The 1,153,433-nt window shown below is 42.9% G+C and overlaps 1 protein-coding gene and 1 long non-coding RNA gene across 4 annotated transcripts; both read left to right on the forward strand.

The window, feature by feature from the left end:
* Positions 1-181,512: 181,512 nt before the first annotated feature.
* On the forward strand, positions 181,513-748,396 carry LOC144761631 (uncharacterized). Of its 3 annotated transcripts, none has more exons than XR_013595824.1 (5): positions 181,513-181,931; positions 441,793-441,887; positions 445,793-445,973; positions 485,122-485,242; positions 748,301-748,396. It is a non-coding gene; the product is annotated as an uncharacterized LOC144761631 (long non-coding RNA). The 3 variants fall into 3 exon arrangements; XR_013595822.1 differs by lacking the exon at positions 748,301-748,396 and adding an exon at positions 534,858-536,660 and having other exon boundaries at positions 485,122-485,246; XR_013595823.1 differs by lacking the exon at positions 748,301-748,396 and adding an exon at positions 534,858-536,660.
* A 145,837-nt stretch (positions 748,397-894,233) lies between these two features.
* LOC144761630 (zinc finger BED domain-containing protein 6-like) lies at positions 894,234-899,822 on the forward strand. Its single transcript, XM_078646926.1, has 2 exons — positions 894,234-897,298; positions 899,558-899,822. Exon 1 carries the CDS (start codon positions 894,462-894,464, stop codon positions 897,291-897,293), a length of 2,832 nt encoding a protein of 943 aa, XP_078503052.1. The 5' UTR covers positions 894,234-894,461; the 3' UTR covers positions 897,294-897,298; positions 899,558-899,822.
* Positions 899,823-1,153,433: the final 253,611 nt, after the last annotated feature.

Genomic DNA, 1,153,433 nt, shown 5'->3' on the forward strand with positions numbered 1-1,153,433 from the left:
AATTAATGAATGAGTAAATTAGTATCTGAGTGAGTGGATACTTCAGTAAGTGGTTTAGTGAGTGACTGGCACAACAGGTTATTTAGTAAGTGAGTGAGCGGGAGAGTGTGAATAAGTAGCTTCCTGTATGATTAAGTGCCTAATTAGAACATTGGAAAGTTGAGCGCTCCTTTGAAGACAATGGAAGGCTTTTACTGGCTGGTAGAAGCACTGAGAGCAACAATCCAATGTTGCTGTGAACAAAGGCCTCTCGGAGCCCGAGGGGTTTAAATACCCTTGGGCTCTGAGAGGCCTTTGTTTTGATAAATTAGAACATTCTGCCCTCTAGGGGCGGAATGTGCTAATAGCCTTAGAGCCCACCCTAGACGGTTCTACTGGCCATTAATGCTCCCTTCATGAAGGCACTCACCTTCTTTCTTATTTAAAGCTGGGGCAGGCCTTTCATGGCAGGTAGAGCCCCCTATGTGGGGCTTACAACTATAGTGACTGAGCAAGTAAAATTGAAAATGAATCTGTGAGTAAAGTGGTCATCTCCTCATTAAGGGGCTGCTAAAGTGAGGAATAGTCTGCTTAAGATAGTAAGTATATGAGTGAGGAAGATGGCTCGCTTTCTTAAATGTTTTTCAAGCTCACCACCAGCGAACATTGTTTTTAATCAGTCAATAGGAGAGAAGAAGGCGGGGTCCAGAAATCGTATTGTCGACCTCACTGGATAAGGATGTATGGCAATGAACACACCACAACAGAGTTTTCCTCGAGAAGCCACTTTTTCCCACATCTGCGATTATCACGGCTTACATGGCTTAGATGGTGTCTTTCTATATAAAAATGAATAATTTACTTAAGTTCATTTTGAGACACTGGATTTATTTAAAACTATTTTTTCTCAGACAAGAACTGGTCAACGTCAAAAGATAACTCTCTGCTTATTTCCAAGTTTGCATTGAAGGATGATATTCATATAGTGCACATCATTCAAACTGCCGTACTGCGATGTAAAGATGTTGATGCATTATTTTAATATAGGCTCTCGCTCATATGGAAATTTACTTTGAAATGCGTAGTTTTTTTATTTATTTAAGTACTTGGCTTTGGTCACTAACAGCAAATGCAGTTTAGAAAGTGTAATCTAATACTATACATACATGGATTGCCTTAAAGGTAGAGCACATGTATAACTTGTTCCTTTCCATGATCATGATTGGTAGAAATTGGGTTACTGGTTGAATGGGGTGTGAGCCCTGGTGAAGCAGCTACCACAATCCTAGTCAGGGTACGGGTCAAGAACACCACAAATAATCCTGTGCTCAATCCCAAGGTAGCTTGGCACAGAGCAGTCAGGCGTAACTAAGAGGCAATGTGTAAAGTCTTTGGGTTATACTTTAAATAGTAAAATAGTGACAACATAGCAAAAATAGATCCCAGACCAGGCTAGAAAAATAGAGCTTAATTTAATAAATAAAACAAGACCAAAATGACAAACATTCAATTAGAATTAGTAGAATTGGAGATATTGAATGTTAAAGGTTTTAGCACCATAAGGTGTAAAGCACCAACTGTGTATATCTGGACGCGCTAGAATGGCACAAAGTCACAAGGTCAGGCCATCTACATTGGAGTGCGGGCTGGCTATAGAGAACCAGTTAGGGCCACTGAACAGAATACCTTAACTCCTGGCATGCAGAGAGTTGTGTGGATCCGCAGTCAAGTTGCATCGCCAGCAGAAGAAATGCATTGGGTCATAGATTTGGCGAGGCTGCGGTGCGAGGTCCTGTTGCTTTGGCATCAAGGATCCTGTTTATGGGGGCTTATGATGCGAAGTCTGGTGTCAGGATGCATCGCTTTGTTCAATTCCAACTATGGCATTGAGGCTGTTATTGACAAGAGATGTGAGGGCCTGTCCCAGGAGTACATCATACAGCAGCGGTTCTGAAGGCGATGTGGGCTGCCGCGATAAAGCAAGTCTTTGCGATGAGTCCTACCCAAGTTGTAGCGGAGATGCATCGGTCCTGCTTCGGGTTGAGCGGGACAGCAGAGGAGATGCGTCAGTTCTGCTTGGTCCACAAAGACTGGTAATCACCTTAAGCCCACTTCCAAGTGTCCAGGACTGGGGTGGCACCACTTGACAGGGCAGATGCACAGAGAGCAGAGTCCAGATGCAGGTGCAAGGTTGTTGGAAGCCTGTTATATCCATGAGGCATTGGATCAGGAGGCCAGCCAGCTTGCCCTTGGAATCACTCTGGCTTTAAGAGATGCAGGGACAGTCCTTCTCACCCAATCAACAGGACAGCAGGTCAGCACAGCAAATCAGGAGTCCAGGAGAGTGGCAGTACTTCAGCAGCACAATAGTCCTTCCTGGCAGAGTATTTGTTAGACTTGAAAGCCTAAGGCTGGTCTTTGCCAGACATTTTGCCTGTTTGCCTCACCTTTTTGCTGATTATTTGGTTGGCTTTTGGACTCTGAGCACTCTACAACTACCAACCAGTCCTAGAGTGCATGTGTTTCTCCCCTAAAGCATGATTTAAGTGATTATCCGCAATTGGCATATTTAATTTATCTATAAGACCCTGTAATAGTGCACTAAATGTGCCCAGTGCTTGTAAATTAAATGCTAATAGTGGGCCTGCAGCACTAATTGTGCCATCTACACCAGTAGCACAAAAACATGTCTCAGGCCTGCCAATGCAGGTCCTATGTGTGCTTTTTTATTGCAAGGTTGAATTGGCATTTAGAAGTCCTTGTCAACCCTAGCACTCCCATTTTATTACATACAAGTCTCTCCTAAGGAAGCCCTAGATAGCCCATAGGGCACAGTGATGTAATGTAATGTAACCAATGCTTATAAAGGGCACTGTGACCCAGCAGATATCCTGGCTCTGTGAGACGGAGGGCCAGTGACAAGGGTGAAATTAACATTACGCTCTAGGGTAGAGCCAGGTCTTAATTTTCCTCCTAAACGGCAGTAGACCTTTCATCTGTTAGAAGCCTATGTTCTGGTGCTAACATGGGGTTCTATGGGAAATAACTAGGCCGTATTATGAAGCTCATTATCACCGTTTTATCAGCAGTTTCTTGGCAATAAAACTGCGATAATTTTAACACTGGTCCTTGATAAAATGCATCTAAGTTTACTGGTCAAAAAAAAGAGCAATGGTCCATATTGTCAACAAAAGGCGATACATTATCGTCACATTTATTGGCAGAAAACTGCAGATAAAGCGGAGATAATGGGCTTGATAATATGTTCTTGTGAATAACCATAGCAGCCTAGGTTAGGATCAGAACCTGGGCTGCTATGGGAAGTTACAAGGGCCTATTATCAAGCACATTATCGCTGCTTTATCGGCAGTTTCTTGTAGATTAAAGCGGCGATAATGTATCGCAGTTGTACTCTCTTCGCATGCTCAGCGTCGTTTCGAAGTTCACGTTTTTTTCTTCAAGTTCAACAAGCAAACCTTTCTTTATATCAGTTAGTAAATCTGTCGCTTTCTTTTCCCGGTTCGTGTGATTCATCCGATGTTGTACTTTTGTACAGTATTAATAGTCATATTTTTTATATATGTATTTGAAAGGTAGTGCCGAGGCGCCAAACGTTGATTACGTACTCTGTCCACCGCCATTTTAGTAGTTTCTCACCGTTGTATTTATTAGATCAGTTAGTTAGAACTCAGTAGTTTTCAATCCTAGTCTTGAATATCTTACTATAGTATTTCAACATTATTTTTATTTTGGACCGTCATACCCCTCCCCCACAAAATAAAAGAAGTATGTAGTTTTTTTTAATTAAGTTTTATTAAACAATAAATAGAAACGAAACTCAATTAACTTTTATTAAACAATAAATACAAATGAAACTCAATTATAACTATATTAGAACTGGCAAAATAAGTTAAACAATGTTATAAAGAAATTGTGAAATGGATTCCAAAAGGTGTCCGATTGGTAATCTGCAAAAGAAAAAAGAAAATTAGAGTTCAGAATTATGTATATGTGAGTAAATGAGCTGAAGCATTACAAGTTGTGGTAACTCTACAGTTTTACGTGTGCAGTGTGACTCGTATATTCCTGTTCTGTTATAGTGCCGCGTTCAAGTGGTGTCAATATGGAAGTGCCTATTGCGTTACTGGCGCCCGTTATGGCGACTTATTTCTAATGCATTCCTATGAAGGATTTGTAGATCTAAGCTTCTGTGCTTACCTTGTATAAAGCTTGCGGCCAAACACTGCAGCCACTGGGATGGACAACTTCAGGTGGGCTGATCTTCTACACATCCAAGTAGACAGCAGTGTCTAAGTTTAAGAGAGATTGAGAAATGATGTCACAGAGAGTGAGAGAGAGAGAAAACATTAAAACTGTGTCGCAGAGTCTGGAGTTGAGATTTTTTGTTGAACCAGAGGTAGATTTACTAGCTCCTTGCATCACTTTACCCATGTTAAAAGTGACTCAAAAGTGGCGTAATAAGGTTGATGATCTGTTTGTCAGACTGTTGAAACCTATCTGTTGTCACTGCTCAGAGGTAATTATACATTTTACAGAGAAGCTGCTGTACACTACGCACTCTGGTTTAGGAAGTAGGGGACCCCTATATTTCGATATGCTAGCTATACATAGGGAAGAAATACTTTTTGGAAAGGTCTATAGCTAGTGGAAAACCAGAAAACGAAAAAGTGAAAAGGTGAATATAATTACCAGCCCACTGTCTCTGATACTAAATCACCAGATATTTAAATGTATTCTGATATGTTTTATTCGTCACATATATATATTTTTTATATACACATAGTTTTCCTTTTTTTTGTATTTTTATCTTGAATATATAAACATTTTAGAAAAAATATAAGTAAACATTTTGTGGATACATTTCATAGTATTTGATGATCAAATTGATAATTCCAGTGGTATTGACAAACAAATCTAAAAGTTACATAACCAGCACATGGACGAGCATATAACAAAGAGCGATGGAGGCAACGTGGTAGGTAGCACACAAGCAAGGCGGTGGGTGACACCCACCGCTTTGCTTTATATTTTTTCTAAAATGCTTATATATTCAAGATAAAGATACAAAAAAAAGGGAAACTATGTGTACGTAAAAAATATATATATGTGACAAATAAAATATATCAGAATACATTTAAATATCTGGTGATTTAGTATCAGAGACAGTGGGCTGGTAAAAATAATTATTTTCACCTTTCACTTTTTCGTTTTCTGGTTTTCCACTAGCTATAGACCTTTCCAAAAAGCACTACGCACTCTGGGCCATATTATAAAGCCTTTGGCGTAAAAAATTATTGTCACTTTATCAGCAGGAAAGTGTCGCTAAAGTGCCGATAATGGGTTTGATAATATGCTCTATGGAATTCCAATCGAAGCTCATGTCAGATGTCCTTCACATCTAACATGAGCTTCGATTGGAATTCCATAGAGCATATTATCAAACCTATTATGGCCACTTTAGCGGCAGTTTGCTGCCGATAAAGTGGCTATAATTTTGTCGCCAAGGTTTGATAATATGGCCCTCTCTCGTTTCACAAATAAAGCTAACACTACAGTTTTACGAGCGCAGTGTACCTGGTACATTTTACTTGTTATAATGCCGCGTTCAAGTGGTGTCTACATGGAAGTGCCTACTGCGTTACTGACGCCTGTTATGCCAAATTATTTCTAATGCATTCCTATGAAGTATTTGTAGATCTAGGCCTCTGTGCTTACCGTTGTGTAAACTTTGCGCCAAACACATTAGGAAGTGGAGTTCACAACTTAAGTTGAGCAGATCTTCTACACGTCCAAGCAGACAGCAGTGTCTAAGTTTAAGAGAGAAAGAGAAATGATGTCACAGAGAGTGAGAGAGAGAGTAAACAACATTAAAACTGTGTCGCAGAGTCTGGAGTTGAAATTTTTTGTTGAACCAGACATAGATTTACTAGCTCCTTGCATCACTTTACCCATGCTAAAAGTGACTCTAAAGTGGCGTAATAAGGTTGATGATCTGTTTGTCAGACTGTTGTAACCTATCTGTTGTCACTGCTCGTAGGTAATTATACGTTTTACAGAGAAGCTGCTGTATACTACGCACTCTGGGCCATAATATCAAGCTTGGACGATAAAACTGATTGCCACTTTATCGGCAGGAAAGTGTCATCAAAGTGGCGATAATGGGTTTGATAATATGCTCTATGGAATTCCAATCGAAGCTCATGTCAGATGTCCTTCAAATCTAACATGAGCTTCAATTGGAATTCCATACAGTATATTATCAAACCCATTATCGCCATTTTCCTGCCGATAAAGTGGCGATAATTCTGTTGCCAAGGTTTGATAATATGGCCCTCTCTCCTTTCATAAATAAAAGTTACACTACAGTTTCACGAGTGCAGTGTACCTGGTACATTTTACTTGTTATAGTTCAAGTGGTGTCTATATGGAAGTACCTCCTGCGTTACTGACGCCCGTTATGGCGACTTATTTCTAATGCATTGCTATGAAGGCTTTGTAGATCTAGGCTGCTGTGCTTACCTTGTATAAAGAGTGCGGCCACCGGAGTTCACCATTCGACTTGAACTCTGCCTCTATACGTCAAAGTACATTCAATAAGTTGCAGAGAATTCCATTGCTGTTGCTCGATAGGCCGTGGTTGCTGCTGAACGATGTTTGCTGAAGGAAACAAAAGGACGTTTTGATTAGTCATCGTAAACTGAGTTGCGTAACTACTATCAAAAGTGAATTTTAGTGTGGGTTCTTAATATTCTCTAGTGAAGACTGTTGCAACTCCAGCAAACAAAGGAAGATCAATAAGTTAATTAAGGCCTGGGACGGCCTCGGGAAGCAGACAAAAAAATACTATCATGGACGCACAATTAACAATAATAGAGCCGTAAGCATGTGGCGTAGTACAGAAATACGACACAGAAATTTATGCACGCACAATTTTTAAGATTAGAGGTGTATAGGACCTCGTGACTTATAAAGAAATATTAAAATTATGTAAGTACAATTTAAAATCATTGAGGGGCAGGAAAGCCCTATAAAGGATAAAACAATAGTATTATGCATATACAATTTACAGTGGAGGCTGATGTTGTGACGTCTTCTCTTACCTTTGTTTCTGTCGTCTTTTGTCGTGTCTTGAAAGGCTGCCGTTTTGCTGAGTTTGGGGTGTTTTCGACAGTCTGTCTGTCATCACAGCAGAGGCAGGCAAAAGAGAGCGTGCTCACATCAGTGCCCGCATTATATGGGAACCGCGGGGGCTGACCAAACCAAGCCCAGGGCCATCATTGGTAGAGTTTTCGCGGTCTATAAGAATGATGGCCGTGGGGGACATCACATTGGCTAATGTATTGGTTTCCAGGCTAAATAATAGCAAGCATGCTTGGTGGTGGCATGTGGGTAGTGTGGGCGGGCATGCATCGCGCATGTGCAAGTATGAGTGTGTGCATCAACAATTAACAACAGAGAGAGATGGGGGCGGTGTTATAATGTACGCAGAGGAAGGCCCAGAATCGGATCTGCAATGAGTCAGCACTTCTAATCATTCTTCTTAGCGCGCCCTGAACTCTGATTTGTCACTGAGAGGGTGATCGTACCATAGTTTGTACTGCTTATCATACTCAGCGTGTACCCGCGCATACGGGACGAATATGCTTTGACATTACGCATCGCATTAAAGCTTCGGTGTGACGTCATGTACGGCGTTCTGTACGCGAAAGGGGGCAATGTTTCTTATTGGTATAAAACATGTATGTATTTAATGTAGATACTAAGGGCAGACATTTGGGATAACTATGATTTTTCTTAAATACTTTTAATAATCCTATATTACTTTTAAAAAGAATTACGCAAATCGCGGTAGAAGATCATGCGTACTCGTATAGAAAGACCTGCGCAAGCGCATCATAAGCGTACGTAAAGCCATGTGACTTTAAAAGTAGAGATTTGATTGGTTCGTAACCTTCCTATTGCGAGTGTTGAAAGTTCCATCCCATTATAATTATTCGACTTTGACTTTCTAAGAAGAAGCATTTGTTGTGAGCATCTTCTCAAATAGAAGGTAGATCACCATAATAAGAGCAATGGAGTCATCTTCCAGCAGTTCTTCAGAGGGAGATTTAATTCCTGAAGAAGCTCCAAAGAAGAGGAAAGAAGCTCTAATTTGGAAGTTTTTCACTTTTCCAGAAGGTCAAAAAAATGGTTAATGCTGCAAAAGTAACCTGTAAAATTTGCCAAACAACTCTTTCAAGGGGTGATCCATGTATAAAATACTCCTTTGGCACAGCAAATATGGTGCGACACGTGAAGAACTTGCACCCCAAAAGCTTTGCTCGAGCTGAAAGACGGAGGTTGCACGAGAACCCACCTGCTGCTACACCAAGCACATCATCTGCGGCTGTATTTTCTGCAAGCAGTCCACACCCACATATTGATTCTGACTTTGCTAAAGTTAAATTTCTTTGCATTTATTGCGATAAACTTTTGTGTTTTGGGGAACAGTCTATCGACCTGATAAAACGCAGGATACAGGATCATTGCTGTCCTCGACATTAGTTGTTCTTTTTTTCATTCTTTTGTTCCGCTTGGAATTTGTTGAGAATACACAAAAAATACAAAATAAAAAAACAGTTCTTTTTAGAACTACCTTCACTGGTCAAAGAAAGAACTATATTTCTATGTTAGTGTGTAAAAGTTTATCAGAATGAATGTGTAGCTCATAAATGAATGAATGAATATATTACAAGTGTATGGAGAATGTGAAAGTGCAGAGCTATACGGAAGTGCTACAGCATAAATCTATAAGGTGTTTACCTATTGTATACTGTAGTATGTGCGAAGCACTTGAATGTAACATATGTACATAAATATGTTAGAAGTCTATGCTTCAATTTTCACTGCTGGTGAAACTGCCTGGCTGAATTTGTATGTTTTAGGGGCGGATATACAATCCCCTTGTGCCTCTTTTACACAACCTTTGCGTCACTTTTGTGACACAGCGGTGGTGCAAAAGATGTGCCATGGTGTGTGCTATTAACAATGTGACGCATCTGGAGGGTGCATTACACTGTAAAGCCCTGCGCCAGAAGAGGCTTTCCTGTGCAGAAGAGGGTGCAGCAATGCCTCCTAAAAGTGACTGAGTGAAATGTATTACATTTCATTCAGTCACTTTTGAGCTTATGCTGCATCAAAACTTTGCACATGCTTGAGGCAGGTGTAAGGATTGATACAGCTTTGTGAGCATAGGGCCCCAGAGCATTGCTGGAGTTGTGTAATACTTGCAATCGAAGTTAAGCAATAATTAATCCCAAAATTACTTTGCAATTTAGTTTTGTTATCACTTTATAATAAGAATATGAAATATAATCTAAAAAATTAAATACCTATAAATATTTATATTAAAAATATAAGAAATTAGTGTAAAAAGAAAGACATAATAATTAATACATGTATAACTTATCATTTACAAAACATTTGAAATTCACTGAAAAAACCATAGGTTTCACCCACGTTATCGTTAGGAATTAGCATTTAAAAAACCTTGCAAATTCATTGAAAAAACCATAAGTTTCACACACATTATAGTTAGGAATTAGCATTTAAAAAACCATGCAAATGCATTGGAAAACCCCTAGTTTTCACATGTTATAGTTAGCTGAACATTTCTCTCATACAAAACCTTTGAAATTCCTCTGTTATAGTTAGCTCAGCTAACTATAACTTGCGCGCCTGCAATGCACTGCTGATGACGTCAGATATAACATCACTCATGACATGGTCAGTGACATCACTCATGACATCACTGATGACATCTCAAATGACATCACTGATGACATCACTGATGATATCATCCTTGTGAAAGAATGGCAGAGCTCTTTTTGGCGTAATATAACCTTTGATACACACCTTCAGAAATAGAAAGTAAAAATGTAAAAAAAAAGGAGATACCAATACCACTTACCAACAACCTATTCAGTAATTCCGCCATCTACATACCCATGCACTCATTCACCAACAGTTCTATATAGTCACTTATCCATGTACTCACTCATCATATGTACTCATATACTTATAAATACTGTTACACACCGACACTCATTCATACAGTTACTCACACACATACTCACATATGCAAATAAACTATCAAACATCCATTTGTTTACATATACAGCTATACACACACCACTACAGAAACATACACATACTTACTCTCTTAAACAATCAGTGATAGAAACACATACTTATTTATCCAGGAACTTTTTGAATTTGTCACTGTCATATATCCTTACTTATATACATTGATACTCACACATGTTTAAAACATATGCACTTACTCATAAAGACACTATTGAGGCAGTCCTTCACTCACTAGCACACCCATACACACAATTATTCACCCGTGCAGTCCTGCACACATGCTGTCTTCAAAACACATACAAACAGTGAGTCAGTCATTCATGCATCTGTGCCCTAAGTAATGCCCACCACCAAACCATACAGACACTCATTCTGATACTCAAAAAACCAACTAATAACCCATATAGACACTCGTGTAGCTACTCACCAACCCATGCAGCCACTTATACACAAAGTGAGACACTGATACAGATATTTACATATTTAAACATTACTCGCTAATACATGTATTCACTAAGATACACTTAATAAGTCAGTTATACAATGAAATTTACAAAGAAAACATCCATTTAGACACTTATTTACCCATTTATTCTTCCATCGACCTTTAGATATACATATATAAAAAGACTTATTTTTCAGAAAGACACACATTCAGAGGATGATGTCATCAGTGATGTCATCAGTGATGTCATTTGAGATGTCATCAGTGATGTCATGAGTGATGTCACTGACCTTGTCATGAGTGATGTTATATGTGACATCATCAGCAGTGCATTGCGGGCGCGCAAGTTATAGTTAGCTGAGCTAACTATAACGGAGGGATTTCAAATGTTTTGTATGAGAGAAATGTTCAGCTAACTATAACGTGTGAAAACTAGGGTTTTTTCAATGAATTTGCATGTTTTTTTAAATGCTAATTCCTAACTATAACGTGTGTGAAACCTATGGTTTTTTCAATGAATTTGCAAGGTTTTATAAATGCTAATTCCTAACTATAACGACAGGTGCTTCCAAAGACTGCGGTACGACCCTCTGGTCGCACAACCAATTCCCAGAACACATGAGCACTTACAGGGTTTTCAATAAAACCTTTATTGTCGCATACGCGTTTCAGCTCATTGCCATCCTCAGTGCAACAACAACCACAAATGTCCGATGTGTACAGAGCACCAAGTCCAGTTAAATTGTTCAGCTGACTTATTGACTGATCTCTAGCTAATCAGAAAACGGCAGTCACTTCTACATGACAGTGACGTGCCGGCATCCTCCAAGATGTCTGTCAATCAAAAACCTCAATGTCTGTTTGAAAATCCGATCCCAATGTTCCGTTCGGACGTCGGCTCCCACCAGTTTTGCCCGTCCTGCCACACTTCAACAATCTGTCTCTTCGGCTGCACTTGTACATGGTACGTTTCTAAATATACCCCTCGCCTGTCACTGGATGAAATATAGTTCCTCCATTGGCGTTGGTCAAATAGCTGGCATCCCTGGATTTGGATAATCCATGACCTCCAATGGTCAATAGGGATTATCAATGGCTGTTCAGGCAGGCCAGAGGAGAATGCAGTTTCAGATTCCCCACCAGGGCTGCCAAACTCAGGATGGGTGCTTCCGAAGAGTGGGGGTAGGACCCTCTGGTTACACAACCACTTCCAAGACCACATGGAGCACTCACGGAGTGTTCAATAAAACCTTTATTGCTGCATACACGTTTCAGCTCATAGCCTTCCTCAGTGCAGCTAGCACAAAGGTCCGATGTGTACAGCACACCAAGTCCATTCAAATTGTTCAGCTGACTGATTGGCTGATCTCTAGCTATTCAGAAAGTGGCAGTCACTTCAGTATGAGGGTGATGTGTAGGCATCCTCCAAGCTGTCTGTCAATCAAGTATCTCAATGTCTGATATAAAAATTACAGCCACCAAGGATTGATAAGGCAGTACTCCAGGAGAGTCTGGTAATTTTACTAGTGGACGTACATTTGCCACTTAAACCACCACCACTGTGTTTTGACTGTCAAATCTTGCACACAGTAAAGTGAGTCTATCTTTAATTTCAACTATATATGCAAACATTCAGCCTGGCCAATTATGAGGCATTGAGGGAGTTGTAGTTGTCAGAATAAATTATACATTCTTAAAAACAATATGTACATTGCTATGAAGGCATGTTTACATGGGTTCCACAGCATATGGCAGATGCATGCGAGATTGATTAATACATTCATAATGCATTATCATTAGTATTTCACAATATTGTATGTGGAATCATGGCTGTGATATATATGTTCACACCGACATTACCACGTCATGGCAACAATTTAGGTCAGATGTCATGTTTCTGGTAATGTCTAAGTGCCACCGGGGCTCCATTGTACAGGGGAAGCAGAGTTTGCTGTGGCTTGGTGGGAACAGTAAAGGTCAAGCCAAGCTGCAGTATACAGCTATGTCCTGAGGTGGACATCCCTGGACATAGCAGGAGATGGCCCTGGGACTGGCAGTGCCCTGGGACTAGCAGCCGTCCATGGCTCCACGACGGGGGCCGCACAGCCCCCCCACAGCATGAATGTTAGCCCCGGGGATGTGGCCTTTCCTGGGCTATGGGAGACCACGTGGCCCCAATTATTTTTTTAATAAATTGGACAGAGGAGGTGGTGGTCTAAAATTCTGCGAAAGGGCCTCAATGGCCCCCTGCATTTATTTTATAATTAGCCATGGGGAGGTGATGGTCCCCAGAGCTGCAGAGGAGGCCGTTGGGCCCCATATATTAATGATAAGTTAAGCCCTGGGGAGGTGCCATCCACATGGCTTCGAGGAGAGTGCACAGCCCCCCTACATCCATTGATAAACATTTGCCCCACAGAGGTGGCAGACCCCAGGATGTGGGAGGTGCCACGTAGGCACCCCTGCATGCATAATAACCAATTGTCTGGGGAGGTGGCAGTCCCATGGCCTTGATAAGCCCTAGTACGGTGGCCTTGTGTCCCCCCTTCCTATTTTTAAGGTATGTCCCCAAGACATGGCCCACCCGGGGCTTAACTAAAAAGAAGAGCTGGAGCCAGCTCTTTTAATTTTTAATGTGAATATCGCGATTTCGCAGTAGTTTTAGTAAAATCCATTTTTGGCCTGTTTTGTTCCCTCTGGGACCCTTGGACCAACTTTATGGGGTCAGGGTATAAACATTTGGTGTATGCGCTCGTCTGAAATTGAGTTCCAAGATGCTTCCTGGTTGAAGTGTTGGTAGCCAATCAGAGCTCTGCATTTCCCTCCACAAACTCATCTTTTTTGGCAAAATGATAGTGACCAGAGATATCAGTAAAAAAAATCTAATTTCTCAACAACTATTGCATGGATTTACACCACATTTGGTGTAGTTCCGTTCAGTGGTTCGGGTTGTAGGCGTGTTGGCAGGTTCAATGGGAATTATGCAAAGACACCCTTTTTTTAATCCCATTTTCTAAGTCCCTGCCTCATGAATTGGCCAAAAACTTTCCGTACGAAACAAAATTCACTGGAGCACTTCTTTTGGAAATTTCTTGAATATTTGTTTAATGGTGCCAGAGATATAGGCAAGTCAAACAACGCTTTTGCTATGGAAACATGGTCCCTACTATAACTACCTACTAGCAACTGCCAGTAGGATCTCTCTGTTTCTCTCGTTTCAACCTCACGCAGGGTCTTCATCACATGATCTTTACTTTCATTGTCGAGTTTTTTAAAGGAAAAGTGATCATCATGCACAACGCAACAGTTAATTAACATAAAGAAAAGACTTATTTGTTGTGGTCATGTGTAATAAATTCTGTTTATAGAGTCCCAGATTTGAAGAAAGAATTTCAATTTGAACTGAATTAAGCTGTGGGCTATTGACATCATTATGCTATTTGTGGAAATCAGCTGAGTATCACAATTTCATAAGTCATGAAAACCTCTGAACCAGAGATCAAGAACCTGGCTATGTTATTACAATCATATTCACAACACTCATTGGGGTTGGAATAATGTGTATAGTAGAAGAAAAGGAAAAATTGTTCTTTTTCATAGTGTCCCCTCACTCACCAGGGTTGCCCCACGGTGACATGCTTCATCATGGGGGCCATCCCAGTCCTCTACGGGCTGGGGCGTGCTACGACTTGCGAACTACGTAGGTGCACTTAAATTAGACTATGTGTGGTGCGAGAACTGTGATGTGATGGAGTGGGAAATGTGTAAGTTATTTAAAATTCCTGCCTAGTAAGCTATAAATGATTTATTCTTGCTCCTAGGTGGTAGAATTAAAAACGGGGTAGAATAAATAGGGTGCCTAAAGAACAATGAGTTTAGGTGTACCTATTAGTTCCTATCTGTCAACATGTTTCGAGCGTCCCCCAAGCTCTTCTTCAGGACTACACAGGGACCAGCCCTGTGTTCGCCACTCCTAATAATGCCCAAATGAGCTAATAATGAAAAAATAGAAAATAAATCAATTCAATGCTGCAAGGGAATAAAGCATGCATCCAGTACCTACGTAAGAAAATAATCACATGGTATATTTTGCAGGGCCTAACTTTGCCCCATGGACTTGGAGGAATTGTATCCCATCAATTTGATTACAGGATACTAGTGGCCAATTCACCTACTCTCTAGCCTCCGGACTGAATGTATCACAGTTTCATAACATGACAGAGAATAATTCATTATTAATTGTCATTAACCTGGATAAAATTTGTTGTGGTGTTGTTCAGTAGGTGTATATTTTGTGAATTGAGTCATAAACAATTATTGTATAGTACCCCATTCTAAAATTTCACTGTTTGCATATGTCCACAATTATTGTTTACTGTTGGACTTGGCCCTTTTTGGCAGGTTCACCGCTGAATTCTTTTTGCCTTAAGCTCTGACATGGTGGTAGTGTTTTTAGGCCTCTGGGCACTGTAGCACTGTGGCCCAGTGTAAAGTGTATGCGCTCTCTGAGTGTGAGTAGTGAGATTGGCCTGCCCTCCTATTGGAATGCATGGGGGATATGTGTGTCCATGGTAATTCCTGGTACGAGAGGAGTGCCGGGTCGAGTTTAGTATGTATGAACTCGTGAGGATAAATGCTACGCAATTGTGTGCTCAGATTTATGGTGACTGGTGGAGAAATGCCACTTTTAGTAATGTTGGCATTTCTGTGTGCTATGTGTCTGACTGCCTGATTTGAATTGCATGTCTGGCTTGTGAGTGACAGGAGCTGAGAGGTGTGGGTGGCTCCAAGAGGGGCAGGGTGAGCCAGCTAGGCTGAATGGGACACCTTGGCTAAGAGTAATGGGAGGGGCGATCCCCTGACTCTGAATAGGACTGTGACCAGGCTGTACAATGCTGGCTCCGCCCCCTGTGGTGTGTCTGATCACTGAGCCCCCACTTGACAAAGGGGAGAGGAGCTGGGCAAACCAAAGTGCTCCAAATCCCCCCTAAACCAGTTCTGACTGGTATCCCCAAGCCCTGTGCTGTGGCACAAAGGGAAATGTAGTATAAATATAGGGGCTGTGACCCCATGAAAATGGTCTGTTCTGTTCAGTCTTGGTGTGCTGTTCCTGCTGGGGCGTGCTGCTGCTGCTGGGGCCCAGAAGGGGCTGCCAACAGAGCTTACCTCCCTGGGCCCTGCCTTGCCCCTGGACCTGGAAGACCCTTTGATTTTGGACCCTTTTGCTTCTTATCACCCTCCAGGATCTCCAGGACTTTATGCAGCATGTCTTTTGCGACCTGTGAGTGCTTTGCCCTGACTTTCCCTGAAGGAGAGGGAGAGCCTGGGGGCTGCGGAGAGCCTGGGGGCTGCGCAGCGCCGAGCTGCAGCCCCTTTAAGAGGAAATCCCCATGGTAGGGACTCCCCAGTTATGCCCCTAATCGCGGGTGCCCACACGCTTATTTTTATAAATACATTGTGGGTGGCCACCTCATATGGCTGCCTATTTATTTTGAGTGGCGGGAGTCCACCGTGCTTATTGATCATAATGGCGGGTGCCCATCCTGCTTTGTATTTTGAATTTCGAGGAAGCCTACCCCTCATTGCGCCAGGAGGAACGGAATCACCACCACAGCCCGGCGGGACCAGGAAGCCAGGTGCGTCCGCCTCACTGTGGGCGGGGCTGGCGACGTGTGCCAGAGCCTCCCGTACTCCATTTCCGCCTCCCCCGTAGCTTCAGGAAGCTGGGGGGAAGATCCGACGGTAGAAGCAGGGCTCCCACAGCAGCGGTGTGAGCCATGCAAATTACGCCTGTTTGGTCTTGCTGCCAGAGAAAAAGTCCCTGGACCCAGGAGGGGACCTGAGTGAAGTGAAGGAGAGAGGGTGAGAAAACGGAGACAGAGCCTGAGCCAAGCCCCGTTGAGTAGGGGCCGAGGCCGTTCTCTCCTTATTCATTTTGGGTGCTCTCGAGGCACCCGGGCAGCAAGGCGGATTGTGCTGAGCGGTCCGGCCATGGTGGGCCGCTCCAACGTGGCCACATCACTTGAGGAAATCCCCGTGGGGGGGCTTGGGGGCACGTTCCGTTTCCAGAGCAAGTGTGGCTCCAACATTAGGCAAGTTTATTTACAAGCCCATGGGGGCTAGAGGGCACCATAGTGCCTGGCTCCTATTTTCATTTACAGCTGCCCGCTTAGTAGAGGGCAGTGCCATGCTTTGGGGGCATGTTGTTTGGAGAGCTTGTGTGCTCCAGCGAGGGGGCCAATGTGATTTAAAAAGCCCCGGTGGGGGCCCCGAGGGCACAGTGATGCCAGGGCCCCTTCCCCTACTCACATCTGCGCTGCACCAGCTTGGGCAGCTGCAGCGTTTTGCATAATTGACTAACCCAAGGGCACCATGAGTGTCCAGGCCTCATTTGATATTTACAGCTGCCCAGCAAGTAGTGGGCAGCTGCAACGTTTAGGCCACAGTTCTTTGGGGGACATGTCTTTTAACTTAGGAGTGGGATGCACTCCTTTGCTCCATACTTTCACAGCTGAGCAGCACTTAGTGCCAGCTGCTACTTTTAGGCCTGTGCAAAGTGCGCACTTTTGAACTCTGCTGCATTGGCAGCACACTCTGACTTTGGGACATAGGGCATTGGAGCTCTTTGAGATGGCCAGTTGGCCAGGGGGACTGTTGGGTTTATATGGCGCCAGGCCCTAATGTGATTTATGTGGTGCTAGGAAATATGATTCTTGTAGTATGATTTACGCACTCTGTTTGATGCCTCTAACTGTGGGTTATGTATGAGGTTATTTTATGCTTGGGAGGTTATCCTCCACTGTGATTTATGCCCCTAATGTGAGCTATGTTTAGGAGGTTAGGGTCTAAGCGTTTAAACTTATTAGATGATTGCATAATGTGTTTGTGCTGATGAGGTTGGCGCAGAATGTAATGCGCGCCTAATGTGATACTGTGCATAATGTGGTTTATGTTACAGGCTGATGCTGAGTACAGTAGTTACCAGTGATTACTGGTTGTACGTTTATGATATGTTTTACTTTTACTAAGTTCACTCTGTGATGGTTCTGACAGTGGTCCAGTGAGCCCTGTCAGGTGAATATAATCCCTTGTAGATATGACCTAGTGCCAGGTGGCACCATGTATATTATGTGAGTACTATTCTAATGCGTTATGATAATACAAAGGCTATTTTTGATATAACCTTGTGTGGAGTTCCTTTTGTGGTGTGCCTGAGATGTTGTTGCTGTGTGAGTGCGCAAATGCTTTACACATGGCCTCCAGGATAAGCCTGACTGCTCGTGCCAAGCTACCAAGGGAGTGAGCAGGGGTTATCTTTGGCGTGTAACTCCCTTGCCTTGACTAGAGTGGCTTTGGCGCAAGTCATAGCCAACCATAAATCCCATTTCTAACATTAACCATGATGAGAACTATGCTGCTGTAGTAGCTTGATCTATTTACCAAATCATTTCAACGTACCTTAGGACCTTTGGATATTCAGTACATTGTCCTACCATTGTAGACTATTTTAGGTGGCTACTCTCAAGTTCATGTCTTGTGGTCCTGTAATCAAACAGACATTACTAATCACATCACTGAGGACATAAAATGACATCACTGATGACATCATCCAGTGATTTTGAGTGTTTACCAAAAGTTACACATATATACTAAGGTAGCTCGCTGTGGAAGTGCCTGTATGTGTAAGTGAGTGGATGTGTAAGTGGTTTATAGAAGAGCGCCTGAGTATGTAAAAGACTGTATACACGAGAAAGTGGGTGTGTGAGTTTTTGTAGGTAAGTGAGTGGGTCTGCCAGTGCGTGCATGAGCAAGTGAGTGGCTTTGTGAGTATTGATATGGTTGACTGAGTTGGTGTATCAGTGATTGTACGTGGTAAACTTATTTATGTGTGGATTTCACAATAGAAAAGATAGGGGAGCTGAAGGTAGAGATTTGCGCTTGTAAGCTATAAATATTAATTTGTAATACATTAGTACTAATAGTGTTGTACTCATACAAAGTACTTTAAAATTCAGTTTATAAATAGGCTTCAACATTTCTGGCACAATGTAGGCTCCACGAGTTCCCCCAATGTAAAACAGAGATCAAGACTTCATCCTCCAGTGGAAAGTTACAGCAGACAAATACCCAGCACTATATTGTTCAAAATCAAATCTGGATGTGTCACTACAACAATTCATATTCAATGCCACAAAATACCAGGGATATTATTTGGTCTAGTATGTTTTCTTCCTAGCTATGGTTCTCTCACAGTGCAGGGATTAACAGCCCCCCAGCCAGAGGCCGCATAGAGAAGCAGGGCCGTTATAGTCACTTTCCGACAGTCTTTCTATGTCAGGAAGCCTGACTTGGTAAGCCTGTCAGAAACCGACATCAAAATACCGATGTTGGAAACACCATCCTAAGGGATTATGGTGAGGCCTGTGCCTGGCCAATGACCTCCTTGAGCCTGTCGGAATCCAGCCGAATCGACCGACTGCTTTCACATTAGACCGCCTGTGGCAATGGGAAGTGAAACTTATGATGTGGCTAAGAAAGCCTTCGACCTAAAAACAGAGGTTTTCTGAGCCGCATCGTTATGGGGCACTTTGTTCTTTCACCGTTTATGAGAAATGATCATGATTGAATGTCAAATGGCATTGATTAACATGCTTCATGCACAGAACTCTGCTGCAATGACACACCTTTTTCACAATCTACAACTAAAGCAATTCAACTAGAAACTAAGCAATTTTCCCTGACAGTATGTTTTCGAACTTTCAATGTCTTTTTATGAAAAAAACATCTTTTTATAATTGTTGCGTAATGCATACTATTGCTGAAACAAACACAATGTGAAAATATAATAAAATATAAAAGCTACAGAGCCTGAATCTGAACATTTGGCTTTATTGGCACTCTTTGTTCCTATATTTTGTATTTAATTATACGTTTTATATAGCGCTGATGTGACCCAAATGTATTGGAGGGCTTTACATGAGCATCAGTTACATTACACAAGGTTTTCTTTGTTAAATGTATTAATATTCGTTCTTTTTAGACAGGGGAGATTAGGGGCCAGATGTAGGTAATTCTATTTTACCGACTCATAAATACCGAATTTTACCGATTCGGTATTTATGAATCGGTAAAATAGAAGGTTGGAGATGTAGGTAAAATCGGTATTTGAACAACCGAATCTGTAAAAATTGGTATTTACCGATTCTGTAATTACAGAATCAGTATTTCCCAATGATTCCTATGGGCTTTGAAGCCCATAGGAATCAATGGGAAATACCGATTCTGTAATTACAGAATCGGTAAATACCAAATCCTGCAAGGGTGCAGGGGGTGTCACTTTGACACCCTCTAGCACCCCAAATACAGGCATGTGTGCCATGTGGCACACAGACATGCCCTAAGGGCACGTCTGTCTGTCACATGACATAGGTGTGCATGCACACATGTGCATGCACACCTGGATTCGGTATTTTACCACCCAATTGGATTGGGTGGTAAAATACCGAATCTGTAAGGCCTTTGGAACTCAGAAGAGTCCCACCTACATCTGGCAGTTACAGAATCGGTAAAAATACCGATTCTGTATTTTACCGATTCGGTAAATTTACCGATTCGGTAAATTTCCGAATTGGTAAAATTGGCCCCCTACATCACAAATACCCATTTACCGGTCGGTAAATGGCCTCCTACATCTGGCCCTAGGTGACTTGCACAGAATCACAGGATGTTGAGAGGATGCCTAGACTCTAACCTTTTTCCCAGTTCTGTCAGGAGCTCTGGCCATAAGGCCACATCTTCTCATCCTTTATCAAAACCCAATGTAGTACCTTGAACTAAGACACCTAGATCACCTGACATTGGTGGTTTGGCTATCCCATTCTGCCTGAAATGTTGGTGCTGAACACCATGAGGTCCATTGGCAAGCCTCATCACTCACCACACCAGATGACCCAGATGAAGTAGAGTTCCTCAGTTCTTGGTCCTATTTTGGATTTCAAAGGTAGCTTAGAGTTAGAAATTTCAAAAGAATCTGCAGAAGAGTTGCACAATTAAAGACATTGATTTCTTCAAATTTGCAGTGGCCTGATCAGCAATGGATACAGATTCACTGGCTCATCTCCTGCATACCAGAAATCTGCAGCTTAACCTCATGAGTTTGATTTGGTGAATAATACTTTCTATACTGCCTTCCCAGATGACTTGCACATCATCTGCATTTATATGGCCTTCTATGCCATAGAAAGCATGCAGCACATTTTAAAGCTGAGATTATGTATATACATTATCAAAAAGACTTGAAACTCAGAGGCCTATTTACAAGATAATGACGCAGTGTGGTGCTGCAAGACATCTTGCTGCATAGAGCTGCGTCACTAGGAAAGTACTGGAATGCATTGTTTTTACAATATGACACATCCCTGCACTTTACTCTATGCTGGTGCACAATAGGCTAACAAATGTCAATATAGGCACCCTTGCACCACGGATGATTGTTTTTGTACAGGAAGGGACACCTTCCTGCATAAAAACAATCATTTATGATGGTATTTTCTTCCTTCCATGTGTGCTAAAGAATGCAACACACATATAAAGAGGAAAATCTGAGGAGAAATAAAGATATTTCTTCTCATTGTGCAACTTTTAAGCCTCCCTTGGGGAGGCATTTGAATCTGATGGATTCCCAGGTTTAAGAAACCTTGAAATCTGGGAATGCATCAGAATTCATGGTTATTGCATGGGAATACCCACAGCATACCCATGGAACTCCCCTTTCACGCAAAGTAATGCATGACAGGGGGCCATATTTTCATGCCATGAAGAGCCACGCAGGGTAACTTTGTGTGGCATTATTAATATGGGCCAGACCGCTGCGTCACCAGAGCCTAAAAAAGAATGATGCTCCGGTGGTGAAAGGGGCATGGAAATATGCACCTTAGTTTGTAATAATTATTAGTCGGATTTGTATCCCCAGCAATGGGGCGTCCCAGCACCACCAAAGACCATAGATGTGAGCCCAGGAAAGAAAACGAAAAGTTAAACAGGGAAAAGCCAGGTCTTTATGGCTTTTCGAAAGGCCAGGTGGTTCTGAATTGCTCTGATGGAAGCAGGGAGCGAATTCCAGAGTTTCGCCGCCAAACTGTGAAACGAATGGCCATCTGCCCTGGCTTTCGGGACTTGAGGAATGCAGACCAATGCTCTCACATAGAAGGCGAGCAGACTGCTGTTTTCTTCTAGAACATCATTCTCAGCCGTAGAACCATATCCGGCAGAATGTCCGACTTCGACGGCTTCCTTTGATTTTTCTGACACACAAGGAATAAAAACAGTTGATCCTTAATACTTGAACCAGCCCACTATGCTCTCTTGTGCACACCTGGAGCTAGCCACGCCCGCGTTACTATGAAATCGTCACTGTAACTCACGCATTCATGGCCCCTTCACCTCCACCACCCACCACCTGTCCTGAAGAAGACCCCATGCAAGGTTTCCAGTGATCCTTCAACACTGTGGGGTCGAAACGTCGACAACCTACAACCTTGTCAGCACATGTCTCAGTCCCAATAGATTGACGTGGGCACCGTTTTGTGCATGACATTGTGTATACTGTATGACATTCATTGTGACTTTTCTCAAGCTCCACAAGGAAGCAATAACATGGATATTTGAAATGTGACCAATCTAGGCCATTGTGATTGCACACTTTGATCTGTTCTACTCTTTTCAATTCTGCACGCAATTGCACCAACCTTTTCATCCCCCCTCCTCTCCTTCCTTCACTCCATGGGGCACCTATTTATGTATGCTGAATGTACAAATGCATTGTATTATATGCAAGGTCCATTGTGATTAAATAACAGTATACATGCATGAATCTATCGATTTGTTCTTTGTCCAGATTTCTTTTGCCCACAGCGTTATAATTCAGTTTGTAAATATCAGGCTGTCGCCTTTTTCTCATTTTATTTTTAATTGAAATTTGTACTGGGACCCCTTCTCAATGTACACGACCAACGCTTCATCAACAGATCTCAGAGGACACCGTGGCACGTAAAATTGGACAGCCTGAAAGGTGCCTGAAGAGTTAGGATCCTGTGTGACACGCAAAGAGCCTTAAACTGAATGCGCTTCTCAACAGGCAGCCAATGAAGTTTAGGGAGCACGTGAGCAAGTGAGCAGGATTTCGGAAGTGCCACCAAAATGCAAGCTGCAGCATTCTGTACCCTCTGCAGGCGCTTAATGATGGCCTTGTTAGCGCCCAGGTAGAGGGAATTACCATAGTCTAGTCTGGACAGAATTGATTCCTGGACAATGGTTTGTCGCACCTTGGTAGGAAGGCAACTCAGCAATGGTTTCAAGCCTCGCAAAAGCTCAAAACAAACCCCTGCCACTGCTTTCGATTGAGTGTCGAAAGTCAGGCCATTGTCGAACCAAACAGCCAGGTTCTTCACAGCCTCCTTGGGCAGGGGGGCTTGTTTAAGATGATCCGGCTAACAGTGCTCGGACAACAACTCCTGATCCTTCCCAAACAGTAAGATCTCAGACTTACTGGCGTTCAGCTGTAAGCAGTTTGCCGCCATCCAGTCCACAACCGCTAAAAGGTCCTCCTTGAACTTGAGGAGGAAGTATCCCTCGAGAGACCCCTATATGCATTCAAGGAGAACAAAAACTTACGTGATCTATTGGTTCACACTTATAGGGACAATGTTGTTGATCCACACTGAACATTAGATAACAGCAAAGTTATAGGGAATTCGAGATGTGGTTCTTGCAACATATGCCCACAATGTGTAGTTGACTCAGAATTCACCACTAATGGAATGACTATGAAGTGCAGAACACATAATAACTGCAGGAGCAAAAATATTATCGATCTTCTCCAATGCCCATGTGGTTTGTGCTATATTGGGGAAACAGGTAGAGAAGCACGTATTCGCTTTCAAGAACACCGATCAGCGATAAAAACCAAAAAGGTTACAGCTCCCATCGTGACACACTTTTTAGAGAAGAACCATGGAGAGAGTGACTTTAGGTGGTTCATCCTGGAGAGGGTGAAAATTGGCAAAAGGGGTGGTAACATCACCACTGTTCGCAAACAAAGGGAGCAATGGTATATCTCCTATTTTAACACTGTCAGAAACGGCTTGAACTCAAGAGAAGAATGGGATAGAATTATCGGGGCCCTCTAGCTGCAACGTTGGGTTACCCTCTTATAACTAATAAATCCCCCTTGTTTGACCTGGTTGTTATAGCCTGTGTACTTGAAAGCTCATTTAGGGTAGGATGATTATAAATATGTTTTTTCCGTTATATGTTTTTTCCGTTGGATGTATTCCTAATGGGAAATTAAAAGAACTTAATAATCTGGTAATAACTTGGTTGATTCTTGGTTAATAAGATTTTTCGTTATGAGACTATAGCTATATGCCTTTAATCGGTAATAAAACTAGGTATTTACCTAATCGTCTCGGTGTCCAGTTCATAAGACGGGCGGTGTTGGATTATGACTGCTATCTATTTTAAACATGTCAACGCAGTAGTGTTGTTTATACAAATATTTTGGGTATGCCCCGTATGTATCGTTAGCCATATTGGATAGAGCGAATTACCGATACAAACAAGTGCCATTGGTTAAAATTGGTCCTTTCTTGATGTTTATGCTTGCTGTGATCTTTGAACTACTGACACAGCTGAAGCACTTTAGCAGATTCGCGCGGTCTCAAGAGTACTTAAGCGGCGGGTTAGTACCTGGACGGCTCACAGAAAGGTGAAGGTTACTGACACTCGGAACGACGGTGGCTTTAATTAACTTAGGTAAGCACGTATGCGTCGGGGGCGGCCATGGCATTTTTTTAGCTTTCTTGATGGTAATTTAAGTTTTACTATTATTTATTTATTTATTATCTGCATTTCGTTTTTGTTTAAGGTGGTATCCGAAGATATTTAACACTGGAACCACCTGTGCACGACAACGTTGTGTTTGTGCTTTGTTAACCGACGGAGGAAACTGCCTCGTTCGTACCTTGTGTCCCTTGAGCTACCGCGTTTTTAACCAATGTAAGTAGAAGAATAGACACAGCTTTTCTCCTTCCATGTTAGCGTGTTAAACCGATTTTTATAGGCATTTCTCGTGTCTTTTGCTTGCTAGGTATATTATGCATATCACGCACGATATCGGCAGCTGATTGAAGTACAGTGGTAGATTGTTCCACCTCACCTCGTGCTTAAGCAGTTATAAAGGTGGGTCGCTAACCCTAGGAAATATTCTTTCTATATTTTTTCTTTATTTTCTTTTTGTTTAATAAAAAAACTTTTATGCTTTCACTTTGGTGACCAGAAAATAGATATTCTTATCTGTGTTTCTTGTATACAGACCATTGAGCCTGAGAGGTTCAACCCCTTTGGCGCAACAAGGTGTTCCATTTTACATAGGAACCACTCATTAGAAGCCGTGAAGGTCTGTGAGTTGAAGGTACGTGATTACAGACCTTTTGACAGTGGCTGCTTCTTGCTACTGCTTTTTCCTTTGATCGATCCCTCTCAGGTTGTACCTTTCTTACCACTCTCCAATGGGTTCAGTAATAATTAAGTAGGAGCAAGGTTCATGCCCACACTGTAAATAAATAGAAATGATTTATCATGAGGGCTCATATCTCTTCAAAAAGGAACGGCAGAAAGATGAAATGAAAGGATGCACTGCCTATACGTGATGCCATGATTATTGTGTAATAAAGTTTTCTATAATGTTTTGCATAATGTTTACCACATGGTATACTATATGTCTTTCTAAAAAGAACGGCAGGAAAATGAAAGATTGCATTATATATGCTATGCCATGATAATGTCACAACAAAGATTTTTATAATGTTTTGCATAATGTTTACCATATGGTGGAGCAGTCGGACATGAAGAGATTTTTCATGCCGTGAAATAATGTAACGACTTTTGATGAAAAATATTGATATGATAATGAAATGTGATGGAATTGTTTTTTATGTAGTCTTATCTGTGGTTTTGTCTGTAATGTTTAACTAACGTTTGGCTAGGAGGCATGACAGGGAGGTCATTATGAGATATGCTGTGTATAATTTTTAATCTTTTTATTGTAAGTGGTAGAGTCTATACCTTTTTATTCTCTGTATGAAATATGGTTATTAATAACAATGCATTCTTAAAACTGAATTTCTCGTTTTTTCAGAATATTTTGGGGAAGAAACTATATACAAACCTGATGAAGGTGGTATAATCATTTGATCCACCGAAACGCGTCGCATGATATAAGGAGGATTGTGTTTCACAATGTTTAGAAAATAATTCTGACGTCTTCGCTGAATTTAATTTTCTGTTCAAACCTTCTTTTTTATGAAATAGGAATTGTATGTTACCTTAAACTTATGCTCTTCCCTGTTATTTTAATTAGTGTTTATTTGTGTTTTAATTTTGCATTGTATAATAAATTGTTCAGGACTTTTCATGATTTCGTTTTTGTCTTGCCTCATAAGTATAGCTTCATGTTAATGTTATGTGTTTTCATTACTTGTTGAATATTGTGTCATTACAAAAGTTGTCCCAAAGGGATTTTCTGCTTGACCTAATAGTCATTTTGGTATCCCATCCCTTTGGTTGCGGGGTCCCTCTCTCTTTTATTAGAGTTAGACCTCCTTGAACTTGTCCAAATTGGTACAGCATTTCTTAGAGAAAACGATCACCAATTGGGTGTTGTCATACGACACCAATGACAACCCCCTACCTTTTGCTACCGCAGCCAGGGGTCGAACATAGATGTTGAACAATAATGGGCTCAAAACTGAGACCAGCGGCACCCCCGGATGCAAAGTGAACTCCTGTAAGTGAAAGTTTGGCACGGAGACCTGGAAAGACCTCCCCTCCAGAAAAGACCGAAACCAGTCCAAAGCCACATCCCTGATACCAATTTATTGAAGGCGTTTTAAAAGTGTCGCGTGCGAGACGGCATCAAACGCAGCACTTAAGTCCAAAAGGGCTAAGGCCGCTGAATCACCGACATCCAAGCTCCCCCGGATTGCTTCTGTCACTACAAGCAGAGCGGACTCGGTGCTGTGACGCGTTTGGAAACCGTACTGTGATGGGTACAGAATGGCATTCTGCTCGATAAAAGTAGCAAGAATGGAATTCACGTGCGATTCCACCAGCTTTGCCAGAAAAGGCAGCTGAGAGATAGGGCGGTAATGACTGACTCAGCAGGATCCAAGGAAGGTTTTTTAAGCAGTGAATAAGTTTAGCATGTTCCCACGCCCCAGGTACAGATGCTGATGACAAAGACAGGTTGATCAGGTCGATATTCAAGGGAGAGATGACAGAGTGAAACTGGCGAAAATGGTAAAGTGTCAAAGGGCAAGCCCGATTTGATTTTCAGACAAAGGGACTCGAATCCCATAGGTGACAAGGGAGGAAAAGATGACAGGCTGTTTCCCACCGTAAGAGCGATAACATCTGATGCAGCCACCTCAGCAGACAAGGCCACAATAGGCAGACCAAGGTATATCTTCTTAACTTTGTTCACAAAGTGGCGAGCCAGCTCATTACACTGATGATTCGAGGAGAACAGGGAGACCCCAGTTGCACCCGCGCTCTTCATGCCCTTAAGCAGGGAGAAGATTGTCTTAGCGGGGTTAGTACTAGCCAAGATTTTGTCGGCCACGTACCCCACTCGTGTTCTCCAAATAAGCTTGTGATACTGCTTAATGGCCGCTCTATATTCACTTTTTGCTGCTGCGTCGTAAGAGCGTCTCCAGGCATGTTCAAGCTGCTTGCAGGCCTTTTTGGCTATGGTTAACAGCTCTTTAAACCAAGGGTTGGACGGCCCACAAATCTTCCCCCCTAGTTTAGCCGGGATGCAACTATCCAAGCCTAGCGTTAACTACTCATGAAAACGCGAGTTTTCCAACTCCATATCTGGTGGTAGCTGAGGCCTGTGCCTGGACAGGCAAGCAGAAAAAAGGCCCAAAGGGTCGGCCGGCAAACCCGATTTGATTTTCAGACAAAGGGACTCGAATTCCATAGGTGACAAGGGAGGAAACGATGATAGGCTGTTTCCCACCGTAAGAGCGATAACCTCTGGTGCCGCCACCTCAGCAGACAAGGCCACAATAGGCAGACCAAGGTATATCTTATCAACTTCGTTCACAAAGTGGCGAGCCAGCTCATTACACTGATGGTTCGAGGAGAACAGGGAGACCCCAGTTGCACCCGCGCTCTTCATGCCCTTAAGCAGGGAGAAGATCGTCTTAGCGGGGTTAGTACTAGCCAAGATTTTGTAAGCCACGTACCCTGCTCGTGCTCTCCAAATAAGCTTGTGATACTGCTTAATGGCTGCTCTATATTCACTTTTTGCTGCCGCGTCCTAAGACCGTCTCCAGGCATGTTCAAGCTGCTTGCAGGCCTTTTTGGCTATGGTTAACGAATCTTTAAACCAAGGGTTGGACGGCCCATGAATCTTCCCCCCTAATTTAGCAGGGATGCAACTATCCAAGCCTAGTGTTAACTACTCGTGAAAACGCGAGTTTGCCAACTCCACATCTGGTGGTAGCTGAGGCCTGTGCCTGGACAGGCATGCAGAAAAAAGGCCCATGTCCAACTTATTCCAGGGACATTTTAAGACTGGGACGGGGCGGATCAGCGCATCCTTTCCCTGCAACCGATGCGAGAACAAGACCAGAAAGTGGTCTGTCCAAGCCTGCGGGACCAGCGGCAAAACCTACTGATTATTAATTGATTTGAGTCCTATAGATGTTTCAAAATATGCAACAGAACTGACAAGATTGACCCCGGCAACTACATTTCTTATTTGTTACTAATATGTCAAGAACAGAAGCAAATAATATTATTACGTTTTTATTCAATGCATGCAGGTAGTCGGTCAATACCGCGATAAATGTTCACATTCCATGATGCTCCTAGTTCAAAATATTGTGGTAGGTTTAGAAATGTATGCCAAAGTTGGAAAGTTAACACTAAACACATCTTCCAAAAGAACTCAGATTTTCAAAATTATAAAGGGCATAGTACTAAAATAATAATAATACCAGCATTTGTACTGCACACAGCTACCTCTGGAGCGGTGTCCCAGCGCTGGGGGCCGTCGGGAAGATTAAGCAAGCTATTGCCCAGAGTTGCATGGTGCTGGGCTAACCTGCCGTAGGCGATCGAACAGTAAACCCCTTGGTCCGGTGTCGGGCACCCTGGCCACTGCATCACACCTCTTCCACTAATCTAAGCTATAAAAGTAATTTAGCATTTTAACTGATTGTATTTTGTTTCCAACTTGCATCTGCTCTCTCATATCAAATAAGCATCCACATTATGCAAGATGTGTTGAGGAGGAAACACTAAGGCCTAAAAAACTGCATTTTCTAGTTTGTAAAATGTGTTTGTATGTTTTGGACCTGTCCCTCTCTGCAGGGTCAACACTAAACATTTTCCCTTTTTCTGTCTAGTTTTTGATGAGTTCAATGTTGTTGATTGCAGGACTCTGTGCACTTTACTGCTGCTAACCAGTGCTAAAGTGCTGGTGCTCTCTCCTTACAACATAGTCAAATTTTGTTGCTAGGTGAAAGTACTATTTTGTATGGCAGGTGTGTCTAACTATATAATACTAACACAATACACAAAGCTTGCCCCAGATACTCTCTCAGTATACCTTCCCTCAGTCCTGGTAGAGTGGCAAAGAGAAGACAGGCAACTTAGAGGAACATGTGTTAAGCATTTCATATCACCAACATGGACGATAAGTAATTGACATGGCTCGAGACACATTTTAAACCAATTTACAAACATAGCTCTTCTTTTTATAAATTTTTAGACACCAAAATAAAATCAATACATACAGGATAACCAGAGTTATCAATTTTAGAGCATTATATGAATCTGTACTTTGCAATGTGAAAACATTAACTTCGCAGTCAATGGGAAAAATGAATATATGCAATTGGTTACTTAGAGAGTAAGTTCAATGGAACCCACTTGGAGTTAAGGTCTTGTGAGTCCCTAGATCAGTTCACAACAGCTAGCACAATTTTACCTGGCTCAGGAGAGCAGAGGCGAAATTTAGCTGTTAAACGAAGCTGTCAATCAGGCTTGCGTTATTGAAATTGTTACCTGAGCAAAAAGGTACTTGTGGGGCAAGTTTAGCAAAACTCTTTGGAAGTTAAGGAAGGAGCTGGCTCTGGACCAGGAGTCTTCAGGCAAATCTGATCTACCTGGCTAGGGGGACTCGGATGCAGAGGTACTCTTGGCTATTCGTGGTGATGAACTGGATCCACTTCCAGAGAAGCAGGCAAGCATGCCAAGAAAGGTTTAAAACAAATGGAACATCTTTTTGATGGAGCCACAAGGGTGGCTCATTGTTTGTGCCTGTGAATCGCTTCTCTTGAAGCGTAGAGTAAAGCAGGTTACAGTCAAACTGACCAGAAATAACCTTGGTACTTGCAAGCACTCTGGTTGAGGACATCTTTATCGAGAGGACCGGGGGAACATTGTAGAAAGCTGAAACTCACTGAGGGTTGGGACTACAACTCCCAGAAGCCATCTGCCAAAGGACTTTGAGCAGACATGGCAGACGGCTCGGGGAACAGGACTTCAAGGTAATGGGCTGAGCGGATGTACCTGTCAACTGCAGGTGACTAGTTTCTCTTGCCCAAGGGAGTGCCTATAAGTCTTGTGGGACTGGCTGCTTGCTTTGGTCAAGTCAAAATCAGGTGAGTGCAGAGCTTAACGCCTATCTTAGTGGGGTCCTGTCTTGCATAGAAAAAGGTCTCCACTGGTTATCACATTGAACATAAAGTCCTGGTGTCTAGAGTGCCCCGTAAATCCGGGATTTAGTTGGAGTGAGGACTAGAGGCTAATGGGCATCTAATCCTCCCCAGTAGTCATGACATTTGGGGGGTGTATGTCACTAAATCTTGCCAGAACCTAATTTCCAGCCTGAATTTAAAGATGGCCAAAACTATCCTCAACTGTACCGCTTAGCTGTAACACCTTTGAGGAATGGTTAGCCTTGTGGATGTGGACACCTTCTGCATATTTAATTTCCCGCCTGCCGATGAAAAACAGTGCATGGGGCAGGGGGAGACTTTGTCCTCGAGTGGAGGACAGGTTCCTTTGTCAAGTGGCACCAGTGAAGACTTTGAGGCTCACGCCAGTACCAGTCTAATCACTAGCCATTTTGTGTGGGTGGAGTTGTCACCTCCTGTTCACACAGGTCTTTGTCTCTGGCATCAGGGTCCATCACACACTCCCCAGCATGAGGTCAGACTCCTATCTTGGCAGCACACCTTCAAAAAAGGCCACCAAGGCACAAAAACATGCTGATTAAACCTTAACGCCATCATCGTGTTGGGGGTTAAAAAACACCAAACACGAAATAAATCGGCCAGGCCATTATGGAACTGGACATATAGGATATGACAGCCCATGTCATCCGATCGACCGCCAGTCATTTGTGGTAGAATTACAGCTAGATTGCTACCACAGGGCAATATATGTTTGCACATATATTCCCACATATATAATATAATGCACCCTACCTCCTGCGCTATAGGAGACCAGCCTTAGGGGTGACTGACATATATTAGATGCACATGGTGTGTGTAGGGCAGAACTCGAGCAGACAAGCTGCTCATGCAGGGCTGACATGGCAGACCTGCAGACTTCGGCTTTACCTGGGTTACTCAGGGTGGCACAATAGGTACTGCAGCCCTGGTACCCTTTTTCATCCCTGCTCGGGGTGCCACTGGTACCACATACTGGGGCCTTACCAAATTGGGTTTACCAATTCACATTTACAGTTTTAAGGGAAAGAGCACTGGTGCTGGGCCTGGTTAGAAGGGCGTAGCTAACTTTTAAATCAATAACCACCGCATCTAGCAGCATTTAGCAGCATCTAGCAGAAAAACGTGGGGCGATATCTGGAAAAAGTTCAGTTTAGTACAAATTGGCAGATACGCAGTTTGCATAAATGATGTACCTGTAAGTCCCTTGTAGAGTGGTATACCATATACCTAGGTCCTGCAAATTAAATCCAACCAGTGAGACTGCAGCCCTTTTTCTGCCACCCACTTAAGTAGCACCTTAAAACGTGTCGCAGGTTTGCCCGCAGCCTGAATGCAGTTTTAAACTGCTATGTCAGCTTGACATTAAAACCCCATTGCCAAGCCTTCATTTCCTCTTTAATTACATGTCACCCCTTTGTTAGGCCCTGGAAATCCCATAGGAAGGGTGCTGTATAATTTAAAGGATGGATATGCACCTTTAAGTTTGACATCTCCTGGTAGTGAAAAACTCCAAGATTAGTTTTTCACTACTGTGAGGTGTACCCCTCCCATAGGAAAATATTTTGGATTCCTTAGTAAATGTACTACGCTGTAATACCCAACAGGGCGCTGCTAGGTATTTGGGGTCTTTTAAATTGTAATGATAAACCCTCTTTCATGGTAAATGTGGTTTTTCCATTATAATTTTGAAAATTTCATTTTCAGGAATTTGGAGTTTTCCTGCCCTTAACACTTTGGCCTCGATCACATGACTGGGTGTAACTGACATTTAGACTTTATGACTTCCTCCCAGACAGTCAGGGGGGGTGTACCTGAGCACAGCACCACTTGCAACTGAATAGCCTATGCTCTACCTTCACACAAAGGGCTTAACAACCTCACATTGTCACTATAGCCAGCTTGGAGCCAGGACGGGGAAGTCAGGAAAAGTCAGGCACTTCAAAGCCACTGTCTAGAAGCATCCTCCACTTTCAAGAACCAGGGCACCAGGGTATATAAATGGGACCACAGACAATCAACTCTTCAGTACACTCCTAGACCTGCAGCTCTGAAGGACTGGACTTTTTAACAGTACCAGCGGTGCCAGGGAACAACACCTATAACCTTCATGGGATACCTGTTTCGGCGCACAAACTACAGAGACACGGGACACTTCCTTCGGCGTCAAAGATTCAAGGTTTATTTACTGCAGGGAACACAGAAGTCACAACAAGTACAACACGTGCAACTTGGGGAGACTGCTTCAAATTGGTTCTGTGGAGCGCTCCTTTTATACAGAATTTACTCATAGGACAACATGGTACACAAAAGTTTACAATCTGGTTCCCATAATTATCCCCCAGAGGGGTCGCTTTGGTCACTTTGGTACACATAAGGTCCGGAACATAAGTGCGGAAACATTTGGCGGTTCCCAACTGTAAAAACCCATCTTCCCAACATTAGTGAATTCCAATCGGCAGTAAAACAGATCGAAATAGGGACAAAGACAGGTGCAGAGGAAGATGGAGACAGTGGGAGATTGAAAAGGGTGTAAAAGGGGAGGTATCGGGAAACACGAGATACAGGCATCAAAGGGACGTGCCTAATGAGATGCACGGCTGAGACAATAAACCGGCACGGCAGAAGCGGGGCCATCTGCCTTACAGTATCATCCCCCTCATCGTAAAAGATACTTACAAAGAACATGTGTCTTCCACAAATATCTTGAAAGTCCCAGGGTAACGAAGCGGACAGTGTCCGTTCGCTGGCTACTTGAGGGCAAGAGACAAAATGGATGCCGTATCTAAGATGGAACCCGTGGGTACAGATGAAAAACCCACATATCAAATGAACGGTTTAAGTTAGCACAGCGAAACTGCGCATACTTACTAAACTCGTCATTTGCGGTTCTTAGATACCAGACTCGACCATATTCGTGCGAGTCGAAAACATCACTTACAATTGTCACGGAACCTCAGACGCTCCTTTTGCCCTCATGTAGGCAAGCACTAGTCGGAATCATATTCGATATTCATCAGACCCTCGAGATGTTGCTGTAGCATAGCTCTGTCCAACCGAGACCCTTTGGTAACAGGTGGCTGTCTCATACACGTTGTAGCACAGAGGCCACATAAGGCAGGACCGCACTGCACGCAAAGGCAACACGTGAACAGGAACGCTACAACGACCCCAATGATCATCAGAATCTTCCAACCCCAAGTCGACATCAGGCCCCAAAACCATCCAAGTAGCGTCCAATCCCCTACATCCACGTGTATGGATTCGGAGATCTTATGCAACTTCGAGATGGCTTGATAGACAGTCGGAGCGTTATCAGGAATGAAAATACAGCAGCTCGAATGGATCACCTTACATACCCCACCTCGATCTGCTAAGATCACGTCTAAAACCATACGGTTTTGTAACGTCATAAGTCTATCCGCCTGAAGTTCTGTGGTGATATTACCAAGGGCACTGGCAGTAATATTAGCTGTCGATTCTACCACTCGAGTCAACTGTCTCAGGTTTCTACTATTAACCATAGGTCCCCAAAATGGGAGGAAACCCTTGAAAAAGTCTCCTGCTTCTTGACCGGCAGTATCCTCTTCGCTAATTACGCCTCTCACAACTCTAGTTTTGTGATAATCTGCATCTACAGTAAACGTCGGAGGCAACAAGTTTGCGATAAAACATGAGCCCATGAAGTCAGAGGGCAACCATGCATACGCACGATCATGACAAATAAAGTATGTACCCTTGGCAGCCAAAAACACAGGGGACGAGACCATTGGCAAAATATAATTTTCAGTGCAAGCACTCTCTCCAAGTCGGGCTTTCGATCTACGGCCGCGACCTATTAAACAAAAATTACCAATGTGGGGTACGACCCATATCGGAGGCGAGCTTTTAAGCTGTTTTTCACCAGTGAACACACTATATTCGCCTCTACTTAGGACCCTATAGGCTTGTACCTCTTCTTCAGGGATAAGCGAGGGATCATAGATATCGCTATCTAAATCCTCTATTGCTATAGACAAAGATTTTTGGTACGAGGTAGGACCAGAGTAGGGGGAACGTGGTTCTCGAATGGGGTGGAAACCCAGTGCGCTTTGAAACATTGTTTGAAATGCTCGAGCAGACCCTTGGGAGCTATACGGTAACACCAGATATGGAATTCCCTTATCCGTAGTATGCGGCATCAACCCACACACCCAACAATTAGTAGTGTTAACCACTAACTGATGCTGATGAAGGAGCTGAATAAAGGAATTGTTGCGGAATTCTGCTCGTCTAGCCTGCTCGTGTTCAGGTAAGATGTGAAAAGAATGAGGAGAAACAGTGGAGGTGAGTTTAAGGTCAGGGGTAGGAGTAGGTATGGTAGAAGGCAAGAAGTAAGACATCGTGTAATATACTCCACCCGCCAATAACGCAGAAACAGTCACAAACAGTACAAATATTTGGAACACAAAACATTTGGTACGACTGAGTTGCTGCAGCTTGAATCTTTGTGCTTGAGCTCTTTCCAAGTCCATCAGCTTTGAAAATGCCATTCCCTATGACCGTCCGCAACGTTTCTTGACGCACTTCGTTCTGTGTAGCAATAGTCAATTCCTAGGAGTTCCCAGGAACCGACGGTCTTTAACCTAGCGTCAAGACCTACTAACCAGGAGGAAGTACGCGCGCGGCCCTACGGCCTTCATTTCACAAATATATATATGTGAAAACAATGTCTCTCAGCTGTGGAAACAAAAAGTGTAAGGAACGAAGCTCAATGAATATGTACAAAATAATTACAATAGTATGAGTGTTCAAACTGATCATGGAAAACGGGATAATGCACTTGTCAAGGGACAGAACGGTTTTTTATTAGTCTTTAGTGCTGGATCGCAAAAAATATCGGGTTTTCCCAGGACGTGTCTGTTCGTTAAACAAAAGATCCGTCGAAGGGACAGCGCCCTGTTGATCAGCTGAATGTTCTGGTCTTGAGTCTTCTGATGACAAGTGTTCAACAATGCCTTTTTGCTGCACTGAGGATTCTCCGACAGGTTGTGCGTCGCTGAAAGGTACAAACCCCGGCAATCCTTCGGTTTCAGTTGATGCACTGCCTTTCCTCACCCACGAGTCTGCTGGCAACGGGATGGGGACTTTCTTGGTATGGGTGGCATGCACCCAATTCTTCCGCCCCTCGAGACGAACTGCAGTTCTCGTGGCAAGGAGGACCTGATAGGGTCCAGTGAACCTGGGATCCAAATTGTTCTTGCGCGAAAAGTTTCGTGTTACCACCCAATCACCGGGCTGGAGCGGGTGGCCTGGACCCTCCGTCTGCGTCGGCAATGCTTCGTGAACCTGTTGGTGAATTAACCTCAGTTTAGCAGTCAAGTCATAAAGATAATCGATCAACATTGGATACTCAAGATCACAAAAGGCACCCGGTCTAGGGACCCCCCAAACATTGGCAGGACGACCGAACACTATTTCATAGGGACTGAGCCCTACTCGGGAGTGTACAGTTGCCCTTGTTGACAGCAATGCTAAGGGTAAAGCGTCAGGCCATGAAAGACCTGTCGTAGCCTGAATCTTTGCTAATTTTAGTTTAAGGGTGCCATTGTACCCTTCAACCAAACCAGCTGACTGAGGATGATTGGCACTATGGAATTTCTGATTAATTCCAAGGCCCTTGCACACACTCTTCATCACACTCCCCACAAACTCACTTCCGTTGTCTGACCACACAATTCTAGGCATTCCATACCGAGGAAAGTATTCCTTCAGTAGGATTTTCGCAGTGGATAAAGCAGTATTGTCTTTGAGAGGATAGGCCTCAATCCATCGGGAGAATGCGCAAACAACAACTAAAACGTATTTCAAGTTATTGCATCGCTCCATATGGATGAAGTCCAATTGGATCACCTCAAAGGGACATGAAGGGGGAGCAAAACTACCAGGAGGAGTTGGGGTTCCCTTACCAGGATTGTACAACATACATACCATACAATTCTTAACCAAGCGTTCAGCACATTTCGTAATACCATCATTCTTCCACACAGGAAACAGCAATTTACAGATACCTTTCGCGCTAATATGTGCTAACCCATGTGCCATAGTCACAACAGCCAGCACATACGCATCAGGCAACATCCATCTTTTCTGTTCCGATAAGTCAATCCAACAACCATTCGCATCCAACTTTCCCGTACTTTCTTTCCACTTCGCCTTTTCAGTCTCGGTGGCCTTATTCTGAATTGCTTTCACACTCTCTATAGTGTTTTCACACATACTTGATTCTGCAGGCCACCTAACCGAACTCGTCACATACATTCGAGTGCTAAGGTTCCGGGCAGTCTCCTTAGCAGTCTCATCCGCAAACGCATTACCACGACCAACATCATCCGTCACCTTACGATGCGCACTACATTTAACAATCGCCACTTGCTTAGGCAACGTAAGTGCATCCAAAAGATCATTTACAAGCTGGCCATGTTGAATCTTCGTACCATGTGACGTAAGGAATCCTCTCTCTCTCCACAGTCGTCCAAAACTATGTGCCACACCAAACGCGTATTGACTATCTGTAAACACATTCACCCGTTTATCTTTAGACAACACACACGCTCTCGTCAAAGCAATTAACTCAGCAGCCTGAGCCGAATTCTGACTTAACCTTGCATTTTCCACAATCGTTCTCAATGTAACTACAGCATACGCAGTTGTCACATCACCGTTCGGCAACTTGAAACAAGAACCATCCACATATAAAGTACCATCGGGATCTGTCAATGGAGTATCTCTTAGGTCAATGCGACCCTTGGTTTCCTCTTCAGTTCTGAGATAGCAGTCATGTACTGCTTCATCACTTGATTCTGTGTCGATCGGCAGCAATGTTGCTGGATTCAACATATTACATCGTCTTATCCGTATATGACTGGCCAGCAACGTCAATTCATAACCAGACAATCTTGCACTTGTCAGATGTTGAGTTTTCGTTCGGTTCAATAGAGTGTCGACTGCATGCGGAACCATTACCGTGAGCATATTATCCATGACTAGACCTGCGGACTGTCGAATGGACGCCGCAGCTGCCGCTGTTGCCCTTAAGCAACTTGGCAAGGCTCTTGCTACTGGGTCTAAAGTCGAAGAAAAGTAGGCACATGGGCGTTGCTTACCACCAAAAGGTTGTCTCAGAACACTCAACGCGCAACCATCCCTCTCGTGAACGTATAGTGTAAACGGCTTACTGTAGTCAGGAGTGCCCAACACAGGAGCCGAACACAACGCATTACGCAATTCAGAAAAACTTTTCTGACATTCTTCAGACCAAGGTACTGGGGATGAAACATCTTTGCATGTAAGGGCTATCAATGGTTTCGCCAACAATGAAAAATTTGGAATCCATTGTCTGCAGTAGGACGTAATACCCAAAAAGGCGCGAACATCTCTCTGGGTTTTTGGCACAGTCATTCGGGAAATCGCTGCAATTCTCTCTGGGGTCAACCTTCTCCCTTCTTTTGACAATAAGTGACCTAGATAGGTAACTTCTTGACAACAATACTGTAGCTTTGAAGGCGATACCTTGTGGTGTAAGTTATGTAGATAGTGCAATAATGATACTGTAGCCGTTTTGCAAATAGCTTCTGTATCAGCTGCCACTAAAAGATCGTCAACGTATTGAATCAAAGCTGCACCTTTAGGTAATACAAAGGCATCAAGCTGTCCTTTAAGTGCTTGGCTGTAGATTGACGGACTCTCACAGTAGCCCTGTGGAGCGCGTTTTAGCCTAAAACTGCGACCTCCTAATGAAAATCCGAATAGATCTCTGCTTTCCTCTGCAATTGGGATGCTAAAGAAAGCATTCTTTAGATCGATCACTGTGAACCAGGAGGCAGTTGCCGGAATCATTGTTAGTAAAGCCGTAATGTCAGGGACCACGGGAAATTGTGGAACCACTATTTTATTTACCTCTCTCAAATCTATAACGAAACGATACACAGGAGGTTTAGTTGGGTCAGTTCGTTTCAAAATTGGCAATACAGGGCTATTACATACATTTCCACGAGTTTCTTCAACAACACCCTTTCCAATGAGATCATAAACAATTGCTAACAGCGCTCGTTCGCCCTCAAGAGAAATACGATATTGAGGTAAACGCGGTAATCGCGCTTTGGGTTTCAATTGAATCACATAGGGTGGAATGTCTAACAGGCCCACGTCATTGGGACCTGTGGCCCATAAGGACGCAGGGAGGGAACTCAATTCCGGTGGGAATTTATCAACCGATAAATACATGGGAGAGATCACTCTCCGTCCCAATGTAAGTTCCACTCCTTCGGGGGAACAATACAATGTTGCATATAATCGTTTCAACAAATCCAGGCCCAAAAGATTTTCACCACAACCTGTAGAGAGAATCAATGGAGCGGTTAGCTCACGAGGTCCAATCATAAGAGGCAAAGGGTTAGAGACTGGGTTACTAACAGGGGCGCCAGAGAATCCGACGGAAACATTCTTTAAGCCAGACAAAGGTGCGCCAGGGAGTTTTGAATGCATGATGGAACTTTTCGTCGCACCAGTGTCTAACAGAAAAGGCTCAACTACACCTGATGTAGCCACTGCAACGTAAGGCCCACTCTGATCGACCGGAACTGACACTACTCCCTCTCTTTGTCGTTGGCTGTCCTAGTAATGGTCATTTACAACAGTTTCATGGTCTGCATAATAATCATCAACATTATACTGTGCAGATCGAACTGACCCCGCATTTCGCTGGTCAAAACAATTATTTGTGTCTGATTGATTTTGATAACGATCACTCTGATTGTGGAATGTACCACGACCTCTACCACGAGGTGCCTGTTGAGGACCACCACCACGGTTTCCACGTGTCGACACACCATTCAGACGGTCCCGTAAGGCAAGACAATCATATTTTAGGTGTCCCTCTTTCCTACAATATGCGCACTGATTATACCCAAGTGAAGATCTATAATCAAAGTTGTCAGAGCGCGGCTGTGTTCTATCGGGCTGTGCTCGTGGTCGATACTGCTGTTGCGAATCATTTTGGTTTGATCGTGGAGGGTATGCTTGCTGCAACAAAACCTTCGTTTTGAGCTCCTTAGTTTTCTTTTCTACACGATCACTTTCTTCCTTTTCCCTATTCTCATAATACTGAGCCGTCGCTAGTATTTGCGCAGGGGTTGAAACTGCCCACGCACTTTCTGAATTCTTTAATTTGTTGCTTAGTTCAGGCAACAAATTCGACACGAATTTGTCAACGAATAACCGCTGGCCTCCCTCAGCGCCCATGTCCTGGCCGCTGTGGTCGACAAACGCTTCCTCAAACCTTGTAAAGAAATCCGAGACACTCTCGTCTTTCTTTTGCTTGCAAGCTGATAACTTATCCCAGTTCACCTTCATCGCTGGCATGAGAGTTTTCATAAGCGTAATGATTTTCTGAGGCAAATCCAAAATCAGCTGTTCAGGCTTGGCCCCACCAACTTGTAATGCATCAGCTGCTAGCAGTGCAGCCCAATCACCCCCTAATTCAACTGCATGATTGGCTTGACGAATTTTAGCCCAAACTGGTTGCGGTACCACATTGCCAAACAACATGTCGATGTCGGCAATATTCATAATAGTAGCTTCTACCAGTTGTGATAACTCCTTATAATAACCAGCCGGATTTTTACGCGGATCGGGTAAGGATTGCTTCACTTGCAAAACTTCTGATCGTTTCCATGGAAGATGTATCCACACCCTTCGAAAATGCGGTAGCACCACAGGGTTTGCATTAGGATCACCAGGCACCCACAGTGGCGGAACCTCTCTCATAGGATACTGACCAGGAACCGCTTTCCAGTTCTCAGTGGTATCATCTAATGATATCCGAGAATGTGCTGTGGGTCTGAATGCTAATAAGCGTTCCACGGCACGTCGTACATCGTCTCCTATAATCATACCGTTTGAAAAGTGACTCTGAAGTTCAATTATGTCGGACGGTACATTATCTACATCATCATTATACCATTCTTCCCTCAAAAAGTTACACATCTCCTCAAATACGAATCTCTGCGTAGGCTCATTAAACTGGGAAAACGTATCAAAGACTACACGTGGAGTGTAATTAGCAGGATGTCTTATCCACCTATGTGCCATTGTTACTAACGTCTCTTTCTCCCTACCACTAGGGATCTGACTCCGTCTCTGAGGAGTTTCAGATGAATCAGACGAAAATAACGGACCAGAAAGAGGTGAATAAAGAGTAGCAACAGAGTTAGGAACACGCTTACGAACAGAGGGAGAAAGAAAAACAGGGGCAACAACACTGGAGGCGAAAGAAGGCATAGTAGGAACGGACAAGATAGTTGGAGTAGCAGAAACAACAGTCTGCGAAGGTACAGGTACAGGAGCAGTAGGAACAAGAACAGGTGGTGAAACAAACGTAGGGTTAACAGCGGGCTGGCCCGCAGCCGCTGGAGCAACAAAAGGAACAACAGGAGGTACTACAGGAGCAACTACAGGAGCAGTAGCACCCTGTACATAAGGAGGTGGTGATTTCATCAAGTATGACAGCAAGGAATCCTCCTTCAAATCTTCTTTTTTCTTTTCTAGATTATTCGGTAAAACTGGGTAACATTTATCTATTTTCATGTGATGCAATCTAGTAGCGATTTCCATGTCTTTTTCTTCTTTGTCTTGTCTACATTCTTTTATAGCTTGCATTACAGGAACGAACTCTTGTTTTTGATCCTTTTTAAGTTGTTTGATTTCTTTCTGCTTGGCCTCTTTACGCCATATCCGAAAGGAATCAAACATAGCTGGCCTAGCTTTCTTTAAAAATAATTTAGCCTCAAGATTATCTAAAATCGAAAGTTCAAAAGTTCCATGTTGTGGCCATCTAAGATCACCGTCTTTCTTTGTATAGCGGACCCAGTAATCATTATATATTATAGGACCCACCCCATGTCGACTATAAAGATCATGTATCGGAGTTCCAACTGGAGGTATCGGACACGAGTCCTCCAACCGGGAATCCATTGCGCAACATTTGAAAATACGAAACAAATCACTATGGCTAGGCATCGTGCACACTAACCTAGTATCAAACTTCAAGGATTACCGAAGCAATAAAACCTCGTGTAAGTCAAAACCCTCGGTTTTTGGCAATTGCAACTGTCAAATAATACTAAGGACCAATACTAAGAACCACAAATGCAATGGAACCATGCAATACAACAAAGCCTTAAGGCTATCACAAAGCTCGGAGAGCTAACCACAAAGCCTGAGGAGGCTATTACAAAGCTCAGTGAGCTATTACCACAAAGCCTTAAAGGCTAACAACAAAGCTTTCAACAGCTAGAACAACCACTAAGGACTGGGAGCGACCCACAAATACTTAACTCAGAACTTCAATGGCGTCACCAGGAAGGCCCGTCTATCGTCTCGCTTGTACATAAGGTCTACGCCGGGCGTCGAAGACAGGTCGACAGTCAGGGCATCGGTCTGTCGCAGCCGTCAGGAGGCGGGAATCTTCGCAGGGAAAAACTTCGGGCCACTTATTTCGACAACAGGATCGATGAAGCGGGGTGCACCTTCCCTCGGAGATTTCACACGAAGTTCCTCACGATCATCAGGCTTTGGACCGGTACCGCTGAAGTCGCCCAACGTTGGGCGCCAACTGAAGGACTGGACTTTTTAACAGTACCAGCGGTGCCAGGGAACAACACCTATAACCTTCATGGGATACCTGTTTCGGCGCACAAACTACAGAGACACGGGACACTTCCTTCGGCGTCAAAGATTCAAGGTTTATTTACTGCAGGGAACACAGAAGTCACAACAAGTACAACACGTGCAACTTGGGGAGACTGCTTCAAATTGGTTCTGTGGAGCGCTCCTTTTATACAGAATTTACTCATAGGACAACATGGTACACAAAAGTTTACAATCTGGTTCCCATAATTATCCCCCAGAGGGGTCGCTTTGGTCACTTTGGTACACATAAGGTCCGGAACATAAGTGCGGAAACATTTGGCGGTTCCCAACTGTAAAAACCCATCTTCCCAACATTAGTGAATTCCAATCGGCAGTAAAACAGATCGAAATAGGGACAAAGACAGGTGCAGAGGAAGATGGAGACAGTGGGAGATTGAAAAGGGTGTAAAAGGGGAGGTATCGGGAAACACGAGATACAGGCATCAAAGGGACGTGCCTAATGAGATGCACGGCTGAGACAATAAACCGGCACGGCAGAAGCGGGGCCATCTGCCTTACAGTATCATCCCCCTCATCGTAAAAGATACTTACAAAGAACATGTGTCTTCCACAAATATCTTGAAAGTCCCAGGGTAACGAAGCGGACAGTGTCCGTTCGCTGGCTACTTGAGGGCAAGAGACAAAATGGATGCCGTATCTAAGATGGAACCCGTGGGTACAGATGAAAAACCCACATATCAAACGAACAGTTTAAGTTAGCACAGCGAAACTGCGCATTCTTACTAAACTCGTCATTTGCGGTTCTTAGATACCAGACTCGACCATATTCGTGCGAGTCGAAAACATCACTTACAATTGTCACGGAACCTCAGCTCTCTGCCAGGAAGAAGAACTGCTGCGCTGCTGATAGGACTGCTACTCTGCTCTGGTACCAGCATCAGATTTTAGTGCTGTTGGTGTAATGTTACTTGTTGTATTATATCTCTGGATGCAGAAACAGAAAGAAGCAGCAAAACACCAGCCGGGCCGCACACTAACTAAGCAAAGATTTCAAACTTATGTGTCACCCAAAAGAAATGCAGCAAGTCCAAAAGCACAACGTGTACAGTATGATGGTGCTCAGACCTGTTCACATGGCCTACTCTGTCAGGGGGCACAGGAGCAAATTTTGTTTAGCCACGTTGGAGAATTATTTCCAAGCAGCCCGGACTGGCTGACTCTAGTCCACTGAGCAAGGGAGAGTGCACTGCTGCATCATGCTGACAGGAGCCAGGCAGGTATTGAGGCATACATTTATCATGGCACAGTTAATCTGGAAACTAACTCTGTGGATCACCTTTTATGGCAGACTATAGGGTGCTTTCTTATTTTCAATATCATGTAGGAGCATGTTCATCACAATTCATGCATCTAGCAAGCCCACATTTCTGTTTATGGTAATCAACTCATTCCTGTTTTATGCATTTATTTAAACACAATGTATCACTCACCAAAGTTGAGCTCCATCATCGGAAACATAACATTCAAGGATGAACCTTACTTAGCATTCTGTAACAAATGGAGATTGGAAAGATTCTTATTATATATGAATAGTATGTACAAGCATGCTCTGCTGAATGCTTCAGCAGGCTGAAACTGACTTTGCCCAAACACCTCATCACAGCCATATACCAATGATAATCACCCTCATCTACCTCCCTTCTGGATCATATGCCTCCTTCGGTAGCACCACTGCAGATTTCTTTGCTGACCCTGATCCTACGTTCCAGCACCTTCATCCACCTCAAATTCCAACTGGAGGGCCACACTGATCCAAGCATGACCAGCCTCCTCAGGACCTTTTCAACTTCAGAATCACCCAGCAAGTACAACGTCACACATATGCTGTCCAACACCTAATCCACACCATCTTCACTAGCTTCAGCAATATCACAGTAGACAAGTCCATACTGATCACCTTGTCCAACCACACCTACTTCAAATTCAGCATGACCATCGTACACCACCTCAGAAAACCCATCACTAAATCTTCATGACAAAACTGGAACAATATCTCAGAATCCTCCTGATCTTCTAAAATCCTACACCACTGGCTTCAACACAGCAACAATCTCCCCAAATCCCTCTCCAACTTCGAAGCTTGGATCAATGATTGTGTAGATACACTGGCTCCTCTCAAAGCCAAAAAAACATGACAATCAGACTGCAAGCAAACTGGTACACATAAAAGCTCAGGAGCATGAAACACAACTGAAAGCAACTTCAATGCAGATGGAGACAAAGTCAGATCAACACTGACAAGAGCACCTAAAAATCCACACTCAGACAAATTAGAACTACAGAGTGGTCTGTCTTCATTGAGTGCTTGCTTCAAAAACAGCACCAACAGCACCAAGGGAATATTTTCCACAGTGAAATTCTTCACATATTCATTAGCAAGTTTCACTGGTGTAGCCCCAACTCAGGACCTCCATAAACAGCTGTCCGTATTCTTCAGGAACAATATCACCAGCATTTGCAAGAACTTTGAGCCCTAACTGAATCCTTCCACTCTTGCAGCCCTCCTGCCCATCTCTGCTACCAACTAAAGGACCACCCTGACCTACAATCGACACCCAAGAAAACACAACAGCTGGGCAGTTCATACACTCCGGAACACCCTTGGACCCCTGATTGCACCACGTCTTTATCAAAGAACTGGACCCCATCAGTGCAGTCCTCACCCTGATCCTGAACAACTCAATCATCACAGCCACCTAGAAACATAAAACAGCACTCCCCCTCTTCAAGAAACCCTCAGCAGATTCGAAGATGCTAGCTAAAAACCAGCCTATATTTCTGCTACCCTACACAGCAAGAATCATATCATAGAAAAGATGATGCCTAGCCACCCACCTAACTGACAACCACCTCCTCGACACTGCTCAAACCATATTCAGGTCCAACCAAAGTACAGAGACCACCTTCATCATCCACATGGATAACATCTGGATGTTCATAGACTGATGTGACACTGCGGCCCTTGTTCTACTGGATCTTTCTGTAGCCTTTGACACCTTCTCCCACCCCATCCTGTTCCACTTACTTCAAAAAGCTGGCATCTAAGGTCTTGCACTTCACTGTATTTGCTTATTCCTGATAGGCCGTACCCAGTCGGCCAGCCTGGCCCCCTTCACCTCGGATGCTGTCAACCCCATCCACAGTAATCCTCACTCAGCCTCACTCTTCTTAGCGACTACATGACCAACTCACCAGCATCATCTAATCCCAGTGAATCAACAGCATACCCTTTGTTGATGACACTCATCTCATATTCTCCTTTACATTTTTTATAAGAATGCAAACACCCTGACATATTTCCCTGCCTGTATAACTCAAGTCACCAGATGAATGAAAATCCACTGCCTCAAGCTCAACACAGACAAGAGAGAAGTAGTAATCTCTGGCAAAGACACCTCAATCTGAGATTCCAACTTCTGTCCGGCTAAACTCGAATCAACACCCTTCCAAACAGTCCACACCACTCCACAACCAAATCACCATAACTGACCAATTGAATACAGTATCTGCCTCCTACTTCCTGCTTCCACTTACTCAAGATGCTCAAAATGATCTTCAAGTAGCTCCCCACCAGCACCAGCAGAACTATTACCCAAGTTCTCATCACCAACAAACTCAATTACAGCAATGTACTCTATACTGGAATCAACGCTCAACTGACCAGAAGACTCCAGACCATATAAAACTCAGTAGCCAGACTCACTCTCAAACTTCCACCCCGCACACACATCATCACACACATCAACAAGCTCCACTAGCACCCAGTTTCCAAACAAACGCTCTTTAAAATCCTCACACACATATACAAAGTGTTTCACAACATTGGCCCCAGGTACCTCCACAACTGCATAAACCTACCAGACACCTCAGCTCAGCTAGACATCTACTTTTAAACACCACTCACATATGCAGATCCAGATTTAATGGCGTGCCTTCTCCTACCTCCCTCATAAAGCCTTACCTGCCTATGCATATCAGAGCCTCCTCCTCAGTTCTAGAACTCCACAAGAAACTAAAGATCTGGTTCTTCACCTAGCTCCAACTATGGCTCAGCCCATACAGCTCCTGCTTCAGTGCCAGGGCACCCTCCCAGGTGAGCTGTGTGCTATACACATACACATAACACATACACTTTCAGAGCCTTTTGATGCCATGACACTATGAAGCAAATCAGGAAAGCGGCCATGGGAGCTACGTGTTATGTTCCTGCCCCTACCTCCCTCAAGAATTGATCAAATGGTAATTGAGTGCATGGATGGATGTAGTATTTATAGACATTTTAAGGTTGAGGCCTCTTACAGTAGTACTGAAAATTACATAAAATGCTAACAAATACTACTATGTTTCTAGTGCTGACATTATACATTGGGGCAGCAGTTTGCACCTCTGTTTCAATAATACTCATCATATGCCAAGAATTGCCACCACTTTTCATGATAAGATTAGCCTATTTCAGCTGCAATGTGCATCAAAAGATCATCAAAAGGCCACAGTATGCACTGCATACGGATATTGATCCAAGTACCTGGTCATTTCTAATGGGGTTCATTTTAATTATGACGGTGCCCCACAGTGGATTCAAGTGCATCAGAAGACATTTCTGCTCCTCTTTCAATATCTTGAAAAATAGTCATGACCCAAATATGCATAACATATCAGAGGCACATACTCATGAGGCAATGGCATTTTTATTTTCACTGAATTTTATTTAGCGCGAACCTGACACGAAGGTATCAGAGCTGAGCACCAGTTGCCTTACAGACGGACATATGCATTTTTGTTAGGCACACATTTGTAAAAGTATTCCAGTTAATCGCAGTACCTATTATGCAGTGCATTTAACATAAATATTTTCACAAATGCCCACAATCAGCCCGCAGCCTCTCTCTATTGAGAAAAGACATGCATCAAGTCCAAAAGCACTACCTGTGCTTTACATGTTGTACTTTCCGACTTGCTGCATTTCTTTTCTTAACAGAGCACGGCTGCGGGCTGATTGTGGGCCATTGTGAAAAGATCCCTTTAAATATTTTCACAATGGGACATAATGAGCCTGCAGCAGCGCTCGATTTAAAAAAGAAATGCATCAATTCCAAATCGACGACATGTGCTTTACATGTCGTGCTTTTGGACTTGCTGCATTTCTTTTCTTAATGGAGCGCTGCTGTGGGCTGATTGTGGGCCATTGTGAAAATATTTATGTTAATTGCAACGCATGAAAGTGCTGCAATTAACATAAATATTTTCACAAAGGCCCACAATCAGCCAGCAGCCCGGCTCCATTAAAAATGCAGCAAGTGCAGGAACAACTTGCTAATAAATGCGTGCCCAGGCTTCCTGCAACCAGGAAATTGCCTTTTTTTGCAGCTCGCATTTTAAAGGTGGAGGTCTGAGCGTGTGTGCGCTCCACACAGGACACTGCATGCCAGGGGCACAAAACTGCGTGGGTGCTCGGGCTCGCACCTTACAGGGAACACTGCTTGCGACACTTTTATGCCCCCATTGCATCACTTTTCTGACGCAGAAGCGTTGTAAACAATGCGCCACGTTTCGACAAATTTACAATGTGACGCATCTAGGGAGATGCATCATGTTGTAAAGCCCGGCGCTACATTATACCTGCGTCAGGTATAATTTAGACAGGGTGGGCGTTCCGACGTAAGAAAGCCTCATAAAAGCGACGCAGTGAAATCTACAAGATTTCACTGCGTCACTTCTACGACGCAACTGTGTCAAAACCATGGGCCTGCTTGAAGCAGGCGTAAGGAGTGACGCATCATAATAGGAATAGGAATGCTGAAGCATTGCTGGAGTTGTTTCGTGCTTGCAACACGTTTCCAGCAATGCGTTGCCTTTACGTCAACAGATGCATCACGCATCTGTCAATCCTTGCACCACGGTGCACCGCATTGTACATGCGACACTTCCATGGTGGAGCAAGGTTTTTTTTGTGAGATGCATATTAACTCACGCATCTCTGCTAATAGGCAGAGATGCATCAGTTCTTGTAAATCTGCCCTAAATCCTTAAAAATTCATAGCTCCAGCTCTATAGATTGGATGCTGGTAATTTTGGTGTCAATTAACTCATTCATTGAAATGTACTCTATTTCTCTAAATTGGTTTGGGATTTGTCTGGTGGTATGTTTTTTCTTTATTACTGTTTGTGTGCTGAAAACCAGGAGAGGTTTAGTGAGGAATAAGGAGACGTTTAGGGAGGGGTAAAGAGGGCCTTTTAACTGATTTAACTGATTTAAATGTTATAATGCTAGCGTAATTTCGTGAACATCACATTATGTCACGTGAATTTTCCATTATGCCACTTCACATAACTATTCACTATTTGGGGTAACATGTTTTTACCAGAAACCAGCCATTTGGTGTGAAACCCGATCGCCAATGCATGCAAATAACAGTGCATGAGTTGCTATTGTTCGAGGTGCTTTTGTTTAAGTGCATCTTTGCACAACATTTTAATGTGAAGATGCATATTATTGAGATAATAGCAATATGTTTTATCACAAAGTCAGTTTGCCGAAGGAGTTTAGGTATTTAAAGCATAAGGAAATGTTTCAAGAGGGCATTTTGAAACATGAACATATGCAGTTAGGAGTGTGTGGCCCAGGGATAAAACATTTGGCACACTAAAGACACCATGTGAAGGAGCTTGGGTGCCATGAAATGTAGTGTGAAGAGCATGTAAGAAACACGTGCAAAAGCGTAGGAAAATAGGAAAACAATGCGGAGGTTAGGACACATAGGCATACATTATGAGGAGCATGCTGCCGTAAGCTCTAGGGAACATAGGCATGCAGTATAAGGATTAAACTAGCAAATATTTACTCATGTGAACAAGTAAAGCTGCTTAGAGGTTTGGTGGACCATTAACGTGTATCTGTGTATAGATGCCCCTTTAAAACATAGTGCAAATTGTTGGACTTGGACCTTTCGGCATGGGCAAACCTTTTGCATTAACCCCTCTTATTTTACTGAATTCACATTTGTTGACCTAATGTGCACTTTACCACTGCTAACCAGTGCTAAAGTGCTGATGGTCACTCCCTAAAATATGGTGATACTGGCTGACACCTGAATGGCATATCGAGTTTACCTATAAGTCCCTAGTAAAGTGGTATACCATCTACCCAGTGCTGGCCAACTAAATGCTTTTAGTGGGCCTCCAGCACTCATAGCAGCACCCACTTATGCAGCCCCTTCAAACATGTCTTAGGCCTGCCATTGCAACCTCTATGCAGTTTTAAACTGGCAATTTGACTTTGTCAAATAATCCTCTTGTCAAGCCTAAAACACTCTTTCCACTACAAGGCCACCCCTAAGTTAGGCCCAAGACAGCCCATAGGTCAAGGTGTATGGTAATTAAAAAAAAAATGGACATGTCCTGGTAGTGAAAAATTCACAAATTCATTGTTCACTACTGTGAGGCCTACCTCTCACATATGATAACATTGGGTTACCCTATTATATTTAATAAGTGATAACTTCTGTTTGGGAGCATTAGAAATGCCATGATTGGTGTCAGAGGGATAGTATTTTAAATCCCTTTGGAATGGTAAGGTTGGTTTTTTTGTCACAATTTTGAAAAATGCACTTTTAGAAAGTTGCCTTTTTCTTGTAATAACCATTTGGGGCTTGCAGCCTGTTCCCATGGCCACATGACTAGGTATAGTTGGTAGTTGCCTTTGTGTATTCCACCCACACAGCAACATAGTAGAGGGTTTGGGTGCTGGCAGGATGGGCCATCCTGTCCTTGATAAAAGGGACTGACTGCTACCTGACCCACTTGCACTTCAAAGACAGGGCCTCAGATTACACACAAATACATTCACACTAGCCTTTTGTGACTGCAGACAGACTGGGATGAGGATACAGAGGCAGGAAATTAAACAACTCTGTGGACGGAAAACACAAGAAGATTTTCCCATTTCAAAGCTAACACAAGGTATGACAATGGGACCCTCAGCCTCACTTCAGTACACTCCAAGACCTGTAGATACTTCAGAAGAAGGACTGCCCTGCTGCCAGAGGCCTGCCATGATGTATGAGACAAAAGACTGTTCCAACACTCTACATCCCAGGCTAGCTGAGTGATTCCAAGTTCTAGTTAACTGGTCTCTTGGTCTGAGGCAGAAGGACACAACAAGCTCCAGAGGTCTCTGCAAATTCCAGGTCACCTGCTGCACTGGACCTGCATGAGCCTCCAGCTAGACCTTCCAGGGACCTGCTGTCCTCTGCTGGACTGAATTCATGATCCCGAAGAAGCGGCATTGAAGCCCTGGACTGTTCGTTTAATAAAAGTTGAGCTTCTTTGAGAAGAAAGGAGAAACCTGAAGTTGTAGGCTTTTTGCAACTGTGAAAGGGGCAGTTTTCACCAAGATTTTGCTGTATGCACTGACCACCAACGCAAAACCCAGGTAAAACAGACTCTTAATACTCCAGAGACGACCAGCAGCATAAGATCTGCACTTTCAACTACAGCATCGACAGCCTACAGTGATCTTCAATGCGAAGCTCCAGCAATGACCATAAGTGACAGCAAACAGGATCTTCATGCTACTATTTGTGAAGCCCAGTCTGCTTTTTGTGCTAAAGCACCAAACATACACAAACTTCTCCCTGCTCATCTCCGCCTCCTTTCTCATACAGAAAATGGCAACTAGGGTACGCCACATCGGACAAATCCATTTATAGAGAGGCGATTAGAGCCTATAAATAGGAGATAAAGACTGCCCAATCCACATATTATACCATAAAAATCTCCGCAGCCAGATCCAATTCCAAAGAGATATATCAAATTGTGAAAAGCTCTACCAATCTCCCTCAACCTTCTTTAAACAACTACAATCTGTAATCTCGTTGTGATGACCTGGCGGAGTTTTTCTTTCAAAAAATCTACTTAATCTATTCATCTTTCTCGGAGGGGGATTTGAATATCTATGTAGATTCGCCATCTTTACCTTCTCAGGAAACCACTTGTCACTCTCCACCCACACTATATGAGTTCCCCTTGTTAAACTCAGAATCACTTGCCCCTTTAATGATGCAAGTGAAATCAGGTTCCCCTTGTGATCCTGCTCCTCCTCGCATACTGGCCTCCGTCACGCACACCATCATCCCCATTATGCTGGATGTACTTAATGCCTCCATCTCCACAAGCACCGTCCCACCTATGTGGAAACAGGCTATGGTGCGGGCACTCTTAAAAAAAACTAACCTGGATACTAACAACTTTAACAACTACCGCCCCATCTCACTGCTCCCCTGGATCAGCAAAATCCTCGAGAAATATTTAAATGGCCTTTTAACACCTTTTCTCGAGAGCAACCATCTGCTTGACCCCACTCAGACGGGCTTTCGCCCTAAGCATGGGACAGAAACCGCCCTGCTTGCAGTGATGGAAGAAACCAGAGAGATTTTGGATCGAGGGGGATCGGTGGCAGTCATCCTACTCGATCTAAGCGCTGCATTTGGAACGGTTAATCATGAAATTTTGTGGCAGCACCTCCTTAATGTAGGAATCACAGGCAGTGCGCTAGCGTTGTTTAAATCTTTCTTGAGTGACAGAACCTTTCAAGTTTATGAGGAAGATACCATCTCCTCTAGCAAACCCCTGGGCTGTGGAGTCCCCCAGGGGACTCCACAGCCCAGGGGCCCACAGTAGTTTAACGTCTATATGAGACCACTGGCTGGGCTCGTCCGTCCATATGGTATTAAGATCATTATCTATGCGGACGATACTCAGCTGGTGGTCTCCCTGGCACAGGGAGATGGTTCACCAGCAGAGGTGGATTTGGCAGGTTGCTTAGAGAAAGTGAAAAACTGGATGACCTTGTCATGTCTCAAGCTCAACGGAGACAAAACAGAGCTTATGCTCTTGGGTCGATCCGCTCCAGTCTCAATCCATTCTATTTGGCCCCCCTGTCTAGGCTTGCCACCAGCCCCTAAGGACTTCATAAATAGTCTTGGAATCTGGCTAGACAGGTCCCTAACGTTCGACAGCCAGGCAACCAGGCTATCTGCCACTTGTTTTGGTCTCCTTAGACTCCTTAGGAAAATTCTCCCCCTGCTACCCTTTGAGGCTAGGCAGATTGTGATCCAAGGCCTGATTCAATCTTGCCTTGATTTTGGCAATGCTTTGTATTTAGGAGCTCCAGAGTTTACCTTGTGTAAACTACAGATAATTCCAAACTGCGCAGCACGTATACTTCTGCAGCTACCACGCTGGCTCTCAGCCAAGTCTGGGCTGAAAAGCCTGCATTGCTCCCTGTCAGGGAGAGAATTAATTTTAAATCTTTATGTATTGCCCACCAGGCCTTTTGGGAAACAGGCCCAGTGATCAATCACTCTCTGATCACCCCATATCATCCCAGCAAACAATTGCGTTCATCTCATGCTCTTTTAGCCATAGTTCCCAAGGACAGGAGATCAAGAGCAGGAGGTCGCTCGTTCTCCTTTATTGTGGCCAAACTGTGGAATGCCCTCCCCCTCTATCTGAGATCTAAATCTGACCTGTCCTCCTTACGTAAACAATTAAAAACGTTCCTGTTTAATAAATAGAGCTCTCCCTCGGCCCATGGGCCCCCATAGGCAGCATCTTGGTCTCTGCGCTTGGACGCCTCAGGGCAGCTATTCGCGTTTTATAAAATTAATTTTCATTTCACACAAACACTGTGTCCTTTTAGTCAATTTCTATATAAATTGTGCTGTGAAATGCACTATATTACCCACTGTATATCAAGTTATTCCTGGAAGAAGAACACGCCCTCTCTGAAAAAACAAATCTTCCTATAACTAGAGCTCACTGTCATATTTTGACAACATGATTGAAATATGGTACACCTTTAATATTATTATAGCCATTTGAAGATAATATTTAAGTTGGTATAGATATAACTGAATTTGTTTGATATAATGATCTGAAATTCTAAACAGCTAATGCTTAGATGCACATTACAAAAATGTGAAATTTCATGCAGGCTACAGAGCCCATTTCTGATTGTGGATGAAAACAAAACAATTCAAACTTAGTGAAAAATATGCAGGTCTATACAAGGGCTGCACCAGACATACCTCCTTCCATATTACACAACTGTTGACATTTAGGTGAAGTGCAAGTATCATCTCAAGAACTTCCCCGTGTTGTTCACAGGTAAGGGAGAGTCAACAGTATCCACATTATTCATTGTAAGTGCGGCTTCACCAACTCCCACACAATTTTTAAATATATCTCTATCACATTTTAAACATATACAGATTCTATTGGAGCAAGCCCTTCGGTTGTTACAAACGTAGACTGTGCTGTGTAGCCATTCTGTAAGTGGTCTTTTGATCTTGAGAGTGGTAGTGTTGGGCTGAACTGTTCTTGGCACACAATTGCATGACAAGTAAACCTACAACTGTCTCTATGGTTTAGCACTTTATTCTAGAGGTCATATCTTTCAAGTGTTAAGGTTTTCATCTTATTTTAAAATATTGGCGTTTTTAGGTCTGGTCGTCCTTGTTTTTCAGATGTGTATACTTTGGTACACACTGGGAGCATGATTGCCATGTCTATGTGTTTCTTGGGTGCTTCAGTTGACACTCCTGTATGTTGGATTATATTTTCCAAAGGTAATTGGAATTCATTATTATCTTTTCAGAGGCCCCTGAAGAAGGATGGATTAATCCCAAAATGCATTGGGTGAAGTTTACATTTTGTTAGAATGGCTGCTTCTGATTTAAGTCACAGTGATAATATGATTTTTTTATTGTATTCATGTACTGTGATGTTAACATGCAAAAAGAGTTTTTTTCATAATAGTTGCTTGAGAATTGAACTATTTATAGGCATAAATCTTTGTGAAAAAAGTTACTTAGTACAATTTGTGAAGGAATGTATATTAACTGTTTGTTTATTGGATCATGTGAACTAGTTGAATTCATGCAGTGCATCCGGTCACCGAGTGAAGACTCACTCGTTCACCACTTCATATCAAAAGGGTTGGCAACCCCATAATTGGTGTGCATGCATACGAGATTAGAACGTTTATTTTTTAGAGAACAACACAAACAAGGTGTGCGCTAACACTCTAATTCAGTCTAAATACTGCTTCATGGCCACCATGACTGTCTCACTTGCCAGCAGACACAGATTACTATATTTCAAGTACATTAAGATTACTCTGCAGACAATCTTTTTAGATCTTGCCTCTGAGATACAGAGTGTCCAAGATATAGAGCCACTACAGCAGCATGTATATATGTTAACTGAGATTGTCAAGGAATATGGGTTTATGTGCATTGTATTTTCTCTGAAATCAATAGAATCATAGAGGCAGATATTGCTCCAGTCGTGATAATCACACTATTGTGTTACATTAAAAATATACCACCACTCAGAAGAAAATTTGCTGCCATAGTGTTCCTATTAGTTAAAAGGCGCAAAGCAATAAAGTGGGGAAGGGTGGCAACTACCAACACTTAAGGAATGGAAACAAGATCTAGCCTTCTGCAGTGTAATGCCTCTGGGAGTGTGATATCAACAATGGTAAATCCCAGATGTATCATTCTTTTGCGCTGTGCAATGCAGCAAGTAACCTTGATGTGATGGTTGAAGGGGATAGGGCAGGAATTTGGCATAGTTACCATTATACAGCACATTCCTGTCCTTTCCTAGCATTGGCACACATTTGGCAGCCTATCGCCAATGCAGGCACCCTTGCATTATTGTTGCAAGGGTGCATGCATTGTAAGAGGGATTGTTGTTATGCAGGAAGGAGCACAACAACAATCCTGAGAGGCATTTTCCTCTTTCTGAGCACACATAGAAAGAGGAACAAAAAAGAAAAATTGTATTATTTCTCCTCGTTATGCCTCACCTGGGGAGGCATGCCATTTTGATGCATTACTAGGTCCACCTCTAATGGCAAATCTGGGAATGTACAAAATTCCATGGGTGGATGCATTTGAACACCCACGCTCTTCCCATAGGACGCCACCCTGCCGCAGAGTAACTTAAGGTAGAGATTTGTGCTGCTTTGCGTTCCTTTAGCTCCATAAAGCCATGCAGGGCCACACAAGATGGCCTTGCTTGGCTTGATAAATCTCACTTAGGTTTAGTGGCATCCTTGAGCTCTCTTGCATGGCACCGGTGCGGCACAAAATCTAAAAAAATATAGGCACAAATATCTACTGCCTGTGCAGCACAGGTAAAACACACAGCTCTTGATTCTGAGTGCTGTATGCAATCTTTCAAACATTGTAAGCTACGCAAAACATTGTTGATTCCTATGTTAAATTTAGTCGTTTTTGTATTTCATAAAACTCAATAAAAATGTAAACAAAAAAGAAGGGGCGGCTCCTTCTCTAGGGCGAAGGAACGTCGCCCTACTGATTTTTCTCAATGCGAGAAAGCCAAAATATAAAATGGTAATAACTAAACGTTATTACCGTGTTATGTATGCTTTGCTCATTGCGGGCGGGCGTTGCTGCTCTGCTCTTTGAGCAGGGCAGGGTAGGAGTGGTTTGCCCCCTCCTGACTGTACTAAGACTGTTTATTCGGCCCTCTCGTGGCTCGCCAACCCATTAGCCCCAGGCTGGGCGGTGTCCCGATCAATCACAACGCTTCTTGCAGTGTTGTGATTGGGTTAGGGGAGGGAGCCTAGCTGCCTACTTCCTGTTCCTGTTGGAGGCAGAAAAGTAGGAGAGCAGGAGCTAAGAAGACGCAGGACCGGGTGCGGCGGAAAGGTAAGTTTACATTTTATTTTTATTTCCCCGCGACGCCCCTCGCAACTCCTCCCACTAATCCCATCCAGCGACCCTTTACGCCCTCCCCCCACCCATGAGCAATGCTGCCCGCTATTGCAAAAAAATGTCTACGAGCTGCCAGTATAGACCATTTACTGCTTAATCCTGTTATGCATGCAGCACAGTCGGCGATAAAACTGACAGCTAAGGCCGTTACTACCATCAATTTCACTTGGATGATCTCAAACCAAATTGGTTTGGCTAAAATCGCCCTACAGCGCCATCCTTAAATAGGTAGGTTTCTACCTTTAGATTTCGCACGCACTGACATAGATATTAAGCGCCCCATATTTCCCTGATGATAATATAGTAACCTTACTCAATAGGTAGGTAGTTCTTGTTGTTTGGGAAATAGGACAGAATAATAATTATAAGTCTGAATGTATTATTTACGCGGGCTGAAGTGCAATGTTTGCATTTACATTCCATGTAATTTTAAAACTGTGAATACGTAAGCATGTTTTTTTCTATACTAGCATACTGTTTCATGCTTCTGGCCGTTCATCATTGATTTATATTTTGTGTTCCAAATAGTATGATTTTTTGCGACTCACTTTGATGTCTACAAATGGACAGATTAAGTATGCTACCTGATGTGGGTTTGAAATATCCTTAACTAGAATTATCAAAGTTTGAGAAGAAGGGCTATTTTGTGTTTTTAATTGCCATACTTTACCAATTCTGTTTTAAATGTATTTAAATGATTTAGCATTCGCTGCAAAATATTTGAAAGTGCTAAACATTGCTTGCCTGGTGGATCAGGATTTACAGCTCTCCTAAGGGATATTTTTCAAAAACATTTCTATTTTTACCAAGGTTTCCATGTGTCAAAAGATAGATGTTGACATGATAAATATAGGCTGCATGTGGGTCCCTTTGCAAATCCTATAGAGCAGCAGCAGCAGTAAACAAAGTCTAAGCTGACAGTAATAATCAGCTTCTTCTCCTGGACTTGTCGGAGAAAAGAAGATATTCTTGCTGTTCTTCCCTTCCAAGTCACAAGATGGAGGAAAGCTTCCTTGCATCTAGAGTACATTGAGCAACTCAAGCAGTCATTACTCTGTGGCCACCGGCACCAATTGCAAAGTTTTGCTACTCCGAAATGATGCAAGTGCATTTTACAAATTGTTGTTACTTGTGTAATGGGATAAGGAAAAAGTGCAACCAGTGGTATCTGCATAAAGCAGGTTAAAAACAAAAGAGCCCTTGTAATCTTTTTTGTTTACAAATTGGAACATACCGGTTCTGCACTATCTTTACTGCTGAGTTAATGAATTATTTTGCCTCAAAAATAGTTACATTTTTTTATTTAATAAATGGAAAAATCTCTGCTTGTTTCACCTGTTAGTAATGCAAGCAAAGGAAACGCGTGCAAAACTAGCATGCTTTACTTTAGGTCCCAGTGAAAAATACTGTTATGTGTTCGAGGCTAGGCCTGGAAACAATATGTTTTTATAAATGTTCTATTATGATAAACTTATGCAAAACAGATATGCCTTATTGTATATGCTTATGACATCATATCATAAGGCCCTTGTGCTCTTTGCTGACAGTCTGTCAGTAGAGACAAGTAAATATAAGAAATAATGTGAAAATAATAGTCTTGAAACATACATTATATTATTCAGCAGTTCATCACGTTTCTCTTGTTTATGCAAATCAGAGATTGAGTGGGCGGTGGCAATCCTTCACACCCACCCAGCCGCAGAGATGAATGGCTTTGTAATTTCGTGGAAGCAAGGATGGTTGCGCATTCGGCGTGGCAGCTCTGTGCATATCTGCGCTCATTCAGGAGGGCAGAGGTGCAAAGCGGTGAAACCAAGTTATATGACCTTAAAGCCATAAGCATTGGCAGTGTTGCTGGTACACTGGCCTGCATACGGCCCATGCTGCTTTTTCTGGTGTGCTCATTGTGTCCTCAGCAGCTGTTAGCAAAGAATACCGGTGACCAGTAGGGGACTGACTCTTGTATCTAAACTGTGCAGGGTTGTTGATTGTCTGTAGATGGGAAGCAAATGTAGCCTGAGTAGTCTCAGGTCGCAGAAGGCCTAAATAGCCAGAGAGGCAATTATAAGGGCGATGTGTGGGAGACATTCCAGATAAAACACCACCCCCTGCCCTACTGTTCTTAATTATGGTTTACGTATGGCTCACTTTAACTAGAAAGCAACGTTTTTTAATGCCTTTTTGTTTTTCTGCTAAAGACCGGATGTATGACGTTACAACGCATACTTTTACCACGCATACTTTTACAACGCGGTTTTTACCACGCATACCATTACAACGCATAGCGCTTAGAGGTGCTGGATAGTGGTAAGTATAATTTTCTATTCCAATTCCAGTCCCTGTGGACACTAGGGAAGGTGTTGGATAGAAAATTAAACTTATTCCCTATCCTAGAGCGCCCCCCAGCGCAATGCGTTGTAATGGTATGCGTGGTAATGCCTGCGTTGTAATGGTAGTGCGTTGTAAAAATTTAGTTGTAAACGTTACATAGCCTAAAGACCTTAGCCTTTAAGGTCACTGATCTCATGCATCATGCTAGCTGTGGTTTGTGCATCCCCATTGAGGTTTATAGGACTTTGTATGTTTATTATATAGTATATTCTAGTGTACAACTGGCAGACACTGTTCGCAAACGGCTTTCTGAACACGTTCTAAGCGTAATAGAAGTAATATCGCACAATCACTGACCCTCAATTTCATCACAGGTTACAAACATTATCAAATAATAACATCAAAAGAAAGTACAACACACAACACCCGCTCGAATGACAAAACAGGATGTAATATCACCAGACCTTTGACCCCAGAGTCATCAGAGAAAGTGTTATTGCAGAAATATTTCAAATAAGGACATTAAAGGAGGGGAACCCACACAACATCTGGCTCCATTGACAACATAGGACATAATATCACAAGACCATCGACCCTTAGCGTCAATGTATGAGATGATACCAGGTGAATTTGATGCAGCAGTGGTTCCTTTCGTGTTGTAATGTTTTCTACATTGCAACACCGAACCATCCATATTAAGCTTAGTGCTTTAGACCTGTCAGCCTTAAGATGGCCTTCCCTCCAACTTCTTGTCTTCCTCCTACATAGACCTCGTTTTTACTGGCCTTAGGACTATGTACACTTTACCACTGGTAACCAGTGCTAAAGCGCTTGTGCTCTCTCCTCTAAACATGGAAACATTGACTTATCCCCAAATGGCACATTTAAGTTGCATATTAGTCCTTAGTAAAGTGGTACTAAATATACCCAGGGCCTGTAAATCAAATACTACTAGTGGACCTGCAGCACTGGCTGTGCCACCCACTTAAGTAGTCCTTTAAACACGTCCCAGGACTGCCATTGCAGAGCCTGTGTGTGCAGTTGTAAACTGCCATTTTGGCCTGGCAAAATAAACTTCTTGATAGCTCAAAACCATATTTTTACTACATATGAGCACCACTAGGGTAGGCCATGGACTACCCAGAGGGCAGGGTGGAATGCATTAAACAGATAGGGCATGTACTTGTAAGATTTACATGTCCGAGTAGTTTTTCACTACTTCTAGGCCTATGTCTCCCATATGATAACATTGGAGATGCCTGTTTGCATTTGATAAGTGTAATTTCCAAATGGGAAGAAATATGTTTGGTGTCTTTGGAATCACAGTTTAAAATCCAAACTTATGGTGGGGCCAGATTTAAACTGACATTTTGAAAATGCAACTTTCAGAAAGATGGTGTTTCTTGCCATAGTCATTTAATACCTGTACCCTGTCTCTGGTAACCTGACTGGCTGTCGCTGACAGTTGAGCTTGTGTATTCCTCCTAGACAGCCACTCAAGATAGGGAGATTAGGTGTACCTGGATGGGCCATCACTGGCAGGATGGGAGGGAGGAGCAGGGCACAGCCTCACTTACACCTGAATAGGCTATGTCCTGCCTCCACACAAAGGGCTGCATACCCCTTGTAGTTATTCTGGAGCAGGGACAGGGAAGGCAGACTGCCTGGGGCTTCTAAGGAAAACCTCTTGAATCTTCTCTCCCAATTCAAAGACACAACAATGTAGAAATACTTGACTTCAAAAATCAACTCTTCAACACACTTCTGGATCTGTGGATAATGCACCCTTTGATTGGTTGGTTAACACAGTTAGGCAAGCCAGGTGTGGAATAATGGTCAATGAAAAACATATGGTGTTGGTTGGCAAATGCAATGGGAGTGGGACCTCATACTTTCAACTTTTTCCAGCCTTGCTGCACTGTAATGGAAACTACCGGTATACTGTAACTATAAATGAACGAGTCTGCAACACACTACATTGGAGATGTGGTCCATGATGACCATGGGCACTCTCTTGTAAACTAAACAGTGTTAGAGCTAGGCATAAGAAGGAAATGGAAAGCCTTCTCAACAATCATACATGATTATTTTTATTTAAAGTACTAGCTTACTTGGACCAGAAGTCCACACCAAACATAAAGGGACTTACAGGGATCAGCAGAGTCCTCTGCAGCAGCGCTGGTTGTCGGTCGTGGACCCTCAGGAAAGTCTGTCTTCTTGACTTTGGGTGCCAATGAATAAAGTTTAGAAGATTAAAAGAGATTAATGATTCTGTTAATAATCTCCACAAAAAGTTTTATGAACAGCAAATGCAGTCACTAAAACAGATACCCATTATTACTATACGTTTTGACTCAAGTCCATCAACTGTTGTTAAATCCAAACTCCAAATCTCCCTACAAAAACGACATTTGGAACTAATGTATTGCAGGGAATGATCTTTGATTCTATCTATTCCAATTTCTCAACATCCTTGAGGAGCCAGCTCAGTCTCCTTCTTTTGCAATGCATAGATGCATACCTCACATCACTGTTAATTCAATTAAATAACCTGTAACTGTACGAGCCACATACATAAAGTCACAGAGAGAATGTGCTACTCATGTATTCACTATAGTGACAGTAGAACAGTCTGCAATGTCATCTTATTTAATCAGGCAAAGCCAGCACCTGATGAGTGTGATTAGGTAGCACCAACAACAGAGGGGGTCCAACGAGGACAGGAGCAGCGACTTAGTGGTGAACCTCAGCACCAGGGTTATTACACCTATCGAAAATTCTGTCCTGAACAAAGGATTGGGATTTGTCCCTACCAATGAGGGAGACCCATTTAACCTGAGATGCGAACTTGAAAACTTTTACAGAAATATATGCCTGCACTTTTTCTTTAAGATGTCTCGTCCTAATTCGGACCACGGTAACATGGAGGACCCGGTGGACCGCAATACGGGTCTCAGACCCAAGCCTACGTATATGCCGCTGAACCAGCAAGTGCCTGCAAGGGTTATAGCGTTTGAGCAAGCGGTGACTCACGAGATTATGTGCCTGAATCAACCCCGAAAGAAGATCTATCACAACATGACTACCGCTGAAAAACTAGCACTCTCCGGTTTGTCAAACGACAATTCCCTTACCATCAAACCCGCCGATAAAGGCGGAGCCATCGTGCTACAAGACACCAACATTTACCACGATGAATGTAAGAGACAACTGAGCGATACCAGAGCCTATCGTCGCCTCACCGAGGATCCTACAACGAGAATTTCCAATGAAATCAAGAGCCTAGTAGAGGAAGGATCATCAGAAGGATGGATCACTCCCCAAGAGGCCAGGTATCTTATCACGGCACACCCAGTGACACCCTATTTCTACTGCCTCCCGAAAATTCATAAGGTTAAGAGACCACCTCCTGGACGACCCATTATATCGGGTATAGGCTCCCTACTCGAGCCCTTGTCTACTTTCGTAGATTTCTTTTTGAAACCAATTGTGAAAGAGACACCGACGTACCTGCAGGATACGGGTGACGTTCTCAGACTATTAGCAGGGACAGAGTTCAACGTCGAAACTGACCTCTTGGTCAGTTTTGACGTTGAGTCTCTGTATACATCTATCCCTCAACAGGAGACACTAGACTGCATCAGGAGTCTTCTGGAAGTAAGGCAACTGGACACAATTACACCAGTACCATTCATTATGGAGTGCGCCAGACTTGCTATGATGGAAAATTATTTCCAATATCAAGAGGACCTTTACCTACAAGTCTCAGGGACCTCAATGGGGAGTGTCTTTGCACCCAGTCTCGCAAATCTATACATGCATCAGTTTGAGCAAGACCACGTTCTGAACCACAGCAACCCATTTCTCCATCACGTGTTGCTGTGGAGAAGATATATTGATGACATCATATTGATCTGGAGGGGTTCATCTGTTGAAGTTTCAGATTTCCACAACTGGCTAAACTCAAGAAACCAGTACCTGAAGTTCACGATGGAAAGTAGCAAAGAGAGACTTCTTTTCCTCGACCTTCTAATATCCCCTGAAGAAGGAGGCCTACAGAGTGAACTTTATAAAAAGCCCATGGCACGTAATTCTCTACTATCCTATCATAGTTTCCACCCTCAATCACTTCGTGATAACTTACCAGTGGGTCAATTTTTGAGGGTAAGGAGAAATTGCTCCTCCAACACTCTTTTTGAACATCATTCTAGGGAGCTGTCATCTAACCTGAAAGAACGACATTACCCCAATCATCTAGTACGCCGTGCGTGCAAAAGAGCGTTTAATAACAACCGAGAGGCGCTCATTGAACACACAAAAACAGATACTCCTAATGACCGGATGACGATGGTGCATACCTTCAGTACATTATCTAATGGAGTTAAAAAGATCATTCTGAAACATTGGAAGATCCTCAATACAGTATCAGGAGAAATACCTCGGCCACTCTTTGCTTTCAAGAGGGGCCCGTCCATCAGGGACAATTTGGTACATACCAGACCCAGAATTCAAAGAAAGGAAATTACGAATACTCATTGGAACACCAGCCCAGTACGAGGACACTATCCCTGTGGTGGTTGTGCTGCCTGTCCACAGACACAGAAGACTCTGACAATAGACATCGGCACAGCAAGACCATGGCGGCTGACCAATCGTACTAACTGTAACTCAGAGAAATTAATTTACATGATTACTTGCCCCTGTATGAAAAAGTACATTGGCCACACCACAAGAATGATTAAGTCACGCATCAGCGAGCATAAGAGCACGATTCGTTGTAACAAACAATCCACCTGTTTAACGAATCATTTCTTAGACATGAAACATAAAGCTGAGGACTTGAGGTGGGTGGTGCTAGAACAGCCGCACATCCCACCACACATTACCGATGTCTCACGTTTTTTTTTTGTCAAAGAACAACGTTGGATTTTTAAACTGAAGACCGACATCACAGGGCTGAACGACAACATACCTTGGGTTTCTATCTGATGATCACACTTACCATCTGGTGCTCCACTGACCTTTAGTCTGAAGAAACCTTAAATCTTATCATTGTCGGCGTTCGGGTTTACCAAATGCCACCAGACCCCTAGAGCTTTGATACAAGACGTATCTATTGTCAGATCCCTGTCCAAGAGGTTCGGATGAGCCCGGGTCATTCATATGAATGTGATGTCTATCTGTTGATCATATTTACCATCTGGTGCTCCACTGACCTCTAGGTTGAGGAAACCTTAAATTTTGTTATCTGCCTGATTTCGTGTTTATTAAATTCCACCAGACCCCTAGAGTCCTTATACAGATGTATCTATCGTCAGGTCCCTGTCCATGAGGTCTGGATGAGTCTATGTTATTCATATAAATATTGTGCTGAATACTGCACACTCAGTACAGACCCAAGTCCATTTGGAATAAGATATATTGAATAATTTCTCCATCATTAGAGGCTTTATCAGTACAAAGTAGTTAGATAACCTAAGGTTTTCTGGCAGCAGGATTGAGACAAAGAGCACCCTACTAACCTCTAATTATTGGTCATTTTATTCAGTTAATATCGAATATCTGGCCAGTCTAGGTATATTTAGACATCAGTACTCTGGTTGCAGCCTTATCATTGATCAATGCAATGTAATCATGCAATTCTTCTGATTAGGCATTTATAAACCAGTAATTATCTATATCCGGCGACCTATTCTCTTTAGTGACCATCTTTAAGTGCACTTGGAGCTTTGTGTAGAGAGAATATTCCTCTTTACAAACACCACTTCCGGGCAATTCTCCCGATCGAGCGAAGTAGTGTTCACTTCTTATTAGGAGTCCCGGTGCGCATGCGCGAGTGATTAGACTCTGAACCACGCGCATGCCTAGTTTGGCAGACACACCGTCCCTCCTTCTGAGCAGTAGAGTGTGATGCGCGCATGCGTACTACGGCGCTCCATGACACAATTTGAATCACGCTACAAACCAGCTGATGTCCATCACGCGAATCAGTGACAGTATAAAAGCGCGGCCCCTACTGACCGTCGGTGCCTCCCCTTCGGCTCGAGATCACGCCGCGAGGTACCGACGGACAGGTAAGAGGGATTGTTACGCGTTTACAAGGATATTTGTATAACTTTGGGATTACGAGCGCTGTTCTAGTTCATCAGCGTAGCTCCGTTTTATAGCGCAAATTAATAGCTACTCATATACAAGGGTATTTTCATAGTCTCTGGATCACGAGCGCTGTTGGAGTCAATCAGCACAGCTCCATTTTGTAGCCCTAAATAGTAGTTACCTACTAACTATAACAGAGACCTGATTTCCACCTTTTTTTTTACTTTTTTTGATTTTTTTGGCTTGTTTTGACATTGAGACAAGCGCCTCCCACCAGTATTACAACTGCTCGCCTGGGGGAGTGGCTGGCAAGCAGAGACATAGTTGCATCACTCATCTGGGTGCAGCAACCTGTTATGATATGCTAGAGGATTGGTTTTGGGTTTGACACGTTGAGCGCGCCCGCCTTGGTCCCAAGGGTGTGGCGAACGTTAGGGGCAATCTAGAAAACTGAGGTTTCTATGCATACTTGTCTCATAAAAGCATGTATATAGACATAGATCGTGACATTTATCATGTCCTGAAAATGTCCTTATTTATGTGTCTAGAGCGGGGCCTCATTCTCCGAGCCGTTGCCGGGTGAGGTGAGGCTATCTTCCCACACAGAGTTGGGTAAGGCTATGACCTTGTTGTTGAACAATGCACAGATTATCTGATGGCGACTATTACAGGGCATAATTAATGTGGCTATCATAATTATGAATGGCTGAGCTGAGTTTTTATTGACTATCACTTACGTCGCACTTTGTGTGACTCGCAGATTATTGTACTTTATATCACAAGTTAACAAATTCTCCATGACTGCACCTTGTTTTACCAAAAAGTTTTTTCTCTCATTATAATTTTTACAGGGAAGACTTCCTCCACATTCGCATCAATCGGGAGGACATGGTAGGATGGTCCTTGTGACCACTTATGTGACTATTCACAGGCAAAGTATGGTCTGTTAGATTCTTTGTTATTATGTTTCTTTTCTGTGCACTTCTAATAGTGTGATTTGCAGTAGCACACCAATTAGCTTGGCCCTGACGAATGCCGGTGAACATCCACCTTACGGCAGAAACATGTTGGCCTGATTTACTACCAAGCAAAACAGTCCAGGTGAATATCAATAACATTTCTCTATTTGCCTTGACCGCCATTTTAATACACATCACTTCACTTTTTGCACTGCATTCATCAGCTTTACCAGTGGTGAGGACACTTGCATTGACTGAACTACGGCCTAGTGATACAAAGCCAATACATCTGGACTTCGGTACACAGACCTAGTTCAAGATGTCCTACATGATGAGGCTCCGCCACATGGGTGGGCTGATAGGACTCAAACTATCATGTTGAGTGCCTTTCCATCACGTGATAGCTGATGTACTGCACTCGTACTGTGCCGAGTCCGGTGATAACCTATTTAACTCAGCTAGTTCAGACCTTCAAGTTTCTTTGTTGTTTATGTAGTTCTACCGGGGGTATTAACTTGAATGGTCGTTAAACATATTCCCTCTGACCCTCCTCTGAAAGTTGTTGTTTTTCTGTGATTAGGTAGCACCTACTCAGTATCTGCCGAGCAGGAACTAGAAACTGGATCACATAATAATATAAAAGTGCAAATTAAACATAACTTACCTCTGAGTGTGAGCTGCATGCCAATTGTTTTGTTAGCATTGTAGAACACAAACACAACAAATAATTAATACTCACCAAGCCCTAGAATCTGGAAGCCTAACAGGTCTCACAGGTCCAGTTTCCGGTCCAGAATGTCCAACCAATCAGTGCTTAAGCTGCTGGGTGGTGCGTCAAACCAGGCTGGTATACTGCACTAACCGGTGCACCGCCCCCAGTGCCAGTGATGCTCCTGCAGGGTGTAGTCTCTACCATGCTTGACACCTCCTGCCAGCATTGAGGGGAGGTGGCGCTGCACAAAAAAAATAGGAGCTGCCACCTCCTCCGGTCCAAAGATCGCCCGGGGCTGCACACCGGGTGCCTGCCTGCAAGGAAGTAGACTCTCTGCCATGGCGCTGGGTGGAGAAACAATAAGTAGGAAAAGGAAGGGAAAGTAAAGAAAAAAGAAAGAAGGAAAGAAAGAAGGGGAAATAAAGTCAAAAAGTCACAAAAACACTAAACAATATGCACAAAAAGTAAAATACACAAACACATAGGCACACACTTTTATAAAAAAAAATAGGGGTAGAAAAGCAATAAAGGAGGAGGATTACAAAGATTAAGGACAAATCAAATTTAGGCCCAGCACCATAACAGAGAGCATAAAATCAAGATAGCCACATCAATGGGGAGTGCATGGTCCTGTTCGCGCTTGATTTTGAATGCAAGAAAACACTTGAGAACCGTGTAGTGCTGTTAGCATGGAATTTTGGAGTGCACGGACACAACCGCAATGTGAACGGGCCCCGGCATTCTCCGTCCTCAAGTGGAACTCCCCGTAGCACGGCTGAGTTTTTTTTTTACTCCGCAGAATTCCCTGTAGTAAGTCTCGTCAAACTTTTCCCACCCCTAATGTTTGCTAAAATCTTTATCATTTCATATCTACAGTTCTACTAATTGAAGTTTTGTCATTTTGTTTTATTTAGCTAATCTGGCGTGGGATCCTTTTGTGCACCCTGCCCTCTGGGCTATCCAGTTCGTACCATAGGGGTGGCGTATATGTATTAAAAAGGAAGATTTAGGCCTAACAAAAGATTTATTTTGCCAGGTAGAGTGGCAGTTTTAAACTGCACACACAATTGTGAGCCTGTGAAATATTTGAAGAGCTACTTAAATGGGTGACACAATACGTGCTGTAGGCCCATTTGCAGCATTTAATTCACATGCCCTGAATACATGTACCACCACTTTACTAAGGATTAATTAGTAAATGAAATATGCTGATTTGGGATAAGCCAATGTCATCATGATAAGGAGAGAGCTCAAGCACATTAGCACTGGTTAGCAGTGGTAAAGTGCACAGAGACCTAAAAGCCAACAAATATGGGTTTCAGAAAACAGAAGGGTGAAAGCAAAAAGTTTGAGGATGACCTTGCATGAAGGGCAAAGTTAAACATATACTGAGTGCACTGCATACCATCAATTTCATAACCAGAAGCATATTTTGGTTACAAGAAAACATCTGCTATATGTGTTCAACTTGTATCAAATAATAATTTGTGTTCAAATATGTTACAGAAATGATTACTGATGGCAGGATCACTTAGATCATCCTTCAACACTCTGAGGTAATGAAGTCAAATGCACACTTTTCTAACAAAATTTGAAATTGGAACAAATGTCTGGCTCTATATGTAAACCTATGATAATTTTCAAAGCTAATCTCCCAACTGGGATCTTGTTATTGCAGTATTTGCCCTTCTCATGATCGATCCAAAACCAATAATCAGTACACACACAGATAGACACCAGGATAAGTATCAATCCAAAAAAGGCGGTTTAAAAAAGAAATATGAGGTTATAGGGTGTCTCAGTGTTATTTCATTTTCCTGTAAACCGCAGTGTGCACCTCTCACACAACTGAATATCTATGAAGATATATGCCTAATTGTAAATAAATGTAAAACCAGATGACATGTGAATATATTTTTGGATTCATGTGGAAGTCAATAAGCAATTTAGAACATTGGTATACACCTCAAATGCTGCCACATTATAGATGCCAGCTGCTACAACAGACATTCTCAAGTATGCTTCTTTCTCTGTAACAATGCAACATTTACACTCAGCTCAGAAGCAGGGCTGGACTGAGGAATCAAAATCAGCCCTGACAAAAATGCTCAAACTAGCTCAAGTCCCTTCATCTCCCCATGCAATCTTCCATCGATCCACTCTCTTACCCTCTCCTTCTCTCTCCTCTCACCCCACACACATATTAACAAATTTGCAACATACTCCAAACTCATCTTACTTCATGATTTTTGGTCTCAAACGCCTTACTGTTTTTCTGGTGCTGAGCCACTGCACAATATCTTCCTATGTCTACATGCCTCAAGATTCACAAGCTACTTATCCATGCAACTCAAGCTCTTCATACATCATATGGATGTGCTTCTGGTTTCTTATCCTGCATTTCCTTTACCAAGGCTCATCAAGACTCCGCTGGCTATTGGCTGTCTGTCCATTCACTTAGGTTCCTCACAATGACTCCCTATGTGTTTCAAATGCCTCACAGCTCATGTCCAGTACCCAAAGTGACCAGTGTCTCTTTATCACAAGCCCCCCATGATAGATGTCATTGTGTGGTAAGCTCCATACTATTTTCTCAGTTTCCCCAATAACCATGCTTTGCTTGCCAATGTGACCCAAGCTCTTCACATTGCAGCTAAATGTGTTCATTTTTCTCACTCTCTTGAATCTATTTACCTATTCAGGTGTCACAAACTCTTCAGATAGTACCACCATATGGTGCCATTTTCTCACACTTCTCTTATTATCTATAATGCTACCAAGTTTCCTTACTCTTTCTGCTTATTTCCAGATGCTTTATGCTCCTCGTGCAACTTGTTTATTTGCGCTTAACCTGCCGATGTGTTCTAAGGTCCTCAAGTTGAATGTGCATGTGCCACAAACTCATCATTATGCAAGTCCACTGTCTGATCAGGTGCCTTCGAGCTTTGGTCAGTACACCTCATGATCTTGTGCTTCAACATTTTTTGTAAAATAAGTTTGTATTCAGACCGATGAGAGCCATTGAAACTATCTTTGCCAATATTAGAAAAGTACTCTAATGAAATTCTACCTCTCTCTCTGTATTCAGCCCACCATGCTAAACAGGCCCACAAAATTGGTTAGAGCCATGGAATCTTCAAAGAATTGGATCAGATACTTCTTCTAAGGCACAAACAACAAGTCCATGTTGTATCAGTGGAACTATCATCATGGGTGGTTTCATATGGAGTATCACAAGGGACATTTCTATTTTACCCTCTTTTCAGTATCTATGCGTACCCTCTGGTATAACTCCAAAAGCAGTATTACGTCAATCACCAAAAGTATGATGATACTAATCAACATCCAGCTGAAACAAAGGCCAGTGTATCAAACCAGCACCACCACTTGCCAAGAGCACCTGGTTCAGAGGACGAAAGAGTGTCTTCTGAGCTTCAAGAGAACCAATGTTAACAACTCGGTGCTGAGAGCAACAATTCGTAATTCGCCACACTTTGATTGCCTCCACCACTAGCTAGATATGCCACCAGGCACTAACCTGAATCAAAGTAGCTTGAGAGTCATATCCAACTGTAAACTGTTGTTCATCCCACAAGTGACGATGGTTGTCAATGGCATTAACTTGCATCCCTCACTGCTTGAGAGAATACACAATACTAAGAAACATCTGGTATTGATTAGAGACCGGGTGGTGGCATGCTGACAGAACTACAACATGCTTATGCTGGACTTCAAAAGAAGTACATCAATGGGCTAATGGGCTACAAAAGCTTCAAAGGAGGGTAGACAGAACCTATGGAGCTATGAATTTGCAGCTGTAAAAAATCAGTCTTGGAATGGGTACTCTGGCTCCATTTGGAGTATAGCATCACATCAAAACTATGTGCACCTTGCACAAGATATTCTGGGGTAAAGGACTCGGATACTTGCAAAAACAGGCCCCACACTATATGGCACAAACAACAGCACACCTAAACTCGCAACAAGCCTTCAAATGGATCAGGTAAGATTAATATTTGAAAAGGTTAACACATGGTAAACTGCAACATACACAGATTCTAGTAGTGATGAGGAAAACAGGGGAAGACATAGTAGAGATTTAAGAACAACAAACTCGTCCACATGAAATGTCTATATTAATGAGAGCAGGAAACAGTCTCTGACAGTTACAGTAACACCTATAAATCAGTATACCAGTGAGGAACACAGAAGAGTATACCATCTGGAAGCAGCTATATTATTAAGAGTTCCTTTGGGGTCTCCGAAGAAAATAAGCCCAGTATTTAAAAGTTTTTTTTTATTTAGAAAGGGAAAAGAGTGATAAGGGGCATAAGAAGAGGACAGGGAAAGACTCCTACAAAGCAAAACAAAAAACCTGCAATTTACTCCTTGGATTAAAAAGTTAATGATATTGAGCGGAGGGTGCATTCTTAAAGAGGACACGGAGCATGGCTACTGACTTTGCATGGGTTAGAGAATGAAACAGTGAGTGAAAAAACTAATGTCCCTTAAGGAATGGGAATAAGCACTTTTTAAAGAATATATTTGCGGCTGATTGCAGAATAAAACTGAAAAGGGGTGAGGTGTAAGGAAAAGATGCTAGTGCTGATTTGATTACTTCTAACAATCTAGTTTCAAGGCAAAGGTTACGATATATAATAGGGTTAAGAAACTAATATTAGTAGACTAGAGAAAATAATATTATAAACAACAGGGGTGAGAAAGTAATATTAGCAGACTAGAGAATATATTATTTTATATAAAAGGGGTAAGGGACGAATATTAGTAGACTAGAGAATATAATTTTATATTTACAGGGTAAGAAATTGCTATTAGTAGACTCGAGAACAAAATATGATATATCACGGGGAAAGAAACTAATAGAGAGCATAAGCTCATAGTATGTAAAAATGATTATCACAACATCTCAACATGTGCTACAGAAACGGGATGTGACAAACTTACACATTTTCGTGGTCCATATTGAAAACACAGAGGAGATTTTATAGCAAGTATAACAATACAGGAGGAGGAGAAAATTAACATATAGTTTATGGTAAGACATATTTGAAGATGATACAAATTGGAGTATCATTCAGACACATACTTTAATGATAAGAGATCACCAAGAGGATTGGTTTAAGGAATAACACAGATTATGAATAATTAAGAAGGTAAGGACTTTGCGTTGACATGGTTATTGAGTATTAAACATCATATTAGTGCAATATGCTAATTTGAGATAGTGGTTGCTATTAAGAATATGATGTTTCTAGGGGCTGAAAGTTTTTCAATACAGGAAAATTAGCAAACCATTGATAAAATACAAAGAGGCAATTTGCAAAGCCTCAATTTACATTATTATTGGTGTTCTAGCAAGAATTTTAAAGTAATTGGATAAGAAATTAGATCCATTGTTGTTTTGGTTCATAGGTTATTTCATATATGTTGTACTCTTGAAGAAGTGCTATTAGCATGAAACACATTGAGCACATTTTAAAAAATAAAGTACCTTTGAGATATATACTTTAAAACACATAGATGGTTTATATTATGTAGTTAGATTTAGAAATTAATGCAAACATTTCAAAATGTATCAAAAATAATTGATGGAGCAGAAGGCAAGCTTAAAAGATTAAGGTATTGAGACAAGATTAGACAAATAGACTGCATTTAAAACAGCACTTTGACACATAGGAAAAGATTGTGTCTGAAGGGAATATGAGTGCGTGGTTGTCTCCGTAAAGTATTTTCTGGATCTTTCAGTGGCGTTAAGAACTGGAGTTAGGCATCAGTGCATGAAGACGTTGCACCAAATCCTATTGTTAAAAAACTTGAAAAATTATTGAAGAGATTAAATAATAAGGAGTGCTTCAGGTTCTGCGTCGATTGGTGCCCAGAACCACACAACTCCCCTTCTTTACTGTTCTCTGAGGAAGAGGACTAATGTATGCCACTGGTCACAGATGGTCTGCTTGCCCACATAAGGCCTCTATGCTCATGCCCTTGAATTTATAATGGAGTATGCACAATGGAAAATAGGATTTCCTATATACATTTGGCAGGAGTATAGTAATTTGTGAATCCTGGATAGCCACCCACATACTTGATCATCATCCACAGAATGCTGTTTTCCAAATGAATCCGTGCTTCATGGTGCAAGTGGCCCATTTGTGCAAGTAACACAATTTCCATAATTTAGCCCTAGAATTTTCACTAAAACTAACATTTAGGGTGATATTTAATATAATATACAGCAGTCTAAAAATATGCGTAGTTGCCGCCAATGAAATGAGTTGCAACCACTACCAATTTTAGCCTAGTTACCTACGGCATATGGGATAATAGTGTGGGTTCACCAACCGGACTTTGAATAATTTTTTTACGTTTTACAATAAAACCTTTTACAAAGATGTTTGAAGATGAGATGAAAGAACTGGCACAGAAACAGTTTCACTACGTAAAACCCTTCATTACAGGTTGTTAATTACATTTAATCATGCCCAAGATTGTCCATATGTTTTTAAAATATGCATTGAATCAAACAGCCCGTGACTGACACTTTCATATTAAAAAGTTCACTCTGTTATTCAGAAACTGTTAAACTTTAGAGACTGACATATTAAATGCATTTTGCAACTATGTAGGAAGCAAGCTCCTGACGACTAGTGCAGTCTCAACAACTCTGATTGTTTTCCAGGGAACACAATCTGGCAGCTCTTATCTGAGCTCAGTGGGTGGAAACAGCGGTGCGCTCATTATACCAATCATTTCTAACTGTTCTCAGATATAGCTATGGGAAGTAATAAAAATTCAAATTAGGTGGGTTATCTTGTGCTATAGAGGTGTGGCATACATTTCCGAATCCCTTCAGAATGCTAATGGCTGAATGTGCTGTCGCTAATTACCTGCTATTGAGAAAGGTGATGTGACCAAGGACGAGGAAAGTGTCAAAGGGTGGCACCCTGGCCATCAGGCATGAAGGGCACAGTTAGGGGGCCCTGAGTGAAATTCTCAAAAGATTTATATTTCAATGAAAGCAGAAAATAACTCCGACAAATGCTATCAGGCAGGGAAACATACGGTGTGGCCATGGGGAGTTCATTATGAAAAAAGATCAGTGAATATTCATTTTGAACTAGACACATTTCGGCTGCAGCAGGCCAATTACAATTGTTTACCTAGGAAAGGGCACATTCGTGTGACAATAAACATCATTGCATCACTGGATTAATGTATACTGCAAAATCATCACTCTAGTGGGTAGTAACGGTTAATACTTATATAAAATAATCATCTCTTTCAATTACTTATGAAATAGACAGTCATAAGTGACATACTCCATTTACTGTACCACAGCACACTTGGGATCAGATATACTATGGTTTTGTGCCGATGCAAAATGATGCACAGTGACACATTGGTATTTACTTTCCAATGCAAAAGGCATTTTAGGGTCAAGATAGCCTTTTCTTTGCAAGAAAAATAGCTTTGCATCCCTTTGCACCGGCAGCCGCTAGGAGGGCATTATCTAAGTAGACCATCATAAACACCCTTAGGGTTTAAAGCAAATCACAAACTACTAATATTGCTAGACCGGGCTTGTAGCTGGTGTTAACAAGGGCAAATGGTTTCATTTCTCAAAAAAAAGAAAGAATACCAACAGCACACCTCAAAATGGCAACCATCCAATTCAGCTGAACCTTCTCAAATGTAATTAGGGATTGGAATTTGAACTGGACTGATAGGCTTCCAGTACAATGTCCATGCTAGACAGAGCATACTCACCTCTGCACCATAGTGCAAGGCTTTGCATCATGCAAGGGAGCCCACTGAGAGCACACGCACAGGGGATAACAGCAGGAGTCCAGTCTTGGCATATATGGTTCTGTGCTGTGTTTTTCCTCTTCGTGCAAATCAACAAAGCATATTTGAAGGGAAATTTACTAACACTTGCTTTGCCTCACAGAACAATTGAATCCCCGGGGCAAAGTGCTATATTACCTTCCAATTTTAGCCTAATTTGCTTTGGAAAGTATCCCTAAAGTAACGCAAAAGTAGTGATATGCTCTATTTTGTGTCAAGGGAGCATTCCATGGGTGGTACACGTGCAAAAATCGTAATCTAGTAACATTATTAGACGTGGATTTGCACCAGAAATGTACAGTAGTCATAAAGCTTGAGAAATGTTTTCCTTTCTCAAAACTGTGCATGTGTACTGCACTAAACAGCACACATGCAAAGTGGGTGGGAAAATCAATGTACTATGTCAAAGCATAGTATTTTGTACTGGAAGGGTAGCCTTTCAATACAAAACCTATGTTTGGCTTCATGCACACCGCCTTGCACTACGATGCAAGGGTGTGTGCCAATGCATAATGTAGATAAAATTGCAACAGCCGAGGGGGAGATGTAAACAGCATTATATCTTTGTAGATATGGGACTATTCTGCTCTCTCATTTCATGCAACACAGGGCAGCAACTACTTTGTGTGTTGGTTCAATCTTTGGTTGCTGTTCTGCTTTGCATAACAACTTAGTAAATCCGGCCCCAGGTGGCTGTATTATGTTGCCTGAAAATTACTTAATCTGCCACTTAGTTTGAAATAGAGAAAAGAGACAAATGCTGAGAATGCCAAATTCTGGGGACTACCTAACCTTCCAGAGAGGTGCAAGCAGAGAACTACAGAGAAGATTCTGCCAGGGTTCCCCAGATCCAGACTGAAGGACCACACCTACCTGACGGCTGAGGAAATGTGTAACCATCAATGTCTCTGCTGGTCTGACATTGACCACACCAAATAGATGCAGCTTGCATGCTATTCTACACGAGGAGGTGAAAGGCATCACTGGTACTGATGGTCTAGATAAACTGTTTAGAAAAGTGTATCACTATTATATAGATGGTTGTCTGCTGTGTGTTTTTTCATGCTAATATAGAAAAAAAGTCAAAAGTTGATTTTTAATATGTTACTAATATAGCAGAATTCAATAACACCACTATGTTCACAGTGTAATTTAGGGGAGGTAAAATATATATATTTAAAACCTGCATCCTATGGGCCACCCACTCACTCTGGGGTATTAACGTAAAATTAATACTTTCTTTTACTGCCAACCACAAGCGCAGGGAAACACAGTTATTTAAAAAATATATATATATATATATAAATATATAGATAGATATATATGTAATTCATATTATTAGCAATACCAACCCTTTGGCCAGACTCAATCAACACAATTTTCTGACGATTCAGATGATTTGAAACAAATCCAAGTTGTCAGAAAAAGAAGGCGATTCTAAGGTAGTATAATGAAATAGTTCCACAATGTTAATTTCCTGTGTTCAATATTGGGATAACAGAATGCCCCAAGGTTCGATCATGTTCAAGCCCTCTATGGAATGGCTGGAATTTAGGACTATAGTGACTGAGCCTGCTTGGTCATTAACCCGCCAGCATGCAGAAGAAAGCTAGTGGTCACCTCCCACATAAAAACCTCAGCAAAAGGAGCCCTCTTCACTCTCCGTCATCTCAAGAAAATTAAACCCTTCATCCCAGCTGATACTGTTGTCCAATCGCTGGTCTTGTCGAGAATCGACTATGGTAACGCTATCCTCGCTGGGACACCTACAGTCCACCTTGCTCCACTCAAATCTGTTCTCAACCTAGCTGCTAGACGTATCTTTGACTACAAATGTTTCAACCACATCTCCCCCGCCCTGAAAACCCTCTAATGGATACCCATCGAAGGCAGATCCACCTATAAGATTGCATGTATCACGCACAAAGCCCTTCACCAAAACACCCCACTCTACCTCTCAGACTCCACAAAGCAGGCTGCGCCCGACCCACGAGGAACACCAACGCCCTCATTCTTACCCCCCTGTTAAAGAAGAAATGCACACAATCCGCTCCTTCTCCGGAAACGCTCCCTCCATCTGGAATTCCCTGCCTAAAGACCTACGCTGTAAACCCTCCTACTTCAACTTCAAAAAAGAACTCAAGTAGTACCTCCTCAACAAATACTGAGGTCCATAATTCCTAACTCTGACACTGTTCTCACACTCTGTGACCCCTTCAGGCTCCCCTCTATTTTACCCTCCAATTCTATCCCCTCCACATTCTCCCTCCAAACGCCCCTCCCTCACGCTACTCTTCCTGGTCTCTGTGTTTACATATGACACCTAGCCCCAAGCACGGCCTCCCACCGAGTTACTACTCCCCTAACTCCTACTCTCTTTGTCTCCTTCCTATCTCTTCTCTTTCACCCTCACCCACCCACCCTAGCCTAAGTTCTCACTACCCACGTTAGCTTTATTTAGTTCTTTTTGTAAATAGCATTCGTATTTACCTGCTTTCATGATTATATTGGTTCTTATTGCAATGTTTTTGATCAAGTGTTTTTGAATACTGTACCTCCTCACATTCCTGTTAAGCGCTCTGGTACCTCTGGGTCTAGCCTGCACTATACAAAATCTTTAAAATACATTCATAAATAAACAGTGGTTGTCTATGATATACCTCTTTATTTATTTAAAATATGCCTCAATAAGAACAAAAAAACAGGGTATCTACATTTATCCTCAGTCCAATTCTTGGACCCGTTTGAGTTCTTCATATCTCATTAATAGTTTGCAACTGCAATAGCTATAACAAATTATTGATGCATTACTTTCCAAATCTCAAATAGGACATAGATAACAATGCCACATCACCTCTGGCTTGCTACAGGACAAAGTCACAAAATCCCTTCATTATTTGGGTAGACTTTTCGGACTCATAAAAGGGAATTTGTAAATAGCAAAAATGTATTTTGTGGCTACAAGACAAGTGATTGTGTGAACTTTAGGTATTGTGACAACACAGTACCTGCATTGTTTTCACCAAGCCTTGGGTAGCTTAGATTTATGCAGCCAAGCTAGACTTATTAATCTTGCAAGGGTTACAGAACGGACATGTCCCTGTATGTCCTCACATTATTATTATTCAAAGACACAATCATAGAATGTGTTCATACCAATACATCTCCATGCAGTTACAGGGCCACCACAAGTACAAAAGTGTGTGCTGTCAATTACAACTTCCTCACACAATGCCTCACTCTTTTCCATCTTAATTAGTTTTTTTACCACCCTACAAAATAATGTCCCCTCCCTTAATAATAGTGTAATTTCTCACCTGAAACGACATCCCAAACTCACCTAAGGTCCATTGAAACCAACCTCCCCAGCTTATCACCTTGCCTCTGGTGCAAAAACATCTATTAAGGCAATTAAACCCCTTTACATAATACTTCACAGCCCCTCCCCTTCAGTTAACATCCACGTAAACTCTATTGTACCACATACAAAGATCTTCATCTACAGCAGCCAAGTTAGCCCAAAAAGAAATTTCCAGAAACATCTGCTACAATAATAACAATTAGTCATTCCTGCCATCAGTTGTCTAGCTCCCTGGTGGCCAAACATGCCTCCTTCCAATCATCATCATCCAGCTCACCCAACCAGCCCACGTACTTCTGTCTAAGGGAAGAGAAGCCATCAGGAGCATTGTTAATCAAGGTACGGCAGATCACAGATATCGCTCCCCTACCTAAGCGCCTCTTGAAGATTTTTGCCTCCAGGGGACTATAGTCAGGAATATGGGCACCCAGGGGGAGGTGGACCCACAGGGGTTTCTGTAATAACTTTCAACACTGGTTGCCACTGTGTGTGGATCAAGGCATAATGATGCCACAGTTCTTGAAAGGAGAACAGATTACCCCCTGGTGGACATCTGCCAACAATGTAATTCCTATCTGGTCCCATTGGGCAAAACCCTCAAGGTTGGAAAGCTGTTGAAGCCATGTGCCTTGCCAGAAGGGGTTCAATCTCATCAGGCTGTATTCCCTCCGAATAAAGCGCTACATCGCCCTCCAACAACATACAGCCATCCGGGTGGAGGATGGTGTTGTTGGGGACATTTGCCCCCCATAAAGCAAGTTGAGGAGTCCTTAATGCCCAGTAGGTGAAGTTCAAGGCAATTGACAGGGTCATCCAACCCTCCTGCAAAGCACTCATTGATGGGCACCAGTTGCGCCGCTAGATAGTCCCTGTAGATGCCTGACAGACCAACACCCCATCGAAGGGAGATTTATACACTGAGCTGAGCACTACAAGATGGTGCTTACCAGCCCATATAAAAGATGTGAATCTGGAGGTTAGGGACTGGAAGCCCCCTTGGGGGATCAGATAAGGAAAGTTCACTAAGAGATACAAATAGTGGGGGGACACATCATCTTAAAGAGTGCAATACATCCCATGTGGTTAAGGGGCAGTCAACAGCAGGGCCGCAGGTCACAGTGAAGGGACGAGGCTAACTGTTGAAAATGAAGGATCCAGACCTGGCCCAGGAGGCGTGATATATGAACTCCCTGGTACTTAAAGGAGTTCTGCTGAAGATGTACATCAGTGCACCAGTGTTGTCCCACAGAGTCTCTAGTCACCTCCACCAATAACGATTTACACACATTAACCTGAAAATGGAGGCCTCTCCATAAAGATGAAGGATCCCCAGACAGTGGGGGTCATAGGCCAGGGGTCACTGAGGAAGAAGAGAATGTTTTCAGTGAACAGTTCTATCTGATCTGAATCAACCCTCCTACCTCCAGCATGTAACTGGCATGCCAGCAGTTCAATAGCCAGGGGGAATAGCCCCTACCGATTGGGAATGAGGTGGATAATATACCCTTGGCATGGACCTGAGCCATGGGGGTGTTATAGAGGAGACGTGCCATTCTGTGAAATAGTGGTCCCAAGCCTGCTCGCAGGAGAACAGTGTCAAGAAAGGACCAGGAGACTATCTCAAAAGCCTCACAAAAGTCCACCAGGAGGAGGGCCAGGTTACAGTCCATACAATGTGCCTGGGAAAGAGCCAACTGCACAGAATGAATACAGTGACCGGTGCTTCTGCCCGGCTTAAAACCATATTGGTCTGGATGTAATCGGACTTTAGCAAAGACCTTGATGTCCACATTTATAAGTGAGATTGGGTGGTAGGAGGAGCACCGGTCTGTTGGAAGCCCCACCTCAGGGATAACAATGATAGTAGCAAAGTCTAGGTCCAGGGGTATGACCCCCGTCACAACACCTCCACATAGAATTCCGTCAGGTGGGGTGTCAGAAAGGTACAGTATAATTTATAGTATTCAATGGGTAAGCCGTCCGGACAAGAGGGTTTCCCAGATTGGAGACCGGATATGGCTTAGTCGACTTCTTTCACCGTTAAAGGTTGGTATAAATCATGGGTCAGGGAACACAGGATTGAATGTAGCAGTATGTCCCAGAGAAGTTGTCTCTTAGTCTCCGAGGGGGTGAAAGACATATTCAATAGAGGTCTCAATAGAATGCTGTTAATGCCTGAACAATCACTGGCAGATATTCCTGGAAATTGCCGGCTAAGTCTGTAACTGTGGACACTATTCTAATAGAGACGTTACAAGTCACCAGCCAATACAGCAGCTTTCCGGAATTGTCTCCTGATTTAGAGACCCATTGGGTTAAGGCCCTCCAGCACTGCTTTGCCATTTCAAGGAAGACCTGCCTCAGGTTAGACCGAATTATCGCCAGGAGGTGTTTCACATCGTCCATGCTGAAGCCCTGGGCTCCGCGCTCCAAATTAAGAATTTATGAGAAACTCTTTTGTAGCCGACTTGGTCAAGGAGGGAGAAGTGGGAGTCCAGCAGATGTGTTTCCTGTAATAGGACCACATTTGGTCTATATCGTTTGGCATAACGCAGCACTGCAGATCTCTTTATACTGTCTAAGAGACCTTCAACATTCCAAGAGATTATCTCAATCATAGAGGAGGGTGATATGGTAAAGACAGGATGCTTGGGGACTCATCAAGGATAGGGACAATCTGCATGTGGCAACCGAGAGCAAATGTAAGAAGTCAGATATGTATTTGAAAGCTCTTGAAAAGAATACCAGAAACCAACATAATTTCCCCCAAATCCCCGTACTCCATACCTCCTCCCCTGCATCATCTGTCGCCCACAAATGAAACATAATCTACAACAGAGAAATAAGAAGAAAAGAAACTCAAGGGAATTCTAATAAAAGAACATGCACCTATTAAATGGAGTTCGTACATGAGAGCATTCATTTGATCAACTATAAGTGAACTCCCTGGTGAAGATAACCCACATACAGCCTTGGAATCCAGTATAGAGTCAAACCATTATAATTAGTTACACACATTCCCCCTCCTCACAGGCAAGGGTGAGATGCTGGGCATACAACACCAATTCGAGCATCTCCAGCCAGTCATGTTTCGATGCAGGTTCCCGCCCTCTCCAGACATAGCAAGGGGAGGAGGAAGGTTAAGTCGAAAAGCCAGGGACATCACCCAGGAAACAAAGAGCTCTGGGGTGGCTGTAAAATTCTTGTTGGGCTCCAGGGCAACCATAGTCCCCTCCACTGGATACAGGCTCGCCAAGATGCATACCTAGAGTCGAGTCGATTTCATCTCAACTTCCAGGATCGGGAAAGCTTCCTCCCAGGCCCTCGATCAGGGAGCGGGATGGTTGTCCATGAGGTCCGGGGTCCTGCCAATCTCCCAAGTTTGCCAGCCATGGTGATCATCTTTTTATGGCTCGTTCCCAGGCTTGTTTTGGGGTGTCAAAAAAATGAATGGAGGATTGGAAGATGACCTTGAGGCGGGCTATGAAGGGAGGCATATAGCAGAGGCTGAGAGCAAAGATTTTGTTTTTCACTTCCTCAAAGGAGTGTTACAGCTGTTGAACTGCCTTTGTATAATCTGGGAAAACCATGACCTTTGAGTTCAGGTGCCAGAGATTTGGCTGGTTCTGAACTTCACGCAGGATTGTATCTCGGTCACAAAAATTGAGGATCCCTAGTATCACTGGGCGGGGTGGGGGCCTGGTGCACTCTTTCAATAACAAAAAGGCTGGATAGTTTACCCTCTGGGACCCAGGATCAATACCAGGTTTTGAGAAGTTCACTCAGATCCGAGCTCTCCACAACCTCAAAAAGTCTGACAAGGCACAAGGTATTATTCCTTGAAAAATTCTCAGCATTTTCCGCTCTTCCATTCAGGGTTGCTATCCATGCCTTTAAGTTGTGTACTTAAAGCTTAACTGTAGCTACTTCATATTCAGTCGTGGCGATCCATGCCTTTGTTTCAGACTCTCTGTCAGCCTCTCTGCGCAGGTCCAGCTGCAGGAGCGAAAGGTCGACTTGGAGGCCGTCAACATTTGTTTCCACCACCTCCTGTGAATCCTGAATCTCCATGCATAACTTGTCTAGATCTGTTGCAGAGTAGGGCATGACCGCAGATAGGGGGGCTCAGTAGCCTCTATTGTCCCATGTTGGGACCGTATACAGGTCCATTTTAGTCAGGGCTGAGATAGATGGAGGAGTTTTGTTGCAGACCATCATCAGGGAGACCCCGGCCAAGAACACGAAGGGATCATAGGGGATACGCCCGCTTGCCATGAGGAAACATGAGTAGCCCATCCCAGGAGGGTCCCAGTTACCCAGAGCATCCCCTCTGCAGCGTACTAGTTATTGTTGGTGGAGGAGAAGATGTCTGGGCAGAACAGAGGGAGACTCCAGGTGCACCGACATGCTTGCCCAAGGGCAGCACGAGCAGGGGGTGGAACCAGGATATTCCACAAGGGGGAGCCAGGCGACTGACTCAAGGTGCAGCCCAGTCTGCGGTCATTTGGGCACTCCCAGACGAGATGGAGCAGCATTGCTGAAGGTGCACCACAGCAATGTCCCGCATTCTTGGGGGCAGAAGGTGCAAGAGAGCTACCAAGCTGGGTCACTCAATGTGCAGTTTATTGGTTGGTGGGGTGTACACAGCCTAAAGGTCAAGAGCACATCTCTCAGGGGGGAGACTGATTAGGTGCAGGAGACAGCAATGCAGCATATGGGCCCCCAGACACAAGCAGCAACAATGGGATACACAGCCACCAGATTCTCACTGCGCAGTCCTCTGTGTGGTGCCCACCTCTCTCCCAGGCTGGGGTTTGTGATCTGCAGGAACAATCCAACAGCATTCCAAAATCAGCGCTTCCCAATGCACCCCAACAGGTGGGGGAAGGGCTGTTACTGTCCATGCACTCCAGTGACGGATGACAATGCGGTACAAGGTTTTCAAGGGGTCCTGGGGAGCCCACATGCTGTCTTACCTGATGTGCAGTGCAGATGTTTCATGGCTCTGATCTCACCCCACTACAGAACCAGATGGTCCCACTACAGCTTTAGTTACAGCCGTGGGTCCAGGCTGCCACTCACAATCATGCAGCCTCACTCCCATTCTAAAGGGCCCCTTCCGTGGGCAGGGGGGCCCATCCACTGGTTCTGTCTGGTACCGAGCCCCAGATGGCCCCAAATTCCAGCTCTGCCAGAAGGCAGCATCTACGAGTCACTCACAGGCTGTGGAGCTGAAGCACTGCAGCTCCCATTTTGTCCATGGCCAGCTGCTTAATCAGTCCTCTAAAGCGCAGCCCACTAGGAGGGCCAACGAGGGCATCCAGGGTGCCACACGTATCAGGAGCCAGGGAGGGGATTCCTCTACAGCTGCTGTCAGGCAGGATAGGAGCAGATTGAGAGCTTCGTTAAGGCTTGACTGCTATCCTGCCCTCCTTGGCCATGCCCCAGACATATTGTAATTAATTTTATACATCACTTTTAATCATTTTTAATACAAATTAAACATATTGTTTAAATTACTTTTACAAGTTGTTTTTTCATTTTTTTTTTTAAAAGCTTAATGAACTTTAAAAGTTTTACCTATGCTTTACCATGAAGAATTTTCTAGCCTGTTTGCAGAGGTCTCCACCTAGTGTGTGGAATGGCAAATGTGATCGCAAAGTTACATGGGCCTTGATTACTATGTGGTCAGTTTATACCGACCTGTGAGTAAACCTCTGTTTATGCAAAGGTCGGAATTACAAGTTGGTGTATATATTTAATACATTCCTTTGAATATTGGATGCATCAAATACCTCAACCATTGTTACATATCAGAAGGTCACACCTGTTGTATTTTAACAGGGAGAAATCATACAGTATATACATATTGTGTATATTTTAGTTCATTAAACACCATAATTTATATGTTATACCCCACAATTCTTAATAGGTGTTGTTTATCACACCCAATAAATAATGTATTCAGTGATGTCGTTATATAGCAGGTGGCATAATTAGGGCCTAAACACATAATCAGAGCCTAAGAGTTATACCTTTATGGTCATATTTGAGGTTTTTACTGACTACATCCTCTATTTCAGGGTGTAGGGACATGTAAATGAACACTTTTGAGTAACTTTACTTTTGTAATGGTGTACAGCCAAAAGTAGTTAAGTTACCCAAAATGTTCTTGTAGTAAACCTACACTTGTAGATTTTCCTTTGCGAGTATGGTCCTAAAATATGAACTGACCAATTATAATAATAGCGCAACAAACCACAGACATTTTCAAAATATACTAAGAATTAGCTGATCGGAAATTCATAAAATCATCCAACACTCCACTTATAAGCATTGTGGAGACCTACGCAATTATTCAAATAAAATGATTGTACACAAACCTATATCACCTCAACACCCACCTCTTTCAAAACAGATGCATATGAGTAAATATCCAAGTTAACCTCACATATCAAAGCTTCTAAGTGGAACTATGTCCTGCATCATGCTTGAGGGATTTATTTTCCTCACTGTCCAATGACATGATTGCCTTGATTAATTCCTGTCTCTCCTTGGGCATGGTCCCTAGCCGCATAAAATAAATACTGCACTTCTTAACAAACCTACATCAGATACCCAAGTTCTGGAAAACTATTATTTGATCGCCAGCCAACCCTACATTTTTAAATTCTGGAAATAATTGTTATAGATTAACTACAGACATAAGTTAAACAGCACCAGCTGCTTTATAACTTCCAAGTAGGTTTCCAACCTGCTAAGGAAACAGAGTAAGCTCTGGCAGGCCTCAGAGTGGAACTCGGCATGAATTCTAAATAAGGGTCATCAAATTTGCTTGATTCCCCTCGAAACCTGCTAGAACACAACAGATCTTCAAATAAGACTCCATGTTATAATCCACCCAGGAACCTTGACTCTGCTTCAGAACACCCTATTCCACACTGCTCATACAACCAGCAAAAGAGGCAAAACAAATCAATTCAAAGTAAGTCATTTTTGTTTAAGATATCTTTATTAGTTTTCACACAAAAAACAAAGAGCCTGTGTGCTCTACAAACATCAGTGACAACCCAGCATAGTCAGGTTATGCATCTGGCATAGGAACAGGAAATATAAATACAAAACCAGAGCCCCCTTCCCCTCCCCCCACCCTCCTCCTCCAAAGAAAAAGAAAATCACGCAGTAGAGGTAGTGTAAACCAGCCAAGAGGCCCAACCAGCTAAGAAGCAGATGTGGCAGGAGTATGTGACTGTGGAAGATCAGCCAATCGCAGTAGCCGGAGATATTTGGGACAGGTGAACTCAGTGAATTCAGACGTCAGCAACGAGACTAGTGGGGCCCAGATTTCATCAAAGGAAGCCGCGGGGTTAGTCAAAGAAAGAGAGATTTTCCCCATCCCTAAGATAAACCACAGTTTGTGGAGCCATCCCAACCTAGTAGGAAGTACCGCTGACCCCCAGTGTGTGAGGACGTTTTGTAGTGCTGCCCCCACGTAAGTTTACCTCTCCGAGAATGAAGCGGGAAGGTGATGGCATTGGGGAGGCCAAGAAGGATATAGGCTGGGAATCTCGGGATCTGAGTCTCAAAATGGGAATCGATCTCATCCAGTATTTGTGACCAGTACATCCCTAAGGAGGGGCAATCCCAGAGCAGGTGAGTGAGGGTGCCCTGCATGCCGCAACCTCTCCAGCACAGTGGGCTGCACGAGGGGTTACTTCTACGGAGCCTTATAGGTGTCAAGTACCAGTAGGTGGCCAGTTTAGTGGCCATTTCAATGGACGCCACATTACGAGCCGTGCGGCGGGCCCGATGGTGAATGTCCTTCCACTCTTTCAGGGACAGTTCCGTGCCCAACTCACCCTCCCACCGCAATTGCCCCGCCGTCTTCGCAATGTCTGGGGGGACCCTCAAGAATTTGTACAAGTCTGACGTCAGGCGTGCATCACTGTGCCTCGTAATCAGCCATTTCTCAAACGGCGTTAGCAACCGCTCCACCCCCTCCCGCACCCCCTCCTGGAGCACCCAATGCCTGATTTGAAAGTAATGTAACCACTCTGTTTCCGGGAGCCCGAGATCATTATGGAATTCCTCGAAACGGGCGCAGGCCAGAAAGATTAAAAAAATGCCCTATGAAGCGGGTAGCCTCAGTCGTCCACTGTTGAAATTCTCTATAGTCGATGCCGGGTGTGAAGTCCGGGTTCTTCACAATAGGCGTAATGGAAGAAGTCGCAAGTGCTGTCCGGTCCCAAGCGTCCATGACGGGACAGGTCACCTCAGATAGATGTAGAGTACAATGGCGATGACGACGGGGCAAAAAGGGGACTCCCCAAAGGTTGCGAGCCGCCAGGGCCCTATCCATAAACAACCAATGCTTCTCGGGCTCTGGCCCAGCCCACTCGACCAAAACCCATAGCTGAGCCGCCCGCCAATATGTCAAAAGATCGGGGACACCTAGTCCTCCTTCCAAACGGATCTCTGTAGGTGAGAACGCGGCGCAACCTGGCCCTTTGACCCCGCCAGATAAATCGCTCTATGTCTCTTTGCAAGGCCCGCAGAACCCCGGCGGGGGGCATCAGCGGAAGAGTATGAGAAAGGTAAAGAATTTGAGGCAGCAGTACCATCTTCATCGCCGCTATGCGGCCAAGCCACGTGAGGGAATGAGGCCTCCACTTGTGAAGTGAAGTGCGTACCTGTTTCAGTAGAAGCGAGTAGTTCACTTGTCAGGTAAGGGAAATGGTGTGTGCCAATCAGAACCCCAGGTATGAAATGGCATCCTGGGCCCACTGAATCCGAAAATTCTGTCGGATGAACGCCAGCGTCTCAGGCTCTAGGGATAGGTTAAGAGCTTGTGACTTATGCACGTTGATCTGAAAACCCAAGGCTAGGGCGAAGCGAGCAAATTTGTCTAAAAAAGCCGGGAGGGAATCACAAGGACGCTCCAGGGTAGCCTCCACATCATCAGCATGAAGACACAGTTTATGATCGGACCCCCGAATGGTATCCCCCGGATCGACGGGTCATCCTTGATGCGATTGGCCAAGGGTTCCATGTACAAGACAAAAAGTAATGGCGACAGTGGACATCCTTGCCTAGTCCCCCTTTGGATTGGAAAGGCCGCTGACGCCACCCCATTGACTCACACTGTGGCTGTGGGATTCGTATAGCACTGGAAGATCCAGGCTATTAAACGCTAGGGAAGGCCAAAATGAAGCAGGGTTGCTCAGAGATACGACCAATGAACCCTATCGAATGCCTTCTCAGCATCGACAGAGAGGACCATGCGCTCCGCTGAGAATCTCTCGGAACGGTCCATAAGATGGAGAAGGCGCTTAGTATTATCCGAGCACTGCCGCCCGGGGACAAAACTGAATTGATCCGGGTCTATCAAACCAGGAAGGCATTTAGAGAGCCGCGACGCCAAACTGCTTGTAAAAATCTTTAAGTCTACATTAAGGAGCGATATAGGCGGGTATGAGCCACAAAGACGGTGATCTTTCCCCGGCTTGGGTATAACAGTTATTAGAGCTTCCAGCATAGAGGAAGGGAGGGGAGAAGACTCAGTCACCCCAATGGAGATAAAAACACGCACGAGAATAGGAGCCAGCTTCCCACAAAATTTCTTATAAAAACCCGAGGAGAACCCGTCGGGGCCAGGAGATTTGTTATGCTTAAGACTGGCAATCGCGGAGATGACCTCCTCCACTCGAATGGGGGCTCCCAGTTCCCCCGCCTGGGATGGTAGTAACGTGGAAGTGGCTGCCTTCTGGAGATACTGAGACGGGGCAACGTCAGGCAACGCTTGAGCCGACTATAAGGATACATAAAACAGTCGAAATGCTTTGACAATCGTCTCGTCCCCCTTACATTCCTGCCCTCCAGCATCTTGTATCAATGTCACCTTTTGCGCTTGTCGCTGGGCACGAAGTCGGTTAGCCAGTAGATGACCACATTGGTCGCCCCCAACATAAAAAGAATACTTAAGGTGCAAAGTGGCATACTCCGCCCGATCAGTATCTAGCCCAGCAAGTTGTGCGCGAGCGGCTTTCAGCTGTCGCCATACCATTGGCGCTCCGGTGCGCTGGTGAATGCGCTCTAACTCCTCAACTTTGGCCGTCAGGTGTGCGCGTTTCTCCCTCCTGTCTTTATTGTCCGCAGAGGCAATGCCAATAAAGACCCCTCTAAGGACAGCCTTCATCGCCTCGCAGAGGGTCGTCGTAGAAACGTCCGGCGTATCGTTCAAGGTCAGGTAATCTGCTATGGTCTCCTCAATCTGCCGCACCACTGAGGAGCACTGGAGCATGCTCTCCCGCAGGCGCCAAAATCGGCGATTAGCTCGCCTAGGGGGAAAGGACAGAGAGAGTCACAGCGCGGAATGGTCGGATAATGGGCAGGGAAGCATCTCAATCTCGCTAGCACGCTGCGTGAGGAAGTCAGAGGTAAAAATGTAGTCAATACGGTTATAAGTTTTGTGAGGATGCGAGTAAAACGTGTAGGCCCGTGTGTGTGGGTGTTTATGTCGCCAAAGATCAGTGAGTCCGGCGTCAGACAGAAAGCATTTCCCAGCATTGGATAATGTCCCCGTTTGACCCCAGCGCTGACCTGAGCGATCCATGTCCCCATCTAAGACCAGGTTAATGTCCCTTCCAAGCAAGACAGTCCGGTCTGGCAGCCCTGCAATGTCCTGGATAACCGTTTTCAGAAAACTCTCCTGACCCGTGTTGGGGAAGTAAACGGAGGCCAACACAAATGTGTGAGTGTCTAGTGTGAAAGCATGGGCCAGGAGCCTCTCTTTTGTTTCAGCTTGCTTACCCCACACCCGGCCTGGGAGTTGGGAGGATACTAAGATGGACACCCCTGCAGTTTTAGTTGTAGCTGATGAAAACAATTGAATCGGGAACGCCCTCGATCGAAGACAAAGGGTGTCAACCGAGAGGAGGTGTGTCTCTTGAAGTAAGCATATATGGGCGTTGGTATTCTCCAAAAAAGAAAGCAGCGCCCGCCGCTTAGTAGGGCTGTTAATGCCTTTCACATTCAAGGACACAATACGAAGATCAAAAACCATAGGGATGGTAGGGTAAAGCTACAGCAATGAGTTCCACTCGGCTGAGTTATCCGGGCAGGTACAGGGCCCCAAGCTAAGAGCAGGGCACAATAAAGGAGGAGGAGAGTACCCATAAAGAAAAATGGAAAAATCCCATTATGAAACTACCCCAAACCAACAAACCCGAAAGAACAATCATGTGTAGAGTTCACTAATGTCCCAGGCGACTGCCTGTGGTGAGATGTGGGATGGATAGCAGGGGAGCCCGCCACCACCCCCCTTCCCCAAGCCCAGGCTCATCCCAAGGTGCTAAAGCAGTCCCACCGGAGTTAAACGAAGAAAGCATAGGCGGGCGGTAGAACAGTAGAGACCATCCGGGTCAGTCCGCGGAAGTAAGAGTAGAATCCTCCAACAGGGAGCGAATAACCGCTGATCATTCCTTGGCCATAGTCGCGGTATCAGGGCGAAGTATCGGCCTCAAGCTCCCCACTTTCCGCCAGCGGCCACTGTCCTCCCGTGGAGCGGGGCTTACAGGCTGCTCAGGACTGCCACCGGTGACCCCGGGGATGCGAAGGAGAGAGGATGCTTCTTCCACAGTGTAGACTTGACGGAGCTTACCCTCCCATTTGAAAATGAGCCGAAATGGGTGCCCCCAGGAGTAGGCAACATCTTTGGAGCGGAGAAAGGCAGTGACAGGCCGGAAGTTGCATCGCTTCTGAAGTGTGGAGGCAGCCAGGTCTTGATAGAGGAGCGGCTTACAGGAGCGGAACTCGATAGGATGCTTCGTCCGCGCCTCTCGCAGAATACGTTCCTTAAGCTTAAAGTCATGAACGCATATGAGGAATTCAGGTGGGGGTGCCGTTGCCACCTCTTGCTGAAGCTGGGATAGTTCCTCATCCCTGGCTGCGGTCTGGTTCTCGAGGTCGTCCACTCTCCCACCCACCGAATCCAGATCCCGGCACATCTCACGAATCTCAGACGTTAGGTCCCCTTTCATGGTATGGAACTCTTTGGTGAGGTCTGCGAAGAGTGACTCCACAATAGAGCACGTGACAGGGCCGTCAGTCTCTGTTGGGGCCCGCTGGTCAGGTACTTCGCCAGTCCGCGGTAGGGCGTCTGCACCTCCCATGCCTTATTTAAGAAATAAGTCCTTGACAGTTCTATCCTTCCGGTTCCTGGAGGTCGCCATGTGGGAGCGACCGCCGGCAGGGGACAGAGTAGCTTCAGGCACACGTGGCTGCTACCCCAGCACCGTGCAAAGCCAAGGGCATGGGTAGAGTACTGGTGTTCTCACCTATGCACCGATGGTCAGTCGTGGCACCGTTGTGAGCTGCAATCCCCAGAGGATTAAAAATGCGCTCTCCCAGTGTTGGCAATCCACAGAGCAGGTCAGGGGGCGCAGGACACCTAGCCCAAGTCCATACCCGCAGGTCAGGATGCAGCTAAACCCCCATTCCTGCGTCAGGGGCTCGGAAATCCATCTCAGACTCACAAGAAGGGCAGTCAGAAGCCTGCTGTGTCTTCACCAGTCGTACCTCAGCCCCTCGGCCCAGGAAAGCTCCCCTGGCTGCACCGCTGCTCCAGCTATAATGCCACAAGTCAGTTGTGCTGTCTGGCAGGAGAACAAGCCAGCCGGCCCTCTTGGAGAGGTGTGGGGCCGCCGCTCCACCCTTCCCGTGGACCGTTGTTATAGGCCTCGCCCGGCTCCTCACACCTCCGCTAGGCACTCCGCCCCCACTCCTACCGCATCTGGTATCCACGATCCAGGCCTGTCACAGGGCCGCACACTGGGAGTGCTCACACCTTGTCGTTGGGCCACGTGGTCATGCGCCAATAAGTCTTGTAAAGGCCACAGGTGGGCCGCTCCCACAATGACCGGCCACTCCGCTACCACCAGCCTTTCCCCGCCGCTAGTGCTGTGTCAGGCCTTCCGCTCCTCCACCCACCTCCTCGGGCAGGCCGGGCTCTTCACCCACACTCCGCCTGGGCACTCACCGCAGTGTACCAGCAGCAACGTCTCACTCGCGCTGGCTGCAAGCAGGCACCTCTGGACTCCCGCAGCTCCCGGTCAGGCCGCCATTTTAATAGAACCGGTGGGTCGGCCCCCCGGCAGCTCAGGCTCTGGTCTCAGGCAGCGGCCACCCCCTCCGGGCCAGCGAGACTCACCGGGATGGCCGCCGATCACGGCAGCGCCTGCCGCCACCCGCAGCCCTCCGCTGTCTGCCTCTTCAGCCGCCGCCGATCCTCGCGCGTGGGCCGCCATTTTGTCTCGGCCACCGGGACTCACTGTTGGCTCACCGATGCTGCAGGATCCCCACCGGGAGATGTCCACCGCCAGGATCGGGCAACCGCACCTCAGCCACAGCTCACTATGGTAGCCAGGAGCCGCTGCAATGCCTTCCGCTCCCCTCCTCCGCCAGATGCTGTGACAGTCACGGCACACCACCAGAAGCACCCAGACACCTCCACACGGCCGCCACGGATCTCGGGCACCAGAACCAGGCATCCACTCGTCTGCCAGCAGTTCCTGGGACCAGGTAAGGATCACGGAGTGGTCCCGAGGCGAAATCTGCCGAAGGGGGCACACTAGGCAGTGCTATGCAGGGAAGGCCTCAGTTACGGGCAGGAGCGGTGAGCAGAAACGTCCTACTCGTCCGCCATCTTGGACACGCCCCCAGTAAGTCATTTTTTAAGTTCAAATTAACAATTTTATTGAAAAGAATACAAGGTGATTATACAAAGTATACACTATAAATCTTACAACATCACATTCCAATCTTGTTGCTTAGAAAGTAAAGGAATTGGACAAATAGTACAGAAGTGAAACATAAATGAAAACAAAATAAGAAAATGTACATGAAAGGGAACATATTCAATTTAAGAAATATGAAAGAAATGTATGGACCTATTAGGGAAGTCAAGGTGGCTTGGGAACCTCCTGTTGAGATGGTTTTGGTAAAGAACATCTCTTGGCACTATCATCAATAAATGTTATAACAGGTAACCACAAGTCAGCACATTTTTTAGCCTTTTGAAGTGGGTATACAAAGGCAGTGTCCAACCTATTGTTAAGGCAAACAGTATACCACCAAGCTCTGTATGAAATCTTCGAGAAGTCTTTCCAATTGGCAGTAATTTGTTGGAAGGCAATCGCTAACAATAGATTGATTATTTTGACATTAAGTGAAACCCCATCCCAAATAGAAGAGAGACTACCCAAGAAGATATGAATAACAGAAAAAGGAATTGTAGTATCATATATCAAGTAAACTTGTGACCATACTTGCTTCCAAAAAGTGTGTACTTGTGGACACATAAACAACATATGAAATAGGTCAGCGTTAGGGGAAGAGCAAGTTCAACATGTGTCCGGAGTGGCTGAAAATAACTTACATAAAGTGGCTGGCATAAATAAAAGTCTATTGTAAACAAAGAATAATGTTTGCGTGGTATTTGTTGCTCTGGAGGCCTTGCGTATTTTGGACCAGATGCCTTTCCAAAGTGAGAGTGGCCAACATACCGCAAAGTCTTTTTCCCAAGCCTCTTCAGTTTTTGTTTTCTGTCTATCTGTATCAATACCTTGTAGGTGTTTGCAGATGGTAGAGGCTTTGGGTTTAGTCTTTCATAGGGTATGAAGTCGTAAATAGGGTTCTGAGTTTTGGAGTCGGCTGACTTGTCAGGAAGATGAGAATAAGCTTCCAATGCAGCTTGTTCAAGTATATTGTATTTAAGAATAAAGGAAGTCGGTAAGTTGAATACCTGAATGAGCGTAGCAAAAAGCAAAAATTCTGAATTTAAGAATAATTGATGAATCCTATCAAACCCCTGTCTCTCCAAGTCCTCCAATAAAAGGGTCTATTTTGGATCAATAAATCTTTGTTATGACAAATTGTAGAATTCAAAAAGGAATTCTTAGAATAAAGAGTAGAGCGGGAAGGTAAGTCGAGTAATTTGGAAGTATACTTCAGCACAGGAGTGGAAATGGATTGCAGCTTACGTGAAAAAGAAAGATATTCACAGAATAAAGAAGGAAATACAAGCAGGTGCTCAATTGAAGTCCAGAGAGGGCATAAATCTGCAGAATCAAGCAATCACAGAGAGGCCTGACGCAATAAGAAAGCTTTGTGATAAGCCTGGAAATCTGGGAAATTAGCTCCACTCTCTGTTTTAGGTCGAATTAGTTTTAGTGGAGACATTCGAGATTTCTTGTTATTCCATAAGAATGAGGATACAATGGAGTTAATTGTTTTAATTATGTTGGAAGTAATAGGGATTGGAATATTCGAGATAGTGTATAATACTATGGGCGATAACATCATCTTTATGGTGTCTAAGCGGCCCCACCAAGACAAAATAAGGGGATGCCATTTAGAAGTCAGTTCTGTGATCTTTTGAAGGCATTTATTCATACATAATGTTACCGTTTCTGAGATTGAGGGTGTAAAGTTTAAACCTAAATATTTAATATGATTTGGACTCCATTTAAATTGAGAAGCTTGAAATTGTGAGCTAAAAGTATGTTTTGTTAGCTGTAGTATTTTGCACTTATCATTATTTAATTTGTATTCAGAAATAAGTGAATAAGATTTCACCTCCGCTAGAAAGGCTGGAATTGATTCTTCTGGCTTGGACAAAATAAGGAGAATGTCATCAGCATAGGCTGCGAATTTGACGTGAACATTTGGTGTTTGAAATCCATAAATGTTTGGGTTTTGACGTAATCTGGATAAAAATAGGTCTAAGGCCTAGTTAAAAAGGAAAGGAGAAAGAGGACAACCCTGTAGTACCCCTCTCCCTAAGTCACAAAATGAGGAGATTAAATCATTGGCACATATTGCTGCACATGGATTAGGGTAGAGAAGAGATGGTAGATTTATAAAATTGGGGCCAAATCCAAACCATTTAAGGGTATAAAATAAATAATTCCACTCAACTCTATCGAAAGCCTTTTCGGCATCCAGTGCAATCGCCGCCAGAGGATGTTCAAGCAGCGACAATATGGATAAGATATAAAAAAAGAGCTGTGTGTTGTCTGTAATAACTCGTCCTTTGACAAAGCCAGATTGTTCCTTACCTCGTAACTTCGGGAGGTAGGAGTCGAGAAGTATAGCCAAAGCCTTGGAGAAAATGTTATATGCGATATTGACCAACTAAATAGGTCTATGGTTTTTACGGTATTTAGAGTCTTTACCTTCTTTAGGAATAAGACAGATGTGAGCTTCAGAGAATGATCCAGAAGAATTTTTCAAGGTGCAAAACAAATTTATAAGTGAATGTAGTTTGGGTATTAAAAGCGTAGAAAAATGGGTATAAAATTCAATAGTAAAGCCATCTAAGGACGCGCGGGGCGCAGCGGGCTAGTTGACCATTTGAGGTTAGCTCCTTTTGTGTATCGTGATGCTCACCTACTCTAGAGAGAGTCTTTGGTCTATTGGGCAGACCGTCCCAAGGTGTGACCTAGCACCGATCCATCCTCTGCGCGGCCCTTACCATTGTGCCTGCAAGGGATGGATGCTCAACTCCCCCGTGCCTATTCGCCAGAGGGATAGTATATCTGTCCCGCGGAGCAATTGCCCCGTGCGTGGCCTGAGGGTGTTCAACCTGAATGCTAGGTCTATGGTGAAGCATCACCAAGCTATCTATGACCTTATTAAGGACGAATCCCCCGATATTTTTACCATCACGGAAACTTGGCTTCAGGAGGCGGATGTGGCCATTGTCAACTTGGTCTGCCCCCCTGAGTACTCTATTTACATCTTGAATTGGCCTACCAGAGGTGGTGGCATTGCCCTCATAGTTAGGTCCGGTTTTAATTGTGTCTGGAAGGGACTTAATATCGCGGGTTGCGAAAGTGCCTCATTTAAGATCTTGATCAGCCCCCAGTTTACGTTTTCTGGGATGGTGGTTTACCGACCTCTGGGTAATGATGCAGTGTTCAGAGAAGCCTTCCCAGACGCCGTTAGTGCGCTAGTTACGGGCTGTGCCAATTTCTCCATCTTGGGCGATCTGAACCTGCATTTTGATAATCAGACTATCCCGGTGGTTAGTAACATCTTAGCTGATCTGGAGGCACTTCAGCTATCCCAACAGGTATCTCAGCCTACTCATGTTGGGGGCCACATCTTAGACCCCTTTTTTACTAACGTAGATGGAGCCAGTGTCCTGTCCATTTCTCCTTTAGGGTGGACGGATCATTTCCTGGTGTCCATTCGGTGCCCTCTGCCGGAGACCCCGTCCATTCCATCTGTTAGACGGGTCCCCAGGCGGCACTGGAGTAAGCTCAGGCTGGAGGACTTGCATCGGTTCCTGGAGGAAGAGCCGTTGGGCCCTCTGGACAATGTGGAAAAGGGCTATGATCAGTTCTGCAGCTGTATTACTAGAGCTCTGGACTCCCTGATTCCCATCACTTTGAGCAAATTGGGCTCTAGAGAGTCGAGCCCTTGGTATAACAGTGCCTTACGCGCTTTGAAGGGTACCTGTAGACGGGCAGAAAGGGCGTGGCGGAAGGCCTATGCGGCCGACATGAAAGCCGCCTATGTGGCCTCCGTTAAGCTCTATCATCGAGCCATTTGCAGAGCCCGTGCGGCATTTTACGCCCTGGAATTCCGCAATAGCCCAAACCCGTCTAAAACCATCTTTAAAGTGGTGAAAGATCTTTTGGCAAAAAGGACGTCCTCCTTGCCTACTGGTTCCATTGCTCATTGTGAGGCGTTGGCATCCTTTTTCTTGGAAAAGATCCAGGTTATTTACCAGGCCTTCCCTAATACTGGGCCAGCTCTGTGAGGCACTGATGGTGCCCCAGGATATACCATCTTGCATTCCTTCCCTCCACTATCTCCTGAGGGCTTTAATAAACTGGCCCAGCAAATCAAATCTGGCTCCCCTTCGGACCCATTGAAACCAGCTTTCTTCAGAGACCAGTCTTTCTTGGGACGCTCGATGGTGTGTTCCTTAGTCAATCTCTCGTTGGCCTCTGGTGTGGTACCAACTAAATGGAAGCAGGCGGTGGTTTCTCCGATACTGAAGAAGTCTTCTTTGGATCCTTTAAAACCCGAGAACTACCGCCCTATTTCTTTACTCCCCTGGCCAACGAAAATCACGGAGGCCCATGTTAATCTGGTCCTTGCTGACCACCTCACTCGGGCTAATGTGCTGGACCCCACGCAGAACAGCTTCCGTGCTGGGCACAGCACGGAGACGGCCCTTCTTGCTATGGTGGAGCATTTGCGTGCGGTGTTGGATGCGGGTCAGACGGCGGTGCTTGTATTATTAGACCTTAGCGCCGCCTTTAATACCGTCTCTCATCGCATCTTGCTACACCGGTTGGAGGAGATTGGCATAGGGGGGTCTGCTCTGCAGTGGTTCCGCTCCTTTCTTGACAGCCGTTCTTTCTGCGTAGCCATTCCACCTTACCAGTCCAAATTCCATCCTCTGGCCACGGGGGTTCCCCAGGGCTCCTCGCTGAGTCCCACGTTATTTAATCTTTACGTGAGACCGCTGGCTGAGGTCGTCAAGCAGTGGGGCCTGACTATGGTGTCATATGCTGACGACACTCAGCTGGCGGTTACTCTCAGCGGGGATGCGGATCTGGATGCCCCTAGGTTTCAGAGTGGACTGAAGCCACTGGGTAACTGGATGACTGCGAATTGTCTCCAGCTTAATGCCAGTAAGACAGAGATCATGGTTGTCGGTAAGTGTGCGGAGCTCTGGGGAGACAGGTGGTGGCCGCCGGAATTAGGACCATCTCCGACTCCGGTCTCTGAACTGAAAAATGTGGGAGTTTGGTTAGATTCCAGCCTTAACTTTGTTAGCCACACAAAGAAAACTGCGTCCTGCTGCTTTGGTGTGCTGCGGGGCCTTAGACCTGTTCTAAAAATTTTTGATGCCCCTACCAGGCAGCTGGTGGTTCAGGCGACGGTGATCTCCCGGCTTGATTACGCCAGCTCCCTTCTGGTGGGGTCTAATCAGGCCGAACTTTCTCGCCTGCAGCGCGTCCAAAATGCGGCTGCCAGAGCTATAGTTGGTTTGCCTAGATTCTGCTCCGTCTCTAACACCCTCCGCTCCCTGCACTGGTTGCCGGTGCGGTCGAGAATCCAGTTCAAGGTTTTGTGTCTGGCTTTTAAAATTCTAAAAGGCACTGCCCCCCAGATCTTGTCTAATCTTCTTTCTTTGTATGTTCCGTCTCGCTCCCTCCGCTCTCTGGGCTAGGCTCTTTCCATTGTTCCCCGGTTCAAGCTGTGCCGTGCCGGCGGCCGCTCCTTTCGAGTGAGAGCGGCGGCTATTTGGAACTCCCTTCCGGCTGAGATTCGACTCCTGGTGGACCTTCTACAGTTTCGTAGGGCGATTAAGACTTTTCTGTTTTAATTCTGGTTATTTTTGTGCTCCTCTGCCCTGTTGTTAGCGGTGTTGTGTTTCACCTTGTCATGCTCCAGGACGCTCCTTTGCTGGAGCAGCTGTGCGCACAATACATACCGTTAACATAACATCTGGGCCAGTAGCTTTGTCTTTTTTGAGATTCTGAAGGACTTTTAGAAGTTCACGTTGGGAAAGGTCCAATTCTAAAGGGGAGAGATTCAAAGGGGTCTGTTGAGGCTTTTGGATGTTAGAGAAGAATTACGATAGTACATGATCCATAGGTTGAGTTTCTGACGAGTGCAAAGATTTGTAAAAAAGGGAAAATTCATGTAGAATTTCAGCATCTTTAAATTTTAAGACTGAATGCTCATCAAAGACCGATTCAATGTTTAATTTGTTTTGGAGAATTTTTAAGTAATTGGCTAAAATTTTCCCTGCCTTGTTTTTACCTCCATAAAATTTTTAACTGGATTTTAATAAATAGAGTGAATTATCTTTGGTGATTTTTTGTAAAACTCCAACTTAGCATTGATGAGGGTTTTTAAACATTCTTCTGAGTGGGATGTGTAATATGGATGTTCTAGTGCCTTAATGTCTTGAAGAAGGTCTCTGGAAATTTTATGCGCAGCTTTTCGCTTCATTGCCACGTAATCTAAATAAAACCTCTTGCCGATGCCTTAAAGGCGTCCCAAATGATTGCGGGAGATAGGGAGTCTGTGTTGTTCCGTTCAAAATATTCCGTAGAGAATGAAGCAATAGCTGTAGTGAATTTGGAGTTTAAGAGGTGTGCATTATTAAAATGCCATCTTCCGGTGACGTTATTCCTGGGGAGTATATCAAAGCCAATGGAAACCGTTGCATGATCCGATAACAGAATAGGGCCAATTTCTGCATTTGTAAGGGACGGTGAAATGTTATGAGATACAAAAACATAGTCAATTCTTGATTGAGTATGGTGGGTTGAGGAATAAAAGGAATATTCTCTAGTGGTTGGGTCACAGAGGCGCCAAGCGTCAAGCAATTTGTGTTGATATATAGTGTGGGTAAAAGATTTATATGACTTGTTGGGTACGAAGGATACTTTTGAATTTCTATCTAAAAAGGGATGAAATACTTGATTACTGTCTCCAGCCAAAATAAAATTATCTTCAATACATTGAGAAATATACTTTGCCAAAGCAGGCCAAAAGGAAGCATCTCCTCCTGTAGGTGCATAAACATTAAGAAGAGAAACTAGAACACCCTTTAGTGATAGTTTAACAATAAGCCATCTCCATTCATCGTCTGATTCTTGCGATAACAATGTGACTGGTAAGGATTTACGACATAGTATCACCACTCCATTTTGTTTGCCATTTCCTGGAGAAAAATAAGCCTCCCCCACCCAGCCCCTTTTCAATTTTAAAGATTCAATATCTGTAAGGTGAGTTTCCTGTAAGAAAACAATATCAGCATTCAACTTAGCCAAGTGTGATAAAACTCTCTGTCTCTTGATAGGAGAATTTAAACCCCTAATGTTCCATGAAACTAACTTAAGTGCCATGAGACATTAAAGTGGGATAATAAAAAAAACAGTCTAATTCAATAAGATAAGAAAAAGAAACAACAAAAGAATGATTCAAACTAGCAGTACAAAAGTCGAATACATTGCAAAAACATTGTATAGCATTGAAAAAGATAGAAGAGAGGAGCGAAGTTGAAATACAAATATGACACTGAGAAATATAGAAAGTAATTAAGTAGAAATAAGAAAAGGTGAGAGATTCGAAAATGAAACAATCCGGAGTTGAAACACCAAAAACTAATTCAGTACAAAAACGTCAATGGAAGAGAATAGGTTGAAAAAGAACAAATTAGAAAAATTTTGTGCGGCACACAGAACAAAAGACACATGAAAAACAAATCGAAAAACATAAAAAATAACAATGTTAGACAAAATGAACAAGAAAAAGACATCAGAAGGTGAAGAAACATGAGGAGATAAAGAAAGAAACAAGAAAACAACAAGAAAAACATACCTACACACAGGGAACATTGAGGTGAGGAGGGATGGAATCACTTGGACCTGACGACACATCCAAGAGAGACTGAACGGAACCGGAGGAAGATCAAGTCATTACGATGAAAAAGGCTGTGAAAGCGAAGAACAACATATGAAATGTTAAGTAACGCTTTGAACAATGAACATAAGAACTATTAAGAATGAGCAAATATATCTAAATGAAAACAACAACATCATAGAGCTTATGCCTGAAAAATTAAAGGAAAAACATTGTGAAGAAACTAAAAGGCATCCAGTAGTCTTAGACTACAAAGGGTGACTATGGAGGAAAGTCAAGGAGGTCTATTTGACTGCCTGAAGGAGGATCCAGAACACTCCATATGATCGGTTTTGTGCAAGTTAATGAAGCTTTGCAAATGTATTGGGTCCTCATAAGTAGTTGTTTTGTTGTTATACGTGACTTTAAAAAGACAAGGGTGAAAGGGACCATATCTGGCTCCTATTGAATGAAGCTCCGGTCTCACATTCAAGAAGGCTTTGCATCTGGCTGCTGTGGCTTTAGCATAATCTTGGGCAAAGAACAGAGTTGAGCCAGACCAGGAGACTCATTGTACACTTTTACCTGCTGCCAGTACTTTTAATAGATCTGTGTACTCTAGGAAGTAAAGGATGGCTTCTCTTGGTCTCTGCGTTGGTGAAGTGCCCGATGGAAGACGGCCTAATCTATGTGCACGTTGTATATTAGGTACAGTGTCTTCTGGTAGGTGTAAAATTTTAGGAAGAAATGATTTGAAAAAGCTGTGGGGATCCGTACCTTCTGCCCCTTCCACCAGACCATAAATGCATATATTGCTCCTCCCATTTAGTTTTTCAAGATTCTCGACCTGTTGAAGAAGTGTTGTTACTTGAGATTGCAAATGGGTGACAGTTTTAGTAGTTTCGCTAATTGAGGAAACATTTTGCTCCACTACGTTAAGTCCTTTATCTAAATGGGACCAGCTATCCAACAGAAATTGCAATTTAGAGTTGGTTTCCTCGACAAAGGGCCGCAATGCTCCTATTTCCTGCAGCAATAGTTCCATGGAGACAGGTGAGTCTGGTTCAGGTGGCGAAGGTGGATCCTTTTTTAGGCATTTTACGTTGGGCTTGTTAGGTAAAAATTGCAAAAAACACAGTTGATTCAAGGACCGGTTTCTGGCTATCAGCTTTCATCAGCCTGGATAGCTTGACTCCAGTGGTGTGGAGAGCCTGGGACTCACGTCTGAGCATACCCAGCACACTCGGGGTGAAAATTGCAAAAAACACAGTTGATGGACAGAATGTAGAACAATGTCATACATTCACCCCAGTACAGAGATCTGGGCCTAAATCCATCGTTTTTTTGCACTCCACACCACCCTGGGTTAGACACTGGCTATATGCAAATCAGCTCTGACCTTGTGCCTCATGGGAACAGTCCAGTCCGAACTACCAAGCTGTGTCTTTCCCAGACCAGAATCAAGCATCCAAGGACCGGTTTCTAGCTATCAGCCTTCATCAGCCTGGATAGCTTGACTCCAGTGGTGTGGGGAGCCTGGGACTCACGTCTGAGCATACCCAGCACACTCGGGGTGAAAATTGCAAAAAACACAGTGGATGGACAGAATGTAGAACAATGTCATACATTCACCCCAGTACAGAGATCTGGGCCTAAATCCATCGTTTTTTTGCACTCCACACCACCTTGGGTTAGACACTGGCTATATGCAAAGCCTGAGCTTAGGTAAAGCCTGATCTGCATCCATTGTTGTTTTAATATCCTCTTCCAGAAGTGAGTTTGAGCCCTCCAGCTTGGAAAGTTCAGTAAAGAGTTTGGAATGTTTGATGTAGGTAATTTTTGTCTTAGAAGCGTTGCCAAAAGAGCCTTTCAATCTGCCCATTAATCCTTAGGTGAAATGAAGGAGAAAGACCTGAGAGGCCGACCACACAGCGAGAGGTGGCATGGACTGGATTCGAAAGTGGGCTTAAGAAAATGAAGATTAAATCCTAAGCAAGTTGTGTTGACAGAGTAGGTGCTTATGACAACAAGAGCCTTCAGATGTGTGAAGTGGGTGAGCCTTCAAAGTAACAAATCCAGATATCCGCTATAAAATCACAGATATATACTTATGAAAAATAGTGCTATAGTAGTATAATGCAAGTCTCACAAAAAGGCGGCCATAATCACATTGCTTCATAAATTTCCAACAGAATGAGGGGAAACTGGATTAGAGGACCATGTGAGACTTAATAGGATTAAGAACTACCACAAAAAATCTCCAAAACTATGTTAGGAAGCATTTAGGTTAAACATTCATCTTGCTGCATTCGTGAGGAGCAATTTGTGGCAGTTTGCAAAAACAAAATGGCGCCACGATGTTGTCGCATCTACTGCAGAATTAATAAACAAAATTCAAGCATACCGTAGCGTTTTAATAAAGCAGAATTGAGACCATCATGTTCTGCTGATATTCCGATGTTATTTTCCTCCATTTTCAGAAGTAAATAAATGCGGGATCTTCGTTCTGGTCCGAGGAGCCTCAGTGGAAAGTCGCCATGCCCAGCGCGCGCCAAGCCACGCACCCCATTCAAAGTAAGTCATAAAACTGAATTCTTCAAGAATTTGTTTATTTGAAGTCAGTACAGTAGCAATAAAGTGTCAAGAAAGCAGGTTGACTGTTTTAACCTCATTCTGCTGGACATTAAGGACCAAATGCCTAATGTATTTTGTCTTGCTGTGCCACTAAAGCACTATATGGTATCGAATGACAACAAGTGATTTACAAAACACCTATATAAAAAAATGAACGTTCAGCTCGAGAAGGCAACCAATGATTTCTAAAACATCTAAATAAATGAATTAAGAACTTTAATTAAAAAATGTTATAAGGGTTTGGGTCAGGACACCCCACAGCCTCACACCCTGCATCCGCCGCACAAGCGTCAGTCATTTAACCCATACCCCAATCCAGAATCTCAATAAAATGTTGTGATACTGTCCCCTCCAGATTTCATTTAAAGGGATTCTAATATTTCTTTCTCTAAAACGATCCAAGGAAGCTGAGAATTTATTTGGATTAAAACCTGATATAAAACTCAAAATATTGCATAGTTGGATTTCGTCTATATCCGACTTCTAAAACCAGCATGACATAATGCATAATATTGTTCTTAGTAAGGCATGCCTTTGTCTTGTTCATTAACAGCTTTCCAAAGAGCTTCTCAGAAGAGGCAAGTGGGGATATTCTATGATAATTTTTATTTTCTTATGTTGGAACATTTTCAGATGTTATACCATTTTTAAGGCTGGCTTCCGAGTGCAACAGTCTGTAAGGCTATATTATTTCCAATATGCATAATGTTGATTTTGGGTTGGTCACCTTCAGGGCTTGTTTTGATTAGTTCAACAAGATTGGTGAGACAATATTAATCACATCTTGTGCAAGGCTGGAGGAATATACATTTCGCACCTCATGCCAGTTACTGTTTGGTGTATCATTCTCACACCTTGCAAGTATTCGCATTGCCATGTATGAGTTGCATTGTTTTCTCTATCTAGCATAGACTATATAGTGAAAACACATAAGCCATCTAGAAAGTAAGTAAAATATGCATATTTAGCAAACACTTGCTGAAAGTATGATGCAAAATTCAAATCTTAATGCTTTATATTATATGCAATGTGTGAAAACAAGATACTAAATTAAATAATTGAAAATATTTTCTTTACAATAATAAGAGAGAAATATTATGAGGCAGATGATGGATTATGTGTCAATAGTGGCAGATCTACTATTATGTGAACATCGCTGGGGCCGCACAATTGCATAATTTCAGTGTCACTGAATGTATTTTACATGTGGGAATTACAAAGACATGTTTTTGTTAGTGGAACTGATCCGGATCCAGACATTGTTTAAAGAATTGTGGGGTTGCAGTTGTTCTGCCAAGGCCTTGCATGCACTATTTCCCATAAAGAAGAACATTTCCTAAACTTAGTTGATTAAACAAGCTCATTGGTGTATTTATTAAGATTTTCATAAAGCACAAATAGTGTCGCTTATAGCAAACTATATTCTGCTTGTAGGAGAGATCAAAGTTAAACAAGCATTTACAATGCAATGGTCTCTGCATTATTAAAGGTAGAGCTATTGGCATTGCTCATGACTTTTTTTTAATCCTAAATAAATAGCATTGTCATTTACATTGCCAATAGCTTAATCATTACATAAATGGCATTGTCATTTACAATGCCAATAGATTAATCGCTCGCATATGCATGACCTATTGCATTTACACCCACACAGAGCCACACACACAACCACCCACACAGAGTCATTCACATAGAGCCACCCACACACACAGAGCCACCTACACAGAGCCACCCTCACACACACAGAGCCACCTACACAGAGCCACCCTCACAGAGACAGAGCCACCCACACATATTTATTTATTTATTTTATTTATTTTAAAACTTTTATAGCGCGCTCTATTACCACAGGGTATCCTGGCGCGGTGAGTAGTGTGACCTCATGAGTGAACAAATCTGAATCAAGTCTGTTATAGCGGGGCATTAAAAAGATGGGTCTTGAGATCTTTCTTAAAGACAGTGATGGTTGGAGAAGCTCTAAGGTGGAGAGGAAGGGCATTCCAAGCATGAGCTGCCTTAACTGAGATAGATTGGCCTCCCAGGCGTGCATATCTATATCTGGGAACAATCAATTGGCATTGGTTGGCCGATCGCAGAGCACGATTGGGGATATAAAATGAGAATCGTCTCTGCAAATACATCGGACCTTGACCATGAGCTGCTCTAAAGGCCAGCACAAGAATTTTGAACAAAATGCGGTGTGGTACCGGGAGCCAATGCAGGCTACGCAAGTGGCTCCGCACACTCGTCCTCCTAGGGAGCGAGAAAAGCAGACGTACTGCAGCATTTTGTATCACCTGAAGGCGATGAATCAGATACCCAGGCAGGCCGCTAAATAAGGCATTAGCATAATCGAGCCGAGACAAAATCAGAGCTCGAAGAACAGTTTCCTTAGCAGCCCTGGGGAGGAGAGGGAAAAATCTTCTCAGGGTTTTCAAGGTGCCAAAGCAGATGCCGGTTAATTTTTTTACATGGTCCGAAAACTTCAGGTCCTGGCCGAACCAGACCCCCAAGTTCTTAGCCGGGCCTCCCATTGCACTAGGGCAGGGTAGGTCAGGGGGCCAGATCTGATCCTTGAAGTTAACAGGGAAGGTGCCAAAGAACAAAACCTCCGACTTGTCTTCATTGCACTTAAGCTGGACTTGTGCAAGCCACCGAAAGACTTCTGACAAACAAAGCTGGATAGCTGATGGATCCAACACACCCTTAGGCCAGGTGAAAAGTAGCTGTGTGTCGTCAGCATAGGCCATTATTTTGGCTCCCAGCTGTTCCGCCAAAAAAAGTAGGGGGGTCATATAAACGTTAAACAATAAAGGGCTCAACGTAGACCCCTGCGGGACTCCAGTTGTCAGTCTCTTTGGGGCTGAAGAATGAGGAGGCATCCAGACCTGCTGAGTTCTATCGCTCAGGAACGATATAAGCCAATCGAGGGGCAGTCCAGAAATGCCGACGGCTCCCAGTCTCGCAATAAGCAGGGCATGGGGCACCGTATCGAAGGCAGCAGAGAGGTCCAATAGAATCAGGACCGCTCTGCCGCCCCCGTCCAAGCACTCCCGAACTGCCTCTGAGACCTCGACCAATGCCGTTTCGGTACTGTAAGCTGCCCTGAACCCCGACTGAGCAGGATGTAGGGCGTGAGAGGACTCGATAAAATTATCCAACTGTTTGAAAGCCAGCTTCTCACATACTTTAGCCAAAGCTGGCAGCAGTGAGATAGGCCGGTAGCTCGATGGAGTTGATGGGTCTAAACCAGCCTTTTTTAACAGCGGGAGCAGCTTTGCCTCCTTCCAGCTTCGCGGAATCAAGGCAGTGGAGAGGGAGAGGTTGACGATCTGGGTCACCTCTTGGGCAATGGTATCCACTATCCCTCCCAAAATCCTTGCAGGACAGGGGTCCGAGGGAGAACCGGACTTTAAAGCCACCAGGATTTGCCGTATGTCAGATTCCGATGCTGGCTGGAAGGCAGCAAACTGGGCCTCTGGACATCGTCTATCAGGTGGAGGGTGAACAGACGAGGTCAAAAAGGTCTTTTGAGCCGCTTCCAGGTCCAGCTAAATTTTTTTAATTTTGTCCGTAAAATAACAGGACAGTTCTTCACACCAAGGTGCAGATGAAGGAAGCAGAGATTGGGCGGCGCAAGGCGATAAAAAATTTTGGACAATCGAGAAGATCTCTTTACTGTTGTTATCCGCCTTCTCGATTCTGTCTGAGTAATACCTGCTTTTAGCCGCCTTAATCGCAGCATAATAGTCCTTTTGTGCTACCCGTAAAGTCTTCTTATCGGCCGGCAAATAGGCATGTTTCCATGCTCTCTCTAGTTTCTTACAGACCGACTTCTGTTCCCGCAGAGCATGTGTGAACCACGGCTGAGAGGGTCTCGATCGCATCCGACGGATACCTCCCACATTAGTGGAGGCTGCGGAGCCGTTCGCAATCCAAAGATTGAATGCGTCAACCGCCGCCTCCATTTCCGTAGTCGGATCCGGGCGGGTGCGAGAGAGGGACTCAGTTAGTGACCCCAAGTTAATTCGTGGCCTATGTACCAGAGAAGGAATTTTTTTCAAGTCCTTATCTAGCTGCCAGGTGAACTTAATCAAACAATGATCAGACCACGGCATAGGCAAGGGGGGGAACATACTGATGTCAAAGTTGGTGCAGATCAGATCAAGAACGTGACCTCCCACGTGCGTGGGAGCGTCCACCCATTGAGTAAGGTGGGCCATACTAAAAGTCTCACTGAGACGAGTAGCTACAGTGGTGTTCCCTAAATCCTCATGAATGTTGAAGTCGCCCAGCAAAAGAAAACGGGGAAACCGTAGAGCTCGTGGCACAATTACCTCCTCCAGGGATCCGATAAAGTTACCAACAGAGCCTGGGGGACGGTAAACTAACGTGCCGCCTAAAGTAAAATGCGGAGTGAGCTCCAAACAAAAGTGGAGAAGCTCAGCCTCCACCAGCTCATCTAAGTGTTCACAGGTGAGAGTCCAATGATCCCGATAAATCACCGCCACCCCTCCACCTCTTCCCTGTTGGCGGTCAGCGCGGCAGATCTTAAAACCACGCGGAATAGCCAGCTCAACTACTGGCGCGCAGGAGTCGGTCATCCAAGTCTCGGTAACAAAAAGCAGATCGAAATCATTTTCTGCTAGTAGATCAAAGACCTCCGCCGTGTGGCGCACCAGTGATCTGGCATTGATAAGGCCCGCTTGAAAGCTCTTAATTTTATAGCTAGATTGGGTGGCCAGGGGTTCAGGGCTATTGAATTGGTAGTTGCAACAGGAGCAAACTCTGGACCGACTGTCCAAAACCACCCAAGTATGTGCAAACTCACAAGCAGGGGCATTTAAAGTCCTAAGATCTGCCGATGAGTACCGGAGTGCAGTAGGTGGAAAAGAATTAGAGAAAAAACTGCCAAGGGTCGTGGCCCTGTGCCCGGCCGGAGCACGGACGGGCACAGACGGGCCCTCCTTTGGCGCTCCTTCGGCGCGCATGCGGCGCGCTCGCTGCGCGCGTCCGCTGCGCGCACGCCTCATCATAGCGTTAAATACGGGCGGGCGAGCAAAAGGCTAGAGCGTCAACCCCGGTGCAATGCGGCCCGCCTCACTTCCGGGGACCGCTGGGGCCGAACGCTAAGGGCGGAGTCCTAAGTAAAAGCTTCCAAAGTGCTAGGTGCAAGAAGGAAAAACGAAAAAGGGATCAAAAAGGTAGGAAGGGGATATTACTATGGGGGTATAGCAAAGTTCAAACAGTACTAGTTAAAAATACACACACAGTGTCAGCGCTATGAGGATGACCAATGTTAAAAACCAAATAGATAAAAAACGGCGATTAAAGAGCTAAATACAGCAGCAAACAATAGACCTGTGCAGTTTACAAGCGAGCTAAGGGCAAGATCATGCACTCGTGGGTCGGATACTCACATACAGCTGCGCTCGCCTCCCAGCTCCAAATTAATACGGGCGGGCGAGCAAAAGGCTAGAGCGTCAACCCCGGTGCAATGCGGCCCCGCCTCACTTCCGGGGACCGCTGGGGCCGAACGCTAAGGGCGGAGTCCTAAGTAAAAGCTTCCAAAGTGCTAGGTGCAAGAAGGAAAAACGAAAAAGGGATCAAAAAGGTAGGAAGGGGATATTACTATGGGGGTATAGCAAAGTTCAAACAGTACTAGTTAAAAATACACACACAGTGTCAGCGCTATGAGGATGACCAATGTTAAAAACCAAATAGATAAAAAACGGCGATTAAAGAGCTAAATACAGCAGCAAACAATAGACCTGTGCAGTTTACAAGCGAGCTAAGGGCAAGATCATGCACTCGTGGGTCGGATACTCACATACAGCTGCGCTCGCCTCCCAGCTCCAAATTAATACGGGCGGGCGAGCAAAAGGCTAGAGCGTCAACCCCGGTGCAATGCGGCCCCGCCTCACTTCCGGGGACCGCTGGGGCCGAACGCTAAGGGCGGAGTCCTAAGTAAAAGCTTCCAAAGTGCTAGGTGCAAGAAGGAAAAACGAAAAAGGGATCAAAAAGGTAGGAAGGGGATATTACTATGGGGGTATAGCAAAGTTCAAACAGTACTAGTTAAAAATACACACACAGTGTCAGCGCTATGAGGATGACCAATGTTAAAAACCAAATAGATAAAAAACGGCGATTAAAGAGCTAAATACAGCAGCAAACAATAGACCTGTGCAGTTTACAAGCGAGCTAAGGGCAAGATCATGCACTCGTGGGTCGGATACTCACATACAGCTGCGCTCGCCTCCCAGCTCCAAATTAATACGGGCGGGCGAGCAAAAGGCTAGAGCGTCAACCCCGGTGCAATGCGGCCCCGCCTCACTTCCGGGGACCGCTGGGGCCGAACGCTAAGGGCGGAGTCCTAAGTAAAAGCTTCCAAAGTGCTAGGTGCAAGAAGGAAAAACGAAAAAGGGATCAAAAAGGTAGGAAGGGGATATTACTATGGGGGTATAGCAAAGTTCAAACAGTACTAGTTAAAAATACACACACAGTGTCAGCGCTATGAGGATGACCAATGTTAAAAACCAAATAGATAAAAAACGGCGATTAAAGAGCTAAATACAGCAGCAAACAATAGACCTGTGCAGTTTACAAGCGAGCTAAGGGCAAGATCATGCACTCGTGGGTCGGATACTCACTCATAGAGCCACCTACAAAAAAATCTATCCACACAGAGCCACAGACAGAGCTACACACACACACAGAGCCCCACACACACAGAGCCCCACACACACACACAGAGCCCCAAACACACACACACACAGCCCCATACACACACAGAGACACACACACAGAGCCACACACACAGACCCACACACACAGAGCCACACACACACACACAGAGCCACACACACACAGAGCCCTCCCATTTCGATTAGAAACTGTATGGGTGAATTTAAAAAAACCATTCTGCAAGTTCAGCCATTCCATGAACTGTGATACCGTTTGACGGTCACCCTGCCAAATCACAAGCACATCATCGATGTACCTCCTCCAGGTAGTGATGTGTTGTCTATATGGGTTGCTGGTGTGTAAGATTCTCGTGCTTTCCAAGTGGTGGACGTACAGTCCCGCTAGCCTCGGCGCTAATGTACTGCCCATGCTGGTGCCGTGGCTCTGGAGGTAGAGGGTCCCATCGAACTCAAAAAAGTTTTTCGTTAGTGCCAAAGTGATGCATTCCATTACTACATCACGTGGGGTCTGGTACTTCCAGTTAGCACTGTACAGAACCTCCTCAATTATAGATATGGTTTTGTCATGAGGGAGGCTAGTGTACAGGCTTTCCACGTCCAGACTTAGCAATAGTTGGCTGTTTTGATCAAAGTTGAGGTCTTGTAAAAGTTGCAGAACAGATTCGGTGTCTTTGAGATAGGTATCGGTCCCTTGTACCAAGGGGCGCAGAAAAGCATCTGCGAATTTTGACAAAGGTTCCAGGATGGAGCCTATCCCCGAGACAATCGGTCTACCGGGTGGGTTTTCCAGACTCTTATGAATTTTGGGGATGCCGTAAAAGTAGGGTGTTCTTGGTGTTTTCTGAACTAAGAACTCAGCCTCCTTTTTTGACAACCAGTTATGTGCCAAGGCTTCTTCTATCATACCCCCGATGGTGATCCTGATTGATTCAGTCGGGTCTAGGGGTAGGATGGTATAATTCCGTCGATCAGATAGCAACCTCAGGCACTCTCTTTTATAGGCTGCTGTTGTCTGTACCACTATTGCTCCCTTTGTCAGCGGGCTTAATGGTCATGTCATGATTGTTAGCCAGTTCGCGAATAGCATCCTGTTCTCGGCGGCTGGTGTTGTGAAAGACTTGGTGATTTCCTCTGTCCATTTCTTTTAATTCGGCCATTACAGCATTTTTAAAAGCTAGAACCTCAATGGGTAGGGTGTTGTCTGGTGGTACAAAAGTCGACTTGGGTCTTAAGCCTGTGTCAGTTTCCGCGATTCTCTCTTTCCCTTTGAAAATGACCTCTAATTTGATCTTACGAATGAACTCTTGTACTTCGGTGTGCAATTTAAATAGATCCAATTTGTTGGTGGGGACGAAACCCAGTCCTTTATTCAGAACTTCTTTTTGAGTGTCGGTTAGTTCCCATGGGGTGATATTTATCACTAGGTCCCCCTCCGGCTGGTGGATGGGTTGTCCGGTAGAGCCCCTGTCATGCTCCTTGTGTTCATTCTTGGATCCGTTTGGATCGTGTCCTGCCACATCACTGTGTTTCCTTTTCTGTTTCGGCCGCGGCGTGGTCCAGGGCATGATGCTAAAAAAGGCTGGTTCTGATAAAGTCCGGTATCGAACTTGTTTCCCCATTGTGGGTACATGGGGCCTGGTGGTGGCGGACCATAGTTGTATGGTGGAAAAGGTGTTGGTCCCCCGTATTGGGAGTAATATGGCTGTGGTTGGTACCCTCTCCATCCTCTTTGCCTTGGGTGTTGTTGACCTCGTTGTCTTTGTGTTCCATTGTACCTGGAGTTGCTGCTTGTACTAGACCCTGACAATCCTGTGTCGGAACCGTCGCTGTCAATGTCGCTGTTAATGTTGCGTGGGACGTAATCAAAATCGTGTACGGAGTGAAGCGATCCTTGTCTTTTCCTAGTTTTTCGAATTTACTCTGTTTGAGTGTGGCCTCGAAATCCGACATCTGTTGGTTCAATTCGTCCAGTCTTTTCTTCAGTTCAGCTGGTTTTATGTATGCTTTTAGCTGTATCTCAATTTTTTGTATGTCAACTTTCAACTCTTGTGTTATCCGTTTAGCTGTTTTTATGATTAGCACTAACCAATCCCGTGTACAGTGCCACGAGATTAGTGACCATTCCTTTTTAAAAATGTTGTCAGTTTGAAAGATGAAAGGTTTGTTCTTGACCAGTAAACCTTGTGGTGCAATCTTATTTCTTAGATATTCAGTCATCAGAAGGCCGTGGAGAGCTGCTTTGATCTGTGTCTTTCTAAGATTCATCAGCTCATCCCATTCGGCCATGCTAGGTCCCGGGTCGGTGCTACTAAGGCCTTCGAAAGGGTTGGCAGCCGCCAGAATTTCATCTATTTCTTCCTCCGCAAATGTGAGTCCATGTTCAGACTCCATCGTGCTGTTGTATGTGTATGGATTTATGTGTGTGTTTTATGTAGTGAGTCGGTGGTACTAATGGGAATAGGGGAACTCCCGCAGCTGTGCGCTGCCAATATACTATTAATAACAAAAAGGGGGAGAGAGAGAAATAGATCGAAATGGATTTGTTCTCCCTAGACATATGCAAATAAACAAAAGGAATCCACTCCTTGGGTATAGGGCGTATCCTCCACAGTTGGAGGACACCTTTGTTTGTTTTGTGTCCCCTCACACACCACAGGCCCCTTGGTGTCATGCTTCATCATTGGGGTCCTCGTACCCCTCTACGGGGTACGGTGTGCTGCGACCTACGGATACGCGGGAGCACTTAAAAGACTATGTGTGGTGTGGATGGGGTGTTTAAATGTGAGTGTATGGTGGGGTTTAGATCTAAGTGAGTGAAGTTTAAAAAGTACCTGGCTCGTGGGGTGACAAAAAAATATTTAATGGGCCCCCGGGCTGGTGCTATTAAAATTAGGTGTGGGAGGTTAATCACGCAGACAATGTGCATTTCCTCCTCTCTGTGTGTGTCGACATGTTTCGGTGTAAAAACACCTACTTCAGGACGGGGTACACAAATCCCCACCTTACTGAGGTTTCTCTAACTTGTATCAGAATTTCTAATAAAAGTGAGTACTAAAGTGCAGGTAAAACAATGTACCTAACAAAATGTTGCTTAATCGTCGACCTGTTAAGAGAAGGAGACAAAACATTTTTTTCTGGTAGTCTGCTTTTCAACAACCAAAGGTAAGGTGACCAGTGGTTACAGGTGACAAAAATTGCGGTTAAATCTATTACTATAGGTGTCAGTTGTGCCTATAGTGGGATAAAAACAAAGGGACAAACTAGACTCATTGACATATAACATAAAACACACACTTTATGTAGATTCGGCGTATAGCGTTGTTAAGAGCATAACACCAGTCGTGGTTAGAAGATGTAAAAGCAAAATGTTTTAGTGCCCCTGTAAGGAAAGAGAGACACTACATGCCCCTAACTACTAATAACATACTGTTTTGCAGGGGTTGAAAAGCCTCATGAGCCAACCAAACGTCAGGGTCCCATGTACTATTTAGCACCTGTTGAAAAAACGGAATTTCAGAGTCCCATTTTACTTACATTATCATAGTGGAGATAATGCTACTCTTTGCCTCAAAGTACTCACGATTTTTGCGAGGAAATTCCTCCCGACCGACCCCTCCGTGGCTCCGGTGATTGTGCCAAAGGGAGTCAAAGGTACGGCTTTTTGTATTAATTCCCGCGGCTGAGTTAATTATTTGATTGAATAATTAGCGTTTCCTGCTTCCCTTATAGGGGCTTCTTGTCGGTTCTGCTCACGGCTCAATTTGTTAGTGTGCCATTGCCGCGCATGCGTCTAATGAGACCCGCGTCTGTGTCTAGCGGCCGTGGCACTGATCTCGTAGTTCTGTACGCGCATGAGTGCGCATGGCTCGTTTTTTTTGTTCGCGGCTCATTTTGGTAGTGTTCCGATGCCGCGCAGACGTGTAGCTAGTCTCACGTGTGCGTACAGCGGTGGTTTTCATTACTCCAATAGTTCTGCACGTGCATGGATGCATATGCCTGGGTTTTCATTACTCCAATAGTTCTGGACGCGCATGGATGCATATAACTGGGTAGTATATACATTGTCAGTTCAGCAGCGTGGAATGGCTGAACTTGCAGATTCGTTTTTTAAAATTCACCCATACAGTTTCTAATGAGACACTGGTGTTTCTTGATCTGAATATTTTCCACGAGGAAGGAAAATTACATACCACCACACACTTTAAACCAACCACAAGGAACTGTCTCCTCCGATATGACAGCTTCCATCCGCGTCATTTACGCGCCAAAACCACCGTAGGTGCAGCATCCGCAGACACACAATAATAAGCAGTATACATTGATCATTTAACAACTTGTGTGACTAAGTGCAAAAATACAACTGAAGCAGCATCATGCATTACCTATGCAGTACCTACTCATGTCTTCTGCTCCGACCCGACCCAGCCCTTCCCTCCCCTCTCCCTCCCCGCCCTCCCCACGCTCCTCTGCTGTCCCATCCCGATGGCCTGCTAAAGAAATAAAATAAAGGCGCGGCTCACCTAGCTTTTCCCCCCAATATTTTATACTTTTAGTAAGCAGGCAGCATATATTCTGTGCTGGGCTGCTTATTAAAATAATAAAATATTGAAAATGTAGAGTTTGGCGACCCACACCTTTGTTTGGAGTGGGGTGAGGAGGGGCTTGCAGAGAGCACAACAGGAGTTTGGTGAGCGGCGCCATGTAAAAGAAAGGAGTGGCTTTTTAAACTTTATTTTTTCAATACTTTATGCTTTTAGTAAGCAGCGCAGCATGGTGTATGTGCCGCGCTGCTTATTAAAAATTTAAAATATAATGGTGCTTCGATACTTGAAAAATGACACCAAATTTTCAAACTTCAAGAGTCGGGAAACCCGCATAGCACAGCGGAGACGAGGCATGCAGGCAGGCAGCACTTACCACCGGCGGGCGCACTGGGATCTCTGGAGCTGCCTCGGGCACGAATGGTTTGGGGCACACTCGCACACAAAACGTGCAGAACAAAAGGAAAGGCAGGCTGCAAGTAATAAAACTCGGGGACGCGTTTATTCACGCTAGAGAACGGGGGTGTCGCGGGTTTCAATTCTGGCAAAGCCGACTTATTTTTTAGTCACCTGGGTCCGCTGTAACTGGCACCGCGGAAGGGCGCATATTTAACAGTTTTTACTCACAGTGCCACATAATGATACTAAAAAATGGGTTCCCTGAAAGACACGCACATCACTGTAGGAAAGTAAGCGTATTACATGCTCCTGTAAGGCTGGGTCAGCGAGATTAAACGTTTAACCTCATGAAGACAGACAAACACTTACACACACACACACCTCTAGTTGCCATTGCGCAAATGAAAGAAAAACGTGCACAGAATCATGCCAAAGCGCATAACGGGTGCTTGTTAAAAACACAAAGTGGCACGTCCGCCATAATTGAAAAAGCAGCTGATCCTGCAGTCTGTACCCGTCCTCCGAAATCCAGCCTGTGCGGGGCTATGGGAGAGCAGAAACAAACCTAACACAACCATGTTTCTCCGAGGCGAGGCAGAAATGCCTCGGAGAAACACTCGGTCATTTTGGGATTCGGGGGCGTGTTTTTTAGGTTTGAGTGACTGAAGATGTCACAGATAGAAAGAACATAAAAAACGCGCCCCCGAATCACAAAAAGACGGGGCTTGATCGGAGTGATGCCCCTCTCCTCCAATGACTGGCCAGCATTTACTAGGCCAGCCAATGGAGAAGAGGGGCGAGTTCCAAGCCCCCTCTAAGAAACTTTAAATCTTCGGGCTCCGCCCACACTGCTACTCAGTGCGACGCAGTCCCCGACCTAAAAAATACATCTAGTACCCTCCGCTGGGATTTTACCGGTATGCTGCTGATTGAACCTGGACAATTAGCACTCCTGATTAGCACATAAAGTCAGACATATTGGTTTTCCAAGTAACTATTGTTTTTGCTGTTATATCTGCAGTATCCCACAAGGTCAGGAACGCTCTGATCTCTTTAATAGTGCTGATGCAAATGAATAGATATGAAATCCATAAAAATAGTGTAGTAAAAATTGCTGGAATTTTTCCTCCTAGGTAATAATGAAAGGATGCAAAATTGTATTGCGCTCCACAAGTACCTACTCAAACGTTAATAAATATACCCCAAGTGTTCTAAAGCATGGTAGGCCTTCTGGGCTTGTGAACGTCCATAAAGGTATGAGTTTGTGAGCATTCCCAATGTCCACTCTGACCCATTCACACACTGGAAATGCCAGGAAATTTGTCACTGTTTCTGTATATAAAAGAATTGCAATTACTTAGGTGCTCGGGTCCCCAATCGGACTTGTCCTGTGCATACATTTCCACTTTGAGGAACACAAAGATCAGAAAAAATCATACTTTTTTCCAAGTAGCATGCCTGAACAGCTATGAATAAACCTACTACGGGAAATGTGTGTGAAATGGGTGGAGTCACCAAAAGTGATGCAAACTGACATAACGTGTTGATGTGGTTTTAAATGTACCACCTCGAACCTTGAGGGCATATTCAAAATATTCTGGCGTTGGGCAGTGCCGCAAGCCTTCTAGCTGTGCTGCCCTATGTCAAAAGAAAAAGACAGGAATGCATTGTATCTACGAGATAAAGCATGTTTCTGTCCTTTTTATGAGCGCACGAAGTACAGCAGAGTGCCAACACAGGCTCCCTTGCATTATGGTGCAAGGGTATCCGTGTTGTTGGCATGATTGTTTTTGTGCAGGAATGTGTCCCTTTCTGAACAAAAACAAAGGAGGTGTTTTCCTTGTTCGATGTGTGCTGCAGAAGGCAGCACATGTGGAAAGAGGAAAAAAACTAGATACAATGTAAAATTTCTCCTTGTTACGCCTGCTTTGAGAAGGAGTTAGTTTTGGCCCTGCCCCAGATTTAGGCTATGTTGTAAATCCTTTGACAGCATCAAAAGCCATGGGTGTTGTGTGGGAACACCCACAGCAACACCCATGGAACACCCCTTCCAGGCAGAGTAAGGCATTGCTTCACTCCATATTTACAAGGCCATGAAAGCCTCGCAGGATATCTTTGCGTGCCCATGTATATATGGGCCGGCACACTGCGCCTCCTGAGTGTCACAAAGTAACGCTCCAACAGGGTAAAAGTGCAGCAGAGGCATTGTAAATATGCCCCTCATTTTGTACTGTAAAGGTGCCTAATAATAACACATGGTAGTGTGTGTGCTACTTTGTGTTATTTACTGTCAACACGGCGTCTCATGGGTGGTGCATTGTCATATGCTGCTAGCACTTATGGTTTTTGATACCTACTAACTTTTGTAGACAAGACTTGATATCCCAAATAATGCCTTTCTTGATGGCAGGCTGTAAGTGATAGAAAAGTTTTATTTTCTCCAAACATTTCCCAATTTGCATGAGTGCTCCACTTCACAAACAAAGTGGGAAAAGATTAAAAATTTGTCTAAGCATAATATTTTATACTGTAAGGGTAATCTTCCCATATAAAAACCTATGTTAAACTCATGCACACATATTTTCCATGTGGTCCAAAGGTGTGTTTGTGAGGTGAGTAAAGCAGCTAGAAAATGCACCAGCACTTGGAAAGACAAATGTAGCACTATGTCGTTGTGGTGTTCTGTCCTGACCTCCACTTATCACTCAATGCAGAATCTAAACTTTAGCAGCTGGACTACAGTCCTTGCAAACATAGTGAATTTGCCCCTTAGTAATTTGTCAGCATCCAACTAACAGCCAGCATTTCTACATAATATAGAATGTGTACTACACTCAAACAAATGTGCATGGATGCCATGTCGATAGTGAAAGAATAATTCTAATTTAGCCTAAATAAACAAAAAAATGAATAATCTGAGAAGGTTAGCCGGACGTACATATGTGTAATAGAGCTGCAGTTCAGCCATTGGAGAAGAGTGCCAACACATGTCACTTGTGCATCTTTAGCAACCAAATGTAGCCTATTAGGATGTGGGCCTGTAGCATTTGGCTACACTCCATTTCAGGTATAGACAGTCTTAAAAGGTAGTTTATTAACAGCCAGTCGTAGTCCGTAGAGGTAACAGTGGTGGGGCAGTGGGGCTGGGTAAGGGGCGATTTCGGGAAAATTAAATAAATAATTAATTTTCCTTCAGCATCATCCCTCAAAATTCATCCTTACCCAGACCCACTGCCCCATCTATGTTACCTGCATAGCCCGCGGCTGTTAACAGCGGAATTAGTTCATGACGGTGAAACACTGTGTAAGTGTCAATGGGATTAAAATTCCGAAATGTACTGATTGGAAGTAGGCACCATTCAGATCTTTATGTGTAACAAAATCAGAGAACGTCCCTCCACACACTTGGCTCCAGACAAGTTGTAACCATCACCAAGTGTTGCTTTGGTTGAGACAAGCATGCTGTCAGTGCTTTGTGGGATTCAACAGGCCACAAGCTTCTGTTTGGGTGCTCTCGGGGACCACATTTGATACATTTGATACATGCATCCTGGACACCTTTCTACTGCCATGATGAGGCAATACCACCTTTGTCTCCAGAGCATGTCCTTGAATTCTCACATGGGACAAGAGAATTTTTTCATCTACTAACCTATTGATTATTTGTGCAAGATCTTTCTTTAAATTATAAGTTTCTCCTGCAATATTTTCTATTGCAAAATCGGAAGGAAAAAAAATGTATACTAAACTTGTGGGAAGTTGATTTTGTTTATACTTTGCCCAGAATTTTTCTTTTGCAGACTTTTAATTAACATATATTAAATATCTCTTTGCCATTAAAAAAAGTGAAAGGATCACACGTGCAAACGTTTTCGTGGCATGAGCTTCCGTCTTTGGCTTTAATGGAGAATTTGCAGCAAATTGAGCTTAATAATAAATAATACGTTTTAAAGGCTCTATTGTTGTTGCTTGAACTGGACAAAACGCCATCCTCTATATTATAACTGGTGGAAATATGAGATGGAAGCGGTTTCTTTGTGAGAGAGGAGGTCAACCCAAATGATAAGTGGGCCCGAGAATCTGGTGTCGTTCACCAAGGGCGATGACCTTGGCCAATAGAAGGATAAGGTTAACTTCATTAAAATATGTTTACGATGTTGATGGTATTCACACCACTTCTTCCGAGCCAGGTATGAATCATTTGATGAACATTTAGAGGGCATATTAGCAATAGACATCGATAAATATTACAAAGCACGCTTAGCGCTTTTTTATTTATCGCTGGAAGTTATCGCCCACTTAGCGCGTTATTAACAACGCGTATCACCGAGGTGATAAAAATTCCAGCGATAGCGGGGATATCGCCATTTTCCATGGAACAACGCTGGTTTTTCCAGCGATGTTCCAAGGAAAACGGAGATAACCTTGCTGATATGACCCTGTGGTCGTATCAGCATAATCCACCCCCAGTGGTAAGTATACCTAAGTCAGCATTTTTGCATACGTTTTTGGCGAAAACTGCGGTGTTCACCTAAAACTAACGTCTGCAAAAATGTGTGGGCCTACTTGTAAATATCGCGATGTGCACATCAGCAATAATTTACAAGGAGTACTGTTCAGTGACGCCCACTTTGCATCTCATTAGAGATGCATAGCGAGGCGTTGGGAAAGTGGGTGGGAACATGCGCTAATGAATGGTAGCATCCCCTTGTAGATAGGGCGATGTCATTTTCGCCGCTTTTTTGGCGTTTAAAGCCAAAAAAGCGGCGAAATGGCCCTTGATAATATGCCCCTTAGTGCATCAGATTAATAAGCAACTAATTATTCAAGGAAAAAGTTGCTATGTGGTTTACTAACATAGGGCTCCTTCTGCTGATGATAATGCGCACCCACCAACTGAGAACGACTACAATACCTGTTTGAATATTCAATTTCCCCGACTTCTTGAGGTGGATTTTCATGCGATTATGTAGATAAATTTGGATATAGAAAGATTCCTTTAAAAATTAAAAATAATGCTTCACCTCATATAGACACTTTGATCAAATATTCCAATTTTCCATGCTTGAATGTGCACACACACAAAGGTAAATTGCGAATTTCCGTGAATCGTTCATGTTTTGTACTTTCGTATTTTTCATAAAAGAAGAATTGTGTGCTTAGTTACATTTTAAATGAATTTAGCCCGATGTAAACGTTAAACTTTTCGAGCTTTTCTACATGAGTTATAAACTGTAATGTGCCGGTCGATATATTTATGTAGTTTCAGTCTGAAGACTCTTCCTGCTTTCATTTGGAATACACTGTGTGAGTATGTTTTTTTACCGATTTATACCTTCGGCATTATGCCTAATTAACATTCTTGGGACATTTGGTCATTACATTAAACTCCTTAATGCAATCTGCATGTAAATATATGCCCGAATTTCATTTTATCTTTCTAAAAGTCACAGTCTACGTTTAAGCAAACTGGCAAAGGAGATAAAATAATGAGTTTCAACAGAGCATTAGATAAGCTCGGGAAATATAAGTTCCAAGAAATGCCACATGTGGCACATCACTCAGAGACTAATCCCATTTGTAATGATATCTCGGATCATATCTGTCAGAAAGGGGAAAACTACATTTGTCAAGGAAAATGACATTTTATTCTTTTTGTATTTAATCTCGTTAATATTTCTTCATATAAGATGAGCTGACATTTTATTTCTCTTTCAGGCCTTCTTCAAAGAACGCACACATCTATAGATTTTTGCTGGCCTTGCTTCTTGATTAAACTGTGCAGCTTTCAAACATTGTGGGGCCTCTTCACAGAGGCATTTTGGAGTACATAAAGTAGCATTGCTGTATAACTCTTTTAGGCATTCTGACATGCCTTTATGAACTGAACCCAAAACATCTACAATAGGAATATAATGGGAATATTCACATAGATTTATGTAAATAGAAAAGACTCTGCCCTCTTTCCACTTTTAATAATCAGGAGTTTGACTTCTCAGGAATAATTCACAAAGGCATGTAAGAGTATGTAAAAAGTACTCCTGTATTGCTACTTTCTGAACTCATAGATGCTTTTGTGAATCAGTCCCTTATGGCCTCAAGACTGACCTTTCCATGTCAAATTTTTTCTGTTGACCAAGCAGTTTCATGCTTTTCTTTCAGGTGAATTTTCAGGTACCGGATCCCAGTCTTTGAAAACAAATTTAGTGACAAAAGGTACAATTGACCGAAACAAAAAGAACATTTCTGGAATATCACCGTTGGTAACTATCTAGACAAGAATATGAGCCATTCTCTTCCGCAGTTGGTCAATTTCTATCCATGATAGCTCATAAGTTAACTTGAACTTATCCTCAACTTTGGCTCAGAATCAAACCTCCAGGTATTTAATGTCATCCCATACTAAATCTGTTTCAATTAGATTATTTAGTGTCCCTTAATGCACAAAATCAATCCTGGCTGTAATGCAGGCATCCTTACACCATGGGGCAAGGGTGCCTGCATTGGCACTTGGAGAGAGTGTCAGCGCAGAGGGAGAGCAGGAAGGCACCATATCTTAGTAAATATGGTGCATTCCTGCCGTCTCCATTTGATGCAGCATAGCACAGCACATAAAGTTGTCTTGCTTAAATCCCACTGATTTAAACGAGTTTCTACAATAGCACCGGATCATCTACCAACATAGCCCTTTCCATGCTGACAGATTTCTAATAACCTACAATCAATTGATACATCTATGCTTTATAGGCTGGAAAACTGCATTCAACCGGGTTGACCGGAAGAAATTGTCGCACAAACTAGCAACATGGAACCTCCTACCGGTCCTGCTCAAGGCAATACAGATTCTTTATTACCAACATGTGAGCCCGGGTAAAGCTGAGGGATGGATCCTACCTGTCAAGAGCCGTAAAAACATCAATAAGTCAAAAGCAGGGCAATATGCTTGCACCCAAGCTCTTAAATGAATTCTTTTCTTACATCTTCCTAGAGTGAAACAAGGCCAATAGCCTCACCTCAAAGATACATGGCATCCTACTATCAAACTTACTGTACGCTGATGACCTCGTTCACAGAACGAAGGTGCCCTTAACACATCTTTTGGATGCAACTTTAGCTTACTCTGAGAGCAACAGGATGATAATTAACAGGAAAAAGACCAAAACCATGACTGTAAAAAAAGAGGGGGAAATAACATCACACTTGGCATCCAAGAGCAGAAAAGATGGAGGTCATCAATGACTATACATACCAAGCGGTGATTTTTAATTCCAGCGGCAGGTTCTCCAATCAAATGGAATAAACCAAAAGGAAGGGCAATGCTCTCATAGCATGTCTGGGAGCCTTGTGGAGAAAGCTAAAGGGTCCAACCTTAGTACTGCTCCTTCAAGTTGCCCAAGCAAATATCTCTCCCCCTCTGACATATAGGAGTGACTCCCTCAGAGCACAGGCCCGGAACACTCTGGACAAAATAATAAAAATGATTTACAGGAATATCTTCAAACTGCACCATATACGTCTCCTGACCAGATTAGACTGGAATTCAGCCTTGTTAAGACAACCCTAGTCAGGCAGGTGGCTTTTGTGAACTACTGTTGTAATTTCACATTTTCAAGAGATAACTCTTTAAATTACCATCTCTGGCTCAAAATACAAAGTAGGGCCCGATCCCTGCCAACAGCCTATCTCAATTTCTCCATAACTAATGTGGGCATCTCCTCAGCCTGGGAAAAACCTCTGGTCAAGGAAGACTTTGAAATATAACAAAAGCAAGCATCAAAACTCTGTCACTCTTGGAGGACAAATATGCCCTAGCCAGACGTAAACATGGATGGCTAACTCTCAATAATTACAGGAAGCATAGACCCCAGAATTATCTGGCGAACTTTACAATAACTCAAGAAAGAAAAAGTTCATAGGATTCAGCCTGGGAGTCCTTCCTGCACTGATGCATGCCCCACCATGGTGTAGAAATGAAGGCCGGGGCAACTACATGCGGTGTGGACAGGGAATCAGAGACATGGTCCATGGGCTGTGCCTGTGGTGTAAGGCTCCCTTAGAGGATTGTCGATCAATCTATGTAGAAAATTCAATGAAAGAAAAATAAGGTCCTGCAGAGAGGCCGTTGTCACCTGTTTCAATCCGAGTGATCCCCGACTGAACTGCTTGATGATAAAATATCTTCAGAGGATAGAGAAGAAGGTTTTGCTCATTGAAAGAGAAGTCGAAGTCAAGACACACGATGAGGCGAGAAGAGGTTAAATAATTTCACCAACCAATTAGATTAAAATATCAGCGCACTCTATGTTAAAGATGGTGAAACCTGAATTTCGTGATATATTTGGATTCTGTCAAATAAAAACTGACATTACATAAACTGTGAAATGACCAATCAAAGGCCTGGCACAGCACTCTCTTAGAACTGTTTGCATGATCTATTCAGGAGGATGTGAGATACTAAAGCACTTTTATCCTACTTTGACAAATTTTTACACTGTAGGGTCACTTTCAGCTCAAGTCACTTTATGCTGAAAGATTAATTCCCATTTAAATCTTTGGCACCCTATATTGATTTTAAAATGTGTTGCTGCTGAATTCTTTGCAGTTTCTATGCATTGTATTGTCAGCATCATTAAAAAGTATGGCACAACTGCACTCTAGTCTAATATTGGGTTGCGTATTTTAGGATATGATTACTGTGAACTGATTTTAAAAAAAAATTAAATATTGTGATGATTTTAATTAATCAAGCAAATAAATTATATATATGTATATATATATATATATATATATATATATATATATATATATATATATATATATATATATATATATATATATATATATATTTATATATATATATATATATATTCACTGAAAAAACCAAAGGGTTATAGACCATATATAGTTAGGAATTAGCATTTATAAAACCTTATTTTACTCACACAAAACCATTGAAATTCGCATATATAGTTAGTTGCACTAACTGTATATTTCGCGCACCCGCAATCCACTGCTGATGACGTCACATATTACATCATTCATGACATGGTCAGTGACATCACTGATGACATCACTGATGACATCTCAAATGACATCACTGATGACATCTCAAATGACATCACTGATGACATCACTGAAAACAACATCCAGTGATTTTATGTTTCTGTAAAGTTTAAATATGTCTTACATATTGAAGAATGAGTGGATGTAGAAGTGTCTGGATGAAGGATTTAGTAGGTGCATGACTGACTGTATGAGTGAGTGATTAAATATGTCTCACTGAGTGCATGGGTTAGTGACTAAACTGTCTTAATTTGTGCATCATTATGTCTGTTGTTCTGTAAACTGCTGCATGTGTTGATCAGTAGCTATATGAGTAACTATATGGGTTATTGATTGGTTGCCCAAGTATTTGTATGGGAGACTGAGTGTGTGTGTTGGTGGTTGAGAGGTGTATGACTGTGCATAGATGTGTGAGCAGTTGATTCACTAGATGTATGGGTTCAAAAGTGCATGTGGAAACAGCTGTATGGGTGGTTGACTGTGTGCATGAGTGTATTGGTGAGTGAATGGATATCTCAGTGCTACATGTCAAAGTAAAGACATATGTAAAACACAGTATATGTGAGAGTTGACATATAAAAATAACTGTGCATAAGAGCCAGTGAATGTGTGAGTGGCTGTATGGATCATTATGAAATTGTATCAGGGATTGTATAAGAGAGTAAATATGTGTTAGTATCTGTTTGAATAAGTAAGGTGTGTATAACTGTATAGTTGAGAAAATGGAGGTGTGATTGATTCTTTGCATGACTGACTAGGTGTGTGAGTAACTCCATGGATGAGTGACAGTCTGTGAGTGTCTGTTTACACTGAGTGTATATAAGGTTATATTAGAGTCTGAAGAAGTTCATCGTATTATCACATGAATGATGTCATCAGTGATGTGATCAGTGATGTCATCTGAGATGTCATCAGTGATGTCATTTGAGATGTCATCAGTGATGTCATCAGTGATGTCACTGACCATGTCATGAATGATGTAATATATGACGTCATCAGCAGTGGATTGCGGGTGCGCGAAATATATAGTTAGTGCAACTAACTATATATGCAAATTTCAATGGTTTTGTGTGAGTAAAATAAGGTTTTATAAATGCTAATTCCTAACTATATATGGTCTATAACCTATGGTTTTTTCAGTGAATTTTCAAGGTTTTGTAAATGCTAATTCCTAACTATATATGGTCTATAACCTATGGTTTTTTCAGTGAATTTCAATGGTTTTTTAATAGCAAATATTAAAAGCTGTTAAATGTATTCTTCTTTTAAACGAAAAATATATTTTATATGTATTTAATATAATTTTTTTATGTATATATATATATATATATTTTTTTGTTTCGCTACCGGTCCGCGCACCGGGTAGCTTCCTGTTAGCTCATCTTTCTGCCGCGACCCGGTCTGCGTACCGGGAAACGTACCGTTTGCACAACTGCCGCGTTCGAGAACAACATCGTGACGCGTCGCATAAGCGCGATGTATCGCGTTGCCGCGTAATGCGTCTTATGACGCGCCGCGTTCGGGCACTCGGAAGTGCTCCGGTGCGTGATCGAGGCACGAAGCGCAGCACACCGGAAGCGCTCCGGGCGCGGTGCGGGACGCGTAACGTAAGCGTAACAGGTCATGTGACCTGTAAATAACACTTTTCATTGGTTTAGAACTTTTTTTTTCCCAAATGATGAAAACCCCTCCTTCTTTCCTCACTTTGACTTTCATCTTTGTGAGAGGAAGACCTTAGTTATGGCATCTATAGTAGCTGCAGCTGGTGGACCCCCACCACCACCACAACCACCTAGGAAGGAAGGACCACCTCCACAGTTCCTTCCCAACCCAGAGGAAGAGGAAGAAGAAGAGGAAGAAGACGTGCAGCCGAGGCAGTTCTTACGTGAAGAGCCCCGGAAATCCCACCACAAAGACAGTTTTATTTGGCAATTTTATTCATACCCTCAAGGCCAAAAAAAGGTAAATGCCCGACATGTGACATGCCTCATTTGTAAAGTTGTTTTGTCTAGAGGTACAGACAAAAAGTATAGTTATGGTAACTATACTATGCACCGTCATATGTAGAGGTGGCATCCACTCAATTACAGCGTTGCAGAGATGCGTCACCTCCAAGATAACCCACCAACTCCTGTGGCCAGTACATCGGCACAGGTAACTCTATCGGGACCAGAGGCGAGGGAGACGGTCCCAAATATCCAACAGAATTTTGTGCACATGAAGATAGTGTGCCTTTATTGTGGTGACCTACTTTCATGTGCGAATATGAGTATCAATTTGATTAATAGAGCATTTGAGAACCACAAGTGCTCAAAACGCCCCAAGAAATAATTTTTTTTTTGCTCCTGTTGAGCCCTTTCTAATGCCTGTTTTTCGTTGTTCCCCCCCAAAAAAACAAAAAAAAACATAAAATTGTTCAAAAAATACCACAAAAAAAATGTTCAGAAAAATAAAAAAAATATAAAACAACAAAAACATTAAAAAAAAAGTTCTTTTCAGAACTACCTCCCATTTTAAAAAAAATACTAAAATTTTTAGCACTCTTGACTTCATTTTTCTCATGGGTGCGCTTCCCGGTACGCGCACGGTGAGCGCCCCGTTAGCGCAACACAAAAAAAAGAAAAAAAAAATACAAGAGAAGGTGAGCATAAGAGAAAGAGAAAGAGAGAGTAATGTTAAGAGACAGACAGCAAGAGAGAGCAACACAGATGTACTGTGTAATACATAGTAAAACAGTGTAAAAGATATAACAAAGTGTAAGAGAGAAAATGAAAAAAAATAAGGCTGTGAAACAAAGAAAGAGAGAAGAAGAATACTAAAGCAGAGGCACATGAAGAATGTGAGTGGCTGTAAAGAGTGAAAAGGAAAGAGAAAAAATTATGTACAAATAAAAGGTAATAACGGAACCAGATTTAAATAACACTGGTAAGGGAGAGAGAGAAAAAAGTAGTGTGCATAACTAAAGAGGGATGAAATAAGATGGATAACATCGAATAAAGTTAAAACATGTGGATTGACAGAGAGAAAAAAATAAAAGAAGAAAAGAAGAAGTAACAGAAAGGGAATAATTGAAGCAGCAAAGAAATGTAAATAACGTAGTGTGCTTGAACTTCAGGGAGAAAGCATAATGAACAAGTAGTGAAAGAGTGAAGAGACAGAGACAATTACAGTAAGATAGACGGACTGAGTGAACGGGAATGAAGAACTGTGAGAACAGAGGTACTGAGAAAAGGAGTGGAAGGAGTGCAGTAAGTAAATCACCCACACAACACAGCAGCTACCCTACCTCAAAGCACTCTAAAATATTATTTTACTGTTTCTCTTTGTTTTCTCCTTGTTACGCTCCCCGGTGCGCTACCCATAGTAAAAGTAAAGAGGGGTGATAGAGGGAGAAATATTGAATTAGGATAACACATGGTGAGTGACGAAGAGAGAGGACAAAGAGAGTAAAGGAAACAGTACCTGAATGGGCTTGAGTCCAACAGCAAAAAAAGATAAGTAATGCAGTGTGTGTGACTTACAGGGAGTTAGTGGGTGTAGGTCGGAGTGTGGGTGTGTAAGGTGTGTCTGTGGGTGTGGTTGTGTGGAGTGTTTTGGTGTGGGTAGAGATGAGGGTGTGTGAAATATGTGTGAGAAGTGTATGAGTGTGGGGTGTATATGTGTTCGATGTATGTGTGTGTATGGAATGTGTGTGTGTTTTTGAGGAGTGTGTGTGGGAGTTTTTTTTTGTGTGTATGAGGTGTAGGTGTGGTGTGTGTGTGGGGTGTATGTTACAGGTGTGTGTATGTGTTGGGAGGGGGATGAGGTATATGTGTAGGAGTAAGGTAAATAATTAAGAAAAAGAGAATGAGTAAAGAAGCAAAGGAAGGGAACAGAGGGTAAGTGAAGTAAAGAATAGGGATCAAAAGAAGTTGAATATGAGAGGGTAAATAATGAAAGGGGAGTAAACATGGAGAATAAGAATACGTGAGAGAAGCAGAGTAAAAACACAGGAGTGAGGTAGATTGAGAAAATGTTAGTGACCTTAAAGCAAAGGGTGTTAACAAACTACATTTTTTTTGTCATACTTACCATATAATAAATGTAACTATAATTTTTTTTACTACAGTTGGTATCTGTGAAAGAGAGAAAAAAAATAAGTTATAATTAGTAAAATATGTATTTTAAATTAAAAGATACACATGAAGAGCTAAAAACATCATAACACTCTATTTAGAAATAAAGTTAGAGTGAAGAACACAGAAAGGGAAATAAACTAAGGTAGAAGGACAAAAAGAGGGAAAAAGAAATAGAAGGAGAACAAATTACAAAGAGTAAGGCATATAGATTCACTAAGAAAAAGAGAGAGAAGTACAGAGAAATGAACTGAAGGTAAGAAAGATACTAAAACAATGTGAGTTAGCAAAACTAAATCAGGAAACAGAAGTAAGTAAAAAGATAATGACTGAGACAGAAAACAGTCTAAGGATGCATTTAGAAGAATGAGGAATAGAAGATAACTGAGAGTAAGAGAAGAACAGTCATACAGTGAAAGGATGAAGGGAGACAGAATAATATACAACAATTGAAGGAAATGGACTGTGGAAGTTATAACGTAGACACACTAAGAGAAAAACTGAGTGAGGTGGAGTACAATGAGTGAGAAAAGAAAAAAAGTAAGTCTGCAAAAAAAAGGAAAGAGAGGAAAAGACGACTATAACAGTGGTACTGAGAGAAAATAATTTGGTGATGAAAGTAAAGAGAAGGGCATTGAAAGAAAGGAAATGATGGATAGTAACGGAACCAGAGTAAAAGAAATGGGATGAAGAACGATGAGAGAGGAGCAGTGAAGTTGTTGTAAAAGAAGTGATAGAAGGTAGATAAACACAAGTGAAAATAACACAAGTAGAGTGAGGCACTGAGGACATAGAAGTAGTGAACGAAAAACACAGAGAAGAGGTCAAAAGTAAAGAGCAAACAAAGATAAGCTAAGGAGAGTGGGTGATTTATAGTGATAGAGTGCAATAATACTGCTGAGTGAGTAAACAGGAATAACTAAAAGAGCAAAGGAGGAAAATACGGAAAAGAGAAGAAAAGCAGAAAGACTGAAAGCTGAAAAGTTATGCAAGGGAGAGACGGGATACACACAGTTGAAATGAAAATGAGGGGTTGTCAAAGAAGTGGAGTAAGGGAACGGCGGTTACAGAGAGTGAGAGAAAGACATTATAAGTGAGTAAAAAGAGCTAAAAGAAGATGAAAAAAGGAAAGTAAGTGTCAGAGAATGGGAATACAATTTACACAATCCAAAGTATAGAATAATTTCTACAACATGTTACATAGTTTATTTTTGCTGTTCTCAGAATATATTGAATTTCACTTAAAGCAGTGAGTTCAAATTACTCATCATATGACAGCGGGAAAAAAAACACAATCTAAAAGATTGTGTTTTAAAAAAACCTTACATACTGACAAATGACAAATGACAAATGTACGCTAATCTTTGATTGACTTACTTTTCCTTGAGGCCAAATAGTATATCATGGAGGTCCTTTTCTCGTTACATAGTATTTTGCTGTTCACTTAGAAATCCATTTCATCGACTTTCTACAAGAAAAGCTCCAAGAACATCTGAAATATTTTCAAAATTTTAATATACTCCTTTTTTTTAGTCATGACTCTTTACTCATTCTTGCACCTTTCCATTTGGCCAAATAGTGTCAGATGTATGAGTATATATGAGTACTCCTCCCGTCTTCATAGGCCAATTACCTTTACCTACATTTTGGCTGTAAAAACACTAGATATGAATTTATAAAGCCAAAAGGCAACGTTGTTTGAAAGTCAAAAGATTGTCGTTACATTGGGTCCAACCTTTAGAAGTTTTTAAATAGCATGTGTAATGCCCTGATGTTGTAGAAGGACCGTCATGAAAAATAATAGCTACAGTTGCAAAGGTTCTTCCTGATATCGATAACTGAGAAGCCACAAAATTTTTAATAGAAGTTGTCAATTTAGTTCCATCAGGTCTACATCGTTGGAACATTAAAATAACATAGTGACCATAATTTTGTAGAAATAATGTGGACAGCATTGCAGACTTACATTGGGTACACACCATATTGTGATCCGCTGCTTTAACTAGATTATTGAAAGACACTGATTTGCAGTCTGGTAAAGTTAAATATATAAATCTTTCAGAGTCTATTCTAGTAGTACTTGATGAAGCACAGTTATCACAGTCATGTTGCCATTGATAGGAAAGGCCAAATAGATTTTTTATATCTACTCCTTCATCTTGTAATACATCAAACATATACATTAAAAATTCCTGACAATCCTGCTGAATATTCTGTGAAAATTGATTTTGACCTGAACATATATCTAGAAGATTTCTAATTTCTGAAACACTTTCTATTTTAGCTCTATCACTACTACATTTGTCTAACACAGACTTCAATAAACAGCACAATGTTTGTTCCCGATTTTCAACAATCTGTCTTTGTAAATTTTGAAGAAAAAAACCAACATTAACTACTACATTAGCATAGCAGTTGACACCAGAACTGTTTTCAAACTGAAATCCAACAACATCTTTAACAGAATCCTTTTTGTTTCTCTTTACAATTACACTTTTATCTACTTTATGCCTTTTTGCTGATACCTCACTGCAATTACTCTCATTTCTTCTTTTTCGGCCTACCACACGTTTTTCAATAAGAGGATATTGAGGCAAATGTGGAGCATACTCTCTTCTTAACCTATTGTATTCTTTTACACAATCTAAATCTGCACAAATCTTTGTTTCATCACACTCAATCAAGTACAATCCTGATAAAGTTCTGACTCGTGATAATGCCACATATGCCATACCCTCTTTAAACACAGAACTTCCAATGTTCACCAAAGCGCTATCTACACTTAAACCTTGAGACTTATGAATTGTCACCGCATATGCCAAACAAATAGGAAACTGTTTTCGGCGAACATATAAGTCTTTCACGAGCAAAAATCTAGCTGAACAACGACAAATTTGTTCTATTTCATCAATGTCATCAAATGTAATTTTTAAAATTTCAATTCCATCTCTATTTTTGTAATTCACAAAACCAACAACATAACCCATTGCTCCATTTACCAGACCTCTTTCAACATTTAAATTCCTTCTTAAAATGACACGACAATTCAAACACACATTCAGAGTCTTTTCAAAACCAGCAGTTTTAGATATAGTCTTCTCTAATGAATCCAATTTTGATTTCAAATTTTCAGACAAAATAATTGTTGCTCCCATATGCTCTATTTTATCAATAGCTTCCAGTTTCACTATCTCTTCATTTTCTAACTGTAACATTTTGTTGTTGAACGTGGAACATTCTTTCAGAGTTGGCAACAAACATATGCCAGATTTCTTCTCGTTAATTTTCTTAAATATGTTCTCTGGAAGAATGTTTTCATTTGGGTACAAATTTGAAATTAATCGTGCATGTAAAGCTTCTTTCCCTTGCTGACTTACTTTTCCGATCCTTACATCTTGTAGAATATTTTTATAATCTTCATCCTTTGCCTGCCGCATATTTTGAAGCAGTTCTGCATATTTAAAGTTTAACCATATATTAACGTTTCCGATGCTCCCTAAGCACTTCCTGGTATCTTCATGAGTGAGTATTTTGAACACAGGTTGTCCTTTTACTGGAGTCAACTGCAGAAGATCTCCAAAAACAATAATATGTTTTCCTCCAAATAAGACATCATAGTCTGTTCTAAGAATTTCTTGCATCCTCAAATGCACAAAAGCAAGCATGATATTTGACACCATGCTTACTTCATCAATGATAAGAAGTTTCATTTTCTTCAGGACTCTCGAAACTTCAGAACACGCATCTCCTGATAGCTTGTGATACTCCAATTTGTTATCATGCTCCACTGTCAGCATCAGTAAACATTGTAAAGTAATCCCTTTAATGTTATGTGCTGCCAGCCCAGTTGGAGCAGTAACAACACAAGACAGCGGTGATTCAGTCCTTTTCTGCAGATAAGTTGCAATGGCTTTAATCAGAAAACATTTTCCAGTTCCCGCTCCTCCACTCACGTACAGTTGGACAGGCTTAAATGATGTACATGAGCACTCTTTTTTCTCATGACTGAATCCATGTTCAATCTGTTCTGTGACTTCGTCATATATCTGTTTCTGCTCAAGGTTTAGTTGTTTCACCAAATCTTCTAAGTTAACTTCATCATCTTGACCTTGTTCCATAGCTCTTTCCACCTCATCCATGGCAGTAGCAGCTTCATTTTGGATAATTGGTCCTCCTAGTGGATCCTGACTCAATGAAGCAGAACTCTGACTGCCTTGAGAACTCTCTCTCGCAATCTCTGCAGCAATTGTGGCTTCTTGCTCTATTTCTTCATTCAACATTTGCAGATAATTTGGAAAAACAGGACATTCTATGGTATCCTTCGTTGCATTAAAGGAGTCTTCATAACAGAGAAAATCTCCAAGAAGTTCCTCTTCTTCACGCCATGGTTTAAACAGTTGCAAAAGAGCCAAATAATAAAATTCTCTTTTATCTGGATTATCACAACTCAATTTGCGATGATTAATCAAATGACCTTTTTTCTGTTTCACTAGACATCCTTCACATCCAATGACTCCATATATTCCATTATTGATATCTTCTCTGATGTTCCTCTTATAAATATATCTCTGCAGAACTTCATAGAAACAAGCGTTCTCAAGGTGATGACTTCTATTTGGATAGTATGTATCCACCATGTTTGTCTTCAAAATATCTGTACTTTCTGGTTCTTTCTCCGCCAAATACTCTATGTCTTGTACAGATTTCAAAACTCGATTTTGTGTTGCAGCAAGACCTAGACTCACCCAAATGATGGTTCTAGATTTGGCATAGAGACTTGCTGACGACAATCGATCAGAACATTCATACGCTCCAATTTCTCGATGCGACAACATCTTCAGACTGTAACTGTATAATTTCTTGCTTAGACTCTTCATGTGAAATGTCCTCCCACATTTCCTTTAGTTCTGTCTTTTCTTTTTTTGTGATGTAAGACGTCACATATCGAGCCACAGCAATAGAGTTGTCAGCAACGAATTGAATATCCATGTTAGCATTCCACATTGACAAAATCACTGGGTTGTAGTCGTTGATGTACTTGGACTCTTCGTCTCTTTTTAAATTGTATGTATTTTTTGGTGATTTCCTCGTCACAGTATGTCGCAGAGAAGACATCAAATTATTTACTCTTCCTTTAGAAATCACTGGTCGTGGAAAGCTGAAACGACATTTTGTGTAGAACTTGTCCTTGTTTCTGAATTTTCAACCACAGTACTTTCCACAACGATGGGATTGAAAGCGTAAAACTTGTTGCCTTAAACTGTTTTCTTCCGTAGTTGTCGGAACAGCACATGTTGAATACTCTTCAATGAAACTCATCACTGTCTCATCTGAATCTGTTCCAAATTTGGGTGCATCTTTAATCCACAACAACATATGTATGTGAGGAGCACCTCTCGCTTGATACTCCTTTCTCCAAGAGAAATCCAAAACCTCTCCAAGGGGAGGATTTTTTTTGTTGGTAATAAAAGACATCATAGCTTCAAATCTATGATTAAAATATCTGCATACATTCACTGGATCCAAAGAACACAGTTCTCCAGGTGTTTTGAATTCTATATTTTGTATATTAGCATTGGCCTCTCGTAGAAATTGAAGTAAGTCCTCCAATGCATACTTGGCACAGCTAAGAGTGAGAAACCATGTAGGAGTTCCTAAGTTTCTTAGCATACATTTCAATTCCCCATGGCAACGGTACCAATACTCATTTGTACCACGCTGACATGCCATGAGATTGATTAGATGAGATTCTAAAATATTATCTTGCGGATTCACTTTCTCTATAAAGTCCCTCGCCGAAACATTTTGTAGATGTGCTCCACTTTTCAGAATATGGTTTACTGCATAAGAAAGCCCAGACAAGTCACTTTCATACAGTAGATGAAACAAATAGGGAATGCATTGACGAAACCTTGCATCTTCAGCATATATTCTTACAGTTCGATATTCAGATGCAGGAATTTGAAGTGGTCGATCGTCATATCGTCCACCTCGACCTGTTGGAAATAGCTGTGGAAAACAACGATCTTCCAAACTTTCTTCCCATACACTAATGGGACTTTCTTTTGCTGTTTTCATTTGAAACAATTCAATTGCATTCCCCATTACTTCTTTGGAATGCAAAGGATGAACAGTATAATGTTCATATATTTCTTCACTTCTAGACACATCAACTTTTTCAATTTGGCCGCCTGAACAATCACTGTCTTCATCTGTAGCTGTTTCCTCTGCTGCAACACATACATCTTTGTAGTACTCATTGTTTTTGACTAAATACAACGTTGCCTTTTTGACTTTCCTAACATCCACTAAATCTTGCCATATTTTTTTACTCTTTGTTGGAACCCCATTAACTAGAATAACTAAATGTTCCTCTTCTACTTTTTCTATACCAATTGTATCAATATTTTTTTTCAAATCTAGGGGCAAATAAACAACTCTTCCCTTTAATCCTCTCTGCAAATCTGTAGGAGGCAATTTCCCTATCTTAGGCTCCATGCGAACAATTGCCTGAAAAGGATGGACACATTGAAAAAAAATAGACTCATATGTATTTAAATCCGTCAATTCACGGGGAATGTCTATCAACTCCAGATTATTATGAAGAGCTCTAGCAGGCATTCTGTTTTGATTTAATTTGTCATAACAATATTTACAAATACGCTGATCAGAACTCAAATCAAAAGAATTCTCCACCCACAAATAAGTTGCTAAATCTTTCCACTCATAATTATCCATTTTTTCACTTTTTGCATATAAATCAGCTAACCTAGTCTGAATCTTATAATGAGTCCGTCGACAACACACACAAGTAAAATTCGGCCTTTCACTTGATTTCACCTTAAACCTGGTAATTTCCTTCTCAAACTTTTCTGTATTTAAAATCTGTACATTGTCTTCCACATTACCTTGAATTGCTGTCTCAATTTCTACACTGTCCTCTTGCTCACGAAAATAACAAACCTCAATTTCTTCACAAATCTTCTTCACATCTAATTCTGTTCCAAGCAAAAGAGCACTGTTTAATTGTTTAAGCTTAAGTGCTGGACTTTTTGCATAATACAACATTCTCACTAATTTCCTCATTTTGGTATGATGCACTGCTAACATCCTAAAATGATGAAAAACACTCTGACAGACTTTTCTAGAAAGACAAGCCAGTGAATGGCCTTGCAAACCTGTGATTCCTCTCACTCTGCAAGGATCTAAGTCTTGCAACAACTTCATTTTCTGCTTTAGACTTTTCTTACTATATGTACATAAGAAATTACAAAACAAATCAATTGATTCCTGTCGCGCACTACAAATACTACTACACTTCCAAGTGTACACTGGACCCTTATACGTCTCCCTAAAACTCCATCAGATAACACCTCTTCTGGTTCTCTAGGCACAAGTTTTTCTTTTTCAATCGGACAACCGTCTTTCACTTCATACGCTCGACCACTGGTGTCAACTGCATGCACTAAATCATTCTCCTGGAAGTAACTCTCCTCATTAAAAAATGGCTCACAACTTGAACTGTGCATCCATTCTCCAGAATTTTTTTTACAAAAATCAGTCCGATTAATTACTCTTTTCCATCTACTGTTTGATTTGAAAACATCAATTGTCTTGTTAAGTGTCCTAATTCTATTGATTATTAAAATAAATAATTTTTTCTTAACTTCAAAAGCCTGATCAACAATCTTCTCTACACTTTTCTTTTTCTTATAAAAAGCAGCTCTCTGTTTACCTTTCCTAATGTTTTTTAACAAATTTAAAACCAGCCTATTGCGAAACATTCGTCTACGAATGTCTCTAAACTGATTCTGCCTACTATTCCTATACATATTATTCTCTCCTGCTCCAGTTTTAGGATTCTTTGAAGGTCTCTCCTTCCTTTTCAATTTTACTCTCTCATTTTCTTTTTCTACATGGTGTCCATTCTTTTTTCTGGATGTACATATGTTGCGTAAAAAATACTTAGTTGTCTTACCAGGAGCTTTGTTCCTGTTTTTTGAAGTATCTGTTGTGGAAGAATGCTGTAATTCGTTGCTGTTTTTGATTTTTCCCGGTTACGTTGTTTCTTTGTCCTTTCCTTGGTGGGCATCTTTGCTTTTTCTTCAAATAACGATTTCAATCTGTGTTAAAGAAAAACAGTAGCACATTATAGACCACTATTACCAAACAACAAAGCAATGACAAAAAGCAAACGATCAATACAGGGTTTCAGATCAGGTGAGGATTCTCCAGTGGTGCACAAAAGGTGAGGACTGTATTGAAAAATATAGTGGAAGACAGCTCTGTCCACAACTACAAAGAAGATCAGACCTATGTCTAACTCCACTGCACTCTTATACACAGGCTTCACCACCTATGCTTCCCAAGAAAATATTGAGTTATATAGTTATATAGAATTGTATTTTATAAAATTGTGAAGCTCCATGAGAAAGCGTTTGCCTCAGTCTTATTCCTGTTGTGAGGCAGGTGCAAGATTTTGCCTCAGTCTTATCCCTGCTGTGAGGCAGATGATTGTAAATAGGATCTGTGCTGTGTTTCCTAAATGTGATGTCAAAAACGATTTTGGAGAAATTGATTGGTTTTTACATTTTTGATTATAATGTGGCGCAGAGGTTTAAAAAGTGACGCATCTACCTACATGCATCAATTTTTAAATATGGAGCAAAAAGGTACTTGTTTGGGTTTTCCTGGGGAGCGTAGTTGGTGAAGCTTGTGTCTAAGAGTGCAGTGGACTAGGCTTCATGAAGCATATACCTGTCTGCATTCTTAGACGCAGGTGTCAATTTGACTCTTTACAGTGATGTTAGCTGTGTTTTAAATCAGTGTAGGAATCATATTGAGTTTGTTTCCATAGAGGAATTGTATTTTGTAAAATTGTGAAGCTCCATGTGAAAGCGTTTGCCTCAGTCTTATTCCTGTTGTGAGGCAGGCGCAAGATTTAGCCTCAGTCTTATCCCTGTTGTGAGGCAGATGATTGTAAATATGATCTGTGCTGTGTTTCCTAAATTTGATATCAAAAACGATTTTGGGGAAAATAAATGTATTTTACATTTTTGAGTATAATGTGGCGCAAAGGTTTAAAAAATGACGCATACATGCGTCATTTTTTAAATATGGGGAAAAAAGGTACATGTTTGGGCTTTCCTGGGGAGCCTAGATGGTGAGGATTGTATCTAAGTGTGCAGTGGACTAGGCTTCATGAAGCATATCCCTGTCTGCATTCTTAGAGACAGGTGTCAATTTGACTCTTTACAATGATGTTACCTGTGTTTTAAATCAGTGTAGGAAGCATATTGAGTTTGTTTACATAGAGGAATTGTATTTTGTAAAATTGTGAAGCTCCATGAGAAAGCGTTTGCCTCAGTCTTATTCCTGTTGTGAGACAAGTGCAAGATTTTGCCGCAAAACACCTGTGTCTAAGAATGCAGCAGAGATAGGCCACATGAAGCCTAATCCACTGCATTCTTAGACACAAGCCTCAACACCTATGCTCCCCAGGAAAACCCAAACAAGTACCTTTTTTTGCCCCATATTTAAAAAGTGACGCATGTAGGTAGATGCGTCACTTTTTAAACCTCTGTGCCACATTATACTCAAAAATGTAAAAACCATTTATTTTCCCCAAAATCGTTTTTGACATTACATTTAGGAAACACAGCACAGATCCTATTTACAATCATCTGCCTCACAGCAGGGATAAGACTGAGGCAAAATCTTGCACCTGCCTCACAACACGAATAAGAGTGAGGCAAACGCTTTCTCATAGAGCTTCACAATTTTACAAAATACAACTCCTCTATGCAAACAAACTCAATATGCTTCCTACACTGTTTTAAAACACAGCTAACAACATTGTAAAGAATCAAATTGACACCTGTGTCTAAGAATGCAGACAGGGATATGCTTCATGAAGCCTAGTCCACTGCACACTTAGATACAATCCTCACCACCTAGGCTCCCCAGGAAAGCCCAAACATGTACCTTTTTTGCCCATATTTAAAAAGTGACGCATGTAAGCGTCATTTTTTAAACCTTTGCGCCACATTATACTAAAAATGTAAAATCCATTTATTTTCCCCAAAATTGTTTTTGACATCACATTTAGGAAACACAGCACAGATCATATTTACAACCATCTGCCTCACAGCAGGGATAAGACTGAGGCAAAATCTTGCACATGAAGCTTCACAATTTTACAAAATACAATTCCTCTATGCAAACAAACTCAATATGCTTCCAACACTGAGTTAACACAGCTAACATCATTGTAAAGAGTCAAATGTATTTCTATTAAACATGCACACATTCTTTATTCCTTTTAAAAAAAAATTAAAACTATTTTTATGCTTCATGAAGCCTAGTCCACTGCACTTTTAGACACAAGCCTCACTACCTACGCTCCCCAGGAAAGCCCAAACATGTACCTTTTTGCACCATATTTAAAAAGTGACACATGTAATTAGATGCGTCACGTTTTAAACCTCTGCGCCACAATATACTCAAATATGTAAAAAACATTCATTTCCCCAAAATCGTTTTTGACATCACATTTAGGAAACACAGCACAGATCCTATGTACAACCATCTGCCTCACAGCAGGGATAAGACTAAGGCAAAAGCTTTCACATGAAGCTTCACAATTTTACAAATTACAATTCCTCTATGCAAACAAACTCAATATGCTTCTTACACTGAGTTAACACATGTAACATCATTGTAAAGAGTCAAATTCACACCTGTGTCTAACAATGCAGTCAGGGATAGGCTTCATGAAGTCTAGTCCACTGCACTCTTAGACACAAGCCTCACCACCTACGCTCCCCAGGAAAGCCCAAACATGTACTTTTTTGCACCATATTTAAAAAGAGACACATGTAATTAGATGCGTCACGTTTTAAACCTCTGCGTCACAATATACTCAAATATGTAAAAAAGATTAATTTCCTCAAAATCGATTTTGAAATCACATTTAGGAAACACAGCACAGATCCTATGTACAACCATCTGCCTCACAGCAGGGATAAGACTAAGGCAAAAGCTTTCACATGAAGCTTCACAATTTTACAAAATACAATTCCTCTATGCAAACAAACTCAATATGCTTCCTACACTGAGTTAACACATGTAACATCATTGTAAAGAGTCAAATTCACACCTGTGTCTAACAGTGCAGTCAGGGATAGGCTTCATGAAGCCTAGTCCACTGCACTCTTAGACACAAGCCTCACCACCTACGCTCCCCAAGAAAGCCCAAACATGTACCTTTTTGCACCATATTTAAAAAGAGACACATGTAATTAGATGCGTCACTTTTTAAACCTCTGTGCCACAATATACTCAAATATGTAAAAAACATTCATTTCCCCAAAATCGTTTTTAACATCACATTTAGGAAACACAGCACAGATCCTATGTACAACCATCTGCCTCACAGCAGGGATAAGACTAAGGCAAAAGGTTTCACATGAAGCTTCACAATTTTACAAATTACAATTCCTCTACGCAAACAAACTCAATATGTTTCCTACACTGAGTTAACACAGGTAACATCATTGTAAAGAGTCAAATGTAATTCTATTAAACATGCACACATTCTTTATTCCTTTTAAAAAATGTAAAAACTATTTTTTGCCCCCAAAATCGTTTTTTACATCACATTTACAAAACACAGCACAGGTCCTACGTAGAAGCATTCCATGTCACGACTAAAAATTCACAATTTTACAAAATACAATTACTCTATGCAATAAAAACTTTTTACCAAGCATTATCAAAAAGCATGACACAAAGCAACAAGTAAAGACCACAATTTCCTTCCAAATCTTCTCCATAGAGTATACAAGTCTCTATGTATGTTAACCCCTTCCACGCTCATGACGAGCTGGGCTCGTCATGAAGTAGCCTGCTGCTACGCTGATGCCGAGCCCAGCTCGTCATGAAAGCATGAAGATCCAGGAATCCCAGCACAGCAGGGGAATTCCCATAGCATTCAACGTGTTAAATGAATCATAACTCACCTTTACAAATGCTTTAGGAGATTCACAACAGTGTCAGATACACACACCAATATTTCTTTAGCAGAGCAAAAGGTATGTTCTCCAGGCACTGCAAACCATAAAGGCACAGAAAACCTCTAATTCTACACAGATATCCCTTTTTGTTAACCAATTAAAACTCTTCCCTCTCTATTTTCAAACCAACACCCTTCCCCCCCTCAGCCCTTTCTACCTGTTACCATAGCAACTCCCTCCTCACTGAGCTCCCAGGGTTAAAAGTTTATTCTACAATGTTGCAAATCACCTCTGCAAGGATGTTTGACCTGCAAATACACCAGCTTACCTGGTGTAAGGTTTCTTTAAATAACTTTTTTTTAACCATTCAAATTACTTCTTACACAGAACACAACCATGCACCCTAACTTTCAGTTTTCACCTATCTCATTCTACCAATCAAGAGCACTAAAACTCCACAGGTTTTTTTTGCAAACTCCTATTATTCCAACTGCCATTTCTTTTCCACACATCATCTAACTGCACCAGAATCTCCTCTGACCATGTATTCTGTCTGGATTATTGGACATAGCTATATCCACTGGGCTCAAAGGTATGCTAGTACCAGAAATTTACACAACCTTGATTTATCAAACGTGAACATAAAATGGATTGGCCACAGAGGATTAAAATGTCACCAATTGATTCCATTGGTGAAAACCTTTTTGCATTTGCCACACCCTGACCTGTTAATTGTGCACTGTGGAGGAAATGGCTTGGGCACTTTGACTGGGGTAGGTCTGGAAATGCTTTTAAGGACACCTTTGAGCAATTGATGGCACTTTTTCCACAAACTGCCTTGGTATATTCCAATATATGCCAAAGGCAGAAATGGAAGTGGTCCAACCAATTTTGTCCACAATTTGAAAAAGCACGGAAACATGTGAATAAATCTGTTTCTGCTTACATGAGAGACTATGGAATGGATTCAATATACAACAACAACTTGCGTTACAACATGCAAGATATTTACAGAGAAGATGGTGTGCACTTCTCAGATGAAGGGAATAGAATATTCCTCCTGAATTTAAGACTGTGCATTGGTACCTACTTGTAGGTACCTAAATAAGCCACAGAACCCAAAAGCCCTTTTCAAGGCTACCCTATCTCTGATCACTCCAAATGATTATCTTTTTCTAACTTTTTTCACTATTTTTCACTATAGTACGCTCCCCGGTACGCTTCCCGGTGCGCGTACCGGGCGCTCCCCCCGCGAAAAATAAAAACTTTTTTCTTGTTTGCCTATTTCGGCCTCCTAAGACCCTCTCAGAAAACCTAGAGGGTCAAGCAGTGCCTACGATTTATTTATTTATTTATTTATTTATTTGCATGTTTGTATGGCGCTGTGAATCGACTCCCAAGGGAGTATCTCCGCGCCTTTGGCAGCAACTAAAGAACAGAAAACTAGTCATGATTTAGTAAATAGCCCTAAGACCAACTAATAATTAAAGAGGAAGGTTTTGAGTTTTTTCCTAAAAGGGAAATGTTCCCTGCATACTCTAATTTCCTTCGGGAGTTGGTTCCACAACTTGGGGCCAGCCACTGATAAGGCCCTTCCCCCCTTTCTTGCCTTCAAGGCCCTGGGAACACATAGCAATTCCTGATCTCCCGATCTCAGAGATCTAGATGGAACATAAGGGATGAATTTTTCAGTAAGGTAACCAGGACCCTTTCCAATGAGGCATTTGTGGATGACACAGCAGATTTTAAACATCACCCTCTGCTTTACTGGAAGCCAGTGGAGTTTGGCCAGCAACGGTTTTGAGGGAGTACGAGGCGGGACATTTAGAACCAGTCGTGCAGCAGTGTTTTGCACAACCTGCAATCTGGCAAAGACACTCTCATTGGCAGCTAACATCAACCCGTTGCAATAGTCCAGCCTGCTTAACACTAGTGACTGGACCAACGTTCTCCTGGTGGTAACCGGTAACAGAGGGAATAGTCTCCTGAGAAGCCCAATAACATGGAAACATGAGCCTACCACTTGATTAGTTTGTTGTGTTAGGGTAAGCTCATGGTCCAGTTTCACTCCCAGGTCTTTTACCACCATTTTGGGCTCAGGGATGGGGCCAAGATCTTGAGGCCACCAGTCCGGAGTCCATAAGCGTTTGGCCTCTCCAAAGAGCATAACCTCGGTCTTGGAGACGTTGCACTGCAGGAAGTTAGCTGCCATCCACCGTGCCACCTCCTTCATCCCCCGGGCGAAGGAGTCACGCACCTCAGGAGTCATGATTTTAAAAGGGAAGAGGAGTTGGGTATCATCCGCGTATGATACTGGAATGAACCCGTGGGATCTCATGATGTTAGCTAGGGGTGCCACATAGATATTAAATAAAGTAGGGCCCAAACAAGAGCCCTGTGGCACCCCCTTCGAGATCGCCACCACCTCTGATTGGTATGGTCCCAAGATGACTCTCTGGGTGCGTTTGATGAAAAAGCTCCTTAGCCAGGCCAGAGCCTTGCCTTCCAGACCGATGTTAACTAGTCTGGAGGTCATGATGTCGTGTGACACAGTGTCAAACGCCGCTGACAAATCTAAAAGTACCAGGACAACGGAATAGCCCTTGTCCTGTAACATCTGAAGATTGTCAGCGACGGACAGCAAGGCAGTCTCAGTACTGTGCCTGGGCCTGAAACCCGACTGGGAGGGGTCGAGTCCACCCGCGCGTTCAATGAATTTAGACAAATGCTGATTCACGTGTCTCTCAGTAAGCTTCCCTATAAAAGGGAGAAGAGAGATCGGTCTCAGATTTGTCAAATCAGACCAGGGGATCGAATTGTTTTTTCGCAGAGGTCTCACAAGAGCCTGTTTCCAGTCTAAAGGGACTTCCCCAGTGCACAAGGACAGATTGACTACATACCGCATTCCAACCCCCAGATCATCCAGCAGAAGTGGCATAATACGTGCCGGGATGATGTCTGTGGGGCACCCACTCTTTGTTTGCGTGACAAGAACAGTCAATTCTTCAATGGAGATGGGTGGGAAGACGGCAAGCTTCTTAGCCTCATTATCTGCCGTCATAATATGTGGCTGGATTCGACAGTCAGTTGTTACTGGATTGTTAGAGATGGAGTTAGACGTTAGTATCTTAGTATAGATAGCTTCGATTTTCCTAACAAAAAACTGTGAAATATTATCACAGAGTTCTTGGGTTTCGATCCCCTCCGTATCACAGGCAGTGGGCTTAGTGAACGTCTGTAGAATTTGATACAGGGTTTTTACGTTGGTACCAGCAGCTGATAATTGAGCTGCTATATGTTGTTTCCTAGCAGCTCGGATTGCTTTATGGTAACTTTTGAGCGTCCTCCTAAAGTCCTCCTTATCATCTGCCTTTCGTGTGACTCTCCATTTTTTCTCTAACTTTCTCATGGTCGTTTTTAATTGTCTGAGATCCCCAGTGAACCAGACTTCTTGTTTTGGGGCAGGTCGGGGTTTATAAGTTTTAAGCGGGACCACATGATTGATAGTTGTTAACGCAGCTTCACTAAATGCGCTTAGGGCTAAAGTGGCATTTTCTCCGCATGCTTCCCATTTAGGTTCAGAGTAATTTTCCCTAAAGTTTACTGGGGTTAATTTGTTCCAGGGCCTCCTAACGTCAGCCATAGTCCTCTGAATAGCTTTGACTTTGTAATTAGAGCGAGTGTAAAACATAATAACAGAGTGGTCTGTCCAATCAACTTGGTTTGGAGTCAGACAATTAATAGCTGTTGAGTTACAGAACACTAGGTCTAAAGTGTGGCCCACAGAATGGGTAGGCCCCTGATTCTTTTTATTAAGTCCAAGTGTGGCCAAGTCTGTTAACACAATCTGTGCATCAGTGCACGTGGTATTCTCACTGTGGATATTGAAATCCCCCACCAGAATGAACTCAGAGTTAGCTTGCATGTGAGGTGCCAAAATTTCCATTAATTTAATTGAGAGGGTCCCACACGGGCCAGGAGGTCGATACACAAGTGCACCCTTCCTGGTTTCCCTAGAAGTAGGGTTGATCGTAAAAATCATGAGCTCCATTTCTGGGGTACACACAGTTTCAATGACTGCAATCTCCATCTCTTGTTTGAACACAATAGCTAGCCCTCCTCCCGTTTTAATCGGGCGATCCAACCTTACTATTTTGTACCCTGTCGGTACCCCCAATGTTATGGCTGGAACTGTGTGAGGCTTAAGCCAGGTCTCCGTTAAGAAACACAGCTGAGGTCTCTCTGTTGTTATGAGGTCCCAGACCTGTGTAGCATGGGAGACAAGGGAGCGGACATTGCACAAAAGGTTTTTACACGTTAGGGGCGGATCATTAGGGGCATTGGTAATCGATGTTGCAGGATTGCTGCTCAGAGCTGACCTGGCACACTTTAGCTGACAGGGAGTGATTACCGCAGTACTGGTAAATTGCATGTGACAAACCGAACAAGAGAAAGGTCCCCCCACACTGGAACGGGTCCCGTAGGGACACAGTGTGGTGACATACCTGCCTATTTCCAATAGAGTCTGGCGTGAGTAAGAATGAATAGTACAATGACCCTTCTCTGCTGGGAGGGTACACCCAGCCATAGCCCCCTGCCCCTAGCCCCGTCCTGTCGCGGACGGGGCGCAGACGGGCTGGTCTTTGGCTCGTCTTAGGCGCAGGCTTAGGCGCCACACTGCGCGTCAACACTGCGCGTTGGGCCGACGAGTTGCTTTATAGCCCTTGAGTTGGAAGAGCTAGAGCGCTAACCGCTCGCCTCCCTAGATGTTCCTGGCTGTGCCCCGCCTTCCGCACCCGTGATTGGCTGGAGGGTCGGACTGGGTGTGCAGGCACAGATCGACTATCAACAAGAGCTGGTCCCTCAGTGCGTGTGGGTAAGCGGTATTTTAACAATGTGCAAACTAGTTTTCAGTTCTCACACAAACAGGCAATACTTTCCCCAAAAGCAGTGCTTTCACAAAGTAAAAATGATCGCAGGCTCACGGAGCTGCTTTCTTCAGTTCAACAGTTTTAACAGTTTTTAAAATAATGACGAGCGATAATGCTCTAAAATTGGCGCCAAGCGGGTTCAAGGAAAGCTGCCACCATCCCCCTTACCGTGCTGGCGAGTGCCTCCTCGCTACCTTTATAGCCCTTGAGTTGGGAGAGCTAGAGCGCTAACCGCTCGCCTCCCTAGATGTTCCTGGCTGTGCCCCGCCTTCCGCACCCGTGATTGGCTGGAGGGTCGGACTGGGCGTGCAGGCACAGATCGACTATCAACAAGAGCTGGTCCCTCAGTGCGTGTGGGTAAGCGGTATTTTAACAATGTGCAAACTAGTTTTCAGTTCTCACACAAACAGGCAATACTTTCCCCAAAAGCAGTGCTTTCACAAAGTAAAAATGATCGCAGGCTCACGGAGCTGCTTTCTTCAGTTCAACAGTTTTAACAGTTTTTAAAATAATGACGAGCGATAATGCTCTAAAATTGGCGCCAAGCGGGTTCAAGGAAAGCTGCCACCATCCCCCTTACTGCCCTGGCAAGTGCCTCCTCGCTACCTTTATAGCCCTTGAGTTGGGAGAGCTAGAGCGCTAACCGCTCGCCTCCCTAGATGTTCCTGGCTGTGCCCCGCCTTCCGCACCCGTGATTGGCTGGAGGGTCGGACTGGGCGTGCAGGCACAGATCGACTATCAACAAGAGCTGGTCCCTCAGTGCGTGTGGGTAAGCGGTATTTTAACAATGTGCAAACTAGTTTTCAGTTCTCACACAAACAGGCAATACTTTCCCCAAAAGCAGTGCTTTCACAAAGTAAAAATGATCGCAGGCTCACGGAGCTGCTTTCTTCAGTTCAACAGTTTTAACAGTTTTTAAAATAATGACGAGCGATAATGCTCTAAAATTGGCGCCAAGCGGGTTCAAGGAAAGCTGCCACCATCCCCCTTACTGCGCTGGCGAGTGCCTCCTCGCTACCTTTATAGCCCTTGAGTTGGGAGAGCTAGAGCCCCCTTATGCCCCCTTATACCCGTTCCCAACGTTGTTTGTCCTCCATTTTCTGTCTGAAATCTACCGAAACACAAAATGGAGGACTCCCGTAGCGCTACCGATACGCGTACCGGGGCGCGCACCGGTGACCGCTCCCAAAATTTTTTTAAAGTTAATTTACATAAAAACCTCTGTAGAAAAGTTCACCAAATATAGAATAGGCAATACTACATACCAGTCCCTACAATTTTCCCAAATTTGGTGGAATTCCATTCAGCCATTTGGCCTGTAGCCCTGTCTAAATATCCTGAGGTAAATTACATAACAAAAACACATCTGAAGTGTTAGAATTGACGACCAATTAAAATGTTACTTTCATTTTCTGTTTTTTTTCCTGACATTTGATTGGTTATGTACATGAATATAAATGAAAAATGAGAGGGAAACACGGCCATTTTGACTACAACTACCTGAGGTACATCTTGAAAGGATTTTCGCATTTTGTCTTCTTCACCTCTCTGTAAAGTAAGTTGATAATTTGTAAGGGGCACTTTAAGTTATTTTTTAAATACGTTTTCTGATAGTTATTTACTGTCCCTCTGCTATAGTTATAGATAGAGATAGACTCCTCTGTTATATTTATAAATTGACTTAGGCTATAATTATGAATTTACTTACGCTTCTTCACAGGCACTTTTTAATATTTCTACTTCCTGCCTGTTACCATACATTGCCCAAAGTTAACTTCACTATTAAAAAATCAAAACTACCTGTCTGAACTTAAACCCAACAGTGCCATATTTCTACTGATTTTTTTTTAATGTAAATTTCAGCACAAAAATGGAAGGAGAACAGAACATTTCCTTTGAAATTGTCCTAGAGATGAACAATTAGGAAATCATTGAACCCATTGACTTGGAATTCATGGATGAATCACGGGACCATGAACTTCTACAATGTGTAGAATCTGTGGATTTGTTAATTCAATATGAGGACGTTTCTGACAGTCAAATGTTGGAAGTTATGTTCACTCAACAAGAGAACATTTCGGACAGTCAAATGTTAGACGTTCTATTAAATTGTGAAATAGAATCAGAAAAATATATTTATATTTAATAATCAAAAATTGTTCGAGACATTATTCATTATTATATGTAATTCATAAACTAGTACCAAATTGATTATAATATAAAGTCAGACTTATAGTATACTGTGCAACGTATTTGTGTTACATAGTAATTTTGCTCATAGTTACTTCCTTTCTCCCACTATATTATCTCCAATGTGTATTTGACATCTCTTTTTCATCTCCTGCCTCCATGTTGTTTCTGCTTCCCTGACAGACTATGGTATAGATTCCATATACCACAATAACTTCTGTAACAACATGCACATTATCTACAGAGGAGACGGTGTACATTGACTTTAAGACTCAGCATTGGTACCTACATGTTGGTACTTAAAACACCCAAACAACACAACAACTCTATTCAGAGATACCCTACCTCTAAGCACTTTAAATTATTATTTTAGTGTTTCACTTAGTTTTCCCCATGTGTAGACGTGGGGGAGGTGTGTGTGGGGGATGTGCGGGGGGTGTCTGTTAGGTGTGTATGTGTGTGTGTGTGTGTCTAGGGGGGATGAGGTGTATAGGTGTGTGGGGTATATGGATGTGGGTGGGGATATGGGTATGTAAGGTGTGTGTGTGGTTGTGAGTGTGTGGGGTGTTTGAGTGTAGGTGGGAGTGTGGGTGTGTGAGGTGTGTGTGGGGTGTGTGTGGGTGTGGGAGGTATGTGTGTAGGATGTGTATGTATGTGTGAGATGTGTGGATGTGTCTGTGAGTTGTCTCTGTGTGTGTGTGGGGGGAGATGTGTGTGTGGGATGTGTGGGGTGTGTCTGTGAGATATTTGTGTGTATGTGCATGTGTGTGTGTGTGGTGGAAGGGGGGTGAGGTGTGTGTTTGAGTGTTGGTGTGTGGGATGTGGGTGTGGGTGTGGATGTGTAAGGTGTCGATGTGGGGGTGTGGGGTGTTTAACTGTGGGTGGAAGTGTGCATGTGTGAAGTGTGTGTGGGGAGTGTGTGGGTGTGTGGGTGTGGGGTTGTGTGCATGTGGGTGTGTGTGGGACACACTTGTAGGTACCTAAAACAGCCACAGAACCCAAAAGCTCTTTTCAGAGCTACCCTACTACCTGTAATCACTCAAAATGATTATTTTACACTATTATTTTCACTATTTTTCACCTAAGTACGCTCCCTGGTACGCTCCCCGGTGCGCGTACCGGGTGCTCCCCCCGCGAAAATCATGGCCCCCACATCAAACCTAGGGGATCAGGGGGGGTGTACCCTGCCCCCTTTTGCTCATTTCCCCCTTTGATTTTTGCCACCTCTTGTATCTCAATCCTACCGAGACACAAGATGGCGGCCGCTGCTGACTGTTTCGAATGTTTACAAACACCCGAGAACCAATCAGCTTGCCGTGCGCAAGTCGCGTGGCGCGCCCGGAGCGCTCCCCGGTACGCGTACCGGGGCGCGCTTACAGATATATAAATTTTTTTAAACCTAAATTACTCAAAATCCACTGGAGCACATATCTTGAGACATAGCAAAGGCACATCAGGCTACCAGTCCCTACAATTTTGCCAAGTTTGGTGCAAATCCATTCAGCCGTTCGAGCTAAAACTGCGACAGACCGCCCTATGGAAATTAACATGGGGAAAACACGTTTTGGGACCCCCTTTTATCTCAGCCCCCGCTTGACGAATCCCCCCCCAAACTTTCAGGGAAGGAGCGGAGAGACACGAGGCAAAGTTGCTGAAAGATTCAGCCTGATTGCTCAACCGGCGCCAAAGTTATTCCAAATAGAATGTTGCGATTTCCCTATGGAAATCGATCCTAACTATATATACCTACTGGCGACATATATATATATATATATATATATACTGCTGGCAATCGCCAGTAGGTAGTTACAGTTAGGACCTATTTTGCATAGGAAATCTGCAACATTCTATTTGGAATAACTTTGGCGCCGGTTGACGAATCTTCGTGAAATTTTCAAACTTGGTGGGGTGCTCTGATCCGGTCCTATCCTGAAAATCCTGGGTTGATTTGTGAAGCGGGGGCTGAGAAAAAAGGGGGTCCCAAAACATGTTTTCCCCATGCAATTTTCCATAGGTACCATTCATCGCGGCTACAGCCGGAACGGCTGAACAGAATTACACCAAATTTGGCAAAGTTGTAGTTCTTGATTCAGACTTGTGCCTTTTGCTTATATGGTGTAAATTTTTTCAGTAGTTTCTGAGAAAATGACAATTAAAAGTACATATATATCAATGGCCTCGGTGGATCCGCGCATCTTGCGCAGACTATAACTGCACCGTCCTGATCATGCGCTGAATGCTGATTGGCTGTCAAGTGGTTGTCAACATTCGAAACCAGGATATGTTGGCAGCCATTTTGTGCCTCGATAGAAGCGGGGCTCTAGAAATTAGTGGAACAAGTGTTCAAAATGTATAACGTGGGCAGGTAAGAAATATTTTGTCCCTCTAGACATGCTGAGGGGGTCCCACAAGGACCCCTAGGGCCCCCCAAAAAATAATATATTTTTTTAAATCAGATAAATGTGCGCTGGGTGCATGGATCCTCCGTAAAAAAAAAAAATGAAGCTCGGGCTCCTGTGCTTGTTTAAAAATTAGCTATCTGGGAAGGACAAATCCTGTGGTCTAAAATATTGCATTTGAAGCGGGGGCAGAGATAAAAGGGGGTCCCAAAATGTGTTTTCCCTATGCAATTGTCCATAGGAACAGTACATTGCAGCTACAGCCCGAACGGCTGAATGGAATAACACCAAATTTGGCGAAGAGGTAGTCCTCGGTTCAGACTCGTGCCTTTTGCTTAAATGGTGTAAATTCGTTCAGTAGTTTCTGAGGAAATTACAAGTAAAAGTACATATATATCTATGACCTCGGTGGATGTGCGTATCCTGCGCGCACACTAAGCGCATCATCCTCATCACCCCGTTCAATGCTAATTGGCTGTGAAGTGGTTGTCAACATTTGAAACCAGGAAATGTTGGTAGCTATTTTGTGCCTCAGTAGAAGCGAGGATCTAGAAATTTGTGGAACAAGTGTTCAAAATGTATAAAGGGTGCAGGTAAGAAATATTTTGACCATTTAGACATCCTCAGGTGGTCCCACAAGGACCCCTAGAGCCCTAAATACATTATTTTGTTTCTATTTTTTTTTTATGGAGAAATGTGCGTTGGATGCATGGATCCGCCATAATAAAAATAAAAACGAAGCAGGGGCTCCTGTGATTGTTTACAAATTAGCTACCTGGGAGGGCCATATCCAGGGGTCTAAAATATTACATTTGAAGGGGGTTCAGAGGGGTCCTGTAGCCCGGGGACCACCATTCCTTGGTGCTAGAAAATAAATGGGTGAGGGAGGTCAAAGGTCCGTCTAAACCCGGGGATTACCACCCTCTGTGGCTTTTTATATTTTGAGAGGGGGGTCGCGTGGTCTCCATTCTGGAGCAGTCGAAAGCCTTGGGGAACACCACCTCCCAGGAGCGGCTCCTGATGTGTCTCGGGGTGCCTACCTCCGGGACACTGCTGTTTGCTATGGCAGGGCGGAGTTGAGGTTCCCGCTGTGTCATAGGAAGGTTGAGGGCATATTAACAAGTGCCATTTTGCCGCAATATTTAAAATAAAAAGCCAACAATGATGTAAAAATGATATTGTCCTATTTACTAGGTGATGCTAAGATGCATTAATGCATGTTAGCAGCCGGTTTGCTAAAGGCTCACCTTGTATCTACAATGAGTTGCAATGTCGGTGTTCTCAGTGGCAAGGTAGGTGTTTCTAAGAATATAAAAAGGAAGAGGGAGGTATGATAATAGCGTTGTATTTACAAGGCGGCCCTGGCTTTGAGGGCTGATAGGAAAACTCTCGCTAATTGCAAATTTAACGCCGTCCTTGTAAATATGTCCCAAAGTTTTGTAATGTCGTTAATCCCGTCTCCCATTTAAATAGACACAAAATATTTAGTGAAGGGCATTGTGAATCATGAGGCAACACTGTCTAATTGTGATCGATAAAGATTTCAAAGAGTTGTGTACTTCTTTTGCAACTAATATGCATAGGGACAGATTTACAAGTTCCTTGCATCACTATTTCATAACTTTTAACATGGAAAAAGTGACACAAAAGTGGTGCAAGGGGCTTGTAAATCTGCTACTCAGTGTTCTGTCTTAGTTTGCTTTCTGTCATGTAGAGGATCCTGGGTAAATATAACGATTTCTGTACAGCCAGTACCTTTCAACCTACCCCCAAACTGCTTACTGCCTGTTACCATAGTATCAGTGCATGGAACACTTAAGTGAGCACACAGGTTACAAGCTCACCACATAATGTTGCTAATCAAAACAGTTACTGTGCTGGAGTTTTTTAAATTTTTTATAGGAACCGTTAATGATAGGTACAGAGTCTGGTAAAGAGTTGTAAAGAGTTAGCCTCAGTATTATACATCTAGTTATAAACATAATTTCTATTTTAAATTGTAAGTATGATAATCACACTAAATAATAGTGAAATGTTAGAAAAAGAAAACATATATACTTTTTTTTATTACCTTTCATTAAAACAACAATAAATAACTAGAAACATAACTTTAACATAACAATTTAAGAAACAAAATGTGAGATGGACTCCAATGGAAGGAGAGTAGGTAACCTGCAAAACAAAAAGGAAAATAAGTCATTAGATAGATATGACTGAATGAGGTCAAAGATCACAAATTAAGGTAACACTTGGCCATATTAGTTAATTTGCACGTCTGCAGTGTGCCTGATACATTCCACCTCTCTTATAGGCCCGCGTTGAAGAGGTGTATGTAAGGAAGTGCCTACGGCATCAGATTCACAGTATGGAATAACCGGTCTTTAAAATGATTCAGAGATGAGACAGAATTAGGTGAGAGATCATGTCATTATGCAGGACAATATTTTTAATTTTGAATGCATTTAATCGGAGGTATTGTGTATCTAGGCCGCTCTGCTTACCTTGTGTAAACACTGTGACCAACAGAGTTCACAACTTGAACGCAGCTTTGCTTCTACACTGGAGACTAATAAATTCAGCCTTGATTTTTTTATCGGCAGAGTGGACAGCAGCGTCCATAACTTTAAAAGGGAAACAATGTGAGAGAGAGTGAAAGAAAGAGAGAAAAATTGACATTTAAAGTATAAGAGAAAAAGTAATAGATGGAGCAGTTAATACTGGATGAAATCTTTGTAGCTCACCGTTTTGCCTTCATTGTGTGTTGAAGCACATGCCGGTTCATTGTCGACCCTCCAGTTTAGTTATCTGAAAGATAGTATAGAGTTAGGAATAGTATACTACATACAACTGCACAAGTATATTTTTGTCTGATGTCTTTGTACACTTAGGAAACTGTATTTTATCAACTTCCACTGCAAGGAGGTCATTGTGCGATATTTTTCTTCCAAAGTACTATACCCCATGCACTCCCACTGCATAGCGGTGATTTCTCATTACTGCGTACCTAGACTGTTCCATGCCATTGACTCCCAGATTCCGGAGGTGAGTGCTTCTTCTTGTGCACTCAGGGGCAGATTTATATGTTCTTTGTGCCACTTTGGCATCAGTTTACCATGTTAAAAGTGACACAAAAGTGGCACAAGGGGATTGTAAATCTGCCCTTCAAACTGTTGCAACCTATCCACTCCCAGTATCCGAAGGTAATTGTACATTCGTATGCAGTCAAACTGCTGCACTCTACCCACTCTCTCCGCCCACAGGTGACTTCTGGTTCCATTGGAAACAAGCTTCTTTGCTCACCTTGTGCCATTGGTGTGATTCAAAGAGGGTGCACCACTTGTCGAAGCAGCCTTCTCAGATGTTGCTACGATTGCCACACATCATCGCAGAATCCTCGAACGTTGAGCTTTGGAGGTGTTGGGGGAGGTGGATGCAAATTTGTGCAACACAACCTGTAAGATAAAAAGGAAATTGATATTGTGTGTCATTTCTTTATAAAAGAGTGAGGAAGTGAAAGTGACTGAAAAGAATATTCGCAGCTCTCCTTTCTGTCACTGGTTTGTCTTTCACCAAGTGCCGGGACATAATGCACCCTGAAGCTTTACATCTAAAAGATAGTAAAAGAAAGATGTTATGATTGGTAATTGTTACCATCTTAATGTGGCGTAGAATTACATTGCCCTTTCACACACCTTCCCTTCCGCATTTAAAAAATAACTATTTGTACAGTTCTAACTGGTTTAATAGGCCTCAATTTTTGAAAAATTACTATAATAGTACAGTTCTTATCCGGTTGTGAAAGCAAGTGGTGCACAGTGATACACATGGTTTCGATCAGTACGAGCGTCGGACATTTGACCGATTATAAAAACTTTTCTGCTATTGGAAAAAAAATACAAATGCAATAAGATACGGTATATAGGACTATGTAGGCCTAAATCGCTGCATCGCCTTTTTGTATCCAGTCTTCTGAACCCCATCTACTCCCTCCGCTGCACACCCAGGCCTCACTGCTCTCCTTTTTGTGGACAGGGCACCTTGTACATCATGCAGTCCCACTCTTTCACCAAAAACTGTAACATATGGTGCCGAGTCTTGATATCACTATGGCTAACGACATACTCGTACTCCCATCATCATCGCAGGTTCCTCACCTGCTCAGTCCTTGCGGTACCACTAACTCAGTGACCAAATAGGCCATGCATGTGGTGGTGGACCCCCCTACTCGGTGGTTTGGGCCTACATAAGGCGTCCGAACCACTAGGACGGGCCATCTCAGCGCTTTGGATGGGAGCAACTCTAAAATGACGTAGAGCACGTGCGCCCCGTCTTTTTTATTGGTAGGGTCACATGTGTAGTGAAGTTTGTGGTGGATGGGTATGGTGTGGGTGTTTACCAGGCATGTTTACCAGGCATGTGTGCCGTTCTGACAAGTAGACCTGGAACTAAGAAATCACTAAAATGGAAATCTGGGCAATGTTGTGTTTTAGTTTTTTCCTGGAAGCGTAAACGGAGTGGGCTGGACTGACGTATGCCAGTGCCACGTGAGGCTCTGAACCATGATTCCAGAGCTATGGGCATGGTTCCGTTGTGAGTTACATGAGAAATCAAGTGATAAGGGTGACGTCACCCGGGTCTGAAACGCAAATGTGCCATTATATCTGTAAAGTCCTACAACATGGCCAACATGGTAGGTACGGGGTATCACTCACTCTATTTTCATTCATAGTTGCATACATAAAAGATGGTAGACATGGCGCATTTCTGCATGTATGAATGTTTGTTGTACATTAAGTGGAGTGTTGTAGCTGTAGTAATACAGGGCTAGGAAAGCTTTAGGATGCAGTTTTTGGCACATGAAGTGCAGCTAATATATATACGTATGTAGTCATTCGGGTATACTGTTGAAGTTGGTGCTGGAAATCAGTGTTCGAGCCCGCATTCTGTTATTGAAGAGAAATGACGTAATCTACGCGTGCCTGAAAATGTACTCTAAATACGGTGGTCATGTAAAGTGTTGATATAGTTTTGGGTTGACTTCGCACTATATAAATATGCTAAAAAAAAGAAATAGAACACATTTATAAATTGACTATACTGTTTCTTTGCAGTATTGTAATGATCCATTTTGTATGTTCGTATTTGTAGAATGATCGAGAGAAAGGTATATAATCAAAGCTTTTGTTATTGGCAGAGGTAAGATGGTTTCATACGCTGTTTACAGCACAATATAATGTGGTTGGGTGCAGGAGCAGTATTTTACAAACATAATAAGTACACTGACACAGATAGATAGTTGAAGTGGGTATGGGTATGTGTGCTCGTCTCCATTTTAATACGTTTTTGTTGGTAAGAAGTAGAATAATAATCATGATATCATACACAGATATTCAATCATAAACGGTTTATAAATTCTGCTGTACAAAGGTCGGAGCATTAAATGTGAAATAATACACAGAAGATTCTATCGTAAAGGGTTTATGAGTTGTGGTACTCTGAGGTAGGGGCGGTTTGTCTAGAGCCTGCGATGGTGCGTTTTTCAAGCAGAACGTACTGGTAAAAATTTATTTTGGCAAATGAATTTTGTCTTAATAAGGCCACGTGGCAATTATTTATGGTGTACTGAGTTAGTGGTACGTGTGGTGCTCAGCGTGTGCTCACCCAGCGATGATGCGTGGCCCTAGCAGTCTGTACTCAAAAGAGTGTTGCATACTGGTCTGCATGAACTTTGAGGTAAAAAAACTACCATCAATGGTTATCAATTGCTCTGCAAACTAGCTCTACTGATTGCCCCCATAACAAATTAAATGATTGCATTTCACACAGTGCCTTCTAACTTTCTCAAAATGGGGACGTATGTCTGGTGGCGTTGTTGAAGGTGATACCCCAGAGGTACTTGGTATTGCCGGTGGTGGAGGTACATTTTGGCGCTGTGTTCTACATTTTTTGTAAACATAGTTCACAGGATGTAGGGATTCAAGGGGCTTGCGCATACTAGCAGTGCCACAGGAGTAATTTTTGTCTGTGTCTTAAATAAATCAGGACTAAATTCTCTACTGTCTTTAGTGTAGATCCAAAGCTGAATTCAAGTTGTAAACCCTGCTGTCCGCAGAGTAGATCTTAGGGTGGACTGCATTATGTGCAATCATGATTGAAATGAAAGATAGAACAAGTATGTAGCGTACATTTTATTATTCAACTAAATCTATAAGTGATATAAAAGACGTTTTTGAACGAAGCATAATAAAGGGATTTTGTGTAGGTTTGATAGGTGTTATACTTAGTTTGGTTTGCACTGAGTTAGTGGTATCTGATCAACAAGGTTCTGTGGAGCCCGCAATGATGCCTGGTCCGGGCAGGCCGTACTGAGAGTAATGTTTTTTGTGTTGTGAATGCTGCCTTAGTAAGGCCACATGATAAGGATTTTTGGTGCACTGAGTTACTAGTACCTTTGGTGCTTAGCGTGTACATATCCTGCGATAATGCGTGGTCTGTGGGGAGGGGGTACAGTAATTGGAGTAATATCTTGTGTCGATTGGATTCCGCATGAATTCCAAGTGATAGAATGCCTCATTGCTGACATAAAACTGTTCACTCTTCTTTCCGATGATTTATAGTGCAGCACTGAGTTAGTAGTATCTTTGGCACTGAGCTTGTACGTACCCTGCAATAATGCGTAAAGCAGGGGGACTGTACTGGGAGCAATGTTTTTTGCCTAGTGAATTCTGCTTTAGTAAGGCTACGGAGAAATGACTTGTGGTGCAGTGAGTTAGTGGTACCTAAAGAACTCAGCGTGTGCGTACCCTGCGATGATTCGTGGTTCGGGGGGTCGCAGTGGTATAATGTCTCTTGTCTACTGGAATGCGTCATGTACAATCGTCATTCTACCTGAATGGTGAGCCCTCACAATGTAGATCGAAGGCAGTAGTCAACACTGACATCAAGAAATCCTTTTTGTCGTATCTTTTAACAAAATCTGAGGACATAAAGTACAATTAACTCTACCTTAAAAAAAACAAGGCTACATTTCAAGCTGTTCGTACTATAGATTCAAAGCTGAATTCAAGATGTGAACCCTGCTGTGCGCACTGTAAATCGAAGGCAGTAGTTAGCAGAGATATCAACAAATGATTTTTGTCACTTATTTTTAAAAAAATCGGAACACATACAGTACAATTGTCTTTGCATTAAACTAATCAAGGTTGAATTCCATACTGTCCGTAGTATACATGCAAAGTTGAATTCAAGTTGTGAATCCTGCTGTACGCAGAGTACATCGAAGGAAGTTGACACAGACATTGAGGAATGCTTTTTTTGTGACATACTTAAACAAAATCTGAGGATACAGTACTATTGTCTCTGCCTTAAATAAATCGAGACTGAATTTTATGTTGTCTGTAGTGCTTATGCGCCACTGGCATCAATGGGTAAACTCTTTTGATCACAATGTACATTTGAAAACAGAACTCAGTACAGTCATTGAGGAATGTTTTTTGTGGCATCCTTTAACAAAACAGTCTTTGCCTTACATAAATCAAGGATAACTTGAATGCTGTCCATAGTGTAGATGGAAAGCTGAATTGAAGTTGTGAACCCTGCTCTCTGCAGTGTAGATCGAAGGCAGTAGTCGACACAAACATCGATGAATGCTTTTTTGTCACAGTTAACAAAATCTGAGGACACAGTACAAGTGTCTCTGCCTTAAATAAATCGAGAATTAATTTAATGTTGTCTGTAGTGCTGCTGCAATTCTGGTATGTAGTAGTGAACTCTGTTGATCGCAGTGTACATTTGAATGCAGTACTCAGTAATGTTAATGTTAATGTTATATGGACTTATAACACGCACGGCTGCCCCAGCCAAGGGGCGGCCCGGCGCTAGCTGTATGCAGTGAGTGGACAGAAGATGTTTGTGCTGTCATAAAAGAGATATTGCACACTAACCGAAGAGGTGAGTCTTTATGGCTTTCCTGAAGGGTAGAAGATCTTCTATTCCTCGGATTTGAATTGGAAGTTCATTCCAGAGTTTTGCAGCAAGGTATCTGAATGAACGGCCGCCCATCCTGGCTAATTTGATACGGGGCACTACAGCTAAATTCTGTCCTTCTGAGCGCAGCGTGCGTCGGGGAACGTAGGATGAAAGAAGTGGACAGAGCATGGGGGGGAGGCAGTTATGAGGATTTTAAATGCAAGGCATAGGCTTTTATAGTGGATCCTTTTTTCCACGGGAAGCCAGTGGAGGTTCTTGAGGACAGAGGACACCGACTTATGATGCAGGAGGCCGGTCAGAGCTCTGGCGGTGGCGTTCTGGACTCGTTGGAGTCTAGATTTCTCTGCTACATTTGCCCCTAACAAGAGGGAGCTAGCATAGTCCAGCCTTGACAGGATTGCTGACTGCACTACAAGTTGGCGGGTTTGGTGGTCAAAATTTTTTAGAATCGGTCTGAGATTGCGTAAAATGCCAAAACATGTGGCCGCCACTTTCTTGGTATGGTGGGTGAAATTGAGGGCAGCGTCCACCCAGACTCCCAGATTTTTTTACATGGTCTTTATACTCGGGTGGCTGGCCAAGGATCTCTGGCCACCAGCTGTTACCCCAGGCAGTTGTTTCTTTGCCCACTAGTAACACCTCCGTTTTGCCGGCGTTTAGTTGGAGGTAATTTGCCGTCATCCAGTTGGTGATGTCAATGAGCGTCTGTTTGAAATTCTGTGCACTGAGTGCAGACATTGAAGAATATTTTTTGTTGCATCATTTAACAAAAGTGTCTCTGCCTTACATAAATCAATGCTAACTTCAATGCTGTCCATAGGGTACATGGAAAGCTGAATTCAAGTTGTGAACCTTGCTGTCCGTAGTGTAGATCGAAGGCAGTAGTTGACACAGATATTGAGGAATGCTTTTTTGTCACATACTTTAATAAAATCTGACGACATAGTACAATTGTCCCTGCCTTAAATAAATTGATACTGAATCCAATGTTGTCTGTAGTGCTTATCCGCAACTGGTATCAAGTTTTAAACTCTACTGACTGCACTGTAGATTGAAGGCAGTAGTCAGCACAGATATTACGAAGAATTTTTGTCACTTATTTTAACAAAGTCTGAGATCCAAATCTGAATTCAAGTTGTGAACCCTGCTGTCCGCAGTATAGATCGAAGGCAGTAGTCGATACAAACATAACTCTGCGGTGCTGTGGTGCTGAGTTCTCAATGGGCCTGCATCGAGGAGGCATGTGGTCATGGCGGCAGCCATGTGGCAAGGTGAGAACCTTTGCTGTGGTGGAGTCTCTTCTCTTTGCAGAAGTGACCACGCCCAAGGCGTAGCCTAATTATTTATAGTCTTACGCTGACGTTGCATACGTTGGACCAGCCCACTCCGCTTCTACTTCAAGGGGGGATGGAAACACAGCTACATGACCAAAATATTCCCCAGTGTCTGAGATAATATGGTTGCTACACTTATCAATAGTGTATCTATCTACACACAGAATAGTTTTGGTTTCTATAGTGATTTGTTTACAGCATTTCACCGGTAGTCTTGCCATTGTGTAAATTATTGTTGATGTGCGAGTTCCTTCCCTTATACATAGTTGGTTGCCACATCTCTGAACATTGAGCTAGTGTGCTGTTGAGGGGATATATTATTTTGTCTGTTGTCCTATTTTGCGCTGCCTGTGAAGTAGTAGAGGGGGAGGGGTTAGGAGGGGTGGTTGTAGTGGTGGTGGCGCTGGGTATTCTGATTTTGTTTGGTGTTGGAAGTGTATTATTAGTACCTCTATCACATATTGCTTTTTGAATATGGGTGTGAGTTGGATGTAATTCACACAGTACATAGTCAACGTCTTTACACTAGTTAAATGTTGATGCTAATTTGTTAGTTGCAAGTGGAACTATATCCTGTTTTTTTAGGTAGCATTGCAGATTTGGCTTCTTGTTGAAAATATGGGGAAATGGTCAACATTATAATTAGGAATTGTCATTTAAAAAATCTTTGAAATTTACTGAAAAAAACACAGGTTTCAGGCAGGTTGTAGTTAGGAATTATCATTTAAAAAACCTTTGAAATTCACTGACAAAACCATAGGTTTCAGGCAGGTTATAGTTAGGAATTATCCTTTAAAAAACCTTAGAAATTAATTGAAAAAAACATAGGTTTCAGGGCTGTTATAGTTAGCTGGACATTTCACTCATACAAAACCATTGAAATTCCTCTGTTATAGTTAGTTGTACTAACTGTAACGCTCGTGCCCGCAATCCACTGGTGATGATGTCACATATTACATCATTCATGAAATGGTCAATGACATTTTTGTATTTATATATGATATTTATGATCAGATTTTAGACATGAAATTTTAGAAAGTATATTTTATACTTCTATTTATTATGGTTTGAGGTCCCTAGCTATGGTTATTGATCTTCCATTTATTTATTGAATGTTATGCATATTTATGGTCCTTTGCTAATTTGCACTCTATAAAGATATATAAATATGAAATCTCCGAGGTATTAGTTTGGTTAACAAGAAATAGAAAAAAACACATGATTCAATTGCAGATATATGTAAAAGAGTAATGAGGTATTTTGGAGTAATGCATATCTAGAGTAGAGTATTGCAAGATAGAGTAGAGTATTGAAGGTGTTGCACTGTGTTTTTTATTTTGGGTTTGGGGTTTAGGTTCAGCACATTTCTTTGTTTATACATATTGTCATTGGTTTGCTCGTGGTATGTGAACATAGGAGACATACTAGTACTGATGTTTACTCAGTTAGTCTGTTTTCTTTTTGTTCTTTTCTCATTTTTCACAATATTTGCATGTATTCACTTAGCACATTATATATGATGGCACACCCATTTTTCAATTGGAAACATTTAATTTTTTAACTTACAGTTGTTAAAAAATGTCCTATTTTCCTGGCTTAATCCATATTTGGGTTAAAATCAAAGTATCTTCATATATAAATATATTTCCTTGTGCGTTGCTTTAATGCACTGATTCACCCACATAACTTGTTGCACATATATAAAAACAAACACTCTTGGTGCAGTAATAAAATCGATGATTTCAGCATAATGCTCCTTAACACATTAAAGGCATATGAATAAAGCTACCCAATCCTAATTGATATAACATGGTTACTGACTATACGATATGGTTAAATCCATCTTTTCTCCCTAATACTTATTCGTGTAGTCAACTCATATGTGTACAGTTTGTTGTTCCTTGTAAACATGATGTTTTATCCAACTGTGCAAACTATGCTAATGTGCATCGCAGATATAATCATAAATTAAGCCATACATTAGAGAGTTTTTACATCCTGTGCAAAATTGCCTGTTGATAAAGTGCTATGTACTGTGCAAAGTATGCAATAGAACTGTAAAGTGCTAGATGTGCAAAAAGTGCAAAATCCTCAATACAAAATACCATCATAAAAGAAATATCTAAATAATGTATTTATATATATATGTACAACTTTAGCGCTGTCCCAGATGGAATTTTGGACTCGTAGCTGCAGAAACAACTGTTAAGTTCTTCATTATATCCTATCTATGTATTGTAAAGAATGTCAGTTCACTGTCCTATGGGAACCATGCCACTATGATCTTTTTAACACACTCATCTTGTATACTGGAATGTGGTTTTATAAAAATAATGTAAGTCCTCAGTATTATTTAATCCAATGGGGAACTTACTATCTAACTCTAAAATCATACGGGACTCCATCTGCCTAAGTTTCCATTCCCTGTCGCCACCTCTCCCTTACTTAGGGACCGCTGACACCACAAAATATTTCAAACAGTTTAAATTGTTGTCATGCATTTGTTTGAAATGGCGAGCCACCGGATAAGTAGTGTCATTATTCACGATGGCACGTAGGTGCTGAAGAATTCGGACATGCACGTGCAGCTTGGTACTTCCCACATACCTAAGGCCGCAGGTGCATGTCAAAATGTACACAGCATACTCCATTCTACAGTTAAATTTACCCTGAATAGCAATTCTGTCCGAGCTGAATGGAGTGGTGTAATGGGTTGTATTTTCCCCGCATCTGCAAGCCCTACCTGCACTAGAAGAAGCTAGATGCAATTGTTTACCATTGGGGACATCCAATGCTGGATTTGTTTGCATAAAACACAACAAGAAAGGATGGTTCTTTGACTGCACATAGGGGTAGCCAGGATTGAGACGGGAAACCTTTTTTTTAATCTCATTTGGCAAGACATTCCCCTACCCCATAACTTTGCCCTAGTTCTCAAAACATCAATCAGGAACACTCCCACATATTTATGGTTGCCTGGCATGATCGAAGCAGGTCTGATTAATGGACTGTTTGCACATCTCAGCAGCCCTGTGCCTATATATCGGTTGGCAAAATAATCTGTAAATAAGGCTACAAATCACAGCAAGCCAATGATGTTAATGCTTTCCAACCAAACCATTGTAATTCTCATATAGGTGTATAAATGCGTTTCTCGAAGGACTGTTCAGAGGGCACCCACCAGTATGCTAACCACTAGTATGGAGGGATTAAGAATGGTTTTGGCAGAGTTGATTGTATACTGAATTTTATTTTGTCCCTGGCATCATACTGTTCTAGCATGTCAGGAGAAGCCCAGGCAAGTCCATGTTATTTCAATGTACATTATATGTTCTGTAACCTGGAGGGATGCACAAAGCATGCTCTCATTGTGGGTCACAGACTACTGTCCATGCCTTCGGTGTATGACATAAAGTGGTGTTGGCAGCCTTCTATGTTTTGTGAATCCGTGTGTGACCCATCTTTTTCTCTTTGTCGCGAGAGGCAAGCCTACTGGCTCATCTTATGGGCATGTCAAGTGTGTGCATATACAGTAAGTGTGTAGCAAATGTATGGTAGAAGAACTTTGTGTGTAACAGGACTCTGAGAACTGAGACCATTAGTTTCGGTTATGAATGCCCATTTTAAAACATGGCAATAGAGAGAGCATGAGAACAGCTTCGCTATAAGAGTATTGCCTGCTTTCTTGTGGCTGGAGGGTGAAGACCCAGACACTGAAGCGAGGGAGAATGGAGACTGGACTACCTATAGAAATTCGAGATGGCCTGGTTAGCAAAGAGCTGCTGATTACCTCTTCCTGAACAGTATCATTTGATAGATGGTAGTTGTGAGGGTTTCTATTGCTCCACTTGAGGACATTTTTAGGCAGGGCCTGTTCATTTGTCTCTCTGCGGTTTTTGCTGCAGGAAGCCATTTGCAGAGATCTCACTCTTCATTGTCCCCATGTTTTGGATACGCCTACTTCAAACCAGCCCCACTGATACCTACCGTGAGAGGCATCACTTTACACAACAGCCTTGAGGAGCAACTTAAAAATTACATTTGAAAACAGAAGCAACCAAAAACAGTTCTAAAGTCGTAGTCAGTGGATACACATCCCATGTCTGGAAAATGCGTATAAAAGTGGAAAGCATAAAACTTAATTTTGTTCTCTTCCAAATTTCTTCTTGACCAAGGAAAGTGTTGCTCCACAGAGACCTTAAACAGCTTTTGTGCAACCCATGCAGATGTCTGCCTTACAATTAGTCATGCAGATGTGAGGGGATTTTACATGGTGTCCTCATGTTCTGCTAGAGGAGCTTATGGTATGCCTGGTCTGCCCAGGTTCCGTCTTGCTTCCTGGGAGACGAAAGGAGCATGCCTGGCCCTGTAGGAGGAGAGATTGTCCAGGAAGAGAAGCTCAGAGTTTTACCTGAGCACTCATAAGAAGCTAACTATCCCACAGAGCAAAGCCAGGAATGGCCCATGGCTTGAACCGGTCTCCTAGTCTCTCTGCATAGTTCCTATGTGAGCCATAGTAAGACTTACAGATCAAGTACTACTGTGACAAATTCTAGAAAGCGAGGCACTGCTGCTGCCAATGTGTGAGAGTGTGAAGCTGCACTGCTTCAAAAGCGGGGAGTGCTCAGAAATCTGGAGGTTTCATCTGCCAAAACCGAACCCCTGTCTGCAATTGGTCAGGGAAGTTGGCACTGCCATAGGTGAGGGCTTCAGTTCTTGCCATGAATACTCCACCACAAACCCACAGAAGAGGAGTTTCTGTCTCGTGCCAGGTGGCTAGACCCCAGCTCACCTCCTCACTTACCTGGGACTGGTCTTCCAATCAGTCTAAGCACTTTTCAGACCCAGTCTAGTACCTCAACGCCGTGCCTCACTCTCCCCACAGCCTCATTCTCCCCATTGCCTCCTCTCTCCACACTCACCTCTTGCCTCTCTCATGTGATTTATTTCTCTCTCTGCCTCACTCTTGCACCCTCTGACACTTCTGTGCCTCTCTTTTCTTTCAATTTTTACACATTGTCTTCAATCTTTGTATTATACTTTTGTGCTCCTTTTGCTCCCTTGTTGCCATAACTTTTGCACCTCTTTCGCTCACTCTTGTCTGTTACTTTTGTGCCTCTATTTCTCATTCTTTATCATTGTTGATGAGCCTTTTTTTCACTCTTTTCCATTTATGTTGTTCCTCTTTTTCTCAGTCTTCTTCCTTCTTTTTGTACCTTTTTATTCTCATACGTTTGTCATACTTCTGTGTCTTTCTTTTTTTTCATTCAATGGAGTTGCACATTTGACCACTGAGATTATTTGGCACTATCTGGAGTGGTACCTGATCAATGCCTAAGTCGTAAGTCGAAGGGTGTTGAAGATTTTAGTGCCTCCTTGTTAAACGTGATTTAAATGCCAAACCTGCAATGTATTCCCATTGAATTGTGTAGTAATTATTTCTGCTGTGAGATTAAAGTGCTTTGCTTTTGAGTTAAAGACAACCACTGGGCTGGATACTCTTTTGTGTTTGTTGGCTCTTGAGTTCTGAGCTCTTGTTCCCCACACTACCTCCAAGAAGCCTTTGAATGTTCATCCTCACTACCATGAGAGTTAACTGTGGGCATGGTTGTGCTTGCCCCAGTTCAGTGCCAAAGTAATATGAACCCTAGTACACCATTGGCAAACATCTTTAACATCAAGTTAGGTATCTGCTTTTAGGAGTGTTGAGTGCTTAATTTGAGAAAGAATAAGTGCTGGTGCCCAAAGTTCTGCTCAGACCCAAGTTCTGCGCTATTTCATGGCAGCGGGCCAGTAACCAAGGCTTTGTAGTCTTGAGTAGGGTGACCAACCATCCGTAAATGTCATGATTTGGATCTCACATCCATTGTCTGTGATGATCCTTTTACGGGTGCCATTTGTCAATAATTTTGAGGTTTAAAGGAAGCAGCACTGTTCCCCTGCAAGAAGACTCAGATACCTGATGAGGCTGCCTCACACTCATCCTCGGAGCACAAGAGCAACCCCACCCAGCCCAATGTCATACTGTATGCTTGCTGATTGTCACATACAGAATGACAATGGACCAGTCTGGCCTGTTACTGCATGTGGTGGGCCTCCTCCTGCCTAGGTCTAGGGCAGGGCATTCTGTCAGATGGAAGAAAAGTACAAAAACGCCATAGTGCTACCTGAGAATGCAGTTCATGAATAAGAAGGTGGTGAAACAAGTGATAAAGAATGGGTTATAGTTCTTTCACTGTCTCATCATTTTAAAACTGACACATTTTCAATATTATATTAAACGAAGCCATGGTTTCTGCTTTTTTATTTTACACAACTAACAACCATTGACACAGCCAATAGTTTTGGCTTGTTGTAGGTGTAAAGTTACTTGTTGTATTATATATCTGGATGCAATGACAGAAGCAGCAAAATACCAGTCTGGGAGCACACTATGCAAAGCACAGATTTTTAGCGTAGGTGTTTATGGCACACATGTAATTAAATCTAACACCCCCTTTTGGGAGACCCCCCCATATTTTTTTAGACCACTTAAAGCCCTCAAAACAACACCATGTCACAGTCACCTCACATCCTGGCACTGTGCATCATGCAAGACGTATGACTTCTACTTTTTCAGATTGCCTTTGTGCACAGGGCATAGCAAACCCTCTCCCCTCTGCACCCCTTCCTTTAGCAACTACAGCGAGGGTGGAGCTTATTGATGGGTCTCTTCTGTCTACAACTCTGAATACAAAGGCTCAGCTCATAATTTTAATGTGAAAAGGTGGGTGAGGGAGTAAGTGAAGCGATGGCTGGATGGCTGGATTGATCAGTGAAAGGTTGAATGGGTAAATGAAAGGGTGAATGGATGGATAATGAGAGAAAGGATGGATGGATGAGTGAGTGGAAGGATGGATGAGAGAAAAGGTAAATAGATGGATGTATGGGTGGAAGGATAGATGGATGGATAAAAGGGTGGATGGATGAGTGAAAGGATGGATTGATGCGTGAAAGGGTGGATGATGGGCGAGTGAATGGGTGGATGGATGAGTGAAAGGGTGGGTGATGGGCGAGTAAATGGATGGATGGATGAGTGAACTGATGGAAGGATTGATGAATTGATAAGAGAATGGATGGAAGGATGAGTTAAATGGTGAATGTAAGGATGGATGAGTGAGTGAACGGGAGGGTAGATGGACAAAAGGATGGATATATGAGTGAAGGAGTGAAAGGGTGGATGGATAAGAGAAAGGATGGATGAGTGACAGGGTCAATGGATGGATTCATGCATGGATAAGTAGCTGGATGGGTGGGTGGATGAAAGGATGGCTATGTGAAAGGGGGATACAGAGAGAAAGGGAGGATGGATGGATGGATGGATGGATGACTGAAAGGGTGAATGGGTGGAAAGATGAGTGACTGGGTGGATGGATGAGTAAGTGAAAGGATGGCTGGATGGGTTAAAGGGTAAATGGCTAGATGGTTGAGTGAATGGATGGCTAGGTGGAAGAGTGGATGCATGAGTGTATGGATGGATAGGGTGAAAGGGTGGATGGATAGATAATGGATGGATCAGTGAAAGGGTGGATGGCGAAATGGATGAGTGAAATGAAGGAAACATGATGGATAGGTTTGTAAATGGTTGAATATGTTTGGATATGGATGGGGACACAGATGAAAGGGCAGAATAAATGGTGAAAGACTGAATAATGGATGAAAGAATGATTACACCTTGTGCCCCCATTATCTTAAATAACATTTCCTATACATTGACTTTCACATTTATATGAGTCATTGTCTCTATATAATATGTGTGTGGTGTGATGTAATGCACTCTGACACCCTGCCCTACATATTTTGGATGAGTAGCACTATAAAAGAAATAAAATACAAATGAGAGAGGGTCTATGCAAAGATGAGGGTGGTAGCAAGGCCGAACTGGCTGGACCAGGCATCGGGGGTTCCCTGGGAGGCTGGAAATGTGGTGGTGTTGGGGGGCAGTTTTGTTACTAGTGGCTGGCACTGCAAAGTTCAGCAGTTTTCAGGCAACAATAAAAGTGACTTCACTTATATTCAAGTGTGGTTCCCCAGTGTCAGGTGACTAATGTACCAGCTGAAGCGAGATGGGAGTTTGAATAATCAAATGTAGCACAGAGGCTAATGTGCCTGCTGCAAAGAATGTGTACCATGCATATCAAAGAATAGTATTTTATGTGCAGATCTCAGTGGGTTACGACTTTTGTCACTGAGATTCTTTTGTTACTGTGCAGTTCATACGTTAAATATGTAATCTAGCACAGTGATCTATGAACTGTCTTTAAAGAGCTGCATGCATGCAAGCTGCATGGTACAGGTTGCAAAGTGTTTCTTCCCTGTCTTTCATTATCCCAATGTTGCAAAAAAAGGTTTGTTAGGGTTGGAATAAGTTCTTATCTTTAAAGTTAACCCTAGCCGTAGTGCTATGTTCTGAATCCTGAGTTTGTACTTCTTCAGACCATGCATCTTAAAAAATGCCTATCAGTATAGTTGACTTGTGCATCCTGCATCTTGTAGTGCCCTTTGCCTTCTGTAACATGTTCTGTACACTGGTTTACACATGTGTGATTCATTGTCTCTGTATGTGTGTGTTTGATGTAAAGTGCTCTGACATCTTATACTGGTAAGAGGAGGGCTATAACACAAATTAAATACATTTGAGAGAGGGGACATGGAGAGATGAGAGGCACCTTTGGTGATAGTGAGGCATTTTTGAAGAGCCCCATCAAAGATTGTTGTATCCTGGTGCATATTATAGTCATTATTTACTATGCTTAGAAGCTAATACAATTGATATATAATGACAGATGTGTTGTAACATGCACCATATTTCCCCAAATTTCTTTGGGGGTGTGAAAACAAAGACTGTACGCTGTCAGTTTGTTAGTAACACATAACACCTTTTAAATATCTGTAAATAAACTGTGCAAATGTTTCAAAACATAACAGCAGTTAGGAAACCATAAATGTACTACGTGTTTGTAATTCAGAAGTGTGCAATCAAGACACTTTACTTGCTGATATTCAAATGATATATATTTGCTGAAACCATATTTCCACACATTAATATTTGTGCGCTATATAGATTTATCAGTAAAACTGCATGATTGCCTTTTCCTTCCATTTCAATAGAAAATGTTCTGCATGTAAAAGACAGTGCCTCCTTCTGCCCTACAACAATGCCTCAACGGCGTATACAGTTTTTAGTCTGTAGCTCACTTCTGTGCATCAATGAGAATCTGCAGTTTAAAGCACAGAGAAATGAAACAGCTCAATCAGTCTACCATTTCCGATGTACAGTTAAAATAAATAGGGCTGATATATGTCTAGCCAGGGCATTATATAGTAACCTCAACTCCTATTTAACCATTCTTACCCACAATAATACCATAACATTCAGCAGGGTGCAGCCAATTATAGCACATGCAGTCTGGTTAATAACTAATTTTTCCTGCTTAATGCTCTTACCCTCATACAAGACCTCTCCGCTACGGGTCTTATCCATCACTCAGTACTATACCAGTCCCTATACCAGTCAGCACTAGCTGAACAGAAATGAAGTGCTTGAAGTGATCTGACACATGATGTTGGTCATTCGGAGACTGCACTCCATGAATTGTATATAATATATCAGACTGGACAATCAAGTGCAGTAACCATATAAATAGATTATTATCATATGAAGCACCACAAAAAGACCTGCACAGTTGCTCAAAACTGCGTGCATTTTGAAAACACGTTAAGTGCACGATTGTCTCCACCTAATATAAACTTATTTTGACTTGTACTTAAGTGGTTGTCTAAATACCTATGTATATACTATTGCGAGAGCTCCTCTGATGTGTCTATAAAACTTACATTTTGTCCCGAAGTTTTGTCCTGAATTTTGACCTCCTGTCCTGAATTTATGTCGTGAATTTTGACCTCATGTCCTGAATTTTTACACTCACCGTCCTGAATTTGCACCCATGCCAGTTGGTCGCCCTAGTCTTGTATACATCTCATTCCTCATTAGTCGCCCACCAGACACTCCCTGGTCCTTCGGGTTCTTGTTTTCTATAACATTGTCACTGCCTTTTTAGTCTTTTTCTCCCTCCTTCTCTGTGTCTAGGGTGATGTTCTCCCTCTTACTCTGGGTCAAAGTATGATGAGATACTCAAAAATAAGTGCTGGTCCCCAAAAATGAGTGCGGGTTGGCCCCATCTGGAGCCACCAGCTCCAATTATGCAGTCTGTTTGGTACTTGATGATATACAGAACAGAGATTTGATAGAAAAATTATCCAGTGCTTGAATATTTTTGGGTAAACAGTAATCTGTCGGATGGCTACATGAATACTTGTTCGAAATGTAATGGCCACCAGGTGAGAGTAGGACTGTTTCCACTGGGGATGTGCAAAATTGTCTGCACACAGAATTTAATTTGATGAGTTATCCTTTTTGCACTACAGTAACACGTTGTTTGCATTTTTCTTACTCTTGGAAGCTCTGGCAAAACAGTTTTCATTTGCTATTTAAGTCTCAAAGTTAGACTGGTTTGGGGTTCAATTCAAAGAAAGGTAAACTTTGACATGCAAATTGTAATTTTCAAGTAGAAGTATCATGACTTTTTTCGAGTCAACGCAGCACAAAATGGAATCGCTTATCCACTCACATGCTGTGAGCAAGCGTTTGGACACAGCGTGTTATCAGGTCTCAGGGCTGTGCCATCCGTATATTCCTGGGCCAGATGTGCAAGTGAGATGTTTGGATTTTTCAGAACTGACTCTGTCGACAGCCAAGGTGCAAACGCAGATGACAGAGCTTGAAAACAGATGTATGGAGAAGGCATGTTACCCTTTTATTCACAAATAACTATGCAGAGCCATTGACTGATGAGCAGGTGCTCGATTCCCATTCACAGCCATTTCTTGAATGAAAACACTCCTCTCTTCTGCATCAGTTTCTGAGATGTGATTTGGTGAGCCATGTTACGATCAAACTGGGGCACCTCCCTTCTAGGGCCAGTACTTGGCAGCATGGCACAAACCCACTGTAGGTGCCTGAGACGGGCTTTTCCTAGATACGCCTCCTACAGCCCTTTAAAAATGATGCTTGCCATGGAATGCTCATTTTTTTTAGTTTTTTTTTAAACAAACTTTATTGTTTTTTTTTTCTTTTCGTTTGTCACTAAACAAACAAACACATTGTTTATATCGTATATACAACGTTAGAATTCTTTGGTTTATAAGGTCTGCATCTAATATGTTACATAGCCATCATCGTGATTATCCTGATAAATCACATTTAACAATGAATACAGCTTCCGGTCCGCTCTCCCTGCTGGCCCTCCCCCCGCTGCCTGAAGGAGTGAAAAGCTACCCTCACTGCCCGACCTGTGGGAGAACACTTGTAATTTTGGTATCCAGCAAGCTCACCTTGCAGCGACAGGAGTCCACCGGCATCTTTCATCAGACCCCACACCTCGCCGCACCCGCTCCGCGGGTGCCGCTTTGCGTGCAGTGTCACAGGGCAACTCGGGTGAGAGGCGCTAGCGGGGCTGCGAGCGTGCAGGGACTCCAGGAACCAGGAGTCCCTGCGAGACCGTCCTACAGCTTCCGGTCCGCTCTCCCTGCTGGCCCTCCCCCCGCTGCCTGAAGGAGTGAAAAGCTACCCTCACTGCCCGACCTGTGGGAGAACACTTGTAATTTTGGTATCCAGCAAGCTCACTTTGCAGTGACAGGAGTCCACCGGCATCTTTCATCAGACCCCACACCTCGCCGCACCCGCTCCGCGGGTGCCGCTTCGCGTGCAGTGTCACAGGGCAACTCGGGTGAGAGGCGCTAGCGGGGCTGCGAGCGTGCAGGGACTCCAGGAACCAGGAGTCCCTGCGAGACCGTCCTACAGCTTCCGGTCCGCTCTCCCTGCTGGCCCTCCCCCCGCTTTCCATGCCCCTATAACCTCCTTTGCCCCTCCCGCAGCGCGGGACGCAGCACGGGCGAAGACCGGGCTAAGAGCGGGCCGTTTGAGGCCGTTCGAGGACGGAAAGGACTGGACTGGCCCACCCCATTTATATTAGGTACGCACTACACATCCACTTAATAGCCTAAAGTAGTATTTTGTATTGTACCCCCCTCCGAGCCCCAACTCTAAATATGAGCCACATGGAGACCCGGACCAAAGTTAATCAGGTAGCCACCGCTCATACGTCAACTGCCCCAACCCAGGGTACAATTGATAACTATTTCCTGAAAGCAGGCTCCCTTTTAATAGACGATATACACTTACTGGAAAGACGTATCTCCCAGGAGATAGAGTGGGTCAAGCGGTCTTCACTGGGTCCTATAGCTATGGCAAAAACCCCTGAAGTTAGGCGCCTCGAAAACTCACAACATGATGGACTACAGGGCGGGGTGCAGCAATTTGAAGTCCTAGACCTTACTGAGGACACACTAGGCGACTTAGATGACATGAGTCTTCTCCCACTGCCCACAAAACATACTGCTCAATTGCCTAATGATGTAAATCTGGGGGAAGCTGCTGTCGCAACAAACGGGGTGGAATCGAACCCAGTAAGCATCAACTCAAGTCTGCCAGGGTTACCTAGCACTAATCGAGGAACAGGGGAAGGAGCGGTCCAAAAAAGGGTACAGGGGGAAAACTCAAATAGGGGCAAAAAGTCCAAAAATCCTAAAAAACAAACAGGGAATACTCCCACATTACCCACCCCTACCCGCAATATACAGGAGAAAGTCTCACCAGTGTTAGTAATTGACCACTCGCAACAGCTGCAGTCCAACATCCCAACTGATCACATACCATCTACCGTAGATCAAAATCAGGAGTCACCGGAAGATGATATAACTTTAGCAGACATAGGCCACCTTTTAAAGTCAATTATAGGCCCCGTAGAAGCGCGCCTAATAAAAATGGAGGCAAGATTAATAAAAATAGAAAAGACTGCTATGCAGTTTATGGACACTTGGAAATCTGGGGCTCTGGGGTTTACTCCATCCATTACTGATACACCATGCAATAGTAGCCCGGATACCCATAAATCTGTAACACCTAATGTACCAGTGATTACATCCATAACAGGTGTTAATATCTCAAATACATGCACCAATCAATATCCTCCATCCAACCCCAAATCAGTCACAAAACCGTCCCATGGTTTACCCAAACAGTCACAATCAACAAAACAGCATTTAAATGTAGACAATCCCAAAGTGCTTCCTATCCCTCAAACAATGAACTCCCTAACACCTTCCTCAAACGCTAATCAGAATAGGGACGACCAGAAAAAGCCAAAGGCACCCAGAACGGTCACTGTTAATTTACCACCCGAAGTTGCCCCGTATACTGTCATCTTAGTTGGGGTACCAGAACTAAAAGTAGACTCATACGAAACGGAAGAATCGTTAAAAAATAAGGTCATCAACTGGCTTTCGATGCATAGACCACTCCCTCGAGGTATGACCAGCGATATCCGCATGGTCAGAAAGGTCTCCTGGGTAGGCAAGAGTCCAAAAACAATCAGCGGCGATTGCCTATTGGTGAGTTTTGGTGACCCAGGAACAGCTGCCTTTATCTGCAATCCATCATTGGAAGATGAAGGCAGCAACATCCAGCCTGTTCCCCTATCGTTTTTTTATCCATCCAATGAACACACGATTAAGCCTCCTAGTAGAGGACACCAGCAGAACTTTAGGGGAAACTGGCAGGGCAACAACGAAAGGAGGAGGACACCCTTCATCCAACCACAGATACCCCCATTCCGCCCAAACACTTATAGTGACTCCTATGGATGGGAAACTGTCCCGAGAAGAAGGACGGGAGGGGGTGGATTTGTACGAGCAGACCCTTGGCCCCAAAGAGTCTATCAGCCACCACCCCTACCGCTGTACAATCCCTATGACTGTCTCGAACTGGTGGATTGACAGCTGGCCTCCTCACCCCGAATGCACGTAAATGGAAATAATTTCCAGACCCGGTCCCCCCCAGTCTGGACCCAGGAGACGGGTACTTCTAGGGCCATTGAACCACGTGACGTCCCATATAAATCGGACATCACCAGAGATGCCCTGTCGGTAGATGAGGGGGAAATAATCAGACCTCACTCCCCAGATAATATAATTCCTATACCAAAGGAATCTGATACCCAAAAATCCCCACATATTCTAAATATCCTTTCGTGGAATGTCGCAGGCGTGACAAATAAAATAGACTCAGATGCATGGGCGGACTTAACACAACCAAACAGTGTCTGTCTTTTTCAAGAGACCTGGTCAAGGGAGGAGTCCCATTATCAGGGCTTCCATATATTCTCAATCCCTGCGGTATGGGGTGGGAAAGGCAGACCGTCTGGGGGCTTGGAAACTTGGGTGGCCTCAGACATAGGATGCCAAGCATCAAGATATCCAGTCGACTCTGCAGACATATTGGCTGTTGTCCTTGAATGGCCAGGCAAATTGAAGCTGTTGGTCATTAATATCTATTCAAGGCCAGTCAAAAATGGGTCCACCTCTAAAACTATAGAGCTCCTTTCCTGTGTTTTGGAAACTATCCCCGAGAACTTGTCTTACCTAATAGGGGGTGACTTCAATTCTCATTTTGAGCCCTTACCTGGTCTACTCGATGGACCCTCCCTTGAGGAGGATTCGAGTTGGCAGGTCCCTCGGACGGAAGCGCCTCCCCCCAGAGCATGGACAACTCTGGCTGTACAGATCAACACCTTCAATCTCACTCACGGGTTGAGAGCCTGCAACGGTCGCACTCGGTCCGACATCCCCTCACAATGCACTTTTAATAGGCAGGGGAGGGAATCTAGAACTGACTACTTCCTTGTACAATTAAAGACATGGAAAAGGGTGGTTGATTTCAAAATATCGCCAAGACAGGATAGTGACCATAACACCCTGGAGCTAAAATATATGATCCCTTGCGAGAAAGTGATTGGCGAGGAGAAACAGAAAGGAGGACTCCTTTTAGAGAACAGTAGGAGGCGGATAAAATGGGATACCCTTGCCTCCAGTGAAGAAAGGCTTACCTCTCTTTACGCGGGGATTACGCCTATTCTTGAGGATGCTTTTAAACTAGGGGGTCTACCGTCTACGACGGAAAGAAACGAGGTCTTAGTTCAAATCCATACCCATCTGTCCCAGAAGCTTGAACTAGTTTTTTCAACTAAGGCACGTCCAAAAATACAAGGGCAGTCTAACAACTCCTGGTACAATCGTTCATGCCGTCTGGCAAAACAAGACCTTATTATGACCATAAAAGAGGGAGGTAGTATATTGGAGATCCGATCCAAAAGGCGTGCATATAAGGCACTCATGAATAACGCAAGACTGGAGTGGGATATACTTCATTGGGAGAATCTGGTTGAGGCCCTAGCTAGTAAGGATTCTCGTAGATTCTGGAGAATCATTAACCATGGCTGCCCAGATCTCCCACCGGCAAGCGAACCAAACATTGCAGCCAATGTTTGGCAAGATCACTACCAGGGGCTATACGCCCCTGAGGCAGAGGAGTCACAACCATCTGAACTTAGTATTTCCAACACGAATAAATCACTCCCCTTCACCTTGAAAAATGTCGAGGTGGCCATATCGGCCCTGTCATCTGGAAAAGCCCCGGGATTAGATGGGATCCCTGGCGATCTCTTTAGGCAGGAACCGGTGATCTGGGCTCCATACCTAATGGTCTTATTTAATGCAGTCCTAGAGGGCATGAGGCTACCGGATACTTGGCTGGGAGCAGAGGTGGTACCGATATATAAAAAGGGCTCGCCTCTGCTCCCCGCCAACTATCGTCCGATCAGCCTCATTGATGTCAGTCAAAAGCTGTTCGGTAGGCTGATCCTGGATAGACTCCAATGTTGGATGGAAGAGACTGAGATCTTGAGTCCTCTTCAAGCAGGTTTTAGGAAGGGTGTCTCTACAGTGGACCAAATACTGAGATTAAATATTTTATTTTGGAAAACTGCATATGTAGAAGGGGGGTCACTCTATGTAGTTTTTGTGGATCTCCGTGCCGCCTTCGACCTGGTCCCTCGGGCCAGGTTGTGGGCGGTACTGGAGGACATGGGGGTCCCCGGAGACATCCTACAGATTCTTGTTAGGCTCCACACTAACAATTACGCCCGGGTAAGGTATGGAAAGGGTGGCAGGCTTACAGATAGGTTCCCTGTCCAACGAGGGGTTAGGCAGGGGTGTGTGCTGGCCCCGACCCTGTTTTGTCTGTATACAAATGGGGTGATAGAACACCTCTGTAAAATTGCCAACATCGATGCACCATCATTGAACAGCAGCAGGGTGCCCGCGATTATGTTTGCGGATGACACCCTGCTGCTGTCCAAAACACCAATGGGGCTGCAAAGGATCCTGGATGGATTCCTGGACTTTTGTAATAAAAGGGGCCTAGAAATAAATCCAACAAAAACAAAATTTATGATCCTGAGCCGCAAACACAAAAATTGTCCAAATCCTCGTTTAGGGCCTACACCTCTGGAGAGAGTTAAAGTGATTGAGTACCTGGGCATAACACTTAATCACAATCTAACCTGGCTGCCGCACAAATCAAAAGCAACCACCAAACTAATCCAGAGGGCGGGTGCAATCACTAGAATCGCTAAGAAATCCCCCTTTCGCCCATTGGCACCTGCAATACAAATTTACAAGGCCCAAGCACGGGGTGGTATCATTTACGGGGCTGAACTATGGGGCCACACACCACTACACTCCATTCAAGTCGCCGAGAACAATTTTATTAGGCACCTGACGGCTCTCCCTTTAAGCACTCCACTACTTCCGCTGAGAATGGACTTGGCACTGTGCCCAATTAGCGAAGAAGTGAGTCTTAAACCACTGACCTATTGGAGGCGCCTCTGGAGTAGTCAAGACTTGAGTCACTATAGAAGCGAATTGCAAGAGCTTCTTAGAATGATATCTATATCCAAAATTCAATGGCTCAAGTATATAAGAGATATGTGTACAACCCTTGGAGTCCCAGAGTTATGGAACGATCCCCAAGCAACATCGTTAAGGCTTTCTAGGAAAGCACTTTCCAAACTTTTTTATGGCTTCATGCTTCAGAGATCTATTACCTCAATTCGGGAGGGCTCTTTGACTGACACATTCATTAAAACAAAAGACATTTACAGTTTTGAACATGTCCTTGATGCAATGTCTCCTGTTTATGTGAGGAAAATTTATTTACAATGGAGATATGGCTCTCTTACCTTGAGGTCGCTTACTAAAAATTGGGATGACAAACAGGCCACACCCAACTGCCCCGCGTGTAACCATAAATTAGAAAATGACGTTCACGTGGTTTTATTCTGTAAAGCCTACCGCAACATTAGGAGCTTTTGGCTCATGCCATATTTAAGGAACTTGGGCTTCCGAACTTATGCCCCAGCCTATAGAGTCCTTAAAACTGATCTTACACCTCCCACAGTATTTGTAATGGCGAAGTTTTGACAGCTATGTGGAGAGTACGTGCAAGAATTTTAAGTGATTCAACTGTGCCTGGACTAACTTCTCCCTAATTTATTTCCAAGAACTTAATTGTAATAACTGGAAACGATTGTTCTTAAAGATGCATTTCTCTTTGTCAAAGAATTATGTCATGGATTTTTTAACTGATTACTCCCATTTTTACAGTTTTAAATATTGTATTGTTGTTTGCTTGTACATCTTTTATGATCATATAGATCGAAATAAAGATTGTTGATTTGATTTGAATGATTTCTATACAGTGTGTTCCCACACTATACGGTACAGGGCGCTTATCAGAATACTTATAACACATCAACACCCAATAACACCACCCTCCTCCCCTCTAATCCCCCCCCCCCCGCCTCCGGCTCTGGTTGTGCAGTGTATAAACCAATTCACCGTCTCAATCTAGTTAAATTAATTTGCATGCAGTTTCTGATCACACTGCTCCGTCTGTAATATTCAGGGGTTAATATACATAATACCATTTTAGTATTGTTAATATTGGGTACTTGGAACAGCTGATGTATCTTCCGGATTGATATTTCTATATGCTTCCACCATTGCATCCCACTCCAAGGAGATTGGGTTTTTCCTTAGGCCGCGGGTTTCCTCTCTACGCAGCGCCGTGCTTTCAGCTCCCGCTCATCTAAGCAGTTTATTATCCACACACATAGGGTGGGGCTCTGGCTGACTTCCAGCGCATGGTGGTGGATCTTTTTGCCACTTTAAACGCCAAGTCCAGAAAATAAAGCTTAACCTTTTGGGATATCGTCCATCTACGAATACTTGGTATGCACTCTATGGCCGTGTTCCCCATGGGCAGGAGTGTAACATCTCCCAATATTTGTATAAACCCCCCTCCAAAACTCCCCAAGGCATACACACGTCTACACCATATGAATTAGGTCTGCTTAAGGTAATTTACATCGGGGGCAGTGATGTGCTGTTTCCGGGTACATTCTGTCGTGGTCCATAATTGTCCCATCTCCCAAAAATGCCCCAATAGTCTCCACTCCCACATCCAACTAGGGTCCAAGTACCCTTTGTGTCAGCCTACCTCTCGTCAATGGCACCCCTACCAATGGAATGGTAGCGGCATATCTACCACCTCTAGAGGTATATCGTGGCGCCTTCCCCAACATTGTAGTGCCGTCTGGAGGAGGTGTGATAGCAGGAACGCTCATGTTGTATAGCTACATCTTCAGTGCTCAAAGCTATAACAGGTGGCCTAGGTCCGCCCTGAGAAAGAAGTTTGATGACAGTGCGCCATGCCTCTTTTTGTCTGGACTTAGTTTTCAGTCTCTCTCAGGCATCCTTTCAGACGTCTCCTCCATCATGAGATCAGGGGAAAGTAAATACCAGATCACCCTCCTCCTAATGGTGTGGGGTGATCTGTGCTTGGCCTCACTTTCAGGATGTGCCAGTATATGAAGGTGGTAAACTAAAACCTGTATCTCAGTCAGGGACTAACTATACATTCGCATAATAGGATACCCACTGAAATAGACTACTAACTTGGCCAAACAATGTTGATTGTCTTACCAATGAAGCAAAGGCCCATCTTGGCAGCTGGATGAAGTTGCACATTGCATTGAAAAGATCAACAAGGACATCCAGGCCTCATAGCAGCCACTAGGTCACCATGTGTAAAGTTTGAAGTCTTGTTATAGTTGTGCGGGCATGGGCGCGCGCTGGGTCAGAGATGGCTTATCACTGGTGTTGCCCGGTACAACAACCTTTTTTGGAACCTCACCCCACGACCTCCCTCCCAGATTCGCTAACAACCACCCAAACAAACGCAGTCCCTCATCTCTCCATAGCCCCCTCTCACATTCATTTAATTTGTTTTAAAGCACTTTTAAAGGCTGGTTTTACAAATCCACTCAGATATCCACATAGAAAACATATATGTTCTTTGCAGCAGGCACATTACCTCTCTGCGCTACTTTATGGTGTGTCAGTACTTCCAATAGACACAACTCTGACCATTTGCTCTAGCACAAACATCAATCAAAAGAGTTATCTTGAAATTATTATTGCAGCCTGAAAAGTGGACACATAAGGACATCTGCAGCAGGTGCTTTTAAAATGTAAATTACTTCTAAACATAGCGCCCCCCCAGGTTAGTGTCCCCCTTCCAGGTCAGCGCCCAGTGCCACTGCACTGGTCGCACTGCCCTAAGGAGGCCCTGCGCTGGGTTATTTGATGCCGATGGCCCTGCACTTTGCTATCACTCACAAATTCAATAACCCAAATGGTTTATAATTTGAAATGAATAATATAGACAAACATAGGGAGCAATCATTATTAAGCAAGTTGACATTTCAAACATGTTTTCTCTACAAACAAGTTTCACTCATATCTTTTACTGAAAAGGTATCTCAGTCAGTCAAAAGCTTTTATTTCGGTTGAAAACCATAAAAAGGCATATTTACATACATCAATGCAATTAAGTAGGGTTATACATAATATAAATATTAAAAGACCTCAAAGGATCCAGTTTTATGAATAGATTTTAAAATGTTATAATTACATGGATAAAAAAGTCTCATTAGCGCTCCTAAAGTTCCCACCAGTTCCCAGTCTGCTTTTAAAAAAGAAATGCTCGCCATCCATTTATCACAACAGGTTACCCCATGGGGAATAGTTGGTGGGATTACCCCTTTTTAGTGTTGCACACCTTGTAAACCACATGGACAGAAGGAATGTAGATGTTACAAAAACTGTCAGGAAGGCAGTGTCTGCTTTAAGTATCCTATAAATCTCTCTATAATCCCTCATGCTCCTGGACTTACAAATTTGGATTATCCATTTCGCTCTAGCCCGAGAGTACGAGGGGCAGAAGAGCAGAACGTGCAGATCTGTCTCTCTGCTTCCCTGGCACTCTGGGCAGATGCTTACCGGAGATGTGGCTTTTGACCACTTGGCAGTTACGTCCCCGAGGGGGAGAGAGCCATGCCTGAACTGAGTAGAAAGTTTCCTGGCCAGGGGGGGCTGGATGTCATCAAAAAAACTCTCAAGGAAAGGGTGAGCCTTGATCTCAAGAAACGTGTCAGTCAGCCTACCCAGGGAAGGGCTTGAGACTAAGAGGGCCAAGCCATGCTCTCTCACTGCCACACTCAGAGTTTTCTTAGAGACCACAGAGCAGTTCTCCTCAGGGGATGACCTCAGTTCCCCCCTGCCAATGGCCCTAGAGAGATGTTGGATGTGCTTTAGCCATGGAATGTTACCCGCACCCCTGATTGCTAACAAGTCCCGTAAATCCTCCCTGTAGCTCTCAAGTTCCGGGTTGGCCCATAGTCGTCTCCAGAAAAACAGAGGGCGATTCGAAATGACATCTTGGATAGGGACCAAGCCCAAGTCTAGCCTTAGTGGAATGAGGGGTGTACTCTGTGGTAGCCTCAAAAGGCACCTCATAAAACTATTCTCGGTAAGGGAGATAGGGGCCACGCTGGCATGTCCCCAAAGGTCCGCTCCATACAGTGCACCACCTCTCGCCTGGGCTTTATATATTTCAACAGGCGGCGCCACCAATTTAACGGAAGATTCATTAAAAACTTTTAAAATACCGCCCGAAGATTGGGCAAGCTTCAAATTAGCTTTGGCAATGTGAGTCCCCCAATCCATTCTGTCATTTAGAGTCACCCCCAGGTACTCAAAAGTGGACACCCGATCCAGGGCCACACCATCCAGGTGCGGGTGGGGACAGTTAGAGCGTCTCAAGTTGAACACCATGTACTTGGTTTTAGTGAAGTTAATTTATAAGTTCCTCACTTTACAAAACCCAGAAAAGGCCTCCAATGTGCGCTGGATACGCCCCGATGATTTGGACAATAGGAGGGTATCATCCGCGAACATTAGTGCCGGTACCTTCCGTCCCGCTAGGCTGGGGGAGTCCAGATCTTTTGCTACCAGTAGGAAGGCGATCAGGCCATTAAGAAATAAGGAAAATAGCGTTGGGCGAGGACACACCCCTGCCTCACGCCCCTTTTCACTGGAAACGGGGATGACAGCTCACCACCCCTACCATGCTTCACCCTGGCGTACATGCAAGCGTTTAGAGAGATCACACACGTAGGCCGGAGCTCCCATCTTCTTTAGGATAGTCCAAAGCTTGTCCCTCTGGACCAGGTCAAAAGCAGACCTGAGATCCACAAATATCAGGTACAGGCTTCTCTCGCCTAGGGTGACCGTCCTCCAGTAGACCAGCTGAAGCCTGAACAGCTGATCGATCGTGGAAACCCCCACCCGAAAACCTGCCTGCAGGGAGGTTAGGATGTGGTGGTCATCCATCCAACACTGCAACCTGGTTAGGAGGACTCGGGCGAAGAGTTTCTGGAGGACTTATTGGGCGATAATTGGCCGGGTCCAAGGTAGATGCCTTCTTGTGGATAGGTATTATTTCTGCCCCCAGCCAGGTCGGGGGGATGGCCATACCCTGCATGATGGCATTAAAAAAAGTGCAAATATATGGTGCCCAAATCCCTTGTTCTGTCTGATATAAATCCCCCGGGATCCTATCAAGTCCTGGGGCCTTTCCTGGTATCAAGCTCCCAATTGCTGCCTTGACCTCCAGGATCGTGCATGGATAACTGTCATAGACACTACCCATCTCTACGGCTCTATCTAACCATAATATAAATATCTTCCATTTCCAAGTAGGAAAAAGAAAATATGTGTATATTCGTGTTACTTGAAATATTGTCATTTGAATCTGGGTATACATGTTTTTGCTATTCCAGGAGCTTAGACTGGAAACTTATACATAGGAATCTGGTTATGTTAAACGGCGCATTGCTATTTTGTACAACAGGCTGAACCCTGGTCGGATTTTCGTGGCAACACTTCCCGTTTGAACACAATTTTCTTGACACCAAGGAGCAAATTATCAAGAATGGCGCTAAAAATTATCGCCGGTTTAACGGTAGAAAACTTCTGCTAAAGCGGCGATAATGGGCTTGATAATATGCCCTTGAGAATTCCAATAGAAGTCCATGTTCTGGTGTGAACATGGACTTCGGGAAGTGACATTGGACTCCAATAGACGAGGAATTAATTTATAGGACAACTGATGTTCCTGGGAATAGTTTACTGCTTTATGACGTGACCTCCTAGTGAGAAAAGAGATTGGTAAGAACTCTTAAAGGTTTAAGTAGAAATGGGTGTGAGGATGTATTTATGGCTGAATGAGTGTGTGTAAGTGGGGCCATGGGGCTGAATGGTATATTTGGAACTAGTTGGTATAGACTGGGCTGAGATATCATGCAGGATTCAAGACTCCCTAGTAGGAAGAACATGCAAGGATTGGGAGAAGATGTGGCTCGGTTCAGTAGTCTAGTTGTACTAGTGGTGTAATTCTAGAGGGTGTTGGTATGTTACTTAGAACTGAGTGTGCCAAGCGATTTGTTGAACTAGCCCATTGAATATGAGAGTCCGCTTGGCACTAGGAAATGTTAAAGTCCCTATGAATTTAAATGCAGATCCAGTGATAGCTTTTTCCTTTAAAAAATCTTTGGTTTGATGGTTAAATTGCATAGAAAAAGTGATGTAGGATGTTTAACATTAGAACTCATACATTTATAAGATTTAGGATTCTTTAGGACTTTTTGTTCTCCAATGTGTGTTATCCTGACTATAAGAGTAGATGGTAGGGCGTTTTTGGAAATTAAATTCTGACTAGATATATGGGTTGAGGTATTGCCCAATAAATGTTTGAATATAGGAAAATGTTATTTTAATGGTTTTGGGGTTGGAAAGTTATTACTACATTTTTTTAAGTGTGTGCATTAGATTCATTATTGGTACAAAAGGGGGTGGTGATGGACGGAGCATCTGAACCAATCAAACACTCACACCCAGTCAACAGATCTGGGTTTAATCCATCACCGTTCTTTAGCCCACTCTGCCACCTCAGTTCAGACATGGCCATATGCAAATCAGTCTGACCCTGTGCCTCTTGGTAACAGTCCAGCCCGAACTGCCAAGCCATGCCTTCCCTGGACCGGAAACAAGCTTCCTAGGACCGGTTTCTGGCATTACAGCCGTCTTCAGCCAGGCTTGCTTGAATCCAGTGGCAAAGTGAGCAAGGGACTCAAGTCTGAGCATGCTAAACAAAGGCATAGTATGGATTAAAGTTCTGCTTCCGGATATGTACGAGGAAAGATGGTGATTCTTTCTAAGGCCATTGTAGTGTTTCTATATTTAAGATTATTATCTATACAACATATTCTTTACTTTACTTAGGTGAAACATATACCCTGGAGAATGGCACATATCTGCTCTGTGAAGATAATTATTGACTTATACTAATGAGGCTTGCAATCTCTGAAACGAAATCTATGATCAGAGACATGAACTAGGAATAATGAAAATATGCTGATCTCGAGGTAAAGATTTTGTATTTGGCACGATCTTAGTTATTGTTTCGGTAATGTAGTTCTCTAAAAAAGCAATCTATCAAATATAGCATCAACAATGTATGGGATAAAAATTGACCAAAAATGTTTTAACATTTTTTATGTTTTTGCTTCTCCTTGCTCAGGGCCGTTTCTGCCATTAGGCAGGACTAGGCGGCCGCCTAGGGCGGCAAAATGATGGGGGCGGCATTTTAGTCTGGACTCAGTGCACTGTGCAAGTGATTTAAGCGCACGCACCTGACCTCTGTGGCCTGCTGATGTTTGCCATTGAATTGCATTTGCTGATGCTTGTTGTTGTGTTGCCGAGCGGTGGGCGTGCGTGCACACCCTAGATTATAATGGCGTCACGTGTGTGTGTGACTGTGTGTAGTAGAAGACGAGCGGGGTGCGGGTCTGACTGTGTTACACACTAGTGGGTCCCCAGGGCCGTCAATCTTGTAGCGCTGGGATAGCGCTACCAATGACGGCCCTGGGGAACATTCTTGGCCAATCCACGAGCAGGGCTTCTGCCAGGGAGGGCAGGCCAGTGACGGCGGTGACGCACGGCGCACCAGTGCCACCATCTCTCTCGGCGCGTGCAGCGCGGGGGACGGTCTGTGTGTGTCGTGTCGGCACTGGCTGGGCCTGGCCTGGCGCCCCTTTGCCCATAATTTAATTAGTAACTGCCAGGTCTGCAGCTGCCACCTGCCAGCCAGTGCCACCACACAGCCAGGGAGTCTTTTCCTGGGGGTCTCCGTCCCTGTCTGACTCCGTCTCTCCCGCCGGCCGCCGGCCCTCTCCCGACCCGACCCACCCCAGCACCACGACTCACACGAGGCAGGCACAAGCCAAAAACAGCATAGCCGCCCGCAGGCCTGGCCGCCCGTGGTCCATCTGGTCAGGCCTGGCCGTGTGGTGGTCGACTGGTCGTGTCGTACGACGCAGCAGGCAGCAAGGAAAGCAGCAGGTCGCGAGTGACTACAGTCTGAGCACTACTGCAGTCAATCAGTGCACGACGCACCGCCTGCCGGTGAGTCAGTCAGTCAGAAGGCCGCTGGGCCTGGCTGCCTGCGAAAATAAATATAAAAATATATATTTCGGAAATTCGGATCCATCCAATTCGGATGCATTTGCATGCTGCAAAATCGAATATTTTTAAATGCATACATTCATCTTAATATGTATTGTAAATGTAATTGTGTAATGTTCATCATCAGGATGCCAGTCAACACGCAGGTGCCACGAGGAGTGATCTGCTGATGCGTGCCCTGCTCCGGGGCTAGCGCCTTGACACACCAGGCATCCATGTGCTTAGAAAGTTTAAACGCCCAGGATTGTTGCAAAGCGCAGTGCGTCATAGGCCACACTCCGTTGGTGCCTCGGTTTTCAGCAGTCTGCACACAGCAGCAAGCTAAACGTAACTAAACCATCTCTCTCTGACTATGAACACATTTATGCATACAGAGCATTTCCGCAATGTTATTGCACTCATTCTTATAAAAACTAATACATTGGATCTCAAGGCATTAGTCCCGAGACTCCTGAGTTGCATTTAATAAATAAGTAATACTTAACATTGCTGACACTCAATTTGTTACTGTTTAACCTTCCATTGTTCATATCAGGTTATCCTGCCAATTTATTTTGATATTATTGTATCTGTCCTAACATTTGCAAAATCCGATTAAAGAAATTAGAGGGGAAAAAACCATTGCTGAAACTGACATTTTCCAATCCAGAGGGTACTCAGTAGGGGTCCAGTGTGTCAGGGACGTGCCAGACTCCCGGGATATCATCATCATCATCTACTAGCCAGCGGTTGTCCTTAAATACCGGCATGGATCCTCCTGTTCTGGACCTGCATCACAAACCCTGGTTCTCAAGGGCCTCCATTTATTACCACCAGTTTACACAGGAACATATGAAGTTCCATGTTCCAAGAATGATTATCACTGACACTGAGTCAGGCCTAATGCATGTTGTGTAAATGAGGCGGAGGCGGGCGGGTGACGGCCGGTGAGGTGAATCATTCATAATTATTTATCTGTTATCTCCGCTGTGGCCTGACTCCGGACCGAGCCCGTCCTCAGTCACGGTCGGCTGGAGAGTGGCGCAAAAACACTGTCACTGTAGTCTGCCCTGCTGAATCTGGTCTACGGTCAATGGACAGGTATACTGCACTTCTGAGAGAGAGGGAGGCTTGCTTTACTAGTACTGACAGGCACATCATCGATCTTTGCTCGTCCTAGGCAGCAACAGTGCCAAGGTGGGAAGAGAGGCTGTGGGAAGTTGAGGGGGGGGACATGCCATCAACTATACGATATTGTATGGGACTATACTATATTATCAGGAAATACCATATAATATTGTATATTTCTTTCATGATCTAGATGTATGCATCATAAAATTGTGTGCACAGTGCAGAACTTAAGAGCAGAGGACCCCTTACCCTTGTTATTTATGCGTTTTTATATAGGGCGGACTTTACCCGAAGGTGTCAGAGCACTTTACAATAGAAACAGAACTGATACATGAGAACATTACAAGTGAACAAATTACAAAAGCAAACGTTACATTAAATGAGGCAAAAGTGACAATCGTGAGCCAACAAAATACAATAGGTAGCAAACGGTGCATTACAGGAGGAAAAAGTGACATGTGTGCAGGTTACAAAAGCATACAAAGTAAACATAGAGGTATAATACTGCAATATATGGAGGACACTCAAACACCAAACGTTACATAGGCAATGGTGGCACTTGTGCAAGTATCGAAAACAAACAAAATGTAAGAGGTAGAAAACAGTGTGTTAGAAGAGAAAAGTGACGTGTGCATGTTACAAACGAGTACCCAACACAGTTAGAAGGATAATACTGCAATAAATGGCAGACTCTCAAACCACAAGAACACACTGGGAAGGCACTTCCATAGTCATGTAAAGTAGATTTTTCTATAATGGGAAGGACTTCAGATAATAGAGAGGGCATGAATTACATTTGGAAGTGTCTTTGAAGGAGGAGAACCTTGAGGTCAGTTTTGAAGGCCTGGGAGGAGGTGGTGGTCCGGATCTGAGGCAGAAGTGAGTTCCAGAATCTCACTGCGCAGCGCTGCCTGAAAAGGATTGGGCCATCGATCTTTCCTTCTTGAAAGTGGGAGGTTCAAGCAGTAGATTTTCCACATTTCGTGATGGTCTAGAGCCTCCAGTGCGTGGACAGTGGAACTGGGCCTGGTGTCATTTCACCACAGCCAACCCTTGTACCTTGAGAAGAAGAGGCCCCCGCCCCCTAGGCCCTTTCCTTCCCCAAGCAGGCAGGGAAAGCATAAGTCTGCACTGCCCCAGGCATGTTAAGGGGAAGAGATGTGAAGGCGGGTGATTCGCAGTGGCGTTGCTGGAGCTAGAAAGGGACCAAATGTGGCCTGTGCCAGTGCCCCAGCCGACTTTGTGTTGGCCACCCCTGAATGCCACCTGCTGTCTGTGTGCCATTATACGTTTGCGTCCATAACATAGGGCGCGTGCAGTGCTTTACTTTTCTGGTTCCAGTAAAAAGCTTTTGAGGCCCAGCCATTTTGCAGCAGGCAGGCTTCATTTTTGCTTATTAGTGATGGGGTTTTCTGGCTGTCCTTCAGTTTAGCGCGAAGAAACACAAACACTCTGGCTAAGTTGCCCTTCTCAATAAAAGAAATGGAACATAGCGTGTTGTAATACTCATCATGTATGTTAAAGTATTTGTTGGAGAGATCTCAATTTTGTGTAGTCCCAGATCTGAGTAGTAGAAGGTAACTTAGTGTGTCTCCTTCAAAGCACATCATGTAATGTGCAGATGACAGAATCTTTTTTTTAATGTAGCCCAGGGAAGTGGGTTACTGCTTTGAACACTTACTAATTATGAACTTGCTGTTCATAATTAGTAAGCCTTTTAATATACCATAGTGAGCTATGTAGGTTATGTGACTGCTACATCTTTTAACCCTCACTGAACACATCTTGTACATTGATTTACACACTTGCACAATTTATTTTAAATGTGTATGTTATATATACACTAGTGCTAATTAAAGTGTGCGTAAATACTGTGACAGACAAACACATCTGACATTTTTACAGTTCATGCACTTGCATAAAGGGACTGAAAAAAAGTGAAAAGCATGCCTCTCTTAAGTACCTGTGAAAAGCTAACATGCTGTGCACTTTTGTTTACCTTATGTTTCATTTACATTTAAGTGTGAGGTTCCAGGACACTTGATCAAAAGGAGGCCTGATGGCCCCTTAACTTGGCCATTATCTCTAAATGAAAAACTGGGACTAGACACAATATGGATCCCTCCAGCAAATACATTATCCTCCAGAGTTTTATTTCCAAGGGCATATGTACAAGGAAAAAGAGCATTCTGGATATTAAATGAGGTATTGTTTTTTTACAAATATAATATGCATTTTGAATCTATACAATATTCCGACTTATTATTGCCCTATATTTTTTCAGGTAGAATTTAGAAAGGATCAAAAATGGCAGACAGGAAAAAACTCTCAGGTGCTCAGTACAGAAAAGAAAAGCGGATAGAGAAATAGAACTATCCAAATTGGAAGGGTCTATTGAAAAATGTCTACGTTTTCCAAAGAGTTCTCTTGAAATTGTTGAGGCATCAACTTCAACCTCAGAAAAAGATGACGATATAGGCCTACCAGACAAGGCCATAGAAGTTAACAGGCAAGAACAAGAAGACGTTATAGTGGATACTGCAAAGGATAACCTTGACACTGAAGATGGTGATCAAAGTAAACGCCAGACAGTAACGGAAGAAAGCATTAAAATAGATTATTCAGATCCTGCTTCCTGGGAACACTTACCAATAAGTGGAGACAAATTAAGAACTCTTTTGGTTGAAAATGGGCCAAAACAAGTGAGCAAAAAATTTCCTTTAGATGAGAAAAAAAGGAAATTTTCAGCTGTACATTATAAAAGAAAACTTCCAAATGGAGAAGTTGTTTACCGTGAATACCTCCAGTATTCTGTATCAACCAATAAAGTTTTCTGTTTTTGCTGTACTGTATTTGGCGGAAATTCAAGTACAAGTCTCACTCAGAATGGATGCAACGATTGGCATAATATATCAGCAATTCTGTCTTCACACGAAAAGAGTGTTGAACATATAACCAACTTCCATAACTGGAAGGGCCTGTATACAAGTCTAAAACAAGATGCAACTATAGATAGTGTCAGTACAAAAAAGCTTAAAGAAGAAGAAAAGTACTGGCATCAGATCTTAGAGCGTGTAATATGTCTTGTACGAGTCTTCGGTGCACAAAATTTGGCTTTCCGTGGCAGCAGTGATAAACTTTATGCTCATGACAATGGCAATTTTCTTAAAATTGTGGAATTGCTCGCCTTGTTTGATACTATTATGAATGAACATCTCAGGAGAATACAAAATAAGGGTAGAAGACATGCTCACTATTTAGGCAACATTATTCAAAACAAACTGATCCAGGTGCTATCAAACGGTATCAAAGACAAAATCATTTCATTGGTTAAGAAGGCAAAGTATTTTTCTATCATTCTTGATTGCACCCCAGATATCAGCCGCACGGAACAAATGACCATGATCATTAGATTTGTGGACATCGTGCAATCTTCAGGAACAGAGCCATGTCAGTCTTCTGATGAAGATTTCCAAGAAAGCAGCCTCGTGCAAATAAAAGAACACTTTTTGGGATTTGTACCACTAACCGAAACCACAGGTGAATCAATGAGTCATGTTCTGAGAGATCAGCTCAAAAGCTTCTCATTGGCAATTGAAGACCTACGAGGTCAGGGTTATGATAACGGGAGCAATATGAAAGGCAAGGAAATAGGGAGCATATTATCAAGGGGCTTTATCTCTGCTTTTTTGGCTTTAAAAGCCAAGAAAGCGGAGATAAAATTATCTCCCTATTACCAAGCTGTCGCTAACACCAGTTAGCGACAGCTAATAGGAGATAGTGACCATCTTGGGCCCCGCTTTGCATGTCAGTGATATTTATCACTAATGACATGCAAAGTGGGCGTGCCAAGATGTTAGCGACTGAAAACAGTCGCTAACATCGCTATCTCCTATTACCAACTTTTGGAGATATTCGCGCTAAGCGCGAATATCTCCAAAAGCTAACACTTGCCCAGGAGCAGTTCTTAGCCATGTTATCCAATGGGAGGTGGATAACATGGCTAAGAGCATTTGCTCGATAATGCATGAATATCGCGGACTTTTCAGTGATATTCATGCATTGCGGCCGTTTTTTATCGCATTTGCGATAAACCTTGCCAATAGCAAGGTTTATCTGCGATAAAAATCGCCGATTTGCGGCGATAATTTTTGTCTCTAAACAAGTTAGAGACAAAAATTATCTCTATTGGTTGGTAATATGCCCCTAGGTCTGCAGAAGAAAATTCTGGATATTAACCCGTGTGCCTTCTATGTCCCCTGCAGTTCCCACACACTGAACCTTGTGGTAAATGACGCTGCTTCGTGTTGCACTGAAGCAACAGCCTTTTTTGATGTTATACAACGATTGTATGTATTCTTTGCTGCGTCAACACGTCGATGGGATATACTGAAACGTCATATACCATCTTTGACTATAAAACCTCTGAGTGATACTCGGTGGTCAAGCAGGATCGATGCCTTAACTCCCATTAGGTACCAGTTACCGCATGTATATGATGCGTTGTTTGAAATTACTGAAGATTCAACTTTCAAAGGCTCTTCTGGTACCATGACTAAGGTTGAAGCTGAAGGTCTACTAAACAGTATCTCTTCATTTAAGTTTGTTGTTGCAGTTGTAACATGGCACAGTATATTATTTCAAATCAATTTGACCAGTAAACTGATGCAGGAGAAGCACTTTACTCTTGAGAAAACAGTAAATGAGCTTAAAAGTACAGAGGAGTTTTAAAAAAACATGAGGAGTGACATGGAATTTGAGAGAGTTTTGGTTGATGCTCGAGAGGTAGCTGAAGAAATCAACGTTGAGCCAATTTTTCAGCCAGAGAAAAGAAGGAGGAAAAGGAAATTGTTCGCTTACGAATCAGAAGATGAACCCATCGCTGACCCCAAAGAGAAATTCAGAGTAAATTACTATTTTGCAATATTGGACACTGCAATTAGTTCTGTAAAAGAGCGATTCACACAGTTAAATGAAATTGCAAGATTATTTGGTTTTCTATACAATATGAGTGACCTCAAGATGAAAACTTCCAAAGAACTCATGGATTTGTGTATCCAATTGGAAACCGCTCTAACACAGCCTAGACCTGGAGAAACCCCATCTTTTCTAAAGGACATTGATGCGGCAGCTCTCTGCTCTGAACTTTCAGGATTAAGTCATCGAATACAAAAAAATGCGAAACCCGAATATGTGCTGAACTATCTGTGCCAAAACAAATTAGAAAATGGTTTCCCTAATTTGTTCGTAGCTCTTCGTATACTTTTGACTTTACCAATGTCAGTGGCAAGTGCAGAGAGGAGTTTCTCAAAACTCAAATTAATAAAAACGTATCTGCGCAGTTCCATGAGCCAAGAGAGACTTGTGGGACTAGCCATAATTTCAGTAGAAAAAGACATGGCTTTCCAGCTTGACATTAGAGATCTTCTTAAAGACTTTGCTAAATTAAAGGCAAGGAAGGTATCGTTGGATTAAGAGAAAGAACCCAAAACACCATTGAAGCTAGAAGAGAGAAATTTAAAAACAAAATACAATCAGGGATGTGGAGTTCCTTTAGCCGGACGGCCAGGACATATTGTTTGGGGTCAAGGGCAACAAGTTTTCATGTGTGTTTTGTCCTTGGGACAAGGAGGCCCAACCCCCTGCTGTACAAACCCCTTTGCTGCCAGTTTGCAGTACCACATTATGGATCAGGGAAGGGCACTGCCTCTGCCTGCAGTTAAGGTAATTTGTTGTCCATATGTTAATATTGTTCAAACTTGTATTTATGGTTCCTTAATTGAAAGCCTTTATTTTTAGGGTGAGTGCTCTAAGTAAATGTTGTAAGCTCTGACTGCACTTCTGACAGTGGTTACAGTATAAAAATGTGTACACATGTTTGCAAAGTTAATACAAGTTATTTTATATCTAATGCATTTATTCTTCTAGCCTGGATGACGGGGGAGAGAGTGATGGTAGAAAAAGGGAGGGGGGGGGGCATTTTTCAATTCTCGCCTAGGGCGGCACAGCACCTAGAAACGGGCCTGTCCTTGCTCTCAAAATCTGTGCTTCTTTATAATGTGTCAGTGTATGAATACTTTAATAATGTTGTTTTGGATGTCCAACAATATATGAGAATGAGAACAATATGTATCAATGGAGATACTGTCTACTAATTAGGTTTTTGTTTCCTTGAAGCTAGGCTTCTGTTATAAAATGTCATGTGTGATGTCATATATGTTCTATTTACAGCACTGAAGAAGTGTCTCACAACCACGAAACACATGTTGGCAGTATGTTATGTTATGTTAAATGGGATTTGTAAAGCGCGCTGACACCATGGGTTTCCTGGCGCTGTAGGACAGAGAGGGGGCTGAGGACGGAAGAAGCGGAGTTAGCAGGGTGGGGGGAAGAGGAAGGTTTTGAGTCCTGAAGTGGAGGAGGGAGGTACTGGATTTGAGGGTCAGGCGAAGAGGATTACAGAATTTGGGGGCCAGGACGGCGAACCGACGGCCACCAAATTTGTTGTTTTGGTTTTGGGGACAGCAAGCATGTTGAGGTGAGCTGAGCGGAGATTGCGAGTTGGGCGGAGCGGGTTTACGAGTGAAGTCAGGAAAGCAGGGCTGGTGCAGTGGAGGGATTTGAACGTGAGGCAGCCCAGCTTAAAGGCCACCCTTTGTTCTATAGGTAGCCAGTTCAGCTTGTGCAGCAGGGGTTTAGCCGACTGCGATTTGGGGGTTTTGTAGATAAGACGGGCTGCTTGGTTCTGCACGACCTGGAGGCGATGAAGTAGTGATTTTGGGAGTCCGTGATACAGGGAATTGGAGAAGTCCAGTCGGGATAGTACCAGGGAGATGATTACCTGGATCAGAGCGGCTGGTGGTAGTAAATGACTGACTTTGCGGATTTTACGGAGCTGCAACGTACATTATGAGATCACGGTGCCAACTTGAGGTCTGAGGGAGAGTTCGGCATCGATAGTCACACTGAGGCTCTTTACTGATTTTGCAGGGGTCGGGGGGGGGGCCTAGTTTGTTGGGCCAGAACTGCGAGCCCCAGTAGGAGGAGCTGGATCCAGGGAGAAGGAGCTCAGTTTTTCCAGGATGTAATTTTAGTTGATTGCAGTTCATCCACTCCTGGATGTGTATCATGACGGAATGGAAATTGTCCACAGCGTTCGGGGAGTTGAGTGGAAAAATGATCTGCAGATCGTCAGCGTAGTTGTACACTGTGATGTCCCAGTTTTGGAGCGAGTGGATCAGGGGCGGAAGGTAGAGGTTGAATAGTAGGGGTGACAGCGAGGAGCCCTGAGGGACTCCACAGGTCGTGGGAGTTTTGGGCGCTGTGTAGGGGCCCAAGCGGACGGCTTGTGTTCTGCCGGTCGGAAAGGACTGAGTCCATTTGAGGGCAGGACCCTGGATGCCAGCCTGTTCGACACGGTGAAGAAGGATGTTGTGGTCAACCGTGTCGAACGCGGCCGACAGATCCAGGAGTACGAGAGCCTGAGGGATCCCTGTATCAGCGTTCCTCCTCAGCGTGTCAAGGACTGCTAGAATGACGGCCTCGGTGGAGTGGGCTGGCCTGAAGCCGGCCTGGTTAGGCTCCAGGTGCAGGAGGTCTCGATGAAGTTGGAGAGACACCGGGTGACATGGGCCTCCATTAGTTTGGGAAAGTATGGCAAGAGCGATATGGGACAGTAGTTGGAAAGTTCCACCGGGTCCGCACCAGGTTTCTTCAGGAGAGGCACTAAGAAGGTGCTGGGGACAGTACCCGTGCTGAAGGAACCATTCAGCAGAGGTAAAATGCAGTCGGGTAAATTGAGACAGACGTTCCGTAGGACCGAGGGGGGCAGCAGTCATTCGGGGAGCCTGATTTTACCCGGGTCGCGAGTTCAGCGAGTGAGTTGGGGTTGAGGGGAGGGAAGTGGGTGAAGGTCGATGAGTTGTTCAGAGGATTGTCTGGGGGGAGTGTCTGAGGGAGGGTGGCTGGAGTCCTTGATTTAAATGATTTTCTCAATAAAAAAAAGATTGAGAGCATCGCAGGTAGTAACTGTAGTGAATTTTAATACTGTCTCCATGCTTTGGAGATCAACATAATTGATACAGAGACTCAGTGTTATTAATTTCTTTGATATGCACATAATATGTTTCAATTATGTCACTTTTTTGCTGCTTGGTAATGGAATATATTTATATTTTGTTTGGATAAAACTTCTCTAAAAGATATGAGCGATGATGGTAGAAAACTTAATTGAAATTTCAACTTGTATAGTGACGATTGCTCCCCATGTTTGTAAACGCCTAACATGGTGATACCCTAGAGCACTACCACCACTCTTAACCATCAGTTTATAAGATAACAGCCTCTCTGGCCAAATATTATTAAAACAACAGATGGTATAAGAAATCGGGTTACTGGTTGAGGGGGGTGAAGCCCTTCTCACGCAGCAACTAAAATTAACCTGTGCTCCACTTTCGGGTAGCTTGGCACAAAGTAATCAGGATTAGCTCTGAGGCAATGTGTAAAGTATTTGTGCAACACTTCAAACAGTAACACAGTGAAAACATACCACAAAAGGTGCTCATAACAGAGTTGGAAAAATAGAGATGTTTTTAATACATAAAACAATTCCAAAACTACAAAACTCCAATCAGTAGGTCCAGAGATATTTAATTCTAAAAGATTTTAGTAAAAGTAGCTCAAAAAGGCATAAACCAACAACTGTGGATATCTGGTCATGCTGAACAGAGACAAAGTCACAAGTTCAGGCTAACTGTAATGCAGTGTGGTGCCGCTAAATGGACCCAGTTAGACCTGCTCAGCAAAGTAGCTTTGTGTAGCGTTGCAAGGATCCACATTGAAGATGCATCTTGCAGCTGAAGCGATGTGTTGGTTCCGAGATGCGGCAAAACTGCTATGTGAAGTCCTGTTGCATCATCGTTGAAGATCCCACTGACAAGGGCTTCTGATGCAATATCTGGAGTCAGGGATGAGTCGAACAGTCGGGGCGATGCATTGGATCAAGGAGCTGTGGGGTTGTGATGTGGCATCCAGTGTCATTGTCACGAGGCTGCCATTGATGAGGTATGCGGAGGCCTGCAACAAACATGCATTGCACAGTGGTGGTTCTAAAGGCAATGTGATCAAAGGTGTCAATGCACGTTTTTTACAACAGGTGCAATCCACATAGCAGCGTAGATGAGTCGTTCTACTCTGGGATGTGCAGCAGAGGAGATGCATTGGTTCCACTGGGATTGACAAAGTACCTAACGCACACTTCCAAGGGTCCAAGACTTGGGATGGCACCACGTGGCAGGGTAGACTCACAGTTGGAAGTGTCCAGGTGCAAGTGAAAGGTTGTTGGAGTCCTCTGTCCCTGAGGCACAAGGCAGAAAGATAGCCAACTAGCCCCTAGAGTCACTATGGGATTCTGGGTTCAGGAGATGCAGGTCGAGTCCTTCTTACTCAGTTAAGAGGGCAGCAGTCAGCAGGTCAGCACAGCAAAGCAGGAGGCCATCTGAACACAGTGCAGCAGATTGGCAGTCCTTCAGCACAGTGGTCCTTCTTCTTGGCAGAGCATCCACAGGTCCAGATGTGTACTGAAGTGCTGGTGCCTGAGGTCCAGTATTTATACCCAGTTGTGCCTTTGAAGTAGGGGGGTTCTTCTACAGGTTTCCCTTTGAAGTGCCCAAACATCCTTCCTTCCCTGCCCAGGTCCAGACTCACTACAGGGTGCATGAAAGCACCTTACGTGGAAGCAGGAAACAGCCTTTTCAGGTATAAGTGGGGCATTGCCTGGCTCTTACCTCCCATCCTGCCAGCGATGGCCCATCCAGGATTACCAGAGCTCCCTATTGTGAGTGACTGTCTATGTGAAATATACAAGGCTCAACTGCCAGATACACCCAGTCATGTGACCAGAGATAGGCCACAGGCACTAAATGGCTAAGGCAAAAAATGCCAGCTTTCTAAAAGTGGAATTTTCAGAATTGTAATTTAAAATCCGACTTCACCATGAGTTAGGATTTTAAATTGTGATTCCAGAGACAGCAAACCTGAACTGGTTATCTCTTCCCATTTAGAAATTACACTTATAATATATGATTAGGCAACTGCAATGTTATCCTGTGGGACAGATAGGTATTGCAGTAGTCACAATTTAAGTGTTTTCCCTACTAGGACATGTAAAACTCAAATGTACATGTCCTACTTTTTTAATATACTGCACCCTGTCCTCTGGGTCATCCAGGGCCTTCCCTAGGGGTGACATATATATTACATTGGAAAGTATCGGGGCCTGACGGGATCCCTGCAGACTTTTATGAATGCTACATATATGATCTCGCCCCAATAATTAAAGAGATGTGTGAGGAAGCTGCAGATAATGGATGTATGACGTTACAACGCATACTTTTACCATGCATACTTTTACAACGCGGTTTTTACCACGCATACCTTTACAACGCATAGCGCTTAGAGGTGCTGGATAGTGGTAAGTATAATTTTCTATTCCAACTCCAGTCCCCGTGGACACTAGGGAAGGTGTTGGATAGAAAATTAAACGTATTCCCTATCCTAGAGCACCCCCCAGCGCAATGCGTTGTAATGGTTTGCGTTGTAATGCCAGCGTTGTAATGGTATTGCGTAGTAAAAAATGCGTGGTAAAGGTTGTATACCGCAGATAATGGAACACTACCACCATCAATGAGACAAACCCTCATTATTTCTCTTCTTAAACCAGGAAAAGAGCCTCTAAATGCGTCTCCTACAGGCCTTTATGTTTAATAAACTGCGACTCCAAGAGACTCACCAAAATCCTAGCCAATAGTCTACCTTTGGAAGGGCTGGTTCTGCCTGAACTGGCTGGATTCATTCCTGGTAGGGCCACCTTAACTAATCTGCTACCATCTTTGCCTTACTGCAGGGTATAGGTCAAGAGTCAGATGCTGAGGCTATATTTTTAGATGTCACTAAGGCATTTGACTCGCTCACATGGGACTATTCACTGGCTATACTGACCCGTATGGGGTTGTCCCCAGCATTCCTTGCTTGGAATGCCCTACTTTATAACCAGCCAACCACAATGGGGCAAATCAGTGTGCTGCTATCTGACTCTTTCACCATATCCAGGGGAACTAGGCAGAGATGTCCCTTATCGCCTCTGCTTTTTGTCCTGGCTATAAAACCGGTGGCGTTCAAACTCCCACAGCACCACAGGAAATATGCTATCCCCCTTCCATCCCAACAACTTCTGGTATCCCTTTATACGAATGACATCACACTTTACCTTTGAGAACCTAGTGTGAGCCTAAATCCCGTTCTGCAACAATTCATTAAAATTAGCGCCCTTTCAGATCTTCCCCCTGACAACGCTACCCCTGAATTCCCATCAGAATTCCCATTGACATGATGCACCTCAGAGGTAAAATATCTGGGGGTGTGGATAGCTAGGGATAGGGAGGAGATGCTGAGGGCCAACTATGGAGTGGCCTTGGAGGTTTTTACTTACAAAATCACACGCTGGTTGGCAATGCCGCTTTCATTGGCTGACATACTCTCGCTGATGAAGATGGTAATATTACCCAAACTACTCCATTTCTTCATCATCATACCATATCACGCAGGATGTCCATTCTTTGAAACATTAAAAACATAACTCATCAGTCTGGTGTGGGGAGAAAAGCAACCCCGAATAAATTGGCAAAAACTAACACTTCAATTTTTGGGTTTGAGGCGCCAGATGTAGAGCTGTACTTTCTCTGTGCCCAGGCACATCATGCAATATACTGGCGCTTCCCCCATCCCCCCACCATTCATGCCCCACCTCGCCTTTGTGCAGAGCTATATGACACTGCTGCCATCGGAGGCTCACCTGGGGTCGGATGTACAAACATTACTGGGTGACGGAGACACAACATTGTTAGAAATCTTTCCCTACATCAGACTCAGGCACGAAATGAGGGCAAATACTCCCAGTGTCCCGCAGGAACCTGAGACTTGTGCCATTTTACACACACTGTATTATTGTACACAAACAGGGGCGGTTACAGCAAGTAGTCGGTTGCAGATTATTCATTTCAAATTCAAACAAAGAGCATATTAAAGGCCAGTACGCCTACATAGATACAAATTAAGGGAAGACAATCGCTGTGATAGATGTTGCCAAGAGGGCGCTGGCTATCTGCACTTATCCTGGCAGTGTGAAATATACAGAAATATTGGAGAGATGTGATAGAGGCCATAGCTGAAATGGTGGGCTGCCAACTCACCCTGTCACCTGTTGTTGAGAAATTGGGGTACACAGAAGGGCTCCCCCCACTGCACAGAAAGTTTGTAGCATTGGGCTTGCTGCTGGCAAAGAGGCGAGTGGCCTGTAAATGGAGACGGGGGAGCCCCCAAATTTAAGGCGTGGCTGAATGATTTAATATATAGTAAGGATCTGCTCACCACATACGCTGAACTATTGCCCCCTTCTTCTCAACCCAGGGACATATGGGACCCACTGACCATGTATTTACACACACACTGATCTCATCGTATAAGGTGGGTACTACTGGATAATGGGGTAGGGGACATTTAACGGAACCGACACAATGCAAAAGACATAAATCTAAATACAGTTGAAAAAAAAGTTTTGCTGAAGGATAAGGGGGATAGCATACATACAGGTGGTCTTTCATTCTAATATTATGAAGCATTTTGTGTGCTAATGTTAATCAGGATGCAACTGTGCACCAAACACTGTTGAATCAAAATCAAGAAGATGGAGATATATATGTTGAAAATATGATATGATGTATTGTGATTCTCTTTACTATGTATGCACACTGAAATTGAATACTGTACCGCTGCCATCTTTGTTGTTATGAAAATGCAAAAATAAAGTAATAAATAAAATAGAATTTGGAATGTATGGGCCTTACAAAAGGTTTATTTTGCGAGGTTGAAATTGTAGTTTAGAACTGTACACACAGGCTATGCCATGGCAGGCCTGAGAAATGTTTAATGGCTACTTAAGTGGGTAGCACACCGAGTGGTGCAGGTCCTCTAGTAGTATTTAATTTACAGGCCCTGGGTACATGTAGTACCACTTTACTAGGGACTTACAAGTAAATTAAAAATGCCAATTGGGGATAAGCTAACATTACCAAGTTTAGAGGAAACAGAACAAGCACTTTAGCATGGGTTAGCAGTGGGAAAGTGTCCAGAGTCCTAAGGCCAGCAAAAACGAGGTCAGTAAAATGGAGGAGGAAGGCAAAAGTTTGGGGTAGAACGACCCTAAGGCTGACAGGTCTAACGGATTAGTTGAAGGCACTGGTTGAATCTCTGCTCTCTTCTACCTGGCCCTCAGCTTGACAGACTGGTGTAGCATTGATGGTGATCCGGCAGATATCAGACCTGCGAAGAGTTGCATATGCAGAATGTTAGATGTGGGTGAGTTTATGAATCAAATGTGATATAGTGATGGGGCTGACGTTTGGTGTGATTTAGGTTTCCAGCAGTTCCTAGTTCATTACTCTGGTTTCAAAATCCATCCACATTTGAATAGATTTATTATGATTAATTTAAATCTTACATGAAATACTCATTAAATGCAATCAGAATTCAACTTAATGTAATCACCTTCAAATAACATTTTAAATCCTATAAATACACATGGTTTGCTTTAAGTTTGCAGACAGTCTTTTGAGTACAGTTCATGACCAGGTTCATAATTGCTCAGCAGCCGCTCCTAAAGCTGGTGCTAAGGGTGTAGGCCTATCCCGGACCAGATGGACCAAGTGCATTCAGAGTTGTCAAGGATGTGGCCTTAAGATAAGTTATGAACACACTGAGTTAAGCTTTCTTTTAACTTCACAGAAAAATTTTGCAGCTCAACATTGTTTCAAAATATTATGTGACTTAAAGCAATGCTACGGTGCTTCCTTACAATGTCTGAAGATGTTTGTAAGAAAATCTGCTTAAGTGAAACTTGCCTCCTCCTGCGCATGCCAAGGCAATAACAAGTAATGTGTGAAGGAGATTATTGCTCAAAGTGACATAACCTACACCTATAGTTCGGAAACTGTTGTTTATGCCAGGATAGCCTAAGTTATTTTATTGGTAGTAGTTAGAACCATCTACAAAACATGGATAGTGTGGTTGATTTATCCAATGGTTCCAGCAAATATCGCTGAGCAGAGATAATATTGTTTAAATCCATGGTGTAATGCAAGTTCTTATTATTGGTCAGATCTAAATTGTTGGCGGACCAGCTAAGCAACAAGACTTGTGTTTTTAAATCTGATTTCAGGGCAGCTGCAGAAGGTTATTTTCCCATATCAACCGTTGCTCCAGGTCCTTGACTAAAATTCATAGATACATAGCCCATGGGTTTGCAGCAGGGCCCTCACTTAAGCAAAGAACCTTTTTTTTGTAGATTTTTATTGATTTTAACAGGAAACATTGTTAGATTTGGGGGTCTCTAGTTGGCATAGGTAGGTACCTGTGTCAAATCGGGACCCTTGTGTCTAGTCAGGCTAAGAGGGTACACTCCTAAAATAACCCCTTCTCACCCCCTTGGTAGCTTGGCATGAGCAGACAGGCTTATCTCAGAGGCAGTGTGTAAAGTATTTGTGAATACATACAGTAATCCAGTGACAACACTACAGATGCACACCACACAAGTTGTATACCAAAAATAAGTATTCTTTATATAGACTTATCACAAGACCACAAACAACAAAAATCCACAATACTGTACTTAAAATGGCAGAATTAGCTTAGTTCTCTTTAGATCTTAAAATGCAACACTTTGAGTTCAATGTACCTATGGATGCGTAACGCTATACAACAAAAGTGTTGCAGGAGAGGTGATGCGTCGGTCCCTTACACGCAGGGATGGGGATACGTTTGTTTCTTACTGCTCTTCCGTGGCGATGCGGCTCACAATGTCGTGATGCGATGAAGATCCAGTGCAATGAAAACAAAGATGGCAAATTCTCCAATTGCCCGACGGCCGTGCGGCGACTCAACAAGTCTTCTGAGCCCCAACAGGCCCTGCGACACGATTCTCCGGTGATGCGGGATGCTCCGGCAAGGCGATGCGACAACTGCAGTGGCGACACCCTCGTTCAGTGATGAGACAACAGCGGATGCGGCGGCGGCCCTCTTATCCGGCGATGCGAAATGCATCTGTGATGCGATGTGACAGCTACAGCGGCGACGGCAGTGGCTGCAGTGGCAACACTCTTCTCCAGTGATGCGAGACTCTACTGCGATGCAATGTAACAGCTACAGCGGCAATACCCTTGTACACTGATGTGACAGCAGCGGTGACATGCTTCTTCTTCGTGAGTTGCGCTTCCAGCTCCTTGCGACACGCAGCCCTTCAGAAAGCCCAACACAACTGCAGGCACTTCCAAAGAACTCTTGGGGAGCTGGTGATTGAAGTCTGTTGTCCCTGAGACTTCAGCAGGAGGCAAGCTCTTTCTCAAGCCCTTGGAGATCCTACAGAAGTTGATGAAAGTACACACAAAGTTCCTCTCTCCTCTCTTTGGCAGTAAGGCAACCACTGCAGGCCAATCCCCCAAGCAGCACTTCAGCTTAGGGATAGCCTCTCCTCAGTCTCTCTGCTTTCTCTATTCAGCAAAGGTTTCTTCTTGTTTCCCAAAAGTGATCTAATTATCTGGGGTCTGGGTCCCCTCTTTTATACACAGTTTCTATTTGTTCTCTGAAGGCAGAGAGGCCTTTGCCTAGTCCGAACCAGTTCTGGTCAGTCCTGGAGCATTCGGTTTACTGGTCTCCTTCTTTCCTTTCACAGTGCAGGGCAGAGACATCAGCCTCACCACAAGAGGTGGAGCCAGCTTTGTGGAGGTAAGGCACAGCTCTATTCAGGTCCCAGGTGCAACTCCTCCCATCCATCTGCATGTAGATCTCTCTACTCAGCCCTGTGCTGACTCACCCTGCCTCCTGGAATCCCCCAGCCCCTGTCACTCAAACTCCAGACAAGGAATACACAACCTAGCAGAGGCAGGCTTGGGTAGTTAGGCAATAAATACCTACTTTCTAAAAGTGGTATTTTCAAACACAGAAGGTTAAAACCAACTTCACTAAAATATGTATTTTATCATTCTGAGTTCAGGCATACTAAACTTGAATTTCTACCTAGTTCCCTGAGTCAGTTAGGATTAGGATTATAAGATGTAATAATCAAACTGCCCATTCTGGCCTATGGGGAAAAGGCAGCCTTCCAATAGTGAAAACGAAAATGGCTGTAATTCACTATTAGGACATGCCACACATACCAGGGCATGTCCTACCTTATACTTACAATGCACCCTGCCCTTGGGCCTATCATAGGGGTCTGATATGAAGAAAAGAGAAGGTTTAGGTACTGGCAAGTGGGTGCACTTGTCCAGTCAGCATAGCAGTACCAGACTGCACACAGGCTCTGCAATGGCAGACCTGAGACACATTTTACAGGACTGCTGCTATGGGTGGCACAACCAGTGCTGCAAGCCCACCAACAGCGTTTGGATTTACCAGGCCTGGGCACCCTCAGTGCACTGTACGAGGGTCTGAAAAGTAAACCTTATCAGCCAATCATAGAGTCACTAATCCATACATCAATTTACAATAGGGAGGGCATATGGACTTTAGCACTGATCAGCAGTGGTAAAGTGCCCAGAGTAATAAAACAGCCAACAGGTCAGAAAACATATAGGAAGAAGGCAAAAATTTCAGGGATGACCCTGCAAAAAGGGCCAAGTCCAACACACATCATCGACATTTACATGACAAGTCAATCCAACACAGACATTACTAAATGGCAATAATCGGGGTGGCATGGACGGAGTGCAGGGAAAAAAAGAAAAGACTCAGCTAGGATACATTATTGTCCACCTTGTTGGCCGGTTTACCGGTTCACTTTGCGGTAGAGCTCAAATATAATTTGTCAAACCAAATCAGAATAATTACGGAGAAACCATCATTGTTCCTCAAGACCATATCACCATTAAATCATATACTTGCATTAAATAAACTTAACCTGAACAAGAGGAACAAATGAAAAGGAGAAAGAAAACACCTCTTTGTGTAGCTGACGATGTAATTTTGGCTGGCGATATGGTGTATCAGCAGGTGTCTTATCTAGAGCCGCAGGGTGTGTTAAGCCAATTTTGGGTCACAAGCAGGGGAGGGAGGGGAAGATGATGGAGAAGATATGTGAGATGCGGGGAGTAAGAGGGGACAGGCAGGATGGAGGAAAAAAGATGTGGAGGGCTAGGGTACCTTGTGTGTGCGCAAGCATGTATGCTCATATATTAATATGGGTCCCTGGAGTCTAAGAAGACCCAGGTCCCTTAGCAGGAAATGGAGCTATGAGGGAGGGACTGTCACAGGCAAACTAGTTTAGATCACTGATAAGTAATCGTGCCATTGTGTAGGGACTTTGAATGTACTAAAGTGTTTTGTGTTTAAGTGAGTTACAGGCTTGTACCCCACGACTTGAGAGTGTTGAAGGATATTCTCTACTTATCTAGCTGAAACCATTAGAAATTCTTTGACCTCTGTCCGGCTGGGCAAGTCACTTTAATACAGATTCCATTGTGTCTGTATTTATCTATAAACTTGATTGTTGTTGCATGGGACCACTGTTGTTCTCAGAAGAATTGTGTAGGGATCCGGCGCAGGGGCACCATTGCTCGTACTGCTGTCTCTAATTGGTTCGCGTGTTCCGATACCAATGATCTGCGGAGGTAAAAAATCCACGTGTGCACACTGGGGCCCAATGGCACCTTCCACGCCATGGCTATCTTGCGGTTGGTCAAACTCAGGGCTATATCTAGGAACTTATTCAGGCCCTTAAGAGAGGTGCTGACTTAAGCTAACAAACCTAATTGCAAAACCCAGCTTTGCTTTTTGTTAAAACCAAGGAGCAGTAAGCTAAAAGGTTATTCCAACAAACAAGAGCTTGGTGGACTAGGCCACATTTAAGATGAATTTGTGAGCAGCTCTAGGGTAGAAAAAACAGCTTTTGAAGTGTATTACACTGAATAAGGTCTAATGTTGGAGCAAAATGACCTGGGAAGCACTGATGTTCATAGACCATTGATGAAATTAACTTTGCTCTTGTTACATTCAAAATTGAACTTGCTGAAGGTCTGTGGAGCATTGCGTTCATCCTACATCCAACAATAAAACAGAAGTGCATTTGAGTCTCAACTTCACCAGCTGATATCTGGTGAACCTTTTTCCGTAAGTCGAATGCCCAAATAGTTAAATTTCCCAGTGAGACACAGGTAAAATGCCATGCTTTTTCAGAACTTTTCCAAAGATCAGTACGCTTGACTTGAATGAGCTGAGTTTAAGTTTGTTTTTACAGATGTAAGTGTATTTTTTAAATTCAGAACAGTTTGCAGTCCTCTATTAATGGTCAAGGAGGACAATATCATATCCATACTGTAAAATGTGTCTGTGAATGTTGAAAACAATCTTGCTTTCTCCAGGAATGGCCCTATGTCTGCAGAGTTGAGGTTAAAAAGGTGACATGCAACGCACATTCCTGCATCAAGCCTCTGTTGTTAAAGATTTTATTTTAATTAGTCAGTCCTTTTCAGGCCTTGAGCCTGACCAAAGTGTAGAAGTACAGTGAACTAATTGCTTAAAACAAATGAAAAGAAATGCCCTAGGCTGCCAGCGTTGTCTACAGTTTTGCCGATCCTCCTTGTCAAAGGCTACAGCAGTGGTTCCCAAACTTTTTCATCCTGCGGCTCCCTTGACCTTTAGGCCGTTGACCACGGCTCCCCATTATACTCCGTTTGTTTGACGGGGGTGTATACCCAGCCACAGGGGTCGTCCATTTTTCTCCCTAAAAATAATTGGTATTAAGCCAATGAAGGTTATTATATTCAAAGATGTGGGGCTCACTCCTGGGAATCAAATGGAGGGGGAGAAGGGCGGCAGACCAAGTAAATAATTCTCCTCTGCACCTTTCGTGAGGTTGCTAGGTGTAAGAGTGCAGCTTTATGAGTTTCATAATTTGTGGCAGTAAAGCACAATGGATATGTGTAGAATGCAGCCGCGGCCCGTGGAGGGAGTGGAGGGAGTTACGGTGGAGTTACGGGGTGCCCTTAAATTTCTTGGATGCACTGGAAGACATGGAATGCACTCTGGGGGCCCTTTGGCATGCCTTGTCTCTGATATCCCTATGATTGGCACTGCCAGCCCAGAAATATGCACTGAAAGCCCTGTGAGATGTACTGGCAGATCAAGAATGTGTATTGGCAGCATTATGATGTGCGCTGGCAGCCTTAGTACTTAAAGCTTTACTGTTCTGATTATTGTTGCGTTCCTGTCCCACTATCAGTGTCACACCATGCCCTGTTTACTACAGTGCACAATAAGCGTTGCTACATCATTTCCACTGAGTTTACAGAGCAGGCTACTTCGGAGAGTCGAAAATCGACATATATATTCTTCGGAGAACAGCTCTACCTGCATCAAGGCTAACCCAGGACCTACAGATGCATGATTGGAGAGGCCGATTTTAATGCTAGAAATGGAGATCAATGAATGGGTGGTGGGGCCTGTAGTCAGAGGGCAGCACACACTACTTGGTCTGTGCAAGGAGTACATGGATAAAACAAATAGCAAATGTCATGTTAATGATGAATAGCAGCAGATATAGACAATGCACACCATTTGTATTCTAATTCAGGGTTAGTGTATCCAAAATGGCTATGACCCACAGGCTTTGCACAGCTCTTAGCAGCAGGAACATAAACCTACTGAGATTTTTCTATAATATTTGGAAATTGGATAACACTGCAAGTGGCCACAAGTTTTCACCCGCCTGCTTTTGCATGCAGTGCTGCACCAATAGATGGCTTCCAGGCACTGTGAATTATTTTCAAGGGCCGTTGTGTGTAAAAGCAGGCTGTGTGCAAATATTTCTCTTTACTTTTAGCGTGCAGGACATTTTATTTCCTCTGTCTTAAGGTACAGATCCGAGTCTCATTCCAAGCTCACTGACCTAAATCCCGGCACCCTTGTCTACCTGCCTGCAGACCTCGTGTGACCCACTCAGGCCCCGTACTCCTCCCCAGAAAGGCTCTGCCTGAACTGCTAATCAAGGTGCTGCAGCTCTTGCAGTACATAACTCCTGTGTTTCAACTGCAAGAATAAACCTCCACAGTTTACAAATCCTTGTGTGGAGCATCCTGACCTTCACCCCCGGTATTACCCTTATTGTCTATCAGTCAGTGGTTCCTAAACTGTGTGCTCGGTGACAACTTTTCGTGGTGCCCCTGACGAGTTTTGATGGCGCACTGGGGTGACGCGGTGCACAGATTAGGAACCACTGGGCTACTGTGTATTCAATGAAGCAAACAAATAATGGGGGACTTTTGGAAGTAATATCTCAGTAAGCCAAAAATGATATTGCCACAATGCTATCTGTGGTACTGAAATTTGGTCTAAACCCTGTTTGAAAGTAAGGAATGTTGTTGTTATTAGTTGACAAAGTTTCGAGTTCCTTGAGTAGAATCTTCATGTAAGCATTGCCATCAACATCGAGCAGTGCAATTTGGCAGTAGCTAGAGGGATCCATTCAGCTGCCTTTTGTTTTATAAAGGGGGCATACAAATTACCTGTGTCAGGAATCAATGACAGAGTTGGTGAAAAACGAGGCCCTGAACAGGAAGTTCAGCCAGGGTTCCCCGTAATCTTTTTCAGAGTTGAACATAGCAGTTTGTACATCATGTGCACCTGTGGCTCCACTGGATCTTATTTGTTTAGGACTTCATTAGTTCTAAGGCCTTCCTTCAGATGACATTGAAATGTTGCCAAGCAACTGGCAAGAGTGACTTGGTGTAAAGAAGAGGATCAGAATCCAAATAATACTTCAAGTAGAACTTATTATAGTTAAAGCACAAACCCATAAGAGTAAACACAAGATCTTCCTTGCCCCTGTCTTCTCAGTAACTGTCTTGAGATTCCAGTAAAAAGAATCTGGTCTGCACGCTGAAGAACTCTTTTCAAAAGATGCATATGCAAATAATAACTAGAGGTTACATTACATATAAAGAAAACTGCCCAACACAATACATCTTTCCCTCTAATATTTCAACAACTGTCTTCAAAATCAGACAACCTTAGGTCTATTCCACACACTTTTACTGTACTTCTTTGCGCCCATACCATCAACTTCATAATCACTTCCAGAACCGTCCACCCCACTTCCATGAACACCTCTTTTCACTGCTTCTGCAAAATCTGCATTCCTATTACCATACATCTATTCTTCCACCATCTCACCTTCCAATACTTCTCTTTCCACTCCATCTTCTTCTTCCCTTTGGGCTACATCAATAATATCAAAATCATCAGAAAAAATATTTGTGCCAAACTATTCTTTCACATCAAGACTACTGTCCCCAACCTGCGACTCCATCTCTCCTCTGTCAAACTTTCCAAACAATTCCTTATTACCTCTTAATGCAGCAATTCTCCTAAGATCCCGCACCTTATCATCAATGAGTTGTACATTATTAAGCAATACTTTTGACACTCTTAAATGGTCTGTGAACTGGCTTTGGCCTTTTCTAACCTTCCATGGTTTTTCGAATTTCACCCACATGCCAACTTTAACTTAAGGATTACCAGATCCTCTATCACAGTCAAATTTTTCCTTATACTTTAAATTAGTTCTAATGATCCTATCTCTTACAATCTTGACAGGAACGGCAGAAACAGGAATTTGCAACATCCACTCCGGTTTACATATGGTTCTTCTTGATTCCCTGCCTCTCATAATCTCAAAAGGAGCTATCTCTAAGCCATAATGCATTATAGTCCTATGTATCCACACAGTTTTAAAAACGTGGTGTTCTCAGTCCACACCATTTTTAATACCCAACTGAATAGTATCCTAAAAGACTCTATTAAATCTTTCAATCATTCTATTCCCAGTGGGATTGTACAGAGACATAGTCCTGTGCACACCACCTATTTTTCCAAAATATTCCTTAGCCAAATTAGATAAAAATTGAACTCCATTGTCACTGATAATCTGTACGGGTAGACACTCATCTACAAATACTATGTCCATAAATTGCAAAACTTCCTTAGAACCTACCTTCTCTACAATTTTGATTATAGGCCATCTTGAGAAAACATCAATAAAATAAATAATGTACATAGCAGGTATGCCAATATGCCCCATTATATCTATAGCTACAGTGTGACAAGGTTTTTTGATATTATTGTCTCACACATCTTAGGTTATAAGCCTTAACCGAACTGGCACACGAAACACAATTTCTAACAAGTCTTTCAACGAGTATATCCCTGCCTGGCCACCAGTACCACTTTTTTACCTGTTGTTTAGTTTTGACAATGCCACTATGGCCCTCATGATATAGTTTTACAATGTATTTCTTCATAGAAACAGGGGGAATAACCCTATCACCCTGGTGAACAGACCCTGAACCACAGTTAGTTTGTTTCCGATTTCCCAAAAAGGTTTTAAATCATTATGAACCAAACCTTTTTCACACCATTCATGCTCCACAAACACAATGAGTTGCTGCGAATTAGTATTACAAGTATTAGTTATGAGCCAGCTTCAGAACTGCCTGCCTCACGCACAAACCCCTCCACACAGGCAAACCAGAATACCTAGCGGCCAAACTCAAAAGAGCCGGCCATTTAAGGAACCTCAGAAGCTCCAATACTCTTCTACTCATCCCGCTTAAAATTCAAAAACAAAAAAAGGCAACCAGATTGTTTGCTGGAAACGCTCCCAAAATCTGGAACTCCAGCCCCCACACATCAGAACGATACCCTTGTTTCCAAAATTCAAAAACCTGCTCAAAATCCTCTTCCTGGATCGTTCTCAAGTGAGCAGATAGGAGCTAAGGAAGTACTTTAACTGGCACCCCTCTAACTTTACCTAGGTGACCAATGTCACTGATTCGGACCTAGAAAACTTCCTAGAGACTTGCATTGTTATAACAAGAAACTCTTTGGTCTCTCAACCCAAGGACTGTGGATTACCATGTTACACTACTAAGTCACCTCAGTTGAAACTCTGCTTCTATCTTCCTGTGCAATAGGACAGTGGTACGGTGACAATTGCTCTATGTCTCTAAAAAGGAACGTTTAATGTATTTGTTGTCTGCATGCTCAGGTACCTTTTACTACTTACATGTCTGTTTCGCTATGTTCCCCTATATTCTCTGTACTGCCCATTTGCACATAAGCTACTCGTTGTGAAGTGCTCTGATACCCTCGGGCCCAGCTAGCGCTATACAAAACTCCTAAAATAAAAATAAAAATAAAATAGTATCAAAAGAGCACTGAGCTTTCCACTCTTCTTCCTTCAATCCTGTCACTCCATTGCCATGCACCAACGCTATTTGAAAGTCTTCCCAATCATTCTCATGACACTCTATAATGTCAGTAGGCATTCTAGATAAGAAATCAGCTACAACATTCCTTTTACCTGGTACATACTCAATTTTGTAAATGTAATCTTGCAACCTAATTAACATCCTGGCAATTCTTGCTGATGACTTGTACATACCTTCAGTGGATGAGAGGTTCACCTAATGTTTGTGATCACTACACACCTCACAATCTTTACCACAGATAAAAGGTCTAAAATGCTCCAGGGCCCAAACACAAGCTAATGTTTCTTAATCAATGACTGAGAATCTTCCCTCTGTGGGGTTTAGAGCTCGAGCCTGCGCTGCAGAAGCTACTTTGGACTCCTTACCATCTGGATTAAATTAGGATAACACTCCACCTAGTCCCTTACTGCTAGCATCCACTGTGATAATGTTTTCACAATCAGGGTCTAATACTTTAAACACAGGAGCTTTAACAATGGCGTTCTCAATGTCAGCAAATTCCCTGCTATATTTCTCCATCTCCATCCAAGAATCTAATTTTGTTCTTGAGTATTTGGCTAATGATATATACTCTGTTAGAAAACCGCTTAACGAATTTGGAGTAGAATTCAACTAGCCCAATGAATGACCTTACTTCATCTTTGCTTGTGGGAGATGCAGCATTTTATATGACTTCAACAATAGCCAGGTTTATAGAGACACCCTCGCCACACAAAATATGGCCCAAATATGTAACAGATTAAGCTGCATATTTGCACTTGGAGTGTTCAACTGTAAGCCCCCCTCTGCTGTAGAATATTTAACACATTAACTAAAATGTTATAATATTTCTACTTTCTCTTAGCGTAAATTAAAATGTCAGCTTGAAGACATTTCACATTTCTTAAATCTCAAAATAGTTGATGCATAACTCTCTGAAAAACTGGGGGCGCTAGAGGGCGCACAAGCGGAATGGCTGCCTAGGCTCACAGCTCCCGCTCCTTGGATCCTAATCCTGCACTTATCCTCTGCCACAGGAAACATGGTCAATTAATTACTCGCTGATCTGCTGCAGGACGCCCATCCCCACACTCGACCCGAGTTTGGAGGCGCTGTGGGGCTCGGAGCTGGAGCTGTGCCCTCTTGAAGATCTACCGGCTGGTGCTTCGGAGCGGAGGTGTGCGCACGACCGGCTACAGCAGGCTACGCTGGGCCTGGGATTACCACGAGGGGTTAGGCCGATCTGCAGCGCGGCCGGCGGACTCTTGGACAGACTCTCGCCGGTGGACTTGCGGCGGAGGTAAGAGGCGGCCTGCCTATCGGTGCGGGGACCCCCCCGCCCTCCCCACTGCCGCTGCTATCCTAGTTGATTGCACAGCGGGCGGCTGCTGTGCTCCCGCGTTAGAGACTGCCTTGGGGCGGACGCGGCGCCCCCGAGCCCCTGAAGGGACCTGTGCCTTCCTGAAGCCCTCAGGTGGCGGCGCTGATTTGTGTGTTGCCCGCGGGGGGCTGAATATCGGGCCTGAGCCCTTGAGACTGCCGGAGCTGCCGCATCGGGCCTTGGTCGGCCCTTGACACACACGCTGCCCCGGCCATCAGGACACCATTGCAAGTTGCCGCACCGCCGGGTCCTGACTGCTGCGAAGTCTGAGCCCCCCCCCTCCGATCCTCCTCAAGTTGTTCTGCATTGATCCTTCCTTTGGCTGGCTGCGCTGCGTGCGGAGGGCCTGAAACTGCGCTCCCAGGTCAAGTACCACACCTGGGTTGTGATCCCCCGTTGGGGCTCGGCCAATCCTGCGCCCCTCACGACTGGGCCTGTCGAATCTTCAGTGTGCATAGCGGAGACGAGGAGTAGGGCTCTGCCGCCCCCTCGGCCTACGGACCACACGGAGCTTGCCCTGCCTCACCTTGACCCCGCATAGCCTCTGCAGAGACCCTTGCTGGTCTGCTGGGACATTCTCCTGTCTGGCACTTGCTGTGGCCCTGTTCCCTGGCAGTAACGCCCCTGAGTGACGGCCTGTGGGGCTGCTACGTCCCGTGGTTCTAGGGCGCTGAACCCCATCGCCACCATGGTGCGACCTGAGAACCGCCAAACCAAACTCAGTTTTGACGCCGCGAGGAAGGGCGCGAAATCTACGCAGCTGGATCCGGACCCTAACATGTCGTCCCCAAAGGCTACCGCCTCTCCTACTAAAGACACTGACCTGACTAGCCTGATACAGGAGATGAGACAGGGCTTCGCCATTGTTGTTGAGAAAGTCGATGGTGTCACTGCCCGTCTGGACGCACTGGTACACAAAGTCGACCGCCATGAAGAACGCATTACGGCTGCGGAGCAGCGTATCTCTGACACCTCGGATGTCGCCACTTCTCACACCACTCAATTGTCCAGGATGGACAACCTCCTCAGGATCATAGCGGCAAAAATGAGGATTTGGAAGCCCGCAGCCGCCGAAACAACATACGGGTCACCAACGTGCCAGAATCCACGGATACGGGCAGAATGGAACTGTACATCGAGAAACTGTTCAAGGGCTCCATTGGTGAGGACGCCTTCTCACCTCAGTTCATCGTCGAAAGGGCTCACCGCTCCTTGGCACCAATGCCCAAACCTGGCCTGCCACCCCGTCCCATAATTGCCCGGCTGCTAAACTACCGTGACCGAGACACTGCACTCCGGGCGGCCCGGTCTCAAGGGTCGCTGCAATATAATGGTGTCACTTTCTCCATCTACCCAGACTTTACGCCAATGGTTCAGGAGGAGCGGTGCAAATTCCTACCAGGAAAAAAAAAGTTGCGAGAGGCTCAGATCGACTATGCACTATTGTACCCTGCGAAATTGCGAATCACCCACCAGGGCAAGCAACGGTTCTTCACCAATCCGCAAAAAGTAGAAGACTTCATCAAATCGCTCCGGAGAGCGCGCAGGGAAGGCCGTGGCGCTGCGGAAGACCGTGACGATGCCGACTTATCCCCGGCGCCACACGAAGACTAACTGCTTACACGCGCTACACTGCACACATCGACTACGTTGATTTATGGTCTTTCCACAAGTTGGTGCACAGGCGTGGGGGACCAAGTGGACGATGGCCCTGCACAGACTCTACAACCCTGTGGTAACGTACACCAAGGACCACTCTCTTGGCCCTAGTTTCCACCGAGGGTGGCACAGGAGCGAGGCTGGGGTCCGAGAAGTGGCTATGCGTACTCTATGTCTTCCTCTACTGGGTGATCCCCTTTGACTTGCTGACGTTTCAGCTGTTGAGGTTGCTTAAGTTGGGGGGGGGGTGGGGGTTGGGGAGCTGGGTGGGATTGCTTGGCTGCTGGCATGATTGGGATGCTGGGGTGGGTGGAGGGGGGGATGTTTCATGAGGCAATCTTCTACTGGACTGTTTGCTTGGACATTGCCTTGGTGTAAGCACCGCTACTGGTGGTGCGGAGGTGGTTTTTTCATGCTGCCTATATTGGCACTGTTATGTTACTTGTTGTGCTGTCAATGGCTACTACAGCAGTGAACACCCAATTGACCTGTATGTCCTGGAATGTTAGAGGGTTGAATAATGCCAAAAAGTGTCGCAATGTTATTGCCTATCTTGATAGACATCATGTGCAGGTAGCTATGCTGCAGGAAACGCATCTATCCCCACAAGGCAGGACTCCTTTCGCGAGTAGGTGGGCCGGAGAACGAGCCTTCTCCTCATATTCCACGTATTCGAGGGGAGTTGTTATCCTCATTGCCCGCAGGATCCTGTTTCAGAAGTATGGGGAACTGCTCGACAAGGAAGGCAGATATGCGTTGCTATGGGGCAGGATAGGCCGTGACACGTACACGTTTGTAACCACATATGCACCTAATGTTGACACACCCGCCTTTTTCACTACTCTGTGGGGCAAGATTCTTTCTGTTGCGTCACGACACATAGTCTGGGGTGGGGACTTCAACCTGGCGTTGCTGCCTCAGTTGGATAGAGCGGATGGAGTCTGCTCCTACAAGCCCAGGGCACGCGAGGCGCTGGAGGGCATCATTGAGGAGGGCGGACTGCTGGATGCCTGGCGGCACATGCACCCCCTTGGAAAGGAAGGCACACACTTTACATCACATACTGGGACCTGGGCGCGCCTAGACTATTTCTTCCTTACTGGAGATGTGGCTGTGGAACTGGTGGGGATTCGTCACCTGCCGAGGACATACTCTGATCACAGTCCTGTCTTGCTACACTTTCGCACACCGGGGTGGGACAGCCCACGACGGCAGTGGAGACTTCACCCCGATATCCTCCTTGATACCCTGTTTCACACTGAACTGGGGGAAGAGATAGCAGATTTTTTCACAAGAAATAAGGGGTCGGTTGACTCGGTAGAGCACATATGGGAGGCATTCAAGGTTACCATTAGGGGATACTGCATCTCCAAAAGCCACGGTGTATTACGTACTATCCTTACATCCATCAGCACATTGGAGAGGGAACTGAGGGATTTAGAACTTTGCATGGTGTCTGACGGTGGCCCCGACCTACAGGCCACCTCTAGAGAGACGCTGTCACGGTATGAAGAGGAGGCTGCGCGGGAAGCCAGGTTCAGGGGCAAACACTGGCAGGCCCGTAAATACTGCGAGGGGGACAGGCCCGGGAAGGCGCTCGCTATGATCACACGACCCCCGCGAGCGCATAACACCATATTAGAAATCACAGACACCTCTGGCACTGCTATCAGGGACTCGGATGCGATCCTCGCTGCATTTGTGGCGCATTACCATTCACTCTATACTTCCGCAGCGGGGCCCGATGTGTCCTATTCTGACTACCTCAATGACGTGGCACTATGCTGGCTTAGCGATGGGGATAGGGCGTTCCTGGCGGCACCGTTTGAGCTGGATGAGGTGCGCGAGGCCATTATGTCCCTCAAGAATGGCAAGGCCCCGGGACTCGATGGCATACCGGCCGAGTTCTATAAAACTTACATCGACATCATGGCCCCGGTGCTCAGCGAGGTCTTCTCTGAATCCCTTTGCGATGGGGTGCTCCCCTGCTCCATGCGCGAAGTGGTGATCACGTCACTCCTTAAACCTGAAAAAGACCCCAAATCCTGTAACTCTTATCGCCCGTTCTCCCTCCTGAATTGTGACGTTAAAATACTTGCCAAAGTCTTGGCCAACCGGCTGTCGCTATTGATGACTAGACTTGTACTGCCCGATCAATCGGGCTTTGTGGCGGGTAGATCTACATCCCACAACCTTCGCACGCTCTTCTCCTTGCTTCGCACGATGCACCCCGACACACCTGTGGCGGCTATATTCCTTGACGCAACCAAGGCCTTTGACTCCGTCGAGTGGCCATACCTGTTCTCGGTGCTGGCCAGTATGGGGTTTCCCAAATTATTTATCTCCTGGATCCACCTGCTCTACACTCGCCCCACGGCGAGGATACTGATCAATGGTCACTTATCACAGTCTATTGCACTAACCAGGGGCACGAGACAGGGGTGCCCTCTCCCCCGCCTATTGTTCGCCATAGCAGTCGAGCCTCTTGCCTGTCGATTGCGTCAACTACATCGTGGCGGTGCAGTGCAATGTTTACAGCGACAGATTGATGTGTCCCTTTATGCGGATGACATCACGCTGTATGTCAAGCACCCCGAAATATATCTCAATCCCCTACTCAGAGAATTTGTACTGTTTGGCGGGATGTCCGGTGTTCACATAAACTGGTCCAAGTCGCAACTTTTCCCTTTAACCGAGGCGGTGACTACTTTTCCTCTTGATTACCCACTCGAGTGGTGTCGATCTGACCTCCGCTATCTTGGGATCTGCATCTCGCGCGACAGGGACGAGACACTGCGATCCAATTACGGAGTGGCGGTAACCAAACTGATCACCTCAGTGGACCGCTGGATTACTCTGCCGCTGTCCATGGCTGGGAGAGCGTCGCTCATAAAAATGGTGATACTCCCCCGCTTCCTCTACCTTTTTCTCAATATACCTTACTTCCCTGGAGCTTACTTCTTCCGAACCCTGCGGACAGAGCTGCGACGGCTTTTTTGGGGAGGCGGGGGCCCCCGGCTTAAGTGGTCTACGCTCACCCTGCCCTATGATAAGGGGGGTTTTGATGTCCCTGATTTTGAGGCCTACTATCAGTGTGCGCAGGCACACTTTGCCTACCACTGGATGGCTCCTACTCCATACATGCCGCATATAGCAGTGGAGGATTGGATAGTACATCCTCTCCCGCTCAATGGTTTGCTACACTGCCCTGAATCTTCCATCACTACGCCCAATACGTCGGTCTCCTGCACATTAGATGCGTGGCGACGCATGACCAAGAGCTTGCACTGTAAACTACTTTACTCGCCCAGGCTGCCGCTTACACATCACCCTGATCTTACCCTTCTGGGAGAACCGGGTTTTCGCAAGCTCTGTGCTAAGGTACGAGTTTCCTGCTGGGGAGACTTATTCTCCGATGGCTCCTTTAAATCGGCGGACCTATTCTTTGCTGGACATGAACGCACTCCTCTCGAGCTCTTTTACTATGTGCGGCTACGAGCAGGGATGAGAGACATCTTGCCCGAATTTCCCAGTGAGCCTGACACTCTGCCGCCGTTGCACTTCCTATTGTGTTCACAGGATGGGGCCCACTTGGTCTCCAGCCTTTACCGCCAACTCAGGGGAGCTGCCCCGCTGCCGGAATCCAGTGCGCGGCTACGCTGGTCTGCTGAACTTGCTGTTAATATATCGGACGAGTAGTGGCACCATTGCTGTGCGCTCACCGCCCGCATCTCTGCCAGCAGCAGATTGAAGATCATCCATTATAAATTCCTGCAGCGGATGTACTACACGCCGGTGAGGAAGCGGCGATTTGGCCTGGCGGAAGATGATCGCTGTGAACGTTGCCGCGCCGATGGTGCCGACTTTTCCCACTTGGCGTGGGCATGCCCCCAGGTGGCGTACTACTGGCAACAAGTGGTGGATGCTCTCGCAGAGATGGTTGAGGAGAGGGTACCCTTGGACCCACTGGTGGCCCTGCTCGGGGACACAATACAGCTTCCTAGGTCCTGCCGGAAATTCGTTGATACCGCGCTACTGCTGGCCAAGAGATGCGTGGCATGCCGGTGGGGCTGGGGCAGAGCGCCCAAATTCAAGGACTGGCTGGCTGACCTAACTCACTGCCAAGATCAACACGCGACCTTTGCTGAATTGCTACCCATTTCAAGTCGACCCAGCGACATCTGGGATCCACTGGTGCGATATCTGCTCGCACGGTCGGATGACATGGGCCCAAAGGGCGACCGACCTATTATAGATTAGTGTACTGCTCCCATTCCGGGCCTGACCAGGGACCCTGCTCCTGCACGCGCGCCTCCTCATTGTACTATCCAGATGGTGCTCCCCCTGCTACCGACCGCGGTATTCCCGCTTACCCCCCCGGACCTCATGAGACACCTGCATCGTGGCTCTACCCCCTTGGATGATCCGCTGATCCTCCTTACTTAAACGCTACCACCCCGTGCTCTGCCCGACATGTGTCACAATACCCACTGATGGCTATTACTTCGGGGCTCCATACCCGACACTGCTTTTGGCTCACTACGACCCTCTTGCTGGGACGTCCATGACACGCACACATTGTTCTGCACGCCTCTGCTTCCATACTATACCACACCAGATCACCACCACTTATTCCGCCATGTAGTCATTAATTGCCTCTTAGTTACTGCTTTGTTGGGGTGTTTTGTTAAGCTGTTCTGGACACCAAAAAGGAGAAAAACGAAGAACATTTTTTTTTCCAGAAAAAACACTGTTCTACTGCTGCTCATCCTTCCTTGCCTTACAACATCGGCTGTGATACCCTGCTTCTCTACCTCCATGCATTGCCGCCAGGCCTCCGGGATGCCAGCCGAGAGGCTGTGTCAATTTCAACTACTTTCCGCTGCCGGCGTCCGGGTTGTAGTCGCAACAAGCTGTGTATCATGTTTCAACTTACGCAATAAAGCAGGTTTGAACTCCAAAAAAAAAAAAATAATAAATAATAACTCTCTGAAAAACTGCTGCAGCTGATGCCAACCCGACCAGCATTATTCAGTATTGGAAACATCCAAATGGAGTGATGAACGCCGTCAATGACTTGTTTTCATCACTAAAAGGAATCTGGTGATATGCTGCTGAAAGATCAAGGGTAGAGAAACATTTTACATCCTTAACTCAGGCTAGCATCTCCCAAATCATTGGAAGAGGAAATTTATCAATCACTATATTATTATTAAGATGTCTCAAATCTATGCATAAACTAATTTTTCCATTACTTCGTATTGCAATAACAACGGGAGCAATATTGTGAGCATCCACAAGTTTCAGTTTTTTTTCAACTTCCTATTTTATCAAAATTGGGATATTCCTAACCTTATGTATTTTAGGACTCACGTCAGGTTTTAAAATTATGCTATGTTCAAAACTGTTCAACATTCCTATTTCTCCATTAAACACCATGGGGATTTTTTTTTAACATTTCAGCACTCACAGTTTTACTTTCACTCATAAGCATTACTGGTTCCGGATTATTACCGTCCAGTATACTACCTAGTCCTCACTGATCCTTCCACCCTAACACTGCCGGGCCTTTTTATCGACAAAATAAAGTGCAGTACTCCAACAAATCAATCTTTTCTCCTGAATATCCTTCAGGGTGGGCATCAATATCAATGATTTTATGACCTAAATGCTGAATAAATTAAGTTAACCACACCTCTTCATTGACAATAATGTATGGGGAACCAAAATCTGTACACATCTGTATATTAACCACTCCAATACACATGGAGCACACCGATTTATTCTTGTCACAATCAGTCTCGTCACTAATATTCAAAATAAACAGTTATTTAAAATCAAATTCCTGCACAACACATTCTGAATCATCAATAGTAAGCTTTCTTACCATACTTCCGCATTCATCACTGGAGTTCCTCCTCATCCATACATTTCACTTTAAACTTCTTTTCTTTTTACACGCATAGTCCATCTGCCCAACCATGCCGCAGTTAGAAAATTTTTTGTTGAACAGCTGAGCAGAACTTGCTAGACAGGTATGAGGCACTGAATCAACAAGAGCACCTCCAATTTTGCCTTTTGTTGAATTCACTTTTTTTAGAGACTTCAAGTTTAGATTTGGCTAAAGTCTTACTGTTGACCTTACAAATAACCTACTCAGATATAACCTTAGGTTCTGATTTGAGTGCTTCTGCACTTCGGCTAGACAATTCTGCCTTCCTGACAAAAATATCTTTAAGCTCTGCATCACCATTTATCCACAATCTCTCTTGGATAGCTGGATCCCTAGTGTGCATAACAACGTGCTCCCTAATTAGCTGTTCTTGTAAATGATCAAATTTGCAATCTTCTGCAAGTTTAGTAAGTGTGGCAACATAATCATCAACTGTTTGGTTTACTTCCTGTTTCCTTTGAAAACAATCGAATTTTACAACGCCCATACATACTTTCGGTGCAAAATGGTTGTCAAATCCTTTAATACTAGATCAAAATCATTTGTATCACCACCCCCGATGTTGTTGTCATCTGTCCCTACACTTTAAGACCTTCAGGACCCAGATAATGTGGAACAATCTTTTGTTTTACGCGCCAGAGCCATTTTACCATCCTCATCTTTGGTTTCTGAGAAATGGAGAAAGTAGGCTTTCTATTCCAACCATTTCATGCATGGTTTACCTCCTGCTGGCCAAAATGCTTGTGGAGGATGCAATTTAAAAATGTTGTGGTGCCATGAAGAATTATGAATGGCAAATTAAATAAATAGCAGAATACAGGGTCCAAAAAACAAACAACCATACAGCATCTGCTCTTCACCTGGGTAGGACTAGTTCACTGAAGAAGTATTTATATTTTTTTAATAAAAATGTTAATAAAAATTTACCTTAAGCGATCAAAAGTCAAATATTCCCTTCATGAAGTACACAACATTCCTCTGTCCATGATCTTTCAGTCAAGAAATACACAAATCTAAAATGGTGGCATGCTGGCGGTGGAATAACGTGACCTAGTAACATAATGTTAACAGTACTCTGCGTTCTAACACATATAACAGTCAACTTGTGAACGTAGAAGCAATGTAATGACGGCACTACGTTGCAGCATAGCAACGCTAATAGAATTCAGCGGAAAGGGGATCCAATATCCTGTTGACGTCACAACTTCATGTTGCCTTCCCTGACTGAGGGGTTCCTTCCTGGAAGTTCCTTGGAAAAGCACTGATGTAATACAGGCTTGTTGGAATCCTCTGTGCAGTTAGAAAAATGCCAACTGCAACGGCGAAAAGCCTTCCGATGTCACACAGGCTTGAATGTTGGAATACTCCTTGCAGTTAAAAAAATGCTGACTGCAAAGCCGAAAAGCCTTCAAGGTAAACACTGCAACTGCGAGGGGGTCCACATTTTCCTGTTATCCTCGGGAGACAAGGTAGTGGATTCCTTGTAAATAAATTAACTTTAAGCTGAGAGCTCCTAATCACTAATCCAAATTCCTTGGAAATGCTGGAATATCGGTAGTTCCAGGTTGCACACAATTTCTTTGGGTTCCTGGTGCTCCAAAAGTGCTCAATGACACGTTTGTAAAGAAGACGTTCAGAATCCAAATGATAGCTCTAGTAGAATGTATTATATTTGAAGGATCAATGCAGGAGAGTGAACACAAGCATTTCCTTGCTCCTGTCTTCTCAGCAGCTGTCTTGAGATTCCAGTAGAAAGAATCTGGAGTGCTCAAGTCAGCACACTGAAGAACTCTTTACAAAAGATGCATATGCAAATAATAACTAAAGGTTACATTACATGTAAAGAAAACTACCCAACACAACACTTGTAGTGACATGATTATTATAATAGAGCTGCAAAATGAAATTCTACCATTTGTGAAGGGTTAGTCCATTTTCTCGCTGTGGATGATCCTCCCAGCTAGATCGTTGACACACTTCCAAAATCGAGAATGAGCTTTATATTTTAGGTAGTTATGGATTGGTAGCCATTGGCTTTTTGTTTATTTCACTTTTTACTCCAATAACTTCCATTTATAGTTTTTTTAAGGTTATGCACCTTACCAGTCAAGAACGGGTTGACTGTCCCCTTCTTTCAGTGTTTAGTTAATTCCAAAAGTTGCTCCTTTTGTTCCCCACGATAAATGTACCTGGAAAACTTCAAGCTAATTTGATTAATAAAAAAAATTATGAATACTTACCACCTTTTTATCTTAGCAGATGGCGTCAAGGGTGCATTTTCAGCACCTGGGGACCTATAAGATCAGCTGATGTCTTATTGGTTGAAGAAATCTATATGTTGATAAATCATGCCGGGACTGGAGTTAAACTGTTTAGTGTTGCTTGCACAAACTTTTTTAAATTCTGTTAGTTTATATAGTAGAGACTGTACCATAAGTTATTTGTGCACTTTCCAGTTAACTGTAATTGAATCTTACAAACTCAATTCATGTATGGAAACAATTAAACTCTAGTAAGGGAATAGGAAGGAGAGCAGAGGAGCTACACAGAGGAAATACGTTTAGGTAGTGATGAAGCAGAAAAGTTTGTAGAGCCTTTCTGACAGAAAGAAAGTGTTTCAGAGTCATCAGTTTTTTGAGCAAGAAGTTGAGAGAGCACAAATCTGAAAATTGTATAAGTGCACCATATTTACAAGCACGTAGTTAGTTTAAATATACTTTGCACAAGAGTGTCTTATACCCAGGAGTGAAATGTATAGAGTGTTTAAGCTTAAGAACAATAACCAAAGCAATGTGAAGACTAATGTAGAAATGTTAGAATGAATATGAAAGCCTCACGTTCTCATGCTAAGTGATCATGTAAGAGAAAGGTGAAACCTTGCAAACCAGTTACATTGTGTAGGCCTCATGGCAATTCACAGTAAATATAAAAGTGCTGCTAAAATAATGTGAGGTGGGGTTAACATTGTTCTTCCAAAATGTATTACCGAATTTAGTACTGAAATATATGTTTTATAGATGTGTTGCATTATAGAAATGTGTGCTAGTTAAGAATACTGTTTAAATCAAGCTAAATGTTTTCAGAATGCAGGGACCCGTTTCATGTAAATCAAGTAGGCCTGAACAGATATTGTCGTTTCTTTGATCTGCAATGTGCTCGTTAGAGAAGAGGTCGAGAGGCACCAAGTACATAGTTTTACACATGTTTTATGGCCTATAGATATGGTGGAGTCTGGAATTTGAGGCCCACTGTAGGATGGTCTGAATGCAGGTGCGAGGGATCCTAATCAGTCGTAATGAATGGGGCTTTATTCAGTGGCGCCTGGCGCAGGCCTGTAGGAGGTTTCAGGAATTTCAGGGGGTACCAGCGAACTGGAGAAGAAGCCTGGAACCAAGGTCAACTTTAACGAGGGTCCCGAAGAGTATCATCATGGAGTTTGCCGCTCAAAACTGCACCACGTGAGGGGCGTCCCGAGGGGCGTTCCTATCGGAAATGTGATTTTGTATTAGGGAAAGCGACCCGGGGGGGAGGGCAGAGCAGATGATTTTGGGAGCCTAAGAGAGCGGTTGGGTAGGCAGATAGGCTGATCACCGGAGACCGATTTACAGAAGAGACTAAGAGAAGTGTGTGATCTTCTTAGGAAGTCACCACGGCTGACACCTTTTGGGTAAAGATCTTGTTAAGTAAGGATGTCATTTAGTCTAGTGTAGGGACAGACTAACCTGAATTTTCTTTTCTGTAATGACTCTTAAGTTGCAACTTGTATCTATTCTTGCAACTCTGATGATCTTCAAACTTGTACTTATTATTCTGTTTTGTAGACTCAGATTATTCAAAGAATATATGTTTGTAGTGATACCAGTATACCTTTTAAACCTTATCTTGAGAAGCTTGTATCTTCAATTATTTTTGACTTTATATTAAATCTTTAAACTTTATCACTGGTCAGTGGTTATTTAGAGTGGTGTAAGTTCTTAACTGATTGACCTAGTAGTAGATTGCCTTTTACTCAATGACAGGTACCAACGATCCAGTCGACCTGGTTTGGGATCTGGTGAGGTAACTATAGACCAGAAACCCCGCGTTAACAGTTGGTAGCAGAGGATGGTTATCTTCTTGAGGAAGGTAATCTAGATAGGTTAGTTTACCCCAAGGCCCCTAGACATCGAGAGACGAGCAGCGGAAGAATCGTGCGCCGAAGGTGCAGACGGTGCGAGAAAAGCAGCAGTATCGGAGGAGAGTGAGTATAACAAGGGTCATGCGTGAACAGATTGCGGTGTTTGTGTGGTAGTTGGATTGTAATGTCTTGCGGAGTTGAATGCCTGTAGTGTGATTGAGAGAAGGTTGTGAGCGCGCGCAACCTGGTAAACTGGTTACCTGGTAAACGGGTGAACTGGTGAATCTTAAGTTCAGGCCAGAGCTTAAGTGGTTTTGGGTGTATCGAACATCCAGAGTAGTTGTCGACCATAGTACGGAAGTCATGAGGTACCATTGACCGCCGTGGGACCGAGATAGGGGGAGTGTAAGAGTGAGCGTATGAGTAACGGACGCTGCTCGGAAGTTACTGTGTGTGAGTAACCTATCAGAGAAGGCGATTGTCTGGAAGTAAACGGAAAGACATCTCGTCAAGTTAAGGTGACAACTACAGAAAGACTGTGGGCGTACAGTCAAGAAAGGTGATCACTTGGACGGAAGTAATCATTTTTCAGAGTATGAATGGGATGCATGCATGACCGAGGAGACGAGCTGAAAAAGGAGGGGAACTGCTGCAAAGGGGGACGGGTGACGTCGGATTAGAGCCGCGCTGTGATTGAGCGGTTGGTGTGACGTTAGTTGGAGCCGCGCTCTGGTTGGGCGGCTACAGTGACGTCGGAGGACAGCCGCGATCGGATAGGCCAGTTAGCGAGAACAGCGCGGTGATTGGTAGATTGTCATCAGGAAGTAAACAAACGCGGAGAAAAGAGAAATCATGAAGTGCTTTAAGTGTTTGAAAGGGATTTTTAAAAGAAAAAGAAGTGAACATTATTACGGGGAAGAGGCACCGCCGGTGGGTACACCAGCTCATTATATGGCAGCGAATGTGGGGCTGCATACAATATTATGGATTGGGGCTTGGAATAAGCTTACGGAAGGAAATGAAGAAATGCAGTTCCCAAAGTATGGGACGTTTAAGTTAGAAGTGTTACATCGGTTAAAAGCAACCATGTCCTCATTGAAACCCCCGCCTAGACCAACCCAGTTTGAGGCCCTTAATGCATGGATTAGGGCGGCGCACGACAGGAATTTGAACAGGCGTCAACAAAGATTGACTCGATCGGTAAGAGCAGTGCGAGATTCGAAATGGGACGAGGAGGCAAAGAGATGGAGGGTACAGGCTATTGAGGTAGAGAAGTTGTATCCAATGAGGGAGGTGGTAGGAGAAAGGAACCTCATGGAAGAGGATGAGGAAAGCGACTCGGAAGACAACTTGATAAACAGATTGCTGATAGATAGACCACCTCCGAGAGTTGGGGAGATGGAAGATAGAGGACTCGCAAGGGAAGATGGGGCGGCCATAGAGGGGTTTACACCACTCCCTATATCGGAATGGACACCTATTAAAGGAGAGGAGACACCTCAAAACAACACTGTACAGAGTGTAGTGGGAAGGTTTGTGGTACAGAAGACGCCAAACACCGAAAAGGTGGAGTCTTTTGGATTGCCAGACGCTCTTCAAGTGCCTGTTACCATAGGACCTATAGTATCGATCTATAACCCTGAGAGAGATAGAGAGGAAGAACAGAGGTGGTTAGATAGAGAAAGGGTTGAGCTGGAAAGGAGGAATAACACGACAAATGCCTGGAAGCAATTGCCAGGACCGGTAACGTGGAACACCCCATTCGAATCGACACTGAGTCCCGCAACCGAGCAGGGGGGTCAGAGAGGACCGATGGACCTAAGGGGACCACGTCCGAAATCCTTTAAAGAGTTAAGAGTTGACTTGAGAGAATGGGATGGGTCCACAGTAACCCCGAGTAATAGGTCAAGAACCGAACCCGAGTGGGAAAACCGAGGTAACGGGACTGTATCTCATTGCGGGGCTAGCGAAAGCAGTCAGGGGCAAGAGGGACAAGGTCAGGAGAATAGAGGAGTTACACGTCCTATGAAGGGGAGGGAACAGCAGGAGCAGAATGGTAGGAGTATGGAGTGTGAGGAGATGTCTCGCCTCATGCAAAATGAGGGAGACCATAGAACACGAGAGTACAGAGATAGGTTTAGGTGCACTCATCATGCACCTGGGGAAAATGTACAACACTGGCAAAGAGAGAATAGTGAAAGATCACGTCATACATCAAGTGATCGGAGGTCACAGATGCATGAGGAAGAAAGAGGGAGTAACGGAATGCTTTACCATGCATCCCGAGAACCTAGACAGGATGGGGAGTGCGGGGCTATGAGGCGTGAAGGAGTGTTTCACCATCCACCCCGAGAAGATGGAAAGGCATGGGACCTAGAGAGATGGGAGCATGGGAGAACTCCACATAACTCACCAGAGCCTAGACGTAGGACTAAGAGTTGGGATGGGAGAGATGCGGAAGGAGCACCTAGAGCCGAAGTACTAAAAGCTGCGATAAAGGTTAAAAGGCTTGATGTCTCCAGCCTAAAATCCGATCTAGACGAGATTATAGAAGGGACGGTGCCTTTAGAAAGGATTGATTTGTACGAACAAGATGAGCTGCTGTTCATAGCGAAGGATACTACTAGAAAGGCCAGAGCAATTCATGAGAAACTGTCTAACTTGGCAGACAGGTACGGGGTAGATTTGTCCAGAACAAAGACGTTACAGAGTAACCATAGGTTGCAGTACTCAGATCAAGACCTAGACGAGAAGAGAACTACAGGATTAAAAACACACATAAGAGAGTTGATATCGGGAATAAGGGTGTGGAGAGATCTGGACAAATGGGAAGAGAGATGGTCCAAAAGGGGTACAGTTAGACGGAGTACAAGTGTGATGTCTCCAGAGGGAAGGGTGATGCAGATGGAGGCATTCCCTTTGCGAGAAATATCAAATGGGAATTATGTACATGTACCCTGGAGTAGAGGAGATTTAGCTGCATTTACCAACTCATTTCCGAAGTTAAGGGACAATCCAGTAGAGTGGTATAAGCAGGTAGAAAGGTTTGTAAAGATCTCGAAAGTATTATGGATTGATTTGAACACTTTGTTTGACATCGTGGTCCCATCTGACTTGTGGACATCGTGCAAGACTAGTGTTGAATGGCCAACTACTGAACCAGTGAGGGATGCTCAGACAAATGGACCGTCTGAAATTGTCATGCAAAAGTATGAAAGGGTAATAGCTTGGCTGAAAGATAAGGTACCACCCCAGGACATAGATTGGGTAAAATTAGACCGAACAAGACAAGAACCAAAGGAGACAGTTCATGAGTTCTATGAAAGGTTGTTGAAAACATTCAAACAATACAGTGGACTCGATGTAATGGATCCCAAAGATATAGGACAGTTTGTGTCAAAGTTTGTTTTGGGGTTGAGACCTGATATTTGTTTGATGATTCAGCAACATTTAATTTGTTGGCAAAACAAACCACTAGATGAGATTCTGCGATATGCCAGATACTGTAGCGATGAGATAGATTCCAAGACAAAGAAAATGAAGGAGAAGCTGATGGTGGTGCAAATGCAGTCAGCCGGAAAGGGCGGACAGTAGAAACAGGGAACGGGGACAATGGGACGGAAGTCGAATGTTCAGAACAAGGATAGTGAAGAAAGCCAGAAACCTAGAATAGATTTTGCCACTTTAAAGAAAACGACGAAATGCCACCAGTGTCACCAGGTGGGACATTGGAGACGCGAGTGTCCCTTTAACCCTGAAAATGGAGAGCTGGAATTAGAAGAGCAAGTTCAAGAAGTTCCAGCTCAAAAGGCGACAGTCCCAGGAAACAAGGTGGTCAAAGGGGGGACTTCGGCTCCACGAGCCCAGATTCCACAGCCACCTAAGATTGCGATGGGGGGAAAGGTCTTTAAACAAATGCCTCTCTTCATAGATGAGGAAAAATGTTATTATATTGATCCATTGACGGGGCAACGTGTGAGTAGAGACGAGGACTGTACCCTCGGGGCAGTTCTAGAAGTGGATCAAAGGGGACCGTTTGTTGAGGCTGAGGTGGCAGGATGTCCTACAACGTTCTTGGTGGATACTGGAGCTACTCAATCAACTCTGAGATCAGCGGTGGTTCCAGATTTACCGATGTCAGGGGAAACAATTCAAGTGGTAGGAGTTGCAAACAAAAGGATGACTAGTCCCTTGACTGAACCAGTATCCGTGAAAATAGGAAACCATATGAATGAACATCAGTTTGTAGTATGTGATTCGAGTCCTGTATGTCTGTTAGGAAGGGATTTGTTGTGCAAATTGAATTGCACAATATACTGCACACCGCAAGGAGTGGAGGTACAGACTACAGATGATGATGCTACCTTCAAGGTAGCCAATTCAAAATCTTGCATAGAACTATATCCTACTCTGACTGTAGAAGATCTTCCCCAGGACCTACGAGATGCTGTGGCATCAGAGGTATGGGATTTCACAGGCGAGGAAATAGGATTGATAAAGGGGGTAGTACCAGTGAAAATAATGGTAAAGCCAAATGCCGAGTATCCAAGAACCCCCCAATACAAATTGTCCCAGGAAACGATTGCAGGAATAAAACCTGTGATCGAGTCAATGATTCAACAGGGAATACTACAAGAAATCGTGGGAAGTCCTTGTAACTCCCCGATCATGGGTTTGCAGAAACCTAGTGGGAAATTCAGAATAGTTCAGGACCTTCGAAAAATTAAAAATATAGTTGTTTCATGTTGTCCAGTGGTACCGAATCCATCAGTGATACTGTTTCAGATACCATGCCAAGTAGAATGGTTCACAGTGATAGATCTTTGCCAGGCCTTCTTTTCAATCCCATTGGATGAAGAAAGCAGGTATCTTTTCGCTTTTAAAATGGAAAATCGCGTCTTAACATGGTGCCGAATCCCACAAGGATTCACAGACAGCCCATCCATCTTCAACCAGTTGTTGAAGAAGAATCTCGAAAATCTAGTACTGCCGCAGAATTCGGTTCTGGTTCAGTACATAGATGATCTACTTGTTGCGTCAGTGACCGAGGAAGCATGTAAAACAGATTCCATTGCCTTGTTGAACCATTTAGCTGAAAATGGACAGAAGGTATCTCCGAGCAAGTTACAGTACTGTTTGACAGAAGTACAGTATTTGGGGCACCGGTTAGAAAAGGGAAAGCGTAAGGTGTCTCCAGATAGGATTGAGGCGATAATGAAGATGAATGCGCCTACGACACAGAGAGAAGTTAGGATGTTCCTAGGAATGGTTGGTTATTGCCGACAGTGGATAGTTAACTTTTCACTAAAAGCAAAACCTTTACAGAAACTGACGCACAAGGAGGTGAGTGATCCGGTACCATGGGACGATGAATGCCTAGTGGCATTCCTGCAGCTGAGAGACGACTTGTGTCGTGCCCCGGCTCTGGGGATGCCCGACTATGAGAAGTCTTTTTCACTTTATTGCTGTGAGAGAGAGGGATGTGCTTTGTCAGTCTTGGCACAGACCCATGGAAATGCCCGTAGACCAGTTGCCTACTTTTCGGCTACATTAGATCCGGTAGCCGCAGCGTTGCCCGGATGTCTCAAATCCGTTGCTGCAACGGGTGTCAGCATTGAAAGGTGTGAGAGTATTGTCATGGGACACCAGTTAGTGGTGTATGTACCACATTCAGTGGAATTGTTAATGACCATGACCAAGACGCAGCATCTGACCAATAGTAGGCTCCCGCGCTACGAGCAAGTGATCCTTGCTGCGGAGAACGTGACCCTTAAGAGATGCTCTGTCTTGAACCCTGCTACTCTGATGCCACTACCAAGTGTAATAGAAGGCGAAGAGTGTGAAGACCACGATTGCCTTGATGTGACTGAACTACGCACGATGCCCAGACCAGATATTGTGGAAGAGCCGTTGACTGACCCTGATGAAATTTACTTTGTTGATGGCTCATGTTTAAGAGATGATACTGGTCGGTTGAGAGCAGCCTATGCTGTTTGCACCATTACTGGAGTTGTGGAAGCCGCTTGCCTGGAAGGAGTACATTCCGCACAGGTAGCAGAAATCATTGCATTAACTCGTGCCTGTATAGCAGGTAATGGAAAGAGAGTCACCATATACACTGACAGCCAATATGGTTTTGGTGTGGTTCACGATTTCGGGCAGTTGTGGTCTCAGAGAGGTTACATGACCTCTTCTGGTTCGCCCATTCGAAATGGAGAATTTGTGCGATTGTTGTTGGAAGCATTACAAGGTCCAGCTGCCATTGCTATTGTAAAGTGTGTAGCTCACACTAAGAATACAGATTTTGTGTCACAAGGTAACCGTTATGCAGACGAGGTCGCCCGCTATTGTGCGGAGCAGGACTATTCCTTCACAAAGATAGAAATAGATGGGGCGGAAGAGAAGACAGAATTGAGCATGATGTTGGAAACAGTAGACACTTGGGAGGATTTAAGAGTGATGCAGGAGAACGCACCTGAAACAGAGAAAAAGGCATGGGAGATAGCAGGTTGCGTGAGGAGCGAAATGGATTTTTGGATTTCAGCAGATGGGAGGGCTGTGTTACCTGAGGAACTAGCGAATCCAATGGCCAGACAAATACATGGTCCAGTACACTTAGGAAGGGATGCCATGCTGAGAGTGTTCAGGCAGACTTGGTATTGCCCTAAGTTTAGAATAGCAGCGGAGTCAGTATGCAAGCGATGTGTTACCTGCCAACAGTTAAACATAGGGAAAAGAACACCAGTTACACTGAGTCACATTGGGAGGTCTGGGGGGCCTTTCAATAGAATGCAATTAGACTTTATTGAAATGCCAAAAATCAACCGCCTTCGGTATGTTTTGGTGGTTGTATGCATATTTTCCAGATGGGTTGAAGCATACCCTACACGCAGGTGCGATACACTCACAGTAGCCAAACTATTGCTCAGGGAGTTGATACCACGCTTCGGGGTGCCTGCCTCTCTGGAATCGGACAGAGGAACACATTTTAACAGCGAAATTGTGAAGATGTTGTGCTCTGCATTAAAGATCGATCAAAAACTGCATTGTAGTTATCGACCAGAAGCCTCAGGGATTGTGGAACAAGTAAATGGCACCCTGAAGAGTCGACTAGCTAAAGTCTGTTCATCCACATCTTTGAGTTGGCCAGATGCTCTTCCTTTAGTACTCATGAGCATGCGTAGCACACCTGACAGGAGGACAGGTCTCTCTCCACACGAGGTTCTGATGGGGAGGGCCATGAGACTTCCCACTGTTCCAACTGCTGCCTTATTGAACATTACAGATGATCTGATCTTGGATTACTGTAAGGGACTATCTGACGCCATCCATTCTGTGTCCCTTCAGGTGCAGGCGGCTGAAGTTCCATCATCAAGGAACCTGTGTCATGATCTGTGCCCAGGGGACTGGGTGCTGATCAAGAAGCACGTCCGGAAGAACTGCCTAGATGTACGTTGGCGTGGGCCCTTTCAGGTAATCCTGATCACGAATACCGCGGTGAAGTGCGGAGGGCTGCCAAATTGGATCCATGCATCCCACACTCGGAGAGTTCCAGCACCTCTAGAAGAAACAGCTCCTCTCCCAGACGAAAGTCCAGTCATGGAAGAAGAATCCCAAGAGGGGACCAGTTCAGCTGTGGGGGTGTCGGAAGGAGTTGGGAACGCATCTGATCCAGAAGAGGAAGGAAGGCAGGACGGCAGTGAGACCGAAGACGCAACTGAAGGAGAGAGCTGCAGTGAATACGACTCAGACACAGATCAGTACCAGAGCGATCAAGAACCGAATGTGAGGACGAGAAATAGGAGAACAAGGCGTGAAGCAGCCACCTGGCCGGAAAGAAGGAGGAGGCTAAGCTTGAGGTCAGCTCGGGAAGAAACGCTTGCTCCTATATCCGAAGACTCGGATCCGGAAGAAGATACCCAGGATCAAGTCCAGGAAGGTCCAAGAAGATCAAGGAGGGTGCGAGTACCTAACAGAAGATACTCTACTCCTGATTGGACCTACCTCGTTGCAGATGTCCGTGGGTCACAGAACCGGGAGGGTCAGGGAAGTGAGCCTGATCAGAATTAAACCAATTATCACAGTGCAATTAAGGTTCCTGCTACCAGGAGTGGAGGCCGAAAGATTGCTGACACTCAACATCGTCTATCCTCCTCTCCTGAGCGGAATCAGAAAATTGATTTTAGAGACAGTTGACTTTCCGGTTTGTTGTTCACAATATCCAATATTGGAGGGTACTCTTCTTCGTTTGGAAATGCTTGAGCGAGTAGTGGAAGTTCTTGGAACACTCATTGTCTTGGATTAATACCTTGTTGCGGATGTCTTCAAAGGGGCGCAGAACTGGGAAGGTGAAGAAAGTAACCTTGATCAGAACAGACCCTTTTGTAACTGTGGATGTAGAGTTGATAGTACCAGGAGTGGAGATTGAAAAACTATTAACTCTTAATTTCGTTTGTCCTCTTGTCCTGAGTGAAATAAGAAGAATAATCCTAGAGACAGTCGAATTTCCATGTTGTTGTACGAAATGCCCGATACTTGAGGGAATCCTTCTTCGTATGGACATTTATGAGGATGTGGTGGCACTTCTTGGAACACGTATAGTTTCAGATTGATAAAAGACTTTTGAAAAGAACTTTGTAAATATTGCTGCAAGATAACCTAGCGCCGAGTGGAAGAAGAAAAAATGGTAGGGACTTCCTTTTAGCAGACGGAGAAGGGCTAGGGTTGTCTATTTCTACAGGACTCTAAGGCTGTTTACGGAGTAAACTGTCAGCTTCCAGGTGTTCAAAAGAGAAACACAGTTCGAAAGAGAGACTTTGTTCGGAGAGAAGGAGGAACTGGTGCTAGAAGAACACCCAAAAACTACACTGTTTGAGAACATGGAGGCCGGCAACCCGAACCGCAGGGCAAAATGTATAGTTGGCACACTTTTAGGGGTAGTGATTTCTCTTATAGTTTTAGTGGTTACTGTCTCATACATAGTGGGACACGAGAGGGATGCAACTGCAGTCAAGGAAGTCAAGGGAATGTCAACACAGAGAACAACTACTGTTAATTATAAGGGAAACGTCAATGATAAAGACAAAGTTTTGTTGGATGCGGAAATAAAAAGGTTACATACAGATGAATCACAGGGGAATTTTAGGTCAAATGCTTATGCCAAATTACTTTACGAGTACATTGATGTCATGGAGGCGAAGAATTGCTACGTTTGTATGCAATTACCAGCTTCTGTGGATGAGGGTATCAGATACCATCATCTTCCATTGACATATGGAATCACATGTAGTTTGTTGTTGAGCATATTTTATGGACGAGATGGGTTTGAGTATTATTTCTCGAATTTTGACTCGACATTACCAGAGGTCCCAAATTACAAGCATCTGAATACATGGGATTATTACAAGAGCGAAGACAGGTTACAGAAATTTTTCATTCCATGGAAAACTTTAGATACATCACATGCCCGAAAAAACAATTTGACTTGTCATGTGTCAGAAATTTAGAAAAAGTTTATAGGGCAGGTGGATACTCGATACAGAAGGCAAAAGATTCAAAAAGCTTCAGGACAATGGGAAACAGATTGGACCAAGGAAGAAAGGGAACACCAAAGGAAGGGTAGCAAGGGTCCAATTGCCTTAGATAAAGAGAAAAGGGGGAAACTATGTATTCATAGAAGTCACTCCTATTATGAGAATTTGTTTGTAGGGGAAGTCAGTTGTGAACATGCTTTCCAATTGGAGTATTACTCCAAGGATTTCTTGAAAGAAATGCAAGCAATACCAAATGTATATTTTGTATGTGGAAGAAATGCTTATGTGAAGTTACCAGATAATTGGTACGGATCATGCTATTTAGCGATTGTTTTTCCCAAAATATACCATGCCGAGAATTTAGAGACAACAAAGAGAGGAAAACAAGCTAGAGGAAGAAGAGATCTAGGCGCTGAAGAAGTGGTTGGGGATGTATTTGGTGTGGTATTTCCCTTTTTGGGATTGATATTGAATGACATCAAGTTAAGGAGATTGGCTACAGTCGTAGATAGGTTGTCTGCCAGTACTGCTAGATCATTAATGCTGGTGGAGGGCGAGATGCAATCGATAAGGGCAATGGTTCTTCAGAACCGACTTGCTCTAGACGTTCTGTTAGCCAAAGAGGGAGGAGTTTGTAAGGCTTTGAAGGTCCAGGAATGCTGCACTTACATTCCGGACAATTCAAAACCTCTCGAGAAGTACATACGAAACATTACTGCAATTCACCACGAAATTGAGGATCTGACAAAAGTAAATGTGTGGGAAAAAGTAGGTCATGGAATGGGTAAAGTTGGAGGTTGGTTTGCCAACCTAGGAAAGGGTATCGTTTGGTACATACTGAAACCCATCATCATAATTGTGATTTGTGTAATCACTTTGTGGGGATTGGTGCGTCTGTATCAATGGTATAGAGCAAACAGGTTGCAGAGATCTATGAGAGAACAGGAGAGAAGACTGACTGCAATGCAAGATACACAATATAAGAGTCTGAAGGCATTGGAGACAATGAAAAGAAGTGGTACTGCCATGACTTCACTTTGAAGGGTCCTACATTTTAGAGATGGTGTTTTGATGGTGATGACTCCTGAAAGTCATCAAAGGGGGGACTGAGAGAGCACAAATCTGAAAATTGTATAAGTGCACCATATTTACAAGCACGTAGTTAGTTTAAATATACTTTGCACAAGAGTGTCTTATACCCAGGAGTGAAATGTATAGAGTGTTTAAGCTTAAGAACAATAACCATAGCAATGTGAAGACTAATGTAGAAATGTTAGAATGAATATGAAAGCCTCACGTTCTCATGCTAAGTGATCATGTAAGAGAAAGGTGAAACCTTGCAAACCAGTTACATTGTGTAGGCCTCATGGCAATTCACAGTAAATATAAAAGTGCTGCTAAAATAATGTGAGGTGGGGTTAACATTGTTCTTCCAAAATGTATTACCGAATTTAGTACTGAAATATATGTTTTATAGATGTGTTGCATTATAGAAATGTGTGCTAGTTAAGAATACTGTTTAAATCAAGCTAAATGTTTTCAGAATGCAGGGACCCGTTTCATGTAAATCAAGTAGGCCTGAACAGATAATGTCGTTTCTTTGATCTGCAATGTGCTCGTTAGAGAAGAGGTCGAGAGGCACCAAGTACAGAGTTTTACACATGTTTTATGGCCTATAGATATGGTGGAGTCTGGAATTTGAGGCCCACTGTAGGATGGTCTGAATGCAGGTGCGAGGGGTCCTAATCAGTCGTAATGAATGGGGCTTTGTTCAGTGGCGCCTGGCGCAGGCCTGTAGGAGGTTTCAGGAATTTCAGGGGGTACCAGCGAACTGGAGAAGAAGCCTGGGAACCAAGGTCAAGTTTAACGAGGGTCCCGAAGAGTATCACCATGGAGTTTGCCGCTCAAAACTGCACCACGTGAGGGGCGTCCCGAGGGGCGTTCCTATCGGAAATGTGATATTGTATTAGGGAAAGCGACCCGGGGGGGAGGGCAGAGCAGATGATTTTGGGAGCCTAAGAGAGCGGTTGGGTAGGCAGATAGGCTGATCACCGGAGACCGATTTACAGAAGAGACTAAGAGAAGTGTGTGATCTTCTTAGGAAGTCACCACGGCTGACACCTTTTGGGTAAAGATCTTGTTAAGTAGGGATGTCATTTAGTCTAGTGTAGGGACAGACTAACCTGAATTTTCTTTTCTGTAATGACTCTTAAGTTGCAACTTGTATCTATTCTTGCAACTCTGATGATATTCGAACTTGTACTTATTATTCTGTTTTGTAGACTCAGATTATTCAAAGAATATATGTTTGTAGTGATACCAGTATACCTTTTAAACCTTATCTTGAGAAGCTTGTATCTTCAATTATCTTTGACTTTATATTAAATCTTTAAACTTTATCACTGGTCAGTGGTTATTTAGAGTGGTGTAAGTTCTTAACTGATTGACCTAGTAGTAGATTGCCTTTTACTCAATGACAGGTACCAACGATCCAGTCGACCTGGTTTGGGATCTGGTGAGGTAACTATAGACCAGAAACCCCGCGTCAACAAAGTTCTAATCTTTTTTTTTTTTATTCTTTTGATTGATTTTCCATATGTTGCAGTTGTGGTTACAGTGCAGTATAAGGTATGACCCATAGAAGTGTAAATACATGACAAATAGCAGCCAATGGTTACAAGGTGAACATTTAGTACAAAGCATCTATATTACAGGGAGCAATAAACATTCATATTAAGGTTAGAAAACCGGATCACTGACATAATATCGACGACACAAATATCGAGATACACAAATATCGAGTCAAAAATATCGATTGACAAAATATCGACTCCCTATCTTCAAACAGGTAAGTACCAAAATATCGAATCCAAAATATCGACTTACAAAAATATAGACTGTCAAAATATCGATTTTTTTAAATGTCTTAAAATGAAGTTAAAACTAATATAGTAATAAATATATTTAATATAAACTTAGAAATAATTAATAAAAAAATGTAATTTTAATAAATAATGTATATAATTAAAAAAATTATATCACCAAAAATTACACACATATATATATATATATATATATATGTATATATTACCTACTGGCGGTCGCCAGTAGGTATATATAGTTAGGATTTTTTCTCTATGGGTTTTTTGAAAATTCTATGTCTAATAACTTTGGCGTTTGTGGACGGAATTGGCTGAAATTTTCAGGAAAATGGCACATTTTGTTTCTGAGCAGCCCTTAAAAATTTGGGGGGGGGGTTCGTCAAGGGGGGGCCGAGAAAAAAGGGGGGTGCCAAAACGTGTTTTTAACATTGAGTTTTCCATAGGGCGGTTGGCCTCACTTTTAGCCCGAACGGCTGAATGGATTTGCACGAAACTTGGCAAAATTGTAGGGACTGGTAGCCCGATGTGCCTTTTGTAGGTCTCAGTATATGTGCTCCAGTGGATTTTGAGAAATTAACGTTTAAAAAAAGATATATATCTGTAACAGCGGACCTGGCAGCGTCCCAGGACGCGTACTTTACGCGCAACGGAGCTTTGTGAAGCGAAGCTGATTGGTTCTCCGGCGTCTGTCAACATTCCAAAAAGTCCGTAGCGGCCGCCATCTTGTCTCTCGGTAGGATCGAGAGACAAGAGGAGGTCAAAACAAAGGGGGAAATAACTATAAGGGGGCATAGTAGATCCTCGCTGACCCCCTAGGTTTGATGTGGAGGTTTTAAAAGGGCCCCGCGGGGCAAAAAATAATAATAATAATAATAATCGAACGGCTGAATGGATTTGCACGAAACTTGGCAAAATATTAGGGACTGGTAGCCCGATGTGCCTTTGCTAGGTCTCAATATATGTGCTCCAGTGGATTTTGAGAAATTAACGTTCAAAAAAAGATATATATCTGTAACAGCGCTCCGCTTCGCGTAACGGAGGTTTGCGAAGCTGATTGGTCATTCTGTCACTGGGCTATAGTTGGGCTACATCTGGCTGATATTTGGGCTACATTTGTTTTTTTGTGTGTCTGGCGGCCATCTTTGGGCTACATTGGGCTACATTGGGCTTCATTGGGCTACATTGGGCTACATTTGGGCTCCAACATATATATAGGCCAATGTAGCCCAATATATATTTTTCAAAGTTAATTTTCGTAAAAACCACTGGAGCATATATCTTGAGACATAGCAAAGGCACATCGGGCTACCAGTCCCTACAATTTTGCCAAGTTTCGTGGAAATCCATTCAGCCGTTCGAGCTAAAAGTGAGTCCAACCGCCCTATGGAAATGAAGGAAATGAATGGGTAATTTGTAATTAGCAAATAGCTAATCGCAAACTAGGAATGGTAAAGAATCGCTATTTATTCCTTAAAGTTCGCTATTTAGGAAATGCAAAAAACTTTGATGATACATATGGCGGTTCATCTCTAACAAGATAAGAAGCATAGGGATACATTTATGATGACTGGCGCATCACCAGGGATGTGTTAGTCATTCTGTGCCGCTGTTCCGTCACCTATGGTGTGCTGCATTTACAATGCGGCGCATCATGGGGCAAAAACAGCACAGATGCGTGATGTATCTGTGCCGTAAAGGTGGCGCATTGCTGGAGTTGTATCGCAAGTGTGATGAAGCTCCAGCAAGGGTCGGGGGTGCCCCTGTCGCAGGGTTTCTGTTCTCACACAGAACTGTGGACAGAGGATTGGAACCTCGGCGAATTAGGGTGTCCCAAAACTCACGTTAGTAATCAAAAACTCCTTAGCAAGCTAGGTACAGTGTCACATTGGATATAACAAACTCTCAATGTTTAGACAATCCAGAATATGAACTTATAGTACCTCAGGATACGTGGAACTCATGAACAGTCGGTCGTTATATATTTCTTAGAAACCAGAACATGGAGTTAAGAAGAACACATGTGTATTTGAAATGTTTATTTACTAATGCCGTCTTCTCAGGCGTAGTATCTTAGATAATACAAGTACACATATTATCAGTAGCAAAATTACCAGCATAGTTACTAGTACATAAAAAGCGAATGGTGATAGTATGTTAACATGCTGTAAATGAATAAGAGTTAGCAACACTTATAAGCAGCCGCGGGCCGTGGAGGGAGTTACGGTGAGGCAGGGAGGCGGGGAGGGGGAGAAGCAGGGTGGAGAATACAAGTACACATATTATCAGTAGCAAAATTACTAGCATAGTTACTAGTACATAAAAAGCGAATGGTGACAGTATGTTAACATGCTGTAAATGAATAAGAGTTAGCAACACTTATAAGCAGCCGCGGGCCGTGGAGGGAGTTACGGTGGGGCAGGGAGGCGGGGAGGGGGAGGGGCAAGGTAGAGAGGGCTCCACCCTGCTTCTCCCCCTCCCCGCCTCCCTGCCTCACCGTAACTCCCTCCACGGCCCGCGGCTGCTTATATCTCACCCTCCCTAATACACATATTATATTATTTGCTAAGAAGGTCTCTTTGTGTTGGTTTAGGGCGTGCCCATACTTTAGTGTCTTAGATTTGAAGGAATCACATCAGCATACACCAGCTCTCTCTTCATGTGAACCGCATCAACTGTTGTGTATGTGTGTTCGGCAAAGCAATATAAAACCCGCCTCATGCCCAGAATTGGCAGAAGTTGCACTTATGTTATGAGTATGAAGTCGTGGAGATCAGACCTCATAACAATTCTGTATCGTGTTGTTCTTGAAACTTTAGCACTCGCTGTACAGATATAGTTTAACAAGCAAAGCAGATAGTAGAGCAATAACATATTATTCTCATGTAAACCACGATGAACTACTAGGTGGAAAGCTAAAGCAACAACTAAGTGTCGTGTGCAGAAGTTGCAAAAAAGGAAAAATGGCGTTTAAACCGCTAATGAGCCCATGCTAACTTAACACGGTGTAAAGATATCCAGGACCTAGATGACACCTCCCCATGATCCGGAAACGAACTGAATAAGATAATAGAAGTGCCATCTCATGAGAGCAGATTGCAAGTTTATATGTGGACGGTCCGCAAGGTAAAGCATTAAAAACTAGGAAAATTTAATGCTAAAGAAAAATAAAACAGCCAAGTACTTTATCGAGTCTTAAGCCAATAGGCAAGGTAAATAATAAAAACTTGACAAATAAGTCAATGAATTGTCAATGAAATGCTAGTACTCAGCATATCAAACATGAAAAAGGTCTATGACATAACTGTGTATGCAAAATAAGCTGCAACAGCCTCCAATAGGAAGTCACCGTCTTCATCCGAAAACAGTTCAGCCATCCAATTTAAAAGCGGAAAAGAACATACGTGCTCTCCCAGCACCGGACCCTCTATCACCATCAGAGGACAGCTCGGTGGGTTTTCAAGAAAGCTCTGTTCCAAGAAAGACTGTGCTGCCGCCAGTAAATTCCAGGGACCAAGTAGTCCATGCATCAATGCCACAGCCATAATCCTTTCGCCAGGACAAACCAACTCGTGAGTAATGATAGGAGTCATCAGCTGATTAAAGTCGACGTCAGGAGAAACCGGTCCGCAGAGACACAAATCAATGGCCCAATCGAAATCACAGGTCAGGCAGTGAAATACAGGCTGGACACAGGTGAAGTAGGAGAATCGAAAAGATAATCCATATGCCGTGCTTAATATCGCCAACGGCATTGTGCCATAATATTCTAGCATGCGATTGCGGAACAGTGTCAGCAGCTGCAGGGTGGGAGGTTGCATAGGAGGGACATCCATATTTAAAAATGTAAAAAAGCACAAGAGCGTCCGCTGGTAATGCAAGTAAAAATGCCAATCCACGAACCAGAGTGGAGAAAATAGAATGAAAGGAAGCAGGGATGACTCCAAAGATTTTCTCAAATGAAGTCACGAGACCACTGGTAACAACTTTAAAAAAGTGCGCCAGGGTCTTTGTGGAGGATGCATTAAAGATAGTCGGAACCATCTTGCTGAAATTGAAAGGCAAATGTGAATTGAAAGGGGTCTGCACCTCTGTACGGGTGTTCGCTATGTGAAGCACGAAAGTTTCACGGGCCGAACTCAAGGCCACCTCTCTCTGAGACAAAAGAGCTCTTATTCTTGCCATGCCGTTGAAATCTGTCCCAAGGTTGGTATTTGTGGCCAGATTGAAAACTCCCTATGTTCATGTGTGGGAGGAAATAGAACATTTCTGCAGCAAATAACCCGTTCACTTACTGTTACGATAAAAGGAATACTTTTAATTAACAATCTTCATTATTGAGCATCAAATAACTACCATTTTCCAACAACTTGAACGTGGGGATGATAGCAGGAACTAGCGTGCCTTGCAACACGCAAGCCATATTTGGTCGGTGTTTGTTGCATGAACCGTGTAACTGTATGTGCCTACACATTAGTGAATGATCTGGCGTCTCAGTGCATTCCTCTCCATTCAGATAAACTTCTTGATCATCTTTGAAACATCTGTATGTGTATGGAAGCGACCAGACCTCATGAAGAAAAGCACTACCTAAAGGTTCATAACGACCTATTGGTATATATTTCATACAATTTGAAAACTTATATAAAGCAAAAGGCAGCGTTATTAAACCGTGGATAAGCCACGTTGCCAAAAAACCCGCAATCCTCTGCTGATGATGTCACTGAGCATGTCATGAATGATGTAATATGTGACATCATCAGCAGTGGATTACGGGTAATAGTATCTCTAGTTTACTCCCCTATAGCTGTCTTTCTTTTAACATAAGTGTCTGTTTCCTTCCCTTATACTTACTGTTTTTGGTTCGCTTCTAGTTCGCGTACCGGCGAGCGAACTGGGAAGCGAACTAAGAGAAATAGAGGTTGGCACAGTTCCTAATATTGTACCAATTTTTTAATAACGGGGAGGTAGTTCTGAAAAGAACTTTTTTTTTTATTGTTTTTGTTGTTTTATATTTTTTTTATTATTTTTCGGAACATTTTGTTACTTTTTTTGAATTTTTCTGAACAGTTTTATATTTTTTTGGGTTTTTCTTGGAGGGGGCAATGAAAACGATTCATTGTAAAGGGCTCAACAGGAGCAACAAAACAAAAAAAGAAGTATTTATTATTTTGGGCATTTCGTACAAACTTGCATATGATAGTCAATAGCTCTGTTGATCAGAGTGATGCTTTTTTCTCCGTAGGAAATGAATCCATCGCAAAATACGCAGGTGTGTTTTACTTCACCAAATTTCATTTGTATATTTGGCACCATCTCCCTGCCCTCTGGTCCCGTTACTTCCGGTACAACAGATCTTCTGGCCATAATAGGGAGATTATCTAGGTCGTTCCGAAACTGTGCAGCACTGTAGTTGTTAGGATGCCACCTAGTCATATGGCGATGCATTGTGTAGTTTCCGAAACTGTATTTTTTCTCGGTTCCTCTGGACAGTCTATCTTGACATATAAGGCAAGTTACGTATCTTGCATTTACTTTTTTCTGACCTTTGGGAATTTAAAAAAATTGCCAAATGAAGTTTTCTTTCCGGTGAGACGTCCTGGGCTGCTCAGGCAAAAACTGCCTCTCTTCGTGCTCGTCGTCCTGTTCCTCTTCTTCTTCTTCTTGTTGAATTATAACTTGAGCAGGTGGTCCACTCTTCCTTGGATGTGGTGGAGGTGGTGGGGAAGCACCAGCTGAAGCTACTAAAGAAGCCATTGCTCAGTGATCACAAAGGGTCTTTCTCTCACAATGATGAAAGTCAGAGTGAGGAAAGAAGGAGGGATTTTCATCATTTGGGAAAAACAAGAGTTCTCAACCAATCAAAAGTGTTCATTTTAGATTATATGACCTAGTCTTACATCATTAGGAAACCAAAAGTGAAATGAACCAATGAAAAGTGTTATTACCAAGTCACATGACTTGCTGTGTTTACGTTAAGCGCTTTGCAGGGCCTCCCGGTTTGCTTCCAGAAACCTGCGCTTTGCGACTCGCTTCGCGTACCAGTTCGCTAACGTAGCACGTCATATGACGTATCACGCGACAACGTGAAACGTCATGCGGACGGGAGGCGTCACGATGTTGTTTTCTAATGCGGCACTTGCGGTAAAGAAACGTTTACCGGCTCGCGGTCTATTTCGCGGCATCAAGGTCAGCTAACGGGAAGCTTCCCGATTCGCGAAGCGGGAACGAAGAAAAAAAAATATTTTAAAAAAAAATTATTCATAAACATATAAAATATATTTTTGGATTTAAAGAAGAATACATTTTACAGCTACAGATATTAGCTGTTAAAAAACCAATGAAATTCACAGAAAAAACCATAGGTTATAGACCATATATAGTTAGGAATTAGCATTTACAAAACCTTGAAAATTCACTGAAAAAAACATAGGTTATAGACCATATATAGTTAGGAATTAGCATTTAGAAAACCTTATTTTACTCACACAAAACCATTGAAATTCCATATATAGTTAGTTGCACTAACTATATATCGTGCACCCGCAATCCACTGCTGATGATGTCACATATTACATCATTCATGACATGGTCAGTGACATCACTGATGACATCACTGATGACATCTCAAATGACATCACTGATGACATCACTGATGACATCTCATTTGACATCAATGACCACATCACTGATGATATCATTCATGTGACAATACAATGCATCTCCTCACATTTTAATATAACCTCTGTTTCACCCAGTGTTAAAAAGAGAGTATAATTTTTGAAACCATTGACACACCAATACTAGTTACTACATACGCACTCACTGATTGCTACGTCTACACACACCTTCACTCATTCACCCATACAATCATTCATACATACAATCACTCATCTTTACAACACTATCATATGCACTCATACACCTATACAGACACTCACAGTCTGCCACTCATCCATGGAGTTACTCACACACCTAGTCAGTCCTGTAAAGAATCAATGACACTTCCATTTTCTTGTCTATACAGTTAAACATAGAGCACCTTACATTTTCAAACATATACTAACACATACTTACCTTCTTATACAATCATTGATACAAGTACAGATTGATCTGCACAGAGTCACACACCTCCCAGCTAGCCACACACACACTCAGTCTCCCATACAAATACTTGGGCAATCAATCAATAACCCATATAGTTACTCATATAGCTACTGATCAACACATGCAGCAGTTTACAGAACAACAGACATAATGATGCACAAATTAAGACAGTTTAGTCACTAACCCATGCAGTCAGTGAGACACATTTAATCACTCACTCATACAGTCAGTCATGCACCTACTAAATCCTTCGTCCAGACACTTACACATCCACTCATTCTTCAATATGTAAGACATATTTAAACTTTATAGAAACAAAAAATCACTGGATGTTGTTATCAGTGATGTCATCAGTGATGTCATTTGAGATGTCATCAGTGATGTCATCAGTGATGTCACTGACCATGTCATGAATGATGTAATATGTGACATCATCAGCAGTGGATTGCGGGTGCGCGATATATAGTTAGTGCAACTAACTATATATGGAATTTCAATGGTTTTGTGTGAGTAAAATAAGGTTTTCTAAATGCTAATTCCTAACTATATATGGTCTATAACCTATGGTCTTTTCAGTGAATATATATATATATATATATATATATATAAACATATTATTAAATAAACATATATAACATTTTAGAAAATGTTTAAAATGTATTGTTACAACTATAGTGAGTTCAACATTAGCAAAAGTGTTGGATAGCGTAGAGGTAAAATTTACTATTCCCACTCCAGTGGGTGCAACAGTAGGGAAAGCGCTGGATAGCGTAGGGGTTAAAATTACTATTCCCACTCCAGGGATGTATGACGTTACAACGCATACTTTTAAAACGCCTACCATTACAACAAAACTTTTACAACGCAAAAACTTTTACACCGCATACATTTACAACGCAAGATTTTACAACGCATATACCTTTACAACGCATACCATTACATCGTAAGTATTGGTAAGTATATAATAATTTTTTGAATATAAATTAATAAAAAATATTATAATATAATTTAATTTTATTTAATTTTATTAAATAAATTTAATTTAAATGTAATTTTACTTTATTTTTACAAAGTACCCCTGTACCCCAAAAACCCAAAACTGACCCTGAACCCTAAAAATACCCCTTTACCCATAAACTGAAAACTGACCCTGAACCCTAAAAATAGCCCTTTACCCGAAAACTGACCCTGAACCCTAAAAATACCCCTTTACCCCAAAAACTGAAAACTGACCCTGAACCCTAAAAATACCCCTTTACCCCAAAAACTGAAAACTGACCCTGAACCCTAAAAATACCCCTTTACCCAAAAACTGAAAACTGACCCTGAACCCTAAAAATACCCCTTTACCCAAAAACTGAAAACTGACCCTGAACCCTAAAAATACCCCTTTACCCCAAAAACTGAAAACTGACCCTGAACCATAAAAATACCCCTTTACCCCAAAAACTGAAAACTGACCCTGATCCCTAAAAATACCCCTTTACCCCAAAAACTGAAAACTGACCCTGAACCCTAAAAATACCCCTTTACCCAAAAACTGAAAACTGACCCTGAACCCTAAAAATACCCTTTTACCCAAAAACTGAAAACTGACCCTGAACCCTAAAAATACCCCTTTACATCAGAAACTGAAAACTGACCCTGAACCCTAAAAATACCCCTTTACCCAAAAACTGAAAACTGACCCTGAACCCTAAAAATACCCCTTTACCCAAAATCCCAAACATATAACCTTTTAAAAATAATTATATACTTACTAATACTTACATTGTAATGGTATGCGTTGTAAAGGTATCTGCGTTTTAAAAACATGCTTTGTAAATGTATGCGTTGTAAAAGTTTTTGCAATTTAAAAGTTTTGTTGTAATGGTAGTGCATATTAAAAGTAGCGTTGTAAACGTTGCATACCCACTCCAGTGGGTGCAACAGTAGCGAAAGTGTTGGATAGCGAAGGGGTTAGAATTACTATTCCAACTTCAGAGAGTGCAATAGTAGGGAAAGTAAATACTTCACAAATAGATATAAATAACATAAATAGTAATACCAATTACAAAGAATTAAAATATTAAAAAAGTGTATAAAAATATTAACCACTTTTCGCCCCCCCCTTTTTAATATTTTTGGATACACTGTAAGTGCTCACTTTATTTTTATTAAGGGACCCTTGATTTTCTAAAATGACTACATTACACTACGATCGAATCATTTGGATGGCGACCACGCCTAATTAAACATAGGCTTCGGCCGCTGTTCGCTCATGACCCTTCCAAGATGGCGACTGAATTTCCGCGCAGATAGACATACACGTAGTCCTCTTTCGCGCTCCAAACAGCGCTTTAAATTGCATGGCGGCAGACCACTGACCATCCTGTCTCGAGCAGTGCTGCCGGATAGACTGATCCCGACCCGTTTGGATTTATTAGGTAAGCAAAATGCGCCTCATTTGCTCCCCGATACAGCGTTGTTTAACTAAGTTCGTTATTCTCACGCTGACTGCCCACCTGTTTTTTTATCGTTTTTGACCTCAGAGACTACTAAAAACAAATAATTGAAGCATCCCAAGGTCTCAATCCATGATATTGCTGCTTTGAATAAGGTAGTTATTCCTTCTTAGCGGTACATTATCAGTTTCAGTACTTTTTCATAATGTGTTCAGTAGTTTATTCATGTATTATTTTTTTAGATTAAATCAGCCTTCCAATACATCTATTTGACGTCACGCGAACTTCACACTCCAAGCCCATACTGCTGTAGCCAGAGGTCTGTAAAAACTTTTGGGTTGAAAGTAACATGTGTGCTGGAGAAGAACCCTGTAATATATTCACGGTCCTGTCCGTTTCATCCAGTGTTTTTAACGTCTAGTCACAATTGTACATCTCCCGTGAAGGTCCACCTTGTCCCTCGTCATCAATCTGAGGCTTGGTTCTACCTCACCACTAGGTACTGTATACCTGACGTGCACCTTTTTTAACGATAACTACAACCTCTCTGGCACTAAGTAAACATTTTTTGTTTATTCAGGTACCCCTACTGGTCTTCCAAACACCTCTCCGTAAACTCCCATTCTGGCAACTGTCTTTCCCCCGGTATGTTTGTGAAGCATCCGTATTCTTTTTGTTTAGAGTCATTGTGCTAAGCATTCGGATTTGTTGTGACTTTTTAGGCTTGCTGGAACTAAAATTGTATTTCTCCCTACGCAAACAACTCGACTACTGTTATTGCATGAACTAAGTAATGTCGCTGTGCCAAGCACTTGTCAAATTAGCGTTTTTGTGTACTGCAAATCCCTCTAACTGGTCAAGTTATCAGTTTTCTTTGCATAAATGAATCCCGACTAAATCTGTCTTTGCACAAGTACTTTCCAAACTGGAAGTTATAATCTATCGCCAAATGTTATAAACTTATTAGCAAATCGCTTTTGGTTTCTTAAATGAAGTAACGCACTAGGTGTTCATGTTTGTTTTTTGTAAGTTTCAATGATCTTTGTATTGTCAATATTAGTAGTTCATGTATTTATGTAGTCAGGTTTGTCACATGGGTGTATTAATTTTTTCTGAATCATGATGGATATGTAATTGTAAACATTTATGTTTCAGATTACAATACAGCTCTAGCAGTGTATAATTGACATCAGTCCTGAGGATGGTCTCGATAACTTTGCTTTAAGAGACCGAAACGTCGACATTCATCTTATCCCTACAGTGTTTGAGTCATTCTATTTTGGGATAGATGTTCTTTTAGGTTTTGCTGTGTCATTTATCAGTTTATCATTATTTCTGTACCTGCATTTCCTTTCCTGCTCATTTGAATTATTGCTGATCCAAGAACTTTTTGATAAAATTCATTTTTTATATACACCTTTGTGTTCTGTTGTTTATATGTTGTGTATGTCTTAACATTAGTTATATGTGATTCAATTATTTTGTTTTAAGTACATATGATTGATTTCTCCTCCCAAAGTAAGTTCTATTAATGAATTATTTTTGAATCAAATCACATCCCTTGAAGGCAACTTTACCCCTCTCCTCAGGGAATAGATCTCCGAATGTTACCAAGTGGAACTAAGCTATTGTACGCTTAACAAGCGCCTCTTGCAAAATGGGAATCCAGCCATTTCCTGTTGGTGGGATTTCAGGCGAGTACAATATCTTTAACCCTGGTTATCTTTAACAGTTTGTGCCATGCGGAACTAATTGTAGAAAGTGTTTGAATGTCTTGTACATCCTGTGGGTACCCCACTGGAAGCAGGGTATTGAGGGGCACCTGGAGCGCCAAATTGGCCTCCGACCTAAAGTAGGGAATCATCCTGTCTGCATGGTACCAGTGCCTAGCGAAGCTCGCCTGTGTCACCAGATAGTAGACACAAAAGTTTGCTACCCCCAACCCTCCTCTCTCATAAGGCAACATTAGTGTGTCCTAGCTGACGCAAGGCAATTTACCACCCCACACCAGCCGTATCAACAGTGTTTGAAGGGCTGTGAAGAAACTATTATAGAGCAGAATCGGAATGTTATGAAACAGGTATAAAAATTGGGGCAGGGCAACCATTTTAATGATGACTATTCTTTCCGCCATAGACAAGGGCAGCGCCAACCACTGCTATATGTTACGTCCCAGCTTATCAATTACCGGGCCATAGTTCAACTGAAGGATTCGATCCTTCTCCCTGTGTATATGAACCCCAAATACTTGGCAGATTCCTCACACCACTTTAATGGAAACTCTGCAAGCCTAGCACAGGGAGCCTCCATCAGCTGGAACACCTCTGACTTCTCCCAGTTAATATATAAGCCTGATATTGTGCCGCATCTTGTCACCTCTTGCAGGAGTAGCACCATGTTATCATCCGGATGCCTTACATGTAATATAATATCATCCACTTATAATGTGGGAAGCAGGGGTCCTGTGTGAAACTGTAGGCCCCGATTGCTGTGCCTCTCCTAGAGATGCCGCACCAGTGAGTCCAGTGCTAAAGCAAACAACAAAGGGGAGAGCAGACATCCCTGTCACGTTCCCCATGTAAGTTGGAACTCGGTCGTCAACGTGCCATTTAGGTGAATGTGGGCCATGGGTTGTGCATGCAACAGTGTGATAACTGCCAAAAACCGATCTAGCACTCCCAGGCAACCCAGTAGGACAGTGTAGGGGAAAGGCTACTTGAGCGTGTCGAAAGCTTTTTCCACGTCGAGCAGCACAACGGCCGCTGGAATAAACGGTGTTATTCTATGCAGTGTGGCAAACATCGTATGGAGACTGAGCGCCGTAGACTCATGAGGTATAAACCGTGATTGGGAGGGTGAGATCATCGTTTCTACTATTAGAGCTAGCCCCGTTGCCAATCTTTTAATAAAAATCTTGTTATCAAAATCTTTATTTGATATAGGTCTATAGGAACGGCAAAGCAGCTGATCTTTACTGGGTTTTAGCAGTAGGATTATGACCGCCTCTCTTAGGGTGGGAGGGAGCACGCCTGCATCTACTGCTTCTTGATACACATCTATAAGATATGGTGCAAGAATATCTTTGTGTTTCTTATAAAAAGATCCCGAAAATCCATCCAACCCCAGCGCCTTAGAGTCGTCCAGATCGTTGATGGCGTCAGTAACTTCGTCCACCGAGAATGGCTCAGCTGGGAATTCCTGGTGTGCTTTTTCCATCCAGACCATTGAGACCTCATCTGAATAGTCACTGTAGGCCAGTGGGTGCCCCGTGGCTCTGGAGGTGTACAGTTCCATGTAGTATTAAGCACCTCTCCAAGGATTCCCACATTCTAGTCATACGCGGTTTGTCGTGTCCCGTCAACTCAGATATATATGTCGGTCTACAGGTCTGCTGCATTAATCTAGCAAGAGTCCTTTCTTCCCTCCAATAGCACCTAGTGATTGCGTATTTACCAAGATAATGTGCCTCGTGCTCAGCTGCTTACCAGAACTAACTCCTCTAGGAGGGTAGCACAGCATGGCAAACTGGGGAGGCTCGGAGGTGGCGCATCCAATTGATCAAGGTCTACCAGCTGTGTGTGATTGTATGACCTCAGATTCCGGAGCACACCTGTCCTTTTTGAGGTGCATATTCCCCTGGTGTACGCCTTGAACGCCTCCCAGAGCGTGTCATTGGATGTCACTGTGCCCTCGTTTAATGTAAAATATTGACTGATTGCTGCGCTCAATTCAGAAGCGAACACCGTGCCCCTTAGAGCCATGTCAGGAAATATCCATGGATGCTCAAACCCCCCCCGGACCCCCCCACCGCGCTGAACTCTCAGTTGTAGTACTACTGGTGAGTGGTCCGACAATGTGCGCAGGAAATATTTCACATCACTAATCCAGAGTACCCCAGCTGAGGGACACCAATAGTCCAACTGGGTCCATGTATTGTGAATAGTGCATATATCCACCCTGCCAAGGGTTATGATGCCTCCACGTGTCAACCAGTCCATTACTATAAAACATATCTAGTAGAGCTCTCCTGGCCCTCGGCTTAGTATCAGCAGTGGTCACTGTGCTGTCGCTCATCAGGTTAAGCAATAATAATTAAGATCCCCACCCAGGCAGGGTTGGTCTGACCCCATATGCTCAATATATGTAATAATGGAATCAAAGAAGTCAAGGTCATCAACATTTGGTGCAGAAATGTTGACCAACAGTACGGAGTGTTGAAGCAGACATCCCTTTAAAAATAAATAGCGCCCCCTGGGTCATGAAACACCTCACCTTCCATGAACTGCAGTAATTTGTGGATCAGTATCACGACACCCCTCGCATACCAGCTGTATCCAGCAAAATACTGCCCCTCAGTTACCTGCCAAGGATGTGTTCGCAGAAGGTACTAGGTGAGTTTGTTGTATGAAAGCAATGTCTACCTGGTGATGCTGCACATAGGTGGTTACTAGCTTACATTTACGGGCATTTTTGAGGCCCCTTAGATGCCATGTCATTAACACTACATGAGCTTCCAGTTGTACCCTGTTAACCATATGTCAATTCTTGAATACAAATTATGTCTGCATCTAAAATACAATTTCTGCACTGTACTTGACTATACCAATTAAACCATATCGGCAGAGTTTGCTAGATAACCCTTGATCCCCTCCCACCCTCCTCTCATCCCCCATGCCCAACTGAGGGGGAAAATTCCAACCCGCAACATCTAATTTGGAATATAAATGAGAAAACATAATTACACTATACTGTCACAACTCAAACATGTGTGTCCTCACTTAGGGGGTGGCAATGCCACGCCGCTTTTCCAGCAACCTTGGCTCATGAGCATCTTACTGTATGTAAAGTGTCCATTCCCAGGGAAGTGACCACTGCACCCCAAACTCATTACGTTGAGACCTGATCCTGGCATTGCAACTTGTACAAACAAACAGGTTTATTTGCCTGCTTAAGGAACAACTGGCTGCTCTGACTGGCCGAGAAAAGATCTGCACTTGCTCCTGAGTCGAGAATGTTCTGCGATTGCTTGGAAGGCGTACTGTGCTGCTGTCATGACTTAGAGAAGGTCTGGCAGAATTTCTGGGCCTCATGAGGGGAGTTGAATATTCTGGACTGTCCATCAACGTCCACCTTTAGCCGTGAGGGATAAAGCATTCTGTATCGTAGCCCCGACTTTCAGATGTGTGCTCCCACTCTGCAATATTTTCGTCTTGCTTCCTGGACCATGGCAGTGAAATAAATAAATGGACGATCCTTGCTATTTCAGCATGCCCTTCTCTTGTGCCATCCTGAGGGCGGTAGCCCTGTCTCTAAAGTTGAGCAAGCGAGCTATGATAGGCCTCAGCGGGCATCTCCGGTTCGGCCGCGGCCCAAGAATCTGGGGCGCACGCTTTACTACAAATGTAGTGGTGAAGGATTTGACTCCAACGAGTCAGTAAACAGCATTTCCACAAACCGGGTCAGCCGCCCTGTGTTGGTGGATTTGGGCACTCACATGACCCGTACATTATTCCGCCGCCCCATGCCTCCAAGTCCTCAATCTTGATTGCAACAGATTTGAGGAGTTTCTCCATTTGCTCCATCTTTTTGGTGGTCTGGGCAGTGCCATCTTTCAGGTCCGAAATTCTAACCTCTGCTGTATTTAAACATCTCTCATGCCTGGTTCCTATAGCTTCCAGCCTCTTGTCCAATCCATCGGGGAGGGTGCTCTGTTTGGGATCTTTCCTGCCCATACCATAGGCCATAGGCTCTGTCCAACCGTCAATTCAGTTCTTCCCCCTTCACAGGTGTCTTCGCGCTGTGCAGTCCAGCTAAGCCAGCCACCAAGGCCTATCCGGCCTGGGCATCAGCCGCTCTGCCTCCTCAACAAGCGGGGATCAGGCACTGGCCTTAATGCTCCGTACTGTGCAGAACTCTGTAGAGGGGCCTTACCAGAACATCTTCTGGGGCATAACAGCAGGAGGAAGCCAGTATCTTTGCCCCACAGCGCCCGGCCCAATGCCGGTCCCCAGGCTCGCCCGTGGCCCCTGTCACTGTTGACCCTCTGGTGAATGCCTGTGGAACTAGCAGGATTAAGGCTTGTGCAGCATGGTCACCACCCCGCCTTTCCTTACAACGCTTTGTGTTGAGAAAGGCCAGTTCCACAGTAAGTGCTGGCGAGAGTGCCCAGGCCCGATGTGGCTCCTACTAATTTAGACCCCGGCTTCACTCATGACTGCGACCAGCCAAGGCCCCGCATTCCACACCAATTGCAGCAGTGCCCCGTCTCACAGCATTCCCCGGGTTGGTAATGCGTTTACAGACCTGGGCAGATTGGTCAGCAGCAGTTTGCGGTGGAGCTTCAAGCCTGCACGACCACTTTGACCGCTGGCTTGGCCACGCCCCCAAAGAGTTCCAAACTTGGCGCAACACCAGAGAAAGACTTTTTCAAGACTATGGTTAGTTTGACTTTGATGCTTCAAGAAGAAGAGTTTCCTTGGCATTCAGGCCTCGTAGGCCTCCTTAGTCAGCAAGTTTGGTTGATAACTGATATGGAAGTTTTTTCAAATGAGCAACTTTGTGTGGCAGGCATAATATTTAATATTTTAACCTAAGCTCCCAGATTAGTTGGTATACATTTTATAAGATGGGTGTAATATGGTAGAACTTTTTCATCTCAGCCTCTGAGCCCACAAATTAACCAATTGTTTATCTGCCATGATGCAGCTCTAAGCAAAGACCAAGCATATGCAAATCAGGCATGGTTCTACTCCAGTAGGAATAGTCTAGCCACCACTGCAAGGTACATACTAATGCAAACAATCCAAGACTGTGTATGTCCTATTTAGGCATTATCACTGAAATATATATTGAGTCCTATGACACAGTGAGCATGCCCTCCCCCCGAGCTTACCCGTCACACTTAGGTATATGGTCCACTCCAGAAGGGAATATGGGCAGTCTCATGCAGGTTTTGGCCTATTTCAGCCTCATCAGTAAGGTGTAGCTTGGTTTCTATGGCAAAGTGAGCAAAGCAATTACAACCAGTGCATCCACTTATCTGGCTGACAATCTCACCATTATTGGATACTCTTAGAACACTCTCCAGGAGGCACCCGTCAGCGGCATCTTGCGACAGCCACAACCTCCCTGCATGGTGGTGTGCCTTACCCCGCCTTGCTGTGCCCCGTTTGCCACTGCAGCTGGGGTGGAGGCAGAGGCTGCAGAGGGACTGCATGAGGGCTGCCAGTGAGTCCAGCTGCCCAGTTGAACTGCCCAGTGTGCCCCCCCCAAAAGGCAAGAACAAGAGCGGGTGTAAGAGCCGGCGGCGGGGAGCTGTCAATATCATGACACTATTATCTTTTTTTCTTTTTTTTTGCGTTCCTCTTCCCTCTCTGGAGTGCCTGTGCCGCTTGCCCTTTTCCTGAGCTGGGGGCAGGGGTCATCTGGATCGGAGAGGGAGTCGGTGCTGGCAGCCAATGTACCAGGAAACCAGGCATTCAGCATCAATCTAAGGGCTAAAGGAATCCAAAGGGCAGAAACAAGGGAAAAAAGACAAAAAAAAACCTTGACTCAGCCATTGGATTGGTTTCTAGCACCTACCACCCAGCGCCCGAAGCTACCCACCCCCAAAGTATCCAGCGCAACAAGCACACAGACGCAAGGGTAGCACCCCGGGAAGACAAATACAAAGAATAAGACTTGGAGAAGGAACAGGGGATCACCATGAGATCCGGGAGATCTAGAGATCCACAGGCACCCCTGAAACATATTAAAAGAGCCAGGAAAGCAAATAAAGGGCAATAAATTCAGCATTGACCCTAAGAATACCAGCGAAGAAGACTTGAAGAAAGGGGCAATGGAAGTTGAGAATGAAGGTGGAGGAGAAGCGCAACTGGTCCCCCTGACCCCCTCACCTCTAGGCCACCCCAGCACGAACCCTTCATTAAAATATTAAAGGGGGTAGTTACCAACCAAAAATGTACACAAAATTTTCATACATTAAAGACGCTGGCGCGGTCCTCTGCTTGAACAGCCGGAACACCAACAACTTGCCTACTCCGATGCTACCCATAACCTACGCAACGGATCAAGAGCTTCAGACAGAGTCAATGAAAGAGACAACAAGAGGGCTGAAGAGAAAGCCCGCCACAGATGGGTTTGAGGATGAAGGTAAAGACGAAGAAGAAGAAGAAGTCAGTGATGATAGGGAGTGCCCTGACATCACACAGACTGAAAAATGCTGTAAGCTTTACAGCGGGGGGACTCTTATGAACATCAGAAAGCGGGACTTCGACCTGGACCTGACCCTGGACCAGTCGGAAAAAATAAAGCCATGGGCATACAAGAGCGAGCCTCAAGACCCCATCCAGAGTGCCCAGAACACTGGAACCATAATAAACTGGAGCCTGAATGGCATTCATCCAACTGGAGCAAAAATCTCCCAGAAGAGAAGAACAATACAGCCAGAGATGCCGTGGAAAACCCAGGGATACAAAAGGCACTCGAGGCGTCCGGCGCACCGGACGCGCTTGACGCACTTAAAACACCAGCATCAGTACCTAGTGCATCAGGCAACCTGAATACGCTGAGCACGGACCACGGAATAAAGGCAGGGCAGGGCGCCCCCGGACCACCACAGGATCACATGTGCAAGAAAAACATACTCTCAAACACACGATCGCAGGCATGAGCAACCAGAGCACAGCAAAGGAATAGGCAGGATCACTGACCAAGAAGACAAATCAAAGGGGCGGACTCTGGACTCTCCTACCGGAAAGCTTACCACGGCACCGGACTCGCATGCTCTCCAGGCACACACCCAGCAACCAGCACACTCTGAGAAACCCTCAATACCCCCCCCCAAGCCTTCCTCCAGGCCTTGTCGGTTCAGCCTCTATTCCACCAAAGGCCATGGACCCAGAAGCCTCGTACCTTACCCAAGAAGAGTGGGAAGAATTGGTTGCCTGGTATATAGCACCCTCCCACGTGGCTTCACATGAGGTTGCAACAGGCCTAACTTGCAATGCATCACAACCCAGCCCCAGTAACGTAACACCGCAAGCTAAGGGAGACATATGGGAATCTCTCCTGCATACAATGCAACTGTCCGTTAACGCCATCCAATACAAATCGGACAAGATGGACCTCCAGTTGTCTGTTCTACATTCACTATCAATCTTTGTCGCTAACATCGACAACAAGCTAGCTGAACTGAACAGTCTGGTTAAAAGGGCACAAGAAGAGACAACACTCATACAATCGAACTGCACTGGCATAGCAATCGTGGACAAGTTGGCCACACTCCCAGCAGCAATGGATAATCTTCTCTCAGACATTAGGGAGGTGGTAAAAAATAGTCCATCGACCTGACAACTGAAGAGAAAAAACAGAGCACGGCAGACAAACAACGAGGGTGCTCTGACACCAACAAGGGGCCCTTATTCCAAGCAAAAGAAGAGCAGAGGTCAAGGGAAAAGGAGCACATAACATTACAAAGATCAAACGGACACCCCAGGGAAGGAGATCTCTTATTGCCAACAAATACTAATATGGCAGCTACACGGGAACACCCTCAAATGGAAGAACCATGGGATCATGGCCGCTCCCTGAAGCAGGGCAGCAAACAAAGAAGGAAGGGCTGCAACCAAAAGCTAAACACCCCCGCAGAAGGCAAAGGCAAGATCAACCAAGCTAGCAATTTAGTTCCATATCCAATGATTGATAAGTCGGCCCAAATGAGCTGTGAAACAGACACGGATCAGGACGCAAGCCCCATTTCCAACCAGGAACAGTGGCACATGACTCAAAGGAAAAAGAATCGGAGAAGAAAAACCTTCATCATGGAAACTTCAAAAAAAGAAGATGGTCCCGCCCAGACGAGCAGTGCAAAAGCCGCAAAATCCAATGCTAGCGAAAGCTTGAACAAGTCCGGGGAAAAAAACACTAATTTGAGCGCCACAAGAAATAAAAAACCTCCCCCAAACGCAGGTAATGGGGCAAAAGCAGGCGACCCCTCAGAGGCCACATCAACAGCAAGTCCCTCAAACCAGGAGTTCATGGGAACAGATGAACCAATGGCCCCAGACTAGCGAACACCAGTAGATGAACCTATCAGGGTCGAGACCACCTCAATAACCGCACAGAGCAGCCCTAACAGGGAAAAGGTGCACTTAGGTAACCCTATAATTTCTCTAATTCCGGAATACACATCCAGGGGCACCTTCGACATCCTAAATAGGGGCAACATACTACGCCTGTTGAACTTTATTGACAGCTTAACAAATATGTCCACCAAGGATTTGGAGTCAGTGGAATTCACAGTCTCACCGGAATACCCAGGGTAGAAGCCACTAAAACAGTATGGGCCACAACGGAGTTAGCCAAGAGAGTGTTCAAAAAACAAGCAAAGCTCAATAGCTGGGGCATAATTCTTCGCCCATTTGTAAAACCTAGATACCCAGACCCCTTGGCATGTGACTTCCAACAATGGAATGTACAAAACCGGGCCAACCAGGACCCTCAGTCACTTTCCGTACTGCAAGGGGCCCGCAGCAACACCCCTGACAATTCAGAACGAAAAGAGCAAGGCTTTAGAAGGCAATACGTTGTGAAAGAGGCAACCAACCTAGACTGGACTTGGTTGTCCAGGACTTTAAACAACAAGTCGGAAAAACATTGACAAAACAAGTCCGTTACCGGGAAATCCTTTAAAAAAAATGATATTTTAAACTCTGCTCCTGGAACATCAATGGTCTCGGAGATAAGCTCATGGACACAGAACTAAACCTGTACATGCAAAGATTCGACCTCATAGCATTGCAAGAAACTTGGTCAGACTCTCCTCCACCACTCCCAGGCTACACCCTGAATTTTATCTCTCCTAAACAGAGTGCAAGATTTGGCCACAAAAAGGGAGGCCTTGCTACATACAGATCATTAAGAAGCATGTTTGCAGTAGAGCCACTAGCATACAAATTAGCCCCTCCAAATGCAATGCAAGTACTACGCATCTCCATTCGGGAACAGGCAAAAAACGAGGAGATAATTCTGATTAACCTTTACTTACACCCGAGGCAAGAAGCAAGGAGCCCAACAACTGAAAGAAGAGCCTTTAAAACTATTAACTGCAGAGAAAACAAATAATCTGATCATTAGCAGCGATTTTAATCAGAATATGCTCAACAACCCAACCACAGAAATTAGCACAGATGAGGACCCATTTGCATGGGAACCACACCCTCAAGATTACTCTTCTGGAGGAAGAAGTACAAAAACCGCACAGCGACTCCTAGCGACACTAGAAGAACTAGGTCCCCGAGCACTAAACAGAAGATTTCCAGGGGACCGCCCCCAAGCGGCAACATTTCACAGTACAACAACCAGTTCAACAATTGATTTTACTTTCCTCTCCAGTAATCTGTTTCAATCAGCAAGTGATTTTCACATCGGCTCACTAGACTTTAGTGACCACTTACCCTAAGAGGTGACACTTGGGACCTTCACAATTCTAAATCCAGTATGCGCCAATGCCCATAAACTAGTCTACACTGCAAATGATCGGCGAATCAAGTGCAGAACAGATGACCCTCAGCGCCTCTTGCTCTATGCTAAGCAAGCACTCGGCGAAGCCCAAAATGAAACAACAGACCTAATCAAGAACTGGGAGAAATTTGCAGAAACTCTACGCAAAAACATGGGAACAACACAGGGGAAAAATCAGCTCGAAGCAGCGGGCAAATCTGCGAAGCACACACGGTTCTATAATTATAATTTTAAAAACAATGCTCACCTAAATAATCTAAAGACTCCGATTGGTTAAAAACTACGAAGGGTAAGGACAGATCCTGCTTCCAAGGAAGAACTGAGGCGGCTAAAGAACGATCGCAGGAGGCTGGTCTGGCGACTTAAGCGAGAAGCAGAAGAGTCCCTGTGGGCCAAACTTTTACAAGATGCCAAATCTAACAGCGCTCAATTCTGGCGAACGATTAACAATCTGTCCAAGGAGTGTAGTCATGGCATTAACTCAGGCGTCACAGAAGATGACTGGATAATCTTTCGTAGCATGCACTTCAATGGTATTGACACAAATATCCAAAGAATGCCTATAACCACGAAGGACACTGAGGGTCGATTAACGCTCCGCTGTGAACGCCACAACCCTCAGCAGCTAGATCAGGCAATTGTAATTAAGTGTGCACTGATCTGCAATAGAATCTCAAAGGGAAGACGTGAGGGGGCGCCAGGACCAAACGGGATTCCCCCTATACTGTTCAAGCAAGATACGAATTACTGGGCCGCTGCTCTTAAACCAATGTTCGATAAAATTCTGCAGACGTCAATAATCCCATCATCATGGAGGGGAGCCATAATTTCACCTATCTTCAAAAAGGGAGACCAAAACGATCCTAAAAATTATCGACTAGTAGCCCTGCTTGACAACGAGGCAAAATACTTTGCGGGACTCCTTCTAGAGGAACTGTCATCATGGGCAGCTGATGTTTCAGCAATTCCATACACTCAAACAGGTTTCTGCAAAGGTATGGGTACCACTACCAATATTCTAGCTCTCTCTTTATTAATTGATACCGCCCTTGAAGCAAAGCAGTCACTATATCTGTGCTACATTGACTATAGCTCGGCTTTCGATCATGTCAACAGAAACCTTCTGTGGGAAAAGTTAAACAAGCTGAACAACCCCCCGTTGCTCTTAAACCAACTAATTCTTCTGCACAGCGAGACATGGGTGCAAGTTGGGCTAGGTTCTGGTGATTACCTAACAAGGAAGAGCCCAACAAATACAGGAGTAAAACAGGGCTCTGTACTTGCCCCAATACTTTTTAATCTTCTCATGGGAGAGCTATCAATGCTGCTAAATGAATGCAACTCTCATGCACCAAAGCTAGGGGGGCTCCCTGCTGTCGAATCTCTTTTACGCAGACGACCTGTTACTTATTAGCCGGACTCCTGTAGGCCTGCACCGGCTACTGGATATTACTTCAAGATACTCTGCTGCTAACAGGCTTAACATTAACCGTGAAAAATCCAAAATAATGTGCATTAACCTCCCTAAAAAGAAAGTAACACGGAACTTGCTCTTGTCATCCATGAAGCTGGAAATGGTCTGGGAATATCGATATTTGGGGGTCATCATAGACTGCAAGGGCAACTTCAAGCCGCAATGTGAAGCCATAAAAAGGAGAGGGCTAACTATTGCGGTGGCATTGAGAAACTTTAAAAACGCAGTTTCTGGCCCAAGCTTACTTCCTCTCATTAGGGTGATTCAGGCAAAATTAATCCCAACCATCACTTACGGCAGTGAATCTATGAGGGGTAGGGATGCTTCCTTAGTAGATAGAACGGTAGCAAAGGTGCGACGTATGATCTTTGGCCTCCCTAAGTATACATCGCCTGCCCAAATGAGACTAGAATTTGGGCTGCCAAAAGAAGAGCTGGCACGCAAAGGAACCTGTATAAAAAGCTGGCACAAAGTAAGCAGAGGAGACCCGAAAACCCTAAATGCTCTCCTGTGGAAGGAACTTCAAAATAAAGAAACTTGCCCTGCAAGGCTGTACTTGGAGGCTGCTATTGACGATCTTAGCCTACGGCAATTATGGAAATTCCCAGGCTCCCCAGCAGGCTTCAAAAAAGCAGTCAACAAGATAGTCCGGAAAGAATCACTGCTGCAGGACAAAGCCGCCCTGTCAAAGCGGGCTCACGGCTGGCTTACAGTTCAATCATACATCAAGCCCTCATCCCAAGCTTATCTACAGACGAAATGAAATGAAATGAAAAATTGCATTTGTATAGCGCATAACTGCCCTAGGGCCTCGCAGCGCTTGAAGATAAAATGGTTTAGCGCAGGCTCGGGGCAGATCAGCAGGATTTAGCAAACAAATGCGTTTTCAAGGCCTTTCTGAATGAGAGGAGGTTGCTATTTCCTCGGATGGCAAAGGGGAGGGCATTCCAAAGTCTGGTCGCCGAATGGGAAAAAGAGCGGCCACCCCAACGGGCTTTGTTAATTTTAGAGGAGGTGGCCAGCTGCAAGGTACCAGACCGAAGGGGGCGTGCTGGGACATAAGGCGTGACCAAAGGGTGCAGAATCGCTGGGCCTACACGGTGAAAGGATTTGTGCATAATGCACAAAGCTTTAAACTGCACTCTGGCAGCCATTGGGAGCCAGTGGAGGTCTTTCAGAGCCTTCCTCGCCGACTGCCGACGGGAGAGATTGAACAGTAGGCGGGCCGCACTGTTTTGTGTGACCTGAAGCCTCTGCAGTACCGAAGCCGGTGCTCCTAGGTAGAGAGCATTCCCATAATCCAGGCGAGAGAGAATCAGGGCCTGGACCATGGTCCTCCTCGCCTGGAAAGGGAGCAAAGGGAGCACCCGCCGGAGCATCCTCATTAGTCCAAAGCAAGTGGCGGCAGTCTTAGTAGCCTGGACCGAGAAATCAAGGGCGGTGTCAAGCCAGATCCCGAGGCTCTTTATCTGGGACTTGGGGGCAGGAGGAGCGCCAAGACATGGTGGCCAGACGGGTGCAAGAGCAGACGGGGAGGGATTTCCGAGTAGAATGATGTCTGTCTTCTCCCCGTTAAGCTTCAAACAGGAGGCTTGCATCCATCTGGCAACAGCCTCTAGACAGGGGCCTAAGGTGTCGGATGATCCATCTGCGTGGTCTAACGAGACCACAAGCTGCGTGTCATCCGCGTAGGTGACTATACGCACACCAAAGGGATGGACTATCCTGTCCAGAGGTTCCATGTAGGCGTTAAAGAGGGTCGGGCTCAGGGAGGAGCCCTGAGGTACCCCACACCTGAGAGGGTGTTTGGGAGAGACTATCTCACCCTCGAAGACCTGGAAAAAGCGCTCACTCAGAAAGGAGGTAAGCCAGTCTAGAGCCGCGCCCGACACGCCCATGCCCGCCAGTCGGTGTAATAGCGTGGCATGGTTCACCGTGTCGAACGCGGCGCTAAGGTCTAACAGGATAATGGCCACCTTTCCTCCCCGATCCAAAGTCGTTCTTGCTTCCTCTGTAACCGCTAACATAGCGGTTTCTGTGCCATGTTGAGGGCGAAAACCTGTCTGGGAGGCACGCAACAGACAGTTGGACTCCAAATAGTCTGTTAAGATATTGTTGGCGTGCCTCTCCAGCAGTTTACTCAGCCAGGGGAGCAACGAAATGGGGCGATAGTTGGACAAGTTGCTCTGGTCCAGGGAGGGCTTCTTGAGAAGCGCCCTCACCATGGCGCACTTCCAGGGGAGTGGGACCGACCTGGCCACGATGGAGGTGTTTAAGGCTTCCAGGATGACAGGACGAATAACGTCCAGTGCCTTGACAAGGATCCGGGGGGGTGCCGGGTCATTGGGAGACCCGGAAGAAACTTTAGAAATTAATCTATCCAGGCTGCCGGCATCAAGAAGCGGAATTATATCCAGTTTGCAGAGAGCCGGAGAATCAGCTGGCTTAGATGGGACGGAGGGGGCGTTGACCGTAGGATTACTAAAAGAAGAGTATATGGTCGAAATTTTCTTGGAGAAGAAGGCAGCTAGCTCATTACAGCGGTCTTGTGCCCCTTCAGCAGTAGGACGCTCAGCCGGGGGTGAAATAAGGGACTTGGCTATCCTAAAGATTTCCCTAGGCGCGTTGGCTGCAGCACTAATTTTCCCTTCGTAGAAGGAGGTTTGCGCCAATTTAATCTCTGATTTATAGAGCCTTATTGCGGACCTATAATCATCTTTCCTAGACAGAGAATGGTCCTTCCTCCACGCTCTCTCTAGTTTGCGGCAGTCAAGCTTTAATAACCTCAGAGCAGGAGTGTACCAGGGTGCAACTTTAGGTCTTCTGATGAGTTTACAGGGGCGTTTGGGAAGAACTCGGTCTAGGGTGCTGGAGATCCAGTGATCAAAGTTGCTAGAAGCAGAGGCAGGGGTCAAGGCCCTTCTCGGGGGGTCTTGAGTGAGAGCCAATGTCCAGTCGGTGAGGGGAAGTGAGGACCATTTCCTGCCCATGTACTTGGTAGAGGCCTCACGGGGGGAACAGGAGTTAGAAAGCCAGGTGAACGGTATCAAAAAATGATCAGTCCAAGGCAGTGGAACAGGGGACTCTACATTAAGGTTGGTATTACTGTATATGTGATCAAGGAGATGTCCCTTCTTGTGGGTCGCCTGATGGCCTCTCTGGCAGAGGTCTAACGCTTGCATGTTGGCACGCAAGTTATTAGCTGCCATATCCTGGGGGTCATCTGAATGGATGTTAAAATCCCCAAGCAGGGTGAGGTTAGATGAGGTCAAGACTGCGTTGGCAGTGAGATCAGTAATTTGAGTGATAAAATTATTCAGGGAACCCGGTGGGCGGTAGAGTAAAATACCAGAAAAAGTGGTGGTAGGGGAGAGATCAAGTGCAAAGTGTAAGCTCTCGCAAGTCAGCAGGGAATTAGGAGTGACCCGACACTTAAAGCTGTCCCTGTATATAATTGCTAGGCCTCCGCCTCTCCCCGATTGGCGGTCGAGGCGCTTAAGTGTGTAGCAGACAGGCTTTACCAAAAAAATAAAAGAGAAGTTCCTGAAATTTCGCCTAGGGCTATTGCCGTCAGCGGCCCACTTACCACCATGGATACGGCCACAATTACCAATAACATGCCGACTTTGCGGGAACGGCAAAGAAAACACAGTCCATCTGATCCCCATCTGCAGCAAACTCATTCGAAAACGACCCTCCTTCCTGAGACCACTTTTTAACATCCGTAAGATACGGACCTGTAGGCAAGCGGTGCTCGCTTGTTTCAAAGGCGATGATATCCAACTGAGATGCCGAATGGTAAAATTCCTTGAAATAGCAGAGGCCCGCTTCAAAATGTTGAAGGAAACTAACACAATTTCAGCAGCACCATAAAGGATAAATCCATCGGTACCACCGAAGAGCAAGATCGAGCGGGTCATTTCAACTTTGTCTTATACCAATCAACACTGACTATACAATAGGGATACAGTGAACTGTTACTATCATTAATTAATCTTCTTTGTAATGCAAAAAGGCTTTTTTTTATTCTATTGCACTGGCACTTTACTATATTACCCCTCGGCCAGCACCCAGGGAGAAGTTACTACATAATTTTCCCTGATAATCAGGCCGACCGTCATAAATTCAAGCCTATTTTAACCCTGCTGCTGCTATCTTACTATGTTTTTATAGAAGGAATTATTACCTTAACATGTATGAACTTGATTCATGATTTATTAACCAAACTTTTTTCTTTTGTATTGTAAAGGTTTTAAATAACCATGTACAATAAAGTATTACTATCTCCGTCAAGACACCATCAGACTGGAAGCAAGGAAGTGCAAAAAAGTAAAATATCAAGAAAACAGGCATGCTCCATATATGCACCCTGGTTCTGGAACAATATCCCTCTCTCCATCATGACTGCCCTATTATAGGAGAGAGATTGGAATGCACTTCTTTAAAGTCGGGTGTGTTTATCTCATGTAATTCATTGTAGCGCAATCATGTGGAATTATGCTATTTTCTTAGCTCAACAATTACCCCTTCCATCTAAAATGGACATGAGTATGTATTTTGAGCTAAGAAATAACACAAAAGGCAACAGAACATGAATTGCAGCATGAGCAGCCGCTCTTACTTGCTAAATGTGCACTTGAGGTAGAACTTTTTCCCAAATAACTACCGGCGTTTCTTAGTGCAAAAGTCATCCTCGTGTCTACAATGAGCGCAAATATGCATTTTTTTTGTAAGAAAATAGTGCACAGCAGCATGAGCAGCTGCTGACGCTTGCTAAATGTGCTCTCTGTGCCAGATTTTTACCTCTAAATTACTCTTAATACGCAAGCGGGCATCATCATATTATTATCACAAATTACGCATCAAATAGTAAGGTGGATTTACCAAAATGACTCCCATTACTCTGGCAAATTATTTTGTCACATCTACTTTTGCATCCAGAACCCAGCTACCACCCCATTCACCTTCTAACTGTGTCTTTGCCTTTGATAATGTACACTGCTCAGCTGCCATCTGACTGGGCTCACAATGTACAATTACTACATACATTTCACATCCACATATTTCCCAACCCACACTGCTGAATTGGAATGTACTGTTTGGATGTCTTACACAGGTTAATATCTTCATTTGTAAACAACATAATTTTCCCTGATAATCAGGCCGACCGTCATAAATTCAAGCCTATTTTAACCCTGCTGCTGCTATCTTACTATGTTTTTATAGAAGGAATTATTACCTTAACATGTATGAACTTGATTCATGATTTATTAACCAAACTTTTTTCTTTTGTATTGTAAAGGTTTTAAATAACCATGTACAATAAAGTATTACTATCTCCGTCAAGACACCATCAGACTGGAAGCAAGGAAGTGCAAAAAAGTAAAATATCAAGAAAACAGGCATGCTCCATATATGCACCCTGGTTCTGGAACAATATCCCTCTCTCCATCATGACTGCCCTATTATAGGAGAGAGATTGGAATGCACTTCTTTAAAGTCGGGTGTGTTTATCTCATGTAATTCATTGTAGCGCAATCATGTGGAATTATGCTATTTTCTTAGCTCAACAATTACCCCTTCCATCTAAAATGGACATGAGTATGTATTTTGAGCTAAGAAATAACACAAAAGGCAACAGAACATGAATTGCAGCATGAGCAGCCGCTCTTACTTGCTAAATGTGCACTTGAGGTAGAACTTTTTCCCAAATAACTACCGGCGTTTCTTAGTGCAAAAGTCATCCTCGTGTCTACAATGAGCGCAAATATGCATTTTTTTTGTAAGAAAATAGTGCACAGCAGCATGAGCAGCTGCTGACGCTTGCTAAATGTGCTCTCTGTGCCAGATTTTTACCTCTAAATTACTCTTAATACGCAAGCGGGCATCATCATATTATTATCACAAATTACGCATCAAATAGTAAGGTGGATTTACCAAAATGACTCCCATTACTCTGGCAAATTATTTTGTCACATCTACTTTTGCATCCAGAACCCAGCTACCACCCCATTCACCTTCTAACTGTGTCTTTGCCTTTGATAATGTACACTGCTCAGCTGCCATCTGACTGGGCTCACAATGTACAATTACTACATACATTTCACATCCACATATTTCCCAACCCACACTGCTGAATTGGAATGTACTGTTTGGATGTCTTACACAGGTTAATATCTTCATTTGTAAACATGAATCATCTCCATATTGATGAATCATGGCTTTGAAGTCTGTTATGGATGAGTTAAATACTTCCATGTAAAGGGGAAATATTATTGGACTTGCATTGATCTACGTAGGACACCACAATCCATATCGGAGTTCTTGGATGTCTGCAAACCAAGCTTAACTGTATGTTTCTGTTTGGCGAAGAAAGAAACAAACCATTTCTGAACTTGGTTTCTGAAATCCTTTCTGCGTCCAAGAACGTTCAGCATCCTTTGATGGTGTATAATGTCTACTGTGGCTAAAAATACTAGTACATAGCATGGTATACAGGAGTTGACGTCATCTAGTTTAACATAAATTCCATTATAAACTTTTAGAGTTGCTTAACCTTTGATAGAGCCTACTACAAAGCCTGGTTGGTTGCCTGGCAGTCTGCTAAAATTGTGTTTTCCCTAATATAGTTAGTGAACTGGACATAGACACTGTGCTCAATGCTTTTCCATATCCAATGGGGGGCAGATATTGGTTTTTGATATGCAAGTGAGTTAGGGTCTAAAGAAAGTTTATATTTGGGAGGAGTTATTTGTTTTGGTTAATTTTACAAAGCATGGAAACACTTCCTGAATAAGTCACACATATATCTGCTTTTTAATAGATGAAATTGCTGAAGTTCCCGGAAGGGTATATTCAAAGTAGCTCGTCATTTTGATGTGTTAAATCAAGGCCGACAAGACTGTGGTGAAAGAGCTGAAAATGTTGGGGTTTTCAGGGATGAGCTAGTCATTTGCCAAGGGGTCAAGTCAGTTGCAGCCCACACAAATAAAAAGTTGTGGGCAGAAGAAGAGGGCATGGGGGGAATATGGGAGCAGCGGGGTGTTCATATTAAATAAATAAAACATACCTTATGCTGCCAGCCACCTTGAGACTCAGTGCTGTTCTGCTTCCTACTTCCAGCAGTCCCTAGGATAACATCAGAGACTTCCTATTGAATCCCCCTGCTGCTCTCATGCTTTATTACCAAGCATGAGAACAGCGTGAAGATTGGCCTGTCCGGGCTGGTTAAAGGCTTGCACAGGCACAGGGAGTTTGTGCTGTATTGCCAGGCCGTCTGTGCAATACAGCTGAGTTGGAGAAACCTGTCTGTGTGGCTGGCCTAAATCAGCAGCCCAAACCGACATGCACATTTAGCAGTGCACATCACTCCATCTCATCTCATCAGCCTTTGCTCAGCCCCACACACTGGCTCAACCAAAAGCTGAACAAGAAAATGATAAAATAATGTGTTATTTATCAGCTGCTGGCTCTGAACCAATGGTGTGACACTCTTCTGTCCTTGTGGAGGAGCCACCACTGGGTTGAGTGTAATCTTGTCTCATCTGCACACTGATTTGTCAGTGAAAAAATTTAGAAAGTACTTACATCTTGTTGGTGAGGATGAAGTACTGATATATTCTCTGGAACAATGTTATCTTTGAATATGTTAAATATAGATCTGGATTCGATTTCATGCACAGATTTCAGTCTGAATGTGACAGATTTTTGCATTCAGAATAGATCATTTAAATAGTGTATAAAGCTTTGAACTTGGTGCAGATAGTGGGGAATTTAGAGGTTAACCAAACCTTTTCGCAGTTATGTTGCCTTGAGGTGTGAGTCATTACACCGAGGTTGCTGGGTTTAGTTCAGATGCATTTTAACTTGAGCAGGGCTACATCATTAACAAAGCAGAGCACCACATTGCTGTAATGCCCAGCACATATATCAGTACTGGTGGAGTGGTTAACATGTTGTTTGAAGGGCAATAATAAATCTTATATGTTTGCTTCTGAGATATTTTCTAAAGATTGCATTCTGAATTTCTCCATCTGTTTGATCTAGTGGGTGTAATTTGAGGATGAAATGATTATGGGCATGAAATAGTGATCAAGATAGTTGGTTTCTATGGAGACAGTTTATTATTTGTTTGGTGCAATGATTAGGTCAGAGATGCGACCTTTGATGTTGGTTGAGCCGGACGACAGCTGACAGAGATAGTGAAGATGATAAATTGTGTTTCACGATTGAGGAACGGTTTGGATTTGGGGGTCACACAACGTATTGATTTCTCCTGCAATTATATTAGAGATGGATAGAGATTTCCAATGAATGATGCAATAGGTCAGTTGTTCTAGGTAGTCAATTTTTGGGGTGGATGGTAAATGATAATTGGTGTTTGGGGGAGAATGAAAAATAGAAACTTGCCTGCCTTTGAATTTGGAGGTATTGGTAGTAGATGGGACTGACTTGAAATGTTGCTCTATTTGAAGATAAAGATGACACTGTCATCCTGTTTTACTTGTCCGTCTGTCTTCTCTGAGAAAGGACTGGACTCGAGGAACTATGGAATCCATCACTGTTGGATCTAGGCTATTTTGGCAGGGTCACCCCTAGAGTTTTGCCTTCTGTTGCTGAAACCTTTTTTGTTGTCATTAGGACGCTGTGCACTTTTCCCTGCTAATTGCTGGCAAAGTGCTTGTGCTGTCTACCTACAACATGGTACAAGTGGCATATACCTAATTGTTACATTTTTATTTACTTGTGAGTACCTAGTAAATGGTACTACATGTACCCTAGTCCTGTAAATAAACTACTAGCAGTTGGCCTGTGCACTCATTTTACCACCCAATAAAGTAGCATTTCAAAAACATGTCTCAGGTCTGCCACTGCTGCATGTAGTGCAGTTTTGACCTACCTATAAGTCACCACTACGGTATGCCCTTAAGGCTCACTTTGCCACTGGATTCAAGCAAGCCGGGCTGAAGACGGCTGTAATGCCAGAAACCGGTCCTCGGAAGCTTGTTTCCGGTCCAGGGAAGGCATGGCTTGGCAGTTCGGGTTGGACTGTTCCCATGAGGCACAGGGTCAGACTGATTTGCAAATAGCCATGTCTGAACTGGGGTTGCGGAGTGGGCTAAAGAACGGTGATGGATCAAACCGAGATCTTTTGACTGGGTGTGAGTGTTTGATTGGTTCAGATGCTCCGTCCATCACCACCCCCTTTTGTACCGCTTAAGGCTCATGGGGCGGGTGTGTTATATTTAAATATTATGAAATGTTACGTTATATATGTCCTGGCAGTGAAAAACTAAGAAAGTCATTTTTCACTGCTGTAAGGCCTATCTCTCATTGACTAACACTTGTTTGCCTTATTTAATTTATTAAGTGATGTCATTGGCTCAGAAGCAGCTAGAGATGCTGTTTACACTTAAATGAATTGTAATTTAGAATGCTATTTACTGATAAAGTAAGAATTTAAGTCACAGTTCTGAAAATGCCACGTTAAAATGTTGGCATTTTCTTGACAGAGCCTTAGCTGCCTTCTTCCAGTTTCCTAGGTCACATGACTGTGACTGGCTCTGCTTTTGGTGATTGTGTATTGATTTCAGACAGTAACACAAAGGATGCTTAGGTGTTGACAGGATGGGCATTCCTGACAGGAGGACTGGGGAGGGGCTGTACTCAGCCCCACTTGTACTTCAAAGGCTTTGCCTCTTGCACACGGGAAGGAATCTAACACCAGGCCTGCCCTAGTTATGTCAACCCCAGAAAATCAGGAGGCTTGCAGGGGAAGGGGAAGGACTTTTCAGAACCAGATGGGGGATAAGACAGGGAATACCCCTCCGGAAAGGCTGGCACTTAGTATAAATATTGGACCTCCTTAGTCACTCATCAGAACACTCCTGGGCCTGTGGTAGTTACAGAAGAAGGATTTTGTTGCTGCCAGGGGACTGTCCTGCTGCTTGAAGTAATACCTTGCTGACTTAGAAGGAAGACTTCCCCTACTCACCTTCATCGTAGGCTAATCAGAGTGACTCCTAGGATCAATCAGCTGATCTCCTGTGTGAGCTTCAGGGACTTAAGCTTTAGGGGCCTCCTCGCAACTGCCCAGCAGACCTGCTGCAGCTGGACCTGCCTGGACCAGCACCTGGACCTGCCTGAGCACTGCTGAACTCTGGAAGAGTATGTTCCTGATCCCCAAGAGATGCCTATACTCATACTCATCCTGGACTCATGGCTGACATCAGAGTGTACTCCTCCTAAAGAAAAGGTGAACATCCTGAAGTTTGGCCTCCTCCTAAACATGAAGGGGTCTGTTTGAGTCGCCTGACAGATGCAATGACTACCAACGTGAAGCTCTGGTGGATCATGCCCTTGACGCCAACAATCTGTGGAGACCGGTAATGTGAGACTTGCACTTCATGCTAGATTAACCACAGGCTGCATCGACCACCAATGCAAAGCTACAGTAAGTAATGTCTGCAACGCTTGAATGGCACTTCATGCTACAGGGACGACCATCCATGACACTGGACCTGGTCTTTGCTCTACAGAGACAAATGCCTGCACCACTCTCCATCACTATCGGCCTGAATTTGTTACTTTCCCCTGGTCTAACAACCAGATGACCGCTTGTGGTGCTAATTACTTTTAGTTATTATTTTCACTAAAAACTTGAATTGAATATCTCCATCTACTGATTGGATCTTTTGTCCTTGTGGTATATTTTTATTAATTAAAATGTACTCTGTTTTTCTAAACATTTCTTATGTTGTGTCATCACTTTTTTTTGCTGTTTGTGTGCTGCATACATACTTTACACATTTCTGTTAATTTAAGCCTGACTGCATTGTGCCAAGCATTCAGATTATTAAATACAGGTTAATTTAGTGACTTTTGTGCTTCACCCTAACAAGGATTGTGGTTGGTGCCTAAGTGGGTCTTTAACCCCCTCATCTAATAACCCAATTTCTTATATCCACCTATGGATGATATCAGATTCGATAACATTAAGTATGTGTATTATCAAGACTGTGTATGTTAATGAGACTGGCAAACAGCATTGGTAGAACTACTCGTTGTAAAAATCCAAGTTACCTGCATTTCCGCCATATATTAAAGTGGTCCATGTTGTTGACACTATTGTTAGTCAGCAAAGACAAATGTCAAATAGTCCCTGGTAGCGGATCCTTGCTAATCAAGGTATGCTAATAAAATTTGATTGGAATGAGATACATTTTTAACAGAGATCAGACATTTGTGGTTGCTTGAAAGGAAGAAAAAAAAGCATCCCTATCACGACTATCTTTTGTTCAAATATATGCTGGTTTATAATAAAAGGAAGGGAAAATAACTTTTCCATCTATTCTTCGCTTCACCCACATGAGGTTTCTCCAACAATAGCAGGTGCATTATCACCATAATTGCCAGCTGGCTTGTGCTGTGTACTTCTCATTTTCATCTGTAGTATACTTCTAATTTTCATCTTGAGTGTTTTTCCTGACCTTAGTAGGCAGGCTTGCTATTCGAAAATCTCATTTGCCTATCTGTATTTTGTCTGTCAGCCTAGCTGTGCAGACTTTGTTGGAAAATATGTTTCAGAAATAAATATCATGCAAATTGTGTCAGTGTATTTTAAAAATTGGAGCAATTACTTCAAACAATCCATGAACCATGCAGTATGGATCTCGAGAAAGCTATCAGTATAGTTTAGGAATATTCAGTATATTTATTTGTACAGCGGCCCAAACCTCATTACAGCCTTTTCTGGATTCTTGTGCCAAAAAACAGTACAGATTATAAAACTATAACACAAAAGGAAATCACAATAAATAATAAACCCATAAACTTTTTCATGAACAGTGAGGTAGAAAAAAAATATTTGAAACATTTCCAAAGGGTTGGTGTGAGATATTATTGCCTTATTTTCGGGAATACATTTCTAACATCAAGCATTTCGGTGGTTATTGTCCAGCTGCGTTATCTGAAAACCTAAGGTCCTCATTCTAATTTGGGCAGAATGGGGCGAATCAGAGCATACGGTTTTTGCACTCAGTTTTCCCAGTAACCTTTTCGAGCAACAAAACTGGGAATTTAGGCTATCCGCAAAAAATGTGCATGTTGTGCCCTGTTAATTTCCATAAACCTAGAATTAAAGGGCGGACTTCACCGGATCTAAAATATATTTGGAAAATGTGGACAGCTGACCTCATTTCTCCAAAGGAGCTCAACATCCCAAGCAGTCCTGGTGGATGTCTAAACATTTGAATGCCAAAGGGGCAAGTTCACTTGTGACCGCACCTGATACTGTTTTGTGCAAAGTGGAGATGAAAATTGCATCCGTGAGTTTGTTTTTCCCCACCTACAGCTCATTCACCAACCGAGAAAACGTCTCATTTAATGCCTGAGCTGTAGACAGCGCAGAACACAAACACAGTGAGACGGTTACTGCTCTAGGGCTGATTCACAAAAGCATTTCGGAACAATGGAAGCTGTTCTACAAAGATAACTCTTTTCTATACACTTTTTTTCTGAGTTTTATAGAGCACAAACTTGACCCGAAGGTATCAGAGCGCTTTACATGAGGATTGTTAGAAATGGGATTTCTGGTTGTCTAGGGCTTGTGCCTAAGCCAGTCAGAAATCACCACTCTAGTCAGGGCAATGGAGTTACATGCTGAAGATAACCCCTGCTCCCCCCTTTGGTAGCTTGGCACGAGCAGTTAGGCTTATCCCAGAGGCAATGTGTAAAGCACTTGCACAACGCATACACACAGCAGCAACACACTAGGCACACCACAGAGGAGACTCCACACAAGGTTACATACAAAATAGCCTTTGTACTATCCAAACCACATTAGAATCATAATAAGCACGCATATACACTGTGCCACCTAGCACTAGGCAATATTTACAGGGGATTATATACACAGGACAGGGAAAATCGGGCCCCTTTCAGAACCTTTAGGAAGCACTAGTAACAAGTAGTAAATAACACAATCAGTAACTACTGGTATAATAATGACCTCAGCATTATATCACCTTGGACATAATACATATTCTGCATAAACATTAGAGGCATAAATACATTATGCATAAGCACCATAGCATCATATTAGGCATCACAATACAGTCATAACACCTTAGCATTGGGTATCACAGTAGTGCCTTGCGCCCTACAATCATAAAACTGACCCCAGGTCAACTGGCCTTTCTGGGGGACCCAAGGTGCCCTTTGTCCAAAAATGTCAGGGCTTGTACGGGGGCTTCCACTGGCCCTTTGTTTGATAATGCAGCCAAAACCACTGTGCGCAATGCACTGGGGCAGTGGGCATGTATCTTACTCCCTCCTTGTTCCTCTAGACAGAAATGTACCCCGTGTTGTGGCTGCCCACGCTCCTGCGGTGCAGGCGAGTACAAACATGCCCCCTGGCACTGACTGTGCCACTGAAGCCCCACTCTGGGACTTCTACAATGAACTTGCCTACACGTTGCAGCTCCAGCTGGAAAGGAAGATGGCGGACTAGTTCCGCGCTTGGAGGACGAATACCTCTGCTCTCTCCATGGAGCGTGGGTGAGCCGCTGCTGCACTGCCCGTTTCCACCTCGCAGCTGCAGTAGGCAGCTACATGAAGCACTGAAGCTGTAGCAGATGGAGGAACACACGGACTTGGTTGCAATTTACCCGATGGATGTGGCGGATCACGCATGCGAGACCAGCGGTGTATGGCAGTCGAGCGGTGCGGTGGTTTTCACCTTGGCTCCCGCTGCTGCTATTGTTACCGCTGTCCACGACCTTGCTTATCGGGGCACTCCTTTAATGCCAGGCAGCAGGAGAGGCAGCAGGTGAGTACTGAAGGCATGGCTGGCGGATGATCTATAAGTGAGAATGGATCCACCGCAAACTATATGGCGGGGTCGAGCCGATATGCAGAATGAAGCCAGGACTGCCGTGGAGGCACTAGATGGCGGGGGAGACATCAGAGACTCAGTTCCATGTTTATGTTTATTTTTTCGTGATTTGTATTGCGCACAAATACCCTGAGGTGTCTCGGCGCATATGGATTTTCCTAGGACAGAGACCAGCTAAGAGAATCATTGATCAAATAACCAGGTTTTCAGTAGTTTACGGAAAATGACGAGAGTAGGACTGGTTTTGATGGACAAAGGAAGAGAATTCCAAAGCCTAGGAGTCACCACTAGGAAACGTCTGTCTCCCCAGGTGGAGGTTCTAGTACGTGGGACTGGTAGGAGCCAGGAGGAAGATGAACGTAGGGATCTGTTAGGGACATAAATCTGGAAAGCGTTCTTCAGGAACCGAGGTCCAGTGTTGTGAATGGTCATATAGGCGATACAGAGCGCTTTAAATTTGATCCGACTTCTGATTCGTAACCAGTGCAAGTGACGTATAGCCGTGGAGGTGGAGTCGTGTTTAGGGATGCCAAGCAGGACTCCAGCTGCTGCATTGTGGATAGATTGGAGTTTATCTAAGACCTGTTCTTGCGTGTTAAGGAAAAGAGCGTTACCGTAATCCATTTTGGAAAAAATAAGAGTGGTAATCAAGGTTTTTCCTGCTGATGCTGGGAGATATGGAAGTAACTTCTTAATTTTCCTTAACATGTAGAAGGAGGATGAGACCACTGTGTTCACATTATGTTTGAATAGGAGTTTGTCATCGAACATAACCTCGAGGTTTCTGACCTTGGCAACTGGGACTGGCGGTGGACCAATTTCGCTTGGCCACCAGATGGAAGACGATTCCGGAGAGAGGTTGCTAAAGGTCATGACCTCGGTTTTGTCTGAGTTTAATTTCAAGCAGTTACTCGACATCCAGGAGCAGATGGCTAACATCCCCTCCTGGAATCTCGAAACAACAGCTGATCCATCCTTATGCACAGCCAACACCAGCTGGGTGTCGTCCGCATAGGTGGTTAAACACAGCCCGTGTGCTTTAATGACCCTCGCCAAGTCCGACACATATATGTTAAATAGTGTCCGACTTAGCGAAGAGCCCTGGGGCACCCCACAGGGTAGAGTGAAGAAGGGCGAGTAGAACATGCCCAGCTTCACCGCCTCCGTGCGGTTGGCCAGAAATGAGGCAAGGAGATCCTTAGCCAGATGGTTAATCCCTAAAGTTGAGACACGGTCGATCAGGATGGAATGATCGACTGTGTCAAAGGCCGCGGACAGATCTAAAAGTATAAGGACCGCTGACCCGCCTTGGTCTAGGACAGCCCTGATCTCGTCCGAATCCTTTATCAAGGCAGTTTCTGTACCATGGCCCTTCCTGAACCTGAATTGGGTATCATCTAAGAGTAGATGGTGATCAATGAACTCAGAGAGCTGTTGGTTCATGAGTGATTCAAATATTTTCACCAGGAATGGAAGGCAAGCGATGGGTCTATAGTTGGCTGAGTCAGCGGGGTCAAGGGAAGGTTTTTTTAGGAGCGTTTTAATGACAGCTTTTTTCCAAATTTCCGGGTATAAGCCTGCCAGGAAGATGGAATTACAAATGTCCATGAGGGGAGGCGTAATAACATCAGTGATTTGATTCAATATGGAAGGAGGACACGGATCTAGAGGAGACCCTGACCTAATAGAGGCAGCAAGTTTACTAATCTGTTCAGCCGAAACTGTATGAAAGTTCGAGAACGTCGGTCTGGGAGATGAGGGCAGGAAATGAGGCTCGGAGCCCTCAGGGTGAATGTGGGAGGAGAAAGCTGAGTATATAATGGTAACCTTGGTGGCAAAGAATGTGGCTACCGAATTACAGAGTTCTTGAGATGCCTCAATGGAAGGACCTGTAGGGGGATTGGAAAGGTTGTTAACTACTTAAAACAACTTCTTAGCCAAGTTCTAGGCAGACTCAATTTGGGATAAGAAGAAGGTGCTCTTGTGCATGACAATGGATCTCTTATATATAGCTAGCGCATCTTTATAGGTTTGGTTGTCCAAAGGACTGTAGTGTTTGCGCCAGTGTCTCTCAAGGTTCCTGCAGTACTGTCTTTGGAGTCTAAGGTCCTCAGTGAACCATTGAGCAGATGGAGTACGGCGGTTGGGAAAGATGGATTTAATCGGAGCTACCCGATTGACCGCATCCTGGATCCACTCGTGGTACATGTTAGATACTAAACTGGGATTCGAAGAGGCCTCATGAAGGGATTTGGTCAGGGTATGAGTAAGTAAAGGGATATCAAGCTTCTTCCAGACTCGAGTGTTCTTGGGAATGCGAGCTTTAGACTTTGGAGGGTTTGGATTATAGGCTGTCATAGTAAAGATAACCGCAAAGTGATCCGACCACGCTAAAGGGAGGACGGTGAGCAGCGAGATGTCAGAGTTGTTAGTAAACAGACTGTCGAGCGTGTGTCCTGCTTGATGAGTAGAACCTGATACTAACTGCTGTAGTCCGACAGCTTGCAAATCGGTGATAAGTTGGATAGTATCTTTATCACCGGGGGCTTCCAAGTGAAAGTTGAAGTCTCCTAATATAGTATAGTCAGAAGGTCCTGCCGAAAGTTCAGTAAATTCCCCAAGAGCTGATAAAAAAACGTGTGCGCGGACCAGGGGGCGATATAAAAGAATGCCTTTGAAGATTTGGTTATAATTAAGAGTGATGGAATAGGCAAAGGCCTCGCAGTCCGAGCGGTGAATGGGTTCTATTTTAGTATAATGTAAGGCTTTATGAATAATTGCTAGCCCGCCGCCTTTACCGATGGCTCTGTCCTGCCTTACCACGCAGAAACCGTCCGGAGTGGCTAAGCAAAAATCCGGGCCAGAGGCAGCGTTGCCCCAGGATTCTGTAATAAAGAGAATATCAAGTTCTTGGCTGGTGATGAACTCCCTAATTTCCAAGTTGTGTTTAGGAAGGGAGCTGTTAAAATCTAGATTGCGACTTAAACATTATCGGCGCCATCTTGTCCCTTTCAGGCTCATATGTGCGCGTAAGCAGCAGCCATTTTGAATACCATGGCCTCTCTGCCCACTGCCGATAGCCAGCGCGTCTCTCTCTCTCTCCCTCTCTCGACCTCACGGACATTCCCCCGCGCATTGACAGCCCCCGCTCTCACACGCTCGGGCCATAAACCACCTCTTTCAGCGCGAACCTGCCTCGGATCCACATCCCGTACCCGGCCAACACCTCCCTCCGTCCCTTTGATGCACACATCCTTTGATGGACCCCCATCCTCTGTGCCCGATTGTCCAGCCCGATCCCAGGCCGTCACCTAGTCCTGCGGATGCAGTTTATTGCCCATACAGTAGGCAGCTGCCCCTCTTCAAAGGATCTAGGACTTATCAAAACCCCCTCCCACCCCATGAGATCCGATCAGCTGCACACATTCCGGGAATCGACGGAATATCCAGCTGCGCTACAGTCATCACCTGCTGAGACCGGGGTGGGGACTTCTACTGTCAATGTGTGTGGGAACGGGCATGAAGCGGGGATTTCAGGGATGTCTTCTGTACTTCAAAGCATTTACAGGAATGTGTTTCATGCAATAAAGTCATAAACTTGTGTATAAGAGGCCAGGCCTCAGAGATGCGGTTAGAGCACCTGTAGAAGATACCCTGCTGTCTGATTTGACGTGTTCTGCTCCGACGGAATAAACCTCTGTTTCCTGCCTTCTAGTCTCCAGGGCCTGCCTCTTTGTTTGATAATTTTGAGTGGTACGAGAGGCGATTAACGCCGGGCAATACTTGGGTATTTATCGATCGAAATCTGCCCCACCTTTTACAATTGGCGACCCAAACGTGGGGCCCATCAGCGACACGTGGATCCAGTGGGAGAGGTCCTGACGACAGAGTGAACGACTGCAACGATCGGGAAGTGCACCTGCCCGATAGACCCTCGTCTGGCAGCCGATCATCCGAACTTCACCGGTTCCGAACAGACCTCTCTCGAGTGATCTACGGTCCTGACTGGGAACCATCAGGACTGCCGCAGCGATTACAGAGAATAGAGGACGATCGGGAGCTGGAAGCGGAAGACGAGAAACTGTCCTTGCGGTCCGGGTAAGGTCGTGTAAACACGACAAATTGCGAAAAGATTATCTGACTGTCTGAAAATACTAGTATTGCTCTATGAATTGTTTTTGAGATATTCTCTGTCTGCAAACGGGGAAAGATAGGAATATTCTCTCTCCCTTTGCAGATAGTGAAGGATAGGTAACGCGGACTTTTGTCCCCCGCTGTAATCTGTCGTGCCTATTTTTCTCCCCACTGACTGATTGGTTGTTCGGGCATTGGTTGTTCGAAGCTGAATTGTTCTTGAGACATTCTCTGCCTGCAAACTGGGAAGAATAGAAATATTCTCTCTTCCTTTGCAGCTAGTGAAGGGTAGGTAACGCGGACTTTTGTCCCCCGCTGTAATCTGTCGTGCCTATTTTTCTCCCCACTGACTGATTGATTGTTCGAACATTGGTTGTTCGAAGCTGGTTCTTTTTGAGGTATTCTCTGTTTGCAAACAACGTAGAATAGAAATATTCTGTCTAGTCTTTGCAAGTAGTGATAAGATAGGTAGTGCGGACCGTTGTCCCCCTCTGTAATCTGTCATGCCTATCTTCTCCCCACTGAATATTAGTTGGTTCAACCCGGACCGCCTATTAGAGATGAACCATCCAGCTCCACTGGAAGGCACCCCTAATAAGGACATGTTCACTAAATACGGACTAGTCGCCATAGCTTATAGTAAACTATGGCATAAATATACGAGGAAGGATCAGGAAAGTCAGTGGCAACTGATAGGATCCTTTGATGATAATAAAATAAACATACTGGAAACAGCCCTTCGTAACAATAAGGCAACGCCCACTATGCTCGACAGCCTCGGCATGTGGCGCAAAGAAGCAGAACAACGGAAAAAGAGAAACGAAGTCAGATTAGAGAAAGAGCTACGAAAAGCAGCTCACCTAGCTGCTAGAAAGTTGGAGGAAGAGATAAAGGAAAGGGAGAAAGCCAAACAGAAACAAGAGTCCGAAACATCAGGCCAGTGTCCCGTCCGAACACCCTCTATGCTCTACCCTGAGTTACCCTCTAAACAACGAGCAAACGATGATTTATTGCTAGGTCCCCCAATCATCTACATGCCTCCTCCATACGCCCCTTCCCAAACCTTAGCACAACACCCGCAGCCCCCAAGTACGGGTGAGAATAGTGCCAAGACCTCGGTCCTCACGGCCTCCGCGCCGGACGAACCCCTTGTACTCAACACAGCACAAGCAGTAACACTAGATGCCCTGAAACTAGCAGGAAAGATCCCACTAGAACGAACCGATTGAGCAAAGATGAACGAGTAGGGATCGATAAGATAGTGAAGACACTGGTGGAATGAAAAGAAAGTGAGGAATACGTAACAGATATGTACAATTCATATGCCAATAGCCACAGACGACACTTTGTTGTGCGATTTTGTTGTCACACCCTCAATGCCTATGAGGATCGATACCAAGATAAAGGTCCTGAGAGGCTAACGACCCTCTATAGGAAAGTTGACATTGGGGATGAAGGCGAGTGTGATGTGTCGAACCTCTTCACGCATACGCTTGAAGTCTTCCGCCACCTCACTGAACAGAGACCAGAAACTAGCACTGCGACTCCTATAGCGACCGAACCCCAAACAGAAAAAGCTAATACTATGATGCCTATAAAGGAGGCCGCTCCCTACTGGGTTCCCCCAAGAGGACAGGGAACACATGACGACATTAACCACCAAGATGCAAGAGGGAGAGTTGTTTACAACTGGGTCTACCAACCATGGGATCGGCAAGACATTTTGACGTTCCGAAAATCCTTGCCTGATTTACGAAAGAACCCCACCGCCTTTTATACTGAATTAGGCACAGCCTTGGGTTCAACGATTATGACCCTAGCGGACATCGATTTGTTTTTCGGGCTATGTCTGCCAGCTGATGTGTGGAAGCAAATCCGGAAAGTCGACCACCTTGAGCTGTTCGGGCATACCTGGTCGCAACTCGATGGCATAGATAGGCAACGAGAGCCTGGGCAGAAACCTTTAAAATCCATTCTAGACCTCCCAGACAAGATCGTCCAGAAATTGAAAACCCTGATCCCAGAAAAGAAAGTGGATTGGTCGATAGTAACAGCCTGCCGCCAGAAACCCCAGGAAGACGTATCAGAATACTTCTCTCGGTTTGAGACGGTGTTCTCCGATTACAGCGGCCAGGACATGACCACTGCAACCGGACATCATCTGTTTGTCCAGAACTACGTCAAAGGTCTGTCACAGGAGGTCTCACAGAAACTACAGACTAGCGAGAGCAGTTGGGCAGCCTCCAAACCCGCGGCTATCCTTCAGATGGCCCAGTACTATGAGCATCAAAAGAATGAGAACGATAGGGTGACTGAGAAAAAGAAAAAGGACTTGAAGGAAAGGGTGATGATTGCTCAGTTGCAAGGGGTGACCAGTGGAAGAGAACAGTACAAAGGGAGCTACCAATCGAATGCTCCTAGAAATCCACCCCCTAGAGACCGTACATCTGCACCCTACACCCCACGAACAGACATCGACGAGAACCAGTGTGCGTTTTGCAAAGGATTTGGCCATTGGAAATCCCAGTGTCCGGTTCGGCTAGAAGCAATCAAAAATAGGGACACGAGAAACGTAGCAAGCGAGCCAAGAAATAGAGGACAGGGACGAGGGAAAACAAACGACACCAACAACGACAGACCAGGCAGACCAAATACGTTTGACCGTCCCCGACAGAACCAGTACCAACAGTCTGACTACGACAATGCCCACGACTTCGCATAGGGCCGCCAAGGGCAAGGGAGGGATCCAGTCGAGCTCCATGTTGACCAGCAAGGTCCATATGTCACCGCTAAGGTCCTGGGTACGAAGTCTCCATTTTTGGTAGACACTGGCGCAACACGCATCGCGTTATCTAAACGACTGATTCCGAGGGCACCCTTGTCTGGCTTACATGTAACATCGATAGGTTTTGATGGAACGCCCTCCACTAACCCCTTGTCTGCAATGATCTCCTTTGACTTGGAAAATAACACCACTGACACCACGTTCTTACTTTCATCCAACACCCCTGATGCTATTATGGGACTTGACCTATTGAAGCATTTCCGAGCCACTATTAGGTGTTCACAAGATGGGGTTCGAGTCATTCTGTACGACAACCCGACTATGCTCAGATCCTGTCCCACTTCACGCATGTTTTCCCTCACTGACACTGACTTGTCCCTACTCGACACCCTGCCTTTGTACCTATGGGCAAAGACTGACTCGGACGTAGGACGCATGATGATAGACCCAGTACACATAACTGTTCGACAGGACGCAGTGCTCCCGAAACTTCCACAATATCGGATATCGCCCGAGGGCGAGAAGGCATTGGTAGAGATCATCCAGTCCCTGATAGATGCAGGAGTGGTAGAGGAAGTAGTTAGCAATGTTTGCAACAGCCCTATCTTACCCATTGTAAAGAAGCAGGGTGAGGGAGATGAAAAGGCGTACCGCTTCATCATCGACCTGCGAGAAGTCAACAAAGTAGTTGTACCTCAGTACCCCGTAGTCTCAGACATCACCACTATTCTGACTCTGATTCCTTCCACCGCTACCACCTTCTTGGTAATCGACCTCAAGAATGCATTCTTCTCCATCCCTATCCACCCAGACAGCCGCTACCTCTTCGGCTTCACCTTAAAATCCCGCTCATATAGATTTTGTAGAGCACCCCAAGGCTACACTGAAAGTCCCAGCATCTACAGCCAGGCCCTCAAGAGACAGCTTGACGCAGTCCAGTTACCAGACGGAGTGGTGTTGATACAGTACGTCGATGATATCCTTTTGGCGGCCGACACCACTCCACTTGCAGTCGCTGCCACCATCCAACTCCTGCACTTCCTTGCGGAAAATGGCCACAAGGTCTCCAAAAAGAAGTTGCAATTCTGCCAGCCCCAGGTCACTTACCTAGGCCATCTCTTGTCCAAAGACGGGAGGAAACTTACGCCCGACCGAATTCAGACCATCCTGGACACCCCCGTCCCTAAGACACAGAAACAAGTCCGCTCCCTAGTAGGCCTCACCTCCTTCTGTCGACAGTGGTTACCAAATTTCAGCCTCATTGTGAAGCCACTACTTTCCCTGCTGGCTAAGGATGTCCCCTTCCCGCTCCCTTGGACCCCCGAGTGCCAATCCTCCTTCAGAGAACTACGAGACGCCCTTTGTTCCGCACCAGTCTTAGGAACCCCCGATTACACAAAGCCCTTCTCCCTCTACACTCACGAAAGGGAGGGGTGCGCTTTGTCCGTCCTGACTCAGTCCATTGGCCCCAAGCAACGCCCATGTGCCTACTTCTCTGCCACTCTTGACCCCGTAGCCAGAGCTTTGCCTGCCTGCGTTCGAGCTGTAGCTGCCGCTGCTATCTCTATCCGACAGAGTGAGGGGATTGTACTCTCGAATTCCCTTACGGTGTTAGTGCCCCATGCGGTTGACACCCTCCTAAACCAGACTAAGACGCAACACCTGACTAGTGCACGACTGACTGGGTACGAACTGACTCTGCTTGCACCCCATATCACTCTGAAAAGATGCACCACACTGAATCCAGCCACCTTGTTGCCCCTACCTGAGAACGACCCCAATGTGCCCCCGATACATGACTGTGTGACCCTCACGGACGAACAGACCAGGAGCAGAGTTGATCTCCGAGACACTGCTTTTCCAGATCCTGACGGAGAGCTATGGGTAGACGGATCTTGTATAAAACTCCCCGACGGCACTACCTCAGCTGCTTATGCAGTTACCACAGCCCGAACTGTAGTTGAGACAGCCCGCATCACACAACGATCAGCACAGGCAGCAGAACTGATTGCCCTCACACGAGCATGTATCCTAGCAGCCGGGACGATAGCGAATATTTACACAGACAGCCAGTATGCCTTCGGGGTGGTTCACCATTTTGGGCTCTTGTGGAAGGAGAGGGGATTCCTGACCTCACACGGCACACCCATCCTACACGGAGATCTAGTCTCCGCTCTGACTGAAGCAGTCCTCCTCCCCAAACAACTTGCTGTAATCAAATGCCAGGCACACAAAAAGGTTACGGACATCATTGGGCAGGGGAATGCACTGGCCGACATCACTGCCCGGACCACAGCTGAGAATAGGACAATGACACGCATGTATGTGACCAGGTCACAAACAGAAAAATGGAAGGAGCTAGGGAAACTATTAGGGACATCCAGATGGCGAGCTCATCCCACGAACTGACTGAATGGGCACGGGTGGGACTGAAAGACGATGAAGGCTGCTGGCGGACAAAAGACACGAACAAATGGTTGCTACCCAATTCATACTTGATCCCCATACTGACCATGGCACACTCCCCTGCACACATAGGATCTGCCCCTATGGCCGAACTTGTCTCCAAAGTTTGGCACAATGACAGGATTACAGACTCAGCCAAACGCCTAGTTCAACAATGTCTGATATGCCTGCGACACAACCCTGGGAAAGGAACTGTTGTACCCCGGGGAGGGTATGGGGTCCCCAACCATCCATTTGAAGTCCTGCAGATGGACTACATCCAGCTAGAGAGATGCCAAGGCCTCAAGTATGTGCTTGTTGTCGTGTGCGCATTTAGCAAGTGGGTGGAAGCCTATCCAACTCGCGACAACACTGCCATTGCTACTGCGAAGGTCTTACTGAAGGAATTCTTCCCTCGCTACGGCCTTTGTCGAATTTTGTGGAGCGACAACGGCCCCCACTTCGTAGCCGAGGTTATCCAGCTCATCCTGAAGGGGTTGGGTGTAAAGCAAAAGTTCCACGCAGTCTTCCACCCCCAATCTGCTGGGCTGGTTGAGCGACATAATGCCACGCTGAAGCTCAAACTAGCAAAGATAGTGGCCACTACAGGACTGAAATGGCCAGACGCTCTCCCTTTGGCATTGCTGTCAATGCGTTCCACCCCTACCAAACACCACTTGACTCCTTACGAGGTCGTTTTTGGCAGGCCTATGAGCATCTGGTCTGCACCAAAACCGACATCCTTTCATGATGTCCCGGACGTCCTCATGTCTGACTATCTGTACAATTTGACCAAAACACTGTCTATTATCCATCAACAGGTGCTGCAGGCCATCCCTGACACTTCCAGGGGCCTCGGGCACGAGATCCAACCAGGTGATTTCGTCTTGATCCGGAACTTCCAGCGAGCAAAGAGTCTGGAACCTCGGTGGACGGGCCCCTGGCAAGTCTTGATCACCACCCGAACAGCTCTTCGAGTGGAAGGGAAGCGGAACTGGCTGCACGCACACCACTGCAAGAAAATCTCCTCAACGCTGACGACGACCGAAGACGTGGCCACCCAAGAAGAGCTCTTGAACAAAGACCGACCATCCTTGAGCTGTTACCCTGACACAGAGACACTTGAACTGGCAGAATTTCCCGATCCCACTGTGCCATCCAGAGAAGGGTATAACCTGCGACGAAAGGAGGGAGCTTCGGCTAAGCAGACCACTGACTAAGTTACAATTCTCAGAGCGGTGGCCTAACACTACTAAGGCTGCCAGGAGAGAAACCAAACGAAGTTTGTGGTTCTGCCCGCTACCGAGCCCCTTGAAAATGATGGAAGCGCCCGATACGAAGATGATGGAAGCAACCGGATATCCGAAGACCCACTACAGAAACCCAAAGACTGACAGGTTACACAGCTCAAAGACTATTGCACTCTTTATCACCCTTCTCTTTTGCCTCCTCCTTGTGACCACCCTCTGGATCATGGAAGAAAGTGCACCAGCTCGTGAGGTATTTCTCACCACTGCACAGCCTACCACCCTGAAAGAACACCATCTGATCTCTCTTTCACCTCAACTCCGAGAGAGACGGAAGGAGTTTTGGAACAACTCTTTCGTGCAGTTGCTACACCAGCACAACCTTGCCGCCAATGCCACAAATTGCTGGATCTGTGGGCTGTTGCCACATGCCACTGGACATTCCATCCCCTTCATCCCTTCACCTTTCTCTGTCCATGGTTCCTGCCTTGCTTGGCTGATCCTCTTGCAAGAGAGTTACAGGGATAATGCCACCTCCGGAAAAACCATGTCGCACTTTTATCATGGAGTCTGGCTGAACAAAACAGGAAGAACTGCTGCCCCCTTCTGCCCACTGACAACCAATGTCTCAGTTCACATGGACATTCCGGCCGAAGAACGAATTGAAATGCAGGTGTTCAACAACCCGGCCAGACCCACCTTCTCTTACCTCCAAAAACGAGCAGCTGCCACCCTGACTGTAGCCCTGTCTGTTGTCAACATCTCGGGCCTTGTATGCATCGAAAGTCTCGGCACGCAGTTGGTGGGCCACAGCACTTGCCGCATCACTAGAACTTTGGACTCAACTGACCCACCCTCTTTCGTCACCTCTCCGAACATGTACTTTGTCTGTGGTACAAAAGCCTACACTTGGCTCCCAAAGGGTTGGAGAGGTACCTGCTACATTGCCTTTGTCCTTCCTCCCACCTATGTGGCTCCAGCAAACCATCACCGACAAAAGCGAGCAAGAGACATTGAACAAGCCGACTCCACCGGAGCACAATTCCTGGACGCAATAAAGGGACTTGTTCCACTCTGGGGTCCGATGGCGAAGAGCCGTGCCATCCGACATTTGACCCAGGCAGTCGAAACGACAATGAACATTACAGCTGGCATCCTCACGAACAATACAGCCGAGCTTCAGGCGGTCCGCCTGGTGGCCCTTCAGAACCGCCTTGTTCTGGATGTGGTTCTAGCGGATCGTGGAGGAGCATGCCGTATCATCGGGTCCAGCTGTTGCACCTTCATACCAGACAATTCGCCCTCAGTCTACAAAGCCATTGAACATCTCCATAGACTCTCCTCAGAAGTTCATCAGGAACAAGAAGAATGGTCGCTTGGGAGTTGGTTTTGGAATACTGTAAAGGACTGGGGGTGGAGGTTGTTCATGATCATCTTGATACCGATTATTGTGATATGTGGATTCTGCCTGGGTATTCAATGCTTGCCACCTCTGTGCTCACTTTGTGCCAACTGCATCTGCCCTAAGACTCTGGACCTTGAAACTGAACGCATGAAAGCATTGTATGATGTAGAGATCCGTAACATGATGGGAATAGACATAGACTGACAAGCTGGCTAGATATGTTGAAAAGGGAGGACTGTTAAAATCTAGATTGCGACTTAAACATTATCGGCGCCATCTTGTCCCTTTCAGGCTCATATGTGCGCGTAAGCAGCAGCCATTTTGAATACCATGGCCTCTCTGCCCACTGCCGATAGCCAGCGCGTCTCTCTCTCTCTCCCTCTCTCGACCTCACGGACATTCCCCCGCGCATTGACAGCCCCTGCTCTCACACGCTCAGGCCATAAACCACCTCTTTCAGTGCGAACCTGCCTCGGATCCACATCCCGTACCCGGCCAACACCTCCCTCCGTCCCTTTGATGCACACATCCTTTGATGGACCCCCATCCTCTGTGCCCGATAGTCCAGCCCGATCCCAGGCCGTCACCTAGCCCTGCGGATGCAGTTTATTGCCCATACAGTAGGCAGCTGCCCCTCTTCAAAGGATCTAGGACTTATCGAAACCCCCTCCCACCCCATGAGATCCAATCAGCCGCACACATTCCGGGAATCGACGGAATATCCAGCTGCGCTACAGTCATCACCTGCTGAGACCGGGGTGGGGACTTCTACTGTCAATGTGTGTGGGAACGGGCATGAAGCGGGGATTTCAGGGATGTCTTCCGTACTTCAAAGCATTTACAGGAATGTGTTTCATGCAATAAAGTCATAAACTTGTGTATAAGAGGCCAGGCCTCAGAGATGCGGTTAGAGCACCTCGAGAAGATACCCTGCTGTCTGATTTGACGTGTTCTGCTCCGACGGAATAAACCTCTGTTTCCTGCCTTCCAGTCTCCAGCGCCTGCCTCTTTGTTTGATAATTTTGAGTGGTACGAGAGGCGATTAACGCCGGGCAATACTTGGGTATTTATCGATCGAAATCTGCCCCACCTTTTACCGAGCGAGCATTAATGAGCGCCACACGATAAGGGGGCCTGGACATGAGGGAGATGGGATAGGTAATCGGAAGGGGTAGGGGAGTTTGAAGTTGCAGCCAGGGCATGTTGCTGAAACAGATGCAAGGCAGGTGGCAAGGGGCAGAGGCTGACACCGTGAATTGACGGCACCTAAGTTTAGCTCCTTTAACTGAGATGAATAGTAGCGCAAAGGAGTACCAATGGAGTGGGCATCCTTAAGGCCAGGAGCTATGGCCCTGGGCCCGGTAGAGGCACGGACGGGCGCAGACGGGCTTGCCTTAGGCGCGCCTTTGGCGCGCCCGCTGCACGTCAGAGGAGCCATACGGTTTATATGCCGGTGGTGGCAAGCAGCTAGACTGCTAACCTCGGCGAAAACCGGAAGTGGAGTAGCACACTTCCTGGTGAGACGATCTATCCCTCCACAACAAACTGAATACTCAGTGAGGACCGGGGAACACGCACAACACAGCACAAAAGTAAGTTATTCAAAATACATTTGTGAAATGAAACAAAATTAAAAGTGAATTAAAAACCGCTAGGAGCGCTTTTAAGTGAGTCTCCGTCGGCGATTTTGTTTTTAAAACGAAGCTTTAGGTAGCATAAATGGCGCTAATGCGAGCCTGCAGCTGGACATTAGTAATCAATGCGTGGTGATGTCCCAAAAAAATCCAGCAGGAGAAGTGGCGGTATGTGATGCAGTGCTTGGGGGTCTGTGTAATTTTGGCTCTAGTACTGCTGTTGGCCCCTAGCTGGGGAAACCAATTTTGAAATTTCTGAGCTTTGGGAGAGCAACGTAGCTGCTCTGTTCCTGTGGTTTTCAAATGGCAGAGATGCTTAATGCTGCAGTACAGGAGGGCTAGGGGGGTGAGGAAGGACTAGTTAATCAACCAGTTTCATCCTCAATACCCCCTGTTTCGATCAGTCAAGATCATGATAGGAATACTGAGCCGCTGGAGAAAACGGTTGCAGCTTCTGCAAGCAATGTGGTGTGTGACCCAGCTGTTGGCACTGGCTTGGCTGACATTTTAAAAATTGATTTAGCTCAGACTTCGGAGATTAATGTGTGGACTTCAGAGGACTCATTGGAAAATCAGATGCAGTTAAATACCAACTTATTGGGTACTGGCATAGTGGCTGAGAGTGGGAATAATGGTTTTGCCGAAAGTTCGGAGCAATTGATTGTTGATCTTACTGATAACGGGAACATTGGTGTGATAAATATGGATCAGCCCGAATGACCACGTATGGCCTAATCTGTCATGGCTCAGGGGCACTAACAGTGAAACAGGGGCTCCTAGTAGCCCAAAAAATAACATCTCCGAGGGGGGGGGGGAGATTTAAAAGGAAAAGACCCTAGAAACATCAGGGCAGGTGAAGGGGGTAAAGGCCGGGCGGAGGAGTAAAAACGCAAAGTGATTGATGCATTGGGCCATCTTAAGGAAGCAGCGGTAAACATCGCAAAGGTCGATTCTGGGGTAAGCCCTCGGCGGAAATGGCCATTATCTCTAGGTTGTCTAATCCTGGCAGCATGGCAACTGCTCCAGCAGGTGACGAATGACCAGCATCAGCAGTTGTGACTATTGCTGAGGGTGTCTTCGCGATAAATGAGGGCCTCAAGTGTTTGGACGGCCAGGGCAGAATGCTGGATGTGTCTGATAGTGAATGTCAGGGGCTCTCCTTGCTTACATCAGCTAAGCCTCTGGCTCAAGTTGAGGGGAATATGTCTTCCACTTCCATAATATCTCCGGTTCCTCCACCTAGCACAATAATACAGTGTTGCCTGCATTAGAAAAGGGAAGTACTGATGAGGCTCAACTAACTGCTGGCGATGGCAATGGCGAGGGACCCGCACTCTCTAGAATTATGCAAGCACTAGCTATCCAGAAATCTGAAGCCCAAGATTATTATCAGCAGGCCAAGGCTGACAGTAGAGAGATCAAGCAAGCTTTGTCAGATGTTACTTCCAAGGTCACTCAGCTCTCTTCTGAGGTTATTGATCTTCAACGACGAGTTGCAACTGTAGAGGAGGTTAATACTCATACTGTGAACTTGGTTAAAGCGCAGGACTCTCAAACGATGCTCATGCAAGCCAAGGTCAAAGACTTAGAGAATCATCAGCAATGCCAGAACCTAAGGATTTTTGGTATTCTGGAAGGAAGGGAAGGCTCTGGCCCGCGGGCCCTCATTGTTACTCTTTTTCAGAAAGCCTTTCCCGACCTTGCAGACTGGGATATGGACTCACAGGTCCAGCAGGCGCACAGATTGCCTCTGTTTCTCACCCAAGGCAATCAAGTCAGATCTAACTTTGCACTGCCTTTTCTTGTGTTTCTGGGCAACTATCTGCTACGGCAAGGAACTTATTTAAAGGCACATCCATCGGCCCCATTTAAATTGGATTGTATGTCCATATTTGCACGTTCTGACTTGTGCAAACCGACAATGGACAAGCGATAGCAGCTGTGGCAATTAATGGACCCTCTGAAGTCTGTGTGCTCACAGATTTTTTTGCAAGAGCCGGCCCGCCTAAAGATTATTAAGGAGGGCCTCGTGCACTTTTTTCAATGAGCAAGAGGCCAAACAAGCCCTCTTTAAGTGGCAGTCCGCTGTTAAAATCGAACAGATGTGTAAAAGTGGCACTTTTCTGACAGTAGACTTTAGTATCACTTGTGAATGCTTAGGATATTTGTCTCTCAAATTATTGATATGAATTAATGTTTTGTTTAGCTTTTATCATGATTATACGTATACTTGGGATGAAATGCTTGGGGTGTGGTGGGTTCACGGGGTTCCTGAAAGGGAGCAGAGGCGGCGTCTACTGTATGCTGTCAATCTGAGACAGCAAGGAAGGGGGTGATTCCTTTGCATAGGCACAGGGGGAAGTCTAGGAAGGGTGGGGGTGGTTTAGAGAATGGTAGCAGGCAGAGAATGGTAGCTGGCTGCTGCTGGTCGAACGAGTGGAGTAGCCGGAAGTGTGGGGGGGTTGGGGTGGGAGGGGGGTTTAAAAAAGCCACACTGTGGTATATTTAGTTAGTATATTATTGGCAGAGCAAAAGGGAAAGGATTACGAAACAAGGGGGAAGCGTTCAAATTGAGTTTATAATTATATTCTAATGTCTGACTTTAAATAGATTTGTTGGAATGTAGCAGGGCTTAATCATGCCAGTGGTTAGTAAGGTGGAGCTTCGTGCATTTATACTCAATGTAGTGGGTCTCACAGAAACACATTAAGCTTACAAGGACAGACTGCAGCTAAAGCAGCTTGGTTATGATTTATTAGTTTGCATGTCACAGATAGTTTCTATTCGAGGGGTAGCTATACTAAAGTCGAAAAATTGTAGAGCAACAGTAACACGTACACTAGCTGACTCTAAAGGCAGATGAGCAATCGCTCAATTACTGATTTCGGGGCATAATTCACAATATGCCTGGTGTACAGTCCAAACACGGACTGTCCCGAAACTATTCAATTTATAACCTCTGAATTGTTGGATTGGGCTGGTGATTTGATAGTAGTGGGGGATTTTAATTGTATAATTGATAAGAAGATCGATACTACAAATACAGTACAGCGGGCTAGAATGGGCAGGACTAGGGCTGCAATTTTGAAACTCCTCCATCTGCATCAGTTGGAGGATGTTTGGAGGAGACTAAATCCAACTGTTGCTGGTTTTACATTTTATTCATTCCTGCATAAACATTATTCCCACATAGATATGATTTTTTTGTCAAAAGAACTATGCTGGATAAATCGACTATTGAAGTTTTTCCTAAGATTACATCGGATCATAATCCGGTGATGCTAATCGCGCAGATTCAACGGAGTGATAAGGAGCCTTTTAGGGAATTCACATTACTCAGACATCTTCTAAGTAATCCAGATAATGGGAAATTTATGCTGGACACTGTACGGGAATACTTAGAGCATAACAGGAGCTCTGCGGCTACCGCAGTGGTATGGGATTGCCTGAAGGCGTATGTTTGCAGGGGCGGCCACACCGCAGTTTATTTTAAGGCAGAACCAACAGGCCAGGGAGAGGGAGCAAGGACATAACCTGTTAATAGAGTTAGAGCAACGCATGCAAGAGCTATTGTACAAAAAGACGCAGAAAAGCAGCAAATATATTGCCACCTGGTAGAAGTTAGAACTAAACGTAATCGAGGGTTAGTGGAAAAAGTAGCCATCAAATACCATAAATATAAGTCTAAGCAATATGAATACAGAGAAAGAATCGGTCGTCTGTTAGCTATTCAGATTGCCGATCAAAGGGATAGATCATATATTAAAACAATAAAAGGGGGAGATGGTCTGTTCTATACTAGATCAGAAGATGTAGCAGAACAATTCAGACTCTTTTATGCAGATCTATATGACGAGTCAGCACCCTCTAGTACACAATCAACATTGGACTATATACAGGAGTCTGAGCTACCCGTGTTGAACCCAATGGACTATGAGTGTTTGTAAAGAGAAATTGAACTTTTGGAGGTGGAGCTAGCGTTGAGTACTTTACCAACTGGTAAGGAGGTTGGTGAAGACACCATCCCACTGGAATTTGATAAAAATTTCAAGGACATTCTGGTACCAGTTTTTATCACATTGTTTAATAACATCATGCAAGGGGAGGATGTTCCTTCCTCTTGGCAAATTACTAATATTTTAGTATTTCCCAAAAAAGGGAAACCAGTAGAGAAAATGGGCTTGTATCGCCCCATATCATTGATTAATGCTGATGCTAACCCTAAACCTTTTTCCAAAATTCTAGCTTCTGGGCTGGCCCGACTATACATCAGCTAGTGTCGGAAACACAACATGGCTTTGTTCCCGGCAGAGACACAGCAGCACATATTAATACAGCTGGGGGGCGCTAGAGGGCGCACAGCTGAATGGTTGGCTCTTGAGGCAGCACCGCCGGCCAGGTCTATAATGCGGCAAAATACGCTGTTCAACAGACTCGAAACAGCGTTCAGAGTGGATTTGTCTATCGGAATGTGGCGACATTCCAATGTGCGGTGGTAGAATGCTGTTACATTGCTGAAAAGAGGTGAAATCTCTTTGACGGCGGGATCTTACACCGCGACTCAGTACGCTGAGCACCGATCGCAAGATGGCGGCGTCCTGCTACTCGTCATCGGTATGCGGTCCCTGAGTAATTGCTGTGAGAGACTCGTTCGGCTGTGCGGACCTGCCCTGTTGGCGGTGTTGGCCTCAAAAACGTGAATATGAGACTAGCGGCATGATCTTGTTCTCAGTGAATGGTGAATAACTGGGACGTCCTGACCGGGAGTTAAAATGGCGGCGGACGATCAGTGCACTGTTTAAAACTCTGTGTAATTACAGCCTCTCTGCCTCGGGAGCTCCGGACCTTTGTATAAAACTATGCAGTCATCACCCGTGGTCCCCTCTGTTTAGAAAGAACTGGATGTGTCTCAATGGCAAATGTTGGGGGCACCGTGGTTGATGGTGCCTGATTGCAACTGCATTGCCGCTGCGGTGGTGAGCTGGAATGAACGTGAGGTGGTGCAAACACATGCAGCGTGCTCTGTGCTGGCAGTGTTGAACTGCATTAATGACGATGATGCGTGCACGGACCTGTAGACGGAAGCAGAAGTGTCCTGACGCGAAATGGCGGCGTCCACTGCCCGGATGCCTTTAAATTAGGGCTGCCTTTCGTTGGACATAGCGCCTTGCTGGTACGGCTGTTGGTGGATACGCTGCGGACCTAACTCTTGGATGTTGGTGGCTTAGCGAGGATATCAATAACGGATGTAGGTCTGTTCTGGTTACTACCGCGACAAGATGGCGCCGAGGGATATCGAGTGGTGCGAGTGATGGCGTGTTAATAGGTCTCTCTACATAGAGGCGCCTGGGCTGTGGGGCGCTGCTGCCGGGTTGACAGCGACCGCGGCGGTGTGCGGGGGTTTGTCACACAACACCCAATGGCACGTTTGCTTCTTTGAAGCGACCCCTGCCCCAATCACGCTGTTTGTGTGGGAGCCAACACTACTAGTGCATTCTGAAAGGACTGAGATATCTCTGCTGCTGACCCTTTCGCCGTTCGTGCATTGTGCACCAACACAGCGGGACAATGGGCAAGCCGGAGAAGCAACAAACCAGGCTTACGTTTGAGGCGCGGAGGCAGTCAAAAAAGCGCTTCGACTTCGCCGGAGGGTGAGGAGGAAGGAGCGGCGGGAAACTCCAGTGACATGGCGGCTGTGCTGCAGGCCATACAACAAAGCCTACAAGATATTAATGGAAAGTTGAACACCATCACACAGCGTGTAGATAACATGGCAGCCAAACTTGATAAACATGGCGAGCGTCTTGTGGAGGCCGAGACTAGAATAGCAGCTGTGGAGGATGAATCACATAGCACAACCAAGAAATGCTCTGATATTGAAAGGATTCTGGAAGTGATTAAAAGCAAGGCCAAGGACTTGGAGGTGAGATCTAGACGTAATAATATCCGTATTACGGGTATACCAGAGTCAACCAACACTGGGAAAATGGAAACGTATGTGGAGGACATGCTCAGGAATGTCTTTGGCCCGGAATCATTCTCCTCGGTCCTCATAGTCGAGAGGGCACACAGATCGCTGGCCCCGAAACCAAAGCCTGGAGCAACTCCGAGACCAATAGTAGCTGGCATACTTAATTACAGGGATCGTGACACCGTCCTTCGATTGGCAAGGGACAAGCGAGATATAAACTATCAATGTAACGCTTTGAAATTCTATCCTGATTTTACCATGTCAGTCCAGTTGGTGCGCAAGGAATACAATCTGGTCAAACAACAGTTGCGGGAAATGGGCATTGAATATGCCATGCTTTATCCAGCACGATTACGAGTGATTCAGGATGGGCGTACCACTATCTTTCCACCACCAAAGGCGGCACAGGATTTCCTCAAACAACAACGCCGTAAACGCAAAGAACAAAATCGAAGTGAACGTAAAGGAAGACACGGATTGACAGAGTGCGACATTATGGTATGTACAGTATGTTGGCGAGCCAAGCCCGGGATGACATGTGAGTATGACTCCACTGGGACAGTCAGCTGGGGCAGGCTGTGAACATTTGCTGAGTCCGACTTCGCTGTACACAGATGCATGCAAGGGCATGTTTGGGACACGGTAGATAATATGGGTCATTCATCTGTGTCCTTTGCAGATTGTTCGAACTGTTCAGTGGCGATTACGAACCCATGGCGCTGGAGATCTGCACGGCAGGAGCAGATAACTGTCTGGTAATTTGGGCTATAGCCAGTGCTGTACAGTTAAGTGCTAATGAAGCAGAAATAGCGGGTGTCAACTGTATGCAATGTGCCACGGCTCCTCTGCTATTGTTAACACACGCTGCTGATGTCTGGGAGTTCAAAACTACTGTCAAGTTGATGTGAGACTTGCGGCATTATTGGCACTGATTAATCGATCTCTAAGGATGTGGGGGGACTGCCACGATTATAGAACTGGGGCCATAATGACGTGGCTGAGATGTCGCTATATGATGACCTGGCTATGCATCTAAGTGCCTTTGGGGCGTTACTGCTGTAAAAGAAATTATGTTTTGGTTTTTTTCTCCTTCCGTTTATCTTGAGATCACACTGTCTTTATGTAATACACTGATTTGCATAGTCTGTATTTTTTTTAATTTGACACCTGGCCACAACCACTATGCTGGATGGAGATATGTGCACCGGACGGACCCCCCATGCGGGTGTTCCCCACTCGAAGTTCAGTTCTACGAATGTTTGTAGTTTGGGTGTGTCTTTGGCATAATTGTGATGCTGAAGTGTGTGCGGGGTGGGACGGGTGACGGGTAGTTAGAGTTTTCAGGCCTATGCATACGAGACGTATCGCAGACTTCCAGTATACCTTCATCATAACCATAAGTGATACTACAACTGTCAATGTGATATATGACATGTATGCTTTAGGAGCCATTATACAGGATGATACCTAAGATGTTCAAATGTCAACTGATAAGAAACTACAGTCCAATAGATTAACAGGCATATGCATCAAAGTAAATCCCGGGAGCAAAGTGGCAGATTCTCAGAATCTGCCCCTTTGCTCCCGGTATTTTTGCATTTGGGATGCATCATCCTAAATGCAAAAATCGCAATTTAAGGAATCTCTAAATTGAGATTCCTTAAATTGCGATTGCATTTAAGGAATCCCAAATTGAGATTCCTTAAATGCAATGCATGAAAGTCAAAACAATAGCGAATTCGCTAATAGGGGGAGCAAATTACCATGAAGTTGTACTTCATGGTAATTTGCTAAAACTTTGAAAAAAGCACTTTTGTGTATTTTTCAAAGCTCATGTTACGCACACACATGCCCTTAGGGCATGTGTGTGTGCAACATGTGTGCAGATATCAATTTCAGGGGTGCAACAGGGTGTCATTTTGACACCTCTGCACCCTTGAAATTGCATGAGCAATTTGTGAGTAAATACTGGTACTCGCAAATTGCTCATGCAATCTCCAATTCATTCCTATGGGCCTATAGGCCCATAGGAATGAATGGTACAGCATTCCTTAATTGCGACTAGCAATTAGCGAGTAGCAATTAAGGAATGTTTAGGAATTGCTATTTTAATAGCGTTTCCTACATGCATAGGCTTTTGCTATTCCTAAATAGCGATTCCTTAAAAATCGCTATTTAGGAATAGCAAAAGACTAAGTTGATGCATCTGCCAGTACATTTATCAACCTGGAATGTAAGGGGATTAAATAACCCGCAAAAAATCCGTAGAGTATTCAGCTATCTTGATAGGCTGCAGATTGACATAGCTCTTCTTCAGGAGTCACATATAGAGCGCAATGCACACACGAATATAGGTCGCAGATGGGCAGAGTCTGTGCATTGATCAGGTTACTCAACGTACTCTAGAGGTGCTCTAATACTGGTACGGAAGGGATTAAACTTTACGATCACAGACACTATGCAAGATGATGAGGGGCGCTTTGTGTTGATAACGGGGATTCTAAGGGGGCAGAAACTCTCTGTCGTTAATGCGTATGGCCCAAACATAGATGATCAGGAGTTTTATCGTAAGGTATGGGCAAAGTTGCAGGGGGTGCGTGACTTTCCTATGATATGGGGTGATGGGGTGGGGACTTTAATTTTGCACTGCAGGAGGGCCTGGATATATCTAAGGGCTCGACGGAACCACATAAGCAGGCTTTATCAGCCCTGAAAGATATAATTGTAAATATGTGTCTCACTGATATCTGGCGTACGCGACATCCCACGCACACAGAACCCATGCGCATTACTGCTATGCACAATAGTTGGTCGAGAATAGATTACTGGCTGGGCACGGATGATTTGGTGCTATGGACTGAGGAGATCACGCACATGCCACGCACTCTGTCAGACCACAGCCCTGTACTGCTCTCCTTGGTAATACCACACTATGTGCCACCACCCTTTAGCTGAGATTTAATGCGGCAGCACTGTTAGATACAGTATACACGGACACTATACATAGAGCCATAACGGAATATTTTGAACTAAATACGCCTACAACAGACGACGCGGGCTTACTATGGGAGGCTTTTGAAGCGACAATTAGGGGGATGTGCATCAGTACGACTGTGGCATAATCAAGGACATACAACACCAACTTGCCACAAGAGAAACTAGACTGAGGACACTAGATAGGGATTATGCATGCACGCAAGATGTCAGACTGTTGGGTAAAATCAAGGAAGTATTAGTGGAGCATCAGGGCTACGCTGAAGATGAACTTAAACATCTCACGAAACGTCATGTAGCACGGTCATACGGGGAAGCGGGCAGACCTGGAAAAAGCCTAGCCGCTAAAATTTGTACAGGGCACGCTCTACAAATGGTGCAGGCCATACGCGATGGGAGTGATGAACTCATATGCGATGCCCAGGGCATACTGAAGGAATTCATTACACATTATGAGAAATTATACACCTCTCAGGTGGCTGTCTCGTCAGATGAAATCATGACTTACCTTGAAGATGTGGCAATAGCGTGGCTATCGGATGCACAACGTGAATATCTTTCGATACCTGTCACTGTTGAGGAAGTCATCACAATTATAAAATCACTCCCAAATGGCAAGGCGCCGGGGCCTGATGGCTTTGCCTGTGAGTTCTATAAGGCATTTGCAGACCAACTAGCCCCAAATATAGTAGCAATGTATGGAGAGGCGTGTGATAAACAAACACTTCCGCCTACATTACGTGAGGCCTTGATAATTGCCCTACTGAAACCTGACAAAGACCCAACACGTTGTGAATCTTATAGGCCCCTATCCTTTATGAATGTAGACACGAAAATTATTGCAAAGTTATTAGCAACACGCTTGCAGCCATTGATGACCCGTCTGGTCCTACTGGACCAGTCGGGGTTTATCCCAACACGCTCAACTGCTCATAACACCAGAACACTGTTTGCACTCTCTCATTATTTAATGCCCCATACTAAAGCTGTGGCTGTATTGTTGGATGCAGCTGAAGCATTTGACTCTATCGAGTGGCCTTATTTATACACTGCCCTTAGAAGAATGGGATTCCCACCCATGTTTTTACAATGGATCACGATGCTGTACACTGCCCCGACGGCGCGCATTAAGGTTAACAAATATATATCAGACACAATTAGAATTACTAGAGGCACGAGGCAGGGGTGCCCTTTATCCCCGCTTTTGTTTGCGCTCGTATTAGAACCCCTAGCGTGCAAGGTAAGGCAAAATCACCGCAGCTTGGCATTACAATTCATACGGAGACCATTACACATATCTCTATATGCCGATGACATGTTGCTCTATGTACGCGACCCTGAGCAATATTTGAACCCCCTCCTGCGGGAATATATAAAATTTGGGCGGCATTCCGGACTTACAATAAATTGGTCCAAATCTGTAATAGTGCCACTAACTGATACCACAACCCGCACCATACGGACTACCCATTAGAGTGGCAAGTAGAGCCAATTAAATATTTAGGCGTTTGGTTTCATCTGGACCCTGAGGTGGTTGTCCGTACTAATTATGGTAGAACGATAAGCGCAATTGAAGACAAAATCAATTGATGGAACCACCTACCATTATCGTTGGCTGATCGTGTAGCCATAGTAAAAATGGTAATTCTGCCGAAACTGCTGTATATATTCAATAATTTTCCAATAACTCCACCAATGGAGGTGTTCCGCAGGATTTCCACCATGGTATTGAATTTAATATGGGCAGGGAAGCAGGCACAAATACAGCTGAGAGCACTGACACTACCTTATTCACAGGGAGGGTTCAAAGTACCTGACTTTCTATTGTACTATTTGTGTGCGCAAGCGCAATACGCACATAACTGGTATCACGAAATTCCGTTTCTTACACACGCGGCAATAGAGAAGAGTGAGGAGAGTGATGCTTCCCCTGAACCACTAAAGGCTATCATTACCCACCGCAGATCCCCCCTACATAACCGGGACATCAACACTATAGATACCACCAACAAAGCATGGCATATGATTGGACGGAAGGCACATAAACTGCCACTGTATGTGCCAGCACTGCCCCCTCAGCATCATCCAGAACTGTCGGTCACTCAGGAAATGGTAGGCATGGGCCTCCTAGACCAGGTCGGGATAAGCACGATGGGGGATTTGTATCAAGATGGCCAGTTTAAAACATTGGACGATCTGACCTATGTAAGTAATCAATCGCTTCTTTTTAGATTCACGTACCATAGGCTGCAGGGAGAGGTGAAAAAAATTGTACACTTCCTATCCGATGGAACCCCAGCAATTATCTTCTCTACAGCTCGTACTCACCACCCCTACAATAAAGCACATAGTGTCTAGATTGTATGCTCAATTGCATACAGACATAGCAGGAGACACGCTGTACATGTTAGGAAAATGGAATGCCAGTTTAGATATCCCGCTAACACCTGAAGAATGGGTCAAGGCCTGCACTATCACGGGGTTTTTGACGCCTAATGGGAACCTCCGTATAATACATTACAAATACCTACATCAAACATATTATACACCAGCACGTCTACATAAATATGGCCTGCGTGCGGATTCCCAATGTACTAGATGCCATGCAGAGGACGCATATTTTATGCATTTAGCTTGGCACTGCCCTGATGTGGCGAACTACTGGGCACGAGTTGTAGAAATATTAAGCATTATGGTGGGTGTCCCCATTGTATTTACAGGGCGTGCATGCTTATTAGGATTGGTGCCTGCTGTCCATGCTGCCAAACGTAAATATTGTGTGATTGCATTGCTCATAGCTAAAAGGAGAATCTCGCTTAACTGGAATAGTAGAGGAGCCCCGAGCACCAAACAATGGTTGCAGGATCTAACTTATTGTAAGGACACACTCTTGACTTATGAAGAAGAATTGCCTGCAGGCTCAAGGCCAAAGGATATTGGACCTATTTAATTGAATATTTAAAGACTGTGGAAAATTAGGGCGAAGCATGTACAAAAAACGTTCGATTTATACTAATTTGTAGTATGCTGTAATATGCTAATTCTGGGAGATGGATACTGTTGTGGTATGGTCTGAATGTTTACTGACAGTTTTACTGTATGATTTACAAATGCCAATAAAAAATAAATAAAAAAAACCATATTAATACAGCTATTGCCTCATTTTACGTTTCTGGTCAGCTAAATCAGCAAATAGGGATGATGATGTTAGATGCAGAGATGACCTTTGACCAGGTTGCCTGGGAACACTATGGCCAACAAAGTCATTGTTCGGCCTTGGTCAAAGGTTTATCTCGACAATTCAAAAATGGTATAATAATCCGGTAACAGCTGTGAAGCTGAATGGCCTTACATCCGCTCATTTTCCTGTTGAGCGGGGCACGCGGCAGGGATGTCAGTTATCCCTGTTATTGCTTGCTCTATATATTGAGCCCTTTATAAGACATCTGCTGTAAAATGCAAGGATTCACCCAGTTTTATTCGATGGTATAGAGCTTAAATTATCCATGTATGCAGATGACATTGCTATTTTCTCCTGTAGTCCAGATGAGGCTATAGTAGAAATCACCAAATAAAACCCAGACTATTCTAAATTACCAAACTGCAACAATTACGCAATTGTTAGAAATCACAACAACAGCAGTATATTTGGGAGTATGTCCAAATAGTCGAGTGGACGATGTTGTTTCTTTGTATTACGAACCACTACTCAAAACCATCACGGCAAAATTAAGAAGTTGGCATCGGCTCCCACTTAGTATGTACGGGAGGTGCAATATAGTTAAAATGAACATCCTTCCGAAAACTTTGTATTTTTTTCGTGCAATTCCTTTAAGGGTCCAGTGTACTTTTTTTAAGCGGTTAGATAGCGTAGTAGGTAGTTTTATTTAGGGAGGTAGACCTGCACGAAAAGCTCTTAGATACATTAAGTTATCCTACAAGCAAGGTACATTAAGTTATCTTAAGCTTTCAGATTTTACACTTTATTTTTGGGCTGCATTTGTTGGCCGAATTTGAAGTCTACTTGATGGGCCTGACAATAACTTTGCATGGCTTTCATATCAATTGGCCTGTGGATTTAGTTCTAGATTACTTCTTTATAAAACGGCAGATCCGAATTACTACAAACGGGTCAGGTTTCAGATAATAAGGGACATTATCAGGATATGGCTAGATATTTGTAAGGAATACTCTTTTCCAGCATTGCATTCATATACGAAATTATGGGGCAATCTTATTTTGCCCGACATATTCCATGACTCTATTGGTAAAAGCTGGCAGAGCAATGGTGTCTTACAACTGGGGCAACTCTTTGATGGACAGGGGTTCAGATCATGTATAGCCCTGAAAGAGGAGTTTGGAATACAACAGAGTACATTCTTTAAATACTTGCAAGTAAGGGATTATTTTGTATGGGGTCAAAGGCTATTAGAGTTAACAAACATCCCAGAAGTACTCTCCACACTATTTTTGACTAATGGCCAAGGAACTACTGGTAAAGTGAATCAGAAGTTGTTAGCAGACATTAGCGATGATGGACTACATGTCTCAGAGAAACTTAGTCGAATTTTTCAAATTGAAATACCTCAGGAGGAAATACAGGATTCATTTGACTGTATAGGTACAGCTATTACATCAGTTAGTTTGAAACTTCAACAGCATCGAATTATATTTATGTTATACTACACTCCTGAGCGTATATCTAAATGGTTCACTACCCAACCTTCGGCTAAATCAAAATGTCCAAAATGTCAATACAATGCAGATTTAAAACATTTGTTTGTGACATGTCCAAGTCTGAATTTATTTTGGACAGAGGTAACTTCTGCACTTACAACAACGATTGGCCACGAAGTCCAGATTGCCGAGAAGGAAATAGTTTTAGGGGTTATACGAGATATTGGCAGTTATATGAGATCGTTCATTTCTATTTTCATAGTATGTGCTCGTTTATGTATTGCTCGAGTGTGGATTCAAGATACGAGTCCAAGTAATAAGGAATTTTGGGTCCTACTGAGACAAATATTTGAAATGGAATTAGCCGATGCCAAATCTAGAGGCCCAAGATCTTGGCTTACTTTAAAAAGGTGTGGTCCAGTCCTCAATGGAATTGATATTTGTATTTCATGTTATTTTATACACTGCGCGCACAGGCCCTGCAATGGCAGAGGCCTGAGACAGGTTTGATAGACTGCTTTGGTGGATGGCGCAATCAGCGTTGTAAGCCCACTAGTAGCATTTAATTTACCAGCCCCGGGTAAATGAAATACCACTTTACAAGGGACTGACAGGTAAATTAAATAAGCCAAACAGGTGTAGACCAATCTTACCATGTTTATCACAAAGAGTACATGCACTTTACACTGGACAGCAGTGCTAAAGTACCCAGAGTCCTAAAACCACCAACACCATGTCAGAAAAAAGGCTGGGAGGAAGGCAAAAAGTTCAGGGATGACCATGCTAAAAGGGCCAAGTCCAGCAAGCACCAGTTGTGCAACAGACACACATTCATTGTGTTAATCACAGGGAGATTAAGTGATATGCCCAGACCATCAACTGATTGTAGAAGGCTTTGCGAGGTTGCCGTTCGACCCTATCCAGGTCGAGGCCAGTGACCGTTGCCTTTACTCACAGTCCACCTTATCTTGATGAGACTGTTGTTTCTTTCCAATTCTGGCTAATTTATTGTTGTCCTCTTCAAACTTTGAAAGAAGCACACATCGTCGTTGATTTGAAATTCTGGTGAAACATATTCCGCCCTGCTATGCTGAGGACCTTATTCCAAGGACATTTTTTATGTAAAATATTGCCTAAATTACTGATATTAGCCCGACTGGTCCTGATGAGATCAACCTAGCCATTCTGTTTACAGTTCCATCAGTACGGATGCTTTTTGATGAAATATATTTGCAACAAGGACCTCTCCTTCGCTCGCCTGCCCTGAAGAAGTCCATTTGACTGGACGAAACGCATTGGCTGTCTTTGCTAATATTGAATGATTTTTTTTATGCAATTCGAATAAAGAAGATAACTGAAGAAAAAACCACTGTGGACATGTATCTAATATTACAATAAATGTCTAGTTTCTGTGATGTTTAGTGGTGCACCTTTGCTTTTGTTTTAGAATTGTTATAATCCTATTTTGGATTGCATCGTGGCAGTGGATGCTTTAACAATGTTCAGACGAATTTGGTGGGTGATCTCCACCATACTTGTACTATTTAGAAATAGCAGATCAGGTGCTGGCCTATTGCAGCGTTCACTGTCAATTTCTTTGTTGTGCACAGAATCACAGGGTGTGGAGGGTCCCTGCCAAGACTCAAACCCGGCTCCACAGCTTTGAGTTTAAGTTTCCTAGCCCTTAGGCCACATCTTCACTTACATTACTTTGTGAATTGCTCCAAAAACGTCCAACTCTCTACTAGTAAAAATGCAAAGCGGGCACCATATTTTCCATTAGTGCTAATTGCCAATGAATATTCCTTTAGTATTCCCATGTTATTCCCATTTTAGGTGTTTTGGGACCAATACACTAAAACATGTAAGAGGTTGTAAAAGAGAACTCATGGAGGACCTCTTTATCTACTTAAAATGCCAGTGTGAATGGCCCCACAATAGAATTTCTGAACCGTGCAGCCTGTAGCCCATGCAGTGATTTTTCCTCAGTTAATGTACACGTTTCTTAGTGTATTCACTGTACATAGGGCAATTTTGGGAAAGGAAATGCACAGATCTCATTGGAGTCAGCATTCGGCCCTGAACCCCATGATGATACAGCTCTCGAGTCTCGTAATTTTACTTTTATATTAACTGCATCCCCATTAGTGGGCTGTTGTACCAACATGAATTTTAGTCATGGACTAGTGGCTCCATTACCTATCACTAGAGCTGTGTGATTCACCTGGACAGGCCAAGTGCCATAGGAAATACAAGCAAGAAAAATGTCCCGCCTGCCTCTACTTCTGCACTAAAGAACAGTCATCACTTACGATGCTCTTGGTCATCACAAACTGGGACATGGTGTCACTGCACATTGTAAGATGGCTGCTTCCAAAGTGCAGCTTTAAAACAATGTTTGAGGGCGGGATTCTGATTCCATTTGCTACTGGAGGTGCAGGCAAATCGGCATATTAATAATCAATGTGCTGAAGCCTGTATGTGCAAGGCAAATTTCATGTAACATTTACAGAAGATGGTTTAACTTCAGACACTGTTCATGTTGCACTGCACTGTGTCTGGAATACAACTGTATGATGACCAAAGTAAGACCTTAAGGATTTTGAAGATGGCCATAGTGAAAACTTTAATCTGCCTGATCCCACTAGTCACATTGTCACATGTGTCCCTAAATCTATTACAAGTCACATAATACTATACTTGACCTCCTTGGAAATGTATTACATTCATGGTATTGTCTCCTTCTCAAAAATGATAGGACCCTTGTTTGAGATTCCAATGTAATTCCCCTTGGCCTGGGGGCCGAGACAAGAGCTTTAAACTGTAGTGAATTTGTAGGCAGTCTTGCTGGGATTGCCACCGGCAAGATATTTGTGAGATTCACCAAATCTTGGTTGTTATATTGGGCACAGGAGCTATATAAGCTGGGCACATCAGAAAAAGTGCTTTGTCTCAGCGTATTTTTCACTGGGAGCACTTATTACATAGCTCAGAGTACTTACTGGCTGGTGACTTCAAAGATTCTGAGATGGATCCACTCGTCTTCTAATCCTAAGCAGTTCTTCACCAAAAGAAAGAAGACAAAAAAGTTAGTATCAAAAAGGAAGGATAAAAGCAACCTAGTGAGGTCACACCATAAAGAACATTTAATGTGCCTTTGTTTAAAACAAAGCTCTAAAATCATGGACAAGGATCTTGTAGTGTAAAGTTTGAGATGTAATAATGCATTGAACATTTAAAGGCACATATACACTAAGATAAGCCCTGGCCTGAACTAAAACGTTTAACCGCTTGACTGCTAAGACCTTTTCCCCTAGAATGCTAAGCCTTTTTTGTCTATTTGGTGTGATTCGCCTTAGGCCTCTATAACTTTTTTGCACATAAGTTATCCATGCTAAATTTAGGTCCATTTGTTTCCCAACATCCTGGGGATTCCAAAGGTACCCAGAGTTTGTGCATTCCTCTTGAGGGTACAGAGAAAAAAAGCCAAAAAATTGCTAAACTTTGGAGTTTTGGGAAAAACAGTTTTTTCCTACAAATGGCATCAACAAAAGGTTTACTGTGCTAAAGTCAACATTTAACCAGCTTTCAAGAACATGCACAGCTGAATCACAAAAAGTATTTGTTTACCATAGTTTTAGCATTTACAAAGAGATAGCTCATCCTATGTCCTAATTCCTGTTTTTTCTGCTTTCAACCTACTTCCAGTTTGTGGTTGAAACCACAGTGAAACCCATAGGGGAGGCCAGAAAGCTACTGATTTCTGAATAGTAAATGTTCTTCTGATTTTATCAGGGGGTCATTTGTGTCGAACCCTCACACCTTTCCTAAAAAAACTGTTGAATTGAAAAATATTGAAAATTAGTAATAAAACGTTGTGACAACGTCTTCATTTATGGCATCTTGCCATGATGGCTGATTCACAAAAACAATATACTTTTATGTCCTCTAGACACTTATGGTTGTGGGGATATATAAAGTTTGTAGGTTTTTCAAGAACCTGACAAATCCAGATCCAATGACTAAACTGCACCTTCCAATGTTTTTTCATTGTATACCAGGTATAGAGCATTTCATATGGTAAAATATAAAGTTTGAACAATGGGTATCAAGGAAACCTATGTATTTCTGAAATATTCACCAGATATGGAGTTTAGGAACAGTGGTTATTTGTACATCTCTAATTATGTGTTTTCTTTCTTACACACTGGCTTACATTTAGGAGGCACACATGCAGAGAAATACTATTGGTAATAACAAGTGTATTCACACAGGTCTGTCAATACCTGTGACACGAAAGGGCCCAAAATACAACATGGACAGATTACGTTTTTTTCATTGAAAACTGACCCTTTTTTAATGTTGGTAGCTGTGGATTTTGGGCCCTAGCTCAGCCAACATCTCGGAAAACCTAGTTTACCTGTACATTTATGATAACTAGACATCGAGAGAAATCCACATTGAGGTGCCTTGTGTAGCTCCCACCAGGTTTTCCTTCCCAGATGTCCCTGCAAACCTCAAAGGTTGACTGAAAACAACATACGCCTCACATTTCTGTGATGGAAAGTTCTGTACTTTGCAGGGTGCAACAAAGTTCCTACCATTCCCCCTAGTCTCTTGATGCAAATAGCACCACACCTGTGTGGGCAGGACTAGTGTCAGTGACAGGAAAGGTGCCAACACACAATATGGACAATCACGTTTTTCCACTAAAAACGGACACTTTTTTCATTGTGACTAGCTATGGATTTTGGGTTCTAGCTCTTCCACACCCAGGAAAACCTAGCGAACCTGCACAGTTGAAAAATCTAGCCCCTGGGGAAATACAGGGTGGGCTGACTCATGTGTCTTTGACCAGGATTTCTTACCAAGGAGTCAGTAGAAACATCTTACTTAGACTAAAAAAACACATTTTCCACATATCTCTTTGATGGAAAGTTCTGGGATCTGCAGGGAGCAAGTCCCCAAAGCCTCCCAATAAAAGTCACGGTGGCTACCACTTTTGTTGCTGTTGCCACATTGCCACTTGGACCGTGCACTTTTGCGGGCATGTGGCCCACCCACACAGGTGAAGTATCAATCTTATCAGGAGACAATTGAGAACTCAGAGTGGTAGGAAATGTGAAGCTCCACACAGATTACAATACTTTGAGTCATATAAATATGTAGAAAAGGAGTCTTTTTAGCCTATGTTTGAGGATTGCAAGGACTTCTGGGTACGAAAACCTTGTAATTTCAATGCGAGAGACACACCACCCTGAAGTCCCTTGGTGTCTAGTTTATGAAAATATTTGTGGATTGTAGATTTTCTCTAGAGACAATGGACACCCCAGCAGAGAAAGACAGAAAAGATTAACGTTAGTGCACTACCATCTATTGCTCAAGGACACACACATACTGGTTGGATTTGGCATGAGGGTGAGTGAAAAGTTCGAAATTAAAAAAATGGTAACAAAAATTAAAACACAGAAATCATTGTTAATAAGGAAATTTAAAGCTAGTAAGATTTAACCAGTGACTCACAGCATTAGAGCTGTAAATCCACAACAAGGCACCAACTGCTTTACAGGCCATTCACACACCTTTTATGCTTTGCACACACAAAATCATTCACACCACCAGCCACAAGCCCAACACATTACAACACTCACATCAACAAATGGTGCTCTTCAGGAGTCCATCACTTTCATAAGCCCAAAGGACTTACACAGCAATCAGAATGCCTGGCAGCTGGTGGAGTGTGTGAAATGCCATTTGTGTGTAGTGACCAGCAGCAAATCACTACACACACAAACACACACGCACACACACTGCCAGCCAAATACCAGTTCAGACACACCACCAGCCAGACATCAGCCACAAACACTGCCAACTAAAAACCCCAGTTCAAACACACCATCAGCTAAACACCAGCCACACACCACTCAACACATACTGCCAGTCATATGCTTGTTCACACATACACAGAAACGTATTCGTCAGTGTACAGTGGTTTTCTACGCTCCCTGGGAGAAACGTCTGATCTCCCCAAGGAAGGACTGAAAAAAGAGGCATGTGTGGGCAATACTGGGGAGCGACCCTTGGCCAAGGACTGCTCCACCAACATACATAAAAAAAAGATCCCTGGTGTATAGTATTGTCCGTCCCCTGGGGCAGATCGGCTTAAAAAATGTCTGATATGCCCCCTGGGGTGGAAAGCAGCCAAAACAGGTCCCAAAAAATGGGGAGCTACCCTTGCCCAAGGGGCCACTCCCTAACATACAAAGACAATAAAATCCCTAGTTTCTAGTAGTTTTCTGCCTCAATTTGGGGGCAGATCAGTCTAAAAAAAATGGCTCCAACGCCATGGTGCTCTTCTTCGGTTACAGTGCCCTTTCTTTATAGAACTGTTTGAGACCCACCACAGTTTAACTTCCCAGGTTGGTCAGGTCAAAATCGATTACTGCAGGGATGGTTTCAGACAGCCCAGTGGCAATGAGAGTGGATCTTTTTAAAAAGCTAAAAGAGCCAATTAAGGTGAATTAAAAAAACTTGAAATGGTATCAAATTATTTACATGGGATGGTAGTTTAAAACAAAATTACTGTATGGCACTGTACTAACACAAGTCCAATCCTCACTGCAGAACACCGGTTTAAGAAAAAGGGTTACTGGTTGAGAGGGGGAAAACCCTTTTAAAGCAGCAACCATAATTATTGTCAGGGTGAAGTGACAAGCAAACCCCAAATTAACCTGTGTGTAATCGTCTGGTAGCGTGGCACAGAATGGTCAGGCTTAACTTAGAGGCAATATGTAAAGTATATTATACAGTACTTCAAACACGATCAAAGGGAAAATACAACACACACAAAAAAGACACCAAAAACAAAACTAGAATCCGTAGAAATGTTTTTCCTTTACCCCTGTGTCTCTCTGAAGTCCATTCTTGCTGCAGGATCGAGGATGAGATCATGACCATGCAGCAGGAATGCACCCACTGGATACTTGGAATATTTTCTTTGTAGCAGGGAGTAGCCCCTGGGGCAAGGGTCACTCCCCATTCTTTGGCACATGTCATGGGAGTGGAAATTGTTTTGCACTACTACAAGGCATCTCTCACATAGGATAAAATTGTGTTTGCCTTATTACATTTGATAAGTTGTAATTTCCAAATGGGATCAGGCAAGCAGTTCAGTTTGGTGTCTTTGGATTCGTAATGAAAAACCCTCTCCTATGGTAAAGTTGGAATTTAAGTTAAATTTTTTTGAAAATACCACTTCTAGAATGCTGGCATTTTCTTCTCTAAAACGTTTAGTGTCTGTAGCCTGTCTCTAGATCAGATGACTGGGTGTAGCTGACAGCTGAGCATTGTATATTCCTCCTAGACTGCAACACACGATAAAGAGCTTAAGTGCGTCTGGATGGGTCATCACTCAAAAGCCCTACTTAAAATTGAATGGGCTGTGTCCTGCCTGCACACTTGAATAGGCTGTGTCCTGTATACCTCATGTAGTTAGTCTGGAGCCAGGGCAGGGAAGGCAGGAATCACCTTTACACTTCCAAGGGAAACATTTAGAAGCTTCTCCCCCTTCAAAGGAGGCACTAGGTATAAATATTTGACCCCAGACATCAACTCTTCAGTACACTCCTTGACCTGTGGATACTATGTGTAATTTGACTGCTGTGCTGTTTTGTTGCCAGAAGGACTGCCCCTCTGCTGCCCTGCTAATCTGCTGCATGTTGCCCTGCTTGCTGATAAGGAAGACTGGACTTATGCCCTTCGTTGCAGGCTGATATTACTCCATGGATCAGCAAGCTGGCCTCATGTTCTAAGCTACATAGGCATAACAAGCTCCAGAGGCCCCCTGCAACTGCCCATGTGACTCGCTGCCTAGACCTGCAACTGGACCACATCTCCACATTGAGATTTGATTTTTTCCTAATGTGGACACTTGGCCCGCACAAGTGGGGCACCATTTTTATCAGGAGACTTGGGGCTCATTAGACGATAGCCAATTTGTGGCTCTATCCAGAAACCAGAACTTTCCTGTTCACAGAAATGTGAAGAATTATTTTTTTTTAAACAAATCAAGGTTTGTAGGGCATTGTGCGTGAGAAAACCTTGCGAGAGCCACACAAGACACACCACCCAGGACTCCTACATGGGTCTAGTTTTCAGAAATGTGCATGTTTGGTAGATTTCCATTGTGCTGGCTGAGCTAGGGCCCATACTCAGCAACAGCCACATTGCATGAAGGAGGCTGTTTCTGGGTGGAAACATTTGATCTGACCATGTTGCGTTTTGGGCCCTCTCTGTGGGAGCCACAAGGTCCACTCATATAAATAAGGTATCATTTTTATTGAGAGACAAGGGGAAAGGTTGGGTGGTATGACATTTGTGGATAAACATGAGTTCCAGAACTTTCCCTCAAAGAAAGTTGATGGAAATGTGTGTTTTTAGGCACAGTTTGCAGTTTGCATGGACTTCTGGGTATGAAAACCTATTAGAACCACACAAGCCGCACCACCCATGATACCTAGTGTGTCTACTTTGCAGAAATGTCTGAGTATGGTAGATTTTCCTGGGTGGCGACTGACCATGGTCCCAAAATCTGCCGCTACCCACATTCTAAAAATGCCTGGGTTCTGCTGGGTGAAATAGGACATCTTTAGGTCATGTTTTGGGGTGTTTTCTGTCTCAGTTGCTAGACCCAGCAAGCAAGTGGGATATCATTTTTATCAGGAGACAAGTGGAAACACAGTATATTAGAACGTTTGTTATTACCAATTGGACTTCTCTGCATTTGTTCCTTCCAGATGTAAGCCAGTGTGAAAGAAATATGATATTTTGCATAATGCACTCTGAATCACGTGCTAGTACAGGTACCCACAACATCAGAGATGTAAAAAAAAATACTGCTTCTAAAATCAGCATCTGGTGTACATTACAGTCATACATAAGTTTCCGTCATGTAGCCAAGCCAGCCCCACAGTGACACCCGAGGACTAGCACCTGATCTGAACGCTCGCCTTGAGAGACCGACACAAGGTGAAGAGCGCCCGCATTGTTATGCAGGAGCTGGCACTGGATCCAGAGGCCTGCTCCACGACACAGCCGGACTGAGAGAGAGCCCAGAGGGAACAGAGTTAGGTGAGCGGTGACCGGGCCTCGATGGACAAGTGAGGCCCAGCTATGGAATAAAAGTTGGCGGTGTTGGGAGGGTGGGCAGAGGATCATTTTTGCCCCCTCCCTCACCCCTTGCCTAAGCACATGCAGCTGGGGAGGAAAGGAAAGAAATTGGCTGACCCCACCATTAAAACAACCTTCATCCTGGCAGCTGGGGGGAGCAGCTACAACCTACCTCCGTGAACGTGACAGACTGGAGACCCCTTCACGCTCCCATATCAGCAGCAGCAATCGCAGCAGGAGGACCCACCCTGCCACGGGCAATCGAGTTGGTGGCCAGAGGGCAGGGGGCAAAAGTAACTGGGTGCTCCTGCTGGAGCTGGCACCTTGGGCCTGTTTGACGCCCCTGGCACTGCAGCGGAACCTGCGGGGGCCCCCTCCCCCTGTTTTAGCTGTGCCCACAGGGGAAGAAAAAGACAGACATCGGACTGACCCCACATGACCTGGCAGTTGAGAAGGATACCAAAAACATGCCTTCACAGAGGAGGCCGGAGGAGGTAGTTTTCTGCCTCAATTTTGGGGCAGATCAGTCTAAAAAAAATGGCTCCAACGCCATGGTGCTCTTCTTCGGTTACAGTGCCCTTTCTTTATAGAACTGTTTGAGACCCACCACAGTTTAACTTCCCAGGTTGGCCAGGTCAAAATCGATTACTGCAGGGATGGTTTCAGACAGCCCAGTGGCAATGAGAGTAGATCTTTTTAAAAAGCTAAAAGAGCCAATTAAGGTGAATTAAAAAAACTTGAAATGGTATCAAATTATTTACATGGGATGGTAGTTTAAAACAAAATTACTGTATGGCACTGTACTAACACAAGTCCAATCCTCACTGCAGAACACCGGTTTAAGAAAAAGGGTTACTGGTTGAGAGGGGTAAAACCCTTTTAAAGCAGCAACCATAATTATTGTCAGGGTGAAGTGACAAGCAAACCCCAAATTAACCTGTGTGTAATCGTCTGGTAGCGTGGCACAGAATGGTCAGGCTTAACTTAGAGGCAATATGTAAAGTATATTATACAGTACTTCAAACACTATCAAAGGGAAAATACAACACACACAAAAAAAGACACCAAAAAGAAAACTAGAATCAGTAGAAATGTTTTTCCTTTACCCCTGTGTCTCTCTGAAGTCCATTCTTGCTGCAGGATCGAGGATGAGATCATGACCATGCAGCAGGAATGCACCCACTGGATACTTGGAATATTTTCTTTGTAGCAGGGAGTAGCCCCTGGGGCAAGGGTCACTCCCCATTCTTTGGCACATGTCATGGGAGTGGAAATTGTTTTGCACTACTACAAGGCATCTCTCACATAGGATAACATTGTGTTTGCCTTATTACATTTGATAAGTTGTAATTTCCAAATGGGATCAGGCAAGCAGTTCAGTTTGGTGTCTTTGGATTCGTAATGAAAAATCCTCTCCTATGGTAAAGTTGGAATTTAAGTTAAATTTTTTTGAAAATACCACTTCTAGAATGCTGGCATTTTATTCTCTAACACGTTTAGTGTCTGTAGCCTGTCTCTGGATCAGATGACTGGGTGTAGCTGACAGCTGAGCTTTGTATATTCCTCCTAGACTGCAACACACGATAAAGAGCTTAAGTGCGTCTGGATGGGTCATCACTCAAAAGCCCTACTTAAAATTGAATGGGCTGTGTCCTGCCAGCACACTTGAATAGGCTGGGTCCTGTATACCCCATGTAGTTAGTCTGGAGCCAGGGCAGGGAAGGCAGGAATCACCTTTGCACTTCCAAGGGAAACATTTAGAAGCTTCTCCCCCTTCGAAGGAGGCACTAGGTATAAATATTTGACCCCAGACATCAACTCTTCAGTACACTCCTTGACCTGTGGATACTATGTGTAATTTGACTGCTGTGCTGTTTTGTTGCCAGAAGGACTGCCCCTCTGCTGCCCTGCTAATCTGCTGCATGTTGCCCTGCTTGCTGATAAGGAAGACTGGACTTATGCCCTTCGTTGAGGGCTGATATTACTCCATGGATCAGCAAGCTGGCCTCATGTTCTAAGCTACAGAGGCATAACAAGCTCCAGAGGCCCCCTGAAACTGCCCATGTGACTCGCTGCCTGGACCTGCAACTGGACCACATCTCCACATTGAGATTTGATTTTTTCCTATTGTGGACACTTGGCCCGCACAAGTGGGGCACCATTTTTATCAGGAGACTTGGGGCTCATTAGACGATAGCCAATTTGTGGCTCTACCCAGAAACCAGAACATTCCTGTTCACAGAAATGTGAAGAAATATTTTTTTTTAAACAAATCAAGGTTTGTAGGGCATTGTGCGTGAGAAAGCCTTGTGAGAGCCACACAGGACACACCACCCAGGACTCCTACATGGGTCTAGTTTTCAGAAATGTGCATGTTTGGTAGATTTCCATTGTGCTGGCTGAGCTAGGGCCCATACTCAGCAACAGCCACATTGCATGAAGGAGGCTGTTTCTGGGTGGAAACATTTGATCTGACCATGTTGCGTTTTGGGCCCTCTCTGTGGGAGCCACAAGGTCCACTCATATAAATAAGGTATCATTTTTATTGAGAGACAAGGGGAAAGGTTGGGTGGTATGACATTTGTGGATAAACATGAGTTCCAGAACTTTCCCTCAAAGAAAGTTGATGGAAATGTGTGTTTTTAGGCACAGTTTGCAGTTTGCATGGACTTCTGGGTATGAAAACCTATTAGAACCACACAAGCCGCACCACCCATGATACCTAGTGTGTCTACTTTGCAGAAATGTCTGAGTATGGTAGATTTTCCTGGGTGGCGACTGACCATGGTCCCAAAATCTGCCGCTACCCACATTCTAAAAATGCCTGGGTTCTGCTGGGTGAAATAGGACATCTTTAGGTCATGTTTTGGGGTGTTTTCTGTCTCAGTTGCTAGACCCAGCAAGCAAGTGGGATATCATTTTTATCAGGAGACAAGTGGAAACACAGTATATTAGAACGTTTGTTATTACCAATTGGACTTCTCTGCATTTGTTCCTTCCAGATGTAAGCCAGTGTGAAAGAAATATGATATTTTGCATAATGCACTCTGAATCACGTGCTAGTACAGGTACCCACAACATCAGAGATGTAAAAAAAAATACTGCTTCTAAAATCAGCATCTGGTGTACATTACAGTCATACATAAGTTTCCGTCATGTAGCCAAGCCAGCCCCACAGTGACACCCGAGGACTAGCACCTGATCTGAACGCTCGCCTTGAGAGACCGACACAAGGTGAAGAGCGCCCGCATTGTTATGCAGGAGCTGGCACTGGATCCAGAGGCCTGCTCCACGACACAGCCGGACTGAGAGAGAGCCCAGAGGGAACAGAGTTAGGTGAGCGGTGACCGGGCCTCGATGGACAAGTGAGGCCCAGCTATGGAATAAAAGTTGGCGGTGTTGGGAGGGTGGGCAGAGGATCATTTTTGCCCCCTCCCTCACCCCTTGCCTAAGCACATGCAGCTGGGGAGGAAAGGAAAGAAATTGGCTGACCCCACCATTAAAACAACCTTCATCCTGGCAGCTGGGGGGAGCAGCTACAACCTACCTCCGTGAACGTGACAGACTGGAGACCCCTTCACGCTCCCATATCAGCAGCAGCAATCGCAGCAGGAGGACCCACCCTGCCACGGGCAATCGAGTTGGTGGCCAGAGGGCAGGGGGCAAAAGTAACTGGGTGCTCCTGCTGGAGCTGGCACCTTGGGCCTGTTTGACGCCCCTGGCACTGCAGCGGAACCTGCGGGGGCCCCCTCCCCCTGTTTTAGCTGTGCCCACAGGGGAAGAAAAAGACAGACATCGGACTGACCCCACATGACCTGGCAGTTGAGAAGGATACCAAAAACATGCCTTCACAGAGGAGGCCGGAGGAGGTAGTTTTCTGCCTCAATTTTGGGGCAGATCAGTCTAAAAAAAATGGCTCCAACGCCATGGTGCTCTTCTTCGGTTACAGTGCCCTTTCTTTATAGAACTGTTTGAGACCCACCACAGTTTAACTTCCCAGGTTGGCCAGGTCAAAATCGATTACTGCAGGGATGGTTTCAGACAGCCCAGTGGCAATGAGAGTAGATCTTTTTAAAAAGCTAAAAGAGCCAATTAAGGTGAATTAAAAAAACTTGAAATGGTATCAAATTATTTACATGGGATGGTAGTTTAAAACAAAATTACTGTATGGCACTGTACTAACACAAGTCCAATCCTCACTGCAGAACACCGGTTTAAGAAAAAGGGTTACTGGTTGAGAGGGGTAAAACCCTTTTAAAGCAGCAACCATAATTATTGTCAGGGTGAAGTGACAAGCAAACCCCAAATTAACCTGTGTGTAATCGTCTGGTAGCGTGGCACAGAATGGTCAGGCTTAACTTAGAGGCAATATGTAAAGTATATTATACAGTACTTCAAACACTATCAAAGGGAAAATACAACACACACAAAAAAAGACACCAAAAAGAAAACTAGAATCAGTAGAAATGTTTTTCCTTTACCCCTGTGTCTCTCTGAAGTCCATTCTTGCTGCAGGATCGAGGATGAGATCATGACCATGCAGCAGGAATGCACCCACTGGATACTTGGAATATTTTCTTTGTAGCAGGGAGTAGCCCCTGGGGCAAGGGTCACTCCCCATTCTTTGGCACATGTCATGGGAGTGGAAATTGTTTTGCACTACTACAAGGCATCTCTCACATAGGATAACATTGTGTTTGCCTTATTACATTTGATAAGTTGTAATTTCCAAATGGGATCAGGCAAGCAGTTCATTTGTGGATAAACATGAGTTCCAGAACTTTCCCTCAAAGAAAGTTGATGAAAATGTGTGTTTTTAGGCACAGTTTGCAGTTTGCATGGACTTCTGGGTATGAAAACCTATTAGAACCACACAAGCCGCACCACCCATGATACCTAGTGTGTCTACAGTGAAAAAGTAATATGATATTTTGCATAATGCACTCTGAATCACGTGCTAGTACAGGTACCCACAACATCAGAGATGTACAAAAAAATACTGCTTCTAAAATCAGCATCTGGTGTACATTACAGTCATACATAAGTTTCCGTCATGTAGCCAAGCCAGCCCCACAGTGACACCCGAGGACTAGCACCTGATCTGAACGCTCACCTTGAGAGACCGACACAAGGTGAAGAGCGCCCGCATTGTTATGCAGGAGCTGGCACTGGATCCAGAGGCCTGCTCCACGACACAGCCGGACTGAGAGAGAGCCCAGAGGGAACAGAGTTAGGTGAGCGGTGACCGGGCCTCGATGGACAAGTGAGACCCAGCTATGGAATAAAAGTTGGCGGTGTTGGGAGGGTGGGCAGAGGATCATTTTTGCCCCCTCCCTCGCCCCTTGCCTAAGCACATGCAGCTGGGGAGGAAAGGAAAGAAATTGGGCTGACCCCACCATTAAAACAACCTTCATCCTGGCAGCTGGGGGGAGCAGCTACAACCTACCTCCGTGGACGTGACAGACTGGAGACCCCTTCACGCTCCCATATCAGCAGCAGCAATCGCAGCAGGAGGACCCACCCTGCCACGGGCAATCGAGTTGGTGGCCAGAGGGCAGGGGGCAAAAGTAACTGGGTGCTCCTGCTGGAGCTGGCACCTTGGGCCTGTTTGACGCCCCTGGCACTGCAGCGGAACCTGAGGGGGCCCCCTCCCCCTGTTTTAGCTGTGCCCACAGGGGAAGAAAAAGACAGACATCTGACTGACCCCACATGACCTGGCAGTTGAGAAGGATACCAAAAACATGCCTTCACAGAGGAGGCCGGTAGAGGGCCTCCTAGCGCCCCCACATTGGCAGCAATGATGACGGCGAGTAGCTCCCCTCCCCACTGCCATTGATAGCTGAGCCAGTGGCCAGAAGATTGGGGGTAGATTGCGACCAGGCGTTCCTGCTGATGCTGGTGCCTTGAGCTCAACCAACATCCCTGGCGTTGGGGCAACACCTTTGGCGGGCGCTCTGACTCCTTCCTCTTCATCTAGGTTTTTGCTCGGGGAGGGTGAATGGCTAGAGGAGTAGCTGTAGAGAGGCCCGTATCGGCAGGTAGCGGGAAGTGGGCTTGGGGACACAAAAATCGGAAGTCTCAGACCCCATAAAGTGTAAACTAGAAAGCTCTAGCGAGGCTGGTGTCCCCGCGTTGACCATGTAGTTGGTGACAGATTTGGCATCTGGCACCACAGAAGGCTGCCTGGTGGCAGAGCTAGAAGGAACCGGAGTTGTGGTGGGAGTCTGAGGAGATGGTCCAGAACTGACGTACAAAACTGCTACAAATAAACAGATTCGATAAATACACAGTGCCAATGGTGATGCAGAGAGATATCTCCCCATAGGGGTGGTGGAGGGGGGCCCACCCGGAGTAGCCCACCCGGAGTAGTGTGGCTCACTGGTTAGAGGCGGCAGGCCTGAGAGCAGAAGTCAGCCTGGGACCTGGGTTCAATTCCCGACGCGGCAAGGTCGTGGACCTTGGTCAGCGGACTCGATAATTCTCGCTTCGGTGCTTACTCTAATCAGGGGTTTCACTCGGTAACTCTGGGCATTAGCTTGCCTAATCTCCACAACGGCCCCACCAATTCCGGGGATGCCTGGCTCCACCTTGGGGACTCCCTTGGGGACTCCCAGCAAGGGACCATCCCACAGGGAAAGCCAGGACGGGTTCCCCAGAGTTATACAGCGCCGGGACGCCCCGTTGCTGGGGCAGCTGTGCGCTTTACAAGTATACTACATTTACATTTACATTTACATTTACATTCATGCCACCCTGGGTGAGATAATGACAGCAATTAGAGACCTAAGTGGGACACTGGAACCCAAATTAGATGGTGACAGTTGACCTGAATCTCCTTCGAGCAGGAATCAGGGGTATAGCAGATAGAGTTAATATGATAAACGCTCCCCAATCAAAAATGAAGTGCCTGAAGGAGCAAGTGCAAACGCTCACTAGAGACAATGTAGCCCTCGCAGCAAAAGTGGCTGACCAAGAAGGCAGGTCAAGACGTAATAATATCAGAGTTGTTGGAGTGCCAGAGGGTATAGAGGGACCTAGTGTTGATCTATTCCTGGAGGACTTGATTCTTAAAAAACTGTGCCCTAAGAGGCTCTCCAGATGCAGGGGCACCGTCCAAAGCTAGGCGCCCCTCCACAAACAATCATATCAAGAGTTCTCAATTACAGGGATCGGGACATTATCCTTCAGGAAGTGTGCACCCATGGCGACATCAGTATAGACAATGTGGTAAGAAGAATCTTTCCTGACTTTACATTGCAAGTCCAAAAGCAGCCTGGGAGTGGAGGCTAGTGCATCGAAAGGGACCAAGAAATAAAGAGACACGGAAACTTGAGGGGCACAAGGCTGTTTGAGATCAAGCCCAGCATGAGCACAATCAGTCGTTGACTGAGGATCTAGAATTGAGAGAACTTATGTTTGACATTACAAATGATGTAGTAACATCACTGATACATCAATACAGGAAATCAGTCTGCCTGTCTGCAAATGTATCAAAATCCAGAAGACAGGCTTCTGGGGTGCGGAGGGATGGGGCCAGTAAATCTTTCTTGAGAAATGGCAAATTAGGTTGCCCGCTGCACTAAGATTCTACCTATAGGAGTTGTAAATGTTGGAAAAATAAGGAAGACAAGTCTTCAGCTGGTGAGCAGCCCGCCTCCACAATTAGAAGTATCAAAGTTTATGTTGGGTGACAGTCACTCTGCAAGTTGGAGTGATGATGGGCATGCTGTAGCTCATTAAGCAGGGTAGCAGGGAGTGGGGCGGGGGTGGAACTTTGAGGACAATTGTCCGACTACGTTTTATGTTCAGACTATCAATGCATCATAGCGGCATGGAGGGGTTGTGGCTTGTGGGGGTCAGCAGTTTGGTCTCCTGATTCAGGTTATGACAGAGGGAGCAGCATTGTTGCAGGCGAGTAGTAGCCCAACGCAAACACTTCACACAGCGGGATAAATCACAAAATAGAAAACTTCATATATGGCTGGGAACGTGAATGGTCACAAGATTAAGCATACCCTGGTCCTACAGCACATTTGATGGCAGGCTGCCCCAATGTTGTGTTGCTCCAGGAGACACACCTTAGAGGTACCAGTTATAGAGCAGTAGATCGGTTTGGATATACCTACATGCCTATTTAGGCTTCACAATAGACTCATAAGGGGTAGGCATACTCCTCAAGAAATCAATCCCGTGCACAATATAACGCACTTGGAATGACCATCAGAGAAGATTTGTGGTGGTGACTGGCACATGGGAGGGTGAAACTCTAAACCTATGCTCCCTTCATATCCCGCTCAAAATATATGCAGGAATTTTACCAGATCTGGGCGCCACCCTCCTTCCTGGCCCTGCCAATGGGCATGCTAATACTGGGGGGAGATGTAAATGATATAATGGAAGCATCCCTAGAAAAGATAAGTGGGGCGGTCTGACCGGGAGAAGAGTAACATTCACATCCTTTGCAGAAGCCATGGGACTGACATGCACTTCTCACCGGCACATAATTCTTACACCTGACTCGACTACCTCCTGATACATACAACCTCAGCCAATCGGTTCTGAGACGCAACGATTCACACGAGGGACATCTTGGATTATTCACCAGCGGGAGTACACCTCCAGGGCCCCCTGATGCACAGGCCATAGATCCCTAGAATAGATGTTTGATGTATCCAAGAGAGGGAAATAAAAAAGAAAATTAGAAAGGGCACCGCCCAACATTTTGAAGATAATCAAGGAACAGTCGACTCCCCATGCAGACTGTGAGAAGCATATAAAACAGTGCTGGCGGGGTCAGGCACTGGACCTTATAGGGAGGAAACGGAAGGAGGAGCAACAAGAAATTTAGGGCCTTGAAAAGGACATCCTAGAGATAGAGAAATGGGTAGGACAGACGTATCCAGGGCATTGTCTCATCAGTTGAGACTACAACATCAGATATATGATGTAAGAGATAATACTTGCAAACTCCTGGCCTGGCTGGAGTGCAGTGACAGGGAGAAAACATGGGTTTAGAGATTAAAGACAGTAACGGGGTAACTTACAAAGTGAGCTCGGAAATAGTGGAGGCTTTTGCCTCATACTATGAGACACTATATGCCACCCCAAACCCAGATACAGCATTCGACAGCACTGAGCTCTTAGGGTCTCTAGACTTACAGACATTAACCCGGAAAGACCTGGAGGAACTTGACTCTGACTTGACAGAGGAAGGAGTGGTGGGGGTTATAAGAGGACTGCTGTCAGGGAAAGTGGCTGGACCAAACGGTCTCCCCACTGAGCTCTTCAAAATAAGTACAACAGGAGTGGCAAAACTGATGCTGGCCATGTTTTAAAAGCCCAAGAGGAAGGAAAATGACCGAGGGATCAAAGACTCGCCACAATCATTACCATCAATAAAATGCGGAAACCCCCCTCCCAGTGTAGTTCCTATCACCCGATATCCCTCCTGAACGTTGAACCTAAAGTACGTGCAAAAATTCTAGCAACAAGACTGAGGGTAATCCTTACAAAAATAATTCACCTGGACCAATCAGGGTTTATGCCACATTATAGCACCTGACTAAATCTTAGACGTCAAGCCAAGCATTCCAAGGATGTGCTTTGGGCCGAATTTCTGTAAATGGGTTCAGGTATTATACCAGGAGCCGTTATCCTAGGTACGAGTGAACAGTACCACTTCCCAAACATTCTAGCTGGGCATGGGGACACGTCAAGGCTGTCATCTCTCCCCATTAATATTTGCACTAGCACTGGAGCTGCTAGTGACATGGGTCCGAGGAGACCAATTGATCAGGGAAATCGCGATGCCAGGGGGTTGGGAAGACCGTATATCTCTATACGCAGATGACATCCTCCAATAGGTCACCCACCCATACTACTCCATGAGTAGACTGTTACAAATCCTCTGGAAATTTGGAAATCACTCAGGGTACAGGATAAACAAGTCCAAATCGCTGCTCTTTCCACTCTCGGGTGGACCCCCGGCTTTCATCAGACTGCAAGGCCCCAATTGGGGAGAGCGGATTCAGATATCTGGGGATCCGCATTACTAGTGACCCACAGAGATTCCTCAAATGAAGCCTCGACCCACAGTTAGAGAGACTGCACAATGATGTGACTCACTGGTGTACCCTGCCACTCACCCTGTCGGGAAGAGCCACACTTTACAAGATGATGACCCTCCCACACCTGATCTACATGTGGCAGAACACACTTTTAAGGGTGCCCCCCGGAAGTATTTCAGAAGATAGAGCAAGAAGTGCGAACGCTACCGTGGCAGGGAGCGGCTCCCAGAATGCCCCTATGAAAACTGCAGAGGGGCGTGTACAACGGGGGTCTGGAGATTTCTGACGCCCAACTATACTATTGGGCAATGCAACTAATAATAATTAATGACCGGGTATATGTAGACCAACAGGAACCAGCCTATAGAGCGGACAGGCACGTGATGGGCTCCGGAGATTATAAACTGATCCTTTATCAGAAGGAAGAGGAAAAAATCTCCCGGAGCATTCGCATTTGGTAGTTGGGCATGGCGGTAGGCAAACTGGTACCTCGGGTGGGGTAATAGGCTGACAGGAAGAACTCCCCTGTGGTGAAATGACAAACTAAAGGAAGTCAAAGGACTGAGGGTCTTTCAACTCTGGGAGGCACTAGGAATAGAACCTCTAGAAGACAGCTGGTGATGACAGGTGATTAAAGCCTTCACTGACCTCACAACAGAGACAGAACAGTATAGGTATAGGTATATAAGAAACTGCTACATAACTCCCCGAAGTACTAACATCTGTATGCCAGAAATGGGCAGAAAATGCAGGTAATATCGAAGATGAAGAATGAACTGAAGCACAACAGAGACTAAGAGAAGTAGCCATTAGGACCATGTTTAGCCCTATCCAGTTAAGAATCCTTCACCGCTCCTATTATTCCAGTACCCTTCTCTTCAAAGTAACTCAAGTTAAGGCGCACACCATCCAAATGGACCCAAAGAAATATTAGTGAATATATCTGGAGACACCCCAGACCCAAGTACCATCAAATATTGGTAATCCTTGCCCTAGGGGTAGCGAAAAGAACCATAGCCAGAGCATGGGCAGTGTGGACCCTCCTGCGATATGGCAACGGTTGTCAGACTTAGATTGGTGCCAAAATACAGAACAGGTGATATAAAAAAGCCGGGGATGCCCACAGAAATGGGGAAGGGTGTGGGGACCATGGAGACATTTTAGAGGCACCTGAGACTTCCAGCACAAGGTAAGGGTAGAGGCGGGGGATGGGATGGGAAAAAGGAAAGATCCTGTAGTCCAACTTCAGTCACAGATTGCTGACTGAATTATGGGAACAATAAGAACTGCTGATTGTGTACAACCTCACCCTTAAACCTGTAATGTATGTGAACTCAAACAAGATGCAAATGTCCTCCATTTAACTGCTTCAAATGTAATGATGCAAACATTAATAAAAAGATGTAAATGAAAGTCTTTGGTCACCAAAGTCATGTTTGATTAGCCCCCATTGGCATATTGTCAGCATAATATGCTTGCTCAGTTTTTTAAATCAGTTAAAATGATACTTATATATTCTTTGTCTGTTAATATGTCGTATCCTGCAGAATGACATGTACAGGAATTGTGTTAATTTGAACATAGTCCAGAAAATGTTGATCTTTGTTTTTATATTGCATTACAAAATAACCTACCCTTTAAGCCAACCCAACCAACACCTTGATCTGAAACAACCAAGAATATCCCATAACCTTGCTTTTGTTGTCCATATGTTCCTTTAAATGTATTTACTAGCCAGATAGCCTACTGATAGCTGATAGATTTTTTTGATAGATAAAAACATTAAAGAATGAAGAAATCCTTAAAAAATATATGGCCTAGAAATCTACCCAAATTACCTTTACACTGGTTACTGCTGGCTTTGCTGCGGCCTGAAAATACAAGCCATGGGAAATAATTGTAATACCTTATTTTGATATAGTGCTCCAAATCAAATCTCTGACATTTCTATATCAATGCTATAATTATCAGATAACCCAATGAATAATGCTCATTTGCCTACTGAAATGTTGAGAAGGACTTTTTGGGATTAAAATTTGCCACCTCCTGAAAGCTGCATGCTTGAGGAGCAGATCTTTAACTCAGTGAGCCATCCTGCCAGCTTCAGAAAAGTACTAAAATGGAGGCTTTTGAAATGCACCAGCTATAAGAGCTGTTCAGACAGGCTCAGACAGTGTTGTTTGAAGACCAAGGTAGGTGTGGGAAGACATCGAGAGAAAGAGCTAAAACCTCTGAGTGTTTAAGGCGGTCTGATCTTTAATGCGTCAGCTCAATTGCAGCGAGTAGATGGGGCAGGGAGAGTTGCAGCCTTGGATCTCTATGCTCGCCTCGCAATGCACACCCTTGCTATAATGGTCCGATGGTTGCCAAGTAGTCAATTCTTTCGCTAATAAAATGATGATGGGTTATCACATAGAGTGTGTCACATCATGTGACACGTCTTTTCTGGACTGATCCTTTCTTTATTTTTGCTCCTCTGTCTGACTGACAGTGTTACACCTTTGAAAATAAGATCCGACCTTTGATAGTAAAATCTGATGCTCAGCATTAGTAATTAAGAGTTCTGCTGGGTAATATCATGATATATTCACAACTGGCTCTGATTAAAAACAGACTGTTCCCTTAAACAACAAGCCTCCTCCCCCAGGGCATAGAGCATCTGCTTGAATTCAGTTATAACTTCCTTATACCATTTTGCTCTCTGTAGAACAGAACATTTAATTTAAACTTTTAAGCACTGACTAATGTGTATATAGCTGACACATTTTCACATTGCTTATCTGTAACATTTAATTGGTTTCAGTGTACTTAAGAGTGATATTTAACTATCAAATGCTTAGAACTTAGAGTGACAATTTCACACGAGTGAACCAAGCAAGGAAGGACATAGAAAGCTATAAGCATCAAACCTCACAAACTTCTGAGCATTGAGAAACTCTAAAAAGACCTGGAAAATGCTGCAAAGCGCCTGAAATGGAAGGTGATTAACCTACTGCCCATTTCTAAGATGATTGTTATTGAAGATAAATGGAAAACTAAGAAAAACAGTTATTGGACCTGGCCCTTTTAGAAGGGTTTTCCCCAAACATTTTGCCTTCTTCCTCCCAGTTTTCTAACCTTCATTTCGTTGACTTTAAGACTCTGGGAACTTTATCACTGTTAATCAGTGCTAAAATGCATATGCCCTCTCTTTTAAACGCAGTATGATTGTTTTACACTAGTTTGGCATATTTAATATACATGTAAGTCCCTTATACAGGGTTATCCCATATACCTAGGCCTGTAAATTAAATGCTACTACTAGGCCTGCTAATATAAAGAAACCATGGCCCTGGACCAGTTATTCAAGGAAGAGTTAGAGTAATAAAATTAACAACTTATTTGAACTGTTTATTGGATATCAGTTCTGTACAGTCTTGTAAATATATGCCCTTTATTTTTCTATACACTTTGAGCACTCTTGACTCCTTTATGTACACTTGAGCACTCTTTCTTACACGTTCACTAGAACATTCTCCTACCTTCTTGACCCTCTAGTGATTGTTCCTTTAAATGAGTAAATAAATATATTGTAATAATACCTAGTGTTTTTTTGCACATCTGTTTGTTTTAATTATTTTTACGATTTACAGACGTTTGTGAACTGATTAATATAAGCTCAAATAAGTTGATAACTCTGTTAATCTAACTCTTCCTTGAATAACTGGTCCAGGACCAGTGTTTCTTTACAATAACCAATACCCAGGTCCAGGAACCATTTGGGAATACCCTCTTGTTTATAATGACTACTAGGCCTGCAGCGCTGCTTGCATCACCCACAGAAGTAGCCTTTCAAAACTGTCTCAGGCCTGCCAATTTAAGACCTGCGTATGCTGTTTCCTACCACTTTGACTTGCCATTTAAAACCACCTGCCAATCCTTAAACTTCACTTTTTTTACACAACTCCCCCTTTATTGTGTGACATGTCCTGGTAGTGACAAACAGCCCATTTTTTCTGTGAGGCATGCTCCTTCCATGGATTACCATTGGGTATCCTCTCACATGTGTTTAATTGGTAATTCCTGATCTGAAAGGAGTAGCGCTGCCAATTTGGTATGTTTTGAAGAGTAGTGAAAAGCATGCTTCCTGGTGTAGGTGGATTTCTTATTTAGAAATGCCACTTTTAGAAAGTGAGCATGTTGCTGTGCTAATAACTCAAGTGTTTTGCAGCCTTACTCAAATCCAAGTCTATGTCAGAGTGAAAGCTACACTTTGTGCATACTTTCCAGACAGCCAAAATACCGGAAAGACTGGGTGTGACAAGAGAGGCTTCTGCATACTAATAGCCTCCTTGGGCTGGGAGAGAGGGAGTTGGAGCACACATACCTTTGTATAGGCTGTGTCCGGCCTTCACAAAAAGGGCTTGTTTACACCCTACGGATGTCTGGAGCCAGGTCTGTGATTGAAATGAGTTGTTGTTTACTTCTAAGTTTTTTTTTAAGTCCCCGCTACATCAAAGATATTTTGAATATCAGTAGAGCGGCTCTGAACCCACATTTTTAAAGCACTTTGGAACTGAGACCGAACCTTGTCAGTAGGACTGCCTGTACTGCACAAAGGACTTATCTGGACTGCTCTTCTGTTGTTACCCTGCTTCCTAGTACCTTCTGGGTGGTATAAAGGGCTCACTGGATTGCTTTTCTCCTTGTTACTCTGCTGCCAGCTGCTCCCTGACTCTGGTTTGACAGAGAATTGCTTTCTAGAAGGAGGGACCGTCATAAGGACAACTAGCCAATGTGATGGCCTGCTAATTACCATCTGGAGGACCCCTGCACTCTTAGAGTCCCCATGTTGGTGGGATTTGGTGTTGACCCTCTATGCTTTGCAAATCATGTGCATGCATATGCCCTCTCTTTTAAACGCAGTATGATTGTTTTACACTAGTTTGGCATATTTAATATACATGTAAGTCCCTTATACAGTGTTATCCCATATACCTAGGCCTGTAAATTAAATGCTACTACTAGGCCTGCTAATATAAAGAAACCATGGCCCTGGACCAGTTATTCAAGGAAGAGTTAGAGTAATAAAATTAACAACTTATTTGAACTGTTTATTGGATATCAGTTCTGTACAGTCTTGTAAATATATGCCCTTTATTTTTCTATACACTTTGAGCTCTCTTGACTCCTTTATGTACACTTGAGCACTCTTTCTTACACGTTCACTAGAACATTCTCCTACCTTCTTGACCCTCTAGTGATTGTTCCTTTAAATGAGTAAATAAATATATTGTAATAATACCTTGTGGTTTTTTTGCACATCTGTTTGTTTGAATTATTTTCACGATTTACAGACGTTTGTGAACTGATTAATATAAGCTCAAATAAGTTGATAACTCTGTTAATCTAACTCTTCCTTGAATAACTGGCCCAGGACCAGTGTTTCTTTACAATAACCAATACCCAGGTCCAGGAACCATTTGGGAATACCCCCTTGTTTATAATGACTACTAGGCCTGCAGCGCTGCTTTCATCACCCACAGAAGTAGCCTTTCAAAACTGTCTCAGGCCTGCCAATTCAAGACCTGCGTATGCTGTTGTTTTAGCGCTTCAACAAAAATTCTTTATAAATGACATCACTATCTACTACCACACTTACCAATTAAAACCAGGCCCATAAGAAACAATAGAGCAGCTGAAACATGAGGCAATTGGATCTAATATGTTGTTTTTAAACTCTTTTCAATAAACAAGACCAGCTTGTCATTTTAAAGGTTTATTTTAAAATTCTCAAAATTACATAAATTCAATTAGCTTTTTATTATATCAGCATTTATTTTTAATAAGTAAGCTTTATTGCATTAATTATTGGTTCAAAAACTGACAGTTTTAACTCAGCATAAAATAATGAATTAAAGAAAACATAACCCTAGACCCTAAGTTAGCTTTCTGACCTGAAAGGGAAAATAAATGAATAAACAGTTGAATGCTTACAAGTCCATGGGAAATCGAACAGCACTTCGCCCTCAGGAATCAGTCAGCCCCGATCCCTTCAAGAGGCCAATTTTTATACCCTATTTCCTCACTAATCTAACTAAAATGTAATTCTTTCTAAAAGTTCAACACTTTGATTGGTTGCTGTCTGTCAGTCCACCAAAATCACTACGTCCAGGGTGTGAGCGTCACCATGCCATTGTCCATTGACATAGAGTGACATCAGCTTCCGAGTGTCTTTGCAACAAATTAAAAAGTTGCTTCTCTTGACTTCCACCAGAGCTCGGCAAAATCATCCCTGCCATTTCCTCGGCCTTGAGAAAAGAACATCCTGAGCAGTCCGTGAACAAGTTCCATTGTCAGAGGAACCACAGTTTTTTTTTCAAATGTCAGAGCCACAGTCTTTTCAACGAAATAAGCAAAATAAAACTCTCCATGGAAAGTTTCCAAGATGACTGCACTTGGCTCCAACTCTGCTCACGTACAGGCCGACCAACTTCTCTTCAGATTCAGAACCAAAGCTAGGCCTCAAATCACTTTTAGGCCTATTATTTAAACAAACACAAAAAGAGTGATTAATTCAGATAAAACAAACCCTTCTGTTCCCCCCCCTTCCCTGCTAGTGATTATCCCATTAATAAATGACAACTAGCAGAAGCAAACAAATAAAGCAGCACATAAAATATCTACCATTCTTCATATAGTCCAGCTTTATGTATCTGAAAGAATTAAAAGATGATTAAATGATACACAGACAGACAATCACAACATATAACAAACATATAAGCACATATAATAAAGCACATGCCATGAATAATCAGCTGCATTTTAATAGTGACAAAGACAATAGGACAGACATGACAAACAAAACAATGTTAATCATATGTTACAAAACAGACTTGCAAATGCAACAAGAGCATATGTTATTAATTCCCGCGTGTTCATGTGTGGTGCAAACTTAATCTAGGTTGGATTAATTAACATATAGCACACAACATTAGTATTTTTATTCAATGTTATGGCAGTATGATTTTGCGAGTCCAAATAAATTTAATTTCAAACCTCGCTCCATCAACTCCCTCATCTGGTGATTAACTAATCACCACACTATACCTAAAATTTAGCAAAATTTTATTTCAAAGGAAATGGTTCAATTTCATTCTGTTAGTATTTCTAAAAGCTAGTTTCAGCAGAATCTTTGCAACTCTCATATTGAGCCCTGCGCATCTCCTCAAGCTCAATTTCCTTCTCTTGTTCTTTCTTTATTTTGTAAATCCTTCTCTTTTCCTTCATTTGCTTCTTTCTTTTGTGTATCATACAACTGATCTTTGTCAAAATTATTACAAAAATTATTACGATCAAAGGTGTTAGAATCTTGCCAAGAATTGAACTACCAATTTCTTGAAACCAGGTTTTGATTGCTTCAAATCTTTTTGAAAGACGTTCTGAAAAATCATTCTCTTCTAGGGGAACTATTTCCGAATGCATCTCCGTGATGTTTCTAATGTACTTTTCAATATTCTTACTTTCGTCTGGTATGTAGGTACAGCAGTGCTGTACATGTAAGATGCCACAGACTCCTCCCTCTTTTGCTAGGAGTATGTCTAATGCAAGGCGATTTTGCATCACCATAAATCTAACCGAGATAACCTCAACATCTAATAACTGGAAACCACCTGCTGTGTCAGTGGATAGTCTATCAACAATTGTGGACAATTTTCTTATTCTTCCTGCATTCAGGGTTATACCAACTATGGGTATCACTGCTTCAAAAATATCTCCCAAAATCTCTGTGAAACTTTCTCTTTTAAATCTGTTTGCATGATTACTAATTTCAAAAGACCCCTCTGCATTTCTGTCAACATGAAAAACCTTTGGGAAAACAAGCCCAACAAAACATGTCCCATACCAGTGGTCTGGGAGATTATAATAGGCTTTATCTCCACAAATAAAATAAATCCCAGGAAAAATTGGATCTTTACCACCTTTAAATCCCCATCCTCCCATGATCTGATAAGTATCTTCACAGTTGCTAGCTCCTACAAAATAATTATCAAAAAGTGTGTTGTCTCTTCTAATACAAAGCTTACCACTAATTGGTTTATCTATGTGAATTGCAACATTATCAAAAGATTTGCCATTTAACTTCTCATCTTCTTTCTGCCAGAATTTTGACCTAGTCTGTTTGACCATCTCGTTCCTTTTATAAATTGCCCTTCTCTCCTCAACAAGGTTCAGAAAATTCTTTTCTTCAGCCCTCAATTTGCAAGTTAGATTATTTCTATAAGCATATTCATAGGTGAGCTCATTAGTAACTAGGAAAAATTCCCTCATCTGTTTAGCTTTCTTATGTTTATTTAAAGCATTCTCTATTTTCAGATTAGCAAAGATTTCATCATAATTTGAATAATAATATTCCAGGCGACCAGTTTGATAAAATAAGCTAGCTATCACACTGCAAGTTATGCCATAAGTAAGAGGAAGCATATTGTATGTCACTCCCTCAGAAACAGAAGCAGGCAATTTTACACAAATATAGCAGTCTTTGACTCCCATAACCTTAACATATTCTCCCAAAAGCCTTGAAAATGTATTGCTAGAAAAATCACCAACAGATCTATCTTGATGAATTTCAGGTCTATGATCAATTATCTTATTAGCTTTGTTTGTTGCACCATGTTTGTCTTGACTAACTGAAGCTTTGCTTGTCATGTTAACCTTGTACCCCTCTTTATCAATTCCAAAAGGAAAAATAACAGCTAAATCTAATAAGAGCAGAATTAACATGAGCACACACACCAGAGTCATCTTACAGCATCTCTTAAAGATTGAACATTTGGTAGTACTATGTGTCATAACATAAGGCATTTTTTTTTTTTTTTTTTTAAATGGAAAACAAATTTTTTAAAAATATTTTTCTAGTAACTTAAAAAGTAACTAAACACCCCCCTTCATTTTTTTTTACATTTTTTTTTTTTTTAAAACCCTTCTAACAAGTTTTCTTCGACCTAGCGTCACACTTTTTCTTCAATCTTCGACCTAATGTCTCCTAACACAATTTCTTCGGCCTTATGCCAGTGACCTAAACTTAACCCTAAACTCCAGATTCTAACATATCAGTGTCTCAATCATTGTCACTGTTTTCCTCTTCTTCTTCCTGACTACTGCTACGTATTTCAATTATAGGTGGCACTATTATATAAGTCCATTCAGGTGACTTATATTTTTGATTTGGTTTCAGTACTCTCTTTGTCCTTCTAGAAACCACTTCTATTTTCCTTCCTTTCTCTACTTTTCCTTCAGGATCTCCTTGACTTGAGATCTCATTTACTTGCTCCTTTGACTTTTTCACTAATCTGACCTTCAACCCTTTGTTTTCTGTTGGCCAGCTATCTCCTTTTCTCAGAATTTTCCTTTTTGGCTCAGTCACATTACATTCCGATTTCCACGACCTCTTCAGTTTTTCTTTCCAAGAATTTGGATCACTATCTCCAGAGTCACTGTCAGAAACTTGAACTTTAGACCTGGAATCTTCTCTAGTCAGCGACTTCACTCCATTAGGAACATCACTTTTCCTTCCGTCACTGGTACTTGGTAATTCGTTCTCCTTCTCCTCTTCAATCACCTTCAACTTCCCAGATCCAGAATTTTCGTTCCTGCTTTCAGAGTTTGTCTGCCTTTCGATACTCTCCAGGTCTTTATTCTGAACTTGATTAGACTCTTTTATTGTCTCTTTCTCTTGTTTACTTTCTTTGTCAGATTCAACAATTATCAAATCATCATCACCTTCAGAACTGATTTCAATAATTTCCAAATTCTTTCTGATCAAATCTCCATTCACAGTCTGTTCTTCCAGATGTCGACCTCCTTGTCGATCTTCAGTATCTGGAATTACTTCTGCTTCATCTTCAGAATCTGAATCATCTGTAGTGTCACTCTCTTCATCAGAGTTATCAGGTGTAGGTATCGGAATGGTGTGACTTGGATGTATCCACCTCTTCAATCCTCTACACTTCACTGCATTTGTTGTTACAAGTATCACCTGTCTAGGTTTCTGCCACTTCGGCACCAAACAGTTTCTTCTCCGATGAACTTTTGTTCTAACCCAATCTCCAGGTCTCAAATCGTGTGTCTGCACTTTGTCCTTTGATTGTACCTCAGTTCCCACCTGATCAGACACAGAAGTTACTATTTCAGACAAATTTTTACAATATTCCAAAACAGCACTGTCATTTATGCTCAACAATTTTCCCACTGGTACAAAAGCCTGTCTCATTACTCTACCCATGATAATTTCATGAGGACTCAAACCTGTCTTTTTATCAGGAATACTTCTCAAAATCATTAGAACAAGTGGAAGAGCATCTGTCCACTTCATACCTGTATCAAGACACATTTTACCAATCCTGTTCTTAATTGTTCCATTAATCTGCTCAACCACCCCAGATGCTTCTGGTCTGTATGCACAATGTATTTTCTGCTCAATGTGTAGTGCTTCACAAATCAATTTCATGAGATTTTTATCAAAATGTCCTCCTCCATCACTTTCAATAGTGACAGGGAAACCGTATCTTGGTATTATCTCTCTAAGAAGTAACTTTGCTACTGTAACTAAATCACAATGACGTGTAGGAAATGCTTCTACCCATCTTGAAAATAAACAAACAATTACCAGAACGTATTTCAAGCAGTTGTGTATAGGCATTTCAATGAAATCCATCTGTAACCTGGTGAAAGGACCACCCTCCCGACCTATGATTCCAGTTCCCACAATTGATTTCCTGTTTGGGTTCATTTGTTGGCAAGTCGCACACCTCTGACAAAGAGATTCTGCAATTGTCCTGAACTTAGTATTAAACCATGTTTCCTTAAAAAGTCTGATCATTACATCTCTTCCAATATGACCAGGACCATGATACAATCTGGCCATGTCAGCAATCATACAATTTGGTAAGACCACCCTGCCATCTTTGTATGTCCAAACTCCATCCTCATCTCTTGGCCTACACTCTGCTTTCAGCCATGTATCTTTTTCTTCATCATCAGCTTCATTTTGCAAATCTCTAATTTCCTGCCATGTTTCAACAACAGATGTTAGCATCACTGAACTTGAACCACTTTCCTTGTTTTCTTCCACCTTAACTACATTATTCCTCCACAGAATTTTGCCATTTCATCTGCATAATTGTTGCCTTTGGTGATAAAATCTTCACCTTTTTGATGTGCTGCGCATTTTACCACAGCAATTTCCTTTGGTAACTATATACCATCAATTAATCTTTTAATAAAAATTGCATTTTTAATAGGAGAACCTGCTGATGTCATATAGCCTCTCTGAGACCAGAGCTGTCCATAGTCATGCACAACTCCGTACCCATACTGGCTGTCTGTAAAAATGGTAACCCTCAAATTTTCTGAAATTTCACAGGCACGAATTAAAGCAATTAATTCAGCCACCTGTGCTGAACGAAATCCTTCAAGACATGAAGCTTCCTTAACTTCTGCCACTGTGCAGACTGAATATGCAGCTTTCAATACACTTCCTTCTGATCTTAAACAGGAACCATCCACAAAAAGGACTAAATCAGATTCAGGTAAAGGTACATCTTTGATGTCTTGCCTTGGCTTGGTGCAATATTCCATGACATCCAAGCACTCATGTTCTTCAAAATTTTCATCAACATTCTTAATATCAGGTAACAGTGTGGAAGGATTTAAATTCACACACCTTGATATTGACACATTATCTGCTCCTAAGATAGTTTTCTCATACTTTGTTAATCTGCTGCTCGTAAGGTGTTGTGTTTTACTTCTGGTAAGAAGAATTTCAACTGAATGTGGAACATAAACTTTCACAGGAAATCCCATTATGATCCCTTCACTTTGTTCTAAGCTAACACTTGTTGCTGCAACTGATTTTAAGCAATCAGGTAATGCTTTTGCAACTGGATCAAGAACTGCTGAAAAATATGCAATTGGTTTCTTCAAATTACCATGTCTCTGAATTAACACAGACAAGGCACATCCCTCTCTTTCACTGCAATATAGCTCAAAACCCTTGTCATAATCTGGCATGCCTAATGCTGGTGCTTCACATAAACATCTTTTCAGATTTTCAAAGGCTTCTAACTCAATGTCATTCAGTACAATCGGATCTTTTACATCTGATTTTGTTAACCTCTGCAGTGGCTTTGCAATTACTGAAAATCCACTGATCCATTGTCGACAATATCCAACCATTCCCAGAAACATTCTCATCTGTCTCTGAGTTGTTGGAGGTCGAATTGCTCGAATCATTTTGATCCTTTCAGCTGTCACTTTTCTCGTTCCCTTTGCAATTCTGTGACCAAGGTATTTCACTTCTTGCTTACAAAACTGTAACTTTGTAGGTGACACTTTGTGTCCTTCATCTGCCAAACGATTTAATAGGGTAATGGTATCAGCAACACAATTTTCTCGTGTTTTGGCAGCCACAAGCAAATCATCGATGTACTGTACCAATGTGGAATTACCTGGCAACACCAAATCTTCCAGAGATTTCTTTAATAACTGATTAAAGATAGATGGACTCTCAGTATACCCTTGAGGAATACGACACCATGCTAGGATCTCATTTTGGAATCTGAAAGCAAAAATTTGCTGGCTTTCTGGGTGTAAGGGAACAGTAAAGAAGGCATTACACAAGTCAATGACTGTGTACCATTCTGCATCATGTGGAATCTGATAAAGAATTACTGCAGGATTTGGAACAATTGGACAACATGGAACAACAATCTGATTGATTTTTCTCAGGTCCTGAACAATTCTATATGTTCCATTTGGCTTTTTAATACCCATAATTGGTGAATTACATGGGCTGCTCTCAATTTCTTTTAACACACCTTGACTTATAAATTATTCAATCACTGGAATGACACCCTCTATTGTCTCAGCTTTCATTTTATACTGGGGAACATTTGGAAAATCAATTCCCTGCTTAACAGTGATTTTTACCGGATCAATATTTTTCATAAGACCCATTTCATTTCCTGTTAGGTCCCAAATTGCTGGATTAACTGGCTTTTTGAGTTCTTCTGGCAAATCATTTTTATTAAAAACAGGAAATAATGAAGTTTTCTCTTCTTCAACCATCAACATAGTTAATTTATAAAGCCCATCTTCTTCTGCTGTCTGTATTTCAATACCATCTGGTGAGCAATATATTCTACAATTCATCTTGCATAATATATCACGACCCAACAGATTCACAGGACTGCTGTTACAAACTAGAAATCTGTGTTTGTCTTTATAATTCCCTATTTCTACTTTCACTGGTTCTGTCAAACTTGTTTTAATTTGATGATTAGCTACACCTACAACTTGAATTGATTCACCAGAGAGAGGAAGGTTTTCTATTTCTGCTGATCTAACAGTAGAACGGGTAGCACCTGTATCCACAAGAAAAGTGATATCTTTGTCATTCACTTTACCATTCACAAAAGGACCAGCCTGATCTACCTCAAGAGTGGGTCCAAGCACACACTCTTCTTCCTCTCTCAGGCACCGTCATGAGTAATCTTCTGAAGAATCACTCTCACCTTTGTCTTGTAACCAAAATTGAGAAACATTTGACATGTTAACTTTTGACACATCTTTGACCAAATTACCTCCACAGAAACCTGTTTCAGGAGAAAATCTCTGTGTGTTAACTCTACCAGGAAAAGGTGCTTGAGGTATCTGACTTTGCTGAACTTGATTTTGCTGTACCTGATTCTGCTGTTGAAACTGGCCCTGCTGTATTTGGCTCTGCTGATTCGCTACCTGTCGCTGTAGCTGTCGCTGTTGACTCAATTCATTTAATTGCTGTTGTAGCTGTTGCTGCGGATTTAACTCACACTGCACCTGTGGATTCAATGAATTATTTTTAAAATTTCTGGACGGGTTTTTACACTCTCGTTTCCAGTGTCCAATTTCACCGCAATTAAAACATGGGAGCTTTTGTTTCAGTTCTTCAACATTTACATTAAATTTTGGCTTATTATTATTAAAATTATTTTTGAATTTCCCTTGATTCTGCTGCTGCATGGAGGTTAACTGTTGTTGTTGCTGTTCTGCTACCTTCACTTGTGCCCACATCGCTTTCTCCTTGAGATTTTTCTGTTTCACATCTATCTCATCACTGCAGTATTTTGCCTTTCTCAGAATGTCATCAACTGAAAGTGCTTGCCAGAATACAATTCCATTTCTAATCATGTCTCCAATCTCAGGTCTCAGGCCATATACAAATCTGTATATAAAGTGGCTCATGTCCTTTTCACTTAATTTTTCATAGCCACTATACTGTTTAAAGACTAACAGTAACCTTTCATAAAATGAATGAACTGATTCTTTTGGTTCCTGGTTTGTTCTGTCAATTTTAACCCAATCCACTTCTTTTGGGGGAATTTTTTCTTTCAACCAATAAATCACTTTATTATAAATGTCCATGACATCCTTTGCTGGTGCACCTGTAACTGGATCTCGAGGAGGTTCTTCTTTTGGCCAATCTATAGAAATCTTGCATTCTGTCCAGAGATCTGATGGGACAACAATGTCAAAGAATCCATCCAGATCAATCCACAGAACTTTTGATACTTTTATAAATCTGTCTACCTGTCGATACCACTCGACTGGCTTCTCTCTCAACCTTGGAAAATCATTAGTAAACAGAAGAATATCCTGTCTAGACCAAGGAACATGTACATATCCTCCTCCAGCTATTTCCCTCATTGGAAATTCAGAAACAACATTATCTCTTGATTTTTTTTCCTGATCTTTCTTAGACCATTTCATTCTCCATTTACCTATTTCACCTAATTTTCTGAGAAAACTTATTAATTCTCTTATATGTGTCATTCTTCCTACAGTATTTAGATTGTCAATGTCCCTTTCAGAAAAATCCACTCTGTAATGTTTTTGCAAATGTTTCTGTTTACTCAAATCAATTTCTAATTCAGCAGCCATTTCTTCTAGTTGTTCATACCTATTTTTTGTTTTCCACTGAATACTTTTACAGATGAACAACAATTCATCATCCTGATATAATTTCAAATTGTCAGTACCAATTGTGCCAATAATTAATTCTTCCAAATCAGCTTTTAATTTAGCAACATCAAGTTTTTTATAATCAGGAACTTCAGGACTCATTCCATTCTGAGTTGATTCTATTCTGTTCAGACTTTTCTCAGACAGACCTGAATCTGAAACTGCCACTGATGGTGCTTGTGAATTCGACAAACTTTCATTTAAAGTTAAATTTGCCATCATAGATTTTTCTCTATGAATCTCTGAAAGTTCTGAATAAAATCTCTCAGCAACCTTTTGAATTTCTGTATTTAATGGAACTGTTAAAGCTGTTTGTCTATTTATTCCCTGATCAAAAACTGGTACAACAGGACCAATAGTAACTGGTATTGTCACTGCTTCCATGCCTTTTGTTAATTGTTGAATTAAATCTTCCTTCGCTCTATTGTAATTAGAAATTTCTGGAATGCTAACAGGTATTCTTTCTTGAATTTTTACAAAATTATTTTCCTGTGAGACTCTGCTCTCTCTGGGTGTACTACAATTATTTACTGATCCTATTCTTTCAGGTAATTTCAAAAATCTTGGAGAACCTTCTTCAACTTCTCTAGGAGGTGCACTTGGAGAAGTTTCTGTAGAAACTCTCGGGGTAGATTGTAAACCTGCTTGATAAGGAGGCGGTTTGTTTTTGGTTGCATAAATATCTTCTAAAACTGCATCATCTAATTCTTCATCAATTCTTTTACCAGCTACTTTTCCTTGTAAATCTTCAGTAATCATTATTCTCACTGGATACAAACCCTCATACATGTTTGCCTTTCTCCAGCGTTTTACTTTTTCTTCATGTGTTTCTCTATTTACAACATATTTTGAATATTTAGGTGCTGTACATTTGCTTTCACGTTCAAGTTCCATCATCTCAACCTCCCATTCAACTAAGGCTTCAAATTGTGTAGGTCTTGGCTTTGGCACAAGATCCATCATTTTTCCTCTTAAATTTTGTAAAACCTTCAAATTAAATGACCCATCTTCTGGCCAGGCTAGTACGCCATCATTTTTAGTATAATGCATCCAATTATCAAACCAAATTACAGTATGGTAACCATATTCGCCTTCCATATAGGCTGCTGGTGTTTTATACTTATGAAGTAATTTACCACCACGTGTTTCAATTTTCTTGTCAGGCTTAAAAAATGTTTTCACCTTTTGAAACCATGAAGGCTTCTTTTCATAATCATCCCAATAACTCATGTTTGTGACACAATGTTTTACTGTTTCTACTATAACCTTTTATTCAATTTACAATTTTAATGATAACTATTTATTAATTATCTTTTATTTAATAAACTCTAATCACCTTTGTCGCTATTGTTAATTAAAACAGGGTAACTGTTTGCTGTAATATTTAATGCTTTATAAAATTCCACTCTATAATGTTAATCAGTTACTAAAATAAAACTCTAGACATTTACCAGCGTAGAAAATCAATCACTCGACAAAAGGTAAACAATGTGCATCAGCATAAGAGTTTTTACCCAATCAGCGTGTGACTACACAGTGCTCTGCCAACCACAGTGCCTGCTAGAGCCTTAACCAATCCGGTCGCGGCTTTTGTATGATACTACAGTATCCCTAGCTAATCAGGACAAAATAAGCCTCTTCTCGAAGAATAAACAAATCAATTTTCAACCTAGCCAGCCTTCCTAATCAAAGATCAAAAACCCTCAAAGTGTAGCACGATTTGTTTATTATCCCAGAGCCAGCACTCGGTAGTAAGTCCAACAATGCACGAAGCTCTGACCAATCAGGTCACAGCTCGTGACAGCCCACGTCACGGCCAGCTCCAGCACTGTTGACGAGTTATACACAACACAGCAGCTTTGCCAAAATGTATGTTGCTGCTGCTGCAGTCTCTCTCCCCTCGCGCTTCGCTTTGGGAATTATTTTTATACAGCGCGCAGTCTCTGGCCATATGACATGCTTTTCCCTTCACCGATTTAATCAGAGCAAGCGTAGCTATCTAACAAATGGGAGAGCCTCGCCCAATCAGAACGGGACTCACGGAGCCTCACCCAATAGGAGCGCGGCTCTACTATGATGTGTTAAAACAAGGGGCGTCTCCCTCTATGACGCGCACATTTCACGATCGTAGTCTGTCTCCCTCCACACGCGCTCCTTTCAATGCGTGTAACACCCAAGGCCAATACACATCACGAAGCAACAAAAACAATTCAATACGGGGACATTTATAATTACTAAACTACCTACGGAGCCTCGCCCAATCAGAGCATAGCTCCTCTGACTATCACACGGAGCCTCGCCCAATCAGAGCGCGGCACCTTATATGACGCGTCGGCGTTTACTCGAATGGGAGCGCGGCGGCTGACGTAAACAGCCGCTGTAGTTGACAGCTCTTCCACTCGCTCCTTAACAGCCCCCCTCCTTCACAAAATGTTAGAAACAAAACGATCTGCCGGCTATTGCAGAAACAGATTTAATTGAAAAGCGCGTTGTCAAGAAGATAACAAAGATAACGAACAAAACTCAAAAGAATTACTTTTAAATTAAACAATATTTCTAACATTGATCGTGCTTCAACCAATGAGAGCGCTGCTTTGCTCTGACACTCCCATTTATCCACCAATCAGAGCGCGGCGGACTCTGACGTATGCAGCAGCTGCGGCTGCAGGCTCTCCCCACACGCTCTCACTCTTAAAACAGCCCCTCCCTCACAATTTTCGATCGGGGCACTTTTAAATGGATTTAAATAGCGCGCAATGCCTTAAAATGGATTTATATAGCGCAAAAACACCTTTAAATGTTTTAAACAGCACAGACTTCACTTAAAGATTTTAGAACGCTCTACAATATTTTAAAATAGCGCATTCTTTATCATGAGGGCTAAAAAAAAACCGCTTTCCTATTACTTTTGAACGCAATTAATAACTACATAAAGGAAACCATTTGTCTGCTTCTCTAACAAAGAGATAGTTTTATGCATATTTTCAAGAATACGTGGAATAGACGACGCTATTCTCACAGAATAGTTTCATTTGCTAATAGAGTAATTCTTACCCTACCCTTCTAACAGATCTCAATCATTCACGCACTTCAAGACAGAAAACCCTGATCATACACACACAAATTCTTGGCAGGACTTGAACCAACCACAGAAAACGTCCAAATGTTGATAAGAATAGACGACGCTATCTCACCCTTCTCTCAAGCTTGAATAAATTCTACTACTCTTTTCACAGAAAGTTTTAAAACAGGCAACGAGTCCCTATGCTTAATGCTACAATTTCATAGGCAATCCTCACTATACATTCAACCATTCAATTTAATGTCCCTAAACTTGTGTTGTACATCCACAACACGTGATATTTTCTATACCACAAATTTGAAACAGACAAATGCACATGTGTAACTTTTCTAGCTACAGTACTCTTGCCATGGCAAACCAGGAGTTTTTCAAAGCTAGAAAAACCCTTAAAGATTACATACTACACATAACAATCTGACAAAATCAAAAAACTCAACATTTGTTAAACATCAATCCTATGACTATACCTACATATATGTAACATGCATGTCAAAAACAACATATAACCATCTGAATGCTACCAAATTGTTTTAGCGCTTCAACAAAAATTCTTTATAAATGACATCACTATCTACTACCACACTTACCAATTAAAACCAGGCCCATAAGAAACAATAGAGCAGCTGAAACATGAGGCAATTGGATCTAATATGTTGTTTTTAAACTCTTTTCAATAAACAAGACCAGCTTGTCATTTTAAAGGTTTATTTTAAAATTCTCAAAATTGCATAAATTCAATTAGCTTTTTATTAATATCAGCATTTATTTTTAATAAGTAAGCTTTATTGCATTAATTATTGGTTCAAAAACTGACAGTTTTAACTCAGCATAAAATAATGAATTAAAGAAAACATAACCCTAGACCCTAAGTTAGCTTTCTGACCTGAAAGGGAAAATAAATGAATAAACAGTTGAATGCTTACAAGTCCATGGGAAATCGAACAGCACTTCGCCCTCAGGAATCAGTCAGCCCCGATCCCTTCAAGAGGCCAATTTTTATACCCTATTTGCTCGCTAATCTAACTAAAATGTAATTCTTTCTAAAAGTTCAGCACTCTGATTGGTTGCTGTCTGTCAGTCCACCAAAATCACTACGTCCAGGGTGTGAGCGTCACCATGCCATTGTCCATTGACATAGAGTGACATCAGCTTCCGAGTGTCTTTGCAACAAATTAAAAAGTTGCTTCTCTTGACTTCCACCAGAGCTCGGCAAAATCATCCCTGCCATTTCCTCGGCCTTGAGAAAAGAACATCCTGAGCAGTCCGTGAACAAGTTCCATTGTCAGAGGAACCACAGTTTTTTTTTCAAATGTCAGAGCCACAGTCTTTTCAACGAAATAAGCAAAATAAAACTCTCCATGGAAAGTTTCCAAGATGACTGCACTTGGCTCCAACTCTGCTCACGTACAGGCCGACCAACTTCTCTTCAGATTCAGAACCAAAGCTAGGCCTCAAATCACTTTTAGGCCTATTATTTAAACAAACACAAAAAGAGTGATTAATTCAGATAAAACAAACCCTTCTGTTCCCCACCCTTCCCTGCTAGTGATTATCCCATTAATAAATGACAACTAGCAGAAGCAAACAAATAAAGCAGCACATAAAATATCTACCATTCTTCATATAGTCCAGCTTTATGTATCTGAAAGAATTAAAAGATGATTAAATGATACACAGACAGACAATCACAACATATAACAAACATATAAGCACATATAATAAAGCACATGCCATGAATAATCAGCTGCATTTTAATAGTGACAAAGACAATAGGACAGACATGACAAACAAAACAATGTTAATCATATGTTACAAAACAGACTTGCAAATGCAACAAGAGCATATGTTATTAATTCCCGCGTGTTTATGTGTGGTGCAAACTTAATCTAGGTTGGATTAATTAACATATAGCACACAACATTAGTATTTGTATTCAATGTTATGGCAGTATGATTTTGCGAGTCCAAATAAATTTAATTTCAAACCTCGCTCCATCACTGTTTCCTACCACTTTGACTTGCCATTTAAAACCACATGCCAATCCTTAAACTTCACTTTTTTTACACAACTCCCCCTTTATTGTGTGACATGTCCTGGTAGTGACAAACAGCCTATTTTTTCTGTGAGGCATGCTCCTTCCATGGATTACCATTGGGTATCCTCTCACATGTGTTTAATTGGTAATTCCTGATCTGAAAGGAGTAGCGCTGCCAATTTGGTATGTTTTGAAGAGTAGTGAAAAGCATGCTTCCTGGTGTAGGTGGATTTCTTATTTAGAAATGCCACTTTTAGAAAGTGAGCATTTTGCTGTGCTAATAAGTCAAGTGTTTTGCAGCCTTACTCAAATTCAAGTCTATGTCAGAGTGAAAGCTACACTTTGTGCATACATTCCAGACAGCCAAAATACAGGAAAGACTGGGTGTGACAAGAGAGGCTTCTGCATACTAATAGCCTCCTTGGGCTGGGAGAGAGGGAGTTGGGGCACACATACCTTTGTATAGGCTGTGTCCGGCCTTCACAAAAAGGGCTTGTTTACACCCTACTGATGTCTGGAGCCAGGTCTGTGATTGAACTGAGTTGTTGTTTACTTCTAAGTTTTTTTTTTAAGTCCCCGCTACATCAAAGATATTTTGAATATCAGTAGAGCGGCTCTGAACCCACATTTTTAAAGCACTTTGGAACTGAGACTGAACCTTGTCAGTAGGACTGCCTGTACTGCACAAAGGACTCACCTGGACTGCTCTTCTGTTGTTGCCCTGCTTCCTAGTACCTTCTGGGTGGTATAAAGGGCTCACTGGATTGCTTTTCTCCTTGTTACTCTGCTGCCAGCTGCTCCCTGACTCTGGTTTGACAGAGAATTGCTTTCTAGAAGGAGGGACCGCCATAAGGATAACTAGCCAATGTGATGGCCTGCTAATTACCATCTGGAGGACCCCTGCACTCTCAGAGTCCCCATGTTGGTGGGATTTGGTGTTGACCCTCTAGGCTTTGCAAATCATGTGCATGATGAGCGCTCTGTTTTTCATTTAGTCTGGTGCCCAAAAATACTTTCCCGTGGTGAGCACGCCCGCTTTCAATTAGTACGTACTGAGCTCTTTCGGTGGATAATCGTTGTGTGTGTTATATTAGCTGAAGAACAGGAATTCCCTCAACGGGGCTCCCCAAGGTAGAGAAGTTGCGATGTGCCCCAGTCTTGAAGGAAAGCCTCTTGCCTGACATTGGCATTCCCGAGAACCAAGTTACGTAAGTGCTGCGCTCAACCTCTCTGTTGTGTCCTGCGAGACACATTCTAGTGTCTCGACAGACACAGAGTTGGTAACCACTCCCCTGAGGGACTGGGCACATTTGCACCCCCACACACATCCCTCACAGGTGTCACGAGTGATGTGAGCCTGCTAATAGAAGGGACCGGGTGCACGTGCTGGGCCAGTTGATTAACCATAGCCACCGTGTCTGCATCAGTCATTTAGCATCATGTGGGCCTAGAGCCCACAATACAACATTTGCGACGAGCGGGTTGCGCCCCGTGTCAACTATCACCGGGGTGGATGCTACTCTAAAGAAAGGGGGTGGAAGCGTACCCACAAACCCAGGCATCCCAACACCGAGTGCCGGCGATAACGCCATGCCGCGAGGAGAGTCGATGATGACTGGTTTCTAGGCCAAGTCGCCTGCCTGCCGTGAAGCCCCACAAGGCAGCAAAGAACTGCAGGCAGCAATGCGCAACCAGGAGTGGTGGAGAAAACCCTATTGACGAAGGGAGGGTCTCGCAGCCACAGAAACACCCGCAGGTGAGAACTCTGCGTCTCAGCACACAGCAGTATCCGGTGGCGTAATCACCCTAGCCGGTAAGGAAGCAACTGCCCTCAATGCCAGGAAAGCTGCGGTGGTCACCCCCATTTGAGAACGCAGCGTTTCCTTACCTGAGCAAGTCGAGTGTGTTGACTAGGGAGGCAGCATCACGAGGGGCCGCACCAGTCTGGCCACAGCCCAGGCCAGCATCTCCTGTGACGGCTCACTCCGGCATCAAAAGACAGTCTGATACAGCCGGCGGTGAGAAGACATCGACAGCGACTCCTGGTGGCAACCCAGGGAACCACATCAACGCAGCATAGGGACCTGAGATTGCTCCTGCAGCACGAATACCACCAGGAACGGTTTACAAAGCCCAACCCACCCCCATCATCACCTGATTCGGAGGAAAGGGCACATGGTCCATGCACAGCGACTCATTGTCCAGCGGTTTGACTTCCTGCCAGCAAGTGAGCTCCATATCCCCACAGGCAAGGTGCACACCGCTAAGAGCCTCAGGACACACCTACCCAACATGTGCCTGCACCGGCAGCGCCACTGTGGGTGGGAAGACTGTGCCTGCCCCCATGCAGCCCCTGTTACAGCTACGGCCCAGCAACTCCAGTCTATCTGGTACAAGAGAGACAGACAGGCCCGCAGCGAGAGTAAAGCTGCTGGAACCCCCGGAATATACCCACAACACCACCTGGTAGTTTCAGTGCCACACCACGCCCGGAGCTGCTAAACAACAAACAGAGGCAGAAAGAGACTGCAAGACAGGCAGCCAGGTCTAGTGCCGAGTGAACCACACGCCCTAAGTAACAGGAGGCCAACGCAGTAGACCAGAAGAAGGCTAGCTGGAGCACCACAGGCCTTGCAGGGGCCATCCTTCAGTGGCTAAAAGAAAATGGGGAGAGACTGCTGGAGGGGTGCCAAGAAGACCAGTGAGGCAGTAGCCCAGAGATGCCCAAAGCAGCATGGCGAACACTGTGCACACCCAGGTACAAGGCCCCCGCAAGAGGGTAGACCACAACACACATCCCTGGGTGGACTGCGTAGTGCTGGCAAGACTGACAGCAAAACCCCGGAAAAAGGGAGGAAACCCTGAAACAGATGCCAACAGGGCAAGCCAACAAGAGTCTAACCACCCTCAAGGTAGTATAACCCCAAACAAACAAGCCCAGCCAGCCAGCATCCCCACAAAAGTAATAAAAGCATTGCAGGCCGTACAGCCCCCAGCGGCCATCTTCTGCCACCGCAATCAAGCAAGGACAGTGTGACACAAGCCCTCACCGGCAAGAGTGGATGACCAGCCAGAACAACTACGTCTCAAGGGAGTTGCCCACACCAACAACACAAGAGGGAATGGTGGAGAGCGCGCGCCACCAGCGGCTGCCCAATACCACCACAAGTGAGAAGAGAGCGCAATTAGCCCCTGGCGGTGAACGTCCACCACAGCAAGGAGGAAGAACAGGCACGCCCGGTTCCAGAAGAGGGCACCCATGAAAAGACAAAGCGTGCACAGCCCGAGGTGCACAACATATGCACCCAGAAGCGCGTCAGCATGAGTAAATGCCCAGGAGGGAAAGAGACCTCTCCAAAGAAAAGAAAAGAAGCACTGCTGGAGGCAGCAGGGATATCCTCTACATCTCCACAGCAGCAACGGAGCCCCGAGTGGGCCACACACAGCACAGTGTCCTCCTTCACACTGCCTCAAGATGGAGTCATCGGTGACCCAAGACAGGCAAGAGGAGAGTCACACACTCCAAGTTGCCAACCACTACCACAGCTCCCTACTGCCTGTGGAAGTCATTCCCAGAAGAGGGAACACCTGGAGTAGGAGCTTCAAGAAGCTGCTTGAAGAAGGATCACCCAAGACGAGTGGCTGCTCGCCACGCAGCAAAGAAGATCGACTTAAGTCTCGCCCGCATGGTCCAGAGACCGTTGAAGTTGATAGGCCTTGTTGGGACATGATGCATTTCACTGCACCCGGAGAAGAAGCAAATAAGAAGGGTGACAATCATGTCACCTGGAAGAGCCGAACAAACATAGGTGCGCCCAGGAAGCACGAGGACTTGTTGTGCCACAAGCCAAGGGCACACCAAGAGACACCAGACCAAGGCCACCAAGGTGGACCGTCGTCCCTGGCGACAGCCCCAAGGGAGAACCAAACGTAAGCTGCAGCAAGCGCAAACCGCGTTGCTCTCAATGCTTCACAGTGCGACCATCCAGCCCTGAGTGTCGGCAGAAGAAGTCGGATGCTCTTGTCCACAAATGACAGAGGTGAAAGAACAGCAAGGCAAGGCAAAAACAGGCAGCTGCGAAGTCCCTCCAGAGACATCCTCTCCTAGTTGACCGCCACCACCTATCGCCGAGGCCCAATGGCAACTACATCATCAGTGCCATGTGCATGACACCTAACTCAGCAAGAGATGTAGAAGTGTGACCGGAGGGACTACACCAAGAATCGGAAAAACAGCCAAGTTCAGAAGGGGAAGACATGAGTGGCCAGGCCGGATGATGAAAAGAACCCGAGCGACAACAGAAGCAAATCCGAAAGGAAGGGGTGACAATCTGAGAAGAAACTGGTGACCCCACGGAGGGAGACCAAGAGTAAGTCGCAAGCCTACGCGAACCGAGTCTCATGCCTCACGTTTCAGAGCGTGTTCATCACGCCACTGTCACCAACGTCCTAGTTGCCCACGAAGTCCAAGCACACGGATGTAATTGCCTCTCCAAAGGAAATGGAGGTACCTGCCCACCCTCTGTTTCAGGTGATCGACTCAAGACTGAAGGCCTGCAACCATCAAGGCAAGTCATCACCAGCCATTGTCCAGATTCACCACATGGCTGGAAATGCTATCATGCCAGTCCTCATCAAGTGCGTAAAACGATGCCATCTCAAGTACCAATGGATTGGAGTCCTACACAGTTGCCAAACTAGCTGACAAGAAAAACCAGAAGCCACCCGCTGACGTGGCTTACACCTGAACTGTGGCAACGAGAGCAGGTCTTAACCAAGACTCATCCACCCCTGAGGTTTATGTGAGCGACTGGCTACTGGCTCCTTGGGAGTTTTGTAGCTGCCCCCAGTCGGCACACACACAGCCCCAGTGCAGCCTTCATGCAGTCTTGTGGCAAACCCAACAAAGGGTCTCCCCGGGTGGGAGATTTGGAAGAGACATTGCCCCACCGACAGGTCACTGGATACAGCAAAATAGTCTAACAGAGACTTCAGGCGATCCTGCAACCCTCCTGTGAACTTTCACCATGGACTCTACCATGCTCTTGATGCATCCAGTGAATGAACTGTTGTTACCCACCACATACCATCCTCAATGTCAGAGAAAAGAAGCCACCTGGGACCAAAGGACATGTCTCCCCCTGAATGATTCTAGAGTGCAGCTGACGTCTTCAAGACAGCGTTCGTGTCCTGAAACGCTCAGGCTAAATGATGAGTGCCTGCCGAGATTGTCCTGCCACAGTCGGAGTCACCAGTCCTGGTCTGCTGTTTTCTGGATGCCTGACCTGGGAATCTGATGGACCCTGTGGTGTATATTTTGTTGTTGTTTATCCCTATAGGTTGGGCGAGTGAGCCTTTCTTTTTTCATTAAATTTTGGGAGGAATGTTGTGTCCTGCGAGACACGTTTTAGTGTCTCAACAGACACAGAGTAGGTAAGCAGACCCCTGGGGGAGTGGGCACACTTTCACCCTCACACGCATCCCTCACAGGTGTCACGAGTGACATGAGCCTGCTTATAAAAGGGACCGGTTGCTCATGCTCGGGACTGTTGATTAACCATAGCCACCTTGTCTGCGTCAGTCATTTAGCATCAGCGCTCTGAGACCTTAGGGTGATTTATGCGCTATATAAATTGCAATTTACATTTACATTTACATCATGTGGGCCTAGAGCCCACAATACAACACTCACCACTCGGAGATCAGATGGTCGCCTTAGTGAGCATTTCTGCAGCATGTCGAAGACAGCCAAGTGCCAGAGGGACAGCACTATTGCTCTTCTTGCAAAAGCTCCCCATTCTGCATCAGCAGCATGTAAGGACAACCTCCTCTCCTGAGCCTGTGGAGGGCATCGCTCATGCACCTAACCAGCCCTCCTACTTTGAAGACAGTGGTTCACCACTGCGTCGTGGGAGCCGTTTCCTGGCTACTATGGTTAATTTGGCAATGCTGGAGTCAAACCACGGGCAGCTCAATTTCTTCTCCGCCATTTCCCTTCCACAAGTTGGTGGCAGTTTCATATCTTGCCGCATTTCAGTCCTGCATGCGCAGATCGGTTTGATCTACCATATCACTCCTAGCAGGTATGCCGGCCCTCCTGTGACAGGGTTTGAATTGTGCCGTTAGGGCTCCTAAAACATTCTGTCAGCCTGTGGATAAGTGTGCAGGGGACTGGTACCTAAGTACAGTAGGTTGAGAAACATTTGTATATCTGCTGCATGTCTAATGATTGCTAAGGCTATGACTGGTGAGTCCTTGACGTGGGACCCTGAACTGAAACAGTAATTGCCATATTAAATGTAAAAGGAGAACAGGTGACCCTATTGCTTAGTACTAATGGGTTTACTGTGGATCCTGGGTTGTTTTATTGACAAATGGTGATCCTTTAACTTGTCATAAGCTGCTGCAGTTCATGCCCTGAAATGATAATGCAGGCCATCTTGATTTTTACATTGCCAAGATTTGCATAAGATGCACAGTACTGATGACTGATGTGGTTTTGTTCTATTGCATCACTAACCCTAATATATTGATGTATGTCATTTATGATTCTGGCATGTTCATGATAACATCACCTCAGTATTTGCAAATTACGCATAGTATTCAGTATCCATCGTGTTTTGCTCTATGATATATGTAAAATATACTATATATATTTTTTATAAATCCTGTGTGGAGTCTCCTTTGTGGTGTATTTATTGTGTTATGGGTGTATTGCGCAAACGCTTTACACATTGCCTCTGGGGATAAGCCTTACTGCTCTGCGCCAAGCTACCAGGGGGTGAGCACAAGTTATATTTGGCGTGTAACTTGCTTGCCCTGGCTAGAGTGGTGGGGTCTGCCTGGCTTAGGTACACACCCTAGCGAACCAGAAACCCCATTTCTAAAACAAGTGTTTTCTAAATCGAGTTCAGGTTATTTTTATGTAGTTAACTGTAGATGAAAGACCATCAAAAGAGTTATGGTATATATTGAACTTTAAGCCAATTGCCCTTATTGCATTTTGCTGCTGGACTCACCTGTGTCATGAACAGAAGTACATCCTCCTCTCTGCAGTGCCAGGCTGGGCCGGACAGTGTGTCTTTGGCCTGTGTTCTGCAGAGGGTGGTGGTGGCGGGGGGGGGGGGCGGGGGCCTTGATCCTTGATCTCACAGTGGTAGTGCTGCTTTAGGCTGAGTTGCTGTATGGCCCGCTTTTTTCTCAGTGGGTTGGTGCTGACTGAGGCCTGGCTTCACACTTCCGTGCCTGATTGCTGCATACTCACTGCACCTGAGCTCTATCGCCACACTGCGGCTTGTAATAAGTGGGCCGGTGTGAGTTGTGTCTAACGCCGGCCTTCGAGTATGGAAATTGCATGTCATCGCCGTCCATCAAAGTATTATAGTGACTAGCTGACTGGTCGCTTTGCCTTGCACTTGCAAGTGCACCCCCCACTAACAGTACAGACCACCCGGACCTACTCTACATTCTTTGAAGTGGGAGCAGGCCAACTCGAAAGTTGTTCACATACTCCAGTGAGTGTTAATAACATCGTTTAGAAATAGCCGTTGGGCCGCAAATGTGAAATGTCTGGGAGAGGTGGTGTTGGGGTGCAGGAGCAAGGGGAACGCACACTAAAAAACATCCTGTGCTGCGCCTGCAGAGCACCGCACTTACTTACACAAGCACACGCACCACCTATTGCGGCACTACCTTATTTCTAATGGTGGGTGCAGGCAAAGAGGAGCAAAAAAAAGAATCTGAGAACTGCCACCTGGCCAACCACAGCAGCATTCAAAATGAAAAAGAGAAGGCACCAGAGCCACAGGAGTTTGGGGCTTGCGTGATTTGCTTTTGTCAGGTTATTTATTTTTCTGACACTAATCCTCTCATGTGACCAAGAAGGCTGAGTTTGAAACCAGCTAACAATGTCCAGGAAAGGTCAAGAAAACATATATGAAACGATGTTTGAATTGTTTGCCTCCCACTTTTTCCTCTTCTAATTCCAGCATCAATCGAAGATGCACGTCTTCTTTATAGATGAAGAGCAAGATAATGATATATCCAAAGAAACAACATCACATTTTTGGTCAACAGCAAAGAATCCAATTCAATATCTGCACAACAACCAGGAACCATGGAGCATGCAAAGGAAACCACAAAACCAACTCTAACACCTACACCTAAACTTGCTTACCGAACTAATCTTTCATCTGAATGGCTAGAATGAGCTAGCTGAAGAGTTTTAGTTTACCTGCATTGAATGAGGTTAACATTCAATCCCTCAAACAAGCCCAGGGAGACACCACTAAACAAGCAAACCAATAGAAAATTACCAATAAGAAAATATCATTGTTGAATACATGGCAACAACAATGCAAATTATTGAGGGTAATAATGAGCAAGAACAAAAATTTCCACACAATATTTACACAATTGGAGGAGTTTGGCTAATGATCAAGAACTTCATAAAATCGGCACAGCAGTAAAACATATGGATAACGTTTTTTGAGGATAACAAATGCAAAGTGAGACAGCTACTCTATACTTTAATTATAAAATAGCTAAATCAATGCCCAGTCAACAGATCTTCCTCAACAGAGGGTCAATGGGGATATCCAGTTCATCATTGCAATGGATCTCATTGGCAGCAACACTACCAGGCCTAATAAACTCTACCTGGACTAGGGGGGCACCAAATCAATGCCAAACGGCACAGTTTGGGTACACTCATAATCATTCTTTTAATCTAGGCTGGCAGCTGGGAAGTAACCTCCAGCTAACAACTCTAAAGAGAAGTGCAGGTCCAACATTGTGGAAGAACAACTAAGGGGCCATGTTAGGCTTGGCATCTTTTGGCTAGTTTCCCCTGAGTTTTTGCTTTCTGCCTCCGGGTTTTTTCTGGCGTAGTGTTTCTGCACACTTTTCTCACTGCTGATCAGTGGTAAAGTGCAAGTGCTCCTGTGGTACATTGTGTTATGGATTGATGTTTCCAGGATTGGGTATTTGATTTACTTGTTAGTCCCTAGTAAAGTGCACTGAGTGTGCCAGGGCCTGTAAATCAAATGCTACTAGTAGGCCTGCAGCACTGATTGTGTCACCCACGTCAGTAGCCCTAAAAAGGCAACTCAGACCTGCCATTGCAGTGTCTGCGTGCAGTTTGTAACTGCCATGTCAACTTGGCGCGTGCACCCACATGCCAGGCCCTAAAACCTTCTCTCTTCTACATGTCAGTCACCCCTAAGGAAGGCCCAAGGTACATCTGTGGGCAGGGTGCAATGTATGTGAAAGGTAGGACATGGCCTGGTGTGTGTGGCATGTCCTGATAGTGAATTGCAGCCCATTTCATTTTTCACTAGGGCAAAGCTACCTGTTCCCCATGGGACAAAATGGGAAGTTTGTTTATAACATCTTATAAACATAACTGGCCCTGGGAACTAGTTGGGAAAATAAAGTTTAATATGCCTGTACTCAGAATCTGAAGATGCATCTTTTAGTGAATGTGATTTTTATATTCTGTGGTTGAAAATACCACTTTTAGAAAGTAGGTATATTCTTGCTCATAGGTATATTCTTGCTCAGTGCCTCTGCTGGAATGTGGATTGCCTGTCTGGGTTTTGGATCAAAGAAGGCTGGGGAGCAGGAGTGGCTCCAGATAGTCTAGGTAGAGTCAGGAAATGGCTGAATAGACCTGGGTTGCAATGGTGGAAGCGGGAGGAGATTTCCTTGCACCTCAAAGGGCCTGGTCTGCCTCTGACAATGCCGTCTCCACCTCTTGCCAGGAAATCACAGAAGAGAAGGCAGAACTGGTTCTGGCTGGGCACAGACACTCTCTGCCTAAGAGATACAAATATTGGGGCCCAGACCCCTGAACTTTATAACTCTTTTGGATCAAGAAGACTGCCAAGTAGAAGAGCTGTAGAAGCTGTGAGGAGGGACTACGACTTTGCTGAGCACTTTGCTGTGTTGGCAGGCAGTGGCTGCTTATGTCTTGGGCAGTGGAAGGACTGAACTTTCTGCAATCTACTTTTGTGAGTTTTTCCAAGGGCTTGAGGTAGAGCATGCCCCCTGTTCAAGAAGTCTCAGGAACAGCAGAGACATCATGCTCTTCTGCCCTCAGCACTGCCCTCAGCACGAGGGACTGTGTGTTTTGTTCTGCAACAGAAGAAAAGCAATTTGATGATGTCTACGATGCTGCTGCTGACTCCTTGTCCTGAACGCACCACTGCAATGCCGCACCACAATCCTGGTCTCACTGACGACGCCTGCTGACACCGCCACCGAGCCGCTGCTCGCACTGCAACCTGTGGGCACCACCGCAATGCAGCACTGCGACCCTGGTCTCACCGACTATGCCTGTTGACGCCACCACCGAGCCGTTGCTCACACCATGAACTGTGGGCACCGCCTATTTATTTATTTATTTGCGGGTTTGTATCGCGCTAGGATCATCTCCCGAAGGAATATCTCCGCGCTTTTGAGAACCTTTCAGCATGTAACAGTTGGTAAACAGATGTCATTAGTTAGGAAATAAGAAGGTTTTTAGCTGTTTCCTAAAAGGGAGATATTCCTGACAAAGTCTCAATGAGAGAGGGAGGCTGTTCCACAATCTTGGTCCAGCGATGGACAGAGCTCTTCCACCTTGTCTGGTTTTTCTGGCTCTTGGAACTTGTAAAAGGCCTTGTTCACTGGATCTCAAGGATCGAACCGGTTTATAGAGAGAGAATCTATTGTTCAGATACTCTGGGCCTTTGTTCTGGAGACTTCTGTGTATGGTGCAGCCTATCTTGTATTTCACCCTTTGTTTGACAGGAAGCCAATGTAGGGTGTTCAGAAGAGGCTTCGATGGTGTACGGGGGGGCTGATTTAGAACAAGACGGGCTGCCGTGTTCTGGACTACCTGCAATCTCGCAATGACTCCCTCGTTTACTGATAGGAGCATCCCATTGCAGTAGTCCAGTCGACTCAGTATAAGGGCCTGCACTAGCGTTCTCCTAGTTGAGTCAGGGAGCAAGGGGAAGACCTTCCTCAGCATAGCAATAACGTGGAAGCATGAGCCCACCACTTGATTGCTGTTTTGTTTTAGAGAGAGCTCCTGGTCCAGACGCACACCGAGATTTTTTACCACCTGCTTTGGCTCCGGGACTGGGCCAAGGTCTTGCGGCCACCAGTCTGGGGACCATAGGAGCTTTGCCTCACCGAATAGCATCACCTCCGTTTTTGCCACATTGCATTGCAGGAAGTTTGATGCCATCCAGTGAGCCACTGCCTTCATCCCCAAGGAGAAAGAGTTCCTGACCGTATCCGTAAGATGTTTAAACGGGAAGAGGAGTTGGGTGTCATCCGCGTATGACATTGGGATGAACCCATGGGATCTCATGATGTTTGCCAGGGGTGCCACGTAGATATTAAACAGGGTCGGGCTTAAGCAGGAACCCTGTGGCACCCCCTTTGAGATCCCCACCTCCTCTGACCGATAAGCACCCAGGGTGACAGTCTGGGTGCGATCTGTCAGGAAACTCCTCACCCATGCCAGAGCTACACCTTCCAGACCGATGTTAACAAGTCTGGTGGTCATGATGTCATGTGACACGGTGTCGAACGCCGCAGACAAATCCAGCAGAACCAGGATGACGGAATAACCCCCATCCTGGTACATACGTAGATCGTCTGCGACTGACAGCAAGGTGGTCTCGGTGCTATGTCTAGGCCTGAAACCCGACTGGGAGGGATCCAGTCCATGTGTCTCCTCAACAAATCTGGACAGATGTCCATTAACAAACTTCTCCATCATCTTGCCCATAAAGGGAAGGAGAGAGATGGGTCGCAGGTTGGCAAGATCCGTCCAAGGAATGGTGGTATTTTTCCTTAGCGGTCTTACCAATGCCCGTTTCCAATCTCTCGGAACTTCTCCCGTGCTTAATGACAGATTGATAAGTTTCTGGATGTCTGGGCCAAGAGTATCGGCCAGCATAGGCATGATACGGGCGGGAACAGTGTCCTGCGGACTACCGCTCTTGATTATTTTTATAAGGGAAAGGACTTCTTCCAAAGAAATAAGGGGAAAGTTTTTTAAACGATTGGCCTGTGTATTTAGCTGTACACTGTTGTGAGAGGGGTTGTTGAGATCAGCCACTTCCATTGATTTCGTGGCCATTATCTTAGCATAGATTATATCAATCTTCTTCATGAAGAAGGAAGAGATCCCATCGCATAGTTCTTGGGAAGCAATCTCCGCCGTCTCGCATGCTACAGGTTTGGTAAAAGTTTGCAGGATTTGAAAAAGGACTTTAGAGTCCTTCCCAGCCTCTGCAAGTTGCATCGCAATGTGACTTTTCCGAGCCATCCTAATTGCCTTGTGATAGGATCTAAGAGATGTTAGGTAGCATTGTTTGTCCTCCTGCTTCCGAGAGTGTCTCCACACTTTTTCGAGCTTCCTGGTTTTTTGTTTCATGTGTCTCAGGTCTTCGGAGTACCAGACTTCTTGTCTGGCTGCTTGGCGGGGTTTATACGTTTTAAATGGTATGGTACTATCAATTGCTTCGTTAACAGCATTAGAAAAGCGATTGAGCTCAGTTAGCATTGTTCCCTCCTGCTCATTAATTATGGGGGCTTGATAGGCTTCTCGAAAGGTATCCTGTGTCAATTTGTGCCATGGTCTTCTTTTGGTCGCCAAAGCGGTTGGTACGCTAGGTTTACACATGGGATTAGTGTAAAATTTTAAAATGAAATGATCAGTCCATTCTGTTTGAGTGGGGGATGAGCACATATTTAAAAATGAGTTGGAAAACACTAAATCCAGCGTATGGCCTGCCTCATGTGTAGGTCCCTGATTCATTTTTCTCAGGCCTAGGTATTCCATATCAGTGAAAAGTGTTCTGGCCTCCATACATGTCTCCAGTTCACTGTGGAAGTTAAAATCCCCCACTAATAGGAAATTCTGGTTATTTAAAACAAATGGGGCCAAAGCCTCCATAAGTGCAATTGAAGCCTAGCTTCACGACGAAGCCTTGGTATCCCCGATGCTGCCGCTCCGTGCCGAAATCCACGCTGCTTCTTGCACCGTGGTTCGAGGGCACCGCTCGTAAAGTTACATGACGCATTGCCCTCATCCTGCACTGTAGCCTTGGCCTACTGCCACCGGGGCCATCAACTTCAGTTCGTAAGCCTCCTGCAACACTTCAGCAACTACGATGCCGCTGCTTGCACCGTGGCCTGCCAGCACCGCGACGAGCCCAGCCTTCATCTCGCACAGCGACCCAGGTCTCACCGGCGACGCCATCTGATACCGCTACCAAGCCGCTGCTCGCACCGCGACCTGTGGGCACCGCACCGCTGCACTTCGCACCGCAGCACCCGATACCTGCTGACGTCAGGACTCCTCACTCCATCAGAGAGGAGATTGACCTGAAATGCGTGCGACTTCGAGGACCCCGACGACTCCTGCACCGACCTCCAGAACCAACGCCTGCGGACGCCGTGTTTTCATTAGCTCAACGAGAGGTCATTGACGCCCTGCATTTCTAAAAAAGTACTGTTTGCGGGTCTTCTCAACACAGTAGCTGGCCCGCGATGCCGGGGTCAGCTAGAACTGTTCGGAATTGTTTGCTCACAATGCCGTGATAGCCCCGGACAGAGATATCGGCATCGAGGAACTATTTTTAAAGCATATTTTGATAAGTGAAGATTTTGAAGTACTGCATTGTAGATTTGTATCATTTTTGGATTTGTCCTAAGTATATAACAATATTTGATATTTTTCTAAACTGGTGTGGTGTCCTTTTTTGGGGTTTACACTGTATTACTGTTGGTTATGTGCACATGCTTTACAAACTAAGATAAGCCTGACTGCTCGTGCAAAGCTACCAAGGGGGTGAGCAGGGGTTATTTTAGGAGTGTAACTCCCCTATCCCGGCTAGGAAGAAGGGTCCCTATTTGGACAAAGGTGCAAACCCTTGCCAACTACAGATCCCCATTTCTAACATTTGTTGTCAGCGGTGAGGATACAACTTGTGTCTGCACTTGACTTATAGTGATTGGCATGCAAAACTACCATATCACAGACCATTACATGCCACATACTGGTTCTTTTTTCTTTTTGGCCTATTTTTGATCTTGCCAGTTTGAACTTGCTACTTCATCATGCCGGAATCAAGAGCATCATCCGTTTCATCCCTGGAAATTGTCTTTGAGGAGGATAGGCTGGAAACCTACAACGTTGGGGAATTGAAATCAATTTGCAAAAACCTAAAAGTCCATATCAGAGCCCTCACTAGGAAGGATGAGCTACAAAAGGCGCTGCAGGCCTGGGTAGCAGACAGACATGCCAGCGAGCAGTCTGGTGATCTCAGTGGAGAGGCGGAGGAGCCTATTTCTAGGGTGGATGTGCTTTTGGGAGGGGGGACCCATCAGGCAAGGCAGAAGTGGTCTGTCCCCAGAAAAACTGGAGGACAGGCGGGAAGCATGGAGAGGGGCAGTGGAACTGGAGAAGCTTAAGTTAGCCATCGAAGAGAAAAGGATGATATTAGATCATAAGATCAGGATAAAGGAACTGGATCAGAGGAGTAGATCCAGCTCAGATGGTGGCAGCAACCCATCAAGACAGGCAGACAGAATTGTGCACCTCCCTAAGAATGTAGGCAAGGAATTAAAAAAGGAGCATTACAATCAATGGTGGTTTCAGGGGTACGAGGCAGCAATCACATGAATGGGGTCCCTGAGGAGAATTGGGGAGGAGGATTCTGGCCTCTCTTCCCAAAGGAAGCAAGGGATACTTTAAAAGCTTTGGGTAAGGGGTATCACCTCAACTATCCAGACATGAAGGTTGCTCTTCCCACTAAGTATGGTCTTACTCCTGAAAAGTACACTGATCAGTTCAAGTCCAGTAAGAAGTCCGATGCCAACACTTGGTTGGAATGTGTGGATGTGTTTGAGGGTCATTGGATGGCTCAGGGAAGGGCAGTTATGTGTTCAGGAGCTCTACAATTTGATTGCATGGGAGCACTTGTTCAGTCTATGTTTTGCAGATCTGCGCCAGCATCTAGTTGATAGTAAGCTGACTGAACCCAGGGAGCATGCTATGGTGGCGGACCACTGGGTGAGTACCAGGGTCCACAACAAAGCGTTTGGGGTAGACTCAGCTAAAGGTGGGCATGGTCCCCAGCAGAAAAGTGGGGGGGACAAAGGTAAAGCAAAGGCGTTCTCCAAAGGGCCCCAAACTAACATCCAGGGTAATGGTTCCCATCCCCCCAGAGATAAGAAACAAGGGGTCTCATCAGGAAAGCCTGCCGAGACCAGCCCCTGCAAGTGTTTTGCATGTGACCAGGTGGGGCACATGAAGGGGGACCCCAGGTGTTCAAAGGGGGCTCAGCCACTCACCGGTGGGCAGTCCAATATGTTGGCTAGTGTAGAGCTGAGGGAGGAGAAGGAGTACCCAAAGGAGGGTGGGGACACTGCAAAAATTACCCTCTTCTCACGAGGGGACAGTGAGATGGTCCTAGGAAACCAGGTGCCCCTAACACAAAGAAATACAGCACCTGGGTGACCATCAATGGGAAAAGGGTAAACGTTCACAGAGATACTGGAGCCAGTGTGACCTCAGTGCGGTGTCACCTGATCTCTGAGAAGCAGGTAGTCCCAGGGGCATTCCGCCAAGTAATTGCGGTAGACAATTCAGAGCCATTTAAATAGACCAGAAGCACACCCGTTTTTTTACATGAATTAAAGTTTATCATTCTTTTCTCAGGTTTGACGTGCATACACTCTTTATGCACTCTGCTCCTAAGTGCACATTTATGACAATTCATCATGTAATTGTGACATGCCGTTGATGTGTTGCAGAAGAGTTGCACAGCCTGATACACATTTGTGAAACATATAAACATGTAAACAGTGGTGTAATCAAATTTTATCCAGTTTATTCCCATAATTTATCTATGCTTTTCGGTCACGTCAAAGAAGCAAAGTTCCATTTTTTCATGCATTTTAATTGCACTAGAATTGCCCATCCAGGCTTGTTCACAGGCACGTAAGAGGCTTCATTCCTCCAGTACATTCATTCACCCAATGCATTTCGGTAATTCTTTGACCTTCTTCAGGGGTAGCTACAATTAATTACAAAACATACGTCAGCCCCACATAGTTTGCATACAACAGTCATTAATCATGAACACATGTTATAAAAGCACCCCAAAAATTAATAATCTATCCGTCTTAAACAACTGAATAATTCCCATCAATTACCGTGAGACCCGCTGATTCCCCCAACCACAAACAGTCCCTGTTATTTACAACTAGGGGTGGGCGGAAGTCACGTAATAGACTTTCGCGGAGAGGCACGGAAATTGAACCAATTTCCGTGTCTCTCGGCAAATTTCCATTACGTGGCACCCGCCCGCCTCCCGCCCGCAAAATTAAAAAGATTAAAGCTGGAATAAGAGTTAAAACACTTACCTTATTGCGGGGACATCTCTTCCTGTCTATCGCACCTTCTTCTTTAAAAATTGGCTTTGCGCGGGAGCCTGAGCATGCGCATTTCTAGTGAGGAATACCCATGCGCAGGCTCCCGCACATGCGCAGTTTCAAAGAAGAAGGCGCGATAGACAGGAAGAGATTTCCCCGCGATAAGGTAAGTGTTTTAACTCTTATTCCAGCTTTAATCTTTTTAATATTGCGGGCAGGAGGCGGGCGGGAGGTGGGCGGACGGCGGGTGGGAGGCGTGTGGTTGGTGGCCGGACATTTCCGTTCTGTCCCCGAGTGTGCGCATCCAAGAGCACATAAGGGCCATTCGGAACAACAATCCGAATTACCCTTTAGCAGTACACTACAATGCTGATCGCAAAGCTTCTGACATGATTAACATCAAATTCCATGGTATTGCAACCTTGAGGAATGATCCCCGGGGCGGCAATAAATTATTAGCGTTCCGGAAATTGGAAGCACAATGGTTAATCAAATTAAGATCGGTGGACCAGGGGCTAAATACAGACAGGGAAATGCATGTCTTTTTACAGTAACAGTGTGTATTGACAATAATATAAATTGCTAACATATATTTATTTATTTCCTCTGCTGTATTACGTCTGATTCTTTCACATCCAGACCACCACCATGATATTTCCATGTTTACTACTCTGATTGGCTATGTCTCTTTGGTTGTGTATAACATTCTGACATTTTCAGGTCTATGACTCATTACACATGTCGTCTCATGATTAACAAAATCAAATATGATTGTATGGTTGCAATTATAATCATGTGATTTGTTCAATAAAATGCGAAAGTAATGTCATATTTTCTCCATCTCCTGTCTCAAGATGTATGCAAGTTCAATCATGATGGTCATTTTATGCGATTCGCACAATATATGCTATCGATAATGCTATGACATTGATATTAGTGCCCAAATCTTCCTTACATTAATAGTGTTTTAAAAGAAGTGGCTACATATGTAGCTTATTGTATATGACAAAATGCTCCTCTCTCTATGATATTTTATTTCGTTTTCACTACAGGCTCTACTTATAACATCACTGTATTATGGCTGTGGTTCTGTTACTCCTATGTAGATCAATACTGCATTTATATTGACAGAGTTTTGTCACTACGCCGGAATAGATCGCTAGCACTTTGCACAATTAGCTGTTCATCGTTATTCTTTTAGCCTAAGGGCTTTCTACCACTTTGATTATAAGGCTAATATCCTTTTTTTAGCTTTAACGTTATAACTCGGTGCCACATTTTTACCGATACCAACACTTGTTATTGTTTCAATACTGTTCCAAAATAGTGGCTTTTTTCGCTTTACCGCCATCCACGTGAGCTGATCAGTCTTGGAGTGGTCTTTCCATCATTTCTATTGCGTGCAGACGTCCAGGAGAGGTAACGCGACCTCAGCTCACTGCTGATTATTTAAGCCGGCGCCTGACTCAACACTGTTTCCTGGTTTCGTTATCATGCGGACCTCCATGCTCATTTCTAGGTAAGCCTGTTGCGGTCACACTCGTCCTTCGAGCTCGTTAGCAGCTTCACATTAAATAGATAGTTTAAATAAATAGCTATTTGTTTCCTTTTAGCCTTTAGATATTCTGTGGCTGGGCCATCCTTGTCTGACTACAGAACTTTTTCTTATCGACACCATTCTTCTACTTGTGTTTGGAGTTTTACCTACTTGTTGGGGTATGTGACCACCTTGATATTGTTTTAATATGGATTATTTCAGTGCACTCTCTAGTGTTTTGTTCAAAGGCACTTATCGCTTTTTCATTTCAATTTTAGGCCTATACTATACAATTTCTCTTGCTTATTACCATATATCGTTCACTAAGATTTAATTACTCGGTAGGCTTGGTAAGTATTATCTAGTTCTAAAACAATTTCTTTACTTGTGCTACATTCTGTGACACCTCGGACATATCCCCATTATTGTGTTATATTATTGACTGGGCACATATGCTTTCTTTTGATAAGGCTCTATGCTTTACTCTAGTGTTTTGAATAATCAAACCGGGTTCTATTGTTTACCAGGACCAACTTCTATTATTGTTTGTCCAGACTGGCCTTGATTTATACACCATTTGCCACATCCGTGGCCATTGCTGTTTTGCATTTAAGAACACTTTTTTCAGGAATGTTTTGTAATTAATTGTATTGGTAATACACGCATGCTATGGCTAATACATTTTGTCCGTTTTCATGTATCTTTAACAGGTAACTTGCATTACACAGATCTCTTAATAGTGACCAATAGGGTACTAGGTCTTGTACACCTATGGCTACGTGATTAATACTTTGTCCATTCCAGTTTTATTTTTATGCTATACATCTCGCCTACTTTGAGCAGCGTGTTTGACTCTAATAGTGACAGAAGCCATCTCTAATATTGCTTTATATCCTTTCCACTCTTTACTCACAGTGGATCACAACCAGTTCACCACGACATCTTAGTTGGTTTTATCGGATGAGTTGGAACCGTCTTCCTTCAAAATAGTTGTAGTTTTTCATTTTCCACTACCACTTTGAAGACAGCCTTCCAGTGCTCACCACCAATATATGAAAGATAGGTGAGTATTATCATACAACTGCCTTTACTTCGGCCCAAATGGGTCGGTTTTTGACACAATGGTTATTTTATACTTAATTTACCTTAGCTTCTATTCTAGCTTCCAGTATTCAGCTATTTAAGTTTTTGATCACCAATATGATACATTATTTCGTCATTAATATTCGATCATGTAATATGTTACTCATTTCTTTTTGAACCCTATGTTAGAGTATAATATATATACACTAGGCTTGTACTATTTTGCTTACACTGACATTACTTTTACCTCTTATAATGCAGGTTTATGACACAAGACTTTGAACTTTGTTCTACAAACAAGGCCTCGACTCATCACGATTTCAATTATCTATTTAGGTCAGTTTGTTTTCGTTACATTACAGTGACCACCTATTGGAATGGACTAGTCTTTAACTTTCAGATCTCTGCACCCCTACCTATTACGGGTTTCATGACCATCTTGATATGCCTTAAATCTCAATTTTCTCTATTCTGCTTCACGGGTGATTTCCTTCTTTGTCACATATGATAGTGAGCTATACCTTATGCTCCTGTGCTTGTTCACATTTGGGTTTCTTTTGCTTTCTTTCCCTTTCCTTTTCTGGTTTTCCTATTTTTTATATATAGGCTTGAGACACATTTGTATCGCCTCTATTTAAAATCCCTATGCCTCAATCTTTTAGCAATCTAATAAATGGCTGGTTGTTTATAGTTACTCATGTACTATATTCTGCCTTTATTCACAGCCTTGAGAAAGTCGTGGTACGGATTTGTTGTCCCGATGAAACACGTGTTGGCTGTTTCTGTTGATGCTCTGACTATTTTCTATAACGCTTCTTGAATAAACGGAACAACAAACATATATGAACTTTTTGTTTTTGTTATCCTGTCCAAAAATGAAGATTCTATGACACTTGGACCTGCTATTTCTTGCTACACAAACGTTTGTGATTAATAAGTCATTTGTTTTTACTTGTACTTAGGATTGTGCTCCTTTTGACCCCTTTGTTTATACCTGTTATTTACAACTAGGGGTGGGCGGAAGTCGCGTAATGGACTTTCGCGGAGAGGCACGGAAATTGAACCAATTTCCGTGTCTCTCTGCAATTTGAGATTGAGTGGTTTCAACATGGCGTTTGAACTTGATGGTTAGACCGATCAAGATAACAGCACATTTATTGCAGGTACAAACTGGGGAGTTGGGGAATGCGTTAGATAGGCGGTACTACTAAAGGGTTAAATGCTTATTGTAGTGGGAATTAGACCTGGCGCGGCATTAGAGAGATATATCGTTTTAAGCACGGGGTCGGTTACTGAGGTTGTAAATAACAGGAACTGTGGTGATTCGGTGGGGCACACGGTAATTGATGGGAATTATTCATTTGTTTAAGACTTATAGATTGTTAATTTTTGGGGTGCAGTCAATCAATCAATCAATCAAACAATTTATATAGCGCGCTACTCACCCGGAAGGGTCTCAAGGCGCTGGGAGGGAGGGGTCTGTTAATGCTCGAAAAGCCAGGTCTTGAGTTGCTTCCTGAAGGAGAGATGGTCGTGGGTCAGCCGTAGGTGGATGGGGAGGGAGTTCATGTCTTGGCCGCCAGGTAGGAGAACATGTGTTCGTGATTAATCACTCTTGTATGCAAACTATGTTGGGCTGACGTATATTTTTTTATTAATTGTAGATAAACCTAAAGAAGGTCAAAGAAAGACCAAAATGCTTTGGGAGAATTAATGTACTGGAGGAATAAAGTTTCTTTACGTGCCTGTGAATAAGCCCAGATGGGCAATTCTAGTGCAATTCAAATAAGTGAAAATTGGAACTTTGTTTCTTTGATGTGATAGACAAGCATGGATAAACTATGGAAATAAACTGGATGAACTTTGAATACACCACTGATTATGTGTTTGATATGTTTCACAAACCTGCATCAGGCTGTGCAACTCTTCTGTGACACGTAAATTGAGTGTCACAATTTCGAGACCATTTAGAGCTCCAGTGTCTGGTGGCGTAGACTTCCTTCGAGTGGGGGTCTCTGGTCCTTTGAGGGTGGTTGTGAGCCCTTCCATGCCTGTAGATTGTCTGCTAGGTAAGGACCTGGAGCAGTCCTTGTGGAAGGATGTTGAGCTCAGGTCTCACTTGGAGATGCCTGGGTTTCCAGAGTGGGCATGCTTGTCCACTCGGTCAATGGCGGCCAGAGAGGGTGGTCAAGAGGACTTGGTGCCTTAAACAGTGGCCCAAGTCCCTGCCAAGAGAAAGGGCAAGGGGCGAGGGAAACCGGCCCCTGAAGTTCCCACGGACCGGGAGGAGGCAGACCTTGAGGGGGATGCCCCGGTGCCTACAAAGGAGTAGGTAGCTGAACAGGAGGACATCTCTGAGCTGACCCATTGGCAGCGAGAAGGGGGTCCCACCAAGGAGGAATTCTGCAAGGAGCAGAAAGGGTGCCCTTGTCTAGAGGGTCGGCGGTGGCAGGCTGCAGGCCAGGCAACTGGTGATCAGCCCGGATCACATTGGATCTACTGGGAGAACGCTCTCCTATATAGTGAGCCTAAGTTCGCTGAGCCTGGGCCAGCCCGTGTGCTGATGGTACCCCAGCGTTTCAGGATCTTTCTACTGGGTCTTGCTCATGACGTGCAGGACATTTGGGGCAGAACAAGACCTTTAACAGACTTGTCGCTCACTTTTTCTGGCCCCAAATGCAAAGGCAGTTAGAAGGACATTGCCGGTCTTGAAACCTTGCCAGGCAAGTGGTAAGATTGAAAGGAAGGTCAAAGCTCCTCTCCAACTGTTTCCAGTTGTTTGAACACCCTTTGAAAGGGTAGGGATGGACATTGTGGGCCCACTGGATCCCAAGACCGCCATGGGCAACCAGTACATCCTGGTCTTGGTGGACCATGCCACCCGGAGGCAATCCCTCTCAGTACAACAAAGGCTGTAGTGGGGGGCCGTTTGTTAATGGGGATCATTTCCTTAGTGGGGTTCCCCAGAGAGGTAGTTTATGACAGGGGGACCAACTTCATATGTAAGTATATGACATCCCTGTGGAACGAGTGTGGTGTAACTTAAAAGTTCTTTTCAAAAAGGAGGGAGAAGGAGGATATGGCTAGGTTCAACCTCCTAAGTTTAAAGAACAACACAAAGATCCATATGTGATGGACCGTGGAAACACAGCCAGAAGGAAAAATAACAGTTATGTGGTCATGATCCCTAATATCCTCTATACAGGATATTAGGGATCATGACCACATAACTGTTATTTTTCCTTTTATCTACCCCCTTTTTATTGTACCAGGTAGGAGCAAGAATAAAACTTAAACTCACTAGTTAGGTATTTTTACTAGCACAATTCACCACTCCACCATACACTGCACCAAACAAAGTTCCACAAATCACTGCTCCTGCGTCTCTTTCGCAGGTCGCAGCACGCCTCAAGCAGGTGATGCTTGGGATGGCCCCAATGATGAAGCATGTCACCTAGGGGCAACCCTGGGTGAGTGAGGGGACTCAAGAAAATAATTTTTCTTTTCTGAAAAGGTACACACAAAATCTGGGAAAACCTTTTTCTGGCTGGGTTTCCACGGTCCATAATGCATGGATCTTTGATCTTTTACACTCAAAGGTAACGGTCTGGTAGAGATTCAACCAGACCATGAAGGGCATGATTAAGAGTCTAACAGAACCCATGAGGCGTAAGTGGGACGTCCTCTTGCTGTGCCTTCTCTTTGCATACAGGGAGGTGCCACAGAAGTCTATTGGGTTCAGTCCCTTTGAGCTTCTATATGGTCACCCAGTGAGAGGACCTCTGAGTTTGGTGAAGGAAGGCTGGGAGGCAGCTCCCAGGAAAACTCCCCAGGATGTGTTTAGTTACATGCTGGCCTTCCGAAACCAACCTGCCCGCTTCAGGAAACTCGCTCAGGCGAACCTGGAAGCAAAATGAAGAAGTGGTATGACCAGAATCTTACTCTGGTCAAATTTAACCTGGACAAAAAGTATGGGTCATGGCCCCGGTGAAACGTTGTGCCTTGGAGGACAAGTGGACTGGCCCGCTTGAAGTGGTGGAGTGCAAAAGTGAGGTCACCTATCTGGTGGATTTGCAGGCTCCCAGGAACCCTTTGAGGGTCCTCCACGTGAACTGCCTCAAGCCCCACTTTGAGAGGTCCGAAGTGAGCATGCTCTTGGTGACAGATTACAGGGTGGAAGAGGAGAGTGAGCCTCTCCCTGACCTCCTGTATGCCAAGGAAGGTGATGGGTCACTGGAAGGTGTGATCTTCTCCCCTACACTGATCGCAGAGCAGCAGAGCGAGTGTCACCTATTGTTGAGACAGTTTGCCCCACTGTTCTCCCTGACCCCCGGTGTTACTCACTGTTGTACCTATGACATGGACACCGGTGACAGCCTGCCTGTGAAGCACAAGATTTACAGGTTGACTGACCGGGTCAAGGCGAGCATCAAAGATGAGGTTTCTAAGATGTTGGTGTTAGGGGTGGTCGTGCCTTCCAACAGTCCTTGGGCCAGCCGAGTGTTCTCGGTCCCAAAGGCTGCTGCAACCGAAGCCTCTCCAAAACTGCGGTTTTGTGTGGACTACCGTGGGCTCAATGCCGTCACAAGAACTAATGCACACCCAATACCCAGACCTGATGAGCTTATTAATCGGTTGGGAGTTGCCAAGTTCCTCAGCACATTTGATTTAACACCTGGGTACTGGCAGATTGCCTTAACCGATGGGGCCAAGGAGAGGTCAGCATTTATTTTCAAACCCCGAAGGACATTACCAGTTCCGGGTGATGCCCTTTTGGTTAAGGAATGCCGCTGCCACCTTTGAGAGGTTGGTCAACCAGAAGTTGGCTGGGCTGGAGGATTTCAGTGCCGCCTACCTGGATGACATTTCAGTGTTCAGTTCCAGCTGGGAAGAACACTTGCAGCACCTCAGAGAAATGTTGAAGGCGCTGCAGAGGGCAGGCCTCACGATCAAGGCCAGTAAGTGCCAGATCGGACAGGGTTCACTGGTGTGCTTGGGATACCAGGTAGGAAGTGGCCAGGTAGCGCCCCTACAACCCAAGATTGACACCATTCTGGCTTGGGAGCCCCTCAAGACCCAGAAAAAGGTGAGGGCCTTCTTAGGACTCACCGGGTACTACCGGAGATTTCTTAAGGCTCCATTGTTGCCCCTTAACAGAGCTGACTTCCAGGAAGCAGCCCAAACATTGATCTGGACTGAGTCCTGTCAGAATGCTTTTGATGCCCTGAAGTCCGCCATGTGCATGGCACTCATGCTCAAGGCACCCGACTTCTCCAAGGAATTCGTCGTGCAGACTGACGCTTCAGAGCATGGTGTTGGAGCGGTGCTACCCCAGCTGAACGAAAAGGGCCTAGACCGGCTTGTAGTCTTCCTTAGTAGGAGACTATTCCCCAGGGAACAGAGGTGGAGTGCCATAGAAAGGGAAGCTTTCGCTGTGGTATGGGCACTGAAGAAGCTGAGGCCCTACCTGTTTGGGACTCATTTCCGTGTTCATAAAGACCACAGGTCCCTCAGGTGGTTAATGCAAATAAGGGGTGAGAATCCAAAACTGCTGACGTGGTCCATCTCCCTACAGGGAATGGACTTCACGATGGAACACTGTCCTGGCACAGAACACGCCAATACAGAAGGTCTGCCCAGCTTCTTCCTGCTTAGTGAAGAGAACTCCCAGGAGGTTGGTAGTTCTTCCCACTTTCAGCTGGAGGGGACAAGTGTTAGATTTGACATCTATTGGCATGTTTCCCCTGAGTTTTTGCTTTCTGCCTCCCAGTTTTGAATTCTGTTTTTGCTGGCGTAGTGTTTCTGTGCACTTTTCTCACTTCTGATCAGTGGTAAAGTGCAAGTGCTCCTGTGGTAAAATGTGTTAAGGATTGCTATTTCCAGGATTGGGTATTTGATTTACTTGTTAGCTCCTAGTAAAGTGCACTGAGTGTGCCAGGGCCTGTGAATCGAATGCTACCAGTGGGCCTGCAGCACTGATTGTGCCACCCACATGAGAGGCCTTAAAAAGGTAACTCACACCTGCCATTGTCTGCGCTTTGTTATGTTATGTTATGTTATGTAGCTTTTTATATAGCGTACGGCTACTCGGTAAGAGTGTCCCGACGCTTTCCACCAGCAGCTCAGAATAACACAACACAGCTAAAAACGGAAGACAACAGAGAAAAATAATAAAAACAGTAGACAATAAAACAGACTAAGAATTAAAAAGCCAGGTCTTCAGGCCCTTCCTAAACTGGAGTAAATTGGCAGTGCTGCGGAGCGGGAGTGGAAGCAGATTCCAAAGCTGGGGAGCTCTGCAACTAAAAGACCGCCCTCCAGCACGAGCCTTCCTCACCCGCGCGACCACAGCTTTAAAGAGGGATTCCGAGCGAAGAGAACGGACTGGATGATAGAAAGTCAGTCTCCGCTGCAGATATCCGGCCCCTGATCCATGCAAAGCTTTATGCATCAGGGTCAGGGTTTTAAACTGGATCCGCTTCCTGATGGGGAGCCAGTGCAACGTCTGAAGCAACCCGGAAGCTCGAGCTCGTCTGCCTAGGCCGAAAATCGCCCGGGCAGCAGAGTTCTGCACCACCTGAAGGCGCTGGACCAGGTAATCAGGGAGGCCAAGAAAGAGAGCATTGGCATAGTCTAGCCTTGAACCGACAAGAGCCTGCACAGTAATCCTCCTGTGCTCCTCACACAGCAAGGGCAAAAATTTGCGGAGCATCTTCAGGATTCCGTAGCAGGTGCCGGCCAGGCCAAGAATATGACTACGTAGCGACAGCTGGTTGTCTAACCTGACGCCCACATTTTTGGCCACCAAGGAAGACTGTGCTGGAGGGTTCATGTCGGACGGCCACCAATGCTGCCACTCCGGATCGGCAACGCAACCGAAAAATAAAATCTCAGACTTGCCCGAATTGGCCCTCAGACTGTTCCGCTGGAACCAGTCGAAGACCAATGCAAGACAGTCCCGGATTCTCTCTCCATCAAACTCTTGGTCTTTCCCGCATGTGAAGAGGAGTTGCGTGTCGTCGGCATAAGAGACGATCTGGGCCCCGTAAGCCTCCACCAAGGCCGCCAAAGGGGACATAAAGATGTTAAATAACGTGGGGCTCAACACAGAGCCCTGTGGAACCCCAACTCCCAATGGCGACATCTCGGCGGAACTCTGGGAGACCCAGACCGTCTGGCGGCGGCCTTCAAGAAAAGAAGAAAACCACCTGAGCACCGTCCCCCTAAGGCCGATGTCATAAAGCCTAGCTAAAAGCGCCTTGTGGGGGACGGTGTCGAAAGCCGCCGAAAGGTCTAACATGACCAGCATGGCCCTACCGCCGACATCCAGGGTCTCCCTGATGATCTCAGTCACCTCCAACAGAGCCGTTTCCGTACTAAAATTAGGACGGAAACCCGATTGAGATGGATGGAGCAGATTATTAGCTTCCAAAAAGCTCGACAGGACACCGTGGGCATGTTTTTCCGTTATCTTCGCCAGCGCTGGTAGAAGCGAGATTGGCCTGTAGTTCGCCAAAGCCTCGGTGTCAAGACCCGGTTTTTTTAGGAGGGGGATCACCATTGCTCTTTTCCAAGAACTGGGGACCCTACCCTACCCTCCCTCAGGGAGGCATTGAGGATGGAGTTGACCAGTGGATTCACCACTGCCGCCATCCCGGCCAAAAATTTGGCAGGGCAGGGGTCCAGTGGCGAGCCGGATTTGAGATTGGCCAGCAGAGTCCGGGAGACATCACTGGAAACAGCAGGGAAATCGGACAGCACCACCGCAGATGTATGCGGAAGACTGCGGACTGCCCTCACAGCGCTGCTTCCGTCCGGTCCCTCCACGCTTTTGTAACTGCCATGTCGACTTGGCGAGTTCACCCACTTGCCAGGCCCTAAAACCTTCCCTCTTCAACATGTCAGTCACCCCTAAGGTAGGCCCAAGGTACTTCTGTGGGCAGGGTGCAGTGTATGTGAAAGGTAGGACATGCCCTGGTGTGTGTGGCATGTCCTGATAGTGAATTGCAGCCCATTTTGTTTTTCACTATGGCAAAGCTACCTGTTCCCCATGGGACAAAGTGGGAAGTTTGTTTATAACATCTTATAAACATAACTGGCCCTGGGAACTAGTTGGGAAAATAAAGTTTAGTATGCCTGTACTCAGAATCTGAAGATGCATCTTTTAGTGAAGGTGATTTTTATATTCTGTGGTTGAAAATACCACTTTTGGAAAGTAGGTATATTCTTGCTCAGTCATCCCGTGTGCCTCTGCTGGAATGTGGATTGCCTGTCTGGGTTTTGGATTACAGAAGGCTGGGGAGCAGGAGTGGATCCAGATAGTCTAGGTAGGGTCAGGAAATGGCTGAATAGACCTGGGTTGCAATGGGGGAAGGGGGAGGAGATTTCCTAGCACCTCAAAGGGCCTAGTCTGCTCTGACAATGCCGTCTCCACCTCCTGCCAGGACATCACACCAGAGAAGGCAGAACTGGTTCTGGCTGGGCACAGACATTCTCTGCCTGAGAGATCAAAGGATTTTGAGATACAAATATTGGGGCCCAGACCCCTGAACTTTAGAACTCTTTTGGATCAAGAAGACTGACAAGAAAAAGAGCTGTAGAAGCTGTGAGGAGAGACTACCACTTTGCTGTGCACTTTTTTGTGTTGGTCTGCAGTGGCTGCTTCTGTCTTGGGCAGTGAAAGGCCTGGACTGAACTTTCTGCAATCTACTTTTGTGAGTTTCTCCAGAGCTTGAGGTAGAGCTTGCCCCCTGTTCAAGAAGTCTGAGGAACAGCAAAGACTTCAAGCTCTTCTGCCCTCAGCACTGGAGACTGTGTGTTTTGTGCTGCAACAGAAGAAAAGCAACGTGACAACGTCTATGACGTCACTGCCGACTACGTGTACTGAAGGCCCCAAAGAGGGCACCGCCGCCATGCCGCAAACCTCGGCTCACCGACAACGCCTTCTGATGCCGCCACTGAGCTGCTGCTCGCACTGCGACCTGTGGGCACCGCACTCAATACCGCTTTGCTTCACAATGATGCCATGGCACCACAGAGAGCACCGCCGCAATGCCACACCGCAACTTTGCTCTCACTGCCGATGCCTGTTGATGCCGCCACGAGCCATTGCTCACACTGTGACCTGTGGCCTCCGCATTCCGCACTGCCTCGCTTCACGACGACACCGATCCATGCCAAAATCCATGTCGCTGCTTGCACTGTGGTTCGAGGGCAACGCTCGTAAAGTTACATGACGCATCGCCCTCATCCCGCACCGCAGCCTTGGCCTACCGACGCCAGCGCCATCAACTCCAGTTTGTCAGCTGACGACAACGATTCAGCAACAACAACACCGCTGTGCTCACCGTGACCTGCCAGCAACGTGACGAGCACCGCCTGGTCTTACCGCTGACGCCATCTGATGATGCCACTGAGCCGCTGCTCGCACTGTGACCTGAGAGCACTGCACGCTGCACCACAGCACACGACGCCTGCTGACACCAGCACTCGAGACCCTATCAGAGAGGAGATTGACCTGCAACATGTGTGACTTGGAGGGCCCGACGACTCCTGCACCGACATCCGGAACCGACGCCTGCGGGCACCGTGTTTTCGGGAGCTCAAGGAGAGGTCATCGACTCCCTGCATTTCTAAAAGGTACTGTTTGCAGGTCTTCCCGACACCGTAGCTGGCCCATGACGCTGCAGTCAGCCAGAACTGTTTGGATTTGTTTGCTCTCAACACCATGATAACCCCGGACGGAGCTATCAACATAAAGGAACTATTTTTAAAGCATATTTTGATAAGTGAAGATTTTGAAGTACTGTATTGTGGATGTTTATTGTTTTTGGTGCTTACTGTATTACTGTTGGTTATGTGCACATGCTTTACACACTGCCTCTAAGATAAGCCTGACTGCTCATGCCAAGCTACCAAGGGGGTAAGCAGGGGTTATTTTAGGAGTGTAACTCCCTTATCCTGACTAGGAAGAAGGGTCCCTATTTGGACAAAGGTGCAAACCCTTGCCAACTAGAGACCCCCATTTCTAACAGGTCGATTACGATGTCGTTCGGAAACTCTTCTGACCAAATCAGTTTCAGAAGCGTTTCAGACTGAATCAGGTTCTGCGAGTCCACCTGACCGAATACGTTGCTTCCGAACATCGTTCGGTCGGACACACATTGACTTCAATGGGAGCCTGTGTTTTGAACAAAGAAAACAGACTCCTATTGAAAAAAGGGAGTGGTTGGTGAAAACCTATCACCATATGGCAGGCACCTCATGGTGCCTGCCACACTGTGCATAGTTGGAAAGAGGGGTCCCTTGGGTACTCACTGTTGTAATTTGGCAACGATTGGGTTAGCATTAGCAGAAGCCATCCTGTATTTAGAGGCTATCTTGTCCGTTTTGTGGAATCCATTTTGTAATTCTGGCACCCATTTTTTTGCCATGTGCTACCACATGTATGCCATGTGCTCTGTCCTACCTTGCTGTTGTCTGCACTTGAAATCTGCCTAGAGACAGGTTATATTTAGCCTCTTCCACTTTGCACATGCTCAGTTGAGCTTGCAGCTGTCCATGCAGCTGCTGTTAATCTGTAAATGTCAGGACGTGTTCACCAGAATTAGCAACTGTTAGCTCCTCCCACTTGTTGGCTGTGCATTTTCTGTATGACCTTATATGTGCCTAAAACCTGCTTCTTGCACTTGTACCGCTTGCTTTTGAGCCCCTGTGTGGGTATAAAAGGACCAAGCTCCTTCCATTCAGTGTGCTACTTCATACATTGCTGAAGGGTGTTGTGTGAATGTAGTTCCACCTCATGAGGTTAATAAACTTTGTATTTTCTATTCCAGTTTCTGTGCCAACTTCTATCCTATTGGTCTGAGGATTTGTGCAGAGAAGGGCAAACCCCTAGCACTGGTAGGTCTTGCTGAGGCCCACCACCACACCACAGGCCCCAACCAGAGGCCTACTGGTGAAGGGGGGCCTGCTACATGCCCCCAAAGTCAGATTCCGACAGCCGTATGGTGTGGGGCTGACCAATTCGGAACGGCAGTCAGAATCAGACATCGGAATGGCTCGGTCGGAAACCATGTCCATATAGCTGTACAATTCAGCTCTGAATGAATCAGGCTTTCTGAATGCCGCTCTGAACCAAATCAGACAGCCTGAACGGTTTCCTTTCATCGTAAGTGGTCGTTTGGAAATGAAAACACTGTCTGAAACATAGGTTCAGAATTGGATTTAGAGATGGCAAATCCCATTGTGTTTTTTCAAATTACATTGTAATCGCCCCCTTAGTCTCTCCTTAAGTGGGATATGTATGAGTGACCCTTGGATGCATTCTACATAATCTCTTTTTTGCCAAATGATGTGTGTTATTAAGATGGATGAGTTAATCTCGCATTTCTAGACATTTTACAATGTAGCACAGTACATTGCCCATTTTAATTACAGTATTTTTTTTAGATCCCTGTGCCATTTCCCTTTTTGTTCTTTAGGTCACATGTAATGGCATAATTAAGGGACTTCTAAAGCAGTTTTATAGTTTTAAAATTACCCCACCACCTCTAAATGTCATCAACATGTGTAAAGCTACTTCAATCCCTGGTTCACTTCTCTTTCAGCTCCATATTAGCTTAGCTAGCTGTTCTAACGAGCAAAGCATGTGCCAAGGACTGTCCCAAAAGTACAGCAAAGCTCTCCATCCTAACTTCCGAGCAGGTTCTCATTAACTCCCAATTCATGCAAGTTTCTAAACAGGGTCATGGTTGCAGAATCTGGGCTGGCACTACAGAGGGAGTTGAGGCACATGTGTGATATGCTGAGCATATTTCCTCAGGTGTCTAGTCCAGGAATATCTAGCCATACAGGCAAGAATGAGAAGAATGGGCCTAACTTGCAATTTCCAAACCAGACCTCAGGTATTGATCCGCATTCAGAGATTTCCTGGCATGTCTGAACTCCATTTTGACCTCTGAGGTCAGCTAACCTGTCACCCATTGCAGTTGTGCCACCAGCAAAAGCATTCAAAGCCCAGCGAACCTAGGTCATCCTAGATAGATGTAATTTATCTAATGTCACTCTATTTCTGGCAGTTGAACGGAACAATTCAATCAGCAGTTAGTGTGGCTCAATGAAATTTCACTGCCCATTAATCACTGGGATATTGGCAAATTAGTACAATAATCTGGGGGTACAGGGTTGTTCTCTCCAGTGTAGACATTTAGGGGCATCTTCAAACAAAGACCAAGGGTATTCATTGCCAAAGCCCTATCGAAATTCCGGCAATAACATCCTTGGTCTGTCTGTATATTTGCACCCCCAAGAATGGGAAGATATGGAACTCAATTTAAGCTCTGTACTTGTAGGATTATTAGCTATGGGGCTCCTCACCTGGTTAGGGGAAAGAAGCAAAATTTGTTCTTGCTGATGACAAGGCCAGATCCTCTGGGGAAATCAAATATTTGTGTCAGCACTAAGCATGAGCGCAAAATCCGCTCCGATCGCGGATTTTGCGGATTTTCGGTAAATCCGCGATCCGCGAACTCTCGCGAATTTACTGAGAATCCGCAATCCGCGATCGGAGCGGATTTTGCGGTCAAAAGTTCAAGCCTAATGCATAATTTACGATGGCGCCGGCAAGCTGCCAGCGCCATCCTCAAATGGTTACTTAATTAGCTTCGACAGGAAGCTCTAACAGATAAGATAAAGCAGGGGCTCGAGCGCCTGCTTTATTTTATCAGTTGGAGCTTCCTGTTGAAGCTAATTAAGTAACTTTTGCAGGATGGCGCTGGCAGCTTGCCGGCGCCATCGTAAATTATTTACATGGTGTCTTCTTGAATAAATATGAAGGGCAGGGTTCATTCTGGCACGACGGTCCTGGCACAAAAAATAAACCTCAACAGGAAACACTTGCAGATATCAATAACGCATGTGCCCTAGTTGAAGCTTAAATTCAGTGACTCATTCATCAGCCCAAAAATAATCGTGAGCGTTGTGGAGGCTGGGCAGGTGTGTCTTGTTCCCAAATATACCATCGAAAATCCGCTGTGATGCTGGTCTCTGACCTTTTATACACACAAGAGGCATGTGCGCTCGCATGGAAGCCCCGTCCGTTTGGCCCCGCCCACACACTCGAGGTGTGCACCGTCTTCCCGCCATTTACCCACTATGATGGACATTTCACTCAAGGGACCCCTGCGCACTTCGGCGCGATTGCATAGTAACACACACTTGGTCGCTGGAACTAGTTGAAGCGCAAATGCAGTGACTCATTCATCAGCCCAAAAAAAATCGTGAGCGTTGGGAGGCTGGGCAGATGTGCCTTCTTCCCAAATATACCATCGAAAATCCGCTGTGATGCTGGCCAGAGGCATTTGCATCTTTGACTTTCACGAGCGCATTCCCCGTGCTGTTCCTGTGACCAGGGGCTTCTGTCTCTTAATCTGCTGCTCTGATCGGTCTCTGACCTTTTATACACACAAGAGGCATGTGCGCTCGCATGGAAGCCCCGTCCGTTTGGCCCCGCCCACACACTCGAGGAAGCCCCGCCCCCAAATCCGCCGATCCGCTAAATCCGCGGATTTTGCGGATCCACGATCCGTGAATTCGCAAATTCGTGAATCGTGGATCCACAAAATCCGCCCATGCTTAGTCAGCACTGGCTGCTGTATCCAGAGTGTGGCATCCTCCAAATGTAGCTATATCGCATGACTATCTACCCCTATTCTCGGCCAATAGAGTTTGCCCGTTCGCCACACATGCCATGTCAGTGGCTCTATTGCCAAGGTGAACAATAGTGGAGACAATCGATTACTTACTATTTGTCTCTTTTTTCAAGCCAGGGTTTAAAAATGATGCCCTCTGTTTTACCAAGGGCATGGGTCAGTATACAGCAGCTGAACCCAGGCTAGGCTATTTTTGCCAATGTCCATTTTCTTTAGGAAATGGAAAAGATACTACCTGCTGACAGAGTCAAAGACCTTCTTCAAGTCTATGGAGGCCATCGGCCAGTGCACCTGTGCAACAGGAATAGCATCAAACCTATTAAAGAGTCTTTGTATATTTAACAAAGTAAAAGTTACATTTTTTAACAGGTTGTGAATAAACTGCAATTAATATTTAAAAATGAATCATTAAAACACCATTTGTGTAGATGATTTAAAAAAATAATGGTAAAGCATTTTCTTATGTATTAAAGGATACCTCTCGATAAATAATTTAAAAAGAATTTCAGGTAATCACATCAATAAATTGGGGCAGTCCTATTTTTCGATTTGCGAAGTTCTCTGCGCTGACTGCGGAGTCACCGCAGTCATTAACGTATTATTAACTCATAGTTTGTGAATACCCAAAAAAATGTAAATGTACTCAGAGGTGCAAGTTTAGCTTTGTGACTCAGGCCCTGACTGTTTGACGGAGTGAAATAATAAGTGTGAAAGCGAGTGGGTTGCTTAAAAAGGAAGAAAGAGGAGGTTCTTTACTAACGTGGTATGTTTTAAGGCAGGCTCATCAGTAGAGAGGGCATGTTTACTATTGAGGATAAATGGGAGAAGAATTCCATGGGTAGAGAAGATCCTAACCCATTCACCACCATGTGAAACATTCAATAGGAGTGCAACACATTGTATTTACATGGAAAAATCCATGTTTCTTTTGGGTTAAGGACAATGGATTTTGTTCATAAGGCAAACAGGGAACTGTAGCTAAAACATAAGTGGACAATACATATAAGGAGATGACGTAATGCATTCCATGGATTAAAATGGTCATTTGAGTAATCTTGAAAGAAATTGGTTGTGTATTTTTAAAATTTTGACAGTTATGATATCTTGCAGGGTTGGACAGAACCATGTAATAACTTCTTTTGTCAAATTATGTGTTCGAGATTAGTCAAGGTTAGTCACAGCCTAGGCTGTCAAAGAAAACTACATCCCTATTTATCATTATATGATATTGCCTACATCTTTTGTAAGCTCCTGTTTATTTGCAACTAAAGTCCCCTCCACTCAAATGAGGTTATCGCTCCCCCTCAAACAAGGGTATTCTCAAAGATTGTCACATTGGATAGCTGTATTTGTATCTCATTATTTGAAAAGAACTAAATTAGATAGAAATACTGGTGTTTGACCTTAGTGGACCTAAGGCCTGCCTTCAGTTTTTTACATAGTTTTAATTATTTAGAGTAGCTCTCTAAATAAGGACTGTGTTCATACATGGTCAAAATCACTTAAACAGCTCTGAACATATAATTGAAAAAGTATAACTTAGACCTAGACAATAGGGGGCATATTTATGAGATTGGTGGTGCAGGGCAGCACAGCGTCATCTTGCCCTGCACTGTGGGGAAAGGGCATTGATGTGCTCCATTTCTTCAGTATGAGCATTCCTGTCCTTTTTCCCTTGCGCTGGTGTCATTTTAGCTGCCTAGCACCAATGCAGGCACCCTTGCACCATGGTGCAAGGGTGACTGTGTTGTAGGCAGGAATGTTTTGTGCAGTAAGGGGCACCTTCTTGCAAAAAACAATCTTGAGAGGCTTTTTCCTCTTTCTATGGGTGCTACCAAATACAGCACACCTAGAAAGAGGAAAAATGAAAAGAAATAAATATAATTCTTCTCAATACACCACTCCTAGGGAGGTTTATCTTTTTGGCACATTCCCAGGGTTGCAAGGTTTGGCACATCTGGAAACACGTAAAAAAACATTGGCTTGTGTGAGACCACCCACGCAACGCCCATAGAATGCCCCCCTTGTGCAGAGTAATACAATCTAGCGATTTGCACTGGGTTGCATTATTCCGGATTGTTTAAGCCATTCAAAGCCACGCAAAGTGGCTTTGCGTGGCTTCAAAAATCTGACTTACGGTTTGCGTCGCTCTTGCACCTCATTGTATGGTGCAATAGCGATACAGACTAGGTCATAAATATAGCCTTAACTGCGAAGACTTGTTGCTCCAGCCAATCATCATATCTGCAAAACATTAAAAAAACTTCTACAGTTTGTCCGCAAAGCTTTTTTGGTAGGTGTCCATGACAGATTACTTAATTTAGGTGCCTTATCTGTTATTTTATTTCAGCGCGCATTCATGTTATGGCAGCCTGGGACACCAATGTGGAAACTCTTTAGTCCCTTATTTCCTTTGTAAGTTGAGGACTAGTTCCTCTGCTCCAGTCCCATAAGTTCTTTCGATGGCTTGCTCTGACCTTAACTTTACCCTTTGTCATTGTGTGTGTACAGTTGATTCCTAGCATAATAGCATTGTATAATGTCCTCACGAAGGCCCGCTTAATGTGAGGAAGGCCTAAAGGTGACATCAAGCAAGCCTTTTGATTTTGATCTGGGTTGTGTTGTCTAGGTCTAGGCTAATTGTTACAATATTTAAGAAAATTATTAATAATGTTAAAATTAATGAGACACAATAAAGGAAATGTCCAACAATACCCCATTTCCAGCAGAAGCTGCTGTTCATACAACATGTTGCATTGCATGCACTCTGCAGCTTGCAATGCCAGTGACTATTGTTTTCCATGGTATTGGTTTCATGTGTAGTCCAGAATTCCGCATCCAGATGGCAATGTCCCATCCAGAGTTGGAGATACCTGTCTTAACTCTATCTCATTTAGCATTGTGCAGCATCGTCTTCTAACCGTGCTTTTCCTTGTTGTTGTGGTGTAAGGAAAGACATGAGGAAAGGTGGCAAAAATCCAGGTGAGAGAGAGTTTTTACTTCCATGATTCTCATCATGTACCTGCTTAAGCATGTGTGTCACAGAATATAAGCCCAGGTCTTAGGCAGTTGGTGGGAACAGGGGTGAGGGATATACTTTTCAACAATTAGATGCAGACCATGCAACTATACAGATGCCAATACTGACAAACAAAACAGAGGTAAAAGCACAGTAAAAACAATGTATTTAGGCCCAGATCTCTGTACTGGGTTGAATGTTTGACATTGAACAACATTCTTTCCATAAAATGTTCTTTTTGCATTTGTCACCCCGAGTGGGATAGGTGTGCCCCGACGTGGGTCCCGTGCTCCCTATGCCACTGGAGTCAGGTTAGCCTTGCTGATGAGGGGTGATATCCCAAAACCAGTCCTATGATGCTTGTTTCCAATCCAGGAAGAACCTGGCATGGCAGTCCGGGCTGGACTATTCCCATGGGGCACAGGGTAAAGAATGATTTGCATATCACTGGGTTTCAATTAAAATGGCAGGGGGAGCAAAAACCGATTGATTTAGACACACATCTCTGTCCTGGGATAAATGTTTGACATTGTTCAGCATTCTGTCCATCAATTGTTCTTTTTGCATTTGTCACCCCGAGTGGGATAGATGTGCCCCGATGTGGGTCCCGCGCTCTCCATGCCACAGGAGTCAGGTTAGCCTTGCTGATGAGGGGTGATATCCCAAAACCGGTTGTTAGAACTGGGGGTCATTAGTTGGCAGAGGTAGGTACCACTATCCAAATAGGGACACTTGCTTCTAGTCAGGGTAAGGAGGAAATACTCTTTAGATAACCTCTGCTCACCCCCTTTGTAGCTTGGTACAAGCAGTCAGGCTCATCAAAGGCAATGTGTAAAGTATGTGTACCAACACTCACAGTAACACAGTGAAAACACCACAAACTGACTCCACAACAGTTTAGAAAAATGAAAAGGTATTTAATCTAAACTACACAAGACCAAAACAACAAAAATCCAACATACACAGTTCAAGAATATGGTTGCAAAAGAATTCTTACGGTTGCGATAAAATAATCCACAGTTGCTTGAAAAGTTCACAGTTGCGTCACGTTCAACCAACAGTACCTTTTAAATGCGACAAATTTCCAAAAGCAGAAGCTGGTGCGGTGGAAAACAAGTGATACGTTGCTCCTGAGAACCTTGTGAGGCGTTTGCGACAACCCCGCTGCAGAAGCGGGCGTGTTGCGATGAATCCGGTCTGCATGGGGAGGAAGGCCACTTGTATGGATTCCGGTGTATAGGTTCTGTAGGAAGTTTGTTCTCGCAAAGGCACGATGCGATGATCTCGTAGGGGCTGTGACCATCTCAGGGGGGGTCGATGGGCGATCCAGCGGCGATCCTCTCTCTCGCAGCTCCTCGATACGATGGCGCTGCGACGATGCTCGCAGTGACGTGATGCTTGAACTTCCAGAGGCACCAAAACTGGCCCAAGCACTCTAGGAAGGACAGAACTCTCTCAGCAGAGTTCAGGGAAGCTGGGGGTGAAGTCCTTTTGTTCCTAGGACATCAAAAACAGGGAGCCAGCTCTTCTCGGGCCCTTGGAGATTCCTTCAAGCAAAGGGACACAGCACAAAGCAAACTCCTTCCCCTCTCCTTGGCAGCAAAGCAACAGCAGGGCAATCTAGCATCACACAGCAGGACAATCTTCCTTCTTCAGTTTCAGCTTTCTCCTTGGCAGAAGTTCCTTCTTGATTCCAAGATGATCTAATTTTCTGATGTCAGGGGTCCTGTACTTATACCCCTAAAAGTCTTTGTTCCCTTTGTGCAGGAGGGCTCTGAGCCTGATCTGAAGCAGTTCTGGGTGTTCCTCGAGCACTTTGTTTTCCTGGCTTCTCCTTTCCTTTCAGAGTGAGGGGCAGGGTTGTCAGCCGCCCAGCAGGAGGTGGAGCCAGCATTGTGGAAGGCAGGCACAGCCCTATTCAGGCCCAGGTGCTATCTCCTCCCACCACTCAAGTTGCAAATGCAGTCATTCAGCCTAGGGCTGACTCAGCCAGCCTCCTGGGAATCTCCAGTCCCTGTCACTCTCAAACCAGACAGTCAATCCACAAATAGGCCAAGGCACACAGAAAGGTCAGACAAGAGAACAGCAACTTTCCAAAAGTGCTATTCTCAAACACAGGAGTTAAAAACCACCTTTCCTAAAAGATGTGTTATTAAATTCTGAGTTCAGGGATACCAGACTTTTATGTCCTATATGGCTCCTATGGGAAGATATGCTGGTAGCCACTGTAGCCAGCATCCCCCATGATAGCCTATGGAGCAAGATAGCCTTGCAGCAGTGAAAAACAAAAATGGCTGTAATTCACTACCAGAGCATGTCACCTGCACAAGTACATACTCTACCTTTCACATACACTGCACCCTGCCCAAGGGGATACCTTGGGCCTTCCATTGGGGTGATCAAAATGCACAGAGAGGGAAGGGTTAGACCCGGTCAGTGGGGACACTGACAAGGATTACATGGCAGTTCACAGACTGCACACAGGCGCTGCGGGGGCAGGCCTGAGACACCATTTTGGGGGTACTCATGTGGGTGGCACATTCAGTGCTGCAGGCCCACTAGTAGCATTTGCCATTACCAGCCCTGGCACACCCAGTGCACTTTACTAGGGACTTCATGGTGATACAAATATGCCAATCATGTATATCTAATCATAATAACAATTTACACAGGGAGCACTTACACTCTGACACTGATCAGCAGTGGCAGAGTGTCCAAAGCATCTAAACCAGTAAAAACGAAATCCAGCACAGCATAAAAAATACAGGAGGTAGAGGCAAAAAGATAGGGGGAAACCACGCCAAGGATGCCAGGTCTAACACGTGTCCCCTCCAGCTGAAAGTGGGGAGAACTACCCACCCTCTTGGGAGTTCTCTTCACTAAGGCGGAAAAATCTGGACAGACCATCAGCGTTGGCGTGTTCTGTACCAGGGCGGTGTTCCACCGTAAAGTCCATTCCCTGTAGGGAGATGGACCACCTCAACAGTTTTGGGTTCTCGCCCCTCATCTGCATTAACCATCTGAGGGGCCTGTGGTCTGTCTGAACATGGAAGTGAGTCCCAAACAGGTAGGGCCTCAGCTTCTTCAGAGCCCAGACCACAGCAAAAGCTTCCCTTTAAATTGCACTCCACCTCTGTTCCCCAGGGAGTAGCCTCCTACTAATGAAAGCCACAGGCTGGTCCCAGCCCTCATAATTGATCTGTGAGAGTACTGCTCCCACACCATGCTCTGAAGCGTCTGTCTGCACTATGAACTCACTGGAGAAGTTGGGCGCCTTGAGCACCGGTGCTGTACACCTGGCAGTCTTCAGAGAATCAAAAGCAGTCTGGCAGGTTTCGGTTTAATTCACTTTCTTGGGCTGCCTTTTGGAGGTCAGCTCTGTCAAGGGGGCACCGATGGTGCCATACCCCTTTACAAACCGTCTGTAATACCCGGTGAGTCTTAAGAAGGCTCTCACCCCTGTCTGGGTCTTGGGGGGCTCCCAAACCAGAATGGTATCAATCTTTGCCTGTAGGGGCCACCTGGCCGCTCCCCACCTGGTGTCCCAAATACACCATAGATCCCTGCCCTATCTGGCACTTGCTGGCTTTGATAGTGAGGCCTGCCCTTTGCAGAACCTTCAACACTTCACAGAGGTGTTGCAAGTGTTCCTCCCACGTGGAGCTGAACACAGCAATGTCATCCAGGTTTGCGGGGCGGAATTCCTGCAGCCCGGTCAGTACCTGGTTAACCAGTCTCTGGAAGGTGGCAGGGGCATTCTTCAACCCAAAGGGCATGACTCGGAACTGGAAGTGCCTCTCTGGCGTTGAGAATGCAGACCTCTCTTTGGCCCCATCAGTTAAGGCAATCTGACAGTACCCAGAAGTCAAATCAAATGTACTGAGGTACTGGGCAGCTCCCAACAGATCCACAAGCTCATCAGTTCTGGGGATGGGGTGTGCGTCAGTCTTCGTGACCGCATTGAGCCCACGGTAGTCCACACAAAACCTGAGTTCTGGAGTGGCACCAGGTGCAGGAGCTTTTTGTATCAAGACCACTTGGCTAGCCCAGGGGCTGTTGGCGGGCTCAATCACCCCTAGTGCCAACATCTTGGAAACCTCTTCCTTGATGCTGGCCCTGACCTTGTCAGCTACCCTGTAAAATTTCTGTTTCACAGGCAGACTATCTCCAGTGTCCACATCATGAACGCACCAATTGGTGACACCTGGGGGCAGGGAGAACAGAGAGGAAAACTGACCCAACACCTGGCGACAGTCCCTTTGCTGTTCTGGGGTCAGGGTGGGTGAGAGGACCACACCATCCTCTGACCCGTCTTGCTTCTTAGCTGCCAGGAGGTCAGGGAGAGGATCACTATCTTCTTACCTTCCAGCATCTGTATCCATGAGCATTGTCACTTCAGACCTCTCAAAGTGTGGTTTGAGGCGGTTCACATGCAAGACTCTCAGGGGCTGCCTAGGAGTCTTCAAGTTAACCAGGTAGGTTACTTCGCTCTTGCGTTCCACCACCTCATATGGCCCAGTCCACTTGTCTTGGAGCGCACAAGGCTCCACTGGCGCCATCACCCACACTTTCTGCCCAGGTTGAAATTCGAATCCCACTAGTAGCATTTGCCATCACCAGCCCTGGCACACCCAGTGCATTTGACTACGGACTTCATGGTGATACAAATATGCCAGTCATGTATATCCAATCATAATAACAATTTACACAGGGAGCACTTACACTCTGACATTGATCAGCAGTGGCAGAGTGTCCAAAGCATCTAAACCAGCAAAAACGAAATCCAGCACAGCATCAAAAATACAGGAGGTAGTGGCAAAAAGATAGGGGGAAACCACGCCAAGGATGCCAGGTCTAATACCGGTCCTAAGATGCTTGTTTCCGATCTAGGAAGAACCTGGCATGGCAGTTCGGGCTGGACTATTCCCATGAGGCACAGGGTCAAGAATGATTTGCATAATGCTGGGTTTCAACTAAAATGGCCTGCGATAAATGTTTGACATTGTTCAGCTTTCTGTCCATCAATTGTTCTTGTTCATTTGTCACCCCAAATGGGGAAGGTATGTCCAGATGTGGGTCCTGTGCTCTCCATGCTACTGGAGTCAAGATAGCATGGCTGATGAGTGATGATATCCCGAAACTGGTCCTAGGATACTTTTTCTGGTTCAGGGAGTACCCACCTTGGCAGTTCGGACTACACTGTTACCATGTGGAGCTGGGCCAAGACTGATTTGCATATGGCTGGGTTTCAACTGAATGGCATGGGGAGCACAAAAATAATGGATTTAGGCCCACATCTCTGTACTGGTGTAAATGTTTGACATTGTTCAACATTCTGACCATTATTTGTTCTCTTTACAGTACGAACTGTGCACATTTTTGCCGTGGCTTTACAACTTGTCAAAAATATCAGGTGCATGCATTATTTGAACTCTTTTTCTAACCACTCTGAAGCTTTTCTACCTCACTCCTCCCCTGCATATACCAATTTTACTCTACCAAGAAAGTTTGGACCATTTTAGTGTTTGCAGTCAGTAGTTCAAGGTTGACACCAGGCTCATTCAATAGGCATCTTTCTGAAAATAATGTACAAAATAAGAAAAAGGAAATGACAACATTGTAACACAAACTAATCTGGAATAACATGTACAGCAAGATGGAGAAAAACAAGAACCAATGGCTGTGTTGCCTCCAACTGGTTCTTGGAGAGGCATGGACTGTATCATTATCTAAATAATGATATTAGCTTAAATGAAACATGAAATGTGTGTAATGGAGCATCTGTGCAATGGGGGAACTATCCTTTATACCCTTCCTGCACCTTACTTAGCTTCAGCCTTTTCCTAGACAATGCAAGAGCAAGTGATAAACCAGGGTCTAGGAGAAGAAAAACTATACATGGCTAGAGAAGGGAAAGGGCAAATTCTATAGAAACCGAAATAGATTAAGAGTCTACTGGCCTTCAATATTGAGGGCCTCATTGTTGGAGGGCAGGGGCATATATCATCATTCCCCAATTACATTATTGAAAGATTCAGCAAAAGCAAAATCCATATTCAGGTGATTCTGGACAACTGTATAAAAGAAAATGAATTAAGAAGAGCCTTAAGGACACAGTTATTATTGGCAGTGAATACCCCATCTGAAATTATGCTTCTTCATATCAGCATACTTTCCACAGATATACAAAGTCCCGAGACTGTTCCAGATGTTAATGCAGCACCAGTGTTGACTAGAGTACCAGAAAAATGCACCTTACGTTCCAGCACACAGAAAAGGGAAAGAGTGGCCAGGCTAATAGAAGCCCTGAGATAGGAAACTACATATTTGAAAAATCAGGTGTAGATGAAACCTGGCTGACATGGTCTAAATACAGAGGACCCACACAAGTAGAAACAAAGCAGTCAATTCACACTGTCCTCATGAAACCCAGATCCACAAAACCCAAAGTAGCTTTGTCATTAGTGCCAACTGACTCTGAAATTACAGGTTTGCTTCAACTCTGCTACTTTAAGAAATCCCAAGGTTATTAGCCGGGGAACATGGGACCTTTGAGACTTTGATACATACAACTACAAAGCAGGCCACATCCAAGAGATTACCCAAGATTCCACACCCACCAATCTACCCTCAAAATGTAAGAAAATGGGTCTCCACCCCTGTACCCAAGTTCTTACGGTGAGAGTCAAAACCTCAGTGCTCTCCAACAAAGGACACAAAACGATTGATAGTACCTTCTTAGAAGTTCTCAAAATACTTTCCAGGTGGGTTGTGTCAGGGATGAAGTGAAGATGTTCCATTCTAGGATTAGGCAGCAATGCCTACCTTCCAGAACTTTCCATCTCCACTTCAAAAACTATGCACAAGGGAGAGCCATTACGGAACAGTCTGGACCTGAGAAAGCAATAATGGAGGAATGCCCGGCTGAAGGAGGCAAGACTCCTCATCCCAAATGCGAAGATGGAATCAATTACTCATAACTTCGGTTGGAACCCAGGGACTATGACTTGTTTCCCCACACCTTACACCCTTTGGGGGACAATAAAGGGATAGGCCTGCTGGGGGAGGACCCAGGGGTTCTCCGTAGTATTCTGCGAATGGTCCTGCAGGAGTGTGGCCACCAGCTGAATGGGCCCCTGACTGCCGCTTACACTGGTGGCCAAAGCAGACCATGGGACCTGGAGGGTGCAGGCATGTAGGGCACTGTATCTTATGGTCATGGCGCTTCTGCTAAAGAAGGCCCCGGGTCCAGGATTTGCTTTGGACGCTCAGACAACAGACAAGTCTTGTGTGAGCATGCAGAGCACTACATATGAGGCTACCCAAAAACGGCAAAATGTAGAGACCTAGAGCACTGAAAAAACCCTACTGGTGACTGGAACGCACCACATGGAGCAAAACACAACTTTTCCTGTGCAATGATGCGTCAAAGGTATTAATGAATTTCATTAAAAAAGGGGGCTTATTGATTCTAATGGTCTCACATACCTGACATATTTCTGCTTTATTAATGTGGTGATACCCTTTCAAATCCAGTAGGACTGCCATTTCAAAACTACACCAACTGTTTTGTGTCTAGTATATATTGGGAGTATTATGGTTATAGGGGACAGGGATTGCTAGGTGAGTGATTAAGAAGGAGGGAGCCACTATAGTTATTTCCACCTTCCACATGTACATATTTGTACATAAATTAGTAAGATTGTGTAATGTGTTCCTAATAAATACTTTTCCTCTTCTTATAACTAAAAGCACTGACTGGACCTGACTTATTGGATGTTATTTGTTTCTTACCTGTGAAATAGGGAATTAGCCCACACCACCTTACCTGAGTAGGCCTAGAACTGCGCTGCCCTGCTACTCTGAGAGAGTCAAGTACTACACTGACGTTCTTTGTTTGCAGTAGGAGGAAGGTTGCAGACTCATTTCTTGAGAAGGACCAACATCTTTCTCCACTAAAAGTTGAGGGCCCGATCCACAAAAGTAATCTGAGACAAAATCATAACTTTACAACTTTCGGTATTCACAAAAGGCATTTAGGAGTAGTAAAGTTAGGATTCCTAACTTTACTACTCCTAAACTGAGAAAAATCCTAACGTTATCACTTTCTGTATTCACAAAAGGCATTTAGGAGTAGTAAAGTAACTTTACTGCCTTTTACATAAGGCCCCTATCACCATGGGAATGTAACAAAAAGTGACGTTCCCATGGTGATAGGGGCGTTTACATATATATTTCCCAGAGATTCAAAAGACCTAAAACACATAGGGGCAGATTTACAAGCCCTTGCGCCACCAGTCTGACACTTTTTGTGTCATACCGGTAGCGCATTTAACTGCCCCATATTTGCAAGGACAGGAAAAGCCACCAAGCGTGACTTTTCCTGTCCTTGTAATTATGGCCCATTTGCATGCAGCACTTTGCGTGAAAGGGTGTTCCATGGGTGTTGCTGTGGTTGTTCTCGAGCAACACCCATGGACCCGACACATTTCCAAATTCACGAGGAATCGTAAAACTGGGAATGCGTGTCAATGCGTAGGGCGGCGCAACGAGGAGAAATGTCTTATTTTCTCCTCGTTTTCTTTTCCCCTTTCTATGCGTGCTGCATTCTGCAGCACACCTAGAAAGAGGAAATCACCTGTAATTATTGTTTTTGTCCAGGAAGGGTTCCTTTCCGGCACATTAACAAACATTGAAACAATTACGTTTTTCAACTTCAATGTGTGCTAATGCAACGCACATGGAAGTTGAAAAATAGCATTTTGCAGATTGTTTTTGTGCAGGAAGGGAATACTCCCTGAACAAAAACAATCTCCCCATGACACAGGCATCCTTGCACCATGGTGCAAGGGTGCTGCGATGGCTCATGGCAGTAGTTTGTGCAGGGGGAAGCACAGAGGTGCAACATATTGTTTTAAATATGTTGCATCCCTGTGCTTCGAAAGTGACTCAGTGCGGCATAGACAAATGGCTTGCGGAACGCACTGAGTCACTTTCTTGTAAATCTGCCCTATAACATCTAAAACCACAATCTGAATCAGTTTTTCGGAAAAAATAAAATGATCAATTTTCCACAACAAATTATGAAATTGAGGAAGAAGGCGAGAGCAACAGCATTACAAGCACCATAAAAATATAACAGGATAAAAGGAATGGAAGAACCCTTTGAAGAAACTTGGAAGAGGGAAGACAAAATATGAGGCGAATGGTAAAAGGGGTCTAGAAAAAACAGAAAACAGATCGGCATTGCGGATTTACGTATTATAGTTTCAATGCTATTTTCGTTTAAGTGACATAAAGCCACAAAATACACTGAAAACAAGTATATCATGTGCAGTATCAAAACAATATAAAATGTGTGACATTAATACACGCATACTTGATTTTCATAAACGAGCCGCTAATAATTATAGAATTCTTCTGTGCAACACTGGGCGTTGTTCTTCACACATATTAATACACACTGATTGTAAGCAAGTTGAGCTCATTAGCAAATGATGTGCGTGTTTTGCTAAATGGTGGTACACAAAAGTTGTCCGTCAGTGTTGGCAGTGATGGACTGACCTTGCGGAGTTTCTTCCCTTTTTCACAGACTTCAGTACCTGCAGCTTGAATTATCAATTCAAAGCGCACTGGCAGCTCCCGTGGATCAGCCAATTAAAATGTAAAGCATCCGAAAACAAATTAGGTCTGCCACAGTATTATAGAGTCGTCTTTTAATTTTAATACCCGCTTAAATCCCTTTACAAATTATTAGCCTGCTGTGCAGTTCAGTAACATGGAAATATACAACCTGCGCAATTCAAAATCCTTAAATCTCCTCACAAGCAGCGCTAAGGCTGGGACATATGTCCATTGAAGGCAATGCAGAGCCCACGGGGGTCTATTTGTTATGGGTAAAATGTGTCAATTACAGCCTGACACGCAGCAGTCATTGGCCCTTTTCTGTTGGGTCTCAGCAAATAATCAGAATGATATTTATCAAGCAGCAGGTGCTAATCTTTGCCAGCAGCAATCCTTCTGCACCGTCTTGCCTCATTAATATTGTAATGTGCTGGGCCAGATGTCTTGCGCAGGAGGCGGTAAGGGTGACGCTGATGTCTAGATCTGGGCGACGCGCGCTTATGCGTCGCAAGCTTGGTCACATTCACAGTTTTGTCTACTACCGGTGACGGAACGTGCTGCATCAAACCAAGGGGCTTATTTACAAGCCCCTTGCGCCTCCGGTATGTCATTTTTTCCCATATTAAAAGTTACGCACCCACAATTTTTACAATTTTAATGCAAATCAATAATGTTCGGCGCTCTGGTAGTTTAGCTCGAAAACTCCAAGTGAAATGGACGGGGATTGGGGAAGTGCGTGATTTTTTCACGTGCAGTTGATACTAGATCGTGATAAGTCAGTATTCAAATCATAACCATTTAGTCAGTTAATAATAACAGCCGAGTTCATTATTGTACACAACGGTATATATTTGGCTATACCCAGGACATTATATGAGCCTGGTCCCTCTGTGTCTTAGACCCGGAAGTAATTAGAAACATGCATTGAAACTGGACACTATGGATCTCTGATTCATGGTCTTAATTTTACAGGCAAAACATGGATTGATTTTTGAAAAATGAATCCAAAAACATGTAAAGATTATCCATGTATGTGAGTTAATTCCTGTTCAAATTTCGCTTTTTACTTATTCTTGCATTCCCTAAGTATGTTGCTATTTCCAGGATGTTGTGTTTCTGTATTTTTTTTCGTGTAGCATATTACTCCTTTATAATGAATACTTTCAACTGAGTTGCATTCAGTTATTTATAACTGGTCACTATTAAAGTTCTGCAGTGAAAGCTGTAGGCAGTGGGAATTTCTCACAATGCCTGTTCATGGGCAAGTAGGCAGTGGGAAATTCTCACAATGCCTATCCATGGGCACAAAGGTGTTCAGAATACATGTAAACCAATTCTTCTCTCTGCAGCGTGAACAAGCAATGGTCACTTATTTCAGTTGCAATTGTGATTTTGTGTAAATGTGTATGAAGGAACTAACCAATGGTATATTGACAAGGCGAAAGTAAAGCAACATAAAGTGCTTACAGGTGAGTAAATATGTTGTGTATTTTTGGGGGGTGGTAAGAAGATGCAGGGAAGCGTATTCAGGGAAGAGTGATACATGGGTGCTGAAGAAGAAATGAAAAGACGGAGGAGATGTGGAAAAAAAGGTGTATATGTTTAACTTAGAGTGAACATTGCTGGAGTGAGAACACTCTGACAACAATTCCCCTTTCCACAGTGTTTGGTAATATTTAATTCACAGCTGCACCATTTTTAGAATTTAAACATTTCCAATATTATTTATTTACAACAAAATCAGTGTTGTTACTCATGTATAATAAACAGCTGACAACCACTGACAAAGTCAATAGTACTGGTTGGGTTTGATGTATGTCAGATGCTGTGTTATATCTGGATTCAGTAATAGAAACCTCAGAGAGGCAGCAAAATATGGCAGGGTGACACACTCAGTACTTAATTTATAAAAACAAATAAGTGTCAGGACTTATGTCAGGAGGCCTCTGCAGCTTGCACCCCACATAGTCCCTTCCATGTCACACTCACAAGTGTGACAATTCGACCATTTTAGCCCCCCAAAGCTATAAGAATTGGTTGGGAGGCAGGTAATTGTAATTTTTAATGTGTATTGGAGAATAATGAACTGTTCTTGTCGTCATCTCTAAGTTAGCAAATCAGCCAGACGGCACCACCTTGTGGCAGAGTGTAACACGCGCCGGTGTTGACAATTAAGTGCTGGTGCAAAGCACCGGAAACTACCAGCTTATTTCTAGCACTGGACACACTATTGGAATTATGGAAATGTATTGCTTAATTTATATGTTTAACCCCTTAGCTGCGGCAGTTATTCCGCCGCAGTGCTAAGGGGGAGGGGTGGGGGGGGGCCGCGCGGCGCTCCCGTGCTCATGACGGAACCGCTCCGTCACGAACCTCGGGTGGGCTGTGCTTGTGACGGAACGGTTCCGTCACGGCCCCGCCCTCCCAATAGAACCCTCAGCGCAGGCGCAGAGGCTTGTGATGGACCGGTTCCGTCACAAGCACGCAAGGGGTTAAGCTACATCCTTAATTACAAAGGACATACCCCACTATTTCATCACACTTAAAACCCTGGCTATAGCAAGCACTATAAATCAAGTAAGTTGCTAATATTGTTTTATTGAAACATGTTTAGCAATTATAGCGCAATAATTCCACACAATTTAAGTCACTAGAATTATCAGTTCGCATTTGCTGGAGAATGTTATTCATTGGATGCCTTGGACTGGGACTCACCCATTCTACAGTAGATGCTGATGAATACAATTTCTTGTACAATTTTCTGTATATTTTTAGTCCCAGATATACAAAAGAGAATTGCAATGCAGTGCAGCTCAGCATCTAAAGTTGCTGCGCTGTGCTGTGAGAAAGGGAGAGTGCAGAAGAGTATCAAAGCAAAGTTGGGGCTGCACACACCAACGGAGACACCCTTGCACCATAGTATAAGGGTGTTTCAGCGTTCTGTTAGGAATGGTTTTTGTACTGAAAGTGGATTGCTCGAGTACAAACACTACCTTTTAACACATTTAATTCTATGTATGTATACTGTACAATGCAGCGCACATGCAAAACAGTTATTTTTCAGTGACAGTGATGGGGGGGGGGGGCAGGGTAGCTGCCAGCACCTCCAGCCGGGCCCATAGGTGCCTATATTTGATTGCTGGGGCTCCCTCTGTGTGGGGCGCCGAGTTTCTTTTTGGCAGCAGAGGTGGGGACCGGATTATAGGCCACGAACCAAGGTAACCTCTATTGACAAAATGCTCCAGAGGGCCGTAGAAGCTATACCCATGGAAATAGAGCTCACTGAGAGGAGCCTCTCTCTTGGAGGTGGTGGAGAGTCTCCATCTAGCACATCAAGAATAATATCTTCTATATCCATACCTACGCCCTAAGAGGTGTGTAGAACCAGGACCAGCTATTATAACTATGTCCTCCAGTACCCAAGTCTCAACGTCAACCATGTCCCCGTTAACAACTTCTCCAGTAAAGGGGAGGAAACCACAGGAAATCCTGGGTTCCAAATCTAAACGGGTTTATTCTAATAAGTCATCTATGGCAAGCAAATCTACACCTGTCTTGCCTGTAAAACGTAAAGCCAAATCTCGCGGAACCCATCAACAGAAAGGGGGGAAAGTCCTGACATAACCAAACCGGAATGGATAGTCACCTTTGTGGATGATTGTTACATCCTGGTAAGGAATTCCAGAAGACTTGGATAGGTTACAGATGATAAGTTTATTCTTCTTAGATGGTTAGATAGGTTTTCCTGTATATAAGTAATCAAAACTCCACCAGGAGCATCCTCTCTGCTGCTCAGCCCAGGATCCAACTGACAGTCCACTCACAGCATACCAAACATTCCAATGACATCACATTCACACTAACATTCCACTCACACTGGCTGAACAGCAGAGGCAGAGAAACAGGAAAGATGTAAGGTAAAAACCTTAGATATAACACACCTTCCCTCTTTATAAAATGAACAAAGAGAAAGCAAATGTAAATAGCAACATTGCAATAACATCACAGTATAATCAATAACAATTGCAGTAGAAAGATTGCAAATGCACATAAGTATGAAAAAACATACTAAAAATAAGCAAGGTGAAATGTGACGTAAAAATAAGCAATGAAAGAAAACATGTAATAAAGTACAAAGTGAGAACAGTATGACAAATAATACAGTATGAAAGTAATACAAAAATAGAACAGACACACATCTCCTTCCTTAGCAGTGAAAATTGAAGTAAGAAGTTTCAAAAGGAAGGAAAAAGTAGAAGAACGGAAAGCAAACTGAGAAAATTACATAACAAGAAGTAATAATACCACGAAGACTAACAAGAAGTAGTGCATGAGTGTGACCACCACAACTACACCAACTGGCCAGGCTAGCGAGAAGTATGGAACCACTGAACACAGCAACAGGAAGAAGGAAAGAAAGAAAAAAAATGAAAGTAAAGAAAACAGGTGACGTACACCTAACACATCAACCAAAAAGGAAGACATGTAGAAAAGGTCTGCGATCTGCGTAAACTACCACACCGAAGATAAGAATACAGTCACACCTAAAATTAGACCACAAGTGAAAATTGCAGGGAAAGTGCGGTCTGGGAAACTGAACTAGACAGCAAAGAAAATTCAGTAACACCTTAAATTAGACCACATAAGTAAACCTGCGTACAAAATAATAAGTAAACAGTAAATATCAAGTACTCATGTCAGGAATCAGAGGAACAAAAATGCTCCAGGAAAATGTGATCTGGGTAAACTGAACTACACAGCAAAGAAGTTCAGTCACGCCTCAAGTTAGACCACATATGAAACTGCAGGAAAATACGATCTGGGTAAACTGAACTATACTGCAAAGAAATTCAGTCACGCCTCAAGTTAGACCATGTATGAAAACCTGCGCACTAAATGGAAAAATGCACTGTAAATATCATCATGAAAACATCAGAGGTACAAGAAAAAAAATAGCTCCAGGAAAAGTGCGATCTGCGTGAACTTAACTACACAGCAAAGAAAATCCATTCACATCTCAAGTTAGACCACATACAAAACCTGCGCACAATATAATGAGGGCACTGTAAAAATCATGTAAAGAACCGAGTAAAAGGAGAAGTACTCCACATCAAAATACAGACAACAAAACATAAGAAAACCTGCATGGCAAGCAAAAATACATAACTAATGCAGTTGCAAGTAAAGAAATATGAGAAAAGGTACATCCAAAATAAACTAAAACAGATAAATAAGTAAACAATAAGCATGGTGACATAGCAAAAATCAGTAGGTATACCGGCAATATGGCAGTAAAATAAGTAACACAGTAAATAGTTACAGGAATAAATGAGGAAGTTGATGTAAGTTTAAAAAATAATGAATTAAAACAAACAAAGTAGTCACTGTGGTCATTAGGAAGCTGGATGAATCAAAGAATCAGTCCTTGGATAAGAAGCAGGACCAAATGATTTATTCAAAGAAATGTGGTCGGAAGTGGTAACCTGCACATGAAATAGCAAGAAGAACTCTGGATTACTTAATGCAAAATGAAGACCACAATGCAGAAAGAAGAGAAAACAGCAAAGCGTCTCTAGTTCGAGGGCAAAGAGGAATGTAGACAATGTAAACAAATGCCCCCTGAGATACCTCCAAAGACCAAACTGAAGGTCGTAGGTTATTTTTTAAGAAGGTGTGCGCGTCACCGCGCAGGAGATACTCACAAACTTAGAGTAATGCTGCTGGTTATGTTCTCTTCTTAAGCTACCGAAGATGGACTGAAGAGTGACTTTTGTAAATTAAAAAAAAATGTAGGCTTGTAGGAGTAGAAGTAGTGAACTCCTAAGTCTGTCTGCCACAACAGAAAACACTCATACCAATTGAGGTCAAAAGGTTGGGAGGCTTAGTCCGTTCGTGGCGTTGCTGGTTACTTGAAGAAGAGCGCGCTGAATCGTGGCGTTGCTGGTACTTGAAGAAGAGCGCGCTGATCACATTCAAAGCATGTAGTTGGCAAAGTGGAGACTGCGCATAACTACTGCGCACATGCCAAGCACAAGATGGAGTCACGTAGAGGACGCAATGCCGGGTGGCTGCAGGCACGTCTTGGCAGTACATCATGGAAGCAGCAGGGCGCTGCGCGATGAGAGGACAGAGCTCGCGCTGCCACCAACGGGCTTTGTAAGTAGAAAACGGTTTAATCAAATCTTATGGCGCAGCTAAGAAATGTAAAGGCAAAGCTTACAGTAACACAGCCATCAAAATTGCGTTCTCAGCGATGTTGCACAAAATAAAACATGAAAGTTGCTGAAATGCTGTAAAAACGCACCAGTATTTACTGCATATACTGTTAAAGATTTGATTCCTGACCAGTAGAGATTGTAATTAGAAGCAGTAAGAATACGCCTTGTTAGAGGTAGCAGGGACTATGTGTCAGCTGAAGGCATACGAGCTGACATAGGCAGTAAAACACAAGTCCAGTAAATGTCAGTATATGTTAAAGGTAGTAAGAGTCAGGTATGAGGAAACAGCAGTAGGTTGTAGAAATCAGGAAACCAATGCTCTGTCAATGGCATCAGGAATCAGATAGAAAGAAGCAGGTAGCAGGAAGCATATATCCTGTTTGAAGCAGGCAGTAGGACTTAGGCAGGAAGAAGTAGGTTACAGGAAATCTACGCCTTGTCCATGGGCTGTCCGGTGAAATATGGACACTGGTGGGGCGGGAGGGCGTAAAATCCTTAAGTAGGTTCTTTTGAGTAAAATCATGAATAAAAGTACCTTTAAGAAGCTTGAAGAAAGTCCTCACGCGTAGTTTTAATTCCACCTCGTCGCCAAATTTATGTTACATCCTGGTAAGGATTTCCAGAAGACTTGGATAGGTTACAGATGATAAGTTTATTCTTCTTAGATGGTTAGATAGGTTTTCCAGTATATAAGTAATCAAAACACCACCAGGAGCATCCTCTCTGCTGCTCAGCCCAGGATCCAACTGACAATCCACTCACAGCATACCAAACATTCCAATGACATCACATTCACACTAACATTCCACTCACACTGGCTGAACAGCAGAGGCAGAGAAACAGGGAAGATGAAAGGTAAAAACCTTAGATATAACAATGATGTGATGGACTAACTAAAGAGACTGATTCATTCAAAACTTGCACCACTCCCGGACAAAATAATTGTGCTTGAATCCAGGGTACTTTCTCTGGCCAAAGCCAACCCGTTGATTGAATGCCCTCCGCCAGATGTTTCTCTCCCTCCCATAGAAATGCTTGCAGTAGCTCACCCCCACAGTCCCACAAATCACTTATTCTAAGTCCCGCCCGAGAGTCTGTAGAACATTGGGGGTGCTTCTCCAAAAGTTAGGAAACAGGTGTCTTAACTGGTGGGAAGCATAAGGTCTTCCCTACTGAGGAAGCTAATGACATCCTGTTTACACAGCGTATGGGAGGGCTTGGGAAGGGGGTAAAGGAGTGTCCAGAAGACTGTCTGATCATCAATTGTAGGGACCTTGCTGTAGCCCATAGGTTGTTATGTAAGGACGGCTCAGGACCCTTGAGGATCTTGAGGTGAGATTGTTTCCCTTGGGTCATTTTTACAAGCCCCACTTAAGACCCCATTTTAGGTCATTCAAAGCCACCTCTAAACTACAATCTTTGTGCCCACCATACCTGAACCTTAATCCGCCATAGTTAGAGGAATTGTACTGTATCCCAGTGCACAATGGCCCACTGGACCATGTCAATTGACTCAATGAAGGAAGCGTTCCTGCCCATTTCTAGAGTATTAAACCTTTCAGTAGAGTAATTAGTGGAAAGAAGATGAAGGCTTGTTCTTACGATCATAGTCAGGGTGGTCATTCAAGATAAAGACCTTCAGTACCCTTACAGCACAATTAGTGACCTACAGCGAATGGAGCTACCCAAGAAGTAGAATGTGAGGCTGACCTCTCTGCGGGAGTACTGAACTTCTTCCCACCTGCATTCCACTTGATCTTAAAGTGTAAAAACCCCCATTAGTCGACAAGACATTAGACCCAGGGGGTGGTAGTCATATGGTATATACCAGGGGCACCCAGCAAACTAGGCACCCATCATGGATCCATAAAAAACTAAGGATACTTTCCTGGAATGTTACTGCTCTGGGTGCCAAACTGGACAAACCAGACTGGATTAACTATATTATTAACAACTTTGACATTTGTCTTTTTCAAAAAACTGGGCTACCAAGTGAAATTAAGTACAAAACAGAGATGGTACCGAGGAAATAATATATAGTTTTTAATTCTGAGTAGAGCACATTCACTTATCCTCACTTCAGTTTCTTTTTTTTACAAACTCAGTTTCCAATTAATGAAGACACACAAATACAATGGTGCCGATCAATGGAAAAAATACATATAAACTTAACTTGTAAAAACAAGTATATACAAAACTATACACTTAAGCTAAAGGTTGCCAATACCAAGAACAAATGATTCTAGTGTTCACACATTTATTTAGGGTGATACACTGAAAGGTAGTCAAAGTGACCCCTTTAGGCAGGAGGACTTATTTTCCTATAGCTCTATTGTGTCACAGGAAAAATTATTAAACCATTCTTTGTAATTTTGAAAATGACTCCTCCTTAATAAATGTCAACACGGACATATTTCAGCCTAAGATGATCTTCTTGGCCTCCTCAGGACAAGGGCAATTGGGCAATGGGACAAGAATAAATTCTTTTCCGTTTCACTTGTGTTACAGATCCTGATCTGATATGCTGTAACAAATGCCTCAAACACGAGGAGAAACCACCTAAAAACTCTCTCTGAAAAGGGGAAACAATCCAAAAATGTGTGCCATGGCTTCTCAATGAGGGTATCAGAATCACTGTCTCCTATTCAGCACTCCGTTATCGTAGAAATATCTACGCGATCTTCCACCGCGTTCGTCAGCATGTGTCAGCTACACGCGGGCTGTTCGAATCATATTGAGGGCTTCCCAAAAGGTAGTTTGTGAGGCTGACCTCTGCAGGAGTACTGAACTTCTTCCCACCTACATTCCACTTGATCTTAAAGTGTAAAACCCCCATTAGTCGACAAGCCATTAGACCCAGAGGGTGGTAGTCGTATGGTATATACCAGGGGCACCCAGCAGACCTGGCACCCTTCATGGATCCATAAAAAAATAAGGATACTTTCCTGGAATGTTGCTGCTCTGGGTGCCAAACTGGATGACCCCGACTGCACTAACTATATTATTAACAACTTTGACATTTGTCTTTTTCAAGAAACTTGGCTACCAAGTGAAATTAGCCATTTGATTCTCAATATATTCTGTGCTAATGCCAGGTCGCTTGGCAAGGGAAGAACTTAATGTAGACTCTTAACTTGGATTGTTCATGCAGGATGTCGATGCTGGGGTCAGAAATAGTTGCCGATGACATTCTTTGTCTATCTCTTAAACTACCTAATGGATGTTCACTCAACATCTACAACACTTATTTAAGACGATCTGTCAAGCTTCAGGAATCCCCCTCCATATGGGGATTCCTGAATCTGTGATGGCCAAAGCAAACAATCTATGTTGCACTTCTTTTTTTTGTACATATTACATAAAATATACTAAATGGTTTCGGATCCCATTTTTCAGGAGCTTACTCTCGAGTGATTATAAGTTAGCGTATAGAATGGTTATTGCCCTGGAAGATGAAGATCTAACCTTTCGGGTTGGTTCTTGTCTGAAAGTCGCAGTGCGCGCACGTATTTCAATGTGCACATTCTGAAGTCTACTTTGTTATCTTTGCTACCTACCGTCCCTACTTTGTAAAGTAAAATTGGATGAATTCTGGTCTGCCTGACAATTTTATAATTTTATAGTAGAAACTCTGTTATTTTATTTCTATCGCTTTTAATTTTTAATGCACAAATGGATGAATTCCGTATTGTTTTAAACTTTTAACATGTATTGAATTCATGACTGGTCACATTTTGCTATTTTTCATATGTGAGGTTGTTACTTTTGATTTTTTTTTTCCAAACCCTCTGCTATTGATTATTGTGCTATTGTTATAATGCTGGTATTTTGAGCGTTTATGGATATTGCTCGTATCCGAATAAGGATATTTTGATTTGATTTGATTTGATTAGAAGTGTTAATCTCATACATAACTGGCCTCCTCCTTTATGTGCAAAAAATAGTAGAGGGGCGATTTTGAATGTCAGTTTAAACCCAATGATTTAGTTAATTTTTACTTTCTGTCGGAAGAGGACAAATCCTGTTCAATTCCTGCACTCATTGTTCCCCCTATTAAAATGTGGTCCCTCCTGGTGATACAACTTTATGCCTTAACATTTAATTACATCATGTGGGCATGCAATGGAAGGACCAAATCTGACAGAAAAGGCAGTCACACCTTTAATAGAACTGGTAGCACTAGCCTCATTGACTATGTTGTCTTAGATGTCGAACTCTGGCGGTTCTTGTAGGACAAGGTGGTGGCGCAGAGGCATGATAGTGACCATAAAAGTCTTGAAGTGGAACTGGCACTTTCATCATTACAAACTCAGCTATCTCACTCACATTCACTTGAAGAGAGGTGTAAACTAACAAATAATAAACAAAGAATTCAGTGGTCACCTGTCACTAGGCATGAGAGGGCCCTGAGATCAATATTCAGTAAGATGGCTCAAGATCTGGAGATTTTAAGTACTTTGAAGCCTGGGCCTTTTGAAGAATCGGCCACTTTAGAGGTTGAAGCCGCACACAATTCCCCCTATATTAGTTTAAAGGTGGACTTTTTCAGAGAAGCCAAAAGACATTTGCCAAGGAAAAGCATGCCATCCTGGTTCAACAAAGAAAGTACTATGGCCAAGAGCACTCTGATCATTGCAATTAAGTGCTGTGGCAGGGAAGTTATCCAGGAAAAGAAAGCTGTGTATAAAACGGCCCTTGCAAGGGCTAAGAGGGAATGGGATAGTCAAGACTGGGGCCTCCTTCTAGCAGCTGCAAGGGAAAATTATCTAACCTTTATTTGGACCTTAATTGCCATGCGGAACAAGGAAGGAGGGTCTAAAATGAATAATAATGTGGCGGCAGATGCATGGGTTTACACATTTTACTAATTTACATGAAGCTAAACCTGTTGAGGTCCCTGTTCCTGAACATTCAACTCTTCCTTTCTTTGCCTTTAGAGACTCTGAGGGTTAAAGAAGACTTTAACCTGATAAAGTGCACGGAGGTCATTGGAATAAAAGCACCCCGCAAAGCACCTGGTATTGAAAAGATCCCCTGTGATTTGTTTTTTATCATTAAAAGACATTTGAGTATCCTACTTTACTGTGTTTTTTAATTCCATTTTGAATGGGGCCAGTATTTCTAAAATGTGGGTGGGGGAAGAGACTTTCCCCATATACAAGAAAGGTTGCCCTATGGACCCTGCCAACTATAAGCCAATTAGCCTTTTAGACACCGCGCAAAAACTTTTTAGCAGGGTCATATTAGGCAGGCTTCAGCAGTGGCTTGAAGAGAGCAACTCACTTTATCCCTTCCAAGCAGGCTTTCGAGCCAATACTTCCACAGTTGACCAGGTCTTTAGATTGCAGTTGATTTACTGGAAGATCCTACGCCTAGAGAAACAGGGGCTCTATGTAGTCTTTGTTGATCTTAGATCTCCATTTGACTTGGTCCCCAGAACTCAGCTGTGGAATTGCCTTAATGAATTTGGCATTCCAGTTTACCTGCATAAAATAATAGAGAGCTTACACCTGAATAATTACGCCACATCCAGATGTGACAAGTTTGTTGAAGTTACAGAGCCCATACCTGTTTTGCGTGTCATCAGACTGGGTTGTGCTCTGACACCTATCCTTTTTACTTTGTTTTTAAATGATCATGTTTTTATTTTAAATAGATGTGACAATTATGCCCTAAGTTTAGCAGTTGTGAGGGTCCAGGTCCTCATGTTTAGTGGTGATACACTTTTATTATCTAAGACGCCCATAGGGCTCCAGAAAGTGCTTGATGGTTTTAGCTGATTCTGTGAGATGAGAGGGCTGGAAATTGATATCAGTAAAACCAAATTTATGTTTTGTAATTCCTGCCCGTCCACATGATCCAATCCCACTTTGAATGGCGTCCCCCTAGAGCAGGTAAACTGATTTGATTATCTGGGGATTGCACTAGATGGGAAGCTAGACAGGTCAATCAGCAGTTGCTAAAAGAAGGTTAAACCTGAAGCCGCAAAGTGGGCAGTTTCTGGACCTATATAAGGGGTCTTATTGTAAGCTTGTTTCGCTTGTTATTCAACTATACATACACCAGGCCCTTATCTGAGCCCTCTATGGGGTTGAGAAATGGGATCATAAAAAACAAAAATCTTTGATAATGCCTGAAAACAGATTTATAAGGCAACTTTTAGGTCTATCAGCGAGCACTCCCCTCCTACCTTTGAGGCTTGACTTGGGACTCAGGCTGATTGCTAACAAGACATAACTTCGCCCTCTTATTTGCTGGAGACACATCTAGGTTACCCCTGAACTCTCATGATACTGAAATGGACTGGAGGAAATTCTGAGTCATCGGAATACAATTAAACTCCCCTAGATCAAATTTGTTAAAGATTCTTTTAAGGAGATTGTCTTGTCCAAACTCTGGCCTGATTCAGTGGTTGTTGTCCAGCAAACTCAATTTAAAAATTATAAATGCAATCATCTTTTAATGCATGCACATGGCACTTCAACTACCTTGTTGCTAATGTTTAAGGATAACTTCATTTTGAAAACCTTTTGTGATGACATAGAGCCAAATTAACCCAAAAACGTTATGTGCAATTTAGACATGGAAATCACCCTGTCAATAGTTTTAAGTCAAAATGGTCAGGGATACCGAACATTATAGACCAGGAATGCCAAATGTGTGGCTGTAAGAGGGAGGATCCACCCCATCTGTAATTCTTTTGTCCAGCCTACAAAGGTCCACATGTTAAATGGCTGATATCCATTTGCAGGGATTTAGGTACTTTAAGGAATACGGAAGCTTTTAGAATTCTTCAAGCTGGCACAACCCCAGAGTTAGGTTTTGCACTGTCTAGGTTCTTGTTTCATGCATACTTGATAAGTACCTGAGAAAATGCTGCTTCAAATTCAATTGGCATTTTTATTGGATTTTGTATAGCTCTAGAATTTATTAATCAAACCAACACATATTTGTATCCTGAATCAATGATTTTATGACCTGGTTGTTTGTTTTATCTTTTCGATGCTGATTAAAATTTTCTGTGGCTTTAGCATTTTTATTCTTAATATGTATTTCTTTCATGGCATATTGCCAAAATATAAATTATTGTATTGGATTAGAAAAAAAATCAAAATAAATTAAAACGCTTCTCCTCATTGTGGATGGAGATTATAGTCTAAACTAATTGGCAGTTACATGGAAACATTCATATACCATCCATAGCAACCCCCCTAGATGCAAAGTATTGCAAAGCAGTGCATTGAAACTATATTTTGTTGTAAAATAAATCCCACCCTAACACCTTGCAAGATTACATTTGGGCCTAAATGTGCTCCACAGCATGCCCACAGACCTAGGGGCCCATTAGGATGTCGGGCGGATTGCCCCCGCCAGGCTGGCGGTAGCCACCACCAGCCTGGCGGGGGCAATCCGCCCGACATCCTGACTAGTTTCCTCCCCCCGCCATATTAGTATGGCGGGGGGGACCTCGGCAGACAGAAAGACCGTCTGCCGCTTTTCCGCCCCGGTCGCCTTGCGGCCGGGGCGGAAAAGGAATAATTTGGTGGCGGTGTCTATCAGACACCGCCAGCCATATTAGCATGGGCATTTTACAATGCTTTTCCGTGGCGGCATTAAGGCATGTGGTCTTCACTCTGGGCGCCCCCTGCGGGCCCCCAGAGTGAAGGAGGGGTGGGGGCTGCACACGGGGGGTACCTGTGGTACCCCCTCACATTTGCATAAACAAAGCGGCAGGCACCGCTCGGTGCCTGCTGCTTTGTATATGCAAATGCTGAAATGCATTTGTAGCATTGTGGCGGGCGGTGCTGAGAGCACTGCCCGCCACAATGATACAAATGCAGGATGTGCCCGACACTGTGGCGGGCACATCCTAATGCCCCCCACAGGACCCCCGCCCTTATGGCGGGTGGTCCCAATTCCCACTAGGATGACGTTCCATCCTAATGGACCCCCATGTGTTAATTATCGCTGAAAAATTAGCAAGAGTAATTACCTTTCTTGAAAGAATGCCGTCTACTTTTCCGTAGTCAATTCAACAAAGATTTTTTTTTTATTACCAGACAACACCAGCTAAAATTGAAAGCAGACCAAAATTGGGCCAAGAAGTGAAATCTTTCAACTCAAACCTGCCATAAAAACTCACATAGATGTTTAATGTAAATAGCCAAAGCTGCACCGTTGACATTGTGTAAAATATGCCATCCATATTTCCTTTTCTTTTTTGTATTTTTATTTAGCAACACTTAAAAAATTGTACAAGATCGGATGTATCAGCATAAATATTTCATAAGATAATTACAATTCATATAGATAATAACTTACAGTATCAATTAGGTAAAAGTACATTGAATAAAGGTTTATAACAGTGCTAATGATTTAAAAATCTTTAAAATTTTAAAGACATTATAAGATACGGGTATCTAAAAGACTAAGCAGGGAAATGTTAGTTCATTATGCAGATCTATTATCATTGTTCCAAGCATCAATAGGCTCCCAGATTTTATATCCTTGCATTCTGGCCTTTTTCCCCTCTACATGCATATATTGCCTTTTCTTGACTGAAAATCCCCAGAAACCGTGATAACCAAATTTGAAAATTAGGGGGGTCTGCCTCCTTCCATCGAGCTGCAAGGATTATTCTATATGCTGCAGTACCCAAGAAGAGGCATGTTTCTGTATCCTTAGTGTGCCCTAGAGTGTTATCATATCCCAAAAGATATAGAGTGGATGACTCAGGAACTGTGCGACCAAACACTTCTTGCCAAAAACCAGCTAGCATTTGTCTAAAATATGTTAGTTTATCACATTCATAAAACATATGAATCAGATGTGCGGGGCTTGTTCCACATCTAGGACATTCTGCATTCGCTCTTTTCCCCAAAGAATACAGCTTGGCTGGTGTATAATACAAAGTATATATCGTTTTATACAGCTGTGCTTTTAAGTTTGAAGAAACAAATAGTTTCGATAAGAGCTGTAATGACATATCAATGTCGACATTGGGATTATTGAGTTTACTTGCCCAAACAACTTCAAAATTTTCCAAGTCGTCTTTCTGGCCTTCTACCAGTATGTCGTAAAGGGTACCTATCCTAGTTGAGGATTTTACTATACAATCCAGTAGGGGAATATTGTCTAGGGAAATGTTTGGAATTTTCAAGTTAAGAATCGTATTTAGTTGGATAAATTTAAAAATATCTGTACTCTGGATTAAAAAATTGTATTGAAGGTACAGAAACCTGGTGGCTGAATCTGGATATAGGAAGTCCCCTACAGTTAGAACCCCCAGGTTTTCCCATCTCCTAGAGATGTCATCGTTAACTTGTGCTGGCAACAGAGGAGTGCCATAATGGTGTATATTTATTAATTTTTAGAATATTCAGATGCCTCGTAGTTTTCTTCCAGATTCTCCAGGCCTGGAGAAAACTTGACCTTCTTAAAGTATGATGGCTCTACCTGTTTTAGCAAAAGGCCATTTGTCTTTTTACCTAGCGCTAATTCGTAGATTGACGGTATGTGATTATCTTCTGTAGTTGGCTCTGTTGTTTTTATATTAAATAGCGGTGACATTTGCTGGAATAAGGTAGCCCACAGATAGAGTGTTATGTTAGGAATTGCTAACCCCCCTCTATGTGAAGGAAGGGACAGATACTTCAAAGCTCTCCTTACTTTCCCGTAGTTCTAAAATAAACTTACTCATTTGAGATTCAAGTGATTTGATGTCTTTGTCTTCCACTATTAATGGGATAGCTCAGAACAAATACAGCACCCTAGGAAGAATATTCCTTTTGAGAAAGTTACCTCTCCCAATTATTGAGAGGTGTAGACTGTCAACCCTTTTTAGATCTTTCTTGATGGTTTTAAGGAGGGGCTCATAGTTTAGTTCAGTAATCTTCCCTATCTTGGGAGATATACATATTCCTAGATATACTGCGTTATCAACCTTCCTAGGATCTTCAAAGTGAATGTTTTCAGTACAAATAACCATTGTTTTTTCGTGTTTGAGAGAATAGCCAGAGATCTGACCAAAAGCTTGTGTGATTTGTTCTATTTCGAGGATTGCCTCGGTGGGGTTAGGTGTTACTACCGCCACGTCATCGGCGTATGCCAATATCTTAGTATCATAGGGGCCAACCATTATTGGTTTAATTACACCACTTGCAATTAACTTTAAGATCAAGGGGTTTATATAGATGGCAAATAGAATCGGGGAACAAGGACAACCCTGCCTTGTTCCTCTTAATATATCAAATAGCCTAGATTCTTGCCCCATCACTAGTACCCTAGCCTTTGGATAATGGTACATTGCCCTAATTGACTTCCTAAGTCATGGCCTAAAGTTGTTTTTGTCAAGCACTGCCCATAGGAACTCCCAAGAAACTCGGTCGAAAGCCTTCTCGGCATCGAGGAGGATCATCGACATCAGGCCCCCCGTCGCACCCATGATATCAAATAGCGTGATGACCCTACGGGTATGATCCGTGGTAGACTTGCCAAGGATAAAACCATGCTGCCACGGGTAGACCAGATGTTCGACAAATCTCCTGAGCCGATTAGCCAAGATCTTTGAGTACAGCTTCGAGTCTGAGTTTATTAGAGAAATTGGGCGATATGATGTAGGCAATCAAGGGGGCTTTCCTTTCTTTGGGAAAATAACTATATTCGTCTCCTTACATGAAACCGGAGGGATGCCTCTCTACTGAATCCCTACAAAAAGATCTAATAGATAAGGTGTTATAATATCTCTCAAAATTTTATATAATTCTAGAGGCAGTTTGTCTGAGCCCGCAGCTTTACCCGAGGCCAATTCAAATAGGGCGAGTTGGACTTCAGTGTGGGTAATATTCTTTTCCAGGTCTTCCCTAGTAGTATCGTCTATAACCTTATTAGATTCAAACTCAGTTAGCCATCCAGTCAGGGCTTCTTTGATTGCTTCATGATCAAGCGTATCCTCATTTTGATATAATTTTAGGTAGTATTTCCTAAAAGTTTCTAATATATCTTCTGGCGATGTATATTCCTGACCCTCTGCTTCAATTATGGTGATTGTATTCAGGGACTGCCTCTGACGGGTCCGTAGAGCAAGCTGCTTCCCAACTTTCTTCCCGTCTTCGTAGATCTTATTACAACTTGACTGAAAGGTCTCGGCCGCCTTCTGGGTGAGTCTGCTATTTAGCTCAGATTTGAGAATAAGCATTTTTCATAAGGTCGAACACCCATCCTCGCCTCGCATTATAAGTGTAATATGCTTTTCCTCTATTTTAGCTAACTCTTGCATTCTGTAGCTTGTTAGCCTTATCAGCATCTTTCCTGCGCTTAGCTACAAAACTAATTGTTTCTCCCCGGAGTGCGGCCTTGAAGTAATCCCAGACTGTGCCCCTAGGTGCACTATAGCGGTTACAATCAAAGAAACCCTGAGTCCATATCTTAATGTATTCCATATAGTCTTTATTTACGAGCAATTTTCTATCAAAAGTTCATACTGACCGAGGCCTATTAAGATCGGTGATGTCGAGTGCAAGGGCTAAGAGATTGTGATCTGAGATGATCTTTGGGAGTTTGCTAATTAGTGCCTTGTCTGTACAGTCTCTGGTTACCCATATGTAATCAATCCGAACATATTTATTGTGAGGATGAGAGAAATAAGTATATCCGAGGTCAGATTGTCGTTTTATATCCCATGCATCTATTAAGTCCAAACTCTCTTTAAGCTGGGAAATAGCTCTAAACACTTATGGTTTACGCCCAGCGTATATATATTTGTCCTGGTTTTGTCTTGCCCCATTTTGCATCAGAGAAATATTAAAATCCCGACAAAATATCAATGTTTTGGGCCAAGAGGCTAACTCCAATTTAAGTTATCTAAATATAGAGGGATCGTCCTGGTTAAAGGCATATATTGAACAAATTGTAATTTCAATTTTGAGCTCAACAATGACCCACCTTCCCTGAGGATCAGCTGCCTTACGTATGGCCTGTCCCAAAAAGGATCTAGCCAATATGGCAACACCTCGAGTTCTAGATGTATGTGTTGTAGTTACCAATAAGTTAAATCCAGGGACCTTCAATAAATCTCTTTCTTCCCAAGGGATATGAGTCTCTTGTAGACATAGTACATCAAATGGATTTTGACTAAAAATCCCACACAACCGAGCCCTTTTTTCCCTATCATTGAGTCCCGCCACATTCCAGGAACATATTTTCAGCTTATCCATAACACTTTTTTTTTTTAGACTTGTTATACATTCTGCTTTTGCCATGTGAAATTTTTTTGTGCTTAGCCTATGTATTTTATTTGTACAATTTTGGTTGCTTTTTTTACTATTTTTCCCCCCTTACCCTGCCCCCCAACCCTCTCCCCCGCCCCCCTCCCCATCCCCAAAAGTGAGGCGAGCAGACTCCATTACAGTCTGTTTGATGAAAGTGCACCACCTGACCAGTGCTTAAGTTAGATAAAGTTTACATCCTACGAATTATACATATTTGAAACCTTATATCCCTTATATTTGTATCCACTCTTTTTTATCCCCTCTTTTTTAATTATTATTTTTTTTCCCAACCCCCCCCCTATTCCACTCAATCTGTCTCACAGTGTTCCCTACCCCTCCCCCCCCTAACCATTTGCTAGGAGAGCTCATCTGGCTAAAAAGCTACAATTATAACGATCCACCAGGTTACGAGAAATCCTTAACACTCAAGAAGGAGGAGAGAATAGCAAGCGGAAAAAAAAGTGCATCATATCTCATTTGAGACCATCTAAATATTCTTTCGCTTTGATCTCGGAGGTGAAGAATTTTGTTTGTCCCCCATTTATAACTTTCAGCCGGGTGGGGTTATTCAAGTATGCCTGTACCTTCTTTTCTGGGAAGGGTTTTTTGAGTTGACGGAGCCGCCACCTCTCCACCGTTGCGTGGCAAAAGTCCGGGCATACAAAGTATGATATTGTCCCCCTGGATCGTTTTGCTTCAGGCCTGGCCTTCTCAGCGATTGCCTGTCTTAAGAGTAAGTTGCCAAAGTATACTAAAATAGCCCTTGGATACCCCCCAGGTTTGACTGGGTGTCTTTGGAAAAGAGGAACGCGATGAGCTTGTTGGACTTCTAAGTCCCAGTTCCAGCTAGTCAGTTCAGGGAGGGAATCACGAAACAGCTGTACTACAAAGGAGCGAGCATCTTCCCCTTCCATTGATTCCGGGATACTTAGCACACAAAGGTTATTCCTTCGAAAACGATTTTCCATGTCCTCCAGCTTCCACCTCAAATCCGATAGTTCTGCCTTATGTGCATCTCCCTGTTCGTGGTTTGCGGCAATCTCAGATTCATTGGAGACAATTCTAGACTCTAAATCTGTAATTCGATCACTGAAAGAACCAACTTTTCTTGAGAGTTTGCTCACCACCCCTTGAACCTTGCGGAGAGCGGCTTGGGACTTGCGCCCGTCTTGGGATGTCTCCTCTCTATGCGGCGCTATGGCTTGTAATACGGTTTCAATTGTAGGTGGGGTAGGGCTCAGATGTATTGGGGTGTTTGCGAAACCTAGTGGTGCTGATACTGTGAGCTGATTTGACGGTGTGTAGTCCCAGACTAGCTCTGTTGCACCATGGTGACTCTTTCTGTGTTTTAAAACAGTTTTTTGAGCCGCCTTGGGATCTTTTTTACTTATATCATCATCACTTATATCACTAAGAGGGGATCCTGTATCGTTGGACCACTCAAGTTCATCCGAAAAAGAATAGAAATCGCTTGGATCCTTGTCTTTGTCCTGGTCGACATCATTACATTTTTCGTTAGTTTTAGCTGTTGCAGTGCCCTCTAGCTCCATCTGGGGCGCTTCCATTCGAATTGGGCCGACACCTATCGCTGTTTGATTGCCCGAAATATTATTACCAGGAGCTGCCTGCCCCGGACGGTCATCCGTAAGCACCATAGGATCTACAGAAATAATACCCTCGGTGGGTACGTGGAGGGGGGAGTTTGCGCAACAGAGATAAAGTCAGTGTGAGTTCCAGCCCCTTGTGCCTTCACACCCCCTGTCCCATTCATCCTCACTTCAATCCCAGGTGCTATAATATTTTGCATAGGGCGTACTGTATTATCACCATTTGCCTCAGGAACATCTGTATTGTTGTTTTGCTGGTTGCTCCGCTCGTCTGCCCCCTTTGTGGCTGCTGGAATCTGTTGAGTGTCCGGCTGACTCTTCCCTCCTCGACCCGGAAGGAGTTTTGCCGGTGTTTTGCGGAGGAGGTGAACGACAGAGGGGCAGGTCAAACTTCCCCTCCGCGTAGTAGCTGCTCCCTGCTTTGGTGTTTTAGATATGGTGGTATCGGTGGACTCAGGGGCAGACTCTGGGACACCGCCCGTTCTTTTTTCCGGCTCCACTCCATCCCGAACTGCCAATCTTGCCGCCCTTGCTTTTGCTGCTGCCGCTGCTGCTGCTACATTCTTTGGCGCCATGACGCTACAGCTGGTGTCCGCGGTAGTAACTTCCTCACCCCTCTGCTCTGGTGGTCCGATGAGGTAAGTCAGATCAGAGGCTCCGTAAGTCTTGCAGCTGGCTCTGCATAGGTACCGGATCACTACGAGGCCGATTAGGGATCCTAGCGTTGCGACTTGGCTCCTGATAGGCACTTTTGTATCCTGTGAGATCTCGTTCTCCAGCATCTCCTCTATTCACCTATTCTGGGGGAATGTCGCTTTGTTGTATGGCGGGGTTTAGGAGTAACCCCCAATCATTTCCCAACTCCGTTTGCCCATATAGAGTGCAAAATCCGTATTTTCTTTAGCCTCAAGCACTGGTCTGTGCGCACTACGGTCTCACACGACCGCCATCTTGCCTCTATTATTATACGCCATCCATATTTCCAATGCAGATTATGCAAATACCCTTCTCTTCAGAACTCCTAAAAATATACTTTCTCTCATGACAGCCTAGTTACAAGAAGCTGCTAGATTTGTAGCTAGTAGCAAAGAGTTTGTACACATAACTCCAAATCAGAGGGAGCTTTACCTGTTATATCTAGAAAAGAGAATCACATTCACAGCTTGCCTATCTCACTTTCAAAGGCATCAGGCATCAATAATCAACATAACTACCATTGTAAGTAAACATTTCAGGAGGAGGTAAAAAGCTTTAGAATCAAAAAGAACAAAAAAGTTTTGATTCAAAGCTAAAAGATTTAAATCCAACCCAACTGTGCCTATTTTTTTTTAAAGGAGAAGTGTCCATATTTTGGAATATAACGTCAAGACCTTCAATCCCAGGAAAACACTGATCCAATTAGAAAAAAAATGAAATCCTTACTATTCAGCATTCACTTAAATTGTTAATCTCATATTGTTCTCTCTAAACAGATACAGGTACCTTATTCATCTCTTCAGTGACTCCCCCTTCCCTTTATAGATTTTGCCACAGCATTCGACAAAGTAGATCGTCTCCTGCTGTGGAGAAAACGTTCAAATTTGCGTATGCCGGTAACCCTTATGGAGTTAGTTTGTGCTCTCCATAAGGATACTTGGATCAAAGTCCTAATGGGAGGGGAAGGAGGTCTCTCACAAGTCATCCCTCCTGCAAATGGCCTCAAACAAGGATATTTATTGGCTCCACTGCTTTTCTCCCTATATATTTTTGATCACCCTCACAATTTGGCTCAAAGTGAGGGCATTGCACCATTACTGGGGAGAAAACTGATTGTGTGTCTACTTTACGCAGACAACATAATAATATTGGATTTAAGGCCTAGGAGATTAAATAGTCATCTGCAGGCACTTCATAAATTAGCAGAGGGTAACTATTTAAAGAATAATAAATCCAAAAGTAAAATCATGTGTATGCATGGAAGAAAGAAGCTGCAGTACGGGAATTTCATATGGTATGAGGGTGGCCAAAAATTGAAACTTTTAATGTTGTACACTTTTTTGGGAAAAATAGTGTGTGGCAACCTAAGTGACAAAGCCCATATAGAAAATAACATCTCTAAAGCTACTATGCAGGGGAAAAGATTGGGCTCTCTTTACAAATCTACTGGAAAAAGATATTTTGCACTTTTATTGGAGGTGTTTCGTACAAAAATCCCCGTCTCGCTGTTGTATGGTATTGAATTGCTCGATGTAGAGAAATGGGGTTTCTTAAATACAATGGAGGGCTGCATTTTAAGGAGCCTAGCCTCAGTTAACTCTACTTGTTCTGTGGCTGCCCTCAGGGTAGAATTTGGGTTAAGAAGTAGGTGGGTACAGGGTTTTGCGGGGATAGTGCGTTGGGTTGTAAGCGTGGTAAAGGGTGATCCGGGTACATTAAGATTTTTAATTCAGAAAGAAATATTAGTCATTCGTTTTTAGAAATTTTAGGACTGCGGGTGATATGCTGCAATTGAAAGAGTCTCTGCTCTGCACCCTATCATTGTATCAATTAAGGGCCACCTTGAAACAGGCCACCTGGGAATTAAGTATCAATCCGGCCTTTGACTCCTGTGTGATAAATAAAGTACAGGCCTATATTTCCTGGAACCTGCCCCATCGGTTGCGCCGCTTTTGCCTATTGTTGAGGCAGGGTATGCTCCCTTTAAATCTTGTACTGTGTAAATGGTATCGTTCTTCCCCGATCTGTAATTTGTGTAATAATGCCATTCAGGATGTTAATCATGTGTTATTTATTTGTCCCGCTTTATTATTGTGTCGGCGTAAATGGATGAGACCAATTTGTTTACAATTATCCATTCTCTCGGCCTCTGCACTAATTGATTTTATTTATGAGCCACCAAATGAAATGTTCTGTCATAGGATTTTCAACTTTTTTAAGTGTTTTTTTAATTTGTGTTAGGGAGCAATTGTTAATTCCAGTTTTTAACCCGTCGTTATATAGCACTAAGGGCATAAAGGATATTTAAATTCTTCTTCATTGTATAAAATATTCCAATGTTTTATATTTGGAGATTTTTACTGCCAGATTTTGTCTAGGATTTGTAGATACTATGGGGCCCATTAGGATGTCGGGCGGATTGCCCCCGCCAGGCTGGCAGTGGCTACCGCCAGCCTGGCGGGGGCAATCCGCCCGACATCCGCATTCGAATACCCCCGTTATATTAGTATGGCGGGGGGCCCTCTGCGGACGGAAAGACCATCTGCCGCTTTTCCGCCCCGGGCGCCATGCGGCCGGTCGGAAAAGGAATAATATGGTGGCGGTGTCTATTAGACACTGCCAGCCATATTACAATGGGTTTAGGGAGATGCCGCCACGGAAAGGCATGCGGTCTTCAAGGAGAGGTGGGGGGTGCACATGGGTGGTACCTCTGGTACCCCCCTGCATTTGCATAAAGAAAGCGGCAGGCACCGAGCGGTGCCTGCCGCTTTGTTTATGCAAATGTAAAAGTGTATTTTTAGCATTGTGGCGGGCGGTACTCCTCAGCACCGCCCGCCACAATGCTAAAAATACAGGATGCACCCACCACAGTGGCGGACACATTCTAATACCCCCCGCGGGACCCCCGCCCTTATGGCGGGTGGTCCCGATTACCGATGGGATGGCGGGCGGACTAAGTCCGCCCGCCATCCTAATGGACCCCTATGTTGGATAGTTTTTTTTATGTGCTGTTGGTTTTTCAGTTGATGTAGATCTCTATGAAGTTCTGAGATCATAAATAAATATACTTGAACTTAAACTTGACTCCCCCTTCCTTAACTACGCCTTCCTCTTTTCACTTTCACTTTCCTTCCACTACACCATCTATCCTCTCTCCCATTCAAGTTGTTTTTAATATTTGAAAGACTAAATTCAACCCTGATTTATCAGTGATGTTCAGGGTATTTGCCATTTTTTTGGGTAAAGCAGCTTTATATGAAAAAGCACTATAAAATAAATCCTAAATAAATAAATAGGATTGAGAGTGATCTGCAACCATGACTATTTAATTAATATAATCCGGTAGCAGCATTGTAAGACTTGCTCCAGTCAAGGGCAAAGCATACAGGCAGGCATTGGGGTCCACGTTTATTACACAGTTTGTATCACTCTTGCATCACGCAATGTAGTACAGGAGTGACACAAAGCTTAAGTCATAAGTTTGAAGCCACACAAAGCCACTTTGTGTGAATGTCACACAGAGCATATTGTTGTGTTGCATTTTCCTGCACAAGAGAGGCATTCCATGGGCATTGTGTGGGTCTTCTCACTCCGCTCCCATAGTTTTTGACGCATTTCCAAAGTTACCAAACCCAGCAAACCTGGGAATGTGAAAAAAAGATAGCTCACCCCAAGGGAAGCATAACGAGGAGAAATATATTTATTTCCCCTTGTTTTTTCCTCATGTTATGTGTGCTGCAGAAGAAAGAGGAAACCCCTCTCAGGATTGTTTCAACAACACAATACTGTCTACAACACAAGCACCTTGCACAATAGTGCATGGGTGTCTGTGTTGGTGCTAGACTGCTAGAACTGCTACGGTGCAAGTGAAAAGCACAAATACTGCACATTCCTACCCAATACCTGAAGCACAGGGCAGCACAGTAAGACAATGTTACGCTGCCCTGCGCTACAAATATCATAAATATGCCACCTACAATCTAGGTCTAAGGTTCAATTTTTCAATTATATCCTTAGGGCAGTTTAAGGATACTGACTATGTATAAACACTCTCCTTGTTCAGAGAACTACTCTAAATAGTTCAAACTGTGTAAACAATTGAAGGCAGGCCTTATGGCCACTAAGGTAAAAAAGTAGTCTGAATCTGTTTGTTTTCCACATGAGGATTCCAGTGAATGATAACTCTGAATGACAGACTAGCATATATTTCCAACAACGCAGCATTGCAAACAAGGTTGCTGTACTGAGTTGTGTTAGAGGGAGAACCGTAAAGCAATATATCTACTAAGATACTGATCTGTTGCTCTCGTACTAACTGCTTTTGCACTTTCAAGTTGCCTAGCATCACTCAAACACCATGCAACATGGTGTTAGGCCATGTCACTGTAATGTCAAGCTTAGGTTTTGTACTAGAAGGGCACCCTTCCAGTTGGAAATATTACACTTAGACATATTTTATAGGACTTAGCAAAAACTATGGATGGTTGAATTGGAACTCCTATGAACCACCCATGTAAAGCTCCTTTGATGCACATTAATGCAATCGTTATTTGCATTTGTTTTTGCCAACTTTTGGCGCTAGAAAGATTTCATGTTTGAAAGTAGATAATTTATAAAGACTTCAGTTTCTGTCACTTTTTGTAACTTGAACCTGTGTGAAGTCTTGAAAAATCTGTCCCTAAATGTGCAAACAATGTTGTAACGAATATGGCATTCAGGTGAAGGCAGCCCATGTGCATTCTGAAGGTATTTATTTTTTTAACAATTTTACATATTTTATAGGCACTGATTTAGCATGTAGGCTTTACTTTTCAAAAAGAGGATACAGCAAAAAATTAAAACAAGAAGCAAAATAAAATGATTTAAAATGCCATATTACAACCATATCAGGTGTTGGGTGCTCAAACTGATGTGTATAAGGTAGAGGTATAATACAATACTTATTTTCCAGATGTATTCAAATATCAAATGGCGTCTCTCGATGGATTTGTGCATAAGATTGTGTTGAAGGATGGGTCGACACTGTAGCCATGTGCCACTACTGACGAGGAAACCCCTTGCATCAAGAATTACATTGGTTGTGTGAGAGTGGGACAATTGAAGAAATAGAATCATGTGGTTAGCTCCAATAGTAACAATTAAGAAAGGGAATGGTAACCTCATATTGTGTGTGGACTTAAGGGATTTGAATGCTGCAATCTAGGTTGACAGGCATCATCTTCCCAATATTGGAGAAATGTTGGCCACCATCAAAGGAGCAAAGGTGTTTTCCACTTTACATCTCTCCTCGGCCTATCACCAAATTGTGCTACATCCTGAGTCCAGACCACTGACATAATTTGTCATATCTGAAGGACTTTACATATACAAATGGATGCCTTTGGCCTAGGTTCTGCGGCAGCTGTTTTTCAGAGGGCTATGCACCATTTACTTAAAAACATCCTCAGTGTTAAATATTTTCAAGATGGTATATTGGTGTTTATGGATAGCGAAGCTCAACATGACAAAACGTTGAGGAGGGTGTTAAAAATTCTGCAAGATAGTGGGCTGACTATTAAGGAGAATAGTACATTTTAGGTAGATAGTGTGGAGTATTTGGGACATTGGATTTGTGGAGAGGGAATATCTCCCAAGAAGAAATTGCTCTCTGCTAATGAGGATGCCCCTTTTCCAACATGTAAGGACCAGTTACGTTCACTTTTGGGGATGGCTGAACATGTTTCTCATTTTGTACCCACATTTGCATATAAGGCAAAAAACGCACAGTCTCATGGTCAAAAATGTGAAGTTCTTTTGGTGTGAAAATTGTGAAAGAGAGTTTAATATTTGAAGTTGAAAACTGGCATGGCATCAGCACTCAAACCTTTTGACACAAAAAGTCCTATCATAGTAGACACTGAAGCTATCCAGCTGAGTTTGGGTGAGGTGTTATCACAAAGAAGGAATGCTGTGGAAGTTAACATTGCATATGCTTCAAGAGCATTACGGGATGCTGATACAAATTACTCCTCCACAGAGAGAATGTTATTGTCTGTGTGATGGAGAGTAAATTACTTTAGAACATGTGTGTGGGGAACCAATTTCACAGTCAGAACTGATCATCGTCCCTTAGTGGAGGTGCTTACAACAAGTCGAGGAACAAGAGCATCTCCTAGAAAAGAGCGATGGTCCATGAGGATGTTGGAATATAATTTCCAAATGAATTATCTGCCCAAGAAGAATAATGTATTATCTGAATGTTTATCCCGATTGCTTTCAGATGTTATGACTGGTGATTTGAGTGAGGATAAGGATTGGTTGGCTGCTCTGTAGGATATCACATGAGGAGTGGTTAGAGGCCATCAAGGAAGACAAAGTGTTCAGTAGGAAATATCTTTATGTAGGGTGGTCAAACAAATGGAGTGTTTCTTCTAATGTGGAGTATTTCTGTCAGATCAGTCAAGAGTTGTCAGTTCTGGATGAAGTTTGATGAGAGGAAATTTACTTGTTGTACCTTCCGGTTTAAGGTTAAAGGAAATGTATAGTTGATTTGGTGCATGAGGTGCACATTGAAATGAATGCTAGCAAGAGAATAATGAGGGAAGGGTGGCCTGGATTAGAACGAGAGGTTGGTAGTAACATTACGGAATGTGTCTTATGTACTTGGAGTGATAAATCACAGAAACCTGTGAATAAATCACCAGTGAATACTCATAAATCTGAGGGACGGTGGTAGAAGATCACTATTGATATTACTAGTTCCTTACACATTATGGGAAGTTGCCACAAATATTCCATAGTAGTGATACATTACTTTTCACGATGGCCTGAGGTGTAATTTACATGTGAAGTTACATCAGAAACAGTGATTGTATTTTCAAAAGAGTTGTTTATGAGAGAAGAAGTGCCGGAGAGTTTGGTTTCAGGTCAATTTGTCTCTCAGCGTATGAAAGACTTACTACTGGAGTTGGGCATAGAACATGTTTACTCGTCGGTATATTATCCCCAAAGCAATGCTCTTGTAGAGAGGTGAAACACGACATTGAAGGAGGTTTTACAGATGGCCTTGTTGGGCAGTGAGAATTGGAAAGAGGCAATGAGGAAGTTGTTGTGGTCTTACCGTTACACACCTCATTGTGTGAAAGAGAAATCTTCCTTTGAGGTGACGAGAGGTAGGAAAGCCAGGGTTTTGATGTCCAAAGGTGTGGCACGCACCAAGGTGGTAGTGGAGAGTGTTTCTGGTAAGGATGGTGACATATAATCACCATCCTTACCACAATCACCCTTCACTCATCATAGGCGATTAGGTCATGTGAAGAAGGGGCACATTGTAAAAAAAGGTCAATCCAAGTATTTAGAACCACTTCTGGTGTAGGAAGTGAATAAATACATACTTTTGCTAAGTGATGGAAATATATGAATTGGAAGAAAATAGTGAGAGCTCCACTGAGTGGGGAGCAGAAGAGGCAAAACAAACCAGAGTTTATGTCCAAGACAAGGGAATATGATAAAAACATAACCAGAGCAATTAGGGATGACATGGGGATCAAGGCTCAGAGGAAGTATGACGAATATATATAATGTGACTCATTGTTTGTATTTTGTCATTATGTTGATCTTATGACAACTTATGCTTGCATTCATCATTATTACTATTTTGATGTTATATTTATAGCATTTGTTTTGGAGTTTGTGGTCATGTGCTTTTTGTGGATGTGCAGTGTTTTATTCCGTCACATATGATTTCTACTGACGGATTTCTAATGCTTATGTTTATGTAGTATTTGTTTCTTTGGTTTTATTTGTTTATATTTTTATTTCAATTTCTTTAAAACATGTTGTTGTACATTTGTTGTTTTGGTTATGCAATTAATAAAGTAGGGCAATCTGATCTTTTCAATATGCTATAAAAAGTCAGTCAGTGCACATGGTTGAAAAACTGAAGAGGTGAATCTTTAGGTGTGAACAAAAGCCTAAAAGTGAGTGTCTACTCTTTAAATTAATCAATGGCGAATTTCAAAAGGAGGTGGCCGCACAGGAGAAGGATTGGTGCAGTGCATAGGTCATTTTGAATCCCAGGCATTCCAGAAGAAGGATGTTCTTGCTTCTTAGTCTTTTTCATCCACCAGATACTTTAGGAGATTGGAAAGATTTGGTGGTCTGTTAAGGTGCACAGCACTGTAGCTTAAGCAATTTTGGATTACCTACTCAATGTATTATCAATTTGCCTTTAAGGCTTTGTCATTTAAATGTCTTTTATCAACTTGCATCAATAAAACCAAAATTGGACATATTCTAGCCCAATCTCGAATTTCTTACCTATCCAGTTATCCCTCTCTTTCACTGACCCTCATTTGTTGTTCTTCTTTCACTGACCCTCATCTGTTGTTTCACTGACTAAAATAGACCCTTTTCATCACACTTCTATTCAGAGATTAGGTACCTGAAATATCTGGTTTTCACCATGGTTTTGCCTCTGTTTACTAATTATTTCTGTTTTCTTTTTATTTAGAAGACAAGGTCATGTCTATACACCCAATGCAGTCCGATGCACATATCCTGTTTATTTTTGCATTATCGTAGGCAAAGGTTGCACCTCAGAACAGATTCTTTTAAATCCAGTGCTGAACAAATACATTGGGCCCGATTCACAAAAGTGAAGTGAAAGGAAAGTCTAAATTTACGAATCTCGGTATTCACAAAGAGCATTTAAGACCCACAAGTGCCATTTATGAATACCGGAAGTCATAAAGTTCAACTTTTGGTATTCACCAAGGGCATTTACGAGTAGTAAATGACCTTTGTGAATACATCAGTTGACATCAGTAGTAACTGCTGTTGCACCATCAACATCAACAGTACCCTTAGTAGTATCAGTATCAGCTGCAACTGCTGTAGCACTTTTAACATTATCAGTAACATTAGTTGCATCAGCTGTAATATCAGTAACATTAGTTGTATCAGCTGTAATACCAGCATCAACCACTGCTCCAGATGCTCCAGCACTAACAATAGCATCAACCATGCTGCTCTTCACAAAGGAAGATTCAACAGCAGAGCAACCACTAGTGCCAGCAATAGAAGACTCTTCAGTGGATCAACAGCTAATACTAGCATCAGCATGAACAACAGACTGAGTAAAATTGGCACTATCATAAGAATTACTGCGAATGAGATCATCATCAATAATAAAATATTGAGAAGCTTTTCTTGATAAAGCAGGATCCTCAACTTTGTTGTACAAATGAATTTCACTTTGAAGTACAGCAATGCATTTCAAATTCCATATTTTTCCATCGTTTAATTGCACAGCATTGCGAAAAACTTGAATACATTTTAAAGGTTCAGAATACACATTTTCACCATTCTTTACCTTCCAAGGTTTCTTAACTTTAACCCAAGTACCCACGCTAATGTCACATGTTTTGACATTATGTTAAGGGCCTAAACCATCTTGTTTTTAAAGTGCTTGTTCTCAATTCTAGACCTTAGGACATCCATGGATACACAAGATTTGTGAGCATCAAATATCTATTCTGGATTACATTTAGTACAAACAGATTTCCCTCTCATGACTTCAAATGGTGATACTCCCAAGACATCATGTGGAGTGGTTCTATACATCCAGACAGTTTTAAATAATTGCAACTCCCAATCACAATTGTTCCTAATGGCAGATTGTTTGGCATTCTTTAAAACCCTATTAAAGCGTTCGATCGTGCCATTTCTACTTGGGCTGTATAAAGATATAGTACAATGCCTTACACCAACTTTATCAAAATACTCTTTGGCAATTTGTGAAGTAAATTGGACTCCGTTGTCACTAACAAGTAGTGCAGGAAGTCCCTCACCAACAAAAACGCAGTCAATAAATCTAATACTTCTTCAGAATTCACCTTGTCAACAATTTTTAAAACTGGCCACCCCGAGAAAAGATAAATCATTGCTAACACATATTTGTTCTGAGACCCAAAGGGTCCCATTATATCAATGGCCACGGTATGCCATGGAGATCTAGGAATTATAGGATCTGCCATAAGAGGTTTAAGTGTAGCCAGAATTTTATCTGAGTTGGCACACCAGACACACTTTTTTATAGACCTTTCCATAGATAGGTCCATTCCTGGCCACCAGTACCATTGTTTTATTCTCTGCTTGGTTTTCACAATACCACCATGGCCCTCATGACAAATTTTAATTATACTTTAAGTTGTGAAGGAGGAATGAATTTTTCTCCTCTCATGTGATAGATAGAGTTCATCATGAACTTCCCATAATTGTCTGAGTTCTTCTGGCAAATTATTTTTAGATGCCCATCCGTTAGTAATGAAAATAAACATTTTCTGTAACAAATTATCTTCTTTGTAGGACTTTTTCCATACACTTTTGTGAATATTAGGCAAACTCTGATCATGTGTAATGCAGCTTGAATATTCTCCCATTCATGGTCTGAACTGTCTAGCAGATTAGTGGGCATACGTGACAAAAAATCTGCTAGAACATTCTCCTTATCAGGGACGTAAACTATTTTGTAGATGTAATCTTGCAATCTTAATGACATCCTGCAATTCTAGGGGAAGGATTGAATAAACCCTCTGTGGACAAAAGTTTTACTAATGGTTTATGATCTGTGCGAAGAATACATGGCTTACCCCATACACTAGCTCGGAAATGTTCAAGTGCCCAGATGCAAGCTAAAGTCTCTTTTTCTATCACTGAGAATTTCTCTTCACTGGGTGATAAAGCACGAGAAGCATATGCAATGATGAATTCCTTTCCTCCCTGATTGATTTGGGAAAGCATGCCACCCAACCGTTTATTAATTGCATCGACAGTGATAATATTCTTGTTTTTTGGGTCGAAGGCACTTAAAGCAGGGCAGCAGAAATAGCTTTCTTAATGTCCTCATATTCTTTATCACATTCGACAGTCCAATTGAATTTGTTTTTGTTTTTTAGCAATTGGCGTATATTCAAAATCCTACTTCAGATATTATGCACAAATTTGGAGTAGAACTCCAACAGACCAATGAATTAACGTACTTCATCCTTATTCTTTGAATGAGGAGCATTTAACACAGAATCAACTAAAGCAGGTTTCATAGAAACTCCTTCTCCACTGATGACATGTCCTAAATACGTTATAGATTTTACAGCAAATTTACATTTTGTGTGTTCAATAGTTAAACCTTTTTGTTCCAAAACCTCTAAAACTTTCTTAAGCATACCATCATGTTCCTGTCTGTCTTTTCCAAAAACTAAAATGTCATCTTGGGAACACCGTACATTATCATACTTGCTAAAAAATTGATGGATCAGTCTTTGGAAAATCGCCGCAGCAGAGGCAAGGCCAAAAGGTAACCGTTTATATTGAAAACACCCTGAAGGAGTTATGAAGGCAGTTAAATATTTACTGTCATTAGTGAGGGGAATTTGATGATAAGCCGCGGATACATCTATTGAAGAAAACCAATTAGCATCTTTAATTAAACTGAGCATCTCTGAGATCTTAGGCAGAGGAAACTTATCCATGACAATATTGTTATTTAAATGCCTCAAGTCAATACAAAGCCTCAATTCCCCATTACTGCATCATGCAACAACAATTGTGAGAAATCCATTGTGAGGATTCAATAGGTTCTATTATGCCAGCTTTAACTAATTTTTCAAGTTCTAGTTCATCTTCCTTTCTCAACAAAATAGGTATTTTGCCTAACCTTGTGAACTTTAGGACATGCATCAGGTTTCAGAACTATCCAATTCTTTAAAATCATTAATCTTTCCAATTTCCTTAATGAATACTTTTGGAAATAAATTCAAAATATCCTTGAACAATTCTGTATTGTCATCCACTAACATGACAGGTTCATCACTATTAGGATTAAGTATTATTCCAAGATTCCCCTGATTTTTCCAGCCGAGTACTGAAGGGCCCTTTTTTTGAGACTTATAGCTTACCATACGATTATCTCCCTTTGAATCTAAGCAAAAGAGAGCGGTAACCAACCATATTGATTTTCTCCCCTGAAAAACCTTTGGGATGAATGTCAGGTGGAAGTAACTCATGACCTAATTTATTCACAAATTTACTTACCCAAACTTCCTAATTAACTATGGTGTAAGAGGATCCAGAATCAACATATACTTGGACATTAACACCACCTAAAGATATTAAACACAATGGTTTATTTTTGTTATCTCCTTTCTTATCAATAATGTTTAGCAAAAATAACTTTTTGGACTCATAATCACAGCTACCAGGATTCTGAGTATTTGTGATTCTATGAGAATACAGTTTTTAACTAATTGTTCCTCATCATCAGAACTTGTTACATCATCATCAACACATTTCACTTTCCCATACTTTTTCCTGTGACACCATTTAGCGAAATGGCCAATAATGTTGCAATTCGAGCATTTTTGTTTTAAAGCAGTGCAAAATTTGCTAGAAGCTAAATGTGATCTACTGTCACAGCGATAACACTTAAGATTTTTATTATTTTTGAAAGAATCATATTTCAATGTCTTAGAATTAAACTTTTTGTTCTTGTCACTAGATTTGTCTTTAATTTTGCTGACAGTAACCTAAGTTTTATCTTCCACTTTAGCATCACTTTTAAGAACTTTTGCACTGTGTGCTGGATAATTTTGCATTCCTTTCAAGAGCCAAAATATCTTTCAAATCTGCATCACCATTGATCCACTAGCGATTATGAATGGATGGGACTCTGGTTTGCATATCAACTTGGTCTCTTATGAATTGATCTTGTAAGTGATCACATTTTCAGTCATCAGCAATAAGTCTGAGAGCAGATACGTGATCATCAATATTTTCATTAGGTTCTTGCTTCCTATGAAAAAATTTGTGTCTTGTTATTCCAATACAGACTTTGGGTGCGAAATGGTTGTCAAAGTCCTTCAAAATTGCAAGAAATTCATTAGTGTCTCCACTTATTACTTCTTTTTGCATGCGATCATAAGCTTTTAACCCTTCAGGGCCATTTGAATATAAGAAAATAGTTTTTTTCCTATCTGCTGACATTTTGTAGTTTTCATCAACAGCTTTGATAAAATTTTAAAAATATGCCATCCATTCTAACCATTTCATGCTAGTGCGATACCCGTTGGCCAGAAGAGTTAAGGAGGTTGAATAGTAAAACTCTGTTGTGTAGGGGCGTAGTGGGGGGAAAACGGCAGCTGCTAGCTAGTAGCAGTCGCAGGCTCGGCAGTATATCCAGACCGTTTAAAACCAGGAAAAAATCTTGGAAGGACTCAAATTTACTCACGGTGCACTTAACTGGCTGAGGCGGGTCCGCGGAGTAGATGCCGGCGTGTTTCAGGCTTGGCGTGTGGTGGTTGTGTTCGCGCTGCTCTGGCGCTGCCCTGGCTGGTCCCAGCCTCCGGAGCGTTCTGTGTTTGGCCGCCTGAGTCGTCCGCCTGCATCGTCCGCCTGCATCGTTTGCATGGGCTGACACGGACATGGATGTCTCGGCGGGGGAGAACGAGGTGAGCGGCGGTTCGGGAGGGCTTGGAATGAGTATCTCGGCAGCGGTGGGCGTTAACCCCTGTGCCGTTTTCTCCGGGCAGTTGTGGTCTTTCAGAGTTGGCGGTGAAGCCGGCATGATGGGGGCTTGATCGAAGAGTTCTATTAATTCTACCAATTTTCCTAGACATTTGTTCAATGATTTGAACTCTTATAGCGCATTTAAGCACGTTCCATAATACTTCCGGGGTTTGGACAGTATGTTTCTTTTCTCTAAAGAAAAGATTAATTTTGTTATTTAGGTCCACATGTCAGTTTAATTCTCTTGGATTTTAGTGTTCAGGCGCCAAGTTCTACTCCTACCTTTATCAGCAAGGATAATAATGGACTTCAAAACTGTAGCCTGATCAGAGAGAAGAACTGGATACATTTTAGTTTCGCAGCGTGAGGCTGATTGTGAGCTTCCAGTCTTGTGGTGTTTTTTTTCCGGTGGTCTATCATGCTGTCTTTTGGAGGTTCAGGCAGCTAAAAGTTACCGCAACAAGGGCGCTGGGTGCTTGGCGCATAGCTCAGTATTTGGTGTGGAGAAGTGGCGGCGGGGGAAGATCTAATTCCTGGCGGAGGACGCTGGTCTGAAGCAGCTGCGGGACTGGCAATTAGAAGGGGAGTTACGGCCAGAGTGGAATTACGTACTAGTTCAGCTCCTGCTTGTTTGGCACTGGTATCCCCAGTAGATAGCATTCATAAAAACAGGTAATGGAACTTGCAAGAGAAAGATCAACGGGTCTACTTAGATCTAAGTGACAAGAAAAGCAGAGATCAGGAGTTTGAACAAAATGTATGGTGGACTTCAATGTCTGCGGTAAGACAAGAGAGAAGAGACTGGGGGCCAAAATTACACTACGAGAGGGAGAGTGGTACACAGGAAGACCAAGCTAGAAAACCACTGACGGAATCAGAGAAAAGTAAGCTTAACAGGTACACTCTTAGGAGCAGAGAGATTTGGGGGGTGGAGAGCTCTTCTTATAAATCTGCACACACAGAGTATACTACTACGGCAGCAGAACAATTAACGGCAGAAGAGATAAAAGAGGTGAGAGTGGCTAAAGTGTCTAACTCCAAAGGAAAGTAAAAGCAAAAACCGCAAATACATATAATAATACTCCTTCAAAAAAAGAACGAAAAAATGTCACGAAAAATAAAACGAGCGGTATAAGAGTCATCCCATCACTAAGAGCCTTCTTTAAGGTTCAGAACACACAGACTATAGCCGTAAAAGATTTGGTAAATCCAATCTTAGGGTGTGTTAATAAGGAGACGATGGAGCCTCTTTTGTTGGAGAATAGGTATGAGCCCTTGACACAAGAACTGAACGGAGATGTAGCAGATTTGCTAGCTGCACCATTACCTGCACCATTACCCGCATCCTCACCTGCTTTGACCCAGGTTAATATAGAAGATCCCACTATGAGAGTAAAAGGAACTGTAGCAGTTGCGCTGAATCCGTTAAATACCAAAGACACAGTTAAGGATAAGGGAGCAACCTCACTTACTGAGGGACTTTTAACTACTTTGCTAACGGAAATCAGGGATAAGTTCGCAGTCTCTGAGAACAACCAATTAAAAATACAATCAGCCTCCGAAATTCCTGAGACCAAGATGAATGCAATCTCTGATAGAGTTGGCGCTATGGAAGTAGTGGTTGAGAGTCTAACAAAACAAGTTGATACAAATACACAAGAGATACAGGCTTTAAGGAGTGAGGACAGAACCATAAAAGATACGCTGGAAAGTCTAGACAATGCCGCAAGAATAAATAACATCAGATTTTTAAATATACTGGAAGACGCAGAAGGTGAAGATGTAAAAGCTTTCATAATTAACCTCCTCCTAGAGATACATCCTGATATGGATAAGAAAAGTCTGGAGGAAGATATACAGCGAGAGCATCGAGATCCATATCTGAAAAAACCTGGGAAGAAAAAGCCAAGGAAGATCCTGGTTAATTTCAAGACACATACGTTAAAGGAGAAGATCCTAGCAGGAGGTTTGAATGCAGGGGAGTACAAGAGACATGCATGGTCATTCCGTATTGGATCAAACGTATCCCACATAATTCAAGAAAAACAATGGGAGTTAGGGAAGGCTATGCAGGAACTAAAAAGGTTAGGTGCAACAGCAAACTTACATTTTCCTGCATCCCTTAAAATCTTGTGGGATAATAAATTGTATACCTTTAAAGATCCGGTCGAAGCAAATGCCTTGATAAGTAAAATAAAGAGCGCTTCATCCAAATAGGCACTTTTTGAAAAAATTCCAAAACACAAGAGGAAGTAGAGAGGTGCTGATAGAATCACCCTCCAAATAGATATGCACAAACAAAAGGATTCTATCAATGTGAAGTAGCTACAAATATTATTTAATTCTGTGAATTGTGGGAAGATTCACTCTCTCTTAGGGTGGTAAAGATGAGAGCACAATGTGCTTGTTAAAATACCCCTCCCACACTAAAAAAATCCAACCTGGTCAAAGGTAGTGGCCATTTGCTCTACCCCAAAACCCCCTTCTTAACGTCCCCAGCTAGGGAAGTGAATAAATTGTTTTTTTCCACTAGCCAGAGGATTTTTAGCTTTTTGTTTTTTCCACACATTATTAGGTCCCTACACTTCACTGACACAACTCACCTTGCACCATCACATAGCCTTGTCACATTATCAGTGCTCCCGCGTAGTTCGTCAGGTCGTAGCACGCCCCGCCCCGTAGAGGGACGGGAAGACCCCAATGATGAAGCATGACACTATTGGATTTTTTTAGTGTGTGAGGGGTATTTTAACAAGCACATTGTGCTCTCATCTTTACCACCCTAAGAGAGAGTGAATCTTCCCACAATTCACAGAATTAAATAATATTTGTAGCTACTTCACATTGATAGAATCCTTTTGTTTGTGCACTTTTTGAAAAAACCCTGGATAGAAATAGAGCCTTAAACTGGAGGGTTTCTCTAATAGTAGAAGGGGGGGTTACCCCGTGGGGTGGGGGGTGGTTCCTCTTTCACAAAGGGTGGGGAGCATGTGGGGAAAAAAAATAAAAAAAGAATGTCCTCATTTGAAGATGCAAGTGCATTTTTGGCCTCTTTAATAAACATAGGTTATAAAGGAGAGCAATCATCTTCTCTATGTCTAACGTCAGAGTTAAGGAACTAGAAAAAACGACCTGGAATGTGAATGGTCTGAGGGTCCTACGGAGAAGAAATAAGATTCTGGAATATCTAAGACTATCAGAGAGTAAAATCTTCCTTATCCAAGAATCTCATCTACTAAAAGTAGAATGGGTCTCGATTTTAAGGCAGCAGAGATGGGTTGAACACTATATCTGTACAAATCAAACATGTATAACAAAAGGAGTGGCTATTTTAATAAAAAAATCAGCTGCTGTGGTATTGGAAGGGGGCATAGTGGACCCAGGGGGAAGATGGGCTGTTGCTAAAATAAAGATCAGTGGAGTCGGAGTCACGTTAGCAAGTTATTACGGTCCCAATATAGATGATCCGGCCCACCTGTATGCCTTGATACCTCATTTAGTAGAAGTTGATTATTATACAATCTTAGGAGGGGATTTTATCCTGGTGCGCAATCCAAGCAAGGACTCAACCTCTCTCAGAGCTATATCCAATACATAAAATGAGAAAGAATTTAAAGCAACTAATGGTCGATTTAGGTTTAATAGACATCTGGAGTGACCTAGCCACTAAATCTACTCAGCTGTAAGTCTTAAGATAGCTATTTGTAAGACCCAGTCACCCAGAAGGTATACTATTAATCGAGCACTTCTACTGGAGCAAAATATAATTGATAGGCTGAAAGCAGAAACTAAAGAGTTTTTTATCTTAATTTAAATTCTGCATCAATTCAAACTGTGTGGGATACATATAAAGCAGTGCTGAGGCGGGTGTTAATAAGTATATCCTGTGCACAAGCCAAAAAATAAAAGAGGAGACACTTGAAAATGAGATACAGAGATTGTCTGAAAGTCTTGGAGGGGGACAGGGAGAATTTGACCATTACAAATAACTTAACATCTGCCAAATGTAAGTTAGCTAACTATCTAGAAGCTATTCTTAAAATAAATGGGATGCCAGTAAACTGGCATACCATGAGTACGTCGAAGGGTGCAGTAAGCTTCTCGCGTGAAAAACAAAGACAGAACCGACGAGAAACTGGAGAAAAGATATACGACTTCCTAATAATGGTAGGGTAGTCACAGAAAATGATAAAATTGAAGAAGCTTTTGTCCAGTTTTTTAACAAACTGTATACAGAAGAAGAGATAATAGATGAAGCTTGCATGTAAGAATTTCTATCAGAGATGGATCTTCTCACTCTCCGACAAGAAGACAGAGAAGTTGTAAATGGTCCCTTTTCACTAGAGGAAATACTCCAAGTAATTAACTCCTTAAAAAAGGGAAAAGCTGCCGGCCCAGACTCTATCTCTAATGAGATCTATAAGATCTTAAAAGATGAAATAACACCTTTCCTATTACAACTATTTAACTCCTCTTTCATAGAAGGAAACAGTCCCCCAGTATCTTGGGAGGAAGCAATTATAACAATCCTTTTAAAATCTAATAAAAACCCGCGAGATTGTGAGTCTTACCGTACAATCTCGCTTTTAAACTGCGACCATAAAATCTATACGCAGATTATAACAAAACAATTGGATAAAGTATTAGGCCCACTTATACATCCGGACCAAAAAGGATTTATGAACGGGAGACAATTAAGCCAGTTGACCTTATCAAGGCTATAGATGTGGCACCGACGTACAAGTCCCCTTTGGCGGTAATGACATTCGATGCCGCCAAGGCTTTTGATCGAGTTAATTGGAACTTTCTATTTAAAGTAATACAATGTTTCGATCTGGGGGAAAATTGCCTAGCAGCAATTAAGGACATCTACAAAAACCCCTGGTTAATGGGAATTTGACTAAAGCAATACAGATCAAAAGAGGGACTAGACAGGGGTGCCCTCTTTCCCCGATACTTTTTAACATGTATATTGAGCCCCTAGCTTTTAAATTAAGAGCATCGCAGAAAATCATCCCGTTTAATTATAACGGATTGGAAAAAAATAGGGCTATATGCCGACGACCTTATTGTTTACACAGGTAATACAGAAAAATCTTACTCAGAAATATGGCTGGAGTTAGAGAAGTTCGGAAAGGTTTCAGGATACTTGTTAAACCAACAAAAAACAGAGCTAATGAAATGGAATACAGATTTTGCAAGTACCAATGAAAAGAAAGAGATAAGATACCTGGGAATTCAAATAGTTCAAAATATAGATAAAATTGTGGAAGTTAATTTTGACAAGGTAACAAAAGAAGTAAGCTCCCTCTTACAATCTTGGGGAGCTATAACTCTCTCTTTTCTGGGAAAATCCAATTTAATATAAATGTTGCTTCTCCCTAAATACACTTTTTTATTTATTACTATTCCCCTTGAGTTCCCAAAAAATTGGTTTAAGTACGCGCAGTTTTTTTTTTACAAAGTTTATATGGGGAAATACGTGCCCTAGGATCTCCCTGAAAAAACTTAGAAAGAAAAAGGAGTATGGTGGGATTGCTAGCCTGGATCTTTATTTGTATATGTGTACATTTCAGTTAAAAAACTTCCGACAATTAATGCTGGAACACTGCGCGTTTTCACCCCTTTTTAAAGCACTCACATGGGCTCTATCTCAACAAGCTGATGGTTTTCTTCTAAAATTTGGTAACCCTAAATTTAAAAAAAAAAATTACATTGAAGATTCTGCTGGCATCTGTAAAACTTTGGTCACAAGTAAGTCGCCTCTTAAAAATTCCATATTATAATGATATTACCCCGATCTGGAACTCTCCTGGGATACCAGTATGCTTAACAGACGCACTAGCTTTACCCTTGGGAAATTGCAGAATAATCTCTTGGGGCCAATTGATAATTGAGGGAGACCTTATTTCTTGGCCGCACCTATCAGCCAAAACTGGAAACTTGATCTCAAATTTCAAATATTACCAATTAACAAGCTGCACAAAAGCAGTTGGAAAATAACTGAAAGGGAATTAGAACTTATCACTAACGATTTGTTCTAGAAGCAATAAGGGAAAGGAGGTGGCAGATTGGTACTGGCTATTGGTACAAAATGGAGAAGAAGAGCAGGCCTCATTTATAGAGATTTGTAAGAAGGACCTGCCAGATGAAGATCTTGAATCTATTGGGCAAGTATCAATGTCACTTCTTTGGTCATGTATAAACGCTGCATCATTAAAAAAGAATCACCTTTTCACAGCTCATAAAGCATATTGGACCCCGCGGAGAATCTCAAAGATGGGAAATCGGGAGATCAGGAAATGTCCCAAATGTGGTGAAGAAAACGCTAACGAGGTCCATATGTTCTGGAGCTGTCCAATAATCTTTGAATTTTGGAACAAAGTGGGTAAGACCATATCAGATGTTATGGGGATGGAAATTAAACTAACCCCTAGATCTGTAATTTTTGGGTTACCTTTTAGTGGAGTGGATGATTTAACATTAACAAAGAATCATAAAGCTTTGTTTTTTACCTTGATTCTCCTAGCCCGTAGGGAACTATGTATTAAATGGATATTAGCATGCCCTCCCATGGAAAATGAATGGATTTATTCCATTCAGAGGATAGCATGCTTGGATCAAGCAGGCAATTTCACAAAAAAGTCCAAATATAGGGAAATCTGGGATAATTGGGTTGAACAGGGGCACGACATATATAATGAGGATTATGGGTTTTAAATATTCTGGTTCATGGTTTACGTTTTTTTTACTTTTAGTTAGATCTATGTGTTTCTGGGTCCTTTGATTAATAATATGCTTCAGACATGGTCCTGGGGACCAGTCTGAAAGGGCCACTCGCTGGTAAGTGAGATTACATGGGCTGTCTTCTTTTTCAAGATTGAGGTTTGAACCCCCAAAGAAGTAGTCGAAGGTGCGGCTCTGGAGATACATAGTATCCTTTCTCCTCTGTGGGGGTGAAACTAGACCGGTAATTGATTTTCATCTTTCAGGCACTTTGAAGGGGTCAAAAAATAAATACCCATCTATCTTGATTTTTATAGAAGCATATTATCTTTAAATGAGGACAATACAAAACTTTGTTGTGTAGCCATAACAAAGTATTATCAAATCATTGCCACCGTACAATAAAATTGAGAAAATACAAATAAAATATAAGTATTGCGTAATATAGATTGAATTATACGGTATGCTGTGGTGCAGTAGTGGTGTGTAGAAAATAATCAAGGCGAAGGTAGTTATCCGGAGTAGAGAAATAACAATCTTGCAATACCTGAATAAATCCAAGATGGCGTCACGTAAATGCCCTGGTACGTGACCTTTGATGATGAGAGAACGCACAAAGAGAAACTGATGAAAAGACGTGGCGATGCGTGTCAGCGCACCATAAAACCCACAGTGAGCAGTTGAGCCCAAGTGTTCAAACAGAACTCACGTTGGTCCCTCATGCAAACGGCGTATGATTTGAAGAATGCTCCGACCCAAAAAGTATTAAAACAAATCCTTTCTTTGGTAGGAATTTCCAGCATTGCCAGTAATTAGAATAATAATCCACAAGGTCGACGAGGAAAAATAAATCCTTAAATCTGGAAATTCTGTCGAAATATTGGAAAAAAATTTTTTTTAAAGGGAATTGTGGGTTCTTGATGTCGATGTCTTGAAGAAATCGTCGCCAAATTTGTTGCGGAATAATTTCCAGGAACCAGAATAGATTTAAAAGGTTTATTTAAGGAAAATAAGACATTGAGAGAGCACACCACCTTCAGTCTGTAGTGTAGCTCCTATTTTCCCAATAGGCTCTGCGCATTGGAATAGTACCTACAGCAGTAAAGGCCTAGGCCAGACGTTAACTAGGTCTACTACTGTCGAAACTAGACTTAATTTTTGGGTTTGCCAGCTAAGCTCAGAGTTCGCTAGAAACTTTCTCGAATGTTCAAGGAAGGATGAACTCCCCTGATTAGACAAGAAGGGATTTAGTTTCTGACAACCATAGAACATGACAACTTTGCTCTCCCCTAATCAAGAGTCAATCTCGAGAGTCGTGTGAGCACAAGGCAATTATTTTACTCAGTCAGTACGTGCATTCTTAGTCTCATCAGAATGTAGAGAAAAGGAAGAGACGGGCGTGTTCAATAAAAGATGTTATTTATTGATCAGTCTCTTTTCTCGTACAAGAGAAATGGATCGATATTATTGCAATACTTATAGTTAAGTAAAGTGCATACATTAGAAGCAATAGTATAAAATAATACTGTAAAAACATTGATATGGTTTCTGAGCCATATGATGTTTAAAATGATTAAAATATATTTACATACACATATACATTTGACTAAACGTACTCAACTGGTGTTTCTAAATACGCCTACCCCGTGTACCTGACCTAAGTCTAATGCGTGGGCGGGAATAGAAAGTTACAGTTTAGTTTAAGTTTGTTTTTGCCAAGTGAATAACTAAAGAATTCTCTAGGAGGGGTTATTCAGTTCTGTACCTGGAATTTAGGATGAATGAGGAATGGTATCTCTTTCTCTGCTCTCGATATTCCAGGCTGCCTGCGAGGGCTGCCCAGAAGCGCCGGTGCTGGGTCTCTCGGCTTGAGATAGCAGCGCGTCTCTCAGCGCGTCAGGAAGGCGGGGCTGCTGCCAGCGGGGTCTGCTTCTGCTCTCGGCTTCGGCAAGTATGGCTGCTCCGTCTTGTCACCACGCGTGTGTTTGCATAGGGCAAGGTCGGCAATATTTATACCTTAAAGGTGCCGAGATTGACGTAAGGATGGACATAGGTACGTCAATAAAGATGTCATACGACTTGCTCGTTAGCACATTCTTTACTAAAGTTCTCTGTGAAATCAAAACAATGGCCGCACGGATTATCCAGGTTGTCATAGGTTTGATTTGTTATGAGAACGTCGTATGCCTTATCAGGGGCTGGAGGAATGTCGCTTGTCTAATTAGATCTCAAGCGTTATGACCTAATCAGATAACACGTTCCTGTGCCGTAGTGTGACTGCGTCAGATAACGGTATCTGCATCATGGGGGATTTCTTGCCTCATGGGCTGACTGTTAGTTAACTAGCTAGTAAGTTTACCCAGAATAGGGTCCGGAATAGGGGGATCGAATCAGAACCTATAGAAATACACGACACCCACTCCACGCTAACTATGGTCATATCTACTAATCTATGCATAGTATAACATAGTACAACATACTATAGAGTATAGTGTATACCTTACCACCCCAAAATACATAAATGCATTTCGAAATTTTCAAATATACTGAAAAATTGCAGTCATATATATTGTATGCACTTAAGCTATGAATTAAATGCAAAAGTGAACACGCATTGTTATGCATTATTGATTGTTGGTATATGAGAAATACACATGAAATGGCTCTTAATATGGCTATACAGAAAAAAAGTCGAAACCATTTCATCACATAAAATCTATTGCGAACATACCAGCGGGCAGCTAAAGTCTATAAAGTCTATAAAGTATCTAAAATAGAAATCTTAGTTCTCTAGGAATAGTCTCTTACTTTAAGCAGAAAATCAGTGTCCCGGGAAAAAATATATAGAAAAATATTTTAGGGGCTTGCTGAAAAAAGTTGCTGTCCGTGAACTGGATTGTAATTGTTCATGTGACTTTATTTTTAAAGTTGAAGGCCGAATTCAGGGAACGCCGTGTGCGAGTTTACTCAAAAGTCTCTATTTCTGTTCCGGAGAGAACATCATATCATTCAGGCTTTCGAAAAAACTGTCAACAGCTTCATGGGAAAGTTCCTCTAAGTCGGAAATAGGGGTAACCATGCATTCATGCGCATGATTGTCTCCATTGACATTCTGATTTGCATTGCTGACAGAAGGCCGTACCTGTTCGATGCTGCTTTCATCTTGAACTTCACTACTCTTCAATCGCAGTGGTGAAGATTCCAGGAATGCCGTCATCAGAATTGGCAGCCTTTGAGGGCAGCACAGTGCGTGAACCTTGGTAGGAACCAACAGTGTATCTGCATCCATCGGCGCATCCGATTGTAGCGTCAGACAGGTGTCTAACACGCATTCTTCTCCGCATAGCAGACACCTTAGTACAGGTAAAACACACCTTTGCCACATTGGTCGAAATGATAGAAACCAAGTCATGTTCAGGTCTCTAAGCCGGGATAGTCCCAGGATTTTTGATATCCGGTCCCGGTATCCAATGGCTAGGATCGTATCTTCCATTGTCGCGAGAGTTTGATCTGTGACATGGGTTGCCATAACGAAAAATAAGGACTAGGAATAGGATTCCTGCAATTAGTCCTAGGATCAGGGGAAGTCCGCCAAAAATCGAATGGACGAAGTCTGGAAAAATACCCAGTATGGCTTTGAATGGTGTTAATGCCATCGAAAATACTGTCTTAAATACCTTTGAGACCCCTGTGGTATCAGAAATATTTAAGATTTCGCTCAGGATTTCCGCGAAATGTACGGGGGAATTAGTTGATAATAATGTATGTATCTCTGCAGTCGTCCTTGCGACTTGTAGATCATACGTTTCTTTAGATGACGTGAGCCTTGTAGGCGTCTGAAGAAGCACTGTTTTCATTCTGCTTAAAGTGTCTATTCGAATAGAAGTAATTTTCAAACTGGGCCATGCCCTCGCCTCCCTGTCTGGAAAGGAGCTGGGGAACAAAGAACGTCCACAGCACTTGACCTTCGCCGTCGTAGTGACGAGATAAGGAGTCCCGGGCATAAGACTACAGCATCTGCGGTCTACAATAAGAATGTAACTCCCATTATAGAGTCTTTGAAAGAATGGTTCTATTTCAGTTGCAGGTGCGCCTTGCTGGTGACATGAAAGGTTGTATGAATTCCCTTCACAGGCTCCGTGCAAACTAATACCGTTACACAGAAGCGTGCCGCTTAGTGACATAGCACAATTGTTGCCACTAAGAAACACTTTCTGTCCTTTGTTACTGACACATGCATGTGAATAGGGCAGGTTCCATGTTGTTTTAAGGTACCCCTTTCCCAATTTCTCGTACATGCCAGTCTGTATATATTTTTGGCAGTATTGAAACCTGAAGGTTGAGATTGGAATATTTATGATTCCATGGATTATCCATTCACTGACAGGTCGTTCTGACATTGTCAACGGTAATCTTTCTAGTTTTTCAATGCTCAAGATTGTATAATCAGCACCCGTCTGCGCCATACCGATTTGTCTATCAGTAAGGTTAAAGATTTGGAATAGTGACGTTGTGTTGATTAAACGCCAAGGCACGTAGCCTGAACGCAGATTTTGTAACGTCCAGCCAAGCTGTACAATAGAGCGCAATTGTGACTGACCATGTTGTAATAACAGTAAGTCTTGCGATAATATATCGATTGCTGAAGACACAATGCTGTCCAATGAAAAAATTCTGGAGGACAGAGTCATTAACCCATTGTCCACTACAGAAAGTGATTTTTCCAAATTAATACGGTCAATTTCCCGTATTCTTTCTGCTGTCTCAATTTGAGTAACCTTCCAGGCCTCATTGTATGCTGCATATACAGAGGCTGCTATGAAACGCTTTTGACGCTGTTTGCGTGGTCCCATTATGAAATCACGCAAGTCAGCACCATCAGTAAGTAAAGTTAGGTGTTGCTTAATTTCAGGCAGTGTGGAAGTTTGTAGCCATTGAAGGCATAATTTGCCCACACTGTAGGTTGTTATTATCCCTGGGTGATGTCTTTGGGGATATCTAGGGTCTGGCCTGGTCATTTTGAAACCCTGTGTTTTATTCAGGAATCTATCTTGACAGTTATTTGTATCTGTGGGCCAGATCAACCATTGTTTCCAATCAGGATGTGTTCTGTTTTGGTTAAGTATATGGTTTATGTCTATTTCTTCATCTGTTTCAGAGTTATTGCTAAACATTGTTGGCTTTGGAATAGACAGTTTATTTAAATCTTTGATTTTGGGGGGAGCCAAGCAAACGAACGACATTGCCAGAAACCCTACCTGACATTGCCAGAAACCCTACCTGACTGCGAGGGAGCGCTCGGAGAGCGAGAGTCTGCGCGCCTGCCACCAGAACCGGAATCCCGCCACCAGTCGCGCCGCCGCCTAGGGACTACGTTTCCCACCAGGCTCAGCGGCGGCGCGTCCCCCGACGCAGCACAAGCGCCGGGAGGGGCAGTACATAGCTGTCTGCCCTCGGTGGAGCGGGGGGGAGCCAAGCAAACGAACGACATTGCCAGAAACCCTACCTGACTGCGAGGGAGCGCTCGGAGAGCGAGAGTCTGCGCGCCTGCCACCAGAACCGGAATCCCGCCACCAGTCGCGCCGCCGCCTAGGGACTACGTTTCCCACCAGGCTCAGCGGCGGCGCGTTCCCCGACGCAGCACAAGCGCCGGGAGGGGCAGTACATAGCTGTCTGCCCTCGGTGGAGCGGGGGGGAGCCAAGCAAACGAACGACATTGCCAGAAACCCTACCTGACTGCGAGGGAGCGCTCGGAGAGCGAGAGTCTGCGCGCCTGCCACCAGAACCGGAATCCCGCCACCAGTCGCGCCGCCGCCTAGGGACTACGTTTCCCACCAGGCTCAGCGGCGGCGCGTTCCCCGACGCAGCACAAGCGCCGGGAGGGGCAGTACATAGCTGTCTGCCCTCGGTGGAGCGGGGGGGAGCCAAGCAAACGAACGACATTGCCAGAAACCCTACCTGACTGCGAGGGAGCGCTCGGAGAGCGAGAGTCTGCGCGCCTGCCACCAGAACCGGAATCCCGCCACCAGTCGCGCCGCCGCCTAGGGACTACGTTTCCCACCAGGCTCAGCGGCGGCGCGTTCCCCGACGCAGCACAAGCGCCGGGAGGGGCAGTACATAGCTGTCTGCCCTCAGCGTCGCGGGACGCGAGCGGGACGCCCGGGGCTAAGCCCGGGCAAAGGGCGGGCCCTCTACGGCCCTCCAAGGCCTGACCAGGCCGGGCTGGGCCACCCCCCTATCTCTGCATCCTTGCCCTAAACACATACCATAATGACAAAAGCTGGATGCGATCCTCAATCCATATGTGAGGGGAGCGTAATTTGCGGCCCCTTGGACAAATTCTTCATCAAAGTTAAAGCGGATATTGATAGAGACCTGACCCTGGCAGAGAGGCGTATCGCTAGGAGACAATCGATAGAGCTACTCAAAAACAACGCTATTATACATGTTCCTTCTCCTATGCCTGAGCCCAGCCCACTTAATTCCACCTTAAAAACCACGGTGGAGGATCTAATGAACACAGATAATGTGCCTTCACTTTTTCAATCTTACTTTCCGCCAAATAATGGATGTTTGCTCCCATCCCCTTTAAAAATTGTGAATTCCACCATTACGGCATCTCCCGACCTCATTGATTTGGTCACTCCAAACCTGCCAAAGACAGCAGAGTTTGTTGGGCCTGACATAATAGAAATTCCCTCTTCCCAGGTCACACAAAAAATGTCCATGTTTCACCCCTCCCCAGTGGTAGTAAAGTCAGTTAAAGCGGCCCAAATGAAAAAGAAACCCATAAAAAATCAGGTTATTATTCGATCTCCACCAAAAAAACGGAGAAAAAAACTACCAACAAAAAATACACCTAAAAATCAAACCTCGGCCCAGGACAGACTTACCAAAGAACTGCTACATATTGTAGAGGGAATACCAAAACCTTCACGGGAAATATTAACTTCCTGTGTCCCTCCTACAATTAAAGATTTTGTAGATGCCATGGAACATCTTGTGAAGGCATTATTAACACCAATACTCGAGAGAGTGAAACGAATAGCTACTGAACTGCACACTCTCTCTGACACCGTGATCCAATCTCAAGTAGTAATTCCTGACCCTATATCAAAAGCGGGTGAGAAATCCGATCAAGGAGCAAAAACTAAAACCATCATACGAAATCCCACTCCAACGAAAATTGGGGGGGGGGGAACTAGTTGTGACAATTTGACTAAAGATCAAAATCTTATGAGGCAAACCCCGGATATAAATCACAATAAACCCCAACCGGCAGTCTCTACAAAGAAGCCACAACCCACTCAAAAACAACCTCTCTCTTTAAAAGCGCCTCCCAAGATGCAGGAAAATTTGACACAAATTAACTCTCTGATTGCTTCGGCGAAAATGGGTAATGCCACTCCTACCCGGGGGAAAACCCACCCCGCAGCGCCACATGAGAAACGGCGAGCCAAAAGATACACCGACCTACCCCCGACTGCATCACAAAATGTTATCATATTAACGGGGGTTGCACCATTATCAAGCTCAGGAGGATACGAAAACCATAACAGTTTAAAAAATAAGGTGATTTTCTGGCTCCGGGAAAATAGGCCTTTACCCCCTCATATAAATGGTGACATAATAATGGTGAGAAGAACCGACTGGGTTGGTATTCGCCCTAAAGACATAGAAGGGGATGTAGTTATTGTTACTTTTAAAGACCCGAGGGTTATTCCACATATCACAGACTGGTTCTCAGGCCTGCACAGGGGACCAATTCTGCCAAAACCCTTAACCTACTTTTATCCTGAAGAGTTAATGTCGTTCAAACCACACAAACCTTATTTTCCCAAACAATCATTAGCCCAGATCGGAAAAAATCACTTTACCCAGAGAGTAAGAGATCAGATAGCGTTCCCCTCAAATGCTCCCTTTCCACCGCCACCCTCTCAGTTTTACCCACGGAGCCATATCAAACCCCTCTCTTTCTTCCACTCAAACTGGAACGTACCTTGTTATAACTTTTTTGAACCACTCGGAGGCATGGAGGATGTAGAATGACTCTCTCAAGAGAAGCAATCAAATGATGGCAGGGGGAGATATGAGAGTACCACCGTCTCCCCCAATTACATGCAGGTTACTCCTGAAACAGGTCTAAATAAAAATTCCCAAATAAATGGGGCAAATAATAGAGTCCAAATAACTGACAGGGACAAAGAAAAAAATCTTAGTTGTCCTCCCATTAGAATATATGCCAAGCCAGACCCTAATAATAAGGCAGAAAATAAAGAAACTGGCAATTTACAGCTCCTTTCGTGGAATTTAGCAGGTCTTTTAGCTAAAACTATGTTGCCGGATTGGATAAAGGTGATAAATCAGTATTCCATCCTGTGTTTTCAGGAAACATGGGCGATTGCACCTATCCACCTCCAAGGCTTTCAGACATTCCATTCACCGGCTGTCGGATCTAAACAGGGCAGACACAAGGGGGGACTATGTACCTATATTAGTGTCTCAGTGGGTCAGAGGATCAGGAAAACACTATTGAAAGATTCCTTTCAGATAATTGCATTAGATATTGCCCCGTCCTTGTCATTGCTAATTATTAATTTTTACAACAATCTCCCTGTAGACCTATTGGAGAAAGCCATGCTTAACTTACATCAAGCCCTGTGCACGATTAAAGAAACTTTGGGCGTGGAATGTGCAATTCTTCTTGCGGGAGATTTAAACTGCCACATCTGTTTAAACACAGTAAGAGATGGTTGTGACATCTATGATACATATCCCTCAGACCCTGGTTTTCCCACCTTTAGTCATTTTAAGCACACAAAGTCAGGTGACCTCTTTAACACCTTTGTTACCTCTTTTAATCTACATTTGGTAAACGAGCTCTTACAGACCCCATGCCTCACCAAACCAACCTTTCATGGCAGAGCAAGGAACACTAGCATAGACTTTTTATTATTTTCAAAAGCACATGCAGTGTTAATACGAGATTGGGACACACTCGATCATCCACACAGTGACCACTATCCTCTCTCTATGACTTTAGACTTATCGGGACCACCGCAGAGCCGGAATTCACAAATAGATATTTATGAACAACCAATTATGCTGGGAGCCAAAAACGGCTATTGTCTCAAATGGGATAAAATCAACCCAAAAAACCTCCTAAAGAACTTAGTTAACAAAAGGAGGGAGGAGATTCATATCTGCCTTTCAAATAAGGACAATCCCGATGACATCTGTAATGCCTTCATCAAAATCCAGGGAACTTTGAAACAACTCATGTCGAGACAGTATAAAACTGGTATTATCGCGCAAAAGGGGTGGTTTGATTCAAAATGTACGAAGGCCCTGAACTCCCTAAAGAACTTGCTCCGCGTCTTACCTAAACCTCAACTAGAAATATGCCAGGCTAGAAATAAATATCGCATAGCCATAAAACAGAGAAAAAGGGAACTGAAACAGGAAGCTTGGCAAAAATTGGTGGAAACATCGCAGTTGGCCGACATGGCAGCGTTTTGGAGACTTATTAATTCCCCCCTGCCATGGGTAAAAATGCCCGAGAGGATTTTGGACATGGCAATAAATGGAGAGATGTGGGCGGCGCATTTCCAGAAGCTCTACTCCAAACCTGTATGTTCAAAAAACCTCAACCCGGATTTATTGACTATAAACCCAGCCCGGGACAGTCCATGCCAAATCCTTTTTTCACTTGAGGAGGTGGAATCAGCCATCAAAGAAAGTCCACCCGGGAAGGCCCCGGGACCAGATGCAATCCCAGCGGATGTGTATAAGGCAGAGATGGAATTTTGGGCTCCCTTACTGACCTCTGTCCTTAACTCCATAAACCATACAAAGCTCCTGCCAACTTGGGGAGAGGCCATATTAATACCAATTTTCAAAAAAGGAGATAGGCACCTGCCATCGTGCTATAGGCCTATATCCCTCCTCGATACCCTGATGAAAATTGTTGGACGCATAATCCTGAAAAGACTAACCATCTGGATAGAGGAGAAAGACATACTCTCGAAATTACAATACGGTTTTCGGTCTGGCAGAGGTACAATTGAACAGGTCCTCAATTTACATCTAATCCAGTCAAAATACATCGACACCAAAAGGCACAGTCTCTATATAACATATATAGATCTCACTTCAGCTTTTGACTGTGTCCAGCATGACCAACTATGGGACATTTTAAACCGTATCGGGATGGATCCATCAATCCTTCTTTTCATTAGGGCCTTGTATCGTGAAGCAGGAGCCAGAGTGAGATATGGACTGAAGGGAGAGTGCTCGCCACGTTTTAACATCAATAGAGGGGTTAGACAGGGGTGCATCCTGGCCCCCCTGCTTTTCTCCCTTTATATAAATGCGATTGGCGAGCATCTGAAAACAATCGAGTGCGACTTCCCAAAAATAGGAGGTGAATCGATCCCAATCCTGCTTTACGCAGATGACGCTGCGATTCTATCCCAGACCAGAATGGGCCTACAAAAAGCAGTATCAGCTTTTACGACTTTCATGAACGACAGGGGCCTTAAAGTGAACATAGCAAAATCGTACACCATGCTATGTAACAAAAGTTTAAAAAAAAACCCATGCCCCATCTTCATTGATGACCAAAAACTGGAGACAGTGGAGGCATTTACATATTTGGGAATTTGTCTACATAGAAAGCTATCCTGGAAAGCGGCAATAGAGAAGAGGAAACTTGCTTTCACGAGAGCGATTGGAGGTCTCCGGGACTTTGCAGGAAAGATAGGGGGTAGACCGGTTAAACAATTATTAATTGTATACAAAGCAAAATGCATATCTACTGCTACCTACGGGGATGGTCTCTGGGGCATAGACAAAAATATTTCACAGATACAAATTCTGGAAAACCAATTTTTAAGGTATCTTCTCGCCGCCCCAAAGGCAACCTCTGTATATAAAATGCATATTGAATTGGACCTCCCATATATAACAGATACCATTAAAACTGAACCTCTCCTGCTTTGGCACAAAATTTGGACCACCCCGGAGACGGCTTTTAATAGAGAGGTGCTACAAGACATTCTTAACTTGGAAGGGGCTAAATACTTTAATCAATCAAACTGGCTGATCTATGTGAGAAATTTCTTCTTTGAAATTGGGCACCAAGAATGGTATACAGATCCTTCGTCACTAGAAAACATCTCGCGAAAAGATCTGAGAAAGAATTTAATGGCCCATCTGGAAACAGTCAGATGGAACAAACAGAAACTTTCTGACACCATCCGGGCATACCAAAGGGTGACACCTCGCAAGGGGCTCCAACCATATTTATCAATAGCTTTTCCGTGCTACACAAGGATGTTACTCACCAGATTTAGAATGGGCTCTTTTTATCGATATGTAACTTTCCCAAATTGCAATGACTGGTCACGGATCACCTCTCTTTGTCCCTGTGACACTATTTCAAAACAATCTAATATTCACACCATCCTCTTTTGTAAGTTTTTTCAGTTTCTGAGAAAACCCCTATTATTACCGTTACTAAAGAGATGGAATATCAGGACATGTAAAATGGCTTTTGAGCGGTTACAGGAACTGGAAGATAAGGAGGTGATAACCAAAATGGAACAGTTTTTAAAACTAGTGATAAAATGTAGGAAAACTTTAGATTGAATGTGGATTTGGTGATTACTCTTATGTGTTTTTTACCTGGTTTTAAAGGCACATCTTTTGAATTTTTAATGAGATTTTAGTATGAAATTTTTAAATGGAAATATACTTGATCATTTGTAATATAAATGCATTTATTCTTTTGCTTTTTTAACTATGTATATGAAGGTATGCTTATATGATATTTGTCTAAATATCGAATAAAGCTTATTTTGAACCTTTTGAACCTTTGGCTAAGCCAAGACAGGTGGTTTGTTGAACGGTGTCATTTAAAAATATCATTTGTTCTGGGATCATGCAGGCTCTAAACAAAGCTTCTAAACCCTGTACTTGCCATTCTTTTGTACCCCAAACACTTTTCAAATCAACATGTTTGTCCCAATAATCAAATCCAAAAGTATTCATTTTTTCAAAGAAAGAATCTGAATATATCAATTTTGTGTTGGTTATCATGGTTTTCATCCCTGTCTTGTTTGACAATTTGTAATAAAATGTTTCAGCATTAGTTATGTTAAAACCTGAAAAATATGAATATTTGCCATACACGGTTCTAGAGCTCCCTTTTGGAGGTGTAGCACAATGTTCCCATTGATTAAAATTTAAAACATTTCTAGGTTGTGCAGATTTATGCAAGAAATGGTTACCATAATGGTTATAGCAGTACATGCTGTCATAATTTGTAGAACCCTGCAAATAATCATGTTTTGTAAATTTAGCAGACATTACTAAGTCAGACATCATATTGTTTATACTTTCAAAGTCCCAATCATCAGCAAATGAGTTTGGTTTTGCAAAGTCACTCAAGGAGATCTTGATTTGGTGTGGATATTTCAGGATCTCGACCGGACCATAAATTTCATAGTCAGTGTTGTCCCAGGCTACCCCACCAGGTATTGGAATTGCTGTGAAATTGGCTGAAGAAAGTTCTGAAGAAAGTTCTCGTTTCTCGACGTGTGAAGATGTGTGTGGTTTGAGGACCAAGTTGATGTTCTGACTTGCTGTGTCCATTTTAGCATATTTTCCCTCAATGAAGCGTCCCAAGGTAAATACCATGATGAGCCAAAGTATGAGGATAAATGCACCAAAACCCACCCAAAATTCAATCCATGGAGAAACTAGATATGTTTCTTTCAGTTGTTTCAAAAGTTCCTTCGCTTTGTCTTTAAAGGATTTTGATGATGGCTGTGTCTTTTGTTCGTTGAAGCCTTCAGAGGAATCATCGAAGTTGATGAAGTAACCGGATGCAGTTCTGTCAATTGTTCCAATTGGTTCATGATTTTTGTTTCTTGCATTTTCACTTGGTACTTCTGTATAGATTGGTGTGTCTCTGCTAAATGTCTTTATTTGGGTTTTCAGAGGTCTAAGTTCTATTGCATTGTTGCATAGTCCTTGTTGTTCTTCTGTAGGCGTTTCGAATGTGATGAGCCTCTTTGATAGGACCTCTGTACTGGTAGCAAACCTTGGTGTTCTGCTACTTATTGGGAGTCCACTTGGCCTACTGTTGGTTATCGGCCCCACGTTGGGCGCCATGTAGTGTAGCTCCTATTTTCCCAATAGGCTCTGCGCATTGGAATAGTACCTACAGCAGTAAAGGCCTAGGCCAGACGTTAACTAGGTCTACTACTGTCGAAACTAGACTTAATTTTTGGGTTTGCCAGCTAAGCTCAGAGTTCGCTAGAAACTTTCTCGAATGTTCAAGGAAGGATGAACTCCCCTGATTAGACAAGAAGGGATTTAGTTTCTGACAACCATAGAACATGACAACTTTGCTCTCCCCTAATCAAGAGTCAATCTCGAGAGTCGTGTGAGCACAAGGCAATTATTTTACTCAGTCAGTACGTGCATTCTTAGTCTCATCAGAATGTAGAGAAAAGGAAGAGACGGGCGTGTTCAATAAAAGATGTTATTTATTGATCAGTCTCTTTTCTCGTACAAGAGAAATGGATCGATATTATTGCAATACTTATAGTTAAGTAAAGTGCATACATTAGAAGCAATAGTATAAAATAATACTGTAAAAACATTGATATGGTTTCTGAGCCATATGATGTTTAAAATGATTAAAATATATTTACATACACATATACATTTGACTAAACGTACTCAACTGGTGTTTCTAAATACGCCTACCCCGTGTACCTGACCTAAGTCTAATGCGTGGGCGGGAATAGAAAGTTACAGTTTAGTTTAAGTTTGTTTTTGCCAAGTGAATAACTAAAGAATTCTCTAGGAGGGGTTATTCAGTTCTGTACCTGGAATTTAGGATGAATGAGGAATGGTATCTCTTTCTCTGCTCTCGATATTCCAGGCTGCCTGCGAGGGCTGCCCAGAAGCGCCGGTGCTGGGTCTCTCGGCTTGAGATAGCAGCGCGTCTCTCAGCGCGTCAGGAAGGCGGGGCTGCTGCCAGCGGGGTCTGCTTCTGCTCTCGGCTTCGGCAAGTATGGCTGCTCCGTCTTGTCACCACGCGTGTGTTTGCATAGGGCAAGGTCGGCAATATTTATACCTTAAAGGTGCCGAGATTGACGTAAGGATGGACATAGGTACGTCAATAAAGATGTCATACGACTTGCTCGTTAGCACATTCTTTACTAAAGTTCTCTGTGAAATCAAAATAATGGCCGCACGGATTATCCAGGTTGTCATAGGTTTGATTTGTTATGAGAACGTCGTATGCCTTATCAGGGGCTGGAGGAATGTCGCTTGTCTAATTAGATCTCAAGCGTTATGACCTAATCAGATAACACGTTCCTGTGCCGTAGTGTGACTGCGTCAGATAACGGTATCTGCATCATGGGGGATTTCTTGCCTCATGGGCTGACTGTTAGTTAACTAGCTAGTAAGTTTAACCAGAATAGGGTCCGGAATAGGGGGATCGAATCAGAACCTATAGAAATACACGACAAGTCCTTCTCCCTGGCGCACCGCATAACCGAATGCAGGTTGCCAGGTCAAACAACTAAAGAATGGAACATATAATCAAATGCAAACGATGAGTAATAACAAAAATCATTCCTTACTCTGAGACACGAGGTATACAACCTACTAAACATTCCTTGTGCAAAGGCACGAATAGTACAAACTTACTTAAAGGGAAACACACAAGGCCCCAGGCATTAAACAGAAGGAGTTTCTGTAGCCCATCTGCAATTACTCTACAAATACCAACACATACCTTTTGTGCTGAATCTTCATCTGAATGAACAATTAGTAGCAAAAATGATTTAAATATGTTTTGGGAAAAATCTGTGCTCAGTGATATTTTGAGCAATAAGGTAGTCCCAAGTGCCTGCAAGTCATGCTTAGTTGCCTCCAGTATTTCAGACTGCACTGATCATATGCTCCACACCTTAGTGCGTATTTCATTAGGGCCAGCAGGCCAAGTCCAAGCCAAAGGAGCAGGCAACCCTAACTGTCTTTTGAATATGTTTAGTCACATTAATACAGAAGAGCGTTCATTAGACAGTTTCAGTACATTTCCATCTGAGTGGGGAGTAGGTTCCCAGAATTAAGTACATTACATCAATATCATGAACATGGTTACAAACATAGAATAGGGGTCAGTCTGAAGATAGTTCAGAACACAACATCAATAATTTACTTTAACAACAATGAGATAATCATTAACATTTTCAATACTAGACATAGCTACTTCAAATTGTTTTAAGGTATGAGCAGTATGCCACTTCAAAATCATATTGTCTATTAAGAGTGACTGCACTGCACCATGGGTGGGTATCAACATAGCGCTAGGGATCGCCCACCAGTCTGAATGTCCCTGCCTCGTGTCCATGATCATAGAAATAGATTCTGAGATAATGTCACTGGAATTGATTTTAGTTGTAGGATTAGTGAATACCCATCGGACCATATTAAGGACGTTTTCTTCTATACCAAACAATTTCATGGTCTGGAAGAGGTATGGACATTCCAGTCCATCAGATGTCTTCTCAGCATCCAGAATAAGTAGCACTTCCTCGCTTTTATCTTGCCTTGCTGACCAAAAGAGACACATTAGGGACCTCATGTGATCTCAGTATGATTGATGTGCAACAAATCCAACTTGGTTTTCTGTATCAAAAAGTTACTCTACAATGCCATGAAGCCAGTATCGTGAGTAGAATTTTCATGGCACAGTTTCTGAGAGAGAGCTGTCTGTAACTGGTGCAGGAGAGTACATCCTTTTCATGATTTACGATCATAGATATGTGTGCTATGATGAATTCCGTGTGGAGGGAGTCCTTTTCCATTGCATCTCGAAAGATGCACCATAGGAGTGATACAAGTTGTGACTGCTGTTTTGTAAAAGTTGAGTAGAAAGCCATCTTTCATGAGGGTTTTACATACCACTGTGTTTGTTATTGACCTGGGGTTTTGTCTTCTGTTATTTCAGGGTCTAGCTTTCCTCTAAAATGAGGTGGCAGCATAGGAAGAATTATTTTATTCATGAAGGGGTTTTTACTGGCAGTAGTTATTGGATAGTTAGAGTTGTAGATATTGGTATAAAAGGCAACAGATTCCTCTGGCATATATGCAGGATGTGATATAGTTGTACAATTCACCGTGTCTATTGCTGGGATAGTCAATTGAGCTTCCAGTATTTACAGTTGCCATGAAAGATGATAACCCTCATTTTCACTCTGTCCATACATTCTGCATTTGATTTGAGTTAGGTCTCGTTCTGCTACTGTCGTCAGAATGACATTAAGTTAAAATGTTTTCTTTGACAGGGAGTGCGAAAGATCCAGAGTAGGTGCATTGCAATCTATGATGTGCAGCTTTTAGATCACAAATGTTAATTCATTTTGTTTATTTGTTGCTGCTTTCAATGTGTTGTTTGAGTCTCTGATGAGCATGGTTCTAACATAGGTCTGGACAGATTTAGCTCTGCATCTACTTGTTTGGTGTATCTACATTGGTTTTCTATGCGAAAAAGAGCAAGTTTCAAACTCTTATGCCATGTTCATGAGGCACTGCATAATACTGGACCTGTGATCCGGCAGGCTAGAGTGTAGTTTTACAAGCCTACTCGGGATCTGTGATCCAAGCATTTAGCCCTGGCCATATCCAAACAAGTAAGAAAAGTCTGGTCTGGTAGCCAATCGTTGTCCCATTTAGCAGCAGTCCAATGGAATTCTTTACCCTTGGACATTCAACTTATTGATAAATATCTTTCATTTAGACAGAAACTAAAAACCTGGCTTATTTCCGGGATAACATTCTTTCCTTTGCTCTTATGGTATAGGATTCTATTTGTGATGGTAAGAATAGGCAGTTTACTAGCACGAAACATCGCCAAGGGGATAAGTGTTGTGCTTCACAAATATGGTAGATAAATAAATAATAGGTCTTACCTGCTGGCTAGAACATTTGAGCGCAAAAGACTGATATCTTAATAGAGGACTAGGTAGGTATGGAGTAGATCTTTGAGTTTCCTTTTCTCTTCAGGGAATTTCAGTGTCATAACATTGAGTGTCCATTTTGGGCTTAAGGGAATACCAACTGGAGATCCAGCATAAGGCAAAGGGATGCATGGTGCAAAATCCTACTGACTCCAACCTCACATGGTCAGACTTTTGAGAGAGTTGACAAATGTACCAGGAAGAAATCAATCCTGGATTCGGAGAGCATCTGACTGGTAAGTATGCTCTTTTCCTGTTTGATATAAGAGGCACCAATGATGTAGCAAAGCATGATTCGACATAATGTATTGAGAATGCCTTTGTTGATGTCTCTGTGGTGGGACCTGGTAGCAGTTTTGTAAAGGAATAGATCTGAAACCATATTCCATTTCCAACAGATGACTAATTTGTTTCACCCAAATTCCATGATCAATCTATTTAGCTTGAAGAACCAGTTTCTCTTGACACCTGTTTGGGCATGGATAGAGCTGAAAAAAAATGTGGAGTCCATCATTCTCATCTTTGCAAAAATAAATTTGCCTGTGTCATCGATCTAAGTTTGCTGTATTCGTGCAGAGAGACTTTTGTGGATGAGAATGGCTACCCAATTCTTCCTGTTAGTGATAATCACTTCATATGTAAAGCCAGTGTCATCCATTAAACTAGAGGAGAAAATCACTCTGCCATCCCAGTCTATTGACAGTTTGTTAATTCATGTGTTTAAAGATGAGCTTCCTGTAGAAGGACTATATCCAGTCTTTAAATTTTCAAACTTTAAATTGTTTATCCTCTTAATATTGTAGGTTAACCCATTCACATTAAGTGACTATATGGCAGGTCTTTGTCATTGTGCTGAGTCATATTAGAATGAGGCATTGTTACTTATTACCCTTGGAGAAGGAGAGTGTCTAGCTTGTTGTTGAAACGAGGGCAGCCACCATGTTTCCAATAGGGTTCAGGTAGCATGTGCTTACTCCAATGTAGTTCTAAATGTCTAGCAAAAATGGTAGATATGTTATGGTGCATAAACGAGAAGAAAAAAGGAACTGTGAGACATTCAACTTTAGATTGGGTAGTAAATGCATCTGAAGTGTGGTCCCTTGCCCATAGTAGTAGCAGTTTGAATAATTCTTGAGTAGTCAGAGAGTTGTGGATTGAGGTGGACAAGCATATGTTCTTGCAGTGTGGTAAAGGCCTAGGGTTAGATTTGAAATGTTTTTACTCAATGCAACTCAGAAAGACAACCTGCTGCACTGCATGAAAGGGAGAGGGTAGGAATGCACCATATTTATCAAGATATGGTGCATTCCTCCCTTCTGCTAGCGCTGGAGCATGATCTTCAGCTTAGCACCAATGCAGGCCCCTTGTACCATGAAGTAAGGGTGCCTGCGCTGGAGGAAGGATTGTTTACGTGCTGGAAAGGAGACCTTCTTGCACAGAAACAATCATTAGATGCATTTGCCTCTTTCTAAGTGTGCTGCAGATATAGTAAACTTAGATAAAGGAAACAACAAGGAGGAATAAAGATGTTTTTTCTTCTTGCACCTCTGATGGGAAGGTGAACAGTATTGACACATTCCCAGGTATACCAGTGTTGATAAATCTGGAAATGCTTCAGAATATATGAGTTGATGCAAGGAAACACACACGCTCCACCCATATATTGCACACATCATGCAGAGTAATGCAAGGCAGTGACTTGTGCTCCCTTGCATTACTCCAGATTTACTAAGACACATAGGGCCATGCAAGATGGCCTTCCATGGCTTGGTATATCTCATCCTAAGTTTTGCATCACACTATGTCCCCTTGCATGGCACAAGCATGATACAAAACCTTAATAAATCTGGGATGCAGTTCACAGGGGGAGGTAATTATGGTTTTAGTGGTGTGCAAGGTTTATCTCTGTCAGAGGATGAGGTGGGATTGACTTTTTGATTATTTCTGTCTACGTCTCCTCAGTTGTGCCGCAGGTACCAGTTTGCACCGTGTGCCATTTTCATTGCTTAAGGACTAATGTTTATGTCCATGTGTGTGGGCATTGGATGTAATATCTCCAGCCACTGTTCCTGTATATATGGGTCAATAGATTCTCTTGTCTTTCCATTTACTGTGACAATCATGTTTGGCGATTGCAGTGGCCCATATCAGAGGTCTAGTTTTTTTTAGATGCAGACAGAGGGCCAATAATTTCCATGGCTTGATGTAAGTGTCATAAGAGAAACCAGTTGAGAACGTAACTGTCTGGTCCTTGTACATATATGGGGAATGTTTCTTTACTGCTTTGATAATTATCCTCACCTGCTGGAATCTCTCCAGTTTAGATGCCTGGGTAAATCTTATGTAGATTGTTTGCATTTTAATGCTCTGTGGACGCTCTGAGAGTATACTTTCTGTAGAATTTCTGGAATAGATATCAGGAGGAAGGTAATCATTTCCATTCCTGGAACCCTGAATTGGGATGTATTAATCCTGCAGCTTCTATCTTCAAGGTTAGCAATTTTATGTGCTCCACAGCTTTTTCTCCAGATCGTTGTGTCTGCCTCCTTGTTCTACAGTGCCGCCATGTGCCGATTTGTGGTATCCAAGGAAGAATTGTTAATGGCCATCTTACTGGTAAGGCCTTCAGTTCTTTTTTGAGTCTACAATACACTGTTTCACCATGGATATGGACGACTGTATGCTTTTGAGGTCTGTTATAATTACTTCTAATTTTACCCTCTGATGTGGCCATGTTTTCCATACTAGAGGGGTGCTTCTGCAAATTCACAACTTCAGATAATAAGAGTTGTCTGGCTGCCTTTCCCCTAGGCATCAGATAGTGATAAATAGGGCCAGACGTGCGTGGTAGAAAGTCAATACATTACATAGCAATGATGCCTCTCGACCCCAATTGCCACAAGTAGTAATGCACCCCCTGTAGTGCCTCACTACTGCAGAATGATGGAGGTTTCAAGTGTTGGGCACTCACTGCCCACATTGAGTGATACTCACCACAAGGCTTCAAGCTCTTTGTGTTCCTATACATGGGATACCTACAGCCTTACTGCAAGTTGGCCATCTGCAGATGGCAAGCTTCCAGTTTTATTGCTGATCTGTATTTTTATTAAAAGTGGTCTATCTGGATTATGTCATTTTCTGTTATTCATATTCTGCCTATTTCTTTTCTTCCTAGGCTTTGCCCCTCAGTGTGGCATTATGCACTTCTAAAAACCCTGCAATATCTTGTAGGCCCCGTGGATGACAGCGTTTTATTCGCCAGAGTCTACGGTGAGTGACTGCATTGAATACAATTCCCAATACAAGTCAGTGGCTAGTTCAATCTACTAGGGGGCCTACTAGTAGTGTTAGTAGCATGCTGATACCAGTTACTGGGAGTTGACAAGTGGGTGGTGAGGCATTTGTTCAGTTGGCGCAAAGTATTTATTTTCTGGTTCTCACAGCAAGCACCATGCTTGGTATCCTGGGAGGTGGCCCAGCATTTCTTGGATCTTAGCAGCACCAGCACCTTCCAGGTTACCAATATCATCATATTGATGTCTCTGCACCTGTGGTATGTCATGGGCTGTGTCTGACATGCAAAGATGAGATTGCATTGGGGTGAACTTGTGGGGCTCATTTCCGTTGGTGAGGTCGCTACGTTATCAACAAATCGTGCACCACGATGCATCAGGGCTCAGATCTTCATAGAGGAGTCCTGCGTGCTGGTATGTCCCTGGTTTGACTGCCAAGTTCCTTTGAGCAGCTGGAAAACTCTTTCAGATTGTCTGTATCAGAAAAGGATCAAGTATCCTAATTAAAGGGCAGACATTTACATTGTGGCATAGCTCGTCTCCCTTATAACCTTCTGTTAGAACTGGTGGTCTCTAGTTGGCTGAGGTTAGTACCTTAGTCTAAAATAGAGAGCCTTGCTTCTAAGTCAGGGAAAGGAAGGACACCTTCTCAGATAGCCCCTGCTCACCCCCTTGGTAACTTGGCATGAGCAGCTAGGCTTATCTCCAAGGCAAATGGGTAAAGTATTTGCAACCACGCTTTCAGTGACCCAGTGATGACACCACAAATGGACTCCACACGAGTTTCTTAAAAACAATTATATGTTTATAAAAAAGATTTACGATGAGACCACACGATAAAAATCCAGCATATGCGTATTTGTAATATTTCACCTTGCCGGTTATTAGGCCAGCAGGCCCTTGTAGGTTCTTTGCAATATTAATGAGAAATTCTCGATGATCCAATGCAGGCCTAATACAATGCTATGCAGTTTGTAATGCAAGAATCAGGCACTTTGTAATGTCAAAATAAAGCAGTTTGTTATGCAACAATCAGGCAGTTCGTAATGCAAAAATAATGCAATGTGTAATGCAACAATCAGGCAGTTCATAATGCAAAAATAATGCAATGCGTAATGCAACAATCAGGCAATTTGGAGTGCAAAAGTAATGTAATGCATAATGCAACAATCATGCAGTTCGTAGTGCAATTAAATTGTAACACTTAATGCAAAAATCAGGCAGTTCGTAATGCCAACAATAATGTACTCCGGCACAAATCACAGTGCTCTGGACGGTCTCTATGCCACTCTTACTGACTCTCGGTCAGTTACTGCCAAAATATGCCCCCAACACGGCTATGGTGAAACAAAGTGCAGCTCCACACTCCGGCCCTGGTACTGCCACTCCTTGGCAAGTATGGGCCGTGATAGGAACTTGAGCGGAGGCTCGTGCTGCAGTGATGGGAAAGACTGAGAGAGTTTCTCTCGTAGCCGCACCCCGCCCCAGGCGCAACACATGCACGCTAGCTGAGCGTTACCTGGGGGTTCGATCTCACTCTCCTCTCCTCGCGGCTTGGGCCTCCGATACAACTTTGTTGATCTTGGGCAGTGGAACACGGAACCCCGACGTGATGGTTCTAGGTATCTCCTTGGCAAAGGCAGGCTCGGGCCAGCGGCAGTGAATCCTCACAGCTCCTCTGGGGATGCCGGTCCAGGCCGCTGGCATTGGCGATCGCAGCCCTTCTGGTCATGCTGTCGATCAACTCAGAGAACACTACTGCTCCAAGACACACCGTCACGGGACAATTTCTCACAAAGGTCTCAGGCTGCAACAGAGCACACAGACACAGCGTCGCTGAGACTCACTTGAGCTCCTGGTGCACAGGATCACAGGGCAATCATCCTGAAGGTGTCAGGCTGCACAAAGCACACACACACAGAGTCACCGAGACTCACTTGGACTCCGGGTGCGTACGATCACAGGGCAATCCTCATGAAGGTCTCAGGTTCCAGAAATCACACGCACACAGCATCGCTGAGACTCACTTGGAACTTGGACTCCGGGTGCACACGATCACAGGACAATCCTCACGAAGGTTTCAGGCTGCACGAAGCACATGCACACATCGTTGCTGAGACAAACTTGGATCCAGGTGTCCACGGTCACAGGGCAATTCTTACGAGGGTCTCAGGATGCAGAAAGCACACACACACAGAGTTGCTGAGACACCCATGGAAACAGGAAGCCAGCTCTCCTCGGGCCCTTGGGGACAAGTTACTTCAGGACACAGCACACAGCAAAGTCCTTTGAAGCAGGGGGACACAGCACACAGCAAAGTCCCTTAGCCTCTCCTTGGTTAAATCAGAAAACTGCAGGCCAGCCCCAGAACACACAGCAATGGTCAGTTCTTTTCTTCATTCTATTCAGCTGTTTCTTCATTCTATTCAGCTGTTTCTTCCTTGGCAGAGGTTCCTCTTGACCACAAAATAGTTTCAATCCTTTTCAGTCTTGATCAGTGTCATTCCATTCCAACGTTCAGGGGTTTCAGCTCTCATAGTTATACCCGTAAAGGTCTTTGAAGTCTTTGTGTTCAGGGGGCACTGACCCCTGTCCAAACCAGTTCTGGGTGTCTCTCTGCCAGTGACACCTTCTTCCTTTGATAGTGGGGGTCTGGATCCTTAATTAGTCAGCAGGAAATGGAGCCATTGTTTTATGGCAGCAGCCCAGGCTTCTTCACCTCCAGGGGATACTCCTCCCCCTTACACAACAGAAGCAGGTCAGCCTGTTGCTGTCTCACCTCCTCCCCTGGGTCAAGACATTCCCTGGAGCCTATTACATCCACATCCAGACAGTAAATCCACAACCAGGCAGAGACACACAGAAATGAAGGAATACAAAAAACAACCACTTCTAAAAGAGTGCTTTCTAAATACACAATGCAAAAACCACCTTCACAAAAAGATGTGTTATTACATTGTGAGTTCAGGCACACTAAACGTCACCTCTCCATCTTAAGCCTATGGGAAGATAGGCTGGAAACATATTACACAGCCTTCCCCATGCTGTCCTATGGGCAAGATGGCCTTGCAACATTGAAAAATGAAATGGAGAGTATTTCACTGTCAGGACATGGTGCACACCTCAGTGCATGTCCTACCTTTCACATAAACTGCACCCTGCCCAGGGGGTACCTTGGACCTACCATAGGGGTGTCTGATGTGCATAAAAAGGGACGGGTAAGGCCTGGCAAGTGGGTGCACTTGTCAGGACAACATGGCAGTTTAACATACTGTACGCAGGCACTGCAGTGGCAGGCCAGAGTTCTCTCTTTAGGGCTACTTGTGTGGGTGGCACAATTAGTGCTGCAGACCCACAAGTAGCATTTGCATTGCCAGCACTGGCACACATAGTGCACTTTACTAGGGATTTTACTAGTAAGGCAAACATACCAATTATGGATAACCAATTACCATAACACTTTATACAGAGAGCAAATGCACGTTAGCACTGATCAGTAGTAGTAAAGTGCTCAGGGTCTTAAAACCAACAAAAACAGGTCAGAAACAATACTGGAGGAAGGCAAAACGTTCAGAGATGACCCTGTAAAAAGGGGCAAGTCCAACACCTTCTATTGCCGATAAGAATGCAACCAGCAAGTCTCTCACCCAGAAATCCTTTTTTATGATAATCAGTTATGTATCTGTTGAAGAAACAAGTCCCGGAGGCACATAGAGGATATTAAAAATACTGACAATGAAATATAGAATTTACTCAAATGAAATTTATTGAAACATCCACTTACCTAGTCCCATGTCATTGCAAAGTACCAAATGTTATACTGTTGTCCTTCTCACCTGTCCATATGTTTGACGCAAACAATTTGACATCTGTCTATTTTAGTTTGTTTTAGGCATTGTTTATGTGGAGGGCTCCTGAAATCTGAGAATTTTTCAAGATGCGGATCAACAGGGAATAGAAGCTACAGTTACACAAAACAAAAAACAATTACTTCTAGACTAACAGCTTGTTGAAAGAGGGGAGTCTTCAGATGTTTCCAGGATTTTCTGATCTTCATTTCAAGGTAAAGAGACACAGGACAGATTTCCAAAGTATAGAATTTGGACACTTTTCACAAATGTATTTGTCTCAAACACAGCAAAATAATAAGCTATTTGGAAGAAAGCCTCAGGTATCTGGTTGAGAGGAATGGGGTAAACAATTTGGAGAGGTACCAACGACTAGTGCCACGAAAATCCTGGAGGACCGGGTAGTTTTAAATGTGCTCTTTTAAGGTTGGAACCACAAGGATGATGCAATGTGATCCAAAGTTCTTAAGCTAAGGATAAACTAGGCTTTCAAATTTCACCCTCTTTTCATGTTTCATACGTTTTGTAAGGAGAGCTCACACATGCGAAGTAGTAGTTGATGGGTGAAAAGAGGAACACATCAAGGATGAGAGCATAAGCCTATCTGTGATTCTTAACATTGAAACACAAATGCAAGGAACTATCTTAAGAAGCTTTCCCCTGTCATGTAGGTAATAGCCTTCACAATTGGGCCATATTGTCGTAATGGTGTAGGAATGAGTGTAGAAATGAGCTAAACTGAAGATTCATGCACATCATTATAGTAATGCTCACTACTGACATGGTAAAAACAACCATAAGTGACTGACAAACAAAACCACTAGAAGTGAGCATACTAAAGCAAAACATTCCATGGGCACAACAAGAGCATTAATGGGCACAGAGACATCCACCGCTTAGGAGTGGATAATTCCCACCCAAAACCAAGTGATAGAGAGAAACATCTAACTAAAGGCACATAACACAATCCCCATACACAAGTCGGAGATACAGTTACTGTTATGTTATGTTATGTTATGTTAATAGGAGCTTATAGAGCTCACTGTCACCGAAGGTTTCATGGAGCTAATCATGTGTGATGTTGTTGTGTGAGACCGGGTTAGCAGGATTGCCCGAATAGCCATGTTTTCAGGGCCTTTTTAAAGCCGAGTAAGTTGTCGCAGGTCCTGATTGTGAGGGGGAGGGAATTCCAGAACCTGGATGCAAGGTACGAAAACCTGCGGCCTCCCTGCCTTTTCAGTTTGATGGTCGGGATGGTGAGTAAGTGAAGGTGAGCTGAATGGAGATTGCGGATAGGGACGTGCTTTGTGATCAAACTACTGAGACATTTTGGGCTGTTACAATGCAGCGCTTTGAAGACTAGGCAGCCTGTCTTGAAAGCAGCTTGTTGCGCCATGGGCAGCCAATGGAGTTTTTGCAACGAGGGTCTGGCCAATTGCCATCTCGGCTGTTTGTGGATTAGTCTTGCCGTCTGATTCTGAACCTTTTGTAAACGGTTAAGCAGAGCCTGAGGTAGCCCAATATAAAGGGAGTTATAAAAGTCTAGGCGTGAGAGCACCAGCGCCTGGACAAGGGCTGCGTGAGATAGCAGATGAGCAATCTTCCTGATTTTGTGCAATTGGAAGAGGCTGGTGGAGACCACGGCCCCCACGAAACTTTTAAGTGAGAGATCAGCATCGATGACCACCCCTAAACTTTTCACTGAGAGGGAAGGGGTGGGAGGAGAACCTAATTTGCTCGGCCGAAAATGTGGTCCCCAGCAAGCCACACTGTTCCCGGGCAGCACCAGTTCCGTCTTGCCCAGGTTAAGTTTCAGCTGATTGAGATCCATCCAATGCTGGATATGAAGCATTGTAGATTGGAATTCTGTGGCGGTGTTGGGGGAATCCAGGGGGAAAACAATCTGAAGGTCATCAGCGTAATTAAAGACAGTTATTCTCCTGGCTTTGAGTGAGTGGATCAGTGGCCGGTTATAAAGGTTGAACAACAGTGGGGAAAGGGACAAGCCCTGTAGGATCCCACATGAGGTGGGCAATTTGGGGGCAGTAAAGGCACCAAGACGTACTGCTTGGGTTCTGCCTGTGAGAAAGGACTTTATCCATTTATAGGCAGGACCATGTATTCCTGCTTGTTCGACACGGTGCAACAAGATGTTGTGATCGACCGTGTCGAACGCAGCCGACAAGTCCAGGAGCATGAGAGCCTGGGGAACCCCCATGTCCGCGTTTGCTCTCAATGTGTCCAGTACCGCCAGAATAACTGACTCCGTCGACTGAGCTGTCCAGAAACCTACTTGGTTAGGCTCTAAGAATCCTGATTTTTCGATAAAATTAGAGAGGCACCTTGCCACGTGGGCCTCCAAGATTTTAGCCAAATAGGGGAGGAGGGAAATAGGGCGGTAGTTGGAGGAGTTCGAGGGATCTGCCCCAGGTTTCTTTAGGAGAGGAACTAACATTGCATTTTTGAGGGAAGTAGGTACTTCGCCCTTCCTGAGGGATTCATTGAGAAAAGGGAGGATACTGTGGGGTAAGGCCGAGAAAATGTCCCTGAGGACAAAGGGAGGGCAACAATCCTTCGGAGAGCCCGACTTGACACGGGTCATTAGTTCTGAAAGTGTGTTAGAGCATATATCTGTGAAGTGATTCATAATAGAAGAGGTAGAGGAGATGTCATCGAGAGATTCCGTGTGGGCAGTGGAGGGAATGCTAGCCCTGATAATCACAATTTTTTCCACAAAGAAGGTGTGTTAAAGCAGTTGCACAACCCTTGAGTGGGGGCCTGGCTAGGTAAAATTCTGTCATCACTGCTAAGATCATTCACAATCTTAAAAATGTCCCTAGATTTATTGTGACCAATTAGTATTCTTGCTGAGAAATATGCAGCTATAGCGGTCAGTATGGATATCTTGTAGTCCTTACGAGCTGACAAGTACACCAGTCTATCTTCCCTGGAGTAACCACACCTCCATTTCCTCTCTAGCTGATGGAGTTTTAGTTTTTGGTCCTTTAGTTCACTGGTGAACCATTTGTGGGCATCAGAGTGTCTGGAACGAGAATATTTAATGAGAGGGGCGTGCTTGCCACTGGCCACCAATAGCCAGTTTGCGATGTCATTTTCCATAGAGTCGACGTTGGAGTTGGGATCGACGGTGGGTAGGGATCTGGCTAAGGAGTTGATGAATCCCTGAGTATTAAGAGTTCTCCACTTATGAGTCAAACCTCCTGCCACCTTGGGAGACTTAGCCCTGCCATTGAAGGTGGCTATGAATTCGATCAGGTGGTGGTCAGATCAAATGCAGGGGGAGATTAGTAGTGTTGACAATGTGACGTTGTGAGACCAAATTTGGTCGAGGTGTGACCCTTGGTGTGGGTGGGGGCAGATAGGTGCTGAATAATGTTTAAGTTAGAGAGCAGTTCGGAGAGTTCTGCCGCCTGTGGCCCACCACATGCATCATTGAACATATAGTTTAGGTCCCTAATAAGTAGGACTTTAGAATGGTTGATGATAAGATTTGCCATCTGTTCACTAAGGGAAAGGGGGAAGGAGGGCATGGACTGTGGGGGGCGGTAGATAAGCACCAGTGCTTGCCGTAATGGCTGTATGCTGAAAAAACAACAGAGAGAAAGCGAAGCTACTGTGGACAATATTTATTGACGGTCGCTTCACTTTCTCTCTGTTGTTTTTTCTGCATACAGCCATTACGGCAACAATTTTGAACAACTGCCCATTGGGTAAGGTGCACATATACGTGCTAATCCATAGGATGGTGATCTCCTCTTTTCTGTCCTTTTGTTTCCCTATACTCACGTGTTGACATTTGGTTACTGAAAGCACAGGTTGTCCTGATCTCCACCCCACCACGCCATGATTATCACTTTTATAGAATGTGGTTTGAGCCAACCAGAGTGTACTGAATTACGCCCTGATTGCATTTATATAAAATAAGTTGACTATGTCTCAATCACATTTGGCTGTACTTTCTGTCTTCTTGACAATATGTTCTTCTTCTTTTTGGACAATTTAGTTTGTTTTTTAACTGCACATCACGAGTCACTTCCACACTAAGTGCGAATTTCTTGGGTATCTCCTTCTTCAGTTTGGTTTGTGTGCTTACACTCGTAGTCACCTTTGCGCCTCTTAGATATGTAACTAAGTGATGTATGTGGTTCAATTAGAGGTTTGTAACCTGCAACCATTATACATTTTGTAGAGCCCTGATGAAGTCTTGGGTAACTACCCTGACGAAACACGTGTTGGCTGGGCATCTGGAATAAATCTGAATTGAAGAAACACATCAATCAACATCTGCTCTTCATTTACTGTTATGTGTTTTGTAAAATCACTTACAGTATTTACACTGTAATAAATAGACGTGTGCACAGATCCCTTTTGCATGGTATGCATATATGCCCAGGCCCCTCCTCCACGCTCCACCCCGACCGGCCTATTGACTGAGGCATATGGGAGGGGAGCTAGGAGTGCGTCAGGTTAAGGACAACAGTAAAATTCCCCAGTGAAGATTTCTACGGGTTTCGAGTAAGTGATATTTTAAAAACAAATTCTAAAACAGTTATTCACTTTCAATTCAAGAGCAAGCTGGCGAGGTCCGCGCGGCAACAATCATACAATTGCCCGCTTCCCGCGTTGTAGCTAGTTTTGAGTGCCCGGCCCCGCCTCCACGCTCCACCCCGTACCGACCGATTGGCTGAGGCCTATGGGAGGGGTGCTAAGAGTGCGTCAGGTCAAGGACAACAGTAAAATTCCCAAGTGAAGATTTCCACGCGATTCGAGTAAGTGATATTTTAAAAACAAATTCTAAAACAGTTATTCACTTTCAATTCAAGTGCAATCTGGCGAGGTCCGCGCGGCAACAATCATACAATTGCCCGCTTCACGCGTTGTAGCTAGTTTTGAGTGCCCGGCCCCACCTCCACGGTCCACCCCGTACTGGCCGATTGGCTGAGGTCTATGGGAGGGGAGCTAGGAGTGCATCAGGTCAAGGACAACAGTAAAATTCCCAAGTGAAGATTTCTACACGATTCGAGTAAGTGATATTTTAAAAACAAATTCTAAAACAGTTATTCACTTTCAATTCAAGCGCAAGCTGGCGAGGTCCGCGCGGCAACAATCAAACAAATACTGTCACAGGCATCAAGTATTTCTGACTGACATTGCATAAATAGTGAGAAAAATATGGAGGAATTTAGGAAGTCTAGTAGGAGACAGAAAATGCAGCTACTGTTATGACTACAACACAAAAGTAATGCAGCACACCTTACAGTAAAGTAACATTGTGACAGTCTTGTAGAATAAGGAAGAGGCATCACTTTGAAATACAGAATGTTTCGAAATCTCCCTGTGAAACACACATGATTTATCATTTTAATGGGCCCTGTAACTTTTGCTCCTGGGCCTATCAAGAACTACTCTAATGAGGGTCATTGGGCTAGAGACTAGCTGACACAGAGCAGATGACAACACAAAGAAGGCTAACAGTAGGCTGTCTAATACGCAGAGATTTGACATCTGTGAGGTTGGAAAGAGAAATTGCTAAATGAGAGAAAGGCTTCCTTTCCAGGGGGTTCTTCCTCCTCAGACGTTTTAGAGAAAATGGGACTAGCAATCTGTAGGAGTTCCCAAGGAGTAAGCCTGTTAGTTGACCTTGAGTTCTTTCATAAGAAGATATCCTAGATGGCACAAATAATCTTCTCCTCATCTTCAACTGTGGAGGCAATTTACAAAGTGGCTTGGTAGAGAATAAGGGGGCATATTATCAAGACAGGAGATAAAATTATCGCTGTTTTAGCGGCAGAAAAAGGGCACTAAAACGCGATAATGGGCTTGATAATATGCTCTATGGAATTCCAAGTGAAGCCCATGTTAAATGTGAAGGACATTTAACATGGGCTTCAATTGGAATTCCATAGAGCATATTATCAAGCCCATTATCGCCGTTTTAGCGCCAGTTTTCGGCCACTAAAACGGCGATAATTTTATCGCCTGTCTTGATAATATGCCCCAAGGTTTTTTCCTGGGATGCACATCATGTAAAGCTTGTGGATAGCATGGAATTACACATTGTGTATATGACTTAAAAAGACATGTTGTAAAATATGAAAACTACAGGAAAATCATTAGCTTGGGTAAATCAAACATGATTATTTAAAACATTCTTGGTTGTAGGTTAATATATGCTTTAATAAGGTCTTACTTGTTCTTTCCATGAATGCTTGACAGCTTACTTTGTGGACTGACCCCTGCATGTCAGGTACTGAACCTGTGTCCTGGAACAAGGTTATGAATATGTGTACCTAGATCCTGCAGCTGATGAAACAAGTATTTGCAATGCAATTGGTCTTGCATTGCCAAGAGTTAGAGCTATTGGGGTTTTAAATTAACATGTGTTTTGCCGATGTGGTTTGGAGTGGAGTGGATGTACATGGTTTGGAGTGGGATTATGAGGGTTGAATTGGAATTGTTATTTGCGAAATTGTGTGGGGTGGAATTGTATGGTGTGTAGTGTAGTGGAATTATGTTGCATGGTGAATAGATGGGTGTTAGAGCTGCACAGAATAGATAGAAAGGAAGATAGAGAGGAATAGGTAGTTTGTGCACAGATAGTCAATAGCGGGCTATGGAGCACCAACCAACAGCACTTAGGGGCAGATTTATGAGGCACTTGCGCCACGTTTACGCCGCTGTTGCGTCACGCAAGGCGGCGTAAACGTGGCGCATCCCTACGAACGATTTACAACGTGACGCATCAAGGCAGATGCGTCACGTTGTAAAGCCCTGCGCCGCTTGTGGGCGTTCCGGCGCAGGGTGGGCGTTCCGGGGCAGGTGCGCCTCGCAAAAGTGGCTGAGTGAAATCAATAAGATTTCACTCAGTCACTTACAGGCCAATGCTGCGTCAAAAGCCTGCGCCTGCTTGAAGCAGGCGTAGGTCTTGACGCAGCATTGTGGAGATGGGGCACCCCCGAGCCTTGCTGGAGCTGCGTCGCGCTTGCGACGCAACTCCAGCAATGCGTCACCTTTAAGGCACAGATGTGTCACGCATCTGTGCCGTTTTTGCCCCATGGTGCGCCGTATCATAAATGCGGCGCACCATGGGTGGCGGAGCTGTGGCGCACTGTGGCGCATGTTAACTGGCGCATCCCTGGGGATGCGCCAGTTAACATAAATCTGCCCCTGTGCCTTTTGGACTTGTGTCAACAGAGACAATATGGACTATTAGTTGAGAATTATAAGCATGGTATTTATTATCCTAGCACATACATTTCTGTTGCCTATATAAAACATGTTAGTTTCTTACTGGACTATAAATACATGCATGCAAGTAGAAAGGAGACAATACATGCATGTAAGTAGAAAGGAGGCAGCAATTTGTGGAAGCCGCATCGAGTTTATGTGCATTGGGGAATGACATCCCCTTCCCTTGAGCTCACTTTAATTGCAGGGAATGTGGCACCTGGTGTGCAAGCTACAGGCACAACCTTGAAATAAGGGCACATTAGGTGCATTAAAGGAAAGAACAACTGGAGGGAGATGGCAGAGAAAGAAAGAAAGAGAGGACATAGGAGTAGCACAAAATACAGGAGGAGGGAACAGACGGCCTGAGGGATGACAGGAAATGCAGCGGGATTAGTGATTAAGGCTACATATGAAAAGACAGTAAAATATGGGAGGACACCCTGGTTAAATGTGTGCCGGGAAGGTGCAGGACATTGAAGTCCATTGTGTCATTAATTATGATGCATGATGCAGCACTTCCCTAAGCAGGAACAGAGGCAGGAGGTGAGGGTAGAGCTCCAAGACCGAACTTTATGCAGACATGTACTTTGTAGGAAGACAAAATAAATTGCACATTCATTATGTAAATACGGTAAGCCACTCCGGCAGAGTCGACTTATCGCTGGGTAGGATGACACACTGGAACTCCAGCACAGCCAAGAAGGGTGAACGCAATCACTTAAATTCCAGGGTGGGACACAAGCTGAGAGTGTTGTGAAACAATGTCAGTGCTACTTTGTGACTTATTTGTGGGTTCAACAGTACATCATTATCTTGTATAAATAATAGTGATACTCACTGGCACCCATAGTGATCACAACTGTAATGGGCTTGTTTAACAGCAGAATTCATCGCCATGATACAGCAGAGGCATCCTGCAGCCTCACATGGAGGCAAGATAGCAGCGCGAGCAGAGACAGGCGGAAAGCAAAGCGGCTGCACCTGTAAACGTGGTCTGGCCCATTACCAGAGTCCGCAAACGCTTTTAATGAATTGGAGAAAAGAATTGTTTTGTCTCTGAGAGGCAAACGTGCTCTTTCACTTCCCAGGTCAGGGGCGGTGTCTTACTGAGTGCAGCCTCTGGCTTCGGAAATAGTATGTAAAATACAACAAGTGTTTGTGGCATGCCGCTTTACCAGGGACTTCAAATGCTTCTAATGAATTTGAGAAAAGCATTGACTTGTCTATGAGAAATGGATGTGCACTCTTCCACTTCCATGGTTGGGAGCGGTCTCTTGCTGAGCGCAGCCTCTGTCTATGGAATAGTAGGTCAAATACAACAAGCAGGCGCCGTGCTAAAACAAAGTGCGGCGCCCATGTAAATAAAATGTATGGGCTTGGCAGCCCTTAAAGTGAGTGCAATGGTACTAAAAAAAAAAAACATAAATGCAGGCACTATACCAAATATAAAGGCCGTTGCCCGTGTACCTTTTTCTTGTACATGCAAAGTAATATTAGAGGGGCGCCATGCTAAAACATGATTTGGGCCGCCCGTCTACATACAAGGTACAGGCACTCACACAGTAACACTAGCACAAATTTACAACAAGTAGTCCCCAAAGGAACACATAAACAACTACAGCATAAGGAAACTGTAGTTGGCGAGTGCCCCTAAATTTAAAACGGATGTGAAGTATCGGGAATGCCACCTATAAGGAGCCAGGAAATACAAGCGACACAGGAGTGAACCAATTGAAGAAGAAGGCAGGATTACACTTCCACTTCGTATAGGCGTTACAGAAGGTCTTGCATTCAGTGCATGCACACTGCTCAGGCTTGACCTAAAAAAGTAAGTAAACATTTCAGAATCATGATAGTGGGACTGCGAGGAACTGTGATGGGTGACATCAATGGTATAAACGATGAAAAAAGTAACACTTACTTTGTTTCAGCAGCAGTCCTGTTCTGGGGCCAAAGGCACAGCGGCTTTTATTTTAACTTTGTACCAGCGCTCCGAGCACCAAGCCCACATCTCGCCGCACCCGCTTCGCGGGTGCCGCTTCGACGGGAGGAGTGAACACCAACTCAGCGGGGCATCTCTTGTGGCGGTAAGGCGGCAGTGGGCGCGAGGCGTCAGCGGGGCTGCAAGTGTGCGGGGACTTCATTTCCCAGAAGTCCCTGCAAGACCAAGGAAGAGCTTCCGGTCCGCTCTCCCTGCTGGCCCGCCCCCCGCCCCCCCCACGAGGCTTTTTAGAGGCGACCCAGTCCTCTGACGGGTGGGACACTTACTTTGTTTCAGCAGCAGTCCTGTTCTGGGGCCAGAGGCACAGCGGCTTTTATTTTAACTTTGTACCAGCGCTCCGAGCACCAAGCCCACATCTCGCCGCACCCGCTTCGCGGGTGCCGCTTCGACGGGAGGAGTGAACACCAACTCAGCGGGGCATCTCTTGTGGCGGTAAGGCGGCAGTGGGCGCGAGGCGTCAGCGGGGCTGCGAGTGTGCGGGGACTTCATTTCCCAGAAGTCCCTGCAAGACCAAGGAAGAGCTTCCGGTCCGCTCTCCCTGCTGGCCCGCCCCCCGCCCCCCCCACGAGGCTTTTTAGAGGCGACCCAGTCCTCTGACGGGTGGGACACTTACTTTGTTTCAGCAGCAGTCCTGTTCTGGGGCCAGAGGCACAGCGGCTTTTATTTTAACTTTGTACCAGCGCTCCGAGCACCAAGCCCACATCTCGCCGCACCCGCTTTGCGGGTGCCGCTTCGACGGGAGGAGTGAACACCAACTCAGCGGGGCATCTCTTGTGGCGGTAAGGCGGCAGTGGGCGCGAGGCGTCAGCGGGGCTGCGAGTGTACGGGGACTTCATTTCCCAGAAGTCCCTGCAAGACCAAGGAAGAGCTTCCGGTCCGCTCTCCCTGCTGGCCCGCCCCCCGCGCCCCCCACGAGGCTTTTTAGAGGCGACCCAGTCCTCTGACGGGTGGGACACTTACTTTGTTTCAGCAGCAGTCCTGTTCTGGGGCCAGAGGCACAGCGGCTTTTATTTTAACTTTGTACCAGCGCTCCGAGCACCAAGCCCACATCTCGCCGCACCCGCTTCGCGGGTGCCGCTTCGCAGGTGCCGCTTCGACGGTAGGAGTGAACACCAACTCAGCGGGGCATCTCTTGTGGCGGTAAGGCGGCAGTGGGCACGAGGCGTCAGCGGGGCTGCGAGTGTGCGGGGACTTCATTTCCCAGAAGTCCCTGCAAGACCAAGGAAGAGCTTCCGGTCCGCTCTCCCTGCTGGCCCGCCCCCCACGCCCCCTATATCATAGTCTCCGCTTCCCGCAGCGCGGGACGCAGCCCGGGCGAAGACAGGGCAAAGACTGGGCCGTTTGAGGCCGTTCGAGGACGGCCGAGGACTGGACTGGCCTACCCTTTTTCGCCCATTCTGCTATATTGTTAAATTGTGGTTGGTGTTGCTATTAATATTTATAATCCATAGGTGGCCTTATTTAGGTTTTTATTGTGTATAAATATGTCCGTTAGGATAACCCGTAGCAAGACTGGTAAGGGAAACACTTCAATCAGTGGTCCAATGGATGATTTTATCACTCGTACCAACTTGGCCATTGATGAGGAAATTTCTAAATTGCAGACTCGTGTTTCTCTTGAGTTGGCAGCCGCTAGAAGATTATCGGAGGTAATTACTGTTTCAAAAAAATCTTCACTGGGGCATATAGCTACTGCTGTTACCCCGGAGCGACCCGCCACTCTTAAGTCATTAGTCCTGCAGGCAGAGGTTCACCAGGCTCCAACTCTACAACTTGCCTCCCAGGTCCTAGGGCCAGTTGTTGATGCTGGTGATATGATTCCACCTGTATTGTCCCCTGTGAACAATGTTAGTTTTAATTTTTCTATCCCAGCAACTCCAAAATCTTTCGCTGACACGCAGGTCACTAGCTCTAATTTCCCCGACCCAGTAATTTTTAACTCATCCAGAATTAATTTAAATTCGGGTAATTTCCCAAAAAGGAAAAAGACCTCCCGGTATATCTATTACCGGAAGAAGGCAAGAGTTGCGGTGGCACAGAAATTAAAACCGCTCCCTGTACCAATCCCCAATATAACTGAAGGGATTATCCTTAAGGAACAGACACATCTAGAAGGTGCCAAAGGGGGGTTAGTTCCCACTCAAACCACTACCGCACTACAAGAGGGGGGCTCAACTGTTGAGGGCCAGGAAGGGAAGGACGGGGAATTTATAGGCATAGTTTGAGAAACACTCAAGAAACTCCTTTCCCCTCTTGCTCATAGACTCTCATCCATCGAAAACAGTCTGTTGGAGATGGAGAAAAGCATTATTGCTTTGGCCACTCTTGGCTTGAGAAGTCTAGAAAATCAGGGCATTGGGGTAGAGGATTCGATTTCACAGGTATCTTCTTCTTTCCCTCCACCTGTACTACCACCGGAACGTCCGGTTCCGAAACCACGAACTGTGGGTGTGAACCAAACTGCTGTATCCGTTAAACCTGTTGTCCCCTCCCGTTCTTGTTCTGTACCCATCCTAAACTCTATTGTAGTCCCTCCTGCTAAACCATGCCCCACAGAATCTCGCCAACAGTATTCCCAGGGTACTTCTGTAAAGAATAATTTTAGAGGGGGTTACATTGATCTTCCCCCAGAGGCAAATGATTACGTGGTCGTTTTGACGGGTGTTTCTCAGCTCGAAAATGGCCATTACGAGAACCATTGGTCCCTGAAGAACAAGACAATGCACTGGCTCAATGCGAACCGTGCAATTCCTAATGGTAGGAAGAGCAGAGTGCTGATGGTGCGTCGTGTTCCCTGGGTGGGCTCCACAAAGAAATCTGTGGTTGGAGACTGTATAGTGGTGACCTTTGAGGACCCACATACAGCACGTTATATTTGTTCTTGCCCCAATGGTGAAGGTTCCCGTGTTATCCCTAGACTTTTGTCTTTTTTTTACCCTCCACCCCCTAAAAAACCACGGGACGATGGTTGGTCCCTGGTACAGCGCCATCCTTGGAGGATTTATCCCTCCAATTACCAAGATCCCTTTATGTGCTGGAATGGTCCACCCACCCAGAATAGGTTCGGTAGCCTCGAGGAGGTAGACTGACTTATAAGGCAACCAATGTCCAATGTAGTACCAACGGCCTCTGCAACCCAAATTGCAGGGCCTCTTGTAAGTCCCCCCGTAATGTCTGATCACAATCTCGGACATATGGAAAGCCATTCAACTTTGACTTTAGCACGTACTGATAATGTTGAGGACTGCGCTGGTGCTAAGACCAGTATTTTATCTGGGGTACCGACTATTGATGAAGAGATAAGGATAGATGACCCACACCAAGATAGTGTAGCCCCCCCCTTGGCACCAATGCTTCTCACCGCCGAATCTGATTCCTCTGGCAGTGAGTCAATCCCACAGCTGTTGTTCCTGTCATGGAATATCGCTGGAGTGGGCAAAAATCTGATAGACCCAGAATGGGCAGACTATGTCGACTCCAGTGACTTCTGCCTACTACAAGAAACTTGGGCATTGGATATCCCGCACAGGATGGGATACAAAACCTTTGGCATCGAGGCCACCCAGTCCGATAGGGGAAGGCCATGTGGGGGATTGATCATATGGCTTAAAATCACTCTAGCCATAAGAGTTGATCCCATAGACACAGGAACCCCTGACATTCTGGCTTTAAAAATTGTATCAACTGAAGGGGGCGAATACTATATTATTAATGTCTATAACAGACCTACAGGGCATTCCAAGGTCTCGACCACCTTGGAAATCCTGGATACCTTTTTGAAAAGGGTGGTGGGCGAAGTCCCTGTGATATTGGGGGGCGACCTGAATTGTAATTTCGAACCGATCCTTGGGATTTCCGATGTTTTTCAAGATGAGGATCAAGCATATAATATCCCCCAGCTTGAGACCTCGAACTATGTCCCGTGTACCACTCTGGCGGTTCAATTACTGAGGCTAACAGTTGATCACGGCCTTAGAGCATGCAATGGTCGTTTTCCCTCAGATCTTACAAAACAACCTACCTTTGGGAAATCAAAAAGCAGACTAGATTTTATCTTTGTTTCTTTAACTATTTGGCATTTTATGATTGATTTTAAAGTATCATCAAGGGTCGAGAGTGATAATTTTCCTCTGGAACTTTTTATCGATCCACACATAATCAGAGACACCCACGGCCCCGCCTTAAGTGAGGTAGTTGCTGATGATCAATGTGAGCATGCACATACAATTAATAATAATAGACGTGCTTTAAAATGGCCGCATCTTTTAAGTGAGGGTAAGACCCTGAGTGCAGTTTACTCATTATTTGATAGGACTTTTACACCCCTAGTAGGACAACCCTTGTCTACTGATAATTGCGACCATTTTGTTGAGCTACATAAGGTTTTCTTTGATGAATTAAGAATCCATATGTCCAAATTGCCGAGGAAGAAACAGCAAAATGTACGCGTGGGATGCCACGGAAAACTTTGGTATGATCATGCTTGTAAAATGGCTAAGAGGAAGCTCCTAAATGCGATTAGAAGTAAATCCCAAGATGATGTTAGACTCGCCAGGGAGGAGTATAAGCGAGTCCAAAGAGTATCGCAGAAAACATGGGAAGAGTCAATTTGGGCTGACATGTTGTTTGCTGCAAAACATAACGATAATGTTGGCTTTTGGAGGTTGGTTGCAAACGGGGGGCATGCTGGTAGACCTGTGAAGGACTCGTTCATTGATGAAATGACATGGGTGACGCATTTTTCCAATTTGTACAAACCATATGATAATGGTAAGGAGGAGGAGCTCCCATGTTCACTTCCACTACCTGTATGTCTTGATTTTACTTTGGAAGAAACATATAGGGCAATTAGTGAATTAAAAAATAACAAAGCTCCCGGCCCAGATAAAATATCGGGTGACCTTCATAAACACGTACCTGAAGTTTGGGCTCCCTATATCAATCGTTTGTTTAATGCTCTGTCCGTAAGTTGTAATTTTCCTGATAGTTGGCGTGCAGCAGAAGTTGTCCCGATCTTTAAAAAGGGAAAAAGATCTGTTCCCTCTAATTATAGACCTATTAGTTTAATGGACATCCTGCAAAAACTCTATGCTAAGCATCTACTATTTAGGATAAATGACTGGTTGGAGGAGTCGGCTATACTTTCCAAATTTCAGGCAGGCTTTAGGTCTAAGACCAGCACGATAGACCAGGTCTTTAGATTTTGCTGTCTGTTTTGGAAGTATGTTCACATTAGGAAAGGTCATTTGTATGTAGCCTTTATTGATTTAAGGGCGGCATTCGACCTTGTTCCTCGCAATCTGCTCTGGAGATCGCTAAACACAGCCGGTCTGCCAGAAAGTCTCTTGGTCCACATTATCGAGTTGCACGCTAGAAATCACGCAAACATCAGATGGGGTCCGAAAGGTGAACTGACGCGAGATATCCCGATTAAGCGTGGTGTCCGACAGGGATGCGTCCTGGCCCCCACCCTGTTTTCTATTTTTGTTAATGATGTGCCTGATTATCTTAATGCTTGCAACAATGATTCACCACAGCTGAATGGAGAGAGAGTGCCTGCGTTGCTCTTCGCGGATGATACCATCTTAATATCCCAAACCAAGAAGGGCCTCCAGGCACTCTTAAACTCCTTCAGCAGCTACTGTGTGACCAAAGGGCTAGAAATAAATGTTGATAAAACAAAATGTATGGCTTTAAATCCTATTAGACCGGACAGAGGGAACCTGACCCTGAATGGGGAAACTTTAGGTACTGTGGAGAACTTTACCTATCTGGGGGTAGTACTCGATTCTAAGTTAACATGGAAGGCTCAAATCGAGAAAAGTAAGGTGTCATATGCCCATAATGCAAAACCTATAATCTGTAGATTGAATGCTAGTACAAGTAAAAGTATAACTCCTGTACTTGAACTCTTCAAATTTAAAATTCAATCTGCCGCCTTATACGGGGCTGAGATATGGGGACCTTGGGCCAGGGAGAGTTTCCAAGGCCTTGATAACAAATTTATGAGAACAATTGTAAAGGTCCCAACCAGTACACCACTAATACCTCTCCAGCTCGATTTGAATTTCAAACGAACCGACCACCTAACTATCATAAGACCATTAATGTTCTGGATAAGGATTTGGTCCACTCCTGAACTGATAGATCACAGGAATGGTCTTCAAGAAGTATTGAATTTAGATTCTTTCAATTCCCTTCGGTGGTTCGGGCATGTTAAAAAATGGTTCGATAATCTGGGTTTGTGTTCGTTCTGGGAAAACCCAGAGAATTTACCAGCCTCTGCTAAAACCATGGTAAAAAGAGCATATTGGTGCTTTATGAACAACAGACATGTTCATGAAAGTAGAATTGGCACCTTAACTAAACATTTTTTATCCTTCAAAAGTGAACCGTGTTTTGAATCCTTCTTGGACGAAATAGAGCCTCCTGTTGCCAAGACTCTCTTCCTGAAGTTTAGGTATGGGAACCTCATGCTGAATTCCAACATCGAGCGTTGGACAAATAAAAAACTGGATTGTCCTAATAGTACAAGTGAGAGATGTCCTATGTGCTCAGATTTATGCAAGGAGAATGAGGTCCATATGTTGTTTATATGCAAAGCATATCTGAAAGCTCGAAAAAGATGGCTCAAACCTATGTGTGTTCTCTTAGGAACCAGATCTTGTTTTACAGCATACAGGATCTTAAAAACAAATACTGCACAGTTCATTGTATTCAGTATCAGTAGGTTTCTTCACTCGGTTTTTATTGTCCGAAAGAAATTGGGACAGGTGCTTTGAAGCTGGATTGATTTTAAATACTGAACTTTGCTGCTAAAAATTGTATTTCCCTGCTAAATGAATGATGCTTATGATTCAATTGGTGAAAATTAATTTTGCACCTTATTATTGAAATTATTGTTCTAAATGATTTGATGCACATATATTGTTATGATATATGAGTTAACGAATGTATATATGTGTGTCTTTTATGGCCGTTGGCCGAAATAAAGAAATAAATAAATAAATAAATAACACTTTTAATTTTCAGATATAGAAACTGCCCCCACTAGACAGACATTTTTAAAAATGAGAAAGGATGAACATACATTACAAATGGAAGGGTAAGATAGTAGGAGTTCTTTAGATATAGACTTATGCAAATAGTATCTGTGCCTATCAAAATATTATTAATATACAATATATAAATGACAACATAAACTTCACTTTGGTCATAGCTGTGGGATAAAATTGTTATAGGTGGGCATGCACTGATATTTCATGAAAGAGTATTAGGTACTATGACAAAAAACATATCACTCAACAATTGTATGTTATGGGCACATGGGTGGAGAGACAGGAATAAGCTTACCAAAGAAGCTGCACAATGAAAGTGCTTTCTGACATAAGAATAGTTTATTTCCAAGCATTAAAATGTGTTACAAAGCAGAGCACTAGGTAGAGCAGAAGAGCAGTCGATGGCAGGTAGGGGATGAATAGACAGCACAGTGAAAGACAGAATTTAGATTGATGAACACATTTACGATCTTACCAATGTTAATGTAAGCATGTTTTTAAGTACATATTATCTCAACACATAAATACGAAATATATATCACTGTCACTGTTGCAGTGCAACAAATAGATATACAATTCTCTAGAGTGTACTAGTGACATTAATATCTGTGTGGCATACATGCATGAGTGTTAGGGATATGTTCAGACAAGGGACCTGATTTATACCATCCCACAGTAAAGGCTACTCTTGCACCAGCTGTTGCTACGAATGTATGTGACATAGGGAATGTATAAAAGAAGATTAGAGTGCATGATATTTAGTATAATCAAATTACACTTGAACAGGGTGGCAAAGCTGGTTGTGAGTAGTTTGTGTAAAATGTGTTACTCTGTGGGGGCTGAGGAGAATATGACATGAGTGGGGAATTTTAATATAGTCTATAGAAAGAAAGTTTAGGTTCTTAACTGATAGTTGGGATTTCTGTGAATAGCACAGCCATATAACAACTGAGAACGTACGTTGGAAATGATTGTTTTATCGAGGGGGTGTGAGACAAAGACTGGTTCGATGTCTACCACTCGGAAGAGCTTTTGCCATTTATGTCCTGAAAAACTTCTCCTTCATCTACCTCATCTCATCCTGCCACTTGAATTTGGGCTCCCCCACAGTATCCAATCCCACAATGTATTGACAAAGTATGTCATCTCTTGCCATATGTTTACCTTCTCTTCTCCTCACTGAATTTCCTCTTCATCTAGAATGGTATAAGCAGCACCCTGGTGACTGTAGACGGTCATGGCAGCTAGCAAATGAATTCAGGACAATGGGAAGACGGTGGAGCCCTTGGTGTAGGCTGTAGTTATGTGCTTTCAGTGTTAAAGTTTGTCAGGTTTGTGTGATTTAGGTCAGGTAAATGGTGTTGACCTATACGTTTTCATTTTGAGTTTTTTATAGCAAAGGTCGAAATATCTGTCTTTTGCTGGAGATATCACTAAGTTACTTTCGAGTCTGGGAGAAAGGGGACGACAAAAGTAAATCCACAAAAAAAACTCGCACTAGAATTTATATTGCTTTTATGTAGGCTATGGGGCTATCCACAGTTATAACATGACAAGCTCCCAATTTCTATATCTTTTACGTTTTTTTTATTTAGTTATTCAAAATAATTTTTTATCATTCGTGTCAACATACAAAGAGTAAAAAACTTTTTTTTTAAAGTGTTTCCATCTTTTATTAAATATCCAACAATTTCATCTATTGCAAAAGATTAACATGTGTGTTATTCTTCTTCATAAACAATAATGCCTGTATAGTTTCATTCTAAATATACAATGCCTGATTATTGACTACACTTACATACTAACCTGTCACACCAACATACATTCCAACTCTCTTGTCAAGACATACCATACCCTACATATATCACATACACTACAAGGGTCACAGGCGAAGATAGATACACAGCAGTCTCCGTGACGGTGTTGTAGGATGGGTATCAAACATCCAGGTCAACGCTCATTTGGGTGGTTATTATCGTTTTGGGACCACCTTCTTCAGGACCACTAATATAAAATATAAAGGCGAGCCTTTGAGGAATAGCATGGGTATAGAAGATTGATTTATTTTCATTTCAGGAGAATACTATGCCACGGTTTCACTTTTGTACCTTTCCCATATTGTTCTGAAAATAGAAATATGTGTGCCTGTTCAATCCATTCTGACCATGCACTTATCCATTAATGCCAGTCCATACTACTGATGATTATATGCTAGAACGGCATGGTGAAGAGTCCTTGGTCATGAATAATCAGACTATTCAGTGCATCTCAAGAAGCCTGGGAGTATAATGTATTCCAGAACTTCTTGCTGATTAAAATTCAAGAACTGAATGGCTCGCTTTTTGGGGTATCAATGACTCCAATTGATAATGGTGTTAGAAAGGCTTCACTTGATATTATCAGATAGTAGTAGACACTGGCTGCTAGTCCTTAGTGCAAAGCGTGTGTGGATTTGCTGGAGACATCTCCATCTATCATTGTAAATCTGAAATCTAGTGGTTTCAATCATAAGGGACCCTCATGCAGGGAATTAATGACTCGTAAAGCTTACCTCTTGGTAAATATTTCTATATGGAAATGGTGAATCATATTGAGCTGGAGATCTCAATGAGAGCTAGGCTAGAATATATATGTGCAAGGATCTTTACACATGGATTTTCCTTCTTGAATTGGATTGTTTGTCTCTGCATTGAAAAGAAAATAGAGACACAAAGTTCGTCTGCCTGAACTGCAGCCAATCAAAATAATATTCATCTAGACACTGCATCTGCAACTGTACAAAGGAACAGCATTTTCCGGTGTCAAATAACTATACATCCATCACTAACTGGTGCACAGTTCAGTGTGCGCTCCCAATACTTTAGCTGGATTATTTGCTAAAATCATTCTATGGAAATATAAATTGAGAAGTCCATCATACTAATGAAATATAATCTAGGAAGCAATCTTTTCTCATGCAACACAAGCAAACAACCCTAGACTTAGCAGGTATGCAACACCTGTATATAATTTCTAGAATGGCTCTAGAACAGGTTAACTCACTCAGCAGAGCTGCTTCCCATAGTGGTGTCAAATCCTGTTTTTGGATGGATGGAGAGGGTTAGGAATAGACTCAAATTTACCATGGACCCTTATGACATCCGCCAATAGCAAAGGTCAGAAAAAGATAGAAACCCTATTGCAGTTCAGCACAGCCCTGAGCAGTATCCAATATTGCATATCTCAGCGAACTTACTAAAATAATACAAGATTTCGTAAGGGTGTGTGATGTTGCTCAATCACAGGATTCGCACATTCATGACTTGTTATAAATCTTTTCCAGTTTTGTCAAACAAAATGCTAGAAATATTTAAGATTTGGCAAGTGCAATGAATGCTGCTGAAATTTAAAAAAATGGGTGCTAAGACAAAGTCCTCAGTGACAGTGTGAAAACATGGGTGCTAAGACAAAGTCCTCAGTGACAGTGTGAAAACATGGATTCTAAGACAAAGCCCTCAGTGACAGTGTGAAAACATTCCCTCAGGCACGCAGGTCTGCATGCTCTATTGCTGTATACCATCACTTACTCACTATTCTCAGCCTGACAAGGTGATACGTCTGGTGGGAGAAGAGTAAATGACAGGTGGCTCCATTGCATTAAAGCAAGAAGCCCCATCTGACGTGATGAGTCTTCTGGCAAAATCGATGGTGTATGGCAGTACCAGCTCTTCCCCATTACCAAAGTGGATAAGGGAACCCTCTGTAGTAGGAGAGCTAACTTTGCAGCCATTCCCTGCAGTGTGATATTCTGTCCTGAAGTAAATGTCAGCTATGTTCACTAGTACCCAGCTTCCATAATAGCTGTCTTTTCAGCAAGTCGGTAAGTTAGACTATTGTAGAGGTCAAGTTCATAGTCTTGATATGAGAGCTAATGTAGCACCGTGAAGGCCTAAACAATCTGAAGCACAAACTTATAGAGGTTTTGATGTGAAATCTTTATCTCAAGTATGAGCTCACGTATAGTAGCCTACAACACGCAGTAAACCATTCATCAGAGAAGATGCGAGTTATATGACCATGAACTAGTCAAAACAACTACACCAATAAGAAATAGAGATAGTTAAAGGCAAAAACCAAGTTAGTTAAAAATATAATAATTAACAGAATGAGGAATATTGATTATAAGCATCAAAAGTTATTATGACAACATAGTCCCAATGGGGAAGCATTGCAAAGGCATATAATGCTGCCCTGTGGAAAACTGAAAGAAAAGTAAATAAGTTCAATGCATCTCCAAGCATTTGACGTGAATCTACGCACCCATCAGTGGCCGGTGTACGAGTGAGTGAAGTGGTAATGCCTGCTGGTAGTATGAACGGAATATATTTTCATTTGAACTTAGAATCAGACTCATCTGACTTCATTTCATATTTCCAGTTCCATCAATTTTACTATAACTCTGTTTAATGTTGAGAGGAAGATAATCATTTCCAACCTGTATGAAAGTTTCCTAATATCTAATACCTTCTACAGCCTCATGCCAAAGGAGGGAAGTTCCACTGGGTCAAGGAGGAAATTTGTCCAGTTTAAGATTGTGCAGTGGAATTGTTCCTGACAGTCAATATTTTCCTTTGTATTTGGATATTCTACACCCTCCAGCCACATTATTGACAATCTAGAAGAACAAATAGACATATCTGGCACTACCGGACAACTTTATTTCCATGGCTGTAAGTAGGAGGCTAATGCAGTCAGCCATTGAGTAGAATGTGAAACAAGCAGAATACAAGACACCAATGGAAAACATCTCCATTACTAAGACAGACTTCCTGGATTTTTTGGTGCAGTGAAAGGCAAAAAATCAGTCTCTCTCATCTTCAGATCCAGGCAAAGTCTCCCTTTGAAATAGGCAAAGTGGGGTATTTTATAGAGTAAATATGTGAGCTACTTGGCAATTAAGCCTATCCAATCCTAATAATTATTTTATGTTCCACTCCCATATTTTCATATATTTTCTTTTCAGTGGGCACATTTTGTGGAAACAAAACATACTCACCGTTCCATACACCGAACACTTTATTGACAATTCTCTATCTTGGCTGTTTTGAGCTCTCTCCTCCTCCCCATTCTAGACCGTCAAAATGCATCTCACTGTAGAACAAAAGATATATAATTTTCTAAGAATCCACGTTTCAGGTATCATCTAGTGCCTAGAGCCAATGGTGTTGGGGGGATGTCAATTCTTAGTTCGGAAAGTTCTCTAAAGGACTTTCATACACAAATGTTTCATTTGGCAGTTTCCTAAGATTTTTCCTCACCCATTTTGAACATTGTTTGACCAGCCCTTTGAGGTAGAAGATAGATGACAGGCTCAGTTTGATAAGGAGTGAGGTAAGTGTAAGCCCACACAGTTAGCAAATGTGTGTTCTTTAGGAATTCCCTGCAGTTGACCTCAAGCCATATTTATATTTTATGTTCCCAAACTGGTAATGAGGTTAAATGTATAAATAACTAGCTTACCCGTCGCGCGTTGCTGTGATTTCAGAAGAAAGGAAATTTAAGGAAACTTGCTCTGATAACATTCAATTTACATTGTGTCATTTTTATTGAAACTTATTCATTTTAATATGGAAAACATTTTAAAGTGCTGTTTTAATTCTGTTTATTTATTCGAGTGCTTGTGGATACACAGTATTTTTTGTTTTTCCGTCTGGTGCGTACACAAATAAATCAGAAGGTTTTCCGACGCGTGAGCTGGCCACATACAGTTGTCCATGTGAGAAGCACGGATTCTCCAAATCTAGTCCACACACTTGCAGCGATTGTCCTTGTGCTTTGTTGATGGTCATTGCAAAAGCGAGTCGCACCGGAAACTGTAAACGTTCAGTTTTTATATAACACCAGAAAACAGAGGGTCTGCCAAATCTTTTATATGGCTTCACTGTCAAACCGAGTTATCAAAATCACGGAGCGTATAAATCGCATGGAGACAGCGTGTTATAATGAAGAGTGAACACTGTGTATAGAAAGACCCAACACCATTCGAATGGATCACGGATGGTTAACAAATCCAAACACTGTAGCAATGGGTTACCATCAAATTGACTCAATGATCAGTCCTATCATCTGGCCAAACCCAGGTGTAAATCCGGCTGGTCCCCTGATCATTGGGACATCAAGCACCACACCATTTGTTGCTGGTAAAGGATTTGGACCACCACTACAAATGAAACGTCAGTAATGGCTGATCTATGATGGTCAAGTGAAAGATAGTGCAACACAAATAATAAAGTGACATTAAAATAGGATGGAGTGTTCTCCTATAGAAAACTTTATTCTGCGGACGAACCCCACCTCCTAATTAAAAACCAAGAACAGTGCAAAAGAGACAGTCAACAAATATCTGTCCTGTAACGGGCCAGCATGTTTCTGCCTACCGGGTAAAAAATCCCATGGCATTCGTCAGGGCCTTTGTTCTTTTATTAGTTGCACTTAAATAGTAGTGAAAAACAAAGCAACCACCACCTTCACCCAGTGAATAGGCTTAGAAAAAGGTTGAATACGGTACGACCTGTAGCAACCTGGAAACATTACACCTCCATGGGAAATGTGATTTCTGAAGATGAAAAATATATACAACATATAACATTATCATAGCGAACATTATTGTGTTATCTACCTATACACTGTGTTTACACTCAAATCACTTTAACATAAAAAGATAAAGTATAGAAGCTCACCCTTCATGGTAGGGGAATAGACCTCACCTCACCTGGACCTTGCTCAGGTATTACGAGGCCCCGCACTATATAGATATAAGAAGTAAAACAGAAAACAAACACTGTAAGGCGTAAATGTACAACCTTTAAAAGTGCCCCAAAAGAAAAAACCTTCCTGTGTATCCCATCAACTTATATCTAAAAACCAACAATGTGGAAAACCCAGCACTCAAACTGCATGGGCCCAATCTCAAAGTGACCCAGAGTTATCACTCAGCACATGCACAAATGGATAGAATGAATGTTCTACATAGAACTAGTAATGAACAGCAGAATCCAACCATCTCATTCATTACCTCTATATTAACTCTGCTTAACTCTATCAGACCATTAGTCTATTTTAGTACAAGGGGACTCACCTATCCGTCGGTACCTCAAGCACTCATTTGAGTCTTGGGGTAGGTATCGAGCGGCAGATGATCTGTTCTTACATAGTATCATGGAAGGTGGTTTGTATGGTATCCCTCCACCCTAAGTAGTTCAAATCGCGACAGGCCTTAAAGTAATTTTGGTTCATTGTTACTTTTCTTCAATACATTGATGCATAATGACCTCAAACATCTGCTTATCTGCTTATCTTCTCTATTTGTTGTAAAATATAGAGTGCACTCTTTTCCGCTCGAAATCTCGCGTGAGCTGCCACTCGAAACTACAGGATGACATCAACAGCACCATTTTGGTAGTTCCTCTAAATATCATGATTGCCAGATACGAAATATCAATGGGCACCTTCCCTGGTTGTGACCCCGATCTTGTACAAAAAGGAAACAGCCATCTATACAATCTACCTGATTACGTATGAAGTAGCACTAGCATAGGGAGCCCCGTTATGGAGTCGCAAGCGCTTTCTCATCTCTGCTCGAACTCTCGCGTGATTACACGACAAACTACACAATTATATCATACCGGCCAACATTGTAGTTTGTTTGTGTCGATAATCACAGAAAGGCTATCAAGCACATGCCCTACTGCCCGTTTATAGTCTTAAAACAGAGCAAATAGTATGCAATTCAGGGTTTTATAAGGGAACAGATCTCTTGATTGATGTTGTGAAAGCATAATTCCTATTGTAAATAAATGGCAAAATACCCCGACTGCTGACTGTAAGGGCGGGCAAATCCAACGTTTGAGGTACAAGGAACTACTCACGGTATGACGCTTCTAAATACACAAAATCCTCGTTATAAAGTATTCGTTGGTGTAATAAAACTGAACCAGAGACTAGTGTGTACTGATAGTGCAATGAAGTTAACGCCTCCCTACTTTGATGCATAGCATCTGTCAATGAGCTACTCCATATTTCTCAAGAGGGGCGAATAACTCAGATGAGTTTATCAATGTCATAGTATAGTATATATCCCTATAGTGAGGTCCACGGGATGTCATCGTTTAGCCCAATAGTATTAGTCTGGAGCTTGTAAATCCATTTTTGTTCCTTGGTGAAGAGGTAACCAGACACGTCCCTTATATGTCCAGGTATAAAAGGTTTTTCCAAGACAGTCCATTGAAAATCAGTTTCATGATGTTGTTTCTCAAAAAAATGTCTTGTCAGTCTCGTATGGGACTTCTTACAGCGAAAGGAGCTCTTATGCTCAAGCATTCTTGTACGAACTTTGCGGGTTGTCATGCCCACATATTGAATCGAACAGGTGCAAGTCAGCAAATATATGAGATTGTTACTATTGCAGTTGCTGAAATTGCATTGCACCCAAGGTCTATTGGTACCAATGTCTATCGTGCTTGTGTGTTTTGTCTGGGGGCAAACAGAACAGATGCCACACGGGTGATGCCCTATCGCTGGAGGTAGATCCCATAAGGTTTCACCAACTTTTCTCGTTGTTTCTTTTGGGCATGTATGTACCAGCCGGTCCTGAATAGTGTTAGCCCGTTTGAACGCAAATAGAGGTTGCGCTATCTTTTCTTTGCTGTGATTAAGAAGGCGCCAATGTCTTCTGACTATTTTTTGAATGCTAATACTCCTAGTGTTGAAAGTGCTCACAAAGGTGAGTCTTTCTAACGGTGGTTTGGGAGTAGGAGGTTCAAGTAAAGCTTCTCTATTGTTGTTCATTGCTCTTTTCCTTGACCTCTTGATCAATGAACTCGGGTATTGTCTCTCCTTGAGTTGGGTACTCAGGTTTCTGGCATGTACGTTAAAGTCCTCCTTGCTCGAACAATTCCTACGGACTCATAGGAACTGGCCATAGGGTAAATTCTGGCATAGGGACTTAGGATGATAGCTCTCATATAAGAGAAGACAATTACGTGCCATGGGTTTCCTGTACAACTCACTCTGCAGGCCTGCAGGTGTGGCATAAATAGACAAGTCCAATAAAGCAATCCTTTCTTTATGTGCCTCCATTGTAAACTTCAGATACTGATTTCTGCTGTTCAGCCACTGATGGAAGTCTTTTGCTGAGTCGATGGTACCTCTCCACACCACTATCACGTCATCGATATATCGCTTCCACCACCTGACCGAGGTGTAAAACGGGTTGGTGGGAGTCAGCACATGTTTTTGCTTGAACTGATGTGCATAAAGGTTCGCCAGGCTCGGCGCAAAAATGCTGCCCATGCTTGTGCCAGATATCTGGAGAAAGTTTTTATACTCTTATCTGAGATAGTTCATTTTCATGGCCAAGGTGGCTAAGGCCATTATGAATGGTACAGGTGTGATTGACTGATTGATAACGTTCAGTTTTTGCCAGAAACCTTCGCGGGAGTGTACTCAACAACTTTCCAAAGTTTCATGCTGATCGGATGAATGGTGTAGTAATGCATAAAGGACAAACAGACATACTTAGTTTTTTGTATATATAGATTTAACTAGTCTTTTCGAATCAGATTATCTATACACCGTAAATATATTGTATTTGTATATTCCTATCAAATGTTGCAGATTAGAGGTTTAAACACGTTTTTACAAAATGAAGCTATAGGCATAGCTTATGCTACTTAGGAAAACAATACTGTTCAAAGGCGAAATATTTATTCGGATCGAAGAGAAAAGAGTGCAATACAATAAAATCTACAATTGCACATTGGGTTTTAGGAGTTGCTGTAAACTGATTGTATTCTCTCTTCCACCCCATATTAAAAACCATATGCATATTCAGTTGTCTGACTAGAGAGACGGCTATGCCAATTTGAAAACATCAATTCATTATCTAAACAGATCACATGAGGCTGGGGATTGTTTAGCCAGTATTAGTAACTGGGGAGGCCAGAATACCAGATGTTCTGAGCACGAGAATTGGACAGGGCACACCAAAATTCTCGTGTTTTCATATCTATCCATAGCAATAAAATGATAAATGATAATAAAGAGAGAAGCAACCTGGTATGGAAATGATTAGTGTCCATGAAAGAGAGATCTTCAACAGCATGGCCTTTTCACAGAACATCCCAGAGTAATCACAAAATACATAAGCAAAGTAGAGAGAGGAAGTGGTATTCATGATGCTAGGTCACACCTGGAGTGGAATGCAGCCTCAAATGATCATCGATCACAAGAAGAACAGTGGTGAATGTAGGCTTCATGGAATCACCGGGCACAGAAGTGTCCACTCAGACAGTAAAACAAAATAGCGTCCGACTTCAAAGACTGCTCTTGAAACAGCCCTGCACAGGATTGCCAGTGATTGCAGGGCACCAGACTTGGCAGCTGAGAGGCTCTATGGGAACCGACTGAATGCTGAACTCAGGATGTGGCAGAACAGGGCAGATCCTGATCTCCCAGGGAAGTCCACCAACGGGATTTTTCAGCGGAAGTAAAGATTCTTATTCTTACCCTTTAAGTCAAGTCAAATGATCTTTATTCGGATAAAAATATCCATAAAAGCACAATTCATCACCACCAATAAGAAATACAGTACAAGTTTTAAAACATATAAGTATACAATATCATCCAATACAAATACAAAGTTACAATATTAAAATCACGATAAAAATGTTGGACGGGCCTGTAAAAATCTAGCAGCGTTAATAGCATAGTGCAAAGTATGAGATTTAGTACGATTGTGTAAAATCAGCAATATATCACTAATAAAGTGCAATAAGGTGCAATAAGTCAGGCAGTAGTAGGCATCAAAATAATAATATAATTAGACTAAACCCCCTTAAAAGGAAGCAATCAAGAGTTTCTGGGCTCTGCCCAATTTCCGTTCATGCACTGTTGTGCAGTGCTCCTTGAAGTCAAATAGAGAGCACTGAACATGGCACTTGGTTCAGCTTGTATCCCCTCTCAAGTCAGACTCATAGTTGGCCCCGCAATCTTTAGAAAACCAATGAACTCAAAGCTAATTTCTCCGCCCGTGTGCCGCATCTCAATAACAACCGTATTCACGAGAAACTCTCCTACTGGTTTAATTCATCTCAAGTCAGACTGTTAATAGCAGCACAGCACAGTGTATGCTTTGTAGTGCCAGAAGGTCCTATTTATTGTGGAAAGACTATGGTGGCTAGCCTTACTACTAGCTGACCTGTTGGAACTGGTTTAATCATAGTCAGAGAAAACACAGAATATGTTGCCTCATCTTTTTATGTGATGACTGTTGAAAGTGAGACATTGAACTGACCTTGCAGGCCACATGCCTGCTACACATAAATGCTAGTTAACTTAGGGGGCCAAGCAGCTTCAAATTATCCAAATAGCTACCCAGCTCTCATTCCAAAGGGCTTCACACAAAAATCCCTGGGGGCTCATTTATGAGCCCTTGCGTCACTTTTACGCTGCTGGTGAGTCACTTTTTGTGACGCACCAGCGGAGTAAAAAATGTGCCTTATTGCACCATATTTACAAAGTGACGCATCTAGGTAGATGCGTCACTTTGTAAACCCCTGCGCCACTTTATACCTGCCCCAGGTATAATGTATGCAAGGGGGGCATTTTGACGCAAGAAAGAGTCATAGAAGTGACGCAGTGAAATCTATAAGATTTCACTGTGCCATTTCTTGTCGCTAATGCGTCAAAATCTTACGCCTGCTCATGGCAGGCATAAGACTGACGCAGGCACTAACAACATGGGACTTGCCCATGTGAAAGTACACATTGCTGGAGTTGTGTCACTTTTGTGACACACTCCAGCAATGCGTCACTTCTGCGCCTACAGATACGTCAGAAATACTGACGTATCTGTAACTCCTTGCGACATGATGCGTCATACTGTAGATATGACGCTTCGTTAGTGTCGCAGGGAGAGCGCAGTGAAAAGTGACGCATTGTTGTTTTCACGCAGCGATGCGTCACTTTTCATAAATGAGGCCCCCTGTGTTCTATAGTCTGCTGCCACCAACATTTTTTTTATTTGCTGTCCTGGCAATTGCACCAGTAGCCAAGTAAAAATGAGTCCAGTCTTGAGCATACCCTAATCGCCAAAAGGAGTCTGGCATTCTGTTGTGAAGAAACATACCTTGAACTTTCAGAGCACATGCCCGGTGAATTCTTACACAGGTCTCCTGCACAGGAAAGACCAAGCGGTCTGCCTAAATGATATGATGATGAATAGGTTGTTGCATGGACACTGCAACAGGAGTGTTCGACCCCACAGCCTGTTTTTCAACTTATGAAAGTTCACCGATTTGATATTCCATCGGCTGGTGTCACTCATTGAAATCATTTATTGTTTCCCCCAGTATGTTTTATTTATTGTGTTTGCACTCTTTTGGTAATACTGTAGCGAGTTTCTATTTTTTAGTATGCCTCATGCTGTTACATCCTCTATTTTTGCTATATTTATAGCCTTAATGTATCTGGGTAGCATCAGAAAAGGTTTCTAATTAGTGGCAGCCTGACAGCAAACTATACAGTTAGTTTTAGAGGTGTTGGATCAGCTTTCAAAACAGAAGCTTTGCTGTCATCATTGTTGAACTTAAAAAAAAGGCAAACTTGAAGATTTTGTGTTATAATTACTGATAAATACCTTTTGGAAGAAATGTGACCACTATATTTCAATCAAGAAAGCATGGTGGAATGATGTTGTTAGTTTATAAACAAGTTCATTAAGGTTCACAACGCTATTGGCGTGTGTAAATTTGGCTTGAACACATAAAAAGCTTTTTTACATGAACAAAAGCACTTTTTTTAATTTCCAAGTGAGTAAATCTAATCACAGGGACGAGAAGAATGTGCTCCTGGGTTCAAATACGCTAAATTACGCTTTTGTGGGTAACCAAGAAATCTTCTCTGATTCCTCTTCATGGTGGGAAGTGGAAAGGACTCCCACAACTTTGGTTTGAGTATTGGGCAAGGAGTACATCCATAAAAAAAAATATTTTGACTTTTGGAAAAAAGAAAAAAAAGTTAAGTGTGTTTGCGTTAGCTCAGGTGATGCTGACATAGGGAAATAGCATATATATTTACTTCCAAGAAAATAGAATTCACAAATGTGTCAAATGCAGTTGGAAAACTGCGACTGTCTCAGGTTTTGGGGCACACTTGTGGAAAGTTTTAAAAGTTCCGGGAAATCGTAAATCTGCACACATGAGAGGTAAAAAGTGAGAGTTGCAAGAATTGGTCCCCGTGACTTGCGTTTTGCCTACCCATATACAGCCATGCATAAATATACATTAAAAACTCAACTGAACTGAATATTAAAAAGATTGCATCCCTTCAAGTATCATTACTGCAAACCTCTCCTATTTTGCCCGATTGGTCTAAAATTATCAATACATCCCTTAAACAGGGATCTTTCCAGACTGGCTAAAATGGGGATCAATCACCCCACTATCAAAAAAAGCAATTCTGACTCGGTGATTATGTAAAATTGCTACCCAGTTTTTAACCGCTTATAACTGGAAAGACAGGAGAAAAATGCAGATCCATACTGCTAAAAAACTATAGCTATGAAGGAGACCAACCTTATCACTCACTAATCTGGCTTCTGGGCGACATGTCCAATTGAAACCACCTTATTAAAATGCTAGAATGTAGATATAGGATGACTGATGTAGGTTCAAAATTCTTTTGCATCTAGCCGAAGCCAAATAGCGAAGATTGAAGAAAATACCTCAAGGCCCCCCCATTACATGTAGAGTAACCCAGTGTTCTACTTTAGCCCCAAAACATCTTAAACTGTTCACGGAAACTCTATTGAAGTCTATGAGGGAACAGGTTTCAAACCCTCCAGTATAACACATACACTTGCCATAAAACCTCGTCACATCCTGATATCTTTACCATCTTTTTTGTTTTTGTAAACATTAAGGGCCTCATTTATAAAAAGTGCTGCATCGCTGCGGTAAAACAGCGATGCAACACTTTTTAGTGCATCCTCCTTGCAACATCACAGACGCCGTATTTACTGTAGGGCACTCCATGTTGCAGCGATTGACAGATACATCAGGAATCCTGACATATCTGTCGGCACAAAAATGGCACATTGCGGGAGTGTGTCTGGAAACAGACGCAACTCCAGCACTATGTCATTTCACATGGGGTAAGCCTCATGTGAAAAGGCCTTTGTCACCCCTTACTTCTGCTTCAAGCAGGTGTAAGAATTTGACACAGTGAGGCTGTAAAAATGTCACAGTGAAATCTCATAGATTTCATTTCACTGTCACACTTCTATGAGCCTTTTCTGTGCCAGAATGCCCACCCTGCTTACATTATACCAGTGCCAGGTATAATGTAGCACATGGGTTTTCAAAGTGATGCTCTGCCTAGATGCGTCACTTTGGAAATATGGTGCAGTGTGAAGCATTTTTTACTCCGCCGCAGCGTCTCAAAAAGAGATGCAACTGCAGCATAAGGGCCTCATAAATAAGTCCCTTGGCGTCTGCACATTTAGGGTCAGATGTACAAGCCTTTAACCGCTCACAAACAGCTCGTCAGGCCATTTGTGCTTGTAAAATGCTACTTGGCATGTACCAACCTTATTTTGCACTTGCTGGTCAGTGGGTGGGTACTGTCCGGAATATCCGGCAACAATCAGGGACTAGACCAAAATTTATAGTTGGCACTGCTCCCTAAAGTGTTTACACCCAAGAACCACTATTATGAGCAACTTGAACGGAGTGTTGAAGGGGAGAATTGTGCCCAAAAATTCAATCATAATATCCTGAAATAACGTAATCCAAGGAGTATTCTCTGAGGTGCATGTTCATTCATCTGAAGCAAATCCAAAAGGTTTAATTCAAAGGAGGAAAGAAAGAACATCAGCCGACGTGTGTTTTGCTCGCAGTGCTACATTGGCCAAGGGCTTTTTCAAGGCTAACAACTTGTTTAAAGTCATATAGCTTGTAGGCTAGTCATTGCTCCTACTGACCCTGCGGTCCTTACGGAAATGTGGCCCATATTTTGCAAGTTGATAACCTATCAGAGACTCGCAAAATAGAATTTGCCCGTCGCTATTAGGAAGAGGGGTGTTAAGGGCGTATCTTCCTAATAGCGAGTTGCACTGGTATATAGGAATGTTTTGTGACTGAGAATGCAGTTGCACAATATTCGCAGGTATCACTAACTTGAAGTTAGTGGGAACCCATTTGCAAACTGGAAGCAATTCCCTTGCCTTTTGTGAATGTGGGAGTCAACATTTTTTTAGAGCAGGCTGTGGTTCCACGGACCACTGCTTGCTCTTAAAAATTGAAAAGGTAGCTTTTCATTTATATCTCAGAAATGCATTGTGTTTTCCAATAATGGAAACAGCTGCATTACAAAAAAGAATTGCTTTATTTAAAAAGCAACCACAGACATGGTGGTCTGTTCTTCAGATCAGGCCACAATCACTGTGAGTGCAGACCATTCCCAATGGCTTGTAAAGCAAGACCTACCTCATGAATATTATTGAGGTTGGTCTATTTGTGACCTACTAGGAATCGGAATATGTGTCTAAAACACATTTGTACGTGGGTGTTTGTGATTTCCCAATTGCGAATTACAAAATTTTGCAATTAGGAAATTGAAAACTGATTTTTTTGTACATCTGGCCCTTAATCCCCAAAAACTGAACTGTTTCTGTTCTCAAAAAGACAGAAAGAGTTTCAACGCAGAGCTGCTAAAACAAATAAATAATTTTGAATTCACACAGTCTCTCATCACAGTAATTTAACTTGAGATCATTCCTGAACCCCCCCTTCTAACTGATCCCTCACATTACCAACATAAAAAAGATGGCCAATTTTCACCTAACCACTTTAAAAAAGCAGGTAATTTCTATCAATGGATACCCTAACAACAGCAACTTTGTGGATCTTGTCACAGTTTAGGAAATGCCGTTTTACTGCAGTCTTCCCTCGTTCGACTCAAAGCTGTCTTCCGTTCTGGGTAGGTTGCTCCCCCTCCGCACAGCACCGCCTGTGTGTCCCTGCCCCAGCTGCCGCTGCTGAGGAAGTTCAAGGCCCTCCTCCACCCACAGGCTACCACCTGCGTCTCATCCCTGGTGGCCAGTGGAAGGCCGTAGGTTTGCTCATCCTCCATTGTATTGCCTGTATTTTTTTTACATTGTTCCTGTTGTAGTGACTGCATCATTTTCGTGGTTGTGTCTGCTGTTGTCTGTCTCCCCCGCTGCCTGTACGTGGTCTGTGCCCGTTCTCTTCCTCTGCTCCCCTCGCTGTCCCTGTGTCTCTCTGCCCGGTTTCCCTTCTGCTCCCCTCGCTGCCCCCGTGTCTCTCTGCCCGGTTTTTCCTTCTGCTCCCCTCGCGGCCCCGTGTCTCTCTGCCCGTTTTTGCCTTCTGTTGCTTAGCTGCCCCTGCATTTCTGCGACCTTTCTGTCTTCTGTGGCACTCGTTTCCCCCGTTTTTGTGACCTTTCTGTCCTTTTCTTGTGACCTTTTGCCTCTGTGCCACTCGTTTCCCCTGTTTTCTGTGACCTTTCTGCCCTTTCTTGGGACCTCTCTGCCCTCTGTGCCACTCGTTTCCCCCTGTTTTTTTCTGACCTTTCTGCCCTTTCCTGTGACCTTGGTGCCTCTGTGCCACTCGTTTCCCCCTGTTTTTTTGTGACCTTTCTGCCCTCTGTGCCACTCGTTTACCCCCATTTTATGTGACCTTTCTTGGGACTTTTGTGCCTCTGTGCCACTCGTTTACCCCCGTTTTTTGTGACCTTTCTGCCCTTTCTTGGGACCTTTCAGCCTCTGTGCCACTCGTTTCCCCCATTTTTTGGGACCTTTCTGCCCTTTCTTGTGACCTTTGTGCCTCTGTGCCACTCGCTTCCCCCCGTTTTTTGTGACCTTTCTGCTCTTTTTTGGGACCTTTTGTGCCTCTGTGCCACTCGTTTCCCCCTGTATATTTGTGACCTTTTGCCCTTTTTGTGACCTTTCTGCCTTCTGTGCCACTCGTTTCCCCCTTAATTGTTGTGCCCTTTGGCCTTCTGTTTCCTTCGTCGCCCCTCGCCACTGCACCCCTGCGGCCCGCCCCCCTGACTGCTCATTCGCTGCCCCCACCTCCCGCCTCCCAGCTGCTCCTCCCTCCCACTTCCCCATATAGGACGGCCGCTGTGTGGTGAGTAGAGCGACCCTTGACCCTTCCAGGTAGGTCGCTCCCCCTCCGCACAGCACCGCCTGTGTGTCCCTGCCCCAGCTGCCGCTGCTGAGGAAGTTCGAGGCCCTCCTCCACCCACAGGCTACCACCTGCGCCTCATCCCTGGTGGCCATTGGTAGGCCGTAGGTTTGTTCATCATCCATTGTAATGCCTGTATTTTCTTTCATTGCTCCCGTTGTAGTGACTGCATTTTTATTGTTGTGTCTGTGACTGATGTTGTCTGTCTCCCCCACTGCCTGTACGTGGTCTGTGCCCATTCTCTCCCTCTGTTCCGCTCGCTGTCCCCCCTGTCTCTTTGCCCAGTTTCCCTTCTGCTCCCCTCGCGGCCCCATGTCTCTCTGCCCGTTTTTGCCTTCTGTTGCTTAGCTGCCCCTGCATTTCTGTGACCTTTCTACCTTCTGTGCCACTCGTTTCCCCCCATTTTTTGTGACATTTCTGCCCTTTTCTTGTGATCTTTTGCCTTCTGTGCCACTTGTTTCTCCCATTTTCTGTGACCTTTTGCCCTTTTGTGACTTTTCTGCTCTCTGTGCCTCTCGTTTACCCCTCACTTGTTGTGCCCTTTGCCTTCTGTTTCCTTTGTTGCCGCTCACCGCCCCTGCCACTGCGTCCCCTGCAGCTCCGCCCCCCTGACTTCCCATTCTCTGCCCCCGCCTCCTGCCTCCCAGCTGCTACTCACTCCCACCTCCCCATATATGCCGGCCGCTGCGCGGTCGCGCCGCTGGCACGCGGCTCGCCCGTCTGCGCCCGTCCGCGCCTGGACCGCACCCAGCGCTAGCACCCCTGGCCCCCGCACCTGCCATGACGAATGCTTCCGCTATGACGCCAGCACTCTGCACGCTCTCAACCCTGGACGGACCCACAACTGCTTCAAGGCTGCCCCTAAACACACACACGGTCCCTTCACCTGCTGGAACTGCAGCTACACCAGCCACAGAGCCGACGAACCACCCGCCACGAAAGACCTCAACCACCTCCGATGCATACTACTGAACACCCGCTCCGCATGCAAACACGCCGTCGAGCTCTGGGACCTGCTCAACACAACTCCCAGGACGTCACCTTCCTGACAGAGACCTGGTTAAACAACTCCTTTGCACCCGACATCGCCATAGCCATCTCAGATGGCTACAAGATCACCCGCAGAGACCGCACCAACGGAGTCGGAGCTCGAATCCCCATCGTCCACAAGAACAGCATCAGGGTTTCAACTAGCACCGACGACGCGCTCAGCACCGCCGAACACATGCATTTCCAGATACACACAGACCCCAACTCCACCCTCAGAGGCACCCTCGTCTACCGACCCCCTGGACCCCGCCCCCAGTTCAGCGACTCCATCGCCGACTTCATAAGCACGCACTCCCTGACCTCCACCGACTACATCCTCCTTGGAGACCTGAACTTTCACCTTGAGAACAACAACGACAACAACTCCACAAGCCTGATCGATAACCTCCCCAACCTCAGACTGAGACAACTCATCACAACGCCCACTCACTCCGCAGGCCACATGCTCGACCCCGTCTTCTCCTCAGACCCACACGTCTCCGTCAGTCACAGCACCGAACTCCTCTGGACCGACCACCTCTGCATCCACTTCACCTTCCAGAAACCCACCACACACCACCACATCTAACAGATCCCCCGCCGCCGCTGGAGCAAAATCACCGAAGACCAACTACATGCAAACCTCGCTCTCAGCCCACCCACCGAACCCTCCAACATCGACGTCGCTGCCCACAATCTCAGACGCTGGATCGAGGACTGCGCCAACACCCTCGCCCCTCTGAAGAAACCCTCCCACAGAGACATGAGCAAGAGGGCCAGCTGGTTCACTGCAGAGCTCCTAGATTCCAAGTAAGCCTGTTGGAAATTAGAGAAGAAATGGCACAGTGAACAAACTCCAGACAGCCACACAGCACACAAGGAAGCTGTACGCAACCACCACCACCTCATCAGGGCTGCCAAGAAGACCTCCTTCAAAGACCGCCTCTACAACAACACACATGACAGCAAGGAGCTCTTCAATATCGTAAAGGAACTCTCTAACCCCAGCTCCAACACCGACATCCCGCCGTCGCAAGCCCTGTGCGACTCCCTCGCCACCTTCTTCCACCGCAAGATAGCAGACATCCACGACAGCTTCAACACCCAGACAGCCCCAACAGACAGCAACACAACAGACCCTCCGCACACCATCAACCACGTCCCCTAACTAGCCTGGACCAGCGTGAGCGTCGATGACACCATCAAGACCATGAGCATAATCCACCCCGGCTCTCCGTCAGACCCATTCCCGCACCACGTCTTCAACAAAGCAAGTAGCTCCATCGCCCCCCACCTACGCAACGTCATCAATCTCTCCCTTGAGCCCGTGACCTTCCCAGAGATCTGGAAACACGCAGAGATCACCGCCCTACTCAAAAAACCCAAGGCAGACCCAAGAGACCTCAAGAAATTCCGACCCATCTCTCTGCTCTCCTTTCCGGCCAAGGTCATCGAGAAAATCGTTAACAGACTGCTAACCCGATACCTTGAAGAGAACAGAATCCTGGACCCTTCCCAGTCAGGGTTCTGCAGCAACCACAGCATCGAGACTGCCCTCATCGCCACCACTGATGACATCAGGACCCTGCTAGACAACGAGGAGACTGCAGCACTCATCCTCCTAGACCTCTCCGCCGCCTTCAAAACCGTCTGCCACCACACACTACGCGCACGCCTCCACGCCGCAGGGATCCGAGACAAGGCTCTGAAATGGACGACCTCCTTCCTCTCCGGCAGAACCCAAAGCGTCCGCCTCACCCCGTTCCGAAGCCTCCGAGATCATCTGCGGCGTACCCTAAGGATCCTCCCTCAGCCCGACACTGTTCAACATTTACATGGCCCCGCTTGCACACATCGCCCTACAGCACGGCCTCAACATAATCTCCTACGCCGACGACACTCAACTGATCCTCCCCTCATCAAGGACCCCATCACTGCCAAAGCCAACCTCCATGAAGGAATGAAGGCCGTCGCCGACTGGATGAAGACCAGCCCTCTGAAGCTGAACTCGGACAAGATGAAGGTCCTCATTCTCGGCTCCAACCCGTCAGCCTGGGACGACTCCTGGTGGCTAACAGCACTGGGAGCAGCCCGACCCCCACCGACCATGCACGCAATCTGGGAATCATCCTCATTTCACCGCTCTCAATGACCAAGCAAGTCAACGCCGTCTCCTCCTCCTGCTTCAACACCCTCCGCATGCTCCGCAAGATCTACTGATGGATCCCGACAGATACAAGAAAGACAGTCACCCAGGCCACATCAGCAGCAGACTCGACTACGGAAACGCCCTCTACGCGGGAGACCCCACCAAGCTCATCAATCGACTACAACACATCCTCAATGTACCACGACACGGCCACATCACCCCCACCTGAGAAACATGCACTGGCTCCCCGTCAACAAGAGGATATCCTTCGAGCTCCTCGTCCACGCACACAAGGCACTCCACAAGACCGGCCCAGCCTACCTCAACAGACGGCTCTCCTTCTACACCCCCAACCACCAGCTACGCTCCGCCGACCTCTCACTCGCCACCGCCCGCGCATCCGAAGAACAACCACCGGTGGGAGATCCTTCTACCACCTCGCCGCCAAGACATGGAACACCCTCCCACTGAGCCTAGGACAGACCCAAGACCTGCTGACCTGCAGGAGGACACTAAAGACCTGGCTGTTTGATCAGTAGTGGCCCCCACCTCCCCGCCCCAGCGCCTTCAGACCCTCACGGGTATGTAGTGCGCTTAACAAATGACTGATTGATTGGTTTCACATCTAGACTTCTCTCATTCCCTAAAATAAACATCCACATCACTACGATCATCAACATGTTACATTAACATCTCATTGATGCAAGAATAAAATGTAAACTGTGGTGCCTGGTGTACAAGCAGTCCACCTCATCTATCACCTCCTTAAATTATCTGGAGGCACAAAGTCACTTGAGTAAAAACAATTGTCTTCAGAAAAGCCCCAACTTCAAAACGGAACACACTCTCCATCAATCCTACTCGGGAGCTGCATCTCTACTGTGGAGCTTAATTCCTTCAGACCTCAGGACTATACCTACCCCATTGGTGTTCCAAAACTACTTATAATCTCATCTTTTTGCACTCCATGTAACTCAAAAACCTTAATTGTTATCAATGTCATTCCTCTTACTCTCTTATATATTTCTGCACTAGTATCCCCTGGTGGAAATACTTTGATTCTCTTTTCTAATCTCCATGCCATCCACCTTTATTTCACTGCAGTTGTTCCGATTTGTCTCTTTCACCCCTCCCTTGTCATGGAATCTATTACCATCCTACTGTGACTTCTACACTGCCCATCCCCTTCAATCTGTCTTCTCCTATGACTGTATGATGCTTACTTTGCTTTCTTTTTTACACTGCACTCTGGACATCTGCACATCTTGGTGCCTTCTAATCTTCTTATCCCTCTGCTACTTTTCCTTTGGTTTAGCTCTTAGTTAGGAAGCTTTACTTCACTCCGCTCCCACACCATACTTACTTAGCAATGCCACTCAACCTCAATTCTTCTCTCTCACTTCAGGCTTCTCCTTCTTTGTGTACTCCAGCTGAGATCTTTCTTGATTTACTTCCCTTTATATTCTCCATTCAATTATATCTTGCTGTTGATTACATTAGGCCTCATCTCATACTTTATTTTATTTTATTTTCAGTGTACTATGCACTTTCCATAGTTCTTATTGTAACGTAATGCACCCACATACTTTTTTGCTTATGAGCCCAATATAACAAAGTTAAATGCATAAAATAGGACTTAGTTGAAAGTATTCATTTAAACAGAACACACAGCTTATTGCCTTTATACAGGATGAGTTAAGACATCAAATAATGACATTCACTTAAAATTTCCAGTATTGTTGCCTGTAAATCATAATAAATCAAAGGTCCACAGCCCACTTCAAAATCATGTCAATCTTACACTCCTGTTGGTTACAAAAGTAATTCATTTTAATGACTGTACATATGTATACGTACATTACTGGAATTCAGAGGACGCTCTGCTGTTCCCACTCATACAGAACTTTTAAAGCCAAATAACCTTTGTAGAATGAAAACAAAGTGTTTTCTCAATTTATTAAAGAATGCCTAATGTTCAGAAAAGAGTTTCACTCCCCCTTCCATGCTGCCCCCTGGATTAAAAGATAGTCAGGCTCTCCTGAAATATGAGAGATTGCCTCCTCAAACAATAGGATGCTTTGTATAGTAATTATAGGTCCACTGCCACACTGTAGTGTTCAAGTTCAAATACTTGGCTAATATTGTTGTCAGCGGTGGTCGCAGAAACATGGAAACGAAAATAGCTGTTCTGTGGGTGTTGCTGCTTTTCCAATGCTGGCTGAGTCAAGAAATTAATTTCAGTTTATGGTGGATAATAATTTGCCCTATTTCTGAAATGAATGCAAGTTTTTCAACCAACCCTACCCAATCCCCCCCACGGCATGAGAAACTTGTATCTTAAAAGCCACCAACATTTAACTGCCATAATGATACCTGACTACATTCCCAGAATTCCCCTACCTTGCGTCCAAGATGATGAACTCACAAAAGTGGTCATTTAATGGATATATGGAATTAAAGACAATATGGAAATATAAGACAATATCCTATGCCTTCTTGTACATAGATAGTATGAGGTGACAATGCCACCGCAGAATTTACAATGCGAAAACTGTCACTATTATTCTAAGAGTGCGATATAAGTGTATGGTTGAAAAATGGAACTCATCTTTGTTTTAAATTTTTTAGGTGGCATTATGGGACACTAAGACAATGTGATTGGGGCAGTGACGGACCCGAAAGTCTTCATTCTGGCCTCATTTCACAGGAATCAGTCATATTCTTTAATAAAGTTGAGGAAATAGGAATTGTAAGTAAGTAATTTTATTTCAGTTAATTAAAACCTGTTGGCAGGGTTATCCCCAAACTTTTTGCTTCTTCCTCCTTTTTTCCTGACCCGTGGTTGTTGGCAATAGGACTCTGGGCACTTTACCACTAATGATCAGTGCTAAAGTGCATATGCTCTCTGTATAAATTGTAATTGTGATTGGCATGTTTGTATTACCAGGAAGTCCCTAGTAAAGTGCACTGAGTGTGCCAGGGCTGGTGATTTAAATGTTACTAGTGGGCTTGCAGCACTGATTGTGCCACCCACATGAGTTGCCTTAAAATGGTGTCTCAGGCCTGTCACCGCAGTGCCTGTGTGCAGTTGCTAACTACCATACTGACCTGACCAGTGTCCACACTGGCCAGGCCTAACCCTTACCTTTCTGTACACATTGGACACCCCTATGGAAGGCCCAAGGTACCCCCCTGGGCAGGGTGCAGTGTATTTGAAAGGTGGAGCATGTACTAGTGTGGGTGACATGCTCTGGTAGTGTATTACAGCCATTTTCGTTTTTCACTATTGCAAGGCCATCTATCCTCCATAGGTCAGAATGGGCAGTTAGATTATTACATTTTATAATCCTACCTGACTCAAGGAACATGGTAGAAATTCGAGTTAGTTTAGTATGCCTGAACTCAGAATGATAAAATACATCTTTTAGTGAAGTTGGTTTTAATATTCTGTGTTTGAAAATACCACTTTTAGAAAGTAGGTATTTTCTTGTCTTACTATCCAAACCTGCCTCTGCTGGGTTGTGTATTCCTTGTCTGGAGTTTGAGTGACAGGGCTGGGGGATTCCAGAACACAGGGTGAGTCCGCCCAGTGGTGAATAGAGAGATCTGCATCTAGATGGGAGGGAGGAGTTGCACCTGGGACCCGAAAGACTATGCCTGCCCCGTACAGTGCTAGGTCCACCCCCTGTGGTGCGTTTGACGTCCCTGCCCTGCACTGTGAAAGGAGAGAAGGATATGCAAATCGTGGAGTATGGAAACCGCAACTTTAAGTTAGGTGGACCAACGGTGTACAAGTAGGTGGTGCGCTGAAGTAAAACCCCCTGTGCTAGGGGTTTGAATCATGCAAAAGTTAGCACTGTTTCCCGTAGGAGCAGAGTCACTTCAGTGCACTCAGGGAGAACAAAGTTCTTTAGCAAATGTAAACACAATTCTTATGATGTGTTTTGTCAAAGTTCATTTTTATTCTTTTTCAAGTTTTTAGTTTCCACATTATTCATTCATAATGCTGAGTTACTTTTCTCTTTTCGCCCAATGCATTTCGGGCATTAGCCCTTCATCAGGGGCCTTTAAGTCTGAAAATAACCAGAGTAAAGCATACAATTAATCAATACATGCAATTAGTTAAACTATTTCCTACTTCATATCAAGTAATGCATTGAAATTCTACAAATGATGAATATCGAGCTGACATCAAGAGGTTCCTAGGAGTGCAAATGGTGTGTTTGAGTAACAAGGTGAAGGAATAAAAACCGGGGTGAACGAAGCAAAAACATGTCTGGTTCGTGAATGGGCCGTGCATGGCCGTGTTTACATGCAAACTGTGAAAAGAAATTCAGTCAGGTGAAATAATTAGCCAGGTGAAATAATAACTGACACAAGAGAAACTGCTTGCGTTCAGTCTAAACTCTAACCTGTGCGTTAAACGCAAAGTTATTTCCGTGTTCTGCGCGTAACAATCAAGTGCCACCTGTGAAAATGTATAATAATCGTGAGGCTGATGTGAAACGGGATATATGCGTCCCATGTTAAAAGAAGTCTATGCGCTGGTTTAGCTTACCGCAAGTTTTCAAACGGTTTGACGCGTACAAATCTTCGTGTGTTTGTAAGATGAACGAGTGTCAGGAACGATCGTACTGGCAATGTATTTGATTCCGACTATGTCTCGTGATCCCTGATAGGGTCAAGTTGTGATCATATGACCAGGCGTCGAGAGTGATGTTTACCGATAGGTGATAACATGTCATGTGACAGGAAGGTAGATGCACTCATTTTTGATATCGGATAAACTTTACAAAACAGATAGAACCGTTACTAGACAAAAGACGGTGCAACATGTGGAGGTGGAAAGAAAAGAGTGCGAGGATAATGTGCGCTAAGGATTATAGTGGGTGGCATGTAAACAATGATAATTGTGTCAACACATAGCATAAATGTTATAAATAAGTTCCAAATGAAACATGATGTTGTGTATCCACTTCAAAATTTGACCCTAGATGAATTATAAATAACAACTGTATTCTAAACGTTCATTGAATCCCTTCGGTTATACAGATGACAACCGATGTATCCAAATAAGTTCTCTCCTTAGTAAGTATTGGGGATTTTTTCTTTCAGGTAATGTGGGTACCATTTCTAGGATACAGAATTTCAGTTGGCTGAGATTGTGGTTCTGTTCATTGAAGTGAATGGCCACAGTGGATTTCATTGATTTTAAACGAATGTTACTTTTATGTTCAACAAGTCTCGTTTTTATTTTTCTGGCTGTTCTTCCCACGTATACAAGGCCACATGGGCATTTTAACATGTATATCAGATTCATACTGTCACATGTTCCATTGATGTTAAGCTTTATTTTTGTTCCATGTAGTGGGTGGGTAATTTCATTCCCTTTGTTGATGGCGTTGCAATTCCCACAATTGTGACATGGTAATGTTCCTTTGTACGTTTTTGTAGAAGTTTTGCTTTTGTGATTTAGTAGTTCCTTGATGTTTTTGGTTCTTTCATAGGCAAATCGTCGGTTGCTGGTGAATAAACCTTCGAAATCTCCTTCCAATGCTAATAAAGGCCAATGTTTCAAAATCACTTTTTTGATGTGTTGACTTCTTGTGGAATATTTTGATACGAAAACAGCTCTTTGTTCGTCTTTTGTATGAGATGGTATTATTATTATTATTATTATTTAGCGATTTATAGAGCGCCTGGTGACCCGGAGGCATCCCCGCGCTATAAAACTTGTAGAGACCAGGGAGGGAAGGGGTACTATTTGGGGAAAAGAAGAGTTTTCAATTTTTTACGAAAGAGAAAGTGGCAGGGTTCCAGCCGCAGGCAGAGGGGGAGTGAGTTCCATCCTGAGGACGCTTTTACTGCAAAGCGTCGACCGCCGGTGCGTGCCTTCCTAAATCTAGGGACATTTGCCAAGCGCTCGTAATCCGAGCGCAGGAGTCTGGGGGCCTTGTATGGGGTGACCATGTCTCTCAAGATAGAAGGGCCTAGACCGTTGAGGAGTTTGTGGGCGGTACACAGAGCCTTAAATTCTAGCCTCTGACGCACTGGAAGCCAGTGTAAGGCCTTGAGCGCTGGTCTGGCAGAGGCTCTGGAGGGGAGACTCATAAGGAGCCGGGCAGCCGCATTTTGAGTGCGCTGAAGTTTTGCCAGGGTAGATTCAGGGGCTCCAAGATAGAGAGTGTTGCTATAGTCTAGCCGAGCAAGGATCAGACCTTGAACCAGGAGTTTCCTTGATAGGGGAGGGAGTAGAGGAAGAATCTTACGGATGGAACGCATGAGTCCGAAGCATGTTCCTGCTGTTTTGGCTGCCTGGATCTTCATCAACAGCTCAGGTTCAAGCCAGACTCCCAAAGTCTTGATTTCTTTTTTCGGGGTGGGCACCTCGCCGAAAACGTCTGGCCAGACCGATGGGGGGATGGTGGTCCATTTCTTACCCATGAGCATGACTTCGGTCTTCGATCCGTTGAGCTTAAGTGATGACTCGCACATCCAGTGGTGGATTTCCTGGAGGCAGTTCAACAGATTGTCTGGGTGGTTGTCAAGATGTGAGAGTGAGACGACCAGTTGCGTGTCGTCCGCGTAGCTCACTATCTTGATCCCGAATGGGGCGACGACATCCTCGAGAGGGGCCATGTATGCGTTAAACAAAGTGGGGCTTAGCGAAGACCCCTGGGGAACTCCGCTAGAGAGGGGGAGAGGGGCTGAGTGGGAGTTGCCGTCCCATACCTGGAACGAACGGTCTGATAGAAAGGATTCTATCCATGCGAGCGCGGTGCCCGCGAGTCCTGCCACGGCCAACCGGTGGAGTAGGACACGGTGGTTCACCGTGTCAAAGGCTGCACTGAGGTCCAGGAGGATCACTGCCACTGACCCTCCTGAATCCAGAATGCACCTTGCCTCCTCGATGACAGCGAGGAGGGCGGTGTCCGTGCCGTGGCCGGGACGGAACCCAGTTTGGGACCGACGCAGAAGGTTGTTGGATTCGAGGAACTGGGACAGTTGTACATTGACCAGTTTCTCGGCCATTTTGCTAATGCTTGGGAGAAGCGATATCGGCCTGTAATTAGCCAGATCGGAGGGGTCCAGTTGAGGTTTCTTAAGAAGAGCTTTGACTACAGCACTCTTCCAACTCGGAGGGACAGAGCCTTGGGATAGCGAGATGTTGATCAGCTCCGTGATAGTGGGCACAATGGCAGGGGCCACTGTTTTCAGGAATCTGATGGGGGCGGGGTCAAGGGGGGAGCCGCTTTTCATCTTGGCCAGAGTCGTTCCTACTTCGTCCAAAGATACTGCCCTGAATGCGGTCAACTGTAGGTGTGGGATATTGCCTGTATGGTTAGTAGGTGCATCCTTGTCCGTATGGTTAGACAGACTGGGCGGTGGGAGGGAGGCTAGGATCCGGGCGATTTTGGAGTCAAAGTAGGTTGCCAGTTCATCACTTCTGTCCGGAGGGGATACGTTGGAAGAGGGGGGCGCTGGTATTTTCAGAAGTTCTTTGGCGATGAGGTAGGATTCTCTCGCCGAATTGGTGGAATTTTTTATTCTGGCGTCGTAGTGAGAGGCTTTAGCGAGCTTAAGGGTGGATTTATAGGTTCTCACCGACCTGCGGTAGGCGTCCTTACTGGCATAAAGCCAGTCTTTTCTCCACAGTCGCTCCGCTTTTTTGCATTCTTTGCGGAGAGTTCTGAGTTCCGGGCTGTACCATGGGGCTGATCCTGTTTTCCCGTTTTTATCCTCACGGGTTTTTATGGGGAGGTTAGAATCGAGGGAGGTAAAGATCCACTCCCTGAACTTTCTGTCCGCGGTGACCGGGTCTTCCGTTAGACTGGGGGTTGTAAAGTTCAGGGCTCTGGCCCAGTCCTCTGCAGGGAGTCTGGACCATGCCCTGTCCCTGGTATAGGTGGCGGGCTTGTGGGTTTTCCTGAATGCCCCTGGCAGAAGATATTAGCAGTTGATCTCTGTTTAATTTCTGTGCTCTATCAACGGCTTCGACCAGTGTGGTCTCTGGATACTTTCGATCATGGAATCTTTGCATAGTGATGTTCTTGTGTTGTTCATACGTTCCTTGTGTGGAGGCGATTCTTTTGACACGGAGCAATTGAGAATAAGGTAAATGTTTTTTGACTGATGGAGGATGAAAGCTGTGGAAATGGAGTAAATTGTTCCTGTCAGTTGATTTTTGGTACACGCTGGTTTCTAATGTGTTTTGGTTTTTTGTAACAAGTACATCCAAAAAGGATAGCTGTGGGTCTGCTATTAGCCTGTCCCCTTGGTGCATGCATATTGGCTGTTTCTTGCTTGCTGTGCTCTCCTGTTGTGCTGGCCTTTGGCCTTGGCTTCTGTTTCTACTGCTGCCTGCCTTGTGGTTTTGCCAGGTGGGTCCTGGTTCATCCCTGGTGTGGTGTCTGCCTGTTGGACCGTGGCTCACTTTGGTGGCCTCTTTGCTCTGTTATCTGGGTCTCCGGTCATCCTGCCCTGCGGGCTTATGTTGTCCCTGGTCGGCCCTGGTTGGTACCTGGATGGGGATGCGCCTGGATTTGCCTACTCTTCCCTGTTCTGGTCGGCCCTGGATTCTTGTCCCTGTTGCCTTGAGGTTCTTGGGCTTCCTTTGGCTGCCTGTTGCCCTTCCGCCCCTTGGTTCTTGCCCTTCTGTGGGTTCGGTCCGGGTGCGTACCTGTCTGGGTCTTGCCTGCCTTGTAGTGTAGTTCCTATATTCCCAACAGGCTCTGCGCATTGGAATAATATATCCTGTAGATTAGACATAGGACTGAGGTCGACTAGGTCTCTACCGAATATACCAAACTTTATTGTGTGTGCCAGCTTGCTCAGAGGTCACTAGAAACGTTCTCAAATTCACAAGAAGGGATTAGTCTCTGACAACAGCATAAACATGACAACTTTGCTTCCCCAAGATAAAACGTATCTTCAGAGTCGTGGAAACAATAGATAGATATCTCACTCAGTCAATCGTGCATGCTTCGTTTCACTAGAGGTGCAGAGAAATAGATAGACGGGTGTTTTCAATAAAAGGATTTAATGAACAGTCTTCTTTCTCAAGCATAAGAAATTAACTGCTACAATCGTAACACTGGTAGTAAAATATAATGCATACAGTATAAATAGTAGAATAAAATAATACTGTAAGAGCATTGTATGGTTCCTAAACCATAGAAAAATACAAACATAAATAACAGAGGCTAAAAGTACTCAACTGGTGCTTTTAAAATACTCCTACCCCGGTGTACCTAACAAGCTTAGTACGAGGGAAGAAGTAAGTGAGGTGTAGCATAAATGTAGTATTCTTTTGCCAAGAATCTGCCCAAGATTTCTCTAAGAGTCTAATCAGCTCCGTACCTTAGTTTAGAATGGAGAAGGCTGGTCTCGGGACTCGATTTCCCAACAACCCGCAAGGGTAGCTTGGAAACACTGGAGCTGGATTTCTCGGCAGGAGAAAAGACAGCGTCTCTCTCAGTGCGTCTGCTGGAGGGTCGGCTTCCTTCGGCACTTGCTGTAGCAGGCTGCGTTGGGCAAGTAGAGAGTTGAACTGCTCCAAACCACCGTGTGTTTGCTTGGACAAGTGTGGGCATATTTATACTTTGAAGGTGGCTGGTTTGACGTATGGTTGAACATAATAATGTCATCAAAGAGTCTCAGTTCTTTGAAAACTCCATGAGTTCTTGGATAAATCAGTGCTCAAGTAAGGGGAAGTCCCTGACTGCTGAAGGCGGATTTTTCCAAGGAATCGTTGTGGATTTTCAGAACTAGTGGAAGTAGCCCTGCCGTATTTGGACTGCATGAGCTATGCCTAAATATGGTTATGATTTCTATGCCTATATAAGGGGATATAGTGATTTATACCTATATAAGGGCATGAATCGGGAAACTTACAATAGGGTCCTAAAATAATACATAACACCCACTCCACGCTATTATGTTCATCTAAGAGTAAATACTAAAACATATAATCTAGAGCATGTGTTTACAACCCCCCAAAAAACTCATATAAAATGCATTTGAAAAAGTTGCACACAAAAAAATGCGCATTTTGTATAGTACACATTTAAAGCAAATGACTTCATTGTAAGCATATGAAATGATATCAGCAATGATAACTGAATGAATCACTAAAATTACATTTATGAAATGGCTCCTAGTTACAGAAGAAAAAAGGTCGAGACCATCCCATAGCAGAATATACATACTGTTTTTGTTTGTGGATTAGGCTAATATTGTTTCTTAGGAAGTGTTCAAGGAATTCTTGTTCTCTAAGTATAGTTCTACTTTAAGCAGATTACTTAGTGCCAAAGTTCAGTCTGTTTTGGAAAAAATCAAATCAAATTGTAGTGAAGTAGAGTTCCAAACATGGAAGCTTTTATCTTGAAAAAGTGAAGGTCGAATTTCAGAGTTCGTAAGAACACTGTGTGCTTAATTTTAAAAGCTATTCTCGGAGTCAGGAGAAAACATTAAGTCATCATGGCTGGCAAAGAAATCGTCTACCACAGTAGATGAAAGTTCGACTACTTCAATAAAAAGGTCAATTGTGCACAGATGCGAAGCATCGCCGTAAGCATCAGTTGGGTTAGCAATGTTCATATCAGATAGTACCTGTGTGCCTGTTGATCCGCATATCTCACCTCCAGTTGGATTTGCTGGTGAGATCTCAATGAATGCCGTCATCAGGATTGGTAGCCGTTGGGGGCAACACAACACATGAGCTGTTACCGGACCCAGTAATGCGTCAGCATCAGTTGGCGCAACTGATGGTAGCTGTCACAATTCGCTCCCTGTGTTCTCGTGTCCACCACCAGGGGGCTGAACTGTGGGGCTCTCCAGTGTACTAATATGCTTCCTGACACTCCCCTGCATGCATATCTTTATTTCCAGCCATTTGGACACTATTTGGGAATTGACATCCATTCCCAATCCATGCCGGGTTTTGTGAAAGCCAGCTTGCTTAGACTTAAAGCCAGCCTACTCATGTCTGAAACTCCATTACCCAGAATTCCCTGCTCACTGCTTTGTCTCCACCCCTGCAGGCCAAGGATGGGTGGAGGAATTCAGCTCACCTGTGGCTGGCTGCTGCTAGCCTGCTCACACCAGCTGCATGTGATTACTGTGAGCTCTTTTAAGCTCCAGCTCTCTTCAGGCAAAGGTTGGTCATTGTAGCTGTATACTGGTGAGACCAATCCTTGTTCCAGTGTTTCCTGAGCTTTTGCTATTCTTGTTTCCAATGTTTCCTGAGCTTTAATTATGCCTTGTTCCTGACCTGCTGCTGTTTACCCTGTTCCTGGATTAGCACTGCCTGCAGTGCTACCCTGACCCCATAGCCTTAGTATTCCTTGTTCCTGAACTACAGCAGTTTCCCTTCTCCTGAATTAGCACTGCTTAGTGCTACCTTGTTTCCTGATCCTGAGCTATAGTTAATCCGTGTTCCTTGATTCCTGAGCTATAGCTAATCCTTGTGCCTGAATTAGCACTGCCTACAGTGCTACCTTGTTTCCTGAGTTGCTGAGCTATAGCTATTCCTTGTACCTGAATTAGCACTGCCGGCAGTGCTACCTTGTTTCCTGAGTTCCAGAGCTATAGTTATTCTTTGTTCTTGTTCCTGGGCGTAGCTATTTCTTGTTCCTGATTTGCACTGCTTGCAGTGCTCTCTTGACTCCTTGTTTCCTGAGCTGTAGCTATGCCCTGTTTCCTTGAACCAGTACTGCCTGCAGTGCTACTTTGACTCCTGAAGCTTTGGGAGTTCCCTGTTCCTGAACCAGCACTGTCTGCAGTGTATCCTTGACTCCTGAGCCTTAGCTCACTTCTTGTTCCTGCCCCAGCACTGCCTTCTATGCTACTTTGTTTTCTTGATTCCTTAACCTGCACTATTCTAGTATACCCTAGTAGCCTTCCCTTCTGTATATCCGTTTCCAGTCCCTGCCTTGCTTCCCATTTCCTTGGTTCCAGTTCTAGTTTGCTGCCTTTCTATTCTGCTGTCTTACTTCTGTTACCTTGTATGTTTGTTACCTGCTTTCTGCCAAGTGTGTCCTGTCATTTCCTTCCTTTCCTGTTAAGCACTCCTCCTTGCTAGCTCCTTGTCTATTGTGCTTGTGTTTAGTTCTACCCCCTTGCTGTTACTGCCTTGTGTGTTCCTGTTTGATCTCCAGGATCCGTGGGCACAGCTGACTACCTAGGTGGTGTTTCTTGTTCACTGTGAGTTTTGTCTTTGAATTACATTTATAACATCACCATAGGTATAAGCTCCCCAGACCCTGCCTTTGCATGCATATCCCACATGTGGGTATTTGCAGTCAGTATCTGTAACAGCAATTGTGGGTAAGAAACTTACTGAGCTTCAGTCTTACCGTGTGGAGCGCCTGAGTGCTTTACCCCACACCCTCCTTTATTGTTAATGTTGTTTCATATATATGTCTTGCACATTCATCCTGGGTGTAGTTATTCTGAATGCTAAATCGCTTTGTGAGTGCCCTTCCTTTCTGAGTCTTACCCATCTTGTTCACCTGTACAGGCTTCCCCTTTGGATCCTTTTTCTCCTCAGACTCCCTGTATGATCCTGGGCAGCGCTGTACTCCCCTTCCTGTGTAAGTTTTCTACCCAGTTCCTAGTCCTTGCCCAAGTCCCTGACTGTGTTCCCCACATAGTCCCGGACAGTCCCTGACAGTAGCGTTAGACAGATATCTAACACGTATTCCTCACCACAAAGCAGGCATCGTAGAACAGGTAAGATGCAATCTTGCCACATTATCGAATGACAGGAACCATGTGGTATTCAGATCTCTAAACCGAGCCAAGCCAAGGATCTGTGTTAATCTGTCACGGTACCTCATCGCCTGTAGCGCATGTTCCATGCTGGCTTGGGTATCGGTGGTTCCCGGATTTGCCATAACAGAGCAGTAGGAATAAAACTAAGTTCCCTGCTACGAGTCCTAAAATGAGAGGCATGCCGCCGAACAAAGAGTGGACGAAGTTAGGAAAAATGCCAAGGACTGCTTCATAGGGTGCAGTTTGTTGATAAAAATGCATGTATCTCTGCAGAAGTCCTTGCAACTTGCAGATCATACGTCTCTCTGGACGAGGTCAGTGGCACAGTTTTTTGCAAAAGAATGGCTTTCATTCTGCTTAAAGTATCAATTTGTATAGAAGAGATGTTCAGTGAAGGCCGTAGTGGCGACTCCCCATCTGTCTTGGTTTTAGGAAACAATACTTGCATACAACAAGTGACCCTGGCTGACACGGTAACGAGATAGCTTATTCCTGGCATCATTCCACAACAGCTGTGACCATTTAACATAACGTAGCTGCCATTGTAAAGCTGCCTGAAAATTGAATCTATCACCGCTGTGGGCAAACCCTGCAGGTGGCAAGAAAGGTTATTGGAAGAACCTTTGCAGGCTCCATTTAGATTAATACCTTGACACAATAGTGTACCGCTTAGTGAGTTTTCACAATTTTTACCTCTAAGAAATACTTCTTTTCCCCCACTCCAACATTTGTGTGTGTATGTTAAATCCCAGGTCGACTTAATGTATTCTTTACCCAACCTTTCATACAGGTCTGCTGGTATATGTTTTAAGCAATACTGAAACTGGAAAGTCGTCACTGGTATCGTGATGGTGCCATGTATTATCCATTCAACTGATGGTTTCTTAGAAACAGTCAATGGTAATCTCTCCAGTTTTTCAATGCTCAGCACCGAATAGCCTTCTCCCCTCTGTGCCAGTGAGATTTGTTTATCTGTAAGGTTAAATACAGTAAACAGTGACGTAGTGTTGATTAAACGCCAGGGCACATAGCCAGAACGAAGGTTTTGCAACGTCCAGCCTAATATAAATATAGAACGTAATTGAGACTGGCCATGTTGTAACATTAGCAAGTCCTGTTCCATTATGTCTATGGCAGAGGATACAATGCTGTCCAAAGAATAAATTCTGGACGACAGAGTTGTTAACCCACTGTCAACTACAGAGAGTGATTTCTCTAGATTAATATGATCAATTTCTCGTATTCTTTCAGCTGTTTCCATTTGCGCAACTTTCCAAACTTCATTGTAAGAAGCGTATATACCGGCGAATATGAAATGTTTATGACGTGGATTATGAGGACCTAGTAAGAATTCTCGTAAATCAACGCCATCTTTAAGAAAAGATAAGTGTTGTTTTATATCTGGAAGTGAGGATCTCTGTAGCCATTCAAGGCATAGTTTTCCTACACTATAAGTTGATGTTATCCCTGGATGTTGTCTTTGGATACATCTTGGATCTGGCCGAGTTACTGTGAGCCCTTGTGTCTTGTTCAGGAATCTATCTTGACAGTTATTCGTGTCTGTGGGCCAGCTTAAACATTTTTTCAATTCAGGATTTGTTCTGTTCTGTAAAATATAATTTACATCTACCTCCTCATCTGAAGTTAAATTACTATCAGGCGTGGGTTTAGGTATGGACGGATTGTTTAAATATTTTTTCTTAGCAATGCCAAGACAAGATGTCTGTTGAACAGTGTCATTTAAGAACAGTATTTGTTCTGGGATGATGCAGGCTCTGAACAATTTATTTATTTATTTATTTTTGGCATTTGTACAGCGCTCTGTTACCCGTAGGTGTCCTGGCGCTAAGTGTTACTACTGAGACAGAGGCAGATTGGGAATCAGTTGGTAAACAGCCAGGTCTTTAAATCTCTTCTAAAGGCCATGAGGTCCGTCATTTTTCTGAGGGCGTGAGGCAGGGTATTCCAAGCTTTGGCTGCGCCCAGCACAAAGCTTCTGCCTCCCCAGCACGCTCTCCTGATAGGAGGCACCGTGATCAACCCCAGGTCAGCTGATCTGAGATTTCTGGTCGGACGGTACCAATGAAAGTACCGCCGAAAGAATAATGGTCCCTTGCCTTGTAAGGACTTGAATACTAGGCATAATGCTTTAAAAATAATTCTCTTTCGCATTGGGAGCCAATGAAGCTTAACCAGCTCCTGGGACACGGGGACAAATTTTGGGATCCCCAAAATGAGCCTAGCAGCCGCATTTTGTAATACCTGCAGTTTATTGAGTACCCCCTGTTGGGCACCAAGAAATAGACTATTGCAATAATCCAACATTGCCATGACCAGCGTTGTGACCACTGTTTTTCTATCGCTGCCTGGAATGAATGGAAGGATCTTACGGATGGATTTGAGAAGGTAGGCCAACGAGGAAGATAGTGCATTGACCTGGGGACGAAAGGTGAGTTGATCATCGATCAACACCCCCAGGTTTTTCACCTTCACTACTGGGGTGGGGGTCTTGCCCATCTGGTCTGGCCACCAGTTTGGGCTCCAGAAGTTAGTGTTTGACACAAACACTATGACTTCGGTTTTAGCCGAGTTTAATTTAAGGCAGTTAACTGCCATCCAGTTTCCAACCGCCAGCATACAGTCCTGGAAATTCCTTGCTACATCTTCTTCCAACAATGCTTCTAAACCTTGTACCTGCCAGTCTTTAGTGCCCCAAACAGTTTTTGTTTCAATGTTGTCTTTCCAAACGTCAAAGCCTAAGGTGGACAATGGAGCATAAAAGGCAGCAGAATAAATGTGTTTAGTATTTGTCAACATACTTTTCATGCCTGTCTTATTCCCATTTTTAAAGTAAAAACTTTCCGGTTTTGTAACATTAAAACCTGTGAAATATGGACATTTTCTAAGAAACGCTTTAGAACTACCTTTTGGAGGAGTTGGACAATGTTCCCATTGATTATAAGTTAAAACATTTCTAGGGTTTGCAGATTTATGCAAGTAATGATGGCCAAAATGATTAAAACAATACATTTCTTCATAATTTGCTGAACCTGCTAATTATTCATGTTTTGTAAATTTTGCTGACATTTCTAAGTCTGCCATCATGTTATTAACAGTCTCAAAGTCCCAATCATCAGAAAATGTGCTAGGTGAGACAAAATCACTCAAGGAAACCTTAAATTGATGAGGAATCTTTAGCAGCTCAACAGGGCCATAAAGGTCATAATCAGTTGTATCCCATGCTATTCCACCACGTAGTGGGACTACTGTGATGTTCACTGATGACAGATTTCGTTGTTCACGATGAGATGATTTGTGTGGCTTCAGGAGCAAGTTGATGTTCTCACTTGCTGTGTCCATTTTAATGTGCTTTCCATCTATCAGCTTTCCCAAACTTAACACAAGAATGAGCCATAGCAGGAGATAAAGTACACCTAACACAATCCAAAGTTCAACCCAAGGTGAAACCAGATATGTATTTGTAAGCTCTTGACCAAGATCCTTTACTTTTTCCTTGAAAGATTTGTTTACTGGCGTAGTTTCAGGTTCACTGGGATCCTCAGAAAAGTTATCGAAGTTGATAAAATAGCCAGTGGCAGTTCTGTCACTTGTTGGTATTGCATCCGGATTCTTTGAAATCACCGGGGCCGCTTGTTCCCTTGACATGTTTGTATAGTTAGATGCAACATCATTGTAGACAGGAGTTTCTTGACGAACTGTTATTTGGGTATCAAGAGGCACAAGTTCCATGGCTTTGTTTCATAGTCCTTCTTTTCTCACTGCAGGTTTATCAAAGGTTAAGTCTTTCAGTTTGAACCTCTTGGATAGTAGCAAGATTTGGTCGTCTGCTACATCTTGGGAGTCCACTGGGCCTACTACTTATTATCGGCCACATAGTGTGATTTTACCAGGTCAATTGGCACAGACTGGTTCTCCTTTTTTCCAGAAAGGGATGGCAGTAGTACTGTTCTTGATCCGTGGATCGCTAGCACAGGTACTGGTTTTCTGTAAGAAGGCCCAAATTCCTTCTTGCCTGCTTTTTTCTCCCTGACCAGATCCCCAATCTTTGGAATCCAGACAGGTCTTGCTGGGACAGATGTTTTTTCTTCAGTGGTCGTTTGTTTTTTGCTGGTATTGCTTAGACTTCTTTTTTCATTTAAGTCCTGTAAAACAGCAAAACGATCTTTGATATCAAAGTGTTTTTGTTCCACCACTGAAGTGTGACAATCAAGATCTTCGACCAACATTCTAGTACCAATAAGGATTTCATATGGAGTGATTCCACCCAGAGAATTTCTGGACAGGTTATTAAGACTACGTTGGACATTTATTAGATGTTTGACCCACCCATCACCCAAACCTAATACCCTAGCTGTTAAAGATTGCTTTATGTCACGGTTCTTTCTCTCCACAACCGAATTTCTCTCAGGATGGAATGGACTCGAAAATCGCAATGCAATGCCTAAACTGGCCATGGCCTCCTTGTAAGCCCTAGAGCTAAATGCAGGACCCTGGTCAGAATGTAGCGTGCCGATTGCGTATGTGCCTATAAAGACTCGCACATTTTTAATAACAGTTTGAGCATCAGCTGAGCGCTGAGGCCACATCCAAATGAATCTTGAGCATGAATCCACTACGACCATGATATATTTATAATTGCCATCCCTTTGTAAGGGACCACAGTGGTCCAGGTAAACACACGCTAGTGGTTTATCTGAAATCAAAAGGGGCATCTGCGCCGGCCGTTTCACTGTTGAAACTTTCATTTTCTGGCATATTTCACATTCCAAAACATAGTTTCTGGTTTGTTTCCTCATGCGCGGCCACCAGTATCATTGTTTTAATAATGAAACTGTGGCAGAAACACCTGCATGTGCAGAGGTGAGACCTTTGTGTGCTGCTAAGATTAGTCCTAACCTGTGTTCCATGTTTGGGATTACTCTATCCCCCACTCCAGGGATTTGAGCAAAAGGAACATTATTCGCATCAGTTATATATGAGTACTTGAGTGGAAAGCCCTTCGATAGTGTTTTACCACTGTCTTTTATTGAAGCAGTGATTGCTTGCATTATCTTGCTGTCTATTTTCATCTTTGAACGAGTAATAGCAGCTACGGAAGCTGTTTGCACAGCTGCCTTTGCGGCTTCATCAGCCAATGAATTCCCTTCAACGTGAACGCCAGCACGCTGATGACTCAGTGTATGAATCACGTGAGTCTTTTGTAGTTCTTTCTGCAAAAGAACTACTTGTTCCCAAAACATTTTATGCTTGATTGTGCTACTTTTGCATCTTTAAAGCCATTTTGAACACAGGTCTGCAAACATTCATTGTAAGACTGGATGCAGAGATATGAATCGCACACTATGAGTGTGGGGAATTTGCAATCGGTATTTTCAAGCGCCATCTTGAATGCATGTAGTTCAGCTCGCTGAGCTGTACAGTGTCCCAGAGATTGAGTTTTTGTGACCATAGGTCTGAATTTACCATTGTGCCAGTGACCTTTAACAATTGCGCACGCAGCACTGTAAGCTTGTTTGCCCCCAATCGCGGGCTGTGCTGATCCGTCTGTATATATTATACAGCAGTAATGTTCTACAGGTAGAATTTCAGTAGGCAGAGGACATTCTTGTTCGTATTGGAGAAATTCTTGTGTCTTCAAGTAAGGGTCAAAAACGTATTCAATGTCTGTTGCAGCAAGATAATTAACCCATTGTATCCATCTTGGATGTAGAGCTTTTGCATTTGGAATGCTTGCCTTCGTCACTGCTTCTAAGGCAGGTACAGGTGTAATGACTTGAATGCGTTTACCCTGTGCGAGGGCTCTCTCCTTTGCTACAGCAGTCTGAACCGCTGTCAGAATTTTTTCTGTTGAAGTTAATTTCATTTCAGCTTGTGTGTACAAGTGTGACTTGTAAGCTATTGGTACCTTTTCACCTTCGTTAAAGGTTAGGTATGTGAATCCGCATCTCCCTGGGATGATTTGGATTACAAAGTTGCATACATTGTCGCGTGTTTGTAAGTGTGTTGTTGCCAACATGTTTGTTTGTACTGAACGCAAAATTTCTGTGTGTTTTTGAGTCCAATTAGTTGGTTTGAAATAAGGTTTGATTAATTCGTAGAGAGGTTTAACCCTTTCTGCGTAATTCAGAATGTAAGTTCTTCCAAAGTTTAGGAATCCTAGAATTGACTCTAGGTTTTTCATCGTTTTTGGAGTTTGGAGCAGCGCACATCTTTTAAAAAAGTTTGCTGCCAGGCTTTTGCCTTCACTCGAAAGTTCATATCCCAAGAATAGGATGTTGGGGTGGGCAATTCTGAACTTTTTAAAGTTGAATTCATACCCTTCAGAGGCGAATCCAAGTATTATGGTGTTCACCCTGTTCAAGTGCCTGTCCAAATCATCGTCTGTAAGATAGATGTCGTCGACATAAGATAATGCCTCATCATCTTACGTTTGTAGTAACTCTGTTACTCTGGCTGCAAATTATCCTGGACTATTCTTGAATCCCTCGGGGAGACGGGAAATTTGTCACTGTGTCCTCATGATTGAGAAAGCGGTCAGGTACCTGCTTTCTGGTGCAATGTTTTGACAGAAGAAACCGTTTGAAATGTCTAATGTTGTTTTGTATTTTTTGCGCACAATGTTATTCATCAGTGCTGCACTGTGTGAATTTTGTACTGCAAAAGTTTTGCTACAAGAGTTTAAATGTCTGTAATCCAAAACTAGACGATATGTATTGTCTGGTTTGGAGACAGGAAACAAAGGATTGTTCATTGATGAGGTGCATGTTTCAATCACCCCTTGGTATTCAAGTTGATCTAAGATCTCCATGACTTGTTATTTAGCTTTCTGCTTTACTGGATACTGCCTCTGAGCAGTAGGTTGATTTTTTAGCTGGATTTTGTGGTGAGGAGAGTCCTCATCCCATCCCACATGATTTTTATATAATGTTGGAGCCTGGGCCACAGCCCATTTTCTGGCATAGATGTATTTTTTATGAATAGGAATATGATTAGAGAAGGCTGGCATAATGATTTCTTCACCACCATGTAGGCACTCCCTGACAAATTCAGGTGGCCAGTCTTTTTCAGCTAGAAGGATGTCATAACCCTTAGATAGTTTTTCCCAAAAGAGTGCTTTTATTTTCCTAGTTATATCCCCCTCTATGTGGAGCGTTACTTCAAATAACTTATGGGGTACACTAACCCTGGTGTCAGCAGTTTCAACCTAAATGTATTCGTTCAGATCCACCGTCTCCAGGTGATCCTTCAGGATCCTGCAAGCTATGGTGACCTCTGCTACGCTGTCCAGCATTGTCTGGGCCCACTCCCCGTTCTTGAGTTGTGTCCTCAGGATCCTCGGCATGTCTGATTTTTAGACTTGCTACCTTCTTTTTGGTGAATTGGGTTTTCTTATTCTTCGGAACGTGTTGATCGTCTTTGGACTTCACGCTTTCTTCTTTTTGTTCTGATTGTCCTCTTCTCTCTGATTTCTGCGAGGAAGTCTGAAAGGTACAAGAGGATTGTGTATCAGTATCTTGATATCTATCAGGTTTTCTTATATTATCCCGATTTCTAAGGTTATATCTCTTCTCAGAGGGCTCCTTCTGAGGAGACCTTCCTCTGGACTGAGAACGCTTTTTTTTAGGAAGTGTCTGTTTAGTGTTCTCCCACTTCTTTTTAGGAGTAGTGAGATTATTTTTGATTAAAAAAAATTCTGGATTTTCTGTTAGTTCGGGCTTTACAGGTTTCCCACCCAAACTATCTCTACCTTGTTCTTCGGAAGATTTTTTAATAATTCTGGCAAGTTCATACGGTTGCTCAGTTATATCTGTTTCTTTTAGCTTTTGGCGGATTGCCACAGATGCTGCTTCACCTGTAATGTTGGCTAATAGTATAGCCGAGACCTGTTTGAAATCTTTCAGTAATTTCATACCAAGAATTAAGGCCGGTTCTGGACCGTATTCATTTTGAATCTGTCTTAGAACGTCTGGTATTACTGCCATAGACGGGACACCATGTGTTTTTGTGTATTTTGTGATTGAAGCAAAGACTGTACCCCAAGTGTCACAGTCCTCTACGTGTGGTGCGATCCCCATTGCTAGACAGATTGTTAGAATCCTGTGTTTCTCATGAGGTGTACTATCGGAAAATACTGCCTCTGTTTGAGTAATTTTCTGGGCTAACCAGAATGGAATTTGTCCCCTTTTTGCGGGCAACTTACCGATTACTGACTGTATAGTCTGTGGTGTTATTTTGTTTGTGTTCCCCTGATGAGGGGTGTGCTGTGGAATTCTTACAGCTGTTTGGACTGTTAAAGTCCGCATGACATATTGTACCAATTGTCTATGTATTTTAATTAATTGTTTTAGCTGAGCTAACAGTTTTACATCTGTCATTCTTTCAATGTCACGATGTGGTGTATAGCTGGCTAATACCGGTCATGTAGCTCCTGGTCTACCTAGTGGACCGAGCCTGGTAATGTGATTTTGATGTTGTAGGGTGCCATTAAACCAGAGCTGATGCTCTTGGTAAGTTAGTGGAATTTCAGCGTCCTTGAAAGGAACGTATTCCGCTGGAGGTTCCTCCTTTTTATAGTAGTCAAACTCATGTGTTACTGGATTTGCTTGTGGAAAGACAATCCATGAATAAAATACCTCTGTCTGCCGATATTGATGTGCCTCTACCACAAATATTACTTTACCACCTCTCGATGATACTCCATTATTTATGAGTTTGTAAGTTATAATTTTCCTTACATTTGCCGGGATGTGTATTACATCCGGGTCATTTTGTTGGAGACCTGTCTCGTCTAGGTTTTGTGCAAGTTCTGCTGTTGCAGCTCTAGCTAACTCTTTGTCACTCTCCGTCATTTTTTATGAAGGTTTTCAGAGCAAGTTTCAAGGAAATAAAGATAAGGTGCACAATATTTTTGAACACTGTATCCTTCAACGTTGAACAAAACCAAAAACTAATACATAGGATTTTTGGTCCTACTCAGTTTGGGGTCTCTGTAAAAAGCACGACTGAGTTACTCTAATATCTTGCGTTAAATTTGTGCCTTACCAAACGTTGGGCGCCATGTAGTGTAGTTCCTATATTCCCAATAGGCTCTGCGCATTGGAATAATATATCCTGTAGATTAGACGTAGGACTGAGGTCGACTAGGTCTCTACCAAATATACTAAACTTAATTGTGTGTGCCAGCCAGCTCAGAGGTCACTAGAAACTTTCTCGAATTCAGAAGAAGGGATTAGACTCTGAAAACCACATAAACATGACAACTTTGCTTCCCCAAGATAAAACGTATCCTCAGAGTCGTGGAAACAATTGATAGATATTTCACTCAGTCAATCGTGCATGCTTCGTTTCACTAGAGGTGCAGAGAAATAGATAGACGGGCGTTTTCAATAAAAGGATTTATTGAACAGTCTTCTTCCTCAAGCATAAGAAATGAACTGCTACAATCGTAACACTGGTTGTAAAATATAATGCATACAGTATAAATAGTAGAATAAAATAATACTGTAAGAGCATTGTATCGTTCCTAAACCATAGAAAAATACATACAAAAATAACAGAGGCTAAAAGTACTCAACTGGTGCTTCTAAAATACGCCTACCCCGGTGTACCTAACCTAAGCTTAGCCGGTCCTTTCGTTTCCCTCCTCTGGTGGCTGGGGTTCTTTGGTCTTCCTTGGCCTCTAGCTTGGGTGGCCTCTGGTTCTTCGGGTGCTCGGCTCTTGTGCCCTGCCCTGTTTGCAGTGCCCTTTCCCTGCTTATGGGTGTTGGGTGGTTGCTTCCCCTGTTGTGTGGGCCGCTTTTCTGCTTCCCGCGATGGTCGGAAGTACGGATGTAGCCTCCCTGGGAGCAGGCTCCTGTCAGTGTTGCCCTGCTGGCCCTGTATGCGCTGTGGGTCTCCCAGGCATTCAGTGTTGTTGTGGTACATTCTACTGTGCTGTTCGGTGGGGTACTGTGGTGGTGTGTTTGCTACACTGTTAAGAGGAAGGGCACTCCTTAGTTAAATCACTTCTTACTGTCGTATGAAAAGAATACTCAATGCGTGCTACTGAGGTTCGCGCAATGTCCCAATCGCGCCTGTAACATAAATAACAACCAAGTGAAACCGCTTGTCCTCCGTGCACTGTTGCTGGTCCCTGTTGGGAATTAAGTTTAACAGACAACAGGGCCAGCACCTTGGCCTACACAAATGATCAAGCCACGGAAATATATTCTCTTATACATGACATCAGATCATTCAATATACAGGGAAACAGCCTTCCACAGCAATTAAAACAATTAGAGTTTCTAACAAAACGACAACTGAACCAGCGTCTGCACGCATCCACTCTGGTACAGTACCATCGGGCAAAAAGGATTCCTAGGGGATTAAGAATGCCAATTAAACCCATGCTATTTAGGTTCCACATGAAAAAGGACTTTATGGATCGCTGGTATGCAGTGTTGAATAAATGCTCGTTGGATTTAATACTTTTATTGGTAGAGGAATTGGCTGTAGTTATCAAAGAAATCACAGATGAAATATCTCTAATTGAAACGGATTTACAAGGTAGAATGGATTCAGAAGACTGGTCTAAATTTCTTGAAGACATGAACAGCAGAATGGATAAATATACAAAAGACATACAGGAAGGTAAACTCAGGAAATACAAAAGAGACACGTTGGATTACAAACTGAATGAAGTGTACACGTGGGCAGAGGAGAACCTTCACTAAAAGAACCCCAAATACATCATCACAGGAAAGCGTGACTTCGGAGGGAGATAAAAACACCAATAGAGCACCCCCGAGAGTTGAGGAAACTTCTGGAACAACAACGGCAAGTGCATCCACCAGCAAAACGTCTTTTTCCGCCCAGGACGCGGATACAACTCAACCACCAGGGAAATCAAAAGGAAAACAAGGCGAAGCCAAAGAAATAACAAAACCAAACCTGAGGAGCACGAAACAAACATAGTAGTCAATATTTCTTCACAAGAAGTAACAACTCAGCAGATTAGAGTACTCAATAAAGGGTTGAATTTCGTACCCACATATCACACCAACTTATTGGAAACTGAAATCGATTTCTTCAAATTCATGAGAATACTTCAATTAAAATACTTTTTCTCTAACCTTCCTGATCAGAGTGTCACTACTATCCAAGCAAAATACCAAGAGTTCAAACCGAAATCCACGTTTCAAGCACCCACATCGCACAAAATATTGGATGCCTTTGAAAACTTAGTACTCAACGACATCAAGAAAATCAAAACATGGAAGAAGCGGAACATTAATTTTTCAAAACAAGAGAGATCAGTTCGGCAGGAACTAGCCAATGACCCTAAAATACATATTCAACAAGCTGATAAAGGGGGAGCAATTGTAATAATGGACCAGCAATTCTATGAATCAAACGTCAGAGAACACATATCCGACCTAGACACTTATCTCAAATTGGACAACGATCCCATCAAAGAACTGACAAGTACACTGGAGTCTATCTTAGACCAGGCAGAAACTATGAAATGGATCTCCAACAAGACCAGACAATTTTTGACAGTTTTGTTCCCCAAACAACCTAGTATATACATGCTGCCAAAAATCCACAAAGACCAAACTAAACCTCCTTTTCGACCCATAGTCAGCGGGTGTGGCACCATCTTCGAGCCCTTGGGCAAGTTTATCGACCACTTTCTCCAACCTTTTGTACAATCTTGGTACTCTTACACCAAAGATACCACACACTTTCTGCAGAAGTTGGCGAACATTCAATTTGAACCAGGAATGATAATGTGCACCTTAGATGTCAAGGCCTTGTACACCTCCATCCCTCATGTAGCAGGGTTAGATGCAGTAGAATGGGCACTTCTCAGACAAGATGAGTTACAAACCAACAAAGTTTTCTTGTTAGAGCTTCTCCATTTCTGTTTACATCACAGTTATTTCAAATGGGACAACACATTTTATTTACAGAACAAAGGCACATCCATGGGCTTTTCCGGGGCACCGGCATATGCAAATACATACATGGCTAAATACGAAGAAACTTTTTTACTCAACGACAAGAACTGGACCGACAATATCACCTTATATTGTCGCTATATTGATGACATTTTTTTGATCTGGCATAACTCCAAGGAACTGTTGGAACAGAAAATACTTGAGTTGAATACATATGATGACAACAACAAATTCACTAAAAACATAGAGACACGCACCATCCCATTTTTAGACGTTTTGGTGAAAATTGAGAATGGAGCTTTTCAAACTGAAGTATATCACAAGGTCACTGACAAAAACACGGCATTGATGTTCGACAGTTTTCACTCCAGGAATCTTATTAACAATTTACCATACTCCCAAATGCTGCGAGCAAAAAGGATTTGTTCAGATAATGACTCATTGGAATCAAATTTAAACATGATTACAACAAAATATATAGCAAAGAAATATCCCAAAATACTTTTAGAAACGACTAAAGACAAAGTGCAAGATCAAGCAAGAGAATCCCTGTTAAAGACTAAAGTCAAACCAACAGAAACGCGGCAAGTGTTTGTCTCTAAATATTCCACTAGCACCAATGAAATCAAAAAAAGCATCAATCGTCATTGGGAACTTCTGAGCAATGAGTCTGACTTCAACGATTTGTTCATAAGAAAGCCCATTTTTGCCTACAAAAGATCTCAGAACATAAAGGAGTTATTGAAACACAAACCGCGTGAAATTCAAACAACATATAGAGGAACCAGGAAATGCCAAAACTGTGTTCAATGCAACAACGTCATGGTGACCAACATTGTCAAACATCCTTATACAGGAGAAACCATTATCACCAAACACAATGCAGACTGTAACACCATGAACGTAATTTATGCAATAAAATGTCCCTGTGGTCTCTTGTACATAGGGAAAACGGAACGTAAAGTAAAAACGCGCATTTCTGAACATAAAAGTACTATTCGGAATAAGAACCCTAACAGCAGTTTGGCAGTACATTGGGAGTCAAACAGACATTCTTTTGCTCAAGTAAAGTTCCAGGTTCTTGAAGTGGTGGTTTCCACACCCGGGAAAAACATCACCAAATGTTTACTCCAGAGGGAAATTTTCTGGATAAAACGTTTAGATACTCAGGATCCCAAGGGGATCAATGACAGAGTGGATCTAGGATGTTACCTGTAAATGCTGTACCTTTGTTGAGAACAAGGGGTGGTGATGGACAGAGTCTCTGAATTAAGCAGAGTACTCTCACCCAGTCAAGAGATCAGGGCTAGATCCAACACCGTTTTTTAGCTCATTGCACCATCCCAGTTTCAGAACCTGGCTGTATGCAAATTAGTCTGTCCCTGGCCCAGTGCATCATGGGAACAGGGCAGACCAGACTACAAAAGCCAATTCTTACACTGGGAACTGGGACAGGAACAGACTAATTTGCATACAGCCAGGTTCTGAAACTGGGATGGTGCAATGAGCTAAAAAACGGTGTTGGATCTAGCCCTGATCTCTTGACTGGGTGAGAGTATTCTGCTTAATTCAGAGACTCTGTCCCTCACCACCCCTTGTTGTAAATAGTACCTTTGTTGAGAGCATGCAAACCCGAGTTTGGTTATATGTTTATTGTTCATTGATACAACCATGTTTTTTCCTTTGTCTATTGATTTAGTAAGCAATGTCAGGTTCTTTTTTTCAACACCTGTTTATTGTCTATTTTATTTTTCCTTTATTGTTCCATTCTGACTGTAAGTACATTAGTTGATCCGTGACACGCTATAACATGGCGCGCAGTATTAGTTAGTACAGAGTCCCTCACATTCGAGTAAGTCCTCGCTCTATATCCATCCATCTCTCTTGAACACGCTAGCGTGAGAGAGTGCTGTTTACACCGGACGTTTTCAATCACCTCGAGCGGCCCCATCCGCGAACAACGGCAATCTTTTTGACTTCGGGCAAGGTATGGCGGGCCTCTTCCTTTGGGCGGGCGGGTTCGCCATAAACAATTAGAGATATTTATGAACGCTGAACCTTTTTTTCTGTTGTTTTCAGATACAACAGCATCACACGCCGCGTTTTGTGTAACACGGACGTTTTTTCATTTTAAAGGGTGAAACTGACTTCATTGGATAGTCCGGTGAAATACAGGTTCGTGATGCGTTTTTTTATGTTAGTCTACGAGTCTTTAGGTATCAGGCACAACCCTTATTATTCAGAAGGTAGTGACTTTAAATATGCACTTTACAGGCACGCAGTACATCGGATACCGGAGTATGCATTTCTAAGAATTCAGAGCGTCCTTCCGTTTAAGGTCAGTTTCGTGCCATACAGGCTCGTTTATTTTACATCTCAATGCCGTCACAAGGGAGGTAGACCAATCCTGTTTATTTTACAGCCAGGGAGCTAGGGTACTAGGAGACAGCTTGGCACAACTTGAACGTTCATTTTTCATTTTTTGAGCACTATAGGTTTTTACACATGAATTAGTGTGGCTCAGTGTATTCAGTCCACGATTATAATTAGTGACCATTTCTGTTTCTTCCTGTTCACCACATACCATAATCATGAGGTTAATGTTTTTTGTTCGCATATAACCAATGTATGAAATCTTATTGTATAAGTCTTGAGGATGCCATAGACTGTAACCCATGTCATTGAAGACCTGATCAGTGTAGTGAATGTATTATTTAATGTTTTTCAGATACAGCCCCTGACGAAGGGCCGTGGGGCCCGAAATGCATTGGGCAACTGAGCATTTATTGAAAAAACATTGGATTTCTAATGGAATGTAACGTACATGTACACTGGATATTATGAATTATAATAATGTTCGGATGGATTATCAATTCTCAGTAAAAAAACATTGATCACAACCAGAATTGAACATTGTTTTGGGATGCTTTGAAGTATTTTTGATCAGCTTTAATTACTAATTCCCAACAGGGACCAGCAACAGTGCACGGAGGACAAGCGGTTTCGCATGGTTGTTATTTGTGTTTGCTACACTGCCCTTCTCACTCCGCTTTGAGTTGCAGTTGGCTTTGCCTCGGGTCTGGGGCTCTGGCCTTTTTCCTTTGGGGGCCTGTCATTGGTCTTGTGCTCCAGCGCGGGCTGTTTTGTCGGCCTGTGGTGTCTGAGGCCCTTGCTCTTTTGTTGGCTCTGGGGTGTTCCTTCTCCCCTTGTTTGGGTCTGTTCCCGCTCCCCTGTTGGATGGTGCGCCTTCTGCTTCTCCGGATCTTCTCCTTTGCTTTTGGTGCCTGGGTTGTTCCGGTGTGCTCTGGGGGCCTGGGCTTTGCCTCTGTTGGTTTTGCCCTTGCAGTCTCTGTGTTTGGCCTCCCATTCGCTTGTGCGTTTGGGTTGCTGGTGCACCTCTTGGCTTGGTTGTGTTGGGCTTTGTGCTGTGGGGCCCTGGTTTGCTTGGGGTTCTCTTTCGGTCCCAGCTTGGGTCCTTTCCTGGCCGCTCATTTTCGTGTGCCTTGTCGCGATCCTGGGCTGGTCTTCTGTCCTTTCCGGTGCCGCTCCCTTCGGCTGGCTGTGGCGCTGGGTCAGTTGTGTTGGCTCTGGGATCCCTCCCTCTGCTTCTCCGCTCTCTGGGTGGCCTGGCTGTGGTTGTCTGCTGTGCCTTTCCCTGTGCCCCTCCGTGGTTGGGGATTCTTTTTTGCCTCTTCCTCTGGGTCCTGGTGGTGCTGTGTTATGTATGTGTAAGGAAGAAGGGGTATCCCCGACTAGAGTTCCTAATTCGGGATAGGTATACTATTTGAAAGAAAAGTAATTAGGAACTGGTTTGAAATAGAAGGTAAAAGAGGACAAATGACAGCAAGAACTATTGCAAAACAAAGTGTGTGATACAAAAATATGGCTTTTATTTTATTTTATTCAAATATTATTCTATACACAATATCGTTATTTTGTTACAAGTAATTATCGTGTGCAAGCCTCCACTATACATGTGACTATCAGTCTACATATACATCCTATACATATTTCAAGGTAATTAATTCAGACTTGGAGGTTGTGTGGAAGATTGTTTCAACACACTATACATAAAAACATGGCTAGATATGACATCTACGCGCGTTTCGGCTGGGGGCCTTCATCAGGGAGCCATGTGAGTATCCAAATGGACCTATACAAATAAAAAAATATAAGCAATAACAGTGCTTGTCAATGTCCGTAAATTGTCTTGAATATTTACATGTTAAAATACAGCGAAAGATCATTATGATACATTTATACAATAATACAAAACATGACAATAAAGTCTATGGACGGCCTCTTCCTTTGGGCGGGCTGGCTTTTTTATCCAGGCGAGGGAACCCCCAGGGACGCTGGAAACCCAGATACCAATCGCGTTACAGGGGCAACCCACAACAATACAACCAGCATTACCCCCCACCCCCCAACCATCAATATCCAGGCCCTTTGATGCATGCCTATCCCCCTCCTCCCCCCCAGAATTACCAGGAAGCTCCAGCAATGTACTCCAACCCCAACCAATTCCTAGTGACGCGCCATGCACAATATTGGCGCGACTAGAAGAAATACCCATCTTTAACTTAAGCAGCAAGTCCCTAACTCCGGCAAAAGAAAAGCTGTTAACTAAAGGGCTCTCCTTTGTCCCCCATTGCAATATCAACAGATTCGAACTTTTCAAAGATCTCATGACCTTCTTTAGGAAGATCAGACTTCAAAATTTCTTTGAAGCTAATACCATAGAAGTAGAAAATGTCATCAACCTATCAGGTCTAAAACCAGCATCCACTTTTTTACCTACTCTAGAACAAGTATCGCCGGAAATTGCCACATTTGAACATGTGGTGTACAATAAACTTACAGCTGCCACTAAATATATACCCCCTCCCAGCTTCAACATCTCGTATGAGGAACATCAAGCCCTCACAGAATTAAAAACAGACAAAGACATCACGATCAAATGTTGTGATAAAGGGGGAGGTATAGTGGTGATAGACACTAATCAATATATACTGAACATGGAGAAATTACTACACAATACCAACCACTATATTCCAGTTCAAAAAGACCCCACTAAAAGAGTCCAATCTGCAATTTTGTCTCTAACAACTAAGGCCCTTGACGACAATGTGATATGTGATAAGGAGTGGCATTTTCTTAATGTTCGCCAACCCAAAATGGCAGCTATCTATGGAGTCCCAAAGATACATAAAAACAGCCATGATCCACCGTACAGACCGATAGTCTCCACCATCGGATCCATTACCGAACCCTTATCAAAATACATTGATACCATTTTAAGGCCTCATATACTAAAAACTCCATCCCACGTCAAGGACACAAGAGACATCATCAACATCGTGGAATCTCTCACCTTTGACCCTGACAAACAGTGGCTAGCCACTATGGATATAGAGGCGCTGTACTCTAACATTCCGCAACCAGGAGCCATTAAAGCCGTCTCCTGGTTCATTGACACTTACCAAATTGACTGCCCGAAAGATTTCATCCTAGATTGCTTAAAAATAGTTCTATCGGAAAATACATTTGACTTTAATGGCTCCCTCTATCAACAAACCATGGGCGTCAGCATGGGTGCTTCATGCGCGCCCACCGTAGCCAATATTTACATGGCTGAATTTGAGTCTAAATTCATTTACAATGAAATCGCTCCCTTTAGCGAGTCCATCTCATCATGGGCTCGCTATATTGATGATATTTTTTTCATTTGGACCTCAGACACAGAACCACTATCCACCTTTGTGTCATGGCTTAATTTATGTGATACAAATATGCACTTCACTGTTGCGTCCAGCCAGACACGTGTCGAGTTCCTAGACATCAATATCATTAGTAAGAACTACCGTCTTAGTGTAGACCTGTATGTGAAGCCAACCGCTCGCAACACGTTACTACACTATACTAGCTACCACCCCAAAACCCAGAAGTCTAGCATCCCCTTCAGTCAGTTCCTTCGGGTCCGAAGGAACTGCTCTTCTGTCACGGACTTTGACAGAAGAGCAACTGATATGAAACTCATATTCATATCCCGTGGGTACCCCAAACGCCTAGTACGAGAATCATATAAAAGAGCAAGGTTTTTCGACAGGCAGCACCTATTAACACCCCAAATCAAAGAACCTCAATCTAGAATGGTCTTCGTAACCAGGCACTCCACCATGAATGCGAAGCTTCAACATATTATATTCTCTAACTGGCACATCCTGAACGCAACAAAACCCAAAGAAAGTCAACTCCCTAAGCCTATGTTTGCATACAGGAAAAACAAAAATCTAAAAGATCTGGTAGTAAGATCAAGAATGGAGCCGAATAAAACAGCTCCCACACAACGAACACTCACTGACTTGAGTCCAGCCACAGGCAACTATAAGTGCCTGGATTGTGTAGCTTGCAAATTCGCAATTGAAACCAAAGAGCTGAATTTTAACAACTGCAGTATTCGCTCTCAAACCCTTACCAACTGCAAAACCACCAATGTGGTTTATCTTCTACTGTGCCCATGCAACAATGGTTACGTGGGCGAAACAGCAAGGATGATGTCTACGCGCCTATCAGAACACAGATCAGCCATCCGTACGGGCAAAACGCAGGCCCCCCTGGTTAAACACTACCAGGAGGCCAAACACAACTCCAACGACATTCGTTGGTTCATCTTGGAAAAAATCCACAAAACATCTGGCGCTCTAAGCACACAGGTGCGCAAATGTCGCGAAGTTTATTGGATTTTTACCCTCAATACTTACCTAAAGGGCATGAATAACGAAATACCGTGGGACCAAGTCTTGAAACACAACTATGGTTAAATACACAAATGGGGCCCCACATTCCACCATTCCGGACATATTTTGACTTTTTCTCCCCCACTGAGGCGCATTAAATCTCTATTCTCTTTTTCTCTTTTTTTCTTTCTATTTTTTAAAAAAAAACCTTCACCATATCCATTCTCCTGCAAACTTGAATAAACTGTTAACATTCCTTTTCATCATTCAGTATCAAGAGGTCTATTTCATCCTCTCCAATATGTCCGCCAGTTTCTAATAATTTTTCACTTCCTTAAAAAGCAGATGCTATTTAATTAAGTCCGTCTTCGATTACGAGGCCATCTATCATTAGACACCGAGAGGTTTAGTCCACCCTCCCAATATGGCCGCCAGTTTTCTGGCATCTCCACATGACGCTATTAAACATAGTCCGTCATCGAGCTCCAGGCCATGTATCCATTAAACATCGAGAGGCCCATTCCACCTCTCCAACATGTCTGCCAGCTCTCGGCATTTTCACAAGACGCTACTAAACATAGCCCGTCATCGACCTCTAGGCAACTCGAGACGCGCCCACTTTCGAAATTGACCGCAAGGGTTTAAATACAGTCGGCTCCATTTAGCCTTCTTGATCCCTGGTTCTACGTGTTTAGACGCCGGCAGACCCCTCCATCGGACAGCGTAGAAAAGACAACCATCAGGTAAGCCACCGGTCGTAGATTTATGCCCGACTAAATAGTGCTCACACCCGCCTTGCAAAAAACAGCCTGATAATAACTGCTGGCTGTATATCTTTTTATTTTTGCCACACAGATTGCCTCCGCACTGCCACTAACATGACGGCATACGTCGGCTAAACAGTGGAAACCTATAGACCCCCAGCTTAAATACAGTGGACCGAAGCTAAAGGTAACTGTTTGTAAATAAATAATTGTTCTCTACCATCCGCGTATAACAACACGCCATTCCAACACGTTGTTATTGCTTGTACCCACTCTAGACGTGCCCACTTTTGAAATTGACCGCAAGGGTGCACATACAGCCGTCTCCATTCAGCCGTTTCGATCCCTGGCTCTACATGTTTAGACGCCACCAGACCCCCTAATTGGAAAGCTAAGAAAAGACAACCATCAGGTAAGCGAGCGGTCATCATAGATTCCTGCTCGACTAAACAGTGTCCATACACGCATGGCAAGACATAGCCTGACAATAACTGTTGGCTGCATGTCTCTATTTCCCTATTTTTGCCATACAGATTGTCTTCGCACCGTCACTAACATGACGGCATCCATCGGCTAAACTCTAGAAACCCATAGACCCCCAGCGTAACCGCAGTAGACGGAAACTAAAGGTAATTATTGGTAAACATATAACCGTTCTCCACCATCCGCGCATAACAATATGCCTTTTTAACACCCTATCATGGCTTGCACCCTTTCTGGCAAACAGATAGTCAGCGCTATAAGAAACGCTCAACGATCCATCCTAGAGCACCTACGAACTAAATCTACAGGTATTTATTGGGCTCTCACTATCATGATCGCTAACATCCTCTCTATGGATATGTACCACCCACAGTTTACCATGCATGTCCTCCCATAATTAGGTTAACTGTACCACATTTCCTCCGCGCCAAGAGCGCTTTACTGAGCAACTGTACATAACCACCTGTACAGGCAATACCCCCGCTGTGTTCCATCCATTAAGCCTCCTGATACTAATATGACTTATATAATTTCTCCCCATGTCCCTCCCATCTAGCAGTTCCAAAGTCAAAGTCTGCCGCTAGATAGCAGGACACCGATTGAAAGAGAAATAAAATACACAACATCACCAACTATACAGGTAGTTCTTTATTCCGTAATTTCCCTGTGATACTTCCTTTGAAAATCCATCCGTTCTGAATTATTAAATATCGCATTTTTAATTATGTCCCCCTGCAGCGCCCACGTCTCCAAGACATACTCCCCATAGGTCAAGATCTCTCTATCCTCTTGTGAGAACCAGCATCATTTATTTATCCAGGTACAATCATTGCTCCCTATATGTCCCCACTGCTTTGTCCTCTCTATGCCCTCCTTCCCCCGGTCTTTTTTGGTCTTAATCCTTTTCTTTGACCTTTTGTCATTACTGACACTCTCCCTATCCTCTACTATTCCTCCCTCTCTTTCCTCTCTCATGGCTATCTGTACAACATTACCACATTATGCCTTTTTTGCAGTTAGCACCCAGATTTGTTTAAATATTGTTTAGACAACTACCCCTCGTGTACCCCCCCATTTTTCATCGCCCCTATGTTGTAGTTTGCTGCATAGAAATACAATGATATTAGAAATGTACCAGCCCACATGGGCATCCAACTGTATATAATTGTAAATAATAGGACAGGTTCAAGAATCTTCATAGACTTTATTGTCATGTTTTGTATTATTGTATAAATGTATCATAATGATCTTTCGCTGTATTTTAACATGTAAATATTCAAGACAATTTACGGACATTGACAAGCACTGTTATAGCTTATATTTTTTTATTTGTATAGGTCCATTTGGATACTCACATGGCTCCCTGATGAAGGCCCCCAGCCGAAACGCGCGTAGATGTCATATCTAGCCATGTTTTTATGTATAGTGTGTTGAAACAATCTTCCACACAACCTCCAAGTCTGAATTAATTACCTTGAAATATGTATAGGATGTATATGTAGACTGATAGTCACATGTATAGTGGAGGCTTGCACACGATAATTACTTGTAACAAAATAACGATATTGTGTATAGAATAATATTTGAATAAAATAAAATAAAAGCCATATTTTTGTATCACACACTTTGTTTTGCAATAGTTCTTGCTGTCATTTGTCCTCTTTTACCTTCTATTTCAAACCAGTTCCTAATTACTTTTCTTTCAAATGGTGCTGTGTTATGTGCCTCCTGGCTGGCTGGTCTGCCGGTTTTCTGACTGGCTTCTTGGGGTTGGGCTGTTGGCCTCCTTGTAGGTTTTTCCTGTTTTGCCCTTCTGCCTCTTGGGGTTCGCCTTCCATGGTTCCTGGTGTCCTCCTTTCTCCTCCTGTCGGTTTGTTGGCTTTTGGTTGGTATTGTCCTCCTTTCCGGGTCTGGGGTTTTGGTTTCCCCGGTTTCCTTGTGGGGCCTATTTGGGCCCTGGTGTTTGCTGGGCCTGTTTCCAGGTTGCGCTTTGTTGTTCTCCCTGCCCTCTGTTGGGCGGGTTGCTGGGCGTCTTGTCCCGTTGTTTCCTGCTTTGGGGGTGTGCCTCGGGCCTGGCCTTTTCTTGTTCCCCGGGTTCTTCTCCCAGTGGGGTGGCCTTTTGGTTGCTGTGGCACTTCGGTGTCTCGCATGGGGTTGGCCGTTGGTCGGTCCTGTCCTGTGGCATGGTCCTTCTGGGTTGGGTTGCGTGCTTGGTTGGGTGCCCCTTCCTGCATTCCTCTCCTTCTTGAGGGCTCCTTTTGCTCCTGTGGGGTGCCGTTTTTCGGTCTGGTGCATTTGGCATTGGTGGTGCTGCGGAAGGCCGGGTTCTCTGCTTTGGTAGTCTCCAATTAGTAAGGAATGGGACGAGGACAGGCGGGACCTGGGGGTAATGTCCTATTACTTACCGGTAATCTTCATTACTCCTGGTCCTGTTGTCCTCGTCCCATTCCTTACGCCTCTCCCTCCCTCCCTGGCGGCCGGCCTTCCGGTTGTTGGCTTGGTGTTTTCAGGCTGCATGCTGGGCTGGTACCACTTATGTACTCCCAGTTTGAGGGAGTGGGTGGGGTATCCCAGCATGCTCCTTTTCTTTTTTTCTGTCGTGGAGATGGTCATCTCCAATTAGTAAGGAATGGCACGAGGACAACGGGACCAGGAGTAATGAAGATTACCGGTAAGTAATAGGACATTCCACAGCAGTAAAATCAACAGACAATTGTCATGTTAAGAAGATGATTGGGCAATTTACATTATACTAGAATTATCCAGTTCTTAGCTAAATAGCAAAAAGCATCTAGGAAAGGAAAATAGTTGATCTTGTTCTCCTTTTTCTCCTGAAGCTGCCATTTCAATTTGTGAAAGGGAAGGGCTAAATGAGGCCATTCCTTTTGTAAATGAGCAACCACCCAAACTTGGGAGTTACTAATTTATCAATGGTTTTCCACCACAATTCTGAGTGCCAAACCAATGATACATATCTTAACGAATTGCAATTTGGAAGGGATGCCCAGAACATTCCCCTTCCGAATTGCGATTCGATATGTATTTCTAAACGCATTTCTAACTTTACTGAATCATAATAGTTTAGCGCAAATTACTTACAAATGTTTGTGATCACTAAAACGCTTAGTACATCAAGTCCATCGTTATGAGGAACTGCAATATAGTTCTAGGCGATTATTGGTAGATGGAGGCTAATTACAAGAAAATAGTAGATTGGCTTCTTTCTAAGATTCTTCAAGCTGATTACAACTATTCAATTTTTCATTATTGTCTTGTTCATGTCAATGCTCAGTTACTAAAATAACTTTTATACAGCAAATTCATATACATCGCTGAAGTCTTAGGATTGTGAGCAATCCAAGCATCACACAAATTACACAACAGCAAGTGAGCCATGGCCATTTAGCAGGAGAGTGGTTAGGTTGTGGTATGTAGCCGCTATGTAACGAGTGCTGAATTTTGGAGTACACTGTCCAAATGTATTGCTAAAGCATGATGTGGTAGTAATTGAGATGACCACAATATTCCCACTGACATGCTGTTTAATTGATAAAAGTACATAGCACAGAAACTATGATGTATGTAATCAACGAATATGTCCACATCACAAAGGAAAGAATTTGTGATTGTTTGTATACTACACAAATCTTTGTGCCAATTACACTTTTGAATTTTTTTAAATGTGTTTGTTTCGTGCCTTACTAATTTAAAAACAAAATTTGAGCAGTTATTTTACAGGCATTTACAAGTAGTATATTAGAAAATACTAAAATCCTACATCCTTTTCTTTCACACTTCTTACACCCCAGTAAAATGTCAGATAGTTAATTTTATAAAGTCCTCTAATATTGCAGTCAAAGAAAGAGGAGTAAACACCAATCTCTTTGATAAAAGCATAAGCAGCAATTTAGCAGAAGGCATAAGCTGACATTTCACCTCTGTCTCTGAATTCACTCAATAGAAAATAATATTAAAAGCAATTTATTGTTCTTTCACCTTCAACTCCAGGTTGGGTTTTTTGGGGGTGCTGTAAAATCCCCTGCACCCGTACTTCCAGCACCTATGTGTATGTGTACCCTAAAAGTATAGGTATTAAACCATGTATTGCAAGAAGATCTCTGAGTCTGCCCTCTTTGCTGTAGCTATTTTGGAATTATGAATATGAAAAACATGTCTGACACTTACAATAGTCCTCTTCTTCCAACCCATAGTATTTCCTTTTTAGAAATGTGTCTTTTGAAACTGTTCCCTTTGGGATGATCTCTCTGAGCCAGAAACTGCAGGCATGTCTCTTGTAAAATCGGAGTAAAAAGGAAGCACATCAAACAGTACTACTGCTGCTTATTTGTCAATTCCCCCCCCCCCAAAAGCTATGTTATTAAACCTATAGTGAGTATTTTTTTCCAAGACTACGTGGGGTGTTTAATGGTTTGATATTGGTTGTCACTGGAGATTCGGGGACCTAGCTAAGCTGTACAATGTGTAGGGTGTGATTCTCAAATTTCCCAGGTAAAAAAGCAGTGGGCAACAGGGTAAATGTGTGAGGTGGTCAACGTTTGGGATAGACTCTTCCCATGAGGAGCAGGGTATGCATGTGCACTTGGTGGGCCTCTTGGTCTAATTTAGAATTTTGCAGGAAGGTACTCTGTTGCAATGATGAGGAAGTACCCTGACAGCCAAGCTTAAGGTCAGTCTGCTTAATATTGAGTTGTGCGGACCTCAGGTTTTACGCTGACCGAGTAAATTTTTCTCTGTTAGTGTAAATTTCCTTCAACAGAGTAGGTGCTATCAGAAGTAAGAGACTAAGAGAAAGGGACTGAATTTCAGGGAGGACTAGATTAAATGTGTTAATGAAAAGCCCCTTTAGACCTGTTTGCGATAAATACTAACAATTGACCGACGAGCGGATTTGCATCCGATGAAGTTTGTTAATAGGGGCTTTAACCAGATATAAGTACTGAGACATGGGAGGGCTATGTTTAAGTAATCAATGCTCCTAGGGAGTTAGTTCACAGGGATTTAGAGTGGCACACCTTTTATATGCGCAAGGTTAACCGCAGCCTTAGCCATTATGAAAGCAATGGATAATTTAAGATGAGGCCAGCGGCAGCACTTTTTTTCTAATAAAGATTAGGCCTCAGTCGAGCGATCCCTGGAGTCTTAATGTGGGGTGAACAGCACATGCTATTTGAGCAGGTGGGATTCAGTGAATAGATAGGGAATTCCTTGCGTTAACACCTAGTGAACCTGGGATGTTTAGCATGACCTGTACCCGTGTGAAGGAGTGGCTCATTAATTAGAATATCCTTCACATTTTTATCCGACGTCACTACCTGCCACTGCACAAGCGCTTGTTGACTTAATGCATCTATGGTTATGTTTTGGGACTGTTTAATTAAAGACTGATAACCGCACAAGAAGTTTTTTGTAACAGCTAACATAAACTCTCTAGTCCCATACAAAAAAGATGAGCTATTAATTGGAATATTCTTCATATATTTATCTGATATCATTATCACTATGTTATGCACCTCATACGATACAACCGCCGGTTAAATTAGTACATCGGTGGCCATGTTGGGGGATTGTGAAATAGAGATTAATAACCGCAATAGGAGTTTCTATGTGAATGACATAAACCACACAGTCCCATACACGATACAAAAACCCCCACATTTTCTAAAACGACAAACTCACTAAAAATAATAAAAATTAGGAGCTGTCTCTTGTTTAGACTTGTGACCTACATACAAAGGCAATTGAGTAAAATCATTATATAGCAGGTACTGGGAACTCAGGGGCTGGTAAAGTGAGGAAAGAGGCCCAATTGTTTGAAATGAAGGACCTTTTGAAAACAACATATCATTGTTGTTCCATAGCCCAATGAAGGAGGCCAGGCATACGAAGATTCAAGGTAGAGCATTTGAAGTTGTTAAACCTTTTCAATAGTAGTATTAGACAATTTTATTGTTTCAGTTAATTAAAACCATAACAATACATTTTATAAAATCAAGTGCTGCCCTCAAGGCTCTTAATGTATGGATACATTTTCTATCATTTCATTCTAAAACATTCTAGTGCAAGTATTTTTTGTTAAAAAACAATGGAGCGATTCGTATAGCTTAAAATTCTAAAAGTTCTGATATTATACTTTGTTAAGTTCAGGAGAGCCCTTTTCCAGAAAAGCTGCAGCTCTTTTGTCCTTATGTAGGCCAGGTGCCTAGTTTTATTTCAAGGCTTGGGCGTGAACCGCAAGGAACTTTATTAATAGGCAGTTCAAACGGGTGTCTGTTGGGTTCAAGGTTACCATGATCGCCGATCTGCACGTTCTTATACCTCGCTCGTTCTTGGCCTTTTTTAGAAGGATGGATCGAGCTCGGGCTAGATTCGGGCAAATACATACAAGATGAATGAAATCCTCCTTGCTGCTACCACATAGCCTACAAGTTTTGGGACCGCCGTGGACCCAGATTGGCCGGTCCATGGGCGATGGAAAGTTTCCCACACGTAGCGCCATTAGCTTTTTTTTTCTTCGGGCCGGAAATGTAATTGTTAGATATGGGGTTGCAGTGAGAGTTTTGTAGTTGGATATAACCATCCAAGCGTTTTTTCTAGTACTGAAGGTGGCTTTGTCAAGTAAAAGTGAATGGAATTGTGTTGACTTATTTATGGCTTGTTTGAACGCTGGGTAAGTCAGATTAAGTTCCCAAAGCTTTCGTGTCCCGGTGTCAGTTATGGCCTTCTCAAGAGACTGATTATATGGAGATTTTGGATCAGTTTTTATTTCGTCCCACAGTGCTTTGTGCAATTCTGAAGCTATCATATTCTGTTTCAAGCTGTACCAATACTTGATGGTTGCGTACTTTCTTCCCACTATTTCACTTGTTACTCCAAATTCTAGTCTCGTCTGAGCTGGTGAGGCTCCCCGTTGAATTTGGAAGGTAGATTTAAAAATAGCTGTCTGCATTTTGCTAAGCAGATCCGCGTCTTTCCCGTAGAAAGCTACGCTGCCATATGACAGGGTAGGAAGCAATTTTGCTTTTATTGTTGCCAATAGAGGTTTATATGATGGCCCCGTAAGTCTTTTAGCTAGAGACCTGAAGGCAAATGAATGTGCGTTTGCTCTCTGGGCAATGTACGTCTTTTGCTGCTGAAGATTGTGTCGATTGTCAAGGTAAAAACCCAAGTACTTATAGTTAGTCACAGCCTCTAGGTTTTTTCCCTCCAATTGAACGTATTGATTGACTGTCCGTCGTCTGGTGATAAGCATTGTTTTACTTTTTGTTGTATTTATCTCCAGGTTGTTTTTGATAATGTATTCCGCTAGCCCATCTAGCGACCTTTGAAGGCCAATCTTGGTTAAGCTCATCAGTACCACGTCGTCAGCGTAGGATAAGTGGGTTAGCGATAAAGAGCCTAGTTTGGGAGGGTGGGATGAGATCTTGTTTAGGCTAGGGGCTAGTCTGCCATAAAGAGATTGAAGAGATGCGGGGCTAGAACACAGCCCTGCTTGAGGCCTTTGCTGGTTTTAATGTTTCTTGAGAGCTGTGTTCCATTCCCCAGTTTTACTTCCATCCAAGTGTTGGAATAGAGGAGTAGGATTCCTCACAGTGTTTTTTCCAGGATATTCCAGCTACGCAATTTCCTCCATAAGATGTTGCGATCTACGCTATCGAAGGCCGCCTTAAAGTCGATGAAACATAGATAGAGGTGCTTTTTCCTTCGTAGATATTTGTCGGCTAACACTGAGAGTGACAGGACATTGGTCATTGTCCCGGTCCCCTTCCTAAAGCATGTTTGATTCGGCGGTATTCTCTTTGTGGCTTCAGCCCAATTTGTTAAATCTTCCAGGATTAGGGATGCGAAATACTTCACCTCCACATCCAGTAGAGCGATCAATCTATAATTTGCTGGAGATGTTCTGTCTCCTCCTTTGAAGATAGGTGATATTATTGAGCCCTGCCAGCTTGATGGTATTTGATTTTCAATTCCTATCTCATCGAATAGTTTTTTTAGTTTTCCACTCCAAAAGTCCGGATCAGTTTTGAAGACTATTGGTGGGATCCCGTTTGGTCCTGGAGCTCCACTACCGCGTGTAGAATTCTTCTTATGTCCTCCTCACGAAACCGTGTGTGTATTTTCAATAAGCGTTGACCCCACAAAATATTGGGGAAAGAACATAAATATTTCACGCTTGCCATCATTTGTGGTGATAATATCCATTATATGAAATTGAGGACCCTTTACATTCTTTTTTTAGTTTAACCTAATATATCAGATTTTGATGACAACAAAATCAAGTTATGTTATGTTAGTCCGATTTGTATAGCGCAACAGCTGCCTCAGCAAAGAGGCGTCCCACACTTACTACAGGCCGACAGCAAGAAACTAGAGCATAAGCCGCGGGGAAGAGATGACTTTTCATAGCCTTCCTGAACGTCAAGTAGTTATCCGGACTGCGAATGTGAAGGGGGAGAGAATTCCAAAGTTTGTCCACTAAATAGCAGAAAGATCGTCCCCGGCACGTAGACGTTTAACCCGCAGAAACAGAGCCAAGCATGACCTCATAGAGCATAGAGGGCACAAGAGTTTGTAAGGTACCAACAAGTCGGACAGAATACAAGGGGAAGAAAACTTTAAGATTTTGAAGGCCATGGAGAGGGCTTCCAATTCTATGCGCCTAGCCAGAGGCAGCCAGTGAAATCGACGGATTACCCCCAAACGAAACGAAAGGTTATGGCTTTCGCTTGGTGAGTCAAACATATTGTGTGTGTCACAAGTATGATGTGTGCAAGTTGATGTAAGCAAATGTTTGTTTTTTTAAGAATTAAGTTTGGTTACCATAGCAATATTTGCAAGGAGTGTGAGAGATATGGTTTAGCAGGTACTGAATCAGCGACACCAAGACTCCTCTGGTTAAATGTTGGAGGTTGGTACTAACGAGTGAGGATGTTTCTCTAAAATGAAAAACAAATTATTAAAAAAATGTTGTCACCAAAAAGGAAATATTATTGAAATGTGAAATGTTAACGGAGGGATTTCTATGTTTTTATGCAGGTATGTTTCAACACAAGATATTTATACATGGGAGTGATCTTATAGTCCTGAAGAAGGTGGTAAAGATCACCACCTAAATGTGTCAATGCCCATGTTACGCTAAATCTGAAGAACACAAGCATTCAATAGATAACTATTCTTTAACCATGTATCCTATTTATGGATTAATATAGATTGGCATAGGACAAAAACAGAGTTAACAGTCTTGTTTGTTCCCCCATATTTTAAAATATATGTTGTGTATGTTTATTTTTATGTGTTGTATGTATCACACATGTTTTAAATGAAGGGTTTTTAATGAATTGATTCATTTTATTGTTCAAGGTGGATGCTTTACATGGTATTTGAAATTTAACATACAGAAATGACTATTAAAGGGGGGCGTGGCTTAGCGCCCGGCGAGGACGGCGGCTCTTATGTGAGCGCTCCAGGTCCCCGGGGGTTTTCGCCTTCTTTTTCCACTCCTTTCCGCCTGCAAAGAGGCTCTTCGTGCACCGGAGGCTGCCGACGTCAGTGTGCTTCTTGTGACAGCTCTGCTACGTGGCGCAATGCTTTTTTTCGCTGATTTTTAGCGGACGCGGCTGACTGAAAGTCACGTCCGCCATTTTGTTTCCAGCTGCCGCGTACTGCGGCGCTCTTGTTTCCAGCGATGCGCACACTCCATGGAGCTCCTCACGCCCACCGCTTCACCTGGTGAGATGTTTTCTGCATTTTGGCCCAAACGTTGCTGAACTCTACCATATGTCACCATTTCTCATTTTTATAAGCTCTCAGCTAGTCCCATTCACGTTTGCTTAACCTGGGCGGCCATTTTAGGGCACTGGTGCCTCTTTTACCTCAAGTGACTCGGACGCACTTTTCAGCGCATTCTACTTTCCTTCACTCCACTGCGCTCCACTTTTCACTGATGGCTACAACTTCGAACTGTATTCTGCGCAGTTCCTGCACGTTTTTTCTACATGCTCCTCTTTATTCATGAGGTTCATCTCCTAATGGATTTTCTCTGCTCTATACTGGCCCGTTTTTCTTTTTCCACACGCTGAGGTGATTTCATGTCTTCATCATTGGGGTACTAGCTTTTTCCACGTTCTGATTGCTGCCCCTTCAGCTGCTTCTATCTTGGACACTCCTGACTTTTGCGCAGGTAGCCTCCTTTTTCCTGCGCACCTGCCTGTCAGCTTTCTGTCACCAGCTCCTGTGTCCAGCTCCAGTGGTCGGTGGGTACACGGTGCCTATTTTCAAACTCTATTTCTCCTCCTCAGCACCCCCTTCTTATGGAACGCAAGGAACATTCACGCACTCCCAAAACCTCACGAGGTGTCTTCATTAAAAACTCTAAAGTTTTCTCAGCCTTAGCGCACCTTGAAAGTTCTCAAGCGCTTGCGGATCAGATGTCGCAGTCCAGTACAGAGGGGTCTGCCCAACCCTCAGGCAAAGCAGCGCTTAAGCGCCTTAAAAAAGCTCCTCCGTCACCACCTGGATCCACTTCGACTGTCTCCATGGAGCTCTTGTTGGAGGAAATTTGTGCTCTTAAACCCTTCATGGAGGACACCAACTCCAAGCTGCAGGTTCTTACCGATAATTGGTCTCAGATGGAAGCCAGGGTAACAACAGTGGAACATTCTTTGACTTCACTTCAGGAATCTTCTTCCAAAGTCTCTCACATGCAGTCCCAGATTTCTTCTCTTCAAAAGCAAGTCGAAGAGTTGGAGAACCGAAACAGACGCAATAATCTCCGTCTTTACGGCCTGGAGGAGAATTGCGAAGGGTCTGATCCCATCGCCTTTTTCAAATCATTTTTACCCAAACTTCTTCATCTGCCTGAGGGTACCATGCTTAATATTCAACGAGCACATAGGTTGGGCCGTCTCCCCTCTACTTCCTCTCCTTCTTCACGGCCGAGGGGTGTCATCATGTACTTCCTCGAATACACTGACCTTCTCAAAGTCATCTCAGCGGCCCGTGCCTCTCCTCGTCTACAATGGTCAGGATCCACCCTCTTCTTTGCACAGGATTACGCCAAAGCCACAGCCAGTCGTCGCAAAGCCTTTTTAGATATGCGTCCAGAGCTGCGAGCTATTGGAGCCAGATACGGCCTTTTTCATCCTTGCCTGTTCAGAGTGACTCACAACAACAAGACCACGACCTACGAGGATCCTGTTCGTCTCAGAAGTTTTTTGAATGCTGCACAGTCGTCTGACATGGACTTTTCTGCCACCTCATCAGCTTTTCCCCCATGAGCCTTGTTACTATGGCTTCATTGTCTTCCTCACTTTCCATGTTTAATGGTTGATGTTTTCTGTTTTACAGTTTGCCTCTCCTAGGCACCTTGATATCTTCCATTTCTGTGTTCCCCTTTAACTTTTTCTTCCCTCTCTTGCATCCTTGTTGGTTGGACAGGTACCCTTCCTTAGTGTTTTTCTATGTTTTCTTCCTTTGCACCGTTGATTTATCTTGTTTCTCTCTTCTTCCCGTTATTCCTTTACACCTTTTTATCTTTTAACGTTGTGCTGTTTTCTTCCGTTTTCAGCAGTCTTACTCATTTTTATTTTTCCTTCCTCTTTTTTGCAGGTTTACAATATGTATGGCGTCTCCCCCTCGACTTGTTGGTTCGCTTGCATTGGACGCTTGCTTCCTTTGCCTGGCGCTCCCCCCTCACTCTTTCTTCTCGTCTCCTTTTCCTAGTGATCACTCCTCCCCGCCTCTACCCTTCGTAAGTATGTTTTCCCCTTTTTCCCGATTGTTCACTTTCCTTATTCTGACTTTTTCTTCCTCAAGTTCACTAATTTCCTTTTTTCCACAGGTGTCTCTCTTTCTTCTTTCTCGACGACTCCTCTTCTATCATTTCCTCACTATCTTTCTTGCTATTTTATGGTCTACCTTCTCATGTTTCTCCTATCAACTGCTCCTTTCTCTCTCTCTTCTGCTCTTTTCTCTTCTTCATTACCCTTCTCTTTCCCGTTCTATTGCATTGCCTTTCGTTCTCTTTTTCATTCTCTCTGGCTTTCTTCTTCTTCTGGGTTCTTACTGCATCTTCCTTCTACCTCATGGCCTTTTTTTCCTTTCTTATTTGCTATGTCTTTGAAAGTTATTACATGGAATGTTAGGGGTGTTAATTCCCCCATCAAACGACAGAGAATTTTGTCTCACCTTGCCCGTTTGAATGTGGATATTGCTTTTTTGCAAGAAACCCATTTATCTGCTGAAGAATCTGTTAAATTGAAAAGAAGTTGGGTGGGCGATGTTTACTACTCTCCTGGGGATGGTAAACGCAATGGTGTTGCTATTTTATGTCACAAAGCTCTTTCTCACTCCCTGCTTGTTCAAGAGTCGGATGCTGAGGGCCGATGGGTATATGCCAAACTCTCTATTAAGAATGTTCCAATTTCTCTCCTCAATGTCTATGCCCCTACCACTGGCGATCCCGCTTTCTGGCACTCATTCTCCCAGCACATCACCAGATTCATCGATGATAATTTCATACTGGCTGGCGTTTGTAATCAGCCCCTAGACCCCTTTCTCGATCGGAACTCCAAAGCACATTTCATCCCCAACAAATCTCATAAATCCTTTTCTCAAGCTATCTCACAACACAAACTCACAGATGCTTGGCGCCTTTGTAATCCTGACCTTCAGGAATTTACTTTCTATTCTCCATGCCACCATTCCCAATCTCGAATTGATTATGTTTTTGTTACCCACAACATTGCCCAAACTCTCACTCAAGCCGAAATTGGTCCGATTTTACTCTCTGACCATGCCCCTACATCAGTTCAATTGGATATTTTACCCAAATCGACAGGTCCCAAACGCTGGCGTTTCAACAATTCCCTCCTCTTGGACCCTAAGTTCACTACCTCCTTCACCTCCTTTTCCCACGAGTTTTTCTCCCTTAATGATACTTCCCCTGTCCCCAAACACACCATTTGGGATGCCTATAAGGCGGCAGCAAGAGATTTCATTATCCGCTTTGTTTCTAAAAAGCGTAGAGCTGCTCGCGATTTTACCAAGGCTATCCTTCTGGATATTAAGAAATTGGAGCATTCTTATTTTACTTCTCGCTCACAGCAAACTCTAACCGCCCTGGTTAATGCTAAGATGAAGTTTAACAAACAATCTAAGGACGATGCATCTCTGTATTTATTAAAATCTAGTGCCAAGTTCTATGGTGGCAAAAATAAATCAGGCAAGATCTTAGCCAACTATCTCAAGGTGAAACACAATAAATTAAATATTGAATCAATCTATGATGCCAACTCGAATCTCAAACACACTGATGCAGACATCCTTACTGAATTCTCTACCTTCTACAAGACATTGTATTCTTCTGAAACTCAGCCCTCTTCCCACTCTTTAGATACGTTTTTTTCCTCCATTCAAAAACCATCTCACTTTCCACTTGACCTTTCTCACTTAGAACTTGCTATGTCCCAACAAGAACTACTTAAAGCACTTCAAACCCTCCAGAAAGACAAGGCCCCTGGGCCGGACGGCTTCACAGTAGAATTTTTTCTTCATTTTTCAAAACTCCTTATCCCTAGACTTCATTCCCTTATTGGTACTTTCCTTTCCCTAGGTTCCTCCTCGGGCTCTTTTTCGGATGCCCATATTTGCCTCATCCCCAAGGAGGGGAAAGATCCTCAACACTGCAAGAATTATAGGCCAATCTCTCTGGTCAATATTGACTACAAATTTTTTGCAAAGTCTCTTGCGGCGCGTCTTGACCTTCTTCTCCCAGACCTCTTGGGCAAGGAACAGTCGGGCTTTGTCAAGGGTCGTTACATTACTGACAACACCAGACTCCTTTTCAATATTCTTTCTCAATCTCGCCTTTTGCCCCATCCCCTTGCGGCCATAGCCCTGGATGCCGAAAAGGCGTTTGATAGGGTCGAATGGACTTATCTCTTTCACACCCTACGCTGGTTTGGTTTCCGTCCTGTTTTTATATCCTTAATTTCCCTCCTTTATTCCCATCCGCGCGCAGCGGTTTGTGCTAATGGTCAAATATCTTCCTTTTTTGATCTAAACAGAGGTGTTCGCCAAGGTTGTCCCCTATCTCCCTTTCTCTTTAACCTGGCTTTAGAACCCTTCCTCTCCAAACTCCGTCAACATCCCTCCATCCATGGTTTTCAATTGTCAGATTCCCACATCAAATTAGCTGCTTATGCAGATGACATTTTGCTCTTTGTTTCCAACCCGTCCGTTTCCATTCCTGCCTTTCTTAGTGAAGTCCATGCCTATTCCCAAATATCTGGCTATAAACTTAATCATGACAAATGCGAGATCCTCCCCCTGACTAAATTCACTTTTCAACCCGATTTTGCCGCCTCTAATTTCACCTGGAAACCCTCCAATATCAAGTACTTGGGAATGCATATCACCCCTACCATCCCAGACACTATTTCTCTATGCATGTCCAAATGCATTCAGAAATTAACGGATCTCACTTCCAAGTGGCATCCCCTTTACCTATCCTGGTGGGGTCGCCTTGACACTATAAAAATGATGCTATCTCCCATTGTTCTTTATACCCTCTCCAACATTCCGGTCCCTATCCCCGCCAAATTTTTCAAAAAGATCAATTCTATTCTAATGTCCTTTCTCTGGAGTAAAAAGAAACCAAGAATGTCTTTAGTGCGTCTGATTCGTCCTAAAACTGAGGGTGGGGTTAATTTTCCTGACTTCCCAGCCTATCACAAGGCGTTCCAACTGAAGCAGGCTTCTTGGTGGCTACAAGATCCTGAGACCTCGTGCCCTCTATGGACCAAGATTGAACGCCTCCTTCTTTCTCCCTTTTCCTTTGCTGAATACCTCTCCTTCTCCCGTAAACCCACTTCTATCTCTACCCCGATTCACAAGTTTACCACTAAATTACTCCTCTCTTCCACACACTCCCCTCCTCTTACCATTGCTGCTTTTCTCTCCTCCCCCATATGGCATAACACGTCTTTACTCATACGTGCCAGACCCTTCTTTTGGAAGATTTGGCATTCTCGAGGCCTTCGGTGGATCTCCCAACTCTTTTCTCACTCCTCTTTCCTATCTTTTGACACCCTTTGTTCCCTCTATGACCTACCCACTTCCTTTGCACGCAAATATCAGACGCTTAAAGATGCTGTCCTTACGCAATACTCTGCCCTCTCCCGGCCTTGCCCTCCTCCTCCCTCTTCCACTCCCACTTCCACACTTCATTCCCTCTTACGCACTTCACCAAAAGCTGCTGTTATTTACAGATACCTTCACGTTGGTGAGTCTCCAAGACCTAAATCTAAAGTGGAGGAGTCCTGGGAACATGATTTATCTGTCTCTTGGTCGGTTTCCTTCTGGGACAAACTCTGGACCAAACTTCGCAAATCCTCCAGAGCAGCAACACTCACTCAGACTCTGTTTTTTATTTACAATAGACTCCTCTTCACCCCCTGTGACCTTCACAAACGCTTTTCTAATACTCCCCACACATGCTGGTCTTGTTTATCACCACAAGCTGATTTATTTCATATGTTATTTTTATGCATTCCTGTTCATACATTTTGGCTACAGGTTTGGGCTCAAATTAACTCAATTTTCCGCACTACTATTCCCCTTTCCCACACACATGTTTTTATGGGAAGCCTTTCCCCTTGTTGGGATGATGTTGATCTCAAGCCTCGGATTGTTGATCTCTTACTTGCCGCTGCCTTCCAACAGATAACAGTCAATTGGAAAGACTTCTCCAAAATTTCCTTCAAGGCGTGGTGGTTCAATGTGTGCCACAACCACCGACTCGATACTGCTTATGTTTTCCCGGCTTGTCTGGCCACTAAACGTATGGACTTATGGACTCCCTTTACACTTTATTTGGACTCGTGTAGTAAACGCTTGTTTCACCCTCTCCCTCCACAACAGGAAGTCCCTAAACCGCCTTAGTCCCCGATACATTCCACTTATTCTTCATTGTACCATTTTGTTTGATACTTTATCGTGTTTTCATGCCTGTTTTGTTTCATGCTTAACATGTTATCTCAATGCCTTTTTCCCTTTTCTTATCTTGCACTCCGATTTCTTTTATTATACTGCTTGCTTTTGTATGTTCGTTTTATTTTGCCAGAGTTTTCACCTTGATATCATATTGTACTCAGTTTTGACACCTGGTTTTCTCCTTTGTTATCATCAATAAAATTTTCTTGAACTTAAGAAATGACTATTAAAGACTGGAAGATTTATACAACTCTGATAAACTTTGCTAGTTCTAGTTTGGGGTCATCGTTGGATGAAGTATGAGAAAATGCATATAAATGTCTGAGTGAATGGTTGGAGAAAAGTAGGGCTTTCGCTTAGTATAGTTCCAAAGGAACCTTTTGACTTTTCAGTCTTATATGGAGCCCTGTCCCTTTGGTCGTGGGGCCCCTCTCACCTTGACTTCATCCATTAGACTTAAGCCATCTGCCCATCTGACCCATTTAGAGTGGACAGACACATGCCTTGTTTGTGCCTGTTACTGCCAGGTATAGCCAGTGAAACAAGAAAAATAACCCAACACCCAGGTAGTAAACTGGTCTGAAGGTCATTAGTTTTTTGGGGAGTTTAATTTGAAATAAGTAAAAAAACTGAAAATGTTTGACTGCCTGCCATCCTGTCTGATGGAGTTGTCCGTTAATATTTCCTACATTGACAGGAACTACCATGAAGTCAGTTCCTGCCAATGTAGAGAGATCTCTGCCAAGCTGGCGGATATCTTTAAATTTGGTGTGCAGAGTAAAGGCAGTAAAGTACTCCGCCATCCTGTCCGCCTTTAGTCCGTAAGCTAAATCCTAAATGAGGCCCGCTATGTAGTGTGGCAAAGTGGGTGAAAAACAATGGTTTAAAATGCTACCCTTAGGGATTGCCAGTTGTTAGACACTTTGCAAGCATTCGTCCCATCACCTTTTGGGTGTTTGTATGCCAGCAGTATGCCTGGAAAGCTGAGGCTGGCGTAGCTTTCCAAGCCTACCTCTGCCAATGATTGTGAATTCTAAAATTTTGTGAATGTGCATCCTTTCATGAAGTATTTCTAGGGGTGCATGTTTGCTATGTTTTGGTAAATCGGTCACTAAGGGGCATATTTACAAAGAAGTGGTGCAACACAGCACAGCAAAAAAGTTGATTCGTTGCATTGGGTCAGCTGAAGAGAGTAGAATTGTGAATTTCTTTGAAGAAATGGCCTAGTTCTGCTCTTTCCATATGCTGGTACATTTTGGGCTGCCCAGTACCAACATGGGCACTCTTGTGCCATAGTGCAAGTATTTATGTGTTATGGTCAGGATAGTTGTTGTGCAAGAGAGAGTACATTCCTGCACAAAAGTTATCTTTGGAGCCTTTTTTCACTTTTTGTGTGTTGCAGACTGCAGCACACATGCAAATAGGAGATATCGAGGAGAAATAAAGATTTTTTTTCTTGTTATACTACCCTCAGTCAAGCTCACCATTTTTTGCAAACCTATGTCTACAGCTCATTGTAAATATGAGTTTCCATCAAATTTAATGGTGGATGCATGGGAACACCCACGCACCACCCATGGAATGCATTTCCAATGCAAAGTAACGCAAGGCAGGACAAAGCACTGCATTGTATTACTTTTTCTTACAAAGCCACATGAATTCATATTTCTATTCATTTATAGCCTGAGAGCAGCAACTGTTGTTAAAGGCTGGAACCAAGTTATAGGCCAGAGTACCAGTCAAGTGTAAGGACTTTTGATAGCTGTTGTAGTCTCAAGAAAAAGGGCTCCAATGCTGTTAGAACATTCCACCTACAAGCGGAAAAGTGGACTGGTGGAATTATACAAAAAAGGGAGAACCAGTAATACATACGTTTGAATTTTAGAGCAGATGATCTCAACCTTCCATTAGTTGCCCTGAGTCACTTCATTGGCTTCAAAAGAGCTATAAACATTCCAATGTTCTAACTAAGCAATGTTCTCTGATGGGAAGGGTGCTCCCAGGTTATTATTGACTGTGGTGGAGTCAGAGGGTCTGAGGCAAATCTATCTACTGATGGACAACAAATATCTTTGCCCATACTTGGCAAGCCACTGCATAGCATAACATATCGATGTCTAGAGTTTTTTTTTTTATTTCAAAGGATAGTGCTAGTAAGGAATGAGGCCCATAAACTTGTTTTCCCATTCATTCTGAATGCAGGAATGCCAGTTATGTTTAGGTACATATTGAGATTAACTTGCATTCCAAGGAATTATTTGATGCCTTTTAATATCCTTTTAGACACAACCCAGTCCATAACCCTTAGCTTGCTTGGAATGTGTAATGTCTGAAAACAACCAATGTAGAACCTGGCTATGCAATCGTGTGGGATCGAGGTGTGAATTCCAGAAGCTGATTCCCTATGCCACCTAGAGCCCTGCAATTACCAGCGAATTGCAAAAAATCCTCCAAGTGACAACAGTACCCAGCCCATAGGAAAGGGTAAGTGTAGAAAATATAAAGATGGCGTGCAAGGGTCCCTTCAAGGTAACTGCAGTATCCCTTCAGTGTTCTAGGGGCATCGTTTTTCTAGAGACAAGGGGGCATATTACCAAGGCGGCGCTATAAAACTATCGCCGCTTTTGCGGCCGTTTTCGTCCGAAAAGCAGCAATAATTTTATCGCCTTATCAGCAAAGACACGCTATCCCATCTTTTGCTGATTTAGTGCCCCTTACAACGACGCCCAGCTTTGCATCTCTAATGAGATACAAAGTGGGCGTTCCGTGCCAAAATAACTGGAGAAATGTCTCGAACTGACATTTCTCCAATTGTCAAGCTGCACGCAAATAAGCAGAGCATTAAGAAAAGTAGCACTTACCACAGTTAATGCTACTTTCCTAACGCCTGCTTGTGACCTGACTTAGCCATGTAATCCAATGGGAGGTGGATTACATGCCTAAAATCACCCTGCCCTATCAGCAAGGTTTCGCTGGTTGCAGTGTGAATATCGCTGGATTTCCGGCGATAATCACACTGTTTTCCAGCTATTGCATGGAACGCTATCTCCACGATAGAATCCAGCGCTAGCCTGCAATAATTATCCTCGAGCTAAAAGCGCGGAGCGATAATTATTGCAGGACCATTGCTAATATGCCCCAAAGTGTAGCAGACGTTTAGAGCATTCACCTCTAGAGTGTGAGTAACGCAGAACAGCTTGACAACTAGGAGTGTGTGTCCCTTACCTAAAAACCTCCCACTTGTATTTAGTGTCAGGAATCCAATAAACGTAGTATAATTCTAAGAGAAGGAGGAATACAGTATACTAAATTCATATGAATACCATATATTCTACTTCTTCGAACATCCTGTATTGCACGGTAATACCTGGAAGCTTAAATGATGGGGCTTTTAAGGGAGTGACACACTACCAGAATTAGTTAATTCCCTCAGCGTCTCTCAAAAAATTATCTATAAAAACTTAAGTGATTGGATATGTTCCCAGAAGTGTCTCAGAGAAAAAAAGCCTTAGAAAATTACCTAGTTAATTTTCCCTTTAAATAATAGTATACAGCATTAACAACCTTTTCCCTCTTTTGCTGAATACACATGTTCATATCAATTGACAGACTTTTCTTTCTCTTTGTAGAATCCCCATGTCTATCTACATCATTAAAGTATCGAAATACCAATGCAGGACGGTGAATACCTACCTATCCACGACTATTTGTACGCATGCATTTTACCAAATTAGAAGATCGGTCTGCAGTTGATAAATGCTTGTCTACCCTTGTCTCCACCAGGGCCTGGAGTATGAAAAAACATCACAAAACATCAGAGACTCCCAGCACACGCGTAGGAGCGGGCAGCAGAGGTAATGAGGGAACCCCCTCCAAGGTTCACAATGCGGACAACAGCATGATTAGAGCAGAAGAGAAGTCAGCAGCTACAACACTGTCACGAAATCAAGTATTGTGTTAGTTAAACAGTTCTAGGCATAAGCAAGTTCCTGAGTGCGACTTTATGGCTGCTGCACTCAGAAACCCGACGGTGACTTAACACAGCTTCCGGGGTGTGGGCCAATGCAGGGGAGCATGGAAGTACTAGAGCGTGTCCCCTGCCGCGGGCCATCTCCTAATTTCTGAATATCGGTAGTGCCGCACACCTGAAACAGTGATGCGTGATTGGAGCTGTGACGGAACGTTTCTCCATGATATTATTCTAATTTGTTTAACTCAAAGGAATCCTTCAGTGAATGCCAATTTCCTCACTTTTTGATTGGCCTTCTGGAGAGAATAAACGAATGAGAAACACAAAATAGCATTGAGTTACTAAGACTGCCCCTAGACCTTGCAGCATAAGGAGAACATGGAAATAAGAAGAGGGTTATACAAGGAACGATGAGAGAGACTGTTTCAACCAATTCATGGTTAGTAATTTGCTAAACGTGGATATTTCCTGCCACAAAAGTAGTTCTTAGAATTCTAGATAGAATGCTTCAAATAAGCAGTCGAGTGTGTAGATCCACGGAGTTTGTCTTGCGTAAATGCAGGTCTACAGCCATAGAAGCCGCTGTGAGAAAAACAGATAGCCTTTAAAATAATCCACTCATCATCTGCTTATTAGCTCAACTGCTGCTGGCAGGCCTCAAAATATCTGATTTTGTGCTCAACCACTGGCCTGCAATCTTTACCTATTCATGCAGCCCGTCCTAGCAAGCAGCACAAAGTAGAAAGTCCCTGATCTTGGCAGTTTTAATTGTCAATACACTTTCTCACCCTCCATACTGGATACTTTTATTTAACACACTTTGAAATGAGTGGACAGGGTCACATAAGCATAACAGGAAGTCATCAGCAAAGAGTGATATTTAGAACTGATTCACCACACACTACATCCCTTGTACCTGCTCATTATTCCATATTGCAAAAACTAATAGCTCAGTAAAAAGTGCATGTATTTTGTATCCCTTTCAGTAGAATGTTAGTTTCCTCAACAGCCAGGTTAACAGAGGCATTGCAGGCCATAACTACACTGGCTGATCCTCTGATAATGGTACCAACCTGCTGTTAAAGATTGCAGGGATTTATTAGCATGAGCTGAAAGCCATTTTGTATTTGGCAGCCATTTTAGGTAGCCATGTGTTCGTCATGTGCTGTTTCCCTCTTCAGAGACTTGCACATGCTCAGAAGGGCCTGGCTAGTAGAATGCACCTGCTCCTCTTATAGAACTGTCAGGCTATTCTTACTGTTGCATGGAGAAGTAGCTCTCCTCCCACTTTGTTGAGCAAGCAGATCTTGTATACCCATATTAGTCATTTTGTATGCTTACATGGGCCAGGACCTCTCCTTGGTCTTATGCTGACTATGTAACCCTAAGCATGTATAAGGCCCCTGTTTTCAGTACTCCTTAGACTGCCCCATACAGTTTCTGAGGGTGCTGTGTGACGTAGTCTCCCTCAACTGAGGTTAATAAATGAATTATTTTTATATTACAGCTTCTGTGCCAATCTCTTCTATGTTGGTTTAAAAGGACCAGGTTTATCAGTGCGACCCCTGAGAAGGTTTCTATTTTCTTCACTGCGCCACCGCTCACATTGTTAATCGAAGGGTAACTTCTTGAGGTGTGGGATGCAGGAGATGGACTATGGAGCAATGTGGTTATTAATCATAACCAGGATCATTTGTCTCTGGTTATGATTATAACATCTTAGGAAGACCAACCCCAAACCTTATTTATTAGTTTTAATAGACGATATAAATGGTAAAAGCATATTGACTACTGCCAAAGGGAAAGGGGCAATAGAAATGAGGATCTTTGCAAAAAATATAGAGACAATGTGTGTCAAATATAGAAACAATTTGTTATTTATTTATAAACATTTTTATTTTATCCACTTCCTCTTTTGTTACTTAATGGGAAATAATCAAGGCAATGTGAGGTTTCTCCTGTGCCACCAGTGATATTATTCAGTCAATCAGGACTTGCCACTGAATTGCAATGCTGGCTTGCCCAATAAAGTGGGCAAACTTTGGCCCAGGTTGCACTGGATAGCCTGGTGGCTTCAGGCAGAGACTAAGGGGCCGCAGCGGATGGACCACATCAAACTCCGTCCGCGGCGAACGGAGTACACCGGAGACCGCCGCAAGCGGACGGAACCTAAGAAACACCCACCGCCGCGGACGAACATGACCGCCGGAACAGCCACAACCACCGCAATACCAGCGGAGGCCAACACGAACAACATCCCTACCGTCAAACCAATGGCAAAATGTCTGACGGAAGTTAAATGAAAACACACGAAACAGGACTACCACCCACCTGAAACACCCACACCAATCACAAGCCACAATGACATCCCCCCAAGCACCTACTAATCCACACTAGTCAACACACCCACCTAGCACCTGACTGCCAACAACCATTGGGACACAACCACGACACAGACTATAAAATTACTCCCACCCACCACCACAATCCTTTGCATCACAGCATAGCTGCTAGAAAGAGGCCCGAGACGACGGACAGCAGACACAAATTGCACACATACAACCACCACCCAAACACACCCACCACCCAAACACCCATCTCACCATTCCTACACACCACACACCTGCACCTCCCAAACCAATCAACCCACACCTTGAGCACCACACACCATGGCACCCAAGAAAAACCCGAAATTCACGGAGACAGAGTTGAAGGTCATGGTGGATGAAATCATCCGTGTTGAACCCCACTTATTCGGGACACTAGTCCAGCAGACCACCGTGGCCAACAAAAATCACATGTGGGACAGGATAGTAACTCGGGTGAATGCGTCAGGGACCGTGCCAAGGACAAAGCGCGAGATCCAGAGGCGGTGGCATGACCTAAAAACCAGGGTCAAAGGCATCCGTGCTAAAAACCATCTGCGAGCACATCACACTGGCGGCGGCACACCCCCGGAGCCCATACCCTATACTGATTGGGAGGAAAATGTGCTGGGCATACTGCACCCAGAGAGCCTGGAAGGAATTGAGGAAGGAGAAGAGGCTGGTAAGTACAAACCAAGCACCACGAGCACATAGACATGGCCTGCCTCACACAACTGAGAAGAAAAAGCTCCCAGGCTCTAACCCATGCATGTGGGCTACATACTCACCAAAATGTAAACGACTCCCAACAGGCCCCCATGTCCACAGGGAGGGTGGTGGTGTGAGGGGTGTGTGAGAGAGGTCACAACTACAACGCCCAACAGGCCCCCATGTCCACAGGGAGGGTGGTGGAGGGTGGTGTGTGTGCGAGAGGATAGTACTACAACTCCCAACAGGCCCCCATGTCCACAGGGAGGATGGTGGAGGGTGGTGTGTGTGCAAGAGGATAGTACTACAACTCCCAACAGGCCCCCATGTCCACAGGGCGGGTGGTGGAGGGTGGGGTGTGTGAGAGAGGATAGTACTACAACTCCCAACAGGCCCCCATGTCCACAGGGAGGGTGGTGGTGTGAGGGGTGTGTGAGAGAGGTCACAACTACAACGCCCAACAGGCCCCCATGTCCACAGGGAGGGTGGTGGAGGGTGGTGTGTGTGCGAGAGGATAGTACTACAACTCCCAACAGGCCCCCATGTCCACAGGGAGGGTGGTGGAGGGTGGTGTGTGTGCGAGAGGATAGTACTACAACTCCCAACAGGCCCCCATGTCCACAGGGAGGATGGTGGAGGGTGGTGTGTGTGCAAGAGGATAGTACTACAACTCCCAACAGGCCCCCATGTCCACAGGGCGGGTGGTGGAGGGTGGGGTGTGTGAGAGAGGATAGTACTACAACTCCCAACAGGCCCCCATGTCCACAGGGAGGGTGGTGTGTGTGCGAGAGAATAGTACTACAACTCCCAACAGGCCCCCATGTCCACAGGGAGGGTGGTGGAGGGTGGTGTGTGTGCGAGAGGATAGTACTACAACTCCCAACAGGCCCCCATGTCCACAGGGAGGGTGGTGGAGGGTGGTGTGAGTGCAAGAGGATAGTACTACAACTCCCAACAGGCCCCCATGTCCACAGGGAGGGTGGTGGAGGGTGGTGTGTGTGCGAGAAGATAGTACTACAACTCCCAACAGGCCCCCATGTCCACAGGGAGGGTGGTGGTGTGTGGGGTGTGTGCGAGAGGACACTGAAAAGTAATGTATGGCAAACAAAACATGTCATGTCCAAAGTATTGATAATCAAAATCTTGTCCCTCAGGTGATCGTGATTTGACTGGTGAAACCAGCAACCCGCCGCAACACTCTCCTCACTCACATCCAGGACTCTCTTGGGACGATGCCACAGCCAGCTCCGGTGCAGAGGAGGGAGCGGGCCAATGCACACTGCCGGGGCCATCTGGCTCACTGGAAATCCCTGCTTCAACAACCGTGGCCTGTGTCATTCCTGCAACACCTGCCACAGTGAGCTGTAGACCCACCACCACCACCTCCACCACCACCATTACCACCACTCCTGTCTGTGCCACCCTGCCTGACCCACCGCAAGATGCAGGGCCATCAACATCCCAGCAAAGCAGGGAGAGTGGACGGGAAAGGAGAGAGCCGAGGCAACATCCCCCAAGCAGGAGAACCTCACACCGGCGAGCTGGGGAAGGACACCCACCCCATCCTGGCGCTGAGACACTGGAAGCCCTAGGCAGAGTCCAGGCTTCCTATGAGCGTGGTAAGGGACAGGCTGATCGTGCCCACCAGGACTCGGTTGATAACACCAATGTGTTGCGGTCCATTGACAGCCGCCTTGGCCAAATAGTGGACCTCCTGGGCCAGCACACATCACTGTGGAGGGAATGGTTAGACCCAACACCCCCCCCTCAACCAAGTGTCCAGCCGCCATGGTCAGCAACACCACCGCCACCGCCACCTGTGCCCCTGGACACGGATGTGGCCCCTGAGCAACCTGCCCCACAAGCTGACTCCGTACCGGCTCCAAGACGGAGGGGCCGTCCGAGGCTGGATGGAGGTGAGAGCAGTGGGGATGCTCCATCTACACGCTCAAAGAGGGGCCGACAATGACTGTAACACTGCCTGAGGCTGCCATCCACCCGCAAACTATCCTGTCCCACTACGCCAAGTATTGGCACAGGTCTGCTGGACTAGCCCGACATCACCCAATGTGGTGTCAGCACGGACATTTCATCTACCATGACCTTCAACTCACACTCCCCCACCCAACACTTACTTGTATATATCCACCAGCACCAATACACAACCTGTAAATAAATTTCACTTACACACTCAATGATGTGTTGCCTCCATGTTTATTCACATGATTGTCTCAGAAACAGACCTGACCAGGTGCAGGGAACCATGTCGTACAGAATCCTGCCGCTGTGGGAGTGACCTAGGGAAAATCAGAGACAGCAGACACACGTCAGGAAAGTGAATCACACCCATCAAAACACACAGCAGTGCAAAATTCCACAAACCACACCCATCACAAAATCAGTGGATGAGAGGACACACATCATGGAGACTTGCATGTCCAGAGAAATAAACACACATACATGCAAACATAACATACCAGAACAGGCAGCTGATGAACACCACATCCACACACCACCAGCAAACATACATAACGCATTGTCAACCGGCACAAGAGGTAGTCACTCACATTCAAGGGAAATAGCGATCAATGAGCTGACGCCTCTGGTCCACACCTTCCTCCTCACCACTATCCTCATCAGTCGACATGGGTGGGATGGGAGGCCGAGGAACTTGTTGAATTTCAGGGTCCAAGATCAGTTCAATGTTATTGCGCACTGCCAGGTTGTAGAGCATGAAGCAGGCAATCACGATCCTGCATACTTTGCCTGGTGAGTAAGGCAGGGCCCCTCCGGTCTTATCCAGGCACCGAAACCTGGACTTTAGAAGTCCAAAAGTACGTTCCACCACTCTACGTGTCCTTCCATGGGCATCATTGTAGCGCATTTCACCCGCTGTAGTAGGATTGCGTATGGGACTCAGGAGCCAGGGCCGGTTTGGGTACGCCGAGTCGCCTATGTAGGGGGATGACAGACACAAATATCACAACCAGAATTGGTGGGTACCCCATGCCACACAGAAATCACAAATGTCCCCAGAGCATACTCACCAACAAGCCACGCGTGTCCTGGACGCAGATTTGCCATCAGTTGGGGGACAATGCTGCTCCTCATGATGTGGAAGTCATGTGCGGAGCCTGGAAATCTTGCACACATATGTGAGATGATGTTGTCGGCCAGGCACACCACCTGCACGTTGAGCGAATGATAGTGCTTCCGATTCCTATATACCGGCCCACGTGCCCGTGGTGGAATGAGAGCGATATGTGTGCCATCAATGGAACCCACTACGTGTGGTATCTGGCCCAGTGCATAGAAGTCTGCTTTGACTGCTGCCAACTCTGCCGGCCGTGGGAAATGGATGTAGTCATCCTTGTACAGCATCATGGCTTTTAGAACATCCCGAAGTACCATGCTGAACATGGACTGTGACATCCCCCCGGCATGTCCAACTGTGTACTGAAAGGTGCCAGTTGAAAAAAAGTGTAGTGTCGCCATCACCTTAGCTGTGGGTGTAATGGAACCAGGATACGTCCTTCGTGGCTGCAGATGAGGAGACAATTGGTCTACAAGCTCCATCAATCTACGTCAATCTAGCGGAAATTCCTGATCACCTCCTCGTCAACCATATCCTCCAGCACAGTGTATGGGCGATGGACATTTGGAGCCCTCCTGTGTGGGAGTAGATGTAATATAAGTCAACTTACAAACAACGCATGGCTGTGCAACTCCATCACATGTAAGCCAACACTAGCAAGAAGATAAATGTTGTGGACAATAGTCATATGGGTGACATCTCAGAAAGTTACGACAATACGGAGTGCCCTATGAACAATGTGCAGCCACTAGCAACATGAAGTGTGTCAACATGTACAATGCAACTTAGTCTCATGTCAACATTACTGCCAACAAGACATGTGTAAGGACCCAAATGTGTACAAGCCTCATCACAGACACACATGCACGTGCAAACACAAAACGATAATGCTACACACACTCCATGTCATCATGCACCAAAGACAACACTGACAATGGTGAGCATCCGCTCATTACATGCATGGTCAAACAACAGGCAACACACATACACATACACAGAATGCATGTGTACCCCCACCATTGTTATTAGCACACATTAACTACACACTGACAACAGATTCAGAATGTGGCGAGACAGGCCTGATGTACTGTGTAGATGTGAAGAATTTGAAACGTGTGTAGGGAAATACAAGACGTCAACACGTCGACATGCACATGTGTAGCACATTGTGTGCACATCAATGGGCATAGTATGAACACACATGATATAGTGCATGACATATGCAGTTTCGCCAGCACGGTCACAACCCTCATAACGCAATAGTGGACTATACAGCACGGTGCAGCGGTCCAATTAATAACATCATTGGCGCCGCCATGGCGGTGCACTGCTTCAGCGATTTTCAAATGGGCATACGCGGCCCGCGTTCCCTCTTCCCATTGGCTGCATGTGCACGGACCGTCACGGTCACACATCGGCAACCGCATGTGCAAGCTTCCGGGACGGATGCTTCTCTTGCAACAATGTTCAATCACTGGCGCCACCATGGTGGTGCACGCATTCCGCGGGGGAGGTGCAGGCCAACACATCCTTCTGATGATGTCAATGGACATGGCAGTTCATGACCCCCCTTACAGTCACATTGCATCATCCACCGTACACCGGCCGTGCCAGGCCGGTCACCCACTGCCGTGCCAGGCCGGTCAACACCCGGCGGTGGGTGACCGGCCTGGCCTGGCGGGGGGTGACATGCCTGGCACGGCGGTTGTGCACCGGGCCTGGCCCGGCAGTGGGTGACATGCCTGGCATGGCGGTGGGTGACCGGCCTGGCCCGGCGGTGGGTGACATGCCTGGCACGGCGGTGGGTGACATGCCTGGCACGGCGGTTGTGCACCGGGCCCGCCCCGGCGGTGGGTGACATGCCTAGCACGGCGGTGGGTGACATGCCTGGCACGGCGGTTGTGTACCGGGCCTGGCCCGGCGGTGGGTGACATGCCTGGCACAGCAGTGGGTGACATGCCTGGCCCGGCGGTGAGTGACCGGCCTGGCCGGGCGGTGGGTGACATGCCTGGCACAGCGGTGGGTGACATGCCTGGCCCGGTGTTGGGTGACCGGCCTGGCTTGGCGGTGGGTGACATGCCTGGCCCGGCGGCGGGTGACCTGCCTGGCCCGGCGGTGGGTGACCTGCCTGGCCCGGCGGTGGGTGACATGCCTGGCCCAGCGGTGGGTGACCGGCCTGGCCCGGCGGTGGGTGACATGCCTGGCACGGCGGTTGCGCACCGGGCCTGGCCCGCCGGTGGGTGACCGGCCTGGCCCGGTGGTGGGTGACCGGCCTGGCCCGGCGGTGGGTGACATGCCTGGCACGGCGGTTGTGCACCGGGCCTGGCCCGGCGGTGGGTGACCGGCCTGGCCCGGCGGTGGGTGACATGCCTGGCATGGCGGTTGTGACCGGGCAGGGACGGTCGTTCTACGGTGGATGATGTAATGTGACTGTAAGGGGGTCATGACCTGCCATTGCGATTTCCATACTCACAAGTATGTGTTGGCCTGAACCTTCCCCACGGAAGGCATGCCCCGCCATGGTGGCGCCACTGATTGAACATTGTTGCAAAAGATGCAACCGTCGCGGAAGTGCGCACTTGCGGTTGCCGATGTGTGTCCGTGACGGCACGTGCACAGGCAGCCAATGGGAAGAGGTAACGCGGGGCGCGTATGCGCCATCGACAATGGCGGAAACAGTGCACCGCCACACCAGGGCCTGTCATTGGGCCTTTTCGAATGAGGTCCAGGGGGAACCAATAGCTGGCTACGTGTTCCACTGACATGGGCTCTGGGCCCTATATATGTGTGACTTTCACTAGCACACATTCACTGCTTTGATCCAGTGCTGCCTGTGACCATCACCTCGAGCTGCTGCTGCTGAGCTGACCAACGGCTGCTGCCTGTGACCATCACCTCGACCTGCTGCTGCTGAGCTGACCAATGGCTGCTGCCTGTGACCATCACCTTGAGCTGCTGCTGCTGAGCTGACCAACGGCTGCTGCCTGTGACCATCACCTCGACCTGCTGCTGCTGAGCTGACCAATGGCTGCTGCCTGTGACCATCACCTCGACCTGCTGCTGCTGGGCTGACCAACGGCTGCTGCCTGTGACCATCACCTCGACCTGCTGCTGCTGAGCTGACCAACGGCTGCTGCCTGTGACCATCACCTCGACCTGCTGCTGCTGAGCTGACCAACGGCTGCTGCCTGTGACCATCACCTCGACCTGCTGCTGCTGGGCTGACCAACAGCTGCTGCCTGTGACCATCACCTCGACCTGCTGCTGCTGAGCTGACCAACGGCTGCTGCCTGTGACCATCACCTCGACTTGCTGCTGCTAAACTGACCAACGGCTGCTGCTGTTGTGCCACAGTCCAGGACCTTGCCATGCAGGGAGTGCGAGAGACCCGGTCGCGTCCCTTCACCGCAGCTGAGCTGGATGTCCTTGTGGACGGTGTGCTCAGCCACGCCCAACAGCTCTACGGTGCGCACGGACAGGTGGTAAGTACAGTGGTGTACATGTTGTTGCTCATGAGGTGTTCAGTGGCTCCTGTCTTCTGCAGGCCTGGCGGTCTGCTGTGGGTGGGACCTTTACATGTGTAGTACTGAGCATGGCTGCATGTTCAAACGTGTTACTACGATGTTTGTGCATGTCATACTGTCCACTTACGTTACCCTCTTGTCTCCCATCATGGCAGGTAAAGCTGCACCTTCGCAAGGCCATGTGGAGGACGATAGCACGTGATGTACGGGCAGGGGAGGGGTTCAATAGACGACACACACACTGCCACAAGCGCTGGGACGACATCTCCAGGCTTAGCAAGAATGTGGCGGAGATGACACTGGGGATGATTCCAAGATCTACACGTCTGGCCCGCCGCACCATGACCCCTCTTATGCACCGTATCATTGCTGTGACGCATCCTGACCTGTCCGCCCAGCTGAGTGGGGAACCACAGCAAACTAGCAGTGAGCAGATTGTATGTGTATGTTACTTGGGCCTGCAAACCATGTATTGCTGCTCGAACACAGTAGTGGCTTCCGTGGTGCGTATGTTTATCTGAAATACCATGCTGGTACCATTAGCGGAGTAGGCGTTGGCATCCATGTCCGCCAGGTGGACAGCCCACTTGCTTGGTAGTTGAGGGTTTCAGGACATGCCGTTGAGGTCTGTGGTCCCATGGCATGACATGTGTGCAGATAGTAGGGGTGGGACGTGTGCAGGATGTGTGCTACATGTACAATGTATGTAATGGAATCCTAGATCTGTTGTCCTTCAGTACGTGAGTGTGGCACTTACTCACACCGCGTTTCTCTCTATTTCAGCTTTGGCAGAGGGCACTGACCCACAGACGACGGAGATGAGTGGTGGCAATGCTTCCGAATCAGAGGTCACACACACGGAGACTGACACTGAAGAGGGCAGCCCCGGAGAGGGGGACAGGACCGTCCCTGAGGACTCGCATGTGGAAACACCATCACCCTCATCCTCAGAAAGTGTTGGTGAGTCCTCACTGTTGGCTCAGACAGGGAGTGGGCAATTGACACCTTCAGTCGGGACACAGCACACAGGGCCCACACTGCCACCCACTGCAACATGTACTGCTCGTGCTCGCCAGAGGAGGGGAAGCAGAGTTGCCTTCGGTGCAGGAACCGCCGCCCCTGCCCCTGCCCCAGTGACACAAAGTGCACTTTGTGCAGAGGCTGTTGATCTGCTGCGACAGCTGTGTGTAGGGCAGACCAACATGATCAATGCATTCCAAGACCACGATAGGAAGTTGGGGCAGGTGGTGGCATTCATGGAGGGGATGCATGGCGATGTTGCTGTTCTCCACAGAACAGTTCAGTCATTGGCAAACAATGTGTCCTCAGCCATTGTACAGTCGCATAGACATTGTGCTACTTCTGTACAACCATCCACACCACTTGATGTTACAGGGGAGAGTGAGTCTTCAGACCAGGCCTCTTATTCTGGTTATTACACTAGGAGCAGCCACAGGCAGCAAGGCAGGGCACGGAGGGCACAGCCACCATCCCCTAAGCCTGTGATCTCTTTATCCGAAGACGACGTGTCGAACACTGGAGTTGACAGACAGGATCATGTAGGGGTGTGTATGGAAATGGAATCACATGCTACACAGCCATCCCCCACCAAAGTGACTCCCAAGCCAAGGCCACCTCCCAAGAGCAGGGACACTCCCAAGGACAAGGACAGTACCAAGGAAAGGCCACCTCCCAAGAGCAGGGACACTCCCAAGGACAAGGACAGTACCAAGGTAAGGGCACCTCCCAAGAGCAGGGACACTCCCAAGGACAAGGACTGTACCAAGGAAAGGGCACCTCCCAAGAGCAGGGACACTCCCAAGGACAAGGACAGTACCAAGGAAAGGGCACCTCCCAAGAGCAGGGACACTCCCAAGGACAAGGACAGCACCAAGGAAAGGGCACCTCCCAAGAGCAGGGACACTCCCAAGGACAAGGACAGTACCAAGGAAAGGGCACCTCCCAAGAGCAGGGACACTCCCAAGGACAAGGACAGTGCCAAGGAAAGGGCACCTCCCAAGAGCAAGGTAGCTTCAAAGGACAGGGACACTACAATGGACATGTCTTCACCCAGGGACAGGGCACCGGAAAGGGATCAGGCCCATTCCAGGGACAGGACACCTCCAACGTCCAAGGCACATCCCATGGCCAAGGGTTCTCCCATGGACACGAGCACCATCAAGGACAGGCATATTTCACCCCTGGCTGCACTGAGGATGATGTTTAAGGAACGTACAACACATGTATCAGCGGTGGAGTCCCCCCATACCTCTACTCCCATCCACGCCCCGCAAAAGCAGAGGAAGGAGTACACTGTTGTTGCATCCCCCATTACACATGATGCAGAGGGCAGAAGGCAGGCCCACAGCAAACGGCAGGCAGGGTCCAGCATGTCCCCAGAGAGCAGACCACCACAAGCACATGATACACCTTTGATGTCTGGTGATGCCACTCCACTTACCAGTCCAGGCATGTCCGGGGTGCCCCTACGTTTCACAAAGAAATGGAGACACACACCACTGAGACCTGACCACCCCAATGTCGCTCCAGTACAGCTGTCCCCAGCTCCCAGAGCCACCCTGCCTCCTGGCCCATACAGCCCTGTGGCTCACCATTTCAGTGGTCCTAGTGGCTCAGCTGCAGTTCACTCACATGTGTCAGGTGCAGGCATGGTATTTGTTGGTCAGTGTACAGGGACATGTCCGGCCAGTGTTTCTGGGTCTATGGCACATGTGTCAGTCACCACAGCTGTGGCTGTGTCTCACACTCCTGTTTCTGGTGCTGGCGGTGTGTCTGGGTCTATGGCTCATGTGTCAGTCAGTAGATCGGTGGCAGTGTCTCACACTCCTGTTGCTGGTGCTGGCGGTGTGTCTGGGTCTAGGGCTCATGTGTTAGTCAGTAGATCGGTGGCTATGTCTCACACTCTTGTTGCTGGTGCTGGCGGTGTGTCTGGGTCTAGGGCTCATGTGTCAGTCAGTAGATCGGTGGCTGTGTCTCACACTCCTGTTTCTGGTGCTGGTGGTGTGTCTGGGTCTAGGGCCCATGTGTCAGTCAGTAGATTGGTGGCTGTGTGTCACACTCCTGTTTCTGGTGCTGGCGGTGTGTCTGGGTCTATGGCACATGTGTCAGTCACCACAGCTGTGGCTGTGTCTCACACTCCTGTTTCTGGTGCTGGCGGTGTGTCTGGGTCTAGGGCTCATGTGTTAGTCAGTAGATCGGTGGCTGTTCTCTCACACTCCTGTTGCTGGTGCTGGCGGTGTGTCTGGGTCTATGGCTCATGTGTCAGTCAGTAGATCGGTGGCTGTGTCTCACACTCCTGTTGCTGGTGCTGGCGGTGTGTCCGAGGCGAGTTGTTCAAGCAGTCCACCAGATTCTGTGGTGTGAGGTCTAGTTGCCATCAGTCACATGTCATTTAAGTTTGTGTGTAGATTGAAGAATGTAACCACGTAGGTTTTATTAATCACCTTGTGACGGGTCGCTTGACACACGTACTTGGGTAGCCAATGATGTACCTGCTCTGTTGTCCACAATGCCCAGTTGCTGTTCTGATACTGCATTGTGCCCTCTCACGTGCTGCCAATGATGTACCTGCTCTGTTGGGCACAATGCCCAGTTGCTGTTCTGATACTGCATTCTGCCCTCTCACGTGCTGCCAATGATGTACCTGCTCTGTTGGCCACAATGCCCAGTTGCTGTTCTGATACTGCATTGTGCCCTCTCACGTGCTGCCAATGATGTACCTGCTCTGTTGGGCACAATGCCCAGTTGCTGGTCTGATACTGCTTTCTGCCCTCTCTCGTGCTGCCAATGATGTACCTGCTCTGTTGTCCACAATGCCCTGTTGCTGTTCTGATACTGCATTCTGCCCTCTCACGTGCTGCCAATGATGTACCTGCTCTGTTGTCCACAATGCCCTGTTGCTGTTCTGATACTGCATTCTGCCCTCTCACGTGCTGCCAAGATGTACCTGCTCTGTTGTCCACAATGCCCTGTTGCTGTTGTGATACTGCATTCTGCCCTCTCACGTGCTGCCAATGATGTACCTGCTCTGTTGTCCACAATGCCCTGTTGCTGTTGTGATACTGCATTGTGCCCTCTCACGTGCTGCCAATGATGTACCTGCTCTGTTGTCCACAATGCCCTGTTGCTGTTCTGATACTGCATTCTGCCCTCTCACGTGCTGCCTCTGATGTACATGATCTGTTGTACCCAATGCCCATGCTCTTGGATATTCTGATATTATGCACCTATTATGTTGAATAAAGCTAATAAATCATGTTTTGTGGTTTGTCGCTGTCATTCCTGGTTGTGTACTTCAATTGTGTATATTTTGGTGCGTTCGTCAATGTATTTCCTGTGGCATGACACTCCCCCTCCCAACGTCACAGCCCTGCCAGGTACTCCCCTTCCGGCAGTAAATGGTGTGTAGCGTACCTGCGCCATCGTCGATGATGGTCCATGACTTGCTGGTGGAGGATCGCGAAGAGTATCGGAAAAGCGTGTAGCGCTGGGTCCATGTGGGCGAGCTGCTTGTGGTGGGTATCTTCGCAATGTGTGGTTTGTTACCTGTGAGGAATCCGCCGTGTTCAGGCAGGTGTTTTTTTCCGCAGCGGTTTTATGTGTGTTTTCCGCCATCGTGATTTGGGACACGGTCAGAGACGTCATTACGTACGGCGGTGTCTCTGGATTGGTTACTTCCGCCGCGGGGTCGGGTGTAATTACGCGGCGGTGCGTTCTCTTCCGCCGCGTACGGAGTTTTGACAATGTTTCCCATCCTAATATGGCGGTCGGACTGTCCGCGGCAGGCGGACGGAAAAGGGCTTTTTCCGCCTACTCCAGGACGGCGGTCGTCCTTCCGTCCACCATCCTAATGAGCCCCTAAAATAGCAGAACTCAGACCTGGGGTCACATTTACTGTTATTTCACGCAATGTGGCACATAAGGGAACTTGCTGAGCTGAGTTGCATGAAAGAGAGTGATCAGAAATGCATCATATTTACAAAAATATGCTCTCTTGTTGCGCTGGCACACTGTGAGCTGCCTAGCCCCAATGCAGGCACCCTTGCAACATAGAGGCATATTTCTTGTTCTAAGGGGCATATTTACAAGGAGTTAATGCCACCAGAATGTCACTTTTCCCGATGTTCTGGTGGCGTTAACTCCTTGCCCTTATTTACAGGTTGGCGTTAGGCCAGTTAATGTGACTTAACACACCTTGCAAATAATAATGTCTCTATTCATGCAGCACTTAGCGTGAAAGGGATGTGCAACTGGTGTTGCAGAGGGTGTTCCACTGCAACACCCATTGCTTCTTGGCACTGCAACATATTTAAAATCTATGGGGCAGAGCCAAAATTATTGCCAGAGAATACCTGGTCCTAAGCAAGCGATACGAGGAGAAATGTTTTATTTCTTGTATTTTGCTCTTTCCACATGTGCTGCATTCTGCAACACAAATAGAACAAATGGCCTGTAAATATTGTTTCTGTGCAGGAAGATGTCCCTTCCTGCAAAAAAACAATTGCCACTGCAGCACAGACACCCTAGCAAAATGGTGTTATGGTGCCTGCACTGGGGCTAGGCAACTTTTTTAGCACCAGCTCTAGTGGTAACCCAGGGGTGCGCAGCATTCTTTTGAATAGAGCACATCCCTGCATCATGAAACTGTCAGAGTACGGCTTTACCAATTTTTGTGTAACAATGCACTCTGCCAGTTTCTTGTAAATACGCCCCTATGTGTGCTGCAGAAAGCGGAGGGTGGCTGCCTGTGCGGGGTTGTGGCAGGGCCTAGCTTGCACCCTCGCCATGAGCTGCTTATAACCTCACATATTTCCTCACTCATGACATGGTGTGTGACATCATTGATAACATCACTGATACCATACCTAACTTTACTATCACGTTCACCTTTGGTTTATATTCACTTTAAAAACAAAGGTCAAAGGGGCATAATAGTTAGGTGAGAATGTTGGTTAAAACATACCATTGTAAACAAACAAAAACACTGAAATTCACTAGGTATAATTGTCTCAAGTAACTATAACTTGTGCACTAAAGTAACTATATCTTACCCCCACCATGCCCAGTGTTGTCATCAATGATGTCTCTTCTGATGTTACAGTAATGTTATCAATTATATCATAGAACCTGTCATGTGCAATGTAATATGTGAGGCAAATAGCAGTGCATGGCAACAGTGCGAGTTATAGTAACTTTAGGGCACAAGTTATAGTTACTTGTGATATCTAACATATAGTTTATGTGAAAAAGTGCATATTTTAGTATCACCATGTGCATATCTACTGTTGTTAAATGCCTTTCTTTTTAACCACCTTAGCTGTCCATCCAGATAGCTATCTGCCTGCCAGGCATGTCTGACAGCATTGAGAATCACTCAAATCACAATCTGATTTCGAGTTTTGTCCACATTTACAAATAAATCCAAACAGGAAAATAATGATTTCCTGTTGGAATCCATCTGTAAAAATCAGTAGAAACCAAAAGCAGGGAGCCTTAAATGTATTGCATATGTGGCACAGGCATGCATGGTAACAGATGAAATTTCATCTACACACACGTGGGATGCTAAAAATCTAACAAAAGTCATGTTCAGCACGATCTCCTGGCCAAACATACAGGGAGAGACAGATCTGGTAGCCAGAGATTGAAACTTTAGGATATGTAGATGTTAAAGCTCTGTTGTTGGTGTATGTTTCCATGCACATCAGGGGTGATAACTGTGATCTAAACACAGTTAGCAAAAAACAGCCTTTTGCTTTCTGTTGCCTTCCAAATTTCCCAAATTGTTGGCGCCTTGTTTATTACTGCTGGGGGGTGATTGTTACCTGTCTCTGCACGGCCGGGCTTCGCTCCGCCGCAACGCCGCAGCCCCAGCAGCAAAGGGCCGGGCCTTGCTCCGCCTGCTTCCCGGCCGGGCTTGGCTCCGCCGGGCTCCTCCCACCACCACCAGTGACGTACCAACAGCGCCAGGAGGCGCATAAAGGCAGCGCCAGGGCCGAGTCCCGTGGGGGTGATTGTTACCAGTCTCTGCACGGCCGGGCTTCGCTCCGCCGCAACGCCGCAGCCCCAGCAGCAAAGGGCCGGGCCTTGCTCCGCCTGCTTCCCGGCCGGGCTTGGCTCCGCCGGGCTCCTCCCACCACCACCAGTGACGTACCAACAGCGCCAGGAGGCGCATAAAGGCAGCGCCAGGGCCGAGTCCCGTGGGGGTGATTGTTACCTGTCTCTACACGGCCGGGCTTCGCAACGCCGCAACGCCGCAGCCCCAGCAGCAAAGGGCCGGGCCTTGCTCCGCCTGCTTCCCGGCCGGGCTTGGCTCCGTCGGGCTCCTCCCACCACCACCAGTGACGTACCAACAGCGCCAGGAGGCGCATTAAGGCAGTGCCAGTCCCTCGTCCCGCGGGACGAGCCGGGCGAAGCCCGGGCAAAGAGCGGGCCCTCTGTGGCCCTCAGAGGACAATAGAGGCCGGGCGGCCCCCCCCCCCCTAAGAAGTGTTATATCAGGTGAGCTGGAGATCTTCACCATGGGGAAACGTAACATTAACCCTATAATGCCTAGCCCTGTAGACCACTCTGCCTCGCAGCTCTCTTTTGATAGCTTATTGGAGAATGCCCTCAACTTGGTTACCAACGAAATAGCTAACACAGAAAGGAGAATGTCGCTGGGCTGCAGTACCAGCTACCCGCTGTCATTACAAGTAAGCCCTACTAACATACCACCGCTTTCGCCTGTAATTACTATTCGGAAACCTGCTACTGAGGGCATCCAGCTGGAAGTGATATCTGGGGGAAATAGTCCTGTTGTAATCACTGACTCCCAGCCTGACTCTATTGCACAGTCTGTTATCGTCACTCCCTCCCCAAGTAACAAGACTGTTGATGGGAAAGGAAAAGGGGTCCCTCAAAATTCGCAGCCAATAAGAGGAAGCCACCTGTTCGCAATAAGAATCAACCAACTCCCCAGAGCATGTGAACTAGAGGGAAGCAACAACAATTGGGGGGCGATCCAGCTAATAAAGAAAGTCTGCAATCTGCTGAGGAGGCCGTTCCCTTAACCATTCCCAATGGCGAGCCCAACACAGTGGGCACACAGACTGAGTTTTTAACTGAAAGCATTATTCAACTTAAGCCCAATGGGAATTTTATTGAGACTATCGTCGATACTATTTTTAAACAATTGGAAAGTCAACTGATCAAACAATTTAATACTGTTTTTAAAAGACTTGATAAATTAGAAAATCTTGTAAAAAAGGAGGATGTTAAAAGGAAAGGGGTGATTAGCCTTGACCAAATGAGGGGCGATCATCTACTGAAAGATTTAGAGTCTGCCAGTAAGGCTATCTTGTGTGGTGGACCTACCACTAGCAGTAGTTCAACATTTAAGGATGGGCCAAAAACCACTGGTTGTACCCCTCCACTCAATATTACATCTAATTGTGACACCGTAGTGCAAATTCAACCCGCTCCAAATGCTAAGCCCACTCCTCCTACTGCTGCTGGCCCTTCCCATATTACTACCACTATTGCCAGCAATACACGAAAAGAGGGTCCTACCTCTAAAAACACCACTGCGAAAACGGTGGCCTCTAGTGGTAGTAATGGTGGCAGGGGACAAATGGCTGTTAACCGACCCATAAGACACCAGGAACCTGTCCTCTATCTTCCTCCTGACGCCTGCCCATATGTTTTAGTACTGGCAGGCGTCCCATCACTTAGGGATGGACAAAGTGAATCATGGGTCCAGTTGCACAATAAGTGAATTGACTGGCTGACAAAACACAAGGGGGTAGGCCATGATATCTCAAAAGAAATTTTGTCTGCACGCAGAGTTAGTTGGGTGGGTCCGCTATGTAAGAACTTTGACGGGGATTGTATTGTCATTAATTTTAGATATCCCGGTACTGCAAAATTTATTCTTAACAATAACAATATTTACCCGGGGCCATCTACTGTTGTTACTTCATTACCCTTGAGCTACTTTTATAGGCCCATACCAAGAACATTCCGTCAAACCCCACCGCCTTTTCTACTCCATAATAGATTTTCTCTACTAGCCGATACATGCAGCCTGGACTGACCATCAGCCATCGCAACTGACATCGCAACCATTGATCATACAGAGATGCATGCCACTGCACGGGATTTGTCAATATGTTCCATTGCTACAGCGCCCAATTCTCCTAGTAGGCCCTGTGCGATATTTGATACCACAACTAATGCTCAGGGCCACATTTCTCCCCTATTGTTGGATGAGCTTACTATCTTGAGTTGGAATATTGCTGGCCTCAACGCAAAAATGAAAATTAAGGCCTGGACTGATTGGGTATCCAACTTTGATGTTTTAATGATGCAGGAAACCTGGCGTACAAGCTCTTTGCTCCTTGAAGGATATAGTTGCCATAACCTTATCGTACCTTCTCCGCCTATGGGTCGCCCTAGTGGGGGCCTATCCATCTGGGTTAAAATTAGTGCCGCTGCTAAAACTGAATTACTGCAGATAAATAACAGTAACTTCATGGCGCTGATATACATTGGTAGATTAAAGGTATGTTTTGTTAATTACTACAACAATGATTTCCTAACCCATCCTAATCCCAATTGAAAAAAATTGTTTGAATTTATTGACGAAGTTGTGGAGGGACAAAAATATGGCAGGTTTGATGGCATTTGTATAGGAGGTGATTTTAACGCACATATCCACCCTAGAACCCCAACCTGCAAAAGAGGAGAGGAATTGGTAAACCTGTTAGCTACTCGTGATCTAGCTAATGTACTTGAGACAGATAACGTACCAGTTCCCACCTACATTGGTCGTGGGAGCTCAACCACCATTGATTATGTATTCACCTCTTCTCTTCTTGGGGATCTTTTATTAAAATCAAAGGTTGTTAGAACTACATACAGTGACCATTATCCAATTTTAGTCTGCTTCAAATCCATCAAAAAACATGGGAAGATAAGAGAAATCGGGGCAAAAAACCTAACGGCATCAACAGACAGGTTAAGGGTGATTTGGAAGGGGATAGATAATCAGGGCGTTTTAGCCTGTGTCATCAAAAAACACCCCACATTAGCCCCTGGTTGCCTTTCTACTGATAGCCCTGGGTCTGAAGTTGGTAATTCATTCTGTGAACTTTGTAAGGCCATAAAAAAGGAAATTTCCAAACCTGTCCCAACCAACAATAACATTAAATGTAAATGTGGGAGACTTGTAAAGCGCACTGTTACTCTACCCGAGTGTCCTGGCGCTGTAGACCGCTGGGGAACCCGTCCTGGTTTTCCCTGTGAGATGGCCCCTTTCTGGGTATCTTTCTGGGAACTTAGGGCCGCCCTCTCAGCTGAACCTCGTGATCCAGTCCTGTTAAGGACTCTGAGATCTACTTATAAATACACCTTAAAAATTAGATCTGAAGAGTTACTAAAAGACCACTGGGATTCTCCTGTTCGCACAGCAGCTTTAAAGGATGTAGCCGGGTTCTGGAGGGCGGTAAGAGATTTGAGATCACTGGGCTCTAACATCACGCCTATAAACTGTAATATAACAGGGGATGCGTGGGTCGATCATTTTTCAAAGATCTATGATGCGTCTGGCGACCCCCCAGAAACTGTTTTTGCAGTTAGGCCCTTGCACATTACACTATCAGAGGTGGAGGATGCTATCATTGAAAGTGCTGGGAATAAGGCCCCCGGACCCGATGGCTTATCCATCGACCAAATTAAATCTGAACCTGACTTTTGGGCACCCCTGCTATGCAATGTTTTTATAACTTATCTTACACTTCTCTCCCGGACACATGGTCAAATAGCACCATCGTGCCAATTTTCAAAAAGGGAGAGAGACTTGATCCTGGGTGTTATCGCCCGATATCATTAATTGATAACACATTAAAGGTTCTAGGCAGGGTCCTCTTTAATAGAATCAGAACCTGGCGGAAGAAAATACCATCTTACACCCGTGCCAGTTAGGTTTCAGAAGTAAATTGGGCACGGTGGAGCAATGTCTAAACCTAAACCTCCTTATGGCCAAATATACAATTGCCAAAAAATCCCCTATATATTTTGGGTTTATGGACTTAAGTTCGGCCTTTGATTTTGTAAATCGTTCCCGCCTATGGTTAGTATTGTTGAATTATGGTTTGGATGAATCTTTGGTTTATTTTTTGGCCCATCTTCATAGCAATTTGAAAGCCCGCGTTCGAATTAATAATGATGGCGAAGTTTCCAATGACATTTTAATTGGCAGGGGGGTCAGACAGGGTTGTGTCCTAGCCCCCCTGCTTTTTATTTTGTACATAAACGAATTAACTAGTTCTTTGAGCAACCTTACTAAAGATGTTCCACAAGTAAATGGCAAACCCATTCTAGCACTTCTTTACGCAGATGATGCGGTCCTTATGGCCCGCACCCCCAAAGCACTGCGTATTTTAATTTCTGGCTTTGTCACTTATATGGCAGACTTGGGCCTATGTACCAATTTTAAAAAATCTTTTATAATGACATGTGGCCCAAAAAGCTATAAAATAACACAGACCTTGTCAGGGGACAATATTTTAAAAAGCACTTGCACTTTCCCCTACCTTGGCTTGCTATTTTCTAATACTGGATCCTGGCAGCCTCATGTTGCCCACGGAAGGAATAAAATGAGCAAAGCCATAAACTCTCTAATCTCCCTCCGCCAACCCATCCAGGCAGACGTGATTTTATCACTGTTGCAAGTATATAAAACACAGTGTCTACCCGTAGGTACCTACGGCGCCGAGGTGTGGGGTTATTCGAATTGTGACCAATTACAGTTCGAAGAAAACAGATTTTGTCAGAAGATTCTGGGGGGGGGGGTCATAACAGCCCCAACATATGTGTGCCACAGGGAATTAAATCTTCACTACATAGAGGATTTCATAAGATCCAGACCTGCCCTTTTCTGGTTAAAAATATGGAGAAATCCTGCCGCCTCTCTCTCCCGTGACATTGCCACAGATTGCCTAAAATGTGAGAGGGCTGACCAAATACCATGGTTTAGGGCCGTGGAAAAAAGTCTTATAAGTGTGGGGCAGGGGCATCTTTTTTCCTCCCCCCAATTAATTGACTGTTCTCATAAGAATCTAATAAAAAGGGCCTTGTACGACTCTTATCGTAAAGAGAGGGAAAGGGGTGACTCTGTAAAACCATCTACAATAAGATATACCTCACTCATGGAGCCATGTGACAAGTCGCACGCCCTGCCCCAGAGTTATCTCCACCTAAACTTAGGCAGGTGGACCAGGAGCCTGCTATTTCAGTTTAGAGATGGAAGCATTATAAACCTACTCTGCTTCCCATTAGGCTATAACACACATTTGGAAAATTGAAGCTGTCCCTGTAATCTTGGTGGAAAACAAAGCTTGCTCCATTTTACCTTTTTCTGTGGTTTTTATGCAATGCACACTAAGCACTTTTTAATACCATACTGCAGGAAAAATGCTTTGATGGATTTTAAATCAGCTTTTAAAGACCTAATGAAGCTAAAGACGGACGAAGCAACTTTTAATATGAGTTGCTTCCTTAAAGCTGTTGTCCGGTCCCGCGCTTCCCTGTCTATTGAGTAAGGAAACTCGCACCATGCACTTTTTGCATATTTGCACATTGTATATCTGTACTGTGCGGCTGCCCCCCGTTAGACATGAACCAGTTATTCGTTGCTATGAATTTGTCATTCCAAGGTCGCTATTTGTATATCTTTGCTGTGCTATTAACTCTTCTACTGATTAACTTGCATTGTGTTATTTGCACATTGCATATTTTGCACTAGCGGTTGCTCTTTTGCACATGATAAAGCCATGCTATTGTTATGAATTTTAAACTGTATAGGAGTTAAATGTTTAAATTTTATTTTGTACAATTACGCTTTGTTGTTGTGTTTGACATGTACTTTTATGGATGTTCTACAATCCGAATAAAGATCTTTTGACTTGACTTGACTACTGCTGGGCACCATGAAGCCATAGAAATCCATGCATATCTGGAAAACCCATGCTCAGGAAGCCTTGACAGAGATATACCCCTTCCTAAGGGAGACTTACAGGAATAATTATGTTCTAAAACAATTTCTAAATGTCTGAAAAACATCTTTATAGAGCTTTGATTTGGGCAGCCAATCAATTAGAGTGAAAGGAGGTCTGGCACTCAGTAATAGAAATTTTAGGATCCCTAGCTGTAAAATGATTGTTATATGTTTATATAGAGCCCAGGGTAAATACTGGTGACCAAAAGTCAGGTACTCTAAACCAGCATTTCAATCAATCAATCAAATGCCATTTGTAAAGCGCCTGGTCACACCAACGGTGTGTCCCCAGGCTAGGATCATACCTAGGAAGGAGAGAAGAAGAGCATAGATTGCAGAATGAGTGTACAAGATAGCCACCAAAGTTTTGACGCACATTGCCAGGTTTTCAATTGTTTGCGAAAGGAGAGTTCCAGAGAGTAAGATCGCACCATTAAGGTCAAGGAGCTCCAGATTTTGGCTACCAGATAGCTGAGTGAGCGAGCACCCATTCTCACGTTGTGAATTTTGGGAACCTTAGCCTGAAGGGTTCCACTTGATCTGAAGGAGCGAGAGGGAGTGTAGGGGTGATTAGAGCTCAAAGTAAGCTAGGGCTCCTGTTCCACCAGATTTTATGGCAATAGCACATAGTAATTCTCAACAGGCAGCCAATGGAGAGTGTTTAGAGCTTTAGAGACCAAGGATCTTCTAGGGAGACCAAGAACAAAATATGCAGCTGCATTCTGGATGAATTGAAGTTTGGTAAGACGTCTCTTGGCTACTCCTAGATACAGAACATTGCCATTATCTAGTTGTAACATGACCGAAGCGTGCACAACAGTTTTCCTGGCTGCTATGGGGAGGAGAATGATAGGTTTAATTGGACTTTGAGGACTCCAAAACACTTGCCTGCAAATCTCCTAACTTGATTATCAATGGAGAGTTCCGAGTCGAACCGGACCCCTAGATTTTTAGTTACTGTTTTGGGGGTAGGGGGTTGTCATAGGGGTTCAGGCCACCAAGCAGAGGTCCAGGTTCCGTACAATCAGTACCTCCATTTTATTGCAATTATGTTTAAGGCAATGGTTGGCTATCCATGTAGATAGCTCTTCTAAGCAGAGAAACAAAGGGCAAGGCTTCAGAGTCTTTTACCTGTGTGTCATCAGCATAGGATACAATTGTCACATTATGTCTTTCCACAATGTCCGCAAGGGGGCCAATATAGAGATTGAACAAAGTAGGGTTTAAAATAGAGCCCTGGGAAACTCCTTGCACCAGAGGCAGACTTTCTGATAGAAAAGGATTCTCTGAGACCTGAAAGCTATTCTCTTGGAGAAAGGATCGTAGCCATTGCAAAGAACTGCCTCCAAACCTGCATCGGCTTAGCCTTTAAAGGAGTAGGTTATGAAAACTGGTATCGAAGGTCTCGCTCAGTTGCAATAGAACTAGTGCAGTTATTTGTCTGGCATCCGCACACTTCCTTAGTGTTTCAGTAGCTAACAGGAGAGCAGATTCTGACAAAGCTCTGAAGTCTGACTGAGTAGGATGATGTGAATAATTTGTGGTGACGTGTATTTAGTTGGTTATACACCATTTTCTCTGATTTCTGAGCAAAAATCGGTAGTAGAGAGATGAGGGGTAGGTTATCTAGTGCATTGTGACAATGTAGGGTTTCTACTGAAGTTATCGGACAATTTCCTGCTTTCACTTCAGGGGGACCTCTTCAGCAAAAAAAGAAAGTGTGAGGAGTTGCTGGATATAAGGGATGATAAAGTCCAGCCCTTGCATCAGAGCCTTAGGTGGGGCTGGGTCTGAAGGGGATGCTGACTTGATGCTAGACGCTATCCCCCAGATTAATCATTGTAATGTTTTGCGAGTCCTTAATAGCGATTATAAGAAATCGCTATTAAGGACTCGCAAAACGGCATTCATGTAGGAATCGCAATATTATTTGCGATTCCTACAGCTTCCTTATTTGTGATTAGCAAATTGCTAATCGCAAATAAGGAATAACTCCCCATTCATTCCTATGGGCCTAACGGTAAATAAGAAATAACTCCCCATTCATTCCTATGGGCCTAAAGGCCCATAGGAATGAATGGGGAGTCATTCCGTATTTGCTATTAGCAATTTGCTAATCGCAAATAAGGATGCAATTTCAAGGGTGCCAGGGGTGTCCAAAGAACACCCTGTAGCACCCCTGAAAAGAAAATGTAGACTGATGTTGCGCACACACATGTCCAAAGGACATGTGTGTGTGTAACATACAACTTAGAAAAATGCACTAAAGGCTCCCCACTCATTCACACACCAGGCTTGAACCGAACTGGAATCACTAACGCGGGGCTCGGCTTCTTTCACCGACCCGCCTGAAGAGTAGCGTTTCAGTTCCGGGTTCGCCTGGCAGCTCCTCCCCCAGCCTGCATATAAGCAGATTACCTGCCCAGCGCGGCCGTAAGGTAACCGGGGCTGCTGCTGATTTATTGCCCTTCATTTAAAAGCCTCATTTTGTTTCCTTCGTTGCGCCTACCGTTTAGCAGACTGCTGCTTTTTAAGGCTCCCCACTCATTCACATACCAGGCTCGAACGGGACTGGAATCGGTAACGCGGGGCTCGGCTTCTTTCACCGACCCGCCTGAAGAATAGCGTTCCAGTTCCGGGTTCGCCTGGCAGCTCCTCCCCCAGCCTGCATATAAGCAGATCACCTGCCCAGCGCGGCCGTAAGGTAACCGGGGCTGTTGCTGATTTATTGCCCTTGATTTTAAAGCCTAATTTTGTTTCCTTCGTTGCACCTACGGTTTAGCAGACTGCTGCTTTTAAAGGCTCCCCACTCATTCACATACCAGGCTCAAACCGGACTGGAATCGCTAACGCGGAGCTCGGCTTCTTTCACCGACCCGCCTGAAGAGTAGCGTTCCAGTTCCGGGTTCGCCTGGCAGCTTCTCCCCCAGCCTGCATATAAGCAGTGATGCACCGACCGCGCAGCGGGCGCACCGGCGGCTCACCGAAGACACGCCAAAAGCAAGCCCGTCTGCGCACGTCAGCACCCGGATTGTGCCTTGTGCCATATCCCCTGGTCCACCCTTTAGAACCACCTACACCAAAGACTGCCTTATAAAATTTAATACATGGATGTGTAACTGCCAAGCAAGCGATAAGCTGACAGGGTCTGGGAGCGATACTGCTCGGAATGGAGAACCCTGGCAGAGACCAAACACCATGTCGCGGAACTGCAGGGAGTCTCCCTTTCAGAACAATCCTAAGGGCGACACTAAGTCAGTGAGGGAGAATAACAGGGTAATTAGCTGTCTGCTACTTAATGTAAGATCAGTGGTCAGACACAAATCCCAACTTGAGTGTCTAATACAGACAGAGGACCCGGATATATTGTTTCTCACAGAGACTTGGGCTAATGACAGCAGCGACCCTGATTGGAATATTGCTGTGCCTTCAGGCTACACAGTTACAAACATCAACCGAGTTGAAGGCAGAGGAGGCGGCCTAGCCATAATCCACAGATCCGTCCTTACGCTGCAGGCTACTCCGCATATCCTTGAGAGCGCAGAGGCAATGAGCTTTACTCTCAAGTTAGCTAATACCTCCTCATTCTCTGGCCTATTAATCTATAGGCCCCCTGGCCCGAGAGACTCCTTCTTAGCAGCAATTCACACTTACCTTGAAAATTCTCTTGAGCACGACTATCACACCATTTTGGGAGAATTTAACTTTCATTTGGAGGACACAAACAATGCAGAGACGGTCAATCTCCTTGACATTCTCTCTTGTCATGATCTTAAACAAATAGTCAATGAACCTACCCACCTGGCTGGCCACACTCTGGACGGCATCTGCACCAACATGCCCTTTGCTGCAAAAAACAAGGTAACACCAATGCCATGGTGTGATCACTTTGCCGTGTTCTTTACAATTTCGCTCATCACCTCCCCTCATAGAAGGCAACTTAGGTTCCCCCCCCCCAGGAAATATCGGACCTGGAAATTAGTTACCAAGTCGGACCTATTGGGTGCTCTTGAGGATAGAGTAGTGGCCTGCCCAGATGCAAACCAGGTGGCTATGGCTCTCCAAGCCAGCCTTCTAAACACCGCCAACCTGGTAGCACCGGAGAAGGCTTTTAGAGTGCGGCAAAATCGGGTGTCTGACCCGTGGTATTCACCCGATTTAAAAAACGCTAAAATCAAATGCAGACAGCAAGAGCGGGTCTGGAGAGTAAACTATGATCCAGCCCAGAAGAAAACCTATTGTGCGGCACTAGAGGACTATAAGAAGCTAATCATTCAGGCTAAAACTTCCTATTATTCTAGGAAGATTCAAGATGCCGCTCACTCTAGCAGAGAACTATCCTCCACCGTCAACTCTTTATTGAGCTGTCCCCGCGGCGCAAGCTTTATACCAGACAAAGTATTCACGGATAAGATGGCGTCCTATTTTCAGAATAAGGACCAATCTGTGTATAATGATCTTGCCAGAGCAGCGGAAAGTCCACAGGTCGAGCTGGGCAGGCACAATGGTACCTGTAAAGCACAAAGTGTCCTGTCAATGTTCTCCCCTCTGGATGTGAACGCGGTGACTGACCTATTGCTGGCCACCAAGTCAGGCTCTCCTTTGGACCCTTGTCCACCTTTTGTACTTCACCTGGCACGGCAGAGATAAGCGGTCTACTACTGCCGGTATTGAATCAGGTTTTGAACTCTGGAATCTTTCCTCTAGCCTGGAAAAAGGCCTGTATACGGCCTCTGCTCAAGAAGCCAAAGTTAGACCCCTCTGATGAGAAGAGCGATCTTCCCATCTCCTGCCTGCCGCTGCCAGCTAAGCTAGTGGAGAAAGCCATGAACAGAGAGCTATCTCTCTATCTGGAGACATGGCATATTCTTGACAGCACCCAGCATGGCTTCCGTGTGAATTATTCCACAGAAACTGCTCTACTGAGGCCAGCTGAGGAAATTCGGAAGGGGATGGATGAGAGAGGCAGGGTCACTATGGTTCTGCTGGATCTTACGGCGGCCTTTGACACCGTAAATTACGAGGTACTCATCCAATGTCTGCAGAATATCGGTGTCAAGGGCCTAGCATTAGATCTCCTCTCTTCCTTCTTGTCTGACATCGAACAAGCCATCTTTTGGAACGGACTTCAGTCAGACAAATTTTCCCTTCCAGGAGGAGTCCCCCAGGGTTCGGCATTATCGCCCACTCTGTTTAACATCTATGTCTCCCCCCTGGCTAAGCTAATAAAAAATCTAGGTTTCAAGCTGGTGTCATATGCTGATGACACTCAGCTGATCGTTTCCGTGTCCTATCCCGTGGATTCCATGGCTGCTGACTTCGCTGGTTGTATGTCCGAAGTCATGCAATGGATGAACTCAAACTTCTTAAAACTAAACACTGAAAAGACCGAAGTCCTAGAGTTCGGACAGAAAGAGTCTATCTGGAATCATAATTGGTGGCCCATATCGGCAGGAGTCTGTCCGGTCCCAGTGGCTAAAGCTAGGAACCTGGGGTTTATCTTTGGTAAAGATCTGTCATGGAAGCCCCAGGTGAATCAGGTGGTTTCTGCCTGTTTTTTCATGCTTAAGGGGCTGAGAAAGATCCTGCCGTTTATTCCTTGCCATCTCAGGAAAACGGTTATCATTGCCACCATTCTTTCCAGATTAGACTATGGAAATGCCCTCTATTTAGGAGCAGGGTGTGCTCAACTGGCCAAGATGCAATCAATCCAGAATGCAGCAGCCAGGATGCTCCTTCACCTGCCTAAATACCATTCCACCTCACAGGCAATCAGGCAGCTTCACTGGCTCCCTGTTCAGAGGCGGATGGACTTCAAAGCGCTCTGTTTGGTGCACAAAGCCCTGGCGGGTGTAGGGGCCTCAGATCTCCAACATCTAGTCATAAGGTACCTGCCAACTTGACCCCTGAGGTCTGCCTCGCAAGGGCTGGCTATGGTCTCTAAGATCAAAAAACAACGTTGGGGCGGGAAGGGCTTCTCCCATCTAGCCTCGAGGCTCTGGAATTCATTACCTCAGCAGCTAAGACAAATTGTCGAGCACAGGAGGTTCAGGAAGGTGGTTAAGACTTGTCTTTTTACACGATAAGACAGTGGCCAGTGTAATCTCAGTTACCCTGCACAGCGCCAAGACGCCTCGGCATAAGTGCGCTTTAGAAATACCATCACTCACTCACTCACTCACTCACTAAAGTGCATTTTTCTAAGTTTTCGCTATTTACCACGAAGTCAGACTTCGCGGTAAATAGCGGCCAAAAATTGCAAATTCGCAATTCCAAAATGGTTAATGAATTGCAATTTAAGGAATCTCAAATAGAGATTCCTTAAATGCAATTCCTTGCAATATAGCGATTTCGCATTTTGCGATTTTTGCATTTGGGATGGTGAATCCCAAATGCAAAAATTGCGCTCTCAAAGGGCCAGATTCTGAGAATCTGGCCCTTTGCGAGCCGTTTGACAATGATGAATCTAGCTGTATGTTCTTTAGGGCCTCCAGGTTCGGGGCTGTGAATTCTTTAAGACCCTTCACTCTAGCTGGCTCAGCTTGGAGGGCATCAAGATTGATGGGGCTACGAGCTTCTAAAGGGAAGGTGTCATAGATGTTAGCTACTTTAGACAAAAAGAAATGGGTAATCTTTTTGCAGTTTTCCACCGATGCTGGAGCAGGCGTGTAGTACGGTCTAATGAAGACAGTGATTTGAGGACAGAGAATAATTCTTTGGCTGAATTACTAGCCGTTTCTATTTTTTCAGTGTAGAAGAAACACCTGGTTCTCCTAATAAGATCATGATATTTTTTGAGTTCTGCTTTACAATTGTCTTTATGGATAGGGCAATAGTCTTTCTTCCAAATGCGATCCAGGCGCTTTCACGCTTTTTTGGCAATTTTAAGTTCTTCAGTAAACCAAGGTGCATAATTCTGCACCCTGGGATTTGTATTTCCTGAAGTCCATGGCACAGCTTCCTCTAGGGCTTTCAATACCCAGTTTTCAATCTGAGGGTCTGCTAGATTGACATTTTCACTTGAAGTTGTCTTCCATATCTCAAATGGCCTGCACAATATTTAAGTAAAAAGAAATGATGGACAAAAGCGCAGCACTTATCATTCCGTATCTTAACAGTTTTTGTGTTTCATGGACCCTACATAGCTAATAGCTACCTGATTCCAACTTTGAAAATGTCTTTACTACCTGAACATAAGAAGAAGGAGGTGTCATAAAGTTGCAAGTGGCAAAACATTTAACGTGGCTCACATTTCTTCATATATGTAAGATTCTAATTTGTCACCATGTTAAATCTCCAGTGTGCTCGGATTATCAAGAAATTAAATAGTAAAATACAGTTTGTTTTTAAATAACCCTAACAATATATATGAGAACCCCCTACACATAATTCACTTAGTAGTAATGATCTATTATATCTTGGTTATTCAGAAAATGGAAATAGAGATTGAATACCAGCCGTACACTCAAGAGGCCATTTTAACTTATGAAAACTGTGTTATGAGAGCAAATGGAATACTAACTGTTGGATTTGGCGCTTTCTGCAGGGTCATCCCCATACTTTTTTGTCCTCATTCTCCTGTTTACAGAATCTGTTTCTTTTGGCTTTTAGGACTCTGCACACTTGACCACTGCTAATCAGTGCAAAGTGCTTGTGCACTTAAAATCTGATAGAATTGGCTTATACCAAATTGGCAAATTTAATTTACTTATAACCCCAAGTAAAATGGCACTATTTGTGACAAGGGCCTTTATATTACGTGCTACTAGTGTGTCTCTAGTACTGATTGTACCACCTACTTAAGTAGCCCTTTAAGCCTGTTTCGGGCAAGCCATTGCAGCATGTATGTACAGTTTTAAACTGCCATTTTAACCTGGCAAAAAAACATTTGTCAGGCCCAAACCTTTCTTTTTAATACATTATTCACCACTGGAGAAGGCGAGCCCAATGGGCAGGGTGCAGTATATTTTTTAAGTTGGAAATGTACCTTTAAGTTTTACATGTTCTGGTAGTACACAACTCATAAATTCATGTTTCACTTCTGAAAGGCCTACCTCTCCTATCTTATAACATTGGAGTTGCCTTATTACATTTAAGAAGCTGTAACTTTCAAATGGGAATAGTCAAGCAGTTCATGTTAGGTACCTTTGGGATTGTAATGAAAAACCCTCTCTTATGGTAAAGTCAGATTTTGAATGACAATTTAAAAATGTCACTTATAGAAAATTGGCATTTTCCTGGCAGAACCATTTTTTGCATGTTGCCTGTCTCTGAACCACATGACTTGTATCTGACAGTTGGGCTTTGTGCATTCCTCTTAGACGGCCAAACACATTGGAAAGCTTAGGTGTGCCTGGTTGGGCCATCACTGGAAGGATAAGAGGGCAGGAATTGGCATAACGCTACTTACACTTGAATGGGGTCTGCGCTGCCTCCACACAAAGGGATGTTTATCCCCTGCAGTTAGTCTGGGGCCAAGGGGGGAGGCAATAAACCTGTGTACTACAAAGGGAAACCTCTAGAAACAACTCCCACTTTAAAGGAGGCACCAAATATAAATAGTGGCCCTCAGACACCAACTATTCCCTACACTTCTGGACCTGTGCCAGTAAGAAGGACTGCTGTGCTTCTAAAAAGGACTGTCACTCTCCTGGATTACTGCCCTGCTGGACTGCTCCCTTGCTGGACTGCTGCTTTGCTGGCCTGCTGCCCTCCTGCCTGAGTGAAAAGGATTGGACCTACACCTGCCCCAGGACACCCAGAATGACTCCAAGCACTAGTCTGCTGGCCTTCTCTTCGAAGCCACAGGGACATAACCGGATCACAACCACCTGAACCAGCGCCCATATCCAGCTGGAGTAAGCCCATGACCCCCAAGTGGTGCCTTCAGGTCCTGGACCCTAGGTGTAGCCTCAGCTGAATTGAAGTTTTTGGATTTTTTGCTGTCATTAATGGGCCTGTTGGCACCTAAACATAGTTCTGCACTACAGCATCAATCGCTTGTGGGGAGAGCCACCGTGATGATCCGGCTCAACAGTTCTTGACAAGAACAGGATCTTCACACTTCAGGAACGACAACCCATTACATTAGGCCTGCTCTTCAAGCTACATCGACGACTTTCTATGTCACTTCCCTACTCCTTTCAGCACCCTCTACATCGAGCGAAACTCTTGGTGCTGGACAGAGAAAGTAACTTTGCAGCAAGACTACCCTGGCCATCGCATCTGACACGCTCTCATTGCAGTTGGCCTAAACTTTTGACTTTATCCCAGTGTTGCACAACCATACAGCCATTAGTGGCGCTTTGTGTTATTTTAGCACTATTTTTACTTAAATCTCCGAATATCTCCGGTTCTACAGAATGGATTTTTATCGTTTTGTCCTTGATTTATTTATTTAAGTGTTCACTATTTTTCTAAAATGGTGTGGGGCTTTTCTTGTGTTGTGTTGTCACTTTTTAACCATTTGAAGCGCTGCATAAACACTTCACAAATTGCCTCTAAGTTAAGCATGACTGTTTTGTGCCAAGCTACCCAAGGGTTGCTGCTTGACCAGGGCTCACACCTCAGTCAACAAGTAACCCACTTTTTCACAATACCCATCTGTAACAAATTTACATAACAATGCCTTGCAGTTGTAACCCCTCTTTTGCGCAAGATATTACCTGAAAACAATGTAATATTATGCAAGATTAAAACCCATACAAGGAATGGGGATTATGAGTTACATGAGTGTTCTCCCTTGAACTTTTATAAATACCTAGGGGCAGATTTATGATGACTGGCGCATCCCCAGGGATGCGCCAGTCATATTGCGCCGCTGCTCCGCCACCCATGGTGCGCCGCATTTACAATGCGGCGCACCATGGGGTAAAAACGGCACAGATGAGTGACGCATCTGTGCCGTAAAGGCGGCGCATTGCTGGAGTTGCGTCGCAAGCGCGACGCAGCTCCAGCAAGGCTCGGGGGTGCCCTATCTGACCAATGCTGCGTCAAGACCTACGCCTGCTTCAAGCAGGCGCAGGGTTTTGATGCAGCATTGGCCTGAAAGTGACTGAGTGAAGATTTTACTCAGCCACTTTTGCGAGGCGCACCTGCCCCGGAACGCCCACCCTGCGCCGGAACATTCACAAGTGGCGCAGGGCTTTACAACGTGACGCATCTGCCTAGATGCGTCACGTTGTAAATGGGTCATAGGGATGCGCCACGTTTACGCCGCAGTTGCGTGACGTAAACGTGGTGCTTTACCATCATAAATCTGCCCCCTACAATTTTGAAGGTTTATAGTCTTTTACAAACTCACTTATTTACATTTCCCACCCTGAAATCTCCATTCCTCACAAGAGTGGAGTAAAACCATTGCCAAGGTAGGGGTGCAAAATACCTCTAAATGTGAGCTAGAGTAGGCAAGGTTACTCCTAGAGGGATAAATGTTTTATAGAAAAGAAAGAGGCAAAATACCAATGTACAGTGGTGCTGGCGTTGATTGTTCACAAATATACCATGCATAGAACTGTGCTTTGCTCATGTATTAGGGTCCATGAACTAAAACAGAGGGCTTTATTTACAAAAACATAATTCAGACTATATAAATGAGTTTTATTTAAGGCATCGTAAAATGCTAACCTCAGCCTGGCAAAATTCTGCTTCACCTCTTCAAATTTTCTGTACAGGAATTTCCAAAAAGTAATGCGATCTCCACTCACATAAGTATAGGATTTAGGAGTAAATGTTCGAAGACAAGAGGGTGTCTTTGGAAAATATGTAATAATTACTACACAATGGATGGGGTTAATGGAGGGACATACTAATACAAAATACACACCCACAATACATACATGCATAGGAGAAAAAATTGCTGTTCAATTGCTATTCAAATAACACACTACTACTTCTACAGCAGCTCTACTACTGACAAAACAGGCTTACAAGCACTCCAGTTAACCTTGGTGTATGTCAAGTATCACACATCACCAAACACTTGTTTTGCAATGCACTCCCATGTACATCAATGAAGCCAGTCTATAACACTAACACCACATAGGAAAAATATAAAATTAAATACAACCATTTAAAATTTTACTTTTATGTTTAGAAAATTAGAAATCATTTGCGTGAAGCAAATAATTAAGTGCAATTTTAATACATTTAAATGTACTTTACAGATACATTTAACATAAAATTAAAATACAAACATTAAAAATTACAAACATGACTGACAAACAAGTTTATAAACAAAATAAATATAAATTAAGATATTTGGGAGGCTGGGTAAATTTAATTTTGAAAACAAAGTTAATACAAGTGTATTCAATATTTTTTATTGAATTTGAATTTAAATAGAGTGTTAATTTTAAGGGGAAGGGTGTTGTGTATTGGTATTGCAGTGGTTCTAGGTGGGCAGTAGTTAGTAAAATTGCTTTTATATTTTTAAAGTACAACAAATGGTTTTTTTACCGTTATTAAACTTTATCATTTCCCATTATTTTCTATATGGAAATCTTCACCTCTGCAGGGGCAGTGAAACATTATCAATAGTAAATGTTGGTTATTCAATGGGTGAAGTGGCTTCAGCTCCCTATTTAAGTGCATAGTGGCTCGTACATCTACTCCTAGGTGAAAATAATCACTCAGAAATGGTGAATAGAATACAACTGGAGAGTGACACTGTAAAATTTATAATAAATAAATGATGATGAGTCCTTGTGTTGCTTTATCCAGTTTTATTCTTAGTAGTTAGGAGTTGATGTATAGGATATAAGCAAGAATATAATTAAGTAAAGTCTAAAATGGATCCCCACCGGGAGCAGCAGGCAGCTGCTCAGCCTCAGATATCTTTAACTGTCATTTCAAACATACACACCCAGCACTCTATGTGACATCATAGATCTATGCTGAGGTAATTATAATCAACACTAAAAAAGGACAGAAGGAAAGGAAAAGCAGAATGCAACACATCTTTCCCCTTGAAAGAAACAAAATTAATATAAACAACAATAAAATTAGAAAAGATAAAAATATCCATAGGTGAAAGTATGAAAGGAAGTAACGTAAATAGATAAGATAGAAATATAAAAAGGTAAAAGTAAGAAGTGAAGTATAGTCATCCACAAATTAACAAATCCACAATAATGGAAATGGAAACAACAAAATTTAGAAAAGGTAAAAACATTAAAAGGTGAAAGTATGAAAGTAAGTTCAGTCACCTACAATATAACTAATCCACAAGAATGGAAATAGATGGATTTGGTATCAATACATATGAACTCCTCTAAAAACATTAGAGCATTTAAATGTTTCATAATAATGAAAAACATTAGAGCATTTAAATGATTCATATCAATGAAAAACATCTCAAATGGATGGATTTGGTAACATACATATGAACTCCTCTAAAAACATTAGAGCATTTAAATGTTTCATAATAATGAAAAACATTAGAGCATTTAAATGATTCATATCAATGAAAAACATCTCTAAAATTGAACAACCATCGGCTCTTTAAACATTGAATCAATTATAGAGTACCCTGTGACTCTTTAAACATTTAATATATTGAACCCCTATGGTTCTATACATGAGCACTCTGTGGCTCTTTAATATACTGAACCCCTATGGTTCTAACATCTAATATACTGAACTCCTGTGGTTCTATACATGAGCATCCTGTGGCTCTTTAATATCAAACCATGTGAATACCTCTTAAAATATCAGAGCACTAATGTGGTTCACATAATTAAATAGAGCAATAGGGCTCCTACAAATATTGAAAAAATTGAACACCTCTAAATTATTAGAGCACATATGTGGTTCACATACTAAAATTAGAGCAATTGGGCTCTTACAAACATTGAATAAATTTGAACACCTCTAAATATCTTTAGAGCACATATGTGGTTCAACAAGCTTTAAAGCTCTTTAAAAGATTGAAATTATTTTTAAAACACGGTTTATCATTGGATGCAAACCGTAAACTCCTAAAACCAAGAAGTACTAGAACTCCTCACATTAAAAGGAATGGAGCATCTCAGAATTTGGACACTAATGTGGCCCTGCAAACGTATACATTCTATAATTCCTTAAATGAAATTTACTGCAATCAACGTACGAATATATGAATGTCTGTAATCAAAAGTCTGAATAAATTAAAACGGAGCACTTCAACTTAAGTTGAGCATAAGATTGGCTCACTTCATAAAATAAACTAAATCAGCAATAACTGGAATACACATAAATTAATTTATCCATGCAAACTGTAGATGAGAAAGTAGAATTTTTAAATTTTGCATGTAACGTAAGGAAATACTGGAGTTATCTCTAAACTGTCATACATTAAATAGATGAGCATACTGAAGATCTGAATCGTGCACGTTATAACTCGTTCTTGAGCTGTGCACATCAGCGAAGTAGAGAGTCACAATAGGTAACCAAATATTTCAAAGTACCTTTGGATTTTGGTTTTCACAAAAGTTGTCAAATTCTGTTTTCGATCGATGTAGGAAATTTTTCTCGGTATTCCTCACGATGATATCGGCAAAGTGAAATCAAAATGGCTGCCAGTGACGTATTTACGCTATGTTGCGTCGCGTACGCTGTGCTGCGTTAGTTAAGTGATGTTATCAGCTTTTAGCTTGGACGGAGTGAACATGGAGAGCAATGTTGTCAAGGTGATGATCACGTCATTGAAACTTCGTCACACAGTGTTCTGAAGACGATGTAGGTGCTCGAGCCATATGCTCGTAAGTCGTTACTTTTTTGAAAATCACATCATGAGTAAAATTGTAAGTAATATGTGAAAATTCATCGCTAGGCACCCAATATGCTCCAGAAACATTGAATTTTGAAACATTGCATGTGTCATTTTCCCAAAATAAAACTGCACGATCTTTTCCGATGTCATATTTTGTGTTCCGTTAATTTGAGGGCGCTGGCACCCAATTATCTCTTAAACACTGCTCGCAGCTTGTACACCATATTTGCAGGGAATGAGTTTACAAACAGTTTTCTTTCCTTAAAAGCGCCGCTCATTTGTTTTACAGCCACAATCTACTTTGAAATAGTGTAGTCATCTGTTTCAAATATCCTCAAAGGTTTTAGACAAAATGAAAGTAGTTGCCTCAGACAAATTTCTGACAGGTTTGCCTTGGGAAGTCTCCGAAATATACCACTTTGTATATGATAAATTAAATAGTTCCACTTGGAATATGATAGATAAACATTAATTGCCTTATGTTATAATAACGAACATTACTCGAAGGCACACTTTTTCATATTTCAAGTTCACTTCACACCGGAACTCGATACTTATCTCCGGTTGAGGTGTGCTTTTTAGTCCTTTCTTCGAAGTGTTAGAAATAGTAAAACCGATCAAAGCAGTGGTAAATTAGTTCGTTCAAGATCGAATTAATATAGCAGGTGGTAATTTAAACATCCAAACATTTGGAATATATCAGCTTGTTTCACGCTCATACCAACCCTCTACTTACTTATGGCTGTCAGATGTTGTTGACACCGGTGGGGAAATCAAATGGTTGGTATGAAGTTCAGGTAGTTCATTTCAATTTCTTTTGCAGTGTCATCACGCGTAGTTTCTTCCGTAATCGTCGCCAGTGTAAAATTTATAATAAATAAATGATGATGAGTCCTTGTGTTGCTTTATCCAGTTTTATTCTTAGTAGTTAGGAGTTGATGTATAGGATATAAGCAAGAATATAATTAAGTAAAGTCTAAAATGGATCCCCACCGGGAGCAGCAGGCAGCTGCTCAGCCTCAGATATCTTTAACTGTCATTTCAAACATACACACCCAGCACTCTATGTGACATCATAGATCTATGCTGAGGTAATTATAATCAACACTAAAAAAGGACAGAAGGAAAGGAAAAGCAGAATGCAACAGACACCTAAGGGAGGGTAGGAGTAGATTAAAACGTATGTAAATCTACACATGTAAACTCACCTTTGTGAATCAGCCCCAGAATCCACAAACATGTTGTTACATCTCAAATCATTGATTGGCACACATTTGCAGGTGTAATATGTTAGGGTTTAGTAAATTCCTCAAAAATGTGGAACCAAGGTCCATGCAGAGTTACAGCTCTGCACATGCAGTTCCACTATTTTCATTGTGAATCTCGTCCAAGTTCACACCAGGGTTACCAGTCAAATCAAATTCTGTCCATGCACTGATCTTGATTCACAAACTGCATTTTTCCAATTTCAATCTTTATTTCGATCTGTTTGATCATGAAAGATATACAAACATAAAAGATATACAAACATACAAATAGTTTTACAGATCGATAGGAACATGGGTATTTAAGAAAAATTGAATATAAATATATAAGTCAATTCATTTCATACAAGGTTTAAAATCATTGGTCAAATAAAATTGTTACGAATCTGCCTCCACCCTCATGAGGCGAGTGCGAGTGTGCCACATCGCTGTTAAATATTTTGCTACTGCGAACACAATTGGAGGGGACAGCTCAGTCTTTAACATTCTATACGCAGAAAGATATTGTTTTAGACCCAGATTATTAAGAAGGGGGACAAGCCAGTATTTCCTGCTAGCTTGGTAGGCTTTACAAAAGAATACCACATGTGAGTCATCTTCTTTGGGATGCGCACACGCCGGGCAATGCTGTGTGGATGGTGGCGAAGACCAAGAACTGGTGAATGACCTCAGGGGTAATGTGCCATATCTCCACTGGAGAAATAGCTTCCTGGTTAGCACAGGGGTCATGCCGTCCAAAACACGTTCCATGAAGTAAGAGTCTTTACTTTGGATAAAAAAGCTCGTTAGAGATCCCTCGCGAGTGCTGTTCAAAGCAATGGTTAGCTTTAGATTGTAGTAAGCTTTAGACAATGCTTTGCGAGAGATCTTTCTACTTGCATTTGCCGGACGATCCAAAGTTCTGTTAGGCCTAGGTTGGCACATGTCCTTTTTATGTAGCTTAACCATGGAATATGGGTGGCATTTTGTGAGATTAGAAAGTCCTGGAGCTCTGCCCTATAGTTTGTAAGATCTTGGCTGCTCCATAATCGTCTCCAAAACGTTAGTGGTTTAAGACCCAGTTCGTCAGCTATTGGCCTAATTCCCAAGTCCAGTCTCAGTGGGAGCAACGGGGTACTTGAGGGGAGGGCTGTCAACTGCCTGTGAATTTGTTTTCCACAGTCGTCAACTTCTGGGCGGAAGTGTGGCCCCACATTTCTCCCCCGTAGGTAACTGCCCCCCGTGCCTGTGATTTGTAAATTTGAATGACTGGGGCGGGTGGGCACCTGCTATCTGCACCAGTTTCATACTGGCCTTGGTCTGGTGAGTCCCCCATGTCATATACACGTTTAGGGTTAACCCTAGATACTCGAAGGTGGAAACTCTATCTAATCGGACTGAACCTAGCAAGGGATTGGTGCGTGTTGAAGGCAAGGGATTCAAGATCATGTATTTCGTTTTGGAGGCATTAATCTCGAGGCCCCTCTCCATACAAAACTCTAGAAACCCATCGAGGACCCGTTGGATTCCCATGGGGGATTTCGACAACAGCAGGGTGTCGTCCGCGAACATGATAGCGGGCACCCTGATGCCATTCAGTTTGGGGGCGTCTATGTTGCGATCCGAGTCAGGTGGGCGATTACCCCGTTCACAAAGAGGCAGAACAGGGTCGGTGCAATGACACAGCCCTGTCTCACCCCTCTGTCCACGGGGAATCTCTCCGTTAGATTCCCATTTCTACCACACCTGACTCGTGCAAAGTTGTTCCGATGTAACTCATGAGAATAGTGAGAATGCCTGCCGGGACGCCTAGGTCAGCAATCACGCTCCATAGTTTGGATCTTGGCACCAAATCGAAGGCGGCTCGCAAGTCCACGAAGACCGTGTACAAGCTGCCGCCCTCGATTAGCGCAGTCCTCCAGTAAATGAGATTCAGGCGGAATATCTGGTCCGTTGTGGACACCCCCCTTCTAAATCCCGCCTGATATGGGCTCAAAGTATCGGATTCCTCGAGCCAAATCTGGAGCCGATCTAGTACGAGTCTACCAAACAGCTTCTGGGACACGTCTATTAGGCTGATGGGCCTGTAGCTGGCTGGGAGCAGAGGCGAACCCTTCTTATATATAGGGACAACCTCTGCGCCCAGCCAAGTACAGGGCACCTCCATGCCCTTCAGGACTGCGTTAAAAATTTCCAGAAAATATGGGGCCCATATATCAGGCTCTTGCTTGAAGAGGTCACCTGCCATCCAGCCCGGGTGCTTTACCTGATGAGAGGCCCGCGATAGCAACTCTCACCTCCTTTTCAGTAAAGGGGTCAACCTCTAGATGGCTCAATGTAGGTGGGGGTGAATAACATGTGGCCCCCGCCTCCTCTGTGTAGAGGGACTGAAAGTGCTCCTGCCATACCCCAGAAGCAATGTTCGGTTCTATGGCTGGTGTCAAGTCCTCGGATCCCGTGTTGACAATACGCCAAAACGTGCGATAATCCCTGGCAGCTAGGGAGCTAGAGAGTTCCTCCCATCTATCTTGGTCCCATTCAATTTTGGCTGGGGTAACCAGTTTTTTGTATTCCCTTCTTCTGGTCTGGATCTCCTGTCTATTTTTTCCCTCCTTAATGGAGGACAGGAGATCTCCCTTTGCCTTGCGACATGCAGAATTGTACCATGTGTTGCGGTGAGACCCCCCACCTCTACTAGGTCCCTCGGAAAAGAAATCTATTCCCAAGGTCCTGACTAGGTCCTCATGCAGCAAAGACAGTGAATTGTGGGTGGCCTGGGTGCTCGGTTCCTCACATAAGCTGCCCACTTTTTCCAGTATTGGGATAAGTCTATTATAGAGCCTAGGTAGCTTCTCTTTGTTGGTGACTAATTTCTCCCACCATATTCTCCTTCTATTGTTTTCGAGGAGAAGGCCTGGGATTGCCACTGCCGTAGCCTCATTCCTGCCCTCTAGGCCAGGGTGTGCGTAGTCCAATTCTAGGGCGCTGTGGTCGCTGTCCACTCTGTTTATCACCCTAAAATCGGTGATATGCGACCAAGAAGACATTTGTACTAGGACATAATCCAGTCTTGACTCCCTGCCTCTTCTATTAAAAGTGTGTTTGCTCGGCATATCAGATTTGATTCGTCCATTGCAAGCCCTAATCCCATGTTTAAGGGTAAGGGCGGTAATCTGTAATGCAAGTGGAGTCCAGGCTCTGGGCGGGGGAGCCACCACAGAGGGTACTGCCCACCTTGCGTCCTCTTCTGTGGAAGACCCGTCCAAGAGACCTGTGAGGGGCTCAAAATGTGAATTCAGGTCCCCACCCACCACAAATGGGATCCCCTTGGGAATTACACTAAGGAAAGCTGACAGTTCCTCGATGGTAGGAGATTCCCGTGATATGTTTACTGGTCTTGAATAAACATTTATCACCGCAAGTCTATGGTGGTTTGGCCATTCCAGCAACACTACTAATGTATCGTCTGAGGCCAGAGGGAGACGGACCGCCTGGCAACCCAAGTGGGATACCACCCAGGTAGATAGGCCTCCAGAGGGGCGGCCCTTGCACCCCCCATTTGGCAGAGATGGAAAGGGCCGCAAACCCTTGGTGGGAGTGCTCATCCCTTGCCCAGGTTTCTTGAAACAGTCATAGATCCTTGGAGTCAATGAAGGAAGTCCATTCCTGCTGATCCAGTTTGTTGCCCAGGCCAGCCACGTTCCAAGATAGTATCTTCAGAGATGGTGGCCTGTGGTTCAAAACTGGAGTGAGAGAGGGGACGTTATCATTTGAACTACCCCGTGGCATTATTTTTTGGACCAGGTCCTCAAGTGCTTCCCCAGATTGACTGATGCTGTTGCTGGGAGACAACTCGGGTGCAATTTGGTTAATCTCATGGATAGGTGCCAGTACCTCTAACTGACTGGTCTCTTCCAGTGAGTTGATTGTAGATCTGGGGGGGGGTTGCCTCTACCTCCTTACCCTCTTTGGGACAGCAATGATACTTTCCACCCTTGCGCCTGGACTGTCAATCCACCATGTCCAGGTGGCTAAACCTATTAAATGTTGGAAAGTAAGTAGGCTGCTGGGCTCTTGGTTGATAGTAAACTCCACTCTCTCCACCTCTCCATGCGCCTCCCCTCCCATGATAGGTTTCCCAACCCTCCTCCTCATTATTTATTGTGAAATACGCTAGGTGACGGCTTCTAGGTTGCTGAAAATCTCGTCGCCCTCTGGTGTCCCACCCACCTACCCTTTCTGTGGGGTTACCACATCTCTCCTCCTCCCATGCGTGAATCAGCGGGGGTAAAAGAATGAAAGCGATAGGGACTGGATGTTGCTCCCCTGGTCATTGTGGAACTGTTCGCAAATATGGGAGACGGTCCTGGGGTCTCTAAAACTAATCAGGACACAGTGTCCGTTGATTGTTTTTCTAGTACTACCTACCCATGGGACCCTTCTTACCATTAGGATCTCGGTCGTTATACCCTGTGGTATATACGTCGATAGCCAGCTAGCCACCTTGTTTCTTAGAGAGGCGGTAGATTCTTTAAAGGTGGTTTTTAACTCTGGAACCCCCGCTAAGATGACTGTGAATGGACTTGCCTCCGGGGGCAAGTTCACTACTCTATGCTTGGTGGTATTACTTGGTGCCTCACCTGCTGACGTTAGTGTTTTGTGCTGTTGCTTAGGGAGAGAAATGTTGGCCTTAGGTTGTTTAGAGGTAATTTGGGTTTGGGGTGGTTGTGATTGTCGAACTGTGGGTCGATTTGGGACAGCGGAGTTAAGCTTTGGCTGTGTAATCTTGGTTTGGGCAGGAGTTGGTTTAGCCTGTTGTGGTATAGGTGCTGTACTATTGACCATCTTGGTGTTAACTGGGGCCCCCCTCTTATTTTTTGTCTCTGTCCCCCCTCTGGCGCTATTACAATCTACTTTAAATTTATCAGCTAATTGCACCGTCAATTTCTCTATGAAGACTAGTCGAGCTTCCATCTTAATTAGCCGGGATTCTAGGGGGCTTAATAGAGACCTCATTAGGGCACCTATGTCTGCAAGAGTGATATCTACGCTAGAAGTCTCTAAGGGGTTGGAGGTGATTTGTACTGTTGCCTCCAGGGTCGAAGTGTCAATAGGTTGAACCTCAACTGTATTGGTTCGTGGGCTCCCCATTGAAGTCGGTCCAGGGTTATAAGCCTCCTGAGTGGTGTTAAACTTTGGAGTTTTTGCCTTTCTCCCCCCTCTATTTTGTGGCCCTCTTTTTCTCTTAGGGATGGCTCCTTCCCTTACCCCCTGTAATCGGTTACTGCCACCGCCATTGATGTTATTGACAGGGGGAGCATGGTCGAGGATAGGGGGTAAGATGGGGTGTAGTTGAACCGTTGGCAATTGTAACAGACTCAGGTCAGCAATATCACTAAGGTCCTTTACAGTAGTATGAGAAGTGGAAAGCATCAAATCTGGGTTTAAAAAAGAATCTCCAGCACTAGTTACTCCATTATCAGGGTCAGTATTCTCAGTATGCTCTGGTCTATTGTCTGGAGTCTTAGCGAGCGCCAAGGGGCCCATAGAAGATCTCCTCACCCAGTCTATTTCTGGTGAGATGCGCCTCTCCAGGACCGTGATTTCGTCAATCAATAGTGACCCTGCTTTGACAAAGTAATTGTCCAATGTACCTTTTGGAAGTCCCTTTGCTGCCATGGTGCTTTTGCTCCTAGTTTCCCTCATGAAGATCGTCGTTGGAGAGAAGGGAGACCAGGGGGGGTGGCCCGATCCCGGTCTCGACCATTCTCGAACGGCCTCAAATGGCCCGCCCTTTGCCCGGGCTCCGCCCCGTGCTCCGTCCTGCGCGCGTCCCGCGTCCGTCCCGCGTCCCGCGTCCCACGGGAGAAAGGCGTGTTATATAGGGTGGAGCAAGGAGCAGGGGGCGGGAAGAGATACCAGCTGTGCTCAGTTGATGGATGCGCGATGCTCGCTGGGTCTCGCAGTCCCGGCCCCTGCAGGCAGTGAAGTTCTGCCTCTGTCTCTGGTTTGATTCCGATTCCCAAAGTCCTGTGTCAGGAAAAGTATGGGCTCCGTAGTAAAATTCCCCAGCAGTCTGAATCCTGCAGTAACGGCTTGCGAGCGGCTCCCGCAAAGCGGGGGCCGCGAGCCGTAAATAGGAGCGAGGGGCGGGAAGAGACACCAGCTGCGCTCAGTTGATGGATGCGCGATGCTCGCTGGGTCTCGCAGTCCCGGCCCCTGCAGGAGGTGAAGTTCTGCCTCTGTCTCTGGTTTGATTCCGATTCCCAAAGTCCTGTGTCAGGGAAAGTATGGGCTCCGTAGTAAAATTCCCCAGCAGTCTGAATCCTGCAGTAATGGCTTGCGTGCGGCTCCCGCGAAGCGGGGGCCGCGAGCCATAAATAGGAGCGGGGGGCGGGAAGAGACACCAGCTGCGCTCAGTTGATGGATGCGCGATGCTCGCTGGGTCTCGCAGTCCCGGCCCCTGCAGGCGGTGAAGTTCTGCCTCTGTCTCTGGTTTGATTCCGATTCCCAAAGTCCTGTGTCAGGGAAAGTATGGGCTCTGTAGTAAAATTCCCCAGCAGTCTGAATCCTGCAGTAACGGCTGCATTTTGTAATACTCAAAATAGTACTTTAGTAGGACTACTTACTTCGCCAAAATGAAATTCACAAATCTATGTATAGGTGGAGATCTTCTCAACCGCTCTTTCTATATTCTCTATGCAGAGATGTGCCTTGTGGCAGAGCTATTCAAGTGAATTTTGTAGTAAATAGATGAGCCCAGAGGGAGTGGTGGAAAATGGGGACTGGTTACTACATAATTGGTGGGGTTAAGGAAAAAGTAAAGATAGGATTTGGAGGAATAATAAAAACAAAATTATATTTGCCAATACGTCCCTTTAAAGAGAATTGTGCCCATGTGGAGGAGTTCTCCTCCAGCAGGTGTAAAGTTACTAATATTAACTTTACACTAGGAAATTCATTCATAGGCACCCCACCTGTTCATCGTACGGGGTGACAACATGTAAATCTCCACTTGGAAATAGTAACTAGAGAAACATTGCACAGTTATACCTAGGCAGAAGAGTAGATAAACACATGAGTAGTTGTACACAGGTAAGTTTACCTTTGTGAATCAGGCACAAAATCGATATCAAATACCCTCTGGATAAACACTCTCACATGAAGAAACAGATGAAAGAAAATACATTCTCTTTCCTCCAGGAAAGATAGTCTTGGCAAACTCTGTTAATTTTCAGAATTAATGTGCATACGGTTGGAAACTTAAATTAACTGTCACTGTCTCTAAGCATCCGTAATGAGTGGGCTGCCAAGAACATAACATTGGCTTTTTGGAGATCAAATCCACGCGCCGCTGGTTAGCAGAACTCGCCAGAGGCGGCACGATGGTCTGACTCACAACGCTCTGGAAAGAATGTCTAACCTATGCAAATCATTACAGACACTGGATGGCATCCTTTTTGTCTGTGATCTGCATCTTGCACAAAGCCACCACGGATGCAGTTACAATGACAACGTTGTACATTAGTCACTGTCACCAGATAATACACCAGTAACCTGGTCCTGATTTGCATTTTTATGAATCTGATTAATTTTCCAGCCACACGCATCTGAGTCATATTGAAACTCAGTATGTCATTGCTTGGTTAACTTCGTGCAAAACTTTTTTCTTCTTTTACGAGTTTACCCCAAGTGCTTCTCACAGAGCTTTCAAACATGTAATATCAGTGGTGTGCATACATTTAATAAAGGGGTGGCGACAATCCAAGTAAAATAACTGACTACATAAATATGAACGGTGCATGACCCAGGTCAGAATTAGCTGTGTACAGTGACACCGACGGCAAAAGCAACCAAACACATCTCCACAATTTGTATGTTGTAGGCTATCTCACCCCATGATTGGCACATTTTATATCTAAATGCGGACTGCTACCACACTTTTATTTTAGACTTTTTATATTTACATTTTACATCACATAAGGGATCTCTACAGGATTTTTTTCCCTTTCATACAACCCATCAGTGGAACATAGCCTACATGTATTACAAAAATAGTGAGGATGTGAATTCAGACTGTGGCACCGTTATACACGTGTCTGAATTGTAAAGATATACACATATGTGTGTGTATATGTATACATATATATGTATATATATAATATCTACTGGCGGTCGCCAGTAGATAGTTATAGTTAGGACCTATTATCCATAGGAAATCCGCAACATTCTATTGGCAATAAGTTTGGCGTCAATTGATGAATCTTCTTGAAAATTTCCAAACTTCTGGCCAGCTCAGTTCCGCTCCTTCCCTGAAAGTGATTGGTGAAGCGGGGCTGAGAAAAAGGGGGGGGGGGTCCCAAAACGTGTTTTCCCCGTGCAATTTCCCTTAGGACCTTTAGCCACGGCTACAGCTCGAACGGCTGAACGGATTTACACCAATTTTGGCAGAGAGGTAGTCCTCAGTTCCGACTTGTGCCTTTGGCATATCTGGTGTCAATCTGTTCAGCAGTTTCTTTGAAAATTACGGTTAAAGTAATTTATATATCTATGGGTGCGGAGGAACCGAGGATTGTGCGAGGATTGGCCTTGTAGGATAAGCGCACCGTCCCGATCACGCGCTCAATTCTATTGGCTGTGAAGCGGTTGTAAACATTTGAAATCAGGAACTGTTAGCAGCCATTTCGTGCCTCGGTAGAAAGGAGGCTGAAGAAGCAATTGAAATATGTGTGGAACGTGTGAAATTGGGGCAGGGTAGACACACCCTGACCCCCTAGGCCTGCTCAGCGTCTCCCATAAGGACCCCCAGGGTCAAAAAAAGACACGATTGTCCCAAGGCCCCGCCCCCTCCTTGCACCACTCTGCAAACACGCCCCCTGGCATGTTTGCAGAGGGGGAACAAGCTCCCCTTGAATACTGGGGGTCCCTGGGGGCCAACTAACCCACCAGGAATCTCCGGTATGCGCCAGGGGGCTGTGTTGCAGAGAGGTGTTCTGAGGCCACGCTCCTTTTTACACCTCTATGCAAAACAGCTCTGTGGCGCTTACTGGAGGTACCTGGTGGGCTAGTTGGCTGCCAGGGGACCTCAGGATTCAAGGGGACCTAATCCCCCATATTAAAATGCGCCACAGGGTGCGTTTGCACAGTCATGAAGGTAGGGGCGGGGCCTGAGGTGATATGTGTGCAAACACGCCCTGTGGCGCGTTTTAAGTTGGGGAATTAATTCCTCTTCAATCCAGAGGTCCCCAGGGGACCGCAGCATTGAAGAGGAAATTATTCCCCAACTTAAAACGCCCCTCAGGGCGTGTTTGCACACGTCACCGCAGGCCCCACCCCCTTCCTTAACCATTGTACAAATATTCCTGTAAAATCAGTCAAACTACGAATTCCGATTTACTCACCTGTTATCAGGAGAGAACTCAGTGCTGCATCCTTTAGCCCAGCACTGACCCTAAAAAGTAATTCTAAGCAAACTTACCAGTAACTTGTATTTCCTTTGATAGGAATCCATTGTGTGTTTTTTACCAGAAAAGTTTCTAAGTGTCGATTTTTGAAATGTACAAATATTCCTCTAAAATCAGCCGAACTACGAATTCCGATTTACTCACCTGTTATCAGGAGAGAAGCCAGTGCTGCCTCTTTTAGCCCAGCACTGACCCTGAAAAGTAATTCTAAGCGTAGTTACCAGTAACTTGTATTTCCTTCCATAGGAATCCATAGTGCGGTTTTCACCAGAAGTGTCAATTTTTGAAACGTACAAAAATTCCTATAAAATCAGCAGAGCTACAAATTCCGATTTACTCACCTGTTATCAGGAGTGACCTCAGTGCTGCTTCTTTGAGCCCAGTAGTGATCCTGAAAAGTCATTCTAACCATACTTACCACTAACTTGCATTTCCTTCCATAGGAATCCATTGTGTGGTTTTCACCAGAAAAGTTTCTAAGTGTCTATTTTCAAAAACTAAAAATATTCCTTCAAAATTGCCTGTATGACTTAAACGCATTCTTTCAACTGTTTACAGGAGATGCACCCGTACTGGATCCAGGATCCACCATTGAGTAAGAAAAAGTAACGTTAACACTACTTACTTGATAAGTGGATTTCCTCCCATAGGATAACATTGGTCGTTCTATGTGAAGAAGTTTCTGTCAACTTTTAAAATACAATAATATTCCTTAAAAATCACCACTGTAACCAAAACGCTTTTACTCAACTGTTTACAGGAGATATCCCAGGACTGAATCTAGGATATAGTCTTGTGGTTAAAAAAGTAATCCAAAAAGTAACTAATTGCATTTAACTAGAAATTCACATTGAGTTCAATGTTGCATTGTGTCTGAAATTGTGTTGCGCATTACAACAGCTGTAACTACTGTACTTAAAAGTCCATTGCCTATTTACAAAGTATTTAAACTAAAGTAATTCAGTCTGAGAAAGCATATTTTGTAATGTAATGTATAATGTATTTATAATCTAATTTAAAAAATAAAATATCTAAAAATAGTTTTAAAAAATGTACTAAATCAGTATCAAAAAATAAATATAAGAATTAAAACATTTAAAAATTGTCATTTACAAAACTTTGAAACTCACTGAACAAACCATAGGTTTCAGACATGTTATAGTTAGGAATTAGCATTTAAAAACCTTAGAAATTCACTGAAAAACCCATAGGTTTTATGGGTGTTATAGTTAGTTGGACATTTCACTCGTACAAAACCATTGAAATTCCCCCATTATAGTTAGTTGTAGTAACTATAACTCGCGCGCCTGCAATCCCCTGCTGATGAGGTCACATATTACATAATTTGTGACATGCTCAGTGACATCACTGATGACATCACCGATGACATCTCAGATGTAGTGCTAGGCAGTAGAGCCCCCAGAGAGCGCGCCGGGAAGAGGAACAAGGATGGCAGCTGTGGGGATTCTGGATTGTGGAGCGGGGCGGTCTTGCCGACTGCCAGCACGTTTGTCTGCTTCACGCAGCAAGAAATGCCTTGCCCAGGATACTGGCGCCCTTTGGTGACTGGGCACCGTGGCTGCTGACGCATAAGCGGTGAGGTGTGTTGGGCGTCTCCAATTTATTTACATCGGTCTCCTCCAACCCAGTATGTATGCCTATGACAAAGACATATCTTGTGCTGCTTAACGAACATTGACATTTGCGATATTTCCTGTCCTTTCATTTTGAAATCCGGGCTTACAGTCCTTTGTGTAACTTTCCTCCGCCGTTTAATGACACTGCGAATTTCTGAAGTACTTGCAATTTTGAGCTTTCGCAAAGGACATGTATTACTTCATTACGGACACGTAAAGCTGTTTTAAGGGGATTATGGGTCATGTAGTCCCGCTGGGAAGAGTAGCAACCACTCGGAGGCCGGCATTTTTGCCGTAATTATACACAGCATGTGACATTTGAGCCCCGTGGATCTGTAATATGCCCTGTATGCTTTTACCGTTTGTTTTTGTTCTTGCACACAGTCAATAATACAGCTCGATGCAATTCTGCTCAGTGTGATATCCTTTATTTAACCGGGTAATTTATGCTCTGTTCAGTCACTAGGAAATGAGGGGAAAAAAATAAGAATCGTTATTATTCGCAACACTTTCTGCATTCATAAGCAGTTTTAATTCTTGGAGTTTTTTTCACTGTCAGGTAGGCAGCATGTTTTGAGAGCATTGATGCCATATTTTTTAATTATTAGAAGAGCACCTCGGCATGTCATTACGACTTGTTTAGATCTCAGGCTAACGAGACACATCTTTATATTCACTGTGTATACATCAGGAATTGGATCAAGTTAAATAGTTGGCATTACTTGGTTATTGCGCAGTATGCAGTTTCCATGTTCTTTAGTCAATATTGCTTGCACTTTGCATATATGTATATGTTAAAACCTGTACCATGCTTTGCTCCATGTGCATCACTGCTTGTACACCTCCCAAAGGAAATACTGCAAACATAAAAGCACAACAAATGTTAAATAATGAAATTACTGAGATGATGAACATCAATGTACAGGATGCATATCTAGATTACCCCAGATAAACGAATGTCTTCAGCTGATGCTGAAAGGGTAGTCTGTTGTAATTTAGCAGCGATTAGGTTAAGCATTAGCAGAAGACAACTTGTATTTAGAGACTATCTTTTCCGTTGTGTGGAATCCATTTTGTATTTCTGGCAGCCATTTTGTTTGCCATGTGCTCACCATGTGCTCTGTCCTACCTTCCTGTCAGCTGCTCTTGAAATCTGCCTAGAGACCAGATATATTTAGCCTCTTCTGCTTCGCACAAGCTCAGTTGAGCTTACAGCTGTCCCCAACTTGTAACTGTCAGGATGTGTCCACCAGAATTAGCTAACTGTCAGCCCCTCACACTTGTTGCCAGCACACTCCCTGCATGACCTTATATGTATTTAAAACCAGCATTATGTACTTGTACCGCCTTCATTTGAGTCCCTGTTTGGGTATAAAAGGACCAAGGTCCTTCCAGTCAGTGTGCTACTTCATACGTTACCGAAGGGTGCTGTGTGAATGTAGTTCCACCTCATGAGGTTTAATAAACTCTGTCTTTTCTATTCCAGCTTCTGTGCCACCTTCTTTCTCTTGGTCTGAGGACTCTGTGCAGAGAAGGGAGAACCCCTAGCACTGGTAGGCCTTGCTGAGGCTCACCACCACAAGATGTCATCAGTGATGATATCAGTGATGTCACTGACCATGTCATGAGTGATGTAATATGTGACATCATCAACAGTGCATTGCTGGGGCGCGAGTTGTAGTTCGGTCAGCTAACTATAACAGCTGAATTTATCTGATTTTGTACAAGTGAAATATCCAACTAACTATATAGTCCCTGAAACCTATGTTTTTTTAGGGAATTTCTAAGGTTTTAAATGGTAATGTCTAACTATAATGTCCCTAAAACCTGTGTTTTTTTCAGTGAATTTCAAAGGTTTTTTAAGTGATAATTTCTAACTATAACATCCCTGAAATTTATGGTTGTTTCAGTGAATTTTAAAGGTTTTTTAATGTTAATTTCTAACTATGCCTACAGAGGAAGGACATGTGCAGAAAGAGGGAGCAAGGCATAGAAATAAACAAGAGAAATGCAGAAAGAGGCAACAGAAGTCCAGAAAGATGAAGAAAAGTGCAGAAAGAATCAAGAGATACACAGAAAGAACCAACAGATGTACAGAAAGAGGACTTGTTGCAAAGTCATCCTGTGCTCCACTTTTTGCTGACTGGTGATAACTGACTGCCTAACCAGGCCCTGAGCCAGTGCTATGCTGAAAGACACGTAGAATACAGTTAAAACCCCTATATACACTAGGGTACACTATGGGTTGGGGTACCCCTGTGATTGGCATGACCTCCCCTGTAAGGCCCTAGTACATAATAGGGCAGGGGGATTAAAACTACCTCTAAGTCAAAGGTGCAGAAAGAGGCAAGAGAAGTACAGAAAGAAGCAACAAAGGTGCCGAAAGAGGCAAGAGAGGTGCAGAAAGAAGTGATGTGTATCAGTGTTCCCTCTCTGCTGTGTGTATGTGCTTCTGTTCCACTGAATGTGCATTGATTTCCCTCTCATCTTTTGTTGTTGCTGTTATTGCTATTCATGTGTATCAGTGTTCCCTCTCTGGTATGTGTGTATTTACTGCTTTTCCACTGCATGTGCATTGCTTTCCCTCTCATCTTTATCTGGTTGCTGTTGTTGTTGTTCATGTGTATCAGTGATCCCTCACAGCTATGTATGTATTTGCTGCTGTTCCGCTGCATGTGCATTGCTTTCCCTCTCATCTTTATGTAGTTGCTGTTGTTGATGTTCATGTGCATCAGTGTTCCCTCACTGGTTTTGTGTGCTCACTGCTATTCCTGTGTGTTGCTGGGGGAGGAGATAAGCATGAAGGGAAAGTCGTATTAGCCAAGTAACGGCTACAACAAGTGTCCGTGCATGAGTCCAAGCAGCAGCAAAGGTCAGGCGGCCGGGCCGCATTAGCAGCAGCGAAGGACTAAAAATACCCGGCTGAGATGAGCTTGCACAGTCCGCTGGACACAGGCAGAGCACGGCCAAGGCTGCCTGGTTAGTGCCCCTCACAGAAGGGGCGAAGGCAAGAAGCTCTCTGTGCCCGAACACAGGATGTCATTATCATGCAGTGAGTGAGCAGCACTGATTGCCACCTGTCAAGCAACTGACTGTTGCTGCCCTTTCTGCATACCCCCACCGAATAACGGAATGACAACTGTGCCCACAGTCTTTGAAAATAGATGTGAATGACGGTTGACTAGCGCCTGGGATACTGGACAGCAGAGTCCTGTACCTGGCGCTTGCACCTGAGCCACCCCTGACCAACTCCCATTCCCACAAGATGTCCTGTAACGAGAACAACCTTCCACTGAACGGCCCGTGCTTGGCACCCTCCTGTAAACTTCACTCTGAACATAGTCCCCTCTACAGGACGCGCTGCTCTGAGCATCCAAAAGTGAGTACCCTGTAGTTAGCGCCCCAGAGTAAGCCTCCCACGCTCAACTGCTGGGGATGGGAGCGCTTCACATCCACGAAGCATTCTCTGTCGCTGCCTCTGCTAGGGCAAAGAATAGTGGGGTTATAAACGGATACACCAATAATGGCACTGGAAGCAGAATTCACTGTATTGCACTAGGGTGGACCCCATGGCCACTGCCCATCTGCCCACTGATCATCGCCCACAGGTACTGTTTGTCTTGGCCGGAGAAGCCTGGCAGGGGCTCCACCCCCAGCAGATGGGCAGCAGTTGTGGCATAGATGCGGTTCTAATATGAATTCCCAAAAAACACCACCTCATCCTGGCTCGGGAGACGGGCGGGTGTCAAGGGCGAGGATGCAGTATCATGGTAGTAGAACCAGCCTTGCTGCTGCCGCTGGGACTCGGGATCAGGAGATGCCACAGATTCTTTGCCGTTTGCCTCCTACAGTTGCCCACAAATTGCCTCCTGCAGTGTCAGCTGGCAGGGCATGCCTTCATTCGTGCAGGGGTTGGCACACCTGCCCTCCTCCTCTGGAGACACAATAAAGAGTGGCTGTCTTGGCACTGGCACAGCTGCACCGTCCTCCACCAATTACAGCACGCACAGCCTGCCCACCAACCACGTGCAGCCAATCAGCAGGGCCCCCTCCTCCTTGCCCCCTGGGGTAGCTGAGCTTTGCACCTGCTGCCCTGGTGCCTTTCTCCTCAGCTATTTCATCCATCTGAAGATAACATCTAATAGGGCTCACTTCTGTTTTACCCACAAGTGCTGTCTGCTTGTCCTTCCGACAGCACAACCCTTTCTAAGAAGCCTGTCCTTTCTCAACAGAGTTAGTGATCTGCCACTCACTGAGAACCTTACCTACATAGTCTGCCAGAAACCACTCTTTACAGAGTATTATACCTTAGAGCCTAAACTACTCATATTTTCATTTTCCATTTTCCTTTCAATTTTTACCCAAAAGATGACACCCAGTTTGCGGCCATACTCGCGGTATTGATCGAGTGCAAAAAATGTCCAATGAAAGTCCAGAGTAGACTAGTGTTCTGCAAAGATCTAACTCTAACTCTGAACACAAATCAATTTGGCATTGCCCCAGGACCTTTTTTAACAAATGAAGTACAGGAGACCGGGCTTCGTTTTTTGAAATAATTTTAGCCGGATTTGAGCACCCAGCACGAATACAGCCTAAATTTTACCAAAATTGTTTTTTGTGGCCCTGGGGGTCGTTTTGGGACCCCTGAGCAGGCCTAGGGGGTAAGGATGTTTCTACCCTGTCCCCTTTTCTGTTTTTTTAACCTTTTTTCCAGTCTTTTACTTGTGACTGGGTTACTGAGTCACAAGATGTCTGCCAAGACACACTTGTTAGGAGTGTTGGCAGCTAATCAGAATTGAGCTCATGCTCGGGAGGGTAATCTACCATTACTATGCATCCACTTCTATGTATTTACAATTCTACACATCTTTTATTGCGCAGGAACTTTTATTACAGATGTTTTTACTTCGCATTTACTGTTATATCGCATCATTTTACTTTGCATAATTCTATTACGCATACCCTTACTTCACAAAATGGGATGCAATGACAAATTAGGAGACGATAATGCGAAGACGGAGAGAATACCGAGTGACGGGTGCCTGGACAGAGATAAATTGGGCTGACTGGTTGCGAAGGCAGAACGGGCGGGACGGGATAAGAAATGCTTCTGGCCCTGGTATAGGATGACTCGCCCACTCTCTGTGTAAATTGATTATTACTCATGCTGCAGGAACTTTGATGCGTTTACTCCCCCACTCACTGTGTGAATTAAATAACTGAAAAAGGCAAAACCGTTACTTCGGAAATAGAAATAATTATAAAGAGAAATAAGAAGAAAAATATTGAGTATTAATTTTGAGGGAGGATAATGAGAAGAAGGATAGAATGCGGAAGCATGAGGAAAAAGTGACTGCTGCAGGGTGCCTGGGCAGAGACCTACAGGGCTGAATGGTTGGGCGAGCAGAACGGGCATGACTGGATTACCCTTGCAGCCGGACATGGGATGCGCTAACTCCCCCACGCACTGTGTGCATTAATTATGAACCCTGCTGACGGATCTGGGATGCGATGACTCCCCCTCTCACTGTGTGATTTAAATAATTGAAAAAGGGAAAACCGTTACTTCGAAAATAGAAATGAATACAAAGCAAAATGAGAAAAAAATACTTGAGTATTAATTTTGAGGGAGGATGATGCAGAGAAGAACGAGAGAATGCGGAAGCATGAGGCAAAAGTGACTGCTGCAGGGTGCCTGGGCAGAGACCTCCGGGGCTGAATGGTTGAGCGGGCAGAACGGGGGTAACTGGATTACCCCTGATGACGGAGATGGGATGTGATGACTTCCCCACTCTCTATGTGAATTAAATATTTGACTTACTTTGAAAACAGAAATGAGTATTTAGTGAAATATAAAAAATAAGAGTATTAATTTAGAAGTAGGGTGTTGCACAGAAGAAAGAGAATGCGGAAGCATGTGAAAAAGTGACTGCTGCAGGGTGCCTGGGAAGAGACCTAAGGGGCTGACTGGTTGTGCGTACAGAACCGGTGTGAGTGAATTACCCCTGTTGCCGGACATGGGATGCGATGACTCCCCCATTCTCTGTGTGCATAAATTATTACCCCTGTGTGACTGGATTACTGGATTACCACTGCTAGAGGAACTGGGATGAGATGACTCACCCACTTTCTGTGTGAATAAAATATTTTGAAAATGATATACCATTTCTTTGTAAGTAGAAAATAGTTTTAAGAGAAATAAGAAGAAAAATACTTGAGAAATAAATTTGATGGAGGATGATGCAGAGAAGAAGGAGAGAATGTGGAAGGACGAGCCAAGTCTGCTGCATGGTGCCTGGGAAGAGACCTCCGGGACTGACTGGTTGCGTGGGCAGAACTGGCGTGACAGGATTTCCCCTGCTGCAGGACATGAGATGCGATGACTCCCCCACTCTCTGTCTTAATTAAATATTTTCCCATGGTTTAACATTTGTTTCAATGGAAACAACTGTCCGTTTTCTATTTCTAATAAAGATCCAAACATTAATGCATCAACATCAATACATCATGCAGTGGAACGGTATCCCGTCCCAGGCGATAGGTTACTATTTGGAAAAAGTATACATCATAAGGAACAAAAAACAAGTTATATTGGTTATGTTATGTTATGTTATGTGCGCACTCTTTTATAGCGCACGGCTACCCACGAGGGTGTCCCGGCGCTTTAGCAAAGAGATCAGAGACCAAAATGTCCATACAGCAACTCATAGGTGGTCATGGAGATCACGCAGAAAAGAGCCACGTCTTCAGCTCCTTTCTAAAAATAAGAAGACTGTTGGCTTTCCGCAAAGAAATCGGGAGCCCATTCCAATGGAGGGCCGCTAAATAGCGGAAGGACCGACCACCCATCCGGGCGCGTTTGATAGGCGGGACCACAATCGTGGCTGATGAAGCCGATCGCAACGTCCTCCTTGGTACATAAAAAGCCATTCTCTTCTTAATATACTCAGGGCCTACAGAGTGAAGGGCCTTAAACGCCAAAGTAAGAGTTTTAAAAATAACTCTTTTAGATATAGGGAGCCAATGTAACTCCTTGAGCAGATTGGAGGCTCTGGCTCTGCGTGGAAGGCCAAAGATAGCCCTTGCAGCTGAATTCTGTACTATCTGCAATCTTGCCAGCAAATATTTCGGCAGACCCACATACAAGGCATTAGCATAATCAAATCGTGATCCGACTAATGCCTGGACTACAATTTTCTTGTATTGCAGTGATAGCATCGGTAAGAATTTTCTAAGCATCCTCAAGATGCTAAAGCATTTCCCTGATAATGCATTGATCTGGGATCTAAAAGACAGGTCAGTGTCACAGATCACACCAAGATTTTTGGCCTGCATTGATACCGTCTCGGGAGGAAACATGTCCTGAGGCCACCAGGATTTCCAGCATGGGTCAGGAACACAACCAAAAAAAAGCAACTCAGACTTGTCTGAGTTGCACTTTAGGCTATGCTGTTGGAACCACGCAAAGACTGAACCAAGGCAGTCCCTGATTTTTGCCCCATCAAACGCCTCTCCCTTCCTGCACGTGAACAGGAGCTGGGTGTCGTCAGCGTAAGATATGACCTGGGCACCAAATGCCTCCGCCACCGCCGCCAGAGGGGCCATATAGATATTAAAAAGGATGGGGCTCAGAATGGATCCTTGGGGAACCCCCACCTCTAGCGGCGGCATTTCAGCGGAGAACGGTGGTGCCCAGATCACCTGTCGACGGTCCGAAAGAAAAGATCTAAACCAATCCAACACCGTCCCACGGAACCCTATCTCCTGGAGTCTTAAAAGGAGACCGTCATGTGGGACGGTGTCGAAAGCCGCCGACAGATCCAGCATGACTAATACAGCCTTGCCCCCTAGATCGAGAGTCTCCCTGATAGCTTCAGTGACCTCCAGAAGGGCTGTCTCCGTGCTATAGTTAGCACGAAACCCCGACTGTGTGTCATGAAGGATGTTGTTGCTCTCGATGTAGTTGGTAATCGAGAGCTGCACGTGTTTTTCAACAACCTTCGCTAGAGCAGGGAGAAGGGATATCGGTCTGTAATTAGCAAGCGTCAGGGGATCTAAAGTTGGCTTTTTGATTAGTGGCAAAATCAGTGCATGTTTCCATGCCGGGGGGAACCACTCCCGTAGACAAAGAAAGGTTCAGCAGAGGGTTCAGCAAGCTGTTGACAGCTGAAGCTACTCTGCCCAGGAATTTAGCTGGACAGGGGTCCATAGGAGAACCTGACTGAAGTCGGGATAGAAGATCATAAGAGGTTAAACAGGTCATTTGAGGGAAAGCCGAAAAAAAGGGCCTAGTATCTTCACTCGCAGAGGGAAGGGTGGGACTGTATGCTGGCATTGTTGGGTCTGGAACAGGGAAAGACTCCTGAATCGTCTTGATTTTTTGGGCGAAAAAAGCTGCAAGTTGCTTTATCCACTCTTCAGAATGAGAGTGGGAAGGAGAACAGGCAACAGGAGTAGTAAACTCCTTGACTATTCTAAAAAGTTCTTTACTTGTATTGCTGGCTTCATCTATTCTACGTTCCAGATAGCTTTGCTTGCTCTCAGCAATATGTTTGTGATAGGTTTTGATCATGTCCCGATATCTTTGTTTGTCCTCACACTCATATTTTCGTCGCCAGAGTCTTTCAGTTTTTTTACACTGAGGGGGTAAACCATGGAGCAGAGGCTAAATGATAAGCTGAATTGGCTGTCTTCATAGGGGCCAGTTCATCAAATCTGTCAGTTAGCCACTTTTGCACCGCCTCCAGATTTAACTCCAAATCGTCAGTGAACTCGCAAGGATGAAGACGAATAGCGTCGGTCATTGCTTCCACCGAAATACGGTGAAAAGCTCTTGATCGTCGAGTCACACTACTCTGCCCTCTCTGCCCTGTTGTAATGTGATAAGGGACATCAAAATTTATTTAAAAAATGGTCAGACCATAACACTGGAAGTGGAGGTGATACTTCTATCTGTTTAGTGGAAAAAATTTGGTCTAAGATGTGCCCTTTATTATGGGTAGGGCTATCAATATAAGGAGCGAGGCCAAGCAGTGCCGCGACGTCTTGAAGTTTAACAGCATTTGGGTCCGCTGCCAGGTCCATATGCAAATTAAAGTCCCCCAACAGGAGACAATGCGCAGAGCGCATACAGGTAACAGAAAGAGCGGCCTGTACATCTTCAAAAAATGTACCGATAGGACCAGGTGGTCTGTAGACCAGAAGACCAGTGCATGTCTGGCGAGCTGAAAGAGATAGTTTGAAGCCAATGGCTTGACAGCCAGATATGTTATCCATCGAGAAAGAGGAACAAATTAAGTCCTTTTTCACGATGAGAGCCACTCCCCCTCCTCTCCCCCCAATTCTGTCATTTCTAAGAATGGTATAGTTCGGGGGCAGTGCATTTGCCACATCCGGGCCTGAGCCTTCCCCGAGCCATGTCTCCGTTAGAAACAGACATGAAAGTTGAGAGTTGGAAAGTAAATCCCAGATGTCCGTAGAATGTCTGCCAAGCGACCTAGTATTCAAGAGAGCGCATTGACAGTGTTGGGAAAGGGATGGTACCGGTAGTTCCAGCGAGACAACTGGCCGCCAACCACAGGTCAAACAACCTTTCCTCAAAATCCGCTTGCCCGGAGGTAAACATCGGCACCGCGGAGAGAGATGGCGCAGGGTAAGCAGCTCAGCTGAGCCATAAGCGATCATCCCAGGAACAATAATAGAACTTAATAAACAGAATGAAAGTATGAGAATGAGACAGAATCCTACCCTCATGCGACCGAAGCGCGGACGGGCGCAGACGGGCAGGACTCTGGCACGACTCAGGCGCAGGGAAGGCGCTACCGCTGCGCGTCTCCGCTGCGCGAGACAGGCGAGCATTAAATAGCGTGCTCTCCGCGTCCCTGATGACCTGGACGCTCCAAGATGGCGCTCACCCTCCTCTGCCCAAGGCAAGATGTCCGCCGGCAACCACAACCTCCCCAGAACCGGGTCCGCCAAACAGCGGTGGGTTTTGCAAAATTATGGTGCAAGGTAGGGGGCAAGCGGGGAGCTAAGAACAGGGGATAAGGAAAATAAAATTAAAACAAATCCAAAAACGGGTCCTTAAAATACTATAGAGCGAAGCACAGGAAAACGCGACCAGCGCGACCAACAGCGAGGTGCTGATGTGATTCTCAGCCTCAGGATACCTTACCAGGTAATCCCCTCGTGATGCTCGCCCTAAATAGCGTGCTCTCCGCGTCCCTGATGACCTGGACGCTCCAAGATGGCGCTCACCCTCCTCTTCCCAAGGCAAGATGTCCGCCGGCAACCACAACCTCCCCAGAACCGGGTCCGCCAAACAGCGGTGGGTTTTGCAAAATTATGGTGCAAGGTAGGGGACAAGCGGGGAGCTAAGAACAGGGGATAAGGAAAATAAAATTAAAACAAATCCAAAAACGGGTCCTTAAAATAGTATAGAGCGAAGCACAGGAAAACGCGACCAGCGCGACCAACAGCGAGGTGTATGCAAACTAATTTACTGCAGAGTGAAAGCATTTTCAGAAAATATCTATGCAAATGCGAAGTAAAAGCATTCGCAGTTAACACATGCAAAGTAATGTTATTTGTGATGTAAAAACATCGCACTAAATGCATGCTAATAAATGGTTTGCGGAGTATCGACCTATATTCGCTTGGGAGGGTTTGCGAACCCTTTTTGGTGCTCAGATATCGATATTTTTAATTTGCATATTTTCTCAGCAACTACTGGACGGATTTACACCATTTAAAAAAAAGGTCGCTTTCTGAACCAAGAGGTACCTTTTTGACACATTTGGTGTAATTCCGTTCAGCAGTTCAGGCTGTAGCCTGTAATAAAATTTCCTATGGATATTAACTTTGGGAAACGTGTTTTAGGACCCCCCTTTTTTCTCGGCTCCCGCTTGACGAATTACCCCAAAACTCTCAAGACAGGAGCTGACTGGAGTGAACCTTTTTTGGGGGAAAAGTTTGCAAGTATTTGTCAAACAGTACCAAGATATTAGCAAAAGAAAAAACCCTTTTTGAAAAAAAACGAGGACCTAACTATAAATACCTACTGGCAAATGCTGTGAGCAAGGGCATCTGCCCGCAACGCGTCAGTTTTTGCTGCTCAGTTTGCCTTAAATAAATTACATCTTGCCTTATTGAGGATTCGTTTGGTCATCTGTTCTGGTTCTGGTTCCTGGAGCTGGGCTGCAGTTTTGGCTGTTCGTTTGCATATATATATATATATATATATATATATATATATAAATATATATATATTCTCGCGCTCTCTCCTCCTGCAGTAAACGGAAGCACTCTCAGACGGGTGCGTGATGCGTTTACAGGACCCGCAATATATCCCGCTCAAGGTCTCCACCTCCACTTCGATAGAAACCACGCACTCCGGGGATGATTCTCCTGATTAGACTTTATTCAGTTCGCAACAGACGCGTTTCGGAGGTTTCTGCCACCCGTGCAGGTTCTTGTGTATACTTCTTACTTAATTCTTTTCTGGGGGCGTCGAATTTTCGCGCAAAAGTTAGGATCCTTCCTTGTAAGTAATCATTCTCGTCGCGGTCAAATTTTTCTTGTTTCCGCGTTTTTATTTTTTGTTCGTATTTGCCAAGTCTAACTTTCATCTGTACCTTGATGTTCTCAATGGTCTCTTTGCTTTCCTCCAACTTTATTAGTTCTTCCTCCAAGACTTTAATCTCTGCTAATGCTTTTTCGCGATCGCTCCAGGCATATTTGATTAGGAGTCCTATGGTACCCTTACAGTAGTGCGAAGTTAATTCCTCCCAGTCCGTCAACAGTTGTGGATCAGGGTTCTGGTATGATGGGACTGTATACACCCTCAATCCTCGTTGTACCATTTGTTCGTCATAGTAGTGTTGGAGGCCGGTGGCCTCCCACCACTTGCGAACCTCCCTTTCACATAGTCTCTCTAAAGTTATTAGCAGGTCATTCATTTTGCTTTGTGAACGCTCTAATTAATGCAACTAATATTATTGCAAAGCAAAGAATATTAATTTGGACTGTAATGCATTTAACAAAATTTAGTTAATGTGTTTAAACGAGATGAGTGACTCAAATGCAACTTCGATATGAGCATACAACCAATATGGTGGTAGAATTGAGTCCCTTGTTTGTTTTCACTGTGAAAGTCACATGGATGTGAGCAATTAAGCATGGCGTCTCCACACAATGTTTGTAACATTGAGGAAGGCGGAGCGCCGAAACGCGTCTGTTGCGAACTGAATAAAGTCTAATCAGGAGAATTATCCCCAGAGTGCGTGGTTTCTATCGAAGTGGAGGTGGAGACCTTGAGCGGGATATATATATATATATATATTACCTACTGGCGGTCGCCAGTAGGTATATATAGTTAGGATTTTTTCTCTATGGGTTTTTTGAAAATTCTATGTCTAATAACTTTGCCGTTTGTGGACGGAATTGGCTGAAATTTTCAGGAAAATGGCACATTTTGTTTCTGAGCAGCCTTTGAAAATTTGGGGGGGGTTCGTCAAGGGGGGGCCGAGAAAAAAGGGGGGTCCCAAAACGCGTTTTTCCCATGTTAATTTCCATAGGGCGGTTGGCCTCACTTTTAGCCCGAACGGCTGAATGGATTTGCACGAAACTTGGCAAAATTGTAGGGACTGGTAGCCCGATGTGCCTTTTGTAGGTCTCAATATATGTGCTCCAGTGGATTTTGAGAAATTAACGTTTAAAAAAAGATATATATCTGTAAGCGTGGACCAGGCAGCGGTCTGGTTCGCGGACTTTTCGCGCAACGGAGCTTTGTGAAGCGAAGCTGATTGGTTCTCCGGCGTCTGTCAACATTCCAAACAGTCCGTAGCGGCCGCCATCTTGTCTCTCGGTAGGATCGAGAGACAAGAGGAGGCGAAAGCGAAGGGGCAAATGACCATAAGGGGGAATAGTAGATCCTCGCTGACCCCCTAGGTTTGATGTGGAGGTTTTAAAAGGGCCCCGCGGGGCAAAAAAAAAATAATAATAATAATCGAACGGCTGAATGGATTTGCACGAAACTTGGCAAAATTGTAGGGACTGGTAGCCCGATGTGCCTTTGCTAGGTCTCAATATATGTGCTCCAGTGGATTTTGAGAAATTAACGTTCAAAAAAAGATATATATCTGTAACAGCGCTCCGCTTCGCGTACTTTTCGCGTTACGGAGGTTTGCGAAGCTGATTGGTTTTTCGGCGTCTGTAAACATTCCAAACAGTCCGTAGCGGCCGCCATCTTGTCTCTCGGTAGGATCGAGAGACAAGAGGAGGCCAAAGCGAAGGGGCAAATGACCATAAGGGGGCATAGTAGATCGTCCCTGACCCCCTAGGTTTGATGTGGAGGCTTTGAAAGGTTCTCGCAGGGCAAAAAAATATATACCGTTTTTTTAGTTTTTTTGCGTGGAGTGCGCTCGGTTCGCGAACCGGGAAGCGTTCTGGGGAGCGTACTTTCTTGAAAATTAGTGAAAAAAGTTAGAGTACAATAATAATTGTGAGTGATCAGATGTAGGGTAGCTCTGAGAAGAGCTTTTGGGTTTATGGTACATTTAGGTACTTATAAGTAGGTACCAATGCACATTCTTAAATTCAGAGTGAAAACTCTGTTGCCCTCATCTGAGAAGTGAACTCCATCTCCTCTGTAGATATCTTGCATGTAGTAACGCAAGTTATTGTTGTACAGGGAGCCCATTCCATGGTCTCTCATGTAAGCTGAAACAGATTTGTTTACATGCTTCCTCGATTTCTCAATTTGTGGACAAAATTGGTTCGACCACCTCCATTTCTGTCTTTGGCATATATTTGAATATACCAAGGCAGTCTGAGGAAAAAGTGCCATCAATTGCTCAAAGGTGTCCTTTAAAAGCATTTCCAGACCTACACCAGTCAAAGTGCCCAAGTCATTACCTCCACAGTGCACAATTAACAGGTCAGGTTTTGGCAAATGCATAAAGGTTTTCACCAATGGTATCAATTGGTGACATTTTAATCCTCTGTGGCCAAACCACTTAATTTCCACATCTTGTAAATTGAGGTTAGGTAAATTCCTGTTTTCAGCGTACCTTTGAGCCCAATAGATGTAGCTATGTCCAACAATCCAGACAGAAAACATGGCGAGAGAAGGTTCTCCTGCAGTCAGATGAAGTGTGGCAATGAAATGGCAGTTGAAAAAATGAGAGTGTAAAATGAAAAAAACTGAGGAGTTTCTGTGTTAATGAAGCAGTAAGAGTGATTGGTGGATTTTGATTGCTGAAAACAGAAAGTTAGTGTGCATGGATGAGTTCGTTGAAAGATGTATTTTGAGTGGCGAAGAAAAAATCATTAAATGAAAGAATGCTTTGGATATGCAGGTACACTGAGAGTTCAGAGTTCAATTGCAACATTGTTGTGTGAGAGGTCTTGCAAGAGGTGGTTGCTATGCAGAAAAAGCAGAGAGGGGGCAGAGGGGGGAAGGGTTTTGCTTTGAAAAAAAGTGAGGGAAGAGTTTTGATTGGGTGACATGAGAGATATGTGTGAGGAATTACAGCATTTCTGTGCTTTTGATAGCTGCAGACTCTGGAGTGCATACCTTTTGCTCTGCTGAAGACAAATTGGTGTGTTTCTGAGACTGTTTTGAAACTCAAAGTACTTGCTAAGGTGAGAAAAAATTTCTTTAATTTAGATAGAAAATAGTGTGCTTTAAGGAGAAAATTATGAAGAAAGTTGTGTTTTTCAAATGTTGCTTTGTCTCAAGTGTTTCACAAATAGATTTTGTTTGTTTGAGAAATTGTAATTGGAGAAAATGTGAAGTATTAGTACTGACAGGGCTTTTATGTGCATAGGAGCTGTGGAGTGTTTTCAAATTATGACTTGTAAATCGTTTTTGAGAAAAAGCAATGGTTTTAATATTGATGAGAAGGACATAATGGTGTCTGCTTCTTTATAAGGTAATTGAGAGTCTTTCCCATTTCAATGTAAGAAGTTTGTCTGTGGAGCAAATTGCTTGTAAATATGCTCCCACCTGTGCATGGCAAATTTAAATTTTGAATGTTTCCGTTACATAGGCATGTTAAAGGTGACTGAAACATGCTGCAAAGGCAATCAAAAAATGCTTTTATGTGTCTTAAGGACATTTTAAGTCATTTCCCCATGTGCAGTGTTTTCAAATTATGAGTTGAAAATCGTTTTTGAGGTAAAGGAATGTTTTCAAAATTTATGTGCGCCATATGACCCCAAATTTTTTTTTCAGGGGTGCAGCAGGGTGTTCTTGAGATACCCCTGCACCGTCGGAAAAATTCGTAATTTGCGATGAGGTAATTGCTAATCGCAAATTGCACCTTCATTCCTATGGGCCTCCTGCTGCATGGAAATGAATGGGTAATCTTGCTGAAATGCAAAGTCGAATCTGTATTTAAAAGGGTCTGCACCTCTGTACGGGTGTTCGCTATGTGAAGCACGAAAGTTTCACGGGCCGAACTCAAGGCCACCTCTCTCTGAGACAAAAGAGCTCTTATTCTTGCCATGCTGTTGAAATGTGCTCCCAAGGTTGGTATTTGTGGCCAGATTGAAAACTCCCTATGTTCATGTGTGGGAGGAAATAGAACATTTCTGCAGCAAATAACCCGTTCATTTACTGTTACGATAAAATGAATACTTTTAATTAACCCAGAACAATCTTCATTATTGAGCATCAAATAACTACCATTTTCCAAGAACTTGAACGTGGGGATGATAGCAGGAACTGGCGTGCCTTGCAACACGCAAGCCATATTTGGTCGGTGTTTGTTGCATGAACCGTGTAACTGTCTGTGCCTACACATTAGTGAATGATCTGGCGTCTCAGTGCATTCCTCTCCATTCAGATAAAGTTCTTGATCATCTTTGAAAATCTGTATGTGTATGGAAGCGACCAGACTTGATGAAGAAAACCACTACCTAAAGGTTAATAACGACCTATTGGTATATATTTCATACAATTTGAAAACTTATATAAAGCAAAAGGCAGCGTTATTAAACCGTGGATAAGGCACGTTGCCAAAGCAGTCAACCTTTTGGATTTATACTGGAAATGTTAAAGGAAGAATTACGGAGTAGGGCCTGTAAATCTTTAATAGACAACGAGTAAAATTACTCCAACCATCGTATTCCTCTAACTCCGGGATAGTAGGGGTGTTTAATTTTTTAGAAGTAGCCAATCCAAAGCATTTGGTCTGGGAAATTGTTTCATTCACAAACAACATATGTTTTGGGATGAGACATGCACGGTGGAAAGCCTCAGTGCCTTGTACCTGCCAGGTTCGTGAACCCCAAACTGATGTAGATCCTGGATATTTTTACTCTGTATTACGTTAGCATGGTCTCATTACTGGTTTAAACGCCATTTTTCCTTTTTTGTAAGTTCTGCACACGACACTTAGTTGTTGCTTTAGCTTTCAGCCTACCTGCGTCAAGATCTATGCCTGCTTCAAGCAGGCGCAGGGTTTTGATGTAGCTTTGTCCTATCTGATTGTAAATGCGGCACACCGTGGGTGGCAGAGCAGCGGTGCACGTTAACTGGTGCATCCCTGGGGATGTGCTAGTTAATATAAATCTGCCCCTTTATATTTAATTATGTGCAGGGGACACAGAGTAGGTGAGGTTTATCCAAGGTTAAGAAGAGATGAGTCCTGTTCAGTGAAAAATTGAAGATAGGCTTCAGTATATTATATACTTAAGTAGTGTGTTAAGTTTTTGATGACTGTTATTAATTTACTGTTGGGTAATAGTGGTTAATAACATTTTTTATTATATTTTACCACAGATTCAACTGCACATTATTTCAAGATTTTAGGATGCCTAGCAAAGAAAGAGTAAGAAAGGCTGGAAAACGTCAAAGACAGCAGGAGCATGGAATATTGCAGCAGTCCTCTAACAAAAAGATTTGTCAAGTCACCAAGAAAGCACCGGGTAAGAGTCGAAAAACAGTCATAAGAAATATGTGTAGTAAAAAAATATTACTACAGAAAATGTTTCACTCCAGAAAAGGAGACCGAATTCAAATGGTAAGGAAAGGCCAATGAGAAATGTTACTGCTAGAGTAAGAGATAACTCTATGCATGAAAGTAGAAGGAAACAACAGTTTAGGGATATTCGTAAACGAATGTTCCGCAACAGGATAATTGGGAATTTGTTAAAAAATATTAAGAAAGGTCAGCAGAAAGTGGTTTTTTATAAGAGAAAAAAAATAGTTGAGAAAGTTATTGATCAGGCCTTTGAAATTAAACGTAAGTTATTTATTTTGACAATCAATAGAATTAGGAAGCTAAACAAGGTAATTTATGATTTCAAAAGAAATAGTAGATGGAAGAGAATAGTTAATCGTAGTAATTTTTGTGAAGTTTTTTCTGGAGAATGGATGCATAGTTCAAGCTCTGAGGCATTTTTTAATGAGGAGAGTTATTTCCAGGATAATGATTTGGTGCATGCAGTTGACACCAGTGGTCGAGCTTATGAAGTGAAAGATGGTTGTCCAGTTGAAAAAGAAAAACTTGTGAGAACAGAGATAGAAGAGGTGTTAGGTAATGAGGTTTTAGGGAGACGTCCTAAGGGTCCTGTGTACACCTGGAAGTGTAGTAGTATTTGCAGTGTACGACAGGATTCCATCAATTTGCTTTGTGATTTTATACGGTCATTTAGTAAGAAAAGTTTGAAGCAGAAAATGAAGTTGTTGCAAGAATTAGATCCTTGCAGAGTGAGAGAAGTGATAGGTTTGCATGGTCATTCACTGGCTTGTCTTTCCAGGAGAGTATGCCAGAGTGTTTTTCATCATTTCAGGATGCTAGCAGTGCATCATAATAAAGTGAGGAAATTAGTTAGAATGTTGTATTATGCTAAGAGTCCAGCAATTATGCTAAAACAATTATGCGCTGCTCTTTTGCATGGTTCTGAAATAGATGTGAAAAATATATGTGAAGAAATTGAGTTTTGTTACTTTGGAAGTAAAGAGGAGAATGTTGAAATTGACCAAGAAGAAGAGAGTAATGTGGAAGATAGTGTACAGGTTTCCAGTACAGATAATTTCCAGAGGGAAATTGCGACGTTTGAGGTGAAATCAAGTGAGAGGCCAAATTTCACTTGTGTGTGTTGTCGACGCACTTATTATAAGAATCAGACTAAGTTAGTGGATTTATATGGAAAAAGTGAAAGGGAAAATAATAGTGAATGGAAGGATTTTACAACATACTTGATGGTAGAAAATTGTTTTGATTTGGGATTGGATCAACGTGTGTGTACTTATTGTTGTAACAAATTAAATCAAAACCAGATGCCTGCTAGAGCAGTTCATAATAATCTGGAATTGGTTGAAATTCCTTCTGAATTGAAGGATTTAAATACTTATGAATCTATTTTGATTCAAAGTATCCATCCCTTTCAGGCTATTGTAAGAATGGAGCCAAAGACAGGGAAATTGCCTCCATCAGATTTACAGAGAGGATTAAAGGGAAGAGTTGTTTATTTGCCTCTAGATTTGAAGAAAAACATTAACACAATTGGAGTAGAAAAAGTGGAAGAGGAACCTCTGGTTATCTTAGTTAATGGGGTTCCGACAAAGAATAAGAAAATATGGCAAGATTTAGTAGATGTTAGGAAAGTCAAAAGGGCAACATTGTATTTGAAAAAATATAATAAATACTATAAAAATGTATATGTTGCAGAAGAGGAAGTAAGTGAGGAAGAGGATAGCGATTTGTGTGCTGGTCAAATTGAGAAAGTAGAACCCTGTACTAGTGAAGAAATATATGAACATTATAGTGTTCATCCTTTGCATTCCAAGGAAGTCATGGGGAATGCTATTGAGTTGTTTCAAATGAAACAAGCGAAAGGGAGTCCCATTAGTGTTTGGGAGGAAAGTTTGGAAGCTCGGTGTTTCCCACAGCTTTTTCCAACAGGTCAGGGAGGAAGATATGATGAGCGACCTCATCAAATTCCTGCTTCTGAATACCGGACTTTGCGATTGTATGCAGGAGATCCTAGGTTTCGACAATGCATTCCTTATTTGTTTCATCTCCTGTTTGAAAGCGATCTGTCTGGACTGTCATATGCAGTGAACCACATCTTGAAAAGTGGTATACACATGCAAAACATCTCGGCAAGTGACTTTATGGATAAAGTCAATGTCCAAGACAGTATTTTGGATTCTCACCTGATTAATCTCATGGCGTGTCAGCGTGGTACTAATGAGTACTGGTACCGTCGTCATGGTGATTTAAAATGTATGCTGAGGAACTTAGGAACTCCCACATGGTTCCTCACTTTGAGCTGTGCTGAGTATGGCTGGGAAGACTTACTTGAATTTCTACGAGAGGCAAATGCTAACGTAGAAAACATCGAATTCAAGACACCCGGAGAACTGTGCTCTTTGGATCCAGTCAATGTATGTAGGTACTTCAATCATAGATTTGAAGGTATGATGTCTTTCATCATGAATAAGAAGAATCCACCTCTTGGAGAGGTGTTGGATTTCTTCTGGAGGAAGGAGTACCAAGCAAGAGGTGCTCCTCATATACATATGTTGCTGTGGATCAAGGATGCACCTAAATTTGGAACGGATGCAGACGACTCAGTGATGAGTTTCATAGAACAGTATTCTACGTGTGCTGTTCCAAATGCAAAGGAGAAAAAAAGCCTAAGAGAAAAAGTTCTACGTTTCCAAAGCCATCGATGTGGAAAGTACTGTCGTCGTAAATTCCGGAACAAAGACAAGTTCTACACCAAATGTCGTTTCGGCTTTCCACGATCGGTGATTTCTAAAGGAAGAGTGAACAGTTTGATGTCTTCGCTGCGACATAATGTGATGAAGAAATCACCTAAAAACACATACAATTTGAAGAGGAACGAAGAGTCTAAGTACATCAACGACTACAACCCGGTGATTTTGTCCATGTGGAATGCTAACATGGATATACAGTTTGTGGCTGATAACTGTATGGCTGTGGCTAGGTATGTGACATCTTACATCACCAAAAAAGAGAAGACAGAATTGAAGGATATGTGGGAGGACATTTCCCATGAAAAGAGCCTCAGCAAGAAGTTGTACAGTTTCAGTCTGAAGATGTTGTCGCATCGAGAAATCGGAGCTTACGAATGTTCTGACCGGTTGTCTTCAGCAAGTCTCTATGCCAAGTCCAGGAGTATCGTTTGGGCGAGTGTTGGTCTTGCTGCAACGCGTAATCGAGTTCTGAAACCTGTGCGGGAAATTGAGTATTTGGCGGAAAAGGAGCCAAACAGTACCGACATTTTGAAGAGCAACATGTTGGATACATATTATCCAAATCGAAGCAGTCACCTCGAGAATGTTTGTCTGTATGAGGTTCTGCAAAATTACATATTCAAGAGGAACATCAAAGAAGATACTGAGAAAGGAGTGTATGCTGTAATAGGAAGTGAGGGATGTCTGGTCAAGCAAAGAAAATGCCACTTGATAAACCATCGAAAATTGAGTGGCGAATCTCCTGAAAAAAAGGAGTTTTTCTATTTAGCACTTTTGCAACTTTTTAAGCCTTGGCGTGCAGAAGAGGAACTGCTTGGAGATTTCCTCTGTTACGAAGACTCTTTCAATGCTGCCAAGGAGACCATAGAATGTCCTGCTTTTCCCAAATATGTAGAAATGTTGAATGTGGAAATTGAGCAGGAAGCAACGATTGCAGCCGAGATTGCCAGAGACAGTTCTCAGGACAGTCAGAGTTCTGCTTCATTGAGTCAGGATCCACTAGGAGGACCTCTTATCGAAAATGAAGCTGCCACTGCTATGAATGAAGTGGAAAGAGCCATGGCACATGCTCAGGAGGATGCGGTTAACTTAGAAGAGTTGGAAAGACAACTCAACGTTGAGCAGAGGAAAATATATGACGAACTTACCATGCAAATTGATCATGGATTAAGTCATGATAAGAAAGAGTGCTCATGTACGTCGTTGAAGCCTGTCCGACTGTACGTGAGTGGAGAAGCGGGAACTGGAAAAAGTTTCCTTATTAAAGCAATTTCATGTTATTTGCAGGAAAGGACAGAGTCATCGCTGTCTTGTGTTGTCACCGCTCCAACTGGACTGGCAGCACATAACATTAAAGGGATTACTTTACATCGTTTACTGATGCTGCCAGTGGAGCATGACAACAAATTAGAATATCACAAGCTATCTGGAGATGCTTGTTTTGAAGTTTCAAGAGTCTTGAGGAAAATGAAACTTCTTATCATTGACGAAGTAAGCATGGTTTCCAATGTTATGCTTGCCTTTGTGCATTTGAGAATGCAAGAAGTTCTCAAAACAGAGTATGATGTGTTATTTGGTGGCAAACACATCATTGTTTTTGGAGATCTTCTGCAGCTGACACCAGTGAAAGGGCAACCTGTGTTCAAAATGCTCACGCATGAAGATACCAAGAAGTGCTTAGGGAGTATTGGCAACGTCAATATATGGTTAAACTTCAATTATGCTGAACTGCATGAAAATATGCGTCAGGCAAAGGATGAAGTTTACAAGACTATTCTACAAGATGTTAGAATTGGAAAAGTGACCGAGCATGGGAAAGAAGCTTTACATGCACGATTACTGACAAATTTATATCCAGACGAAGATGTTGTGCCTGAGAATATTTTTCAGAAAGTTACTGAGAAAAAATCTGGAATATGTTTGATGCCAACTCTTGCAGAATGTGCCAAATTCAACAACAAAATGTTGCATTTAGAAAAGCAAGAGATTGTGAAATTGGAAGCTATTGACAGAGTAGAGCATATGGGATCAACAATTATTTTGTCTGAGAATCTGAAAACAAAATTGGATTCATTAGAGAAGAGTATATCTAAAACTGCGGGTTTTGAAAAGACTCTGAATGTGTGCTTGAACTGCCGTATAATTTTAAGAAGGAATTTACATGTTGAAAGAGGTCTGGTAAATGGATCAATGGGTAATGTTGTTGATTTTGTGAAATACAGAAATAGAGATGGAATTGAATTTTTAAAAATTAAATTTGATGGCATTGAGGAAGTACAGCTAATTGCTCGTTGTTCTGCTAGATTTTTGCTTGTAAAAGACTTATATGTTCGTCGTAAGCAGTTTCCTGTTTGCTTGGCATATGCGGTGACAATCCATAAATCGCAAGGTTTAAGTGTAGACTGTGCATTGGTGAATATTGGCAGTTCTGTGTTCAAGGAGGGTATGGCATATGTGGCATTGTCACGAGTTAGGACTTTATCGGGATTGTACTTGATTGAGTGTGATGTCACAAACATTTGTGCGGATCTAGATTGTGTTAAGGAATACAATAGGTTGAGAAGAGAGTATGCGCCACATTTGCCTCAGTATCCTTTGTTTGAGAAACGTGTGGTAGGCCGGAAACGAAGAAATGTGACCAATACTGGGGAGGTTGTAGCAAAAAGACGAAAAGTTGATGAACCTGAAATTATAAGCAGAAACAAAAAGGATTCTGTTGAAGATGTTGTTGGTTTTCAATTTGAAAACAGTTCTGGTGTCAACTGCTATGCTAATGTAGTGGTTAATGTTGTCTTTTCTCTAGAAACTTTAAAAGAACAGATTGTGGTCAATTCGGATCAAAGATTTTGCAGTTTGTTAAATTCTGTGTTAGAGAAATGTAGCACTGATAGAACAAACATAGAAAGTGTGTCTGAAATTCGAAATCTGTTAGACAGATGTTCAGGCCAAACACAATTCTCTCAAAATAGTCAGCAAGATTGTCAGGAGTTTTTAATGTATATGCTTGATGTATTGCATGATGAAGGTGTAGATGTAGATCACCTGTTTGGGCTTTCTTATCAATGGCAGCATGACTGCGAGAACTGTAGGGTATCAGCTACTACTAGTGTAGACTCAGAAAGATTTATATATTTAACTTTGCCAGACAGTAAATCAGTCTCTTTTAATAAGCTAGTAAAAGCAGCTGATCACAACATGGAGTGTAGCCAATGTAAATCTGAAATGATGTCCACTTTATTTATACGAACATATGGCCAGTATGTCATTTTAATGTTCCAACGATGTAGGCCTGATGGAACAAAATTGACAACTTTAATTAAAAATTTTGTGGCTTCACAGTTGTCAATATCAGGAAGGACTTTTGTAACTGTAGCAATTATATATCATGATGGTCCTTCAATAACATCAGGACATTATACAGCTTATTTAAAGTGTAGAAATGGCTGGTCATTCTGCAATGATTCTGTTTTAATTTTCAAAAAAAAATTGCCATATGACCTTAAAAACTCTTACCTGGTGTTTTTAAAACCAAAATTTTAGGGAAAGAATCTCGGGATGTGCTCTGAGGAATTTCAAGAAGTTCTTATGGCTCCTACACTATTTGGCCTTGAGGATAAGTGTAGTACAGAGACATAACTTCTAACCATAAGACTGGACGTCATGGAAAAATAACTGCACTTTGAATGAGTTCAGAAAAACTATTTCTTTTTATAAGCTAATTGAAGCAGCGAATCAAAACATGGAGTAGAGGGAATGTAAGTCTGCAATGCTGTCTACTGTTTTACATTGCTTTGTGATTAAAAGTGATGTAGAGAATTAAATAATTGTACTAGTCATAAAGGTAGTGTAAGTCTGCTTCATAGTAAGCAGTATCAGTGTGATAGGAAATGTAGAACATGATTGAGCAAGAAGGGGAAGATATTACTAGTCCAGGATTGTGTAAATGATCCTCAACATTTTAATTCTGAAAGTTGCGGAAATGCGAAAAGACGGGATTGGCTTACAAGAAATCCAAGAGTTATACATGGCTCTGACACGATTTGGCCTTGTGGAATCGTGTGGTAGAGAGCGAGAAGTCATTTATTGTATGTAACATGTTTTTGAAAACGATGGAAGTTTTCTTTCAGAAAGTGGCGGGTTGAAAGTAATAACAGCACAACAGAGTGTAAGCTGTTCATAGGACATCCTTGGCCGTCATGGAAAGTAAGTTAACTTTAAGGAGTTCTGAATTCTGATTTGTAATGTATGGGTTTTTTAAACACAATCATTTTGATTGTGTTTTTTTTTCCCCGCTGTTATATGATGAATACCTTCAAGTCACTGTTTTAGTGAAATTTGATACATTCTGAGAACAGCAAAAATAAACCATTTAACATGTATAATTAATTCTGTTCTGTTTGCATTTATGATGTACATGTAGAACTGTGTAGGAGGCATGGAGAAGGTGAGGCTTCTGTCAGTGTCAAAGTTGTTGCATACAGTGCTCATATTCTACGTAGTCTTTTATATTTCATTACTTTCACTGTTTCTGACAGATCTAAAAAAAAATGTTTTAAAAGAACAGTAAGTATAAGGGAAGGAAACAGACAGTTATGTTAAAAGAAACACAGCTATAGGGAATAAACTAGGGATACTGTTACCCGCAATCCTCTGCTGATGATGTCACTGAGCATGTCATGAATGATGTAATATGTGACATCATCAGCAGTGGATTACGGGTAATAGTATCTCTAGTTTACTCCCCTATAGCTGTCTTTCTTTTAACATAACTGTCTGTTTCCTTCCCTTATACTTACTGTTCTTTTTTATAAAAAAAATTTTTTGGTTCGCTTCCGGTTCGCGTACCGGGGAGCGAACTGGGAAGCGAACTTAGAGAAATAGAGGTTGGCACAGTTGCAAATATTGTACCAATTTTTTTATAACGGGGAGGTAGTTTTGAAAAGAACTTTTTTTTAAATTGTTTTTGTTGTTTTATATTTTTTTTATTATTTTTCTGAACATTTTTTTTACTTTTTTTGAATTTTTCTGAACAGTTTTATATTTTTTTTGTTTTTTTTTCGGAGGGGGCAACGAAAACGATTCATTGTAAAGGGCTCAACAGGAGGAAGAAAACAAAAAAAAGAATTTATTGTTTGGGGAGTTTCGGACAAACATGAGCATGATTGTTAATAGCTCTGTTGATCAGAGTGATGCTACTTTCTGCGTAGCAAATGATTCCACTGCAATGTACGCAGACTTGTTTTACTTCACGAAATCTCGTTTGTATATTTGGCACCATCTCCCTGCCCTCTGGTCCCGTTACTTCCGGTACAACAGATCTTCTGGCCATAATAGGGAGATTATCTAGGTCGTCCTGTTCCTCTTCTTCCTCTTCTTGCTGAATTATAACTTTAGCAGGTGGTCCACTCTTCCTTGGATGTGGTGGAGGTGGTGGGGAAGCACCAGCTGAAGCTAGTAAAGAAGCCATTGCTCACTGGTAACAAAGGGTCTTTCTCTCACAATGATGAAAGTCAGAGTGAGGAAAGAAGGAGGGATTTTCACCATTTGGGAAAAAAAATAGTTCTCAACCAATGAAAAGTGTTCATTTTAGATCATATGACCTAGTCTTACATCATTAGGAAACCGAAAGTGAAATGAACCAATGAAAAGTGTTATTACCAAGTCACATGACCTGCTGTGTTTACGTTACGCGCTTTGCAGGGCCTCCCGGTTTGCTTCCAGAAACCTGTGCTTTGCGACTCGGTAAGCGTACGAGTTCGCTAACGTAGCACGTCATATGACGTATCACGCGACAACGCGAAACGTCATGCGGACGGGAGGCGTCACGATGTTGTTTTCTAACGCGGCAGTTGCGGTAAAGAAACGTTTACCGGCTCGCGGTCTATTTCGCGGCATCAAGGTCAGCTAACGGGAAGCTTCCCGATTCGCGAAGCGGGAACGAAGAAAAAAAAATATTTAAAAAAAAAAATTATTCATAAACATATAAAATATATTTTTGGATTTAAAGAAGAATACATTTTACAGCTACAGATATTAGCTGTTAAAAAACCAATGAAATTCACAGAAAAAACCATAGGTTATAGACCATATATAGTTAGGAATTAGCATTTACAAAACCTTGAAAATTCACTGAAAAAAACCATAGGTTATAGACCATATATAGTTAGGAATTAGCATTTAAAAAACCTTATTTTACTCACACAAAACCATTGAAATTCCATATATAGTTAGTTGCACTAACTATATATCGCGCACCCGTAATCCACTGCTGATGATGTCACATATTACATCATTCATGACATGGTCAGTGACATCACTGATGACATCACTGATGACATCTCAAATGACATCACTGATGATATCTCATTTGACATCAATGGTCACATCAATGATGATATCATTAATGTGACAATACAATGCATCTCCTCACACTTTAATATAACCTCTGTTACAACTAGTGTTAAATACAGAGTATAATTTTTGAAACCATTGACACACCAATACTAGTTACTACATACCCACTCACTGATTCCTACGTCTACACACACATTCACTCATTCACCCATACAATCATTCATACATACAATCACTCATCTTTACAACACTATCATATGCACTCATACACCTATACAGACACTCACACTCTGCCACTCATCCATGGAGTTACTCACACACCTAGTCAGTCCTGTAAAGAATCAATCACAGTTCCATTTTCTAATCTACACAGTTAAACATAGAGTACCTTACATTTTAAAACATATACTAACACATACTTACTCTCTTATAGAATCACTGATACAAGTACACATTGATCTGCACAGAGTCACACACCTCCCAGCCAGTCATACACACACTCAGTCTCCCATACAAATACTTGTGCAACCAATCAATAACCCATATAGCTACTTATATAGCTACTGATCAACACATGCAGCAGCTTGCACAACAACAGACATGCTGATGCACACTTTCAGACAGTTTAGTCACTAACCCGTGCATTTAGTAAGACGCATTTAATCACTCACTCATACAGTCAATCACGCACCTACTAAAACCTTCATTGAGACACTTATACATCCACTCATTCTTCAATATGTAAAACATATTTAAACTTTACAGAAACACATAATCACTGGATGTTGTCATCAGTGATGTCATTTGAGATGTCATCAGTGATGTCATCAGTGATGTCACTGACCATGTCATGAATGATGTAATATGTGACATCATCAGCAGTGGATTACGGGTGCGCGATATATAGTTAGTGCAACTAACTATATATGGAATTTCAATGGTTTTGTGTGAGTAAAATAAGGTTTTTTAAATGCTAATTCCTAACTATATATGGTCTATAACCTATGGTTTTTTCAGTGAATTTTCAAGGTTTTGTAAATGCTAATTCCTAACTATATATGGTCTATAACCTATGGTTTTTTCTGTGAATATATATATATATATATATATATATATATATATATATTAACTGAAAAAAACATAGGTTTCACACCAGTTATAGTTAGCTTGACATTTCACTCATACAAAACCATTGAAATTCCCCCGTTATAGTTAGTTGTACTCACTATAACTCGCGCGCCCGCAATCCACTGCTGATGATGTCACATATTACATCACTCATGACATGGTCAGTGACATCACTCATGACATCACTGATGACATCTCAAATGACATCACTCATGACATCACTGATGACATCATCCTTCTGAAAGAGTGGCAGACCTCCTCTCACCCTAATATTATCTTTGATACACACATTCAAAAATGGAAACTACAATTTTTTTTAAAAATGGAGATACCAATACCAATTACAACAACCTATTAGGTAATTCCAACATCTACATACACATCCACTCATTCAACAACAGTCCTATATAGTCACTCATACATGTACTCACTCATCATATGTACTCATACACCTATACATCCTGTTACACACTAATACTCATCCATATAGTTACTCACACACATATTCACACATGCAAATAAACTCCATTTACTTGATTATACTGCTGTATACACACCACTACACTTACTTCTACAGAAACGTACACATATTTACTCTCTTAAACAATCAATTATAAAAACACATACTTATTTATACAGGTACTCTTCCAAATTCTCACTCTCACAGATACTCAATTATATACATCAATACTCACATATACTAGTTTAAAACATATGTAGTTACACATGAATATACTATTGAGACAATAATTCACTCACTAACCCACCCATACATACAATCATCCACCCACAGTCTTGCACACATGCTGTCTTCAAAACACATACAAACAGTGAGTCACTCATTCATGCATCTGTGCGCTAAGTAATATCCCCCACCGAACCATACAGACACTCATACTGATACTCAAAAAACAACTTATAACACATATACACACTCATGTAGCTACTCACCAACCCATGCAGCCACTTATACACAAAGTGAGACACAGATACATATATTTAAAAATGTAAACATTACTCGCTAATACATGTATTCACTAAGATACACTTAATAAGTCAGTTAGCCAATCATTTTTACAAAAATATCCATTTAGACACTTATTTACCCATTTATTCTTCCAGCGACGTTTAGATATACACATATAAAAAATATTTATTTTCCAGAAAGACACACATTCACAGGATGATGTCATCAGTGATGTCAAGTGAGATGTGATCAGTGATGTCATGAGTGATGTCACTGACCATGTCATGAATGATGTACTATGTGACATCATCAGCAGTGGATTGCGGGCGCACCAGTTATAGTGAGTACAACTAACTATAACAAGGGAATTTCAATGGTTTTGTATAAGTGAAATGTCCAGCTAACTATAACTGGTATAAAACCTATGGTTTTTTCAGTAAATTTCTAAGGTTTTTTAAATGCTAATTCCTAACTATAACGTGTGTGAAACCTATGGTTTTTTCAGTGAATTTCAAAGGTTTTTTCAAAGCTAATTCCTAACTATAACGTGTGTCAAACCTATGTTTTTTTCAGTGAATTTCAAAGGTTTTTCAAAGCTAATTCCTAACTATAACGTGTGTCACACCTATGGTTTTTTCAGTGAATTTCAAAGGTTTTTTCAAAGCTGATTCCTAACTATAACGTGTGTGAAACCTATGGTTTTTTCAGTGAATTTCAAAGGTTTTTAAATGCTAATTCCTAACTATAACGTGTATCAAACCTATGGATTTTTTCAGTGATTTTGTAAGTTTTTTTCAATGCTAATTCCTAACTCTGACGTGTGTGAAACCTATGTTTTTTTTCAGTGAATTTCCAAGGTTTTTTAAATGCTAATTTCTAACTATGACATGTGTGAAACCTATGGTTTTTTCAGTGATTTTCCAAAGTTTTTAAAATGCTAATTTCTGTATCAATTTTTATATTTTTTATATATTCATTTTTCCACAAACTGCCTTTGTATATTGTAATAGATTGAGTGTATCCAGTAATATACAATGGCACAGCTAATTTTTATGATTTGGATAAAGTTGACAGCTAATTTTTATGATTTGGATAAAGTTGAACAGAATAGTCTACATTTTCAATCAACATATAAACACTCAAATTTGTTATTTAACTTTTTTTGTGTTTTTTTCTACTGTGTGTGCAACGTGCGCGCACCTCGCGATTCTTTTTTGTACAAAAAAATAGTTTTTTTGCCCTTCTGTGTCCTTCAGGGACCCCCTGAGAAGGCCTAGGGGGTCAGAGAGTCTCTACCCTACCCTCTTTTCACGTTCTCCACTTTTGTTTTTAAGTCACTTCTGCCTCGAGGGTGCGTGCAACGTGTGTGCACCTAGCAGGGTTTTTTTTTTTTATGTTTTTTTTTGCCCTTCGGAGTCCTTCAGGGACCCCCTGAGAAGGCCTAGAGGGTCAGGGAGTCTCTACCCTACCCCCTTTTCATGTTCTCCACTTTTGTTTTTAAGTCACTTCAGCCTCGAGGGTGCGTGCAATGTGCGCGCACCTCGCGATTTTTTTTCAAAGTCTCTTCCCTGCCTCCTTTTCACGTTTTTAAAAGTATTTACGATAATCGGGTAAAACGTCATTCATATGCGACGGTCGCGCAACGTGCGCAAAACCGTGCACGCACCCATGTGCGCATAAAGTCATGTAACTTGAAAACAACACTTTTGATTGGTTTATAGTAGTTATCTTTTCCAGAATCTTCAAACACCCCACCCACTTCCCTCACTATCTCTTTCACTTTGCTGGAAGAAACATCTGAAGAGATTTCTTTGTGCTCAAAACCATTTTTACAATGGCAGAAAAGCAACAACACCAGTCTTCTTCAGCTAGTGATGTGGAGGAGTATCTTCCTGAAGAACCTAAGAAGAAAAAGACCAAAGACTCTTTTATTTGGAATTTTTTTTCATTTCCAGAAGGGCAAAAAAAAGTGAATGCCCCAAAGGTGACGTGCAACATTTGTGGGTTCGTTCTGTACAGAGGTGATCCCATCAAGCACTACTCATTCAGCTTCCACACAATGATGCGGCATCTTAAGAACTTCCATGCGAACAATAATGCTAGAGTTTCAACTCAGCATTTGAGGGACAATCCTCCACCTGCTGTCCTTAGTACGTCTTCATCATTACCATCTCCATCCACAAGAGCGCTTGACATCTGCCCAAATTTTGCAAAAGTGCACATTAGATGCAATTTCTGCAATGAGATATTGTGGTATGGAGAGCAGAGTGTGAACTTAATAGACATGAAGATTGTACAGCACACATGCCGCAGCACTTAATTTATTTAATTTTTTTTTTGTTCCTGTGAACAGTTTTTCGTTATCTGTTTATGTTTTTTGTTACCAAAGAAACCAAAAAAATATATAAAACTGTTCAAAAAAGAAAAAAAGCAATTTAAAACAAAAAAGGCAAAAAAACAGTTATTTTCAGAACTAACTTCACTTCTCCAAGAAGAGCTATATCTCTTATATACAGTCATACTTTTTTTGAATGAATGTGTAGTGTATAAATGATTGACTGAAATGACTGAGTAAAAGGGAGGAAGGGACTGATGGAATGATTGAGGAAAGGGGAGTCAAAGAGTGACTGACACAAGGGGACTAAGGGTAGGGGAAGGGCAGTATGGAAAAGAAAGTGTGGGAGGAGGAGTGAGAAAAGGGGCGCATGGAACGGAGACAGGGAAGGGGAGTAAGAGATGGACAGGGAGAAGTAGAGCAGAGTAAAGGGAGTGAAGGTAAGAGAAGTAGAGTGACGGTGAGGGAAGGGGTATGAGGATGAAAAAAGGGGAGTAAGGGAAAGTGAGAGATGGGGAGTGACGGAGAGAGAAATGGAGTGAGGGGATGGAGGGAGTTAGTAAAGGGAAGTGAGAGAAGGGGAGTAAGGAATAGAGTGAGAGAAGGAAGCGAGGGGGAGTGAGGAAAAGGGAGCAGGAAAGTGAAGGGGTGAGAAATACAGATAGGATAAAGTGCAGAGGGGGAAAGGGAGTGACAGTGAGTGAAGGGCAGTGACAGTTAGGGAAGGTGTATGAGGGTGAGGGAAGATGAATGAGAAAGAAGGAACAAAATTAAGAGAGAGGGAAAATGAGTGAGGAAGAGAGGAGGAGTGATAGAAAGAGAGAGGAAAGGAGTTTAAGGGTAAGGGAGAGAGAGGGACAGAGTGAGATAGAGAAAGAGCAAGGAACTGAGAATGAATGATCCAGTTAGAGGGAGTGACACAGAGGGAGAAAGGGAGAGAAAAATCGATGAAAAAAAAGTGAGGGAAGGAATAAGCGAAGGGGAGTAAGTGAGATGAAGTGAGGCAGTGAGGAAAGAGAAGTGAAGGAAAGGGAGTGAGGGAAGGTGAGTGAGGGAAAAGTACTGAGGGTGAGTGAAAGGTACTAACAGTGAGAGAAGGGGTATGAGGGTGACGAAAGGGGAATGAGAGAGAAGGAAGGAGATTAAGAGAGAGGAAAGGGGACTGAGGGAGAAAGTAGGAGTGAAGGGAACAGAAATAGAAAGACAGTAAAGGTGAGAGAGTGAGAGAGAAAGAGTGGGAGAGCAAGTGAGTGAGAGGGAGTGAGGCGGTTAGAATGAGTGAGACAGAGGAAGAGAGGGAGAGAAAAATGGAGTGAAGGGGAGTGGGGGACTAAACGAATGGGAGTTAGCAAAAGTGAATGAGGAAAGTGAAGCAAGGGAAGAGGATTGACGGATGGAGTGAGGGAAAGAGAGTAAGGGGAGTGAGAGAATGGAAGCACGTGAAAGAGAATAGGAGTGATGCACAGAGAGGAGAATATGAAGTAGGAGAAGAAGAGATAGATTGAGTGAAAGGCAGTGACAGGGAGGGAAAAAGAAGGCTCCTGTTGTGTGGAGCCTTGCTGCTTGCTGGAAAGAGAGAGGAAACAAAAGGAAGACTGGTAGAGACAGAGGGAGACAGTGAAAGAGACAAACAGGGGGAGAGTGAGGGACTGTGAGGGAGTAAGTCAGTTAAAGTGACTTAGACAGAGGAAGAGACTTATAGAAGGATGGAGGAAAGGAGAGTGAGGGAGGGAATAAAGGAAGGGGAGTGAGCGAAAGGGAGTAAGGGAGTGAGAGAAGTGGAGTGACTGAAAGTGAGTGAGGAATGGTGTGAAGGAAAGAGAGTGAGGGGGGAGTGAGAAGAGACTGAGGGATAGAGCAAGACAAAGGTAGTGATGGAGGAAGATAGGAAAGAGAAGTGAGGGACAGAGAGGGGAAAGAGGTAGTTGCATAACGTGAGTGAGGGTGAAGAAAGTGTACTTATGGTGAGAGAAGGACTGTAAAGGTGAATAAAGTGGAGTGATGAGAATGAGGAAAGGTGAGTAAGATGAGTAAAGGAAGGGAAGTAAGAGAGAGATTAAAGAATGGGAAAGAGAGAAAGAGAAGTAAGAGAGTGATGAAAAAGTATTTTTTGTATGTTATACTTACCTTATTAATAATGACAAGTTAATAGTACATTTTTTTTAATAAATATAGTATCTGTGGAAGACAAGAAAAAACGGAGTTATAATATATATCTCATACTACAAAAGGAAGTAGGAGTGAAGGAAACAGAAAGGGAAAGAAAGGAAGGGTGAGGGAGAGAGAGAGAGAGGGAGAAAGTGAGAGAGAAAGAGAGGGAGAGCGAGTAACTGACAGGTAGGGAAGTGGTTAGACTGAGTGAGACAGAGGGAGAGAGGGAGAGAGAAATGGAGTGAAGGGGAGTGAGAGACTAAAGGAATGAAAGTTACCAAAAGGGAATGAGAAAAGGGGAATAAGGGAAGGGTATTGATGGATGGAGTGAGCGAAAGAGAGTGAGGGGGAGCGAGGGAATGGGAGCAGAAGAAAGGGAATCGGAGTGATGCAGAGAGAGGAGAACATGAAGTGGGGGAAGAGGACTGAGATTGAGTGAAGGGAAGTGACAGTGAGGGAAGGGATATAAGGATGAGGGAAGGGAAGTGTTGGAAAAAGAAGCATATTAAGAGAAAGGAAAAAGGAGTAAGTGAGAGAGAAGGATTTATAGAAAGAGAGAGGAAACAAAAGGAAGACTGGTGGAGACAGAGGGAGGCAGTGAGAGAGACAAACAGAGGGAGAGTGAGGGACTGTGAGGGAGTAAGTCAGTTATAATGACTGAGACAGAGGAAGAGACTTAGAGATGGATGGAAGAGAAGAACAAATTGAGTTATAATATATATTTCACAATACAACATAATATGTACAATATGTTTTGTATTTTATTTTGCTGTTCTCAGAATAAATTGAATTTCACTGAAAACAGTGAGTTCAATAGTACTCATCATATAACAGCGGGCAAAAAAAGAGACAATCAATAAGATTGTCTTTAAAAACCCATTCATCATTTTCATTAAGAATGTAACAATTAGAAAAAAACATATCTTAAATGTCTTTTTCGAACAGCAATTTTTTACGTAAGTAAGGGATATTACCAACAATCACAAAGTAACAAAACATTATTACTTCTTTCTTATACACTCTAAATAAAGTTAAATAAAAAAATATGCTAACAACATTTACCCGAAATAGCCATTTTTTTGTTTCAGATACCATTCCTCATGGCCAAATAGAATGTGTGAAATCCTTAGTTTGGAAGTTACTTAATAGTACTCTTAACCGTCCGTTTCCCAATCTTCTGAATCAAAAGCACCAACATCTTTTGGACTATCTAACAATTGTTATACCTCCACCTGATGCTATTTATCATGTACATAGAACCTTAAACAACTAGCATTCTATGAGAACCTCAACATCATCTGGTATGCCGATCACACTCTGCTCATCCTTTATCTTACCAAGGAGCTGTATACCATTAAAATAAACCTCTACAAGGGAATGAAAAATGTCAGCAACATCTCCAACAACTACAAATATTCTAAAACACCTCTGCCTCACTGATGATCAACATCTCCTGTGATAGCCACATCACCTACTATCTGATACACTTACACTACCTCTACGTCAACTATAAGAATTTTTGGAACCTCATCACCCTCACTCTCAAAGTACTTTTTAACAGCAGACTACCCTTTCTTAACAGCAGTAATTTTCCCAGGCCAATTATTTTCCCGACAATTTAGGTTGTAAAAACACTAGGTAAGAATTTGGTAAGTCATAAGGCAAACGTTGTTTAAAAATCAATTGAGTATCATTACAATGAGTCCAGCCTTTCGTACATTTTAAATAAGCTGTGTAATGTCCTGATGTTGTAGAAGGACCATCATGGAAAATAATTGCTACAGTTACAAACGTTTTTCCTGATATTGATAGTTGAGAAGCCACAAGAAGAAACACAATGACCCGCACACGGGAAATTATATACAGATTGTAATTTTTGCCAAAATAATAATGCAACAGTATTTTTCAAATTTATCGCAAAAACCGCTTTCCAGAAAGAGGCGAAGTCCAAGCCTTGACAATTGTATTAGAAAACTTTTTATTCAAGAAAAATTAGAAATTCAGGAAATTGGCAGCTAGCAAAAATTACAATCTGTATATAATTTCCCGTGTGCGGGTCATTGTGTTTCTTTTGGTGTATGTGATGATTTGTATCATCATTTAGAGGACGTTTATGGGTCACGCCCTCGACCTATACGCACAGGGTCTGAGAATCTGACAACAGACTATACATAGTGGAATAGTGTGCAGGCAGAAAATAGCTCTGACCCTAGTCTTGCTGTGTTGTTTGATAGTTGAGAAGCCACACATTTTTTTATTAAAGTTGTCAGTTTTCTTCCATCAGGTCTTCATCGTTGCAGCATTAAAATTACATACTGTCCATATCTTTGTATAAATAAAGTTAATAACATTTGAGAGTTACATTGGGTAAAGACCATGTTTTGCTTTGCTTCTCTAACTACATTATTAAAAGACACTGATTTGCAGTCTGGTAGAGTCAAATATATAAATCTTTCAGTGTCTATGTCAGTACTACTTGAAAACGAACAATTGTCACAGTCATGTTGCCATTTATAAGAAAGGCCAAAAAGATTTTTAATTTCTATATCTTCATCTCGCAATACAACAAGCATATACATTAGAAATTCCTGACAATCTTGCTGAATATTCTGTGAAAATTGATTTAAACCAAAACATATGTCTAAAACATTTTGAATATCAGAAACACTTTCTATTTTAGTTTTATCACTACTACATTTCTCAAACACAGAATTACAATATTTACAAATACGTTGATCAGAACCCAAATCAAAACAATTCTCTACCAACAAATACGTTGCAAATTCCTTCCACTCATTATTATTCTCCTTTTCACTTTTTAAATATAGATCAACTAAACTGGTCTGATTTTTATAATGAATTCGTCTACTACAAATACAAGAAAAGTTTGGCTTTTCATCTGAAATGATCTTAAACCTTGTAATTTCTTGCTCAAAATTTTCTGTACTCATATTCTGTACATTTTCTTCCACATTTCCTTCTATTAATGTATATGTTTCTGCACTTTCTTCTTCAGGACCAAAGTAACTAACCTCAATTTCTTCACAAATGTTGATCACATCTAACACAGATCCATGCAAAAGAGCACTGTTCAACTTTTTTGACATTATGCTGGACTTTTTGCATAATACAACCTTCTCACTAATTTCCTCACTTCAGTATGATGCACTGCTAACATCCTAAAATGGTGAAAAACACTCTGATATACTTTTTTAGAAAGACAGGCCAAAGAATGACTTCGCAAACCCGTTTTTTCTCTCACTCTGCAGGGGTCTAATTCTTGCAACATCTTAATCTTCTGTTTAACACTTTTCTTAGTATACTTACGTAAAAAATTGCGAAAAAAATCACTACAAATACTACTACCATTCCAAGTGTACACTGGAGCCTCAGGACGCCTCCCTAAAACTTCATCAGCTAACACCTCTTCTGCATTTCTAGGGACAATTTTCTCTTTTACCATTCGAGCTACCATTCTTAACCTCGTAAGCTCGACCACTGGTGTCAACTGCATGCAACAAATCTTTACTCTGAAAGTAACTCTCTTCATTAAAAAACGGCTCACAACTTGAACTATGTTTCCATTCTCCAGAAAAAACATTACAACAATGATTTCTATTAATTCTTCTTTTCCACTTACTTTTGACCTTCATAATATCTAGTGTTCGAATACTACTGATTACTAAAACAAACAGTTTTTTTTTATTAATTCAAAAGCTTTCTCCACAATTGACCGTATATGTTTTTTCTTCTTATAAAAAGCTGTTATTCTTTTATAATTCTTTAAATTTTTTAATACATTTCCAACAACTCTGTTATGAATCATTCGCTTCCGAATCTCCGAATCTCCGAATCTGCACCAAAGCCATGCAGGGACCGCCAGCAGTATTACGAGTTATAAATGTATAACTCATCATACTGCTGGCAGTCCTTTGCCTTTACCTTGGGAACTGCACAAAAGTCCCAGCACGGCATAAACATGCTGTGCTGGAACTTTGTGGGAATCACGTTGTGCCCCTGAATGTATCCCCATGGCGGGGGCTGTGCCTTCTTGCACTGCCAGCCTTTTCATGGTAGGGGTCTGCTATGAAAAAACTGGCAGTGCAAGAACCTGTAATATGTTGAGCAGGACTGTGCCAGTCCCTGCTTAGCATTTTGCATTGTGGTGCAGCTGCACCTCCACCAGGAAACAACTGTTCCCTGGCGCAGTTTGCAGTCCACTTTGGAAGTCGTAATTGGCACGACGGTGGACCACCACTCGTAAGATCGCCCGACTTGTAATCAGTCCCGGGTTTTTTATGGTTTTGTGTGTGTATAATCTAAACCTAACTATATTGTTCTTGTAATGGTTGTTTTTTTTCAGTTAATTTCTATGTTTTTTAACTATTATTTCCTTCATATAATGTACCTGTGGCCTTTGTTTTTTTTTAGTGAATTTCGTTTTTTTAAATTGTATTTACAAACTGTAACTGTTAACCTTTGAGAGAGGGTGTGTGACTGGCTGTATAGGTCAGTGAGGGGGTGTATGAATGGCTGTATGGGTCTGTGAGTGTGTGTGTGCGTAATTGTGTGGGTACGTGAGTGGGTGTGTGAATTGTTTGTGAGTGAGTGGGTGAGTGGGTGTGTGGGTAGATGTATGGGTCTGTGAGTGGGTGTGAAAGTATCTGAGTGGGTTGGGCACTATGTGTGTGTGTGTCTGAGTGGGTCTGAGTGGATGTGTGACTGAGTGGGTCTGGGAGTGGGATTTTCTGAGTGGGTGTGAGAGTGTCTGAGATGGTCTGGGAGTGGGTGTGTGAGTGTCTGAGCGGGTCTGTGAGTAAGTATGAGAATGTCTGAGTGGGTCTGTGAATGGGTGTGAGAGTATCTGAATGGGTCTGTGAGTGGGTGTGTGAGTGTCAGATTGGGTCTGTGAGTGGTTGTGAGAGTGTCTGAGTGGGTCTGTGAGTGGGTGTGTAAATGTCTGAGTGGGTATGTGTGTCAGAGTGGGTCTGTGTATATGTCTAGCTGGGTCAGTGAGTGGGTGTGTGACTGCCTGGGTAGGTCTACAAATGGATGTGAGAGCACCTGTGATCGAGCACAGTACACATTTTAGTAGAAAAGGAAACAAGATATATTACAGATTAGGTCTACAAATGGATGTGAGGGTACCTGTGAGGGAGCAGAGTGCAGCGTTTAGTGGGAAAGGACACATGATATATTACAGATTAGCAGTGGAATAAACAAAAGAGTCCTACTGCCAGCACTAACTAGGCATGAAAAATAGGGGAACCACAATAAAAAATGTTGCACTTTCTTAAAACTGCATTTACTTATTGATCTATCCATTTCCGCCCTCAGTCACTCATTACTCATTAACTTAATCACTCATGCTTGCATTCATTCATTCATTCATGTGTTCATTCTTGCATACATCACTTGCATATCCACAATATCACAGATACATGTAAGCATATCAACCAATTAAGTGGCTCTTTCAGTCAAAGGCTGGACCTACTGGAATTCCCAACTCTTGTTTTCTACTGGTTCACAAGAAAATAGAAAATGCACCAGCTACATTTTTGTGCTATACATGAGGAGTGTGAATTCCTGACTCTTGGCAGTCTGGAGTATTGACCAATTTAAATCATGGCCTATGAGCAATGCTTTTTGGGTCACATATTGTGAATGCCATTCATTGCGGCTTCATGAGTTAACAAGGCAGTAACATGTTTTAAGAGCAGCAGCTCTAGACAGCACAGGCACTTAAGCTTTACATAGAGTGACAATAAACCTATTCATTACATAAATTCTACAGAAGGATCATGTGGGTAGAGGGTATTAGCCAGTAGCAAAGTAGAGAGAATTTTATTCAGGGTTTTAGATACACAGTGTAGCTCCCATATGCTAGACATACATTGAAGACTTATCTTTGGACAACCCTGCCAAGCATGCAGTGCTGCATACTCTTCAGACAGTCTTGTTAAAAGGGTGTTTTTATGCACTCACCTGCTTTGTTCCTTATAGTTTGTCCATTTTGCTTATGCAATCCATTCCTATGATGGTGAGGTGGTGGCTTGGCAGCCGGTTGTACAGTTCCGGATCACCCATGAAGTCAGGCTCAAACTCCAGTGCATAATGGTCTAGGCTGGCCCCTTGGGTCTTAAACTTTACTTTAGCATAACCACTCTGGCCAAAGAACACCAGGCACAGCTTTGTGTGCTCAGAGGTCTTTTCAAGTGGTGTCATGGCCAGTTCGCTTGGCAAAGGTGGGGGTGCTGCTTCCTACTCTCCAGACATGGCTGAGGAGTGGCAGGAGAGTGGCTGCATGTAGCTGGACATAGAATGCTGGGGCATTCTATGCACAGGATTAGTAATTGTTTTCTGAAGGGCTGTGTACAAGTTGCATTTTTGAAAATCTGAACATTCACATGGAATTAAATGCAATCATATTTATTTACTATATGCAATGAGTGATGGGATAGATGGCTAGAAAAACATCCCTTGTTACATGTTGCCCTCAAAGAAAACCATTTGAGGGGTTCACAGTAGGCTGTGCACAGCGTGACAACAAAATACAGGGTTATGGAATGCAGCCCCAAGTGATTGCCAGTGACTGAATTTTATTCAAGCATTCTTTCCATCACTTTGTTGTTTGTAACTGTTGACACCCAAATATGCTGGGTATGCCCATACGTGGATCCCGTCTTCACTTTACCATAGAACTAAAGCTAGAGCCCATTGACGAGGCCTAATTGGGCTCAACCAATCAGCCATTGCTTGTCTATCAATCTTGAGGTGAACTGACAGCTCTGACTAAAGTGTTCATACTGGCACAGAAACCGGTCTGATTTGCATACGGCTGGACTCTGTTGAGATGGCACACGGGGTAAATGAAGATGGATTGGATTGTAGCCTGACCGATCGCCAGTGGGTGAGACTAATTCAAGCAGTCTTTCCAACACCTTATTATTTTTTGCAGTTGATGGCCTAAATTCTAAGGGTATGACTAGATGTGTGTCCTGTGTCCAGTAGGATTCATATTGTACCACAATGGTGAGGCCTAAGTTGAATGAAACTGGTCTGGAGTTGGTTTTGTTCCCACATGGAGGGGCATGGATTCACAGTTGGGGTGTTCTCCTCCTACTCGAGAAAGTGCACGCCTTATTTGCATAGGGGTGGTCTCTGTCTGGAAGGATACAGTGAGGGCGGAATGATGGACTGGAATGTGGCACAAGCAATCACCAGTGTCTAAGATTAATGTCTTCATTCCTTCCTTCAGGCTATTGGTTGTGGAAGTTGATGCCCTTAGTGTGATGGGAATGCCCTAACTTTGATCCCATGCTCAATGTGGCAAAGAACTGAAGCTATAAAGCAATGACAAGGCTTAAGGAGGACAAAGCAAACACAAGGAGATGATGGATGGAGCACTGAGTTTTTTCAGACACTCACCCCCAGTCACAGGTCTAGATTGAATCCATCATTTTTCTTTAGCTCACTTCGGCACCTCAGTTCAGACCGAGCTTTATGCAAATCAGCCTTGAGCCTGTGCCTATTGGAAACAGTCCAGCCCGAACTAAGGAGGACAAAACCAGTTGTAGATGGCTTTTGTTGACATCTGGGGGAATCCTAGACCTGTAGTTCCTTTTGATTTGGTATTGCGGGTCTCTGTCTAGAACAGGACAGTGGGTGATGAACGATGGCCTGAAATGTTGCCTAAGTGATCACTCATGGCTGAGATTTACTCAAGCCTTTCTTTAATCACTTTTGTTTGTCGCAATTGTGCCAGTATGGTAGCACATATCTGCCTATAAAAAAAGGGGAATTCCTTTCTGTGGTTATTTTATAATTCTCGTATAGTAGATCCAGCCAATAGTACCAGACACCTGTCGTGAAACAGTTTGACTTGTAGGTGTATTACAATATCCTCAAAATTATATATACATATAAACACAAAGTTATATCAAAAAGTCATATTTATTAAGAGAGGAAGACACAAGTATAAATGCTAAAAAAAAATTTTCATACAATATCATCATCAGTACATACATATACTTTTCTTCCAAATTTTACAGTATAAAAACATTAGAAAACATAATAAAAGAACACTGTTGTCGACGCGTTTCGGTGCTTGGTTGGATAAGACACCTTCTTCAGGACTAATGATTAAAACTTCATAAATCTAAAAGAAACATATTTGACATAAATTAATACAAAGTATTTGAGGATTTGTTTCATAAACATATTTATCTCACTACGTACAGGGTCATGGCTATTAGTAAATAGTGTATTCGAAAAGACACTCGCTAAATATAAATGTTGCAACTTCACAACCCGGCGGCATTTGCCCCTCCAAAAATTTTTTGTGCACTCGGTAAAGAACATAATCCTGGTGCAACGGCAAATATAAATATACGTTCTGATTGGATAACATTATTGTGTCCAACGACGTTTCCGTGGCAACGGAGCGGCAGCTAAACAAAGTCCTACGCTTATGTCGAGGCAGTAGTACCGGCCAGATAAAAACTACTAAAATGGCGCGGAATACGCCCGTTACCAAACGGGACACAGGTGCAATCTATCAACCTGTTTACTTTAATTTTCGCGGGTATAAATCCTGCCCCCGTGCTCCACCGTCCATACTGACTCTGGAGACCGGGGAGACCAGGCAGACCGCGCGCACAAGATTATACCGAGGTGAGACTTAACTTGTCCATATGGAAACGAATTCTCACGCTAGTGACCAAGCTAAAAGGGACTTCTGACCCCCTCCTAATTTATTTTTTAAAAAATTATGGTTTTAAAACTATGTGGCTACATTCAAGCGGAGCACCATTTTTTCTAAATTTTGTTAGATTGGTGTGCTCAAAAAAAACTCCTAATCACTACAATGTTATGTTAATGTAGTCCCAAGAGAGCTTTAGTAATACAGCATTCCACCGCTTTTACCAAACCCGGCCGGGTGGCAAGCTCAGAAAAATCTAAAGTCGTGTTAACATTGTTCCAACAGAGCCCAAGCAGCACTACATTGAACACGTGCTCGTGCTCCATACTGACTCTGGAGACCAGGGAGACCAGGCAGATTGTGTGCAGAATTTTTAACTTAGGTAAGATGTTGCCCATTAACACTAAGTTACATTCCTGTGTTTTGTACCAAGCCACTCTCTGCCCCCTACTGTTTATCAAGATTATTGCTGCATCCAGATTTTTAAACAAATTTGATAAAACCATGTTTTTGCATAAAAAGAGTTCTAGTCAAATTTAATGCTTTGCAAAACTCGGTCCAAACTTATGTATAACAACCCTTCTATAGATACGCGCTTGTTCACAACACGGGCTGTATAGTATGAGACCATAGCAGATACATACTTACTATATAGCAAAATTCTTTGTTGCTACTCTCTATCTATAGATGTGAAGTCTGCCTAAAACAAGCAATAGACTTGCAAGAAGGCTCCCGAACGACCCAAGCCGACCTATACAAAAAGTAGGCGCCTTGAGGAATGTCCATCTATACTCCTGGTATCCCACGTTGTTACCAAGTAAGCATTACCGTATTTAAATTATCACTATACGTACTACACAAAGAGACGTATGTAACATGGAATATTATTGTTACCTTAGATCCTCTAGATTGAACAAACGGAGGAGAATACACAAACTAAAGGATATTTTCGCTCCAGGATCAAGACTGGTAAAGCAAATCAAAAAAGCTTGAAAAGTAAGAGACTTTGACCACTAATAGCCATGACCCTGTACGTAGTGAGATAAATATGTTTCTGTGTTAAAAAAAACAAATCCTCAAATACTTTGTATTAATTTATGTCAAATATGTTTCTTTTAGATTTATGAAGTTTTAATCATTAGTCCTGAAGAAGGTGTCTTATCCAACTAAGCACCGAAACGCGTCGACAACAGTGTTCTTTTATTATGTTTTCTAATGTTTTTATACTGTAAAATTTGGAAGAAAAGTATATGTATGTACTGATGATGATATTGTATGAAAATTTTTTTTTAGCATTTATACTTGTGTCTTCCTCTCTTAATAAATATGACTTTTTGATATAACTTTGTGTTTATATGTATATATAATTTTGAGGATATTGTAATACACCTACAAGTCAAACTGTTTCACGACAGGTGTCTGGTACTATTGGCTGGATCTACTATACGAGAATTATAAAATAACCACAGAAAGGAATTCCCCTTTTTTTATTGTCACTGTTTCCCAGTCCTTTCTGGGTCCCCTGGGGAAAACTCTCTCCTGTTTTCAGCACATATCTGCCTGCCAGCGGCATCGAACATGCTTGTCAGGAAACCACTATTATATCTAGCTGTATATAGAGAACAGTTCCCAATAGCAATACCATAGAATTGTCAAGGAATTCATTATGCTTATGTGGAGATCACCTTACATGTGGGGATTCTCTTAGCAAGCACATTTGGTTCACCGGCAAGCCACTTTCATTAAGGCTGCATAGTTGTATGTGCTGCATGTTCGTCTGTTGCCACTTATAGTAATGAGCACCTTGGAACTGACACTGAAAACCTCCTGCCCTGCATAGACTGAGGGCAGGAGTGGAGACTCCACTGCTAGCTGTAATACTGTATGGCCAAACGGTGACTCAAGAGCTGAGATGCAGTATCAGTGGTGATTTGCCAATCACCACTGCAAATTGTAAACAACACAAATTGGTCTGATCAGAAATATTAAAGGCACCTCAAAGAAGCAATGGCTGAAGGGGGCTGACCCAAACACACCGAGGGCCGACCCACATTCTCTCTCTCTCTGTATTTTAGCTACCTTCATGCCATAGGCACTGGCAGATGGGTAAAAGCTGCCTTTAGCCAAACTGAAATGAAACAGCTTGAAATGTGAGTCTCCCTACAGCAATCCTGCTGTGGTTTGCCTTACGGCTGACAGCTCTAATTTATTTGTCTAAATTATGGAGTTAGAAGAACGGCCAATGGTTGCATGTAACAGCTTTTTCCGAGTGAACACAAATTATCAACCATTTACAACTTGAATTTTGCCTTATTGTATGCTCAATAATGTCAGGAAGAAGGAATATGATAAGTGTTTGCAGTGAGATCTGTTTGTAACTTGTAGTCACAGATTTGATCCTGACAGTGATGGCTCAGAATTTCACTCTTCTGGGGTGATCAATTGTTATCATTGAGACGGGTGCCAGATGGGTGCCAGATAGACCTTTTCTTTCAAGAGTTATACAATAGCAATTTCTAGTTATAATTTACGAATAGAATGCATAAAAGCATAGTTATCATTTTTAAATTCAACCAATTGATACGTTTGTTACTTGCGCTTTAAGTTCACAATTCACACTGAGGACAGATAACCGTCAACCAAAGGGGTCAATGGGAATGAAATGGTTACTAAATTATTAAGCACTGAGAATTATTGCAAGTCTATAAACCATTCCCAGTCTATTATGGGAGTGAGAATGCTGCTGCGGTCCAATGAAGACCCAATTAGGGGTTGTGGAATAAATTACACCCCATTTTTAAGGTACTGCTAATAAAATTACTCCATCTTAAGTATTTTCTGAATCTGGTGGTAACAACTTTACTGTGTGCCATTTTACCACACTCTATTTTACCTAGTGCAATTTTTCCACATGCGATCTTACCTCAAGAGATTTTTTTGACCGGCAAAATTGCATAAAGACTTTGCATGCATGGAAACACTGTCTTGAAAGGAAATAACATACAAAAACAATGCAAGTATGTCATTTTCTGCTTTCCATCTCATTGTGAATGTACAGTATTTTGTTCTCAAATTAATAACTATGGGGCCTATCACGATCGGAAAGCCTCTGACCTGCGATCTATGGTTTCACGTCCGATCGCCTAATTAGAATCTATGCGATTAAAAGTGACACTGACCGATCGTTCCGGCTGGATTCCTAGTGGTTCAAGGAGCCAGTCGGCCAGTCAGAGACCAACCCATAATCCCTATGCACAGTGTTTCTGCCTTAGGGATTCTGATGTCGTTTTTCAACAGGCTTTCCACACCATGCTTTCCAGCAAGGAAAGCCTCTTGGAAAGCAAGTTTGGGAGCCCTTAGCCGGGCCCCCTTCTCACTGCGGCCTCCGGATGGGGGCCAGTGGGGGCACCTTGAGGTGCCCACACGTTGCAGGGATGAACAAATCCACCCATTTGTCTATGGGAGCTTGTGCTACTGTAGGTTTACAGCCGCAGCAAAAGCTCCCATAGACAAAGGGGAGTATGCAACCGCAACATGTGCGGTCGCATTGTAATTGCCGGAAGTCGGTTGGTCCCAAGACAGCGACGGTGTCGGTCGGGGGCAACTCCGACCAACATCAAAATGAGGCCCTTTGCATCAAAAAGCCATTTTCTAACTTTTAACCTTCTGGCAGCTCTTTTGTGAATTTTTGGAATTCATTCAAGTCCACATTCATGAAAAAATCCATCTATTTTTCTGATTCCCTGTTGGAGCAATGTTCCTTACAGAATAAAAAAAGTTTAAATTCAATGAGGCAGAATAACACCTGCTTGCAGAGGGTGTAATGAATAAAGAGACACATCTATTGAGCTTTTAGTGTCCAAGACAAGTGCCAAACACAATAAAACTGTGACAACAAATCACAGATAAAGTCAATACAGTGTCTGCAAACCCCTGGACTGCAGCAAAGTGCAAATACACTTTCAAGACCACATGCATCGAATTCAGGATCTCCCTTTGCAAAACAGAAAGGAGAGTCTGGCCACTGGCAGAAGACCTTGTCATGAATTAGAATTAACTGGGAGAAAGAGGTGCTCAGTATGTTAACCATTGAGCACTGAGAGGGCTGAAGGAGGATCCGAAACTGGAGCCTTAGATGAACCAGGTGAGTGCCATACAACACAACCTCCAATATGTATAAGCATCAAAATAAAATACAGGCTTCAATCTCATGTTAAACTGTAATGATTAGTTTTGGGTGCCTTTTGCATACGAACACACCCACTGAAATTCACCAGTTATAGTTATTTCAGCCCTTAACCCCTTCGATGCTTATGACGGAACGGTTCCGTCATCAGCGTCGGTTGGGCTGTGCTGATGACGGAACCGTTCCGTCATGACCACACCCGTTTTTCGAATCTTCAGCACAGCGCGAAAATTCGCGCAGCGCTGAAGAGGTTAAGTGCCCTTAAGTGCCTATCACTCGCACCCTCTTCATGCAGAGTGTTCTTATCAATTATGTAATATCAGATCTCATTTGGGATGTTATCAGTCATTGAACATGTCAAGAATTATGTAATATGTGAGGGTACAAGCAATGCATGACAAGGGTGCCTAACTGACTAGAACAACGATTAAAGCTTCGTTTTTTTCAGATAGTTGCTTAATTTTATTTTCAATGTAAATGAAAATGTTATTACAGTTACTAACTATGATGTCACTTTAGTGTTTGGTTATTCAAGTGAATTTTTAAGTTTTTTTAACATAAAATAGGACGTCCAATCCCATGTATGGCATTGGGATGGGTGCAGGGGCCGGACCTGTGCTCAACCCACCAAGGGCATCAAAACACCAGCTTTGCATGATATACTGCAATATAACAAATAAGGCAGACCTACTTGCTACTGACATAGGGTCAGAGCACCAAACTATAAAAGGCAGGCCTATTTGGTTTATCAAGGGGCAGTATCTCAATACCTGGAACATGATGTGATTTTGAATGAAAGTGAACTGGGTCCCTGCTAACCAACCGGCTGTCCTGCTTTACCGCCGCCGTGGGATGGGTAGGTGCTGCCCCGCCTTTGCCTAGAGCCATCAAGGGGACTCCCTGCCACTCAGGCCTTCCCAAGGACAGTTCGTGGGGCCCGACCACCAGGGGGTATAGGGCATGGACCACCGCAGGATCAATTTCTGCCTTGATACACAGGTTGTATATGAAAGTTTCTTCAATTAGGGGGAGACTTCGCACTAACTGATGAGCAACCATAGGTCCTGAAGAATTGCCATAACTGGCATGAAACATGTCGACCACACCATAGGCGAGGGTTGAACGAGGCCGCATTATCCTAACTGTTGCGCTTCGCTACCCCTCCCTTTACCAATTTTAACTAAGCAGTGAGCCACACCATTAAAATTGTCCTAATGGACTCTACTGACTTATTTTAAATTCTCACTCACGCTCACAATTGCACTCCCTAGGTCCCTCACACGCATGCACCCATTGGCCAGGAATAAAAGAACTCCACCAAAAGAGCAGCACTACGTGCTACCCGGCAGGCATTGCACCGCCAGCTTGTCGTTGGAGCAGGAGGCCAATGATGACACAATACAGTTATTTGGTCGGATGGCTACTGTTGTCCAGCCTTTTAATTGTGTGAGGCATCCTTATTCCGTTAAGGGTTTACTTGATTCCCTGCTGCAAACTGCTATCTACCCTAGAGAGAGCGGCTTCCTCCCTTTCCTTCCCTTTCCTTAGTGTATTCACCCTTTGGGGAACTTTGTACACCATTTGTAAACTCCTTGTTGGACACGTACATTGGACCCCGGTAAATATTGTCCTCCATTGTCCCCCCGTTTGCTTATTAACCAGGTTCGGTATGCCTGATCTCTTTCTTAAAACTGTAACACGATTGGCACAACTTCAGCAACCTTATAAGCTCTTATTACATGGTACCCAGGACATTGGGACTGACGAGGGTCCACTAGGGCAGTAGCACAAATTGTGCCATCCAAGGGACCCCTTACCAAGTCCATGAAAATTGCCATTGCAGGCTGTGTGTCTTGGTGCAGAGAAAATTGAAGAGTCAACATAGCAAAGATCCCTGTGTGTAATGCCCTCAGACACTGCATGAGGTACAGGTAAGTTGCCCCTACAGCAAGCATTATTGCCCTAAGGCTGGGCGCACTATACCACATGTGTGCTCATATCAGCCTTAGCAGACACGACCCTACAATATCTAAGTCCATTCTTAGGTCTTGGTACATGCGCTGGACATTCTTCATTACGGGTTCCCCAGGACCATGATGGCTTCACTGTACCCAGGAATGTTTGGTGCCTAACACCTCCTCTTAATTAATCTGCACTGATGCCAGTGTTGAATTTATTAATAAATGCCCCATGGAGGGCACCTTTATGGACCCCCTGAAAACCTACTAAGCACTAGTGTGATCTCTTACTAGTATTAGCTAGACTGCGACCACGATACATGTTTCTGACTTCTTGGGGTGAGATCTTGCACTCTCAGAGGCCAGAAACAATGCCTACTCTGAGCTGAGGTGCTTCACACCTCCTCCAGGCCAGAATGGCATTCCAAGCCAGGACGCTTCAAAGGCAATGCCACCTTTGGAAAGCAACCCAGGCATCTCCAGATAGTGGAGGATACCGACCCCCATGTCCTGATACACATTTGATGTGACAACAGGTGGAAAAATGTGTTTAAGAGGTGAGCCCGCATTTAGCCAGCACCACCCTTAAGATGGGGCAGGTGATGTGGACCCAACTTTTAAGTAGGCCTCGGTAAAACTCGTAGAGTGTTACTCTGCGGAATTCCGCAGAGTTACCGAAAAAGTGAGTGGGCAGAGTTACCATAAACGTTGACCCTGGTGGCAATCCACCTTTAATTGTATTGCAGTCCCCTGCCTGCGCTCACTTCAGGTCCTGATGGTGCAAATGTTTCACTAGCTGGCTGGATTACATAAGTAAAGACCAACATTAGGGGCTGTCTAGCAAGGGTCTGCTGCATGGCACACACCATTAGCTCCCACTGGCTGCCGGCACACCTTCCCTCAAGGAGAGATGTGATATGCATCTGCCCCTTTGCTGCTACAAATCCCCTGTAGACACAATGGTCCATTGTTGTTCTTTTTTAGAAGTACTTGCCCCGACCCTGGCAGTAATTTCATGCCTTGAGTGCTATCAGCCACTTCCGTGACAAGAATGCAAGGAGGAGGTTTATTGGATGTGGAGGTGGCAAGAGTGGGCAGTATTTGTCATACATCGAAGTGGTATTGGGATATTTTCAACTAATCCGAAGTGACACTGCGTTTGGGGTCACTAGGAAACAGGGCACATGCACTACACGTACAACACACATCAGAATGGAGTGCCATGTTAAAAAAAACATAAGTACATATGTTACGTAATGCCAACCCTTATAATAAATGTGCTCATAATGACTTAATAATTTCTGTTCAAATATTTTATCTAAGATTTTTTTTAATAACACCTCAAATTAAAAAAACATACTTAACATGATGTGTGCTGCTGTAGAAACATTGGAAGAGAACTCAATGTGCACAGAACCCATGATTTAAAATCAGGTGATTATATATTTCTTCAAAACAAAAACATTTTCTCAAGTACACAGAGAGGAGAAATATGTGTCTTTCAAGAAGGTCAAGTTACAGCTCAACGTTTGACACCCTGTGTGCGCTTGGGCAGGCCATTTAATCACTCCTCCATGTTACTATCGCTCAATAGCACATCTAGATCACTTAAGAGTGTGCCTTTCCTAGATGGCATTCAAGTAGATCTCATCACTGCGCCTGTAGATTTTATAGGAGTGGGCAGTGGAATTTAATCTCGAACCCGCACAACATTTATTAAAACCTCAACATGAATAAACAATCACCTTGCACTGTCATTATAATTTTATTGGCTGTTTGAGAACATTTGTCTGATCAAAATGATATTTTTCTGAACTTGAAGTCCACAGGGCCCGATAAACGATGGCAATAATTACGTCTCCCTACTGCTACTTGATCGGCTCAGCAACACTCATTCTTGTCTGCAACCAGGGTCTTAATAGCAGGTGCAGATATTTCTGCGCAGAGAGGAGGAAGGAACAGATACAATGGGCCTCATTTATGAAAAGTGACGCATCGCTGCATCAAAACAGCGATGCGTCACTTTTCAGTGCGCACTCTTTGCGACATACCTGATGCGTCATATTTACAGTATTACGCATCATGTCGCAAAAGTGACGCAACTCCAGCAATGCATCCTTTCACATGGGGCAAGCCCCATGTGAAAAGGCTTGCGTCAGTCTTACGCCTGCTGTGAGGCAGGCGCAAGATTTTGACGCAACGGCGTCCTAGAAGTGACGCAGTGAAATCTCATAGATTTCACTGCGCCACTTCTACAAGGCTTTTTGCGGGAGAACGCCCCCCTGCATACATTATACCTGGCGCAGGTATAATGTGGCGCAGGGGTTTACAAAGTGACGCATCTACCTAGATGCGTCACTTTGTAAATATGGTGCAACAAGGCACATTATTTACGCTGCCGGTGCGTCACAAAAAGTGACGCACCGGCGGCGTAAAAGTGACGCACAGCCTCATAAATAAGGCCCAATATGAGCATACAAGAGCAGAACAAAACCGGAATATGAAAAAAATATGCAAATGCACGCTTGTTAAAGAAGAGCACCGAGGAACTCAACAACAGGCAATAAGAGATTGCTTCCTTTAGTCAATAGTGCTGCAAACCCCATGCTGAATTTGATCCTTAGTTTGCAGGATAAAAGGTACCAACAGGAAATGTCAACCCCAAAAAACTATTCATGCAGCCTTGGTTTTTGCAATGTAACACAGGTGGTTCTAACAAATGCAAAAAAAAAGTGCACATCAATATTGAAACTACAGGTGCAGTTGCAAAAGATAGAGCAATCTGGCATTACAATGCACTTGGCTAGACAAAAGAAAGCATAAACAGTGCTCCATGTGGATTGCACACTTGCACAATCACAACATTCAGGCATAGATTCATCAACCGAAATTGCGATCGCAATAGCTGCGAAACAGCTATTGCGATTGCAATTTCTGGTCCCGCAATTCATGAACGAAAAAAACACCAAATAGCGAATTTGCAAACATAAATTTGCAGAAGCAATGTGGAACCCCCTTTGCGATTCTGTAACAGCGATTTTCAACTTATTCTGCAAATTATTTAGCAAATTCGCAAATAAATCACAACGCAATTCACCAAAAATCGCAAATAGCGAAACACACCAAAATCGCTAAATGCGAGTCTCAAATTAAGGAGAAGTCAAACCAGGTGGTAACCATGATGTTCATTTGGGAAAAAAAAAAAACAAGGAAGAGGTGCTTGGTGAAACAAACACACTTAAGGAGACACAGTAGGAGCATGAGGACATTCACAATGCCAGGTCTCTACATCCTGGCAAGGCGGCTGAGGCTCCAGGCTGCAGCCCGGAACCAACGCAGGATCCAGGAGCGCATCTTCCGGCTGCGGATAACACTCCTGGGCCAGACTGCAGAGGAGATCTACTCCAAATGCAGGCTGAATGGGGCAATGATGACAAAGCTCATCAGAGACCTTGACCCCCTGATGCAGCACCCAACAAGGAGGACCAATGCCGTGCCCTCCCATGTCCAGGTCCTGTGCTGCCTACACGTCCTGGCCTACGGAAGCTTCCAGGGGATAGTTGCATATGCAGGGGGGATCTCCCAGAGCACACTGTGATGCTGCCTACGGAGTTTCCTGGACGCCATGTTGACCCGGATACACCACTACATAACCTTCCCAATCACCCAACAGGACTTAAACCAAACAAAGCTTGACTTCTATAACATCGCGCAATTCCCCCATGTAATTGGCTGCATTGACTGTACTCACATCCACATCTGCCCACCCGCTGAGACAGAATACATGTACCGGAACCGCAAGTCCTACCACTCACTCAACATCCAGATGCTCTGCAATGCAAAGACAATCATCACCGACATAGTGGCCCAATACCCAGGGAGCACGCATGATTCGTTCATCTTCAGGCACAGCGGCATACACACCCGCTTGGCCAGGGGTGACTTTGACGAAGGACATCTCCTAGGTAAGTACACATGCCCACATACAGTATGTCAAGACCATGTAGCTGTGCATAACAGGCACTGACCCTCTGCTCCTATCCTTCAGGTGACAGTGCCTACGGCCTCCATGAGTACCTCCTCACCCCATACCTCAACCCTGCTACACCACAGGAACGGCGTTACAATGCTGCACACATTCACACAAGAAATGTCATTGAACGAACATTTGGGATGTTAAAGAGCCGATTCTGCATCCTACATAAGACTGGTGGGGCCCTCAAATACCAGCCTGAGGTCTGCTGCCGCATCGTGGCCGTGTGTGCCATACTCCACAATATTGCTACCAAGCGGAGGATACCTGTGGAGATCTCTGGTAGAGAGTCAGAGGGGGACAACCGGCCACCTGCACATGTGCATCATGCACGCGGGGAGAATCTATTATGGGAGTGAGAATGCTGCTGCGGTCCAATGAAGACCTAATTAGGGGTTGTGGAATAAATTTCACCCCATTTGTAAGGTACTGCTAATAAAATTACTCCATTCTGAGTATTTTCTGGATCTCGTGGTAACAACTTTACTGTGTGCCATTTTACCACACTCTATTTTACCTGGTGCAATTTGTCCACGTGCAATCTTACATCAAGAGATTTTTTTGACTGCCAAAATTGCACAAAGACTGTGCCAGCATGGAAACACTGTTTTGAAAGGAAATAACATACAAAAACAATGCAAGTATGTCATTTTCTGCTTTCCGTCGCATTGTGAATGTACAGTATTTTATTCTCAAATTAATAACTATGGGGCCTATCACGATCGGAAAGCCTCTGACCTGCGATCTATGGTTTCACGTCCGATCGCCTAATTAGAATCTATGCGGTCAAAAGTGACACTGACCGATCGTTCCGGCTGGATTCCTAGTGGTTCAAGGAGCCAGTCGGCCAGTCAGAGACCAACCCATAATCCCTATGCACAGTGTTTCTACCTTAGGGATTCTGATATAGTTTTTCAACAGGCTTTCCACACCATGCTTTCCAGCAAGGAAAGCCTCTTGGAAAGCAAGTTTGGGTGCCCTTAGCCGGGCCCCCTTCTCCCTGCGGCCTCCGGATGATGGGCAGTGGGGGTACCTTGAGGAGCCCACACGGTGGAGGGATGAACAAATCCACCCATTTGTCTATGGGAGCTTGTGCTACTGTAGGTTTACGGCCGCAGCAAAAGCTCCCATAGACAAAGGGGAGTATGCAACTGCAATATGTGCAGTTGCATTGTAATTGCCGGTAGTCGGTTGGTCCCAAGACAGCGACGGTGTCGGTCGGGGGCAACTCCGACCAACATCAAAATGAGGCCCTTTGCATCAAAAAGCCATTTTCTAACTTTTAACCTTCTGGCAGCTCTTTTGTGAATTTTTGGAATCCATTCAAGTCCACATTTATGAAAAAATCCATCTATTTTTCTGATTCCCTGTTGGAGCAATGTTCCTTACAGAATAAAAAAGTTTAAACTCAGTGAGGCAGAATAACACCTGCTTGCAGAGGATGTAATGAAGAAAGAGACACATCTATTGAGCTTTTAGTGTCCAAGACAAGTGCCAAACACAATAAAACTGTGACAACAAATCACAGATAAAGTCAATACGGTGTCTGCAAACCCCTGGACTGCAGCAAAGTGCAAATACACTTTCAAGACCACATGCATCGAGTTCAGGATCTCCCTTTGCAAAACAGAAAGGAGAGTCTGGCCACTGGCAGAAGGCCTTGTCATGAATTAGAATTAACTGGGAGAAAGAGGTGCTCAGTATGTTAACCATTGAGCACTGAGAGGGCTGAAGGAGGATCCGAAACTGGAGCCTTAGATGAACCAGGTGAGTGCCATACAACACAACCTCCAATATGTATAAGCATCAAAATAAAATACAGGCTTCAATCTCATGTTAAACTGTAATGATTAGTTTTGGGTGCCTTTTGCATACGAACACACCCACTGAAATTCACCAGTTATAGTTATTTCAGCCCTTAAGTGCCCTTAAGTGCCTATCACTCGCACCCTCTTCATGCAGAGTGTTCTTATCAATTATGTAATATCAGATCTCATGTGGGATGTTATCAGTCATTGAACATGTCAAGAATGATGTAATATGTGAGGGTACAAGCAGTGCATGATAAGGGTGCCTAACTGACTATAACAACCCTTAAAGCTTCGTTTTTTCAGATAGTTGCTTAATTTTATTTTCAATGTAAATGAAAATGTTATTACAGTTCCTAACTATGATGTCACTTTAATGTTTGGTTATTCAAGTGAATTTGTAATTTTTTTAACATCAAATAGGGCGTCCAATCTCATGTATGGCATTGGGATGGGTGCAGGGGCCAGATCTGTGCTCAACCCACCAAGGGCACCAGAACACCAGCTGTGCATGATATTCTGCAATATAACAAACAAGGTTGTCATTTTAAATAAGGTAGACCTACTTGCTACTGACATAGGGTCAGAACACCAAACTATAAAAGGCAGGCCTATTTGGTTTATCAAGGGGTAGGATCTCAACACCTGGAACATGATGTGATTTTGAATGAAAGTGAACTGGGTCCCTGCTAACCAGGTTCTGTATGCCTGCTCAGATTCAGATTCAAACACGCTTTATTCGACGATTGTCTGTATGCCTGATCTCTTTCTTAAAACTGTAACACGATTGCCACAACTTCAGCAACCTTATGAGTCCCTATTAAATGGTACCCAGTGAAATGACTAGGCGTACAGTGGTTGGTGATAGAAAAAGGTAGTTTATTCAGTCAACAACCCCAGGAGCATACAACGACCAACTTCACTGGGAACTCTGCATCTCTGGTCTGCTCCCTGGATTCCACACTCTGGAATCCAGTGAGCATAGAGGCCATGAGACTGTGACATCATTGCTAGGATATAACATATCTCCCTTTCTATAAAATAACAAAATGATTAACAAAAACAACAACCTATATATATATAAAAAGAGAACAGATATAAATTGATACTAAGTGGATTTCATTAATATTCTCATTAGATTTACCCAATCAAGGACAGATGTAATCCTTCATCCAAACTGGTTTACACTTAGGCCTAGTAGTTAAAGACACAGAATTGGGTACATCATCTCTTCTCCCAACAGATGTTTTTGGAGATTTGTCTACCAGACTCTTCATTTGTTTGCATTCTAGATCATTACATCTTGTGATACTTCTCACGTTCCATTGTTTACCATCATCTAATTTCACTATATTGCCAGTCACATGAATAATTTGTTTAGGCTTTGACCATTTAGAGGAACCAGGTTTTCGATTACCCATTAGTTGTGAACGAACCCAGTCACCAACCTTAAATGTTTTAACATTATAACTGATCTTAGAATTGTGATTTTGAACATATTTGTCCTGATATTGTTGAACTTTAAGCGTTAGGTTCTTATCATCAGTCACTTTAGAAACATTTCTAGACATCCACACAGGTTTGACTTTAGATCCAGCCACTCGTCCTTTTAATAAAGAGAATGGAGATATTCCCGTAGCTGTATGAGGAGTATTTCTATAACACCACAACATCTCCTTAACAGCATCTTTACAGTTATCATTATTGTTGTTGGCAAGTTGGATGCATTCTTTCAACACTCGGTTGAATCTTTCTATCAAACCATTTTCTCTTGGATTGTATACAGAAGTGGTAATGTGTTTTACTCCTACTTTTTTAAGATATGCGGAAAATTCTTCAGCTATAAATTGCGGGCCATTATCTGATAAGATGGAGCTTGGATACCCTTCCCTACGAAAAATACCATCACAAAATTCAACAATATTGGAGGCCTTAATGTCCCTAACAAAAGCTACTTCAGGCCATTTAGAGTGAAAATCCATCAAGACAATAGCAAATTTATTTTCAATACCTTTGACATGAAATGGACCACAAATGTCAATAGCCACTTTGTCCCAAGGCTTTTCAGGAAAGGGAGTTGCCGAAATGGTAGTTTCTTGGGATTTATGAGACTTGTCACTAGACATACATGCTAAGCAATTTCTAACGCACCTGTCTATATCCTTGTCCATTCCAGCCCACCAAAAATCATTCCTGGCTCTCTTCTTCATGCTAGTCATTCCGCTGTGTCCTTCATGTAATAAGTTCAATAATTTGTCACGTAAAACTGCTGGCACAACTAATCTATCACCCCTCCTAAGAATGCCATCATAAAAAGACAATTCCGGCCAAACCATTTTGTAATCAGCTAAAATAGACTTGTCCAAAGATGACAGATCTACACCAACATGTAAGTTGTTAATGATTTGTTGGAGCAAAGTGTCATCTGTCACAGCTTGAATCCATTCCTGTTCACTGATTGCACAATTACAAGATTCCTCGATACTGGCAACTAACCACTCATCATTATCCTCAATAGTATCATTCTTGTCACATGGCAAAGGAAGACGTGATAAACAGTCTGCATTTATATTTTTATGACCTGGAACATAATTTATTTGGAAATTATATCCCTGTAATCTATATAGCCATTTTGCTATTCTAGGAGTGGCTCTTGAAGCACCTTTTGTTGTGAAAATGTCAATAAGGGGTCGATGATCTGTTCTTAGTTCAAAGGAAGTTCCCCAAATAAAAGTTTTGAAATGATCTACACCCCACCAACACGCTAAAGCCTCCTTTTCAATTACCGAATACGAAGGTTCAGCACCCTTAAGTGTGCGAGACGCAAATGCAATAATTCGTTCAGTTTCATTGTGCTTTTGCATTAGAACAGCACCTAAACCATAAGCACTGGAATCTACAACAATTATAGAGGCATGATCAGGATCATATGGTTTAAGAGCTACGGCTTTTGTGATATCTTTTTTGATGTTTTCAAAAGCCTGTTGACACAATGTTGACCATGCAAAAGAAACGCCTTTTTTCATTAGCAATCTTAAACTATACACCTTGTCAGCAAAGTTTGGGACAAATTTAGAGTAGTACTCTGCAAGTCCCAAAAATGATCGTAACTGATCTTTATTAATGGGATGGGGTGCATTTTCAATGGCTTCTAATAGTTTCATTTTAGGTTTAACCCCTTCACTGGAAATGGTATGACCCAGATAATCAATTTCTTTTACTCCAAACTTGCATTTTTCGCCACATACAGTTAGACCAGCATCTTGTAATTTCTGCAGTATATTGTGTACTGTTCGGTCGTGAGAAGATAAGTCTTTCCCCCAAATAAGAACATCGTCTTGAAAAATTCTCACATTCAATTCACCCTTTAAAATATTGCACATGACTCTCTGGAAAACTGAGGATGCAGATGCCAAACCGAATGGCATTCTGAGATATTGAAAAGCACCCTCTGGTGTAATGAATGATGTTAGATGCCTAGAGTCAGAATGTAATTTGATTTGGTGGTATGCATTTGACAAATCTATTGACGAAAAATACATAGCATCTTTAATGCTCGAAATCATTTCATTAATGTGTGGGAGAGGATACCTATCAACCCAAATGTTTTTATTCAAATCCCTCAGGTCCACACACATCCTAATTTTTCCATTGGGTTTGCGAGCCAAAACGATGGGACTAAGCCAATTAGAAGCTTCAATGGGTTCTATTACTTTGGCATCACACAATCTATTTAATTCATCCTTTAAAGGATTCCGTAGGGCAAATGGTACGTTCCTCACCTTATGGACAGATGGAACATTGTCTGCTTTTAGAATGATTTTGTGTTCAAACTTAGTTAAACATCCTAACTCATTGCTAAATAATTTAGGAAAAACAGATTCCCATTTTGAAGAAGATTCTCCATTCATTAACAATACATGTTCGAGATAATCATTAGCCAAAACCACTTGGTCAGGATGATTAGGATTTAGTACTAACCCCATCTTCTTAAGATCTTTCCAACTTAATAAAGCACGTCCTTGTTCGACAACATAAACTTTAGTCAAACAGGATCTACCTTTAAAGGTTATTTTGGCATTAAAATAACCTATAACAGGTAATTTAATGCCACAATACCCTTTAGGTCGTGCATCAGAGGTTATCAAGTTGTATTTGTTCCCATTTTCCCACATATTTCTATCAATGATAGTGTACGGCGAACATGAATCCGCCCAAAGCATCATGTACACATCATTTATTAGTACTTCACATTTAGGCGGACAATAATCCTCAGAGATATCATTAACAAAATCATCCTGTAACATCATCACTTCAATATCATTATCATTGTCATTAAATTCTTCTTCATCACTGTTAGCATGAGATTCTACAAGATTTACGGAACGTTTCCAATTACTGTAATCACCGGTTCTACACCACTTGGCAAAATGACCAATTTTTTTGCATTTTATACACGTAACTTTGCTGGCAGGACATTTGTTAAAATCCGCAGTATGTTTTTGACTACCACACCTATAACACACTCTTTTGTTAAAATTAGATTTATTTCTAGAAAAGTTTTGTTTCACATCCTTGTTATCACTTTTGTAATCAAATTTTTTATAACCTGCAGATACAGCGTTAACACTACTAGATTCTTCTTTAGAACCTAATTCTTTTACATAATGGGAGGTATTCTCCATTTTTCTAGCTGTATCAAGAGTTCTTTGTAGAGATGGATTTTTGAGTTCAAGTAAACGCTCTTGAATTTTGATGTTTTTAATTCTATTTATAAATTGATCTCTTATTATTTCTTCGTGTAAATCTTTGAATTTACACGTGATGGCTAAGGTTCTTAAACATGCTACATATTGTTGCACATTTTCACCCGCAAATTGTGCTCTAGAGAAAAATTTGTGTCTTTCTACCACAATACTAGTTTTTTTTCCATAGTTTTCTTCTAATGCTTTTAAAGCATCAGAATATACATCCATGGATGTGTCATTGGAACTGGTTTCACTAGTTTCACTTGTTTCATCATTATCAGTAACCGTTGAAACAACACGATTAGTTATAGGTAACGTTTTTAGAACTTTTCTGCCTTCGACTCCTAAATTGTGTTTAAGTAATGCTAATTTTCTAGACGGTAAAAATACATCCCCGCCTATGGCCTCTAGGTAGGTCTCAAAAGACTCCGACCAATCTTCCCAATTCATAGAAGGCGGACCCGGAGACTGCAAGAACTTGGGAGGAGCAACTACAGAAGATGAAACATCCATTATGATTAATTAAAATTGTAAATATTAGAATAACACTTTGTAATTGGATTGAAAATAATAAATTAAAATAATTAATGTAGTCACCGTTGTCAAAATGGTATATAAATCAATAAATTAAAATAAAAGAAGTAGTCACCGTTGTCAAAGTTGTAGAATAGCTGTAATGTTGTTATTAGTAGTTTATTTCTTTAAATATCACGTGTTGCTTTAAGTTCACTTCCTGTTTAAATGTGTTAAATCATTGCCAGGTGAAGATTTCAATAAAATTGTAGATTTGTGCGCGTTAATTCTTTGATGTCAGAAAGTTGTAGGCTTGCCGAGTTATTAAATAATTGGATCGGTGAAGTAACGTGGTTTGTTTACTTTCGACGATCGAGTAATAGCATTGGTTGCTATGGTTATTCAAGATGGCCGCTCCGGTGCGTGATGATGCAGGAGATTGACGTTAATACGTAGACGCGCTTTGGCGCGTTAGGCGAGCTGATGCAATAGTTGATGTGGCAATCAGGAGGAGACAGTGCACGCGAGGTAGCAATCAACACGGCGGCATTATTTAAAATGAATAACGAAGTAAGTTATATGAAGTCTTTTAACATGGCGGCTTCATTTGAAATACATGACGTTGAACGCTGAGAAATGTTGCAATCCTCGGTGAAATAGAGGAAAAAGGTGATTTCTCGGCGAAAAACCGTTTACAATTAGATAGTAAATCACAGATTGCGCGCTATGTTGATATGCTGTGGCAGTTTTTAGGTTGGGTTTAAATGATGATTGTTTTCATTAGATCAAATTACGCGCAAAGAGTCTATTCTTTTTTTTTTTTTTTTTAAAGAGAAAAATTAATAGTTATCAGGTACCTTGAAATTTTCAAGAAATGTTCAGCCTTCCTGGGGTTGTAAGTATTCTTCAGATTGTAGAATTATGTTCAGTCCAAGTCATGTATTCTTCAAAGTTTTCTTCAAATGGATCCCATCCTCGTGGCCACTGAAATGACTAGGCGTACAGTGGTTGGTGATAGAAAAAGGTAGTTTATTCAGTCAACAACCCCAGGAGCATACAACGACCAACTTCACTGGGAACTCTGCATCTCTGGTCTGCTCCCTGGATTCCACACTCTGGAATCCAGTGAGCATAGAGGCCATGAGACTGTGACATCATTGCTAGGATATAACACCCAGGACATTGGGACTGAAGAGGGTCCACTAGGGCTGCAGCACAAATTGTGCCACCCAAGGGACCCCTCAACAAGTCCATGAAAATTGCCATTGCAGGCTGCGTGTCTTGGTGAAGATAAAATTGAAGAGTCAAAATGGCATACATCCCTGTGTGTAATGCCCTCAGACACTGCATGAGGTATAGGTAAGTTACCCCTACCGCAAGCATTATTGCCCTAAGGCCGGGCCCACTATACCACATGTGTGCTCATATCAGCCTTAGCAGACATGACCCTACAATATCTAAGTCCATTCTTAGGTCTTGGTACATGTGCTGGACACTCTTCATTACGGGTTCCCCAGGACCATGATGGCCTCACTGTACCCAGGAATGTTTGGTGCCTAACACCTCCTCTTAATTAATCCACACTGATGCCAGTGTTGAAATTATTAATAAATGCCCATGGAGGGCGCCTTTATGGACCCCCTGAAAACCTACTAAGCACTAGTGTGATCTCTTACTAGTATTAGCTAGACTGCGATCACGAGACATGTTTCTGACTTCTTGGGGTGATATCTTGCACTCTCAGAGGCCAGAAACAATGCCTACTCTGGGCTAAGGTGCTTCACACCTCCTCCAGGCCAGAATGGCATTCCAAGCCAGGAAGCTTCAAAGGCAATGCCACCTTTGGAAAGCAACCCAGGCATCGCCAGATAGTGGAGGATACCGACACCCCTGTCCTGATACACATTTGATGTGACAACAGGTGGAAAAACGTATTTAAGAGGTGAGCCCGCATTTAGCCAGCACCACCCTTAAGATGGGGCAGGTGATGTGGACCCAACTTTTAAGTAGGCCTCGGTAAAACTCGTAGAGTGTTACTCTGCGGAATTCCGCAGAGTTACCGAAAAAGTGAGCTGGCAGAGTTACCATAAATGTTGACCCTGGTGGCAATCCAGCTTTAATTGTATCGCAGTCCTCTGCCTGTGCTCATTTCAGGTCCTGATGGTGCAAATGTTTCACTAGCTGGCTGGATTACATCAGTAAAGACCAACATTAGGGGCTGTCTAGCAAGGATCTGCTGCATGGCACACACCATTAGCTCCCACTGGCTGCCAGTGCACCTTTCCTCAAGGTGAGATGTGATATGCATCTGCCCCTTTGCTGCTACACATCCCCTGTAGACACAATGGTCCCTTGTTGTTCTTTTTCAGAATTACTTGCCCCGACCCTGGCAGTAATTTCATGTCTGGAGTGCTGTCAGCCACTTCCGTGAAAAGAATGGAAGTAGGAGGGATATTGGATGTGGAGGTGGCAAGAGTGGGCAGTATTTGTCATACATCGAAGTGGTATTGGCATCTGGGCAACTAACCCGAAGAGACACTGCGTTTGGGGTCACTAGGAAGCAGGGCACTTGCACTACAAGTACAACACACATCAGAGTGGAGTGCCATGTTTAAAAAAAAAAAAAAAACAAGAGTACATATGTTACGTAATGCCAACCCTTATAATAAATGTGCTCATAATGACTTAATCATTTCTATTCAAATATTTTAACTAAGATTTTTTTTTTTTATAACACCTGAAAGTGAAAAAAACATACATAACACGATGTGTGCTGCTGTAGAAACATTGGAAGAGAAGTCAATGTGCACAGAACCCAGGATTTAAAATCAGGTGATTATATATTTCTTCAAAAACATTTTCTCAAGTACACAGAGAAGCACAACGTCTGACAACCTAGGTGCGCTTGGGCAGGCCATTTGATCGCTCCTCCATCTTACTATCGCTCAATAGCAAATCTAGATCACTTAAGAGTGTGCCTTGTACTGTCATTATCATTTTATTGGATGTTTGAGAACATGTGTCTGATCAAAATGATATTTTTCTGAACTTAAATCCACAGGGCTCGATAAACGACGGCATTATTTGTGTCTCCCTAGTGCTACTTGATCGGTTCAGCAGCACTCATTCTTATCTGCAACCAGGGTCTTAATAGCAGGTGCAGATATTTCTGCGCAGAGAGGAGGAAGGAACAGATACAATATGAGCATACAAGAGCAGAACAAAACTGGAGTATGCAAATGCACGCTTGTTAAAGAAGAGCACCAAGGAACTCAACAACAGGCAATAAGAAAAGGCTTCCTTTAGTCAATAATGCTGCACCCCCCATGCTGAATTTGATCTCTAGTTTGAAGGATAAAAGGTACCAACAGGAAATGTCAACCCCCAAAAACTTTTCATGCAGCCTCGTTTTTAGCAATGTAACACAGCTGGTTCTAACAAATGCAAAACAAACCCGTGCACATCAATGAAACTGCAGGTGCAGTTGCAAAAGATAGAGCAATCTGGCATTAATGTGCACTTGGCTAGACAGAAGAAAGCATAAACAGCAGTGCTCCATGTGGATTGCGCACTTGCACAATCACAACATAAAGGTAGCACTTTGTACACCTGTGGTGGTCCTGTGTTTGCTGGCCTGCTGCGGCCGCATCAAAGTTGGTTAGGGGGGTTGGAGGTGCTGGCGAGATGATTCGCATTTGCCGCCCCTCAGCAGCCGTTTTAAGAGTGTGGGGACCAAATGGCAGGTAAGAGCGATGGGAGGCTGCAGCCACCTAAAACCAGTGCAGCTTGGGGCGGACCACCCCTGTCCCCCTCCCGATATACTACTGACATTTCCCCACGCTGTCTGAAAATATAACCCCTCGAGCAGGGAAGCAAGTAAAGCAACAAATGAGCAATCCACAAAAAAAATGACTGCCTTAATACTGAACCATGCTCATGGTATCTCCTGAAATGAAGTCCTACTTCCTGCTTGCACAGGTGTACCCACAAGGTTGGTTCCGTGACTTCGACTGGCCAATATGCTATTAAATAATACATACACAAAACCGAGCATGAAGTGCTTTACTCTCTTGGGTACTTAAGAGGACGCGAGCATAACTATATACATTCCACATGTGCATCCCCCTTTCACACTTAAGACTTCATCCATTTTCTTCTCGGGGCACCTGGCTTCCCCCTCACCATTTCACTTTCCAGCTGTAGACATTGGGGAGTAGTACCGAGCCATAACTCCAAGCAAAGCTTCCAGAGGTAGTCCGAGCAGGGCTAGGATGTTTATAAAGCTATTCGTCAATTGTCTCTCAGAGAGGTGAAGTGAAAAATAAGTCATGACAAGCTTGGCAACAGTGGTATCCTCCACATGGGTTAAGTCAAGGGCAGCGAGTAAATACTAAACAATTTGCTTAGAATAGAACCTGTTACTCTTTGCTTAACGACAAACTCCTCTCTGCCAGTGGTCGGTGGAATTGTTTGCTAAACTCCATGCTCCAAGCGGAGCGTGGAGTTAGAAAACTCTACAAACTGCTGGTGGAGCAAAGTTTAATGACCACCCCTGCTTTTCAGTTTCCTATATCTCGTTTGAGAGGGAATTAGTCAAATAGGGCTGTGTCTACACCCAAAGGAAAGTGGTCACATAGAGGGTGTAGACACCCTAAAGGTAGGTATCCCACTGGCTATTATCTGACACTCCCTTTAACGCCCCTAAATTTAGTATTTAGGTGACATCACTGGACCCTAACTTAAGATTCGATGGACCTAAGAAGAAAACAGATATAGAAGAGCTGCTTACTTGAGAACAGAGCACCGGCAGCAGAATTGTGTCACAAACCCCTGCCTGCCGCCTCCAAGGACTCAAACACTGTGGTGTGCTGACTCATCCTGTGGCTGTGAGGCCTCCAGCCCTTTGAGAATCACCAGGGAACTACCTTGGATTTGAGTAAATACTCCCCAGCAGCCACAGACACAGAAATCTCAGAGTCTGACTTACCAACTTGTGGCTCGGTGGCAAAGCTTATACAACAACCAAACCAGAAGTGGCAAATCAGCTCCCAAGAGTCAGATCTTTCCCCCCACCAAGTGAGAGAATACCAGGATCTTCTGGAGCCATGCTGTAGCAAGACCCAAGGTACCAGACCACCTGCAACTTACAGCGGGATGAAGAGTACGATCTGGTGTCCAGCTGCTCAGGAAGCAAAAACCTACCGGATCACCTGCAACTGACAGTGAGACAAGGAGTACAATCTGGTCTTCAACTGCCCAGGAAGCAAGCACCCATTGAGGGACTTCAAGATCACTTAGAACTACTCCAAAAGTGGCTCAGGAGTCCCAGTATCATCCCTACAACCTGTCTTCTCCTGGCCATGAAGACCATCTTGACGCACAGAGCACGGCTGACCTATCTGCTCTGCACTCAGCCCGTCCGGCCTGGGTATCAATGACCCAGATGTGCTCCTGTTGTAGTGGGGCTGAGCCTTGCATTTCTACAGCGTTAAGTTAGCATGAGCTTATTAGAAGTTTAAACGCCATTTTACCTTTTGATTTCTTTCGCACACGGCACACACGTTAGCTATTGTTGCGAGTTAGACTGAGAGTTTTGCTTCACATGAGAATAACATGTTTGTCTACATTGCTAGACTTGCTTTGTAAGCTTAGTCTGAACGGTGAGTGCCAAGGCCTTCAAGGTTATATCAACACTGTTGCTTTTGTTCGAACTGATCAGCGCATGTTCTAGACAAAACAAATATGCAGCTGTGGACAGCTCAGATACTGGCGCCTTTAATAATACACTGTGTAGGCATGATTTAACACACTTGGAGAACATTTGTATGCTGAGAGCTTGTGCAGAACTCGACGTGATTCACTTCTGCTAATCTCTGAGGTATGGGGTCGCCTATGCAAGTCTTATTTAGTTATAAAATAACCTACTAGCAAGGGAGGGTGAAATATAGGTGTATATTTAACCTGTTTCCATTTAGCATCATAACATGCTTTCTCCCTTTGTATTTTATGGAATAGTAACTATGCTGACAATCTTATTTCTTATCATATGTCTGCTTGTATTAGCTAAGATGCTGCACCTGAGATCACGGCGTTAAAATAAACATTTTAAACTTGCTCATGTCTCCCTTTACTCCCAGTTCTGGACTGGTATGAGAGTATAACGAAAGAGTGCTCATGATTCCCACCTTACCTGAGGTATCCTAAGTCGCATGTTCTGGGTTGTCTAATCATTGGTGACTTTGCTATAGGACGAAGAACTGATGAGACACTGATGCTAGTCTGGTAGGGGATTTTGGGTACTAAGGTGAGTTTTTGGTACACCCTAATTCACTGAGGTCCTGAGTCTCTGTGCACAGTTCTGTGACTGAGCAGAATCCCTGCAACATTGTGGGCCTGAGGCCCTTGCAACCCAATCACTCATTTCGGGTCCCCCAGACTTACCTGTAAGTCCCCCCGGTGCAGCCTGTTTTGAGGTGGCCCTCTTCACCATAGCGCACCAACTATCAATGACCTCAGCACCCAGAAAACTCAGAGAAACTCCTGATGATCTGCCGGTGAAACAGTGGCCTTGGCCTGCTGCTACCTTAAACCTCAAACGTGAAACCCTAGAACTGACTGTATGATTGTATATGCATTAATGTGTTTTTCTCTATAGACTTTCATTGTGAAAGAGAAGATTTGGTGTGTTACAGGGCAGCTGAAAGGCTTAGAAAACACCTGTAAGGTATTTATTTTCCACTAGACATGGATCTTAAACCTCTTCTATATACTATAGGACAGCATGCTAATGCAGAGCATCCACAGGTATTGTAGTTTTAACTTCCACATTACAGGAATATATTTTAATTATGACCATATTGTGAATGTGTGTGTGTGTGTGTGTGTGTGTATATATATATATATATATATATTACCTACTGGCGGTCGCCAGTAGGTATATATAGTTAGGATTTTTTCCCTATGGGATTTTTGAAAATTCTATGTCTAATAACTTTGGCGTTTGTGGACAGAATTGGCTGAAATTTTCAGGAAAATGGAACATTTTGTTTCTGAGCAGCCCCTGAAAATTTGGGGGGGGGTTCGTCAAGGGGGGGGCGAGAAAAAAGGGGGGTCCCAAAACGTGTTTTTCCCATGTTAATTTCCATAGGGCGGTTGGCCTCACTTTTAGCCCGAACGGCTGAATGGATTTGCACCAAACTTGGCAAAATGGTAGGGACTGTTAGCCCGATGTGCCTTTTCTAGGTCTCAATATATGTGCTCCAGTGGATTTTGAGAAATTAACGTTCAAAAAAAGATATATATCTGTAAGCGCGCTCTGGGCAGCGCTCCGGTTCGCGTACTTGACGCGTAACGGAACTTCGCGAAGCGAAGCTGATTGGCTCTCCGGTGTCTGTCAACATTCTAAACAGTCCGGAGCGGCCGCCATCTTGTCTCTCGGTAGGATCGAGAGACAAGAGGAGGCCAAAACAAAGGGGCAAATGACCATAAGGGGGCATAGTAGATCCTCCCTGACCCCCTAGGTTTTATGTGGAGGCTTTAAAAGGGCCCCGCAGGGCAAAAAAAAAAAAAAAAGAATTTTTTTTTTGCGTGGGGAGCGTCCGGTTCGCGAACCGGGAAGCGTTCTGGGGAGCGTACTATAAGGAAAAAAGAATGATAGACTTTTCAAATACTGTATGTTAATTGATTGTTGGTTTTGTTGATTATTTTTTAATTTCTTTATTTTTTAAGCAATTATTTATTATTGTGATTGTGTTTCAAAATTTAATAAACTTTCTAACATTTCACTGTCTGAAATGTCATTATTTTCATTGAACATAGTTTGTAATCTCTGAGGGTGTAAAATGTCCTCATTTTGAAGGAGGTCATCTACTGCTTGCACACATTGCAGTAGTTCTTGGTCCCAAGTTTCATCCATAAATTCTATAATTTGGATCAATTATTTCTTGGCTGCTCTCTTGCAGGACAATTTGAAATGAAACTTTGTGTTCGCCTTCCATTTTGCCTGAAATTTGGATAAAAAAAAATATATATTAGTAGAGATAGGGCACTGTTGGGATTAATTTTAGATAGGCAGTTTTTATCAGTGAATTTATCTTTGGGCAGTGTATAGTATCAGAGTGGAAGTAGGAATATAAAAAAGTGTATGTGATTTAACGTAAGTAAATTCATAATTATACAAGAGAAGCCTAACTCCATCCATAACTATAACAGAGAAGTCTATCTAAATCTATAACTACTACAGAGGGATAGTATATAACTATCAGAAAAAGTTTACCATATTAACTTATAGTGCACAATATACTTCATTTTTTAAAATAACAACTTACCTTTACAAAGAAGTTGAAGTGATTAGTGAAAATCCAATTGAAATGTACACCAGGAAGTAGTAGTCAAAATGGCTGTGTTCCCTTCTCTTCCTTTAAATATATTCAGGTATATAACGAATCAAATGTCAGGTAAAAAAAGTAGAAAATGAAAGTAACATTTTCATTGGTTGTCAATTCCAACACTTCAGATGTGTTTTGTGAAGTAATTTACCTCACGGTATTTAGAGAGGTCTACAGGCTAAATGGCTAAATGGAATTTCAATCAAATTTGTGAAAATGATAGGGATTGGTATGTAGTATGAGCTAATCTATATTTGGTGAGAGTGTCTCCTGTCGTTTTTCTGTAAATTACTTTCCCACCTTTTTTGATGGTGCGCTTCCCAGGGAGCTACCCGGTACGCGAACTGGCGAGCGCCCCGGTACGCGAACCTGAAGCGTTACGGGAGTCCATCATTTTGTGTTTCGGTCGACTTAAGATACAAGATGGAGGGCAAATAATGTTCAGAATGGGTAGAAGGGGGCACGGTAGACTTATCTTGACCCCCTAGGTTTTCTGAGGGTGGCTGAGGAGGCTTATATGTGGGAAAAAAAACATTTAAAAAAAAAATTTCGCGAGGTTAGCTTCCGGTTCGCGTATTGGGTAGCGCCCCGGGGAGCGTACTTTGTTGAAAATTAGTGAAAAAAGTTAGAGAAAAATAATAATTGTGAGTGATCAGATGTAGGGTAGCTCTGAGAAGAGCTTTTGGGTTTATGGTACATTTAGGTACTTATAAGTAGGTACCAATGCACAGTCTTAAATTCAGAATGAAAATTCTGTTGCCCTCATCTGAGAAGTGAACTCCATCTCCTCTGTAGATATCTTGCATGTAGTAACGCTAGTTATTGTTGTACATGGAGCCCATTCCATGGTCTCTCATGTAAGCTGAAACAGATTTGTTTACATGCTTCCTCGACTTCTCAATTTGTGGACAAAATTGGTTTGACCACCTCCATTTCTGTCTTTGGCATATATTTGAATATACCAAGGCAGTTTGAGGAAAAAGTGCCATCAATTGCTCAAAGGTGTCCTTTAAAAGCATTTCCAGACCTACCCCAGTCAAAGTGCCCAAATCATTACCTCCACAGTGCACAATTAACAGGTCAGGTTTTGGCAAATGCATAAAGGTTTTCACCAATGGTATCAATTGGTGACATTTTAATCCTCTGTGGCCAAACCACTTAATTTCCACATCTTGTAAATTGAGGTTAGGTAAATTTCTGTTCTCAGCATACCTCTGAGCCCAATAGATGTAACTATGTCCAACAATCCAGACAGAAAACATGGTGAGAGAAGGTTCTGCTGCAGTCAGATGAAGTGTGGCAATGAAATGGCAGTTGAAAAAATAAGAGTTTAAAATGAAAAAAATTGTGGAGTTTCTGTGTTAATGAAGCAGTAACAGTGATTGGTTGATTTTGATTGCTGAAAACAGAAAGTTAGGGTGCATGGATGAGTTCTTTGAAAGATGTATTTTGAATGGTCAATAAAAAATTCATTAAATGAAAGATTGCACTGGATATGCAGGTACACTGAGAGTTCAGAGTTCAATTGAAACATTGTTGTGTGAACTTGCAAACACCAGAGGTCTTCCAAGAGGTGGTTGCTATGCAAAAAAGGCAGAGAGGGCAGAGGGGGGAAGGGTTTTGATTTGAAAAAAGTGAGGGAAGAGTTTTGATTGGGTGACATGAGAGATATGTGTGAAGAATTACAGCATTTCTGTGCTTTTGATAGCTGCAGACTCTGGAGTGCATACCTTGTGCTCTGCTGAAGACAAATTGGTGTGTTTCTGAGACTGTTTTGAAACTCATAAAGTATTTGCTAAGGTGAGAAAAGATTTCTTTAATTTAGATAGAGAATAGTGTGCTTTAAGGAGAAAATTATGAAGAAAGTTCTGTTTTTAAAATGTTGCTTTGTCTCAAGTGTTTTACAAATAGATTTTGTTTCTTTGAGAAATTGTAATTGGAGAAAATGTGAAGTATTAGTACTGACAGGGTGTTTTTGTGCATAGGAGCTGCGGAGTGTTTTCAAATTATGACTTGAAAATCGTTTTTGAGGAAAAGGAATGGTTTTAAAATTTATGACAAGGACATAATGGTGTATGCTTCTTTATAAGGCATTTGAGTGTCTCTGATGTTATTTTTCCCATTTTAATGTAAGACCTTTCCCTGTGGAGCAAATTCCTTGTAAATATGCTCCCACCTGTGCATGGCAAATTTAGATTTTGATTGTTTGCGTTACATAGCCATGTTAAAAGTGACCCAAACATGCTGCAAAGGCAATCAAAAAATGCTTTCATGTGTCTTAAGGACATTTTAAGTCATTTCCCCATGTGGAGTGTTTTCAAATTATGACTTGAAAATCGTTTTTGAGGAAAAGGAATGGTTTTAAAATTTATGACAAGGACATAATGGTGTATGCTTCTTTATAAGGCATTTCAGTGTCTCTGATGTTATTTTTCCCATATTAAATTAAAAGGCCTTTCCCCGTGGAGCAAATTCCTTGTAAATATGCTCCCACCTGTGCATGGTAAATTTAGATTTTGATTGTTTGAGTTACATAGCCATGTTAAAAGTGACCCAAAAATGCTGCAAAGGCTTTAAAAAAACGCTTCCATGTGTCTTAAGGACATTTTAAGTCATTTCCCCATGTGCAGTGTTTTGAAATTATGACTTGAAAATCGTTTTTGAGGTAAAGGAATGCTTTTAAAATTTATGACAAGGACATAATGGTGTATGCTTCTTTATAAGGTATTTTAGTGTCTCTGATGTTATTTTTCCCATATTAAATTAAAAGACCTTTCCCCGTGGTGCAAATTCCTTGTAAATATGCTCCCACCTGTGCTTGGCAAATTTAGATTTTGATTGTTTGAGTTACATAGCCATGTTAAAAGTGACCCAAAAAAGTTGCAAAGGCTTTAAAAAAACACTTTCATGTGTCTTAAGGACATTTTAAGTCATTTCCCCGTGGGCAGTGTTTTCAAATTATGACTTGAAAATCGTTTTTGAGGTAAAGGAATGTTTTCAAAATTTATGTGCGCCATATGCCCCCAAATTTCTTTTTCAGGGGTGCAGCAGGGTGTTCTTGAGACACCCCTGCACCCTTGGAAAAATTCCTAATTTGTGATTAGCTAATTGCTAATCGCAAATTGCACCTTCATTCCTATGGGCCTCCTGGCCCATGGAAATGAATGGGTAATTTGCAATTAGCAATTTGCTCATTGCAAATTAGGAATGGTAAAGAATCGCTATTTATTCCTTAAAATTCGCTATTTAGGAAATGCAAAATAGTTTGATGATACATATGGCGGTTCATCTCTAACAAGATAAGAAGCTTAGGGATAGATTTATGATGACTGGCGCAATGAAGTGGACATCACTTACTTCATTGGTAGGCCTTTACATGTATTATCTCCTCTGTATTCTTCAACAAGCGTAACTTTGATCTGCAACCCTGAGTAGGCCTCACCTTAAACAAACCTCTGGATAGGCCACACCTTATCGTCATCCTGAATTAATCATTTAAAATGCTAGGGACAGATTTATGATAGGTGTATGCCTCTTTTGCGCCACTGTGCGTCACTTTTGTGATGCAGCGGCGGTGCAAAAGATTTGCTATGAGGCGACAAAATTACAAATTGATGCATTTAGGCAGATGTGTCATGCTGTAAAAAAACCGTGCCACATGAAACCGATGCAGCAGTGATGCAAAAGATGCACCATGTTGCAAGACAGGCCTCACTTGGGGCCATATGTATCAAGCTAATTAGCATTCGCAAAGGCCGAAATTCTGCGAATTTCGGCCTTTGCGAATGCTAATTAGACAAATGGTATGTATCAAACAAGTTTGATGCAAAATAAGGAATAGCAAAATTTGCTATTCCTTATTTTGCGATTGCACTTAAGGATTTGCAAATTTTGCGATTCCTTAAATGCAATGTATCAAACAAAAAATATGCAAAAAATGCCATTAAGGATTTGCAAATTACCACCAACTTCTAGTTGGTGGTAATTTGCAAATTCTTTTCAAAAAGCTTTTTTTCCAAAAAACAAAAGGTGCCATATGACGCCCATACATGCCCTTAGGGCATGTATGTGCGCCATATGCCCCCAAATTTCTTTTTCAGGGGTGCAGCAGGGTGTTCTTGAGACACCCCTGCACCCTTGGAAAAATTCCTAATTTGCGATTAGCTAATTGCTAATCGCAAATTGCACCTTCATTCCTATGGGCCTCCTGGCCCATGGAAATGAATGGGTAATTTGCAATTTGCAATTTGCTCATCGCAAATTAGGAATGGTAAAGAATCGCTATTTAATACCGATTTTGTACATACATACCGTTTTGCATTTCCTAAATAGCGATTCCTTAAAATTCGCTATTTAGGAAACGCAAAATAGTTTGATGATACATATGGCGGTTCATCTCCAACAAGATAAGAAGCTTAGGGATAGATTTATGATGACTGGCGCATCACCAGGGATGTGCCAGTCATCCTGCGCCGCTGTTCCGCCACCCATGGTGTGCTGCATTTACAATGCGACGCACCATGGGGCAAAAACGGCACAGATGCGTGACGCATCTGTGCCGTAAAGGTGGCGCATTGCTGGAGTTGTATCGCAAGTGCGATGCAGCTCCAGCAAGGCTCAGGGGTGCCCCATCTCCACAATGCTGCGTCAAGACCTATGCCTGCTTCAAGCAGGCGCAGGGTTTTGACGCAGCTTTGTCCTATCTGATTGTAAATGCGGCACACCATGGGTGGCAGAGCAGCGGTGCACGTTAACTGGTGCATCCCTGGGGATGTGCCAGTTAACATAAATCTGCCCCTTTACATTTAAGTATGTGCAGGGGACACAGAGTCGGTGAGGCTTATCCAAGGTTAAGAAGAGATGAGTCCTGTTCACTGAAAAATTGGACATAGGCTTCACCTCCTCAGCATCGCTGGACATGGCTAAATAATAGCTGCAAAATGTTACTCTTGTTAAACAATTGTACTATTATAATCGCTGAGATTTGTCTCTTACTCTGCAACATCTCATTGTTGTTATCTTTCTTTAAAGATAAAGACAACATGAACATGAGCGACAATCAGCAATCAGTTGATTTCGACCTCATCATTGAACTCGTAATTGAAACATCAGTGGATGTTGATCCCTTGGATGATTTAAATCCTGAGGATGAAGAAGAACGTGATGAGGATGCAGATTTGTCAGAATTGTATGACATAGGATGGGAAGCTGACGTGCTTGAGCCTATGGAACTATAAACATTTATTTTAAAAATTTATAATAAATGAAAAGTAAAAATGTAAACCGTTTCATTTAAAAATAAAGACACCTTCAAAAACAGGTTATGTGTAGTGTCTTCAATAAAATATTAAAATATGCTCATAAAATTAGATCAGATTCACATATAAAACAGCACAGGTAAAATGAATATAAATTCCATTTCTTTTCTGCTATTTCTGTATTCTAAATTTGCCAAGCACTAAAAAATCTTCTATGTAAAAATGTCAAGTAGTGTGTTAAGTTTTTGATGACTGTTATTGATTTACTGTTTGGTAATAGTGGTTAATAACATTTTTTATTATATTTTACCACAGATTCAACTGCAGATCATTTCAAGATTTCAGCATGCCAACCAAAGAAAGACTGAGAAAGGCTGCAAAACGTCAAAGACAGCAGGTCAATGAAAAAAAGCAGCAGTCCTCTAACAAAAAGATTTGTCAAGTCACCAAGAAAGCACCGGGTAAGAGTACAAAAACATTCATAAGAAATATCTGTAGTAAAAAAAATATTACTACAGAAAATGTTTCAGTCCAGAAAAAGAGAAGCAATTTAAATGGAAAGGAAAGGCCAATGAAAAATGTTACTGCTAGAGCAAGAGATAACTCTGTGCATGATAGTAGAAGGAAACAACAGTTTAGGGACATTCGTAAACGAATGTTCCGCAACAGGATAATTGGCAATTTGTTAAAAAATATTAAGAAAGGTCAACAGAAAGTGGTTTTTTATAAGAGAAAAAAAATAGTTGAGAAAGTTATTGATCAGGCATTTGAAATTAAACGTAAGTTATTTATTTTGATAATAAATAGAATTAGGAAGCTAAACAAGGCAATTTATGATTTCAAAAGAAATAGTAGATGGAAGAGAATAGTTAATCGTAGTAATTTTTGTGAAGTTTTTTCTGGAGAATGGATGCATAGTTCAAGCTGTGAGGCATTTTTTAATGAGGAGAGTTATTTCCAGGATAATGATTTGGTGCATGCAGTTGACACCAGTGGTCGAGTATATGAAGTGAAAGATGGTTGTCCAGTTGAAAATGAAAAACTTGTGACAACAGAGACAGAAGAGGTGTTAGGTAATGAGGTTTTAGGAAGACTTCCTAAGGGTCCTGTGTACACCTGGAAGTGTAGTAGTATTTGCAGTGTGCGACAGGATTCCATCAATTTGCTTTATGATTTTGTACGGTCATTTAATAAGAAAAGTTTGAAGCAGAAAATGAAGTTGTTGCAAGAATTAGATCCTTGCAGAGTGAGAGAAGTGACAGGTTTGCATGGTCATTCACTGGCTTGTCTTTCCAGGAGAGTATGCCAGAGTGTTTTTCATCATTTCAGGATGCTAGCAGTGCATCATAATAAAGTGAGGAAATTAGTTAGAATGTTGTATTATGCTAAGAGTCCAGCAATTATGCTTAAACAATTATGTGCTGCTCTTTTGCATGGTTCTGAAATAGATGTGAAGAATATATGTGAAGAAATTGAGTTTTGTTACTTTGGAAGTAAAGAGGAGAATGTTGAAATTGACCAAGAAGAAGAGGGTAATGTGGAAGATAGTGTACAGGTTTCCAGTACAGATAATTTCCAGAGGGAAATTGCGACGTTTCAGGTGAAATCAAGTGAGAGGCCAAATTTCACTTGTGTGTGTTGTCGACGCACTTATTATAAGAATCAGACTAAGTTAGTGGATTTATATGCAAAAAGTGAAAGGGAAAATAATAGTGAATGGAAGGATTTCACAACATACTTGATGGTAGAAAATTGTTTTGATTTGGGATTGGATCAACGTGTATGTACTTATTGTTGTAACAAATTAAATCAAAACCAGATGCCTGCTAGAGCAGTTCATAATAATCTGGAATTGGTTGAGATTCCTTCTGAATTGAAGGATTTAAATACTTATGAATCTATTTTGATTCAAAGTATCCATCCCTTTCAGGCTATTGTAAGAATGGAGCCAAAGACAGGGAAATTGCCTCCATCAGATTTACAGAGAGGATTAAAGGGAAGAGTTGTTTATTTGCCTCTAGATTTGAAGAAAAACATTAACACAATTGGAGTAGAAAAAGTGGAAGAGGAACCTCTGGTTATCTTAGTTAATGGGGTTCCGACAAAGAATAAGAAAATATGGCAAGATTTAGTGGATGTTAGGAAAGTTAAAAAGGCAACATTGTATTTGAAAAAAAATAATAAATACTATAAGAATGTATATGTTGCAGAAGAGGAAGTAAGTGAGGAAGAGGATAGCGATTTGTGTGCTGGTCAAATTGAGAAAGTAGAACCCTGTACTAGTGAAGAAATATATGAACATTATAGTGTTCATCCTTTGCATTCCAAGGAAGTCATGGGGAATGCTATTGAGTTGTTTCAAATGAAACAAGCCAAAGGGAGTCCCATTAGTGTTTGGGAGGAAAGTTTGGAAGCTCGGTGTTTCCCACAGCTTTTTCCAACAGGTCAGGGAGGAAGATATGATGAGCGACCTCATCAAATTCCTGCTTCTGAATACCGGACTTTGCGATTGTATGCAGGAGATGCTAGGTTTCGACAATGCATTCCCTATTTGTTTCATCTCCTGTTTGAAAGCGATCTGTCTGGACTGTCATATGCAGTGAACCACATCTTGAAAAGTGGTATACACATGCAAAACATCTCGGCAAGTGACTTTATGGATAAAGTCAATGTCCAAGACAGTATTTTGGATTCTCACCTGATTAATCTCATGGCGTGTCAGCGTGGTACTAATGAGTACTGGTACCATCGTCATGGTGATTTAAAATGTATGCTGAGGAACTTAGGAACTCCCACATGGTTCCTCACTCTGAGCTGTGCCGAGTATGGCTGGGAAGACTTACTTGAATTTCTACGAGAGGCAAATGGAAACATCGAAAACATCGAATTCAAGACACCCGGAGAACTGTGCTCTTTGGATCCAGTCAATGTATGCAGGTACTTCAATCATAGATTTGAAGCTATGATGTCTTTCATCATGAATAAGAAGAATCCACCTCTTGGAGAGGTGTTGGATTTCTTCTGGAGAAAGGAGTACCAAGCAAGAGGTGCTCCTCATAGACATATGCTGCTGTGGATCAAGGATGCACCTAAATTTGGAACGGATCCAGAAGACTCAGTGATGAGTTTCATACAACAGTATTCTACGTGTGCTGTTCCAAACGCAAAGGAGAAGAAAAGCCTAAGAGAAAAAGTTCTACGTTTCCAAAGCCATCGATGTGGAAAGTACTGTCGTCGTAAATTCCGAAACAAGGACAAGTTCTACACCAAATGTCGTTTCGGCTTTCCACGACCGGTGATTTCTAAAGGAAGAGTAAACAGTTTGATGTCTTCGCTGCGACATAATGTGATGAAGAAATCACCTAAAAATACATACAATTTGAAGAGGAACGAAGAGTCCAAGTACATCAACGACTACAACCCGGTGATTTTGTCCATGTGGAATGCTAACATGGATATACAGTTTGTGGCTGATAACTGTATGGCTGTGGCTCGGTATGTGACATCTTACATCACCAAAAAAGAGAAGACAGAATTGAAGGATATGTGGGAGGACATTTCCCATGAAAAGAGCCTCAGTAAGAAGTTGTACAGTTTCAGTCTGAAGATGTTGTCGCATCGAGAAATCGGAGCTTACGAATGTTCTGACCGGTTGTCTTCAGCAAGTCTCTATGCCAAATCCAGGAGTATCGTTTGGGCGAGTCTTGGTCTTGCTGCAACGCGTAATCGAGTTCTGAAACCTGTGCGGAAAATTGAGTATTTGGCGGAAAAGGAGCCAAACAGTACCGACATTTTGAAGACCAACATGTTGGATACATATTATCCAAATCGAAGCAGTCACCTCGAGAATGTTTGTCTGTATGAGGTTCTTCAAAATTACATATTCAAGAGGAACATCAAAGAAGATACTGAGAAAGGAGTGTATGCTGTAATAGGAAGTGAGGGATGTGTGGTCAAGCAAAGAAAATGCCACTTGGTAAACCATCGAAAATTGAGTGGCGAATCTCCTGAAAAAAAGGAGTTTTTCTATTTAGCACTTTTGCAACTTTTCAAGCCTTGGCGTGCAGAAGAGGAACTGCTTGGAGATTTCCTCTGTTACGAAGACTCTTTCAATGCTGCCAAGGAGACCATAGAATGTCCTGCTTTTCCCAAATATGTAGAAATGTTGAATGCGGAAATTGAGCAGGAAGCAACGATTGCAGCCGAGATTGCCAGAGACAGTTCTCAGGACAGTCAGAGTTCTGCTTCATTGAGTCAGGATCCACTAGGAGGACCTGTTATCGAAAATGAAGCTGCCACTGCTATGAATGAAGTGGAAAGAGCCATGGCACATGCTCAGGAGGATGCGGTTAACTTAGAAGAGTTGGAAAGACAACTCAACGTTGAGCAGAGGAAAATATATGACGAAGTTACCATGCAAATTGATCATGGATTAAGTCATGAGAAGAAAGAGTGCTCATGTAAGTCGTTGAAGCCTGTCCGACTGTACGTGAGTGGAGAAGCGGGAACTGGAAAAAGTTTCCTTATTAAAGCAATTTCATGTTATTTGCAGGAAAGGACTGAGTCATCGCTGTCTTGTGTTGTCACCGCTCCAACTGGACTGGCAGCACATAACATTAAAGGGATTACTTTACATCGTTTACTGATGCTGCCAGTGGAGCATGACAACAAATTACAATATCACAAGCTATCTGGAGATGCTTGTTGTGAAGTTTCAAGAAACTTGAGGAAAATGAAACTTCTTATCATTGACGAAGTAAGCATGGTTTCCAATGTCATGCTTGCCTTTGTGCATTTGAGAATGCAAGAAGTTCTCAAAACAGAGTATGATGTGTTATTTGGTGGCAAACACATCATTGTTTTCAGAGATCTTCTGCAGCTGACACCAGTGAAAGGGCAACCTGTGTTCAAAATGCTCACGCATGAAGATACCAGGAAGTGCCTAGGGAGCAATGGCAACGTCAATATATGGTTAAACTTCAATTATGCTGAACTGCATGAAAATATGCGTCAGGCGAAGGATGAAGTTTACAAGACTATTCTACAAGATGTTAGAATTGGAAAAGTGACCGTGCATGGGAAAGAAGCTTTACATGCACGATTACTGTCAAATTTATATCCAGAACAAGATGTTGTGCCTGCGAATATTTTTCAGAAAATTACTGAGAAGAAATCTGGAATATGTTTGATGCCAACTCTTGCAGAATGTGCCAAATTCAACAACAAAATGTTGCATTTAGAAAAGCAAGAGATTGTGAAACTGGAAGCTATTGACAGAGTAGAGCATATGGGATCAACAATTATTTTGTCTGAGAATTTGAAAACAAAATTGGATTCATTAGAGAAGACTATATCTAAAACTGCAGGTTTTGAAAAGACTCTGAATGTGTGCTTGAACTGCCGTATAATTTTAAGAAGGAATTTGCATGTTGAAAGAGGTCTGGTAAATGGATCAATAGGTAATGTTGTTGATTTTGTAAAATACAGAAATAGAGATGGAATTGAATTTTTAAAAATTAAATTTGATGCCATTGAGGAAGTACAGCTAATTGGTCGTTGTTCTGCTAGATTTTTGCTTGTAAAAGACTTATATGTTCGCCGTAAGCAGTTTCCTTTTTGCTTGGCATATGCCGTGACAATCCATAAATCGCAAGGTTTAAGTGTAGACAGTGCATTGGTGAATATTGGCAGTTCTGTGTTCAAGGAGGGTATGGCATATGTGGCATTGTCACGAGTTAGAACTTTATCGGGATTGTACTTGATTGAGTGTGATGTCACAAACATTTGTGCGGATCTAGATTGTGTTAAGGAATACAATAGGTTAAGAAGAGAGTATGCGCCACATTTGCCTCAATATCCTTTGTTTGAGAAACGTGTGGTAGGCCGGAAACGAAGAAATGTGACCAATACTGGGGAGGTTGTAGCAAAAAGACGAAAAGTCGATGAACCTGAAATTATAAGCAGAAACAAAAAGGATTCTGTTGAAGATGTTGTTGGTTTTCAATTTGAAAACAGTTCTGGTGTCAACTGCTATGCTAATGTAGTGGTTAATGTTTTGTTTTCTCTAGAAAATGTAAAAGAAGAGATTGTGGTCAATTCTGATCAAAGATTTTGCAGTTTGTTAAATTCTGTGTTAGAGAAATGTAGCACTGATAGAACAAAAATAGAAAATTCGAAATCTGTTAGACAGATGTTCAGGCCAAACACAATTCTCTCAAAATATTCAGCAAGATTGTCAGGAGTTTTTAATGTATATGCTTGATGTATTGCATGCTGAAGGTGTAGATGTAGATCACCTATTTGAGCTTTCTTATCAATGGCAGCATGACTGCGAGAACTGTAGGGTATCAAGTACTACTAGTGTAGACTCAGAAAGATTTATATATTTAACTTTGCCAGACAGTAAATCAGTCTCTTTTAATAAACTAGTAAAAGCAGCTGATCACAACATGGAGTGTAGCCAATGTAAATCTGAAATGATGTCCACATTATTTATACGAACATATGGCCAGTATGTTATTTTAATGTTCCAACAATGTAGGCCTGATGGAACAAAATTGACAACTTTAATTAAAAATTTTGTGGCTTCACAGTTGTCAATATCAGGAAGGACTTTTGTAACTGCAGCAATTATATATCATGACGGTCCTTCAATAACATCAGGACATTACACAGCTTATTTAAAGTCTAGAAATGGCTGGTCATTCTGCAATGATTCTGTTTTAATTTTCAAAAAAAAATTGCCGTATGACCTTAAAAACTCTTACCTGGTGTTTTTAAAACCAAAATTTTAGGGAAAGAATCTCGGGATGTGCTCTGAGGAATTTCAAGACGTTCTAATGGCTCCTACACGATTTGGCCTTGAGGATAAGTGTAGTACAGAGACATAACTTCTTACCATAACACTGGACGTCATGGAGAAATAACTGCACTTTGAATGAATTCAGAAAAACTGTTTCTTTTTATAAGCAAATTGAAGCAGCCAATCAAAACATGGAGTAGAGGGAATGTAAGTCTGCAATGCTGTCTACTGTTTTATATTGCTTTGTGATTAAAAGTGATGTAGAGAATTAAATAATTGTAGTAGTCATAGAGATAGTGTAAGTCTGCTTCATAGTAAGCAGTATCAGTGTCATAGGAAATGTAGAACATGACTGAGCAAGAAGGGGAAGATATTACTAGTCCAGGATTGTGAAAATGATCTTCAACATTTTAATTGTGAAAGTTGCGGAAATACAACATGACGGGATTGGCTTACAAGAATTCTAAGAGTTATAAATGGCTCTGACATGATTTGGCCTTGTGGAAACGTGTGGTAGAGAGCAAGAAGTCATTTATTGTATGTAACATGTTTTTCAAAACGATGGAGGTTTTCTTTCAGAAAGTGGCGGTCTGAAAGTAATAACAGCACAACAGAGTGTAAGCTGTTCATAGGACATCCTTCGACGTCATGGAAAGTAAGTTAACTTTAAGGAGTTCTGAATTCTGATTTGTTATGTTGTATGGGTTTTTTAAACACAATCATTTTGATTGTGTTTTTTTTCCCCGCTGTTATATGATGAATACCTTCAAGTCACTGTTTTTAGTGAAATTTGATACATTCTGAGAACAGCAAAAATAAACCATTTAACATGTATAATTAATTCTGTACTGTTTGCATTTATGATGTACATTTAGAACTGTGTAGGAGGCATGGAGAAGGAGAGGCTTCTGTAAGTGTCAAAGTTGTTGCATACACTGCTCATATTCTATGTAGTCTTTCATATGATAGACTACATTTCCACAATGAGATACCTAAGCAAAGGAAACACAGGTGATATGATTGTGGAATGAGCAAAAAAAATTGCACGTTTTTCAATTATATTACCTGTGTTTCCTAACATTACACATCACATTGTGTAGATGAGGTTTAGGCCTGTTCCTGGAGACAGAGGAGGTCTGACATTTGTTCAAGAGTGCAGTGGACATGACTCACTTCGTTGGTAGGCCTCCACATGTATTATCTCCTCTGTATTCTTCAACAAACCTAAATTCCATCTGCAACCCTGAGTAGGACTTACCTGAAACAAATCTGTGGATAGGTTACACCTTATTGGCATCTTGAAACAATCATTTAAAATGTTAGGGTCAGATTTATGGTGGCCGTGCGCCTCTTTTGCTCCATTGTGGGTCACTTTTGTGTAAAAGATGCACCATGTTGCAAGATAGGTTTCAGTTCATCTCCAGCAAGATACCATCAGTTTAAAATGTATATAATTAGCACTGTGTAGGGGGCATGCAGAAGCTGAAGCTTTTGTAAGTGTCAAAGTTGTTGCATGCAGTGCTGCACTTCTGGGTACTGTTTAATATGCTGCACTACATCTGTACTATGAGATACCTAAGCAAAGGCAACACAGGTGATGTGATTGTGAAATAAGGAAAAGAAACTCCACATTTTTCAATTACATCACCTGTGTTTCCTAAGTTTACGAATGACATTGTGCAGATGAAGTTTAGGTCTGTCCACGGACACAGAAGAGGTCTGGCCTTTGTTCAAGAGTGAAGTGGACATGACTTACTTCATTGGTAGGCCTTCACATGTATTATCTCCTCTGTATTCTTCAACAAGCATAAATTTGATATGCAATCCTGAGTAGGCCTCACCTTAAACAAACCTCTGGAGAGGCCACACCTTATCGTCATCCTGAATCAATCATTTCAAATGTTAGGGACAGATTTATGATAGGTGTATGCCTCTTTTGCGCCACTGTGCGTCACTTTTGTGATGCAGCGGCGGTGCAAAAGATTTGCTATGAGGCGACAAAATTACAAATTGATGCATCTAGGCAGATGTGTCATGCTGTAAAAAACCCGTGCCACATGAAACCGATGCAGCAGTGATGCAAAAGATGCACCATGTTGCAAGACAGGCCTGACTTCATCTCCAACAAGATAAGAAGCTAAGTCTTCTGTAAATGTCAAAATTGTTGTATATACTGCTCAACTTCTATGTACTCTTTGATATGCTAGACTCCATCTGCACTATGAGATACCTAACCAAAGGCTTACTTCATTGGTAGGCCTTCACATGTATTATGTCCTCTGTTCTCTTCAACAACTCGAAATTTCATTTGGAACCCTGAGTAGGCCTCACCTCAAACAAACCTCTGGATAGGACACATCTTATTGGCATCCTGAAACAATCATTTAAAATGTTAGTGTCTTGCGACACTTTTGTGAGACAACAGCAGTGCAAAAGATGCACCATGTTTTAAGATAATGTGAAAATGTCAAATGAAATGTCATCAGTGATGTCATCAGTGATGTCATTTGAGATGTCATCAGTGATGTCATCAGTGATGTCATCAGTGATGTCATTTGAGATGTCATCAGTGATGTCATCAGTGATGTCATTTGAGATGTCATCAGTGATGTCATCAGTGATGTCACTGACCATGTCATGAATGATGTAATATGTGACATGATCAGCAGTGGATTGCGGGTGCGCGATATATAGTTAGTACAACTAACTATATATGGAATTTCAATGGTTTTGTGTGAGTAAAATAAGGTTTTTTAAATGCTAATTCCTAACTATATATGGTCTATAACCTATGGTTTTTTCAGTGAATTTTCAAGGTTTTGTAAATGCTAATTCCTAACTATATATGGTCTATAACCTATGGTTTTTTCAGTGAATATATATATATATATTCACTGAAAAAACATAGGTTTCAGGGACGTTATAGTTAGTTGAAGATTTCACTCGTTCAAAACCATAGAAATTCGGCTGTTATAGTTAGTAGACCTAACTATAGCTCGCGACCCCCGCAATGCACTGCTGATGACGTCACATATTACATCACTCATGACATGCTCATGAGTGATGAGTGATACATCCCCCGGGGTTGCGGCTGTATGCCCCCATGAACATTTCAAAAAAGCCCCAGGGTGAACCCACCCGCATATTACTAAGATAGCCCCTGAGAGGTGGCGGTCCCTGGGGCTGCGGGGGCCCCCGCAGGCCCCGCTAATATTTTATGACAATGCCCCCGGGACCAGGCCCACCCGGGGGCCTCAATTAAATGAAGCATGGGAGCCTGGGCTTCATTTATTAAAAAAATGGCGGGATTCGCAACCTCATTGTGAATTTTGCCGAAATTTGTAAAAAGAAAATGCTTTTTTGGCCCTGGTAGTCCTTGTGGGACCCCCTGAGCAGGTCTAGGGGGTCAGGGTGTTTCTACACTGCCCCCGTTTAATGTTTTTTTACCTTTCTTTCCCTGTTTTCTTGTGACACGGTTCTACCGAGTCACAAGATGGCTGACAACACCTGATTTGGAGTGTTGGCAGCCAATCACAGTGAAGCTCTTGCTCAGGAGGGGACGTGACTCCACCGCGTCCCTAGATATTGAAACATTTATGGATTTACACACTTTCTGTACCAAGCACTACCTTTTTGCCAAATTAGGTGTAAATCCGTTCAGCAGTTCGGGCTGTAGCTGTGTCTAAAGTTTCATATGGAAATTAACATGGAGAAAACATGTTTTGGAACCTCCCTTTTTTCTCGGCCCCCGCTTGGCGAATCACCCCAAAACTTTCAAGGAAAAAGCTGACAGGAGCGGGCCACAAGTTTTGAAAATTTTGCGAAGATCCATCAACCGGGGCCAAAGTTATTGGGAAAAGAAAAAACGGTTTTCCTAAGGAAACTAGGTCTAGATCACATATGGCAGCCGAGACTCTGCATTAGCCAGTGATCAAGGGCATAGGGTTGCCCAAAACGTGTTTGGCAAGATTAAAGGAACTAAAGGGGAGAGCTGGTTCTGCCTGCAGACTGCAATAAACATGGAATAAAGCTCTCTTTGCGTGGCTTTTTCATTGGGGCTCTTTCTATGCTGGATATTTAGCGGCTCGCTCAGCCACGAAAAAGCCCGCTGCTCCATGAGCAGACCTGCAACGTCGGACTACCGTGACGCCGAGAGAAGAGAGAGTCCTGAATTGCGTAAAGGCAGTAATGGCAGCAGAAACTGTGCTGTTTCTCCTTTTGTTAACCCACATGGGTAAGAACTGTTTTCTATTGTGCAATAACCGGCAGCACTCACATGAGGAATAATAATGAACTACAAGGACCAGGAGGCAGTTTGCACACGCCCACTGGGGTGGGACTTGGTATTTATATTAAATCACGTATGGCAGCCGAGACTTTGCATTAGCCAGTGATCAAGGGCAAAGGGTTGCCGGAAACGCATTTGGCGAGATTAAAGGAACTGAAGTGGAGAGCTGGTTCTGCCTGCAGTCTGCAATAAACATGGAGTAAAGCTCTCTTTGCATGGCTTTTTCATTGGGGCTCTTTCTATGTTGGATATTTAGCGGCTCGCTCAGCCGCAAAAAAGCCCGCTGCTCTATGAGCGGACCTGCAACATCAGATTACCGTGACGCCGAGAGGAGAGAGAGTCCTGAATTGCGTAAAGGCAATATTGGCAGCAGAAACTGTGCAGTTTCTCCTTTTGTTAACCCACATTGTTAAGAACTGTTTTCTATTGTGCAATAACCGGCAGCACTCACATGAGGAATAATAATGAACTACAAGGACCAGGAGGCAGTTTGCACACGCCCACTGGGGTGGGACTTGATATTTATATTAAATCACGTATGGCAGCCGAGACTTTGCATTAGCCAGTGATCAAGGGCAAAGGGTTGCCCGAAACGCGTTTGGCGAGATTAAAGGAACTGAAACTGAAGGGGAGAGCTGGTTCTGCCTGCAGCCTGCAATAAACATGGAGTAAAGCTCTCTTTGCGTGGCTTTTTCATTGGGGCTCTTTCTATGTTGAATATATATATATTACCTACTGGCGATAGCCAGTATGTATATATAGTTTGGATTGTTTTCCATAGGGAAATCGCAACATTCTATTGGGAATAACTTTGCCGCCGGTTGAGAAATCTTCCTGAAAGTTTCCTTAACTTTGCCTCTGGGCTCTCCGCTCCTTCCCTGAAAGTTTGGGGGGGATTCGTCAAGCGGGGGCCGAGATAAAAGGGGGTCCCAAAACGTGTTTTCCCCATGTTAATTTCCATAGGGCGGTTGGACTCACTTTTAGCCCGAACGGCTGAATGGTTTTCCACCAAACTTGGCAAAATTGTAGGGACTGGTAGCCCGATGTGCCTTTGCTATGTCTCAAGATATGTGCTCCAGTGGTTTTTACGAAAATTAACTTTGAAAAAATACATATTGGGCTACATTGGGCTATATATATGTTAGAGCCCAAATGTAGCCCAATGTAGCCCAATGTAGCCCAATGTAGCCCAAAGATGGCCACCAGAGACAAAAAAAAACAAATGTAGCCCAAATATCAGCCAGATGTAGCCCAACTATAGCCCAATGACAGAATGTCCCAGAGTGTTCTAAAGAACAACTAGAGCGCTAACAGTCTTACTTATGACAAAAGTATGGCTCACCTGAAGTCATCTTGATTGGAATAAAGTGTTAACACTTAAAACATTTAATTTGCAAAGGAACAAAATGTGGGGGTTCATTTTGCCATAGAAATTATGATTAGTGCTGAAGAAAGAAAAATTAGGGCACATTTTGAGTGACTTCTCAAATCCTCTTATATTTCATTAAAATAATTCTGATATGCAGTCTCCCAAGATGGCCACCAGAGACAAAAGAGCCCAAATGTAGCCCAAATATCAGCCAGATGTAGCCCAACTATAGCCCAATGACAGAATGTCCCAGAGTGTTCTAAAGAACAACTAGAACGCTAACAGTCTTACTTATGACAAAAGTATGGCTCACCTGAAGTCATCTTGATTGGAATAAAGTGTTAACACTTAAAACATTTAATTTGCAAAGGAACAAAATGAGGGGGTTCATTTTGCCATAGAAATTATGATTAGTGCTGAAGAAAGAAAAATTAGGGCACATTTTGAGTGACTTCTCAAATCCTCTTATATTTCATTAAAAAAATTCTGATATGCAGTCTCCCAAGATGGCCACCAGAGACAAAAGAGCCCAAATGTAGCCCAAATATCAGCCAGATGTAGCCCAACTATAGCCCAATGACAGAATGTCCCAGAGTGTTCTAAAGAACAACTAGAACGCTAACAGTCTTACTTATGACAAAAGTATGGCACACCTGAAGTCATCTTGATTGGAATAAAGTGGTAACACTTAATACATTTAATTTGAAAAGGAACAAAATGAGGGGTTTCATTTTGCCATAGAAATTTTATATATATATATATATATATTCACTGAAAAAACCATAGGTTACACACCATATTGTTAGGAATTAGCATTTATAAAACCTTATTTTACTCACACAAAACCATTGAAATTCGCATATATAGTTAGTTGCACTAACTATATATTTCGCGCACCCGCAATCCACTGCTGATGATGTCACATATTACATCATTCATGACATGGTCAGTGACATCACTGATGACATCACTGATGACATCTCAAATGACATCACTGATGACATCACTGATATCAACATCCAGTGTCTGTATGTTTCTGTAAAGTTTAAATATGTCTTACATATTGAAGAATGAGTGGATGTATAAGTGTCTGGATGAAGGATTTAGTAGGTGCATGACTGACTGTATGAGTGAGTGATTAAATGTGTCTGAGTGCATGGGTTAGTGACTAAACTGTCTTAATTTGTGCATCATTATCTCTGTTGTTCTGTAAACTGCTGCATGTGTTGATCAGTAGCTATATGAGTAACTATATGGGTTATTGATTGGGTGCCCAAGTATTTGTATGGGAGACTGAGTGTGTGTGTGGGTGGTTGGGAGGTGTATGACTCTGTGCATAGATGTGTGAGCAGTTGATTCACTAGATGTATGGGTTCAAAAGTGCATGTGGAAACAGCTGTATGGGCGGTGACTGTGTGCATGAGTGTATTGGTGAGTGAATGGATATCTCAGTGCTACATGTCAAAGTAAGAACATATGTAAAACACAGTATATGTGAGAGTTGACATATATAAATAACTGTGCATAAGAGCCAGTGAATGTGTGCGTGGCTGTATGGATCATTCTGAAATTGTATCAGGGATTGTATAAGAGAGTAAATATGTGTTAGTATCTGTTTGAATAAGTAAGGTGTGTATAACTGTATAGTTGAGGAAATGGAGGTGTGATTGATTCTTTGCATGACTGACTAGGTGTGTGAGTAACTCCATGGATGAGTGACAGTCTGTGAGTGTCTGTTTACACTGAGTGTATATAAGGTTATATTAGAGTCTGAAGAAGTTCATTGTATTATCACATGAATGATGTCATCAGTGATGTGATTAGTCATGTCAAATGAGATGTCATCAGTGATGTCATCAGTGATGTCATTTGAGATGTCATCAGTGATGTCATCAGTGATGTCACTGACCATGTCATGAATGATGTAATATGTGACATCATCAGCAGTGGATTGCGGGTGCGCGAAATATATAGTTAGTGCAACTAACTATATATGCAAATTTCAATGGTTTTGTGTGAGTAAAATAAGGTTTTATAAATGCTAATTCCTAACTATATATGGTCTATAACCTATGGTTTTTTCAGTGAATTTTTAAGGTTTTGTAAATGCTAATTCCTAACTATATATGGTCTATAACCTATGGTTTTTTCAGTGAAGTTCAATGGTTTTTTAATAGCAAATATTAAAAGCTGTTAAATGTATTCTTCTTTTAAAGGAAAAATATATTTTATATGTATTTAATATAATTTTTTTATGTATATAATATATATTTTTATTTTTTTAGTTTCGCTACCGGTCCGCGCACCGGGTAGCTTCCCGTTAGCTCAATTTTATGCCGCGACCCGATCCGCGCACCGGGAAACGTTCCATTTGCACAACTGCCGCGTTCGAGAACAACATCGTGACGCGTAATGCGTCTTATGACGCGCCGCGTCAGGGCACTCGGAAGTGCTCCGGTGCGCAAACGAGGCGTGAAGCGCAGCACACTGGAAGCGCTCCGGGCGCGGAGCGGGACGCGTAACGTAAGCGTGACAGGTCATGTGACCTGTAAATAACACTTTTCATTGGTTTAGAACTATTTTTTTCCCAAATGATGAAAACCCCTCCTTTTTTCCTCACTCTGACTCTCATCTTTGTGAGAGGAAGACCTATTTCTGCTTGTTAAAATAATGACATCTGTAGTAGCTGCAGCTGGTGGACCCCCACCACCACCACAACCACCTAGGAAGGAAGGACCACCTGCACAGTTCCTTCCAAACCCAGAGGAAGAGGAAGAAGAAGAGGACGTAGAGCTGAGGCAGTTCTTGCGTGAAGAGCCCCGGAAATCCCACCACATAGCCAATTTTATATGGCAATTTTTTTCTTACCCTCGAGACCAAAAAAAGGTCAATGCCCGATACGTGACATGCCTCATTTGCAAAGATGTTTTGTCTAGAGGTACAAACAAAAAGTATTTGGAAACTATACTATGCACCGCCACATGCAGAGGTGGCATCCAATCAATTACAGCGCTGCTGAGCTGCGTCACCTCCAGGATAACCCACCAACACCTGTGGCCAGTACATCATCACAGGAAACTCTATCGGGACCAGAGGCGAGGGAGACGGTCCCAAATATTCAACAGAATTTTGTGCACATGAAGCTAGTGTGCATTTATTGTGGTGAACTAATTTCATATGGGAATATGAGTATCATTTTAATTAATAGAGCATTTGAAAACCACAAGTGCTCAAAACGCCCCAAGAAGTAAATTTTTTTTTTTGCTCCTGTTGAGCCCTTTCTAATGCCTGTTTTTCATTGTTCCCCCCAAAAAACACCCAAAAAAACATAAAATTGTTCAAAAAATGAAAAAAAAAAAAATTCTGAAAAAAAAAAAAAGATAAAACAACAAAAACATTAAAGAAAAGTTCTTTTCAGAACTACCTCCCATTTTTAAAAAAATACTAAAATTTTTAGCACTCTTGACTTCATTTTTCTCATGGGTGCGCTTCCCGGTGCGCGCACCGGAGAGGGCCCCGTTAGCGCAATAAAAAAAAAAACGAAAAAAAAAACAAGAGAAGGAGAGCATAAGAGAAAGAGAAAGAGAGAGTAATGTTAAGAGACAGACAGCAATAGAGAGCAACACAGAGGTACTGTGTAATACATAGTAAAACAGTGTAAAAGATATAAGAAAGTGTAAGAGAGAAAATGAAAAACATATAAGGCTGTGAAACAAAGAAAGAGAGAAGAAGAATACTAAAGCAGAGGCACATGAAGAATGTGAGTGGCTGTAAAGAGTAAAAGGAAAGAGAAAAAATGATGTACAAATACAAGGTAATAACGGAACCAGATTTAAATAACACTGGTGAGGGAGAGAGAGAAAAAAGTAGTGTGCATAACTAAAGAGGGATGAAATAAGATGGATAAAATCAACTAAAGTTAAAACATGTGGATTGACAGAGAGAAAAAACTGAAAGAAGAAAAGAAGAAGTAACAGAAATGGAATAATTGAAGCAGCAAAGAAATGTAAATAATGTAGTGTGCTTGAACTTCAGGGAGAAAGCATAATGAACAAGTAGTGAAAGAGTGAAGAAACAGAGACAATTACAGTAAGAGAGACGGACTGAGTGAACGGGAGTGAGGAACTGTGAGAACAGAGGGACTGAGAAAAGGAGTGGAAGGAGTGCAGTAAGTAAATCACCCACACAACACAACAGCTACCCTACCTCAAAGCACTCTAAAATATTATTTTACTGTTTCTCTTGGTTTTCCCCTTGTTACGCTCCCCGGTGCGCTACCCATAGTATAAGTAAAGAGGGGTGAAAGAGGGAGAAATATTGAATTAGGATAACACATGGTGAGTGACAAAGAGAGAGGACAAAGAGAGTAAAGGGAACAGTACCTGAATGGGCTTGAGGAAAACAGCAAAAAAAGATAAGTAATGCAGTGTGTGTGACTTACAGGGAGTCAGTGGGTGTAGGTCGGAGTGTGGGTGTGTAAGGTGTGTCTGTGGGTGTGGTTGTGTGGAGTGTTTTGGTGTGGGTAGAGATGAGGGTGTGTGAAATATGTGTGAGAAGTGTATGAGTGTGGGGTGTATATGTGTTCGATGTATGTGTGTGTATGGAATGTGTGTGTGTTTTTGAGGAGGTTTTTGTGTGTGTATGAGGTGTGTGTGTGGTGTGTGTGTGGGGTGTATGTTACAGATGTGTGTATGTGTTGGGAGGGGGATGAGGTATATGTGTAGGAGTAAGGTAAATAATTAAGAAAAAGAGAATGAGTGAAGAAGCAAAGGAAGGGAACAGAGGGTAAGTGAAGTAAAGAATAGGGATCAAAAGAAGTTGAATATGAGAGGGTAAATAGGGAAAGGGGAGTAAACATGGAGAATAAGAATAAGTGAGAGAAGCAGAGTAAAAACACAGGAGTGAGGTAGATTGAGAAAAAGTTAGTGACCTTAAATTAAAGGGTGATAACAAACTACATTTTTTTAGTCATACTTACCATATAATAAATGTAACTTTATTTTTTTACTACAGTTGGTATCTGTGAAAGAGAGAAGAAAAAATAAGTTATAATTAGTAAAATATGTATTTTAAATTAAAAGATACAAATGAAGAGCTAAAAACATCATAACACTCTATTTAGAAATAAAGTTAGAGTGAAGAACACAGAAAGGGAAATAAACTAAGGTAGAAGGACAAAAAGAGGGAAAAAGAAATAGAAGGAGAGCAAATTACAAAGAGTAAGGCATATAGATTCACTAAGAAAAAAAGAGAGAAGAACAGAGAAATGAACTGAAGGTAAGAAAGATACTAAAACAATGTGAGTTAGCAAAACTAAATCAGGAAACAGAAGTAAGTAAAAAGATAATGACTGAGACAGAAAACAGTCTAATTAAGGATGCATTTAGAAGAATGAGGAATAGAAGATAACTGAGAGTAAGTGAGGAACAGTCATAGAGTGAAAGGATGAAGGGAGACAGAATAATATACAACAATTGAAGGACATCGACTGAGGAAGTTATAAGGTAGACACACTAAGAGAAAAACTGAGTGAGGTGGAGTACAATGAGTGAGAAAAGAAAAAAAGTAAGTGAGCAAAAAAAAGGAAAGAGAGGAGAAGACGACTAAAACAGTGGTACGGAGAGAAAATAATTTGGTGATGAAAGTAAAGAGAAGGACATTGAAAGAAAGGAAATGATGGATAGTAATGGAACCAGAGTAAGAGAAATGGGATGAAGAACGATGAGAGAGGAGCAGTGAAGTTGTTGTAAAAGAAGTAATAGAAGGTAGATAAACACAAGTGAAAATAACACAAGTAGAGTGAGGCACTGAGCACAGAGAAGTAGTGAACAAAAAATAGAGAGAAGAGGTCAAAAGTAAGGAGCAAACAAAGATAAGCGAGGGAGAGTGGATGTCAGAGAATGGGAATACAATTTAATTTACACAATCCAAAGTATAGAATAACTTCTACAACATGTTACATAGTTTATTTTTGCTGTTCTCAGAATATATTGAATTTCACTTAAAGCAGTGAGTTCAAATTACTCATCATATGACAGCGGGAAAAAAAACCACAATCTAAAAGATTGTGTTTTAAAAAAAAACATTATATACTGACAAATGACAAATGTACGCTAATCTTTGCTTGACTTACTTTTCCTTGAGGCCAAATAGTATATCATGGAGGTCCTTTTCTCGTTGCATAGTACTTTGCTGTTCACTTAGAAATCCATTTCATCGACTTTCTACAAGAAAAGCTCCAAGAACCTCTGAAATATTTTCAAAATTTTAATATACTCCTTTTTTTCAGTCATGACTCTTTACTCATTCTTGCACCTTTCCATTTGTCCAAATAGTGTCAGATGTATGAGTATATATGAGTACTCCTCCCGTCTTCATAGGCCAATAGGCCAATTACATTTACCTAAATTTTGGCTGTAAAAACACTAGGTATGAATTTATAAAGCCAAAAGGCAAACGTTGTTTGAAAGTCAAATGAGTGTCGTTACATTGGGTCCAACCTTTAGAAGTTTTTAAATAGCATGTGTAATGCCCTGATGTTGTAAAAGGACCGTCATGAAAAATAATAGCTACAGTTGCAAAGGTTCTTCCTGATATCGATAACTGAGAAGCCACGAAATTTTTAATAGAAGTTGTCAATTTAGTTCCATCAGGTCTACATCGTTGGAACATTAAAATAACATAGTGACCATAATTTTGTAGAAATAATGTGGACAGCATTGCAGACTTACATTGGGTACACACCATATTGTGATCCGCTGCTTTAACTAGATTATTGAAAGACACTGATTTGCAGTCTGGTAAAGTTAAATATATAAATCTTTCAGAGTCTATTCTAGTAGTACTTGATGAAGCACAGTTATCACAGTCATGTTGCCATTGATAAGAAAGGCCAAATAGATTTTTTATATCTACTCCTTCATCTTGTAATACATCAAACATATATATGAAAAATTCCTGACAATCCTGCTGAATATTCTGTGAAAATTGATTTTGACCTGAACATATATCTAGAAGATTTCTAATTTCTGAAACACTTTCTATTTTTGCTCTATCACTACTACATTTGTCTAACACAGAATTCAATAAACAGCACAATGTTTGTTCCCGATTTTCAACAATCTGTCTTTGTAAATTTTGAAGAAAAAAAACAACATTAACTACTACATTAGCATAGCAGTTGACACCAGAACTGTTTTCAAACTGAAATCCAACAACATCTTCAACAGAATCCTTTTTGTTTCTCTTTACAATTACACTTTTATCTACTTTATGCCTTTTTGCTGATACCTCACTGCAATTACTCTCATTTCTTCTTTTTCAGCCTACCACACATTTTTCAATCAGAGGATATTGAGGCAAATGTGGAGCGTACTCTCTTCTTACCCTATTGTATTCTTTTACACAATCTAGATCTGCACAAATCTTTGTTTCATTACACTCAATCAAGTACAATCCTGATAAAGTTCTGACTCGTGATAATGCCACATATGCCATACCCTCTTTAAACACAGAACTTCCAATGTTCACCAAAGCGCTATCTACACTTAAACCTTGAGACTTATGAATTGTCACCGCATATGCCAAACAAATAGGAAACTGTTTTCGGCAAACATATAAGTCTTTCACGAGCAAAAATCTAGCTGAACAACGACAAATTTGTTCTATTTCATCAATGTCATCAAATTTAATTTTAAAAATTTCAATTTCATCTCTATTTTTGTAATTCACAAAACCAACAACATGACCCATTGCTCCATTTACCAGACCTCTTTCAAAATTTAAATTCCTTCTCAAAATGATACGACAATTCAAACACACATTCAGAGTCTTTTCAAAACCAGCAGTTTTAGATATAGTCTTCTCTAATGAATCCAATTTTGATTTCAAATTTTCAGACAAAATAATTGTTGCTCCCATATGCTCTATTTTATCAATAGCTTCCAGTTTCACTATCTCTTCATTTTCTAACTGTAACATTTTGTTGTTGAACATGGAACATTCTTTCAGAGTTGGCAACAAACATATGCCAGATTTCTTCTCGTTAACTTTCTTAAAAATGTTCTCTGGAAGAATGTTTTCATTTGGGTACAAATTTGAAATTAATCGTGCATGTAAAGCTTCTTTCCCTCGCTGACTTACATTTCCGATCCTTACATCTTATAGAATATTTTTATAATCTTCATCCTTTGCCTGCCGCATATTTTGAAGCAGTTCTGCATATTTAAATTTTACCCATATATTAACGTTTCCAATGCTCCCTAAGCACTTCCTGGTATCTTCATGAGTGAGTATTTTGAACACAGGTTGTCCTTTCACTGGAGTCAACTGCAGAAGATCTCCAAAAACAATAATATGTTTTCCTCCAAATAAGACATCATAGTCTGTTCTAAGAATTTCTTGCATTCTCAAATGCACAAAAGCAAGCATTATATTTGACACCATGCTTACTTCATCAATGATAAGAAGTTTCATTTTCTTCAGGACTCTCGAAACTTCGGAACACGCATCTCCAGATAGCTTGTGATACTCCAATTTGTTATCATGCTCCACTGGCAGCATCAGTAAACGATGTAAAGTAATCCCTTTAATGTTATGTGCTGCCAGCCCAGTTGGAGCGGTAACAACACAAGACAGCGGTGATTCAGTCCTTTTCTGCAGATAAGTTGCAATGGCTTTAATCAGAAAACTTTTTCCAGTTCCCGCTTCTCCACTCACGTACAGTTGGACAGGCTTAAATGATGTACATGAGCACTCTTTTTTCTCATGACTGAATCCATGTTCAATCTGTTCTGTGACTTCGTCATATATCTGTTTCTGCTCAAGGTTTAGTTGTTGCACCAAATCTTCTAAGTTAACTTCATCATCTTCAGCTTGTTCCATAGCTCTTTCCACCTCATCCATGGCAGTAGCAGCTTCATTTTGGATAATTGGTCCTCCTAGTGGATCCTGACTCAATGAAGCAGAACTCTGACTACCTTGAGAACTGTCTCTCGCAATCTCTGCAGCAATTGTGGCTTCTTGCTCTATTTCTTCATTCAACATTTGCAGATAATTTGGAAAAACAGGACATTCTATGGTATCCTTCGTTGCATTAGAGGAGTCTTCATAACAGTGAAAATCTCCAAGAAGTTCCTCTTCTTCACGCCATGGTTTAAACAGTTGCAAAAGAGCCAAATAATAAAATTCTCTTTTATCTGGATTATCACAACTCAATTTGCGATGATTAATCAAATGACCTTTTTTCTGTTTCACTAGACATCCTTCACATCCAATGACTCCATATATTCCATTATTGATATCTTCTCTGATGTTCCTCTTATAAATATATCTTTGCAGAACTTCATAGAGACAAGCGTTCTCAAGGTGATGACTTCTATTTGGATAGTATGTATCCAACATGTTTGTCTTCAAAATATCTGTACTTTCTGGTTCTTTCTCCGCCAAATACTCTATCTCTTGTACAGATTTCAAAACTCGATTTCGTGTTGCAGCAAGACCTAGACTCACCCAAATGATGGTTCTAGATTTGGCATAGAGACTTGCTGATGACAATCGATCAGAACATTCATATGCTCCAATTTCTCGATGTGACAACATCTTCAGACTGTAACTGTACAATTTCTTGCTTAGACTCTTTTCATGTGAAATGTCCTCCCACATTTCCTTCAGTTCTGCATTTTCTTTTTTTGTGATGTAAGACGTCACATATCGAGCTACAGCAATAGAGTTGTCAGCAACGAATTGAATATCCATGTTAGCATTCCACATGGACAAAATCACTGGATTGTAGTCGTTGATGTACTTGGACTCTTCGTCTCTTTTTAAATTGTATGTATTTTTTGGTGATTTCCTCGTCACAGTATGTCGCAGAGAAGACATTAAATTATTTACTCTTCCTTTAGAAATCACTGGTCGTGGAAAAGCGAAACAACATTTTGTGTAGAACTTGTCCATGTTTCTGAATTTTCGACGACAGTACTTTCCACAACGATGGGATTGAAAGCGTAAAACTTGTTGCCTTAAACTGTTTTCTTCCGTAGTTTTCGGAACAGCACATGTTGAATACTCTTCAATGAAACTCATGACTGTCTCATCTGAATCTGTTCCAAATTTGGGTGCATCTTTAATCCATAACAACATATGTATGTGAGGAGCACCGCTCGCTTGATACTCCTTTCTCCAAAAGAAATCCAAAACCTCTCCAAGGAGAGGATTTTTTTTGCTGGTAATAAAAGACATCATAGCTTCAAATCTATGATTGAAATATCTGCATACATTCACTGGATCCAAAGAACACAGTTCTCCAGGTGTTTTGAATTCTATATTTTGTATATTAGCATTGGCCTCTCGTAGAAATTGAAGTAAGTCCTCCCATGCATACTCGGCACAGCTAAGAGTGAGGAACCATGTAGGAGTTCCTAAGTTTCTTAGCATACATTTCAATTCCCCATGGCGACGGTACCAATACTCATTTGTACTACGCTGACATGCCATGAGATTGATTAGATGAGATTCTAAAATATTATCTTGCAGAATCACTTTCTCCATAAAGTCCCTCGCCGAAACATTTTGTACATGTGCTCCACTTTTCAGAATATGGTTTACTGCATAAGAAAGCCCAGACAAGTCACTTTCATACAGTAGATGAAACAAATAGGGAATGCATTGATGAAACCTTGCATCTTCAGCATATAATCTTACAGTTCGATATTCAGATGCAGGAATTTGAAGTGGTCGATCGTCATATCGTCCACCTCGACCTGTTGGAAATAGCTGTGGAAAACAACGAGCTTCCAAACTTTCTTCCCATACACTAATGGGACTTCCTTTTGCTGTTTTCATTTGAAACAATTCAATTGCATTCCCCATTACTTCTTTGGAATGCAAAGGATGAACAGTATAATGTTCATATATTTCTTCACTTCTAGACACATCAACTTTTTCAATTTGGCCACATGAACAATCACTGTCTTCATCTGCAGCTGTTTCCTCTGCTGCAACACATACATCTTTGTAGTACTCATTGTTTTTGACTAAATACAACGTTGCCTTTTTGACTTTCCTAACATCCACTAAATCTTGCCAGATTTTTTTACTCTTTGTTGGAACCCCATTAACTAGAATAACTAAAGGTTCCTCTTCTACTATTTCTATACCAATTGTATCAATATTTTTTTTCAAATCTAGGGGCAAATAAACAACTCTTCCCTTTAATCCTCTCTGCAAATCTGTAGGAGGCAATTTCCCTATCTTAGGCTCCATGCGAACAATTGCCTGAAAAGGATGGACACATTGAATCAAAATAGACTCATATGTATTTAAATCCATCAATTCACGGGGAATGTCTATCAACTCCAGATTATTATGAACAGCTCTAGCAGGCATTCTGTTTTGATTTAATTTGTCATAACAATATTTACAAATACGCTGATCAGAACTCAAATCAAAAGAATTCTCCACCCACAAATAAGTTGCTAAATCATTCCACTCATAATTATCCATCTTTTCACTTTTTGCATATAAATCAACTAACCTAGTCTGAATCTTATAATGAGTCCCTCGACAACACACACAAGTAAAATTCGGCCTTTCACTTGATTTCACCTTAAACCTGGTAATTTCCTTCTCAAACTTTTCTGTATTCAAAATCTGTACATTGTCTTCCACATTACCTTGAATTGCTGTCTCAATTTCTACACTGTCCTCTTGTTCACGAAAATAACAAATCTCAATTTCTTCACAAATCTTCTTCACATCTAATTCTGTTCCATGCAAAAGAGCACTGTTTAATTGTTTAAGCTTAAGTGCTGGACTTTTTGCATAATTTAACATTCTCACTAATTTCCTCATTTTGGTATGATGCACTGCTAACATCCTAAAATGATGAAAAACACTCTGACAGACTTTTCTAGAAAGACAAGCCAGTGAATGGCCTTGCAAACCTGTGATTCCTCTCACTCTGCAAGGATCTAAGTCTTGCAACAACTTCACTTTCTGCTTTATACTTTTTTTACTATATGTACGTAAGAAATTACAAAACAAATCAATTGATTCCTGTCGCACACTACAAATACTACTACACTTCCAAGTGTACACTGGACCCTTAGTACGTCTCCCTAAAACTCCATCAGATAACACCTCTTCTGGTTCTCTAGGCACAAGTTTCTCTTTTTCAATCGGACAACCGTCTTTCACTTCATACGCTCGACCACTGGTGTCAACTGCATGCACTAAATCATTCTCCTGGAAGTAACTCTCCTCATTAAAAAATGGCTCACAACTTGAACTGTGCATCCATTCTCCAGAAAAAGTTTACAAAAATGAGTCCGATTAATTACTCTTTTCCATCTACTGTTTGATTTGAAAACATCAATTGTCTTGTTAAGTGTCCTAATTCTATTGATTATTAAAATAAATAATTTTTTCTTAACTTCAAAAGCCTGATCAACAATCTTCTCTACACTTTTCATTTTCTTATAAAAAGCAGCTCTCTGTTTACCTTTCCTAATGTTTTTTAACAAATTTAAAACCACTCTATTGCGAAACATTCCTCTACAAATGTCTCTAAACTGATTCTGCCTTCTATTCCTATACATATTATTCTCTCCTGCTCCAGTTTTAGGATTCTTTGAAGTTCTCTCCTTCCTTTTCAATTTTACTCTCTCATTTTCTTTTTCTACATGGTGTCCATCATTTTTTTGGGATGTACATATGTTACGTAAAAAAGACTTAGTTGTCTTACCAGGAGCTTTGTTCCTGTTTTTTGAAGTATCTGTTGTGGAAGAATGCTGTAATTCCGTTGCTGTTTTTGATTTTTCCCGGTTACGATGTTTCTTTGTCCTTTCCTTTGTGGGCATCTTTGCTTTTTCTTCAAATAACGATTTCAATCTGTGTTAAAGAAAAACAGTAGCACATTATAGACCACTATTACCAAACAACAAAGCAATGACAAAAAGCAAACGATCTATACAGGGTTACAGATCAGGTGAGGATTCTCCAGTGGTGCACAAAAGGTGAGGCCTGTATTGAAAAATATAGTGGAAGACAGCTCTGTCCACAAGTACAAAGAAGATCAGACCTATGTCTAAGTCCACTGCACTCTTATACACAGGCTTCACCACCTATGCTTCCCGAGAAAATATTGAGTTATATAGTTATAAAGATTTGTATTTTATAAAATTGTGAAGCTCCATGAGAAAGCGTTTGCCTCAGTCTTATTCCTGTTGTGAGGCAGGTGCAAGATTTTGCCTCAGTCGTATCCCTGCTGTGAGGCAGATGATTGTAAATAGGATCTGTGCTGTGTTTCCTAAATGTGATGTCAAAAACGATTTTGGAGAAAATGATTGGTTTTTACATTTTTGAATATAATGTGGCGCAGAGGTTTAAAAAGTGACGCATCTACCTACATGCATCAATTTTTAAATATGGAGCAAAAAGGTACTTGTTTGGGTTTTCCTGGGGAGCGTAGGTGGTGAAGCTTGTGTCTAAGAGTGCAGTGGACTAGGCTTCATGAAGCATATACCTGTCTGCATTCTTAGACGCAGGTGTCAATTTGACTCTTTACAGTGATGTTAGCTGTGTTTTAAATCAGTGTAGGAAGCATATTGAGTTTGTTTGCATAGAGGAATTGTATTTTGTAAAATTGTGAAGCTCCATGTGAAAGCGTTTGCCTCAGTCTTATTCCTGTTGTGAGACAAGTGCAAGATTTTGCCTCAAAACACCTGTGTCTAAGAATGCAGCAGAGATGGGCTTCATGAAGCCTAGTCCACTGCATTCTTAGACACAAGCCTCAACACCTATGCTCCCCAGGAAAGCCCAAACAAGTGCCTTTTTTGCCCCATATTTAAAAATTGACGCATGTAGGTAGATGCGTCACTTTTTAAACCTCTGCGCCACATTATGCTCAAAAATGTAAAAAACATTTATTTTCCCCAAAATCGTTTTTGACATTTAGGAAACACAGCACAGATCCTATTTACAATCATCTGCCTCACAGCAGGGATAAGACTGAGGCAAAACCTTGCACCTGCCTCACAACAGGAATAAGAGTGAGGCAAACGCTTTCTCATGGAGCTTCACAATTTTACAAAATACAATTACTCTATGCAAACAAACTCAATATGCTTCCTACACTGTTTTAAAACACAGCTAACATCATTGTAAAGAGTCAAATTGACACCTATGTCTAAGAATGCAGACAGGGATATGCTTCATGAAGCCTAGTCCACTGCACACTTAGATACAATCCTCACCACCTAGGCTCCCCAGGAAAGCCCAAACATGTACCTTTTTCCCCCATATTTAAAAAGTGACACATGTATGCGTCATTTTTTAAACCTTTGCGCCACATTATACTCAAAAATGTAAAATCCATTTATTTTCCCCAAAATCGTTTTTGACATCACATTTAGGAAACACAGCACAGATCATATTTACAACGATCTGCCTCACAGCAGGGATAAGACTGAGGCAAAATCTTGCACATGAAGCTTCACAATTTAACAAAATACAATTCCTCTATGCAAACAAACTCAATATGCTTCCTACACTGAGTTAACACAGGTAACATCATTGTAAAGAGTCAAATGTATTTCTATTAAACATGCACACATTCTTTATTCATTTTAAAAAATGTAAAAACTATTTATTTTCCCCAAAATCGTTTTTTACATCACATTTACAAAACACAGCACAGGTCCTATGTAGAAGCATTCCATGTCACGACTAAAAATTCACAATTTTACAAAATACAATTAACGCTTTCACATGAAGCTTCACAATTTTACAAAATACAATTCCTCTATGCAAACAAACTCAATATGCTTCCTACACTGTTTTAAAACACAGCTAACATCATTGTAAAGAGTCAAATTGACACCTGTGTCTAAGAATGCAGACAGGGATATGCTTCATGAAGCCTAGTCCACTGCACACTTAGATACAATCCTCACCACCTAGGCTCCCCAGGAAAGCCCAAACATGTACCTTTGTTCCCCATATTTAAAAAGTGACGCATGTATGCGTCATTTTTTAAACCTTTGCGCCACATTATACTCAAAAATGTAAAATCCAATTATTTTCCCCAAAATCGTTTTTGACATCACATTTATGAAACACAGCACAGATCATATTTACAACCATCTGCCTCACAGCAGGGATAAGAATGAGGCAAAATCTTGCTCATGAAGCTTCACAATTTTACAAAATACAATTCCTCTATGCAAACAAACTCAATATGCTTCCTACACTGAGTTAACACAGGTAACATCATTGTAAAGAGTCAAATGTATTTCTATTAAACATGCACACATTCTTTATTCCTTTTAAAAAATGTAAAAACTATTTATTTCCCCAAAATCATTTTTTACATCACATTTACAAAACACAGCACAGGTCCTACGTAGAAGCATTCCATGTCACGACTAAAACTTCACAATTTTACAAAATACAATTACTCTATGCAGTAAAAACTTTTTACCAAGCATTATCAAAAAGCATGACACAAAGCAACATTTGAAGACCACAATTTGCTTCCAAATCTTCTCCATAGAGTATACAAGTCTCTATGTATATTAAATGAATCATAACTCACCTTTACAAATATTTTAGGAGATTCAGAACAGTGTCAGATACACACACCAATATTTCTTTAGCAGAGCAAAAGGTATGTTCTCCAGACACTGCAAACCATAAAGGCACAGGAAACCTCTAATTCTACACACATATCCCTTTTTGTTAACCAATTAAAACTCTTCCCTCTCTATTTTCAAACCAACACCCTTCCCCCCTCAGCCCTTTCTACCTGTTACCATAGCAACTCCCTCCTCACTGAGCTCCCAGGGTTAAAAGTTTATTCTACAATGTTGCAAATCACCTCATCAAGGATGTTTGACCGGCGAATACACCAGCTTTTCTGGTGCAAGGTTTCTTTAAATTACTTTTTTTTAACCATTCAAATTACTTCTTTCACAGAACACAACCATGCACCCTAACTCTCAGTTTTCAACTATCTCATTCTACCAATCATTGCTTGTGATTCAATAGCACTGAAACTCCACAGGTTTTTTTTGTGCAAACTCCTATTGTTCCAACTGCCATTTCTTTTCCACACTTCATCTGACTGCATCAGAATCTCCTCTCACCATGTATTATGTCTGGATTATTGGACATAGCTATATCCACTGGGCTAAAAGGTATGCAGCTACCAGAAATTTCCACAACCTTGACTTACCAAATGTGAAGATTAAATGGATTGGCCACAGAGGATTGAAATGTCACCAATTGATACCATTGGTGAAAACCTTTTTGCATTTGCCACACCCTGACCTGTTAATTGTGCACTGTGGAGGAAATGACTTGGGCACTTTGACTGGGGTAGGTCTGGAAATGCTTATAAAGGACACCTTTGATCATTTGATGGCACTTTTTCCTCAAACTGCCTTGGTATATTCCAATATATGCCAAAGGCAGAAATGGAAGTGGTCCAATCAATTTTGTCCACAATTTGAGAAAGCACGGAAACATGTGAATAAATCTGTTTCTGCTTACATGCGAGACTATGGAATGGGTTCAATATACAATAATAACTTGCGTTACAACATGCAAGATATCTACAGGGGAGATGGTGTGCACTTTTCTGATGAGGGGAATAGAATATTCCTCCTGAATTTAAGACTGTGCATTGGTACCTACTTGTAGGTACCTAAATCAGGCACAGAACCCAAAAGCCCTTTTCAGGGCTACCCTATCTCTGATCACTCCAAATGATTATCTTTTTTTTTACTTTTTTCACTATTTTTCACCATAGTACGCTCCCCGGGGCACTTTAGGTTATTTTTTAAAAACATTTTCTGATAGTTATTTACTGTCCCTCTGCTATAGTTATAGATAGAGATAGGCTCCTCTGTGATATTTATAGATTGACTTAGGCTTCTCTGCTATAATTATGAATTTACTTACGCTTCTTCACAGGCACTTTTTAATATTTCTACTTCCTGCCTGTTACCATACATTGCCCAAAGTTAACTTCACTATTAAAAAATCAAAACTACCTGTCTGAACTTAAACTTACAGTGCTATATTTAGCGCTCTAGACCTCCGCTTCCTGGAGGGTATTTAGGCTGCGAGGAGGCCGGCGTGCCTGCGGTAAGAGTTGGTGGCAGCTACTCCCCGCTGGGCGCCGAGCCTTGCACACTTTGAAAGCAGCTCGTTCTCAGAGGCTGTTAATTGTTTTAACGAATTTTGCTCTGTGTACTCGAACTGAAGCTCGAATTTTAAAAGCCAAATTTAATTTCATGAAGTGACTGTATGTTGTTTTTATTATCACTCTGACAATTTGAGCACTTACTTGCACTCACCAGGGATCCTTAGCATTCACCCGAGGGCTGTCCTCGCTTAGATTAAAGGCAACCGGCACTCCAGCCAATCGCGGTTGTGAAGGGCGGGACAGGGGCGGCACCTCACGGAGTGTCGAGCGGTTAGCGCTCTAGACCTCCGCTTCCTGGAGGGTATTTAGGCTGCGAGGAGGCCGGCGTGCCTGCGGTAAGAGTTGGTGGCAGCTACTCCCCGCTGGGCGCCGAGCCTTGCACACTTTGAAAGCAGCTCGTTCTCAGAGGCTGTTAATTGTTTTAACGAATTTTGCTCTGTGTACTCGAACTGAAGCTCGAATTTTAAAAGCCAAATTTAATTTCATGAAGTGACTGTATGTTGTTTTTATTATCACTCTGACAATTTGAGCACTTACTTGCACTCACCAGGGATCCTTAGCATTCACCCGAGGGCTGTCCTCGCTTAGCTTAAAGGCAACCGGCACTCCAGCCAATCGCGGTTGTGAAGGGCGGGACAGGGGCGGCACCTCACGGAGTGTCGAGCGGTTAGCGCTCTAGACCTCCGCTTCCTGGAGGGTATTTAGGCTGCGAGGAGGCCGGCGTGCCTGCGGTAAGAGTTGGTGGCAGCTACTCCCCGCTGGGCGCCGAGCCTTGCACACTTTGAAAGCAGCTCGTTCTCAGAGGCTGTTAATTGTTTTAACGAATTTTGCTCTGTGTACTCGAACTGAAGCTCGAATTTTAAAAGCCAAATTTAATTTCATGAAGTGACTGTATGTTGTTTTTATTATCACTCTGACAATTTGAGCACTTACTTGCACTCACCAGGGATCCTTAGCATTCACCCGAGGGCTGTCCTCGCTTAGCTTAAAGGCAACCGGCACTCCAGCCAATCGCGGTTGTGAAGGGCGGGACAGGGGCGGCACCTCACGGAGTGTCGAGCGGTTAGCGCTCTAGACCTCCGCTTCCTGGAGGGTATTTAGGCTGCGAGGAGGCCGGCGTGCCTGCGGTAAGAGTTGGTGGCAGCTACTCCCCGCTGGGCGCCGAGCCTTGCACACTTTGAAAGCAGCTCGTTCTCAGAGGCTGTTAATTGTTTTAACGAATTTTGCTCTGTGTACTCGAACTGAAGCTCGAATTTTAAAAGCCAAATTTAATTTCATGAAGTGACTGTATGTTGTTTTTATTATCACTCTGACAATTTGAGCACTTACTTGCACTCACCAGGGATCCTTAGCATTCACCCGAGGGCTGTCCTCGCTTAGCTTAAAGGCAACCGGCACTCCAGCCAATCGCGGTTGTGAAGGGCGGGACAGGGGCGGCACCTCACGGAGTGTCGAGCGGTTAGCGCTCTAGACCTCCGCTTCCTGGAGGGTATTTAGGCTGCGAGGAGGCCGGCGTGCCTGCGGTAAGAGTTGGTGGCAGCTACTCCCCGCTGGGCGCCGAGCCTTGCACACTTTGAAAGCAGCTCGTTCTCAGAGGCTGTTAATTGTTTTAACGAATTTTGCCCTGTGTACTCGAACTGAAGCTCGAATTTTAAAAGCCAAATTTAATTTCATGAAGTGACTGTATGTTGTTTTTATTATCACTCTGACAATTTGAGCACTTACTTGCACTCACCAGGGATCCTTAGCATTCACCCGAGGGCTGTCCTCGCTTAGCTTAAAGGCAACCGGCACTCCAGCCAATCGCGGTTGTGAAGGGCGGGACAGGGGCGGCACCTCACGGAGTGTCGAGCGGTTAGCGCTCTAGACCTCCGCTTCCTGGAGGGTATTTAGCCACTCTGCGGCCCCAGCGCGCAGCGATGGCGCGCAGGGTAGGCGCCTCTGACTGCGCCAAAGACGAGCCTAAGACCAGCCCGTCTGTGCCCGTCCGGGCCAGGCCGGGTGACGGGGCAGGAAACGCTGCTACAGGTATGATCTCTGCGGATCAGCTAAGGGCACTGTGCCCTAGTAGCGACAGCAAATGTTCCGTCCTCAAGCCCTCCCTAACGGGTTCTCAAGCTTGTCCCCACTGTGGTCTTACCCTAACTAATATTCAGCCCCATCCAGAGGTTACACATACCTGTAAGCTTCCTACTCAATCCCCTAACCATAACCCTTGTGTTTTCACGTTTTATACCGTGAATTGTAGATCTTTACCCCAACATAAATCTGATGTTTTTCATCTTTTAGCAGAAGAAAAACCATGTGCAGTGTTTTTAACGGAGACCTGGCTGCATGAAAGTGCAGGTCCCGATGTGGCCGCCGCCTTGCCCTCCACCTATGCTATTGCTAGAGTAGATAGAGTGAGGCAGGTTGGAGGTGGTATTGCTGTGATTTTCAACAGGGAGTTTAAATGTGATCTTGAAGTAGTTAATATTCCTGGATGTGAAGCAGCATTTTTTTAAATTTCGCTAAATCCTAATTTTATGTTCTCTGGTTTTTTAATTTATCGCCCACCTGGAAATAGTAACGTTTGGGCTGCGAATTTGGCTAATTTCATTTCGCCTTATTTTCTTAATGCCCAAAACCTTACTATATTGGGTGATTTAAATCTCCATTTGGAGGACAAGTCAAATAGTACAGTTGTAAACCTCCTGGAGGATCTTACTGCTTTGAATATGACTTTGCGGAATCAGGGCCCTACCCACAAAGCAGGACATTTGTTGGACCCCATTATATCAAACCTACAGGAGTTAAAATGGTTAACAACTGACCCTATTTGTTGGTCTGACCATTTTCTAACTCTCTTTAGCATTACCCTCAGTGAACCCAGGCAGCTATGCTCTACCCGGCCTCCAATACTTATGAGAAATTGGAAAAGGCTGAACCTGAGTGAGCTGCAGAATGCACTAAAGAAATCCCCCCCTCTCCTGGGCTGTGATATGGATAAAAATGCGTTGGAAACCCATACATGGTTGGAGAGGGCAGTTGACACCTGTCTTCCTATTTCCAGGTGTAGAGGGAGTGTTCATCGACCACCGGCTCCCTGGTATACTGAGGACCTCAAATTAGAAAAATCCAAGTGTAAGGCACTTGAACGAAAATGGCGCAAACACTACGATCCTCTAAAAAAAGAGATTTACCGTAAGGCTAGAAACCTTTATCACTCGGCCTGCACGAGAGCCAAAGCCTGTTATGTAACAGAGACTATTAACATTGCTGCCAACAAAGCACTGACTCTTTTTAATACAGTTAAGGAATTAGCTGGAGCAAATTCCATGGCTGCTGCACCCCCCCTTACCACCCAAAAATGTCAAGACCTTGCCACCTATTTTGTGGAAAAGATTGAGAGCATTATTGCCAACATCAACTCTCCGTTGAGGGATAGCAGAGAATTTCTACCTCCAGTTAGATCAGTAGGATGCCGGCTTGAGGTCTGGCCTCCTATTACCTTGGAAACTTTGAAATCCTTAGTTATTTCTATCAAGTCAGGCTCTCCTTGTGACCCTCTCCCTATCAGCATTCTGAGCCAACTCGATGACTCTGCTCTGAAGATCGTTTCTGAGACATTAAATGCCTCTATTCATCTGGCAAAAGTCCCAGCGTCCTGGAAGCATGCCATGGTCAGCCCTTTGTTGAAGAAGCCTTCTGCTGATCCTGAGGTGCTGGCCAACTATCGCCCGATCTCCCTGCTGCCTGCTTTCTCAAAAATTTTGGAGAAACACATTCACGGTGTACTTACTTCATTTACGGAGCAGAACAACTTACTCCACTTCTCCCAGTCGGGTTTCAGGGCTGGTCATTCCACCGAGTCCGCCCTCCTGGGGGTCACCGAGAAGATCAGGGGGCTCTTGGACGAGGGGCAAACGGTTGCACTTGTCCTGCTTGATCTAAGCGCAGCCTTCGACACCATCTCGCACGATGGACTGCTTATCAGGCTGAGCGAGGATGGTGTCGCAGGAGCAGCGCTGGACTGGATTAAATCCTATCTGTGCAACCGGACGTTTCAGATCTCGTCTTCACAGGCTCAGTCAGATACCTTTGTTTCACCCCATGGCGTGCCTCAGGGCTCAATTTTGAGCCTGCTATTTTTTAATCTGTATCTCCGCCCCCTCGCTGATCTTGCAGAGCGAGTTGGTCTAGAACTCATGACCTATGCGGATGATTCGCAGATTATTTTTTCTCTTACCAACTCGGATCCGTTATCCCCCTCTGTGCTGAAACTAGGTCTCCATGAAGTCTTCAGCTGGATGTCAACGAACCAGCTGAAGCTAAATGGGGAGAAAACGGAGATCCTTCTTTTAGGTAAAAATAGAGACCTTTGGCAGGATACCCACTGGCCGCCATCCCTGGGCGCTTTTCCAATTCCAGCTACCCATGTCAGAAATTTAGGGGTGCACATCGATGATACACTATCGATGAAACAGCAGGTCAATAAAGTAGCTCGTACTTGCTTTACTATCCTTAAATGGCTGCGGAAAATCATCTGGATGCTGCCTGTTGATACCCAGAAGACCGTAGTCAATGCCCTTATTACATCTCGGCTTGACTACGGTAACATCCTCTACCTGGGCTCCAACTTAGCCGTGATTAAACGGCTCCAGTTAGTCCAGAACTCCGCAGCCAGGTTGCTGTGTAAAATCCCCAGGAGAGCAAGGATTTCTAAGCACCTTAAGGACCTGCACTGGCTCAGAGTGGAGAACCGGGTTCGGTTCAAAGCCCTGAGCTATATGTTCAAAATAAAGGCAGGAACCGCACCTAAGTACTTGCAACAGTTAGTTAGGCCCTACTCTCCTGCACGTAATCTCCGTTCCTCAAATGGAGCTAATTTTGTGGTACCCAGATTTAAACTGGCCAGAATGGGAGGGAGATCTTTTTCCTATCTGGGACCCGTCCTCTGGAACTCCCTTCCCCCAGCTCTACGAAAGGAGGAAAATTTTGCCAGCTTTAAGAAAAGCGTTAAAACCTGGCTTTTTAACAAATAATTGTGGTCTCAGGCCGTTTTGCTTTCTGTGTTGTTGGCTTTCTTAGTCCTGGCGCCGGGAAACCCTTTGTGGGTATCTGTGCGCATTACAAATGTAAAAAATAAATAAATAAATAAATAAATATTTCTACTGATTCTTTTATGCAAATTTCAGCACAAAAATGGAAGGAGAACAGAACGTTTCCTTTGAAATTGTCCTAGAGATGAACAATGAGGAAATCATTGAACCCATTGACTTGGAATTCATGGATGAATCACGGGACCATGAACTTCTACAATGTGTAGAATCTCTGGATTTGTTAATTCAATATGATGACGATTCTGACAGTCAAATGTTGGAAGTTATGTTCACTCAACAAGAGAACATTTCGGACAGTCAAATGTTAGACGTTCTATTACATTTTGAAAAAGAATCAGAAAAATACATTTATATTTAATAATCAAAAATTGTTCGAGACATTATTCATTATTATATGTAATTCATAAACTAGTACCAAATTGATTATAATATAAAGTCAGACTTATAGTATACTGTGCAACGTATTTGTGTTACATAGTAATTTTGCTCATATTTACTTCCTTTCTCCCACTATATTACCTCCAATGTGTATTTGACATCTCTTTTTCATCTCCTGCCTCCGTGTTGTTTCTGCTTCCCTGACAGACTATGGCATAGATTCCATAAACCACAATAACTTCTGTAACAACATGCAAATTATCTACAGAGGAAACGGTGTACATTGACTTTAAGACTCAGCATTGGTACCTACATGTTGGTACTTAAAACACCCAAACAACACAACAACTCTATTCAGGGATACCCTACCTCTAAGCACTTTAAATTATTATTTTAGTGTTTCACTGAGTTTTCCCCATGTGTAGGCGTGGGGGAGGTGTGTGTGGGGGATGTGCGGGGGGTGTCTGTGAGGTGTGTATGTGTGTGTGTGTGTGTGTGTCTGGGGGGGATGAGATGTATAGGTGTGTGGGGTATGTGGATGTGGGTGGTGATATGGGTATGTAAGGTGTGTGTGTGGGTGTGAGTGTGTGGGGTGTTTGGGTGTAGGTGGGAGTGTGGGTGTGTGAGGTGTGTATGGGGTTGTGTGGGTGTGGGAGGTGTGTGTTTCGGATGTGTATGTATGTGTGGAATGTGTGGATGTGTCTGTGAGTTGTCTCTGTGTGTGTGGGGGAGGGGAGATGTGTGTGTGGGATGTGTGGGTTGTGTCTGTGAGATATCTGTGTGTGTGTGCATGTGTGTGTGTGTGGTGGAAGGGGGGTGAGGTGTGTGTTTGAGTGTGGGTGTGTGGGATGTGGGTGTGGGTGTGGATGTGTAAGGTGTCGATGTGGGTGTGTGGGGTGTTTGAGTGTGGGTGGAGGTGTGCGTGTGTGAAGTGTGTCTGGGGAGTGTGTGGGTGTGTGGGTGTGGGGTTGTGTGCATGTGGGTGTGTGTGGGACACACTTGTAGGTACCTAAAACAGCCACAGAACCCAAAAGCTCTTTTCAGAGCTACCCTACCTGTAATCACTCAAAATGATTATTTTACACTATTATTTTCACTATTTTTCACCTAAGTACGCTCCCTGGTACGCTCCCCAGTGCGCGTACAGGGCGCTCCCCCGCGAAAATCGAAAAAAAAAAAATTGTCCCACGGGACCCTTTTATGGCCCCCACATCAAACCTAGGGGGTTAAGGGGGGTGTACCCTGCCCCCTTTTGCTCATTTCCCCCTTTGATGTTTGACACCTCTTGTATCTCAATCCTACCGAGACACAAGATGGCGGCTGCTGCTGACTGTTTCGAATGTTTACAGACACCCAAGAACCAATCAGATTGCCGTGCGCATGTCGCGTGGCGCGCCCGCAGCGCTCCCCGGTACGCGTTCCGGGGCGCGCTTACAGATATATACATTTTTTTAAACCTAATTTACTCAAAATCCTCTGGAGCACATATCTTGAGACATAGAAAAGGCACATCGGACTACCACTCCCTACAATTTTGCCAAGTTTGGTGAAAATCCATTCAGCCGTTCGAGCTAAAAGTGCGACAGACCGCCCTATGGAAATTAACATGGGGAAAAAAACACGTTTTGGGACCCCCTTTTTATCTCAGCCCCCGCTTGACGAATCCCCCCCAAACTTTTAGGGAAGGAGCGGAGCACCCCGAGGCAAAGTTGCTGACAAATTCAGCCTGATTGCTCAACCGGCGCCAAAGTTATTCCAAATAGAATGTTGCGATTTCCCTATGGAAATCAATCCTAACTATATATACCTACTGGCGACCGCCAGTAGGTAATTCACTGAAAAAAACATAGGTTACACACCAGTTATAGTTAGGAATTAGCATTTAAAAAACCTTTGAAATTCACTGAAAAAACCATAGGTTTCACACCAGTTATAGTTAGTTGGAAATTTTACTCACATAAAACCATTGATATTCCCACGTTATAGTTAGTTGGACTCACTATAACTTGCACGTCTGCAATGCACTGCTGATGACGTCACATATTACATCACTCATGCATATATTTAAATATTTAAACATTACTCGCTAATATATGTATTCACTAAGATACACTTAATAAGCCAGTTAACCAATCAATTTAAAAAAAAAAAACACTGACAAAGCCATAGGTTTCAGGCCTTATATAGTTAGGAATTAGCATTTAAAAAACCTTTGAAATTCACTGAAAAAACATAGGTTTCAGGCCTTATATAGTTAGGAATTAGCATTTAAAAAACCTTTGAAATTCACTGAAAAAACCATAGGTTTCAGGCCTTATATAGTTAGGAATCAGCATTTAAAAAACCTTTGAAATTCACTGAAAAAACCATAGGTTTCAGGCCTTATATAGTTAGGAATTAGCATTTAAAAAAACCTTTGAAATTCACTGAAAAAACCATAGGTTTCAGGAGTTATATAGTTAGGAATTAGTTTTTAAAAAACCTTTGAAATTCACTCAAAAAACTATAAGTTTTAGTGGTGTTATATTTAGCTGGACATTTTACTCATACAAAACCAATGAAATTGCTCCTATATAGTTAGTTGTACTAACTATATTTCGCGCACCCGCAATCCACTGCTGATGATGTCACATATTAGATCATTCATGACATGGTCAGTGACATCACTGATGACATCTTAAATGACATCACTGATGACAGATGATGTCACCAAATTATGCCAATGTCACCATGGGATGGTGGGAAAAGATAATAGCTTGGGACCCCACCAATCAGGAAGATGTGGACAAAATTATATTGTGGGTTCATTACATCGACGACCTGTTCGTAATTTGGAATGGTTCAAAAGCATATTTCAACTCCTATTTTTCCAAACTCAATAACAATGACATAGGTTTACAGTTCACACATTCCATTAGTAAAAAGACAATTGATTTTTGGACCTCACTGTTTTCATTGAAAATGATCAAATACAAACCACTCTATACAGGAGGAAAACTGTTACAAATAGTATCTTGCATGGTACTAGCTTTCATCCTCAACCCCTGCTCTCCAGCATACTGTATGGCAAATGTATTCGCATGAAAAGGAATTGCACTAAAGATAGTGATGCAGAAACAAAAATCGAGGAAACTTCTATACGGTTAAAATCAAGAGGATATAAGGATAGAATTCTGAATAACTGTAAAAACAGAGTGGATTTGAAAAGTCGAACAATGATACTTGCCCCATAAGCAAAAAAGGACGATAGTCAGGGACCACCTCGGTTTGTGATGACATTCAGCAAAGAAAGTGGCATCATAAGAAGTAAAATTCAGAAATACTGGCATCTCATTTCAGGGGATCCTGATATAGGTAAGATGGCAGGAAACAGGCCACTGATTAGCTACAGAAAGAATACATCTCTAAGAAATTGTCTTGAACAGAGCCATTTTAAGGGAAAACAAGCCATGAACAAAAACAATTGGTTAACAGACCAACGAAATGGATTCCGGAGATGTAATGTCTGTAAAGCGTGCAAAATTGGCCAAAATAAAACTACTTATGATGAACCAAATGATAAACAAACAACTATTCAAGGACAAATATCATGTGCATCAACCCATGTTGTATATGTGGTACAATGTAAATGTGGTTCCAAATATATTGGGAGTACAACATGTGCTCTAAAAAAACGAATTTTGGAGCATATAAGAGCGGTAAAAAATAAAGACACGACATATGCTACAGCCAAACACATGGCCAATTGTCAAAAGAGTGATTGGAGAGCGATGACGTATTATGGTATCTTCATGTTGGATGCGAATGAAAGAGTTGGCAATCGACTACGGAGATTGCTGCAAATTGAATCAAAATTGATCATTAGACTTAAAACCAAGATACCGAAAGGGATGAACTTTGATGAAGAACTTTACGTACATCTTGATTAAAACACTTATATTGAACTAATTAATCATGTAGAGGTGATAAACCAGACCTAAAAGCAGGTCAGTGTCATCCCGATGATTTCATACGAACTGTCACCTAGTCCTCCAATGCCATCTAAAAAGATTAAAATATTAAAATCAAAACAGACGGCTGACTTAACACCCTACATGTTACAGTATATTGTACATTTCTCATTCATGTAGGTGGACTGATAATTCCTCACTCATATTTAACGCCATCGGGGACAGGCACTGAAAATCGATGATGTACTTAGATTCGAGTTTTCTTAATGATAACTCATAGTTACCTCCTCTTACTCCCAGATCAACACAATCTATAACCACCATATGCATCATGGTTTCATCCTGCATGTGTGTGTCAAAGAAATGTCTAGCAATGGGGTATTGTTTGATGTGGGAGCGGATAGCCCGCAGGTGTTCTAGCACTCTTTTTTTGGCCTCATGTTTGGTGCTTCCCACATACCATTTGTTGCATGGACACATCAGTACATAAACACTGTAGGGGGTGTTGCACGTAAGATGTTTTCGAATGACAAATTCTCTGGTCGTTCCAGGAATAGTTAGAACTTTACAGTCATGACTGTACTTGCACGCTTTGCACTTCCCACAGCGTTTATAACCCACACGGGCTTTGTTGTCCTTTTTGTCGACTTTAGTGACATAATTCTGGCTTAGTTCGTCCCGTAAGGTTCTCCCTTTTCGGAACGTAATCTGTGGATTTTCATTAAGATACCTTTTCAGATGTTCATCTGTGCTAAGAACATGCCAATGTTTTTTGAGAATTTTACAGATTTCATATGATTGTCCTGAGAATGTTGTTATGAATCTAATGGTATCCGACTCATCATTTCTCTCTCTTGGATGCAACAATTCCTCCCTGGTTTTCGTACTAACTCGTTGTACCATTTTTTCAATCACTTGCTTACTATAGCCTCTGCTCAAGAATCGCTGACACATAATCTCCTTTTCTCCCTCAAACCCATCCTGTGTACTGCAATTTCGTCTGGCGCGTAATAGCCTGCCATACGGAATGCTGTAAACTAAGTTTCTCGGATGGCAACTCGAGGCTCTTAGAATGCTGTGGCCTGCTGTACTTTTTCTGAATAATTTCGTGGTCAGTATGTTATTTTTAACTTCCACTTTAACATCCAGAAATTCCATACTTTCTTGACTAATATGTTCTGTCAGTTGTAAATTGAGACAATTCATATTTAATGTGTCAACAAATTGCTTTGCTGAAGTAGCATCACCAGAGCAGATTGCAAGTTTATATGTGGACGGTCCGCAAGGTAAAGCATTAAAAACTAGGAAAATTTAATGCTAAAGAAAAATAAAACAGCCAAGTACTTTATCGAGTCTTAAGCCAATAGGCAAGGTAAATAATAAAAACTTGACAAATAAGTCAATGAATTGTCAATGAAATGCTAGTACTCAGCATATCAAACATGAAAAAGGTCTATGACATAACTGTGTATGCAAAATAAGCTGCAACAGCCTCCAATAGGAAGTCACCGTCTTCATCCGAAAACAGTTCAGCCATCCAATTTAAAAGCGGAAAAGAACATACGTGCTCTCCCAGCACCGGATCCTCTATCACCATCAGAGGACAGCTCGGTGGGTTTTCAAGAAAGCTCTGTTCCAAGAAAGACTGTGTTGCCGCCAGTAAATTCCAGGGACCAATTAGTCCATGCATCAAGGCCACAGCCATAATCCTTTCGCCAGGACAAACCAACTCGTGAGTAATGATAGGAGTCATCAGCTGATTAAAGTCGACGTCAGGAGAAACCGGTCCGCAGAGACACAAATCAATGGCCCAATCGAAATCACAGGTCAGGCAGTGAAATACAGGCTGGACACAGGTGAAGTAGGAGAATCGAAAAGATAATCCATATGCCGTGCTTAATATCGCCAACGGCATTGTGCCATAATATTCTAGCATGCGATTGCGGAACAGTGTCAGCAGCTGCAGGGCGGGAGGTTGCATAGGAGGGACATCCATATTTAAAAATGTAAAAAAGCACAAGAGCGTCCGCTGGTAATGCAAGTAAAAATGGCAATCCACGAAGCAGAGTGGAAAAAATAGAATGAAAGAAAGCAGGGATGACTCCAAAGATTTTCTCAAATGAAGTCACGAGACCACTGGTAACAACTTTAAAAAAGTGCGCCAGGCCCTTTGTGGAGGACGCGTTAGAGATAGTCCGAACCATCTTGCTGAAATGGAAAGGCAAATCTGAATTGAAAAGGGTCTGCACCTCTGTACGGGTGTTCGCTATGTGAAGCACGAAAGTTTCACGGGCCGAACTCAAGGCCACCTCTCTCTGAGACAAAAGAGCTCTTATTCTTGCCATGCCGTTGAAATCTGCTCCCAAGGTTGGTATTTGTGGCGAGATTGAAAACTCCCTATGTTCATGTGTGGGAGGAAATAGAACATTTCTGCAGCAAATAACCCGTTCACTTACTGTTACGATAAAAGGAATACTTTTAATTAACCCAGAACAATCTTCATTATTGAGCATCAAATAACTACCATTTTCCAACAACTTGAACGTGGGGATAATAGCAGGAACTGGCGTGCCTTGCAACACGCAAGCCATATTTGGTCGGTGTTTGTTGCATGAACCGTGTAACTGTATGTGCCTACACATTAGTAAATGATCTGGCGTCTCAGTGCATTCCTCTCCATTCAGATAAACTTCTTGATCATCTTTGAAACATCTGTATGTGTATGGAAGCGACCAGACCTCATGAAGAAAAGCACTACCTAAAGGTTCATAACGACCTATTGGTATATATTTCATACAATTTGAAAACTTATATAAAGCAAAAGGCAGCGTTATTAAACCGTGGATAAGGCACGTTGCCAAAAAACCCGCAATCCTCTGCTGATGATGTCACTGAGCATGTCATGAATGATGTAATATGTGACATCATCAGCAGTGGATTACGGGTAATAGTATCTCTAGTTTACTCCCCTATAGCTGTCTTTCTTTTAACATAAGTGTCTGTTTCCTTCCCTTATACTTACTGTTTTTGGTTCGCTTCCGGTTCACGTACCGGCGAGCGAACTGGGAAGCGAACTAAGAGAAATAGAGGTTGGCACAGTTCCAAATATTGTACCAATTTTTTAATAACGGGGAGGTAGTTCTGAAAAGAACTTTTTTTTTTATTGTTTTTGTTGTTTTATATTTTTTTTATTATTTTTCGGAACATTTTTTTACTTTTTTTGAATTTGTCTGAACAGTTTTATATTTTTTGGGGTTTTTCTTGGAGGGGGCAATGAAAACGATTCATTGTAAAGGGCTCAACAGGAGCAACAAAACAAAAAAAAAGTATTTATTATTTTGGGCGTTTCGTACAAACTTGCATATGATAGTCAATAGCTCTGTTGATCAGAGTGATGCTTCTTTCTCCGTAGCAAATGAATCCATCGCAAAATACACAGATGTGTTTTACTTCACCAAATCTCATTTGTATATTTGGCACCATCTCCCTGCCCTCTGGTCCCGTTACTTCCGGTACAACAGATCTTCTGGCCATAATAGGGAGATTATCTAGGTCGTTCCGAAACTGTGCAGCACTGTAGTTGTTAGGATGCCACCTAGTCATATGGCGATGCATTGTGTAGTTTCCGAAACTGTATTTTTTCTCGGTTCCTCTGGACAGTCTATCTTGACATATAAGGCAAGTTACGTATCTTGCATTTACTTTTTTCTGACCTTTGGGAATTTAAAAAAATTGCCAAATGAAGTTTTCTTTCCGGTGAGACGTCCTGGGCTCCTCAGGCAAAAACTGCCTCTCTTCGTGCTCGTCGTTCTGTTCCTCTTCTTCCTCTTCTTGTTGAATTATAACTTGAGCAGGTGGTCCACTCTTCCTTGGATGTGGTGGAGGTGGTGGGGAAGCACCAGCTGAAGCTACTAAAGAAGCCATTGCTCAGTGATCACAAAGGGTCTTTCTCTCACAATGATGAAAGTCAGAGTGAGGAAAGAAGGAGGGATTTTCATCATTTGGGAAAAACAAGAGTTCTCAACCAATGAAAAGTGTTCATTTTAGATTATATGACCTAGTCTTACATCATTAGGAAACCAAAAGTGAAATGAACCAATGAAAAGTGTTATTACCAAGTCTCATGACCTGCTGTGTTTACGTTAAGCGCTTTGCAGGGCCTCCCGGTTTGCTTCCAGAAACCTGCGCTTTGCGACTCGCTTCGCGTACCAGTTCGCTAACGTAGCACGTCATATGACGTATCACGCGACAACGTGAAACGTCATGCGGACGGGAGGCGTCACGATGTTGTTTTCTAACGCGGCAGTTGCGGTAAAGAAACGTTTACCGGCTCGCGGTCTATTTCGCGGCATCAAGGTCAGCTAACGGGAAGCTTCCCGATTCGCGAAGCGGGAACGAAGAAAAAAAAATATTTAAAAAAAAAATTATTCATAAACATATAAAATATATTTTTGGATTTAAAGAAGAATACATTTTACAGCTACAGATATTAGCTGTTAAAAAAACCAATGAAATTCACTGAAAAAACCATAGGTTATAGACCATATATAGTTAGGAATTAGCATTTACAAAACCTTGAAAATTCACTGAAAAAACCATAGGTTATAGACCATATATAGTTAGGAATTAGCATTTACAAAACCTTATTTTACTCACACAAAACCATTGAAATTCCATATATAGTTAGTTGCACTAACTATATATCGCGCACCCGCAATCCACTGCTGATGATGTCACATATTACATCATTCATGACATGGTCAGTGACATCACTGATGACATCACTGATGACATCTCAAATGACATCACTGATGACATCACTGATGACATCTCAAATGACATCACTGATGACATCATGACACACCAATACCAGTTACTACATACGCACTCACTGATTCCTACGTCTACACACACATTCACTCATTCACCCATACAATCACTCATACATACAGTCACTCATTATTACAACACTATCATATGCACTCATACACCTATGCAGACACTCACACACTGCCACTCATCCATGGAGTTACTCACACACCTAGTCAGTCCTGTAAAGAATCAATCACACTTCCATTTCCTCATCTATACAGTTAAACACAGAACACCATACTTCAGTGACATCACTGATGACATCACTGATGACACCTCAAATGACATCACTGATGACATCTCAAATGACATCACTGATGACATCATGACACACCAATACCAGTTACTACATACGCACTCACTGATTCCTACGTCTACACACACATTCACTCATTCACCCATACAATCACTCATACATACAGTCACTCATTATTACAACACTATCATATGCACTCATACACCTAGTCAGTCCTGTGAAGAATCAATCACACTTCGATTTCCTCATCTATACAGTTAAACACAGAACACCATACTTTTTCACACATATACTAACACATACTTACTCTCTTATACAATCACTGATACAAGTACACATTGATATGCACAGAGTCACACACCTCCCAGCCAGCCACACACACACTCAGTCTTCCATACATCCACTCATTCTTCAATATGTAAAACATATTTAAACTTTACAAAAACACACAGACACTAGATGATGTCATTTGAGATGTCATCAGTGATGTCATCAGTGATGTCATTTGAGATGTCATCAGTGATGTCATCAGTGATGTCACTGACCATGTCATGAATGATGTAATATGTGACATCATCAGCAGTGGAATGCAGGTGCGCGATATATAGTTAGTGCAACTAACTATATATGGAATTTCAATGGTTTTGTGTGAGTAAAATAAGGTTTTGTAAATGCTAATTCCTAACTATATATGGTCTATAACCTATGGTTTTTTCAGTGAATATATATATATATATATATATATATATATATATATAGCTGCTCCTTCAATTCACCATCCCGGAATATAAAAGCAGGCACGGACCACGTTTCTGTGCAAAGGTTGTTTTGTTTATTCCTTTAGTCGGCCATGACGCGTTTCGGTCCATCCTGAACCTTGATCACATGACAGCGCTATATATATATATATATATATATATATATATATAACGCTCAAAGTCCCTTCAGATGCTCCCAGAAAGGACGACACAGCACTCGAGGGTAGGGTTAACAGACACGCTTGATTTTATTCAGCGGAGGGGGTGCACACAGACGCGTTTCGGCGGTCTGCCTTCGTCAGTGTGTGATGCACTGTCATGAAACCCGACATAGTTTTAAACATTGCATTTGCATATATATATATATTACCTACTGGCGGTCGCCAGTAGGTATATATAGTTAGGATTTTTTCTCTATGGGATTTTTGAAAATTCTATGTCTAATAACTTTGGCGTTTGTGGACGGAATTGGCTGAAATTTTCAGGAAAATGGCACATTTTGTTTCTGAGCAGCCCCTGAAAATTTTGGGGGGGTTCGTCAAGGGGGGGCCGAGAAAAAAGGGGGGTCCCAAAACGCGTTTTTCCCATGTTAATTTCCATAGGGCGGTTGGCCTCACTTTTATCCCGAACGGCTGAATGGATTTGCACGAAACTTGGCAAAATTGTAGGGACTGGTAGCCCGATGTGCCTTTTGTAGGTCTCAATATATGTGCTCCAGTGGATTTTGAGAAATTAACGTTTAAAAAAAGATATATATCTGTAACAGCGGACCTGGCAGCGTCCCAGGACGCGTACTTTTCACGCAACGGAGCTTTGTGAAGCGAAGCTGATTGGTTCTCCGGCGTCTGTCAACATTCCAAACAGTCCGTAGCGGCCGCCATCTTGTCTCTCGGTAGGATCGAGAGACAAGAGGAGGCGAAAGCGAAGGGGCAAATGACCATAAGGGGGAATAGTAGATCCTCGCTGACCCCCTAGGTTTGATGTGGAGGCAAAAAAAAAATAAATAATAATAATCGAACGGCTGAATGGATTTGCACGAAACTTGGCAAAATTGTAGGGACTGGTAGCCCGATGTGCCTTTGCTAGGTCTCAATATATGTGCTCCAGTGGATTTTGAGAAATTAACGTTAAAAAAAAGATATATATCTGTAACAGCGCTCCGCTTCGCGTACTTTTCGCGTTACGGAGGTTTGCGAAGCTGATTGGTTTTTCGGCGTCTGTAAACATTCCAAACAGTCCGTAGCGGCCGCCATCTTGTCTCTCGGTAGGATCGAGAGACAAGAGGAGGCCAAAGCGAAGGGGCAAATGACCATAAGGGGGCATAGTAGATCGTTCCTGACCCCCTAGGTTTTATGTGGAGGCTTTGAAGGGGTCTCGCAGGGCAAAAAAAAATATACCGTAGAAACTTGGCAAAATTGTAGGGACTGGTAGCCCGATGTGCCTTTGCTAGGTCTCAATATATGTGCTCCAGTGGATTTTGAGAAATTAACGTTCAAAAAAAGATATATATCTGTAACAGCGCTCCGCTTCGCGTACTTTTCGCGTTACGGAGGTTTGCGAAGCTGATTGGTTTTTCGGCGTCTGTAAACATTCCAAACAGTCCGTAGCGGCCGCCATCTTGTCTCTCGGTAGGATCGAGAGACAAGAGGAGGCCAAAGCGAAGGGGCAAATGACCATAAGGGGGCATAGTAGATCGTCCCTGACCCCCTAGGTTTGATGTGGAGGCTTTGAAGGGGTCTCGCAGGGCAAAAAAAAATATACAGTTTTTTTAGTTTTTTTGCGTGGAGTGCGCCCGGTTCGCGAACCGGGAAGCGTTCTGGGGAGCGTACTTTCTTGAAAATTAGTGAAAAAAGTTAGAGTAAAATAATAATTGTGAGTGATCAGATGTAGGGTAGCTCTGAGAAGAGCTTTTGGGTTTATGGTACATTTAGGTACTTATAAGTAGGTACCAATGCACATTCTTAAATTCAGAGTGAAAACTCTGTTGCCCTCATCTGAGAAGTGAACTCCATCTCCTCTGTAGATATCTTGCATGTAGTAACGCAAGTTATTGTTGTACAGGGAGCCCATTCCATGGTCTCTCATGTAAGCTGAAACAGATTTGTTTACATGCTTCCTCGACTTCTCAATTTGTGGACAAAATTGGTTCGACCGCCTCCATTTCTGTCTTTGGCATATATTTGAATATACCAAGGCAGTCTGAGGAAAAAGTGCCATCAATTGCTCAAAGGTGTCCTTTAAAAGCATTTCCAGACCTACCCCAGTCAAAGTGCCCAAATCATTACCTCCACAGTGCACAATTAACAGGTCAGGTTTTGGCAAATGCATAAAGGTTTTCACCAATGGTATCAATTGGTGACATTTTAATCCTCTGTGGCCAAACCACTTAATTTCCACATCTTGTAAATTGAGGTTAGGTAAATTCCTGTTTTCAGCGTACCTTTGAGCCCAATATATGTAACTATGTCCAACAATCCAGACAGAAAACATGGTGAGAGAAGGTTCTGCTGCAGTCAGATGAAGTGTGGCAATGAAATGGCAGTTGAAAAAATGAGAGTGTAAAATGAAAAAAACTGAGGAGTTTCTGTGTTAATGAAGCAGTAAGAGTGATTGGTGGATTTTGATTGCTGAAAACAGAAAGTTAGTGTGCATGGATGAGTTCGTTGAAAGATGTATTTTGAGTGGCGAAGAAAAAATCATTAAATGAAAGAATGCTCTGGATATGCAGGTGCACTGAGAGTTCAGAGTTCAATTGCAACATTGTTGTGTGAGAGGTCTTGCAAGAGGTGGTTGCTATGCAGAAAAAGCAGAGAGGGGGCAGAGGGGGGAAGGGTTTTGCTTTGAAAAAAAGTGAGGGAAGAGTTTTGATTGGGTGACATGAGAGATATGTGTGAGGAATTACAGCATTTCTGTGCTTTTGATAGCTGCAGACTCTGGAGTGCATACCTTTTGCTCTGCTGAAGACAAATTGGTGTGTTTCTGAGACTGTTTTGAAACTCAAAGTATTTGCTAAGGTGAGAAAAGATTTCTTTAATTTAGATAGAAAATAGTGTGCTTTAAGGAGAAAATTATGAAGAAAGTTGTGTTTTTCAAATGTTGCTTTGTCTCAAGTGTTTCACAAATAGATTTTGTTTCTTTGAGAAATTGTAATTGGAGAAAATGTGAAGTATTAGTACTGACAGGGCTTTTATGTGCATAGGAGCTGTGGAGTGTTTTCAAATTATGACTTGTAAATCGTTTTTGAGAAAAAGCAATGGTTTTAATATTGATGAGAAGGACATAATGGTGTCTGCTTCTTTATAAGGTAATTGAGAGTCTCTGATGTTATTTTTCCCATTTCAATGTAAGAAGTTTGTCTGTGGAGCAAATTGCTTGTAAATATGCTCCCACCTGTGCATGGCAAATTTAGATTTTGAATGTTTCCGTTACATAGGCATGTTAAAGGTGACTGAAACATGCTGCAAAGGCAATCAAAAAATGCTTTTATGTGTCTTAAGGACATTTTAAGTCATTTCCCCATGTGCAGTGTTTTCAAATTATGAGTTGAAAATCGTTTTTGAGGTAAAGGAATGTTTTCAAAATTTATGTGCGCCATATGACCCCAAATTTCTTTTTCAGGGGTGCAGCAGGGTGTTCTTGAGACACCCCTGCACCGTCGGAAAAATTCATAATTTGCGATGAGGTAATTGCTAATCGCAAATTGCACCTTTATTCCTATGGGCCTCCTGCTGCATGGAAATGAATGGGTAATTTGTAATTAGCAAATAGCTCATCGCAAACTAGGAATGGTAAAGAATCGCTATTTATTCCTTAAAGTTCGCTATTTAGGAAATGCAAAAAACTTTGATGATACATATGGCGGTTTATCTCTAACAAGATAAGAAGCATAGGGATAGATTTATGATGACTGGCGCATCACCAGGGATGTGTTAGTCATTCTGTGCCGCTGTTCCGTCACCTATGGTGTGCTGCATTTACAATGCGGCGCATCATGGGGCAAAAACAGCACAAATGCGTGACGTATTTGTGCCGTAAAGTTGGCGCATTGCTGGAGTTGTATCGCAAGTGTGATGAAGCTCCAGTAAGGTTGAGGGGTGCCCCTGTCGCAGGGTTTCTGTTCTGACACAGAACTCTGGACAGAGGATTGGAACCTCGGCGAATTAGGGTGTCCCAAAACTCACCTTAGTAATCAAAACCCCTTAGCAAGCTAGGTACAGTGTCACATTGGATATAACAAACTCTCAATGTTTAGACAATCCAGAATATGAACTTATAGTACCTCAGGATACGTGGAACTCATGAACAGTCGGTCGTTATATATTTCTTAGAAACGAGAACATGGAGTTAAGAAGAACACATGTGTATTTGAAATGTTTATTTACTAATGCCGTCTTCTCAGGCGTAGTATCCTAGATTATACAAGTACACATATTATCAGTAGCAAAATTACCAGCATAGTCAATAGTACATAAAAAGCGAATGGTGACAGTATGTTAACATGCTGTAAATGAATAAGAGTTAGCAACACTTATAAGCAGCCGCGGGCCGTGGAGGGAGTTACGGTGGGCAGGGAGGCGGGGAGGGGGAGGGGCAGGGTGGAGAGGGCTCCACCCTGCCCCTCCCCCTCCCCGCATCCCTGCCCCACCGTAACTCCCTCCACGGCCCGCGGCTGCTTATATCTCACCCTGCCTAATACACATAATATATTATTTGCTAAGAAGGTCTCTTTGTGTTGGTTTAGGGCGTGCCGATACTTTAGTGTCTTAGATTTGAAGGAATCACATCAGCATAGAAAAGATAATCCATATGCCGTGCTTAATATCGCCAACGGCATTGTGCCATAATATTCTAGCATGCGATTGCGGAACAGTGTCAGCAGCTGCAGGGCGGGAGCTTGCACAGGAGGGACATCCATATTTAAAAATGTAAAAAAGCACAAGAGCGTCCGTTGGTAATGCAAGTAAAAATGGGAATCCACGAAGCAGAGTGGAAAAAATAGAATGTAAGAAAGCAGGGATGACTCCAAAGATTTTCTCAAATGAAGTCACGAGACCACTGGTAACAATTTTTAAAAAGTGCGCCAGGCCCTTTGTGGAGGACGCGTTAGAGATAGTCCGAACCATCTTGCTGAAATGGAAAGGCGAATCTGTATTTAAAAGGGTCTGCACCTCTGTACGGGTGTTCGCTGTGTGAAGCACGAAAGTTTCACGGGCCGAACTCAAGGCCACCTCTCTCTGAGACAAAATAGCTCTTATTCTTGCCATGCCGTTGAAATGTGCTGCCAAGGTTGGTATTTGTGGCCAGATTGAAAACTCCCTATGTTCATGTGTGGGAGGAAATAGAACATTTCTGCAGCAAATAACCCGTTCATTTACTGTTACGATAAAATGAATACTTTTAATTAACCCAGAACAATCTTCATTATTGAGCATCAAATAACTACCATTTTCCAAGAACTTGAACGTGGGGATGATAGCAGGAACTGGTGTGCCTTGCAACACGCAAGCCATATTTGGTCGGTGTTTGTTGCATGAACCGTGTAACTGTATGTGCCTACACATTAGTGAATGATCTGGCGTCTCTGTGCATTCCTCTCCATTCAGATAAAGTTCTTGATCATCTTTGAAAATCTGTATGTGTATGGAAGCGACCAGACTTCATGAAGAAAACCACTACCTAAAGGTTAATAACGACCTATTGGTATATATTTCATACAATTTGAAAACTTATATAAAGCAAAAGGCAGCGTTATTAAACCGTGGATAAGGCACGTTGCCAAAGCAGTCAACCTTTTGGATTTATACTGGAAATGTTAAAGGAAGAGTTACGGAGTAGGGCCTGTAAATCTTTAATAGACAACGAGTAAAATTACTCCAACCATCATATTCCTCTAACTCCGGGATAGTAGGGGTGTTTAATTTTTTAGAAGTAGCCAATCCAAATCATTTGGTCTGGGAAATTGTTTCATTCACAAACCACATATGTTTTGGGATGAGACATGCACGGTGGAAAGCCTCAGTGCCTTGTACCTGCCAGGTTCGTGAACCCCAAACTGATGTAGATCCTGGATATTTTTACTCTGTATTACGTTAGCATGGTCTCATTACTGGTTTAAACGCCATTTTTCCTTTTTTGTAACTTCTGCACACGACACTTAGTTGTTGCTTTAGCTTTCAGCCTACCTGCGTCAAGATCTATGCCTGCTTCAAGCAGGCGCAGGGTTTTGATGTAGCTTTGTCCTATCTGATTGTAAATGCGGCACACCGTGGGTGGCAGAGCAGCGGTGCACGTTAACTGGTGCATCCCTGGGGATGTGCTAGTTAATATAAATCTGCCCCTTTACATTTAATTATGTGCAGGGGACACAGAGTAGGTGAGGTTTATCCAAGGTTAAGAAGAGATGAGTCCTGTTCAGTGAAAAATTGGAGATAGGCTTCAGTATATTATATACTTAAGTAGTGTGTTAAGTTTTTGATGACTGTTATTAATTTACTGTTGGGTAATAGTGGTTAATAACATTTTTTATTATATTTTACCACAGATTCAACTGCAGATTATTTCAAGATTTTAGGATGCCTAGCAAAGAAAGAGTAAGAAAGGCTGCAAAACGTCAAAGACAGCAGGACCATGGAATAATGCAGCAGTCCTCTAACAAAAAGATTTGTCAAGTCACCAAGAAAGCACCGGGTAAGAGTCGAAAAACAGTCATAAGAAATATGTGTAGTAAAAAAAATATTACTACAGAAAATGTTTCAGTCCAGAAAAGGAGAAAGAATTCAAATGGTAAGGAAAGGCCAATGAGAAATGTTACTGCTAGAGTAAGAGATAACTCTATGCATGAAAGTAGAAGGAAACAACAGTTTAGGGATATTCGTAAACGAATGTTCCGCAACAGGATAATTGGGAATTTGTTAAAAAATATTAAGAAAGGTCAGCAGAAAGTGGTTTTTTATAAGAGAAAAAAAATAGTTGAGAAAGTTATTGATCAGGCATTTGAAATTAAACGTAAGTTATTTATTTTGACAATCAATAGAATTAGGAAGCTAAACAAGGTAATTTATGATTTCAAAAGAAATAGTAGATGGAAGAGAATAGTTAATCGTAGTAATTTTTGTGAAGTTTTTTCTGGAGAATGGATGCATAGTTCAAGCTCTGAGGCATTTTTTAATGAGGAGAGTTATTTCCAGGATAATGATTTGGTGCATGCAGTTGACACCAGTGGTCGAGCTTATGAAGTGAAAGATGGTTGTCCAGTTGAAAAAGAAAAACTTGTGAGAACAGAGATAGAAGAGGTGTTAGGTAATGAGGTTTTAGGGAGACGTCCTAAGGGTCCTGTGTACACCTGGAAGTGTAGTAGTATTTGCAGTGTACGACAGGATTCCATCAATTTGCTTTGTGATTTTATACGGTCATTTAGTAAGAAAAGTTTGAAGCAGAAAATGAAGTTGTTGCAAGAATTAGATCCTTGCAGAGTGAGAGAAGTGATAGGTTTGCATGGTCATTCACTGGCTTGTCTTTCCAGGAGAGTATGCCAGAGTGTTTTTCATCATTTCAGGATGCTAGCAGTGCATCATAATAAAGTGAGGAAATTAGTTAGAATGTTGTATTATGCTAAGAGTCCAGCAATTATGCTTAAACAATTATGCGCTGCTCTTTTGCATGGTTCTGAAATAGATGTGAAGAATATATGTGAAGAAATTGAGTTTTGTTACTTTGGAAGTAAAGAGGAGAATGTTGAAATTGACCAAGAAGAAGAGAGTAATGTGGAAGATAGTGTACAGGTTTCCAGTACAGATAATTTCCATAGGGAAATTGCGACGTTTGAGGTGAAATCAAGTGGGAGGCCAAATTTCACTTGTGTGTGTTGTCGACGCACTTATTATAAGAATCAGACTAAGTTAGTGGATTTATATGGAAAAAGTGAAAGGGAAAATAATAGTGAATGGAAGGATTTTACAACATACTTGATGGTAGAAAATTGTTTTTATTTGGGATTGGATCAACGTGTGTGTACTTATTGTTGTAACAAATTAAATCAAAACCAGATGCCTGCTAGAGCAGTTCATAATAATCTGGAATTGGTTGAGATTCCTTCTGAATTGAAGGATTTAAATACTTATGAATCTATTTTGATTCAAAGTATCCATCCCTTTCAGGCTATTGTAAGAATGGAGCCAAAGACAGGGAAATTGCCTCCATCAGATTTACAGAGAGGATTAAAGGGAAGAGTTGTTTATTTGCCTCTAGATTTGAAGAAAAACATTAACACAATTGGAGTAGAAAAAGTGGAAGAGGAACCTCTTGTTATCTTAGTTAATGGGGTTCCGACAAAGAGTAAGAAAATATGGCAAGATTTAGTAGATGTTAGGAAAGTCAAAAGGGCAACATTGTATTTGAAAAAAAATAATAAATACTATAAAAATGTATATGTTGCAGAAGAGGAAGTAAGTGAGGAAGAGGATAGCGATTTGTGTGCTGGTCAAATTGAGAAAGTAGAACCCTGTACTAGTGAAGAAATATATGAACATTATAGTGTTCATCCTTTGCATTCCAAGGAAGTCATGGGGAATGCTATTGAGTTGTTTCAAATGAAACAAGCGAAAGGGAGTCCCATTAGTGTTTGGGAGGAAAGTTTGGAAGCTCGGTGTTTCCCACAGCTTTTTCCAACAGGTCAGGGAGGAAGATATGATGAGCGACCTCATCAAATTCCTGCTTCTGAATACCGGACTTTGCGATTGTATGCAGGAGATCCTAGGTTTCGACAATGCATTCCTTATTTGTTTCATCTCCTGTTTGAAAGCGATCTGTCTGGACTGTCATATGCAGTGAACCACATCTTGAAAAGTGGTATACACATGCAAAACATCTCGGCAAGTGACTTTATGGATAAAGTCAATGTCCAAGACAGTATTTTGGATTCTCACCTGATTAATCTCATGGCGTGTCAGCGTGGTACTAATGAGTACTGGTACCGTCGTCATGGTGATTTAAAATGTATGCTGAGGAACTTAGGAACTCCCACATGGTTCCTCACTTTGAGCTGTGCTGAGTATGGCTGGGAAGACTTACTTGAATTTCTACGAGAGGCAAATGCTAACGTAGAAAACATCGAATTCAAGACACCCGGAGAACTGTGCTCTTTGGATCCAGTCAATGTATGTAGGTACTTCAATCATAGATTTGAAGGTATGATGTCTTTCATCATGAATAAGAAGAATCCACCTCTTGGAGAGGTGTTGGATTTCTTCTGGAGGAAGGAGTACCAAGCAAGAGGTGCTCCTCATATACATATGTTGCTGTGGATCAAGGATGCACCTAAATTTGGAACGGATGCAGACGACTCAGTGATGAGTTTCATAGAACAGTATTCTACGTGTGCTGTTCCAAACGCAAAGGAGAAAAAAAGCCTAAGAGAAAAAGTTCTACGTTTCCAAAGCCATCGATGTGGAAAGTACTGTCGTCGTAAATTCCGGAACAAAGACAAGTTCTACACCAAATGTCGTTTCGGCTTTCCACGATCGGTGATTGCTAAAGGAAGAGTGAACAGTTTGATGTCTTCGCTGCGACATAATGTGATGAAGAAATCACCTAAAAACACATACAATTTGAAGAGGAACGAAGAGTCTAAGTACATCAACGACTATAACCCGGTGATTTTGTCCATGTGGAATGCTAACATGGATATACAGTTTGTGGCTGATAACTGTATGGCTGTGGCTCGGTATGTGACATCTTACATCACCAAAAAAGAGAAGACAGAATTGAAGGATATGTGGGAGGACATTTCCCATGAAAAGAGCCTCAGCAAGAAGTTGTACAGTTTCAGTCTGAAGATGTTGTCGCATCGAGAAATCGGAGCTTACGAATGTTCTGACCGGTTGTCTTCAGCAAGTCTCTATGCCAAGTCCAGGAGTATCGTTTGGGCGAGTGTTGGTCTTGCTGCAACGCGTAATCGAGTTCTGAAACCTGTGCGGGAAATTGAGTATTTGGCGGAAAAGGAGCCAAACAGTACCGACATTTTGAAGAGCAACATGTTGGATACATATTATCCAAATCGAAGCAGTCACCTCGAGAATGTTTGTCTGTATGAGGTTCTGCAAAATTACATATTCAAGAGGAACATCAAAGAAGATACTGAGAAAGGAGTGTATGCTGTAATAGGAAGTGAGGGATGTGTGGTCAAGCAAAGAAAATGCCACTTGATAAACCATCGAAAATTGAGTGGCGAATCTCCTGAAAAAAAGGAGTTTTTCTATTTAGCACTTTTGCAACTTTTTAAGCCTTGGCGTGCAGAAGAGGAACTGCTTGGAGATTTCCTTTGTTACGAAGACTCATTCAATGCTGCCAAGGAGACCATAGAATGTCCTGCTTTTCCCAAATATGTAGAAATGTTGAATGTGGAAATTGAGCAGGAAGCAACGATTGCAGCCGAGATTGCCAGAGACAGTTCTCAGGACAGTCAGAGTTCTGCTTCATTGAGTCAGGATCCACTAGGAGGACCTCTTATCGAAAATGAAGCTGCCACTGCTATGAATGAAGTGGAAAGAGCCATGGCACATGCTCAGGAGGATGTGGTTAACTTAGAAGAGTTGGAAAGACAACTCAACGTTGAGCAGAGGAAAATATATGACGAACTTACCATGCAAATTGATCATGGATTAAGTCATGACAAGAAAGAGTGCTCATGTACGTCGTTGAAGCCTGTCCGACTGTACGTGAGTGGAGAAGCGGGAACTGGAAAAAGTTTCCTTATTAAAGCAATTTCATGTTATTTGCAGGAAAGGACAGAGTCATCGCTGTCTTGTGTTGTCACCGCTCCAACTGGACTGGCAGCACATAACATTAAAGGGATTACTTTACATCGTTTACTGATGCTGCCAGTGGAGCATGACAACAAATTAGAATATCACAAGCTATCTGGAGATGCTTGTTTTGAAGTTTCAAGAGTCTTGAGGAAAATGAAACTTCTTATCATTGACGAAGTAAGCATGGTTTCCAATGTCATGCTTGCCTTTGTGCATTTGAGAATGCAAGAAGTTCTCAAAACAGAGTATGATGTGTTATTTGGTGGCAAACACATCATTGTTTTCGGAGATCTTCTGCAGCTGACACCAGTGAAAGGGCAACCTGTGTTTAAAATGCTCACGCATGAAGATACCAGGAAGTGCTTAGGGAGTATTGGCAACGTCAATATATGGTTAAACTTCAATTATGCTGAACTGCATGAAAATATGCGTCAGGCAAAGGATGAAGTTTACAAGACTATTCTACAAGATGTTAGAATTGGAAAAGTGACCGAGCATGGGAAAGAAGCTTTACATGCACGATTACTGACAAATTTATATCCAGACGAAGATGTTGTGCCTGAGAATATTTTTCAGAAAGTTACTGAGAAAAAATCTGGAATATGTTTGATGCCAACTCTTGCAGAATGTGCCAAATTCAACAACAAAATGTTGCATTTAGAAAAGCAAGAGATTGTGAAATTGGAAGCTATTGACAGAGTAGAGCATATGGGATCAACAATTATTTTGTCTGAGAATCTGAAAACAAAATTGGATTCATTAGAGAAGAGTATATCTAAAACTGCGGGTTTTGAAAAGACTCTGAATGTGTGCTTGAACTGCCGTATAATTTTAAGAAGGAATTTACATGTTGAAAGAGGTCTGGTAAATGGATCAATGGGTAATGTTGTTGATTTTGTGAAATACAGAAATAGAGATGGAATTGAATTTTAAAAAATTTAATTTGATGGCATTGAGGAAGTACAGCTAATTGCTCGTTGTTCTGCTAGATTTTTGCTTGTAAAAGACTTATATGTTCGTCGTAAGCAGTTTCCTGTTTGCTTGGCATATGCGGTGACAATCCATAAATCGCAAGGTTTAAGTGTAGACTGTGCATTGGTGAATATTGGCAGTTCTGTGTTCAAGGAGGGTATGGCATATGTGGCATTGTCACGAGTTAGGACTTTATCGGGATTGTACTTGATTGAGTGTGATGTCACAAACATTTGTGCGGATCTAGATTGTGTTAAGGAATACAATAGGTTGAGAAGAGAGTATGCGCCACATTTGCCTCAGTATCCTTTGTTTGAGAAACGTGTGGTAGGCCGGAAACGAAGAAATGTGACCAATACTGGGGAGGTTGTAGCAAAAAGACGAAAAGTCGATGAACCTGAAATTATAAGCAGAAACAAAAAGGATTCTGTTGAAGATGTTGTTGGTTTTCAATTTGAAAACAGTTCTGGTGTCAACTGCTATGCTAATGTAGTGGTTAATGTTTTGTTTTCTCTACAAAATGTGAAAGAAGAGATTGTGGTCAATTCTGATCAAAGATTTTGCAGTTTGTTAAATTCTGTGTTAGAGAAATGTAGCACTGATAGAACAAACATAGAAAGTGTGTCTGAAATTCGAAATCTGTTAGACAGATGTTCAGGCCAAACACAATTCTCTCAAAATAGTCAGCAAGATTGTCAGGAGTTTTTAATGTATATGCTTGATGTATTGTATGCTGAAGGTGTAGATGTAGATCATCTGTTTGGGCTTTCTTATCAATGGCAGCATGACTGCAAGAACTGTAGGGTATCAAGTAGTACTAGTGTAGACTCAGAAAGATTTATATATTTAACTTTGCCAGACAGTAAATCAGTCTCTTTTAATAAGCTAGTAAAAGCAGCTGATCACAATATGGAGTGTAGGCAATGTAAATCTGAAATGATGTCCACATTATTTATACGAACATATGGCCAGTATGTCATTTTAATGTTCCAACGATGTAGGCCTGATGGAACAAAATTGACAACTTTAATTAAAAATGTTGTGGCTTCACAGTTGTCAATATCAGGAAGGACTTTTGTAACTGTAGCAATTATATATCATGATGGTTCTTCAATAACATCAGGACATTATACAGCTTATTTAAAGTGTAGAAATGGCTGGTCATTCTGCAATGATTCTGTTTTAATTTTCAAAAAAAAATTGCCATATGACCTTAAAAACTCTTACCTGGTGTTTTTAAAACCAAAATTTTAGGGAAAGAATCTCGGGATGTGCTCTGAGGAATTTCAAGAAGTTCTCATGGCTCCTACACTATTTGGCCTTGAAGATAAGTGTAGTACAGAGACATAACTTTTTACCATAACACTGGACGTTATTGAGAAATACGTGCACTTTGAATGAGTTCAGAAAAACTATTTCTTTTTATAAGCTAATTGAAGCAGCGAATCAAAACATGGAGTAGAGGGAATGTAAGTCTGCAATGCTGTCTACTGTTTTACATTGCTTTGTGATTAAAAGTGATGTAGAGAATTAAATAATTGTACTAGTCATAAAGGTAGTGTAAGTCTGCTTCATAGTAAGCAGTATCAGTGTGATAGGAAATGTAGAACATGATTGAGCAAGAAGGGGAAGATATTACTAGTCCAGGATTGTGTAAATGATCTTCAACATTTTAATTCTGAAAGTTGCGGAAATGCGAAAAGACGGGATTGGCTAACAAGAAATCCAAGAGTTATACATGGCTCTGACAAGATTTGGCCTTGTGGAATCTTGTGGTAGAGAGCAAGAAGTCATTTATTGTATGTAACATGTTTTTGAAAACGATGGAGGTTTTCTTTCAGAAAGTGGCGGGTTGAAAGTAATAACAGCACAACAGAGTGTAAGCTGTTCATAGGACATCCTTGGCCGTCATGGAAAGTAAGTTAACTTTAAGGAGTTCTGAATTCTGATTTCTAATGTTGTATGGGTTTTTTAAACACAATCATTTTGATTGTGTTTTTTTTTCCCCGCTGTTATATGATGAATACCTTCAAGTCACTGTTTTAGTGAAATTTGATACATTCTGAGAACAGCAAAAATAAACCATTTAACATGTATAATTAATTCTGTTCTGTTTGCATTTATGATGTACATGTAGAACTGTGTAGGAGGCATGGAGAAGGTGAGGCTTCTGTAAGTGTCAAAGTTGTTGCATACAGTGCTCATATTCTACGTAGTCTTTTATATTTTATTACTTTCACTGTTTCTGACTGATCTAAAAATTTTTTTTAAAAAAGAACAGTAAGTATAAGGGAAGGAAACAGACAGTTATGTTAAAAGAAACACAGCTATAGGGAATAAACTAGGGATACTGTTACCCGCAATCCTCTGCTGATGATGTCACTGAGCATGTCATGAATGATGTAATATGTGACATCATCAGCAGTGGATTACGGGTAATAGTATCTCTAGTTTACTCCCTTATAGCTGTCTTTCTTTTAACATAAGTGTCTGTTTCCTTCCCTTATACTTACTGTTCTTTTTTAAAAAAAAAATGTTTTGGTTCGCTTCCGGTTCGCGTACCGGGGAGCGAACTGGGAAGCGAACTAAGAGAAATAGAGGTTGGCACAGTTGCAAATATTGTACCAATTTTTTAATAACGGGGAGGTAGTTCTGAAAAGAACTTTTTTTTAAATTGTTTTTGTTGTTTTATATTTTTTTTATTATTTTTCTGAACATTTTTTTACTTTTTTTGAATTTTTCTGAACAGTTTTATATTTTTTTTGTTTTTTTTTCGGAGGGGGCAACGAAAACGATTCATTGTAAAGGGCTCAACAGGAGCAAGAAAACAAAAAAAAAGAATTTATTGTTTGGGGAGTTTCGGACAAACATGAGCATGATTGTCAATAGCTCTGTTGATCAGAGTGATGCTACTTTCTCCGTAGCAAATGAATCCACTGCAATGTACGCAGACTTGTTTTACTTCACGAAATCTCGTTTGTATATTTGGCACCATCTCCCTGCCCTCTGGTCCCGTTACTTCCGGTACAACAGATCTTCTGGCCATAATAGGGAGATTATCTAGGTCGTCCTGTTCCTCTTCTTCCTCTTCTTGCTGAATTATAACTTTAGCAGGTGGTCCACTCTTCCTTGGATGTGGTGGAGGTGGTGGGGAAGCACCAGCTGAAGCTAGTAAAGAAGCCATTGCTCACTGGTAACAAAGGGTCTTTCTCTCACAATGATGAAAGTCAGAGTGAGGAAAGAAGGAGGGATTTTCACCATTTGGGAAAAAAAATAGTTCTCAACCAATGAAAAGTGTTCATTTTAGATCATATGACCTAGTCTTACATCATTAGGAAACCGAAAGTGAAATGAACCAATGAAAAGTGTTATTACCAAGTCACATGACCTGCTGTGTTTACGTTACGCGCTTTGCAGGGCCTCCCGGTTTGCTTCCAGAAACCTGTGCTTTGCGACTCGGTAAGCGTACGAGTTCGCTAACGTAGCACGTCATATGACGTATCACGCGACAACGCGAAACGTCATGCGGACGGGAGGCGTCACGATGTTGTTTTCTAACGCGGCAGTTGCGGTAAAGAAACGTTTACCGGCTCGCGGTCTATTTCGCGGCATCAAGGTCAGCTAACGGGAAGCTTCCCGATTCGCGAAGCGGGAACGAAGAAAAAAAAATATTAAAAAAAAAAGTTATTAATAAACATATAAAATATATTTTGGGATTTAAAGAAGAATACATTTTACAGCTACAGATATTAGCTGTTAAAAAACCAATGAAATTCACTGAAAAAACCATAGGTTATAGACCATATATAGTTAGGAATTAGCATTTACAAAACCTTGAAAATTCACTGAAAAAACCATAGGTTATAGACCATATATAGTTAGGAATTAGCATTTAAAAAACCTTATTTTACTCACACAAAACCATTGAAATTCCATATATAGTTAGTTGCACTAACTATATATCGCGCACCCGCAATCCACTGCTGATCATGTCACATATTACATCATTCATGACATGGTCAGTGACATCACTGATGACATCACTGATGACATCTCAAATGACATCACTGATGACATCTCACTTGACATCAATGATCACATCACTGATGATATCATTCATGTGATAATACAATGCATCTCCTAACACTCTAATATAACCTCCGTTACACCCAGTGTTAAATAGAGAGTATCATTTTTGAAACCATTGACACACCAATACTAGTTACTACATACGCAGTCACTTATTCCTATGTCTACACACACATTCACTCATACAATCATTCATACATACAATCACTCATCTTTACAACACTATCATATGCACTCATACACCTATACAGACACTCACACTCTGCCACTCATCCATGGAGTTACTCACACACCTAGTCAGTCCTGAAAAGAATCAATCACACTTCCATTTTCTCATCTATACAGTTAAACACAGAACAGCTTACATTTTTGAAACATATACTAACACATAGTTACTCTCTTATAGAATCACTGATACAAGTACACATTGATCTGCACAGAGTCACACACCTCCCAGCCAGCCATACACACACTCGGTCTCCCATACAAATACTTGTGCAACCAATCAATAACCCATATAGCTACTTATATAGCTACTGATCAACACATGCAGCAGCTTGCACAACAACAGACATACTGATGCACACTTTTAGACAGTTTAGTCACTAACCCGTGCATTCAGTAAGACGCATTTAATCACTCACTCATACAGTCAATCACGCACCTACTAAAACCTTCATTCAGACACTTATACATCCACTCATTCTTCAATATGTAAAACATATTTAAACTTTACAGAAACACATAATCACTGGATGTTGTCATCAGTGATGTCATCAGTGATGTCACTGACCATGTCATGAATGATGTAATATGTGACATGATCAGCAGTGGATTGCGGGTGCGCGATATATAGTTAGTGCAACTAACTATATATGGAATTTCAATGGTTTTGTGTGAGTAAAATAAGGTTTTTTAAATGCTAATTCCTAACTATATATGGTCTATAACCTATGGTTTTTTCAGTGAATATATATATATATATATATATATATATATATATATATATATAAATATATATATTCACTGAAAAAACCATAGGTTATAGACCATATATAGTTAGGAATTAGCATTTACAAAACCTTGAAAATTCACTGAAAAAACCATAGGTTATAGACCATATATAGTTAGGAATTAGCATTTAAAAAACCTTTTTTTACTCACACAAAACCATTGAAATTCCATATTTAGTTAGTTGTACTAATTATATATCGCGCACCCGCAATCCACTGCTGATCATGTCACATATTACATCATTCATGACATGGTCAGTGACATCACTGATGACATCACTGATGACATCTCAAATGACATCACTGATGACATCACTGATGACATCTCAAATGACATCACTGATGACATCACTGATGACATCACTGATGACATCTCAAATGACATCACTGATGACATCTCAAATGACATCACTGATGACATCACTGATGACATCATTCATATGATAATACGATGAACCTCTTCAGACTCTAATATAACCTTAGATACACTCAGTGTAAACAGACACTCACAGACTGTCACTCATCCATGGAGTTACTCACACACCTAGTCAGTCATGCAAAGAATCAATCACACCTCCATTTCCTCAACTATACAGTTATACACACCTTACTTATTCAAACATATACTAACACATATTTACTCTCTTTTACAATGCCTGATACAAGTTCACAATGATCAATACAGCCACTCACACATTCACTGGCTCTTATGCACAGTTATTTATATATGTCAACTATCACATGTACTGTGTTTTACATATGTACTTACTTTGACATGTAGCACTGAGATATCCATTCACTCACCAATGCACTCAGTCAACCGCCCATACAGGTGTTTCTACATGCACTTTTGAACCCATACATCTAGTGAATCAACTGCTCACACATCTATGCACAGAGTCATACATCTCCCAGCCACCCACACACACACACTCAGTCTCCCATACAAATACTTGGGCAACCAATCAATAACCCATATACTTACTCATATAGCTACTGATCAACACATGCAGCAGTTTACAGAACAACAGACATAATGATGCACACATTAAGACAGTTTAGTCACTAACCCATGCACTCAGTGACACACATTTATTCACTCACTCATACAGTCAGTCATGCAACTACTAAATCCTTCATTCAGACACTTATACATCCACTCATTCTTCAATATGTAACACATATTTTAACTTTACAGAAACATACAGTCACTGGATGTTGTCATCAGTGATGTCATCAGTGATGTCATTTGAGATGTCATCAGTGATGTCATCAGTGATGTCATTTGAGATGTCATCAGTGATGTCATCAGTGATGTCACTGACCATGTCATGAATGATGTAATATGTGACATGATCAGCAGTGGATTGCGGGTGCGCGATATATAGTTAGTACAACTAACTATATATGGAATTTCAATGGTTTTGTGTGAGTAAAAAAAGGTTTTTTAAATGCTAATTCCTAACTATATATGGTCTATAACCTATGGTTTTTTCAGTGAATTTTCAAGGTTTTGTAAATGCTAATTCCTAACTATATATGGTCTATAACCTATGTTTTTTTCAGTGAATTTCATTGGTTTTTTAAAAGCTAATATCTATAGCTGTAAAATGTATTCTTCTTTAAATCAAAAAATATATTTTATATGTTTATTAATAATTTTTTTTATTATTATTTTTTTTTGTTCGCTCCCGGTACGCGAACCGGGAAGCTTCCCGTTAGCTCAATTTGGTGCCGCGACCCGGTACGCGAACCGGTAAACGTTCCGTTTGCGCAACTGCCGCGTTAGAAATCAACATCGTGACGCGTCGCGGAAGCGCGACGTATCACGTTGTCGCGTAATGCGTCTTATAACGCGCCGTGTTAGCGCACCCGGAAGTGCTCCGGAGCGCGAACCGAGGCGCGAAGCGCAGCTCCCCGGAAGCGATCCGGGGCGTGTTCCGCAGCGCGTAACATAAGCGTAACAGGTCATGTGACTTGTTAATACAACTTTTCATTGGTTCATTTCACTTTTGGTTTCCTAATGATGTAAGGCTAGGTCAGGTGACCTAAAAATAACACTTTTCATTGGTTTAGAACTATTTTTTTCCCAAATGATGAAAGCCCCCACCTTTTTTCTCACTCTGACTTTCAACTTTGTGAAAGGAAGACCTATTTTGCTGAGTGGAAAATGGCTTCACTAGTAGCTGCAGCTGGTGCACCCCCACCACCACCACCACCTCCTCATAGGAAGAGAGGACCACCTCCACAGTTCCTTTCCAACACAGAGGAGGAAGAGGATCAAGAAGAGGAAGAGGAAATACAGGGACCACAGTTTTTACAAGAGGAGCCTCATCATATCTCATCATAAAAATAGTTTCATTTGACAGTTTTTTTCTTTTCCCGAAGGACAGAAAAAAGTTAATGCTCGGTATGTGACGTGCCTCATATGCAAAGAGGACTTATCTAGAGGCACAGATAAGAAGTATAGTTACGGCAACTATACTATGCACCGTCACACGCTGAGGTGGCATCCACTAAATTACAGCCGGGCACAGATGCGTGACCTCCAGGACAACCCACCAACTCCTGTGGCCAGGACATCGGCACAGGTATCTCTGTCGGGGCCAGAGGCACAGGAAACAGTGCCAAACATTCAGGATAACTTTATCCACATGAAGATTGTCTGTTTATATTGCGGTACCTTACTCTCATGTGCCAATATGAGCATTAACTTAATAAACAGAGCATTTGAAAACCACAAGTGCTCTAAACGCCCCAAAAAATAAAAAAAATGTTTGCTCCTGTTGAGCCCTTTCCAATGCCTGATTTTTGTTGTTTCCCCCCCAAAAAACCAAAAAAACCATAAAATTGTTCAAAAAATAAAAATAAAAAAATGTTCAGAAAAAAAATATATATATAAAACAACAAAAACATTAAAAAAAAGTTCTTTTCAGAACTACCTCCCCTTTATAAAAAAATTGCTAGAATGTTTAGCACTCTGGCAAGCTCTATATCTTTTGGTTCGCTTCCCTGTTCGCTCGCCGGTACGCGAACCGGGAGCAAACCAAAAAAAAAAAAAAAAAAAAAGAAGAGTAAGTATAAGGGAAGTAAACAGAGAGTAATGTTAAAAGAAAGACAGCTATAGGGACTAAACCAGAGATACTGTTTAATAGATTTATTTACCGAAGAAAAGATGGAAGAGGATATAATTGTGAAAAACAAAATAGATAAGAAAATGAAAGAAAAAAATGAGAGTAGAAGAATAACACAGAAGAGTTTCTTAGAGAATGTGAGTGAATGTTCAAAATAAGATTAAAACATGTGGAATAACAGAGAGAAAAAACAGAAAGCAGAAAAGAAGAAGTAACAGAAAAAGAATAATTGAAACAGCAAAGAAATGTAAATAACATAGGCCCATATTATCAACATAGGCAATAAAAGTTTTGCAGCTTTTATCGGCAGAAATGTGTCGCTAAAGCCGCTTTTGCGGCAGAAAACTGCCGCTAAAACCGCTTTTGCAGCAGTTTTCTGCCGATAAAAACAGCAATAATTTTATTGGCTCTGTTCATAATATGCCCCTTAGTGTGCTTCAACTACACAGAGAAAGCATAATGAATAAGTACTGAAAGAGTGATCAGTCAAAGACACTAAGAGTAATAGAGACGGAGTGAGTGAACAAGAGTGAGGAACTATGAGAAGAGAGGGACTGAGAAAAGGAGTGGAAGGAGTAGAGTAAGTAAGTAATAGAGAAAGGAATGAGGGAAGTAGCAAAGGCAGGAAAGTGAGGGTTAAAGAAATGAAGCAGTGGAACTAATAGTACTTAAATGTGATAGAAATGTAATGAAAAGAGTACAAAACATTTACCTTATAATTGTCGTTAACTTAGTCACTTGTTATTTTTATACTTTCAATCTGTGAAAGAGAGAACAAACATTTGAAAAATATTAAAACATGTATTTAAAAATTTGAAAAGACAAGGGAAAAGATTGAAGGACAAACAGTTTTTCAACAACTTTGACACTTACAGAAGCTTCTGCTTCTCCAGGCCCCCTACACAGTCCTAAAGATATACATTTTAAACTAACAGTATCTTGATGCAGATGAAGTGAGGCCTATCTTGGAACATGGTGCATCTTTTGCACTGCTGTTGTCTCACAAAAGTGACGCAATGGCAGCGCAAAAGAGGTGCACAATCATCATAAAACTGTTCCTAACATTTTAAATGATTGTTTCAAGATGGCAATAAGGTGTGTCCTATCCAGACGTTTGTTTCAGGTGAGGCCTACTCAGGGTTGCAGATGAAATTTACGCTTGTTGAAGTGTACAGAGGAGATAATACATGTGCAGGCCTACCAATAAAGTTCAGACCTCCTCTGTTTCCCTGGACAAGCCTAAACTTCATCTGCACAATGTGATTCGTAATGTTAGGAAACACAGGTAATGTATTTGAAAAACGTGCAATTTCTTTTGCTCATTTCACAATCACATCACTTGTGTTTCCTTTGGTTAGGTATCTCATTGTGCAGATGTAGTCCAGCATATGAAAGAGTACGCACTGCATGCAACAACTTTGACTCTTACTGAAGCCTCAGCTTCTGCATGCCCCCTACACAGTTTTAAATGTATATCATAAATACAAAAAGTACAGAATTAATTATACATGTTAAATGGTTTATTTTTGCTGTTCTCAGAATTTATCAAATTTCACTAAAAACAGTGACTTGAAGGTATTCATCATATAACAGCAGGGAAAAAAAACACAATCAAAATGATTGTGTTTAAAAAACCCATATAACATAACCAATCAGAAATCAGAACTCCTCAAAAGTAACTTACTTTCCATGACGTCAAAGGATGTCCTATGAACAGCTTACACTCGGTTGTGCTGTTTTTATTTTCAGCCCGCCACTTTCTGAAAGAAAACCTCCATCGTTTTGAAAAATATGTTACATACAATAAATGACTTCTCGCTCTCTACCACATGTTTCCACAAGGCCAAATCATGTAAGAGCCATTTATAACTCTTGGAATTCTTGTAAGCAAATCCCGTCATTTTGTATTTCCGCAATTTTTAGAAAGAAAACGTTCAAGATCACTTTCACAATCCTGGACTAGTAATATCTTACCCTTCTTGCTCACTCATGTTCTACATTTCCTATGACACTGATACTGCTTACTATGAAGCAGACTTACACTACCTCTATGACTACTACAATTATTTAATTGTCTACATCACTTTTAATCACAAAGCAATATAAAACAGTAGATAAAATTATATCAACCCCTAGAATCATTATACGCCAGTTACCTACCCTAAATTCTCTTTTCTGAAAACAGAAAGTAAGAATATTTTTAAATAAAAAGGCAACATTGTATCGTAGTCAAATGGGAATCATTTCCGAAACAGCAAATTTTTTTACATTTTAAGCTGTGTAATAAGCGGATCTGTCAAATGACCATCATGCCATATAATAGCTGCAGTTACAAATGTTCTTCCTAAAATCAACGACTGTGTAGCCACAACATTTGTAATTAAAGTTGAAGATTTACTTTCATCAGGTTTATATAGTTGGATTTTTAAAATGACATTATAATCAAAAGTTTGGACCAATAATCTAGACAGCATTGCAGACTTACATTCCCTCTACTCCATGTTTTGATTGGCTGCTTGAATTAGCTTATAAAAAGAAACAGTTTTTCTGAACTCATTCAAAGTGCAGTTATTTTTCCATGACGTCAAGTGTTATGGTAAGAAGACAGTTTGCTTTGGGAAATACTCTGTTGTCCTTCAACTAATCTGTGCCCACCACTTTCTGTAAGAAAATCTTCTTTTTTTCCAGGAACTATTTAATACTCAAAAATAACTTATGTCTCTGTACTACACTTATCCTCAAGGCCAAATCGTGTAGGAGCCATTAGAACCTCTTGAAATTCCTCAGAGCACATCCCGAGATTCTTTCCCTAAAATTTTGGTTTTAAAAACACCAGGTAAGAATTTTTAAGGTCATACGGCAAATTTTTTTTTAAAGTTAAAACAGAATCGTTGCAGAATGACCAGCCGTTTCTAGACTTTAAATAAGCTGTGTAATGTCCTGATGTTTTTGAAAGACCGTCATGATATATAATTGCTGCAGTTACAAAAGTCCTTCCTGATATTGACAACTGCGAAGCTACAAAATTTTTAATTAAAGTTGTCAATTTTGTTCCATCAGGCCTACATCGTTGGAACATTAAAATGACATACTGGCCATATGTTCTTATAAATAATGTTGACATAATTTCAGATTTACATTGGCTACACTCCATGTTGTGATCAGCTGCTTTTACTAGCTTATTAAAGGACACTGATTTACTGTCTGGCAAAGTTAAATATATAAATCTTTCTGAGTCTACACTAGTAGTACTTGATACCCTACAGTTCTAGCAGTCATGCTGCCATTGATAAGAAAGCCCAAACAGGTGATCTACATCTACACCTTCAGCATGCAATACATCAAGCATATACATTAAAAACTTCTGACAATCTTGCTGAATATTTTGAGAGAATTGTGTTTGACCTGAACATCTGTCTAACAGATTTCGAATTTCAGACACACTTTCTATTTTTGTTCTATCAGTGCTACATTTCTCTAACACAGAATTTAACAAACTGCAAAATCTGTGATCCGAATTGACCACAATCTCTTCTTTTACATTTTCTAGAGAAAACAAAACATTAACCACTACATTAGCATAGCAGTTGACACCAGAACTGTTTTCAAATTGAAAACCAACAACATCTTCAACAGAATCCTTTTTCTTTCTGCTTATAATTTCAGGTTCATCGACTTTTCATCTTTTTGCTACAACCTCCCTAGTATTGGTCACATTTCTTCGTTTCCGGCCTACCACACGTTTCTCAAACAAAGGATATTGAGGCAAATGTGGCGCATACTCTCTTCTTAACCTATTGTATTCCTTAACACAATCTAGATCCGCACAAATGTTTGTGACATCACACTCAATCAAATACAATCCCGATAAAGTTCTAACTCGTGACAATGCCACATATGCCATACCCTCCTTGAACACAGAACTGCCAATATTCACCAATGCACTGTCTACACTTAAACCTTGTGATTTATGGATTGTCACCGCATGTGCCAAGCAAACAGGAAACTGCTTACGGCGAACATATAAGTCTTTTACAAGCAAAAATCTAGCAGAACAACGACCAATTAGCTGTACTTCCTCAATGATATCAAATTTAATTTTAAAAAATTCAATTCCATCTCTATTTCTGTATTTCACAAAATCAACAACATTACCCATTGATCCATTTACCAGACCTCTTTCAACATGTAAATTCCTTCTTAAAATTATACGGCAATTTAAGCACACATTCAGAGTCTTTTCAAAACCTGCAGTTTTAGATATAGTCTTCTCTAATGAATCCAATTTTGATTTCAAATTCTCAGACAAAATAATTGTTGATCCCATATGCTCTACTCTGTCAATAGCATCCAGTTTCACAATCTCTTGGTTTTCTAAATGCAACATTTTGTTGTTGAAGATGGCACATTCTGCAAGAGTTGGCATCAAACATATTCCAGATTTCTTCTCAGTAATTTTCTGAAAAATATTCTCAGGCACAACGTCTTGTTCTGGATATAAATTTGACAGTAATCGTGCATGTAAACCTTGTTTCCCATGCTCAGTCACTTTTCCAATTCTAACATCTTGTAGAATATTCTTGTAAACTTCATCCTTCGCCTGACGCATATTTTCATGCAGTTCAGCATAATTGAAGTTTAACCATATATTGACGTTGCCAATGCTCCCTAGGCACTTCCTGGTATCTTCATGCGTGAGCATTTTGAACACAGGTTGTCCTTTCACTGGTGTCAGCTGCAGAAGATCTCCGAAAACAATGATGTGTTTGCCACCAAATAACACATCATACTCTGTTTTAAGAACTTCTTGCATTCTCAAATGCACAAAGGCAAGCATGACATTGGAAACCATGCTTACTTCGTCAATGATAAGAAGTTTCATTTTCCTCAAGACTCTTGAAACTTCACAACAAGCATCACCAGATAACTTGTGGTATTGTAATTTGTTATCATGCTCCACTGGCAGCATCAGTAGACGATGCAAAGTAATACCTTTAATGTTATGAGCTGCCAGTCCAGTTGGAGCGGTGACAACACAAGACAGCGATGACTCAGTCCTTTCCTTCAAATAACATGAAATTGCTTTAATGAGGAAACTCTTTCCAGTTCCCGCTTCTCCACTCACGTACAGTCGGACAGGCTTCAACGACGTACATGAGCACTCTTTCTTCTCATGACTTAATCCATGATCAATTTGCTTGGTAATTTCGTCATATATTTTCCTCTGCTCAACGTTGAGTTGTCTTTCCAAGTCTTCGAAGTTAACCGCATCCTCCTGAGCATGTGCCATGGCTCTTTCCACTTCATTCATGGCAGTGGCAGCTTCATTTTCGATAACAGGTCCTCCTAGTGGATCCTGACTCAATGAAACAGAACTCTGACTGTCCTGAGAACTGTCTCTGGCAATCTCGGCTGCAATCGTTGCTTCCTGCTCGATTTCCGCATTCAACATTTCTACATATTTGGGAAAAGCAGGACATTCTATGGTCTCCTTGGCGGCAGTGAAAGAGTCTTCGTAACAGAGGAAATCTCCAAGCAGTTCCTCTTCTGCACGCCAAGGCTTGAAAAGTTGCAAAAGTGCTAAATAGAAAAACTCCTTTTTTTCAGGAGATTCGCCACTCAATTTTCGATGGTTTACCAAGTGGCATTTTCTTTGCTTGACCAGACATCCCTCACTTCCAATTACAGCATACACTCCTTTATCAATATCTTCTTTTATGTTACTCTTGAATATGTAATTTTGTAGAACCTCATACAGACAAACATTCTCGAGGTGACTGCTTCGATTTGGATAATATGTATCCAACATGTTGGTCTTCAAAATGTCGGTACTGTTTGGCTCCTTTTCCGCCAAATACTCAATTTCCCGCACAGGTTTCAGAACTCGATTACGCGTTGCAGCAAGACCAAGACTCGCCCAAACGATACTCCTAGATTTGGCATAGAGACTTGCTGAAGACAACCGGTCAGAACATTCGTAAGCTCTGATTTCTCGATGCGACAACATCTTCAGACTGAAACTGTACAACTTCTTACTGAGGCTCTTTTCATGGGAAATGTCCTCCCACATATCCTTCAATTCTGTCTTTTCTTTTTTGGTGATGTAAGAGGTCACATACCGAGCCACAGCCATACAGTTATCAGCCACAAACTGTATATCCATGTTAGCATTCCACATGGACAAAATCACTGGGTTGTAGTCGTTGATGTACTTGGACTCTTCGTTCCTCTTCAAATTGTATGTGTTTTTAGGTGATTTCTTCATCACATTATGTCGCAGCGAAGACATCAAACTGTTCACTCTTCCTTTAGAAATCACCGGTCGTGGAAAGGCGAAACGACATTTGGTGTAGAACTTGTCCTTGTTTCTGAATTTACGACGACAGTACTTTCCGCAACGATGGCTTTGGAAGCGTAGAACTTGTTCTCTTAGGCTTTTGTCCTCCTTTGCGTTTGGAACAGCACATGTAGAATACTGTTCTATGAAACTCATCACTAAGTCTTCTGGATCTGTTCCAAATGTAGGTGCATCCTTGATCCACAGCAGCATATGTATATGAGGAGCACCTCTTGCTTGGTACTCCTTTCTCCAGAAGAAATCCAACACCTCTCCAAGAGGTGGATTCTTCTTATTCATGATGAAAGACATCATAGCTTCAAATCTATGATTGAAGTACCTGCATACATTCACTGGATCCAAAGATCACAGTTCTCCGGGTGTCTTGAATTCAATGTTTTCGATGTTTCCATTTGCCTCTCGTAGAAATTCAAGTAAGTCTTCCCAGCCATATTCGGCACAGCTCAGAGTGAGGAACCATGTGGGAGTTCCTAAGTTCCTCAGCATACATTTTAAATCACCATGACGACGGTACCAGTACTCATTAGTACCACGCTGACACGCCATGAGATTAATCAGGTGACAATCCAAAATACTGTCTTGGACATTGACTTTATCCATAAAGTCACTTGCCGAGATGTTGTGCATCTGTATACCACTTTTCAAGATGTGGTTCATTGCATATGACAGTCCTGACAGATCGCTTTCAAACAGGAGATAAAACAAATAGGGAATGCATTGTCGAAACCTAGCATCTTCTGCATACAATCGTAAAGTCCGGTATTCAGAAGCAGGAATTTGATGAGGTCGCTCATCATATCTTCCTCCTTGACCTGTTGGAAATAGCTGTGGGAAACACCGAGCTTCCAAACTTTCCTCCCAGACACTAATGGGACTCCCTTTGGCTTGTTTCATTTGAAACAACTCAATAGCATTCCCCATGACTTCCTTGGAATGCAAAGGATGAACACTATAATGTTCATATATTTCTTCACTTTTAGAGGGTTCTACTTTCTCAATTTGACCAGCACACAAATCGCTATCCTCTTCCTCGCTTACTTCCTCTTCTGCAACATATACATTCTTATAGTACTTATTATTTTTTTTCAAATACAATGTTGCCTTTTTGACTTTCCTAACATCCACTAAATCTTGCCATATTTTTTTATTCTTTGTCGGAACCCCATTAACTAAGATAACCAGAGGTTCCTCTTCCACTTTTTCTACTCCAATTGTGTTAATGTTTTTCTTCAAATCTAGAGGCAAATAAACAACTCTTCCCTTTAATCCTCTCTGTAAATCTGATGGAGGCAATTTCCCTGTCTTTGGCTCCATTCTTACAATAGCCTGAAAGGGATGGATACTTTGAATCGAAATAGATTCATAAGTATTTAAATCCTTCAATTCAGAAGGAATCTCAACCAATTCCAGATTATTATGAACCGCTCTAGCAGGCATCTGGTTTTGATTTAATTTATTACAACAATAAGTACACACACGTTGATCCGATCCCAAATCAAAACAATTTTCTACCATCAAGTATGTAGCGAAATCCTTCCATTCACTATTATTTTCCCTTTCACTTTTTGCATATAAATCCACTAACTTAGTCTGATTCTTATAATAAGTGCGTCGACAACACACACAAGTGAAATTAGGCCTCTCACTTGATTTCACCTGAAACGTGGCAATTTCCTTCTGAAAATTATCTGTACTGGAAACCTGTACACTATCTTCCACATTACCCTCTTCTTCTGGGTCAATTTCAACATTCTCCTCTTTACTTCCAAAGTAACAAAACTCAATTTCTTCACACATATTCTTCACATCTATTTCAGAACCATGCAAAAGAGCAGCGCATAATTGTTTAAGCATAACTGCTGGACTCTTAGCATAATACAACATTCTAACTAATTTCCTCACTTTATTATGATGCACTGCTAGCATCCTGAAATGATGAAAAACACTCTGGCATACTCTCCTGGAAAGACAAGCCAGTGAATGACCATGCAAACCTGTCACTTCTCTTACTCTGCAAGGATCTAATTCTTGCAACAACTTCATTTTCTGCTTCAAACTTTTCTTATTAAATGTCCGTACAAAATCACAAAGCAAATTGATGGAATCCTGTCGCACACTGCAAATACTACTACACTTCCAGGTGTACACAGGTCCCTTAGGACGTCTTCCTAAAACCTCATTACCTAACATCTCTTCTGCCTCTGTTGTCACAAGTTTTTCTTTTTCAACTGGACAACCATCTTTCACCTCATAAGCTCGACCGCTGGTGTCAACTGCATGCACCAAATCATTATCCTGGAAATAACTCTCCTCATTGAAAAATGCCTCACAACTTGAACTATGCATCCATTCTCCGGAAAAACCTTCACAAAAATTACTACGATTAACTATTCTCTTCCATCTACTATTTCTTTTGAAATCATAAATTGCCTTGTTTAGCTTCCTAATTCTATTGATTATCAAAATAAATAACTTTCGTTTAATTTCAAATGCCTGATCAATAACTTTCTCAACTTTTTTTTTCTCCTATAAAAAAACCCTTTCTGTTGACCTTTCTTAATATTTTTTAACAAATTGCCAATTATCCTGTTGCGGAACATTCGTTTACGAATGTCCCTAAACTGTTGTTTCCTTCTACTATCATGCACAGAGTTATCTCTTGCTCTAGCAGTAACATTTTTGATTGGCCTTTCCTTTCCGTTTAAATTGCTTCTCTTTTTCTGGACAAAAACATTTTCTGTAGTACTACTTTTTTTTCTAGAAATGTTTCTTATGAATGTTTTCGTGGTCTTACCCGGTGCTTTCTTGGTGACTTCACGATTTTTTATTGTAGAGGACTGCTGCAGTAAATGATGGACCTGCTGTCTTTGACGTTTTGTAGCCTTTCTCATTCTATCCTTAGTTGGCATTCTCAAAATTTGAAATGATCTGCAGTTGAATCTGTGGTAAAATATAATAAAAAATGTTATTAACCACTATTACCAAACAGTAAATCAATAACAGTCATCAAAAACTTAACACACTACTTGACATTTTTACATAGAATATTTTTTAGTGCTTTGGCAAATTTAGAATACACAAATATCAGAAAAGAAATGGAATTCTTCTTCATTTTACCTGTCCTGTTTTATATGTGAATCTGATCTAATTTTATGAGCATATTTTAATATTTTATTGAAGACACTACACATAACCTGTTTTTGAAGGTGTGTTTAATTTTAAATGAAACGGTTTACATTTTTACTTTTCATTTATTGTAAATTTTAAAAATAAATGTTTATAGTTCCATAGGCACAAGCAGGTCAGCTTCCCACCCTATGTCATACAATTCTGACAAATCGGCATCCTCATCATGTTCTTCATCATCCTCAGGATTTAAATCATCCAAGGGATCTACTTCCACTGACGTTTCAATTACAAGTTCAATGATAAGGTCGAGATCAACTGATTGCTGATTGTCACTCATGGTTGATGTTGTCGTTATCTTTAAAGAAAGAGAACAACAATGAGATGTTGCAGAGTAAAACACAAATCTCAGAGATTATAATAGTAAAATTGTTTAACAAGAGTAACAATTTGCAGCTATTATTTAGCCATGTCCAGCGATGCTGAGGAGGTGAGGCCTATGTCCAAGTTTTCAGTGAACAGGACTCATCTCTTCTTAACCTTGGATAAGCCTCACCGACTCTGTGTCCCCTGCTCATACTTAAATGTACAGGGGCAGATTTATGCTAAGTGGCGCATCCCCACGGATGCACCAGTTAATGTGCACCGCTGCTCTGCCACCCATAGTGTGCCGCATTTACAATGTGGAGCACCATTGAGCAAAAACAGCACAGATGCGTCACGCATCTGTGCCGCAAAAGCAGCACATTGCAGGAATCACGTCATAAGCGTGAACTGTCTACTGCAATGCACAGGAGGAAGCCTCACATTGCATGGTGCATCACTTCTTATGCCTGTTTCAAACAGGCGTAAGGATTTGATTCAGCAATGCTATAAAGCTGACTCAGTGAAATCTTCTAAATTTCACTGTGTTACTTTTACAGGGCTTTTATGCAAATTAATGCATACCTTGCAACAAAACACCTATAAGAAAACTGACGCAGGTTTCATGTGGCACAGGACTTTACAGCATGACACATCTGCCTAGATGCATCAAGTTGTAAATATGTCGCCACATAGCAAATCTTTTGCACCGCCGCTGCATCACAAAAGTGACGCAAAAGAGACATACGCCTATCATAAATCTGTCCCTAACATTTTAAATGATTGATTCAAGATTACGATAAAGTGTGGCCTATCCAGAGGTTTGTTTGAGGTGAGGCCTACTCAGGGTTGCAATGAAATTTACGCTTGTTGAAGAGTACAGAGGAGATAATACATGTGAAGGCCTACCAATGAAGTAAGTCATATCCACTTCACTCTTGAACAAAGGCCAGACCTTTTCTGTGTCCGTGGACAGACCTAAACTTCATCTGCACAATGTCATTCGTAAACTTAGGAAACACAGGTGATGTAATTGAAAAATGTGGAGTTTCTTTTCCTCATTTCACAATCACATCACCTGTGTTTCCTTTGCTTAGGTATCTCATAGTGCAGATGGACTCTAGCATATCAAAGAGTACACATAAGTTGAGCAGTGTATACAACAATTTTGACATTTACAGAAGATTCAGCTTCTTATCTTGTTGGAGATGAAATGAGGCCTGTCTTGCAACATGGTGCATATTTTGCATCACTGCTGCATCGGTTTCATGTGGCACGGGACTTTACAGCATGACACATCTGCCTAGATGCATCAAGTTGTAAATATGTCACCACATAGCAAATCTTTTGCACCGCCGCTGCGTAACAAAAGTGACGCACAGTGACCCAAAAGAGGCATACACCTATCATAAATCTGTCCCTAACATTTTAAATGATTGATTCAGGATGACGATAAGGTGTGGCCTATCCAGAGGTTTGTTTAAGGTGAGGCCTACTCAGGGTTGCAGATGAAATTTACGCTTGTTGAAGAGTACAGAGGAGATAATACATGTGAAAGCCTACCAATGAAGTAAGTCATGTCCACTTCACTCTTGAACAAAGGCCAGACCTCTTCTGTGTCCGTGGACAGACCTAAACCTCATCTGCACAATGTCATTCGTAAACTTAGGAAACACAGGTGATGTAATTGAAAAATGTGGAGTTTCTTTTCCTCATTTCACAATCACATCACCTGTGTTTCCTTTGCTTAGGTATCTCATAGTGCAGATGGACTCTAGCATATCAAAGAGTACACATAAGTTGAGCAGTGAATACAACAATTTTGACATTTACAGAAGATTCAGCTTCTTATCTTGTTGGAGATGAAATGAGGCCTGTCTTGCAACATGGTGCATCTTTTGCATCACTGCTGCATCGGTTTCATGTGGCACGGGACTTTACAGCATGACACATCTGCCTAGATGCATCAAGTTGTAAATATGTCACCACATAGCAAATCTTTTGCACCGCCGCTGCGTCACAAAAGTGACGCACAGTGACGCAAAAGAGGCATACACCTATCATAAATCTGTCCCTAATATTTTAAATGATTGATTCAGGATGACGATAAGGTGTGGCCTACCCAGAGATTTGTTTAAGGTGAGGCCTACTCAGGGTTGCAGATGAAATTTACGCTTGTTGAAGAATACAGAGGAGATAATACATGTGAAAGCCTACCAATGAAGTAAGTCATGTCCACTTCACTCTTGAACAAAGGCCAGACCTCGTCTGTGTCCGTGGACAGGCCTAAACCTCATCTGCACAATGTCATTCGTAAACTTAGGAAACACAGGTGATGTAATTGAAAAATGTGGAGTTTCTTTTCCTCATTTCACAATCACATCACCTGTGTTTCCTTTGCTTAGGTATCTCATAGTGCAGATGGACTCTAGCATATCAAAGAGTACACATAAGTTGAGCAGTGTATACAACAATTTTCACATTTACAGAAGATTCAGCTTCTTATCTTGTTGGAGATGAAATGAGGCCTGTCTTGCAACATGGTGCATCTTTTGCATCACTGCTGCATCGGTTTCATGTGGCACGGGACTTTACAGCATGACACATCTGCCTAGATGCATCAAGTTGTAAATATGTCGCCACATAGCAAATCTTTTGCACCGCCGCTGCGTCACAAAAGTCACGCACAGTGACGCAAAATAAGCTTACACCTATCATAAATCTGTCCCTAACATTTTAAATGATTGATTCAGGATGACGATAAAGTGTGGCCTATCCAGAGGTTTGTTTGAGGTGAGGCCTACTCAGGGTTGCAGATGAAATTTACGCTTTTTGAAGAGTACAGAGGAGATAATACATGTGAAGGCCTACCAATGAAGTAAGTCATGTCCACTTCACTCTTGAACAAAGGCCAGACCTTTTCTGTGTCCGTGGACAGGCCTAAACCTCATCTGCACAATGTCATTCGTAAACTTAGGAAACACATGTCATGTAATTGAAAAATGTGGAGTTTCTTTTCCTCATTTCACAATCACATCACCTGTGTTTCCTTTGCTTAGGTATCTCATAGTGCAGATGGAGTCTAGCATATCAAAGACTACGCAGAAGGTTACAACTGTTTGGAACATGGCTATGTAAGTCAAATAATCAAAATCTAAATTTGCCAAGCACACATGGGGGCGTATTTACAAGGACCTTGCACCACAGGGAAAGGTCTTAAATTAAAATGGGAAAAATAACATCAGAGAGACTCAAAGGCCTTATAAATATGCCCCAAGCAACCTATGAAGCTCTAGCATTACATTTCAAGAAACCTAATTGATTTCAAAAATCGTTTTTAAACACATCATCTAAATAAATTATATACCTACATTCATCAGGAAGTGACTTAAAATGCCCTAAGACACATGAAAGCGTTTTTTTTAAGCCCTTGCTCCATTTTTAGATCACTTTTAACATGGCTATGTAAGTCAAATAATCAAGATCTAAATTTGCCAAGCACAGATGGGGGCATATTTACAAGGACCTTGCACCACAGGGAAAGGTCTTAAATTAAAATGGGAAAAATAACATCAGAGAGACTCAAATGCCTTATAAATATGCCCCAAGCAACCTATGAACCTCTAGCATTACATATCAAGAAACCTAATTGATTTCAAAAAACGTTTTTAAACACAACTTGTAAAGCAATTATATTCATGCATTCATGGGGAAGTTACTTAAAATACCCTAAGACACATGAAAGCGTTTTTTTTAAGCCCTTGCTCCATTTTTAGATCACTTTTAACATGGCTATGTAAGTCAAATAATCAAGATCTAAATTTGCCAAGCACAGATGGGGGCGTATTTACAAGGACCTTGCACCACAGGGAAAGGTCTTAAATTAAAATGGGAAAAATAACATCAGAGAGACACAAAGGCCTTATAAATATGCCCCAAGCAACCTATGAAGCTCTAGCAGTACATATCAAGAAACCTAATTGTTTTCATAAATCGTTTTCAAACACATCAACTAAATCAATTAGATACCTACATTCAAGGGGAAATGACTTAAAATGGCCTAAGACACATGAAAGCGTTTTTTAAGGCCCTTGCAACATTTTTGGGTCACTTTTAACATGGCTATGTTAGTCAAAGAATTAAAATCTAAATTTGCCAAGCACAGATGGGGGCATATTTACAAGGACCTTGCACCACAGGGAAAGGTCTTAAATTAAAATGGGAAAAATTACATCAAAGGAAGTCAAAAGCCTTGAAAATATGCCCCAAGCAACCTATGAAACTCTAGCAGTACATATCAAGAAACCTAATTGATTTCAAAAAACGTTTTTAAACACATCTTGTAAAGCAATTATATTCATACATTCATGGGGAAGTGAGTTAAAATACCCTAAAACACATGAAAGCATTTTTGTAAGACCCTTGCACTTTTTTTGCATCACTTTTAACATGGCTATGTAACACAAAGAAACAAAATCTATTTGTAAAACACTTGACACAAAGCAACATTTTAAATACACAACTTTCTTCATAATTTTCTCCCTAAACCATACTATTCTCTACCTAAATTAAATGAATCTTTTCTCACCTTAGCAAATACTTTATGAGTTTCAAGACAGTCTCAGAAACACACCAAATTGTCTTTAGCAGAGCAAAAGGTATGCACTTCAGAGTCTGCAGCTATGAAAAGCACAGAAATGCTGTAACTCATCACACATATCTCTCATGTTACCCAATCAAAACTCTTCCCTCACTTTTTTCAAATCAACACCCTTCCCCCCTCTGGCCTTTCTGCCTTTTTTGCATAGCAACCACCTCCTGAAAGACCTCTCATGTTTGCAAGTTCACACAACAATGTTTCAATTGAACTCTGAACTCTCAGTGCACCTGCGTATCCAGTGCAATCTTTCATTAAATGATTTTTTCTTGACCATTCAAATTACATCTTTCAAACAACACATCCATGCACCCTAACTTTCTGTTTTCAGCAATCAAAATCCACCAATCACTGCTACTGCTTCCTTAACACAGAAACTCCACAGTTTTTTTCATTTTAAACTCTTATTTTTCCGACTGCCATTTCATTGCCACACTTCATCTGACTGCAGCAGAACCTACTCTCACCATGTTTTCTGTCTGGATTGTTGGACATAGTTACATCTACTGGGCTCAAAGGTATGCTGAGAACAGAAATTTACCTAACCTCAATTTACAAGATGTGGAAATTAAGTGGTTTGGCCACAGAGGATTAAAATGTCACCAATTGATACCATTGGTGAAAACCTTTATGCATTTGCCTAAACCTGACCTGTTAATTTTGCACTGTGGAGGTAATGACTTGGGCACTTTGACTGGTGTAGGTCTGGAAATGCTTTTAAAGGACACCTTTGAGCAATTGATGGCACTTTTTCCTCAAACTGCCTTGGTATATTCAAATATATGCCAAAGACAGAAATGGAGGTGGTCGAACCAATTTTGTCCACAAATTGAGAAGTCGAGGAAGCATGTAAACAAATCTGTTTCAGCTTACATGAGAGACCATGGAATGGGCTTCATGTACAACAATAACTTGCGTTACTACATGCAAGATATCTACAGAGGAGATGGAGTTCACTTCTCAGATGAGGGCAACAGAGTTTTCATTTTGAATTTAAGACTGTGCATTGGTACCTACTTATAAGTACCTAAATGTACCATAAACCCAAAAGCTCTTCTCAGAGCTACCCTACATCTGATCACTCACAATTATTATTTTACTCTAACTTTTTTCACAAATTTTCAACAAAGTACGCTCCCCGGAGCGCTACCCGGTACGCGAACCGGAAGCTAACCGCGCGAAATTTTAAAAAAAAATGTTTTTTTTCCACACACATGGGCCTCCTCAGCCACCCTCAGAAAACCTAGGGGGTCAAGATACGTCTACCGTGCCCCCTTCTACCCATTCTGAACATTATTTGCCCTCCATCTTGTATTTTAATTCGACCGAAACACAAAATGGTGGACTCCCGTAACGCTGCAGGTTCGCGTACCGGGTCGCTCACCGGGAAGCGCTCCTTCAAAAAAGGTGGGAAAGTAATTTACAGAAGAAACCCTGGAGACACTTTCACCAAATATAGATTTGCTCATACTACATACCAATCCCTACCATTTTCACAAATTTGGTTGGAATTCCATTTAGCGATTTAGCCTGTAGACCTCTCTAAATACCCTGAGGTAAATTACTTCACAAAACACATCTGAAGTGTTGGAATTGACAACCAATTAAAATGTTACTTTCATTTTCTATTTTTTTTTACCTGACATTTGATTGGTTATGTACCTGAATATATATAAAGGAAGAGAAGGAAACACAGCCATTTTGACTACTACTTCCTGGTGTACATTTCAATAGGATTTTCACTAATAACTTCAACTTCTTTTTAAAGGTAAGTTGTTATTTTAAAAACTGAAGTATATTGTGCACTTTAAGTTAATATGGTAAACTTTTTCTGATAGTTATATACTATCCCTCTGTAGTAGTTATAGATTTAGATAGACTTCTCTGTTATAGTTATGGATGGAGTTAGGCTTCTCTTGTATAATTATGAATTTACTTACGTTAAATCACATACACTTTTTTATATTCCTACTTCCACTCTGATACTATACACTGCCCAAAGATAAATTCACTGTTAAAAACTGCCTATCTAAAATTAATCCCAACAGTGCCCTATCTCTACTAATATATATTTTTTTTATGCAAATTTCAGACAAAATGGAAGGCGAACAGAAAGTTTCATTTGAAATTGTCCTTGCAGAGACCAACCAAGAAATCATTGATCCAAATGACATTGAATTTATGGATGAAACTTGGGACCAAGAACTACTGCAATGTGTGCAATCAGTAGATGTCCTCCTTGAAAATGAGGACATTTTACACACTCAAACATTACAAGCTATGTTCAATGAAAATAACGACATTTCAGACAGTGAAATATTAGACATTTTATTAAATTTTGAAACACAATGACAATAATAAATAATTGCTTAAAAAATAAAGAAATAAAAAAAATCAACAAAACAAACAATCAATTAACATACAATATTTGAAAAGTCTATCATTCTTTTTTCCTTATAGTACGCTCCCCAGAGCGCTTCCCGGTGCGCGTACCGGGCGCTCCCCACGCAAAAAAAACAAAAAAATAATAATATTTTTTTTGCCCCGCGGGGCCCTTTTAAAGCCTCCACATCAAACCTAGGGGGTCAGGGAGGATCTACTATGCCCCCTTATGGTCATTTCCCCCTTTGTTTTGGCCTCCTCTTGTCTCTCGATCCTACCGAGAGACAAGATGGCGGCCGCTCCGGACTGTTTAGAATGCTGACAGACACCGGAGAGCCAATCAGCTTCTTTACGCGAAGTTCCGTTACGCGCCAAGTACGCGAACCGGAGCGCTACCCGGAACACGCTTACAGATATATATCTTTTTTTGAACGTTAATTTCTCAAAATCCACTGGATCACATATATTGAGACCTAGCAAAGGCACATCGGGCTACCAGTCCCTACAATTTTGCCAAGTTTCGTGCAAATCCATTCAGCCGTTCGGGCTAAAAGTGAGGCCAACCGCCCTATGGAAATTAACATGGGAAAAACACGTTTTGGGACGCCCCTTTTTTCTCAGCCCCCCCTTGACAAACCCCCCCCAAATTTTCAGTGGCTGCTCAGAAACAAAATGTTCCATTTTCCTGAAAATTTCAGCCAATTCCGTCCACAAACGCCAAAGTTATTAGACATAGAATTTTCAAAAATCCCATAGAGAGAAAATCCTGACTATATATACCTACTGGCGACCGCCAGTAGGTAATATATATATATATATGCAGCAACCTTCCTTCATTCAGAAAAGCAGTCAGGACACTCCGGGATGCTCAAATTTCAATTTATTTGCAACGAATGGTCACAAACCGACGCGTTTCGCCGTAAGGCTTGGTCACAGTAAAGTTTGTACATAGTACTTCCGTTTACATACACACAGTGATAGTAATCGAAATAGGACTGAGACGGTTTCAGGAAGATGATTACTACAGTTGCCCTCTTGTGAGGCTTTTTACTCCTAACATTAACTTTAAATCTGATGTATTACGAGTTGATTAATTGTAGGCAGTTTGTCAATCAAACAGAATATAAAGGTCTCGCCCAAGTGGGCATTAATTTTGACTCATGACATTATGTTAGATTACTATTCAGCCCTAATGGCACAATACATCTTTCATGATCGATATGAAGTTCTTATATATGTCAGAAGATCTCGGTTGACGATCCCACCAAATATTCCATCTATTCTGAAACCATTTGTTCGTAGTCCTAATGAAAAAAATACAAAGAAAACGTGCTCTAAGTACTTGTACAAAATTGTGTTACAATAAAAATAAAAATATTTACACTTATAATACAGTTAAAATATAACATTTCAGTTAAGTATAGGAAATCTCCAGGGGGCAGTTTGTTATTCACAATATCCCTATACACCATGTTCCTCAGATAGTCATATATCGATCTCGCTAGATTTTAGTCTCATGTTATCCCAAATGGACTGTCAGTTCTTCACTGGAATATAATAATGAATTGTACCCGGTAGCTCGTCACTTTAAGACCTATCACAATCAAAATGACAAATTGTTAGCTTTTGTTATCTTAGATGTCATAAAATCTCTAAGAAGGGGAGGGGACAGAGAACATCAACTGAGAGTCTTAGAATCTAAATATATAATAGACTTCGAGACTCTTATGCCGGTAGGCCTGAATTCCAGTGAAGAACTGACAGGCCATTTGAAAGATGTATTGTGCCATTAGGGCTGAATAGTAATCTAACATAATGTCATGTGTCAACATTAATGCCCACTTGGGCGAGACCTTTATATTCTGTTTGATTGACAAACTGCCTACAATTAATCAACTCGTAATACATCAGATTTAAAGTTAATGTTAGGAGTAAAAAGCCATCATAAGATGGCGACTGTAGTAATCAACTTCCTGAAACCGTCTCAGTCCTATTTCGATTACTATCACTGTGTGTATGTAAACGGAAGTACGATGTACAAACTTTACCGTGACCAAGCCTTACGGCGAAACGCGTCGGTTTGTGAGCATTCGTTGCAAATAAATTGAAATTTGAGCATCCCGGAGTGTCCTGACTGCTTTTCTGAAGGAAGGAAGGTTGCTGCAACATATTATAAAAACGCCGGTTTTTACGAAGGACCGCCGCAAAAGCTAAAGCCCTGAACTGCCGGCATCTGTGGATACAGAACTTTTTTCAAGTCAGGGCTTCACCCTAACTACCTGTTCCCGTATGAATTGAGTGTCAGCACACAAGACAAGCCGAGGACACCGGGAGCAGTTGTAACTTTGTGCGAGTATTACCAACAAAAGGAGAAGTAATGCGCAACACGTAAGAGCTGTGTGAAGACGTGAGATGGCCTAGGGGCTACCAAACAATCACCAGCTACAGAGCGGTTGTGCCGATATACGAACGGTAAGAGCACAAGAGCTGACAAGTTTGGGGAGCGGATTGGAATTAACAATCCATATACAGGTTTGTTGAAACCAAACTGGGATGCTTTAAATACGCTATTAACAACAAGCGGGTTCAACACGCATTGATTAGCAACAATGGCCACCAATTGGGAAAGCAAAAGAAAGGAAGTCTCCAATCGGCTATTTTTTACGCACACCATGGACACTGTTAGTAATGCATTGGTGGAAGGCAATGAACAAACGCTAATGACTAATGAAGTCTTAATACAATCTTTGTTTGAGAAGTTGGAAAAACTGCATAAAAAAGAACTCTCCAAATGGTGGGAGGCGGAATCCCTCCAGAAATATATAGATGTGGGACGGGTCCCGAGGGGCCTATGCATCTATACAATTCCAACCTATGAAGAACCAGATCCAGAGATGCTGGATGAATGGGCCGGCAACTCCAGAGAAAGCTCAATGGTGATCATGCGTATATATTGATTAAATACGCACTTAAAGACAGAACGAAAATCTTTGAAGAAATAGAAGCCACCACTGAGGAACTTTTAAAATCAATCTCTCAGGACAAACTGGATTCTTTCATGGAATAATTACAAACCGGCTTAATGAAATTGGTAGAAGAAATCACCATGCGCAAACAACGGAAATTCATAAGAGATTTCAAAGATTATTAATCGGTAAGAACCTTAACGTTCCACAAAAAATATGATCATCTGTTTGCTGAGAATGACCCCAATACCAACAAAAAATCTCAGAAATCTTCAACAGTAGTAACAAAAAAGATGGTACAAACTGAAGAAAGCGAGGCATCGGATAGTAACCTCTCTGATGTATCACTGGAAAGACTGAGTCAACGAGAGCCAGTGGGCAACTAGGCCGTCAGAATTTTCTGAAACAATTTCAATTGATAAATAAAGCTAAACAGGATCAAATGAATGCACAAAATTCAGATCAGGATTTTCGGAGAGGCCAAGGTCGAGGGCAACGCGGCAAAACACGAGGAACAAGAGGAACAAAAAAGCAAGAGGAAGGCGGAAAAAACGCTTCGAGCGCAGCTACTCCAATGGTAACGAGAGCCAAGAAGGGAATAACATGACAGTCATCAACCTCTCTAAACGTGAGTTGACGAATATTGAGACTAAGGTTTTATCGCTGGGGCTATCGTTTTGTCCAACTAAGAGCATTGACTATGTACAAACTCGGATTGATGTTTTTCATTTTTTATGAAAATTGAAGTTGAAAAAATGGTTCCACTTGCACCCTTATTTGCCTAAGATTAACATAACAAATGAGAACCCTTCTTTTATCAATATCTTGGATGTAACAGACTTACAAACACTATGTGAATTGGATGATAATGTTATACATCACGATGACCCGATTCATAACCTTTATGATGCTATTACCATCGATGATGCAGGTTTCAGTGGTTTTAAACCGAAATCAAAATTTGTGCCAACAGTACATTGTGATGCACTGGATGTATTTGAGAAGAGTGTAACAAAGGAATTGAAAAAGATTTGTTACAAGAAAAATGGAAGAGCTAAACGCAATCTCACTCAAAAACAACTAGTTGCAATCGACAATTTGAAGAAGGATCCCTCTATTGTCATTAAACAATCGGACAAAGGGGGAAATGTGGTGGTTTGGGGAATGGGCGAGTACATCACAGAGGGCGTACGTCAGTTATCTGACACAGCTTGTTACAAGAAGGTTAATTTGAGTGAGATTGAAATATCGAATTCACATTATGATGAAATGCTCTGTGATTAGAAAGACAAAGGTTTATTGACATGGGATGAATACAGTAGTTTGAGGTGCAAATATGCTAAAACACCTATCTTGTACCTATTACCGAAACTACATAAGGACCCTAATAACCCCCCGGGCAGACCTATCGTTTCATCTATGAGCTCGAAATTAGAAATGACTTCTAAATATATTGATTTTTTTCTTAGACCTTTTGTCATTGCCTTACCAGCATATTTAAAGGACACCATGCATTTGTTAAATATGATTGAGGGACTACAGTGGGAACAAGATTTCCTGCTTAGTGCCTTGGATGTGACAAGCTTGTATACCTCCATTAAACATGATTTGGGGATTCAAGCGATTAGACACTTTTTAAGAGCAAGATCAATCTCACTCTTGATGCACACTGAAATGCTTGTGGATATTGTAGCTTACTGCCTATCCAATAATTATTTTTTCTTAGATGATGAGCTGTACGAACAGCTACAAGGGACAGCAATAATAATAATAATAAAGACATTTATAGAGCGCATGTTACGCCATCTCGGCGTGTCCCCGCGCTAAAAAAGAAAGAATAAGAGCTCGCCAGAGGAGAGGGAAGTGCGGTGGGTCACGACCTTGCCCATGCCGCCCGATCTCAGCAATCTGCGAGGTTCATACCAGGTAACCAGGCCTGTCAGATAGCCGGGAGCTTTGTGCCAAAGGATCCGATGACATATTAGGAGAGCTTTGTACATAATTCTTTTTTTCACTGGGAGCCAGTGGAGGGCCGTCAGGGCGGTTCTAGAGTTGGCTCTTCTTGGGAGTCTCAGCACTAGGCGGGCTGCGGCATTTTGCAGTGTCTGGAGTCGTCCTATGCTTTTACTGGAAGCTCCCAGGAAGAGAACATTCCCGTAGTCGAGGCGTGACGTAATCAATGCCTGGGTCATAGTGCGCCGAGCCTCCAAAGGAAGGAGGTCCAGGGTTTTATTAAGCGTCCTTAGGACTCCAAAGCACTTGCCTGCTAATCAGTTGATGTGAGTTTCATAGGAGAGTTTGGGGTCCATCCATATCCCCAAATTCTTCGCTTCAGGGCATGGTGTAGGCATAGCGCCTAAGCAACTAGGCCACCAGTCACATGTCCAGAGCTGTTGGTCCCCACCAACCACCAAGACCTCTGTCTTAGAGCCGTTCAATTTTAGGCAGTGATTGTCCATCCAAGAGGCCAATGCTTGCATACAGGCTCGGAAATTATTAGCTCCAGCAGCAGGAGTTTGGGAAAGGGTGAGTAAGAGTTGTGTATCGTCGGCGTAGGAGACAATCGCTACGCCGAACGATTGGACTAGCTCTGCCAGGGGGGCCATATATAAGTCAAAAAGGGTAGGACTTAGAGCAGAGCCCTGTGGTACCCCCTGCTCTAATGCCTTCTCCTCAGACTGAAATGAGCCCCGTTGAACCTGAAAGCTTCTGCCCGTCAGAAACGATTTAAGCCAACCGAGTGCTCTATCAGTTACACCTCCTCTGTTCAGACACTGTAGCAAGGTGATATGTGCTACAGTGTCGAACGCTGCACTCAGGTCAAGCATGACCAGTGCCATGGTAAGGCCTGCATCAGCTCCTTGACGTAGAGTTTCGGTGGCACTTAATAAGGCCGTCTCAGTAGAGAAACCTCCACGGAACCCCGATTGGGATTGGTGAAGGAGATTATTCTTCTCCGCAAATTCCATCAATTGCACATTTGCAATTTTCTCTGCAATTTTTGCGGTGTAGGGTAGCAGAGATATAGGTCGTAAGTTCTCCAGGACATCATGGCTTACATTAGTTTTTTTTCTAATGGGTAACACAATTGCCTTTTTCCAGTTTATCGGCAGGGTTTGGGAGTCAAAGGATGTCATAAGGACATGGCGGATGTAAGGTTCTAAGACCGTTATGCTAGCGCCCAGGACCCGTGGAGGGGCGGGATCTAGAGGAGAGCCCGATTTTATACTAGTACAGATCATTTCAAGTTCTTTACTGGGTGGTACGGTAAAAGACTCTAACCTTGGTTTTGCATTTAACAGCGCATCTTCCTTCAGTTCAATGAAGGTTTCTCCATCCGCAGGACATTTGGAGAAAGAGCTATATATTTTATTAACCTTATTGGCAAAATATTCTGCCACCTTATTACATTCCATAACTGAATCAGTTTCCGGAGCATTGGAGAGTGCGACAATTGAGATTTCTTTATAGATTTTGAAGAGTTCTCTAGATGAGCAGTCCGCGTCACTAATTCTATTTCCATAATAGGTGGCTTTAGCTGCTCTGACCTGTTTTAGGTAACTTCTCTGGGCTATTCTGTATTGAAGTTTAGTGCATTCGTTCTTGTCCTTGCGCCAAAGTCTTTCTAGCTTTTTGCATTCTGATCTGATTGACTGTAGATCTGTATGATACCAAGGGGCCGATTTCCTAGCTCTGTTCCTCTGTTTGGCCGTGGCTAGAGGGGCTACCTTATTCAAGGCATCAAGGATCCGGGTTTCTAGATTTTGATTTGCACTTTCACTATCTGTGCCTCCCGGCATCCCACCTAAACATAACATCTCACTAAAGATGGGTTGAGAGAAATTTTTCCATTTCCGGTAAGGGTAGCTATTCTTGCCATTCAACAGGGGGGTAGGCTTACTTAAAGTGCAGATTTCAAAAGGGACTAGGAAATGGTCTGTCCAGGGAAGTGGGTAGGGAGTACTCATGGTTAAGCCCTCCCAGTTGGCAAACACCGGGTCCAATAAATGGCCATGGGTGTGAGTGGGTGTTTGATTGATTAGTTCCAAATTCGCATTTCGTAATTCCTGCCTCATCTCCGTGGCTTCCTTTAGCTGGGTATCATCAAAGTGGATATTAAGATCACCCAAAAGGAGAACCTTCCTATGTCTAAGTGCTAGGTGATCAAGGTGTTCTTGCAAACTCGGCCTAAAATTTCCCAGGGTCCCAGGAGGTCTGTAAAGGAGGACACCTGAGATATGATCCTGAGGGCCAAGTTTCAGTGCGAATTTGCCAGCTTCGCAGTTCTCTAGTCCAAGAGGTTCGAGGGAGCATACCATGGGGGCCTTACTGATCATTGCAATCCCACCCCAGCGACCAGACGGTCGATCCACTCTGGCTATGCTATAGCCGGGTGGAAGGGATTCGATAATCTCGGGGTCGGAGTCTACCCCCAGCCATGTCTCCGTCAGAAAGAGTATATCGAGGCCCTCATCTAAGAGCAGGTCCCAAATTAGTAGGGCGTGTCTCGGGAGGGAACGACAATTTAACAGGCCTCCTCTGAGGCTCCTAGTCCGTTCTTTGTTGCCTATCTGCTTACAGGTTTTAAATGTACAATGTCGGCATTTGTCAGAGGATGTAACCTCGATTTTGTGCTTTGCAACACTCGTTTATCGGCGGGCATAGGTTCCATAAGGCCTGTCTGTTATAGGTTAGCCGGACTGTAGAAGAAAGGGCAGGGGTTTTGGCCCTGGACCGCGCCCGATCGCGGACGGGCGCAGGCGGGCTTGCCTTAGGCGCGCCTTTGGCGTGCAAACGGCGCGCCCGCTGCGCTCGTCCGCTGCGCGACCGAAAAATGCACATATTTTATGTTGTTCGGGGCTGAGGATAGAGGGGGCGTGGCCTAAAAGGGGCGTGGCCTCCGCTCGTGGCGGGAGGGCGCGAGGGGGAGTGTGTGCCCAGCGTGCAGCATCAGCGCTGGCTCCGCTGCGTGCACCAACTGGGTCTACGAAGGTGAGATTTTCAGAAAAACAAGCAGTCTGTTTTCTTAAAATACACAGGCAAAATTAGTGACACAAACAAAGTTTTTTTAAAAATCACAAGTAATCTGTGAATGCAATTATTTACAAAGATAGTGCCTCGCTCCCGGCTTCCGCCTCAGGAGCTTACCTTTCAGTTTTGCTAGGTTATTCTGACCGCAACAGCTATATGCGGTGGAGGTTGGGGGCGTGGCCTAAAAGGGGCGTGGCCTCCGCTCGTGGCGGGAGGGCGCGAGGGGGAGTGTGTGCCCAGCGTGCAGCGTCAGCGCTGGCTCAGCTGCGTGCACCAACTGGGTCTATGAAGGTGAGATTTTCAGAAAAACAAGCAGTCTGTTTTCTTAAAATACACAGGCAAAATTAGTGACACAAACAAAGTTTTTTTTAAAATCACAAGTAATCTGTGAATGCAATTATTTACAAAGATAGTGCCTCGCTCCCGGCTTCCGCCTCAGGAGCTTACCTTTCAGTTTTGCTAGGTTATTCTGACCGCAACAGCTTTATGCGGTGGAGGTTGGGGGCGTGGCCTAAAAGGGGCGTGGCCTCCGCTCGTGGCGGGAGGGCGCGAGGGGGAGTGTGTGCCCAGCGTGCAGCGTCAACGCTGGCTCCGCTGCGTGCACCAACTGGGTCTATGAAGGTGAGATTTTCAGAAAAACAAGCAGTCTGTTTTCTTAAAATACACAGGCAAAATTAGTAATGGGCACTTGCTTCGCCCCAAGTTATGCCAACCTCTTCATGGGGTGGTGGGAGGAGCAAGTGTCCAATTGCTTTGAGCAGTACAATGAACATGTTCTTTTGTGGTCAAGTTTCATTGATGACATTTTTGTCATTTGGCGTGGTGATCGCAAGAGCGCTAATGAAGTTATTCGAATCTTAAACACCAATGACTTAAATATCAGACTAACTTCTCAAATCAGTGAACAGACCATAATATTCCTTGATGTAGAAGTAACCGTACAAAATGATCACCTGATAACTAAACTCCACAGAAAGGAGACCGCTGGAAATAGTCTTCTTTTTGCATCCAGTGCATACCCCTACAGTTTGATTCAGAGTATCCCCTATGGGGAACTGATTTGTGCTAAAAGAAATAGCAGTATACTGGATGAATTTGAGAAGGAGAAGGAGATCATGTGTAACAGATTCAGGGAAAGGGGATATGCTCAAAAAGTGATAAAGAGAGCTGTTAACAAAGTAGACAAGCTGGATAGAACAGTACTTTTAAACTTTAAGAGCAGAACTGACGACAAAGACAAACAGGTCAGATTCATAACTACATATTCTAGTCAGGCATTTCAGGTGCGCAAGATCCTCATACATAATTGGCATATTCTACAAACTGATCCCATTTTAGACAAATGCCTACATGAAGCCCCACAAATAACTTTTAGGTGGGGCATGTCCCTAAAGGATGAACTGAGTCGCAATCAGATAACAGGTAAAACCAGTGGACGGTCTAACATGCACTCAGGCTTTGCATGCTGCATGCGTTGTAAAGCGTGCACCTACAGCAAAAATTGTTCCAAAGTAAAAGTACCTAACAGTGATAGGGAATTTGTCATCAAAGGAAATTATGATTGCAATACAGAACTCTGCGTTTATTGCTTAATTTGCCCGTGTAAATAACTGTACATTGGCAGTACAAAAAAGAAAGCCAAAATGAAAGTCTTGGAGCATAAACGGGCAATAAGAAACAATAATGAATTGTACCCGGTAGCTCGTCACTTTAAGACCTATCACAATCAAAATGACAAATTGCTAGCTTTTGTTATCTTAGGTGCCATAAAACCTCTAAGAAGGGGAGGGGATAGAGAACATCAACTGAGAGTCTTAGAATCTAAGTATATAATAGACTTCGAGACTCTTATGCCGGTAGGCCTGAATTCCAGTGAAGAACTGACAGTCCATTTGGGATAACATGAGACTAAAATCTTACGAGATCGATATATGATTATCTGAGGAACATGGTGTTTAGGGATATTGTGAATAACAAACTGCCCCCTGGAGATTTCCTATACTTAACTGAAATGTTATATTTTAACTGTATTATAAGTGTAAATATTCTTATTTTTATTGTAACACAATTTTGTACTAGTACCTAGAGCACGTTTTCTTTGTATTTTTTTCATTAGGACTACGAACAAATGGTTTCAGAATAGATGGAATATTTGGTGGGATCGTCAACCGAGATCTTCTGACATATATAAGAACTTCATATCGATCATGAAAGATGTATTGTGCCACTAGGGCTGAATAGTAATCTAACATAATGTCATGTGTCAACATTAATGCCCACTTGGGCGAGACCTTTATATTCTGTTTGATTGACAAACTGCCTACAATTAATCAACTCGTAATACATCAGATTTAAATTTAATGTTAGGAGTAAAAAGCCATCACAAGATGGCGACTGTAGTAATCAACTTCCTCAAACCGTCTCAGTCCTATTTCGATTACTATCACTGTGTGTATGTAAACGGAAGTACGATGTTCAAACTTTACCGTGACCAAGCCTTACGGCGAAACACGTCGGTTTGTGACCATTCGTGGCAAATAAATTGAAATTTGAGCATCCCAGAGTGTCCTGACTGCTTTTCTGAATGAAGGAAGTTGCTGCAACATATTATAAAAATGCCGGTTTTTACGAAGGACCGCCGCAACAGCTAAAGCCCTGAACTGCCGGCATCGGTGGATATATATATATATATATATATATATATATATATATATATATATATATATATAGTGAATACATCATGAATGTAAGAGAGGACTGCCTTTATAGTATGCCTATTGAATCTCCACAAGAGTCAGACTTGAGTTCTTTGAATAAAAAGTGTTCTGTGATAGCTGTTGATGCAGTGTTGAAATAAGATTGGAGTGTGGCAATAAACCATTATTCTGTTTGGACATATGGCAGTAGTTTTATGATCAAATAGTGGTGATACAGTGTTTGAAATGAGAGGTTCAAAATAGAGCTTCTGTGTCTTACGATTTAGGTAAAGCAGATTGTGTTTTATTGATGGGTGCTAAGATTATTCTCCATTACATTATGCATTGGCAATTAATATATATGGCTCACAATGTACAATTGGTCTACACAGCACAAACCCTTGAGAAAAAGGTTCCGGTGGCCATCTATAGACAAACAGGTTGATGAATGTGTGAATATGTGTAGTGAATGGTTACGGGGTAATAAACACTGGAAGGTGAGGTGTACAACTTTAATTTCAGTTACTTACCAAACAGACCATGGGAGTAAGAGGCAATTGATTTTGCTGTACTGATCTTTCTGTGCTAATCAGAAAGTAGTCTCTGATTTTGTTGATTGGTTATTATTTTAAGGGATCTATCCCTGTGTCTTATAATGCAGGCTGCAACATTTTTCTTCATGTTGTGGCCAGCCACTTGGACTCCACGGTATGGAGTTGGCTGATGGGGAAAAAAGCCCTCATAACTAATCAGGTTGCCCTATTATTACATTTTCGATCCTGTGGGACTCCCACAGGAGTTCCAACCAGATACATTCTTTTAATCTTAATTTCTCAAAAATAGTTTAACTGATTTCCACCAAATCATAAAAAGCATGCTTTGTCGCTAAAGATCTAGCTTTCTGCCAAATTGTTGTATCTCTGTTCTGCCATTTTTCTTGTATCATTGTCTAAAATGACTACACAAATTGAATTGAGAAACTGCATTTTGGGACCACCTCATTCTTCGCCCCCTTCTTGATGGAGCAAACTGGAACTTTAAAAGAAGGAGCTGAGTTGAATGAACTTCTTTTTGAAATGTTTCTTGAAGTCTGTCAAATGGCGCCAAAGTTATTAGCAAAACAATAATGTTGTGGAAAGTCTGACCTAACTATAACTGTACAGAGGTGACTGCCACTGAGTAATATTTAAATATATCCAAAACCTCATCTCCGTCAGGTCAAAGAAAGGCACCGGCACATGTTCCAAATGTAAAGTGCAATATAGATTAAGTACTGTACTGTGGCAGAATATATATATTGCAAACAATTGAAAGGTTTGTTGTATCAAGGTATTACTGTCTTATTATTTACTGTTTGTACTATCCCTTGCAACTGTGAGAAATGTTTTCTGTAAACTTTAGAATGTTTCCTACTAGTTCATAAACATTGGATAACTTTACATCAGTGACTCTTAAGTCACGGAAGTTGAGATTCATTTTTGTATGCAGTCGGAGGTTTAGTGATGTGCCCAGAATGACAGGATGTTGGGCTGGCACAGGGACTCAAACCTGGTTCTCCAGGTTCCAAGTCGACTGCTCTGGCCATAACACCACATCCTTTGAAATTGAAAAAAATTAAAGAATAAGGTTTTATGTTTTGCTCTTATGATCCAGTGCCAGTGTCCTCATTGTCATTGGTAATATATTGGCAATGAGGAATTGTCTGCATTTGCACATTGCACCACATTCACACTTGCACCAGTCTGCTGTGCTGAAGTCTCAAGACGATTCCTGCCTCACCAAGAACCATTATTGGAAAGACTAAGAAGTATATTGTTCCTACTCAAACCTCCATCAAGCAATAATCAGGATAAGGAGCAGTGGAGTTTCATCTTCCTTCAACAAAACTCCTTGGCGGATGTATGACCGTACAACTCGATCATTTTGATTGCGGTACTTTACATCGCGGTTTTTACAACGCAAGTCGTTACAACCACTTGCATTGGAGGGAGCTGGATTGAGGATTAATATGATTTTCTATTCCAACTCCAGCCCACGTAACATTAGGGAAGGTGTTGGAATAGAAAATCACACTATTCCTTAACCAAGAGCGCCATCCAGCGCAAGTCGTAGTAATGACTTGCGTTGTAATGGCTGCGTGGTAAAGGTCGTGAGGTGTAAACACCGCATTGTAAACATTGTTTCCCCTCCTTGGCACTGGCAGGCATACTATCCTCTTTCAATGTTGTCACCGCTGGAAATTTGGGAACCTTGTACATCAGATGGCTTACACATTTTTTGGATCAATGTTTTTGTTTCAGTATTAAGTGAACATAATCACGGTGCTGTTTTATGGTTTGCTGCATGAAGCAAATCAAGGAGGGAGTGGATGCATAGTATCCATCAACTGCCACTTGCTGGTAACTCTCCAAAACATGCACATGAATATAATTGTATGGCAAGTGGTCCTTTTTCAAAGACGTTCAGCACCAGAACGACCACACAATCTTGCCTTACTTTAGCTACTTCCCACATGTGCGATACAACTTCCAAAGGCAGCACTATTACCAGAAGACAAAAAGGTGGGGAAACTGATATGAAAGAAAATTCATATATGATTCTTAAGTGTCTCCTCCTTGAAGAAATGAAAACCTTCTAAGGGGTTCACTGATACACCTGGTCCTTTAAACCAACAAAGAAGAAATTGGCATGGAAGCCGTAATATAAAAACAATGCATTTTTTAACCTCACATGAGGGAGATTGCGTCACACAGTACCCTCAGGCCACAGTAGGAGGCATTCTAAGGAGTACAGAGAATAGGGGTCTTATATATACATAAGTTATATAGTCAGCATAAAACTAAGGTGAGGTCCTGGCACATACAAGCATGGGTTGTTGACTAATATGGGTATTCACAATTTGCATGCTCAGCAAAGTGGGAGGGGAGACTAAACTGAGCACATCAGTAAGAATAGCCTGACAGTTTAATACTAGGGACAGGTGCATTCTATCAGCTAGGCCTTTCTGAGCATGTGAAGGTTTCTAGAAGAGGGAAAAAGCACATGGCAAACACATGGCTAACTAAGATGGCTGCCAAGTACAAAATGGCTTTCAGCTCATGCCAACAGCGATTCCTGAAATCTTTAACATCCATGCAGAATACCCAAGATGGTAAGAATGTACTCTATCCACATATCTGTTGTTAAGGAAGTCAATAATATCACAGAAATGTTGTTGGGCGTTGAACTTCATGGAAGTAAAATATCATGTGGACACCAGTGGGTTATGAATATTATCACAGATACTGATTTTTCCAAGTTCCATGGGACCATGTTTATAAGCCTGAACTCTCATGATTTATACATATGGGACATATATACTGCTTCCTCATATAGGAATCTTCATTATGACATTGAAGAAGCTTCTGTGGACCCGGGGGTCTCAATAGTTTTGAAATTGCGTCTATTGCAGGTGCTCTGTCATCTGATTGCTCAAATAGTGGCAATCAAAAGTGCTGTTATTCTGAATTTATCTATGGGGTTAATTCAGTGTTTGGGAAAGGAAGTGAAACCAATAGCACAGTGCTTCAGAGACATTCTGACAGGTGGTTCTCTGTTAGGTCCCATAATCATGGTCATGGAAGATTTACTGGGCATTGCAGCTTGGCACACAATGTTGGGTTTGTTCACTTGTTCCTTTGTGAGTGACTGCTGATGCTCTTCATTGTGGACGCGAGGATGCGTTTTAGATTACCTTGGCTCTTCAGAACTGGTAGAGTGAACTATTTAATGTTACTTCTAAATACGCAAAAAATACCCATCTCTTCTTCCATCTTCATAAGAAAGCCATACTCAAAGAGTACCATAAGTCAGTCTGATTGCAGCATCGTGGAACTTTGCGGGTTTCTGTCTTTTCAACATTGGGAATCTTTTTTTTTCTACCTTGAGTCTGAACATTGGTGAAACCTTTGTACTTTGAGCCTGATTTCTGGAACTAGGACTTGTCTTCCTTCTTAAGAGAACTTGCTGAGATAAATCCAGAGAGAAGACTTCATTAGATACTTCTGTGCTTCTTGCATCATCTGTATAAAAAAGTGGTGATTTACAATTTCCCAAAACCTTCTACTGTCTCCAGCACTTCCAGCGGCTTCCCGATTTTCCCATGCTATCCTCCTAATCTCCTCTTCCAGGATTGCTATCATTGTTTTTATGCCTAACAGACTTGCCTAAGAGCGTCAATATTTTGTGTAAGAGATTTAAGGGTTATTTTAAGTTGTCTATGAGTAGTAGCGCAGGCTGAGTTAAACCATCTGTGAAAGGGCACTGAGCTTGCAGGTTTAATATAAGTAAGCATTTGTGATCTAGACTTGCATATCAAACCAAAACCATTGGTTATGGTGCTCTGAACTATCTCAGGGTCTACCTCAGGTGACTACCTCAGGTGTCAAACATTGATTAAAGCGTCCTAATCATTCATTACTTGCTCACTGATGAAATGGGATGTGTCACTTTTATCCCATCGGCTTCCCAGTCTCTAATTAACTGTGTAGGCCAGATTCCCAACCTCAGATGTTCCACAATTATCCCTCAAATCTAAATTAAAAACCAAATGAAGGCAGTTTTGGTCACTTGCAGGATTAGCGATAAAAATAAATTAAATTTGGTATTTAAAGGGCATTAATCCATGGACAATAAAATGAAATCAATGGTACTACCATGGCCTATTTCAGTAAAGATCAGGCATGTAAGCCAGTTTCTAATGCTACAATAGCAGAGAACACTAGATTACTTTTAGTTACTAGCTGGTTTAAATCTTCTCCATAGGGAGTGAGTCTACAGAGGGTATTATCCTCTCTGCTCCAATCTACAAATCCCCAAACAGGCTGCAGACTAAACCTACAAGTAGAAATATTAAAATACCCAGCCCATACTATTATCGTGTGGCAATGTCTTTCATGATAACATTCGAAATAGTGCTGTCTAATTTATCAATTACCTCATTAGATCGTAGGTCCAGACTTGCATATCAAACCAAAACCATTGGTTATGGTGCTCTGAACTATCTCAGGGTCTACCTCAGGTGACTACCTCAGGTGTCAAACATTGATTAAAGCTTCCTAATCATTCATTACTTGCTCACTGATGAACTGGGATGTGTCACTTTTATCCCATCGGCTTCCCAGTCTCTAATTAACTGTGTAGGCCAGATTCCCCACCTCAGATGTTCCACAATTATCCCTCAAATCTAAATTAAAAACCAAATGAAGGCAGTTTTGGTCACTTGCAGGATTAGCGATAAAAATAAATTAAATGTGGTATTTAAAGGGCATTAATCCGTGGCCAATAAAATGAAATCAATGGTACTACCATGGCCTATTTCAGTAAAGATCAGGCATGTAAGCCAGTTTCTAATGCTACAATAACAGAGAACACTAGATTACTTTTAGTTACTAGCTGGTTTAAATCTTCTCCATAGGGAGTGAGTCTACAGAGGGTATTATCCTCTCTGCTCCAATCTACAAATCCCCAAACAGGCTGCAGACTAAACCTACAAGTAGAAATATTAAAATACCCAGACCATACTATTATCGTGTGGCAATGTCTTTCATGATAAAATTCGACATAGTGCTGTCTAATTTATCAATTAGCTCATTAGATCGTAGGTCAAAAACATTATATAAAAAATTAGAAGCTTCAAGACCAAAGACCTTGAAAAAGATAAGCGTAGAAATTAGCACCAAGCAGTATAGCATAATACATCCAAAATGATAGATGAAGCCTTGACAAAGACTACAACTGCCAGGCCCTCTTTTGGCTTGCCTGCAGGAGAAGGAATTGCCATGTTACATTAAGTGTGAAAACTCTCACTGCCAAAAGTTATCTGTCAACAAAGTCTCTTGAAATTGTCAACATATTCATTTTTAGTCCCTCAACATGGCCAGTCAATCTGCATTTGACAATTTTGAATGAATTCCAGCTAAGTTCCTGAGGAGGAGTTTAACCCCACCATCACATGCAGTCTCCATCTTTCGTGTAGAGGGGGGGTGGGCCATTCGTGACACTAAACACTCCTTTATCACCATAGGTTGACAAAGTTGATAAGATGTAATGGCTCTTGGTGTAATGATGAATGTGCAGTCACTAGTCACTTGGTCAGACCACTATTTGTTAACTTTCCAACATGAAACACTACAAGCAACATACATGCATCCACCTATCGACTGTGGAACAAACTCAATTTTGAATATTTAGTAACACAGCTAACATCTAACACAGATCTGGACACTAGGCTAAATTTGGTTGGATGATAGGCAATATATAGAGAACAAACATTTGGGCACATGCAAATATGTAGACACAGACAATTGTAGATGCAGGACTTTGTGATGTCTTTATTCTCTGAACTTCATAACGTTTGAACAGCCAACGCGTTTCGCCCAAACATGGGCTTCTTCAGGGCTGTAACAGCATAGAACATAAAAACACTTTAGAATCGGAGTTATGCACCCAAGAAAGCACTTGTTCATATACTTTCAGAAAATTAAGAAAAGTTGAAGAAGAGGAAAAGAAAAGAAAGAGAGTGCACAAAGTGAGAGCGATATGGGAGGTGAAGAAGATTGTGGGGGAAAGTGCCGAAAAATAGTGCTTATGATAATGTGAGCGGAGCATCAGTGTTATGCTACCGTGCTACCTAGTCAGAGATTGGAAGAATTATTACCTGAATCTTTGGGAGGATGCTAAGTGTGAAGTTATTTTTATACCTTAATGGAAGTGGGTATGAGATTATACTAGAGCTACACAAGCTGTCTTACCAATATAGTATAAAAAGGAAGGCTTATCCAATTGCGCGTCTCCAAGAAGGATGATTTCTGAATAAGCCGAAGCATCATAATTAAAGGATAGTGTAATCTAACGCACAATAGTAATCGATTAGAATCACCAGATACTAATACATTACTTGAAAAGCAGTGCTCCACATACCTAATGCGTTACCTATTAGCTCGTGGTAGAGCAGAAAAGGAGACCAGATAAAATATAGCTGGCGCTCCAATGTTGAGTCACCCTAGGTTTAGTTTTTCCGGCGTGGTAGTTGCCAGTCACCGGATATCAGTGCAACATAATCTACAGATGAAAAAAGAGGAAGGGGGGAAGGGTGTTGTTTAAGAACATCAAATGTTGTGTCCATTACTCATTATATGTTGCAAGCAAAGAATATTTGAAGCAGCTTAGAATCAGACCCAAAAAGGACACAGAAAAAACAAATATTAATATAAAACACGTAATTGAAGTGAATGGAAGTATGCAGCATAGAATGCTGTAGGTCACTTATGGAGTAGCAAAGGTGAAAACAGAGGACCTAGCGGTTGGCGTGAAGTTAGAAGATTAAGGAGGCAATGGTTGACAGATAATCCTCGTTTCTCGCGAGAACCCATTTGTTCAAGGAAAAGATTGGATTCATGAAAGGGCAGAAAAAGTCCGCCCACAAAGTTACTGGCTGGATCCTATGCTAGTGCTTAAATCGAGGTGTAAAGATATGGACGATGTCCGGTATTAAGTAACTGCACTCCAGCACAGCATACCTGACATCCTAGAGCCGAGCAGTTAAGGAGCTATAAGTGTCAGCGATCGCTCCTTTATGGAGATTTAAAAAAAGGGGCCCACAGAAGGACTAGCTATTGGACGTTGAATCCCTATACACCTGCATTAAACAGAATCTTGGTGAATGAGCTGGAGATTTTTATCTCTCTACCAGACACGCCAGCTTGTGCAACCATACCCAGATGTTAATGGAGATGACAGATCTAATACTTGACAACAACTTTTTCATGTTCAATACCACATAATATAAACAAGAGCAGGGGACCACCATGGGTTCAAAATTTGCACCTTCATACGCGAACCTCTTTATGGGGTGGGTGGAGCGTACCCATGCGTGGTCCAGAGCGGCCTCAGAATGGACCAAACATGTTCAATTCTCGGGCTGTTATATTGACGATATCATCATCATCTGGACTCTGTGACACATTGGCTCTTCATACTTTGTGAAGTTCAACAGAGAATAAAGTAATCGTGGGCGCAAAATCCGTTCCGCTCGCAGAATTTGTGGATTTTTGGCAATTTCGCGGTCTGGAGTTGCACGAATTTGCCCAAAAATCTGCAATTCGCACGCTGGTGGATTTTTTTGAAAGGTCGAGCTTGAAAAATACAATATCACGCGCGCTGCGTTGACTTACCGTGATTTTGAGTCCGCCGAGTTGTTTTTCTCCCGGTTTGCATGTGCTGCGCCATTTTGGATCTTGCTGCGTGATCGCGCGAGGGATTTTCGACGTCATCACGGCCCGCTATCTTGCACAGCAAGAGTTTGACAACACGAGTATGTCATAAGGACACGCGATCACGTATCGCGGGAGTAAACAATTGCGAACACGTAGATGCGGGGCGCAGCTGACTTCCGGCGGGAGATTTGAACAGCTCGCTTTCCCCAACTTGCAAAAATTGCAATTCTGCACAAGAAATCCACCGCACTTTTTTGTGAATGGAGTCAATTTTTGGGGAGGTTGGGAGGAAGGAAGTGCCCCAGAGTCTCCAACTTCCTGTTCCTGTCCAGCAGGCTCCTCCCACTGCTTTGTCCATCTCCTGGTCACTTTTTATTTGGATCTGGAGCTGGAAGGATTACTTTTTGTTGCTGCTGCTGGATATTTGTATTTGAGGACTTTCTGGACTTTGGAGGTTTTGGATCACTTTTGGATTTGAGATTTTACAAGTAAGTTGGTGTTGTTTGTTTGGGGCATTGCAGTTGCTGCAACTACAATTTTAAAACTTTTTCACAACTTTAAAAAATATATTGTGGGTAGCCACAGTATCCAGCAGGCCCAGGGTTAGTCATGGGTGCATGATACAACTGTTTCTGTGAGATTTGTTGAACTTGAATCTCATTTATGTCATTGAATTTTATCTCACTATATGTGTATTTTTTCCTTTTAATTTTGGGATGCCTGTAAAGCCACACTAGCCAGTAGGCCCAGGGGTAGTGAGTGGTGCATGGACCAAGTCTTTCTGTGGGGTGTCTTGAATTTAAACATCATTGAGGGCATGGTTGGCATTGGATTGTGGTGATTTTTGTGTGTTTTTCGACTTTTTGGGGTGTTGATGGGGCCTGGCCATGTGGGTGGGGGCCATTTTGAGGCCTGGTCCAGGCAGGGCCTGGCCATGTGGCTGGGGGGCAAGGGGCCATTTTGAAGCAAGGCATTGTGCTCAGGCCTTCTCACGGTTTGCCTTGCTTTCATCCATTAGGCCCAGGGTACTCAGTGGTGCATGGACCAAGTCTTTCTGTGAATTTAAGCATCATTGTGGGCATGGATGGCATTGGATTGTGGTGATTTTTGTGTGTTTTTTGACTTCTTGGGGTGTTGTTGGGGCCTGGCCACGTAGCTGGGGGTCAAGGGGCCATTTTGAAGCAAGGCAGTGTGCTCAGGCCTGCACCCAGTTTGCCTTGCTTTCGTCCATTAGGCCCAGGGGTAGTGAGTGGTGCATGGACCAAGTCTTCCTGTGGGGTGTCTTGAATTTAAACATCATTGAGGGCATGGATGGCATTGGATTGCGGTGATTTTTGTGTGTTTTTTTTTTACTTTTTGGGGTGTTGTTGGGGCCTGGCCATGTGGGTGGGGGCCATTTTGAGGCCTGGTCCAGGCAGGGCCTGGCCATTTGGCTGGGGTTTAAGGGGCCATTTTGAAGCCAGGCAGTGTGCTCAGGCCTGTACCCAGTGTGCCTTGCTTTCATCCATTAGGCCCAGGGATACTCAGTGGTGCATGCACCAACTCTCTTTGTGTGGTCTCTCTTCCATTAATTTAAACATCCATTTTGGATTAGAATTGCAATTTTTATATTGTGTCTTTCCGTTTTTGGGTGTGTTGTTGTAATAATAATAATAAATGCAATGCCTAGTTGCAAATATTAATTGAAGCATGACATATGCAACATTTATTTAACTGATGTTCCTCTGGCTTCCTTTGCTTTTAGGTGCACAAGAGAATCACATCAGTCATCGTTCATCATCAGTGCCAGGAAGAAGTCCTGCAGCGGTGTGTGCAGCACAACGTTACATGTGACTACACGTGTGGCCACAGACAACTCTACAACTCGTGCAACTGCGGCCTGCTGTTCTGACATCTGAAGAAGATAGGCACAAAGAAAGGTGGCCGTAGCGCCTCTATGAAAAAAGTTGCCAGTGCCACTGCCAGTAAGAAGGATCAGAAGAAGCAAGTGGCACAACCTACCAAGGAGACTGGTGTGCCCACAGACACCTTTTTTGGGAAAAAAACTACGCCTGCAGCAGCAGCGGTGTCCGCCGGGGACCAAGCATGGAGCAGCACCTCCGCTTCATTGGGCTCAGTGCCACCTCGCCAAGTTAGGTCCAAGACCATGAGTGCTACAGAGGCAGTCACTGTAATTGCTCAATCACCATCGACCAGTGATGCTGGCTCATCGCAAGAAAGTAACATCCAATCAATGCATGGTGTAACTCATCTGACTAGTGTTCAACAGCCACAGCCGCAATGACAACCACAGGTGCAACTAGTACACGCGCAAGTACAAGCGCAAGTACATGTGCAAGGAGAGGTGCAAGGAGAGGTGCAAGCGCATGGAGAGGCGCAAATAGAGACGAATGGAGCGGCACAACTGCCCACAATGCTTGTTCCTCCAGAAGTAGGGGCACATCAGGAAATCGAGATTCAAGCAGAGGTATCATCCGAGGAAGCCACTCCTCCTGATGATGATCCATTACCTTCCAGATCCCCAGCAAGAAAAAGGTCAAGGAGGGCTACTACTACACGTTCTTCTTCAAGCACCCTTCCTTCTGATGATCTTGATGTTGATTGGAACCCAGCAATGCAGTCTGAGAGTGAGGCACCCCATGAGCCGACAAAGGTAGCTAAGCCTTAAAGGAAGGTTCCCGCAAGGCTTCCACTTATGGGTGATGACGACGAACAAAAAGTGGTGTCTTCTGCTGCTGATGAACAGTCTGACGACGACCCAGTCATCACAGTCGTCACTCCAGCCCCAGTGGGCATGCAGACAGACATTTTGACCCTATCCCGAAGTGCTGCTGAGCGGGATGTGGGCGGCGTGGCACTGGTACCACCACCAACGCAGTTAACTACTACACCAACATGACCTAAAGCTTCCATATTTTCTCGTCAGAAGGGCTGGAAGGGACCTCCATCCACCTTGACCTCCATTACCTCAAGTAGTGGTGCTGTAAGTGCACAACAGAGTCAAATTCAGCCTCGCCCATCCTCCACTTCATCTGGCATTGAAAGTAGCACCTCCACCACCAGCAGACATCTCCAGTCCCCAGTTTGGGACTTCTTTAGTGTTAGCAAAAAGGCGGAAAACACGGTTGTTTGTTCGATTTGTAAAAGTGTAGTTAGTCGGGGTAAGCTTGGCACCAACTATGGTACCGGAGGCCAGAGAGGTCATCTCCAAAAACACCTCACTATCATTTGGGAGGCGCACCTAAGGAAGATCCGGGAATACAAAAGTACAACAAATCCAAAGGTATCCATTCATATTGCATCTGATGATGACGAGGGGCTGATCGTGCAGGGGGGAAGTGAAGAAGCGAAAGACATTTTTTCTGGTACACCCAGTACCCCTGGCAGCAGCACTGCAGTGGTAGCGCCCACACCCTCTACCCCAGCAACATGTATGAGGCACACTAAGAGGTCTGGGAGAGATACCAATGCGAATAAGTGCACCAATGAGCCTAACTAGGTTGAAGAAGTCTGCATCATCATTATCACATAAAACGGTCCAGACCACCGCTGGACCTTCTCCCTTTTTTTCTTTCGTGGAAGGGGTAGTATTTCTAGAATTTGTGGCAACAGTCTGCCCTAAATCCTAAATGGAAGGTTCCTAGCTGGTCCTATTTTGCCAGAGTTACGGTTCCAGCACTACATCAAGATGTGCTGGAGGTGATTGGGGCAGCTTTGCAGAAGAGTGCTGTTCACTAACCCTGGGCAAAGGACTTCGCTACGCCACGGAGTGGGCGTAGTGTTGCCTACTTAGCCCTTTGCAAAGTAGGCGTAGCAGACAACACTACGACCACTCCTTGGGCGTCGCGAGAAATGCGCATGTGCGGGCAGCCGCGGATGCGCATTGGTATCCAAGACGGCGGCGCGAATGAGAAGAGGGAGCCCCGGGACGCAGCGGACAAGGTAAGTGCCTTTTATTTACTTTTCTTTTACTATTTACACAAATTAGGTATGTAGGGGAGGGGGGCCACGTAGTGGGGCTACGCGAAGTGTGTAGGTGGGCGTAGTTTCTCACCCACTTTGTATAGCTTCGCGTAGCCCCACTACGCATACTACGCCCACCCTTACTGTTCACACAATCCACCTGACAACAGACATGTGGACCAGTTCCCAACCCCTTGATTACATGTGCATCACTGCACACTCGGTCTCTTTTAAAGGGGTTAGAGACAAGTTAAATGCAGGTGTTGACCCGGACACAGTTTTTCAAGCTACTCGGAAACATGCAACAGTAGCCATGTTTGCCATGGAGAAATCTCATACTGCACAAAACATTTTGGATGAGTTTCAGAGTAAAGTCTATGAATGGCTGCATCCAGGGCCATGCAGACGGTCAAGGCAGGCACCACTGAGTGAAGCAACCTGATGTAGCATACATAGGCTCTTTGACACAGACAGACAAAGCATATCTAGGGTTTAGGGCTGTTTTGGGGGGTTCAGTACGGTTCACTCGGGTTTTTGGTTTGAATTTGGTAGGGTTCCCGGAGTCTAGGGATCAGGGCCCGATGCAGGCTCGTTCATAATGATGTTGGCAAGGTTTTAGGGGGATTTGGCGTTTTTTGGTCCAGAATTGGCCGAATTTTGGCCTTTTTTGGTGTTTTGCGGGCGCGTGTGTTTGGGTGAAAAGTCGTACACCTTCCAGTGGATCGATTTTGTTCTGACTTGCTGAGATTCTTTGGAATTGCTGGAACAAGTGTCCTGGTAAATTTCAAGAGGATCTAAGTAGTGGAAGTGCTGAAAACAGCAATTTTTTGTCAAGGCACGATTTGCCATGTTATCCAATAGGCGGTTTGGGGGCGCAAGGACAAAGTGTGTTTGCTGTGTTCCAGTTGATCTAGGGGAATGGGGATTCTGTCAGTGGTAGGGAGGGGGAATTGGTGGTTGTGCAGGAAATTTGGGAGGAATCGATTGATGGGAAGGGTGTGTTTAGGCCAAGTCGAGGAAGGGAAACAGCTGCCATAGGCGCCCATGTTAATTTGCAGATCATTGCGTTTTTTTAGGGTGCAATTGGAGTGTGTTGTAGGTGGTTCTTAGGGGATTTACTTAGCTGGGGTGAGAGTTGGGAATGTCTAGTTTTGATTGCAAGTGGTTTGAAGAAAATCCATGGTGGAAAAGGGGTGTTTAGGGCCTAGTTTCAGAGTGTGTTTTATCACTATTTTAACTGAGGCCTCTGCAAGGTAGCACTATTGCATGTTTTTGGGGGGCTGTTTGGGGTGTTCTATATTTTTGGGAGTGTGTTGAGGGGTCTGGGAGCACTGCTGGGAGGGTCTAATTTTGCTTGCAAGTGGTTTGAACAAAATCCATGGTGGAAAAGGGGTGGTTTTGGGGGCCCAGTTTCAGAGTGCGTTTTGGCACGATTTTAACTTAGGCCTCTGCGAGGTAGCAGTATTGCATGTTTTTGGGGGCTGTTTGTGGGTGTTCTAGATTTTTGGGGGTAGGTTTAGGGGTCTGGGAGCACTGCCGGGAAGGTCTAATTTTGATTGCAAGTGGTTTGAAGAAAATCCATGGTGGAAAAGGGGGGTTTCGGCCTAGTTTCAGAGTGCGTTTTGGCACGATTTTAACTTAGGCAACTGCAAGGTAGCACTATTGCATGTTTTTGGGGGGCTGTTTGGGGGTGTTCTATATTTTTGGGAGTGGGTTGAGGGGTCTGGGAGGCACGGTGGGAAGGTCTAATTTTGATTGCAAGTGGTTTGAAGAAAATCCATGGTGGAAAAGGGGTGTTTTTGGGGGCCTAGTTTCAGAGTGCGTTTTGGCACGATTTTAAATTATGCCTCTGAGAGGTAGCAGTATTGCATGTTTTGGGGGGCTGTTTGGGGGTGTTCTAGATTTTTTGGGGTGGGTTTAGGGGTCTGGGAGCACTGCTGGAAAGGGCTTATTTTGATTGCAAGTTGTTTGAAGAAAATCCATGATGGAAAAGGGGGGTTTGGGCTTAGTTTCAGAGTGCGTTTTGGCCAGATTTTAACTTAGGCCTCTGTAAGGTAGCACTATTGCATTTTTTTGGGGGGCTGTTTGGGAGTGTTCTATATTTTGGGAGTGGGTTGAGGGGTCTGGGAGGCACGATAGGAAGGTCTAATTTTGATTGCAAGTGGTTTGAAGAAAATCCATGGTGGAAAAGGGGTGTTTCTTTTAGCAGTATTGCATGTTTTGGGGGGCTGTTTGGTGGTGTTCTAGATTTTTGGGGGTGGGTTTAGGGGTCTGGGAGCACTGCTGGGAAGGTCTAATTTTGATTGCAAGTGGTTTGAAGAAAATCCATGGTGGAAAAGGGGGGTTTGGGCCTAGTTTCAGAGTTCTTTTTGGCACAATTTTATCTTAGGCCTCTGCAAGGGAGCACTATTGCAGGTTTTTGGGGGCTGTTTGGGGGTGTTCTATATTTTTGGGAGTGGGTTGAGGGGTCTGGGAGGCACGGTGGGAAGGTCTAATTTTGATTGCAAGTGGTTTGAAGAAAATCCATGGTGGAAAAGGGGTGTTTTGGGCCTAGTTTCAGAGTGTGTTTTGGCACGATTTTAATTTAGGCCTCTGCAAGGGAGCAGTATTGCATGTTTTTGGGGGGCTGTTTGGTGGTGTTCTATATTTTTGGGAGTGGGTTGAGGGGTCTGGGAGCACTGCTAGGAAGGTCTAATTTTGCTAGCAAGTGTTTTGAAGAAAATCCATGGTGGAAAAGGGGTGATTTTGAGGGCCTAGTTTCAGAGTGCATTTTGGCACGATTTTAACTTAGTCCTCTGCGAGGTAGCAGTATTGCATGTATTTGGGGTGCTGTTTGGGGGTGTTCTATATTTTTGGGGGTGGGTTTAGGGGTCTGGGAGCACTGCTGAGAAGGTCTAATTTTGATTGCAAGTGGTTTGAAGAAAATCCATGGTGGAAAAGGGGTCTTTTGGGCCTAGTTTCAGAGTGTGTTTTGGCACGATTTTAATTTAGGCCTCTCCAAGGTAGCAGTATTGCATGTTTTTGGGGAGCTGTTTGGTGGTGTTCTATATTTTTGGGAGTGGTTTGAGGGGTCTGGGAGCACTGCTGGGAAGGTCTAATTTTGCTTGCAACTGGTTTGAATAAAATCCATGGTGGAAAAAGGTTGTTTTTGGGGGCCTAGTTTCAGAGTGCGTTTTGGCACGATTTTAAATTATGCCTCTGAGAGGTAGCAGTATTGCATGTTTTTGGGGGGCTGTTTGGGGGTGTTCTAGATTGTTTGGGGTGGGTTTAGGGGTCTGGGAGCACTGCTGGAAGGGCTTATTTTGATTGCAAGTTGTTTGAAGAAAATCCATGGTGGAAAAGGTTTTTTTTTTTAGCAGTATTGCATGTTTTGGGGGGATGTTTGGTGGTGTTCTAGATTTTTGGGGTGAGTTTAGGGGTCTGGGAGCACTGCTGGGAAGGTCTAATTTTGATTGCAAGTGGTTTGAAGAAAATCCATGGTGGAAAAGGGGGGTTTGGGCCTAGTTTCAGAGTTCTTTTTGGCACAATTTTATCTTAGGCCTCTGCAATGTAACACTATTGCAGGTTTTTGGGGGCTGTTTGGGGGTGTTCTATATTTTTGGGGAGGCACGGTGGGAAGGTATAATTTTGATTGCAAGTGGTTTGAAGAAAATCCATGGAGGAAAAGGGGCCTAGTTTCAGAGTGCGTTTTGGCACGATTTTAAACTTAGGCCTCTGCGAGGTCGCAGTATTGCATGTTTTTGGGGGGCTGTTTGGGGGTATTCTAGATTTTTGGGGGTGGGTTTAGGGGTCTGGGAGCACTGCTGGCAAGGTCTAATTTTGATTGCAAGTGGTTTGAAGAAAAACCATGGGGGAAAAGGGGGTCTGGGCCTAGTTTCAGAGTGTGTTTTGGCACGATTTTAACTTAGGCCTCTGAGAGGTAGCAGCATTGCATGTTTTTGGGGGCTGTTTGGGGGTATTCTAGATTTTTGGGGGTGGGATTAGGGGTCTGGGAGCTCCGCTGAGAAGGTCTAATTTTGTGTAAATGTAGCAGCTTGGTCGTAGGTTGAGGGGAAAGGAGAATTCGGCCCTGTTTCTGAGGTGCATTTCGGCGCAGAGGGTAACATTGCCGGTAATGCGTTATTGCAGATGTCACTGGAGACAACTCTTCTGGCACTTTACGCAGCTGTAGTGTAGGAAAAGCACTATACATTTTCCCAATGAGGTAGCACTTACTGGATTAGTCAGTAGAAAGTACTCCAGTAATAGTTATGCAAATTGCAAAAAAATCAGCGAGTTTGCGGGAAAATCTGCAAATTCTCTGATTTTTTTGCAATTTCGTGCGAATTCCCCTACCGCAGATCTGCAAAATTTGCCCATAGATACTAATTACTATCCTTGAAAAGGAGACTCAGGGTAGGCAGTTTCGAAATGATGCTTGCATGTAATACTGTCACCTCTGAAACTGAAAGTGTTATTTTTGCACTACACAGCGTACCTTAGATTTTTTTCTCCGTGTTGTTTTAATATCACTTCCTGTTTTTCCATCAACAATTACAGGCCAGCTTTTACCCTGTGCCATGAAACAAACGATTAACTCAGGCTTACCATTAGCAATCCGCAATTCCGCATCAGGCAGGCAGTGGACAGTGTGTCTGGTCACCAAGATTGATCGACGGAGCTTCAGATGGAATGGAGGAGTACCGCGAATAAGAGGAATGGCTGGATGCATGCAACTTCACAAATTCAACAGGACAGCTACAACATACAGTTACAGTATCCTCTTCACTTCTCCTTATCTTTTAAATGTTATTGTTGTGAACTTGAACTTCTACGAGTGTGAGTCTGTGCGTTTGTTTGCTCTCTGCTTCAAATTCATCGCTCCAGCTATTTGATAAGTTTCTTTGCTATTTTTAAAACTAATTTAATGTACTAATAAGTGAAACTGCGTAGTTACTGCAGCCCTGTACTGTCAAATTGTTTCTTCATAGTTACTAGTAAGTTGTAGTAAGTATTACTTTTCAGTAACCTAACCATCCATTTAGAAAAAAACTTCATGCAAGCAGTAGTGCACTTCCTTTATGTCCCTTAAAAGATTTATGGATATCTTCGAATCCAAAGATTGTTTTTTCTTCATCTGTTGTTTGTCCATGCTGTGTTTTTTTTCCTCTCTCCACAAAACTTTCCCAAAACCCTCCATTCCCATCCTTTTTTCAAACCCTAACCCTCTCCCCCCGGGCTGTGTGTTTTTTTATTGAGGTGTGACTAAATGACAACAATAAATTCCACACACTTGCTGGGGAGGATAAGGTCAAAGCAACAGAAAAATCATTCAAATCAGAATTTCATGTGCGCCATCGTGGATTGATCGTCAACAACATCCTCCTCCTACACGTGAAGAATCGAATGCTTAATGCTTACGTTGCTGTGTCCTTTGCCCTAATACTATTTCTTATAGTAGCCATACTCCACGCAACTAGTACTTATATTTTGAATACTTTAGCATTGCTTAGGCTACAATTTATGGCACTGTTCTCTACCGTACTATCTATCGTACTGTTTATAATGCTACGCTCAGGCCACTCAATGTTTAATTTCCTTTTTTTTCATACGCTGCTACTGCCAGTGTGTACCACTACTACTTCCAGCACAACGATGATATTTCATCCGTCCAGGATTCAAGTCAACACCACCTTAATCGCCATTTGCCATGCAGCCAGCCCTGGGTCTAGTCCTATTCTCAAACACGAATCACAGGTAAGATAAGCATTTTGGGGAGGTAGAATAATGGACTAGGACTCGGAGACTGACAGTAGTACTAGTAAAGTACTAGTAGGGCAATTGAGTTCACTAACTCTGTTAGTGGCACTTTTGTACATTTTTGGACGTTTAGATAATTCATGCTGGTAAGTTTGAAGAAACCAAACATACAGTAACCCCCGCCCACCGCCACACAAAATAATATGAACGTGTATACTATGTTTAAGTATGTAAATTAAATGAATATATTTCCCCTAATAAAAATAAACTAACCCAACTCACCCCCCTCTCTGACCCCCAACCAATGTCCAAATGTCCTTCTTCAAGTCCCTTTCCCCAACGCCCAATTCCCATCCCCCAACAGTCTTTAAAAAAGGGGCCAGGGACAGTCACTTCCTCCGGCGGTATCCTGTGGACAGGTGGTCCCGCAGCTCTTTGCGGAGGTCCCGGAGCTGGCGGTGTTGCTTCTCTGCCAAGAGCTCCAGGTAGTCCACTCTCTTTCGGAGGCAGCGCAGACGTGCCATACAGGCTCTGGGGGGGCAGCTGTTGTTTCTGCTGCTGTGAGGCGGCGACGGGAGGCTGTCGGGCCACGGCGCTGTTTCGCTGGAGGCTGTTGGCTGGTGGCCCCGGGGGCACTGGAGAAGGATGCAGTAGTTGCCGCCTCCTCCTCCTCCCGCTCCCGGGCCCACAGCCGCCGATATTCGACGAAAATGGCCTCCAGCTTAAGGACGCTGGCCCGGACAGCCATCTCCTTCCGGGTGAGCTTTTTTTGTTGCGGAGCATCTATATGAAGAAAGAAAGAAAAAACTGTAGCCAATAGTCTTTAACATTAACTAAAAATAATTCAACAGAAAGTTGTCTCACAGTAACACTAGCAACTTGCAAGCACAGTATAACATTTTGGCATGTATCTTTCTGCCGTCTTTGTAGGCCTGTGACATTAGTGGGAGTTTCAGGATTTCTACTAGCAGCACTATGGACTCACTACTACATAGTCAGAGAGTCAGAGACTACACCAGTCTTCTTCTTTTTTTCTCTTGTTTTGCAAAAGAAATTACTTGTACGTGAACTTGTGGTAGCTGGCATAATGCCAGCTCACTCAGCTTGCACCCAAGAAAAACAGACACAAGCCATGTTGATGCAGACTCGCATTACTTTAAGCAGTACATGCAGGCGGGGATAGGGAAGCTCTTACTTTTCTATAGGGGTGTCACTGGCCATACTCGGTTACATCAAGGGCTACTGCTCAATGTAATTTATATTTCGCACTGCCCCCCCTGGGCCTTGACTACTACAAAAGGAAAATGAAGATTATTCATTTCTGATCATATATCCTGCCGATCACATGATCTTTGCTTATAGGATGGATTACTTTAGGTGCTTTGTTTTGAGAGATTGAGTGAACAACAGCGATAGTCCACCCATGACACAGCTGAAAGAAAATTATTAACATAGGGAGTGAGTGTGGTACCCATAATTGCCGGAGGAAGGGACTTGACTTGATATAATGTCAACTATACAATACATACACAATATATGCTGTTCTTGCAAAGTAAACCACTATACTGTTAGTCAAGGGAGTATTTCCGAACAATCACGTCTAGCATTTGGCAAAGAGCATCTTTCAAAATGTTATGCATTGCTCATAAAACTTTGCATAATACTGGTCCTTACATTCTGCGGAACAGAATCAAGCTCTATGCACCAGTTCGGAACTTACGCTCACAAGCCACAGCCAAAGCAGTCACCACACGAATAAAACTATCCAGGATGGGTGGACGTGCCTTTTCACACCTTGCCGCCAAGTGTTGGAATGACTTGCCTATCGATCTACGATGTACTGACTGTTATCTCACTTTTAGAAAAAAACTAAAAACTGCATTATTCCCTAAAACAGAATAAATAGTAGTCTCTGGGAATTGCTCATAGTTTACTGCTCAATTTTAGCGCCGTGATATCCTTGTTGGATGAGTGTTGCGCTTTAGAAGTACATATTACAATAACAATTTGGATTTCCTCAGCTTTGCTACTCTGGCACGGACATGCTGTTCAAAGTAACACTCTTCATCCACTGAGCGTCTGCTCTACTACATACACCTCTGCTATCTATGAGGAAGAAGAAGATACCATCCAGGCTTCCAAAGTAAACGTCTATCATTCTTCTTAATGTCTCGACTGTACCAAGTTTACTTTTTCTCAACAACCAACTAACATCCTTTTAATTTTATTTGGTAAACCACCGTCTTGACTTACATTTGAGTTTGACCCAAATGATATATTGCAATGCACACCACACATGCATTTTCAATTTCACCCACACAGGCAGTCACCTTTTCTTTCTCCTCCAACCATCCTTGCTTCAAGCAGCCATGCATCTGATTCCTTCCTATCAGCCACCTATGCCTGCATTCAAAAACACGTATCATTCTTTACAGTCATAAATGTTACGACTCGCTCGTCCTTCCTTTCACCCTTCTTTCCCTTTTCGTTCGTCACATCCCTCAAGTTCATCTGATATGACTTGGCTTCACGATAAAAGTTTCCCAGCTGAGTTGAAGTCAAATAGAGGGGGCCATTGCTTACCCGAGAATTACCGCCGCTAATGCTATTGCTAAGTCAAGGTTGACTGTCTTCTCCATGATTGGCAAAAATGTAGTTCTAAATTAGTAACTGTTCTTAACAGTACAGTGTACTTGTACTAGTGTACTGTCTACTGTACAGTACATCCTACACTCCTTTGCAAGCCTACTCAAAAATGTCAATAAGTAGGGAGGATAATAACTTACCACCGTCCGCCACGCTGAGCCATCACCCACAGCTCCTCCTGATGGCACTTGTGGCACCACCGCATCATCCCCGGGAGTGGACCCCTCCGCACTGCTGGCCCCGGCACTGGTGGTGTTAGGTGCCGCATCCGATGTTGTGACGTCTAGACAAAACATGGCATATTTTCAGATGCCATACACCACCTCCTATTTCGTCTCGTAATGGAAGAAAATGTTAATAACCAATTTTTAATTATTGGGAATGAAACAAAAGTAACCTTTTAAATGGTTAGCCATTAAATGCTACACTTTTTGGCACAACTGATAATTGCTTGCTTTTTAACGTGCACCATTTTTCTAATTACAGACAGAAGATTCCATTGCCCTTCTGCCAACAGGACAATTCACCACCTACTCCTCATCACCAGCAGTACTTTAAGTACTCTAAAGAAGGTGAGGCCCCCGCACAGTTATTCTAATAATTTGATGTGTTAAGTTGAAGTATATTGATTCAAGGGAATATTGTTTAAACTTTAACGTCATCTATCACCAGTGCTCGCTCAGAATATTGCGCTATTAAAAATAAAGAATTCGTTTTTTTATTTCTTATTTGAAAATAAAACTTTAAAACTAACAAACACTGTGTGGTTTTTGTTCAAGAGTGAGTGAGCAGAAGGGTTTGAACTACTGCACTTTGCAGGCATGTTTCCGTGACTCTGATAGGTCGGAACTTGGCGGTAGTCTTCTTCTGTTCTTCTGGGTCGTAATCATTGGTCAGGCACACTAGATATTCGGTCAGGGGATTGGGGGTTCAACTTCTGTTCGGACTGAGGTATGTGGAAAGTCGAACTGCACCTATCATCAACAATGTCCTATTTCTCTTGTCTATACTTCTGTATGTGCAGAATAGTCCCTGAAACATTAGCGGTATGGTATGTGCTCCTATCAAATCAAAAAAGCCAACTACTAGCTTATTCTTGGTGGACACATTGACATTTTGTTGTTGGAAATTGTCAAAGCACTTACATTAAGAAGACTGGAATAGACAGCAAGGGCAACCCAGAGGACTGCACTCAGTGCCTAGAGCTATTGCTGGATCAGAGTTTTGTTTAACACCGTTTGCCGACTGGGCAAGCTTAGCTACCTACACAGACCGACTTATAATAAAAGTAAATAGTAGTAGCACAGAGAGTGATGGTAGAGGCAGGATAAGAATGTAGAAACAGTCTAGAAGAAGATCAAAGACTATTTTGTAAAAAATAGAATTAGGAATCAGTTTGTAATGAATAGGAGCTGTAAATGTTATGGAAGTATGAGCATTAATATAACAATAGAACAACTTACTTGGGCCAGCAGAAGAGCCTGAAGAGGACCGATCCTGCTGCCCACCTTGTTCCGCCGGAGTCTCTGTTGTGGTAGTCTACTTGCCCCTGGGAGGTGCTGATGATCATGAAATAATACAGAAAAGGGGGGTGGTGATGAACAGAGTGTCTGAATTAAGCAGACCACTCTTACCCAGTCCAAAGATCAGGGCTTGATCCATCACCGTTATTTAGCTCACTGCCCCATCCCAGCTCAGAACCTGGCTATATGCAAATTAGTCTGTCCCTGTTCCTCGTCGGCCCGGCTTGCTTGAATCCTGATGGAGCAATGAGCAAGGGACTCATGTCTGAGTATACCCTGCCACACCTATAGTGGCCAAAAACGATACAGAAAAGGGGGTGGTGATGAACAGAGTGTCTGAATTAAGCAGACCACTCTTACCCAGTCCAAAGATCAGGGCTTGATCCATCACCGTTATTTAGCTCACTGCCCCATCCCAGCTCAGAACCTGGCTATATGCAAATTAGTCTGTCCCTGTTCCTCGTCGGCCCGGCTTGCTTGAATCCTGATGGAGCAATGAGCAAGGGACTCATGTCTGAGTATACCCTGCCACACCTATAGTGGCCAAAAACGATACAGAAAAGGGGGTGGTGATGAACAGAGTGTCTGAATTAAGCAGACCACTCTTACCCAGTCCAAAGATCAGGGCTTGATCCATCACCGTTATTTAGCTCACTGCCCCATCCCAGCTCAGAACCTGGCTATATGCAAATTAGTCTGTCCCTGTTCCTCGTCGGCCCGGCTTGCTTGAATCCTGATGGAGCAATGAGCAAGGGACTCATGTCTGAGTATACCCTGCCACACCTATAGTGGCCAAAAACGATACAGAAAAGGGGGTGGTGATGAACAGAGTGTCTGAATTAAGCAGACCACTCTTACCCAGTCCAAAGATCAGGGCTTGATCCATCACCGTTATTTAGCTCACTGCCCCATCCCAGCTCAGAACCTGGCTATATGCAAATTAGTCTGTCCCTGTAATAATAAACACAAACATGGATGATTGTTTTTTTAAAATATTTGATTTCTTTGACCACAATCTAAAATTATCTCGGGGAAACAAATTACCAACAATTGCACTACATGTATTGACCTATCTGATCAGGTCAACTAGGAGAATAGTACAGTATTGCTGGATTCGCAGACCTGTCTACTAGGAAAGTTATGTAAATCACTAACTACACCAACAACAAAAAGGTTCTATTACGACTGCCAGCACGCGACGTGACAGACACAGTCCGTCATCATGATTGCAGACCACTAAACATTGTCCTACTACTAAATAACATAAATAATATACTCAACCTATCAATCCACCACTATCTCTTCTTAGTGGCAGCAGGAGTACAAAGGAAGGACTCGACTTGAGTCTCTCTAGCATTACGCAGTTCTGCTCTCAAATGAGCACAAAGTTGTAAACAAGTAAGCATAGTAGCAACGCCACTGAGCAGGCGAGCACCTGCAATCACAGAAGCTATTTAAACATTAATTTACCTGCAATGTAATTGAATCGGCAGCATTCTTGCTCTTAGGGAAAACCATATATTAGCAATATAACACAGAGCAGAAGACAACAAAGTAGTTATTAAATAGCTACTCACCAAGGCCAGGGATCTCCACACCTAGCAGGTGGAGCAGGTCCTGCTCCCGGTCAAGGAGGTCCGACCACCGGTGCGTCGCTTGCTGGTAGGTGCGCCGGCCCCCGACTTCCTACGCATGGCCTGGCAGACCTTATCCCACAGCTGGCGACGCTCCCGGAGGCCATACCCTAAACCGAGCCTGCCCCCTGCTGCCATGGTCTTCGGGAGGTGGCGTTGCACATAGAAGGTGAGTGCGGCCATCTCCACCGCACTAAAGACTTCCCTGGCCTGTACATTCTCCGCCCTCAAGCGCCCGCAAGGGAGCCGGCTACGGGGTGCGGGACCCTTCCCCTTTGACTTGCCGGCTCCCTTTGCCATGGTCGTGGGTGAAAGAAGAAAAGAATAGGGGGGAAAAAAATAAATAAATAAAAGAGAGAGCTAAACAAAAAAAGTAGTTATTAAAGTAGCAAAAAGTTGAAAAAAACACAAAATATAGATGTAGAAAAACAGAGAGCTAGATAATGAGCAAAAAAGATTTTAAAAAAGTTCAAAGAAACAAAGGATTGCAAAGATTAGGGAAGGATTGAAATAGCATGCCCAGAACCATAGCAATGAATGAAAAACAAGATGGCCGCGCCCATTGAGGACTGCGTGGGTACGTTCGCGAGATATTTCTCTTGCGAAAACACAAAAACGGTAGCGAACACGTAATTGCAGCCCGCACGTAGGAAATGCACAACGCGAGCATGCAATGGGCGCCCGGAACTGGAAATACGCAACGCAAACACGTGAAACAAGATAGCCGCGCCCATGTACGACCGCATGGGTAGCTTCGCTGTCATTGCGCTGAAAAAAATCCCGCGAACACGCAAAGCGCCCCGCGAACACGCAAAAATAAAAAAATTCACACGAATTCGTGGATTTTGCGGACCGCAAATTCAATTTCGCTCACATTCGCGTACCACGAATACGCAAATTTCACCCATACTTAGAATAAAGACATCACAAAAGTCATTCATCTACAATTGTCTTGGTCTACATATTTGCATGTGCCTAAATGTGTGTTCTCTATATATTGCCTCTCATTCAACCAAATGTAGCCTAGTCATTTTTTGGTATCTACAAGCAGTGGATCACTTGAGGTGGGCAATCAATCAATCAATCAATCAATCAATCAATCATTTGTAAAGCGCACTACATACCCGCGAGGGTCTGAAGGCGCTGGGGGGACGCTACTGATCGAACAGCCAGGTCTTGAGTATCCTCCTGAAGGTCAACAGGCCTTGGGTCTGTCGTAGGCTCAGTGGGAGGGTGTTCCATATCTTGGCGGCGAGTTGGGACAAAGATCTCCCACCGGTGGTTGTTCTTCAGGTGCGTGGGACGGTGGCGAGTGAGAGGTCAGCGGAGCGTAGCTGGCAGTTGTAGAAGTCGAGCCGTCTTTTGAGGTAGGCTGGGCCATTCTTGTGGAGTGCCTTGTGTGCATGGGTGAGGAGCTTGAAGGATATCTTCTTGTTGACGGGGAGCCAATGCAGGTTTCTCAGGTGGGGGGTGATGTGGCGGTGGCGTGGTATGTCGAGGATCAGTCGTGTCGAGGCGTTTTGGATGTGTTGTAGTCGTTTGATGGGCTTGGTCGGGGCTCCCGCATAGAGGGCATGTCCGTAATCGAGTCTGCTGCTGACGAGGGTCTGGGTGACTGTCTTTCTTGTATCTGTCGGAATCCATCTGTAGATCTTGCGGAGCATGCAGAGGGTGTTGAAGCAGGAGGAGGAGATGGCGTTGACTTGCATGGTCATTGAGAGCATTGCGTAGAGGATTATTTCCAGGTTGCGTGCGTGGTCGGTGGGTGTCAGGGCGCCTCCAGTGCCGTCGGCTACCAGGAGTCGTCCCAGGCTGAAGAGTTGGAGCCGAGGATGAGGACCTTCCGCCTTGTCCGAGTTCAGCTTTAGACAGCTGGTCTTCATCCAGTTGGTGACGGCCTTCATTCCTTCATGGAGGTTAGCTTTGGCTGCGATGGGGTCCTTGGTGAGAGGGAGAATCAGCTGAGTGTCGTCGGCGTACGAGATTATGATGAGGTCGTGCTGTCGGGCTACGTGTGCGAGCGGGCCATGTAAATGTTGAACAGCATCGGGCTGAGGGAGGATACCTGGGGTACACCGCAGATGATCTTGGAGTCTTTGGAACGGAATGGGGGAGGCGGATGCTCTGGGTTCTGCCGGAGAGGAAGGAGGTGGTCCAATCCATAGCCTTGTCTCGGATCTCTGCGGCGTGGAGGCGTGCGCGTAGTGCGCGGTGGCAGATGGTGTCGAAGGCAGCAGAGAGGTCTAGGAGGATGAGTGCTGTGGTCTTGCCATTGTCCAGCAGGGTCCTGATGTCGTTGGTGGCGGCTATGAGGGCAGTTTTGGTGCTGTGGTTGCTGCGGAACCCTGACTGGGAAGGGTCCAGGATTCAGTTTTCTTCGAGGCATCAGGTTAGCTGTCTTTTGACGGTTATCTCGATGACCTTGGCCGGGAAATGGGGAGCAGAGAGATTGGCCGGAAGTTCTTGAGGTCTCTTGGGTCTGCCTTAGGTTTCGGTCTCAAGGGAGAGATTGATGACATTGCGCAGGTGGAGTGCGATGGTGCTGCTTGCTCTATTGAAGACGTGGTGCGAGAATGAGTCCGACGGAGAGCCGGAGTGGATTGAGCGCATGGTCTTGATGGTGTCATCGATGCTCACACTGGCCCAGGCTAGCAGAGGGCCGTGGTCGATGGTGTATGGAGGGACTATTGTGTTTCTGCCTGTTGGGGCTGTCTGGGTGTTGAAGCTGTCGTGGATGTCTACTATATTGCGGTGGAAGAAGGTGGCGAGGGAGTCGCACAGGGCTTGCGACGGCGGGATGTCGTTAATGTTGGAGCTGGGATTGGAAAGTTACTTCACGATGTTGAAGAGCTCCTTACTATTGTGTTGTTTGTTGTCAAGGCGGTCTTTGAAGGAGGTTCTCTTGGCCACCCTGATGAGGTGGTGGTGATTGCGGATGGCTTCATTGTGACTAGTTTGCCGGTGCAGTCACCTATGAAGCAGCTGCTTCCTTTCTCTTCTTTTCACAGATCTAGACACATTAAACTCAATTAAAAACTTATATGAGTGGCTACTAGAAGCTTGTGACATCCTAATACCACTCAGAACAACAAAAAAGGACAAAAGAAACGTTCACACTACCAAACAGGATTCCGCCCAGGAAGAGGCACAGTATATGCCCTCATTAGCAGCTGGGGTAACCGTAAAAATACAGCAGACCACAACGGGATCACTGCACAACTTCTCTTGGACCTCTCAGCTGCCTTTAACATAGTTGACCATGACACTCTAATACAAAGACTATATGAAGCCAGCATAGACGGGACTGCTCTCGACTGGATCTCTTCCTACCTTCAAAACAGGTTTAATGTCAACTATACTCCACCTTTCTCGTCAGAACCTGTACTTCACAGAAGGAGGGTCCGCTCAAGGCTCTATCATCTCATCCATGCTTTTCAGCATCGACGTGCAGTCATTACCAGTAATGACCAACACATTTAAGCTCACATGCTTTAACTATGCAGATGACACACAAATAATGTTTAAACTGGAAAGCCCAAAAGTCATTGGAAACTTCAAAACTTCAGTTGTATCAGAGCCATTGATTAGTTGATGACATAAAAACATCTCAAACTTAAAGCTTCCAAAACAGAAATTCTAACATGTGGTGACTGGAAAAATTATGACCCACTCGGCGCCTGGCCGAATGATCTGGGACCACCTGCTAACGTTTTTAAGAAAGTAAGAAACCTTGGAGTTACCATGGACTCCAAGCTTTCAATGCATATCCAACTGGACACATATGCAAGATCAAGCTTCATTACTATGAAAACTCTGTGATGCATCTTACCCTAACTGGGATTTCCACACAAGGTCCAGGCTACTCTCTGAACTGTTAAGTACTATCTAAACTTGATTAAGCCAATTGCATCTACCACGGATCATCTTTATCAACCAGAAAAGACTACAATGAATTTAGAACTCTGTTGCCTACATGTAAAGCCACAAGCCCACATTCCCCCTTTCTTGAGGGCCCTACATTGTTTACTGGTTGCCAGAAGATCCCCATTTAGGCTGCTTTAAATCACCCACAAAGCAATAAAGGAAAAGGATCGCATTTTCACAAGGAATAAAATTAAAAAATACATGGAATAAAAGAACCTCCACTCCATATTAGCACCTTGCCTCAAAATCCCACTATACAAGCAAAAAACATAGGTGGCTCATCCTTCTCTGTTCAAGCAGCCAAACTATGCAACTCATTAGCTGCAAACAAAAGATCCAACAATAACTATCTTAACTTCAGAAGATTACTCATGAGTTGGCTCTTTCCTACAGAACCACAATACTCAAGTACAGATGTACAGCATATCTCTGTGTATAAACATTCAATTTGATTATTTGTACATATCTAGATATGTGTATTTCTTTGTATAAATCTGAATATTAATTTTATTTTAAATATATGGATATTCTTTAGGTCTTCCTAACAAATGTACATGTGGATTATGGTTAAATATCTATAGATTATTCAATGTTTAACATGTATGTAGGTCACTGGATAGTTTCATATAAGTTACTTGATTAGACTCCATTTTTTATCTATAACAATATATAAATATTACCATAATTAGTTTATCTTCAATTTCTTCCCAAATAAACATTTTTTTAAATACACAAATAAATTAGCTTAAAGTCCAGGAACACTTAAAAGTCTGTGTTCATTAAATGCAACGTAAATCTTGATATTCCCTTTCTTATACATACTTTACTCCTACTATAAACTTTGAGTCTCTCCAATGCACTACCCTGTGCTACACCCTATACCTCTCTCAATGTATCCTCTACCTTCACTCTCTGACACGCCCCAAACATCATTCTACAACTATGATCTCCAAAATAACCCTTTCTAGACTCTTCCCTCCCTCTATCCCATCTTGAATCACCCTAAACATAATTTTACTACTATAATATCACAAAACAATCCTTTTTAAATTCTTTCATCATGTATCCCTCATTAGATTCATCCTAAAAGTCATTTTGCTACTATGATCTCCCTAATCGATTTCTAGAGACTCTTCGCTCCTCAGTTTCTCCTTTAACCTTTCCAAACCTCCTCTTACTACTATGATCTCCCAATAAACACTTTCTAGACTCTTCCCTCTCTTGTTGCGCCATTATCCTTTTCTGTCCACTGCACAAAGTAACTCATATTTCCCTACACTAATTCACCTCTAAACATTTTTGGGTATGGAATAGCATGCTACTCGACGAAAAGCACTTTCACACCTCATCAGGGATAATAAGCTCAATTATAATTACTATATATAATGCTGACATATTGAGCTTCGTCAATAAATCAATACAATCATTTATCAATAACGATAATCTAATACACGTTCATGTATATATATGGCAATTAATAAGAATAATCAGCAATACTTTCTTTGAGCGGCAAGAAGCTGCCATTAAACTGCAATGAAAAACATTGAAACAACATTAAACATTATTGCATCCTCATATACTCACACAATTCATAGGCACCATTAGGTAAGTGCATAATAAAAATTGATGATAAAAAACATTAAATAATTAAACTCCTTGGTCAAATAATGAGTTTTAATTACCTATAAAACTAGAATTCTGTATCCTTGACAAACCCATCAAGCAGATGTCTCAAGGCTAGCATAAAGAGCCATTGTGATGCTAAAGGTGCTTAAGATTAAAAGGCCATCTGTGTTCTTTTGGCGATAGCACTCTTTAAAAGGTAGAAACTGCTAATACAAAGAGATGGGGAATTTAACTATTACAAACTATTACAAATACAGCAGGTCATCTGCACATCTTCTGATATCACATTCTCTTATTAGAGGAATTTAAAACCTTAGAATAAACAATATAATGCTTACAGAAGAGGTTGAAATGGAGCAGGCTCCGAGGCTAGGACTCATCACATAGGCAGATTAACCATTTACTAGTGTCCAATTGGACCAATGGGAAGGCCGGGTGCCACCTCACATGGCTAAGCCTGAATCTGGTTAAAAATAACCTATCCCAAGTATTGTCTACCCTTACCAAATGCAGCTCCATTTTAAGGGTAGTTTGAAGATTCACATACTCCTCACAGAGAACTTTGAGGTCTCACCTCCCACTCTGAGCCAATGATTCCTCCTTTTAAATGCATTTTGACCCATGCTAGATCAGACTTAGACATGGCAGAGGGATTGAAGAAAAGTTCTGATATCCTCAGATCAAATGTTTTTTCCAAATATTCTGTAACAATGGCACTTCCGAGCCTCTATCACAAGCAAGACACTCAAGTTCCATTTCTTTGTTGAAGTATGCATGCAAATTCATCCAGTCTGCACTCAATAGCGCCAGAGGAGCTAATTTAATGTTATCTTCTTAATGCTCCACCCCAAGCTGCTAATGTACTATATAGGTTGCACAAGCTGGGGGAACTCCCAGAAGGCGCTGCATTACAATATACCCTTCAGTCTGGAGGGCAATGGTACTGTCACAGAAGAAATAATTTTTCTTCAAAGCAACCATAAAAGTGGGCTGAGTCTTCCTTTAACATTCTTTGAGTCATAAAATGCAGTCATAAAACTAACCAAAAGGGGTTCTCGCACTCCAGGTGAAAAACATGCAGTTCCAGCTCAGAATGCTTTAACAATTAGCCTTCCTGTGGTCTCAATTCCCCTCGCCAAGCCATTTTTGGCTCCAGGGACCTCATCCTTTGGGGCCCAATTAATTTTATATAAGGAGAAGGGCATGCGAATCCCTCTCTGAGCCGGTTTTTGACCCTGGAAGCCAATCGCCAGGTCCTATATATTTAAAACGGAGAGGGAGGCCGCACATCCCCCCTCCTTGAGAGTTGGAAAGTTTCTGCGGACACCATCACCCAGGGTCGCTACTTTAATTAAAAGCGAGGGAGGCCACATGCCCTCTCCTGTGCCTTTATATGCCCTAAGAGTCCCCCTCTGGGCTGAAGTTTACCAAAAAAGTGAGGAGGGCAGCATTATAGGCCCTAGGGATCTCAACCCTGTGCTGAAATTCACCAAAAAGGATCAGGGATCACGCGGCCCCTTCCCGTGTAATTAAAAAACAAACAACCCTAGGTGATGGGGACGCCAGGGCCAGACCCTATGGCCAACCCATCCACTGAGTTGGGCTGAAGATTTGGCTGTATGGAGGGGGCGTTAACACAGGGCCTCGCCATGCATGGCCTTCAGCGGGGGGTTGCATTTACGTAGGGTAATTAAGTATTACTTTGCATTAAAAATACATAGAAATGTACTGAAAAAAAAGAAGGTTAAAGTAATGCTATAGTTACGTGTGATAAAAATATCTGATTTCATTAAAAAAAAATACCTAAGATATTCACTGAAAAAAACTAAAGGTTAAAGTAATGTTATAGTTAGGTGAATTTGTCAATGACAAACGTCATGAACTAAAAAAGCACAGAAATTCATCAGTTTTAGTTAGCAGCACAATCTAAAATTATCTCGGGGAAGCAAATTACCAACAATTGCACTACATATATTGACCTATCTGATCAGGTCAACTAGGAGAATAGTACAGTATTGCTGGATTTGCAGACCTGTCTACTAGGAAAGTTATGTAAATCACTAACTACACCAACAACAAAAAGGTTCTACTACGACTGCCAGCACGCGACGTGACAGACATAGTCCGTCATCATGATTGCAGACCACTAAACATTGTCCTACTATTAAATAACAAGTCATAAATAATATACTCAACCTATCAATCCACCACTATCTCTTCTTAGTGGCAGCAGGAGTACAAAGGAAGGACTAGACTTGAGTCTCTCTAGCATTACGCAGTTCTGCTCTCAAATGAGCACAAAGTTGTAAACAAGTAAGCATAGTAGCAACGTCACTGAGCAGGCGAGCACCTGCAATCACAGAAGCTATTTAAACATTCATTTACCTGCAATGTAATTGAATCGGCAGCATTCTTGCTCTTAGGGAAAACCATATATTAGCAATATAACACAGAGCAGAAGACAACAAAGTAGTTATTAAATAGCTACTCACCAAGGCCAGGGATCTCCACACCTAGCAGGTGGAGCAGGTCCTGCTCCCGGTCAAGGAGGTCCGACCACCGGTGCGTCGCTTGCTGGTAGGTGCGCCGGCCCCCGACTTCCTACGCATGGCCCGGCAGACCTTATCCCACAGCTGGCGGCACTCCCGGAGGCCATACCCTAAACCGAGCCTGCCCCCTGCTGCCACGGTCTTCGGGAGGTGGCGTTGCACATAGAAGGTGAGTGCGGCCATCTCCACCGCACTAAAGACTTCCCTGGCCTGTACATTCTCCGCCCTCAAGCGCCCACAAGGGAGCCGGCTACGGGGTGCGGGACCCTTCCCCTTTGACTTGTCGGCTCCCTTTGCAATGGTCCTGGGCGAAGGAAGAAAAGAATAGGGGGGTAAAAATTAAATAAATAAATAAAAGAGAGAGCTAAACAAAAAAAGTAGTTATTAAAGTAGCAAAAAGTTGAAAAAAACACAAAATATAGATGTAGAAAAATAGAGAGCTAGATAATGAGCAAAAACGATTTTAAAAAAGTTCAAAGAACAAAGGATTGCAAAGATTAGGGAAGGATTGAAATAGTATGCCTAGAACCATAGCAATGAATGAAAAACAAGATGGCCGCACCCATTGAGGATTGCGCAGGTGGAGTGCGATGGTGCTGCTTGCTCTGTTGAAGACGTGGTGCGAGAATGGGTCCGACGGAGGGCCGGAGTGGATTGAGCGCATGGTCTTGATGGTGTCATCGATGCTCACAATGGCCCAGGCTAGCAGAGGGCCGTGGTCGATGGTGTATGGAGGGTCTATTGTGTTTCTGCCTGTTGGGGCTGTCTGGGTGTTGAAGCTGTTGTGGATGTCTACTATATTGCGGTGGAAGAAGGTGGCGAGGGAGTCGCACAGGGCTTGCGACGGCGGGATGTCGTTAATGTTGGAGCTGGGGTTGGAAAGTTACTTCACGATGTTGAAGAGCTCCTTACTATTGTGTTGTTTGTTATCAAGGCGGTCTTTGAAGGAGGTCCTCTTGGCCACCCTGATGAGGTGGTGGTGATTGCGGATGGCTTCATTGTGACTAGTTTGCCGGTGCAGTCACCTATGAAGCAGCTGCTTCCTTTCTCTTCTTTTCACAGATCTAGACACAATAAACTTAATTAAAAAATTATATGAGTGGCTACAAGAAGCTTTTGACATCCTAATGCCACTCAGAACAACAAAAAAGGACAAAAGAAACGTTCACACTACCAAACAGGATTCCGCCCAGGAAGAGGCACAGTATATGCCCTCATTAGCAGCTGGGGTAACCGTAAAAATACAGCAGACCACAACGGGGTCACTGCACAACTTCTCTTGGACCTCTCAGCTGCTTTTAACATAATTCACCATGACACTCTAATACAAAGACTATATGAAGCCAGCATAGACGGGACTGCTCTCGACTGGATCTCTTCCTACCTTCAAAACAGGTTTAATGTCAACTATACCCCACCTTTCTCGTCAGAACCCGTACTTCACAGAAGGAGGGGTCGCTCAAGGCTCTATCATCTCACCAATGCTTTTCAGCATCTACGTGCAGTCATTACCAGTAATGACCAACACATTTAAGCTCACATGCTTTAACTATGCAGATGACACACAAATAATGTTTAAACTGGAAAGCCCCAAAGTCATTGGAAACTTCAAAACTTCAGTTGTATCAGAGCCATTGATTAGTTGATGACATGAAAACATCTCAAACTTAAAGCTTCCAAAACAGAAATTCTAACATGTGGTGACTGGAAAAATTATGACCCACTCGGCGCCTGGCCGAATGATCTGGGACCACCTGCTAAAGTATTTAAGAAAGTAAGAAACCTTGGAGTTACCATGGACTCCAAGCTTTCAATGCATATCCAACTGGACACATTTGCAAGATCAAGCTTCATTACTATGAAAACTCTGTGATGCATCTTACCCTAACTGGGATTTCCACACAAGGTCCAGGCTACCCACTGAACTGTTAAGTACTATCTAAACTTGATTAAGCCAATTGCATCTACCACGGATCATCTTTATCAACCAGAAAAGACTACAATGAATTTAGAACTCTGTTGCATACATGTAAAGCCACAAGCCCACATTCCCCCTTTCTTGAGGGCCCTACATTGTTTACTGGTTGGCAGAAGATCCACATTTAGGCTGCTTTAAATCACCCACAAATCAATAAAGGAAAAGGATCGCATTTTCACAAGGAATAAAATTACAAAAAATACATGGAATAAAAGAACCTCCACTCCATATTAGCACCTCGCCTCAAAATCCCACTATACAAGCAAAAAACATAGGTGGCTCATCCTTCTCTGTTCAAGCAGCCAAACTATGCAACTCATTAGCTGCAAACAAAAGATCCAACAATAACTATCTTAACTTCAGAAGATTACTCATGAGTTGGCTCTTTCCTACAGGACCACAATACTCAAGTACAGATGTACAGCATATCTCTGTGTATAAACATTCAATTTGATTATTTGTACATATCTAGATATGTGTATTTCTTTGTATAAATCTGAATATTAATTTTATTTTAAATATATGGATATTCTTTAGGTCTTCTTAACAAATGTACATGTGGATTATGGTTAAATATCTATAGATTATTCAATGTTTAACATGTATGTAGGTCACTGGATAGTTTCATATAAGTTACTTGTTTATACTCCATTTTTTATCTATAACAATATATAAATATTACCATAATTAGTTTATATTCAATTTCTTCCCAATTAAACATTTTTTTAACTACACAAATAAATTAGCTTAAAGTCCAGGAACACTTAAAAGTCTGTGTTCATTAAATGCAACGTAAATCTTGATATTCCCTTTCTTATACATACTTTACTCCTACTATAAACTTTGAGTCTCTCCAATGCACCACCCTGTGCTACACCCTATACCTCTTTCAATGTATCCTCTACCTTCACTCTCTGACTCGCCCCAAACATCATTCTACAACTATGATCTCCAAAATAACCCTTTCTAGACTCTTCCCTCCCTCTATCCCTTCTTGAATCACCCTAAACATAAATTTACTACTATAATATCACAAAACAATCCTTTTTAAATTCTTTCATCATGTATCCCTCATTAGATTCATCCTAAAAGTCATTTTGCTACTATGATCTCCCTAATCGATTTCTATAGACTCTTCGCTCCTCAGTTTCTCCTTTAACCTTTCCAAACCTCCTCTTACTACTATGATCTCCCAATAAACACTTTCTAGACTCTTCCCTCTCTTATTGCGCCATTATCCTTTTCTGTCCACTGCACAAAGTAACTCATATTTCCCTACACTAATTCACCTCTAAAAAATTTTGGGTTCAGAATAGCATGCTACTCGACGAAAAGCACTTTCACACCTCATCAGGGATAATAAGCTCAATTATAATTACTATATATAATGCTGACAAATTGAGCTTCGTCAATAAATCAATACAATCATTTATCAATAATGATAATCTAATACACGTTCATGTATATATATGGCAATTAATAAGAATAATCAGCAATACTTTCTTTGAGCGGCAAGAAGCTGCCATTAAACTGCAATGAAAAACATTGAAACAACATTAAACATTATCGCATCCTCAAATACTCACACAATTCATAGGCACCATTAAGTAAGTGCATAATAAAAATTGATGATAAAAAACATTAAATAATTAAACTCCTTGGTCAAATAATGAGTTTTAATTACCTATAAAACTAGAATTCTATATCCTTGACAAACCCATCAAGCAGATGTCTCAAGGCTAGCATAAAGAGCCATTGTGATGCTAAAGGTGCTTAAGATTAAAAGGCCATCTGTGTTCTTTTGGCGATAGCACTCTTTAAAAGGTAGAAACTGCTAATACAAAGAGATGGGGAATTTAACTATTACAAACTATTACAAATACAGCAGGTCATCTGCACATCTTCTGATATCACATTCTCTTATTAGAGGAATTCAAAACCTTAGAATAAACAATATAATGCTTACAGAAGAGGTTGAACTGGAGCAGGCTCCGAGGCTATGACTCATCACATAGGCAGATTAACCATATACTAGTGTCCAATTGGACCAATGGGAAGGCCGGGTGCCATCTCACATGGCCAAGCCTGAATCTGGTTAAAAATAACCTATACAAAAACAATGGAGAGAGCAAGGGTTATGTTCACCAGAGTGAACAGGGAGTACTCCTGTACCCCTGGATACAATAGTAGAAAAAACAAAATGGAGGAGTACCACCAGTGAGAATTCACAAGTCGCTGTGTGGGTGGACGGTTTTCACAAGGTGGAGGAAAACTCTTTTTATTAAAAACCCCTCACTCATCACCTAGTGATGACATGCTTCATCATCGGGGTCCACCCTAATGACCTAGCGTCATCAGGGTGTGCTTCAACACCTGATTGCAGTGGAGCAGGTTGTGAGTGGTGGTGCGTGAAAAAATGAAAAAAATCAGTGTGTTAAAAATTGTCCTGGTTTGAACTTGTAAAATAAAGATTTTTTATTGGCAAGCAACTGGACAATGTTAAAATCGTGGCGAGATAAAATAGGGGCAGTGATGAGCCCGTGTATCTCTGTAAATGATAGGGTCTATGTGTTGGGTCTACATGTTTCAACCTTAGCGGTTATGGTGAACCAGGTTTTCGTCAGGACCTCAAAACCAAGTTGGTGGACGGTCTGCGTCCCCTAAAAGACGCACCCAATCCTACCACATGGGACCACTGGATGGCGAAAATGTGCCCGTGGTATTAGCTCGCTCCACACTGGGTGAGCTAAAAAAATTCAAAACACCTGTAAAAGAAAATACGGACATTTGTCACAATATTGAGCATATTTACAAGCCTGTAACGTAGTGCAGTGCTTCAACGTTGTGTCAGCATGCTGTCACACCCAGTTACATGGTGAATTCAGTGGTAGCATCATACGTCTAGCGTTACCGATGTTGGGCTCTACTCCAGCATACTTCTAGAGGAGGGAAGTGTTGGTGCACAATGTGGGACGGTGAAAATTACCCACAACTTGCACACAGAGGGAGTATTGTGATTTTTTCTATTCACAACTCTCACGCAGTACATAAAATCATCACCGCGTGTTACTAGCTCGCATACTGACTAGTTAGTGCGAGGCTATATCCAATTGGATAGTGCATGCATTGTCAATGAAAACTGTACAACACAGAATAAAACAAACACAACACAGACATAAGACAGACAAAGAATATATAACCAAGGCTCACTCTCAGTGGAGTGTTCAAGGACTTCATGGGACAGGGGAGGTTACCCTCGTGAAAAACGTATTCTGTAAAAGAATGGTATTTTAAAAGAGGCTGTTAATGCGGGCAAGAATGGATAATGTGCATCAAAATCGTGTCCTGTGTGCGCTCGCTTTGGCGCTTGTTGAAAAGACACGCCCGCAGGGAAAAAGGGGCTTCTCTACTCACAGTTTGTTGCCGAGGAATTCAGATTGTAACCTACTGCCTGCACCGCCCCGTTAGTACTGGGCTGGGTGAAGGCGCGAGTAAAATAGATTGCAAGCGCTTCCGTGATGGGCGTGGTTAAGCCGCGATCACGTGCGCGGAAGCGCGGCAGAGACACTGGGATGGTGGCCGCATAGCCTCAAGTAGTTTCAGCCTTAGCGAGAGATCGAATCTCGGGCAGGGTAGTTAGAGTAGATGACAGGCTCAGAGTTATAACATTAAAAATTATATATGAAAAAGATGGACAGAAAAACCACCAAGTACAGTCCAGTGATTATATAATAGCCACTGACTTGAATGACTGTTCAATTATTAGTGACTACATCATAAACAGCCATATTTAAGGAGAGTTCTCAGATAGGTCTGGGGTGTATGGACCGATTAAAACCCCAATAAAGAACCCAATGTTGTAATTTAAGCACAGCCAAATTAAGTGGCTATGTTATCCGGAAAAACCGGTAGAAACCAAGACTAATTCTCATTACAGGAGTGCCTGGCCATGGCGCTTCGTTCATGTTTGTAGAAAAATAGACAGCTCATTAGGTGGTCATAAGTAGGCAAAATATTGCTTAAAGAATAGTGGGTAGAATTAGAGTACTGAGGCCCAAGGGATATTATCATTAAGGCCCGTGATATGAGTAGAAAGTCTGTAAACCCAACGTTGTTCTTTTTCGTGTAGGATCTTTTGGGAGTTGGGTCCGTTTGGAATCTGCTCGATGACAGTCCATCTCATGTCATTAGGGGTGTGATTCGCACCCAGGAAATGGTCTGTCAACTTGGTGGCGTTTTTTCTGCAGCGTATTGTGCTGCGATGCTCGCAGATACGTTGTTTGACCTTTCTGGTCGTCATGCCAATGTAGTTCTTACCGCAAATGCATGTGATCATGTACACAACGTTGGTGCTGTTGCAATTCGTGTGTTTGCGCTGTTCCCACACTCTACCTTCTTCGAGATTTAGTGTTTTCGTGTTCTCTGTCAGATGGCATACACTGCAATCTCCACATTTGAAGTGCCCAATGATTGGAGGCAAGTTCCACATTTCGGTAATGCTAGGGTTAGAGTTATTCGTTGCATTTTTTGGCCTTGTGTTAACAAGGCTGTCTTTTAAACTTGGTGCTTTCTTGTAAGAAAAAAGCGGTTTGTCCCATTTCAGTGTGCCTGTGTTGAGGATTTGCCAATGTTTGTTGATGCTCTTACTCACCCTGTTTGAAACGGAATTATACGTTGTAACACATGTGAGGGGAATAGAATCATTCTGGGCCATGCTTTCTTCAAGTAGAGCATCCCGAGGTTGATTCCTTGCTCTTTTTTGGCACTTCTCAATTACTCTGTTGGGATACCCTCGTTGTTTTAGTTTGCAGGTGAGGTCTTTAGCTTGAAGTTTGTAATCTGATAGTTTGCTGCAATTCCGCCGTAGTCTCAGATATTGGCCATATGGTAGGTTTTCTCTGAGCGGACGGGGATGGAAACTCTCGTACCTCAGTAGATTGTTCTTAGCAGTGGGCTTAAAATGTGTTTTGGTTGTTAATTCCTGCCCCTCTTTCTTGATTTCTATGTCCAGAAAGATCATCTGTTGTTTGTCAAACGTGTGGGTAAATCTGAGGTGTGGATCTCGAGTGTTGATCCAGATGGTAAAGTCTCTGAGTGTTTCTTCAGGTCCTTGCCAGATTGCCAAGACGTTGTCAATATAACGACGCCAAAACTTGATATGATCTCTGTAGGGGTTCTCTTGTGTAAGGATGTGCCTCTCTTCAAAGTTATGGACATACAGCCCGGCTATACTAGGAGCAAAAACACTGCCCATAGATGTACCACCGATTTGGAGGTACAGGGAGCCCTCATATTCAAAATAGTTCCTTTTGAGTGCGAGCATGGCACACTGTAAGATGAATGTTTTTGGTGTTTGGTGTTCCCAACTGTTGTTTTCCAGAACGCTTTTAAGAACATCTAGGGTGGCATCTTGAGGAATGCTCGTATAAAGGCTCTCAATGTCAAAACTGAGTAGGATGGTTTCATCATCTACTTGTACATTGTTCAGGAGTGTTAGCAGGTTTTTTGTATCCCTGAGGTACGTTGGTGTAGATTGTACGATAGGTTTCAGAAAGAAATCGCAGAACCTAGAGAGCGGTTCCAAGAGTGAACCAATCCCTGACACGATCGGTCTTCCTGGGGGGGGGATTTTCCTTTGTGCATCTTTGGCAAAGTATAGAAATACGGGATTTTTCCTTCCGTTTTGCAGAGGTAATCCGCTTCCTGTTTCGAAATTGCACCAGAGGCCTCAGTTGTCTCAACAAGTTCCAGAATTTCTGCTCTCAGTTCCTCAGTTGGGTCTCTTGATAGGGGCTGGTAGCTCTTGATGTCACTAAGTAACCTCCTGCATTCAGTGTCATAATCACTCTTATTCATGACAACCAGGCCACCGCCCTTGTCAGCCGGTTTTATTATGACTGAGTTGTCATTCTTCAATTGCATAATTGCTTCGCATTCTGCCCTGCTGTTGTTTTCAAATTGTCTGGTTTCCCTCATTTCTTCAATGTCTTTGAACACGGCCTGTTCAAATGTGTGGATTTCCACAGGAATAGTGTGTGGAGGTGGTGTGAACTTTGACTTAATTTTAAGGCCTGTTTCGTTGGGTGTTTCGTCATTTTCACTGCTTGGGTGTTTTTCAAAGAATGCTTTGAGTTTCAGTTTCCGAAAGAAATTGGCCAGTTCGCAATGGAGTTTGAATTTGTCCAAGTGTCTCGTGGGTACAAAACCAAGGCCCTTGTTGAGCACTTTGGTTTCGGTTATAGTGAGACTTCTTGAGGAAAGGTTGGTGACTAGTTCGTCTTGTTGCTTGGTCCCGGTTTGCTCATTCCTGCTCTGCTCCTGGTGTTGTTGCCCACTGGGTCCTCGTCTTCCCACTGCACATTGTTCCCGGTTCTCTTCCGACCTCTTCCGCGCCTGCCTCTGTTCTGAAAAGGAGGGCGGTACTGGCTGGGTGGAAAAAAGTGCGGTTGAAATGGTGGTTGCCATCCATACATGGGAAATGATTGATCTGGCATGAATGGTGTCGGGAAAGGAGGTTGGTTATATTGTGGCCATTGGTAATGTCCTCTAAATCCTCCTCTTTGTCTTTGTCTTTGATTTCCATTCCCTGAGCCACCACTGTTGCTGGAGCTGTTGGACGTGTTGCTGGATGCATCAGAGTCCTGATCCGGTCCTGTGGAGGCTTTGTAGTCAGCATCAGAATAGGGATAGGCCTTTACAAAGGAAAAGCGTTTCAGATCCTTCTGGAACTTCTGTACCTTCTGTTGGGTAAGGTTGTCCCTATATTCATTCATCTCTTTGTTGAGATCATCTAGTTTCTTTTTATATCCCGTGATGCTAGTTTTTATTTGTGCTTCAGTCACCTGTATTTCGATCTGGATTTTTTCAGAGAGGCGTAGGGCAGTCTTGAGGATCAGCATGATCCAATCATGAGTGCAATGCCATGCTATACGTGCCCAGTCTCTTCGGAATTCATGATCGTCCAGAAAGATACGAGGGGCATTGGATACTAGTAAGCCTTTTGGTGCCATTTGGTTCGTCACATACTCCTTTAGTATAGTGCCGTGTAGGATGGTTCTGATTCTGTTCTTTTTCATTTCCGTCAATTTGTCCCAGTCTGATGTCTGGGATATTGTACTACTTATGTTTGCATCTGTAAACGCCGCAAGATTGCCCATGATAGAGTCAATTTCGTCAGTAGAGTATGTTAAGCCTTGGGTGTCTGCCATGGTCAATAGTCGTGTCCCCTTCTCCGTGTAGACAGTAAAGAAGACAGTGCTGCTATTTAATAACTCTCACAGCTGTGCGCTGCCAAGACATACAAAAACAATGGAGAGAGCAAGGGTTATGTTCACCAGAGTGAACAGGGAGTACTCCTGTACCCCTGGATACAATAGTAGAAAAAACAAAATGGAGGAGTACCACCAGTGAGAATTCACAAGTCGCTGTATGGGTGGACGGTTTTCACAAGGTGGAGGAAAACTCTTTTTATTAAAAACCCCTCACTCATCACCTAGTGATGACATGCTTCATCATCGGGGTCCACCCTAATGACCTAGCGTCATCAGGGTGTGCTTCAACACCTGATTGCAGTGGAGCAGGTTGTGAGTGGTGGTGCGTGAAAAAATGAAAAAAATCAGTGTGTTAAAAATTGTCCTGGTTTGAACTTGTAAAATAAAGATTTTTTATTGGCAAGCAACTGGAAAATGTTAAAATCGTGGCGAGATAAAATAGGGGCAGTGATGAGCCCATGTATCTCTGTAAATGATAGGGTCTATGTGTTGGGTCTACATGTTTCAACCTTAGCGGTTATGGTGAACCAGGTTTTCGTCAGGACCTCAAAACCAAGTTGGTGGACGGTCTGCGTCCCCTAAAAGACGCACCCAATCCTACCACATGGGACCACTGGATGGCGAAAATGTGCCCGTGGTATTAGCTCGCTCCACACTGGGTGAGCTAAAAAAATCAAAACACCTGTAAAAGAAAATACGGACATTTGTCACAATATTGAGCATATTTACAAGCCTGTAACGTAGTGCAGTGCTTCAACGTTGTGTCAGCATGCTGTCACACCCAGTTACATGGTGAATTCAGTGGTAGCATCATACGTCTAGCGTTACCGATGTTGGGCTCTACTCCAGCATACTTCTAGAGGAGGGAAGTGTTGGTGCACAATGTGGGACGGTGAAAATTACCCACAACTTGCACACAGAGGGAGTATTGTGATTTTTTCTATTCACAACTCTCACGCAGTACATAAAATCATCATCGCGTGTTACTAGCTCGCATACTGACTAGTTAGTGCGAGGCTATATCCAATTGGATAGTGCATGCATTGTCAATGAAAACTGTACAACACAGAATAAAACAAACACAACACAGACATAAGACAGACAAAGAATATATAACCAAGGCTCACTCTCAGTGGAGTGTTCAAGGACTTCATGGGACAGGGGAGGTTACCCTCGTGAAAAACGTATTCTGTAAAAGAATGGTATTTTAAAAGAGGCTGTTAATGCGGGCAAGAATGGATAATGTGCATCAAAATCGTGTCCTGTGTGCGCTCGCTTTGGCGCTTGTTGAAAAGACACGCCCGCAGGGAAAAAGGGGCTTCTCTACTCACAGTTTGTTGCCGAGGAATTCAGATTGTAACCTACTGCCTGCACCGCCCCGTTAGTACTGGGCTGGGTGAAGGCGCGAGTAAAATAGATTGCAAGCGCTTCCGTGATGGGCGTGGTTAAGCCGCGATCACGTGCGCGGAAGCCCGGCAGAGACACTGGGACGGTGGCCGCATAGCCTCAAGTAGTTTCAGCCTTAGCGAGAGATCGAATCTCGGGCAGGGTAGTTAGAGTAGATGACAGGCTCAGAGTTATAACATTAAAAATTATATATGAAAAAGATGGACAGAAAAACCACCAAGTACAGTCCAGTGATTATATAATAGCCACTGACTTGAATGACTGTTCAATTATTAGTGACTACATCATAAACAGCCATATTTAAGGAGAGTTCTCAGATAGGTCTGGGGTGTATGGACCGATTAAAACCCCAATAAAGAACCCAATGTTGTAATTTAAGCACAGCCAAATTAAGTGGCTATGTTATCCGGAAAAACCGGTAGAAACCAAGACTAATTCTCATTACAGGAGTGCCTGGCCATGGCGCTTCGTTCATGTTTGTAGAAAAATAGACAGCTCATTAGGTGGTCATAAGTAGGCAAAATATTGCTTAAAGAATAGTGGGTAGAATTAGAGTACTGAGGCCCAAGGGATATTATCATTAAGGCCCGTGATATGAGTAGAAAGTCTGTAAACCCAACGTTGTTCTTTTTCGTGTAGGATCTTTTGGGAGTTGGGTCCGTTTGGAATCTGCTCGATGACAGTCCATCTCATGTCATTAGGGGTGTGATTCGCACCCAGGAAATGGTCTGTCAACTTGGTGGCGTTTTTTCTGCAGCGTATTGTGCTGCGATGCTCGCAGATACGTTGTTTGACCTTTCTGGTCGTCATGCCAATGTAGTTCTTACCGCAAATGCATGTGATCATGTACACAACGTTGGTGCTGTTGCAATTCGTGTGTTTGCGCTGTTCCCACACTCTACCTTCTTCGAGATTTAGTGTTTTCGTGTTCTCTGTCAGATGGCATACACTGCAATCTCCACATTTGAAGTGCCCAATGATTGGAGGCAAGTTCCACATTTCGGTAATGCTAGGGTTAGAGTTATTCGTTGCATTTTTTGGCCTTGTGTTAACAAGGCTGTCTTTTAAACTTGGTGCTTTCTTGTAAGAAAAAAGCGGTTTGTCCCATTTCAGTGTGCCTGTGTTGAGGATTTGCCAATGTTTGTTGATGCTCTTACTCACCCTGTTTGAAACGGAATTATACGTTGTAACACATGTGAGGGGAATAGAATCATTCTGGGCCATGCTTTCTTCAAGTAGAGCATCCCGAGGTTGATTCCTTGCTCTTTTTTGGCACTTCTCAATTACTCTGTTGGGATACCCTCGTTGTTTCAGTTTGCAGGTCAGGTCTTTAGCTTGAAGTTTGTAATCTGATAGTTTGCTGCAATTCCGCCGTAGTCTCAGATATTGGCCATATGGTAGGTTTTCTCTGAGCGGACGGGGATGGAAACTCTCGTACCTCAGTAGATTGTTCTTAGCAGTGGGCTTAAAATGTGTTTTGGTTGTTAATTCCTGCCCCTCTTTCTTGATTTCTATGTCCAGAAAGATCATCTGTTGTTTGTCAAACGTGTGGGTAAATCTGAGGTGTGGATCTTGAGTGTTGATCCAGATGGTAAAGTCTCTGAGTGTTTCTTCAGGTCCTTGCCAGATTGCCAAGACGTCGTCAATATAACGACGCCAAAACTTGATATGATCTCTGTAGGGGTTCTCTTGTGTAAGGATGTGCCTCTCTTCAAAGTTATGGACATACAGCCCGGCTATACTAGGAGCAAAAACACTGCCCATAGATGTACCACCGATTTGGAGGTACAGGGAGCCCTCATATTCAAAATAGTTCCTTTTGAGTGCGAGCATGGCACACTGTAAGATGAATGTTTTTGGTGTTTGGTGTTCCCAACTGTTGTTTTCCAGAACGCTTTTAAGAACATCTAGGGTGGCATCTTGAGGAATGCTCGTATAAAGGCTCTCAATGTCAAAACTGAGTAGGATGGTTTCATCATCTACTTGTACATTGTTCAGGAGTGTTAGCAGGTTTTTTGTATCCCTGAGGTACGTTGGTGTAGATTGTACGATAGGTTTCAGAAAGAAATCGCAGAACCTAGAGAGCGGTTCCAAGAGTGAACCAATCCCTGACACGATCGGTCTTCCTGGGGGGGGGGATTTTTCCTTTGTGCATCTTTGGCAAAGTATAGAAATACGGGATTTTTCCTTCCGTTTTGCAGAGGTAATCCGCTTCCTGTTTCGAAATTGCACCAGAGGCCTCAGTTGTCTCAACAAGTTCCAGAATTTCTGCTCTCAGTTCCTCAGTTGGGTCTCTTGATAGGGGCTGGTAGCTCTTGATGTCACTAAGTAACCTCCTGCATTCAGTGTCATAATCACTCTTATTCATGACAACCAGGCCACCACCCTTGTCAGCCGGTTTTATTATGACTGAGTTGTCATTCTTCAATTGCATAATTGCTTCGCATTCTGCCCTGCTGTTGTTTTCAAATTGTCTGGTTTCCCTCATTTCTTCAATGTCTTTGAACACGGCCTGTTCAAATGTGTGGATTTCCACAGGAATAGTGTGTGGAGGTGGTGTGAACTTTGACTTAATTTTAAGGCCTGTTTCGTTGGGTGTTTCGTCATTTTCACTGCTTGGGTGTTTTTCAAAGAATGCTTTGAGTTTCAGTTTCCGAAAGAAATTGGCCAGTTCGCAATGGAGTTTGAATTTGTCCAAGTGTCTCGTGGGTACAAAACCAAGGCCCTTGTTGAGCACTTTGGTTTCGGTTATAGTGAGACTTCTTGAGGAAAGGTTGGTGACTAGTTCGTCTTGTTGCTTGGTCCCGGTTTGCTCATTCCTGCTCTGCTCCTGGTGTTGTTGCCCACTGGGTCCTCGTCTTCCCACTGCACATTGTTCCCGGTTCTCTTCCGACCTCTTCCGCGCCTGCCTCTGTTCTGAAAAGGAGGGCGGTACTGGCTGGGTGGAAAAAAGTGCGGTTGAAATGGTGGTTGCCATCCATACATGGGAAATGATTGATCTGGCATGAATGGTGTCGGGAAAGGAGGTTGGTTATATTGTGGCCATTGGTAATGTCCTCTAAATCCTCCTCTTTGTCTTTGTCTTTGATTTCCATTCCCTGAGCCACCACTGTTGCTGGAGCTGTTGGACGTGTTGCTGGATGCATCAGAGTCCTGATCCGGTCCTGTGGAGGCTTTGTAGTCAGCATCAGAATAGGGATAGGCCTTTACAAAGGAAAAGCGTTTCAGATCCTTCTGGAACTTCTGTACCTTCTGTTGGGTAAGGTTGTCCCTATATTCATTCATCTCTTTGTTGAGATCATCTAGTTTCTTTTTATATCCCGTGATGCTAGTTTTTATTTGTGCTTCAGTCACCTGTATTTCGATCTGGATTTTTTCAGAGAGGCGTAGGGCAGTCTTGAGGATCAGCATGATCCAATCATGAGTGCAATGCCATGCTATACGTGCCCAGTCTCTTCGGAATTCATGATCGTCCAGAAAGATACGAGGGGCATTGGATACTAGTAAGCCTTTTGGTGCCATTTGGTTCGTCACATACTCCTTTAGTATAGTGCCGTGTAGGATGGTTCTGATTCTGTTCTTTTTCATTTCCGTCAATTTGTCCCAGTCTGATGTCTGGGATATTGTACTACTTATGTTTGCATCTGCAAACGCCGCAAGATTGCCCATGATAGAGTCAATTTCGTCAGTAGAGTATGTTAAGCCTTGGGTGTCTGCCATGGTCAATAGTCGTGTCCCCTTCTCCGTGTAGACAGTAAAGAAGACAGTGCTGCTATTTAATAACTCTCACAGCTGTGCGCTGCCAAGACATACAAAAACAATGGAGAGAGCAAGGGTTATGTTCACCAGAGTGAACAGGGAGTACTCCTGTACCCCTGGATACAATAGTAGAAAAAACAAAATGGAGGAGTACCACCAGTGAGAATTCACAAGTCGCTGTATGGGTGGACGGTTTTCACAAGGTGGAGGAAAACTCTTTTTATTAAAAACCCCTCACTCATCACCTAGTGATGACATGCTTCATCATCGGGGTCCACCCTAATGACCTAGCGTCATCAGGGTGTGCTTCAACACCTGATTGCAGTGGAGCAGGTTGTGAGTGGTGGTGCGTGAAAAAATGAAAAAAATCAGTGTGTTAAAAATTGTCCTGGTTTGAACTTGTAAAATAAAGATTTTTTATTGGCAAGCAACTGGACAATGTTAAAATCGTGGTGAGATAAAATAGGGGCAGTGATGAGCCCGTGTATCTCTGTAAATGATAGGGTCTATGTGTTGGGTCTACATGTTTCAACCTTAGCGGTTATGGTGAACCAGGTTTTCGTCAGGACCTCAAAACCAAGTTGGTGGACGGTCTGCGTCCCCTAAAAGACGCACCCAATCCTACCACATGGGACCACTGGATGGCGAAAATGTGCCCGTGGTATTAGCTCGCTCCACACTGGGTGAGCTAAAAAAATCAAAACACCTGTAAAAGAAAATACGGACATTTGTCACAATATTGAGCATATTTACAAGCCTGTAACGTAGTGCAGTGCTTCAACGTTGTGTCAGCATGCTGTCACACCCAGTTACATGGTGAATTCAGTGGTAGCATCATACGTCTAGCGTTACCGATGTTGGGCTCTACACCAGCATACTTCTAGAGGAGGGAAGTGTTGGTGCACAATGTGGGACGGTGAAAATTACCCACAACTTGCACACAGAGGGAGTATTGTGATTTTTTCTATTCACAACTCTCACGCAGTACATAAAATCATCACCGCGTGTTACTAGCTCGCATACTGACTAGTTAGTGCGAGGCTATATCCAATTGGATAGTGCATGCATTGTCAATGAAAACTGTACAACACAGAATAAAACAAACACAACACAGACATAAGACAGACAAAGAATATATAACCAAGGCTCACTCTCAGTGGAGTGTTCAAGGACTTCATGGGACAGGGGAGGTTACCCTCGTGAAAAACGTATTCTGTAAAAGAATGGTATTTTAAAAGAGGCTGTTAATGCGGGCAAGAATGGATAATGTGCATCAAAATCGTGTCCTGTGTGCGCTCGCTTTGGCGCTTGTTGAAAAGACACGCCCGCAGGGAAAAAGGGGCTTCTCTACTCACAGTTTGTTGCCGAGGAATTCAGATTGTAACCTACTGCCTGCACCGCCCCGTTAGTACTGGGCTGGGTGAAGGCGCGAGTAAAATAGATTGCAAGCGCTTCCGTGATGGGCGTGGTTAAGCCGCGATCACGTGCGCGGAAGCCCGGCAGAGACACTGGGACGGTGGCCGCATAGCCTCAAGTAGTTTCAGCCTTAGCGAGAGATCGAATCTCGGGCAGGGTAGTTAGAGTAGATGACAGGCTCAGAGTTATAACATTAAAAATTATATATGAAAAAGATGGACAGAAAAACCACCAAGTACAGTCCAGTGATTATATAATAGCCACTGACTTGAATGACTGTTCAATTATTAGTGACTACATCATAAACAGCCATATTTAAGGAGAGTTCTCAGATAGGTCTGGGGTGTATGGACCGATTAAAACCCCAATAAAGAACCCAATGTTGTAATTTAAGCACAGCCAAATTAAGTGGCTATGTTATCCGGAAAAACCGGTAGAAACCAAGACTAATTCTCATTACAGGAGTGCCTGGCCATGGCGCTTCGTTCATGTTTGTAGAAAAATAGACAGCTCATTAGGTGGTCATAAGTAGGCAAAATATTGCTTAAAGAATAGTGGGTAGAATTAGAGTACTGAGGCCCAAGGGATATTATCATTAAGGCCCGTGATATGAGTAGAAAGTCTGTAAACCCAACGTTGTTCTTTTTCGTGTAGGATCTTTTGGGAGTTGGGTCCGTTTGGAATCTGCTCGATGACAGTCCATCTCATGTCATTAGGGGTGTGATTCGCACCCAGGAAATGGTCTGTCAACTTGGTGGCGTTTTTTCTGCAGCGTATTGTGCTGCGATGCTCGCAGATACGTTGTTTGACCTTTCTGGTCGTCATGCTAATGTAGTTCTTACCGCAAATGCATGTGATCATGTACACAACGTTGGTGCTGTTGCAATTCGTGTGTTTGCGCTGTTCCCACACTCTACCTTCTTCGAGATTTAGTGTTTTCGTGTTCTCTGTCAGATGGCATCCCCGATGATGAAGCATGTCATCACTAGGTGATGAGTGAGGGGTTTTTAATAAAAAGAGTTTTCCTCCACCTTGTGAAAACCGTCCACCCATACAGCGACTTGTGAATTCTCACTGGTGGTACTCCTCCATTTTGTTTTTTCTACTATTGTATCCAGGGGTACAGGAGTACTCCCTGTTCACTCTGGTGAACATAACCCTTGCTCTCTCCATTGTTTTTGTATGTCTTGGCAGCGCACAGCTGTGAGAGTTATTAAATAGCAGCACTGTCTTCTTTACTGTCTACACGGAGAAGGGGACACGACTATTGACCATGGTAGACACCCAAGGCTTAACATACTCTACTGACGAAATTGACTCTATCATGGGCAATCTTGCGGCGTTTGCAGATGCAAACATAAGTAGTACAATATCCCAGACATCAGACTGGGACAAATTGACGGAAATGAAAAAGAACAGAATCAGAACCATCCTACACGGCACTATACTAAAGGAGTATGTGACGAACCAAATGGCACCAAAAGGCTTACTAGTATCCAATGCCCCTCGTATCTTTCTGGACGATCATGAATTCCGAAGAGACTGGGCACGTATAGCATGGCATTGCACTCATGATTGGATCATGCTGATCCTCAAGACTGCCCTACGCCTCTCTGAAAAAATCCAGATCGAAATACAGGTGACTGAAGCACAAATAAAAATTACATCACGGGATATAAAAAGAAACTAGATGATCTCAACAAAGAGATGAATGAATATAGGGACAACCTTACCCAACAGAAGGTACAGAAGTTCCAGAAGGATCTGAAACGCTTTTCCTTTGTAAAGGCCTATCCCTATTCTGATGCTGACTACAAAGCCTCCACAGGACCGGATCAGGACTCTGATGCATCCAGCAACACGTCCAACAGCTCCAGCAACAGTGGTGGCTCAGGGAATGGAAATCAAAGACAAAGACAAAGAGGAGGATTTAGAGGACATTACCAATGGCCACAATATAACCAACCTCCTTTCCCGACACCATTCATGCCAGATCAATCATTTCCCATGTATGGATGGCAACCACCATTTCAACCACACTTTTTTCCACCCAGCCAGTACCGCCCTCCTTTTCAGAACAGAGGCAGGCGCGGAAGAGGTCGGAAGAGAACCGGGAACAATGTGCAGTGGGAAGACGAGGACCCAGTGGGCAACAACACCAGGAGCAGAGCAGGAATGAGCAAACCGGGACCAAGCAACAAGACGAACTAGTCACCAACCTTTCCTCAAGAAGTCTCACTATAACCGAAACCAAAGTGCTCAACAAGGGCCTTGGTTTTGTACCCACGAGACACTTGGACAAATTCAAACTCCATTGCGAACTGGCCAATTTCTTTCGGAAACTGAAACTCAAAGCATTCTTTGAAAAACACCCAAGCAGTGAAAATGACGAAACACCCAACGAAACAGGCCTTAAAATTAAGTCAAAGTTCACACCACCTCCACACACTATTCCTGTGGAAATCCACACATTTGAACAGGCCGTGTTCAAAGACATTGAAGAAATGAGGGAAACCAGACAATTTGAAAACAACAGCAGGGCAGAATGCGAAGCAATTATGCAATTGAAGAATGACAACTCAGTCATAATAAAACCGGCTGACAAGGGCGGTGGCCTGGTTGTCATGAATAAGAGTGATTATGACACTGAATGCAGGAGGTTACTTAGTGACATCAAGAGCTACCAGCCCCTATCAAGAGACCCAACTGAGGAACTGAGAGCAGAAATTCTGGAACTTGTTGAGACAACTGAGGCCTCTGGTGCAATTTCGAAACAGGAAGCGGATTACCTCTGCAAAACGGAAGGAAAAATCCCGTATTTCTATACTTTGCCAAAGATGCACAAAGGAAAAATCCCCCCCCCAGGAAGACCGATCGTGTCAGGGATTGGTTCACTCTTGGAACCGCTCTCTAGGTTCTGCGATTTCTTTCTGAAACCTATCGTACAATCTACACCAACGTACCTCAGGGATACAAAAAACCTGCTAACACTCCTGAACAATGTACAAGTAGATGATGAAACCATCCTACTCAGTTTTGACATTGAGAGCCTTTATACGAGCATTCCTCAAGATGCCACCCTAGATGTTCTTAAAAGCGTTCTGGAAAACAACAGTTGGGAACACCAAACACCAAAAACATTCATCTTACAGTGTGCCATGCTCGCACTCAAAAGGAACTATTTTGAATATGAGGGCTCCCTGTACCTCCAAATCGGTGGTACATCTATGGGCAGTGTTTTTGCTCCTAGTATAGCCGGGCTGTATGTCCATAACTTTGAAGAGAGGCACATCCTTACACAAGAGAACCCCTACAGAGATCATATCAAGTTTTGGCGTCGTTATATTGACGACGTCTTGGCAATCTGGCAAGGACCTGAAGAAACACTCAGAGACTTTACCATCTGGATCAACACTCGAGATCCACACCTCAGATTTACCCACACGTTTGACAAACAACAGATGATCTTTCTGGACATAGAAATCAAGAAAGAGGGGCAGGAATTAACAACCAAAACACATTTTAAGCCCACTGCTAAGAACAATCTACTGAGGTACGAGAGTTTCCATCCCCGTCCGCTCAGAGAAAACCTACCATATGGCCAATATCTGAGACTACAGCGGAATTGCAGCAAACTATCAGATTACAAACTTCAAGCTAAAGACCTCACCTGCAAACTGAAACAACGAGGGTATCCCAACAGAGTAATTGAGAAGTGCCAAAAAAGAGCAAGGAATCAACCTCGGGATGCTCTACTTGAAGAAAGCATGGCCCAGAATGATTCTATTCCCCTCACATGTGTTACAACGTATAATTCCGTTTCAAACAGGGTGAGTAAGAGCATCAACAAACATTGGCAAATCCTCAACACAGGCACACTGAAATGGGACAAACCGCTTTTTTCTTACAAGAAAGCACCAAGTTTAAAAGACAGCCTTGTTAACACAAGGCCAAAAAATGCAACGAATAACTCTAACCCTAGCATTACCGAAATGTGGAACTTGCCTCCAATCATTGGGCACTTCAAATGTGGAGATTGCAGTGTATGCCATCTGACAGAGAACACGAAAACACTAAATCTCGAAGAAGGTAGAGTGTGGGAACAGCGCAAACACACGAATTGCAACAGCACCAACGTTGTGTACATGATCACATGCATTTGCGGTAAGAACTACATTGGCATGACGACCAGAAAGGTCAAACAACGTATCTGCGAGCATCGCAGCACAATACGCTGCAGAAAAAATGCCACCAAGTTGACAGACCATTTCCTGGGTGCGAATCACACCCCTAATGACATGAGATGGACTGTCATCGAGCAGATTCCAAACGGACCCAACTCCCAAAAGATCCTACACGAAAAAGAACAACGTTGGGTTTACAGACTTTCTACTCATATCACGGGCCTTAATGATAATATCCCTTGGGCCTCAGTACTCTAATTCTACCCACTATTCTTTAAGCAATATTTTGCCTACTTATGACCACCTAATGAGCTGTCTATTTTTCTACAAACATGAACGAAGCGCCATGGCCAGGCACTCCTGTAATGAGAATTAGTCTTGGTTTCTACCGGTTTTTCCGGATAACATAGCCACTTAATTTGGCTGTGCTTAAATTACAACATTGGGTTCTTTATTGGGGTTTTAATTGGTCCATACACCCCAGACCTATCTGAGAACTCTCCTTAAATATGGCTGTTTATGATGTAGTCACTAATAATTGAACAGTCATTCAAGTCAGTGGCTATTATATAATCACTGGACTGTACTTGGTGGTTTTTCTGTCCATCTTTTTCATATATAATTTTTAATGTTATAACTCTGAGCCTGTCATCTACTCTAACTACCCTGCCCGAGATTCGATCTCTCGCTAAGGCTGAAACTACTTGAGGCTATGCGGCCACCGTCCCAGTGTCTCTGCCGGGCTTCCGCGCACGTGATCGCGGCATAACCACGCCCATCACGGAAGCGCTTGCAATCTATTTTACTCGCGCCTTCACCCAGCCCAGTACTAACGGGGCGGTGCAGGCAGTAGGTTACAATCTGAATTCCTCGGCAACAAACTGTGAGTAGAGAAGCCCCTTTTTCCCTGCGGGCGTGTCTTTTCAACAAGCGCCAAAGCGAGCGCACACAGGACACGATTTTGATGCACATTATCCATTCTTGCCCGCATTAACAGCCTCTTTTAAAATACCATTCTTTTACAGAATACGTTTTTCACGAGGGTAACCTCCCCTGTCCCATGAAGTCCTTGAACACTCCACTGAGAGTGAGCCTTGGTTATATATTCTTTGTCTGTCTTATGTCTGTGTTGTGTTTGTTTTATTCTGTGTTGTACAGTTTTCATTGACAATGCATGCACTATCCAATTGGATATAGCCTCGCACTAACTAGTCAGTATGCGAGCTAGTAACACGCGGTGATGATTTTATGTACTGCGTGAGAGTTGTGAATAGAAAAAATCACAATACTCCCTCTGTGTGCAAGTTGTGGGTAATTTTCACCGTCCCACATTGTGCACCAACACTTCCCTCCTCTAGAAGTATGCTGGAGTAGAGCCCAACATCGGTAACGCTAGACGTATGATGCTACCACTGAATTCACCATGTAACTGGGTGTGACAGCATGCTGACACAACGTTGAAGCACTGCACTACGTTACAGGCTTGTAAATATGCTCAATATTGTGACAAATGTCCGTATTTTCTTTTACAGGTGTTTTGATTTTTTTAGCTCACCCAGTGTGGAGCGAGCTAATACCACGGGCACATTTTCGCCATCCAGTGGTCCCATGTGGTAGGATTGGGTGCGTCTTTTAGGGGACGCAGACCGTCCACCAACTTGGTTTTGAGGTCCTGACGAAAACCTGGTTCACCATAACCGCTAAGGTTGAAACATGTAGACCCAACACATAGACCCTATCATTTACAGAGATACACGGGCTCATCACTGCCCCTATTTTATCTCGCCACGATTTTAACATTGTCCAGTTGCTTGCCAATAAAAAATCTTTATTTTACAAGTTCAAACCAGGACAATTTTTAACACACTGATTTTTTTCATTTTTTCACGCACCACCACTCACAACCTGCTCCACTGCAATCAGGTGTTGAAGCACACCCTGATGACGCTAGGTCATTAGGGTGGACCCCGATGATGAAGCATGTCATCACTAGGTGATGAGTGAGGGGTTTTTAATAAAAAGAGTTTTCCTCCACCTTGTGAAAACCGTCCACCCATACAGCGACTTGTGAATTCTCACTGGTGGTACTCCTCCATTTTGTTTTTTCTAAAAATAACCTATCCCAAGTATTGTCTACCCATACCAAATGCAGCTCCATTTTAAGGGTAGTTTGAAGATTCACATACTCCTCACAGAGAACTTTGAGGTCTCACCTCCCACTCTGAGCCAATGATTCCTCCTTTTAAATGCATTTTGACCCATGCTAGATCAGACTTAGACATGGCAGAGGGATTGAAGAAAAGTTTGCTATCCTCAGATTAAATGTTTTTTCCAAATATTCTGTAACAATGGCACTTCCGAGCCTCTATCACAAGCAAGACACTCAAGTTCCATTTCTTTGTTGAAGTATGCATGCAAATTCATCCAGTCTGCACTTAATAGCGCCAGAGGAGCCAATTTAATGTTATCTTCTTAATGCTCCACCCCAAGCTGCTAATGTACTATATAGGTTGCACAAGCTGGGGGAACTCCCAGATGGCGCTGCATGACAATATACCCTTCAGTCTGGAGGGCAATGGTACTGTCACAGAAGAAATAATTTTTCTTCAAAGCAACCATAAAAGTGGGCTGAGTCTTTCTTTAACATTCTTTGAGTCATAAAATGCAGTCATAAAACTAACCAAAAGGGGTTCTCGCACTCCAGGTGAAAAACATGCAGTTCCAGCTCAGAATGCTTTAACAATTAGCCTTCCTGTGGTCTCAATTCCCCTCGCCAATCCATTTTTGGCTCCAGGGACCTCATCCTTTGGGGCCCAATTAATTTTATATAAGGAGAAGGGCATGCGAATCCCTCTCTGAGCCGGTTTTTGACCCTGGAAGCCAATCGCCAGGTCCTATATATTTAAAACGGAGAGGGAGGCCGCACATCCCCCCTCCTTGAGAGTTGGAAAGTTTCTGCGGACACCATCACCCAGGGTCGCTACTTTAATTAAAAGCGAGGGAGGCCACATGCTCTCTCCTGTGCCTTTATATGCCCTAAGAGTCCCCCTCTGGGCTGAAGTTTACCAAAAAGGTGAGGAGGGCAGCATTATAGGCCCTAGGGATCTCAACCCTGTGATGAAATTCACCAAAAAGGATCAGGGATCACGCGGCCCCTTCCCGTGTAATTAAAAAACAAACAACCCTAGGTGATGGGGACGCCAGGGCCAGACCCTGTGGCCAACCCATCCACTGAGTTTGGCTGAGGATTTGGCTGTATGGAGGGGGCGTTAACACAGGGCTTCGCCATGCATGGCCTTCAGCGGGGGGTTGCATTTACGTAGGGTAATTAAGTATTACTTTGCATTAAAAATACATAGAAATGTACTGAAAAAACAAGAAGGTTAAAGTAATGCTATAGTTACGTGTGATAAAAAGATCTGATTTCATTAAAAAAAAATACCTAAGATATTCACTGAAAAAAACTAAAGGTTAAAGTAATGTTATAGTTAGGTGAATTTGTCAATGACAAACGTCATGAACTAAAAAAGCACAGAAATTCATCAGTTATAGTTAGCAGCACAATCTAAAATTATCTCGGGGAAGCAAATTGCCAACAATTGCACTACATATATTGACCTATCTGATCAGGTCAACTAGGAGAATAGTACAGTATTGCTGGATTTGCAGACCTGTCTACTAGGAAAGTTATGTAAATCACTAACTACACCAACAACAAAAAGGTTCTACTACGACTGCCAGCACGCGACGTGACAGACATAGTCCGTCATCATGATTGCAGACCACTAAACATTGTCCTACTACTAAATAACAAGTCATAAATAATATACTCAACCTATCAATCCACCACTATCTCTTCTTAGTGGCAGCAGGAGTACAAAGGAAGGACTAGACTTGAGTCTCTCTAGCATTACGCAGTTCTGCTCTCAAATGAGCACAAAGTTGTAAACAAGTAAGCATAGTAGCAACGTCACTGAGCAGGCGAGCACCTGCAATCACAGAAGCTATTTAAACATTCATTTACCTGCAATGTAATTGAATCGGCAGCATTCTTGCTCTTAGGGAAAACCATATATTAGCAATATAACACAGAGCAGAAGACAACAAAGTAGTTATTAAATAGCTACTCACCAAGGCCAGGGATCTCCACACCTAGCAGGTGGAGCAGGTCCTGCTCCCGGTCAAGGAGGTCCGACCACCGGTGCGTCGCTTGCTGGTAGGTGCGCCGGCCCCCGACTTCCTACGCATGGCCCGGCAGACCTTATCCCACAGCTGGCGACGCTCCCGGAGGCCATACCCTAAACCGAGCCTGCCCCCTGCTGCCATGGTCTTCGGGAGGTGGCGTTGCACATAGAAGGTGAGTGCGGCCATCTCCACCGCACTAAAGACTTCCCTGGCCTGTACATTCTCCGCCCTCAAGCGCCCGCAAGGGAGCCGGCTACGGGGTGCGGGACCCTTCCCCTTTGACTTGCCGGCTCCCTTTGCAATGGTCCTGGGCGAAAGAAGAAAAGAATAGGGGGGTAAAAATTAAATAAATAAATAAAAGAGAGAGCTAAACAAAAAAAGTAGTTATTAAAGTAGCAAAAAGTTGAAAAAAACACAAAATATAGATGTAGAAAAATAGAGAGCTAGATAATGAGCAAAAAAGATTTTTAAAAAGTTCAAAGAAACAAAGGATTGCAAAGATTAGGGAAGGATTGAAATAGCATGCCCAGAACCATAGCAATGAATGAAAAACAAGATGGCCGCGCCCATTGAGGATTGCGCAGGTGGAGTGCGATGGTGCTGCTTGCTCTGTTGAAGACGTGGTGCGAGAATGGGTCCGACGGAGAGCCGGAGTGGATTGAGCGCATGGTCTTGATGGTGTCATCGATGCTCACAATGGCCCAGGCTAGCAGAGGGCCGTGGTCGATGGTGTATGGAGGGTCTATTGTGTTTCTGCCTGTTCGGGCTGTCTGGGTGTTGAAGCTGTTGTGGATGTCTACTATATTGCGGTGGAAGAAGGTGGCGAGGGAGTCGCACAGGGCTTGCGACGGCGGGATGTCGTTAATGTTGGAGCTGGGGTTGGAAAGTTACTTCTGATGTTGAAGAGCTCCTTACTATTGTGTTGTTTGTTATCAAGGCGGTCTTTGAAGGAAGTCCTCTTGGCCACCCTGATGAGGTGGTGGTGATTGCGGATGGCTTCATTGTGACTAGTTTGCCGGTGCAGTCACCTATGAAGCAGCTGCTTCCTTTCTCTTCTTTTCACAGATCTAGACACAATAAACTCAATTAAAAAATTATATGAGTGGCTACAAGAAGCTTTTGACATCCTAATGCCACTCAGAACAACAAAAAAGGACAAAAGAAACGTTCACACTACCAAACAGGATTCCGCCCAGGAAGAGGCACAGTATATGCCCTCATTAGCAGCTGGGGTAACCGTAAAAATACAGCAGACCACAACGGGGTCACTGCACAACTTCTCTTGGACCTCTCAGCTGCCTTTAACATAGTTCACCATGACACTCTAATACAAAGACTATATGAAGCCAGCATAGACGGGACTGCTCTCGACTGGATCTCTTCCTACCTTCAAAACAGGTTTAATGTCAACTATACCCCACCTTTCTCGTCAGAACCCGTACTTCACAGAAGGAGGGGTCGCTCAAGGCTCTATCATCTCACCAATGCTTTTCAGCATCTACGTGCAGTCATTACCAGTAATGACCAACACATTTAAGCTCACATGCTTTAACTATGCAGATGACACACAAATAATGTTTAAACTGGAAAGCCCCAAAGTCATTGGAAACTTCAAAACTTCAGTTGTATCAGAGCCATTGATTAGTTGATGACATGAAAACATCTCAAACTTAAAGCTTCCAAAACAGAAATTCTAACATGTGGTGACTGGAAAAATTATGACCCACTCGGCGCCTGGCCGAATGATCTGGGACCACCTGCTAAAGTATTTAAGAAAGTAAGAAACCTTGGAGTTACCATGGACTCCAAGCTTTCAATCCATATCCAACTGGACACATTTGCAAGATCAAGCTTCATTACTATGAAAACTCTGTGATGCATCTTACCCTAACTGGGATTTCCACACAAGGTCCAGGCTACCCACTGAACTGTTAAGTACTATCTAAACTTGATTAAGCCAATTGCATCTACCACGGATCATCTTTATCAACCAGAAAAGACTACAATGAATTTAGAACTCTGTTGCATACATGTAAAGCCACAAGCCCACATTCCCCCTTTCTTGAGGGCCCTACATTGTTTACTGGTTGGCAGAAGATCCACATTTAGGCTGCTTTAAATCACCCACAAAGCAATAAAGGAAAAGGATCGCATTTTCACAAGGAATAAAATTACAAAAAATACATGGAATAAAAGAACCTCCACTCCATATTAGCACCTCGCCTCAAAATCCCACTATACAAGCAAAAAACATAGGTGGCTCATCCTTCTCTGTTCAAGCAGCCAAACTATGCAACTCATTAGCTGCAAACAAAAGATCCAACAATAACTATCTTAACTTCAGAAGATTACTCATGAGTTGGCTCTTTCCTACAGGACCACAATACTCAAGTACAGATGTACAGCATATCTCTGTGTATAAACATTCAATTTGATTATTTGTACATATCTAGATATGTGTATTTCTTTGTATAAATCTGAATATTAATTTTATTTTAAATATATGGATATTCTTTAGGTCTTCTTAACAAATGTACATGTGGATTATGGTTAAATATCTATAGATTATTCAATGTTTAACATGTATGTAGGTCACTGGATAGTTTCATATAAGTTACTTGTTTATACTCCATTTTTTATCTATAACAATATATAAATATTACCATAATTAGTTTATATTCAATTTCTTCCCAATTAAATATTTTTTTAAATACACAAATAAATTAGCTTAAAGTCCAGGAACACTTAAAAGTCTGTGTTCATTAAATGCAACGTAAACCTTGATATTCCCTTTCTTATACATACTTTACTCCTACTATAAACTTTGAGTCTCTCCAATGCACCACCCTGTGCTACACCCTATACCTCTTTCAATGTATCCTCTACCTTCACTCTCTGACTCGCCCCAAACATCATTCTACAACTATGATCTCCAAAATAACCCTTTCTAGACTCTTCCCTCCCTCTATCCCTTCTTGAATCACCCTAAACATAATTTTACTACTATAATATCACAAAACAATCCTTTTTAAATTCTTTCATCATGTATCCCTCATTAGATTCATCCTAAAAGTCATTTTGCTACTATGATCTCCCTAATCGATTTCTATAGACTCTTCGCTCCTCAGTTTCTCCTTTAACCTTTCCAAACCTCCTCTTACTACTATGATCTCCCAATAAACACTTTCTAGACTCTTCCCTCTCTTATTGTGCCATTATCCTTTTCTGTCCACTGCACAAAGTAACTCATATTTCCCTACACTAATTCACCTCTAAACATTTTTGGGTTCAGAATAGCATGCTACTCGACGAAAAGCACTTTCACACCTCATCAGGGATAATAAGCTCAATTATAATTACTATATATAATGCTGACAAATTGAGCTTCGTCAATAAATCAATACAATCATTTATCAATAATGATAATCTAATACACGTTCATGTATATATATGGCAATTAATAAGAATAATCAGCAATACTTTCTTTGAGCGGCAAGAAGCTGCCATTAAACTGCAATGAAAAACATTGAAACAACATTAAACATTATCGCATCCTCATATACTCACACAATTCATAGGCACCATTAAGTAAGTGCATAATAAAAATTGATGATAAAAAACATTAAATAATTAAACTCCTTGGTCAAATAATGAGTTTTAATTACCTATAAAACTAGAAATCTATATCCTTGACAAACCCATCAAGCAGATGTCTCAAGGCTAGCATAAAGAGCCATTGTGATGCTAAAGGTGCTTAAGATTAAAAGGCCATCTGTGTTCTTTTGGCGATAGCACTCTTTAAAAGGTAGAAACTGCTAATACAAAGAGATGGGGAATTTAACTATTACAAACTATTACAAATACAGCAGGTCATCTGCACATCTTCTGATATCACATTCTCTTATTAGAGGAATTCAAAACCTTAGAATAAACAATATAATGCTTACAGAAGAGGTTGAACTGGAGCAGGCTCCGAGGCTAGGACTCATCACATAGGCAGATTAACCATATACTAGTGTCCAATTGGACCAATGGGAAGGCCGGGTGCCATCTCACGTGGCCAAGCCTGAATCTGGTTAAAAATAACCTATCCCAAGTATTGTCTACCCATACCAAATGCAGCTCCATTTTAAGGGTAGTTTGAAGATTCACATACTCCTCACAGAGAACTTTGAGGTCTCACCTCCCACTCTGAGCCAATGATTCCTCCTTTTAAATGCATTTTGACCCATGCTAGATCAGACTTAGACATGGCAGAGGGATTGAAGAAAAGTTTGCTATCCTCAGATTAAATGTTTTTTCCAAATATTCTGTAACAATGGCACTTCCGAGCCTCTATCACAAGCAAGACACTCAAGTTCCATTTCTTTGTTGAAGTATGCATGCAAATTCATCCAGTCTGCACTCAATAGCGCCAGAGGAGCCAATTTAATGTTATCTTCTTAATGCTCCACCCCAAGCTGCTAATGTACTATATAGGTTGCACAAGCTGGGGGAACTCCCAGAAGGCGCTGCATGACAATATACCCTTCAGTCTGGAGGGCAATGGTACTGTCACAGAAGAAATAATTTTTCTTCAAAGCAACCATAAAAGTGGGCTGAGTCTTTCTTTAACATTCTTTGAGTCATAAAATGCAGTCATAAAACTAACCAAAAGGGGTTCTCGCACTCCAGGTGAAAAACATGCAGTTCCAGCTCAGAATGCTTTAACAATTAGCCTTCCTGTGGTCTCAATTCCCCTCGCCAATCCATTTTTGGCTCCATGGACCTCATCCTTTGGGGCCCAATTAATTTTATATAAGGAGAAGGGCATGCGAATCCCTCTCTGAGCCGGTTTTTGACCCTGGAAGCCAATCGCCAGGTCCTATATATTTAAAACGGAGAGGGAGGCCGCACATCCCCCCTCCTTGAGAGTTGGAAAGTTTCTGCGGACACCATCACCCAGGGTCGCTACTTTAATTAAAAGCGAGGGAGGCCACATGCTCTCTCCTGTGCCTTTATATGCCCTAAGAGTCCCCCTCTGGGCTGAAGTTTACCAAAAAGGTGAGGAGGGCAGCATTATAGGCCCTAGGGATCTCAACCCTGTGATGAAATTCACCAAAAAGGATCAGGGATCACGCGGCCCCTTCCCGTGTAATTAAAAGACAAACAACCCTAGGTGATGGGGACGCCAGGGCCAGACCCTATGGCCAACCCATCCACTGAGTTTGGCTGAAGATTTGGCTGTATGGAGGGGGCCTTAACACAGGGCCTCGCCATGCATGGCCTTCAGCGGGGGGTTGCATTTACGTAGGGTAATTAAGTATTACTTTGCATTAAAAATACATAGAAATGTACTGAAAAAACAAGAAGGTTAAAGTAATGCTATAGTTACGTGTGATAAAAAGATCTGATTTCATTAAAAAAAAAATACCTAAGATATTCACTGAAAAAAAATAAAGGTTAAAGTAATGTTATAGTTAGGTGAATTTGTCAATGACAAACGTCATGAACTAAAAAAGCACAGAAATTCATCAGTTATAGTTAGCAGCACAATCTAAAATTATCTCGGGGAAGCAAATTACCAACAATTGCACTACATATATTGACCTATCTGATCAGGTCAACTAGGAGAATAGTACAGTATTGCTGGATTTGCAGACCTGTCTACTAGGAAAGTTATGTAAATCACTAACTACACCAACAACAAAAAGGTTCTACTACGACTGCCAGCACGCGACGTGACAGACATAGTCCGTCATCATGATTGCAGACCACTAAACATTGTCCTACTACTAAATAACAAGTCATAAATAATATACTCAACCTATCAATCCACCACTATCTCTTCTTAGTGGCAGCAGGAGTACAAAGGAAGGACTAGACTTGAGTCTCTCTAGCATTACGCAGTTCTGCTCTCAAATGAGCACAAAGTTGTAAACAAGTAAGCATAGTAGCAACGTCACTGAGCAGGCGAGCACCTGCAATCACAGAAGCTATTTAAACATTCATTTACCTGCAATGTAATTGAATCGGCAGCATTCTTGCTCTTAGGGAAAACCATATATTAGCAATATAACACAGAGCAGAAGACAACAAAGTAGTTATTAAATAGCTACTCACCAAGGCCAGGGATCTATCTCCACACCTAGCAGGTGGAGCAGGTCCTGCTCCCGGTCAAGGAGGTCCGACCACCGGTGCGTCGCTTGCTGGTAGGTGCGCCGGCCCCCGACTTCCTACGCATGGCCCGGCAGACCTTATCCCACAGCTGGCGACGCTCCCGGAGGCCATACCCTAAACCGAGCCTGCCCCCTGCTGCCATGGTCTTCGGGAGGTGGCGTTGCACATAGAAGGTGAGTGCGGCCATCTCCACCGCACTAAAGACTTCCCTGGCCTGTACATTCTCTGCCCTCAAGCGCCCGCAAGGGAGCCGGCTACGGGGTGCGGGACCCTTCCCCTTTGACTTGCCGGCTCCCTTTGCAATGGTCCTGGGCGAAAGAAGAAAAGAATAGGGGGGTTAAAATTAAATAAATAAATAAAAGAGAGAGCTAAACAAAAAAAGTAGTTATTAAAGTAGCAAAAAGTTGAAAAAAACACAAAATATAGATGTAGAAAAATAGAGAGCTAGATAATGAGCAAAAAAGATTTTAAAAAAGTTCAAAGAAACAAAGGATTGCAAAGATTAGGGAAGGATTGAAATAGCATGCCCAGAACCATAGCAATGAATGAAAAACAAGATGGCCGCGCCCATTGAGGATTGCGCAGGTGGAGTGCGATGGTGCTGCTTGCTCTGTTGAAGACGTGGTGCGAGAATAGGTCCGACGGAGAGCCGAAGTGGATTGAGCGCATGGTCTTGATGGTGTCATCGATGCTCACACTGGCCCAGGCTAGCAGAGGGCCGTGGTCGATGGTGTATGGAGGGTCTATTGTGTTTCTGCCTGTTGGGGCTGTCTGGGTGTTGAAGCTGTTGTGTTTGTCTACTATATTGCGGTGGAAGAAGGTGGCGAGGGAGTCGCACAGGGCTTGCGACGGCGGGATGTCGTTAATGTTGGAGCTGGGGTTGGAAAGTTACTTCACGATGTTGAAGAGCTCCTTACTATTGTGTTGTTTGTTGTCAAGGCGGTCTTTGAAGGAGGTCCTCTTGGCCACCCTGATGAGGTGGTGGTGATTGCGGATGGCTTCATTGTGACTAGTTTGCCGGTGCAGTCACCTATGAAGCAGCTGCTTCCTTTCTCTTCTTTTCACAGATCTAGACACAATAAACTCAATTAAAAAATTATATGAGTGGCTACAAGAAGCTTTTGACATCCTAATACCACTCAGAACAACAAAAAAGGACAAAAGAAACGTTCACACTACCAAACAGGATTCCGCCCAGGAAGAGGCACAGTATATGCCCTCATTAACAGCTGGGGTAACCGTAAAAATACAGCAGACCACAACGGGGTCACTGCACAACTTCTCTTGGACCTCTCAGCTGCCTTTAACATAGTTCACCATGACACTCTAATACAAAGACTATATGAAGCCAGCATAGACGGGACTGCTCTCGACTGGATCTCTTCCTACCTTCAAAACAGGTTTAATGTCAACTATACTCCACCTTTCTCATCAGAACCCGTACTTCACAGAAGGAGGGGTCGCTCAAGGCTCTATCATCTCACCAATGCTTTTCAGCATCTACGTGCAGTCATTACCAGTAATGACCAACACATTTAAGCTCACATGCTTTAACTATGCAGATGACACACAAATAATGTTTAAACTGGAAAGCCCCAAAGTCATTGGAAACTTCAAAACTTCAGTTGTATCAGAGCCATTGATTAGTTGATGACATGAAAACATCTCAAACTTAAAGCTTCCAAAACAGAAATTCTAACATGTGGTGACTGGAAGAATTATGACCCACTCGGCGCATGGCCGAATGATCTGGGACCACCTGCTAAAGTATTTAAGAAAGTAAGAAACCTTGGAGTTACCATGGACTCCAAGCTATCAATGCATATCCAACTGGACACATTTGCAAGATCAAGCTTCATTACTATGAAAACTCTGTGATGCATCTTACCCTAACTGGGATTTCCACACAAGGTCCAGGCTACCCACTGAACTGTTAAGTACTATCTAAACTTGATTAAGCCAATTACATCTACCACGGATCATCTTTATCAACCAGAAAATACTACAATGAATTTAGAACTCTGTTGCCTACATGTAAAGCCACAAGCCCACATTCCCCCTTTCTTGAGGTCCCTATATTGTTTACTGGTTGGCAGAAGATCCACATTTAGGCTGCTTTAAATCACCCACAAAGCAATAAAGGAAAAGGATCGCATTTTCACAAGGAATAAAATTACAAAAAATACATGGAATAAAAGAACCTCCACTCCATATTAGCACCTTGCCTCAAAATCCCACTATACAAGCAAAAAACATAGGTGGCTCATCCTTCTCTGTTCAAGCAGCCAAACTATGCAACTCATTAGCTGCAAACAAAAGATCCAACAATAACTATCTTAACTTCAGAAGATTACTCATGAGTTGGCTTTTTCCTACAGGACCACAATACTCAAGTACAGATGTACAGCATATCTCTGTGTATAAACATTCAATTTGATTATTTGTACATATCTAGATATGTGTATTTCTTTGCATAAATCTGAATATTAATTTTATTTTAAATATATGGATATTCTTTAGGTCTTCTTAACAAATGTACATGTGGATTATGGTTAAATATCTATAGATTATTCAATGTTTAACATGTATGTAGGTCACTGGATAGTTTCATATAAGTTACTTGATTAGACTCCATTTTTTATCTATAACAATATATAAATATTACCATAATTAGTTTATATTCAATTTCTTCCCAATTAAACATTTTTTTAAATATTCCCAAATAAATAAGCTTAAAGTCCAGGAACTCTTAAAAGTCTGTGTTCATTAAATGCAATGTAAATCTTGATATTCCCTTTCTTATACATACTTTACTCCTACTATAAACTTTGAGTCTCTCCAATGCACTACCCTGTGCTACACCCTATACCTCTCTCAATGTATCCTCTACCTTCACTCTCTGACTCTCCCCAATCATCATTCTACAACTATGATCTCCAAAATAACCCTTTCTAGACTCTTCCCTCCCTCTATCCCTTCTTGAATCACCCTAAACATAATTTTACTACTATAATATCACAAAACAATCCTTTTTAAATTCTTTCATCATGTATCCCTCATTAGATTCATCCTAAAAGTCATTTTGCTACTATGATCTCCCTAATCGATTTCTATAGACTCTTCGCTCCTCAGTTTCTCCTTTAACCTTTCCAAACCTCCTCTTACTACTATGATCTCCCAATAAACACTTTCTAGACTCTTCCCTCTCTTATTGCGCCATTATCCTTTTCTGTCCACTGCACAAAGTAACTCATATTTCCCTACACTAATTCACCTCTAAACATTTTTGGGTTCAGAATAGCATGCTACTCGACGAAAAGCACTTTCACACCTCATCAGGGATAATAAGCTCAATTATAATTACTATATATAATGCTGACATATTGAGCTTCGTCAATAAATCAATACAATCAGTTATCAATAATGATAATCTAATACACGTTCATGTATATATATGGCAATTAATAAGAATAATCAGCAATACTTTCTTTGAGCGGCAAGAAGCTGCCATTAAACTGCAATGAAAAACATTGAAACAACATTAAACATTATCGCATCCTCATATACTCACACAATTCATAGACACCATTAAGTAAGTGCATAATAAAAATTGATGATAAAAAACATTAAATAATTAAACTCCTTGGTCAAATAATGAGTTTTAATTACCTATAAAACTAGAATTCTATATCCTTGACAAACCCATCAAGCAGATGTCTCAAGGCTAGCATAAAGAGCCATTGTGATGCTAAAGGTGCTTTAGATTAAAAGGCCATCTGTGTTCCTTTGGCGATAGCACTCTTTAAAAGGTAGAAACTGCTAATACAAAGAGATGGGGAATTTAACTATTACAAACTATTACAAATACAGCAGGTCATCTGCACATCTTCTGATATCACATTCTCTTATTAGAGGAATTCAAAACCTTACAATAAACAATATAATGCTTACAGAAGAGGTTGAACTGGAGCAGGCTCCGAGGCTAGGACTCATCACATAGGCAGATTAACCATTTACTAGTGTCCAATTGGACCAATGGGAAGGCCGGGTGCCATCTCACATGGCCAAGCCTGAATCTGGTTAAAAATAACCTATCCCAAGTATTGTCTACCCATACCAAATGCAGCTCCATTTTAAGGGTAGTTTGAAGATTCACATACTCCTCACAGAGAACTTTGAGGTCTCACCTCCCACTCTGAGCCAATGATTCCTCCTTTTAAATGCATTTTGACCCATGCTAGATCAGATTTAGACATGGCAGAGGGATTGAAGAAAAGTTCTGATATCCTCAGATTAAATGTTTTTTTCCAAATATTCTGTAACAATGGCACTTCCGAGCCTCTATCACAAGCAAGACACTCAAGTTCCATTTCTTTGTTGAAGTATGCATGCAAATTCATCCAGTCTGCACTCAATAGCGCCAGAGGAGCCAATTTAATGTTATCTTCTTAATGCTCCACCCCAAGCTGCTAATGCACTATATAGGTTGCACAAGCTGGGGGAACTCCCAGAAGGCGCTGCATGACAATATACCCTTCAGTCTGGAGGGCAATGGTACTGTCACAGAAGAAATAATTTTTCTTCAAAGCAACCATAAAAGTGGGCTGAGTCTTTCTTTGCCATTCTTTGAGTCATAAAATGCAGTCATAAAACTAACCAAATGGGGTTTTCGCACTCCAGGTGAAAAACATGCAGTTCCAGCTCAGAATGCTTTAACAATTAGCCTTCCTGTGGTCTCAATTCCCCTCGCCAAGCCATTTTTAGCTCCAGGGACCTCATCCTTTGGGGTCCAATTAATTTTATATAAGGAGAAGGGCATGCGAATCCCTCTCTGAGCCAGTTTTTGACCCTGGAAGCCAGTCGCCAGGTCCTATATATTTAAAAAGGAGAGGGAGGCCGCACATCCCCCCTCCTTGAGAGTTGGAAAGTTTCTGCGGACACCATCACCCAGGGTCGCTACTTTAATTAAAAGCGAGGGAGGCCACATGCTCCCCTCCTGAGCCTTTATATGCCCTAAGAGTCCCCCTCTGGGCTGAAGTTTACCAAAAAGGTGAGGAGGGCAGCATTATAGGCCCTAGGGATGTCAACCCTGTGCTGAAATTCACCAAAAAGGATCAGGGATCACGCGGCCCCTTCCCTAAAAAACCACAGGAATCAAACATTGCTGACTGCTGTGAAGTTTACGGACAGCCAGCTGATGACTATCTTACACCATGTAGTGCTTACCTTTCGATTCACCATAGTTACAGCTTCAGAATCAAAAAGGGCATTCCCTTTGCACTGAAAGGTAGGCACAGTGATGCAGAGCTACTTAAAAGAAATGTTCGGTTTGCCTCTGTAGAGTTCCCTAGCAAGAATGTTCTGTTAGTCAGAGTGGTTTGTATATATCTGGATTCTCTTCCCTCAAACGTTTCAGGTTTGGTTCTCAGGGCACGATAGCAGGCGATTGGACAGCTGCCCATTATCACAGAAGTCAGTAGACCGCCCGACAAGCCGTCCTTGGTCCGACTGCCGAATTAGGACGTGACCACTGTGCTGGCATTCGGAAAAGTGCTCTTTAACATGGTGGCTCATGCTGCGACCCAGAAAAAGGGCCACAGCACAAGCCTCAGTGTAAAAGAGCACTTTGTGCGCATCCATGTACCGTGTGGCATGCACCATGTGGTGCATGGCATACAGTGTAGGTGTGTGCATGGGGGCAATACATGTGCCCCCAGGGTCACTTTGCAGTGACCCACGAGGGACGGGGCTCTGATTGGGGCACCCAAAGTCCTTTTCCAACAGCATTTTCATCTCGGTCAGAGCACCTTGAAAAGGCTGTCAGAAAGGGACATCAAAATACCGAGGGTTGTGTCTGCCTCGCCACATCACCATTGATGTGATTCCGACGGCCGTGCCTGTCGGAGGTGGTGGTATTCTCAACAATGGGTTTGTTCCGACTGCCTGCATCAAATGGGCGGTCAGACCGAAGGGCTGTTTGCCTGTTGGACCGCCACCAATGATTTGTCGTGGCTTCCCCACAGACTACAAAATCATCCCCTCAACTTTGAAATATGTTATCTTTATTGACATTAATGATGTCTACTGGCTTCTCCTTGTATGTTGATTTCAGCGACCTGTGGCAAATCGGGCTTCTCTGTGTTTGTTTGTTTGTTTATGAATGTAAATACTCACAAGTATTCCGTGTATTTTTTTGAATAACCGTTATGAGCATCTATGTGAATGAGGGATGAAGATTGATGGTCACTTTTAGCTGAACGTGAAAATCTATTTGTCCATCCTGGTTTGGGAGTCGGTGACCAAAGCATGGCGGCGACCAAACCAGAGCTTCTCCTTGAAAACAACAGAAGGAGAATTAGGTGGGAAAAACCTGTTGCTAGCCGAGAGAAGCTTCCAAAGCTCTATGATGGAATAATTCCAATCTTGGAAAAAGTGGGCGTTTTACCTGATGAAATGTGCAATGAGGACACCCACAAATTAATATATCTGGCTCATGAGGATCTTACTAGGACCATGGCGGATGATCTCTTTACCAAAGTCCAACGCAAAAGGGGGGGGACCACATTGTATGTCCGCATGGTACAATGCCGCATGCCGCAAGGCAAAGGGAGAACTCCTCTTATGTATCAAGGAGGGCAAAGGCAGAGGGGAGATACAGGCTAGTAGACGGGCGTATAAGAAACTTGTTGCCCGGGCCAAGATCGAATGGGAGGAGGGCCATTGGGAGGAACTCTCTAGTTCCCTAGCTACCAGGGATTACCGCAATTTTTGGCGAATTGTCAATGGGGGCTCCGAGAACTTACTCTCAGCAATTGAACCAAATATTGCAGCAGGGGTGTGGCAGGCGCACTTTCAGTCGCTCTACACTTCGGACGCTGGGGATACCAACAATCCATTCCCAAGTACGCCCATTCACTGTAGGGGCGACCTGTTCACACTAAAGGAGGTGCGAGCAGCCATTGTAGGATTGGCATCTGGCAAGGCCCCCGGATTGGATGGTATTCCGGGTGACCTGTTTAAACAGGTGCCTGATGTTTGGGCCCCCTATCTTGCCACAATATTCAACGCTGTCCTGTTGGCATGGAGATTCCTAGTACTTGGCTGGGGGCAGAGGTGGTTCCTATATTTAAGAAGGGCTCGCCTCTGCTCCCAGCCAACTACAGGCCCATTAGTTTAATAGACGTGTCCCAGAAGCTTTTTGGTAGGATTGTGCTGGATCGCCTTCAGGCCTGGCTGGAGGTAACTGACACTCTTAGTCCTTTCCAGGTGGGATTTAGAAAGGGGGTGTCTACAGTGGATCAGATTTTCCGTTTAAGTCTCATCTACTGGAGGATGGCGCTATTCGAGGGGGGCAGCTTGTACACGGTTTTCGTGGACTTGCGAGCCGCCTTCGACTTGGTGCCCAGAATGAAACTGTGGAGTGTGCTTGCTGAGATGGGGGTTCCACCTGATATTCTTGAAATTCTACAGAGACTCCACCAGAACAACTTTGCACGTGTCAGGTGTGGAAAAAATGGCGAACTGACAGATAGATTCCCCGTTGACAGAGGGGTGAGACAGGGCTGTGTGCTCGCACCGACCCTTTTCTGCCTTTTTGTCAATGGGATAATCGCCCACCTGAATGGGATTGAACACACCGACAACCCCCAATTGGATGGCAGCAGGGTGCCCGCAATCATGTTTGCGGACGACACCCTGCTGCTGTCCAAAACCCAATGGGGATCCAGCGAATCCTTGACTCTTTCTTGGTATTCTGTACGGAGAGGAGCTTAGAGATCAACGCGCTAAAAACTAAATTCATGATCCTAAATTCCACGTCCAAATCCATTGCTCGGCTCATCACGATTAGAGAGGGTTTCCACTTTTGAATATTTAGGTGTAACTTTAAATGAGAACATGACATGGGGGCACATCGGACTAGGACCAACCTGAAATTGGTGCAAATCGCGGGAGGCATATCAAGGATGATGACCAAATCAACACATCGCCCGCTGGGCCCAGTCATACAGATCTACAAAGCCCAGGCTCGGGGTGCTGTAACTTACGGGCTGAACTCTGGGGACACACACCAGCACTAAACCTGATGACAACCGAAAATAAATTCATTAGACAATTGGTTGCACTTCCATCAAGCATGCTGCTGCTTCCCTTGAGGTTAGACCTAGGACTTAGACCAATCACAGAGGAACTGGGTCTCAAACCTTTAACATTCTGGCGAAAGATATGGAGCAGCGATGAACTTATCCAGTACAGGTCCGAGCTCAAGGAGTTTTTAACCCAACCAAAAGCTATGCAGATTCCTTGGCTTAAATATATAAAATCATCATGTGAGAATCTAGGGTTCCCAGACCTATGGACCGACCCAGCCAACGCGTCTGACAGGATCCCGCGCAAAGTTCTGTCAAAGGCGTATTATGACCTAAAACTTACTATTGCTCTAGACAGCAAGCGTGAGGGTTCCCTGACGTCTTTATTTATCCGAAGCAAAGACTTCTACTGCCTGGAGAAGGTTCTAGATGGGATGACCCCTGTGTTGACCAGGAAGCTATTTCTCCAGTGGAGATATGGCACATTGCCCCTTAGGTCCTTCAGCAGCTCTTGGACAACGCCACCAACTACAAAGCAATGCCCGGCATGTGCACTTGCCAAGGAAAGTGACTTACATGTGGTTCTATTTTGCAAGGCTTACCAAGTCATCAGAAAATACTGGCTTGTCCCCCTCATCAGAAATTTTGGCTGCAGACAGTTCTCTCCCATGTACAGAATTTTAAAAACCGATGTTTCACCTTCAACTGTCTTTGCACTGGCGAAATACCTCACAGCCATGTGGTTTATCCGTACCCGCATTTTGAAAGCGGAGTTGGGCCCATAACAATTTTATTATATTTCATTTCATATTTTTTTTCTACTCATTTTTCTTAAAGTATTGCTGATGGACTATTTTTATATTGTTTGGCCTAATTTTTAATCAATGTTTCAAATGATTGTGTTTATTTGTATATCTTTGATGGTCTAATTGACCGAAATAATGATTGAAACTTGAACTTGAAAATCTATTTAGTTTAGATGGTGAGTAAAAAACTTAAGGCTTTAGATCAGGCTTCTCCAACAAGTAGCTCGTGAGCTACTGGTAGCTCTCCAGCTACCTGGAAGTAGCTCTCCTGGGTGTAGCTAACCCTACTGACTTAAAAACTTAGCTTGGTTGATATAATTCATGTATACCAAAATTAAGAATGTGTATTTAAGATGAAAGTGCGTTTATTTTTTGAACTCATGAACTGATAATTTAAGGAAAATGACTGATTTTCCAAAATATATATATATCTGACATTTGAGTGATAATCCATGCGGCATTGAGGAGACTTTTTACAAATGTTATTACCTTGGTAGTAGAGGCATTGCAGCTATGGCTTACCCATGTAGAGACATCTCATTCTGACAAACCATTTTTTACGTTACTGCTAGCAACCATGCCCGAGGTGATTGTGGAAGTAAACTGGTACAATCCTTTCATATGGAGGCCACTATAACAGTGCTAATGATATTATTATCTCTCAATGAGTTTCATTGAACACAACTAACTCTCAATACAGAAAAGGTTGGAGAACCCTGCTTTAGACAGAGATACCATAAATTCAGAGCCATCTCTTTCTTCTTTCTTTCTTGTCACATCAACTTCAGGTACGGTCTGAAGGTATTGGCAAATGTTTTTAGCCAGCAGGTCCCTGCAGATTCTACCTGTTCTGGTGTTTTCTCAGCCATAGACCTCAAGGTGCCATCTGAGAAGAGAAAAAGATCTGCCCTTTTCCGAATCCCCAGGGATGTGGGAAAAACAACGTTTCAGCCTGACTGTTTGGAAATGCAATCTGAGAAAATGCACGGGTACTTGGTGAAAGCAACTGCTACCAGGGATTAGAAATAAATGCTCCACTCGGGATCATGCAAGAAGAACTACACCAACTCTGACCTGCATTGACCCTTGAGCCGAGCTTTCTAAAGATGGACTGCATGCTGAAACTCCTCTTTCCTGCTCTGTTGCTCTGTTGCCATTACTAATTTTTTGTTCGTGGAAGCTCGAAGCCATCTAAAACCATATAGAAGTGAGAAAACAAAGCAGAAAGAAGCTTCCTTGGACTCACCAGAGACCAAAGAAGGGCTTCATACCAAACTACTACCTACAAGTGTAAGTGAGCGAGAAAAGAATCTTATTGGAAAGCACAATCCTTTCCCATGGTTCCTTTATTATTTTTTATTTCTTGTGGCATCACCAGCCAGAAAGGGCCCGGCAGCCCAAAGAGTCCTCAAGACAGCCATAGGGGTTCCATATCCTGGCCTGGCAGGCCAGAGATCTAGTGCCCAACAGGTGGTAGCATGCAGGCCCAATCCATGTAGTGAAGGAGGGCCCCCAAATTTCTAATATGTCATTCTCTGGTCACACGTGGGAGGCCAGGGAGTCATCAAGCCATCTACCTTCTATCAGTGTCAAGATCCTCCTGGAGCACTAAGATCTCCTAAATGTGGAGCCATTGACCTAGAGCCTTGGACAGATTAGTCATGAGAAGTCCATTTTTCATGTGACGGTCTGACCCTGTTTTTAAACCAGGAGATGCACATATCTTTCTGATTCGATAACTATGTTTCCGGATCACCAAGATCCTTGAATATGTCATTGCTTTTCTGATAAAGGAGAAGCTTTTAACCCATTTTATGGTGCTCATGATTGGTTGGTGACCATAAATAATGTTTAGAGTAACCACGATTTTCACATGAAGCTCATGCTTTTCCATGTTCTCTTTGTTGATGAACACTCGCCCAGGTTGGGGTTATTAAATGAACGCAAATAAAACTTTGGTGCCCACTGTGGCAAATTAGGTTTATTTTTCAATTTTTAGTACCCAATTGTTTTTTGTGATTTTTTTCATTTGATTCTTATGTGCATCCTATATACATTTTGAGCTACTACTAAAGCATTGCTCCATCAACAAAATGATGCCCCTGACTCAACATTCCCAACTTTTTGAAACAATGTTTACTGTACACTACACTCCAACTCAAATTACGCGCTACTTCCTTTGGAATAAGCCTTGACCTCTAAATCACTCCACCTGGAGAGTCGAGTGGTCTTAAATGGGAAATGTATATTCGTGGACTGAGTTAATGTCCTAATGTTAGTGTCCTGGTTAATGGGGTATGGCTACAATCTCTCTCTTGATATTGCAGGACTCATTCTGTTACTTTTGGATGGGAAAGGAAGAAACTGTTAGTGGCATTATGAAAAACCTAAACACATCTATTTTAGTGAATTATTAAGTTCTTTTCGTTACAGTAAATTCTTTCAAAAAAATTTTTACAGGACAAGCATACATTTGGTTCCACATGGAAGTATATCCTTATCTTCAATCGATATAAAAATTTGACCTTAAAAAATGAGAAGTCTAAAGACATCCGTTCCCTTTTCCATCCATGTTAAAACGTCCCACTGTTATTTCATGTACAGCACTCTATTGTACATGTTGACAATGTGAATAGGAATTGTAGGCCTTGATGCATGTTAACATAATCCCTATCAGTGCATTGACTGGCCTTTTTTTCATATGTTCACTTAGCATTAGTACCTTTGGCCTGCAACTCAGGTTTCCAAATAAATGTAATTTGTTAGCTATAGTTCATGTAAACTGATGGAATGCTTTGTGTGTTTGCACAATGTAAACATTTGTGTTGTACCTTGCTTTAGCTGTTGTGCAATTTTCCAGTTGCTTGATGAATATTAAAACTGGCTACCGATATGTTGTCTACGGTAAACAACCTTTACAACGAAACTTTTACAACGCACTACCATTACAACTTGGTCATTACAATGCAAACCATTACAACGCATTGCGCTGGGGGCGCTCTAGGATAGGGAATACGTTTAATTTACTATCCAACACCTTCCCTAGTGTCCACGGGGACTGGAGTTGGAATAGTAAATTAAACTATTCACTATCCAACACCCAAAAGCACTATGCGTTGTAATGGATTGCGATGTAAAAACCGCGTTGTAAAGGCAGGCGTTGTAATAGCCTGCGTTGTAACGTCATACATCGGTTGTCTACAGGATGACCTTGTAACAAGCTTCAGCAATTAACTAGGAATGGGGAAACTTTTAATTACACCGGAGTAAACAGGCAATTTTTGTGATTTTGTTTTACATTTTTGACTCAGAAGTACCGAAAATTACATGATTATGCCTCTTTGCCTAATTAGGTGCAATGTGGTGCAAAAAATCTACAGCAAAGGACAGGAACAACATATTTAGCAAGTGCCTGAGGCCTGCTACTGTTCGTGTTCTGTTGCATTTTTAGAGCGAAATTATTCTGCGGGACCATTTCGGACACAAGGGTACTTTTTGTGCTAGGAAAATTGCGTAAAGTGAAAAATTGGGCGCCTCGCTTAATTCCACACAATGTTGTGTCAGTTTGCTATAATGTAGCGTGATTCCGAACAGCAAATTATGAAAGTTACGACCATCCCTATAATTAAAGAAGTGTAAAGTGAGAAGAAATAACATTTCTGCAATGTGCGAAATGGCAGCATTCCTTTTATAACACGGTTGTGCAAAATTATGGATTGGAGTGAGTAAACCGGTACCTCCTCCATAGAAACACTTATGAAGGAAAGATATAAATAATGGCCTAAAAGGCAGAGAGAGAAACCCTTTACTTCGAGGAATGCTACCGTTTTGGGACACTGAATTGCCGATAATCTGATCCGCAGGTATGTGGGAGCCGTAAAGTGACTTTGTGACAAACGTGTAATTTAATGCTTCTAGGCTTATTGGTTTGGGATGTGGGAAGAAAAATGTTCAGGGTGTATTTTCTCACTCTGATGATATTTGAATTGCTGTGATAATAATTATCATGCTGATAATTCCTATCTTATTTGCTGAGGAATAGTAAAAAAAGGTATGTGTACTCCTTGATTCAGGAAGTTTACGGTGGGCCCCTTTATCTTTCCCCTGAAGATCAAAAGATCAAAAGATTGGTGGAAAATTCCAGTCCAGTTTCCTTTTCTCCACTAAAGGTCGTAGTTTAGTTTGGGAACTAGGGAAAGATACAGGCGTGACCCCAAAAAGTCAAAAGTTATATATTGGGGCACATGTTTAGCCCCCTGTAGCCAATCTGCTAGTACTCTAGATAAATAAAAAACGAAGAAAAAAGAAGAAAAAAAGAGAAAACTTTTCGTTTTTTTTTTCTTTTCATGTGTGTTATCTCTTCATTCAATATTAGAAATGAGTTTTTCTGCAGCAGGTGATGTGTATCCAGTTTCCCGCCGTGACAGCTGGTAACTCCAGCAGGTATGAATCAATGGAGGGTACCCATTGAATGGAACCTCATGCCAGCTGCACCAAAGGGTGGCAAGGATAATGCATTATGTTTGAAATGGTGTGTGAATAAAACAATGATGAGAAGAAATGCTTTTAAGGATTAAGATATGGGTGGCTGCTACTCTGGTTCCCTGCTAAGCTTTATACTAGAAATAATGTCATGAATTATAGTTTTTAAATGCCAGATTATCGGCAGCTATTATTCAAAGCATGGGGTTTGTATTTGTATTTATTGTTTCCCTAGTCTCAAAAGATGTGTTGATTCCTTTGAAGCAGCATGAAACAATGTACTGATGACGTGTTGTAACTAGGATAACCAAGCATTGAAGAACCATTATAAAAATGCAAAACAAAGATGCGAGACTGTCAAGTGCTGAGCAGTTCTACTAGGAAAACGTTTAATGCCAATTTTGCAACTTATTTGTAGTTACTATGTTGATTTGTTCTGAATTCTGAACAAAGTTTATAACAAATTGAGGGTTCTCCAGGCATTGTTTTGCCAGACTGCCTCATGAAACAGATTACATTTTAAAGCAAGGGTGGTTTAGAAAGTCATCGGAATCAGGAAAAAAATATCTTGCAGAGTGTAGGCCACTTGGTAGAGCATTTTGAATTTAAAAAGAAGAATTGTCACCCCCACCAGGTAGCATGGGAGCCACAGAGCGGGAGTTGAGATGTGTGGGGGGGAGGGGGGCTGGGCGTTGTAGCAAGCTAGAAATCTGTTCCCCCTTTAATTATCAACCACCTTCCTATACCCTGCTAGGGAATGGAGTAAAACCCCTTAGTTCCAGTCTGCAAAGTGCTTCACAGTTAAACCCTTTCATAGTGTGAGGTACTAATGTGTCTTCTGCCCTCCTCATTTCCACTACTAACAAAATACAGGTGATGCCAAAGGTTATTCAAATTGAAACGTAATTATTTAGGACACAGATACCATCAATTGTCTGTCTCCAACATACATATTTATACCGATTCAATCAAATGTTACATTTCTATGTTCATCTTATGGAAAAAAAGTTTTGAATAAGGAAAACGAAAGAAAAACCAAACACATAAATGATATATAGTCTTTATGTATTAATCCATAAAGAATTGTTTCAAGATCTTCAATATTTCAATCATACATATCAGAAGAAACACACAATATATTCTTATATCTATTAGTTTTCACCAGAACATATATACAAACTAATAATAAATCAAGTTCAACAATCATTAACCCTTGTTCCATGGGTTATGTCTGAAGCCCAAAAGTTAGTAGCATAAGGAAATTTTGGTAATTTCTTTTGGCAACCTTAATTCCTTTTTCGAACACCAAAAAGTTATTTATAGGATTCAGTGAAGCACCACTAAACGTTTTTTGTGTGGCTCCCAAAGTCACTCTGAACTCCTAAGGAATATATCCATTATTGTTTTTAAATCAAACAAAAAGGTGTCGAAATCAATGACAAACTGTCGACGCGTTTCGGCCTGTCAAGCAGTTTCAGGCCTCATCAGGACAATGGGCAAACAAAACACAACATATTTTACCTACAACAAAAAATCAAAACATACAATAAATATTCATTATAAATAATCACAATATCATGTCAACTGCATTCATGGACACAGGCACCCGAGGGTGCCACTACCAATCTCGAGAGAGAGATTCCTTGAGGTTGGGGTCTCTTAATCATTACCACACCAGGGTGAAAAAGTGAATGTAGTAAAAGCCACCACCAAGTAAAAACCTAGGTTAAAAAACCACATCACTGATATCACTCTAAACACCTACGGACACCATATTATCCAATATCCAAACCATTTTCCACACCATAGCAACCTGTGTGAGAGCTCAATATATTACCTACCGCATACACCAATGATGGAAGTCCCAGCCTAGTTTCAGGATCGTATGTACAACTATATGTTATACCGAAGGTAATTTACGGCCATATTCCATTTAGGCGGTATAACCTGCAATTTAATGTATACATTACTGAGACTATCTCTACCTCAGTCAAGTCATGGGAGAAATCTATTTATATAAATGTGTATCTGTATACTGTTAAACTATCCCATCTCATAAATACAGTCCAATGTGGCATAATATTCCACAACTTCTTAATTTCACCTTGTCCGTGGAAAATGATTCACCACTTATGACCTGAGCATTAAATAAGTTCAACAAAGCTCTGAAATATCCCAACATGTACTCAATTCACAGACTTTATACGAACACAGACCTCGCTGCTATTTAAATCGATGTGTCCAAGCACCTCATTAGTAATTGAGGACACTCTATGAAATGCACACACTACACAGCATGTCGTACCGCATTTAGATTATCTATAATACCTTATATTCAAGGAAGCGTGACCTATCCGAGTCACGTGATCCACCAACGGATCACTTTTCCAGGGAAGCGCCAACCGATCACGCCAAATCCAACTCTCACCCAGTAACCCGAAGTATTACCGGAAGCGACGTCCCGAAGCAACAGCCTACCTGGGATATCCGCGCCTATTTCTAATAAACAGAATAGATGAGGGACAAACTCGGACGGCGAACCCAAACCAACATGGCCGCCATTCAGCCTCACTTCGCGTGTTTAACTAATATAGCTCCGCGTCCCCATCTGAATTGTATATCGGACCTCCATCACCACACAAGGTTAATCAGGGGCACATAATCGAAAAATCTAACTTAAAATATCAAACTCTATATCACCAAACCACTTAAAAAATGAATATATTAAAAAGTGTCAATTAAAAATGTAAAATAAATAATAGAAAGGAGGATAATCACCCGTGTGAGACCTTGCCCCTCGTACATTCTATATTTTAATTAATGAAACCAGCAAATAATTCACTGTAGCATATCTTTAAAAATTGTACATAACATACAAATTACAATCAATCAACAATATCTTTGTATCATTAAAGCTGTACACAACAACATCTCAAAGCACTATTCCCCCTACGTTGCTAAAAGGAAAAATAATTAGTGTTATACCTGTCGAGTATTCAACCTAGTAAGGACCATATTTCATCTCTGTCATTTAGTCCAGTTTTAGAGGTTTGGTATTTCTCAATGAGTCTTGCCTCCAGTTGGTTAAGTTTTGCTTCAGTATCTGGTTTGTTTCTGTTTGTCACCACACATAAAACAGACCATAGTATCTCATTGAATGAGTGGTTATGGGTCTGGTAATGGTTGACTAAAGGAGCCCCTAAGGTCAAGCATTTAATTCTAGATTTGTGCTGCAAGATCCTTACTTTCACAGCCTGGGTTGTCTGTCCTATGTAAAAGCGATTACATGAACACATGATGCAATAAATAAGGTTTTTCGTATTGCAGTTAGAAAAACACTTCTGGATGTGCGAGTGTCCATTGATCCTGACCTCTTTAGAATCATGTGTCAATTCACAGGCCACACAATTGTGGCATCTGAAATGACCCACAAGTGGGGGTAATTTAAGTAAATCCCTGGTTGTAGTAGATATAATTTTAGTTGGATTGCTTTTGGCTCTTACCAATTGATTGCGTACATTTGAGCCTTTCTTATAAGCAAACAATGGTTTAGGTATTTCGACATCTCCAAGTAATTTCCAGTTGTTTTTTTTTTTTCACCTTATTTGCTCTCGGGTCATAAGTCAACACACACGTAAGGGGAGTTTCATTTTTCTCTTTAGCTTTTGGTGTCAACAGGGTCTCACGGGGCGTGAACCATGCTCTTTTGAGTGCCACTTTAGTTAATCTCTTAGGGTATCCTCTCAAAATCAATTTATCTCTCAGGTGGTTGGCATGAAAAAAGTATTGGTCCTTATTACTGCAATTTCTTCGAATACGAAGAAATTGCCCATAAGGCAAATTTTCCTTAAGTGACCTAGAGTGTCCACTGTTGAAATGAAGTAGGGTGTTCCGGTCCGTCGGCTTCGTATATAAACTGACAATCAATTTACCCTCTTCATGTTCAACGTATACATCCAAAAAATTGATCTTTAAAGGATCACTAGAGACCGTAAATTTAAATTCTTTGGTCCTGTTATTCAACCATGTGTGAAACTCAATCAATTGTTCTGAGTCCCCATTCCAAATCATAAAGATATCATCTATATAGCGACACCAGAGCCCACATAGGTGTTTAAATGGGTTGGTGTCGCTATATATCCATCTCTTTTCAAATTGATCCATGACTAGATTCGCAATTTCCGGCGAAAAGCTGCACCCCATGGCGACTCCCGAGATCTGAAGGTATAACTTATCTTTAAAGTTAAAAAAGTTGTTTTTTAAACAAATCCTAGCTAATTTAACAATAAATTCAGTCGGCACTTGGTGGGGACGTTGCCTAGAGTCCAAGGCAAACTCACACACACTCAGGGCATCTTCCTGCGGTATATTTGTATATAGTGATTCGATATCGAAGGTGGAGAGTAGTTGTCTGTTAGGATCAAAGTCCAACCCCTCCACCCTCGATATCAAATCCATTGTGTCTCTAATATATGCTGGTGTTTCCCTAACCAGTGGAAACAGAAATACATCAACATATTTTGCCAATGGTTCCAACAGGGAGCCACACGCTGCCACAATGGGTCTCCCTGGAGGAACCGTAAGAGATTTATGAATTTTTGGCAAAACATATATGTTGGGAATCTTGTTATGTTCACTGTTTAAAAACTCAAACTCATTCTTACATAACCAACCAGAGTCCAAGCCCTCTTGTGTGATGTTTCTAATTTGTTCTTTCAGTCTTTCCACAGCACAAGCCTGCCTCTTGGAAAGAAAATCGTGGCAGCACCAATCCCATTTGCATTGGAGTTTGAGTTGGGAAATTATTATGTCATACCTAAGGACCATGGAAACTTGATCAAGGCATATGTTTTCTTGTTAAAAGAATTGCCCAATGTCTATTTCCTTTATTATATGAGACACTGGGCCTTGTTTAGAGTTTGGCGGAGCAGCAGCCCTGCCATAAATTGGCCGTGCACCCATTTTAACAAACTAGCATATGCCCTGAGTCATTTAGAGTTGGGTAAATCGTCAGGATTCCAGCCGCAGAGCCTTTGCTGGAACCTTCCTCAGAACTTTTTTGACCGCCGCCTATCCTTTTCAAAACGTTTCTCCGATAAGACCATTTTCCGGTTTAGGAAACCAGAAAATATAAAAAGTATTTCGGTCCCTACTAGGAAACAGTACCAACAACCACCACACAGCAGGAAGAAAATTCAGAGCCTATCAAGGGCATCTGCTTCTTTGTTCCTCATAAACAAAACTCTCCTTGGGTGTTTTTTTGAAAAAAAAAAAAATTCCAAGTAGGGTCAAAACAACGTGATGGCTTAATGTACTTTGTACGAGGCTTCATAACAACTAGATTCCAATATTCATGATCAATGGTGAGAAAAATGCTCCCCCTTTGGGTGGCTTGTCTAAGCTATTTGTTTTATCATGAGCAAGGGTTTGGAGATTTACAAAACAGCAGTGAAGAGAATTTATGATGTAGAGGTGTTAAGATAAAACTAATACACATCAAAAGTAATAACAGAAACATGATGATGAGAGAAGAAGTAACAAGTCTGATAAGCATTAGCCCAACTGTCTCATAAGAATTAGGGCTTTGTGAAACAGAGTCTTTTTATGGGACTAGTTCTTGTGGCAGGAAAAAGTATAGAGAATATTTGACAGACCTCATGTATGCCTTTTGGTACATCAGTATTAAAGAACAGACTTTGCTTCAGGGGCACCAGCTCAACCTTCTACAGATTCTCTTAAACTGGGGTCTACCTCTTTCCTATTTGTATTGAATGTCACTTGTTTAGCTGATTTGGTTAATAGATTCATAAAGCTGTTTCCGTGTTTGACAATAGCATATTTTAGTTGAATTGCTGTTATTTCAGGCACATCTTAGTATCAATGTATCCTGTTTATGGGCCACAGCTGAACTTTGAAGTACTATAGGTTCTGTGTTCTTATTATAAAGGCTCTGAACTGCTATCGGAAACAAACAAAGCTGGTAGCATCCCTACTGGTAATTCCTTTCAAGCTGGTACCATCCCTACTGGTAATTGCTTTCAATAGTACCCAAAGCATAATTTTCATCATCAAGGCTATGTTTCTGACCATACATTGTTTACACCCATTTATAATTTGTCACTAAGAGTGAGCCTGCACTATTGAAGTCTTGCCCATGGATCTTTTCCATTGTGGTTTTTGTTTTTTCACACATGTGAATTGAAGGACAATGATTGAATCATCAGACAAAAAGCAAGGATTGATCCAACTAGATCTCTTTTACGGAAGCAAAATATGAATCTCTGGGTGTTGTGTCTTGAAGAAAAGAAAATTCACTCCCACTTATCAGAACTGTGTTATGCCCCCAAACATCTTTTCTTTTCCATCAGTATATGCCATTTTGTCTCCCATGGGATTTATCCAGGAAAGCTTACATGCATACATGTCTCTTTGTATTAATCAAATATGTGCTATGACATACAAAGCTCCACACGAGGTTGAGCATACTGGTGATTGCATAGGACAAGCTGTTCTCTGCAGGAGTCTCACTGATATACTAGTTTATATTTTAGCGTTTTGGGGTGCCGGTTGTATCGAAAGTTTGGCCACAAATGGGGTTGCAAATTCTTTAATTTTGCAATGAAACTTATGTACTATTATCAGGATTTCGAACAATGACCTATCTAATGAATACTAATTAGGCATTTCCCTATTTGTAACCCATAGTTACTGGATACTAACACAGGGATCCAGGGCTGCCAGGAACAGCAAGTGTTTGCATTCCCAAACAGGAGACTTTTTTTTAATAGAAGCCATGTTTAACGTTCCTATTTGAACCAGTGCTGATTTAACTAGCATAGGGCCAGATGTACGACCATTTGCGTTTGCGACTCGCAAATTGCGAAGAATTGCGTGTCGCAATTTGAGAGTCGCAAAAGCAAATGTACAACAGTGTTAGAGACACTGTTAGCCATTCCCAATGGGTCGCAAAATGCATGGCTTATGTATATTAAAGAGCCACTCGCGATTTGCGGCTCCATTGGGGTTGGCTGGTCCTCCCAGGGATGGTGGCCTACTGGGCTCAGCAGACCTCCATGTTTGGGACTGCTTTTAAATAAAGCAGGTGTTTTTTAAATGCAGCCCGGTTCCGTAAAGGAAAAGAGGATGCATTTAAAAGGAAAAAAGTGAAACATTTTCTTCATTCTTCATTCTTTAAGGCCAGGCAGTGGTCGCTACTTGAAGTAGGTGGTACATTGCGACTGTTTTCATACATAGGGCTCAGACTCTATATTAGGAAGGGACGCCCTTGAAAACCCCCTTACTAATAGCGAGTCGCAAATGCTAATTAGCGAGTCACAAATAAATTGTGACTCGCTAATTAGGGTTTGTACATGGCCCTTAGGTATTTTTGCATGCGCAAATGGGTCGCAAACCCGGTTGTGCATGCCACAACCGAGTGTCCACTCTAATAAGTAGGCCGGGTATGTGCGATCCCCATACCACCACTCATTCAGGACAAGCAGGTGTGAGGCCAAATAGTAGGACAGTATATCGGAGGTAGCCAAGCCACCGCAGTAGGTGGACTGGAAACACGTACATAAAGCCACCCTGGATGACTTCCGGGCCCACTGAAATAGCCACAGCACCGAGTAAACCTGACGGAACTACGACTGAGGGATACGAAAAGGATAATTTTGTAGTTGATATAATAAGCGTGGTAGGGAAAGGGGCATATGGGACCATGTTTTCAATTAATCCTGCGCCCACTCAAAGCCTGCCACCTGTGCATCAATGCCTACCCATGCTGCCAGGGGCTCCATGACTAGGACAAAGAGGAACAGCGACAGCGGGCATCCCTGTCTGGTTCCCCTACCCATCGAGAACGCCTTGGCCAATATCTTGGCAATATCTTGGTTTCGATGTTAAGCAACAAGATAGGCCGATATGAGGCATGACTATCAGGGGGTCGACCTAGTTTATGGAAGACCACTATTTCGGCATGTCTCCAATCTAGTGTCAAACAACCAATCTCTCTGGCCTCCTCTATAGTGTTTAAGAGATGGGGTCCTAATTTAGTAGAGCATTGTTTATAGAATTCACAGGGCCCGGTGCCTTACCTGAGTTGAGGCCGGCCAATGCTACCCCCAATTCATCTACAGTGAGTGGACAATCCAGGCTATCGCTAGCCATATCAGAAAAGCGCTGGGGCGGGATGGCATCAAAGAACTGATGGATCTGTAACTCGGATACCTAGCCACTCATAGATTTTTTCAACAGACCTAGATATTTACTGGCTGTTAGCAATGTGTTTAAAGTGTTCCAAATTGATTTTGTTCCACGGTCAATAGGTAGATGCATGTAAGTTGGTTTTAGGTGTTTTGCTTTGTGTTTTATCTTGGAAAGCAAGCAAAGGGTGGTCTAACCATGTGACTGGATACATTGTTTGAAGGGTGACTAGTTCAGTATTAGCAAAAATTACATCTAGGATGTGTTCAGCGATGTGTGGGTTAGTGGACGATCTGGGTTTAGTGCGGCTAGGCCAGTGAATTTTTTTTCGGATGGGACATATTGGGTTTGTCAAACCAAATGTTGAGGCCACCCAGAATGTATAAGTTGGAGTGTAGTGTTATCAGGTTTGAAACTGTGTCTAGAAGTGTTTCTGGGAATGTTGCATTGCCAGTTGGAGGTCTGTAAAGGAGTAGGAATTTACATGAGAATGATGTTGTCGGATTGCATCTGGTGAAAAGGGTCTCACAACCTTGTATGGAGAGGTTGTCAGCTTTATTGATGTAATGTTTGCCTGAACACAGCAGCTAGGCCACCTTCTCTTTTGCGCTATACAATGTTGTGTTATAGCCTAGAGGAATGGCTTCATGCAGGACGGGAGCCACATCTCCCAACCATGATTCAGTTTTAAAGATTATGTCAGGTTTTATGTCAGTGAGAAGGTCGTAGATGTGATGTTTGTTTTTAGAGGGCAATCAAGCATTTATTAGTAGACAGTTTAAAGAATGTGCTTTGGCGATAGTGTGACTTTGTTTTGTAGAAGTGTGAGCTGTATTTTGTGGACTTGTAGCAGGTGTGTCCCTGCTGTATGAGGATAGCAATCGTGCAGCTGTTCTGTATTGTGCTCCTCATCCAGCAGGCTGAGAAAGCATTTTGAGGGGTCTGCATGTGTAGGTGGTGGAGATGGTGGTTGAGAGTGAGTCAGTGAACTGTGTTGTTTTCATAGTGTAACTTTTCTGTGCATAAGGCATGGAGAAGGGAATTTGTGAGGAGTGGCAAGTTGCTTATTTTTTTTGTGTCTGTTTAGGGTGGAAGGTGTATGAGTTACAGGTGGGGTGCAGCATGTGGGTCATGTAGTAAGGTTATAAATTGTCCAATGGGTGAGAGACGGTTATCCATTTTAGAATTACACTTTAGTTGTGGTTTACCAGGTCTGGCCCCCAATTATATCTACCTAATGTTGCGTAGGGTCCTCAATAATTTAGGCAATTCACGCTCCAATTGTGCCCGAGCCAAATCTGTTAGACTCTGACGGATAGCCAACGATGCTGCTCCCCCTTTTATGTTACTTAACATAACGGTGAATACTGTAGTGAAATTGGCCTTGAGTTTCATCTCCAAATTCAGGAAAGATATCACCCCATGCTTATTTTGGATCTGTTTCAGAACCTCTTGAAACACAGCTAATAAATGGGTACCATGTGTTTCAGTATATACTGCAGCAGAAATTGTACCCCAAGTGGTGCAGTCTTCCAAAGGAGAGCTATCCCCTTCTGCAAGCAAATTGCTAAAATTCTCTATTTTTCCTGGTGTCCATTATGGGGAAACACCTCTTCAAGTGGACTTGTCTTTTGTGCAATCCAGAACAGAATCTCCTCCAGTATGTTGGGAATCTTAACCATGACTGCATTTATTATTTGTGAGATGATGCATGGTGTAGCCAATTGTCAGTGTGCAGCTTGAGCAGTCCGCACATGATTTAATGTTAGTGTTCAAATAACAAACTGTGTCAAGCATCTGTATATTGTCACTAAGTGTCTGTATAGTCTATGCAATTATACTGCTGATAAATTATCAACATCAGGATGTGGTATGTATCTGGATAAAACTGACCATGTTGCTCCCTCATTGCTAAGGGGACCTAGTCTAACATTTGTTTAGTCTAGAAGGTGGGACTGGGTGAATGTTTGTAGTTTTTGATGAGAGGTATTATGAGGTAATGTGTGTGAGAAATTGTGTTGTGCTGGTGTGTGTGTTATGTTTTGTTTTGGAGGAGCCATGAAATGAGATGCTGATGCATTTGTTTTCTGAGAAGGATTTGTATGTAGAGTATTGTTTGTGAGTGGAAGTTGTAAGGTAAAGGGGTGGTGATGTGTTTGTGGGCAGATGTGTGTAGGGGATGAACTACAGTTAAGAGTGTTTGTGTTAGATTGGATTGCTGCAAAATGTAATATGTGTGATGCAAGGGAGAGTATGTGTTGTGTAATTGTGTTATTGTGGTAGAACGTAGAGGAGGGTGTTGGTGACTGAAAAGATGAAAGGCTGAGTATAGGTTTGGTGCTGACAGAAAGGGTTCTGTTAGGAGTAATTTGAGCAGGAAGTGTGTGTCTGGATGAGATATAGTGTATGTATTTATTTGAAAAGTTTTATAAAGCACAAACAAGACCCTTACGGGTTTCAGAGCGCTGAGATGTGATGAAAGCACAAATAAAACCAAACCCAATGGTACAAATGGTGTAGTTAAGTCCTCACACTGTCAAACAAAGGGGGAAAACAAGGTCAGGGATTGTGAAGTAAGTGACCCTATTAGGACCACCCAGGTCATTCTTGTTCTCCTCTAGCCGTCCAAGTAATGAAGAGTCGAGGACGCAGTAGAGAATACACGCAAACTAGTTTATCCACAGAGTACACTGCAGTGGAGTCCAATCCGACCAGCCTCCTATGAGAGCTGACAAGAGACTGACTCTAACAAGCTTAAAGTTACATCATATAGGTTGCAGAGCCCACAAAGACCCTCTTCTTATGGAAAAGTAATGGTAGCTGTAGTAATACAATGCGGGCACAGAACACAAGTTTCGATTCCGCAGCCTGGTACAAGCTATCTACTATCCAAGATCGTCTGGCCTATTCTCCCTTCTAGACAGGAGGGAGAAAGCCTCTATGTAACAGAATAGGTATGTGTTAATGAGCAAGAATCAGCATTCAAGAAACAAAACTTATAAAGAACCATTTCTCGTAAATGAGCAGGTTACAGTTTCAATTATAATAGAAATTGTGTTTTCGAGAGCTAAAATGGTGGCACAGATGTCAATCAGTAAATCTGTATTTACTGATCGCGTCTACACACAATATGCAGATATAATGTATTAGCCATATAAATGCTCAGAAGATTTTCGGAAAACACAAATAAGATGACAAACTTACATTTCGATTCTATCAGTTAGGGAGTTAGCCCGACCCATACAGTATCAGAAGTGCCCTAGATCGAGATAACAATTTGTACAACACAAGAACACAGGGGGTCTAACAGCCAAATTATGTAGCTGAGCTGCCTATCCGAATTACTAAGATCTCGGAGTGTCTAAATCACATAAAGACAGCCTATAAAAATAAAGGTGAACACTATGTTTTAAAGGGAATCAGACACTGAATATGTCATTCAGACAATGGTTTGCAAAATCCAAAACGTTTAGCAATGGGTTACCATCAAATGGACTTGGTGATCAGTCCTATCATCTGGCCATACCCAGGTGTGAGTAAAGCTAGTCCCCTGATCATTGGGACCTGTAGAGCCACACCATTTGTTGCTGGTTTAGGATTTGGTTCACCAATACAAATGAACCGTCCAATGATGGCTGATCTTTAATGGTTAAGTGGATTATAGTGCAACAAAAACAATATAGTGAATTTAAAATAGGATGATGTGTCCTCCTTATATAAATTCTATTCTGCGGCCGAACACCACCTCCTAATTAAAACCTAGAACAGTGCAAGAGAGACAGTCAACAAATATCTGTCTAGTAATGGGCCAACATGTTCCTGCCTATCGGGCATTCCGTCCCATGGCTTTCATCAGGGCCTCTGTTCTTTCTATAGTTGCACTTGAAGTGATTCCAGAACAAAAAGAAACACCACCAACACCAAAGTGAAATAATTAAGAGAAACGGTTGAATACGATACTACCTGTAACAACCGGAAACACTAGCCCTCCATGTCAATTAAGAATTAGGCTTTCCTTCTTTCGCACTATCCGTCGGTACCCCAAGACTCAGATGGGAGCTTGAGGTACCGACGGATAGTGCGGGGCCTTGTAGAACCTGAGCAAGGTCCAGGTGAGGTGAGGTCAATTCCCCTACCATGAAGGAAAGCCTACTTCTTAATTGACATGGATGGCTAGTGTTTCCAGTTTGCCCAGCTTCAAGGCCACTCTCTGCTCTATAGGCAACCAGTGCAGTTTGTGCAGCAATGGTGTGGCCGATTGCCATTTGGGGGATTTATAAATGAGGCGGGCTGTTGGTTCTGGACTACCTGTAGGCGGTAAAGAAGTGATTTGTGGAGGCCATGATAGAGGGAGTTGGAAAAGGTCAAGCGGGAAAGCACTAGGGAGATGATCACTTGGATCAGAGCAGCTGGGGGAAGTAAGTGGCTGATTTGGCTGATTTTGCGAATCTTGCGGAGTTGGAAAGAACAGGATGAGATCACAGAACTGACTTGGGATCGGAGGGAGAGTTCGGCGTCGATGGTCACGCCGAGGCTCTTTACAGTGTTCGTGGGGGTCGGTGGGGTGCCCAGTTCCGTGGGCCAGAAGTGGGCCCCCCAGAAAGTAGGGCTGGAGCCCGGAAGAAGGAGCTCGGTTTTCCCAGGGTTCAATTTCAAATGGTTGGAGTTCATCCACTCCTGTATGTGGACCATAACAGAATGGAAATTGGCTACCGCGTTCTGGGAGTTGAGAGGGAAGATGATCTGCAGATCATCAGCATAGTTATATACTGTGATATCCCAGTTACGGAGTGAGTGAAGTAGGGGCCGGAGGTAAAGGTTAAACAATAAAGGTGACAGGGAGGAGCCCTGGGGGACATATGTAGGCATTATTTGCATATTTAGGCATTTGTCCAAGGTGATGCCTAACGATTTAGCAGAGTCTTCCACATGAGGGGTGCAGTTAAGAGCAGGGATATTGTTTAGAACAGTCCATGCTAGGTGCAGAGTGGTTGGGGGGTTGGCAATCAGAATTAATTCAGTTTTGTGAGTATTTAACAAAAGATGGTTCTGGGCTAACCATTGTTGAGTTTGTGAGAGTGCATCAATTTAGCGTTTTTATGTCCTCTTGAGAGGAAATCTTCAAATACAGTAGCGTGTCATCTGCAAACATGTGGTACTGAATGTTAGAATGGTTCAGAATGACGGTAAGTATTTCCATGAAGAGGTTGAAAAGATTGGGCGAGAGTGCGGTTTCTTGCGGAACTCTGATCGTAACAGGGGGCGCACTGGTTGCAAAGGGGTGGTTAACTTTGATACTCTGTGTGCCGTTATGTAAGAAAGAGGCAAATCAATTTAAGATTGGGCCCATGAGACCCATCCTTTGTTGAAGAAGATCAATCAAGTTTTCATGTTTGATGGTATCAAAATCTGAGACCCGACTTGTAGAGGTCAAGGAGTTGAAATTTCACTATGTGGTTGGATAACTCCGAGTGGACACATTTCTCGAGGAATTTAGCTAGAGTCATGACGCTGGTGATAGGTCAGAAGTTGATAGGATCAGATAAATAAGAGGTGGGCTTCTTAGGTATGGGAGTAACTTGCCCAGTCTTGAGGCAATCAGGGATCCTTCCTTGTAAGAGAGATTCATGAATGATCTGGTACCACAGAGGGAGAAAGGCCAAATTGAGATCTTTAAAAAACTTATCAGGCAGTGGATCACTGAAATGGTTGAACGGTTTAAGGGACACCATGTCGTTGAGCAGCTCCGCGACATTTGCCGAAGGGTCCGGCAACTCAGCTGATGATGCGGTGAGGTTCAGAGGCCACAAAATGGGAGTGTTAGGTAGCAGCTCCAGTTCAATTTCCCTTGTTTTTCAGTGAAGTGCAATGAGAAGTCCTCCCCACTAGGAAGCAAGGGCATAGGAGTCGAGATAGAGTTGGAAGAGTGGTTAGCTTGTTGCTTGCTGATTTCAAAGAGCTTCTTTGGTTTATTTTTCGCACCGTCCAACTGAGCCCTGAAGTGGTCTGTTTTAGCAATGCGGATGTGTTTGTTTTATGGACTTCTCACCTTCCTTAGCTGAATGAGGCCTGTGGTAGAGGGCTTGTTTCTCCAAAGCCTCTCTGAGAGTCTAAGACTGTACCGCTCATCATTTAGGGCACCTTTAAACCGAGGTTTGGAATGTTTGACTGGAATACTTTTGAGTTGCTTCAGCGCAATAATATCAAAAATGTTAGCCACAGTGTTAATGTAGTGATCAGAAAGGTCCTCAAGGTTGGTCATGTTAGGATGGGGCTGAAGTCTATTTTTGGTGATGTTGTTAGAACATTTATGTTGATGTCTCTCAGATTATGAGTCAGTTGTTTAGCTTTAAGAGGTTGGCCCTGTCTGCACATGACCTTTCCCAAGATGTGGAAGGAAATTTGATGATGATCCGACCAGTCACAGGGTAGGATGTCACCCTGCTGTATGCTATTGTCTTTGGCAATAATAAGTTTGAGAGTTGCACCTATGTTGTGGGTAGGTCCCTTACAGATCTGTGAGAAGTTAAGATCGGAGAGGAAAGCCTTATAGGAGCAGACTAAAGGATCATTTGTGTCATTCCAATGGAGGTTAAAGTCTCTGAGGAAGAAATGTCAGAGTTGGTCCAAACTCAGGCTAATGACCTCCATGATTTGGTCTATGAAGATCAGTTTATCACCCGGTGCCCTTATTCCAAATTTCGGTGACTAGTTGCTCACAGGAAGACAGCAAAGCACCTGCAGATTGCTTTATAGTGAGACCGGAGCGATGAAAGCATGCAATGCCCCCCCCCCCCCAGTTTTAACAAGTCAATCACGTCTGACAATGGCGTAATCAGGAGGGATTAGGTTTGTCGAACAGGAGAGGAGGCATCATTGAGCCAGGTTTCAATGAGAATCAGTAGGTCCAAGTCTTGCAAAATGATGAGTTCCCAAATATCCGCTGCATGTTTCGCAGCAGATCTGCAGTTGAGTAGCATCAATTTGATGTGATGGTTGGTAGTGACCACTTCATGATGAGAGTTAGTTATTGGAAGTAGGTTTTCCTTGTTAACCGATCTGTGGTTGACACTAGGTTCATTGTCAGGGTCCGAGGTATAAGTAAGGATGTTGTTAGTAGAGTTAGAGTGTCCTCATCTGGCAACTGAGGCTGGAGTCTTTGGAGCCTGGAATGGTGGTTACGGAGAGGCCTAGAACTCCAGCTGGAGCTAAGAGGGAAGTGAATAGAGGATTGATAGTCACCAGCGTAGAACACTTTCCATGGATTGTGTGGATCGGTCCATTGGGAGTGGTGTGTGTTCCAGAACTTCTCCATCTTCATGGTGATGTGTTGAAGGGTCTGCATGATCTCTTTGACAGCAAGGAGATCCTGCTTGAAGTCAGCAATTTTCTCCTCAATGCAAGAGCAGTTAAAGCACTCCTCAGCTGACCCAGAATGAGGCGATGGGTCTGACCCAACTGTGAGCTGGGTATTAGAGGGTAAAGTAAGCCGTATACCACAGTTCCAGGGAGAGATAGAATCCCGCTTGAGAATGGTCTCAACATCCCCCAAGGAAGGAGGATTAGCATGACGGGGCCTAAGATTAGGTGCAAAGGGGGAGCTGAGCAGAACCTGGAGTGGAATTAGTAACGAACAAGGTGGATTTAACAAAGGCAATAGGGAATGCAGAGAAGGAAGAGGAAGGTGTGTGCGGCTTATGGGCGACGAACTGGAGACAGCAGTTAGGTCCAAGGCCCTCGAGTTGGTAAAACCTGAGCCTGTGGGTAGAATAGCAGGGTTATCATGGTTGGTTGTGCTGGTGTAGTGCCCAACCCCCCTGTTGTTGGAGATCACAGAGTGTACAGTGGGTGACAAGAGTGACGTGAGATTTGGCGGGAGGAGAGAGTAAGGAGGAGAAGTACTGGGGACAACAACTTGGTGGAAGGCACTCGAGTAGGAAATACCATAGCCCAAGTGAGGAATAACAGGGTTGTCCAGGTTATAGGTGTAGGTTATATACACAGCTCTGTGGTGTTGGAGAGAACAAAGTTGTGAATAGGTAAAGATGGGGATGAAAATTGCGGGAAAAAGAGGCGTAAGGCACAGAGGGTGCAGATATTGTATGTAGACAGCTATGATGTAGAGTGGCCGGGTTTGAGTCATTAAGTGTGTTCTAAATCCTCAATAAGATAGAGTCAAAGTGCTTGAGGTTCAGGTCCGAGGCTTGAATAAGGATGTTCCCATTATTGTATAAGGAAATGGTCAGATCTGCCTTAAGGGCAGGGGAGGGTAGTGTGGTCAAATGGAAACCACGTGGTGTTTTGGTCAGCTGTTTGGAGTGAAGCTCAGAATCTAGAGACTTTCCCCACTGGCCTTTTCTGTTAGTGTAGAAAATAAGGTCTGTCACCACACTGCCCTTAGTGGAAATATGTGTGTCCGAGATAAGCATTTCAGGACATCGTTTGAGGAGATAGTGTTTGAAGGTCTTTTTTCCCATTCTTTGACAGGTTGGAGGGGTAGATAATCTTAAAAGAATTCAGACCTACTCGAGCAAGTGGTCAGAGGAGGGAGAGGTATGTTGGGCCATGATGTGGGTAATGATCAGAAAGAGGAGGTGAAAAAGTCCAGTTTAGAAGAGAACACTTAAAGATAGAGGGGGTAAGGTAGTCCAATTAGAGGGGGGCACTTAGAAATAGAGGAGGAAAAGTAGTCAAATTAAAGGAGAGCACTTTAAAGTGAACAGTGGGTTGGTAGCACAGAATTGCCACCCTTCCCTAGCTGAGTATTAGGAAGAGGTTTTTGACACAAATAGCAAGGCTACTTACAGGATAAAGTTACAGTACAGATTCCAGTTTGCTCAAAACCCTACCAGGGAGACATATGTGTTACAGATGAAGCTTGTGTGCAACCAACGCAGGCTCATGGATTAGGGAGAAAGAGCTGGCCCCTTTCCAAGAAGACTGCCCCCTTTGACAACTGAGATCCCAGGATATTTTCACTAGTATCCTAGGAAGCTAGAGGTAGACTAAGTCCTAATACTATTCCACAGAAAACTTCACTAGGACAGAGTCCTATGTTCCTTTCCGTATCCCCTGGATGCCATCTTGAGAAACTTCATATGGGGGCCAGGGAGCAAGAAGGAGGTTGAGGGACCCCTTAAAATGGAGGCTAAGAGTTAGCTTCCATAGAACTCAGCTAGGCGTGCAGACAGCCACAAACAGCCCAAGTCACCTCCATTACCGGCACTCCAGCCCTGCTGGGAGTTGCCAAATGCAGAGCAGGCGGTGGAAGAGGAATCCCAGACTCCAGCACACACAGCACATGTAAAATCACGATGGGCAAAAGAAATCAGGCTGTCAATTTAAGCAGGGGGGAGGTCCCCGGATGAAAACAGAATTCAGCACCCAAGGAGAAACCTTGGCTCCTCTGCTCATAGTCAACCAGGAGGAAACACAGTTAACACCCTGCCGCTCTTCTCACGGCCATCCCGCCCGGAACATTCCAGGAGAGGAGGAAGTAACAATAGGACAGCCGTCCCAGGAACTTACAGTCTGTCTCCTATGCTTGGAAACCTCCACCAATTCGATCAAACGGGCAAGCCGCAAGAGCTCTCTAATCACCCCAGTCAGTCACCTCATTAAAAATTGGCAGGGGCAGTATCAATCCGGACCAGCACTGGGACAAGTCTGCCCGATGGAAGTGGTGCCAGGTCAGATAAGCAGCAAGAGCTCTCCATAAACACCGGCAAGGCGCTTCAGCTAACATTGGCAAGAGACAACATCGAGCCAGTCCAGCGCTGGGGCCAGTCTGACCACCAATTGTAGAATGCGCCTCTCTTCTGGTGAACTGCGGATGATCAGGCAGTTTCCCAGAGTTACCAAGCCCACCAGCACTCACCCGCATGCAGGACTACGTGCTCCCTCTGTCTGTGCCTCCCAGCTCAGTGGTCCGCCAGCTTCAACAGCCACTGGATCCGCAGTGGAGGGAGGGAACCAGCCTCTCTTCCCATGAACTCTCGGAGAAGCCACAACGCTTGTCCCCGTTGCAAGGGGGGGAATCATTCCTCCGGTGCCTCCTGTCTCCGTGGTCCATCCGCTTCACTAGCCACAGGATCTCGCTAGCGGATGTGAAGGGAAGGCACCAGCTTCGACTCACTAATCAGGTTAGGTCAGTGATTATTGGCAAAGAAGGGGTATGAGCTGGGGAGGTGGATGGCGGGGTAAAATAGGGATGCCTATGGATTTGGTAATCCCAACCCCGGCGCAGCCTATCAGAGCTCCTGTACAGCGGCCATCTTGTTAAGTATGGTGTGGTATTGGCTTGCGTGAATGGGGTAGGGTGAGCGCAGGTGAATGTAAAATTGGGTAGCATTTCTGGCCCTAGTCCCGACCAGTCGTGAACAGGCTCAAACAGGCAACTACCATTGTCCTCTCCACCCTTAGCCTTCACGCCTGGGTTGGGATGCCCTTAGAACTCACCTTAAATAGCCCTAGTAATTAGGTGACTTCTTCAGCCTATGGGAACCCTAGCCCCAACCAGTCACAATTGTAGCCCTAAGCCCTATAACCAATTGAACACCAGCCTCTTACAGCCAATCACAGCCCTATTCACAGCAGCCACTCTGGCACAAAACCACAAGCCCTACGTCCAAATAAAAACCCTAGCCCCAGTCCTAGTCCCAGAAGTCAATCGGGCATGAAATCCTAAGCCCTATGTCCAATAAAAACCCTAGCCTCAACCCTAGTCTCAGCACTAATCAATCCTAAAACCCTAAGCACTACGTCCAACGGAAGCCCTAACCCCAATAACCAACCAAACCCTAAACCTATCCATCAATCAGATCACTAACCCTGAGCCCTACATCTAATAGAATCAGTTACCCAGGAACCAATCAGAACCCTCAAATTACCAACCAATAAAACCTCTAACCCTAATTCAATATAAACACCAGATACAGTCACAATTCAGTGAACAGATGTAGCATCCAGAATCTTCTGGACTCAAGCGCCCTGTATTATTCAGCCATCTAGTGGTTGGTTCAGGTTTATTCTTGGTCTTTCCCTTTTTAGATCAAACCTAGGAAGTGCTTTCGCTGTTTCTTCAAGATGTTCACACTTTGTGGGCTTATTGCCCACCCATTACCTTTTTAGTAATTATTTCGACTGCTTTAAAAAGGCTTGCTTGCAAGTGGTTAATTTTTCCTCTTGTCCCTCCTTATTGTCATTTGTTTCCTTGCATGGAGCAGCACCTAACTAGTGGCATCTTTCCACTTTGGTCCTTATCTGTTTTTTTGGGGCACTATTTTTTTCTTAGTTTCCTGCTAGTCTTTAATTTGGTAACCATTATAAAAAATGGGGTAACCCAAAACGGTTCTTTATTGGACCTGGGTAGTCAATATTGGCATAGAAACAATGGCCCAACCCGAAATCGATTATTGGCTCAATGAATCAGTACTCACAGTTGATCATTTTTGTGACTGAATAGGTGTTTTAAGTTAATCACCACTTGTAGATTTTATCAAACAACTTAGAAATGCATCCACCTTGAAAAATTAATTTATTCAAAAAATGAATTTATTCAAAAATGAGGAGTTTTAATGAATTACTCCAACACAGCGAGGAAATTTCATATATACATTAATAAAAATTTTTGAACAACGAACGGTAACAAAGAGAGCAGCGTGCTTCTATAAAGGTGCCGGAAAAATAGAGAGAAATAGTGATTTTGATAGAAAGGGTGTAAGCCTCAACAGAATAGTGACATAGGGTTATTTATAAAATTGAAAAAAACACAGTGCTGTACAAAGGACAGCAGAGATATGTACAAAGGCCACTAATTGCTTATTTCTCTTTTAACATTTATACATTCTTTTACTGGCATGTATAATGTTTGAAAACGGTAGTGTTCCTATTTTAGGGGAGTTTCGCGTCGACGTTTCGACCCGTCTGGTGGTACTAGGGTAGCTGGGGACCTCGACCTGCGGGTCTTCCTCAGGACGTATGTGGCACAAAAGAACTCCGTACCGTGGTTAATAAAGCTGTGGGCCCAAAATTTCTTTGTTGGGATGATCAAAAAACCTCCTACACCTGGATGGTTATGGACGACTAAAGGGTCACAGTCTCGCTCCTTCAGTACCAATTAGTGGTCGTGGGCCTTCCACCAAGGTTATTCAGTTGTAGATGTCAACAGTAACATATACGAATTAATCCGTTACTTTTGGTGTCCGTGTGCTGGCATCTTAGTGAGTCTAGGTGGAATTCAATGAAAGCGCCAGAGTTCCTTACGGGATGGCGGCTTCCACTTAAGGGTCGTTTACAAAAGACGATCTCAACCGGCAATAAATGACGCGGGAGTGTGGCTTTCCTGGCGGCGACTGCTCAAGTCAGGGGGCCTCCAAACTTGAGCAGTCGCCGCCAGGAAAGCCAGGAAAGCCACACTCCCGCGTCATTTATTGCCGGTTGAGATCGTCTTTTGTAAACGACCCTTAAGTGGAAGCCGCCATCCCGTAAGGAACTCTGGCGCTTTCATTGAATTCCACCTAGACTCACTAAGATGCCAGCACACGGACACCAAAAGTAACGGATTAATTCGTATATGTTACTGTTGACATCTACAACTGAATAACCTTGGTGGAAGGCCCACGACCACTAATTGGTACTGAAGGAGCGAGACTGTGACCCTTCAGTCGTCCATAACCATCCAGGTGTAGGAGGTTTTTTGATCATCCCAACAAAGAAATTTTGGGCCCACAGCTTTATTAACCACGGTACGGAGTTCTTTTGTGCCACATACGTCCTGAGGAAGACCCGCAGGTCGAGGTCCCCAGCTACCCTAGTACCACCAGACGGGTCGAAACGTCGACGCGAAACTCCCCTAAAATAGGACCACTACCGTTTTCAAACATTATACATGCCAGTAAAAGAATGTATAAATGTTAAAAGAGAAATAAGCAATTAGTGGCCTTTGTACATATCTCTGCTGTCCTTTGTACAGCACTGTGTTTTTTTCAATTTTATAAATAACCCTATGTCACTATTCTGTTGAGGCTTACACCCTTTCTATCAAAATCACTATTTCTCTCTATTTTTCCGGCACCTTTATAGAAGCACGCTGCTCTCTTTGTTACCGTTCGTTGTTCAAAAATTTTTATTAATGTATATATGAAATTTCCTCGCTGTGTTGGAGTAATTCATTAAAACTCCTCATTTTTGAATAAATTCATTTTTTGAATAAATTAATTTTTCAAGGTGGATGCATTTCTAAGTTGTTTGATAAAATCTACAAGTGGTGATTAACTTAAAACACCTATTCAGTCACAAAAATGATCAACTGTGAGTACTGATTCATTGAGCCAATAATCGATTTCGGGTTGGGCCATTGTTTCTATGCCAGTCTTTAATTTGGAGCACTTGAAGTGAGCACTGCTGTGAAATTCACTGTAAAGGGCTGTAAATCTTGTTCTTATCTCATCACATTTGTGCCTTGGTCGTGCCCCACCTGGTGAATGTAGACTTATTACAGAGAGCCTCCACTGGTGTGCACTTGCTGAGCTGGTCTTAAGCTACAGGTGCACAGGACAGCGATTCAAAACCATACTGACAAACACACATCTACAGGCAGGGAGCATGGGCCTTTTATGAGCACTACGGGCTTCACAATTACTACTTATAAACAGCCTCGAGTGTTCATGTGGCACCAAAGAGAACAAGCCCCCAACCCCTGCAGTATGTATGCATTCGTATTGCACACAAAATGGCAAAATCTTTTTGGGAAGTTAATGCACGCAGAGAGCTGCATGTAGTTTTTATTGCAGTGGTCAATGCAACACATTACAGCTTCAGGCACCATATTGCTTCAAGTGGTGAGCTAGGGAGATTTAAGATATGTAGGAAGCTAGCTCTGTGATATATAAATAATCTGATACTTTGTGTAAAGAGTCCAGGGGTTCCGCTATGAGTGTTCAGGGGCTTGCTGTAGCCATCCCAAAGTACCATTATGGGGCAGTGCGGTCAAGCAGCATCAGGTCCAACTCATGAGAATGCAAGACATCTGAAAATAACCACAATGGTCAACAAATGAGATGACTCAAAAAGGAGATCCCACCAATTCATAAAAATAGCAAGTATCTTTATATATATTTAGGCATCAGAAGAAAATCGTTCAGGTAAGTACTTTTTTAAAAAGGAATATTTTTCAGTTCAAAAAGACGATAGTGCAATTTAGAATTCTGTAATATTGACCTATGGGAGGAAAATCATATGCAATTTAGCTGCTTTTGTCAGCGACTTATGGGACCCTTCTCCAGGAGTTAAGGTGAATGTTGGGCAAGGACCAAGACAGCACCAGCAAGAACCAGCCTCAGTATTGCCAACATAAATAGCCTCCATACAGCCTCGGTACCTCAGGACCTCAGAGCCTTAGGGCTTCAGTAAGAGTGCATTGTTATGAGGTAGACACGATGGGCATAAGCACTTCAGAGGAGTATAGAGTACTGTTGAATTTACTTTCTCTATCAATTGAAATCTGAAGAGAGTAAGCAAAGCTTTGATAAATCACTGCAGGGACCCACACGAAAATGGAGCACTTTGGGTACTGTCTGCATTTTTGTGGCATTGCAGTTTGTGCAGCTGGAGCAGCAAACAATCTAGCCATCACAAGTGCTATCTTGGGTGTGGATGTGTGATGCTTGTTGAATCCCCTAGTGACAAGTGCAGAAAGAGGAAACTGGCAGTGGCTGGTCAAATACAGCAGAATGGGGCAGGAGGCCAGCAGGAATTCTTTGGTCCCCAGGTAACTACCGGGTAAAGGTGATGTGGCAGAGAGAGCGCCACAGGGCATTGGCAGGTTGGGGGCTCATCAGCACTTATCTGATTAAAGAGACTCGCATTGTCCAGGTAGTAGGTGCGGAGAGTAAATGTAAATGTAAATGTATTTCGATTTATATAGCACACGATTCACCCAGGGGTCTCAAGGCGCTTGCTTAGGGAACCCGTCCTGGTATTCCCCTGTGGGAGATACCCCGGCAGGGTATTCACAAGGTGAAAGCCAGGCATCCCGCCGCGAGGGGCCGTAGTGGAGATTAAGCAAGCTATTGCCCAGAGTCGCAGAGTGTGACCCCGTGAGTCGAGTAGGCACCGGAGCGAGAATTGTCGAGTCCGTGGAATTTTTGAGCCCGAGACCCGCCGAGGCGGGGAATCGAACCCTGGTCCACGGCTGATCTCAGCTTCTGGGTCTGCCGCCTCTAACCACTGAGCCACACTTCTCCACACAGAGTTGCATCTAGATCTTGGTGGTAGGATGCTGAGCTCTCCAAGGGACAAAGCACTGGGCTGGGGAACAAAGTTCAATACACTGGGTCCTTCCTAATGGTGGCTGCCATTTTAGGAGATAATGTGGCTGGAGGTTCCCAACAAAAGCTTAATCAGTAGTGATATGAAGTCCCCCGCTGCGCTGTGGAATAGTAACAATGTGTAGCCCTTAGAAGAACTCTTCTTTGGATGGGATGGGCATACTGGGTGCTTGGTAGAGGTGGATGAGGTGCAGTGCAGGTGGGTCAGACAGCCATCACATTCTGGCGTAAATAGTCTTAATGTATTTTGCACCAGAGTAGTACTAACTCATAGGTCTAAAGGTCCTTAGGTTTACCTGAAATGGTGGGGAATTATAAAGATATTTAGGTCCTTTGCAATAATAAGTGAAGCTGTTTATTCTTCTAAAGATATGTACCCTCTTTTACTCACAAAATCATGAGAATGTACCATGGGCAGGGTATAGGATTATCAAAGGCTCCATGTTATCAGAACAATAATTTTTCTGACTTGAGTTTTCATGCAACAAATCAGTCCATTCAGAAATTAATGGTTCTGGCTCAGCTCAATTTAATAAATAAGACTAAAACAACTGAAAACAATGATTTATTAAAAGCAAAGGCCAGAATCAGAAATGCTGTATTCCAGTGAGGTGGTGCCATCCAATACTTGGGTCTTCAACGAAAACAAGGGAAACCCTACTCACAAAGGAACCAGCGCCAACAATTATATCAAAAACAATGGTTCCAGTGGTATAATCAAAATGATATGAATTAGATATATAGCTCAATGGCAATAAACATTAGTACTGAGGATTGAGAAGGATGGCAGAAAGAAATGTACGTACAATTGTGTATATTTCTCTCGTGTTTTTTACTTCATAGTATAAATTTTGATTGAAATATGTCATACAGTACAGTACATACATAAACAAAAACATAAACAGTACATAAAAGTGCAGTGTGTCCCAAGTGTATCAATAAAACCAAACTAACAATACACAAAACATAAGTTCTCTCAAGGCACGGTGGTTTCTAAATGGATATATGAAAAGGAAAAAGACCAAAGAAGAATAATTTGATGATTAAAAGTGATTCTACACAATCGTAGACACTTTGTTTAAAGGTTCAATTCCTTGTTGCGTCGACGGCGTTTCGACCCTTTAGGGTGTGGGTCTCGTCAGGACAGGACAATGAAGGACATCTAAAATTTAAAAGTACGAAGGGGCAGTGAATATACTGTATGGCGGCTTTATATAGAAAACCAATTTATATTTAAGAAAAATTATTTTGTATTTCAGAAAAAGGGACCAAAATACCTGAATGTTATCACGTATTCACCCATGCATGGTGAAAAAATGGAAAAAATTCACTCACTTACAAGTGACCCAGCCGGGTACTATTGTAGGTGTAGAGAAAGGAAATGGTAGAAGGCGAGAGAACAATTAGTCAGGCAGGACGTAAGAAGTACAAACCAATCAACAAGTGGGGCACCATATTTTGATTAGGTACTTACCACATGTAGAGGTCAAAGAATTGCAATGAGCAATGTGCAAAAGAGGGCACTGATAATGTTGTCTCAAGGTAACTTCCGTTATACCTAATGAAATAGTAAGGTTCCCAATTACATTATATATAAAGAATATATATATAAGCTTACATATATTTTGGTTAGCATTTTCACAGTCATTAGGAATGGTTGCCCGTTGTTACCTGCGGTCAATTTGAAAATAGCGCGGATAGCCAAATAAGCATCCGGTTCTCGGGTCCAATGATTGCCGTATATTTGTATCGAGGAAAATGCCTGTTTAAACAAAGGTTGGGAATGCGTCAGGGATAATGCAAAAAAACGGACTACCCACATACTAGTTCGTTAAGGGACTCTAGCGTTATTAAATCAAAAGTACCTCGGTGCTGTGGAGCCCGGTCGCGTCTCACAGCTCTCTCCTTCCGTGTTCGGCTGCCCCTCCTACGCCCGGGATATTGAATCGTGTAAGACCTGACTGTGAGAGTTACGAAAACTCGATCACGGTCAGGTCACTTAATCGATTGCCTGAATTAGATATTGATGTATTGACACTGATTACCGTCGTGCTATAAGACTATCTCCAAGGGATAACGTATTAAAGATTACTTGCCCATTCAAACGGTTTTCCCAAGTTGGGAGCAATTTGTAAAATGTATTCATCGGTGCTGTGATCGCATTGTCAAAGGACCCTAATCACAGTGTTGGGGATATCTCCAATATTGTTCTACATTTTGCAATTCCAAATGCATAGTTATAAATTATAAATTAGTGGGTAAAACAATAAATGTAATAAGTAGCATGAATCTTAATCAACATATCGGATACATCATTCTTCATAGATGCAATGTAGGAATTACGTATTTGTGTTATGCAATTTCAGAGGGTACAAACTGATTGAAAACTCCCTTTTCTATGCATTAACATTTCTGGGAAGTAGATCAAACAATTTACAATTCACAGAATGACGGTCATGATAGTACTGGAGAGCCTGCAAATAATTTCAATGTTACACATATTTCTAGTGCATTAGTACTTCTCACTTTTTTGGCTTCACATAGAGACCTAGTTGGAATTTCAGATCATGTACATCTTAACACATACAGTAAGTGATGTATTATTCAATATGAAATCCATCGCTATTTACAGGCTACACGTATATGTAAAACACATTAGCTCTTCATGTTAGACACATACCCTCTCCATTCATCGGCGGAGTTTAGACCATGATTGATAAGTCAATTCTGTCTATCCAGTGACACTCTCTGCGTTGTAGGATCTGCGAAATATCACCACCTCTCTCAGGCATTGTTATACTATCGATAACTTGCCATCTGATCTGGTCAGCATTGTGATTCAAATCCTTGTAATGCGTTACAAGTGGTGCTGTTAGGATTGATTTCCTAATCCGACTACGGTGTTGGCCTATCCTCGCTTTGATGGGCTGTTGTGTTTGCCCAATATAAGGTAGTCCACAAGGGCACCAAATGCAGTACACAACACTGGGCGTATTACAGTTTGAAAATGTCCGCAATGTATGTGTAATATCACCATGCTGGAACACTGTTGTCTTAAAAGTAAAAGGGCAGGCTACACAGTTTCCACACGGATGGTGGCCTACCACCGGTAGTAAGCCCCATACAGACTCCAGAGTACCAGTGCTTTCTTTTGTCTTCTCATTTGAGGAATGTACAAGGTGGTCTTTCAAATTTTTCGCTCTTTTGAATGCGAACAGAGGCACTTCGATTGAAGGATCAATGTTCTGTATAATATACCAGTGTTTTATTATCAAACTGCAAATTTTGTCCGTATGAGTTCCAAAAGTGGTTACACAGACGATCTTTTGCACGTCTTTTTTGGGGCGTGTTACCAAAAGCTCCTCTCGTGGACAGTACCATGCACGTTTTAACGATCTTTTTATCAATTTGTTAGGATATCCTCTACTAAGTAACTTCAATTTCAGGACACTTGCTTCTTTCATATAGTCATCCCTTCGGGCACAATTGCGACGAATGCGCAAGAACTGCCCGAAGCAGAGTTAAAGCTCTCGGATGGTGCCTTTTGTAAGAAAGTAATGTGTTCCTTTCAGTTTCCTTCCTATGTAATGAAGTGATCAATTTATCTCCATCACTCATGATATTGAGATCTAGGAAGGCAATGATGTCCTTCCGAATTGTAGATGTAAACGTGAGGTGTTGTTGTATATTGTTGAGGTAAGTCACAAAGGCATCAAAGTCTTCAGTGGTACCACTCCAGACTAGGAAAATATCATCAATATACCGGTACCAACATTTAATGTTGGCACGGTATGGGTTTAGATCATTGATGGCAAACGATCTTTCTACCTGATCCATGTAGATATTCACCAGGTTGGGAGCAAAAATTGCTCCCATACTTGTCCCACAGCATTGTTGATGTGTCAATCCTCAGTACTAATGTTTATTGCCATTGAGCTATATATCTAATTCATATCATTTTGATTATACCACTGGAACCATTGTTTTTAATCCAATACTTGGGGCCAGATGTAGGAACCCTAATACTGGTCGGTAATGGCCGAAATTACCGAATTTCATCCGTTACCGACCGGTATTCGGAGGTGGCTACATTTCAGATTCAGTAATTTACCGAATCGGTATTTAAGAATTCAGTAAAGTACCGAATTCTTAAATACCGATTCGGTAAATTACCGAATCTGAAATGTAGGAAGCACTGAAGTGAGTGCTTTTCTCCTGTAAGGATTCGTTATTTACCACCAACTACAAGTTGGTGGTAAGTAACGAAAACTGTTAAAAAAGCAATTTTGTGCTTTTTTAACAGTGCCATGTGGCAGACATACATGCCCTTAGGGCATGTATGTGTGCCACATCTTCTCCCATGCACTATTCAGGGGTGCAACAGGGTGTCAATGTGACACCCTGCCACCCTTGTAGGCCTTCCCTCTTACCAATTCGGTATTTACCAAATCTGTATTCCCCATTAATTCATATAGGAATGAATGGGGAATACCGATTCGGTAAATATCGAATTGGTATTTACCGAATTCTACAGATTTGGTCAAAATTACCGAATTAATACCTACATACCATTTACCCATTCTAAAATACTGAATCGGTAAAATTGGGTATTTTAGAATCGGTCAATGGTATTTACCTACATCTGGCCCTTAGTGCATTGTTTTCAAAATACAAACAATTGTTTAGGACCTCTTATGAAAGTCACCAATGCAGTATAATTGAGCAGTTTCATTCCAAACTCATGACAGGAGCAAGTCAAATTCTATGGGCCTCATTTATGAGAAATGATGCATCGCTGCATGAAAGCAGCAATGCGTCAGTTCTCAGTGCGCACACCTTGCGACATACCTGATGCGTCATATTTAATGTATGATGCATCATGTCGCAAGGAGTTACAGATATGTCAGTATTTCTGATGTATCTGTAAGCGCAAAAGTGACGCATTGCTGGAGTGTGTCACAAAAGTGACTCAACTCCAGCAATGCGTCCTTTCACATGGGACAAGCCCCATGTGAAAGGGCCTGTGTCAGTCTTACGCCTGCTGTGAGGCAGGCGCAAGATCTTGACGCAACGGCGTCCTAGAACTAACACCGTGAAATCTCATAGATTTAACTGCATCACTTCTATGAGGCTTTTTGAGGGTCTTTCAACAGCAGGCAATCTGAATCCATGATGGACATAGTTCCCAGCACCACACTAACTGCTTCCCTTAAACCAGTTGCAGTTGGTAGATGAAAAGAAAACTGCTAATGGCATCTTTCTTATCTAGTGAAGCTCACTTATCTCTGAATTCCAACTTTTCTATTGGTCTTTGAGGCAAAGAGAACGGATGAAGAGAGCTGCCTGTCCTGGAATCAATAAAACATCCTTGAAAAGTTCATACTGGTTTGATAGGTAAAGTTGAACAACAGAAAGACAAAACATTCCTCGAGGATTGTATTACATGAGTTGTATACTACTTTCCCCCCCTGATAAGGCTCACATAGTACTACTGGGTAATCAGCTAAAAAAACAACACTGTTTATTGTGCATGGTTTATACTATGTAGGTTTTGTTAGGTATTATGCATAATTGTCATGAATGTGCTCTAATCATTTTATAGCATGGTTATGTTTAAGCATGAAATGAAGCAAAGTTTTAGGAGAGATAAAGTTGCATTTTCAGATATGCATCATCATCTTCATGGTTGTCTTTGGTTGGGAGGTTCTGGGTTTGTAGTCTTGCCTATATAAAAAGGCATTAGGTGTCATGTGTGAGGTTCTGGGGAATGTGCCACTCTTGTGACAACAATATTGAAGATGTTCTAATGCAAGGAGACACATGGCCAAACTTGTACATGCAATCTGACCAACCTATGCATGATCATCTAGGTGGGAATTTCAGTGATAATCTTTCCAATAACACCTGGAGCTACACAATGCACTAGGCCAAATGCCTTAAAGGCAGCCATAAATCAGAGTGTTTTTACAGCAGCAATGGTACTATCTGACCTAAAATACCCTCCCCATGACGCTGGCACAATATAGACATACACTAAATGTGATGGGCGACCAACTAGCCTGGTCCTAAACCAATTACAATCCTTGAATATCTTATAGGTTGAAACTATAATCACCAGTAGCATAGCTTAGCTAGTGAGATTCAGGGGTCATGAATCTCATATTTCCAACAAAAAAAGCAGTTGGAGGGTGTGGTGACCAAGGTTTGAGATGGACTGTATCCATGATAAACGGGGTCAGTACTTATTTGCATTAGGTGGGCCTCTGTCTAGAGTGGCACAGTTGGCAAAAAAATGATGGGTTGGAATGCTAATCTGAGCAATTGTCACTGGTCCAACTGTTTGCAAGCATTCATACCATCACCTTTTAGGAATTTGCCTATAGTATGTCTGGAAACACAAGACTGGTGGAGCTTTCCAAGCCAATTTCTGTGAATTCTAAAAATGAGTACATTTGCACCCAGTCAATGAGTTCTTCTATAGGTGTCGATTTATTACTCTTTTTGGTAAACTGGTCACTATATATTTGTAAGACTCTGACTCAAGAATTAACACATTAAAATCCCTTAGTGAATGAGAAGGAACTACCAAGCCTAGAATTCATTTGAGAGGTGTCACATCCCAAATAACCTTGCAGAAGCTACGCTCCTGCCTGTCCCCCCTGATCTGGTTGTTCTCATTAGGAATTCATTACTACGATCCTGTACAATACAAGGGCCTTGAATTTTTATCCTTGGATCATATATTTTTTATCTGTTTTTACTGCATGGTCACTTCTTTGTATCTGCTACAAGAAGCCTTGATGGTAGAGTTGTATGTGTGCAAGGCTCCATGTTTCTAGTGCTTGTCATTTACAAATCATTTTATGAAGTGACTAAACAAATAGAGGAGGGCCTGAAGGCAAATTAATAGGGCCATCTGAGCTGTGGTTTAAGTCTGGCTTGGCTGTAAAAGTCTGCACGAGGATAGCCATGAAAACATTTTGGATGTATACTGTGCAACAAGGATAATGTAAAACTATGATACAATCGCTTACAAATTCAAAAATTTATATTTCTTTAACATGCGGAAACGTTTCATCTTAGTACATCAGATTATATCACTGCATAGACAGGCATTTATTAAAAGTGATAGTTTTTAAAAACCGATATCAAAGGGGATAATGGACGGAGCAAATCAAACGCTCATCCCCAGTCAACTGATCTGGGTTTATTCTATCATCATTATTTAGCTCACTCCACCACCCCAGTCCAGACATGGCCATATGCAAATGAGTCTGACCCTGTGCCTCATGAGAACAGTCCAGCCTGAACTGCCAAGCCATGTTGGAGCAAATCAAACACTCACACACCGTCAACTGCCACTTAATAGGCATTTTTTATGGAGGAGCTTGGGCCACATGTGACATGTTTCTCTCTCCTAAGGGGTGCATAGTGAATTGTATACCCTTATTATGGAGAATGGGAATTAATAGTTGCCCTATGTGAGAGACAAATGGAAAAGGCCAAATGTGTCCCATGTGGCCCAAGCTCCTCCATAAAAAACGCCTATTAAGTGGCAAAATGGGGATCGTTCAATGATCATGTTATGCTGGTGTAATTTCATGCACTTTGTCTATTTAATATTGTTTGTGTTAATATTTTTGCACTGTCTTATATGTATATTTACATGGTTGATGCATTCAAACCACAAACTTTATACTCGAATTGTATCGTACCTCGGGCATTTCTATACCACACATGCTTAAATGTATTATGAAAAAAATGTAAATTACAAAGCAAGAACATAGGAACCTAATGGTCATTGTTTTTCTCCGCCAAAAATAAAAAGCGGTGAAACGAATAACTTGGTACCCTTCCTTTCTTGTGTACTATAGAATATTCATCTATACCTGATTTGCTAAGGATGACCCCCCTATTGCATACACATATTTCCTAATTAGGCATTATGCCCGTACCCAGAATATATCTCAGAGAAAGGGGTTCCATAAGTCCCAAATATGTGTTTAAGAAAACTTCCTGGTTGTCCAAAAATGTAAATGCATTTCTGACTAATGTGGGTTCTACTCAGGACAATAAATTGTAGGACACTTTTAGAAAGTTGGCCTTTTTGTTTTTTGTCCAAACCATTTGGTAAATGCACCCTGTCCCTGGTTCACATGACGAGGTGTAGCTGACAGTTAGTCCTTGTGTATTGCTCCCTGATAGTGAGACAAAGGGAAGATAGGTGTTGACAGGATGGGTAACTCACACTCTGACTTAACAAGGGGGCAGAGCTGTGATATACCATACTTACACAACACAAATATCCTGCTGAAAACATTTACACAGGGGTTGACACTAGTCCTTTGTTTCTGCAGACAATCTGGAGCCAGGGCAGGGAGGAAGGCGTTGTCTAACACATTAGTTGGGATGGAAATCTCCAGAACCTCTCCTACTTCAAAGCGGGCAGCACATATAAATAACAGACTCTACTTCAGTACACATCTGGGCCTGTGGAAGACTCAGAGGAAAGACTGCTGTGCTGTTTTTCTACAAGAAGGACTGCTACGCTGCTGCCCTGTTGTGCTGCCATGCTGCTTTCCTGTCTGAGTGAGATGGACTAGACTTGCATCTTGGACCCAGAACCACTGGAGTGATTCAAGGGCTAGTTGGCAGTCCCTGATCAGAACCGTAGGGATATAATAGGCTACAACAATCTTGAACACAGCCCCTGGACTCTGCCAACTCTGAGTACTTCCCTTCCAAGTAGTGCCATCCTAGTCCTGAACCCTTGGAGGTGGGCCTGAAAGTGCTCTGCCAGCCCATCTGTGGTTCCAGCAGAACCCACGCATCATGACACATCAGAACCGCTGTGCGACACATCTCCGGTGCAGGACTTCCCATCGCAGCCCATCAGAACTGCGGCTGTGCATCTCAGTACCTCACATCACCCATTGCAGCTTCTCGGAACCGCCACTGTGCAACGCATCTGCACATGAGCACGTCGCATCTCCCACTGCAGCTCCTTGAAACCACCCTGCGGGATGCATCACAAACACAAGGATCTCACATTGCCATCACAGGATCTCAAAACTGAGCTGCCCAATGTATTTCTAAGCAAGGCCTCTGATTCGCCTCTGCTGCATGAACCATCATCTACACAGGACTCCATAATCATGATGTAAGGTTATTTGTTCAGTTGGCTTAGCTGGGTCCTTGTAGCTGCCCTGCTCCATTGCTGTTGGCCTGAACTTGTGTCTTTTCCCCCGGTCTAGCATGACCAAATAACCACAGTTAGCGCTTTATGCTTTTTGGAGCTATTGTCTGGTGCATCTTCCAAATTGCAAATATCTTGTTCTAATTATTGGAATGATTGGATTTTTGTCATTTTGCTCCTAAATCATTTATTTACAATTACTCAATTTTTCTAAATTAGTGTGCGGTTTTTCTTGTGTTGTGTCACACTTTATTACTGTTTGAAGGGTTGCATAGGTGATTTACACATTGCCTCTAAGTTAAACCTGACTGCTCTGTGCCAAGCTACCACAGAATTGAGCACAGGTTAATTTGGGGCTTGCTTGTGACTTCTCCCTGGGAAGGTTTATGGTTGCTGCTTGAGTAGGGTTTTCACTCACCCCCTCAAACAGTATCCGAATTTCTTACAACAATACTTTTTTAAATATTTATCTTTTATTGTAATAGTGTAATTGCAGTCACAAACACAATGGTCATACTTGGTTTATAGGATTAGGAAGAAAACATATTCATATTTAAATGACTTACTTAAATTTGATAGACAATTACATTGGTCCTATTTCTAAGAGACAACTCTCAGAGAACAAGAACTCAGAACTCTGGGTCAACCAACAAACACAGGGCCAGATGTACAACGAAGAAAATTGTGCATAACAAAATGCGACTCTTTTAGCGTGTCGCTATTTGCGAGGCACAATTTCCGATGTACAACAGTGTATTTCTCACTGTTTGCAATTCCTAATGGGGTCGTAAATTGCGAGGCTCATTAATATTAATGAGCCACTCACAATTTACGAGCCCATTGGGAATTACAGCCCTCCCAGGGATGGTGGCCTGCTGGGCTTAGCAGACCACCATGTCTGGGACTGTTTCTTAATAAAGCAACTTTTTTTTTTAAATGCATCCCGTTTTCCTTAAAGGAAAACGGGATGTATTTAAAAAAGAAAAATGAAACTTTTTAGTTTAATTTTTTCAAGCGCAGGCAGTGGTCTCTCGGACCACTGCAAGCTCTCAAAAATATTTTCCAACATACTCACAAAGGGGAAAGGGTCCCCTGGGGACCCCTTCCCCTTCAAGCGAGTTGTTTACCACCTACTTAAAGTAGGTGGGAAACAGCGAGTGTTTTGCAGCCACAAATGCGGTCGCAAAACACTAGTACATAGCATGTTGACTCGCTATTAGGAAGGGAAGTCCCTTCCTAATAACGAGAGTCTGAAATACTATTTTGCGAGTCAGGGACTCGCAAAATAGCATTTATACATGCTGTTACCCTTTTTGCTGCCGCAAACGTGAGGTTCTCGTCCCACAATAACATATTTTCTAAACCCATGATTATCTTAGAAAATACTTTAATCTCACAGCAAAATTAAATACTGCACAGTACAACTAGGAATAAGGTTACCAGGTTGTAATCTCATCTATGAATCTTACTGAAGTACTATACCCCTTAAGAGGTCCTCTCCGATTTCTAAGAGCTCTCATAATGTCTAAGGTCTCTCATACGAAGTATGGGTAGAGTCATTGATTGACAACCTAATACATAGACCAGTTCAACAGTTCATGATACTACAAGTTCACCCAGGCAAAGTCAATGGTTCTTAACAGCAGACCCTTTTTCAATAGCTCCGTGAATATGTGGCGCTTATGGCATTTGTTGGTGCAAACACGCTCTTTCCAGTGTCTTAAATGATGCAGGACTGTGGAGGTACTCTCACTCCAAACCTGTTCTGCTGAAAGGGGATTAGCGCATCAGGCCTGCATGGAGATCACTTGTCTTTGGTAGGCGCAGCCTTCTACAGTGGACAAAGACAGGAACTGTTTCTCAACAGCCCCTATGGATCTTCAGCTTGTGGTCATGGTCAGAAGTTGTTGCCTTCCAGAATTGAACAAGGTTTCTGCATTGATAGCAACAATGGCTCCTCTTGCATGGCAGCCCTTACATCAGGCAGCAACTTATCAGGCTTCCAGGACATGGGATGGGTACTGGACAACACAGTATTTCATTGAATGTGCTGGCACATTTCACCACTCAGGGAAACCAATAGAACCATAGAACATCGGTTGACTCCTTACTTCATTTCCTGTGGTATTTAGTTTTCTTTGAGTGTTTCTCATGCTTCTGATCCGGGATAGGGCCTGCCCATCTCTGAGAAGGCACTCAGGATTCTAGCTATGAGGCAAGCCACCGGCTTCTCCAGCAAGAAGTTCAGATTTTAGGGAATGTACCCTCACCTCTGCACAACTTGTTGACATGCAGACACCAACTCTGGTTACACATCAGCTATTTGAGTCTTCGCCGAGTACTCCTTTCCTTCGTCTTGAAGAAATTGGAACTCGAACAAAGTGGGTGGTTTGCGTTCCTCTTCTAGGTGTCAATTTAGCTCCTTTCAGACAAGTGTCTTACCTGAAAAAGGAAACACCAGGATGAAGTATATCATATGGACAGCAATATTACAGTGGCATCCACCAGCATACACCACCGCCAGCTTTGGTGAGACAACTCAGAAGTGAGTTGCTACAATTGACTACTGAGAGGGAGTCAACCACCAAATCCAAACCAGGCTACACAAGAGATGACAGAGTGTACTCCATAAGTTAACTGCCTTTCCTTCACCAGCAATGGAGGGACCACAGAAGAGAAGATGGGGATCCAGGATTAAAAAGGGCAGGGATAGAGCAGCACCTACAGAGACTGCTAAATAAAAATCCATGGGATGTTTGGGGTCATATCTTATTTCCAGGATTTAGCCTAGGCAGTGCCTTAGTTCACAATGATGACTTTCCTAGCAGGTAACAAGAGTGCTGGTTCTGAGTATCCAAAAAAGTGGTAAAGAAAATATGAGCTCTCTGTGCTTAGTTGTCATCAGCCTTCCTAAAGCAGTCATCAGGTGCAGTCAACAGGCACTACCTGCATCTGAAACGTCCTCACCTTTAACAACAGAAACTGCTGACCTATCCATCACGTCTACTATCTACAAAATGGCATTGCTCAGAAAGATCTAATTTGTAGTCCTTTGCTAACAAAGACGTCACTGAAAATCTATGGGTAACCCTTTCTTCACCCTCTCCTAATTCAGAGTCTCTAACTCCAGGAAAATAATATCCAGTGATATAGTTAGACTCTTGTGAGAAATTGGCTGAAATGAAAATCTTTTGGTTTTCATATATGAGTGGGCCATTATAATTCCTTGCATATGAGATGACTTGTCGTGTATGTTAATGCCAAATAAAGCGAGGTATAATTGGTATTGGGGCATCTTGCTTTTATAAACAAAGAGAATTGCTCTTTGGAAATATAATTAAAGGTAGAACAAACAATGTGGTGGGTTCTGGGAGAGGTGATGACCGTAATGTGCAACATGTTTCATTTCTCCATTTCTGCAGGCACTCCCAAGAATCACACAATATCCCACTAACTTCTGCCTTCGAGATCCACCAGTTTCATCTGTTCTGCTTCAAAGTTCTTTTTCCCAGTCCAAGCCCCTATTCATATGCTCTGGTGGGATTGCAATTGGCTCTAAACTCCATTCCAATGAATCCAGCCTGGTCTAAAGGGGTTAATAACTATTCTGATTGTTTTACTTCTACAGCAGTTTCAACAGTACTGTTGTAACAGATCCAATTGGGATTTTAATTAATGTTAATTCCCTCATCAACGTGTCAAGCATAACTTCAACCATGTCTGATATAGATGTGTCCTTCTGTATAAGTTTCAGCTCAGAAATTCAGTGCTCCACCAAGGACTCCCACAAATAAAAGTTTTTTTTGGGATTTGTGTTTAGACAAGCTGCATTTTGAGGAATGTGCTGCTCATAAAATGTCATTCACATAGCGGTTAATGGATTGGTTGACATTCCCCTATTGTTGATTCTTTAGTGTCACTTGCCTGTAGGGGCTTAAAGGACAATGGTTAATAACATCAAAGACTTGTGCTGTGATCGGCTCATACCGTCATTTGGAGTTATATATTTATAAGGTTTTTCCTAAAAACTCTGTGAGACACACTTAATGTGAGAAATATCTATCAAAGTGAAGAAGAGAGTTCACAGTAGTCCATGTGCTCTCAGGGATGTCCTTTAGTATGCACCTGCACTTCTCTCAGCTATGCTTCTGTTCGACATATCACATGGAGCTACCCCTTCAAACTGTGCAGGTTCACATACAGTTAAGATTACTAGGTGGATGTGTGTCACCTGTCATCCTAAAAATAGTATTTGTCATTCACCCAGTGTGACCTCTGTGTTTATGGGCAAAATCTGTTCTGGAGGTTTGGCAGTCTCAAAAAGTCTTTGCTAAGGTCACGTGTCATTCATTCCAATAGGGTTTCTGCTACTAAAACGAGTATCTCCCCAGGGCTGTGGATCACTTCCCTTTCCATGGTATGCCAGTAGAGTTCACCTTGTTATGTGAACACTCCCTGCTGCATATGCACTGTCATTTATCCCTGCTCCTTTAGCACTCACTATGACTGTGTTCCGCTTCTGCGTCCACTCCTCTGACATCCCATTGTGTGCTATAGTAATTCCTCTCCCTCACAGCCTGGAGCTTCTAGGTTGCCACTTTGGCTGGATCCCAGCACACCCACATGCGCCATCCATGTAAGTCCCTTGCCATTATCTGATACCATCTCACCCATTACCACCAACTATTTGCTGCAGAACCATTGCAATCTGCTGGTCCACTAGACAATTCCAGCTTGGGAAGTAGCCTATAGGAGGGAGCAGAAGCAGTTTACCTGTGGCCAGCAAGAGCTCATTTCGAGAGCAGTCATTGTGGTTAAATACAAGTCCCGGCTTTGTGACAATGCATCTCAACCCTCCTTCACCTTTTGTGCAGTGCTTCTGTCAATCATACCTGCCGTACTAAATAGATTTTACTATTACTTGTTATAATGGTATTCGATTTAGAGGACTTGGAAGGATATCTTGCCCTGCTAATCACCAAGGGCCACATGTTTGTCGCTTTGTTTTGGTCACTAACAGCTTGATTCACAGAAAAAGGCTATTTGAAACAAAAAAAAATGCATTTTCTTATGTACAAGACCCAATTTTGCGATTTAGTAACCTATTACCGAATCACAAAATGGGTTAGCGTGTCGATATTAGGAAGGGGAGTGTTAAGGGATAGCGACTCGCAGTGTTATGTACCAATGTTTTTTAACCGAAATGTGTTCCCAAATATCTGCTTTTTAACACCAATTTGATTTTGTTGCTAACACATTCACAAATGGGAAGGGGTTCCCAGGGGCCCCCTTCTCCTTTATGAATGTATGCATTTTTGTTTTTGAAACGCATCCCGTTTTCCTTCAAGCAAAGTGGGCTGCATTTAAAAAAAAAAACTTTGCATTATTTAAAAGCAAACAAAGACATGGTGGCCTGCTGTCCCCAGGAGGCCACCATCACTGTGCTTTTAAGCAATTCCCAATGAGTCGCAAATTATGAGCTATCTCGTGAATATTAGGGCCACATGTATTACCTTTTTCAGCTGTCGCAAACAGAGACTGGGTTCATTTGTGGCCACTAAAAAGGGTGTGGCATGTTTCAACTCTATTTTGCAAGTAGGTAACCTTTTCCCTAATCGCAAAATAGGGATTTTAGGAAGAAGAATGCCAAGGGTGTCCCTTCCCAATAGCGAGTTTCAAGGCCATGTCCGATTGTTTTGCGACCAGAATGTGGAAAGTAAATTGTAAGATAGTCGCAACCAGGAAGGAGTCCAGCGGGGACACCTTCCCCTTTGTGACTGGCAGCAAAAAGGTCTTTTAAGAGCAGGCAGTGGTCCCACAGACCACTGCCTTCTAAAAAAGGAAACAGAATTGTTTCATTTTTCATTTTTAAATGCATCTGTTTTTCATGTAAGGAAAACAAGCTGCATTTAAAAAAAACTGCTTTATTTAAAAATAAGTCACAGACTTGAGGGTCTGCTGACCACAGCAGGTCACCATCCCTGTGAGTGCTGGTCAGTCCGAATGTATTGCAAATTGCAACTGCCTCATGAATATTAATGAGGCAGGTCCCTTGCTGTCCATTTGCAAACCGCGATCAGCGTCTGAGACACTGTTGTACATTTCACAATTTGCGAGTCGCAAAATGAAATGGTTGTGCATGTGGCCCTTAATGAGGTAGGTAATTTGCAACCCACTAGGAGTCTCAAATAAAACTCAATGGAGTTTCATGCATTTGGAATTGCGATTCCGTTGGAATCACAATTAGGAACTTGCAATTTAAAGGTTAGTGCATGTTTATTTAAAATTTTATTTAAAATTTTATATATAGCGCACAGTTACCCTAGGGCATCCCAGCGCTTATCCAGACACCATCAGATAGTAAAAAAACGGCAAGGTAGATGCACTCAAGCAGGGAACAGGTAGGTCTTGAGACATTTGCGGAACCGCAGAGTACAAGACTCGGCGCGCATGTGCCATATGCGTGTAAATTACTTTACCCTTTTTTGACCTCTACAGTTAAAGGATCTAAGAATCTTTAGAACTCACTAAAAATGGGTCAGTAATGCGGTCCGTCCACATATCAACATGGTATTCTATGTATAAACCGTTGGAGTATTCAACGGAACCAATGAATTGAAAACATAACTTTTGCCAAGGATTTTTTTATTAATTGTTAACACGGTAGAAAGGGTACATATTTAAATATCAAGCATCTTATTCGTGTCTTTCATTTGTTGACGCTCATTACATAACATTTATGCATGCCAGTGGTTTTGTTTCTCACCCAGGCTGGTTCTTATGCGTTTTATGAGGCTTGTGTAATGAATTCTCATGCCCTTAAGACCTGCCTGTTCATTTCCTGCTATGTTTCTTGAATTACTAAAGTACCTTTTTCTGATTTTTTCGGCAATCAACGTGGCACAGACCTGAAATGCACAATTAGATCTATCTATCGCCCCGTCTTTGGTGACAGCCGGTTCAAATGTTGTTACTTCTGAGGCTGGTGCTGAAGATAAACCCTCGAGTATATTTTGAAATTGCTTAAACTTTCCTGTAACAAAATGAAAATGTATAATCTATGCTCTGAGTTTCTGAATTGATAATAAAGTAATTATAAACCGTTTCCTGTTTAAGGCTGCCCATGTCTATGCGATTCTTTGCTTATGAATAAGAAAAATACCCAACCTTTGGTGTCATGCATCGAAAAAAAAAGACAAATGTAAGGTGTATCTAGAGTGAAATTCATTATTTCTTCTTTGAGTAGAAATGTCATGGTTTCTTAGAGAAGGATTTACATTTTGAATTCACCTTGTTAGTATTTTACTAGGATGATGTGGCATTGCCAGCAATAAAACAATTTCTGAATAAGTTGTACCAAGCTCATGCAAAAAGGGACTTTATGGTCAAAAGAATAACAAATATAGCTCAGAACAAATAATATGAAGTTAGGAAAAGCGGAGGAAATCCAACTAGCATCTCCTGTCCGTTTATTGCCTGACATTATTTCTTTGAAGCCTGTAAGGGAGGTGTCTCCAACCTTTTCTGTAAGAAGAACTACTTATGTTCATTGGAAATTATTCCTAGCTATTAGTGTTGTATAGTGACCATATCAGATAAAATTTAATTAGCCCAATATGAAAGATTTCTAGCATTGAGCATCTCAGTGCCTCAACAAGGTTGCCAGCATTAAAGAAGACTTTGCCAACTAGGAATACCTCTGTATGGGCAATAAATGCCAATACATAGGTGCAGTGTCCCTGGTACCATCATAATAATATTTGTTATAAGTTTTCAAAGTTTACAAGATTTATCATTTAAATATCAGCTTTAAATACATTTTGGAAATTCAGCCATTTTGCTCCAAACATCAGCTTATGAGTTCCGTAAAAGCACACCGTTTTGTCTCGAATACACACTCGATTTTGATAAACACATATTGATGCATCAAAGCAAAAGCTTCTAATTTACTAGGCTAGGCTGCATACTGGAGAGGTACTTGTTGGGGAAACTGTTTCATCCCCTATGCTGTGGAATGCACACATGTAAAAGAATGTTGTTGGGAGATTTAATTAAGAAAGTTAGATCTGAAGGCGGCCTTCCCGTTTGCTCCTGATGAAATTAGAAAATAAATTTAGCAACAGTCTATTTCGCAGTGGGACACCACATTTAGCGAGGAGTGGTCATGAACGAACCGGTGACGCAGTGTTACTTGAACGAGAGCAATAAATTGTATCAGGAGCAGTAACTTTCCTGAACCTTGTCAACATCCCCGCTCATCAGCTTCCCGGCCAGGTGAGCAGTTGGTTTTGATTAGGCACTCGAAATTATTTGCTATTTCAGGCATATTTAAGATAAAAAACAAGAAATACTGCAAGAATGACTGTGTGCTCGAGTTTAACGACGTACGCAAACACAATGACTAAGTTAATGATTGAGCGGTCAAGTGGACTATCGTGGCAGAGAATGGATATGGTGCACCCAAGGCACTCACGTCGTGAGGCGGAGCGCGCACTAATAAAAGGAGGGGCGTGCCCGACTATGGCCAGTCTGCACCTAGACCAAGTATCCGAGTGGTGTATCATTATTGCATGCGCCCGCTAGTCTGCGCGCCCTGAGCCCCGCTCACACAGGGCATGCACTGGTGACGAGGGAGCCATCCTCATGCTCCTGTGCCCGCTGTGCATCGGCCGGTGATTTCCCGCAGCTCCGACGCACGGTCCCAGCAGCGGCCACGTCGCATCGTCAGGGAACTTGCACACAAACCCCACCCAGTCCAGCAGAAGTCAGGGGCGACGGCAAGAACAGCAGCAGCCCCCCTGGAGTCATAAACTGCAGTGTTAGTAAGACGCGGGCCCCGCTACCACATCGAGTTGCGGGCACCGTTTTTTTTCTTTCTTCTCCTCACCTACATGCTAGCCTGCACGCGTGGCGAGATGAGGTGCCGCCCAGAAGGCATGCCAGGCAGTGAGTCAGCAATCCCGGAGGAGAAGGTGAAACCATTGATGCTTTCCACACAAGACTGAGGGAGCTAGCGAGCACGCATCTTGTCGATGAGAGGCCCGCAGAAGAAATCCGAGCCCAGATCATCCAGGGTGTGCACAGCAAGGTACTACGCAGGCTCATACTAAGGCAGCCAAACATATCCCTAAATTACATACTGGTCATGGCCAGGACGCCCGACCTGTCAGCAGTGGGAGACAAAATCGACTTGGCGCTGACGTGCACAACAGAAAAGAGCGCAACCCTCAAAATGGAGCAGGCAGATGCTGTCACGACATGAGACAAGCAGAGCAGGCCGCGGGAAAACCAACCCCAGACTCATAGGGGCCAGTCTGGATACTGTGGGCATGAAGAGCATCCACCTCATGCGTGCCCCACCCAAGGGAAGACGTGCACCAACTGCGGCATCCTAAACCATTTTGCATCCGTGTGTAGATGGAAGGGCCTGCTCAAAGATGGAAGGGGAGCCAGGCCCAAGCAGAAGCTCGTGCGACAGCTGTCGAGCATGTCCCTCACATCCTCCCAAGGGGAAAGAAAGAATGAGCGAGCCACCCAGCCAGCAGATGATTCATCCACCGAAGACGATTAAAGTGAAACGTACCTGGTGTCATTCACGCAGGCATTAACGAAACAGAGGCCACAGCCCACGTGCACAGTAAAGATCGCCGGGTCAGAAGTGAGTGCGGTGATCGACAAGCGTCAGTAAATGTCATGAAGATCCAGCAGTAAAACCGACTAAGCCCAAACCAGAACTTAAACCATTCAAAATAAAGATCTCTGAATACAGCAGTGATGCACCTCTGCCACTCTGCGGCAAGATGACAGTGCTGATACGAACATAGGACCACAAGATCATGACCGACATTCTCGTCATCAACCAAGAGGCCGATACCTTACTGAGCAGCCACACAGCAGAGGTTCTCGGTCTGGTAATGTTTGCAAGGAGTGTTCAGGCGAACCAAACCAAGGAGCTACTTGACCAATTCGCAAACTTGTTCCAAGGCCTGGGACGGATCAAGAAGGCCCTAGTCAAGCTGGACATTGACACGTCGATCACACCAATGGCGCTCCAACACAGTAGGATTCCGTTCCACCTCAGACCGCTAGTGGAGCAAGAGCTACAAAAGCTAGAAGACCGAGGGTTCATCGAGAAGGTCACTAGACCTATGCCGTGGGTATTTCCCATGGTGATAGCCGGAAATCCCCGATAGCTGAAGAAAATCCAGCTGTGTATAGACATGCGCCTCTCCAATAAGGCTATCAGGCGCAAACGCCACATCACACCAATGATGGGTGACATCTTAGCCAACGTCAACGGGTCCTGATGGTTTTCAAAATTATAACTGAAAGCAGGATATTATCAGCTGTTCCTAGCCAAAGAGAGCCGCTACATCACCATGTTCAGTACCCAGCTGGGGCTAAGAAGGTACAAATGTCTCAACTTTGGGATATCCTCGGCAGCCAAGGTATTCCAGGACATCCTATCCGGCCTGCCAGGAGTGTTGAATGTGAGTGATGATATACTCATCCACTCTGAAAACTGCGGACATGCACTACCGACATATAAGGGCTATGCTGATGCAGCTCCAGGTCCATGGAGTCACCCTGCACAGAGATAAGTGCCTCTTTTTCCAGAAACAGATAAAGTTCTTCAGCTACCTGTTCAATAAGGAGGGCATCTAAGTGGATCTGCAAAAGTCCCAAGTGATCAAGGACGCCCCAGCTTCCGTGAAAGTGTCAGAAGTACGAAGTTTTCTCAGGATGGCCACATACTGAATTGGGGGACACTGTAAGAAACAGCAATCCAGAAAATCAAGATCTCACTCCTTGACCATACCACCCGGGTGTACTTCGACCCTGCCAAGCAGATAGAAATACTAGTCGATCCCAGGCCCATAGGCTCCATAGGCCTAGGGGCAGTGTAAATCCAGGAGCAGGAGCCAGGAAGATGGGCGTCCATGGCATATGCCAGCAAGACGCTCTCACCCACCGAGAGGTGCTATACACAATTAGAGAGGAAGCCCTGGCCATCTGGTGGGAATGACGCCATTTTCATTTATTTGTCTGTGGCCAGCCATTCAGGGTCATCACGGATCACCAACCCTTGGTGCCGCTGTTCAGAGGGTCAGCACCACACCCACCCCGAGGATCGGGTGGTAGGCCTTTGGACTGCAGCAGTATGAGATGGAGGGGACCTACCGACCAGGTGCCAAAAGCCCTGCCGACTTCCTGTCAAGACACCCAGCACCCATGGATGATCAAGGAGAGGAGTCAGACATCCAGGCACTCAGAGCCCCCATGAACATGATCTCAAACATCCAGTGCCAAAAGCCCTGATGCTGGAGGACGTTGCCATGGCTGCGGACGGAGATATGGTAATCACCAAAGTACGCACAGCCATCCAAGGGGGCCACTGGCATCAGTTCTTGCAATCTGTCAATGATTGGGCCGGACCTGAGAGAGAATCAATCAATCAATCACGGGTTTATATTACGCACTACTCACCCGTGAGGGTCTCAAGGTGCTGAGGGGCGGAGCCTAGGATCAGTCGAAGAGCCAGGTCTTGAGGTTCTTACTGAATGTGAGCAGGGTTGGGGAGCATCTGATGTTCACTGGGAGCTTCTTCCAGGTCTTGGCTGCGATGTGGAAGAAACTCTCCCACCTGTTCTGTTCCAGCGGATCCGGGGGACCTCTGCCAAGGCGAGGTCGGAGGAGCGGAGGTTTCTCTTAGGTATGTGGAAGGATAGTCTCTCTTTGAGGTATTTGGGTCCGATGTTGTTGAGGGATTTGTAGGCATGGGTGAAGAGTTTGAAGGTGACCCTCTTCTCGACATGGAGCCAGTGAATGTTTTGTAGGTGTTGGGTCATGTGTTCGTGGTGTAGAGTCCCGAGGATGAGTTTGGCGGCGGCATTCTGGATGGTCTGGAGTCTGTGTAGGAGAGATCTGTTGATTCCAGCGTATAGGGTGTTGTGGAGGATCAAGAATGAGCTAAGTTTAACCCAAGGAGGGATTCTGCTAGGAGGGTCCCCAATCATCATATCAGTGGCCCACAACATCAGGCACAGCTGGCTCACGGGTGACACCAGCAGGTGGAGAAGATGAAAGCCCAGATGCATGAAAAGTGTGGTTTCCGGGGCTTGAGGCTCAGGTGGAAGAAGCTGTGAGAAGGTGCCCAGCTCTTGTTTGCTTGTTTCTAATTTACTGGCTTTCCTTCTCAATCTTGTGTTTGCCCCTCTCTTGGAGCATAGACACTTTAGAATCTCTCTGATTTGCTGGCTTCTACTTTTTTCTTTTTGCTTTAGCACTCTTTGAGAGTGCATTTCATGCCACCTCTCACCGTTGTGTGCTTCTCCCCGTGCCATATACCTGCCCCCAGTTCTGTATAACTGTTTTCCTCATGTGGCAATCTCTCTTCCCTGTGCTCTGTGTGGCTTACACGCCCAAGTGCTTCTACCCCACCCTTGCATTGCTTTCTTAGTGTGCTGGTTTGTCCCACATACCGAATAGTAAAAAAAATAGTTGATATCGTACTTTTTATGTTTTTTGAGAGAGGTGGTGGCAGTAAATTGCTGATGATCTTTCTACCTTAAAATATCACTTTTGCACTACTTATTTTTCATACTTTTTATTTACTTAGCCATCGTGGATCGATTATAAAAAAAATGGCATCTGCATCTCTTTGTAGATGTGGATGCATAATAAAGCATGCACATTCACAAGTCGTTAAGCATGTGTGCAGCTATAAAATGACTCGGCCACTGTGACTGTATAATTGCACTTTTTTTCCCCTTTTTTAGGTCTCATCTAGGCAAGGCGCATGCGCTGCTCTAGGAGATGACCTTTAAAAATCGGTCTGCTCCTTTTCAAGCACTCGTGCTTGTGCTGGCATCCACCTTGTGGGAGCAAGCAGCGGCATGCGCGCTAATTGAAAACATATGGCTCTCGCGCCACTGCTGCTCGCTCCCGCAAGGCGGATGCTAGCACAAGCACGAGTGATTGTTTTTCTTTCCGCTGCTTGTTTCTCGGGCTGTCAACTGTTCTCTAAGGTGCAATTCAGATGAATGACATGTGAGACGCCGGCGGCTCTTTTTTTATTTCCTCCCACCAATTCCCTCATTCCCCTCAGCATTTTCACCTCTTCTCACCCATTTGCCTCTTACTCCCCAATATATTTCCTCTATAATCTACAACCCATAATACTTGTTTATCCCCACCATGACCTCCTATCGCTCCCTGTAACTCACCCAAGCCTTCACTTACGACCGCCCTGGTGTTCTCCACCGTAGTCAGTGAAGCCATGGTTCCAGGGCTGACGGTTGCTGGTGCCTCTGTCCCTGGGGACCCCTGTCTTGGTTGTCATGTCCTCTGAGCCCCTTTTGGATCTCAGCCCAAGTCCCTGATGGTCTAACTCTACGACTACTGGGATGTCAGCATCCAACCGGCTTCCGTCGCCGCCACCACCCGGGATGCATTTATGTCTGTACATCTCTCTCACTCAATCTCCTTGTGTTTTCCAAGGTATGCACCGCCTCCATCCCCTCCTTGTTTTCGAGAGTCCCACCTCTCACTATGACAGGCGTCATCTTAGAACTTTCATCTTTTCATAAATATGGGATAGAGACCCCGGAGCTAACACAATCTACACAGAGCTAGAAGAGCCCCCTCCCCCAGGTCCTGGCTGTTGTCAGCCCATGCAGCTGCTGTAGCATGTTTAACTTTCATTTATGGCATATGGTGGTTCGCCTATGTACAGTTTAATTCTGCTTCTTTGGTGTCTGCATTGCTGCTTAAAAAACAATTACTGCAGCCAGGGAAATGCCAGTTACTGCCAAGATTAGTTCGTTTTTTGTGGGGCACTGAGCCGCGCTGCATACATGCTAACATTTTAGGACAGGGACGTGGGAGATTTAAAATAAAAAATCAGGTGAGTGAAAATTCCCTATTGACTTCAATTCTATAAAATGTAATTTCAGGCGTAAGGCTAAAATAAAGCTATGTTTGGCTTGAAAAATCGGTAGTCTCCTCCCTGAATCGGGTCTGGCATGTATGGCGCTGTCCCCAAACTGGTATCACATGACAACAAATAGCCACTCCAACAATAAAATAGATTAACCCTTACGAAGAATTTGAAATACAGGAACAGAAATGGGTTTCATGTTCCCTGTTAATGCCTCGAGTGGATAGCCAAGTACATCTCAAAATGGATTTCTTTTAACAGGGTCCTCAAGATAAACAAGCATTTACAATGCAATAGGTCTCGCATTTACGTGAGTTTGAGCTATTGACATTGCAAATGACAATGCCTTTTATTTTTGTTTTCGTTTTTTAAACATAAATAAAAGGCATTGTCATTTACAATGCCAATAGCTTAAACTTGCTTAAATGCGTGACCTATTGCATTGCAAATGCTTGTATTAGGATACTTCAGTTGTATATAATGTTTTCTAGGTTATATATAAAGTGGCAAACGGTTATAACACTTTTTTAATTATTACTTATAACTTTTAAACAAGCTCTGCAACATTCACAATGCTCTGCAACACATATTAAAAATGTTAACAAAGCCAATAGCTCTCTCTAAACACTTATAAGGCCCCAAAGGCGAGACCTATTGGCTATGCCAATGCTTGTTCTTTTTTAGGTCGAGCCTAGGCAGCGCGGATGCGCTGTCTCTCGACATGCAGTATCTCCTCCCGTGTTGAGACCATTTGTACTATACCCCTCTTGTTTTGTATTTGTTCCTTCATCTGCCGTAGGAAAATCCATGCTTCCAGTTGTTTATACTCTATATTTGTCCTTCCCCTTGGAGTGTGGCTCCTGCCTATAGCTACTGGCTCTCATACTTGTGGTGTGTTTGTTTATTTATACATTTGCCTCACCTGCAGCTTACATCTGCATCTGGTCGCCACCCTGGACGACGTGCCTAGAGGCATTACCATCCTCGTCCGTCTTCCTCGTCACAGTCACTAAGGAGCACCCGGTGTACCAGGCACAGCATTCACCCATAAGTTAAAAGGTCCTCACCCAATATGGCCGCCTGACAGGAAGAACCTGTCACCTGGCCTATAGAGGTGGAAACATCCTGTTTTTTTTCTCTGTGTTCCTGAAGAACAGACTTCAACAGTGTCCGAGGCGGTTTGTTTTTTCCGGTCTCGGTAATGTATCTTACTTTTTTATTTCCGGGGTCTGCTCTAGCATCCCTGTTTGTTTTACAGCCGCCACTCTCTTCCTGCTTTCAGTTGTTGTGAGTTCTTAGTACACATGTGAAGTTTGTGTTACTTTCTTTTTTGTTAGTTGGAATGGGGGTAGCGGTTTTGTTTGGCGCCGCTCCCACGCTGAGTGATGGGGGCAGCTGCCTTTCCACTGTGACCGGCATTTTATATGTATTTGCACCGCCGCTCCCGTGCTGAGCATCTTGTGGCGGTGCTGGGTTAGTGACATTTCCCTCTATGTTCCTGCGCTTGAGTGGTCAGGTGCGTTTTGTTTCCTGCCTCTTGGAGGCTGGAGTCCTTGCGGCCCATGAAGTGCGCAGTTCTTGTACAATCTGCCCCAGCTGCTCCCCTGCTGAGGGGATCTTCCATGTACCAGGGAGTGAATCAGTGGAAAGTGCATTGCTGGGAGCGTTGAATCCTCATCCAGGTCCTCTGGGGATGCACCCTCGACTTCTGGCTCAAAGCAAGCTAAGTTGCTTCTATGTCACGCTCTGCTCCCTCCAGTCACGTACCTGTTGCTGGTTGGTGACAGAGCCCGACAAACAAAAAAGTCAGAGAAACACGCTTCAAGGTGCCATCTCCCACAGAGCCTGGTGCCAGAGTGCACTTGTATTGATGCGGTTGCTCTATTTTTAGCTGTACTGCATGTCCTCTGAAGTTGTGCTCTTGCGTGTGGCTGCTGTTTCAGATGACGGCCGGTACTGCCGTTCATGGTTGTGGCATTGGCTTTGCCAGGACATGGGTTCACTCCCGGTTTGAGTCTCGGCTGTTTACCATGTCCTTCTGGGTAATCCGCTTCGTTCTTCCCAGTGGTGTGTTGCGTTTTCCTTCTGATAATTCAATTGTCGTGCTCCGCTGCATGTGGTACGATTTTCTTCCACGTGGTGGGCGTCTTGTGGTCCCACAGCAGGCAGCTGGGCTGCTAGGGGCAGGGGCTGGGTGCCAGGGTCCTCGGCTCTTCTGCCGTACTCCCTCTCACTGACCCTTCTCCTTCGCAGGTGGATGCCTTGTGGCTGGTGCCTTCATCCTCAGGCTGGGGTTCCCGGTTCGATTCTCGGCAAGCTCGCTCAACCTCATGTGTATTTTCAATTGTACTGTTATGTATTGTGTTTGGGTCCGAATGGATATTCTCACCAGTCATTGTACCTTGCCTTGTCCTGTGTATTTGCGCTGCACGCATTCCCCGGGCAGGGTGTCTTTGCACTCCATGTAGTCTTGAGGTACCAGTCTCTTTCTCCTATGGTTCTGGGTCCGTCTCAGGGGCAGGTCTGGTGGCTTGGTGTCTGCATGGTCATTGGTTCTTGTACTTGTGACCTGAGGTCAATGTTTCGGTACCATTGGGTGTCATTACTCATCTGTTATTCGGTGCCTTATTGATGCAGGTTTTCCTGTTTCATCTCACTCATCCTGCATGGTGCTTTGGCTACGTGGTTAGTCTTGTGCCTCTGGTGGCACAGACTGGCATCTGACCGCCGCTTCTTCTGTGAGGCCGGCTTCATCTCCTTGTGTCTCTGTGGCCTAGTTGTTCTGGTCTGTGCCTTCCCCTTTGGTTTTGTTTTTGCTGTGGGGGTGGCTTCTTTGCCGCAAGTGCCTTTGGTCCTGTGGCACAGTGCACTTTTGCTTTCATTGTAGGGTCCTGTGTTTGACCTCTTGGTCTCGGATTCTGCTCACGGCGGGGCCACTCAGTCTTTCCTCCTTCTGTGATCGATGGTGTGTGTTCCTTTGAGTTGGGTAACAGTGCACATCTGTTATTCTGCGCCTTGAGTCCCTTGGGTGTTACATGCCCTTTACAAATACACATATTATGTCGGTTGGGAGCTTGGCCCCACGGTGCTCTTTCTAGTTTGAGCCTCTGGTGTCTCAGGCTCATGCGGACGTGCCTTTGGTCGTCCCCCGTCTTGTGTGGGGTTCCTCCCAGCTCTCTCGGGGGGGGGGGCAAAGAGTTGTGGCCGTGGTGCCCCTTCTATGCTGTCTCCCGGCTTCAGCCTTCTTGTGCTACGCTTCCCGTTGCCTCTGCCACTTCCTGCCTCTCTCACAGTGGGCGACTGATTTAGTTCTCGCACCTTCTCCAGCTCCTGGGTCCTTCACCTGGTGGTAGTTGGGTCCCGGGCCGGTGTTGGGTCTTGGGTGCTACACTCTATATTATTGCTGGCCCGTCAGGGGTCTCTTGGCCATGGTGTTCTGTATGCTTCCGGACAAGTTGGTGTGTTGCAGCGGCTCCTGCATCTTGTTTCCTCTGGGGTCCTTCAGGCTCCTTGGCCCTTAGGTGCCTACTGCAGTCCGACCCTATGCACGCCTCCTCTTGTATGATCTCGGCGGTCTGCATGGTTGGTCTGGTTTGTTCCTGGATGGGTGCCCGCATGGTTATTCCTGGTGCTGTGGGCTACCTGTGCTTCTCCTCTTTCAGAGGTATTGCGGTTCTTGCCCTGGGTCAGCTCCTCTTTTTGTGTCCTCCCGTTTGGGTTTCCCTCTGTCCCTCCGGTGTTTCCATCGACCTTGGCTCTTCTAGCGGGGGTCTACTACTTGCTTCTGGGCAGCTCTCGCTGGACGTTGGTTCGGTTCCTACTATTGCTGTCGACTGGTTGTCTGCCTTTTGTCCTGGCTTTGGATGTGGCTGGGCCTGGCCTTCTACTCCCTTCTTATGTTCTTCGAGTCTTTCAACTCTGGGTTCTTGGTTCCCCGCGTTTCGCTGGGTGTCCTCGTCTTGGGTGGTGCTGGCTACTGTATTTCCTGCCCCTGTGCACTTTGCTCTTCTCCTGGTGGCGTATGGAGTTCAGGTCCATCCGTTCGTCATGTGCCCCGTGCCTACTTTGCCTTCTGGGGGGCGCTCGCTTTCCTTTTTAGCACGGCGCGGTTGGGTCGCATGCGGTTCGGCTGGCTCACCTTCTCCTTCGGTTCCTCTTCAGGGTCCTGGCAGGGTGTTCCGTTTGCCCTGGTAGGCTCTCTTGCACCCCTCAGGTTGCTCTTCTGCATGGTTACACCCTTCTTCCTTGCATGGGGTGTTGGTGCCTTGCCGGCCTTGGTGTCCCCTCCTCCTTCCTGGAGGTTGCTCCTCTGTGTTGATTCCTGCTGTCCCCTTCTCCACTCTGCTTTACTTTCCTGTTTCATCTGGCGCTCAGCCGGTTGGCGTAGGGGGTTTGGAAGTTGTTGGCTGTGTTAGAATGGCCTGGTGTTTCAGGCCACAGTCCTTCCTCCATGGATTTTGGGTACATTTCTGCTGTTTCCCTGGTTTGCTGGTCACTGTTTGAGGCTTATGTTACAACCATTGCGCTGTTGCTCTATGGTGCGTCTTGTGTCTCTGCTGGCTCTGGCTCCCTCTGCACTTGGGTTCATTTCCGTGCCTCTCTGCTCTCCGCTGCCGGTGGTCCGCCTTTTTGTCTCCCTTGAGTCCTTGGTTTCTTGCCTTCTGCGCAGTTTTTCCTGCACCGGCCTGTTGTTGCTTCACCTGTTCCCCTCTGGGGATCTTCCTTTGGTCCTTCCTGCTTTGCATTCTGGTCCGTTCTGTTTGGGTGACGTTGGGGGTGCTTGTTGTTTGCTTGTCATCCTCTTCTTGCGTTTCTTCCCTGCCTACCTGGGCCTTCGTCCTGACCGGTCCTTTTCCTATGCCCTCGGCTGCCCCTCTTTGGGGTGGGGATCCGGCTCCGTTCTCTGGATTGCCTTGGGTTCTGGTGTTCTATCTTGGCATTCGGCCTCCCTTCACTTGGTGGATTTTTCTTGTCACCCTTGGGGTTGCCCGGCGGGGCTGTCGTCCTACATAGGCCTTTATACCGGTAGGGTCTCTGCCCGGCTGTCTCAGTCGGTGGTGCGTGTGTCTTTTGCTCTCAGGGTTAGCATGTGGTGCTTGTTCTCGGGATCGTGGGTTCGAGCCCCATGTTGGGTGTATTTGGCCTTCCTGTTTCCGGGGGTGTCTTCCCCCAGTCATTCAGGGTCGTTCCACTCAGTGTGTGTCTTCCACCTGGGCTTCTTTCAAGGGGCCTCCTTGTTGGTGCTTTGTGCTTCGGCGTCTTGGTCCTCCCCTCGTACCTTCATCTCCCGTTTCGGTTGGGAGTGTTTTTTCTGGGGATTTTGGCTCAGCCGTCCTTGCGACTGTTCACTGGTTGTGTGCTTGACTGCATTGAAATCCCTGGCATCCTGGATGTCTGTTTCTTTGTTCGTCCGGCACTTGGGTATATGCTCCTTAGTGACTGTGACGAGGAAGACGGACGAGGATGGTAATGACTTGTTTACTTACCGGTAATGTTCATTACTCCGAATCATAGTCTTCCTCGTCACAGTCATGTTCCCTCCCGCCCGCCCTTGGTGGTGGGGGGACGTACAATTTTCTTTCTTTCCTTTAGCTTCTGCTTTTGTATTTCAGGATGTTTCCTGTGTTGGTCCCACCTTTATAGGCCAGGTGACAGGTTCTTCCTGTCAGGCGACCATATTGGGTGAGGACCTTTTAACTTATGGGTGAATGCTGTGCCTGGAACACGGGGTGCTCCTTAGTGACTGTGACGAGGAAGACTATGACTCGGAGTAATGAACATTACCGGTAAGTAACCGAGTCATTATCCGTGGTCTCGCCGGGAACAATAAATACTGCATATTTGTTTGGAACTTGCTTTCCAACATTCACATTTCTTTTTAATGAGAGGGAGGCGGCGGGTGATTACTTCCCCACTTAGCCATGTTGGTTTCTGATGCTTCGGTGCCCGCTGTGGCTTCTAAAGAGTTCACCAAGAGGTACTACTATGTGCCACTGAGGCATACCAAGCATGGGGCCTCTTGCACTCTCTTGGCAATTACTAATGATGCAGTAAACAGCCCATTTCTTAATAATGATATCGCTGTTTGAATCAATGCACAGTGCTTCAAAATCCTCCCTTTATAGAAGGTTAGAATAGCAGACGTCCTTAGATGCCTTTGCTCCTCTCTGCCCTGTTCTATCCACCAGCATCCCTCTTTTTCGCTGCCTCCCCAGCAAAACCTCTCTCTATTCACTGCCATTTTGTCTGACTGTCTCTCTTTCCCTCTGTTCCTGTCTGTTCTTTGCCTGTTAGAGCCCTGCCTATCTATAACCCCCTCGCTAGTGCATGTGCCTTTCTAACTTTAAGCCTGTTTCTCTTTGCCCTTGTATGCCTCTAACCAAACCCTCTCACTATGTGTTCACTTCTCTCCGTCCCTGTCTATTGCATCTATGACTTTTAGTGTTCACCCTCTGCCATGCATGAGTTGACCCTTCCCTTTCTCTTTCCTTTCTCTTCTTTTCTGTTGGCTCACTCCCTCACTTTTTCTCACTCCCAATCCCTGATCCCCCTGAGGGTATCCCTCACGCCTCTCCTTTAATCTGTCCCTAGCTTTTTTACAACTGTTGTGGCTTACCTCCCCATCTGTCCTTCCTTTCCTCCCCTGCCTCTCAGGCATTCTCCCAATCTAGGTGTGCATGGCTCCCTCCCTGCCTATCTGCCTGTGCATCTTCCTTCATGCCACCCCTTTCTGTATATCTAGCTAGCACCTCCCCCGTGCGCCTGTCACCTTTACTGCCCATTTTCTTTTTTGCTTAATGGTTTGGTGTCATGTTATTCTCTTCTTATTTGCCTTGGTCTTGCGGAAAACTGCCAAACTCGTCCTCACTATCTCTCCCTTACTGTGCATGTCTCCTACCTCAAACCTTCCTCTAAGTGCCCTCTACTTCCGATGTTCCTCAATTCTCTGCTGGCCTCTTCTCTTCTCCTCGCTCTACCTGCAACAACCCGTCGTAAAACCTAGGGTAACTCTCTTTCTTCCGGTTTTTCTATGCTCTACCTATTGCTCTCTCTCCCTCCCAACCATTATTGCCCTTCTTTCATTCCTATCCACCTATCCTCTCACACTACCTTTTTGCTTGACCTTTTTTCCTACTTATCTTGTGTCGATCATCTGCCCTCCTGTTCTCTCTCTGTCTGTTTGTCTCCACTCAGCAGTCTGTCTCCCCTACGTCTCCTTGTCACTGTCGCTCGCCCTTCTTGGCTTCTCACCCTCCCCTCTTCCAACCACACTCTGCATCCCTACACTTTTGGCAGCCCCTTGTTCCCTCCCCTCCGCTCCCCATTCAGGTAAGCAGACTGTCCTGATTGCTGACAATCTATCAGGAGACACAGGCCTGCCTCCCCTGGTGTGTAACTGCCTGCACAGTCAGTCCTATTAAATCACTCATATGCTTAGTCCCCTAAAACCGGGGACTGCAGGGCAAAGCACAATACTTGCCTCGTGCCACAAGTATTTCTTCCTGGAAATATGATAGATCCTCTCATGTTCCCTATGATTAATTTTCAAAACGGGCTCATTATTTTTATGGGTGTATTTGCATAACGCATTATTTGGCTATATTTAAAAAAAAAAAAAGCCGGCCACCCCATGAGATTTAAATTTCTACCGTTTGGTTCTCTAATGTGTTTCATCCTATATCATTTTTTGTTTCATCAGCTCAAATGTCCAAACCTTAAATAATGTACTTACTTAATGGAAGAGTAGTTTAAATAAATGACAGAGAGTAGGATCAACCTGTTTACATTGTGCTTTTAACAACTGACTATTTGGATACGATTAAAGAGGTAAACATGCTCTTATTACTCAGTTTTATGAAAATGGAAGCAGCTTTAAGTTGCAAGCTTTCAACTTTTAGGGCCAGATGTAGGTCGCCAATTATCGGTCGGTAACGGCCGATTTCGGCCATTACCGACCGGTAATTGGTTTTTGAGATGTAGGGGGCCCGAATTTTACCGAATCTGTAAATTTACCGATTTGGTAACTTTACAGATTCGGTAAAATACCGACTCGGTATATTTACCGAATCGGTAATTCCAGATGTAGGTGGCACTTAAAATAGTGCCACAGGCCCTTAAGAATTAGTTATTTACCATGAAATACTGTCTCATGGTAAATAACGAATTCCTGTGTACATGCACATCTGTGCATGTACACCTGTGCCATGTGGCACACATACATGCCCTAGTGGGCATGTATGTGTGTCACATTGCACACAAGCCAGAATCAGGGGTGCAACAGGGAGTCATAGTAACATCCTGTCCCCCTTGTAAATTCGGTAATTTTACAGAATCGGTATTTACCGATTCGGTAATTGACATTGATTCCTATGGGCCTCAAGGCCCATAGGAATCGATGGCAATTACCGAATTGGTAAATACCGATTCGGTAATTACCGAATCTTACCGATTCGGTAATTGATTCGGTAAATATACCTACATCCCGATTGCCAGTTCTTAAATACCGAATCGGTATGATTCGGTATTTAGGAATCGGTAATCGGGGATTACCTACATCTGGCCCTTAGTGCTTTCTTTTTGGTTTTAATCATTGGTGAAATAAAATTAATATTAAGGAATGTCTCCTTGCGCTCTACAAATCTGGCATGTAATGTGAGAGTATGTAACAATGTATGCTACAAGTAGACAGTGCAACATTACCTTAGTACCAACGCAGGACCACCTCAGCATCAGCACAGCACCACCTCAAAATTAAAACTGCACCATCTCAGCAGCTGCACAGCACCACTACCAGTGCAGCCCCAATTCAGCATCAACACAGCCCTTCTTCTGCACCAATGAAGCACACTTAAGCAGCATACAGCCTGAGCACCAGTGCAGCAGCACCACCACTTCAGCATAACTCAGCATCACCTCCGCATTAATCAGCACGGCCTAAGTCTGCCCTCGGAATCTGGCATCTTTTGATTCTCCCCTAGTGTCTGTCCGCTGCTCGTGTTGAAATTCAGGTACTATTTCTCCACCTCCACCCTCCCACTGTTTGTCCCCTCCCTCATGATAAATAAAAAGCTATAACAAACAAGCAATGAAACAGGCAGAAATAAGTTGCGAGCCTTGTAAGGACAAAAAAACTAGTAGACATTTGTTATGTTAATTCTTTTTTTAATAGGTTTCTTCAGTTGATCATAATGTCTTCTTAGTTATGTATAATGTAACACAAATGCTATGACACTTTTGTTATTATAACTTTTCAACATGCTGCATAGCAGTCACAATGCTACATAACTTAGCTTAAAAACATTGGCAAAGCCAATAGCACTAGCTAAACACTTATAATGTCCCAAAGGCGAGACCGGTTGGCTATGTCAATGCTTGTTTTCTTTTGTCCATGCTGCACTGCATCTTACCAGTGCTGTACAACATCACCAGAAGGCATTTGCAAAATCAATAAAGTCCCAAAGTTGAGGACTTTTGGCTCTGCCAATGTTTGCTTTTTGTTCTGTTTTGCATTTTTTGAGTCTGGCCTACAGATATACTTTCTTCATCCGTCTCTCCAGTCTCAAGTAATCAATGAATACATTTTTTTTAAATGTGTATATATACATGAATAAAGAGGCTTCTGAAGAGACGTGTTGATCCATTAGTCTTTTCAGCTGTCATTCAGATTTCATTTCCAACCTCCACATCATACAGCATAAGCTATTGACACTCTAGCATTGTGAGTGACACCATGTTGCCTGATCACATGTGCACACCTACCTTGGGAAGTGAACTTCATTACCATGGCAGATGGAACAACTTATTTTCTTCCATTTATTCATTTTTCATTTTCTAGTCACCTTAGTATGTTTGAACAAGTACTCAAGTTAGATTAATTGAAAGCCAATAGCACAGTTTTTTTGTACAAAAATAGAATCATATTTTCCTTCGCTGTACATTAACAATAAAAAGGGTTGCTACAGCTGTTCTAAATTCACCTGCCTGTGGGGCAGTAAGCACTGCTCTGTTTAAATTCTATGTTATAGGTAATTTATTTTTAAATATATATTTTGGCAAGTATGTGGTTCCAATTTTTTGTTTCTTCTTTTTATATTTAACCCCTTTCATGCGGGGCTAATTCCCTCTCAGTGCGGGGGGAGGGGAGGGGCTGCGTGCTGCACTGCGATGCTCGTGACGAGCTGGGCTCGTCACGACTCCGCCCACTCCAATAGAACACCTGCAGGTGGGGAATTAGCCGCGCGTGGGAGTGCCGCGGCCGTTATGACGAGCTCAGCTCATCATGAGCACAGCTTCACTGTGCCTCATGACGAGCTGAGTTCGTCATCAGGATAGAAGGGGTTAAGTCATATGTTTGTAATCTAAATGAAAACAATAACCGTCAGACCTATTGGTTTTGTCAAGTCTTGTTATTTTTGGTTTTTCCTTTGCTATACCTCTTCTGCCTGACTTTGCTAAGCTTTTTATTTACTTACTAGCAGCCCGTCCCAACGTTGTCCGGGTATGAAATGTTATGTGTGTAATGTTTGTAATAGTAAACGTTAATGTGTGTACGCTGACAGTGCCCGGCATGATCCTATGTTTGCGAGGGCTGGTTGTGAAGTGGCTTAGATCGTGTGGTACGCTGCCTGCCTTCAGTGTCCGCTGGAGCCGTTGGAGTGTGAATGTCGCGGTGAGTGAATGGCGCGCTTGTGCGCCCCCCTTTTTTTTTATTCCTGCAGCCACTTCTGAGAAATCTTACGTTCCTAAAGGAGTAAAGTTTTGTTTTGTTAATTTAATTTAGTAGGCAGTATGGCAAGGTCCGTCAATGCGGCGCCCGTTGGTGTTTTGATACGGCCGCGTGAGAAGTGATCAGAACGGCAAGGCGGAGCGTGAATGTGCGTGCACATTGGTGGCGAAAGCCGCGCCCCTTTTTATTTGTTAATTTTAGTGCAGCCCCCTCTGACAATGCTGACGCCCACAAAGTTTGCGCCGCACTATATATCATTAATGTCACGTCATCAGAATGCCAAGGTGGAGCGTGAATGTGCGCGCACATTGCTGGCGAAAGGCGCACCCCTTTTTATTTTAATTTTGGTGCAGCTCCCTCTGACAACGTTGACGCCCACAAAGGTTGCGCTGCACTATATGTGATTAATGGCGCCTGAATGGCAATGTGCGTCAATGCGGTGCAGCTTGGTGTTTGTAGACGGACGTGTGAGACGCGAAGGTGGATCGTGAATGGGCGCGCACATTGTCTCTGAAAGGCGTGCTACTGAAGTACTCAGCCATTTTTTGTTTCATTTGTGGCACGCCCTTCTGACAACGCTATTGTGCCACGCCCCTCTGTCAATGCTGCACGCCCACAAAGGAATAATGTAGTGGAGTTTGACACGCCCACGCCAACGCTCAAGTGTACTTTGACAGGCCCACACCAACGCCCACAAGGGACTGCTTTACCCCTAAGGTTGTTTGACCTTTGTAATGTATATGGTGGCCAGCTGTATAGCCTATGTCTATCTGCTGCTTCTCCCCTTTACAATGCTGTATTGGGTGTCGTGATTGGTGCTGTACTTCTTGAGTTTACCCACCTCAAAGGTTTCAGCTCTCTCTTTATAATAGTAGTATAGATTTTGTGTTATTTTTTGTTAATTTATTTTGTACTATCAATATGGTGATATGGCAGGAGAAGAGCCCTTGGGGGATTTCTGGCAATATGCTGAGCAGTCACACAATTTTGTTATGGGGCTCTCATTTTTATATACAGAAACACCACCCCTTCTTTGGACAGAATGCAACTGGCCCTGCAAGTCTATCCCCTTCTTGAGAGAAAAGTCCACTTGGAAAATGTGTAGTGCTGCATCTGCTTCAATACATGCATTTTGCATGACTCTAGATGAAAATACAAGTGTGTGGGAAGTATCTTCTCAACCAGGAATAAGACTTGCTGGGGACCTTGGGAGTGAGGGGGGAATACTGGAAGGTCAGCGATGTTTAAAACATTTTTTTAAGTTTATCTTTAATTGAACTAATTTTACAACATGACAATGCCAGATCACAAAACTAATTATTCACTCCTGTTAATTACGTTATTACTATGAGGATCCAAAGTTTGTGTAGGGTTTTAAAGACTATGGTCTAAATTAACATTGTTTATCTCTCTCTCTCTCACTCCTGTCAGAAATTGGGTTTCTGGTTGGCAGAGGTATGCACCCTGTCCAAGCAAGAGGCAAAATCTTAGTGAGGGTAAGTCACATACACACTATAAATTAGGCTGTACTCACCCTCTGGTAGCTTCATCTAGCATTTGCAGGCTTTGTAGTCAAAGGGAGGAAACATTAACACACATAGTAACCTTATGCCCAGCTTTGGCAGAGGCTCGGAAGTTGATCCTAAAACCAATTTTTAACGAATTAGGAATTATGTGGTACTGAAAATGTTGGACCTATATTATAATCATCGTCATATCATGACGATTTTGATATCAGCAGACCGAAAATGGCCAGTATACTATGCACAAGCATTTTCGTCATATTCAAGTGACGATTTCACCCTGAAAACGTAGTTTTCGTCCTGAACCCTTGGGTTCCATTTTGTGAATGGCAGCCATTTTGTGATTGCCCTCACATAGGCCGGTGACTAAGGCCAAAACCGAGTCTGAAGGACACGTACAACTTTTCTGACACTCTTCAGACCATGGAAGGGGATGCGGTGTATCTTTACACGTTAATGCCACCAAAGGTTTGGCCAACAAAGAAAAATTCGGTATCCATTGTCTGCAATAGGATGTAATACCCAAGAAAGCACGCACTTCTCTCTGTGTTTTAGGCACACTCAATCTTACCTGTCCTTCTGCCATCGGGCAGTGCCGTGAGGGAAACGGCCGGAGGTGCAACTCGCCGGGAGGCAGCAGGAGGAGGTCGCCATCAACAGACCACACTCCCCAGCAACCTCTTGGGCGGCGGCGCGCCCGTGATGCGTGTGGAGCGCCCGGAGGCGCCAGTAAAAGCCTGACCCCCCGGGAGCCCAGAGGGGAACACCGACAATCTTACCTGTCCTTCTGCCATCGGGCAGTGCCGTGAGGGAAACGGCCGGAGGTGCAACTCGCCGGGAGGCAGCAGGAGGAGGTCGCCATCAACAGACCACACTCCCCAGCAACCTCTTGGGCGGCGGCGCGCCCGTGACGCGTGTGGAGCGCCCGGAGGCGCCAGTAAAAGCCTGACCCCCCGGGAGCCCAGAGGGGAACACCGACAATCTTACCTGTCCTTCTGCCATCGGGCAGTGCCGTGAGGGAAACGGCCGGAGGTGCAACTCGCCGGGAGGCAGCAGGAGGAGGTCGCCATCAACAGACCACACTCCCCAGCAACCTCTTGGGTGGCGGCGCGCCCGTGACGCGTGTGGAGCGCCCGGAGGCGCCAGTAAAAGCCTGACACCCCCTCTCGCCCCGCGAGTCGCGCGCGGGAGCGCCCGGGGCGGAGCCCGGGCAGAGGGCGGGCCGTCTAAGGCCGTCCAAGGACAACCAGGGACAGGACGGGCTACCCCCCTAACAATATGGGTAAGCGCAAAATTGTCACTCCGGGTCTGGGCGAGGTTAAGGCCAAGGTACCCAAATATACTACTAGCATAATTACTTATCTTACTACCAAAGTGGATGAGCTTTCTACACAGATTGCTGTTTCTGAACGTGCGCTAAGCCTGGAAATGTCTCCTGTGGGCTCAGTTAATACTAGCACAACTCCTATCAGCTGTGTGCCTCTGGAGCCGAGGGTCATTATTGAATCGTGTAGACCCAACAGGGCCCAGTCTCCTACAGTTCTCCCCTCACCTGAGCTGCCAACTACAGTTATACCCCCTGCATCTGTGGGTTTGGACAATATAGAAAACAGGACATTACTGTCAAGTCCTCAGCCTGGGGAACAGCGTGCTACCTATATCACTGAGGAGGGGCTGTCATCCTTACTGGAAAAACTTTTTTCTGAGAGACTTGAATCAGCCCTGGTCCAGATTGCGACAGACATAACGGAGACTTTGAAGGATTGTGTTAAAGACCTGTTAAAAAAATGCGAGCGCATTAATGATTTACTAAATAGTCAGGTTCTTTTACCACCCCCACCTACACCAATTTACCCTCTAGTTCCTCAGGCTTCCGTACCTGTTGTATATGACCCCCCGTCCAATATAGTAACTAGTTTGCCGGCCGGAAACCCAGTGTATAACAAAGGGAAAGTTGTAAATGGTAAATACATGCCCACTTTGCAACCAGTGACTAATCCAGTTTCTTCGGAGGGGCAACTAGGGTTGCAGGGAATACGGGTACGTGAAGTGCCCCCGGTACACTTACCTCCAGATGCAACGCCCTTTGTTGCAATTCTGGTAAATGTGCCTAAACTTACTGATGGGGTAGAGGAACAGCATGAAACCCTCCTTAACAACATAAAAAAATGGTGCAACGCAAACTGTACGGGGGAGGGCGATATTGCAGCCAATATATTGACGGGTAGAAGGGTAAACTGGGTGGGAAAAACTAAGAAATGTATCGCAGGGGACTGTGTTATAGTAAATTTTAAATCATGCAATCTCACTAGTCGTCTATTTTGGGATGCCTCCCCCTTGGATTCAGCTGGTAAGGGTGTGCGGGCCATGCCTTTGGGGTTTTTCTACCCACCTGCATATATGACAAATGGCAGTGGACATGGGAGGGCGCACCTCAACAATATGAATGCCAGTGTAGAGGGCAGAAATACTACCCCGCCGCAAGGGAATGACTGGGTAACAAAGAAATCCAGGGGGGGCGGTTCGGCTACTTCTGTTAGAAATATGATCACAGGAGATAGACGACAGCAAGAAAGACATGTTACTGAAAGCCCGCATCCCAACCTGATACTGGCAAATAGTTTTACCCCCCTGGTGGGCTTAGAAGATAATGACTGACAACTAACACCCACTCAGCCAGCGTCATTAGCCCCAATAGGGGAGGGGGAACCTATTCCTTGCCAGTTCCTTAGTTGGAATGTGGCGGGCACAAGAGCCAAAAGACTAGATCCCACATGGATAGACTTTTTAACCAGTAATCATGTAATTGCACTCCAAGAAACATGGGATACCTCGCCATCTTTCTGGATGGATGGCTTTTCAAGTTTTACTAAACCAGCATTACAGAGCAGTTCAGGAAGAGCTAAAGGTGGGCTAGTTCTGCTTTTTTCTCTTAAACTGGCAGGGACATTTAAGCAAGTAGAGTCTGATTCCCCAAATATTTTAATTATAGAGTGGACTATTTCACCAGGTCGCGTCCTAGTGGTTACAAATTTTTATAACTCATGGGTCAGACAAACAGACACAGCCCATGTGGATCACCTGGAAAATGTCCTTAATGATTACAGTCATAAAACACGCACTAATTTCGAACTTATAATTTTAGGTGATTTTAACACACATAAATGTGCCTTACAATGTAATTTAGGAAATTTGGAGGGCCAGCCTGACAATGGTAATCTACATTTTGTCCACACCAAAGTGGGGGAGGCGCTCGAATTCTTTCTTGCTAGCCTCAACATGTTCGAACCCCACAGTACAGGTAGTGGTGATCCATTGCCTACTTACAAAGGCTCAGCAAGTGGGTCCGTGATAGATTTTATTTTTATTTCTCATGGTTTAACCTCTAAGGTGTCAAAATACGAGGTAATTGCCTCCCCACATAGTGACCACAACCCAGTCATGGCTCAGATTCACTGGAGTGACTTATGGAGCAAACACCTGGGTTCTCCCAGGGCTTGCACATCGACGGTGCCCAGTGATCAGGGCAGACGGCTCAAGTGGGGTAAGGTGGTCCAGGAAACCTTTATGGCTTCCCTGCTCCCAAAGATAGAGGAACCCATGTGTATCTGTCTAGACCAAAATGCCACCAATAGTGAAATTATTTTAGCTTTTAATTTTATCTGCTCACAAACAGCTAAAGAACTCACAGCTCCCCAATCCTGTTTGCCATCTAAGCCCCACAAATGGTTTGACAGAAATTGTTCTAGAGCCCATAGAGATCTGAAAAATGCACTGAAAACCAAGCCGAGGGATAAAACTCTAATTTCTAAATTAAGATGGGAGTACAAGCTGGTTATCAAAAATAGGAAAAACACAATTAAAAATAATGCCTGGAATGATCTACTTGATGTGGATGTTCTACGCAATAGTAGGAGATTCTGGGACATTATAAATAACCAATTCTTCTCGGGTGAGATCAACACAATCTCCGATTGCATTATCAGTGATGAGAAATGGGTTGACCATTTTAAAAATATATATGGCAGTAATGACACTCTGGATGAAAATGGCATGGGGTTAGGCATGGGGCTTTCGGTAGTAGAATTCACCGAGGAGGAGGTGTACAAGGCAATAATGGACTCCACCAAAAATAAAGCTCCTGGCCCAGATGGAGTCCCGGTAGACTTTTTTAGATATGCCCCAACCACTTGGTCCAAAGTCCTCACCAACGTGTTTAGGGCAACAAACGATGGATGCTTCCCAGAAACTTGGACAACATCAGTCATAGTGCCCATTTTTAAAAAAGGAGATAGGGAGGATCCGGGATGCTACCGACCAATTTCTTTAATAGACTCTGCCTTTAAGATCTTGGGCAGAGTACTATTGACTAAATTGAGAGCAAACCTGGAGCTCTCTGGGGGCCTTGCAGAGATACAATACGGTTTCAGGGAGAAACGGGGTACACTAGAGCAATGCTCGAACTTACATCTACTAATATCCAAGTATACAGTGGCCGGGGAGGGTTCACTATATTTAGCCTTTATGGACCTCTCCTCGGCCTTTGACTTGGTCAATAGGAGCAAGCTCTGGGTTATACTCCGTGAGCTCGGCATTGAGGACTCATTGGTGGCCCTTATAGCTAGTTTACACCAGGGGCTTTTTGCGAAGGTCCGGGTTACCAGGGAAGGGCGTTGCTCAGATAGCTTCAGGTCAAAGAAAGGGGTTCGCCAAGGTTGCATCCTGGCCCCTCTTTTATTTACTATTTATATAAATGACCTAGGGAAGTTTTTGTCAACAGGCAATGCAGATGTACCGCGGGCAGGTGGGAAACAGATTCCGGCTCTCCTTTATGCGGACGATGCCGTTCTCATCGCCCGCACGGGCATTGGTCTACAGACCCTTTTAGAGCTTTTTGGCTCATTTATGGTTAACTTAGACCTAAAAATTAATGCAACTAAATCACACACAATGATTGTGGGCCCACAGAAAAATAAATCATATACTAAAATCTTTACATGTAAGGGTAAGGTTCTCTCCAGGGTCCCTGTTTTCCCATATTTAGGGGTCCTGTTCAATGAGAAAGGTTCTTGGGCTCCGCAGATTAAGGCCAAGAACATTTCCTTAGTTCGGTCCACAGCAGCCCTGATGGCCTTTACGAAAAGATTAGGGGCTAAACCAATGGAGGCTGTGTTAAAAGTTTATAAAAGTAAATGCGTTTCCATTGCTTCATATGGTGCAGCTCTGTGGGGATATGCTAACTTGGATAGCATACAGAGGGTTGAAAACAAGCTTATTAGAAGAATTGTATCGGTCCCAAATTCTACCCCCACCTATTCCATACATGAAGAAGTTGGCCTACCCTATATTACAGATGGACTGAAATTGGCCCCTTTACTTTTCTGGGCCAATACCTGGTTAAACACAGAGTTGTCTTTAAACCATATAATTCTTAAAGACGTGATTGCAAGGGAGGGGGCAATGAAAATATTATGGTTGAAATATATAAAGTCATCTTTCACTGCCCTCGGGAGACCAGACCTATATACAACACCTTCAAACATCAGGAAAAGGGACATTGCTTGGATTAAGAAAGAATTCCAGGGGAGGATACGTTTAGATAGAGAGGAGTTGGAAGTCAAGAAACCATTAGTAAGAGCACATTTGGTCTTGTCCTCTTCCCCCGCTATGGAACCATATCTGCAATTTGTTACTAAACCCCTGCATAGATTTTTATTAACCAGATTTAGAATGAACTTGATCCACTACTCACTAGGCTGTTTCCCCGTATGGGGAAAACCTGAGCATGCACCACCTTGTGAGTGTGATCAGTTCTCTAATCAGGATACTCTCCATTTTATGTTTTTTTGTGGGCTTTACAATTTGGAGAGGGGAAAATATCTACTACCTCTCTTGAAAACCATGGGCTTTATACAAGTGAGACCAGCCTTGCTTTTTCTTCAACGGTTACCAGACGCACATGTCACTTTCTGTGTTGCTAGTTTTTTAACAGCCGCTTATAGAGGAAAAAACAAAAGAAGCCCGAGAACTGTATTGTTCTAAAATAAAAGTGAACCTCTATATATTAATTTTAACTTTAACTAAGTGACCTTTTTAAGGATGCTGTGTGAAATAAATGTTTTGTGGGTATTTTTAAAATGTTTTAAAATGTTTTAAATGTATGTATTATTCTTGCCTTTTATGATTTTAACAAAAATCGAATAAAGTGTATTTTGACTGACTGACACTCAATTTCGCTATTGCCTGAATTCTTTCTGGGGTCAGTTTCCTTCCCTCCTTCGATAAGAGATGACCTAAGTAGGTCACTTCTTGTCGACAATATTGCAATTTGGAAAGAGACACTTTGTGATGTAACTCAGACAAGTGATGCAACAACGACAACGTGGCTTCTTTACAGATTTTCTCCGTATCTGCAGCAACAAGCAGATCATCAACGTACTGAATAAGGGTAGCGCCCTCAGGTAAAACAATTGTGTCAAGCTGTGCTTTTAAAGCTTGACTATATATCGATGGACTTTCACAGTAGCCCAGGGGAGAGCGTTTGAAGCTGAAGCTTCGACCTCCTAAACTGAAGCCGAAAATATCCCTACTCTCCTCGGCAATCGGGATGCTGAAAAAAGGCATTTTCAGGTCAATCACTGAGAACCAAGTCGCAGAAGCTGGAATCATAGTCAATAGGGCAGTGATATCAGGGACAACTGGGAATTGTGGCACAATGATTTTATTCACCTCTCTAAGATCAATCACAAATCTGTAAACGGGTGGCTGAGAAGGGTCAGTACGTTTCAAAACAGGCAGAACAGGACTATTGCAAACGTTGCCTCTTGTCTCTTCAATTACATCTTTTTCAATCAAATCATAAATGATCGCTAGCAACGCTTTTTCACCTTCACTAGAGATTTTATATTGGGGAATGCGTGGCATTTTAACATTGGCTTTCAATGTCACAACATATGGCGGTATTTCCAAAAGACCCACATCATTAGGACCAGTAGCCCAAAGAATATCAGGAAGAAGCGACAATTCTGTCGGAAGTTTATCCTTTGACAAATACATTGGGGAGACCACTTTCTTACCTAGTGTAAGTTGTACTCCCGAAGGAGAACAATACAACGTCGCATACAATCTCTTCAACAAATCTAATCTAAAGTTTTCACCACAACCTGTTGTCAGAATAAGGGGTGCTTCTAATTCACAAGGTCCAACAGAAAGGGACATAGGACTAACCCTGGGCGAAGAACTACGCTCCGTTCGCGGAGCTTGCGGAGTTTCGGCAGCTCAGCGTTCCGCGGAGAACGCGTAGCTGTCGATAACTCCGCGATCCGGTGCGTAGCGTAGTTCTCGCGCGCTGAATAACATTATCGCGTGCGCGGCAATGGCTTACCTTCGTTCTGCGTTCGTTTTTTCCTGGTCGCTTGTGCCACCATGTTTGGAAACACTCTCGCACAGTCCCGTGCGACTGTGCGAACGCGATAACGTCATTTTGATGCGAGATAGCGTCATAAGGATGCGCGAGGATGCTTTTTGGTAAGATCGAGTTGCCGAACACGCAGAAACTGCATTCTTGCACAGAATAACTCGCGAGCATGTTAAAACCATAATAAATTACCATTTTGGTTAGGAAAAAAAAGCAAAAAACCTTAAAGTTGTACCTTTGGCTTTATTTTTAGGGGGGAAGGACCCCTCTTTTTGTTTCTACTCTTGTTTTGCAGAGTAAGGAGGAAGGGCTCTTGAGTTTACAACTTCCTGTTCCTGTCCACCAGGCTCCTCCCAGTGCTTTGTCCATGTGGTGCTCACTTTACTTTGGATTTTGAGCTGGAAGGATCACTTTCTGTCTGTGTTGGCTGCATTACTGATTTACCTTGGATTTAATGAGGACTTTTTGAATTGGAATTCTCTTTTTCAAGTAAGTTTGTGTAATGTATGAGTGATGTAGACTTGTGCTTGTTTGATTTGATTTTTTTTTTAACAACAGTATTCAATCCTGGAATGAAATTATTGATGGAGGCCTGTACTTTCATGAGGTCCCAAATTGTAATTTTTTTCTAACATTGCATTTTGTGGAATTTAAAATGTTTCTAATTTTTAAGCCAATATCTGACCCTAGTACCCCATGTAGTTAGTGTGTAGGCACGCATGAGTTCATTGTATTAACTTTCTGTGGTTGGCCTGGCCATGTGTTGGCGGCCATTTAATGTTTCCAGCCACTTTGCTCTTGCCATAGGCCTCCAACCTTGTGGCCTACTCTGGCAGTAGGCCATAGGTACTACTCATAGGGTCATGAAAGTTAATCAACTGTTTTTGTGGTGTACCCTTAATGTGAAAATCATGGATGGCTTGGATTGATATAGAAAATCTTATTTTTATGTGTGGGGTATTTCTGGTTTTGGGTGTGTTTACACTTTAAATACTCTGTCAATTTCTGCCATTAGGTAACCCTAGGAATACAGCTTGGGTAGTTTTGGTAACTTCGCACCATGTGAGCACGTGAACTTACATTTTTTGTCGTGTTCGCGCACTCAATGTACTTGCTCGGGAACGTGAACACGACTTTTTATTCCGTTCGCGCTGCCGAACATGCCGATTTAGCATTCTCGCGGACAATATGTCCCGAGTTGCATAAAAGTTTCTCAAAAATGTTGCAGGTCTTTCTTTTGCACCTAAAAATTCCTCATTTATGTTATGTTCTCATTTTGGTAGTAGTTTTCTCTTTTTGGAGCATGGACCACTTCCATTTTCTCTCCTCTGTTATTTATTTTTTTTTTTTGGGGTGGGGTGACCAATTTGGGCGGTGGTGTGGTGTGTCCATTTTCTGAAGCAAAGCATTGTCCCTTTGCCATAGGCATTATTGTCTGTCTTCTCTTTCTTGTCATGTTGTTGTTGGTGGCCAGGCCATGTGGTGGCGGCCATTTTGTGTATGCTTCCTTTGTGATTTATTTTGCCATGTTGTTGTTGGTGGCCAGGCCATGTGGTGGAGGCCATTTTGTAAAGTTGTCCATGTTGTTGTTGGTGGCCAGGCCCTATGGTGGTGATCTTTTTGTGTATGCTTCCTTTGTGATTTATTTTGCCATGTTGTTGTTGGTGGCCAGGCCATGTGGTGGAGGCCATTTTGTATATACATCCTTTGTGATTTTGCCATGTTGTTGTTGGTGGCCAGGCCATGTGGTGGCGGCCATTTTGTGTATGCTTCCTTTGTGATATATTTTGCCATGTTGTTGTTGGTGGCCAGGCCATGTGGTGGAGGCCATTTTGTGTATACATCCTTTGTGATTTTGCCATGTTGTTGTTGGTGGCCAGGCCCTATGTCGGCGGCCATTTTGTGTGTCCTTCCTTTGTGCTTTTGCCATAGGCATAGGCCTCCAACCTTGTGGCCTACTCTGGCAGTAGGCCATAGGTACTACTCATAGGGTCATGAAAGTTAATCAACTGTTTTTGTGGTGTACCCTTAATGTGAAAATCATGGATGGCTTGGATTGATATAGAAAATCTTATTTTTATGTGTGGGGTATTTCTGGTTTTGGGTGTGTTTACACTTTAAATACTCTGTCAATTTCTGCCATTAGGTAACCCTAGGAATACAGCTTGGGTAGTTTTGGTAACTTCGCACCATGTGAGCACGTGAACTTACATTTTTTGTCGTGTTCGCGCACTCAATGTACTTGCTCGGGAACGCGAACACGACTTTTTATTCCGTTCGCGCTGCCGAACATGCCGATTTAGCATTCTCGCGGACAATATGTCCCGAGTTGCATAAAAGTTTCTCAAAAATGTTGCAGGTCTTTCTTGTGCACCCAAAAAAACAGAATTTGTCATTTGGTTGTTGTTTTGGGAGCCTGGGCAGGGGTTTCTTTGTATGTGTTTTTGCGGTGTTATGTTTACAACCTCTGTCTTAGCCATGGGCTATTTATTCCTTGCACATTAACCTGTCATGTGCAGCATGCATCCTCGTTTTTCTGTCCATATTGGTATCTATAGGCCTGCTTGACTTTATTGGTTCTTTCTGGACTTCATGTGGCCTTTGAGCTGTGGTGCTGCTGGACTGGTATTATTAGTCTTCTGTTTTGTCTTTTATACATTGACCTGTGTGTCTTTCAATTGTTCATGTTGCCTTACTGCTTGTTTGACTGATGTTGTTCTGCCTTCTTTACTTGTAGGTGCACAAAAAAGACTGAGGAGGTGCTGGTTGTTTTTTCATCCATCGCTCGTTCTACCGCCAGACGGACGTCCTTCAGTTGTACGCCACGTGTGGTGTGTGACTCATCTGACCAGACATCTCTGCAATTTGTGCTGCTGTGAGCTGACTGACATCAGAAGAAGATGGGCCCTAAGAAAGCTACCAGGTCCTCCACCACAAAGAAAGTTGCTGCGAAGAAGGAACAGCAGAAGGAAGTGTCACTTAAGTCTGGTATGGACCCCAAAACCTTTTTTGGCACCCCAAAAGGTACGCCTGCAGCAGCGGGGTCTGGGGTGCAAGCTGGGACCAGCACATCTGCATTAGTGGGGGCAAGCCAGCATCCCAGGGCCAAGCACATGATGAGGGTCGAAGAGGTAGCCAGCCTTCTGCTTGCGAGCAGTGATACTGAGCCAGAACTAAACTTATCGCTGTCTCAAAGTAGTACACAATCCACGCAAGATGGAAGTGCTCAACAACCACCGCCAGCAGTAGATGTTCAACAACCAAAACCACCGCCCGCAATAGGAGTTGTTCACCCACAACCACAACCACTTCCCGCAACAGTTGTTGAACAACCACAACCACCGCCCGCAACAGTTGTTTTTGAAAAACCCCAGCCCGCAATAATACTTCCTCAAGAACAACAACCACCATCTCCGCACCAAATAGTAGTAGTTGTTCCTCCCGAAGTCGGGGCAGTTCAGGAAGTAGAGCCTCCTTCCGAGCAAGAAGAAGAGGAAGCCACTTCTGTAGGTGATCTATTTCCTTTGAATTCACCAAGGGAAAGGAGGGTTAGTGCATCGAGTTCTTCGCAAAGCATCCCTTCCGATGACCTTGATACGGATTGGCAGCCACAACTATCTGCGCATTCAAAGGAGAGACATCCCAAGAAGACCATGCTAGGAAAAAGGAAGTTTCCAGGCAGGCTTGAACTTATGGAGGTCGATGTAGGTGAGCAGGATACTGCTGGTGATAAAGACGGGTCTGACACTGTCATCATCACAAGCGTTATTCCTGGTGCAGAGGATGTAGAGACAAACATTTTCACCCTATCCAGAAATGCTGCAATGACTGATGAGCAGGTACCACGCATAACTCCTACACACTCAACACCCACAGTAACACCAGCTCCAATTTTTTCAACAGCGAAGGCCCGGCAGCATCCGACATCCAGCAGAAGCGCCACTTCAACAGAAGGAGGTAGTGGCAGTACTAGGACTGAGCTGTCCCATAGTGAAATTCCACAATCCTCCAGTCCATCCGGCATTGGCAGTGGGTCCTCCTCTTCCTATGGCAGGAGACAAAAGTTTACCTCCCCAGTGTGGGACTTCTTTACGGTTCACCCAGTTCAGGAGAACATTGCTGTATGCACCATTTGTCATGCCAATGTTAGTCGTGGTAAGCTTGGTACAAACTATGGGACTGGAGGCCAAACGACCCATTTGAAAAAAACACACGTGATCAGGTGGGAGAACCACCTTGCAAGCTTAAAAAATGTTAGCACTCGTGTTGGTGGGGATACAGTGGTACAAGGTCCACTCATGGTTGATCAGGAGGTAGAAGAAGAGGGAGACGATGACCTTCTATCTAGGAGTGGTACACAATCGACCCCTGTCGCCAGCACTGGAGTGGTAAAGACCACATCCTCCGCATCTGCAACTTCTCAGTGGCACCAGAGTCAGCTGGAAACACCAAGGAGTGCAAAGTCTGCGATGCAAGGTGGTCCGTCTAGCACAACTCAAAGACATGCAAAGCAGCTTACCATTCCTAGCATGTTAAGGCAGGAGGGAAAGTACGAGCGGAACCACCCAGTAGCACGTTTATACAATGCCAAACTTGCGAAAATGTTAGCACTGGACCTTCTCCCATTTTCATTTGTTGAGGCTGTTGGATTTCTGGAATTAGTGGCAACCCTCTGCCCAAAATGGAACGTTCCCAGTCGCTACTATTTTGCCCGAGTGGCTGTTCCAGCACTACACCACGATGTGCTGGAATTGATTGGGAAAGCCTTACAACAGAGTGTTGTCCATTGTATCCACCTGACAACAGACATGTGGAGCAGTTGCGATGCTACAGATTTCATGTGCATCACCGCACACTGGATCTCTTTTGCAGGTGTTAAAGACAAGTTAACTTCAGGCCTCCGTGACGTTGCTGGAATTTTTAATGATACGCGCAGACATGCAACTATAGCCATGTTTGGTATGGACAAAAGTCATACTGCTGAAAACATTTTGTCTGACTTTAATGACAAGGTCTTTGAATGGCTGAAACCAAGAGGCCTTAAGATTGGTTTTGTTTCCACCGACAATGGCAGTAATGTAGTGAAGGCAATGAGAGAAGGACATTATTTCAGGGTACCCTGTTTGGCACACTGCATAAACTTAGTCGTGCAAGACTTTCTGAAAAATGAAGCCAAAGTCAGCAACATAATGGCCATCTGCAGAAGAATATGCACGCACTTTAACCATTCTTTCAAAGGACGGAAGCTGCTACGGGTCATTCAGCAAGAGCATAGGTTGCCAGTCAAAGCACTGATACAGGAGGTCCCAACACGTTGGAACTCAACTTATTTCATGCTTGAGCGTCTCTTTGAGCAGTACATCCCACTGAATGCTTATGTCATGTCAAGAAGATTAGGGGATCCTACTGTTAATCTTAAAGCCCTGACCATTGAGATGTGGCAGTGGGACCTCATTAAATGCATCACAGAGATGCTACAACCCTTTGAGGTCTTCACACGTGCAGTTAGCAGGGAGGACTGTACTATGGGCCAAGCCATCCCATTGTTGTACATGCTTGAGCAACAGGTGAAGGAGGTCTGTGAAACATACGAAGGTGACGAACAAAAAGTTGATGCATATACCTTAGCCAAGGGCTTAGTCAACCGCTTGTGTGAAAATGTAAGGCTCAACAATATTGTGTCAGGTGAACATTACATAACTGCAACTATCTTGGATCCACGGTACAAATTATTTGTCAGCAGTAACGAAGTAATTCCATTTTCAGATGAGGATGTTGACAAGTACAAAACTTCCATAGCTGCGGAAGCTAATGAGTTAGAAACTGAACGGCTGTTACTTAAAGGCCTGCCACTGCCAGCCCAGGCCAGTCCAAGTACTCCTGACGCAAGTTCTTCACAGCGTGAGAGCAGTGCGTCTGCTTTCCAGCAGGCACCAACAGTACCAAAAGCAGCACCTACACGATCTGATTCAGCAGACCCAACCAAAAGCATAACTGCTTTTTTTCTACAGAAAGGGATGGGTAAGTCCGTTGCTGTTGCAAAGGGAAAAGAGGACCAGCAAAGCCGAGCACCAATGAACATTGAGCGGATGGTTCAGGCCTATCTGGATGACACAACAGAGGTGTTCATGGAGCAAAGCCCATTGGTCTATTGGTATGAAAGAAGGAGACAGTGGCCAGTGCTGAGCAGGCTGGCGATAAAGTATCTGGCTTGTCCTGTAGCCAGTGTCTCCTCTGAGCGGGTTTTCAGTGCTGCTGGTGCCATTGTCACATCGAAAAGGACTAGTCTCTCCCCCAAAAGCGTGGAGCGGCTGACAATGATAAAAATGAATCAACGCTTCATACCACCAGACTATCAAGTACGTGAATCACCGCCGGATGAAGAAAGCGAGTGTGAAGAAGACGTCCTCACTACTGGGTTACATGACCTACTTCTGTCTGAACGCACAGAGTTTGAGGACGAGCTCCTCTTCCCTGACAACTAGGACAGGTATGTTAAAGGAATGATGCAATGCATTGCATAGGATTGTTTAGCCGACTCTGAGCAAATGTGCATGGAATTAAAGTATACTAGTAGTAACTTCAGACTCACGTGATGGGCAATTTTCCCATGTTATTTAATAATATAAATTATTTATGCACTTGTGACCCTACTACTACAGGTGCAGTCAGTACTTAATTTATCGTTCGTAGTGCATGTTCATGTTGCACAACGTACATTATTTGGTGAAACAGTCCCCCCTCCACCCCCCCAACAAACACAAATGAACTTCAAATGTTTTCTTGTGAAAATAATATCTTTGTTTTATTTTTATATTTTAATAATGATAATAGAAAAATAAAATATATAACAAATGTAACCCCCTGACCCAGAGCTGTCCCTACCCTCCCCTAACCCCAACCAAATTTCAACCCAAATGTACACCCCAACTCCCACATCCCACCCACCAACAAAAGGATTAAAAAAGGGGCAAAAAACAGGGTCCATTTCAAAGCCGGCGGGCTTTCAGGTGTTTGTCCACCAGTATCTTGACACGCTCCTCTAGACCGTCCTCCTGCTTCTTCCGCTCCTCCTCCAACTTCGCTACCCGGCGGAGAATCTTTGCTTTGAAATCACGGCACCTACACTTGCATGCATGTTGTTGTTGTTGTTGTTGTGGGGGGGCCGCCGAAGATGTAACAATGCGGCGGCGGGCGGCTGCCTGACCACGGCGACGTAGTCCTGCAGGCTTGGGGCCCGGGGCATTGGAAGAGGCAGCAGCTGCTGCCGCCGCCTCCTCCTCCTCCTCCTCGGCCTGATCCACCAGCCGGCGGTAGGCCTCTACAATTGCCTGCAGTTTCCGCTGCCGGGCCCGGACTGCCAACTCCTTCCTGGTTGGTTTTTGGGAAGGAGTAACTATAAAGAAAGAAACAGAATTGTTAATCCAAACTCCCCGCAAATCAAGAACACAACATTGATTCAACACATAGTGGGCGGCACAGTAGCACTAGCAAGCAAGCTGAGTACCAGAAATTGTGTTGCGTCTATCTTGAACATTCTACAGCCTCTATTAATTTTTCGGACTTTTGGTCACGGCTTTATGCCTGCCCTATTAGCATGGGTGTACTTCAACGGTCACACACATTAGAACGAACACCTGTCTTTTACATATCTCCTTTTGTTCCGGGAAGGCGGGAACACTCTCAAAGTAACATTAATTAACAGGGGGCAGCTAGTAGCACATGTCTAGTAAAGACTATAATACTTTATACCGCGCAACAAACCTTATTTGGTTTGTGTTTCACCAGCAACGACCCATGCACCCAGTCGTCCCCTCCTTCCCTTGCCTTTGGGTTTGCCCAAAACACCGCTGCTGCTGAGACTATCCACTAACCACCGGTATTGGGTGTGTCTCCCAACCACGCTGGCAGCTGTGTTTTCCCCTTTACATGCTTTAACAACAACCCATGCATCCGACTGCTATCAGGCACTTGCATTACTGTAGTGGTAATGCTTAGCATGCTAATGACAAGTAAAGGTAACATCATATATTTTCCAGTAGAGTACAGTGAGAAAGTTTTCCCCTCCCACCAAGTAATGCAGATCACTATTGAATGTAACTTACCATCGCCCGCCGCTGTTGGCTCCCCCCCCACTGCTGCTGGTGTAGGTGCCTCTGTTCCTCCTGTCCCCGCCGGGAGCGCTGAAGCTGCGCCGCTGTCCCCGTCGGCACTGGTCGATGGTAAGGGTTCTGCACCTATAAAAATAAGTACGCCTTTTTAGATGGATGCACAGCCCCCTTTGTACTTGTTCACCAAGAATGGAGTTCTTCAAAACAGTTAAGTCCAACGTACGTAATCAGTATGAGTCCACATTGCATAGTACAGCAGAGTCACTACACATATTATTAGCATTCATTGTTATGGTATGGTACCCAAGCTCATCTCATCTGTCCTGCTACTCTAGTCCTTGGAAATTGGAAGTGAACTATGTAACCTTTGTACATCAATGTATCCAGTTTTGCGCATGTGTTAACTCGCAGCTTGTTGCGCAGTACGAGAAGACGCTCTGGGGCAACACATCATTGTTCAATGCATACACCTGAAGAGGTGGGAAAGTAAAAGGGCCCGTATTTAAGTTTTCTATGTGGATTGTGGGATAGAGTTTGCTTACAGGTTACAACTTCTTTTTAGCATGGCTGCATAAAACTGGCATAAATGTATTTAATACTGTCTAACGTGCACCACTTTTGTCATTATTTTTCGGCAGGTGAGAAGATTGCCTTCTACGAAGCGGACATTTCCATAGCTTACAAAAAAAGAGGAATATCTGACCAGTATACGTTGGTGAGAGGTCTCCGATAGTTGCCACATTTCCCTATTGTGCACTAGTAGCTGTACAAATGTTGATTACTTTATTATGCCTGTTTTAACTCTGGATTTTTTCTGGTGGGCCCTTCAACGTATTGGACGGAAGCACTTAAAAACATTGATGTTACTTACTTACTTCTAACAAAATAAAGCTTTTGAATGACCACTTTGACTCTGAAGTTTATTTTCAGTGTCTGTTGTCTTAGAGACTCAAACGAGTGAGTGAGCAAAAGGGGGTTTCTTAGGTAACGGTTTGTGTCCTAAAAGCATTCGGCATCTTGGTATTGGGGTTCAGGAGTGTGATTTGAACAATAGACCAATGACTCAGGCCATATAGGCTGACGTTCAGTGAATTGTGCGTTCCTCAGAGTTCTGTGACTGAGGTGTAAGTAAGGTCCAACCTGCCTATCAGTACCAACAACATCCAATTTTCGTGTGCATAGTTACATAGTTGTGTAATATGTATATAACTCCATAGGAGATAGAAGAATACCCACAAGACTAGTAGTGGTATACTAACGTTTACAAAAATACTAGACAAACATCATTCTGGATGCCTACTTGGTTGCTGTCAATTGACAAAGCACTGCAGACACATTACAGAGGAAAAAACAAGCACTGTTGTACTTACTGGGGACAGCAGCAGGATCATCAGTAGAGGAGCTCTGTGTAACTGGTGGTTCACCCGCCGACTCGGTCCCTGTATTCTGCTTGCCCCTGGGTTCTGTGGTTCATGTAAAAATTAAAATAATAAACAAAGATAAAAACATTGAGTGATGTGAAACATAGACATCATTGCAAATCACACTGCTACAGTGGAACAGAGCCGGAGGCAACAAATCCATGCCAGGGGCCGCAACGCAAATATGTATCCATCCTTAGAGTATTATTAAATTAAGGATATCTATTGGTGCGGTGGCCCCTGAAGTTTGGTGCCCCTGTGCAGTTGCACAGCTTGCACATGCCCCCTAGAGCCGGCCCTGGCTGAGGTAAGAAGAACAAAGTAACGTTAGCATTCTTTGCAAGAAAAGGATTCCATTCATGCAGAAGAGAAGGCCGTGAAAAAAATGCTACAATATGCAAACAACGTACAATTATCCATCCACCGCTATTTCACTGACGGACAAAGGAAGGACAAGACTCTATTAATAGCATTAACTAACTTCAGTTCTCAGCAATAAAGAAAATCTCACATCAATAAACAGCAACAGCTAGCGCCAAGTTGAAACAACACGCAAGAGCCAGTGAAGAAGAAGAACACTGTCATACAATGACAGTAGATATACCGGAATACATCGCAAATGTAACTAGGGGCAACAGTCATCGCGTTACTTATTCAGCCAATATTTACAAAGATACAATAACAATATTTATACAACTATATATATATATATGTATATATATATATATATATATATAATCTATATGTATATAAATATATATATATATATATATATATATATATATATATATATATATATATATATATATATATATATATATATATATATATATATATATATATATATATACACACTTTAATTTTTGGGGTAGCCACTCACCAAGACCCACAACCTCCACACCAAGCAGGTCCAACAGGTCCTGCTCCCGGTCCAAAATGTCGGCCCAGCGGTGGAACAGCTGATGGTGGGTACGCCGGATACCGGAGCAGCGGAAGACTGCACGGCGCACCTTCGCCCACCGCCGGAGACGCTCTTCAATGCGCTGGTATCCGGAGCCGGGCCTGCCGCCTGCTGCCAAAGTCAAGGGGAGGTGACGTTGGATAAAAAAGACCAGGGCGGCCACCTCCTCCTCCCCAAAAAGTTGGCGGGGCGTCACTCCTGCCGGGCGCATTCTGCCGCAAGGCAGCCTGGTTTTTTTAGGCACAGCCGCCTTGCCCTTTGAGCCGCCGATTCTGCTGGCACCCTTCACCATGGTTCTGGGTGGAGGGGAGAAGGAAAGTTGAAGACAAAAAGGTTAGGGGAAGAAAGAAGAAAGATAAAAGAAGGAAGTAATATAAAACAAGAGAAAAGTTGCAAAAAAAGTGGTAAAAGTAAAAATAAAATGAGAAATATAAACCTAGGCACAGACAGAAATAGGTAAGAAGTAAAGAAAGTGAGAAAAACTGAGGGAAAAGACCAGGATGGAAGAGATAGGAGTGAGATGCTGAAGTAGGCCCAAAACCATAGCCAGAGTGTGAAATCGAAGATGGCTCTGCCCGTCGCGACCGCCGCGGTAAGTTCGCGCGATATTTGACGCGATCACGCACTTTGGCAGTGCGAACGAGAAGATGAGTTCCCGAACATGTCTAACACAACGCGAACACGTTACTTGTGACCCGGAACCGGAAATAAGGGAACGCAAGCGGGCGGGACAAACCTCATTGAGTAACTTAGCGCGCTAGCTATTGCGAGCATGCAGGCAGCGCCCCGAACACGCGCACCGCGCTCCCGAAGACGAAAAACGGCGCGCGAACGGGTCTAGCAAGCTACTACGCATGTCCGCGGAGCTACACGTAGCTCGCGGAGTGCAAGTGCGTCTTCGCGTAGCTTCGCGGAGTGCGGCTACGCGAACTACGCCCAGGGTTACATAGGACTAGAAATCGGGTTCCTAACCGGGGCGCCAGAAAAACCTACTGAAACATTCATTTCGCCAGACAAAGGTGCGCCAGGGAGTTTAGAGTGCATAATAGAACTCTTTGTAGCACCAGTATCCAACAGAAAAGGCTCTGACACACCTGATGTAATCACCTCAACATAAGGTCCACTCTGATCTACTGGAACTGAAACAACTCCCTCTCTTTGTCTATGGCTGTCCTAGCAATCATTACCTTCCATATTCTCATCTTCTGCATAGTAGTCATCAGCATAGTACTGAGGCGTCCTACCAGACGCGTTATTCTGCTGATCAAAACTATTCATTGAATTCTGGGGTGGAAGTGAGCGCGCGTTCTGAGGGAAATTTCCACGTCCTCTACCTCTAGGCGCTTGTGGAGTACCTCGACCTCGTGCGCTAGAAACACCATTCATACGCTATAGCAGAGCAGGGCAACTACCTTTAAAATGGCCCTCCTCTTTACAATATGCACACTGATTAGGGCCTACGGGAAAGCGTTGTTGAGGATATTCGGTCCTTTGCATGTTTCTCTGAAACTGCTGAGGCTGCTGATAGTTACTCTGACCACCACGAGGCGCGTACGCCTGCTGTAAAAGAACCTTTGTTTTTAACTCTCTCGTTTTCTTGTCTGCCCTATCCTTTTCATCTTTGTCCCTATTTTCGTAGTACTGTGCAGTAGCCAATATCTGTGCTGAAGAGGAAACGGCCCACGAACTTTCTGAATCTTTTAACTTCTTACACAACTCGGGCAGCAAATTATGCACGAACTTGTCAACGAACAACCGTTGACCACCTTCTGTACTCATATCTTGACCACTGTGGTCGATAAACGTTTCTTCGAACCTGGTGAAGAAATCAGACACTGTTTCATCTTTCTTCTGCTTACACGCAGACAACTTGTCCCAATTCACTCGCATCGCAGGCATTAAAGTCTTCATGTAAGTAATGATCCTACCAGGGAGGTCTGCACTAAAGGTTCTGGTTTAGCACCACCAACTTGTCTGCCATCAGCAGCAGCAATATTAACCCATGTATCACCTAACTCCTGATCATGATCAGCATGACGAATCTTTCCCCATAAAGGCTGTGGAACAACATTTCCAAACAAAATGTCTATATCCGCTAAATTCATAATGCAAGAGCCTGCAGTCTGTGACAATTCCTTGTAATACCCTGCAGGACGGGGGTCAGGCAAAGTCTGCTTAAGGGCCACAACTTCAGCTCGCTTCCAAGGAACATGTACCCAAACATGCTGAAAGTGTGCTGGAACAGCTGGGGGAACATTATTCACACCAGCCGCTACTGCTTCCTTCCATACTGGGGGAACCTCTCTCATGGGGTATTGTCTCGCTTTCCTTTTAACGGAGGAATCATGCTCAAATAATGACCGGGAAACACCCTCACTCCTAAACGACAATAATGTCGCAACTGCTTTTTTAACATCTGAACCCACAATTGTGCCTTTTGCAAACTCGAACCGTAGATGACATAACTCAGGCGGATTGGGCTCCAAATCATTTTCCTCTAAATCCTCACAAAGAAAAGTACACATTTTCTCGAAAACGTATCTCTGTTTCGGCTCTTCCCATTGATGGAAGACATCCATATTAGAATCTAGCTCATGTCGTAGGGTCTGTAACCCATCTGTGTGCCAAATAATTCAATGTTTCCCGCTCTCTAGAGTTGGGCAGTTGACTACGCAACTGTTTGCTCGTTGAAACAGGGGTCAGGCTTGCTGCCCCAAAAAGAGCATACAGAAGACTAGTAACAGTGTTAGTCATTCTCTGCCGAACAGAAGGAGAAGTTGACGAAAGAACAGGAGTAAAAGCAGAGTGAGGTAGATGCAGATACAGATGCAGACGCAGTAACAGTAGGAATATCAGAAGAGGTAGTCTATGCAGCCGGCAAAGTCGTAGGAAGTACAGGGGGAGCAGGTAGCAAAGTCAGCGCCCCTTGAGGAGGCTGCGCCGTAGCAGTAGGAGCCAACTGAAGAGGAGCTGGCGGTTGTGGAAGAACCTGGGGCACAACAACCGGAGGTTGCACAACTAAAGGTTGCGGAGGTGCAGTAGCACTCTGCGCATAGGGGGGTGGCGAACTCAATAAATGCGACATTAGGGGATCTTTTTCAAGTTCTTTTGCTGCATCTTGCTGAAGAGGCGGCAAGACTGGATAGCATTTATCGATCGCCATATTACGTTGCCTGTGCAACTGTTCACTCGCTTGTTCTTCCTCATCATCTTTATATTGCATAGCAGCTTGCATTATCGAAATACCCTTTTCTCTTTTATTCTTTTTAGCTAATTTAATTTCTTTCTGTTTGGCTTCCTTTCGCCATAGGCGGAAAGAGTCAAACATCGCCGGCCGGGCTTTCTTCTTAAAAAGTTTAACTTCTAGATTATCTAATATCTCTGTGTCAAAACTACCATATTGGGGCCATTTTAAAACACCATCTTTTCTGGTGTATCGGATCCATACTTCATTATATGCGATGGGGCCTACGCCATGTTTCACATATAGTTCATAGGTTGGAGTTCCAATCGGAGGAACCGGACACGAGTCCTCCAATCGGGAATCCCTATTACAACCAAGACAAAACAAGTTTCCAAGGCTGCTAAGACCAGGCATCTTCGCTCACTAGTCTAGCTTCAAACTTCAAAGGATTATCGATTACGATAGTCTCGTGAATACACGAGTCCCTAGGCTTTGGTACTTGCAAGTTCCAAATCAAAGATCCCAAGGGGATACCCAAACTAAGAACCAAACTAAGGACTGGGAGACGCTCCACTTATACTTAACTGAGGTATCGATGACGTCACCAGAAGACTCGTCTATCGTTTTGCTCTACAAATCATCAAGGGTCCAAAACAGGGCGATAGTCAGGGCAGCAGTCCTTCGTAGCCGTCGGGAAGCAGGGAACCTCGCAGCAAAGACTTTCGGACCACGTCGACATGCAGGGGTCGATGAAGTGGCGGCCTTCCTCCAGAATTTTCACACGAAGCTCCTCACGAACCTCTGGCTTGGACCGGTACCGCTGATATCGCCCCACGTTAGGCGCCAGTTTTACATGCAGGCAAGCGATTATTACCTGTTTGAGTGGGGCAAATATAAAACTTATTTATCACTTTGTTAAGTTCATCATTATTGCTGAGAAGAAACTCAAGGACGAAGAACAAAGTAAATAACCATTTTTTGTGATATAAAATACTTAAAGAAACTTATTTTAAGAATTGTTTGAATCAAAATGTATGCCAGTTGAAGGGTCTATTAGTATAATTTACTATATTTATGCACACTGCACTTTATTATAGCTTGCAAATGGAAAACAGCAAAAAAATGTATTTATACTTGTATTTCCTATTGCTAACACCTGTCACTTTAGTTAAATGCTGCTATAATAGTGATTGCTGCTAATATATTGTACTTTAGTTAATACCTGTATTTTAATCACTGTGTAAACGTTTTAATATTACTATGGAATTGACTGTATTAATGCATTTTTAGATGATCATTTTAAGATGATAATAACTTTGTGCTTAGTATATGTTTGTTTATGTTGGTTGCTTTTATCTATCTTTGTTTGTAATGATTTTAATTAGTCTTCATAAGAGACAAGTTTTTGCAACCTTGTGGATACATTTCATGTAATGTAGTAATTATTATTACTATTATTACATGTCTGCAGACAAGTACAGATTGGAAGCGGCTGCTAAGGCATGTTTCTTTCTTACCTATAAGTATTATTCAATTGAACTTTGTCGGTATAACTTTTCATCCTTTTCTACAGGGTGACTTTGCGGTAGAAATTTCAAAGTCACATGTTTCATAATTTCACATCTATTTTAATTTGATGCCACGTTTGTAAAGTTGTAGAACTTGCAATGTTTTAAAAAGCGATAAAAAACACAGGCTGGGAAGATTACCCCTCCACTCATGGATGGGAACTATTGTAGTGTGGGACTTCTGGCTGTGCTCACATTTTTATGTCTATGCATACTTTGTTTATTTATTGTACAATATACCTTGATTTTTTTGTAATTGTTATCATACACAGAAGAAAAATATAGGGCCTCATTATGATGTTGGGTGGAAAGCCATCTGACAGCTCATCAGCGGCTTTCCCCCCTACTTCAGAGGTTTCCGTCCTACCTCTGCATCACAATACTGGCAGACGGAGGGAACCTCTGCAGGGGAATACTGCTCTGCTTCTGATGGGCTCATGGAGCCTCTAGGGATGGAGGGCAGATGTTGATCCCCAGAATGGAGGCAGTGCCTGCTCAGGCACAGTGGTGGGGATTACAATGCATGTTTCCCACAGCCTTTCTATGGAGGTCTGACTGCCAAAGAAAGGCGGTCAGAAACGGGCTTTGGGGACCCATAGCAGGGCCCCGTCGCCCGTGGCCTCCACTATGTGGCCCCCTAAACATCTATGCATCGTGGGGAAGGCACCGCATCTTTCCTGCCACATGGTGCATGGATGTTTGAAAACATAAATCTTTCTTTTGCAACTTGTGCTGCCCATAGTACAGTCCCATCCTCATTCAGTGGGTGGAACCGCCAACTAATAGTCGGGCGCACCCCATCCCGCTACGGTGGTGGTCGGATGCTCGTCCAACCAACACCATAATAGGTAGGCCTGGGTGGTAAATTCCATTCCGCTCGCGGAATTTGGGTAATTTTGCGTTCTGCGCAGGACGCAAAATTGCCCAAAATTCTGCGGTCCGCAACTTCGTGAATTTTTTTGCTTGTTCGCGTTCTCAAATGAGTGTTTGCGAGATATTTCCCCTCGAGCACGCAGACAGCAATTGCGAACAGTAAAAAAGCATCGGGAACAAGCAATTTCACGTGTTTGCGGAATTTCTGCGTGTTCATGGAGATTTTTGACCGTTTCGTGGAGATTTGCGTAACGCGATTACGCAAATTACGCCCACCCCTAATAATAGGCCCAATGTAAGTGAATTCATTCTGGTACATCAAAAAATTAAGATTACGAATAGAAAGCAACTTCTAGGCCAGCACTTTCATTTTGTGTAGCTTCTGTTAATAGTGAGAGCCACTGTATGTAAACAGTTAGACTATAGTAGCTTTCCAAAAAGGTGGAGTAATAAAAGTAGTGTCTATTGCACATATTTCTTTGACAAATATAAAAATGAAGAACTAAACGAAATACTCAATCTGTGTTTTAGTATGTGTCTGAATAGTACATCAATGGCGAAAACCCTATTTGCAGATACTCCCTGACTTTGGTCCATAACATTTTTCACTTACCATGCTTCAATCGTTTTATACCATTTTATGGATGGAGGGTGTACCCCCTACCAATACCATCTCCTGTGCAACACTTCTATTGCCTCTTTTTTCTATTGTTATTGTTCTTATGGACTAAGGTTTGTTTTGCTTCTATAGGGGATAGTTGGTGGGGTCTATAGTTTTGTGTGGGGGTAGGATGTGACGTTGGATGGTTCTTGGTGTTTGTTTTGTTTGGTTAAGTGTTGTTGGCATGTTTAGAATGTGTTGGGGTAACATTATTAGCGTGTGTTTTTTTAGTTGCAGCTAAAGAGGGGTGAGTTTGATTAAAATGGTTTGTTTTTTCAAAGCATACTTCGTGTGTTTTACTTTGCTGGGGGGTTGCATTTTTTATTGTGTGGCCAATATGTGTTTGGAAATGTGTTTTGTTAGGTTTAGTGATTTGGATTCACTTAAATTAAATTGATTATCTCATTCATAATGACCTCTTCCTTTATATTTTGTATTAGTGAATTGGTTAAAGGCCCTGTCTGTTAAGCTATTGTATTCAAGGCTAATCAGAGAAGGTATACCAAGAGAGACAGCTCCAAATGTGGCCCATCACGAAAGATGTTCCCGCGTCCACTGCAACTCACTGAAAGAACTCTTTTCCCAGGCCATCCCCAATGCGTGTCTCCACCACCCTTGCAAATAGTGTCAGAAAGGACACATGTTCATGTCCTGAATTGCAATGCCTCCACTTTGTGACTTCTTACTTGATCAATTTGATAATTCCTTTCAATAATTATAGCTGTGTGCTGCACTCTCCTCTGAAGTAATCACTAAGTAGTAGTAAGTACCCATAAACAAGATGCCATAGTACACCACAGTCCCACAAACCCAAATCTCTCGTCAGCTGAACATGGCCGCAGTAGAATCTGTCAGTACCTCTGAGCAGCCATTGCAGCATAATTTATTATCTCATTCTCAGCTTAAAGTACATCTGCTATGATGTGGAGTGGTTCAGGGAGGAAATTGTTGAAGAGTCTAATGGAGCAATACAGAATGTAGGCAGTGCCAGTGACCCAGGATATCCGATCTTCCATTGGAGGAAAACTAAACTTGACAACGTGTGTTGCTAGGGTATGGCCTTTTTGGCTGTAATCCCCCCCACCCCCGAGTTCCAAATAGGGCAGATGTCACAGGAAGCTAGGTTTGGTGTTTCATTCAGGTGAACCAGGAATAGGATTCTCCAATAACATGAAAATAAGAAACCAAAACAAAGCGCAGCATCATCACAGTGCTCCTGATTAACATGGAGGCCATAACTGAAATTTAACATCCTGTATTTTTCAAGTACAAAAGTAGTTCAAATATTTAATATCTTATCTATATAATATATAACAAAGGGTGGTAATATGATCAATTATTGGTTCATTCTATGTTACAAGATTCTATGCGAGGCTTAAGTTATAAAACAAAAAGAGCATACCACCTAAACTTAGTCTATTACTGACAAATTTCTGTTTTAAGAGCCCATTGGCAGGGGGGATGGTGTAGATGCCATCCTCCTGGAGAGGTCTTATTTTGCTTACACTGCATCCACCACTCCAAAGTGAGATCTGTTGATGGGTGGAATAGATTACAGAACTGGAGGGACATGGTAGGGAGAGTTAGAGAAATACTGAGAAAGAAAGAAACATGGCATTCAACCTCTTCCATCAATATTGCATATCTGTAATAGACATGACTCCCAAATTATTTGCCTATGGCCCGATTAGAGTTTGGCCGGTGTGTTACTCCATCTCAAATGTGACAAACATCCACTTCACCTTTTTAGAGGTGCTTTGTATGCCATGGCACTTGTAATACGGCAGGCTAGATATTTGTCACATTTGTGATGAAATGACCATCCGCCAACACTAAATCAGACCCTTAAAAAAGCATGATTGAAATAAAGGACATGATTCAAAAGTATTTATTATAAGGACAAGTGTTCTTCTTAAAGAATTATGTAACAACATTTCAGCTTTATTCTTCTTGAGAGCAGGGCTGTTTTTCAGAGCAGAAACCCATGGAGCTTTCTTTTTAGAAGACGTGTTAAATGAGAGCCTGATTTCCTAGTGTAAATTTGTAGCACATAATTAACTTGGAACGGTGATTTATTTTTTCACCAGTGGGGGGTGCTGCTATGGCGACACTCTACTGGAACCACAACCATGCTTTTCAGTAAAACCTTGAGTTCTTCTTTTCCCTAGTTGCTACAGTCTTTCATCTGAAGGTTCAGACACTTTCTTGATGATCAGCTCTTATAAAGATAGACATCCAGTAGGTAGAAAAGGAGTTGGAACTAGGAGAGGTGTCCATTGATTGGTCACGTACCATTCAGACATCATTATTAAATATGGACAGCTCATTCTAGAAACAGAGCAATATTCTGAGTGCTACAATGAAGTTACAATGTCAACACAGGAACAATTTGAGGGCGGGAACTCGTGCATTAGGTTGGTATAGGCACCAGCATAAGGAATGAGTCGGGCAGCAGAAGTACGGGCCCCAATGTGTCCATGCTGTGCAGGGCATCCGCTTTTGGTGACATCAATAACCTCATAACTGCGTCGAACGTTCAGCACCCAGTGCTGAACGTTCGAATAACGAGCGCTGGCCCGTCGGCCAACGGTCGTGCGCAGCACTGGGGAGGTAGTGCTCGTGACGACCGTTGGCCGACGGCAGCGCTTAAGGGGTTAAAGAAGAATATCCTGCACTCAGTCTTGCGCTATTTATTTGGAAAATAAGAATACCAATTCCAAATAATTATGCTAAATAGCTGTCATCCTCTGCACACTTTATCACCAAAAAGTGCATGCATACATTTTAATTCCCTTTTTGCACTTGGACACATCACCCTTCCGTTGCTCTACATCTCACTACACATAACAATACACATCACTGTCACTCCTTACCTAATGAAAACAACACAGCAAACATGGCTTGAGCATGGGGTATGCAAAATTTATGCAATTTGCGTTCATATTTGTTTTTGTGGTAAATTCTCACAGCAAATTGCACATTGACACTATTTCTTTACTGTGAATAATGCGTAATTCAGAAGGTCTTTAGTTGAGTGGGTTTTTGAGATGCCTGACGTGGATGTACGCAGAGTGGATGAGGCCGAGCCGTGTCAGAGGTTAGGCACCTCCCCTCGTCCCTGCAATTCTGTTGCTGCAGGTACCTGCACCCGCACCAGTGCCTGCCGAAATCTTTGCGGCTGGTGCAGGCCCCTCATTGGGAGCAAAGAGGGCGCAAGGAGTGAAAGAAGCACAGGGGCAGGAGAAAGGGGGACAAGTGTGAGAGAAGACGAGAGTCTTGCACAAAACACCCAATGCTTCAACTTCTAGGCTGCGGCACCCAAATCTAGATAGAGATTGCAAAAGGGAGTGTATTGACTTCATCCTCAGAATTGCTGTGCTCTGCACTCTCATATCAGCACGGTTCTCCCTCAAAAAGACCTTACTGGCAGCAACTGACGAGGCTGGACTTAGAGCAAGTAAGCTCTTCAAGTACCCAGCTACCACACCATTTATTTATTTATTTACACCATTGACCAAGTACCAAGCACCTCCTCAACTAGATCAGGAAAAATAGGAGGTGCAGTAAAAAAAGTAAGGAAAACCCAAGAGGGAAAAAGGGAGCAAACGAGGCCTGTCAGAAAAAATTAACGGGTCGCAGGGTACAGTGTTGGAGATTGACTCAGACATAGTCAGAGTCGGGAAAAGAGAGCCAACCTCAATTACTATGCATTGCCCAAGTACCAAAGCCATTAAAGTCAAAGGGGTAACCCTGTGTCTCTCAGAACCTGGGTATTAGTGAAAAAGTATACAATTGGTTCTGTCAGAAAACCAATTGCTTAGTGCATACCAGACATCAATCTTTCAATAGTCTAATACATTATTTTATAGACTTCTTAATCGAACACACAATAAAATAAATGTTGCTCTTTAGTTCAAATTTATGAATGGCTGTCACACCTTTTATAAATACACATGTGGCATGAAAATAAGGTGATTGGAGTGAACAAGGTGATGTTGAGTGACAATGTGGTGATATGCATGTGATACATACAACATTGAAATATGTACAAAATATACAGAGTATGAATCAGTTAGAGTCTGACCTTTCTGATTGTTTAACATATTTTCAAAAAACCCTTTATAATTCATATGTTTCTTGGGGCTGTGAAAACTGATGGACATGAGATGAAATATACGTCTTTGTTTCAACCCTAAAGAGTGCGCAAATGGAGAAGCGTAACAGCAGGTCTTCCTCAGGAATAAAAACAGCGGTGGACAGCCTGTAAGGGGCAAGGGATTCATGTGTGAATTAAGTGTGTTCCATAGAAAGAGAATTAGTCATGTGGAGCCGCTGCACAAGCACAAAACTCAACAAATTCCAATGGTGGCAATCACTCCCACACATCTAGTCTGTTTTTGTAGTTGTTGGTATGAGTCCACAAGGCTGTGACTTCAAGTACAAATAGGTCAATGTTTAATACAACCTAGTTCTGTCTGGATAAAATGCAGGCTTAAACTGCAGTGTAAAGGGGTAGTCCGCTTACCATACAACAGGTATCCAGAGTGGAAGCCTGTGATGGTTGTTTCTGAAGGTAAAGATAGTCCCCACAAAATGAATATAAAGGCAGTGGTATTCGACTTACCACACTAATCCTTTTGAGATCAGGGCGAGAGTCTACCTTCCAGGTTGGAATCTCTGAAGTAAGACAATCTATGAGCCAGTCGCTACGAAAATAGTAGAAGAACACGCCGCTCTTTAAGCGTGTGACCTACCTTGTCTGAAAACGTCAGAGTCAGGATGACTTTGTCAATTAAACACCCGCTGGTTGGGATCTAAACTTAGAATGCAAGGAATGATATTTGATTGCCACAAAGTAGAAATATTTAAGTTTTAGAGGGAGAATTACCGCCGAAACGTGCATGTTTTGTCTACCTTCATGAGAAAAGCACAATGAATGTAGAGCCCTCGGAGTGCGAAGAGGTCGTGTCCACACTCAGGCTCAGCTATTTATGACTCAGCTAAAGTGTTGATAGACGCATCACATTGCTGCCCGCATGCTTGCCAAGGCGCAGCAGGTAGGTGACCGCTGCTAGGGCTGTCGTCCAAATTATGTGAAGCCATGCCTATGCTACGGTTTTGGAATATCCGATTAAGGTATTTCAGCTGTTAGACAACAAAACTCTCAAAAAAGGACCATCTGCAAATTACATCTTCAACATCAAAGTGCGCAAATAAATGTCTGAAATTCCTTGCACGTAGAACGTCTGGATACGATGTTTCAAACGGTAGTTAAAAGAGTACATATACTTGAGTCAGGGTAATTATGAAGGCTTATTTCTGTGATATCAATGCACAATGTGAGATCATTAGCCAAACATAAATACGAAATATACCAACTCATTACCGATCACGATTTGGATGTACTGTGCCTGACCGAGACATGGGCCGATGCTGCATCTGACCCCGACTTTGTTACTGCAGCTCCGGCAGGTTACCAGGCAATTAGGGTTGACAGGCCTCTCAAACGCAGGGGAGGGGTGGCAATCATACTAAGGGACCATTTCCCAGTCAGGTTTTACCCGACTTCTAGATCTCTTTATCAGTCCTTGCTCTTCATTATAGAATTGAACACTAAACAAACCTTCAAAGGCATCCTCCTATATCGGCCTTCCGGTTTCAGGAGCCATTTTATCTCCAACATCGACAGCCTTCTAGAATCTAGCTTACAAAATGATGAATTTACCATCCTCGGAGATTTTAACTTCTATCTCGAGGATAAAGCCAACAGGGAGACAGAAGCACTACTAGAAACCCTGGAAGCAGTAGGGCTCTCCCAAAAAATTCAGACCTCCACTCATGAGGCTGGCCATACCTTGGATGGCTTCTTTTCCTCTATTAACAACCTTGCGCCTATGGAAACGCTGGCATTAACGTGGTCCGACCACTCACTGATCAAATTTTCATTTCCTCTTACTCCCCTGGGAGCGTCCAAAGTACCGAAGTCCGCTATCACTACCAAAAGAAAATGGGATCTCATGGACAAGCAATCCCTTCGCTCCCTGCTAGAAAATTCCTGCCCCTCATTCCTTGGGCCCCCCGAAGTTTCAGCCCCAGTATACTCCAAATGGCTTACTGACGCTTTTAACATCACCGTTCTTATCAAGAAAATTTCAGGTAATAGACATAACCATTCAGCTCCCTGGTATTCTGATGATCTTCGGCAGAAAAAACAGCTATTACAATGTTAATTTTAGTTTAGGATGCGGCAGCTCTTCTAAAAGAAACTACCCTACATTTGGAAGCATATTTAGCTTTCCGGACACAAGACTAATTGGTCTACCTCTCCAGGAGCAAAACTTATAGAAACTCCGTCCGGGTTGGAATTATGAACAAAATTAAGGTAGGGGGATCCTTCATGGTACCAAATACACCTCATTAGAATGTACCGACTGCTAATCTTTAGCTTATGTGCCCTTTTCTGTTACTTGGAGACTACATGAAACTGACCCCAGGCATTGTATTATAACAAAATATGTTATTTTATACATGTTCAAGTACACAATATAGTCAGCATGTATTTACTATTTAGTGACAGCATGAGGGAGCACTACTTCGCCACAAATATAACAAAATAGATCATAAAACTAAACAGGTTGATTGCATGCCCGTACCTTGCCAACCACAGGATTATTCCTTTAAGGGAGTCTCAAACACAAACTGTACCAGTATGTTTTATAGCGATAAAATAAACGATTAGGGGTTTTGCTTGTTCTTTCTTTCCCCAATTGATATATGGATGCACAGAGAAGTTGTACGAGAAGCATGAACAACACCAGGTTCAAATGGATTTCCACACAGTTCTATTCACTTTTTTGAAATTTACACAAGTCACGGAAGTCACCTTGTCAATAATTTGAAAAGTAAAGTATTCTTAATACCATTGCATACATGAACAAGTACCTGTTTATATATTCCTTTAGCCCAGAAGAACTTGCGGGGTAATCCCCTGTAACAGCGATGAAACATGTGTTGGCTAAGAAGGCTTAAAGATCTTGAATTAAAGACATCTGAAAAGATAAAGACAAGCATCATTGTGATATTTTATGTAACTTTATGTATTTTCTTTTGAACGTGTGCAGAGGATTTGTATATATTGCATACGTGGTCTGCTGGCCATACACATGGGGATCTGGTGGTTTTTACCCTACTTATGCACTGTTCCAGATTACCTGCCTTAACTGTTTTGTACTTGTGATAGACCTTAGAGCGCCATTTTGCCTACTGCTGATCACCGACTGTAAAACTAATGTTTACTAAATAGGGGGCTGCCAAGGTCACTTGTAAAATAGCAAAAGATATAGACTAGAAGAACGGATAGGGACAGAGAAGCCGAGGATCTTTTTAACAATCTGAGTAAGGACTCAGGATCAAGCGCTTCAATGATTAGTGAAAATCCACCATGTAATGCAGGCCTAAAAAATAAATTTTTAAGATTGGAAAAATTGAGAAAGAATGAGAAATCCAAGTGGTGGGATGGGGCCACATTGAAGCAATACATCAAACTAAAGAGAGTACCCAGGGGCCTTAGATCACAGATCTTTCCCCACCTTTGATGATCTGGATGAGAACCTATTAGCTGCATGGGAAAAAGAGCTCTCTGACAACTTAAATAAACTAATGGATATCCTTTTCGAGAACTCATACAGGAAGGTCAAAAACTTGCAGTGGGAAATCACTTGCTTAGAGGCAGAGATCAGGGAGCTTAATATCCCTGAAGCAACAGAGAAGAACTATACTATCCTCAATGAGATAATCAAGAAACATCAGGATGAGATAACGTTTAGAAAAGTGAAGAAACATTGATGGGATGAAGTAGACTACAACACTGGCAGGGTGTTCACGCTTGCAAGGAAATATGATCATCTTATTCCTAGCAAGACAACTGAAAAAACAAGTGGGGTGATCTTATTTAGCTCTAGCTCCACATCACTAGACATGGCACACATTAGCAAGAGTGAACAAGAAAGAGGTGGCAATAACAACGAGACACACACAGAAAATCCCTTTTTTAAGGGGAGTTATGAGGATGAAGAGAGGGAATCTGGAAATAAATAAGTGTCCATTTACACCAGGAGGACGACGCGGGGCAAGAGAGGGAGAGGCGCAGGAAGAGAGAGGTTACATGAAAACTGGGAGTTGGACCAAGAAGAATTAAATGATGTAACTGTAATTAACCTGACAGGGAAACCAATCAGTGTAGAAATTAGCACACTTTTACAGAAAGGGATGGGGATTCTTTCCAACAAATGTAGGAGACTTATGCAAAATCAAGGTAGGCTTATTCAAATACATGAGGAGATTGAAATTGAAATAATTCTGCACAATCAATCCTGTAATGAATAAAACACCTGAGACAAATTACTCTGACTTAGTTTGTAGTGATTTAACTAAGATGTATATCATACGAGAATGTTATTATCCATATCTGAGCAAGAAGGTGACCCTTAAACTATGAGTAGAGTACTAAATGATTTGAATGTACATAATGACACCAACATAAATAGTGGGTTAAAAGAAAAATCAAAATGGACTCCGCAGCTACCAGAAGGCAGCAATTTGGACATTTTTCATAGGTTGGTATTACTAGACCTAGACAAACATTCCTAGATTGCAAGCACATTACACTGACAGAAGGGATAATCTCACTAAGGGAGAGAGAGAGGCACTTTTTGCACTACAATCAGATAGGGGGTTAGCGATACGAGAAGCGGATAAGGGGGGCAAGATAGTCCTAATGAATAGTGCAGACTACGAGCAGGATATACTATCGCAGCTCAATGATATGAAATGCTATGAAGTTCTACCTTATAATCCTATCTAGTACCTTGTACAACTTATCAACACCAAACTTAAGCGATGGCATGACCAGGATGGGCACTGCAGACTGCTGATTTGCACAGCGAACAGGCCACGGTCTGGAGATCCAAAGGGTTCTACCTAATACTGCCATTAAGGAATGATAAAACGGACTTACTGGAGTCTCAATACAGGACAGAGGAGTAAGGGATAAAAATGCTAATACAATGCTAATTTTACCTTAGGATGGAGCAGCTCTTCTAAAAGAAACTCCCTTACATTTGGAAGCATATTTAGCTTTCCGGACACAAGACTAATTGGTCTACCTCTCCAGGAGCAGAACTTATAAGAACCCCTTCCGGGTTAGAATCATCACCGGAATTAAGGTAGAGGGATCCTTAATGGTACCTAGTACACCTCATTAGAATGTACTGACTGCTACTCTTTAGCTGATGTGCCCTTTTCTGTTACTTAGAGACTACTTGAAACTGACCTCATGTATCGTGTTATAACAAAATACGTTCCTTTACACATGTTCGAGTACACAATATAGTCAGCATGTATTTACTATTTATTGACAAACATGAGTTAGTGCTACTTCGCCACAAATATAACAAAATAGATCATAAAACTAAACAGGTTGATTGCATGCCCGCACCTTGCCAACCACAGGATTACTCCTTTAAGGGAGTCTCAAACACAAACTGTACCAGTATGTTTTATAGCGATAACATAAACGATTAGGCGTTTTGCTTGTTCTTTCTTTTCCCCAATGATATATGGCTGCACAGAGAAGTTCTATTCACTTCTTTGAAATTTATACAAGTCACGAAAGTCACCTTGTCAATAATTTGAAAAGTAAAGTGTTCTTAATACCATTGCATACATGAACAAGTACCTGTTTATATATACCCTTAGCCCAGAAGAACTTGGGGGGTAACCCCCTGCAACAGCGACGGAGCATGTCTTTATATATTTACTTTTGAAAGTGTGCAGAGGATTTGTATATATAGCATAAGTGGTCTGCTGGCCACACACATGGGGATCTGGTGGTTTTTCCCTACCTTATGCACTGTGCCAGATTACCTGCCTTAACTGATTTGTACTTGGGATAGACCTTATAGCACCATTCTGCCTATTGCAGACCACCGACTGTATGACTAAACAAAATCTCAAGCACCAATGGATTAAATAGGGGTGTGTCTTGGCCCTCTGCCTCTTTAACATCTACACAGCGGATCTAGTAAACCACCTCTGCTTAACAAAAGGAAACCCCCAAAAATGAGTAACGCTTCAATAGCAAGCCTACAATACGCCAACAACATAGTTCTGCTCTGCAAAACACTCCAAGGCCTATAGTGGCTGATTACGCAAATAGTAGAATATACAACTATTGCTCAATTAGACATTAACTTCCAAACATTTTAGTTTATGTGCTTTTCAAGTCCTCATAAAAAACAACCCAAATTCTCCTGGTCTGCACACAGTAACAACTTGGACCAGGTGGAAACCTTTAAATACCTGCATGTACTATTAAATTTGCATCTCAATTACAAGCAAAACCTGGCACAACAGCAAGCAAAAGCAAAACAGCTGATATTTGCATTCAAAACCTTGCAGAAAAAACATAGCGACTTCTCAACAAATCACTTGTTAAAAGTCAACACAGCAAATTTCTTGCCTTCAATCTTGTATGGATCAGAACTGCTAAACACCAAGGACTCGTCAGCTTTAAATACTGCACAATCCAGTCTCTTTAAGAAACTATTCTCAATTCCATGTTACAGATCCCAAGAACAGATAAGACTAGAATTTGGTGTAATAAAACAGCTACCAACAAGACCAGGGGCCCTCTTTAAATACTACTGAAGAATGAGGGCAGCAGAGGAAAACTCCTTAGCCCATTACTGCTGGATGGGTGTTAAAAAATAATCTAGGTTGAATAAGTCACTATACTTCATTTTAAAACAATCACTTGCTTCTGTAAAGTTGGAGGATATTTGGCTCACAATACCAGCCTACATCGCGTTCAAACAAATCACCAAGAAAGCCACCAAACTGCGATCCCAGCTAATAGATAAAGCAACTTTGACTCATAAAAACGATGCATGGGTGGTGATGCCAACACATATAACTCTAAAACCACAACCATACCTGTTGGGAACATTTTTCAAGATCAAAAAAGTTCAACTTGATATTACAGAGGCTCAGAGTTTACCCATGTAAAGACCTCACCCCAAAATGGAAAGAGTCCTGGCCCACCCTGAAATGCCGGGTTTGCAGGTACAGAAATGAGTCACTACTCCATCTATTATGTACTATCGGCGCTACTAAAACTTCGGTAAACTCTTTTACAGCAAACACTGAAGCAAGAACAAATAGGGGCTTGCAGATCTGCCATTGTAAAATGCTTAGGAGGCTCCACAGTCCACTGGCATGCAGGGCAATAACGTTTTTGAGTTTAGTGGCAAGCGAACTAGAGAAGAGTGACAGATGAATTAAACCTGCCCTTCAGAATCAACTTTGAATCAAAATCACACAGTTTACATGACTCTTGCGGCAGCACTTTATTCACAAACTAGGTTCATGAATTATGGGTTAGAACAGCCTGTGATCAGCCTAACCCAAATATACCAGAAGCCAGACTTCTTCCTAAATGGCTGGATGCCATATGTTTACATGTAATCAAGAAAATCATTTTTACATTAGTTTTAGAACATATTTTAACGAGTTTAATGTAATTTCATATTCAAATTAATGCTAATGTTCAATAACTTTAAAGAATCTTGTGGGTTAATTGTATTGCGTTTTCATGATTATAAATTAAATCAAACAAAAGTATTCTTCTTCTTCCTAATTCTGAACGGTGGAGACAAAACACAATTCGCGGAATTACACTTAACAAGCATAATGCAAAAATTCCAAAGTTACCAAATAATACAGCATAATTAAAATTTTACCAAGGCCTCGTTTTACAAGTATAGTCTGCAGACCTTAGTTGCCACAAAGTATATAACAGCACACTAAAACACATATACATGTATTTTTTTAATTTTTATATAGATCATGCATGATACGCATGACATGCTGCAAAACATTTATCATATTGCACATACCATTAATATCTGCACAGAAAGGTGCAAACATTTTCAGAAAAAACATTCAGTATCAATGTCACTGCATTTATGTGGTATCCAGGTTTACCTTACCTTCTTCAGGACAGGCATAAAATATACTGGACAGTAATTACAGTAAAACAAACAAAAAATGTTTAGAATTTGTATTATGGTATACAGTGGACTTTCAATGTTATAGTGAATAAATACTGGTATTACAATCCATGCATTAAATTGTATCTATTAACAACTGACTGTGAAAGATATCTTCATTTATATGTAATTTACTATTTTAAGCAAATCACATAATATAAGATCCTTCATGTAAAGATAAAATACAATACATATATGGGAAACATTGTATTTAAATTAAGCTGTCTATCTGTCATAATTTTTTATTTGAACACATTCCTAAGTACATCTAATATTTATATCTCATGCACATAGTTTCTATGTTCTATGACTTACTAGAGGATTAAATAAAAAGAAGAGGGCATATCATGTTACAAAGGTTGTGTCAAGTCCATGAATATGAAAAACAGCATACTACCAAGCTAAGTATGAGAGTTTGGACGTATATTTCTAATTTCTCATTATCTATTGAAAAGCAACTGCTAATAACAGGTCAATGATTTATATTTGTGGTTTCTTTGTATTCCAACCGATAGACAGGCTACCCAGAAAAAAGTTGGCAGGTGAAAAGGGGACTCTGGCGTGAATTATGGTATTAATCGTCCAGACTTGTCTCCAGAAATTAAGTACATATGAACATGTAAAGAGTAAATGCTTTAAATCAGCATGTGCAAAGGAACACGACCAACAACTATCAGCAACTTTGACATCCATTGTATGTATGATAGTCGTTAAGAGAAGTCTATTGTAGATGAAGAAAAGAGTTTGTGTAGTATTTGCTACCCTAGATTATTTTTTGATTTTAAACCATATCTTGTTCCATACAGGAATAGACCATTGTGTATCCAGGCCAGTGTCCTAGGAAATCTCTGTTATTATAACTTTCCATACTTTCCCTGGCTAAGTTATTACTTAGAATCAAGACAAGCTTACCCAAGGATTCCTTATTTTTCCTCATCAACCCGCTTAGGTTTAGAGAGTGATCCTCTAAGCTATCACAAGGTCTCCTACTCTCATTTATTTTAATTTTTTCTTTTAAATATTTTGGGAAGTGGTTAATTCTGTGCAATTATTTAACTTCTCTATTGAAATTTTCTCAGTCTGCAAAACTGAAAGTGCACTTAGATCTTATGCTATCAATCAAACCCTTTACTGGTATTTTTGTGCTTTATATCAGTCACCAATGAAACCACAGTCCCTTTGCCTCCTGTTTGTAAAACAAGCCTTTTTCTTACCCCTATGTGAACCAATGGCTCACTTCCGATTGGAGCAGCAAAACATATCAATACATGTCACTCTAGCTAGCATTGCCACTTCAACCCAATGCAAATACGTTTGACATGTAATCGCTATCCTGATCAATCCTGGTGGAAATCTAACTGTCACTAGGTCCTTTTCAGACAACAAAATCCAATGGGTGGTGATCAATGCCAGCTGAAGCTCTTCTTTTCTTTTACAAATGGCTCAGTTTATCCACAAATTCAGAAAGCCTTATTGTTTTGTTACCTTTATTCAGCTATTGTCTCAATGTGATGGACCAGATCCAAGGGCTTTTGACTTTTTTTAGTTCTAAATGAATCAATTGAGAAATCTCCAAGATCTAAACCAATGAGCTCTGCAATTCACCACATTTTGATGGATTTAAATTAGATTGTTATTTGGCATAGTAAACATCCAAATAATAAGCAACACATTCCACTCATTTCTACTCAGGCATCCATGTTTAAGGATCTGAATCAGTTTTGTGTTTGGGCTGAATGTGGGTGTTCTAATTCTGCTGCATCTTATGTGGACCTTTAATAGATTTCTGTTTGACAATCTGTTATTTTGTATTAGCCTGTCAGCTTAAAGAAGAGAGAATAGAAGCACAATTTTGAAGGGCTTAATAATATAGGGTCCGTAGGAGAGGGTTCACAAAGCATTTCACATGAAACTATCAAACTTCTATAATGATATCAATGGAACAGATTTTTTGCCCTCTTGTAAACAGCTAGAATACCACTTAGGCTCTGTGTATGTTGCTCTGTTCTTAGTAACTGGATTTAACATTTAAGGAACCTCCACTCCTTGATAAGAAATAGTGTTTTGTCATACTTGGGACAGTTATGTCCATAGCTTCTCCCTCGCACCTCCTGTCTCTTTAGTTTCCCCTGCTGCCTGCCCTCAAAATTATCTTGTCATAGAAAAAGTACAAACATGTGTGCCACATGTCATTTTCTGAAATGCTTTCAAATGTCATGATCCAGGAAGTTAGAACAAAATCATAGAGACTATTTTCGTTTGCTTCACCCTCATGTCTAAAATACTCCATTTGCAATGGATAGTCCCTGGTGGCTAATAAAACAAGTGGATCATTTCACGTGCATGTAACTGATGGCAGTAACCCACTGCATTTTGAAAGAGTCCATTGCTTTGTATACATGAAAGAAAATAAAGTGACTGAAGTTCATTCGAAAAAAGATTAAGGGCTATATGTAGGTGGCCAAATACCGGTCGGTAACTCCGAAAATGGGTCGTTTTCGGCGTTACCGACCGGTATTTGGCCATGTGAGATGTAGGTAATACCGAATTGAATCGATAATAACGAATCGGAAAAAAATTACCGATTCCTTATGTACCGATTGGAGAATACCGAAACAATGAATACCGATTCGGAAATAACGAATCGGTAAAAACCCCAAAAATGCGATGTAGCAAACCTCGGTATTACCGAATATGACCAATTTCGGTTATAACGATTCGGTAATTACCACTTTTCCAGAGCAGGTGGTAAACAGGTGCAATGTATAAAAAAATGCCCAAAATGCATCTGTGTGAACACAATGGCGGGCCTCTACCTCATAGCAAGGCGGCTACGCTTGAGAGCAGCAGGAGTGAGGATCTGGAGACGGGAAGAGCAGGTGTACAGACTGCACATCACAGACTGTACCCAGATACCATCCTTGACCTAATACGGGACCTAAAACCCTATCTGGAGCATCAGACACCAAGGGCCCATGCAATCCCCACCCATGTCCAGGTACTCTGTTGCCTGCACCTCCTTGCATCAGGATGTTTTCAGGTTGTGATAGCCGCAGTGGGTTGTGTGTCACAGAGCTGTCTATACCGTTTCCTCAACACCTTCCTGGATGCCATGATGGACAGAATGGAACATTACGTTACCTTCCCCAGTACACAGGCGGAGCTGCAGAGGACCAAGCTGGAGTTCTACCAACTTGCGCAGTTCCCACACGTAATTGGCTGCATCGATGGGACCCATGTACCCATCTGACCACCTGCAGCAAGTGAATACATCTACAGAAACCGCAAATCCACCCACTCCATCAATGTGCAGGTGATATGTAATGCCAAGTACATTATAACTGACACCATGGCCAAATTCCCCGGGAGTAGCCACGACTCGTTCATCTTCCGGAACAGTGGCATCCATACACGTCTGCTTGCTGGAGAATTTGGAGACGGATACCTACTAGGTAAGTCAATGTGACACACCCTGATGTACACCCTGGCCCGAGCTGTTGGTCACACAAATTAATGCCACTTTCATCTGTACATAGGTGACAGCGCATATGCCCTCTGGCCTTATCTACTCACACCATATCTCAACCCAACCACCCCAAGGGAGAGTAGATACAATGTGGCACATAGGAGCACACGCAACGTGGTGGAGCGCACATTTGGATTGCTCAAAAGCAGATTCCGTTGCCTCCACAAAACTGGAGGTGCACGTCTGTACAGCCCCATCAAATGTTGCAAGATAATTGCTACATGTGCCATGCTACACAATCTAGCCACCAAAAAAGCAACAGCAGTGGAACTAACTGACTCAGAGGATGAGGATGAGGACAACCCTCAGCCAGAGCCCTGCGCAGCTGGTGTTGCAATGTTGAAATTGAACATGATGGTAGACAGAGACGGGCAGAGATCACGTCAAACTATTTCTGAGTGAGTAACGAGACAGAGCCAGTAACAGTTACATGTTAAGGTGTTTATTAAGCACACCTCCAGTATTGTGAACAATGTCCTATCCGACTTGGGTTACATCACCCTGAATGTATGTCAACAGGCATAGGTCCACGTCCACGCGCTGCACGTGCACGTTCCCTATCACCACTGTCTGGTGTGTTGGACTGTTCCTGTGCAGCCACGTGGCGTTCACTGCGCCTGCTGCACTCGGTGGGTGAGGGCGTAATGCTACCACGGCTGGTAGCCTCCTCACTGTCCCCCCCTCCTTCCATTGTGGCCGCCTTAGCAGTTTGCAGGAGCTCTAGAGCAGAGGTCATAGACCCCCTGGCCACATCCCTGCTGCAATGCGCCATCTCCTCCTGCATGGCGATGGACCTGTGACACATCAGTGATGTTGCAGTGGCCAGCCGGTTCACGGACTTGGCATATGCCTGGAGCCTCAGCCTCTCCCTGCGCCTGCCAAGACGGTCCTGCTCCAGCTGGCTGCAGAGGTTGTCCACAGAGGTCGCTACTCTCTCCATTCCCGCACACAAGTTCTCTCCCATAGCACTGATGCCCTTCTCCATCCTGTGCATATCCTTATTGATGTGTGCCACCTCCCTGTGCATTGACTTCATCTCCCTCCATTGCAGGCACTGGACCTTCAGCATGTTGCCTTCCAGTCCAGCGAACACACTTTCACCCTGCTCGGATGCTTCTGGACTGTCTGGCCTTGCCCTGCGGCGTCTGGATGAAATGTGGGCGCCCTCGGATGGAGTACCAGCCCTCTCCCTGGTGGATCTCTCACGTATTGGACTTTGTTCGCCCACTGTGCCCTCCTCTGACGACTCCTCCATCTGCTGGAGGGTGGCCACGGCATGCCTCCTGCCTGACTGTGGTGGTGGTGGTGTTGGTGATCGTCGCAGTGGGGACTGGATGAGAGGGGATTGCGGACTTCCCTGGCGCTGTGGTGATGGCTGTGGTGGAGGATTTGATGGCTGTGATGGGGCCGAGCTTGGGGTCCCTGCAGGCATGCTGTTATCCTCATTTTGCCTCCCCTCTGGCCTGGCTGACTTGGCTCTGCTGCCCTCTGCTGCACTGCGAGATGACTCGCCTGTAATGACACAAATGTAGATATACTCACTGCTCTGTCTGCAATTGAATTACATTAAACATATCTACAGAGCACAGTGATTGTCCTGACGTAGCCAATTACTTTAACATGCTAATGTGTTTGCTAGCCTGACTGTCCTATACATTAGTTCACTCGGACTACATCACCCATAATGCAGTGCAGGTTATCAGTAAGACATGGAGTGGAGTGGGAGCTCACATGCCACTATGGGGATTGGGGTTGGGGAGGGGGTAGCACAGCATGCTGGGCATGCTTCTTACCTTGATTTCTTGCTGCTCTGGCGAAGCTGTCTGCGTCTCCCTCGCCACTCACACTCTTCGGCTGGATGGTGGACTCCACCATCAGTTCCAGTGGTGTTGGTGCTGGGGCTCGGTTTTTCCCTCCACCTGTTTTGCCAGCCTGCCTCTGTCTCTCTGCCATCCTTTGTTTTGCTGTCTTCCGCAGGTCGTACCACCTCTTCCTGATGTCCTCTATGGTGCGCTGGGTCACACCTATGGCATTGATTTTGTCCCGAATGCCACTCCAGATTTGCCTCTTCTGTGAATCGGGCACTTGGTGGGACTGGGCTCCAAAAAGCTTGTGATAGTCTTGGCTGACATCCTGGATCAGTACCTCCAGCTCCTTGTCACTGAACTTCAGTTTTCTTTTCCTATCACCTCCCTCCTTCTCCCTGTCCTGGCTTGCCATTTCAATGCTTGATGTCTTGTTTTTAAATTTCTTGCTAGTAGCTGTGAGGCTCTGTTGCTGCTGGCTCCTCAGCTCACCTGCCTGCATGCCTGCCTCACAGTGAGCTCCAGGTCCTGTGCACCTGCCTGGGTGTAGCCACTTCCTGTTTGGGAGGTAATTGGGTGCACAGGATTGGCTGATTCCACGAATTACGAATTTTTGAATTACCGATTCGGTATTTACCGAATCGGTAATGTATTCTGTAACACCGAATCGGTATTTGGCTCTCGGGGTTTTTTTTTTTTTACCGATTCGTTCACATTCGGTTTTTATTACCGAATGTTAACGAATCGGTAATGTTTAGCGATTTTTTATCTACATCGCGTTTACCGATTTCTTAATACCGATTCGGTAAAATTCGGTATTAAGGATTCGGTATTCTTGATTTACCTACATATGGCCCTAAGTTCTCCTCTTCATTAGCATGGCAGTTGGTGTTGTTCATTTGCTGTCTAGTATGCTAATGTTAAATAAGAACATGAGAAAACAGATACATGGCCTGATTCACAAAGGTAAATATACACATGTGGGTTTACTCATGTGTATATTTACGCTGCCTTTTATCAGTAACTCTCCACTTTTTTGCTGTTCACAATTTCCATTGGTGAGTTACACTGAGGTTTACACTTTCATGTCCCAATCCCCTAAAACGAGGGGATTCAGCTGCCTTCAAGTGAATGTGCATGTATATAATTATTAGGAGTAACTTTTCACCTGTTGGTGTAGATCTCTGCTACAAAGATGGAGATCTCCCCATGGAAATGTAAAGGGAAAATTGTTAAAGGTTTTTTATTTTTTGTAAAAGATTTGTATCTATAATATAAATGGAAATCATGTTAACATACACACCAAATAAGCACAAGCAGTTTAGGCCCAAAAGTTGCGTAAGTGTATCGTACTGATTATCATGAGCAATCTGATTGTCAAGGAAGAGGCTCACCTGTACTCCTTGCTCTTGATGACGTCGAGCGAACCCCAATCCACCCAAAAACTCCCCAAGAGCCAGAATTTGTTTGTGCTCTGTCACTTTGGAAGTCCTTGAAGGGAAAGGGGGAATGGGAGAGAAAGAGAGAGTCCTCTTGGTATGATGGATATCTCTGGTGTAGCAGGAAACTTCTTCTTTAATTCTGAATGAAGGGGCACTGCACCCGGGATACTGTGATCAAAAGGAATGCACAATTACAACAGGTAAGTACACAATTCTCCACCGTAAGAAAGAATCTTTAACAAGCACCTTTTATGAATATAATTTACCTAGAATAAGGACTCTTTGTTAGACTCTCTTGATATTTGTGCATACTGTTGAATTGTCTTTTAGGTTCCCTTTAAGAATTCTGTAAAATATAAGAAGTTATTTCTAAGAATGCTAAATTGTGCTTAAACTACTCCTGAAATATCTCTAAACATATGCACATGCTTGGCAAATAATATCTACTGATACGTCTTGAGCACATCAATATGTTGTTCTAACAAAAAGTTCTGAGTCTTCAAGTCTTTTAATTAGTTCAATCATTTTTTTCTGTTTTGTACGCAGATATTTACTGTAGACTCTTGAATTCCTTCTTCAAGATTGAGCAAATAAATGTGATTTCTAATAACTTGATCAAGGTCTTAAGATTCCTTTCTCAAAACTCTTCAGTCTTTAAAATAAAGTCTTAAAAGAACTCACCGGAATTTAGCAAACGTGAACTTCTTGTGTGCTTTTTGTTTATACTTATCAGTGCTTGTTTGTTTTCCTTTTTCAGGTACTTAATGGAGCCGCCACGAAAGCGCCGGAAGTTGACAGGGGAAGTGACGCTCACTGGACGCTCACCGGAACTGCTGCTGGTGTGCTGAGACGAAGGGGTTTGCAGACTGAAGAATTCCCGAGAAAAACAACTGGTATGCGGTCAAGCAGAAGAACAGGAAAAGTCAGGAGGACCGTGATTCCAAAAGCGGCCTGGAGAAGGATCTGGGGCACCGCCTTTGTTCTGGGAGGAGGTACGGGTAAGAGCGCTGTCTCTTTAACATTGACGAGACCAAGCGCGATTGCAAGGATGCGTGCGGCTTAAATACCCTCAGCCGCTTGCGTCAATCTCCTAGGGCCGGGCTTTCACGTGTTTACAGTTGACATGCATGGCCGGACTTTCACGTGTTTACAGTTGACACGTGACAGCGTGTATGCAGGCTGTAATTAGAGATTCAGTCCTTATGAAAAGCCTAAGTTACACGTGCAATGTACATCAAGCACTTGCAAGAGTAATTCCTGAATCAATACAAACGTTTGCCTCAATGCAATTCAAGGCTTACATTTGAGTTGGAATACATCACAAACCTAACCTCTGCAAAACCAGTTAACCTAGTTAACCTAACCGGAGACCCTGGCATGGACCAAGGCATGGGTGCCCATGACACCAATGCTCTACTTTTCATGGTCCCACTGCTAAGAAGCCACAACTATACAACATACACTACAACAAGTTGAAAGGAGCGTTTAATGTATTATTAACGTTTTTTCTTTGTTCGCTCTAAGTTGGCAGGGTACGCTCAGACGTGAGTCCCTTGCTCAATTTGCCACTGGAGTCAAGCAAGCCCGGCTGAAGACGGCTGTAATGCCAGAAACCGGTCCTGGGAAGCTTGATTCCGGTCCAGGGAAGATATGGCTTGGCAGTTCAGGCTGGACTGTTCCCATGAGGCACAGGGTCAGACTGATTTCCATATGGCCATGTCTGAACTGGGGTGGCGGAGTGAGCTAAAGAACGGTGATGGATTAAACCCAGATCAGTTGACTGGGGGTGAGTGTTTGTAATGTCAACGCTCCGTCCACCACCGCCTTTGGTTTTTCTTTGTTCGCCCTAAGTTGGCAGGGTATGCTCAGACGTGAGTCCCTTGCTCACTTTGCCACTGGAGTCAAGCAAGCCCGGCTGAAGACGGCTGCAATGCCAGAAACCGGTCCTGGGAAGCTTGATTCCGGTCCAGGGAAGATATGGCTTGGCAGTTCAGGCTGGACTGTTCCCAAGAGGCACAGGGTCAGACTGATTTCCATATGGCCATGTCTGAACTGGGGTGGCAGAGTGAGCTAAAGAACGGTGATGGATTAAACCCAGATCAGTTGACTGGGGGTGAGTGTTTGTAATGTCAACGCTCCGTCCACCACCACCTTTATTTTTTCTTTGTTCGCCCTAAGTTGGCAGGGTATGCTCAGACGTGAGTCCCTTGCTCACTTTGCCACTGGAGTCAAGCAAGCCCGGCTGAAGACGGCTGTAATGCCAGAAACCGGTCCTGGGAAGTTTGATTCGGGTCCAGGGAAGACATGGCTTGGCAGTTCGGGCTGGACTGTTCCCATGAGGCACAGGGTCAGACTGATTTGCATATGGCCATGCCTGAACTGGGGTGGCGGAGTGAGCTAAAGAACGGTGATGGATTAAACCCAGATCAGTTGACTGGGGGTGAGTGTTTGTATTGTGAACGCTCCGTCCATCACCACCTTTGGTTTTTCTTTGTTCGCCCTAAGTTGGCAGGGTATGCTCAGACGTGAGTCCCTTGCTCACTTTGCCACTGGAGTCAAGCAAGCCCGGCTGAAGATGGCTGTAATGCCAGAAACCGGTCCTGGGAAGCTTGATTCCGGTCCAGGCAAGACACGGCTTGGAAGTTTGGGCTGGACTGTTCCCATGAGGCACAGGGTCAGACGGATTTGCATATGGCCATGTCTGAACGGGGGTGGCGGAGTGAGCTAAAGAACGGTGATGGATTAAACCCAGATCAGTTGACTGGGGATGAGTGTTTGTATTGTCAACTCTCCGTCCATCACCACCTTTGGTTTTTCTTTACTCTGTTTCCAGCCGCAATTCAGGCAGTCCAATATTTATGAACATATCAATAATGAACATGAATAAGATTCAATCATCAGGAGTATTGAGAATGCGTTCAAGTCAAGTCAAGTCAAATGTTCTTTATTCGGATATAAAATATTCATAAAAGTACAAATCATCATACCCAATAGTACATAATATTTAAAAAACATACATAAAAACGGATTGGAGAATAAAAACGTCAACATTGCCATAAAATCAATGTGCAAGAATAGCAATAAAGTGCAAATTATCTCAGTATATACATTATGTAAACAACACTTCTAGCAGTATCTGTGTGCAAATTTGCAAGTAGACGTAGACTATGTGCAAAAAGCAGGTATATGTGCACAAGGTTCGCTTTCTCTATGGCATGTTCATAGAAACTCATGGACGTATAGCAGATTTCAAAAAGGAGCTTACTCTAAAAATCATATCATCACTGCCTAACTGCCATATTTCATAAAAAGCCAAATTAAAATCAATAATGGCATGATATTTAAAATAAGGAATTAGATACAGTTTTGTGTAACTGACATAAAAATCACAGAAAAACAGAAAATGTAACAAGGTTTGTTTACGACCCATGCCACACGGGCAAGGTAGGTCCTCAAGACTTTTGTTAAAACCTAACGGGAAACAGAGTGAGTATTTTATACTTCCGTCCCTAAGGCAAAATAACAGACTCCTCCTATTCCATCTCCCAAGGTTTTTTCTGAGGTATACCTGGGGCATGTTGTTGTTCCTGTCCGGTGGTACCAAGAGAGTGGTATATCTAATAATTGATGGTTTAAGGAGCTCCATACTTTCTCTCTCATTGCGGTATGATTCATACAATGCCCCTCTCACGGACTTTAGATGTATACCGTCTGTGGCTAAAAGAGAGAAGAAGATGTGCTCCATCCTGACTAGGCTTTTCTTTACTGGCCCTAGCCAGGGTATATAATTGGCCTTGTCACATTTAAGACAGTCTGTGATTATTTCTTGTGTTAAAGATGTGGCAGGGTTTTGCCATATCTTTAACCAGAGTAATACTGGCCGTGACCTAATGAAGTCCTCCACATAGTGAAGATTTAATTCCTTATGACATATAAGGGTAGGTGCTGATATTAGGGCCCCTAATACCTTTCTGAAGAATCTATTTTCTTCAGTTTGAATACTACTGCAATTAGTATACCCCCACACCTCTGCGCCATAGGTCGCTATCGGTATACATTGGGCTCTGTAGATCTGTAGTAATGGAATTACGACCTCTGCCTGCTTTGGCTGTCGGAGGCTGATGATTGAGTTTATGGCCTTACCGAGTTTGTTTTTTCCATGGACCACATGAGGCTGCCAAGATCCTGAGTCTGAGAAAACTAGGCCCAGGTAGGGAAAAGTGCTAGTGCTTTTTAGGAGCCCTTTTCCCGACACAATTTGTTGAATGCGGTGCTTCTTGTCCCCGAAGACATTATGTACGATTTATTAAAGTTGGTGTATAGGTCCAAATCTGCCATAAAGGATACAAAGCCCATTATTAAAGTGCAAAGTGATTTTGGTGTGCGGCCCATCAGGACCGCATCATCCGCATATTAAAGTACGGGGATCAATTTGCCATTTATTTTTGGGACAGCGCAGGTTGATTTAGACAGGGATTTGTTTAATTCATTTATATAAAGAATAAAACGTACAGGGGCTAAGACACAGCCTTGTCTAACCCCCCTACCAATTAAAATATCCCCGGAGACCTCTCCTTCATTGTTTATCCTAAGTCGTGCTTTCAGGTCTCTATGGAGATGCGCCCAAAAATATACAAGTGCCTCATCCGACCCGTAATTTAAAAGAATCTCCCAAAGCCGTGAACGATTAACAAAATCAAAAGCCGAACTTAAATCCATAAAACCCAGATACAATGGGGCTTTTTTGGTGATGGTATATTTGCCCAGTATCAGATTCAGGTTCAAGCACTGTTCTCCAGTTCCCACATTGCTCCTGAATCCTAACTGACAAGAATTTAAAATTTGAGTGTCCTCTGCCCAATTCCTAATTTTATTAAACATCACTCTTCCTAAAATCTTCAACGTATTATCAATCAATGATATAGGGCGATAGCAACTAGGGTTTAATCTATCGCCCTTCTTGAAGATGGGAGCAATAATACTGTTCGACCAGGTTTTTGGGATGGGGTGTGGGACAGATTGTTAAAAACGCTATATAGTAAGTGGGCCCAGAAATCAGGCTCAGATTTAATTAGGTTGATTGATAATCCATCAGGGCCTGGCGCTTTATTCCCTGCGCTTTGGTTTATGGCATCTTCCACCTCGGATATAGAGATATTGATCATATCAACTGGGCAGTGGCTATTGGAAGTCGTTATTGATGCTGTATATATTCTTGAAAAATGCTCTTCCCACATTTTGTTAGCTATATTACAATTTATCAGGGTGATATTTGAGCCCAGAGACCTCATAGATTTTACCTCACCCCAGAACCCAGTGACATCTCTAAGTACAGCGGAGCGTGCGAGAGAATCCCACTGCTCCTTCAATAACTCCTCTGTCCGTGTTTTTGTTACTTTCTTATAGCGTTCTCTCAGGACTCTGACCAGAGACCTGTCCCTGAGTTCTGCTACAAGGGCATCACGTAATTCTCGATTTGCCCGTGAACAGGTGCCATTAAACCATCTTGGGTTTTTGCTCGAGTTACTAACGAGTTCGGAGATTTCTTTTTTAATGCCCGCATATAACTCAGTAAAGGCCAGGATGATCTCTGGGCCTAGGCATCCACTAGACGAGCACGTTTCTACAAGTATAGGATAGGATTTTATAATACGTGCAAGGAGGGCCTTGTTGTCTATGCCTTTCCAAATTACTTTAAATTTGTCAGTGGATGCAACCAGATTCTGTGCCCCTATTTCCTTACGTGTTGGTATTTTGTTGGCAAATTTAATAGTTATCAGAATTGGGTTGTGGTCACTATGAACAGTACCTAAAACATCGGCCCCTGCTAAACAATTCACAAGGGAGGAAGATATAAAAGCAAAATCAATTGTGGATGAACAACCGCGTCCTCTGTATATGGGCAGTGGACCTTTATCCGTCATACAACCAACTTTCTCCATAACGTTAATTAAATCCCGAGTGGCTAGGTGATTATGCAATTCTTGTCCTCTTTTACACGGGATTACCCGGACAGGTGTAATAAGTGGGTTAACCATGCTTTTGTGCAAATGCGCATTAAAGTCACCCCCCAAACAGATGCCATACAGTTTGCCATGCCTTTGTTCATCCACAGTTTTATCAATAAAATCAAACAAATTGATAAAATTCCTATTGGGTTGTGAGGTAAAATCATTATTATAAAAATGTATTAAACATAATGTAATTCTGTTAGAGTAGATTGTGGCCTGGAAGTTACTGTCATTTGTCTCCAGGGGTTTGATATTGCTTCCTGCACTAATCTTTATCCATGTGGATAGTCCCCCACTAGGTCGGCCAGCTACGGGAAGTTGTACAATTTTTTTAAGACAAGAAAATCCCTCAAGAAGCAACCCACTAGTACACCATGTTTCTTGGAACATTAAAATGTCAAAATTACTGATCCAATCGGTCCACTCTGCCATTTCCATCTTTGACCTTAGACGGGCGATGTTCCAACTAATTATGTTTAAATTATGATTTGAGGGACCAAGGTCATCGATGGAAGGGCAGGATGGCAACGATACTTCCAAGTGATCTTTATGAGAAGTACTAGTGGACCTAGGTTCGATCTCGACCTGAATTACCATGTCTGCATCCTGGGCCTGGTCTACAACATTCAGGAGTTCTTTTGGTGGTCAGTCCTGGCTTTTCAGGTCAGATAGAGCACTAAACCAATTTTGTGTGGGATACATTGGTGTCACTGGATTATAGGCTCTCTCAGAAGGTCTATAAAAGAAACCTAGGGGTAACGAAGTTATTGCTGTTGGGGAACTGAAGTAATCTCCGTTACCTTTTAATATAGATTTTACCAGAGAGGGGTGTCTAAAATTCACGACTATGCAGTCGCCCGTAATATTCTTAGCTGAAGATACTATCCATCCCACCCGTCGTACCATCAGGATTTCATTTATAATTTCCGCACCCATCCCTTTGTGCCTGAACAGCCAGTCAATACACTTATTTTTAAGCTGGTCCCAGGACTCACTTTGCTCTTCTTTCAAAGGGGGTACTCCAGCTAAAATTACAATGTAGGGACATGGTTCGGGGGCAGTTGGAGGACAACCTCCGCATGTTTTGTAGCCCGTGTGGCAGGGATAGGCTTACTGTTTACATCTTTCGCTGGTTTTGCGGATGCTGACACAGGTAAGGCATGCAAGGCTGCCGTTAGCAAGGAGGATTGGCAAGGGGGCCTGTCTACTTTAGACAACAATGGTGGCGGCGGTATGCCCACCGCAATGCTGGAAGTGAAATTGTAGGACGGAAGATTTTTATCAACATCACACTTATCACACTTATCACATGCATTTTTAGTACCAGATATGTTGTGGTTAGCCAGTCCCCCCCAGTACCCATATTGACAGCCTCCATATCCTTCAGAAGTCGTTCACCCCTGATTTGGTCAATAATAGTGACCCCTTTTCTTTTAGCATCTTCTTTTTTCACCAGGCTTTCTAATCTATCCAAACGTTTAAAAATAAGATTAAACTGTTTGCCCATTAGACTTTTCAATTGAATAAAAGTTGAGTCCACTATGGTGTCAATAACATTTCCATTTATCCTATCTTGTGTGCCGTTTGCAGGAGTTGACTCAGTCTGTGTGCAGAAGGAATTAAGTCCCGATCCCAGTGTGATTAAGTCAACAGTACTGTCATCTGGTTGCACGGTTACACTGACTGGTACCCCGCTTGTCACAGTTTTTCCCCGTGACCAAATGCTCTGGGGAGTTGGTTGACTTTTATTGCGGGGTGGTTGTTTTCTCCTATTAAATGGCAATTTTGAGGGGCCTCTCTTCCTCTTTTCTCCTACAGTCTTGGTGTTAGAGACCAGAGTGGTGCTATCAATATTAGCTTCACTGTCCTGCTGGGAGTTGGTAATGGCAATCACATTGCTGTCCGACAGCGAGGCCACCGATGTTTTATTGTTATGGGTAGGTTTAACTATTATTATGCGCGGTGATAATGGCAGAGAGGTTATCGGACCCTCGTTCCCTGAACCATTCAAAGAATTTAAGTCGGGTGCAGATAGTCCCATTGACATCCTTCTTTCAGTATTTGCGATCTCTGTTGTGACCATATTGAATGCACTTTCTAGCATGCTTTCGAAGGAAGAGGAGATAATAGCCTGGGTAGAGGTGATAGTGGTCCGTTTACCCATAGTACTGTTATGCACTCACCTCAGGTGCGCCTTAGAGGGATGGCCCGCCCAACCACTGTCGGCCACAGACGGTCCCGCCCTTGTCCCGGGCTTCTCCCGGCACATCCCGCGCGCGTCCTCATGGGACGAGGGACCAGGCGTGTCTTTATGCGCCTCCTGGCGCGTGGAAATGAGGCGTCCTACCCCTGAGGATCTTGGGGCTTGTAGGCGGCAACAGCAGCAGGTGGACCGGCGAAGCCAAGCCCGGCCGGTCGGTAGGAGCAAGGGGGGGGAGCCAAGCCCGGCCGCGTGAAGGAAAGCAGCAGGTCCAAGCAAACAAACAGCCCCACGGTAAGCTCACAGCGCCCAGCAGGCAGAAAATGCGTTCAGTATCCAACTTTTATACATTTTTCAACACAAGATTTTTTCCAGTCAGCCCAGCCAACGCATTTCATTCCCTAGGACTTCATCAGGGTTGTGTGTTCCAAACTTGTGTGTTTCTTAAACGGCATTAAATATGACCTCCTCTTTCAGTGTCTTCATAAGGAATGAATCCCTTTCAGGGTGGTATAGTACCACCTAAACCATCTTACTCCTTTATGTGTCAGAGCTTAAATGTCACAGGAAAGTGTTGTAGTAGAAATTATTTTAACATATTCATTATTACGATTATTAACCTGGAAGTAATAAATGCACTTTGATAACACATTAATTCCACAATTTAAAACTCTATTTGATCAAAAAACCATTATTTAAATTTATAAATGTTAATTTAAATTAATAACTAAACAACACTATTCCACAGTTACATTTGTATTCTTATGTGTTAATTGATAAACTTGGGTAAAGTTATAAATGTAATCAATTTCTATTTTTTATTTTTTACGTTTATAATGTCAGTTGAAGACATGTTAACAGTAATTAAAGTCAAAGATGTGTTATAGGATTACCTAAAATCATATAAGTAGCATACATAACAAGATCATTACAATAAAATCACTGTGTTAAAACATGGCCCATTAAAATATTTCCTAGATCAAGAGATATCTCATGGACATGTTAAAATTAGTGAAGTCTTAATTAATGTGCGAGATGTATTACTCTGTACAAACTTTGGCTCAGGCCTTGCAAAGTTAAGAAACATCTGAGATACCATGTCTCTAGGGCTGTGGGGTGGGATATGTAATTTATAAAATGTAAAACATATATAAATATGACGAAAAAGTGCAAATTGCAATGGAGATGAATCAGTTGTTTGATGCCAGTTGAGTAGTAAGGGTTTGTCTGCCCTAGTGTATGCACCCTGTTCCTACAGATGTCAGGGTGTGATGTGCTTTGCCTTTCTCTGATGAATGCTGCCTCACTCATAAGTCCTGTCCCATATCTCTGTTCTGCTGCTAGCAACGTCCTTTAAACTGCCAGAGTGGATGACTTCTCACTTGATGAATCCTCCGTGCTCTGGGACTCCCTTCCGTATTGGATTGAGGCACTTTTTAAAGGACGATTGTCCTACTTAGTTAATTCCGTACCAATTTGATATACTTTCCGATTTTGGAAAAGTGCATAGATTCTGTTCAAGTAAAAAGCTGTGACATTGCCGCTACCCAGGTCCTAATCTCATATTGTAGAAATATTGGCTTTAAAAGTGTCCGCCATTGTTGTAATAAAGCAGGGTAGCAACATACAAGGTGTAACAAGGTATCTGCTCTATATTTGCACATCCTACATTTAGTTACCTGCTGCAAGTATTTCCATCCTGGGTTGAGTTCCTTAATTGGAAGTTGTACAATCCTGGCCCACTTCATGTCATCAATTATTATATAAATATATTTTGTCACTTAGAAACAAATTACATTTATTTAAAATTAGTTCTTGTGGAGATATTATTTCAATTCACTGCCTCAATTGTTTTATATTTGAATGTGTTGCAGTGCCAGTTGTTGGCCATGTACATTTCAACGGACTAAGTCCAAAGTTAGGAGGAGTACATTTGAGCCTGTTTTGACACCTTTGGGGCAGTAATAACGTTAGAAGTGTATTTTGCAAAATACAATTGTCTAACTCTATTTTTGGTGTGTGTTTTGTGTTAGTATGTTCATCCCAAACACATCATTACATTTCAGTAATCTTGCTAAATTGGTAGTAATTATTCCCCATGTTTCAACCACCGCCTGGGCCCAATCGCATTTACTACGAAACTGTATAACTACATGTCTACAGATCTCTGACCCTGTTGCAAATTGTCTGCACAGAAAGGTTGAAGGGGGAGGTCTCCAGCCTTACAGCTTTATGTACGACAAAATGAAGTATTTAAATAATGATTTTCATGTGTGAGACATAACGTTTGCTATTGATTGCATGACACTAAGCACAAAGTGGCATTATGTGACATGGTACAAAAGCGAGCAAGCGTGAGTTTCCTACTAAAGGTACAATCTTCAGCCTAATCTCCAAGCTCAGACATTCAACCAAGGAGAAAGTACATACTATGAGTAATTTTGTGAAAATTGTGAATATTATGCTTGTAAATGTCATGTACTTTACCCTTTGCCCACTGTTTCTGGATTTTTTAAATGTTGCTCTAGTACTACACACAAACCTTGGTTGGGCTGTTGAGCATGACTTTAGTATTTTCGCTTTGTGTGGAATACCCTGAGGGTTTGCTCTGTTCATGTTTTGTTACATCAACATTCTGTAGATTGTCAAGTGTGTCAAGCAACACAGCACAAGCTGTGTTGCTTCAAATCTTGGCACAAAAAAAGCCTTTTGCACTTTGCTCTGCATCATTGTAGCACAATATTACGCTTTTGTGTTGAGTGAGTGCTTGTAATATATTGTTTTAATTCAGGGCTTACATAATCTTAGTCAACTGCATAACTGCATGATAGTTTCAGTGGCAAAGACAAAAAGCAGACAGGCAATGATCATGGCCCTTTTCCGGGTCTGGGTGGGATTTATTTATTTATTTATACCATTTATAAAGCGCGCTGTTACCGGGCGGTGTCCTGGCGCTGAAAAATTGTGAAAATCTCCCCTAAGATGTCCATAGATTTCTAAAGGCCGAAAAGCCACGTTTTGATGTTTTTCCTGAAGGCCATCAAAGTAGTACTTTGTTTCATGGCCAGGGGAAGTTTATTCCAGATGGTTGAGGCTCCAGAGATGAAACTACGGCCTCCCCATCGTGCTTTCCTGATCCTACAGGTCTTGACTAGCACTTTATTGGCCGACCTTAGTGGTCTGCTAGGTGTATATCGTTGAAAGTGTTGTTGGAGAAAGGATGGACCTAATCCATTCACTGCCTTATACACCATACACAACGATTTAAACATAATCCGCTTGCGTACCGGGAGCCAGTGCAATTTTCTCAGTTCCTGTGCAACCGGTGCAAACTTGGGCAAGTCAGTGATTAATCGAACAGCTGCATTTTGCAGCGTCTGTAGTTTATTGAGTAGACCTTGCTGGGCTTGCAAAAACAGACTGTTGCAGTAATCAAGGCGGGACAGCACAAGTGCTGTCACCACCGTTTTCCTGCTACTGTCTGATAAAAACGGGAGAACTTTCCTAATGGTTTTCATAATCCAATGAATGGAAGATGTTAAAGCATTGACCTGTGGTTTAAAAGAAAGCTGGCTGTCCATAAGCACTCCTAGGTTCTTTACTTTCGTTTCTGGAATGGGTGGGGTTCCCATATCAGGGGGCCACCATTTGGGACTCCAGAAGCTAACATCGGCACCAAAAAGAAGAACCTCAGTTTTAGAGGAGTTCAATTTAAGACAATTACCAGCCATCCATGAGCTCACTGCAGACATACAGTCCTGGAACCTAGCCGCTATTCCTTCTTCTCTCCCCGGGAGCAGAGATACCACAATTTGTGTATCATCTGCGTAAGATGTTAAATCGAATCCAAATGACCGAATCACCGGGGCGAGGGAAGAAACGTAAATATTAAATAAAGTGGGGCTAAGGGAGGAGCCCTGAGGGACCCCCCGAGAGAGTTTGAAAGGTCTAGATTCAAAATCTCCCAGAGCCACCACCTGGACCCTATCGGCTAGGAAGGACTTCAGTAAGCTCAGGTCTGTCCCCTGAATTCCGCAGCCTTCTAAACGATCCACCAAGATGCTATGATGGACCGTATCGAAGGCCGCGGAAAGATCGAGGAGAACCAGAGCTGCCCGTCCTCCTGCATCCAGCGCCTTCCTGATCTCTTCCGTAGACTTGATCAGGGCAGTCTCGGTGCTATGGCCCTCCCTAAACCCGTGTTGGGCTACATCCAAACACTGAGAGGATCTGAGAAAGTCGCATAGCTGTGCATTCATGACTTTCTCAATGAGTTTGGCCGGAAGTGGTAACCTGGCTATGGGCCAAAAGCTATTGGGGTCTAAGATGTCGAGTGCTGGTTTTTTAAGCAGTGGGGCAATTGAGACTCGTTTCCAACAAGTTGGATATTCTCCGATGACAAACATCTGATTGAATACCTCCGTCAGAATACATGAAATGGGGATCGCTGCCAACTTTGCCACTGACGCTGGACATGGATCTTGAGGCTTAGATGCCTGAAGCAGATTTTTTATCTCATCCGAATTCACAGGACAGAAAGTGGCGAATTTCGCCACGTGTGAATTTTCCGAAGTGGTCCTGTGAGTCCCTTCAAGGAGGGACAGTCCCACTTGATGTTCCAATGCTGAGAAAATCAGTTCCACTTTGTTAGAAAAAAACTTGGCAAGGGTCTCACAAAGTTCAAAACTTGAGGGAATAGTAACTGATTTGGGGGTAACCAAACTGGCAACTGTGTCAAAAAGTTCTCTAGTAGAATTCTTGGCTCCCTCAATCCGATCAGAAAAGTAAATACTTTTAGCCTTCCTGATCATTTCTTTGTAGATCCTTTGACTGGCTTTAAGTTTAATTTTATCTGCCTGCAGGTAGTCTGAGCGCCAGGCGCGTCCTACCTTTTTACAGATCACTTTATGGTCTCGTAGTTCCTGGGTAAACCAAGGAGCAGATGGTGTTGTACGAGTAGGGCGACAGAGTTTGGGCTGAGCTAAAATAGTACATGCTCGTTCTATCCAATCTGTGTACTTTCCAGCGGCTTCATTGACATCTGTGGGTAATGTAAATATAGAGGATGTTAGCTGATCCTCCAGCGCCCTTCCATCAAGCTCTTTCCAAGGTCTATAAAGCTTGGCAGACTTCCTGTCCTGCCTGGCCCTGGCCTGCTGGGGCTTTTGAATGTTAAAAAGCACCACTGATTGATCTGACCAGGCCATGGATTCTGTATGGGTAAAATGTAGGTCTAAATTGTTTGTAAAAATACCATCTAAAGTATGCCCTATTGTATGTGTGGCTCCTCTTACAACCTGAGTGAGGCCTGCCGCCTGCATTGCTTCAGCCAGAGCTAAAGTGTCCGGGTCTGAGCCTCCTTCTAAATGAAAATTAAAATCTCCTAGAACGGTAAAGAACTTAGAGCATAGGGCTTCCTCCAACAAGGTGCCCACCGCATCGAGGAACTGAGATCTCGATCCGGGCGGTCTATATATAAGGCAGCCCTGAAAGGTGTAGTGATTAGATAAAGAAAGCTTAAATCCTAATGCCTCATAAGTCTGTGAGGACGCCGCCTGAAATGATCCCTGGATAGAAGCATGATAAATAATAGCAAGCCCCCCCCTCTTTTACCGTCTCTGTCCAACACACGGCTATAATAGCCTGCTGGTGTTGCAATGACTAGATCTGGTCCTGATGCCGCATCAGTCCAGGTCTCCGTAATAAATGCAATTTTGGCCTTTTTATCCAGAATCAAATCAGCGCATTCTGTGCTATGTTTAACCAGGGACCTGGCATTGATAAGTATACATTTGATTGTATTCTCCTCCCTATACTCCCTAAAATAGTGGGACCTAATGAGTCCCTTAATAGGAGTGCAAGTAATGACAGGTAGGCGAGAGCGGCGTGCTGGGCAGATAATCGGTCCAGTCAGCATTTTCTTGTCTGGTATTATACAAGAACAGTCGTCATCCACCCTTCCCCTTAGACTCACCAGCAACTCACGGCTATAAACTCTCCTTGACTGATGGTATGGGAAAAATGACCAGGGGTCCTGGCGCTTGGCGCTGTACTGGCGCGGACGGGCACAGACGGGCTTGCCTTTGGCGTGCCTTTGGCGCGCCGCCGGCGCGCCCGCTGCGCCCGCCCGCTGCACGGACGGGTATGTAAGGTCATTTATAGGAGGGGAGGGAGGGTGGAAGACAGCCAGCTGCTAGAACGCTGTCCTTGGTGTCCACCCAAGATGGCGTCCACCTCTGCCTCCAACCGCGTGAGCACGTAGTCTGCTACGCGAGGAGCGGGGTTCGAGATGGGGCAGATTTAGTCTTAGCAGCAGGTAAGTTTGTTTTTTCAAAATAGGCAAATAACAGTCAAACAAAATCGTGGCATAACGTTTAATCATATTCTGTCCAAATAGCCTTATGCCAACATGCTGTCAGGTGCTGCTATTAAAAGCGTTCAATTGCCCTTGTACTCATTATGCTGACCCCACAGGTTCATTTCTACATTTGCTTGAGAGCCAATTAATATAGCCTTATAGCCAGCCGTAGCGGGCTATACCGGGTATTAAAGGTCCACTCAAGCATTAAAGGCCCAAGCTGAAGGCGAGGGACTTTAACAAGGGAGCGGGACTTTAATAGCTGGTATAACCAGCTACTAAGGGCTATACAGCAATTAGACATTCTGGCCACTAGAGGGCAGAATGTTCCAACAAATAAAACAAAGGCTTCTCAGAGTTAAAGGGGTTTAAATTCCCTCGGGATCCAACAGGGCTTTGAAAACAACATTAGAATGTTGCTTTGCGGGCCTTTACCGGCCCGTAAAAGCATGGAGCACTCCATTGTCTTCAATTGAGCTCCCAACATTCTAATGTTCTAATAACAATTAATGACCTCTGCAGAGGTGTAAAAATCAATGTTAACACCTTGAGCAGAGAGGAGTCTGCTGTAAGAATTGTTGAAAGTAAAGACTGTGATATTAATGAAAGGAAAGGAGCTATGTGAGGTACTTCACACTAAACATGAATATGAAATTGTAAGTTAAGTCTACCCATATACTTATATTTCCCTAACGCTTAGTATGTAGTTTAGAAAAAGTATGCATATGTTTAATGTTTTACCCTTTACTAATTTTTCTATCAAAATATTTTTCAGCAAATGTTACTTCCATTAAATTAAAAATACAGAATTAGAGAATGTAATTAACTTGAGTTTTTGCAGCTCCCATACGTTATCCATTGGGGCATAGATTAGGTGTTTGCATTTTTTTTCCAGAGGCATTCTAAGCACTTGTGAATTTACTGAAATAGTGCGGGTTTTGATGTTTGCCAGAAATAAATTGCATGCCCATGGCCACTCATTTGACAGGTTTAGCCTGCTCTTTGTGAACAATGACTATGAAAATTGCTTTTAATTAGCGGAAATGCTAAAGCAAGTGCCCTGCGAACAGCCCCACAGATAGTTTGGAAGACAGAACTTTGAGAGATGTAAAGGGCTCATTAAAATTAAAATTCAAAATAGATTCCGTGGGACAGACTAGTAATAAATGGGTACGTTGAAACAACAGCACTACCCTTTTTTCTTGCTATATTTATAAATACATTTATTCAAACCTGAAATAGTTTACCATTTCTTAGTGCACACTATAAAAACGAAAACAGTTGGTGAAATCTCTGTAATATTGACATTAGGGCCCTCCTTATCATTTGGTTACTCATAAGAAAGGCCTCCTGAGCCCAGGAGGCAGTGTGCATTATATTAAGGTAAGTGCAAGCTTATATGCCCCAGTTTCTAACCACCCGGCTCCCCTCAAAGAAATAAACAGTCAAATATTGTAATTTTTACTTTTCAGTTTTTTATTTATAACTTGTTCGTTGTTTTTTTACTGTGTAATCATTGAGCAAATTCTTACTATTTATAAATTGTTTAGCGGTTATTGCATTGGCCAATATTTAGAGTTTGGATTATGCCCTGCCAATAACCAATCATAGCACATATACTCCACTCAAGCTATGCTAAAAATAAACAGCCATCCCAATATGTGAATAATTTTAATCCAGGTAGTTTGCAAGGAATCCAACCATCTTCAGTTTTTGTATTAGAACTTCTGATACCTGCATCAATTGTAATTATTCATTGAACTAGATTGTGGAATCTCTCCTCAAATACATACATGTACAATGTTACACATAGCTTTGGTTTTAATACATTTAAATAAACTCAATGGTTATTGTTAAATCATTATGACACATTGGATCCATGCTGATACACGTTTCAGTGACACCACCTAATAAGTCTTCCCCTTCCTCAGAGCATATATCATCAAATTAAAATCCAACATTGGCAGGGGAAACAACCTGGTGACCAATGCCCAAAATTCTGAAAGCAGGGACAAGATTTCTAGAGGTACGATCCTGAGTGCTTCAAATGCAAGAGCTCACATGAACTGGAAAAGCTCCACTTCTAAGTTGGCACTTGGTATTTCCTAGTTTCAGGTTAAATATCCATTTGTGAACACTGCGAATAAATCTGAGCAGCGCCTGACCAATATAATGTGCCATGTGCGGGCTCCAAGGAAACACTGCGGTAAGGATCCCAATGTAATGCGCGTCTTCACGAGTCTGACACGTCCTACCAGTGTAAGGAAATATGATACTTTTACGTGCACCGCTCAAGATTTATTCAGATTGTTCTAAAATTGATATTTAACTGGAAACTAGGAAATACCACCAAGACAAGATTCTGACCTCCTCCCAGGCAGTGTGAGCACTCCAAGGAGTCAGGGACAAAGCCCTGAGCAGGAAGGAGGCAACACATCCTCCCTCTCAGACTGGCTAGTGAAGTGCCACATTATAGCGGTAAGCTTCAAAGGCTACACCACCTCTGCTATGCATCAGGGCTTCCTCCCAAAGGAGGAAACAGTCCTCTCCCTGCCCCAAGCACATTTCCACCCGGATAGGTGGGAAACTAGAGGGCTGATTTACAAGGCCCTTGCGCCACTTTTGCGTTGTTTTTTAACATGTTAAAAATGACGCAAAAGTGGCGCACGGGGCTTGTAAATTTGCCCCTAGGTATTTGCAGGAGGTATACATCCCCAGAAGACTAGCTGCACCTCTAGGGTGGGCTGCCTAGTCTGAACAGCTAAGGAAACTTCTGCCATTTTAAAAAGTTGAAGTAATAGTGGGTTCTGTTTAGAAAAGATGACCTACACTCCGGATGTGGTCACCTCAGTGTCGGATTAGCCACAAGGGCAATTAGACCAATAGCCACTTGCACCCATCTCCTAACTACCCTAAATCTAGGATTTAAGGGCTACCCCTGACAATGGAACCTCAGTTCTGAACCAACTTGTACTGAACAGGACAGAGAAGAGACCTATGCCTGCGACAACCTGACTCACATAAACCAAAAGAAAGATCCTTTGCGTTTGTGGCAATGCTCCCGAAAATGCACATTTGAGACTTGACCTGGGCTAAAGCTTGGTTCCCCCACACAGACGGACCCCAGGGCTATCCTGAAACACCCTCAGACACCCCTAGACTAGAGGCTCTAGTCTTCTGCAAACTGTAGGTTAAACAATGCTCCGGATCCAAAGAATTGCAGGCCATTGAGCAATCCAAGGGATTACGCAAATCCAGATGGTCTAGTGCATTGTAGGAACTGTAGTGCTGAATACCACAAAGTTTCAGGCTGCTACTGTGTTCTCCTCGATCCCTGAACATTGAAGTAACCATCTGCTGTGCTTACCACTGCCAAGGTTTGTTTTTCACCCGTTGGGAAACTGACCCCTGCACTTGATGCTGCATTAGAGGGAACTCCATCTAACTTCTGTATAATGTCAGCAGCAGCCCTATTGCTGATATTTTTCACCCTGGTTCCCTGTAGCACTGTGCAGGGGGTAAAAGGATTAAAAAAATCATTAATGAATGAGGTTGCTTCTGAGATAAATGTTTGGTCAGAAAGAAGTGAGTTATTAAAACACCAACGGCCTTGCTTGCAATTATTGAGAGACAAATCAAAAGTAGATAGCACAGTGGAATGGCAAATCAAAAGTAGATAGCACAGTGGAATGGTCAGAAATTAAAATAGAACCAATTTTAGAGGATTGGATGGAAGGGAGTAGTGATTTAGAAACCAAAATATAATCAATACGAGACATAGTGTGATGAACATTAGAGAAAAAAGTGAATTCATATACGTCAGGATTACATGTTTTCTATAGGTTATAGAATGGGCGAGAGGCGGATTGGAAGGCTTTGTGAGATTTATCAGGTTTAAATTTACAGAAAAAGGGTCTAACCAATCATTAAAGTCGACACCAATGATTATATTGGGATTAGAGATGGAAGATAGTTTCAATTTAATGGTTTGCAAAATTCAGGGTCAGATTTAACCGGGCCGTAAATATTGAAGATAGTAAGTTGCTTTTGATATATAATGGCATTGACCAAAACTCATCGCCCATTCGAATCACATTCTGTTGATAACATTTGTACATTCAGTGACTTGTGAAATAAAACAGCAACACCACCATGACGACTCACAGCAGGAGAGAAAATAACCTGATTAACCCATTTATGTTAAAGTTTAAGTGATACCACATCATTACAGTGAGTTTCCTGTAAAAAGGCGAAATGTGTGTTAAATTTGGATAAATGAGAAAGTACCTTTTGACGTTTGATGGGATGACCTAGACCACGCACATTCCAAGAGACAACATTAAAAATGTTGTAGAGTAAGGGGAGAAGGATGAGACCAGGAACAACAAGCTTCCAAACTTATGGAAAAGACAAAGAAACACCATTAATGACCATCAAAAACGTAAGGAAGATGCTATTGCAGGGAAAAGAAAGTCAAGTAAAGAAAAAACACTCATGTATAAGAAATAATAGTAATAGGAGGAAACCAGGAAAAGAAAAAACAAATGGAAAGGAGGGAAGGATGAGAATAAAAAGGTATGAAAGAAGGAGGAGAACAGATGAAGGATAAAGATCCAGATCTAAATTGTAGAGGTTAGAGGGTAAGCTGAGGTCATGCTTATGACGAAGACAAGAACAGCTACAGAGAAAAGAAAGAACTATAAAAATTATAAAGAAAGTAGCCATTAATATAAAATTGAGATACGGAGAACAGAATGATAAATCGAGACATGGCTATGATATCAATAGAAATATTGGTATTACAATAACAATATATAAGAGGACAGGTCGAAGGAAGGGAAAAGGAAAAAAAAACTAGTCATGAGAAAAGTAAATGTTTAAAAAACAAAAAAAAAGTTTTTTTGACAGAGTAGTATCCATGATATGATTTGCTATGCTTTCAGCATCACCGGATTATCACATGACCGTGAGGAGCCTTCATAGGTGATCTTGCAAAGACAAGGATGGAGAATGCCGTATTGAATATTCAAGTGTCTCATCTGAGGACGCGGAGGACGAGGAGCTAACAATTCTTTAAGATTGGCGTTAGTTGCATTTGAAAAATCTTGTGATATAAACAAATTATGGCCAGACCAAATAAGATGATGTTTTAGCTTAGCCGCCTTTAGGAGAGGCATCAAATCAGAGAATTCTAGAAAGAGCATTATAATTCCAGGTGGTTTCGGTGAATGAGGTTGTAGACAACCCAAACGGTGAGCACGTTGAATGTTCAGTGGCGGTGTAGAAGGGAGATCCAGAAGGTCTGCTAGAAGCTTCTTCAGGAAGACCAGTAGATCAGGACCCTCAATGTTTTCCAGAAGACTACAAAGATGCAGATTATTCCATCTATTACGATTTTCAAGGTCTTCAGGGTGTATGTAACTTTAGCTCCAGGATTTCCTGTTCCAGCATAGGAATTTGGGTAGAAACGTTTTGTTGTTCCAATTCCGGCCTCTTCCCTTCCATAACTATCCAACGATCCTCAATTTGTTGCAATTTTTCATTGGAGGTAACCGTGAAAAGTTTCAGACCACGCACTTCATCCAGGATAGAGTAAAACACAGGATTATGGGATGATAGAATAGGAGATGGAGGGTCATTCTTTGCTCTTTAAGCCTTGGTGCCTGAAGAAGACGGTTCAGCAGATGGATGTAAATTGCTGGCCATATTTGCAATGAGAGGGACGTTTAGTAAAAGCAGGAAAAGAGTACATCTGATCCAATGAGGTGAGTAAAAGGTCGCAAAAACTTGCTTTAGAAAAATCAGTCAAGTTGCTGTTACAATTATCACAATATGGTTGTGAAAAAGGCAAGCCCAGGTTAGAGAAAATAAAAGGACATTGAATTAACCTGTCATGAGGGTTGTGCCTTAACCAATAACAGCAGACTCATAGTGGACCATTATAAGCAAGAGTCACCAGTTGCAGCAACCTAGTCTAAAAATTGCAGGCATGTAAGAGGTCCCGGAGAGAAAAGGGATACAAATGGCATGAAACGATAATTAATATCCAAACATATTAAACAGAAATGAGTAGATGGAGAAACAAAGCTGTTTCGCGAGCAGCGTGATCTGAAACGGCAGCAGCTCGCTTTTGTGAGGAAAAATCACAGTCCTGGCACTCGGGTCATAAAACGTACCCTCATGGTCCGAAAATGGCACAGGAGCTTACTGCCGCTCTTCCCCCATTGTTTACCACACTCTCATTCGGAGACGCAGTACAAATGCGGCCACAGGAACGAAAACAGCTCCGCGCCTGCGACGGAGCTTACAGGAATGCCGCCATCTTGGCTTGGTGCCAAAGTCACAACTCAGAAGGCCAACTTGTGAGTCCTGGAGCTGGAGCTTCTCCAGGGATCAGTATATTATTCTATCACCCAATCTTGGGAGTCTAAGTCTAATAGCTGTTCATCCATTGAGGTCTTAGGATCATCATTATGGTCTAGCGAGAATACCCATTTGGATTGAGAACTGATAATCTGGTTTTGAAGTCTATCTTCTATCCTTTCATCTGGAGTTACCTTCAGCCAGTCTTCAAAGCTTGGACTAACAATAATACATTTTGGCTTGTGCCTTTGCTATCCATCTTCATTCTTGATTTTCTAGTGTCTAATGTCTTATACCAGAAAAGTCAACTATGGGATTTAACCTCAATATTAATATTTATATATACCTTAGTCTACTTGCACGATGAGGCTAGATTTCCCCTCAATATTTGCCAAGGATTGGGTATGATCATAAAACATTCATGACATGTCTGTCTCCTATATAATGGTACAAGTATTTGGATTCTATGCAATGCCACCTTGACCATGCTCTCTGGTGTCCATTGATAGTTGTGTATGATCTTGAAGAACCAAAACTTTAGTCTTTCTTCACTTTTTTATTGTCTTGTACCATTTTGTGACTCATGAGGTGTCTTCTGTTTCTGATACTTACCTCTCAAGGTCATGGTAAATTCATACAGTGTAGATGTTTAATCAGTTCCTTTTTATATTACGGATAAAAGCTCACCGCAGAGGTCCACCTATCTAACATAGTGTGAATAGGTGAACCGTCTATATCTTGCTAAAGTTTTTGTATTCTTCAAATAAACAATGTATGATTGGCATGCACTTGCAGTCCAGTGAGCCTTTTACTAATGTTCCTGTAATTCAAAAACTGTATATTGTTATGCTCAATGAAATAATTCATCACACGTACCCCTCATCACAACATATGCGGGAATCCTAAAATCAGGCACGTAATAATTTTGCATCTCCTTTTAAATTGGGGGTAATTTCTTGAAATCTGTAATTTTTTCCTACCTATATTCTTTAGGTTTAACTTGTCAAATTTGAGTGAAACAGTTCCTGCCCGATTCCAAGCTTTCCAGATCTGAAAATGAAGCTTCACCATGCAATAAAAAATCAAAGCTGTATATTTTCTTCATTGCAAATTGCAGATGTCAGAATGGGAAAAAAGTTCAAAGTGCTTACGTAAGAGGTTTTACCTTCCGGTGTTCAGGAACATCGCATAATGGGGGCTTATGTCTTCTTCCCTCCCTTGACCGACAATACAACTGGATCCAACCAAGGTGTATGCCTTCATTTCCCCATACCAGCTGTTCTTTATACAGTTTTAGTTCCAACTGTGAATCCCTGTACTTGATTAACTATGCTTTTATGGCAGTTATATGTATTAGATTTTAGTTGTGTGAAATAAGTACATGTCAAGTTGTATAGATCATTATAAAACCTGTTTCCCACTAGTCACATACTCTTCCCTGTAATGGAGGCATGCTTGGAATTATTTGCTTTTTTGAGAGCAAACAACCCAAAGAGGGTCATTGTTTCAATTGAGCAAAAATGAAATTTCCCAAGGCGTAGGGGTCATTATTGACTTTTTAAATGTTAGTAGTTGCCATGATTTACATGCATGTTACAACCATGAGAAATATGATGGGCTTTCTAACAACTTGTTTCAGGTGGCTATATGATTGAGGAGCCACTGGTTCATGGCTTGCAATAATCATATTCCGAGCCCACTGACATCATTTTACTGTGCAGTTTTGATGTTTTCGGATGAGGTTCATCTCCTATCCAAATTATTTTGTAAATAGGTGACTACCTTTTTAGTAGTTTGCATCTTCTTGCAAAGTAAGACCTCTAGTTTGTCCCACTGTACAAATTTAGCAGTCCCTTTTTGTACAAACAATCTATAATCATATGTGTACATTATCCAATCTTCTTGTTAATTTTACTTTACATAATTGAGTTACAAATAGGAAGTGAGTTGTGAGGGCCTGGCTAGTCTACAAAGCTTCCAACACTGCTGAACAGTGGCAGTGCTCAGCAAGGTGAATTAATGAAGTTATGGGTGTGATGATAAATGGCCTCTTGCATCTAGAAGACAGGGGACAGACATAGGATAAGGTCTCTTGAATACTGCTGAACCATTGGAGTATTTACCCTATAATAGAGTGAAGAAGGGAACAGTGCTCTGCGGTCAGTGTTTTCCATTGCTCACTCACCTCTAGGAATTACTTCACTCTATGTAAGCAAACCCTATGAAAAGCAGTGTAGATTTGCTGCATCTACTAAACACATACTACATTGCACCATCTTGTAGCAGAAGGGCATGGGTTGAAAGCATGAAATAGGTCCTTACTATATGTCTCCGAATGGCTGGATTTTGCACCAGGGATGGAGTGGTACAAGATGTTTTTAAGGCTGGGGTAAGGGTGGAGACACTGAGTTATCCTTTGAAATGGAATAAGAAGGATTCCTAACACCTAAGCGAAATATACACAGCATTGATGGTCGTGAGGAGGAATTTGTCTGGGCTATTGCTAATTGGATATGTATAGAGGAAATTTTACATAAACTAGCCCTGGCAAAGGCAATCATTGGTGAATTTTCAGGAGCAAGAGCGGCAGAAATATATATGGTCTGGCGGCAAAACTGTTATGAGTATAGTAAGCGGGTGGTGCATTGGCTGGCCATACAGGCAGGACAGAAGATTGTTAGGGGGGAGATCCCAGAGATTAAGAATCACAAGGGCAAATCAGTGTTTGGCCCTAGAGATATACGAGAGGAATGGAGGAGAGCTATATAAAGGAGTATTTAGATTCTTCTTAAACTGAGCAGGTTTCCCAGGAAGATGCAAATCCCTTGGTGCTCCATTCTCAGGTGAAGAAATACAAAGAGCACTAAAAGAACTGGACGATGGTACGCAAGGTGAGGTGAGTGAGTGGTCGGAGAGTTAGAGCATTCGCTATCCAGGCTTGGGGAGGAGGGCTGAGAGCACCCAAACCATACGGTAAGTGATCGCTGGTGAGTGCCGTGTGAGGGCACGGCGGGAGTTTGGCGGGTTGGGGCTAAGCGGGTGTTGGGGATTGCTTTGCGCTCTACCCCAAGCTCTCCCAAACACTGGTCCCACCTGCCCCTGAGCTAGTGCAGGCGTGCCTTCCGGTTCTGCTCGTGCCTCTGCACATCCCCCAGCCCAGAGTCCGAGCCTTCATGATGCTCACCCCGGTTGTTTTGCTATCTCACCGGCAGTATGTGGCTGTTCACGTGATCATGTTTCCTTGTAGTAAGCCCCAAATAGTACTGGGGCACAGAGAAGAGGAGCTGCCCCCCGCAGTAGTAGGAGGCTTAGGACGGCGGATCCTCTGTCCCGTGGAGGCAGTCTACCCAGGGGGTGGGTGCAACCTGCAGCTAAGACTTGCATCCTCTTCCAGCCAGCAACCAGGCCAACAGTCAATACAGCATTATAGCAGCTCAGCCAAACTAGAGGCAACAAGGACTCTGAGGATACTGGAGAACCAACCCCAGACTACCCGGACCTCACATAGTCCTCCATCTACAGCAAATGAGCAGCCCGGGTGACCTCCTGGAGCATCAAGAATACCACCCACAGAAAAGACATAGACCAATAGATCTAAGAAGAGGGAACCCAGCAGGTGATCACAGAAGAACAAAAAGACCCAAATATAGGACCTTAGATACTTCGACAGCCAGTAGGACAAGCAGCTGGAAAATTGACTGGAAAATGGCCTCCCGAGTGTCGAGGGTGGGGACTAATGTAAAAGGAGGAAAAAACATCAACCAGGAGGGAGGCAGGAGCCCCAGAGAGCACCTAGAAGAGAAAAAAACCTTGGATGACTACTACAAGAGAGTAGCTCCAGAGAACGCCCAGAAGAGAGAAAAACTTTGGATGACTACTATACGAGAGTAGATAATACCATGGACGGCAACCTTGAAACCACGCCTAAAAACAACAAAAGCTGAAAAGATGGCCAGCCAGTGAGAAACGCACAGTAACAGTCTCCTCTGGCCAGTAAGGACAGGGAGGACTCAATTCTAAAGCTCTCTAGAGGTTGATCATGGTGCCGACGTCGGCACAGCGTGGGGCATACACAGTACACGCAAAGAGGACATCATCACTAAAGGGCAAACATATAGCATATCCCTATTGACAAGCGGGAAAGAGAACAGTGTGATCGAGCTTTCTTCAGAGCTGACAGCTACGCCCTGCATCGAGTGGGTTTGATCTAAGAACTCATTTTTTAAGATCCTGAGACCAAGTCTGTCCTATACACCACCAAACAGGGCCCCGCAGACAGACAAAAAAGGTTTGCGAGCCTAAGCCGGCGCGGGGGCCAACGACACAACAGAATTGGATATGCCCCAATCGAGCACAAAGAACTCAATTGAGTGGGAAGATGCTGGCAGAGACAGCCCTAAGACACAACCCCCAGGAGAAAAGCATGATCAAGCTACCCTGCCTGAGGCTAGGAGGGTCACAACCGACAGGACACCCAAAAACAAGAATGAGGAAGGTCTAGAGATCTGCGACGATTAGGTCAAATCCAATTAGCAAAATAATTGGCTATCCACAATCAATGACACACTCATGGCAGCAACGAATGCGCTCAATTGGCTGTCACATAAATTAGAGGTCCAAATGGACACAATGCAAACTATAGCCTTAGTCATTGCAAACACAAGCCTCAGGCTAGAAGTACTAAAAAAACGTGCAAATATCGAGGACTGCCATTTCAGAGTGACCGTATAAAAACTTTTAGCTCTCTTGGAAGTCTTGACAATGCTAATTACGGACTTGAAAAAACTTAGCCTAAGTAACAGAGGAAACAACAACTTGGAAACAAAAGCCAAAATAACGTCCATAGCAGAAAATACAGAGGTACGAGGGACACAACCTAGTTTAACCTAGTTCAATAACTGAGGAAAGAGGCCAGTCCGGAGGTGGCCCCAGCAATCGCCAACCCTCAGCATAGCTCATGTAAGGCAATGACAACCAGGGCCAACAGTTCCAGTATCAACTTCACTGTTAACTCTACCCCCAAGAACCCTCACAATCTGCTAAAATGGAGCATTAGTAGCCAGAATCTACAGGCGGACATATCAGAGGAGCACCCAGAGGTCAGGTTCATCAGTAGCCCAAGGCCAGCCACATCCGCCACAAAGGATAAAAAGCCCCTGTCCAGACAGGAGAGAAAAAGATTGAAGAAGAGACATAAAACGATTAGGCAAATTCAAACTCAAAAGCTCTGGGAGCATTTATCCCTGGATGGAAAGATAACTCTCATAAATGAAATACCACCTAACATGAAGATTATTCTGATTTGTGAAAAACAGAGGAGGACCTCCATGAGGAACACACAAGTCTTTATTCCAACATCATATGAAACTGATAAAGCATGCATGCATTCTACTTCCAAACAATCTCATGAGGATACAGGGTCAGGGCCAACCCAAGGGGTAGTGGGGAGCAGCTCAAAACCCACTCATATGCCCAAACCCCAGGAGAATAGAGGAAGTCCTAGACAAACAAAACCACATGGCACAGGTGTCGCCTGTCAGGCATTGCAGAAAGAACGGACAGACCAAAAGGAAAAGACCATAGAGGGAGGAAGGACTGAGGGAAACAGAACATCAATGGAGCAAACCCAAGTGCATTTAACAGAAAACAGATTCCCAGGAGCACAGCCAAACACTGAAGAAAACTACATGAGACATGCACCAACTTTATTGAAAATCATGTTCTGGCCCCAGTACAGGTCATGTGGAAGGACAGACACCCCTAACAGGGGCCATATCCTGAAGTTGCTACATCACATCCATCCATTAGCACAAATAATGAATAAAGACCTCCTCAATATACAATTTAAGGTGGATAAACAGCAAACCCAAAATGGAAAACACATTAACACTTGCTGATATGGTCCTAGGAGAAAAGATTACTTTCTATAAATGGGGTATAGTGGTTTGTGAACTAGAAGAAGAAAAATACCCTTTTGTGCTAGCCACACAAGACAGCGACCTGATCAAACAACATAGAAACAAGCCAAAAACACAAACCTTCCTAAAAGGGTCTCATCTCTTAGATACCCAGTTGAGTTTACACAACTTTACAACTGAAATCAGAAAAAAAGTTCACAGGGAGAGCAAAATACTCGAAAGGAACATAGGTGACGAAGGCCGGCATTGACCTCCGATAAGAAGGACCCCCAGCAAAGCCACCTCACCGTGCTGAAGCCACATCACGCAGCGTTCTTAGCCCCTTTAGCACAAAATAAGTGATACGTTTTTATTCCACCACAAAAAAACTTTGAGATTTCGGTAAAAAGAGGCCACACGACAAGCCTGAGACTCATAACTTGGAACAGGGCAGGAATTCTAAACACAAGAAATAGTGTCTTTGCAATACAAAAGATCCAGAAGTGGGACATTTTTGCCTGCAGGAAACATGGGCCACAGAAGACACAGGCCGTTTTTTTCAATAGACACTAGTGAGATTGATTTTTGTTGACTATTATTTCTTATGTATGCAGTATTTTCACAGTCAACCTGAAGGGCTATGTAATTTATTGTTCTGTAAGTGAAGTGTAACACTTGCTAACGATATGTTGTTTACTTTCTTTCTGCCATGATTTTCTTGCACATGATGGATTCGCCTCTTTTCAGAACACTTCTTTTTTATTCCAATAACCTTCTTGTTCACTGCCCGTGTTTTGGTGCGACATGTTCAGTTTGTTTATAGTGCTTAGTTTCACCGCTTAGAAATGGCGCCCATATCAGTTAAAGTTTGTGTTTGAAGTCCATCATCCTTTACTCAAGATTTATACCACCGCCGTAATCTGAGCATGCGTTGTGTTCACCAGCAGTTGAATCGAAGAAGGCCGGTCAGACGGGAAGATCGAGTTACGAGGTTAGCGTGGTCTCCATTATTGTAGATGTACAATATAGTAGTGGGTTGGTATTTTGAGCATCTCCATGTATTTTTTTTACAGATTGGAATAATCTGTTAACATCCAGTAGGACAGACGGAGAAGCTGCGGTTCTCGGCTATACGCTGCGAATGAGGATGGTTGACAACGCGTTTACTATCTCACGTGTCTCAGTATTTCTGTTGGTTCAGTTTATCAGATCAAGGACTTCATAACTTTAGCGTGTGCATGTATTGTTCCACAGATATGTACAGATTGCCAGATTCTAAGGTTAAATTCACGAACGGAGTTCAAGGTTCGTTAATCTATTGCCTGGTCAAGTTTTTTTCTTACGCTATAGTTGCACCATTTTGTCTGCACATATTCACGGTTTCTGTATTCCTGTGCACTACCATTGGATAGGATTCTGTTTCAAGTAACAGAGCATATCTGTCAGGGTCTGACTGAGGTGCCTACCTAGAATTGGACTACGTCTCCCAGAATGCTTAGCATGAAGGGGGAGGGCCTCAGAAGGCATATCTTCTCGTGGACACCATCTACTGGTGCTTGTGATTTGTCCTTTATGAGTCATTGTTGCAGACGCCCTGTCCCCGCGGAGTTCCAGGGGAAGAGTGGTTCATTTGCTCTGTGGCTGCGGAGCAAGTTGTAGTCAACTACGAAGACAGGTACCGGCTGGAACTGTCTGAGGTTATTGCTGCAAGACGCGTGAGACGCTAGGATTGCCCCCTCCGCGTTCTTGCAATACTGCTTGGTTCTGATTCTGTGAGTGAGCAGGAGACGCTGGGATTTCCCCCTCGCTGTCACTCACGGGACGCGGATTCTTCTGCGCGGCAGACACCGGCTGGTGCTGCGAATCATAGTGGCGAGGGAGACGCGGGATTTCACCCTCCGCGCTTACCTACACTTAGACGGTGTTCTCGGCTGAGAACACCGGACAGGAGACGCAGGATTGCCCCCTCCTGTTGTTGAGACATTGTTTTTGTTGTTTACACTACTCGAACTGAGAGTAGGAGAAGCCGGCTGGCTTTCTATGGATGTACATTTTTCCTTTCCTGCGTTAATCAGCGGATGCTGTTGTACCTTACAAGAAGCGGCTGGGAGAGACCGTCATCTATCCAGACGCCTCTTGAGAACCCCATTTTCTGTTATTCTTTCACTGGCAAACTGGTGAGTGAATGAGGGTTATGCAAGTGGGAGAATGATGTATGTAACTCTAGCAGATAGTAGACAGGCTATAACGTGTAGTTCTTTCCTTTAGCCTGAGGAAGACACCATCAGAGGGAAGGGTCTATTTACCTGAGAGTTATCAGGTGAGGATTCACAACAGCACGTGTGATATACCAAAGGGGTTTAGATTGCAGTGGGCTAACGTGTCCTTCCTTGTCGTTACAGGTCCTTATCCCTGCTGTTCCCTTCCCCTTCCCTGTTTTCCCTCGCCTGACTGCTTTTACACTCTGGAAATACTCAGTCAGAGTGTGGGGACGTCAGGAGGTGGACCCCAATTGAGCATCTTTCCGATCCTGAGGAATAGCAGCCGTGACAGAATCACAAGCCCAAGATTTTACTCCTCCTGGTCGGAAAGTGGCTCAAACCATGGCAACAATGGATGACGTGCTCCAGGCCCTGGTGTTGGTCCAACGGGAATTAGCAGCATCGAAGGTAGAAACCACTGCCTTAAAAGAAAGGCTAGATCGGCAACAGGCCAATCCTTTCGACGCTGCTACCGGTGGCCGCGCTATTCAAGTAACCGTTCCCCCCCAATACCTTTAGCTAGCCCAGAGAGGTATTCAGGTGACCCTCAAAAAATCCAAGCTTTCCTGACTCAAGTCACCCTGCACTTTTCATGTCGACCGGCGTCATTCCCTAACAACATGTCCCGTGTAGCTTTCGCCATCTCTTATTTATCTGGGGATGCGGCGAACTGGGCGGTCCCTTTCGTTAGAAACGACGACCCTATCTTGAATGATTGGACGGCTTTTCGCCGTGAGTTCGAACGTGTGTTCGATCGTAGAGCGACAACACTGAGTGCAGACAGAGAGCTGCTGGGACTTAGACAGGGGAAGAAAGATCTGGTTTCTTACATGACCACTTTCAACCGTCTTGTGGCCGAAACAGCATGGCCCGAAGAAAAAAGGATGGCGCTGTATTATCAGGGCCTGTCAGACGAGTTGAAAGACGTAATAGCCCAGATTGACCCCCAACCCGCAACCTGTGTCGATTTAATCAACCGTACGCTCCGCTTGGACCATCGTCTAGGAGAGCGAGGAGGTGACCGTAGGAGACATGACGGACCTTCTGGAAATATGGGACAAATTCCTCCGTCCAGTCCTCGAACTAGTGACAGCACGTCTGAACCGATGGATGTTGGTGCCATCAGGTCCCCACTTACCAGAGCAGAAAGAGAGACCCGCCGCACACAGGGCCTGTGTATGTATTGCGGGAAGAAGGGGCACTACGTTAAAGAGTGTCCCTCTAAGCCTAAAAGATCCAAGACCTTTTTCTCGGGAAAGAAAGTGGCTCTCACCACAACTGAGTCCGAGAGAAACGTTGAAGACGTTCCTTCAGATAAGGGCCGGGAATCTAAGGAATGGAGACTAACATCGTTAGCTTCAGTTGAGAGTGAAGCCCCGGTTACTCACGTGGCCTTGCCCGCTTCCCTGCTGTCTCAGGGCAAGGCACATGCCGTGTGGAGCATGGTGGATTCGGGGGCAACAGGGAATTTTGTGGACGACGGCTTGGTGCGTCATCTAGGGTTGGGACGAGTGTCCATTGCCAACCCGGAGACCGTGTTGGCTGTGGATGGTACTCCTCTCAAATCCGGTCCCATCATTGAGAGTACGGAGGAACTGGTGCTGGTGCTGGAGAACAGTGCCCTTTCCCATGTCGAGAGCATAGTATTAAACATAATAGAAGCTCCGCAATACGAACTGATCTTGGGTATCCCATGGTTGGAAAAGCACAACCCTTCTATTGACTGGAGAGAGAAAACATTGGCTTTTCGGTCTGAGGAGTGTCAGAGCATGTGTTTACATACCTCTACAGCACATACTGTGGCTTTGACTCAGACGATGTACGTCGCTACTGCGGCAGAAAAGCTAACTGTCTTGCCCAAAGAGTATCTCGAGTACAGCGAGGTGTTTAGTGAAAGTCAGGCCGAGGTGTTACCACCACATCGGGAATATGACTGCCGAATAGACCTGGTGGAAGGAGCTGTCATTCCTTCTTGTAGGGTATACGCGTTGTCGGAACCCGAATCCAAACATCTACAAGAATATCTGGCTCACTTCAGCGCTATAGGCTTTATCAGACCCTCCCGGTCACCAGCAGCGTCCCCTCTGTTCTTTACGTCGAAGGCCAATGGGGAGCTGCGCACCCTCATTGACTATCGCCAGTTGAACAAGCAGACCATACGAAATCGGTATCCTCTTCCACTCATCCCAGTGCTGTTGGACCAGGTGAGGGAGGCCGTGATCTACACACGGTTGGATCTTCGTGGTGCCTATCACCTGGTCAGAATACGCAGTGGTGATGAGTGGAAGACGGCCTTCAAAACCCGATATGGCCTTTTTGAGTATCTGGTAATGCCGTTCGGGCTTTTTGTAATGCCCCGGCGGCATTCCAGTACTTTTTAAATGATGTGCTGAAAGAGTATCTGGACCAGTTTGTCATCGTGTATATCGATGACATTCTGGTCTACTCTGACACACGTCAACAACACGCCAGTCATGTCCTCCTGGTGTTACAGAAGTTGCTGGAGCACCGACTCTACTGTAAACTCAGTAAATGTGAGTTCGGCGTGGAGGAGGTGGAGTTACTAGGGGTTATCCTGACACCAGGAGGGTTTCACATGGCGGAGAGAAAGGTTGATGCAGTGCGTGCCTGGCCAGTGCCTACCTGTGTGAAAGAGGTGCAGTGTTTCCTTGGCTTCGCCAACTATTATAGACGGTTCATCTCCCAGTTCTCTTTGTTGGCCTCTCCCATCACCAAATTGCTGAGGAAAGGTTGCACATTCCAGTGGAATGCCGAAGCCATGGATGCCTTTGAGTCACTGAAGGAAGCACTCGTCACTGCTCCAATCCTGAAACACCCTCAACTGGATCTGCCCTTTATCGTCGAGGCGGATTCCTCCGATTCAGCAGTGGGGGCTGTACTGTCACAAAGAGACAGGGAGACAGGTCAAATGCATCCGGTGGCCTTTCTGTCTAAGAAACTGAACTCAGCCGAGGCCAATTACACCATATCAGAAAAGGAACTGCTGGCCATCAAACGAGCATTTCAAGAGTGGAGACATTACTTGTGGGGTTCCCAACACCCGATAACTGTGTATTCCGATCATAAAAATCTGTTGTTCATGAAAACTGCTCGCCACCTGTCCCAACGTCAAATGCGATGGATGCTGTTTTTCGCGGAATATAATTTCATCGTTACGTTCCGTCCCGGAACAGAAAATAGGAAAGCAGATTCACTCTCTCGACAAGGGGGAGACATGGTGCCGGCAAAGGAACAAATAAGAGCAATAATCGACCCAGAAAAAGTGGTGTGTCTGGTAACAGCTGACCGATTCATTGAACAAGTGCAAAAGGACAGAGATCAGGTCCAATGGAGGCATTGGGCAAGTCAGAACAACATCCGAACCATCCATCATGGAGTGCCCTTACATGGAGGGAAGTTGTTTTTGCCCTCGCATGAACTGCGTCTCCAGGCGTTCAACTGGTGTCATGGGGACGCTATGGCAGGCCATCCTGGGGTGAGAAAAACAGTCCATCTCGTGAAACGCCATTTCTGGTGGGATACTCTGGTGAAAGATGTAGAGAAATGGATAGGACATTGTGACACTTGTGCGAGAGCGAAGGGGGATCATTCCATGAGTCGAGGGAAACTCAGACCGCTGCCCACTCCGTCACGTCCTTGGCACACCATCAGCCTGGATTTCATCGTGGGTTTGCCCATGGACCAAGGGTACAACGCGATTATGGTAGTAGTGGACAGCTTGACAAAAATGGGGCACTTTATTCCATGCAAGAACCTTCCTACTGCTAGCCAGACCGCTCAACTGCTCTTGACTCAAGTGGTACGGATTCATGGACTTCCACGGGTGATAATCTCTGATCGGGGGCCGCAGTTCGTGGCCAGGTTCTGGCACATGTGGTGTAAGGCTTTGAAGGTGGAAGATGCTCTGTCCACTAGTTTTCACCCTCAGACAGACGGTCAGACAGACCAAACACTCAAACAATATCTGAGGTGCTATTCGGAAGAAGCCAATCACTCATGGGTCTCTCTTCTCTGGTTGGCGGAGCTTTCGTACAATAACGCTTGGCACAGCGCCCTAAAAGAATCTCCATTCAAGGCTAATACAGGATTCCACGCTAATACCTTGCCTTTGACCGTACCCGGCGAAGTCCAGAACCAACCCAATGTAGCGGCACACGTAAAGGCCTTGTTGGAGACTCATCGACAGATCCAAAAGACTCTGGTTCAAGCAAAAGGCTTGTATAAAAAATGGGCAGACAAACATCGACAGGAGAGCCCTATGTACCAGATAGGGGACAAGGTCTGGTTGTCCACCAGAAACATTCGGTTCAGATACCGCAGCATTTTCCATCCTCGATTTATCGGTCCCTACGCTATCATCAAGAGAATCAACCCGGTGGCGTACAAGCTGAAGCTGCCCATGTCTATGCGTATACACCCAGTGTTTCACAGCAGTTTGCTGAAGCCTGCTGGTCCGTTGCGACGCAAGGCCGCGCCACCGGTGCTGAGGGACGGACAACTGGAGTTCGAGGTCCGGCGTATCGTGGACTCGAAGCTCCGCCAGGGGAAGCTGTGGTTTCTTGTATCTTGGAAGGGCTATGGCTCCGAGGACGACTCGTGGGAGCCCAGCTGCGACGTCCACGCTCCGCGCCTGATCCGCTCCTTCTTTGCCCGCAACCCGATGAAGCCGGGCGCTAGGAGGCACAGGGCAGGGGGGCGTACTGTCAGGGTCTGACTGAGGTGCCTACCTAGAATTGGACTACGTCTCCCAGAATGCTTAGCATGAAGGGGGAGGGCCTCAGAAGGCATATCTTCTCGTGGACACCATCTACTGGTGCTTGTGATTTGTCCTTTATGAGTCATTGTTGCGGACGCCCTGTCCCCGCGGAGTTCCAGGGGAAGAGTGGTTCATTTGCTCTGTGGCTGCGGAGCAAGTTGTAGTCAACTACGAAGACAGGTACCGGCTGGAACTGTCTGAGGTTATTGCTGCAAGACGCGTGAGACGCTAGGATTGCCCCCTCCGCGTTCTTGCAATACTGCTTGGTTCTGATTCTGTGAGTGAGCAGGAGACGCTGGGATTTCCCCCTCGCTGTCACTCACGGGACGCGGATTCTTCTGCGCGGCAGACACCGGCTGGTGCTGCGAATCATAGTGGCGAGGAAGACGCGGGATTTCACCCTCCGCGCTTACCTACACTTAGACGGTGTTCTCGGCTGAGAACACCGGACAGGAGACGCAGGATTGCCCCCTCCTGTTGTTGAGACATTGTTTTTGTTGTTTACACTACTCGAACTGAGAGTAGGAGAAGCCGGCTGGCTTTCTATGGATGTACATTTTTCCTTTCCTGCGTTAATCAGCGGATGCTGTTGTACCTTACAAGAAGCGGCTGGGAGAGACCGTCATCTATCCAGACGCCTCTTGAGAACCCCATTTTCTGTTATTCTTTCACTGGCAAACTGGTGAGTGAATGAGGGTTATGCAAGTGGGAGAATGATGTATGTAACTCTAGCAGATAGTAGACAGGCTATAACGTGTAGTTCTTTCCTTTAGCCTGAGGAAGACACCATCAGAGGGAAGGGTCTATTTACCTGAGAGTTATCAGGTGAGGATTCACAACAGCACGTGTGATATACCAAAGGGGTTTAGATTGCAGTGGGCTAACGTGTCCTTCCTTGTCGTTACAGGTCCTTATCCCTGCTGTTCCCTTCCCCTTCCCTGTTTTCCCTCGCCTGACTGCTTTTACACTCTGGAAATACTCAGTCAGAGTGTGGGGACGTCAGGAGGTGGACCCCAATTGAGCATCTTTCCGATCCTGAGGAATAGCAGCCGTGACAATATCAGTCGCAATTGTCAGTCAACCACCTGACACTTTCTTTTTACTACATTGCCTTTCAGTCTTTTCACAGGTCTTCTGTCCATCTTTTTAATTCCTTTCATCTACATTTCTGTTAAATTTGTCTTTTCTGATGACATGATGATGTTTTTAAGCATACATTTACTAGACTGCTTACCCAAAGTTGGGTTCTGTTATAACATGAAAGTATGTTCACTTTATTCACAGATTTGGCCCCAGAAGAAGGGCTGTGGGCCCCGAAATGCATTGGGCGATTTTCTTGAAACATTGAATTTGTGATGGAAAGCTTGAAAATTCACCAAAGAAACGAATTTGTGATTGGAACAAATTAAACATGTTTATGTTATAAGGACTTTTATTGACGCTCTAACAATTAATTGTTTGTCTTTTTACATGTTTTTGAATTTATTGGTATGAAGAAGGTTAGCTATTCAGAAATCCTACAACTGTTTTAGGCAACAGTGCACAGTGGCCAGGTTGAAAAGCTTGAACATTGAAATTTGATGGTTAATGGCACATTCAGACAGTGTGCCAGTCCCTGTAGCACTGCTGTTTGTTTGTTGATAAAAAATATTTACTATCAAAAAATATAGGAGTGCTCTTTTACGCTTATTTTTAGCCACAGAAGACACCCACCTACAAGGGTTTGCCGGTATGCATGTATCAGCCAGGAAATCACGGTAGGCCCTCAGGAGGCATCTCAATATATGTGAATCACGCGGTAGAGGTCTCGATTAAAGAGATTGGAAGATCAACTAACACCACACAGTGCATTGTGATAAATGGATTATGGGACGGTAAATCTTGAAAGGAACTCTTAATCATTAAAGGGAGCTTTACATTTGGCAAATACCAAACGGATTATTACAACCCTTGATGAAGTGCTCTGTAAATGCACCCATCTGGAGTTGATCATCAGTGAGGATTTTAATCTCCACTACCTGAGCCCGAACAACGGACAAGGCTTCCCTGCGGAAAGAGAATTTCATCATTTTCTAAGGTCATTCGTTCTAATCTTAGTTTAGGCTTGGACTGAGCAACATAGCCCAACATAGCCCAAATGCTTCAAATCTCTTGACTTTTAATAATCTAACCACAATCGATTATGTCTTCATAAGGAAAAGCATGAGGAATAGAATTCAAGACTGCCAGATATGACAACATGAAACAAGAGACCATGCAATGCTTATTGCAGAATTCAACCTCCAGTACAACTATAGTGAGGAATTGATGCCCATAAGTAAAACATCTGGGTGGGAAAAGTAAAAACTAGTGAAGAGGATTAGTTTGAAGTGTATCCATTATTGTTTGATTAATTCAAATCTTACAATAAAACAAATTCATGCAATAATCCATTATACACAGTGTAAATAGCAACAATTCTTTTAAAATGCAATACATCTTATATGAATGAGTATTTTTGATAAAATCCTTTCCAATAAGATAAGGATAAAGCAGGATAAAGGCAGAATATAAGGTAATTCATAATTTTATGTTTCCTGGAGTTCTAGTTTTTTCCACACTTTCGTTAAAAAATTTGCCAGAGCGGAATTCAAAGGTAAATCGCAAGGCATAGGATCAGTGTCTGTCTGCAAGTTCTCACCCCTCTTTCATTAAATAGACTCTTTAATACAGTTACTCTATCATTTCTCAGTTCAGAACAGAGACACAGGAGATAAATAAGGATTAGATGGTCATGGTCTCGAATTGGGAAAGCTGTAAGCAGACACTAGTAAGGAAGTGACAAAGTGGACTTCTCTTCCCTACCATCCTGAATTGGGATACCTGGATTGAAGCACTGCGGGCAGTCCTACTGAAAGGGGCATGAAGTACAAACCACAAATCGGTGGGGCAACAAGAACGAACCAGGAAATATAGCATAAAGTTGACGAACTGCACCCACACCCTCAGACATACTAGAAGGGTATGTTAAAGAAGTGGCACTCCAGTGGCAGAGAGAGCCAATAAAGACACCCAGCGGAACCACAAACACTTAGTATGGAATGAAAAATGCCAGACGATGGAGAAGGAATGGATCATAATATTCGACTTATGCAAACCGATTAAACAGAAGCAATTCTGGGAGTACATAGCCAAAATGGAAAATACAAAAACGGACAGCCAGAACGCAGCCACAGCAGATGTCTGGCTGGACCACACAGTAGAAATATATACAACAAACCAGGTGGCCAAAATGTCAGCTCTTCTGGGGTCGAAGCGGAGGAAGATGACCAGATAGACATTGGGGGCCAAGCCCAGGAACTGAAAGCAGTTGTAAAGGTTTTAAAAAATGTAAAACGGGATGGAGCCGAAGGTCCAAATGGCCTATCGGGCGGACTGTTCAAGCAGGATCCTAAAGAGTGGGACGACCTGTTAACACCTCTGTACAAGGAATGCAGAGCCCTGGGAGATGTGCCGGACGCCTGGGTCTCTATTTGGAACCAATATATAAGAAGGCAGCAAAAACCAACCCAAAAAATGACAGACTCATTGCCTTGTTAGATATCGAAGGCAAAGCCTATACCTTGTTACATGAATTAACAGCCTGGATAGAAGATAATGAAATACTACCTTTTTACCAGATGGGATTCCGAAAAGGCTGTTCCACTAAAGACAACATTATGGCCCTTTCATTCCTTGCATATCAGGTAAACTACAGTAACAACCTGGCAGTATTTACATGTTTTATAGACTACTCAGCCGCCTTCGATGGGGTGAATTGAAGTAAGCTGTGGCACAAATTGTCCTGATGGAAGATCCCTGGTAAACTACTGAAGGCAACAATGTCATTGTACACCAATACGTGGGTGAGAATCAAACTGGCGGGGGACACAGTCACACACAAGATGTGAACCAACCGTGGCCTGAAGCAGGGATGCGCTTTAGCACCCAGACTTTTCAACCTTTACACTGCAGACCTGGGGAAAGCTATACAAGGAGCAATTTGGCAATCCCAAAAATCGGACGGCGACGATTAAATGTACTTCAGTATGCTGACGATCTGGTGATCTTTGACCACACCAGAGTAGGTTTGCAAAGAGGGTTGAATGCCTTAAACAGCTACAACGGTAAACAACATTTACAACAAAACTTTTACAACGCACTACCATTACAACGCGGTCATTACAACGCAAACCATTACAACGCATTGCGCTGGGGGGCGCTCTAGGATAGGGAATAAGTTTAATTTACTATCCAACACCTTCCCTAGTGTGCATGGGGACTGGGGTTGGAATAGTAAATTAAACTATTCACTATCCAACACCCAAAAGCACTATGCGTTGTAATGGATTGAGATGTAAAAACCGCGTTGTAAAGGCAGGCATTGTAATAGCCTGCGTTGTAACGTCATACATCCAGCTACAACCTGGGAAACAAACTCATGGCCAACCCCAGCAAAACAAAAGTTGTGGTGTTTGGTAAACACCTGAAGAAAACAGGCTTAAAGTGGAGACTGAGCAACAACAGCATAGCCACAGAAGGGCATATCACTATCTAGGCGCATGGCTGAATGACAAAGCCAAAGCAACCTTGCACCTGGGCAAGACGCAAGCCAAAATACAAGCGACCATCTACGCCCTGTGCAAACTTCAATGCAAACTACACAGTCCTACCACAAAACCCATCATGAGAGTCACAAAATCTAAACTTCTTGTGGTTGCTGGGTATGCATCGCAGGTATTCCTAGGTAAGAAGAAAAGATGATGGAAAAAGCCCAGTACCAGTGTTACAAAAGGCTTTTTAGGCTCCCCAAGTACATATGTAACCCCTTGATTCAGCTTGAGATTGGCCTTGTACAACAAAAATACGAATGCAAGATCACACTGGTTAATTTTTGGTTTAAGGAGACAAAAGCTCAGAAAGGATCCCGCACTGAGAACTATATTTGAGGGGGCATCAAACCCCTGGCAGAAATACTGCCTGGAGACAGTGGCAGAGTTGGACTTATCCACAGCATCCTGGTCCCAAAAGGAACTAAATTACTGTAAAATTAAGAGGGTGCTAAATAGGCACACCACCCAGACATCAAGGAGCAAAGATATAGCAAGACTGAAGGGAAACCGAGGGCTGGCCATAGATGAACAATCCTCTGGGAAGGAAGAGCTTGAATGAAATTCAATAGGTACGCCTAGTACCCCTGCCAATAAAAGAATTGAACCCGGCCTGGAAATTTTGAACAATATAGTCAGCTACAGGCTGTGTAATCATAGGGCAGAATTGTTGGCACATCTACTATGCTGCTGCCCTGCATTACTATAACATCGACGTATACTGTTTAAAGAAATGTTCCTAAGGCACGAGACTAGAAAATGCGCCGACGCAGTGCCATTGCTTCAGTCAAGTTTAGAGCCTTCAGACCTGGCCAAATTTGGAAAATATATGAAAATGACACAAAGGGCCCTAATCGAAAACAACTCAGAGGAAAAGTGTGCGTTTGCAACTGTTAAGTCCCTGGTAGCAACTGAAGGGGAAAAACTGTGAATAGCCCCTTCAAGGAAAGAACTGTATGAGTTCCACAAGCACCAAAACAAACTATTAACTTCCAATATAATGAACACGGACCTTGCTAATATTTAATTTTAAAATCAATGAACTCAAGAACAAGACCACATTTTAGGAACGGTCTGTCATCACTGACCAATTGACATTTCTAATCTTTTTTACACGCTCAGATGTATGTTTTATAATGGCGTGAGATATGTACTTTAGTGTCATTTTGGATAATGTACAGCAATTTTGCAATGATTTTAAGTATTTAGGCAAAGAATAACATTCACTCACTCAATAATTCATTCATTCACTAAAAACAATTCCCTCCAGAAAGGCTGTGGATCAGGGTAAAATCCCGCTAGAGTTTTAAAAAACTTTTTTCAACTTTGGGGGCCAATTTAATGCAGTTAATGTGTCAGGTCCAGAAGGGTGTGGCTCCCCCAGAGTTGTGGGCCTGGGCTAATATAGTAATTGTTTTTGAAAAAGGGGAACCTTTCAATGAGTTGAGGTCATATAGACCCATAATTCTCATGAATAGTAACACCAAGACTATTTCTAAAGTGCTAGCCAGTCGGCTGAGTTATATTATAGGGAAGGGGATATCCCCCAGGCAGCATGGATTTTTCCTAGGCTGGGGAACTGCTTACCACATTTGCAGAGTGGTTACTCTACTTGAAGCTGCGTCAGTCTTCAGGGATCCTATGGTGCTAATTTTGCTCAATGCCGAAAAGGCTTTTGATATAGTCTCCTGGTAATACCTGTGGGCCTCTCTCGAGTGGGCGGAGGTCAGAAAAAGCTTTATCGAGGCCATACGAGTGATCTACAGAGCCCCTTGGGTCTAGCTGTGGATGATGGGACATCAAGCAGAGCCTATCCATATCAAAATGGGGACTAGACAGGGGTGTCCTTGCTCTCCTCTTTTATTTGCATTTTACATAGCTCCCCTGATCCAAAAATTCATGCCAATTCAAGATACCAAAATCTTGGGGTATGCCGATGAACTTGTGGTAGGGACACCTAACCCTCATTTAGACTTAATGGAGATCGAGGAAGAGGCTCAAGACTTCGGGAGGGTGTCAGGGTATTTGCCTAATCAGGACAAAACTCAAATTGTAGCGAATAGCAGGGTCCAACTATCTGACCCTCTGGTGACGAAATCAGGTGGTTACTTCAGGGTCAATATAACATCAGAATTGGAACAAACAGTGGAGGCAAACCTGACTCTGGTAATTCTGAAAGGAAAGAAAGATCTTGACAGATTAAGTAATTTGCATTTGTCAATGGTGGGTCATGCAATATCATTAAAATGATGTTCCTCCCAAAGATTGTATATTTCTTTACAACATTACCCTTGGATATCAAAAGCCATTGGTTCAAGGGGATGGAAAAGATGATTAATAATTTTATATGGGCGCATGGGAAAACTAGAAGGGCTCTTGGATTTATGACCCTTCTCAGGGGGTGGGCTATCCCAGATTTAAGAATGTATTATTGGGCAGCAGCATGGCAGTTTACAGGGGGTTTGCTTGGGGGAAAGGTTGCTGATCAGTGTAGAAGCGGCAGCCCTCCAGACATATATGAATTGGTATTATGAAAAGAGGCTCATAATTGGTTGCTGAAGTATAATGACCCCAGCTAATATAAAATGGTTAAATTTAAGACACTTGGGGTAGCATATTCTGTATGGATGACTGTAAGGCACAAACAGGGATTAGGGAGGATTAACTTTTACACAATCTGTTTAGCAACTCATTATTTTCAAAAACATTCCATGATGGCGTAATGGCGCGTTGGGATTACCTCAGAGTGGGGAAGATTGGGGATCTCCTTGATGCAAATGTAATATTGCCTTTTGAGAAAGTTCAGCTATATTTTAGGGTCGACCAGCAAGACTTTCTGCAGGTGCGGAGCTATATATCCAAAAAGAAAGGGAATGAAGGAGCTTTTGGCAAAGGCCCTATAATGGAGGTGATTAGGTATCAAGAGGAGTGCACTATTAGTCAAATAAATGGAGGGCTGAGTCGGATGATGTCTGAGGATTTAGAGAAACACTCCGACAAATGGAAGCAAAGACTTGGCATAGATGGTGCTGAGTTTCTCGACTGGTTTACACTAGGCCACTCCATCTTGAGCTCAGCTAGGTTGCACGCACAACACTACAAAGCAATCTTCTCTTTATATTATGCACTGGCGAAGATTGATCAATGGGAGGGGTACAGTGGGAGTCCTCTGCCACTGATGCCATAGTGCAGAAGCCAACATTACTCTTATATTTTCTACTTGTCCAATTTTAAAAACCCTGAAAAAGATATAGAAACATTTTTGGTGCAGTCTTTGAGGATTAAGATAACACTTACACCTGAGTTTATGTTACTGGGGGTCACAAAGCAAGAAGCGCTAGTGGCATAGCAATATTTTGTTTTTCTGGCTATGGCAGTAGCAAGAATATGTATCTACTCTGCATGGTTGGAGCCCCCCACCACATTTCAACAATGGCTTGCTCTTATCTATTTATAATCTCGAAAAGGGGATATTTGAAAGAAAGGCATTAAAGGCGGAAAAATAGGAAAATGTATCTGGGCTCCAATCCACATATGGAAAAAGGACAGTGAGACTGGCTGAGTGAATGTATGAATGATCAGCAACCCCCTGCATTATTAAAGTTGATATTAACACTATTTTCTATGTGAGATATGAAATGCTGAAATATGTCTTTAATCTCCCATTATAAATTATAACTTATTTATTCCCAACTGAACTTCCTCATGTATTTTTCTATCTGTATGTACTCAATTGATGGCGGTGAATAAAAAAAAAGGATGTCTGGATTAAATCTGCTACGCAAACAAATGATCGACGGAATGCTGAATAAATCATACATTCACCCCCAGTCAAGACATCTGGGTTAAATCCATCATTCTTTTGCTCACCATGCCACCCCAGTTTAGACCCAGTCATAAGCAAATCAGTCTTGACCCTGTGCCTCATGGGAACAGTCCAGACTGAACTGCCAAGCCAGGTCCTCCATGGACCTGAAACAAGCATCCTGCGACTGGTTTCTGGGTATTACCCTTCATCAGCCAGGCTAGATTGAATCCAATGACACAGTGAGAAGGGACCCATGTCTGGGCATACCCATCCCACTTAGGCTGAAAAGTGCTACACAAACAAATGATGGATGGAATGCTGAATAAATCATACATTCACCCACAGTCAAGAGATCTGGGTTAAATCCATTGTACTTTTGCTCACCATGCCACCGCAGTTCAGACCCAGCCGTATGCAAATCAATCTTGACCCTGTGCCTCATTGGAACAGTCCAGACCGAACTGACAAGCAGGTCCTCCCTGGACCGGAAACAAGCATCCTGGGACCGGTTTCTGGGTATTAACCTTCATCAGCCAGGCTGGCTTGAATCTAATGACATAGTGAGCATTGGACCCACGTCTGAGCATACCCATCCCACTATGGATTCAACCTATATCTGTGACTGGGGGCGAGTGTCTGAAAAGTTTCAGCGTTCCATCCATCAACTCCTTGTGTTTGGTTTGTTCGCCGTAAGTTGGCAGGGTATGCCCAGACGTAGGTCTCTTGCTCACTTTGCCACTGGATTCAAGCTAGCCTGGCTGATGGGTGCTGTTAGCCCTAAACCAGTCCCATGATGCTTGTTTACTGTCCATGGAAGACATGCCTTGGCAGTTCGGGCTGAACGGTTCCCATGGGGCACAAGGTCAAGACTGATTTGCATATACCAGTGTCTGAACTGGGGTGGCGAAGTGAGCTAAAAAACGATGATGGATTCAACCCGGATCTGTGACTAAGGTGCGAGTGTCTGAAAAGTTTCAACGGTCCATCCATCATCTCCTTGTGTTTGCTTTGGATTAAATCTGTGGGAAAATAAGTTCAGAGAACAAGGAGCCGATGTACTAAGCAGTTTAATAGTCGTAAACACTTTTCTGCAATTGAGACTATTGATTTGCATTTTCCTATGCACCAATGCATTTTTAGGAAGTCAGAAAAGTTTTTTTTCTGACTCCTAAAATGGATTGCTGAGGGATACTAGTTCGGTACCAGGAAGGGGAGTGTATCAAGCTTCCCTTTCAAATATAGAATTGCTAACTAATGTATTAATGGCCATATCTCATATTTATTCGATGCTCATTGTCAGTGCTTTCGTACTCCACTCGAAGCATGTGTATCACGCGCTAGCCAGTACAGTAGTCCCGATGTTCTTATTCCATAGTAACAGCATTGTGAATTTTGTCCTCTGCATGCTGACCTCAGATTTCCTGGTCTGTCAAGAATTGAATGGAACAGTCCCTTGTTCTAGAAGTTGAATAAAATGCATAGAAAAACTGATCAACTGTAATAAATGTTCAATCTAAAAGAGCCTAGGCTTTGGTAGGTTTTAAAATAGAAAGACAAATTCAAAGATGAAATAACAGTGATGCTCCTCACAGTCACTAATTGATTGCATTGACTGCTCACCATCCAATTTTCTAATAACTCCATTGGTTTATGTGCTCCAGTTCCAGCTCTCCCACACAGCAAAAAGATTGGCATTAGTTGTGAATGGCCTCAATGCCTTAAATGCACTGTCTTGAGTGTCTTAGAGTATATTGTGCCCGATTCACAAAAGTCATCTGAGACAAAATCCTAACTTTACGACTTTTGGTATTCACAAATGGCATTAAGGAGTAGAAAAGTTAGGATTCCTAACTTTACTACTCCTAAAGTGAGAAAAGTCCTAACTTTACAACTTATGGTATTCACAAAAGGCATTTAGGAGTAGTAAAGTTATCCAAAAAGGCATTTAGGAGTAGTAAACGTAGGATTCATAAGGCCGGCAAAGTTTGTGGAGGTTTAGGCACTCCGCGCTCTGCTTGGAACATGTAATTCAGCAAAAGCTCTGCTCCACCGCATAGCGGAGTTTTGATGGCGACCATCCCTCTCAGCATACCCACCACACTCACTTTGGTGTAGAAGGACCCATCACCTGGTATGATACTAATAATATCACACACAGAACACTGGTTTATTTGTTTTTCTCTTCTAAACTTTCTAAAAGACAGTGTGTGTGGGCTGGCAGGAGAGCATACAAGATGGGTAAATCTCAACTTTGCACATCCACAATCACAGCTTCAAGTTTTGAGCTTGCACAGGGAAATGAGTGAGAAAGACTTGTGGCAAGCACACCCAGTAGTACCCCGACAGAGTCCACCACCCTGCACGAGCGGGGCACAGCATCCTGCCCCTGCTCATCCAGGCATGGCTGGAGGAACAAGGCATTCCAATTGTGGCTGCCCAGGTCCATGCTAGGGGGCTGCACTACATGAAGAGGCTCTACAAGACGCACACGAGTCACCATACCAGTTCAAAACAGTGGTGCACTTCATCCCACATGCCGAGTACCAGCTGGTCGAGGCTGGGAACTGGGATGCACCAACTCACAGCCTCATAGGCACACTAATACTCTCTGCCTTGTAGCACTAAAAAAAGCTACCCTATCTGACTCGCAGTCACGGTCTCATTGTCAAGCAGGTAAGTGACGATACCAAAAGTTTCACAGTACTCTCGAAATCTGTGGGTTCTCTCAAAGCACTGACTACTGAAGACTATGATGAACTGTCCATGGTACTACGGATAAGTGCCGGTTTCACTCCCCAAACATTCCAAGATGGTGGCTCATTTGAAAAGCAGCATTCAAACATGTCCCTAAAAGTGTTTTCTGTTTTGCTGACTTGGTGCCTGCTCACAAGTGTGATGTCCACTCTCATTCTAGGGACTGTAGACAGTGCTGTGCGGCTGTGGGGCAAGGCGAAGGGAGTGGGCTTCAGTGGACACTTTACAACTTTTGGTATTCACAAATGGCATTTAGGAGTAGTAAAGTTAGGATTCCTAACTTTTCTACTCCTAAAGTGAGAAAAATCCTAACTTTACAACTTATGGTATTCACAAAACGCATTTAGGAGTAGTAAAGTTATCCAAAAAGGCATTTAGGGGTAGTAAACTTAGGATTCATAACGCCGGCAGTGTTTGGGGGGATTTAGGCACTTGGCGGTCTGCTTGGAGCATGGAATTCAGCAAAAGCTCTGCCTCCACCGCATAGCGGAGTTTTGATGGCGACCATCCCTCTCAGCATACCCACCACACTCACTTTGGTGTAGAAGGACCCATCATCTGGTATGATACTAGTAATATCACACATAGAACACAGGTTTATTTGTTTTTCTCTTCAAAACTTTCTAATAGACAGTGTGTGTGGGCTGGCAGGAGATCACACAAGATGGGTGCATCTCAACTTTGTACATCCACAATCACAGCTTCCAGTTTTGAGCTTGCACAGGGAAATGAGTGAGAAAGACTTGTGGCAAACACACCCAGTAGTACCCCGACAGAGCCCACCACCCTGCACGAGCGGGGCACAGCATCCTGCTCCTGCTCATCCAGGCCAGGCTGGAGGAACAAAGCATTCCAATTGAGGCTGCCCAGGTCCATGCTAGAGGGCTGCACTACATGAAGAGGCTCTACAAGACGCACACAAGTCACCATACCAGATCGAAATAATGGTGCACTTCATCCCACATGCCGAGTGCCAGCTGGTCGAGGCTGGGGACTGGGATGCACCAACTCACAGCCTCATAGGCACACTAATACTTACTGCCTTGTAGCGCTAAAAAAGGCTACCCTATCTGACTCGCAGTCACGGCCTCATTGTCAAGCAGGTAAGTGACGTTACCAAAAGTTTCACAGTACTCTCGAAATGTATTGGTTCTCTCAAAGCACTGACTACTGAAGACTAGGATGAACTGTCCATGGTACTATGGATAAGTGCCGGTTTTCACTCCCCAAACATTCCAAGATGGTGGCTTATTTGAAAAGTAGCATTCAAACATGTCCCTAAAAGTGTTTTCTGTTTTGTTGACTTGTTGCCTGCTCACAAGTGTGATGTCCACTCTCATTCCGGTGACTGTAGGCCGTGCTGTGCGACTGTGGGGCAAGGCAAAGGGAGTGGGCTTCAGTGGACACTGTGAGTCAGTTCATGTGCTGTTGCTGCCATGGTGGCCTGAGGGGCCTTGTAGAGAGTTGTGGTTGCTAGGGTGGGGGAGGCTCACCCTGCTGGTGTCCTTTGCACAGTTTCAGGAGAGGTTGATGGGTGCCACGGGTAGTAGTATTCTCTTGGCAGGAGATTGTTGTAACTGTGTTGACGGCAATTCCCAGCTTGATACTACTGTCAGTGCTGGCTGGAGCAGTCTTTCAGTTCAGGTGGGAGGTGCTGTTTCCTTGGCGTGCTCAATATTTGGAGGTCGACAACGGTGTTCTGCCTGCATGTAGAACTTGGAGAAACTTGATGACATTTTGTGGTAACTCAGTGAAATTCCACAGAGTGCAACTCTGCGAGCTCTGCCCAGGCTATTGTACAGTCTCATCAGAATTGTAAAAGGGCAGGGGACCCTCCTCATCAAACTAGTGGCCTATGGCCCAGAATATAGCTCATTGCCAGTGCAGAAAAGGCTGTTGATTTTAGCCCCAGGGTGAAATCCACATTACCAAATATTTTGTCAATGGGAACGAAACAAAGTCAGGCCTCCTCATTCGCTCACTAGATCCCAGACCTCTAGAGAGGTTTTGGTGATGGGGAGAAATAAAGGCTTCTTGGTCAGGCATTGTTATACAAGAAGGGGATTTTCCAAAGGTACTGCCCCTCAGCTTCTCTATCCATGACCAGCCAGTGTTTTTCAGATTCTCCCTTGAATTAGGAACCAAAGTTGTGCTTCCTGGTTATAGTGTTAAAGATTTGAGATGACCAGGCCACCCTCATTTGGAGGTCTGTAGCTCAGTTCCTTTCCCATGTGGGAGCTGCTATCGGCCTATACAAAGTGATTCAGTTAGCGTTGTAAGGCCTGGATGGTACCGTGGGGCGTTCAACTGGCAGAGCCTGAAAGAGGAATAAGATCTTAGGCAGCATTTACATTTTCATGGCGGCCACTAGGCAAACCCAGGAAAGGCAATATGGCCTTCATCTGGTTATGTCTGTTTTTTTCTGTAGGTGTAAAATGTTATAATTGAGGGATGCAGTCGCCTTGGCATTGGAGGCCAAATATATACCCAGGTAGGGGATGAAGGTCGTTGTCCATTGTATTGGATAGCTGGGGTAAAGGGCCAGCTGGGTGGCCGGTGTAAGGGAAAGACTGAGGGCTTGTGATTTGTGCACATTCACTCAGAATCCCACCACCTGTCCGAAGGCACTCCGTTCATTCAAAAAAGACTAGGAGTAAGGTAGAGAGATCTTCCAGGGCCATTAGGACATTGCTGGCATACAAAGTAATGGTGTGCCCTTTCCCACAAAAGGGATTCCTTCAATTCCAGCATTATCATGAAATTACTGTCCAGAGGCTCCATGTACAGTGCAAAAAGCAGGGGTAAGAGGCATTGGCCTCTGCATAAAGAGAACCGAGCTGATATCCATGAATAGAAGCGATTGACAAGTCCAAAGTGTTTAAGTGTAGCTTCTAGATATGGCCAGTTGACCCAATCAAATGCTTTTTCAGCATCTACAGCCAAGAGCCTTAGATTTCGGTTTGAGCACTGGGCCCTGTCAATTAAATGTAGGATCTGTTTTGTATTATTGCTGCATAGGCAATGGGAAAAGCCCATCTGTTCTGGGGCAAGGAGGTTTGGCAAAAGGGGGCATAAGAGAGCTGGCAAAATGCCAGTAAAAAGCTTGAAATTGATGTTCTGTAGGGATATCAGCAGGTAAGAAGAACAATGGCCCTTATCTTTACCTGTTTCGGAATTACAACAATGGAATCCTATAATATAGATGCCAAGGTTGCGCAGCAGGTTTTGTAAAAGAGCGCAAGGAATCCGTCAGGGCCCAGTGATTTAAGGCGCTTCTGCCTGCCAATGATAGAGATAATCTCCTTAACCTGAATTGGGCTATCTAGATCAAAAGCCTGTGCTGCTGGTGTCAGTTTCGGGATGTGGGTGCCCTGAAGATACAGACCTGTAATTTATTCAGGTAGATCCTGCCATGTGTACAGCTCTTCATAGAAGTCTCAAAAGGCAGAGACAATGTGAGTATCACTGGTACATAACCAGCCATCCGTATTTAGTATAGCCTGAATACCGGTGGCCTGTTGCTTTCACCCATAATCTATTGGTCAGGAGTCCATACCTATCCTTGCCGACATAGAAGGAGTGGCAAAGTCAAAGAACAGCATATTCCACTCTGTCCAGATTGATGCTCACAAGTTGTGTCCGAGTGGCCTCCAGTTGACATCAAACTCGGGGAGTCCCGGTACGTTTGTGAATATGTTCAAGCTGTTGGACCGGGCAGGGCAATTGGTATTTCTTGTTGATTTAATTGATTTGAAAATGTATATAGCGTACAAATGTCAAAGGGCGTCTAGGTGCTAGACAGAAAGTTGCTGAAGGAGAATAGGAGCAGAGTTTTTGTTGGCAAAAAGCCATGTTTTTTGTGATTTTATAAAGGATAGTAGTGTTAAGCTGTGTTTTATGTCAGTCAGGAGCGTGTTCCATGATTTAACTGTCTCCAGGATAAAGCTTCTTTCACCACACCGAGCTTTCTTGAATCTGGGGTCTGTAAGAGTTTGCTCTGTGATGATGCTTCATTTCTTACAGGCAGATACCAGTTCAGGTGGTGCTTCAGGTATTGAGGGCCAATATTGTTTAATGCCTTGAAAGGTAGGCATAGAGATTTAAATGTTATCCTTTTTTCAACGGGGAGCCAGTGTAGTGTTCTCTCTCAATGGGACATGGCTAAAATTTAGCAATAGCCAGTAACAGTCTAGCTTAGCTGTGGCATTTTGAAGTTGTTGCAGTTTAAGTAAGTGCTGCTTTTTAATGCCTAAGTGAAGAGCATTTCCATAATCAAGTCTGGGCATGGCCGATGCTGTCACAAGTGTTTTCATGGTGTTCGGCGGTATAAAAGGACAAACTTTCCTGATTATCTTTAGGCTGAGGAAGATAGTAGAGGTAAGTTTGCTGATCTGGGGCTAGATGTAGGTAATTCTATTTTACCACTTCTTAAATACCGAATTTTACGGATTCGGTATTTAAGAAGTGGTAAAATAGAGGGGGGGTATGTAGGTCTTTCAGAATCGGTAAATACCGAATCGTTAGGATTCGGTATTTACCGATTCTGCAAATACCGATTCGGTAATGCCGATTGATTCCTATGGGCCCTGAAGCCCATAGGAATCAATGGGCAATACCGAATCGGTATTTACCGATTCGGTAAATACCGATTTTTGCAAGGGTGCAGGGGGTGTTACTTTGACACCCTCTCGCACCCCAAAGACGGGCATGTGTGCCATGTGGCACACAAACATGCCCTAAGGGCATGTCTGTCTGTCACATGGCTAGGTGTGCATGCACACATGTGCATGGACACCTGGATTCGGTATTTTACCACCCAATTGGATTGGGTGGTAAAATACCAAATCTGTAAGGCCTTAGGGACTCTGAAGAGTCCCACCTACATCTGGCCGTTACTGAATCGGTAAAAATACCGATTCAGTATTTTACAGATTCGGTAAATTTACCGATTCGGTAAATTTACCGAATCTGTAAAAATGGCCCCCTACATACCAAATACCCATTTACCGGTCGGTAACGGCCGAAATCAGCCGTTACCGACCGGTAAATGTCCTCCTACATCTGGCCCTTAGTGTTTAAAGGTTAGCTTATCGTCGAATATGAAACGCAAGTTCTTCATCTGACTGGTACTAGAAGATCTCCCAAACCAGCTGGCCACAACCTATGCGACAAGAAAGGGGTGTCTGTACCAAATAGGAGGACCTCCGTCTTTCCACCATTCAGCTTTAAGCAGTTAGAGCTCATCCACTGGTTCACATGGGTCATACAATAGTTGAATTGGTCTGCTGTTGTCTCCACATTGCTTGTGATTGACACCACTAACTGGGCATCATCTGGGTAGGATACTAAGGAGAAACCAAACTGCCTGATTATTTTAGCCAGGGAGTCACATAAAGGTTAAAAAGCATAAGGCTTAATGAAGAACCCTGTGGCACACCACAGGGGAGCACGACATGCTCTGAGAAGAAAGCAGAGATCTCTATAAATTGAATCCTGTTGCCTGGATAGGATGTAATCAATTTAAGAGCTGTCTCCTTTATCCCTACCTCTGAAAGCCTTTTGATCAGTTTATTATGATTCACAGTGTCAAAAGCCACTGATAAATCTAATCAAATCATCAGGAAGGCCTTGCCACCAGTGTCCATGACTGTTTTGAGCACTTCAGCTACCATTACCAAGGCTATCTCAGTGCTATGCCCTTCCCAGAAACTGTACTGAGAGGGATCTACAAGATCTGTGGATGGGATCAAGGCTGTGAGTTGGGAATTCAGCACTCTTTCCAGTACCTTTGCCCGGAACGGTACCCTGGAGATTGGTCTGTAGCTGCTAGGATCAATTGGATCCAGATTGGGTTTCTTCAAAAGTGGAAGGATCGAGGTTATTTTCCAGGAATTGGGGAAGATACCAGAACTGATAATCTCTTCAAATACTGCCCCCAGTTGTTCACTGATAAGATCAGAAGCAAGATGTAGTATTTTGGGGAGGCATGAATCCGATGGAGTACCAGAATGTGAGGCCCTAACCACCTGAGATATCTCTGCCTCATTGCATGGAATGAAAGAAACAAACAGATTAGAAGGTAAGGAGGATGCAGTACCTGAGGTAATTCCATTTGAAGCAATATCTCTATCCATAAAGGACCTGCACACAGTCTCCACCTTGTCTTTAAAAAACCCAGCTAACGAACTACAAAATTTGACACTGCTGTCCCTACTAAGATGCTCTGGTAATTTGCCTAGGCTTTTGATTGTTGTAAAGAGTTTTTTACTGGAGTTTTACCCTGCAAGATATTTGCTGAGAAGTATTTGATTTTTTCTTCTACTATCAATTTCATGTAGTCAGACAGTGTTTGAAGTTATTTTGTTTTTCCAATGAGTCGTAATTTGCTCTCCACTGTCTCTCCATCATTCTGCATATTTGTTTCTGGGTTCTCAGTATATCAGTGAAACAGGGCTCTGAATGTTTTTTCCACCTATTAGAAAACGTTTTTCCAGGGCTAGGGAATCAGCCACAGCTTTGATCTAGCCAGAGAATCTGAGAGCAGCCATGTTTGCATCTGCAGTACAAAAGGGGGTGGTGATGGACGGAGCATCTGAATCAATCAAACACTCACACCCAGTCAAAGATGTTTGCATCTGCAGTCAGGTTGGGAATTGAGTTGGTTAAGGAAGCCTGTAGTGATAGAGGATCAATATTCCTCAAGTCACGACCTTTCAGCATTCTACAGGGGTTTTGGGGACGTGGTAATTAATGCAAAGTACTTACCAAGAACATTATGGCTTTATGGACTGACCACATGATAAGCAGAACCTCTAAGACCAACAAAGAAGGGTTTGATGTTAATAGGCTATCTAAGGTATGATCTGCGGCATGCGTAGCATGCTCAACTCTCTGTCTCAATGATAATCTGGGCATCTTGACAACTAGAGAGGCTGTATCTTAATCCACGATTTTTTCTAGGTGATAGTTGAAATCTTCCAAAATTGAAAAATCATTAGTATCAATGCTGGATTCAATAAAGGGACTGGTAGAATTCACAAAAGTCAAGGGGTCTGTATAACAAGAAAGCACTTTGAAAGCATAATTTTTGCTTAAAGTAAGCCTAAATGACAGCCCTTCACTGGCTGGACTGCCTCCTATTGTGGAACCCTAGACTGACAAGCTATCTTTGCAGATAATGGCTAACCCTGCGCCCCACTTGTCTACTTGATCTGCTCTGAGAATGGCTAGGACCAAATCAGGGTCTGACGTTTTGTCTGCCCAGGTTTCAGTTTCAAACGCCATGTCAATCTTGTGTGTGACAACCATTTCAGCAAATTCTATTTTGTGTTTTAACAGTGACCATGCATTGATGAGCATCCCATGGAAGGTCTCAGATGCTACTGATTGTGAAGGTCTATTCTGGTTAGCAATGGAGCAGGCTCTAGTTTTAGTGAACCGCAGATTTAGCATACAGTGGTTGCATTGCGTAGGTTCAGTTTGTAAGTCCAGCAAGGGGCAATGATAGGGGTTGGGTGCCCTATTTAGACTCAGTAGTATATCCCCTGAGTATTTGATATTGGACCCCCACTTGGGGTAAAACTGGCAGGGGTCATGACGCTGGACAAAGTCCAAGCGCGGACGAGTGCAGACGGGCTTGCCCCTGGTGCCCCTTCATCGCAGCCTGGTGAAGCTTTTTGTCTGCTGTAGAGATCATGATTAATTCACCTCTAGCTACTGCTTTCAGAGTTTCCCACAGTGTAGATTTAGAGACATCTGCTGTGTCATTTAGTTTAAGGAAAATCACTAGCTCTTTGTTAATTTGCTTAATGACCGCAGGTCAATGCAGAAGGATTTCTAGCATCTGCCAGGTTCTGAGTGGATGCTGCGATGGCAGAAAGGTCAGAGTGAGGGACACCCTTAGGTGGTCCAAAAATGAGCGGGGCTCTATCTTTGAGTCCGTCACCCTAGATTGAATACCTAAGGTGCCTAGAAAATAATCTATGCAGGCCTATGTTTTATGTGCATGGGAGTAAAATGTGTAGTCATGCATCTGTGGTTATAGATTAGACCAAATGTCTCCCAAACCCATTCCCCCTTGCCAGAGTGTACCCTCTCATGAGATAGCCCTGGTTATAGTTTGGCACTGGGCAGATCTGTCCAGATCATCATTAAAAAACAGATTGATTTACCCTCCAGGAGCACAAAACAATCTTGTGTAGCCATAACCTTAGCTACTGCGTGGCATAAAGAGTATTCCTGTCCCTCATTGGGAGTGTATATTTTCCCTAGTGTGAGAGTATAATTGCCTACGGACACAGAGTAAGCAAATAATCTGCCTCTAATTTCAGCCTGTTTGGAGCCTATCTTGCCTCAGAAGTATCTGGACACAAGGATTGCTACTGCGGCAGTTTAGGGAGAAGAATTGATGTAGGAAGACCCTGGAGTGTGTTCTATGCCAGTCACTGGCAAGTAAATGTGTTTCTTGGAGAAGGCAGATGTGTGTCCCAGAGTGCTCTTTTTTATTTATTTATTTAGTTTTATTTAAAAAGGTTTTATATAGCGCTGGCTAGACCCGGAGGTATCAGAGCGCTTTACATGAGTATCAGAACATAGTTGCGGGTTACATCGTTATAAAGGTTACACAGTTGTAAGAGCATGGCAACATAGATACATGTAAGGGAGAGATAGACAATAATGACATATACATAAGGGAAAAAGCAGTCAAGGGGAGAGATTCAGGGGAGGGGGGTAGGAGCAGGGGAGGTAGACAGAGAGTGAAGGAGGGAAAGAGGAGAGGAGGGTGAGAGACACAGCATGGAAAGAGGAGGGGGAGGGTGACGGGGACAGAAACCGGTGGATGAGTCAAAGCTGCGTCCAAAGTCCAGTAAGTTGTGATCCCAGGGGAAGTGGTATAATTTACCCATCTCTGTTGCGAGAGGTTCCCTTTATGCAGTGGACTCACTCAGAGGTGTCTCTGAGACTCGAAGGCCTACATACTGGATCCTTCCCCAAAATGGGGAGAGGGAGTGCTTTCGGTAAGAGGTGCCATACAGAGATAAATGGAACTATCCCAGACCTCCGCCAAGTGAAGAATCCCTTAACACAGTGGACTCTCTCAGAGGGGTATCTGAGATTCCACAACTGGAATGCTAGGATCCTTCCCCAACAAGGGGAGAGGGAGTGCTTTGGCAAGGGGCACATTCAAGGAGGCCAATTAAGGCCTATTTCCATTATGTGTGAGATCCCTAAAACAGTGGACTCTCTCAGAGGGGACTCTGAGACTCTGAGGAAATACTGCTGGAACCCTCCCCAACAAGGGAAGAGGGAGTGCTCTGGCAAGGGGCACAATCATGGAGGCCGATAAGGGATGGTTGGGCGGTGGGGGGCCTGTACCGCAGACGGGGGGAGTGCTAAACATAAGGTTTAACATAAATAACAAAATAACATCAGTTATACGAGTACATCAAATACTAGAAGAACATTTCAGGAGGATAGAAAATGGAGTAAATGGATCTAAGAAGGGTAAGAGGGTATAGATACATATATGCAACAAATTGAAGAGCGCGAAGGGGAGAGAAATAGAGCGGATAGGGTCAAAGGGGTATTGAGAAGGGAGAGGAAGAGGGAGTAGGCGGTATGAAGAGACGAAGGGAAAATCTGCTCAATGGTCGACTGGGTAGGTGATGGTCGAGGAGGGAGTCCACAGCCAGTCTCCCCTTTAGCTCACAGGGTAGCTCCATCGGGCATCAGTCAGATGGCTAGGTCTCTAGATTAGATCAGGTACGGGTTACATTGGTAGTTCGACTCATTTAACTAGCATATAAGACAGAAATATTGGCGCAAGGGAGGGTAATGAGAGTAAGGGTAAAAGGGACACGAGGAGTGAGAAACGGCGGAGGGCCGAAGGAAATTGGCTGTCCAATGTCCAGGGGGGTAGGTGACGGTTGAGGGGGAGATCCATAGCCCATCTCCTCTGCATCAATGGAGGTAGCTTCATCCGCCAAAGTGCTAGGTCTCCACTATCAGTGGCAAGTTCACAGATTAAATGTAAGAAGAGTGAACCGGATAGGGGTGGTGGGATGGGAGAAATGCACTAGGTCAGGTTGATGACAACTCCACTTGTAGTATTTGTACCCTCTGTGCCGCATGAGCATCATCCGTCACTACTCATCTCTCCTCCTGACTTAAAGCTGATGACTCTCACTTGGAAATCAGCAACTGGCGTCATCCTGAAGTCAGGCAGGTTTGGGTACAACTTAAGGCCTGAACAGCAGTGAGAGGCCGGTATCCAAAGGCTATGTACAAGATCAGAGGTTCCTGTTGCACCACATTGTTTTGCTGGAGTTGTCGGCTATTATTGATCAAAACCGGTCGCCATGTTGGAGTCAGGTTACCAGCTCTGGAGAAGAGATTTTTTTCAGTGGGACACGCTGGGGTAGAGTTGCCCCGTTTTGTAGGCTGAAGTATGGGTCAGTGAATGCTGCCCCCCGTGGCGCACCTAAGCTCCCCTTCGCTCACTTAGGCGAAGGTTGTATGGTTCGCGGTATCCCATTGCCTTTGCCAGCCGGTCTGGATTTTGCCCAATAGTGCTCCTCACTTTTGTTGTGTCACATTGGTGCCAGGTGCTCTGTTATTTTTCACCGCAAAGAGCAAGGAAGCACCCCTTTCCTATAGTGGATCAGCTGACTTGCGTGGTGCCTTGGGGTCTTTGCGAGGCCTTTTGTCCTGCGCCGGCGCCATATTGGAGTCAGGCGCAGCTCGCGTTTGTTCCCTTTTCAGACGTTATTGTGGGATTTCTATTGAGAGGGTGAGGAAGCCTTTACTTTTGAGCAGCTCTCGCTCTCCAACTCTCTCAGGGGGCTGCTTAGTGCCTCACCAGGTGTGCCGCTTGGTGTTCCCTGCCACGCTGCGTAGTGAAATGGTGGACGGCACTCCTCCCACCTCACGTCTCCTTCACTCACCAGACCGCTGGTGCCCGGTTGTTTCTCCCGATCCTCCTGGAGCCATCTGCATGCCGCTTGGTGTCCCCCGCTGTCAGGCCCTGGAGCTCAGCTTGCAACCTGCTTCGGAGCAGCGCCGTCCATCCCCAGGGAGTCTCCAGCGGGAGTGGCGGCCTCTGTCTCAATCTGCAACGCACCAGTTCGCAGCGGGGCTGCTCTGGTTGCACCGCGAATAGTTCAAATCCCAGTGCAACACTACTTGAGCAGTCCCCCTCCGCTCGCAGGTATCAGGTCTCCTACCAGGACTAGCGCCTGTCCGTGCCCAGCTGGGCTGCCTCTGAGCTCCTCCGGAAGTGCCGCAAGCCAACAAGGAAAGTATGGCCCAGATAGGAGAGTATGGCCCAGTGCTTAATAGGGTTGTTGAGATCCTGCACATTGAAGGGTAAGGATCTGTAGGTTATATTGCATAGCACTGGAGTGAGATAAGGGATGGGTCATCATATGTATTCTGTGGTGTGAAGCGTAAAAAAGCAAAAGGACTCGTTCAGGTAGTAAATTGATACCACTGTCTATGGGTTCCCCCCAAAATAAACTAAGAAGAAGTAGAAACAGAGTTAACAACTAATGACACATTATCCAATGCAGTCAAGGTCCAGGGTCAGGGACCCAACTGGAAAAAACTGTTGGGGAGTGTGTAGTGGCCCGGAGTACTTGTCCCATCCCCTTACTACTCAACCACCCACTTTAAATGGAGGAAAACAACGTCATTGTGTGAGTGTGGGCTATTCTCATGGGACAATCTAGACAGAAGGCCGGGGAGCTGTCCCAATCTGGGACCAGTAATGGTAAAGTCCACCTCTTGGTGCGATGGTTAGGCTCCAGTCCTTTCACTCCAGTCTGATTGCAGCTTCACCACAATGTGGTGAAGATGGATTGAGTGAACCTTGATGACTGATGCTGTCCTTCAAGGCCCTTGGGAGCTTAATGGTAATGAGGCAGGTCAGGCAGTAAGTTCATGCCCCCATGTCAGAGTCCAGAGGACCCCGATGAGATAGGACCTGGAACTGGCAAGTGCAGCCCGGCAACACTTCAAAGCAGGAAAGTCTCACGGACCGGGTCTGTCCCACAGATGTCAAGACCAAGGGGGAGTTACCCAAGTCTCTGTGTCAGCTCAGCACCCCAAGGGAGGAACCCCAGATGATCCACAGCAAGTTGAGGAGGTGGCCCACTGGGACTATGGATCACAATCTAAGGGCAACTGCCCTCCTCCTCCAGCCCCAGAGGAGGTGGATGCTGGGCCTGGTTAGGCTGTTGCCAGTATCTCATGATCGCAGGATCCTCAGACAGGGGTCTCCCACTGCATGTGCTTCAGGGCCCAGGTTGGCTACAGTAGGGGGCATGTTCTGCAGCTGTTCACTGGTGGGTCATACTGCTTGTTCTCCCAGGGCCCTCATGTATGCACCTTTTATGTTGTGATTCATTGATATTATTCTGTTAGGACTTTTCACATCTAAAGTTGGAGTGTCAGTATGGCAGAACTTCCTTTGACCTCTTAAAAAAGAAAATCCACCATATAGTATTTCTCTTTAATCTATGCTACAGTAATGCCACCTATCGGAATTCTACCTTCCTCCATCTGACACCTAGTGACCGTAATACTCATGCCCTCCCAGGATACTGAACGCTCCTGGCTCTGTGAAGCAAATGTTCAGTGGTGATACCCTACATTGATCACCACCTGTGTGTTATTTTAATTATATGCCTCCTTCTTCAGTGCCCCATTTTAGGCTTCTTTCTGCACCTCACTATGTCGTTGAATTTACAAGGTCCATTTCTGTACTGTCCCTAGCAGGTGCAAGGCTGATTCAGTGCAAACTGTCGGCTACAGGGCAGTAGGACTAGTGCCACACACCAAGCGGAAATCTTAGAAGGGCACACTGAGACATTAAGGCAAGGATTCTGACTGCGTCATGTTGTGCTGTTCACAATGCAAACAGATGCTCACGCCCACATTTCATGCTTTTATTTAATTGGGTTTTTATTGTATTTTCTGGATTGTAACAATTTATCATATTCAGACAGACTATCAAGTTCTAAATATCGGCAGACAATAATATTGAGCCAGAAATATTGTGACTTGGAAATATCCACAGCAAGTAATATCGAATATTAAAATATCAAAGTCTTTAATATTGTTTGAAAAATTATAGTTGTTTGAAATATCGCTTTTTTAATTGTTATGTATTTTAGTATATATTTGAAATGTACATTATATAATCTTTTTGTATAATTAGTGTTTATGTTTTTTAAATATATATGTTACATGTTTAGTAGTTATGAAATTAAATGTATTAGCGGGTTTTATAGGGGTATAGGGTCGCAGGTAATTTAATTATAATAAATCTATGATTATTTTTTATTTAAATTATTTATTTTAGTGACATGTAGTTATATTAAATATGTTATTTAAAAAAAAATACATTTTATGTCCAGGTTTTGGTTTATAGGGGTGAAGGGCGGGTAGTAATTTATTTTTAATTAGTTATTAAATAATGATTGATTAAAATGAATTATTTAATTGTAAATTAAATATGTTAATTGGGCAAAAAAGATTTGGGGTATCGGTTGTGGGGTTATATGGGTAAAGGGTGGGAAGAAACTTATTTTTAATTGAATAATTTGTTTTGTTAATGAATATTAATTAGTTAATTGGTAATTAATTATGTTCATTATTAAATTATTTTAATTTGGTTGTGGGTTGTGGAGTTATAGGGGTAAAGGGAGGGAAGTAATTTACTTTTTATTACTTAATTATTTGTTAATTAATATTAATTAATTATTTGATCATTAATTATCTTAATTGTTTAATTCATTTTTGGATTAAGGGGTTGTGGGGTTATATGGGTAAAGGGTAGGAAGTAATTTATTTTTGATTAATTAATATATTTTTAAATCATTATTAACTAATTAATTGATAGTTAATTATGGTAATTTTTAAATTAATCTTTTTAGGTGTGGGTCTTGGGGTTTGCAGGGATAAAGGATGGGGAGTAAATCAATTTAAATTAATCATAATTTGTTGTTAAATACTATTAATTAATTACTGATTAATGTAATTGATTTTATTTTTAATTTGATTTCAGGTATGGGTTATGGGATTTATAGAGAAGAAAAAGTTGGGTATCTAATTAGTTTTAATGGATTATTATTTAGGGGCTTTTTTCGGTGTTGGTTGGAATTGCCTCCGACCGTCACCGTTTTGGTGTGGGAACAGACCAACCTTAGGTTTGCAGTTCTGCACACCTCAGTACAATGTGGTTGCACAAGGTGCAGTCACAAACACATATTTCCTTATGGGAGCTCGTGCGGGGGGCAGTACCCACTCACAGCACAAGCTCCCATTGTGAAATGGGAGTTTGTGTAAATCCCTGCACCGTATGGCAGGCACCTCACGGTGCTTTGCCCCCCAGGGCCAAAACTGGAAGGCAAGGAGAAAAGGAGGGCCTGCTAGGGGCCACCAAAGACAATTTCTGATAGCCGTTCCAAGTCGGAGAGGCTGACATGGAACTGATGTCGGAAAGGGCTATCATAATGCTGATGACGGAAACGCCGTCCATTAGGGATTATAAAGGTCTTCTGACTGGCCAACAGGCTCCTTGAGCCCATCAGAACCGAGTAGGATACACTGACCAGTTTGAGTGTGTTGTGTGTTTTGTGGGGGTATATTGTGAGAAGTACATTGATTACAATTTAATATTTAAATAATGATAATTAGTTTGTTGATAAATATTTATATTAATAGTGTAAACATTTTTTGTTTGAAAGTACACTTTTTGGTGCAGGTTCAGAGTTTTGTGGGGCTGTACAGTGGGAAGTAACTAAATCAAATGTATGGAACAATGAATTTTTGCCTTAAAAAATTACTTTTCGCAGGATCCTCAGACAGGGGTCTCCCACTGCATGTGCTTCAGGGCCCAGGTTGGCTACAGTAGGGGGCATGTTCTGCAGCTGTTCACTGGTGGGTCATACTGCTCGTTCTCCCAGGGCCCTCATGTATGCACCCTTTATGTTGTGATTCATTGATATTATTCTGTTAGGACTTTTCACATCTAAAGTTGGAGTGTCAGTATGGCAGAACTTCCTTTGACCTCTTAAAAAAGAAAATCCACCATATAGTATTTCTCTTTAATCTATGCTACAGTAATGCCACCTATCTGAATTCTACCTTCCTCCATCTGACACCTAGTGACCATAATACTCATGCCCTCCCAGGATACTGAACGCTCCTGGCTCTGTGAAGCAAATGTTCAGTGGTGATACCCTACATTGATCACCACCTGTGTGTTATTTTAATTATATGCCTCCTTCTTCAGTGCCCCATTTTAGGCTTCTTTCTGCACCTCACTATGTCGTTGAATTTACAAGGTCCATTTCTGTACTGTCCCTAGCAGGTGCAAGGCTGATTCAGTGCAAACTGTCGGCTACAGGGCAGTAGGACTAGTGCCACACACCAAGCGGAAATCTTAGAAGGGCACACTGAGACATTAAGGCAAGGATTCTGACTGCGTCATGTTGTGCTGTTCACAATGCAAACAGATGCTCACGCCCACATTTCATGCTTTTATTTAATTGGGTTTTTATTGTATTTTCTGGATTGTAACAATTTATCATATTCAGACAGACTATCAAGTTCTAAATATCGGCAGACAATAATATTGAGCCAGAAATATTGTGACTTGGAAATATCCACAGCAAGTAATATCGAATATTAAAATATCAAAGTCTTTAATATTGTTTGAAAAATTATAGTTGTTTGAAATATTGCTTTTTTAATTGTTATGTATTTTAGTATATATTTGAAATGTACATTATATAATCTTTTTGTATAATTAGTGTTTATGTTTTTTAAATATATATGTTACATGTTTAGTAGTTATGAAATTAAATGTATTAGCGGGTTTTATAGGGGTATAGGGTCGCAGGTAATTTAATTATAATAAATCTATGATTATTTTTTATTTAAATTATTTATTTTAGTGACATGTAGTTATATTAAATATGTTATTTAAAAAAAATACATTTTATGTCCAGGTTTTGGTTTATAGGGGTGAAGGGCGGGTAGTAATTTATTTTTAATTAGTTATTAAATAATGATTGATTAAAATGAATTATTTAATTGTAAATTAAATATGTTAATTGGGCAAAAAAGATTTGGGGTATCGGTTGTGGGGTTATATGGGTAAAGGGTGGGAAGAAACTTATTTTTAATTGAATAATTTGTTTTGTTAATGAATATTAATTAGTTAATTGGTAATTAATTATGTTCATTATTAAATTATTTTAATTTGGTTGTGGGTTGTGGAGTTATAGGGGTAAAGGGAGGGAAGTAATTTACTTTTTATTACTTAATTATTTGTTAATTAATATTAATTAATTATTTGATCATTAATTATCTTAATTGTTTAATTCATTTTTGGATTAAGGGGTTGTGGGGTTATATGGGTAAAGGGTAGGAAGTAATTTATTTTTGATTAATTAATATATTTTTTAAATCATTATTAACTAATTAATTGATAGTTAATTATGGTAATTTTTAAATTAATCTTTTTAGGTGTGGGTCTTGGGGTTTGCAGGGATAAAGGATGGGGAGTAAATCAATTTAAATTAATCATAATTTGTTGTTAAATACTATTAATTAATTACTGATTAATGTAATTGATTTTATTTTTAATTTGATTTCAGGTATGGGTTATGGGATTTATAGAGAAGAAAAAGTTGGGTATCTAATTAGTTTTAATGGATTATTATTTAGGGGCTTTTTTCGGTGTTGGTTGGAATTGCCTCCGACCGTCACCGTTTTGGTGTGGGAACAGACCAACCTTAGGTTTGCAGTTCTGCACACCTCAGTACAATGTGGTTGCACAAGGTGCAGTCACAAACACATATTTCCTTATGGGAGCTCGTGCGGGGGGCAGTACCCACTCACAGCACAAGCTCCCATTGTGAAATGGGAGTTTGTGTAAATCCCTGCACCGTATGGCAGGCACCTCATGGTGCTTTGCCCCCCAGGGCCAAAACTGGAAGGCAAGGAGAAAAGGAGGGCCTGCTAGGGGCCACCAAAGACAATTTCTGATAGCCGTTCCAAGTCGGAGAGGCCGACATGGAACTGATGTCGGAAAGGGCTATCATAATGCTGATGACGGAAACGCCGTCCATTAGGGATTATAAAGGTCTTCTGACTGGCCGACAGGCTCCTTGAGCCCATCGGAACCGAGTAGGATACACTGACCAGTTTGAGTGTGTTGTGTGTTTTGTGGGGGTATATTGTGAGAAGTACATTGATTACAATTTAATATTTAAACAATGATAATTAGTTTGTTGATAAATATTTATATTAATAGTGTAAACATTTTTTGTTTGAAAGTACATTTTTTGGTGCAGGTTCAGAGTTTTGTGGGGCTGTACAGTGGGAAGTAACTAAATCAAATGTATGGAACAATGAATTTTTGCCTTAAAAAATTACTTTTCAAAATACGGTATTATATTTATAATAATATTTGTAGGTATTTCTGTTATGTATTTAACATTGTAATATTTTTTATTTCTTCTAATTGTAATAGAAAATATACTTTTTTATTTTTTCCACATAGTTATAATGTTTTGATTTAATTTGTATTTGAAGGTATTTTATTTTGTTGCATTTTACTGTTGCACCGTTTGGAGTTGGAATAGTACATTATACTCCTCTGCAATCCAACACTTTCCCTACTGTTGTACTGATTCGAGTGGGAACAGTACATTTTATTCCTCCACTAGCCAGCTCTTTTCCTACTGTTGCACTTATTGGAGTGGGAATAAAAAATTTCACCCCTCCGCTATCCAACATTTTCCCTACTGTTGTATTGACTGGAGTGAGGATACTAAATGTTACCCCTCCTCAATCCAATACTTTCCCTACTGTTGTACAGACTGGTATGGAAATAGTAAATTTTACCCCACCGCTATCCAACACTTTCTCTAATTTTGCAATTATTGGAGTGGGATTAGTACATGTTACCCCTTTAGAATCCAACAGTTTCCCTACTGTTGTAATGAGTGGAGTGGCAATCGGAAATTTTGCCCCTTTTTATTGCAACAGTTTCTTTACTGTTGTAGTGACTGGACTGGTTATTGCAAATAAAAGTTTTCTGCAATTAAATATTTTACTACTATTGCATTTACTGGAGGTAGATTTGTAAATGTTATCAATATTATTTTTTTTGTGTTGCGTGAATTGGGGATTGTACATTTTTAATATATATATTATGATAGTTTGTGTTGTGTTGAATACATTGTAGTGGGAATAGTATATGTATTGAATGACATATTTATTATATGTGTATAATTTAAATTAATATATTTTTGTTTATTTAAAATGTTAATATTCATACTTATTGATTTTTTATGTGTGAAATATGTTATAATAATTGTGAGAATTTTAAGTTGTATATTTTTTAAATTTAAATAGAATGGTTTGTTTTTTAAAGATTTTAAAAAACACATTAACTAAATATAACAGGGGAATTTCTATGGCTTTGTACGACTGAAATGTCCAACTAACTATAACGCCCCTGAAACCTGTGTTTTTTTCAGTGAATATACATATATATATTCCACCTTTATACTTAGTTCAGCTAATTATAACTTGTGCCCCTGCAATGCACTGCACATGACGCCACATATTACATCATTCATGGCATGGTCAGTGACATCACTGATGACACCTCATTTGTCTACCCTTTGCCCACCCTGGGGGCCACATTTTACTTTCCACTCCTACTAGATCTTGGCATTGTGGTGTTTCATCTGAGTTATTTGTCCCCCTGAGGATGGGTTTGCTCTATGATTTACAAATTTAACTTTTGGAAATTTCTCGTTTAAACCCTTACTACTCTGGCTCTTCCTTTGTACACATGGGGTGTTTCTGTTACTCTCTGAATGCGGTGGTCTGGTCGGTACATAGATCGGGGCAGAGGCATTTAGGCTTGTCTGTTCCTCAGCCTCCATTTCCTTCCTTTTTCCCTTTATTGTTGTCTTAGGAGCCTGCTTCTTGCATGCCCTGCTTTTAGTAGGGACCCTTACATATTCCCATCGCCTTTTTATCAGCATGTTAATATGTTATGTTAATAAAAGCTTATTAAGCGCACTAACACCGATTGGTTTCCTGGCGCTGGAATAGACAGTAACATAACTGGGGACATGGAATGTAGGGTTATTGATATGCTTGTCTGTAGAGCCAGGTCTTTAAGGCTTTCCGAAATGAGAAGAGGTCCTGGCAGGTCCGAATCTCAAGAGGGAAAGTGTTCCACAGACGAGGAGCCAGTGTGGCAAACCTGCGGCCGCCAGAGCGCTTGCGTTTGAAAGAGGGTATCTGAAGGAGGCCAAGATGGGATGAGCGGAGGTTGCGAGACGGTACGTACTTTATGATAAGTTGGTCAATGAATTTGGGGCTTTTGCAGTGTAATGATTTGAAAATCGTGCATCCTGTTTTAAAGGTGCACCGCTGGATCACCGGAAGCCAATGAAGTTTCATAAGTAGAGGGGTAGCTGGTTGCCATCTGGGTTGATTCAGAATCAATCTGGCTACATAGTTCTGCACCATCAGGAGGCGTGTTGACAGATAGAGGGGGAGGCCTAGGTAAATGGAGTTTGCATAGTCCAGATGGGACAGCACGGTGGAGATCACTACCTGGGTGATTGCCTCCGGGGTGAGAAGGCGCCGAACCTTCCGGACTTTTCTTAGTTGAAAGAAACACTTAGAGACCACCTGGGCCTTCAGCGAAAGATCGCAGTTCACGGTGACCCCAAGTGCCTTTGCCGACAGTGAGGGGGTCGGGGCTTGACCCATGTCTGGCGGCCAATAGCGGAGGCCCCAGTGTTTGACGCTGTCTCCGGTGAGAATTAGCTCAGTTTTTCCCAGATTTAATTTCAAGTGGTTTTGGTCCATCCAAGCTTTGATGTTCCTCATAGTCGATTGAAAATTCAAAATAGAAGTTTCAGAATTATCAATCGTGAACAGCAGCTGTAAATCATCTGCGTAGTTAAACACCATCACCTGCTCATCTCTAAGGGCCTGAATCAGTGGGAGAATGTAGAGATTAAACAGGTGAGGTGACAGGGAAGAGCCCTGTGGAACTCCGCTGTGATGGACTGTTTGGTGCCGGCTAGCTCACCAAACCGAACTGCCTGAGAGTGATTCTCCAAGAAGGACATCAGCCAGCGATCCACCGTGCCCCGGACTCCGGCCTGTCCGACACGGTCGATCAAGATGGTGTGATCGACCGTGTCAAATGCGGCCGACAAGTCCAGGAGCACCAGTGCCTGGGGAGAGCGCCTATCTGCACAGTCCCGAAGGGTATCCAGGACTGTGGTTACCACTGCCTCCGTTGAATGGGCCGGCCGGAACCCGGCTTGATGGGGTTCAAAGCAGCCGGATTCCTCTAGGAAGTTGGAAAGGCTCTTAGCTACGTGGGCCTCTAACACCTTTGCCAAATAGGGGAGTAAGGAGATGGGCCGGTAGTTTGCCTTGCAAGATGGATCCGCCCCAGGTTTTTTTAGGAGCGGTATGACCGTAGCTTCCTTAAATGCCAAGGGCACTAGGCCAGAGGTCAAAGAGTCATTCAGGAGAGCAAGGGCAGGGACCGGGAGGGCAGAGAAACACTCTTTTAGAATGTACGGAGGGCATCTGTCTGACGGCGCGCTGGATTTAACTCTTGCTAGCAGTTCCTGAAATTGTTCTTGGTGATAGGAGGGAAACTGCTAAGTATGCCAGAACTGTTGTTGACTGCAATACCAATGGCGTAGGAGTCACAGATTGTGGGATGCTGGCTTTAATGTCCACAATTTTCTCAATGAAATAGATGTTAAGTGAGTCACAGAGGGACTGAGTCGGAGTTACACTGGGACGGACACTGTCCAGGTTCGTTAGTTCATTAAGAATGGCGAAGATGTCCTTTGATCTATTTGAGGAATTAAGGATGCGAGAGGAAAAATAGGCCTCTTTCGCAGAGGAGATGGCATTCATGTATTCTTTCCTGGCCTTGATAAACCAGATCTTTAGGTCAGGGGCGTAGTTGCGCCGCCATTGACGTTCCAGCTGCCTCAAGGCTAGTTTCCTTGCTTTTAGATCGAGAGAGAACCATCTTTGGGCGTCTGCACGCCGTGCCAGTTTGACTTTTTTATAGGGGGCATGAATATCACTAGCAGCTTGTAGCCAGCCAGAAAGGTTGAATTCTGAAGAATTGATATCAGGATGAGGGGTGGGGATTGTGTTAGCCAGTGTCTGTAAGAACGCTGCTCTATCCAAGGTGTTCCATTTCCTAGCTAGGCCACCTGCAACCGTAGTGGTTGTCCTAGCGGGAGAGTAGATCAGATTGAATTTAAGAAGTAGGTGGTCTGTCCAAAGGCAGGGAATGATTATCGGCGTTGTCATCAACGGAGTGTTGACCCACACCTGGTCTAAAATGTGGCCCTTACAATGGGTTGACGAAAGCACTAGCTGTGAAAAATTTAAGTTTGTCATGAGTTCTGTGAGTTCGCTCGATTGGGAGCTTTCCATGGGGTCATTAAACCAATAATTGAGGTCGCCTACCAGAAAAATCCCAGCATGCTCCAACGCTAGGTTGGTAACTTGATCGCTTAGCGCAAGAGGAAATGCTGGCATAGAGTTAAGAGGTCTATACAAGAGGACGCATGCAATCGTAGTGTGAAGAGAAGCTATCTTTAACATCAGATTGTCTGTGTCCGATAAAGTTAGGCAGGTCAGAGTGGTAACTTTCAGACTAGAGCGAATAACTGCAGCAACCCCCCCGCCGGCTTTTCCTGTACCCCGGTCTGCATGAATAATATAATAATTAGGTGGAAGGGCTGCTATTATGTCAGGACGGAATCAGGTGTCAGCCAAGTCTCGGTAAGTAAGAGAATGTCCGGTTTCTCCGTGTCCAACAGAAGGAAAATATCCATCTGGTGTTTCACCAAGGAGCGAGTATTTAGGTAGAGGATTGCTAAGGAGCGGGAGTGCAGGCTAAGGTTTACCTGGCTGTTAGGGCTCATCGTGTTGGTAGGAACTGCTGGAGGAAAACGCTCCGTCAATATGCCATATCTACTGGCCCGGCTGCGTGTCTCCCTCGGTAGGTAGCCCTGGCCTCTGTTGCATTTCATAAGGTCATTCCGGGAATAAAGGATAGGACAGGCAGCATGCCAAGCCCCAGGTCCCGGCTGGTCGCGGACGGGCGCAGACGGGCTTGTCTGTGGCGCGTCTTTGGCGTGCCGCCGACGCGCCCGCTGCGCTCGTCCGCTGCGCTTCCTAGGCAGGAGAATCATTTTGTGGGCGTGAGGGTGGGAGGGGCCGAGCACTGGACCGCTCGCCTGCTCCTCACCCAAGATGGCGGATTCAGCTCTGGCCCCCGGCAGCGCCTAATCGGCTGTGGTGGGGACGAGCGGGATCGGAAGAGCAAGGTGGACAGTGACTAGTCCTTAAAACCATCCCCAGAATATACACAGTGGGTCAGTTAAAAACGAACAGAAGTGCAGGTAGACAAACACAAGTGCAAATATAAAAAGTGCAATGCTGCTGCTCACTTGCACACAATCAGTCCCGGCTTTCTGCCTCAGGACACTCACATCCACGTGCACACTGTCAATCGGTGCACGCAGTCGAAATCGGCGTTTTTATTGAAACAAGGGTGGGAGGGGCCGAGCACTGGACCGCTCGCCTGCTCCTCACCCACGGTGGCGGATTAAGCTCTGGCCCCCGGCAGCGCCTAATCGGTTGAGATGGGGACGAGCGGGATCGGAAGAGCAAGGTGGACAGTGACTAGTCCTTAAAACAATGCCCAGAATAAACACAGTGGGTCAGTTAAAAACGAACAGAAGTGTAGGTAGACAAACACAAGTGCAAATTTAAAAAGTGCAATGCTGCTGCTCACTCGCACACAATCAGTCCCTGCTTTCCGCCTCAGGACACTCACATCCACGTGCACACTGTCAATCGGTGCACGCGGTCGAAATCGGCATTTTTATGGAAACAAGGGTGGGAGGAGCCGAGCACTGGACCGCTCGCCTGCACCTCACCCAAGGTGGCGGATTCAGCTCTGGCCCCCGGCAGCGCCTAATCGGCTGCAGTGGGGAAGAGCGGGATCGGAAGAGCAAGGTGGACAGTGACTAGTTGTTGGACCTGGCCCTTTTGGCAGGTTCACCTTGAAACTTTTTGCTTTTTCCTAGCCTGTTTCTGTGACCTGGTGTTGGTGATTTTAGGCCTCTGCGCACTTTTTCACTGTGGTACAGTGTAAAGTGCGTGATCTCTCTGTGTATGTGTGGTGAGTGACCTGCCCTCCCATAGGAATGAATGGGGAATATGTATGCCCATGGTAGTTCCTGATGTGTGGGGAGTGCAGGGTCGAGTTTGATATGTGCGAACTCGTGAGATTGAATGCTGCATAATGGTGTATGCGGCATGGTTGTGTCTAGTCTAGAAGTGCCACTTTTAGAAGTTGGCATATTTGTGTAGTCTGTGGCTGGCGTGTGATTGGCTGGTGAGACTGGCCCAGGAGTGCCTGGGCCTGCTTGTGGATTGACTGTTTGGTTTGAGGGTGACAGGGGCTGCAGATCCCCCAGGAGGTTGTCTGAGTCATGCATAAACAAAATAGAATCCACAGGGTGGAGGTTCAGTGGTCTCCCAGGGATGGGGAGCACACCGTGTTTTTTAAATGCCCCTCACACACCAACAGGCCCCTTGGTGTCATGCTTCATCATCGGGGCCTTCGCACCCCTCTACGGGATGCGGCGTGCTACGACAGAACGACTACGCAGGAGCACTTTGTAGTGAACTATGTGAGGGGGTGTGGTTACGTGATGTGAGTGAGGTGAAGTGAAAAAGTGATTTCTAAAAAATACCTGGCTCTAAGGAAAAACGAAATTTTATTCTATCCCTGGCTGGTATTAGTAAAAAGTGCAAGGACTGGTTGAAAAAATACGTGCTAGGGTATGTCAACCAATTACAGTGTCTGTCAACATGTTTCGGAGTACAAGACTCCTTCTTCAGGACGAGGATACGCACTAAGATCCCCACCTTACTCACATGGAATGTGAAAGTGTTCAAAAAAGAATATACAAAAATAATGTGTAATATACCTATCAATGTTTTAAATGATGGTTTGCTCGTTGCGCCCAATTGGCGTTTAAAATATCTGAAAAGAAAAGACACAGTAAATAAACTAGTCGGATGTCCAGGAACATAATGGACTTGCTATAATATCCCTGAACCATATATGGGCCCCTTCCGCTTACAATCATTCAATCATCCCTAATTAATTTACCACCGCTAAGGGTATAAAATGGAAATCTCCGCCTTGGGAGTTCACTTACAGCGGAGCAGCGTTGCGGGGAAGGCAGGCATCCATTTCTTGCAGTCATCGTGAGTAGGAGCAGGGTGAAACTAAGGGTGTATTCTCACTCGCTAGTAACCTGGCTTCATTCTTTGATTTCAACCTCCCTAAATACCGCTATTTACTATCTTATAGGTTGCTGACTATGCAATGAGGAGTGATACCCCCAATACCACGCAAAGGCTCATGGGGCCATCCGCATTTAGAAACCTAAGTAAGCCTGTAAAAAGAAATACTATCCTTTTTTCATTCCCATGTACATCAGGGATATTATATGTGTGTATGTATGGTTGTGTTATGTACTGTATGTCCCCCCACAAATGTCTTTCTCTTGCAAGGTACCAGACCCAAAGTGGAGTTCTGCATACTTACCTTTGTTACTAAAAGGAATACTCTTTCCTTTTTTCTTTATTCCTGTTTCCTGGACATCCGACTAGCAAGTCCATTATGTTCCTGGACATCCGACTAGTTTATTTACTGTGTCTTTTCTTTTCAGATATTTTAAACGCCAATTGGGCGCAACGAGCAAACCATCATTTAAAACATTGATAGGTATATTACACATTATTTTTGTATATTCTTTTTTGAACACTTTCACATTCCATGTGAGTAAGGTGGGGATCTTAGTGCGTATCCTCGTCCTGAAGAAGGAGTCTTGTACTCCGAAACATGTTGACAGACACTGTAATTGGTTGACATACCCTAGCACGTATTTTTTCAACCAGTCCTTGCACTTTTTACTAATACCAGCCAGGGATAGAATAAAATTTCGTTTTTCCTTAGAGCCAGGTATTTTTTAGAAATCACTTTTTCACTTCACCTCACTCACATCACTTAACCACACCCCCTCACATAGTTCACTACAAAGTGCTCCTGCGTAGTCGTTCTGTCGTAGCACGCCGCATCCCGTAGAGGGGTGCGAAGGCCCCGATGATGAAGCATGACACCAAGGGGCCTGTTGGTGTGTGAGGGGCATTTAAAAAACACGGTGTGCTCCCCATCCCTGGGAGACCACTGAACCTCCACCCTGTGGATTCTATTTTGTTTATGCATGACGCCTAGGGAGACTGAATCCACTTTTCTCTCTCTCCCCCCTCCTGGTTGTTTTTCCGGTTGTCTGAGTCAGCCCGTGGATGAAAGGCAGCATCTGCTGCCAAGGAAGTGGGAGGAGATAGCACCTGGAAGTGAATGAGGCTGTGCCTGCTTGCCACAATGCTGGCTCCACCTCCCCGCTGGGCGACTGTCACCTCTGTCCCTGATACTGAAAGGACTTCCCTATAACCAGTTCTAGCTGGTTCTCACACTGCCTGCACAAAGACTTCAAAGACTTTTCTCTGTATAAGAAGGGGCTGTGTCCCCTTCCAAAAAGTTCTTGTTTCTAACTTGAATCTGCCAGGGGCGTGCTCCTGCTTGGGCCCAGGGGAATCCCTGGGCCCTGCCCAGCCCCTGGACATCTGATGGACCCCTTCGATATGAGGGTCTTTGTCCTGAAGGACTTTGCTGAACTTTTTGGACTTCTAGCGCCTGGAAGCGCTGGTGTGCTGTCCCTAGCGCTTAAGAGCGCTTTATTTTCTGTTAGCGCCCGGGGGCGCTTTATCTTTCACAGCCGGTTCCCACCCGGCGTTGCCCTGCTAATTTGCTGCAGCGGGAGGTCACCCCGCTTTATATTGAATTGTAAGGGTGCCTACCCCTCGTAGTGCCCCGAGTGCAGCCTACTGCCACTTGTGCCGCTTTTTATTTAATTGCGAGGGAGCTGATCCCTCGTGCACCAGGAGATCCCTGCCGCCGGTCCGAGGATCGCCCAGGAGACGCTGGGCCCGCCTCCCTGCCCAGTGCCGCGCTGCCAATGGTGGCCCTGCGAGACAGGAAGCCAGGCAGATCCTGTGGTGACGTGGGCGGGGCCTGCTCAAACAGTGGAAGTCGGCCCGGACCTCCCGTGAGCATGGGAGAGGCCCGTGCATCGGCGGGAGCGGCCGGCGAGGAAGCGAGACAACCGCAATGGAGGTGAGGCGGGGCTCCCATGTTGCTGAGGGAAGTCCCACAGATGCCGCCTCCCGCGCCAAGAGAAGATGGAGACCGGGAGAGATCTGCCCTGCAGCTTCGGTGAGTAGGGGCCGTTTGGGAGGCAGACTTTGCTGAAGTGAGGAGTCCTCAGGGGAGGGACTCCCGGTGCACATCAGGGTGCCTTGTGAGGCACAGCGTGGGACCCCTGTTCCCGAGCGGCCCCCACCTGATGGGGCGGGGGCTGCTCCAGCCATGGCACCTGGTCGTGGTAGGGGCCCCAGAGTAGGACTCCCCTCAGGCACAGTTGGTGCCAGTCCTCCATTGTTGCGATGTTCATTGCTAGAGCCTGTGTGGCTTCATTTCTAGAGCCTGTGTGGCTCCCCTGGTCGCCACCATTACTTCCAGAGCCTGAGAGCTCCAACGACGGGGCACAGCTGCTTTAGAGCCCCGAGAGGCTCAGGGTGCCATTTTTGTATTTACGAGCCCTGAGAGGTTCGATGGCCAGTTCTTGTTGATCAGAGCCTCGAGGGCTCCATGGGACATGCTTGTTTAGAGCCTGTCTAGGCTCCCACGACCAAAGGGGCACTGTGATTTTAGAGCCTGTGTGGCTCCAACGTTTGGGGCATGTGATATGCCCAGAGCCTGTGTGGCTCCAGCAGTGGGCGCAGTTGGTGCCAAGGGCCAGTGAGGGCCCTGGCGCAGTTTGTCTCCAGTTACCCAGCAATTAGTGGGCGGCTGCACCGTTTAGGCGCAAGATGGAGAGTGAGTCCCTGAGAGGGACAGAGATGGCACAGAGGTGCCCGGCCAGTCACAGCTGCGCAGCACTTAGTGCCAGCTGCAGCGTTTAGGCCCTTGTGATGTTCCCAGGTGCCCAGCAAGTAGTGGGGACCTGCACCGTTTAGGCCCCTGACTTTAGGACTACAGGGCGCCCTAGCCCCAACAAGGCCAGTTGGCCTAGGGACTGCCACAGGTAGTGGCTTATGTAAGGTTTTGCGCAATTGTGTGGTTTTTCCTTGCACCTCTGAATGTTTTAAGCATCATGTGTCTTTGCGCTATTGAGTTGTGTTTTCTTTCCGGGCACCTCTGAATGTTTTTAATGCATCATGTGTCCTCCTTGATTTTACACCTCTGAATGTTTTATGCATCATGTGTTTTCTTTCCTTACACCTCTGAATGTTTTATGCATCATGTGTTTCCCTTTTTCCCTACACCGCTGAATGCGTTTTTGATGCATCATGTGTAATGTGTTCTTGCTGATACCCCTAAATGTATTTTATTCTTAGATGGTTGTTCTTTCCAGTACAGGTGGTCCTAGTGAGGTCCTGGTCCCCTGCGTGACATTCTCCTAAGGTGTTTAGGGTTGCGTAGGTGGTACTTACCTGTTCCCAGTAGTTACTCGATGTGATTTATAACTGTTATTTTATATTCTTTATTCTAATTTCTGACAGTATTTCTATTTCTAAGAGTGTTGATTCTGACAGTGGCCCATGTGGCCCTGTCTTGTGAATAATCCCTTGTGAATATTGCCCGTGCCAGTTGGCACAATGTACATGTGTGATTTCTATCTGATGTTTTGACAATACAAAAGTTATTTTTATATAACCTTGTGTGGAGTTCCTTTTGTGGTGTGCCTAGGATGTTGTTGCTGTTGTGTGCTAGCGCAAATGCTTTACACATTGCCTCCGAGTTTAGCCTCACTGCTCGTGCCAAGCTACCAAGGGGGGTGAGCAGGGCTTATCTTGGCGTGTGACTCCCTCGCCCTGACTAGAATGGTGGTTTCTGCCTGGCTTTGGCGTCAACCTTAGCCTACCAGAAATAGCCAGTTCTAACACTAGTCCTTAAAACATTGCCCAGAATAAACACAGTGGGTCAGTTAAAAACTAACAGAAGTGCAGGTAGACAAACACAAGTGCAAATTTAAAAAGTGCAATGCTGCTGCTCACTCGCACACAATCAGTCCCGGCTTTCCACCTCAGGACACTCACATCCACGTGCACACTGTCAATCCATAGGGTGTTTAGATATATAAACATTATCTAATGCCTCTGCCGATTCGCTCACTATACTTTGTTCGGTGGGCAAGGGAGTAACTACTGGTCTTAACATGTGCGGCGTTTGACCCTTAATTCCTACCCGCTCCTCTTCAATCTTTTTTAACAACATTTTTTGAGATTTTAAAACTCCATTATTCAACATTGTTACTTCTAAAATTCCCTGCAGGGTTTTCTGTAACATCAATAGTAGGTCCATCATGGAGATTGTGGGTAATGCAGATAAGTCCGGGTCCTGGGGAATGTTTCTCTCCGGGGTGGCTTTGCTTCCTGTTCTTGGAGCGTCCTGCTGGTTTATGTTTTTCTGCCCATTTAAATGTTGCAGTACTTGGTTGGGTGAAGCCCCCCAGACAAAGCTTGGGCCCTGACTTTCGTTTCCCAATTGCCCTACATTCTCCCGAAGTTTTGCAGGGAGAAAAGTTTTGGGGATGATGAAAGGCGTGGTGCTGCTATTTGTAGATTTTGGCTCAGGAGGGAGAGATTTATCAGCAGGGGATCCCCCAATTCTTCTTCGATTTCTTCTTCTGGGGGCACTCCCATGTCTTTCTCCGTCCGACTCTCCTCCTCAGTCCCCGCATTTTTTTCGTTCTCAGCCCGGTGCTCCTCCTCGTTTTCCAAATTTACTACAGGCGGCTCTGTAATTTTATAGTGTTTCCCTACGAAGTCCTTTATGGATTTAGAGGCTACCGTGCTATCTTTCCAGATAGATGTTGAGGTGCAACCCTTTTTGGCTTGCTTGTTTGGTGGCCCTTTTATCTTTCCTCTTCTTTCGTCGTCACTTACTATTGTCCTCGGGGAGACCTGGCTTTCCTGGCTCTCTTCCAGTGTCCTTGATCCCTCCATTAGCTCGCTCCTCCCTGGACTTTCTTCAAAAGCTTCCTTGCGTAATTTTTGCTTTCTTTTCGGGCCATCTTCTTTTAATTTAGGGCTACCTTTTTATCTCAGGTGTTGCTGCAGTTATCCCCTGTATACTTCCAGTTCGCAATATGTTTGTGGTTATGAGGGAGATGGGTTACTATAAATATGCTAAATCTTTTACTCATGCATTCACTTACCTCTGTTGTGCAGTTTGCCTGCCAGCCGGCCTTGCCGCTCTTTTGGGACTCTTTCACTAGGCTCTTGTCAAGTAGTCTCTCTTTTTTCTTCTTTCCGTCGGGGGGGTCAGCCACTCGGGGTCTACTTCCCTTCACAAACTCCTTCCCTTATGTGGTCGACTCCCTGAGCCCCGGCTGTACCTTTGGGTTCATTTACTTCCTCTGTTTCAGCCTCTCCTTCCCTGCTCCGGGGTGCAATGCTGCAGACCTTGGGTTTTGTTGTCCAGAGCGCGTTTACCTTCGATTGCGCTCTTTGCTCCTTGCCTGCCACCCCACTGCTGTAGCACGCCTGCCTGTCTCCCCCCCGCCGATCCACTTTACGGCGGCCGGTTGGATCAGGTGGTGCAGGTAGTTCCAGGCAGGCTCCAAAAAAGCTCTCTGGTGCCTCTCGGGGGCTGGGACGGGTTTAATCAGCGCAAACTTCTCCCCCATTCTCTCGCGGTTCCGCCGTTTTTGTTGCTGTGGCGCCCGCGGACCTTACTTCCCAATTGGCTCTGCGCTCAGCTACCAGGGCTGCGCACGTCTTCGCTGCTCCGCTGCTCGGCTCACCTCACACGTCCTCACACGTCGTCAGTCTGGCTGGCTAGGCAACAACAACAACTAGTGATAGTAGATAGGATTATGTCTATTTCTATGGTTTAGTACGAGTGAAATGTCCAGCTAACTAAAACGTCCCTGAAACCTATGTTTTTTTCAGTGAAAATATATATATTCACTGAAAAAACATAGGTTTCATATATCAGTCATACCATGGTCAGTGACATCACCCATGACATCACTGTTGACATCTCAAATGATATCACAGATGACATTGATGATGACATCATCCAGTGAATGTGTTTTTTACTGTAAATTAAACATGTTTTATATATGTATATCTCAAGGTCGATGGAAGAATAAATAGGTATATAAGTGTCTAAATGTGTGATTTTTTTATTGTAAAATTGATTGTATAACTTATGACATCATCCAGTGAATGTGTGTATTTCTAAAAATTAAATATTTTTTATATATTTATATATCAAGGTCGATGGAAGAATAAATGGGTGGATGGGCTTTTTTTGTAAAATTGATTGTATAACTGACTGATTAAGTGTTTCTTGGTGCATACATGGGTTAGTGAATAATGTTTAAATATGTAAATATATGTATCAGTCTCTCACTTTGTGTACAAGTGGCTGCATTGGTTAGTGAGTAGCTACATGAGTGTCTATATAGGTTATTAGTTATTTTTTTGAGTATCAATATGAGTGTCTGTATGGTTCGTTGGGGGTATTACTTAGTGCATAGATGCATGAATGAGTGACTCACTGTATGTATTGAAGACGGCAGGTGTGCAGGACTGTATGGGTGGACAAGTGTTTGTATGGGTGTGTTAGTGAGTGAATGACTGTCTCAATAGTGTCTTTGTGAGTAACTACATATATTTTAAAGTAGTATATGTGAGTATTGGTGTATATACGTGAGTATATGTGAGAGTGAGAGTTTGGAAGAGTTCCTGTATAAATTAGTATGTGTTTCTATAAGTGTTTGCTTTTGAGAGTAAGTCTGTGTAAGTTTCTGTAGAAGTAAGTGTGGTGGTGTGTGTTTAACTGTATATGCATATAAATGGATGTTTGATACTTTGTTTGCCTGTGTGACTATGTGTGTAAGTAACTCTATGGATGAGGGTTGGTGTGTAACAGGATGTATAGGTGTATGAGTACATATGATGAGTGACTACATGTATGAGGTAGCCGCATGACCCCACCTGGAGGAGCAAGGACATGGACCCGACATGCCAGCACGCCAGCACAGAGGACTGCAAGGACCAGCAGCCCCTGGGGGTGCCAACGCACATAAAGCGCCAGCAGAGCACCGCGGCAGGTGTAGCCACATGAACCCACCCAGAGGAGCAAGAAAACTGACCCGACACGCCAGCATGCCAGCACGCCACACGCCAGCACAGAGGACTGCAAGTACCAGCAGCCCCTGGGGGGCCTACACGCTTACACGCATAAAGCACCAGCAGAGCCCCGCGGTGGGTGTAGTCGCATGACCCCACCCGGAGGAGCAAGGAAATGGACCCGACATGCCAGCACGCCAGCACAGAGGACTGCAAGTACCAACAGCCCCTGGGGGTGCCTACGTGCATAAAGCGCCAGCAGGGCCCCACGGTGGGTGTAGCTGCATGACCCCACCCGTAGGAGCAAGGAAACAGACCCGACACGCTAGCACGCCAGCAAGAGGACTGCAAGTACCAGCAGCCCCTGGGGGTGCCTACATGCATAAAGCAACAGCAGAGCCCCGCGGTGGGTGTAGCAGCATGAACCCACCCGGAGGAGCAAGGAAACTGACCCAACACACCAGCACGCCAGCACACCAGCACGCCAGCACAAAGGATTACAAGTACCAGCATCCCTGGGGGTGCCTACACGCATAAAATGCCAGCAGAGCGCCGTGGAGCAGGACACGCCTGGGCAAAGGCCGGGCCAAGGGTGGGCCAGTCCAAGCCCATCGGAGCCTGAAGGAGGCTCTATTATTATTAAATAAATGAGCAGTGTAAACCCTAGGGTAACTATTTGGACCTGTTATGGAGTTGCCTGCTTGGGAAACGATGAGTAGACGCAGGGGCCAAGGAATTGCGGGCATACTCAACTCTTTTTGAACCAGAGCCACCCCTGTCTTGGAACATGAAATAGAGATACTGCAAAGGCACCTATCCTTGGAGCTGCTCCCTCAGATAAACCCCATTGCTTTGCCTGAGTCATCATCCCTGATTCTAATACAACACTCAGAGCAAACCCAGAGGGAGGTAATAGCAGATGTAAGAGAAGGGGGTGAAACCCCCATCCAAACAATAGAGGTAACAAAGACTGGAATATCTACCAGGGGTGCAGGGGGAGCAAAGGCCAGTGGAGGTACCTCAGAAAAAACTGGGTAGAGAAAAAAAGGGTGGGGGCACAGAATCAGAATCCAGTGAAGGCCCCCAGACAAACTAAAGCTAAAGATAAACAGAGAGAGGGAACCGTGTTGATGAGAAAACTTCCCAGAATACTCAGGATTGAGATGCTATCCCAGTAGCTGTCATAACAACTATTGACCCTTTGACAAATGAGGATATGTGGCATAGGCTGGAGACTCTAGTAGCCACGATGTTAAATCCTATGACAGCTACACTGGGAAGGCTGGAGGGGAAGCTATTGGTCCTTGAACTTGAGCTCGGTAAAAAATGAACAATTACGAGGGACAATGGTGCCCTTAGGGAAAGGTCTAGAGGGTAATGAGCCAAATGTAAGAAGATGTTCGGAACAAGAGACTCAAACCAAAAGTAACCCAGGTAGTGTAGAAGGGAGGAGGTTTGTGAGGGGGACTTTGCGAAATACAGAGTACCCACCTTTTAACAGTAATGCCCCAGTTGACCTCTTAATGCAAAACTGGAATGCAGCCTTATGTAGATCTAGCAACAATCAACCATGCGGAAATCAGGCAAGTGATGTGCACATTGCTACAAAATACCCATTATCACTACCTTCCCCATTGCAGCTACTACTGCTGGATGACAAATGCAATTCGGGGCAGAGAGAAGACCAGACAACCAAATAGAACACCAAAGATCTGATAGGACGAACGCCAGCCAAATACAAAGTCAATTACATACCCTACATCTACCATCGGCAGCTGCTCCCTTGGTACTGGTCCTAGCGAATGAACCGAGGATGAATGAGGGTCAAGTGGAATCTACGAGCCAACTGATCCACAAAGCATTACACTGGCTGACAGAAAAATTGAAGGGGCGGGGGGAGAGTGGGGAATCTCTCAAGTGAGATGATAATGGTTAGAAGAGCTGTGGGTGGGTCCAGCGAGAAAAGAACTGGCGGGAGACTATTGTTTTACATTTTATTAACAAATTTATAGTCAGATAAATATTAGAATATTTGGGAAATGACACCATAATGAACTCTGAAATTGTTGTTCTACCTTTTTTATGAACTATCCTACCTGCCACTCCAAAGAGTAAATTTATTCCAAAGAGAGAATCGCCCGTGGAAGAATGGGGGAGACCCCCTAGAGGATGGAAATTTTGAACCTTAAAAATCGATTTGCCCCAATAACTGACCTCGAAAAATGTGATTGACTACACCAATCCACCAAAACCACTCATACTCATTTAGAGAGTCCAGGGCTCCGGACCCCCCCTAAGGAAACAACTTCTAACTTAAGTGGGCTAGAAAAGGGGCCTAATAAAAGATTTTTAAAGATAGCGTCATGGAATTTGGCAGGCATTGCACAAAAATTAAGTGAGATGAATTGGTTAAAAATGTGGCAAGACCATGATATTATATGTTTTCTGACTTTAATTCCGAATAACTTTTCAGGAAAGGTATTAAAATCCGAATCTTTAAGTGAAAATTCCCATATTCTTACACTGGAAATACATAAAGAAGGCATATGGCTTTTAATTAATACTTACAACAATGAGACTAGCCCAAATAAACATGCTATTGTGGAAGAGGTTGATAAAGCGATAGAATATGCCATAAACAATAGCAGTAACTGTCCTTTTAATCTTCTATGGACTGGAGATTTTAATATATATCCCTGTAAATACAACACAGCTCCTATATGTTCTATAGAGGGCTTGGGGGTGACAGTCTCAACCATTTTATGCACAATGAATATGGCAATTGTTTAAATAGGACTCTAGCAGAGAGAAACATGGTAATGACGGGTGAACTAGAAACAATATCAGGGAAGATGGGTGGAACCTTCCAAAGAAATGACCTGGTGTCAACTATTGACTATATGGTAGTCACTGCCCTGATCAGTTTAAGAGCCGCTAGATTGTAAAATCAATTAAAAATTTATAGTGACCATGCTATTCTATCACTACTGATAAAAACCTCTAGAGGGGAACCTTTAAAAATTCAAAATATGGCTTCTTCTTTCTTCCCACTTAGTTAAGTAAGAAAGAGCCTGATGTCGTGTAGTTCAGGCAAGGCCCCATGTCCGAATGGTGTCCCTATAGATCTTTTTCATGGAATACCAGACCTATGAGCACCATTATTGACGAACATGATGAAAAGTATAATTCGAGTCGGCCCCCCTCAATCTTGGTCTGTAGGGGTCACAGTCCCTATTTTTTAAAAAGGAGACAGGTCTGACGCAAAAAACTACAGGCCATATGTCCCTGCTGGACACGACCGCAAAGTTAATAGGATGGCTCCTCCTCTCTAATTTAGAGGATTGGGCCAAGGGAAGTAACATCCTATTTCAGGCCCAATATGGTTTCCAGCAGGGAAGGGGCACCGTAGATCAGTGCCTAAACCTGTCACTCATAATGGAAAAATACACCAGGATGAAGGAGGGGAAGATATTCATGTCTTTCATGGCCCTGTCGGCAGCGTTCAACTGTGTGACCCATGACAAGCTGTGGACTAGCATGAGGGAGATGGGAGTTGATCAATTAATATTACATTTTATTAGACAGATGTATTCCAATGCTATGGCCTCAGTACGCTATACAAAAAACGGAGGCTGTACACGCCCATTTAAAATTGCCAGAGGAGTTAGGCAGGGCTGTGTTCTTGCGCCATTTCTCTTCTCCATTTATACAAATGGAGTAGAAAAAGCACTTATCAAGTCTAAAAGAGATGTCCCAATATTTAACTCGCAACCCCTACCGATCCTGGCATAAGCAGATGATGCCGTGTTGATGGCCAAGACGGGCTCCGGCCTCCATTACCTCATATCTTCGTATGCATCGTTTATGGACTCACTTGATTTGAGGGTGAACCATACCATGTACTTTGCAGTGATAGTGGGAGCAAGGAAAAGAGAGAGAACACCATACCTCCATGTGGAGAATGAGAGGATAGAGGTGGTGGATTCCTTCCCGTACTTGGGGGTTCTTATTGACAAGGATTTGCCATGGACAAAGCTAGTGCAAGGACGCAGAGGGGTTATGGAAAGAACCCTGTCGGCTGTAAAAACGTTCGCAAAGAAATTGGGTGATAGACCACTATTACCAATAAAACAAATTTATCAGGCCAAAGTTACGGCAGCAGTGACGTATGGGGTGGGTGTTTGGGGCACTGTAGAAACGTGTGCACTTCAAACTATAGAGAACAAGTGTTTCAAATCCCTAGTTGGCCTCCCCATCTCGACCCCTAACCACATTTTGCACTTAGAACTGGGACTCCCCTATATCAACGATGCAATACAACTGGCCCCTGTCCTTTAGTGGCACTCAATCTGGAGATGGGACACACTCCCCCTGACACATACAATAATCAAGAATTGTTTAAATATGGATTACTGGAGAAGATCCAGATGGTTGTGCTACGTAGAAAAACTCCTGAACAAAATTGGGTTACCTCAGTTGTTCCAGGAGCTAGTTGAATGTAGAAAGATTTTCAAGGAAAAGGTCAAAAATCTGTTTAGGATGAGGGTAGATTATGAGAGAAGGGAAATTCATGGTAAGAAGCAGGCAGTGCTAAATTATAGATCAATCCCCCCAGTGATAGAGAGAGGACATTTCTTTTATCTATCAGACGTTACATACGCACACCTTAGATTCATATTGATAAGGTTTTGTTTGAATATGGTCCCACTTATGTTAGGTTATCTTCGTAAAATATATAACCATGCTGGCTTAATTCTGTGCCTGTGTGGCAGCTTGTCAAGACAAACTGATATGCACCTGGTTTTATTCTGCAACTTGTATAAGAAGGTGAGGAATAACTATTCAAAACCGATACTAAAGAAGATGAATTTTAAACAATGTAGGGTGGCACTATATTTTTCAAAGAGTTTATCTGATCCTTTGACTTGTTTTACATTAGCTTTATTTCTATGGGCTTGCATAAAAATGTTTTAAAAATAAAACATTGTTAGAAGTAGTTACTGGATGAAAAGTATTTAATAGGAATATAACAATGGAAACTGACAATTTCTATCATTCTAATTTTTTGTATTTTTTACTTTTAAATGGAATTGCATATTGGAAATCGGTTTTATATATGTACTTTTATGATCATTTTCTATTTGATCAATAAAGGATTTGACTATGACTGACTATGACTATGACATGTATGAGTGACTGTATAGGACTGTTGGTGAATGAGTGTATGTGTGTGTAGATCTTGGAATTACTGAATAGTTGTGTAGTAAGTCGTATTGGTATGTCCATTGTTTTGAAAATGTCCGTTTCTATTTTTGAGTGTGTGTATCAAAGTTTATATTAGGGTGAGAGGAGGTCTGCCACTCTATCACAAGGATGATGTCATCAGTGATGTAATATGGGACGTCATCAGCAGTGCATTGCGGGCGTGCGAGTTATAGTTAGCTGAACTAACTATAACAGGGGAATTCCACTGGTTGTATACGAGTGAAATGTCCAACTAACTTTAACGCCCCTGAAACCTATGGTTTTCTCAGTGAATTTGTAAGGTTTTTTAAATGCTAATTTCTAACTATAACGTACCGGAAACCTATGGTCTTCTCAGTGAATTTCAAAGGTTTTTTAAATGCTAATTCCTAACTATAACATGCCTGGACCTATGGTTTTTTAAGTGAATTTCAAAGGTTTTTTAAATGCTAGTTTCTAACTATGCCTACAGAGGTAGGTAGGTGAAGAAAGAAGAAAAAATGCACAGAAGCTAAAGAAATGCAGAAAGAAGCAACAGAAGTCTTCAATGATAAACAAAATTGTAGAAAGAAGAAAGACATGTGTAGAAAAGAACCAACAGAGGAGCAGAATGAGGCTTTCTTACAAATCATCCTGTGCCCACAATTTTGCCAGACGGGTACTGGTAACGGACTCTGACTAACGAAACCTAGAGCCAGTGGTATGCTAATAGATACTTAAAATACAGTGAAATCACCTACATAAACTAGGGAACACTATGTTCTGGGGTACCCTTGTGATTAGAATGACCTCCTCTGTGAGCCCCTAGTATATAATAGGGCAGGGGGATTACAATTATCTCTTAAAACACGCCACAGGGTGCATTTGCACACTGGTGAAGGGAGGGGGGCCTGAGGTGATATGTGTGCAAACACACCCTGTGGGTGTTATAAGTTGGGGGTAAAGTCCCATTGAGTCCTGAGGGTCCCTGGGGGCAACTAACGCACCAGGTATGTCCAGTAAGTGGCGCAGAGTTGCATTGCAGAGATGTGTAAAATGGGGCATGGCCTTGGACCACCTCTCTGCAATGCAGCTCTTTGGCCCTTACTGGAAGCACCTGGTGGGCTAGTTGGCTCCTAGAGGCCCTCAGGATTAAAGGGGAATTATTTCCCCAACGTAAAACGTGCCACAAGGCGTGTTTGCACATGTCACCTCAGGTCCCATCCCCTCCCTTCACCACTGTGTAAACCCACCCTGTGGACATTTTAAGTTGGAAGATTAAGTCCCCTTGAATCCTGAGAGTCCCAAGGGTCCATCTAGCCCACTGGGTACTTCCAGTAAGCGCCACAGAGCTGCGTTGCAGAGAGGTGTAAAAAGGGGCATTGCCTGGAACACCTCTCTGCAATGCTGCGCAGTGTCACTTAATGGAAGCATGTGGTGGGCTAGTTAGCCCCCAGGGGCCCTCAGGATTAAAGGGAAATTATTACCCCAACTTAAAAAGCGCCACAGGGCGTGTTTGCACACATCCCCTCAGGCTCCGTCCCCTCCCTTCCCCACTGTGTAAACGCGCCCTGTAGCCATTTTAAGTTGTGAGATTAAGTCCCCTTGAATCCTGAGAGTCCCTAGGGTCAAACTAGCACACTATGTACCTCCAGTAAGTGGCGTTACAGAGAGGTGTAAAAAGGGGCACAGCCTGGACCACCTCTCTGCAACGTAGCACAGTGGCGCTTACAGGAAGCACCTGGGGGGCTAGTTGGCCCCCAGGGGCTCTCAGGATTGAAGGGAAATTATTTCCCCAACTTAAAACGCACCACAGGGCGTGTTTGCACTCATGTCACCTCAGGCCCGCCTCCCTTCACCACTGTGCAAACATGCCCCATGGCACGTTTAAGTTGGGAGATTAAATCCCCTTGAATCCTGTGGGTCCTTGGTGTGCAACTAGCCCACCAGGTACCTCCATTAAGCGCAACAGAGCTGCATTGCAGAGATGTGTAAAAAGGGGTGTGGCCTCAGAACACCTCTCTGCAACGCAGCTCCCTGGTGCATACTGGAGGTTCCTGGTGGGCTAGTTGGCCCCCAGGGACACAGAGTATTCAAGGGCAATTAGTTCCCCCTCTGCATACGCACCAGGGGGCGCGTTTGCATAGTGCTGCAGGGAGGGGGTGGGTCCTCTGGCACGATGCCGGTCTTTCTTTTATTTATTTTTTAAGAAGGAGGGCTATTTGGCCTCCCTTCTTTTCCTAATTTTTTGGCCCTGGGGACCCCATCTCTCAGGGCCTTACCCGTTTTTTTTCTATAAAAAATTAGAAGGGGCAGCGTGACCCCTCTCTCGAGGCCATAATTGGTCCAGGGACCCCATCCCCCAGGCCATGGCCACTTATTTGTATTTATTTATTTTATTAATATTTGGAGGGGGGCTGCATAACCCCCCTCCTTAGGCCATTTTATGACCACGGGGACCCCATCCCCCGGGCCAGCCAGTCGTTTCTTTTTTTAAACAAATATTTTTTTTTATAATTGGGGAGGGGGGCTGCGTGGCCCCCCTCCCGGGCCACTTCTAGCCCCGGGGATCCCATCCCCCAGGGCTGGCCCTCTCCATTGGGTACCACAGAGGGTCCCCAATCCCCTCACAGTCCCACCGGCATTACTTTTGCACATGGAGAGCTGCTAAGATGCAGCTCCCCGTGTAGAAAAGCTATTTTCTTTGGATTTTGGAAGAGAGAGCAGGTTTCCTATGGCAAAGCAGTTTGCTATGGCAGGGCGGGAACCACGAGGCTCCCGCCCTGCCATAGCAAACTACAGTGTCACAGGGGTGGGCACCCCAGGACTCTGCGGGAGCATGGTCCCCCTCCCAACATTTACAAAGCCCCGAGGGGTGGTGGTCCCTGGGGTGTGTGGGGGTGTGCAAGTCCCCCACACAGGAATATTTATTTTTGAAAAAGCCTGGGAGTGGTGGTCTCCATGGCCCACGCAAATAATTAATTAAAGCCCTGGGGGTGGCGGTCCCCGGGGCTTGGATGCCCGCTACATTAAAAATTACAGCCCGGGGGGGTGGCGTTCCCCAGGGCTGCGGGGGGCTGTAAGCCCCCCACAAATATTCTCATTAAGCCCCGGAGTGGCGGTCCCCGGGGCTTGGGGGTCCTTTGAGCCCCCCACCCATTTACTTTAGAAGCCCTGGTGGGTGGCGGGCCCCAGGGCTGGGGGGGCTGGGAGCCCCTCGCACATAATTTTGAAAAGCCCCGGGCGGTGCCAGTCCCTAGGGCTGGAAGCCCCTCTAGGCCCCCCATTACAATAAAAATATTGCCCCGGGACTTGGTAAAGAAGCGCAGGAGCCCACGCTTCATTTTTTTCTCTTCAACCGGATCCATTGATCCTCTGCGGATTTTGCCAATTTAAAAAAATATGTATATACTTTTTTTAACGTTTTTATAAGGTTTTTTAAATGATAATTCCTAACTATAACCTGCCTGAAACCTATCGTTTTTTCAGTGTATTTCAAAGGTTTTTTAAATGATAATCTTTAAATCTATTTCTTATTCTTTAACTACATTGTTTCAATCTAATTATTTTTTTTTTTTATTACACTACATATATATATTTTTGTAATAAATATATATATATTTTTAATATCTTATATATTTTTTTAATATACGTATATTTTGTAAAAAAAAATTTAAGTCAATCACCTAAAGCACACCCTTCTTGTTCACTGCGCGGAATGTATCCGCCATTTTAGGATTGATGTATAGAGTCCGCGTACGGTGAGAGAAAAGTATGACTTTCCGAACGCGGATGGTATTCGACTGGTACGTGACTTGTGGCGCAAATGCGAGATGTACATATTACGCGTCATGAAGGCCACGCGGTTGCGCGTGATGTTATATGCATATCGGACGTGGTGGGTGCACGACCCCCGCAGAATTGTTTAATGTTCAAAAACCTATATATATTTATTTAATATAAATATTAACACAACACATTATCTGATTTAATTGTAAAAATAATATACTTTAACTTTCAATAAGGTTACATTTCTTTTAAATGCAATTTTGCAAAGTAACTCTCAGTGCATGTTGGGGGCAAGCTGTGTGCGCGTTCCTTGAGCGGACACCTTGTGACCAAAAAAAAAGAGATTTGATTGGTTCATTACACTTCCTATTGAAAGTATTCAATCACTCTTGTTAGAACTTCCTAATGAGAAGACATCTTCTTTTGTTTGTCCTGTTGACATTTTTTATCTCTTTTTAAAAAAAATCTAAAAATCTAAAAAAAAAATTAAAAAAAGATGTTTTCTAAATTAACTACTCTGGAAAGAGCTAAACTTTTATGGTAGTGTGTGAAAGTTTACATAAATGTATGTCTAGTAGAGAATTGAGTGAAAGAAAGCATTTGTGGTGTATGGTGAATGGATAAGTGTAGAAGTATAAGGAAGTGCTGCAGCATGACACTGTAAAGTGTTTACCTACACCGTGCTGTGGTACTTCCAAAACACAGGGATGTAACATCTGTACATAAATATGTTGCATGTCTGTGCTTCCCTCTGCACAGCTGCTTAAACAGCAGCCATGTGGTGACACAGGCACCCTTGCACCATGGTGCAAGAATGTCTGTGTCATGTGGACATTGTCTTTGTGCAGGAAGGCACACCTTCCTACACAAAAACAATCAGTAAAACATTGTTGTCCTTCAATATGTGCTGTGCATTGTAGCATATATTTAAAGATAAAAAATGAGGAAAAGTCAAAACAATTCTCCTTCTTGTGCCTTGCTACACCAATTGGAGGACGGCGCAGCATTCACACATATATCCAGATTTATGATTTTTGATAAAACTGGAGATGTGTTTTGTTCTAGGACTGTTCTGTGCAAACACGCAGAGAAACACATATAGAACACCTTTTCAATGCAAAGTGATGTGTATGATGAGATTGTATTTACATGGAAAACAAAAGGTATACAGAGTACTTATGTTTTAAGAAACTTATAGGACATGCTTATTTATTACTGAAGGGAACAGATGGGGCCTAATGTGCAAAAATACTCAGTAATATACCTTAAGTTAAATAGTTTTATTTCTTATAATTCTAAAATTACCAGGCCCTACAAGTCCACCATATCTCTCTATTGTATACCATACCATGTGTCCTGCAAACAGGTGCTCTGAATCTGTGTCCTATTTGATACCTGTCCACAATGGAATTTTCTGGCACAAATCTAGTCCATCCATCTTCGCTTTTTTCAACTGTATGCAAATACACGCCATTGTGCATTTTAAGACTTACTTCAACTTACCTCAGCAATAATACATCTAAAAAAAGCTACACATTTTATGCACTTCTTTTTTGTAATGTAAATTGTGGTAAACTGCTTATTTTAGAATTAGAATCTATGATAAAAAAGAAAAAATAGTTATAACATGTAATTATATATTTTTAACAACACAGCATAATTTAAACATTTTACAAAGTAATTTCTTTGCCTTTTTTGCTGTTCTCAGAATATATTGAATTTAACTAGGAACAGTGATTTCAATCATACTCATCACATAACAGTGGGAAAAAAAAACAATCAATACGATTGTTTTAAAAAAAAACAAGAATCCATCCTGAAAAATATACCATGTAATACAAATCACACACATATAAAATCCTTACTGCTATGACAAATACTATAACTTAAATTTATAAACACTGTAAATGTTGTCACTTAAAACTATACACCGAGACAAAGTGCCAGAAAAAGTCCATAATTCAAACAGATACCTTTCCATGAGGCCAAATGGTATTTTTGCACTCCTTTTTATATAAATTAGCCAATGGTAATCCTATTAAATCATAATAATAAATTCCTCAGAGGCTGAATTATCTTCCTAAAACTTTGGCTTTAAAAATATTAGGTAGGAATTGGGTAATTTGTAAGGAAACGTTTGAAAACCAAGTCAGCATCATTACAAAGTGTCCAGCCTTTGTCACTTTTTAGACAGGCAGTGTAATGTCCAGATGTTGTGGAAGGACCATCATGGAAAAAAATTGCTACTGCTACGAAAGTCCTTACTGATATTGATAGTTGAGTAGCTACAAAATGTTTTATTAAAGTGTCCAATTTTCTTCCATCAGCTGTACAATGTTGCATCATTGAAGTTGTCAGTCAGTCAAAATTCTTTATTTCGGCTTTGATGCCATAAAAGAAAGAAAACATTACATTTTAATTGCTAAAATCATTATCTAAAACAATACATTTCATGTTGGAAGACAATCGGAGCACAAATAGACAATCTTGAAACCATAGGATGGACTTCTCACTAATTCGAAAATGAGGTTAATTCTAATCCTAAAGCAAAACCAATTTACAACTGATACCCCAATTTTTTCCTTTGTAAGAAAATACTATGTAAAAATCTACTGACACTGAATGTTATAGTTTGCAAAGAATTTGTTGTCAGAATTCTCAATGCCTGTGAGCATGACCTTAGACCCAGCAATAAGCATATTGGTTTGATCCATTTTTTCCTGGCCTTGGCATACACAGGGCAAAAAAAGAGAATATGTGGCTCGTTTTCTAGCTGATTTAGATGACACAAAGAGCAAATTTCATCAGTTACTAAGGATAATGAGTCTAAATTTCTAGCCCAACGTGCCAAAGTTGTCTTAATTAAAAGATTCCCATATCTAAATTTTAAAAACACAGTTTTGGCAATTGGGGGCTCTATTTCATCCATAAAGGTCTCAAAAAGTGGGACATCCTTAAAACTTAGAAAGTTTGAAACTAACGTCCCACCAGTAGTAACACTTATAGTCCTATTCGCAATAATGGACCAAAAGGCCCTTTTTAAAATTAGTTTCGAATTGGGGGATAGTTGTTCGGGATTCTCCCAGAATTGCTTCAGACCAATGTTACTAAGCCAAACTTTAACATGCCTAAGCCATGGGATAACTTTTAGACTATCCAGCGCCATAATTTCTTTTAACCCGTCTCTGTAATCTTGGAGTTCGGGAACATGCCATAATCTGACCCAATGCATTAGAGGTCGGATCACTACTTGGTGGTCAGTTCTTTTGAAATTTAAATCAAGTTGCAGAGGTACTAGTGGAGTACCTCTCGGGACCCTTACCAAGCTTCGCATGAAATTATTATCCAGGACACTGAAAGTATCCTTGGACCCCGGCCCCCAAATTTCTGCACCATATAGGACTGATGGTTGAACTTTGAATTTAAAAAGTTCAATCGCTGGGGACACTGCTTTACTGGTACTCAGGCTTTCTTCCTTGAGAATTGGTTTTACGTTCTGGGCAAATATCAACTTGCTTTTTTCTATTTGGGCTTTCCAGGAAAAACTCGAATCTAGTGACACCCCTAAGTATGAGAAGTGAGGCACCGATTCCAGTTTTACTCCTTTCAGAGTTAAGCAACCCTTATCTGATTTTGCTGGATTTAGGGCCATACATTTGGTCTTTTTCCCATTAATTTCCAGCCCCTTCTTACTACAGTATTCACTAAAGGTATTCAATAATGGCTGGAGGCCTTTTTTGGTTTGGGAAATCAGGATAGTGTCATCAGCAAATAATAGTGATGTTACCCTTGCGCCGTTCAGTTTTGGGGAGTCATTGGTACATCCCTCTAAATATGAGGGAATGTCGTTTACAAAAAGGGAAAAAAGCGTGGGGGCCAGAACGCAACCCTGGCGAACACCACGCTCGATGGGGATTTTTTGGGTTAATTTGCAATTTGGACCCCATCTAATTCGCGCAAAATTCCCTTCATGTAATTCTTTAATCTGAACTATTAAATTGTTAGGCAGACCTGCTGCACTCAGGGTTTTCCATAAAAGATTGCGAGGCACCAAATCAAAAGCTGCCCTTAAATCAACAAACGCAACATATAAATGACCCCTTTTAATCTTTACGTATTTCCAATAAAGGCAGCAAAATCTAAAAATCTGATCTATTGTGCTAATTTTTGACCTAAACCCGGCTTGAAACTTGGTTAAAATGGTATTTTCCTCCAACCAATCACTCACACGCAATAAAATGTGTAGTGAGTAAATTTTCTGGAGGATATCCATTAAACTGATTGGCCGGTAGTTACAGGGGTCCATCCTATCTCCTTTTTTAAAAATTAAAACAATTTCTGCTCCCTTCCAACTTTCAGGAAACTCTAAAGTGCGAGATAGCATATTGCACAAATGATTAATATAGGGTGCCCATACTTTTAAGTCATGCTTATATAGATCCCCCGGGATCTTGTCGAGACCTGGAGCTTTACCCGATTTTATTTGGCTTATTGCCAGCTCAGTTCCCCTAATGTAAAAACAAGCTGGTCTATTGATGTTCCGTAACTTGGGATGTTCGTGTCCATATGGGAATCATCATATTTTTTATATAAGTTAGTAAAGTGATTAATCCAAGTTTGTTCATCCAAAAAGACGTCCTTAACCACTCTACCTACATTGTTTCCATTTGCTACTAGCCTCCAAAAGGCCACATTATCGTGTGATTTGGCGGCCAGCAGCATTGCAGCCCATTTATCTTCCTCCCATGCTATTTTGGAGGCCCTCTGGACGGACTTATATTTGTTCCTTGCATTTTGAATGTCCAATAGGGACTTAGACTTAACAGCCAATAAAAGTTCCCTTTTAGATTCTCTGCAGGATCTAACGTACCAGGGCTTACTATGAGACAGATTCTGGGTCTTTTGCTGATTCTTTTTAGGCATTTTAGTGACTAATAGTTTAAGATCAATAAAGAATTTTTGATGTATTAGCAAAAAAGAGGTTTTGGTTTCCTCTTCAGACATTAAACCTAAATAGGGTTCGAAGGTCCCCGCAAAGAGTGTATAAATTTCACTAAGGATATCACTGTGGTCCAATATAAGAGGCCATTTTAGTGATCTCCTATTATTACTAATATGGAGCTCGATATTATCACCACTATTTTCCTGTGATGGGGCAAATTGGGCTATATCATTGAACAGTGATACATCTACTGTAAGTTTTAAGGGAAAATGGTCACTTTCTAGCCTCTCGATTACGTCGAGGTCCAGAAGATACGACCAGATAGGTATAGAAGTGATCACAAAGTCTAAATTACTTTTGTAGTTAGTCCTGCAAAAGGTTGGTTTCTTCAAGCAGTCAGACGGCAACCGTCCGTTACATGCCCTCAAACAGTACTCCGTACATAGTTTATTCAATTGGAGAGCCAAAGCTGAACATTTCACTGGTTTAACGTTCTCCAAAATAGGGATTTTGTTCGCCTGATCTTCCTCAGCAAAAATGTCGCTAAGGCCCAAGACTGGCTCAAAGTTACAATTTAAATCACCAGCCACGATGATAAGATCCTCCCTGGGATCCAGTCCACTTAAGAAGTGGTCTAATTTAACTAAGGTTGGTGATTCACTTGATGAGGGTAAAGGCCTATTATAGATGTTTATTAAAAATAGTTTTTTCCCTTTACACGTTGTAACTTTTAGTGCCAGTATATCTATAGAGTTTGTGTCCACCACCTCGATATGTACCCTTAAATTTACTTTCACCCAAGTCAAAAGACCCCCCGAAGGCCTTCCACTTCTAGATGGAATCGCACCAATTCCATATGTCTTGTACCCCACTCTATGTGGTATGTCAATTGCCCAAGTTTCCTGTAACATACAGAAGTCAAAAGATTCAATGAAGCTCGCCCAAGCCGGGTCCCTCAGATTTTTTGCGACTCCGGCTATGTTCCAGCAGACCAGTTTTACCGGCTCCCCATGTCCAAATGGGGTCTCTGAGTGCACCCTTAATGCCTCTCTGGAACATACGGGGGCCACAGTATGTACTACCAGGGCTATTTCCTCAGGCAATGACTTTTCACTCGTTTTACTATGGGGTATTACTGATACATCTAATTCTATACAACGTTCTCCTGGGTTTGTTACGTCACTTAATCCAGGTTTATCCAAAAGGGGCTCAGGAAACGCCATTCCTTTAATTTCATTGGTGACACCCTCAACGGTAGGTTTTCTTGTTCCACTTTCCTCGCCCCCCCCGTACAAAAACCATCAATCACCATCCTCTAGACCGCTACAAATATCGAATCTATTATAAGTCTCTAGGGGAGTAAATGGTATGAGATGATCCATCCTTCTATTCAGACCATTCTGAGTTCTGACTGGTACATGATTCCATCCAAAAAGTTCTGGAGCTGTCACAGGGTAGGGTACAAACTGTAAATTCCTAACATTCTGCGTTGTAGGAGGACACAATGTGTATTGGCTGTTCCCTATGTCTTGTACAATTGAGTGGCTAGATGGCTTAGTATAGGTTATGTGCTGTATTGGTTGGTGCTGAGATGGAAACACCACAGACATTGGGTAAAAATATGTTAATGGTCTGGGAACTATGGAGTTGTTGGAGCCACCTATTGGCCAATTTAAAATAAATTGGACATCATTTGGGTCCCTAAAATTCACGACCACCACATCGCCATCGATGTCTTTAGGTCTACCACCCAACCATTGAAGACGTCGAACATGGATGATTTCGCCATTGATATGGTTAGCAATTGGCCTGTGTAGTCTAAGCCAATGCATAATCTTATTTTTCAATTGCGCGAAGCCCTCCCGTTTGTTCTGTTCCAATACTGGCACCCTTGTTAGGACTACCACATAGGGTACTGCATCAGGTGGTAATTCTGGAAGTGGAGTCCTTCTAGGTTCCCCCCTGGTGTACCTAGTATCCCCCATACCCTTTGACAGTCTCTCCAAAGATGTTTTGGCCACATTGTTGGAAGTTTTACTAATAATAGTAGATGGCAACAGGTCTTGTTTTCTTTGTGGAGGTAATTTGGGGGGTGGGTTTTGTTCAGCAGACACTATGGTCCCCGGGGGCTTTAGGGCGGTTGATTGTAAGGAAGAGATAGAAATAGGAACAGTTATCAATGGTTTGGAGGGTAATAATGTATTTTGTGATGCATCGTTCAATGCTAAACTAGGTGCTTTGTTTTGTGCAGTATTGATTACAACATCCTTGTTTCCCAGAACCTGCTCAATTTTACACAGTCTACATTCTATTTCCATCAGCCTCTCTATAATTGATGCAGAGTAAGTTTTAATTAAACTTTCTAAACTAAGCAAGGTTACAGAGCCCTGATCCTCATTAGGTACAATAACAACCATGCTAGTATCCATGCTATCCTCCCTATCCATAGACAAGCTTGATAAAGAAGGAGGTATAATATGCATTCCATCTATGGCTGTTTGTACAATGTTAGATTTTATATCAGTAATATTAGCCTTTTTCCCAAAATCGGAACAACTCAACTTGGGTTGTTTCAAATCCCCCCTTTTCTGCCATTTTTTATTCGGCGGTGGGCCATAATTCCTGGGCAAGGACATAGATTTTTTTGCCCTATTTTGGACTATTTTTGCATGGGCCAAGGCAGGTGCCTTCAATGTACTTGGAGTGCCTGGATCGATTATAATGGGCGGTCCATTCACGTCCGCCTCGGGGGAAATATTCAGTATGGGCATAGCATCACTTGCTTCCGAAGGCTAGCTATCCAATATATGTACCGGCACATCAGCTATTGGAGTAATATCAGTAGTATGAATAGTGGGAAAGGATACCAATGAAACTGTCTTACTTTTCATGCTTTCCACGGAGCGGCGGCGTTCCGCTCACCGTTCCGCCAAAGCAGACTCCTTGGTAACATCAGGGGTAGATTTTATGAAATACTTATCCAAAGTTCTATTCAACGGTACCCCCTGTTTGTCCAACACAGGCGACTCAACGCTAGGCGTTAGTGCAGACATTAGTAACAAGCAACCAGACTAATCAAGCAAAAATAATAAAACCTAATCCCAATCGATTTCAGGAACAGTGAACGTACAATGAAATATAAAGGGTTAAGCCCAGTCCGGTCTCCTCGGTGCTCTGAGGGTCTCAGAGGGTCTGCCCTTAGTCCGGGCTTTGTCCCGGGATTCGTCCCGCACGCGCGTTCCGCTCGCGCGTTGCTATACCAGGTCTTATGAAGGTGAATGGAGAGGAGGAGGGGACACGGGAAGAGGCGGCAGGTGTGCAGATGATCCGCGCACAGCCTGGTGGGCCTCGCAGTCCCGTCCCGTCCCGAGGTCAAGAAAATTTCCCCAGCACTGTTCTCCTCACTTGCGGCAGCCTCCCGGCAGGGTTGAAGAACAAACAGGACAAAAGCGTCTCCGAGCCGCATTGAAGTTATATATTGTCCATATCTTTGTAAAAATAATGTTGATAACATTTCTGATTTGTATTGGCTACACTCCATGTTTTGATTTGTACCTTTAACTAATTTATTGAAAGACGCTGATTTACTGTCCGGTAATGCCAAATAGAAAATCTTTCAGTATCTACATTAGTACTACATGTATACATACAATTTTCACAATGATGTTCCCATTTATATCAAGGCCAAAAATATTTTCTATTTCTACACCTTCATTTTCCAATACGGTAAGCATGTCCATTAGAAATTCCTGAGCATCTTGTTGGATATTTTGCGTAAATTGTGTAGAACCAGAACATACATCCAAAACATTACGAACATCAGAAACATTTTGTATTTTACTTGTATCAGTTCTCAATGAACAAAATCTTTTTTCCAGATTCTCCATAATTTTCTGTTGGAAACCTTCAAGAAAGAAAACGACATTGACCACTACATTAGCATAGCAGTTGATACCGGAACTATTTTCAAACTGATAACAACAATCTCTCCAACAGTGACCTTTTTCTTTGTGCTTACAATGAAAGTCCTAAAGTGCATATGCTCTCTGTGTAAATTGATATTATGATTGGATATACATGATTGGCATATTTGTATCACCAAGAAGTCCCTATTAAAGTACACTGGGTGTGCCAGGGCTGGTGATGACAAATGCTACTAGTGGGCCTGCAGCACTGATTGTACCACCCACATGAGTAGCCCTAAAATGGTGTCTCAGGCCTGCCACCCCAGTGCCTGTGTGCAGTCTGTGAACTGCCATGTCCTCCTGGTCAGTGTCCCCACTGGCCAGGCCTAACCCTTCTCTTTCTCTGCACATTGGCCACCCCTATGGAAGCCCCAAGGTGCAGTGTATGTGAAAGGTAGAGCATGTACTAGTGCAGGTGACATGCTCTGTTAGTGAAATACAGCCTTTTTCGATTTTCACTACTGTAAGGCAATCCTGCCCTATAGGCTATCATGGGGAATGCTGGCTACAGTGGCTACCTGCATATCTTCCCATAGGAGCAAGATAGGACATAAAGTCTAGTATCCCTGAACTCAGAATTTAATAACACATCTTTTAGGAAAGGTTGTTTTTAAATCCTGTGTTTGAGAACAGCACTTTTAGAAAGTGGCTGTTCTCTTGTCTGACCTTTCTGTGTGCCTTGGCGTGTTTGTGAATTTACTGTCTGGTTTGAGAGTGACAAGGGGCTGGGGAGCCCCCAGGAGGCTGGATGAATCAGCCCTAGGCTGAATGACTGCATCTGCATCTTGAGTGGTGGAAGGGGATAGCACCTGGGACCTGAATGGACTGTGCCTGCCCCCGACAGTGCTGGCTCCACCCCCTGTGATGTGTCTGATGTCTCTGCCCTGCACTGTGAAAAAAGAGAAGGAATCATGGCAACAAAGTACTCCAGGGCTGTGCTTTCCCACCATAATGCTGGCTCCACCTCCTTCTGGGCGGCTGACGACCCTGCCCCTCCCTCTGAATGGAAAGGAGAGACCAGGAAAACAAAGCGCTCAAGGAACACACAGAACTGGTTCAGACCGGGCTCAGAGCCCTCCTGCACAAAGGAAACTAATACTTTTAGGGGTATAAGTACAGGACCCCAGAAAATTAGATCATCCTGGAATCAAGAAGGAACCTCTGCCAAGGAGAAAGCTGAAACTGAAGAAGGAAGACTGTCCTGCTGTTGCTCTGCTGGACTGACCTGCTGTTGCTTTGCTGCCAAGGAGAGAGGAAGGACTTTGCTTTGTGCTGTGTCCCCTTGCTTTAAGGAATCTCCAATGGCCTGAGAAGAGCTGGCTCCCTATTATGAAGTCCCTGGAACAAAAGGACTTCACCCACAGCTTTCGTGCTCTCTATTGAGAGAGTTCTGTCCTTTCTGGAGTGCGTGGCCCATGTGTGGTGCCTCTGGAAGTTGTACCTGTGTTGGGAAGCTGAAAACCAAGCTTTTAAAGACCTTCTGCAAGTTTTGTCGCATCGCTCGCTTGCGGAGCGCATCCCTGACAGTGCGAGGAAATTCCTGCCGCTGCGAAGCGCCTGTTGCCGCTGCCAGAGCCGTCGCACCCTTCGTTTGCGGGATGCACCAGACCGGTGCGGGAAGATTACCATCGCTGCGAGTGTCGTCGCGGAGCCTGTTGTCGCTGGGTGAGATCGCCACACCGCTTGCTTGCGGACCGCATCACGTCGCTGCGAGTGTCGTCGCAGAAGTCATCGCATCGAGGAGCTGCAAGAGAGAGGTCACCACTGGTCTGTGCCTTTGCAAGAGAAAACTTCCTACGGAACCTACGCACCGGAATCCATACAAGTCCGCCTTCCTCCCCATACAGACCGGATTCGCTGCAGCAGGGTTGTCGCATCGCCTCCCCAGAGTCTCAGGAGCAATGCATTGCTTGTTTTCCGCCGCACCAGCTTCTGCTTTGGAACTTTGTTGCATTTAAAAGGTACTGTTGACTAAATGTGATGCAACTGTGAACTTTTCACGCAACTGGGGATTATTTTATCGCAACCTTAAGAACTCTTTTGCAACCATATTCTTGAACTGTGTTTGTTGGATTTTTGTCGTTTTGGTCTTGTGTAGTTTAGATTAAATACCTTTATTTTTCTAAACTGTTGTGGAGTCAGTTTGTGGTGTTTTCACTGTGTTACTGTGAGTGTGGGTACAAATACTTTACACATTGCTTTTGGATAAGCCTGACTGCCTAAGCCAAGCTACCAAGGGGGTGAGCAGAGGTTATCTAAAGAGTGTTTCCTCCTTACCCTGACTAGAAGCAAGGGTCTCTATTTGGAGAGTGGTAGCTACCTCTGCCAACTAGAGACCCCCAGTTCTAACATACACACTTTTCAAATACAGGATATTGACCTAAATTGGGAGCATATGTTCTTCTTAACCTATTATACTCTTTTACACAGTTTGAATCTGCAGTAACCTTTGTGTCATCAAAATCAATCAAAAACAAACCAGATAATGTTCTGACTCGAGACAAAGCAACATATGCCATACCCTCTTTAAACACAGTATTTCCAATGTTCACCACAGCGCTGTCAATACTTAAACCTTGAGATTTATGAATAGTCTCTGCATATGCCAGAGAAACTGGAAACTGTTTTCTACGGACATATACATCTTTAACAAGGAAAAAACGAACTGAACAGCAACCAATGTTTTTAACTTCTTCAATCTGATCAAATTAAATTTTTAAGAATTCAATACCATCTTTATTCTGATAATTAACAAATTCCATAACTTTACCCATTGCGCCATTAACTAAACCTTTTTCTACGTCCAAATTACGCCTTAAAATGACTCAACAGTTTCAACATACTTATAGATTCTTTTCTAAAGCAGCAGTTTTAGATATCGATTTTTCTGAAAAATCCAATTTTGACTTCAATTTTTCTGTCAGAATAATTATGATTCCTTCATGCTCTATTTCATCAATGGCTTCCATTTTTATTATCTTTCATTTTCCAGTTGCATAAGTTCTTCGTTGAATTTGAACACTCGCACAGTGTTGGCATTAAGCAGATTACAGATTTATTTTCTCAAATTTTCATGTATATTTTCTCAGGAACTACATTTTCATTTGGAAGCAAATTGGAAAGTAATCGACTCTGCAAAGCTTCTCTGCCATGTTCTGTCAGTAGTCCAATTCTTATATCTTGAAGAATAGTTCCATAATCAATATCATTTGCCTGTCGCATATCTGTAATGAGTTCTTTGTATTCAAAATATGACCAAATGTTCACGTTTCCAACACTAACCCGCGACTTTCTGGTGTCTTCATGTGCAAGGGTTTTAAATACTGGTTGTCCTTTTACAGGAGTAAGTTGCAGTAGATCTCCAAAAACTATGACGTGATTTCCTCCAAATAAGACATCGTACTCTGTTTTAAGAATTTGCTGCATTCCTAAATGCACAACAGCAAGCATTAAGTTTGAGACCATGCTTACCCCATCAAAAATACAAAGTTTCATTTTCTTCAGAACTCTTGAAACTTCACAACAAGCTTATCCAGATAGCTTGTGGTATTCCAATTTGTTTTCATGTTCCACAGGTAGCATTAGTAAACAATGTAAAGTAATTCCTTTAATGTTGTGTGCTGCCAACCCAGTTGGAGCAGTGACAACACAAGACAAATATGACTCAGTTGTTTTCTGTAGATAACTTGTAATTACTTTAATTAAGAAACTTTTTCATGTTCCAGCTTGTCCACTCACATACATTCAGATAGGTTGAAATAATGTGCACGAGTACTCTTTCTTTTCATGAAGTAATCCATGGTCAATCTGTTGTCTCACTTGCTGATATATTTGTGTCTGTTCAACATTTAGTTGTTCTTCCAAGTTTGCTAAGTTTGTTACATGTTCTTGAGCTTGATGCAATGCTGTTTCCACCTTATTCATGGCGCTTGCTTCTTCATTTTCAACAATTGGATATCCTAATGGATGTTGACTCAGCACAGCAAAACTTTGACTGTCTTAAGAAATGTCTCAGAAATCTCAGCTGCAATTGTAGCTTCTTAATCAATTTCATCATTCTACATTTTCACATAATTTGCAAAAGCACTGCATTGTTTGCTATCTTTACAAGCATTAAAGGAATCTGCATATTTCTGGAAATCTCCAAGTAATTCCAGTTCTGAACGCCATGGTTTGAACAGTTGTAAAAGGGCTCAATAATAAAATTCCCTTTTATCAGCAGTGTCGCAACTCAGCTTCCTGTGATTAATCAAATTTTCTTTCATTTGTTTCACCAAACATCCTTCGGAACCAATGACTCCATATTGTCCAGCATTGAAGTTCTCTGTAGTATTCTGTTTAAAAGTAGTTTTGCAGCACTTCATAGAGACACATGTTCTCAAGATGATGACTTCTGTTTGGGTAATATGTGTCTAACATATTCGTTTTCAAAATATCTATACTTTCTGGATCTTTTTCTGCTAAATATTCAATTTCTTGAACAGATTTCAGTACCCGATTTCACATTGCTGCAAGACCTAGACTCACCCAAATGATTCTTCTAGATTTGGAGTATAGAGTTGCATATGATAACCGATCTGAACATTCATATGCTCCGATTTCTGGATGAGATAACATCTTCAAACTGAAACTGTATAATTTCTTACTTAGAGTCTTCTCATGAGAAATCTCTTCCCACATTTCCTTCAATGCCGTCTTTTCTGATTTTGTAATATAGGACATTACATATCGAGCAACAGCAATGGAATTGTCTGCAACGTACTGAATATCCATGTTAGCATTCCACATGGACAGAATAACTGGGTTGTAGTCATTTATGTATTTTGACTCTTCATTTCTTCTTAAGTTCTAGGTATTTTTTCGAGACTTTCTTGTGATGGTATGTCGCAAAGAAGACATAAAACTGTTCACTCTTCCTTTGGATATTGCAGGACATGGAAATGCAAAACGACATTTGGTGTAGAACTTATCCTTAGATGTGCTCTTTCGTCAACAGTATTTTCCACATCGGTGGCTTTGGAATTGTAAGACTTATTCTCTTAAGTTGTTTTCTTCTGTGCTTTTCAGTACAGCTCATGTGGCATATTGTTCAATAAAAGACAAAACAGTATCATCTGCATCCCTCCCAAAGTTGGGGTCGTCCTTGATTAATAACAGCATATGTATTTGAGGAGTTCCTCTTGCTTGATACTCCTTTCTCCAAAAGAAATCCACAACTTCTCCAAGAGGAGGATTTTTTTAATTGCAGATAAAAGACATCATAGCTTCAAATCTATGATTGAAATACCTGCATACATTAACAGAATCCAAAGAGCACAATTCCCCAGGTGTCTTGTATTCAATATTTTTATATTGGAATTTGCCTCTCGAAGAAATTCAAGTAAATCATCCCAAGCGTACTCAGCACAGCTTAGGGTAAGAAACCATGTAGGAGTTCCTAAGTTCCGTAGCATACATTTCAGTTCTCCATGACGACTGTACCAATATTCATTAGTCCCACGCTGACATGTCATCAGATTAATGAGCTGAGATTCTAAATGATCATCTCTCTGGTGCACTTCATCCATATAATCCTTTGCAGATACATTTTGCAGATGTATTCCAGTTTTTAAAATGTGATTGAATGCATATGAAAGTCCAGACAAGTCACTCTCAAACAAAGATGAAATATATGAGGGATACATTGTCGAAATCATGGATCTTCTGCATATAATCTTGTTGTCCGATATTCAGATGCAAGAATCTGCACAGGACGTTCATCATATCGTCCACCTTTTCCTGTTGGGAACAACTGCGGAAAACAACGAGCTTACAAGCTCTCTTCCCATACACTCAAGGGACTTCCTTTAGCTTTTTCCATTTGGAACATTTCAATAGTGTTCCCCATCACCTCTTTTGAATGAAGTGGATACACACTGTAACGCTCATAGATCTCTTCACATCTTATCAATTTGTCCACTTGATGTTTCAGTATCTTCTGCTAAAAATATTTCTTCTTCTCCCATGTAAATATTTTTATAGTATGTATTGTTTTTTATCAAATACAAAGTTGCCTTCTGTACTTTGCTAAAATCCACTAACTCCTGCCAGATTTTCCTATTCTTAGTGGGCACACCATTAACAAGAATAACTAGTGGTTCACTTTCTACACTGTCTACACCAATAGTTTCAATATTTTTATTTAAATCTAACAGTAAATACACAACTCTATCTTTTAATCCTCTTTGTAAATCTGAAGGAGGCAATTTACCTGTTTTAGGCTCCATACGAACAATAGCCTGAAACGGGTGCACACACTGAATGAGAATAGACTCATAGGTGTTTAAATCTATAAATTCTGGAGGAATGGCAACTAACTCTAAATTATTATGCACAGCTCTAACGGCCATTTTATTCTCATCTAATTTGTTATACCAATATTTACAAATACGCTGATCAGAACCCTAATCATAACAATTCTCTACCAACAAATACGTTGTGAATTCCTTCCACTCATCATTATTTTCTTTTTCACTTTTTAAATACAGATCAACACTCCTAGTCTGATTTTTACAGTGAGTTCGCTGACAAGAAATATAAGAAAAATGTAGCCTTTCACCTGAAATCACCGTAAACTTTGTAATTTCACCTTCAAACTTTTTTGTACAATTATGTTCAACATTCTCTCCAACATTTTCTTCTATTAATATCTGAATTTCTTCACTCTCTTGTTCAGGACCAAAGCAACACAACTCAATGTCATCACAAACCTTCTTCATATCTGATACTGACCCACGCAAAAGAGCACTGTTCAACTCATTTAACTTTAGTGCTGGAATTTTTGCATAATATAATCTTTTGACTAACTTCCGCATTTGAGTATGATGTACTGCCAACATCCTGAAATGGTAAAAAACACTTTTACATACTTTCCTAGAAAGACAAGCCAGAGAATGACCTTGCAAACCAGTAATTTTTCTCACTCTGCAAGGGTCTAAACCTTGCAACAGCTTAATCTTTTGTTTAACACTTTTTTAGTATATTCTCTTAAAAAAGTGCGTAAAACATCAATAGACTCCTGTCATACACTACAAATACGACTACAATCCCAAGTGAACACTGGGGCTTTAGGACGTCTGCCAAGAACTTCATCAGCAATCACTTCTTCTGCATTTCTGGAAACCACTTTCTCTTTCTCAATTGGACAACCATTGCTCACCTCATAAGATCGACCACTGGTATCAACTGCATACAACAAATCATTGGTCTGAAAATAACTCTCTTCTATTTACAAGTCTTTAGTGATGAAAAATAGGTAGCTCACTTTATTCTTTTCTTTTTCTTCTCTCCAAGGAGCCAAAGTGGGATGGGGTCCCAGATGGCTGCCATATCATCGGCAGCTAAAAAAGAGGAGGATATCTCCTTCCAGAAACTGGGAAGTGGGTGGGGGGTCCGAGTTGTCTTCTCGGAGACGGGGGGGACTCTTGGGTGGGGGCAGCAAAATAAAAAAGCCAACATGAAGATATTGGAAATTCAAGAAATGAATGTCATAGATATTTCAGGATTTATTAGGCAGAAATGGAAGTCTAAGATAAGAACAGTAAAATGGAATTAATAAAGTATTTAGTATGGAATGTGGCTGGACTGAATAATAAGAATAAGAGATGGCTCGTATCAGAGGAACTCAGGATGTATAATCCACAGATAGTATTACTCTCGGAAACACACATTTCATATAAAGATAGAGGTCTACTAAAACAATTAGGGTATGATATCATTGCTAATTCAGATCAAAATGTTTCACTTAGAGGGGTTGCTATCTTAAAACATAAACAATTTAAGGGAGAAACAACTAAAGTACATGCAGATAGAGAAGGAGGATGGGCTATAGCTCAGCTAGCAATAGGGGATGTCATATATGTTTTCTGTGTTGTATATGGCTCGAATAGTGATGATCTATCTGTTATAGATCGAGTAAATATAGAGTTGTTAAATTGGGAAAGTGAACGGGTGGTAATGGGTGATTTTACTTGTGTCATGAATTATGAGATTGATACCACCAGAAGATGGGCCACTCCAAGAATGCATTAGACTAGACCAGTTATCATAGAATTGGGGCGATTACACGGTTTAAAAGATACGTGGCGAGTATTGCATCCAAAAATAGCAGGGTATACCTTTTACTCAGCTGCACACAATCTATGTTCCCGTATAGATATGGTCTGGGCTAGTGAAAGGATTACATAAAATGGCACAATAGATATCTGGCCAAGGGTCACTTCTGACCATAATCCTCTACTCATGACATTTAAAATACCAAATAAAAATAGAACATTAAGGTCTTTTTAGTTCCCTCGTTATTTATTCTCTGACAAGGAGTATATAACTCAGTTAAAGAAATGCATCAAAGAGTTTCTCGAGATAAATATAGATACTGCATCACCAGTAATAGTGTGGGATACACTCAAAGCTGTTCTTAGGGGATTTTCACAGCAATACATCTTGAAACAAAATGGGGAATTTAAAAAGAAAAGAGACAAGACAATTTCAGATATTCTCAAGGTAGAGAATCAACAAGCAGAAGCACTACTCATAGGCTCATTAAGAGCAGAAGAATTTGGGTATAAGTTAATCAATTTGAAATCTGCACTGAAACAGAGATTCAGGGATAAAAGTATAGCTAAGTTAAAAAAAATACAAACTATCTCAATACGAGGGTGGAGAAAAAATAGGCGAGATCTTAGCATTTATGGTTGCAGATGATAAAGCTAAGACTCTCATAAAGGCAATCCAAGGGCCTGATAATGTGGTCTATGAAAATTCAAAATAGATATTGGAGCAATTTGTTAATTACTACTCAAAATTATATACTCCAGAAAATCAACTAGATCCGGCTGATATAGCTAGCTATCTACAATTTAACTTAGTTAAAAGTATGGGAGAGGAATTATCTGATTCATTAATGGCAGATGTATCATCGGCAGAGATTAAGGAGGCTATTGATACCCTGCCTGTAGGTAAAGCTTCAGGAGAAGATTCAATACCTCTTGAACTGTATAAAATCTGTAAGGACAAACTTATACCATTTCTTAATCAAGTAATTAGCTCCATAGGGGTAGGAGGCAGGGCCCCAGCTTCTTGGAATATTAAACAGATCGTCTTTTTTAGGAACAAAAATAAACCAGCGATATAATGTGGTTCATATAGGCCAATATCGCTTATAGATACCGAAGCTAACATTTTTACTAAAATATTGGCGAGCAGGCTAGCTCCAGTTATGCCTGATTTAGTGTCTCCCCAGCAACATGGTTTCATCCAGGGTAGAGACACTACCGCTCACGTAAATATGGCCATCACAGCATTCGATGTTGCAGGGACAAAGTCCACCCCACTCGGTATGATTCTACTCAATGCAGAGAAAGCTTTTGACCGAGTGGGGTGGGATTTTCTCTGGGCTACATTGTTTGCTTTCGGTATCAAGGGAAGGTTTATGAAATGGATTAGAGCTTTATATGACCATCCTACTGCAAAAATGTTATATGCTGGCTTGCATTCTACCTTTTTCTCAATTCTACGAGGCACCCGTCAAGGGTGTCCTCTATCACCTTTACTGTTTGCTCTATCAATAGAGCCATTTATTATTGCTCTGCAAAATCAATCCCGAATAAGTCCGTTCATAAATGGAACGTATAGTGTCAAGGTCACAGCATATGCAGATGATATCGCTGTATATTCTGTCAACGCAGTTGAAGCTTTGAAAGGGATAGAAGATGAGGCTGATAAATTTGGTACACTCTCTGGCTATAAATTAAATACGAATAAAACTCAAATCGTAATAAACTATAAACCTGCAATTTCATTACAGGGAATTTGTAATGTTGCTACTTATTTGGAAGTCAGAATTTCAGCTATAACACAGAATATCGTAACATTAAATTATGAGATCTTACTGAAAGAGACTGCTAAATCACTTAAGAATTGGCACAAAGTACCAATGGGTATTATCGGATGGATAAATATAATAAAAATGAAAATCCTCCCAAAATGTTTATATTTATTCAGGTCTATCCCTCTACGATTGAATAATCTTTTTTTTAAACGATTGCGTGTAGTAGCTTCATATGGGGGTACAAGAAAGTGAGACGAGCTACTGATCTCATAAAACTTCCATTTAACCAAGGGGGGCTTGATTTCCCTGACTTCAAACTTTACTTTTGGTCAGCTTTTTTGTATTGACTTCGTAGTTTAATGAATCCCATGGACAACACTTTCTTTTTTTACAAATTTATGTTAGGAGAAGAACATAACATGTTTCTATATAGAACAAATGACCCTAATTACTACAAGCGAGTCAAATTCAAGGCTGCTCGTGATATTGTGACTATCTGTTGGGCAATTATGGTCAAGTGTAATACATCGTTTTATCACACTAAACTTCCTTTATGAAATAATCCTGGATTTCCAGAGATATTTCATGGGGGGGCTGCAAGACGATGGGCCAATAGTGGGATTAAAAGTCTAGGAGACCTGTACGGGCATAATGGCTTCATCACATTTGAAAACTTGAAGGTGTTCTATAATATACCAGGAAATATGCAATTTCAGTATTTTGAAATTCGAGATTATTTCATACGTACTTTGAAACTGTTTAATGTGTTGGATTCTGATACATGGAATTGTTTTTATGGGACTAACAGTACATCCTTGATTAGTAAAGGGTACAAAAACTTTAACACCTATAAAGTAAATGACTGCGCTAGACTTTCAGACCGGTGGAGCCACAGTATGGGCATATCTCTCTCAGCTGATACCATTGCACAGGCTCTAGATAGCATTAGTGGGTCTGTACATTCGTCTAATCTGCAGCTCCAACAGTATAAAATGATATGCTTACTATATTACACTCCTGAAAGAATATCTAAATGGGCATCCAACAACTACGTTAGTGATCAAACAAAATGCCCTAAGTGCGATCTAGCAGCAGCAGATTTAAAACATATGTTTAACTCATGCTCAAATCTATCAGTATTCTGGCAAAAGGTGGGTCAAATAATGTCCCAGAAATTAGGGAGTGTAATAAAGTTATCAGTTATTGATGTAATGATGAGTGGACGGAATATAAGATCCAACCAATCAGACTTAATTACTATTCTAATAGTCTGTGCTAGACTCACTATAGCTCGAGTTTGGATTTTATGGGATTCACCTTCAGTCTTAGATTGGTGGGGACTAGTCAAAGAAACATATGATATAGAATATGCTTTAACCAACGGTAGAAGTACTCGCTCAGTTGGAAAATGTTATAAAATCTGGGGGTCATTGTTTCAAGATTAAGATACATTGTGATGTGATTGTGTATAAAATGTATAATGCTTAGTTATGTTTGTTATTATGTAAATTTCTCTGTTGTCTATCAAAGAAAATAATGATCAAATTTTTCTTTTTCTCGGTAATGTATATTCATGTTGGTAAATAAAAAATATTTTTAAAAAAAATGAAAATAACTCTCTTCATTAAAGAAAGGCTCAGAACTTGAAATGTGTTTCCATTCCCCTAAAAATTAGTTCTGTTAATTACTCTTTTCCTCTTACTTTTGACCTTCATTAAATGGATTGGTTTACCTTGTGATCGAATTCTGTATAATACTAAAATGAATAGTTTTCTTTTTACTTCAAAAGCCTTTTCAACAATGGATTCGATATGCTTCTTCTTTTTATAAAATAGTGCTCTCTTTTGATATTTCTTTGTATCTTTCAGTAAATTATGTACTACTCTGTTGTAAAATATTTTCTTTTGAATCTCTTTATATTGATTTTGTCTTCTTTTACCATACATCCTTTCCTTTGACTGTCCATTTGCTATTTTTCCTTTCCTATTATGTTCAGAATTTTTTCTAGTTGAAACATTCTTAGTAGTTTCAGTATTCTGTACATTCTGTCTGGCCCTACAAACATTTTTAAGAAATTGCTTTGTGATCTTACCAGAAGAGTTTCTCTTTTTTCGCCACATTATGTTGGACATCCGATACTTGTGGTTGAGTTTTCTTCAAGTACCTCTCCTTTTCATGGTCTTTTTTTGCCTTATTTTCTCCGGCATGATAGCTTTATTTAAATGATGATAAACAGTATCTGTAAAAAATAATCATAAATAAATATAAATTAATAACTTTATAAATTAAACTTTTCTATTACTATACAAACACATTTCATATAAATTCTGATTAAGAAATTGTAGGTATGAAGCACAAGTGTGAAAGTGGTTACATCACTACATGAATAATCCATAGCACTTTGAAACACTCCATGCCCTAAAGCCTGGCTCACTGCATGAGTACATGCTTACTAACCGAAAGATTACAGTACTATAAGGAGAGGGACTGGGTAAATTCTTAATTAGTTGACGTTTACTTTAGTGAATGGATTTCTACATGGTACTGAAAGAGTCACTATGGGATTGGAACAGCAGTCACACTGTGTTTGCTAGAGTGTATGCATAGTGATTGGGGAATTGTAGGCCTGAAGCGCAACTGTGAAGGTGGTTACACCACTACATACATAATGCATAGCACTTTGAAGCACTCCGTGCCCTAAAGCCAGGCTCACTGCATGGGAACATGCAAGCTGACTGAATAACTATAGTACTATAAGGAGAAACACTAGGTGAATTCTTAATTGGTTGATTTTACTTTAGTGAATGGATTACTACATGGTACTGAAATAGTCACTAAGGGATTGCAACAGCAGTCACACTGTGTTTGCTGGAGTGTATGGATAGTGATTGGGGAATTATAGGCCTGAAGCACAAGTGTGACGGTAGTTACAACACTACATACATAATGCATAGCACTTTGAAACACTCCATGCCCTAAAGCCTGGCTCATTGCATGAGTACATGCTTACTGACTGAATGATTACAGTACTATAGGGAGAAACACTGGGTCAATTCTTAATTGGTTGACTTTTACTAAAGTGAATGATTTACTATATGGTACTAAAAAAGTCACTTTGGGATTGTAACAACAGTCACACTGTGTTTTCTGCAGTGTATGGATAGTGAGAGGGGAATTGTAGGTCTGAAGCACAAGTGTGAAGGTGGTTACACCACTACATGCATAGTGCATAGCAGTTTTAAGCACTCCTTGCCCTAATGTCTGGCTTACTGCATGAGTACATGCTTAATGACTGAGGGATTACAGTACTATAAGGAGGGATACTGGATACATTCATAATTGGTTCACTTTTATTTTAGTGAATGGATTACTACATGGTACTGAAAGAGTCGCTATGGGATTGCAACAGCAGTCACACTGTGTTTGCTGGAGTGTATGGATAGTGATTGGGGAATTATGGGCCTGAAGCACAAGTGTGAAACTGGTTACACCACGACATGCATAAGGCATTACACTTTGAAGCACTCCATGCCCTAAAGCCTGGCTCACTGCATAAGAACATGCTTACTGACTGAATGATTACAGTACTATAAAGAGAGACACTGGCTGAATTCTTAATTAATTGACTTTTACTTTAGTGGGTGGATTACCACATGGTACTGAAAGATTCACTTTGGAATTGCAACAGCAGTTACACTGTGTTTGCTTGACTGTATGGATAGTAAGTGGGGAATTGTAGGCCTGAAACACAAGTGTGAAGGTGATTACACCACTACATGCATAATGCATTAAACGTTGAAGCACTCCATGCCCTAAAGCCTGGCTCACTGCATGACTACATGCTTACTGACTGAATGACTACAGTACTATAAGGAGAGACACTGGGTAAATTCTTAATTGGTTCACTTTTACTTTAGTGAATGGATTACTACATGGTACTGAAAGAGTCACTATGGGATTGCAACAGCAGTCACACTGTGTTTGCTTGACTGTATGGATAGTACGTGGGGAATTGTAGGTCTCAAACACAAGTGTGACGGTGAAGGCACCACTACATGCATAAGGCATTACACTTTGAAGCATTCCATGCCCTAAAGCGTGGCTCACTGCATGAGTACATGCTTACTGACTGAATGATTACAGTACTATAAGGAGAGACACTGGGTAAATTCTTAATTGGGTCACTTTTACTTTAGTGAATGGATTACTACATGTTACTGAAAGAGTCACTATGGGATTGCAACAGCAGTCACACTGTGTTTGCTAGAGTGTAAGGATAGTGATTAGGGAATTATAGGCCTGAAGCACAAGTGTGAAACTGGTTACACCACTACATGCATAGTGCATAGCAGTTTAAAGCACTCCATGCCCTAAAGCCTGGCTCATTGCATGAGTACATGCTTACTGACTGAATGATTACAGTACTATAAGGAGAGACACTGGGTCAATTCTTAATTAGATGACTTTTACTTAAGTGAATGATTTACTACATGGTACTAAAAGAGTCACTATGGGATTGCAACAGCAGTCACACGGTGTTTGCTGGAGTGTATTGATAGTGAGAGGTGAATTGTAGGCCTTAAGCACAAATGTGAAGGTGGTTACACCACTACATGCAAGCATAGTGCATAGCAGTTCAAAGAACTCCATGCCCTAAAGTCTGGCTCACTGCATGAGTACATGCTTACTGACTGAATGATTACAGTACTATAAGGAGAGACACTAGGTAAATTCCTAATTGGTTGACTTTTACATTAGTGAATGGATTACTACATGGTACTGAAAGAGTCACTATGGGATTGCAACAGCAGTCACACTGTGTTTGCTGGAGTGTATGGATAGTGATTGGGGAATTATAGGCCTGAAGCACAAGTGTGAAACTGGTTACACCACTACATGCATAGTGCATAGCAGTTTAAAGCACTTGATGCCCTAAAGCCTGGCTCATTGCATGAGTACATGCTTACTGACTGAATAATTACAGTACTATAAGGAGAGACACTGGGTCAATTCTTAATTAGATGACTTTTACTTAAGTGAATGATTTACTACATGGTACTAAAAGAGTCACTATGGGATTGCAACAGCAGTCACACGGTGTTTGCTGGAGTGTATTGATAGTGAGAGGTGAATTGTAGGCCTTAAGCACAAATGTGAAGGTGGTTACACCACTACATGCAAGCATAGTGCATAGCAGTTCAAAGAACTCCATGCCCTAAAGTCTGGCTCACTGCATGAGTACATGCCTACTGACTGAATTATTACATTACTATAAAGAGAGACACTAGGTAGATTCTTCATTGGTTGACTTTTACTTTAGTGAATGTATTACTACATGGTACTGAACGAGTCACTATGGGATTGCAACAGCAGTCACACTGTGTTTGCTGGAGTGTATGGATAGTGAGTGGGTAATTTTAGGCCTGAAGCACAAGTGTGAAGGTCGTTACACCACTATATACATAATGCATAGCACTTTGAACTACTCCATGCCCTAAAGCCTGGCTCACTGCATGAGTACATGCTTACTGACTGAATAATTACAGTACTATAAGGAGAGACACTGGGTAAACTCTTAATTGGTTAACTTTTAATTTAGTGAATGGATTACTACATAGTACTGAAAGAGTCACTATGGGATTGCAATATCAGTCAGACTGTTTGCTAGAGGGTATGGATAGTGAGTGGGGAATTGTAGGCCTGAAACACAAGTGTGAAGGTGGTTAGACTATTACAAGCCTAGTGCATAGGAGTTTCAAGCACTGCATGCCCTAAAGCGTGGTTCACTGCAAGAGTACATGTACTTATGTGTCTGCAAACACATCAACCAACCACATCATTCTCTCTCAATTTTCCCAAATGAACACTGACTCACAGTGTGATTCTAGACAAATAACAATATGCCTTGGACTTCACTGAAAGGATTACTACATGCTATTGAAAGAGTCACTATGGGATTGTAAGAGCAATCATTGGGAAAAAAACCCAGAGGGAATGAATGTTAATACTAAGTATGGGCGCAAAATCCGCTCCGCTCGCGAAATATGCGAATTTTCCGCAATTTTGCAATCTGCGAATCTCGCGAAATTGCCGAAAAACTCGCAAATTCGCGAGCGGGTGGAATTTTTTTTGGCCCACAGGAAGGACAGTTAAGGCAGGTGCTCGAGTTGAAGCTAACTTTGTAACCATTTTAGAATGGGGCCGGCAAGCTGCCAGAGTGCTTGCTGGCGCCATCCTAAAATGGTTACAAAGTTAGCTTCAACTCGGGCACCTGCCTTAACTCTGTAAGTGCTTCCTATGGGCCAAAAATTAAACCTCGACAGGAAGCACTTACAGATATAAATAAAGCAGGTGCATGAGTTGAAGCTCAAATTCAGTAACATTTTAATCAGCACAAAACATTAGTGAGCACGGTCGAGGCTGGGCAAGTGTGCTTTAACCCCATATCTGCCGTCGGAAATTAGCAGTAATACTCGAGGGAGGTCTTTGAATCCCCTAGTTTCTCTAGCGCAACCCCCGTGTAGTTCCTGTGACCAGGAGGCTGATTTCACCTCACCTGCTGCCCTGCTCGCTCTCTGACCTTATACACAAGAGGCATGTGAACACGCATAGAAGCCCCGCACCACACACTAGCAGTATCAAACGTCTTCCCGCCCTTTCCCAACTATGATGGACAGCTCACTCAAGGGACCTCGGCGCCTTTTGGCGCGGTGGCAAAGTTACAGGCACACACGGTCAGTGGAGGCAAATCTTCTGGCCCTTTACGCAGCTGCAGTGTAGGAAAAGCACTATACATTTACCCAACGAGGTAGCACTTACTGATTAGCCAGTAGAAAGTACTCCAGTTGAGTAGATGGAAATTGCAAAAAAATCGGCGAGTTCGCGGGAATATCCGCGAATTCGCGGACGGCAGATCCATAAAAATCGCCCATACTTAGTTAATACTCATATTAAAAAGAGAGTAGCCTATAGAAATGCTTTAATACAAATAATTTGTTTATATGAAGCATTTTGTAAATTAATTGAAAGTTAAAAAGTATGAAAAAAGGCACGTTTACATAAACACGTAACGCACTGAAACAGTGGAAATGAAAGCTCCTATTAACTGAAATACATGAAAAAGTGGTAGGAGCAATAAATTGATCCCATAGAGTGTTAAATAACCGAAAAGTATATAAACCACACCCGTGGGATGATTAGTTTAGTTTCAGAGAATCAATATGTGTGAAGAAACTTCGAGCAAGGTAATGATTCGGGGCTGCAGAAGCATCTTGTTAATATCTTCCATTTCGTCAGAGGGAACATATTGTTAATGTATATTTAAAAATACATACAACATTATGTCCCCTCCAGAGGAGTTGGATGAATTTCGACAGAGGAAGGAAAGATTATTGAAGAAAGGTACAATATGCAAATGGGTATATGTTTTATATTTTTAAAAAAGAAAGCAAAAATATTTAAATGCCTATAGAATATAGTATGTTTAAGTTTAAATGCAATATAATAACGAGTTGACGAAAGAACCATTACAAGAAATATAGGTTAGTTAAGGAAATACTACGTGCAAGGTAATGATTACGAGCGCTGGTATCATCTTGAGTTTATCTTACATTTCCACAGTGGGATCATATTGTTAATGTACAATTTAATTTACATTCAACTTTGTGATCCTTCAAGTGGAATTAGATGACTTTCAACAGAGGATTTAAAAGTATAATAAATAATATTTTTTTTTAGTTTACAAGTATTTCTTAATGAAAAATGTTGCATAAATAAACTATCGACGCAAAAAGGAAATACTTTGGAATAAAGGAAAATACTCTTTATCTTCTAGAGTGAAAACGGGTTAAAAGTATTTATATTGAGTAGTTCTTTTACCAATTTTCACTCGTGAAGAACAGGAGGATTATCTTCACAAGCACTTGTTTTTAAAAAAAATAATATAAATGTGTCTTCAAATGTTAAAGTTAATGTTAATGCTTTCAATTTTTAAAAATGATTGTAAAATGTAATAATGACATAAAATGTACATAAAAAAAAGATGAAGTAGTGAGGGAGTGTTTGTCGTAGCACTTCTAATCTACTTTATCTGAAAGTAAAATAAGCCCTAAGATTAAAATAAAGATGATGGGACAACATTTACATAATGTAAACATAAGAAATGAGTGCTTATGCTATAATAAACAAAATGTAGTCCACAGCGTGATACCAATGAATGAAAAAAAGATTTTGCATTTCACCCATGTGATGAATATAAAAGACTCAATAAAAATTTCAAGGATGCTTTGAAGAATTATACATTTTATGAAAGGACAAAGTAGTCCACGCTAAAGGACAAAAGTCAGCACAATTATGATTGAATACAAAATAAAATAATATTTTGAAATACCTTCACAGTCAACAAACTCGTAAACAAATTAGACAATTTAAGTTAAAAACTCTCTCTACAACTAGTTTTTGAAACGCATTGTAAAATAAAGCGCGTCACAAAATGGGCTATGTACATGATGAGAGTATCGTAACATCACATATAAAAAACAAGCCAATCTACATTAGGATCGGGAAGGTAGAGTTAAACACACAACAACCAATCAAATGTTTTTGAAAATCTGCACAAGGGAAGGGATTGGTCGGTAATACGTCTTTTTACAATGCTTCACAACCAATGAAAAAGATGTTTAGGAAGTTTCTGTTTTTAACATACGAGCAAATCAGATGACCTTGCAAGTACGCATAGGAGAAGGCAATTGTTGCTTACAATAAATAGTAAAAATAAAAAAGGGTAATTTAAGATAACGCTTTGCAATAAAACACACGCGTGTTTGATTAAATAAACTTTCCGAGGTGAAGTATATTCAACAATTTAAAAAAAATTATCAAGGATATTATCAGGCACAGCGTTAACATTATCGCAGCATTAGCGACCAATTATGTGACTCACGGTTTACTACTATCTGCCACTCCTTACTTCACTTGCAAAGTTAAAAAGAACATGTGTGACATTTGCATAACAAGTGTAGTGCTATGCGAATTATGGAGGATGACTTGCTTTCGCAAGACGCCGAAAGGCTTCTTCCAGTCTAAGTACGCACTCATCTGCAAGACCCCATTTAATGATTATCTAGGCTCTCAAAGCTAAACACTTTGGAAATCTTCTCTCGTCACTTTCTGTTCGTCCAGGTTGACTGTGAAAGTGAGTGTCTACTTCTCCTTTAACTCCTTTCTTTTTCATAGTAATTGTTACTCATACACTATATAGCAAATACCCCACAGATGCAACTCCCTAGATTTGGAATAGTAATTTAAGTTATACAGTCTCCAGCACTTACACAAAAGATACACCACCCCTGGAGTTAAAATAGTAATTTTCACTCATGCACATACCTTACAGATGCACCAACTTGGGGTTGGAATATTTTTTTTTACTGATACACTATCCAGCACATACCCTACAGATGCACCCCCCTGGAGTTAGAATAGTAATTGTCACTCCTACACTAACCTGCACTTACCCTACAGATGCACCGCCCTGGAGTTAGAATAGTAATTTTTACCCCTTCACTAACCTGTACTTACTCTACAGATGCACACCTATGGAATTAGAATAGTAGTTGTTATCCCTACACTAACTTGTACTCACCATACAAATGCACCCCCCTGGAGTACTTACGTGTCTGCAAACACATCAACCAACCAAATCATTCTCTCTCAATTTTCCCAAATGGACACTGACTCCCACAGTATCTCTTGCGCTTCACTGAAAGGATTACTACCTGGTACTGAAAGAATCACTATGGGATTGTAAGAGCAGTCACAGAGTGTTTCCTAGAGTGTATGGATACTAACTGGGGAATTGTAGGCCTGAAACACAAGTGTGAAGGTGGTTAGACTACTACATGTATAGTGCATAGGAGCTTCAAGCACTGCATGCCCTAAAGCCTGGCTCACTGCAAGAGTCCATTCTTACTGAATGAATGATTACAGTACTATAAGGAGAGACACTGGGTAAATTCTTAATTGGTTCACCTTTACTTTAGTGAATGGATTACTACACGGTACTGAAAGAGTCACAATGGGATTGCAACAGCAGTCACACTGTGTTTGCTGGAGTGTATGGATAGTGAGTGGGGAATTCTATGTCTGAAGCACAAGTGTGAAGGTGGTTACACCACTACATACATAATGCATAGCACTTTGAAGCACTCCATGCCCTAAAGCCTGGCTCACTGCATGAGTACATGCTTACTGACTGAATGATTACAGTACTATAAGGAGAGACACTGGGTGAATTCATGATTGGTTGAGTTTTACTTCAGTGAATGGATTACTACATGGTACTGAAAGACTCACTATGGGATTGCAACAACAGTGATTCTAGACAACAAACACTATACCTTGGATAATACGAAAACACATTTACTAGTCTTAAAACAGTACTCCATATTAGTATAGAAGCCTGACTCATTTTGCAAATATATAAACAATGACTGGGTTCTATTCCTACCAAAATATGAGAACAGAATAGGTTTTTAATCAGTTATATGTCTGCAAACACATGAAATACTAAAATAATTTGCTCAGAATGATTCCGAAATGCACACATACTCACTGTGTGATGTTAGACAAACAACACTATCTCTTGTATTTTACCAAAACACATTTCAAAGTCTAGAACGAGCACTGCATTTGAGTGTAGAAACTTGAGTCATTTTGCAAGTACATAAACAATGACTGGTTTCTAATTCTACCAAAACATGAGAACAGCACAGATTTTTAAACAGTTATCTCTCTGCAAACACATGAAATACACAAATGCTTATCTCAGAATGGTTTCTAAATTCACACACAGTCACAATAAGATTCTAGAAAAAAATACTTCCTACACTTTAGCAGGAGAAACATATTAGTCTCATTAAAATCAAAATGCACCACATGCATCCCCTCACAAATTAATAACTCAACTTTTGAATTGTTTTGTAGATGAAGAAGTATGTCAGTAACTCACCAGATTTTCTTATACAGAATCTCTGTACAGTGCACCTGTCAGCAAAACCAAAGAATGGCAAAATCTCCCTCTCATTTTGCACACATATACATGTATAATCATCAAATTACATTGCTTCCCACATTAATTCAAAAGCAAACACACATTTCTATTGGTTACACACTTCAACCCTTTTCAATTAACATCAATTTCAGCCCTGCCCCCAATCTGCCTTCTGCCTTTTACCATAGAAACAGTTCATGGAACATTTAACTGAGCACACAGCTCAAAAGTTCACCACACAATGTTGCTAATCAAAACAGCAAGTGTGCTTGACTTTTCAACATATCAGCTTGTCCTATGTAATGTTCTCTGGCTCTGCAGCGGCTCTGCTGACCTGGTTTTTCTGGCTCTACAGCAGCTCTGCTGACATGGTTCTCTGCGCTCACGATGCACGCACCTGACTTCTCGAAAAAATATTTAAAAATAATATTTTATTTTAAGTACAAATATATTATTTTTATGCATATCTTAGATACTCTCTTGCCCTAATGTGTATATTAAAGGCACATACATATAATTTTGGAACATAATTTTTTTTGCGGGAGTTGCGCACCCAGCGTGGCCCAGCACGTATATGACGTCACGCGGGACCTGCCACCGTGCGAGCGTAATGCGCATGTGTCGCAAATGCGCGGGAGCAGGAGTCGTGGCTGGTCGCATACCAATCGCGCACATCACGTAATATTAAATGTATATGATGTAACTGAAAAACACGCAGCCTTCGCACACTGTACACGGATCCTTCACGACTTTTCTAAAATAGCGTCTAGAATCCACGCACCCACCGTGATGTGTACGCTTTGAGTGCGCGACTCCGAAAAAAATGTGGGAACTTTTTTTTTTTAAAGACAATAATATAAATATATTAAAATTAAAAATTAAAACAAAAAAATCATCAATATTTCAGTTTGAATTTTTTTTACATTTTTTTTGCAATTTTCAGAAAAATGTATAATGTTATTTAATGAATTTAATGAATAAAATATTTATAAATAAACAGCTAAAAAACTGTAGAAAATGAGTACAAAAAAAGGGGATATAACTACTATCACACTTAAAAATTAGCATTTAAAAATCCTTTGAAATTCACTGAAAAAACCAAAGGTTTCAGAGACGTTATAGTTAGAAATTAGCATTTAAAAAACCTTAGAAAGTCACAGAAAAAAACATAGGTTTCACGGGTGTTATAGTTAGTTGGCCATTTCATTCGTACAAAACCATAGAAATTCCTCCGTTATAGTTAGTTCTGCCAACTATAACTTGTGCGCCCGCAATGCACTGCTGATGATGTCACATATTGCATCATTCATGACATGAGTGACATCACTGATGAAATCTCAAATGACATCACTGATGACATCATACACGTGACAATCTGATACACCTCATCATACACAAGTATTACCTTTCATCACTCACTGTAAAATACAGAGTACCATATTTGAAACCATTGACACACCAATACCAGTTTTCTAAAAACCCACTAAGTGATTTCTACATCTACACACACATCTAAACACGTACCTATAGATTCACTCATACATGCTGTCAATGATCAATAGAACACTATTAAATATACTTATACACCTACATCGACATTACACACCAGCATACATCCTATTCACTTATGCAGTCATTCTACTCACTTATGCAAACAATTGATCATACTTACATTTACTAAGCTACATACTTATACAAACACCACTTTATTTATTCGTATAGATAGTAACTCATACTTAGTGTGTTATAAAATTACTATTACAAGTATACAGTTTTCGATAGTCACTCATACAATCACCAAGTCTTATGTATACTCATTTATATACAACTGTCACATGCACTGCCTTTTATATTTCTAGTTTGTTAGACATGTATCATTGAGAAATATACTCACTCATCACCATACCCATAAATAGATTCACTCACCCAAACAACTGTTTCCACATACAGTCTTAGCCTCATATACCTAGTAAATCAACTATTTACACATCTTTGGACAGTCACACACCACACACACATTCACTATCCCATACAAATACTCACTTAACTAAATAATAACTAATATAGACTTTCACATAGCTATTAACCAACTTATGTAGTAGTGTACACAACAAGAGATAGAGTGATACAGGTATTCACACAGTTTAATCACTATCCCATATATTTAGTGAGACACTTTAAATCAGTCACTTAAACAGTCAATCATATTGCTGCTAAATCCTCCATTCAGGCACTTATACATTCACTCAGTCTTCAAGGCAGATTGATATATATATTATATTCACTGAAAAAACCATAGGTTTCACACACGTTATAGTTAGGAATTAGCATTTAAAAAACCTTGCAAAGTCACTGAAAACATAGGTTTCACACAGGTTATAGTTAGGAATTAGCATTTAAAAAACCTTGCAAATTCATTGAAGAAACCATAGGTTTCACACATGTTATAGTTAGCTGGACATTTCACTCATACAAAACCATTGAAATTCCCCCGTTATAGTTAGTTCAGCTAACAATAACTCGCGCGCCTGCAATTTACTGCTGATGACGTCACATATTACATCACTCATGACATGGTCAGTGACATCACTCATGACATCACTGATAACATGTCAAATGACATCACTGATGACATCACTGATGACACCATCCTTGTGAAAGAGTGGCAGACCTCCTCTCAGCGTAATATAACCTTTGATACACACATTCAAAAAGATTCTACACTAAGATAGTTACTCAGGAATATAACAAGAGTATTCTTTGTTTGTTAAACAACTTAGACCAATGGAAAGATAAAGGTATCTTACTCTGGGAAGAATACTGCTATCTGAAACAAGACTATCCCAAACTGCCCATTTTTTATCTTTTACCCAAGATCCACAAAAAGGCACTTACACCGTCAGGGAGACTGATCGTATCATCAATTGAGAGTGTATCAGAGAAGATCTCCAAATATGTGGATCACTTCCAAAGACAACAGGTTGGGTCACTCCCATCATACATCAAGGACACAAAAGACTTTTTATGTAAATTGTATAATATTGTGTGGTAAGAGAACTTCCTACTGATTACAATGGATGTTACTTCATTTTACACTATCATCAACCACAATTCAGGTATTAGTGCCTGTCTACATTTCCTGGAAAACAGACCCATGCGATACCTCAAACATACTAATGTTCTTGTAGAAATGATGAGATTTTGCCCCGGGCCTGGCCTCTATGTAGTGTTCACTCTCTTTTACCACTTTTAATTGTTCAGCTCCTGGGGAGTCTTACATGATAATTAAGGTCCAGCCAGGTCTCTTAAATATAGAGAGTTCCTCCGCGGGGCAAATGGCAGGAGAATGAACCCCTTCATTAGAGAGCACCACTGGTAATTGATCACAGAGAAGTAAGAACTGTCTGGGGTGATAAAGGAATAAGATAGTGGAGACATCTGATGATGGAAAACGCAAGCCTAATATTGGAGACTGTGTGCGGGTGTGAAAGTGAGAAGAAGAGTACACAATTTCCAGAGCCCATCTGACATTCATCAGTAAGCTGTACAATCGTGCAAGCTGCGGCGCTGCCCTCTCTGCATGCTGAGTCAGGGTGTATCATGCTGAATTAATGCTGCATGTTGTATTGCAATTCTTATAAATTGTTGCATAATCATCTGCAGAGTGCATTGTCGTGGCTGCATGATATTACAGCACACTGCTGAGTGACAAATGTAAACGGGAAATTCTGGGATCTTGTGTTTTTTTCTTTTTCATGTTAAGCAAAATCCACAATGCAGTACAGGGAATCCTTTTACCCATGCTGGGTGTCTCTCCAGCAATTCCCACACCTGCAGAGGCACCTGTGACAGCCACTTTCCATTGTACGCTCTATTTCGCATTCTGTACATGGATATGCAATAATATGTATCTGTTTCAAGCATCTGTGTTTCTTTGCATAGTTTCTGCTGAACTAATACACCAGGCCAAAAGAAACGCCAGTTTCCACATTACAGTTGCCTCTGTGGAATTAATAAACTGTTATATTTGTTGGAGAAGTCGGTGTTTTTGTCTAGTATTACTTTTGAATCATCATAAAACGGTACATAGAGTTAATGTCCCTTTTGAAAAGCCCAACGTGTACATTGCAGATCACTAATTTGTTTTTGATCTAGAATGCTCAGTGCCTTACTGCTTTTATTATAGAGCTCCTTTTGTTATTTGTAGTTTATAAGTTGCAATATTTTTAAATGGCACAATGAGATATGAACTGGCACCAAAAAGCTGTATGTAAATTGCAAGGTATATATGCAGGTTATTGTTTTTTTTCTCAATCCTATGTTATTTCAAGGTACTTAAAGATTTTCTTGGATAGTAATACAATTTTATGCATAACACTGCATTCTATTTAAATCCAGAGTATGTGTTTCACCAGACCAATCACTCATAACATATTGCCTACCAGTATGGAATTGCTATGCCTTGTAGCACATATTGGTTTATGTAACATTTATTCTATATTAATTTACACAATTGTATGATTCATTCTCTGTGTATATTATGTCGGTGTGATTTAAAGCGCTCTTACACCTTGCTTTTGAATGAATAGCACTATATAGAAAATTAAAGAAATTTGAGAGTTGGCTAGGGAGAGATGAGATGTACGGATGGAGGGTGGTAGTGAGGGGATTGGTATAGAAGAAAGTCATAGCGGGCACCAACAAAGATTCTTGCACAGGGCATCATCAAAGCTAAAGCTGGCTCGGTCAGTGTCTGCTGTCCTAGTGGGGGTAGGGTGAATGGCTACAGCACGGTGTGGTGAGCCCTGCCGTCCTATGTGACCACCCTGCTGTGGTCTGCAGAGCTGTGGTTCTGCACAGATCAGCACTGAAATGCAGAACAATGTCAGTAAGAATTTAGAGACTGATGAGAGAACTGGGAAAAGGCAACAACTGAGCAGAGTGCCAGTGTATCAGAGGTGAGTTAACACTGGTTTATTAACTGATCATAAAGAATTGAGAACAAGGGGGCATATTATCAAGACAGGCAATGAAATTATCGCCCAGAAAACTGCCGCTAAAACGACGATAATGGGCTTGATAATATGCTCTATGGAATTGCCATTGATGCGCATGTTAGATGTGAAGGACATCTAACATGGGCTTCGTTTGGAATTCCATAGTGCATATTATCAAGCCCATTATCGCCGTTTTAGCGGCAGTTTTCTGCGCTAAAGCGGCGATAATTGTATCACGTATCTTGATAATATGCCCCAAAGATCTTATAATCAGGGAATGGAATTGAGAATGGAGTGGTGCACTGTGGCACGAGAATACAAGACGACAGTTATGAGGATAATCAATTAGGCGATCAGTTAAAATGATGCATGTGAGGGTGACGTTTAATGTGAAGAACTCAATGGGAATCCTCCCATTTGGGCTTGAATGGGGCTAATGAGTGAGAGAAATAAGGTTAAGAGGAGACTATATCCATAGAGGAGAATATGACCTTAGAGAATGCTTAGTAACCACAATAAATAATTGAACTCACCATTTGTTGAGATTAAGAACAAATGGCAGTTATATTAGGATGAAGAAGATGCTGAAGTCTCCACTGCAGTGTAGTAAGGGCACCGATAACTATCTAATTCAGGCACATTTGACTATTAAAAACACCTACTGAGGGTAGTGCTTACTAGAATTGGTGATAATCATCCTAGGTAAGAGTGTACATGTGTATAGGATTAATATTGCACATGGACTTGAATGAAATCCAAGTTTAACTTCATTGATCTGTGAAGCATCAGGTCCATCTTTTTGGGTCCGGTGTCAAGGAAGTGGAGTCGGAGCTCTCGGTATCTACTGGCTTGGTCAGGAAAGGCCAGCACCACGAGTGATGCCCAGAAGCTGAAGGAAGCCACCAAGATGGGGTTTCATAAAGATTACATGGCAGCCAAGTAAGAGCATCACCTCAAACTACTGATCAGCCACTAGCAAAGTCTCACTTCTGCTTAGAAAAATAGACAATATGGCAGCGAGGCCCCACCAATCCAACATCCCAAGCTATACCAGACTTTTACATTTGGTGCACATTCTATATAGTACCTGCCAAGGGTACCTCTTCTAAACAGATAAATACATGAAATTAGACTTAGTGGTGCTCTCAAGGCCAGAAACAGTTATCCACATGTATCCAATCGTATTGGATAGGGTCTTACATCTTCTTTATTTCATTCCAAACGTACTTTCTTTTCTCATATAAAATCAAACACAGCCCCATCCAACGTGTTTTTTTTCAATAATGAACTTCTGCAGGGCTGCAAAAACAATATAATTAATACACATCTATAAAACTCATAAGTACATTTATATAGTTTTTTTTTTACAAAGCTTTACATTCAGATCATACAACCCACCATCATCCCATGCATACAAAATATTACATGAGGATATATATATATATATATATATATATATATATATATATATATATATATATATATATATTCACTGAAAAAACCATAGGTTATAGACCATATATAGTTAGGAATTAGCATTTAAAAAACCTTATTTTACTCACACAAAACCAATGAAATTCCATATATAGTTAGTTGTACTAACTATATATCACGCACCCGCAATCCACTGCTGATGATGTCACATATTACATCATTCATGACATGGTCAGTGACATCACTGATGACATCACTGATGACATCTCAAATGACATCACTGATGACATCACTGATGACATCTCAAATGACATCACTGATGACATCACTGATGACAACATCCAGTGACTATGTTTCTGTAAAGTTAAAATATGTCTTACATATTGAAGAATGAGTGGATGTATAAGTGTCTGGATGAAGGATTTAGTAGGTGCATGCCTGACTGTATGAGTGAGTGATTAAATGTGTCTCACTGAGTGCATGGGTTAGTGACTAAACTGTCTTAATTTGTGCATCATTATGTCTGTTGTTCTGTAAACTGCTGCATGTGTTGATCAGTAGCTATATGAGTAACTATATGGGTTATTGATTGGTTGCCCAAGTATTTGTATGGGAGACTGAGTGTGTGTGTGGGTGGCTGGGAGGTGTATGACTCTGTGCATAGATGTGTGAGCAGTTGATTCACTAGATGTATGGGTTCAAAAGTGCATGTGGAAACAGCTGTATGGGCGGTTGACTGTGTGCATGAGTGTATTGGTGAGTGAATGGATATCTCAGTGCTGCATGTCAAAGTAAGTACATATGTAAAACACAGTACATGTGAGAGTTGACATATATAAATAACTGTGCATAAGAGCCAGTGAATGTGTGAGTGGCTGTATGGATCACTGTGAACTTGTATCAGGGATTGTATAATAGAGTAAATATGTGTTAGTATATGTTTGAATAATTAAGGTGTGTATAACTGTATAGTTGAGGAAATGGAGGTGTGATTGATTCTTTGCATGACTGACTAGGTGTGTGAGTAACTCCATGGATGAGTGACAGTCTGTGAGTGTCTGTTTACACTGAGTGTATCTAAGGTTATATTAGAGTCTGAAGAGGTTCATCGTATTATCACATGAATGATGTCATCAGTGATGTGATCAGTAATGTCAAATGAGATGTCATCAGTGATGTCATCAGTGATGTCATTTGAGATGTCATCAGTGATGTCATCAGTGATGTCATTTGAGATGTCATCAGTGATGTCATCAGTGATGTCATTTGAGATGTCATCAGTGATGTCATCAGTGATGTCACTGACCATGTCATGAATGATGTAATATGTGACATCATCAGCAGTGGATTGCGGGTGCGTGATATATAGTTAGTACAACTAACTATATATGGAATTTCATTGGTTTTGTGTGAGTAAAATAAGGTTTTTTAAATGCTAATTCCTAACTATATATGGTGTATAACCTATGTTTTTTTCAGTGAATTTTCAAGGTTTTGTAAATGCTAATTCCTAACTATATATGGTCTATAACCTATGTTTTTTTCAATGAATTTCATTGGTTTTTTAAAAGCTAATATCTATAGCTGTAAAATGTATTCTTCTTTAAATACAAAAATATATTTTATATGTTTATTAATAATTTTTTTTAAATATTTTTTTTGTTTCGCTCCCGGTCCGCGAACCGGGAAGCTTTCCGTTAGCTTAAATAGATGTCGCGACCCGGTCCGCGAACCGATAAGAAATCAACATAGTGACGGTATCGCGTTGCCGCGAAATGCGTCTTGTGACGTATTGCGTTAGCGCACCCGGAAGTGTCCCGGGGCGCGGACCGAGGCGCGAAGCGCAGCGACCCGGAAGCGATCCGCGTTGCCGCGTAATGCGTCTTGTGACGTATCGCGTTGCCGCGTAATGCGTCTTGTGACGTATCGCGTTAGCGCACCCGGAAGTGTCCCGGGGCGCGGACCGAGGCGCGAAGCTGAGCGACCCGGAAGCTAACCGGGGAGCGTTCCGCAGCGCGTAACATGAGCGTGAGAGGTCATGTGACTTGGTAATAAAACTTTTCATTGGTTCATTTCACTTTTGGTTTCATAATGATGGAAGGCTAGGTCAGGTGACCTAAAAATAACACTTTTCATTGGTTGAGAACTTTTGCTTTTCCCAAATGATAAAAACCCCTCCTTCTTTCCTCACTCTGACTTTCATCTTGGTGAGAGAAAGACCCTTTTTCATTGTAGAGAAATGGCTTCCATTGTTGCTTCAGCTAGTGTTCCCCCACCTCCTCAAGGGAAGAAAGGACCACCTGCTCAACCAATCTTTGAAGAAGAGGAAGATCAAGAAGAGGAGGAAGAGGAGGAAGAGCCTGAGTTTTTGCCAGAGGAGCCCAGGAGGTACAATAGAAAAGAAAACTACATCTGGCAATTTTTTAAATTTCCAGCAGGGCAAAAAAAAGTCAATGCCAGATATGTGTTTTGCCGTATTTGCAACGATCGACTTTCAAGGGGCACTGACAAAGAAATACAGCTTTGGAAATTATACGATGCACAGGCATATGAGTAGGTGGCACCCAAATAATTATAGTGCTGCCCAGCTTCGTGATGAACAGCAAAATCCCCTGGCAATGGTGAGAACATCTGTTGTCAAAGAAGTATCGGGACCAGAGGCGAGGGAGGTGATCCCGAACATTCAAATGGACATGGGGGAAGTAAAGCAAGTGTGCGTGTGGTGCAGCCAAACACTTTGCTACCGAGAAAGTAGCATTACTCTTATAATGAGAGCTATCAAAAATCATGTTTGCCCGAAACGCCCCAAAAAATAAATTCTTCTTTTTTTCGTTGCTCCTGTTGAGCCCTTCTCAATGAATCATTTTTGTTTCCCCCCTCCCCCCCAAAAAACAAAAAAATTACAAAATCTTCAGAAAAAACATAAAAAATGTTCAGAAAAATAATTAAAAAAAATTAAAACAACAAAAACCAAAAAAAACAGTTCTTTTCAGAACTACCTCCCCATTATAAAAAAAATTGGTAGAATTTTTGAAATTCTGCCAACCTCTATTTCTTTTAGTTCGCTTCCAGTTCGCACTCCGGTACGCGAACCAGGAGCGAACCAAAAAAATGTTTTAAAAAAAAGAACAGTAAGTATAAGGGAAGGTAACAGACAGTTATGTTACAAGAAAGACAGCTACAGGGAGTAAAGAAAACATACTGTTACCCGCAATCCACTTCTGATCATGTCACATATTATATCATTCTTGACATGGTCAGTGACATCATCAGCAGTGGATTGCGAGTAACAGTATCTTTTGTTTACTTCCTATAGCTGTCTTTCTTGTAACATAAATGTATGTTTCCTATCCTTATACTTACTGTTCTTGTTTTAAAAATTGTTTGAGATCATTCAGAAACAGTAACATTAATAGAGACAGAATGAGTGAATAATAATGAAGAAGTATGAGAAGAGAGGGACTGAGAAAAATACTGGAAGGAGTAGAATAATTAAGTAATAGAGAAAGGAATGAGAGAAGTAGCAAACGCAGGAAAGTAAGGATTAAAGAAATGAAGCTGTAGAACTAATAGATGTTAAATGTGATAGATTAAATGATTGATTCAGGATGACGATAAGGTGTGTCCTCTCCAAAAGTTTGTTTAAGATGAGGCCTACTCAGGGTTGCATATCAAATTTATTCTTGTTGAAGAATACAGAGGAGATAATACATGTGAAGGCCTACCATTGAAGTAAAACATGTCCACTTCACTCTTGAACAACGGCCAGACCTCTTCTGTGTCCATAGACAGACCTAAAGTTCATCTGCACAATGTCATCCGTAAACTTAGAAAACACAAGTAATGTAATTGAAAAACGTGGAGTTTCTTTTGCTCATTTCAAAATCACATCACCTGTGTTGCCTTTGCTTAGGTATCTCATAGTGCAGATGTAGTTCAGCATATGAAACAGTACGCAGAAGTGCAGCAGTGTATGCATTAATACATGTGAAGGCCTACCAATGAAGTAAGTCATGTCCACTTATTACATCATTCATGACATAGTCAATGACATCATCAGCAGTGGATTGCGGGTTAAAAGAGTAGAAAACATTTACCTTATAATTCTTGTTAACTTTTTCAAATATTTTTTCATACTTTCAATCTGTAAAAGAGAGAAGAAACATTTCAAAAATATTAAAACATGTATTTAAAAATTTGAAAAGACAAGGGAAAAGGTTCAAGAAGAAACAGTTTTTCAAAAACTTTGAGATTTACAGAAGCCTCTGCTGCTATACGTCCCCTAAACAATCCTAAAGATATATATTTTAAACAAACAGTATCTTGATGCTGATGAAGTGAGGCCTATTTTGGAACATGGTGCATCTTTTGCACTGCTGATGTCTCACAATAGTGATGCAATAGCAGCGCAAAAAAGATGTAAAGCCATCATAAAATTGTGTCTAACATTTTAAATGATTCTTTCAGGATACAAATAAGATGTGTCCTTTCAAGAGGTTTCTTTAAGGTGAGGCCTATTCAGTTTTAAAAAAAAAACAGTACCCAGAAGTGCAGCACTGTAAGCATTAACTTTGACACTTACAGAAGCCTCAGTTTCTCCATATCTACCTCACATTTCTAAATGTATATCATAAGTACAAAAAGTAGAACATTAATTATACATGTTAAATGGTTTATTTTTGCTGTTCTCAGAATGTATCAAATTTCCCTAAAAACAGTGACTTGAAGGTATTCATCATGTAACAGCGGGGGAAAAAAACCACAATCAAAATGATTGTGTTTAAAAAACCCATACAACATCAGAAATCAAAATTCAGAACTCCTTAAAGTTAACTTACTTTCCATGACGTCCAAGGATGTCCTATGAACAGCTTACACTCTTTTGTGCTGTTATTACTTTCAGCCCGCCACTTTCTGAAAGAAAATCTCCATCGTTTTTAAAAACACGTTACATGCAATAAATGACTTCTTGCTCTCTACCACAATTTTCCACAAGGCCAAATCTGGTCAGAGCCATTTATAACTCTTGGATTTCTTGTAAGCCAATCCCGTCATTTGGCATTTCCGCAACTTTCAGAATTAAAATGTTGAAGATCATTTTCACAATCCTGGAATAGTAATATCTTCCCCTTCTTGCTCAGTCATGTTCTACATTTCCTATGACACTGATACTGCTTACTATGAAGCAGACTTACACTACCTCTATGACTACTACAATTATTTAATTCTCTACATCACTTTTAATCACAAAGCAATGTAAAACAGTAGACAGCATTGCAGACTTACATTCCCTCTACTCCATGTTTTGATTGGCTGCTTCAATTAGCTTATAAAAAGAAACAGTTTTTCTGAACTCATTAAAAGTGCACGTATTTCTCCATGACGTCCAGTCCTATGGTTAGAAGTTATGTCTCTGAACTACACTTATCCTCAAGGCCAAATTGTGTAGGAGCCATTAGAACTTCTTGAAATTCCACAGAGCACATCCCGAGATTATTTCCCTAAAATTTTGGTTTTAAAAACACCAGGTAAGAGTTTTTAAGGTCATACGGCAATTTTTTTTTGAAAATTAAAACAGAATCATTGCAGAATGACCAGCCATTTCTAGACTTTAAATAAGCTGTGTAATGTCCTGATGTTATTGAAGGGCCGTCATGATATATAATTGCTGCAGTTACAAAAGTCCTTCCTGATATTGACAACTGCGAAGCTACAAAATTTTTAATTAAAGTTGTCAATTTTGTTCCATCAGGCCTACATCGTTGGAACATTAAAATGACATACTGGCCATATGTTCTTATAAATAATGTGGACATCATTTCAGATTTACATTGGCTACACTCCATGTTGTGATCAGCTGCTTTTACTAGCTTATTAAAGGAGACTGATTTACTGTCTGGCAAAGTTAAATATATAAATCTTTCTGAGTCTACACTAGTAGTACTTGATACCATACAGTTCTCGCAGTCATGCTGCCATTGATAAGAAAGCCCAAACAGCTGATCTACATCTACACCTTCAGCATGTAATACATCAAGCATATACATTAAAAACTCCTGACAATCTTGCTGAATATTTTGAGGGAATTGTGTTTGGCCTGAACATCTGTCTAACAGATTTCGAATTTCAGACACACTTTCTATGTTTCTTCTATCAGTGCTACATTTCTCTAACACAGAATTTAACAAACTGCAAAATCTTTGATCAGAATTGACCACAATCTCTTCTTTTATATTTTCTAGAGAAAACAAAACATTAACCACTACATTAGCATAGCAGTTGACACCAGAACTGTTTTCAAACTGAAAACCAACAACATCTTCAACAGAATCCATTTTGTTTCTGCTTGTAATTTTAGGTTCATTGACTTTTTGTCTTTTTGCTACAACCTCCCCAGTATTGTTCTCATTTCTTCGTTTCCGGCCTACCACACGTTTCTCAAACAAAGGATACTGAGGCAAATGTGGCGCATACTCTCTTCTTAACCTATTGTATTCCTTAACACAATCTAGATCCGCACAAATGTTTGTGACATCACACTCAATCAAGTACAATCCCGATAAAGTTCTAACTCGTGACAATGCCACATATGCCATACCCTCCTTGAACACAGAACTGCCAATATTCACCAATGCACTGTCTACACTTAAACCTTGCGATTTATGAATTGTCACCGCATATGCCAAGCAAACAGGAAACTGCTTACGGCAAACATATAAGTCTTTTACAAGCAAAAATCTAGCAGAACAACGACCAATTAGCTGTACTTCCTCAATGCCATCAAATTTAATTTTTAAAAATTCAATTCCATCTCTATTTCTGTATTTCACAAAATCAACAACATTACCCATTGATCCATTTACCAGACCTCTTTCAACATGTAAATTCCTTCTTAAAATTATACGGCAGTTCAAGCACACATTCAGAGTCTTTTCAAAACCTGCAGTTTTAGATATACTCTTCTCTAATGAATCCAATTTTGTTTTCAGATTCTCAGACAAAATAATTGTTGATCCCATATGCTCTACTCTATCAATAGCTTCCAGTTTCACAATCTCTTGCTTTTCTAAATGCAACATTTTGTTGTTAAATTTGGCACATTCTGCAAGAGTTGGCATCAAACATATTCCAGATTTCTTCTCAGTAATTTTCTGAAAAATATTCTCAGGCACAACATCTTGTTCTGGATATAAATTTGACAGTAATCGTGCATGTAAAGCTTCTTTCCCATGCTCGGTCACTTTTCCAATTCTAACATCTTGTAGAATAGTCTTGTAAACTTCATCCTTTGCCTGACGCATATTTTCATGCAGTTCAGCATAATTGAAGTTTAACCATATATTGACGTTGCCAATGCTGCCTAGGCACTTCCTGGTATCTTCATGCGTGAGCATTTTGAACACAGGTTGCCCTTTCACTGGTGTCAGCTGCAGAAGATCTCCGAAAACAATGATGTGTTTGCCACCAAATAACACATCATACTCTGTTTTGAGAACTTCTTGCATCCTCAAATGCACAAAGGCAAGTATGACATTGGAAACCATGCTTACTTCGTCAATGATAAGAAGTTTCATTTTCCTCAAGATTCTTGAAACTTCAAAACAAGCATCTCCAGATAGCTTGTGATATTGTAATTTGTTGTCATGCTCCACTGGCAGCATCAGTAACGATGTAAAGTAATCCCTTTAATATTATGTGCTGCCGGTCCAGTTGGAGCAGTGACAACACAAGACAGCGATGACTCTGTCCTTTCCTGCAAATAGCATGAAATTGCTTTAATGAGGAAACTTTTTCCAGTTCCCGCTTCTCCACTCACGTACAGTCGGACAGGCTTCAACGACGTACATGAGCACTCTTTCTTATCATGAATTAATCCATGATCAATTTGCATGGTAACTTCGTCATATATTTTCCTCTGCTCAACGTTGAGTTGTCTTTCCAACTCTTCTAAGTTAACCGCATCCTCTTGAGCATGTGCCATGGCTCTTTCCACTTCATTCATAGCAGTGGCAGCTTCATTTTCAATAACAGGTCCTCCTAGTGGATCCTGACTCAATGAAGCAGAACTCTGACTGTCCTGAGAACTGTCTCTGGCAATCTCGGCTGCAATCGTTGCTTCCTGCTCAATTTCCGCATTCAACATTTCTACATATTTGGGAAAAGCAGGACATTCTATGGTCTCCTTGGCGGCATTGAAAGAGTCTTCGTAACAGAGGAAATCTCCAAGCAGTTCCTCTTCTGCACGCCAAGGCTTGAAAAGTTGCAAAAGTGCTAAATAGAAAAACTCCTTTTTTTCAGGAGATTCGCCACTCAATTTTCGATGGTTTACCAAGTGGCATTTTCTTTGCTTGACCAGACATCCCTCACTTCCTATTACAGCATACACTCCTTTCTCAGTATCTTCTTTGATGTTCCTCTTGAATATGTAATTTTGAAGAACCTCATACAGACAAACATTCTCGAGGTGAATGCTTCGATTTGGATAATATGTATCCAACATGTTGGTCTTCAAAATGTCGGTACTGTTTGGCTCCTTTTCCGCCAAATACTCAATTTCCCGCACAGGTTTGAGAACTCGATTACGCGTTGCAGCAAGACCAAGACTCGCCCAAACGATACTCCTGGACTTGGCATAGAGACTTGCTGAAGACAACCGGTCAGAACATTCGTACGCTCCGATTTCTCGATGCGACAACATCTTCAGACTGAAACTGTACAACTTCTTGCTGAGGCTCTTTTCATGGGAAATGTCCTCCCACATATCCTTCAATTCTGTCTTCTCTTTTTTGGTGATGTAAGACGTCACATACCGAGCCACAGCCATACAGTTATCAGCCACAAACTGTATATCCATGTTAGCATTCCACATGGACAAAATCACCGGGTTGTAGTCGTTGATGTACTTGGACTCTTCGTTCCTCTTCAAATTGTAAGTGTTTTTAGGTGATTTCTTCATGACATTGTGTCGCAGCGAAGACATCAAACTGTTTACTCTTCCTTTAGAAATCACCGGTCGTGGAAAGCCGAAACGACATTTAGTGTAGAACTTGTCCTTGTTTCGGAATTTACGACGGCAGTACTTTCCACATCGATGGCTTTGGAAACGCAGAACTTTTTCTCTTAGGCTTTTCTTCTCCTTTGCGTTTGGAACAGCACACGTAGAATACTGTTGGATGAAACTCATCACTGAGTCTTCTGGATCCGTTCCAAATTTAGGTGCATCCTTGATCCACAGCAACATATGTATATGAGGAGCACCTCTTGCTTGGTACTCCTTTCTCCAGAAGAAATCCAACACCTCTCCAAGAGGTGGATTCTTCTTATTCATGATGAAAGACATCATAGCTTCAAATCTATGATTGAAGTACCTACATACATTGACTGGATCCAAAGAGCACAGTTCTCCGGGTGTCTTGAATTCGATGTTATCTACGTTAGCATTTGCCTCTCGTAGAAATTCAAGTAAGTCTTCCCAGCCATACTCGGCACAGCTCAGAGTGAGGAACCATGTGGGAGTACCTAAGTTCCTCAGCATACATTTTAAATCACCATGACGACGGTACCAGTACTCATTAGTACCACGCTGACACGCCATGAGATTAATCAGGTGAGAATCCAAAATACTGTCTTGGACATTGACTTTATCCATAAAGTCACTTGCCGAGATGTTTTGCATGTGTATACCACTTTTCAAGATGTGGTTCACTGCATATGACAGTCCAGACAGATCGCTTTCAAACAGGAGATGAAACAAATAAGGAATGCATTGTCGAAACCTAGCATCTCCTGCATACAATCGCAAAGTCCGGTATTCAGAAGCAGGAATTTGATGAGGTCGCTCATCATATCTTCCTCCCTGACCTGTTGGAAAAAGCTGTGGGAAACACCGAGCTTCCAAACTTTCCTCCCAAACACTAATGGGACTCCCTTTGGCTTGTTTCATTTGAAACAACTCAATAGCATTCCCCATGACTTCCTTGGAATGCAAAGGATGAACACTATAATGTTCATATATTTCTTCACTAGTAGAGGGTTCTACTTTCTCAATTTGACCAGCACACAAATCGCTATCCTCTTCCTCACTTACTTCCTCTTCTGCAACATATACATTCTTATAGTATTTATTATTTTTTTTCAAATACAATGTTGCCTTTTTAACTTTCCTAACATCTACTAAATCTTGCCATATTTTCTTATTCTTTGTCGGAACCCCATTAACTAAGATAACCAGAGGTTCCTCTTCCACTTTTTCTACTCCAATTGTGTTAATGTTTTTCTTCAAATCTAGAGGCAAATAAACAACTCTTCCCTTTAATCCTCTCTGTAAATCTGATGGAGGCAATTTCCCTGTCTTTGGCTCCATTCTTACAATAGCCTGAAAGGGATGGATACTTTGAATCAAAATAGATTCATAAGTATTTAAATCCTTCAATTCAGAAGGAATCTCAACCAATTCCAGATTATTATGAACTGCTCTAGCAGGCATCTGGTTTTGATTTAATTTGCAACAACAATAACTACACACACGTTGATCCAATCCCAAATCAAAACAATTTTCTACCATCAAGTATGTTGCGAAATCCTTCCATTCACTATTATTTTCCCTTTCACTTTTTGCATATAAATCCACTAACTTAGTCTGATTCTTATAATAAGTGCGTCGACAACACACACAAGTGAAATTAGGCCTCTCACTTGATTTCACCTCAAACGTCGCAATTTCCCTCTGGAAATTATCTGTACTGGAAACCTGTACACTATCTTCCACATGACCCTCTTCTTCTTGCTCAATTTCAACATTCTCCTCTTTACTTCCAAAGTAACAAAACTCAATTTCTTCACATATATTCTTCACATCTATTTCAGAACCATGCAAAAGAGCAGCGCATAATTGTTTAAGCATAATTGCTGGACTCTTAGCATAATACAACATTCTAACTAATTTCCTCACTTTATTATGATGCACTGCTAGCATCCTGAAATGATGAAAAACACTCTGGCATACTCTCCTGGAAAGACAAGCCAGTGAATGACCATGCAAACCTGTCACTTCTCTTATTCTGCAAGGATCTAATTCTTGCAACAACCTTATTTTCTGCTTCAAACTTTTCTTATTAAATGACCGTACAAAATCACAAAGCAAATTGATGGAATCCTGTCGCACACTGCAAATACTACTACACTTCCAGGTGTACACAGGACCCTTAGCACGTCTTCCTAAAACCTCATTACCTAACACCTCTTCTGCCTCTGTTGTCACAAGTTTTTCTTTTTCAACTGGACAACCATCTTTCACTTCATAAGCACGACCACTGGTGTCAACTGCATGCACCAAATCATTATCCTGGAAATAACTCTCCTCATTAAAAAATGCCTCACAGCTTGAACTATGCATCCATTCTCCAGAAAAAACTTCACAAAAATTACTACGATTAACTATTCTCTTCCATCTACTATTTCTTTTGAAATCATAAATTGCCTTGTTTAGCTTCCTAATTCTATTGATTATCAAAATAAAAAACTTACGTTTAATTTCAAATGCCTGATCAATAACTTTCTCAACTTTTTTTTTTCTCTTATAAAAAACCAATTTCTGTTGACCTTTCTTAATATTTTTTAACAAATTGCCAATTATCCTGTTGCGGAACATTCGTTTACAAATCTCTCTAAACTGTTGTTTCCTTCTACTATCATGCACAGAGTTATCTCTTGCTCTAGCAGTAACATTTTTGATTGGCCTTTCCTTTCCATTTGAATTCCTTCTCGTTTTATAGACTGAAACATTTTCTGTAGTAATATTTTTTTTACTACACATATTTCTTATGAAATATTTTGTGCTCTTACCCGGTGCTTTCTTCGTGACTTGACAAATCTTTTTGTTAGAGGACTGCTGCTTATTTTCTTTCACCTGCTGTCTTTGACGTTTTGCAGCCTTTCTCTGTCTTTCTATTGTTGGCATGGTGAAATCTTGAAATGATCTGCAGTTGAATCTGTGGTAAAATATAATACAAAATTTTATTAACCATTATTACCAAACAGTAAAACAATAACAGTGATCAAAAACTTAACACACTACTTGACATTTTAAATAGAAGATGTTTTAGTCCTTGCAAATTTACAATACAGAAATAGCAGAAAAGAAATGACATTTATATTTATGTTACCTATGCTATTTTATATGTGAATCTGATCTAATTTTATGAGCATATTTTAATATTTTATTGAAGACACTACACATAACCTGCTTTTGAAGGTGTCTTTATTTTTAAATTAAACGGTTTACCTTTTTACTTTTTATTAATTATAAATTTTAAAAATAAATGTTTATATTTCCATAGGCTCAAGCAGGTCAGCTTCCCATCCTATGTCATATAATTCAGACAAATCTGCATCCTCATCACGCTCTTCTTCATCCTCAGGATTTAAATCATCCAAGGGATCAACATCCACTGATGTTTCAATTACAAGTTCAATGATGAGGTCAAAATCAACTGATTGCAGATTGTCGCTCATGTTGAGGTTGTCTTTATCTTTAAAGAAAGATAACAACAATGAGATGTTGCAGAGTAAGAGACAAATCTCAGAGATTATAATAGTAAAATTGTTTAACAAGAGTAATATTTTGCAGCTATTATTTAGCCATGTCCAACAATGCTGAGCAGGTGAAGACTATGTCTAAATTTTCAGTGAACAGGACTCATCTCTTCTTAACCTTGGATAAGCCTCACCGACTCTGTGTGTCCTGCACATACTTAAATGTAAAGGGGCAGATTTATGTTAAATGGCACATCCCCAGGCATGCACCAGTTAACGTGCACCACTACTCTGCCACCCATGGTGTGCCGTATTTACAATCAGATAGGAGAAAGCTTCGTCAAAACCCTGCGCCTGCTTTAAGCAGGCATAGGTCTTGACGCAACATTGTGGAGATGGGGCACCCCTGAGCCTTGCTTGAGCTGCATCGCACTTGCCATACAACTCAAGCAATCACTACCTTTACAGCACAGATACGTCACGCATCTGTGTCATTTTTGCCCCATGATGCCCCGCATTCTAAATGCAGCACACCATGGGTGGCGGAACAGCGGCGCAGGATGACTGACACATCCCTGGTGATGCACCAGTCATCATAAATCTATCCCTAAGCTTCTTATCTTGTTACAGATGAACCGCCATATGTAGCATTAAACTATTTTGCATTTCCTAAATAGCGAATTTTAAGGAATAAATAGCAATTCTTTACCATTCCTAATTTGCAATGAGCAAATTGCTAATTGCAAGTTACCCATTCATTTCCATGGGCTAGGAGGCTCATAGGAATGAAGGTTTAATTTGCGATTAGCAATTTGCTCATCACAAATTAGGAATTTTTCCAAGGGTGCAGGGGTGTCTCAAGAACACCCTGCTGCACCCCTGAAAAAGAAATTTGGGGGCATATGACACACATACATGCCCTAAGGGCATGTGTTGGCGTCATATGGGACCTTTTGCTTTTTTTAAAAAAAGCTTTTTGAAAAGAATTCACAAATTACCACCAATTTACCACAATAGTTTCCAAATCCTTAATGTCATTTTTTACATATTTTTTGTTTGATACATTTCATTTAAGTAGTCACAAAATTTGCAAATCCTTCAGTGCAATTGCAAAATAAGGAATAGCAAATTTTGCTACTCCTTATTTTGCATCAAACTTGTTTGATACATACCATTTGTCTAATTAACATTCGCAAAGGCCGAAATTCGTAGAATTTTGATCTTTGCGAATGCTAATTAGCTTGATACATATGGCCCCAAGTGAGGCCTGTCTTGCGACATGGTGCATCTTTTGCATCACTGCTGCATCGGTTTCATGTGGTACGTTTTTTTTACACCATGACATATCTGCCTAAACGCATCAATTTGTAATGTTGTCGCCTCATAGCAAATCTTTTGCACCGCCGCTGCATCATAAAAGTGACGCACAGTGGCACAAAAGAGGTATACACCTATCATAAATCTGTCCCTAGCATTTTAAATGATTAATCCAGGATGACGATAAAGTGTGGCCTATCCAGAGGTTTGTTTAAGGTGAGGCCTACTCAGGATTGCAGATTAAAGTTACGCTTGATGAAGAATACAGAGGAGATAATACATGTAAAGGCCTACCAATGAAGTAAGTAATGTGCACTTTATTGCGCCAGTCATCATAAATGTATCCCTAAGCTTCTTATCTTGTTACAGATGAACCACCATATGTACCATCAAACTATTTTGCATTTCCTAAATAGCAAATTTTAAGGAATAAATAGCAATTCTTTACCATTCCTAATTTGCAATGAGCATATTGCTAATTGCAAATTAGCACTGCCGCTGCATCATAAAAGTGACGCACAGTGGCACAAAAGAGGCATACACCTATCATAAATCTGTCCCTAGCATTTTAAATGATTAATCCAGGATGACAATAAGGTGTGGCCTATCCAAAGGTTTGTTTAAGGTGAGGCCTACTCAGGATTGCAGATTAAAGTTACGCTTGACGAAGAATACAGAGGAGATAATACATGTAAAGGCCTACCAATGAAGTAAGTAATGTCCACTTTATTGCGCCAGTCATCATAAATGTATCCCTAAGCTTCTTATCTTGTTACAGATGAACCACCATATGTACCATCAAACTATTTTGCATTTCCTAAATAGCAAATTTTAAGGAATAAATAGCAATTCTTTACCATTCCTAATTTGCAATGAGCAAATTGCTAATTGCAAATTACCCATTCATTTCCATGGGCTAGGAGGCTCATAGGAATGAAGGTTGCAATTTGCGATTAGCAATTAGCTCATCACAAAATAGGAATTTTTTCAAGCGTGCAGGGGTATCTCAAGAACACCCTGCTGCACCCCTGAAAAAGAAATTTGGGGGCATATGGCACACATACATGCCCTAAGGGCATGTATGGGCGTCATATGGGACCTTTTGTTTTTTGGAAAAAAATGCTTTTTGAAAAGAATTCGCAAATTACCACAAACTAGAAGTTGGTGGTAGTTTCCAAATCCTTAATATCATTTTTTACATATTTTTTGTTTGATACATTGCATTTAAGGAATCGCAAAATTTGCAAATCCTTCAGTGCAATCGCAAAATAAGGAATAGCAAATTTTGAATTAAGGACATTTTAAGTCATTTCCACATGTGCAGTGTTTTCAAATTATGATTTGAAAATCGTTTTTGGGGAAAAATAATGGTTTGCAAATTTATGACAAGGACATAATGGTGTATGCTTCTCTATAAGGCATTTCAGTGTCTCTGATGTCATTTTTCCCATATTACATTATAAGACCTTTCCCCATGGAGCACATTCCTTGTAAATATGCTCCCACCTGTGCATGGCGAATTTAGATTTTGACTGTTTGAGTCACATAGCCATGTTAAAAGTGACCCAAAAAAATTGCAAACGTTTTAAAAAAACACATTCATGTGTCTTAAGGACATTTTAAGTCATTTCCCCATGGACAGTGTTTTCTAAGTGGCGCAAAAGAGGCATACACCTATCATAAATCTGTCCCTAGCATTTTAAATGATTAATTCAGGATGACAATAAGATGTGGCCTATCCAGAGGTTTGTTTAAGGTGAGGCCTACTCAGGATTGCAGATTAAAGTTACGCTTGATGAAGAATACAGAGGACATAATACATGTAAAGCTCTACCAATGAAGTAAGTGATGTCCACTTCATTGCGCCAGTCATCATAAATGTATCTCTAAGCTTCTTATCTTGTTAGACATCAACCGCCATATGTATCATATAACTATTTTGCATTTCCAAAATAGCGAATTTTAAGGAATAAATAGCGATTCTTTACCATTCCAAATTTGCGATGAGCAAATTGTTATTTGCAAATTACCCATTCATTTCCATGGGCTAGGAGGCTCATATAAATGAAGGTGCAATTTGCGATTAACAATTTGCTCATCGCAAATTAGGAATTTTTCCAAAGGTGCAGGGGTGTCTCAATAACACCCTGCTGCACCCCTGAAAAAGAAATTTGGGGGCATATGGCGCACATAAATTTTAACAACATTCCTTTACCTCAAAAACGATTTTCAAATCATAATTTCAAAACACTGCACATGGGAAAATTACTTAAAATGTCCTTAAGACACATAAAAGCGTTTTTTGATTGCCTTTGCAGCATGTTTGTATCACTTTTAACATGGCTATGTAACACAAACATTCAAAATCTAAATTTGCCATGCACAGGTGGGAGCATATTTACAAGCAATTTGCGCCACAGAGAAAGGTCTTACATTAAAATGGGAAAAATAACGTCAGGGACAGTCAATTGCCTTATAAAGAAGCATACACCATTATGTCCTTGTCATAAATTTAAAAACAATTCCTTTTCCCCAAAAACGATTTTCAAATCATAATTTCAAAACACTGCACATGGGAAAATGACTTAAAATGTCCTTAAGACACATGAAAGCATTTTTTGATTGCCTTTCCAGCATGGTTGGGTCACTTTTAACATGGCTATGTAACACAAACATTTAAAATCTAAATTTACCATGCACAGGTGGGAGCATATTTACAAGCAATTTGCGCCACAGAGAAAGGTCTTACATTAAAATGGGAAAAATAACATCAGGGACAGTCAATTGCCTTATAAAGAAGCATACACCATTATGTCCTTGTCATAAATTTAAAAACAATTCCTTTTCCCCAAAAACGATTTTCAAATCATAATTTCAAAACACTGCACATGGGAAAATTACTTAAAATGTCCTTAAGACACATAAAAGCGTTTTTTGATTGCCTTTGCAGCATGTTTGTATCACTTTTAACATGGCTATGTAACACAAACATTCAAAATCTAAATTTTCCATGCACAGGTGGGAGCATATTTACAAGCAATTTGCGCCACATAATTCATAATTTTCTCCTTAAAGCACACTATTCTCTATCTAAATTAAAGAAATATTTTCTCACCTTAGCAAATACTTTGAGTTTGAAAACAGTCTCAGAAACACACCAATTTGTCTTCAGCAGAGCAAAAGGTATGCACTCCAGAGTCTGCAGCTATCAAAAGCACAGAAATGCTGTAATTCTTCACACATATCTCTCATGTCACCCAATCAAAAGTCTTCCCTCACTTTTTTTCAAATGAAAACCCATCCCCCCTCTGCCCTTTCTGCCTTATCTGCATGGCAACCACCTCTTGGAGGACCTCTGTTGTTTGCAAGTTCACACAACAATGTTGCAATTGAACTCTGAACTCTCAGTGCACCTGCATATCCAGTGCATTCTTTCATTTAATGATTTTTTATTGACCACTCAAAATACATCTTTCAAAGAACACATCCGTGCACCCTAACTTTCTGTTTTCAGCAATCAAAATCCACCAATCACTGTTACTGCTTCATGAACACAGAAACTCCACAGTTTTTTTTCATTTTACACTCTCATTTTTTCAACTGCCATTTCATTGCCACACTTCATCTGACTGCAGGAGAACCTTCTCTCACCATGTTTTCTGTCTGGATTGTTGGACATAGTTATATTCACTGGGCTCAAAGGTACGTTGAAAACAGGAATTTACCTAACCTCAATTTACAAGATGTGGAAATTAAGTGGTTTGGCCACAGAGGATTAAAATGTCACCAATTGATACCATTGGTGAAAACCTTTATGCATTTGCCCAAACCTGACCTGTTAATTGTGCACTGTGGAGGTAATGACTTGGGCACTTTGACTGGTGTAGGTCTGGAAATGCTTTTAAAGGACACCTTTGAGCAATTAATGGCACTTTTTCCTCAGACTGCCTTGGTATATTCAAATATATGCCAAAGACAGAAATGGAGGTGGTCAAACCAATTTTGTCCACAAATTGAGAAGTCGAGGAAGCATGTAAACAAATCTGTTTCAGCTTACATGAGAGACCATGGAATGGGCTCCCTGTACAACAATAACTTGCGTTACTACATGCAAGATATCTACAGAGGAGATGGAGTTCACTTCTCAGATGAGGGCAACAGAATTTTCACTCTGAATTTAAGAATGTGCATTGGTACCTACTTATAAGTACCTAAATGTACCATAAACCCAAAAGCTCTTCTCAGAGCTACCCTACATCTAATCACTCACAATTATTATTTTACTCTAACATTTTTCACTAATTTTCAACAAAGTACGCTCCCTGGGGCGCTACCCGGTACGCGAACCGGGAGCTAACCTCGCGAAATTTTTTAAAAAAATGTTTTTTTTTCGCACATATAAGCCTCCTCAGCCACCCTCACAAAACCTAGGGGGTCAAGATAACTCTACCGTGCCCCCTTCTACCCATTCTGAACATTATTTGCCCTCCATCTTGTATCTTAATTGGACCGAAACACAAAATGGTGGACTCCCGGAACGCTTAAGGTCCGCGAACCGAGGCGCTCAACGGTTCGCGTACCGGGTCGCTCCCTGGGAAGCGCACCATCAAAAAAGGTGGGAAAGTAGTTCACAGAAAAGCCACTGGAGACAATTTCACCAAATATAGATTAGCTCATACTACATACCAATCCCTACCATTTTCACAAATTTGATTGGAATTCCATTTAGTCATTTAGCCTGTAGACCTCTCTAAATACCCTGAGGTAAATTACTTCACAAAACACATCTGAAGTGTTGGAATTGACAACCAATGAAAATGTTACTTTCATTTTCTACTTTTTTTACCTGACATTTCATTGGTTATATACCTGAATATATATAAAGGAAGAGAAGAAAACACAGCCATTTTGACTACTACTTCTTGCTGTACATTTCAATAGTATTTTCACTAATTCCTTCAACTTCTTTCTAAAGGTAAGTTTTTATTTTTAAAACTGAAGTATATTGTACACTATAAGTTAATATGGTAAACTTTTTCTGATAGATATATACTATCCCTCTGTAGTAGTTATAGATTTAGAGAGACTTCTCTGTTATAGTTATGGATGGAGTTAGGCTTCTCTTGTATAATTATGAATGTACTTAGTTAAATCACATACACTTTTTTATATTCCTACTTCCACTCTGATACTATACACTGCCCAAAGATAAATTCACTGATAAAAAATACCTATCTAAAATTATTCCCAACATTGCCCTATCTCTACTAATATATATTTTTTTAATCCAAATTTCAGGCAAAATGGAAGGCGAAAACCAAGTTTCTTTTGAAATGGACCTGCAAGAGAGCAGCCAAGAATTGATTGATACAATTGATCAAATTGACATTGAATTTTTCGATGAAACTTGGGACAATGAACTACTGCAATGTGTACAAGCAGTAGATAACCTCCTTGCAAATGAGGACATTTTACACCCTCAGAGACTACAATGTATATTCCATGATAATTATGAAATTTCTGACAATGAAATGTTAGAAAGTTTAATAAATTATGAAACACAATCACAATAAAAAAAATGCTTAAAAAATAAAGAAAATAAAAAATAATCAACAAAACCAACAATCAATTAACATACTGCATTTGAAAAGTCTCTCATTCATTTTTCATTGCAGTACGCTGCCCAGAACGCTTCCCGGTTCGCGGACCGGGCGCTACCCACGCAAAAAAACAAAATTTTTTTTTATTTTTTTTTGCCCCGCGGGGCCCTTTTAAAGCCTCCACATTAAACCTAGGGGGTCAGGGAGGATCTACTATGCCCCCTTATGGTTATTTCCACCTTTGTTTTGGCCTCCTCTTGTCTCTCAATCCTACCGAGAGACAAGATGGCGGCCGCTCCGGACTGTTTAGAATGTTGACAGACACCGGAGAGCCAATCAGCTTCGCTACGCGAAGTTCCGATACGCGAAAAGTACGCGAACTGGAGCGCTGCCCGGTCCGCTGTTACAGATATATATCTTTTTTTAAACGTTAATGTCTCAAAATCCACTGAAGCACATATATTGAGACTTACAAAAGGCACATCGGGCTACCAGTCCCTACAATTTTGCCAAGTTTCGTGCAAATCCATTCAGCCGTTCGGGCTAAACGTGAGGCCAACCGCCCTATGGAAAACTCAATGTTAAAAACACGTTTTGGGACCCCCCTTTTTTCTCGGCCCCCCCTGGACGAACCCCCCCAAATTTTCAGGGGCTGCTCAGAAACAAAATGTTCCATTTTCCAGAAAATTTCAGCCAATTCCGTCCACAAACGCCAAAGTTATTAGACATAGAATTTTCAAAAATCCCATAGGGAAAAAATCCTAACTATATATACCTACTGGCGACCGCCAGTAGGTAATATATATATATATATATATATATATTCACTGAAAAAACCATAGGTTATAGACCATATATAGTTAGGAATTAGCATTTAGAAAACTTTATTTTACTCACACAAAACCATTGAAATTCCATATATAGTTAGTTGCACTAACTATATATCGCGCACCCGCAATCCACTGCTGATGATGTCACATATTACATCATTCATGACATGGTCAGTGACATCACTGATGACATCACTGATGACATCTCAAATGACATCACTGATGACATCATCTAGTGTCTGTGTGTTTTTGTAAAGTTTAAATACGTTTTACATATTGAAGAATGACTGGATGTATGGAAGACTGAGTGTGTGTGTGGCTGGCTGGGAGGTGTGTGACTCTGTGCATATCAATGTGTACTTGTATCAGTGATTGTATAAGAGAGTAAGTATGTGTTAGTATATGTGTGAAAAGTATGGTGTTCTGTGTTTAACTATAGATGAGGAAATCGAAGTGTGATTGATTCTTCACAGGACTGACTAGGTGTATGAGTGCATATGATAGTGTTCTAATAATAAGTGACTGTATGTATGAGTAATTGTATGGGTGAATGAATGAATGTGTGTGTAGACGTACGAATCAGTGAGTGCGTATGTAGTAACTGGTATTGGTGTGTCATGATGTCATCAGTGATGTCATTTGAGATGTCATCAGTGATGTCATTTCAGATGTCATTAGTGATGTCATCAGTGATGTCACTGAAGTATGGAGTTCTGTGTTTAACTGTATAGATGAAGAAATGGAAGTGTGATTGATTCTTTACAGGACTGACTTGGTGTGTGAGTAACTCCATGGATGAGTGGCAGTGTGTGACTGTCTGCATAGGTGTATGAGTGCATATGATAGTGTTCTAATAATAAGTGACTGTATGTATGAGTCATTGTATGGGTGAATGAATGAATGTGTGTGTAGACGTAGGAATCAGTGAGTGCGTATGTAGTAACTGGTATTGGTGTGTCATGATGTCATCAGTGATGTCATTTGAGATGTCATCAGTGATGTTATCAGTGATGTCATTTGAGATGTCATCAGTGATGTCATCAGTGATGTCACTGACCATGTCATGAATGATGTAATATGTGACATCATCAGCAGTGGATTGCGGGTGCGCGATATATAGTTAGTGCAACTAACTATATATGGAATTTCAATGGTTTTGTGTGAGTAAAATAAGGTTTTCTAAATGCTAATTCCTAACTATATATGGTCTATAACCTATGGTTTTTTCAGTGAATTTTCAAGGTTTTGTAAATGCTAATTCCTAACTATATATGGTCTATAACCTATGGTTTTTTCAGTGAATTTCATTGGTTTTTTAACAGCTAATATCTGTAGCTGTAAAATGTATTCTTCTTTAAATCCAAAAATATATTTTATATGTTTATGAATAATTTTTTTTAAAAATATTTTTTTTTCTTCGTTCCCGCTTCGCGAATCGGGAAGCTTCCCGTTAGCTGACCTTGATGCCACGAAATAGACCGCGAGCCGGTAAACGTTTCTTTACCGCAAGTGCCGCGTTAGAAAACAACATCGTGACGCCTCCCGTCTGCATGACGTTTCACGTTGTCGCGTGATACGTCATATGACGTGCTACGTTAGCGAACTGGTACGCGAAGCGAGTCGCAAAGCGCAGGTTTCTGGAAGCAAACCGGGAGGCCCTGCAAAGCGCTTAACGTAAACACAGCAAGTCATGTGACTTGGTAATAACACTTTTCATTGGTTCATTTCACTTTTGGTTTCCTAATGATGTAAGACTAGGTCATATAATCTAAAATGAACACTTTTCATTGGTTGAGAACTCTTGTTTTTCCCAAATGATGAAAATCCCTCCTTCTTTCCTCACTCTGACTTTCATCATTGTGAGAGAAAGACCCTTTGTGATCACTGAGCAATGGCTTCTTTAGTAGCTTCAGCTGGTGCTTCCCCACCACCTCCACCACATCCAAGGAAGAGTGGACCACCTGCTCAAGTTATAATTCAACAAGAAGAGGAAGAAGAGGAACAGAACGACGAGCACGAAGAGAGGCAGTTTTTGCCTGAGGAGCCCAGGACGTCTCACCGGAAAGAAAACTTCATTTGGCAATTTTTTTAAATTCCCAAAGGTCAGAAAAAAGTAAATGCAAGATACGTAACTTGCCTTATATGTCAAGATAGACTGTCCAGAGGAACCGAGAAAAAATACAGTTTCGGAAACTACACAATGCATCGCCATATGACTAGGTGGCATCCTAACAACTACAGTGCTGCACAGTTTCGGAACGACCTAGATAATCTCCCTATTATGGCCAGAAGATCTGTTGTACCGGAAGTAACGGGACCAGAGGGCAGGGAGATGGTGCCAAATATACAAATGAGATTTGGTGAAGTAAAACAAGTCTGCGTACATTGCAATGGATTCATTTGCTACAGAGAAAGTAGCATCACTCTGATCAACAGAGCTATTGACAATCATATGCAAGTTTGTACGAAACGCCCCAAATAATAAATACTTTTTTTTTGTTTTGTTGCTCCTGTTGAGCCCTTTACAATGAATCGTTTTCATTGCCCCCTCCAAGAAAAATTCAAAAAAAGTAAAAAAATGTTCCGAAAAATAATAAAAAAAATATAAAACAACAAAAACAATTAAAAAAAAAGTTCTTTTCAGAACTACCTCCCCGTTATTAAAAAATTGGTAAAATATTTGGAACTGTGCCAACCTCTATTTCTCTTAGTTCGCTTCCCAGTTCGCTCGCCGGTACGCGAACCGGAAGCGAACCAAAAACAGTAAGTATAAGGGAAGGAAACAGACACTTATGTTAAAAGAAAGACAGCTATAGGGGAGTAAACTAGAGATACTATTACCCGTAATCCACTGCTGATGATGTCACATATTACATCATTCATGACATGCTCAGTGACATCATCAGCAGAGGATTGCGGGTTTTTTGGCAACGTGCCTTATCCACGGTTTAATAACGCTGCCTTTTGCTTTATATAAGTTTTCAAATTGTATGAAATATATACCAATAGGTCGTTATGAACCTTTAGGTAGTGCTTTTCTTCATGAGGTCTGGTCGCTTCCATACACATACAGATGTTTCAAAGATGATCAAGAAGTTTATCTGAATGGAGAGGAATGCACTGAGACGCCAGATCATTCACTAATGTGTAGGCACATACAGTTACACGGTTCATGCAACAAACACCGACCAAATATGGCTTGCGTGTTGCAAGGCACGCCAGTTCCTGCTATCATCCCCACGTTCAAGTTGTTGGAAAATGGTAGTTATTTGATGCTCAATAATGAAGATTGTTCTGAGTTAATTAAAAGTATTCCTTTTATCGTAACAGTAAGTGAACGGGTTATTTGCTGCAGAAATGTTCTATTTCCTCCCACACATGAACATAGGGAGTTTTCAATCTGGCCACAAATACCAACCTTGGGAGAGATTTCAACGGCATGGCAAGAATAAGAGCTCTTTTGTCTCAGAGAGAGGTGGCCTTGAGTTCGGCCCATGAAACTTTCGTGCTTCACATAGCGAACACCCGTACAGAGGTGCAGACCCTTTTCAATTCAGATTTGCCTTTCAATTTCAGCAAGATGGTTCGGACTATCTTTAACGCATCCTCCACAAAGGCCCTGGCGCACTTTTTTAAAGTTGTTACCAGTGGTCTCGTGACTTCATTTGAGAAAATCTTTGGAGTCATCCCTGCTTTCTTTCATTCTATTTTCTCCACTCTGCTTCGTGGATTGGCTTTTTTACTTGCATTACCAGCGGACGCTCTTGTGCTTTTTTACATTTTTAAATATGGATGTCCCTCCTATGCAACCTCCCACCCTGCAGCTGCTGACACTGTTCCGCAATCGCATGCTAGAATATTATGGCACAATGCCGTTGGCGATATTAAGCACGGCATATGGATTATCTTTTCGATTCTCCTACTTCACCTGTGTCCAGCCTGTATTTCACTGCCTGACCTGTGATTTCGATTGGGCCATTGATTTGTGTCTCTGCGGACCGGTTTCTCCTGACGTCGACTTTAATCAGCTGATGACTCCTATCATTACTCACGAGTTGGTTTGTCCTGGCAAAAGGATTATGGCTGTGGCATTGATGCATGGACTAATTGGTCCCTGGAATTTACTGGCGGCAGCACAGTCTTTCTTGGAACAGAGCTTTCTTGAAAACCCACCGAGCTGTCCTCTGATGGTGATAGAGGATCCGGTGCTGGGAGAGCACGTATGTTCTTTTCCGCTTTTAAATTGGATGGCTGAACTGTTTTCGGATGAAGACGGTGACTTCCTATTGGAGGCTGTTGCAGCTTATTTTGCATACACAGTTATGTCATAGACCTTTTTCATGTTTGATATGCTGAGTACTAGCATTTCATTGACAATTCATTGACTTATTTGTCAAGTTTTTATTATTTACCTTGCCTATTGGCTTAAGACTCGATAAAGTACTTGGCTGTTTTATTTTTCTTTAGCATTAAATTTTGCTAGTTTTTAATGTTTTACCTTGTGGACCGTGCACATATAAAGTTGCAATCTGCTCTCATGAGATGGCACTTCTATTATCTTATTCAGTTCGTTTCCGGATCATGGGGGGGTGTCATGTAGATCCTGAATATCTTTACACCGTGTTAAGTTAGCATGGGCTCATTACCGGTTTAAACGCCATTTTTCCTTTTTTGCAACTTCTGCACACGACACTTAGTTGTTGCTTTAGCTTTCAACCTAGTAGTTCATCGTGGTTTACATGAGAATAATATGTTATTGCTCTACTATCTGCTTTGCTTGTTAAACTATATCTGTACAGCGAGTGCTAAAGTTTCAAGAACAACACGATACAGAATTGTTATGAGGTCTGATCTCCACGACTTCATAGTCATAACATAAGTGCAGCTTCTGCCAATTCTGGGCATGAGGCGGGTTTTATATTGCTTTGCCGAACACACATACACAACACTTGATGCGGTTCACATGAAGAGAGAGCTGGTGTATGCTGATGTGATTCCTTCAAATCTAGGACACTAAGGTATGGGCCCGCCCTAAACCAACCCAAAGAGACCTTCTTAACAAATAATATAATATGTGTATTAGGGAGGGTGAAATATAAGTGTTGCTAACTCTTATTCATTTACAGCATGTTAACATACTGTCACCATTCGCTTTTTATGTACTAGTAATTATGCTGGTAATTTTGCTACTGATAATATGTGTACTTGTATTATCTAAGATACTACGCCTGAGAAGACGGCATTAGTAAATAAACATTTCAAATGCACATGTGTTCTTCTTAACTTCATGTTCTCGTTTGTAATGAATATATAACGAACGAGTGTTCATGAGTTCCACGTATCCTGAGGTACTGTAAGTTCATGTTCTGAATTGTCTAAAGATTGGGAGTTTGTTATATCCAATGTGACACTGTAGCTAGCTTGTTAAGGGGTTTTTGGGTACTAAGGTGAGTTTTGGGGCACCCTAATTCGCCGAGGTTCCAATCCTCTGTGCTTAGTTCTATGTGAGAACAGAAACCCTACGACAGGGGCGCCGGCGAGCGAACTGGGAAGCGAACCAAGAGAAATAGAGGTTGGCAGAGTTCCAAATATTCTACCAATTTTTTAATAACGGGGAGGTAGTTCTGAAAAGAACTTTTTTTTTATTGTTTTTGTTGTTTTATATTTTTTTTATTATTTTTCTGAACATTTTTTTACTTTTTTTGAATTTTTCTGAACGGTTTTATATTTTTTTTGGTTTTTTTGGGGGGGGGGAAACGAAAACGATTCATTGTAAAGGGCTCAACAGGAGCAACAAAAAAAAAGAATTTATTGTTTGGGGCGTTTCGGACAAACTGGAAGATGATTGTCAATAGCTCTGTTGATCAGAGTGATGCTACTTTCTCTGTAGCAAATTAATCCATTGCAATGTACGCAGATTTGTTTTACTTCCCCAAATCTCATTTGTATATTTGGCACCATCTCCCTGCCCTCTGGTCCCGTCACTTCCGGTACAACAGATCTTCTGGCCATAATAGGGGGATTATCTAGTTCGTTACGAAACTGTGCAGCACTGTAGTTGTTAGGATGCCACCTAGTCATATGGCGATGCATTGTGTAGTTTCCGTAACTGTATTTCTTCTCGGTTCCTCTGGACAGTCTATCTTGACATATAAGGCAAGTTACGTATCTTGCATTTACTTTTTTCTGGCCTTTGGGAATTTTAAAAAATTGCCAAATGAAGTTTTCTTTCCGGTGAGACCTCCTGGGCTCCTCAGGCAAAAACTGCCTCTCTTCCTGCTCTTCCTCCTCTTCCTCTTCTTCCTCTTCTTGCTGAATTATAACTTCAGCAGGTGGTCCTGTCTTCCTTGGATGTGGTGGAGGTGGTGGGGAAGCACCAGCTGAAGCTACTAAAGAAGCCATTGCTCACTGGTAACAAAGGGTCTTTCTCTCACAAAGATGAAAGTCAGAGTGAGGAAAGAAGGAGGGGTTTTCATCATTTGGGAAAAACAATAGTTCTCAACCAATGAAAAGTGTTAATTTTAGATTACATGACCTAGTCTTACATCATTAGGAAACCAAAAGTGAAATGAACCAATGAAAAGTGTTATTACCAAGTCACATGACCTGCTGTGTTTACGTTACGCGCTTTGCGCCGCCTCCCGGTTTGCTTCCGTGAACCTGCGCTTCGCGCCTCGGTTCGCGTACCAGTTCGCTTTCGGGTACGCTAACGTAGCACGTCATATGACGTATCACGCGACAACGCGAAACGTCATGCGGACGCGAGGCGTCACGATGTTGTTTTCTAACGCGGCAGTTGCGCTAAAGGAATGTTTACCGGTTCGCGGACTATTTCGCGGCATCAAGGTCAGCTAACGGGAAGCTTCCCGATTCGCGAAGCGGGAGCGAAGAAAAAAAAATATTAAAAAAAAAAATTATTAATAAACATATAAAATATATTTTTGGATTTAAAGAAGAATACATTTTACAGCTACAGATATTAGCTTTTAAAAAACCAATGAAATTCACTGAAAAAACCATAGGTTATAGACCATATATAGTTAGGAATTAGCATTTACAAAACCTTATTTTACTCACACAAAACCATTGAAATCCCATATATAGTTAGTTGCACTAACTATATATCGCGCACCCGCAATCCACTGCTGATGATGTCACATATTACATCATTCATGACATGGTCAGTGACATCACTTATGACATCACTGATGACATCTCAAATGACATCACTGATGACATCACTGATGACATCTCAAATGACATCACTGATGACATCACTGATGACATCTCAAATGACATCACTGATCACATCACTGATGACATCTCATTTGACATTACTGATCACATCACTGATGACATCATTCATGTGATAATACGATGAACCTCTTCAGACTCTAATATAACCTTAGATACACTCAGTGTAAACACAGACTCACAGATTGTTACTCATCCATGAAGTTACACACACACCTAGTCAGTCATGCAAACAATCAATCACACCTCCATTTTCTCAACTATACAGTTATACAGACCTTACTTATTCAAACATATACTAAAACATATTTACTCTCTTATACAATCCTGGATACAAGTTCACAATGATGCATACAGCCACTCACACATTCACTGGCTCTTATGCACAGTTACTTATATATGTCAAGTCTCACAAGTACTGTGTTTTACATATGTACTTACTTTGACATGTAGCACTGAGATATCTATTCACTCACCAATACACTGATGCACACAGTCAACCGCCCATACAGCTGTTTCCACATGCACTTTTGAACCCATACATCTAGTGAATCAACTGCTCACACATCTATGCACAGAGTCATACACCTCCCAGTCACCCACACACACAATCAGTCTCCCATACAAATACTTGAGCAACCAATCAATAACCCATATAGTTACTCATATAGCTACTGAAGAACACATGCAGCAGTTTTCAGAACAACAGACATAATGATGCACAAATTAACACAGTTTAGTCACTAACCCATGCACTCAGTGAGACACATTTAATCACTCATTCATACAGTCAGTCATGCACCTAGTAAATCCTTCATACAGACACTTATACATCCACTCATTCTTAAATATGTAAGACATATTTTAACTTTACAGAAAAATACAGTCACTGGATGTTGTCATCAGTGATGTCATCAGTGATGTCATTTGAGATGTCATCAGTGATGTCATCAGTGATGTCATTTGAGATGTCATCAGTGATGTCATAAGTGATGTCACTGACCATGTCATGAATGATGTAATATGTGACATCATCAGCAGTGGATTGCGGGTGCGCGATATATAGTTAGTGCAACTAACTATATATGGAATTTCAATGGTTTTGTGCGAGTAAAATAAGGTTTTGTAAATGCTAATTCCTAACTATATATGGTCTATAACCTGTGGTTTTTTCAGTGAATTTTCAAGGTTTTGTAAATGCTAATTCCTAACTATATATGGTTTATAACCTATGGTTTTTTCAGTGAATATATATATATATATATATATATATATATATATTACCTACTGGCGGTCGCCAGTAGGTATATATAGTTAGGATTTTTTCCCTATGGGATTTTTGAAAATTCTATGTCTAATAACTTTGGCGTTTGTGGACGGAATTGGCTGAAATTTTCTGGAAAATGGAACATTTTGTTTCTGAGCAGCCCCTGGAAATTTGGGGGGGGGTTCGTCAAGGGGGGGCCGAGAAAAAAGGGGGGTCCCAAAACGTGTTTTTAACATTGAGTTTTCCATAGGGCGGTTGGCCTCTTTTTTAGCCCGAACGGCTGAATGGATTTCCACGAAACTTGGCAAAATTGTAGGGACTGGTAGCCCGATGTGCCTTTGCTAGGTCTCAATATATGTGCTTCAGTGGATTTTGAGAAATAATGTTCAAAAAAAGATATATATCTGTAACAGCGGACCGGGCAGCGCTCCGGTTCGCGGACATTACGCGTACCGGAACTTCGCGTAGCGAAGCTGATTGGCTCTCCGGTGTCTGTCAACATTCTAAACAGTCCGGAGCGGCCGCCATCTTGTCTCTCGGTAGGATTGAGAGACAAGAGGAGGCCAAAACAAAGGGGGAAATGACCATAAGGGGGCATAGTATATCCTCCCTGACCCCCTAGGTTTAATGTGGAGGCTTTAAAAGGGCCCCGCGGGGCAAAACATTTTTTTTTGTTTTTTTGTGTGGGTAGCGCCCGGTTCGCGAACCGGGAAGCGTTCTGGGCAGCGTAATATAATGAAAAATGAATGATAGACTTTTCAAATACTGTATGTTAATTGATTGTTGGTTTTGTTGATTATGTTTTAATTTTTTTATTTTTTAAGCAATTATTTATTATTGTGATTGTGTTTCAAAATTTAATAACATTTCTAACATTTAACTAGTTTATGAATTACATATAAAAATGATTAAAGACTCAAACAATTTTTTTATTTTACATACAATTTTATTTTTCAGATTGTTTTTCAAAATTTAATAGAACGTCTAGCATTTGACTGTCCGATATGTCCTCTTGTTGAGTGAACATAAGTTCCCACATTTGACCGTCATCATAATGGAGTAAATGATCGACAGATTCTACACATTGAAGTAATTCATAGTCCCGTGACTCATCCATGAATTCTAAGTCATCAATGGGTTCCATAACTTGTTCATTGTTGCTGTCCAGAACAATTTCGAAGGAAACATTCTGCTCACCTTCCATTTTATTGCTGTAATTTGCATAAAAAATAAATATATCAGTAGTGATAGGACACTGTTGGGTTTAAGTTCAGACAGGTACTTGTGAGTTTATAACAGAGAAGTAATCTATGGGCACTGTATGGTTTCAGGCGTGAAGTAGTACTATTAAAAAGTGCCTGTGAAGAAGCCTAAGTAAATTCATAATTATACCACAGAAACCTAAATCAATCCATAATTATAATAAAGAAGCCTTTCTCAATGTCTAACTCTTACAGAGGGATAGTATATAGCTATCTGAAAATGTTTTCAAATTTATAAAATAATATCTCACCTTCTAAAAACAAGTTTAAGTTGTGAGTGAAAATGATCTTGCAATGTAATTCAGGAAGTAGTAGTCAAAATGGCTGTGTTTCTCTCTCTTTCTTTATATATATTCAGGTACATACCCAATCAAATGTCAGGTAAAAAAAGTAGAAAATGAAAGTAACATTTTCATTGGTTGTCAATTCCAACACTTCAGATGTGTTTTGAGAAGTAATTTACCTCAGGGTATTTAGAGAGGTCTACAGGCTAAATGGTTAAATGGAATTCCAATCAAATTTGTGAAAATGGTAGGGATTGGTATGTAGTATGAGCTAATCTATATTTGGTGAAATTGTCTCCAGTGGCTTTTCTGTAAACTACTTTCCCACCTTTTTTGATGGTGCGCTTCCCAGGGAGCGACCCGGTACGCGAACTGTTGAGCGCCCCGGTTCGCGAACCTTAAGCGTTACGGGAGTCCACCATTTTGTGTTTCGGTCGAATTAAGATACAAGATGGAGGGCAAATAATGTTCAGAATGGGTAGAAGGGGGCACGGTAGACTTATCTTGACCCCCTAGGTTTTCTGAGGGTGGCTGAGGAGGCCCATATGTGCGTAAAAATTTTTTTTTTTTTAAATTTAGCGAGGTTAGCTCCCGGTTCGCGTACCGGGTAGCGCCCCAGGGAGCGTACTTTTTTGAAAATTAGTGAAAAATGTTAGAGTAAAATAATAATTGTGAGTGATCAGATGTAGGGTAGCTCTGAGAAGAGCTTTTGGGTTTATGGTACATTTAGGTACTTATAAGTAGGTACCAATGCACAGTCTTAAATTCAGAATGAAAATTCTGTTGCCCTCATCTGAGAAGTGAACTCCATCTCCTCTGTAGATATCTTGCATGTAGTAACGCAAGTTATTGTTGTACATGGAGCCCATTCCATGGTCTCTCATGTAAGCTGAAACAGATTTGTTTACATGCTTCCTCGACTTCTCAATTTGTGGACAAAATTGGTTTGACCGACTCCATTTCTGTCTTTGGCATATATTTGAATATACCAAGGCAGTTTGAGGAAAAAGTGCCATCAATTGCTCAAAGGTGTCCTTTAAAAGCATTTCCAGACCTACCCCAGTCAAAGTGCCCAAATCATTACCTCCACAGTGCACAATTAACAGGTCAGGTTTTGGCAAATGCATAAAGGTTTTCACCAATGGTATCAATTGGTGACATTTTAATCCTCTGTGGCCAAACCACTTAATTTCCACATCTTGTAAATTGAGGTTAGGTACATTTCTGTTCTTAGCATACCTGTGAGCCCAGTGGATATAACTATGTCCAACAATCCAGACAGAAAACATGGTGAGAGAAGGTTCTGCTGCAGTCAGATGAAGTGTGGCAATGAAATGGCAGTTGAAAAAATGAGAGTTTAAAATGAAAAAAACTGTGGAGTTTCTGTGTTAATGAAGCAGTAACAGTGATTGGTGGATGTCCATGGGGAAATGACTTAAAATGTCCTTAAGACACATGAAAGTGTTTTTTTAAAGCCTTTGCAATTTTTTTGGGTCACTTTTAACATGGCTATGTGACTCAAACAGTCAAAATCTAAATTCACCATGCACAGGTGGGAGCATATTTACAAGGAATGTGCTCCATGGGGAAAGGTCTTATAATGTAATATGGGAAAAATGACATCAGAGACAGTGAAATGCCTTATAAAGAAGCATACACCATTATGTCCTTGTCATAAATTTACAAACCATTCTTTTTCCCTAAAAACGATTTTCAAATCAAAATTTGAAAACACTGCACATGTGGAAATGACTTAAAATGTCCTTAATTCAAAATTTGCTATTCCTTATTTTGCGATTGCACTGAAGGATTTGCAAATTTTGCGATTCCTTAAATGCAATGTATCAAACAAAAAATATGTAAAAAATGACATTAAGGATTTGGAAACTACCACCAACTTCTAGTTTGTGGTAATTTGCGAATTCTTTTCAAAAAGCTTTTTTTCCAAAAAACAAAAGGTGCCATATGACGCCAATACATGCCCTTAGGGCATGTATGTGCGCCATATGCCCCCAAATTTCTTTTTCAGGGGTGCAGCAGGGTGTTCTTGAGACACCCCTGCACCCTTGAAAAAATTCCTAATTTGCGATGAGCTAATTGCTAATCACAAATTGCACCTTCATTCCTATGAGCCTCCTAGCCCATGGAAATGAATGGGTAATTTGCAATTAGCAATTTGCTCATTGCAAATTAGGAATGGTAAAGAATTGCTATTTATTCCTTAAAATTCGCTATTTAGGAAATGCAAAATAGTTTGATGATACATATGGCGGTTCATCTGTAACAAGATAAGAAGCTTAGGGATACATTTATGATGACTGGCGCAATAAAGTGGACATTACTTACTTCATTGGTAGGCCTTTACATGTATTATCTCCTCTGTATTCTTCATCAAGCGTAACTTTAATCTGCAATCCTGAGTAGGCCTCACCTTAAACAAACCTCTGGATAGGCCACACCTTATCGTCATCCTGGATTAATCATTTAAAATGCTAGGGACAGATTTATGATAGGTGTATGCCTCTTTTGCGCCACTGTGCGTCACTTTTATGATGCAGCGGCGGTGCAAAAGATTTGCTATGAGGCGACAAAATTACAAATTGATGCATTTAGGCAGATGTGTCATGGTGTAAAAAAAACGTGCCACATGAAACCGATGCAGCAGTGATGCAAAAGATGCACCATGTTGCAAGACAGGCCTCACTTGGGACATATGTATCAAGCTAATTAGCATTCGCAAAGATCAAAATTCTGCAAATTTCGGCCTTTGCGAATGCTAATTAGACAAATGGTATGTATCAAACAAGTTTGATGCAAAATAAGGAATAGCAATATTTGCTATTCCTTATTTTGCGATTGCACTGAAGGATTTGCAAATTTTGCGATTCCTTAAATGCAATGTATCAAACAAAAAATATGTAAAAAATGACATTAAGGATTTGGAAACTACCACCAACTTCTAGTTTGTGGTAATTTGCGAATTCTTTTCAAAAAGCTTTTTTTCCCCAAAAAAAAGGTGCCATATGACGCCAATACATGCCCTTAGGGCATGTATGTGCGCCATATGCCCCCAAATTTCTTTTTCAGGGGTGCAGCAGGGTGTTCTTGAGACACCCCTGCACCCTTGAAAAAATTCCTAATTTGCGATGAGCTAATTGCTAATCGCAAATTGCACCTTCATTCCTATGAGCCTCCTAGCCCATGGAAATGAATGGGTAATTTGCAATTAGCAATTTGCTCATTGCAAATTAGGAATGGTAAAGAATTGCTATTTATTCCTTAAAATTCGCTATTTAGGAAATGCAAAATAGTTTGATGATACATATGGCGGTTCATCTGTAACAAGATAAGAAGCTTAGGGATACATTTATGATGACTGGCGCAATAAAGTGCACATTACTTACTTCATTGGTAGGCATTTACATGTATTATCTCCTCTGTATTCTTCATCAAGTGTAACTTTAATCTGCAATCCTGAGTAGGCCTCACCTTAAACAAACCTCTGGATAGGCCACACCTTATCGTCATCCTGGATTAATCATTTAAAATGCTAGGGACAGATTTATGATAGGTGTATGCCTCTTTTGCACCACTGTGCGTCACTTTTATGATGCAGCGGCGGTGCAAAAGATTTGCTATGAGGCGACAAAATTACAAATTGATGCATTTAGGCAGATGTGTCATGGTGTAAAAAAAACGTGCCACATGAAACCGATGCAGCAGTGATGCAAAAGATGCACCATGTTGCAAGACAGGCCTCACTTGGGGCCATATGTATCAAGCTAATTAGCATTCGCAAAGATCAAAATTCTGCAAATTTCGGCCTTTGCGAATGCTAATTAGACAAATGGTATGTATCAAACAAGTTTGATGCAAAATAAGGAATAGCAATATTTGCTATTCCTTATTTTGCGATTGCACTGAAGGATTTGCAAATGTTGCGATTCCTTAAATGCAATGTATCAAACAAAAAATATGTAAAAAATGACATTAAGGATTTGGAAACTACCACCAACTTCTAGTTTGTGGTAATTTGCGAATTCTTTTCAAAAAGCTTTTTTTCCAAAAAACAAAAGGTGCCATATGACGCCAATACATGCCCTTAGGGCATGTATGTGCGCCATATGCCCCCAAATTTCTTTTTCAGGGGTGCAGCAGGGTGTTCTTGAGACACCCCTGCACCCTTGAAAAAATTCCTAATTTGCGATGAGCTAATTGCTAATCACAAATTGCACCTTCATTCCTATGAGCCTCCTAGCCCATGGAAATGAATGGGTAATTTGCAATTAGCAATTTGCTCATTGCAAATTAGGAATGGTAAAGAATTGCTATTTATTCCTTAAAATTCGCTATTTAGGAAATGCAAAATAGTTTGATGATACATATGGCGGTTCATCTGTAACAAGATAAGAAGCTTAGGGATAGATTTATGATGACTGGCGCATCACCAGGGATGTGCCAGTCATCCTGCGCCGCTGTTCCGCCACCCATGGTGTGCTGCATTTACAATGCGGCGCAGCATGGGGCAAAAATGGCACAGATGCGTGACGTATCTGTGCTGTAAAGGTGGCGCATTGCTGGAGTTGTATTGCAAGTGTGATGCAGCTCCAGCAAGGCTCAGAGGTGCCCCATCTCCACAATGTTGCGTCAAGACCTATGCCTGCTTAAAGCAGGCGCAGGGTTTTGACGCAGCTTTCTCCTATCTGATTGTAAATGCGGCACACCATGGGTGGCAGAGCAGCGGTGCACGTTAACTGGTGCATGCCTGGGGATGTGCCATTTAACATAAATCTGCCCCTTTACATTTAAGTATGTGCAGGGGACACAGAGTCGGTGAGGCTTATCCAAGGTTAAGAAGAGATGAGTCCTGTTCACTGAAAAATTAGACATAGGCTTCACCTGCTCAGCATCGCTGGACATGGCTAAATAATAGCTGCAAAATGTTACTCTTGTTAAACAATTTTACTATTATAATCTCTGAGATTTGTCTCTTACTCTGCAACATCTCATTGTTGTTATCTTTCTTTAAAGATAAAGACAACATCAACATGAGCGATAATCTGCAATCAGTTGATTTTGACCTCATCATTGAACTTGTAATTGAAACATCAGTGGATGTTGATCCCTTGGATGATTTAAATCCTGAGGATGAAGAAGAACGTGATGAGGATGCAGATTTGTCCGAATTATATGACATAGGGTGGGAAGCTGACCTGCTTGAGCCTATGGAACTATAAACATTTATTTTAAAAATTTATAATAAAAAAAAAGTAAAAATGTAAACCGTTTAATTTAAAAATAAAGACACCTTCAAAAACAGGTTATGTGTAGTGTCTTCAATAAAATATTAAAATATGCTCATAAAATTAGATCAGATTCACATATAAGATAGCACAGGTAACATGATTATAAATTTCATTTCTTTTCTGCTATTTCTGTATTCTAAAATTGCCATGCACTAAAAAATCTTATATGTAAAAATGTAAAGTAGTGTTTTAAGTTTTTGATTACTGTTATTGATGTACTGTTGGGTAATAGTGGTTAATAACATTTTTTAATATATTTTACCACAGATTCAACTGCAGATCATTTCAACATTTCACCATGCCAACGAAAGAAAGACTGAGAAAGGCTGCAAAACGTCAAAGACAGCAGGTAATTGAAAAAAAGCAGCAGTCCTCTAACAAAAAGATTTGTCAAGTCAACAAGAAAGCACCGGGTAAGAGTACAAAAACATTCATAAGAAATATTTGCAGTAAAAAAAATATTACTACAGAAAATGTTTCAGTCCAGAAAAAGAAAAGCAATTCAAATGGAAAGGAAAGGCCAATCAAAAATGTTACTGCTAGAGCAAGAGATAACTCTGTGCATGATAGTAGAAGGAAACAACAGTTTAGGGACATTCGTAAACGAATGTTCCGCAACAGGATAATTGGCAATTTGTTAAAAAATATTAAGAAAGGTCAACAGAAAGTGGTTTTTTATAAGAGAAAAAAAAAAGTTGAGAAAGTTATTGATCAGGCATTTGAAATTAAACGTAAGTTATTTATTTTGATAATCAATAGAATTAGGAAGCTAAACAAGGCAATTTATGATTTCAAAAGAAATAGTAGATGGAAGAGAATAGTTAATCGTAGTAATTTTTGTGAAGTTTTTTCTGGAGAATGGATGCATAGTTCAAGCTGTGAGGCATTTTTTAATGAGGAGAGTTATTTCCAGGATAATGATTTGGTGCATGCAGTTGACCAGTGGTCGTGCTTATGAAGTGAAAGATGGCTGTCCAGTTGAAAAAGAAAACCTTGTGACAACAGAGGCAGAAGAGGTGTTAGGTAATGAGGTTTTAGGAAGACGTGCTAAGGGTCCTGTGTACACCTGGAAGTGTAGTAGTATTTGCAGTGTGCGACAGGATTCCATCAATTTGCTTTGTGATTTTGTACGGTCATTTAATAAGAAAAGTTTGAAGCAGAAAATAAGGTTGTTGCAAGAATTAGATCCTTGCAGAGTGAGAGAAGTGACAGGTTTGCATGGTCATTCACTGGCTTGTCTTTCCACGAGAGTATGCCAGAGTGTTTTTCATCATTTCAGGAAGCTAGCAGTGCATCATAATAAAGTGAGGAAATTAGTTAGAATGTTGTATTATGCTAAGAGTCCAGCAATTATGCTTAAAAAATTATGTGCTGCTCTTTTGCATGGTTCTGAAATAGATGTGAAGAATATATGTGAAGAAATTGAGTTTTGTTACTTTGGAAGTAAAGAGGAGAATGTTGAAATTGACCAAGAAGAAGCGGGTAATGTGGAAGATAGTGTACAGGGTTCCAGTACAGATAATTTCCAGAGGGAAATTGCCACGTTTCAGGTCAAATCAAGTGAGAGGCCCAATTTCACTTGTGTGTGTTGTCGACGCACTTATTATAAGAATCAGACTAAGTTAGTGGATTTATATGCAAAAAGTGAAAGGGAAAATAATAGTGAATGGAAGGATTTCGCAACATACTTGATGGTAGAAAATTGTTTTGATTTGGGATTGGATCAACGTGTGTGTACTTATTGTTGTTGCAAATTAAATCAAATTCAGATGCCTGCTAGAGCAGTTCATAATAATCTGGAATTGGTTGAGATTCCTTCTGAATTGAAGGATTTAAATACTTATGAATCTATTTTGATTCAAAGTATCCATCCCTTTCAGGCTATTGTAAGAATGGAGCCAAAGACAGGGAAATTGCCTCCATCAGATTTACAGAGAGGATTAAAGGGAAGAGTTGTTTATTTGCCTCTAGATTTGAAGAAAAATATTAACACAATTGGAGTAGAAAAAGTGGACGAGGAACCTCTGGTTATCTTAGTTAATGGGGTTCCGACAAAGAATAAGAAAATATGGAAAGATTTAGTAGATGTTAGGAAAGTTAAAAAGGCAACATTGTATCTGAAAAAAAATAATAAATACTATAAGAATGTATATTTTGCAGAAGAGGAAGTAAGTGAGGAAGAGGATAGCGATTTGTGTGCTGGTCAAATTGAGAAAGTAGAAACTTCTACTAGTGAAGAAATATATGAACATTATAGTGTTCATCCTTTGCATTCCAAGGAAGTCATGGGGAATGCTATTGAGTTGTTTCAAATGAAACAAGCCAAAGGGAGTCCCATTAGTGTTTGGGAGGAAAGTTTGGAAGCTTGGTGTTTCCCACAGCTTTTTCCAACAGGTCAGGGAGGAAGATATGATGAGCGACCTCATCAAATTCCTGCTTCTGAATACCGGACTTTGCGATTGTATGCAGGAGATGCTAGGTTTCGACAATGCATTCCTTATTTGTTTCATCTCCTGTTTGAAAGCGATCTGTCTGGACTGTCATATGCAGAGAACCACATCTTGAAAAGTGGTATACACATGCAAAACATCTCGGCAAGTGACTTTATGGATAAAGTCAATGTCCAAGACAGTATTTTGGATTCTCACCTGATTAATCTCATGGCGTGTCAGCGTGGTACTAATGAGTACTGGTACCGTCGTCATGGTGATTTAAAATGTATGCTGAGGAACTTAGGTACTCCCACATGGTTCCTCACTCTGAGCTGTGCCGAGTATGGCTGGGAAGACTTACTTGAATTTCTACGAGAGGCAAATGCTAACGTAGAAAACATCGAATTCAAGACACCCAGAGAACTGTGCTCTTTGGATCCAGTCAATGTATGTAGGTACTTCAATCATAGATTTGAAGCTATGATGTCTTTCATCATGAATAAGAAGAATCCACCTCTTGGAGAGGTGTTGGATTTCTTCTGGAGAAAGGAATACCAAGCAAGAGGTGCTCCTCATATACATATGTTGCTGTGGATCAATGATGCACCTAAATTTGGAACGGATCCAGAAAACTCAGTGATGAGTTTTATACAACAGTATTCTACGTGTGCTGTTCCAAACGCAAAGGAGAAGAAAAGCCTAAGAGAAAAAGTTCTGCGTTTCCAAAGCCATCGATGTGGAAAGTACTGTCGTCGTAAATTCCGAAACAAGGACAAGTTCTACACCAAATGTCGTTTCGGTTTTCCACGACCGGTGATTTCTAAAGGAAGAGTAAACAGTTTGATGTCTTCGCTGCGACATAATGTGATGAAGAAATCACCTAAAAACACATACAATTTGAAGAGGAACGAAGAGTCCAAGTACATCAACGACTACAACCCGGTGATTTTGTCCATGTGGAATGCTAACATGGATATACAGTTTGTGGCTGATAACTGTATGGCTGTGGCTCGGTATGTGACGTCTTACATCACCAAAAAAGAGAAGACAGAATTGAAGGATATGTGGGAGGACATTTCCCATGAAAAGAGCCTCAGCAAGAAGTTGTACAGTTTCAGTCTGAAGATGTTGTCGCATCGAGAAATCGGAGCGTACGAATGTTCTGACCGGTTGTCTTCAGCAAGTCTCTATGCCAAGTCCAGGAGTATCATTTGGGCGAGTCTTGGTCTTGCTGCAACGCGTAATCGAGTTCTCAAACCTGTGCGGGAAATTGAGTATTTGGCGGAAAAGGAGCCAAACAGTACCGACATTTTGAAGACCAACATGTTGGATACATATTATCCAAATTGAAGCAGTCACCTCGAGAATGTTTGTCTGTATGAGGTTCTGCAAAATTACATATTCAAGAGGAACATCAAAGAAGATACTGAGAAAGGAGTGTATGCTGTAATAGGAAGTGAGGGATGTCTGGTCAAGCAAAGAAAATGCCACTTGGTAAACCATCGAAAATTGAGTGGCGAATCTCCTGAAAAAAATGAGTTTTTCTATTTAGCACTATTGCAACTTTTCAAGCCTTGGCGTGCAGAAGAGGAACTGCTTGGAGATTTTCTCTGTTACGAAGACTCTTTCAATGCCGCCAAGGAGACCATAGAATGTCCTGCTTTTCCCAAATATGTAGAAATGTTGAATGCGGAAATTGAGCAGGAAGCAATGATTGCAGCCGAGATTGCCAGAGACAGTTCTCAGGACAGTCAGAGTTCTGCTTCATTGAGTCAGGATCCACTAGGAGGACCTGTTATCGAAAATGAAGCTGCCACTGCTATGAATGAAGTGGAAAGAGCCATGGCACATGCTCAGGAGGATGCGGTTAACTTAGAAGAGTTGGAAAGACAACTCAACGTTGAGCAGAGGAAAATATATGACGAAGTTACCATGCAAATTGATCATGGATTAAGTCATGACAAGAAAGAGTGCTCATGTAAGTCGTTGAAGCCTGTCCGACTGTACGTGAGTGGAGAAGCGGGAACTGGAAAAAGTTTCCTCATTAAAGCAATTTCATGCTATTTGCAGGAAAGGACAGAGTCATCGCTGTCTTGTGTTGTCACCGCTCCAACTGGACTGGCAGCACATAACATTAAAGGGATTACTTTACATCGTTTACTGATGCTGCCAGTGGAGCATGACAACAAATTACAATATCACAAGCTATCTGGAGATGCTTGTTTTGAAGTTTCAAGAATCTTGAGGAAAATGAAGCTTCTTATCATTGACGAAGTAAGCATGGTTTCCAATGTCATGCTTGCCTTTGTGCATTTGAGAATGCAAGAAGTTCTCAAAACAGAGTATGATGTGTTATTTGGTGGCAAACACATCATTGTTTTCGGAGATCTTCTGCAGCTGACACCAGTGAAAGGGCAACCTGTGTTCAAAATGCTCACGCATGAAGATACCAGGAAGTGCCTAGGCAGCATTGGCAACGTCAATATATGGTTAAACTTCAATTATGCTGAACTGCATGAAAATATGCGTCAGGCGAAGGATGAAGTTTACAAGACTATTCTACAAGATGTTAGAATTGGAAAAGTGACCGAGCATGGGAAAGAAGCTTTACATGCACGATTACTGTCAAATTTATATCCAGAACAAGATGTTGTGCCTGAGAATATTTTTCAGAAAATTACTGAGAAGAAATCTGGAATATGTTTGATGCCAACTCTTGCAGAATGTGCCAAATTCAACAACAAAATGTTGCATTTAGAAAAGCAAGAGATTGTGAAACTGGAAGCTATTGACAGAGTAGAGCATATGGGATCAACAATTATTTTGTCTGAGAATCTGAAAACAAAATTGGATTCATTAGAGAAGAGTATATCTAAAACTGCAGGTTTTGAAAAGACTCTGAATGTGTGCTTGAACTGCCGTATAATTTTAAGAAGGAATTTACATGTTGAAAGAGGTCTGGTAAATGGATCAATGGGTAATGTTGTTGATTTTGTAAAATACAGAAATAGAGATGGAATTGAATTTTTAAAAATTAAATTTGATGGCATTGAGGAAGTACAGCTAATTGGTCGTTGCTCTGCTAGATTTTTGCTTGTAAAAGACTTATATGTTCGCCGTAAGCAGTTTCCTGTTTGCTTGGCATATGCGGTGACAATCCATAAATCGCAAGGTTTAAGTGTAGACAGTGCATTGGTGAATATTGGCAGTTCTGTGTTCAAGGAGGGTATGGCATATGTGGCATTGTCACGAGTTAGAACTTTATCGGGATTGTACTTGATTGAGTGTGATGTCACAAGCATTTGTGCGGATCTAGATTGTGTTAAGGAATACAATAGGTTAAGAAGAGAGTATGCGCCACATTTGCCTCAATATCCTTTGTTTGAGAAACGTGTGGTAGGCCGGAAACGAAGAAATGTAACCAATACTGGGGAGGTTGTAGCAAAAAGACGAAAAGTCGATGAACCTGAAATTATAAGCAGAAACAAAAAGAATTCTGTTGAAGATGTTGTTGGTTTTCAATTTGAAAACAGTTCTGGTGTCAACTGCTATGCTAATGTAGTGGTTAATGTTTTGTTTTCTCTAGAAAATGTAAAAGAAGAGATTGTGGTCAATTCTGATCAAAGATTTTGCAGTTTGTTAAATTCTGTGTTAGAGAAATGTAGCACTGATAGAACAAACATAGAAAGTGTGTCTGAAATTCGAAATCTGTTAGACAGATGTTCAGGCCAAACACAATTCTCTCAAAATATTCAGCAAGATTGTCAGGAGTTTTTAATGTATATGCTTGATGTATTGCATGCTGAAGGTGTAGATGTAGATCAGCTGTTTGGGCTTTCTTATCAATGGCAGCATGACTGCGAGAACTGTATGGTATCAAGTACTACTAGTGTAGACTCAGAAAGATTTATATATTTAACTTTGCCAGACAGTAAATCAGTCTCTTTTAATAAGCTAGTAAAAGCAGCTGATCACAACATGGAGTGTAGCCAATGTAAATCTGAAATGATGTCCACATTATTTATACGAACATATGGCCAGTATGTCATTTTAATGTTCCAACGATGTAGGCCTGATGGAACAAAATTGACAACTTTAATTAAAAATGTTGTGGCTTCGCAGTTGTCAATATCAGGAAGGACTTTTGTAACTGCAGCAATTATATATCATGACGGTCCTTCAATAACATCAGGACATTACACAGCTTATTTAAAGTCTAGAAATGGCTGGTCATTTTGCAATGATTCTGTTTTAATTTTCAAAAAAAAATTGCCGTATGACCTTAAAAACTCTTACCTGGTGTTTTTAAAACCAAAATTTTAGGGAAAGAATCTCGGGATGTGCTCTGTGGAATTTCAAGAAGTTCTAATGGCTCCTACACGATTTGGCCTTGAGGATAAGTGTAGTTCAGAGACATAACTTCTAACCATAAGACTGGACGTCATGGAGAAATAAGTGCACTTTGAATGAGTTCAGAAAAACTATTTCTTTTTATAAGCTAATTGAAGCAGCCAATCAAAACATAGAGTAGAGGGAATGTAAGTCTGCAATGCTGTCTACTGTTTTACATTGCTTTGTGATTAAAAGTGATGTAGAGAATTAAATAATTGTAGTAGTCATACAGGTAGTGTAAGTCTGCTTCATAGTAAGCAGTATCAGTGTCATAGGAAATGTAGAACATGACTGAGCAAGAAGGGGAAGATATTACTATTTCAGGATTGTGAAAATGATCTTCAACATTTTAATTCTGAAAGTTGCAGAAATGCCAAATGACGGGATTGGCTTACAAGAAATCCAAGAGTTATAAATGGCTCTGACAAGATTTGGCTTTGTGGAAACTTGTGGTAGAGAGCAAGAAGTCATTTATTGCATGTAACATGTTTTTAAAAACGATGGAGGTTTTCTTTCAGAAAGTGGCGGGCTGAAAGTAATAACAGCACAACAGAGTGTAAGCTGTTCATAGGACATCCTTTGACGTCATGGAAAGTAAGTTAACTTTAAGGAGTTCTGAATTCTGATTTGTTATGTTGTATGGGTTTTTTAAACACAATCATTTTGATTGTGTTTTTTTTTCCCCGCTGTTATATGATGAATACCTTCAAGTCACTGTTTTTAGTGAATTTTGATACATTCTGAGAACAGCAAAAATAAACCATTTAACATGTATAATTAATTCTGTACTGTTTGCATTTATGATGTATATGTAGAACTGTGTAGGAGGCATGGAGAAGGTGAGGCTTCTGTAAGTGTCAAAGTTGTTGCATGCAGTGCTGCACTTCTGCGTACTCTTTCATATGCTGGACTACATCTGCACAATGAGATACCTAAGCAAAGGAAACACAAGTGATGTGATTGTGAAATGAGCAAAAGAAATTGCACGTATTTCAATTACATCACCTGTGTTTCCTATCATTACGAATCACATTGTGCAGATCAAGTTTAGGTCTGTCCAGGGAAACATAGGAGGTTTGGACTTTGTTCAAGAGTGCAGTGGACATGACTCACTTCATTGGTAGACCTTCACATGTATTATGTCCTCTATTCTCTTCAACAACTCGAAATTTCATCTGCAACCCTGAGTAGGCATCACCTCAAACAAACCTCTGGATAGGACACATCTTATTGGCATCCTGAAGCAATCATTTAAAATTTTAGTGTCTTGCGACACTTTTCTGAGACAACAGCAATGCAAAAGATGCACCATGTTTTAAGATAGGCCTCACTTCATCTGCATCAAGATACTGTTAGTTTAAAATGTATATCTTTAGGACTGTGTAGGGGGCCTGGAGAAGCAGAAGCTTCTGTAAGTGTCAAAGTTGTTGAAAAACTGTTTGTCCTTCAATCTTTTCCCTTGTCTTTTGTAATTTTTAAATACATGTTTTAATATTTTTCAAATGTTTGTTCTCTCTTTCACAGATTGAAAGTATAAAAACAAAAAGTGAGTAATTTAACGACAATTATAAGGTAAATGTTTTGTACTCTTTTCGTTACATTTCTATCACATTTAACTTCTATTAGTTCCACTGCTTCATTTCTTTAACCCTCAGTTTCCTGCCTTTGCTACTTCCCTCATTCCTTTCTCTATTACCTACTTACTCAACTCCTTCCACTCTTTTTCTCAGTCCCTCTCTTCTCATAGTTCCTCACTCTTGTTCACTCACTCCGTCTCTATTACTCTTAGTGTCTTTGACTGATCACTCTATCACTATTTGTTCATAATGCTTTCTCTGTGTAGTTGAAGCACACTAAGGGGCATATTATGAACACAGCCAATAAAATTATTGCTGTTTTTATTGGCAGAAAACTGGTGCAAAAGTGGTTTTAGCAGCAGTTTTCTGCCGCAAAAGCGGCTTTAGCGACACATTTCTGCCAATAAAAGCTGCAAAACTTTTATTGCCTATGTTGATGATATGGCTCTATGTTACTTACATTTCTTTGCTGTTTCAATTAATCTTTTTCTGTTATTTTTTGTTTTCTGTTTTCTATTTTTTCTCTCTGTTATTCCCCATGTTTTAATCTTATTTTGAACATTCACTCACATTCTCCAAGAAACTCTTCTTTGTTAATGTTATACTCTCTTTTTTTTTCTTTCACTTCCTTATCTATTTTGTTTTTCACAATTATACCCTCTTCCGTCTTTTCTTCGGTAAATAGATCTATTAAACAGTATCTCTTCTTTACTCCCTATAGCTGTCTTTCTTTTAACATCACTCTCTGTTTACTTTCCTTATACTTACTCTTTTTTTTTTTTTTTTGGTTAGCTCCCGGTCCGCGTACCGGGAAGCTAACCGGGAAGCGAACCAAAAGAAATAGAGCTTGCCAGAGTGCTAAACATTCTAGCAATTTTTTTTGAAAGGGGAGGTAGTTCTGAAAAGAACTTTTTTTTTATATTCTTGTTGTTTTATATTTTTTTTTTATTTTTTGAACATTTTTTGTTTTTTTTGTATTTTTTGAACGATTTTATATTTTTTTTGTTTTTTTTGGGGGGGGAAACAACAAAAAACAGGCATTGAAAAGGGCTCAACAGGAGCAAAAAAAAAATTACTGGGGGCGGTTAGGGCAATTATGATGTTCATAAGCCAGGTTGATAGCATTTATACTCATATTGCCACATGCTATCAACGCACCACAGTGCATACAAGTATGTTTCATGTGGCCAAAATTCTCTTGTATGTTTGGCACAGTTTCCCGTGCCTCTGCTGCTGTCAATGAAATTGACGATCTTGATCTGGCCACAGGAGTTGATGTTGGATTTTCCTCCAAATCCCGTATTTCCGCCCGGCTGTAATTAAGTGGATGCTTCCTGGTCATGTGCCTGTGCATAGTATAGTTCCCATAACTATACTTCTTATCCGTCCCCCTTGATAATTTATCTTTGCAGATGAGGCAGGTGACATACCTCGCATTCACTTTTTTTTGGCCAGGAGGGATTGAATAAAACTGCCAGATGAAACTGGCTTTCTTATGGGAAACCCGGGGCAGCTCTTCCAAGAACTGTGGTTCTTCTCCCTCCTCTTCCTCCATTTCTTCCTCTTCCTCCTCTGTGTTGGTCATGACCTGGGGAGGTGGTCCTCTCTTCCCATGAGGAGGTGGAGGTGGTGGTGGGGGTGCACCAGCTGAAGCAACTACTGAAGCCATTTCTGAAGTATTAATAAAGGTCTTCCTCTCACAATGATGAAAGTCAGAGTGAGGAAAGAAGGAGGGGTTTTCATCATTTGGGAAAAACAATAGTTCTCAACCAATGAAAAGTGTTATTTTTAGGTCACCTGACCTAGCCTTACATGATTATGAAACCAAAAGTGAAATGAACCAATGAAAAGTTTTATTAACAAGTCACATGACCTCTCACGCTCATGTTACGCGCTGCGGAACGCGCCCCGAGTAGCTTCCGGGTCGCTGCGCTTCGCGCCTCGGTCCGCGCCCCGGAGCACTTCCGGGTGCGCTAACGCGGTACGTCACAAGACGCATTACGCGGCAACGCGATACGTCGCGCTTTCATGACGCGCCGCGGATCGCTTCCGGGGAGCTGCGTTTCGCGCCTCGGTCCGCGCCCCGGGGCACTTCCGGGTGCGCTAACGCGGTACGTCATAAGACGAATTACGCGGCAACGCGATACGTCGCGCTTTCGCGACGCGCCACGATGTTGATTTCTTACCGGTTCACGGACCGGGTCGCGGCATCAATTTGAGCTAACGGAAAGCTTTCCGGTTCGCGGACCGGGAGCGAAACAAAAAAAATATTTAAAAAAAATTTATTAATAAACATATAAAATATATTTTTGGATTTAAAAAAGAATACATTTTACAGCTATAGATATTAGCTTTTAAAAAACCAATGAAATTCACTGAAAAAACCATAGGTTATAGACCACATATAGTTAGGAATTAGCATTTACAAAACCTTGAAAATTCACTGAAAAAACCATAGGTTATACACCATATATAGTTAGGAATTAGCATTTAAAAAACCTTATTTTACTCACACAAAACCATTGAAATTCCATATATAGTTAGTTGTACTAACTATATATCGCGCACCCGCAATCCACTGCTGATCATGTCACATATTACATCATTCATGACATGGTCAGTGACATCACTGATGACATCACTGATGACATCTCAAATGACATCACTGATGACATCACTGATGACATCTCAAATGACATCACTGATGACATCTCAAATGACATCACTGATGACATCACTGATGACATCTCATTTGACATTACTGATCACATCACTGATGACATCATTCATGTGATAATACGATGAAGCTCTTCAGACTCTAATATAACCTTAGATACACTCAGTGTAAACAGACACTCACAGACTGTCACTCATCCATGGAGTTACTCACACACCTAGTCAGTCATGCAAAGAATCAATCACACCTCCATTTCCTCAACTATACAGTTATACACACCTTACTTATTCAAACATATACTAACACATATTTACTCTCTTATACAATCCCTGATACAAGTTCACAATGATCCATACAGCCACTCACACATTCACTGGCTCTTTTGCACAGTTATTTATATATGTCAACTCTCACATGTACTGTGTTTTACATATGTACTTACTTTGACATGTAGCACTGAGATATCCATTCACTCACCAATACACTCATGCACACAGTCAACCGCCCATACAGCTGTTTCCACATGCACTTTTGAACCCATACATCTAGTGAATCAACTGCTCACACATCTATGCACAGAGTCATACACCTCCCAGCCACCCATACACACTCTCAGTCTCCCATACAAATACTTGGGCAACCAATCAATAACCCATATAGTTAATCATATAGCTAATGATCAACACATGCAGCATTTTATAGAACAACAGACATAATGATGTACAAATTGAGACAGTTTAGTCACTAACCCATGCACTCAGTGAGACACATTTAATCACTCACTCATACAGTCAGTCATGCACCTACTAAATCCTTCATCCAGACATTTATACATCCACTCATTCTTAAATATGTAAGACATATTTTAACTTTATAGAAAAATACAGTCACTGGATGTTGTCATCAGTGATGTCATCAGTGATGTCATCAGTGATGTCATTTGAGATGTCATCAGTGATGTCATCAGTGATGTCATTTGAGATGTGATCAGTGATGTCATCAGTGATGTCACTGACCATGTCATGAATGATGTAATATGTGACATGATCAGCAGTGGATTGCGGGTGCGCGATATATAGTTAGTACAACTAACTATATATGGAATTTCAATGGTTTTGTGTGAGTAAAATAAGGTTTTTTAAATGCTAATTCCTAACTATATATGGTGTATAACCTATGGTTTTTTCAGTGAATTTTCAAGGTTTTGTAAATGCTAATTCCTAACTATATATGGTCTATAACCTATGGTTTTTTCAGTGAATATATATATATATATATATATATATATATATATATATATATATATATATATATATATATATATATATATATATATATATATATATATATATTACCTACTGGTGGTCGCCAGTAGGTATATATAGTTAGGATTTTTTCTCTATGGGATTTTTGAAAATTCTATGTCTAATAACTTTGGCGTTTGTGGACGGAATTGGCTGAAATTTTCAGGAAAATGGAACATTTTGTTTCTGAGCAGCCCTTGAAAATTTGGGGGGTGTTCGTCAAGGGGGGGCTGAGAAAAAAGGGGGGTCCCAAAACGTGTTTTTAACATTGAGTTTTCCATAGGGCGGTTGGCCTCACTTTTAGCCCGAACGGCTGAATGGATTTGCATGAAACTTGGCAAAATTGTAGGGACTGGTAGCCCGATGTGCCTTTTGTAGGTCTCAATATATGTGCTATAGTGGATTTTGAGAAATTAACGTTTAAAAAAAGATATATATCTGTAACAGCGGACCGGGCAGCGGTCTGGTTCGCGGACTTTTCGCGCAACGGAGCTTTGTGAAGCGAAGCTGATTGGTTCTCCGGCGTCTGTCAACATTCCAAACAGTCCGTAGCGGCCGCCATCTTGTCTCTCGGTAGGATCGAGAGACAAGAGGAGGCCAAAGCGAAGGGGCAAATGACCATAAGGGGGAATAGTAGATCCTCGCTGACCCCCTACGTTTGATGTGGAGGTTTTAAAAGGGCTCCGCGGGGCAAAAAAAAAAAAAAATAATAATAATCGAACGGCTGAATGGATTTGCACGAAACTTGGCAAAATATTAGGGACTGGTAGCCCGATGTGCCTTTGCTAGGTCTCAATATATGTGCTCCAGTGGATTTTGAGAAATTAACGTTCAAAAAAAGATATATATCTGTAACAGCGCTCCGCTTCGCGTACTTTTCGCGTTACGGAGCTTTGCGAAGCTGATTGGTTCTCCGGCGTCTGTCAACATTCCAAACAGTCCGTAGCGGCCGCCATCTTGTCTCTCGGTAGGATTGAGAGACAAGAGGAGGCCAAAGCGAAGGGGGAAATGACCATAAGGGGGCATAGTAGATCCTTCCTGACCTCTTAGGTTTGATGTACCATTTTGTCAAGTTTGGTGTAATTCCGTTCAGCCATTCAGGCTGTAGACGTATGTAAATGTCCTATGGAAAATTGCATGGGGAAAACACATTTGAAAGTGTTGAAATTTAGAACCAATTAAAATGTTACTTTGGTTTTGTATTTGTGTGTGATGAAAGTTAATTGGTTATGTATATATGTCAAATGAGAGGAAACCACAGCCATTTTGTGATACTACTGTCTGAGGTACATTTGTGAGGAATTTTTGGTGGTGAATTTCTGGTGTTTGATTTACACAGTACTAACACTTCTGCTACTTTTAAAAAGGTGAGTTGTTAATTTGTAAGGGGAACTATGTTGTACACTTGAAGATAATTTGAAAAATGTTTTCTGTTATTTATTTGCAGTCCTTCTGTTATACTAAATACTTGATGAAGTTAGTTTTATATTATGTATTACTAAAAACGATAAATGAAAGTGATTATTTTTTTCTGCAATTTACAGCAAGCAATTTCAAAATAAAATGGCTCACAATGAAGAGACCGTGGCAATTTCTTTTGAATTGTCCACTACATTGATTGAAATTGAGAGCACCAATAATGAAATATTGTCACAAGGAGGACATGACTTGTATGATTCCATTAGATTGATTGAAATGGACAGCACCAAGAATGAAATATTGTCACAAGGAGATGACTTGAATGATTCCACTACATTGATTGAAATTGAGAGCACCAATAATGAAATATTGTCACAAGGAGGAGATGACTTGTATGATTCCATTAGATTGATTGAAATGGACAGCACCAATAATGAAATATTGTCACAAGGAGGAGATGACTTGAATGATTCCACTACATTGATTGAAATTGAGAGCACCAGTAATGAAATATTGTCACGAGAAGATGACTTGAATGATTCCACTACATTGATTGAAATTGACAGCACCAATAATGAAATATTGTCACAAGGAGGAGATGACTTGAATGATTTTTTTGATCAATCTCTTGATGGCGAATTTATCGAGTGTTTGGAGACCATAGAGTTACAAGAATCATCATTGGAGACTTTTAATGAGGACATTGCTGATGAGGACATGTTACTAGTTCTTTCAAATTTAGAAAATTCTGAAGAATAAATTTATATTTAGAAATCAAAAATTGTTTGAGACATTATTCATTTTTATTTTTAATTTATGAGGTTGTAGCGAAGTGATTGTAGTATAAAATGAGACTTATAGTATAGAGTGCAACATTTTTATGTTACATGGTAAGTTTACTCATATTTACTTGCCTTCTGCCACTATATTATCTCCAATGTGTATTTGACATCTCTTCTTCATCTCCGGCCTCCTTTCTCTCACTGTGTGTCTCCGATGCATCTTATCGCTGTTATTTTGTGTAATTACAGAAGAGAGTAAAATAAAATAGTTCGGAACGTGAAAAGGGGGCAAAGTAGAGTACTCCTCACCCCCTAGGCCTTTTTAGGCGGTCCCAAAAGGATGTTTCTGCTTTCCTGAGAGATTATGGTATGAGTTCCATATACCACAATAACTTGCATTACAACATGCAAGATATCTATCTCCTATTACCAACTTTTGGAGATATTCGCGCTAAGCGCGAATATCTCCAAAAAGTAACACCTGCCCTGAGCAGTTCTTAGCCATGTTATCCAATGGGAGGTGGATAACATGGCTAAGAGCATTAGCTCGGTAATGCATGAATATCGCTGAGTTTTTAGCGATATTCATGCATTGCGGCCGTTTATTATCGCATTTGCGATAAACCTTGATAATAGCAAGGTTTATCTTCGATAATTTCTGACGATGCTTAGTGGTAAAAAATTGGTTGGTAAGCATCGTTAGCGATAAATATCGCTTAACTTTGGTAATATGCCCCAACGTCTGTTAACGTTCGATTCGAAGGAAATGAGGAAGTGTTGAAAAACATTGTCTGCGCCATCTTGCCTTTTTTGAAATGCCACACTTTTGTCGTGCACGGCAGCCATTTTAGATGTCTTGACCAGACCCACTCTCTGCACGCTGTCGATTCGTAGCATGGCTCCTCACCCACGCAAGCATCTTCCCTAGGCACTGGTCACCACCGCTCTCTGTCTTATGCATGGGCAATAAACCTCCCCCCATCTGCGCTGCTCTTCCCTGAGAATCACACTCTGTGCCCGCCCGACACCTCCCTTTCGCCCTATTCACTACCGCACCCTCTGACACTCCTCTTTCTCTGTGTCCGATTGTCCAGGCTATCAGCTAGCCCTGCAGATGTAGTTTATGGCCCCAGCTGTAAAGAATCACCCCTCTTCAAAGGAGTTATAGTAGATCAAGGCCCACACCCGATGAGATCCGTCACACCACACGTGTTCCTACTATCTGAAAACCATCCTGTATTGTGATTGGGGAGGGGACCGAGCCTGAAGCGGAAGATTCCAGGAATGACTCTTTGTACATCAAAGTTTTTACAATTATGTGTCACATTAAAAATATATAGCACTCCAACAAAGTAGTAGGAATATAAAACTTTAATAACATATAAATATATACAAGAAAACAAAAACAGTAAAAACATTTAAACAACGAAGAGACCGTGGCAATTTCTTTTGAATTATCCAATAGATTTATTGAAATTGACAGCACCAATAATGAAATATTCTTGTCAGTAGCGGTCTGTTGTGCGAATAGTTCCAAGGCAGCAGAACGCGCTGAAATCTAGATGGCACGAAAGTGATGTCTAGTAAGTTGCCGCCCAGCAAAAAACGGCGTGGGGCGCCGCGGGGGTGAGTGAGTCCAGTAGGCACCACAGCTATTCTTACCGGCATTGCAGAATTACTGCTGGGGACAATGCCTGTGCTGTAGCAGGGTCACAGCAGAAACAAAAAGGATTCTGTTGAAGATGTTGTTGGTTTTCAATTTGAAAACAGTTCTGGTGTCAACTGCTATGCTAATGTAGTGGTTAATGTTTTGTTTTCTCTAGAAAATGTAAAAGAGGGGGAGGCAGTCCAAAGTTCCGTTAAAAGGGCAAAGGAAAGGATCGGTGGTTTGAACTATCAGTCAAAAAGGGGAGGGGGTGCAATAATTTTTCCTACCGGGTCACACTGTGCTTTCACCGGAAGTGAGGTCTGCAGGATTCTAGTAATTCAAAGTGAGGCTGGCGCCAGCATGGGAGCGCCGACGTCCCGCGGATACAGTTTCGTCACTCCACGGGCGATCATGGCAGTCATTCCCCATTGGGGGTCGGAGACTCCCGCGGCTCCTCTAGAATTTTCAAGGTCGTGGAGGACTACGGTGGTGGAGTCAACCAGTGACCGGGCCATTTCTTTATGCTGGGCCCGCTCTTGCCAGGTCGACCGCCATTTTGAGAGTTCGGCAGCTACCGGCGATCGCGGGGTCACATGAGCGGACGGGCTCCACCCTGCCGGGCGAGACGTTGCAGCATGGCCACAGTGGAAGAACCCTTTTCCGGGCGCCTGGAGCGCTGAGGGTGCAGCTGGGAAGCCTCCACCTGGGGAGGCAGGAGAGGCCTGTTCGCACCGTCTCTCCCTCCCAGTGCACCCCACGGCGTCTCGCTTGAGATTTGTTATGGCCGGACCAGGCGATGAGGACGAGGGGGGGGGGGGTCGGAGGCATGTGCAAGACATCCCCCCCCAGTGTTGTCCCAGCCATTATAAAAGAAAGAAGTGTCCCGTCCGTCTTCGGGCCGGGCTTCCGGTGGATGTCGGCCGGACGCCCCTGGCTCTGGCCCCATGAACGGGTTTCTTGGTTTATCGGCTGCAGCCGGATCCCGTCGGCCTCGGCCCCCCGACCGTTGGTGGCCGGACCGGAAGAGCATATGGCGGGACTACCTGCAACTCTCAAGGGCCACCGCGGCCGGACTGGGAGAGAGAGGGGAGGGTCGAGGAGACATTCCCCCCCCCTGCAACTGTTCAGCGTTGTAAAGGCAATCCCCTGGCCGGGTCCCGCTGGCCTCTGCCTCTCCTCCGGCTACACCCTACGTTAGGATCTCCTGGCCGAGGCGTGGCAGCAGGACCTGCCTTATATGGGCTGCTCCCGGCTGGGCGTAGCCGGAACCCTGCCCCACCTTGGAAGTTTCCAGAGTGGGGGCGGATGTTCTACTGACTTGCATTTTCCCTAGTCTATCGATTTTTTTGGCGTGGCAGGCGGTGGGACAGCGAGGGGTGATTTCGTTTCTCTTACTGTTTTTCTGGTCTCTCACCACTGGCATATTTTAACGTTTTCTTGTTTCTAGGACATTAATAGGTTTTATCATTACGTTATGTTATCGTTTCTTTGTTCGTTGTTTAATAAAAGTTCATGTTCATCAGTGGCCTACTGATTTTCGTTTTCCTATTTTTTTCTTTCCAGGTTGTTTCATGGTAAAGTTTCTGTTAACAGGATACAGTGATCACTTTGTTATTATTGCATATGTCCTTTTCACTAGGGGTGCTCTCTGGTCGGGCCAGATGACGTATCTCTAGTAAATGGTCCGGGTGAAAAAGGTGCATCAATCAGTGGGGAGTAGATAGGCATGACAGATTACAACGGGGGAGAAAGGTCCGCATTACGTACCCTTTCACTACTTGCAAAGATTTTCCTACGTTTATTTGCAAACAGGGAATACCTCCAAAAAGAACTAATTCCCAAACAGTCAATGTTCGGACAATCAATCAATCAATGAGGAATGAAATAGGTACGACGTGTTAAAGGCTTGCGTTACCTACCCTTCACTATCTGCAAAGGGAGAGAGAATATTCCTATTCTTCCTCGTTTGCAGGTAGAGAAGATCCTTAAGAGAATTAACTTCGAACAATTCAATGCTCGATTGAAACAATCAACAAGGGGTACTGTGAACACAAATGAACGCCGCTTATGTACATACGCATTGCTATTTTCAACAGGTTGTTCCTAATGTTTCTATTTTAGCGAGGTCAAAAAGAGATCCCATTAGTGGCCTACTGATTTTGCTCGATTCCTTTTGTTTTTTTACACGATTTTTCGCTATCTGCAAAGACTAAACAGAGTATTGCGACTCTGTGCTTGTTTGTAAATAGAGAATGAACCAAAGAGAACAATCAATCAAATGGAGAGAGAAGCAGGCACGACGGATTACAAAGGGGGCAAAGGGCTGCGTTAACTACCCTTCACTATCTGCAAAGAGAGAGTACTCCTAATAGAAATGAGGGGTGGGGGGCAGCATTCAAAGCAGATCAGTGTGCATAAACACGAAAATGTTTTTACTTACCACGTACTTGACATTCGACAGCTTATGATATTTGCTATTAAAAAACCATTGAAATTCACTGAAAAAACCATAGGTTATAGACCATATATAGTTAGGAATTAGCATTTACAAAACCTTGAAAATTCACTGAAAAAACCATAGGTTATAGACCATATATAGTTAGGAATTAGCATTTAAAAAACCTTATTTTACTCACACAAAACCATTGAAATTCCATATATAGTTAGTTGCACTAACTATATATTGCGCACCCGCAATCCACTGCTGATCATGTCACATATTACATCATTCATGACATGGTCAGTGACATCACTGATGACATCACTGATGACATCTCAAATGACATCACTGATGACATCACTGATGACATCTCATTTGACATCATTCTTGTGCTAATACGATAAACCTCTTCAGACTCTAATATAACCTTAGATACACTCAGTGTATACAGACACTCACACACTGCCACTCATCCATGGAGTTACTCACACACCCAGTCAGTTATGCAAAGAAACAATCTCACCTCCATTTCTTCAACTATACAGTTAAACACACCTTACTTATTGAAACATATGCTAACACATATTTACTCTCTTATACAATCCCTGATACAAGTTCACAATGATCGATACAACCACTCACTCATTCAGTGGCTCTCATGCACAGTTATTTATATATGCCAACTCTCACATGTACTGTGTTTTACATATGTACTTACTATGACATGTAGCATTGAGATATCCATTCACTCATCAATACACTCATGCACACAGTCAACTGCCCATGTAGCTGTTTCCACATGCACTCTTGAACTCATACACCTAGTGAATAAACTGCTCACACATCTATGCATAGAGTCTCACACCTTCCAGCTACCCCCACACAAACTCAATCTCCCATAGAAATACTTGGGCAACCAATTAATAACACATATAGCCTCTCGTATAGCTAATGATCAACACATGCAGCAGTTTACAGAACAACAGACATAATGATGCACAAATTAAGACAGTTTAGTCACTAACCCATGCATTCAGTGAGACACATTTAATCACTCACTCATACAGTCAGTCATGCACCTACTAAATCCTTCATCCAGACACTTATACATCCACTCAAGACATATTTTAACTTTACAGAAAAATACAGTCACTGGATGTTGTCATCAGTGATGTCATCAGTGATGTCATTTGAGATGTCATCAGTGATGTCATCAGTGATGTCACTGACCATGTCATGAATGATGTAATATGTGACATGATCAGCAGTGGATTGCGGGAGCGCAATATATAGTTAGTGCAACTAACTATATATGGAAATTCAATGGTTTTGTGTGAGTAAAATAAGGTTTTTTAAATGCTAATTCCTAACTATATATGGTCTATAACCTATGGTTTTTTCAGTGAATTTTCAAGGTTTTGTAAATGCTAATTCCTAACTATATATGGTCTATAACCTATGGTTTTTTCAGTGAATATATATATAATCAAGTTTTAAAAACAAAAATTATTTTCCCAATAGAATCCTGCCAAAACATCCCACATCTTACAAGAACAAGTGAATCAATTTCCCACATTGAAGGGGGCATGATAACCAGAAAGTATTACTTCGCCATCAAATTCAAAAGCAAAGAAGGGAAGAGAAATATTGCATTACACAGAATTCAATCATACCTGATAAAGTATTCATAGCTTTGGCATCCGCTATCGGGGAACATTCTTTTACAATCACTATTGAAACCAGAGAGAACCCGTAGCTGGTCAAATATTCAAAAATTTGACAACACATACCGTTTCACTACTGTTTTTATATTTATCAAACAAAGATGAAAATATGTAGGGTCAAGTACAGTCATCTCCGTTTTTCATATATCAGTTTCATTTTCCTCTGGTTTTTATTGCAATCCCACATGACCCAGGCACATATTAGTCTGCAAGATAATCCCAACAATCAGGTCTGGGCATATACCATATGGTGTACAGTTGAATATTTGCAGATTATTGTTCCGTGATTTCAGTCCACCACTATGTCCAATCTCCAGAGTTGCACTCAATTTTGAAGGATGGGGTAGCATGTTGGAAATTAGAAAAAAGTCCAGCCATGGTGGAAGAAACACATACCATGAACGGGAACTGGAACAGAACTGGAAAGCCAAGCAACAGTAGGGAATTGGGCATAACAGAGGTCACGCTGGAACTGGTGGTCAAAATGGAAGAACATATACTGAAAACAAAATGCTTACTCTGGAAGTGAAAGCAAACAGGTGAGAATATACTAAAAGATGCAAATTATAATAGAAAAGAACTAAAATTATAAGGGATAAATCCATAGAGGAAGCATACTCAGGAACAGTGGCTGTGTTTTTTTGTTGATAATGGGACAGATGACACAAAAGCCTGAGATATAGCTGGTTATAGTAGGAAATCAAAGCAGCGGTAATGCACCCTACACCAGGAAGTTGAAGTAAATCACATATACTGTCTAAGAGTAGGAGGTGAAAATAGTCATAAAAACAATCTTATACATAGAGAAAAAACAGTATCATTTAAAATGAGTTAACAAAGGAATCCTACAAAGTAAATAATCTCTTTCAAGAAGGGCTACTTATAGTACAGGATGCAGTCTTTATTGGTGTTCAGACCCTTGCTGAGAATGTTGCAGCTCAGGAAAAGAATGTAGCATAACATGCAGACCTGCCAACTCAGGAGCTGGGGATTCAGGTTTAACATCCTTTGATTCTGGGCAAATAACTTAGGGCCTAATTTCGAGTTTGGTTGTCCATCAGACAGCCAAACCGGTGGTGGGGTTGTGATGGTGATCGGGGACCTTCGCACTGGTGTTCCGACTGCTGTATTATGACTATGGCAGTGTGACCACCATAGGAGCAGCACAACCGATGGGGAACTGTGATCCCTCGTGGTGGCGCAGTGCTCTGAGGCAGCAATATGCTTGGGGATACCGCTGTACACGGCCAAGCATATTACAAACTTCCTCATCACTAGCTATCTCATGGTGGGGCTCACGCAATGAAAATGGGGGGTGAGGAACATAAGGGGGCCCTACAAGACCCCTGTTGCCTCTGGGAATGAGTATACCTGCAGGGTGGGCACATGGTGTGCCCTCAATGTTTATGCACCCCCTTTTCTGCAGGGCCATGGACTGCACAGTACATGCTGTGCAGGAGCGGACTTTGACACTCCCATTGTGGTGCATTTCAGAATAGGCACTGCTGTGGGGGTGCCAAAAGACCACCTGCCAGACCACGAGGAAACTTCTAATCAGGTGTGTGGCTGGCGGTGGAGTTTGGAAGTGTGAGAGTGGGGTACTGAGGTGGTAGGTCGCTCCCACACTGCCAAACTCGTAATCTGGCCCTTTAACTTCACATGCCTATTGACAGTGCCTGGACAGCTGAGGCACTAAACCTGACTACTGCAGGTGTGTGCCCCTTTCTGGACATCCTATCATGGTGTCTTTCAATTCAAAATTAACTTTATTAGGTTTTCAATTTGAAACAACAAAAAAACATAAAAGCACAATTTTACATTTCATGTTACAAGTATTATAAAATTTCATATTTCATATTACATATATTATAAAAACAGTTAAAAAGTTTTGTATAAAAACAGCCTTACAAAAGATATTTGGAAGATTCATTTACAGATAAAAAGTTTTAGACTAAAAGCATGTTATCAGGAAGAACACAGTACAAGATGTTTCCTATGGCTAATCGTACATTTCAGAAAAGTGGCTATACTTCTTGCAATGCATATATTATCAAGAAATTGCAAGGCAAGGTAAGCTGGTCGGCATTGCCTCAAGCCCCATATTTTTAAGCTAGGTCTAATCCACCTCCTCCGCTGCTAATATTTACAGAAAAAGACTACATGTGTGGTTGATTGTAATGATACTCCATCGCAAGGACAATTTGGTAAAGTCTTTGACCAATCATTTATGGTGGGAAGACTCACCAAGCAATGAAATACATCAAGTCTAAGGTGTGTAAGGACGAATCTATCATACCCTCTTTTTGTGTATGTTAAATATGGTTGAATGGCAGAGGTAGAGCACATCAGTTGGTCTGGAAGCCTCATTGACAAATCGATTTTTCTCCACGAGGGACATACATTGTTTTTTAAAAACCTTTCTTGGAATTGTGCCCAACACAGTAGGATTAGAATAATATCCAGGTTTGCCTAGATCGGTCATAAATTCTTTGATGTATTTCTGCCACCTAATCTCCAAGGGATGATCTAACTTTAGGCTATCACAAAGCACGTGTCGATTAGATGTAGTTTTTGGGGAGGTCCAGACCCGATGCCACAATAAAACTGGTTGTACCTTTATTATATCTGAAATATATATGGGAGGCCCAGCTCAGTATGGCAAATATAGGTTGATGTCGATCAGGGCACAGCCAAAACATATATTTAAAAAGCGTTCTCAACCTTCTGTATTTCAGTGCCAAAACAGTCCCCCATGTAGCAGCCCCATAAATGGCAGTGCTGACACATTTAGCTTGGTAAATTTTGATCAGCTCAACGAGGGGTCTCTTCCCTAATTTATGTGAGAAATTCACTAATGTTGTGGTTGTTCTCATAAAAAGCAATTTCCTTGCTTTTATGGCCTGAGACCACAATCCCTTGTTGTCAATTGAAATTCTTCCACAATTCATTATTAGAGTTTTGGTACGGTTTATATTTAGATCTAAACTTTTCATAAACTAGTTATAGCTATTAAGAGTCCGCTGCAATCCTCTTGGTGATCTGGCCATAATTACAGCATCATCCGCGTAGAGCAGTGCAGGTATAGGAGGTTTTTCCAGCTGTGGTAGGTCCCGGCACCCTTCCAACATAGCCCTCTCTAGACCGTTAGTATACAGAGTAAAGAGAAAGGGCGCCAGGACACAGCCCTGCCTACCCCCCCCCCCTCTCCACTTGGAATGACACCGTACACTCTCCATTGAGTCAATACTGTACTCAGGCTCTTGCATTTGTATAGAGTGCTCTTAAAAAATCTATTAAAAGAGCCCCAACCCCCATTTCCTCTAGTATAATCCATAACTTTTGATGGCACACACAATCAAAAGCGGAAGAAAGATCAACAAAGGTAAGATAGATTTTTCCCTCTCTTGCCTTTGTATACTTCCCCACAAGAATGGTTAGATAGAGGACCTGTTCTGTGGTACCTAAACCCTCCCTAAAGCTGAATTGTAACTCTGACAATACATTTTTATCTACAGCCCACTGTTGGAGTCTGTTAAGGACAATACGACTAGCCACTTTTCCCACTGAATCCAACAGGGAAATGGGACGGTGGCATATCGGGTTTTGCCCGTCGCCCTTTTTAAAAATTGGTATCAAGATTGATTCTGACCATGGGTCTACTAGTCCAACAAGGCAACAGGCAGAGAACACTTGTGTTTGTAATGCTCCTCAAAGATCCATATTATGTTTAAATTCATCAACCCGTACGCCATTTGGGCCTGATGCTTTTCCCCCCTTACTGGCTTTTAGGGCAGATTGTACCTCTTCCAAGGAAATTATTCATTCAATTGGAGGGTCTTTCAGGTATGGAGCTGGGTATTTGTCGCACTTAAGGGTGTGCCATTGGCCTCCTTCCTTAATTTTCTAAACATTTTTGAAAAATGTTCTACTCAGAGTACCTCATGGATAGCAATTTCTATAGTAGGGGTGGCATCAGTTGTCAGAAATGGAGATTTCCCCACCCGTCAAAAGGCAGTACTATCCTTATTGGCGCTTGCCTTATGTAGGTTGGTCCATAAATTCTTTTTAAGTTCCACTTTTCGTGCTTTCATCACCAGATTATATACTTGTCTACACTGCCTTATTTCAAGTACATCCCTTTCTTTTTTATGTAATGCATGCTTAAGTTCTGTGTGGGCTTTTGTGCACATACTATTAAACCACCCATTATGTTTCTTCTTCCCTTTTTTTATTTCTACTTTCAGGGAGTCCCTGATAATTTCTAATATTTGTACGTAGGACCCTAATACTTCCTCATGGGGTGTAAATTAATTTAAACATTTCATTATTAGAACCAGGCTTCACTGTCTTTGTAATCCTGTGGGGGTCTACCTTATCCCACTTTAAGGGGTAATTATTTATTTTTTTGATTTCCAAGTTTTGAGCTGAATAGATCTTCTTCAGATTGGGATGATGTCTTTTTGATGGACAAGACATAGTCACACTCAATGGGTAGTGATCGCTTATAGCAATCTTGTGGGTTTTATAAGCCATTAGGCGAGAAGCATACCTATTTGAGACTATTATGAAATCAATGATCGAGGATAAGCCTCTACCATTGAAGGTCTGAGAAAATGGGATTGGCAGAGAACTTATTACATTAGCAAAGCCCAAATCGAGAAAACACAGAATCTCATTTAAAGTGTCACCAAAAGAAAAGTGAGTAAAATTAGGTAGATTAGAATTATCATCGTCCCCCAGACCGCGTACTGCCTCCTCAAAGTGTGAACATAAGGTGATATTATTATCCCCCTCCCCAAACAAATAGAACATCCTCGATACTGCCATGCTGTATTTCCTGGAGGGAAAGTCTAAGCTGTTTTAAAATTTCCTCCAGGTGCTCGTTCTGTGCATTATTATAAAAGTTAATCAAAACAATAGTATTTTGCTTAACTATGTTCATCGTCAGCACTTGATAGAACTGATTCGTAATGATTTTATTTATCTGCAACAGATTTGAGACATATATATTCTCAACCCTCCCTTCGACCTCCCTTGTATAGAGGGAATGGCTGGTGTGTTGTATGTTTTATAACCTTAATTGTGAATTTCATTTCGGGACCACATCTCTTGAAAACAAAATATAAAAATTTCTCACAAAATCTTGCCATAAATGATTGGTTAGTTTCGGGCATAGGCCCGCTATGTTCCAATATAGGATTGTAAAACTATTCCCTTTATCTCTTGGTATATTTTGTGTGTCGCTTACTAAATCTATAAATTGAATAGGGTCTAAGCTCCTTTCCTTAGGTACCGCCACTCCTACCTCATATCTGATGTTACCATTATCAACTAAATCTAAGGAATTTGTATTTTGATCTGCAATCTAATTTGCTGACCTCTCTTCCACTTTGCATTAGGTACTATTAGCTTTTAAGACAGTAATCTCAGGATCTTGAAGGGTTCTGTTTTGCAAATTATTTACTGTAAAATTACATGACTGCTCCAGTCAATCTATCTCCTCACGAGATGGGAGTAAAAAAACGGTTTCCCACTGGTACGTTATATAGGTATGGTTTCCTACCTGAGTCACCCCCCACCCTCCACCTCTTTCTGTTTCCAAGGGAGTAATGTGAAAGAACCCAAGAGGAAGGACATTACTACCCCTCGTGATCATGGATTTATTTCCAGCCCGCCACAGGATATTCTGCACAAGTCGAGGTGTCTTAAACGTTAAAACCACACAATAACCTGGTAGGCTTTTTGACCTTTTGCTACCCACTTAACCCTACGGGCCATCTTAAAATCTGTGAAAAGTTGGTCAGAAAAACCGCCCTTTGAGCTTAACCAGTGAAGTGCCTTATTTCTAAGGGTCTCCTAGGATTCACTTTCCTCAGCCCTAATCTCAGGAGATTAGCAAGTATTACTATATAGGGTGTAACAGCAGGTGGTAAGTCAAGATAGGGTTGTTCTATAAAATAAATCCCATTAAATAGAAGCGGTGTAGGTTGGGGGCAAGAAACCGCGTTAGAACTGCCACTTCCAGAGAATATTTTATTACTCCTATTTTGTACATCAATTGGATGTTGAATTGTTGTTTTAGGGATAGATGTAGTCATAGCAAGTGGGCAATCTAACTGATAGGTTTTGTTCTATTTTGTTATTGAGGCGATTGAGAGTACTGAGGCTATTTTATCAGGCTTATTTCTCCGTTGATCAATCTTATGATTGGGGCTCCGTCTATTTTTGGATCAGTTATTACCATTTCCCTCTTGCACATAATCATTATTCATGGATTTGGCACAATTTCTGCCCAGGAAATCCATCAGACAAGCCTCTAGCCAATCTACTCTCTCCCCAAGCTTTGTTAACGAGTTTCTCAGGAATGAATCCAGTGTTTGCACCAGGGTTGTTAGGTTCTTTATATCTGTTTCATGACTGGTCGTTTTTACCTTGTTATCTTTTTCTGCAAAATTTTTGTGATGCCTTTTTTCCCCGAACTGCCTTCTTCCTGGATTTACCTGATTTAATTGTGTGAGTTACACAGGGGTCTGCCGTCAATGAATTCCCCTCCCCCTCTTTTGTTAGCTCTGAACTCTTGGTCGTGCATACCGGGTTTTTAAACCGCTTCAGAGAGGGTTGACTAAAAGAGTCATGGTCACTAAGTATTGTTTGATCTATCGTGTTTTGGATACAGCCATTCTGATATGTAGTACTATGCAAATCCTTCCCTATTTGTCTTGGCACCCTTTCATTGATTTTAGCAGTGTCTACTAATGAGCCCACAGTTCCCGACACTATTTACTCTTCTACTGTAGAAATCTGCTTCTCTATTGCTCCCATCGCCCCATCAGATAACTCAACAAAGTCTGTTTTGATGCATCTAAATTTTTTTTCAGAAGTAAGGGTTGAATAGGTGTCACTTTTCTTTTCCCCACTCTGCCTATGTTAGCCATTTGTTTCCCCTCCAGACACCCAACACCAAGTGGAAAGTTATGTTTTAGAAACAACACAGCATCAGAAAAACAAAAATACCAGTTGAGAACCCCCATAAGACAAATATTGATTACACCACATTATAACAATATCGTTATGATCCTTTGCTGTAAGTTACAGCCACTTAGGGGAGTACCTCAGTTACTCTGTATTAGTATTGCAGTCTATGTCGTAAACTGAAAGTTCAGCAGTCAGTCACGCCAGCCCATGGGACCAAGAGACCAAAAGAATAGGCCCGGCCCGGTCTCAGTCGGCCTCGGACGGGCTCAGACGGGCCTGCACTTAGTTCGGGCTTCATCCGGGCGCCGTCCAGGTGCGCATCCCGTGTTGCGGGAGTCTGCAATAGTATTATAGCGCCTCCAGGCACTGTTGGAATTGCTGGCAGCTGTGCGCCCAAGCCCGGAGCGTGAGGCTGGCTGGGTGTTGTGGTCCTCCGGGACCAAGCAGGAGACAACAGGAACTGCAGAAAGGAAACCCGCACTGCGGGAGTCTGCAATAGTTTTATAGCTCCTCCAGGCAGTGTTGGAATTGCTGGCAGCTGTGCGCCCAAGCCCCGAGGGTGAGGCTCGCTGGGAGTTGTGGTCCTCCGGGACCAAGCAGGAGACAACAGAAATTGCAGAAACTGGTCTTTAAAATTCTTGAAGTCCCCACTGACAGGGACTCAAATGGGTGGTTGTTGGGAGACTGTTTCTTCCCCCTTTACACATTTATGAAATAACTGTGTTTGATATATTGTACCTGTAAAACCTTAGTATATGGCTGAGTAGTGATCTGTTTACATTCTCAAAATTGCATGGTTTGTCGTTTGTGTTCCCCAACTGGCACCACCAGTGAATCCACTATCCTGCTAACCTTGGATCACTGGTTTTGTATCTAATTAATATTCCGTATTTTCACACTTTCTTCAGTATATACCACTTTAACAGCAGTAGCTCAAACTGTATCCAGAAGAAAGCCACAACACTCACTAGGTCATTGGCTGAAACATATTGATCTTAGCATAGTACAACTGGATCCCATGGTTCCCATTGTATCATCTGTTTTTTAATCCTAGTACATGGTAGCCTGAATAAAGACATGCGGTAAACCCTGTAGCTAGTTTTAATTCACTTAATCACTAGCACTGTGTCCCTCACCACGGGCTAGATGTAGGTAATTCTATTTTACCGACTCATAAATACCGAATTTTACTGATTCGGTATTTATGAATCTGTAAAATAGAAGGAGGGAGATGTAGGTAAAATCTTTATTTGATTTACCGAATCTGTAAAAATCGGTATTTACCGAATCGGTAAATACCGATTCGGTATTGCCCATTGATTCCTATGGGCCTTGAAGCCCATAGGAATCAATGGGCAATACCGAATCGGTATTTACCGATTCGGTAAATACCGATTTCTGCAAGGGTGCAGGGGGTGTCACTTTGACACCCTCTAGCACCCCAAATACAGGCACGTCTAACATGTGGCAAACATGCATGCCCTAAGGGCATGTCTGTGTGTCACATTGCACAGGTGTGCATGCACAAATGTGCATGCACACATGTATTCGGTATTTTACCACCCAATAGGATTGGGTGGTAAAATACCGATTGTTACGGGCCTGTGGCACTTTCTGAAGTGTCACCTACATCTCATTTACAGAATCAGTAAATTTACCGTTTCTGTAAATGACATGCCCCGTACATGCCAAATCCTAAATACCGATTGGTAACGGCCGAAATCGGCCGTTACCGACCGGTATTTTGGCTCCTATATCTGGCCCCACATCTTTTAAGCTTGTATTGGGTTTTAGTAGTTTTAGTAATATCTCCTCTTATATACAAAACAGCACTGAGCTCCTCACTCTCAGTGAGGGGGTTGTAGCCCGCACCATGACAAGGCTTCATGGTGCGCGGAGGTTCCCCAATGATGAAGCATGCCACCTTAGGTGGATAAGACTAACTGTCCTTTAAAGAGACACCTTTCTTCATTAGCCAACACTTCTTTCTTTTTTAGTCCTGATGGCTCCTTTGTGTTTTGTCTATTGTATTAGGGGAGTTAGCCCTCGTTGGTCTTTAATCCCATTCTGGCCCCTCTTTTGTGTTCCCAGTGTCTGGATACCCTGATGCATGATTAATTTTTTCTCAACAAATCCCAGTGTTATTAATAAAATCCACTTTAATTCACATTTGCACAACATTCATGAGATGTCTCCTCTTATCACCTTCCTGTACATCAACAATCAATGGCATTTTGTTGTTTCTATTTGTGCTGCACAATGCAGCTCACATGTAAACAGAAAAAACGAGGAGAAATAAAGCATTTCTGTTCGTTTCACCTGTTTACGGCCAGGTTTTCCCTGGTCTTAATTTTGATGCTGCCTCCTATTTACGCCACCTTGTCAATAGGGGGCAGCACCAAAATCAATGGGTGTTACGGTGGAACACCCACCACAACACCTATTGGCCACCCCTTTCACGCTAAGTACAGCGTGAAAGGGTGCCTTATTTACAAGGCAGCATTAAGCCACATTAAGTGGCTTAACTTTGCCTTGTAAATAAGGCGAAGCCCCTATCACCACCACAACATCACTAAAAGTGACATTGTGATGATGATAGGGCTCGTAAATTCCCCTAAGTGTTCTTTAAGGTTAAGGCCCATTTCAAAATGAAAAAATAGGTACTTTCATATCTATGCTCCCGCTTTGATGATGATCCAATGTTTTTTCACACAAACAATTATTTCTGTGTCTTCTTTGGGCTGTGGGGAGAACAAAAGACCTATTAGATGATACAGTACTCTTTTGAGGTATCATTGAGGGTAGCCCCATTCCATCCATTTCTTTGCTAATATCTGGGCTTCTGCAAAGTAATAATTCCTTCGTTTTCAAATATGTCTGATTCTCAACAATTGACTGTTGGGAAGAGTCCTGCATTAATCTCTAGCATGAAAAAAGAGTATTGTAATAAGGTGTTTTTGTCGGTTTCCCATATAAACTCTTTAATAGTTAAGTCAGACAAATTAATGATGCAATTGTAACAAGTCAGTAAGGAGAGATTTTGCACCTTTCCCATATCATACAAATAAAAACAATATAGTGATTCCATTCAATGATATGTGTTCTGTAGGAATTGGCAGAGGACAAAATCACAGATATTTCTAAATTAGCAGCAAAAGGGACAGCAAAGTTGGAGGCAGAAATAGCCCCCGGGAATGTGCCTGTGATCTGAAGATAATATGTGTGTCAAAAAGAAAATAATTCCTAGTTAATGTTAGACATAACAATGATATAATGAGTTCAGTGGGAATTTATGTGGGATTGTATCTGAAATTCAAGACAATCAGGTTTTTGTTTAGAGTGACTCTGTATCAAGTGGTGCTAGCAGTTCACATGTAGGACCAAAGAGCATGTCTTCAATACATTTAATGAAATGCACACTGTCATGTATGTATGTTGTATTAAGGGTAGAAAATCCTTAATAAAAAAAATCTAAATTCTGATCGAAGAGTTCTAACTGGACACAAATGGTCGGCTCAGAGGTAAGTCTGTGTGTTTGTGGATTTTAAGTAAAGTATACAACCTCATTTTTCATGACAATCCCACCACCTTTGTCTGTTGGTTTGATGATAAGTTCTGTGCTCCCTTTAATTCGGTCTAAGGCTAGTCTTGCATCCTAAGCAATATTGTATGGTGTAAAATATTTCATATGCAATTTGTTAGAGATCTCCTTGAGAGTCATCTTTTCAAAAGTGGTAATTTCTGACAGGATTGTGGGGATTCAAATGCAGAAAAAAGTTTCCGACAACTCACATCCTTCAAAGGACAAACAGTACTATAACTACCAAATTTACTGACTTTAATTTTACAATTGACAATTGTACAAGTTCACTATTTATAAGCCTAGAAAACAAACTGCTGGAACAAAGGTGAGGCTAATGTTTTAAAGTGGAATTTTGATGCATGACTAAACATGTGAGTGAAAATTGAAAATAGGAATAGTGTCTTTACTGGGAGTTACTCTGGTGAGTACTTCATCAATAGTATTTGTGGCAGATCTGGACTTAAGGCTACACTCATCAGATCTAACACGAGTTTATCACAGTAGAATTTGTTTCCAAGCCTAGATTGCTGTTTCCTATCTACCTCTTGACCATTCCTCCTCACTAGCCACATTGAAAGCTGTGTTGTGCGCTGTGCTAAATTAGCTGTAATGGCTGCTTGTACCCATGTCCTTCGGCATCCAGGCTTTCAAATTGTAACATTACAGGTACAAACTCTCTGCTCACCTTAAGCCATGTTTCTGCCCTTCATCTGTATATCACTTGCAACTTACTCCACCAGATAGCTTTGCTGGGGGACTTGCAGGTAGTTGCATGCAGTTGTGAAGAGTCAAGTTGGCTAATGGCTGTTGGTTGGTCAGGGGTGTATAACAGGTATGGAGTGCATTGTTTGTGTTGAGGCAGAGTCCACAATTTAAAATGTGCTGGACTGCAGATCAGTCCGAATCCTGCTCAATGATTTTTGACCGTTTGCGTGCTGTGCCTGAAGGGTACAAGGTCGAGGTCTATTATACCTGTCAAGCTTGGTGCACCGGGACATGACACTCCGCTTCAGCTTTCCAAGATGTATAAGATCTGTTTGGGGTTTGAGCCAATGCAGGTTTAACCATACCCTTTGATTGATTTGAGACTTTGATCTGGATATATTGATATACTGATAATGAACATAGCAGTCTGCTACTAAATGGAGTATCTTATACTGAGTGGAGGTGGGAAAAAATAGCAATGGTGCCAGTTGCACGTTCTGTTTTAAGGGATGAGTTGAGCAAAAAGATGATAATGCTACTTAAATAAGTATCTAAGTATTTAAGTTTATTATATTCATTTCCAGTAACCACACATGAAGATCTGTAGTGATCTTCCTTGTTGAGAATCGAGTGGCCTTCGGTGCCAGTAATTTCGGAAGGGATATACAATTCTAAAACTGTTTATTTTCTGCCCTCTGCAAACTTTTTAAAAGTGTGATGGGGGAATGTGCTTCAGTATTAGGATGTCTGTCACTATCACAAGGAAAAATAAAAACAATATACTACATTTTATTATAAATATGTATTAGTTTTAAAGTGTCATCATCCTACCAAGGGAATGGTAAAGTAGGTGAGAAGAGTTTCATTGTAACCTTGGGTATCTTGAAGGCACAGTGAACATTAAATGTAAATATAGTGAGTGAAATTGCAAACATTTCTAAGGTTTCAAACTGAGGTGGAATGTCTGAATGACACGGAAAAGGAAACAAAAAGAGAGGGTGACAACAGTGACCTCAATACATAAAGGGGATCTGAGTTAAACATACTTTGCAATAGAGATATAAGAATGAAGTCAACCCAATATTGCACCAAAAACACTCTACATGGATATTGTATTCTTGCCTTCACTCAGCTAAGGCTCTGTGTGCCTTGCAGCCTGTCTCCCATACATGTCCCATACAGGTCTGGGATGGGTCATAGCTATACTTTGTGCATTCCCTCCAGACCCTGACAAGCACATAATGAGTGGGTGTGAAAGAGAACTCATCTACATGTATCTACATTTTGATACCTCTTCCTGGGCAGGAGAAGGGAGGGGGGTCTTACACCAAAATGGGCAGTGTCCAATTCCCACACAAAGAGATCACTACAGTCCTGGTCCCTTGAAAGTTGATTTATGCTGTCCAAAACCATTAAAATCAATGCAGTAATGACTTTATGCTGATCAAAACCAATGCATTGTCCTTCGATACCGATGCAGGACCTGTTCCATGTCATTACCTCAACGGACTGCGCGGCTTGACGACGACTGACAGCGTGGTTCAATGCCAACACTTTGCTCCATCAAAGGTACTTTCTTACTGGACATGTATGAGTTTTGTAGCCAGCCTGTCCTCCAACGTGGTCAGTCAGGTCTTTGGCTTTGCCCCAGTCCAGCACGATCTCAAGTAACTCCTTAGTGCTATTGACTTATAAGCACTTTTTTGGTTTATTCTTTAAAAATTCATTACTCCGGTTTGACTTATTATATTTTTGTTGTTATTGTCTGGTTTTAAATTAATCTCTATTATTCAGAACCTGTTTGGAATATTTTTGTGTGGTTTTTATTGTGTTACTGTGTCTGTGTGTGTGTGTGTGTGTGTCTGTGTGTTGCACGCAAACTTTACACATTGCCTCTTTAGATAAGCCTGACTACTCTGTGCCAAGCTACCAGTGGGTGAGCACAGGTTATCTTTTAGTGCATATCTAGCTTAGCATGACTAGGATTGTGGTCCCTACTTGGACAGTGCGCATACTTCTGCCAACTAAAGACCCACTTCAGGGAGGACCTGGCTTGGCAGTTTGGGCTGAACTGTTCCCATGAGAAACATGGTCAAGACTGATTTGCATATGGCTGGGTCCAAGTTGAGGTGGCGCTGGGAGCAAAAGACCGATATGTTGGAGTGCTACCCCAAGAGATTGCCAGTGGTAAGACTTAATGCAGCCACCGTTACCTTTTTGTTTTGTGCCCTAGCGGGATGGGTCTGCCCAGACATAGGTCCGATGCTCACTGTGTCATTGGAACCAAGCTGTATGCAGCTGATTAGCCCACAACTAGGGCAAAACCGGTCCTGGGTAGCTTGTGTTCCATTTCAGGGAGGACCTGGCTTGGCAGTTTGGGTTGAACTGTTCCCATGAGGAACAGGGTCAAGACTGATTTGAATATGGCTGGGCCCAAACTGAGGTGACATGGTGAGCCAAAGAATGATGGGTTGAAGTGCAACCCTGAGTGAGTGCCAGTGGTTAGACTCATTCCATGCAGCCTTCCATCACCTATTGTGTGTTTCATGTAGTGCCTTAAGTTACAAAGGTATGACCAGACATGTATTCCATCCTTACTGTGTCAGTAGAACCAAGCCATTCCACAACTTGTCTTAAGTTGTCTGTGTTCCAGTTCAGGGAGGACCTGGCTTGGCAGTGCGGGATAAATTATTCCCATAAAGAACAGGATCAAGACTGATTTACATATGACTGGGTTGAAACTGACCTGGCATAGTGAGCCAAAGAACGATGGGTTGGAGTGCTACCCTAAGTATTTGCATATGTTTAGACTCATTGCAAGCAGTCTCCCATCACCATTTGTGTGTTTCATGTACAGCCCTAAGTGGCATGGGTATGCCCAGACATGGGTCCCATGCTCATAGTGTAACTGGAACCAAGCTGTACCCAGGTCCGATGCTCACTGTGTCATTGGAACCAAGCTGTATGCAGCTGATTAGCCCACAACTAGGGCAAAACCGGTCCTGGGTAGCTTGTGTTCCATTTCAGGGAGGACCTGGCTCGGCAGTTTGGGTTGAACTGTTCCCATGAGGAACAGGGTCAAGACTGATTTGAATATGGCTGGGCCCAAACTGAGGTGACATGGTGAGCCAAAGAATGATGGGTTGAAGTGCAACCCTGAGTGAGTGCCAGTGGTTAGACTCATTCCATGCAGCCTTCCATCACCTATTGTGTGTTTCATGTAGTGCCTTAAGTTACAAAGGTATGACCAGACTTGTATTCCATCCTTACTGTGTCAGTAGAACCAAGCCATTCCACAACTTGTCTTAAGTTGTCTGTGTTCCAGTTCAGGGAGGACCTGGCTTGGCAGTGCGGGATAAATTATTCCCATAAAGAACAGGATCAAGACTGATTTACATATGACTGGGTTGAAACTGACCTGGCATAGTGAGCCAAAGAACGATGGGTTGGAGTGCTACCCTAAGTATTTGCATATGTTTAGACTCATTGCAAGCAGTCTCCCATCACCATTTGTGTGTTTCATGTACAGCCCTAAGTGGCATGGGTATGCCCAGACATGGGTCCCATGCTCATAGTGTAACTGGAACCAAGCTGTACCCAGCTGATGAGCCCATAACTAGGACAAAACCTGTCCTGGGTTGCTTGTGGTTCACAAAGAACCTGGCTTGGCAGTTTGGGTTGGACTGTTCCCATGAGGAGCAGGGTCAAGACTGATTTGCATAAGACTGGATCCAAACGGAGGTGGCATGGTGAGCAAAAGAGAAATGTTTTGGAGTGGCAGGTAGATTGCCAGTGGTTAGACTTTTTGAAAGCAGCCTCCCATTATTTTTTGTGCATTTCTTGCTTTTAGAAATTTGACATTTCCTGCATAAAGCCTGCCTATAGTAACCCTTTTTGAAGACAGTCCTGACTGTCTCCTGGCAGCCTGCTGGGTGGTGTGTATTGCTCCCAGAAAATTGAACAAAAGAGCCTTGGCTGGTTAGAGGGGTGACCTCCTCCTAACAGGATGGTGTGGAGGAAGTGCACACTAACAGTACAAGCTTTAAAGGGGCAGCCCTGTCACAGGTAGATGTAACTTACACCTAGACCTTTCTCTTCCATTGTATAATTAGCCGGAGTGGCACCAATCCCAGAACCGGTTTTGTAGGGGGAGTTTCTCATCTCCCTAGACACACCTCAGAGGCGTATATTACTTTTTGACTAGAGTGAGGAGCGGTTATCAGGCTGCTAAGGAAGTGTGAAATAATAAAGAATTAACTTGTTCGGGGATAGGAATACCACAAGATGGGATGCAACACTTTTTGCCATACTGCTAAGCCCTGAAGAAGTCTCTCAGTAGACGAAACGCGTTGGCTATGCTTTTTTGAACTGTGGAGTGAATCCGTTGATGAAAAAATAAAGTGAAAACCACATTTGAAAATACAAACAACAGGAGTTGGACAATTCTTCATTGTGCTAATAATTTGTGGACTGTAACATGATATAGTAATATGTATGCATGAGAGTGCTGAAACCTTTTTGCAGTGCAATTTGTTGTGGGACTTTGCTCCATATTGTGGGGAGTATAGAGGGAAGTACTCCCTGGTTTCGTGCACCTTTTTGTTACTTTAGGACACAATTCAATCTGGTGGGTGCTGTTCTAATAGCCCCTGCCCGAGGGAAGAAAGAATGTGTCATTCTGGATTTTGGCAGAGTATTACACTGTAGGATTGTTTAGAGCCAACCCACTCAAAAATGTGTAAAAGTGGGTAGAGTAACCCCTGGGTATATTTTTCCTATTGGTTAGTGAGTCATCCCCACACTCATGCTAGTTCTAGGAATAATGAAGGCACCTCTGGATACCCTCTTCGGAGAGGTGCTGGACCTGAAGAAAATAGAAAAAGGACTCCACCTACTGAACCCTTTTGGACTTCAGAAATTGGACTACAGCTACTGTAACCTGTGGAGAGAGCCACAGAGTGCTAGACCTTCTCTCACTTGAGCCTAGGACAGAGGAGTGGATTACAAGGGCTAATTAACTTGCCTACTGTTAAGCTATAGGGACACAAAAGCTGCATGAATCCAATCTTTCTAAAGGGCCTTGCTGACCAATTCCAACTGGACTTGCCTCAGACACTGCTATTGAGTTACACTGAAGTGAGTTCTGCACCCCAAGTAGTATCCCTAAGGTCCTGGTGTGCTTGGATAAGTGTCAGACTGTACTCCTCCTGCCTAACCCTGAAAGCTGGGACTTAAAACATCTTCAAGAATGTTTGCCAGGAGAGCCTGAGGATACCATGAGACTGCTGCTGAGCCACAGTGGCTAACATCACTCTGCTGGTCATACTGAAGTATCTGGTTTGTCTTGCTGAAAGGATACTAACTTCCAAAAATGTATCTCAGTTCGAATCAATCAATCAATCAATCATGGACATTTGTATAGCGCGCTACTCACCCGGTAGGGTTTCAAGGCACTGTAGAATGCAAAAACCATCAGTGGTCGAAGGCACCATAAGTATCTGACTGGCAAAGGGCCTTCCCTGGGTGTCAATTTTGAATTTCTCCCACTCTAAGCTTTTCGGCCAAAAGTCTATGGTTTCGTCAGATGGCTATCTGGCCTCATGGAACCCATCTCATCCACAACCTTTTTCATTGCCTTACTAAGGATTTTCTACCATGATTATAAAAGTAAAACTTTCCTATGAATTGAACCTGGTCACCGGGGTCCGACCTGCGCTCCAGGACTGTCTTTTTTTTTTTTTCCAACTCATTCTATTGAGAAAAAAATACAAGTAAAAGAGATACATATATGTATGGATACAGGTGGATGAATAAAAAGAAGAAAATTGTAAAATAAAAAGAGAGAGGAAAAAAAATTGAGAACATAAGAAACAATAAAATAAAAATAGAAATGGGTTCGGCCTGAAGAATACATACAGATAAGTAGTTGCGTACATGATGGAGCACTCAAGCACTAAATGACTGCATCCAGTATCCACATAATGATCATATACATTGAACATATCAATAGACAAGAAAAGCTATTACAACAGGTCAAGTGGTCAAGCATTGTATGTACGTTCGATACTGGAATAGTTATTACAAGTGGTTAAGCAAACAATCAAGCAATCAAGTAGCATAGATACATTCAATACATTGAAAATTGCAATAAGAATACTTATGCTATTGTGGTAGAAAAAGGTTCATGGAGGGTCAAATGAGAATGAAGAAGCGTCTAGGGACTTCCAGACTTTCTTGTGGGGTTTACGCCAAGGAGTTGTGACGGGCCGGGTTATCTGCCCCTCTTAGGAAGGACAGCCATTCTTGCCAGATTCTAAAGGACACATCCTTAGCATTCTTCCATTTGCATAATATGACTTTGCAAGCTAAGGTGAGCAAGAGATCCAACAGTTGCCGGTCATTATCGTTAACTAGTATTGTGTCTAGGGCACCCAATACGGTGTATGAAATTTCTCTGGGGGGATTGATGTTGAATACGTGTTTTATGCAATTATAAATTTTATACCAGGACACCTGTAAGAAGAGGCAGGTGAAGAGCATGAGGGCAAGATCACTGACAGCGCCGTTACAGTTCCAGCATGTCGGATTATCTTTTAAACGTAGTTTGAAGAGTTTTTCAGGGGTCCAGTATGACCTGTTAAGAATCATAAACTTGGTTTGGGACAGGATAGGAGATATTTTATTTGTGATGGCTGAGCTGTATATTTTATCCCATTCAAACGTGAGATTGGTAGAATTGGATTCTGATTTACATTGGGTCTCGTTACGCCTGTGTGACTTTCTAGAATTGGGTAGGAGGAGTTTATATATCTTCGATACAATATGGCCTGCCTTCAGGATTTGTGAGAGTTGCGAGGTGAGCCATGGAGCCAGAGTAGGGCTTTTAATTTCAAAAAGTGGTAAAAATCCATGGAAGTCAAATTATATTGGCTTTGAAGCGTTGAGAAAGGTAATGGGTTAGAGCCTGCATAGATATCCTTAACTAAGTTTATCCCTTTCTGCGACCCGCGTTCCCAGTAAAGCATGTTACCCTCTATTTTTAGTGAGGGATTCCGCCATAGAGAAACTAGATTTGATTTCTTTAGTCTTAATTTTGACTTATATAATTGGTCTAATCTCAGGAGTGCTCGCCTAGTATTGAGGAGAACATACTTAGAGTGGGGCAAGTGCAAGCCAGCTGATACATTGCTTGCATAGAAATGCCGTTTGATAATTTCTGAAGTTAGGGAGACCCAGACCGCCTTTTTCTTTAGATAGCTGTAGCTTAGTCAGTGATATTCTGGGTTTCTTCCCTTGCCAGAGGAAGGTATTAAAGAGTTTGTCAATCTTTTTTAGAAAGTCGGAGGAGAAACTCATTGGCAGCATGGTTGCAAGAAAGTTCACTAGTGGAATCACCATCATTTTCAGCTTCTCAGCCCTACCCCACCATGAAAGGTATTTTGGTGACCACCCTTCCAAAAGGTTGAATATTTTTTTTAAGACTAGACTTTCATTAGTATGAAGGGTGGAAATCCTTGTCAAAATCCAGCCCCAGGTACGTAAAACATTTTGGTTGCCATGTCAGGCCGGAGTCTCCCATGATTTCTTTGTTACCTTGGTTATTAAGCAATTTTACTTCAGTTTTATCTTTGTTTAATTTGTACCCTGACACACAGGAAAAATGTTCAATTGAGGACATGAGAGCAGGGATGGCCTCCTTTGCCTCTTCCGATACCACTAAAACATTGTCCGCATACGCGGTAACCTTAACCGTACAGCCCTTAAAATGTATACCATGTATATCATTGTTCCTAATGTGGTACAAGAATGGCTCAATTGCTAGTAAAAATAGTGAAGGTGAGAGGGGGCAACCCTGTCTGGTACCCTGTTTTAATTGGAAGGATGATGAAATTGACCCTCCCGTCCTGTCTTTCTAAACATGACTTTGACACAGTCTAGCGTGACCAGATACCTGTGGTTTGCGCCTTGCACTTTTTGGCACTGAAAACGTCTGACATCTAAAACTTTGAAAAATTATATCTCCTTATCCCTACATCTGATGATTGTCATTCTTGTTTCTATTTGCTCATTACAACTTTACTCTATGTTTATAAATTGGAGAGAAATTTTTATAATGTTGTGTCTTCTACTTTTTAACTGTTTGAACTGTTTTGCTGATAAATATTTTATACATTTCTCCTAGGTTAAGCCTGACTGGTCTGTTCTCTAGCAATCAAGGGTTATACTCATGTACAAATTATTGAGACCCAACTGGGCCTTGGCAGGAATAGTACCATTATTACTTCAACTTTCAAGCTGCATATTTTCCATCTCTTGTGCATGTCAGCATTTCACTGTTTTCTCTGTTTACCATAAGGAAAAGGCAATATTTCTAAATCAAGTTGTAGCTCTAATGTTTCAGATTATGATGTTTTTTCCCTATGAGCTGCTTTCCCTTGGAAGAAGATGGTGGCAATTGTGATCCATAATTTGACTGTACCTTGCCTGTTTCACAGTTCATATTACATTCCGAAAGTAGCTGCTGTCCAGTTGTGCCTCAATATTTTGTGGTGTGTTGTTGTGACCCACTAGGGATGGTCCATGTGTGTGGGAGGCCACTGTGCTGATCTCTGTAGTCCTTCAGTCCCATACCTTCAGTCCCAGATATCCAAGGTAGATGCCAGTGAGTGTAAAAAATAATTTTCAGTGGAGTCAAGCTCTCAGTTTCTAAGTCTTTACGCTCTCCTTGCCTACATACATTGTGGCCTCACAGAATTCATCCATATTTTGGGTCAGTTGTTCAGGGCGTGTCTGTGTTATCAGCCTTCGGTGTGTGGGGTTTACTGTTTGACCCGCTGATGATTGGACAGAGTTATCGATTTAGGGAAGGTGAATTGTTCAGGGTCCAAATGGAAGAGGACATTTTGGATCTCAGCCAAATTCCCATTGGCTTATTTGTATTTATATCAGCTCAAATATCCATATCCAACGCCATGTAGTGCAAACAGAGCAAGCATTCCTTGCTTGAAATACAACCTACCACTTTTAGTGTATTTCATTAAATGTTTATTATTTGTAATGCACAAGCAAATGCAAAGCACAGCCAATAATAAAATAAAAAAATCCCAGTGCCAAGAATTAACTCTAGTATGCCAGTATTTTGTCAAATGTGCTATTATGCTAAGAATTACTTCCAGTATGCTAGCACCTGCATTTTGCCAAGAGTGTCTTGGTAAACCAAGAATCCCCTTCAGTACGCCAAGGACAACTGAAGACTCACATACACAAAGCCACATTCTAACTCTCACAATCATGCATTCATACATTCATTCACAGCACGCAAAAACAAGCAAATATATATTCATGGTGTGAAGGAGATCTGTAAGGAAAATTATGTAAAGAAATACCAAGTCGTATGCCAGTTAAGCAATGACTACTGCCATTTTAGATATGTGCACTCCTAGACATTTCATTTGATGTTTAATTGTATTAGCATGGCCTAGAATGAAAATGTACTTTTGTTTTAAAAAAATAGGACCGTCTGAACGTGTTATATATGAAATATAGCCTCTTACCAAGTAGAATTGTGACTGTTTACTTGTGTACATGTGTTTTTTTAATTAGCCCCCCCCAAGTTCCTAGACCCAAAATCAAAGAAGTTCAGATGATCACCACATAAGAAATCCTCATGCGACAATATTTTAACCTGGGATAGATCTAAACAAGGAATTGAACATAATCCTTCTAACTCCTACTCTTCACACACAACATCCCTGTCCAATGGTTTGAAGGTGACATTAAAGTTACCAGCTAATATGAGAGAGTGGATAGGATCTCTTTCATCCAAATTCTCATCAAGTTTTTGTAAAGTAGCTGATGGCCTGCCCCCGGTCCCTCTTGCATAGACAGCAGCCATCGCACGCCAGCACAACCTCAACATCATCTCCGATGCCGATGACACCCAGCTGATCCTCTCCCTCACAAACGACCCAGCCACCGCCAGAAGCAACCTACACGAAGGGATGAAAGACGTCGCCGAATGGATGAAGAACAGCCGCCTGAAACTGAACTCAGACAAGACGGAAGTCCTCATCCTGAGATCATCACCCTCCGCCTGGGACGACTCCTGGTGGCCTCCTGCCCTGGGTACCGCTCCCAAGCCAACGGACCACGCACGCAACCTGGGCTTCATCTTGGACTCCTCCCTCTCGATGACCAGACAAGTCAACGCCGTCTCGTCGTCATGTTTCAACACCCTGCGTATGCTTCGAAAGATCTTCCAGTGGATCCCCATCGAAACCAGGAAGACGGTCACCCAGGCACTCGTCACCAGCCGTCTGGACTACGGGAACACCCTCTACGCCTGAACCACAGCCAAACTTCAGAAAAGGCTCCAACGAATCCTGAATGCCTCCGCACAACTCATCCTGGACATCCCCTGACACAGCCACACTGGCTTCCCATCAGTAAGAGGATCACATTCAGACTCCTCACCCACGCGCACAAGGCTCTCCATGGCCTGGGCCCCAGGTACCTCAACAACCGCCTGACCTTCTACACTCCCACCCGCCAGCTACGCTCCACCAGCCTCGCCCTCGCCGCCGTCCCACGCATCCGCTGAGCCACCACCGGAGGAAGATCCTTCTCCTACCTGGCAGCCAAGACTTGAAACTCCCTCCCCACCCACCTCCGACTGACCTAGGACCACCTTTCCTTCAGGAAGCAACTCAAGACCTGGCTCTTCGAGCAGTAGCAGAAACCCCCCCCCCCCAAGCGCCCTGAGACACCTCCGGGTGAGTAGCGCGCTATACAAATGCTATGATTGATTGATTGATTGATTGATGGTAGAGCCTGATTGCCCCTTGAGTCGTATTTCCAGTAGATCTGGGCTATTGATAGGTATCTGAGGAATCATACAGCTCAGGTCTATCCTGACCCATATCTTCAGACCCCTGACCGGGAGCACTGGTTTGTTGGAAAGGTTGGGAGAGTGACAGCTCAAGACTAGTTGGGTGTCTACTACTTAGGTACCAGCATTGGTCACATTATCCATTGTTTCTACAACGGGAGGGGCACCTTGCAGTCCCGCAGGGTCCTGCTTGACCAATCCATCATGGTAGTTACAACCCCCCAGACAGTCCTTAATGAAACCATTTACTAGCAACCAGTAGCGGCCTGTGCAGGTAAGAGCGGTGCATAATATTTCATTTTTCATCGTTGTCAAATGTCTAGTCCCCACCACCCTGCCTCACCACTATAACCTGCACGGGCCACTCCTGCTAGCAGCCGAATATTCAAGGGGACACTCGAAGCACGGGTAGGTACGCCTAAATTCGGAGCCTCCACATCAAACTAAATACTCCAAGGGTCAAATTTACAAGCCCCTTACGCCAGATTTGCAGTTCCCTTGCGTCACTTTTGGCCAGCGCCATGCTTCGGGTTATTTACAATGTGACGCATCTGGGAGATGCGTCACGTTGTAATGCCCTGTGCCACATGTGGGCGTTCCTGCACAGGGGGGGTTCCGGTGCAGGAACGCCTCCTAAAAGAGGCTGAGTGAAATCTACAAGATTTCACTCAGTCACTTCTAAGGCCATGCTGCGTCAAAACCCTGCGCCTGCTTGAAGTAGGCATAAGGATTGATGCAGCATGTTAGGGATAAGAGCACCCCGAGCCTTGCTTGAGCTGCGTCACGCTTGCTACGCAACTTCAGCAATGCGCCGCCTTTCCCCTGGGGGATGCGGCACACATCTGCCCATCCGTGCGCCACGGTGTGCTGCATTGTAAATGCGGCACATCAGTGGTAGCGTACGGGTGGGCAGATGCGTTGCAATTCTTCTGGCGCATCCCTGCTGATTAGCAGAGATGCGCCAGAAGTAGTAAAGCTGCCCCCAACTCTGAAGTCAGTCATTTTCAGCCAAGGCCGAAGCATGACCTGGAAAAAAATGTTGGGGATAAAGGGCAGGTACCAATACACTTGAGACTTGTTGATACTTAAAATGAATAATAGGCATTGCAGTGGTGGAGGAGGAGAAGGATTACACCTCCCAACGTCCCTGTCACGTATGCTCCACTCCACTCAAGCGAAGCACTGACCACGCCCTGGAGGAGGCCTCTGATGCTCGATATCCCAAGGTAAAGTGTTTTAACTCCGTTACCTATTACCGTTACCACCATTATTACCATTACTACTATCTTCTACTATCTACCATCTACGTCTACTATCACAGGGCAAACGCCATTTGATAGCATCTAAGTAGAGGGATGAGCAAACGAGAGGGCCTGAGCACCCAAGTGGGCGGTAGCATTGTGGGGACACTAGACTCTTTTTTAACTAGGGCAACATCAGTTTTGGAGCATGGGATTGAGCTGACGGAACGCCGGCTATCATTGGAGCCCTTTAACCACAAAAGATCCTCATTGGGGGGGAATATTGAACCACAATATGTTGAATGGATCAGGGCCCAGTGAAATGGCTACAACCAGAGACACAAACATAGTACCCATACCCCATGTCTCTGTTTTGCCGGTTATCTCACAAAGAGCTTTCACCAGGGTGGCGGCCATAAAGAAGCCTATGGGAAACAGCACTGAAAATGTGGCAAAGAGAAAGAGGATGAGGGGCCCACAAAAACCGAAACCAGCGAAAGACCCGAGATCGAACAATAATGTGGAGGAGAAAACGGTATCAGCAGATTGTGATCCAAGGGGTTCAGAAATACAAAATATTGCCCCATGTGCCCTCATGAACGGGGATATGTGGCAGAGACTAGAGACATTAGATTCCACTATACTTAGCCCTGTTGTTTAAAGATTAGGTCAAATAGAGGAGAGATTAACTAGCCTAGAAGCCCAGACGAAAGATAATTTGTGCGCACTAGAGGCCATAGTAACAATGATTGGCCCATTGATCACTCCAAAGCCCCCAGTTCATCTGGAGCGACCTAGACCTGATCCGCTCTAATGGCCTCAAATATGCTCCCTTCTACTTCAAATACGGCCCACCATCTCAGCGATAACCTGGTGAGAGCAACTCCCAATGTAACTACAAATATTCTTAGTAATTCTGCTTGTAGCAAGCAGATACGAGAAAGGGCCAATCCAAACAAAGCATCTGTAGGCCATGAAAGAACATTGAGAGAAGGGGGCAACCAAAATGACATTGAGAGGGAAGTGAGATTGGCTTCGAGCACCCGAAGGAACGGACATCAAACTTTACATCTCCCTCCAGAAGCTGTCCCCTTGACAACATTACTGGGAAATGTTCCACCTTTGCGGGAGAGGCAAGCAGAATCAACAACCCAACTAATGTCCAAAGCTCTACATTGGCTAATTCAAAACCTAAAAAAGGTGGGGGCCGTGGGTAGAGATATCTCAAGTCATATGATTACGGCAAGAAGAGTATCCTGGGTGGGCCCTGCCAAGAAAGAAATGCCGGGAGACTGCGTGGTACTGAACTTTAAAAGCGAACTTGCGGTTGGTTTTCTCCTGACACAACTAGGCAATGCTCCTTTTAGACGTACTCAGATTACAGTCTTACCACTGGGTTTCTTCTAGAGACCTCTGGCACTGCCGAGAAGGGAGGGTTTTCTATTGCCTAGGGAGAGGCAGATAGGGGAACCATCTTGGGGCAAACAGGGGTTATATGAATGTGGACTTGAGAATAGATTTTCGCCTTTGTCAGACCTCGAATCCTGTGACTGACTACAGCCAGTGCAGCTGAGCCCTGAAACGAATCGTGAAAGGAAATCCACACAGACCAGGGTCAGTAGAGAGGGGGCACAGTTACCAAATAATACATCAGGAGCCACAAAAAACAGTACTAAAAATAGCATTGTGGACTGTGGCTGGCATCTCCCCTAAAATGAATGATCTAAATTGGATAAAGATATGGGAGGGCCATGAAATAATATGTTTTCAGGAGACATGGGCCACGGAACTAGTTTTCATTAACGGCTATCGATCTTTTCAGACTCAAGCTAATCCATCTTTCTCAGGCAGGGCGAAGGGTGCTATCCTAACATTAATCCGGAATGACTTACCTGTAAAAGTAAAGATGAATGCCCAACTGAATTTAAACGTTCACAATATGATGCTAGAGGTACAACAGGAAGGGATATGGATATTATTAAACTACTATAATATTAGATTTGGTCCAAATATGCATACAATTGTGGGTGAGGTCGATAAAGCAATCGCCGACACAGTGCGTAACACTAAGAATGAGAATATAAACTTTATATGGCTAGGTGACTTAAGTATACACCCGTTCAAAGATAACATACTGCCTGTCTGTGGAATTGAGGATATGGCGGGAAATTTGATACACCATTTCACACACAGTGAGTATGGCAATGACATAAATAAACTAATAGCCTCCCTAAATATGGAAATAATTGGCGACTCAGACCCTGTAACAGATACTCTGCCGAACATCTGTTACCGAAATGGGGCAGAGTCCTTGATTGATTACATACTTTTAACTCCTCCTCTTAGTGTAAGGGTTACCAAGATAGGGAACTCCTTCGCAACTTTTATCAATCACGCTATAGTCTCACTAGAGCTGATAATATCAACATGGGAGAAACAAAGGCGCACTACTGTTGAAACACCAATTGTGGCAAGGAAAAACGGGGTTCAGTTACAATGGGCACACATAGACAAAATCACAAGATAACATACAATTGTGTTTAGATCCAGACGCGGACACAGGGGAGGTTGTCAGAGATTTCTGCTATATCCTAGGTAACATAAAATCGGCCCTTACCAGAACAAAAGCACAAAGAAAAGAAAAAGGTAGAGGCTGGTTTGATTCACCGTGTACAAAAGCACGAAAGGCTCTGTTATACACCCTAAAGGCTAGACCTGGAAGCCGGCATCAGATAAGAACATTGCGGGCCTCATACAAACTAGCACATAAAAGTAGAGAAAAGGAAATCAGGGAGGATCTATGGGCTGACCTAGACAAGGCAGCTAATTCAGACAATAGCGGCGAATTCTGGAAGCTAGTAAACGCACCTTTTTTTAAAACCACTAGTTAAAACTACAGATACAAATGTTGAAGAGGAGGCTTGTGTTAAGGGGAACCATGCAGCCACTACATCATAGTCAACCTACACCTTCTTATTGTAGTGAAGGAGGGTCTACATAAGGGTTCAGCTAACTGTTTGGATGTGTTTAAGTAACCGATGCAAGTAACTGATGCCTGTGTGCTGTGCCCTTATGTTTAATCTGTTGATGCATAACACGAATCCTAGTAAGCTTCCTGCCTTTACCTATGCTTCTTTATCATGCTGGTTACCTTGCCTTTGCTTCCCCCACGTGTTTACCGGCATTCGGCTTTCACGTGCGGGCCATAACCAGTCTGGCAAACTCAGCTATAAAAGGCTGCTTGAGAAACGTGATGGTGCTTCGCTTCATCAGAGCGTCACCGCGAGTGCAGCAGACAGCGTCAAGAGCCCGGCCCCGCCTCAAGAACCCGATCCCCGCCCTTCCTCAGAGTTTCCTGCTGATGCTCCGGCCCGGTGAAGAACATCAAGAACGTCGCGTGTATCCTTTAAAAGAACAATCTGTGTTCTCTCAACTTACCAGTTCTACGGCCTTCTGCACATCGGACCCTGTCATCACAGGGCTTCTCCGGCTTCCTTCAGACACCGCGTCACCTCCGGGGATCATGCAGTGAGGCTCAATTAACCCTGTCGAAAGAAACCTTCTTAACCAGGATGTTAATTCCCTACTCCCAGCTGCAAGAAGCCTTTCTTTAAGATACTCCTTGAGACATTGCTTCGCTTTGTATACCGATATGTGCAAAGAATAAACAAACATTGGTGAAAACAATTGAGACATATTTTCTTGAGATGAGAACAAAAAACAAGCATTGTCAAAAGCAAGATTGTAACGTTGTTTAAACGAGCTGTGAGCTATGTGATACCTGAATCAGACTTTGAAGCATTGTTGTAAGTGCTGAATTAATCTAGCAGTGCAGAACTAATTAACAGTAAGGAGCTCATGTGAAGCCCGATGCTTAAGTATTAGGGTGCTTTGTGCTTTCTTTTCTTTATTTTACAGATCAGACTCCCTTTTCTTCAATCCCGACAACAATCATCAGGTATGCTGAGTTTATCACGTGTTGCTTAACCCAAAGGTACTAACCATATCAACCAGTTGCAAGTGGAATGACTTCTAGTTGATGTTATCATTGCTAGTATTCATGGTTTGTATTTTTGTTTAAGGCTTTCATAAGTCACGAAGAGCCTGATGATTGTTCAAGTGTCAGCTAGGGCCAGAAAACTGTAGGTACGTCCTCATACTCTGTTCTCATGTGAGTTCTCGGTGAGTAGAGATCTTACTTCTTGCATATTGTGCAGCACCAGTTTGAAGCCAGAAGGCCCGGCACACTTACCAAGAGAAGCATCATTGGATCCCACAAGGACCAGTGTTTTGTTTGTTTGTTTCTCTCTCCACTTCCCCTTTCGGAGCAATCAGAGTAATCAAGTGTTAGTAATTCTTGTTACCTGGTTAATCCATAAGGGAGTTGGGAGTTTGCAGCGTCAAAGAGAAACAAGAAAAGCAGCCACGTGGTTTGAAGCTCAACAGCGAAAAGCAGCCACGTGGTTTGAAGCTCAACAGCTTGGGTCTCCCATTTTGAGAATATCTTTTCCTCAAACTCAGATATTTCATCCCAACAGGTGGCAGCACAGGAAATACGCACAGTGTCTTTATTGTTCTCTTTTTTAGAAATTAAAGCAGGGCTGGACTTGTGTAGTCTGGGAAAGGCTCTGGGACCAGATGGCGTCCCAATTGACTTTTTGGGCGAAAATCCAGACTTATGGATACCACTCCTGATGAACGACCTGAACGGTATAGCCCTGGGAGACCCGCCCCCCTAATGGTCATCAGGGGTCATTGTACCCATTCACAAAAAAGGTGATAGGGCAAACCCAAAGAACTATAGACCAATCTCCTTGCTGGATACAACATCAAAGCTTATGGGCCACCTTCTCCTATCTAGACTAGAGGGATTGGCAAAGGAGAATAACATCTTAATTCAGGCCCAATATGGATTCCAGCCGGGAAGGGGCACTGTGGATCAATGCTTGAATTTAGCATTGACCATAGAAAAGTATACCAGAATGAAGGATGGGAAAGTCTACATGGCATTCATGGAACTGAGCGCTGTGTTTGAATGTGTTTTCCATGATAAGCTATGGAACATAATGTAGATGATGGGGGTAGATTCAGCTATATTAAATTTTATCAGGCAGTCGTATGTTAATGCAACTGCGTCAGTGCGTTACACCAATAATGGAGACTGTACCCCGTCTTTTAAAATCTCCAAAGGAGTAAGGCATGGATGTGTATTGGCCCCATTTCTCTTCTCCGTATACACAAACGGAGTTGAGGAAGCACTTACCAAGGCCAAGTAGGATGCACCCTATTTTTGAAAATCACATGCTACCATTACTAGCCTATGCGGACGACGCAGTGATAATTGCCAGAACAGGCCTTGGGTTCCAAAGGTTGATAACCGCGTATGTCACATTTATGGACTCACTCTATTTGAAAGTGAATCAAACAAAGTCCTTTATAATAGTAGCCGGGACAACAAAAAGAGGTAAAATCCCGCAATACCATGCAGAAGCGGAAAAAATAGAGGTAGTGGATTCTTTCCAATATTTGGGGATTCTTTTCGATAAAGATCTGACATGGGTGAAACGGATGGAAGGAAGAAAGATGGTGATGGAGAGGGGTATTAATGCTGTAAAATCTTTTGCTAGAAAACTGGGTGCTACACCCCTATTACTAATAAAAAATATCTACCAGGCAAGAGTAAAGTCAGCAGCGACCTATGGTGCTGGCGTTTGGGGCGTGGTGGCACCAACACCACTACAAACGATTGAAAATAAATGTTTTAAGTCCATAGTGGGCCTCCCTTCATCCATTGCAAATAGTAACCTCCACACGGAACTAGGCTTGCCCTATATCTCAGAATACATCCAACTAGCCCCACTCCTCCTTTGGCACTCAATAAGGAGAGGAGATACAGTGCCACTTACACAATCGATAATAAGGAGTTGCTTAACCATGGATAAGTGGAAAAGATCTAGGTGGCTCAGCTACGTTGAGACTGCGCTAAGGGAGATTGGCCTCCATGAATTCTTTAAAGACCCATTGACCTGTAAGAAGGTCTCCAAGCAGAAGGTTGCCAACATGATCCTGCTAATGTCTGAGTACAAGCGTAGAGAACTACAAAAAGAGAAACATACCGTTCGCATATACAGTCTCAATTTACCATTACTAGGAGGGGGATTCTCTTACATAGCAAATGTAAGCAGGACCCTACGCAGATTTATACTACTTAGGTTCCGCACTAATTTGATCCCTCTTATGGTAGGGTACCCGGAAAAAAAAATATAACCACTCCGAGCTTAGTCCATGCCCTTGTGATAACTTGTCATCCCAAACTGAATTGCGCTTAGTTTTATTCTGCAGGCTATATAAGAATGAAAAAAATGACTACTTAAAATCAAGTTTAAAGAAAGGGAATTTTAATCAGTGTCAGGTGGCTCTCTACTTTCGAAAATCATTACCTGGCTCTTTGGTTTGCTATTCAGTAGCGTCATTCTTATGGGCCTGTCTGAGGAAGAGGAAGAGGTTTGCGTGCATATGAAATAGTTTCTGTTGTTTTAAAGTTTTTAATGTATCTATGTTTTGTATCCTATAATCATGTTGTAGTATATGTAACTTTTACAAACAAAATCTATACAATTTTATGATGTATTTATTTCCACTTTTATGATCATCTTTAATTTGATCGAATAAAGAAGAAATGAATGAATAAATGCATTGCAGGGGGACATGACCTACACTCCAGAGCTTCGAAGCTTTCAACGAGTTTCCCATCCGCCAGGAGTAGTCCAATACAACCAGTGGAGCTATTAGGGAAGGGAACAAACATCTCGTGGCCATTATCAAATCTTTCCTGATCACATACCTGAAGCATCTCACATGACAGATCCAATAGAACGCTTTATTCCAAAAAGAATCCTTACCCTCGTACCCGGGGTGTGAAACGATTTTAGACACATTGACCATACAGATTTTACAAGTTGCAGTGGGAGCAAGGGACTCCTCTGTCACGGGTGGCCATCTAGGTGCATTTCTGAATGCCCCCTACTGGAATCCTCATCCAAAGGCCTTCTATCTACACTACCGGCTACCTAGAAGCTCAGGGATTGAGTATGAGTCAGGTATTTTGGCTACGGGGTTGCTGTTCTGGGAAGATGCAATTATTTCACAAACGCTGTAAGAACACTCATTATTGTCCTGAGGGCATCTCTTTCAGCTTTAGGGTCCCTGTTATACTTTTATACTTCTGGTTCGAATGACAAAGGCCCCACTGCCAATACTGGAGGAGCCCCCTCACCACCCAATGAATGCCTCTCTGGGGCAGAGTAATGCAGCGCAGAGATTTGAGGTGTGTTGTATTGCTCTAGGTTTATCAAGCCACGCTGGGCCAGGCATGGTGGCTTTGTGTGGCTTAATAAATCTAACTTGAGAGTTTTATCGGTCTTGCGCCACATTGCCCGGCAAGGGCAATGACACTCTTTCATCCATTTGCCTCTCAGTTTGTTGAAATAGGCATAGAGGAAAGGAGTAAGTAACGCCCAGTCTATCAAGTTTAATTGGAGACATTCTAGGACAGAAAATTCTATACCTCCATTGGTTTGATTAGAGGGGTGAAATTACTCTTCACAGGAACTCTGGCACTTAGTCAGGCCTCCCTAAGCTGACTTAAGATGGCCCTCCTAGGCAATGCTGATCCATTGGTGTCCCATGGTTCATTTTCTTGGACCCCTCTCTCTTTTTTGTGGTCATTTTCTCAGATCTCCAGGCTTTGGGGGATATTATTTCAGATGAATCAATAGTGCATGGAAAAAGCCCCCACACCTAAACACAGGACCTCTAAGTTTAAGGAAATTTCAGTATAATCAAATACAAATGATATAAAGTTGATAATTATGGTCTCTATAATTTTTATTGATAGCTTATCATCAATATTTTTGTCAGTAATATTTCATCAGACAATCTTGCTGTGCTGTGTAGAACAAGTGCAATTAGTAAAATGTTTGGAGAAATTATAACAGTTCTGTGACTTTGAACCTCCCCTAAAATGCAGCATTTTTAAACACAAAGCTAGGTCTGACAATCTTTGCAGATGTGGCTTTGGGTTAGAAAACACTGGTGATAACATCATAATGCCCAAGTACCACTATAGGGCATCCTCTAGATGCAGAGTAGTGTAAAGCAGCACAAAGCTCTATTTGTGCTTTTTTAATGACAATTTACAGGCCGTTTTTGCACTGGAAAGTAAATATTTTATAAAGACTTTGTGCCACTTTGCATCAGTTTACAAAACTTTGCTGTGGTGAAAAGTCTTGTTAAATCTGCTGCTACATATCATAACATGTGGTACAAAAGGGGGTGGTGATGGACGGAGCATCTGAATCAATCAAACACTCACACCCAGTCAAAAGATCTGGGTTTAATCCATTACATATCATAACATAACATTTCTTCATGTCATTAGTCTAATGGCAATCAACTTGTCTGCACCACTTTTCTTGTTTATTAAAAAACAACCTCAGGCCAAGAAGGCATATTTTTTCTTGCTTCCTTGACACTCTTGCTCTACCACTGATGAAAAACAAATATGACACAATGATTATCAAAATATCAGCTAAGGGTTGCAGCATGTCTCCCAGAATCAAGATTTTACATTGCACCATCTGCTTATCTCAAGCTTAAAGGGCAGTATACTATTTTCACTGAATTAATATTTAAGTCAGGGTGATACAAAGTAAAAATTGAAATAAATTGACATCTGCACCTTATACCAAAATTTGAAAGCACATCTGAGTGTAAGTAGGGACCTCCAACAATCAAACATGATAGGAAATAGGCTATATTTCTGAAATACTTTCCAGTAAACATCATATACTTTTATATGTAGTATCAATTTCAATTTAAACATAGCCTCTGAGAGGAAGGTCATCAGTTCTTTAAAGCAATCACATACACATACAGCATTCTCCAAAATAATGCTACATTTGTGTTGTTCTTGTGAAATGAAAAGCATGCCATGAAACAAACTATTAAAACGCCTTGTCGGGGGGAGGGGGGGCATGGCTTGATGCTGAGAGAAGACGGCTGCCTGCTGATTCAGCTCTGTGACAACTGGGAATGAATTCGACAATGACAGCAGTGAATTTATTTTCTATGTACCAAAACGAGAAGATAACAAAGTGTGAGTCATCCCTTTCTTTAATTCCATACTGAAAAAATAAATAGGAAAGAAAGGAATGCAATTTAATAGTCAGCTCCTCAAGAGTCCTCTTACCTTTTTAAAGGGGTCACACTTCACATATTTGTTACAGTCCTATGCTTTGTGGCGAGCAATGTGGCAATTTATTTTTGCTTTTGGCTGGCGACATGGCATTTTATTTGTGTGTATGCATATAAAGTGTCCCAAAATTAAAGATATATATTTTTGAGTATAATTGTTTTCCCTCTTAGTGGCCTGTTGCTAAAGCAAATTTAGATATTTACAAATGCCAATGCTCCTTTCATTTTCTGCTGTCACTCTAGTCATCCTTTGTATGCAAGATTATACTCTTTTATTTTTGCTTACTGAGAAACACCTTCATTCATGTGGGTGGCGCATGCTCAGTGAGAATTATTAAAACTCGCACTTAAATTCAAGCTGAGATATCATTTGTCATTAATATCCAGTGGTTACTCACATTCTGAGATTTTCACCCACATTTTGTCCGACAGGTTTCTGCATGAGCAAAACCAGAAAACTAAAATTAACCAACACTTATTTATTTATTTATTTAATGAGTGTTATATAGCGCTGGCTAGATTTGTAGGTAACAGAGCGCTTTACATGGGGTTAGCATATTTACACATGTTACAGCGGTTACATGAAAGAAGGTTGCGAAGAGAAGAAAACATAATTACAAAATTACTTCAGTTATTAGCTTATTACAAACAGTGACAGGTACTGTGGAACCACAGGAGTGGAGGGGGTAAATGATGGAGGAAGGGATGAGGGTCAGGATTGGAAGGCGCAGCCAAGGAGAATAGTATAAAGAGGAAACACAAAAATATAGAAAGTGAGTCAACAAACCAGTAGGGTCCAGTACATCAACAAAATCCAAGGCCAGGCCTCCTACCCTGCTTCAGGGAGCATTAGGAAGGAAGCAGGAGAAGGGGGCAAATGGATGCATCCCGGTGAAATCGCAAGGAAGGGGGGGTGAAGAGGTTCAAGAGGAGATCCATAAGGGTGATGATGAATCTAGGAGGGTACAAGGCATGAATCGATGGCCGGATTCAACCTGAGAGACTGTAGAGACGACAAGATGGTGGATCCGGTCAAGGACCCAAGCCTTAGTGACAAAAAGGCAGGAGGATGAGGAGTAACACAGTTAGATAAAAAAACAACAAGGGAACCAACCACTAGAGCAACGTTATCAGGGGAAGAGCAGTCATCAGATCTTGTTTTGCTTTTTTTGTCCTCATTTGCCGTTACCCTAGTGCAAAGAAAGAACCGCCAACCGCCACTGTGTGCCTCTGCATCCAGCCCCGGGATCTGCTAACATGGCACGGCCACAGGAGCACAAGAATTTAGATTGGCGGAAGATGGAGACCTTTACACAACAGGGAGACCTACGTCACTCCATCTAGGCGCTTTAACGCCTGTTGAACCAACACATTCCTGGGAAGACCCTTCAACCGGTCCATGAAGTAGGAAAAAGGCTTAATCATAGGACCTGGGGGGAAAAAAAAAACCCCGGTCATCCTACCTCCAATTTACCAGGAAATCCCAGAAAGCAAGCCTTTGCCTGCTGCAGGATCTGTCCAAGTCCACCCCCGATACTTCATAGAGAGACATCAACCATCCTGCATAGGTTGGCGGAGCCGGATCCACCCAGAACCTGCAGATCTGTCTCCTGGCCAAAAGAATTGCGTAGAACAAAAAGGATCTGGCGTGCCCAGTGATGTTGTCGTCTAAACCAAAGATAATCAGAGGGAGAGAGATGCACAATGTCGTATTGAGTATAGAAGACAAAGCCTCCAAGACCTTTTCCCAAAAGTGACTGATAACAGGGCACTCCTTAAAACATGTGCACATCCAAGGCCTCCAGCAAATTGCATTTATTGCATTTTTTCCCAGGCTGATATTTAGCTAGCTTCTGAGGGGAGAGGTACATTCGATGTAATGTAAAGAGGTGGTTTTTTTTCAGCCATGCTGGTTTCACAAGCTTGTTTAACAAAAAAAATTAGGTTTGCCAATTCGACTCCCACTGGTCTCCCATCACTCCTCCCCATAACTTCTCAGGGAGTACAAACTCTCCATCTATTTCTTCTAGAATCCCCCAGTACCAACATGAAACCTCCTTTCCCCCCCCTGGCCTCGTTACCAATAGATTTTACAGCTTGCTGACTTTCCCCAGGGGAGCCCTCTTCCTAAGCATTGCCTGAGCCCAACTAGTCAGTTGTAGATACTTAAAACTAGAGAGACGTGGCCCGACGTTCTCCCACAGGTCCTCCCAGGATATCATGGAGCCGCCTGCCACCAACTCTCCCCAGGTCCTAAGTCCAGCCTCTCTTATAAGACACGCCAAACTCTCTTTAAGACCGGGGGAAGTTCCAGGCGAGTCCCACAGGGGTGCTGCGTTAGAGAAATAGCTGAGCCCTAATTTCTTCCTAATTATAAACCAGCTCTTAGCCAGTGATTGGAGAATTTTAAGTTTTACTTCTATAAAAAATTTTTGATCTCCAAACTTATAGAGAAAACCTTCTGATGGAACACCGGCACCTTCTAACATAGCTCGAAACATCCTTCCCCTAGCGTTGTCCAATGGTATCTTTAAAAGCATTCTAGAAAAGTATAATTCAAACGCCCAGGCGTAGTATTGTAGGTCTGGTAGCACCAACCCCCCTTTTTCCCTCCTCCTTAGCTTCTTCCAGGCCAAACGTGTGGCTCCATATCTCCAAATGAATGAATTGACATCTTGTTGACACTTGGCTATTTGTTTACTGTCAAAAGCCTTTGGAATAGAGTTAAACAGAAAAGTATATATGGGCAAGATGGACATTTTAATTAGATTTATCCTCCCAAAGATGGATAAAGGGAGGTGATTCCAAGCCTTAAGCTTCTTCCGACATTCGATTTGTACTCGCTCCAGATTTTTAGCGGCGATATTACTGACATCTTGAAAGATTCTGATGCCTAGATAGCGCATAGAGGACACAGTCTCCACAAGAGTGCTAGTGGTATTCCAGGTCATGATTTCCGTTTTACCAGAGTTTATCTCATATCCTGAAATCTTACGAAACTCCTCTGCCCTCTTGATCACTGTTGGGAGAGCCTGATCTAAATTAGATGTCATTATTAGGATGTCATCAGCATACAGAGCTACCCGCTTTTCCCAGCCTCCGAAGCTAAATGATGTTATGTTTGCCTCTTCTCTAAGAATCTGAGCAAAAGGCTCAATATAAAGATTAAAGAGGAGGGGGGAGAGCGGGCAGCCCTGCCTTGTTCCTCTAGAGATGGTAAAGGGCTCTGTCAAAAGATTGTTTACCAAGAGCCTGGCCGTCGGAGCTTTATATAAGAGATATCATACGGCAGAAATTTACAGGTAGATTGAATTTCCTCATGACTGCAGCCAGATAGGCCCAATTGACCCTGTTGCATCCAACGTAAAGGCAGCAAACGGAAGAGAAAAGGTAGTGGCGATGTCAATTGCCCCAACTAGATCTTGCGTGAGGTTTGATAGCTGTCTGCCCTTAACAAAACCCTTTTGATCATTGTGTATAATTGTGCTAGCCACCGCCCCCAGCCTAGCCGCCATAATAGCAGCAAAGATTTTATAATCACTATTAAGGAGTGATATCGGGCGATATGACCCACAATCCCTCACGCCTTTCCCTGGTTTTGGTATTAAGACCACGGTGACATCATTCCAAGTCATCAGATCTTGCGGGGAAAGGCTGCGGGATGCCGACCATAATCGGGTCCGAGCAGACAGGAGGCAATCAGAGCGGGCCCCCAGGTAACGACTTCGAGAGGAGGAAGGCAGCAGCCGGATCAGGAGGGTGGGCAAAATCGGAAGGTAGAAAGGAAAAAACAAGTCCAGGGACAGTGGAGGGCAGCTATTTTGGCACCCTTGATGCTAATCAGTCGGGGAGACAGGTACCATGCATCCCAGCTGCAGTCCATAAGATGGAGAAGGGTGATGCCAGGCGGTCGCGGCTCAAGTCCGGAGGACGGGCTGCTACCCAATCTTCACCCCGAAGCATCCAAGGCAACCCAGCTGGGCATTGGCAGAGAAGATCGAGGATCCGCCATCAGCACACCCCGGAGGTTAATCGGACGATGAAGGGATTGAAGATCGAGGTGGAGGAAATGAGAAAATAACGAGTCCAGTCCAGAAGGAAGGCAAGGCCAAGTAGGCTATGGAGGCAGCAGCGGAGACCAGGCGGGCACGCCTCTCAGGGCTCAGAAGGCGAAAGCCAACTTAGGGGCACCACGCTGAGTCTAGCTCCATGAATCGAAAATCTTTGGTGAGGGGGACGGAAATAACAGCGGGAAGATGACAGCAATAGTGTCCCATGTCCGGCTGGGTAGGAGGCGGCAGAGGGAAAAAACTTGAGCCCGTCTCCTCAATAGCCAAACGAGTAGATCCAAAGGGCATCAGCCATATTGATCGGGATCTGCGTGGTTAGGACAAAGGATCACTGTTCATCCATGAGAATTTGAGACAGAGTTGCGGAAGTAAAAGAAGATGAGGGCTGCAGACCACACAGTGCAGATGAGCAGAAAGGACCCAGGGAGGCGGTAAATTCACTGGATTTGAGCCAAAAAGGTGATCCTTGGCCGGGAGCTCCCGGACGGAACTCCTCACCTGTAGGCCATCTTGAATCATTTCAACACTACTTGTTCTTCTCAATCTTCTGGAAATACTTCTAACTCAGATTGATCTTTTCCTGAATAAGTATGGGTGAATTTTGCAGATCTGTGGTCCGCAAATTTGCGTAAAATCGCAAAAAAATCCGCGAGTTCGCGGATTTTCCCGCAAACTCGCGGATTTTTTTGCGATTTGCAGAAATATTACTGGAGTACTTTCTACTGGCTAATCCAGTAAATGCTACCTCGTTGGGTAAATGTATAGTGCTTTTCCTACACTACAGCTGTGTAAAGTGCCAGAAGAGTTGTCTCCAGTGACCATGTGCGTTTTACTATGCCATCGCGCCGAAGGGCGCAGGGGTCTCTGTGCAGTTCCTGTGACCAGGACCTTCTTTCTCCTTGTCTGCTGCTCTGATCGGTCTCTGACCTTTTATACACAAAAGAGGCATGTGAAGTCGCATAGACGCCCCCACCATTTGGCCCCGCACAAAAACGGTAGCTATGGGGAGAAAGCACACCTGCCCAGCCTTGACAAAGCTCACGATTGTTTTTGGGCTGGTGAATGCGTTACTGAATTTGAGCATCAACTCGGGCACCTGCTTTATTTATATCTGTAAGTGTTTCCTGTTGAGCTTTAATTTTTGTGACAGGAGCATCGTGCGAGAATGAACCATGCCCTTCATATTTATCCAAGAATACGCCATTGTTTTGTGCGATACCTCTACTCAACTGGAGTACTTTCTACTGGCTAATCAGTAAGTGCTACCTCGTTGGGTAAACGAGTAGCTCCAAAGGGCATCAGCCATATTGATCGGGATCTGCGTGGTTAGGACAAAGGATCACTGTTCATCCGTGAGAATTTGAGACAGAGTCGCGGAAGTAAAAGAAGATGAGGGCTGCAGACCACACAGTGCAGATGAGCAGAAAGGATCCAGGGAGGCGGTGAATTCACTGGATTTGAGCCAAAAAGGTGATCCCTGGCCGGGAGCTCCCTGACGGAACTCCTCACCTGTAGGCCATCTTGAATCATTTCAACACTACTTGTTCTTCCCAATCTTCTGGAAATACTTCAAACTCAGATTGATCTTCTCCTGAATAAGTATGGGTGAAATTTGCGGATCTGTGGTCCGCGAATTCGCGTGAAATCGCAAAAAAATCCAGGAGTTTGCGGATTTTCCTGCGAACTCACGGATTTTTTTGCGATTTGCAGAAATATTACTGGAGTACTTTCTACTGGCTAATCCAGTAAGTGCTACCTCGTTGGGTAAATGTATAGTGCTTTTCCTACACTACAGCTGTGTAAAGTGCCAGAAGAGTTGTCTCCAGTGACCATGTGCGTTTTACTATGCCATCGCGCCGAAGGGCGCAGGGGTCCCTGTGCAGTTCTTGTGACCAGGACCTTCTTTCTCCTTGTCTGCTGCTCTGATCGGTCTTTGACCTTTATACACACAAGAGGCATGTGAACTCGCATAGAAGCCCCCACCGTCTGGCCCCGCACAAAAACGGTAGATATGGGGAGAAAGCACACCTGCCCAGCCTTGACAAAGCTCACGATTGTTTTTGGACTGGTGAATGCATTACTGAATTTGAGCATCAACACGGGCACCTGCTTTATTTATATCTGTAAGTGTTTCCTGTTGAGCTTTAATTTTTGTGACAGGAGCATCGTGCCAGAATGAACCATGCCCTTCATATTTATCCAAGAATACGCCATTACGGGGTGGGGGGGGCATGATAAACATTTCACATAACATGAGTGGGATCACCTCCTGTTGTGGCTGAGGAACGGAAAAACATGGCGGCAGCTAGCTAGCTGCTGCGGTGCGGCGGGACAAGCTCCTGCTAGGACTGCCCCGCTCTGATGGAATGAGGCGATTTGAGGGGGTATAGGTCGTGTGAATATACGATGGTTTGGAATATGACCCTTGAATGAGAAGTTTTACCTTTTCTCACCCCCGAATTTCATTTGTTGTTTCTCGCCGCGGCGCTGGGTATGCAGTGTGGAGTCTCTCCACCGGCGGTCCCTGGCCGCGCAGTCCGCTCTCTATGCCCATGCCTTACAGCGGCTGAGTGTGTTGGTGGACGCCAGGCTTGCCTGGTCGTTTTTGCTTTGGAACTCACGACCCGCGCAAAGCGACGCCTTGGATCTCACTGGCGTGCCTCCATCGATTTGTGCAACTCCGCAACCCTCTACTTTTATTGAGCTGCAAGAATCCCGTTCTCAACCGAGGCTACGACTCTGGTTAGCCGCGCAGGAGCTGAGAAGGGCCAGGAAGCGGCTGAGCCTGGGGCAGCCGTACCGGGTCAACTTTTGCCGCAAATATACGTGGCGCTCCAATTAAAACGCTGCGTAGGAAGGTACAGTTACAACCTAGCTCACCAACATCAGTTAATGCTACAGTGGAGGGGCTGGACTCTCTGGATGGGGGTAAGATTATTATTTCTACTTCTACTTCTTCTTTAACCCCTATCATTCTGACATCTGGGTTAGAAGCGGCTGGCAGCACAGCAAACGTGCTGATAAACACCTCCAGCAAGAAGAGGGGGAGTAGGAAAAAATTAGCCTTTTCAGAGAGCGAGGCGGGGGCTAAGTTTTCAGAGGCTCCTGACGTCCCTGGGGTGGTGGTTAGGAAAAAATCTTCTTCTTTTTTACACACTGAAGGGAAGTCTAAACGAACTAAGAACAAGACCAAGGCTAAAGGTCCTAAGGTTGCTTTTACCACCGGGTCAAAAATTACCCCATTGCTTCGCTCCTACTTTAAAGTAGTTCCTCAAACATTGCATTTATCGGAGGATCGCACTATGGATGCCTCTTTGGGTGCCCCTTCCATTTCTTCCCCAGCAATTTCCACTCCCTTATTGATCTCATTAACAGGCACTGGGGTGGACCCTGGGACAGAAGTGGTGCCGGATGGGCTTATCACCTCCAGTATTTTGCATGATGGTGATGCGGATCCACAGCCCCTTAAGGGTCCCGATGTAGATCATGAAGAAGGGATGAATTTATCGTCACCCCCGGGAACAGGCGATCAGGGCTTTCTGGAGCTGGGCCTATCTTCTGTTGCAGGGACGGTTCCTGAAGGCCTCTCAACAGCTGTACGAGGGGAATACGCCAACGCTTGCGTAGGGGAATGGGGGAGTGTGGAGAGTGGCAGTGAGCAACTGGTTGGCCTCGCCGCAAATGGTGACACGGTGGTTTGCGGGGGGGAGCAGTCCATAACAGCAGCTTCCATATTAGGAATGTTTTCTGCCCTCACAATGGAGATACGGAAGGTGTTCACTGAATCCTCCACGAACCAAGCAGAGATAAGAAACTACTGTGAATCACTTGAAAACAAGATCGACGGGCTCACTATAAGAACCGGGTGCTGGAAGAGACGGTAACAGGACTCTCGACTCACTTGGACCAGGCTAAGGTCGATATAGAGAAACTCACTAGGGAAGACCAGGCACTCAGTGAAAGGATGGAAGTGTTGGAAAACAATGCCAGGCGGGGGAATATCTGCATTCTAAATGTACCAGAAGGGTCAGAAGGATCTGATCTGAAATTATTTATCACTTCACTGATAAAAGATTCTCTAGGCTTAGAGCAGTCAATTGAAGAGCTGGCCACGGATATCCAGAGAGTACATAGGGACCCGCGTAAAATTCTCGTTAATTTTCTCACTTACGTGTTAAAGGAGCAAATTCTTAACCTAGCATTAAAGCAGAAATCGCTGGCTGGGAAGGGGTTTACTTTCCTAATTAGATCTGATCTGTGTAGAGTGACCTTGGAAAAGCAATGGGAATTTGGGGGGCGTTTGGAAGCGTTTAGGAGCCTAGGTGCAACAGCCCTGCTTATATTCCCGGCGGCCCTAAAAATTATGCACAACAACAGGATGTTTAACATCAGATCGGTGCAAGCAGCTGATGAGCTTTTGTTGAAGCTGGGTAAAGAGAGTAAATAAGGTCTGTATTGTGAATGGGAAATTCAAGTCTTTCTGAGCATTCTTTTACCAACTAAACTCTGTAGTTTCCCTATTTTTTTCTTCTCCTCTTTCTCTCTTCCTCTCTTTTTTCTTTATTCTGTGTCTGAGATAGGTAGTTAGCTAGTGATGCATTTAGCCTCATCTAATTTTGATGTTTTAGGTTTCTTTTCTCCCTCTATGACCTTGAGGGTGTGGCGGGTACATCTCGGCAGGAGCTTGTGGAGGGGTACTATCTACTGGAGCATTTTCCCGTTAGATATTACAAGGGTTTTTCATGGGGAGGGAGGTGGGTGGGGGGGGTATGGGGAAGGGAAGGGTGGTGGCAAATAAGTAAAAATGTCCTCATTACTCAAAAACGTGTTAAAGGTGATGGTATTGATTATAAAGTGGGTAATGTCTTAAGTTTGCAACAGGCACTCTTAGTTTCTTCCTTTCTATTAGTACGGGATGGGTAGTTTAAAATATATCTTCTGGAATGTTAATGGCCTCCGCACCAAGCCCAGAGCTAACCGAATTATGCAATATTTGCGAGACTTGGATGCGCGGGTCATTATCCTCCAGGAGACCCATTTAACTCAGACTGAAATGATTGCTCTTATCAAGAGAAACAGGTGGGTTGATTTGGCAGTATCAACAATGCAAACAACAAATACCAGGGGAGTCTAGTTTCTTTTTAAAAAAGGGGCTACAGTAAGGCTGTTATCTCAGACGGTGGACCCATTTGGCAGATGGGCCATCGCTTCAGTTGTTATAGCTGGCTCACAGATTACAGTTCTTGGATATTATGGTCCTAATCAGGATGACCCCTCAACTTTGGAGTCAATCTTCTCGCACTTGCTGTCCTTCCCTGAGCCTACTATCTTGGCCGGAGATTTTAACATTGTGTTGGATCCCTGTCTGGATAAATCTACTAGTAGTCGTCCTCTAGTTTTTTCTAAGACGAGGTCTTTTTTAAAGTGTGCAATGAAGCCATATGGGTTTGTGGACATCTGGAGAGAGAGATCAGGGCAACAACAAGGGGTATCCTTTCGTAACTACAAATACCACCATCAGTCCAGGGTAGATTTCATTTTAATTAGCCTGAGACTAGCAGATTCGGTTAGATCCATCAGTTATCTTCCCTTGCATTTATCGGACCATTCTGCAGTAATAATGGAAATGGTTTGGCCCATTAAGCGGTCTTCTAATACTTGGTCTTTTGACCGCTCCTTTCTCTCCCTTCCAGAAGACATAGCCGATCTTAAGACTGAGGCCCATAACTTCATGCTTACCAACATTGGATCAACGACTAATAGGATGGTTTGGGACTCTTTCAAGGCCTTCTTGAGAGAGCTCATCACGGGGAAGGTCTCCTATCGTAGGAAACAGCATAGGGAGGAAATCACTTCCATTAAAGCGAAGATAGCCCAAATCCAACATGACATAGATAATAATCATGCAGCCTCTGAATCTGTCTTAAACCCTCTCCGGAACCGATTGTTGGCCCTGAAAGGTAGTTTGGGTTCCGTATTAAATCATAGAGTCCAACAGAGATGGGATGCTAGTAAGTCAGCCCATTTTGACTACAGTGAGGGTGCGGGGAAACTACTGGCGTGGAAGACCAAAACAGATCAGGTCCGTAACAACATAACTGCAATTACGGTGGACAGCGAAACCTTTTAATCAGATGAGGATATTAGGAGGCCCTTCAAAGAGTTTTTTCAAACCATCTATAAAGAGGATAATGACATCTTACCTGAATCTATTGAGGGCTGGCTGGGGGAGATTGATTTACCCTCATTTTCCTCTGAGCAGTCACAGTTTCTGGACAGTATTATCACAGAGGAAGAGGTACGATCTGCCATTAAAAAAAGTAAGAAAGGGAAGGCAGCCGGACCCGATGGGTTGCCGGCGGAACTTTATAGAGCCTTGGAAGCGGAAATAGCCCCATTTCTTACAGTTTTATTTAATCAAATCTTACTCAAAGGTCAGTTCCCTCCTCCATCTTGGGACAATGCTTCCATCACCCTCATCCTGAAACCTGGCAAACCAAAAGACGCCTGTGGATCTTATAGACCGATTTCAATCTTAAATGTGGATTACAAGATCTTTACCACAGTTTTGGCATCTAGGCTGGCCTCGATTGCGCCCGCGGTCCTTCATTCTGATCAAAAAGGATTTGTGAAGGGGCGACAATTATACGAATTAACTTACGACCTGATAGGCGCCATTGATATAGCATTGGCCGAGAATCTTCCGTTGGCCGCCCTCACGTTGGATGCAACCAAGGCCTTGGACAGGGTCAATTGGGTATACCTGTCAGGGCCTTGGCCAAGTTTGGCGTGGGAGTGGGGTTCCGACGGGCGGTTGGCCTTCTATATCGTAATCCATCAGCGCGCTTGTTAGTAAACGGAGACCTGTCTGACCCCTTTACCATCTCAAGGGGGACACGGCTGGGTTGCCCGCTCTTCCCCCTACTATTCAATTTTTACATCGAACCCTTTGCGCAGCAACTGAGGGATGAGGCTTCCATCAAACCTTTTTGTTATAGAGGGTGGGAGAAAAAGGTAGCCCTATATGCCGACGACGTGCTTATTTTTACGTCAGAGGTCAACACCGCGCTTCCCGTAATTCTAAAAACTTCCCGAGCCTTTGGTCAAATATCTGGGTATGAAATCAACGCAACAAAGACCGAGATGTTAGTCTGGAATGATGATGTGAACATTGCGGAGGTACACGCAGGCTCCTCGCTGCGATACTTGGGCTTGAATATCGTGAAAGATATTACAAAACTAGCCTTAGTAAACCTCTCAGCTGTAGTAAAACAGTGTCGCAAGCTTCTGCAATCATGGTCTCACCTCCCACTTTCACTGATTGGGAGGGTTAATCTAATTAAGATGTCGATCTTACCCAAAATTTCTTTCTTATTTAATATCATTCCCCTTTATTTTGATAAATCTTGTTTAGCTAAGTTTCAGTCAGATATCTCATCCTTTATCTGGAATAACCATCTTCCGAGAATAGCCTGAAAAAAACTTAGAAGGCGAAGAGACAAGGGGGGGCCTGGCTGCTTCGACTTAAAACTATATGCATGGGTTTTCCAGCTCTCTCATACCCGAATGCTGCTGAAAATGCCCACTGACCATGGGGTGGGCTTAATGTTTTCAGCTATGTTGGACGGGGAAGGTGTCAGTCAGTCGGGCTTTCTCTTTAAATTAGGCAACCCAAAGTTTTAAAAAAAAATCTAACTGAAGGTCCTACAAGGATTTGTAAAAATGTGGGCTGAAGTAACAAAATCTATAAAGCAGGGTTACTTCTGTGGCAGAGCTCCATTATGGGGGTTACCGGAAAGTCCCGCTTGGCTAGGAGAGAGTTTAGCGGTACCCTTGAAAGAGGCAGGCCTGGAAGTTTGTGGGGACCTCTTTTTTGAAGGAGACTTGTTGTCGTGGGAACATCTCCAGAGTAAGATCGGCCCCACCCTTTCCAGGTTTAAATATCTGCAAATGGCCAGCTGGGCTCAAGCCTATAAATCCTTACCCCCTAGAGTGAATAAGCCTGTGCTTGGAGGCTACAGCCTAATAATCACTAATGTAGTCAACAGTGGACCAGCAAAAAAAGAGATCTCCCAGTGGTACAAACAGATACTGGAGGAAATCGACGGGGACTTCAGTCTACCGGTCTCGTTGTGGGGTTCTGCAATTACCGGCTACAATTTGCAAGATCGTTGGTCGGCTTCATTCGGGCTCTTATGGAACATTGTGAAGCCATAATGGTTATGCAGAAACCATTTGTACACCCTGCATAGGGCATATTACTCTCCTCTTAGGATATCAAAATTTACTGAAGGAAGCTCAGTGGCATGTGCTAAGTGTGGGCTTGTGGGCTTGTGGCAGCATCAGATGCTCACATGTTTTTTGAATGTCCTCATCTGGACACTTTTTGGGAAGCTATCAGCAACACTCTCACAAGATCATTGGGTGTCCTGGTTACAATCGACTTGCCTCTGGTCCTCTTTGGGATCCTAGAAGGAGTACAGTGTTCAGCCAAAAGCTTGGTGTTCTACGCAGTGCTGTTGGCAAGAAGGGAGATCTGCAGGAAATGTAGGGATTCCTTACCACCCTCCTTCAGTGACTGGCAGAGTTCTGTCCTGCAGACCTTCCGTATGGACCTGGCTAGGTCAGGAAACCAGAGTAAAAGGGCCTTTTGGTATCAGTTGTCATGGGTGCAATAAATTACACGGGGTTGTTTTTTTTTTTCCCCGGGTCCGATGATTACATTACTATGGTGTCCTTTTGCTCACACCATCTGTACAGCTGTTGTCCGGTCCTAGCCCGGCCCGTATTGGCTGTTACTCCTACCTGGGTTATTGTTGTGCAGGTAATCGGTTTGTCTTACGCCTTCTCGGTGGTGTCCTTAACAGCTGAGGGATGGCTGGCCCCCACTTTGTTCGCTTTTTATCCCTGCCAGTTTTTGATAAACTGAGACAGCTGGTTGAGGGTCCATCCGTTCAGGCAGTTGGATCCATGGTAGTAATGAGGACAAAAAAAAAAATACGCCATTGTTTTTTGCGATACCTCTACTCAACTGGAGTACTTTCTACTGGCGAATCAGTAAGTGCTACCTCGTTGGGTAAATGTATAGTGCTTTTCCTACACTACAGCTGCGTAAAGTGCCAGAAGAGTTGTCTCGAGTGACCATGTGTGTGTTACTGCCATCGCGCCGAAGGGCGCAGGGGTCCCTTGAGTGAGCTGGCCATAAAAAAAACTTTAAAAAATACGCCCGCAAGCGAATTTGCGAATTTTCGGCAATATCGCGAGATTCGCGGATTGCGAAATTGCCAGAAAATCCACAAATTTCGCAAGCGGAACGGATTTTTGGCCCATGCTTACTCCTGAAATCATGGAAGAACCTCATAATGTCAAGCAAAATGCAATGGCCCTTCCTGTTACCAAAATTGTCTCTAGCAGCAAACACTTCCAGCTCCCTTATTCCTAAAGTGTCACTAAACCGTGGCAACTTTACACATCAGCAGCCTAAAACTGATCCTCCTTCACCAGTCAAAACACCTTCCTTCATATCAATGGAATTCCTCCTGGAAGAGATCAAAGCTTTGCAGCCATATATTGAAGAAACTAATAAAAAACTACAAAGATTGGATGGCAAATGGACTCACTTCGAAAAAAGAGTGACTGATATTGAGCAATGGGTGAGCAACCTAGAGAATTCTAATGAAAAGATAAAAAAATGCCGTCACAATTATCTCTTCTTCAAAAACAAGCAGAGATTTGGAAGATTCCCAGCAGGAGGAATACTCTTAGAATATAAGTAGTGATCCTGTTCAGTTGTTTCAAACCATATTTCTAAGGTGTTAGATTTGCCATCATCATTTCTTTAAAAATTCAAAGAGCACATAGGGTATAAACAAGATTTTGCTTCTCCATCTAACAGACCCAGAGGTGTTATTAACCTTTTTCTCGAATATACTGACTTACTCAAAGTTGTTATGGCTGCAAACGCAAAGAAGCAAGTTTCATGGCCTGGTCCTAACTCATCTTTCTCTCAAGATATTGCTAAAGCCATTGTCGACAGATGAAAGCAATTTTTAGAAATGCCGCCAAAATTCTTAAAACCAGATCTGATCTTTTCCATCTATGCCTTTTCATATAAAAACAAGACAACTACATATGAAGATGCTACTGAATTAAGGGCATTGACTGAAATCTATTTACTGATTGGTGTATGAAGTTTATTCACATACATGTTGATTCAAATGTTTATTTTCCCCTTTATTCTGGCAGCTTATTTCAGTCTGAATCTTTGTCACTGTGTCTTTATGTTCTGACATACATGGTCACATCCTACAATACAGGCATGTCGTCTTCATCATGTGGCCTTACCACCTTTAACCTTTTGTTTTATTTGTAGATATGTGCCCTTCTTCTTGCCTTTAATGCTTCTCATTATCTTTTCCATCTCCCTTTCTCATCTATTTTCACTATCTCTCCTTTTCACCTCTAACCTATTTATACTTTGCTTTCTTTATCAATGTCAAGATTTCATGCTAGATATATTTTTATTTTTATGTTTGCTCTTCATCAGTTCTTTGAAGTTTAGCCTTCTAGGGTTTAACTTCTTGTTTCAACTTTGTACTTAGAGTAGTTTCAGGGAACGTCAAGGTATTAAGCTTTTTGATTAAAAGGTGACAAAGAGGTTTAACTCATCTACCTAATCCTAAAGCAAACATTTCATTACTTTAGGAGTCCCATCTTGATAAGAAAATAAATATTGAAGCTTGAACAGTGCTGGGTGGGCAATGTTTTTACCTCTCCAGGTTCATAAAATTAAGTAGAGTGATTACTCTATGATAGCCAGAAACCGGTCCTTGGATGCTTGATTCCGGTCCAGTTAGGACATGGCTTGGCAGTTCGGGCTGGACTGTTCCCATGTGGCACAGGGTCAAGACTGATTTGCATATGGCCAGGTCTGAACTGGGGTGGCTTGGTGAGCAAAATCACGATGGATTAAACCCAGATCTGTGACTGGGGGTGAAAGTTTTGCCATTGTGCAACATTCCGCCCATCATCATGTGTGCATTACTCTATGTGATACACATCTTGACCTCCAACATATATCTCAAGAGAGAGATGATGAGGGAAGATGGGTGGCTGTTATATAATTTTGATTTAACTATTTTCAATGCACACAGTCCAACTTAAAATGGCAATTCCTTTTGGTCTAAAATTTCTCAAAACCTAATGGAATATTCTGATGAAGATTTAATACTAGGTGGAGACTGTAACCAGATATATGATCCATTTCTTTACAGGCATTATTGTTCTACTTTTATCCAAAGTGAAATACATACACAGTTTGTCAGTGCAACACCTCAGAGGTCACTCATTGATGCATTGACGTTGTGTAATCATACTTTAAGGGAGTATACCTTTTTTCTCTCATTCACAAATCCTAGTCTGGAATTTATAATAAGATTGTGTGAAAACATATATTACAAACCTTAATCAATGCTGAGATTGGAACAATTTAATAACCGATCATGCTCCTATCATAATTGATCTTGATGTCTAATGCGCTCCAAATACAAACAGACAATGGAGACTTAACAATTTTCTTTTAATGGATTAATCCTTCACACACGCCTATCAGTAAATTGCTATTGAGTTCTTCAATTCTAACTATACTAGTGATGCTTCTATGCAAGTGGTTTGGGATTTCTTCAGAGGGCAGCAATTGATTTTATAATCACCTATGTATCATATTAAAGAAAAATGCAAAAAAGAAAGAATTATATAATATTATGAATAACAAAAAAAGTCTGAACATCTGTAGTATTCATACAAATTCAAACCATGCTGGGATGAAATTGTAAACGCCAAATTCTAATTTAAATTCTAATTTAATAAAATGTCCACAGAAAATGTTATGGCATACAGAATAAAGTCCAAAAACATTTGGCTAACTGTCTCAACATTAAATACAGAAAGAACTAAGGTGGAATTTACTTTAAAGAATGACAAAGATCCTATATTTAGCAACGATGATGTTCTAAATCAATTTGTCCTATTTTATAATAGTTTGTACACTCCTGAATATATATCTCAACATGAGCGAATTGTGGAATATCTTTCCTCCATACAACCAAACACTGGGAAGGGTATCAATTTCCATTCATTGAAAATAGATATCCTTTGTGAAGAGAATACTAAAGTGCTTCTTTTAATTAAAAGGCACATCAGCAGGACCAGAAAGGTTTTCAACTAAATTCTAATCATTTTCTCTCACATTTTAATCTCAAAATTACATGGTTTGTTCAATAACCTTTTAAAAACAGAAACAGATCAGCGTACCTTTCAAGATGCATTGATTTATTTAAGCCCTAAAAAGATAGAGATCCCAGATTCTGTAAGAATTATAGACCAATATTGCTGAGTAATAATGATTATAAAGTCTTTGCAAAAATTATTTATTTGCTTTAGATCCACTACTGCCTGATAATGCATGGTTATTTTTTAATATTTTAAGTACATTTAATA

This window comes from Lissotriton helveticus, chromosome 6, assembly GCF_964261635.1.
Source record: "Lissotriton helveticus chromosome 6, aLisHel1.1, whole genome shotgun sequence".
Taxonomy (NCBI): Eukaryota; Metazoa; Chordata; class Amphibia; order Caudata; family Salamandridae; genus Lissotriton; species Lissotriton helveticus.

Coding starts and splice junctions, on each gene's coding strand:
- LOC144761630 (XM_078646926.1), top strand. CDS start 894,462: ATGCTAGGAAAAAGGAAGTTTCCAGGCAGGCTTGAACTTATGGAGGTC.